This window comes from Hemiscyllium ocellatum, chromosome 20 (assembly GCF_020745735.1).
Source record: "Hemiscyllium ocellatum isolate sHemOce1 chromosome 20, sHemOce1.pat.X.cur, whole genome shotgun sequence".
Taxonomy (NCBI): domain Eukaryota; kingdom Metazoa; phylum Chordata; class Chondrichthyes; order Orectolobiformes; family Hemiscylliidae; genus Hemiscyllium; species Hemiscyllium ocellatum.
In genome coordinates this window covers 6,618,708-7,701,575 of record NC_083420.1, presented here as the reverse complement: position 1 = coordinate 7,701,575, position 1,082,868 = coordinate 6,618,708, and the positions used below count along the sequence as shown (strand labels likewise).

At 40.9% G+C, this 1,082,868-nt stretch overlaps 15 protein-coding genes and 1 long non-coding RNA gene across 33 annotated transcripts; 6 read left to right on the top strand and 10 right to left on the bottom strand.

The window, feature by feature from the left end:
- Nucleotides 1-3,196: 3,196 nt before the first annotated feature.
- On the bottom strand, nt 3,197-22,815 carry LOC132825328 (small ubiquitin-related modifier 3-like). Its single transcript, XM_060840464.1, has 4 exons — nt 22,710-22,815; nt 15,003-15,146; nt 7,356-7,427; nt 3,197-3,513 (listed from the first exon to the last, which is right to left on the bottom strand). Exons 1-4 carry the CDS (start codon nt 22,731-22,733, stop codon nt 3,451-3,453), a joined length of 303 nt encoding a protein of 100 aa, XP_060696447.1. The 5' UTR covers nt 22,734-22,815; the 3' UTR covers nt 3,197-3,450.
- Nucleotides 22,816-45,945: 23,130 nt separating this feature from the next.
- On the top strand, nt 45,946-88,133 carry mfsd1l (major facilitator superfamily domain containing 1-like). Of its 2 annotated transcripts, XM_060840123.1 has the most exons (13): nt 45,946-46,046; nt 49,350-49,450; nt 54,432-54,541; nt 59,563-59,618; nt 62,575-62,718; nt 65,646-65,804; nt 67,466-67,581; nt 67,781-67,881; nt 71,346-71,457; nt 75,791-75,928; nt 79,293-79,432; nt 82,006-82,117; nt 87,314-88,133. In XM_060840123.1, exons 1-13 carry the CDS (start codon nt 46,025-46,027, stop codon nt 87,407-87,409), a joined length of 1,407 nt encoding a protein of 468 aa, XP_060696106.1. In that variant the 5' UTR covers nt 45,946-46,024; the 3' UTR covers nt 87,410-88,133. The 2 variants fall into 2 exon arrangements, with proteins under 2 accessions (XP_060696106.1, XP_060696108.1); XM_060840125.1 differs by lacking the exon at nt 49,350-49,450.
- A 1,167-nt stretch (nt 88,134-89,300) lies between these two features.
- jpt2 (Jupiter microtubule associated homolog 2) lies at nt 89,301-104,674 on the bottom strand. The gene is made up of 5 exons (XM_060840122.1): nt 104,578-104,674; nt 94,643-94,785; nt 92,980-93,125; nt 91,560-91,602; nt 89,301-91,412 (listed from the first exon to the last, which is right to left on the bottom strand). Exons 1-5 carry the CDS (start codon nt 104,625-104,627, stop codon nt 91,255-91,257), a joined length of 540 nt encoding a protein of 179 aa, XP_060696105.1. The 5' UTR covers nt 104,628-104,674; the 3' UTR covers nt 89,301-91,254.
- Nucleotides 104,675-114,791: 10,117 nt separating this feature from the next.
- LOC132825125 (uncharacterized) lies at nt 114,792-119,733 on the bottom strand. Its single transcript, XR_009645754.1, has 3 exons — nt 119,667-119,733; nt 117,264-117,509; nt 114,792-114,877 (listed from the first exon to the last, which is right to left on the bottom strand). It is a non-coding gene; the product is annotated as an uncharacterized LOC132825125 (long non-coding RNA).
- A 4,782-nt stretch (nt 119,734-124,515) lies between these two features.
- On the bottom strand, nt 124,516-160,287 carry tdrd5 (tudor domain containing 5). Its single transcript, XM_060840943.1, has 14 exons — nt 160,225-160,287; nt 157,344-157,583; nt 154,101-154,496; nt 151,528-151,700; nt 149,774-149,857; nt 136,423-136,479; nt 135,351-135,504; nt 133,589-133,713; nt 131,954-132,156; nt 130,363-130,575; nt 129,601-129,667; nt 127,291-127,491; nt 126,661-126,843; nt 124,516-124,566 (listed from the first exon to the last, which is right to left on the bottom strand). The coding sequence occupies exons 2-14, from the start codon at nt 157,573-157,575 to the stop codon at nt 124,516-124,518; spliced, it is 2,139 nt and encodes a 712-aa protein (XP_060696926.1). The 5' UTR covers nt 157,576-157,583; nt 160,225-160,287.
- A 6,783-nt stretch (nt 160,288-167,070) lies between these two features.
- nhp2 (NHP2 ribonucleoprotein homolog (yeast)) lies at nt 167,071-178,784 on the bottom strand. Its single transcript, XM_060840121.1, has 4 exons — nt 178,570-178,784; nt 176,299-176,368; nt 168,992-169,097; nt 167,071-168,348 (listed from the first exon to the last, which is right to left on the bottom strand). Exons 1-4 carry the CDS (start codon nt 178,724-178,726, stop codon nt 168,223-168,225), a joined length of 459 nt encoding a protein of 152 aa, XP_060696104.1. The 5' UTR covers nt 178,727-178,784; the 3' UTR covers nt 167,071-168,222.
- A 33,648-nt stretch (nt 178,785-212,432) lies between these two features.
- On the bottom strand, nt 212,433-270,274 carry LOC132825122 (bromodomain-containing protein 8-like). 4 transcript variants are annotated; one of them, XM_060840119.1, is made up of 22 exons: nt 270,240-270,267; nt 265,213-265,267; nt 264,360-264,456; nt 261,307-261,376; nt 260,669-260,718; nt 260,444-260,566; nt 258,391-258,471; nt 258,164-258,228; nt 254,615-254,748; nt 251,588-251,794; nt 251,260-251,395; nt 243,232-243,509; nt 242,160-242,513; nt 238,705-238,897; nt 237,174-237,220; nt 234,245-234,462; nt 232,849-232,941; nt 229,674-229,742; nt 226,690-226,867; nt 224,591-224,695; nt 220,971-221,015; nt 212,433-212,665 (listed from the first exon to the last, which is right to left on the bottom strand). In XM_060840119.1, exons 2-22 carry the CDS (start codon nt 265,238-265,240, stop codon nt 212,606-212,608), a joined length of 2,631 nt encoding a protein of 876 aa, XP_060696102.1. In that variant the 5' UTR covers nt 265,241-265,267; nt 270,240-270,267; the 3' UTR covers nt 212,433-212,605. The 4 variants fall into 4 exon arrangements, with proteins under 4 accessions (XP_060696102.1, XP_060696103.1, XP_060696100.1 ...); XM_060840120.1 differs by lacking the exon at nt 265,213-265,267 and having other exon boundaries at nt 270,240-270,274; XM_060840117.1 differs by lacking the exon at nt 270,240-270,267 and having other exon boundaries at nt 264,360-264,489.
- A 4,298-nt stretch (nt 270,275-274,572) lies between these two features.
- Nucleotides 274,573-372,182, top strand: cfap70 (cilia and flagella associated protein 70). Its single transcript, XM_060840942.1, has 27 exons — nt 274,573-274,646; nt 277,162-277,275; nt 278,654-278,837; nt 280,915-281,013; nt 281,104-281,186; nt 282,388-282,564; nt 292,983-293,159; nt 295,286-295,380; nt 296,042-296,147; nt 298,678-298,812; nt 310,494-310,574; nt 313,794-313,885; nt 315,153-315,213; nt 315,881-316,075; nt 317,090-317,221; nt 321,099-321,224; nt 333,540-333,673; nt 337,405-337,520; nt 341,746-341,916; nt 343,138-343,229; nt 347,902-348,138; nt 349,803-349,955; nt 357,638-357,808; nt 361,825-361,914; nt 363,520-363,621; nt 368,115-368,162; nt 372,102-372,182. The coding sequence occupies exons 2-27, from the start codon at nt 277,198-277,200 to the stop codon at nt 372,180-372,182; spliced, it is 3,216 nt and encodes a 1,071-aa protein (XP_060696925.1). The 5' UTR covers nt 274,573-274,646; nt 277,162-277,197.
- Nucleotides 372,183-379,808: 7,626 nt separating this feature from the next.
- wdr90 (WD repeat domain 90) lies at nt 379,809-455,500 on the top strand. 3 transcript variants are annotated; one of them, XM_060840463.1, is made up of 44 exons: nt 379,809-379,866; nt 381,570-381,696; nt 386,469-386,566; nt 387,473-387,649; nt 388,914-389,052; nt 391,758-391,928; nt 394,527-394,650; nt 397,301-397,371; nt 398,568-398,677; nt 400,695-400,928; nt 401,928-401,990; nt 402,345-402,413; nt 405,488-405,598; nt 405,935-406,080; nt 407,409-407,466; nt 408,927-409,045; nt 410,259-410,420; nt 411,603-411,733; nt 414,491-414,607; nt 417,935-418,170; nt 418,699-418,838; nt 418,993-419,123; nt 421,588-421,718; nt 424,564-424,725; nt 425,287-425,415; nt 426,981-427,108; nt 427,583-427,623; nt 429,598-429,723; nt 431,067-431,246; nt 431,884-431,981; nt 435,145-435,244; nt 436,245-436,366; nt 438,865-439,021; nt 441,505-441,695; nt 447,032-447,200; nt 447,280-447,391; nt 447,626-447,797; nt 448,560-448,682; nt 449,243-449,423; nt 449,612-449,742; nt 450,139-450,282; nt 451,509-451,634; nt 452,480-452,564; nt 454,901-455,500. In XM_060840463.1, exons 2-44 carry the CDS (start codon nt 381,678-381,680, stop codon nt 455,086-455,088), a joined length of 5,622 nt encoding a protein of 1,873 aa, XP_060696446.1. In that variant the 5' UTR covers nt 379,809-379,866; nt 381,570-381,677; the 3' UTR covers nt 455,089-455,500. The 3 variants fall into 3 exon arrangements, with proteins under 3 accessions (XP_060696446.1, XP_060696445.1, XP_060696444.1); XM_060840462.1 differs by having other exon boundaries at nt 386,463-386,566; nt 427,586-427,623; XM_060840461.1 differs by having other exon boundaries at nt 386,463-386,566.
- A 5,932-nt stretch (nt 455,501-461,432) lies between these two features.
- LOC132825562 (melanin-concentrating hormone receptor 1-like) lies at nt 461,433-462,434 on the top strand. The gene has a single exon (XM_060840940.1). The coding sequence runs from the start codon at nt 461,445-461,447 to the stop codon at nt 462,432-462,434; it is 990 nt and encodes a 329-aa protein (XP_060696923.1). The 5' UTR covers nt 461,433-461,444.
- Nucleotides 462,435-469,350: 6,916 nt separating this feature from the next.
- Nucleotides 469,351-495,234, bottom strand: LOC132825121 (lipid droplet assembly factor 1-like). 2 transcript variants are annotated; one of them, XM_060840116.1, is made up of 5 exons: nt 494,635-494,945; nt 484,546-484,699; nt 478,895-479,063; nt 471,776-471,914; nt 469,351-469,746 (listed from the first exon to the last, which is right to left on the bottom strand). In XM_060840116.1, the coding sequence occupies exons 2-5, from the start codon at nt 484,660-484,662 to the stop codon at nt 469,656-469,658; spliced, it is 516 nt and encodes a 171-aa protein (XP_060696099.1). In that variant the 5' UTR covers nt 484,663-484,699; nt 494,635-494,945; the 3' UTR covers nt 469,351-469,655. The 2 variants fall into 2 exon arrangements, with proteins under 2 accessions (XP_060696099.1, XP_060696098.1); XM_060840115.1 differs by lacking the exon at nt 494,635-494,945 and adding an exon at nt 494,957-495,234 and having other exon boundaries at nt 469,352-469,746.
- Nucleotides 495,235-517,007: 21,773 nt separating this feature from the next.
- dnah3 (dynein axonemal heavy chain 3) lies at nt 517,008-704,526 on the top strand. Its single transcript, XM_060840939.1, has 60 exons — nt 517,008-517,093; nt 528,657-528,901; nt 531,253-531,322; nt 534,889-535,069; nt 539,531-539,720; nt 541,904-542,099; nt 543,083-543,208; nt 554,591-554,786; nt 555,709-555,888; nt 559,601-559,737; nt 561,308-561,413; nt 564,179-564,357; nt 566,575-566,759; nt 568,081-568,204; nt 575,379-575,532; nt 577,743-577,887; nt 579,889-580,100; nt 582,577-582,668; nt 584,400-584,514; nt 587,197-587,313; nt 590,283-590,462; nt 592,953-593,089; nt 595,139-595,340; nt 600,719-600,811; nt 606,018-606,128; nt 607,690-607,804; nt 608,649-608,847; nt 610,510-610,618; nt 613,980-614,093; nt 614,670-614,846; nt 617,134-617,225; nt 618,011-618,230; nt 620,237-620,371; nt 623,647-623,758; nt 631,499-631,740; nt 635,270-635,370; nt 636,484-636,589; nt 639,132-639,261; nt 640,705-640,941; nt 641,035-641,135; nt 643,722-644,016; nt 646,805-646,984; nt 661,191-661,314; nt 663,150-663,306; nt 668,478-668,621; nt 673,654-674,320; nt 675,701-675,866; nt 677,008-677,224; nt 680,095-680,277; nt 683,112-683,310; nt 686,209-688,350; nt 689,900-690,125; nt 690,977-691,221; nt 691,491-691,607; nt 692,400-692,557; nt 696,543-696,710; nt 700,544-700,686; nt 702,339-702,543; nt 703,631-703,768; nt 704,112-704,526. Exons 1-60 carry the CDS (start codon nt 517,008-517,010, stop codon nt 704,463-704,465), a joined length of 12,177 nt encoding a protein of 4,058 aa, XP_060696922.1. The 3' UTR covers nt 704,466-704,526.
- On the bottom strand, nt 698,390-715,046 carry lyrm1 (LYR motif containing 1). 7 transcript variants are annotated; one of them, XM_060840455.1, is made up of 9 exons: nt 714,915-715,046; nt 714,673-714,746; nt 711,362-711,523; nt 708,940-709,000; nt 708,807-708,838; nt 705,552-705,661; nt 704,348-704,499; nt 702,074-702,207; nt 698,390-698,734 (listed from the first exon to the last, which is right to left on the bottom strand). In XM_060840455.1, the coding sequence occupies exons 1-7, from the start codon at nt 714,919-714,921 to the stop codon at nt 704,478-704,480; spliced, it is 468 nt and encodes a 155-aa protein (XP_060696438.1). In that variant the 5' UTR covers nt 714,922-715,046; the 3' UTR covers nt 698,390-698,734; nt 702,074-702,207; nt 704,348-704,477. The 7 variants fall into 7 exon arrangements, with proteins under 7 accessions (XP_060696438.1, XP_060696437.1, XP_060696436.1 ...); XM_060840454.1 differs by lacking the exon at nt 698,390-698,734 and adding an exon at nt 699,802-700,741; XM_060840453.1 differs by lacking the exon at nt 698,390-698,734 and having other exon boundaries at nt 699,802-702,207.
- Nucleotides 715,047-715,603: 557 nt separating this feature from the next.
- dcun1d3 (defective in cullin neddylation 1 domain containing 3) lies at nt 715,604-757,777 on the top strand. The gene is made up of 4 exons (XM_060840452.1): nt 715,604-715,990; nt 743,660-743,742; nt 750,896-751,428; nt 755,302-757,777. Exons 3-4 carry the CDS (start codon nt 750,995-750,997, stop codon nt 755,819-755,821), a joined length of 954 nt encoding a protein of 317 aa, XP_060696435.1. The 5' UTR covers nt 715,604-715,990; nt 743,660-743,742; nt 750,896-750,994; the 3' UTR covers nt 755,822-757,777.
- Nucleotides 757,778-770,950: 13,173 nt separating this feature from the next.
- On the bottom strand, nt 770,951-1,011,614 carry mrtfba (myocardin related transcription factor Ba). 5 transcript variants are annotated; one of them, XM_060840446.1, is made up of 19 exons: nt 1,011,542-1,011,614; nt 972,648-972,726; nt 916,685-916,787; nt 912,221-912,298; nt 897,152-897,363; nt 844,227-844,292; nt 823,189-823,244; nt 819,682-819,757; nt 819,394-819,555; nt 809,822-810,009; nt 799,354-799,485; nt 793,210-793,475; nt 791,614-791,764; nt 783,796-784,830; nt 783,275-783,415; nt 780,910-781,068; nt 777,333-777,473; nt 776,561-776,621; nt 770,951-775,239 (listed from the first exon to the last, which is right to left on the bottom strand). In XM_060840446.1, exons 5-19 carry the CDS (start codon nt 897,339-897,341, stop codon nt 774,701-774,703), a joined length of 3,363 nt encoding a protein of 1,120 aa, XP_060696429.1. In that variant the 5' UTR covers nt 897,342-897,363; nt 912,221-912,298; nt 916,685-916,787; nt 972,648-972,726; nt 1,011,542-1,011,614; the 3' UTR covers nt 770,951-774,700. The 5 variants fall into 5 exon arrangements, with proteins under 5 accessions (XP_060696429.1, XP_060696432.1, XP_060696430.1 ...); XM_060840449.1 differs by having other exon boundaries at nt 793,228-793,475; XM_060840447.1 differs by lacking the exon at nt 972,648-972,726 and having other exon boundaries at nt 1,011,542-1,011,613.
- Nucleotides 1,011,615-1,049,677: 38,063 nt separating this feature from the next.
- On the bottom strand, nt 1,049,678-1,082,099 carry ercc4 (excision repair cross-complementation group 4). The gene is made up of 11 exons (XM_060840445.1): nt 1,081,900-1,082,099; nt 1,076,156-1,076,336; nt 1,074,729-1,074,924; nt 1,072,277-1,072,484; nt 1,070,096-1,070,276; nt 1,066,169-1,066,300; nt 1,063,962-1,064,057; nt 1,062,627-1,063,224; nt 1,057,996-1,058,088; nt 1,056,641-1,056,753; nt 1,049,678-1,052,214 (listed from the first exon to the last, which is right to left on the bottom strand). Exons 1-11 carry the CDS (start codon nt 1,082,071-1,082,073, stop codon nt 1,051,481-1,051,483), a joined length of 2,706 nt encoding a protein of 901 aa, XP_060696428.1. The 5' UTR covers nt 1,082,074-1,082,099; the 3' UTR covers nt 1,049,678-1,051,480.
- Nucleotides 1,082,100-1,082,868: the final 769 nt, after the last annotated feature.

Below are 1,082,868 nucleotides of genomic sequence, written 5' to 3'. Positions count from 1 at the left end.
TTACAAATACCACATCAGCCAATGGCAGGGGTAGAACCATAGTCCCCAGAACATGAGCTGATTTTCTGGATTAAGAGTACAGCGATAATAGCACTGGGCCATCACCTCCCCTCACAATCATTGCTTTTCACATTCAGCCAAATATGAGCACATTCCTTTTATCTCTTGGTTTATAGCTCCAAACCAGTCACCAACTCATGTCAGTCATACAGCATGGAAACAGACCCTTCGGTCCAACTCGTTTGTGCAAACCAGAATTCCCAATCTGACCTAGTCCCATTTGTCAGCATTCGGCCCATATCCCCCTCAACCTTTCTACTCATACAGCCGTCCAGATGTCTTTTAAATGTTGTAATTGTATCCACCTCCTTCAGCAGTTTGTTCCATACGTGCACCACCCAGTGTGTGAAAAAGTTAGCCCACAGGCTCTTTTTAAATCTTTCCCCCTCACCTTAAACCTATGACCGCTAATTTTGGACTCTCATACCCTGTTGAAAAGACTCTGGCTATTCACCCTTTCCATGCCCCCCATGACTTTATGAACCTGTAAGGTCACCCCTCAGCCTCCAATGCTCCAGGGAAAAAAAGCCCAGCCTATCCCTATTAACTCAAACCCTCCTGCCCAGGTAACATCCTTTTCTGCAGCCTTTCAAGTTTAACATCATTCCTATAGCAGGGTGACCAAAATTGCTCACAGTAAGTGGCCTCACCAATATCTTGTACAGCTGCAACATGATGTCCCAACTCCTATAGAAATGAAGTGCCAATCACTTTCACCATCTTAACTACCTGCGAATCCACTCAAGATTATCAAAAAAATAAAATGTGCAGAGTGAGTTAATAATCTCATCAAATATCTTCTGGATGCTCTAACAGACAACATCCATTTACAATTCCCTATTTATCATACATATGATAGCTTAACTTCTATCAGGTGGTGAAGTTAGATATGGCCAATCCTTCATAAATTCGTGCCAACTCATTTTGATCGACTCTCACATGTTCAAGTCCTCATTCGCTCAGTTGGTAGTTTTTTTTTAAAAACACAAGTTTACAATTACAACTTTTCAATCCAAAAGCACACCAGCTAAATTAGGGAAATTTGGAGAATAATTAATACTTTTGCAATTTCATCTATTTCCAACACACTGGGCTGGAAAATATCAGGTCCTGAAGAGTTTTCTAATTATTTTATCCATTTTTACTTAAATTTAATCCACTGGATTCCTCCCTTAGATTTTCTTTAATATTCCTTCTATCCCTAGTACTTTTTTCTCCACTTCCTCTGCAGCACAAACATATGCAAAGTATTAATTTTACAATTCTGCCATTTTCTTAGTGTTTTAATGGACCTAAATTCACCTTACCACCCTCTCAACATATTAACAAAAAAATGCTTGCTGCAAACCAACATTCCCTGCAAGGCATTTTCATATTCTCCTTTTGCAACTCCTAATAAAATCATAGTCCGTGTTGCTCTTCGGAAACCCCTTTCTTTTTGTATTTGCAGCTACAGCAACTTAACTATACAAGTATTTGGTTTTATCACAATATTACCAGCACTTCATCACCCCAAATAATTCACTTCATAATTTTCTATTGTTTATCTGAGGATTTACCCATTATCAATTCAACAGTTTACTGGAGCCAATTTCTAATTTCCCATGAAATGGGCCTTAAATTCAAAACTTTAGGTTAGGATTTTCTTTGACCCTGAAACCCATTACTGAAATTCAGTCACACATTTCAGACATGACATCAAGTGCAAAATAGTCAACCAACATAGTGTTTTGGAAGTTAAGTCCTTTACACAGCAAACCTAACAACAAAGCTGCACATGGAATGGATTGGATTATTCCGTATTTTAGGAATTTTTAAAATCAGTTCATCTTTTCCTCCCAGAGGAATGGCTGTGGGAGTGAGTTGTGTGTCACATTTTGAAACAAAGTAAATTTGCATACATTTAAGAAAAATGGTCACAGGCTACAGTAATTGAAAATGAATCAAATACAGAGGAGTTGATTTATTTCAAACCTGATACAAGTATTGGATCCCATCATTATTAATTAGGATCACCAGGAAATGTAAAGCAATTTTTTACGTTCATGTCAAAACTTCAAAAACTCAACCTACAGTCAGCATATCCCAAGTTACTTTGGGTATGCAGCAAGTCTACTTTGTAAATGTCAGACCATTAGATTGAGCTGTGCTCTCGTTTATATCTCTAACCTGGACTCAGACTGCTTATGGAGGTGAGTAGCAGCACAATACTCGAGATATCCAAAGCAGACTTGAAACGTTTAATGCTGGGTTTCCCACATTTGAAGTTTTATTACATTCAGACATGGTTGTAGACATTAACAATTACACATTGCTTAAAAAGCAAAAGCTTCTACTACAGGCTTCCTTATTTTATTGCACAACTTTAACAAAGTTACAAACTATCCCTACCTATATTAGAAGGTTCCCGAAACAGATAGCAATTATTCGTTGACAATGTAGCAGTTAAAGTCGAGACCCATTTTAACACTTAAAATTTGAAGTATCTAGATATTTTTGTTGAGTGTTTTGTACTTAGATATAAGCCTGCGTAAGACTCACCGCAGATCCCATTTACAACATGGAAGCTACGAGTTTGATTCACAATCTGTACTGTTTTAGTTCAGGATTGTCCAAAGTACAAACCAAGAATCGCATGCAATTGTTCAAAGTCGGTAAATCATTCCTCAAAGGCCAAGAGACAACATTTTTCCATGACTTATTTGTTGACCTCTTCTAGTGAACTTTGAGTGTGGTAGTGGTGTTGGAAAAAGTCATTATTAGCAATGTTGCCTTTTGACTAGGCAACTTTCAAACCTCAAAATCAGCTAATTTCAATACAATTGACAGATACATAATAGGAGCACAGATTTAAATTCTGCTCCTAAACTGCCATAGCTTTTATTTAGGAATACAGAAAGCTCAGGAGGGACACCACATCTAGTTTCTGTACCATCTGATCCTTCTTAAAAATCCCGGACACAAATATGCGCAGCAAGGACTGGATTAAAAAGATTATTGTTGCCCTTCACAAAACTGACCAATAACATATCATTTAGAGTATGGTACTAGAGACTGAAATTACCTATTGCAAGAGCAAAATCAGTAGCTATTTCACTCAGTTACATAATCCATAAGACATGTAAAGGAAACACTGTACATACAAGATCAACTTTATTGGGATTAATCCAAAATACAAAGAAAATTCCCTGTATCCAGAAAGTAAAACAATGCAAAAAAAAGCAATTTATTGTAAAGATGTCTCACAGCTCTTTACCCCTCCCTCTAACATTTTTATAACAGCGATTGCCCCAAATGTTGCAAATTGTTCAAAATAGAGTAAAATACAGCGTGTTGCATGAACATGTACATTTTGTGGAACATTATTTACATTAAATTACTGTCATGAGGTTAGCAGGTTCCTCCCGTCTGCTGCTGGAATACATCAATGGTGTCTTCATCTTCCATTTCCAACTGCAAAAGGACGGACAGAAAATAAGAGATGAATTTCTTAACCAAGGATCTCAAAAATACCATACATCAACATCCAAGTGGCTCAGGACATTGTAGGTGCTAACAATAAAATTCCAAAAATGCTGGAAACAATACAAGTAGAGATCAAATTAAGCAATCAGTAGACCCTGGTTAGAAAGAGAAAAATCTGAAAACACAAAATGGAGTCCAACAGGAAAAATGATACATAATTCAGGAACCTGAGCAAAACAAACAGGTGAACATCAAGAGCACAGACCAAATTAGTGAGGGTTCACACCAGAGCACTACACACATCTTCCTGGCATGCATCATGTCATACAACGGCCTCATTAATGACTTGGCAAGCCTCTCACTTTGGCAGAACGTGATGGAAAGCTGGGTGGTTGTGCCATATTTTCCAGAAAGATATTCAAAAGCTGAGAAAGGCAGGATTTTTTAAAAATCCATTCATGGGACTAACTGGCTGGGCTAGCATTCATTGCTCAATCCTAGATGTCCTTAAGGTGAGCTGCTTTCTCGAATCAATGCAAATTAATTGTAGCTACACCCACAATGCTGTTAACGAGGGAGTCTTTGGATTTTCAACCAATCACATTGAAGGAACAACAATGTATTTCCAAGACAGGATGAGGAACTTGTAGGCAGTAGTGTTCCCATGTATATACTGTAATTGTCATTCTAGATGGTAGTCATGAGCATGGATAGTAGTGAATTGCTGCACTGTATCGGAGAGATGACAAATAATGTTGCTACCGAGCAGTGATGGAAGGAGTGAATGTTTGTGGATGTGGTGCCAATCAAGTTCCATGACCCTGAAGGTGTCAAGCTTTTGCCTTTAGTTGGAGTTGCACTCATTACACTTCTGACTTATATCCTGTAGGTAAGAGTCCAGAGGTTTGTTACTCACTGCAGGACTCCCAGCCTCTGACCTACTCTTGAAGGAGAGGATTTATAGGAATAGCACAGTTCAGTTTCAGGTCAATGGTAACCCCCAGGATGTTGATAGTGATGACAATACTATTGATGGTTCGATCCTCTTTCGTCAGCAATGGCCATTGCCTAGCACTTGTGTGGCACAAACGTTATTTGTCACTTATCAATGCAGGCCTTAATACTGTCCAGATCTTGCTGCAATTTAACATGGACTGCTTCAGCGTTGTAGTTGGGAAAGGTGTTGAACATTTCGCAATCAGCAAACAGCCCCCCCCCCGCTTCTGACCTTATGATGGAGGGAGAATCATTGAAGATGCAGCTAAAGGTGGCTGGACGTAAGACACACCAAGAACTCCTGTGGAGTTGTCTTTTAACTGAGATGAGTCAACTCCAAGCAGCAAAACCAACTTCCTTTGTGCTAGGTATGACTCCAACGAACAGAGGACTTTTCTGTTCTCTCTCTCTCTTCACTGCCACCACAAACATCACCCACTATTCCAAATGAATAATTTTGCCAGGGCTCCCTGATGGACAAATGCAACCTTGATGTAAATGGCAGTTACTCGCATCCACCTCTGGAATACAGTTTTTATTTATGTATGAACCAAAGCTGTACTTATGTCAGGAGTTGCATGGCTCTGGTGAAATGCAAACAGTGTCAATGAGCACTTTATTAATAATCAAGAGTAGATTGATAGTGCAGTAATTAACCAGGTTGGATGTGTCCTGGTGTGTACATAGGACATATGTGGGCAATTGTCCACATTATAGACTAGAAATCAGTGTTGCAGCTGTACTAAAATAGCTTGGCTATGGGCACAAGTTTTAGAGCACACACCTTAATTACAATTGCTGAAACGGTGTCAGGGCCCATTGCATTTGCAGTATTCAGTGCCCTCAGCCATTTGTTGACATGTGAAATGAACCAAATTGACTGAAGATTGGCACTGGTGATGTTGGAGTCCTCCAGAAGCAGCCAGGGTGGATCATCACTCAGCGACTTCCAGCTGAATAGTATTACAAGTATTTCAGCCTTCTCTTTTGCACTGATTCACTTCTGGACTTCATTGTCATTGAGGATGGAAATATTTGTGGAGCCACCTCCTTCAATGAATTGCTCAATGGTCTACCGCTATTCATGACTGGATATGGCAGGAATGCAGAGTTAAGATTTGATCTGTTATTGTGGAATCACTCAGCTGTCTATCACATAGCATTTAAGCTGCTTGGCATGAAACTACACCAAAGGACTATTTGCACCAGATGACACCTCAGTTTTACATACATCTAGCACTGCATCCAGCATGTCTCCTGAACACTTCATTGAATCAGAGATAATCTGTTGGCTTTATGGTAATGGTAGAATGCGCAATGTCAGACCATAAGGCTGCAAATTGTCTTCAAGTACATCTCTGCTGATCGTTCACACTGTTGGATAGATCGTCCATCTTGAGTTGCTAGATCTGTTCAAAATCTACCCTATTTGCACAATGATAACGCCACACAGTGTATTGAAAATGGGATCTCCACAAGTACTGTGCCACTGTCACTCTTACTGATACTGTCTTGGAGAGATGAATCTGCAGCAGGTGGATTGGTGAGGATGAGATGAAGAATGTCAGTTCCTTCACCTGCCACACTGTCCTTTAGGACTTAAAAAGGCTCAGTCTGTAGTGGTGCACCCAAGACACTCCTGGTGGTGATGGACATCTTGCACCCTTGCCACCCTCAGTGCTTCCTCCAAACATGAGCAGGCCTAGAAAGTGAGAGATTAATGAGTACGTTTCCTTGCCAATGCTTGACTCGATGCCATGACATTTAATGGGATCTGGAGTCAATGTTGGAGGTCACTCAGGGCAATTCCCTCCTGACTGTCTAGCACAGTGCTGTCACTGCTGCTGGAATAGCAATGTTGCTATCTAGGACATTTGCAAGGTAGAATTCCATTAGTATGGCTACACCAGACTGCTCTCCCAGATGTTAATGAGGACTTTGCAAGATTGACATGTCTTCATTTGCTGTTGTAGATCCCAATGACTAGGTCAAAGTCAGGTGGTACATCTGGTTTCATCCCCATTTGAAATATTTGATACAACTGAGCATTTTGCCCAGATCTTTCAGAGGCCATCTTATACTGATAAGGCTTTGGGTCTAGAATCACTTGCAGTCCACAAAAAGTAAGGACAGCACCTCTCTTTCCTTTAAGGCATACAAAACATCTGGTTCACTGACAATAATCAGTAAGTTTCATGGTTATCATTAGATTTTTCATTCCAGATCTTTCTGATTTACAATTCCACAAAGTGACATGGTCCCGAGAGCATTACCTGGATCTCTGGATTACTACTCCAGCAACAATACCATTACATCATCAACACCTCTAACAACAGAAGTACAGAGTTATGGGGAATAGGCAAGATCATTATCAGCCATGACCTTGCAGAATGGTGAAACAGACTTGAGGAGCCATATTTCCTACTCTTGTTCTTATTTCTTACGTTCTTATGAATGGTTGGATGGGCAAGAATCAAGCAGGGGAGCAGAGAAATGTTTGGTGTTTCACAAAAGACTAGGATTTAACATTTATCATTGAACATACGTAAACAATTGCTCAACTGATCCTTTAATAGTCTAGCGCACTACAGCCACTCCGCTTTATGTGTGGATTCACTGCCCATTGATCCGCACACTCTCAAAAGGTCAGTCCACTCCTGATTTTCTTGCTCCACTGACAGTTCCTGAAGGATCGTGCAGTCCTTCATAGTAGACAGGGGATTTACATTGTAGCAGCAAACATGTTTTTGTGCTTTCCGCAGGAGATCCATGCTCCTAACCCCTGCAGGTAATGAGAATTTAGTGTATTGCCAAACCGTGAAAAGGGTACTCACCATAGCTGGTGTATCAGTTTCATTTATTGGCTGCCCATCGAAACGAAACCTGATCTGTCTGATCTGCAAGCCCTGCCAGCGAAAAATAAAATCAGAGTGGTAAATTACTGTAGCTATTAGCTGTGGTTAAAAATGGTGTAACAAGTTATCACCTCTTCATTTGTGACCTGGGTCTGAGTTAGCTTTGAGAGGTGATACAAAAGTAACCTTTTTAGTCCTGGCTGTAAAAGTCTCTTGATTATCAAAGTGACAGTCACAGACTTTGAAGCAGTAATGACAACCTGAGCTCTGAATAAGCTAAACCAGCTTTGCTTCCTCTCCAAAGAAGTACCTGTTCTCTCAGCTCATTTGAGAAATTACAACAACTTGCAAGCTTTAAAAAGGGGTCTCAGTGGGAAGTACTATCCCAGATGATGAGGAAGAATATCTTATAAACTGTACTTTAACTACTCTACCTTAAAGGTACATTAAAAACTTACTCATCTATGGGAATTAAAAATACTAAATTAAGACCTCACCCTAATGGCCTTTGCTACATTTCAGAGATTTTACCTTTTAACAGCGAAATGGATTTTTCCAGATACGGTCTTGGGCTCAATACAAAGCCCATGCTTCCTATGAACTGAGGCCACAACCACCTGATGAAGGAGCAGCGCTCCGAAAGCTAGTGCTTCCAATTAAACTTGTTGGACTATAACCTGGTGTTGTGAGATTTTTTAATTTTGTACACCCCAGTCCAACACCGGCATCTCCAAATCATGAGGCCAGACGGTGTATGTAAAGCAACTCAATAGCATGGCAGGGAACAAACCTATTTATACAATCTCTGAGGGACACTAGATAATTAACAGCTTGTGTCAGAATCTTTTCTATTGTACTAGATTAAAACAATCCCTAACTTGGACATCACATGTTAAACACTTGCATTCATAAAACCATTGAAACAGAATGACATTTCAAAGGCAAGAGTGAGAAAAACAGCTCACTGAACAGATATTACACTTCATTATATACACTGGACCTACAATTTTACTGTCTGATGTTTTGATTCTTCATTTCTGTATCAGGGTGATCTTCAGCAAATTGTTATCATACATCGGGTTTTAATCAAGGAAGAAAGAGCTGCCAAAATAGTAGTGAACAATTTACTGTTGAAAATTGATATGGGGAGTCATCAGAAAGACACTAGTTATTAGTTAATAACACACCAGGAACAGGTTGGACACAGAGCATACTGGAAGAGTTAAGGGTGAAAATTGCAGTTGCACTGACTATAATCTTCCAACCGTCCTTAGATAAATGGGTGATGCATAGGACTACAGAATTGCACAGGATATATCCAGCCACTAGAGGTCAGTCAGTTTAACCTCAGTGATGAGAAAGCTTTAGGAAATGTGATCCTGGTCTTGACAAATGTAGACTAACAAATGAATTTAAAGGGCAAGGGAGTGTGAAAAAGTGCCACATGCTGTCCACAAAGTTGAAGTTGGTTGAGTAACAAAACAGATAAGTGGTGAGATAGGTACATAGTAGAGTTCTCCAAGGGTCAATAATTGGAGCTTTCACTAATCTACATTAACGACCTACAATGGGGCGTGCAGGCCACAATTTCAAAACGGACAGATGACAAAACCCAGAAGCACTGAATTGTGAAAAGAACAGTGATAAACAACATGAGATCATAAACCAGCCGATGGAATGGGGAGACGTGTCAGTTGAAACTCAACCTACAGAAGTGAAGTGATGCTCTTCCTAACAAGATGGTGGGCAGCATGGTGGCACAGTGGTTAGCACTGCTGCCTCACAGCGCCTGAGACCCGGGTTCAATTCCCGACTCAGGCGACAGACTGTGTGGAGTTTGCACGTTCTCCCCGTGTGCGCGTGGGTTTCCTCTGGGTGCTGCAGTTTCCTCCCACATTCCAAAGATGTGCGGGTCAGGTGAATTGGCCATGCTAAATTGCCCGTAGTGTTAGGTAAGGTGTAAATGTAGGGGTATGGGTGGGTAGGGGTATGGGTGAGTTGCGCTTCGGCGGGTCAGTGTGGACTTGTTGGGCCGAAGGGCCTGTTTCCACACTGTAAGTAATCTAATCTAATCTAATCTAAAAAGATGTGAGGATAGTTAACAAAATTAAAGGATTCAATTCATGAGGGGGTTCAGGAACGGAGGGGCCTAAGAATATTGCAAAGATCTTTACATTGGTGTCCTCCGGACAGGTTAAGATTGCAGTTGATGTGAAATACAGTACAAAAGCATTCATAGAATACTGTGACCCAGTTAGGGTACCACACTTTGGCAAAAATGTGAACACTTTGGAGAATATACAAAAAAGATCTACGAGAATGGTTCCACGAATGACATACTTCACTTACACGGACAGATTGGCAAAGCTGGAATTGTTCTTACTGAAGGTTCAGAGGAGATTTGAGGCATGCTTAAAATTGAGGAATCTACCCAGGGTAGGTAGAAACTGACCAAGAACCAAAGGACATCAATTTAAGATGACTGGCAAAAGAAAGTAACTAAGAAAAACATCCAAATTAGGAGTAGGAGTTCACCTTGCTCCTTTGGCCCACTCCACCAGTGAATAAGATTGCAGCTGATCTGACTACTCCACATTCCTGCCTACCCCCGATAAACCTTAATTCCCTTGTTTATCGTGAGTCACTCCCCCACTGCCTTCAAATATTTAAAGGCTCTGCACACCACTGTTTGAGGAAGAAACTTCCAAAGAATCATGATCCTCTAGGCAATAAAAATCAGATCTCGGTCCTAATCTCTCCCTTTTTTAAAAACCAGTTTATTTCCCACAAGTGGAAAAATCCTCTCCACAAGTTACGATCCCTTAGGAACTTGTGTTTCAACCGAATTGCTTCACTCTTCTAAACTCCAGCAGATACAAGCTTAGTCTGACCAAACTCTCCCCATAAGACAACCCACCCATTCTCGACACTAGGTTAATAAATGTTCTCTGGCCTGGTTCAAATGAATTTACACTGGTCCTTCAATAAAAGGACTAAATAAAGGGGCAGCATGGTGGCTCAGCAGTTAGCACTGCTGCCTCTCAGCACCAGGGACACAGGTTTGATTCCCATCGCAGCAACTGTGTGGAGTTTGCACATTCTCGCCGTGTCTGCGTGGGTTTCCTCCGGGTGCTCCGGTTTCCTCCCGCGTCCAAAGGTGTGCAGGTTAGGTGAACTGGCCATGCTAAATGGCCTGTAGTGTTAGGTGCATTAGTCAGGGATAAATGTAGGGGAATGGGTCTGGGCGTGTTGCTGTTCAGAGGGTTGGTGTGGACTTGTTGGGCAGGTTTTTGCAAGATAGGGGAATTAAGGGTATGGGGAATAATGCAGGTAGGAGGAACAGAGACGATGAATGGATCAGCCATGATTTCAATGAATGGCAGAGCAGACTCGACAGGACAAATGGCCTACTTCTGCATCTCGTGCTATGAAACTACGAAATGTTAAGTGAAGAATACAGGCCAGTGAAGAAAATGCTTTACAGATCAGGTTGAGATATTAGTCTGTCTGAAACCAGACAATAACCCACGCAAATTGTCCACCACTAGCTCATCTCTGTCCATTGCTGAGTGCACGTGACAAAGTATTCTTCAGAGAATCTTGGTGGTTCCCTCTAAGAGTGACTTTACTATGTTGTGTCTTGCACTTTTTTTCAATTAAAGCTGATTATTCTTGAAGTAAATGAGTTATAAAAAATGCTCTTTATTTTTGCTCTGACAATGCTAACTTTAGGTGTGGACTGTATTAATTTACAGTGCTCCTGCACTCAAAGACAAAATTAAGCCACTACAAAAATTTTACAATTGTGTTTCTGTAGGATTTTTTTTTACACCAAGCAGAAATACCCCAAAGTGATTCACATAATTCACATCAAGTTCAGCGAACACGATGCCCCAAAGAGGGGAACACCAGGAAAAGCTTCCTCTTAATGTGATGGAATTTTTTACAATGTGCTTGTCCAAGGGGAATGGTTGCTATCATATCTTTTGAAAAGGAGAACCTCTGAGGCCCATGCAGAAACTGTGCTACAAAAATTACATGCTCAAGTCCTGGAACAGGTCTGAACCAGAACCTATCTATTAAAGGTGAAAGTTACCTGTTGGACCAAACCAACACACGCTTTAAATGTTCAGATGCATCAAAATGAGTGCTCAAGTTGGAATGTTGCAAATATTAATTAAAGCTTAATTGATCATGAAAGTTCAGAGATGTGCAATTAACTAAGAGTGGTATTACTAACAGTGGAGAGAATCGCAGGTAGCTTCAATCCACTTGACAAACTTTGATGCTCAAAATAGCTAGGATTTTCCTTTCAGATCATAAACTGAGTCTAAACTTGATCTGAGTTCGTGACAGTGATTTATTTTGAGATTGAGAAATTATTGTCAAATAGACAAAATTATGGCTTCAAATTATGCCTTAAAATAACAATCTGAAGAGAAATTTAACGTTTTGAAGGTAATACTGAACATACGGTATGAATATAGGTCTAAGACACTAGTTAACTATGCATCCATGCATTGGAGAGAAAGATTAAATTTGGATGAATCGAAATGGAAAAAAATTGATTAAGCAATGTAATGTTACACAATACATACCTTGAGATGCTAAATCACTCGCAAGAGGAGCATAATTGTAGAAGCCAAGCAATATTCTTCCAGTACAACATCTCATGTGCTTTGGGCGAGACTGATGCTCAGTGCCAGGGACATGGATTTGATTCCAACCTTAGATGACTGACTGTTCTCCCTTGTCTGTGCGGATTTCTATCAGGTGCTCCAGTTTCCTCCCACTGTCTAAAGACGTGCAGGCAAGCACGTCAGCCGTGCTAATTTGTCCTGTCGTCTCCAAGGGATGTTTAGACTAAGTGGATTAGCTAGGCTAAATTTGGGATCACAACAATGGGCTGGGTCTGGGTGGGGTGCTCTTCAGAGGTTTGGTGCAGATTTGATAGATCAAATGGCCTTCACCTGCCCTGTAAGGGTTCTAAGATTCTATCTGGAACAGAATCTCAAGAGCAGCGAAAGATATGAATTAGTGGCCATAAATTATTTCAAGATGATCAAGAAATTATTAATGACAGGTAGACAAAATTATGACTTCAAAAAGCACAAATTACAAAGGAATGGATGGCATTAACTGGAATTGTGCCTGAAGATGTCAGTTCAAACAAAAATTTGAAGTTTTGAAGATAACATTGAACATCCTGTATGAATTCATGTTTAAGACACAAGTGAACTAAGCATCCATGCATTTGGTGAAAGCTGAAACATTCATCGGAAGGACCAACAGGCTAAAAAGAAAATACCAAGAAAAAATCTTTTGCTCATACCAGAGGTGATGGAACAGCACTTTTCTGGACCGATCTACGCTGCATTTAGATGGATTACAATGGAACCACAGGAACACAGCCAAAGAGAACGAAGTGTTTTGGAACAGGAAAATGGGAATCAAGTGTTGCAGAAGAAATAAATGGGTAAATACACTGATCATGGGATATGTCATGTTTTGACAGTTTGGAGAGAACTGATTAAGAAAATACTGAAGTTGGAAGATGACTATGATCAATTGGCAAAGGTCATTATGCAACGCTTGCATTGCAAAGACCATTTAGCCTGTTATATTCATATCATTTATGGGGGAAACTCAGCTACTTCTACACAAATTTTAAACTATCCAATTCCCTCGAGAACGACAACTGAATCTGTACCACCATATTTTCAGGACCTCCACTGCAACTTGCATAAAACAGTTTTATAGAAATATTGATTAAAGGCTATTAATACATCTTGTATTGTGCGACAATTTAGGGTTCATCAATAACCTCAGCAAAGATACCCCTAGTTGGCAGTGATCAAAATATGATTATTATTCAAACTGAATGTAAAATTCAGAGAGCGAGTATTTTAAAGTAACCTTAATGCATAACAATGTTTTGAATGTTAAAGGAATTAAGGGTTATGGTGAGAGGGCATGTAAGTGGAGCTCAAGCCACAAAAGGTTCAGCCATGATCTTATTGAACAGCAGAATGGGCTCAAAGGGCCTGATGGCCTACTCCTGATCTTATTTCTTACATTTGTTCTAATAAAACAGGCAAGGGGACTTATTCCTAACTGATATTTTTGTAATTATGCATGCATTTCAGCTACAAGATGATGCGTTTTCAATTCACCATAATGGCTACACTTTAACAACTTGAGAAGCCAGGTAAGCAAACAACCACTAAATATTTTGTTACAGCAATATAATTACTGTAATGTCATTTGAGCTTATCTGGCAGTTAAAACCCATGTTGTAGTGCTATTCTGACACCATAAAATTGTCTTGGACATTCATGTATTCTGAAATATAGGAGGTTAGAGGCACACTTACATACTTAGTTTGTGAGAGAGGAACCTTGATTATCCAAACACCACGGGGAATATTTTGTTCGGATAGTCAAATGCCAGATAACACAGTTTAGCCAAGTATTGGGACTTTGCATTCCTGTTCAGATAATCCAAAATTCGGATAATCAAGGTTCCTTTGTATTAGGAATGTTTTAATGTTACCCATTACCTAATTTTAACAGAAAATTGTTTAGAGTTCCCTGGAGCATCAGAGGCTGAGGGGTGACCTTAGAGAGGTTTACAAACTTATGAGGGACATGGTCAGGATAAATAGACAAAGTCTTTTCCCTGGGGTCGGGGAGTGCAGAACTAGAGGGCATAGGTTTAGGGTGAGAGGGGAAAGATTTAAAAGAGATCCAAGGGGCAATTTTTTTTTCCCAAAGAAGGTGGTATGTGTATGGAATGTGCTGCCAGAGGAAGTGGTGGCAGCTGGTAGAACTGCAACATTTAAAAGGCATTTGGATGCGTATTTGAATAGGAAGAGTTTGGAGGGATACGGGCCAGGTGCTGGCAGGTGGGACTAGATTGTGTTGGGATATCTGGTCGGCATGGACGGGTTGAACCGAAGGGTCTGTTTCCATGCTATACATCTCTATGACTCTAAATTGTCCTCTCCCATTTACATTTATACTGCTAATTTCTTGCAGGACACTAGCAATCTCAATGAAAAGGCATCGTTTCAAATCACTATTTTAAACAATATGGTTCATACAAATGCATGTGTTGAACTGCCTTAGTGCAATTCTGAAAATAAATGAGCAGAGCAGTGATAAGCACCCAGTCCTAGGGGAGTCAGGAAGAAACAGGAAAAATTGCTTTGGCTTAAAATAAGAGCAGAATGCTGGAAAATATACAGCATCCAAAAGGAGAGAGAAATTAACTGTTCATAGTGATAATTTTGTTATATCTGAAATGTTCAATCCACAGGAAAAGGTTTTGATGTTTGACATCAACTTTCTAACATGATTTCAAGAGAAAGTAAGATGCTACATGACTTGCAAAGTATTTGTAGATTTCCAGCAACCTCAGTATACTTGTTACTTTGGTCTGTTTGAATTTTGTAAGAGCAGTTGTGAAGCAAAGAGTAGCTTGACAGGTTACCAAAGAACCAATGTAACAACATAAGAAGCCTGAACATAATTTCTGTACAATAGTCCTAAGTTATTGGGGCTAGCTGGGCTTTTGGAATAACCAAATATTTACTGACTATGTTTACTCATTTAAAATATCACTAACCTGTCTCTCACAATATGCTTTCATCAGTTTGCTCAGTGGTGTTTGCTTCTTTATCTTAAACTGTACGACTGAACCATCTTGTCCAGCCACTTTCAGGTTAATATGGTCATTCCTGTGGTCATTCCCTTCACTTTTCACATTTTCCTAAAGTTAAGATAAAGAAAACATCACAGTTAAAATCCAGACTTACAAAACAGAAGTCACACAAACTGCTCAAATACTATGAGTGTGTCAATGTGTGAGCAAAGCCAACTTTTCAGAAGAATCTCAAAAGTTGGTTTTGGGACAAGTTCTTTCCCAAACACAAGATATTCATATTGCTTTGAATATTTTATTCTACTTGCCAGATAATTATTATTCAACTTCAGCAAATCACAAACCAAATACAACTGATCTGGCATTCTATATTGATTTGCTCCTCACAACTCAAAGGATTGGTTTTAATTTAATCCAAGTCCAGGATGGAACTCAACCATATTCGTTAATTCCAGTGTATTTTTTCTAATGCAAGCTTCTACATTATAGAAATAGATTCTCATGACATGTTTATTAAGCAGGCACGGTGGCTCAGTGGTTAGCACTGCCGCCTCACAACACCAAGTGACCCGGGTTCAGACGACAGTCTGTGTGGAGTTTACATATTCTCCCAGTGTCTGCGTGGGTTTCCTCTGGGTGCTCTGGTGAAATGGCCATGCTAAATTGCATTAGTCAGAGGTAAACGTGGGGAGGGATGTCTGAGTGGGTTACTCTTCAGAGGGTCAGTGTGGACTTGTTGAGCTGAAGGGGCCTGTTTCCACACTGGAGGGAATTGAAATAGGCAATGGATCAATTTTCATATGTAATTGTTCCTGATTATTACAAAAAAACATACATTTCTCACTGCATCCCACATCAACTTCCCTACCACTGATATAGATTTAATGCCCCAGCTGCTTTTACTTACACAGAACATTTGTATTATTGTAACACCTTTATTGCAGTTAAGAATATGATCAAACAAAATCTGACAGAGCCACATAACAGAACATTGGGGTAGCAGGCCAAAAGCATGATCAATGAATTGAACATCTTAAAGAGGGAAGGAAAGCAATACAGAAAGGTTGAGGGGGGAAATTACAGATTAAGACATTAAAAGCTGAAGTTAAAAATCAGACAACACCAGGTTATAGTAAAACAGGTTTATTTGGAAGCACTAGCTAAACTTTTGCTATAAATTGTGTCTTACAATCTTATATTCCACAACTACCTGATAAAGGAAAGGAGCAGTGCTCCGAAACCTAGTGCTTCCAAATAAACCTGTTGGATTACAATCTGACGTTGCGTGACTTTTAACTTTGTACAACCCAGTCCAACACCGGCACCTCCAAATCTTAAAAGCTGAAGGCATGCTCACAAGTGATGGAATGATTAAAGTCAGGATGAGCATGAGACAAACTCAAAGTGCACTTATATCAGAAAGGTTGTAAGGCATCAGAAAGATAGGAAGGAACAAGGCCACAAAAGGTCTTAAACCATGGCTTTTTTTTTAAAAACATCCAGGAATTGCTTAAATCAGGTGCTAATGTATGCCAGCAAGAACAGACATGGATCAGTGAATAAGAGTAAGCAGAGTTTGGATGAGCTTATGTTTATAGATAGTGAAGATGAGAGGTTGGCCTGGACTGGACAAAAGTCACAGCTAAAACTAATACAGATGAGGGTATCAGAAGAGCTGAGACAGGCATGGTGCTGGACAATAGAGAAGAAAATAATGGCACTACTTGGTTGAAAGTTCAAATGAGGTCAAACAATGGCAAACAGTCTGATTTAGTTTCAGACAGCTATCAGGAAGAGGAATGGCATGTCAGGAAATCATTCTGACAATTAGAGACAGTAGACAGAATAGAAAGGTATTGACAAGGTAGAGCTGGGTATCAGTGATATCAGGGCAATTAACTTTATTTGACGTTGTTGACTGGCAGCACACAATTCAAAGATAAGGGAGTGAGGCTTTGGGAAATGATCAAGAGACAAGAAATTATTGTCAAGGATATGATGCAGGCCTACTATGGAAGATATTAAATGACAAGGTTCACAAAGTTAAGGGGTCTTGGCGACCTGCATTTGTGTGTCATCATGCAAAGACATTAATCTGGTAAAACTTCCCCCTGAAGATCCATTCCTTACATACTGAGCTGTAGAATATCGGTGAAGTACGTAGTTCCTTTTCTCATTCTAAAACAAACTATGGATGCTGTCTTTCCGATTTTGGTTTCATTTTTCATTACTATTCTTCTGCTGCTTTGCATAGTTCATTTCACCTTTACACTGTACATCACCAAGTCCGCTCCCTTTCAGAAAAAAATAAGTCCCTGTCACATTTCCTATTGTGGCCCTCTTATTCCCAATCATATTTTCATAATATTCAAGTTCTCCAATGCCATCCACTTTCAAAACATCACTACCTACATCTGATCCCACCACAAAACCTAATTTAACCATTTTCTGTTTGTGGTTTGGTTGTGTCAGCTCCATTAACATCTGTATTGTTATGAATGAAACAGCAAAGTGATAATAACTTGATGACATTAATGATGTTTGAGGGATAGATATTGTCCAGGATATCTAAATAATTCAAAAACGAGGTCATGGACCTTTGGATGTCAAAGCTGAAGACGGGACTAAAGTGTCACCCAAAAGACATCACCTCACCCCACTGCTGAATGGTACTACCTGGGGCCCATGTAAATTCAAAGTTTTACGTTATATTCAAAACTACAAACTACCATGCTACCTCAACAACTTACTCAGGGCTCATGCCTTCAAACTAAACTTTTTCGTATAGCTCTCACTTCACAACTGGGATGACAGATTCTTCAAATGCACGTTTTGGTAAATCCTCATTAAACCTCTCCCGTCATCCTTCAAAGCTATCCTGCCCCTGACTAAATTCCCAGTTATATCTCCACCTTTCCTTGGTTTTGGACATTTTTCTGCACTGAAGGCACTATATAAATGCAAGTTCAGTTTTAGACAGGGCTTGGAGTGTTACTCAAATCCTCTTTTGGCAAGTTCTGTCAAGTATGAAAGGTAATCCTAACTGTTCTTGCTGCCAGACAGCTTTAATTTGGAATCACAACAGAAGTCAGTGCGTGTACCTCCACTTGTCTGTATTCAGGAACAGAACCTGAGACCATTATTCACTCAAGTGAAAACAGTTTGTCTTCCCAATGGAAATAAATCTTAACTTTGGAAAAAACGGCAGTGCCTATTTGAGTAAAACTATCAGGACAACACTAAGGTTTAGTGTTATAAAACATAAACCAAGAGTTCACCAGCTAAATGGCAATAGGGAGCACCTCCAGGACACCCGCACCAATCAACCACATCGCCCTGTGGCCCAACATTTCAACTCCCCCTCCCACTCTGCCGAGGACATGGAGGTCCTGGGCCTCCTTCACCGCCGCTTCCTCACCACCAGATGTCTGGAGGAAGAACGCCTCATCTTCTGCCTCGGAACACTTCAACCCCAGGGCATCAATGTGGACTTCAACAGTTTCCTAATTTCCCCTTCCCCCACCTCACCCTGGTTCCAAACTTCCAGCTCAGCACTGTCCCCGGGACTTGTCCTACCTGCCTATCTTCTTTTCCACCTATCCACTCCACCCTCCTCCCTGACCTATTACTTTCATCCCCTCCCCCACTCACCTATTGTACTCTATGCTACTTTCTCCCCACCCTCCTCTAGCTCATCTCTCCATGCTTCAGGCTCTCTGCCTTTATTCCTGAAGGGCTTTTGCCCAAAACGTCGATTTTACTGCCCCTCGGATGCTGCCTGAACTGCTGTGCTCTTCCAGCACCACTAATCCAGAATCTGGTTTCCAGCATCTGCAGTCATTGTTTTTACCTTAGTGCTTCACAGACAATATTCTGCAGAAGAAAATGTTAGGAGCTCAAGTTATTTTACATAACAAGGTTCTAAATCTAGTTCACATAACAAAACAGCTTTATAATAACCAAACATCCTATTAATCACAAAAAAGAAACCACCAAGACTAAAAGAGTATTGAGATAAACTGAAAATTCACTTCTGACGGTTTATGCTCCAACAATCACCTTAAAGATGAAGAAAGACAGCTCTGCCTGGAAGTCTGCTGAGCTCCAATACAGTGGGATAGATCAGCACCAAAAGTACACTAGTACCTGTCATAAATTAAGCCAAAGTCTTGTGTTTTGGAACAAATAAAATTTAGATTATTGCACTTGCACAGTACCCGACCTTCCCTCTCCTGAAATTACATTACCTAGTGATGTTGCATAACCAACCAGCAAGACTTGAGTTAGGACCCCTGTTATAAAGCAGAGGTTGACTCCCCTCTGAGATCTAAAACCGAAACACAACGAGGAGCATCTGCCCCATAATCTATAAAAGGAATGCGAAAAGTTGTATAACCTGCTTGTCAGCAACTTCTAGTGGTTAACTAAAATAAATCTGATACTCACTTTAAAATCAACAAGGAACAATTTCTCTAACTCTAACAGTAAACAAATTAACTAAACTATTAAACAGAATAAATCCCTTCTAGCTACTAACTATTCCGGAATAAAGCAAAATTCCACTGGACTGTCGTGCGTGTAAATACAATCCCACTCAAAAACTAGAATTTAGTCTCTCAAAATTACAACCATACTAAGTGTCTTCCAGAATGTTTGGTGCCTTCTCCACCAGTTCTGTCAGGAATACTAACTAGTTGTACTGTTGTTACTTAGATGGTGCTTTCTCTAAGACATAGAGGAGGCTGAGAGAACCAGTGATTCTCTCAAGAGCTGAGGGCGATTAGCTCTGGTGGATGGCAGCTAGCTCTGGGTTCTTTAGCCAAACTGCTCCCTTCTTTTATATCCATTATGGCATATCAATATTTCTTACAATAGGATTGGCCCTATGTTGTCAAAACCACACTTTAAATTTAAAAGGCTTTTGGTATCTAAGTACCTGGTTCAAATTGATTGCTTAAAATCAAAAACCTATTGTCTCGGTAAAAACTGCTGCTTGGCCTAATAACTGTATGACCTTTCCATACTAATGTTTCAATTCAGGTGCTGTGTACTCGCAAACTTTCAAGCTGCTGCTCACAGACATACATTTTAAATTTCTCAAAACAAAATAAGCACACAATCTTTTAAAGGGACCACACAACACTCCCCCACAAGCACTTTACAAACAAAATTCGAACTTCCTGCCTCCCAACCCATAAGTACTCTACCCAACTTCTCAACACCACTCACTATTGATCACACAAACTGAGCTGCAACTATCACCTTGGAGCTCGAACTTTTTAAAAAAAGATACTGAATCTGGCCTGACAGATCATTGAGCCCTGATTTCTGTTCATGAAAAAAGCCAAGAAAAGGTAGATTCTTAAAAATCCCTGAATGTTAAACATTTTGCACCCCTCACCACCACCCACTCCAACCAAACCGCAAAGCTCTGCCCCAGTCTTTTTCATTCTCAGAGTCTTGGTGATTTTCAAGCCTCAAAGCAAGATCACAGTGGGAAAGGATTCAGAAGCACTGACTACCCAGTTGGAACATGCAGCAAAGATTTGGAAATGAAAGAAATCAAACCTAGAATCAATATGAAAGCAACGTGGAGGCACACTGTGGAAACAACAGATTTTGTAAAGGTTCATACCTGGGATGGAACAATTGTGTGAACAGCAATTCCTTTTTAGGGCAAACAATAAATACTGGAAAAGCTTAAATCCTAGGTGCTTCTGTGCAGGGAGAAACCAAATTAATATTTCAATTGCAGGGCCAGCATTTATCGTCCATCTTAGCTGCCTGAGAAAGTAGTGAGCTTCCTTCTTGAAATGCTGCACTCCATTTCGTATAGGTGGACCCACAATGCTGTTAGGAAGGACACTTGAGGACTTTGATTCAGTGAGACGGAACGAATGGCAATAGAGCTGCAAGATGGGAGAGAGTGTGGCTTGATGGGGAACTTGCAAGTGATGGTATCCAATATATTGGTTGCCCTTGCAGATGACTGCAGTTGACGGTTTGAAAGGTGAAAAGGTAGAGTGCATCTTGTATATGATACATACTGCTGAGTGAAGTAGGAATTGAATGGCACTATATCCACAAACAAAGCAAGTTGCTTTGTCCAGAACAGTGTCAAACTTCTAGAGTGCTGTTGGAGCTGCAGACAACCTTGTAAGCGGGGAGTATTCCATCATACTCCTGATTTGTGCCTCAAAATTGGCTATGCTTTGTGGAGTTCAGAAGTGAATTACTCTCTGCAACATTCTTTGACCTCTTCTTGAAGCTACAGTACTTGAGACTAGACTAGTTCATAGTCTGGTGAAGAGTAACCTCAATATTGATTATGCAAGAGTCAGTGATGATTATGTCATTGATTGTCAAAGAGTGATGGCTAGATTCACTTTTAGATTAGATTACTTAGCGTGTGGAAACAGGCCCTTCGGCCCAATAAGCTCACACCAACCCCTCCGTACAGCAATCCACCCAGACCCATTCGCCTACATTTACCCCTTCACCTAATACTACGGGCAATTTACTATGGCCAATTCATCTAACATTTTTGGACTATGGGAGAAAACCAGAGCAAACTCCACACAAGACAGTTGCCTGAGATGGGAATTGAACCCAGGTGTCTGGCGCTATGAGGCAGCAGTGCTAACCACTGTGCCAATGGAGACAGATATTACCTGACACTTGTGATGCAAATTTGTAACACGGTATGCTCATGGATAACTGCTTGAGATGCAATAAAAGGGTATCCAGGGGAATAGATTCCCACTCAAAATCCTTCACACAGCCTTGTACATGAAAACAAAAAGTGCTTTGCCAAAAAATGTCCCATGCATGCACACAGACTAAGAGGTTGTATTTTAAATATTTATACATGTTGACATAATCTAAGAAATCAGTTTATTCATCCAGGTCTGGAGTCTAGTTCTATGCGAAGTCTGACATATCCTGAACATGGGAAAAGCTACAAAACTAAAGTCTTGGGCAGTAAATTGTTGGACAACCCCCACGCCTATCACCGAGAACCGTAAATTACATTAAAAACTGCGTCAGTTATGCTGAGGTGACTGAGGGCGGCTAGCCACACGCACAGGCGACAGTGAAATGTTATTGTAGGCACCGACAGCCTTCCACAGATGATGGAAGGAAGGCCGAGAGATAAATTCCGCCGAAGCAGGAGAGTCCGGACGGTATCCGCCTTTGAACCTCAGTGAGGCCAATCCCGCTTCAGGACAGGCTCTCCCCTCCCACCCCCATGTACACACAGACCCCGCACCGCTGACCAAGGCAGAGGCCGGGAACGGCGACAAACCCGAGCCCGGGGCTTCAGCCGCGCCGCCCGGCCCCCGGTCAGGCCGAGAGCGGCTTCTGTCCACCGCAGTGCCCCCACCCCGGGTAAACCATACCTCACCCCCCCCCCCCCCACACACCCTGGGAGGTGAGGGTAAGGCCTGTCTCTCCTGTAGGCGGGGGGGCGGGGGTGAGAGAAGAGCCGGGGCCTGGAGCGGGGTCCGTCCGCGGCCTAGCGCCCACCTCCTCCTACCCTGGGCCGCAGGCTCAGCTCGGACCTTACCCCGGAGCGACCCCCTCAGGCCGGGCTCTCCGCCTCCCCCACACTCACTCACTGCACGCCCTCCCTTAGGCTGCCCTCTGTCTGTCACTCTCTCCCTCACTCACCCCCTTAGCTTTGTCCTCCGCCATCTCTCTCTCCCTCTCACTCTGGCAATGGCGGCCTCGTTTCCGCTCCTTGCCTCCCCCGCGCGCGCTCCGCGGGCCCGCGCTCAACCATTGGCCGGCGCCGCCACCACGTGATCCTCCCCGCCCCCCCAACCAACAATGGATCACGTGACCCCGGTCCTGACCCGCCCCGCCGCTCATCGGTCACGTGCTCCTTGCTGCAGTGGTTCTGCTCTACCGGCGGGGGGCGATACTGAGCTTCCCTCGCTTTACCCCATGGACATCTTCAGGCAATGTCTGTGGATCTCTGAATGATTTGCAGATGCTGGTGTTGGACTGGGGTGTACAAAGTTACAAATCACACAGGGAACAGGAGAATCGACGTTTCGGGCATAAGCCCTTCTTCAGGACGTCAATTCTCCTGTTCCTTGGATGCTGTCTGACCTGCTACGCTTTTCCAGCAACACATTTTCAGCTCTGATCTCCAGCATCTGCAGTCCTCACTTTCTCCTTAAAAATCACACAACACCAGGTTATAGTTGAAAATGTGTTGCTGGTTAAAGCACAGCAGGTTAGGCAGCATCCAAGGAATAGGAAATTCGACGTTTCGGGCATAAGCCCTTCATCAGGAATCCTGATGAAGGGCTTATGCCCGAAACGTCGAATTTCCTATTCCTTGGATGCTGCCTAACCTGCTGTGCTTTAACCAGCAACACATTTTCAACTGTGATCTCCAGCATCTGCAGACCTTATTTTTTAGCACCAGGTTATAGTCCAACAAGTTTAATTGGAAGCACGAGCTTTCGCAGCGCTGCTCCTTCATCAGGTGGTTCTAGGGGACACTATTATAAGACAGAATTTATAGCAAAAGTTTACAGTGTGATGTAACTGAAATTATACACTGAAAAATACCTTGATTATTTGTTGAGTCTCTCATCTGTTGGAATGACCATGATAGTTTCACTTCTTTCATATAAAAATCACAAAACCTTTTTAAAAGTTACATTCTCAGGTTAACTGTAACAATTGGTGTCAGCCAGATAAGATGTTAAGATGTTGAAGGTGTTAGCTGCCCCCCCCCCCCCGCCCTTTCCCTGTCAGCGCCATAATGTTTTAGACTGATTCTAATCTAAAAAGTGAGTTAACAGAGTCTTACATGGATTCATGCAGTTTTTGAACAATGTAACTCTGCAATTACAAATTCACCCCACAAACATATATGTGTATGTGTGCATGTGGGTTTTTGTGTGTCTGTCTGTCTCGAGTGGGGATTGTGAGTGTGAGAGAGAGTGTATATGTGTTCCCAGGAGCTGAAAATCTACGCCATGTCCTTCACTGCCTGCAACACCTTACCAAGACCTTCCCCACACCTCCATTGCTCGCCTTTAAACAACCACCAAACCTTAAACAGATCATTGTTCATAGCAAACTGTCCAGCTTTCAGGACAACTCCATACAACCCTGTCACAGTAGACGCTGCAAGTCGTGTCAGATTATGGACACGGATACCACCGTTACACTTGGGGACACCTCCCACCATGTACGCAGCAGTTACTCATGCGACTCAGCCAACGTTGTCTATTTCATACACTGTAGGCAAGGATGCCCTGAGGCATGGTACATTGGTGAAACCGAACAAAGGCTACAGCAACGGATGAATGGGCACTGCACAACAATCAACAGACAGGAGTGTTCCCTCCCAGTTGGGGAACACTTCAGCGGTTCAGGACATTCGACCTCGGACCTTCGGGTGACCATCCTCCAATGCAGACTTTGGGACAAGCAGCAGCGAAAAGTGGCTGAGTAGAGGCTGATAGCAGAGTTCTGTACCCATAGGGAGGGCCTCAACCGGGACCTTGGGTTCATGTCACACCACAGGTGACCACCATTGCACTATACACACACAGACACACACAGAGGCACTCCGATACACACACATACACACAGACACATGTATACACAGACATGCACACAGACACTCACACACATTTCTACAGCTACACACACTCACGCATGCATCCTCTCACAGATTTAGACCACTTTACACTCACACACACACACATATACACTCTCTCTCATAGATACTCACAACCATCTCACCCCAGACACACACACTCACGCATGCATCCTCTCACAAACTTCGTCTCTCTTTTTAGTGTACAGCGCTTGCTAACATTTACCTGCACAATAATTATTTCATCCTTAAATACTGTAAAAAATGTGGAATGTTGCCAAAGCTTCTCCTCTTGCACTCATCAGGACAAAATACAAAGTTAAAAATCACACAACACCATGTTATAGTCCAGCAGGTTTATTTGGAAGCACTAGCTTTCAGAGCGCTGCTCCTTCATCAGGTGGTTATGGTGTATAAAATTGTAAGACACAGAATTTATAGCAAAAGTTTACAGTGTGGTGCAACTGAAATGATGGATTGAAAAAGACCTGGATTGTTTGTCTTTCATCTTTTAGAATGACCATGTTGGTTTCAGTTCTTTTGTATGTAAATCCCAGAACTTTTTTCTTAAAAAGTTACATTCTCAAGTGAACTTTAACATTAGGTGCCATGTCAACTCAGATAATGCATTGAAGGTGTAAGGTTAAAGTCTGTCTGTCTGTGTCCCAATGTTCAGACTGATGCTATTTCTAAAAGAGGGATTTACAGAATCTTACATGAATTCATGTAGTTTTTGAGCAAAATAAAATACAAATTCACCCCACGAACTTATATGTATGTGGATGCATGTATGATTTCCACTACACCATCGGCTTACAGTAGTGAGAAACAGTTCCTTTTGGCAAAAGGATTAGGAACCAGAGGACATCAATTTAATGTGACTGGCAAAAAAATCAAAGGTAAGTTTATTTAAAGCAGCAATTTGTCAGGATTCGTAGTGCACTGTCTAAGAGGGGCAAAGACGTAATCCATTAAAGCATTCAAATAAGAGAATTAGATTATTATCTGAGGAGTAAAACAAATGGAGGATTACAGGAAAAAAGTTGGGTTGAGTTGCTTTTACAAAGGCCCAGCATTGATGTCAGCCCAATCAATGCAATCAAAATTTCTTCTCTGTGGGTTGTGCTTTTCTGTATATTTGAATGCTTCCACATACTTTCCAAGCATAAATGGTTCAGGCTAAGCTTATTTTTGTGTTAACACAAGTACATACAACTGATTCTTGCTTGCACCCTGCCCTGCTGTTCCTGTGTCCAGTGTCTAATATCCTGGACATGACCTATGCCTCAGGAGAAAGTGAGAACTGCAGATGCTGGAGATCAGAGTTGAGAGTGTAGTGCTCAGAGGCCAGGAACAGGAGAATCCTTGTAGAGAGAGGAGGAGAACGTCTTCAAGGTATTTGTAGAGAACTCTACATGAGTTCCTGAAACATGGCCACAAATGTACTAGCATTATAGGAGAAATAATGGGAAGGAGCGTGAAGGAGATACATCAGCATGAATTCTTAGGTATGGTTGGAGGGAATGGGGGGTGGGGGAGATGAGGTGCATTACTAGCACTTAATTTTCAATTAGGGAAATCGAAGATATTACCAGTCTAACCAAGAGGAACGATACTTTATTCATAACATTTGTGAAAGTCCATTACCAGACATTTCAAGTTGAAAATTACAGAAAATGGCATAAAATTCAACGTTTTGTGATTTACACATGAAAGAAGTGAAACTATCACCGTATTCTAACAGATGTAAGGCTTAACAGACAATCAATTTTTCAATTTATAATTTCAGTTACATCACACTGCAAATTTTTGCTATAAATTCTGTGTTACGATCGAGCCCTCCACAATCACTTGATGAAGGAGCGTCGCTCCGAAAGCTAGTGTGCTTCCAATTAAACCTGTTGGACTATAACCTGGTGTTGTGTGATTTTTAACTTTGTACACCCCAGTCCAACACCGGCATCTCCAAATCATGTCAGGAAGAAGGATGTCTGTCTGAACAGGGAGGTTTGAAGAGGGTGGGGGGGTCTGAAACAGCAGGGAGTTGGATAGGTCAGAGTCTCTGCAGACTGTATTCCAGAGGAGTTGAGTGTCAGTGTGAACAAGGAAGAAGAGGTAGAATTTTAGGGACAATTATTCTATTGAATATTTAAATATGTTTTTGCTGTCTTAATTTAAAACAAAACATTTAATTGTGCAAATTAAGTGCTTACAATTAACCAAAGGCAAATTGTAAACATCATTGGCAAATATATCCGAAAGCCCTAGAAATTGATCAATTTTGTGAATTTTCCTGCTTCAATATTTCACGTGCTTTCTTTTTTATTGGAAATAGTGAAATAATGTAGGATTTCTCCACTGTTTAAGTAGAGAGCCCATGAAACAATCTGTTTGTTATGAAGCTATCATTTAGTTTTCTAGTTTTGTGTACAATGTAGCAACTCTTTGAGCTAAAATCAACTAGGGTTGGATCTCTCTGCGGAATAAAGTTCCATTATCCTTGAGAGAAGGAATTCCTCCTCAACTCTGTCTTAAATGGGTCACTCCTCATTCTGAGATTACAGCCTCTTCCATAAGGAGAAAGAACCTCGCCACATCCACTCTCTCAAGCCCCCTTAAAATCTCGAATATTTCAATGAGGTCATCTCTCATTCTTCTAAACTCCATTAAGAGACCCAGCCTATTTGATCTCTCCTCATAAGATTAGTCCATCCATACCTGTGATTAGTCTAGAGAACCTTCTCTGGACTGCCTCCAAGACCAGTCTATCTTTCCTGAGACACACAGACCCAAGCTGTTCATAGTATTCAAAATAAAAGGTAGAATCTCCAAGGTATTGATCTTGGGATTACCACCTAAACTGCAGGCAAAATGGTATCAGGTAAATAAAATGAGGAAGTTAAATGCATGGCTCAAGACTGGTGTAGGAAGAATGGAGTTCTCGCTCTAGGAACTGTCATTATTCAAATAGCTGCCCTGTAATGCTGCCATGTTTGGTTACAAAGCACTGTGATGCTGACAGCATGGGTTCAAATCCCATCAGTGACTGAGGTTACCATGAAAGACTCTCCTTCTCAAACTCTCCCCTCACCTGACATATAGTGGCCCTCAGGTGAAATTATCACCAGTTGTCTCTCTCTCTCTCTCATGGTCTGGCAAGACTATGGTGACTTGAATGACGCCATACCCTTTTACTCTGTAAGCCTACATTTCCCCTTTCCCGAACCATGCCCCCCACCTTACTTACTCAGCTATTGGCATTTATTTTTGATGTAATTTGTATGATTTAAAAAATATTATTATGCCTTGATAAGAAAAACCAAAACATGAACAGGAGTAGACCATTCTGCCCTGCTCCACCATTCACTTTACTTCAACACCATTTTCCTTTGCTTTCCCAAGACCTTTTGACATCTTTAAAATCTATCAATCTCTATTTTGAACACGCTCAGTGATTGAGCTTCCACAGCCCATTGGAGTAGAGAATTCCAAAGATTCTCCAACCTCAAAGTAAAGAAATCCCTCCTCATCTCAGTCTTACATGGCTTACCCCTTATTCTGAGCCTGCCTTTCTTGATCTTGACTATGGCTCCCAAAAACAGGAAGTATCATTCCTGCATCCACCTTGTTGGTTCTTATAAGAATTCTGCATGTTTGATCACATCTCAATCTTCAGAATTCTATGGAAGATTAACCCAGTCTACTTAATCTTCCCTCATAGGACAAACCTCTATCCCAGGAATTAATCTAGTGAATAAGTGACAAGTATACCATTCCCTCGATCAAGAGACCAAAACCACACATAATATTCCAAGTGTGGTCTTGCCAAAGCTAATATAATTGCAATACATTCGTACATTCTTTACTCCTTTACTCAAACTCTCTTGTAATAAAGACCAACATACAATTTGCCTTCTGTGGCAATACTGTGGCTTCAAGGGGTGTATTTATCCTGTTTTATTTTTGAAGAAAGGTTTTAAGACTGACATCCTGAGCTGTTTATTTGGATCCAATAAAGTAAACAGCTTGTGAGGCCTTAGGTTTTTTTTAAAGATGGAACAATAGAAGCAGCCTGAATGGGTGGGGTCAAACCCAGGATTTTCATTTTAGTAGCAGTTGCTGCTGGGGTCTTAAATATGTGGAAGTGTTTTTTTCCTCTCTCAGTCAAAGCTAAAAGCTGGAGGTTCTCTTCGTGCTGCAGGAGTTCCATGTGAGACAGTCTGTTTTACTGAATTTGTCTTTTGACAAGAATGTGTTTGTGGGGTGTTCCTATATTGGAACAGTTACTGCTTATTAGTAAAACAATGTGTTATTCTGTTATGTTTACCAATAGAATTACAGCTAAGCCAATTCTTTATTTTTTTCTTTTGTTGTATTTAAATATAGTGTATGAATAAAGTGTGTTTTGCTTCAACTCTGGTGGTTTGACCAATCAAATTATATCTGGAATACAACACCTTACACATACTCTTAAAATAAGCAACGGTTAGGGTCTAGGCTACCTTCTTAATATACTTTGAGGGGTTTGGTCTAATCCATAAAACACATCCCTGTGAAATTCAACTTTTAATGGGTTTATTTTTTAAACATTCTAGACACATTTTTTTTCTTTAGTGAGTTATAAGTAAGTCTTTAGCTGCTGTATAATATTCAGGACATTTTTAATGTTAATCATCTCAAATAGCTAGTAACAGCTGGTAAAAACACAACGATCTCAGTGGTTTCCTCCTGCATCAAACAATCTGAAACTCTGCGATGGTTTGTTTTATATTGGGAGACAGTTTTTAAAAATCATTTTTGATAAACTGTATTCATTTGTAGGCAAAAATGAGGACTGCAGATGCTGGAAACCAGAGTTTAGATTAGAGTGGTCCTGGAAAAGCACAGCAGGTCAGGCAGCATCCGAAAAGCAGGAAAATTCTGCCCCTCAGATGCTGCCTGACCTGCTGTGCTTTTCAAGCACCTCTCTTAATACATTGCGTTTGAAAGCGACTACGTTGGTTCAGGAGAATATTCCACCAGAATAAACACTCTCCAACGAAGAGAAAACATTCAAATAAAAGCAAAACACTGTAGATGGTGGAGATTTGAAACAAGTACTGAAAAGGTTGGAGAAACGCTGCAGGTCTGGCAGCATCTGTGGAGAGAAAAACAGAGTTAACTGTCTGAGAACTGGGGGAATTGCTTCGTCATTCCATCGTCATGCACAGGGAATCAGGAAATTAAGGAAGTTGAGAGAAGAGCTAGACTCTAAATTATTAGCTTTAGTCAATTAATTTTTTTTAAAAAGTGGGTCATGTGAGTGTTAATGTCTAAGTGGTTAACGTTCATCAATGGCTTCTTTGTGAGCTGAGCCAGTAGTTTCCATTTCTCGTGAAAAGTTCATTTCTTTTGAGGCAGCAACTTGGGAACAAAGATGGAGGGTCTGAGACAACTTGCCAACTCAGCCTGGAGTCCTGCTGTCCCTCTGGATGTCAAAAAGCAACTGACTTAGAGTCCCAGAGTTGTATATTCTAGCAATTCTACAAGGTCAGCTTTCACTCATGTGACAAAGATGGACATTTCAGAGGATATCCTATCCTGAGATTGTGTCCCCTGGTTCTACACCTGCATTTAGTCTGTTCGGCCCTAATAGAATTTTACACCAAAATTGGAGGTGGAGTGAACAGCGAAGAAGGTTACCTCAGAGTACAACGGGATCTTCATCAGATGGGCCAATGGGCTGAGGAGTGGCAGATGGAGTTTCATTTAGATAAGTGTGAAGAGCTGTATTTTGGAAAAGCAAATCAGAGCAGGACGTATATGCTTAATGATGAGGTCCTAGGGAGTGTTGCTGAACAAAGAGACCTTGGAGTGCAGTTTTATAGCTCATTAAAAGTAGAGTCACAGGTAAATAGGATAGTGAAGAAGGCATTTAGTATGCTTTCCTTTATTGAATATAGAGTTGGGAGGTCACGTTGTGGCTATATAGTACATAGGTTATGCCACTTTTGGAATATTGCGTGCGGTTCTTGTCTCCTTCCTATTGGAAGGAAGTTGTGAAACATGAAAGAGTTCAGAAAAGATTTATAAGGACGTTGCCAGGGTTGGAGGGTTTGAGCCATAGGGAGAGGGTGAATAGGCTGGGGCTGTTTTCCCTGGAGCATCGGAGGCTGAAGGGCAACCTTATAGAGGTTTATAAGATCATGAGGGGCATGGATAGGATAAATAGACAAGATCTTTTCCCTGGGGTGGGGGAGCCCAGAACTCAAAGGCCTTGGTTTAGGGTGAGAGGGAAAATCTATAAAAGGGATCTAAGGGGCAACCTTTCCACACAGAGGGTGGTGCGTGTATGGAATGGCTGCCAGAGGAAGTAGTGGAGGCTGGTACAATTACAGCATTTAAAAGGCATCTGGATGGGTATATGAATAGGAAGGGTTTAGCAGGATATGGGCCAAGTGCTGGCAAATAGGACTAGATTAGGTGTGGATATCTGGTCAGAATGGACAAGTTGGACTGAAGGGTCTGTTTCCGTGCTGTACATCTCTATGACTCTATGACTATGTCAATCAGATAGCCTCTCATCCTTCTAAACTCTGGTGAATACAGGCCCAGTCAAACCCAAACAGAAATTTCTGGAGACAGTCAGCAGGTCTGACAGCATTTGTAGGAAGAAAGTAGAGTTAACATTGAGTCTCATGACTTATCAGAACTGCTATCCCGAGTATCAGTCCAGTAAACCTCCACTGCATTCCCTCTATGGCAATTGGTAAGGAAATGAAAACTGCACATAATATTCCAGGTATGGTCTCACCTAACACACATTGCGCTAACATGAATTGGCCATAACCCATTTGACAAATCGTGTACACTGTTGTATAACGTGAACTTTCTACTGAACAGGTATCCGATTTTCTGTTACTGATCTTCTTCAACGTGATTTTCTTTAGCAGTTTTCCATACCAATTTTATATAGCACGGATTACAGAGGAATGCAACTGTCGCATTATAGCAGAATGACCTGCAATAACTCATCACTGCTTACGAATTCAAATCCACCAGTAGCGAAGGCCAATATATGATGTGCCTTTCTACTTTAGTTGACTGGTGTGCAAGGACACGCAGATCCCTCTGTATATCCACACAGTCCAAATTATCACCATTTGAATACTACTTGGCCTTTCAGATCAAAGACTTAACATTTTGCAACATTTGATCTGCATATGAGAAGCACAGAAGAACACAGTAGAAACTGAAGATGTTGCTGACTGACAGTGGTACACTGTGGGAATTGATTCATCCATGTACAATCAAGAATAACTTTTCATAGTCATAGACTGCCATTCAAAGTTCCCTTTAATCTGGAAGATGAAAGAATTGAAAGCCACACAATAATCTCTCAGCAGTACGAGCTCTGTTTGCAGAGTAAGTGATTAAGGCTGAAAGACTAACATGGGAGAATAGTACCCAGTTCATACCTGGAGAATTTAAAGCCATTTGGCTCAACAGTGTGGGTTCTGCACTGTCAGCTTGCTAAAAGATAACCCTCATTCTTGTGCTTCAGTGAGTTTGTTTCTCACTTCCTCCTGGTCACATGGAGGATGTATTTTTCTTGATACAGCTGGCTTATATTTTCTTCTATTCAATACCTCTGCAGGTGATGTTTTTCTCAGTATTAAGAGGTGTGGATCAGATTGACAACGGGGCAAACTTGAACCTTCCTTTGATTTTTTTGTAATTTCCACAAGGATTCTTTTGACTGGATGTTCATTTTAAAGAAAGAGTGATGCTATATTTTGTTATCGAAAGTCTAGAAAGAGCTGAGAACTAATTAGCCCAAAATTGTATGAGCAAATGCTCCACTATCGCCACATTCACAGACAGGAGAGTCAGAGTTTGTGTAATGTGACACTGGTCTAAGCCATCTCATAGCCAACCTGATGGCAAGTTAGCATTAAGGAATTTGCTCTGAGCTTTCCAAGGCTAACGTGTGGTTATTCAAACAATATGTAAAGTAAAAGAACGCCTGAGTGCATAGCAAGTATTAAATTGAGACAAGAGGCTTATGGGTAAAACAACCAACCACGTTGCTCAGCTAGTTTGAATAAGAGGAACAAGGAAGTCTGATCTGAAGTGAACTTTGTACCTTGTCCACAAACCCTCCTTTGGGTAAATTCAATCTGAATTGCAAACAGCTTTGTTATTGACTGTATCAAAGAGTGAAATTTTGAGTTAGAGAAAATTCACACACACACACACACACACACACACACACACACACACACACACACACACACACACACACACACTCTGAAGAACGGTCACTGGGATTTCTCTCCACAGATGCTGCCAGACCTGCTGAGATTTTCCAGCAATTTCAGTTTTTTGTTTCTGATTTCCTGCATCTGCACTCCATTTTTTTATCTTGTATTGTTAATGTTCTCAGGACATGAGTTCATAATCACACCAGGACACCTGGTGAAACCTGAACTTAAAAACAACTGTCATGGAGATCATGAATTAATTGTTGTAAAACCTCAACTGGGTCCACCTTAAGGGAAGGAAATCTGCCATCCTTGTCCGGGTACATGTAACTCCACAGTGATGTTGCTGACTCGTAACTGCCCTCTGAAGTGGTTTAGAGAGCCAGTTAGCTTCCTGACAATTAGGGATGGGTATCAAATATCAGCCTTGCCACCAACACCCACATCTCAATCAAAAATTAAGAAAAGCTCTAAAATAACTGTGGATACTAAAGATCTGAAACAAATACAAATTGCTGGAGATATCCAACATGTCTTTCAGCAACTGTGGAGAGAGATACAGAGTTAATGTTTTGAGTCATAGAACATAGAACATAGAAAAATACAGCACAGTACAGGCCCTTCGGCCCTCGATGTTGCGCCGACCGAAGCCTACCTAACCTACACTAGCCCAATAACCTCCATATGCTTATCCAATGCCCGCTTAAATGACCATAAAGAGGGAGAGTCCACCACTGCTACTGGCAGGGCATTCCATGAACTCACAACCCGCTGAGTAAAGAATCTACCCCTAACATCTGTCCTGTACCTACCACCCCTTAATTTATAGCTGTGTCCCCTAGTAACAGCTGACTCCGTTAGCGGAAAATGGTTCTCACTGTCAACCCTATCTAAACCCCTAATCATCTTGTACACCTCTATCAAATCTCCCCTAAACCTTCTTTTCTCCAATGAGAACAGCCCCAAGTGCCTCAGCCTTTCCTCATACGATCTTCCTACCATGCCACGCAACATCTTGGTAAACCTCCTCTGCACTCGTTCTAATGCCTCCACATCCTTCCTATAGTATGGCGACCAAAACTGCACACAATAATCCAGATGAGGCCGTACCAGAGTCTTATACAACTGCAACATGACCTCAGGACTGCGGAACTCAATTCCTCTACCAATAAAGCCCAGTACACCATATGCCTTCTTCACAGCACTATTTATCTGGGTGGCAACTTTCAGAGATCTGTGTACATGGACACCAAGATCCCTCTGCTCATCCACACTACCAAGTAGCCTACCATTAGCCCAGTAATCCATCTTCTTGTTACTCCTACCAAAGTGAATGACTTCACACTTAGCTACATTGAACTCCATTTGCCACCTTTCTGCCCAGGTCTGCAACTTATCTATATCCCGCTGTAACCTGCCACATCCTTCTTCGCTGTCCACAACTCCACCGACTTTCGTGCCATCCGCAAACTTGCTTACCCAGCCTTCAAGCCCCTCTTCCAGGTCATTTATAAAAATGACAAACAGCAATGGCCCCAAAACAGATCCTTGTGGAACACCGCTAGTAACTGCACTCCAAGATGAACCTATACCATCAACTACTACCCTCTGTCTCCTTCCAGCCAGCCAATTCCTAATCCAAACCTCTAATGCACCCTCAATGCCATACCTCCGTAGTTTTTGCATTAGCCTGCCATGGGGTACCTTATCGAATGCCTTGCTAAAATCCATATACACCACATCTACTGCTTTACCCTCGTCCACTTGCTTGGTCACCTTCTCAAAGAACTCAATAAGGTTTGTGAGGCACGACCTGCCCTTCACAAAACCATGCTGACTATCCTTGATCACATTTTTCCTATCCAAATGTTCATTAATCCTATCCCTCACAATTCTCTCTAAGACTTTGCCCACAACAGAAGTGAGACTCACTGGCCTATAGTTACTAGGGCTATCCCTACTCCCCTTCTTGAACAAGGGGACCACATTCGCTATCCTCCAGTCTTCTGGCACTATTCCCGTAGACAACGACGACATAAAAATCAAGGCCAATGGCTCTGCTATCACCTCCCTAGCTTCCCTGAGGATCCTAGGATAAATGCCATCAGGCCCAGGGGACTTATCTATTTTCATCCTTTCCAGTATTCCCCAGACCTCTTCCCTACGTACCTCAAGGCCATCCATTCTAATCACTTGTGACTCAATATTCACATCAGCAACAGTGTCCTGTTCCTGAGTGAATACTGATGGAAAGTATTGATTTAGATTAGATTCCTTACAGTGTGGAAACAGGCCCTTCGGCCCAACAAGTCCACACCAACCCACCGAAGCGCAACCCACCCATACCCCTACATTTACCCCTTACCTAACACTACGGGCAATTTAGCATGGCCAATTCACCTGACCCACACATCTTTGGACTGTGGGAGGAAACCGGAGCACCCGGAGGAAACCCACGCAGACACGGGTAGAACGTCTCTCCAATCTCCTCCGCCTCCACGCACAACTTCCCACTACTATCCTTGACTGGACCGATGCCTATCCTAGTCATCCTTTTATTCCCTGAAATTTTTCATAACTCTTTTAAGTAAAGCTCTAATGTGTTTAACTTGGTCTCGTGATTTAATGTAAAGACAATCTTTACACACTCTGTCCTGAAAAACAGAATACTGGCTCAATTCTTTATCTTTGCTTCTCTCCCCAGAAAACTTTAATGACAACATTTGTAAAAGCACGTTGAACAACAATACAAGTTTATTTTATTTTATTTTAAATAAAAATTCACTTAATATTTATGCAGTTTAATTACTTCCAGTTCAGCACATAACACACTGAAACGTACATGTTGCAATATACCAATTGAATGCCAAATATTCTCTAATGCAAGCAGGCTTAGGGGTTTTGTCTGAGTTCCAGTCCTTGGTTTATTTCCGCAGGAGAGTCTTGGAATATGGCCCCGGACTTTACTGCATAGAGTCACAGCGCTATACAGCACGGAAACAGACCCTTCTGTCCATGCCAACCAGATACTCGAAACTGATCTAGTCCCATTTGCCACCATTTGGCCCTGATGCCTCAGCTTCCGCCTTGGAGACGCCTGGAGGAAGAACGCCTCATCTTCCGCCTCGGAACACTTCAACCCCAGGGCATCAATGTGGACTTCAACAGTTTCCTCATTTCCCCTTCCCCCACCTCACCCCAGTTCCAAACTTCCAGCTCAGTACTGTCCCCATGGACTTGTCCGACCTGCCTAGCTCCTTTTCCACCTATCCACTCCACCCTCTTCTCCCTGACCTATCACCTTCATCCCCTCCCCCACTCACCCATTGTACTCTATGCTACTTTCTCCCCAACCCCACCCTCCTCTAGCTTATCTCTCCACGCTTCAGGCTCTCTGCCTTTATTCCTGATGAAGGGCTTTTGCCCAAAATGTTGATTTCGCTGCTCCTTGGATGCTGCCTGAACTGCTATGCTCTTCCAGCACCACTAATCCAGAATCCACCACTTCCTCTGGCAACTCATTCCATATACACACCACCCTCTGTGTGAAAAAGTTGCCCTGCAGGTCCCTTTTAAATCTTTCCCCTCTCACCTTAAACATAGTTTTGGACTCCCCTACCCAGGGTAAAAGACCTTGGCTTTTCACCCTATTCAACCTCTCCCTGTAGCTCAAACCCTCCAACCCTGGCAAAATCCTTGTAAATCTTTCACATTTCACAACACCCTTCCTATAGGAGGGAGACCAGAATTGAATGCAGTATTCTAAAAGTGACTTCAATTTGTCTCTGTGATAGAAAGAGACAGGCTATCTTCTGATCACTGTGTGTTCACAAAAATAAGTTATTAACAGCAAATGCTGGAGATCAGAGCAGGTCAGACACTATCCATGGCGAGACTCTGATGGAGTGTCATCTAGATTGGAAATATTAACTTGCTGTCTCTCCATGGGTACTGTCTGACCTGCTGTAATCTCCAGCATATGTTGTTTTCAGTACAGATTCCAGTATTTGCAGTGCTTTGCTCCTACAACAATTCTCGTTACTTTGCTTATCCTGTCTCTTTCATGAATTTTTATGGTTCAAGCAGTCCTCCTGTCTGGCTTTTGTCATTGATATGTGGTTACTCTCCAAGGTCCCTCAAAGCCCCTCACCTTCCTGTCTACATGTTTTTAAACTAATTTCTTGGTACCTATTCAAATGGTGACTATAGTGCATTTTATTTCTAATAACTTCTATAAATGTAATTCACACCAGTTTTTTTTTGTTCATTTGGTCAATTCCTTTACAGCTCAGTTTCAGAATTAGTTTTATAATAACTCTGTCAAGTGCATCTCTCAGAAATTAGTTCAGGCTTCAAATTATACAAGTCTGCATTACTCAGTGGTGGACAGCTTCACAGAGTTACTGTTCAACACCCAGTTGATGACTGTTAAGATTGTTACATCATCTGTAAAGATCTAGGATCTATTTGTTATGTGCAAGTATCCTCTTGAGGGAATTATATTTCACTGTAGTCAGGTAGCAAGTAACAATGTATTCGTCACCAGCCACATGGAGAGCTGGAAGGAAATGCATTCGGTAAAATGCCAACATTTTGAGTTTTAAAATATGAGTATTTTGAACTGATGGGAACATTAGTGACTAGATTTGAAGTTTTAAAAGCTTAATTACCGTAGAGATCCAGAAAGGCTGGCAGATCAAGGTGTCCCACTATATGATCAGACTTGGCTAACAAATTATTGTTTGTTTCACTCGCTTAATAAATTCCTACCTTCTAATGTAAACATAGTTCATCTCCACTCAGTACTGGATTGTCTTGAGGGACTTAGGAAAAAAATGCAATTTGACATTTTTTTTTCTCTCAGCGGGTCATACATTCCAACTCAGCGAACAAACCTACATCCAGGGTCGTACCTCTGAGGAATTCTCCTCCCCAGAAAGCAGTGGAGCTGGCTCATTGAATATTTTGTTAAGGGGTGACTTAGATTCTTGGCTGACAATATAGAGTGGGGGCAAGTGAGGAATTTGGAAACCAAAAGCAGATCAGTTCATGATCTTATGGAAAGGCAGAGTGGGCTTGAGGGACTGAATTGTCTACTTCAAGGAGCTATGAACTTGCACTCCAAGATGTCTTTGTTCAGCAACACTCCATAGGACCTTACCATTAAATGTATAAGCTCTGCTAAGATTTGCTTTCCCAAAATGCAGCACCTCGCATTTATCTGAATTAAACTCCATCTGCCATTTCTCAACCCACTGGCCCATCTGGTCCAGATCCTGTTGTAATCTGAACTAACCCTCTTCGCTGTCCGCTACACCTCCAATTTTGGTGTCATCTGCAAACTTACTAACTGTACCTCTTATGCTCGCATCCAAATCATTTATATAAATGACAAAAAAGTAGAGGGCCCAGCACTGATCCTTGTGGCACTCCACTGGTCACAGGCCTCCAGTCTGAAAAACAACCTTCTACCACCACCCTCTGTCTTCTACCTTTGAACCAGTTCTGTATCCAAATGGCTAGTTCTCCCTGTATTCCATGAGATCTAACCTCACTAATCAGACATAGAAATGTACAGCACAGAAACAGACCCTTTAGTCCAACTCGTCCATGCCAATCAGACATACTAAATAAACTAGTCCTGTTTGCCAGCACTTGGCCTATATCCCTCTAAGCCCTTCTTATTCATATACACATCCAGGTGCCTTTTAAATGTTGTAACTGTACCAGCCTCCACCACATCCTCTGGCAGCTCATTCCATACACTCACTCTCTCCTAGCAAAGGAGACGTTTCTTATGGTCCTTAAGTGTCTCTTGTGCTGCTTCTGGATGCATCACCCTGAGAACAGAAATAATGATGTCGACATGAAGCAAAGGCAATGGTTGCCTTGGGCTCGGGCCTGAAACGTCGAATTTCCTGTTCCTTGGATGCTGCCTAACCTGCTGTGCTTTAGCCAGCAACACATTTTCAGTGCTGTTCAACCAACTCATCATTCTTTTAGAGAACACAGGTAATGCAGAGGCTTGAGAAGAGACAAGGCAACTTTTAAAAACAAATGCAGCTAAATGTTTAATCACTTTATTGTGTAACAGAATGGCTAGATCCTTTATAGGAAACCTGGAAAGAGCTGAGTCCTGGGAAAATGGAATTGTGGCATGTTCTATTAATGTGGGAACTTAGAGAACATCAGGTGTCCAAGAGGACACTCTGAGGATAAAAGCAAAATACCGCGGGTGCTGGAGATCTGCAGCACAGAAAATCCTGGAGAAAAACAACAGGTACTCCATGCAGTAGGTGTGGAGAAAGAAACAGTGTTCATATTTTGAGTCCAATATGACTCTTCTTCAGAACTGAATGGTATTAGGCGTGTTGAATTAACATTATAATGTTGTACAGACTTTGACTGTTACACATTCAATATGCATCGCATGTTTATTGTAGTAATTGGAACGATATCAGCCAGCTAGACCTCATAGAAATGAGTTCGCTGATTGGGGCTGTTAATGTGGTCTAATCAGAGATCCCTGGCTGACTGTAATAAACAGGAATGTCAAGGGTTCCGCTCACCCTAGGAGCTGGCTCTGTGCTAGCTGGGTCAGTGTCAAGTACTAAATAAAGTGTTGAAAATCAAACAACATCAGGTTATAGTCCAATAGGTTTATTTGAAATTGCAAGTTCTTGGAGCTCTGCTCCTTCCTCAAGTGTGGCATAAGCCCTTCATCAGGAACGATTCTCCTGCTCCTTGCATGCTGCCTGACATGTTGTGCTTTCCCAGCACCACACTCTTGACGTAAATGAAATGAATGTCAAGGGAGATGGGAAATGTGACTAAAAAGCTTGATTGCAGAAACGGTGCAATTGGTGTGAGATGAGAGAATTAAAATTGGAATAACGTGAGTACATACATTTAGTATCAGTGTTGAGGCCAAGAACAGAACAGATAAATGCTAACTTTTACACTAACTTCAAAAGCAATAACAGGGTTATCGCAGGGTGGCATAATGGTAGTGCCCCTACCTCTGGACCAGGAAGCCCTGGGTTTAATTAAAACCTTCTCACCTGGACTGGTTTCCAAGGATTTGCCCAAATGTAGAATCACCAGCAGAAAAAAAAACATTTGCATTGAAATTGCAAGTCCCAAAGCTGTTCTGACATTTTCCTGAGGAACTGCTAGAAAGATTGGTGACCATAAACCTACCTGCAAAATAACAACATATCTTTACTCGTTTGATGTGAACATTCAAAGCACTTTTTGGAAGTATTGTCACTGTGACTGAGATGAGCTTTATAATTCCAGATTTATTTAATTGAATTTCAATTCCACCAGCTGTTATAATGGGATTTGAACACATGCCCCTACACATTCACCCTGATCTCAGTTTTACACCATATGTTATATATCTAAGATTCATGAAAAGTAATTAAATTGAACCATAAACATTTGCATCCAACAATTAAGGGGCAGAGTTGAGTATGGTAGCCATTATAAAAGAGAAAGTATTGAAAAGCTAAAATGTCTAAAAATGGATAAATCTCCTGGCCCCGCTGGGCTATATCCTAGAGTTCTGAGGAAGGTGGCTGAAGAAATAGTAGAGACATTGATTGTAATCTTTCAAAAATCACTGGAGTCAGGGAACGTCCCAGATGATTGGAAAATCACTGTTGTAACCCTCTTGTTCAAGAAAGGATCAAGACAAGAGATGGAAAATTATAGCATGATTAGCCTAACCTCAGTTGTAGGTAAAATTCTACAATCCATCATTAAGGATGAGATTTCTAAATTCTTGTAATTGCAGGGTCAGATTAGAACAAGTCAGCATGGATTTAGTAAGGGGAGATCATGAAAATGTGTTGCTGGTTAAAGCACAGCAGGTTAGGCAGCATCCAAGGAACAGGAAATTCGACGTTTCGGGCCAGAGCCCTTCATCAGGAAGGGCTCCGCCACAAATTCACCTGTACCTCCACACACATCATCTATTGCATCCGCTGCACCCGATGTGGCCTCCTCTATATTGGGGCCACCTACTTGCAGAACGCTTCAGGGAACACCTCTGGGACGCCCGAACCAACCAACCCAACCACCCGTGGCTCAACACTTTAACTCTCCCTCCCACTCCGCCGAAGACATGCAGGTCCTTGGACTCCTCCATCGCCAGAACATAACAACACACCGGTTGGAGGAAGAGCGCCTCATCTTCCACCTGGGAACCCTCCAGCCACAAGGGATGAACTCAGATTTCTCCAGTTTCCTCATTTCCCCTCCTCCCATCTTGTCTCAGTCGATTCCCTTGAACTCAGCACCACCCTCCTAACCTGCAATCCTCTCCCTGACCTCTCCGCCCCCACCCCACTCCGGCCTATCACCCTCACCTTGACCTCCTTCCACCTATCACATCTCTATCGCCCCTCCCCCAAGTCCCTCCTCCCTACCTTTTATCTTAGCCTGCCTGGCCCCCTTTCCTCATTCCTGATGAAGGGCTCTGGCCCGAAACATCGAATTTCCTGTTCCTTGGATGCTGCCTAACCTGCTGTGCTTTAACCAGCAACACATTTTCAGCTCTGATCTCCAGCATCTGCAGACTTCACTTTTTACACTAAGGGGAGATCATGCCTGACAAATCTGTTAAATTTCTTTGAAGAGGTAACAAGTAGAATGGACCAGGGAAAGCCAGTGGATGTTATCTATCTTGACTTTCAAAAGGCCGTTGATAAGGTGCCTCATGGGAGGCTGCTAGGTAAGGTGAGGGGGCATGGTGTTCGAGGTGAGCTACTGGCATGGATTGAGGATTGGCTGTCTGACAGAAGGCAGAGAGTTGGGATAAAAGACTCTTTTTCAGAATGGTAGCCGGTGACAAGTGGTGTCCCACAGGGTTCAGTGTTGCGGCCCCAGCTGTTCACTTTATATATTAATGATCTGGATGAAGGGACTGGGGCATTCTGGCAAAATTTGCCGATATACAAAGTTAGGTGGACAGGCAGGTAGTACTGAGGAAGTGGGAAAACTGCAGAAAGATTTAGATAGTTTAGGAGAGTGGTCCAAGAAATGGCTGATGAAATTCAGTGTGAGCAAATGCAAGGTCTTGCACTTTGGAAAAAAGAATACAGACATGGACTACTTTCTAAATGGTGAGAAAATTCCTAAGGCCAAAGTACAAAGGGATCTGGGAGTGCTAGTCCAGGATTCTCTAAAGGTTAAAGTGTAAGTTGAATCCGTGGTTAAGAAAGCAAATGTAATGTTGTCATTTATCTCAGTAGGGATGGACTGTAAAAGCAGCGTTGTGCTACTGAGACTTTATAATGCTCTGGTTAAGCTCCATTTAGAATACTGTGTCCAGTTTTGGGCCCCACACCTCAGGAAGGACATAGTGGCACTGGAGCATGTCCAGCGGAGATTCACACGGATGATCCCTGGAACGGTAGGCCTAACATAGGATGACTGGCTGAGGATCCTGGGATTGTATTCATTAGAGTTTAGAAGGTTGAGGGGAGATCTAATAGAAACTTACAAGGTAATGCATGGCTTAGAAAGGATGGATGCTGGGAAATTGTTTCTTCAGATGGGGATACTAGGAATCGTGGGCACAGTCTCAGAATTAGAGGGGGCCAATTTAGAATGGAAATGTGGAGACATTTCTTCAACCAGAGAGTGGTGGGCCTGTGGAATTCATTGCCACGGAGCGCAGTGGAGGCTGGGACGCTAAATGCCTTCAAGGCAGAAATTGATAAATTCTTCATCTCACATGGAAATAAGGGCTATGGAGTGAGTGCGGGTAAGTGGCATTGAAATGCCCATCCGCCACGATTGAATGGTGGAGTGGACTTCTTGGGCTGAATGGCCTTACTTCCACTCTTATTTCTTATGGTCTTATGGTAGCATGGGGTGGGGCGGCGGGAGGAGGAAAGATCCAAATGTAAACACTTTTCAAAACATCACAAGCTCTCAAAGAAACTTCTACACATCAATATTTTACCCTTTAAAATTATATTGAAGGGATCTATGGCTCATTTTCCCTGGGGTGGGGGAGTCCAGAACTAGAGGGCATAGGTTTAGGTTGACAGGGGAAAGATATAAAAGGGACCTAAGGAGCAACTTTTTCACGTACAGGGTGGTACGTGTATGGAACAAGCTGCCAGAGGAAGTGGTGGAGGCTGGTCCAATTATAGTATTTAAAAGGCATCTGGATGAGTATATGAATAGAAAAGGTTTAGAGAGATATGGGCCAAGTATGACAGTCTATTTATCCCATCCATGCCCCTCATGATTTTATAAACCTGTATAAGATCACCCCTCAGCCTCTGACACTCCAGGGAAAACAGCCCCAGCCTGTTCAGCCTCTCCTTATAGTTCAAATCCTCCAACCCTGGCAGCATCCTTGTAAATCTTTTCTGAACCCTTTCAAGTTTCACAACATCCTTCCAATAGGAAGGAGACAAGAAGTGCATGCAATATTCCAACAGTGGCCTAACCAACGTCCTGTAAAAAATGAGGTCTGCAGATGCTGGAGATCACAGCTGAAAATGTGTTGCTGGTTAAAGCACAGCAGGTTTGGCAGCATCCAAGGAACAGGAAATTCGACGTTTCGGGCATAAGCCCTAACCAACATCCTGTATAGCCGCAACATGATCTCCTAACTGCTATACTCAGTACACTGACCAATAAAGGAAAACATACTAAATGCCTTCTTCAGTATCCTATAACCTGTGACTCTACTTTCAAGGAACTATGAACCTGTACTCCAAAGTCTTTTTGTCAGCACTACTGCCCAGGACCTTATCATGAAGTGTATAAATCTGGCTAAGAATTGCTTTCCCAAAGTGCAGCACCTCACAGTTATCTAAATTAAATTCCATCTGCCACTCCTCAAACCGTTGGCCCACCTGATCCAGATCCTGTTGTAATCTGAGGTACCCTTCTTTGCTTTCCACTACACCTCCAATTTTGGTGTCATCTGCAAACTTACTAATTATGTTCATATCCCTCCTACAGGATCCAAATCATTTATATAAATGACAAAAAACAGTGGACCCAGCACCGATCCTTGTGGCACTCCACTAGTCACAAGCCTCCAGTCTGAAAAAGAACCCTCCACCACCACCCTCTATCTTCTACCTTCGAGCCAGTTCTGTATCCAAATGGCTCGTTCTCCCTGTATTCCACAAGATTTAATCTCGCTAACCAGTCTCCCATGGGGAACCTTGTTGAATGCCTTACTGAAGTTCATATAGATCACATTCACCATTCTGCCTTACGGAATTCTCTTTGTTACTTCTTCAAAAACTCAATCAAGTTTGTGAGACATGATTTCCCATGCACAAAGCCATGTTGATTATCCTTAATCAGCCCTTGCCTTTCTAAATATGTGTAATTCCTATCCTTCAGGATTTCCTCCAACAACTTGCCCACCAGTGACTTCAGGCTCACCAGGTGGCAGTTCCCTGGCTTGTCCCTTACCATCTTTAGTGGTAAAAAATGAGGTCTGCAGATGCTGGAGATCACAGCTGAAAATGTGTTGCTGATCAAAGCACAGCAGGCCAGGCAGCATCTCAGGAATAGGGAATTCGACGTTTCGAGCATAAGCCCTTCATCAGGAATGAAGGGCTTATGCTCGAAACGTCGAATTCCCTATTCCTGAGATGCTGCCTGGCCTGCTGTGCTTTGACCAGCAACACATTTTCATCTTTAGTGGTACCACGTTAGCTAATTCCAGTCTTCCGGCACCTCATCTGTGACTATTGATGTTACAAATATCTCAGCAAGGGGCCCAGCAATCATTTCCCTCACTTCCCACAGAGTTCTAGGGTACACCTGATCAGGTCCTGGGGATTTATCGACTTTTATGTGTTTCAAGACATCCTGCACTTCCTCCTCTGTAATATGGACATTTTTTTCAGATGTCACCATCTATTCCCCTACATTCTATATCTTCTATGTCCTTCTCCACAGTAAACGCTGATGCAAAATACTTGTTTAGTATCTCCCCCATTTCCTGCGGCTCCACACAAAGGCCACCCTGCTGCTCTTTGAGGGGCCCTATTCGCTCCCTTGTTACCCTTTTGTCCTTCATGTATTTGTAAAAAGCCTTTGGATTCTCCTGAACCCTATTTGCCAAAGCTATCATCTTTAAATAACAGAGCAACACCACACAATTTTCTGCTGCAAATGTGTTGCTGGTCAAAGCACAGCAGGCCAGGCAGCATCTCAGGAATAGAGAATTTGACGTTTCGAGCATAAGCAACGTCGAATTCTCTATTCCTGAGATGCTGCCTGGCCTGCTGTGCTTTGACCAGCAACACATTTGCAGCTGTGATCTCCAGCATCTGCAGACCTCATTTTTTACACACAATTTTCTGGTAGCTTTCCGACTTTTAAAAATGTCAATATTCAGGTCCCAGCCTTGGTCACTTTGTAACTGTGTCTCCATCCGTGCTAACAATTTCTCCAGATTGACACAAATGTGTGCATTCAGATATAGAGCCTTTAACTCCGTCCTTTTACCAATGTTGAAATCTCTAATCTCGCCTACCAGTTTTAAACAGATCTACACCTCTGTCTGCACTGTTTTAACTTGTGATCCCTAGTTCTCGTATTGTTTTGACAGCAGCTGAAAATGTCAATGAATGCCTAACTTAGAAATTGGTGTTTCAGATAATAGGGGAATTGGTCATTTTCTGTTTCTTGGAGATAGTGAGAACTATAGAGACTGGAGAAGTCAGAGTCGATCATGTGTAGCACTGGAAAAGACACAGCAGGGCAGGCAGCATCTGAGAAGTGAGAGAGTCAACGTTTCGGGCTAAACCTTATTTCCAGCAAGGCAGTAATTTTATCCCCAGCAAAGATTGGGGAGGAGAGGATTATCAAAACCTTTGCAGCAAAACTGCTTCAACAAACAAATAAATACTTGCTTAGGAAATGGGTTAACATCCTACAAGGTTTTCCTACCGCAATATTAAGGGAACGAATAAACTTGTTGAACTGCAGCCTGCTGTTGTGTGATGTGTAGCTGAGTTTTACGAGGTCACGTGACGGCGAGGTCACATGATCGCGCCTGGGATTGTCACAAATTGCTGACTGCAGTATGTGTTCACCATTTGGAAACAGCTATTTATGTTTGCACCATGGTTCGGGCAGCAGCAAAAGGTGAGGATTAAAGGGCATTGGTGGTAGGTGCGGGATTTTAACACATCGGTTTGTGGACAAACTCCTGTGTTGTTCAGTCGAGACGAATGGAAACAGTGTGAACCCAGGTGTGGTCTGTGCCTTACCTGCATAGACTCCTTCAGTCTGTCTGAGGATGGTCTGTGAGGCATCAAATTCCATTGGGTTTGTAAACGATTGGTGCAATCGCAGTGGGGTTAATGAGTTTGACACTGTTGCTCCAACTCACTTCTAGTATGGCCGGACTCCATTAACAAACCATTCCTGAATACTCTTGAGACGTGGAGCACTGGTTCAGTACCTGAACAGACCTTTCCAGCTTTTTTTCAAAAAGTAAAGTTTAATAACGTGTTAAAACATATATTGCATAACAATGCAGGTGTGGTATGGAATAATGCCGTTCAATTTCTTTCAGTAGTTTTATTTAAACTATTTTTCTAGTCAACCTATTCGGCAAAGTTATGACACACCTCTGGAGTAGCTGAGACTTGGACCTGGGTTTCTGTTCAATTGGAGGGGTCACTACCTCTGTGGCACAAGACCTCATTCGGTAGTACTCTGAAGTGTCTTTCTAAACTAGTGCATTTATTATTCCCGAACATACTCCTAGCAAACAGGCTCTGTCTGTTTTTTTTATGGCAGGAATGTCTCGGACTGTGGTCGCAGGTTTTACTCCATCCCTCAGCACATAGTCCTGGTCCTCAAAGTGTCCGCAACCCTCTGTAGTAGACACCCCCCTGTCGATGGCTGAACTATTATTTGATAAATGATTATCAGCTCTTAGTTATTTTAATCAGCCTGTTCAGATGTGTTGTATTACACCTCTGGGGCAGATGGGACTTGAACTTGGACGTCTAGACTCAAAGGTAGGGACACTGCCCTGGGGCTCTTAAATTCAGCATTGAACTTTACATCTTCAATCTAATACCTTTCCCAACTGAGCTTTTTTTTTGTGTGTCCATTTTTTTCAGCCAGAGCTCCAGTAGACCACAGACATCTCACTTCATGAGAGAGATAAAACTTAGCTTAGATAAGATTACTACATTGTCTGTAAGGAGCTAATTGTGTCGAAGCTTGGTTAGATTCCCCTGGAGTACTGTGTGCAGTTCTGCTCTCAGTATCTCAAGATTATTATGATTGCCAGAAAGTGAATGTAACAAAGGTTCAGCAGCACTGTCTACAAAGAGAAATTGGCTAAACTTTATTCTTGAGAGTTTCAAAAAATGAAAGATGATCTCATTGAAACCTACAAAATATGTCAACAGTAGGTGCAGGTGTGGGGATTCCCTTGATTGGAAAATGTAGAACCAGGAGGCACAACTTATTTTTAAAAAAACCTCCCTTTTTACTGGGAGGGAGTGAACCTTTGGAATCCTCTACTACATAGGCCTTGGAATTTCAGTCTTTGAATATATTTCAGGTACGAGTTGATAGATTCCTGATTTACCAGTGAGGTATAGGTTTCTGAGGATAGAGTGGGTAAAAGGCATTGAAAGTGTTCAATTAGCTCAATAATTTATATTCAGTGCAGGGCAAAGAAAATGGGCTGAATGGCCTCCTCTTCCAAGTAGCTATTTATGTAGATGTTCCCCTTAGAGGAGACCACATTTTATTTGTTGTAGTCAGGTGGTGAGTTACAATGCATCAGTCACCAGCCAAGGGTGGCTCTGTGGTTAGCACTGCTGTCTCACAGCACCAGGGATCCGGGTTTGATTCCACCCTCGGGTGAGTATCTGTGTGGAGTTGCACATTCTCCCCCTGTCTACGTGGGTTTCCTCCGGGTATTCCACTTTCCTCCCACAGTCCAAAAATGTACAGGTTAGGTGGATTGGTCATGCTAAATTGCCCATAAGGTCAAGGATGTGTAAGCTAAGTGGATTAGGGAAATAAGGTAGGGAAGGGTGGATGTGGGTGGGATAATCTTTGGAAAAGCGGTGTGACTCTTGTGTGCCAAATGGCCAATTTCCACTCTGTAGGGATTCTATGGATCCTTCGATGTGGAGATCTGGAAGATAATGTATTCTAAAGTTGCCAGTATTTTTATTTACAGGGTTGGTGGAGGGTTTAAATGATCAAAAACTGACAGTAACCCACTACTAATCAGCAAAAATACTGCCTTTTAATGTACTAAATTTATCAAACAGCTTCCCTCTCAGATAGGGCAAACCTGAGTACGAATAGGGTGGAGGAAGTTTTGTGGAAAGCAGTTCTGAAGGAGACGGGAGATATCTAAAGGCAGAGAGTTTTGGGTGAATGAGGAAGTATCTCTGGAGAAGACTGTGGGAGTAAGAAGAGGTGAGGATCTGGAGGAAATTAAGTTTTTAAAATTGATTTTAACGGATGTGGGCTTTGCTGGGAAGGCCAGCATTTATTGCCAACATCCAATTGCCATCAACTTGCTCAGATCACTTCAAAAGGTAGCTGAGAGTTGACCTTCCTGAATTACCCTGGAGAAGGCTGTAATGAGTTGCCATCTTGAACCACTGCAGCCCATTTCTAACTCCATTTCGATTCATCAAGTCTTTCTGTGTCCCCTGAGCTCACGGTCCTGCCTCAATCTCTCTCATCCCTCCCCAGACTATCAAATCTTGCTGTCATCTGCTAAAGCTACGCATTATTCCAGGATCAACCAGAAAGCTAATGCCTGGCTTCTTTATTACAATCTGACTTTGTCATTCCCTCCTCTCACCTAAGGAGTTGGTTCTCGCTTGCAGCTTCTTGGTCACAAAGATTGGAACATTTTGACCAGCCTCCTCTGTCAGCCCTTCACCAACGCATGCACGAGCGCACATTATTGTCCAATAGGATCTCAACGCTGACCGAATTTTATATTGATCAGGTTGTAGAGTTATACAGCATAGAAGAGGAATCCTGTTTTCCAGCACTTGGCCTGTGACCTTGAATGTCACGATATTTCAAGCGTTCTTTTTAAAGGTTATCAGGTTTATTACGAGGGTGGAATCGAACCTGGGTCCCTGGTGCTGTGAGACAGCAGTGCTAACCACAGAGCCACCCTTGGCTGGTGACTGATGCATTGTAATTCACCACCTGACTACAAGTAAAATATGGTGTGTCAACTTTGACTCAACTGAGAAAACCCATCTGAGTCTGAAGGTTCTGGGTTCAAATCTCACTCAGAGTATGAAAATCCGATGAGACCATTATATCGTGACTCCCTTTTCCTGCTTGGACTTTTGTTGATGCTTGCCAGCCGTTGTTTACTGAATGTGCATGTTTTTTTGTTTCTCCCTCAGTTTATTTCAGATTATTTTTCCCTCTATCTAGCCTATTACAGGTTTATCTTGCTCATTTTCAACTGCCTGCTGACATTTGGCCCCTACTTCTGCTTTGACATGCCCAGTGTGCTTCAGCAGCAGTTCCAGGGGGTAAGTAACAACTTGTGCTAGCGAACCAACAAACTGAAAATGGACTGTGAGAGCTTCTTTGGGTATGTGAAAAATAAGGATGAGCAATGACGAGTTAGGAGACCAGAGAACTGTTGATGGAGAATGAGGAAATGGCAGAGAAACTAAACAATTATTTTGTGCCTGTCTTCACAGAAGAACATACCTAGAAATGCTGAGTAACCGAGTTTTGGGAAGATTTGTAGCTCAGGTTGAGGTTCTGGATATAAGTTTGCTCGCTGAGCTGGAAGGTTTGTTTTCAGCTGTACTAGGTAACATCATCAGTGGGACATTGGTGAGGGACTGGTGTTATGACCCGCTTTCTATTTATGTGTTTAGGTTTCCTTGGGTTGGTGGTGTCATTTCCTGTTCTTTTTCTCAGAGGGTGGTAAATAGGATCCAAGTCAATATATTTGTTGATAGAGTTGTGGTTGGAATGCCATGCTTCTAGAAATTCTCATACGTATCTCTGTTTGCCTTGTCCTAGGATGGATGTGTTGTCCCAGTCGAAGTGGTGTCCTTCCTCTTCTCTATATAAGAAGAATACTAGTGAGAGTGGGTCATGTCTTTTTGTGGCGAGTTGATGTTTATATATCTTGGTAGCTAGCTTTCTGTCTGTTTGTCCAATGTAGTGCTTGTTACAGTTCTTGCAAGGTATTTTATAAATGATATTAGTTTTATTTGTTGTCTGTATAGGATCTTTTTGAACTTAACTCATAAAACTCAACACCAGAACTAGAGGACATAGGTTTAGAGTGAGGGGGAAAGATATAAAAGAGACCTAAGGGGCAACTTTTACACGCGGAGGTTGGTACGTGTATGGAATGAGCTGCCAGAGGATATGGTGGAGGCTGGTACAATCGCAACATTTAAGAGACATTTGGATGGGTATATGAATAGGAAGGGTTTGGAGGGATATGGGCCTGGCGTTGGCAGGTGGGAATGGATTGGGTTGGGATATCTGGTTGGCATGGACGGGTTGGACCGAAGCATGTTTCCATGCTGTACATCTCTGACTCTATGACTCTATGACCAGTGCTTCACCAAAGCTCACTGATGAGATGTTTCATCATCATATTGGGTAACATCAAAATGAACCTTCCAGCTCAGCGAGCAAGCTTACATCCATACTGGGTAACCCGAAGAGATTTGTGGAAACAAGGAATGGGAATGAATCAAAAGTTATACTTGCAGAATTAGAGTGAAACGTTGTAAATCCTCTGGCCCAGAATTAGCCCCACCCTATTATTGAGAGGGATGGTTATAGAGAGGTTTTTCAAAATGTTATAGAACATGTTTGCTACTGGAAAATAGCAAAGAAACCTAATATTTGAGAAGTAAGTTTGAGAGAAAGTGGAAAACTATTGACCTTAAGGAAAATGTTAGAGTTTGTTATAAAGGAGGTGATAACCGGGCACTTAATAAATTAAATCAAATCATAATTTTCTATTGTCATATATATCTAGGTGCAGTTTAAGGTTTTTGTGAAGATCTGTGGCTCGAGTTGTGGATGAGGTAGATGGCTCGTTTGCCAAGCTGCTGGGTTATTGAGCAGACATTTCATTGACCTGCTGGGTAGCATCGACAGTGCAAATTCAATGCGATGCTGTTGTTCTGTCCCACTTGGTTTTTACGTGGCTCTGGTCCATTGGCATGAGTGTCACTCCTGGGTATTCTCTGCTACGGTTTGTACACCAGGTCAATCCCTGTGTCTGATGTTTTTGGTTGAATACCAGGCTTCCGAGAACACTCTGGTGTGTCAGGGCATTATTCAAAAGAGCCATGACACTGCAAAACATCAGAACTGCACAAGGAAGAGGAAGAACACTTATACAGAACCTTTTGTTAACAACAGATACCCCATCAGCTTTGTCTGCCGATGCCTGTCCAGCAGACAACGCCAAGAAGACACTACCTACCCAACCCTCTTATCACCTTTCCTCATGTGAAGAATATATCAGAATTCACTACCAGGCTGTTATGACCACTAGGTATTATGGTAGCACATCAACCAACAGCCACACTATGCCAACGACTTACCAGGAGAAAGAACCCCATACCCACAACGTGTAGGACCAATGTGGTGTATAAAATCCCTTGTAACAACTATAACAAGCGCGACATCGGAAATACAGGAAGAAAACTAGCCATCCGACTTCATAAACACCAACTGGCAACTAAACGACATGATCCACTCTCCCTCATCTCTGTACATGCAGACCCCCAAGAGAGCCATCAATTTGACTATGACAACATAACCATTCTAGGACAAGCCAACCAGAGACAAGTCAGAGTTCTTGGAAACCTTTCCAGGATGTTGCTGGCTATGGAAAGTTTGAGTTCTAAAGAAAGGCTGAACTTCTTTTTTTACACTGCAGCGTAGGAAGTTGAGATGACCTTTTACAGAAGCTTTTAAAATCTGAGAGGTACAGATAAGGTTAGGGGTCTTTTTCCTAGGATAGGGGATTTCAAGTCTAGGGGGCCACATATTTACAGTGAAAGGAGAGAGAAGTAACAGGCAAAAGTTTTATACTGAGGGTGGGTTATGTGTGGAATGTACTTCCTGAGGAGGAAGTGGTGGATGTGGGCACAGTAACTATGTTTAAAAGACATTTGGTTAAGTGCATGTATAGGAAAGATTTGGAGGGATATGGGCCAGGAGCAGGCAGGTTGGACTTAGTTTAGTTTAGTTTGAGATTATACAGAGGAACCTCAATTTTATCCGAGAAAGATGGGCAGGCACTATTTCGATCAGATAATTGATTATTTGGTTAATCGATTCAATGCCTTTCCTCTGGGACTTGGAGTTTTCTGTGAAGTCTGCTCCCTGTTCAGGGGATGATGCAGCAATGCACTGTGTGTGAGATCCAATCCACCCCATGCCCACCCCAATCCTTCCAACATCTCCCTCTGCCCGTCCGAACACAGCCCCCCAATACCACCATCTGCCTGGCCCCAACACCTCCTTCCACCCGCCCCCCCCCCAAACCATTCAGCACTGCCCCCTTTCTCCCCACCCCCCGCCCCAGGGCAGCTGGACTGGACACCAACAGTAAGACTGCTGCTACCTTTCTGGGGTAAGTCTCCAAGACACAGACAGACACGCACACATACACCTTTTTAACTGCAACTTTTTGACAAGTTCCACCTCTACCCTGAACAGGGCAATGTTAGAGAATATCGGGGGAAGGGCATTTAGGGATCCCCCCCCCCCTGCTGTGTAGGACTCCAGGGAAAGTGTGCAGAGAAGGAGAGCGGGCAGGAGGTCAGTCATTTAGAGACTGTGCCTGGGCTCTCATCTATGTCTAGGACTGTTCTCGGCAGAGACCGTTTTTAATTAGTGTAAACAAAAGACGAGATCAGTGTTGAAACAGCTCTTTCATGTCATGTTCCTATCTGGACCTTGAGATCTCCTTCAGATAATCCGATATTCAGGTAATTGAGGTTCCTCTGTATTTGGCATGGACGTGTTGGACCGAAGGGTCTGTTTTTGTGTTGTGATTCTATGATGAAATTGTAGAGCTGACTGAAAGGACCATTTGGTCCTATCTCCTTTTATTCCACTGCAGAGGATGGATATGATTTATTCCAAGGCTATGAGTGTGACTTGATGCTGCCAGATTCTGTTGTGCTCTGCCCACAATATCCTGGATGTGTACAGTATTCTTAGTCAGCATTTCACTGAATTCTGTCTACCTGCTGAATGTGTTTGGTGTGCAGCTATGGATTTCAATCTTGTCCTTTCCCTGAATCAGATGTCATTATGACTGAGAACTGCTTTTAATACATCTGAGAGTCGCAACAACTTCCTCCTTGTATTTCTGTCCACACAGCCAATGGACTGAACATGATGCTGTATTGACCTGAAGCATTTAAACCTATTGACGTGAAGGTTTATTACATTATTAATAATATTGAAATAAATATTTTTAATTAATTGTCCACCCAAAGCTTCATGTCAGCAAAATATTAAGTTCAATTCATTGGTTGTTAAAAGTATTTAACTATAATTAAATTTAAATATATTCAATTACCAAGCTACCAAGAAACAGCATGTAAATAGTTAACAGAAAATGTACATTAAACCATTTTAAGGAAGAATCTCTTTATTCTGATTGTTGAGTGACTGGAACAAGCTCCCATGTGGGATAGTGGGTACTGAAACATTAGAACTATACACAATGTAATTTTTAGAAATGATCTGTTACCATGGTGATTATTTTGCTGTTTTGAGCCTTATTTGAAATAGCAGTAGCTTGAGTTATAGAAACACTATCTCGTGGACTGGTCCAGTAGCGTCTTGCAAAGATAGATTTCTGCAGTAATGTTACTGATTTTCATTGTAATTTAAACTGTATTAAATCAAAACAATTCTTGTAATACAATGGGTACATTCTGCAATAACTTTCTCCTCTTGCTATCTGTAAAATTTAATGTGAATTAACTTTTGGACATGTAATAGATTTCTGGTTCTTCCTGTACTGGGTGCAGGGGTATTCACTGTTTGAGAGAGTGAGGACTGGAGATCAGAGTTGAGAACATGGTGCTGGAAAAGCACAGCAGATCAGGCAGCATCCAAGGAGCAGGTGAATTGACGTTTCAAGCCTAAACCCCTTCATAAGATGATGCCTGACCCATTCACTATTTGAGACCCATAAACTAGATCTGTACAGATGGGGATTAACTAATTTATAAAATGTGTGTTTGGGGATTCTGACTGGTTACAAGCTCAATGGCTAAACAAATTAGATGTGTAATGATTCGGAATGTTAGAGGTGGGTATTTGCCCAAGTTTGATGTTTTCTGTTGTCCTTGCATAACCATTTAGTGGTAGACCATTCCTGATGAAGGGCTTGTGCCCAAAACGTCGAATTTCCTGTGCCTTGGATGCTACCTGACCTGCTGCGCTTTAACCAGCAACACACTTTCAGCTCTAACCATTTAGTGGTGTCTGTCTTTCCAGAATCTCACTTGTCTCAATTCCACTGAGACCAATAGGACAACAGATTGTGTCGAGGGCCTGGGGATGACACCGCAGCAGTACAATCTTCTCTACGCTATCTATGCATGGACGTGAGTAACCTCTGCACCCGACAATAAATACACATGGAAAAGGAAACAAAGATTGGATGGGGGGTGGAGGAGGGGCTGAAAGACACACATGGATCAGCAGGTCATGATCTTGTTGAGTGATGGAGCAGGTGCAAGAGGATAAATTGCCTCCTGCTCCTAATTTGTATATTCATAAAACTGTCATCATCATCTTGTACTTGTAAGGTTGAAGCTGACTGTATGCAGTGAGTGCAATAGTCAGAGTTAATGTAGTAGAGTCTTGTAGCATGGACTGAGACTTTTCAGCCCATAGTGTCTATACCAGTCATCTCTCCGAGCAATTGCTGGAAAATGGCAGTCAGTCAACCAAATTAGAATTGATGCTTTGAATATAAGCTCTTCATGATGAGGAGCTTTATGTTCAAAACAAAGGCCTTGTGTTCAAAACAGTGATTCGCCTGCTCCTCGGATACTGCCTGACCTGCTGTGCTTTACCAGCACCACACTCTCAAATCTGATCTCCAGCATCTGATGTTCCTCTCAGCTTCTAGTTTGGTTGGGAAAAAGAATGCATAGGACAGTCCGTTTGGATAAGAAGTTTTTTTCAGGATACAAAATAGAGAATTGTGGTAATGATTGATTTTTTTTTGGACTGGAGACTGGTTGATTCTGAGGTTTTCCAAGAGTCAGTGCTGGAGGTATTCTTTATACCGATCAGAAAGCACTATTAATAAATTGGAGAGGGTTCAGAAGAGATCTGCAAGGATGTTACTTGGAATGGAGGGTTGGAGTTGTGAGGAGAGGCTGGGACATTTCTTCACTGGAGCATGGGAGGTTGACCGGTGACCTTCTGGAGATCTATAAAATCATGAGGAGCATAGAAGAGGTGAATAGCAAAGGTCTTCTCCCTAAGGTAGGTGGGCATATTTTTAAAGTGAGAGGGGGAAGATTTAAAAGGGAGTGAGGGGCAACTTTTCCATACACAGATGTGCCAGAGGAAATGGTAGATGCAGGTACAGTTAGAGCGTTTAAAAGTCATCAGGATGGCTATGTGAATCAGAAAGGTTTAGAGTATATGGGCCAGATGCAGGCAATTGGGGCTAGTTTAGTTTGGGAAACTTATTCTGCTCATAGCCCTGTATGCCATGGCATTTCCAGTATCCATCTAAATATTCCTTTTTAATATCTTGAGGGTTCTCATCTCTACCACCTTTTTAGCTGATTCCTGACTCTCTTGTGCTTAAACATTTATTAATGTGACCTACAATCATTGCCCCTTGTCAGCCTCAAAGGTTGAGAAGATTTTCCGTAACTAATCTGGTGTAGTCTATCCAGCTTGACTCTCTTGTGACCATAACTTTCTTGGCTCCATTCTTGTCCCTTGCCTCTTCCTTGAAGCATCCATCTGTAGTCAGTTACTGAAACACTTTGGGGCATTAACTGTGATATCCAATGTTTTGACATTCTTTTCTGACCTTTTTATTAAACGTGTGTTCTCCCATAGTCTTTTTAGCAAGGGACTGCATTCATTCAACAGTTGTTACCCTGTGATATCTTCGTTTTTAAAAAAAGTAATGGACAGTATCTGAAGTCATTTCAAACACTATGATATCATCATCGACTTCAAAAATGCAAAGTTGTTCATTTTGGAAGGGAGAAGGAAAGGACAGAGTATTACTTAAATGGAGAAAAACTGCAGAAAGCTGAAATACAAAGGGACTTCTGCATGAAATACAGAAAGCTAGCATAAAGGTGTAGCAGGTAATCAGGAAGGCTGATGGAATATTGGTTTTTACTTCAAGAGGATTGGATGTTAAGAGTAGGAAAGTCTTACTGCAACTGTACAAGGTGCTGGTGAAACCACATCTGGAATGCTGTGAACTGTTTTGGTCCTTTTTTTATTTAAGGAAGGATGTCATTTCAGTTCAGGGATGGCTCACTAGAATGATCCCTGGTAGGGAGGGATTGTCTTATGAGCAAAGGCTAAACCGGTTGGGAGTCCACTCACTGGAGTTGAGAAGAATGAGGTGATCTTATTGAAATGTATCGGATTCTTAAGGGGCTTGACTGGGTAAATGCTGAGAGGATATTTTCCCTCATGGGAATACTCCAGGCTAAGGTAGATTCTTGATCTGTAGGGGAATCAAAGGTTGCCCCTCAAAAGTGGACATGATGGGTGTCCGACCAACTATGATCCTACTGAATGATGGAGCAGGCTTGAGGTGCTGAATGGTCTCCACTTCCTATTCCTTATGGTCTCATGGACTCCAGCTTAACAAATATCCAACCTGTACATTTTCTCTGTGCACTCACAACTTCCAGCCGCAGTCACTGGTCTGTATTGAGAAATAGGAGCACCTGGCAAATTTTCTTCCTTTTTTATCGGAGAAAGGACCGCAGATTCTGTCGATCTGAAACAAAACCAGGCGTTGCTGGCAAACCTCAGCAGGTCTGGCAGCATCTGTGATGAAGAGTGACCAGATTTGAATGGTTAACCCTGCTTTCTTCCCACAGATGCTGCCAGACCTGCTGAGTTCCACCAGCAGTTTCAGATTTCTTCTTTCCTTTTGTAAAACCTGAACCTTTTGTGTCGAAAGACTTTGCCCCAGGTATCAATAGCACCTAGCAGCTTTAATACCATTCCATTTAATATGTTGCGCCTTTATTTCATTCAGCAATGCGACATGCTCCCAATAACCCTGGTTGCCTTGAAGTCCAATGAGCCAAGAGCTACCTCAGGTGGTCAATTCACTCTCAAATCTCCTGGCATGTTTTCAGATCAAACTGTGGTTCCCCCAACTGTTGTGGTGAGCTGTTTACAAAGATTCTTCTTTATATCTGTGGCTGTTTTACCTGGAGCATCAAAGGCTGAGGGGTTACCTTTTATAGAGGTTTATAAAATCGTGAGGGTAAATAGACAAGGTCTTTTCCCTGTGGTGGGTGAGTCCAGATCTAGAAGGCATAGGTTTAGGGTGAGAGGGGTCCTAAGGGGCAAGGTTTTTATGCAGAGGGTGGTGTGTGTATGGAATGAGCTGCCAGAGGAAGTGGTGGAGGCTGGTACCATGACAGCATTTAAAAACCATCTGGTTGGGTATATGAATAGGAAGGGTTTAGAGGGATATGGGCCAGATGCTGACAAATGGAACCAGATTAGGTTTGGATATCTGGTCGGCATGGACCAAATGGTCTGTTTCCGTGCAGTACATCTGATGCTATGTTTCCTTGCTGTAATTGAAACATATAATGTGGTGCTTGGTTTTCGCCATTTTAACCATTATTTTGATTATGCTGCTGCACTATTTGAAGCCCTCACCCAATGTATCTTGTTTCCAGCCCCCTGGATAAATGCAAGCCATTGTTAGGGGCATTAGCTGCAGCTCCATTACCACCTCCAGTGCTACAGTGAAGAAGGCTTGTATGTAATGACAGGAACAATGAGCTACCGTAACCTCACGTCCAACATCGTTTAATTTAGAAATGCATTGCAGATTTTGGCAAAAAATCTGCACCTTTGACCATTATTTACCCATTTTGTTTTCCGATAATGTAATCGTTCACTCTGGATACCAATTTCTACTTCAAAGCCCATTCCAGTAGCATGTCCACTACAACCAGCGTACCTTCACTAGGCAACAAATCAAAATAATTATTACAAAATAATGTCAGCAACACATTGTGGGACTCATTGTGTTTGTGTGTTGTGCCGATCATGCTTGTGAACTTTGTCTTTTCCCTGATAACCTACCTCTTTGCAGTTAGCAGAACTGGGGATTGCTGTAAAAAGTTATGGACCAGACCAAATCCCCTCAAAATATATTAAGTCGATAGCCTAGACCCTGACGTTTTCTTATTTTTAAGTCAGATGGGCAAACTTCAATTGGACAAACTTCCAGAATTGAAGCAAAATGCACTTTATTCATGCACTACAGTGAAAATACAACAAAAGAAATAATAAATTGGTACAACTTAACTCTATTGAATAATAGCTTATTTAACTACTAAACAATAACTGTTCCAATATGGTAACATCCCATAAACACACCCTTGGCAAAGGCAAATTCAGTAAAATAGATTGTGTCTCCTGTGATTCTAGCAGCAGGAAGAGAATGCCATCTTTTAGCTGGAACAGAGAGAGGAATAACAACTTTCACATCCAGCTTCTAGCGCCTCCATATCGAGCAGTGACTGAAAGCTAAAATTAAGAACTAAACAAAACAGAAATCGCTGTAAAATCTCAATGGGTCTGGCAGCATCTGTGGAGAGAAATCAGAGTTAACATTTCAGGTCCAGTGACCCTTCCTCAGAACTAAAACTAAAAATCCTGGTTCTGTAGGAGCTTGACCCCACCCATTCAGGCTGCTTCTATTGTTCCACTGTTTTAAAAAATAAAACCAAAGCCTTGCAAGCTGTTTATTGGCTTTGGAGCTGTTTGCTTGGCACCTCTGTTTCAATCTTTTTTCATTTTCTTAAAAAAAAGGGCAAAATACATCTCTTAAAACACAGAATCGTCACAAAAGCTTGCTCATACCTTTTCCAACTCCCTTTCTGCATTACATATTTTGTAACATCAATTTGTTGTGTATTTTGAGTCAAAGGTTCATTTTACATTGCCACGAGCAGTTCTCCTGCTGGTTTTCAGTGATTTCTGATCATATACAAGAGGTTTACCGGGTTACTCGATGTCCTGCTGGCAGAGACATTAAATGATGAAATGCCATTTGCATTGGCCTGTTGGATAGGCGGCAGGAATGAAGACTGAGTAAGTTCAACAGAAGTTTGCCATTGTTCCTTCATACCCCAATTAATGTATACTCTCTTTTGCCAGGGACTATAAGCTTGGCTTCTTTCCACAGAAGCTGAGGAATTTTATGGAAATGGGGAGGGTGGAAACTGGGCTCAGACCATGCAGTAGTCAACTGGGTGCTAAGAAAGAAAGGGAGGGGTGAGGATGGGCTCCAATTCAGTATTAGTTCTTTTGAAAAGCACAACATTCCTCAGCAGTTTTTGCATTTTGTTTCATAATTGTATTTTCTGTCTTGCAGCAACGCTGTGGTGGTGATACTGTCTGGTTTCTTCATTGACAAGCTGGGAAGTGGTGGTGAGTCTGAAGGCAGGGTATCACCTGGAGCACTCCTACCCAGTAGAACTGCTGATTTCAGATCAAAATAAACACTCTTCCTGATTTTGAGGTGCCGGTGTTGGACTGGGGTGTACAAAGTTAAAACTCACGCAACCCCAGGTTAAATCTTATATCCAACAATCTCCCATTGGTTCAATACTGTTGCTAATCTCTTCCTCCTGTTACATGCATAAGCAAAATATTAGATGGTAAAACAGGAACAAACAGGAAAAAAAACTAAAATGCAAGATCAGCTACGCATGTAACAGGAGGAATCCAGTGTCAGAAATCCAAAATTGGCCAAATGAGGAAATCGAGAAAAGTGGGACAATTCAAGTTAGCCAGATAGATAACTGGCAATGTTTTGCGCAAGAGATTAGCAACAGTATTGAACCAATGGGAGAATGTTGGATATATGAGATTTAAAAGCTACAAATTAATAGTTGGAGTTACTGTTGAAGTTTATAGGCTGGAGGGACAAATCCTCTCCAGGCCCCTGATCCTGAACTGGTTAGGAAAACATCTGTGCCAGGTTTCTGTTATTCACCACTACTTTACCCACCATTGATAGATAACCTGATTTTGAAAAGTCTGATAAAACTTTTGATTTCTAGGTGCTATAACAGGATTCAGCCTATTACCCTTGGCATGAGGAGCAAAGTTAAAAATCGGACAACCCCCAGTTATAGTCCAACAGGTGTAATTGAAAGCACGAGCTTTCGCACCGCTGCTCCCTCAGCAGCACAACCACCTGATGAAGGAGCAGCATCTGAAAACTAGTGTTTCCAATTAAACCTGTTGGACTAAACCTGGAATTAAGAAAAATGAGGAGGAATCTTTATAAGAATATAAAATGATGACGGGAGTAGGTAAGGTAGATGTAGGGAGGTTGTTTCCACTCTTTGGGTGAAGCGTCAAAATGAGGGGGAGCAGATTTCAGACTGAGCGGAGGAGGGACTCCTTCACCTAAAGGGTTGTGAATCTGTGGAATTCCGTGCTCTCTCGCTTAATGTCCTTAAAGCAAAGATAGATTTTTGAACAGTAAAGGAATTAAGAGATACGATGAGAAGGTGGGTAAGTGTAGCTGAGGCCATGAACAGATCAGCCATGATCTTACTGAATGGTGGAGCAGGCTTGAAGGGTCAGACGGCCTACTCCTGCTCCTAGTTCTTTATGTTCTGATTAGATTAGATTACTTACAGTGTGGAAACAGGCCCTTTGGCCCAACAAGTCCACACTGACCCTCTGAAGAGCAACCCACCCAGACCCATTCCCCTACATTTACCCCTTCACCTAACACTAAGGGCAATTTAGCGTGGCCAATTCACCTAACCTGCACATCTTTGGACTGTGGGAGGAAACCGGAGCACCCAGAGTGAAGGACTTTAGGCTCAATCTACAAACTTATTTTCTTTTATGTGTGAGCCAAGTCCTGCGTGCTCTTTTAAATAAAGCAATAGGAAAAAATATTTAATCTTACACTTAGTTTTATTCTATCAGTAAGTGGATAAAGTATACAGAGCTCTGGGTCTAAACCTTTCTGTCCGTGACAAACTACTAAGTAAGTCAGTTCACAAAGAACAAAAGACGTATATCTGTCCCTGACAGTCTTTTATACCATACAAAACATCATACCATCACTCAAGTGAAATTGTCTTCTAATTGGCTGTTGCTCTGACTCCATTCCCCGCCTCCTCGCATTCCCGGATGTCCGATCCCACGTGACCTTCCTTTGTCTCTGAAAAGGAGCACCACGCGCCTTCCTTTCGGGCGCAAAACGGCAAACTCGCATACTTCCGGGGCGCGAAACGGCCGATCACGTGATCTCCCGGCACTCTTCCGGAACGAGAAACAGGGAGACCACGTGACCGTGACCGCGCCCGCGTCTCAGAGCATCACGTGATCATCCTCTGCGCACGCATCAGAGGACCACGTGACCTCCAAACGCTGAGGACACGCCCACTCGAAAGTTTACCGGTAAGCTATATATATTCTTACAAGAGGAAACCCATGCAGATCAGGCATGATCTTACTGAATGGTGGAGCAGGCTTGAAGGGTCAGACGGCCTACTCCTGCTCCTAATTCTTATGTTCTGAGGCGGGAATTGAACCCGGATCTCTGGCACTGTGCTGTCTGACTGGGTAACTCTTATTTGGGTAACTTTTACCATTTCCAGAAGCTTCAAACCTCCTTCAGCATCAGTTGTGGTTTGTTACTGACCTCTTCCAAGCTGAAACCCAAGTGACTAATTAGCAACGTATCTTCTCAAAGATACATTATTTGCCAGAGTCAAGACCTTCATTAACATTCTGGGGGCAGATGACCATCCAGAGAAGCTGAATTGCAAAAGTGCAGGAACTAGTTTGTCTTTATGACCCTTTAAGCCAGTGTATTGTTACAGCATTAGATTAATTGAGTAGACAAATCCAAATGATATATGTTTGAACGCCAGAGAGAAATCAACTTAATGGTTTTCTTAACCATGACAGGAAATACATGCAGATTCTGCAGTAGTAATGATGACAAAATTGTCAGCATTCACTATTTATTACTTAGAAGCTGACAGCAATTTCGGGAGTCCACATCTGGACACTTACAAATCTGCAGGTTGGCGTTACTGATGGTGGTTTTTTTTTTAGTTTCTTTTATGGGTGTGCTGTTGCAGACTCCAAATTGCAGTTGGTTAGAAACTGACAAGAACATTCTTTTATTAGATCAAGGCTTTTTAAGATTTTTGAGATTTTTATTACAGCACTTTAAAAGACGTTGGTTGCTAAAATTGTAAAGTTAGACAACAAGGTGTATGAGTACTGTTGAACAGCTTTTTCTTATCCTTGATTTTAATTGCTGTTTAAATGTTGAGTCTTTCTCTTGTGAAAATCAAAATTATTTGTTTCTGATTCTGTCCTCTCACCCCATCCCCCACCACCATAGTTGGGATCATCCTTTTCTCCATCCTTATTGTTCTGGGTTCGGCTACTTTTGCTTTAGGATCTCACTTCAAGGGCACATGTTACCTCTTGCCTCTGATGTTCATTGGCCGACTTCTCTTTGGCTCAAGCAATGGATCACTGATCAGTGAGTACCAGTTCTGGCCTAATTGTAGTAGATTGTGAATTAACCAGCCGAGAGGATTCGTGTTGATTTCCTTTTCAGTATGAATGTACAACTGAAAATACTTCAATGTTAACTTTCCAGAATAATCTCACATTTATGATAACTATTTCTCTCCCACTGTTTCAATCCCAGTTCCCTGAAGGATTGAATGGAAAATGTCTAGTTTGGAAATGTAAATGGAAAGATGTGGAAAAACATGTAGCACTTGGTAGGGGCTATGAGTACAATTAATGGATTCTTCTCATGACATTGTTCACAACATTTATTTTTTAACTGTGTCCCATACAATTGCCTACTGTAGAAGCTTTTTTTTCAATTGAAACAGTATCTTTAAAGAAAAGAAGGTAAGGTTCACAATTTTGAGAGAAATCCATTGGCAGAACTCCATGTTTGCTGCAGGGTGTTTCACTCATCCCTGTGTTTGGTCACCGTGGGATAACTTTGGAGTTTTAATGAGAGAGTGCTATGGCTTTGCCACATCTTGAGTTCCATACCAGAAACCAAATTGTTTTGGAATAGCCCTGATTTTTGTTAGCAATAGTCCAGAACTTGAAAATATCTTGAATCTGATTTGTTGTCTGAGTATCTATTTATATTGAATTTATTATCTTCTGGGATGGACATTTTCCTTCGCTAAGAGTTTAAATTAGAGTCCTTGGGAAGACCAGATTTGTCTTGTCCAGATTCCATGTTGCTTTGTAATGATGCAGTCCGAGCACGTTCTATCTGTGTTGGATGTACTTAGTGCATTTATTTCAGGGACAAAGTGTAAATGTCACTGGACTAGTCCTTCAAAGGCCCATAATCTGAGGACATAAATTTAAATTCTCCTGTGGCAGCTGGGGAATTTAAATTTAACGAGTAAATCAGAATTTAAAGATAATTATCGTGCCCAATATTATTGAGACTATCACCATTTGATGTAAAAATCCTTCAATCTGCCATCCTTGCCCAATCTGGCCCACACATGACTCCAGACTCTCAGTCAAAGTAGTTGATTCTGGATTGCCTTCTGAAATGGCAGAGGAAGCCACTCCCTTGGGCAATTAGGAAGGGCATAGCCAGCAACACCAAACCTTCCCTGAAAGACTGAATGGGAGAATATTGGAAGTGGAGCTAGTGAAGGTGCCCCCTAGTCTATAGGGCAGCGGTGCTGCTGCCTTCTGCTCCTCAAAGGTTTGCAGGGTTATGCAAATATTACCTCCTGGTGGCAGGCAGCAGAATGAAGATATCCCACCGAATGGATCAGTCACTACCTTTTTAATTTGTCAATGGCGGTTGGTTTAGCTCAGTTGGCTGGACAGTTGGCTTACAAAGCAGTGTGATGCTAACAGCTTGGGTTCAATTCCCATCACTGTCTGAGGTTACCTTGTAGGAATCTTAACCTCTCCCCTTGCCTGAGATGTGGTTGCATGAGAGAGCAGCCCTATGGTGGGGTAAGACCATGGCAACTTTTGATTTTTGTCACGGTCTCAGCAGAGAGCACAATGGAAATGTATCATGATGTCAGTGTCACATGACTATGTAGAACAATCTGGAAGGAGGTCTGACTGAGGTTTGAGAGAGAGAGTGTGTGTGTCTTTGTGTCTGCTGCACTTTTTAATTAGTCTTGAGAGTAGCTGACTGAACTTGAGAACTGGTTGACATGAGTCAAAAGAAATGTTATTTTTGGAGTGGTGGGAGGTGGCATTGACAAATGGGGGACCTTGGTTCAGTGTTTGGATCTCAGCTTTACACAAGATACATTTAACAAGTTGGGTGAGGGAATAAGAATTCAGGTTTCCATGTTTTGTTGATGATGCACAACTAGTTGGGATTGTGAGCAGTGAAGAGAACGTATAGATGCTTTGGGACGGTATTAGACAAGTCGAGTGAATGGGAAACAGCTTGGCAGATGCTGTATAATGTGGATAAATGTGTAATTGTCCACTCCATAGACCAACAGAATGTCAGGCTACTATTTAAGTGATTGATTGGGAATTATTAATATGCAAAGGGAGCTGGGTGCCCTGGTATACTGGTCACTGAAGGCATGCAGTTTGACAGACAAATGATATATTGTGAGAGGGTTTGTGTAGAGGAGCAACAAAATCTTACTGTAGTTTTACAGGGCCTTGGTGAGACTGCACCAAGTACTGTGTGCAGTTTTGGTCTCCCCACCTGAGAAAGGATATGTCACTACTGAGGGAGTTCAGTAGAGGTTCATTTGATGATTCCTGCAGTGGCATGTTTGTCAGATAAGGGGAGAAGGGGCGTGTATTCACTGGAGTTTAGAGAATGAAAGGCGATCTCATTGAAACACACCATGTTCAGACAGGGCTGCACAATACATGGAGGAGTTACGTTTCCTCTGGCTGAGAGAGAGGATTCCCACAATGAAGGCTTTGCAATCTTGGGTCATTCTTGATGTGGAGGTGTCGCTGTTGGACTTGGGTGGACAAAGTCAGAAGTCACATGGCACCAGGTTATAGTCCAATGGGGATTTACTTGAAATCACAAGCCTTCAGAGCGCTGCTCCTTTGTCAAGTAAAGTCCACTCTGAAAGCTTGTGATTTCAAATAAATCCCTGTTGGACTATAACCTGGTGCCACGTGACTTCTGACTCCGGTCACTCTGTATGAGGTGAAAAATGTCTTCGTTCAGAGGGTGGTGAACTTGTGGATATCTGTACCACAGGGGGAAGTGAGGACCGAATACTGAATGTGTTCAAGAAAGAAGTGGATTGCGAGAGGCTGAAGTAGTCGAGGGGCGTGGGGGTGAAAACAGCAATAAGACATTGGGATAGAAGATCAGCCTTGGTCTCACTGTGCGGAATGGCCTTCTGCTCCTGTTTTCTCACCTTTTGTATTTTCTTCCCACCCATCTCCCCCCGCCCCCTCACCTCCCAGTTGCTCAGGACCGAATTATTGCATTCTGGTTTAAAGGTAAGGAGCTTTCGCTGGCTTTCGGCCTACAGTTGACTTGTTCCCGTCTGGGCAGTGTCCTCAACTTCTTCCTAACGTCCTCCATTGAGAGAAACTTTGGAATTCAGTGGACACTTTGGGGAGGTAAGAATTTATTTTTTTTTGTTTTGAGGGAGAAAAGTTTCTTAATGTTTAAGTTTCAGGAGGTTGAAGGGAAAAGAAATCTTAGTGATCAGTAATAATCCTCTTGAAGATCAGAGCAGGCTCGAGGGGGCCAAATGGCCTACTCCTGCTCCTATTTCTAATGGTCTTATGTCTTACATTGGGAGTAAATCTAAATATGATAAGTGCTGCTTATTCAGTTTGTCTTAACGTAATCATTGGTTAGTAGTCAGATTACCGTTCACCTGTTAATGTTTATTTTAATTCATCAATAACTAAAAAAAGTGCAAATACAAATCCTGTACATCATAGCATGTACATCAAACTGGTGTTTAAGACCAGCCCAGTGCCACTAATGCTCCCTCTAACTGTAGAAAGGAGGAAAATTGGTGCCTGGAGAGTGACTTGCATTTAGCAAAATCTCTTTCTAAAGATATTCAGTAAATTTCATGACCTCGTAACTCGACGTCACTGAATGCCTCTGGTGTTATAACTTTTGACCCCATGAACTTAGTGCTTTCCTGTAGTGATTTCAGTTACCTCAGTCCCATTCTTTATTTATTGTACCTAGTTGTGTTTCAGGTTGGTTGCAGGTAATGATTTGGGTTGTTGTTGTTTGAATGCATATAAAGTCACTTCCTATGGGGAGAAGCTACAGCAGCCTGAACACACGCACCAGCCGGTTTTGGAACAGTTTCTACCCTACTGTTGTTAGAATACTGAATGGACTCTCAAACTCTGAATATTCACCTGTCCCTGTGTTTTTGTTTTTGCCGCTGTTTACCTATTATTTACTATCTATGCAACTTAACTCTGTGATCTGCCTGTATTGCTCGCAAGACAAAGCTTTTCACTGTGCCTCAGTACACCTGACAATCAATTCAATTCAATTCAATTCAATTGTATGGTGGGCTCATAGGGGTGGACTTGTTGAACTGGGATGAACTTGCGGGTGTGGACTTGTTGAACCGGGGTGGGCTCGCAGGCGTAAACTTGTAATGTTTCTGTCTGAATAAATCTGACTTGAGGAAAGATTGGCTCTAGTTTCATCCTTCACTCATTGGCTATTGGGGAGCTTCACGTTCCTCCCTCTTTCATTGTCTCTCTGGCTTTTTCAGACTTTCCTTCCTTAAGCTGTTCCCAACTCTTTTGGCTCAGTATCCATTTTTGTTAGGAAGCCTCCGAAAGATTTTGGGACATTGTATAAAGAATGGGTATGATATAAATATGAGACTGCACTTGGCAGCTGTTAAGGTCTGACTGCCACAGTGGAGGAGATGGCCTAGTGGAATTATTGCTAGATTACCGAGGTCTCTGGATTAATAATGTTCTGGGGATTGGGTTCAAATTCTGTCATGGCAAATGGAATAAAAAAAGACGAATGTCTAATGATGACCATGCAACTGCTACCGATCATTGGTAAAATCAGTCTGGTGCACTAACTTCCTTCCCTGAGGGACATCTGCCCATATCTTGTGTGGCCAACATATGACTCCAGACTCTTAATTGCCTCTGGGCAATAAATGGTAGCCTAGCCAGTGATGCCCTCATTCTGTTAATGAGTATAAATAGAAAATCAGAGTTTTTGGATTGATGCAGTTGCTGTTTATAAACTAATCAATCGTCTGCTTCATTTTTCTCAGGTATGTTGCTGTGTGTTCTTAGTTTTGTCTTCACCATCGTTGTTAGTGTCCTGGATAAAGTTGGCACAAAACAGCTTGGACTAGATGCTGTCCTTCTGGAGGATTCTAAAAAAGTGGTGCGTGATTTAAGGATCTCGGGGGGGATTCGGCCTTCTGTAAGCTGTCTGTATTTGCCTCAGTAGTTGTTACCTGAAATGGAGCAGGATTCCTGGTCCCTGATGGAGGGATCCACAAGATTTCATCACACGTTGCTCGAGTTGACTTTAACCTCCACCAGGATGCTGTTGTCTTACCATTTTTCTTCTTTCGCCTCAGCGTTTCCAAGATATTCGTTATTTGTCTCTCCGCTACTGGCTCCTTGTGGTCACCATCATGTTCTTTTACAACGGGATCTTCCCATTTGTTGCTGATGCCAGGTGAGGGGTGTTCCCCTGTTTTAAAATGTCCAGGATCTGAAACCCTTGTACCACATTCCTCTTGGGTCTCATTGATCTTTTCGCAGGTTGCGAGTATTTGAGAGTTTTGATGCGTGGGGCGGCACGGTGACTCCGTGGTTAGTGCTGCTGCCTCACAGCGCCAAGGGCCCAGGTTCGATTCCAGCCTTGGGCAGCTGACTGTGTGGAGTTTGCACATTCTCCCCGTGTCTGTGTGGGGTTCCTCCCACCATCCAAAGACGTGCAGGTTAGGTGACTTGGTCATGCTAAATTGCCCATCGTATTAGATACATTAGTCAGAGAGAAATGGGTCTTGGTGGGTTATTCTTCGGAGGGTCAGTGTGGACTTGTTGGGCCAAAGGGCCACACTGTAGGGAATCTAATCTAATCTCTGCATGCTACAAGAACAGTTATTCCCCCATGGTGGAAGAGTGTGGTCACTGTATAAGCAGGGGAAGGCTGCAAAAGTATATGTTTTGTTTTTAGTGTAGATGTTTAAATTTTCTTTAACCTGGTCATGGGAGTGTGTGTATTTGGAATGGGGTGGCTTAATCCTCTTTTGTCCCGTATGCTGTTGGCGTATGTTTTAACACAATAGGATCTCCACCTTTCAATCTTTTTCATCCCTGGTGAGGGTGAGGGCTGCACAACAGTAATTATTAGAAATAACCATAAAGACAAGTGCCAAGGAGCAAAGCTTCGGAATAAAGTCAGTGTTTTGCCATTCTTGTCAAGTAACAGAGCTAGAGAGAGGAAAAACTAATCTGCCCCAATGTAGGATGATAAGGGGGAGGGAGCTGGTGTCTGGGGCTGAGCTGAGGAGTTGGGTTTAACCAACACTGACCCTAAGTCACCTCTTGGAGGGGAAACAGTCCAGGCAGTCTCCGCAGAATTTCATCCGAGTGAGTCAACATTCAGCCTGGGGTTACCCCTCTCAGCCTGCCAGTTACCCCACTACCACCACCACCCTGTCCCATCTCTGCCAGTCCCCCACATGCCCATCTACCCTTCCCCCTCTTAGCTGTCTTTTTCTCTATCCCCTATCAGATTCTCCCATTCTCACTGATAATTATCCCTATAGCCCCGCTCTCGGCTTCTAAACAGGAACTGAGTCAGGGTGGTGTTGGCAGGTATCCTTTTTCACATTCTACAGTGTGATTCTGCTGCTGCTGCTGGTATATGAATGGGGTTCTGGTCTGTGCAGGACTATACGTACAAAAGCAGTTTCATTACATTACTGTTGTGAAATTCCAGTTGAGTATTTGTTGGAACCTCTAGCATTTAGTTATTTAAAACATAAACTGTGGAAACTAAATAAACATAGTGCGCAGTCTGGCGGCACCTGAGAAGAGAGAACAGTTAATGTTTGAAGATCGATATGACAGTTCTTTTGTTATTGAACTCAAAACATTAAGTCTGTTTCTGTCCATAAGACACAGGAGTGGAAGTAAGGCCAATCGGCCCATCGAGTCCACTCCGCCATTCAATCATGGCTGATGGGCATTTCAACTCCACTTACCAGCATTCTCCCCGTAGCCCTTAATTCCTCGAGACAAAAAGAATCTATCAATCTCTGCCTTGAAGACATTTAGTGTCCCAGCCTCCACTGCACTCTGCGGCAATGAATTCCACAGGCCCACCACTCTCTGGCTGAAGATGTCTCCGCATTTCTGTTCTGAATTGACCCCCTCTAATTCTAAGGCTGTGTCCACGGGTCCTAGTCTCCTTGCCTAATGGAAACAATTTCCTAGCGTCCACCCTTTCCAAGCCATGTTTTATCTTGTATGTCTCTATTAAGTCTCCCCTTAATCTTCTAATCTCCAATGAATACAATCTCAGGATCCTCAGCCGTTCCTCATATGTTAGACCTACCATTCCAGGGATCATCCGTGTGAATCTCCGCTGGACACGTTCCAGTGCCAGTATATCCTTCCTGACGTGTGGGAACCAAAACTGGACACAGTACTCCAAATGGGGCCTAACCAGAGTTTTATAAAGTCTCAGTAGCACAACGGTGCTTTTATATTCCAACCCTCTTGAGATAAGTGACAACATTGCATTCGCTTTCTTAATCACAGACTCAATCTGCATGTTTACCTTCAGAGAATCCTCGACTAGCACTCCCAGATCCCTTTGTCCTTTGGCTTTACGAATTTTCTCACTGTTTAGAAAGTAGTCTATGCTTTTATTCTTTTTTCCAAAGTGCAAGACCTCGCATTTGCTCACGTTGAATTCCATCAGCCATTTCCTGGACTCTCCCAAACTGTCTAGATTCTTCTGTAGCCTCCCCACTTCCTCAGTACTACCTGCCTGTCCACCTAACTTCGTATCATCTGCAAACTTCGCTAGAATGCCCCCAGTCCCTTCATCCAGATCATTAATATATAATGCGAACAGCTATGGCCCCAACACTGAACCCTGCGGGACACCACTCATCACTGGCTGCCATTCCGAAAAAGAACTTTTTATCCCAACTCTCTGCCTTCTGTCAGACAGCCACTCTTCAATCCATCCCAGTAGCTCACCTCGAACACCATGTGCCCTCACCTTGCTCAGCAGCCTCCCGTGTGGCACCATATCAAAGACCTTTTGAAAGTCAAGATAGACCACATCCACTGGGTTTCCCTGGTCTAACCTACTTGTCATCTCTTCAAAGAATTCCAACAGGTTTGTCAGGCATGACCTCCCCTTACTAAATCCATGTTGACTTGTTCTAATCAGACTCTGCTCTTCTAAGAATTTAGAACCCTCATCCTTAATGATGGATTCTAGAATTTTACCACCAACCGAGGTTAGGTTAATTGGCCTATAATTTTCCATCTTTTGTCTTGATCCTTTCTTGAACAAAGGGGTTACAACAGCGCTCTTCCAATCATCCGGGACTTTCCCTGACTCCAGTGACTCTTGAAAGATCTCAACCAATGCCTCCACTATTTCCTCAGCCACCTCTCTCAGAACTCTAGGGTGTATCCCATCGGGGCCAGGAGATTTATCAATTTTAAGACTTTTTAACTTTTCTAGCACTATCTCTTTTGTAATGGCAACTATACTCAACTCAGTCCCTTGACTCCCTTTAATTGTTGGGATATTACTCATGTCTTCCACTGTGAAAACTGACGCAAAGTACTTGTTAAGTTCTCCTGCTATTTCCTTATCTCCCATCACTAGGCTTCCTGCATCAGTTGCTGTCAAATCTCCTGGGTTTCTCCAGCAATTTCTGTATTTGTTTCAGATTTCCAGTATACGTACTATTTGCTTTTATGTGGAAACCTGTTGAACTTTACTGAAATTGCCTATTCAAAAAGTGTGGTGCTGGAAAAGCAGGTCAGGCAGCATCTGAGGAGCAGGAGAGTCAACGTTTCGAGTAGAAGTCCTTTATCTTGAATGTAAATCTGTTACCCTATAACTCTGACCTAAATTTGAAGAGGCCTTTGTTTGTTTTCCAGCAAATTTATTCAGGATAAATATTCTGGGTACAGTCAGCAAGAAGCCTCCTATATTGCTGGTGCTATCTACGATGCCTCACTGCTGCTGTTTTCAGTCGCTGGGATCCTTGTTGTGAGTACCATCTGGTTTACCTCATCGCACAGCAGTTTGGGATCACTTGGTTTGAGAGCGAGTGAACAAGCTTGGGTGTTGTTTGTTTGACTATCCCTGACTATAGCTGGAAGTAGATCAGAACACCGCTTAAACTGACCTTTAATCTAGAATATCGCTTCATCAAAATGTGAATGTGTGTCTGAAATGCACTCCATTAATGGTCCATTTGTCTGCTTAGAATGATTAAGCTTATTTGTCTGTTGTGTGAAAAAACACACACTGTGTGACAGGAAGGTTTAAATATCTTGGAAGAGATTGTGTGAGAGCTCATTTAACCATTTCAATTTTTACAGTGCATTTGCAGGTGCTCGGTGCGAACCTAAATTTGAACTGGGTTCAATCTGCTATTTAAAATGCCTGTTCCTGTATAATGTGTCATAGGCTATTTTTAAACCATGTAACTGGAAGATATAGGAGCAGGATTGGGCTAGAGTCTGCTCTGCCATTCAACCACGGCTGATATGTTTCTCAACCCCATTCTCCTGCCTTCTCCCTGTAACCCTTGATCCCCTGACTAATTAAGAGCCTATTTATCTCTGTCTTAAATACACTGAGACTTGATCTCCATGGCCCCCTGCAGCAGTGAGTTCCACAAATTCCCTGCCCTCTGGAACAAATTCCTCCTCACCTCAAATTCTAAGGGGTCATCCCTTCACTCTGAGGGTGTGCCCTCGAGTCCTAGTCTCTCCCTCTTCTCCACGTCCACTCTATCCAGGCGCCTCAATATTCTGCAGGTTTCAATGAGATCGCCTCATGTCCGACTAAACTCCATCGAGTGCAGACCCAGAGTTCTCAGCTACTCCACATATGAAAAGCACTTTATCCCCAGGATCATTTATGTAAATCTCCTCTGAATCCCATCCAACCTCAGCATATCCTTTTGTGAAGAGGCCCCAATGTCCTCTCCATGTTCTAAATACGGCTGATCAAAGCCTTATGCAACCTCAGCAAAATATTCTTGTTTTGAAATTCTAGCCCTTTCAAATGCGTGCTAATGTTTGCCTTCCTAACATGCAGGTTCTGTTGGCAATTAATCTTAAGGGAACCTTGAACCTGGACCCTAAAGTCCTTTTGTGCTTCAGATTTCCAAAGCCTTTCCCCATTTAGAAAATAGGCTACACCTCTATTCTTACTATTAAAGTTCATAACCTCTCACTTTCCCACATAGTATTCCATCTGCATACTCTCCTAGTCTGTCCAAGTCCTTCTGCAGCCTCCCAGCTTCCTCAATACGACCTGTCGACATATTGAGACTGTTCTGATCAGGGAATCTTTTGATTGTGAAAATGCTGTGTTACTATTTGGGGTTGCTGGAGGAGGTGCATGAATTTACAAGGGCAAAAGGAGTTGTTTAAAACTGACACTTGGAAAAGATAATGTCGTCAGTATTTCAGAAAAACTACAAAGATCTAACTTGACAGGTGAAGTGGAGGGCAGCAGAGAAAGGGATCACCCTCCATGTACAAATGAATAACAGCAGACCACTCGGCCCTTTGAGCCTGCTGTACCATTCAATAAGATCATGGCCGATCTGATTTTAACACCAAAACTCTACATATTCCTGATAATTGTCCATCCTCTTGATAATCAAGAATCAACTACTTCTGTCTTAACGATATTCAAAGGTCCTGTATCCACGAGCTTTTGAGGAAAACAATTCCAAATATAACCCTCAGAAAATGTTTCCTCATCTCTGTTTTAAATGGCTGACTCTTTATAATTAAACAGTGACCTCTTGTTCCAGATTCTCTCACAAGAGGAAGCATCATCCTTTCCAGGTCCATCCGATCAAGTCTCCTCAGGAACTTTTATGTTTCAGTTCAGTCACCTCTGACCCTTCTAAACTGAAGAGGATACAGGCCCAGTCTATCTAGCCTTCCCTCATAGGGCAATCTGCCATCACTCCAGTATTAGTCGAGTAAACTTTCTGTGATCTACTTCCAATGCATTATCATCTTTCTACAAGTAAAGTGCCGAATACTATACAAAATACTGAAGATGCGGTCTTACCAATGCTATGTATAACTGGAGCATAGTGTCCCAACGCTTTCATCCAATTCCCATTGTAATAAACATGATATTCTATTATCTTTCCTGATTTACTTGCTGTACCTGCATACTAGCCTTCAGTAATTCATGCACTCTGGCACCCAGATCTCTCTGCATCTTGGAGCTCTGTAATCTCTCACCTTTTTAGATAGTTAGATGAGGTATGTTGCAGAGTGATTGTAATGAATGTGAGGACGGTTTGAGAAAGCAGAGTGTAACATATCATGACAGCATGGGCTTCATACAGGGCAGATTGGTGGTGTTTGCACATGTTACCTTTAACACTATTGAAAATATTAGTCAATTAGGAATAAAATAAATATAACTTCAAAATTCACTTGCATAGAGCAATGATCTGATATCCCTGATAATGATAGACTTGGAATCTTAATGAGACAAATTTTTGTCTAATTAATGTCTCAATTTATTAACTCTGAATCTCAGTACTGTGTCCTGTACTTGTAATCTGTAATTTATTGTTTGGGAAATATGCTTGTGATCTGTTATTGCATGGTTGTGGAGTGTTAATATCAGGCTATGAGCCTGGAGTTCATTGTACACAGGCCATTGGACCCAATGCAAAGATCATGATCAGATCCTAATGAATACTGGAATGAATTGTTCGACTTTGTCTAATGCTGATGCACGACTAAGTTGTTACTTTTAAGTACGTTGCTTGACAATTAAAGAAATAAAACATCGCTGGGTTGCATTTGACAATTCTGGCCAGGGGAGGGAGCCTGTTCATGCCCTAAAATAATTTTTCTCTGTTTTAAAAACAACACCAGGACTACTTTTGTTGTTGTTTTATGTCTTTGGATGTTTTTTGGATCTACTTTCCATTCAGTTTGTCTTCTTTTATAACCAAATTAATCCTTGCTCTCTCCACTCCTTTGAAATAAATTCTCCAACCCACTTAGTCTAATCTCTCTCTCTCTGTCTCTCTCTCTCTGTCTCTCTCTCTCTGTCTCTCTCTCTCTGTCTCTCTCTCTCTGTCTCTCTCTCTCTGTCTCTCTCTCTCTCTCTCGTCTGTGTTTGTCTATCTTTCTCTCTCTCTCTGTCTCTCTCTCTGTCTCTCTCTCTGTCTCTCTCTCTGTCTCTCTCTCTGTCTCTCTCTCTGTCTCTCTCTCTGTCTCTCTCTCTGTCTCTCTCTCTCTGTCTCTCCCCTCCCTCGTTTGTGGAAAATGATGAGGCAAAAGACAGAGCAATTTCTAGCTTGAAAGTGCTATCTTAAGTAACGCGGATGTGGGTGATGACAGAGCTAAGGAAATGGTTGCAAAAGCCACATTTGTGATTGAGGCGGGGTGGGGGGGCGGGGGGGAATGGTAAGGCAATACTTAGCAGATTGAACACCTACCTTTTTTCAAAAATTCATTCATGGGATATGGGTACTGCGAGCGTTTATTGCCCATTTTTGGTTGTTCTGGAAAAGATGTCTTGTTGAATTGCTACAGTTTTTAGTGTAAGGGCACCCACAGTGCTCAGAGGGAGTTAAAGAACTTTGACCCAATGACAATGTAGGAACGGTGTTATAGTGTTCTAGTGGGCTTTTTTAAAATTCACTTTGAAATGTGGGCGTCACAGGCTGCGCCAGCATCGGTTACATATTCCAAGATGTGCCTTGAAAAGGTGATGGTGAACTGCTGCCTTAAACTGCTGCAGTCCATCACACACTTTCAGACAAGGGGAAAAGTTGAGCTAACCAACAGTTTGCTGCATGGCTGGTTTGGGATGTCCTAGAGCAATACAGCATGGAAAACCGGTCTGTCAGCCCAAATTGTTCCATAGTGCCCACTCAGCTGGTTCGAGTGGAGCCTTGCTAACAATGTGGCTTCAGCTGGTACAGGGAATTGAAGTTACCATGAAGGACTCTCCTTCTCAACCTCTCCCCTCCCCTGAGGCACAGTGACCCTCCAGTTAAACCACCATCAGTCCCCTCTCTCTCTAATGAGGGAGCCGCTTTCAGGTCTGGTAAAACTTATGACTATTTCCTAATTGGTCATATGCATTCAGAGAAACACAAATAGAGCTGTAAAACAGGGTCAACTGCAATGATTTAAAAATTAGGATAGTATATTTCATCAAACCTTTGATAAGACAAAGTAAGATCCAAGAAGATTAAATCAGCTGCTTTGTCATACAACCTGACCCTGGGCGTTAACAATAACTAAACTCGTCTTGACTATGTGAAGGGCTTGCATTTATTTATCTGTGTAATGTCCTGTTTTGTTTTGTTTTCCAGGATTATGTTGGTCTGAGGGCAGTAATTGCTCTGATCTCTGCTGTACTGACACTCCCAGTTTTTGCGCTCCTGGCTTTCACCTTCGTACCCCCTCTGGTTTCTACAATATGGCTGGGAGTTACCTATTCGTTTGCTGCTGTAAGCTGGTTGGTTGTTTTGTCTGTTGTGTGTTGTGTTACCTTTCCTCTGTCTCAATTCCCTCCACCCCCATTAACACATGGGGTGCAATGAACCTGCTTGCCTTTTTTAAAAAAAGACCATAACCACACCCTCAAAGAATTCAGTGCTTCATGCAATGGATGCTAATAATGTAGACTTTAGTTTCAAGAGGTTACAGTTATGAAGAGGGTGCACAGAGTGTAATTAATTAACTGCTTGTTAAAGCATCGGCTTATGCTCGAAACGTCGAATTCTCTATTCCTGAGATGCTGCCTAACCTGCTGTGCTTTGACCAGCAACACATTTGCAGCTGTGATCTCCAGCATCTGCAGACCTCATTTTTTACTCAAAGCATCTCCCTTAGGCAGTCATTCCTGATTGGGAAGCACAAAACTGGCACAACCTTAGTTTAACAGCCAGGGGTTTGCAGGAATTGGCGTGCGGAGGTGCTAATGTAAATCCATTAATGCTTTAATTGTGTCTCATTTGCCACAGATGTTGGCAGAGCTGCTGAGTGTTTCCAGCACTACATGTTGCTATTTCAGATTTCTGCATCATGTTGCTCTTGTGATTTAATTACCTGATTTGGGGTAAGAACAATTTGTTACAGTAAAATGAGAATACGGCTGAGTGTCAGAACGGATTGGGAATGTTTGGGGACAGGCTTGTGAGACCAGTGCACAAGCTCATGCACTGATCCACTGCAACGTAATGTTTATCTGCAATCTGTTTATCTGACTAATGTTTATCCTTTTAACTATGTCTTATTTTCTAACTGTTTTTAATCACTGTGAGGTAATGTAGCTTTTCTTCTTTTACTACTTTTTGAATCGAAGACACTTTATATCTAAGATGGCACAGTGAAAAGTGACATTTTAAACTTTTCACTGTACTCCTGTACTTGCGTATACATGACAATAAAACCTAATTCTGATTCTGATCCCAACAAAGTTGAGGCTGTCCCAGCTTATGTTGTGGTATGTTGTGATTCTCGCTGATAGTATTACTCAACAAGACAATTCCCAGAATGAAACCTGACCTGATCGACCAAACCGATTTACTGTGGTGGTCAGTCACTGAATAAGAGGCTGCCAATGAACTTTCAACAAAATCTCAATATTTATTATACAAAAAAAGGAAATATAAATAGAATATAAGAAACTTTGGTAAGATCTTTATAAACAGCAAAAAATTCAACTGTTCTCCAAACAATATTCTTTAGATATTCTGACCAAGTGGAGTAATTTATTTTAAGCTTTAATTTGATGAGTTTGCAAATATTTCATTTCAGCAACTTGCTCCACATTCACCAAAGGTGATTCTCTCTGCTTCTCCTTGAGAATCACAGACTCAGGCTAACTCACTGACTTTCTCTGACTTGGACTACCTTGAGAGTGTTTAAGATCCATATCAGGTGTGCTGTTTATCTTCTGAACTGAACTTGCCTCTAGCATTTCTCTCTGTAGATCATGAAAGTTCACCAAACTCTTCAGCAGTGACCTTAGCTGGGAGCTTGTCAAGTCAATTAGCTTAAGTGTTGTGATTTCTTGGAACTGTTGGTGCTTTATTTTTAAAAAAAAGGTTCTGTCCCTGAGAAAAATAAAGTCACCTTCATAAGGAATAAAACTAAAACTCATTTAGCTCTACTTTAGAATCCAAGATCTCAAATTACACTAAATGTTCTAAGACCTCTTTGCAGGTAGAGAAGTATTCCAGCATTTAATAGGCATTCCAGGTTGTGTGTTACAGTCGCAATATTTCTTTACACAAAAGCGTAATATTTGGATTCATTCCTTTAATATAAAAAAATCTATTTGTTGGAAAGTATTAACCCTTACTTAGAAAGGGACTAAACACAGGCAACCAAGTTAGAGTAGGTTTGCTTGTCAGTTACTTCAGTCTGTGTTGGAGACTTCTGACATTTCCTTGTGAAACTCACCTGCAACTTTAAACAAACTGTTGAGCATGTACTCCTGCCTGGTCTGGTCTCTGGGCCATTGCCTTCATTTATGATTCTGGTCCACCTTTTACTTTGCAATCTGTTCATGGCCAAGAATAGCCTATACTTTCACAAACGTTCAAAAAGTAAAAATGCAGTGCTACAGAGCTGAGAACATACTCAAAGTACAGATCTGATTTACATAGTTCAGGTTGTCCTAAGTGTTACAGACCAGACCGAACCTCTTCAAAATATGTCAAGGAGATATTCTGGAGCCTAATATTTTCTTATTTGAAAGGCGAGTACCAGACACTGCATTCTGGATGCAACTTGATTCTGGTCAAACTGCCAGAGTTGAAATAAACACACTTTTTATTCATATAGTTAAAATTCAGACAAAATAAACGAATTAGCTTAACTGTAGCTTTATCAAAATACTTAAAATAATAAGCTACTCTAACTGTTCCAAAATATTAACATCTCATAAACACGCCCTTGGTAAAGGCAAACTCATGAACATATATTGCTTTGCATGAAACTCTAGCAACAGGAAGAGAACTTAAGCTTTCTAGCTGATATATGTCTTTATTCGCTACAGCTAACTGAAATGGTGGTTCTGTGGGAACTTGACCCCACCCATCCAGGCTGCTTCTATTGTTCCAACTTTTAAAAAAAAATTCCAAGGCACCACAAGCTGTTTGCTTTATTTAACTAAAAAACCAGGACAACATACACCTTTTAAAGCCACAATATTGTCACATGAGTTTCAGCAATAGCCTTTGGATCAGGCAACTGCACATTTTTCAGGTTGACAGACTGAGTAAATAATTTTAATGATGCAATGTTGATGTTTTGAGGAAGTCCAGGTGAAGGGGTTTGGATTAAAATGACAGAAGCCACAGATCCCTTCAATATCCAGTCATGATTTTAAGATGGTAAAACCTTGGTGAAAATCTTTTGCTTTCTTGTAAAATAGTTTTGGGCATCTGAGCAAATGGTGTCTGAAAATTTCCTCAAACGCACATGGTGTTTTTAAAAGTTAGAGTCTTCCCTACCCCATAACACAATTGGGTGCAGACATTTTTGATTCAATGTCATTCATTTAATGTTTTCATTTTAAGGATTGTATATATTAGTGGAGTAGAGGTAATGATACGGGAGTGATAAAGCAGGCGCTCACTCTAATACTTTGGGGATTTGGGTTCAAATGACTTTAAATTCAGTACATAAATTTGGAATTGACAGCTGGTCTTGATCATAGTGATAATAATAATCTACTCTAACTGTTCCAAAATATTAACATCTCTCAAACACATCCTTGGCGAAGGCAAACCCCCTTCCCATGAAGCATGTTGGATGGCTGTATTCAATGCACTATATAAATACAAGTTGTTGTATTCACAGGCAAGTTTATGGCCATCAGTTTTCTTGGTAGTTCCTCAAGCAAATATCGGAATAGCTTTGGGGCTTGCAACAACAGTGCAAATGATTGGTAGCGGACTTTGTAATTTAATAGTTGGACAGCTTCTTGGAAACCAGTCTAGGTGAGTGTATTTTTTTTTGTGTATAATGAAGTGTAATAACTTGTCATTGGAATCATGTGCCTTGGCTTCCTTTCCAGTTTTGACTGTACTGAGTTACCCTCTACATCCCCCACTTAGTTTCTTTCTACCATACTAATTGAATATGACTTACCATATTCAGTACTGTAAATGTTCTATCACTGATAGACTTAATGTATTGCACAACAATTGTACATTGGCACGGTGGCTGAGTGGTCAGCACTGCTGCCTCTCAGCGCCAGGGACATGGCTTCAATTCCTGCCATGGGCGACTGTCAGGGTGGAGTTTGCACATTCTCTGTGTCTGCGTTTGTTTCCTCCGGGTGCTCCGGTTTCCTCCCACAGTCCAAAAATGTGCAGGTCAGGTGAATTGACTATTCTCAATTGCCCGTAGTGTTAGGTGCATTAATCAGGGGTAAATATAGAGTAGGGGAATGGGTCTGGGTTGTTTACTCTTTGGAGGGTCAGTATGAACTTGTTGGGTCGAAGGGCCATACTGCAGAAATATAAGTGTGATCACAAAGTGAAGGAACACTGTACGACATGCTGGCAGAGCTGCAAATGGCTTTGATGTAAGAGGTGGCCGTGCATAGGGACAGGGTGATGGCAAAATTCAGGGTGAAAAATGTAATTATAGAATAATAGTCATACAGCAAGCAAACAGACCCTCCAGTCCAACTCATCCATGACAACCAGATATCCTAACCTAATCTAGTCCCAGCATTTAGCTCATATCCTTCTTGACTCTTGCTATTCATATACCCATCCAGATGCCTTTTTAAATGTTTGTCATTGTGCCAACCTCCACCACCTCTGGCAACTCATTCCATACACATACCACTCTCGTTGTGAAAATGTTGCCCCTCAGGTCCTTTTAAATCCTTCCCCTCTCATCTTAAATGTATGTCCTATAGTTCCGGACTCTCCCACCCCTGGGAAAAGACCTTGTCTATTTATCCTACCATGCCCCTCTTGATTTTATAAACCTCTATAAGGTCACCCCTCAGCCTCCAACGCTCCGGGGAAAACAGCCTCAGCCTATTCAGCCTCTCCCTGTAGCTCAAACCCTCCAACCCTGGCAACATCCTTATAAATCTTTTCTGAACCCTTTCAAGTTTCACAACATCCTTCTGATAGGAAGGAGACCAGAATTGCACGCAGTATTCCAAAGATGGCCTAATCCATGTCCTGTATAGCTGCAACATGATCTCCCAACTCCTGTACTCAATGCTCTGACAAATAAAAGAAAGCATACCAAATGCTTCCTTCACTATGTGTCTCCCTGTGACTCTGCTTTGAAGAAGCTATGAACCTGTACTCCAAGGTCTCTTTGTTCAGCAACACTCCCTAGGACCTGACCACTAAGTGTATAAATCCTGCTAGGATTTGCTTTCCCAAAATGCAGCATCTCGTGTTTATCTAAATTCAACTCCATCTGCCACTCCTCAGGCCATTGGCCCATCTGCTCAAGATCTGAGGTTAATCTTCTTCACTGTCCACTACACCTCCAATTTTGGTGTCATCTGCAAACTTACAAACTATATACCTCCTATGTTCACATATAAATCATTTTATATAAATGATGAAAAGCAGTGGACCCAGCACCAATCCTTGTGGCACTCCACTGGTCACAGGCCTCCAGTCTGAAAAGCAATCTTTCACCATCACCCTCTGTGTTCTACCTATTTGAGCCAGTTCTGCATTCAACTGGTTAGATCTTCCTGTATTCCATGAAATCTAACTTTGCTAACCAGCCTCCCATGAGGAACCTTGTCGAACGCCTTACTGAAGTCCATATAGATCACATCTAATGCTCTGCCCTCCTCAATCCTTTGTCTTTCCTTCAAAAAACTCCATCAAGTTCGTGAGACATGGTTTCCCATGCACAAAGCCATGTTGACTGACTATCCCTGATCAGTTTTTGCCATTCCAAATATATGTAAATCCTGTCCCTCAGGATTCCCTCCAACAACTTGCCCACCAATAATGTCAGGCTCACCTGTCTATAGTTCCTGGCTTTTCCTTACCACCTTTAAATACTGGCACCATTTGAGCCAATCTCCAGTCTTCTGATACCTCACCTGTGAATATTGTTGGTAAGTGAAGAAACACTGATGTATCCTGGTGTTGTTTTGTCTCAGTCAGTGGTCTACAACACACAATCATATCACAGCATATGACCTGAAGATATAAAGATATCATAATCCACCTTAACCTTGGTATGACACTCTACTGTAAGATTGCTCCTTGTTGTAATAACAAACTTAGAAAATCTCCAATCGTGCTGCTTTGTCATTTTTACAAAAAAGATCACACTGAATGTAATCTCACTAACTTTCTTGGCTCCTTAATGAAACATTATTCCATAGGTGCAGTTTTTTTTAATGCCAATTCATGTTTAAATCCAGTGTACATTTGGAGCCAAACACTATCATGCTTTGCCTGAGGAATCCTTTCTGGATTGGAGGTTTTATTTTCTCAGACAGTGGGTAGTGGGATGGGAGTTGGGTTGTTCAACAACTTGCTTTCAGCACAATCTATTGATCCTCATCCAGGAGCCTGAAAATTCCAGTGTGGCACTGGCAGAGAGTGATGATCTTTCTTCTGGCGAATATCATCAGCTGTGTCATAGCCTCCATCTTCCTTAACATAGTGGACAAACAGGAGGTAAGGAACCGGCAGTAATGGAAAGTTCACATGGTTCTGGGTATTATTTCTTATGCGATGCTGATTGGGGCCATTCACCAGATGCAAAATATTCCATTTTCCCGGGCAAGACTTCCACACATCAGAGTGCCCTGTACTGGGGTGGTGCAGAGTTATGTGCTGGTCTGTCTGCTGAATGTTGCATTTAAACACGATCCAATGACTAACTCTAAAAGGCTTTTCTTGAAATAAATGTGCACGGTCTGTCTCATTCATAGTGAGCTCTAATTGACAGTAACTAATTGTCAGTATGATTATGCTAAATGGAAGGACGTGATGCATTGGGTTGGCACATATGTTCTGGTTGATCTATAACATTAAGAAAGCTTCTATTGACTGGTGATAACGCAGGCATTTTAATTATCAGCAATCCTATTTCTCTCTCTGATTCAGCCATGGAGAAATGAGTTGTCTTCCTTTTTTTTCTAGTGTGGAGAAGGTGGAGGGTGGGGGAACCTGATTTGAGGTTGTGTAGATAGACACGGACAGGTCAGTAACTAGGTGGATTTAAGGTAAGAAGCAGCCAGTTTAGAGAGGATTGGAAAACCTTTTTTACTTCATCCAGAGGGTTGAGTATCTGTAACTCACTGCCTGAAAGGTCGGTAGAGAACACTCGAGATGTAGATGAGCAGATGAAATACCAAACAGTACAAGTCTACAGGATTAAAGGAGATTAATGTTTTTCTGGCTTGGGCGCAAAAGGCTTCACACAGCCATATGAAGAACCAGTTTGTGATGACCAACATCTCCCATGTTTAACAGAGTTTGAAAACAAACACTGGAATTGAACAGCATATTTAATAATGATTGGTACCAATGAGCCAAGCTGGTATGTGACCAGCAGTTTGCCTCTCATTCAGCCTCTACCAAACCATTACAAGATTTAGGATGGGGAAGGAAACTGCAGGGGATGGACACACTTGAAACATGGAGCTTATTCAAAGAACAGCTACTGGGGGTTCTTGATAGGATAGTCAACATGGCTTTGTGCGTGGGAAATCATGTCTCACAAACTTGATTTGAGTTTTTTGAAGAAGTAACAAAGAAGATTGAGGGCAGAGTAGTAGATGTGATCTATATGGACTTCAGTAAGGCGTTCGACAACGTTCCCCATGGGAGACTGATTAGCAAGCTTAGATCTCATGGAATACATGGAGGACTAGCCATTTGGATACAGAACTGGCTCAAAGGTAGAAGACAGAGGGTGGTGGTAGAGGGTTGTTTTTTCAGACTGGAGACCTGTGACCAGTGCAGTGCCACAAGGATCGGTGCTGTGCCCTCTACTTTTTGTCATTTACATAAATGATTTGGATGCGAGCATAAGAGGTACAGTTAGTAAGTTTGCAGATGACACCAAAATTGGAGGTGTAGTGGACAGCGAAGAGGGTTACCTCAGATTACAACAGAATCTGGACCAGATGGGCCAATGGGCTGAGAAGTGGCAGTTGGAGTTTAATTCAGATAAATGCGAGGTGCTGCATTTTGGGAAAGCAAATCTTAGCAGGACTTATACACTTAATGGTAAGTTCCTAGGGAGTGTTGCTGAACAAAGAGACCTTGAGTGCAGGCTCATAGTTCCTTGAAAGTGGAGTCGCAGGTAGATAGGAGAGTGAAGAAAGTGGTATGCTTTCCTTTATTGGACAGAGTATTGAGTACAGGAGTTGGGAGGTCATGGTAGTGTGGATGAGCAGAGGGATCTTGGTGTCCATGTACACAGATCTCTGAAAGTTGCCACCCAGGTAAATAGTGCTGTGAGGAAGGCATATGGTGTACTGGGCTTTATTGGCAGAGGAATTGAGTTCCGGAGTCCTGAGGTCATGTTGCAGTTGTATAAGACTCTGGTGAGGCCTCATCTGGAGTATTGTGTGCAGTTTTGGTCGCCATACTATAGGAAGGATGTGGAAGCTTTAGAACGAGTGCAGAGGAGGTTTACCAGGATGTTGCCTGGAATGGTAGGAAAATCTTATGAGGAAAGGCTGAGGCACTTGGGGCTGTTCTCATTGGAGAAGAGAAGGTTTAGGGGAGATCTGATAGAAGTGTATAAGATGATTAGGGGTTTAGATAGGGTAGATACTAAGAACCTTTTACCGCTAATGGAGTCAGGTGTTACTAGGGGACATAGCTTTAAATTAAGGGGTGGTAGGTATAGGACAGATGTTAGGGGTAGATTCTTCACACAGCGGGTTGTGAGTTCATGGAATGCCCTGCCCGTATCAGTGGTGAACTCTCCTTCTTTATGGGCATTTAAGCGGGCATTGGATAGGCATTTGGAAGTTATTGGGCTAGTATAGGTTAGGTAGGATTCGGTCGGCGCAACATCGAGGGCCGAAGGGCCTGTACTGCGCTGTATCCTTCTATGTTCTATGTTGCGGCTGTACAGGACACTGGTTAGGCTACTATTGGAATATTGCGTGCAATTCTGGTCTCCTGTTGTGAAACTTGAAAGGGTTCAGGAAAGATTTACAAGGATGTTGCCAGGGTTGGAGGATCTGAGCTACAGGGAGAGGCTGAACAGGCTGGGGCTGTTTTCCCTGGAGTGTCGGAGGCTGAGGGATGACCTTATAGGGGTTTACAAAATTATGAGGGGCATGGATAGGATAAATATACAAAATCTTTTCCCTGGGATCGGGGAGTCCAGAACTAGAGGGCATAGGTTTAGGATGAGAGGGGAAAGATATAAAAGAGACCTAAGGGGCAACGTTTTCACGCAGAGGGTGGTATGTGTATGGAATGAGCTGCCAGAGGCTGGTACAATTGCAACATTTAAGAGGCATTTGGATGGGTCTATGAATAGGAAGGGTTTGGAGGGATATGGGCCGGGTGCTGGCAGGTGGGACTAGATTGGGTTGGGATATCTGGTCGGCATGGACGAGTTGGACCAAAGGGTCTGTTTCCATGCTGTACATCTCTATGACTCTATATACCTATCAGGGAGGGAGGTAGTTGTCAAGAGAGGGAGTCATGGTTTACTGAAGGTAAAGCTCTTGTCAAGAGGAAAAAGGTGGCTTATGAGGATGAGGCGTAAAGGCTCAGGTTAGGGAGCTTGAAAGTTATAAGTTAGCCAGAAAAGATCTAAAGAGAAGGTTAAGAGCCAGGAGGGGACATGAGGTTGTGGGTGGATAGGATCAAGGAAAACCCTAAGGTCTTCTATAGGTATATCAGGAAGAAAAGAATGACTAGAGTAAGATCAGGGCCGATCAAAGATAGTAGTGGGAAGTTGTGTGTGGAATCTGAGGACATAATGAATACTTTTAATCAGTATTTATATTGGAAAAGGGTAATGCTAGTGAGAATACGGATTTATGGGCTGCAAGATTAGATGGGATTGTGGTTGTAAAATAGGTTTTAGCAGTTTTGGAAGATCTGAAAATAGATAAGATGCCTGGGCCGGATGGGATTTATCCTCCAATTCTCTGGGAAGCCAGGGAGGAGGTTACAGAGCCTTTGGCTTTGATCTTTGTTATCATTGTTGACAGGAGTAGTGCCAGAAGACTGGAGGATAGCAAATGTTCCCTTGTTGAAGAAGGGCAGTCAGGAGAACCCTGGTAATTATAGACCAGTGAGTCTTACTTTGGTTGTGGGTAAGGTTTGGACAAAATTATGAAAAGGATTTATAATAATCTGGAAAGGAATAATTGGATTAGGGATAATCAACACTTTTGTGAAGGAAGGTAGTGCCTCACTAACCTTAGGTTCTTTGACAAGGTGACGAAACACGTGGATGAAGGTAAGGTGGTTGGTTGTGGCGTATTTGGACTTCAGTAAGGTGTTTGATAAGGTTCCACACAGTAGGTTATTGCACCAAATATGGAGCTTCAGCATTGAAGGTGATTTAGTGGTTTGGATCAGAAATTGGCTAGCTGAAAGAAGAGGGTGGTGGTTGATGAAAAATGTTCATCCTGGAGTTCAGTTACCAGTGGTGTGCTACAATGATCTGTTTTGGGGCCACTGCTGTTTGTCATTTTTATACATGACCTGCATATATGGATGGGATAGTAAATTTGCCAATGATACTAATGTAGGCAGAGTTGTGGATAATGTTGTGGGTTACAGAGGGACATAAGATGCAGAGCTGGGCTGAGAAGTGGCAAATAGAGTTTAATGCGGAAAAGTGAAGTAGTTCACTTCAGAAGTAACAGGAATGCAAAGCACTGGGCTAATGGTAACATTTTTGGCAGTGGAGAAGAAGAGATCTGTGCCCCGGTGCATAAATCCCTGAAAGTTGCCCCCCAGGTTGTTAGGGTTGTTAAGAAGACATATGGCGTGTTGGTGTTTATTTTTTGTAGGGAGATGGAGTTTCAGAACTACAAAGTCATACGTCAGCTGTACGAGACACTGGTAAGGCTGCACATGGAATATAGGATGCAGTTCTAGTCACCACATTTACATGAAGGATGTGGAAGCTTTGGAAAGGGTTCAGAGGAGATTTACTAGCATGTTGCCTTGTATGGAAGGAAGGTCTTCTGGGGAAAGGCTGAGGGAACGGAGGCTGTTTTTGGAGAGAAGGAGGTTGAGAGGTGACTTAATTGAGACATGAGAATAATCAGAGGGTAAGGTAGGGTGGACAGGGAGAGCCTTTTTCCTCTGATGAAAGCTAACACAAGGGGACATAAATTGAGGGGTAATAAATTTAGGACAGATATTAGGGGTGGTTTCTTCACTCTGTGGGGTGTGGAACAGCCTGCCTGCAACAGTAGTAGACTCACTGATGTTAAGGGCATGTAAATGGGCAATGGACATACATATGGATAATAATGGAAAGGTTTAGGTTAGATGGGCATCAGATTATTTTCACAGGTTGGGACAACATTACAGGCCCTTTGCCCCTCAATGCATTGTAACACTTTCTGTTCTATTGTTCTTTATTAATAAGAAACCAAAATTCCACCTTCCCAGGATTTACCTTCCTGCAGGTTTCAGATTAAACAAACAAATTGCTGAAGGGTCAGTGAAATGTTAACTCTGCTTTCTCCTCCGATGCTGCCAGACTTGAGTTTTTCCATCAACCACAGCTTTTTAAAAAAAAAATGCAATTCTTTTACACATTAAATTTTCTGTCTGCATCTCATTCCTATGAAGCATGCATTACCTCCTTCACTATTAACTGATTTTAAACAGCAACCTTTACCTTTTTCATGATATTTTGTGGTTTCTCAGGGTGGTGCACTGAATAAGACCACTAAGCGTTCAGAAGCAGTACAAGAGGAAACTCAAGAACCATCAGAAACATCCCCTTTGCTGAGAGAGCAGTGATGAGAAGAGAATTAACTGAGATCACAGGAACAGTAACTTGCTTCTCTTTCATTAGAAATTGGTGAACTAATCTGCCACAGAATGACCTTTGAATACAAAGAGATTCACCAGTGATCAATAGTCATTCTTCTAGAGAATTTATTAAACCTATTAATGCCTGGTGCTCTCACTTTTAGTTACCCATGAATCATCAAGGCAACAAGTATCTGTCTGAAGTATTGGTGCAGGAGATAAAGTCAGTGTAGAGGCATTGATTTTTCTGCTGCTCTCTACAAAACCAGTATTTGGGCTGCTTCTAGACTTGCAAAGAAAAGATTTTAATTTTCAATCAGTGTCAAGTAAAGCAGCTTTCCTTCTTTACAGCACATCTAGCTTCAGGATGGCACAAGTGCTTGTAACTAATTACTCAAGTAAATGACTTATTTCATAGGTCACTGTGTGCCTTTTAACCTCTGATCAGATTTAAAACAAAATGTATCTAAAGTAACTGTTTCTCTTGTGCTGGTTTTCCAATTTTTATGGGTGTATATTTCATGAGTTAAACACTGACTGGACTCCCATTTATATTTTGTAATATTATCATGATTGTACTTTCATGGTTTCATAAACTTAATTCAACTGATTTGTTCAGTCAATCTTCTGATCCCTCAAAAGCAAACTGTCATCAGCACTGCACATACTTATTACTAGTTGATGGCTATATATAAAAAAAATCACAACTTCAAGCCAATACTTAAAAATAAAATAAGCTTTTATATGTAGCAGAGTGTAAATTGATGTAACCTTATTACTAGCTAACTCTGGGAATTTGTTCATAACCAAACTACTGGCATATTACAATTGAGAAGCCAGTGTTGGACTGGAATGGACTAAGTTAAAAATCACAACACTGGGTTGTTATAGTCAAACAAACAGGTTTATTTGGAAGCACTAGCTTTCAGAGTGCTGCTCCTTCATCAAGTGGTTGTGGAGTATACAATCGTAAGACAATTTATCACAAGTTTACTGTGATAAATTTTCTACTGGAAAAAAAGACCGATTGCTTGTTAAGTCTCATCTTTTAAAATGTCCATGTTGGTTTCAGTTCTTTAATATGTAAAATTACATGTAAATTGCACATATGTAGATTGCTCTGCATGAGAGCACCTCACACCAAGTGAATTATCAGGGCTGATCTGACTCTGTTAAAGTTTGCTTAAGAAATGTAAATTGCAAAAGTTAGTTACAAAGATCTGAAACCAACATGGACATTCTAAAAAGATGAGACTTAAACAATCCAATATTTTTTCCCCCCCCCATGTCATTTGTTGTATCAGACTAAACTTGCTATAAATTGTGTCTTATGATCTTGTACTCCACAACCACTTAAGTAGCAGTGCTCTGAAAGCTAGTGCTTCCAAATAAACTGTTGGACTATAAACCTGGTTGTGATTTTTTAAACAATTGGACTATTAATCCTTGTTAAACAGTTATGTCCAAGTGGAGTGACTTAACACTTAAAAACATTTGAGATTGTTCTTTGTTACTGATCTGATAGCTCACTTTTCAATCAGGAAGTTAATGGTTGGCATCTTGCATTTTGAACAGTTAGCTACTGCTCAGTAATGTATATGGCTAACTTTAGTGCTGATTAACAGTATAGTTCAGGAAATACATGATCATGGCACAACAGTTTGACCTACCCACAGTGAGCTGGAGGTTATCCCATTTCACTTGGGCACAGTAATTGGTACAGCCTCTTAACTCCCAGCCTTCCTTTCTTGAATGCTGCCTGCAACTGTTGACTAATCCTATTGTCTTATTAGTTTTGTGGAATATTTAGGTGATAAATAGTAGCAAGTTGATAAATAGAAAGAAATGCACAAATATGAGCCAGGCAGAAAAATCAGGCTTTGAGAAAAGTAGCAACATTTATTTATATCAATATAAAGTCCTGCACAAATTCACTCATCCATTCAACATGTACACCTTTTTCACCCATTTGCTACTAAGTTATTTTTTCCACCTTTAAAACTTGACTTCCCGGAGTTTGTGTACTATATAATTTGCACCTAGTCTGCTGTTTACAGCAATCAGCACTGTTCTCTGGAATACCTTTCCACCTACAGTGGGAGACAATTGACTTATTTCTATGAAAGCAAAAGAAAACTTTTTCATTTAGTGTTAAGCTGAAGAGTGATTGCAGACTCAAAACATCAAACCTCTCTTCACATGAGCCAAACCTGAGGTTTTTTTTTCCCAGCATTAAAGTTTATACCAAGTTTTAAAAAAAATACACAGTGAAAGCACATCTTAATAAAACTGCTCTTCATTTCACTGATTCACAAATAAGAGGTAAATTTTATTTTGGCCATTGCCATCCAGTTATCTACATCCAAACAATATGGTTGCATAAAGGCACAAGATATTTTCTCACTGGCAACAATTACTATGTGTCCTGATTTCCAGTACATCCCTTGAACTAGTATAAAAAAGATTGAGTTGTTATCAAGTTCCTCAAATGCTGCCTGTAGAAGCTGGAATCCATAGTAATTAATATGTAGAATGTATATTGAGTGTAGGGAAAAAATAAATTTTCTATAAAACAATTTAAATGTAGCAAAATTGTACTATCAAAACTGCATATCAAGAGAATACAGAGGTTCAAATAGAGCTATCTTTTAGTCCAATACCAAGTCCTTGTAAATGGGTTGTTTTCCTGTCCTATGTCAGTCTAGGTATAAATATCAGCAGAATTAAAAACTAAATTCAACTTGATTGTGTCACAAAGGCCTAAAAATTGACATAACTCTTCCCAGGAAAATTCTGCAAATTGAAACCTGCTGGTAATGTTTCCTTTGCATTACAGCTAAAATCAAAAGCCAGTTTAAAAAGTAAACTTTTGACCAACCAGAAGGAAACAGTAAACATTTCAGCAAAATAAATATTTCTAAATTAAATAATCTTGTCTATTTATGACAATGCTCAATATTGTATACTAGCTTGTAGCAGGTCAAAACAAAAAGATACCTGAGGATTTGGAATGGTCCATAATATGCATGTTTCAATCATGTCAAGGGATTGAGTGTACAATTAAAGATTTTACAGGTTTATATTCTTCAATTAAGACAAATTACACAATCCTGATCAATTTTATCCTGTTCTATCAATGCTTTTAATCTATATAGTCTTTAACAAGAGCTAGTCAAGTCATTTTTCACAGGTGCTCAAAATACAACTGTACATTGCAATGTTATGGATGGCCTAGTCCATTCCACAGGAAGAATACCGATCTTTTATCAGAAACCATGGCTTCCCAAACTTAACTCTGACATTGTCTACAGCTGCATGGTGTAGCTGACTGGCCATTCTTAGAGACTGAATCTGGACCAGAAACACCCAGTGAAAAAAAGATTAGGTTGCAAAGCATTGAAGCAAAGCACCCAAGAGCTTACACCTCCATTGCACTTTGCCTTGAACTTAAGACAGGGCTATTTTCAAGCACTTAAGATGCAGTGAAGGAAAACATTTGGAGGCAATAGATCAAACACCTGATTGAGCCAGATGTGATCAACAGCGGAGGACACAAGCAAGTATACAAATGATAGGTATGTCACTTTTGGGTATAGGCTACTTTATTTACAATGCAAGTTTTATTTTACCAATTGTTACAATTATTTAATCTCTAGATCACTTCAGCATTTTGGGCCAGCAAATCCTTGCTGAAATGAACAACTGCATTGAAAATAAAACAGCCTTTTGCAAATAAACCTTCAGTGTGAAAAAAGACAAAAATAATGTTTTTATACAAGTTAACCTCTGCACAAAACAGCAGATTAACTTGAGTCAAACAGTAAAGAACCTTCTCAGAACAAGGAGAGGGTGGATTTGCCACCTGGTGGTTGGGTAACTTTGTTATGGGATCGTGGACGTGGACCTAGATGAGGTTCATGATCATCCACTGTAGGCTCCTTTGGCTTTTCCTCAGCTTTTTTCTCCTCACTTTCTTCTCCATGTTCTTCATCTTAGAAGAAAAAAAGATTTAAAATCATTAATATCAACACCTTTCCAAAACTTGCAGAACATTTACATTTAACTGAAGCAGTGATGATTTCATATTTGGATGTGAATTATGCATATCAATTGTTACAATATACTGATCAAGTTTTACCTTTCAACTCCTCATCTGCATCACTGGAGAATATGTTTGCATCCTGTTTGGGGAAAAAGAAAGGTTAGTTTCTACACAGCAAAATAGACCCGATTATGTAACAAAACCACCAGTTAGAATTCTTTGGATCTAAATTATGCAGACACTAATTTAATCTAGTCTAAAGAAAGGATTTCACCAGTATAAATCTAGCATCAGCTAGGGAGGGATAGGATATTGGCAAAGGCACTGGAGTATTACAGAACCCCAGCCTCATGTTCTGAGGACATGGGTTTGAATTCAACATTAAAGACTGAGAAATCTGAATTCAATAAGAACTGGGAACATAAAACAGCCTAACTGGGACCATGTAATCACTGTCCACTAATCATAAAAACCCATCTGGTTCACTAATGTCCTTTAGGGAATGATCTGGTCTGGTGTACATATGAGTTTTTCCCATGGGAATATGGTTGACTTGCTGGCTTAACCAGCCACACATTCCAAGAATATTTTTTCTAAAACAAAAAGTATCATGGTAACCTGTGTATTTGTCTACAATGTAGTATTTCTCAAAACAAAGGACCTGTCAATATTAACATATGGTGGTCTAGCCAGCAACACCCACATTATGTAATTATTCCATCAATACTTAACTGTGATTAACAAATACAATTCATTTTCCTTGGGGGAAAAAGAAAGGACAGTCAAAGACGGTTCTATTTGACTGCAACCATCACTTGGCTGTCAAGCCACTGAACAAAATGTTTGTACTCTGGATGTATTATATCCCAGAAGTGACTGCACTTAATGCACAAAGGTTCAGTGATCGAGATGCATGGAAGTGATCTTTTTCAGCTGCCTTGTACATATTTAAACAAACTTAAATTGGCTTTATAAACATTAGCTTAATCTATACACAAGAGTAGAGCTAACCAAAATGCAATTTAAAATTAATTTTGTTTATTGTCACATGTACCAATATAGTGAAAAAATGTTGCTTTGTATGATTTGTCTGGTTAGTACACCTTACATAGGGTACTAGAACAGAACAAAAATACGTAACATTACAGCTACAGATTACAACTTTAATATAGGTCTTTCTGCTATAATGCTTCGTCGACACAAATTGGCTATACTGCAACTGACGAATCGCGGATACTGTTTGGACAACGCAAACTTTCTAATGAACGGTTATAGCAATTTTCTACGGCTGTTTCCTACAGCATGATTTTCTATCACACGGAGGTAGCAGGGGAATACAATCATTACATTATACCAGAATGCCCTGTATAGACAAGGTCTGTTCGAGTCTGATAACAGCAGGGAAGAAGCAGTTTAAATCCGTTGGTATGTATTTTCAAATTTTTCTACATAGTTTAACTGAGTTAATATCAGCTCTTACAGCAACTCAACTGAACATACATGCTTCCAACTTCACCTTTGGTTTGTTTGGATGGACACGAACTGTAGCAGGAGCAATTGGTTCCCCAAATATGTCATTGTTCTTATTATTATGAGTTGAAGCAGCACATTGTTGTGAAGAAACAGGCTCTGACTCACTGAAAATCCCACTGGTTTTTCCACCTAAATAAGAGGTTTGTCAGAAATAAGTTGCAGTTAGTTTAGTAACATATATGCTTCATTTAAAAAAAAATGATTCTGGACACTATCTGAAATGGTGAATTAAGTCATAAAGCAATTTATCAAATTATGGGAATGGGCCAAACTGCCCCTCTGTGCTGGTATTACTCCCAGCATATTCTAGAAAAGGGATTTGGCAGGATAGAGGAACTACCCATTATAATTCAAACTGCTGCAGTACCAAATTAAAAACAGTGTAGAGGAGGAAATTTAGTTTTAAGAATTAGCAAACAAGTTATACTCCTCTTTCTTGTACAAGCAAGAAGTAGAATGGAAGAAAATATTTCCAATTAACACTTGATTAGATATCTGTTTTAGTTTACTTGCATCTACAGCCCTCTTGGCAATATACAGTAACATTCAGATGAGTCTACAGGTCATGAAAGCTTGCCATAATTAAAGCTGTGGGGAATATGCTGCAGGTCAGACAGTGGATGGGGAGGGAAAGTTAACATTTCAGGACATGCTCATCCTTCATGGGGTTGAAACTTAAATGTTTTTCCACAGACTGAGTTAAAGTATTTTTAAATTCATATTTCCTACACTTGCAAACTTGTGCCAAAATGTCCTAAAATCAGCAGTCAGCTTAAAGTCTGATCTCTCAGCAACTTCTTCAGACATTCTCTTGCATCTAAATTTAACAAAATATCTTCATGGATGACCACTTGTGATATTGGTCAATAGGTCCCATAAAATGTATAGGACATCAGTATGTAGATATCGGAGATATTGCATGATAAAATTAGGGCTAGAAGCGATAATCTGTGCAAGAATCACCCATTTAAAATGGCTAAGAAGGAACTTCGTCCAAGGGTTGTGAATGATTGGAATTCTTTTATCACAGAGGGCTATCAAGTTTGGATTGTTAAGTGTACTCGAGGAGTAAATGGACCAATTTCTAATAGGTAAGAGAATCAAAGCATATGGGGAAAGATAGAGAAAGGTGAAACCTGAGGATTTTCAGATCAGTCATTATCTCATTGGTGGAGCAGACCTTAGGCAAAGTGGCCTAACTACATCTTACGGTAAATAGCATCTGGATTTGGTTCTTGTACAAAGTTGGAATAGGATCTTCAGTTTAGATGCAAGACCATCCCTAATCGTATCATGCAGCATCCCAGAAATAGCTGCATACTGATGCCATATATATTTATAGAACCAGTACAAATATCAGTGATCATCCATGAAGATATTAAATTCAGTTTAGAGGCAAGAGAACTTCTGAGATGTTACATGAGATGAGACGAGAATAATATTGGGACAATGGTTTCAGCACATTTCTACAGATGTTGGAAATAAGTACTTCCAGTATTGTCTTTTTAAATTCATAATAGATCAGAGAATCAGTGCAGAGAAAGTTTCAGGCTCATGGGCATGTCCTAAAGTGTTAACTTTCCCTCCGTATCCACTGCCTAACCTACAGGGTATTCACAACAGCTTTTATTATTAATTTTCTTTACCTGGAGGATTAGATCTCTTTGGCAATGAAGTTTCTTCAGGAGGCCCAAAAATGTTGGATGCCATCTTATGGGGTTTACTGGACGAGACATCAGTGGCACCAAATATATTGCTGGAACCACCACCGGGTGGTTTGAGCACACGACTAATGAGAACAAAGAAAATCAGAATTATATGCCCCACTATCCTCTGTACATCAAATTCAAAATCAAACTTCAGTTACTGATATCAAATGCCAATGGTAGATAGTTATGACATTTCAATATAATTGAAGTGTAGCATGCAGCATTTGAAACAAAATTTAATTTAAATTTAGTATTAGCAAGTCCATTTATGACCCCAGTTGATGGCAATACTGGGCAAGTTAGATCATACAGATATAACAAAAACAAGCCTTCTGTTTGACTTATCTATACCAACCAAGTTTCTCTAAACCAAACTAGTCTTGCTTACCTGCATTTGGCCTCTATCACTAAAAAGAAAACTTCATGTACCTGCCCAAACATCTTTTGAAATGTTGTAACAGTACCTGCATCCACCACTTTCTCTGGCATTCACTTCACATACTAACCACTCTGAAAAAGTTACCCCTTTTAAATCTTTAGCCTCTCACCTTAACATACCTTTTTTGTTTTGAGCTCCCCGACCCTAGGGAAAAAGGCCTATTCTATTTATGTTATCTATGCTCATGATTTTAGAAGCCTCCTAAAAGCCACTCCTCAACCACCTATGCTCCAATGAACAAGTCATAGCCTATCCAACCTCTGCTTATAACTCAACTCTCCAGTCCTGAAAATATCCTTGTAAATCTTTTCTGAACCCATTCGCTTGAGATATGGTGGGATAGATCACAAGTTTTATTTTTGCTATTTGCTTACTTTGGTGGTCAGTGACAGATTACATCTTGAAGTTGCCAATGAACTCTAAACTTGTTAGCAGTAATTTCACAAAAGTGGAAAAAAAAGCTACTTCACATTATGCAAGAATTATTTGAAACTGTCTTAATTCAAATAACAAATAAAGATCGAACATTTTTACCCTCAACCTTTGAGCACAAACCTCAACATAGGGCTGTAATTCCACTAAGCAACAGTTTATTTTCCTCCCATCCAGCCTTTTTCTGTAATGCATAAAACTGTTATCCTCAAGGATTTAACCACTGAAATGCATGTAATAAACAGGTCTCTAGAATAGTTACCATAGGGTGTCTTCTCCCTTCATAAACATACAATATAAAAATACCAAGAAAATGCCTACATTGTTCTTTCACTTTAGTACACAGGTTTCCAAGTAACATTATGAATTTCTCCCATGGTATTGCACACAGACTACTTAAAGTAAACGGTCCATGGTGTCAGGTCTACTATTTTAGCACGGATAGATGACTGACCGATTAATAGAAGAGAATTGGGATAAAGGGAGCATTCTCGGAATGGCAACCTATAACTCATGCAGTGCCACAGGTGTTAAATGCTAGGGCCACAATTATTTACAAAGTGTTTAGGTTTATGATTCAGATGATGGAAGTGAATATACTAGTCGGCAGTTGGCAGATGCCAAAATTAGGTGGGAAGGCATGTAGCAAGGTTGACAGTTTACAAAGGAGTACAGAGTGATATGGAATTGAAATGGGTGGTGCTGGAAAAGCACAGCAAGTCTGGCAGCATCCAAGGAGCAGGGGAGTTGACGTTTTAGGCATAAACCCTTCATCAGCAAGGTCAGACAGTGAGTGGGCAAAAACCTGACAGATGGAACAAAGCATAGAAAAAAATGTGAGGTTATGTGCTTTGACAGGAAGAACAGAACAGCTGATTCTTTAAACGAGGAACGACTGCAGAAAACTGCAGCCGTGGGATCTGGGTTCCCTTGTGCATAGCTCACAAAAGCTAGGATCCAAGTTCAGCAGGCAAGAGAGATGGTAAATGAATTGCTGGCTGTTATTTCAAAAGAACAGAGATTCTGTTCTGATGCTGGAGATTGAAAACACAAGCAGGCAAACCCAACAGGTACTGTTGTTAAAATAGAATAATAGGGAGGTGTTACTAAAACCATACAGGACACTTGTCAGACCACACTTGGAACACTGAACAGTTTTGTTTCTTTATCCAAGGAATACTATCCTAGCATTGAAGGCAGTCTAGGAAAGGTTCACTTGGTTGGATTCTGGGACTGCAGGGCATGAGCATGTACTAGCTCAGAAAAATGAGAGAAAACCTTAATAAAACCTACAAAATACTTAAGGGGCTTGACAGGGCAGATTTGGAAACACTGTTTCCCCTTGTGGGAGCATCTAGGACGAAAGTGCATAATCCCAGAGTAATCACCCTAGTTAAGGGGGAGATAAGGAGGATTTTTTCCCCTCCCTGGTTAAGAGGTCTAAGGAATTATTTACTGTATAGAGTTGTCAGATTGCATTGATGAGACAGGAGGAAAGTGGAGTGAGAATTATCAGATCTATTGAATGATGGCACATAGTTAATGGTCGGAACAGTCTACTCCTGCTCTGATTTCTGACAGAACATCAAGTTCCACATCAAGGTGAAATGACACTTCAAGAATGCAGGAGGGATTAAATAAAGTAACCTGGTTGAGGTAACAATAGACAATGGGCATTTCCAACAGGAGATGATACAAACATTGACTATCATGGCATATTATCGTCACTGAACCCCCAGCAATACCCTTGGGATTACTACTGACCAGCCATGTAAACATTGGGGTTACAAAAGCAAGACCAGCGCCACAAAATGCTGCAGCAAGTAACTCAGCTTCCAATTCTTCAAAACCTGCCACTATCGCCAAGGCACAGGTCAGGAGTGCAGTGGAATATCCCAACTATCTAGACTCAACTTGAAAAACACCTGAAGAAACTGAACACAATGTAAGCAATGCAGCCCACTTGATTGGCACCCCACATAATAGGAGGAAGTGAGGACTGCAGATGCTGGAGATCAGAGCTGAAAGTGTGTTGCTGGAGAAGGGCAGGTCAGGCAGCACCCAAGGAGCAGGAGAATCGATGTTTCGGGCATGAGCCCTTCAGGAATGAGGAGAGTGCGCCAAGCAGGCCAAGACAGAAGGTAGGGAGAAGGAACTTGGGGGAGGGGCGTTGGAAATGCGATAGGTGGAAGGAGGTGAAGGTGAGGGTGATAGGCCGGAGTGGGGGCGGAGAGGTCAGGCAGAAGATTGCAGGTTAGGAAGGCGGTGCTGAGTTCGAGGGATTTGACTGAGACAAGGTCAGGGGAGGGGAAATGAAGAAACTGGAGAAATCCGAGTTCATCCCTTGTGGTTGGAGGGTTCCTAGGCAGAAGATGAGGCGCTCTTAATCCAGCCATTGTGTTGCTATGGTCTGGCGATGGAGTCGCCCAAGGACCTGCATGTCTTGGTGGAGTGGGAGGGGGAAGTCCAGCCCCACCTTTTCCTCCGCTTCATCGATGACTATATTGGTGCTGCCTCGTGCTCCCACGAGGAGGTTGAACAGTTCATCCACTTTACCAACACCTTCCACCCCGACCTCAAATTTATCTGGACCGTCTCAGACTCTTCCCTCCCCTTCCTAGACCTCTCCATTTCTATCTCGGGCGACCGAATCAACACAGACGATATTTACTATAAAATCGACCGACTCCCACAGCTACTAAGACTACACCTGCTCCACTCTGCCCCCTGTAAAAACGCCATCCCATATTCCCAATTCCTTCGTCTCTGCCACATCTGCTCCCAGGAGGACAAGTTCCAATACCAAACAACCCAGATGGCCACCTTCAAAAGACTGCAAATTCCCCCCAGCTGTGATCGACGATGCTCTCCACCACATCTCCTCCACTTCCCACTTCTGTCCTTGAGCCCCGCCCCTCCAATCGCCACCAGGACAGAACCCCACTGGTCCTCACCTACCACCCCACCAACCTCCAGATACATATCACCCTTTGTCATTTCCGTCACCTCCAAAACGGACCCCACCATCAGGGATATATTTCCTTCCCCTATCAGCATTCCGAAAAGACCACTCCCTCCGTGACTCCCTCGTCAGGTCCACACCCCCCCACCAACCCAACCTCCACTCCCAGCACCTTCCCCTGCAACCACAAGAAATACAAAACTTGCCCCCACACCTCCCCCTTTATTTCCCTCCAAGGGCCCCAAGGGATCCTTCTATATCCGCCACAAATTCACCTGCACCTCCACACACATCATTCACTGCATTCGCTGCACCCAACGTGGCCTCCTCTGTATTGGGGAGACAGGCCGCCTACTTACAGAACGTTTCAAAGAATACCTCTGGGACACCCGGACCAACCAGCCCAACTACCCCATGGCTCAACACTTCAACTCCCCTTCCCACTCCACCAAGGACATGCAGGTTTTTAGACTCCTCCATCACCAGACCATAGCAACACAACAGCTGGACCAAGAGCGACTCATCTTCCGCCTAGGAACCCTCCAACCACAAAGGATGAACTCCGATTTCTCCAGTTTCCTCATTTCCCCTCCCCCACCTTGTCTCAGTCAAATCCCTCGAACTCAGCACCACCTTCATAACCTGCAATCTTCTTCCTGACCTCTCCACCCCCACCCCCGGTCTATCACCCTCACCTTAACCTCCTTCCACCTATTGCATTTCCAACACCCCTTCCAAGTCCCTCCTCCCTACCTTTTATCTTAGCCTGCTTGGCACACTCTCCTCATTCCTGAAGGGAATATGCCCGAAACGTCGATTCTCCTGCTCCTTGGATGCTGCCTGACCTGCTGCGCTTTTCCAGCAACACATTTTCACCCCATAATATCTCCAACCCCCACCTGCCCAAGCACCGACATGGAGTGATCTGCAGCACATATGATATGCCTGAGTCACACAATGCTTCAACAGCACCTCAAAAACCTAGAAACACTTACCATCCAGCAAATGTCTGGGAACAGATCCCCCTTCAAGTCACACCATATCTTGGAAATGTACTATCATTAATTTGATCACTGGATCAAAAACCTTAAACTCCCATGGACACTATAGGTAAGACTGCACCAGGTGGACTACAGTAGTTCAAGGTGGTAGTCCACCAGCTTTCAGAGCAATTAGAAGTGAGCACACAGCTCTGCTAGCAACACCCCGATCACCGAAAGAGCAAACCATCACCTTTGATCAGACTATAGAAATTGGTTCCACTACGAAGTGAAATTTAAAAAAAGTATCATGACAGAACTATTAATAGCACTTACCCAGTTAGACTAAGCAGACTGTTGAACAATTCCATGTTAGCAAACATTCAGTTTCACTTCATATTTAAACAAGGTGGGTATTACTCCTTTCCATTTGCAGATTACCATACGAGAGCCAAAGCCTAGCTCGGTTTAACTTATGATTCTTTAACCCCTGGGGCAGACTGGTATTACTATTTAATTATGTCACCATAAGTTGTTCATCTAATGATAAACAACTTAACCCCTGATGCTTTGTCAAACTGGAATAACTGCATGACACCAGTTACACATTAGCTAGCCTGCTATACTACACAAAAAAGATTATGCACAGTGAATAACCAAGTTTATCAGAAAGAAACATTTGGTATCTAAACTCCTGAACAAACTTGCATTACTGAGAAATTAAGTTGCAATGTATAATCAACTTGTGCAGTCTACTGCCAGCCCTTCAAGTAAACAATCTGAACCTTTACTTAAAAGGAAAAAAGACAAAATACACATTGAGTTGCAAGGAATCTTACTTGCTGTTCACCATCAATTTGTTAATAGTATAAATTAGATTACTGTAATCAATTTAAGTGAGACCAGCTGAACAAAGTCCAGAGTTCACAGCAAATAGACAAAATTTGACAGAGTTCTAAAGTTTACCCAAACAGATTACATAAAATCCAGTTACTACTAAAAGTCACCTTACTAGATAGGTGAATAAATCTTAAATTGCAACTAGTCTCAAGCCAAGTCTAGTCATTAACAATTCTTGTGTAATTCAGTTCTGGGAATACAGTACAAATGGTCAGCTGATTGAATAATGCTCAGGTTTTGTCTATCATAACACGAACAGCCCATGAGAGACAACAAACCAAGTGTCTGTTAACCAGCTGGCAACTAAACAATTTAGGCAAGTGAGGACTGTAGATGCTGGAGATTAGAGTCACGAGTGTGGTGCGAGAAAAGCACAGCAGGTCAGGCAGCATCCAAGGAGCAGGAAAATCAACATTTCGAGCAAAGGCCCTTCATCATGATTGAGGCTGGGAGCCACAGAGCGGGGGGATAAATGGAAGAGGGGTGGGGTTGGGCTGAAGAAAGCTGAGAGAGTGAGATAGCCAGGGTAAAGGTGATAGGTCAGAGGGGAGGGTCAAGCAATTAGGTGGAAAGGAAGATGGACAGGTCAAGAGGGCGCTGCTGAGCTGGAAAGTTGAAACTGGGATGAGATGGGTGGGGGCAGAAATGAGGAAACTGGTGAAATCCACATTGATGCCATATGGTTGAAGGGTCCCGAGGTGGAAGATGAGGCGTTCTTCCTCCAATGTCAGGTGACTTTTGCAGAGTGAACTTGATCTTTAAAATTTGGTGATTTAGCGTAAAAATAAAAGGGTTACAAGTATTAACTATTACAACAATGGTTCATATGCTGTAATGAATCCAGCATTACAGTTTGAAGTGAAATTGGAGAGGATATTACAAGACATTTGCTTGGTTAAATTCCCATCAAGTGAAGGTTTAAATTATCAGCTGAAGGATACCTAAGCAACAATATAACCTTTGATTCACATCAGTACATGCTCAAGCATGAATTCACAATTTAGATTTGAGTCGAGCAGACATCCATACGAGTTTAGAACTAATTGGCACCCTTCAGAATTAGTAGGCGCCTGAAATCATCTTTCCGCATGATTTAACATGGTGAACAATGGTTGACACTAAACAAAGGACAGGTGCGAATTTAAAATATACAAAAATTGACTGTTCAGCTCAACAAGTTAATCGCCAGCTTAGATTTCACATGTGCCTCCTTCTATTCTAGTCATTTTGACGCCAAGCAGTAAAAGTCTCATTGTTTCTCCTCATCACTCCAACGAAACGATCAGGTTGTCACCGAGTTCTAGATAGCACTGTTAATAATCTCATGCATCATTAGGAACAGGAGGCTATTCAGACCCTCAAGCCTGTTCCACAATTCAATGTTATCTGCACAGATCAACCATGATCTGAAATAGGCAGAGGAGGCAGGTAGTGTTGAAGCAGGGAGCCTGCAGAATGACTCAGACAGGATAGGAGAATGGGTAGAGAAGGGGCAGATGGAAACAATGTGCAAAAGTGTAAGGTCGTGCACTTTGGTAGGAATAGAGGCATAGATACTTTCTAAACAGCGAAAGCCTTTGGAAATCTGAGGCATAGAGCCTAGTATAGGATTCACTTAATGTTAATTTGCAGGTTCCGTTCACTGAGTTAGGAAAACAAATGCAATGTTAGCATTCACTTCAAGGGGTCTAGAATGCAAGAGCAGAGATCTGTTGCTGAAGCTATACAAGGCTTTGGTCATATCTTGACTATATAAGCAGTTTTGGGCCCTGAATCTAAGGGAGGATATGCTGGCATTGGAGGGGATCTAAAGGAGGTTTACATAAATAATCCCATGGATGAAGAATTTACCTCATAAGGAGTGGTTGAGGACACTGTCTGTACTCCATGGAACTTAGAGGTATGATGTGGGGAAATCTCATTGAGACTTAGAGAACAGAAATGCCCGAATAGTGTGGATATAGAGAAGATAGTCTCTTCTATTAGTGGAAGTAGTAAGACCAGAGGTCAAAACTCAGCTTGAAAGGATGACCCTTTAGAACAGAGATAAGGAGGAATAGTCAACCCAAGGATGGTTCATCTGTGGATTTCATTGCCAGATGGCTGTGGATGCCAAACTAATGACCATATTTAAGACAGATAGATAGGTTCTTCATTGGTAAAGAGACCAATAGTTGCAGGAGAATGGGGTTAAAAAAAATCTCAGTCATGATCAAATGGCAGAACAGCCTAATTCTGTTCCTTTACCTTATGGTCTATGCCTTTGGCCCAGGATAATACAGTGGGAGATTCTCAGGGCAGTGTCCTAGGACCAACCAAAAAAGACAAGAACACCACCACCTACAAACTCCCCTCCAAGCCACACAATCCAGACTTTTTTTTCCTGGAGGCTGGGAAAGAGGATGGAGGGAGCATGGTGGGGATAGGAGGGAAAAGAGTCAGACTGGTGTTGCCAAAATTCCCTCCCCAGCAACACTGCAGATCTACATATAGCACATGGACAGGACATAATTCTAAAATGCAATTCACCATCATCTTCTCAACAGAGATGGACAATACATGCTGGTCCACACCTCAAGTTAGTTAATTAATAGGAATGTCAAACCTCAGGATGTTACTCCAAGACTACAGCCTATACCGTTTTAGAGTGGATTTGCAAGAAAAGGGTTAACAGCTCAGAGAACTGAGGGTTTTTTTAAAAAAAAAACACAGCATGATGGCTGCACTGTAGAAGAATGTCAAATGGAATAGGTTCTTGTTCAACTCAGTGCTCAGAAAACCTCAAATTTAATCTGGAATTCTTTGTCACCATCCTTGACAAGGAGGCGGTCATTCATTCTTCAGGAATACAATGGCTTAGCACATGCCGGAGATTCCATGAAGTGAACGGCTAGTGAGGGAGGCAAATACAAAAAGTGACAAGGGAATTTGTGGAATCTTTCAAGGAGCTGGGGCGTAGAGAACTTCCAGAGAGAGAGAGAGAGAGCGCACGAGAGAGATAAATACTTTAACACAAAAGATTTGGTCAGTTCTTGTTGCTCAGATATCAGCAAATGACGAAGCATTAGTTCCTGTATTGGAGACGGAAGACTGACTCAAAGTGAAACTGCACACACTGGGGTATGGCTCACTCATCCCCAGAAGAAGCTAGAGATTCTTTCTATAATTCACCACACAGAGGGAAGGGTAAATGAAGTGAAATTACTGAGGGGAGGGATATTCGGAGCCACCACCTCACAACAGAGATAGTTTTAAACAAGGACACGGTGGTGGTGGAGAGAAGACAGAAAAAAAAGGGTACAGAGTTCCTCTTATCCTGGAAGGGGGCAGTAAAGGGGGGCATCCAGAGCTTCCCCCCCCCCCCACCTCAGCCCAAAGAAAGGGGGCATCCAGAGCTTCCCCCCACCCCCCACCTCAGCCCAAAGAAAGGGGGCATCCAGAGCTTCCCCCCCCCCCACCTCAGCCCAAAGAAAGGGGGCATCCAGAGCTTCCCCCCCCCCCCACCTCAGCCCAAAGAAAGGGGGCATCCAGAGCTTCCCCCCCCCCCCACCGCAGCCCAAAGAAAGGGGGCATCCAGAGCTTCCCCCCCCCCCCACCTCAGCCCAAAGAAAGGGGGCATCCAGAGCTTCCCCCCCCCCCACCTCAGCCCAAAGAAAGGGGGCATCCAGAGCTTCCCCCCCCACCTCAGCCCAAAGAAAGGGGGCATCAAAGAGGACATTCAAAGACCCTTACCCCCGGAAGACAGTAAAAAGGATCAGACAGACCCCTCCCCTGGGTGAGGGGGTTAGGTAGTAAGAAGAAAGGCTTTCAGAGACCCCGAAGGGGGGGGGGGGGTAAATAAGGAGAGCTTTCTGCCTCCACGAGTGGCGGGGGGGGGGGGGAAAGAGAAGGAGGACACTCAGAGACCCCTCTCCGGAGCTTGGGGTGGGGGTGGGGGGGTGAGGTAAATGGGTCGGGCTCTCAGAGCGCCCCGGTCCGGGTGCGGGGGCTCGGGGTTGGTAGGAACAAGGATATTCAGACCCTGAGGGCGGGGGGGTGGGGGGTTTCTCTCCCCGAGGCCCGACACATGGTGGAGGGAGAGACCGCGATGTTAAAGGTACACCCGCTGACGACAACAAGATAGAACTCACGGGCGGTGAGCGCGCGGCCTCTCCTTTACCTGGAATTGGGTTTATCCTGCAGGCCCTGGAAAGTACTTGTCGAAGTCATGACCAACTCTCGCCTTCTCTCACCCTCCAACGGCCGCGGGCCACTTCCCGCCCGTCGCTATTTAAACCAGCGGCGGGCACAGCGTCGCCTCCCATTGGTCGGATCGCACGTCAGTTAGGTGTGGTACCGCCCCACCCTGAAGGAAAGACGAACCCCATTCGCTTGGGGTCCGCATCAATCCCGGCCCACTCCGCAGGATACGCAGGTCCATTGGGTTATGCTGACGTCAATCAACTGGCCTCCCAGCCAAAGAAATATCCGATATACCGGCATCTAGTCCCACCCAGAGGAATAAGCATTCTGATTGGACAGACACCAACCCAATCTAGTTACTTTCTTAAAAGTTAAAAATCACACAGCAGGTTATAGTCCAACAGGTTTAATTGGAAGCACACTAGCTTTCAGAGCATCGCTCCTTCACCGGGTGATAGTGGAGGGCTCAGAATTTATAGCAAAAATTTGCAGTAACTGAAATTATACATTGAAAAATTGATTGTCTGTTAAGCCTTTCATCTGTTAGAATACAGTGATAGTTTCACTTCTTTCATGTGTAAATCACAAAACTTTTTTTAAAAAGGTTGCATTCTCAGGTTAGCTGTTACCAGTGGTGATAGCTAGACAATATGTTGAAGGTACAGGTTGTGCAGGTCTGTGAGAGTGTTGTCCTGAGCTGGATGGTGCCTGACCTGCTATGCTTTAACCAGCAACACATTTTCAGCAATATGTTGAAGGTGTTGGCCCCCTGTGTTGTCTGTCTATGCCATGATGTTTAGATTGATTCTAACCTAAAAAGTGAGATAGTGGAGGTTGATGTGAATGCATGCAGTTTTTGAGCAAAGTACAATGTAACCCTGCAAGTACAAATTCACCCCACAAAATGTGTGCGCATGTGGGGCTTTGTCTGTGTGTGTGTGTCTGTCTGTCTGGGTTGGGGGTTGTGAGTGAGAAAGTGTATGTGTGTGCATAGCGAGTGTAGAGTGTCTTAAGTCTGTGAGGAGGGGCATGTGTGTCTGTCAGGGTATCTGTGGGTGTCTGTGTGTGTGTTTGTGTATATGTGTGTCCATGTGTATGTGTGTATAAGAGTTCGTGTGTGTGTGTGTGTGTGTGTAGAGGAGTGTCTGTGTGTCTGTGCGTGTATAGTGCAATGGTGGTCACCTGTAATGTGACATGAACCCAAGGTCCCAGTTAAGGTCCTCCCTGTGGGTACTGAACTTTGCCATCAGCCTCTGCTCGGCCACATTTCTCTGCTGCCTGTCCCAAAGTCCACCTTGGAGGATGGTCACCCGAAGGTCCAAGGTCGAATGTCCTGGACCACTGAAGTGATCCCCAAAGGCTACGACAACGGATGAATGGGCACCGCACAACGATCAACAGACAGGAGTGTTCCCTCCCAGTTGGCTGAGCAGAGGCTGATAGCAAAGGGAGGGCCTCAACCGGGAACTTGGGTTCATGTCACATTACAGGTGACCACCATTGCACTATACACACACACACACACACACACACACACACACACGCGCACTCAGACACCCAAATACACCCTTACAGACAGACACACTCCCACACGCACCCCCTCCTTCACAGACTTAAGACACTACACACACATACACTCACAACCCTCAACCCAGACAGACACACACACACAGACAAAGCCCCACATGCACACATACATTTTGTGGGGTGAATTTGTTCTTGCAGGGTTACATTATACTTTGCTCAAAAACTGCATGAATTCATGTAAAACTCCATTATCTCACTTTTTAAGATTAGAATCAAGCTAAACATCATAGCATAGACAGAGAACACAGGGGGCTAACACCTTCAACATATTGTCTAGCTATCACCCATTGTTAACAGCTAACAACTGCTTTTAAAAGATTTCCTAACATAGCATCAGAATTATAGGCAAGAGTATCTTACAATAGAGGAATATCCCTAGAGGGAGAAGATTTAATTAAACTGCAACAAGACATTCTATGAAAACATGTCTAGTTTTAACACTAGCATGTTTGTTTGCAATGGACAGCAAAGTTTTTGATGAACACAGATTTGAGGTGGTTGGGAGGCTGCTCATAACTGCCTTGGAATAGTGGAGTCTGATGGCAACAAATGAATACTTCAACTATTTGTACGTAACCATAAATTTTGCAGGTAAAGCTCAATTGCTCATGAGATGAGCCAGACTGAGAGACTTGATTAGAGGGTGTGGTGCCTTTATCCATGAGCCAAGTTTCAGTCAAACATGGAATATTAATACAAACAACATCTATCATTTATATAGCATCTTTAACAGTGAAATATTAAATTGAAATCTTGCAGGAAGTTGTGAATAACCATTGATGGTGGCAGTGTTCAATGTTAATAGGTGTGTTAGTGTATTAAAGTGGTGGAAATACGTAGTCTTGGAGACTAGTATTGTTATGGAATTTCAGGTTTAACTACATGAAACAAGATATCCTAGGTTCACGTGGTCTACTTTAGTCTTTGAATGTATGGACCAGTCAATGGCATAAGAGGAGATTTTACAGCAGGAATCAAAGCAATCATATTAATCCTACTGGCTGAACTGGTTACAAAGATTTTACAAAATAAAAAGGTAGTTACAAAGAAAACTTAGGTAACTTATGCCGAACTAACTAGAATTACTCAGAAGTCATATTCATCATTTTAGATTTTGTCATGTATTTAACAAAGTATTACTATTTACCTCAAAATGTGGAAAGATTCAATAAATACGGAATCAAGGTCATTCATTGGCAAAATTGTCCAGGATAGAAAAAAGTTTAAGAATTGGAACAATGTTAAAACACCAGAGCAAATCTACAAAGTTCTTCTTGCAAACAAGAGGAGCAAACAAAAATAAAGTAAATTGCATGCCTCAACACAAATGAGAAATAGTTTTCCCTCTTAAGTGATATGCACCTCAAAGACTACTCATTTCCGCTCACACAACATTGCCTGGTGACAAATCACTTGTCCACATTTTTGGCGCCTCCAGACTTGATTTGTCCAATACATGTGTATGGCATCCAAACTTCCCAAAACTTCTCATCTCATCTGGTACTGTATTTTGCACTATAATTAGCACAGTGTTAAACAAGTTACTGGCATTTATCCTTTATCGAACCAATTCTTTTAAATAATTTCCTCATTTCCCCATAAAAACATCTATTATTTGCCATTAGACAACTGAGTCAAAAAGATTTCTTTGTGATTCCTTAATATGACCATGCAACTATAATACATTTTTGTGTCTTTAACTTCTTGTTCGAAGGTCTGAATTTTGGGTCACTCATTTTTATCCATTATAATTTCTAAATGTCCTCAATAGTCATGTTATTCAGGCATATGCACCAGGATGTCAAATAGAAAAACATTGCCACTTGGGAGGAATGAAATAGAAAGGCTCTAACTCATTTGATTCCCGGGAACTGTCTTTGTGCTAAAAATGACATTTTCCAATAAGGTTAAGCAACACAAGTGGGATTTGGCATTCAAAAAAAATTGAAATAATCAGATTTAAGAGTACATAATTAAGTGATTCTTTTGCATAAACATTTTGTTAGTTTTGTGTTGCATTTGAAGAACACCACTCTCAACAATTCAGCACTCCCCTGGCACAGCACTGATGTATTAAACAAGATTATATTGCTGAATAAGGCACTGGTCAGACAGCATTTGGAATATTGAGAACCATTTTGAGCTCCATAATCTAAGAGAGGATATGCTGGTCTTTGAAAGGGTCCAGAGGAGGTTCATAAGAAAGAGCGGCTGAGGACTCTGTGCTTGATGGAATTTATAAGTGATGGGGGGGCGCGGTCTGGATCTCACTGCAACAGAATACTGAGAGCTGTGGATAGAATGGACATAGAGAAGATTTTTCCACAAGTCGGAGACTTAAGACCTGAGGGCATGGCCTCAGAGTGAATAGATACTTCAGACAGGATATAGACACTTCAGACAGGACATGGAGGGAAGTAAAAATGGGGTGGTGGAGTTTCAACGCTGGTCAGGGATGATATCACAGCTGTGCTAATGGAGGATACTATGGAGGGCTTGAGTAGTGAGGCATTATGGATGGAGCTGAGAAATAAGAAGGGTGCAGTTACATTGTTGGGGCTGTATTACAGGCCTCCCAACAGTGAACGTGAGGTAAAATAACAAATAGGTAAACAGATTATGGAAAGATGTAGAGGCAATAGAGTAGTGGTGATAGGAGATTTTAATTTTTCCAACATTGACTGGGATACACTTAGTGTCAGAGGTCTGGATGGGGCAGAATTTGTAAGAAGTGTCCAGGAGAGTGTTCTAGAGCAGTATGTCAATAGTCTGACGAGGGAAGGGGCCATATTGGACCTGGTACTGGGGAACGAGCCAGGACAGGTGGTAGAAGTTGCGATGGGGGATTTCTTTGGAAACAGTGATCACAATTCTAAGTTTTAAAATACTCATAGACAAAGATGAGAGTAGTCCTGAGGGAAGAGTGCTAAACTGGGCCAAGGCCAATTATATCAAAACTAGGCAGGATCTGGGGATTGTGGATTGGATACAGATATTTGAAGAAAAGTCCACATTTGATATGTGGGAAGCTTTCAAAGATAGGTTAAAAATAGTGCAGGATAGGCATGTCCCTTTGAAGGTAAAGGATAGGAAAGGCAAGATTCATGAACCATGGATGACGGGAGAAACCGTATGACTAGCCAAGAGGAAAAGGGAGGCGTACATAAGGCCCAGGCAGCTAAGAACAGAATGGGCCCTGCAGGAATATCGGAAAAGTAGGACCAGTCTTAAATGAGGAATCAAGTGGGTTAAAAGGGGTCATAAAATACCTTTAGCAAGTGGAATTGAGGAGAATCCCAAAGCCTTTTATTCTTATATAAGTAAACGGGTAAGTAGAGAAAGGATTGGTCCACTAAAGGATAACGAAGGAAGGCTGTGTGTCGAACCTGAGAAAATGGGTAAGATTCTGAATGATTACTTTGCATCAGTGTTCACTGAGGAGAGGGGCATGATGAATGTTGAGATTAGAGATAAAAGTTTGATCAGTCTGGATCATGTTGGCATAAGTAGGGAAGATGTGTTGGGTAGGTTAGAGGTTATTAAGGTGGACAAATCCCTAGGACCGGATGGGATCTATCCCAGGTTGCTGAGTGAGGCAAGAGAGGAAATAGCTGGGGCCCTGACCTTTGTAGCATCCTTAAATACAGGTGAGGTGCCAGAGGACTGGTGGGTTGCTCATGTCGCCCTTCTGTACAAGAGGGGTAGTAGGGATACTCCGGGTAACTACAGACTAGTGAGCCTGATGTCAGTGGTGGGAAAGTTGCTGGAGAAGGTACTGAGGGATAGGATCTATTTATATTTAGAAAAGAATGGGCTTATCAGCGATAGGCAACATGGTTTTAGGCAGGCCTTACCAACGTAATAGAGTTCTTTGAGGAAGTGATCAAGTTCATAGATGAAGAAAGGGCTGTAGATGTCAGTTCCCCATAGTTAACTAATAGAAAAAGTGAAGTCACATGGTGTGCAGGGTGTTCTAGCTAGGTAGATAAAGAACAGGTTGAGCAACAGGAGACACAGAGTAACAGATGAAAGGAGTTTCTCAAAATGGAGAAAAGTGACCAGTGTTTTTTTTTTTAAGATTAGACTTAGTGTGGAAACAGGCCCTTCGGCCCAACAAGTCCACACCGACCCGCCGAAGCGCAACCCACCCTTACCCCTACATTTACCCCTTACCTAACACTATGGGCAATTTAGCTTGGCCAATTCACCTGACCCGCACATCTTTGTGACTGTGGGAGGAAACCGGAGCACCCGGAGGAAACCCACGCAGACACGGGGAGAACGTGCAAACTCCACACAGTCAGTCGCCTGAGTCGGGAATTGAACCCGGGTCTACAGGCGCTGTGAGGCAGCAGTGCTAACCACTGTGCCACCGTGCCGCTGGTGTTCCACAGGAATCACTGCTGAGGCCAATGCTGTTTATGATGTACATAAATGATCTGGAAGAAGGCACCGTTGGCATGATCAGTAAGTTTGCAGATGACACAAAGATTGGTGAGTAGCAGAAAGCATAAGGGACTGTCTGAGAATACAGAAGGATATAGATAGATTGGAGAGTTGGACGGAGAAGCGGCAGATGGAGTTCAATCCAGACAAATGTGAGACGATGCATTTTGGGAAGTCTAATTCTAGAGCGAATTATACAATGAACGGCAGAGCCTTGGGAAAAGTTGATGAGCAGAGAGATCTGGGAGTGCAGATCCATTGTACCCTGAAGGTTACTGCACAGGGGTATAGAGTGGTCAAGAATGCACATGATATGCTTGCCTTCATCCAACAGGGTATTGAGTATAAGAGTTGGCAGGTCATGTTAAAATTGTACACGACGTTGGTTCAGCCACATCTAGAATAACTGTGTACAGTTCTAGTCACCACATTACCGAAAGCATGTGGATGCTTTGGAGAGGGTGCAGAGAAGGTTTACGAGGATGTTGCTTGGTAAGAAATGTGCTAGCTACAAAGAAAGGTTGAGTGGGTTAGGTTTGTTTTCATTAGAAAAAAGGAGATTGGGGGGGACCTGATTTAGGTCTACAAAATCATGAAAGGTATAGACAGGGTAGATAGAGATCAGCTTTTTCCCCAGAGTGAAGGATTCAATAACGAGAGGTCACACTTTCAAGGTGAGAGGTGAAAAGTTTAAGGGGGATACACACGGCAAGTACTTTACACAGAGGGTGGTGGGTGTCTGTAACACATTGCCAGCAGAGGCGGTAGAGGCAGGCACGGTAAATTCATTTAAGATGCGTCTGGACAGATGCATAGTAGATGGGGTGCAGAGGGATACAGATGCTTAGGAATTGGGTGATAGGTTTAGACAGTAGATTTGGATCGGCTCACGCTGGGAGGGCTGAAGGGCCTGTTCCTGGGTTGTAAATTTTGTTTTGTTTCTTTGGTTGACCCTCTACAATGTGGAGGAGGAGGAAAGTCTGCAGCCAGAGGGTAGTGAATCTGTGGAACTCACTGCCACAAAAGGCTATGGAGGCCAGGAGTCCTTGAGCGTATTTAAGGCAGAGATAGATAGGTTTTTGATTAGTGAGGGGATCAAGAGTTACTGAAAGAAGGCAGGAGAATTGAATTGAAAAATATCACCAAGGTTGAATGGCAGCGCAAACTCAATGGCCCAAGTGGCCAATTCTGCTCCCAATTCTTGTGGTCTTATAAGAAGGTCTAGAATCCTTATTTGGTAATAATGGAATTGTAGGACTGCTGCTTAAAAATGGACATCAATATAAAAAAGGACAGGGTTGAGTTTAGGGTAAAAAATGAGGTCTGCAGATGCTGGAGATCAGAGCTGAAAATGTGTTGCTGGTTAAAGCACAGCAGGTTAGGCAGCATCCAAGGAACAGGAAATTCGACGTTTCGGGCATAAGCCCTTCATCAGGATGAAGGGCTTATGCCCGAAACGTCGAATTTCCTGTTCCTTGGATGCTGCCTAACCTGCTGTGCTTTAACCAGCAACACATTTTCAGCAGGGTTGAATTCAGCCTTGTTAGGTCCTCACACCATTATAAATCACCAATTAGCATTCACTTATGAAACTCTCAAATAAACAAAACTCCTGAGTGAAATACTGGAACAGTAGTAGCACTGCTCAAACAGTGTAGTGGCAAAGAGCTAATATATTTGGGTGAGAAATGCAGGGAGCTTTACAGCATAAGAAATCTACAGATATCAGAGCACCTCTTGCAAGATTGAAGATTTATTTGGAATAGCTGATTCTGCTCACAGATCCCAATTGGCAGCCAGCAAGCATTTTACAGAACAAGCGTGACAATGACTGAATCCTCGTTCTTTATTTACATATAACAGAACCAAAATTTCAAAAATTATAATATTTCTGCCAACTAACATCAATCAGTACTTTTTATCAGCAGTAAACCAAAGCAAAAAAAAACAGGTTCAAAGTAACAGATGTGTCAAAATAATGTAATCCCCGAATTTAATCCAGATCCATTTTTTTATTTGAACTATGGAGGAACTTTTTATTTGTAGTTGGCGTTAAGATGTATCCATTTAAGTAAATGATATTAGCACATTAAATGGCAACATCAAGAAATCCTAGGTTAGGTACAGTTTGTCAAAAAAGCTAATTTCCTTTATCAATAAGGCCTCAATTGCTAAAGCTAACTGTAGCATAAATATTTCTCATTTCCTACACCAATCATTTTATTCTGAGTCATGATGTTGAGTAAGCAGTTACAGATGGTGTAGGAATATATTATGTTCTGAGAGCCTACACTTAACTAAACTCAAGCTAATATCACATAGGGATCAAACCCAAGCACCAGAGCTCGATAAAGTCTATCTACATGTTTTAAGACTTTGAGAGAGAGACTTTCTAAAATGGAGCCTAAAATAACATTCTACCCATGGTATGTTCTGGGGCTGTAGTCCAGAAAGAATCATGGACATCACTGCCAATGCGAGAGTCAATTGGTTACGTACAGCTTAAGAGTATCCAATCTATAAGCATAAGTGATGACATAGGGTCACCATAAAAGGGAATGGACTCACACCATTGGCTTATATTTTGTAACCATGTTAGCCATCGAGCCAACTGAGCTAAATGATCTCCCACTCCTTGAATTTTAATGGTGTCTAAAATTTGTACACTATGTTTCAATTCATCCAGGATAATATAACAAGGATATTCTTTTGCTCAGTGCAAGGGTTTGAGTTAAATCTATTTAAGGTCAGAAGTCACATGACACCAGGTTATAGTCCAACAGGTTTATTTGAAATCATAAGCTTCTGGAGCGCTGTTCCTTCATCAGATGAAGTCCTGACTTCACCTGATGAAGGAGCAGTGTTCCAAAAGCTTGTGATTTCAAATAAATCTGTTGGACTATAACCTGGTGCTGAGCGATTTCTGATCTTGTCCACCCCAGTCCAACACCAGCACCTCCACATCAAATCTATTTAAGTTTGAATACAATTGGTAACAGTTACATGCCAATAACTGTTAATCTTATTTGGGGGAAGGGAGCATTTGAAGATACAAAATTTCAAGCATGAGTAAGCCAGCGTAAACTTAGAGGGAGGAAGAAAACTTGTATTTACACACTGACTTTCCCAACTACTGCTTGACTCAAAGTACTTTACAACCAATTAAGTGCTTTTGAAGTGTAGTCATTGTTGCAGTGTAGGAAATAAGACTCCACTTCTGCACAACAGCAAACTCCAATAAACGGCATTGTGAAAATGATCACAAGACAAGCTGCTATTTATGTGATATTGATTGAGGGATAAATATTGGCCAGAATGCAAGCTGCTCTTCTTCAAAAAGTGTTCAGTTTCTTTTTTCCCCATTTTCACTTACTTCAGAGCAGGCAATTGAAGCCAGGATATGATGCCAGATTTGAAAGATTGGCATCTCTGACACGCCTGGACATCCCAGTGATGTACTGAATGGCAGCCTTGATTTGTATGCTCAAGTTCTGGAAAGGGATTTGAACCTAGAACTTTATAAGCCAGAGTGCTACCAACTGAGCTACTGCTAAGGTTGTCCAGGATACAGCTATCTGTGCAGGCAGCTTATTGTGCAGTTCCTGTACCTAGGTATCTGAAAGGGGCAAGTGGTTTCATTGCGGTCAGCAAAAAAAAAGAATTCTTTTCATATATACAAATTAAACTGTACAGATAATGCAACAACAGAAGAGGATATAAAAGCTTACTGAGAATGACAAGCATTTGAGCTGAATATCAGCAGCATTCCATTCAGTGCAAATAATGTAAATAATTTCAACTTCAATTCCACGGGTCAAACTAACTTCAGTCATTTTTTCTTTCAATAGAATCAACATTCACCAGTAAAACATTCTTTTCCCAAAGTAAAAGAAAATCCTAATTCTCTGAAACTGTATAGTAACTTATAAAACTTTTCAGAAAAAAATTCTATAATAGGAACAACAAAGATCAAGATCACGTCCTTTGTATACAATGTTTCCTTTGTTCAAACACGCAAAAGAAAACCGATAGTACGGCAAAAAAAAATTCTCAATCACATGAAATGTTTTGACAAAGTGAGCATTTTGAAAGACGGGTTTTTGTCAGTTTGACGTTCAATCTTTTGAAAGCAAACTCTCCAAACCATGCAGTGTGTATAATGCAGGCCTGGACCATCAAAGAGGTATCCTTTTTAACGCAGACTTGGTGGCCAAGTAGTGTTCCAACTAACGCAGGCCGAGTTCCTGAAGTTGTAAATTTCGAAACATTCAATTAGAAAAAGAATATGAATACCTGGGAATGATTTAAAAGTACAGTCCAGTCAGATATAGAATGAATATCTGAAAACTAGAAGGTCACTCTGACAGAAAGCATTGCCATTTATAAATAAGTCATCTAAACCCTTGAATCTGAAAATTGCTACAGTGTTGTTGAAGTCCCATATCACCAATGCTTCTCCTCCACTTCTCTAAGAGTTACAGTCCCTGCTCAGCCATACAAAAAGGTAAATTCACCAAAGTCTTAACATTGCAGTGAGACAATGGTGGTGTTTTAAGAGTCACTACCATACTTAGTTAAAAATCATAACACCGGGTTATAGTCCAACAGGTTTAATTGGAAGCACACTAGCTTTCGGAGCGATGCTCCTTCATCAGGTGATTGTGATGAAGGAGCGTCGCTCCGAAAGCTAGTGTGCTTCCAATTAAACCTGTTGGACTATAACCTGGTGTTGTGCGATTTTTAAACTTTGTACACCCCAGTCCAACACTGGCATCTCCAAATCATGACCATACTTAGTGATGGGGAAGGAAAATTCATCATGGTAATCTCAGCCAGTTTGGGAATGAGTGTAACTGCTACAGTGGAGGGCTCTGGAAATTCTCGTACATGAAACAGCATTAACATGCAGGCACAGTAAATGATTCGTAAGGCAAATGGAATGTTACACTTGGGGGGGGGGGGGGTGAAGAGGGAGATGGAATACAAAAGCAGGACATTCTGCCACGATTGCTCAGGCTATTACTTGAGACCACACCTAGAATGCTGTGTGCAAAAGGAATATACTTGCCTTGGAGGTAGATCAGATTAAGGCTGTTTAACAGTTTGAAGGGGTTGTCTTCTAATAAAAAAGATTGAGCAATTTGGGCCCATACTCACTGGAAAGAGAGGCGTGATTTAATTTAAACATAACAGATCTGAGGTGGCTGTCAGCGTGGTCAATGAAAGGAAGCTTTTCCCTGCGGAATCCAGAGCTAGGGGGCAGAATTTCTGAATAAACACATTTCTGTTGTTATCCAACTAAGATGGGAAATACAGAAATTCTTCTCTTGGAGGGTTGTAAAGCTTTGGAAATTTCTACCCTAGAGAGTTAGACGATGAATCATTGAATGGATTTAACACACAGATGAACAGATATTGAACTATAAGGAAGTCAAGCATTACAAGGAACAGGTAGAAAACTGGAGTTAAGGCAAGACTTGATCAGGTGTAATCTTATTGAATGGTAAAGGAGACTCTAGGGGCTGTTGGTCTACGTTATAAACAGGGTCTTATGTTTACATTACTGCTAAAATGCCTCACACAGCCCTTGAAAAGGTGATTTTACACGTGGAAGTTAAATTTTTCCTATCATTTACACTCATTTGTAAATTTATAAGCTTATAAATATTTTAACTTCTCCTTTAATGTAACCACAATTATTTAATTCACTATAAGAAAACTTAAGCTAAGAGTGAAGATGGTCAGTAATTTTTCACTTTCTGGTTCAGTGAGAGAATACTTTGAATTGGTTGTTTCTCCTGCTGCATCACTAGTGTTGAGTGCCTGGAGAAACTTGACTTGTTACTAGATTTAAACCATTAATGGGAACAGGGGAAAAGGCAACCTTATTGAAATATATCTGTACTAGATCCTGTACTAGGGACACAATTTAAAAAAAAGGGTCTCCCATTTTAAGGGAGGGGTGAGGGAGAGTTTTTGGAACACTCTTCCCCAGAAAGCAGTGAAGCCTCGGTCACTTAATATTTTTTTTTAAAAAGGCAGAGGTTGATTGACTCCCTTGTTATTTAAGAATGAGAGGATAATTGGGGTAGGTAGGAAGCAGAGTTGAAGTTATAATCAGATCAGCCACTATCTTACTAAATGGCAGACCTGGCTTGAAGGGCCAAATGTGTAAACCTCCTCCTAATGTGAATGTTTGTGAAGGAAGTTGTCTTGCCAGTGATAGAAAATTCCACAACCCAATGTTACAGCCTTGGCTTCTTCACTGAAATATGCATGATTGTAAGAAGTGTGAAAATATTACAAGAATGTACATGGGAGAATTGATTAAGACGAAAACAAGCCTCCAATCCCATCTTTTTGTCAGGTAAAAATATTAGTTTATAGCAAAATCATTGTTTTGATGCATTCCATAACTATTAGTGCCGCTGATGTTTAGTCAGAGCTATATAGATGCCTTTAAGGAGAAAAATATAAGCCTTTTTCCAAAGATTTTGAGAATGTGAGCGCAAGGGCGTGAGAACATGACAGACATACAGACAGAGAGCAAGAGACCAGGTGACAAGACTGTGCAGCCAACAATGCCTTTTGTGTTCTTTGTTTCCATATCACATGCAGAAAGTCTTTTACCTGCCTGGAACTGTGTAGGTTACAGCTTTTTGTTCATTATTGACAGCCATGATAAACAATGAAGCGCTCCTGCCATACGTGCCGAGGGGCCTAGTGCTGCCGATGGAGAGCTCAGAGGTACGTGAAATTTACTCTGCCTGGCTGAAGCAGATAATACAGGCAACACTGGAGTTTGTTCCTCTTGAACATTGCTGAGTAAAGAATGGATGGATTCCTCTTGCAGAGTTTCAGAAGCGCAGCTTGAAACTATTTGGAGAAAAAAAATGTATATTTTTTCAACTGATACATTTTAGTGCAATCTAAAATTGTGATGTGCTTTGTCAAATAGTGCACTGGTCTGCATGGTTTGCCCAGAAGTTCATTTCTATTAAACCAGACTGATTCAGTTAGAGTTTTTAAATTATTTGAAGATTATGCATTTTCTTCTCGAATCTTTATACTTGTGTTATTTCAATTTTCTTACTCTTGTGCAGCTTCTTCTTTCTCCACTTTTAGACACTTCCTCCTTGCCCATATCTTGGGCAACCCTCCTTGGTCAAGAGATCAGTTCAACACACAAGCATCCCTGAGGGGTAAAGAACAATGTATTCCTCCCACCCCCCACCCCCACACGCTCCTAAACCCATTCCCACCTTCCTCTCCCAGAGATCTATTTTGATTGAGCCAAGAAGGGACCACTCCTGAACAATTCACTCCTTTTTAAAAAAACAATTAAAAATGCAGTAAACATTCCATCAAAGGAAAGCCAATTTCATGGATAGTATTGAGTTTTGTTCTCTTAAAAAGGAGAGCCACGTTGCGCATTGAATTTTAGAATCGTAGCTCTTTTCAACCTCATCTTCGAGCTATTTTAACATCATTCCTGGAATGTATTCTAACAATACATTTGAAGTTCTATTTATAGCATGTTCCTACTTGTCCTAAGGTGATGTTGACACATTCTGTACACTGTTCAATATTGTCAAAGCACATATTTCACATTTGTTTATATTAATTTCTCATTGCTTCACTTATTTACATCAACTCAGTTAAGAGAACCAAGCTAACACTTGTGGTCCACCCTGATAACTCACTTTTTTCCTAACCAGGCAATACCTTACCAAGTGTTTAGAGATATTCTATTTGTATATATTTATGAAATAAGGAAGATAAAAGCTTGTTACATGAGTGGTACAACAATAAGATTAATAGCTTCAAATAAAACAATTTCACAGTTAAAAATCATATCAGCTACTTTGAAAACGACAATTTAAATAAAAACATTTTGAAATACAAACCATGTTTATATCGATTAACATCTTAATTAAGCTTAGACATATGAGAACAAAACAATTGGTAATGCACAGTCAAGCCTTACAGACATGTGCTTAAATAGTAGATTAGGATTGATATTTGGGCAAGGTAATGCATCTTTATTTGGCTGTAATTTACATAACATACAAATGTCCGAAGCAATAAAACAGAGGAATCAATTACCTGTTTCAATCTGAGCTTGTCAACTGTCTCCTAGAGGATGTCCAAGCACTGGCATTCAGCTAAGGTGCGTGGATTACTGTAAGTAGTAACTTCATATTGCCTAACTGAGCAGGGATTTGCGTCATTTTAAAATGGCTCATCCCAGGCAGTCAAATTCAATAACATGGAGCTTCAATGTACTGAGAACTGAAAGCATACGCTCACTGTATGCCGGCCTGACTTGCTTGGTTATCATTCATTTTCAGATGGGAGCTTAAAAATTAAGCTGACATCTACCTTCTCAGTTTTCCACATAGGGAAGAATGAACAGCAACAGAATGCTCCATGACATTATTCAGAGAACAGGAAATTCTGTTTAACATCCTTCCCTCAATTACTAGGAGAAATTGAGGACTGCAGATGCTGGAGAGTGAGGGTTGTAAAGTGTGATGCTGGAAAAGCACAGGTCAGGCAGCATCTGTGGAGCAGCAGAGACGGCATGTTGGGTATAAGCTCTTCTTCATTCTAGATGATGAAGGGCTTATGCCCAAAGTGTCGACTTGCCAACTTCCATCAATCACCGCCAAACAGACTTTTCACATTTATCACAATACTTGCCTACATCGTATGTACAAAAAAACCCCACAATATTTTTCAAGTGCTTTGTCATGCTGAAGGATTTAAATGATGTTGTATGAATGCAAACTGACATTAGGATTTTCTCTCAAGTTCGTAGACAAAGCCTATTTCAGGAGGGGCAGCTTAAAGAACAACGCATCCCCCCCCCCATCACTTTCTTATCGGTCAAGTGACTTGTTCAAGAGGGGCGCTGTATGGAATGGAAAATATTTTCAGAAGAGCAGAAATATTCAGAGGAGAGTTAGACGCTCAGTTAATCCAAAGTAAAAGTGCAGTTAAACAGCTGTACCCAACATTCCAAATATTTACCTTTTTTGGTATCATTTTTCACAAAGGGCTGAATATTCTCTGATTTGAAACTTTCACCTGAAGTACCTGCATTCAATAACAAATTCATGATTAGCTAAGATTATTAAATTACAGCAAAAACCCCAGAATATTTTACAAATTTTAAAAAAGTTTTAATCTACATCCAAAAAAATTGGTCATATGACATTGTCCTGTACTTCCATCCTGAGAGATATTTATTTAGGCTAAACAGAGTAGCATCTTTTGACAATACACTGACAACTTTGTCCATCAGTGGAAGTGTTCAAACTTCACTGAAATCTTAATTATCCAGGATGTAAAGGATTCCTAGTTGAATTATCCATTAATTGCTGTAAACAAGTGTCTCAATTTAAATATGGATAGTTGTCTCATTCCTCTATTGCCATGTTTCACAGATTACTTCTGTTGATGCAAACTGTTTATCAAGTTATTTCACTTTATGGCAAAATTTGCACTTGAAACAAATACAGAGACTCCAGTACACAATCTAGCAGTTACGTTGATGAGAGCAGCAAACTCCTCTTGAGCCATTTATTGTTCAGGAGCTAGGCAAGAAGAGCTGTAAACCAGCCTGACCAAGATAAGCTGTAAATTTCAACTAATTTTGCCCGTTTTAACACTAAATAAAAATGCCAGTTTTAACTTGTGCTTGCCATCCAAAGATTTTTCCCGAATAACTCAAGCTGCATTGACAAGACAGCAGCGCAATGTTTTACACAAAATACCAGTATCACAACCACCTCCTTGAAAAGCAAATTAAAAATTTGACTTGACACCTGTACAAGAAAATAAATAATGCCTCTCTAATACAGACTATATTACATATTTTGAAAAGACCAGTAAGAGTTTGAAAAGGCAATAATCTCTCATCAGAATTCAATTTTTCTCTGTAAAGGAAGTGTATTGCAGGATCTGTAGAGAGGAGTTTTATTACTGAACATTACAAATTAAGAACTGCATAACTAAATGCAAACCTAGCTCCAGTACTATTTTCAATAGAATATGGAAAAACTTTTACTAAATAATCTGCAAAATCATTAATTGTAAAATTAAAATCTTCCTGCAGAAATACTTTTGCTTTACAAATCTTTTATTTTCTTTATTTTCCAACCATTTGGCAGTATTGTTCAACTATCACTAAGTGTGCTACAAAACCCAGCCCAAGTGGTTGATTCTCATATGCAAATCTCATATGCATAGACCATATTTCCCAAGATGTGGAAGCTTTAAATTGTTAAGAAATGCTGGGTAGGCTGGGACTTTTTTCATTGGCCTGTAGGAGGTTGAGAGGTACAGACGTTTATAAAATAATGAGGAATATAGATAGAGTTGATGAAAGTTGTCTTTTCCCTAGGAGGGGTATTTCAAGGCTTGGGGCACATTTTTAAGGTGAGAGGAGAAAGATTTAAAAGATGACCTGAGGAACAAATAAAATGTTAGAAGGTGGTTTGCATATGGAATGAACTTCTTGAGGAAGTGATGGATCTGGGTACAATTACAAATGTTTAAAAGACATTTGGATAGGTACATGAATAGGAAAGGTTTGGAGGGATACGGACCAGGAGCTGGCAGATGAGATGAGTTTAGCTTGGGATTATATTTGATTGGACCGAAGGGTCTGTTTCTGTGCTGTATAACTCTATGCTGTGATGATCACTACTAAGGCAGATCTTATTCAACATCTCTATGCATATACTTTATGATGTCTTTATATATCAGGCAGAAACAAGATCCAGGATTAATTTTTATCCTTTATATTATAAGCATATGAAAATCAAGCTCTCGTACTTCCACTGTAATTCCAGTTCAGATCAGCCAACTTGGCAGCACACCAGGAATTTAACATGCATGTTCTCGTCTATTATGGCCTACTGCCATATTTTCCAGTGCCTTTCCCAACTCAGCCAAGTTGGGAGAGTTGCAAAGCCATTTGTGAAGCTAAAAATTATTACAAAATGTTATGATTTCACAGCATTCAGTAGGGCTGATTTTATCTTGCTGATGATCAGTCCTCTCCCACACATTGTATTATTTCCAAGATAGCTGAGGCCCACAATTGTTAAATTCTATAATATTTCATCTCTCAAATAAAGAACACTGCTCAGTTCAGAAATATCCAATTCTCCAATGTACTTTGATAATAGATTGCTCTACTCACCAGACTTGTCATACACACTTGGAATTTCTGCATTACCTGACTCTGCACAATGCTTTGTATCAATAATAGAGATATAGAACTCATCTTGTGTTTTTAACTTGTTCTCTGAATTTTCCAGACGATCCATGCTGTTCAATGATTCACAGCACAGCTCCTGCTAGAATTACAGACAGAGTAAATAACAAGATGAACATATGGTAAACTTTGATCACTTCTTCATCAAGAAGTACAGTAATTCAAACCAGTATGTCAAGAAATGTTTTGTATTACAGAGTTACGCATTATTACCCACTTCAGGTACAGAGACCATTACTCAATCTAAAATATTTTGTCATAAGAAACACAAAGCATCATCTGAATTTAAAGACTTTGGGTTGTGAAGTCAAATGACCTTTTGTGTCTTCAAAGTCTGCCTAATTCTAGCACTTTCATCTTATCCAAATAACTAGAAGAAACATCCCAACAGAAAACAAAGGAACATAATTCCACCTACATTGTGTGAGAGATAAATTTTTGGGAAGAGTAACCTTCTCCTCAAATCCAAGCAGGACAATAATCATCTACATCATGCGAAATATGTTAGGTCATATGCTATAATTTCTGGCATGTTTGCAAACGTAATAGGTTCTTCACTCAGTTCAATCTCACTTTGGAGATGCACTTATTGAAGGTCATATTCATCAATTTAGAGCAATGATACATTAAAAATAACCTTTTCTTTGTTATTATTACTTTAACACAGATTATGGGCGGCACGGTGGCACAGTGGTTAGCACTGCTGCCTCACAGCGCCTGTAGACCCGGGTTCAATTCCCGACTCAGGCGACTGACTGTGTGGAGTTTGCACGTTTTCCCCGTGTCTGTGTGGGTTTCCTCCCACAGTCACAAAGATGTGCGGGTCAGGTGAATTGGCCAAGCTAAATTGCCCGTAGTGTTAGGTAAGGGGTATGGGTGGGTTGCGCTTCGGCGGGTCGGTGTGGACTTGTTGGGCCAAAGGGCCTGTTTCCACACTAAGTCTAATCTAATCTAAAAAAAAATTTATTGGGTGTGCAGATTGGGACTTGTGAATCTGGTGGCATGAACACTAGGGGGACAGGATTTCCAGTGGCTTCACAGTCAGTGAGAGTAACACAGGCAGAACAACCAGTGAAAGGGATAATGAAACCTTGGAACTTCATAGAGATGTACAGCATGGAAACAGACCCTTCGGTCCAACTCGTTCATGCGGACCAGATATCCCAACCTAATCTAGTCCCACTTGCCTGCACCCAGCCCATATCTCCAAACCCTTCCTATTCATATACCCATCCAGATGTCTTTTAAATGTTGCAATGGTTTCATCTTGGGCAAATACTAAGAACCTCTTAACATATGTAATAAGCAGACTTTTCTAACTCTACTTTTACATAATTCGCAAATACTCTTCAGGGCTACAAAATCTGTTTTTATAACATCTGGGCATGTAAAATGCCTTGTGACAAATAGAAACCAGTTAACTCTATTGGCACACCACATTGAGCCATCATTAGCTCATTTTGTAATACAGCAGTGTGCTCAGGTTGGTTGTCAATTAGCACATTTAGAGTAATCAATTCTAATTTCTGATAAACACCTACTTGCTTTTCCTCCACCACCACCTCTAGTGCTGGGAGCTCATTATATTCAACCTCTTCAGACACTCCCAGTACAGACGTCTTCAAAAATTTATAATTGTCTTCAACTGGAGTAACAGAGCAAAATGAATATGGCTCCAAATATGGCAAGTCATAGATTAGTGATTCAAAATCCTGTGAAAGAAATTCTCTGTTAAAGGTTGTTTGTGAGTACAGAATTATACATGTCTGTAATAGGTGGCAATTGACATATTTTAAGGCACTGTGGTGAGTGGTCAACTTTATAGAATAAATTGTCCCATTATTAAAGCTGGTTAGGCAGCTGCCTAACCTGCTGTGCTTTGACCAGCAACACATTTGCAGCTGTGATCTCCAGCATCTGCAGACCTCATTTTTTACTCCATTATTAAAGCTGACAGAGTAATAGAAACATTATCTTCAATGACAATTATGGATGTCAAGGCCTGATGGACTAGTTATATAGAGTCATACAGCATGGAAACAGACCCTTTGGCTCAGTTAGTCCACATCAACCATATTCCCAAACTAAAATAGCCTCACTTCCCTGAATTTGGCCCATATCAAAAACTGCCATTCATGCACTTATCCAAATGTCATTTAAATGTTGTAACGTCACCTGTGTCCACCATGTCCTCTGGCAGTTCCTTCCACACATGAACCACCTTGTGTTCAAAAGTGGCCACTTATGTCTTTTTTAAAAACTTTCTCCACTCACCTTAAAAATATACCCCCTAGTTTTAAACTTGCCCCACTCTAGGGAAAAGACCTTACTATTCACCTTATCTATGCCCCTCACAATCTTATAAACTCCTCTAGAAGGTCACCTCTCAACCTGCTACACTACAGTAAAAGGAAGTCCCAGTCTATCCATATAACTCAAACCCTCCAGTCCCAGCAACATTCTGATAAATCTTTTCTGAACCCTCTCCAATTTAATAATGTCCTTCCTGTAGCAGAGCGACCAGAACTCCACACAGTACTCCAAAATAGGCCTCACCAGTGTCCTGAACAACCTCAACATAACATCCCAATGCCTTCACACAAAGGTCTGAGCAATGCTAAACACCTTCTTAACCGCCCTGTCAATCTGTGACACAAATTTCAAAGAATTATGTACCTGAACCCCTAGGTCTCTGTTATACAACACTACCCAGGGCCCTACCATTAATTGTATAAGTCCGGCCCTTGTTTGTTTGACCAAAATGGAATGTCTTGTACTTATTCAAATTAAACTCCATTTGCCATTCCTCATCCCATTGATCCAATTGACCAAGGCTTTGTAAGCTTAGACAACCTACTTTGCTGTCCACTATACCACCAATTTTGGTATCGTCAAAACTTACTAACCATGCCTCATACTTTCATCCAAAATTATTAATACAAAAGTGGACCCAGTACTGAACTTTGCTGTACCAACCCTGTCGAGCTCTGTTAGAATTTTATAGGTTTCTAGGAGATCCTTCCACATTCTTCTAAACCGCAGCAAATGTAGTCCTAAACAATCCAATCTTTCTTCATACACCAAACCCACCATTCCAGGAATCTGTCCGGAAAATCTTTCTTTCACTTCTCCATAGCCAGAACATAATTTCTCAGATAATACTGTGGATGCGATCTTACAACTGTACAACTGTTGCAAGACATCCTTGCTCCTGTATTTGAATCATCATGCTATGAAGGTCAACATACCATTTGCCTTTTTCATCACTGCTGCACCTGGTATGCAAGGACATCAGAGTTTCATCATGCCTCTTATTTTCAATGTACCCTCCAAGTACTACACAATCTTGTCCTTAATAATGGACTCTAAAATCCAACCAACGACTGAGGTCAGACTAACTGACATATTCATTTTCTGTCTTCTGCCGACAGACCTTCTTGGAAGGGATGTTATATTGTTGAATTTCCAAACCTTTGGAACCCTCTCTAACTCCAGTGATTCTTGAAATATCACTACCAATGGGTGTAGGTTTCCTCGTTGAGCTGGATGGTTCATTTTCAGACATTTTGTTACCATACTTGGTAATATCTTCAGTGAGCCTCCGGATGAAGCACTGTTGTTGTTTCCTGCTTTCTATTTATATGTTTGGGTTTCCTTGGGTTGGTGGTGTCATTTCTTGTTCTTTTTCTCAGAGGATGGTAAATGGCCTCCAAGTCAACGTGTTTGGTCATAGAGTTCCGGTTGGAATGCCATGCTTCTAGGAATTCTCATGCATGTCTCTGTTTGGCGTGTCCGAGGATGGATATGTTGTCCCAGTCAAAGTGGTGTCCTTCCTTGTCTGTATATAAGGATATTAGTGAGAGAGGGTCATGTTGTTTTGTGGCTAGTTGATGTTCATGTATCTTGGTGGCTAGTGTTCTGCCTGTTGTCCAATATAGTGTTTGTTACAGTCCTTGCACGGTATTTTGTAAATTACATTAGTTTTGCTTGTTGTCTGTATAGGGTCTTTCAAGTTCATTAGCTGTTTTAGTGCGTTGGTGGGTTTGTGGGCTACCATGATCCAAGGGGTCTGAGTAGTCTGGCTGTCATTTCCGAAATGTCTTTGATGTAGGGGAGAGTGGAGAGCACAGAGGAACTACACAGAGCAGAGGAAAATCACCTATACAGTGTATTCAAAAAGCATGGGTACCCAATGAACACAGTCCACCGATTTCTCAGGGCAGAGTGGCCAGGGGTTTTGGTCGTATTTTGTCTGTTCGTTTGGGTTTGTTGCTGAGAAATCTCAGCTCATATTTTATACCTGAAAACACTCAGTTCCATCCATAACTTTATAATTACCCATCTAGGAAGAAAACTACCCTCCCATTTCTTGGATGCACCTACACAGACATGGAATTGGGTCCTGATCCAGTGCAGTTTCCTACCCATGGAAGAATCTTAGCTCTCAGTAAACCAAATCAAACCCTTTCTCCCCTATTCCTCTCTCCTCCATTCCCCATCTCCTTCCAGATATGGGTCTGAACCTTTCCATATGCCTTTAGATTACCTCCTCACTACACTTACACCTCTAATCTCAAAAGCATCCTCTCCCCTTTGGTTCCTCTGGTCACCCCCTACCTAGGTCCTGTTACCCCTTTGCATTCAAACCCAAATAACAGATGTGGTCTTGACTTGGTTTGAGGGACTATTACTTTCACAATCATATTGCAATATTTCACAACACAATGAAGATTAACTCACCTCTTCATTGTTCTCTCCATATATTGGGAGGTCTGATTTTTTGTCACTCTCCTCTGCTATCATGGAATTGAGTTTCCTATCAAGTGGGGCTGGTGGGCACGCCTTAATTTTTGACGATATCTCTTTCATTGAAATTGGCTTTGATTTCAAATACAGGGCAGCTGGATTGAAGTCCCCAAATCCCTAAAGTCAAAGCCAAAAAGAAATTAAACATCCTGCAGCTTATTTGAGCTCAACGAAGATACACTGAAAGCTGGTAACAAGGATTTTCTTGCTCATTAATGTCTAAATTTGTTTGAGTCTGTCTACTAATTTTAAAATGAGTACTATAACCCCTAATATTTTATTCCAATGTGTTATTTCCTTGAACTAGCAAAAAAGGTTTGCTCTCTAAAAACGTCTGTTTTGCCATTTTGAGGCAAGGATAATATGTAAGAGGCAGAATGCTGTCTCAGATCTCTCCCCTAGCATAGGGTCAAACAGCAAGCGGATCCATCAAGTCCACTGATCACTACTTCAGACATGAAATGACACATGGGTCAGTGGAATTCAAAAGGGCCACTTCAAACACCTGGAACATTTCAAGACAGTAAACTGCAATGTGCTTGCTACATTGGCACTCGACTGTACCTTAGAGGCACTGTTTGAGAGACATGGCATGGCATGACCTGCTTTCTTAAGGACATCATTAATGTAAATATCTTCATCTGTAGAGGTATCACAAAGGAACAAATGCAGCACATCCTCAACATATCCACATGTCAGGGCCACCAGTGGTTGTTTTCCACAGAATCTCAGGAATTGATTCTTGGCAGCAATGCTCCAATCATCCTGTCAAAAAGGGAGAATTAAATCTCTATAATGAAATGCTACATCACACTTCACAGGTGTCACATCTTCGAGAAAAGAAAATGAAACTGGTTGAAACAAGGACTTGCGTTTATTCAATTATCAAATATTTGAATGACAAAATAACAAATAATGACAGCAGATAACTAAACTACTGTTTAGATTAGATTAGATTACTTACAGTGTGGAAACAGGCCCTTTGGCCCAACAAGTCCACACCGACCCGCCAAAGCGAAATCCACCCCATACCCCTACATTTGCCCCTTACCCAACACTACGGGCAATTTAGTATGGCCAATTCACCTGACCCGCACATCTTTGGACTGTGGGAGGAAACCGGAGCACCCGGAGGAAACCCACGCAGACACGGGGAGAACGTGCAAACTCCACACAGTCAGTCGCCTGAGGCAGGAGTTGAACCCGGGTCTCTGGCGCTGTGAGGCAGCAGTGCTAACCACTGTGCCACCGTGCCGCCCACACTGTTCTGTTGATGTTATTCAAGGAATAATTTTGAGCTGGAGTTATTGGCTTTTGTTATCAAATATTTTTGTTTCGTCTTGAGGATGTTATATGACAACACACCGTATAATTGTAAGTCAACGGCTGGCATTGGTCTGATGACAAATCATTTTTGAATCTTTCTTCATCTCTGTTCAAGTACCAACACCAGCGCTTCTCTCCTGGATTCATTCAGCAGATTGAGTGCTGCACAGAGAGATCAGCTGATCCTGAATGAGCTATATGAAAAAGGTACAGCTCAGGATAAAGGCACCTGAATGATGGGAAGAGTGGTCGGCTAGCTAAGTTTTCCACCTATCCTTACCGAATGGTCCTCAGCCGGCATGTCCACCATGGGGTTGTTATTTACTGGTGATCTATCCTGATGCGCTTTCTAGCTAATTCTAATAAGCAGAATTTTGTGATATTTAACAAAGGATGAATATGTTGTCCAAATGACCCATAAACAAAAGCAACGAAAATGTTTAGTTTCAGAGTTTGGGAAGCTTTCTTAAAAAAAAAGGGTGAACCCTGGCTCCTCCCAAGGGATGCAGTACCCACACCATTCCGCCCCATTAGAGCTCAGCAGGCAACTGCTGACAGTAAAGCAACACACAAAAACAGAAAGGAAAACTTAAAAGGAGTTGGCCAAAAGAAAGGATTAAAAAAAAGACAGCCAGTATATGTGTGACCATGTACTGGTGATAGAAATCACTGAATTCTCCCCGTGTCTGCGTGGGTTTCCTCCGGGTGCTCCGGTTTCCTCCCACTGTCCAAAGATGTGCGGGTCAGGTGAATTGGCCATGCTAAATTGCCCGTAGTGTTAGGTAAGGGGTAAATGTATGGGTGGGTTGCGCTTCGGCGGGTCGGTGTGGACTTGTTGGGCCGAAGGGCCTGTTTCCACACTAAGTCTAATCTAATCAAGGGTGAGAATTCAAGACGACGAGATGCAGGAGCAGAAGCAGATCAGATCATTCAGCTCATTGAATCTGCTCTGCAATGACAGCAGAGTTTCCTTCAGAAGATAGTTTCACTGCAGTTGAAGGTTATAAAAACCAGTTTATTACATATTAGTAATGTCCCTATCATTAGAAAGGTGCACCTGCTAACCATTCATAAACATAAGATACCAGAAGAGAATTCAACGTTACATTTCTCCACAAAAACACAGCATATACTTCATCAGCAAAGTATTCCTATAAATGAACTATTAAAACAAATCTATATTCAAAAATATTAATGTGGACACACACTAGTTATAAATGCCCATTTTCTATCATAAATGTGTAAGTGACAAATGACAGTGAGCAAACATTTAAAACACAGTGATCATTGCATCCTAACTTTTAGGATAATGGTGGAAAGTACAGAATAATCAATTGGTAGATGAAGGACTTCAATTTCAGCATAAAATTAGATTTCTGACTTAATCTGCCATGGATATTTGCAATTGGAATTAAACCAGTGATACATAAATTAGAACACTTGCCTTTAAATAAAGCCTACCATAACTAGTCCAAGAGAAATTTCAGTGGGTTTCAATTTTAAAACATCAGCAAAGTTGACTCAAGTAACATTGGCCTTTTGCCCTACCTCAGTTGGTTGTAGCCACATAAGTGTTGAGGGAATCCCTTGGGCGGGAAGCTTTGAATGACAACATCTAAAAGAAAACAAGAGAAACAATTTATGAATCTTTACAGGTATGTATCTCAGGCCTTAGTTTGAGAAAACCTTTGAAATCACAAAATACCACTTATGTTTGTAAGCTCTGGTATATGGTTTACAAATGGCAGATGCAGCTCACGTCCACATTGTCCGAATTCACTGATGGAAGGTTACTTCAGTACATAGTTTCTGGAGCCATACACTGAGGTCAGGTTCAAGCAAAGCTACACCTATCTGAATCACAATGACACAGCTTTAAGATCTGACTAACAAATAAGTCAAAGTATTTAGGGTTGAGGCAGAAATGTGAAGTTCAGGCCACAATCCGATCAGCTATTACCTTGTTGGATGGCAGGCACATCTGAAGGGTTGAACAGACCACTCTTGCTCCTTATTTGTGTTTTACATACATGGAGATTTATGAATTTGTATTAAACTTTTCCATTGATTTTGTTCCCTACAAACGATGGTTCCTACTGCTCATGGATCATGTTAGGCAGTGGATACTCAACATGAACACTCCCGAGCCAATACAGCAAGATTACTGCAGGGTGAGATGACCTACTTCAAAGTGTGCATGTAGCTCCATTCCCTAAAGAAAAACTAGATTTCTCAAATCATCCAGACCGGAGATAGGCAGAACCTAAACTAGATGCGGGACATGGTAAACCACATAAAAAGAATGCTTACTTGAGAAATCTTAGTAGAGATCTTTCCACAGGTGAAACATCTCCGAAGTCAACATAGTACACCTCCACTAGTTTTTCATCCAGCACCCTATGGATAATGACACGATACCACCACACATCGTCAGGGTTCCGCACACAACACACTTGTCTTGGTTGGATAAATGAATCTGGCATCATGTAGCGTTCAGAGACCTCCTCATAGGAATAGCAACGTCTGAAAAGGATAAAACAACAATTAATACATAGCCCAACAATGTCTTGTTTAAGAATGATAATTCTTGGAATTTCCAGTTCCACTTGGTTTGAACGTTATATGCATTCACAAATTCAAGATCAACTCAACCACAAACTTTTGTTAATAAAAAGGCTAGAGTCTAGTCTGTTTATGATTAGAATACTGTTGAGTTCTCCTCTTACATTCCCTGTAGGTAACAATGGTAGGAAGGGCTTGGAAAACAGCTACATGAAACACAAAAGGATTGTTCAATCATTTGGCCCTCTCCAAAGCAAAGGAGTGGCCTTCATGCTTTAATATGTATTGTTCAACCGTAAAAAATGTATTTGCAAATCAGGGGTGACAAACACTTGCTTTGGTAAAACAGGGTCACCAATTCAGATTTGCAATATAACCACCTCAATTCATTGCCATTTACCCTTTACCAAAAGTCAAATTAAAGCACTAGATTTGGACCCTGTATTCCCTAAGCTTGGTCGCACAAAGGGAACAAACATCACAGGATCTACCAGAAAGCAACCAGTTAATGCAGTAAGTGCTTCCCTACTTCGACACAGGGAAAAAAAATCGTAATTCTGGACTCCTTTTCCAATATTCCTCAATGATTCATCCAGGAACAAGATAAAAAAAAATTATTCCCCAGTCATGGTGTCCCTGTACTCGCAGCAGTTGACTCTTGCATTTTAATTATGGTTCAGAAAGTCAATGACAACCTCATCATTAAAGTGGGGAGTTAAGGGGATAATTCACAGTTACTATTTCTATCTTATGTTTTTGTGCTTATGTTAACCCATGTTAATAGCTTTCTGTCTCTGTAGAGCAGGCAGCCAATTTATGCTTGTTAAAGCACCAATTAGGTAATTTTTGCAGCCATACTGGCATCTTACAGCCTGTACAGCTAATCCCCAAAGTGTGTGAGAAGGCCACTCATTCAACCAAGGTGGTGTCTGTGCAACAAGTGGGCAGGGTTAGAGTCAGGAGGTTTCCACACTCTACTAACAGTGCCACAAACACAAAACCACAAGGGGAGAATCCTGTCTGGACTTGCAAGGCAAGATTGTTCATTTTCACAATGCTTTACAGATCAATGTTTAGACACCATTGTGGCAATCAACATACTGCAGTAGTGCCCAGTTCTCTCAGTGGGACTCCAAAGTTGCCATCTGTCTGGGTGTGCAGCAGAGGCCTTACCCACTCTATTTATTAAGACAACAATGTGGCAGTGGCCAGTAATAAAAAAATTGCAGATGCAGTTCTCACTGCTGGCAAGTACAGGCTTGAGGCCCCCTTTTGGTTTCAACATCGCATTCCTGAAGTTTGTGGTAAAATCCAGCCCAATGGATTATCAAGTCTGTACCTCATCTCAATCATCAGATCTTCAAGCATCATTGAGGTGAAATCCCCATACAAACGAATATAAAACTGGCTGGGTGAAGTCACGCTTTCTACAAACACACAGACAAAGGAATTTTCCTCGAGCTGTGGTAGCTTGTAGAGATTACCATCCTGTATGGCATCTGGTGGAATCTCAACTTCTGGTGGGTATGATCTCTTCGCAACCTGTATAACAGGACAACAAACTGTGAACCAAGGCTTATTCTCGTCATTTTGTGGACTAATTTTCATAGATTTTGCCCCATTCCAGGAAAATATTCATCTTTAACTGGATGGGGAAGAGGCTTGGAGGATAACTGCAGGTGATGCTTAGCCATGTATTTACTGATCATCCTAGATCATAGAATCCCTACAGTGTGGAAGAAGGCCATTCAGCCCACTGAGTCCACACTGACCTTCTAAAGAGCATCCCACCCCCTACCCTACTCCTGTAACCACGCATTGCACATGGCTATCCCACCTAGCCTGTACATCTCTGTACACTATGGGAAACCAGGGTACCCAGGGAAACCCACATTGACACAAGAAGTACATGCAATCTCCACACAGATAGACAGTTACCAGAGTGTGGAATCAAACCCAGGTACCTAGAGTGGAGAGGTAGCGGTGCTAACCGTTGAGCCACAGTGCTGCCAGATGGTAGTGATAAGAAGAACAGAAAGCCTTGGGAGAGTTAAGAACCATCAACAGTTACATATACTGAGCAGTGGAGAGGTACGAATTGACACTTATATATTCCAGAAGGAAGATCCTCAGCTTCCCTTTCAAATTTGCCACATACACCTGGTTGATGTGCCACTAGATGGAATGCCTGAATCCTGGTAGATGTTCAGCCAAAATGGTCTGTGTAAAGGACTGGATGCCAAGATCCATTGGACCTTTCAATTTATTGCCATAAGCCTTAACAGCAGAGGACTGAGTTTCTATCCTCCTGTGCACTCCTGAAGAAGGCTATTCGATCTCCCAAATGCTGTAACTTCCTGAGCATGTATTTGATGCTGCGTATTACAACTCAGAAAATAGGCCCTGAGCTCCACTTCACTGCAATTAGATAGCAGAATCCTCATACCCCGACTTTCTGCCAGCAGCTTCTTTTATAAAAAGACTACTGCCTTAGCATTGTCGTCACCTTGCATTCCTCAATCTCCCATTCCCTCTTCCTGACAGCTCTTTTCTCTAAAATTACCTATAAGAGAAGCATTTAAAACAATGGAGACTTTCTACAGAATTTAAATTGAGTTTTAAAATTCAATCTTTGACAGGCAGTATTGTGCTTTTTAACCTGTACTCGCCAGACTGTAAGGAAATTTCCAACTGACAACTCACTTTGAAATCCTCCACCCGAGAAGCTTCAACTCTTATATTCAAGCCGCACTGACTATAACATCCACTTTACGTTTCCGCATTTACTAATTAATTTACCAACATAGTTGAGCATGAATTGACATCAAAACGGCGACATCAGGGACAAACAGCATTTGTTGCAACCCTTGCAAGAAATCCCCAACGTTGGATTAGAGAAGGAGCATTAAAAATTGAATAATAAAAATAAGTAGCTGAAATAAAATTTCATTTTAAAAAGACTTTAAATCCTCACCGTTTCCTCATTAATTGTTTTAAGATCGAAATTCTTTTCAGAGTCCTGGTTGTCTGCAAGAATTGCTCGTTCCTGGTTTGCAGACAGCAACTCATTAATTTTGTTGAGTTGTGGTTCAGGTTCCTCTAGAAAAGGATAAAATATATCATCTTTTTAAAAAACATTGAATGCTTGTATTCAAAAACACTAAAAAGATGTTTTAATACTAATCTCACATGGCATATCTGCTGTTTTATAAATAATGCAGCTCCACTTGCAGCAGTGTGCGCAATGCTGGCACCCAGACTAGGACATGGGTTTATCCTAGCATTCAAAAATACAAACGGAAATTAAATTTATATACTGAGAAAAGGTATAGATTGAAGATGCTCCACCAGGTTGATTTAGCTCAGAGAAAAGGTTACTCAGAAGCAAGTAACATATCAGTTTCAAAAGGGGGAGATCAAATGAACTTTAATTAGGCATGAATGCAAATGAAGTACAGAAACCCATCAGACCTGTCAGCATCTTTGGAGAGGTAAAACAGAGTTAACGTTTCAAGTCCAGCATGAGTCTTTTGGAAATTTATATTGGACTCGAAACAGTTCAATTGTCTTTCTATAGATGCTGCTAAGTTCAATGGGTTTCTCCAGCATTGTTTGCATTTCATAATGGTAGGCTTCATGATTACAGGTTACAACAGGGATGACCAGACAGAGCTGGAGGATACAACAATGTTCGAACAATGGGGTGAACCCAACGGATCACCACTCAATTCAGATCATGCATATTACTTCCGAATAAGAAGAGTAGGCCATCTGATCTTTGAACCCTTGTCCACTATTCAATAACTTTACAAAACTCTTACAGGGCATGACAGGATTGACACAGATATTTCCTCTGCCTCGTGACTTGAAAACCGTGGGTCATCCCCTCAGTATAAGGGTCTGAGATGTGGACTAACAACTTCTTTCAGAGGATGTTGAATCTTTGGAATTCTTTACTCCAGCGGGCTGGGGCATGTCATCACTGGGCAGGTTCAACGGAGAGATTTCTGGAGATGAACAGCATTATGAGATCTTGTGGGAAAATGACAGGAAATGAAATGGCCACACAGCCAGATGGGTTGAACGATCCATTCCTATTCTTGCGATCTGCCCATGGTCTCAATTCCACTATCCTCTTTGTAACTGCAGTAACAACCCCCACCTCCTTTCCAACAGGATGTCTGAATGTCAATTTAAGATTAGCCCAAGATATTACAGTGTGATTAATTGTTTCCCTTTCCCACATACTTAGAACTTTGGTGCAACATTCCTAATTGAATATGACATTTTGCAACAGGCACAGACCCACAAGGCACTCAACTAAAATTGCCCCGACATGTAATTTGGAGCCTTACAGTTGGCAGAATGACACTAAATCACTATCAACACTGCAACTATAAGGTAATACCAAACAAAAGATCCAACATCTCTCACGTGTATGAAGGTGATATAGGAAGGGAAATCCTACCCGTTGTCACACTGTAATGCTTTCACAAGTCTATTAATACCAGTCCCAGGGTATTTCAAATGTTACATTCTAAAAGCCTATGCTAAAAAGGTTAGGGAAGAATACATAAACATTTTAATATTTATGAAAAAAACAATAAATCTGTAGGAATTTAGAACAATGAATATGCTCACAGGAATCCTTAGAGAATTTCTGGGATATAGTTTTGCTGAAAGGTGGCTATCTTATAACTGAACAGAAACAAAACAGTACTTTATTAGTCTTTTACTTTGAAGCAACTTGTGGTGTCGGATGTCAAAGACTAGCCAATCCTGATGGACAGAGTCACGCTCCACATGGAGGGTATCACTTAATGCACCAACAAGTTCAGTCACACTATAGAAGCCCAATTCTTTCAAGGGAAGTTCCATTCCAAAAATATTCTGCAAAGCAAGAAAACCACAGATTTCAGATTAAGACATTCCCTAATATTTGTAACTGTTTACACACAAGATACTAAACCCATATTGTGGGTTCCCAATAAATGTTCAATCAGCAATATTCAACATTAGATTCAGCCCCACAGGTGCTCCTCATCTCACCCCTTGCACATTAAATTTTTTACATTGGAGTAACCTTTCATGTTGAATTTTCCATCTTCCATACATAGAATAAGCACATGGATGATTTTGGGATAGTGTAGGGGGACGAGCTAAGAATAGTTCACAGATCAGCACAACATCGAGGGCTGAAGGGCCTGTTCTGCACTGTATTGTTCTATGCTCTATGTTCTAGAATCAGAAGGCTAATTCAGATTTTCTTCGTAACAGTATTAAACTTGGTGATCCAGGTGATAAACAATTAACATCTGGTAGAATGGTAGGGGAAATAAACAGCAAAAATGGTTGGCATTACTATGATTTGTTCATTTGTAAAATTTCATGCAGCATTTTTACATCACCTTACAATGTTACATTCCCATTAAAATTTCAGCTAACTCACACCAGCAAGTGAGGTGCCAGGCAGGTTTCAGATCGGCAAACTCTCAAAGTTCTCCTCAGCTCCAAAATCAAAGACAATTTTATTCCACAGACATCTCTCTGTTCTTTTCCAATCTTCTGAAACCCATTTAAAAGCAAGTATACTTTAAAAATTCAATTCAGCTACAATCCAACATTATTTAGCATGGAATGAAGGACAAAAAATGTTATTCATGTCCAAACAATCTTCTCAACTGGCACTTTTAAAAATTCTAATATGCTTCATTGGAAGAACTGTTAATCCACCCCAATTGCCGTGGCTCTTGTACCTGTGCACAAACGTATGGTTTGCTTGCACATATTTATGACTCCTGGAGTTACCTTGAATTCTGTAGGGAGTTTGGATGCCAATAACCCATCAGGTCGTTGTGCTACTGTCTAAAATTAAACATAAAAATAGATGAAATTAGATACAATATGTGGGGCTAAACTAACAGTATACTTTTAAAAAGCTTTTTACTCCTAGACTGTAGCTAAACTAATCTGAAGTCAGTTAAGCTTGTGGCTGTTGGTCTCCACACATCATTCAAAATTTCACATCAGTTATAGTTCTATCCAAAAGAAAGAACCGCTCAGGGAAGTGAGGCATATCAAAGCCAATTAATGACAGGACAGGATAGAGACACACCAGGCTGCACTCAAGTCTAATGAGTTTTAAAATTAATATCCTCAAACTTTCATTTGCCTGGGCAGACCATTCTAAACATTTACTCCCCATGAAATAGCTTTCTAATGTCCACGCACCTTCTCACGTGTGTCTCAGTGCAAGGGTAAACAACTTATCAGGGTTCAAACAGCTATTACCCTTAAGGACCTTGGTTACCACCAAGATTTCTTCTTTACTGCAACCTACCTCAGTTTCTACGGTCTCTATATAATCAAGTGTCTGATGTTTGGCATAAATGATTGATTTTCCAGTGTTCTTTTTGCAATATGGCAATTAGAAATGCACAACAAAGTCCTCAAATGTACCACATGGAATACTAAGAGCCAGCAGGCTCAATATTACATCCTGTGATTTATATTCTATTCTAAAGGAATCACAATGCAACATTCATTAAGTGGAAATACATAGTGCACTCTTGGGAGTATTTTGAAAGCTTGAGTACTCTGATTAAACTTTCTAATCCAGAGCATTCTGAAAGCCTAGTTATTCAAATATTCATATTGGTGAAAATTAACTGAAGCAAGAGGGTAACTAGAGAAAGGGTTGGTTCACTAAAGGATAACGAAGGAAGGTTGTGTGTCGAACCTGAGAAAAAGGGTGAGATTCGCAATGATTACTTTGCATCAGTGTTCACTGAGGAGAGGAACATGATGAATGTTGCGATTAGAGATAGAAGTTTGTTTTCTCTGGATCACGTTGATATAAGGAACAAAGAAAGATGTGTTGGGTAGGCTAAAGCATATTAAGGTTGACAAACCCCCAGGACCAGATGGGATCTATCCCATGCTGAGGGAGGCAAGAGAGGAAATAGCTGGGCCCTGACAGATATCTTTATAACATTCTTAAATACAGGTGAGGTGCCAGAGGACTGGAGGAATGTTGCCCCCTGTACGAGAAGGGCAGTAGGGATGTTCCAGGTAACTACAGACCTGTGAGCCTGATGTCAGTGGTGGGAAAGTTGCTACAGAAGGTACTGAGGGATAAAATCTATTTATATGTGGAAAGAATGGGCGTACCAGTGATAAGCAACATGGTTTTGTGTGGGGGAGATCCTGCCTTTCCAACTTAACAGAGTTCTTTGAGGAAGTGATCAAGTAGATGAAGGAAGGGCTGTTGATGTCATCTACATGGACTTTAGTAAGGCATTTGATAAGGTTCCCCATGGTAAACTAATGGAGAAAGTGAAGTCACATGGTGTGCAGGTGCTCTAGCTAGGTAGATAAAGAACTGGTTGAGCAACAGGCGAGAGAGAGTAGTAGTTGAAGGGAGCAGTTCGAAATGGAGAAAGGTGAGCAGTGGTGTTCCACAGGAATCAGTGCTGGGGCCATTATTGTTTGTATTATGCATAAATGATCTGGAAGAGGGCATTATTGGTCTGATTAGACCCACCTCCTCTAACTTTATGGAGATTGGTGGAGTAGCAGAAAGCATAGGGGACTGTCAAAGAATACAGGAGAATATAGATAAATTGGAGAGTTGGGCAGAGAAGTGGCAGATGGAGTTCAATCCAGGAAAATTTGAGGTGATGCATTTTGGAAGATCTAATTCTAGAGCCAACTATACTGTAAACGGAAAAGCCTTGGGTAAAGTTGATGAGCAGAGAGATCTGGGAGTTCAGGTCCATTGTACCCTGCACAGGGGGATAGAGTGGTCAAGAAGGCATATGGTATGCTTGCCTTCATTGGATGGGGTATTGAGTATAACAACTGGCAGGTCATGTTAAAATTGTACAAGACTTTCGTTCTGCCACATTTAGAATACTGTGTACAGTTCTAGTCGCCATATTACCAAAAGGATGTGGACCCTTTGGAGAGGGTGCAGAGAAGATTTACGAGGATGTTGCCTGGTATGGAAGGTGCTAGCTATGAAGAGAGGTTGAGTAGGTTAGGATTGTTTTCATTCGAAAAAAAGGAGATTGAGGGGGGACCTGACTGAGGTTTACAAAATCATGAAGAGTATAGACAGGGTGGATAGAGATAAGCCTTTTCCCAAGGTGAGGGATTCAATAACGAGGGGTCACACATTCAAGGTGAAAGATGAAACGTTTAAGGGGGATACACATGGAAAGTATTTTAACAGAGGGTGGTAGGTACCTGGAACGCGTTGCCAGCAGTGGTAGTAGAGACAGGCATGGTAGATTCTTTTAAGATGCATCTGGTTAAATGCATGAGTAGGTGGGAAGAAGAGAGGGCAGACAGAAACGAGGGCTGCCCGGTAAGTCGGTTTTTCCCACTTGAAAAGAAACTTAGCCCGAGATTCGGGCCTCCATTTTGAACAAAGTGGCAAGGAGAGAGTGTGGAGAGAAACAAGGGCTGCTGGGAAGTCTTTAAGTGGGTGAGATCTAAAACCGGAGACCCTACACCGGAGGGCCTCCCTCCGACCCACCACCTCTAACTTTATGGAAGGGTCTGTAAACTCAGTACGTTTTCAGGTTTTCTCATTTGCTTTTTCTTTTCTTCTCTTCCTTGTTTAGTCCTGTGTGGGCTTTCAGAGTAGCTGATAGGACAGTTGCACGTTCCTCCTGGAGAACGTGGTAGTAGGCGAGAGACACGACACATGTCTCTGCCAACCACGTCTGTGGCAAGTGTACCCAACTCCAGCTCCTCGAAAACTGAGTTAGGGAACTAGAGCTGGAGCTGGATGAACTGCGGATCATCCCAGGAGGCTGAGGGAGAAATTGAGAGAATGTACAAGGAGGTGGTCACTCCTCAGACACAGGATAAGGATAGCTGGGTTACAGTCAGGGGAGGAAAGGGAACCAACAGATAGAGCAGTGATCCCCTGTGGCCGTTCCCCTCAGCAATAAGTATACCGTTTTGGATACTGCTGGTGGGGTGGCGGCCGACCAGGGGAAAGCCATAGTTGTCAGGTCTCTGGCACTGAGGCTCAGAAGGGAATGGGGGAGAATAGAAAAACGCTAATGGTAGGGGACTCAGTAGTTAGATGGATTGACAGGAGATTTTGTGGTCAGGAATGGGACTCCCGGAAGGTATGGTGCTTCCCTGGTGCCAGGATCCAAGATGTCGCTGATCGGATTTATAGGATTCTGAAGGGGTAGGATGAGCAGCCAGAAATCGTGATACATATTGGCACCAATGATATAGCCAGGAAAGGGATTGAGGATCTGAAAAGTGACTGCAGAGAGCTAGGTTGGAAGCTGAAGAGCAGGACGAGTAGAGTAGCGATCTCAGGTTTGCTCCCCATGTAACGAGATAGTGAGGTGAGGAACAGACAGTGACTGCAGCTTAACACGTGGCTGCGCAGCTGGTGTAGGAGAGAGGGCTTCAGTTACTTAGACATTGGGATACCTTCTGGGGAAGGTCAATTCCTGGAATGGTGGGATTACCTTACACTGAAAGACTGGAGCGACTGGGCTTGTATACCCTTGAGTTTACAAGACAGAGGAGATCTGATATAGACATATAAGATTATTAAAGGATTGGACACTCTGCAGGCAGGAAACATGTTTCAGCTGATGGGCGAGTGCCAAACCAGAGGACACAGCTTAAAAACATGGGGTGGGAGATCCAAGATGGCGGCGACTCAGCAAGTCTGAGTCTACAGAGCCCTTCCCAAAACCTGGGAAAAGTGGGTTTCCTGCCCCCACCACACTTGCCAAACCACCCAAAAAATTTCTTTAATCTTAATTAGCTGCTGAAGTCCCACACCAGGTCCTAGCAGACGCATGACCCCGCCCCCACGTCGAGCAACGTCACCACGTCTAACTCCGCCCCTACTTCGATCTCTGTCCCCGCCCCTAACCCCGCCCCCAGCTCCAGCTCCAGCTCCAGTCCCACACCAGGTCCTAGCTCCCAGCCTTGCCGGACACCATCCCTCCAGATCTCCCCCTCTGAGGATGAAAGATCAGTCCTCAGCAGGGGCCTCACCTTCGTTCCCCTACGCCCTCGGATTAATGAGTTCAACACGCGGCGAGATATTGAACAATTCTTCCGCCGCCTTCGCCTCCGTGCCTACTTTCACAACCAAGACTCCCGCCCACCCTCTGACGACCCCTTCTCCCGCCTCCAACACACCCCATCCACCTGGACACCCCGTGCAGGCCTCCTACCCGCCCTCGACCTCTTTATAGCCAACTGCCGCCGTGACATCAACCGACTCAACCTGTCCACCCCTCTCACCCACTCCAACCTCTCACCCTCAGAACGTGCAGCCCTCCACTCCCTCCGCTCCAATCCCAACCTCACCATCAAACCCGCAGACAAGGGAGGCGCGGTGGTAGTTTGGCGCACTGACCTGTACACCGCTGAAGCCAAACGCCAGCTCGCGGACGCCTCCTCTTATCGCCCCCTTGACCACGACCCCACCTCCCACCACCAAACCATCATCTCCCAGACCATCCAGGACCTCATCACCTCAGGGGATCTCCCATCCACCGCCTCCAACCTCATAGTCCCACAACCCCGCACCGCCCGTTTCTACCTCCTGCCCAAAATCCACAAACCTGCCTGCCCCGGCCGACCCATTGTCTCAGCCTGCTCCTGCCCCACCGAACTCATCTCCCAATACCTCGACACGGTCCTGTCCCCTTTAGTCCAAGAACTCCCCACCTACGTTCGGGACACCACCCACGCCCTCCACCTCCTCCAGGATTTTCGCTTCCCCGGTACCCAACGCCTTATTTTCACTATGGACATCCAGTCCCTGTACACCTCCATCCCCCATCACGAAGGACTCAAAGCCCTCCGCTTCTTCCTTTCCCGCCGCACTAACCAGTACCCTTCCACTGACACCCTCCTTCGACTGACTGAACTGGTCCTCACCCTGAATAACTTCTCTTTTCAATCCTCCCACTTCCTCCAAACTAAAGGAGTTGCCATGGGCACCCGCATGGGCCCCAGCTATGCCTGCCTCTTCGTAGGATATGTGGAACAGTCCATCTTCCGCAACTACACTGGCACCACCCCCCACCTTTTCCTCCGCTACATCGATGACTGTATCGGCGCTGCCTCGTGCTCCCACGAGGAGGTTGAACAGTTCATCAACTTTACTAACACCTTCCATCCCGACCTGAAATTCACCTGGACTGTCTCAGACTCCTCCCTCCCCTTCCTAGACCTTTCCATTTCTATCTCGGGCGACCGACTCAACACAGACATCTATTATAAACCGACTGACTCCCACAGCTACCTGGACTACACCTCCTCCCACCCTGCCCCCTGTAAAAACGCCATCCCATATTCCCAATTCCTTCGTCTCCGCCGCATCTGCTCCCAGGAGGACCAATTCCAACACCGCACAACCCAGATGGCCTCCTTCTTCAAGGACCGCAGATTCCCCCCAGACGTGATCGACGATGCCCTCCACCGCATCTCCTCCACTTCCCGCTCCTCCGCCCTTGAGCCCCGCTCCTCCAACCGCCACCAAGACAGAACCCCACTGGTTCTCACCTACCACCCCACCAACCTGCGCATACAACGTATTATCCGCCGCCATTTCCGCCACCTCCAAACGGACCCCACCACCAAGGATATATTTCCCTCCCCTCCCCTATCAGCGTTCCGCAAGGACCACTCCCTTCGTGACTCCCTTGTCAGATCCACACCCCCCACCAACCCAACCTCCACCCCCGGCACCTTCCCCTGCAACCGCAGGAAATGTAAAACTTGCGCCCACACCTCCACACTCACTTCCCTCCAAGGCCCCAAGGGATCCTTCCATATCCGCCACAAGTTCACCTGTACCTCCACACACATCATCTATTGCATCCGCTGCACCCGATGTGGCCTCCTCTATATTGGTGAGACAGGCCGCTTACTTGCGGAACGCTTCAGAGAACACCTCTGGGCCGCCCGAACCAACCAACCCAATCACCCCGTGGCTCAACACTTTAACTCCCCCTCCCACTCCACCGAGGACATGCAGGTCCTTGGACTCCTCCACCGGCAGAACACAACTACACGACGGCTGGAGGAGGAGCGCCTCATCTTCCGCCTGGGAACCCTCCAACCACAAGGTATGAATTCAGATTTCTCCAGCTTCCTCATTTCCCCTCCCCCCACCTTGTCTCAGTCGGTTCCCTCAACTCAGCACCGCCCTCCTAACCTGCAATCCTCTTCCTGACCTCTCCGCCCCCACCCCACTCCGGCCTATCACCCTCACCTTGACCTCCTTCCACCCATCCCACCTCCATCGCCCCTCCCCCTAGTCCCTCCTCCCTACCTTTTATCTCAGCCTGCTTGGCTCTCTCTCTCTTATTCCTGATGAAGGGCTTATGCTCGAAACGTCGAATTCTCTATTCCTGAGATGCTGCCTAACCTGCTGTGCTTTGACCAGCAACACATTTGCAATTATATTTAAATAGTCTAATACTGAGTGGATAATGAGTAAATCAAAGGGACCCCGCAGCTCTCAGAAAACAAAGACCCCTCCCCCACCCTCCTCTCCTCCTCCGGCTGCAGCTGATGTAAAAACAGGCCTTGAAGAGATGATTGCCAGGCTGGAGACGACACTCGTCAATTTCATCGCAGAATCCAGACAGAGATGGAATGCATTCGAAGAAAAGCTGCAGAAACAGAGTCAAACTATTGGAGAATTACAGGGCCGAGTGGAGGGGGCGGAACTAAAGGCCACGACCTCCGAGGCTGCAGCACAAACAGCTGCAGAACAGGTGCGAGCTCTGGAGCAGAGAGTCCGGGCCTTTGAAATCTACATGGATGACCTGGATAATAGAAATCGGAGAAAGAATATCCGTCTTCTGGGCCTCCCTGAACAAGAAGGGAAAGGACAGTTAGCAGTATTTCTGGAGCGATGGCTGCCCCAGCTTTTAAACCTGGGGGCTGAAACTGACCGGGTAAGGGTGGAGTGGGCCTACCGGGTCGCAGTACGCGGATCTGCCCCAAACCAGCGCCCACGCCCGGTCCTGTTCCGGCTGCAGAGTTATAGGGAGATGCAGATACTCCTGGATGCCTCCAGCAAGCTTGGAAAGGATCCTAAAGCTATGACTCATGAAGGATCCAAGATTATGTTATTTCAGGACTTCTCCCCGGCTTTGGCACGCAGAAGGAAGGCGTTTGATGAGGTGAAGAAATGTTTAAGGGACTTTGATATTCAATACACCTTACGCTACCCAGTGACGTTACGCTTTACCCACGAAGGATCCGAGTATAATTTTAGATCATCGGAAGAGGCCAAGAAACTTTTAGACTCGGTTAAATAAATCGTAAGAGACAATTTATGTTGGCTTGCCTCTCTCACACTCTGTGGGGAGAAATGGATACTTTATTCTACTTTACTTTTGCCTCTGGGAGCGGGGTTGTCTTCCTTGCTATGTTATTATACTTAACTGTAATCTGTTGGAGTTGTAATTTTATAGTTATGTGTGTTTGTACGTGGCATTGATGCTAGCAGATATACTCAGGTATGGGTGGGGAGGGGTGGGGGTGCGGCGCTCACTGTTAACTCTAGCTCGGTATTATATCTAAATCCTATTAAGGAGCGCCCGGGTTGAGGGTGGGACACTGTTTGGGAGAGGATATGGTGGAACGTTGGAAAGGTAGTAAGGCCCCCTGAGAACAAGGGGGAAGATCTCCATTCAAACATGTTTAATTTTTTTTTGTTCTTATTGTTTGGAAATAACTTCCTTTTTATCATACTGTTATGAGTGTATTAGAGAACATTTTCTCTTATTCGAAGGATGTAAGCGACTCAACTATACACTCTGGATGATTGTGGATTAGTTGAATTTTGATGATTATATATTTAAGATCTATTTTTATATTAAGGTTTGTGCTTGAAAATTCTGCTTATTTTTGTAAATTTGTCAAAATGTTAAATTCCCAATAAAAATATCTATATAAAAAAACATGGGGTAGACCATTTAGACAGATGAAGAGAAACTTCTTCACCCAGAGAGTGGTGGCTGTGTGGAATGCTCTGCCCCAGAGGGCAATGGAGCCCCACTCTCTGGATTCATTTAAGAAAGAGTTGGATAGAGCTCTCAAGGACAGTGGAATCATGAGTTATGGAGATAAGGCAGGAACAGGATACTGATTAAGGATGATCAGCCATGATCATATTGAATTTTGGTGCAGGCTCGAAGGGCAGAATGGCCTACTCCTGCACGTATTGTCTATTGACCTGTACATGAAGGACAGTTGGAGGGGCACAAATGTCCTGGGTGGGAGATTTGCTTGTGCGATTCGGGAGGCTTTAAACTAGTTTGGCTGGTGGGTGGGAACCAGAGCTACATATCTGAGAGGGGGGGGGTAGTTAGATATGGGGATGTGATAGAATGTAGTGAATCTATTGGGAAGTTTTTCATGTGATGGAACAAAGGGATCAGTTAAAGTGTGTCAGCTTTAATGCAAGGAGTGTCAGAAATAAACTTGATGAACTTACAGCATGGAGCAGTACTTGGGTCTATGATGTTGTGGCCATAAAGGAGACATGGATTTCACAGGGACAGGAATGGTTGCGAGATGTTCCAGAGCTTAGAACGTTTAAAAAGAACAGGGAGGTGGAAAAAAATAAAGAGGAAGGGGTGTAGCATTGCTATTCAGAGAGTGCATCACAGCTACAGAAATGAAGGTTGTTGAGGAAGGTTTATATGCTGAGTCAGTATGGGTGGAAGTTAGAAACAGCAAGGGAGCAGCCAGCTCATTGGGGGTTTTCTACAGACCCTGTAAGCAGTAGGGAGATTGAAGAACTCACAGGCTGACAGATTTTGGAAAAATTCAGATGTAGCAGGGTTGTTGTTATGGGTGACTTCAACTTACCCAATATTGACTGGAACCTCCTTAATGCAGATGGTTTGGATGGAGCAGTTTTTATCAGGTGCGTTCAGGAGAGTTTCCTCACTCAGTATGTAGACAGGCCGACAAGCGGAGAGGCCATTTTGGATTTAGTGCTCAGCAATGAGCCAGGACATGTGTCAGATCTCATGGTGGGAGAACACTTTGGTGACAGTGACCACAAATGCTTCATATTTACCATAATCTTGGAGAGGGAAAGGAGCAGTTACCAAGGGAAGATATTTAATTGAGGAAAAGGAAATTATGATGCTATCAGACAGTTGGGAAGTACAGATTGGGAGCAATTGTTCCACAGAAAGGACAAAGCAAATATGTGGAGACTGTTTAATGAACAGTTGTTGCAAGTGATGCACAAATTTGTTCCTCTGAGACAGGTAAGAAGGAGTAAGATTAAGCAGCCTTGGATGACAAGAACAGAGGAGCTTCTCGTCAAAAGGAAGCAGGCAGCTTATGGAAGGTGGAAGCAAGGATCTAGCAAAGCTTTAGATGATTACAGGCTTGCTAGAAAGGAGCTCAGAAATGGACTGAGGAGAGCCAGGAGGGGGCATGAAAAAGTCTTGGCAGGAAGAATTAGGGAGAACTCAAAGGCATTTGACTCATAAGTGAGGAAGAAGAGAATGATCAGGGAGAAGGTAGGGCTGATCAGATATAGCGTAGGGAACTTGTGCGTGGAGTCTGAGCAGATAGGGGAAGCCCTAAATGAGCTTTTTATTTCAGTTTTCACTAAGGAAAGAGACCTTGTGTAAATGAGAACATTGGGGAGCTGGGAAACAGGCTTGGCCAGATCAAGATTGATGAAGATGATGTGCTGGAAATTGTAGCAAACATTAAGACTGAAAGGTCCCCAGGGCCAGACCAGATTTATCCTAGGTTGCTCCAGGAAGCGAGAAAGGAGGTTGCTAAGCCACTGGCGAAGATCTTTGCCTCCTCACTCTCCACAGGAGTCGTACCAGAGGATTGGAGGGAGGCGAATGTTGCTCCTCTTTTCAAGAAGGTTAATAGGGAAATCCCAGGCAATTACAGACCAGTCAGTCTTATATCTGTGGTCAGCAAAGTTTTGGAAAGAATTCTGAGGGATAGGATTTATGACTATTTGGAAAAGCATGGTGGTATTAAAGGCAGTCAGCATGGCTGTGTGGAGCAGGTCATGCCTCACAAATCTTATTGCATTCTTTGAGGAGGTGGCGAAACAGGTCGACAAAGATCGAGCAGTGGATGTGGTGTATATGGATTTCAGCAAGGCATTTGATAAGGTTCCCCATCTCATTCATGAGTCACGAGGTATGGGATAATGGGACATTTGGGTGTCTAGATTCAGAATTGGTTGGCTGACCGAGGACAGAGTGTCGTTGTAGATGGAAAGTATTCTGCTTGGAGGACAGTATTGAGTGGTGTCCCGCAGGGGTCTTTTCTTGGGCCTCTGCTGTTTGTTGTTTTTATAAATGACTTGGATGAGGAGGTTGAGGGGTGGGTTAGTAAATTTGCCGATGACACAAAGGTTGGACGTGTCGGTGATAGTACAGAGGGTTACTGCAGGCTGCAGCACAACATAGACAGGATGCAGAGCTGGGCTGAGAAATGGCAGATGGAATTCAATCTGGATAAATGCAAAGTGAAGCATTTTGGAAGGTCAAACTTTGAATGCTGAATATAGGATTAAAGACAGGATTCTTGGCAGTGTGGAGAAACAGAGGGATCTTGGTGTTCAAGTGCTTAAATCCCTCAAAGTTGCCACCCAATTAGATAGGGTTGTTAAGAAAGTGTATGGTGTTTTGGCTTTTGTTAAGAGATTGAGTTTAAGAGCCGTGAGGTTTTGCTCTAGCTCCACAAGACCACACTTGGAATATTGTGTCCAGTTCTGGTTGCCCTACAATAGGGAAGATACAGAGGCTTTGGAGAGGGTGCAAAGAAGGTTTACCAGGATGCTGCCTGGGCTTGTCTTAGTCAACCTCTCTTCGTAAGCTTGGACTTTTCTCTCTGGAGAGAAAAGGAGGAAGAGAGGTGACCTGATCGAGGTATACAAGGTAATGAGAAGCTTGGATACAGTCAATAGCCACAGATGTTTCCCCAGGGCAGGATTGACTGGCACGAGGGGTCATCGTTTTAAGATATTAGGAGGAAGATATAGAGGAAACGTCTGAGGTAGGTTCTTTACGCAGAGAATTGTGAATGCATAGAATGCTGTTGTCAGCGGTGGTGGTGGAAGCAGAGTCATTAGGGACATTTAAGCAACTGCTGGACGTGCACATGGACAGCAGTGAATTGAGGGGTGTGTAGGTTAGGTTATTTTGTTTTAGATTAGGAATAATCCATGGCACAACATCGTGGGTCGACGAGCCAATTGTGTGCTGTACTTTTCTATGTTCTAAGAGGGATACAGAAGCTTAGGAATTAGGTTTAGATAGTGGATTTGGATCGGCTCAGGCTTGGAGTGCCGAAGGGTCTATTTCTGGGCTGTAAATTTTCTTTGTTCTTGAATGCTCCAAGTTAATAGGAAGTTTCTAACTTTTGTCTGTGTACCAACTACTAACCTTCCCAGAGCTTGGTTACTTTGAACAAGATGTCTTTCCACTTATGTATCTATTGATAAAGTTTCAGAGTTTGGTTTTAGTGGCCCCAATATCATCTTGCTACTTCTCAAGTACATAGTGAGTTTCCTTACAAAACAATAAAAGTTGCTCAACTAGGGACCTTAAACCCAATCTTTCTCAGGAAACAAAATGGTTGCTTCTTGAAAATGGAAGGGGAAAAAACTAAACAAAATGGTCATGAATCAGAAAGTCAATAGCTGCAGCACCAAGAGGAGGGTAGAAAGTGGAAAAGAACATTTCTCTTCAAAGTCATACTGCACAAAGACAGACCCTTAAGTCCAACTCATCCCTGCCAACCAGATATCCCAACCTGATCTACTACCCACTTACCAGCATTTGGCCCATATCCCTCTGAACCTTCTTCCTCATATACTCATCCAGATGCCTTTTAAAAAAATGTTTTCATTGTACACACCTTTACCAACTTCCTCTGGCAGCTTGTACCATACACACACCACCCTCTGTATAAACAGTTACCCCTTAGGTCCTTTTTGAAATCTTACTCCTCTCATCTTAAACCTACTCTCTCTAAGTTTTAGACTGCCCCACCCGAGGGTATAAAAGACTGTGGCTATTCACCCTATCTGTGCCCCTCATGATTTTATAAACCTCTATGAAAGTCACCCCTCAGCCTTCGACACTCAAGGTAAAAAAGCCCCAGCCTATTCAGCCCCTCCCTATAGCTCAAACCCTCCAATCCCAGCAATATCTTGGTACATTTTTTCTGAACCTTTTCAAGTTTAACAACATCGTTCCCTCAGAAGAGCAACCAGAATTATATGCAGTATTCTAAAAGTGGTCTGGGTATATGAATAGGAAGGGTTTGGAGGGATATGGGCTGGGTGCTGGCAGGTGGGACTAGATTGGGTTGGGATATCTGGTTGGCATGGACGGGTTGGACTGAAGGGTCTGTTTCCATGCAGTACATCTCTATGACTCTGTAATATCCTGTAAAGCTGCAACATGACATCCCAACTCCTATATTCAATGTTCTGACTAATGAAGACAACTGTACCAAAATGCCTTCTTCACCACCCTGTCTACCTGTGACTCCACTTTCAAAAGAACTATATATCTGCACCCCAGGTCTCCATTTGCCAAACGCAGCCTAGGTCTCTTCATTTGCTGGATGCAGCTCAAGGCCTGGTTTGCCGTACCAAAATGCAACCCCTCAGTTATCTAAAATGAGCTCCATCTTAATAATAAAGATTTGATTTTGCAAAATATCACTCTAGTGTACTTCCAAACAAATATCCCCTTTTCTCAAGCAGGAAATGAAAACCAGCCGAATTCATCTGTTGAGTGGGCACTGTGAGAAGCAATTTTAGAGGTGCAAACTTATCTTTAGTTTGCTACATTAGGTTTTACATTGACTCAACATTTAACATAAAGGCAGGTGTAACTTTGAATGAGTCCCTACTTAACAAAACACAACTTTCTTTTTACACTGTGATGCACCTTGACGTTCACATCAGCAATGGAAAGACAGGAGGAAGATGGTTCATCATTGTTACAAATTCAGAATCAATTACCCTCTTTTAGCTATTGGCAAGATATTCAGTTTCAGGCTGACCACATGGTCCAATGCAAAAATAAGTTCCCTTGAAAAAAATGTTACATTGAAATACTCAATGTCTACTTACAAATCGAATTTTTTCCTTCACTCGTGGATCAATGATGCCTTCAACTCCTTTATCTACAAGTACGGTCCTCAGGTCTTCTACAAGCTTGAACACCAAAAAGGACACACTGACAACACATCATTTCAATGCATCAAAAATAAGAGGTGAAGCCAGTGAACAAAACAGCTAATAGTCTGCAGCCTACCCACCTGCCTTGTCCCACCTAGGCCATGAGATCAATCAGCAAATTGTTGACAGGCAGCCATGATGTCTCATTCACAGTTGATCAGCCTATTTGTATCAAAAGTAACTAAACTGTTTGCCTGCTCCGATTTTGTGAAGATTACAAAGCCTCGTAAATTTCTTCAGCATAGTTTATCTCAAGGAACCGGTTACATGATTCAATACGGGATGGGAATAAATCAAATACATGGTCATTAGAATTTCTTCAAAGTTTTTTTAAAAGAATCTCAAGAAAAAGTCTGAAGGTACGCTGTAATCCAGTATTCAGGATTCTACATTCTCATAACGACAAAAGTTGAAGCAATTCCGCATGTGATCCTTTGCGCCTATATTGCTTCTGTCTATATCTGTATGATGTTGGCAAATACTTGTGGGCAAGTTATTCAATCACATTTCCATTAATATAAAACAGATTTGGGAGAACATCTAATATTAAGAAGTGCAGCATAGGTCACAACAATCCACTTCAACTATGTTGAAAATGCCTATGTGGTGCTTTATCAATATGAAAACCTATTTTAATAGGTACCACAATTAACCCACAATATTCAGTTCACTGGCTTCAAATTTCAGAGCCCACACTCAGTTCGAAAGCAGACACAGCAGAGCAAAATAAAAGCAGGTCAAATAGGCAGGATCTTTCTGAAATTACTAATCAAATGTGAGCTAGAGTATCATCACTCACACACAGGGTCATAATGGCAATTCTATGCACACGCAGTCATCTTTAATGGTGCCACTATACTGGGAACACAATTTTTCTTAAAATTACATTTGTCATCTTTCTGGAAGCCAAACATGAGACCAAACTGTGGGAGAAGAGTTTGATGAGAGGAAGATATAAAGTAAAAAGGAAAATCAGTAGTCAACTGGGATATCCAATTGCAAAGATAGACTATTGCATCATCTCAGACACAGAGTTCCAGACAGATTGAGCAAGATATTTACCTTCAGGATCAAAGGGAGGCAACAAACAAAAATCAAAAATCAGATGGTAAGACACACCAAACTGCAAAGATCAAAATGAAGGAAATCAAAAGATACAAAAGAAAGCTGTATTGCAGATATGCAAGAGAGATGGATAGATGATTGAAGTAAAGATATCTTAAAAAGAAATCAATCTGAGAAGTAGCAGTAAGAGACAAACATGCAGTTCATGGGAAGAAATAGATAACATAAATGAAAATGAAAACCAACCATAATGGAGGGAAAAACATTTTGCAATGCTCCAGAAAGGGAACACAATAAGATCAGCAACTTGTATTTTTAACTTAGTAAAACATTAACACACATCAGGATGAGCAAGTGAGGTGCAATTTTACAACAGTTAAAACAAAACTATTACATTCAAAACATTTAATTTAGGCCATCTCACTTTCACTTATTTAGAATGACAATTTCACAGTGGGAAAACTATCCTCCAAATCAATGGACAAACAATCAATCATTTAGAAACTGCTTCCCTCTGTGGTCTGACTCAAACTAGAAAAGATGTAACCTAATAGTTTTATGATAACCAAGTAAATGCAAACCTTTTTCAAACCTCCATCGAAGTACTCAGGAGCTGGAGCTGGACGTGGTAAATCCTCTGTCTTCAAAGCTGATGCAATCCCATTGTCTGTGGGTGGTTTAGTCAGGCTTGGTAGCATCGTTTTCACATGTATTTGGGTTGGATTGCTCTGAACAGACTGGCTTGGCCATTTACCTAAACCAGCATAAAATATAATTAGGTGTAAATTTGCATGAGCAATCTGTGTAAAGTTCTCTCCTCTCCAAGTCTTAAAACTCAACATCTGGAGCCCCCCTCAACTACTGGATTATTACTGGCTACTTTATGAGTCTTTGACAGTATGCTTAATTTCAATTAGCTGAACAATGAGAAATAACATGGTTTCCAAGTGGCATCAAGTACAATTAACGAACACTTAGTTTAATGCTAGGTATGGAAGAATTTTCTTGAGGTTGACTAGGTTGGGCCTGCACTCATTGAAGTTTAGAAGAATGAGAGAAGAACAGATTGAAACTTGCAAGGTTTGTGAAGATTTGTAGCTCAGGTTGAGGCTGAGGGTGTAGGTTTGCTCACTGAGCTGTAGGTTTGATATCCAGACATTTCATTACCTAGCTCGGTAACATCAGTGGCGACCTTCAAGCGAAGCAAAGCTGTTATCTCCTGCTTTCTATTTATATGTTTGTCCTGGATGGGGTTCCTGGGGTTTGTGGTGATATCATTTCCTGTTCGTTTTCTGAGGGATTGCTAGATGGTATATGGATCTGTGTGTTTGTTGTTTATGGTGTTGTGGTTGGAGTGCAATTCCCTGTGCAAGTCTCTAGGAATTCTCTGGCATGTCTTTGCTTAGCCTGTCCCAGGATAGATGCGTTGTCCCAGTTGAATTGGTGTTTTTTTTCATCCGTGCGGTAGGGCTACGAGGGAGAGAGGGTCGTGTCTTTTTTGTGGCTAGCTGGTGTTCGTGTATCCTGGTGGCTAACTTTCTTCCTGCTTGTCCTACGTAGTGTTTGCGGCAGTCCTTGCATGGAATTTTGTAGATGACATTGGTTTTGTCCATGGATTGTACTGGGTCTTTTAAGTTTGTTAGTTTTTTGTTTGAGAGTATTGGTGGGTTTGTGTGCTACTAGGATTCCAAGGGGCCTTAGTAGCTGGCTGTCATTTCTGAAACTTCTTTGATGTATGGTAAGGTGGTTAGGGTTTCTGGCTGTGTTTGGTTTGCTTGTCGTGGTTTGTTCTTGAGGAATCTGCAGACTGTATTTTTTGAGTATCCGTTCTTCTTGAATACGCCGTATAGGTGGTTCTCCTCTGTTTTTCGAAGTTCATCTGTGCTGCAGTGTGTGGTGGCTCGTTGTAATAGTGTTCTGATACAGCTTCGTTTGTGTGTTGGGATGGTTGCTGGTGTAGTTAAGTATTTGGTCAGTGTTTGTCGGTTTTCTGTGCACGCAGGTTTGTAATTCTGCGTTGTCCTTTATTTCGACTGTGGACGTCCAGGAATGCGAGTTTGTTGTCCGTTTCTTCCTCCTTGGTGAACTTCGTGCCTGTGAGGGTGTCGTTGATGATGTTACATGTCTCTTCTATCTTGTTTCGTTTTGTGATGACAAAGGTGTCATCTACGTAGCGAACCCAGATTTTTGGTTTGATGGTTGGTAGGGCTGTTTGTTCTAGTCTTTGCATTACCGCTTCTGCTATGAATCCTGGACATCACAAATGCCATAAACAAACACATATCTAGATGCCATCTATCAACCCCTCAGAAAACGAACAGGAAATGACATCACCACAAACCCCAGGAACCCCATCCTGGGGAAAGATATAAATAGAAAGCAGGAGACAACAGCTTCACTTCACTTGGAGGTCGCCACTGATGATGTTACCCAGCCAGGTAATGAAACGTCTGGATATCAAACCTTCAGCTCAGCGAGCAAACCTACACTCTAGATTGAAACATTTAAGACGCAAACAGGGTTTGACAGGGAAGCTGTGTTAAGGTTGTTTCCCCTTGTGGAAGGATCTACGACCAGAGGGCATAGTCTCAGAGTAAAGGGTAGTTCATTAATTAGATTACTGACAGTGTGGAAACAGGCCCTTCAGCACAACAAGTCTATACCGACCTGCCGAAGCGCAACCCACCCAGACCCATTCCCTGACATTTACCCCTTCACCTAACACTATGGGCAATTTAGCATGGCCAATTCACCTAACCTGCACATTTTTGGAATTTAGAGATAGGAAAGAATTTTATTCTGAGGGGGTAGTGAATCTGGGGATTTTTTTAAAAAAAAAGAAGAGGTTTTTAAGTCTATTCAAAGTGAGATAGATAGACTTTGAATCAGCAAGAGTTTTGAAGAAAAGGCAGGAAAGTGGAATTGAGGAGTTTACCAGATCAGCTAGCTGAGTGGCATCATATTGCTCCTTTCTCTTATGGTCAGTTAAGGATTAGCACTAACATTTATGAATGTTATCACACACTGCCTGAATGGATGAACCTTTGAAAGGGGGGACTAATAGATTGTTAATTGAAACACTTTGGCTAAAAATAAAACAAACCAGATATAAAAAGGTAACAAGTGGAAAGCAGTTTCCAAATCAAAAACTTACCTTGCTTCAGTGGACTTGCTCTATTTTTGTTTCTTGCCAACAGCAAGGAACCCCGGCGTGTCTGCTGGATCTCAATGTCATCTGCAGCTGCTTTGAGAACTTCCTGCAAGGAGTAAAAGCCATACCTTGTGTACTGAAAAGGCTGCCCATACCTTTTCATAAATGACCTGTCAAAATCGGACAGCAGGACACCACCAGGACAGGATGCCACCAGCTCTCTGAGTTCACACTTCACTAATGCTGGCAGAATTGGCTTGGTGTTATACCGTCTGGGCAGAAAAACCTGCTTCTGCACGAGTTCATACCTAGATTTTCTCAAGTTACGTTTGGTCTTGATGGAAACTTTTGCTTTTGCCACTAGTTCTTCAATTCCTTTTGTGGTTTCATTTCCAACCCCTGGAAAGAAGGTATTCAAAAGCAGAGTAACCAAATGCTCCCAGTATTTTAACACCAGAAGACATAGGAGCAGAAATTAGGCCATTCAGCTCATTGAACTGCTCTGCCATTCATCAATCATAGCTGATAAGTTTCTCAACCCTCATTCTCCAACTTTCTACCAATAACCCTTGATCCCCTTAATACTCAAGAACCTCCATCTTAAACACACTCAATGACCTGGCCTCTACAAGCCTTCTGTGGCAGTGAAGAAATTTTTCCTTATCTCCATTCTAAAAAGGTGTTCTCTTTATTCTAAGGCTGTGCCCTCAGGTCCTAGTCTCTCCTACCAATGGAAACATCTTCACAACATCCACTTTGTCCAGGCCATTCAGTAATATGTAAGTTTCACTTAGATTCCCCCCCTGCATCCTTCTAAACTCCATTAATTGATCCTCTATACAACTATGAAACAAAAAAAAATCGTGATCATTGTCAGATCACATCCACACAACATATTAACTTCTCACACCAAATGATACAATCCGATGCCATCTACAAATATGGTTTCAGGAAAATTGTGATGAGTTCGACAGGAAAATATTAGTATTTAATAAATCTATCAAAACAGACCAACTCTATAAATTTATCTATGAGCACCTCTAAACGTACAAAGTGATTTTCAGTTCCAAGTGCTGTGTGGCTTCTTAGCTTCCACGTAAACACATTAAAAACGTGACAAGGAGGAAACAACAAAGCTCCTTTACTACTATGCAAACTGAAACTAGCCACTTTCCAGTGCTACCTCCTAAAGAGAGATAAAAAGGGAAAAGAATAAAAGCATTGGAAATTCTTTTCCATCTTCTGATGGCATTCAAGCAAGTTCTAGGAGATTTTACCAGCCAAAGCTCATAATAATCACAATGAATTAGCAATATACTCCCGGTGGCTGGAAATGTCCTTGAATCAGAAACATATGATTTCAGAAACATCCCATTTAAACGATTGTAGCAACTTCTTACCACAATTTGACAAGTCAATACTCTGAAGAAAAACATACTTCTCAGCATCATCAACACATTATTCATTGACCAAAGTATGTTTCCAATCCATTTCAAATTCAAACCTGACTGGACTATGTCCCATTCCTTCACCACTTTGAAAGTCCAATCTTTGAAAATTCTTCAGACATTGTTAAGATCCTAGCTGACTTTCTACTGGGCCAGTCAGATCCCAGTATGACTGTGGCTTGACAAATCATTTTTGTTTTCCCTCTAGTTTAACGTGGTGGTATTTAACTGAAACATAGGGATACAAGGCTGCAGATATTTAAACAACAAAACTGAAGTTCATTACATAAAATTAAAATAAATCAAAACAAACTATTACCATCACTTTACAGTGGGTCAAAATCTAAATAAAGCAACTTTCTATCATCAAATCTTAAAGTTTAACTTAACTGCTTCGTCCTGTTCCGCACTATAAAATTGCAAAGTCTTCTAACATTAATACTCTCAAAATGTGAAAAATTAACACATTCTCAGTCTTTTAATAACCTGCCAATTCCGATCCAAACATTGCAGTCTGGAGGTCTCACAAGCTAAACTTTTACATGAGGGTAACTGAGCTTTTCCTGCACTGTCCAATACCCCTGTATGAGAGAAACTATATTTGTTACTGACCAAGTGTCAGGTCTCCTCAAAAACTGCCCCAAACGTTTCACCTTTTTGAGGATTCCCAAACTAAATATCAATCCTGGATTATCTCAAATCAAAAGAAACCCACTGTATTTCAAGTTTTACTCTCTGACATTAATTCCACATATAAATTTAATCTTTGAAAAACCTGCAAACCTAGTCATCTCTTCTCTGAAACACACTGGAATAGGTCACGGCTTTAAATTTGATTTTTTAAAAAAATAATCCTTGACAAAACCCTCACATGCCACTAGCTTGAAATCTAAAACTATAAAATGATATATTATCACAAACCTTTCAGCCATTTTCTGTAGCAGTGAGTGATAAGTCAAAACATTGTGCTTTCAAGGAGGAGGTAGATATAACCTCTGTGATTAAAGGGATCAAGGGAGATTTGGGAGGGGGGGGGGGGTGGGATTAGAGTACTGAGCTCGTGTCAGCCATAATCATATTGAGTGGTGGAGCTAGCTTGAGGGGTGGAGCTAGCTTGAGGGGTTGAATGGCCTACTCCTGCTACTATCGTGTACGTTTCTATGGTTACATATATAAAATGAAAGCTAAGAGGAAGCCTATGTTGAGGACACATGGGCCATAGTATTTGAAAATCTGTGATATTAAACTGCAACATGTATAAACTCTTGCAACTTCCACAATGAATTTTCAATTTCCAATATAAGTTCAGGCAAAATTATCACAAGCAAGCTAGATGCCTCCTTCACAGAAAAGGAGGAAAAACTAATGGGTAATTTTTTCACAAACAGGGTATTGAATGGCTGGAACGAGCTGCCAGAGAAAGTGGAATGGGTGGATACAACATTTAAAAGGCATCTGGAAGGATACACGAATAGGAAAGGTTTAAGAGGGATGTGGGCCAAATGCTGGCAAATGGGACATGGTCAGATTGGGATGTCCAGTCGGTGCAGACAGGTTGTACTGATGGGTCTGCTTCTGTGCTGTACGAGTTGATGACTCTATGACATCTCGCTACAGAACAACATTGATAAGAAAAAAGAAGGGAACAATTTCCAGTCCAGTTATTCAGCCAGCGATGATGCACAAAACATTACTGCACAGGTTTCTGGGAGCATTGAAACAACAAAACAGCTTCCTAAAATCAACCGGTGCAAGGAATTTTGTTTTTATGAAGATCAAACAAAACATTCCAGTTTACCTTTTAGAAGGATGTTGCCATCTTCTTGTGTGTGAATTTTGATGGTATCTGGTATGTTGGAGGCAAGCTCCAAAACAGACCTGTAACCTATTGCACACAGAGGCAGCCGCTTCCCCATCATGCTCTGGTAATCTCTTTCTAGTTCCTCAGGAGTCAGACCAGTTTTGGCAGAAATCAGCAGAGACCGCAGCTCCTTTTTTAAAACCTCGAGCAACTTCTCCTGATCCGACATGCTGGATGCTTCGGCAATATATAAAAAAAATTAAGTGTACACAAAAAGAGCCTCAGTCTTCCTTTTAGTCAAAATACTTGCAGATTTAAAATGGCTATTTAGAAGAAAATATCCTGGACAAAGTCAGGATTAAAATCTGTCAATGGTTTGTAAAATGTGTTTTTGATCCATTTGCTCAGATAATGAATACGCAAACTTGAATTGGAAGAGATGGTGTATCCTTTAAAATGCAAAAAAACCCCAGAACTGTTTAATATTTTGTAATATCTGGCAGAATGACTTAACCTCAAAACTTCAGTACATTCTTTTGTGACAGAAGGAGCTCCTGAACTCTTCCAAATCCCTATTCTTCCCACAAGAATGTAAAGATCACCTGAAGCACTGCTACATAAAATAGTAAGGTAGAATTAATAACATTGAGAATGACAATTTTAAAATTACATAAAAGTACATTTATCCAACAAAATGAAAAGTTAACTAAAATTAGAATTTGACAAAAGATAAGAGCAGTTATTTGTGTCTGAGTAGATTACATGATTTACATACTGGAAAAATATTACCAACAAAATAAAGGGAAAGGAAATTGATAACATAGATAGGGGTTAAAATAATCTTAAATTATTCATGCTTGTCGCTGAAATTAAAGAAGAGGGTCAGAACTAATTTGTACCCATCAGGAGACATCTGAATTGCAGTCAGTTATTTCCTCTGCCTATATCTGGTTTATTTTGGCAGATTTTTCCGCCACTTCAGATTCTGTCCCTCAAATCTACCTCTGTCTTTAACTAGTGACACTCTAAGAGATTAGGCAGCAGTAAATATATCCCAGTCTAATGTACTTAATGATCAGTAAAGCTGGCTATTAACTGAGAATTTCTGATGCTTAATTTGGGTACTTTTCATTTTCATTATATTTCAAGTTTCATCAGCACTTCCAACTCATTGCTATTTAAAGAAAAGTTAAAATCATAAATAAAATCGCATCAATGATTTCTTGAAAAAAAGCTTTCTTTGGTGTCATTAATTGTGATTGATAATCAAGGAGTCAGCATAAGTTCAAAATTTCTGGCAACTCAGCCAAAGGTGGGAATTGGTTTTCATTAAAGTTTCCTTCATTTTAATTTAAAATTCACTCTTAACAAATGTCTGAGTACATTTGATCCCCTCCCTGCTGTGGTCCCTTTCAGAGTTATTTGGTTACGACTAGAACAATGTAACATCGGTTGCAAAGCATTAAGGATACATAAATGCCTTTCACGACATCCTTAACTCAACTCCACAGGATAGCAAAAAGGTTGTTCAAGGCAAGAGTATTAAACTGGCTAAAGAAGTGATAGAGTGATACACAGACCAAGGAAGAACAAGAGAACTGCAAGCTAGGTTTTTAAAAACAAAACCATGCATATATAGTACTTCTAACATAGTTTAAAAAAATTCAAAGTGCTTTGAAAGAGCAAAAGTTATCACTATTACCTACAGAGATATTGGGTAATTGACCAACAGTTTGGTTAAAGAGCTAGGCTTTAAAGGACACTATAAAAGGGGAAATTTCAGACTTCAGGGTTTTGGCAGCTGGACACAAGGCAGCCAATGACAGATGGATGAAAATCAGATATCCAAACTGTCAGAATTGAAGGAGCTATGCATGAATGAGGGCTTCAGCAGCGGATGAAGTAAGGCAGTTGCAAAATTGTAATAGAAATAAAAAAGGGTTTCTTACTGAGTGCCAAGGCAGATGTCCAGGTTGGGGGCAAAACTGACATACAAAGCTGCAAATTGTTTGGTTCAGCTTCAAAGATGGATATTATGGTCAAATGCATCGAAGGCAGCAGGTGGCTTGAGAGGGACACAAGGGATATTTACTCTTGTCACAGTCATACAGGATGCATCATACAAACTTTGAAAAGCACAATTTTATTACTGTAACAACCTGATTGGAGAGGTTCCAATAGGGAGCTAGAGGAAAGTTGGGTATTAATTTAGAAGGATGAAAAGAATGAAGAATATATGAAGAGGAGATAATAAAGACAAACCTGAGGTGGGTGGGGGTGCAGGGTGAGGGGGGAGGTAGGAAGATGGAAGTAACCAATGAAGAAAGTGAACCTTGAGCATATCAGCCAGTGTGGGAGTCAAGAAAAGGGGAGTAAAGGTTAAATAAAAACAAACCACTGGAAATACACAGGTCAGAAAGAAATTTATTTTAACTATTTAAAGCATGCACAAGACAAACAAAAAAAAACCTAATGTCAGCTGGACTCAATAAAAATAAAACCCAAAGAAAATGAGTCCAAAAGGAGGCATAGCAATGTTGGAGAGTGTTGATCCCAGCAGCTCACTCCTAGGCCTGCTCCATTAAACAATAAATAAATCACAACAGTAGGCCATTCAGCCCATCAAGCCTGTCCTGCCGTTAATGGGATCATGGCTGATAGAACATATCAGTGCCTCTTAATCCATTACCCTGTAAATCGGAGATGGTATTAGACACCCCTCGGGAGCAGGCGGGACTTGGAGCCGGGGCCTCCTGGCTCAGAGCAAGGGGCACTATAAGGGGGTCCTCGCCACAACTCTGTACTTCAGCCCCTGCGCTGACTGACTTATTTTATTTGTTAATTAATTGTGGACGATGGAGAGGCTCCAACAACTCACCGTCTGAGGCTCCCGGATGATTGAGGGGTTTGTTGTGGGGGTTTTAACAGGAATGATAGCCTCCCCCGGCGTGGCAGGGAGCCCGGCCACAATATCCTTCCCCCCGCATCCCCGAACACACGTTCCGCTGACCACACCCTTTCACAAAGCACCCTCAACAGCCACAGTGTCACACTGGGTGGATTTAATAGGATTGTCATCTCCAAGTGGACTCTCCACAGTTTCCCCATGTTCACAGACAACACTTGATAAATAAATGCACAGGAGCTGGAACACAATGTTTTACTGAATGTTAACTGGAGCAAGCCTAGGAGTTGGCACCAACATTCTGTAATAATCTACAGGATTAATTTTTCTGGTGTATTGTATTTTAAAGAGCTCAGCCTCCCCATTCCCCCAACTAAAAGATGACTTATTTTGTACTTTAACATAATGGCAAATTTAACGAAGGAGGATTTGTGGGTTTAGCCCATAGATCAAAGCAGTCCCAAATGGAAGTGAATGCACTAGTCATGCTGGAGTACCATTTTGAGAAATACAAGGGGTGTCAGACCAGTACACACCATTCACAAGTTATACTGGCTTTTGCTTCTGGAGTTAGAGTTCTCCTTTTGAGTAATGGGTCAGTATGTCTGGTCTAATACTGCTGGTCATGAAGGTAAGTGCTATTTCAATTATGTCCATCCATGCTACTTGTAGGCACATCACGGCTCAAAGTTTTTACTCCCTACAAGAGACAAGATGGAAAGATTGATGGCAGGCAGCATTTAAGCTTAAATACAGATGCACCAACTCCATCAATACTTATTCACAAATAGCAAACTATGACATGACTGGGAATTCAAATGTTATTAGCAAGTTTTGCTGTCCTTCAATTTTAATTTCTCACTATTCATACTTCAGTTTTATCTGGACTGTGTGTCCAGCTCAGTCTCAAAAACCTATCCTCAAGACATAAACAACCTCCAAATATCGCAGACAAAAATAGAAATTGAAAAAGCTCAGCAGGTCTGGCAGCATATGTGGAGAGAAATCAGAGATAACATTCCGAGTTCAGTTCTGAGGAAGGGGCACAAGATATGGAACGTTAACTCTGACTTCTCTTCACAGATGCTGCCAGACCTGAACTTTTTCAGGTACTTTTATTTTTGCCTGATTCATAGAATCTGCAGTTCTTTTGGTTTTTGTCCTTTCTCCTGTTCACCACAATGTTTCTGGAGCTACCAATTTACTTCAGACACACCCTCACCTTCATTTTGATGTCCTTGTCCCAAGTAAAACTCTTACTCCCTCTGAATCCAAAAGTTTTTTCTACTACACCGTATGTCTTTGCTTCTTTATGTACAAATACTTCATGGTGCACAGCAGATTGAGTCATTCATCACCAGATTTGGCTGGACCACATAACATCAGATCCCAGTCTCACTACAGAATCATTAAAAAATGTAAAATTACACCCACATTTTCACCTTCATTTCCAGCTGTCTCATTTTATCCTCTGCCTTGCTCCAAATAGCAGCAAGAAGCTTATGGATTTCTGCCATTAAGATATGACTATCTGTTCAGCTCCCTCTGCAACATCCCTTTGATTTTACCATATTCTGAGACTCTCGTTTTTCTTCATCTCTCATCTTTCTCAAACATCCTCTTGTCCACAAGCACTAAACTATTGATCTTGACCCATCTTCCCACTAACCTTCTATTCCCTATCACACTTACTGATATAGTCATTCAATTTCTTCATTATTATATTTCCTTTCAAATTTATCAATCTCTTACTCAACTCATCTTTCCTATATTTGCTACAACTCCATCCACAATGTTAGATTAGACTTACAGTGTGGAAACAGGCCCTTCGGCCCAACAAGTCCACACCGACCCGCCGAAGCGAAACCCACCCATACCCCTACATTTACCCCTTACCTAACACTACGGGCAATTTAGCATGGCCAATTCACCTGACCCGCACATCTTTGGACTGTGGGAGGAAACCGGAGCACCCGGAGGAAACCCACGCAGACACAGGGAGAACGTGCAAACTCCACACAGTCAGTCGCCTGAGTCGGGAATTGAACCCGGGTCCCTGGCGCTGTGAGGCAGCAGTGCTAACCACTGTGCCACCGTGCCGCCCGTCAATCTTTCCTTTCCTTACCAAAATCTCTGCTTTTCTTACCTACAATATTTGAACACCTCCCTGGTCAAGAGTGTAATGCTGGAAAAGCACAGGGGATCAAGCAGGAGAATTGATGTTACAGGCATAAGCCCTTCATCAAGAATAATGAACACCTTTAGTCAAGTTCTGCTACTGCTGCATCACTAACATGGACATAATCAAAGTCTCAAATGGGCATTCTCTGTGACCATAGTGCATTATCGCTCCTCATTCTTCTCAACCTATCTGAAGCCTTTGACATGATTGAGCACATTATTTTCATTCAAATTATCACAGCTATTGGCCAGATGATACTATTGGTATCTGCTTCCAATCTTAGCTCTATGGAGAGTTGTTTAGCTCAGTTGTGATGACAGCTGCTTTGCAATACAGCATAAAAAGTGTACTGTTTGCTTGAGTCACAGTGAATCTCAGATGAAACTCAGTACCAATAGTCAAATCAGAGAGCACCCTCAGGGACTTATTTCTTGGGAAATAAGGCAGGGCAGGTGACTGAGGTGTCAGTGGGGGAGCACTTTGGCAACCATAATTCTATTCTTTTTAAAATAGTGATGGAAAACGATAGACCAGATCTAAAAGTTGAAGTTCTAAATTGGAGAAAGGCCAATTTTGACAGTATTAGGCTAGTACTTTCAAAAGCTGATTGGAGGCAGATGTTCACAGGTAAAGGGACGGCTGGAAAATGAAGCCTTCAGAAATGAGATAACAAGAATCCAGAGAAAGTATATTCCTGTCAGGGTGAAAGGGAAGGCTGGTAGGTTTAGGGAATGCTGGATGACTAAAGAAATTGAGGGTTTGGTTAAGAAAAAGAAGGAAGCATATGTCAGGTATAGACAGGATAGATCAATGAATCCTTAGAAGAGTATAAAGTAAGTAGGAGTATACTTAAGAGAGAAATCAGGAGGGCAAAATGGGGACATGAGATAGCTTTGGCAAATAGAATAAAGGAGAATCCAAAGGGTTTTTACAAAGAGATTAAGGACAAAAGGGTAACTAGGGAGAGAATAGGGCCCCTCAAAGATCAGCAAGGCGGCCTTTGTGTGGAGCCACAGAAAATGGGGGAGATACTAAATGAATATTTTGCATCAGTATTTACTGTGGAAAAGGATATGGAAGATGTAGACTGTAGGGAAATAGATGGTGACATCTTGCAAAATGTCTAGATTACAGAGGAGGAATTGCTGGATGCCTTGAAACGGTTAAAGGTGGATACATCCCCAGGACCTGATCAGGTGTACCCGAGATCTCTGGGAAATTAGAGAAGTGGGCCTCTTGCTGAGATATTTGTATCATCACTAGTCACAGTTGAGGTGCCGGAAGATTGGAGGTTGGTAAATGTGGTGCCAGTGTTTAAGAAGGGCGGTAAAGACAAGCCAGGGAACTACAGACCGGTGAGCCTGACCTCGGTGGTGGGCAAGTTGTTGGAGGGAATCCTGAGGGAAAGGCAAGGACTGATTCGGGATAGTCAACATGGCTTTGTGCATGGGAAATCATGTCTCACAAACTTGATTGAGTTTTTTGAAGAAGTAACAAAGAAGATTGACGAGGGCAGAGCAGTAAATGTGACCTATATGGACTTCAGTAAGGCGTTCGACAAGGTTCCCCATGGGAGGCTGATTAGCAAGGTTAGATCTCATGGAATACAGGGGAAACTAGCCATTTGAATACATAACTGGCTCAAAGGTAGAAAACAGAGGATGGTGGTGGAGGATTGTTTTTCAAACTGGAGATCTGTGACCAGTGGAGTGCCACAAGGATCAGTGCTGGGCCCTCTACCTTTTTGTCATTTACATAAATGATTTGGATGTGAGCATAAGAGGTCCAGTTAGTAAGTTTGCAGATTACACCAAAATTGGAGGTGTAGTGGACAGCGAAGAGGGTTACCTCAGATTACAACAGAATCTGGACCAGATGGGCCAATGGGCTGAGAAGTGGCAGTTGGAGTTTAATTCAGATAAATGCGAGGTGCTGCATTTTGGGAAAACAAATCTTAGCAGGACTTATACACCTTAATGGTAAGTTCCTAGGGAGTGTTGCTGAACAAAGAGACCTTGGAGTGCAGGTTCATAGCTCCTTGAAAGTGGAGTCGCAGGTAGATAGGATAGTGAAGGCGTTTGGTATGCTTTCCTTTATTGGTCAGAGTATTGAGTACAGGAGTTGGGAGGTCATGTTGCAGCTATACAGGACATTGATTCAGCCACTGTTGGAATATTACGTGCAATTCTGGTCTCCTTCCTATCGGAAAGATGTTGTGAAACTTGAAAGGGTTCAGAAAATATTTACAAGGATGTTGCCAGGGTTGGAGGATCTGAGCTACAGGGGGAGGCTGAACAGGCTGGGACTGTTTTCCCTGCAGCGTTGGAGGCTGAGGGGTGACCTTATAGAGGTTGATAAAATTATGAGAGGTATAGGTAGGATAAATAGACGAAGTCTTTTCCCGGGGATCGGGGAGTCCAGAACTAGAGGACATAGGTTTAGGGTGAGAGGGGAAAGATATAAAAGAGACCTAAGGGGCAACGTTTTCACACAGAGGATGGTACGTGTATGGAATGAGCTGCCAGAGGATGTGGTGGAGGCTGGTACAATTGTAACATTTAAGAGGCATTTGGATGGGTATATGAATAAGAAGGGTTTGGAGAGATATGGGCCGGATGCTGGCAGGTGGGACTAGATTGGATTGAGATAACTGGTCAGCATGGACGGGTTGGACCGAAGGGTCTGTTTTCATGCTGTACATCTCTATGACTTCATCAGTCATTATTGAAGAATCTCCAACAGTTTACCTTCCTTCTCCCATGCTTACTGAAGATCTTGAAATATGTTCAACTTCTTATCTTATCCCTTGAAGCCAAAGATGCCTCGTTCTAAATCAAATCCTACCTCACTTCCTTACAGCATTGCTTCTGCCTGTATCATCAAACTGGTTATCTGACATATAGCTCTGAAGAAATGAGGTGTAGTTCAGTTCAATTAAAGATTAGTAAGATCAAATTCATGCGTTTAAAAAAAGTTGTTCATGAGATGTGGGTACACCAGCTTTGCCATTATCTTCTGCGCTTCTCTAATTGCCCTGGAGAATTGTTGTGAAATGCTTTCTTGAGTAGCTGCAATCCACAGGAGGTAGACACTACCAGTGCTGTTAGTGATTTTCAGAATTTTGACCAGTAAGTGAACAAATAGTAATATAACTAAATTAAGGATGGTGTGTGACTTGGAACGGAACTTGCTTGTGGTAGTGTTCCCATGCATCTGTTGCCCATATCCTTCAAGGTGGGAGGGGGTGTTACAGGTTTTGTAAGATGCTGTCAAAGGAGTCTTGGTGAGTTGCCACAGTGCATCTTGTAAGTGGTACACTGTTAACACTGCATTTGTGGCGTCAGGAGTGAATGTTGAAGGAAGTGCCAATCAAGCAGGCTTTGTCCTGGATTGTATTGAGTTGTTTGAGCTACACCGATAGTGAGGACTGCAGATGCTAGAGATCAGAGCTGAAAAATGTGTTGCTGGAAAAGCGCAGCAGGTCAGGCAGCATCCAAAGAGCAGGAGAATAGACGTTTTGGGCATGAGCCCTTCTTCTTCCTGAAGAAGGGCTCATGCCCGAAACGTCGATTCTCCTGCTCTTTGGATGCTGCCTGACCTGCTGCGCCTTTCCAGCAACACATTTTTCCACACTGCTAGCTGTACTCACTGCAAGAGTTCTAGCCTTTGGCCAATTCTTCTAGCCTCAAGTGTTTATGTGATAGCATGAGTTAAATATCTGATCAACAGCAATTCCCAGGATGTTATGGGGTGGGGGTGGGGATTCAAAAACAGTAACCATTAGTTTCTGTCTTGTTGAAAATGATCATTATCTGGCACTTGTGCCATGGAAATATATCAAACAAATGTAAATGTTTGCATAAGAAAAGCAATTGTAGCTGAAGATTTCTGGGCCTGGGACAGTACCTTGAGGAATTTGAGATGATCGATCAATAACCACAATCACTTTCCTCAATTCTTGGTACAACAACGACCCGTGGGAGTTCCTCTCAGCCAAATCCAATTTAAATCAATGCTGCCAGGGCAAAGGTAGTCACTTTCACCTCATCACTGAAACTCAGTTCTATTACCCAAATTTGGTCCAAAGTTCTAGAACAGACTGGCAAACCCCAAGGTGAGTAATGGGCTAGAATTTACTTACAAAACAATGAAGAGATTTAAGGTGGTCACTACTTCGGCTCAAATCATAAACAATTCAAGCAAGGTCATTAACCATAAAAGCTTAAAAGGCTGCTATGTTTTACTATGTAACCCTGCCATTGGCCAAGGAAATTATATCTTGCTGTGGTTCAGCATTTCAAATATATTGAATAGAATGAAGTTCCCATATTCTCATGGTAGATACAGGCTCATTACAAAAAGACTGGAGTTATTCACATCAGCCCATAAGATTCAACCTAAACCCCATCTCAGATTCACCCTCTCTTGCCCCTTCAAGACCTTAAAATTCTCCATCTGATGAAACTTTGTTTGTCTCAGTGTCCTTATAAAGGAAGGGTTCATGAGTCTGTGAGATATGGCTGCTATGTGAATACAAACTATTGCTATTCCACACCAAACAAATAAAATTCTGAATAAAAGTTACTTCCTACAAAAATATAAGCCCATAAAATTGAATAAGTCATTTAATTACAATATTTTAAAATGTTAGATCATTTCATTTTATTAGCAAACATTGTACAAAAGTTAATAATGTGCAATGCTACAGAGATATGGTATGTAAGTCAGATTCGAGCATCTTGTAAAAGGGAAAATTTCCAAATGCATTCTCATAACTTGACAAGTGGAATGGATGAATTGGAAATATTTATGATTTTCTCTATGCACAAGATTACAACATTTTCCAAATAGCACTAGTTTTATAGCAATCAGTGATCTCAATGGGTTGTCATCTCACCAAAACAACAGTTGCTTAGTATTATACAACTTTAATAATTTGAAAGGACAGGCATATTGCTGAAGTTTCTCCTCTCACACACCCCAGAATAAACACAAGAATACCAAATTTCAAATTATCACAACAATTTATACTCCAGGAGATTGGTTAGCAAGTAGACTTTGATTCGCCAAATTGTCATGGAAATAACAAGCACTTGGCATTCTTGGGTTTGTCTTGATAAAAAAGTTTAATTTTTTTTGTCAGCAGCATTCAACTTAATCACTTGGTGGACTCCAATGACACCAACTGTTGAGTTGCCTGATTCCACCTTAAAGGCAGGTCGAAGAAAAAAAAAATCAGCTCCACTGAAAGATGGACAGAGCAGAAATGACATGGAATCTTCCATCTGCCACTGATTGCTTAGAGGTGTCCCTACCAGACAGTGGAAGCACACTGAATGTCGCTCCAGTTTCCTTCACCCTAAAAATACTGACCTGCATGTCAGACTTGTTGAATATTAGCAGCTCACTGAAACTACTCACTAAGACCCAATGACTGAAATGGTTTGCAGTCCTTGTTGATGCCATCATCTTCCCTAAGTCCAATTTTCATTCAATTCAAAAGATTAGCCCTAAATGTTTAGTTTCATCAACATTATCTGAAGCTGAGTGAATAAATATCCGAAAATAAAAGATAAAAGGCATCTTTCACTTCTGGAGTTTATGACTTTAGTGAGAAAAATTCTAACAACAGGACAAACTTTAATATCAGTACATATTTCAAACATGAAAATCTTAAACATTGAAAACAACATCCAGCAACTGGCACAGGCAGCAGTGAATCAGATATCACTGATTCAGTGTTCTATGTTGTGAGAAAACATGTTCCTTGCGGAGATGAGTTTGTTCCTTCAAACAGGAAGGTTTAGTGACTGCACCTCGTCTAAACACTCACTGTATGCCTCCTGATAGTCTTCATGAGGTTTAATCAATATCACACACGTTGGTCGTTTGGATCCTGCAGAAGCTCCCAAATCCTTAACAAAAACAAACAAATATTACCATTCACACTCTTTGTAATCGAATCACATCTGTGTAAATGTAACTGCAAATCATTCAAAACAGTGTGATAATCACAACACTCAAGGATGTGGCAATACAGTAGATTGGTTTAAAAATGTGATCTCCAAAAATATTTTATCAATTCAATGTCTCTCCCATGTGCAAATTAGCAAATTCTTACACGTTGTCTAACCAATGTATTTGCAGTGTCCACTGGAGGTATGAATAGCATAGTAATTTCTCAACGTGAAAAAACTTAACTCCAAATACAGAGGAACCTCAATAATCAGGCATTCAATTAAACAAATTTCGGATTATGCAAACAAGACTGCAAGGCCCCGATGCTTTGCTCACTATGTTATCTGGCATTCAATTAACTGAACAAAATACTCCTCGCCTGTGTCCTTTGGGTAATTGAGGTTGCTCTGTAGTTTAATTGATTCTGATTTCCGCATTTACACTTTTGTCATTATCAGTTTCAAACAATCTGTCTGAGCATGAATTGATTCCCCAAATCTCTTGGCCAACGTTATTTGGAAAATTTATTGTAGGTATCCTGTTGAAATAAGATTCAGAATTTTTCATGATATTCTAGAAATAAACCAACTGAAAGCATACCATTTTGGATGGTATATAAGCATACGGAAGGTTGTTATCTTCACACAAGATTGGCAAGTGGCTGTAAACATCAATTGGCAGAGTATCACCAGCCAATAGAACAATCCTGAAAGCAGAGAGATAGTATGTTAGTACAGTACCAAACTAAAGAGCACAGACTCCTTCAAAGTTACTTTTATTTTCTGCTCCACTAATTTAATGAAAAATAAAAGCAAACAGGTCTGCATCCTTACTATCAAGTTATCAGTGCATTTTATTTTGAATCATTTACTTTATAAATATAATTTATAGACAGACAGCTGAAGTATACACATATTAAAAGGAGCACATGGAAGTGGAATTTTCTTCATTCAAAAACATCTAATTTCATAGATAATCCAGGTACAGCACAAAGCAAGATGACAAAGATGTAATAATTGATAAGAATTACAAAGCTGTAGTAAGAGAATTCAGGTCAAACATGGAAAAAGGGAGGTTGACTCTGTGACTACCAGGAATCATGTGCCCAAGAGGACAATAAGTTCAAGCATTCGACAAAAATAAAACAGATTTTCAATGTTCTTTCATGAGATGCAAACATTCCTAGCAAGGCCTGCATTTGAAGGACATCCCAAGTTACCATTGAGAAGTCAGCAGTGGGGCTGCCTTTCTGAACTGCAGCTGTCCATATGGTGGAGATACACACAAACTGCTGACTGGAAGGGAGTTCCAGGTTTATGACCTAGCAATATGGATAAAATATACACCCAAGTCAGGATGGCATGGAGGGGAACTTGCAGACATTCCCATATATTTGCTGCTCTAGAAACTGCTAGAGAAACTCAGCAGGTTTGGCAGTGTCTGTGAGAAGAAAGCATAGTTAATGTTTTGAGTCCAGTGAGTGTTCATCAGAACGGATTTATAATGTTGAGTGCTGGGAGAAGACATAAAACTCAAATATTTATCCCAATGAATGCAAAGGGAACTGGGTAGATAATTTCTTGTTTGATTGATATCATTGAATTATCAATCCAGTGGTTGAGATTCAATCTCATTACAGCAGATGTTGGATCTTTAAATCTATTAATAAATTTCGAGGATTACAAAACAAGTTGGTTTCGGCAATCGTGACCATATAACAAAGGAGATTTTATTAAATCCTTTCGGGCTATCTACTGTGCCTCAGGGAAGGAAAACAATCACTCTTACAGGCTGAACAGTTCACTCAATTAGATCAACTCATTATAACTTTATCACCCCCATAATTGGAATCTCTTGTTCCCATTTTACTGATGTTTGGGCTAAGCACTACTTAGTATTAAAAACAACTTGAAAGAATGGTAGATGCTGAAAATGCAAAAGAAATTGCTGGAAAATCTCAACACGTCTGGATGTAGGTTTGCTCACTGAGCTGGAAGGTTCATTTTCAAAAGTTTCGTCACCATAATAGGTAACACTTTCAGTGAGCTTCCAGATGAAGCACTGGTGGTGTAGCCCGTTTTCTATTTATATCTTTGGGTTTCCTTGGATTGGTGATGTCATTTCCTGTTCTTTTTCTCAAGAGGTGGTAAGTGGGATCCAAGTCAATGTGTTTGTTGTTAGAGTTCTGGTTGGACTGCCATGCTTCTAGGATCTAGGATGGATGTATTGTCCCAGTCGTTCCTCACCTCTATGTAAGGATACCAGTGAGAGTGGGTCATGTCGTTTTGTGGCTAGTTGATGTTCATTTATCCTGGTGGCTAGTTTTCTGCCTGTTTGTCCAATGTAGGCTTTGTTACAATTCTTCCAAGGTATTTTGTAAATGACATTAGCTTTGCTTGTTGTCTGTATAGGGTCTTTCAAGTTCATTAGCTGCTGTTTTAGTGTGTTGATCGGTTTGTGGGCTACCATGATGTCAAGGGGTCGGAGTCATCTGGCAGTCATTTCCAAGATGTCTTTGATGTTGTGGAGAGTGGCTAGGGTTTCTGGACGTGTTTTGTCTGCTTGTTTGGGTTTGTTGCTGAGAAATCGGCAGACTGTATTCATTAGGTACCTGTTCTATTTGAATACACTGTATAGTGATTTTCCTCTACTTTGCATAGTTCCTCTGTGCTGCAGTGTGTGGTGGCTCGTTGAAATAATGTTCTAAAGCAGCTTTGTTTGTGCATGTTGGTATGATTGCTTCTGCAGTTCAATATTTGGTCCGTATGTGTTGTTTTCCTGTAGACGCTGGTTGAAAGTTGCCTATTGGCTGTTCGCTCTACCATGACATCTCAGAATGGCAGTTTGTTGTTGTTTTCCTCCTCTTTAATGAGTTTTATGCCAGGTAAGGGTATTATTGATGGTCTTGAGGTTTCCTCTAATTTGTTTTGCTTACTGATGACAAAGGTGTCATTCATGTAATGGACCCAAATTTTGGGTTGGAGCTGCTTGAGAGAGTCTCTGCATTACTGTCTCTGCTAAGGACCATGACATCAGAGATCCCATGATTGTTCCATTGGTTTGTCTATAGGTTTTGTTGTTGAAGGTGCAGTGGATGATATGGTAAAGGCATGGGTCCACTAACTTAACGACATTGCCCTTGCTGGTGAAGTTGGTGGTGTTTGGTGTATGTGTCTTTGGTTCTTCTAATATTGTAGTCAGCGTTTCCTTGGCCAGGTTGATGTTGATGGATGTGAACAGGGTTGTTAAATCTAAGGAGACCATTATTTCATCCTCTTCCATCCGGGTATCTTTGATAGTCTTCAGGAATTCTTGGGTGGAGTGGATGGAGTGGCGCGAATCTTCTACTAAGTGTTTTCTACCACCCAGAGACACGCACAAGAATTCCATCGAAGTCATGCTTCTAGTTGTGGCCATTTTGGAGATATGGATAGAGCAGGGACAGGAATGGTTGTTGCAGGTTCCAGGATTTAGATGTTTCAGTAAGAACAGAGAAGATGGTAAAAGAGGTGCTGGTGTGGCATTGTTGGTCAAGGACAGTATTACAGTTGTAGAAAGGATGTTTGGGGTTTTGTCAACGGAGGTAGTATGGGCTGAGGTTAGAAACAGGAAAGGAGAGGTCACCCAGTTGGGAGTTTTTTTATAGGCCTCCGAATAGTTCCAGAGATGTAGAGGAAAGGATAGCAAAGATGATTCTCGATAGAAGAGAGAGACACAGGGTAGTTGTCATGGGGGACTTCAACTTTCCAAATATTGACTGGGAACACTACAGTACAAGTAATATAGATGGGTCAGTTTTTGTCCAGTTTGTGCAGGAGGGCTTCCTGACACAGTATGTAGACAGGCCAACAAGGGGCAAAGCCACATTAGATTTCGTACTGGGTAATGAGCCTGGCCAGGTGTTAGACTTGAAAGTAGGTGAGCACTTTGGTGATAGCGATCACAATTCTGTTATGTTTACTTTAGTGATAGGAAGGGATAGGTGTATACCACTGGGCAAGAGTTATAGCTGGGGGAAAGGCAATCAATGCGATTAGGCAAGATTTAGGAAGCACAGGATGGGGAAGGAAACTGCAGGAGATGGGCACATTAGAAATGTGGAGCTTATTCAAGCTCCTGTGTGTCCTAGATAGGTATGTACCTGTCAGGCAGGGAGGAAGCGGGAGCTGCGGTTTACTAAGGAAATGGAATCTCTGGTCAAGAGGAAGACGGATTATGTTAGGATGAGATGTGAAGCCTCAGAGGGTTACAGGGTAGCCAGGAAAGACGTAAAGAGAGAGCTCAGAGGATCCAGGTGGAGACATGAGAAGTTGTTGGCGGATAGGATCAGGGTAAACCCGAAGGCTTTCTCTAGGTATTTAAGGAATAAAAGAATGAAAAGAGTAAGGTTAGGGCCAATCAAGGATACTAGTGGAAAGTTGTGTGTGGAGTCAGAGGAGATAGGGGAAGCACTAAATAAATATTTTTCGACAGTATTCACTCTAGAAAATGACAATGTTGTTGAGGAGAATACTGAGATACAGGCTACTAGACTAGGTGGGATTTAGGTTCACAAGGAAGAGGAATTAGAAATCCAGCAGAGTGTGAAAATAGATAAGTCCCCTGGGCTGGATGGGATTTATCGTAGGATCCTCTGGGAAGCCAGGGAGGAGATTGCCAAGCCTTCGGCATTGGCCTTTAAATCATCATTGTCTACAGGAATAGTGCCAGAAGACTGGAGGATAGCAAATGTGGTTCTCCTGTTCAAGAAGGGGAGTAGAGACAACCCTGGTAATTATAAACCAGTGAGCCTTACTTCAGTTGTTGGTAGTGTTGGAAAAGGTTATAAGAGATAGGATTTATAATCATCTAGAAAAGAATAATTTGATTAGAGATAGTCGGCACGGATTTGTGAAGGGTAGGTCTTCCCTCACAAACCTTAGAGTTCTTTGAGAAGGTGACCAAACAGGTAGATGAGAGTAAACCAGTTATGTAGTGTATATGGATTTCAGCAAGGCGTTTGATAAGGTTCCCCATAGTAGGCTATTGTACAAAATACGGAGGAATGGGATTGTGGGAGATCCAGCAGTTTGGATCAGTAATTAGTTTGCTGAAAGAAGACAGAGGGTGGTGGTTGATGGGAAATGTTCATCCTGGAGTCCAGTTACTAGTGGTGTACAGCAAGGGTCAGTGTTGGGTCCACTGCTGTTCGTCATTTTTATAAATAACCTGGACGAGGGCATAGAAGGGTGGGTTAGTAAATTTGCAGACGACTCTAAGGTCGATGGAGTTGTGGATAATGACGAAGGATGTTGTAGGTTACAGAGAGACATAGATAACTGCAGAGCTGGCATATGGAGTTTAAAGCGGACAAGTGAGAGGTGATTCACTTTGGTCGGAGAAACCGGAATGCAAAGTACTGGGTTATGGGTAAGATTCTTGGCAGTGTAGATGAGCAGGGAGATCTGTGTCCAGGTACACAGATCCCTGAAAGTTTCCACTCAGGTTGACAGGGTTGTTAAGAAGGCATACAATTGTTTAGCTTTTATTAATAGAGGGATCAAGTTCCGGAACCATGAGGTTATGCTGCAGCTGTACAAAACTCTGATACGGCTACACTTGGAGTATTGTGTACAGTTCTGGTCACCGCATTATAAGAAGGATGTGGAATCTTTGGAAAGTGTGCAGAGGAGATTTACTAGGATGTTGCCTGGTATGGAGGGAAGGTCTTACGAGGAAAGGCTGTGGGACTTGAGGCTGTTTTCGTTAGAGAGAGAAGGAGGTTGAGAGGTGACTTAATAGAGACATATAAGATAATCAGAGGGTTAAATAGGGTGGACAGGGAGAGCCTTTTTCCAAATACGGTGACGGCAAGCACGAGGGGGCATAGCTTTAAATTGAGGAGTGATTAGATATAGGACAGATGTCAGAGGTAGTTTCTTTACTCAGAGAGTAGTAAGGGTATGGAACGCTTTGCCTGCAATGGTAGTAGATTCGCCAACTTTAAGTACATTTAAGTCGTCATCGGACAAGCATATGGACGTACATGGAATAGTGTAGATTAGATGGGCTTCAGATTGGTATGAGAGGTCAGCGCAACATCGAGGGTCGAAGGGCTTGTACTGCATTGTAACGTTCTATGTTCATGACATTCCAACTGGAACTCTATCAACAATCATGTTGACTTGGATCCCATTTACCACCCCCTGAGAAAAAGAACAGGAAATGACATCACCAACCCAAGGAAACCCAAGCATATAAATAGAAAGTGGGCAATACCACTAGTGCTTCATCTGGAGGCTCACTGAAGATGTTACCTAATATGGTGATGAAACATCTGAAAATGAAACTTCCAGCTCAATGAGCAAACCTACATCCAGAATCCCAATCTAAGCTATAAATTTTCTCAAAACTCACTCTCAGCATGTGACCATGAACCTTCCCACTCAGCGAGCAAGCGTACATCACTCTCCGCACATCTGGCAGAATTAGTGGAGAGAAGTTAGTTATTGTTTTGGGTGACCCTTCGTAGACTCCCTACCATGTGGAAACAGGCTCTTCGGCCCAACAAGACCATACCGACCCTCTAAAGAGTAATCCACCCAGAACCATTCCCCTACACTATGCACCTAACCTAAATACTGTCGACAATTTAGCATGGCCAATTCACCTAACCTGCTCATCTTTGGATTGTGGGATGAAACTGGAGCACCTGGAGAAAACCCAAGCAGACACGCGGAGACTGTACAAATCCACACACACCATGAGCTGAGGCTGGAATTGAACCCAGGCACCTGGCGCTGTGAGGCAGCAGTGCTAGCCACTGCCGCCTTTAGAACTTAGTATTGTCAGTTTTTGTTTCTCTCATACAGCTCGATGCAGCTACCCAGCCAAACTGACAGCTCAGTTCTGGCCAGCCGATTAGATATACAAGATTCGAACTGAATCCTTACTTTTTACTCCTCGGGGATGTGGGTGATTATCACTTGATACATTTTGAAAAGACAATATCTCAAGTGGGCAACTGAACTAGTGGATGAAAAAATGACACGAATCCACATCTGTTACTTTGCAGAACAATGTGTTAGTAGAGAGCAATGCATTTACCGTATATACTAGAGTATAGGTTGATCTCGTGTATAAGTCGACCCCCTATTTTGGGCCAAAAAATCTTGTATTTTCCATATATCTTGTGTATAAGTAGATCCTGGTTCTTCACAGTTACAGATCAATATTTATGAGTCAGTGTGCCTGTCCACTGCGCTCCACTCTGGCTTTCCAGTCTGCTGGCTGTACCGCTCCAGGTCTTCAGTCTGCCAGCTGTCACGCTCTGCTCCAGGTTTTCAGAATTACTGTAACGGTATGACAGTATAGGGCGACCGCCATATCCGCAGAGTTGGTTTCCATAGTTTCAGTTACCTGAAGCCCGAACATATTACAGGGAACGTTCCAGAATCAGGGATCTGCCGGGAAGGTAAATTTCCCATTTAAACGAATGGGTTCGTACCTATCCACTGTTTTGGGCTTCCGCGGTAGGTCTTGGACCATATCCTTCACAAGTACGGGGGGACTACTGTACAATTCTACTGTAGCAGGCAGAATGGAGACCTATTTTGTAGATAAATATTCAATAATGGCCATTTTTTTTCCTTCTGTTGTTTATTATTTTATATAGAGATCTGGCTCGTTTGTCCATTTTTTGACTCATACCAAGCATGAATTTCATCGCCTTTAAAACAATACCTCGTATTATTCAACCCCCTAATTTCAGCTTCAAAAAAGTATTTCAAAAATTCAACATATACACGAGTACTTGTGTATATGGTAATTTATTTTATAAAAAAAAGTATTTCAAAGAATTACAAATAAAAATGTATAGGAATAATTCCTTTTTGTGCTGTATCAGAAAACAGATCCATTATACTCACCCTTTCTCCCCTTTGTTGATGAATTTCTGAACTTCTTTCACGCCTCGACGAATCTGTTTCACTTTTGCAGCTGCAGATGAAAATGGAAATTTATAGAGAGATGTGATTAAATATTCTGAAGTTTCCAAGCAGTGTGTGACAATTGCATTTTTTCTGACTTACTTTGCCAAATACAAGCCATTAATTCAACAAGATCAGAAGCCACTTCAGAAACACCAAATTGCAGGGATTATTAACATAAAATAGAGAAGATGCTGAAAACACACAGCAGATTAGGCAGCATCAGCAAGCACCTCCAGGAAAATTGAAGACAGGGAAAGAGCAAAATGAGACGGTCTGAGAGTGGGATGGAAAGGAGACATTAAATAACAAATCAGGGTGATTATACATGGCAAAAGTGGTATAAATTATTTTATTCAGCGAGTTTTGAGAAGATTTGTAGCTCAGGTTGAGGTTCTGGATGTAGGTTTGCTAGCTGAACTAGAAGGTTAGTTTTCAGACTAACCTTTGTCACCATACTGGGTAACATCAGTGAACCTCCGGATGAAGCCTTTCTTTTGTAACAGCACAAAACCTGCCACATTTCCACCTTTCTTCTTCAGTTCTAACAGAGCTGGATTGGGCTCCAGCCTGTTTCTCTCTCAACAGATGCTGCCAGTCTTGCTCAGTTTCTCCAGCATATCTTTTTCAGTACCTACCATGACACAGGAGTAGGCCATTCAATCTCTCAAGTCAGTTCTGCCATTCAGGTGACGAAAGTGCACAGCTCTGAAAGCTTGTAATTTCAAATAAACCTGCTGAGACTATAACCTAGTGTCCTGTGACTTCTGACTTTGTCCACCCCAGTCCAACACCAGCATCTCCACATCACGTCTACCATTCAATTGGATAACCACTGATCATATACCTCAATGTTAAGTTCCCATATTATGTCCATATACCTTGATGTCATTAGTCTGTAGAATCTACTGATTTCATCTTGAACATATTCAAGGATTGAGTTTGCACAGCCCTCTAGCGTAGACAATTTCAAACAATCATCACCTCCCACTAGAGAAATTCCTCCTGACATTAGTCTTAAATGATCTACTGCTTATCCTGAGATCATATCATCAGGTTTTGAACACACCAGCCAGTGTGTTCTACATCCATGGAACGAGGACATGCCACAACCCAAAGGACTAGCCACACTACCATACATCAGGAGCGTTTCTGAACTGACAGCCAGACTACTGCGTCCCTTAGGACTCATAACGGCACACAAACCAACAGCCACGCTCAGACAACAACTTACTAGAACAAAGGACCCGATACCCGATACATGAGCAAAACTAATGTAGTGTACAAAATACCATGCAAGGACTGCACAAAACCCTATATAGGACAAACAGGAAGACAGCTAACAATCCACATACATGAACATCAACTAGCCACGAAACGACACGACCAGCTATCCCTAGTAGCCACACACACAGACAACAAGCAACATGAATTCGACTGGGACAACACCACTATCATAGGGCAAGCCAGACAGAGAACAGCCAGGGAATTCCTAGAGGCATGGCATTCATCCACAAACTCCATCAACAAACACATCGACCTGGACCCTATATACCAACCACTACAGCGGACAGCTGAAACTGACACCCGGAAGCGGCAAGGACAGACCACTATAAATACCGGAAGAAACATCAAAGAAGCGCTTCGCAGGAGGCTCCAACAGCACTGATGATGTCTCCTAGCCAGGGGACGAAACGTTTGCAACAAAAACTTCCAGCTCGGCGAACAGAACCACAACGAGCACCCGAGCTACAAATCTTCGCACAAACCTTGAACACAGCATAGTTTTGGTACTGGAAAATTTTAATGACAAGATTTAATTAATTTTCTGAGTCTCTTTCTCACTGTTTAAAAGTGGTGAGTTTAAGTTATTCCAAGGCTGACTGGTGACAGGTGTGGATTTATTCATATCAGTCAGAGCGGGAGAAGGGGACCTCTGGCGGAAGGCAGAGAGATAAAGGGAGGGTTGGAGATGTGAAGGCTTTCACAGTCGAATTTCACCTGAATTTCGATTTATCTGAAAAGGAAGAATGTGCAGGGTCAGGGTGGGGGGAATAGTGCCTTGCAGACTCAAAGGGCTAGCACAGACACTATGGGCCGAATTGCCTGCATCTGCGCTGCAGCCACCCTTCGCTGAGTCTTTCCGCAGAGGAATGAATAGTTTGGTTCGGGCCTGACGATCGCCGCCCGCTTTCCTCGCCGAGTCTTTACCTTTTTTCACGCATTTGTACAGCTTCTTGCTCAGTTTCCTGGAGGCCAGCGGCTGCGCGATGGGGTTCACATTCGCCACCAGCTCCTCGTAGGTTTTCTCCGTCTCCTCGTACTCGGGCCTCTCGGCCTTATCCTTCCTCACCTTGGGCGACTTCATGCTCACCGCCGCAGCGCCGTCACCGCATGGCAACGGCAGCCTACTTCCGGGAAGTGACGCGTGCCGAGAGCCCGCCCCATCCCTGTCCGTCAGGCCTGGGTGCCAATGGAAACGGCGGGGCACGTATAGGAAGTGACGTCACACAGGGTATTCCCCGCCCTCCTCTGACTTGTCGATCATCCTGGGGATGGTCGCCATGGTAACACAATACCTTACACTCTCAGGCTGGAAATAACCGAGTTATAGAAGTCTGTTGTTTGCTTTAGGGCAGGAGGAGACTTCATTAAGATATATTATTATTCAGGACATAGACAGACAGGGGCGGAGGGATGAATGGCCAGGGTGTCTATCCACTGAAGGGGGCAGGAAGTTTGGTGGAGATTTGAGGAAAAGACAACCATTCACTGTCTGGAAGGGAATCTCATAATATTGCAGTATTTAGATGTTCACTTTTGCAATATTGATTGTCATTCTGGTCTCCTTCCTATCGGAAAGATGTTGTGAAACTTGAAAAGGTTCAGAAAAGATTTACAACGATGTTGCCAGGGTTGGTGGATTTGCGCTATAAGGAGAGGCTGAACAGGCTGGGGCTGTTTTCCCTGGAGCGTCGGAGGCTGAGGGGTGACCTAATAGAGGTTTATAAAATCATGAGGGGCATGGATAGGCTAAATAGACGAGGTCTTTTCCCCAGGGTGGGGGTGTCCAGAACTTGACAGCATAGGTTTAAGTTGAGAGGGGAAGGATATAAAAGTGACCTAAGAGGCAACTTTTTCACACGGGGTAGTGCATGTATGGAATGAGCTGACAGAGGAAGTGGTGGAGGCTGGTACAATTACAGAATTTAAAAGGCATCTGGAAGGGTATATGAATAAGAAAGGTTTAGAGGGATAGGGGCCAACTGCTGGCAAATGGGACTAGATTAATTTAGGATATCTGGTTGGCATGGATGAGTTGGACTGAAGGGTCTGTTTCTGTGCTGTACTCTATGTGCACTTGCGAGGCCAAAGCATAAGATGCTATGAGTTTGCAGATGATACAAAGACAGGTGGAGGGACAGGTAGTGTTGAGGCTGCAAAGACTTGGACAGGCTTAGAGAATACACAAAGAAGTAGTAGATGAAATACAATGTGAGAAAGTGAGACGTTATGCAGTTTAGTAGGAAGAATAAAGGAGTAGACTATTTTCTAAATTGGAAAAGGTTTGCAAATCTGAAGCACAAAGGGTCTTGGGAGTCCAAGTTCAGGATTCTCTTAAAGTCAACAAGCAGGTTCACTTGGATGTTAGGAAGGCAAATATAATGTTATCATTTGATTCAAAAGGTTTAGAATACAAGTGTAGAAATACACTGCTGAGGTTGTATAAGCTCTGGCCAGACTACATTTGGAATACTGAGTGTTTTGGGCCCTGTATCTAAGAAAGGATGTGCTGACCTTGGGAAGAGGCCCACAGGAGATTTATGTGAATGATGCTGGGGATGAAGGATTTGTCGGATGAGGACTCTAGGTCAGTAATCAATTGAGTTTAAGATGAGGGAAAATCTGATTGAAACTTAAAGAATACTAGAGGCCTGGACAGAGTGGGTTTGGAGACTGGTAGGAGAGAGTAGGACCTGAGGGCACAGTCTCATTGACGGATGACCCTTTAGAACTGAGATGAGGAAGAATTTCTTCAGCCAGAGGATGGCTAATCTGTGAAAATCATTTCCATAGAGGGCTGTGGAGGCCAGGTGATTTGAGTATGTTTAAGACAGATACATAAAATTCTTGATTGGTAAGGGGACAAATGTTATGGGGAGAAGGCAGGAGAATGGAGTTGAGAAACATATCAGCCATGATCAAGTAGCAGAGCAGACTCAATACTCCAAATGGTCCAATTCTACTTTGAATCCTATGGTCTTATGAACAAAAATGTAACAGCTGGATTCTAATATTAAATCAGAAAGACTTTGACTTTAATAAAAAAAATCATGGTATGTGGGTGTTGCTGAGAAGGGCAACATTTGATAGTCATCCTGAATTGCCCTTGAACTGAATGGCTTGCTCACAAGGCACCTAAGAGCCAAAAATATTGCCGTGAGCCAGTAATCACAGTTAGGCCACACAAAGTAAGGATGGTAGATTTCCTTCCCTGGAGGTCTTCACTGAGTAAGATGCATTTTTAAAACAATCAATGATAGATGCCCCAGTCCCCATGAGATTTGCTTCATTTTTCAGGTTATTAATTGAGTTTCAATTTCACAAGCTGCTTTATTGGAAGTTGAACCCACATCCCCAGAGCAGTAGCTGGGTGTCTGGATTACTAGTGTTAAGAAGTTGAAGCTGTGTACTGTACCTTTGAGAGACAGAATGCTGTTCTGAACTGAGAGATTACAAGCACCTGTGTATACGACTAGACGGCAGTCACAGAGCATAGTGGAAAATTGAAAATATGTAACATTCAGCTGTGAAATGGATACCCAAGGTTTGGTTACTGCTTGACAATAATTCAAATTTAACCAGTTAAAATTATGCCCCAGGATACCAAAACTCAATAACGTTTGAATTTATTGTTTTGCCAACATCGAATCAATGAGACAATCTGATGCTGGGAGTATAAACATGCGGACATTTTGAAAATTGGAGACAGAGCAACTGCCATTGAGACAGAAACGCAGGGAGAACTAACATCTTGTTCTTCAAGAAATTAGGAAACACTCTTATCAAAGATACCTTTTCGTATGAAACATACAGTAAAAAGCAAGACAATGACCCAGGGAGATCGTCAGCCAGAACAGGGAAGATAAAAGATGACAGCAGTTGTGAAGTTTTGAAATTAAGGTAATGTAATTTTAATAAGTGTCTCATTGGATCAGCATGTTGTTATAGAGTTGGATGCAGATAATAAGCTGTTTAGAGAAAGGGGGGCTTAGAGTTGTGAATAGTTGTTAAATGTTCCCTTTTAGAGCTAAAAAATAAATTGATTCTGTAAATAGTGGAACTTGGGAGTTCTCTGTCACTCATATTTTAACAGATTACGAGGTGAGGTGAGCTTTTCTGGGTGTTAATTAACAGAGGGTTAACACCTCCGTATCATAACACTAGTCCACTGACACTACCATTAATTTGGGGGAGGCAATAGCCAAGTGAATTATCACTAGACAATTCATCCAGAGACCCAGGTAATCCTGGAGACTATAATTCAAACCTCACCATGATGGAATTTGAATCCAATAGAAATCTGGGATTAAGAGTCTAATGATGGCCATGAAATTGTTGCCTATTGTTGGAAAAACTCATCTGGTTCACTCATGCCCCTCAGGGAAGGAAACTGCCAACCTTACCTGGTCTGGCTGACATACGACTGCAGACCCAAGCAATCTGGTTGGTTCTTAACTGCCCTCTGTGTAATTAGGGACGGGCAATAAATACTGGTCTGACCAGCAACTGTTATGTCCCATGAATTAATTTATTAAGAATGAGGTCAGAATTGCCTTACTACAAGGAAACGTATTGAAAAGTTTTTTCAAGCACCAGCAGACCAACTATTTTGAGAAGACGATGAGTAGGGAGTGGGGAAGAAACAATAAAAGATTGAAAATAACTTGCATTTTGTGCAAAGTGCAATTATGTTACTATATTTTATTGAAAAACTCTGAGAATAAAGTACACCCAACTGAGAGGCAGTCAGTCAATAAACTTTAGGAAATTGAACTACAATAACATTTTACTGAAAAATGTCAAAGCCCAACTTTTCCTCCTTGTGGTGAGGAATATGTCCCTGAGATGAACAGCAGTCTGCATGCCTATAACTCTCTGTAACTTGTAGCAACTTGTACGCAGTAATTATGGTCCCTTCTCCCATACAACATATTATTGCAGTTACAACCTGAACTGAACTTAGAAACATTGCATTAATGCTGCATTGAGAAACCAAAGACAAAACTTTTCATTTTTCATCCTCTTCTCCAAAGGTAAGATACTGTAAAGGAAAAGAAGTCACGTTAGTTTATTTAAAGACAAAGAATTTAGTTTTGGCTTCAGCTCAGGAGATTCAAAGCTTTAGTTCAGAAGAACAGGAGCTCAGTTCAGAAAGTAGTAATTTTGCCTAACAAGGGAATTATGTCAATTAAGTTGTTAGAACTGAGGAAAGTTTAGGCTATCAGAATTGTTCAAGATTCATATCAGCTGACTAGGAAAGGAATGATTTTAAAAAAGATCTTAACAGCAGAACAAAAATAAACCGGAAAGTGAGAGTTAAAGATGTGCTTTATTTATTTTGTGTAACAAATGTACGTCTGTTCTTGAAGAACATTTGCAATCTCAGCTGAATATGTTTCAATGACTAACCACCAATGGCAAAAATAAACATATGATCTATCAAGCCAGGTTTCAATCTGTCAACAGAAATTTCCAGTGCTACCGTCAGTTGGGATGATAACACTATTCACAGGAGATAAAACAATGGAGTTTCGAATTTCATTCCCAATTATTCAATAGTAGGCTTGACAATGAAACCAATAATTCCCTTTCTTAAAAGTAGAATTCAAGTTTGCACCTTACAATAGTTTCAAACAATCAACATGTGTATCCATAATAAAGGGCATAGTTGTTTTACTAACTCAGAAACAACATTCATTCACTCTCAGCATGTGGACATTATTCACCAGTACTTACTGTCCATTGCCTAGTTACATCTGGCACTTCTTTGAGCCACTATCAGCAATTTGGTGTCAGAGTGACTTGCTAGGTCATTTCAAGGAATAGTTACTAGCCAACTGAAGTCACATACAGGCCACAAGATCTTCCCCTTAAGGACATAATGAAACAGTCAGGCCATTTGAATGACACCAGCTTCATTTTCATTAAACTCAATTCAAATTTTAAATGGGATTGAAGTCTCAAGATTATTAATCCAATGACATAAAGACAAATGTACTCTATCCTATACAATCGCTGTCGACAATAATAAAGATAGCTGGTTCATTAATCAGTCTAATATTCCGTCTCAATTTCATAATTTTATTTCAAAAAATTACGAATTTGCTTTTTGTTTTAGAAACCCCAAACAAAATTAGTTTGCAATTCCCTACAAAAAATGGTTTTGCTACAAAAATAACCTACGCACATTCCTTCAGAGATTCTAAGAGCTAAAGAAATTAATAAACTAACAGCAAAAAGAAATTTTTTTTACATGTAACGGCAGCCAAAATACAATACCTTATTTTCCTGTTGGATGCAAGCTTTTACCCAATGAGGCTCTTGTTAAAGTCACCCAACTCAACTGCTTCTAAAATATCCTAGAACAGGTAAAAGTGATGACTTACAATCACATAATAATAAAATCAAGAGAGCCTCTTTATGCTTACAGGATGGTGTCTTAGCACATTTCAATATGACCACAAAATACAGCCATTTAGCCCATTGAGTCTGCTCTGTCATTTAAACAGATCATGGTTGATCTGGTAATTAACTCAATTTTCTTGCCTTTTTGCCATAGCCCTCAATTCCCCTATTGATTAAAAATCTATTTCCGCTTTGAATATATTTAATGACCCAGATTCTGTTGCCCTCTGCAGTAAAGAATTCCATAGATTCAGTACCCTAAGAGAAGAAATTCCTCATCTCCATCTTAAATGGGCAACCCTTGATTCTGAGATTGTCTCCTCTGGTCTGAGACTCTTCCACAAGGGAAACAACTGTTTTGTATTCACCCCGTCAAATTCCCTGAAAATCTTCTATGTTTCAATCAGGCTATCTATAATTCTTCTAAACTCAAATGAGTACAGGCCCAACCTAGGTTACCTCAGATTACAACAGGATCTTGATCAGACGGGCCGATGGGCTGAGAAGTGGCAAATGGAGTTTATTTCAGTTAATGCGAGGTGCTGCAGTTTGGGAAAGCAAATCTTAGCAGGACTTATACACTTAATGGTAAACTCTTAGGGAGTGTTGCTGAATAAAGAGACCTTGGAGTGCAGATTCATAGCTCCTTGAAAGTAGAATCACAGGTAGATAGGATAGTGAAGAAGGTGTTTGGTATGTTTTCCTTTATTGGTCAGAATATTGAGTACAGGAGTTGGGAGGTCATGTTGCAGCTGTACAGGATATTGGTTAGGTCACTGTTGGAATATTGCTTGCAATTCTGGTCTCCTTCCTATTGGAAAGATGTTGTGAAACTTGAAGGGTTCAGAAAAAACTTACAAGGACGTTGCCAGGGTTGAAGGATTTGAGCTACAGGGAGAGGCTGTTTTCCCTGGAGCGTCGGAGGCTGAGGGGTGATCTTATAGAGGTTTACAAAATTATGAGGGGCATGGATAGGATAAATAGACAAAGTCTTTTCCCTGGGGTGGGGGAGTCCAGAACTAGAGGGCATAGGTTTAGGGTGAGAAGGGAAAGACATAAAAAAGACTTAAGGGGCAATGTTTTCACGCAGAGGGTGGTACATATATGGAATGAGCTGCCAGAGGATGTGGTGAAGGCTGTTACAATTGCAACATTTAAGAGGCATATGGATGGGTATATGAATAGGAAGGGTTTGAAGGGATATGGGCCGGGTGCTGGCAGGTGGGACTAGGTTGGGTTGGGATATCTGGTCAGCGTGGACGGGTTGGACCGAAGGGTCTGTTTCTACGCTGTACATCTCTATGACTCTGTGACTCTACTCAACCTCTCCTCATAAAACAGAACCTTCTCTGGACTGTTTCCAAGTCCAGTATGCTTTTCCTTAGATAAGGGAACCAGAATTGTTCACAGCGTTCTAGCTGTGGTATGACCAATGCCTTATATAGTTTGGCGAGACCTCAATATTTTTAAATTCCATTTCCTTTGATCAGGCACAAAACTAACAGGAAGGAATTCAGAGCATGGTACTCATTTTATTTTCATTTTTTGCCCAACTTCTAATTTAATATTTCTATTCATTTAATTTCTTTTCCCTCCTTTTTGGTCCCTTTGTTCTATTCCAACTTTAACTAGCCAAGAGTAAAGGCAACTGTGAAAGAGACTGAGATAAATCATCCTGTTTCCTCACAGATCTGTCTCTGACAGTTGAGCTGCCTGTCTCCAAACACAGCTGCTGTATGAACAGGATGGATTCAGGGTGATATGGTGGCTCAGTGGTTAGCATGCTGCCTCATAATGCCAGGAATCAAGTTTGATTCCAGCCTCTGGCGACTGTCTGTGTGGGTTTCCTCCAGGTGCTCCAGTTTCCTCCCACAATCCAAAGATGTGCAGATTGGGTGAATTGGCCATGTTATAATATGGGGGTAAAAAGTGAGGTCTGCAGATGCTGGAGATCACAGTTGAAAATGTGTTGCTGGTTAAAGCACAGCAGGTTAGGCAGCATCCAAGGAATAGGAAATTCGACGTTTCGGGCATAAGCCCTTCATCAGGAATGTTATAATATGGCCCATAGAGTTCAGGAATGTGGAGTCAGTGGTAAATGTAGAGTAATAGGGTAGGGGAATGGGTCTGGGTGGGATACTGTTTGGAGGGTTGGTGTGGACTTGCTGGGAATATAATAAGCAAGGAAACATTTTAAAATATCAGACATAGGGCTTAGGAACAAGAGTAGGCCATTTAGTCCTTCAAGCCTGCTTTGCCATTCAATAACATGATCACTGATCAGGTTAGGGATTTATTTCTACTTTTTTCTCTTATTCAATTCCCTTGTATTTCAAAAAAAATCTAATGTATTACCTATTTTTAAAAAATGTGATCAGGCAAAATAATATAAGATTTCTTATGCATTGTTTCACATTCCATAAGGAAGCAGGATAAAAGATTCCAAATATCCCATCTCTGCACTAGTAAGGAAATATATTGGAGATTTTTCATAACCACCGGAATGGGATTTTAGGGAATGAAACAATTTGAGTTGAACTCCTGTGAAATCACACAGAGATAAATGCAGTTTCAAGTAAAGGTCAGCCAGAGGTGAGAATAATGGACCATTTCCAGCAAGATGTCCTTTGGCAAATACACTACATCAGTGCCATCTTGTGGTGAATATTAAATACTTCAGTCACATTTGACATAATGGTATCAGTTCACCTTATCAACTGTCATCTAATATTCTGTGGGTAACACAACAATCACAGCACGACATCTAGTCATAATACATCGAGTCAGAGTTGTACAGCACAGAAACAGGTTCTTCAGTCAAACCTATCCATGCCACCAGATATCCTAAATTAATCTAGTCCTATTTGCCAGCATTTGGCATCTTGAAAGACTTTTAAATTTTAAGTTAAAGATTTGTTTCACAAGATGCCGAGGTAGAGTAGGATAAAAGGCCGGCACAACATTGAGGACCGATGGGCCAGTACTGCACTGTACTGTTCTATGTTCTAAACCCTTCCTACTGATATAAACATCCATATGCCTTTTAAATGTTGTAATTGTATCAGCCTCTAACATATTCTCTGGTAGCTCATTTCTTACATGCAACACCCTCTGCGTGAAAGGATTGCCCCTTAGGTCCCTTTTAAATCTTTCCCTTCTCATCTTAAACATATGCCCTCTGATTTTGGACTCCCCGATGCTGGTAAAAACCTAAGAACAGCAATGAGTCACTCAACTCCTTTAGTTTATTCTACTCTTCTGAGAGATCATGACTGATTTATAATCTAAGTTCATTTACATGTTTTGCATCATATCCTTTAATTTTTTTGGTTTAAAAAAATTATCAATCTCGGATTTAAAATCATTGACTAAGCTAGCTTTCTGATGCGATTTATGAAGTCTCTTTTCTAATTTAACCCTTGAAGCCTGGAAAATATTCTGTTGATTCCAACTGCACTTAAGTTCAAACATCCCTTCTAAGGTACACTGCCCAAAAATATACACATTGCTTCACATATCGTCTGAAGAAAGGTACATAGAAAGGTAGCACATTCCACTTGCATTTTGATTTGTTTTGTACCAGTCAGCTAAGTTTTATTGATCTCTGCAAATGGATCTCAAATTCTTGGACCTCCACTGGATGGTATGTTACCTCCAGGGAACAAGGTCAAGGATGTCATGGAACAACTGTGGCCTTCAGAGGGTGAAGGATGAGCAGGCAGAGCTGGTCATCCATGTTGGGATCAATGACACGAGAAATAGAAATGAGGTCCTGCAGCAAACTTTGGGGAACTAGACAGAACATTGAAAAGCAGGACTTCAAAAAAGGTAGTAATCTCTGGATTAATAGTAGCAAGTTCTTCAAGAGAAGGCTAGAGCAGGACAGAGAGTTTTAGATTCATGAAGTAATGGAACTAGGAGCTAGGACATGTACAAGTTGAACGGTTATATTTAAACAACAGGATGGATATTATCACAGGGAGGTTTGCTAATGCTGTGGGAGCAGATTTAAACTGAATTGGCAAGGAGTGGGATCTTGACAAATAGCTCAGAGGGAGAGAAGCTGAGATGGAATTAAACATTAAAACACAAGGGAGTGAATCTGGAATGAAGAGGAAACAGGCTAAATAAGAAAGACGAGGATTTAGCAAGGAGACTGAGGATTAAGATAGATGGACTTAAAACAAGAATGGAAAAGATAAATGTTACACAGATCCAGACAGGATATTCTGAGGTTGGAATTCAGGCAAACATTGTTGGGAGAATGAGAATAGTATTGTATATAACGTATTGATAACTATCTAATTTGGACATGTCTGATACTAGTACCATGTAGCCGAAGTGGAAAGTACTCCTTGGGAGAAAAATACCTCATGATACATATACAAAAAAACTCCACTATAGAGTGTTAAATAGAATGAGCTACTGGCAATCCCAATCTTTCGGGTAAAAAATGAGGTCTGCAGATGCTGGAGATCACAGCTGAAAATGTGTTGCTGGTTAAAGCACAGCAGGTTAGGCAGCATCCAAGGAACAGGAAATTTGACATTTCGGGCATAAGCCCTTCATCAGGAATGAGGAGAGTGTGCCAGGCAGGCAAAGATAAAAGGTAGGGAGGAGGGACTTGGGGGAGGGGCGATGGAGATGTGATAGGTGGAAGGAGGTCAAGGTGAGGGTGATAGGCCGGAGTGGGGTGGGGGCGGAGAGGTCAGGAAGAAGATTGCAGGTTAGGAGGGCGGTGCTGAGTTGAGGGAACCGACTGAGACAAGGTGGGGGGAGGGGAAATGAGGAAACTGGAGAAATCTGAGTTCATTCCTTGTGGTTGGAGGGTTCCCAGGCGGAAGATGAGGCGCTCCTCCTCCAGCCGTCGTGTTGTTATGTTCTGCCGGTGGAGGAGTCCAAGGACCTGCATGTCCTCGGTGGAGTGGGAGGGAGAGTTAAAGTGTTGAGTCACGGGGTGGTTGGGTTGGTTGGTCCGGGCGTCCCAGAGGTGTTCTCTGAAGCGTTCCGCAAGTAAGCGGAATCCCAATCTTTCACCTCACAAAATAAACATATTAATGTACTATCGGTCAACCATGCCTGGCGAGTCTGTTCATTGTGGGAATATCGAAAGGGAAAATTTGTTCTTCCAATTGGCTAGTCATATTACACATAAATGCCGTACCCGAATTTTATTCCAAAGTAAGTGAAATTTGATAAAGAACAGTTTATGGAGAAGGGCCACATAATTTACCTGGATTTGTTTCAAGACATCTCGCTGCATTTCCACAGTTTTATGATAAACGTCATGATCAGAGCTGTTGTACATCACCGCATTCTGGAACATTAGCATAATATCCCGCTGAAATTCAACAGTTGTGCGAATCAGCCCTTTTCTGATGTTTCTCTTTATATTGGACAAATCCATTGGTCTGTAATAAACAGATGCAATGATAAGTGGCTGCATGGCAGATAACACATGAACGGTGATGTATTAAACAGCACAGTTACTGACAATGCACAGAGACCCTCTTCTTCTCAAGCTGCAGGATGTTAATTGATGAGTGCTGGTACATGTAAAATGTTTTATGAAATCACTCCAAACAAGGAGGTAAATGAACAATACAAACCATCATGACATCTTTGAAACTGTTCAACATTTTAAGTTAACTTCTTTGATGTATTGTGCACTTGTTTATTCAATTGATATCCCTTACTACAAATGTACAATTGAAACTCCTCTGCTGAGCAAGAGCGTTCCTTGAAGTGAAATTTGCATGTGAGATGCTGAAGTTGCTCTGCAAGATATCGGCCAGTTTAAAATTCATGCACTACATTACTTGAGGAGAGAAGAAAGACAAAAAGTACATCAAGCAATAAGGAACTTCTCAAACAAAGAGAAGCATTGGCCATACTTTTAGTATTAGTTTGGTTCCCCCAGAACAATTACCATCTTTTCCAGGACAACTGCACGGTTTCCTCTGTGGTGCTTATGGTGCGTCTTGGATTTATTCTGGGATACTTACACTTGCTAAGTGGAAGTGTACATAAAGTAAAACTATTTGTATCCAGAAGATTTTAAATTATTATTGTGCTGTTTTGCAGAGATTGTGAGACCCTTTTCAATTCTCAAAGTTATGCTTCAAAGGAAGAAACCGTGAGAGTCAATATTGTTATGTTTAGATTTGTTAAAGAAGGCTCTGCTGACAATACTTGATTTGGGAGGGGCCTCCAGTTCTAGAATGTGTGTCAAACTACCTTTTGTTTGTCTCTTACTAATGGTTGTTACTGTGCATGGGATTTCTTACATTTACCCAAGATAGTTTAACTGAAAGTCAGCACCTCCAACATTTTCTCTGTACTGCATCAGAGCATCCATTTTGATTTTTGTGCTAGTGGGCGCATTGAACCTACAATCTTATGTTTCAGAGGCAAGTGTGCTTCCAACTGAGCTGCAAAGACATGGAATATGGGTCATTAAAGGGTAGATTGTGCATAGCTGTGCTAATGCAGTAATATTAGGAATATCTTGTTTGGACAGTTATTGATAAATGCAAATATAAAACATCTAGAATAAATTTTATGTACTGCTGCTGGACTCTGCAGATATTATTCATGGAAAGCAAGTAGTTAGCCAGTACACATTAGGAGAAATAGAAATGCAAATTATTTATTAAATGGAGACAGAGATTGGGTACCATGAACCAAAGCGGCATGGTTGTCCTTGCTCATGAGTCACAAAGCTCACATACAACTCCAGCAAACAATTAGAAATGATACGTTAGCTTTAATTGCCAAAGGGTAAGTGTGCAGGAGCAAAGATATCTTGCTGCAATTGTATAACTTGGGTGAGACTGCAGCTGGAGTAGTGCGTACATTTTTGTCAACTTACCCACTTACCATAGAGGAAGCATCATTAAAGTTCACCAGCCTGACTCCTGGGGGTAGCAGGATTATTCTACAAGCAGACGTTGAGCAAACTGGGCCTGTATTCTCTACAGTCAACAAGTACGAAAGGGATTCTTGCTGAAGATCACAAAGTTCCCAGTAGGCTCAACAGGATCTATGCAGGAAGGAGTTTTCCCTAGTTAGCAGGGTCTAGAACCAGGGACATAGTCTCAGAATATGCTGTTTCGGACTGAGATGAAGAGGAATTTTGCCTGAGGGTGATGGACCTCTGGAATTCTCTACTCAGTAGGGTGTAGAAATAAAGTTATTGAGGATGTCCAAGATATAGATTTATAGGTTTATAAATATTAAAAATGTCAACAATATGGGGATACGAAAATGGCATTGAGGTAGTTAACCACAATCTAATGAAATGCCAGAGCAGGCTGTAACAGATGCACAATGTACTCCTGCTTCTTAATTGCCATATTTCTAACCTGAGTAATGGAACTATTTAAATAGAAACAAAAATAGAAATTGCTGGAAAAGCTCAGGAAGTCTGGCAGCACCTGTACAGAGAAATCAGAGTTATCGGTTCAAGTGACCCTTCCTTAGAACTCTGGAAGGGTCACTTGACCTGAAATGTTAACTCCCATTTCTCTCCACAGATACTGCCAGACCTCCTGAGCTTTTCCAGAAATTTTTATTTTTGTCTCTGATTTACAGCATTCATGATTCTCTCGGCTTTTATTTAAATAGAAAAGGTTAATTTTCCTCAGCAAGTGAAGTTAAAATTTTCCTGAGGTGATGAAATAAATGGATGTAGAATCCATTAGAAAATCGTACTGGGTCTGTCAAACGAACCTGGTTACTGGACCAAGTCAAGCCTTCCCATTCTATATTTTTAATTTTCTTAATGTGTGTTTCAGGTGTATTCCTCTATGTTCCTGACGCTCCTTACCTATGGACTCGGCTGTGATATCCAGGAACACGTTCCTCAGTTACTGGGTTCAAAAACAGGCTAGCAAATCTGCAAATACCAGAGGTGATTAGCACATTGAACACATTGCTACAAAAAAAATACCTGTTTTACATCTTTTGATCTAGAATGCAGAAGCAACAAAATTTGATTAAAATCCTACATGAAGAGTGCTCATATAAATCAGAAAATATATAGCTTTATGAAGTTAGGACTGTTACGCCCAGAACAGATAATACAAAGGGTATACAATATTACTCATTCTCTTCCTTCCCGTATATGTCAATTTCTGATTTTCTCTCTGTTACTCACTCGTTTTTTTTTCTGCATCTTCTACTCTCTCTCGCTCTCTCTTTCTCTCTCACTATAAAGATAATTTTCCAAATTCAAAGTTTGAATGGAGGGCAGGCCAGATGTAATTTGGTTGTCGTTTTAAAGTCATATATTCTGTTTTTATTTATATTTCCATTATAAGGTTCTCTATCTGTAACTTAGTGGAACCTGTACATGTAAACTTGCATTCTGTAATGATACAGTTGTCAGTGATGATATCATAACATTCTACAGAAAGAAAGGTATAACTACGTATTTACAGAGAGTAGTTTCCCTTCACAAATAGGAATATTGTAAATTGAGAAAAAGGTGGACAGGTGTTGGAAGATCTCAGATTTTTAATAAGATATTTTTTAGATTTCCTGCAGTTGTGCACATGGGCAGTGCACATCATCTTAATAACATTTATAAAACTAGACCTTAAAGGGGCAGGTCATCTTACACGATTGCTCATAAACAAATGAATGCAATCTTTGTTACATAGATGCAATATTTACTTTCTTCATAAAATTTACTTTATCATGAGATCCACAAGTTTAAAAAATAAAAACATCTACCAACATCCTTATGGAAGTGACCATACAATAGCCTGTGATGCTTGTTTGATGCTCTTATAATAGGATTTCCCTTTTGAGGGCACTCAGTCCTTTATCACAAGTTTCAGTCATATACATCTCTAATACTGCACAATTTGATATGAAGTGGTTTGGGGCTCCCCTAACATTTGACTGATCTACATCAACAGTAAACTCCTCTGCACAACAACTAATAATTTTAATGTCAAACCAACAGTCTGGTGTGACCTCCCTGGCATGAATGTTGTGTGCTGCAGTGTTGATTTTTGTGTTGAAATACTCATTCTCAACACCAATAATGCACTCATTTTCAGATAAGTATAGTCAAGGAATTCCTGTCAATCAGTGCCCATCCCTGATCATCATTACAAATGTTTACAGTGCAGGTACCATCCTTCCCCCTAGTCTGTTGTGGTTCTGTTCGCCGAGCTGGAAGTTTTTGCTGCAAACGTTTCGTTCCCAACGTTTCGTTCCCTGGCTAGGGAACATCATCAGTGCTATTGGAGCCTCCTGTGAAGCGCTGCTTTGATGTTTCTTCCGGTATTTATAGTGGTTTGTTCTTGCCGCTTCCGGGTGTCAGTTTCAGCTGTAGTAGTTTGTATGTGGGGTCCAGGTTGATGTGTCTGTTGATGGATGTTCTTGCCGTTTCCGGGTGTCAGTTTCAGCTGTAGTGGTTTGTATATGGGGTCCAGGTCTATGTGTCTGTTAATGGAGTTTGTGGATGAATGCCATACCTCTAGGAATTCCCTGGCTGTTCTCTGTCTGGCTTGTCCTATGATGGTAGTGTTTTCCCAGTCAAATTCATGTTCCTGGTTGTCTGAGTGTATGGCTACTAGGGATAGCTGGTCGTGTCGTTTTGTGGCTAGCTGATGTTCATGGATGCGGATTGTTAGCTGTCTTCCTGTTTGTCCTATATAGTGTTTTGTGCAGTCCTTGCATGGTATTTTGTAAACTACGTTAGTTTGGCTCGTGCTGGCTATTGGGTCCTTTGTTCTAGTGAGTTGTTGTCTGAGTGTGGAAGTTGGCTTGTGTGCTGTTATGAGTCCTAAGGGTCGCAGTAGTCTGGCTGTCAGTTCTGAGACGCTCCTGACGTATGGTAGTGTGGCTAGTCCTTTTGGTTGTGGCATGTCCTCGTTCCGTGGTCTACCTCTTAGGCATCTGGTGATAAAGTTGCGTGGGTATCCGTTTTTGGCGAATACCTTGTATAGGTGTTCCTCTTCCTCTTTTCGCAGTTCTGGTGTACTGCAGTGTGTTGTGGCTCTTTTGAATAGTGTCCTGATGCAGCTTCGTTTGTGTGTGTTGGGGTGATTGCTTTCATAGTTTAGGACTTGGTCTGTGTGTGATGGTTTCCTGTGTACCCTTGTGGTGAATTCTCCGTTGGGTGTTCCCTCTACTAACACGTCTAGGAATGGGAGTTGTCTATCCTTTTCCTCTTCTCTCGTGAATCGTATTCCTGTGAGTGTGGCGTTGATGATTTGGTGTGTTTTTTCTATTTCTGTGTTTTTGATGATTACAAAGGTGTCATCGACGTATCTGATCAAGAGTTTGGGTTGGATTTGTGGTAGGGCTGTATGTTCTAACCTTTGCATAACTGCCTCTGCTATGAGTCCCGAGATTGGTGATCCCATGGGTGTTCCGTTGATTTGTTCGTATATCTGATTGTTGAATGTAAAGTGTGTGGTGAGGCACAGGTCTAGTAGTTTAAGTATGCCGTCCTTGTTGATAGGTTCCGCCTCCTGTGTTCTGTTATGTATGTCCAGTAGGTTGGCTATTGTTTCTCTGGCTAGGGTTTTGTCAATTGATGTGAACAGTGCCGTCACGTCGAATGATACCATGGTTTCTTCTTTGTCTATGTGTGTATTCCTGATGATGTCCAAGAATTCCTGTGTTGATTGTATGGAGTGTTTGGATCCGCTGACTAGGTGTTTCAGTTTTTGTTGTAGTTCTTTGGCCAGTTTGTATGCTGGTGTCCCTGGTAGTGATACTATGGGTCGGAGTGGGATGTCTGGTTTGTGTACTTTGGGTAGTCCGTAGAATCTGGGGGTGTTGTTGCTTTCAGGTTTCATTCTTTGCTGGTCCGCTTTGGTTATCTGTCCGTTTTTTTGTAGATTCCTTAGTGTGTTGATTATTCTATTGGTGAGTTGTGGTGTGGGGTCGGAATCCTTCATTTGGTAGGTGTTGGTGTCTGCGAGTAGTTGTTGTGCTTTATTGATGTAGTCTGATTTATCTAAGATGACCGTCATTCTGCCTTTATCTGCCGGTAGTATGATTATGTTCTTGTCATTTTTCAGTGCTTTCAGTGCTTCCCTCTCCTTGGTGTTGAGGTTATGTGTATGTCGTTTTCTTATCATCATCAATAGACCTGGACCCCATATACAAACCACTGATGATGTTCCCTAGCCAGGGAACGAAACGTTTGCAGCAAAAACTTCCAGCTCGGCAAACAGAACCACAACAACGGACACCCGAGCTACAAATCTTCAACCAGACTTTCCCCCTAGTCTGTGATGTAGTCAGCCATCTCCACTCTGCTGAAAAAAAAGACCTTCATTGATATTTCCACTTGTGAACAGAAAAGTTGCTAACCTGACACGGAGTAGGGAACACCTCTTCCAACTCAATGGCTAGACAACTACAAACTCCTACTCTGAGCAGCTAAACCACCATAGCACTCTTCTCCTCAGACCCCATGAGCTGACATCTTTCATATCTTTAAAAGGTTGTAAACATTTTTTTCTTGCTCACATCTTCAATGTGCCAATTTACAGTTCATCTGTTGACCCATATAATTGATGTTAAGATGAACAGTCAGAGCATAACCATCTTTTCTAACTCATTCTCATTATTCAAATTCTGAAAAGCTTGCTCTATTCCTTTTAAAATCCTGATGAGCATCAACAAATTCCACCTTCGTAATTCTGCAACTTTATGTTTTTCACTTTATCTCTTTCAGCTTTCATCATTCACCACCAATTTTCAACAAACTAATGCAATTTAGATTCTTTTGCTTGTGCACCTTTGCATGCGAGTGGATGAACTGCCAAAGCAGGCAGAGACAATTTACGCACCTCCATCACAGTGATTTTCCAAGCTGGCAAATTGAGCTGAGAATGATAACTGGTGAAACATTAGTAATGAATGCACTGCAATAAGAACAAAGTGCTGGAGAAACCCAGCATATCTGGCTGCATCTGTGGTGAGAAAAACAGTGTTAATGATTCATGTCCAATGACATACTGAACGCAAAACACTAACTCCACAGATGCTGCCATACCAGAGTTTCTCCAGAACACTTCTATTTTAGACTTCAGCATCCAATGCTTTGCTGTTATATGAATTAACTGGATTCAGTGCCTTCAGTGTGGCAATTCCTTTAATTTATCAGCACGATCTTCCAGTGCAGCTTGAGCCTTATCCCATGATTTAGCCAAATGGGCAGTACAGAAAGTCTGGCTAGCAGCTCAAACGATATGGTCAGTTAACAGTAAGTGACAACATATGGGGACAAACAGTGCTTCAGATTTTATCAAGGCTCCAAATGTCAATGCTGGGAAGATAGAATGAAAGAAATGCCAGGCAAAAACAAAGTGAATAGTAAAAACAGGAATCCATCTGAAGGCAAGTGGAAAAATGGGCAGCTGTTGACAAATGCTGGCAAAGTGAAAATCAGCTGGAATTCAGCCAGGCCGTGAGCTCTGGATATTTACTACAGTGTCTGCTATTATGGTGATGTATAAAATGTACATCCCAGGCATCACAGTCGTATGAGGTTAATTGTAACATACGGATTTATTTTTCAGTTTTGTTTTCACTCTGACCTGTGGCTGGCTATCTCCTTCCACATGAGCAGCACTGTCCTTTTCCAATTCCTCTGAGCTGAAATCTGATCCTGGTCTGTACTTGTGGATCTGATAAACAGACTAGACTGGTAACTATACTAAAAAGAACATTCAATACAACGTGAATTAAAATACCTGAGATTATGTCTTATCTAAGTTGCTTAATTTTTTCAACAGACGTTCACCTTTAAATTCTTCATGTACCATGTATCACTGCAAAGCTGTGGAAATTGACTGGCAACGTATGCACAAAAGTAATGTGCAGTTCCTCATTCACCTTCTATGCGCTCCATCTCAGGAATACATTTTCAATTTGATTTATTTCCAATCCTCTGTCTTTTAAATCACTGAGCCAATCTGAGACTGGAAAGGTGCAACCTTGAAAATCATTGACCACAACTGCCTCACATTCTACATAACTATGGAGAAGGAGAGGATTAGGCAAAATGGAAAGATATTTAATTGGGGAAGAAGAAACTATGATGCGATTAGACATGAGTTAGGAAGCATGGACTGGGAGCAATTGTTTCATGGTAAAGGCACCATAGACATGTGGAGACTGTTTAAGGAACAGTTGTTGCGAGTGATGAATAAATATGTCCCTCTGAGACAGGCAAGAAGGGGTAAGATAAAGGAACCTTGGAGGATGAGAGCGGTGGAGCTTCTCGTCAAAAGGAAGAAGGTAGCTTACGTAAGGTGGAGGAAGCTAGGGTCAAGCTCAGCTCTAGAGGATTACAGGCAGGTGAGGAAGGAGCTCAAAAATGGCCTGAGGAGAGCCAGGAGGGGGCACGAGAAAGGCTTGGCAGAACGGATTAGGGAGAACATAAAGGCATTTTACACTTATGTGAGGAATAAGAGAATGGTCAAAGAAAGAGTAGGGCCGATCAGGGATAACATAGGGAACTTGTGTGTGGAGTCTGAGGAGGTAAGGGAAGCCCTAAATGAGTTTTTTGCTTCTGTCTTTACGAAAGAAACAAACTTTGTAGTGAATGAAACCTTTGAAGAGCAGGTGTGCATGCTGGAATGGAGAGATATAGAGGAAGCTGATGTGCTGAAAATTTTGTCAAACATTAATATTGACCAGATTTGTCCTCGGCCGCTTTGGGAAACGAGAAATGCGATTGCTTCGCCACTTGCGAAGATCTTTGCATCCTCTCTCTCCACTGGAGTCGTACCTGAGGACTGGAGAGAGGCAAATGTAATTCCTCTCTTCAAGAAAGGAAATAGGGAAATTCCCAGCATTACAGACCAGTAAGTCTCACGTCTGTCGTCTGCAAGGTGTTAGAAAGGATTCTGAGGAATAGGATTTATGACCATCTGGAAGAGCATGGCTTGATTAAATGCAGTCAACACGGCTCTGCGAGGGGCAGGTCATGCCTCACAAACCTTATCGAGTTCTTTGAGGATGTGACTAGACAAGTTGATGAGGGTTGAGCTGTGGATGTGGTGTATATGGACTTCAGCAAGGCATTTGATAAGGTTTCCCATGGTAGGCTCATTCAGAAGGTCAGGAGGAATGGGACACAGGGGTATTTATCTGTCTGGATACAGAATTGGATGGCCAACAGAAGACAGTGAGTGGTAGTAGAAGGAAAATATTCTGCCTGGAAGTCAGTTGTGAGTGGTGTTTCACAGGGCTCTGTCCTTGGGCCTCTACTGTTTGTAATTTTTATTAACGACTTGGATGAGGGGATTGAAGGATGGGTCAGCAAGTTTGCAGACGACACAAAGGTTGGAGGTGTCGTTGACAGTACAGAGGGCTGTTGTAGGCTGCAGCGGGACATTGACAGGATGCAGAGATGGGCTGAGAGGTGGCAGATGGAGTTCAACCTGGATAAATGCGAGGTTATGCATTTTGGAAGATTGAATTTGAAAGTTGAGTACAGGATTAAGGATAGGATTCTTGGCAGTGTGGAGGAATAGAGGGATCTTGGTGCTCAGGTACATAGATCCCTTAAAATGGCCACCTAAGTGGACAGGGTTGTTTAGAAAGCATATGGTGTTTTGGCTTTCATTAACAGGGGGATTGAGTTTAAGATCTTGTTGCAGCTCCATAAAACTTTGGTTTGACCGCACTTGGAATACTGCGTCCAGTTCTGGTCGCCTTATTATAGGAAAGGTGTGGATGCTTTGGAGAGGATTCAGAGGAGGGTTACCAGGATGCTGCCTGGACTGGAGGGCTTATCTTATGAAGAGAGGTTGACTGAGCGAGGATTTTTTTCATTGGAGAAAAGGAGGAGGAGAGGGGACCTAATTGAGGTATACAAGATAATGAGAGGCATAGATAGAGTCAATAGCCAGAGACTATTTCCCAGGGCAGAAAAGGCTAACACAAGGGATCCTAGTTTTAAGCTGTTTGGAGGAAAGTATAGAGGGGATGTCAGAGGCGGGTTCTTTACACAGAAAGTTGTGAGAGCATGGAATGCGTTGCCAGCAGCAGTTGTGGAAGCAAGGTCATTGGGGACATTTAAGAGACTGCTGGACATGCATATGGTCACAGAAATTTGAGGGCGCATACATGAGGATCAATGGTCGGCACAACATCGTGGGCTGAAGGGCCTATTCTGTGTGTACTGTTCTATGTTCTATGTGTAACCAATTTTGTACTGTCCCTTACATTTGTCGCAAACAGTACTCAGAATTATTTCTATCCTGTCACTTTTATTCATCTTGCCAGTGAAGGCACAAACTGCAGATAAGAGGCAAACAGGTCGGAGTCAGAAATTAAGAAGTACTTGAGAACAGAATGTTACTGAGTTTGCCTGTGAAATTTGATTCTCTACTTTGGGAACCATTGACCTGCACTCCGCAATTTTTATAGCATCTTGGCTAATTCATCAAATCAGCAAAACAACAAGTCACAGGCATGAATACATTTCACAGTTAATGTGCCATCATTCTTGCTTTACTTCAGAATATTAAAGAACATGTATTTCAAGTGGTGTGTTTCACTAGATACAATAATATTAATATTAGACAGAAACAAAAAAAATCTGTGGATACTGGAAATTTGAAACAAGACAAATTGCTGAGCTCAATGAAGAGTGCACACCGGAAACATCACTTGTCCATTCTCTCCATAAGTTCTGCTGGTCACTTTTGTTTCAATATCAAAAGAATTGTGTACAAACTACTGATAAACTTGTGTAATATGCACTTTACATTTAGAGATTTACATTTAAAGATGGAGCAGATAGGTCTTGGTTAGTCCTGTGAAGGTTTTTGTTTTAAGAAAAGGTCAGAAAGTCATCTGGACAATGCTATAAATACATTTCGAAAAATAAATGTGACTTCAACTACCTGGGAAAACCCCAACAGTGTTAATGGATAAAAGATTTATACTGTAAGTTTATGACAGGCAGTGTAAACACAAAGGCAATTCCTTTCATTTTTACTTCAGAACAGAAGATTCAAGTTCTGAGCATAGAAGAAGCTAACATTCAACTCAGATTAGAAAATATTTTCTCCAAGGAAGACTACCAGGATTTTTAGTTCCAATCAAGGGAACCAGTCACCTCCACAGAAGTGATTTCCAGTTTGTGGAGCTTCCAAGCTAAGGGAGTTGGATGGAAGTTTTCAAGCTGCTAGAACTGAAAAAGTTTGGAAAATCGGAATTGAGAGAGGTGAATGCCTGTGAACTCAAAATGAATTTTCACAATTAAGTACGGATTTAAGAAGCAGAGAACGGGGAGAAATATCCCTAAGATTGAGTCCTGTATCGGATAATATTGGATTAAAAAAGTTGAAATTTTATTTTGATGGTAAAGAAATATATTTTGACTATGTGTATACAGCTTTATTATTCATTGTAATAAACTCACGTTGTTATAGAAGAACATCCATAGCCTCATGTGAATATGTTTGTGTCAAACCACTATGGTAATCAACTTTAAAAGAAGTTAAACATCTGTTCTATTAAGTCAGGTTTAATTCTGCCTTTTCCACTATTAGCATCAGCTGGGATCATGATCCACTTTACATTCATTTTATGGCTGTATTTGCAAATACTGGACACTACAAGTAAGTTAGATTGGTAATTTGTTTATTTCTTACATTCCTTTCTGCTTAATGTCTGCCAAAAGCTCCACTACTGATGTACACATCCTACAAAATTTACAGAATTACATGACCATCTGGAATGTGCTTGCATCCAGATGAGCAAGAACAAGTCTGTAACTGAGGGGTAATTAGAATCTAACTTATACCTGAATACAACCTTCTTCATCACAGGTGAAAAAATTAATAACTGTACTTGTTCTTAAGACATGGAAGATTATAACAGTCTTGTTTTAGTGCAGAAATTCACCAAAGACCCTTAAACAGCATCTTCCATCTAAAAGACAAGGCTAGCAGAGATATGGGAACAGCATCACCTGCAAGCTCCCCTTCAAGTCACCTGCCATCATGATTTGGAAATGTATCATTTTTCCTTCACTGTCGTTAGGTCAAAATTCTGGAATCCCCTCCCTTACGGGATTGTGGATCTACCTACAGAACATGGACCGCAGTGGTTCAAGGCAACAGTTCACCCCCACCTTCTCAAGGGTAACAAATGCTGGCCCAGCCAGTGACTCCCACATCCCTCCAGAGAATAAAATAATCATTTAAAGTTATTAATTTAAGGTTATAATTGCTTGAGGTTTGGACTACATGTTTAATTTATTTTTATTTGTCCATGGGGTGTGGGCATTGCTAGTTAGGCCAGCATTTATTGCCCATCCTTAATAAGCGGGCAATTAACAGACAATATTAGCCAGGATTCTGGATTACTAGTGCAGTGAAGTTACCACTATGTCCCAAGTGATTGCTTTATTAAGACTGTGTACACAAAAGTCTACTGCAGCATACATTTACATGTTTAGGCCACTTACAGCTGGGAGGAAGTGTGACTGCTAGCTGCTGACTCATCCAAAATTAAAAACTGCTGGGAACTGAAGCTAACGTCACTCTCAGAGACAGACTGCTCTATACCAAATTCTGAAAGATCGACATCACAAAACTCTTCTTCACTAGTATCCTCCTGAAATGTGAGTCAAAAAGTCACAGCAAATATTATTCAAGCAGTTTTTGTATCTATGATGAACTTCACAATGTTCTTTATTCTAAAATTTATGTTGCAATCATACCTCAGGTAGACTTTCTCTCATTGTGTTGTGTTCTACTCTAGGCACATCTGAAATATGAAGATAATAATGAATTTAACTAACCTAATCAACATTCTCAAGCAGCAAATATTCTGGTCCAAGCACATTTTTAAACATCACAACATTGTACTGCTCCCCTGATGGAATAATGTGTTAAGCTCAGAATCAATGATCAGTCAATGTTGAGTACATTAGGGAGAAAATAATAGGTTTAACATCGATACGCTCAGGACAGGATAAAATGAAGTCCCTCTGCAGATGGTTTTATACTTAGGCTTAAACACATGTCATAAATGCCAGCATCCTAGTGGTTACCATTGAACAATAACTGTACTGAATTAGCCATATAAATACTGCAGCTGCAAGAGCAGGTCAGAGGCTGAACATTCTGCAGCAAGTACCTAACTTCTTGATTCTCCAAAGCCTATCCATTATCGACAAGGCACAAGTCTGGAGTGTAATGGAATACTCCCCACTTGCCTGCATGAGTGTAGCTTCAATAACACTCAAGAAACTCAATATTGGGTGAAGGAGTGAAATGTAGGGGAATGGGTTTGGGTGGGTTGCACTTCGGCGGGTCAGCATGGACTTGTTGGGCCGAAGGGCCTGTTTCTACACTGTAAGTAAAGTAATCTAATTATCCAGGACAAAGCAACTTGCTTGACTGGCAACCTATTCATTATCTTCAACATTCGCTTCCTTCATCACTGGTACACAGTGGCAATATATGAGGTGCAATGCAATAACTCACAAAAACTACTTTGTGCACCTTCTAAACTAGTGATGTCTACCATTTAGAAGGCCAAAGGTAGCAAATGCTTGGGAACACCACCCCTTGCAAGTTCCTCTCTAAGCTGCACATCATCTTAACTGAACCATTTTGTTGCTCTTTCACTGTAACTGGGTAAAGATCCTGTAACTCACTGGCTAACAGAACTGTTTCTCCCTGCAACTCAAGGACTGCAGCAGTTCAAGAAAGTAGCTCACCCTCTCCTTAAGGGCAATTAGGGATGAGCAATAAACATTAGCCTGAACCAGCAACACCACCTTACAAATAAGAAAAAGAAAAATGAAAGGCAGCGTCAGTAGGAGAGATTCTCAGTCAGCCGTGTGACGGAAAGAAATTGAAGTTTTTAAACCAGGCAACATGAATGTAAAAGTTTATGTTGCCATAGCAACTTGGAGTCCTTCTAACTCTGGGGATCCCATATTTGCTGCAAAATTCCCCAACCTTTGCTCACCAGAAAAACAGCAGAGGACAGATTTTGTGTTCATTGTAGTGTTAGAATACCTGTGTATTTTTATTGTAGAATAAAGAGCCATTTACTGTGCTGTGACTGAACTAACTTGGCATTGTGACTGAACTAACTTGCAGCACACAAACTGCAGCAGTTCATGAACACTGCTTTCTCAAGGGCAACTAGGCATGGGAAATAGGGCTTTTGGCTGAAACGTCGATTCTCCTGCTCCTTGGTTGCCGCCTGACCTGCTGTGTTTTTCCAGTAGCACACTCTTGGTTCTAATCTCCAGCACCTGCAGTTCTCACTTTCGTCTATGGGTAATAATTGCTGGTCCAGTCAGCAATGTCCACAACTGATATTTCTTTGCCTCATCCAGCTGTTTTATTGCTGCATAAACTGGGACACTTGCAACATTGCATGTTAAATTCTGGTCTTTCTTTTGTGCTATATGAGACAGATTCATTTAAAAAAAATGGATTGAGATTTCTCAGGTACATTTCGCTCAGAATGGTGCTTCCCACGCCTTTGATTGTGATCGTATTTTGAGGCATGAAAATTGCTGTGACCCCAGAACTATGAGTGAGGCCACACTCTATTAAAAATGTGAGGACTGATAAGGGCCTTGCAACTGCACGGGGTTGGTGCTCCATAGGAGCCATTGCCGCCTCAGAAATTGCAACTCCAAAGCTTTAGCTCATGCTCTCCACTTGTGATCCATTCTTTGAGCAGACCTGACTTGCAACCTTTATAGCCTGTCTAGGTTTTCAAGAAGAACAATTTGAGAAACCATCACTTGGTTCACACTACTTCTTTTAAATTGGCTCTTTTTAGTTAAATACAGGAAAGCACATCATGAACAATTGCCATTCCATGTGCAGAAGTGTGCTCCTTTTAAAAATGATGTAGCTTATAACCCTGTGGGCTTTATTCTTGTCCATCCATACTCAAAATAAGATTTTGAAGCCTCAAAATAACTGAATGATATTTCAAGAATACCTGTCTATCTCCACATGATTATTCAACTTGGACGGACAGCCCACCATCTCTAGTCAATGATACAGAAAACAAAGAGTACTTCATGATCTTAGTTTACACTTATCTCTAAACCTTTTATCCTATTCTCAACCAAAAACTATGCAAATTTTATACTGGCTTTATTGGCTGTCATGTACCAGTTGTTGCAGTTCTAATTACATTGATGTTTCATTTGGAGATATATATATATATATATATATATATACTGCATATATTCACCTTCAAATCATGGGAAAGGTAGCTTGTAGCATTGGAAAGCTAAAGATCTAGACTACGGAAAGGAACATCCCAAACTGTCAGCATTAATCATGATACTTGGTTGATTACTGTATTGACTAATTCCTTGATATTAACTGTATATTCAGTTGTATCTGTCATTCCAAAACTGGAGAAGTAGGAGAGCTGTTGCAAAATTGCAATTGAGCAGCCTCTGCCAAAAACAGAAAATGGTATAAAAGGTCAAAAGACACTGATAAAGATGATGCTAAAGACTAATTTTGCCTAGTCTAAAGTTTTGTGTTATTAATATTGCATAAAGTAACCTCACAACTGAAGGAAAGTATTGGCCAAATCTTACAGCAGTCACTTACCTAATTGTTCATTGCCTGTAATATCATGCTGTGTTTCTCCAGGAAGTGGCTCAGTCCTTGTGTAAAGGACAAGATAACTACAGCCACTGTCCAAGCACTAGAGAAACAAGGAATAAAAAGCCATGGCATCAACAACGTTTTGTTTGTTACACATAAATTGTTTTTGATTGCATATGTGAGTACAGAAATAGTACTAATTTTTCATTATCATATAAATGATTAATAAATTGAAATTATGTTTTAAATTTAGTTTTGACCAGGTAGAGAAAATTAGAACCTTCAGCATAGTCACAGGTCCACAGTCGACAGATGGCCTGGAATCCATTCTGCATAAAGGTCACTTGACCCAAAGTGTGAATGCTGCTTTCTCTCCACAGATGCTGCTAGACCTGCTGAGTTTTTCCAAGCAATTTCTGATTTTGTTTCTGATTTCCAGCATCCATAGTTCTTTAGCTTTTCAATAGCCTGGAATACTGGAAATCATGCTCCGGACTTGGGACTTGCATTGCTTACATCAACTTTGTTTTTGTTTGTCAAGTTGTGTTAAAATTCTGCTGAACTGCTGTTGGATACATCACACAACCTTGGATTATATCAGATATGTTCAAGCATGGAGAAAAGAAATGAATCCCAAGAGGAGCTAGCATTTGATCAAATGTAGTATCAAGGAGTGCTGGCAAAAGTGGAGTCAGTGGGAATTGTCTGGGGGCAGGGGAAGTGCTCGTCAATGGCGGGAGTCACATCTTGCACAAGAAAATGAACACATCTGCTGGAGACCAATCATCTTGACAGTATCTTTCAAACCAGTGACTTCTACCACCTAGAGCAACAGATGAATGGGAATACTACTACTTGAAAATTACCCTCCAAATGCCATTGTGATTTGGAAATATTTTGTCATTCCTTTACTATGTCAAAATCCTGGCATTCCAGTCATTTACATAAACAAACTGGAAGTGAATATAGAAGGTATGGTTAGTAAGTTTGCAGGTGACATCAAAATTAGTGGTGTAGTGGATGATGAAGGAGGTTACCTCAGAGTACCTTGGTCAGATGGGCCAATGGCAAGTAGAGTATAATTGAGATAACTGTGAAGTGTTGCATTTGGTAAGGCAAACTAGGTCAGGACTTATACCGTTAACGTTAGAGTCCTGGGGAGTGTTGCTGAAGAAACAGACCAAGAGATGCAGCTGCATAGCTTCTTGAAGGTGAAGTCACAAGTAGACAGGGTAGTGAAGGCTGCATTTGGCATGCTTGTCTTTATCGGTCAGTGCATTGAGTACAGGAGTTGGGAGGTCATGTTGCAGGTGTACAGGGCAATGATGAGGCCAGTCTTAGAATACTGTGTTTAGTTCTAGTCTCTTTCCTATAGGAAAGATGTTGTGAAACTTGAAAGGGTTCAGAAAAGATTTACAAGTATATTGCCAGGCTTGGAAGGTTTCAGCAATGAAAGGTTGAATAGGCTTAGCCTTTCTACACCTGGAAAATCAGAGGCTGACGGGTGACCTTATTGAGGTTTATAAAATTGTGAGTGGCATGGATAGGGTGAATAAACAAGGTCTTTTTCCCAGAGTAGGGAAGTCCCAACTAGAGGACACAAGTCTAAGGTGAGAAGGGAAAAATTTAAAAGGGTCCTGAGGGGCAACTTTTTCACGCAGAGGGTGGTGTGTGTATGGAAGGAGCTGCCAGAGGAAGTAGTGGAGGCTGGTAGAGTTACAACATTTAAAAGACATCTGGATGAGTATATGAATAGGAAGGGTTTAGAGGGATATGGGCCAAATGGGATGAGATCAGTTTAGGATATCTGATGAGTGTTAACAAGTTGGACCAAAGGGTCTGTTTCCATGCTGTACAACTCTAGATTCAGTCCTAACGATGCACAAAGAAAGTACTGTTATGTGATAAGGTCCCATTTATAAGGCAAACTTTGATTCTCTGACTATGACTCTATGTAAGAACATGCAATCTAATAGGCTCACTTGGGTGCCCAAGAGGCATTTACATATATAGATGCAAATAAGCTCAAAGAGATAAAGAAAACTAACTGATCAAGTGATTTTCTTCCTTGCAAATCCAAAAATTTCAAGTTATTTCAATATTGATATCCTACCTCCGTTAAATTTTGTTCTGAATCCTTTTTTCTTTCTTCCACCTGTTCTATGGAAAGTGCTGTATGTTCACAACATTTTGGGTGCTCAGTCTCTACCTGTCCTGAACTTGTCTGTTCCATACGTATTTTCTTTGCCTCAGTTTTTTCCAGCAGTGAACTGTCAACATCAGTATTCCTTTTGCCATCAACAAGTGATCTATCAAATTCTTCCTTGCATTTAGATTCTATGTACAGGGTCTGATGCTGAAGTTTGTCTTGGTGCATTTCACTTCCTTGATCCTCATCACTGCCAATTTCAGCCTCCACCTCCACGGCCTAAGGAATAAGTTAAGTTGAATACACTAAGTTAAAAGAGACTGAAATCCACAGTAATAATTGTTTTTACTTTTATGTTTACTAAAGCTTACTTCAGGTAAACAAGAAATGAAAATCCAAGATTATTTGCCATTTGTTACAAGGAGACCATTATATTCCCTTCTGATCACTGAATAACTTAATCTGTAAGGTTTTCTTAGCCTAGCTTTACTTTGAATATTTAGACACCTTACTAAGAACATAAGAAATAGAATAAAAAAGTCTTTTGGCTCTTCAACTCTACCCTGCCATTCGTGTAGATCATGGCTGATCTAATTGCCTCCTGAACTCCACATTCTTCCCTTGCGGATCTACAATTTGTATAGCTTAGCTTGGGTACATTCACTGACCCAGCTTCCACTGCTCTCTAGAGTAACGAACTCCAATGATTAACAGCTGGCCAAGAAAGGAATTCCTCATCTGCTTCTTCAATGAGACAAAGCTGATTCTGAATCTGTGCCATCCTTCTGCCCCCAACCCCCTGTCCTAGATACCATCATGAGGGAAACATCCTCTCAGTACTGACTGTATCAAACACCCTCAGAATCTAATACACATCAGTAAGGTTGTCTTTAATATTGTTCCAAACTCCTGAAAGTCTAGGCCCAACCTGCTCAACCTTTCCTCTAAGAAAAACCTTTACCAATCAATCAACCCAGTGAAAACACCTACAAGGCAAGTTCATTCCTGAATAAGGAAACCAAAATTGTACACAGTTATTTAATTGTGGTCACACCAATATCCTGTGCAATGGTAGCAAGGTACTTTATGTTCCATCTGTTTTACACTAAAGTCCAACAATTCCACCTGCCGCATTCCATGTTAACTTTTTGTGATTTATACAAAGAACATCCAGATTCCACTGTATTGCAGCATTTTGCATATTTAAATAATATTCCACAGGAAATGTGACGAGCAGTGGGATCCTTCCCGATTTGTGCACCTAGTATCAACAGAGTGCTCCCAAACAAGGAATGGGAGATGGCTGCAGAGTAAGGCACCTTCTTTTCCAACTAAATGTCTCTGAATACCTTATACTCTACCACCTTTCCACACTAGCTACTCCCAAGACTTCTCAATGTTTGCTGATTTGCTGCCAAAGTACAAACAGAACATTTCTGTGGAACACACCACTAAGAATGCGGCCAAGACTGTCAAAAATAGTTTCAACTGGCAGACGTTCCCTGTGCTTAGATTCCAGGGGTGAAAAGGACAATGTCCCCATTTAGAGAGAATGTTTTTACTCCACAGGGAGTCTGCTATAATGTGCGTCAATATACCACAAATTTGTTCATAGTGTGAAGATCTGATGGTACAAGAGGTAAAGCTTCATTTAAATCTTGATCTTGCTATTTAAAATAGATATTTTCTTATTAATACACCTCAGCGAAAGCACGCAGTTTTATGTTTTGAACCCAAAAATCCACATTCAAGTAAACTTCCAGTGTATCTTTAAATGATCAGTCTGATAATACTGCCATGTAATGTATTGTATGCTTTATTTCAATCAAATAGTTAACCAGAAACACAAAATGAAAGTTTATATTTTAGAAGGCTATCAAGAAAATGTTGTGTATTTAGCAAAATTTGTGACAAGGACACTACCTATTTCATACAGTCCATTAATTCTAGTGACATTTTTTCTTCTTTAAAAAAAATCTTTTAGATACAGTTGAATTTCTACCATTAAAAGGAAATAAAGCAGTTTAAAAAATGCATTGCTGCATATTCACAAAAAGCTCTCTCACATTGTCCTTAATTATTGTACTTAACTATTCATCTACCTAGAGGAGTAGGGCAACTTAACATAATTCAAACTAATTTTAAAATATGAAAGGTCATGACAATTGCTTAAAAATGAAAGCATTAGCTCGCACAGCATCAGTTAAGCACAAAGGTATGAATTTCTGTGTACAGTTGGATTGGATGTGACAATCAATTGATAACCTTAAAAGAATAAGGAAGAACATCAATAACATTGTGTTTTGCTCAACAAGGTAACAAATTGAATGCACAAGATGGAGTTTTCTGCCTCAAGTGAATTTTGCAATTAACCCATCTTATTAAGTCTTGAAAATGTTTAATAAACATGAGGCTAGCCCATTAACAGCTTTACAAATGTTGTCAAATGCAACATTTAGAAGTGATGTCTTAACAAAACAACTACCATTTCAGTAAAAGATTATTTGAAATTTTCTAATTCACTCATTATAAGATTATGAATACACTTAAAAAGCCATTAGGCTAACTTTGCCCCCAACATTTTATTGCAAGAAAAATTGATTCATACATCTTGATGATCTCATGACCTTGTTATAATCTAGATAGTATGAACTTGTCAGTTAAACACAATCTATTTTCATTCGAACAAAGGGAAGAATGACTTTGAAACTACTCCAAGGGATACCTGAAGATATGTGTATCAAAACATTCTTTCTGTTTTACTGTAAACTTAGTTTTGCAATGTTAACCTTCTCATCCAGGAACTCAAATGAGACAACTTACCTAATCTTTGTGGAATCTGGTTTGTCACTGACTTTAATTTAAAATTAAATTTGATAAATCCTTTATTTGTAACATGCCAGATGAAAAAGTTGAACAATGGTACTGCACAGATTATGAAATATCAAAAAATTCCTTCATGGGATTGGTGCAATAAAACCATCTGATTGGAGCCTGAGTAATTTAATGATAGTAAGCTCGTCAAAACAGAGCAGTCAGATTCAGATGACAAATGATCCAAAATATACAAACTTCCAGCCCCTTAAAGGAGATCTCAAACCAGAAGGACAATTGATCTAAATGTCCATCAGCAGAGAAGTCATAATCAGCTTTACCTAGTGTGACCTTTTGTACTTTAAGGTAAGCTCAAGGAAAGGTAGGAGAAACCATGTCATCAAGAACCCTGGGGGTTCAGTGGAGTCATGCAGATTAACGCAGTCCAAATATTACAATAGCAAATATCATTTAGAAGACCTGTCCATATTGTTTGGGAAGGCAAGGGTACAAGAGTTCCTGTGTGTTCACTGGCAGCTGTAGAAGATTTAGTCTGGTCTATGGTCAAAACATGGAAGAAATCACTAGACAAGACACTGCTTGAAAGTTAAATGGCTATCACATTCACAGAATGAACTTATTTTCAACAGCAAAGAAGGCACAGCATCAATGTGAAACAGTATTCCAAGGATGGAAGTTCAAGAATTTAAGATTTTCCAATGGTTCTACTTGACTTGTCATCAAGTTCAGTTAGGTAAATACCAAAGCTGGGAGCGCCAGATAATCTGACACTTTGTGACTTTACTCAAGTTCTTTCCCACTAATGTCAAAACCCATATGTATCCAAGAATTTTCTTTTGCTGAACTCATTCACTTAACACATGGCACAATGATGTTATAAGCATTGTATTGGTATGGAAAGTCTAACATTCCATCTAAATCACACTGATAAACTGCATTCTGGAATGTTTGATTTCAAATAAACGTGTTGTCGTGTAACTTCTGACCTTGCCCACCACAGCCCAACACCAGCACATCCAAATCACGGACAATGTAAAGTTGAACATTTTAGATTACAACCTCGGAATGTTCCAAAGTGTTTTACGACTAATGAAACACATTTGAATTGTAGTCAATGCTATAAATGTAAGAAATATGGAAGATTCAATTTGGACAAAGTAAGTTGCAGTTAGCAGCAATGCGATCATGACTAAATCATGTTTCAAATGTAGGTCAAGGTATAGATATTGGATAGAACATATGGGTAAACTCCATTGCTCTTCTTCAAAGTATTTCTCTGGGATATTTTAGGCTTACCTGCAGGAGCAGCTGGGGAGCATGCTTAACCTCTCATCTGAAAACTGGCAATACTTACAACAGTGTAACATCCTCCTCAGCGCAACACTGGAGTGTCTGCCTGGATCATGTATTGAAGTTTATACAGTGACATTTGAAATGACAGACTTCTTACTCAAAGGTGAGTGTAACTAGCTGAGATAATGGTGGCCCCAACATTCATGAAGCACAAACATTTCAGTTGGATATGTGAGAAAAGTCAAGCCTCAGGATGTGAATATGCAATACAACAGGTGAAAATCAGAATGGAAAAAGAACACAGCAGAGAATACTTTATTTATATTATATATTAAATCAACAGTTGTCACATCTGACAACAGTCATATCATGACGAATTGAAGCTACTGTACTATACTTAAAAATAGGGTAAAATAAATAATACAGCATTTTAGGTAAAACTGCAGAATTTAATTTCTAATTTCTGCGCTCATATAGTGAAAATCACATGAACTAAAATGTTTGGATTCACATAATGTTCCCCCCTTTACTTTCATGTGAATTTGCTTCTAATGGTCTCTGTTCAAATCACAGGATGAAATCTATTACTAGCTATATTGCAGTGAACAACATGCAAGTTCAAGGGCAGCTGGAGAAATATAGGAAGATTCTGCATGTAGGTTTGCTCCCGGAGCTGGAAGGCTCATTTTCAGACGTTTTACCACCATACTAGGTAACATCTTCAGTGAGCCTTCAGATGAAGCCCTTGTGGTGTAGTTCGCTTTCTATTTATATGTTTGGGTTTCCTTGGGTTAGTAATGTAATTTCCTGTGGTGACATCATTTCCTATGGTGATGTAATTTCCTGATTTCTCCCCCTCAGGGGTGGTAAATGGGATCCGAGTCAATGTGTTTGGTGATAGAGTGCCGGTTGAAATGCTATGCTTCTGGGAGTTCTTATGCATGTCTCTGGCTTGCCCTAGGATGTTGTCCCAGTTGAAGTGGTGTTCTTCTTCATCCATACGTAAGGATACTAGTGAGAGTGGGTTTGAAACGTTTCATGGCAAACCTCTAAACAAAATCTAATATTCGTTAAGTGTCTCTTTACTGGTAAACGTAGAAGAGAAAAGGCTATTATTTGAGTCAAACAGGTGTTGCATCTATTCTATGTTTATTTATCTATTCAATTTATCTTTAGATTGCCCAAGTCTTGAAGACAGAGCTGAGGAACATTCAAATCAGTCCAAAGTTTCATATGTTTGTACAATATACAAAACAGAGAGGTATTTACCCAAAGACCACTGTAGTGGCAATTCAACAAAAAAAACCTGAAAAACTGGTCTGGATAATCAAAAAAAATCTTAAAATGCTTAAGCATTACACACACAAAGATTTTGTTCTACATTATATAAGCAAAACTACTAAGTTCATCAAAATTAGCATACTTAATGCCAGTAAATACTAAAATAATTTCCCTATCTTAAATTGGAACTAAACAAAACTCAGTATCATGTAAATTCACTGAAGCCATTAGATTGTTAAAATAATTTTATTAAGCTCATACATTGTTCTCAGAACAAAGGCTGTACACTAGAAACAAGGCTGTACAATATAATTATCAATGCTGATGAAGACAATACAGCTTCATTGATCTTTACACACAGTGCCAAACATTTCACATGTTCAAGTCTTACAGGAGACGGTCATTTCTTCATTTTCATATCTGCTTCAATAGCACAGCGACGTCCTCTTGTACCACCATCCTAATGGAAAGAACAATTACTCTTTTTCACTGCCTATTGGGAAATAATTAAGCATGTATAGTCGCAGAAGTTATCAGACATTTCAGAACACTACATTTTGTCAGACAGACTGCACATGCGTTGGTAAAATAAATTGTCATAAAAATGAATTGGTACAAATAGTTTGCATCAAGTTATACTCTGCAGTACATGATGCAAAAAATATGGTATTCTATATTTGGAAATAAAGGCCAAAATATGTTTATAGAACAAAGATTCATGCACAGTATTACAGTAATAGCTCTGGAAAGAAGAATGGAAATGAAGACAGTGTTGAAATTAATTAATACAAGGCAGACAATCATGATGAATAGACTGAAAGCTAATAACTTAAGCAGTACAAAAACATGAAAAATATTGGGAAACTCTTGTTGAAGAATCAACATCAAATAACAGTGAGAAACATCCTTGATACACAAAGCATTCCGAATGCCTAGCATCAATACATTCTATTTTCATTTCAAAGAAATCCAAACTGAATGCATTCCACTTACCTGGTAGCAGTAATTAACTGCTTTGTAGACATCGTTAACAGTATTTGTCATCAGCTGATTGCACAGCGTTTACTGTTGATGGCTGAAATACATGGGGAAACTAGAAATGTCAACATAGGACAGCTTTTAAAGATACATCCCATTAATTGTTTTTGCAAAGCATATTTGAAAATCAATGATTGAATTAAGTAGAAGTTTGTGTATGAATTACCATTGTGCAATTGGTGAAATAAAAATAAATTTAGAACAGACAAAACTCGTAGATTTCCATGTATTTCAGCCATCATTGTGACATGAGCTGATGACAAAAAACCTCTCCAAAGTAGTTAACTTCTGCAACCAAGTAAGAGGAAAGTACCCACTCTGAAACTTCTGTGTAGACGAAATGATAAAAATGAATTAGTGCTAGGAACTAAGCATTGGAGTTGTGCTCTGAATATTTAAGTAAAAAAAATTGGAAACCAAAGTTTTTATTTGACACTGAATCAGTAACCATTAGAATCTAGAAAAAACGAACATATTAGCAATAACTTCAGTGTGAGTGATTATTTTGCTTAATTGAAATATTTCTTCTGTACACAGGCTTAAGCCATTAGTTGTAAAGATGTGTTAAATGTGTAGGATTGAAATATGTTCAAATAGTGTCACAAGTACACTTGGAAAATGTGGAGCTTTCTGGAGAAAAATCCAGGATGATAAATCATTCTGTTTAAAACAGACCTTTATACAAAATACAACACAACACATAACAATATGGCTCAAACTTGGATTTTAAGATTGTTGGACTTTAACCACAAAATAGGGCTCCTGAATCTAATACTATTTGCTTGACCAACTAGTAAAAAGAACTTTCCAAATGTTAACAAACCTTTTGAATAGTCAGATGTCTTTATTGGGGTAGGCAGCATTGAAATCGATTTAAAGATTAATTTGCATGACTCACTCATTCCTGGATGAAAATGTGTTGCTGGTTAAAGCACAGCAGGTTAGGCAGCATCCAAGGAATAGGAAATTTGACATTTCGGGCATAAGCCCTTCATCAGCCCTCACTCATTCCTGGAGCCAAACTTCTCCACAGTCCCAAGTACAGTAATCCCAAAAACACTAGATTACTTACATAAATAAGCATTTACTATTTTACAAACTATCTTCATGTATTTATTTAATTTATTTTACTCAATTCTAGAAATCATCAGGTAAGGTGAAGTACGAACAGAAAGGTTCAAATCCTCTCAATCGATTAGATGGAAAGATATTGCTTGATAGTATTAACACCTCAATCAAGATAAAAGACAAAATAACTTCATTAAAACATTCAGAGAATTTTAAATTATTAACTAGTCTATTTTTTCTTCCCAGCTGCCTGAGACATGGCAGCACAGCAATGATCAAAATTTTACATACACAAAGAAATTCTAAGGGTGAAATAAAATGAAATGATAATTTGTTTTCATCCACTGATTCACAGGAGGTTGAATGCACTGGGGAGTGACCTGCACTGCCTACACAGTCTGTCCAAAATATGAAACAGAACTTTGCAAATTACACCACTGCTCTTCTCATATTACCAGAAAGCTTTCAATGTATCAATGCAAAACCATATGTTTAAAGTTATGTTCTGGATATAAGGACGAAGGTGGGTTAAGCAGCATTCTCATCTGCACTTATCTAGTGTATTTCTATGAATGGTCAGAAGGGATTATGTTGATTTAAGGAGGTCCAACTATGCTCAATAGAGAGATGAATTGATGATCTAAATTAAAATAAATGGGTTTAATTTTATAATCATTATAGATTTGAGGTTGTAAGAATGGAAATTGAATATTCAGAGATAATAGATTTTGAAATAATCATTAGAAAGGAAAATGAGGTTGAATAGCCCTTTTTAAAGAATGAAACTGATAAAGAAGTGAGAAATGATCTTGACTTTAACGATCATGATATTGAATCAATTTGAGCAGAGATAAAACTAACAAGGGAAATAAGTTACTGTTGGGCATAAACAGTAGCCATACTGAAGGGTAAAGTATAAATCAAGAAAGAATGGAGGCTTGTAAGAAAGATTCTGTAATTATTGTGAATTTAGTTTCCATATAGACTGAACAAAGTGGCAAACATAGCCTTCAGGACATGTTAATTGGCTGCATTCAGATTAATATGCTGTGGAACCAATCAGGGAACAGACTACTTGAGATGTTGCAATGTGTTAAGGAAAAATTAATGATCAAATTTCACATTCAGTTTGGGGCTAGAAATTTGGGTTTGATTCTATTGTTGTAAACTTAAATAAAGTCAAGTACAAAGTTGTGAAGACATAACTAACTAGTCATTCCTCCTAATCAGCGAGGGTGATGCTCTTGAGAACTCCCATGAATAATGAATTTGAGAGTGCGGAGATTGTTCAAAAAAAAGTTAAAATTGTGGATATGCGATTTCTGCCTGTGGATTTTGGTTTTTGTTGTTACTTGGTTTCTTGGCACAGATAGGGCAAATTCACGATTCATGATTCCATGGATACTGAAGATTTATTGTAATTAGCTAACATGAATTGGGAAAATAGATGAAAAAGATAAGCAGTAGCACATATTTAAAGAGATATTTGATCATTCTCAACAAAGACACATTCTATGGAAAAAGTAAAAAAAGACTCTATATGTGGTTGGCCATAATAATTTAGGATGATATCAAATTGAAAGAAAAGTAATTCAATGCTGCAAAGGTTAATATACACCAGAAGATTCGGGGATTTTGAGCAACCAAAAGAAGCTTTTTTAAAAAGAGGAAAAATTGAAATAAACCAGCAACAGAAAAGGAAGCTTGCAACTAAAGTAAATGTTGGTCTTTTACAGGATGAAACTAAATAATTAATACTGAGAATCGGTAAAGGCTTGGAAGTATTTATTGCGTCTTCTTCCAATGAAGGCAATGTAAAGTATCTCAATAACACGGACAACATCAAGAGCAAAGAAAGGGAAGAAATTCAAATAATGTTCACTTGAGGAAAAAGAGCTCAGCAAAATAATGAGACTAAATGTCGATGACTTCCCTGGCCCTAATGGCCTATATCCTTAATCCCAGCAAGAAGGGATCTCTTGAAAGTGTTTCTAGTGTTAATGAATGTGCTGGCTCTACTTCTCTAAAATTCTTGAGATTCTGGAGAAGCCCCAGTGAATATGAATATTGCAAATGTCTCTTTTCATGGAAGGATGGAATCAGAAAGCAGGTGACTGTAGGATAGTTATCTGAACACTTGTCAATGATGAAATTCTGGATTTCATTATAAATCAGGCAATAGCTGGGTATTTATACAATCATAAAGGAATCAGAAACAATATGGCTTTACGAAAGGGTAACAGTGTTTGATGGACTTATTGGAGCTCTTTGACGATGTTAAAGGGTGGGTTGGATAAACTAAGAATCAGAAGATGTAGACTATTTGGACTTCTGAAAGGCATTCAACAAGGTGTCATATAGAAAATTATTGCAACAAAAGTTTGTCACATTGGGGTTCAAATATTGGCAGAAATAAATTTAGCTGATAGACTATCTGAAGACAGACAGTAGAAACAAGTGGGTAATTTTCATGCTGCCACAACTTACAGCATATAGGGACAGCATATATTATAGCCAAATTTGCTGATGATATGAAGCTAGTGCTAACGGATATGCAAAAGACTAGGTGAGTTAGCAAAAATTTGGTAAATGGGAGTATAATGTCAGAAAATGGAAGGCTACTAACTTTGATAAGAAGAATAGAAAATATATTATTTAAAAGAAGAGTGACTACAAATTGCCTTGATATAGAGGGATTTGCGTATACTTGCGCACGAAATATTAGAACTTAACATATAGGCACAGCAAGTAATTATAAGGCAAATAAAACCTAAGACAAAAGAGGAATATGAAGCTATTCCACCCACCAAGTCTGCTCTGTCACTTAATCATGGCTGATGTGTTTCTCAACGCCACTCTCCTACCTTCTCCCCATAACTCTTGATCCCCTTGCCAATCAAGAACGTACCTATCTCTGTCTTAAATACATCAATGACTTGGCCCCCACAGCCCTCCATGGCAATGAGTTGTACAATCAAACCACCATCTAGCTGAGAGAAATTCTCATCTCAGTTCTAAAGGGTCAACCCTTCACTGAGGTTGTGTCCTCATGTCCTAGTTTCTCCTACTTATGGAAACATCTTTTTCATATCCACTCTATCTAGGCCTTCCAGTACCCTGCAAGTTTCAATGAGATCCCCTCTCATCCTTCTAAACTGCATCAATTATAGACTCAGTCCTCGACTGCTCCTCAGTTGAAAAGCCTCCAACCACCTTTCTATGATCTGCAAACGTAGCAGCAATGCCCTCAAATCCTTTGTTCAGATCATTAAGATATAATATGAATAGTCATGGTTCCAGTATGGACTCCTGCAGTCCACAAGGCACCAACTTCCAAATAAGACATACCCCTTCATCCCAAGTTTCTGCCTTCTGCCAGTCAGCCAATCTATTCATGCCAGTTAACTTGCCCTGAACAACATGGACTCTTATCTTTTATAGCAGCCTTTAATGCAGCATCTTGTCAAAGGCTTCCTAAAATTCAAAAGATCATGTCCGCTGGCCCTCCTTTGTCTAACTTGCTCGGTAATGAAGTATTGGACTCCAAAATAAAGGGACTGCAGTATAATTAGGAAAGTCTTGCGACAGCTAAACATGCGATTAGTGAGCTCACAATTTGAATACTGTATAAAATTGCATTCTCATTAAAGAAGATAATATTTGTACTGGGGGCAGTTCAAAGAAAGTTTACTATGTTGATTCCTTGGATCAAGATGTTATACCTTATGAGGAAATGTTGAGCAAGTGAGGTCTAAACTTATTTAGAAAAATTAGATATGATCTTATCAAGGGAAACTACCATTACATAATTTCAGAATAAGTGGTCGCTCATTTAAGGTGAAGACGAGGAGGAATTTCTTTTCTGCATCTTGTGAATCTTTGGAATACTCTTGCCCAAGGAGCTGAGGCGGCCCAGTCTTTGAGTATACTCAAGGCCAATATAGGTAGATTCTAGAACTAAGTGGGGAGTTAAGGGTAACAAGGCCACAAAAGGAAGTTAAGGCCAATTATAAATCCTTACTGAATGATGAGCCTAGATAGGCTGGGATTTTTTTCATAAGAACATAGGAGATTGAGGGGTGTTCTTGTTGAGATTTATAAAATCATGCAGGGCATAGTTAAGGTGAATAGCAAGGGTCCTTTCTCTAGGGTGGGGAGTTCGAACCTAGGGGGCATATTTTTAAGGTGAGAGGAGAAAGATTTGAAAAGGACAAGGGGCAACCTTTTTACACAGAGCGTGGTTCGTGCATGTGGAATGAACTGCCAGAGGACGTGGTGGATGCAGGTACAGTTGCAACATTTAAAAGATGTTTGGATAAGTACATTAAAAGGAAAGGTTTGGAGGGACATGGACCAAATGTCGGCAAGTGGAATAGTTTAGTTTTGGAACATGGTCGGTGTGGACTAGTTGGACCAAAGGATCTGTTTCCGTGCTGTATGGTTCTATGACTATGACAAAGGCGGCTCAAATGACCATATGACCTACTACTGCTGCTATATTCTTGTCAACAGATCAGAAATTAAATTTATAAAGAAAATGCACAACTAAACTAAAAACTCACATTTTCTCACACTATAGTATTAACATTATTATGGTTAATTTGTTATGATTTTCAAACTTTCAGCTGACTCAGCTTTCTCAATATAACATGAATATGCAGTAGAAGAAATGCTTAAACTCTTGGGTCAATCATGATTGAACATACTTGCATAGCCGTAAGGACAAAATCCATAAGCATTTCTTTAATTGTCCAATTGGAACACTATGGAGGTTGAAGTTAAAACATTGTTACAAGTTTCATTTGAAGCCCACACTAAGTAGATTCAGGGAAACAACGCAAGCGATGAAGAGCAGTTTTCAGTTTATATCGGTGCACATTTTGTCTATATTATTACAATCAATATTTTAAAATAAAAAATGGCTTTTTAAAATCAGTAGACAATGGAAAGTGGCAATGATGTCGGTATCTGAAGATTGTGATGGAAAAGCTTATGTATGACATGGTGATGACTGCAGCCTTAAGGAATTTTGTTTGAAAGAAAATCTTAACTATTCAGCATTTATTTACAATGATTAACTAAACTGACTGATATTGAAAACACAAGAGTACTCACAATGAATTTAAAATAAATTACTTAAGAATACTTATAAACACTTGATAAAATGGTATCATTTGTTCAAAGTATCTTGCATGGCAATAAAAACCTCTTGCTATTTAGTCCAATATAAACACAATACAAAGTAGTAAAAACAACTGGAGATCATCATATAAAGCTGTGGCCAGGAACTGGCTGTGTCGCCAGAAGCTAAATAATAGTTTGTACCTCCTGATTTTTGATAATTTCAATGCTGGTGGCCTTGACTCTTTAACAGCATATTTTGTTGCTACTCTATTATTTCATGAAAACCCTTTTCCTTAACCCACACACTGATCAATGCATAATTCAGTTTCAGTAGTAGTATTTCAGACCAGCATTTCTTGGTGGAAAGGGAAGTTGATCCTGTTTAAATAGGAAAATGAAAACCTGCAGAAGTTGCAACAGAGGAAGAAAACCTGCAGCATGTATGTGGTATTGTGGAAATAACCACCTTGCAATACAAGAATCTTTTTAGCCATTTCCCATCCTTTCTTTCTGCAGGGAATTCTATGTGAGAGTGCAATATGCAAGTTAAACCTGTGCTGCAAAGATTGTTTTCCAAAATTATGAACTGAAATATTTTGCAACATTATACAGAAGGTGTCACAGCACAGCACAACAAAGGACAATGCTACTTGGGTGGTACCATTTTACCTAGCAGTCACCACAGGCAAGAAAAGGAATTGTTTTGTTGGGAATGATGCATTGCAAGTCAGGCTTTCCGACTAAGCAACAGCACATGGTTTAAAATACTATTTGAATTATTTTTAAATATCAATAAATCCTGACAGTTCCCTCAAGCAAAAAGAGAATTTAATACAAATCTTTTAAGAAAAAAATTGACTAGCATCCTACAGTGAATGAAGCATTACTTACCTGTTCCTGTTGTAGAGCCCTGTCAGAGTGAAGACAGGCTTCTTGCTGATGTTCCAATTCGCTGGGTGCTGAGCATTTAGATCCCTCACAATTCTAGTAGTGGAGCATGTAGATACCTTAAACTGTCCTTCACAAGATCTAGCAGCTTTTTCTCTTGGTTTACATCTCTCTGGTTTCTTGAAAATCTGAGCTCACAGCATTACAAATGCCTTATTCCCTAGATTTTCTTTTACACGTACAGGCTGCTTTGGTTGAAGTTTCTCTTTATGTTGTTTGATTCCACATCTAAACTGAAAGACTTTTCTCCAGATGGCACCAAACTGATATCAGCTCATTTGACACAATCAGCTACAAACTAGCACTGACTACATTCACACAGGAGCTGTGTAGGTGATTAGTCAAAATATATTTTAATGTGATATTTAAAGAAAAATGAAACAGCAGATATTACTTGAAACTGGGACAATCGCTTCAAAACAATCTTTCACAGAAAAAGTAATTAAGATTTTAAGCAGCTATAAACCACAGCATTTACCACAGTTTGAATGAAATTGTCTGGGTTCACATTCAGGCAGAACATTCACTTCTAAACTCCGATATTTCCTACAGCAAATTATTATTTACAATCTGCATTAAATACTTACAAAGAGAGATAGAAGGAAGGCGGGAGAACCCATGGGGACACTGTCCTGTTAAAGGACAAACAAAGAAAAACACCAAATCAGAGTCAACCGAAATAAAAACAAAAGCAAACCAACTGTACTCCTCTCTTCAGATATCAATCTGGATTTCCAATCAATGGTATGCGAGCAGTCGTGGTTTACCACTTGGTTACAAATCAAAGTCCATATTTAAAGGACAAACTTAAGGGATTCTTGAATCAATTGTAAACTGTTAAGTGGGAGGTAAACCACTATTTCTATAAATGTAACTGAAAGGCAATTATATTTGCTTGATAATATAATTAATGTTACAACAGCACTTCTCCTATGATTTTATTCCTGGGCTAGGATTCTGAAATTTCCCTCCTGACATGACATGTTTATGATTACTGTACACAGATAGGTCAGTTGTAACGGGAATACCTATACCTCTAAGTCAAGAGAACAAGCAAATGTAACTGCTATTATGCTTTCACTGGTTAGACATCTGGCACTGTTTAACAACAAAATTTGTAATAGCTGTATTATATAAGCATGTGTCATACTTTGGACAGGATATATAAAACCCATTCCAAGAGATTAAATCAACTTGAATTTCATTGTGCTGAAAATGTTATACATATTCAAGGCCACTATAGTGACTCCAGTGACAGAACCCAATACTTCCAACTGTCTGAACAATGACACAGAAAAGTAGGCAATGTCTTGTATGGATGCTATCACTTACCAGAACTTCAGTAACAGTCAATTCTGTGAATACCAGAACAAGTTATTGTCTTCAACTTGACTTGAGAATTCAAAGGTGGCCTTAAAGGGATATCCCCCAAAGGCTAACTGTTTTGCTGTCACTTTAAGTACTACAATGTTTCTCTAAACAGTCAGCAAGCAACAGCAAAAGCAGTTCATATGAAGGGATTAATTTTCATCAGCAAGTTTGGGAAGAACGCCCGGTAATAATGTAAATACTATGTGAAGTCAAAAGGCAAACTTACTATACTCTCAACATCATCCCTGAAAGAGATCACTCAAAATTGAAGCATGGATGACGCACTGTTTGTACTTTACTGTGGTAATAGTTTAAATTGGAAGCAGTGTAAAATATTTATTGAACTGTGGTTGACAGGAAATGTAAAGGACTCCCAAAAGAAATTAGTTTCTTTCAGTATCTTTTCAGTTTTGGTGACTAGATTTTATGTTTGTCACCATTTCTTCCTCTGACACCTTACAAAATCTAAAAAAAATTAACAATATTAATTACTTCTAGTTTATAACATCCAACTGTTTTTTTCCAGTTTATACTTTCATTTAAATTATTCTGATTTCTTTTGCCAGAAAGTCTTACCACTCTCCCCTAAAAGTAGTTTGTCTCAATATTACTGTTGGATTATGCCCTAATATAAATCTCATCACATAAACAGCATATGAGCCAGGTGACAAAACTTGAGTTGCCTCAGCCTGGGCAATGAGTCAGAGTAAGCATTTCAACATTGGGTTCATCACAGCTGAAATGACACTATTTTAATCACACATCTACAAGTCTACTTTCAACATAATCATCTACAGGTGATCACAAAAAGGCCCATTTTTCATCCACTCCAGCCCTACTCTTACTTCACCAACTGTCATACTTCAATGTAACCTTAGTGGCATAGCTTGAAAACAATTGGACCAAAGGCACAACTTAGGAACTTTCTGATGTGTTTAAGTTAATGCCTTGATACATATTCTCTTGGTGGGCAGGAAAAAGGATGAATTTATACTAGCCCAAAAAATTACTTTAAGTTCCCTTCTCCTTTCATAGGACAGTTCAGCACAGTACAGGCGCTTCAGTCCTTGACGTTTTACCAACCTTTTATCCCACTCTAAGATCAAACTAACCTACATACCCTACATTTTACTATCATCCATGTGCTTACCCACAACTCGCTTAATGTTCCTAATGTATCTGACTCTAACACCACGGCTGGCAGTTCAATTCACGCACCCACCACTCTGAGTAAAGAACCTACCTCTGATATCTCCCCTAAAACTTCCTCCAATCACCTTAAAATTATGCTGCTTCGTGACAGCCATTTCCGCCCTTGGAAATAGTCTCTGGCTATCCACTCTAACTATGCCTCTCATCATCTTGTACACTTCAATCAAGTCACCTGTCATCCTCCTCTGCTCCAATGAGAAAAGCCCTAGCTCGCTCAACCTTTCTGCACAAGACTTGACCTCCAGTTCAGGCAGCATCTTGGAAAATCTCCTCTGCACCCTCTCTAAAGCTTCCACATCCTTCCTATAAAGAGGCTCAATTATGAGCTCAATTCTATAATTGACTCTATAATTATGTCTCAATTCTTGTTATTCGGAGAATCCTACAACAAATTCATCATTACCAGCCAACAATTTTTATATCCAACTTGCACATAAAATGTAATTTTAAAATTATATCACAAGTACTTTGTTATATATAAATAACAGCATGGACGATATTAACAAGAGTTTGGGGTACTTTTGAAATCAGGCTCATGTAGTTACATTCAAATCTTAATATTAAATAAAAATGTCAGTAATACAGTAGTCTCCCCAATGAATGTGCGGTATTCTGAAGAAGGGTCACTGGACTCAAAATATTAACTCTGTTTCCTCTCCACAGTTGTTAGATTTGCTGAGTTTCTCAATTTTTCTTTTAGTTTCAGTGAGTGAGGGGTGCCGGTAACATGAATCCACAGGTTGCACAGAAATAGTCATAGTGGGAGAAAACGTGTTGGTAACACAAGATGAACGTTAAATGTGAGCGGCCAGAACCATTTGAAAAAAAGGCAAGGGAGAGAGGCATGATCAGACAATCTGATCCCAGAATGAAGAAATCTACTCTCCTGATAAATCAGTCACTTAGCCTTGATAAAGTTTTCAAGAAGTTACAATTGTGACTTTCCCTTTTAAATTCCAGACTCTCTTGTTGTGGGAGAACTGCCATGTGCAATAGGAAGGTGCCTTTACGATTGCAGCGTGTCTGAGTACCGGATAAAGGAGTCTGTAACACTATCATTATGAGATCTACTCTGAACAAAGCAGAGTTATTAAACTTTCACCAAAAATGCTACTGCTATTTTTTTTTGATTATGGCTCTTAAAAATAACAGAAGTGATTAGGTCAATTTGTACTTATGGTTGCTGGAAAACTGCCCATTAAAATCAGCCAATAAAAATCTGTGTAAATTTATTCCCAGTGCTACATCAGAATGCCATACGTGTTAACAAATTGTTACTTATGTTAGGAACTGTTTTCTGACAGGAAATGACAAACACAATACTCCATAAGTCAAAACAATGTCGGATAATTGTAAAGTACTTCCCTGGAGCAATAAATTATATTCAATTTCTCCTCCATATACAAAAGGAAAGTAAAAAGTAAGATCAAGTTTAATTTTGAACCAATGTTATCTTGACAAGATGATATATAGCTTCTGATTTAGTCCAGGATTTCTTAATGAAAGTTCAAATGCAATATCTGTCATGTAAGAGCCATTTTTAAACAAATAGATTTAACTGTTAAAGAGTAAACTAATCAATCATGGTTCTGACTCTCCATTTGTGCTGCAGATATACACTGACCTTCTCTGCAGAATCCTGCTTTCGAGTTGAGTCACGCCCACGCAAGCTCTTAGCACTGATTCCGGACTCGGACGTTTGCATTATTAACTGTGTGGCTAGGAATTGCTAAGAGTGGTAGAGAAAAAAACATATTAGGGGACCATTCTAAACCAGAACGGGTTCAATATCGAACAAAATTCCAATCATTTAAAATAAGTTTCCTCCACCAAAGGAAGGCAAGGGATTTTTAGTGTTCTTGCCTCTCCTACTCTTGCTACCTAAATCACAATCAAGGATTATTTAGGAACTTATTTACAAAGATTTTCCATCTGAATAATTGCCTGGCGAAATAATTAGATTAGAGGATTAGCTGAAATTGGCTAAGTAATATAGACAACAAGTGAGGTATTATGGCCAAAACCTAACTTTATGGATGCAAACATTTGGAATCTATTCATGCGTGGGATTTGAGTATCGCTGGCTGGAACAGTATTTATTCTCCAACCATAACTGCAAGGAAGGTGGTGGTGACGAATTTTAGAAGTGCTGCAGTTTATGTTATGTAGAGACATCCACTGTGCAGTTAGTAAGGGAATTCCAAGGTTTTGACGCAGTAATGGTGAAGAATGACAATATAATTCCAAGGCAACTAGGTTTATGGCTTGGTGAGCAAGATGCAGGCGGCCATGTTCTCCTGCATCTACTTCTCAGTGGTAGAGATCTTGGATTGGCAAGGTGCTATCAAAGATGCCTGAGTGAATTTCTGCAATGCACCTCATAAGTATTACACACTGAGGATTTAGAGGGGATTTCAGGAAAATTGCTTTCACCCAGAGGGTGGTGGGAAACCTAGAATACATTGTCTGGGAGTGCAATAGAGATGGGAAATATCACAACCTTTAAAAAGTACACAAAGGAGTACTTGAAATGTCATAACATTCAAGGCTACGGGCTGAGTGCTGGAAAGTCTTTAGTGTCGACACAGACTTGATGGGCTTAACGGTTTCTTTTGCAATCTATGACTAGTGCTTATGTGGTGGATGGGGTGACAATTAAATTAACAGAGGAGGGTTCAAAGGAAACATGGGAGTTACATTTGACATTACATGTGGTGAAATAAAACAGTGAACAGAGTGCTGAGGTGTATGGATCAGTGTTGTCAAATAGAAATTACTGATGCGGTGATATAATTTTAGCTACATGCACTAATTTTCATGCAAATTTATCTTACATACACTTGCATTATACAGATACATATATGACAAACACACATTTTTACTTAAATATTTATCAGACACCTTTGACACTCTAGTGTCAAAAAATGCTTGCTCACTTTTGCCTCTCACGTATTTACAGCAAACACACAAAAATTTTAAGCCATATGAATGAGCATTGAGATAACACAGCCAACAATGATATCCACAATTCATTTTTTTACTTTCTAATGAGTCCCATCTGTCTAATTGCTGAGATGTTGATCACTAGTTGCAGTTAGATCACAAAAACATTTGACCTACAGATTGTAGGAAGAGTCCATAATATATAGTTGAGACCACATTTAAATAAGCTCAGATCCATCACTAAAAACAAATATACGTTTTACAGCCATTGCATTACTTCATTGCACTGAGCACAAATCACAGAATCTCAACACTGCGGATGCAGGCCAACCCTCCAAAGAACATCCCAAGCAGACCCACTCCATCCTTGTAACCCTACATTTCCTACAGCTAATCCACCTAGCCTACACATCTCTGGGCACTATAGTCAATTTAACATGGCCAATCCACCTAACCTGGACTGTGGGAAGAAAACAATGCAGACATGGTGAGAATGTGTAAACTCCACATAGACAATCACCAAGGCTGGAACTGAACCCGGGTCCCAGGGAGCACTGCGAACCACTGAACTTGCATGCCGCCCCTCAATTGTAAAAACTATGAATTATAAAGTTACTATCAGAGAAAGTTAAGATTAGGAATGACAATATTAACACTTGGCCCTAATTAAGGTTAGTCAATTGACATATTTGAAACAAAGGATTTTTAAAAAAATTGTGTGCGAGTTAGTCCAGTCTCTATTTAAATGTAATTACATATGACCATTTAGACGTGGTTTACCTGAATTTGCTCCAAGACATCTCTTTGCATTTCTAATGCCATGTGATACACATCATGGTCAGAGCTATTATACATTACTGCATTCTGGAACATAAGCATTATGTCTCGCTGAAACTCTGCTGTTGTGCGGATTAAACCAGTCTCAATATTTTTCTTTATTGTAGATAAATCCATCGGTCTGAAAAAATAACACGAAGCAGTCATCAGTAGAATCAGTCTTCTTCTCTATCATTATCACTTTCCCAAGGAATAATTTCTTGGTGATGTTTCTCAGCCACATTATGGAGATTTAAACAATCCTTAGATAAGCACATGGATGATTTTGGGATAGTGTAAGGGGAGGAGCTGAGAACAGTTCACAGGTCGGTGCAACATCATGTGCCGAAGGGTCTGTTCTGCACTGTATTGTTCTAATAATCATTCTTTACACTGTGATAAAACTGCAACAAAATCTCACTGTGCATACATAATTCTGAATTTTCTACAAATTCTTATCACTATGATCTGCTATGATACAGCATCTGGCTAAAATCACCCTTATCTTTCCTTGACATGGTTCCTGTGGTCTCTGCATAGTAAAAACCGCTTCAACACTGCAAATAAACCAATTTAGTGCAGAGAACTTTGATATTTTCTGAGCTGTTAGCTCAACAGGGTTAAGAATCAAACCCACTGACATCACAGAATCACTACAGTGCAGAAAGAAGCGTTAAGCCCATTAAGTCTGCAACAATCTTCCAAAAAGCATCCCACCCAGACCCAGCACTTTACCCTATTACTGTAACCGTGCCTTTAACATAGCTAATCCATTTTGCCCACACATCCCTGGACACTATGAACAATTTAGAATGGCTAATCCATCTAACTTGCACATCTTTCGACTGTGGGAGGAAACCCATGCAGACACGGGGAGAATATGCAAACACCACACAGACAGATACCTGAGGCTGGGATCGAACCTGAGACAGCAGTACTAACCAACGAACCATCACACGCCCTCTGTTCAAGTCCCACCTTGTCTAAAAACATCTCGATACAGGTTGATTGGAAAATATTTAAATCAAACAGAAATGATTGTGTAAATAAAATTTCAAACTCATCAAAGTAAAAGGGATGCAAATGTTTCAAAAAAAAACACACCACTTAAGAAAATGTGGGAAATACACAAAGCATTGATATTTTACTGCACTAAAAACTTATTCCAATTGTACGTTGTATTATGGAAGTTTTGTACTTTCAACTGGGTCGCACGTGGGATTGGATTGAGGCTAGAAAAGGGTAATTTCATATTGGAAGGGCTTATGCCCGAAACTTCGAATCTCCTGTTCCTTGGATGCTGCCTGACCTGCTGCGCTTTTCCAGCAACACACTTTCAGTGCTAATTTCATATTGGACCCTTCAGGTCAGTGAGAGACAACCTTCATCCAATCAGACAGGCCAAGTGTCACACAAAAGGATATATATTAACCCTGCAGCATCAGCAAATTCTTCAACCAAAAATTCATACAACTAGAGATATACTTAAAACAAAACACATGGAATAGCAGTCCTTGTCCAAATATTAAGTGACCATGTTCAGTTATTTCTAAATTCCTGAGCTCAAACAAACACAAAAACTAATTCTATTTATATTCCACTTATTGTTCCTTGTGTTTAAGTTTTCAGTTACAACCATAACAATTGATGTTAGCATGATATTTTTTCAGAATGAAAAGTAGGGTTCTCGTACACTGATAGTGTTCCTACCACCTGCATTACAGATGTGCAATAACATCTCTGAACACGTCGACTAGGGAGAAAAAGCATCTCAGAGTGAAAAGGAAACATTAATCTATGCCATGCATGCACACCTTTGCACCAAAAATAGAATTTGTAAAGATCCCATAGTATTTCACTTGTTCTCACAGCTGCAAATGCGAAACTTCCAGTCAGCACTTCTCTGCAGCAACAAATCTCCAACTGGAAACTCAGAAATGAAGAGCTGTGCAAATGGCTCAGAAGTACTGCATTCTGGTAGTCCAATATGATGCACAACTTTAGGACTATGCATTCTTGGATACTGGTCCATTTTCAATGAAAATCTTATTAACACTAAGGGCGTTTATGTAAATAAGTACATACATGTGCGTATTTTCCTGATGGCTCAGTAACATGCAATTACTTTGCACTTGAAGGTTAAATGGCCAGGTGTACATTTTTGCAAAGAAATTAATAGCTATGACTAAACCATTAATCTTTATGGAACCTTGATAAATAATTCAGAGTGAACGTTAAAATGCTTACACAAGTAAAATAATTTTATATAAAATTCATTAGTATGACATCAATTTTAGGGGTTTTTTTCATCACGACCTAACTTTTTAGTTGATAACATTGACATCACCATCCCTTTTACAAAATCAATAGTATAAGTATACATGACTTTGTGTAAACATCTTGAAAAGGAATAAAATCAGTACTACCATTACCTAAAAAAGAGCAACAGCAATAAAGAATTATTCCATCAACCATAAACATGCCACAAATAACTCAGGGTAATTCAACTGTTTTTGCATTACTGGTGCTTCCATGCACAAATTAAGGCTTTCAAGAGAAGTTAAGTTTAAATCTTTGAAATTCTTTATCCCAGAAAGGTGTGGAGACTCAATCATTGAGTCTACACAAGATTGTGATGGATAGATGTCCAACTATTAAAGATAATCAAGGGAGATGGGAATGGTGTGGGGAAATGGCGTTGAGGTGAAAGATTATTTGAATAGTAGAGAGGCAAAGTGGCATACTGTAGCTATTTCCAATGTCTAGATGAATTTGCATTTTGCAACTCATTCAAATCTTTACCACCTTTAATATAAACTCTGAACAAAACTATTCTTCAGAACAGCACAGACAACTTTGGAGTGAACTAAACAACTCTACACATTTTATAGGAGATTCTGTTTGCAAAATATCCTCTTCAAAACCTGCAAAACAATTAAGAATCTGACCTGTGTACAATGCTATGATATCCTGGGGCAATATCATCTGTCACTGGCTGAAGGAATACATTAGCATATCTGTAAAGAGAACACATTTTAGAAACAGAGACAGAAAATGTTGCAAGAAACGAATATTGTTCCATGTTCTGCATGTCCACACGTCATGAAATGCACAACGAGCTGAAAATCAACACCAAAATCATAGTAAATGGCTCAATATTGTAATGTACAATAACTGAAGAGTTTAGATTACAAGTGTAAACTACAAGCAAAGAAAAGCACTATCCACCAGAAATATATAAAGAGCAAAACAACAGTCCATACTGGCGTTAAACAAAATCACTTAGGAAATTACATTATAATGAATCAACCACACCTAACTCCAGTTATTTCACTGTCAATGTGACACTTGGCTGTTCAAAGTAAAATAGTTGATCAGAACAAATGAAATGAGGAACCGAAAGTGAAAAACCAAAACATGTAGCTGGAAATAGCTAAGGACTTATAGAAATAACCAGGTTCATTGTGTTATTAAAGGTAAACAGTATTTTAAAAACTTGGAGTTCTGTAAGGAAGTAACAAGTAATGTGGAAAAATGGAATCCCATACATCTAGTTTCAAGAAAGCTTCTCAAAAGATGCAATGTCAAACATTACTGTGGGAAAATAAAAGCTCATGGTGTACAGGACAACACACCAGCTTGGAAAGAGGATTGGTTAACAAACAGGAAACAAAGAGTCAGCATAAATGAGTCATTCTTGGGGAAGCAAGATGTAATGAGTGGAATGCCACAGAGAACAGTGCCACTGCCTCATGTATTTACAATTCATATCAGTGACTTAGATGAAAGAACAATATGTATGGTTGCTAAATTTTCTGATCACGCAAAGATAGGGCAGGACATGTGAAAGAAATACAGACAGGTGTGGTGAATGGACAAAAATACAGATGAAGTATAATGAGGGAAAACGTAAACTTGTTCTTTTAGGTGGAGAATAAAAACAGAAACAATTCTTTTATTAAGGCCATTATTCTATGGAATTCTCTTCCTCCGACAGCCGTGTATACAGGGTCATCTATTATTTTTAAGCATCAGCTGTATAGATTTGGATTGACAAGACAGTGAAAAGTTGCAGGGGTAGACAGAATAGTAAAGGTACAATTAGATTAGCCATGATTGTATCAACTGCTGAAACAGGTTGAAGGGGTCGAATGGCCTCCTCTAGCTCTTATTCTGACATTTTAAAAAAATCAACTAAAATACACAAATTATGTTTAAGATAATATATTCATTCAGATTTCACTCAGTAACTGACATTTCTCATTTTCAAAATTTGTTCTTTCATAGGATCTGGACATTGCTGACAGGTCAATATTTGGTCCCCATCCCTAACTGCCTTTAAACTGAGTGGCTTCTTTGGCCATTTCAGAGAATAGCTCAGAGTCAACCACAGAGTTGTAGGCATGGGGTCACAGGTAGGGCTGGTCCAGGTAACTGTGGCAGATTGCTTTCTCTAAAGGATGTTAGTCAACCAGATGGGGTTTTATTATCGATGACAGATGTCATGCTGTTACCATGATTAGCATTATAACCCAGATCTATCATTGAATTCAAATGTTATCAGTGTTGCAATGAAATTTGAATCCATGTCCCCAGAACATTGGGCTGTGCCTCTGAATTACAAGTCTAGTAACATTATCACAATGCACTGTCTCTTCTAAACATCCAAAAGAAGGATTTAAACAAATACAGTATTTCACATGATTAAATTTAGTCAAATAAGTTGACTTTTTTTCTCATACCTTCAAGAGCCCTTTTACTTGATGATGAGGAGAATTTTGGGAGGCATTGTTAGTAAGTTTGTGGATGACACCAACATTGGTGGTATAGGCAACAGTGAAGGTGGTTATCCAAGATTACAATGGGATCTTGATCAACTGGGCCAATGGGTTGAGGAGTGGCAGATAATGTTTAATTTGCACAAATGTGAGGTATTGCATTTTGGTAAAACAAACAAGATAGGGCTCAGGGTAATGCTATTAAACAAAGACATAGGGTCTCGGGTACATAGTCCTTTGAAATTTGCATGTCAGATAGACAGGGTGGAGAAAGATCTGGTTAGCATGCTTGCCTTCATTGCTCAGACCACTGAATATAACAGTTGTGACATCATGTTTAAGGTTCTACAGGATGTTGGTGAGGCCACTTAGAAGTGCTGCGTAGAGTTCTGGACACCCTGCTATTGGAGAAGGTTCAGAAAAGACTTACAAGGATGTTACCAGGAATGGAAGGTTTGAGTTATGCAGACGGGCTGGGACCTTTTACTCTGGAGGATAGGAGGTTCAAGGGTGACCTTAGAGGTTGACAAAATCTTGACGGGCACAGATAAGGTGAAAGGCCTTTTCCCTAGGGTAAAGAAATTCAAAACTAGGGGGCTTATTTTTAAGGTGAGAGCAGAAAGATTTAAAAGGGACCTGAAAGGCAACTTTTTCACACAAATGGTTTTCTTATGTGGAATGAACTGCCAGAGGAAGTAGTAGATGGAGGTACAGTTATAACATTTAAAAGATATTTGGATAGGTACATGTAAAGGAAAGGTTTAGAGGGATATGGGCCAAGTAGGACTAGCTTAATTTGGAAATATGGTTGGGCCAAAGGGACTGTTTCTGTGCTGTATGACTGAATTATAGCACTTCTTGAAAACCTGGATACAGGTTTGATATTTTACCCAGGGCTGCAAGAACAGAGATCCTATATTTGGACAATTTCTCTGGAATATCATTTTTGCTATGTGCAACATTTTTTCAGCAAAACCTTAGAGCTATTGTACAGATTATTGAAGAAAAGGTAAAGTGAAAATGTTAAAATATTTATTCAGGAAAACTTATTTATCGGAGTGCTTCTGTAAAGAAGTGCCAATGAGAGAGAAGATGCAGCCTGAATTTGAACCTAACAAAGCAGATGCAACCCAAGATTGTATCTGTCTGTTTAATCCATAATTATCTTTTGAGGATGATGGACAACAGTATTTGAGTAGAGTTGCTGAAAAGATTGGAGTACAAAGTGAACAATGACCTTGAGGTGGTTTTCAAGTAGCATCTCAATTAACAGCAGATGGCCAAACTGAAAAATGGCAAATTCACTGGATGACACTCTTCCAAAAAGACAAAGATTGGCACTAACCTGTGATTGGCAGCTGCTCTCCACACCAGCATAATAGCTTTTTTCCAGATTTTCTGAGCTTGAATAGCTTCCTGATCTTCACTACAAACGGAACTACAGAAAAGAAGGGGAAACGAAGTCTAAAAAAAGTTGCAGATATTAAATGTATCATACAATCTATCTGCACCTTTACAGAAACATTTTATCATCTCTACTCAGTTTTATCTTTTACTTTTATCTGAACCAGTTCTTATTTTTCTGAAGTAGCCCTGTTATTAAAATGCAACCAAGAAGTTGCTGAAGTAAAAAGATTTGGTTTATTTTAAATAACACCATAAATGTAAAATTTGCTATTAAATGTAAAATGTAAACTTGCTATTAAATTGCAAGTAACTTTGGTTCTGACCAAAACATGTGTTTTCCAACAAGGCTTCATGTGCAAGTTACCTTTTCTAATATATCATGCTCTTAATAATCCAAGCAAAGTGAAAGAAATGGATAAAAGGTAGCTGTTTCTATAAAACCAGGCAACGAACCGGAAAACAATCAGGTATTTTACAATTACACATTTACGTAGAACTGTTTATGTCCTCAGGTGCTTGACAGAAGCATTATAAAACAAAATATGACACAGAGTCACGAAAGGAGGTCAGATAACCAAAAGCTTACTCAAAGAAGTAAGTTTTAAGAAGTTAGTTAAAGGAAGAAGGGAAGGTAGAGCTACATATAGGATAGGTATTTTACAGCTTGGGTCTAAGCAAGTGAAAACACAGCTACTAGTATTGGGAGTGTAAACTGATATGGAAGCCATAATTAGAGAAATGTAGTTATGCAGAGTGTGGAACTGGAGGAGATTACAGCAAGCTTTTGGAGAGATTTGAAAACAAAGATGAAAACTTTAAAATCAAGATGTTGATTGGCAGAAGTCAATGCAGATCAGTGAGAATAAAGGTGATAGATCTAAGAGACTTTGGTGCAGATTAAGATATGGATAGCAGAGTTTTGGATAATCTCATTTTTACAAGGGTTAAAATGTGGAGACCAGCTAGGAATCCAGTATAATGATCAAGTCTAGAGGTAGTGAATGTATGAATGAGGATTTCAGCAGCTGACATGCTGAAACTGATGTTGAACAATGTTACAGATAGGAATAGGCAATTTTTGAGACATTTGCATTTTGAGGTAGAACGTCATCTCTGGATTAAATATGACATGTAGGTCGTGAATTCTGCCTTCAAATTAAACTTATGCCATATTTGGGCATTGATTAAAATTGTGCACTGATGAAATATGGTGAGATGGATTGATGCAAAAGTTGTTTGGTGCAAGGCCAAGCATATACTGATATGACTACTCTGAGTGAGTTGAATATCATATGGTTCCCTCCACTAAGGTTTGGAACAGCTTACAAACTTACAATTGTGAGGAAGCAGGGCTGCTGGGTATTGAATCAGCAAGGACTGAAGACTGCAAATGTGCATTATGAATACTGAAGCCATCATCACTTTCACTGACAGGTGGCTCATTATCGGTTTCTGACATATAGATCTCATTCGGTTCCTCTTCCCTGGCCTCATCCATACTAGCAGCTTCACTGGCTCCATCCTCCTCTTTTGGAACAAGCATCTCTTGCAGCTGTAAACCACATACACATCCATTATTATGCAATTTACATATTTGCTAGTGTAATTTCTTACCTTCTAATACAATGCATTACCATTATCACAATGTGTTGACTTCATAAACTTTGACATATATATTTTTGTCTCTACCTGACAACCTAAACTCTAGATGTTCAGTCTTGTTTACAGCTTTGATTTCAAGGTAGACATTAATCTGGAAACTGTTACCAATATTAATGAAATGCATGTGTGCGACAAGCTTGTGTATACTACTAAATACAAATCTGTTTTAAATGGGCTAAATGCTTGGCAAAAATAGAACGCCATTCTAACACATTAAGTTCTCAAATACTGATGTTTCCATCAGTAATTTCCGAGTTACAATGTATACTTTGAACTTAATGACTCTGAAGAAATATATTGAATATTACAATGGAAATCAGCTCTTTTCCAGATAACATTATTCTATCATTGGATGCTTTTTTTATTATTCATTGATGGTACGTGGGCATTGCTGGCTGGGCCAGCATTTATTGTTCATCCCTAATTGCCCAGCCCAGAGTCCCATGTAGGCTAGATTGGATAACAATGACAGATTTACTTTTGTAATGGAGAAATTCGAAACTATGCCTCCAGAACATTAGTCTGGATTTCTGGATTAGTTGTCCACTAATATAATAGAATATAGAACATAGGACAATACAGCGCAGAACAGGCCCTTATGTTATAACAATTATGTAAGTGGAAGATTTCCACCCCCAAAAAATGTTTAGGGAATCTATTGAAAGGTGGAGAAATGTCTTCACTCCAGATATTGTGAACCTCTGGAATTCTCTACTCAACAGTGCTGTGGATTCTACGTCTTTGAGTATATTCAAGTTAATATGACAGACAGTGCAGGAAGGTAGAAAAGGAGAAAACAAAATCAACAGTAATCTCGCTGATATCAGTGAAGTTGCATTTGGTAGCAACTAAATGTCAAACACCATTATTTCCTATGACCAGATAATAGGGCAGATTAAAAACTGCTAGTCTACTGGAACTGAAAAACAATGAATGATCGTTACTGTGTATGTTAGTGGACAAAACAACTGGCTTCTTGGTTTCTGGAGATAGTATCTTTGAAGTGGTTACTATGGAATACACAACAGCTAAACAATTGACTGACACTCACTACTCCATAACCACCTGATGAAGCAGCAAGTGGTTAATTTCTGCTAATCACTTTTCTTGGATAATACATTTAACATCAAGAATTCTCAAAAGCAAAGTCGCAGTTGTTTTGTTCCATAATGCAGCACCTTTATGGGTACAGTATACATAAAGCAGCATTTTTCAAACTATTTCCCCCAGAGAATCCAAATTGAGGCTTGAAAATTGTTTCAAACTCTGAATGAAAACCAAGAAGGTAGAAAAGAGGGCTGAGAGCTTCATCCTGTCAGTGTGGGAACACAGCTGTTGTAAATTGGTCAGCTTATGGAACCTCCAAATTTCAGCCTGCAACCCCCTTGAGGTGGTGGGCCCCACTTTATGTTAAGACTATGTTAATGTCAGTCATGGCTCAAGATATTGTGCTCAGCTCCCGGCCCGTGGCTCAGGTGCAAATCTCAAGGTTGACACTCCAGCACCGGAGGTGTGCTGCACAGCCAGAGATATCAGCTTTCAGAAGCAACATCTATACAAAGCCCCAGCTGCCTGGAGTTTCAACTAGTGCCTATGGCACCAGTGCAAATAAACAGGAGAGCTCTCCAAGGTTTACAAGCTAATATTTATCTCATAATCAGAAGAAAATAAAGATTTTTAAAAAATGTATTGCTGATTATCACGCTGCTGTTTGTAGAGATTTCCAAAGCATAAACTAGCTGCTAAATTTCCTCCATTACAACAATAACTGCAATGCAAATTAAGTGTGCTGGATTTGCTTTAAACACGTTGAGATATCTGGCATTTGTGGAAAGTACAATTAGTAACAAAAGCCTAGATTACTAATCCAGGGACACAATTTCAAATCTCATCAAAGAAGAATTTTAATTGAGTTAATTAAATAATTTTGGAATAAAAATATCTTGTATCAGTAACTGTGGCTGTGTAACTCTGGTAGAGATTTTGCCATGATACTTGAGTGTTAACTGCCTCGACAATTGGAGGCCACTTGCCAACCAAGTTGTACTCTTTCATACAGAATAAATGCTATTTCACCCCTTATTTTGGTGCTTTTTGTGAACTACCTTCATAAGCACAAGATAAAAATGTTTTACAACGTGTCTTTTTTTGATTCACACATGATTAATAAAAATGATTCATGACAATGCATCACTATAATCACTCAATTTAAGACAAATTCTCCACATTATACCCTCCTTTTATATCTGAGACAGGGATCCTTAAAATGCAGAACATTGGGCATTCATACTAAATTGTTATTGTCTCTTTCTCAACTTTAACTATTCATATTATTCAGATGGTAATAAGCTTGCCTTTAAAATAAACAAATAACAATTTGTTAATACGTGAAACTGGATGGTACATGACACATGGATAACAAAGACAGCCTAGTTCAAGTATAAGGGAAATGGCACTTAAGTTTAACAATACTGTTAAGATGATTTGGTGAAGCTAGACTCGATATCACAGCAGGTACAAATCTTGCTTTACTTACAAAAGAAAAACTCATTACTCATTCAAAGTCCAAAGTGGGATGATACAAGCTCAGAGGTACAATACCTTGATTTGACCCTTTACAACTACTCCACTCTCTTCCTTTGTGGATTCTGAAAGTTTCAAAAAAATTCTAGTATTAACTTTAATGCAATTATTAAATTATTATTAATTTATGGCATACATAAATATACTTTCTGAGCATATTCCATCACCATCTCGGTCAATAAAAAGACAAAGTGGTGTGACTATGCCTAAAATAAAATGCTGGAGAAACTGAGGTCTGGCAACATGTGATATGAGAAAAACAGAGTTAATGTTGAGGTCAGTGAGTCTTTGGGAATTATTTATGTTGATGAGTCGGTGGTGGGATTATATAGAGATGGGGCTGTGGGAGACAGCGCAAGCAAGCGAGCAAGAGAACACGAGACAGAGATTGCTTATGATAAGCCAAGAGAAAAGTGGTAGGTAAAGTGGTAGCATGAAGTGCAAATGATTGGCTGTATAGGAGCAACACATAGAAGACAGAATCTAGGAGTGTGGGGAATGGCAGTAAGCATAGAGGAGAGCGTTCACGTTTTGAAATTGTTTTCAGATGTTGAGTTCTGAAAGCAGATAGGCAGAAAATGAGGTGCTACTCCTCCATCTTGCATTGGCTTCCTGGAGTACTGTAGCAGGCCTGTGGACAGAAATGCTGACCAGTGTGGTGTGTGGAAGTGGTAGACAACTGAAAGTTCAGGGTCAATTTGACAAGGTGTGGTGTTCAGCAAAGTGGTCACCCCATCTGCATTGCATCTCTCCAACATACAGGAGACCACATTGTGAGCAGTGAATACAGTAGACTAGATTGAATGAAGTGCAAGTAAATCACTTCTTCACCTGAAAGATGTGGCTGGGGCCTTGCATAGTCAGGAGGGAGGAATAGGCAAATATATTCTGCAATTGCATAGGAAGGTACCATAGGGGTGTGGGGAGGTGCTGGGAGAAGACAGGAGAGGACCAGAACATCCCCAGGAATAGTCCCTATGGAATGTTGATGAGAGACAAGGAAAATGCGTGTCTGGTGGTATTGCTCTTTTCCCACCTCATTTTAAAAATGTTTCTGTAAAAATTCTCTCATAAGAAACAACTAAAATTAATAGAATATATATCCACGAAAGCAGATTTATCAAATTGCTTGAAAAGTGCTTTGACAAAGTGAGGATAGTTTGCCAAGATTACAATGACACTGAAATGGAGGACATTGGTTAGCATCTGAAAATATTCACAAGATTGGTCCCTAATTTCACCACCATCAAAAGGCAATTGAAATAAGCTATAATCTTCTCAAGGGCAATAAATGATAGACAATTAATGATAGTCTTGCCAGCAATAAATGATCAAAAAAAAGGCCAGATGTCTTTCCACAGAAGAAAGAAACCAATGGTAACCAATTCTATTGAATGCTGAATGAGTGGCATAAGCTACAGTGAAACGAATGAAATGGCTGAATGAAAGACTTTCTTTTAATTCATTCATGGGAAATAGGCATTGCTGGCTGATTGATATTTCACTAGCCACCTTCAGTACAAATAGGTCTCCTTTCCAGTCCACTCACCTATAATTTCAGACTGCCCCACATCATCAGAGCCACTTTTGTTCTGAATAGTGATCCTGGGAGAAAGTTGTCCAATTTCCTCTGAAGTACTTTTGCTGCGTGCAGTGCTCCAGGGCGATGGATGTGACGGCTCCTCAGATGTGCTTTTACTTCGCATGATGCTCCGAGGTAAACAATGCTCCAATCCAAGTGTCTGAAAAGGACAGAACAGACACTTACAGGACAAAACAAGAGCACTGTACCTGTTTCACAGTATGTATTTCTAAAAAGTGAGTTCGCAAGCAGGACAAGACATCAACATTTCATCGGAGGCTCACTGATGAGGTTACCTAGCATGGTGACGAATCATGAGAGTCATAGAGTCATAGAGATGTACAGCATAGAAACAGACCCTTCAGTCCAACCCGTCCATGCAGACCAGATATCCCAACCCAATCTAGTCCCACCTGCCAGCATCCAGTCCATATCCCTCCAAACCCTTCCTGTTCATATACCCATCCAAATGCCTTTTAAATGTTGCAAGTGTACCAGCCTCCACCACTTCCTCTGGCAGCTCATTCCATACATGTACCACCTTCTGCCTGAAACAGTTGCCCCTTCGGTCTCTTTCATATCTTTCCCCTCTCACCCTAAACCTATGCTCTCTAGTTGTGGATTCACCGACCCCAAGGAAAAGACTTTGTTTATTTATCCTATCCATGCCCCTCATGATTTTGTAAACCTCTTTAAGGTCACCCCTCAGCCTCCGACAGTCCACGGAAAACAGCCCCAGCCTGCTTAGCCTCTCCCTATAGCTCAGATCCTCCAACCCTGGCAACATCCTTGTAAATCTTTTCTGAACCCTTTCAAGTTTCACAACATCTTTCTGATAGGAAGGAGACCAGAACTGCATGCAATATTCCAACAATGGCCTAACCAATGTACTGTACAGCCGCAACATGACCTCCCAACTCCAGTACTCAATACTTTGAGCAATAAAGGAAAGAATACAAAACGCCTTCTTCACTATCCTATCTACCTGTGACTCCACTTTCAAGGAGTTACGAACCTGCACTCCAAGGTCTCTTTGTTCAGCAACACTCCCTAGGACCTTACCATTAAGGTGTATAAGTCCTGCTAAGATTTGCTTTCCCAAAATGCAGCACCTCGCATTTATCTGAATTAAACTCCATCTGACACTTCTCAGCCCATTGGCTCATCTGGTCCAGATTCTGCTGTAATCTGAGGTTACCCTCTTCGCTGTCCACTACACCTCCAATTTTGGTGTCATCTGTAAACTTACTAACTGTACCTCTTATGCTCGCATCCAAATCATTTATGTAAATGACAAAAGGTAGAGGGCCCAGCATAATCCTTGTGACAGTCCACTGGTCACAGGCCTCCAGTCTAAACAACAACCCTCCACCACCACCCTCTGTCTTCTATCTTTGAGTCAGTTCTGTACTCAAATGGCTAGTTCTCCCTGTATTCCATGAGATCTAACCATGCTAACCAGTCTCCCATGGGGAACCTTGTTAACGCCTTACTGAAGTCCATATAGATCACAGTTACTGCTCTGCCCTCATCAATCTTCTTTGTTACTTCTTCAAAAAACGCAATCAAGTTTGTGAGACATGATTTCTCACGCACAAAGCCATGTTGGCTATCCCAAATCAGTCCTTGCCTTTCCAAATACATGTACACCCTGTCCCTCAGGATTCCCTCCAACAACTTGCCCACCACCGAGGTCAGGTTCACCAGTCTATAGTTCCCTGGCTTGTCTTTACCGCCCTTCTTAAACAGTAGCACCATGTTTGCCAACCTCCAGTCTTCTAAGATCCACCAGCTCAGTGAGCAAATCGACAACCTGGTGAGCTGAGCTGCAGAACTGATACTTACTCTTTCTCAAAATCAGTGGTCTTTCTAAAAGGCTTAAAAGAAATTCTTAATAGTGAAAGATTATGTAATAGAATGAGAAACACACTAAAAGTTACTTAATATCTAAGTATGCCCAGAACATCAGAAGCAAAGCAAAAATAAGACTAGATTCAGATACTTAAAAAGAAATGGCACTGAAATCCTCAATTGCCCTTATATCCATATTGAAACACATCCAACATGTAGTAATTTTATAAATGCAACAAACTGTTCTCATTCTTTATATTAAAATAACATTCTCTTCTTTTCATCCAGGAGCGGTGATATTTTTCCTCCCTACTATCTTTACTGAGGACAGGTTTGTAATTAAAATAGTCCCAGTCAGGGTACAGTTTTTGAAGTATCATCATACTTTTGCCTGGTGTTTTGGATAACAACAACTTAATTTACCCATATTCCCACTTCCAAGCAAGGCTGGAAATCTCTCCTCCAAATTAGCAATATAGGTTAAAAGGAATGCAAGACATCACTGCTCAAGTAACAAATGAAAACGTAAATGAATTTACATATTTGATTTCATTCAAAAATTGAAAAATGTGTTCTAAGAAATTCTGACTTGATCACTCTTTCAGGCAGCGTTTCAGTCTCACACCACTCAGTGAAAGAAATTCTCAACTCGTCTCTTGTCCTTCTACTTACCTTTACTTTATGTCCCTTATTACTGACTCATCCACAAATGGAAAAAATGCCTTCCTACCCACCAGACCTATACTCTTCGTAATCTTATATATCACTATCATCAGATCCACTATCAATCTTTGCTACTTCAAGGAAAATTACCCTCACCTATCCATTTTATTCCCATATCTCAGATGCTACAACCCAGGAGGAATCCGGATAATTCTCCTCTATACTCTCTTCAATGCAGTCCTTCCTATAACGTGGTGACCCATAACTGCATATCGGATTATAGTTGCCGCCTAACTAGTGTCTTATAAAATTTCAGCATAACCTTTTTACTCTGGTGTTTTATGCCTCAGCTAATAAAGGAAAGCATGCCATTGGCTTTTTTAACCAATCATCTTGTTATGACACACTCTCTGCCAGGTGGGACTTAAACCTGGACTTTCCCAGCTGCAGAAACACTATCACTGCACCACAACAGCTCACGTTACAAATTTACCTCCTGACTCTACCATATCTAATTTCATTAAGTCCATTAACCATTATTAGTATCCTTCAGCTATATATAATTAACATTGCTAATTCCTGAGAACAATACAACTTCCACACAATTAATATGTTGATACAGGGAATAAAAAGACCAAGAAAAAATAAGCAAGTATTTTATTTTAAATAAATTTTGAGGAGTCGTTCAAAACTACACGACTTTATCAACAGCATTTCAGATTAAGGACTGAACCAGGGCAATATATTTCAGCCTCTTTGAAGTTCCTTTAAGATTTAAAAAAACAAGATTAAGCAAGCCACTGTTACAAATGCAAACATGCGTGGGTGTGACTCCAATACTTAACGCAATGTGAAAATCATGCTGTTTACATGCTTGAACTCTTGTAATTTCTGTCCTACTTTCTTACCTCTGTATGCAGTCCACCATCTGGGGAACTTGTTGTTTTTCCAACACTCAGTATATGTTGTGCATGACCTGAATTTGACTCTTCTTCCTGTTCTTGCTCTACCTTCACTTTTTCTGGCAACTCTTGCTTAATTGCTTTGAAAGTCAGTTTTTCCTCAGTTCCCAAACCAGCCAACATTTGAGATTCATCACTGGATCGGTGCTCAGATTTATGAGTCTGCTGCTGGACCTCTTCAGCTTCCTCCTTTATTGTCTGTTCTGCTCGAAACAGGGAGACAGCATTTCCTTCAGTGGCAGCTAGCTGCTCTCCAATATCATCAGGGGGAAGATTTATCAGTTCTGCTGCTTCCTCCACCTATAAAGCAATAGATTACTGATCAGCTTTTTGTTTCAGACTCTCCAAATCCCAGGTTACCACCAGCTGTCCCTCTATTGTTCTCCCCAGTATTCTTAGTCTTCAGGTGAGAAGCATATATTATTTAATGCAACAAAATATGCACTGCTGAAAGCCAGGACATCTGATACCCCACAGAAACTTGTTGCGCAACAGACTTCTGATTTTGAAAAATTCCCCATACCACAGTAGAATGTGGATTTCTTGATCTTGGACAATGAGTCAATTCCATAACAGACAGATGTGCAGCAGTCAGCTCAAAGACAGCAAAAGTAAAGCAACAAATTGGAACAGCTGCCTAATCTCTAAAACAGAACTCACAGAACTTGTTCCACATTGCGCCCTCACTTTTCAGTTTTGAAAATTGTTATGTACCCAGAGCTGCGATGTGAGGGGAATTAGGGGACCTGCTGTTTAGAATGCAGCTCTTTAAGCAGCACCGCCTTTTCATAAGGTCTTACACGACAGGACTCAGGCTTCAAAGGTGGGCTATGACTAATATTAAAAAAGGTACCAGGATTTAAAGGAGCCTCACAGCAGTGAGCACTCAGTTGGAGCTCCATAACAGCCAGTGACTCATACTTTGGGAAACCCTATTTAAAAGCAATGGCATATGGAATAAGGAAGGGCCAAATAGAAGGGAACAAAAAACTTGTTTTGGAAGGAAAAAATTGTTTACCTTCTCTTCAATGATTGCTAGGATATCTGCCTGATTTCCCAAGTTCAGTACATCTGTATAATCAGAGACCCTAGTATCTTCGGTGTCTTCAAGCTGCTTTGATCGATGCTGATCTGCAATGCCCTCTCTTGGTCTTGCAATCTGCAAACTGCCACCTGGCAGACACTTGCTTTCGCCAGAGTCAATTAACACAGAGAAGCCAGCCAGATCTCCAGAAACTGATAGTGACGGCTGCTCCTCACAGCTCTCTACCTGAACACAAATGGTGGTTTCTTCAACTGCAAAAATAAAACATCAAAAAAAATGATCCTCTAAAAATGAATACATCTTCTGTATTTCCAACCAGAAATCCTGTACAAAGGACATGTCATGATACATTTAATGATGCAATTAGATTTTTCAAATATTTTATGGAGTACTCCTACTGGAAGCATCTAACAGAATACAATGCCACTTTGAAATACAAATCTCTTGAGATACTTAAACCAGTTTACTCTGGTTGTTGTCAAGAATGGGCTCCTAACAAATTAATGTGAAAACTAAAAATACATAATTCCCTTATACTCAAAGTGGCAGAAATATTGGGGCAGATAATTGGAGAGAAGAATTAAGATGTTCTCTGATAAAAAGGTTCTGCATATAATGCAAGCGGGGAAGGCTTGCATCAGTACCATTATTCCTGCACAACACCAAACACTCGAGATATAATACCCTACTTCTTCCTTCTACCTTAATGAATAAATAATTTGTTTCAGAGTTAATAAATCTCAATATCTATTCAGATGAATCCCTGGTTGCCTGGCCAAACCACTTAGCTGCACTGGCCCACTGTTCTGTATGAAACAATACTGGCTTGCAATTTACTTGCAAAGTGGAAAGTATACAATTTTATCCAAGATCCTCCCAGGAGATTCAGAAGGTATTAAAGAAAGAAGAATATTTACCTCATAACAAATATATCATCAGAAACAAATTAAAGCACATTTAAAATTCAAGTTTCCCCAAAAATAAGCTAAAAAACAGAGAGTCAGGGTCATTCAGTGGTTTATTTTGATTCAGTACAGTATTACCTAAAAAAATACTGCAGCTCGTTTCTCTCCCAAGTTATTTTGCTGAATTCTTTTTGATGTTCTGTACAGTTCACATTGTTCTCCAGTTGGGAAAACACTCTGAAGACCTACTCACAAGTCTCTGGCATTGTCACCTCAACATATCAGGACAGCCCTCCCACCCAAATCTTCCTCATTTCCTTCAGGGAGATGCTTCGTGTTCAACCAATATCCTCTATGAAGATCAACTGGGATGAGGGAACAACTGCTCTGAGAACTGTACAAATTATCCTTAGTGGCATGCATGTTGAATCTTCAACATGCTAATATTACTGTGTCTCAGTTATAAGGTTATTTAAAATTAGTATCACAGTCACTGAATATCAAAGGCAACTATTAGTGCAAACAGTAATTCAATTGCTGAAGGTGAACTTGCATCGAATCCACATTCTCTCTAAAGTAGTTAAAGATTGTCCCAAAAAGCAACGATTAATTAAGAAATTCCCAAAGTATCAGAGTCCCAGATAATCTACTTGCAACATGTTCAAGTAAAAGGCAGAATCTTGGGCTGCATCTAAAAACACCATTTTATAGAATCAAATTGAAAACTGGAGGAATGGGATCTTTTAGCTATGAAAGGTCTTTAAGCTTTAGCTTTTAAAACATTTTGACAGGGATGGTTTATGTCCCTCTACTGACAGATTTATTTTGGTGTGCATGAATCCAAGTTAAAGCCTTTTTAAACTCAATAGTGCTGATGCAGGCTTGTAAAACACAGTACACTTTCATACGTGATTCTCTTTCTTGTGATTATAGAGAGTGTACTGGTAAGATGATCAAAATTAGAATGATTGTCATCGAGCCTCTCCTACAAAAATATGCTATGGGTATTTTTCTTCAGGAGTTATCCTGATAACTATTCCTTCTTAGTTTTCCTGAGTCACACACCATGCACATAACAGCATGAGGCTTGTTTTTAAACGCTTCACGCACATGACTCTGAATCTAGCCACTGCCAATGGAAATATTTCACCAATAGTATAATTGGAATTCCATTTATCAAGTGAAAACACTGACCTTCAAAGTGAACAATCACTTAGCCAGCCTTGTCAGTACTGCAACCTGAAGGATATTCTTCTAAATATTCCCCACCACAACCTCTCCAGTATAATATCCCCAACCATGACAGTCAGTGATTGAAACTACAGGTGCTTATTCCCAGAAAATAAAGCACATATGAAGCCATTCAAATAATTATATGTTGTTGGCTCAGGCTTTTCAATGAAAACTAATTACAGAGGAACCTCGATTATTTGAAGGACATGGGCGGGGAGTGTTTTGTTCAGTTAATCAAATGCTGAATAACAGTTTAGCCAAACATTGGGACCTTGCAATCTTGCCAGACAATCCAAAATTCTGATAATCGAATGCTGAATAATTGAGGTTGCTCTGCGTTCTATTTTCCATTTCTCTCCCTTTTCCTCCTAACCCATTTTTCTTTGTAAATACTTAGTCAGTTTCGTTTTAAACAATACATTCACACCCTCAGTACTTGTGATCATTCCTTTTGTAGTTTAACAATCCTCTGTGAGGTGAAAAGACATCTTTTACCAAATTTTGTGAAAATTTGGTTTGTCTTGTAATTTTCCCATCCAAAAGACCTACATCAATAGCATGTATGCAATTTTTCAATCTTGTGTCCAATTTTAATTTTTTAAAATTAATATGATGCCGAACTATTTTAAGTTTGTTTGCAGTCTTAACTCTGACCAGCAGACAGCAACTAGGGACATAGTTGCTGTCTGCATATAGGTATTTTATGTGCCAAACTGCCTGTATGAAAGTTAGTGCTATCGGTTTTTAAAATCTTTAGAGTTTTTAAAAACTGCAATACACTTTTACTCCATTAAGATATACAGGTATATTGGGCTATCACCAGCCCACTCTCTCAAAAACTGAGAACATGAAAATTTATAATGGCAAAAGCTGATACAAACTGCATAAATACCTACATACAGCATTTTGTATATTTCACTTATTTTTTCAAAAATCTCAAGTTTGAGGGTATGTAGAATTATCATACCCCAATTCAATGAAACTAAGGCTTCAAAGTGGGATTACCGACCAAAATTCTGAAGTTGTGAACTCTAAGACAGCAATGACTGACATAGAGCTCCAACCAACTGCTAATGGCTGTGTGGTACCTTTAAATCCTCACAGATTTTTGTTTAATAATGGACAGGCCCAACTGACCTTTGAGGCTTGATCACTGTTATGAAAAACCCATTGGAAAAAAGTACGACTTCTTAAAGATTCTGTGACTTAATCAAATTCTACCACCTACCCGTCAGAGATCTCTTACACCTTCTCCTTACACCAACCCCTGTCTGTCACATAAATCTCATCACTTCTCTACCACCAATCAGAATCACCACAGGTGTCTCGCTGCTCTCGTCTCAGTAACCCACTTGTCAAAGGCCTCACCCTCTCTCATATCTCTGATGTGGGCTCATGACAATTTTCAAGCACCAGATCCACAAACAAGGCTCTAATTCTCATTATGAACTTGTTAGTGACTTGCATAAATTCAGCATCCACTTCTTTACTTTCCTTCTTCAACTCCATGACATTTAAAATAGAGAATTCTATTTGCCCTTCTGTGGCTCTTTCTAACTGTGCTTACGCCTTCAAAAATCCCAATGTCTGGAAGAGGCAACCTGATAGAAATTTATAAAATAATGACAAGTATAGATATAGTTAATGGTAGCTGTCATTTTCTTAGGATAGCGTATTTCAAGACCGGGGGCGCATTTTTAAGGTGAGAAGAAAGAGATTTGAAAAGTCATGAGGGGCAATTATTTTCTTTACTGAGAGGGTGGTTAGCATGTGGAATGAACTTCCTGAGGAAGTAGTGGATCTGGGTACAATTACAATGATTAAAAGACATTTGGATAGATACATGAGAAGGAAAGGTTTGGAAGGATATGGGCTGGGAATAGGCAGGTGGCACTGGTTTAGTTTGGGATTATGTTCAGCAATGGACTGGTTGGACCAAAGGGTCTATGATATGAATTATTGGCTAACAACGTCAGAAGATATATGAGTGTACTGATTTCTCTGCTGTTTCAACAATTCTTACAAACATACATTTCTGTTATTAGATTCCCAATAAAAAGACTCATAACATGAATGGATATTACGTAACTGAAACTTGTTAACAATAATACTGTACTCCCACTTACAAATTACATTTTCAAGAAATTTAAAATTTTCTATCATTATCAAAAAGGAGGTTGTCCATTGGAAAATTCACAAGGAACTAATGAAACTATTCATTGGGAATCACAATCCTTTGCATGCCTCAAGATCTCCAAACACCCCCTACTCAAAATGACAGAAGTTATAGAACTCAACCACATAAAATCCGTCACAATTTGATGAATAACTATGGATCAAGTCATGACCAGTTTCATGAAGAAAATCTTAGACCCAAGACTGCTCTCCAGCTCCACAAGCAAATTGAAGCCATACAGCCGTGTTTTAATCCACAATTTTCTTTAACATGTTATTTAGTCCAAAGGATAGCACCACATCCAAAGCAACATTGGCGAACTAACGTTTCTTATAGAGCGATATCTTGATATTTTCATTAAAAGTGTCAAATTTCTTTACTGCACAGTGTAATAGACTCCACCTGCACCATTACATTCTTGTGCTGTATTGCTTTGTTTACTGCAAAGGATTTGAAATTGAAGTAAGTGGTGTTGAGCCAACATGACTAGGATGTCGGCATTCGACAATGTGCTGAAGAATGTGACGTTTGTGGAATAGATAACTGTGTTAATGTGTGTAGTTTTACTCTGGATTGATAATACAGCTCCTGTATTACTGTATACAACTCTCCAGCATCTGCACTCCTCACTTTCAACTGTATATTGCATATGCCCAACTACCATAAATGAGCCTTCAATAATACAGACCATGAAAATTTTCTTCTTTCTACAATATATCCTATCCCATTTTCCTCATCTTTGATTCTTTATATAAAGTTTCTCTCCTCATATAATGAAATTCTACAATTAGCTATAATAAATCATTGACCGTAGGGAAGGAATAACTCTCCCTTCAACTTCACTCTTTCTGGGAAAGCATTCAGCCTCTTTGGCTTCTTTTTCTGACAATATAACTCACTCAAATCCACCTCTCCTGGAAATCAGAGTCACGGTTCCATTATTTCGCATCAAACCACAATGAATCCCTAAAGTAAAACTTGAACACACAACTTCCTATTTATAGTATGTATCTCAAATTATTGCCCTAAATAGGATAATTTCATTGTGCAAAGGTGCTTTGTTTTTTGAAATTTATCAGATATTTAAATTTAGAACGAGGATGTAAAGCTTTAGATAAACATGGTACCAAAGCTTTTTCATTCAAAAGTACCACAGGTAAATAATGGTTAAAAGTCAAAAGAAGACAAGGACAAAATGAATGTTCCACTCAGCCTTGAATGTTTGTGAGATATTCATTGCAGAGCACAATGAATGGTGTCACTGGTTGTTCATTCTAACAGAGTTTCATGTGGTGCTAACAAACCAAAAGATATTTGTCTATATTTGTCAAACGTTAGTTTGAAACTCCACAGTTTGCCCATCTCTTTTTCTTTAAGATCCAAATCTAGAAGTTTGGGACAATCTTTAAAAGGAATAGGGTATTAGGTTACTGCATGTTTTCTGAGATCTGGCAGCGATAGGTTAGACTGCCTTGTGACAGACCTGTCCTGCTGCTCTCCTGCGTCATTGCTGTGGTGCCGGCTGAACACACCTGGTCAGCTAGATTTTGCAAAGGTTTAACTGGAGGTGATGCCTCACTGCTGATAGTAGAGAAAGGAACGAAAGGTGGCGTGAAGTGCGAGAGGCCGGCCTCCAAAAGCCTGGACAGAGTAGGGGCTCCTAACACAAAGTGCACAAAGAAACATACAAAGCTAATGCAGACAGGCAACAGCAACCATTTTCAACACACAAGTTCTTCATTAGTTAAATGACATTGATGCCCCGAGAACCAAACTTTCTAAAGGTTTTTGATACAGAAGCATGTAGTAGAGACTCCAATGAAAACAAAGTACAACACAGAACAATGATAACAGCCAGATCTGTCCTAAACAATACCATATACACAAAAGCAACTGGGTCTGCCCCTTCTTGTGCTACTGTAAACAATTAAGGAATCAGATCCATTTCTACTTTTGGTTCAACACAAAATGACAAATTCTCGGCAGTATTACCATATGGAATGGCATGACCTAATCTATTTTTATCTGTTCACAATGACTGTTTACTAATATCACTTATCCATGGTATTGCACACCAGAGAAAAATATACATCAACCACATGAAATAACAGAGATTGGAACAACATAGAATGAAAGTGAAGAAATGCATCATAAAGTACTATTTATGATAAATAACAGAATAAGTTAATTTGTTACTTTCTGACAAACTACAATGATTCTAGGATTGGGGAATAGGAAGTGAAAATTCTAACATTGACAATCTGCTCTCCCCCACTGTTTTGTGATCAATTCCTGGGAGTTGTGTGCACATTGCCCAACCACTAATATTCATGAACATTCTTCCTGAAGACAGTGAACAGAGAACTGGGACTAAAGAGCAAATTTTACCAAACAAGAAAAATCTAACTCAGAGAACTGTTTCAAATGGATAACATTCATGAACATATAAAATATCAAACACTCAAATACCAGAAATTGAGGCAGGGAATTCTGAGCAGCAATAATAGATAGGCAGCACATATCTAAGTCAGAAAAGATCAAGATCTGGAGGGGTACTCAAAGTCATTTTGTTCTCATGACCATTGTAAGACAAGCTACTGATTCCATTTGGGTTGACTGGTGGGAGGAGCCATCTTTGTGGGAAGAAACATTTGAAAGGCTTTGCCAAGAATACACTTTTAGCTCTTTACTTTGCTTCTGTGTTTTTCAATGTGACAAAATCACTGATAATAAAGGAACACAACACTTCTAATTGTTGTCACGTTCCCTGTGGTATATTCTAAAGTTCACAGCAACATGAAAGAAATATCAATGGTAAGATCAGCACACTCAACAACTAAACTTGAGTCTAAATATTAAGGCTGTAGCAAAACCTAGACCTATCCTGTACAAGTGTCAGACTGGACAAAGCAGATCTCCCTGACAAAGGGCATTCAAGAACAGCTGAGTATTTCTAGTGCTGACACATAAATTACCAGATAGAGATTAAATCTAAGTTTGTAACTTGCTATGATGGAATTTGAACTCATCTTAAATCATGAAGCTACATATCCTGCATCAATGTAATGACACAACACATCACATGAACTAAAAGTTATAATGGAGTTGAAAAATGAGCACAATTGTAATTATCAGAAAGACAAAGACACCAAAAGTGAAAAACAAATCTTGGTTAAGAAATTGCTGGTCATTCCAGAAAGACATTTGAAATAATATTGATCAAGAACAGATGATGTGATTTTGGGTAGGAGGAGAAGAGGCAAATAGATAGAAAGAGTATGAAAATAAATCTTACATTCAGATCAACAGATTTTTATTCAATGCTCCAATCTTCAAAACAGTTCACTTCCAATCTTTTCTGTTAGTACATTGTCTTACATTAGGCTAAGTCGTGAGTATTATTGGAAAGCAATCACCTTTACTATGAAGTTACATATAAAAAGTCTACCTACCAATGTCAGTCAACTTTAATCTCACTGTTGACAAAAACCACATGCATTGAATGTATCAATAGATAATATTAAATTATTTCCAATTACAAACATAAGGATACTGAACAACAAATAGATGTGCAATGTTTAAACAAAATCAGATGAAATATGTTGCCACAAAGGAGATGCAACCAAAGTGTCATGTTTTTGCCATAAATGACGCTAAAATAGGAATTCAAAACAGTAAAACTGTCACCTGTAGGCGCTGGGGACACTGGTACATTGGATTGTAGCTCGGGAACATGCAGCGTTGATACACCTGCTCCCATTTCAACATGCACATTCGGACTAGCAACATGACTAGAATTCACCTGGAGCTCAGCTTCACTGACCTACAAAAGGAAAAGGAGAAAAAAATTCAATTAACTTTGAAGCAATGCAACTTCCACAAATCTTTACAATATGCCTTGTATATGTATTTGAACCCATTACTATTCAATGTACCCCATCATCTTTACAATCTTGGTGATATTCTGCTTAACAGACCACTTAGATTTCTTAAAAATAAACTGGTGGTTACTTACAAGCCTTGGACTTGTAGGCAGGAGACTCCCTTTTTTCAGGAGTTCAGACAGCAGTGGAGAGGGTGGAGGTGTGGCTTTCTGTCCCAATAACTTTTTCTGAGGAGAATCCTCCAGCACTGGAGTTTCAAGATTCGTGGAGGTGACGGGTGTCTCAGGGGCTGAGATCACTGGAATAGTTGATGTGCTTCCAATGTTCATCGACACCAGCTGTACAAGGCAAAAGTACATTCTTAACTCACCTTTTAAATAAGCAACAAGCACACAAACCTGATAAAGAGATACTTTCATACATGAGCAAATCAAAGAGGGATGATTGAGGAAGAGAATCCTCATGAATATCAAAATACTAACTAGACCTTCGTTATTCTATTAATGCAACTCTTCAACCTCTGCATGCAAATAAATCATATTTTAAACTTATCTTGAGTGAGTGGAGAACAGGAATTATGATTGTACAGCCTGACCCACATCATAAAACAAATTTATTTAAACATAAAACAGTCAAAGGTGCTTCAGAGGAGTACTTATAAACAACATTTGATACTGAACCATATAAAAAAATCAAGACAAGTATTAAGGAAATATTATGCAGCCACTGGGATATCCCATTCACATCAAATGGCATGGGTTTCCATGCATTGACCTCAGAGGTCTGGACAGTGCAAACAAATTACAAGGAACATTGGTAGAGAGGGTTATGGAAAGAATTATGATGGCAGGGCTTATGCAGGCTCCAATGGTGGTGCAATTAAAATTGGATCAAAGCAAGAGGCCAGAATTCAGAGAAACACCACTATCTCAAAATCTTTTCTGAGTTGAATGTAAAATTGGAGGAAATTCTTGTGACAGGGAGGGCTGAGGTAATGGGAACATTTGAAAAGAAAGTTGAGAATTTTAAATAGAACCCAATATAGATTAACAAACACAAGTGAGATAGGAGAACAGGAGTTAGTTGATGTTAGGATATGGACAGAGGTTTGAATGATTGTGAGTTCACAAAAGCTACAAAATGGGAGGCCAAGCAGAAAAGCACCATAATATGTGAGTCTAGAAGTAACAACGAGAGTTTCAGCAGCAGATGAATGACTACAGGGGAGGAGAAGAAGAGGTCACAGAGCGGAAAACAAGTGATCTTGGTGACAGAGTGGATTCTGGGACCAGAGGATTCCTGATGAAGGGCTTATTCACAAAATGTCGATTCTCATGCTCCTCAAATGGTACCTGACCTGCTATGCTTTTCCAGCACCACCATCTCGACCAGAGGCTCATTGTAAATTTAAATGCAACTTGAGAATTGTGAATGGCTAAATAGTGACCAAAGACAGGGATGGAGTTGGTCTTAGACAGTTGATGTTTTAAGCCTGAGCACTTCATCAGGAATGGTGAAGAGCTCATATTTCTGATGAAGAGCTCATGCTCGAAATGCCAACGCTCCTGCTCCTCAGATGCTGCCTGACTGGCTGTGCTTTTCCAGCACCACACTCTTCAACTCTGATCTCCAGCATCTGCAGTCCTCACTTTCTCCATGGAACTGGTCTTCCCAATGCTTGGTTGGAGTAAACTTCCACTCATCTTGTACCCCCTTGTCTTATAGTATATGCCAAATGTGCCAAGGCAGACACACATAATGTCAAGACAAGGGTCTACACACACAGTTAGAAATGGAAATCCCACAATGGCAAAAAGAAAGGCTAATTCAAAGTTACAAAAATATTCAAACAACAAAAAAGAGAATCCATAATTTAAACTTTACACTTGTTGAATCTTCTTATAAGTGATATTTTTAATATATCCATTCATGGGATGTGGGTATCATTAGCTGAACTAACATTCCTTGCCTATCCCTAGTTGTCTTTAAGATGGTACTGATGAGCTGCCTTCCTGAATTATTATAGTCCCTATAGTGAAGGTAGACCCACAATGTCTTTAGGGATTGTTCCAGGATTTTGATCGAGCAACACTTAAGAAATAGCAATATTGTTTCAAGTTAGGATGGTTAGTGGCTTGGAGGTGAACTTGCAGGTGATAGAGCTTCCTTATATCTGCTACCCTCATCCTTTGAGATGAAGTAAGGCTGGAATGAGGGCAGGAACTGAGTGGCCTTGGTAGACGTCAAACTAGGCATGAGAAAGTAGGTAATTGCAAAACAAGAGCACTTTGATAGCACTGTTGATGACACCATTCATCGCTTTATAAATGATTGACACTGCATTGATGGGGCAGTTATTGTTAGGAACAGTTATACATTTAATAAATTAACATTTACACAAATTAAAAAGTTTAATAGTTGCTCATTTAGTTTTCAGAATATAATGAACAGACTGAGGAAACTTTATTTCCTAAGCAATTTCACAGGATCATCATTCAACATAGAATTTTACTTATGTGGCCCTGAATAAGTCCATCAACATAAAGGAATTATGATAGCTATAAAACAGCAAAACCTTCAAACGAATGCGACAAATCCATTGTAGGTATGCTAATAATATGTTAAAAGATAGCTGACAGCAGGCAGCTTTGGTCATTCTTTAATGCATCCTCATAGTTATTGACAGTAATGCCATGAGAGATCTTGATACAAAACATTTGAGCCATTCAATCACAAGATCCCTCATGAATATTCACAGTGAGTCAGCACATATGTTGTTTTACAATTATAGAATGTGAATAAGGAAGTGGAGCAGGGAATGTGTTGAGGGATGTGAGACATTTATGAGAAAGTCTTGCAGGATAATCAGCAGTTTAAGGGTTAAAACCCTTAAGATATTCTGCTTAAGGGCTTGTGAATCTTTCTTCATTGTTTGATGTTTGATACAATCAGTGAGGGAAGAACACAATGCGAGCACCAAGAATAGATGACTGCACATGATTTTCGAAGATTATTCCACGTTGCATCTGCATTAAATACAGTTCTTCAGACTTTTACAATCTCTTCTTAGGCAAATCAAAGTCACACAAGGACAAAATAGATTTGAGCTGGATCAGAAGGGACAAAATGAACACCACAAAGGAATGTTTCATACATACACTATTGTGACTCTCCTCACTCGCCTGTGGTGTATCTGTAGTCGAGTAGTCTATTCCTGGAGAATTTGATTCTAGTGGGGACCGGATCGGCAGGCTCATCAGTCTTTTGGGTGCATTTTTTGCTGCTTGGCGGGCTACAACAAACAGAGCATGTTTAAATAATTTAAAAATTAAATTTAGATCATTTGTATATTTTGCAGTTATCTTCATATTTGTACACCATACATCGTTTTCAGTCAGAAGTATAGCAACCAAGTTACATTATTCAGCCACATTAACTCAAAGTTGCTCTCCAATAGCTTGAAGTTAATTACACTGATGAGAAAAAGACAAATGAATGTAACATAAAAACATAAATATGGAAGCAGGAACAAACCACACATCCTACAAAACAGTTCCTCCATTTAATATGATCCTGGCTGATGCGTGGCTTCAAATCGACTTCTGTGTCCACTCCCATATTGCCTGATTCTTGGAGGTACCAGCAATCTGGCTATTTCAGCCTTGAATGTATTCAGTGGTGAAGAAGCCATAACCATCCCACTTTCACAATCCTGAGTATAGATATTTCCTCTCATCTCAACCCTCACTGACTGACCCTTTATGCCAAGATTGTGCCCTGACTCATATTCTAAAATCACAAGCAACCTCTCTGTTTCTATCCTGTCAAGTCCCTTCATAATCTTCTATGATTCAAAGAGACCACCCCTCACTCTTCCAAACTCCAGAGTTTGGTAAATACCCAATTTCTTCAGCCTCTCATTATGAAACAACCCAGTGATCAATTAATGAACATTCAAGGGCTACCTCCAATGCAACATAACTTTCCTTAAACATGGAGATAATAACTCAACTGTGTTCCAGCTGTGGTCTCACCCAATCCTGTACAACTGAAGAAAGTTTGCTTTACTCTTGTGCTCCAATCCACCTGCAGTAAAGATCAACATTTTATTTGCATTCCTGCTTGCATACCATAGTTGCATGCGAACCTTCTGTGTTTCTTCTATGAATGAGGTTTCTCTGAACATCAGCATTTACAAGTTTCATGCCCTGTAAAAATATTTTGCTTTTCTATTCTTATTCAAGTGAATAACCTCATAATTGCCTGTGTTATACTTCATTTGCTATTTTGCTGGTCAATCACTTAATTGTTCATGTAGCTTTGCAGCTTGTCACAGCTTACATCCCCATTTGGCTTTATTTCTTCAGCAAATTTAGATACATTATTCTTTCTCACCTCTTCACAATCTGTTTCAATGTCTGAGATGAAAACCAATATGCAGAATGAGCGCAAGTTAGGATCACATTTCCACAACAATGAAATGTCAATTCAAAAATAAAGAAGCAATGATACAGAGTAAAACTCTGAAAGCATTTATAAATTCAGATGTGTTAGATGACAATTGTACCATACAGTGGGTGAACCTTCATCACTTATTGTACTCTCTAATCTGGGAATCAGTACAAATATTTTCAAAAAGCTTGACAAGGTGCAAGGCTGTTATTCTATTCCTAAGATCGATCCTGCGATCTACATTCATATTGGAGTGACCTGCAGAGTTGAATGGCCTATAAACACTCAGTTGTAGAATGCATAACAGATCACAACTTGGAATGAGTCTCAAATAAAACTTCCATTGTCTCAGCTATCAATGAAAATTACCACTATACACCAAAAATCTCAGTAACACCAAGAACAAGAGACTTCTGTCCAAATAAACCAACTTGTCTATTATTTTTAACAATTGCTCTGAATTTCAAAGTCTGGCTTGAGGTTAAATGAATAAAAGATTCCTGATGAAGGGTTTATGCCCGAAACGTCGAATTTCTTGTTCCTTGGATGCTGCCTGACCTGCTGCGCTTTTCCAGCAACACATTTTCAGCTCTGATCTCCAGCATCTGCAGACCTCACTTTCTCCTTGAGGTTAAATGAGCAAGTCTTAGAGCTATACAGCATAGAAACAGAACCTTTGGTCCAACTCATCCATGCCAACCAGATATCCTAAATTAATCTAGTCCCATTTGCCAGCATTTGGTTCATATCTCTCGAAACCTTCCTACTTATATATTCATCCAGATGCCTTTTAAATGTAATTGTACCAACCTCCACCAATTGCTCTGGCAGCTCATTCCATACACGTATCACCCGCTGTGTGAAAATATTGTCCCTTAGATTCCTTTTAAATTGTTCCCCTCTCAACTAATGCCCTCTAGTTTTGGACTACCCCACCTGGGGAAATGACCTTGTCTATTTACTCTATCCACGTCACTATTAATTTTATAAACCTCTGTAAGATCACCACTCAGCCTCCAATGCTCCAGGGAAAATAGCCCCAATCTATTCAACCTCTCCCTATATTTCAAATCTTCCAATCCTGGCAACAGCCTTGTAAATCTTTTTTGAACCCTCTCAAGTTTCACAACACTGTTCCTATATCAGGGAGATCAGAACCAAACGCAGTATTCCAAAAGTGGCCTAACCAGTGTCCTGTACAGCTGCAATACAACCTATACTCAATGCATTGATCACTGAAGACAAACATTCCAAATGCTTTCTTCTCTATCCTATCTACCTATGACTCCACATTGAGTTCCACAAATGAACTAAATATTGCATTGCATGTCCTACAACCAAGATGTCATGGTTAAAAAGCATTTCTATGATGAAACTTTGCGCTATTTTTACGCCCTCAATAAGCACATTATGTGCTGTCATCGCAGTGAAGAACCTACTCTGACAAAGTCTCTCCTTCGACTTTTGATACATCCTCCCACATTTACTACTGAAAGGGAAGTAAGTTAACCATCTGCTGTAGAATGTTGACAAAGAAATCAAAAAAACTCTCATCTCTTCATTAAATAATACAATGATTTATTTTTCACCTCCCTAAATAGAATCCTGGGGTCTAAGTTCTACCTGACAAGGTCATCCAAAATAGTACACTAAAACCTTGGAGATTAGATGATACTCTCCCCTTAAACTTCACTCTCGTGAGAAGAGCTGTAGTTTCTCTACTCTCTTTTCATAACTAGGGTCTTGCAAGCCTGGTGGCATCTTGGTATTCTAAGTACATATTTGAACAAGGAACAAGAGAAGGCCATTTGACAAAGTACTCTAATAAATTCATGAAACGTTATTTCCCTTTGACGAAACCATGTTGGCAATTCAAATGCCTGGATAGAAGCAAAAACAATAATGAAGGCAGTAAAAAATAATTTAAGAACTAGTCACGTGACTAAATATATATAACGTTTTTTTGTTTGGGGGGTGGTTATAGACATTGGAAACGTTAATGACTAAATGAGGACAGACAAAAAAATCTTTGAGAATTTTAGGAATCTACTGAGTCAATTGCAACAAATGATATTTTCTATTTATAATGCAGATATCAGCATTTATGATAGAAAAAGTCAAAACTAGGAAATGTAAATATTTGTCAAATATATAGAAAAAACTAGTTTTGTAATATTTCCATATGGAGAAACTTGAGTTATATTTGTTAATTATGCAATAAATTTTGAAAATTTGCATTTAGAAATGGATCATACCCTGAAAAGCACTTTCTGTTGCGCGCCTTTTCATCTCAGCCTCCTCTTCTTCCTGTTTCTTCCTTCTGTAAATAGAAAATCAAAATGCTCAAACCCCAGTTTCATAAATCAACTCCATGTCACATGGGAATTTTAAACAGAAAATGTAAATACTCTTAACTTTGGTTTGACTGAACGATAATAAAGCTAATACTTGATCCTGATTTAATTCCTTTCCCCAAACTTACGCAACAATATCACTCCATGTTTCCTGAAGTTTACTATCTCCATGACCAGATTGGATCAGCTCTGCTTCTCTCTTCACCTTTCTGTGGAATCCAAAGTTAAATATGAATTAAAAGTCTGCTGCAAGTTTGAAGTTTGTTAGTGGTTCATATTGATACTTTCCACAGAATAACTTTGCAAAGCAATTAGTCATCCACTCTTATCATTGCTTGCAATGTTCATCTGCAGGAACTCAAGCAACCAGAAAATACTTCAGCAGACACAACTCACTTCAGGTGTGAAATGTAATCCATGCTAAGATGAACAGGCAATCTATTTCAGGATAAGCAGCACCGAAGGTCAAGTGTTGGACAAAAGGTCCAACAAACACAATGACACCACAAAACTATTATCTTAAAATATTTAAATGACATATACCCAAGCGATTGATATCATTGCTCAGATCATTGAGTTTAGGAGTTGAGACAGCACGTGGAGGTTGTACAAGACCACATTTGGAGTACTGGGTGCATTTCTGGTTCCCCTCCTGTAAGAAGGATATTATTAAGTTGGAGAAGGTTCAGAAAAGATCGACCAGGATGTTGTTGGGACTAGAGGGTTTGAGTTATAAGGAAAGACTGGATAGGTTGGGACATTTTTCACTGGAGTGTAAGAGGTTGAGGGGTGGCCTTATAGAGATTCATAAATTCACAAGGGGTGTAGATACGGTGAATAGCAAAAGCTTTCCCGAAGGATTGGGAAATTCAAAAGTAGGCAGCATATTGTTAAGGAGAGAGGGGAAAAATTAAACAGAGACCTGAAGAGCAACTTTTTCCACGCAGAGGGTGGAAATATGGAATAGATTACCACAGGAAGTGGTAGATGCAGATATAGTTACAACATTTTAAAAGTTTTTAAAAATCACACAATACCAGGTTATATTCCAAAAAAATGCACTAGCTTTCGGAGTGTTGCTCCTTCATCAAGTAGAATTTCTGTGTCTTATGATCTTATACTCCACAACCAGCTGATGAAGGAGCAGCACTCTGAAAGACATAAGACATAGGAGTGGAAGTAAGGCCATTTGGCCCATCGAGTCCACTCTGCCATTCAATCATGGCTGATGGGCATTTCAACTCCACTTACCCGCATTCTCCCTGTAGCTCTTAATTCCTTGTGACATCAAGACATCAAGAAAGCTAGTGCTTCCAAATAAGCCTGGTGATCTATAACCTGGTGTTGTGTGATTTTAATTTTATACACCCCAGTCCAACGCCGGCATCTCCAAATCATAACATTTAAAAAGACATTTGGACAGGTACATGGATAGGAAAGATTTAGAGGGATACAGGCCAAACCCAAGCAAATGGGACATTTTTTGAGAAACCTGGTCAACATGGGCGAGTTGGACAGAAGGGTCTGTTTTTATGCTGCATGACTATTAGCTAATTACCTACACAGGTTAAAATAGCATAAGAGAGGTGCATACAGTATGTGCTAAAATGTGAAGGCTTTTGAAATACTTTGCAACAGCTCTTTCGAAGTTTTAAAATGCAAAACCTCTTACAAATTCAAGTGTTTATGATTGTTACTTTAGTTCAAGTGAATAATTATTTCATGGATTAGATGTATTTAAATGAATAGTCCATGCAAAATAGAAAATGAGACCCTAGCCCATGGAATTCCTCAAATTAAACTGAGGGTCTAAATAGTTCAGAAACAATGAAGCAAAACATTAAGTAAGAGTCAAGGGGCAACATGCAGCTGTTTACATGGGGAAATGACAGGAAGACCAAGTAACTAAAATTAAAAGTGCTGTTTTTATAAAGAAAGGAATATGTAGTCAAAGAGAGAAAACTAGTCCCACTGCCCCAAGTTCTGCACTGCCAAAAGAAAATCTAATCACAAATGACAAAAGTAACTAAATTGACTTTTTAAAGTACTAACATTTGTATTGATTAGATTGGTGGACCCTTGATTAAAGATGGCAAAAACAAAACAACTTCACCCCTCCCAGCTATTTTTATAGTAACTGTTTACATTATTAATAATAAATAAAATTTGTACAGTCCTAACCTGTATTTCTCCTGAGTCTCCTTAATAAGTTTCTTCAACTCATCAATTCGTTCAGCTGTGAGCTTACGAACAATTACGTCCTCCACAGTTTCCACAACTTCTCCTTTCTCACCACGCTTCCGTCTGGAAGGGGATTGGTGGGGTCATCATGATAAAGAATCATCATATTTAAAATGATCAGGTTTTGTTTAGTGAAGTACAGACAGATTTGGATTTAACACTTACTTGGGAGTCTCTGTTGTCTCCAACAGCTCTGAATATTGGGATGCACAATGCTATATGAAAAGAATATAAGCAAGCAAAAGTTTATGTCATAAGCAGAAATGTACACAATGAAATCTAGATGTCATACATCAATTATAGCAGTAGATGAGTGTCTCAGTGACAGATAGGAAAGAAGTAGGGATGGGTGATGTTAGAGATGAATGGGAAAGCTGACAGCAAATAATACCAAAGACGATTCTAATTTCAAAGCCATTTCTTTTATTTGTCCATGTGATGTGGGTATCACTGATGCAGCCAATATTTATTGCCCATCCCTCACTGTCCTCTCGAAGGTGATGATCTATTTTAGCCTGAGACGTTATGGGGAGTGGTTGGAAGGGCAGACAGGGCTTGGAAGATTTAAAATTACTTGATTTTATAACTTTAAGAAGTGATTTGTCATATTTGGCAATATGGATTTTAAAATGTCAGTCAGGAAATGGGAATACAAACTTGACAAAGAATTAGCCAATCGACATGGAATTCATTTGCAACATTGAGGTACACAAGAGAAGAAACTACAGTACATAGACATTGCCAAATATTGAAATTTTTGACAGATTTCTTCTTTTATTAAGCTGCAGAAACTGAGCTCTTACCTTTTGTGAAAACCAATCTGGTGCACGTCCAGGTTCTGCAAAGGGTTTGATTGCTCTGCTAACCGATACCCTGCAAGGGTTGACAGACAAGTAATTGTTGGGGCCTCATTAATAATCTGCAGCATGCTTTAAAAAAAACCATCTGTCAGCATTTGAAATTAAGTCACGCAATTTTTAAAAAAATTTTGATGCTCCAAGTAGAAGTGTTCAAGACCCAATCAGTTTTTGAACAGATTCCAAAAAATGTAGCATTGCTTTGTTGTTATTGTGGCACTTGTGAGATATAAAAGTGTCTCCTGCAGAGGATGAAAGAATTAGCATGGATAAAAGATTGGTTACCTGGCAGAAAACAGAGTCTGCATAAATGGGTCTTTGTCTAAGTGACAGAATGCGACAAATGGAGGAGTCAGTGCTGGGCCTTTAACTTCTTATAATTTACTTCAATGACTTAGATAAATGGAGCAAAGGTATAATAGCTAAATTCACAGACAAAATAAAGTTAGACAGGAAAGGAAGCCAGTTTGGCAGCATTTGTGGAGAGAAAGCAGAGTTAACATTTCAGATCCAGTTCTGAGAAGGGGTTAGTAGATGTGAAACGTTAACTCTGCTTTCTTTCTACAGATGCTGCCAGATCTGCTGAGTTTCTCCAGTGCTTTCTATTTTTGTTTCAGAATTCCAGCATTTTTGGTTCTTTGTTTTACTTTATAGGCAGGAAAGTATGTGGCGAAGGCGGCACAAGGACATATTGTGTATAGTTCTAGACACCACACTAGACGAATGAAATGGATAGAATGAAGAAGCAATTTCGAAGAATGCTTTCAGGGTTGAGAAAGATCAGTTATGATGATAGACTGAAAAACCTGGGACTGTTTCCATTGGAAAGAAAGCCAAGAGGTGATCCGATACAGCTTTTCAAAGATACAAGTGGTTGGAAAGGGTAGTTCGGGAGAAACTGTTTCTGTTTGTACAAGGATCAAGAACCAGCGGGCACAGACTGAAACTGATCTACAAAAGAAGCAAATATGATGTGAGAAAAAGAAATTTCATACAGCAAATAGGACATGAAATGCACTAACTGGAAGATTCAATATTATTTTAGATTATTATTCAGATTAACATAACATGCAAGGTTATGGAGATAAAGCAGAAAATTGGCAGTAGGTAATGCTCATTTGAAGAGGTGGTGCAGGTATAATGGACTGATGGCATCGTTCAGCATCCATAAAACTTGAGAAGGAAGTTGCAGACAGATTTGGTTAGGTTAAATGAGTGGGCAAAAATTCTGACAGATGGAGTACAATGTGGGAAAATGTAAAGCTGTTCACTTTGTCAAGAAAAGTAAAAAAAAGCAGATATAAAGAACTACTGCAGAATTCTGAGTGACAGAGGGATGCTGGTATTCTGGTGCACAAGTCACAAAACATTAAGATGCCAGTGCAATACAATCAAGAAGGTGAACGAGATACTGTCCTTTCTGGTGAGGGGAACTAAACATAAAAGTTCTACTGGGCATTTGTGAGACCATATCCCAAATACTGCATTCAGTATTCCTTGTTTAAGGAAGGATGTAAATGAATTGGGGGCAGTTCGAAGGAGGCGTATTAGATTGATACCTTGAAGGAATGGGTGGTCTTGTGATGACAGATTGAATAGGCCACTGGAATTTAGGAATGAGTGTTTACTTGATTGAAATGTGCAAGATCTGGAAATTAGATTAGACTTACAGTGTGGAAACAGGCCCTTCGGCCCAACAAGTCCACACCGACCCGCCGAAGCGCAACCCACCCATACCCTTACATTTACCCCTTACCTAACACTACGGGCAATTTAGCATGGCCAATTCACCTGACCCGCACATCTTTGGACTGTGGGAGGAAACCGGAGCACCCAGAGGAAACCCACGCAGACACGGGGAGAACGTGCAAACTCCACACAGTCAGTCGCCTGAGTCGGGAATTGAACCCGGGTCTACAGGCGCTGTGAGGCAGCAGTGCTAACCACTGTGCCACCGTGCCGCCCACAGACGGAATTCAAAACACAAAAAGATCAGTCATGATCTTCTTGAAAAGTGGAGCAGACTCAAGGAGCTGAATGGTTTCCTTCTGCTTCTATTTTATGTGGCCATATGCTCCAACTGCCTCTTTACATACACTTTCTACCTTATTATACTCAACTATGACACAACAGATCATTTTGGTTTCCTGAAATTTACCAATTTAGTGGGCCACTCTCATTACAAGCTAGCCTGAAACTTCTTAAACCTATTCTATTTAAGAACCTTAAAATAAGCAGACAGAGATATCTTTCATCTAATCCGACTGGGACTGACTCAAACAGAGGCAATCACGAAATACTGTGTACTAACTTTCTACCTCATCTTCAAAGCTGTTCACTAAGACAATGCCCTGCAGTCTGCTTCAACGTATCTATTAATAATTTTACACAATACTGGTATAAAATGGTAGTTAGGTACATTCTCTGATTTTTCAAACCCACTCATTAGTTATCATCCCCTTTCCAATTGGCATTTTGTCTCCAAATATTTTGTCTGTTTCTAACAAACATTAGAAAAAAATGTCAACATAATTTTTTAACTTTATAATACAAAAAAAAGGGTAATAAAGGAGTGACTATAATAGTTCTTAAAACTTCTTGTGCCTTTTGCCAATTTAACCAAGCTTTCTGGACTTAATTTCCTTTTCAACATGTTTATTGCTCCTCGAGAAGATAATCTCAGAGTATAAATAAAGCACCCACTCAATTAAAATGATATAAATGATGTCATATAAATGCAAAATTGTCAGTCGGTAACTGATTGCAATCAGTAACTCATTGATTATTATACAAATACCAAGTTTAAAAACTCAATACATCTTAGCTCTGACTGCAACATTTAATGTTTAACTTCCTTCTAAATCCCTTAACAAATCTTCAAGACAAAATCTTAGTTGCATTTTTAGGTTAGGCTTTCCATCAGTTTGCGATGTGAAGCAGTTAAGCAAAACCAACACCATTATCAGCTGTTTCTGGCTGTTTTTAGTATTTGCACCTACCAGTTTTGGTCTCCACTCCGCATCACTGAAGACGCTAAACAAAGCTTCTCGCGGATTGACCATGGTTCAGTCGGGCCAGTACTCAGCAATTTGTGCTCTTGGAGAGAGGAAGACAGCCCAAAGTTATTGACTGTCAGGAGAGGTAAAGAAAATCAATGTTTCCCAAATCGTAAAATTGCTAAACACATTATAGAATCACAATTATTCTAATAATTTGCATGATGATTTGAATAGTTAGGTTTAAATAAAGCAGTTCACTTGCAAATGCAAACTAACTCAGTAATGAAACAGAAGTCCCATTGAGTGCAGAATATAGCCACAATACAAACTAGGTAATTGTCACATTGCTGTTAGCGTTTGCTCTGTACAACGCAACAAGTGACTGCATTTCAAGAGCGCTTCATTTCCCATTGAACATTTTGAGTTACAATCACACAATGCATAATCACAAGTCTCTCTCAAAGTACGTGGAAATGTTATCAGCTGAACTATGCACATCAGAGCTATTGGAGAAAGATTAGGGAACGGGATAAGGGAAGTTGTTCTTGTAAAGAGCGAGCGTTTAAATGATGAAACTGCCCTTTTTGTGGGTAATCATTCTATGGTGCTGGGTGAGTGAAAAACATTGGGAGCGCAATCATTTTCAGTTAATTCTTCATCAGGCTTTCAAAAGAAACATAACATGTACAACAGGTAACCTAAGGAAAAAAGTAATCAACACCAAATTTATATTTACAAATGAAGAATAACTGCAGAGCTAACAAATAATTGCTCACTACAACTGCACCTGCACCTCCGCCCTTGAACCCCACCCCTCCAACCACAGCAAGGAAAGAACACCCCTGGTCCTCACCTTTCACTCCACCAACCTCCGTGTACATCACATCATCTGCTGGAATTTTCACCACCTACAAATGGACCCCACCATCAGAGATATATCTTCCTCCATACCCCTATCTGCTTTTTATAAAGACTATTCCCTCAGCGACTACCTGGTCAGGTCCACGTCCCCTAACAGCCCACACTCCCCTGCAAAACCTGTACCCACATCTCCCCCTCACATCTGTCCAAAGCCTCAAAGAAGCCTTCCACATCCATCAAAGCTTCACCTGCACTTCCACACGTCACTTACTGTATCCGTTGCTCCTGCGGCAGTCTCCTCTACATTGAGGAGACCGGATGCCTACTCGCAGAATGCTTCAGAGAATATCTACGGGACTTCTGTACCAATCAAATGTCACCAAGGTATTTGATAAGGCTCCCCATGGTAGGCTCATTCATAAAGTCAGGAGGTATGGGATACAGGGAGATTTGGCTGTGTGGATTCAGAACTGGATGGCTGACAGAAGGCAGAGAAACAAGGGCTGCTGGGAAGTTTTTAAGTGGGTGAGATCTAAAACCGGAGACCCTACACCGGAGGGCCTCCCTCCGACCCACCACCTCTAACTTTATGGAAGGGTCTGTAAACTCAGTACGTTTTCAGGTTTTCTCATTTGTTTTTTCTTTTCTTCTCTTCCTTGTTTAGTCCTGTGTGGGCTTTCAGATTAGCTGATAGGACAGTTGCACGTTCCTCCTGGAGAACGTGGTAGGTGAGAGACACAACACATGTCTCTGTCAACCACATCTGTGGCAAGTGCACCCAGCTATCCTTATCCTGTGTCTGAGGAATGACCACCTCCTTGTAAATTCTCTCAATTTCTCCCTCAGCCTCCTGGATGATCCACAGTTCATCCAGCTCCACTCTGTCTCCTTGCCACTTTGTTCAAAATGGAGGCCCGACTCTTGGGCTAAGTTTCTTTTCAAGTGGGAAAAACTGACTTACCGGGCAGCCCTCATTTCTCTCTGCCCTCTCTTCTTCCCACCTACTCGTGCATTTATCCAGATGCACCTTAAATGAATCTACCGCCTGCCTCTACTACCACTGCTGGTAACGTGTTCCAGGCACCTACCACCCTCTGTTAAAATACTTTCCATGTGTATCCCCCTTAAACTTTTCATCCATTTGTCTACAGTCTACTTCTTTATTGTGATAATACTGCCCTTGAAGAGAAATGCAAGATTTAAACAAGAATATTCAGTGATCCTTTTATCCAGCTACCCTCATCCTGCTGTACGCTCATCAAAAGGCTTGCACATTTCCCATTATTCTATTCCCATTCATTCTATTTGTCACCCTTTCATCTTTTATTATTTATGCCCTGCATGTTATTTATTCACTTTGTTTCTACACTGAATAACGTTTGACCACAATTCATGGGAGCTTTACTTTGCACGTGACTGGAAACCTAGCCTGAGATCAATTACTATGTGCAATGACTGAATACAGACATTTAGGGCTGCAACACAATCCAAACACAGGCGTGATTGCACAATAGTTTTATGGATGTAGGTTTGCTCGCTAAGCTGGAAGGTTCATTTTCAGACATTTCGTCACCATACTAGGTAACATCATCAGTGAGCCTCCAGATGAAGCACTGGTGGCATGGCCCGCTTTCCAGTTACATGTTTAGGTTTCCTTGGGTTGGCGATGTCATTTCCTGTTCTTTTTCTCAGGGGGTAGTAAATGGCATCCAAGTCAATGTGTTTGTTGATAGAGTTCTGGTTGGAATACCATGCTTCTAGAAATTCTTGTGTGTGTCTCTGTTCGGCTTGTCCTAGGATGGATGTGTTGTCCCGGTCGAAGTGGTATCATTCCTCATCCATATGCAAGGATACTAGTGAGAGAGGGTCATGTCTTTTTGTGGCTAGTTGAATGTTCATGTATCTTGGTGGCTAGTGTTCTGTCTGGTTGTCCAATGTAGTGTTTGTTACAGTTCTTGCAAGGTATTATGTAAATGACATTAGTTTTGCTTGTTGTCTGTATAGGGTCTTTCAAGTTCATTAGCTGCTGTTTTAGTGTGTTGGTGGGTTTGTGGGCTACCATGATGCCAAGGGTTCTGAGTAGTCTGGCAGTCATTTCTGAGATGTCTTTGATGCAGGGGAGCGTGGCTAGGGTTTCTGGACTTGTTTTGTCTGCTTGTTTAGGTTTGTTGCTGAGAAATCGCCGGACTATGATCATTGGGTACACATTCTTTTTGAATACACTGTATAGGTGATTTTTCTCTGCTCTTCGTAGTTCCTTTGTGCTGCAGCCTGTGGTAGCTTATTGAAATAACATTCCCAACGCAGCTTCGTTTGTGGATGTTGGGATGATTGCTCAACATTTGGTCTATATGTGTTGTTTTCCCGTAGACGTTAGTTCGAAGTTCCCCATTGGCTGTTCGGTCTATTGTGACATCTTGGAATGTTGTTTTCCTCTGCTTTAGTGAATTTTATGCCAGTATGGGTGATGGTATTGAAGGTTTCCTCTAATTCATTTCATTTGGTGATGACAAAGATGTCATCCACAAAGCGGATCCAAAATTTGGGTTGGATGGTTGGCAGAGCTGTTTAAGTCTCTCCATTACGGCCTCTACTAAGAACCCCAATATCAGAGATCCCTTGGGCGTTCTGTTGGTTTGTCTGTAGGTTTTATTGTTTAAGGTTAAGTGGGTGGTAAGGCATAGGTCCACTAGCTTGACGACATTGTCCTTGCTGATGAAGGACACCTTGCTGGTGGTGTTTGGTGTATGTGTCTTTGTTTCTTTTAATAATGTAATCAGTATTTCCTTGGCCAGGTCGATGCTGACAGATGTGAACAGGGCTGTTACGTCAAAGGAGACCATTACTTCATCCTCTTCTATCTTGGTGTCTTTGATGGTCTTCAGGAATTCTTGTGTGGAATGGACAGAGTGGCGTGAGTCTTCTACTAAGTATTTTAGTCTTTGGTGTAGCTTCTTGGTCAATCTGTAAGTTGGTGTTCCAAGTAACGAGACTACGGGTCTGAGGGGGCTCCTGGTTTGTAAATTTTGGGTAAGTGTGGTGTGTTGAATCCAGCTGGTTTCATTTTTTTGGATGTCGGTCTTATTTATTTCTCCAGATTTCTGAAGTTTTTTTTGAGTAGGGCTGTGATTCGGTTCTCTAGTTTTGGGGTATCACATGGTGGTAAGTGTTGGTATCTGCAAGTGGTGCAAACACTTTCTCAATATACTCTCTGAAATAAAATGACTGTCAAGTGTCCTTTGTCTGCAGGTAGGATAAGAATTATTTTTCAGTCTTTCTAGCACTTTCCCTTCTTGTGTATTGAGTGTGTTTCCTTTCTTTTTCCTCCTTAATGTTGGTTTGACTGTCTGTCTGATGGTTTGCTGGGTTTCTTCTGTGAGTTGGTTATCTTTCAGTGTTGTTTCTAATGCTGCTAAGAAATCTTTCTTGTCCGCATCCCGGCTGTAATTTAATGTTCTTACTAAGACAGCTTTTTCAGTGTCTGTTAAGGGTCGGTCAGCTAAGTTTTTTTATCAATGCTTCTGTGTTGTCTGTGTTTTTATTTTGTGCAAGTTTATCTAGTTTGTTTTTGCAGGTCTAGCTTTTCATTTTCCGTTGACATGACTAATCTCTATGACTTGTTGTACAGTGTCTGTTTCATTAGTGAGTAAAGTTTTTTGTCGCAAAATTTCCCAGTTACATTTACAAAGTCTGATGTGGGCATCATTAATCATTTCCCTAAACATTCTGCAGCTGTTTTCCTCTGCTCTTCTTTTAGGTAGTGGGGTGCTAAGGGGAGGTTTGCATTTAAGATATTTATGTAGTACCTATTTCCTTAGGCATTAGTGCAGCTGTTCACAGGTGGCTGTCTGTTTCCTTGTGTTTCACCAGTTTCCTCAGTTCCCCTCAATCCCACTTTATCCCAGTTCCAACCTGCCAATTCAGCACCACCCTCATGACCTGTCCATCTTCTTTCCCACCTATCCATTCCACACTCCTCCCTGACATATCACCATCAACCCACCTCCAGCTACCTATTGCACTCTTAGCTACCTTCCCCCCCCCCCCAGTCTCACCCACTCTCCACCCCCTCAGCTCACAGTCCCATTCCCGATGAAGGACTTTTGCCCGAAACATCAATTCTATTGCTCTTCAGATGCTGCCTGACCTGGTGTGCTTTTCCAGCACCACACTCTTGAATCTCATTTCCATCATCTGTAGTCCTCACTTTCGCCTTGTTGGCTTACAGAGCAGAGCACTCTGATGCCAACAGCAGGGGTTCAATTCCTATCACTGGTTTTAGGTTACCATGAGGGACACTCCTTCTCAACTTCTTCCCTCGACTGAGGTCTGGTGGCCCTCAGGTTAAACCACCACCAGTTGCTTCACTCTCGATGAGAGAACAGCCCCTATGGTCTGGTCAGACTATGACGATACAACAAAACAAAATCACAGCTAGTCCCAGACTTAGTGTATTCCAGTCACAGAGCAACACTAAGTATTATGAAACAGGAAAAGCAGCTTTATGATTAACTTTTACTAATTGTTTCTCCACTAAATCTAAGGCAAACTAAAACTCTTTGCATAGATGCTGCCAGGTGCACCGACAGCTAATGTTTCAGATCTATCTACCAAATTATCTCAGCATTTCTTGTTAGTATTATGAACGGTTAAGGAGACTGGGTATTTAATATTGGAGAAGGCAGGACAAGCCAGGCATTCAAGACTGCTCCGTACTGCCCACATTCACAGCTCTTTCATGCCCCGACTCCTCAGCTGAAAGCTGCCCATCCATCACCTCCTGTCCCCACTGAGCCACACCTCTCTGTCATTGTACCAATTCCCGTCCCCATTCGTTTCTCACCCTCACATCCGTCCCTATTCCTTCTTCTCCCTGATCCCATTCCCCACTATTTCCCCCCACTTTTCCCCGCTCTATTCCCTCACACTCCCCACCCCACAACTCAACCCCCTCCCACCATTCCCTCTTTTTCACGTCTCACGCCTCCGCCATTCCCTCCCGATCTCCAGGTTACTCACTGCCAGTACCGGCCGCCATCATCCCATCAACCACCGCGCTATGACCTCTAACCCCCCCGTCCGCTCGTAGCGATTAAACCATCGCCGTCCCACAAATTTTTATAAAATTCAATCGCCGAGCATTAACGTTATTATTAATGACGGATTGCAGGACGATAGCCGCGTTTTCTCCTCCTTTACTGAATTAAAATACATACAGGTGAAAGGTCAGGGCTGCCGATGTGACGCGCGGCGCACCTATTGGCTGCTCCGTCACCAGGCAACGGCCCCGGACTCTGGGACAGCGACAATGGATGAACACCTACAGAGCTGCGGAGGTTGCGAGTCATAAACGGGAATAATTGCTAAAGCTCAGCAGGTACTGGCAGCATTTGTGAAGAGGAAATCAGAGTTAACGTTTTCGGGTCAAGTGACCCTTCCTCAGTTCAGTTTTTGTTGCTGGAGAGCAGAAAGCAGGCAATGTCCTTCCTCTCCCCCAGACTCCACCAACACAAGGCGGAAGTAGGGCAGTGCAGATGCTGGAGATCAGAGTTAAAAATCACACAACACCAGGTTATAGTCCACTAGCTTTCAGAGCGACGCTTCTTAATCACCTGATGAAGGAGCAGTACTCCAAAAGCTGTTTTAAATTAATTACAGGACCAGCTTCCATTACATTTTCACACAGAGCATTCTCAATCCAGGCAACTGAGTGGAATAATTCTGTCTTGGAGAATTTTTTTTGATTTCTAAGTATTGACCCACTAGCCAGAGATGACATTTAAAAACCTCTGAGTGAAAAATGAGGTCTGCAGATGCTGGAGATCACAGCTGCAAATGTGTTGCTGGTCAAAGCACAGCAGGCCAGGCAGCATCTCAGGAATAGAGAATTCGACGTTTCGAGCATAAGCCCTTGCTCGAAACGTCGAATTCTCTATTCCTGAGATGCTGCCTGGCCTGCTGTGCTTTGACCAGCAACACATTTGCAGATTTAAAAACCTCTATTAGCCAGCTTCTTGATCATTTGTCTTTTTCCAAAGGAATCAGCCAGAACATTTCCAAACATTTGCTCACTACTAAAGTCATTGGTAACATACAGATAAATCGATGTTCCCTTTCAAAAGCCATTATACGTTTCCTGCTGTAGAGTTCCATTAGATTAGATTAGATTCCCTACAGTTTGGAACAGGCCCTTCGGCCCAATAAGTCCACACCGACTCTCCAAAGAGCAGACCACTCCCCTCTTACTTATGCACCTAACACTATGGGCAATTTAACATGGTCAATTCACCTGGCCTGCACATCTTTGCATTGTGGGAGGAAACACACGCAGACACAGAGAGAATGTGCAAACTCCACACAGACAGTGGCCTGAGGCTGGAATTGAACCTGTGATCCTAGTGCTCTAAGGAAGCAGTGCTAATGACTGAGCCACCATTCCACCCCTAGACAGCCAATGGACCACCTTCTGACATGCCTTTTCACTACATTGTGGGATATAGGTAGTGTTACTTCTGCATTCATAATTACTTATGCAAGGTAAATGAACTCACACCAGTGTATAATTGTTTCAGCCAAGAGCTAGTCAACAAGAATGAAAACTATGTGAAGGAAATACATAATTGTTTTTGTATTAGCTAAAATGGGCATGCAAGAATGAAATGTGCCTGCAAACAATGGTAGATATTACAGACAAATAGATAAGGTGCTGTGAGGGGAGGGGGTTAAGCTAGATATGCCTGTACAAACAGTAGTTATAAGCATCTATTTCCCACCTCTGCAAAAACAAGAACAAACCACAATCAAGAAGTCATGAGGTCATAAATAAGGGAAATGGATGGTAGTAAAGGAGGATATATCTAACAATGGGCTAGAGAGGGAGGTGGTCAAACGGCCTTGTGAGGCCAGAAATAAGCATTTTGTCACAGACAGGGCCAGATAAGGCAAGAGATGACAAGAGTAATGGGTGCCAGTCTTAGAGAAGCGGGAGATGTAAACATGGGGGTGGGGAGGAGGAGCAATGGGAGGAGAGGAAGGAAACAAATTACATAAATTGTGTACTAGTTGAATTCAGAGGACACCACACCCTTCTTGCAAGAGCGAAATAAATGACACTACTGATTCAGATCTTGTCTCGAACTGAAACTATTGAAGTGAGTAAGCTTTGTTTCTCAGATCATTTTTCCGAATTCTGAAGGGACCATTCCCACTGTGACACTCCTTCATTATCCACGGTACCTTGTACCCTTCCGATGCAAATGCAAAACCTGCCTTTGCACCACATGTCTAAGATATCCACTCCTTTCAGAAGTGACAGATTGAGTGTGCTCTTTCTGGAGAAAGTGAGGACTGCAGATGCTGGAGATCAGAACTGAAAATGTGTTGCTGGAAAAGCGTAGCAGGTCAGGCAGCATCCAAGGAGCAGGAGAATTGACGTTTCAGGCATGAGCCCTTCTTCAGGAACGTCGATTCTCCTGCTCCTTGGATGCTGCCTGACCTGCTGCACTTTTCCAGCAACACATTTTCAGCTCTGTGCTCTTCAAACCTACTTACAATACAGCTTTCTTTATATTGGGAAGACCAAATGCAGTTGGATGCTCAAGGCCTCAAGTTTCTCGTTAATTGCCATTACAATTCATCACTTGCAGCTGTACAGACAGCTTTATCACCCTGCTGCAGAGTTTCAATGTTGATCTGTGCAAACATTTTCAAATGAACCTATTCAGAGATGTTATATCAGAGATGTTATGACACAGAGATGCGACTCAAACCAAGACCCCTCAATCAGAGGTAGGGATACTACCAAAACACTACATTGAGTACATGTGACAATAAAGCTTACTGTATTCAGTATACAGTAAGCTTTATTGTCACATGTACTCAAATAAGTACAACAAAAAGTTTATATGTTGCCACTTACAGTGTCATCTTAGGTATAAAGGTGCCTGTGTACAGCTTCTTCAGTGACAAGATCTTAGAAAAATTTAGAAACAAGAAGCATTGCAGAAATAAAAGTTCAGAACAACGGTGTTCCAAACAGATCACACTGCCATTTAGCCTCCAGACCACACTGGGCTTCATTTCAAGGTTCATGAGGCTGGGAGATCGCTATTGAATCATCTTGAGACTGGAGTCCATCTGAGGTATGCCAGGCTAAGACCACCATGTACCACTGGCACTTCTAAACACTTGAGGAACAACACCTAAACGTGTGATGAAGCATGCTACTGAACTCAACGTTAGGTGTAACAATTCTTAATACATCCCCTTCCATGTTGTAAGGTTGTTTGCCCACGTGTTTATCTTTAATGTGATTTTACTTGCAGGCACAGCTATTCATTATTCTGCCATTAAAAAAGCAAAGGCCTGCAAATACTGAAAATCTTAAACAGAGGCTAAGTGTGAGAGGCTCGGATAGCCTTCCTTGTCCTGCTCCTTTGGTTCCTCCCGGAGCTCAGCGAAAGAACGGAAATTGGGCAGTTAAAGGGAGAAAGCCGGTAATGCTTATAAACCTGCTTATTACAAACTCTTCTTCCTCTGAATTCTGTCCGACTTTTCCACCTTCACGTACACGGCCCACTATCCTGCGGCTGCGCACTCCACCTGTGCTTTCACCCCGCTCCCATCGGCTGTCATTCTCCTTCATCCCATTGGACGGACCCGCCGCGCCATCCGACCTTCCCCTCCATCCCATTGGCCCCGGTTCATTCTTCTTTCCCCATTGGTTAAAGCCGACTCCCTTCCATTGTCTACGGCTTCCATTTCCCTCTATCCTATTCGTCCCGGCCCGCTCTTTTATTCCATTGGCTGCGACTGCCATTTCTCTCCATCTCATTGGCCAGGCCAGGCTCCCTTCTCTTGACTGCGGCTTCCATTTCCCTCCATCCCATTGGTCTGACCCGCCGCTCCATTCCATTGGCTGCAGCTTCCATTTCTCTCCACCCTATTGGTTTAGCTGTTGCTCTATTTCATTGGTTGCAGCTTCCATTGCACTCCATCCCATTGGTCTGGTCCGCTGCTCCATCCTATTGGCCTGGACGGCTTCCCTTTCGCTGAGTGGCTCGAGCGTCGGCTCGGTCCGTTCCCATGTCAACAACCCAACGCCAAGCTGGAGCCTTGGTTCTTGCTGGAGGGTGTATACAGTAAGCTTTATTGTCACATGTACTGAAATAAGTACAACAAAAAGTTTATATGTTGCCACTTACAGTGTCATCTTAGGTACAAAGGTGCCTGTGTACAGCTTCTTCAGTGACAAGATCTTAGAAAAATTTAGAAACAAGAAGCATTGCAGAAATAAAAGTTCAGAACAACGGTGTTCCAAACAGATCACACTGCCATTTAGCCTCCAGACCACACTGGGCTTCATTTCAAGGTTCATGAGGCTGGGAGATCGCTATTGAATCATCTTGAGACTGGAGTCCATCTGAGGTATGAAAATGTGTTGCTGGTTAAAGCGCAGCAGGTCAGGCAGCATCCAAGGAGCAGGAGATTCGACGTTTCGGGCCAGAGCCCTTCATCAGGAATGAGGAGAGGGTGCCAGGCAGGCTCAGATAAAAGGTAGGGAGGAGGGACTTGGGGGAGGGGTGATGGAGATGTGATAAGTGGAAGGAGGTCAAGGTGAGGGTGATAGGCCGGAGTGGGGTGGGGGCGGAGAGGTCAGGAAGAAGATTGCAGGTTAGGAGGGCGGTGCTGAGTTCAAGGGAATCGACTGAGACAAGGTGGGGGGGGAGGGGAAATGAGGAAACTGGAGATATCTGAGTTCATCCCTTGTGGTTAGAGGGTTCCCAGGCGGAAGATGAGGCGCTCCTCCTCCAGCCGTCGTGTTGTTATGTTCTGGCGATGGAGGAGTCCAAGGACCTGCATGTCCTCGGTGGAGTGGGAGGGAGAGTTAAAGTGTTGAGCCACGGGGTGGTTGGGTTGGTTGGTCAACCTGCTTTTCAGGTACCTACTTCTTTGGTTCTGAATTTACCCCCTCTAATTCTAAGGCTGTGTCCACGGGTCCTAGTTTCCTCGCCTAACAGAAACAATTTCCTAGCGTCCACCCTTTCCAAGCCATGTATTATCTTGTAAGTTTCTATTAGATCTCCCCTTAATCTTCTAAACTCATTAGATCTCCCCTTAATCTTCTAAACTCGTTGAGGCAATGCACAGTCCATTGATAAAACTAATCTTTTTCCCTGTACCTCAATACCCAGTTTTTAAATAATGTCCTTTATATCATGCATTGAACGATGTAAGTGGGGAGGTAGTGACAAAATGGAGATATCACTCAGTTAGCAATCCAGAGGTCCAGGTAAGGGACTTCAGTTCAAATCCCATCAAGGTGGTAGAATTTAAATTCAGTTACATGAAAAATGTTTGAAATATAAACCTGGTGACCATGGAAACATTGCTGATTATGATAAAAATCTAATTGTTTGACTAATGTGTTCTATCTAAAGAACTGGTTGAGCAACAGGAGACAGAGTAGTAGTTGAAGGGAGTTTCTCGAAATGGAGAAAGATGACCAGTGGTGTTCCATAGGGATCAGTGCTGGGGCCACGTTTGTTTGCATTACACATAAATGATGTAGAAGAAGGCATTGGTGGTCTCTTCCGTACGTTTGTGGATTAACAGAAAGCATTGGGGACTGTCAAAGAATACAGGAGAATACTGGAGAGTTGGGCAGAGAAGTGGCAGATGGAGTTCAATCTGGCAAATATGAAATGAAGCATTTTGGAAGGTCGCATTCTAAAGCAAACTATGCTGTAAATGGAAGAGACGTGGGAAAAGTTAATGAACAGAGAGATCTGAGAGTTCAGGTCCATTATATCCTGAAGGTGGCTGCACAGGGTGATAGAGTGGTCAAGAAGGCATATGGTATGCTTGCCTTCATTGGAAAGGGTATTGAGTATAAGCTGGCAGGTCATGTTAAAATTGTACAAGACTTTGGTTCGGCTTCATTTAGAATACTGTGTACAGTTCTGGTCGCCACATTACCGAAAGGATTTGGTCCGTTTGGAGAGGGTGCAGAGAAGTTTTACAAAGATGTTGCCTAGTATGGAAGGTGATAGCTATGAAGAGAGGTTAGGATTGTTTTCATTAGAAAAAAGGAGATTGGGGGGGACCTGATTGAGATCTACAAAATCATGAAGGTTATAGGTAGAGTGGATAGAGATAAGCTTTTTCCCAGGGTGAGGTATTCAATAACAAGAGGTCACGCGTTCAAGATGAGAGGAGAAAAATCTAAGGGCAATACACGCGGAAAGTACTTTACACAGAGGGTAGTAGGTGCCTGGAACGGGTTGCCAGCAGAGATAGTAGAGGCAGGCATGGTAGATTTATTTAAGGTGTGTCTGGATGGATGCATGAATAGGTGAGGAGTAGAGGCATACAGATCCTTTGGAATTGGGCGATAGGCTTAGACAGCGGATTTGGATTGGCACAAGCTTGGAGGGCTGAAGGGCCTGTGCCTGGGCTGTAAATTTCCTTTGGTCTTTGTTCTAATGTCCTTCAGGAGGAAATCCGGAATACTTTTTACTTGGTCTAAGTAAGCCTCTGGACAATGTAGCTAACCCTTAAGTATCCCGACAAGACACACGGTGCAAGAACAATTAGGAATTTACAACAACTCCCACATCCATTGAAAATATACAGAAACAGACAACTGAAGTAACATATATGGCTCCTTTAAATCAATGTAATACCAAATTCTGTGGTGGTAAAAGGAGTATTAGAAACAACACTGTCTAAACTAAGGTTATGTAGGTTTGGAGAGAGATGATGGCTTAATGAGTTGTTTAAGATTGGATGCAAATTAGGTTGGAAATCTGCATGTTAAGCCATTATGCAATAATATCCACTCTTCTTGTTGTAAGCACACTCATCGTGAATTGGTGCATACATTTGAGTTCTGTATCTGCTGTTAGTGATTTCTTTTTCTTTTTATGCTTTACCATAAAAGATACCTTTGGTGTAGTTCCACAAGTGGGGTATACATATGGAGAATCCTGTGGGCGAGTTTAAGGAACGCAGTCCAGTGCCTGTGCAAATCACAGTACTGAGGGCCAGAAACTTGGTATGTATCTCCAGCCATCAGAGCTTGTATAATTGGGACCTTTTAAGGGTCTTTTACATTTAGTGTATACATAACTTAAACAAAAGATGACTGCATTTGTGAGTTGATTCTTCAAAAGAAAAGCCTTGCATTTATATTGCACCTCTCACAGACACATGGTGTTCCAAAGAGCATTACTGCTAATGATGTGCTGCCATTGCTGTTATGCAGGAAGTACAGCAGCTCATTTGAACACAGGATGCCCCACAAACAGCAATGTGATAATAACCAAATAATCTGTTTGTATAACATTGGTTATACATGTTATGCTAATGCTAGGGGATCTAACTGCATATTGAATACCTCTTGAGTAAACAGTTTACCTGGCTTTTGGTTTTTTTTAAACAGCCCAAATGAATGTAGCCAGCTGTCACTTATCCAGATTTCTGGGTCTTGTTTTTTTCATTAATATCAGAGCTCTTTGAATTGGAAATTTCAAAGAGTGTTTTGTGGCTGCTACCCTCTCTGAATTTTCCCTTGATTTTTTTTCTCTCCTGCATGTGAGACTGTGTTTGAATCGTCCTTTTTGCTAAAGGATGTGTTTGTGGGATGTTACTGTATTGCAACAGTTAATTAGTAATAGTTACTGTTCTTATTATTCTCTTAAGTTTTCCAAGAGAGTTAAGATATTCTAAATTCCTTTCTCTTCTATCATATTTTAACAACAGTATTTAAATAAATTGTGTTTTGCTTAACGTCGAGTAATTTGACCAGTTGCATCACATCAGTAATAAATGCTTTATAATTGCCTTTAAAAATAAGAAAAAGTTAGGGTCTAAGTTACCTTATTAAAATATTTTGAGGGGGCCTGGTCTGATCCATAAAAGGCTACATGTATCAAGTTTTTAAAAATATGTTTCTTTTGTATAATAAAGGCAAAGTTGCCATAGTCCCAGCAGATTATAAGGCCATTTTCTCATGAGAGAGAGAGAGAGAGAGAGAGAGGACTCGTGATGAATTTAATCTGAGGATCACCATACCTCAGGTGAAGTTAATAAAGTAAGACCTTCATGGTAACCACAGCAGGTGTGGAAACTGAACCCATGCGGTTGTTGTTATTCTGCATCACAAAGCAGTGATCTGACCAACTGAGTTAATAAGCCAGTGTTTGTATTCTTATGTTAGAAGGATACTGGCAGCTCATGGGAATATGTTCAATGACTAATCACCACAGTAATAAAACTGCAAAGGTGGGTTTCACTTTGTGATCTGATTTATCTAACATTATTGTTAGGATCATAACGTCATTTGAAGTGCTATATAAATGCAAGTCTTCTTTATTTCAGAAGCTCATTTATAAAAAAAAGATCATGACTAGTCTGTTCTATTTGCCTCACAGAAAGGGAGCAAAGGAGAGAGCCCAGTGACTTATGTCCATGCGGAATATAATAACTTCCAACTCGGAGACTCTGGAAAGTTGCAGATGACAGAAAATGAAATAGAGTACAACTTTACAACCAGTTTTGACTGCACGTTTGATGGCATTCAAGGATTAGACAACCTGGTGCATAAACCTGTAATTTGTAAGTTTCTGCTTTAATTAACCATTGAATTACAAGCATTCATATACGTACAGATAGGTATGTAGATGAATAAGACTGAACATATTAGAACCAAGATATTCTTAAGGACAGAGGTGTGGGATATGTCATAATATCATTGAAATCTAGACTGTAAAAGTTAATTATACCATTGAACTGAACCCAGGAATATTAAATAATTAAATATAGTAATACACTGTTAAACTAGATAACAGAAGTTTAGTCGCTGCAATAACCAGGACTTCTAATTATTGCAGAAATGGTCAAATAAAAACATCCAGTTCTGTGTGAGAGAATAATCTTGCAGTGTCTCCATATATTGAGACCTGACTTTAGTTTTGCCTGATTGTGACCACAATATTATATTTTGGTCAGTTGTTCTGATCAAAAGTTATTGAATTGTTAATTCTTTTTCTCTCTGTGGGAAAAGATTTGCCACCCTGCTGACACACGATAGGTCCACAAAAGCAAAATTGGCCAATGATACCAAAAAACACCCAGAATGCCCAATTAGTTTGACAAGCCAAACCAGACAGCACATGCAGACAAATGAATACATTTCAAGCTCACTAACAATGACAGAGCACCACAGATATCCTAAACCCCAAGGGCAGGTTCACAACCCAGCAATACTAAAGCCACACAAAGAGCAGGTCAGACAGAGAGGCACCAGCAAGAGCATTGCTCCCAGGACAAGACAATGGAAGCAACTCACCACTTCAGAGGAGACATTAACACCTACCTGCGAAGAGGAATGGAACCATTGATACTGTCAGGATGTTGCATTGTGTGAAGGAACAGGGCATTCATCCGATAACTACTTTCCAATTAGCATCATTGTCAATAGATTACTCCATTTCCAGATACATTGTATTTTCCCCATTTCTAATTAGCCTTATTGTGCAGCATTATTATTAAAACTGGTCTCATCCTCAGCTCTGGGAAGAGAAATTCTGATGTACCTGTACAGACTGTCAGTTCTGTGTCAGACTACTCAGTTTCTCTTCCAGCGATATCGCTTGTAATAAACTGTTTGTCAATTTCACTTCAAACTGAGCTCTGTGATCTCTAACTTATTGGGCAAATTTCTCCGACACTCTCACCAGAAACTGATATTTACAATTTCTTTCTATTATTATTTAAAATTTCCATTTTAAAAATTCTAAGCAGGTTTTCTAAGGCCAGATAGGTTATCCATCAATGATTTGACTGTATTTTGCTAAAGACCCAGTTACATTGCATTGACACTAATATTTTCAAATATTCTCACAGTGAAAGTTTCAGTGTTAAATTGGATTTTCATGTTAATTCAATGATGTGTGTGAGGATTTTAACAGTGCATCTTATGGTGAGCTGAGAATCACTCATAGCAACATCTTGATCTCCATGTTTAACTGTGTGTGCACAGCTGCCAGAAGTTGCTGTAAATTTAACAGAATAATGATAGCAAACACTTGACCTTTGATATCTTTGGAACGGCAAAATAGGGATGAAGATTTTACCTCCTGAGTAAAATATTTAACAATAATTGATTTAAGAACAGAGTACATTTATGTAGTGTCTGTTCCAAAGTGCTTCCCAAAACATAAGCAGACAAAAATTGACACCAAACCGAGAACGACGTATTAGGGCGGCATGGTGGCTCAGTGGTTAGCACTGCTGCCTCACAACACCAGGGTCTCAGGTTTGATTCCAGTCTTGGGTGACTGACTGTGTGGAGTTTGCACATTTTCCCCATGTCTGCGTGGATTTCTTCAGGGCGGTTTCCTCCCACAGTCCAAAGATATGCAGGTTAGGTGAATTGGCCATGCTAAATTACCCATAGTACTAAGTGCATTAGTCAGATGGAAATGGGTCTGGGTGAGTTACTCTTCAAAGGGTCGGTGTGAACTGGTTGGGCCGAAGGGCGTGTTTCCACACTGTAGGGAATCTAATCTAGAGGTTAAAATTAACTTTGTCATTTGGGAATGTTTATCTTTTTTTGTTCTTTTGTCAAAGCATGTCTGGATAATTGCTTATACTTTATTTCTAAATGTTTCTTCTTTATATAAAACTATAGTGACAGTAATTGAGGTTTTACCAAAAGAGAAGAAAAAAAAAGACGAGAAGGTAATTATCCTCGGCCAAACCACAGTGGACCTGTTGCCTCTGGCTCAAGGTGTGTGCTCATGTGATACCACTTATTTATTCAGTGAAACTGATGACATGAGGCACCCACAGCTAATGTTGAATACTCTCTTACCCTTAGGAGAATGTACATTCACAAAGACCATGACACTGCACCCTTTAGCAGGAACTGGTTTGGAGCAAACTGCATCGGAGGAAACAAAGGTAATCAGCACATAGATCACAGTTTAATATGATTTGTTATTCTTATTTCTATCCACTATTACATTTTTAACAAATAAACAGCCCTGGAGAGGCTCAGCATGTCTGGCAGTATCTGTTGACAGAAAAACAGAGTTAGCATTAGAAGAGTTATTTTGGACTCTGTAAAGATTGGCTCCAGTTTAATGAACAAGGATCAGATTAGGCTATTCAGCCTCTTTAGCCTGCTTTGCCATTCAATAAGATCATGGCTGGTCTGATTGTCACGTCAAATACACAAAACCATTCAAGCTCTACCTTAAAATTATTCAAGGACTCTGCTTCTACAATCTTTTTAGAAAGAGAATTTCCCTAACCTCTTTTTTTAAATGGGCGACCCATAATTTTAGATTGTCCCAATAGAGAACACGTTCTGTCCACATCCACCTTGTCAATACTCCCCAGGACCTTATATGCTATATCCTTACTATGGATTATTTATGTGATGTAGGCATCACTAGCTAAGCTAACATTTACTGCTGAGAGGCATTTAAGAGTTAGCCACATTGCTGTGGGTCTGGAGTCACATGTGGGCCACATGAGGACAGATGCGTCCATACCTGTTTGTTATAGCCAATAGTGGTTTTATGGTGAACATTGGATTTGTAATTATAAATTTTTATTGAATTCAGAAGCCATCATCTGTTATGGCAGGATTCAAACCTGGAACGCCAGAGCATTTCCAGGATTTTGGAATTAATAATTTAGTGATAATGCCACTAAGCCATCAGCTCCTGAAAATTTTCCAATTGACTTTTGGAATTATAACACTTTGTATTAATCTGGGCAAAGAAGTTTAGGCCTATTTGAAAGTGGGAGGTAATTCTCCAGAAGAAAGAAGATAAATGAAATCTGGGAACATTCTATCCTCATGGTGTTATTGGCCATTGAACAAGCATTGTTGACAGACTATCTGCCATCTCAGTTCAAGATAGGCAGTGGAGCATGGGGTAAGGGGAGATCCAAGAAACTGAAGAAACAAATGGAATAGAACTTGTCCTGCCTATAAGCAATTCATTAAATCACTTAGCATTTTGCTTGGAAATCAGATTATCAGAAACCATCAAACTGTTTTTAAATATTAGTTTATGAGTTTTGTTAAACCAAAACAATGATGATTAGCAGAATAATTTTGTATCATCTGTGATTTGTGTTTTATGAACAGTCCCAGCTGGACATTGCGGTGTCCATCCCAGAACCATTGCTTTCTGAAGCCCAATTAGAAGAGTCAAATCTTCTGAGGATCACAACAGAGTGTGCCTACTCAGTACCTGATGTCTGGGCCCTCACTGGACCACAGTTTAACTATATGGTTTCTCTGCAGCTGCCAACAGCTACTTCAGTAAGTAAAGGAACCCATTACTTTAGAATGTACTCGCCACATCAGGCTTTCTTACATTGACTAAAAAGCACTGAAACAAGCCACCCAGCTCTTTCATGCCCTGTTTTTCTTCCATATGAACTTCCTTCCATCTTACTCCACCCATTCTATTAGTGCATCTTTCTATTATTTTTCTTCCTAGTACTTAGATAGCTGCCCTTTAATTGCATCATTGCTTCACACCTCAAACACTCAATGTAGTTGTGTGTTATACATATTCTCACCATATTTTGAAAGAACTTTCTTTTGAATTTATTAAGAGATTTACTTGTGACTATCAAGAGATTTACTTGTGACTAGGTTCGTGGTGAGATTTACTTGTGACTAGGTTTGTGGTACCTAGTTTTGGATTAAGGTGATGTTTTACGGGATGACAGTGATCTTCATGCTCCTATATGCATCAGAGACTTGGCCAACCCAACAGGCACTTCAAAGCCCTGAAAAAGTATCATCAGAGATGCCTTCGCAAGAACATTTAAATCCATTGGCAATGTAGACAATCCAACAGTAGCCTCCTTTCCCAAAAAACATGATCCACTATCACTAGTTTCTATACATACAAAGAAGGACACCATACAGGGACAACGCACACATCCATGGACAGGAGAAACAAAGACACGCACGAGAATTCTTAAAGGCATGGTATTCTAATCAGAATTCCATCAATAAGCACATTGATTTATACCCCATTTACCTTCCCTTGAAAAAAAGAACTGGAAATGACAGCACCCACCTTAAGAAACCAAGACCTATAAATAGAGAGGCGGGACATACCACCAGTGCTTCACCAGAGACTCTTGCTGATGATCTTACCTTGTATGGTGACGAAATGTCTCAAGCTAACTTACATACTTATCATCAACCTGAGCTGCAAATCTTCTCTGAAATCACTAAGTATAAAAACTGGCTAGATGTCCAAGCTGAGCAGGCCATAGATTGACAGCAGGGGCTACAACATTGGATAACTAGAGACTCACAGATCCGGTACGTATTTGGAGGATTCATTCTGGAGGAAAAGATATAGAGGATTTCTGGTGGTCATCCTGATAGGAGTAATCCAGGCAGATCTCAAAATGAGAAAAGTGGCCTAAAGCAACTAGATAAAATGGACAATAGATAAAAGTAGACGGTCCCATGATTAGGAAGTGTTTGTGGGCACTAGCAGAATGAAAGGCAGGGTTATAAAAGAAACTAAACTAAGACAGTTGCAGGAAAAATTAGGATTTTTGTGGCCACCAAGCTACCTACACTTTCTCTTCGAAGGCTCAAGCCACAGAAATAAGGGAATATTTCAAAAATACGTTGTGTGCTGCTTAGAAAAAACCAAAACAAAACCCACAGAAATAAATCATTCTGTTGGATCAACAGTCTGGAGAAGGTCATGACTTTAAGCAGTGTTGCGATCCCATGATATTATTACAGTGTTACGACACAGGATAACTCTCTTTCTTAATTTTAAACCGGCCACACAGAAAGGATTTATCCAATACAGTAATCTGTGAAAATTCGTAAGGCCAAAAACTAGTTAAAGGAAAAATTAACAACTTTATTTCTTAAAGTATAACAGAGTCATAGAAATGTACAGAATGGTAACAGACCCTTCGGTCCAACTCGACCATGCTGACCAGATATCCCAACCCAGAGAATGATTAATGAACAACTATTTACAATTCCTCCCTCTAATCCATCTTTTACCATTCCTTCTATAATATTAGATTGTTCCAAATTCTAAATTAAGATTTACAGAAAAATCCAAATTTTAAAACCAGCCAGCGGTTGAATTTTCTCTTTATCTTTATGGGTAGATTGGCTCTCCAGGTCAATGTTGAGGTTTATCTCTATGCAAACTCCTTCTCATGACGGGTACCTCTCAGAGTGTTCTAACATACATCTGTTGGTCAGGTGGCAGTTCTCCTCCGAACTGTTCAATTTTCCCCAATCTTATACCCCAAAGCATCGGATTGTGTCATTGGCTTTTAAGATTGTCAATATACTCAATTAAAACTTGATTGGAATTTGGTAGTTTTCAAGGTATAATTTGAACTGATTGGCCTAATTCAAATCTGTTTTGTAATTTCCAGGCAACCGGTTACACCAGTAGTTGGACCGCATGTTACTTAAGTGTTTTATTGAGAACACTTAGTGCTTTCACTGATATCTTTTACTCTCCCAAAAGTATAGTACATCCAAATTTTCATAACAACAGGACAAGGCAGATGTCAGACTGAAATCTGGCTAAATAGATCGTGTTATACTTTGATTTTAGTTTTGATGAGGTCGTCTTTCTCTGAAAGGTGAACATATAATGCTACAGTTTCAGGTTTAACCATAAAAGTGAAGTTTATTCAGCAAAAGTAATGAAAAATAAATAGAATAAATCAAACTCTTTTGGAGGGTTTAAACTAACTCTGCAGGAGCATGGGAACCTGGACTGTAGCTTTAGGGTTACAGGAACTTGAGTGTAGGGAGGTTAGGAACAAGGCATCGATCTCGAAGGAGGGTGCCTGTAAACAGGAAGGTGGCTTGAAGTGTGTATACTTCAATGCCAGAAGTATAAGAAATAAGGTAGGTGAATTTGCAGCGTGGGTGGAACAGGGACAGAAATGGCTGTTGCAGGTTCCAGGGTTTAAATGTTTTAGCAGGGTCAGAGATGGGGGTAAAAGAGGGGGAGGTGTGGCATTGCTTGTCAAGGATAGTATTACAGCGGTGGAGAGGACGATGGAGGAAGACTTGCCATCTGAGGTAGTTTGGGCTGAGGTTAGAAATAGGAAAGGTGAGGTCACCCTGTTAGGAGTTTTCTACAGGCCTCCTAATAGTCCGAGAGAAGTAGAGGAAAGTATTGCGAGGATGATTCAGGAGAAGAGTGAAGGTAGCAGGGTGGTTGTTATGGGGGACTTTAACTTCCCAGATATTGACTGGGAAAGCTATAGCTCGAGTTCATTAGATGGGTCGGTGTTTGTCCAATGTGTGCAGGAGGGTTTCCTGACACAATATGTAGACAGGCCAACAAGAGGTGAGGCTATACTGGATTTGGTTCTAGGTAATGAACCAGGCTAGGTGTTAGACTTGGAGGTAGGTGAGCACTTCGGGGACAGTGACCACAACTCGGTGACTTTTACTCTAGTGATGGAGAGGGATAAGTGTGCACTGCAGGGCAAGAGTTATAGCTGGGGGCAGGGAAATTATGATGCGGTGAGGCATGACTTAGGATGAGTGGATTGGAAAAATAGGCTTCAAGGGAAGAACACAAATGATATGTGGAGATTGTTCAAGGAAAAGCTATTGGGTGTCCTTGATAAGTATGTACCAGTCAGGCATGGAGTAAAGGGTCTTGTGTGGGAGCCGTGGTTTAGTAAGGAATTGGAATCCCTTGTGGAAGGGAAGAGGGCGGCCTATGTAAAGATGAGGCGTGAAGGTTCAGTTGGGGCGATTGAGAGTTATAAGGTAGCCAGGAAGGATCTAAAGAGAGAGCTAAGAGCAGTGAGAAGGGGACATGAAAAGTCCTTAGTTGGTAGGATTAGGGAAAACCCAAAGGCTTTCTATAAGTATGTCAGGAATAAAAGGATGACTAGGGTAGGTATCGGTCCAGTCAAGGATAGTAGTGGAAAGTTGTGCGTGGAGGCGGAGGAGATTGGAGAGACACTAAATCAATACTTTTCGTCAGTATTCACTCAGGAACAGGACATCGTTGCTGATGTGAATATTGAGTCACAAGTGATTAGAATGGATGGCCTTGAGGTATGTAGGGAAGAGGTCTGGGGAATACTGGAAAGGATGAAAATAGATAAGTCCCCTGGGCCTGATGGCATTTATCTTAGGATCCTCTGGGAAGGTAGGGAGGAGATAGCGGAGCCATTGGCCTTGATTTTTATGTCGTCGTTGACTACGGGAATAGTGCCAGAAGACTGGAGGATAGCGAATGTGGTCCCCTTGTTCAAGAAGGGGAGTAGGGATAGCCCGAGTAACTATAGGCCAGTGAGTCTCACTTCTGTTGTGGGCAAAGTCTTAGAGAGAATTGTAAGGGATAGGATTTATGAACATCTGGATAGGAATAATGTGATCAAGGATAGTCAGCATGGTTTTGTGAAGGGCAGGTCGTGTCTCACAAACCTTATTGAGTTCTTTGAGAAAGTGACCAAGGAAGTGGACGAGGGTAAAGCAGTAGATGTGGTGTATATGGATTTTAGCAAGGCGTTCGATAAGGTACCCCATGGTAGGCTAATGCAAAAACTACGGATGTGTGGCATTGAGGGTGCATTAGAGGTTTGGATTAGGAATTGGCTGGCTGGAAGGAGACAGAGGGTAGTAGTTGATGGTATAGGTTCATCTTGGAGTGCAGTTACTAGCGGTGTTCCACAAGGATCTGTTTTGGGACCATTGCTGTTTGTCATTTTTATAAATGACCTAGAGGAGGGGTTTGAAAGCTGGGTGAGCAAGTTTGCGGATGACACGAAAGTCGGTGGAGTTGTGGACAGCGAAGAAGGATGTGGCAGGTTACAGCGGGATATAGATAAATTGCAGAGCTGGGCAGAAAGGTGGCAAATGGAGTTCAATGTAGCTAAGTGTGAAGTCATTCACTTTGGTAGGAGTAACAAGAAGATGGATTACTGGACTAATGGTAGGCTACTTGGTAGTGTGGATGAGCAGAGGGATCTTGGTGTCCATGTACACAGATCTCTGAAAGTTGCCACCCAGATAAATAGTGCTGTGAAGGCATATGGTGTACTGGGCTTTATTGGTAGAGGAATTGAGTTCCGGAGTCCTGAGGTCATGTTGCAGTTGTATAAGACTCTGGTCTGGCCTCATCTGGAGTATTGTGTGCAGTTTTGGTCGCCATACTATAGGAAGGACGTGGAGGCATTGGAACGAGTGCAGAGGAGGTTTACCAGGATGTTGCCTGGCATGGTAGGAAGTTCATATGAGGAAAGGCTGAGGCACTTGGGGCTGTTTTCATTGGAGAAAAGAAGGTTTAGGGGAGATTTGATAGAGGTGTACAAGATGATTAGGGGTTTAGATAGGGTTGACAGTGAGAACCTTTTTCCGCTAATGGAGTCAGCTGTTACTAGGGGACACAGCTTTAAATTAAGGGGTGGTAGGTGTAGGACAGATGTTCGGGGTAGATTCTTTACTCAGCGGGTTGTGAGTTCATGGAATGCCCTGCCAGTAGCAGTGGTGGACTCTCCCTCTTTATGGTCATTTAAGTGGGCATTGGATAAGCATATGGTGGTTATTGGGCTAGTGTAGGTTAGGTAGGTTTTGGTCGGCGCAACATCGAGGGCAGAAGGGCCTGTACTGCGTTGTATTTTTCTATGTTCTATGTTCTATGTAAACTATATATATAATACATTTAAAGACTTTGAAGCATTATAAAAATGCAATCCCATTAATCTCAACAACATCCCATTACAGTACTCAAACACCAGAGATGAAAATTTCTTTTCATCTTTCTGAATTAAGAAAGATATCTGGAGATTCAAGATGGTGGCGACTCAGCAAGTCTGAGCCTACAGTGCTCCTTCCAAGACTTGGGCAAAGTGGATCTCCCACCCCCACCACACTCACCAAATCATCTAAAATAGCTCTTATTTAATATAATTAGTTGTTTGGTAGTATTAGTATTAAATTTAAATAATCTAATCGCTTAGGAAAAATGACTAAAGGGAGGAGAGCCCACAGCTCTCAGCAAGCAGGAACCCCTCCCCCACCCTCTCCCTCTCCAGCTGCAGCTGAGGCGCCATAGCCGCCCCGGGGGACTTAGCGACAATAACGAGCCTTGTGGAGATGATTACCAAGCTGGATGCGAAGATCGACGCGTTTATCGAAGAGTCCCGACATTGCTGGGAATCACTCTCAGCCGAGCTACAAAAGCACGACCGAGACATCCAGGAACTCGAGCGCCGATAATCGAGGTCGCCGAAAAAATATTTGTTTGCTGGGCCTTCCCGAACGGGAAGAGAAAGGCCAGCTCACAGCATTCCTGGAGCAGTGGTTGCCACAATTTTTGGATCTGGAGGCTGGATCAGGCCAGGTGTGGGTAGAATGGGCCTACCGGGTCGCAATACGCGGGCCTGGCTCGAACCAGCGCCCACGCCCGGTCCTGTTCCGGCTGCAGAGCTATAGGGAGAGGCAGATACTCCTAGATGCCTCTAGAAATCTTGGAAAAGATCCTAAAGCCATGATCTATAAAGGATCCAAGATCATGTTATTTCAGGACTTCTCCACGGCTTTGGCCCGAAGGAGGAAGGCGTTCGATGAGGTGAAGAAGTGTTTAAGGGACTCAAATATTCAATACACCTTACGCTACCCAGCGACGCTATGTTTTAACCACGAAGGATCCGGGTATAATTTTAGATCGCCAGAAAAGGCTAAGGAATTTTTGGACTCTCTTAAATAAATTGTAAGAGACAATGTATGTTGGCTTGCCTTTTCCCCACTCCGATTTATATCCCCCCCCCTTTTTTCTTTTTCCTATCTTACTGTTTATTATTATCTTGGGGGGGGGGAGAGGGAATTATTTATTTGCTCTCCACTTAACGATTTTCTCCCCCCCCTTAGGGTATTTTTTAATTTTATTATTATACGTATGTATGTGTGTATGTACATATATGTATGTATGCATGTATGTGTATATATGTATATATATATAAACCGGGGGGTTTGGTTAAGGTTGGTGGGGAGAGGTGGTTACCTTATTCTATTTTATTTTTGCCTCTAGGAGCGGGGCTATTTTCCCTTGCTATTTTATATTATTATATTTAATTATAATTTGTTGAAGTTGTAATTTTATAGTTATATATGTTTATACATGGTATTGATACTACCAAATATACTCAGGTATGGGGGGGGGGGTAGGGTGCTCACTGTTAACGCTAGCTCGGTATTATATCTGAATTCTCCTCATCCTATTAAGGAGTGCCTGGGTCAAGGGTGGGGCATTGGTTGGGAGAGGATATGATGGACCGTTGGAAAAAAAGTGATACCCCCTGGGAACAAGGGGGATAATCTCCATTCAAATATGTTTTATTTTTTTTTATTATTTAGAAATAATTTCCTTTTTATCATACTGTTATGAGTGTATTAGAGAACCTTTATTTTTGTAAATTCTATATGCTCTTTGCTCGGGATGTTTTAGATAGGGTCTCCCCTCCCGGGGGGTCTCGGATTTACCCGGATGATTATGGTTGATCAGTCGGTTAAGTGGTGCACCTGGAATGTCAAATAGGAAGAGATTATTTTCTGTTCTCTCTTTCCATATAAGGAAAAATATTTTGGTAAACTGGTTGAAGGTTCCCCTGGATTTTCAAGTTGGCATAGATTAATCATGGAATGTATTCCCCTTGACTTCCTTATACATATGGTGCACCGAAAGACCGAATTATTTTTTATAAAATATGGCAGCTCTTTTACATAGATATTTTGGCTATCCTAACATGGGCTTTTATTTAATTGAGATTACAAACATGGCTGGTCCAGGGCCCCTTGGGAGAGGAATCCCATACGAATACGGGTTTTGTTATATCTGATGTTAACACATTCCGAGCAAGTATTTTAATATCCAACTTCTATGTTAATCGTTGGGGTTTTTTTTCCCCCCCACTTCTTTTTTTTCTCTCACATTTTCTCTTATTTGAAAGATGTAAGTGACTCAATTATACACTCTGGCTAATTGTAGGTTAGATTAGTAGTTAATTGAGTTTTGTTTTTTCTCTTTCGGGATTTTTCTTTTGTTAAATTTTGATTATTGTATATTTAAGATTTATTTCTATATCAATGTTTGTACTTGAGAGTTTTGTTTATTTTTGTAAATTTGTTAAAATGTTAAATTTCAAATAAAAATATCTATAAAAAAAAATATCTGTCATCTTTACATTCTACAAATGTAAAATAATGTCAGTATCCTGGCCTCAGCCATCAATTTTTTTACCACTTATTCGGTTGTGGTTCACCCTGTAAAATACACTATTTCTGCTTACCATTGTGAAGATTCACAAACAATACTGGAAAATATAGTTTTCAGCTTCATCAAGATTTCACACAGAACAATTAATCAACAGGAATAAGTGATAAAAGTCAGCTCCATTACATACATTTCTCTTTCTGCATTTCGTTTTATATCCCCAATTGTAACCTTTCTTCTTATTTCTGGAATTTTGAGAAACCACAGTTCTCTTCCCAGTCTTTTAGCATCTTACCAATTCTATTTTAAAACGGCCTTTTTAGACATGTTATGACACATCTCCAGGATAGGTGTGGCTTGAACTCGGACCGTAGGCCCAAAGGCACAACGGCCTTCTTTTGTTGAATTTAAATACCAACAGCTATTGTAGTGAGACTTAAAACCCAGGCCCAGATTTCTAATCCAGTGATATTGTCATGACATGACTGTCTGCCCTAGAAAACTAGTTCTAACCTACCTGTTCAGACATGACTCATGTCCCGGGACAGATGGGACATGAAGCCAGACCTTCTGGTCTAGAGATAGAGGTACACCACGAAAGACTCAGAATTTTCTTTTAATTTACAACTTTTCTAGGAATGTAATTATCTAGTAATAAATTGGAATGAAGTCAGTGCGGCTCTGTAAGCTGGAAGAGATCCAAGTGGATACAATGTACAGTAGAGGGAATTTCCAAAATTAGATGTTATGGAGACAGCAATCAGCTTTGTACAACTGAGTCCTCCTTGCTGATCAAATTCACAAGCAACATGCTTCGCAACTGTAACTTTTCTTCCTCTGATTCTCACCTTTAACATGGTGAACTACTCCATCAAAACTACTCTTTTGTAGTCCACCTTTTATACTGCTGTCTTCTGATTCCATAAATACCTTTGTCAGCCTCGTGCTTCTGGTTTTAAATCCATCAGCTGTCTTCGTTACTACTTCAGGCTAGATGTGAAGATAAAAATAAATCTTAGTCTACTCCTTGGATACTCAGTTTAGCTTACTTCCCTTATCTACTTTCCTCCGTCTATGTAAAACCATATAACTCCAGCTCTCCCTGTTCTCGACTGCTATGAACTGAATATATTATGTTTTATGGAGGTTTTATTAATACAGATAAGTGTGAAGTAATAGATTTTGTTTGGAAAAATGAGGAAAAAGCAATAAAGGCATGCAGGAACAGAAAGATATGGTGTCATCTATGCAAATGTTGTTGCAACATAGATTGAGAAAGGGGTTAATAATGGGATGAAGCTTTAGAGAAGCATGGATACAAAAGAAAAGTTAGATAAAGTGTTTGTTTGACCTCATTTACAGTTTGTGACCAATTTTGAGCACACAATTTAGGAAGGACTGAAGGCATGAGAGATAATGGATTGAAGGTTTGCGGGAGTAATTCCAGGTGTAAGGGACTTTACTTGTACGAATTGCTGAGGCTGTTCACCTTAGGGAAGAGATGATTGAGAGAAGATTTGATGGAATTGTTCAAAATCAGGAGGGGTTTCAGCAGAGTAGATAAGAGAGAAAACAAAAAAGGCTTGAGATCCAGATGACAATGATTTAGAGTGAAGAGCAAATGAACCAAAAGTGACATGAGGAAATACTGTTTTGTACAGAGTGTACTTCAAACCTGGGATGCATTGTTTTAGCATGTGGTGGAAGCAGAGTTATTTTCAAAGGGAAATAGATATTTACCTGAGGAGAAAAAAAAATTCCCAGTTTGCGAGTTTTGAGAAGATTTGTAGCTCAGGTTGTTGTTCTGGATCTAGGTTTGCTCGCTGAGCTGGAAGGTTCATTTTCAGCCGTTTTGTCACCACACTAGATAACATCATCAGTGAGCCTCTGGACAAAACACTGCCAATGTTTCCTGCTTTCTACTTCCCAAGGAAACCCAAACACATAATTAGAAAACAGGAAACACTAAAATGAACCTTCCAGCTCAGCGAGCAAACCTACATGTAAATCCTAGACTGTGTTTCTGTGGTCCACTGATGATCACATTTGCCTAACATGCAAATGTCAATGTTTTGAAATCAGGCAGAAAGGCTCTCAATGGTACAATGGTAGTGGACCGACCTTTGGGCCAGAATATTTAGGTTCAACTTGCCATGGAGGTTTGTCGTGACTTGTCTGACCAGGTTGATTAAAAAATAATTTTTATAGACCAAATGGGCAGGGGATTGGGACTAGTTCAGCTGCTCTTGCAAAAACTGGCATAAACATTAGAGGCAAATACTCTTCTATGCTGTAATCTTTCCATGATTCTGGTCTGTATTTGGTTTGCTTTTCTGGTGGCTTTCACAAAAATCCTGAAATTCTCCTGTGCATTGTTTTAGTATCTTGGCCTCCTGCATGCATTAACTTGGCAAAGTTGTCAGCTGATTTACAATTGTTCAAATCACATTATTTCATGACTCTTAATTGGATTGCATTTCAGAAGGAGCTTCGTGTGTTATTTACTAATGGGACTCTGAAAGGGGAAAAGGAGCCCAGTGTCAGACCAAAGAGATGGCCAGTAAGCAATATCACTGCAATTGGAGCCCAAAATATCCCAGATTCTTTCGTAGAGATTAGTCCTTTCGAAGATGAGGATGGGGAACTAAATCGCAAAGAGGTAAGGCACAGTGTGAAATGGTGCTCCTTGATGATCAGTGCTGGGTGCCCTTGTTACTTAGCTTAAATTTTTTGGATTTGGGAATCAGAAGTATAATTTCAAAGTTTCCAGACAACACAAAATTGGGGCTGTAATAATCAGTTAGTTCTGAGGAAGACTAACAAAATAGAGGAACACTATTAATGGCTGTTCAGAATGGGTGTTCAGTTGACAAATGAACTTCAATACCAGTGTGTTATTATGACCAACGTGGGAGGAGTACGCTGTTTTCTATTACTTGGGTCAAAATATAAAACAAAAGTAGTTTTTCCAATTAGAGACACCCAGTTTAATATTTTATCTCTGTCAGGCTTTAATTTTTAAAAAAAATTACCAATGAGATCTCTTCAATAAATGCAAAACTATTGGTTTATTATCAAAACAAAATTTATTTTATGAAGTTGAAATAACTGGTTGACATACACAGTCAATAATATGGAAATATTAATATTTATTCCTCTAAATAACCTAAAACAGAAGGATACCTATCAGAAAAGAGGGGTAAAAATGAATTCTCTCTCTGTAGAGGTTTGTATTAAAAAATACTTATACGCATTAGGGTTATTCTTGAAGGCAAAGAGGATAATGTGTAAAATATTCTGATGTCTGACATTTTTGATGTTCTGGCACGAGTGGTCAAGTTGTTTACCCTGCATGGTTGTCTCAGGGGTCTTGACAGATACAGGAAATACAATATTGAAAATTTACTTAATATTTGCACACACTGTTCTAGAAGAACAGTAGTTTCATTCCGGGTTCTTCTCAGAAAGAGATCAGCTGTGCAGCACTTTCTCATAGACTTCTTGTTCCCTAATTTGCATCCAATCATTGTTTTGATGAAAGGTTACTAGACTCGAAACGTTAACTCTGCTCTGTTCCCACAGATGTTACCAGACCCTGTTTTCAGTTTCATTAGCAATTTCTGTCTTTGTTCCTGTCAAACAGGTGTGCACAACAAAACAATTATTACCAGTCAAGTGATTTCGATGAAGCCTTGTTAAAGAAATCTTCAATATCCCATTCAGTTGTGTGTAAGAGCATGTCTGGATATAAAAAATCCTCTTATAATCACAGTAGCCTTTCAATGACCATTATTTAAATAAACTACTCCAGGTATTACCATAAATTTGAAATAAATTCACTTCTCCAAGATCCTTCAAAACCTAAATTGTCCAAGAAATTCTATAAATCAAGGACAAGAGTGCCTTATCTCCTCTTCTGACTCCATTTTGATTTAGTGTGCTCCTTACCTCTTGCTCATCATTGATGGTCTGTATTGCCCTTGACGGGTTTTGCGTGTAAATTAATCAACTGGAGAACATGGGTGATTTACTGGTTGTGGTTATTATGTGAAAAAGTACCACTGGTAATTTGGTAATGCCAAGAACAAATATTCAATTGTGTGTATATGAGTGGTTCTGGACATAAAAAAAAGCAGTGCTTTGGCTGTCAACACACTGACGCAGACAACCAATCTACTCTGTTAAGTCCCATTCAGAGATGATTTTATTGGTTCTTTCACAGTCAGTGGAGTAGTAGCACTCAAACTCACCTCTATCCCGACCCTGGCACCCATTTCCCCATTACCATCTAGGAACTAGTTGAAAGCTATTCATACTGATAGGAGTAAACAAAAACTATTTGCAGGGAGTATTAAACAATCCAAGCCTTATCTTTGTCATTTATTTATAATCAGGTGACTGAAAATAACAGAGATACCAGAAAAGACAGATTATCACATTTTAATGAGGTGCATACAGTTGCTTGAACTGCTTAATTTGATTTCAGCAGGAATTAATGTCCCTGGTAATAGCAAATGGGTATTCCAATCTATTTGACGTAGGCCACTGTTCAAATTAAGTCTGAACCATTTGTTGGGCATTCTATATAGGAGCCTCATTCCTGATGAAACATCGATTCTCCTGCTCCTCAGATGCTGCCTGACCTGCTGTGCTTTTCTCAACTCTGATGTCCAGCATCTGCAGTCCTTACTTTCTTCTATTCTATGTAGGTATATATTTACATATAGAAATGTAGTCTATGTGCAACAAAAGAAACATTTGGGATTATTTCTCTTTACTATTCAGGATTGGGCATTCAGAACAGAGGCAGAAAGCGACAAAAAGCATATCACATGGAATATAGAGAGACGCTGCTTTATGGAGCCTGAGGCTTTGAGGAGGTAATAGTCATAAGTCAACATAACCAGGAATTGAGATCAGCAGTGTTTATGTGTAATCTGTGAAGTTGAATCCAGCCCAAACTGATAGGGTTAAAATTCTCTGCTGTGGGGTAGCCATAAGATCCTGTATGAAATCGAGCTCAGATCGCAAAACTTGGTTGGAAAATAGAAAATTGCTCTTGACATTGAGAAGCTCGTCACTCATCATCTCACTCAACTATCCCAACTTCACCCTAATGCCCACATCATTCAGCGCTTAGGAAATATCTACTCTATGTCTTCAATCTACCCATGTCAGTGCCTTTTGAACTCATGAAAATTTGTCTTTTTCCTGTTGAGTATCTACACCTTTGATCGTAATTTCTGATAAGTAGTCTAAAACTAATACCATAATCATTAGTCTCCCCATTTCCTCACTTTTTGTTTCCTCTTCACCTCTCTCTTTTATCTCCCTTCAACTGCGCTGTTAGCAATAAGACCCTAATCCTACGCCTTTGGCTGTTAGGTAAAATAAACCATTTTTAAGTTGTGTTGCTAAGATGGATGAGGAGGTTCATCTGCTCTAGTTTGGTTATTCACAGGGTAAAAGAGAGGAGAAAAGGAAACATTGAATATCTAAGAGGAGTCTTTTTCTTAATTTATAAAAATGAATTTCTTTCAGACTGCAGAAGTACATAGCTGAATCCATGTACATCCCTGTGGAGATCAAGCGTGTACCATTAGCTCCTCCAGCTAAGGCAGGAGGAAAAGCCAGCAAAATTGAAAAGGTCAGTTAATTATTTACACAAGTTTATTGAGAAAAAGGTAAGGAAAACATTGAAAGCCTTTTTTATTGTCCAACATATAGAAATAAAATGGCTGTCTTATTTAACAATTATCCATTTTAAATTCAAAAATGTCTGATCATATTTCCTATTCTAGTAACACCAAGGGCATCCACATGGCTTCTGATGTTGCACCAAACAGGGAAATGACTTCAAACTGTTCTGAGTGTGATTCACTACTATCTAGCCTAGGAAATTAGCTGGCTGTAAAATCTGCATTCCTAGTCCGCAGCATGTTTTCTGGGAACTAGGCCGTTACAAAATGATATTGAAGGCAACCTAATAATATTTTCAAATTTTCCTTGTTGCTTACCACTTATGATCATTTCAATCATCCACAAGTTGCATGCAGCAGACAGATATCATTGGCTGTATTTACTAATGCTTGCCAGAGTTTTTCATTTGTGTATACCCCTGAAATATCAATTTAGATAATTTAAGTTTCACTGTGAAGAAAGGATATCAGACTGCTCATATGTAGGTGATTGGATTACTTGCAATAATCGTAAAGAAAAAGCCAAATGTGAAATTTGGCTGAAGAGACAGCACAGTGGCTCAGTGGTTAGCACTAATGCATGAAAGCGCCAGGGACCCGGATTCAATTCCAGCCTCAGGCAACTGTCTTGTATGGCGTTTGCACATTCTCCCTGTGTCTATGTGGGTTTCCTCTGGGTGCTTCGGTTTCCTCCCAAATCCAAAGATGTGCAGGTTAGATTAATTGGTCATGCTAAATTGCCCATAGTGTTTAGGGATGTGAAGGTTAGCTGCATTAGTCTGGGATAAGTAGAGGATAGAAAGGTAGGGGAATGGGACTGGGTGGGTTACTCTTTGGAGGGTCAGTGTGGACTTGGGCCAAAAGGTCTGTTTCCACACTGTAGGGATTCTATGATTTGATGAAATTTGCCTTTGAGCAGTCAGTGGATGAAGTGAACATGTTCAGCTGCTTCTATTCATAACATCAATAGCTTTTCCTTTGTAACATAATGTCTGATGCCAATAAAATGTGGACATATTTTTGCAGTTATTTTGTCTTTCTCCTCTGAGTGCTTATTTGTTTAATAATTGTGTAGCATATCCTCAACAACTGCCATAAGCTGGAAATTGACATTAGTAAAGGACAACTCTGTTATTTTTAATACAGTACCATATTAGCAAGTTTTGAGAAGATATGTAGCTCAGGTTGATGTTCTGGATGTAGGTTTGCTCACTGAGCTGGAAGGTTCATTTTCAGACATTTTGTCACCCTACTAGGTAACATCATCAGTGAGCCTCCGGTGAAGCACTGGTGATGTAATGTCTGAAAACGAACCTTCCAACTCAATGAGCAAACTTACATCCAGAACAGTACCATATCTGTGCTGAGGATTTTTTAAAGAGTTGGATGTGCATAATACATTCACCATTTTGACAAATAACATTATTTCTGTATTTTATATTTCAAAAAATTGTGTTTTCTCTTGTCCTGTCTGTCAGTTGGTTGTTACTTGCTGCCTGCATTAATCATCTATATTAGTGCTTAGTATATTAAGAATCTATAATAGGAGTCAGGTTTTCAGTTCTAGTGTCCAATCTGGCCTATGAATTACATTCTGAAATCCTTTAGGTTTCTAAAGCAAATGGACTCAGTGTGTGAGAGAGATAGCAGAGAAATCCATTCAAGAGAAGGGAATGGACAATAAATGCTGACATAGTTAGTAATGCCCAATCCCACAAGGAATTTTAAAGAAAAAGAAGATACTGTTGTAGTTGTAATGTGCTGGCAGCACCACATCAACAACAGTGATGTGCTGGAAACACTCAACATTCCCAGCATCAAAGCCTTCTTCCTATAAAGCTAAATGCATTGGGTGGGTCATCCTGGCTAGATGGACGACAGTTGCCTGTCCAATATCAGGCGATACAGGGAACTGACCATTTATAAACAGAAAAGAGGGCCCTCCAAATAAACGTTTGAAGGACTTTCTGAAGAAGTCTCTCTAAGTGCGACAAAGACCATCACTAGTGGGTGATGCAGGCCGTAGATCATGATGTCCGGAGCTGCTATGTTGGGAATTGCACAGTCACCTTTGAGACTGATTGATTGGAAAGAAAGACAAAAGGAAAATGGGGATGGATGTAATCTACACCTTCATTTCCATCGAAAGGAAGAGAATCTGCAGATCATGGATATACCTGATTAGCCAGTAGAGGCCTGCTTAATTCAATGTTCCTAAAGTCTTTCTTTGCAAAGAAAGGCCAAAAAAGGGATATTAAAAGGATACAAGTGGGACTGGTTTGTAGAAGGAGCTGTAAGACTGAATAGTTAATAAAACTCTATCTGCAAGGAAAAGTGTCTTGGTTTTTGTCTTTAAATGTTTTGGATACAAAAATTGAGATAGATTACTGAGTAAGAGGACCAAGTGTAGCATGAAAATAGATCCTATTTCAATTTCTCGAAAGACTCTTTGCAGTGATCATTATGTTTTATTTGCAGACAGATGAAGAAGGACCTGTCTCATTTCATGGAGTAGCATATGTAAATATGGCTCCTTTATTGTATCCAGGTGTGAAGCAGATTCGAGGAGCATATCAAATCCTCCCTTACAATGAGTATGATATATTAGAAAAGGTAACATTAATGTAGTAATATTCTGTAATGCACATTGTATTGGAAAAGAATGTCAAGATAGATTATGGGTCAAGAACTCCCTATACATATTTCTACTCATCATATTCGGTAAGGACAAAACAGGAGATGTCCCCTTTCTCTGTCTGAAACAGGTGCCAGGTGTCTCTGTGTGTGACTATTGGGCTAGTTACCTATTTTCAGAAAAACTCTGTAAGATTGGTATCTTGAGGACATCAATAGTTTTCAGGAAACCTGATCCAGTGATCACCTGCAACAAAGAAGGTAAATAAATTATTGGAATGTGGAGCTGGAAGAAGCAAAGCATTAAAAGAGATAGTCACTACTCCCATGTCTCCTCCTGTTAATTGACTCCACTCCCAACCTGATCCCCAGTCCTTGGCTCTGATCTCCCTTTCATCATGACTCTGGTTTTGTGGTTCCCCTGCACTGACTACATAATTGCAATACAATTCAGTTACTAGTTCCAACCCAGGGTTTGAATGCTGTTGGCATCTGTTCCCAGGGCTACCACAGCCCAAACCTCAGGCAGAGTGATGGAGGAGAAGGAAAGCAAGCAAGCAAGTTCTGCACTCCAGACTGCAATATCTTGTGAGGTTTCCTTCCCTATGTACCCCAAAATTTATGCATTCAGAATCAGCATGGCCACTATATGAAGGACCACGGCAGAAACCCGCAAACTCAAGTAGATATTATCTGATGATGAACCCAAACTTTGACTTTCCTTCACTACAGGCTCTTTAAACTTTGCCATAAGCATTGAAAAGGCTCAACATCTGGACAGTACCAAGGCTTTTCATAAGAAAATAAGAAGAAGGAGTAGGATTAGGCAATTCAGCCTCTCCATTTTGCTTTGCCATTTAATGTAGTCATTGCTGATCTCATCTCAGCCTCAACTCCACTTTTCTGCCCACTCCCATTACTAATTCAAAATCTGTCTATCTCCTCCTTAAACATATTCAATTTACCACGCAGACTTCGGAGTTGTTGGATGGATAATAAACTGTGCCCCTCACATACAAAAAATCATTATGGTTCAACATCTGGGCAGTGACTTTGTCATTTTTACAAGTTTATATTGCAAGAATTTCTGAGAGATGTGTGTTGCTTAATACTACTGATTACACAAAACCAAAAGATCTTTATTTCAATAATGCTTTTCATGACCCCCAGACATTGTTGCTTGAAAAATAGGAATATTGCAGAATTGTGGACTGGGAAAAAGAATGGACTTGTATTTACATAATTAAAAATCACACAACACCAGGTTATAGTCCAACAGGTTTAATTGGAAGTACACTAGCTTTCGGAGCGACGCTCCTTCGTCAGGTGGTAGTGCAGGGCTCAATCCTAACACACAGAATTTATAGTAAACATTCACGGTATGATGTAACTGAAATTATACATTGAAAAATTGATTGTCTGTTAAGCCTTTCATTTGTTAGAATACAGTGATAGTTTCACTTCTTTCATGTGTAAATGACAAAATTTTTTTTAAAAATTGCATTCTCGGGTTAGCTGTTAACAATGGTGATAGCTAGACAATATGTTGAAGGTGTTGGCCCCCTGTGTTCTCTGCCTATGCCATGATGTTTAGATTGATTCTAATCTAAAAAGTGAGATAACGGAGTTTTACATAAATTCATGCAGTTTTTGAGCAAAGTGCAATGTAACTCTGCAAGTACAAATTCACCCCACAAAATATATGTGTGCATGTGGGTCTTTGTCTGTCAGTGTGTGTGTGTGTGTCTGTCTGGGCTGGGGGTTGTGAGTGTGAGAAAGTGTATGTGTGTGTGTAGTGAATGCAGAGTGTCTTAAGTCTGTAAGGGGGTGCATGTGTGTGTGTGTGTCTGTAAGGGTGTGTGTGGGTGTCTGTGTGCGTGTCTGTGTGTATGTGTGTCCATGTGTATGTGTGTATAGGAGTGCCTGTGTGTGTGTGTAGGAATATCTGTGTCTGGTGCACTGGTGGTCACCTGTAATGTGACATGATCCGAAGGTCCTGGTTGAGGCCCTCCCTATGGGTACCGAACTTAGCTATCAGCCTCTGCTCGGCCACTTTTCTCTGCTGCCTGTCCCAAAGTCCACCTTGGAGGATGGTCACCCAAAGGTCCGAGGCTGAATGTCCTAGACCACTGAAGTATTCCCCAACTGGGAGGGAACACTCCTGTCTGTTGATTGTTGTGCAGTGCCCATTCATCCATTGTCGTAGCCTTTGCTCGGTTTCCCCAATGTACCATGCCTCCGGGCATCCTTGCCTGCAACGTATAAGATAGACAACGTTGGCTGAATCACATGAGTACCTGCCATGTACAAGGTGGGAGGTGTCCCCACGCGTAATGGTGGTACCTATGTCCACACTCTGATACGTCTTGCAGTGCCTACCATGACAGGGTTGTATGGAGTTGTCCTGAGAGCCGTATTTACATAGAGTCTTTCATGTACTTTTAATGTCATAAAGCGCTTCATAACCAATTAAATCTTTCACAGTTAGTGTTATAATCTAGGGAAACATGGAAGTCAATTTTCAAACAATAAGATCCCTCAAACACAATAAAATATATTTTGTTGAGTTAGTTGAGGAATTGGTGGGAATACTTGGAGAAATGGAGCAGTCGTTAGTACTGCTACCTTAGTGCCAGGGACCAGGTTCGATTCCAGCCTCAGATGACTGTGTGTGGAGATTACACATTCCCTCCATGTCTCCCTGGATTTCCTCCAGGTGCTCTGGTTTCCTCCCAGATTCTAAAGATGTGCAGGTCAGGTTAATTGGTCACGCTAAATTGCTCATAGTGTTCAGAGATATGTAGGTTAGGTGCATTAGTCAGGTGTAATTATAGGTTAATAGGGTAGAAGAATGGGTGTGGAGGGTCGGTGTGGACTTGTTGGGCCAAAAGCCTTGTTTCCACACTGTAGGGATTCCATGATTCTATGAAATTCACTACTCTTCAAAAATGCCATGAAATTTTTAATGCTCATCTGAGAGGACAGTTCACACCTCATTCCTCTCAAAAATGAAACTTCAGCAATGCAACCTATCTTGAATCAAGGGGCTGAGTGTAAAGTTGTTAAATTAGCTAATGATGCAAAATATAGATAGGAAACCAAGTTGTGAAGATGACATAAGGACTCTGCAAATGATTTACATAGATGAAGTGATTGGGTAAAAATGCTTCAGACGGATTGGGAAAATGTGCTCATGTCCATTTTCATTGGAAGAATAGAAAACTAGCACATTATTTAAATAGGGAAAGACTGCAGAAATCTGAGATACAGAAAGATCTAGGTGTCCTATTATACAGATTGAAGAATTTATTATGCAAGTATGGCAAGTGATTAAGAAGGCGAAGAGAATGTTGTTGTTTATTGCAAGAGGATTGGAATATAAAAGTTAAGAAGTTTTGTGCATGGTATTGTTGCAGTCATAATGGTGTACTATTTACAATTTTAATCTTAATGTGTTGGAAGCATTTCAGAGAAGGTTCAGTCAGCTAATACTAAAGATGGAAGTGAATTGTCTTTTGAGAAAAGAGTGGAAACGCTGGTCCTGTATGCATTAGGATTTAGGAGACTGATCATGAAATACAGTGTTTTGAGGGGACTTGACAGATGTTTGATGAAAGGATGATTCCCCTTCACTGTGGAACAGACAAGAACTAGGGGACATAGTTTTTTTGTACAAACAAGGTATTCCATTTGAAACAGGGGTGAGAAGAATTTTTTTCTCTCAAAAGGAAAGTGGAAGTTTCAGCATTCCCCCAGAGAACAATGGAAGTGAGGTCATTAAATATATTTAAGGTAGAGATAGATAGATACTTATCTAATGAGGGTTTCAAATGTTATTGAGGGTAGGCAAGAATGTGGAGTGTGGACCACAATCAGATCAGCCATGATGTTATTGAATAGTAGAAGTGCTTGAAGGACCAAATGGCCTGCTTGTGCTCCCAATTTTTATGTCTGTATGTTCATTACACTCATTGAGAGCTAGATTAAAGCTTCTGGAATGGAGATTGATGCCATGACCTCTAGTTGTGACAGCCTCCTCTAAGGCAGGTGTGATATTTAAAAGAGCACCTTAACCAATCGTTTTGGTCTAATATTTGAATACTGGTGCTTTAAATTTGAGTAAATTATGGGAAAAGTAAGCACAAGGCACCTATGACTGATGACAAAAATAAGAAAAGCAAAACAGAAAAAGGATTAGGCTATTTTATCCCTCAAGACTATCCTGTTATTCAATATCATGACTGACAAATTACCTATCCATACATCTGCCTTTAGTCCACATCCCACATACCTTTGGTTAACAAAAATCTACTATCCTCAGATTGGAAATTTACATTTGAACTAGCTTTGGTTGCAGTTTGTGGTAGATCACACCAAACCCCTTATCACACTACCATATTGGGCAAGAATATCATGTGTGACACAAATGAGAAAAAAGGCAGTGGAGAAATTAATGTGGTGAGAAATTTAAAGCTACCTCTTTCAAGTTAAAGTCAGTTTAAAAAATGATGCCAATCAGTTCAGTAAATTTTCAGAAAACTCTCAGAATTAAGAAAAGAAACTTTTCTATTCCATCTTAATATATATTTCCTTATGGCATAAGCTCTCTTGTTAATGTTTTTTGTGTATGATTCAGACAAGACGTAAGAACCGGGAAGCTTCTGGTGTTCCAGGTGGATTGAAGGGTGCAGCTTCACATCCCAAAAATGCCTTTAATAAGATTAGAGATGATAAAGCACCAAAGGAAGTATATAAAAAGGTATGATTAATGCCATTGCCAAATCTTGCATTGCTCTCACAAGTCCATGTTTCATTCAAAGTGAACAGTGTCTTCACTGATACAGAGCCATTAATGCTGTTTATTATTTTCATCCACTGTGCAGTGCTAATTTTTATCCTTTCCATCATTACTTTGATTATGCTGTGCTGTAGCTTGTTATTTTCACTCTACATACATTACATACAGACCTTATTGCTGGAGTTTACCTCAGGTTTCACAAAAAATTTATGGCATGGCAGCTTGGCCCATAATGTCTATGTCAATGCAAAACCACCATCCAGCCAAATCTCAGTGTCCAATGCTTGGTCCATATCCATGTAGATTATAGCACTAACACATCTCCATTTTTTAAATACAAAGAAAATTTCTGCTTCCGTTACTCATGCAGGCAGCAAACCAACCTCTGGGCATAAGCAATTCCCAAATCTACTCCTTATCCTTCTGCCAATTACTTGAATTCTCTACTCCCTGGTTAATGACCTCTCTGTTCCACTCTCTCGGCCTCTCATAATTTGGTATACCTTAATTAAATCTGCCCTCAGCTTCTTCTGTTCTAAAGAAAACATCCTTGGATTTATCCAGTCTTTTCTCATTCTGTTTTGAAGATCATATGACCATAAGACATAGGAGTGGAAGCAAGGCCATTTGGCTCATTGAGTTCACTCCGCCATTTAATCATGGCCGATGGGCATTTGAATTCCACCTAATCGCACTCTCCTCATAGCCCTTAATTCCTTGGAAGATCAAGAATTTATCAATCTCTGCCTTGAAGACACCCAACATCCCAGCCTCCACTGCAATCCGTAACAATAAATTCCACAGGCCCACCACTCTCTAGTAGAAGAAATGTCTCCTCATTTCTGTTCTAAATTGACCTCCTCTAATTTTAAGGCTGTGCCCATGGGTTCTAGTCTCCTGCCTAACAGGAACAATTTCCCAGCATACATCCTTTCTAAACCATGCATTATCTTGTAAGTTTCTATTAGATTTCCCCTCAACATTCCAAACTCTAATGAATACAATCCCAGGATCCTCAGCTAATCATCGTATGTTAGGGTTACCATTCCAGGGATCATCTGTGTAAATCTCCACTGGACACGCTCCAGTGCCAGTATGTCCTTCCTGACGTGTGGAGTCCAAAATTGGACACAGTATATTCTAAATGGAGCCTAACCAGAGCTTTATAAAGTCTCAGAAGCACATCGCTGCTTTACATTCCAGCCCTCTTGAGATAAATGACAACTTACATTTGCTTTCTTAATCATGGACCCAACCTGCAAATCATCCTTTAGACGATCCTGGACTAGCGCTCCCAGATCCCTTTGTACTTCGGCTTTATGAATTTTCTCACCGATTAAAAAAATCGTCCATGTCTGTATTTTTTTTTCCAAAGTGCAAGACCTTGCACTTGCTCACGTTGAATTTCATCAGCCATTTCCTGGACCACTCACCTAAACTGTCTAAATCTTTCTGTAGCCTCCCCACCTCCTCAGAACTACCTACCTGTCTGCCTAACTTCGTATCATCGGCGAACTTTGCCAGGATGCCCCCAGTCCCTTCATCCAGATAATTAATATATAAAGTGAAAGCTGTGGCCCCAACACCGAACCCTGTGGGTCTCCACTTGTCACCAGCTGCCATTCCGAAAAAGAACCTTTTATCCCAACTCTGCCTTCTGCCAGACAGCCAATCCCAATCCATGCCAGTAGCTCACCTCGAACACAATGGGCCCTCACCTTACTCAGCAGCCTGAGGCACCTTATCAAAGGCCTTTTGGAAGTCTAGATAGATAACATCCACCAGGTTCCCCTTGTCTAACCTATTTGTTACCTCTTCAAAGAATTAGTCTCTATCTCTGACAATATTAGACTAGACTAGACTAGACTTACAGTGTGGAAACAAGTCCACACCGACCCGCCGAAGCGCAACCCACCCATACCCCTACATTTACCCGTTACCTAACACTACAGGCAATTTAGCATAGCCAATTCACCTGACCCGCACATCTTTGGACTGTGGGAGGAAACCGGAGCACCCGGAGGAAACCCACGCAGACACGGGGAGAACATGCAAACTCCACACAGTCAGTTGCCTGAGTCGGGAATTGAACCCGGGTCTCAGGCGCTGTGAGGCAGCAGTGCTAACCACTGTGCCACCGTGCCGCCCACATCTTTATAAATCTCCTCTGAACCCTCTCTAGTCTAATCCATAATGCAGAGCAGAAGTCCATGCATGTTCCTTAACTGGACTTACTAGGATTTCATCAGGAACTGGGATAAACTCTCTCCTTTTATATTCTGTGTCTCAGCCACAAAAGGAAAGTATCCCATATGTCTTCTTAGCAATCTTATCTATCAATCCTATTACCTTTAGGAATCTGTGGGCATGCACTCCTAGGCCCTTTTTCTGTTCCTCCACTTTCCCAGAATCCTGTAATTTATTGTGCAATCCCTTGCCTTGTTTGCCCTTTAAAAATGTGTTATTTAGCACATGTTTGGACTGAATTTAATTGTCACTTTTCTGGTTTCTTGACCAATCCATTGGTTTCTTCCTGCAGGTGACAGCTGTCTTCCTTACTATTGATAATATATCTAAATGCTGTATCATGACTGTTACTTTGCTGTAAATTACTTCACTGTGCCCTTTATATTTAAATCTAAATCTGTGTACCTGTGTGCAAAAATATCCCAATCAACTACCCCACTTCACTTCCTCAACAATAAGCTAATTTGGATCCAAATTACCACTTGCCCTTGAATCCCATGGGATGTTAAAATTAAATAATAATGGAAATGCATCTGCATTAAAAACTTCAACACAAGTTCAGTCTTTGTTTATACAAGGTGATGGCCTAGTGATATTATGGCAAGACTGTTAATCCAAAACTCAGCTAATGTTCTGGGCACCTAGGTTCGAATCCCACTATGGCAGCTGGTGGAATTCAGTTAAGAATGTCTAGAATTAAGAATCTACTGATTGTCAGAAAAACCCATCTGGCTCAGTAATGTCCTTCAGGGAAGGAAGTCTGCCATCCTCACCTGGTCTGGCCAATATACATCTCCATACTCATAGCAATGTGCTCGACTCTCAACTGCCTCTGAAATCGCCTACCAAAGTCATTTGGTTGTAATCACGAATGAAGTCTCAACAAAGAAATGAAATCAGATGGACATTGACCATAGGCACTGGAAATAACAATGGCAAAAACAGTTCTGTCGATCCTACAAAGCCCTCCTCATTATCATCTGGGGGCCAGTACTAAAGATGGGAGAGCTGTCTCACAGACTAGTCAAGCAACAGCCTGGTATAGTCATACTCACAAAGTGATATCTTACAGACAATGTCACAGACACCACCATCACCATTCCTGGATATGTTCTGTCCCAGCAACAGGACAGAGCCAGCAGAGGTAGCGGCACAGTGCTATACTGTCAGGAGGACATTGTGCTCCCTTGGCTGATGAATCATTATTCCTCTGTGTTGAACAACACTTGGAGGAATCGCTGGAGATGACAATGGTGGAAAACATAGTATTCGTGGGCAGATTTCAGTGTCCAGCACTAAGAGTGGTTTGGTAGCGACGCCACTGATCTAGCTGGTCAGGTCCTAAGACTGGGTCTGTGGCAAGAAGTAAGGGAATCAACAAGAGGGAAAAACATTCTTGACCTCAGCCTCACCAATTTGTCAGCTGCAGATGCATCTATCCATGATAGTGTTAGTAAGAGTAACCACCGCACAGTCCTTATGAAGGTGAAGTCCTGTTTACACATTGAGAATACCCTCTACCATGCTGTCTGGGACTATTACTGTGCTAAATGGGATAGACTTGGAACAGATCTAGCAACTCAAGCCTGCACACCCATGAGGCACTGTGGGCCATCAACAGCAGCAGAATTATACTCCAGCACAATATGCAACCTCATGGCCCAATATATCCCCCACTCGGCCATTACCATCAAGCCAGGGGATCAACCCTAGTTAAATGGAGAGTGCAGGAGAGTACACCAAGAATACACAGAAATCAGGTGTCAACCCAGTTAAGCTACCAAACATGATGAATTGCATGTCAAACAGCATAAACAGCAATTGACAGACAAAGCTGAGCAATCCCACAACCAATGGATCATATCTAAGCTCTACAATCCTGCCATATACAGTTATGAATGATGGCTCCACAAATATCTCCATCCTCAAAAATGAAAGCGCCCAGCACATCAGTCCAAATGAAAAGGCTAAAGCATTTACAGCAAGCTTCAGCCAGAAGCACCAAGTGTATGATCCATCTGAACCTCCTCCAATGGTTCCCAGTATCACAGATACCAATTCGATTTACTCCACATGATTGGAGACATTGGATTCTGCAAAGGCTCTGGGCCCTGACAACATTTTATAGTAGTGAACTTGCCACTCCCCTAGACAATCTCTTCCAATACAGTTACAATATGAGCATCTACATGACAATATGGAAAATTGCCAGGTTTTACACAAAAAGCAGGACAAATCCAACCCGGCCAATTGAGTCTACTCGCAATGGAATGTATCATCAACAGTTACCATCTCCAGTAGAGTCATAGTCATACAGTCATACACCACCAAAATAGACCCTTCAGTCCAACTTGTCCATGCTGACCAGGTATCCCAAACATACCTAGTCCATTTGCCTGTGTTTGGTCTATATCCCTCTAACTCTTTCCTATTCATATACCTGTCTAAATGTCTTTTAAATGTTGTATTTGTATCTGCCTCTCTCGTACTTCCTCTGGCAGCTCATTCCATATACGCAGGACCCTCTGTGTGAAAATGTTGCCCCTCAGATCCATTTTAGAATCTCTCCCCTCTCACTTTAAACATATTTCCTCAAGTTTTAGACTTCCCTACCCTTAGAATAAGACCTTGGCTATTCACCTTATCTATGCCCCTCCGCCTCAATGGTCCAGGGAAAAATTATCCATCCTCTCCTTATAACTCAAACACTCCAGTCCAGACAACATTCTTGCAGAATCCAATGTCTCCAATCATGTGGAGCACAGCCGAACATGACATCCCAACTCCTATACTGAAAGCTCTGACCAATGAAGGCAAGTGTGCTGAATGCTATCTTAATCACCCTGGCTACCTGTTACACAACATTCAAAAGGCTATGCACCTGAACTCCTTGTCACTCTGTTTGACCACACTACCCAGGGCCCTACCATTAACCGTATAAGTTTTGCTCTTGTTTGTTTTACCAAAATGCAATACCTTGCATTTATCCAAATTAAACTCCAGCTACCACGTCTCAGCCCATGGAGCCAATCGATCAAGATCCCTTTGTTACCTTATATAGCCTTCTTCACTGTCAACAATACCACCAATCTTGGTGTTATCTAAAAAATTTACTAACCATGCCTCCTAAATTCTTTTCCAAATTGTTTATATAATAATAAACAAAAGTGGACCCAGCATCGATCCCTGCGGAACACTGTTAGTCACAAGCCTCCAGTCTAAAAAACAATCCTCCATCACCACCCTCTGTCTCCTACCGGCAAACCTTCACCACCCTGTCTACATGTGAATCTAACCACTGCTCCTTGACATTCAATGGTGTTACCGTCACTATTACTGAACTCCCCACTGTCATCATCCTGGTGGTTACCATTAACCAGAAAATCAACTGGACTCGACACATAAACACAGTGACTACTAGAGCAGGTCAGGTATTGTGGCAAGTAACTCACCTCCTGACTTTCCAAAGCCTGTCCACCATCTACAGGCACAAATCAGGAGTGTAATGAAATACTCTCCATTGCCTGGATGGATGCAGCTCTAACAACACTCAAGAAGCTTGGTAACAAAAACAGCTACTTGAAAGACACCACATCCTCAAGCATCCACTCTCTCCACCACCAATGTTCAGTAGCAACAATATGTATTATCTACAATTCAGAAATTCACCAAAGATCCTTAGTCATCAACTTCCAAACTCAAGACTACTTCGATCTAGAAGGACAAGGACAGCAAATACAAGGGAACACCACACCAACTTCAAGGCCCCCTTCAAGCCACTCACCATTCTGACTTGGAAACATATCACCATTCCTTCACTGTCACTGGGTCAAAATCCTAGAATTCCTTCCCTAAGGGCATTGTGGGGTCAACCTATAGCACTTGGATGCAAAGAAGGTAGCTCACTATCATCTTATCAAGGGCAACTAGAGATGGGCAATAAATGCTGGACAGCCAGCAATGCCCACAATCCATAAAATTGATTGAAAACAAACTCATAACTGAAGAGCATAAATTTGTCCCAAACTGATGGAAAATCATTCTACCTCACATTTCCATCAGTTTGACTAAATTTCAGTATTAGAATGAAATTATTGTACATGTGCCTTGCCTAAAAGCCCAAAATATTTGATATTCCACATATTAGGACAGACCCCTCTATTCTAGAATTTTTTTGTATTCAAAAGCTGCAGCTATCATCTTTACCTTAACATGGGACTTTGAATCAAAGGCTTTGGATGGTACAACTTGAAGGCAACAAACCATAAAGAAAATCTTTGTATCTGAATAATTACAGACTATCCCATGATACTTGAAATTAAATTTAAATTTCATCAAAAGTTGTTTTCCTAGGACACTGTTCGAATTTGGCCTTGGTTGGCATTTGTTTGATTTAGTTTAACAAATCACTTAAGAGTTTCTCATCTGATTATCCCGATGCAACATTGATTCTAAAAATAAGGTCCTGCTTTTCTTTTAAAGGATGAAAAGCAATTCCTGGCTATGATACAGTAGATGTCCTTGTTTTCCTTCTTTCTGGGATGTTTTGTAGTGATCTAGAAGGTTGTATTTCCTTTTCTGTTTAATGTTAACTTTTACTATTGCCCACCTGTAGAACTCAGTAAATTTGAAGTCAATTTTGACGGATCATGTGTTGGAGTCAGAAGTGCCAACTGTAGCTAATGTGGAAGGAGAGGTAGGTTAAAATAGCACAACTTGCACTGATGGACAGCTATGCATGTACTTTTGTCACAAATTGAATATATGGTGCTTTTGAATTGCACGGGAATTTTCTTTTGCACATCTTGCTCTGCTGGTCATTCTGTCACTCAGATAAAATCACTCTATTATTGTCCAATCTCCTGTTAACTTGCCATTTATATCTCCATCTTTCTCTTGTTCTTGTCCCTTTGCATGGAGCAATTCCTCATATGAATAGGCTGGTTGAAGCACTATAGATGGTTACAGGATAATCAAGCAGGTTATAGGTGCAGCTCCAACAACATTCAAGATGCTTGACACCATCCATGAGCAGCTCACTTGATTGACACCACATCCGCAAGCATCCACTCCCTCAATGTCTGCTGCTCAGTTTAGCAATGTGTACTATCTACGAGATGCACTGCAGAAATTCACCAGAGATCCCCAGACAGTACTTTCCAAACCCATGATCACTTTCTTGGAGAAGGACAAGAGCAACAGATACGTGGGAACACCACCACCTGCAAATTCCCCTCCAAACCACTCACTGGATCAAAATCCTGGAATACCCTCCCTAAGGACATTGTGGGTCTGCCTACAGCATGTGGACTACAACAGTTCAAAACGGCAGCTCACCACCACCTTCTCAAAGACAACCAGGCAATAAATGCTGGTCAGCCAGCAATACCCATGTCTCATGAATAAAAAAAAAATAATTGAATAAAAGGCATATTAAATGTGAGGTGTTGAGGGACTGAGAGACAGTGCAGGTTTCTGAAATGAGAATAATAAGTGAGTAGGATGATTCAAGTTAGGAGGAGCAGAATGGACTGGGGAAAGTGGAATATAGGATCCAGCCAGCAACCTCAGGTGAAAGAGTGGGAAAGAAGAAGATGTTTTCTTTGATGGGGGGGGTGCTCTGAACTGATACCCCACTCTTGGTCCTAGTATCCCTGATCCCTCCCTGATTAAAATCACCAGATGTATTTGAGTTTAGAATCCATTTTGTCTCCTCTCTTGGGGTTCCTTACAACAGTATCCATTACTTACTTATAGTGATGCTGGTATACTCAGGAAATTAGAAAAGTCAGCAACTCTCAAGGCTTGATGCTGCTCCCATATTACTGCATAACTATTGGTACAGGGCAGCCTCTTTTTTACGTGGCCAGCTGAAGATTGCATTGGCAAACAAGACAACCCCCATTACCGCAGCAAAACTCACCTTCTGTATGTAGTTTACTTCTTCAAATTTAAGAAAGGATACACTTGTATTGGAAGTAGTACAGTGAAGGTTCACTAGATTGTAACAAAAACAGAAATACTGGAGAAAAATCAACAGATCTGGCAGCTTCTATGTCGAGAAAACAGAGGTCAATGTTTTGAGTCTCTGTTTTGTGTCTGATTTCCAGCATCTGCAGTTATTTTGTTTTTATTTAGTGTTTCACTAGATTGGTCACTGAGATGAGGGGCCACCTTATGATTTCCGTGACTACCTGGTCAGGTCCACGCCCCCCTAAAACCCACCCTCCCATCCTGCCACTTTGCCCTGCCACCACAGGAACTGTAAAACCTGTGCCCACACCTCCTCCCTCACCTCTATCCAAGGCCCTAAAGGAGCCTTCCACATCCATCGAAGTTTTACCTGCACATCCACTAATATCATTTATTGTATCCATTGCTCCTGATGCGGTCTCCTCTACATTGGGGAGACTGGGCGCCCCCTAGCAGAATGCTTTAGGGAACATCTCCGGGACACCCGCACCAATCAACCACACCGCCCCGTGGCCCAACATTTCAACTCCCCCTCCCACTCTGCCGAGGACATGGAGGTCCTGGGCCTCCTTCACCGCCGCTCCCTCACCACCAGACGCCTGGAGGAAGAACGCCTCATCTTCCGCCTCGGAACACTTCAACCCCAGGGCATCAATGTGGACTTTTATAGTTTCCTCATTTCCCCTCCCCCCACCTCATCCTAGTTCCAAACTTCCAGCTCAGCACTGTCCCCAGGACTTGTCCGACCTGCCTAGCTCCATTTCCACCTATCCACTCCACCCTCTCCTCCCTGACCTATCACCTTCATCCCCTCCCCCACTCACCCATTGTACTCTATGCTACTTTCTCCCGCCCCCCCCCACCCTCCGCTAGCTTATCTCTCCACGCTTCAGGCTCACTGCCTTTATTCCTGATGAAGGGCTTTTGCCCGAAACGTCAATTTTGCTGCACGTTGGATGCTGCCTGAACTGCTGTGCTCTTCCAGCACCACTGATCCAGAACCTTATGATTACAGTCTGAGTAAATTGAACGTCCACTCTCTGGAATTTAGAAGAATGAGAGGTGATCTCATTGTAATGTACAGAATTCTGAAGAAGCCTGCTAAAGTGAGGTTGACTGATAGTTTCTGCTGTTAGGGAATTTAAAATATGGAGGTGCAGTCTCAGGATAAGGAGACTTCTATTAGGAATGAGATGTGAGGAAATTACTTCACTAAAGGGGTTGTGAATTCTTGAGTCTTCAAAGATTGTGGATGTTCCCATGTGGAATACACTTAAAGTAGTAGAAAGTAAGAACTACAGATGCTGGAGATCAGAGTCGAGAGTGTGGTGCTGGAAAAGCACAGCAGGTCAGGCAGCATCCGAGGGGCAGGAGAATCGGGCATAAGTCCTTCCTCAAGAATGAAGGCTTATGCCCAAAACATTGATTCTCCTGCTCCTCGGATGCTGCCTGACTTGCTGTGCTTTGCCAGGACCACACTCTCGACTGTGAATACACTTTTAAAGCTGGGAAAAACAGGTGTTTTTCTTAAGGAATCAAAGAACGTGAGGAGCAGATGGGAAAGTGGAATTAAAGCCTGAGATCAGCAATGATTGTACTGATGGCAGAGCAGGCTCAACAGGCCACATTGTATTCTTGCTGCTATTTATTGTGCCTTTGTGTGCACACACTTATTCAGAGTGCTCCTAGTGTGCTACATGCAGGTTTGCTACATGCCAAGCAATGAATGGGTAATGCCCGGTAGTAGGGGAATCCAAACCATTACAGTAATCAGGTGTTTGGAAATTGTATTCTTGTCTCTCATTGGTGGTGTCAATATCTGTGATGTATTAAATGTGGATATCAGATTAATTGCTGCTCCTTCTTTCATTCTGAAAATCCATTTATCTTTAATCTGTCAAGAATTAGTTTGTAAACTCAAAACTATATACTTACATTTCAGCAATATGTAGAAGCTAGGTCATACATCGTTCTGGAGTTTACTTTGTCAAAACCTTTGGTGCAGAAGCGACTCCGTGAGGAACTTGTTCAAAGGTAACATTTCAGTCTGAACAGAGCACATTCATAATTCTTTATGATGTGAAAATTAATATCTTATTGATGAACTTGTGATAATATATAAAATGTTCTTCTTTATTCTTCGTTTGATAGGTTCTAGGGAGTGCAATCAAGCATGTGGTATGAAAATTATCTATACTAGCTGTGACGCATGTGGATCTCCAACTCCCATGTCAGAACATGCAACATTATGTTAGCTAGAGCACCTCCATTTTGTTACTGGGGGATGTTACTTCTGGTTTCTGCCTCAATTTATTGTGATGTGAACTTTTGTAAGAATTGAAACCAAACAATTAAGCAATCAATCTCCACTTATTCGCTGCTAACTCATTATCGTCTTCTCTCAGGGGACTCAACTGCAAACTTAATAATTCTCTTTTTGCTGATAAATATGGAAAGACACTGTTTGAATTAGCTAATGTAACCTGGGTGCCAGTTGAAGCATTACAATTGAGTTCAGTGTCTGGGATCTATAGAAGGGGTCGTGTGGTGTAGTGGTAGTGTCCCTGGGTTCAAGTCCCACCAGCTCCAGAGCTGCGTCAAATAGGTTTGAACAGGTTAATTAAAAAAAACATTTGTGATCTACAGAGGAGAGAATCTGTATCTATTCCCTGTTCTAATCCAGATAGCCAGGCAGTAAATAATAAAACTGGAGCATAATCTTGGCACACTTCAAATCTAATAAATAGTTTCTGTTTGTTTTGATATATCAGAGCATAATTGAATCCCAGTTAGCACTCACAGCCTGAATACAAATAAACCAATTAATACCTACTAGAGATGTGCATGTTTAAACTTGTATTTATTTAATCTATTTTTCTAATCAACTATTCAGAGATGTGATTACACACTCTGGAGCAGCTGGGACTTGAACCTTGGCCTCTCGGTGCAGGGGCTGGGATAATACTGTTGCTGCACAAGGGCCACCACCCCATTTAAATATTGGCTGAGAACAGGATTGGCCTCACCTGTGATAACCCTGACTGTTGAACATCTGCTAGTCATACTGTCAGGTCACTGATGAAGAATGACAACCACAGCAAGATACCAATAGGCACTGGTGCCAATGGAGCAATACAACAGTTGTCAACACTGACTATGCAGGAATAGTGGAAAATTTGACAAATAAGTGAATAAATGCCAAAATTTGAGTTATACCAGAAAACCATATATTAACTTTCTTTAGCGTAACAATGCAAATTCCCATGAATTATTTGTGTGTCTCTCTCTGTTTCACACATAGGATCGCGGAGATAATTCCCCCTCGACCATTATTCCCTCGTAGAACAGGTGGAGCAGATAGGGTATGTAGAAGAATGGAAATGGATGTTTATAAGCAGTAGTACACCTTTTCTTGGATGTTTGGAACAAAGTAGCACACTGAATTTATTACCCAATCCAGTATGAAATATTTTAATTTGTCTCCCTAAGCTAAAAGCATTGTCTGGTTAATACAACAAATGATTTGCTTCCAGGTTTTTTTAGCAATTGAGGTTTGTAACAGAATTCCAATAATTGCTGTTTTTTCATACAGTACTGATTTTACTTCAGGATATTCCAATATCCAGTGTCTGCAATAGTATGATTTTAAACATTTAGTGATTGTAGCTCATTCATATGATCTTATTATGTAAACAGCTTACGTGGAACCATTGCTGGCTGTGATGAAAAACTGGACAGCCTTTCAAAGAACTGGCACAGGCACCAATGGATCCTTGCAATCCTTGCTTTTTTTCCCCCTCATACCTCCCAGTGGAAGTTGCAAAGCAAATGTGAAACAATTTAGGGTTTTTCACATATATTATGGCAGCAATTCATTATTACAGAATATATTTGATGACACTAAGTAGTGAATCGATAGGAGTTTTTTTGTGCTTTGAGCCAATTTATTCTGTTCAGAAATAGAATATCGGGGTAAGCTTTATTCTAGTAAATGTTGATCACATTTGTATGTTCATTACAATGTTGCAGGCTGTAGCTGACTACCACAATCAGATAATCAATGTAGCTAAAATCATCATGGATGAATATCTAGAAATGTTTGGACAAAAACTAACTGAAGGAAAACTCTCACAGGAATACCAGGACCAGGAGGAGCGCAAACATAAACTAATATTTGAGTTGAACACTTCAGGAAAATACTTTGCCTTTAAGGAACAGCTTAAGGTAGTGCTGTTTGCATATCTAGCTTTTAATATTTGAATATGGCATTGCTGAAAATCAAGCTCTATAAGCTATATTTAGGATATACTCTATCCACCCATTTCGCAGAAATTGTGGCAAAGTGGTAATGTCATTGGACTAGTAAACTACAGCCTCGTATTAATGCCTTGGGGCCATGGTGCCTCTTGGAGATGCATCAATGCAATGGAACATTCTATCATGTAATCAATAAAAACATTAGTGAAATAGTAACGTGATAGTTTCCCAAATTGAAAGAAATTTGTGGCTCAGATTTTGCTGTAAACATCAAAAATAATGATGCTTGGCCCTGACCTTCAAGGAAGCTGCTGTAGTGTTCGAGTCATCTCCATGTTAAGGAGTTTATCTTTCCTGATATCTTTTTGATTCTGGTGTCAATTGTATGGGATCTCTGCATCCAACAAGCATCAGATTGAAGGATTCTCGGTCAGCAAACTAGGAAGTAAACTGCATTCATTATTCTTCACATTATTATTTTATAGTGAGCAAATTAAAGAATGAGACATATGCAGGCGAAAATGTCATAAACTAACTTTTCAAATCCAAAAATATATGTATTTTTATCATCGTGGAGAAATCTGACATTCCACAAATATAACATTAAATTTTTGGGCAATAATTAGGACAAGATACAGAATTTAAATCCAATTATATCACATTAAACAAGGTGTTAATTTGGGGGATTTTGTACAAAGATTAGTTCAATTGAAAAATGTAAAATCACATTAATTCAACCAATTTCTAATCCCTGGGATTTAAAAAGCATTCCTTGTGGAGAAGCACTGAATAAAATGATAGCCAGCTTTAGTTTTACACTCTTAACTGCACCTATGGAGTTTCTGTCAATTTCACAGACATAATGAGTCAGTCTCACATTTATGATAAATGTGAACACTGATACTTACATCATCGTTACTAACCGCAAAATATTTCTGGAGATAAAATGTAAAATTCTGAACTTCTAATTTCCTACTCCAGCATGCAGTTGTGAAAATTGTGCGTGAGAAGTACTTGCGGACTGTGGCCTTTGAGAATAGAGAACAGCTTCAGACATTCCTGAACAAGTTGTATATTTACTTGGTGGATCAGATGCACTGTTGCTTGCACAAGGTAAGGAATACCTGGAGAGGACAAATAGCCTAGCACAAACTTGAAGCAATGTTTAATTCTAAATCTCCATTATTTCCTCAATCAAAAACCTGAGGCCGTCTACTCTATGTTGGCAAATTCTTGCCAAACTCTACCAATATATATGTGAGATAAAAGTCACCGATGCAGTTATCCCATGTGCTCATTTAAAATACAGAGTTTAGTAGAAAAGAAGCTCTTGTGTTATTTGCAACCTCAATAGCAATGGTCAGTAAACAGGCAGCAGCTGACAGTTGATAAGTGGGAGGGGTTTTGGCAAGTGGGTGGTAAGTAAAAAGTTAGTAGGCTACTTAGTTGTATTAAACTGCTAAAAACATTTCAAAAACTTACCCAGTTGTATCAAACTGCAAAACATCTGAAAAAAAACCTGCTATCAAGGGAGCAGCAATGTAAAACTTAGTCCTGTCAACCCTGTAAAGTCCACCTTACCAATATGTGAGGGCTAGTGCAAAAACTTGGGGAGCTGGCTCACAGACGAGTCAAACAGCAGTCAATTTACAGAAAACAAAAAATGCTGGAGATCGCAGGCAGCATCCATGGAGAAAGAGAGTAAGCTAACGTTTTGAGTCAAAATTAATTTTAACACAGCCATTTTAACACAGCATCCTGTTTACCTACCCACCTGTCTATCCTCGGTGTGCCGCAGTGCTCTAGGGAATCATAATGCAAACTGGAGGAACAACATCTCATCATCAGACCAGGCACGTTACGACCTTTTGGATTTAATACTGAGTTCAGCACCTTCAGATTGTGAACCCACTCCCATTCCCACCCTTTCTTTTAGCTTTACTGATTGTATTCTCTGTCACCATGTCCTCTCTCATTTTACTCCCAACCACCACTCCAGTGGGACTGTCTGTTCTTACCTGTCTGGCAGTTCGACACACCATTATTCTGCCATTCTTATATTCCAATAATTTAATTTGAAGTAGCAACACCCTTTCACCCCCAGCACTCCACACTCCCTGTTGTGCCCCCTGCGCACCCCCCCCCCCCCCCCCCCACACACACACACACACACAACTATTGCATAAATACTATCCCCTCCAAACTTCACAAAACATTACCTTGCTCTCTCTCCATGGATGCTGCCTGACCCATTGTGTCTCCACCAATTTTTATTTTCAGTACAGATTCCAACATCTGCAGTAATTTGCTCCTACAACCAATTTATAGACCATGTCCCAGTCAACACCATCACTATCCCTGACTATTTCAGCAGAGGTACAGGACAGTGGTATACAATTAGGGTAGAGCTGCCTTGGGAATCTTAAATGTTAACTCTGGTCTGCCTGAAGTCACAGGTCAAACATGGCAACGTAATCTTCTGCTGACTACTGCCCTCCTTTGCTGGTGAACTGGTACTCCTCCATGTTGAACACCACTTGGACAAAAGCATTGTGTCAATTGTTGAGAATGTACTCTGTGTTGGGCCAGTCCCAAGCTGCTCACTAACCTGAGAACCAATACGCAGTATCAATGCAAGCCTTTGTTATTGATAGCTGGTCAATAGTCCAGTGAAAAGTCAACTTGTTGCCAACCAAAGCTCCATCTGAACACAGAACCCCTTGACTCCAGTTTGTCTACAACCTAAACTTCAATTACTGCTTACCTTGAGTGTCAGGTTTCTTGCTTTTCAAAACATGCAGTAATCCTTGCAAAATGCTTGTTTGTAACAATTCTACCGCACTTCACTCCACAGTTTTAGAAAGCACAGAAATAAAAAGAGACAGTATTTCCACTACTGCATGAATCTATATCTTGAATATTTTTATTATCCATGTGTGTCTGAAATAATCCATCAACTTATTTCTCAATCAAATCTATATTTATAACCAGTTGTTGTGTGACCACCATACATTTCTTGTGGAAACAATGTCCCATCTTTACATCAAGTATGCCATCATGTTGTGTGGCACTACCATTGCGCTAAATTGATTGATTTCAAACAGATCTAGCAACAAAAGACCGTGTATACATAAGGCACTGTGGGCCAGGACAGCAGAATTGTACTCCAATAAGATCTGCAATCTCATGATCTTCCATTTAAACATCAAACCATAGTACAATGAAACGTGTAAAAGGCATGCCCCTCAATCAATCTGGTGAATTAACAACACTGACTTACATGTGGGCCCAATAGAATAAACAGGAAGTGATCATCAAGGCTAAGTGATTCCATAAGACCATAACCCTTGATTTCCTTACTGACTGAATATCTGTCAATCTCAGCCTTGAAGCTAATTACTGATCCAGCCTTGACAGCCTTCTGCGGTAAACAATTCCACAGTCAATCGATCACATCCAAGTTGTGCAACCCTGCCTCATCCATTCATGAATAATATTGAACAATCAAACAAGTCACCACAAATATCCCAATCCTCAATAATGGTACAGCCCAACACATCAACACAAAAGATAAAACTGAAACATTTGCAACAATCCTCACCCAGAAGTGTCAAGTAGATGATTCATCTCAGCCTCCTTTGGAGTTGCCAGTCTTCTCAAGCAGCTGAGGAAGAAGCTAGGGCTCTGAAAGCTTGTGGTTTCAAATAAAACTGTTGAACTATAACCCAGTGTGGTGTGATCTTTGACTTAGTCCACCCTAGTCCAACATTGGCACCTCCACACCTTGTGAATATGTTCAGTGATGACCATCATGGTAAACAAATTGCAAAAACAAACTTGTGCTAAATGAAGACAGATTATACTCTGGGATCTTGTATTACTTTCAGCTGGTATCATAACAGTCTATAAGAGTCTGATCAGCTCAAAACTAACATAAGCTGAAACTCACACTTGGGCACTTGAAAGCTATCTCCTCTTTTAAATGACAGATAATGAGAGTTTTTCACTGGCTTTATAGTTTTTATTATTTGGTCATGGAATGTGAATGTCACTGGCTAGGCCAGCATTAATATCCCATCCCGAATTGCCCAGGAAGATAATGAAGAGTCAGCCACATTATCGTTCGTCTGTAGTTGCACATAGGCCAAACCAGCTAAGTACGGCAGTTTACTTCTCTAAAGGACATTAGTGAACCAGTTCAGTTTTTCCCCAACAATCAACAATGGTGTTATGATTATCATTAGACTCTTAACTGCAGATATTTATTGAATTTAAATTCCATCATCTGCTATGGCAGGATTCAAACTCAGGTCTAGAGATCACCTGGGTCTCTGGATTAATAGTCCAGTTATAATAGCACTAATTCTATTGTAATTTTTATGCCCTATTCTTCTCACAGTTGTGACTTTTACAGTTTTCTTGCCTCAACAAGTTTTGGTTTGTGACTCATAAGCCACTGAGTTTTATCATCTCACGATCCTTGAATCATCAAACAGAATGCTGCTGAACGTACAATTTTGGAGGCCATTTTTTTTCTCAGAACCTATGCCACTATGAAGTTATAATCCTTTTAGACAGTTACACACTTACACATGCCTTTGCTGAAGTATATTCCTGCATAACTGATAAAGCAAGCTACTTAAATTGTGATATTGCTGATTGCTGAAATGTTTGTTTTGGAGGATCAACTTGACCCACAGGCTTCATATAGGGTATGTGGAGAAATAATTACTTCTTTCCTAGGCTAACCAATTTTAATGCATTAATTTTGTGTAAGATAGAGGTAATCATTTTGTATTAGTTTCTGTAAAGAATTGCAAAAATAAATATACATTTGAATGTACCGTTCAGAAACCGTAGTTGTTTAAGTCTTCATATATGAAGTTGGTGAAAGCTGTGCTCTTTAAATTATCCATTTTATTAATATTGTGATTAGAACTTGAAATATTTTGTGATTTACATCTAAATTGCTGTCCTTTTTTTCACCTAGATGTTGCATGTGGATCCCCCAGATCCTATTCCAGAATCATTCCTCAGTTCTGTACAGTTAAAACACTTTGCTAAAGAAGCTGAAATGAACAAGGACTTTGAACTAGCAAGTAAATACCACCAAGAGGTAAGGGCCTTTGCAGATTGACTAATAGTTACGGCAGTATATGAGCTGATATTCCTCTCATTGTTTCTTGCGAATAGTTTTGTCTTGGTCACAGTCTTAGAGTCAGTTTGCCTGTTGAGCCAAATTTGCATTGTGCAGGCAATGTGAGGCACTTGATCCTTCAAGCCTGCTCCACCACTCAATAAGACCAAAGGTGATTGGATTTTAACTGCAATTCTAGATGCCTGCATATCCCCAACAATCTTTCATCTCCTTGGTAATCAAGAATTCAGAACCAGCATGTTCCTGTGAAAATGAAGGATAAGGCTGTCAAAATTCTGGAACTTTGAATGACAAGAGAAATTGAGAGTTCAGTCAAGAAGGAAAAGGAGGCATATGTAAGGTTTAGGAAGCTGAAGACAGACAGAGCCCTCGCAGAATACAGACGTGGCAGGAAAGAACTCAAACAGGGAATTAGGAGGGCTAAAATGGGCCATGGCAAACAGGATTAAGGAAAATACCAAGGTTTATAATAGATGTATAAAGTGAAAGTAGGTACTAGGGAAAAGGTAGATCCACTCAAGGACAAAGGAAAGAATTTATGCAAAGAGGCGGAGGAAGTGGATGAGATCCTTAATGAATGCTGTGCATAGCTGTTCATAAAGGACAAGGAAGTGATGGATGGTGAGTCTTAGGATGGGTATTTGATACTGTGGGGCATGTCAATATAAAAAAAGAAGTGTTGGGTGTTTTAAAAAGCATTAAGGTTGACAAGTTCCAGGAGGTGAGGAAATTGGTGGGGCCTTGTAGAAAATCTTAGTATTCACTTTCATCACAGGAGAGTTCCCAGAGGATTGGAGAATAGTGAATGTTAGTGCTTTGTTTAAGAAAGACAATAGGGATAAAGTCGGAAATTACATTCCAGTGAGTTTTATCTCAGTGAGAGGAAAATTATTGGAGAAGATTCTTAAAGGCAGAATTTACTCACATTTGGAAAAGTATGGACTTATTCCCTCCAGGCAGCATGGTTTTATGTAGGGAAGTCATGTCTCACAAACTTGGTTGAGTTTTTTTGTAAGTCATGTTGCAGCTGTATAAAACTTTAGTTCGCCATATTTGGAATATCATGTGCAGTTCTGGTCATCACATTACCAGAAGGATGAGGAAGCTTTGAAGAGTATGCAAAAAGGGTTTACTGGGATGTTGCCTTGTTTAGAGGGTATTAGCTATGAGGAGAGATTGAACAAACTTGTTTTGTTTTCACTTGATCATTGAAGGATGGGGGAGTGACCTGAGAGAAGTTTGTAAAATAGTAAGAGAACCAGTAGAATGGATTCTCGGAGTCTTTTTCCCAGGATGGACATGTCAATTACGAGGGGGCATATGCTGAAGGTAAAAGGGTGAAAGTTTAAAGAAAAGATGAAAGGCAAGTTTTTTCACGCAGTGTGTAAGTGCCTGGAGTGTGCTGCCAAAGAGGGTTGTGGAGTCAAATACAATAGCAGTGTTTAACAGGCATCTTGGGGGGATCCAAGATGGCGGCGACCCAGCAAGACTGAGTCCACAGTGCTCTACCCAAAACTTGGGAAAAGTGGGCTATCCACCCCCACCACACTCACTAAACCATTTATAATAGTTGTTAACCTTAAATAGTTACCTATTAGTACATTTAAATAGTCTAATACTAGCTGGAAAATGAGTAAAGGGAAGGGAACAGGCGGCTCTAAGAAAGCAGGGACCCCTCCCCCACCCTCTCCCTCTTCAGCTGCAACAAAGGTGTCTTCAGCTACTTCAGGAGAGTTACCAATGAAGATGAGCTTTGAGGAGATGTTTGCCAGGTGGGAGGCGAAGATTGATGCTTTTATCGATGAGTCTCGGCAGAGCAGAGAAGCACTATCAGCCGAGCTGCAGAAGCAGGGCAGAGACATTCAGGAATTGGAGTGCCGAGTCAGAGAGGTGGAGTCGAAGGCCGCAGCCTCAGAGACTGGGATAAAATCAACAGCCGACCACATCCGTTTTCTCGAGAATCGAGTCCAGAACCTAGAAAACCACATTGATGACCTCGAAAATCGATGTCGTAGAAAAAATATTCGGTTGTTGGGCCTTCCCGAGCAGGAAGAGGGAGGCCAGCTGACAGCATTCTTAGAGCATTGGCTGCCACAACTTTTAAATCTGCATAATGGATCAGGCCAGGTAAGGGTGGAATGGGCCTACCGGGTCACAGTACGTGGGCCCGGCTCAACCCAGCGCCCACGCCCGGTCCTGTTCCAGCTGCAGAGCTATAGGGAGAGGCAGATGCTCCTGGAAGCCTCAAGAAATCTGGGAAAAGATCCCCAAGCTATGACCCACAAAGGATCCAGGATCATGCTGTTCCAGGACTTCTCCCCAGCTTTGGTCCGAAAGAGGAAGGCATTCGATGAGGCGAAGAAGCGTTTAAGGGACTTAAATATCCAGTACTCCTTACGATATCCAGCGACGCTACGCCTTAGCCACGAAGGATCCATATATAACTTCGGATCACCGGAGAAGGCTAAGGAATTCTTGGACTCTCTTAAATAAGCTGTAAGAGATTGTGGACGCTGGTCTGCCTTTCCCATTATTTTGGTTTACATCCCTTCATCTTTTCTTATCTTTCCCCCTATGTGTGTATGTATATATATATATGTTGGGGCGTTTGGTTAATGTTGATGGGGGGAGGTGGTTACCTTATTCTATTTTACTTCTGTTTTTAGGAGCGGGGTTGTTTTTCTTTCCCCTGTTATTTTGTGGTATTATATTTAAGTATTACGTGTTGAGATTGTAATCTTATAGTTATATATGGTATTAATATTCCCAAATATATTTAGATGTGGGTGTGGGTGGGGGTGGGGTGTTCACTGTTAACTCTAGCTTTATATTATATTTGAATTCTCCTCATTTTATTGAGGAACACCTGGGTCAAGGGTGGGGCACTGGTTGGAAGAGGGTAAGATGGACTGTGGGAGAGGAAGTGACGCTCCCTGGGAACAAGGGAGAAAATCTCCAATTCGGAATGTTTTATATTTTTTATATTTAGAAAGAGTTTTTTGTTATATTGTTTTGAGTGTATCAGAGAATCTTTACTTTTGTAAATCTTGTATGCTCCATGCTCGGGATGTTCCAGATAGGGTTCCCCCTCCCGAGGGGTCTCGGATCTGTCCAGATGATTATGGCTGAACAGTCGGTTAAGTGGTGCACCTGGAATGTCAGGGGGAGTAATTCGCCAGTTAAAAGGAAGAAAATATTATCAAATCTTAAGAAGGAGAGAGTTGATATAGCTCTCCTACAGGAGACACACCTGTCGGATAAAGAACACTTAAAATTACGACAGGGCGGATTTGATCAGGCCTTTTTCTCCTCTTTTAATTCAAAAAGCAGGGGAGTCGTTATCCTTGTCCGGAAGAACTTCCCTTTGAAAATTCTAAATCAGATAAAAGACGAATCTGGACGATATATTTTGATTAAAGCCCTCATAAATGGAGAGGAATATGGGATCTTAAATGTATACTGCCCCCCGGCACACCCCTTTAAATTCATAACGGAAGCTTTTTCAAAACTGATGGCCTTTGGTGCCCGTCATACAATTATAGGGGGAGACTTTAATTGTATTATGGATCCGGAAATAGACAGGATTCCCAAGAGTGCCGCTGGAGTATCTCCCAGATCTAGACAACTGGCGGACCTGAATAAAGAATTAGGATTGGTAGATGTATGGAGATGTCTCCATCCACAGGGTAGAGATTTTTCTTTCTACTCTAATCCACATAAATGTCACACAAGAATTGATATGTTTTTTGCCCCATCGATTTTTCTAAACTCTATAGCAACCTGTAAAATAGGTACTATAGCAATCTCTGACCATGCCGCTGTATACATGGAAACTAAGGTAAAGAACAATGGGACATCTGCTCGGCATTGGCGTATGGACCCCTTCCTGATAAAAGATAGCAAATTTTTAAAGTACTTCTCCCAAGAACTTAAAACTTTTTTAGAAATTAATACTGGTACGGCTAGCAATCCGTCAATGATGTGGGAGACCATCAAAGCTTATGCACGAGGTTTGATCATTTCCTATTCAGCGACCCAGAGGAAAATGAAGGGAGAGCAACAGCGTCTGCTCGAAGCTCGCCTAAAAGCAGCCGAAACAGCATACGCTGATAGACCTTCTATCACAAAATTGCAGAGGATTACAGCTCTTAGGACAGCTTTAAACACCGCGCTTACTCAAACGGCTAAAAGGGAAATATTATTTGCGAAACAAAGATTATATGAATATGGCGACAAACCGGGTAGATACTTAGCATTTCTTGCAAAGAAAAAGAAAGCCCCTCAAACTATTCCGACCATCAAGGAAAGTACAGGTACCCTGACTCATGATCATAAAAAGATCAATGCGACCTTTAAAGAATTTTATTCTGAACTATATAGATCGCAGGATTGTGAAGATAGGATTAGGAGGATGCAGTCATTTTTTAAAAATTTGACCTTCCCGGGCCTGACTCCGGAACAGGTGTCGGCCCTAAATACCCCTTTAACAGTCCAAGAAATACTTGAGGCAATTAGGCAACTTCAGAGCGGAAAAGCACCGGGCCCGGATGGTTTCCAAGCTGAATTCTATAAAGAATTTACAGGAATATTGGTTGACCCACTTATGGATATGTATAATTTTGCGCATAGTCAGGTCTGTCTCCCGCCCACGCTGAAAGAAGCAAATATTTCTCTTATCCTCAAAAAAGGAAAAGACCCAGAAGATTGTGCATCTTACAGACCAATATCCTTACTAAATGTAGACTTTAAAATTCTCTCAAAAATGTTAGCACTAAGACTAGAAAGGGTACTGCCATATATTATAAAGGAGGACCAGACGGGATTTATTAAGGGCCGCAGATCATCCAATAATATCAGAAGGGTCTTGAATATGATCCAAGCCTGTCATCAGGGAAAGATACCAGGAGTAGTAATTTCATTGGATGCGGAAAAGGCATTTGATAGGGTTGAATGGTCATATTTATTTTACACATTGGAAAGGTTTGGCGTTGGACAGGTGTTTACCAAATGGGTTTCAACATTGTATAATGACCCCAAAGCAGCTGTTATTACTAATGGGTTAAGATCGGATGGCTTCAGTGTGGGTAGGGGCTGCCGTCAAGGATGTCCTCTCTCACCATTGTTGTTTACACTGATAATCGAACCATTAGCAGAAACCATCCGGACTGATCCTAATATAATGGCCCCGAGGATTGGTATAGGTAAACACAAAATTACCCTCTATGCAGATGACGTTCTCTTATTCCTCAGTAATCCTTTAATGTCAGTGCCTCGTCTAATTCAAGTTATTAATACATTTAGTGCATTCTCAGGCTATAAAATTAATTTTTCAAAATCGGAAGCCATGCCAATGGGTGGTCTGGCTATGATACCCCACTTAATGGACGGATCCCCTTTTCCCTTCCGTTGGTCCCTGGAGGGCTTCTTATATTTAGGTATTTTTATCACGCCAGTATTTGATCAGCTGTATAGGGCTAATTTTGTACAATTAATGGAAAGGATAAGGCAGGACCTCCAGCGATGGAGAGACCTTCCGATTTCCTGGCTAGGGAGAATAGCATTAATTAAAATGAATGTTCTACCCCGTCTCTTATATCCTATGAGAATGCTCCCGCTGATGCTGCCAAGGCTAGCCCTACGTAAATTATATGGCTGGTTGGGCTCCTTTATTTGGAACCATAGACGGCCCCTTATTAAGCTGAAGAAGCTACAGCTTCCACAGGCAAGGGGAGGACTGGACTTCCCAGACTTTAGGAAATATCAGTTAAGCTCCCTACTAAGTTACATAGCTGATTGGGTTTCATCTGATCCACAATCAATTTGGCTGGATATCGAAGCCTCCCAAGTAAAATACCCACTTATTAACCTTTTATTTTCAGATAAGAGGAAAATCATTACAGACCACTGTAAAAATCCCATAATATTAAACACAATTAAGGCCTGGAATATAATGCGGCAAAATGAGGGTAACTCACATAAAACATCCCCCCATGCACCAATAGTAGGCGCATGGGGATTCCAACCGGGGATTACAGATGCCACCTTTAAACTCTGGAGATCCAGGGGCATCTCATGCTTAGGGGACCTATTTAAAGATGGGATCCTGATGTCCTTTGAGCAGCTGCGTCTGAAATTCGGAATACCTAATGGGGATCTCTTTCGATACTTCCAAGTTCGAGATTATATACAGAGGAAGACTACATTAATAGATAGTCTTTATAAATCAGACAGAGAACGTAATGTCTTACGACCAGCGGGGGCATCCTCCGTTAGTACTATATACCATTTGCTACATGATGGAGTCTCAGGAGACATGGATGACCTGCTTAAAACATGGGAGCAGGACTTGGGGCTAGAAATCTCTGAGGACATGTGGAATGACATTTGGGAAAATGCTAGAAGAATTGCTATCTGTAACAGAACTCAGGCTATCCAACTAAAGATACTTCATAGGGCCCATATAGCTCCGGCTCGACTGGCAAAATTTAAGGCAGGAGCATCTCCAATGTGTCCCAAATGCAAAATAGAGGTGGGTACTCTTGTACATTGTCTGTGGACTTGTCAGAAAATCCGCAGATACTGGACTAAAGTGGCAAATACCCTGACAGAAATTTTAGGAACGGAAATTAGGGTGGACCCTGTATCTCTCCTTTTGGGCTTTTCGAACCTCTCATCTCTGGATATGCATGGGAAGAGACTATTTTCTATTCTCTCTTTCTGTGCAAGGAAAAATATTTTGGTGAACTGGGTGGCTGAGGGCCCCCCTGGACTTTCAAATTGGCACAGATTAATTATGGAATATATCCCCCTTGACTTCCTCACAAATATGGTGCACCGAAAGACTGAATTATTTTATAAAATATGGCAGCCCTTTTTGAATTATATAAATGCAGATATTTCGGCTATCCTAACAAGGGCTTTTATTTAGTGAAGATTTCAGACCGGGCTGCTCCGGGGCCCCTTGGGAGAGGAATCCTGCGCGAATACGGGTTTTATTATATTTGATGTTTATACATTCCGAGCATGTAAGAGACTTAGGTATACACTCTGGTTAGTTATAGGTTAGATTAGTAGAAAGTTGAGTTTTTTTTTTCTTTCTTTTATCGTTTCTTTTTTTTCTTTTTTTGTTTTCTTTCTTTCTCTTTTCTTTGTTAAATTATGACTATTGTATATATGATTTAATTGTACATCAATGTTTGTATTTGAGAGTTTTGTTTATTTTTGTAAATTTGCAAAAATGTTAAATTTCAATAAAAATATCTACAAAAAAAAACAGGCATCTTGACAGAGGTATGAATAGGTAGCGAATAGAGGGATATTGACGGTGGAGAGGCAAAAGGTTTTCAGTTTAAAAATGTGTGCCAACACAGTCTTGGTGGGCTGAAGAGCCTGTTCCTATGCTGTACTGTTCTTTGTTCTTTGAATTTGTCCACAAAAATTTAAAGGTCCCCTTTTGAGGAAGGGAATTCCAAAAACTCTCAACCTCTTGAGAGAAAAAGTGTTTCTTCGTCTCTGCTTTAATCAGGAAAACCCTATATTTAATCTCTGATCCCAGTTTTGGATTCTTCAATAAGATCCTTAAAACATCCTTTCAACATCCACCTAGTCAAGTCTCCTCAGGATCTTATCACTATGGGGAGTGGGACAACATTTAAGAAGATGTCTAGCGCTATCAAGACCACAATTAGCAACAATAGAAAAGAGGCCAGTAAAATGAAAATAGCCAGAAGGTCTTTCATTAACAGATGTAATGGGAGCAGAAATGTTCCTGTTAACAGTATCTTAAATCTTTTATCCTTCCTGTTTGATACAGCAATCTGTATGTCAGCGATCTTCATGTTTACTTAAAAGTGGTGTCACCTCTTGATGAGTGTACACCAATGGGCCTTAGGAGTAATAGCCATGGCATTCTGAGAAAACGTTTAGAAATCCTCTATTGTTTGCCTTCAAGAGAATTTTAACTAATGGTAAAAAGAAATATAAATATTAAGAATGATGGCATGAAATAAGAGGAAAGTGCTGTCTTGACCACAGGAGCCTGCTCTGCCATTCTAGAATGTAGCTAATTGTATCTCAGTACTGCTTTCCTGCAATCCCAGGGACTAGTCTGATGAACCTTTCTTGCATTAAGGTTCCAAAACTACACACAATACCCAAGTGTGGCCACACAGAAATTCTATATTTCTAAATTCTTACTGAACCCTTTTGTGATAAGGACTATCATACTATTTACCTTCCTAATAACTTGTGGCACATGCATGTTAGCGTTTAGTTACTTAACAAGGGCACTCAAGACCGTTTGCTCATCAGCACTTCCCAATCTCTCAACATTTAAAAAAATACTCTGTACCTCCATTTACATTAGACTAGATTAGACTACCTGCGGTATGGAAATAGGCCCGCCAGCCCAACAAGTCCACACTGACCATCCAAAGAGTAACCCACCCGGACCCATTCCCCATATTTACCCCTGGCTATTGCACCTAACACTATGAGCAACTTAGCATGGCCAATTCACCTAACCTGCACATCTTTGGATTGTGGAAGGAAACCGGGGCACCCGGAGGAAACTGACGCAGACACGGGGAGAATGTGCAAACTCTACACAGACAGTCGCCCTGGGTTGAACCTGGGTCCCAGGCACTGTGAGGCAGTGGTGCTAACCAATGAGCCATCATGTCGCCCCATGTCCTGCCAAAGTGGATTACCTCGCACGTTTCCCACGTGATGTTCCAAAGTGTTGCTGAACTAAGATACCATGGAGTGTAGGTTCATAGTTCCTTGAAAGAGGAATCACAGATGAATAGGATAGTGAAGCAGGTGTTTGCCTTTATTGGTCAGCACATTGAGCATAGGAGTTAGGAGATCAGTATTGGCTGTACAGGAGATTAGTTAGGCCATTTTTGGAATACTGCGTGCAATTCTGGTCTTCCTCCTATAGGAACGATATTATGAAGCTTGAAAGGGTTCAGAAAAGATCTACAAAAATGTTGCCAGGTTTGGAGGGTTTGAGCTATAGGGAGAAGCTGAATAGGCTGCGGCTGTTTTCCATGGAGGGTCAGAGGCTGAGAGGTGACCTTGTAAGGGTTTATAAAATCATAAAGGGCATGGGTAGGATAAAGTAACAAGGGGTGGGGGAGTCCAAAACTATAAGGCATAAGTTTAAGGTAAGAAGGCAAAGATTTAAAAGAGATCTAAGGGGCAGAGGCACATTCCCCTGCCTCTGCATGTAATGAACTCACATTTTTCTTTCCTAATCTTTCTCTTTTGATATAGCTTTTACAAGTCTGTTTTTATGTTTCTTGCTAATTACGTGCATGGAATGAGCTGCCAAAGGAAGTGGTGAAGGCTAGGACAATGACAACATTTAAAAGGCATCTGGATGGGTATATTAATAGGAAGGGTTTTGAGGCATATGGGCCAAATGCTGGCAAATGGGATTGGTTATCTGGTCAGCATGGACAAGTTGGACCAAAGGGTCTGTTTCCATGCTGTATATTCTATTACTCATCTGCCATGTTCTTACCCATTCACTCAGTCTGTCCAGGGCCCTTTGAGTTCTCTTTGCATCTTTATTCCAACCTGAATTCTCACCTAGTTTCGTATTATCTACAAACTTGGAAATATTGTCCCCACAACCAAATTATATATAGATGTCATGAACAGCTACGGCACAGCACTGACCCTTGTGGTGCCCCTTCAGCCACAGTAATGTCAACCTGGGAATGACCATTTATTCTTGCTTTGTTTTCTTATTGTTAATTAATTCCTAATCTATGGCAGGATACATATTCTAGTTTTGTCTGCTAGCTTCTTTTTGGGACCTTGTTGGAAGCATTTTGAAAATCAAAAAGCAACTCGACCACTGTTACCCACTTCTCTGTTCTCCCAAAAAGACTCTAACAGGTTTTTCAAACATTATTTGCCCTTTGAAACACAAATCAGACTGCCTAATCAGATCATTATTTTCTAAATGACAGTTATCATATCTTTTGTAATGGATTTCAGTATTTCCCAAACTCTAATGTCAGACCAAAATACTATAGTTTTCTGCTTTCTTATATAGTAACATTTGTTACTTTCCAATCTGCAGACAATTTTCCAGAATTTATCAAATCTTGAAGGATGAGCACCAATGCCTCCACTGTTTTGATAACTACCTATTTCAACACTCAAAGATGTAAATAATGTAATTTGACAATTTTCAGTCCTATTAATTTCTTCAATATCACGTTTCTGCTGATATTAATCTCTTTCTGTTCTTCACTTTAACCATCCCTTGGATGTTTCTTCCTTCTCGGAGATTTCTTGCACCTTCCCCAAGTAATGATTAAATTCTGTATTTCCCATGACACATTCCCCTGCCTCTGCATGTAATGAACTCACATTTTTCTTTCCTAATCTTTCTCTTTTAATATAGCTTTTACAAGTCTGTTTTTATGTTTCTTGCTAATTTATTCATATTATTTTCCTTCTATTATTTTCTTGGTCTGCCTTTGCTGATTCTAAAATGTTTCCAATCCTTAGGCTTGCTATATTTTCCGGCAACTTCATAAATCTCCTCCTTTTGATTTGATACAATCTTTGGCTTCTTTTATTAACCAGTTAAAAATCACACAACACCAGGTTATAGTTCAACAGGTTTAATTGGAAGCACACTAGCTTTCGGAGCGATTCTTCTTCATCAGGTGATGGTGGAGGGCTCAATCCTAACAGAATTTAAAGCAAAACTTTGCAGTGTGATGTAACAGAAATTATACATTGAAAAATTGATTGTCTGTTAAGCCTTTCATCTGTTAGAATACAGTGATAGTTTCATTTCTTTCATGTGTAAATCACAAAACCTTTTTTTAAAAGTTGCATTCTCAGGTTAGCTGTTAACAATGGTGATAGCTAGACAATATGTTGAAGGTGTTAGCCCCCTGTGTTCTCTGTCTATGGCCTGATGTTTCAATTGATTCTAATCTAAAAAGTGAGATAACGGAGTTTTACATAAAGTCATGCAGTTTTTGAGCTCATAGATCTACATGAATGTATGCAGTTTTTGAGCAAAGTGCAATGTAACTCTGCAAGTACAAATTCACCCCACAAAATATATGTGTGCGTGTGTGTGTGCGTGTGTGTGTGTGTGCGTGTGTGTGTGTGTGCGTGTGTGTGTGTGTGTGTGCGTGTGTGTGTGTGTGTAGTGAGTGAAGAGTGTCTTAAGTCTGTGAGGGGGTGCATGATTTGGAGATGCCGGTGTTGGACTGGGGTGTACAAAGTTAAAAATCACACAACACCAGGTTATAGTCCAACAGGTTTAATTGGAAGCATACTAGCTTTCGGAGCGATGCTCCTTCATCAGGGGGTGCATGTGTTAGTGTGGGAGTGTGTGTGTCTATAAGGGTGTGTGTGGGTGTCTGTGTGCGCATCTGTGTGTACCTGTGTCCGTGTGTGTGTGTATGTGAGAGTGTGTTTGTGTAGGAATATCTGTGTGTGTGTATAGTGCAATGGTGGTCACCTGTAATATGACATGAACCCAAGGTCCCGGTTGAGGCTCTCCCTGTGGGTACCGAACTTAGCTATCAGCCTCTGCTCGGCCACTTTCCTCTGCTGCCTGTCCCGAAGTCCACCTTGGAGGATGGTCACCCAAAGGTCCGAGGCTGAATGTCCTGACCACTGAAGTGTTCCCCGACTTGCCTTTCTGGTTAGGTTTTTGTGCCTTAGAGAAATGTATATTAGTTGTAAACATTATTATTTGAATTGTACCAATTGCCTGTCCTCTTTATGACCTTTTCAAATAAAAATAGTCTTTAATGATCTTAAACAATCCTTAGTAAAGACCTTTCTTCTGAGCATGAGCCTGTACCATAAGGCAGTGGACCCTTCAATATGTGCTCTGGAAGCAGAAACTCCAGGTTTATATGGGAGATATTCTGCATCCTATCTGTAACAGTGCTATTAGAGGAAATACATGTGTAGGTCTATCTTTTTCTCGACCAATTTCAGGAATGAGCCATAAAGCAGCCATTGACTTCTGATTAGCATATTCAAGGAACCTGTCTGTTTTAGGCTAACATCAGATATATCGTTTAGCACCTGAACCAAAATAACATTGGAAGTGTTACTGATGCTGATTGGACATGGGAAGTTGGTGCCTCAATTGGTCTTCTGCTCTGTTTTCCACTCAGAGAATGTACACTAAGGACTTTAGCAGTGAGAAGCGAAAGAATTTTTCATATTGTAAGATATGTCAGTGATCAATACCCAATGTAAAAATTTTAATTTTTACAGAGATTAGCACGCGACAGGAACAATGCTGATCACTGGTTTGACTATGGTACTTTCTACCTCATGTTAAAGGACCACTCCAAAGCAGAGGAGTGCTTCCATGAGGCTGTTGCTGTAAATCAGGAGCATATATCCAGGTCAGAATCACACGTACTCTTCATGCCATATTTACTGATGTTGTTTCAGACTGCCTAATTAGCGTGTCTATGCAAAAAAATACTGTAGCTTCACTTTTGATTTTGAGCCTTTCTTTTGGCTGTGACTATATATAAAGTCGGTGGTGGGCAGGGCCATTATACAGTCTGCTCAATTAGATGGTTGGAAAGCAGAACTAATTTGATTGTTGGAACTTATTAAAATTACACAAATGAACGGTTGCTCTTCAGACTATATGGGCCTTTCTTCCACACAGATATTGGCAATGGTAGGGGGAATCACACCGACTTGAAGACGCTGTGCTAGTCACTCAAATCTTTCCAAGCACTAGTACAGAGATCAACACATTGGCTAGTCGTTAGTGAGTTAGAGGGCCCTGATAAAGATGATTCTCAGCCTTTGAGTGAGGTTAGATTCAAATAGGAAAATGAAAGAAAGGTCTTGCTGGAGACTAACATTGGATTTTAGTTAAGCTAGATTTGAACGTGTTGACTTAAGGGAAAGTACACTAACAGTTGCTCAAAGCATTTGACTACCCGCATGGGACCGATGCCGGGATGGCAGCATGTGTGGGTGAGATCTCTTACATACATGGCATCAAAGTCCTGAGGCAAAATATGAATGCAGCAGCTCAGCACTCTTTGTGGAAACTCATGGTGTGGAGGTGTCGGTGTTGGACAGGGGTGGACAAAATCACCTGTTAGACTAGAATCTGATGTCATGTGGCTTCTGACTTTGGAAACCCATGATATTGGTACTAACAGGCTCTTGGCTTCACTATCACCTCCATCATGGACTGATGGGATGTCCTAAAAAATGACTTATTCTTAGATGTCGTGTAGTCTACTCACCAGATCCCAGGAATACTGAAACCCATAGCAGGGGTCAGTTTAATGAGTGTGGAACATGTTGTTCTCATTGAATAACAATGTGACTTGCACTCATTTAAGAAATTCCTGCCCTAATGTCAAAAAAAACTTTCTCTGCCAGATTCCCCAAGCAGTGCCAATAAACTGCAATCTGAAGCTGGACCCTCTTGGGCTTAAGGTCCTGGAAGTCATCCACTGCAAGCACCTCATGATGCCCTAAGTAGCCAGCCTTCTCATTTGCTGTGCTGTATCACAAGAGGGCAGGGAATAAAGGATAACAAAATGTGAAATCATCTTGATCGTGAATAGAAAAGTGGACAGAGCTGCACAATACAGATGAAAATCCTTGCAAAGCCACCAGGTTTAATGTTTGGAGTCACTGAGTTCCTGAGAAGGAGGGGTGCATGCAGTGTGTGAGTGAACCCCAGGAACCTTATGTTGTTTCTGGATTTTCACAGGAAAATTGATATAAATGTTTGCATCATTCACTTGTTATAACAGGGATGAAATGCAGCTGACAGTTGCTGACTTGAAAAAGATGTATAATGGGCATTACTACAAAGGACAACATAAGTTTTCCCTCCCTAACTGCCTTCAGAAAGTAGTGGGGATCACGCCAGACCATGTTGTGTTGGTATATCCACAGTGCTGTTAGGGACAGCGTTTCAGGATTTTGACCCAGCAATACGTTTTCTAGTCATAGAGGTGTACAGCATGGAAACAGACCCTTCGGTCCAACCCGTCCATGCTTACCAGATATCCCAACCCAATCTAGTCCCACCTGCCAGTGCCTGGCCCATATCCCTCCAAACCCTTCCTATCCATATACCCATCCAAATGCCTCTTAAATGTTGCAATTGTACCAGCCTCCACCACATCCTCTGGCAGCTCATTCCATACACGTACCACTCTCTGCGTGAAAAAGTTGCCCCTTAGGTCTCTTTTATATCTTTCCCCTCTCACCCTTAACCTATGTCCTCTAGTTCTGGACTCCCCGACCCCAGGGAAAAGACTTTGTTTATTTATCCTATCAATGTCCCTCATAATTTTGTAAACCTCTCTAAAGTCACCCCTCAGCCTTGACGCTCCAGGGAAAACAGCCCCAGCCTGTTCAGCCTCTCCCTGTAGCTCAGATCCTCCAACTCTGGCAACATCCTAGTCAGGATGGTATGTGGCCTGGAGGGGAATGTGCAGGCAGCAGTGTTCCCATGTATCCATTTTCCCCAGCCCCAGCAAGTTTGGAAGATGCTGCTGAAGAAGTCTTAGTGAGATGCCATTAAATGCCAAATGGAGATGTTTAGATTGCCCTTTGTTGAATCTAAATTGAATCGAATTGGAGGCAAAATGTTGATGGTTGTTATCACACCTTAATAGATATTGCTAAACAGACTTTGGTATTAATTTTGAGGTATCTTGAGTCTGTGGCACCCTTGCTGGAAAAGTGCACCTTATGCATCACCTCAAAAATTGTAACAAGGTGATACTAAAACAGACATCCTATTTGGAGCTAAAGGACATCTACAAACATTCCTCCTCATCTGGATTCTGAAGGTCCGTTTCTGACACACAAGTTCCTTCCATCTGTTATTGCTACTTCTCTTCCTCTTGTCAGCATTGAGCTACCAACAGAATAATTTCTTTTGATGTATGCAGTATCTGGTGGTATCTGTTAGGATTTGCAAAAATGTTTTTTTTAGAAAAATAAGTGTTTCTGTGGCCAATTCCTCTGGAGAAATACAAGTAAGATATTAAATAAATGATTCCAGCAATCAAAGTGACATTTAGCACGTAATGAGGGGTGTTCCAACTTCATGTCACAGATGAAAGATTGAAGACTGAATATAATGTCTTTGCGAATTCATTATATGTACATGTGAGAGCATATTGTTATTTCACTTCAGATTGCTTTTGATCCAACCATCCTTCGCTGCTTCATCAATGAAATTCTTTCCATAATAGAGTCTGAAATGGGATTGTTCGCTGATAATTGCACAATGTTCAGTTCTATTTGTAACATCTCAAATCCTGAAACAGTCTGGGTCTAAGGGTCCAACTGCCACAAGACCTAGACAATATTCAGGTTTGGGTTGATAAGTGATACAAATGCTATTTGCCACTTAAGTGCCAGCATTGACCATCTCTAACAAGAATCAATTAAGGGGAGGTCAGAGACTGCAAATTCTACCATCATGTAAATCACCTCCTAACACCTCAAATCATGTTTACCATCTACAAGGCACAAGGCATAATTAATGAGAGAATTGGAATATTCTCAATTTGCCTGGAGTACACCTCTACAGCACTCTAGAAGCTTTAGCATCACATCCTCCACTTTCAACATTCATTCCTTCCATCACCAACACACAGTGACAGCTATGTATATCATCAATAAGTTTCATTGCTGCAACTCACGGTTTCTTTGGCTTTGACATTTACAGCCTAGAAGGACTAAGGCAGCAGATGCATCTAAAAACAACCACCTGCAAATATCCTCCAAATCACGCACCAGGAGACCTCAAACTATCAAACTACATTGCCATTCCTTCACTGTAACTAGGTCAAATTCCTGGAACATACCCCCTTCCAGAACTGTGCATGTACCTACACCAGATGGACTGCAATGGTTCAAGAAGAGCTCACTATCACTTTATCAGGAGAAATTCGGGATGGACAATTCATGCTAGCCTTGCCAGTGTTGCCCACATTATATGAATGAATTAGAAGTGTAACATTACAAAACATACACAAAATAGGATTTTAAAATTGTAACGATGTTTGAACAGACTTTATAGCTTTTGTTATAATTTCTGTGTTTTACTGAATCCTGTGATTTTTATCTCCAGCCTTATTTTGTGTGGTATTTTAGCATGTATGAATGAGCGCTTTGAAGATGCTGACAGCTTTTTTGAGAGTGCCAGGTGCTTTGAACCAAATAGTGTGTTAGCTTGGACAATCCAAGGTAAGAGTCAATTCATAACCCAATTCACTACCATTTCTTTTAAAGCAGTGATATGCATAGCATAAGAAACAATCTGATTCTTAAAGTTATTACAATCTTTCTTTTTCCTTATGATTATACTTAGTTTGTACAGTAAAATGTTTCTTTAAAAAGTTTTTTTTAGTATGAACATAGAACATAAAACATTACAGTGCAGTACGGGCCCTTCGGTCCTCGATGTTGGGCTGACCAGTGGAACCAATCTGAAGCCCATCTATCCTACACTATTCCATTTTCATCCATATGTTTATCCAATGACCATTTAAATACCCTTAAAGTTGGCGAGTCTACTACTGTTTCAGGCAGTGCATTCCATGCCCCTTCTGCTTTCTGAGTACAGAAACTACCTCTGACGTCTGTCCTATCTCTATCACCCCTCAATTTAAAGCTTTGTCCCCTCATGCAAGCCATCAACATCTGAAGAAAAAGGGTCTCAGTGTCCACCCTATCTGACCCTCTGATTATTTTATTTGTCTCAATTAAGTCACCTCTTAACATTCTTCTCTTTAACAAAAACAACCTCAAGTCCCTCAGCCTTTCCTCATAAGACCTTCCCTCCATACCAGGCAACATACTAGTAAATTCCCCTGCATCCTTTCCAAAGCTTCCACATCCTTCCTATAATGCGGTGACCAGAACCATACGCAATACCCCAAATGCGGCTGTACCAGAGTTTTGTACAGCTGCAGCATGACCTTGTGGTCCCAAAACTCAATCCCTCTACCATAAAAGCTAACACACTGTATGCCTTCTTAACAACCCTATCAACCTGGGTAGCAATTTTCAGGGATCAATGTACATGGACATCGCGATCTCTCTGTTTATCTGTACTACCAAGAATCTTACCATTAGCCCAGTACTCTTTATTCCTGTTGTCCTTCCAAAATGAATCACCTCACACTTTACTGCATTAAACTCCATTTGCCACCTCTTAGCCCAGCTCTGCAGCTTACCTATGTCCCTCTGTAACCTTCAACACTATCCACAACTGCACACAGCTGTAGTGTCACCGACAAATTTACTAACCCACCCTTCTATGCCCTCATCTAGGTCATTTGACAAGCAGCAGTAACCCCATAAAAGATCCTTGCAATACACCACTAATAACTGAACTCCAGGATGAACATTTTCCATCAACTACCACTCTCTGTCCTCGTTCAGGTAGCTAATTTCTGATCCAAACCACTAAATCACCTTAATCCCATGCCTCCATAGTTGTGCAATAGTCTACTGTGGAACCTTATCAAACGCCTTACTGAAATCTATATCTACCCTCATCCACTTGTTTGGTCACCATCTCAAAAAACTCAATAACATTTGTGAGGCACAACCTACCTTTCACAAAACCGTGTTGACTATCCCTTATCAACTTATTCCTTTCTAGGTGATTATAAATCCTATCTCTTATAACCTTTTCCAACAATTTACCTACAACCGAAGTAGGCTCAGTTGTAAGAATGCTTCATAATAAGCTAATTTGCAACTAATCAGTCTGGCAACTTAATCCTCTTTCAGTATGTGCTGCACAGAATCACTGAAGCTTGATATAATTCAGTCAGTTTGTCCCCCCATTTTGTTCATAAGATGCACATTTAGATATCACATAAATTCCTATGTCACACAATATTACATAAATGATACATACACATCTGTACACATGTTAATGAAAGGGACCTGAATTTTAAAGCATTGTTCAAATTGGGATGTCAACTGATAGGGTTAGTATGGATTCATAGATTATCTGAAGCAGTTCATCTGAAAACAGATTTGGATTTCTTGTTTTGAATAAATGGAACCATAGATTTTCGACCTTAGTTATTTAAAACTCATGATCTTTTAGATTATATTGGAAAATCATAATTTTGGGAAAGGTTCTAAACCCAAAGTTTGGAATAAATGTTAACATTGGAGTTAAGGTCACTCAACTCAACTACATACATTTACATAGCACGCCTTCAATTATGTAAGTAGTATTAACATCCATATATGCAAAATTACACACTGCCACATTATTCACTAATTTGCCTTTTAGAGGTATATGAGTTAAAATATGTGTGTGTATGTATATGCCATCAGTTTTATTTGTTTTCTCTTTGGTGGTGCAGTTATGCAATGTCTTGTCATAGTTTGGATGAAATCACCCTTCAATGTCTCCAACTTGTTGATCAACCAAGATCTGCAATATTTCAGTCATATGTATCTTTTCATTCGAAGCGCTGTCAGTCTCACCAGGTCCTGGTAAAATTCTCTGAGAGCATAGGTTATTGAAACAGCTGGGCTATACCTGCTCTACTAAGTGTTTGCAAAATCGACAAATAAAAGTTAGCTTTACATAGCAGCCCTCTTACCAGTTTAGCTAATAGGTGCGAGCACCCATTCAGTGGGAACAAGTAGATTTGAATAGAAGATATTGCCTCCTTCAATCACCTAAGTTGACATATCAATTAACTCAGTTGGAAAGGCAACTGGTTTGTAATGCAAAGTGACACTAACAGCTTGGGCTTAATTCCCATTCTAACTGAGGTTGAGTTACCATGAAGGTTCCACCTTCTTGATCCCTCTCCATGCCTGAGGTATTGCGCCTCTCAGGTTAAACCATCATAATCATCTTCCTTGAATGAGAGAGCAGCCCTATGGTCTTCTGGGACTATGATGTCTTTAATTTCTTTTAATCAAAACGGTTGGAAGAAGAGGGCACGTCAGAACTTAATTCTGACAGATGTTTGATTGGATTTGGGGTGGAATATAACAGATTGGAGTGTCAGTGCTGGATTGGGAGAGGCAACCTAATTAGGTGAGGTGGGGGTGTCACAGAGTTCCACCACCCTCCTGGCTCTATTTGAATTAAATTCTGTGCATGAAGGCCCCATCTCAATCTCCCCATCTTGTTGCCACTTGAGGCCCAAAACTGGTCAATTAATAAAACATTTAAAGAGATCTTTTCCTGCATGAGGTGCTTCAGGTGGGAAGGATAAATTTTTAAAAAAAATTTAAACTACAGGGCAACCACCGTATCCACGGGTCCGGTTACCGCGGTTTCACTTACCCACTCTTTACTGTGGCCCAAATATATAAAAGGGAATGTTCCAGAACCAGGGACCAGAAGGCTGCCAGGAAGGTACATTTCTCATTTAAATGAATGGGTTAGGACCTATCCGCAGTTTCAGTCTTCCGCAGTAGGTCCTGGAACATATTCGCCGCAGGTATGGTGGGGATTACTGTATTTTTCTGATCAACCTGTTCAGAGATGTTATTAAAAACCTCTAGAGCAGGTGGGACTTGAGCCCAGGTCTCTTGGTCCTGGATGAGGACATTACCACTGTACCACAAGTGCCCCAAATGGAATGCGCAAAACCGAATAACACTCATAGGCATGGCACACACACATGGCTATTGAAACTCTCAAAGAGTAGAGGATGGTTAACATTTGTCCAGCCAAATGGTGACACGTGTTATGTTGTGACAGAGGAGGATCCTTCAATCTGAAACTCTCCCTGTATCCACCTTACCCCAGATATGCACTTCCCTGATTCTTTTGTACAAGTGATTTTGCTTCTCCTCCCATCACTATTGTGGTCTCTTTGGTGATGCTACCGAGTGGCATGGTGGCTAAGAGGTCAGCACAGCTGCCTTACAGCGTCAGAGACCAGGGTTTGATTGTATCCTAAGGTGACTCTCTATGTGGAGTTTGCATGTTGTTCCCATGTCTGTGTGGGTTTCTGCTGGGACTCTAGTTTCCTCACACAGTCCAAAGATGTGCAGACTAGGTGGATTGGCTGCACTCAGCTGCCCTGTAGTGTCCAGGGATGTGCAGGCTAGGTGAATTAGCCGTGGTAAATGCAGGGTTATGGGTTAGGCTTGAAGGGCCAAGTGGCCTCTATCTGCACTGTAGGGATTCTATAATTCTAAGTGCAAGAGCTGCTGGTCTGTGATAGGCTGGCAATGGCTGTGCAGGCTCTCCACCCCAAGACACCTGATTTCAGAGAGATGTTCATCGTAGTCAATTAAACTGTCTGATTGGAGGAAGCTATAGCAGGCCTTGCCCTCGAAGGTCAGCTTGGGTGTCTCATCACCTGTGAGTAAGCAGCTGAGATGCCAAAGAAAATGCAAAATTCTGCCCTAGACATCACCCGTGTTTTATGATTTAATTTGATTCTAATTTCTAATGGAATAACTGTGTATCCAGGACTGTTCTATGAAAGTCAGGACCATCCAATTCTCTCCGAAATGGCCTTTGCTGAGGCAAAGAAACTTCAAACAGCAACTGAAACAGTGAAGAAGTCATTGGATGAAGTGATCATTGACAAGAGAAGGGAAACAGAGGTTCCTGAACCTGAATCTGAGAATGATATAAAAGGTGAAAGGACATATATATTTGACTTTTTCATGAATTAATTTACAGTCCAAGGTGGCTGTGTGGACATCTCTCCCCTTAACAAAGGAGTGGTGTTGCCTCTAATCCTGCACACAGCTCTAAAAGATAGAAATTGACACTCTTTCCAAAAATTCATTTTTGTATCTATAAATTAGTTTGATGCACAACATTGCCTGGGGATGTCTAATCTTTTTGATTATTAAAATAGAAATACTAAGATAAGTGAACAAGCAAACGATCGTTTGTGCTTAAAATTAAAGCATGCTGCATAATTTTGCTTTGCAGTGCTTTATGGTATCAAGAAGACCACTTTCTATCCATGTATGTCATGGTTTTGATTACATGAAAGTTTAAATTGACTCTCTCATGCTCCACACCATTGGAGATTCAACAATCTTAATTAAAACTATAATGGGTCATACGTTTTGAAATTTCCATTGTGCAGCGCAGTTATGCAAAATTGTAAAGCTATTTGGAAAGGCAAGAAGTGAAAAAAATCTGCAAAGAAATATAATTGTTCAGCGGGAGGATGTCAGATGCAGTGTAGTATGAGAAATATGAAATTCTTTACTTTGCTCAGAACAATAAAAATCCAAACTTTTTTTATCAATGTGATAGACTTGTAAAAATGTTGATAAGAATAAGGATGTGGATGCTCTTGTAAATAAGTCACAGAGAGTTTAACATGCAAATAAAACAAGTCATGGCAACTGGTATATTATCAAAAGCATTGGAGTTTTAGAGTAAAGGAGTCTTGCTGAGTTAAATTCTAATGAGACTATGTGTGTCTTTTTTTTAAACAATACCGTACCTTTGGTAATAACGATCAGAAAACAAACTAATATTTTATTTTACATTTTATTTACTTCTTTCAATTTAAACTCCCCAGCTGAATTACTTTCTCCAGGTCACCAGTCTCTGCTAAGATGAAGATAAATCTATTCACTCAGTGTTGTGACTTTTTTGAATTGTCTGTTCCTGGGGACTGTAGATGTTCAGTCATTTAGTATATTTGACGTTGAGATCGATCGACTTTTGAACACTAAGGAAATCAGGGGATATGAGGATAGGTAACAAAGTAAAGTTAATGTTGAAATTCTGTCTCAGTCATAAGGCCAAATTACTCTTATGTTTTGAGCATAATGAATGCAGTGAATATTAAAATTGTGTTAATGAACACAATGTTGTTTACTTCTCCTGAAGATCAACAAGCTGCAATAGATGAACCTGAAACTGTGATACAGGAGACCCCGAGTACACATTCTGTTGCCACCCCTGTTGGAGTATCTGCTGATGTAATTTCAAAAGTTCCGTCTTCAATCATCAGTAAAAAGAGGAGATCATCTGTTAAGGGTCAGTTAACATTTAAATTCTCTCGAAATTCCCTTTCCTTTAGACATCAACATTTTGAATATTATATATATCTTTCCCTTAAGAGGAAAGGATTTGTAGTCGTTTCTGAACTTCCTTCAAAACTGTTTCTTACCTCATCCCTCTTTGGTTGTACATCACAACAGCACAGGATAATCTAAACACAACAACACAGCAGAAGGAAGTCTGCTGAGGGAGAAGGGTATTTGTGGTTACTTCTGCAGTTTCCTGTTTTGCTAAGTCACAGAACAGCACATTTGGTCAGCAAGGAAAACTGTGGGTTCTCTCTCCTTTTAAAGGTAGAACTAGCCTAGTTTGGTGCAGCTAGTCAGGATTCAAAAAAGAAAAATGGGTCTGAGCTCTACTTTAGTTAATTGGTTTGATAATGATTGGATAACTCATGTTGTGTGTTAAAAAAATTAAATTCAAAGTCATTTTCAATTGTTTCCTAATTCATATTTACAACCCAGAAATTACAAATAGTTGTATACAAATACCATGCTAGTAACAATGATTCAATGATCTCACAGGGCAGCAGTTCAGTATAGAATCACAGAGTGCAGATGGAGGCTATTTGGGCCACTGAGTCTACACTGACCATCCAAAGTGTATCCCACACAAATCCAACGCCAGCCTGCACCACCCCACCCCACCCCCACCCCCCACAACACCCCACGGCTAATCCACCTAGCCTGATTATCCATGGACACAATAGGGAAATTTAACATGGCCAGCCCACATAACCTGCACATCTTTGGACTGTCAGAAAAAACCAAAGCACTCCGCGGAAACCCAAACAGACCTGGGGAGTACATGTAAATTCCACACAGTCACTCAAGGTTGGAATCAGTTGAAGCAGCAGTGCTAATCAGTCATGTAATTTGAATGCCAATTGGAGCTGTTCCTCATGTTCCACTTGAGAGGCATCTTCCTTGGTCCATCCTCAAAAAGTTACGGGTTACCCAGATTTTCTGTGGAAAGTTGAAACCGGAGACTTTGCCAGTCCATCCATTTCCATGTTGTTGTCAAGCAGAAGATGCTCCATCGACAGATGGGAACATCACCAATTTGTAGAATATGAAGTTTGCTCCAGGAGAGAGTGGACAAAGTTTGAAAAATGTATGGGTTTTTCTTTGAAGTCCATGTCAATGGGAGTGCTTTATCAGCAGTCAATCAGTGGTGTTCTTTGAGAAAACTTTTCTCTATGGACATCAGAATGGAGACAGCAACCTTCACATGGCCTTCCACAGGGTTGTTGCAGGGGCATTTTGCTGATCTGGGTCAATCTTCTGGTTGGCACCCACTCCATATTCTGCCAAATGTTGACAAAAAAAATGATAAGGTGAAAGCCACAGCGAGATTCTTAGAAGAATCAGGCCCCACCAATCTGTCGACAAGGTCAGGAAGCAGGTCCTATTGACCATTCTGCAAGATGAGCAGCCGTTACATGTTTTAAATGTTACAACTGTTATCTTTAGTATGTGCAAAATACAGAAATTATGCAGAATGTTTAAATATAAGTGCAATAAGAACAAGTATTATATATAGTGTAAAGTCAAATGTTCCCAGAAAGTCACATTTGGAAACAAACTGCTTGCACCAAAGAACACATTCCACTTTTATTGGTATCCTGCACCAAATGGCCATATAGTCCAGCAGCTCAAGTAATATTTGTAAATTATTTTAGAATCACACAAGATCTGGCACTCTAGCTTTTGCAATATGTTATAAAAACATTCAACTGAAATGTTTAATTATTGTACTTATACTAAATAAACAGGCATTTTATTGAAGTTGTATTCATGCACATTTCCACAGGATGCCTGCAAGAAAGCAGGCATTGTGAAGAGTACATTACACAGCTGTACATGAATTTCTTCTGAAGTAGGTGGGAAAACACACTTTTTGGTTAGCAAACACATCCTACAGTTTGTAGGTAAACATGAATTCTGATTTTTTTCCACCCACTTAGCTGTTATGTTTAACATAAACTACTAGGTTTTTTTAGTTATTGTTTAGTTGTAAAATATGTTAGTGCTATATCATAGCACAGATAATCTTCATATTGGAGAAATATCAACTTTCAACATTTAGGGCACGATCTTCCCATTTTTTTTCTCAAGGTGTGGGATGATTGTGTAAGGTGGCGACTGTCACACTACCCCACTGCTAGAATAATTCACCAAATCTTGTTCAGAGCTGAAGGCAAGGTGGGTGAATTTCTTGTTGAATCACAAGCTTTGTCACTAGTCCCTAACTGCGAGAAGCTGTCAGTCAATGACAGACCAGCACTTTCCTAGTCCTAACGCCTACTAGTTAAGGCTTACTCCTCAGGGAATCATGCGGTGAGAAAGGAAGAAATTGTTACACTCTTCACACACAGTGTGGATCATGGGAGAGGGATTAAAGGCAGAATAGAAGTCTAGCTTTTGGAGCTACCAACTTTGTACCCAAACTTCCCCCACCCCCATTTGTATTTCCAATTGTTTCCCCCCCCCCCCCAACTGGGGCAATTGGAGACTCCTCCCCAAACCAACAGGCAGTTTGCCCTGGTTTCCCAGTTGGCAAATTGGACACTATTCTTGCTTGCCAAGGAATGTAATCTGGAAAGTGGCAAGTTGAGTCCCTTAAATAGCCATTTATTCGCCACTTAAAGTCTTATTTAATGGAAGGTTGAGACATTCAACCAGGGACCTTCTAGGGCAGAATCTAAATAGTGAGATGGCAAGAAGGAGTAGTGGTTCTTGAGGGCCAACTTGCTCAATTATTGCCGCTTCTCACCACATCTCATGCGACCTCGAGATAGAGGAAAATGACACCCTTGGGAAAAGTCTGTACCTGAAATGTGCCATGGAATTTAAATTATTTGCATGAGTACTAATCTGCTGCCTCTCCACACTGGGACCTCAAACTCCCTGCTGTATGAATATACCCAAGAATGAATACTTGTATATTAAGGTTCTATTATTTAAACGTCCAGTCATGGTTATTTGTAGAAATCTGAGAACATCTGCAGCCAACCTTAGAAACAAATCATGCGACCCAATCAGAGCCTCTGCTTGTGTCCAATGCACTTGGGCTAATACTTGCTGCTCAGGTCAAATCCCTCAATGAAATTCAAGCCCTGCCAATCCTGTTGCAACCAACAAAAACACTTTGTTAAATGCTCTGATTTTCTTTTAGGTTTAAGGAGTTTTAAATTTGATTGGGTGACACTGTGCTCGATGTGATGTTGCCACATGTCAACAATGCCTCATGACGATGGAAGTTGTTCCTTTTCCCATGACTGCTACTGATGACCTATTATGGCTCAGATTTTTTTTCAAAGCTCCAGGTGTCTTTTCTGATTTTTTTTACCTCTTCCAATTCCTACCACCATAGGGTATCTGTATATTTTTCGCGGTCATAATGGTTCCTCCAGTTAAAATAACTCTTCCAACTTGTAAACTTGAGAACTAGTGCTGTCAAGAAGACATTGGTGGTCATACCCCAGGCATTGGGGTTTTGGTGCAAGCAGTAAAAACCCACTACAAAATAGTTTTTGTGCTGTGCCTGCCTAATTACAAACACAGCCTTACTGATTTAAGTTTAGGTTTCCCTCAGGATCCTGGATCAATAACCTGATGTTAGAAATCTGATATACCACATTACAACCCTTTTTTTGGGAAATGGATTTATTGGCAAATCATGTCTTAAAAGCCTGATTACACCTTTGGATGAGGAGGCTGAAGAGGTGGACTGGGGAATGTGGATTTGTCCATGAAATATCATTAGCTAGGTTTGAAGCGCAAGGAATTTAAAGCAAATTATTGATTTGATTAGGAATTTGGCTGAACAACAAGAGATAATAACTATAGCCAAGGGATGAGCACTCAAATTGGAAGGATTAACCCACTGGAAACCTTATTCCTAGATTCCTACTCAGTTGAGAAAACCATGCACACTGCTAACTAACATAAGTGTGTTGAGATAAATTATGGGGAGATAAGCTTCCTCATTTCCCCTCCCCCCACCTTGTCTCAGTCGGTTCCCTCAACTCAGCACCGCCCTCCTAACCTGCAATCCTCTTCCTGACCTCTCCGCCCCCACCCCACTCCGGCCTATCACCCTCACCTTGACCTCCTTCCACCTATCCCACCTCCATCGCCCCTCCCCCTAGTCCCTCCTCCCTACCTTTTATCTCAGCCTGCTTGGCTCTCTCTCTCTTATTCCTGATGAAGGGCTTATGCTCGAAACGTTGAATTCTCTATTCCTGAGATGCTGCCTAACCTGCTGTGCTTTGACCAGCAACACATTTGCAGCTGTGATCTCCAGCATCTGCAGACCTCATTTTTTACTCGAAGATTTTAACCTACTGCGAATCCTCTTACAAGGATGCCTTCCTTGAAGAAGCTCTCTTCCTCCCTCTACAGAGATAGGGGTTAATAAAGATACCATAAGAATTGTGGATATCCCATAATCATTCCAACAGAAATCAGAAATAAACAAATCTGAATTCCCTGAATTTACTTGTGTGATTGAGTCAATCTTTGCAAATGCACAAACTGATGATTTGTGAAATTTAACTAATGTTATAATTTACTGATGTTGCTTTAGGTTTATATTAAAAAGTTATGCCAAGCTACAGAATGTCAGACTATTGCACATGTTCTGTCTTTTGAAGAAATGCCAAAGACCTTTGAGGTTATTGAGAGTGCGATGGCCATGCAGCCGGAGGAGCCAGTGCCTGCTCTTCCTGTTCCCGAACCCCCTCCAAAAGAGACCATTCCTGTATGTACAAGAAGTATCTACATGGAAGCAGCAACGTTTCTTTTGGATGTTTACGCTTTGCAGGTTAGCCTAGAGGTCTTACTTTAAAAAAAGACTTGGATTTACGTAGCACCTAATCACATTTTGGAAATAGGAACAGGTTAACTTCTCAGTGGGAATAGCCAAACAGTAAATATTTGAGAGCAATCTGTGTGCAACACTTCATAACTGGTAGTGTTTTTTTAACAGTACTTATTTTTAGACATATATATGCATTACAAATGTTGCCACTTTGCTATCAATTGAACTTTCAAAATTGGTAATTCCAGAGCATAGATTGGTCCCAGTGTATGACAATACTATCAATATTAAGATTCAGAGAAACTCTTTTCAAGTATCTTATTCTAATAAGCAGAAACCAAACATATGTAGTTATGTAAAGTTTAAATAACCACACAGTCGGTGTTAGGAACAATAAATAATTCAAGTTTAGTTTATATTTAGTATTTTGTGTTAAGACGGGGATGGCATTGTTAATTTGATTTTTGCAGTTACTTTTGTGGGCGTACCAGGACATCTGAAGGGCTGTTTGTATACAAGAATTTCTTTTATTGAGATTTTACAGCCCTTGAAATAAAGAGACTGGGTTTAGTGTTTAGTATCTTTTTTAAAAAGTTAGAAAAAAGAACTATGCTTTTGGCTGACCAAAGGGGTACAGGGAGGTTGATCAGTATGTGGGTATGTCAGAGAGTGAAGGTAGGAATATCAAACTCCTGACTCAGAAATTTTGCAAGACTACTGAAAACTGAGATTAGAGAGCTTATGTATTTGTTGTGAATTTGAAATGATAGTGAATTTAACTTGTTTGTTTCTGGTGTCCCGGGGAAAAATTAGCTGAACAGAAAGTACAGTATCTAGAGAATGCGCTAGAAGAGAACTGTTGCAGCTGTGCTAAGCTGAGCAAGTAGCCTTAGTTTGGAGATAGTGGTGATCCTTTGGTGTTTATTATTTGAGAGGATATTCTTGGAGAGTTTAAATCATTTCATGATATTCATATCAATTTTTTTTTGTAATTTAGTGTAATATAGTTTGAGTCTATCTAATATGTGCTTTATTCTTTATGTTAAAAGTACACTTAAAACTTGTGTGGATTTGTTCAGCAACTGACCTTCATAATTAAAAAAGAAAGGACAAGGGTCTACCAAAGCAGGTTTCACTCTGGGACCTGATTAGCTTGGATCATAATGTTGTTTAAATAAGAATGAGGCAGTTATAAGAAACCGAAGATTGTCAAACCAGATAACGGTGTTGAACCCCTGGAAAAATTCAGTCCAGTGTATTTTTTCTTTATTCATCCACTTGCCTGTCTCATATTTTAATTATTGTATTTTTGATTTCTTTCTCGGTTTTTATTTATTTTTCAACCAACGTTTTGTCAGAGTCTATCCTTCATGGCAAGTAATAACTTTATTGTTTGGCCTTTTCCAAAGCCTCAGAGAAGTGCAAGCCTAGGATCTTTAACTTAATACAATATTCCAACTAATTAACAACATTGTGTATGTGTATATATAGACTGTAAATTTCAACATGCTAACATTTATGGCATGTTTTTCAATACAAGCATTAAATTTTACTTGTTCTTTGTTTCTGTTTTTCTTTATAACAAGCTCGCATAACACTGGTAGGCCACCACATGTTTAGCCATTGTTAATCAATAAAATTTATCTTTTTTCTATTTTTACTATTAGTTTGCAACAAGAGCCTTGGCACATGAGATGCTTTTAGGTGAAAATGGACTAAGTTGTGAATATCATGTGATTCTGGCTCGGCTTTACATGCTTCAGGAGGAGTTTGCAAAAGCAGAGGAGTCTCTTGCAGAAGCAGGTCGAATTGACCATCAAGTAAGTGAAAAGACAGATTAGATGAGTCTGTAAGTTCAGGAGAATGGAGATCTGGTTCAATTGTTGGATAAATTATTCTAGAATTTCCTAGATCCTAAGATTCTAGAATTTCCTAGAAGCTAAACCACACTGAAATTTATGCCCAACAATCTTCCTGAATGGAGCTTACATTCAACGTTCCTGCTTTCCTGATTAATTCTGTCATTGCAATGTCCATCAGAGCATATTGTCACTTCTGTTCCTCTTCCTCATGATTTGCCAGCTGACAGGCTACTTCAGCTGCATTGTTTCTAAACACAGGGAGAAGGGAGGATCCAACAAAAAACTGCACTGAGAATGGCAGCATTTTAAGTACATTGTCAGATTCCATAATAAATTGTTTTGTAAGTTGCAATGAAAATCGTTATCAAACTCAAAGAAAACTTAAAGAGGGTGGATCGTATGTGGAATGAACTGCCAGAAAAAGTGGTAGATGCTGATACAGTTACAAGATTTAAAAGACATTTGGACAGGCACATGAACAGGAAAGGTTTAGAGATATAGTCCAAATGCAGGCAGAGGGACTAGTTCAGTTTGGAAAACTTGGTTGACATGGACAAGTTGGACGGAAGCCTGTTTCTGTGCTGTATGACTACGACTCTGTTAGGAGAAAGTGAGGACTGCAAATGCTGGAGAGTCAGAGTTGAAAAGTGTGGTGCTGGAAATGTACAGCAGGTCAGGCAGCATCTGAGGAGCAGGAGAGTTGAAATTTTGGTCATAAGCCCTTCATCAGGAATTGGGTAGGGGTGCTGAGAGATAAATAGGAGGGTGGGTGTGAGGCTGGGGGGAAGGTAGCTGGGAGGGCGATGGGTGGATGCAGATAAGGGATACTTGTGCGAGCTCAGTGGGGAGTGTAGAGCCAATATGTGGGAAGGAAGATTGCCAGGTAGGACAGGTCAGGAGGGCGGTGCTGAGTTGGAGGGTTGGATGTGGGATGAGGTGGGGAGAGGGGAGATTTGGAAACTGGTGAAGTCGATGTTAATGCCGTGTGGTTGAAGGGTCCCAAAGCGGAGGACTGGGAAGCTTTTAAAGAACAACAGAGGATTACTAAGAAGGAAATACACAGAGAAAAAATGAGGCACGAAGGTAAACTGGCCAAAAATATAAAGGAGGATAGTAAAAGCTTTTTTAGGTATGTGAAAGGGAAAAAAATGGTTAAGACTAAAATTGGGCCCTTGAAGACAGAAACAGGGGAATATATTACGGGGAACAAAGAAATGGCAGAAGAGTTGAATTGATACTTCAGATCTGTGTTCACTGGGGAAGACACAAGCAATCTCCCTGAGGTAACAGTGGCTGAAGGACCTGAACTGAAGGGAATTTATATTTGCCAGGAATTGGTGTTGGAGAGATTGTTAGGTCTGAAGGCTGATAAGACTCCAGGGCCTGATGGTCTACATCCCAGGGTACTAAAGGAGGTGGCTCTAGAAATCGTGGATGCGTTGGTGATTGTTTTCCAGAGTTAGACAGATTCAGGATCAGTTCCTGCAGATTGGAGGGTGGCTAATGTTGTACCACTTCTTAAGAAAGGAGCGAGAGAGAAAGCAGGAAATTATAGATCAGTTAGGCTGAACTCAGTGGTGGGAAAGATGCTGGAGTCAATTATAAAGGATGAAATTACGACACATCTGGAAAGCAGTAATAGGACAGGTCAGAGTCAGCATGAATTTGTGAAGGGGAAATCATGCTTGACTAATCTTCTGGAATTTTTTGAAGATGTAACTCTGAAGATGGACAAGGGAGATCCAGTGGATGTAGTGTACCTGGACTTTCAGAAAGCCTTTGATAAAGTCCCACATAGGAGGTTAGTGATCAAGATGAGCGCATGGTATTGGGGGCAAAGTACTGACTTGGCTTGAAAATTGGTTGGCTGACAGGATAAACAGCTCCCTTTCGAATGGCAGGTGGTGACCAGTGGGGTACCACAGGGATCAATGCTAGGACCGCAGCTTTTTACAATATATATTAATGATATAGAAGATGGTATTAGTAATAACATTAGCAAATTTACTGATGATACAAAGCTGGGTGGCAGGGTGAAATGTGAGGAGGATGTTAGGAGATTACAGGGTGACCTGGACAGGTTAGGTGAGTGGACAGATGCATGGCAGACACAGTTTAATGTGGATAAATGTATGGTTATCCACTTTGGTGGCAAGAACGGGAAGGCAGATTACTACCTAAATGGAGTCAAGTTAGGTAAAGGGGCAGTACAAAGAGATCTGGATGTTCTTGTACACCAGAATGCTCTGCCCCAGAAGGCAGTGGAGGCCCAGTCTCTGGATTCGTTTAAGAAAAAGTTGGATAGAGCTCTCAATGTTAGTGGAATCAAGGGTTATGGAGATAAGGCATGAACAGGATACTGTTTGAGGATGATCAGCCATGATCATAATGAATGGTGGTGCAAGCTTGAAGGGCAGAATGGCCTACTCCTGCACCTATTATCTATTATCTTAAAATGAGGCACTCTTCCAGTTGTCGGTTGGCTTGGATTTGGCAGTGGAGAAGGCCCAGGAGTTACATGTCCTTGGTGAGTGAGAGGAGAAGTTGAAATGGGCAGCCACAGGGCAGTGGGACCTCACTCCCCCAATGACATGCAAGTCCTGGGCATCTTCAACTGCTGAATCCAAGCTACCCGACAACTTGAGGAAGAACGCCTCATCTTCTGCCTAGTGACCCTTCAACTACATGGCACCAACATCGACTTCACCAGTTTCCAAATCTCCCCTCCCCCAACCTCATCCCAGATCCAAACCTCCAATTTGGTGCCACCCTCTTAACCTGTCCTACCTGTCCATCTTCCTTCCCACCTATTTGCTTCACCTCCCCACTGACCGATCACAATTACCCCCCACCTTCCTCCACCCATTGCCTTCCCAGCTATCTTCCCCCCATCCCCACAACCACCTCCTATTTATCTCTAAGCCCCCTACCCCGCATTCCTGATAAAGGTCTTATGCACGAAACTTCAATCCTCCTGCTCCTTGGATGCTGCCTGACTTGCTGTGCTTTTCCAGTGCCGCACTTTTTGACTCTCTTAGGAATGTTTATATTGGGTAGGTTTGGAACAGCAGCTGCAGAATTTCTCAGCATAAGTACATGAAGCGTGAACTAGTCTATAGTACCTGCATGAAGCTATGTAATTCAGAGGGAGATCTGAAAGATAGATGCCACATCAAACCCTGTAAGCTGCATCGGTGCTTCCAATTAACTTGCTTTATTTCTGATGCTACTTCTAACAGTACAAACAACTATAAATTGGCCAATAAACCTTCTCTTTCCATTAAGCATTGATTATCTTTTTAATGAACATTTTAATTTGTGACAAATGTTACAGCAAAATTCAAGGTGAGAAGAGTTTTGTGCATAGTTTTCAGGAAACTGCAAGTGTACTACATTTTTACTGGTTTGCTTCTGCATCTGGATTCCTGTATTTTAGAAGTTGATCATCTGATGTTTTAATGAGTACCACCTTGCAAGCAGTGCATGGCTAATTTCGGTCTATTGAACACAGTATAGTCAACAGTTGAGCTCCTCAATAATACCCCTTTGAAGCCAAAACATGGTTCAGGAATGGCAGTGGTCTTCCAGTCATTCACTTTGGTCCCAGTGCTCAATTTAACATTCTGACCACACATACCCAACAAAATTGTGAGCACAATCACGATAGCTGAAACTTCAGGCCTCACTGTGGCAATCTGGCAACTGTGCATTATTTATGCAAATGTTGGTAATAACATACTTAAAATGAAGTGCTCTTTATTTGAATGCATAAAACATTCACAATGAGATCAATGAACTACTGAACAAATAGAGAGAAATGATTTGGATCTAATTTCTAATTGAGAGAGAGAGAGATACAATTGTAGTTTGTTTCATGTTGCAGTTGTATAAGACTCTGGTGCGGCCTCATCTGGAGTATTGTGTGCAGTTTTGGTCGCCATACTATAGGAAGGATGTGGAGGCATTGGAACGAGTGCAGAGGAGGTTTACCAGGATGTTGCCTGGCATGGTAGGAAGATCGTATGAGGAAAGGCTGAGGCACTTGGGCCTGTTCTCATTGGAGAAAAGAAGGTTTAGGGGAGATTTGATAGAGGTGTATAAGATGATTAGGGGTTTAGATAGGGTAGACACTGAGAACCTTTTACCGCTAATGGAGTCAGCTGTTACTAGGGGACACAGCTTTAAATTAAGGGGTGGTAGGTATAGGACAGATGTTAGGGGTAGATTCTTTACGCAGCGGGTTGTGAGTTCATGGAATGCCCTGCCAGTAGCAGTGGTGAACTCTCCCTCGTTATGGTCATTTAAGCGGGCATTGGATAGGCATATGGAAGTTATTGGGCTAGTGTAGGTTAGGTAGGATTTGGTCGGCGCAACATCGAGGGCCGAAGGGCCTGTACTGCGCTGTATTTTTCTATGTTCTATGTTCTAATTAATTACAGGATGATGAGGTTGGGAAATAAATATTTCAGAGTATGCCATGTTTTGAAAAAAACAGACAGACTGGAAAAGGAGGAATTGCCTGACAGTAATGACTGATTATACTGAGAGAATCTTATCTCAGAGGGATCAGAACACAGAATCATGGATGGAAATTAAGAAACACTTTCGTCTTACATCAGCCTTTGGTCAGTGGTCAGTGAGGTTTTGGAAACAATTCTGAGGGATAGGTTTAATGACTATTTGGAAAAGCATAGTGTGATTAAAAGCAATCAGCATGGCTTTGTGAGGGGCAGGTGCTCCTCAAGGAAATCTTATTGAGTTCTTTGAGGAGGTGACTAGACAGGTTGACGAAGGTTGGGCAGTGGATATGGTATACGTGGACTTCAGCAAGGCATTTGATAAGGTTTCCTATGATAAGCTCATTCATAAGGTCAGGAGGTATAAGATACAGGGAGATTTGGCTATCTGAATTCAGAATTGGTTGGCTGACAGAAGGCAGAGAATGGTTGTAGATGGAAAGTATTCTGTTTGGAGGTCACTGGTTAGTGATGTCCCAGAGGGCTCTGTTCTTGGGCCTCTGCTCTTGATAGTTTTTATAAATGACTTGGAAGAGGAGGTTGAGGGGTCGGTTAGTAAATTTGTCGATGACACAAAGGTCGAAGGCTGTGGTGTGACATTGACAGGATGCAGAGCTGGGCTGAGAAATGGCAGATGGAGCTCAACCTGGATAAAGGCAAAGTGATGCATTTTGGAAGGTCGAACTTGAATGCTGAATATAAGATTAAAGACAGGATTCTTGGCAGTGTGGAGGAACAGTGGGATCTTAGTGTTCAAGTGCATAGGTCCCCCAAAGTTGCCACCCAAGTGGATAGGATTGTTAAGAAAGCATATGGTGTTTTGGGTTTCATTACTATTGAGATCAAGTTTAAAAGCCGCGAGGTTTTGCTGCAGTTCTAAAATACCTTGGTGAGACCACACTTGGTGTCCAGTTCTGGTCGCCCTCCTATAGGAAAGATACGGACCATAGTCTCGCTACCTCAGACCATAGTCTCACTACCTGGAACGCCAACTTACAGATTGGTCAAGGAGCTAAACCAAAAAAAAACACTGAGTAGAAGACTCACACCACTCCGTCCACTCCACCCAAGAATTCCTGAAGACCATCAAATACACCAAGATGGAAGAGAATGAAATAATGATCTCCTTTGATGTAACAGCCCTGTTCACATCCATCAACATCAACCTGGCCAAGGAAACACTGACTACACTATTAGAAGAACCAAAGACACATACACCAAACACCATCAACTTCATCAGCAAGAACAATGTTGTCAAGCAAGTGGACCTATGCCTTACCACCCACTTCACTTTCAATAACAAAACCTACAGCAAACCAGTGGAACACCCATGGGATCTCCGATAACAGGGTTCTTAGCAGAGGCAGTAAAGCAGAGACTCTAACTAATAGCTCTGCCAACCATCCAACCAAACTTTGGATCCACTATGTGGATGACACCTTTGTCGTCACTAAACGAAACAAATTAGAGGAAACTTCAAAACCATCAATGGTACCCTTAATGGCATAAAATTCACTATAGAGGAGGAAAACAACAACAAACTTCTATTCCTAGATGTCACAGCAGAGCAAACAGCCAATGAGGAACTTTAAAACCAGCGTCTACAGGAAAACAACACACATGGACCAAATATTGAACTACAGAAGCAATCCTCCCAACACCCATGAACGAAGTTGTATTAGAACATTACTTCAATGAGCCACCACACACTGCAGCACAGAGGAACTATGCAGAGCAGGGGAAAATCACTATACAGTGTATTCAAAAAGAACAGGTACCTAATGAATACAGTCTGCCGATTTCTCAGCAACAAACCCAAACAAGCAGACAAAACACGTCCAGAAACCCTAGCCACTCTCCACTACATCAAAGACATCTCGGTAATGACTGCCATACTACTGAGACCCCTTGACATCATGTTGCCCACATATCCACCAACACACTAAAACAGCAACTAATAAACTTGAAGGACCCAATACAGACAACAAGCAAAACTAATGTCATTTACAAAATATCATGCAAGAACTGTAACAAACACTACATTGAACAAACAGTCAGAAAACTAGCCACCATGATACATGAACATCAACTAGCCACAAAGAGACATGACCCACTCTCACAAGTAACCTTCCATATGGAAGAGGAAGGTCACCACTTCAACTGTGACAAAACATCCATCCTAGGACAAGCCAAATAGAGACACACAGAAGAATTCCTAGAAGCATGGCATTCCAACTGGAACTCTATCAACAACCACATTGACTTGGATCCTATTTACCACCCCTTGAGATAAAGAACAGGAAATAACATCACCAGAGGAAATGATGTCACCACAGGAAATGGCATCACCAACCCAGGAAACCCAAACACACAAATAGAAAGCAGGCTATGCCACCAATGCTTCATCCAGAGGCTCACTGATGATGTTACCAGTGTGGTGATGAAACACCTGAAAACAAATCTTCCAGCTCAGCGAGCAAACCTACATCCAGAACCTCAACCTGAGTTACAAATCTTCTCAAAACTCGATTGGTCTATTCTGTTCATATTAGACACAAATATTATGAAATATTTTACAATATGTTAATTTGTTTATCACAATGAAAAATATTGCCATTTCATAAATATAAAATCAGCTTTCCAGGATCGTTCATATTGTTCAGCCATACCTATGAACATAGTACACTAATGAAAATCCAGCTTTACTTTTCCAAGGATTTTTAAAATCAGACTAATAGTCGCAGAAGGGCAAATTCTTGTCAGTCCTGTAATTTCTTCTCAATTCTACTCTTGGGCGCCTTCAGCACCTATGGAGATAACTGTCAGTGATGATTTCTGAAAATTTCATAAAATTTCTGAATGTCTGCTTTAAATCATGTAAGTATTTACTCCAGAAGTTGCCATCAGTTTCTGAGAAGTAATGGTGAGTAACACAGACATTTTTTTTATCATTGTTACTTCTGTAAAGTCCAGGTTTATGATTGTTGTTAATAACTGGAAATAACTTGTATTCCCTGTTCTTTAAATGTATATTTCATGGAAATCCAATTTTCCAATAATAATTTTTTATTCTTTTGCACCTGAAGCTAAATGTTAAATTCTCTGACAACTTTGATGTTACAGAATCCAGACCTATGGGCTTTACTGGGACATCTAAGCTATATGAAAGAAAACTATAGCAAGGCTAAGGAATATTATGAACGTGCTTTGTGTTATGTGAATGATGCACTTGACATGCATTCCATCTGCCTGAGACTAGGCTTCATCTACTTACAGGAGGAAAAGATTCAATCAGTAAGGACAATTTATTTCAATTTCACAGGAAATGTATATGCATTTGAATTAATAAAATGGTCTCACTGGGGAGGGTATTGAGCTAACATTTTTATTATTTACATATTACTGTAATTTGACCATAGGAAGATACTATTTTATTTTAGCAACTCCCACTCAAGCTTTGATCTGTTTTGTATATAAATAGCAGAACTAAACTAACATTGATCTTACTTATGACATTGCATGAGGATTGCATTTGTAATGCTAGTGTGGTAATTTATAAAATCTAATCTGCTGTAAAGTATTTGACAGAAAGTATCTATCACATGTTGGTATGAGTGAGGTAGATTTCAACAATGATTCAAAATGCATTGAAAATACATACGTTAGCCAATATCTTTGGGAAATTCCATTTTGTAAAACGTACAGTTACCAGTCATGTCTGCCTCTCACATATAAGTTCATAAATTGAGTTTTAATATAGTAGGCTTTTTGCAACAGTTTTAATTTATATAGATGTAAAATTCAGACTTTTCATATCATGTAAGAACAACAGTCAGAATCTATGTGAAAATAAATCATTTCTTTCAGTTCTTAATTTCAAACCCAATTGCGTTTTCTTGCTAAAAACAACGTTCTTGCTGTTCATCTCCAACCCACTACTTGGATATCGACAAAAGAATTTTGACTGATGTTTAAGAAAATATATTGTACAACAAACTTTTTATTAATTGGCACCTATGGGAGCAGAAGTGTACCAGTTAATCAAATATTCTGGTTGAGCGTGAGATTCTCATAATCAATGTAAAAGCAAGCACTAAATAATAGACACAATGCAGCAGATGTACCCATCACTGATATACTTTATTTACAGCCTAAATCACTTTAATAATCCAATTTTGCCTTAAATAAAATTTACCAGCAGAGAGCCTTCTCACTCACACCCTCAACTGACTACTTGTACATCTTGGAGATTGTGATAATACATTTAAGTTCCAGCATTTGAAGTATATCATTTTTGCTTGTTTACCGAGAGTGCCGGTTCATAAGGCACTGTTTAAAGCTAAATTTACTGTATTTGATTCATTCAGCATCTGGATAATACTATAACACATCCTGAGTTTCATGATTGTAATGTAGTCAGCCAGGTAGATCTCACAGAATATTAGTTCCCTGATTGGGGCTGTTAACTTGGTCCAAACAGGGAGCCCTGGCTGACAGAAATAAACAGGAGTGTCAGTGGCTATGCTCACTTTGACAGCCTGCTCTGAGGGAGCTGGATCAGTGTCAAGGACTTTCCATGTGTAAATAAAGGATGACTTGGTGATGGGATCTGTGGAGTTATTTCTCTAAGTACTATTGAATAATCTTCAACACTCATATTGAATGTCTGTCTACCCCTGTGTGTGAAGTTTTAGACATAATTACAACCGAACTTATACCGCAATTAGTTATATCACCTTACTGGAGCCTGACAGTGTCTGCCTCCTCCTGCCAATGTGTTCTGTGAGTTTTTGACTATTTCCCTCTTGGTGAGAAATCACATGACACTTGGTTATAGTTCAACAGAATAATTTGAAATCACAAGCTTTTGGAGCATAGCCTCTTTGTCAGATGAAGTGAGAGAGAAGCACACAGACACACAATTTGTTTGGCAGAGAGATCAAGGGCAGAGAGATCAAAAGATCATGGTAAGTCTGATGATGGGACAAAACTTGCTGATATCGCTATGTAGTCATCTCAGTGATTCCTTGCCATGAGTCCAAAGGAAGAAAATGCCATTGATCTATCTGGTGTATAGCATTCATAGGTGATCCTGCAAGCAAAGAAGTCTTGCTTATGCTTTAGCATGAAAATGCTGCCATATTGGGGTGCAGGTTTGGTCTCCACTACTTTTCTGCATGTCTGAATCTCCATTTCCCCATCTCCAGCACGGACAGACAGCTCAGTATCTCGCTCTAACGCAAGCCCACGGATAATCTCATGATGCTGCTCTTCTCTAGGTTCAACCCTAAACATACTAAAGAAGCCATCTCCTACAGGATCTGCTCAGATGAGGAGGAATGCAGTGGACACCTAAAAATTTTGAGGGACGCCCCACATAAGAACAGAATATAATGCTCAACTTGTTGATTGCTGGTTCCAATGTGCCACAGCGAAAAACCGCAACGACCTCCTCAAAAGACAGATGCAGGATACGACCAACAGAGTACCTTTCGTCATCCAGTACTTCCCTGGAGTGGAGAGGCAATGCCGTGTTGTCAGCAGCCTTCAACATGTCATCGATGATGATGGGTATCTAGTCAAGATCATCCCAACACCTCCACTTTTCACCTTCAAATAATTGCCAAATCTTAAACAGACCACTGTTCACAGCAAACTACTCAGCCTTCAGGACAATATCAACCACAACACCACACAATCTTGCCATGGCAACCTCTGAAAGACATATCAGATCATCAACATTGACACTACCATCACATATCGGAATACCTCGCACCATGTATATAGCAGATATCCATGTGACTTGGCCAATGTTGTTTATCTCATAAGCTGCAGGCAAGGATGCCTCAAGGTATGGTATATTGGTGAGACCATGCAGACACTACGGCAACGGATAAAATGATACTGCACAATTGCCCGACAGGAATGTTCCCTCTCAATTGCGAAACACTTTAGCGGTCAAGGACATTCTGCCCTAATCTTCAGGTAAGCATCCTCCAAGGCAGCCTTCAAGGTACACAACAATACAGACTCCCCCATTATGTCCTGTACCCATTAAGACGGCATCAACTGTGATCGTGGCTTCATGTCGGCTACACGTAACCCCACCTCACCTGTTTGGTAAATGTAAAATCTTCCTTACTGTCCTGTTTTGACACCATCACCTTCATAAATTGTTATAATCTTTCTATGGTAATTAGTTTGTACAGTTTTGGATTACCTATTACTTTGGTTAGACCCTCAGCATGCAACTATTACTATTATGTTTTTTCCAGTGCCATTTAGTTTGTCTCCAGCACCACCTTATTTTAATTTTTTTTGTAATTATCTCTCTACCTCATTTAATTGGATTATAGGTTGTCCCTTTGCTTGTAATTCAGCAGTTGACACTTTACTCACATCATCTGACACTTTTGATCACCTGCAGAGACTTATTATTCGACCCTCCACACACACTATTTGTATGATCTTTTGATCTTTCTGCTCTTGATCTCCTATAAATTGTGTGCCTATGTGCTTCTCTCTCATTTTACTCGATGAAGGGGCTATGCTCCAAAAGCTTGTGATTTCAAATCAATTTATTGAACTATAATCTGATGTTGTGTGACTTCTGACTTTGTCCACCCCAGTCCAACACTGGCACCTTCACATCATTCTTCTTAGTACCCGCACCTATGCACTGATTTTAGCATTAAGATTAATTGCAATGACTGCATCACTCTCAGCTTTCCTTTTCTTGATCCATCCTTTCAATCATAAGCCTCAAACCAGTATTTAGGTAAAATTGTTTTTAAAAAATTGTCTTTACCTCAAAGAACCTTTAACCTTCGATTCAACATTTGTAACCTCTAGGAGAAGGTGAGGACTGCAGATGCTGGAGGTCAGAGTCAAAATGTATGATGGTGGAAACGTACATCCGGTGAGGCAGCATCTGAGGAGCAGGAGAGTTGATGTTTCGAGCAAAAACTACAGCAAATCCAAAACCTCCAGAGACAGTTTTCCTTCACGATCCTCTACTCCATGCTCGCAGCCATGTGCTTCCACCTACTCTCCCTGCAGTCAGCCCTGCCCCAGCTCAGGGCCACACTCTCCCTGATTTGTAACCTCTAACCTTACAAGCCTCATGTAAAATGGGTCCATATTAAAACTTGTATAGTTGTAAGTTGTGCAATCAGTGCTTGATGCAAGAAGACCTTTATTGTATCAGACTTTGGAAATTGGGCATGATGTTACAGAGGAGGTTTATTTATTTTTACATTTTATTTATATTTATGAACCATCTGATTGTTGTTTCTAACATTTTTTTCCAGTATAAATCAGCCAAATCGACCTACCTTTTCGCTTCCCAGAGATCACCATCCTGTTTGTCCTGGCTGGGAGTTGGTATAGCCTGCTATCGAGTGAGTAAGCAAGAAATACAGTACTGGAAATATTCAGCAGGTCAGGCAGCATCTGTGGAGACAGGAACAGAGATAATGGATAGGAGTTTTATATCTTGATATTAGAAAAATACCACCATGTACTAATCAAACCAAAAAGGGCATTAAAACAAAGAAGCAAATACAGTCAGGTTAACCAAATACTTGATAAAAGAGACAGATTTTAAGAGAGAGTGCTTTGGAGGAGAATGGGGGAGGGGACTATGGAGAAACTTCCGGAATGGGAACCTAAATGTCAATCTCTTAGACCTTGTGTGCAAATGAATTTCTATATTCATACACAAAGCAACAGCAATTAAAGAAAACTTTGGATTAAATTAAATTAAATTATGTTTTAATTTCCCCACAGAACAATGCATTGTGCATTAGACTTATATAGGAAGAAAACTTCATAAAAATACTGTAAATGGAAAATAGTTTTTTTATATATTTGTGAACGTACTGAACATCTCCAAAGATAGATTATCGGGTATACCAAGTACAAAGTTTGTGCGAAGATTTGTAGCTCGGATGCTTGTTGTAGTGGTTCTGTTCGCCGAGCTGGAAGTTTTTGTTGCAAACGTTTCGTCCCCTGGCTAGGAGACATCATCAGTGCTCTGGAGCCTCCTGCGAAGCGCTTCTTTGATGTTTCTTCCGGTATTTATAGTGGTCTGTCCTTGTCGCTTCCGGGTGTCAGTTTCAGCTGTCCGCTGTAGTGATTGGTATATTGGGTCCAGGTCGATGTGTCTGTTGATGGAGTTTGTGGATGAATGCCATGCCTCTAGGAATTCCCTGGCTGTTCTCTGTCTGGCTTGCCCTATGATAGCAGTGTTTTCCCAGTCGAATTCATGTTGCTTGTTGTCTGAGTGTGTGGCTACTAGGGATAGCTGCTCGTGTCGTTTCGTGGCTAGTTGGTGTTCATATATGCGGATTGTTAGCTGTCTTCCTGTTTGTCCTATATAGTGTTTTGTGCAGTCCTTGCATGGTATTTTATAAACTACATTAGTTTTGCTCCTGTTGGGTATTGGCTCCTTTGTACTAGTAAGTTGTTGTCTGAGCGTGGCTGTTGGTTTGTGTGCCGTTATGAGTCCTAGGGGTCGCAGTAGTCTGGTTGTCAGTTCAGAAACGCTCCTGATGTATGGTAGTGTGGCTAGTCCTTTTGGTTGTGGTATGTCCTCGTTCCGTGGTCTATCTCTTAGGCATCTGTTGATGAAGTTGCGCGGGTATCCGTTTTTGGCGAATACCTTGTATAGGTGTTCCTCTTCCTCTTTTCGCAGTTCTGGTGTACTGCAGTGTGTTGTAGCTCTTTTGAATAGTGTCCTGATGCAGCTTCGTTTGTGTGTGTTGGGGTGGTTACTTTCATAGTTTAGGACTTGGTCTGTGTGTGTGTTGTTTTCCTGTGTACCCTTGTGGTGAATTCTCCATTCGGTGTTCTCTGTACTATCACGTCTAGGAATGGGAGTTGGCTATCCTTTTCTACTTCTCTCGTGAACAGTTCAGGCAAATTACCTTTGATAAGTGCTTTTGGAATGCCTTTCTCAGAATCAAGGGATTAACTCCATTATTTTTCATTGTGTTTCTGCTCAGCTGAATGAACTGACAAATGCTGAAGATGCACTCTGTGAAGCAAACATTCTGTGTAACATGAATGCGGAGGTCTGGGGCTATCTCACATTGGTGTGCTTAAAGGTATTTTTTATAAATGAAAGTAATTTCAAAGTCTGACACATATAATTACCTATGTTAGCTGTTATCGAATGCTAATTCACTCACTTTTGTGGGGGAAGGAATTTGAAAATTTAATAGATGAAAACACTAGCCAATAAACTCTGGAGTTCGATTTTGATAATCAACCTGTTCAAAGACATTGTTACACAACTCTGGAGAGGTGGAACTTGAACTCTGGCTTCCTTTTACAAAGTAGGGACACTGCCACTGCATCACAAGAGTCCACATTCAATCTTTCATCTGTTACGTGAACTGATTGTACTTAAGCAGAAAGATCGTAATTAAGTGTAAGTCTGGTAATCTGGTGGATCTAAGCCCTGCTTCCAATTTGAACAGATTTTTTATGCTGACACCTGAGTGCATTACTGAGCTTGTGCTGCATTTCAATGGTGCGTTCTTTCTGTGCAATGTTGAACAAGATGCTCCTGGTTCAGCTCAATGTAAATTATCTTCTGGTACCATTCAAAATAGAGCAGAATTTGTTCAATGGCCTTGGCTAGCATTTTTCTCTCAAGCTATGCCAAATGAGAAATGTATTGATTTGCTCTTTTGGGAAATGAATCATGCAAATCAATTGCAATATTTACCCACCGTGGACTTGCCTAAGGACCTGAAAGTTGCTATGATAATAGTTGGTTTTTGGCCTACTCATCTCTGAACTGGGGAAGGAAAATGCTTCAGTTCTTCATTTTGTGCTCTAGTGCCTTATTAGAAAGAATACTTGTGAATGTTGACTGAAGATAGGAATGTACTTCCTATATTATATTGGCATGCCAACTAAAGGTGCACTAGCTAAACATGATCAATTATCATTGCATACCTGGGTCATCCAACATTCCTGAAATAGTATGTGACTGTGTATTGGCACCTTTGGGAGAGGAAGGGTGAAAATATCTCTTTTTTAAAGTTCTCATATCTGACTTGATGTTTATACAGCAAATTGAGTCTGAAACATTTACGAAGTAAAACAATAATTAATTTGATATCCTTCTCTATTTTTTAATATTCAAGATGTGTTTTAAAGTAAAATATATTTGAATTTAACCAAAGCTCCTGTTTAATTTCAACCAGCTTTCACAATGTTAAGTTTATATCTAGCTGAGAGAACTGTTATTTTCAGAAATTCATTGAAGATTAATTTTGATAATCTTGAATTTTTTTTGTCAAAATGTGATCTTCCAGTCAAATTAATGGAAATTAATAATGGGCAAGTTCTTTAAATGAGCAGTATGCAACTTGATCTGTGAAGGTCAATCCTTGATAGGAGTACTTCCAGTCTTAAGAGCTTTTCATCAGAACACTGAATCAATTTACTATTCCAAAAGGAGCACGTGAATGTATGATTTGGTGACAGTGTATTTTGTTGATAATCTTCAATCTATTCTTATGGCATCTTACTTCTAACTAAAGATAGGATATGATTAAAAAAAAATTGTCTTTTGGTACAGTTTGTTTTTTGAAACACAAAACTGCAGTACTTTATTGTCCTATTATATTTTCTGGGGTGTAGGTTTGCTCGCTGAGCTGTAGGTTTGATATCCAGACGTTTCATTACCTGGCTAGGTAACATCATCAGTGGCGACCTCCAAGTGAAGCGAAGCTGTTGTCTCCTGCTTTCTATTTATATCTTTCCCCTGGATGGGGTTCCTGGGGTTTGTGGTGATGTCATTTCCTGTTTGTTTTCTGAGGGGTTTATAGATGGCATCTAGATCTGTATGCTTGGTTATAGCATTGTGGTTGGAATGCCAGGCCTCTAGGAATTCTCTGGCATGTCTTTGCTTAGCCTGTCCCAGGATAGATGTGTTGTCCCAGTTGAAATGGTGGGTTTATTTTCATCCGTGTGTAGGGCTATGAGGGAGAGGGAGTCGTGTCTTTTTGTGGCTAGCTGGTGTTCATGTATCTGGTGGCTAACTTTCTTCCTGTTTGTCCTACGTAGTGTTTGTAGCTGTCCTTGCATGGAATTTTATAGATGACGTTGGTTTTGTCCATGGATTGTACTGGGTCTTTTAAGTTGGTTAGTTTTTGTTTGACAATCTTGGTGTGTTTGTGTGCCACTAGGATTCCGAGAGGTCGCAGTAGTCTGGTTGTCATTTCTGAAACATCTTTGATATATGGTAAGGTGGTTAGGGTTTCTGGCTGTGTTTTGTCTGCTTGTTGTGGTTTGTTCTTGAGTAATCTGTGCACTGTATTTTTTGAGTATCCGTTCTTCTTGAATACGTCGTATATGTGGTTCTCCTCTGTTTATCGAAGTTCATCTGTGCTGCAGTGTGTGGTGGCTCGTTGGAATAGTGTTCTGATACAGGTTCTGTTTGTGTGTGTTGGGATGGTTGCTGGTGTAGTTGAGTATTTGGTCAGTGTTTGTCGGTTTTCTGTATAAGCAGGTTTGTAATTCTCCCTTGTCCTTTCTTTCTACTGTGACGTCCAGAAATGCAAGTTTGTTGTCCGTTTCTTCCCCCTTGGTGAACTTTATGCCTGTGAGGGTGTTGTTGATGATGTTAAATGTCTCTTCTATCTTGTTTCGTTTTGTGATGACAAAGGTGTCATCTACGTAGCGAACCCAGATTTTTGGTTTGATTATTGGTAGGGCTGTTTGTTCTAGTCTTTGCATTACCGCTTCTGCTATGAATCCTGATAGCGGAGATCCCATGGGTGTGCCGTTGGTTAGTTTGTAGACTATGTTGTTGAAAGTGAAGTGGGTGGTGCGACACAGGTCCACTAGCTTCATGATGTTTTCGTTGGTAATGGGATTGATGGTGGTTGGGGTGTGTGTGATGGTCTGTTCTCAAAGTGTGGCGAGTGTTTCCTTTGCTAGGTCGATGTTGATGGAGGTGAACAGTGCTGTTACGTTGAATGAGATCATTGCTTCGTCTTCCTCTATTTTGGTGTTTTTAATGATTTTTAGGAATTCCTGGATGGAGTGGATGGAGTGCTGTGACTCTTCTACTAGGTACTTCAGTCTTCTGTGTAATTCTTTGGTCAGTCTGTAAGTTGGTGTTCCAGGTAGTGAGACTATAGGTCTGAGGGGCACTCCTGGTTTATGGATTTTTGGTAGTCCGTAGAATCGTGGGGTGTTGGTCCCATCGGGTTTCATTTTCTGGAATTCTGTCTTGTTTAATTGTCCGGAATTGTGTAATTTTCTTAGGAAAAAAGTAATTTTGTTTCCCAGTTGTGGGGTTGGGTCTAGTGCCACCTTTTGGTAGGTGTTGGTGTCTGCGACTAGTGCATTGGCTTTCTCTATGTAGTCCTTCTGTTCAGGATGACTGTAAGCCGACCTTTGTCTGCAGGTAATGTAACAATGTTTTTGTCTTTTTTGAGGTTTTCTAGGGCTTTCTTCTCTTTTGTGTTCAGTTTGTTTCCTTTCCTTTTTCGGCTCAGAGTAGGCGCAACTGTCTGTCTGATAGTTTGTTGTGTTTCTTCCGTGAGATTGTTGTCCTTCAATGTGGACGTCACAGTAGAAAGAAAGGACAAGGGAGAATTACAAACCTGTGTACACAGAAAACCGACAAACACTGACCAAATACTTAAGTGCACCAGCAACCATCTCAACACACACAAATGAAGCTGTATCAGAACACCATTCCAACGAGCCACCACACACTGTAGCACAGACGAACCTTGAAAAACAGAGGAGAACCACCTATACGACGTATTCAAGAAGAATGGATACTCAAAAAACACAGTGCACAGATTCCTCAAGAACAAACCACGACAGGCAGACAAAACACAGCCAGAAACCCTAACCACCTTACCATATATCAAAGAAGTTTCAGAAATGACAGCCAGACTACTGAGACCCCTCGGAATCCTAGTAGCACACAAACCCACCAACACTCTCAAACAAAAACTAACAAACTTAAAAGACCCAGTACAACCCATGGACAAAACCAATGTCATCTATAAATTTCCATGCAAGGACTGCCACAAACACTACTTAGGACAAACAGGAAGAAAGTTAGCCACCAGGATATATGAATACCAGCTAGCCACAAAAAGACACGACCCCTCTCCCTCATAGCCCTACACACGGATGAAAATAAACCCACCATTTTGACTGGGACAACACATCTATCCTGGGACAGGCTAAGCAAAAACATGCCAGAGAATTCCTAGAGGCCTGACACTCCAACCACAATGCCATAACCAAGCACATAGATCTAGATGCCATCTATCAACCCCTCAGAAACGAACAGGAAATGACATCACCACAAACCCCAGGAACCCCATCCTGGGGAAAGATATAAATAGAAAGCAGGAGACAATAGCTTCACTTCACTTGGAGGTCGCCACTGATGATGTTACCTAGCCACGTAATGAAACGTCTGGATATCAAACCTAGAGCTCAGCGAGCAAACCTACACCCTAAACTTCAACCTGAGCTACAAACCTTCACAAACCTTGCGATTATATCTTCTCCTTGAGTTTGTGTTAATTTGATTTATTTTTTGTCATTTCAGACAGGGAGAAAGCTAGAAGCGGAGCAGACCTATAAATATGCAGTAAAGGTTTGTCTTAAGAGTGATATTGTTCTGTTTACCTCCTTCTCTAACAGTATATTGTACAGGAAATAATAGATGGCAGCAGAATAACAGGAGTAAGCAAGGCCGACCTTCAGCCTGTCCTGCATTTCAGTGAAACATATCTGATCTATATCTTAATTCCATTCATTCACTTTTATTCCATACCCCAGGCAAGCAAGCACCTATGAATACCAAATGTAAAATCATTAGTTGAGCTTGCAATCTACTACTTTTTGTAGAAGAGATCTTCACCTTCTACTATTCTTTGTATGAACAATTACAAACATTGTTTCATATTTTGAGATTATACTCTTAGTCTTGAACTCGGCTAGAGTGAAAAAAAAGTTTTATTTTTATTGCATCCATTGGGGTGATGTGGCATAGTGGTAATTTCAATGGATTAATAATTCAGAAACTTAAGATAATATTCTGGAGATGTGGGTTCAAATCCTTCCACAGCAGCTGGTGGATTATAAATTAAGTAAATGTATTTGGAACATAAAACTGGTCCCTTAGTGATGAAGCTACTGTTGACTCCTCTAAAAAAAACATCTGATTCACCAATGTCCTTCAAGATGGAAATCTGTTGTTCATCATGATCTGGTCTGCATGTGACTCCAAACCTCTTAGCTGTCCTTTGAAATGACGATGAAACAGTCAGTTCAACTAGAGGTGCTGATTGCCAGCATTGCTCATGTGCTATGAAAGAATTTTAATAACTTCCTTTCAAAATCCTTAAACTTCAATATTCCAGACAAAACAACCCTTTTTACTTAATTTCTCATAACTCAATCCTTGGGATCCTGATAACATTCTGGGAAATCTAAATTGCACTCTTATCCAAATTTAATATACAATTTACGATACAGTGCCTAATTGTACGCAGTTGTGATCTGACCAAGGAAATGTGTTCAGATTCTAAAAACATTCTCAGTTTCTCGCTTAGAGACTGGGCACTTTACAGTCAAAGTGATGGTTTTAATTAAAGAACATTAAGTGTGACTACAGGTAAATGGTAACATCACCTGAACACTGTACTTCTAATTTATATGCATTTATAACTCCAGTCCAACAAGTCTACGCAGCCCCTCAGAAGAGTATCCCACCCAGAACCACCCCACTACCCTATCTCTATAACCCTACATTTCCCAGGGCGAATCCACCGAGCCTACACATCCCTGGACATTCTGGGCAATTTAGTATGGCCATTTACCATGGGAGGAAATCAGAGCACCAAGAGGAAACCCACACAAACACAGAGAGAGTGTACGCACTCCACAGAGACAGAACCTGAGGCTGGAATTGAACCTCAGTCCATAAGACCATAAGACATAGGAGTGGAAGTAAGGCCATTTGGCCCATCGAGTCCACTCCGCCATTTAATCATGGCTGATGGGTAATTCAACTCCACATACCAGCATTCTCTCCGTAGCCCTTAATTCCATGTGACATCAAGAATTTATTCATCTTGACCTTGAAGCCATTTAGTATCCCGGCCTCCACTGCACTCTGCGGCAATGAATTCCACAGGCCCACCACTCTCTGGCTGAAGAAATGTCTCCGCATTTCTGTTTGGAATTTACCCCCTCTAATTCTAAGGCTGTGCCCACGGGTCCTAGTCTCCTTACCTAATGGAAACAATTTCTTAGCGTCCACCCTTTCCAAGCCATGTTTTATCTTGTAAGTTTCTATTAGATCTCCCCTTAACCTTCTAAAGTCCAATGAATACAATCCCAGGATCCTCAGCTGTTCCTCGTATGTTAGACCTGCCATTCCAGGGATCATCCGTGTGAATCTCCGCTGGACACGCTCCAGTGCCAGTATGTCCCTCCTGATGTGTGGGGCCTAAAACCTTATCAAAGGCCTTTTGGAAGTCTAGATAGACCACATCCACTGGGTTTCCCTGGTCTAACCTACTTGTCACCTCTTCAAAGAATTCTAACAGGCTTGTCAGTAACGACCTCCCCTTACTAAATCCATGTTGACTTGTTCTAATCTGACCCTGCTCTTCCAAGAATTTAGAAACCTCATCCTTAACGATGGATTCTAGAAGTTTACCAACAACCAAGGTTTGGCTAATTGGCCTATAATTTTCCATCTTTTGTCTTGATCCTTTCTTGAGCAAGGGGGTTACAACAGCGCTCTCCCAATCATCCGGGACTTTCCCTGACTCCAGTGACTTTTGAAAGATCTCAACCAACGCCTCCGCTATTTCCTCAGCCACCTCCCTCAGAATTCTAGGATGTAGCCCATCGGGGCCAAGAGATTTGTCAATTTTAAGACCTTTTAGCTTTTCTAGCACTATCTCTTTTGTAATTGCAACCATACTGAACTCAGCCTCCTGACTCCCTTTAATTGTTGGGATATTACTCATGTCTTCCACTGTGAAGACTGACATAAAGTATTTATTAAGTTCTCCAGCCATTTCCTTATCTCCCATCACTAGCCTTCCAGCATCAGTTTGTCTACTTTTGCCTGTCGTTTGTTTCTTATGTATTGAAAGAAACTTTTACTATCATTTCTAATATTACTGGCTAGCCTATCTTCATATTTGATCCTCTCCTTCCTTATTTCTCTCTTTTTTATCCTCCCAGTCCTGATGCTGTGAGGCAGCAATGCTAACTACTGAGCTACCATGTCACCCCCAGCTACTGTGTTGCACCTATGCTACAGTTTCACCCCTTATATGATGTTATGTGTCATTTACATGATAATTTTTCTAACCATGAAAAAATTTACCAGGACTGGAGGGTTTGGGTTGTAGGGAGAGGCTGAATCGGCTAGGACTATTTTCCCAGAGTGGCGGAGATTTAGGTGAGCTGATAGAGGTTTGTAAAATCATAAGGGGTATGGATAGGTTGACAGCCAAAGTTCTTTTCCTACAGTGGGGGAGCCCAAAATTAAGAGCATATGCTTAAGGTGAGAGGGGCAAGATTTAGAAAGGACCTGAAGCGTAACGTTTTCATACAGAGGGTGGTGCATGTCTGGAACAAACTGCCAGAGGAAGCGATGAAGGCGAGTACAATTACAACATTGAAAAGGCATGTGGATGGGTTTATGAATAGGAAAGATTTATTTGGATATGAGCCAACTACTGGCAGATGTGGCTAAATCAAATTGGGATGTCTGGTCAGCATAGATGAGTTGGACAAAAGGGTTTGTTTCTGTACTATATAACTCTAACTATGTGTCACAAGTTCCTTTTCTTCACATTTATGAGAAGTTACCAAATGTAGACATGGTATATAATCAACGAGGAAAACAAATGATTAAATTCGGCCACTTCTTGTTCAAAGACTTCAGAAGCCCAGGGGTACTTGGTAGCCCAGCTCCCAATCTTCTGAGTCAGAAAATTTTGTATGGTTTGGAAGGGAAACAATAAAGTTGAGGTGGGCAGGAAGGGATTGGGGAGGCTGTGGTGGTAGGGGAGCAGTTGGCATAAATAGGAGAGGCAGTGCTGAAGAAATTTCAAATTAAAATGCCAAGGCCTGATGCTTTCTATAATCTCAATTAGTTAAACAGATTTTAGCATGTTACATTTCTGAACTATTTAATAATACATTGTTCACATGAACAGCATTGGTTAAGAATCTAACTGTGCAAACCTTCCAAAAATTCCATTAGAAATCAAAATTGTGGCAGACTGTCATTCTACTTATGCCTTGAAATTTAATAATATTTTCCTGGTTTAGCCCATTTCAAGATATTATGGTTAAAATAAATAATAATACATTTTTAGCATTGAATCTCATTGTATGCATATAAATATCCATTTAATGAGAAATATCCTTTTAGGATTATTGCACATTCAGCTGAGAAATAATTGCCAGTCAATCCTATATATAAAATTCATACAGACAATGGTAGACAGTCAACTAGAGAAACATATTAATGCTAATCTGCAGTTATTTTTATTTTCCATAGTTAAATCTTCAAAATAAAAAGCTCCTTGATGAGATTAATCAACTCCAGGAAACACTTGGATTTGGAAATCCGTCACTTTGAGTCCATTGCAATCTATCAGATCTTATCTTTGCTCCATGCTTCTCTGAACAGCTTTCAATTTTGTTCTGATTTCACTTGTTTTACATCTCCAAAAGATGTGCTTTTTTTTTGGTCAAAATAAAGTATGCCTTAAAGTTAATGTTAATGTGTACTCCAAGATTGAATTGATCATATGATCATATAAAAATTGAATAAAATAGATTTTGAAAACTTTGTGTTTTCTGTTATTTATGATGGTCTTGTGGATCCAATTTTCTTTTTCCTTTTGCTTCTTTTTTCCTGAGTTTAATTCATTGTCACATACTATTACAAGAAGTAAATTAACACTATTAAATATGTTTCTCTTATGCTTCACTTTCATGAACATGCCAGTAATGGAATACTTGCCCCAGCATTAGGGATATATTTCCCTCCCCACCCCTTTCCGCCTTCCACAAAGACCGTTCCCTCCGTGACTATCTGGTCAGGTCCATGCCCCCCTACAACCCACCCTTCCATCCTGGCACCTTCCCCTGCCACCGCAGGAATTGTAAAACCTGTGCCCACACCTCCTCCCTCACCTCCATCCAAGGCCCTAAAGGTGCCTTCCACAACCATCAAAGTTTTACCTGCACATCCACTAATATCATTTATTGTATCCATTGCTCCCGATGCGGTCTCCTCTACATTGGGGAGACTGGCCGCCTCCTAGCAGAGTGCTTTAGGGAACATCTCCAGGACACCCGCACCAATCAACCACACCGCCCTGTGGCCCAACATTTCAACTCCCCTCCCACTCTGCCGAGGACATGGAGGTCCTGGGCCTCCTTCACTGCCGCTCCCTCACCACCAGAAGCCTGAAGGAAGAATGCCTCATCTTCCGCCTTGGAACACTTCAACCCCAGGGCATCATTGTGGACTTCAACAGTTTCCTTCCATACCTCACCCTAGTTCCAAAATTCCAGCTCAGCACTGTCCCCATGACTTGTCCTACCTGCCTATCTTCTTTTCCACCTATTTACTCCACCCTCCTCCCTGACCAATCACCTTCATCCTCTCTCCCACTCACCTATTGTACTCTATGCTACTTTCTCCCCACCCCCACCCTCCTCTAGCTTATCTCTCCACGCTTCAGGCTCTCTGCTTTTATTCCTGATGAAGGGCTTTTGCCCGAAACGTCGATTCTCCTGTTCCTTGGATGCTGCCTGAACTGCTGCGCTTTTCCAGCAACACATTTTCAGATTGGGTAGAATGGCAAGGTAAATTAAGGGGCAAGCTTTTCCTCATTCAGTGACTTTTTGTGACTATAATTTCACTCTGTTGCAACAAGGGGCTGGGTTACAGTCAGGCTTGCTGACCCCAGAAGCAAAGGCAGATTGTAGCTAGGTCAATGGTAAGGAGGGCTGCTTGGTACGTTCAATCAGTTTAGAAGCTATCGCACTCTTACACCCTGCTCACCTGCTCAACTCCATACCCACTCAGAATTCCCTCATGTCATCTCATGCCCCCATGCCATTTTCTAAGGCCATAATCCAGTATAAACCATAGCTAGACCTCTGGAGCCACTCAGAAATGAGAAAAGATAAACTATCAGTCTAAGCTCACTCAAACTCACTAATGAAGGTGTTTGGGACACTTGCTTTTATTGATCAGTGCATTGAGTAAAGGAGTCCGGAGGTCCATAAGACCATAAGAAATAGGAGTGGAAGTAAGGCCATTCGGCCCATCGAGTCCAATCTGCTATTCAATCACGGCTGATGGGCATTTCAACGCCACTTACCCACACTCTCCCCATATCCCTTATTTCCTTGCGAGATTAAGAATTTATCAATCTCTGCCTTGAAGACATTTAACGTCCTGGTTTCCACTGCACTCCATGGCAATGAATTCCACAGGCCCACCACTCTCTGGCTGTAGAAATGTCTCCTCATTTCCATTATAAATTGACCCCCTCTAATTCTAAGGTTGTGCCCAAGGATACTCGAATCTCCACCTGATGGAAACAATTTCCCAATGTCTAGCCTAAGCTATGAATTATCTTGTCAGTTTCTATTAGGTCTTCCCACAAACTTCCAATCTCTAATGAATGCAGTCTCAGGATGCTCAGCCATTCATCATATATTAGGCCTGCTATTTCCAGGGATCATCCGAGTGAATCTCCGCTGGACATGCTCCAGTGTCAGTACGTCCTTCCTGAGGTGTGGGGCCCAAAACTGGACACAATATTCTAAATGGGACCGAACTAGAGCTTTGTAAAGTCTCAGTAGCACATCACTGCTTTTACATTCCAACTCTCTTGATTTAAATGACAACATTACATTTGCTTTCTTAATCACGGACTCAACCTGCAAGTCAACCTTTAGAGAATCCTGGACTTTGTACTTTGGCTTCATGAATATTCTCATCGTTTAGAAAATAGTCCATGCCTGTGTTCTTTTTTCCAAAGTGCAAAACTTTGCATTTGCTCACATTGAATTTCATCAGCCATTTCTTGGACCACTCTCCTAAACTGTCTAAATCTTTCTGTAGCCTCCCTACCTCCTCAGTACTACTTGCCTGTCCACCTAACTTTGTACCATCGGCAAACTTCGCCAGAATGCCTCCAGTACCTTTGTCTAGATCATTAATATATAAAGTGAACAGCTGGGGCCCCAACGGTGAACCTTGTGGGACACTACTTGTCACTGGCTGCCATTCCGAAAAAGAATCTTTTATCCCAACTCTCTGCCTTCTGTCAGACAGTCAATCCTCAATCCATGCCAATAACTCACCTTGAACACCCTGGGCCCTCACCTTACTCAGCAGCCTCCCATGAGGTACATTATCAAAGGCCTTTTGGAAGTTTAGGTCGATAACATCCACTAGGTTTCCCTAGTCTAACCTACATGCTACCTCTTCAAAGAATTTCTTCATGGTCATGTTGTGGTTGTACAGAACATTGGTTTGGCCACTTTTGAAATACTATGTTCAAAACTGGTCTCCCAGCTTTAGGAAAGATGTGGAACTTGAAAGGATTCAGAAAAGATTTACAAGGATGTTGCCAGGGTTGGAGGATTACAGGAAGAGGCTGAATAGACTGGGACTATTTTCTCTGAAACATTGGAGGCTGAGGAGTAACTTCAGGGAACTTTATTGAAGTTTATAAAATCATGAGGGGCATAGACAGGGTGAACAGCTAATGTTTTTTCCCCAGCGTAAGTGTGTCCAGAACTAGAGGGCATAGGTTTAAAGTGAGAGGGGAAAGATTTAAAAAGGATTTGAGGGGAAACTTTTTCATGCAGAGAATGCATGTATGGAGTGACAGCCAAAGTCCTGAGGAACTGCTTGAAGAACTGGTGGAGACTAGTAAAATACAACAGTTAAAATGCATCTGGACGGGTACATAAATAGAAAGGATGTAGAGGGATTTAGGCGAATGGAATTTTGTCCTTCGTTGCTAAAAGGATTGAATTTAAAAGCATGGAGGTTATGTTGCACCTGTAGATGGTGTTGGTGAGGCCACACCTGCAGTACTGCGTGCAGTTTTGGTCTCCTTACTTGAGAAATGATGTACTGGCATGAGAGGGTGTGCAGAGAAGGTTCATTAGGTTGATTCTGGAGTTGAGGGGTTTGGCTTAAGAAAGACTGAGTAAACTGGGATTATGTTCATTGGAATTCAGAAGAATGAGGGAGGATCTTATAGATACATATAAAATTATGAAGGGAATAGATAAGACAGAAGTAGAGAATGTTTCCACTGGCAAATGAAGCTAGGACAAGAAAGCATAGCCTCAAAATTAGGGGGAGCAAATTTAGGACTGAATTGAGAAGGAACTTCTTCACCCAGAGGATTTTGAATCTATGGAATTTCCTGCCCAGTGAAGTAGTTGAGGCTTACTCAGTCAATGCTTTTAAAGCTAAGATAGATAACTTTTTGAACAGTAAAGGAATTAAGGTTCATGGTGAGCTGGTGCGTAATTTAAGCTGAGGCTACAAAATCATCAGCCACGGTCTTATTGAGTGGCAATCTAGTCTCACATGCCAGCTCCTGGCCCATATCCTTCCAAACCCTTTCTATTCATATACCCATCTAAATGCCTATACAGTCATAGAGTTGTTGACTCTATAGGCATTTGGACGGGTATATGAATAGAAAGGGTTTGGAGGGATATGGGCCAGGTGCTGGCAGGTGGGAATAGATTGGGTTGGAATATCTGGTCGGCATGGACAGGTTGGACCGAAGGGTCTGTTTCCATGCTATACAACTTTATGACTGTACGACTCAATGGCAGAGCAGGCTCAAAGGATCAGGTGGCCTGTTTCTGCTCCTGGTTCATATGTTCTTAAAAGGATTTCAGCCAAATGCTGGCAAATGAGACAAAACCAGATTGGGATGCCTGGTCAGTGCGGACGAGTTGGATTGAAAGATATGTATCCATTCAATATGACTGTATAAAAGGAATTTGTAGAATGTCTGTGAAATGGTTTTCAGAGCAGCTTGTGGTAAAGCCCACCAGGGAACAGGCAATTCTGGATTTGGTGATGCATAATGAGACGGATTTGATTACGGAGCTTAAGGTGAAGGAACCCCTTGGGGGCAGTGGCTATTTTATGATAGAATTCACCCTACAGCTTGAAAGAGAGAAGTTGGAATCATATGTAATGGTCTTCTGATTGAATAAAGGTTAAAATAAAAGACATGAGGGAGAAGCTTGTTGAGTGAAAAAGAACTGAGGATGGATGACGATGGGGTAGCAACGGCAATAGTTTCTGAGGCTAATTTGGGAGATACAGTAGAAACTCATTCAAAGGAAAAAGAAACATTCCAGGGAAAGGATGAGGCAACCATGGCTGACAAGGGAAGTTAGAAATAGCATAAAAGCAAAAGAAAAACAAAATGTGGTGAAGATTCTTGGGATGCCTAATTATTGGGAAGTTTTTAAAAAAGCAACAAGAGTGAAGAAGATCAAATATGATTATAGAAAGCTGGGAGGCTGCAGAAGGACTTGACTGCTTAAGAAAGTTGACAAAGATATGGCAGATGGAAAACAATGTGGGAATATGAGAGGGCTTTTCTATATGGGCAAAGCTTTGGAAATCTGAAGCACAAAGGGACTCAGGAATCCTAGTTCATGATTCTGTTAAGGTCAACATTTGGTAGCTAAGAAGGTGAATTTTGAGAGGGCTAGAATACAAAAGCTGGGATGTACTGCTGATACTGTATAAAACCTTGGTCAGATCCCATTGGAAATATCATGAGTAGTTTGGGATCCTATCTAAGGAAGGATATGCTGATCTTGGGAGAATGTCCAGAGGAGATTTACAAGAATGATCCCAGGGTTGGAAACCTTGCTATATGATGAATGATTGAGTAACCTGGGTTTGTATCAGATGAAGTTCAGAAAGATGGAGCAGGAATCTGATTGAAACTTAGAGAGTACTAAGAGGCTTGGATACAGTGGATGTGGAGATGTTCCCACTAGTAGAAGAGACAAGGACCCGAGGGCATGGCCTCATAGAGTCATAGAGATGTACAGCACAGAAACAGACCCTTCAGTCCAACCCATCCATGATGACCAGGTATCCCAACCCAATCTAGTCCCACCTGCCAGTTCCTGGCCCATATCCCTCTAAACCCTTCCTATCCCATATACGCATCCAGTAGCCTTTTAAATGTCGCAACTGTACTAGCCTCCACCACTTTCTCTGGCAGCTTATTCCACATCCGTACCACCCTCTGCATGAAAAAGTTGCCCCTTAGGTCTCTTTTATATCTTTTCCTCTCACCCTAAACCTATGCCCTCTAGTTCTGGACTCCCCAACCTCAGGGAAAAGACTTTGTATATTTACCCTATCCATGCCCCTCATAATTTTGTAAACCTCTACAAGGTCACCCCTCAGCCTCTCACACTCCAGAGAAAACAGCCCCAGCCTGTTCAGCCTCTCCCCAAAGCTCAAATCCTCCAATCCTGGCAACATCCTTGTAGATCTTTTCAGAACCTTTTCAAGTTTCACAACATCTTTCCGGTAGGAAGGAGACCAGAGCTGCATGTAATATTCCAACAGTGGACGAACCAATGTCCTGTACAGCCACAAGATGACCTCCTAACACCTGTACTCAATACTCTGACTGATAAAGGAAAGCATACCAAACACCTTCTTCACTATCCTACCTACCTGTGACTCTACTTTCAAGGAGCTATGAACCTGCACTCCAAGGTCTCTTTGTTCAGCAACACTCCCGAGGACATTACCATTAAGTGTGTAAGTCCTGCTAGGATTTGCTTTTCCAAAATGCAGCACCTTATATTAATCTAACCTCCATCTATCATTTCTCAGCCCATTGGCCTATCTGATCAAGATCCTGTTGCAATCTGAGATAACTTTCTTCGATGTTCACTACACCTCAATTTTGGTGTCATCTGCAAACTTACTAACTATATCTCTTATGCTCATATCCAAGTCATTTATATAAATGACGAAAGGTAGTGGACCCAGCACCGATTCTTGTGGCACTCTACTGGTGACAGGCCTCCAGTCTGAAAAACAACCCTCCACCACCACCCTCTGACTTCTACCCTTGAGCCAGTTGTGTATCAATGACTCAATGGTAAGAAGGCAGAGAATGGGGTCAAGAAACATTTTTAACAAAATCATTCCCAGGTTGAGTATTCACAAGGCCAGCATTTATTGAGAGCAGTTAAGAGTCAACCACATTGCTGGGGTCTGCAGTCATACGTCAGCCATACCAGGTAAGCGTGAGTGAACCAGATGCATTTTCCAACAATCGAGAATGGATTCATGGTCATTATTAGACTCAGAGCTGAAAATGTGTTGCTGGAAAAACGCAGCAGGTCAGGCAGCATCCAAGGAACAGGAGATTCGACATTTCGGGCATAAGCCCTTCATCAGGAAGATGAAGGGCTTATGCCCGAAACGTCGAATTGCCTGTTCCTTGGATGCTGCCTGACCTGCTGCGCTTTTCCAGCAACACATTTTCAGCTCTGATCTCCAGCATCTGCAGACCTCACTTTCTCCTCCCATTATTAGACTCATTCAAATTTCACCATATGCTGTGGTAGGATTCAAACATTATCTAGTGGCAGAGCGTATTTGATGGGACAAATGGCCTCCTGCTGCTCTTAAATCTTTGCATCCACTCCTCAGTGAACTCTCAACATCAACTGTGGAAAGTTAGATTTAAGAGCAGCAGAAAAAGAAGCAAAGGAAAATTAAGGAAAATATTTTTCACTCAGCGAGTACTTCGGGTATAAAAGGCACTGCCTGGAAATGTGATAGAGGCAGATTCAACTGAGTTATTGAAAAGAGAAATAATGCATGAGGATTGGCAGAAGTTGGCACTGGATAATGATGCTCATTTAAGCTGAATGGCCTCCTTCTAGTCAAAACATATTTGTGATTTTGTAATGGTTCACATGCTTTCCTTTCCATTTCTTAAATACTAATGAATACACAACCAACTTGTTCAATGTAACAAGATCGTAACGTTTGTCTTCATGAGTAAACATTAAAGATCAATATTAAAACACTGGTTTTATGTTAAAGTTGGATTCCTTTCCAGTTGAACGCGCTCATGCGCAGTCACGTCAGTCTCCTCAGGCGGAGGGGCAAGTCCGACCTGCGTCATGACGTATGCGGCGCGGTGACGCAGGAGGTTGCTTTGCTGTTGAGAGTAGCGCGGCAACGAGAGCGGAGGCGGTTAACGGTCAGTGAGCGGGAATGGGGGCGTCAGGGGGAGGGTCAGTGTGAGGTGCGGCCAGTGTGAGGGGGGGGGGGGGGGTTCGTTGCGAGGGGAATGGTGGGGTCGGAGCGAGGGGAGGAGGGGTTCAGTGTGAATGGAGGGAGTCAGAGTGAGGGGGTTACTGTGTGGGGTCGGTGTGAAGGAGGGGTTCACTTTGAGGGGTCAGTGTGAGAGAGGAGGTCACTGAGGGGTCAGTGTGAGGAAGGGGGTCACTGTGAGGGGTCAGTGTGACGGGCGGGAGTCAGAGTGAGGGGAGGGGGTCCGTGTGAGGGGTGGGGTGTTACTATGAAGGGTCAGTGAGGGAGGGGGTTACTGTGAGGGGTCAGTGTGAGGGGAGGAGGGGGGTCAGTGTGAGGGGAGGGGGTTACTGTGAGGGGTCAGTGTGAGGGGAGGAGGGGTCAGTGTGAGGGGAGGGGAGGAGGGGTCAGTGTGAGGGGAGGGGAGGAGGGGTCAGTGTGAGGGGAGGGGAGGGGTGTCAGTGTGAGGAGAGGGGTTAATGTGTGGGGAAGGGGTCAGTGGGGTGGTCAGTGTGAGGGAAGGGAGGATTGGTGTGAAGGTGGGGGTTCGTGTGAGGGGTCAGCGTGAGGGTGGGAGTTCCTGTGAGGGGTCGGCGTGAGGGTTGGGGTTCGTGTGAGGGGTCGGCGTGAGGGTTGGGGTTCGTGTGAGGGGTCGGCGTGAGGGTTGGGGTTCATGTGAGGGGTCGGCGTGAGGGAGGGGGTTCGTGTGAGGGGTCGGCGTGAGGGAGGGGGTTCGTGTGAGGGGTCAGCGTGAGGGAGGGGGTCACTGTGAGGGGTCAGTTAAGGGTGGGGGGTCAGTGTGAGGGGAGGGAGGATTGGTGTGAGGGAAGGGGTTACTGTGAGGGGTCTTTGTGAGGGAGGGGGTTACTGGGAGTGGGTCGGTGTGAGGGGAGGGGGGTCAGTGGGAGGGGGAATCGGTGTGAGGGGGTCAGTGTGAGGGGAAGGGGATCGGTGTGAGGGAAGGGGGTGGTCAGTGCGAGGGGAGGGGTCATTGGTGTGAGGGCAGGGGGGTCAATTTTAATGTGGGGGTGGTCAGTGCGAGGGGAGGGGGTGTAAGTGGTGGGGAGGGACGGAGAGAATGTTTCAGTGAGGTGGATGCGAGGTTGGGGGTGAGGATGGAGGGCTTGTCAGTGAGGAAGGAGGGTGAATGTTGGCATGGTGATTCAGTTGGGGCAGAGGGTGGTGTATGGCAGTATAAGAGTTGCAAGTGAAGGTCAGTGGAAAGGGTTGAATGAGAGGGAATCCAATGGGAGGGGACGAATGTGTTATTGGGATGGAATGTGTGACAGATGGCAAGGGAGGCAGTGTCACTGTGAGGAGGAGGAGTTATGAGAGAAATGGAGTGGAGGAGCAAAGAGTGTGAGTTGATTAGGGATTGTAGAGAGAATGAGAACACTGGGGTTGTGTGAAAAGGTAGACATATTTTGATGATCAGTATTTGCCTGAAATATCAATTTGACTACACTCTCCAGATGATTCCAAACCAGCTGAATATTTTCAATATTTTCTGTTTTCACTGAAAGTTTACTCTGCTGATTAGGCATCTACTTCTCTTAGCAGAGTGCAAGGAACAGAAGGCCAAGTATTGGATTAACTATGAGATGGCACATAGGTTTGCTTTTGGATTGCCAACAATTAATTTTCTTTCAGACAATTTACATTGCCAAAATGTTGCCCTGCATTCAATTGCTTGATGTCCACGTTAATCTCTTGGGTGCATAGGAACAAGGACCATTCTTGAGGGAAGCTTTGATCAGCATGGATAAGCCCAAAATAGGTGAGAAAGAAATGATTATTATGTTACGTGATGCTTCTAAACCTATATTCAGGTAATATAATTAATATAGTTTTTTCAGAATTTCATTTTGATTGATAGCATATTGTATGGAGCACATTAATTTCTTTTTTGGTGTATTTCCATACATCTGTACCAATTGGATTTAATGTAATATACATTTTCCTCTGGTTTCCTGGAGCTGAAGGCCGTTCCAAAGGGCTATTTGTTAACATGGCATTCCCTTATTTGTTGTGATAGTCCATGCTGTAAACAGCTAACAGCATTTTTGCCCTTCCTGTTTATTGTATTTCATTTTTTTCCTTAATACAGCATAGTCTGTTGTGGTTGTGTTCGCCGAGCTGGAAGTTTTTGTTGCAAACATTTCGTCCCCTGGCTAGGCGACATCATCAGTGCTTTGGAGCCTCTTTGTAGGTCAGCTTTGGTTATCTGTCCGTTTTTTTGTAGATTCCTTAGTGTGTTATTTATTCTATTGGTGAGTTGTGGTGTGGGGTCAGAGTCCTTCATGGTAGGTGTTGGTATCTGCGAGTAGTTGTTGTGCTTTTTGGATGTAATCTGATTTATCTAGGATGACCGTCATTCTGCCTTTATCTGCTGGTAGTATGATTATGTTCTTATCGTTTCTTAGTGCTTTCAGTGCTTCCCTCTCCTTGGTGTTGAGGTTATGTGTTTGTCAACTCACCAATAGAATAAATAACACACTAAGGAATCTACAAAAAAATGGACAGATAACCAAAGCTGACCTACAAAGAATGAAACCGGAAAGCAACAACACCCCCAGATTCTACGGACTACCTAAAGTACACAAACCAGACATCCCACTCAGACCCATAGTATCACTACCAGGGACACCATCATACAAACTGGCCAAAGAACTACAACAGAAACTGAAACACCTGGTCAGCGGATCCAAACACTCCATACAATCAACACAGGAATTCTTGAACATCATCAGAAATATACACATAGACAAAGAAGAAACCATGATCTTATTCGACGTGACAGCACTGTTCACTTCGATTGACAAAACCCTAGCCAGAGAAACAATAGCCAACCTACTGGACATACAGAACAGAAAACAGGACGCGGAACCTATCAACAAAGACGGCATACTTAAACTACTGGACTTGTGCCTGACTACACACTTTACATTCAACAACCAGATATACGAACAAATCAACGGAACACCCATGGGATCACCAATCTTGGGACTCATAGCAGAGGCAGTTATGCAAAGGTTAGAACAAACAGTCCTACCACAAATTCAACCCAAACTGTGGGTCAGATATGTCGATGACACGTTTGTAATCATCAAAAACACGGAAATAGAAAAAACACACCGGATCATCAACGCCACACTCTCAGGAATCCGATTCACGAGAGAAGAAGAAAAGGACAGCCAACTCCCATTCCTAGATGTGATAGTACAGAGAACACCAAACGGAGAATTCACCACAAGGGTATACAGGAAAGCAACACACACAGACCAAGTCCTAAACTATGAAAGTAACCACCCCAACACACACAAATGAAGCTGCATCAGGACACTATTCAAAAGGGCCACAACACACTGCAGTACACCAGAACTGCAAAAAGAAGAAGAGGAACACCTATGCAAGGTATTCGCCAAAAACGGATACCCGCGCAACTTCATCAACAGATGCCTAAGAGAAAGACCACAGAACGAGGACATGCCACAACCAAAAGGACTAGCCACACTACCATACATCAGGAGCGTTTCAGAACTGACAGCCAGACTACTGCGACCCTTAGGACTCATAACGGCACACAAACCAACAGTCACGCTCAGACAACAACTTACTAGAACGAAGGACCCGATGCCCAACATGAGCAAAACTAATGTAGTGTACAAAATACCATGTAAGGACTGCACAAAACACTATATAGGACAGACAGGAAGACAGCTAACAATCCGCATACATGAACATCAACTAGCCACGAAACGACACGACCAGCTATCCTTAGTAGCCACACACACAGACAACAAGCAACATGAATTCGACTGGGACAACACTACTATCATAGGGCAAGCCAGACAGAAAACAGCCAGGGAATTCCTAGAGGCACGGCATTCATCCACAAACTCCATCAACAAACACATCGACCTGGACCCAATATACCAATCACTACAGCAGACAGCTGAAACTGACAACCGGAAGCGGCAAGGACAGACCACTATAAATACTGGAAGAAACATCAAAGAAGCGCTTCGCAGGAGGCTCCAAAGCACTGATTATGTCGCCTAGCCAGGGGACGAAACGTTTGCAACAAAAACTTCCAGCTCGGCGAACAGAACCACAGCAACGAGCACCCGAGCTACAAATCTTCGCACAAACTTTGAACAGCATAGTCTGCCATCTTAAATATGTTCTGTGTAGAGAGTCATCGATGACCTGTTAAGTTTGAATATTTTTCAAGTCAATGCAATCTATCTTCAAGTCAAAATTGTAAGAAACAGTCTATGCTTGAACTTGCACTATATTGTTTGAATAGCTTAATGATTTCTTAGTCTTATTCTAAAATGTAACCTTTGTGGAACCTTTACATTTTGTTACCTTTGTTCTCAGCAGAACAGACCAATTCTCTTCTTTTTGCATCTATTATTTACATCCATTTTACATCTCGATTACATTTTTACCACCATTAGTTAATGAATTTCTTGAAGTATTGAAAAAACTTTAAGATTACTATGTATTATGCAGGCACTGCATTTCCTTTTTCTTTCTCATTTAACTTTTTCTCCGTGTTCCTCTTGAAAATCATTCCCTTTCTGGAGTGCAGTTCTGTAGGGAATGGTCATCTTGCCAATCTTGCTCGCGTAGGAATACTCACTACAAACACTCAAATTATCAACTAGAAAGTGTATCACTACATTAGCTTCTTGGGGTATTGATAGATCATTTATGTTTTCAAAACATGTGAATGTCACTTAAAAGACTGGTGTTTGTTGGCTATCCAAACTGCTCTTAAACCAAGTTGCTTGCCAGGTAATTTCAAAGATAGCATCACACATTGACCAATCTATACAATGGTGGCATAATTCCCTTCCCTAAAAGCTGCTATTGAGCCAGAAGAGGTTTTATGGTGTTGTTTCATGGTCACTATCAGTGGCAATAGCTCTTATTTCCATTTTTTAAAAATTTGAATTCCGCCACTACTGTGGTGAGATTTGACCACCTGTGCCCAATGGCGCTCCGGATGACATTACCAGTACACCCCCATCTCTGTGTTTTGGAAACAAATATGGCTTGTTGGCATTGTCTATATCCTGAGAACAAACAAAGTGCACAACTCGTATGTTTTGCTACTAATAACTGCTAATTGCCTTCTAAGGAATTTACTGTTGTTTCCAGATGTCTATGCAGCACAGTTTCATCAGGTGACACTATAAAACTTTGAAGTATGGATCCTTGGTGAATTCTTTTCCTCTCTAACCTAATCAAAAGAGTGCTGTAGCCAACTGTGACACAGCAGTCCATGTCCCACCTGAGACTAATTTTGCAAGACCCAGGATTGATCTATAATGTTCTGAGGTGGCTCTGATTTACTGGTAATATGATTGGACCGGTAATCTGGTAATCTCAAACCCCAGGCTAATGTTTTGGGTGATAAGAAACCCAAAGAGCTGTAGATGATGGAAATCAAACAAAAAAATACATTGCCGGAAAATCTCAGCAGGTCTGGCAGCATCTGTGGATTGAAAGCAGACGTAACATTTTGTGTCTGGTGACCCTTCAGAAGTTCTGAAGGAGGATCACTGGACTCAATGTTAACTCTGCTTTCTCTCCATAAATGCTGCCAGACCTCCTGAAATTTTGCAGCAATGTCCAGTGGTGGTAATATTGTGGAGTATGGGTTCAAATCCCACCATGGCAGATGGTGAAATTTAAATTCAATAAAAATCTGGAAAAAAGGGAGGTGGCATAAACTGATAGTGTAACCAATGTGGATTGTTGTCATCTGGTTTGCAAATTTCCTTTAGCAAAGAAAATCTGTCATCCTTATCTGGTCTGGCCTACAAGTGACTCCAGACACACAACAAATATCTTTTTATATTCATTCACTCATGGGGTGTGGGAAGTTGCTGGCTGCCCCAGCATTTATTACTCCTCATTAGATGTTCTTGATATTGTGGTGATGTGCTGCCAATGTGATGGATTCTTAATTTTAGATAATTAGGAATGGGCAATAAGTTAGTAATGCCTATATCCCAACACGCACACACTGCATTTTTGGAGCCTGTTTATCTAATGTGCATTCTATTGTAATTTTAGCTCTTTATCTTCTTCGATTCCTCTTCCAACCACTTAGTATATTGACTGCAGAACTATTTCTCAATGTACAAATGATCCTGTACAAACCTATAAGCATATGGGGTGTAATGACCCTTTATTTTTCTGTGGATGCAGATTTCCATTGATGATTTATTCTGACTTCATGGTTTTCATTCTTGCAAAGATGTTCTTCGGCATTCTCTTGATTTTAAAATTTCTAAATAATTTCCCCTTAATCTTTTGGGAAAACGATTGATACTTTACAGATTATCTTGCCCATAATGCAAAACTTTGCATGTAAAATCAGCTAAAATATAATGTTATAAATCACAATGGCCTGCCTTTTTGCTGTAAGTGGAAAGTGACATATATTGGTTTGAGGCATCTAAAGTTATCTTTCAGTTTTATTTGTTGAGTTGTGCCTAAACTCGTTGAGTTTTTAATCTTGATCAGTTTCAGAGTCTGTGTGGCAGCGTCCATATGTGAATGTCTTCAAGCACTTCAAATTGGAAGAATGGAAAAAATCAACAAAAGAAGGGGATGTCACAGCTGTTATGGTACTATTTATCTTTCTATTTGAAACATCTTTCCACTCAGATTGTTCTCTAGTAATTTTTCCTTTTAAATATTTTTGTGTGAACTGACATGTTGAGGTTTTGCCTGATTTGAAAAGTGGAAAGCAGGTACTGGGCATGGAAAAGCCAAAGTGGGAGTTGCATTCAGGAAGTCTTCACTGGTCGATCTTTGTCTCTCACACTCAGAATCCCTACGGTGTAGAAGCAGGCCATTTGGTCTATCGAGTCCCCCCTGAAGAGTATTCCTCCCAAATCCACTCCGCTACCCTATCCCTACATTTCATATGGTCACTCCATCAAACCTGCATATCTTTGGACTATGAGAGGAAACGCATGCAAACACTGGGAGAATGTGCAAACCTGAAAGTGGAATTGAATCAGGATCCCTGGCACTGAGGCAGCAGTACTAACCACTGAGTCATCGTACCTCTTCAGTAGAACTGGGAATTGTGTTGCAGGTGACCTTAACTGGAGACCTGTGGAGAGGTCTCTGGCGTACCTTGGGTTGTGAGGAGGCCCAAAACTTCCATATAAGGCCTGAAACAGCCTCTTGACCCTTGATGAAGCCTAAAATAAGAGTAGAGATTTAACATTCAGTTTGCATTTAACATTCAGTTGCGACTTTTGACAGCTTTTGAAATATCCTTTATGCATGTAACTTCAGTTATTGAGGATAACCACAACAATCCACAAAGGATTCTATTCCTTATCTCTAATGATAGTTCACCTTGATTTGATTTTCCACCACAGTAATGTGGTTAAATGAAAGAATATTGGAAAATGTTATTTCAGATAACAAATTATTGCAGGTGTACTTGTGGTATTTTCGGAAGTTTATCACTATTGTGTCATTAATTGCTGACTTTTTGCTCTGGATTCTCTTGCCAGGATAAAACCCTGAAGTGCACAGTATATCGCATCCGTGGACCCATCCCTCCTGGTAATTACATTCAGTTACCAAAAACTAGCACCCAATCTCTTGGACTAGTTGGTCGCTATCTCTACCTCCTGTTCAAACCAATTGTATCCAAATACTTTGTGGTTCACTTTGATGCAGTCACTGAGGTATGTGCTGATTATTTCCTCCATCTATTAACATGACTGTTCTTTAACATTAGAATGATCTAATGCAGGTACTGAAAATGTGTATTAACATTCAAGCTATACCGGCAATATTCAGAAAGTTCATTCAAACGATTAAACTGTACCATCGTATTTCAGCAATGTTATGTTTCTAGGGGTAATGACAAATGTATAATTGGACCCGGTGTACAACCATTTACTTATTAATACTCAGTGTAAATTGAATCTAAATGCCAACATTTACTAATTGAAACTTCCAAATATTTTCAAATCATGTGATACTTCAGTCAAATCAATCACCTTTAAATGTGTTTAAAACAGCACACCCCGTGAGTTATCATTTTTTAGGTCCAACTCTGACTCCTTGGCGATCATTATCTGAAGTTGCTGACATATATGATGCTGGTTTGTTTCATGGCTGGCAGTGGTAACATCTTGGTAACAGTTCCAGATAGCAGTCTTCACCTGTGAACCTGTATACCAGATTTTACTGAGGATCATTGTTGCTGAACCAGTTGTATTTGTAATTTTTGTTGTCCACGTTTCTTAGTAGTGATCATAGTTATGATCTAGAACATTTGCAAATATTCCCATCCTCTAAACTATATCTGACACCCTGATTTGGAATGGGTGTAGTTTACTGAATGTCCTACCATGGCATTAAGAAATTGTTGTGTTACTTATGGTCTAGAACATTTGAAGCGATTGTGTAATTGTGAGATGAAGGAAATACATTAGATATTTTGGTAAATCGAGAAAAATCATGCTTTGTTTTTTGATTAAGAGAAACCTTGAACTTTTTTTAAAGTGTTGAGTAATTAACTAATGTCCAATTTCCTCTCAGGTTATTCAAATGCATTAGAAAGAGCAGGCTTGTAAATACGTGGATATATTTTTTTAAAAAATCATCTTTGCTGTTTCTAATTTATCTTGTCTTTTTGTGTGTGCCATTTCACACTGCATTGCTGTGATACCCAAACAAAGATATGAGAGTATAGAGAAGAATTTGTTTTGTGATCATAAATACAATTTTGGAAGTGAAATTCTGTCTAACGGTTTGGAATGGTTGATTGGGTTGTGGTATCGGAGGAAGGGCTTATGCCCGAAACGTCGAATCTCCTGTTCCTTGGATGCTGCCTGACCTGCTGCGCTTTTCCAGCAACACACTTTCAGCTTGTGGTATCTTTTGATAGGCAAGTTGTTCTTTGCAGTGTTTCTGTGAATTGTTAACTCTATTTCTCTCCAGGGGAGTCAAGTTATACGGATTTCGTTCTCCAACCTCTTCAAAGAGTTCAAATCTACAGCCACATGGCTCCAGTTCCCCTTTGTTTGTGGTGCAGTGGAAGGCTCTGTGTATAATACTACTGCAAAGACTGCAAAGCAAGGTACTTTGGGAACAGTGTTTACTTTGTTTACCATTCTTTCCTTAGTTGTAGAAGCTCCTCAGTTGCTCATCTTTGTGAAAATCAGCATCAGTTTTTCTGTGGTTCCCTTTGAACAAATTGCCAAAACATTGTATAGCTACTTGTATATTGTTCTCACATTTTATTATGATAACTGGGCATCAAGGTACAGAAAAAAGTTCAGCGTCTGAGATTTAATGATTCTCAAGAAAAAATAAAGTGCTAGTACAACAGGAAGAAAGGAAAATGTACAAAAATAAATCTTTATTCACAAGTATTACATTCAATTAATCAATATTGATGTACTTATGAGGACCTGTGCTGATTTTTATTTTGTGGGAAGTTTTTTTGTTGTTGCTTTTTGTTATCTTTATAGCACTCTGGTTATTTTAAAATTTGAGAAATGCCATGATTTAAGAATGTTAAATGAAAATTGGTGCTTATGGTGAGAGTTTTTAAATAAAGATTGGAGTCAGTTTTATATTGGTCTTTTTCGAGCAACCCACAAAATTCTCAGGAAAACTGAGAGGAGGTATTTTTCTTTGAAGGTCTGTGCAATTCTCTTTCCCAGAAAACAGAATGTCATTGGATTTATTTGAGATTGGGTTCTTGAATTTATTCCAGGATGAGTTTGACAGATTTTGAGACAAAAAGGCATCAAATGTTAATGGGGGAGTGATAGGAAAGTGGCGATGAGATCACATTCAAATTAACCAGAACTGATCGAATGATGAACAAGCTTAAAATGGAGGAACTGGGAGAATGAAATAGAAAGCAGAATGTGTGGATGTATCGTCAAGGTAACTGTGGAAGTCTTTGTGTTTGTATTGGATATTGGTGGCTAGCCTATCCCCAGAAATGGAAACCGATATCAGGGAAGGGAGGAGTCAGAAATGGACCAGGTAAAGATGAGAGTAGGATGGAAATTGGAAGCAAAATTAAACTTTTCCAATTCCAGACGAGAGATTATGTCATTGATACACCAGAGAAGGAGATTTGGGTGGAAGCAGGAATGTTCCATGTACAGCAGCCACGCTGCCCCCCCCCCCCCCCCAAGAGACAAACATAGCTAGGAGCAGTGCAGGTACCCATGGCAACTATTTGACATGAAGAAATTGGGAGGAGTTAAAGGTGAAGTTGTTCAAAGTGAGAACGAGCTTGGTCAGGCAGAGGTGACGATGGTGGATGGGGATGGTTCACGCCATTTTTCCAGGGAAATGTGGATGGAGCCCCCTCTGACACAAAAAACGAATCATGGAAGTAAGTGGGAAGGGACTTGGCAGGAGGAGAAAGAATTGAGTCGAGGTAGGATGCGATGAGTTTTGTGGGGCAGCAGCAGGCAGAAACAATGGGTCTGCCTGGGCAGTCATGCTTGTGGATTTTGTGAAGGATGTAGAAGTGGGCTTTGCATGGTTGGGGGAACTATGAGCCTGAAGGCAGTGGGGGAAAGAAGACTGGATGAACTGAGATTAGTGACTCTTATGGACATAATGACCTGATGCCCCATGATGGGGTCATGATCAGGGGAGATGGAATGAGTTAGCTGGGAGCTGTCACTCAGCCTCTGCAATTAGAGATCAGTCCGGCAGATGACAGCAGCACCACCCTTGTCGGCAGGCTTGATTACAAAGTCAGGGTTGGCTCTCAGAGCATGGAGTGCAGTCAGTTCAGAGGGAGATAGGCTCAAATATGTAAGGTGAAGGCAAAGAAATTGGGGTAACCACTGTCACCTCAATGAACAGGCAGATTGCAGATAAATGGCCAGAGAGAGGTATCCAAGGAGAGGGAGAGTGTTGGAGGAGACAAGTGAAGGGATCTGTGGGATGGGGATAGCACTCTTGCTCAAATGGGTGCGGAGGCAGAAGAAAAGTTCATTGTCATGTCATACCTGAAATACATTGAAGTGGAGGTGCAGAGGGATAAAGTACAGACATTCAGCATCAGAAATCAGAAGGAATATCCATTCCTTTTTCTGCCCAGCTGTTTTCTTTCAGACTGGGCTCCATCTTCACCTGTTAACGCATTCCCATTCCCCACCCCACTCTCTCTCTGGCATATATGCCAACTTTTTCCTTGCTGCAATCAGTTCTGAAGAAGTATCATTAATTAACTCTGCTTTCTCTTCGTGGATGCTACCAGATCTGCTGAGTTTTTCCAGCAGTTATTGATTTCCAACATCTGCAGTTCTTTGGGTTTTTTGGTTTGGTTTTACCAGCCTTGTTCAGAGGAGTGCTACTCTTGCACGTACTAATGTTCTATGAAGCATCCTGAACTGAAGGTAAACTTAGTTGAGAAGTCAGTTTCCTAAGAAGCTGTTCATGCCTTCATACACAAAGGGATAGACAAAAGCTTTTCCAGTATAGTCCACATCTTTTAAAAATTGCATTTGGTTTGGGTGGCCTCAATTTGGTTTAATGGGGTCTGTGTTTACATTTATCTACTTTAAGCAAGCAGTGCTATGTTTTTAAACAAATAGTTTGTGTTGTTGGTTTATAAATGTCCCTTTTTACCAACTGTCTTTTTGTAACTTTTTTTTAATCCTTATTTATTATTCTATTGATGTTTGTAAATTTAAATTATTTTACAGAGAAATAGGTTTTCCCATTATGACTGGGTACAAATTTTATCAAGTAGGTGTTTGCATCTAATTGCTTCAGAGAGTGCATGTCATCTTTTCCTTTATACAGACCTTGTGGGCCTTGCACCTCCTGGTGTGAAATGGACATGTCTAATGATGGACCTTCAGTATCTTCTGTCATTTTATTTGAACCGACACTACAGCCACCTAAAAAGCATTAAGCTCTGTTCCAACATGTTTGTCAAAAATATCTTCACCAGTGACCTGGTATTTGAGCCAAGTAAGTGATGATAATCCTGTTAGGGTGTGAGGTTGTCATGGATCTTGGTGTAATCAGATATTTGTGGAATGCATTGACCTAACTGCACAACATGCATGTAGAAATGGTCTGTGTTTGTGCAGGTTTGAAAGTTTGGATGAAGGAAACATAATTACAATAATCAGAAAATAATGATAATTACTGATGTGGAATGCAATTTGAGTCATTTTTGTTAATCCATCCAAAATGATCCTCAATTTCCTATGCTTCGAGGGTAACCCTCATAGCTTTCGTTTGAAGTTTTCTTTGCCTGTATGTGTTCCTTAAGATTCAGCAATTGGACCTGTACATGGCACTTGAGATGTATTCTATCCAGCACACTATGCAGCTTGGTTTCACCCTCCTGTTTTCTGTTTTACTGATTTGGTTAGGTTCGACATTGTAGTGGGCTAAGCAAAATCAACCCTTTTTTGGGGTCATCATACCTTTCAGCTTCACACTTTTCTATTCAAGTAACAATAGGCCTGCAGTGTCATTAGAGTTGATTGGTGGTGATTTAACCTGAGGGTGACCATGCATCAGGTGAGGTGAGAGGTTGCGAAGGAGAGCCCTTCATGGTTACCTCAGCCAGTTGAGAATTAAACCCATGCTGTTGGCATCACTCTGTATTGTAAACCAGCCAACTGAGCTAACTGACCCCTTTCAAGGAATATGTGTATTTGGAATATCTTACTCTTTTTTGAAATAAATTTTGTCTCCAATATTTCTTCTCACTCTTCTATTCAATTAATTCTGTAATCTCAGACCCTAATTCTACAATTACATTGTTCCTTCTGGTTTGCAAATTTTATCATTTTTCATTTCTGAATCCAACTCATCTATCACTTGTTGGAAATGGGCATTTACTGGCACTTGTGTGACGTGATATTTGCCACTTAATCAACTCAAGCCCGAAAGTTGTCTAGGTCTTGCTGCGAATGGGCATGAGCTTCTTAATGTGACAAAGGTTGATGATAGCTTTGAAAACTTGGATTCAAAAGTGGAGAAAAAGGTGAGTTTTGGTTTTCAGTTTTGTGAAGAATTGCTTTTAACAAGATTGGGAATTCATTTTTGGACAGTGGCTACAAAAAAAAGCAATTCCAAGCAATCATGTGTTTTCAACTAAATGAACAGCTATCCACCTAAGGAGATAATCACTCAGGTGTTTGCTGACTCGAGCTTTAGAAAAAAATTGAAAGGGTCCCAGAGTAAGTTAATTCAGACAGAAGCTGGTTTATTTTGAAAGAAGAGACCGTCTACAGCTGAGGCTCAGTTATTAGCAGGCCAAGCAGTCTAGGCTAGTGAAAAATCCTGAGTTGTTTATAAGAATGTCAGAAACAGAAGGCAAAAAGTATCAAAGAATAAGATATCCTCCAAGATTCTTGAAGGTGAGGTTTAGAAGAACATGTTACCTAAGAAGTGAGCGGAGTTAACAGCTTAAGGTCTCAGGAAGAGACATTAACCAAATAAAATAGAAATGAGAGAATGTCAAAATTTATTCACTGATGTTTTGACGTCTATAAGGTTATTGCTGAGAGTAAAAGGATTGAATGTTCCTTCGATATTTTTAACATGTTCATTTCAAATAAGTTTTGTACAGTCTAGTATAGTTTGTATGTTTTTTTCCATTCATGGGATGAGGGTGTCGCTGGCTAGGCAGCATTTATTGCCCATATCTAATTGCCCATTGCTGTGGGTCTGGAGTCATATGGAGGCCAGACCAGGTAAGGACGGCAGCTTCCTTCCCTGAAGGGCATTAGTGAGATGGGATTTTCCAACAATTGACAATGGAGTCATGGTCATCATTAGACTCTTAATTCCAGATTTCTATTGAATTCAAATTCCACTGCCTGCCATCGTGTGATAAACTTTGTTCTTTGTTAATATTACTTTGGCACCCTCGTTTGAATGTATTCAATGACTGACAACCATAGTAAACTAGTAGCAGAAATAAAATTTATAGCCTATCAAGCCAAGTCCCGCTCTGGGATCTGACATGTCTAATGATGAGCTGGATTTATAACACTGAAAGCTTTCAGGTTTAGATTAGATTACTTAAATTAGATTACTTACAGTGTGGAAACAGACCCTTCGGCCCAACAAGTCCACACCGACCCACCTAGACCCATTCCCTGACATTTACCCCTTCACCTAACACTACGGGCCATTTAGCATGGTCAATTCACTTAACCTGCACATTTTTGGACTATGGGAGGAAACTGGAGCACCCGGAGGAAACCTACGCAGAAACGGGGAGAATGGGCAAACTCCACACAGTCAGTCGCCTGAGGTGTGAATTGAATCCAGGTTTCTGGCACTGTGAGGCAGCAGTGCTAACCACTGTGCCACCGTGCCATCCATAATGTTGTCTTGAACATTGATGATTCAACAATTCTGACTTTATAATAGAGGAAAACTAACTGAAAACTAACCAGGACATTGTGGTGAAATCAATAGGTCTGGCTCTTTGTTTTACAATTTTTGAAATAAGCAGATGGATATATATGCTTTCTGCTAAAGTAAACTTGAATAATGTAATTGTGCCATCTCAATGAATTATTTCTTACCTACAACTTTTAGGTGTGACAGCCTTTAAGGCCAAACGGGCAGGACTGGTGCTGCATGATGTCTCCCCAATGCCTCGAGAAATGGCTTTCTTGGTGCCCAAAGGAGAAACTTGGCATGATATTTATGATTATATCAGGTTAGCTTCGTTGTGCTTTAAGAGTGAATACTCTATTAGTGATGTCATATTTAAAAGAATTTAATTAGCTTAATACATTGAGATCTTTGGACAGCTTAAAATGGCGAGTTTGGAGAAGATTTGTGGCTCAGGTTGAGGTTCTGGATGTAAGTTTGCTTGCTGAGCTTCAATTGGGTGTATCTGAAATACAGTCACTTGTATCTAGGCAAGTTCATCATCAATTTGTTTACAGCCAGTTCCTGTTCATGACTGCTATTTTGATTTTCGAGGAAAAAGTGAGGTCTGCAGAAGCTGGAGATCAGAGCTGAAAATGTGTTGCTGGTTAAAGCGCAGCAGGTCAGGCAACACCCAAGGAACAGGAAATTCGACGTTTCGGGCATAAGCCCTTCATCAGGAATGAGGAAAGTGTGTCCAGCAGGCTAAGATAAAAGGTAGGGAGGAGGGACTTGGGGGAGGGGTGATGGAGATGTGATAGGTGGAAGGAGGTCAAGGTGAGGGTGATAGGCCAGAGTGGGGTGGGGGCTGAGAGGTCAGGAAGAAGATTGCAGGTTAGGAGGGCGGTGCTGAGTTCGAGGGAATCGACTGAGACAAGGTGGGGGGTGGGGAAACGAGGAAACTGGAGAAATCTGAGTTCATCCCTTGTGGTTGGAGGGTTCCCAGGCGGAAGATGAGGCGCTCTTCCTCCAACCATCGTGTTGTTATGTTCTGGCGATGGAGGAGTCCAAGAACCTGCATGTCCTTGGTGGAGTGGAGCCTGATGAAGGGCTTATGCCCGAAACGTCAAATTTCCTGTTCCTTGGATGCTGCCTGACCTGCTGTGCTTTAACCAGCAACACATTTTCAGCACTGCTATTTTGATTGTATTGCTTGAGGAATAATGTTGGTAAAAACGCTAGATTGCCCCTGCCCTGTAACACTCCTTTGAATAGTGCCAGGCAATCTTTTTTTGACTATCTTTGGAGGTGAAGAAAGGAGGAGTTTATTGGTGAATGGTTTAATGTTCCTACAACAGACAGAGTCTTTGGAGCATTGCCTCAGCACTTGACAGATCCATCACTTACGTTATAGCCCTGAAATTCCACACACTTTGATTGTATCCCCATCACATCAACACACACTGTCAGACAAAAAAAGCAATGCTGAGATAAAGGAGGAGTCATTATGAAGGGTGACCAAAAACTTGATCAAAGAAGTGATGTTTACATGGAGAGGAAGTTATGAAGGGAATTTCAGAGCTTGGAACATTGATGGCAGAAAGTATAGCCATCAGTCGTACACAAGGAGATGATGGATAGTATGAGGTAAGAGTCGAAGAGAAATAAATCAAGTAGAGTTTATAAGACTGAGGAAATTACAGAGGTATAGAAAAGGAAAAGACGAAGGAAGTGATTTCAGACTGTCACCTGGTAATATCAAACTTGAATATTGTTGAAAATGCATGTTACTAAAGCTTTTTGTTTTGCAGTCATCAGGGTAAATGCAAGAGTGCAACATTTCAAGCAATGTACACAATACATATGGCAAGCAAAGCATGCTGATCAATTGAAAAATTGACTCTGATTGAAGTGTTGTCATGGAAATGGCAGTAGGGCATCCCTAGCTCTTGGAAAATTCAAAAAAGTTGCATGGCTTGAGCATATTCTTCTTGTTAACATCAAACGTGTATATACATGCATATGTCACTTCTAACAAGAATAAATGGGCTCAACTGATTATCTTAAATTGATCCACAGTGTAGCTTTTGGACAAATGGGCAAGTGTGACTTAGTGTTCATAGCAGAATTTTGGATGAGCTGACGTTCACAAAGCATGCTGGACTGACCAGATGAATATAGTTGAACCAGATGAATACTGAAGGCTGGAGGTGTCAAAGCGATGGATAAGAGATTGAGCACTTGGCAGATGGAGATGTGAATGTTTTGCAAGTGGAAATCAACAGACTTTGCAATAGAAAGGATCTAGACTTAGAGTAGAATCTTTGTATCCAAACAGTCTGGTTCAGTTGTAAATAGCTGTTCAGGAAAGAAATGGATTTGGTTACAAAGAAACAAATTTCACAAACTCAGAATTTCCCCAAAGTGTTTGTCATCTAATTAATTGCTTTCCAAGTGCACTCTTTTGTTGCTTTGTAAGTGAATGCAGCTGCTTAGGCACAGCAATGCCCCAGAAGCAATTAGATGTTTTTTGGGGGATAATTGTTTATCAAGATGCTGCTATAAATCATCTTTGTTTTTTGAATAGAGTTACATTTTGTGTAACTGACCAGGGAAATGAGACCTGGTCAAATGAAAATTGGAAAAGATAATACCTCTAGAGAAATAATAGGGCTATTTTTAACTCCCAAAATGGGTGAATTTCTGTCAGATGGAATTTAAAATTTTTAGCAAACTGATACTAAATTGAACTAGCCTGCATCTATTTTGAGGTTTTGGATTTCATTGGGTTTTACCTCCCATATGAGCCTTCTCATGTTCTACTTCATCTAACCCCATCAACATAGCCTTATAATGTGTTTCTCTCTGTCATGCTTTTCTTTAAATGCATTAATGCAAAATAGATTTCACTGCATCTTATTTGGCTTCATATCAAACTGCGTTGCTCCACCTTGATTGATTGATTGATTGTATCTGGTTTGTATGTTTATCTCCAGGTTCCCATCAGATGGAACTAAGATGCCATTCGACTCCATTCAAAAGGGAAAGTCCAGCCCACGTAAAAAAGGTTAGAGACGCAGTTAGCTTGAAATGAAAAAATGGTGAAGGTCTTGAACAGTGTTCATTATATGTTTTCACTAGATCCTTGTGTATATGGCAGTCATCCTTCCACCTCTTCTATAGGGCTCCAAAACTCATACTACATGTAGAGCTGTCTCAAGGCTCTTGAGTAGTACCATCAATGTTGTTTTAAGATGGATTCTCTGCATCAGCTGGGAGGACAGGCAGAGTAACATCCTTGAAGGAACCAATAACACCAGCATCAAGGCCATGATCATCCAAAACATCTCTGCTGTTTCAGCCACGTGCTTATGATGCTCGAGTGCTGAGTAGCAAAACAAATCATCTTCGTCCAGCTCAGGGAAGGCATTCAACAGAGAGGAGGTTAAAGAAAACATTTCAAAGACTCCTTGAAGGCTTTCCTCAAGAAATACAACACAGGTGTCAATGCATGGGAGACCCTCATTCACAAGAAACTGAGTTGAAGGAAACACCTGTATGAAGGGACACAGTTGTTTGAGAAGACCCATTGGCAAGAGGAAGTACAGAAAAGGAACCGGAGAAAAGAATATCAGTAACTTCAAAGCCAAGGACCACTTCCATCTCCCAGAAACACCTTTTAAATGTGTGGGCAGAAGTGCAGCTGTAGGATTGGGCTCATCAGCCACATAAGGACTCTCAGAATCCATGACCACTGAATTTCCATGACTGACAATGTCATTTCCACTGACATTGAATTTCCAAGGTGGGCAATCAGACTCGTTAAAGAGTAATCACTGACAATGATGTGATGAGTTGTATTGTTTTCATTCTCATTGTAATTTCAAAAATGCTTCTTTGACATCTCAATATGTGTGTAACTTGGCAGTGCGAAGGCCAAATCCTGCAGGAGACTGTCAAGGATTATTAGACATGCATTAATGCTGTCTGCAGTTGGACTTTTGAAATGTAACCTTTTAACTGTTGAATGTAGTTTCACTTAATGTAATTGTTTATTGGTAGTTCAAGTGTAATTGTAGGCTTCAATAATCCTTAATAAACTTAACATTTTATTTTGATGCCTCTGATCTCTCTCATGTACATCACCCCAACTCTGCACATAGAATATATCCATTGCTATCTTTGGCCGAATCTAAAATATTTAACACATTGTTCCTCAAAAGTACCAATAATATATTTTCTTTTTAATCTTTCTGTATCTAGGTCATCCAGCACATTGCACTCCGGTTAGAGCAAATCCACCCACTGTGAGTGTCAGTAAGGCAGTACAAGACAGAGTTTCTCTCATCCAACAAATTACCAGCCCAGAGACTGTGAGTACCTGAGAAAAGTTGGCACACTACTTACTCCAAGTTTAAGTACTCAAATTTATGGAGTGCCTTAGTTCTTTCTCAAAATGCCTGCAGATTTTAGTGGATTCTATTCTTCCATGCAAAAACAACAACACAGTTAACAATACATTTCAACATGTCAGGAGATCTTGAAGCACTCAACTCCAGGGCAACCTTTTAAAATTAAGTAATAGTTGCATGTAGAGCTATATTACAGGCAATGTTGGCAGAGCAAGGTCAATCAGTGATGATATAAGTGGTGTTGAGTATCTGCAAGACAAACTGGAAGAGGGGTGGGGAGGTGAACATTGTATGGCACTTTGCAAAAACAATCTTTTATGTCTTTCTCAGAGATCAAACTGGACTTATCATTTCACTAAAGATTAGATTAGATTACTTACAGTGTGAAAACAGGCCCTTCAGCCTACTAAGTCCACACTGACCCTCCGAAGAGCAAACCACCCAGACCCACTCCCCTACACCTAACACTACGGGCAATTTAACATGGCCACTTCACCTAACCTGCACATCTTTTGGACTGTGGGAGGAAACCGGAACACCTGGAGGAAACCCACGCAGACACGGGGAGAATGTGCAAACTCCACACAGACAGTCGGCAAAGGTGGGAATTGAACCCAGGTCTCTGGCGCTGTGAGGCAGCAGTGCTAACCACTGTGCCACCATGCTGCCCAAACCCATCTTGTTGGGGAATTGAACCCCAGTCTCCCGTGTGACAGGCGGGGATACTAACCACTATACTAACGGGGAAATAACAAAATGTCACATTAATCATCCCTGACAACAAAGATCTCAGTCTGCTACGCTAGTAAAGTAGACAGAATCGCTCAAGTTCTAGAATGGGTCTATGAATAGGAAGGGTTTGGAGGGATATGGGCTGGATGCTGGCAGGTGGGACTAGATTGGGTTGGGATATCTGGTCAGCATGGATGGATTGGACCGAAGGGTCTGTTTCTTTGCTGTACATTTCTATGATTCTAATTATTACTTTAACATTTCGTTGGCATCCTAGTTGAGGATGCATGTCTTCAGAGTGCAACCTACCTATGCCCTGCTCTGTGATCTCTTGTTCCAATTATAAGGTAACCATTAGTAAGTTATGCACTTGTGTGGAAATAAAAAGAGGCTAGCTCCTAATCCATATACAAAATGTTATTGCATTTTGTTTACAGACAAGAATGACATTGTTTAATGCAGAACAGAGAAAAAAATTATAGAAACATTAGCTGGAATACTTTAAGCAAAATAAATTAAATCTCCAAGCATTTACTGATGCATGCAGTGCTTGGGTAAATCTCATTGATGTCAGGTTTTAGGAATGTATGAGCAGGAATAGGTCATCCAACCCCTCTAGTCTGTTCTGGGTCTAAACTTCATCCACCCACATTAGCTCCTATATCCCCCAACATTGTTGGAAAGCAAAGATTTATCCATCTCAGATACACATTTATCATTTAAACTGGAATATGTTGCTTTTTGTGGGAAAGTTTTCCACCCTTCTGCCCCCCTTTGTGTGAAAATATATTTCCTATCTTCTACCTTGATAGACCATATCTGATTTTGAGATAATGCTCCACCAGTAAAATAAAAAGGTTACCTTACTAATTTGGGCTACCTTACTAATTCCTTATAAAATCTTGGGAACCTTAATCAAGTCATCTCCTTAATTTTTTGTGTTGCAATGAGCTCAAGCCTGATTTGTGTGTACTCTACTTGTAATTTAGTAGTCTTTATGTGAATCCTCCTCATTGTAGTCTTTTGTAATTTTCCTTGATTTTAGTTGTTAGAAACTGTTTCACTTCATCACCTGTGCTGGACATTCATTAACCTTGGGAGAATGCTATTTTCCAATCTTTGCTCAATTTAAGAATACAATTATTTTCAATGTACAAGTTTTCTCTTTTTGAGAAACTCTCAAAATATAAATAATTAAGCCCTTTAGTTTCTTGTTGTATTCTTCAAGAATTGCTTCCCCTTCCAGGTTCCTTCTAGACGTTGGCGATCCTCTCAGATCATTACAAACATCCCAAAAGTACACTTGGATACAACTATATCACCCCATCGTGACAAAGATAGCAGAGAATGTGGGGATGAAGCCATAGCTATAAGTAATGAAAGTGCAAAATTAATACCAGCGGATGATGGTGGAATTCATGTCTTTGCGAGTCACCGTGGTAGAGTTCCGGTTGATAAGTGCAGCGGTGATACAGAGGAGGTGAGTCCTAAAACTGTGCGTTCTTACTGTTGCATTTTGCAACCTGAATTTGCATTCTAATTCCAGAGCATAATTTTGGAATTTTTTTTGTCACATTAAACCAAACAGATCTAACACAAGTATTACCTGTATTATTCTCCTCTATCCATCTTCTTAGGATTGGGGAATAGAGAAAGAGCGGTACCTTCTTCGCCAGTGATGTGTTTTGATGCTAGCTGGAACGAATTGTGAAGGAGAGTTTTCCCTTTTACTTAATTCCCCTGATTTCTTCCTTTCTATAGAAAGTCTTGGATTCTGTTCATCACTGTCCTACAGTATTCGAGCTGTGATTAGAAGTTTAACTACTGCTGCATCGTGGACAGTTTTCAAATGCTGGAAGTTTTGTGTATATTTTGCAAGCAGTATCAATTATTGCTGGAGAGGCCAATTGCTGCAAAAAACATTGTTTCTCTTCCTTTAAAATGGGGGAACTGTTATTTCTTCGACTGAAACTATTAGGGGTCACGAGTTCAAGGCGAGGGGGGAAAGTTTAAGTGAAATATGTGTGGAAAGTTCTTTACCCAGAGGGTGGTGGGTAGCTGGAACGTGGAAGTGGTAGAGGCAGGCACGATAGTGTCATTTAAGATGTATCTCGACATACACATGAATGGGCAGAGAGCAGAGGGATGCAGATCCTTGGAAAATAGACAACAGGTTTAGATAGAGGATCTGGATGGGCACAGGCTTGGAGGGCTGAAGGGCCTGTCCCTGTGCTATAAGTTTCTTTGTTTTTGTTCTTTGAAATTCTCCATACAGAGATTCCAATGAGAGTCAATTTTATTCTGTCCCACAGTGTTTTTGCTCCACCTCATTAATGTTCTAAATATTTAATGCACCCCCAAAGCATGATATTGTGTTCAAACATGATTGTGCTTCCTTGTTAAGAATCTCAGATCTTCATATCCAATTACATGTTGCATAATATAAAAAGTCATATGCCCTTATGCCCTTGTTTTTCAGGTTGTAAGCACTAAGGTTCCTACACCTACCAGGTTTATTTGCCAGAAGTTTAAGGACCCTAAGGTAGGTCACTTGACCTGAAGATTTCCTTTGTCCAACAAAGTAGACCTTCCGGTTCTCTATACCCCAAAAATGCACCACTGTTTTCCTGCCTAACAATTCCTAGATGCCATTTAGATTCTGACCACCTTCTCTCTTTTTGCACGTTATGTTTTAGATCTCTCGCAATATTTTTACCTTTGTGAACAATTTTCATAGGATCCCTCCATAACTGATGTGGCATTTCACTGAATTATCTTTGTTCTGAGCAACTCAGGAGATGGAAGTTTTGGAATTTTCTGTTCAAGTTGCTTCACATTTTTAAAGTTTATACTTCATTGTAAATTTATCTGTTCTCTATACAACTATTCTTTGTAGGGGCTTCAGCCAGACCCAATCCTGAAACTAAAGAAGATTATTGGCTTTGGAGGTTGCACGATGAAATGTGTAAGTGTCTTAAATCTAACACTGTCACATGGTGTAGTGAAATAACTTCTTGTTTTGCTTTTTCACTTCTTTGTCTTTACTTTTGCCTTGGTCTCATTTTTACCCACTTTAAGCAAAGTCAGATCATCAGGAGAAGCTACTAGCTGCTTTTCGTTACAGACAAGGCTGTAAGATATAGGAGCAGAATTAGATCTTTTGGCCCATCGTGTTTGCTGTGCCATTCAGTCATGGCTGACATGTTTCTTAACCTTATTGTCCTATCTTCTACCATAGTCTTTGATCCCTTTACTGATCAAGAACCGATCTGTTCTTGTTTTTAATATACTCATTGACTTGGCCTCCATAGCCCCTGTGGCAATAAGTTCCACAGATTCACTAGAATCTGGCTGAAGAAATTCCTTCTCATCTTCACTCTAAAGGGTTGTCCCTTCACTCTTGGGTTCTGCCTTTTGGTCCCAGTTTCTCCAACTCTTGGAAATATCTTTTCCACATCCACTTTATCTAGGTCTGTCAGTTTTACTCCAAGTTTCAAAGAGATTCCTCTTAAATTCTTTTGAACTCTGAGTACAGACCTAGGGTCCTCAATTGCACCTTATATGTCAAGCTCTTCATCCCTGGGATCGTTCTTGTAAATCTGTTTCAGACCATCTTCAAAACCAGCACACCCTTCCTTGGATACAAGTCCCAAAACTGCTCAAAATATTCTAAATGTGGTCTGACCAGAGCTTTATACAGCCTCAGCAGTTTGTACACACTCTTATATTTCAGTCCATTCAAAATCAATGGTTGGATTGCATTTGCCTTCCTACAAGTTACATCTTGCAGCTTCTGGCCTGTGAGGAAGCATGGGGGAGATTTTGGAGACAGACAATAATTCTGTAAATTTTAAGTAACTTATGGATAAGAATAAAAGTATTCCTTGGGTGAAAGTACTAAATTATGGGGAGAGTAACTATGACAATATTAGGTAGGAGCTGGTGAATGTAGGTGGTGGTGGCTGACATGTGGGAATCTTTTAAAGGCCAATTGATTAACATGCATATACAGTATGTTCCTGTGAAAGTGAAGGATAAGGATGGAAAGACTCTGGAAACTTGGATAACAAGAGAAATTGTGAGCATAGAAAGGAAAAGGGAGCAGACTTGGGAAACTGAAGACAAACCGAGTCTTAAGAGAGAGTTTAAAAAAAAGCAGAAAAGTTCTTAAACAAGGAAATAAGAGCTCTAAAAGGGACATGAAATGATCTTGGCAAACAGCATTAAGGAAAATCCCCGGACTTTTTAGACATATAGGGAGCAAGAGGGTAGCTAGGGAAAAGCTAGCTCCACTAAAGCGCAAAGGAGGAAATGTATGCATGGAGCCAGAGGTGGTGCGTGAGATCCTTAATGAATACTCTACATTGGCATTCACAAAGGAAAAGGACATGATGGATTTTGAGTCTAGAGAATGGTATGTTGATTATTGTGGGGCATGCTAATATAAAAAAGTGGTGGAGTTGGATGTTTGTAAAGCATTAAGGTAGATCTGATTGGATCTACCTCTGAATATTGAAGGAAGCGAGGGAGGAAATCTTTGTATGAAATCTTTGTATCCTGTTGAGTTACTGGCAATGTCCCAGAGTATTGGGAGTGTTTGTGTTTCACGAAATTGAATAAGTTTTTTGAGGAAGTAAGATAGATAATTGAGGACAGGATGGTGGATGTTCTCTGCCTGACTTAAACAAGGTCTTTGATAAGGTCCTCATACCAGGCTGACACACAAGATGAAGTCTCACGGGATCTGTGATAAATTCGTAAGATGGATACAGAGTGAGCTTGGTCATAGAAGACAGTGTAGTAGTGGAAAGGGTGCTTTTCTTACTGGAGATCTCTGACCAGTGATGTTCCACAGGGATCATGCTGTAACATAAATGATTTGGAGGAGAATGTTGGTGGCCTGATTAGTAAGTTTATGGACAACATAAAGATTGGGGGAGCTGCAGATAGTGAGGAGGATTCCCAGAAGATATAGCAGGACACAGATACGCTGGAGACTTGGGTGGAGAGATGGCAGATGGAATTTAATCTTGACAGGTGTGAGGTGATGCACTTTGGAAGGCCTGATGCAAGAAGAAACTGTACAAGAATATGGCAGAACCCTTAGAAGCATTAATGTACAGAGGGGTCCAGGAATACAGGTGCACAGTTTCCTGAAAGTGGCAACATAAGGTGGTCAAGAAAGTATATGGCAGATCTTGCCTTCATCAAGTTATGTTGCATCTATATAGAGCTTTAGTTAGGTCACATTTGGAACATTGCGTACAGTTCTGGCTACCATACTACAGGAAATATGTGGATGCTTTTGAGATGGTGCAAAAAAGATTTACCAGGATGGTGCCTGGCTTGGTGGGAATCAGGTCTGAAGAGAGATTGGACATATTTGGTTTGTTCCCATTAGACTTCAGAGGCTGAGGAGTGACCTGATAGAGGTTTACAAAATTGAGACACATGCATAAATGGTTAGTTAAAGTCTGTTTCCTAGGGTAAAAATTTCAATTATGAGGGACATAGATTTAAGGCAAAAAGGGGAAAGTTTAAAGGTGTTGTGAAGCAAGTTTTCTTCACACAACTGGTAAGTGCCTGGAATGCACTAGCAGAGGAAGTAGTATGTGAGATATAATAGCAACATTTAAGAGATATTTGATATACATGAATAGATATGGAATAGAGAGATGTGGACTCCCAGGAGGCAAAAAGATTTTAATTTAGAAAAATGTCATGTTACGGCACAGGCATTGTGGGCCGAAGGATTGTTCCTTTGCAGTACTGTCCTTTGAAGAGCTTGGCTTTGCATCTTGTTTTCTGACTGCGGTGTGCCTAATATCCCTTGATTCTGCACTTAATATACATTACGGTGTATATCTGTCTTTCATTAACCACTCTTAGCATACAAAACATTTTTGTTAAAGGTTTGTTGAAGGATTAATTTTAAAATATTTTTAAAATTCCATCAAATTTATCTAACTAACATAATTGCTTATTAAATCTTGAATAGCAATTGTAAAATATGCTTCACAATGTTTGTTTTCACTTTAGGCAGCATGGAATAAGTCTGGATCAACTGTGGCCTACCCTTGTCATGCTATAGTAGTGGTAATGGAAATAGATACAGGGCAGCAGAGATTTTTCATTGGACATACAGATAAGGTATGACCAATGTATTTGCTGTTTTATAATCTCTCAAGTTCTATTTTCAGAAAGATTTTGGTGTGTATTATGTAGATTTGTTCTTTGTGTAACGATCTGCAGCCAAGCATCTAGAACTCTTGATCAAGCAATGACTGTTTCTTGATTTTGAGTTGTCCCTGTCCCTGTCCCTCTGGTACTCCCTTTTATGACTTTCTAATGGCTTCATTGTGGCCACAGAATTAGGTCCTACTAAATTTCAACGCACATTGTGGAACCCTACCAAAGTGCCATGTAGAATAAGTTTCAGCTTTCCACTCAACACTCTCCATTTCTATTTTGTCTGCTTTCTATCAGGTTTCTGCTTTGTCTTTTAATGGCAATTCAACACTTCTTGCATCAGCACAGACTGGGAATGTGAGTCTGGTCAGAGTTTGGAACTTTAACAAAGGGAACTGTCTGGCAATGTTCAAGACCCATGTACATTCAGTGTCATCCCTTAGGTAAGACTGAGCTATAGATGTGTTTACTCCTTTATTTGTTGGTTATAAGTGAATTGAAACAAAAAAATAATTTTTCAATTATTTCTGGAATTGCTTGTACTCATTAAATCCAAGTATATCATATATTAAATTTAAGTGATGTTAAATGTCTTGTCATAATGTCTCTTGTACTACATGTATTGAGTTTACTCTCTTATTTCCAGTTTCAATAATCATAGCCAATGCACTTTATAAAGTGATTCTTATCATGCTGAACTAAGACATAATTCTAAATCTTATGAAGGAAAGTATTTGTACATTTTCTTTTACCTATCCCTCCTGTCTGTTTGTAATCATGAAATCATTGCATTACGTTCATTTCCTTCATGATGTTATGCTAGGTGGTATTCCAGACAAAATGTTTGTATTTCTCTTCAATCAATTTTGAATTGGCTGTGTATAAAGTGAGGAACAATTTAGTCAACAGTACCTTCAATTGTCTATTAATAACATAACAGGAATTTTGGCACTTGTGATAATTAGTTGTAACCAAAGATGTGCTGCTGCCATCTGCAAAAAGGGGTTGCCTACTGAAAAACCATTTCCCTACTTGATACTTGTTGGATATTTGATTTCCTTGTAAATGTGATGTCTCAATTTTCTTGCAATATCTTGATGTTTTATGTAGAAAAATATTGCTCCATAGGCCATTCAGACCTGTTCTAATGGTTCTATTGAATTTTTGTGGTTTTCAGGTTTCTAAGAGTTAACATGTTCCGAAACTAAATTGATTAAATGCCTTCATAAATAGAGGATACAGTTGCTGGAATTTTGATGTCTGTCATAGCAGTTTTTAAAATTCACTTACAGGAAGTTAGTGTAGCTGGCTGTTTATTGCCCAGAGGCCAGTTAAGAGTCAACTATTTTGCTATGGGTCTAGAATCCAGACCAAGTAAGGTTGAGTTTCCCTCACAAAGGGCATGAGTGAATCAGGTGGGTTTTGCTGATCGTTGACAGTGGTTTCATGGTCATCAGTAGACTCTTAATGCCTGATTTTGACTGAATTCAAACTCTATATTTTGAAGCAGGGTCCTTAGAATATTATCCAGATCACTGAGTTAATAGTCTCACAATAATACCACAAGGCACCATCTCCCCATTTACACTCATGTATTTGAATTGCTCATGGAAGCTTAAGTGTTAGAATGTTTGTTTTGGTCTGAGAATTGCTCAAAAATGATTCATGCTAAATCTTTATTTGTTGATACAATTCAAGACAGTACCCCAGGATAGTTTGGATTTGTCAAAAAAACAGAAAGAGTTTTAAAAAGTGTTTCATTTTTCTTCAGTTTTTCATACAATGGGCAAGTTCTCTGCGGTGTAGGAAAGGACGGTCGTGGTAAATCAGTAAGTACTCTTTGTTTTGTTAATTTGTGGGATATGGGTGCCATTTGCTGCCCATCCCTAGTTGTCCTAAGAACGTGGTGGTGAGTTGCCCTGCTGAACTGCTGCAATCCATTTCGTGTTGCTGCACCAATAATGCTGTTAACAAAGGACTTATAGGACCTACTCGGTCTTTTGGATGATAGTGGTTGTGATTTTGGAATTTACTATCTAAGGAGTCTGTTGGTGCATTTCTGCACTGCGTCCTGTAGATGGTACTCCCTGCTGCTACTTCTACATGAAACAAATTGCTATTAAATCAGATGAATAAAAATGTTCACTCATGGCTTGGTTAGTACTAGATCCTGTGCCCTTTCAGAACCAGTAACATTTCTCTGATACTTGGGCCAAAACAAAATGCTGCAGATTCTTGAAGTGTGACATAAAAGCAAAAAATGCTGGAAATACTTTGGTTCAGACAGCATCTTTGGGGAGAGGAATAATTCATGTTTCAGGTATGAAAGGTGAACTGGGAACATATCTTACAGATGAAATGGCAATCACAACCACTTGCAATTCGATGTATTGTATTCGCTATTGAAGTTAATGTAAGTTGTACCTTATCATTAACTCTAGTTAGATATCTTACAATGTTATAAACTGTAAATACCTAAGGACAAAGTATTATTACATTCTGCATTCCACAGTTCTGAATAATTTTGCTGATGTTGATATGTAGGCTCCAGAAATCTACAATCCTACTGCACTGACAGAAGTGCAATGCCCACAACCTGTGAAAGAATAAAAACAAATCAGTTGTTGTTTAGCCAAACAAAAATCCTCATTGTATCCTAGGACATGTTACTGAAAGATGACATTGACAGAAAAAAAAGACTTGTAAGCCTCTAGCTTCCTAGTTCAGTAACATGATCACTGTGCCATTGCTTATTTCTAATTTCTATTCCAAATTCCACTGTGACGCTTCATGTAATGTTTTTCAAAGATTGAATTGAAGTTTCAAGATGGCATTCAGGTAGTTTAGCACCGGATAGAAAATATTGTTTTGTAATTGCTGTTCATTTTCTGGGCATATTATCAACAATTTAAGTTTCAAAGTTTGGATGAGTGGTCAAACTTTGGAACTTCGGACATATCTGCTTGAGAGATCTGAAATATGAGAGTCAAAATAATCTGCGCCAATGAGTCGAACAAAAATCCATAATATAATAGTGGTGGCATCATGAGATTCAAATCCACAGCATCAGATTGACTGGTGTATTCAAATAGAAGCTACCACTGAGACAGGGAAACACAATACAAATTGACTTGATGAGACTCTAAGAAACCATGATATAGTGGAAGAGTAGAATTCAAGTTCTAAAAATGTATCCAATTGCAGTCACTTTTCATTTAAGATAATAAAATAAGGATGTGCATTTGAAATTGTCTTTAAAGTTACCGGAAAACATAATCTTTCATTGCAGATGGTAGTAGTTTGGGACACAGCAAAAGTCAGTCGGGATGGCGAAGTAGTAGTGTTGGCAAAAGCTCACACTGAAGTTGACATTCAAGTCATGAAAATAGCTTCTTTTGATGACACCAGGTGGGACATTGAATATTTTTATATTGACCTTTCTTTCTAAAATGATGTATTACCTGTAAGTAACAATTTGTTCTCCCATAGTATGACTGTTTTATAACTAATTGGTTATTTTTCCTGAATTGCATTGAAACTGCATGTGAGTTCAAGAGAATATTATAAACCCAGATGAAATATTTACAAGGATGATCTAGCACATAGACATTTGGCATAATTAGTGTTTAGAAATCTTATTCCCCTTCATCTCATTTCAATCTTTCAACATATCTTTCTATTTTTCCTGTAGTGTACTCCGTTTATTTTTGAAAGACTCAAAGCTTTTTAACCTTAACCACTTCCTGTAATAGAGTTCCAAAGTCTAACAAAAGAGATTAGATTTTCCTTATTTCCTGACTGGATTCATTAGATTAGATTAGATACCCTACAGTGTGGAAACAGGCCCTTCAGCCCAACAAGTCCATACCAAATTTCCAAAGATTATTCTACCTGGACCTATTCCCCTACATTTACACCTGACTAATGCACCTATCACTATGGGCAATTTAGCATAGCCAATTCACCTGGCATGCACATCTTTGGATTGTGGGGGGAAACCGGAGCACCCGGAGGAAACCCACACACACACACAGGGAAAATGTGCAAACTCCACACAGAAAGTCGCTCGAGGCTGGAATCAAACCCAGATCCTTGGTGCTGTGAGGCAGTAACTACTTTATATTTATGCCCCTAGTTGTTTATTAGTTTTTGATTCTGTTACAAGTGGGGACATTCAATCCATGTCCTTTTGTAAAACCCAATTATAATTTAAAAATCTTTTCACTGATCTTGAAGTCTTTTTTTTCTAAAGAAAAGGCCCTAATCTCATTATCTACTCCAACAATTGTAATCTTTCAAATCTAGTACCACCTTGAAAATTGTTTTTGTACTTGCAGTACTTAAAGTATAGCGACTAAAATTTTGTTTAGTGCAATCTGGTCAGGCTCATGGAAGTTTATTGTAACTTCACTATTTATGAACTTGAATCTTATACCCCCAGAAATAAGTTCGAATTCTTTAAGAGCAATTTTTATTGCTCTGATATTGTTAATGATTTGTTCACTTGTATCCCTTGATCCCTTTATTCTTCTATTTCATTCAGATTCTTGTTTTCCAAGAGTAAATGGAACCATTGTGACAATGTGATTGTAAGGTGATAGGCTCGTTATTTGTTTAACAGGATGGTGTCATGTGGAAGAGATAACATCCGCCTGTGGCGAGTTCGAAATGGAGCACTACGATCTTGCCCAGTAAACCTGGGTGAATATCATTGTTTGGAATTTACAGATGTAGCTTTTGAAGAGGGGCATCTGGCTGACAAAGATCCTGCTGACCGAATGCTGTAAGGCCAAAAGTAAACAAAATTTTTTTAAAAAGTTTGCCAAGATTCAATCCAGTCACATGAACTAATTTGATCAAACCTGTTAATCTGTGTTCCATATTTTATATTTTTTAATTGTTTTAAAATCCACATATTTTCACTAAGACAGAATATGCCTGACCCATTTTGTTAGCTGTCAATCAAATAGTAACAAGAAGCAGTTCGGAATATCTTTCTTGTTAATTGCCTGGATCGTATTGAGATTTTTATTGGCCTTAATGTTCACTCCAAAATATCAGTGTTTCAACTTATTTTCTTAATTGATAAATTCAATGCTCAGGCCAATAACGCATTCAGACAATCGTGTCATGAAATGGCATGGTTGAACTGAATAATTTAGATAGGATAAGAATAGAAACTATAAGTACAAGTTTGGTGACTTTCTGATCGCTAATTGGGAAATGAAATTAAGGTTTTTACATTTTCCTCTATTATCGGGTTAGGTTGAAGTTTTTGTTCTGAAGTAAGGGTTAGGTATTTGTCAGCTTTGGTGAGATTGTGCTGGATTCATACACCTCTCTTTCATAAAATCTCTTTTAATCTTTAGTTCCTTAATTCCCAAATAAATTGGGTAAAGGTGGCTGATCTTGTCAACCAGGGGGTGAAGATGGAAATCCACCCTAACAGAATTTTATGTTCATACATAATTTGTTTATCCACAGTTTGTAGTTTATTTTGGTGGGGCAGAGGACGGAGGGAAAGAAACGTGAAATTTTATCTTCTGAAGTCTAGGCAGTTTTCCTGTCAGCTGAGGGACCATACACTAGTGTAATTTAGCTAATTTAATGCAGACCATTGATGAACACAGGAATTCCATGTTCTCCTGATTCAGCTGCAAGATAAACCTGGGATTGTGGAATAATTGATTACCTTCATGGAAAGGCAACTAAAGGAATAAAGTAGTAATGGAAGCAATTTACCTTTTTCAAAAGTATGACCCTGAGATCCGAAAGGATTTAATAGGATCCGGGTTCTTGAATCAAGACTGACACTTGTCACTTCAAGTTGTACTTCACAATCTCTGATCCTGTCCCTGCCCTCAACCGTTCACCATTAATCAAGTTTGGACACAAGATAGGTCATCAGTATCGACAATCTGAATATCAACTGTACATTTATTTCTTTTATTTTGCTCAATTACAGATTTGCTTGCAGTAAAAGTGGACATATCATTGAAATCGATTATAAAAATGTTGTGATTAAGAATGCCCGTCGCTTGTTTCCCTCACAGCAAAAGCATTCACAACAACAAGAAACTGTGACATTTAATGCAGGTAAGAGACTGCATTTCTCTGCAAAGATAATAACTTGCATGTGTTGAGTAAAATTAAGTGATACATTGTGTAATAAACTTCAGTTATCAAATTGAAGTTTTTGGATAATTTGGTCATTGTGACAGCATGGCTATAAGCAACACAAAAATTATTTGCCACTTCCACAAAATATAATCCAAAGTTATTTTTCCTGAAGGCCTGTGTTTACTGTGTAGAAAGACGTGAAGACTTGGGGAACTTCGTGGTCATATCTTGGAGACAATCCATCTCACAGTAGAGGAGGTTTTGGATGTATTAGAATGTAAAAAGGTGGATAAATCTCCTGATCCTGACCAGAATTATCCAAGACCACTGCAAGAGGCTAGAGGAGACATTGTGAGGGTCCTAACTGATACTTTTGCATCGTGGTTAGCTACGGGTGAAGTCCTAGAAGACTGGATGATAGTGAATGTTGTGCCATTATTCAAGAAGGGCTGCAAAGGAAAACCTGGGAATATAGACCAGTAAGCTTAATATCTGTAAGTTACTGAGAAGATACTGAGAGACAAAATATACATGCATTTGCAAAGACAGTGTTTGATTAGGAATTGTCAGCATTGTTTTGTGCATGGGAAAGTTCTTTGATGAAGTGACCAGGAAGGTTGATGAGGGCAGGGCAGTATGCCTTTGATAAGATTTCACATGGTTTGCTACTCTGGAAGGTTAGATTACATGGAATCTAGGAGGAGCTGGCAAATTGGCTTGATGGTCGGCAGCAGAGGGTAATAGTGGTAGGATGATTGTTGGACTGGAGACCTGTGACTAGTGGTGTGCCTCAGGGCTCAGTGCTGGGCCCTTTATTGTTTGTTATCTATAACCAATGATCTGGATGAGAATGGACAAAGTATGATGCATAAGTTTGCAGATGTTACTAAAATAGGTGACATCTTGGACAGTGAGGAAGGTTAGCAGAAATTGCAGCAGGACCTTGATCAGCTGTGGAAGTGGGCCAAGAAATAGCAAATGGTGTTTAATATAGGTAAATGTGAGGTCTTACATATTGGAAAGTCAATTCAAGGTAGGAGTTTTGTGGTGAATGGTAGGGCCTTAAGGAGTGTCGTGGAACAGAGGGGCCTTAGGGTTCGGGTGCACCGATCTCTGAAAGTGAAATCACAAGTATCCTTCATCAGTCAGGGCATTGAGTATAGAGGTTCGGAAGTTATATTGCGGTTGTACAGGACGTTGGTAAGGCTGCACTTGGAATATTGTGTTGAGTTTTCATCACCTTGCTCTAGGAAGGATGTTATTAAATTGGAGGGAGTAGAGAAGAAATTTACAAGGATGTAGCCTGGACTCAAGGGTGTGCATTATAGGGAGAGGCTGGACAAGCTAGGACTATTTTCTTTCGGAGGGATCTTAGAAGTGTATAAAATCATGAGAGGCATGGGTAGGGTGAATGCGCTCTGTCTTTTTCTCAGGGTTAGGGAATCAAGGACTGGAGGGTGTCAGTTTAGGGTTAGAGGGGAAAGAAAAAAGAGAACCTGAGGGGCAACTTTTTTATACCCAGGGTGGTGTGCATATAGAATGAGCTACCAGTGAAAGTGGTTGACATTAACAGCATTTAAAAGGCATTTGGACAAATACATGGATGTGGAAAGGATTAAAAGGATATGGGGCAAGTGTAGGGAACTAGGGTTAGCGTGGATGGACATTTTGGTTGGCATGGACCAGTTTGGGCCAAAGGACCTATCTGTGCTGTAGGACTCTATGACTCTCATGTGTTTTGATGGGTCATGATGGAGTAAAAGGAAAAAGGTTGATTTCTCCCCCACTCTAACTGAGAAGAGATGCTAAGCCCTACTATTAACTGGGCAGAAGTATAATGAGCTAACAAATGCTTAAGGTTTGCGGTTTAAAAAGAAATAAAGTTGAAGAAAACTCAGGCGGAAGTTGTGAATCTGGAGCATCATTTTTTAAAAAATTCTTTGCGTAGAAAAGGAAAATGTAGGAATAAATGGGACAGCTAGGCTTCTGTTGTACACATAAAACCTATTGTTTCTACAAAACTTAGTGCAATGCACTTTCCCCTGTGCTCAGGGAAAAGTTTGATTTTAGGATCGGTGTCCTTCATCAGTGCTTATTTTTGAATGTTTTCAGCCTAGACATAATTGAAAATCCAGCAGATGGTGCTTTGCAGCTTTGAAATAAATAATTGTTGCATTAATGTACCCATGATAATCATTCATTTATCTCATATGAAGTCTAATTGAAAATAAAACAGCAGACCTTAAAATCTGACAATCTGAAAAATGGGATGGGAGCATTTACCTACAGGCTATATATCAAAAGATAAAATGAGTCTTCAATTTGTCTAAGATTTATTCTACAACTGTTCTTTATTGTAATAACAATCTACCTTTCACATGGACTGCGTATTAATTCATGAATCTTCATTCGGCTGTGATTGATTGTTTATAGTATTCCATTCTACGTGAGGTTGGCAGTCCACATTGTACAGACCTTTTTTAACCCAGTTATGACCTGATGGGCTGAACTTTCAAATTCTACAAAGAAAACGATCAAACTTATGACATCTTCCTTTGCTGTCTAAATATGCATTCAAGCAGCATTCAGACACTAGCTTGAATGGTTCGGGTGAAGTCAGGAGAAAGCACACATGCATTTTAAGAACGCCTGAAGATTGGAACTCACATGTTTATGTGATAATTGTTCAGACAAATAGGATTAGTATGCTAAATAATCTTCTTTAAATTCCAGGTGCTGGTATAGCCATCAATAGCATTAGCGTTTCTGCTGCTTTCTGCGCCACAGGATCTGATGATGGTTACTTGCGTCTTTGGCCTTTGGATTTCTCCACTGTCTTTCTGGAAGCAGGTGACTTAGTGAATAATTGTCCTTATTTACTTGACATCAGTCCCTAGTAGGTCGTTGTTGTGGGTCTCAGCACGTTGTCACAAATGCACATTGATTCGTCCAAGTACCTGGAGAAGGAAGATCGAGAAGCAGTATCCTGATCAGCAAAAAGATCGTGCTGTGGACAGGAACCACTGAACTAACTTTCCAGTTATTTCTTCTATCCATAACATCATATGTATGAAAAGGGGAAGTTGATAAGTTAACAGTTTTAACTAGTAGAGTTATGCACTGACGGTTCATAATTATGTATAGAATCTATTTGTAGAAAATACTAATTCTTAAGTGCAGAAACCTGCTCTGTGCTTTCTGTTGACCTTGATCTACAAACTATGTACTTTGTAAAATCTTCAACTTTTGTGATGATTGTGGGAACATTGAAAATTCAAGCCCCAATGTGTTATCTCAATGACCTGTAATACAATGTCCTAAAATGCAAAGTTAAAAATTACACAACACCACGTTGTAGCCCAACAGGTTTACTTGGAAGCACTAGCTTTCAGAGCGCTGCTCCTTCATCAGGTGATTGTGTTGTACATAATTGTAAGATACAAATTTATAGCAAAAGTTTACAGTGTGATGTAACTGAAATTATACATTGAAAAATATCTTGATTGTTTGTTGAGTCTCTCATCTGTTAGAATTACCACTTTAGTTTCACTTCTTTCATATGTAAATCGCAAAACAGTTTTTTTAGAAGTTACATTCTCAAGTGAACTTTAACAATTGGTGTCATGTCAGCCCAGATAATGTATTGGGCACTAGCACCTCAGTGTGCTGCTGTCTGTGCCATAATGTTTAGACTTATTCTAATCTAAAAAATGAGTTAAACTGCATGAATCCATGTAAGATTCTGTTTTGAGCAAAGTACAATGTAACTCTGCAAGTACAAATTCACCCCACAAACTGTGTGTGTGTGTGTGTGTGTGTGTGTGTGTGTGTGTGTGTGTGTGTGTAAGTAAAGGGGTCTAAGTCTGAGAGCGTGTGTGTGTGTGTGTGTATGTATGTATGTATAGTGCAATGGGGTCACCTGTAGTGTGAACTGAACCCACTCCTGCACACACACACCCCATGCAAATGCACTCAAATACACACAAGCACACACACACACACTCTCTCTCACTCTCTCTTTCTCTCACTCACTCACTCTCTCTCTCTCTCTCTCTCTCTCTCACACACACACACACACACACACACACACACACACACACACACACACACTTGCAACCCGACGCGCATGCACGCACACATAGACATATGGCACAGTCTATCTAAAAAAAATTTTTGCGATTTACATATGAAAGAAGTGAAACTAAAGTGGTAATTCTAACAGATGAAAGATTCAACAAACAATCAAGGTATTTTTCAATGTATAATTTCAGTTACATCATGCTGTAAACTTTTGCTATAAATTTGTATCTTACAATCATGTACCCCACATGATGAAGGAGCAGGCTCCAAAAGCGAGTGCTTCCAATTAAACCTGTTAGACTATAACCTGGTGAGATTAGATCAGAATACTTAGTTGTTGTGGTTCTGCTCGCCGAGCTGGAAGTTTTTGCTGCAAACGTTTCGTTCCCTGGCTAGGGAACATCATCAGTGCTGTTGGAGCCTCGTGTGAAGCGCTGCTTTGATGTTTCTTCCGGTATTTATATTGGTTTGTTCTTGCCGCTTCCGGGTGTCAGTTTCAGCTGCAGTGATTTGTATGTGGGGTCCAGGTCGATGTGTCTGTTGATGGATGTTCTTGCCGTTTCCGGGTGTCAGTTTCAGCTGTAGTGGTTTGTATATGGTGTCCAGGTCAATGTGTCTGTTGATGGAGTTTGGGGATGAATGCCATGCTTCTAGGAATTCTCTGGCTGGCTTGTCCTATGATAGTGGTGTTTTCCCAGTCAAATTCATGTTGCTGGTTGTCTGAGTGTATGGCTACTAGAGATAGCTGGTCGTGTCGTTTTGTGGCTAGCTGATGTTCATGGATGTGGATTGTTAGCTGTCTTCCTGTTTATCCTATATAGTGTTTTGTGCAGTCCTTGCATGGTATTGTGTAAACTACATTAGTTTGGCTCGTGCTGGGTATTGGGTCCTTTGTTCTAGTGAGTTGTTGTCTGAGCGTGGATGTTGGCTTGTGTGCTGTTATGAGTCCTAAGGGTCGCAGTAGTCTGGCTGTCAGTTCTGAGATGCTAATTCCTAGAAGCATGGCATTCATCCCCAAACTCCATCAACAGACACATTGACCTGGACACCATATACAAACCACTACAGCTGAAACTGACACCCGGAAACGGCAAGAACATCCATCAACAGACACATCGACCTGGACCCCACGTACAAATCACTGCAGCTGAAACTGACACCCGGAAGCGGCAAGAACAAACCAATATAAATACCGGAAGAAACATCAAAGCAGCGCTTCACACGAGGCTCCAACAGCACTGATGATGTTCCCTAGCCAGGGAACGAAACGTTTGCAGCAAAAACTTCCAGCTCGGCGAGCAGAACCACAACAACGGATACCCGAGCTACAAATCTTCAATCAGATTTTAGAATACTTAGTGTGGAAACAGGCCCTTCAGCCCAACAAGTCCACACTGATCCACCGAAGCACAACCCACCCAGACCCATTCCACTGCATTTATCCCTTCACCTAACACAACGGGCTATTTAGCATGGCCAATTCACCTAACCTGCATGTTTTTGGACTGTGGGAGGAAACAGCACTTGGAGGAAACCTATGCAGACACTGGGAGAATGTGCAAACTGCACACACAGTCGCCTGAGGAATTGAACCCGGGTCACTGGTGTTGTGTGATTTTTAATTTCGTACACCCCAGTACAATGCTGGCATCTCCAAATCCTAAAATACAGTTTGTTTCCAACTGGGCAGTTAGTGGTTAATCCATTGCTTTCTGCAAGTAAACTGTGCAGTTTTGGCTGGCTAATCTCATTATGACCCCTGTACAAATTTGGAGATATCTAAACTTTGAGTCTCTGTACTTGAGTAACTATTTTTATTCACTCATGGCAAAAGGTTTTGTTTCCTTAATGCTCTTTAAAGGGCTCGATTTGTTTTTTTTCAGTAGCCTGACAATGCTTTTGTTCATGTCAGATGCCCATCTAACTGAAAAGCAGATATGAAAAGTGGCTTATGAAAACTTTTGCTCCTGGTCTTAGTAAAGTGTCTGTTACTTCTTGCATTACTTTCACAAAGTAAGTTTTAAAATTTTGGTGTGGTATAAATTAATATTAATGGCTGAACATACTGAATTGCTTAATCTCTACATTTATTTACAGAACACGAAGGTGGTGTTAGCTTTGTAAGTATTGACCCTAATGGACTGAAAGTGCTTGCAGCAACCACTACAGGTAACCTAGGATACCTGGATATACCCAGCAGAGGTTATACCACATTAATGAGGTCACATACAAACAAAATTCTAGCTTTCTCAGTTGATGGGATAAGGAGGCATCTTGTTACTGTATCTGAAGACTGCACCATCCGTGTGTGGGACCTAGACTCTATGCAACAGGTATGTATGTTCAAATTGAGCAGTAAAGATTTTTATATTTAGAGGTATGTGTATTTGGGGAGAGTTCCTTTGGAAAACGTCAACCTTTCCTAAATTACTATTCTCACTCGTCATAACTGATCACTTAGGTTAGGATATAATGAAATGTAAAACAGACCTCAGCCTAAATTTTACTTACAGTTCCCTTTCATAGTTATCTCATTAGAGAAATAATACGATTGCAGTTGTATAATGCCCCTTGGTTAGTTCTGTTGAGAAATACATTTCTCTTTTATTAAAAATAGCAAAAACATTGTACATAACACCATTTTCTCTGCCTCACGCTCTCACTTACTTTCTCCCACTCCAAAGGAAAACTTGATACTCAAACTCTTTCAATAAAAGAATTGTATGCTTGTAAGTGATTTTGTCTTGCTGTGCGTTCTCGCATCTGAAAAAGTTAGAAGTGAGTAAATTCAAACAAATATGTTGACTTGTATTGTTAATGCAGTTGCCATGCAGTTAAATGCATATTTTCCTGAATAATAGATGTACGACTTTGTGAGTGCTGAAGAGACACCGTGTGCTGTGACATTTCACCCTACACAGCAAATTTTTGCATGTGGATTCAGCAGTGGAGTAGTGCGAGTTTTCAATGTGGGGAATTCCAGTCTTCTGGCTGAACAACGGTGAGTTCTCAACTCTACAGTTCATTTTTGATTATGAACATGTTTTTATTTTCTAATTTATTTTGTCCAAGCTTTCCAAAGTATACTTTGCTATGGAGAGGATGAATGAAGTTTCTGACCCTGGTTTTGCTAATATTTTGTGTGTGGTTTCCAGACAGCACCGAGGACAAGTGATTGGACTTGTGTTTTCCCCCAGTGGAGAGTATATGTACAGTGCTGGGTCCCTGGGTTCATTGGCCCTGTACAATGCAACTGAAGATAGTCACCATGTTATCAGGATCTTGGGTAAGGTATAGAGTTAAATCCAGCTGATAATTGCTCACCCGCTTACAGCACTTTCCAATGGCCATTGCCTTAATTGCAGGGTTAAGTGGTACTTTATGTGGGATGCTTGTAACGAGGTAACTAGTTTTGAGGGAATTCAATGGAAGAGTAGTTTAGAGCAAGTAGCCGAGTGCCACGTTACCTGAGGCCAAAATGGCTGCTGCCCCATAACTGCACTCACTGGTTTTATATATGATTATATTTTTAGTTTACTGAAACATGATTTAGAGTAGGAAGTAACAGGGTGCAAACTGAATAAAGTTCATAGTCTCAAATTAAACAAGGAAACAAATTTTGTGCCAAAAGCATTGCGAAATGAGGACATGCAAACTAGCAGCAAGAATAAGTGTTTTGCCCAGCCCCTACTTGCTCTGCCATTCAATAAGATCATGGCTGATTTGGTTGTAACCTCATAACCACAGAAAGGATGTTCCTGATGTTGTTGAATCAGGAATCGAGGGTCATAGTTTAAGGATAATTGGTAAACCTTTGTAAAATTGAGCTGAAGAGAAATTTCTTCTCTCAACATGGTGAGACTGTGGATTTCACTGTCACAGAAATTGGTTGAGACCAAAACATTGTGTTTTCAAGAAGGAAGTAGGCATAACTCTTGTAGCTAAAGGCATCAAGGGATATGGAGAGAGGATGGGATGGGTATTGAGCTCAATGATCAGCCATAATCATAATGATTGGGAGAGCAGACCCAAAGAATTGAATGGCCTGTTCATGCTTCTGTCTTCTCTGTTATATGTCTTCTTCCACCTTCACAAGAAAATAGTTCCAAAGACTGAACTCATTGAGAGGTTTTATGTCATCTGTTTTAAATGGGTGACCCCTGATTTTTAAAGAGAGGTCCCTAGTCTTTGATACTCCTTTAGGAGAAAACATCCTTCCCACATCTACTCAATCAAGACCTCTCAGAATCTTAGTTGCTTCAATCAAATCACTTCTTGCTTTTCTAAATTCCAGTGGATATGAACCTATCCTATGCGACCTTTCCTCATAAGACATTGACTCCTTCCAGGTGTTAGTCTAGTAAATCTCTGAACTGCTTCCAATGCATTTATGTTCTTCCTTGAATCAGATAACCAAAACGGTGCACAGAACTTCAGATGTGGTTTCACCAGCACCCTGTAAAACTGAAGCATTACCTCCCCTACTTTGTATTCAGTTTGTCTTGTGATAAATGGTAACATTGTATTTACTTTCCTAATTCTTTGCTGTCCCTGGTGTCCTTTTGTAATTCATCCACAAGGATACCCAGATCCTTCTCCATCTCCGAGTTCTGCAATCTCTCACCATTTAAATAATATGCTTCTAGTCTATTCTTTCTGCCAAAATTCCAAACTTTAGCTATTTTACAATGGTGGCAGATGTGAGAACTGCAGATGCTGGAAACTAGAGTTTAGATCAGAGTGGTGCTGGAAAAGCACAGCAGGTCAGGCAGCATCTGTGGAGCAGGAAAATTGATGTTTCGGCCAAAGCCCTTCATCATGCTGTGCTTTTCCAGCACCACTCTAATCTATTTTACAATGGTGCCAACACTTAAAAGCCACTAATTGGCTGTCAATCACTTTGGAGTATCCAGGGATTTTCAAATTTGAATAGATAAGTGAAAGATTGTTTTATTGACTTGGTGAACTGTTATCTCTGGAGGGCCTTAATGAACTATCATTGAGCCCTTCCCTTTTCTTAACTGCTGTCCATTGACAGCATTATTCCAAAATACTGTTCAATTTTGTTAATGCTATCCTTGCACCTTTCACATTCCATAACTTCAGCTGATTCAACATTACTGTTAGCCCAATGCTTAGTGAACTACATTGGCTGCCAATCCAGCAACTCTTCTGATTTTAAAATTCTTGATCTTCTTTTCAAATCCTTGCAAAGTTTTGCTCCTCCCTTTCTTTGTCTCTTTTCTAACTCTCAAAGTTTCTCCAATTCCTTAAGTTGCTGCACACATAGCAGCTGAGCCTTTAGTTGCCAAGACCCTAAGCTCTGGAATTCCTTCTGTAAATCTCCACACGCCTCTATCTCTTTCTTCAGATGCTCTTTAAAAGTTATTTGGCCAAGCTTTTCATCGTCTGCCCTAATATCTTGTGATTTGGTGTCAAAATTTAAAATGGTTAGTGGCGATAGGATGGTAAGATCAAATGTCATGATGAAGTTCCATGGTTTTTTGTCCATTTAAGTTAATTTGCTGAAAAATCTGGAGTTGGATACACCCTGCCAGATTTTTCATCATGTTCCATTCAGACAATGCTTTGTTTCCAAAGGCTCAAAGGAAAATTCCCCTTGCGTATTGACAGAGAGAAAGGCAAATAGTTTACTCCCCTCACTTGACCGTGAAAGCTATCAGTGCCAAATAATGCTTCAATCTTTTATCTGAGGCAATTTATTTACTCTGTGTACACTGTTCTTCCAGGTAATGTTGTGGCAAGAGGCAGTTATCATGGCCCAGATGCACTTACAGTGAGCAGTGACAGCCGTTACCTGGCTTTTGTGGGCCCATCTGAATACATAGTCACTGTGATGGATGCTCACTCATTAGATGAGGTAATCTGCCATTGTTTGCCAGAGCAATTTTATCAAAGTCATAACATATTAACCCTTTTGTAAATGAAGCTTTTATGTTTTAAGTTAAAAATCACAAAACACCAGGTTTTTAACTTTGTACACCCCAGTCCTACACCAGCCGGCATCTCCAAATCATGACTCTGATGTTTTAAATGTTTGTTTGCTGCAATTCTAAATGGACAGCAAATTTGTTTACAGCATTCCTAGTTTCTGCTGTTATTCTGGATCAAATTAGGCAAACTCATAAATTTCCCTTTCTCTGGGAAAGCATTTACTATTTGATATTTTTATGCATCCATGAGACCTGTAAAATTATCAGCTTGTGAGGTGTCAAGACTTAGAAAAAAATGAAACATTTCCCAGAACAATGTTTTGTTTCAGGATACTGGTGGTGCAGAGCAGACCACAGCTGTTCCAGTTGTCATGAGAAAGTGATCCTTTTTGTTGAACCAAGTTATTGACCCAACAGAGATGCACAAACAGTGATACGTGTCCAAGCCACCATGATGTATATTATAGAAATCTACAAGAAAGATATATCTTTCTCTAGATGTGTACACACAAATCTGTGAGAATGTCATTGCAAACTGCCCCACGGGCTCCCTGCCTGATTTGAATGGCATTCATTGATGTTACCCTCCCTTGGATATTTAAGGGGTCCTACTTAAATCTACTAGCCAGCATTTTAACCACCATACTCTGACTTGGGCAGCCAACTTTTGTTCGTTCCCTAGTGAATCCTTCCTGTTCCTCCTTGGGTTTCCTATTTGCCAGGTATTTACCTTGACGTACTTGACATTCTCGGGCGGTGTGTCCTACCTTCCACAATTATAACAGGACCTTCTCGTCCTTCAGTGAGCCATCCTTGGCTTATTTCCCTCCTGTCTTCCCTATAACTTGTCTAGTTCCTGTTTGTCCCTTGTGAATTTTCTCTCTCTGAATGGGTACAGGGATATTTGTATTCATTAGGCTGCCTTTTGTATTATTGAACCTCCATTATGTTATGATCACTCAGGCCATCCTAGTTTAATATCTTGCCCTTTATTCCAGACAAAAGTAATTAAGTAATTAATTTTTAAGATTTTAATTACTTAGTTTAGGCTTCCCCATACAATTGATTCCTTACTGAATACCCTCCCATTATTTGATAATGTAATCCTCACTTTAGTTCCACATTATTATCTGTGATTACCTGACAGTACTGGTTGGTGATTATCTTTGATTCAGAAAGGTTGCCCATTCCCATTGTTGCTTCATTGTGGTCAGATCTCTAGCCATTCTGTTTCTTTATCAGTTGGTGAGCCACTTCATTCTGTTATAAAGACTAATCTTCAGGGCCTGTGCTTATATTTTGACCTCCTACTAAAACTTCCAGTACTCATTTTTCTTCTGTATCTTCCAGACATGGCCCTGACACCTCCACACCTGTTCATGCCCTGACTTGTTACAATGGGCCTTTTCCATTTTTAATTTCTTCAGTTTTCCATCAACCAACTCCACTTTCCTGTGTGAGCTTTCCCAGAATTTGTACTTCCTTTTGAGTGTTTACTGTTTTCACACTGATCTCTATAATGTTAATGACTGTATCCATACATCTAAACCACCTTTGTTATTCTATTCTGCCTTTTTGGGGCCATTCTGATCACACCTCGACTTATCCTAATGGATACTCTGAGCTCATTGTCTTCCTTATCCAAGCCTCTAACTTCTCAGGGGTTTGCTTTACTTTCATCGTTATGGTAAGGTCACTTTTCCTCCCCGACTTTGTTTGTGGTGCTATCTGTTGAATCAGCTTTCTTACTGATGTCCCTGTTGTCTTTGACAGAAGACTAGAGGGAATTCCCTTCGCTCAAGTACCTTCACTAAACTACACCACAGCAGCAGCTTCTCAAGATAACTTAGTCGCTTAATTGGAATTAACCATAATTCTTAAGGAAGCAATTACAAGTTACAGTTCCAACTACAATTGTGTTACCTAGGACCTTGACCCGTTAGACATTAAACCCAATATTCCTAACTTAATTTCTTTATTTAATACTCTCAATGTTCCAATATCTGTCTTCTGATTGTGTTGTAGGTCCCTTTGTAGAATTGACCGATCTTGACCATCTTACTTCAGTGCCTTTAGTAACAGAAGCATGTCATGAACTGTTTGCATCTATTCTATTGGCTTGGTCCGTCTTAACCAATTCTGAACAGGAGTCATTTTCCTTGAAGTCCTAATTCAATTTCTTTCTCCCCAAAGTTGCTCAGTTTCTCCAGTACTTTGTCTTTATTTCCCACCAACTGAAGTCCTCTCCATTAGTTCATTTTGTTCTGTTTGGTTTGCTTTTGGATCATAAAGCTAATTTGTTTTAAGCTGTGGAATCTTAGTTCATTCTTTTTCTAAAGTTGGTTCATCTTTAAATGATGCTTGTTGCTTAGAGCTAAGCTGTAAGTGGAGAGGTTTGCTCACTTGGTGCCCTCAGCCTTGCTTTAAGCAACCTACTGATCTGTGAAATGTATGCAGAGACTATTATCATGCATTTAAATTTTGATTTGATAATATGACAGGGCTATTATGTAACAAGAGAAAAGCAGCTTCTGCTGTCATGTGCTTCATTCATTAAAGGAAACATAAAATCAGGGATTGAAAGTAGTTAACTGAATCATGCACATTTTCAAAGGTTTCAGTAGTAATCTGAACCTTTTCTACTTTAAGGTGTGCTGTAGCTTATTAAGTAATTTGTGGAGACACTTATTCCAACAGTGTGACCACTACAATACAGGTTTGTCTGTTATTACCAGCAAGAGTCTATTTTCAGATATAACCTTTCTCTTACAGATAATGCTTATAGATGTTAGTATTCTGGACCTGGAGACGACGACGCTTGACACCGCTGTCAAAGTCTGCTATTCATCCGCTGCAATTAACCAGCTGCTTGTGACCACTTCCTCTAATAAGATTCTGTGGCTGAATGCAAGGACAGGGAAATTAATTCGGGAGGTAGGTATCTTGTGGTGAGGATGTTTCCTAATAAAACGTAATTAACTGGTACTTGTAGCATTATAAACATAATGATTGCAAGAGTAAATACTGCAATTTAACTTACAACAAAAATTTCGCCAAGTATTTGAAAAATACATTCCCATATTTAGAATTATTAAAGATGTGCTTTGGCTGCTGGAATGTTCTAGATTCAATTCTTGATTTCAGCTAACTGGTTTCATTCAGGTTAAGATGTTGCAAGTGCAATTTGTGTGCCAGTTTAGATTCATTTTAAATTAAAATGTTTGGTTTTAATATGCTAAATTGGAAATAGAATTGTTGGTCAGACTATGTACAGTTTGTTGATAATAGATTCTATCAAACTGACTTCAGACAGATCATCCTCCTTCATCAATACTAATATTAGATACAGGATTAATAATCTGGGATGGGAAAAGACCATTAGTTAAACTATTAGAAATTATTATCTAAACCAGTATAGTAGACATGCTTGTTCTCTTCTGTTTTACAGAAATTCTTTGTTTTCTTTATAATAATTAGACTTCATTGTTCCAATAGGTTTGTAATATTCACAAGTCAGTCTCCACGTCTTTAGCTGTGAGTGAAGACATTCAGTACCTCCTGACTACAGGGGAGAAGGTCATTAAAGTCTGGGATTATCATATGAAACAGGACATTAATTATCAGGTATGCATTTCCATTGTTAATGTTTTTAAACTTCTCCATGATGCGCTGGAAAGGCGGTTGAAACAATGCTCATTGATAATGGTTGGCACTGAGTATAAGCACAGAGACATCCAAACACAGTGGTTGCATAAAATCACCGTAGCAATGTTCTTAAGTGGTAAAAAATCATGATAATTATTCAAAAGTTTTATTCTGAATTATCGTATTAGCTTTGGACAATATCTAGCAGGAGGTTTCATATGGTAAAAAAGAGGATAAATTTCATTTTAAACGAAAAGGTTAGAATGACATAGTACATTAGTACTAATACACAAGCAAAATCTGAGTTTAGCTTAACATTTCATTCAAACTGATTGACATTGAGAGAGAAACAAAATAAAGGAAACACTAATCTTTTTGTGTTTTAAAATGAAATTTCTCCCCATATGAAAACCTCCTGCTGTACATTGTCCAAAGCTCATAGGATAGTTTCAACTGCCTTTCCAGCACACCTTGGAGAAGTTTTGTTATGTCTCACCACTATAGGATTATAGGAGGGCTCAAAAGAGAAGGAGAGCACTGAGCATAGGTGAGTTGACTTCACTGTTGAAGTTATGATGATCAAGGATAGCAGATGATTTACCAAACACATTTTGCGTTTGCACCTGACATCAGAATGCATCCAGAGGGCAGGTAATGAAGTTGAAGTAAGTTATTCTAACCTTGCATAAACACTCATTTCAATTGAGACATTAATATCTGAAGTATTCTCCATGACTGTGACATGCAACAGTCCTAAATCTCTCAAGCCAGTAAAGTTCTCGACTTAGTCTGCTAAGTTAACTCATATCAAATCACTACAGTAGGTTTAATTACTGGATTTAATTTAGTTAGGTTGGGAAAGTTTTAAAACAAGAAGTTGCCAGATTTCCTATTTCCTAAAACTTCTCTACAGTAACCACTGCTGGAGAGTATGCATGCAAACTCAAATGGCAATTATTTGGTTGTGGTGCTTCATACTGTTGAATATTCTTTCAATTTAATGACTGACCCACACGTGAGGTATGGTTATTTGGACTGACTGAGTGCACATTCAATATCTGAAATTCCACCATAGCATGAGACACTGTCTTAAAACAGCAAGGGAGAACCCAAAATTAAATTAAAAATCAACTTAAACTGAAGAATTTTACTTTTGATCCACAGTCACAAATCTAAGGTATGCATAATTGCATACCGATGATATATACTCCCATCTGATATGTTGTCTTAAATTCAGCTTCTAAACCAAATATTCAAAGTTATGTATGTTTTATATTCATTAGAGTACATCTGATCCTGCACAGATTGGTGTTTATTTTTAGGAAGATTTGTCTTTGTTTTCTAGCTAGTTGGATTATTACCCTGAGCAAATGAATTTGGTTCACCTGATCATCTTGGTTTTATGGACAGCATATGTTGTCCAAGACTGAACAAAGTCTGTCATTTACGTTTAATTGCTCAGTTCGTCTTACCTATAGTTTTGTTTCATGATGCATTCGTCTGAATAGTTTCTACTCTTGTTTGTATTTGTTTTGTTTTGCTAGGTGTTCATTGGTCACTCTGAAACAATTCAACAAGCTATGTTCACTCCAGACCAATTAAGTGCAATCAGTGTTGGAGATGCAGTGTTTGTCTGGGATTTTCTTGCTTGTGTACTAGATCAGGAGACCAGGTAAACAAAATGATATTGTTATTTACAAATACTTGTACTTCCAAATATGATACCATACAGATATGTAACTCTAAAAACTGGGCATGCAAACATTTCCAGTACTTACAAATGGTTGCTTTACATTGCCCTGCATTGTGTTCCCACAAATCAATTTGCAAGTGAATTCCAGAAGTGAACCTTTCGTAACTCAGGGACTGCCTGTACACAAATAACTTCTTTGACCTTGTTGGGATTCTGGCAGCACTTTATAAAAGGCTTGTAGACCACTATGTGGAATTCATTTTAATAAGATTCAAATGCTGTGTGGATGTACTTTTGTTCTTTAGAGTGACAAAAGTTCATGGAGCAATGTAAGAATTGAGATGAATCAGTAAGGAATGCAGAAAGTCAGGAAAGTGTTTTAGAAAGAACTTTAAATGTTTAGAGAGTATTGTTAATTTATGGTTAGGAATTATTTTTACTTTTTGTCTTTAGCAGCCTCCCTTCAATTCAGCCGTTTCCCCTCCATGGAACTGGTGAGTTCTCACTACTTAAAATGTATTGACTTCAATTTGCATAATCTTAAACCTTGCAGAATTTGTAGTCATAGAATCATTACAGCACAAAAGTAGACCAGGCAACCTGTCAGTCCATTCTGGCTTTCTGTAGTGACTGTTTCCCCCTCCATCCTCTAGTCTTGCTAAATCTAATTACTCAGGTGCCCATCCAACTTCCATTTGAAATTATTCGTTGTCCCTGCTTCCATCATCCTCAAAAGACAGTGTGTTCTAGAACATTACTACTCACTGCATTTAAAAAGTACCCTTCTTGCATCTCTTACCCAAATCTTTTTGTCCCCTAATTCTTGTACTATCAACTAATGAAAATGGAATTATTTTGTCTCCCTTATCCAAACTTGTTATAATCTCTGCACTTCGGTCAGACCTCTCCCCAGACTTCTTTGCTTCAAGGAGCACAGCCCCTACTTCAGTTTTGAGTGGACTTATAGAAATAATTGCTTTGTGGTAGAATTAGCAGTTCTTTGGAAAAATGTTAGTTAATTCAGAAGAGTTAGCATGGATTTATTAAGGGTATGCCATGTTTAACTAACTTGCTGCTTTTAAGATAAAAGAGAGGGTTGATGAGAGCAAAGCTGTTAATATGACATGCACTGACTTCAGCAGAATATTCAGTGCAGTACCACACAACAGTTGTGCAAATAAATTAGTAAGGGTAAAAAATGAGGTCTGCAGATGCTGGAGATCACAGTTGAAAATGCGTTGCTGGTTAAAGCACAGCAGGTCAGGCAGCATCCAAGGAATAGGAAATTCGACGTTTCGGGCATAAGCCTGATGAAGGGATTATGCCCGAAACGTCGAATTTCCTATTCCTTGGATGCTGCCTGACCTGCTGTGCTTTAACCAGCAACACATTTTCAAATAAATTAGTAGATCATTGAATAAAATGAGCAGTAACAATATAAATATTAAATTAACTGAGGATAAGAAATGGAGTAACAGTTAGTGGGTGTTTTTTTGGCTGGAAGAAGATTTGCAGTGAGGAAAGTTTGTAGTGGAGTTCCCCAGGGGTCAATATTGAAACTCTTGTTTTTCTTGGCACATATACTTGAGAGAGTTCTTTGTGTGCATGGATAGTTTTAAAGTTTTTTACACAATACAAAACTTGGGAGAATTATTAACTCTGAGAATGAGACTGTAGAGCTTCATAAGAACATTGACACATTGGTGTAGTGGGTGAGTAGGTAGGAGATGAAGTTCAATGTAGCGAGGATTGAGTTGATGCATTTTGTTGCAAATATCAACAGACCATATAAAATAAAGGGTACTATTCTAAAGGGTGTGCAGGAGCTGCAAGACCTCGATGTATATGTGGATAGATCATAGAAGGTGGCAGGCCAGGTAAAGTAAACTGTTAATGAAGTATATTGTATTTTAACCTTCAGTAACAAGGGCGTAGAATCCAAATCAGAGTTTAAGCCGCACTTATATATGACACTGGTTAGACCTCAGTTGGAGTATTGTCTACAGTTCTGGGCGAAGAATGTGAATGCATTGCAGAAGAAGTTTACAAGAATGATCCAGGGATGCAAAACTTCAATTGTGATAAGTTGGAGAAGAAAGTGCTGCAATGGTAATGCCAGTGGACTAGTAATCCAGAACCCCAGACTAATTTCTGGGATGATGTGTTCAAATTCCACCATGGCAGATGATGAAATTGAAATTCAATTTTTTTTAAACTCTGGAAATAAAAAGCTAGCCTAATGGTGACTATGTAACTACTGCTGACTGTTACTAAAACTCATTTGGTTTACTACTTGTGCTATTTGTTAAGGAAGTCCATCATCCTTACCTGGTCTGACCTGCATGTTACTCCCGACTCTGGTATTGACTCTCTGAGCACATGATTTCATTTTATTCATAACTAGCAGAATTTTTTATTTGATGACAGACATTAAACAATGGATATAATTCTCTTCTTTTTTATTTTAGAAGCTCCTTCAGTTGCAGAGGGCAATGAGGTTTGCCAAAATGGTGGGATGCCTCGCCAGTCAGTACCAGTCCCCAGCTCCTCCCCACCACTCAATGTCAGTGTTATTGAAAGAAATGAGCAGGATGGTGAGTAATATAGGAGGCAGTTTAGGGTTCCCATCCAATTGTGTACACAAAATAAAAATATACAACTTACACCTGCACACATCATGGAAATATGTCATCAACAATTATTCACTGGTGAATATGATTGTCCACCTGGGAAATTCTGCCATTGGTCATGGTTTCTGCACATCCTTGTGTGACTGATGAGACCAATCCTAGAGCTGCATTTCTGACCAGACATTTAGCAGGTATTTCTGGAAGTGGAATTAAACCTTGGCCCTGAGATTGTTAGTATTCTTTTTTTCTGTTACTTTTCAGTACTTCACTTGGTACCCACCTTTTGCAGGGCATCTCCTCTTATGGGAATGCAGTAGCATATCCGACACATATTCCTTGATGGAAGGTAGATCCAGTTCCAGTGGCAAGGAAACCTTGACTGGGGTTATCCTATTGCTGCAATCTTCATCTGCTGTTGCAGTCATTGATGTCGCACAAGTACGTTCTGCCTGAATCTCTGTTATGGTCTTGTTTTGGGTTGTACTTTGCCTGCTGTCTACTGTCTGACCGTACTATCTTATCTGACAATTCACCGTCAAGAAGTCCTGATAATCCTGTACTTATACTTTTTATTCCAACCAATGCATCAAATTAATGAAGAAACTACAGGTCTGCTAAGACCAAGACTGAACAAATCTCAAACCCATGACCACTGCCATTGAGAATAATAACGACACCAGATATATGTAAGCACCACCATCTGCAATTTCGCCTTCAAACCACTTACCATCCTGAATTGGAAATGTATCATTGTTTCTTAAATGTCACTGAGTTAAAGTCCTGTAGCTCCCACCCTAATTGCATTGTGGATGTGCCAACACCCCAAAGACTGCAGTGGTCCAAGGAGGCACTTATCATTTTCTTAAGGGTAGTTGCCTAAATGTCAGAGTTGCTAGTAGTATTAGCTGATTTAATACACCATCTGCGCAAATATTACACTTTTGGTCAATTGATTTGGCTTATTCAGGTACACAATCCTTTATCTGAAATCCGAAAAACTCCGAAATCCAAAGTTTTTTTTCTGCATAATAAGATTGTTTGGCATGTAATCAGGTGACCCAACTCCACACCCACTCAACCCATGTCACTCATGTGACATGACAGCATGCCTCCGCACCGGCAGGTGTGATTTGTCTCAGCGCTCATACTAGTCACAAGTGGGTTTGCTACTCGGTAGTTTTTTTTATTTCATTGTGAAAACATCATTTATTCTGAAATCTGAATTCCGAGAAACTACTGGATTTCGGATAAAGGATTGTGTATCTATACTGTACTAACAGTTTGTGTGGGACTTTTCCTCTTCCAAGTGTTTTTGTCTGATGTGGAGAGTAAAGATAACAACAATCAAAATGATGACTCGATCACTGTTGGAAGAATTGGAGACTCAATACTGCAAGTCCATGAAAACATGCATTCTGGCGAGAATGTGACACCTTTCACGAAGCCTGTTTCCCTTCAGGAATACCAGAAAGAGCTGGATGAACCAGGTAGCTCAGCCTTCAGTGCTCTGGATGCCATTAGTAATTCTAGCACTGCTAGAGAGCATGGGTTTTCAATTTGAAATCAAGCATGCAGTGAAAGATGATACTATAAGTGACCAACTCCATATTACGAATAATTGCCTAAAATATCATGGGAAGGTTGAGAGCCTGTATCATGAGAGGGTTTTTTGTGTTGTTCTTTATTTATACTTGTTATGTAACTGATCGTAATAGTTTTATATATTGTGTTGATAACCTTGCTCAATGTTGAAGAAACTCATTCCACCTTATTTTCCATAATCCCTTAACAGATATTTCCAGTTGAGGATCAAAAACACCTTGTTCTGCCCTTCATAATAACAAAAATGCATTTTGATTTCTTATTTTTTGCGAGCTGTGTGTGACACTACTTTAGAATGGGTTATGATCATTTAGAACAGTCACATTTATATGTTTAACATTGATAACATGAATACTTCTGTGAAACTGTAATTCATATTTAGAACATCCTCTGTTTATATGAGCAAGTGTGTCTGTCACGATAATACTTTTAACCAAAGCTCTGTCAATTGCTATTGATCAAAAAAATGAATGCATGTGTTAATTGATTGCAATAAGATTTTAACATGTTCCTTTTTCATAGCATCTTGGTTCGGAGACGGAGATTTCCCACACACCAATAAACGTCCAGATTCATACAAGCATTTTGCTGCTCAATTCAAAGCCTCATCTGTATCTCAGGTACAATTACTGTCATTATTTTGTATATCTTTATATATATTTTGCAAAGCTACAACAAGGCTCAATCAATTTACTGGGCCACTTATTTTGTGACTTTGATGACATTTTCACTTTGCACCCAGTTCAATCCAAGTGCACATAACCTAGAAATAAGTGTTGTCGTTATTGACAGCCACGCCCATCTTCCTGATAAACCAGACTTGACACTGCCTGAGAATGTTCTCTTCCAGACACAAAAAGATCTTATGATGACTTGTTTGAAGTTGCTTGAGCATCTGTAGCAGCGTTGTGTCACAGCGTTGGTCCCTTTTTTTTTTGTAGAATCTGTTCCTAACTCAAAGATACCATGTCCTGATTTTTTTCAGAGGGTTCATTAATCCCTCCCAGCTCCGAGGTGACTAGTTTGGTACAGAGATGACAAGGGATTTTGAGAGGCCTTTATTTATATATAAACGGATGAGACTTCAGGCCAAAGTTGTCATGTTTTAGAAGTGGAGAAAGTGAGGTCTGCAGATGCTGGAGATCAGAGCTGAAAATGTGTTGCTGGAAAAACGCAGCAGGTCTGGCAGCATCCATGGAACAGGAAATTCGACGTTTCGGGTATAACCTGACCTGCTGCACTTTTCCAGCAACACATTATCAGCTCATGTTTTAGAAGTGACTTATATAATGGAAGGGGAGTGGCCAGCTGAGCAGTTCAGTCTAGAACTAATTAGGAGTTCAACAGTGAGCTGTGTGGAAGCAGGTTGCTAAACTCTCTCTTTCCTTCTGTCCTTTAACTTCAACCTTTAAGCATTTGTTCCATTTTTAACTTTTTTTTTTAAGGGGTTTGCTTATTGGGATTGTTGTGTATATTCGGACCAGCATAATTAAGTCTAGTTTGGATAGACTGAGTTCTATAGGGTTTCTTTATTCTGTTCTGTGTTTGATTTTGTGAATTAATTTTTGTCTGTTTTAAAACCTGGTAGCCAACCTAGCTACTTCACTCTGGGTAATTTTCGCTGTACACTTACTGAAACAAATTGCAAATTTGGGCTATCTGCTTAAGAAAGTTTTGAGTGGTCTGTCTTAATCTATAACAGTTGAGTTTCTCACCATTGTCCACCAAAAGCCATGTCAAATTGAAGCCATTTTCTTTCTCTTCACCCTTGAAGCCTTAACCCTTCATATTACTGTAGATTATCAAGATTGTAACGTGGTGTTTTTATGTCTAAGATATGTCATCAAAAAAGACAGGCACATTTGATTTTAAATTGTTTGAAGCTCGAGGTAAGAGCAGCATTCCCATTGCTAAGTTACAGAAGGTACTTCAGGCTAAGTAAAGGATCTGCTGTAATTTTTATTCTTCACGCTAAACTGGGAATGTTGATCTAGTTTCAGGTTGGAACCAACTGTGTAAACTTCTTGCAGTCACGAGCAAAGTGCTTGCTTCTTATACTTTTCCTCTACTCCCTAAAAAGGAACTGCGATTGGGGCCACCCCATCCCTTTGCTGTAATGTCATATTTGTTATTTCCAACAGGTTATCACACTTGTATTTTTATGTTTTATTTGATTTTTTTTGATAAGGGGTTTAGAGTAGAAAAGTATCTGTTCAATAACTTTAGTGCCAATGGATGTCTCAAATTTTTTGACTTAGCTGTGTTTGACAGTAAATAAGATTAAAGATAGCATGATAAGCATGGATACAAACTGGCTTTAGTGATGCTGTTACTTCAGGCTGAAAATGGTTCTATGTTGGTGTTTGCAGGGTTCATTCTGCTTTTAGTGTACACCGATGCCTTGAATTTGGTAGTGAGTACAATGTTGAAATTAGCAGATGAAACAAAACTTGGGCTGCAAACAGTGAGGATAATAGTACTGGACTTCACGTAAGACATAGAGAGGACTGTGGAATGGGTAAACACATTGCAGATGACAATCAAAGTGTGAAGTGATGCATTTAGATAGGAAGGTTAAGGAGTGACAGTGCAACCTAAATGAATCAATTTCAAAGACAGTGCAAGAACAGAGATATGTGTGTATTTGTGCACACATTTCTGAAAGTGATAGGGCAGATTATCCAAAAAATCCCTAGAGCGCATGGGATCTTGAGCAGTATAAAATAATCTTATATATTACAAAAGCCATAAAATTATGCTAAATCTGTATTAAACAATAGTTTTGGCTTTCTTTTGAAGTTTTTTGTATTTCTGGCATTTCACTTGAAGAAGGTAATGAAAGCTTTGAAAGAGGTACGGAAAGAATTTGAGAATGATTCCAAGTGTGAGGAACTAAAATTACATGGATAAGTTAAACTTGAGTTGCTCTCCTTAGAGTAGCAAGGGCTACGAGGAGATTTGCAGTGTTTTACAGCAAATAGGATTAAAGAGAGCAGGATCAGCATGAATACAAACTGGTTAAATGACAGAAAATGGAGTTGTGTTGATAGTGTTATTTCAGATTGAAGTCGTTTCTGTGCTGGTGTTTCCAGGGTTCATGCTGCTTTTAGTGTACATTATGCTCTCTACCAAAATCTGTGAGCTGCGTTCAAAACCTTGAAATATTTTGACAGCGATTCCCAAAGAAAAGCTGTTTTTGATTGTTGTGGATACCTCTTTCGCAGAAGTCAACTTTTTTTTTTCCATGTTAAAGATATGAATGCAGAATTCCCGACTCAGGTGACTGACTGTGTGGAGTTTGCACGTTCTCCCCGTGTCTGCGTGGGTTTCCTCCGGGTGCTCCGGTTTCCTCCCACAGTCCAAAGATGTGCGGGTCAGGTGAATTGGCCATGCTAAATTGCCCGTAGTGTTAGGTAAGGGGTAAATGTAGGGGTATGGGTGGGTTTCGCTTCGGCGGGTCGGTGTGGACTTGTTGGGCCGAAGGGCCTGTTTCCACACTGTAAGTCTAATCTAGTCTAATCTAATCTAATCAAAAACCTAATAGGGTAGTAGGTACAGATTCAAAAACAACCTTCAAAAGGAAATTGAATAAATGCTTGGAGAGCAAAGAATACGATGCAGAACACCAGTGAAAACTCATGTAGATTTTATGTTCTGAATTCTATACTGTTTTATGTGTTGATTCAACCTGCACACCTTCAAATTACTCCATGTTCACTTTACCCTTTATGCATATTATAGTAATAGAGTATTCTCAACTCTCATTGTAACTTTGCTTCCCAGGTTGCAGTCCTTTCTGATGGGAAAGAGGATCTGAAGCTGAAAGTAGTAATTGGATACAATGGAAACGGAAGAGGAAATATGGTCTGGAATCCTGATACAGGTAATTGTTAGGACATGGCCCCAACTGGGAAGCAAACATTCGATAGAAAAGAGAACTTTGTTTGGACTCCAATTGTGGGTAACCAGAATGGGAAATATGTGTGATCTAGTTAACAAGCACACATGCAGCAAATATTATGTTATGTTTATGAATGCTTTACTTACCTTGAGATGCATGCTAAATTAAAACCGTCACTTGTACCTAAATGACTTTCCTATTCTTTTCACCTTGTTCATCAACAGTGGTGGATAGTAAGCACATACTTAGTGTAATTAGGTATAGTATGAATGATTTCTCACTTTTTAAGTGTTTGCTTAACATGTGCAGTGACTGTCATTGAGACCATGTATTAAACGTTTCTTTGACTCAGTGTAGGTGTGCCTTTTTGCACTATTTCAAATATAGCTCAAGTAAACTTTCTATGATATTTTATTGAATCATAATTGGATCTAAAGTGCATTTTAGTTCTGATAAAATCATCTACTATTGAGCTGTTCAGACCAAGATTTAATCCCTGTTTTATACTAAATTAGCTGATTCCAAAGTTTTGACAACAAGAATATCACAACACAAAAAGAAGAAAGAAATAACCAGGGCTCCAGTACTTTGGCCTTTTTCCAATGGTGTCAGTTGGAAAGAGCACCTACACAGATTGATTTAAGGTTGTGAAATATGTCATATAAGGATAATGGAGCTCATCCCTCAGCAAATTAGTGAAAAAGGTTAGATTGTAATTCAATATTCAGATTTAATAGCCTCAGGTAAAATTATTGTACATTTTGATTGATTCACAATTTAAAGTCCATTTCATATATTCAACTTATATACCAAATGTTAAAAAAATCCCTCTGAAACACAGCTATTCTACAGCAAGTTGTTACCTACGTCTGATTAATCAATTTGTTGGATTCTGTTTATTAGTGACCTTGTAGTTCTGATCAAAAGTTTGGACAATGTTTGTGCCATTATTTTTGGTTAATCCTTCTGTCTTTTCTCCCAGCACTATTTGCATATTCTTGTGGCTGCTTGGTGGTGATTGAGGACTTGCATTCTGGATCTCAGAAACACTTAACTGGTCACTTGGAGGAGATCTCTACACTTGCAGTTAGCCATGATGCACAGGTAGAATTGTGGTACCTCTACACTTGGGGTAGAATTAGTGGAAATTTAATCTTGTCACCCACTGGGATACTTTAACATACATAAATTAATAGAGCTGCATTTGGTCACTCATCTACTGATGATGAAAATGTCTTCAACATGGGTTGCAGGTAGTGAGTGCTTCCTCAATCATCAGTAAGTGACTTTTTTTTTCTCTGAAGTTGTAGGCTTTTTAATCTACTAATCTATATTGTGTGTAAAAATCTCTCCACACTGATAAGTTTGTCAGAGAAGGAAAGAAAAAGATAGTGTGTTACTCTGTGTTAAAATTAATTCAGCGATCTACGGGATTAGATTTAGGACAGAGATGAGGAGGAACTGCTTTTCTCAGAGAGTAGTGAATCTATGGAATTCTCTACTCGAGGAAGCAGTAGAAGCAACTTCATTAAATATATTCAAAACACAGTTGGATGGGTTTTTGCATGATTGGGGAATTAAGGGTTATGGGGACAATGCAGGTAGGAGGAGCTGCAACTATGAATAGATCGTCCATGATCTTAAAGAATGACCGAGCAGGTTTGATGGGCTAAATGGCTTATTCCTGCTTCTAATCCTATGTAACTTAGTCATCAATAAGTATAATATTGTCAATTAATAATCTTTGATTTGAAGAAAATATAAAAGCATAGAGAAAAGATGCAGGAGTGGGCTATTTAGCCCTTCATGCCTACTTCACAATTAACGTAATCATGGCTGATCACCCTACTTAGTATCCTTTTATTGCTTTCACCCCATACTCTTTGATCTCTTTGTCCCTGAGAACTATATTTATCTCCCCCTTGAAAATGTTGTGTTTTGGCCTCAACTGCTTTGTGTGGCAGAGATTTCCACAGGCTTATCACTCTCCAGGTGAAGAAATGTCTCTCATCGCAGTTGTAAAAGACCTACCCCACCCTCCAACTATTCTTCTTAACTCCAGTGAGTAAAGTCATAACCGAGCTAGTGATGCTTGATCTATCAGTCCTGCTGGTGAGGCCACACCTGGAGTATTGCGTGCAGTTTGATGCACATACTCCATAGTCAAACATCCTTCTTCAGATAAGGAGGCCATAACTGCACGCAGTACTCCAGGTGTGGCCTCACCAAGGCCCTGTGCAATTTCGGTAACACATCTCTGTTCCTGTGGTCAAATCCTCTCACTATAAAGGCCAACATTACCATTTGTCATCTTCTGCCTCCTATACCTGCCTGCTTTACTTTCACTGAGTCATGTAGAAGGACACCCAGGTTTGTTGCAGCTCCTTCCTTCCCCATCTATCACAGTTCGGATAATAATCTGCCTTCCTGTTTCTGTAACTAAAGTGGATAACCTCTCCTTAATTGACATAATACTTAAGAGTATTTAAAAGTAGGAGCAGGGGTAGGTCATTTGGCCCGTGGAGCCTGTCCCACCATTCATTAATATTATGGCTGATCTGTTCGCAGACTCAGTTCCACTTGCTCGCCTGCTAACCCTAACCCTTAATTCCTTTACTGTTCGAAAATCTCTGTATCTGTGCCATAAAACCATTCAACTGCTTCACTGGGCAGGGAATTCCATAGATTTGCAACCCTTCGGGTGAAGATGTTCCTCCTCAACTCAGTTCTAAATTTGCTGCCCCTTATTTTGAGATTATGCCCGCTAGTTCTAGTTTCACCCATAGTGGAAACAACCTCCCTGCTTCTATTTTAACTAATCCCTGCTTAATTTTATATATTTCAATAAGATCGCCACCTCATTCTTCTAAATTTGAATGAGAATAGTCCCAGTCTATTCAATGTCTGCTCATAGGTCAACCCTATTGAATCCAGAATCAACTTAGTGAACCTCCTCTGCACCCCTTCCAGTGCCAGTACATCCTTTCTCAAGTAAGGAGACCAAAACTATACACAGTACTCCAGGTGTGGCTTCATCAGCACCTTCTACAGCCGCAGCATAGCCTCCTTATTTTTAAACTCCATCCATCTAGCAATGAACAGCAATATTCCATTTGCCTTAATTACTTCCTTAATAGTTACCTGCCATACATTTACCTACTTGCATAAGAAATATATTTGCCATTTGTTGTGGGTGATCAGTCCTAATAGGGGCTGGTGCACCTATAAATTTAATCAAATGACATGGATGGAAGGTTTGTGACCCTTTGAAAATTTACATTTTACAAGTTCAAGTTGCAGAATTTAAGCAGGCCATTAAGTATGCCTTAAACCATAGTCTTTCTCTTTGTCTTGGTATTATGTGGAAGAGCAACAGGCTAAGATAATACGATCTGTCTTTCCATTTGCCCCTCACAAAAACAAAGAGTGATGTTTTTTTCAGAAATGTTCATGCTTTGTACACACTACAGTTTGTAGTTGAACAAAATGTTTCTTGGATTAGAGTCTTAGTGAAGTTATTGTGTTTGACAATTCGTTTAATTAGTGATTTCATTCCTTAAAAATTTGATTCTTTTATTTTTGCTGTTTGTTCTGTCTGGAAGGAGCTTGCCTCAGCCTCAGGAAATCAGGATAAGACTAGCTGTTCTATCTTCATTTGGAATGTGGTGGGTGGCTCCTGTAAGATAGTTCTGTGTCAGCACACAACAGAGGTACAAGCCATGGCTTACTCCAGAGATGACCGGCTCTTCTTGTCTGCTGGTAGGTTCAGATACACTGCTTTGCACTTGGGATAGGTTTGTTCATGTATAGCTGTATTTAGTAGGGATGGACAAGAAATGCTGACACATCCAGCAATGGCCATGGACCATTAGTGAATTTTTTAAAAAAATATTAATAGTGACTACAATAATGACAACACACTTCAGCAAATGTTTGGATCATTTTATGAACCATCATCTTCCACCTTTAGCAGAGTGTTTGAACGTTTTTTTAAAAAAGGGCAAGTTTTAAACCTACTGAATTTGCGTGCTCAACAAAGTATATATTAGAAATGTATTTGTTAAAGATACAGCTCATTAATGATCCAACAAGTTGTGCCACAGAAGTAATAGGAGAAAGATTCTGCATTAATTATAACAGCTGCATTGTTGGAAAAATAAGCACTGAACTTTGGCCATATTCTTATTGGCCAGATCAAGACAAAGTACTTCTGAATTTTTATTGTTCTTGGAACAGTCACTTTTATTTTTTTAACCTCAATGAAAATTGAGTTGATTTGAAACCATCAAAACATTGATGTTTGAGAATACTGTTACCATTTCTCCTCTTAATCTTTTCTCATTTAGTCAGCAGTCAGCTTAATGGTTCTGTGGGAAAGATATCCCTCATCCCATGCTCCAGTTGCAGAGGTGTTATATATAAATAGATAACATTATTTTGAAACAGCAATTTGCTACAATGGAGATAGCTGATTTTTGAAAATAATGAGATCAGTATTGTTCCAAGTATCCTTGTAAACTTTGTGCAACAGTTAATTTTATTCAGCTGTTCTTGTTTGAAAATGAAAAATCAAGCTGAGCCAATGCAGTTCTAGTAAATTGGTTACGCTGAAATTAACATTTCTTGTACTTTATAGGGGGCTCATTAGTTCAGTTAGCTAGATGATTAATGTTTCCCTCAAATTAATGCTAAGGGCATGATCCTAGTTCATGTTTAGGTAGACAAAGGGGTTGTCTTCCATCAGTATCATTAACAAAGGAAAGAAACAAATTGCTAGAGAAACTCATCGACTCTGCATTCTCCACAGATGCTGCCACATCTGCTGAGATTCTCCAGCGATTTCTGTTTTTCTTTCAGATTTCCAGCATCCTTTTCATCTGTGCCCAGGTTGTCCTCCTGACTGTTGGAATTCTGAGCGTCATCTCTTGTCAAAAAAGAAATAAATCCAATCTGAAAAACAATGCTTATCAACAACATACCCTCACTCCTCAAGTTTATTTATCAAAAGAAAAGCACTTACATTGCAAAAACAAAGTCTTGACTAATTTCATTACTTCTTTGAAATGAATCCAATACAAATTGTTTCCATTGCTAATGGAAACATCCAAAAGCAAAATTCTGCAGATGCTGGAAGTTTTAAATAATAACAGGAAATACTGGAAAAAATTGAGCCAGGCAGAAACAGTGGGGAAAAAGTGATAGAAAATTTTGAATTTTTGCACAGCCATGAAGAGATTAGGGATGTCGGAGGAAGCCAAGAAGCAGGGGTTGCTCCACATGCTGTGAAGTTTGAGCCACCCAAAGCCAGGCTAATTGAGTGACGTGACTTCCAGTCAAATATAGGACACGGAAGAAGAGGTTGGGGGCTGAATTTGGTTTTGATCCCTGATCCCAGTGAGGATTGAGGAGGGGGGCAGGGATTCAAGATATTGGCTGGTTGGATGGGGAAGTGGATGATTGAGTGTCTGAAAGTTTGTAGAACAGAACTGTGGAATGTTCTGGGGTATTGCGTGCCTTTGGAGGAGATCAAGCGTTAGGGATGGGCTGCATTGTGGTGGGGGTTTTGATAGTCAGACATGCTGGATCTGACATGCAGCTGCAAAGACCCTCAACTGGGGATCCTGCACTACTTGCTGCCTCATAGCTGCTGGATTTGTTGGACCTCAGGAAATGCAGGCAATCTGGTGTACCTTTGAAATGAGGGTTAAATATGAGAGACATCATCTTGTTATAACTAAACTACCAGCTGCTTTGCATCCTACTACTGATGAAACTAGACATTGGATGGTTTGCAATTGTTTTATAAAACTTCAAGATCAAAATCCACCCTTTCACTGTATCAGGTGAATAAAATTTATCAGGTAAATTCACATTAAAATTGGTTGAGAATTAAAATAGAATTATATCAAACGAGGTGAGCATTTGCAGTGCCAAGCTTATAGTGGTATGGTACTGTCTGCAGTTTTCCACTTGATATCACCCTGAGTGACCTTGCATATTAACAGACCTATAAACCAAGTGATTATACAATGGATCTTTGTAATAACAATATTGCAGTGTATCCATTTCACTGTATGTTTTATAATTTGTAACATATTTGTCTTTGTTCCACAGTCAACCCAAAAGTCTTAACTTATTTTAGGTATCGAAATGGTACTGTGTTCTTCAAAATTTAAATTAGATGTTCGTGTTGTAACATGTTCCCAAAGGTTTCTAATGTTGATTGTTCCAATCTTTTCCAGGAGATTACAGGGATCTCTCAATTGCTCTATGGGATACAAGGAATTATGAGTTGTTAGCAACAACAAGAGTCTCAAATCCTGTCCATGATTTAGCATTTGACCCAACTGCTGTTAATGAATTTGCCTGTGTTGGTGTCGGAGGAGTGCATTTCTGGCTAGTGGAGCAGACTGGTGATGAGGTACAACTCAAGGTCAGTTTTTGCAATAGAATGTATTTGTTGATTTTTTTCGATAAAAAGGTGTTTGCGACTGGGTTTGTCCTTTGTGTATTTTGTTCAGTCTGTGCATTTCATAAAGATACAGTTGACTAGCATGACGTTAACTTTCAAGATTTGATGCAGCTTTACAATTACGTTTCATGTGGAAGAGCAGCATATGGGTGACTAACTTGCTAAATAATGTCTCTGCCTGTCTCATTGTTCATGACCTAAAATATTGCATCTGTTGGTGATCTTTGGTCTTTTGTGTTCTGGGAATCTACCATTCTCACCCTTGTCCCTTCTTTTTCTGCTAAAGACATTGCCTTTAAGTATAGTTTATGGCTAACCTCTCTCTTGTTATTTAAAAAAATCCTTCATTTGTTAAGATAACAGCAAGCATCAGAATGCAGTAATTGGCCAGCCCTTACCTAATCTCATTTTATAGTAAAGTCATTGAGTCAAAAAGATATACAGCATGGAAACAGACTCTTCGGTCCAACTTGTTCATGCAGACCAGATATCCTATGTAAATCTAGTCCCATTTACCAGCATTTGGGCCGTACCCCTCAAAACCGTTTCTATTCATATAACCATCCAAATGTCTTTTAAATGTTGTAATTCTACCAGCCTCCACCACTTCCTCTGGCAGCTCATTCCATACATACACCTCTCTTTGTGTGAAAAAATTGCCCCTTAGGTCCAGTTTATATTTTTCCCCTCTCACCTTAAATATATGACTAGTTTTGGACTTGCCCATCCTGGGAAATGACCTTGCCTATTTACCCTATTTGTCCCCCTCATGATTTTTTATAAACCTCTCACCCCTCAGCCTCTGACATTCCATGGAAAACAGCCCCAGCCTAGTCAGCCTCTCCCTATTAGCTCAAACCCTCCAACCCTGGCAGCATCCTTATAAATCTTTTCTAAAACTTTTCAAGTTTCACAAATTTCTCCCGATTATAAGGGAGACTAGATTTTCATGCAATACTCCAAATGTTACCCCTATCTCAAGAAAGACAGACTGGCCCTGGAACGTGTTGAGAGGAGATTCACGAGAATGGTCCCAGAAACAAGCAGCTTAACATATGAGGATCATTTGTGTTTATACTGTATAGAGTTTAGAAGGATAAAGGGGGTGATCTAATTGAAACTACAGAATACTGAATGGCCTGGACAGAGTGGATGTTGAGAAGATGTTTCCATTGATAGTAGAGACTAGGACCCAAGGGCATAGTCTTAGAGTAAATGGAAGGTCTTTTAGAATAGTGATAAGGAGAAACTACTTCAGCCAGAGAGTGGTGAATCCAAGGAATTCATTGCCACAGAAGGCTGTGTATGGCCAGGTCATTGAGTATATTTAAGACAGACAGATTCTTGATTTTAAAGGAGATCAAGTGTTACGGAGGGAAAGCAGGACAATTGGGTTGACAAAGTTATTAACCATGACTGAATGACAAAGCAGACTCGATTGGCTGTATAGCCTAATTTTTGCCCCAGGTCTTATGGCCAAACCAATGTCCTGCAGCAGCTGCAACGTGACCTCCCAACTAAGGTTTAGTGGAGGAGCAGGCTGTCCATTCCTTTGCCTGACAACTACTGTTTCTTGAATTGCCTGTCCAAAGGCAACTCCAGCCCTCAGTGTCACAACCACCACCTAGGGTAAGTCAAGGCAGATGAACTCAGGGCATGGTTAGGAACATGTGACTGGGATATCATAGCAATTACAGAGACATGGCTCAGGGATGGACAGGACTGGCAGCTTAATATTCCAGAAGACAAATGCGATAGGAAGGATAGAAAGAGAGGGCAAGAGAGGAGGGATAGCATAATGGCTGTACTTAGGGAGGATAGTTCTAGAAATGCATCCAGGCAAGTTATTTGCGTGAAACTGAGAAATAAGGAAGGGATGATCACCTTTTTGGAATTGTATTATAGACCCACCAATAGTCTGCAGGAAATTGAGAAACCAATTTGTAAGGACATCTGTTACCCGAAAGAATAATAGGATGGTTATGGTAGGGGATTTTAACTTTCCAAAATAGACTGGGACTGCCATTGTGTTAGGGTTTAGACAGAGAGGAATTTAAGTGTCTATAAGAACATTTTCTGATTCAGTATGTGGATGTACCTCATGGAGAAGGTGCAAAACTTGACCTGCTTTTGGGAAATAATAAGGGCAGGTGTCTGAGGTGGAAGTGATGGAAAAGGATAGACCAGATCTAAAAGATGATGATCTAAATTGGAGGAAAGTCAATTTTGACGGTCTTAGGCAAGAACTTTCAAAAGCTGATTGGGGGCAGATATTCGCAGGTAAAACAGCTGGAAAATGGGAAGCCTTAAGAAATGAAATAACAAAGGTCTAGAGATAGTGTATTCCTGTTTGGGTGAAACGCAAGGCTGGTATGTGTAGGGAATGCTGGATGACTAGAGAAATTGAGGTTTTGGTTAAGAAAAAGAAGGAAGCGTATGTCAGGTATAGACAGCAGAGATTGAGTGAATCCTGAGAGTATAAAGGCAATAGGAGTATACATAAGTGGGAAATCAGGAGGCCAAAAGGAGAATAGAGTCCCGCAAGGATCAGCAAGGCAGCCTATGTGTGGAACTGCAGGAGATGGGGGAGATACTAAACAGTGTTTACTGTGGAGAAGGACATGGAAGATATGGAATGTGGGGAATTAGATGGTGATATCCATATGATCATCTGTATCCTAGAACACTGGGAAGCTAGGGAAGTGATTGCTGGGCCCCTTGCTGAGATATTTGTATCATCCACAAGAAAGGTGCCGGAAAACTGGATTTGGCTAATGTGGTGTCACTATTTAAGAAAGGTAGTAAGGAAAAGCCAGGGAACTACTCGGTGGGCATGTTGTTGGAGGGAATCTTGCGGGACAGGATTTACATGCATTTGGAAAGGCAAGGACTGATTTAGGATAGTCAATGTGGCTTTGTGCGCAGGAAATCATGTCTCATGAACTTGATTCAGATTTTTGAAGTAACAAAGAGGATTAATGAGGGCAGAGCAGTAGACATGATCTGTATGGACTTCAGTGAGGCTTTTGACAAGGTTCCTCATGGGAGACTGATTAGCAAGGTTAGATCTCACTGAATACAGGGAGAGCTGTCCATTTGAATACAGAACTGGCTCAAAGCTAGAAGACAGAGGATGGTGGTGGAAGGTTGCCTTTCAGACTGGAACCCTGTGACCGCTGCTGTGCCACAAGGATTTGTACTGGGTCCACTACTTCTTGTCATTTATATAAATGATTTGAATATAAACAGGTATAGTTAGTAAATTTGCAGATGAGACCAAAATTGGAGGTGTAGTGGACAGTGCAAAAGGTTACCTCCGATCTCGATCAGATGGGCCAGTGGGCTGAGGAGTGGCAAATGGAGTTTAATTTAGATAAAGGTGAGTTGCTGCCTTTTGGAAACGCAAACCAGAGCAGGACTTAATGGTAAGGTCCTAGGGAGTGTTGCTGAACAAAGAAACCTTGGAGTGAAGGTTCATAGTTCCATGAAAGTGGAGTTGCAAGTAGATAAGATTATTGAAGAAGGTGTTTGGTATGCTTTCCTTTATTGGTCAGAGTATTGAGTACAGGAGTTGGAAAGTCATGTTGTGGCTGTTCGGCCACTTTTGGAATATCGTGTGTATTTCTGGCCTCCCTACTATCAGAGTGATGTAGTTAAATTTGAAAGGGTTCAGAAAGGATTTTCAAGGATGTTGCTCGGATTGGAGGATTTGGGCTCTAGGGAGAGGTTGAACAGACTGGGGCTGTTTTCCCTGGAGCATCTGAGGCTGAGGGGTGACCTTATAGAGGTTTGCAAAATCATGAGGGGCATGGATAGGATAAATAGACAAAGTCTTTTCCCTGGGGTGGGGGAGTCCAGAACTAGAGGGCATAAGATCTCATAAAAGAGATCTTTTTCACGCAGAGGGTGGAATGTGTATGGAATGAGCTGCCAGAGGATGTCGTGGAGGCTGGTACAATTGCAACATTTTAAGAGGCATCTGGATGGGTATATGATTAGGAAGGGTTTGGAGGGATATGGGCTGGGTGCTGGCAGGTGGGACTAGATTGGGTTGGGATATCTGGTCCTCATGGACTGGTTGGACCGAAGAGTCTGTTTCCATGCTGTACATCTCTGTGACTCTATGAAGCTGGTTTACTTCGACATTATTCAGTAGATGTCATGATGACTTGGGTTTTGTCACTTTTTCCGTTTAAATATTTGGCTTTCATAAATTCTAGATAATAGCCATGTGTTAAGCAGACCAGCATTGTAATATGTATTACAACTATATTTCTAAAAGCATTACAGATATACCTACACAACGTAAGGACTACAGCGGTTCAAGTAGGCAACTTTCCACCACCACCTCAAGGAAATTTATTGATGGGCATTAAATACTGGTCCAGCCAGTGATAACCCCAAATCATGAAAGAATAAAACTAAAGATACTGTACTGTCTTGTTTTCTTCTTAGCACCTTTAATTCTTCCTGTCCCTCTTTGCTTTTAGGATCTTTTCTGTCTCAATTTTAAAAAAAATTCTGATCCAATCCCTATGCTGGAAAGCACTATACTGCTCTCACATAGTTGTCTTTTATTCTTGATGTATAGCTAATTAATATGAAAGTAAGGATTGATACAAAAAAATAATAGGTTTGTGCAGTGAATAAAACATATAAACAGAAGACTGAAAATTAGGTCATGTGTGTGCCACCTGAAAGTTTAAACTTTAGTAAACCATTAAAAGACATCTTCTACTAATATGAATTGAATAATTCCTGGGTTTCCTTTTAAAAATGAAATACACCATGTGTGAAATTCCACTGTTGTCACTCCCATCAATTTTTAATCTCCATTCAGGTAGAGACAGAAATATTTAATCAGCTTCTTGCGTGCTGGGTTTGATTTATTTAGTTCAATAACTGTACACTGTAGCGGAACAAGATGATTAATTGATCAGGTGTTGTTCTATACCAGTGTTATTAGGGTAAGAAATATTTTTCAGCTCTAACCAGTAATCAGTGTTTTGATACTGAAATTATTTTCTCGTTGAGGCATTTATTTTTTAAGTTAGAAACATTTAGCCTATAATGTGAAGGCAAGGAGCAAACATCAGACTTGCATCATGTGCTATTTTATAACTATCTTCTTCTGATCATGAATGGACCCTGATTAGTTGATATTATGGTTCATTCAGATTTACATCTGAAACATCTGTTTCCAGATCAGATGCATTTCCAATCATCAGTTCCTCCAAGCAAGAAAAATTTTGATTTTTGTTCTCAATTCTGAATGTTGTAGGTAATTTTGTTCATAGGTTCACAGAGTCTCAATCCCAGATGAAGTTGGTGCTGATGAACTCACTGCATTGTGCTATAACAGTGATTCAGTTCTTTATACTGCTACCAACACCGGGAAAATCTGCGCATGGGACACCCAGCAGAATAGGTGTTTCATGACTTGGGATGCAGATGAAGGAGAGATTGGTAAGTATGAATACGATAAGGTGCAGTTGCTAATGGAAGGTGATATAGTGCTATACACTATGCAATTCTTCTGTTACAGGGATTGTGCAGTGTCGAAGGTATCGCCTGATGACTGGCAGTAACACAAAGAAAATCCGGCTGTGGGCAGTCGCTGCAGTGCAGGAGATGAGACTTGAGGGCACAAGAGCAAGGTGATGGTGCTGGAATGGGGCATGTCACTGTTCGGCATTCCTAATCAAGTTATATTTTTACTGAAATTGTTAAATAAGCAAGAGTAAATCATGTCCATTCAAAAGCTGGTTTATATAGAGCAAAATTCTACTAAAATGCATCTGTTCCAATGTCATATGATAGTTTGTCTACATTATTAGTGTTTGCAATGGATAAATTCACAATCATGTTAATGGTTCTGATTTTCCTTTTAGGTCAAATTCAGTACTCCTGGAACATGAAATGATTCTGGATGGTACGATAGTCAGTGCAGTCTTTGATGATATCATGGACATGGGTATTGTGGGGACCACAGCAGGAACTCTATGGTATATAAACTGGGCTGAAAACACCAGCATCCGACTTATCAGTGGCCACAGAAACAAGGTAAGATAGCTTTCAATTTGCTTAAATACGAGACTAGTCACAGTTTAGTAGTATTCAAACATGGAGAAGTTTAATGAGTACCCTACTCCATTTTGTCAGAGCTGCATTGAGTGGAAGCTAAAAAGGGGCAGTCACAATTTAACTTTTTTTTTGTGAAAAGCCCCTGACGCTGAGCCAGCTCTAAGTGAACAGGATATCTGACACTCCTGTTTTTTTTTAATATTTTAAAAATTACCACCTAACTGCGGTAGTGCTTTTTTTTTCCCCAGCACCCATGTTGTGTGTGTGCAGGTGGACAGTCACTTTGTTGACAATTAGAGCCACCTTCTTATTTGCTGGTCAATAGAAGATGAAGAATAAGTTGTTAGAATTATTTTATCAGTAAAAGAATTAAAATGTGAATAAAAGTCTAGGGAAAATTGACCTCAGAATAGTTTTGCATTTGGCTAATTTGGACATTGGCATCGAACAAATATAAACACACTAAGTAAAAGAACTTTGCTAAAATTATTTTAAATGAAAGATTGTTTTTCTTAGAAAAATAATTCCATACACTTGTCTTTGCAGAGCTTTGTTCTGTTTGCATCAAATGCATGCACAGCATGTATTGTGCTATCATTCTTCAGAGTCTCTCACTTGGAAGACAATGCAAATAAATTTCAACATCTGGCTCTCACTCGGATTTAGATATTGCTGTGTTAAGTGTAAATAAGGAAGAGATTGTTGGGCATTTTGACTGTTTTATTTTTTGTTTTTCTTCAGGTTAATCAAGTGACTTTTAGCCCTGATGAAAGTCATTTTGCTACATGTGCAGAGGATGGCAGTTTAAGAGTGTGGGTTATGCACACCACTGAGCTGGTTGTTCAGTTTCATGTTCTTAATCAGGTATATTACCAAAAGAGAACTGCACAGTGAGTAAGGAATAGTTTGCTTTAAAATTGATAAATGATGGAAATTTTTATCAGCAATATCAAGGAATGTCACAAAGTAATCAACCGCATCCATCATTTATTACATGTGAGCACATGAAATAGGAGAAGGGTTAGGCCTCTTGGCCCCTCAAACCTGCTCCACCATTTCAGTAAGATTGATCTGGTTACTTCACATCCCCACCTTGTTTATAAAGAATCTAGTTACCTCTGCCCTAAAATATTCAATGACTCCGCTTGCACCATTTTTTTGAGGAAAATCTTCCCAAAGACTTCAGATTCTCTGTGGGAAAATATTTATTTTTATCTCTGTCTTAAATGCCCTTTTTTTCTTAATTAAATCAGTGGAGCAGTACTTTTTGAATCTGCTAACCAAACATGTGAAGCATTGTGGATTCAGTAAGGCAGTTGTTTCATCAGAATGTATCATTATATTTTGAAGAGGTAAAACTGGATGGAAAAGCTGATCCTGCGTGAGAAAGCATTCACACTTAAACTTCCTCTGTCTTGTTCCAGAGCTGCTTGTGTATGGCATGGAGCCCAGCAGTTAACTTGAAGAAATCTGCTGACAAACAGCAAATTGTGGCAGGATATAGTGATGGCACAATACGTTTCTTTGGAGTGTTGAAGACTGAGATGGAATTAAAGATTCATCCCCATCCTGTAGCAGTCAATGCCATCGCGTTTTCAATGGATGGTATGTTCCCCTAGCTACTAAAAATGAAAATATGCTACATAAATTAGAAAGTTGATCATAAGTATACAACATAAATGCATAGCTTTTTCCCAGAATGTCCATCAGCTATCATTTTATCACCACTTTACCAGTAGCCCTGATCTGGGGTGTATGATTAACACTGACAGATATTTCACATTTATCCCCAGGCGAGGTTATCATTTCAGGGGGTAAGGATGGTCTGATGGCTGTGAGTAGTTCTCGGACAGGAATCACTGTTCGTGTCATCAGTGATCATAAAGGCTCACCAATTACTGCCATCGAATGTACACGGAAAAAAGTAAGTTTAGTGTTAATAATAAGCTTACGGCACAAAATTAAATACAGTCAGTTCTGATAAAATGCTATAGTTCTGTGCCCATGCAACCCCGTGTTCAAAGAAAGCACCATTTAATCTAATAAGGCCAGAATTGTGTTATAACCATTACAAAAGTTTGTGTTCTACAAATAATAGTCTAAATTCTTCAATCGCATTATAACCAATTCGCATCGAAGAAATGCGCATTATAGCAGAACTGACTGTAGATTTGTTTATTTCAAATACACATTTGGTTGCTTGATACAATGTTCTACTGAGCATTTAGCATTTCTGCTGTTCACATGATTTCATTTAAATTTGGTGTAGGGTATGGAATCTGAACTTGACACACTAAACTGTTATGCATTTCTTTTAAAGTATGATGAATTTGGACTCGATGGATGTGAAATGTGGTTGGCTGTCAGTTCAGATCGACGTGTTAGTGTTTGGGCTACTGATTGGCACAAAGACCAATGTGAGCTTATTGATTGGTTGACATTCCCAGCGCCTATTAAACCAGAGGTAAGTCTGACCTCCATCTTTTTAGCAACTGAGTAAAATATATGCTGTCAGTAACACCACATATTTGCCAAATCTGTGACACCAGATTCTGTAACTTTTCTCATCTTTACAGCCTAATATTGTTTTAAGCGTTAGATATTGCAGTCATCCTCACTTAAAGTTGTAGTTGTATTTCTGAAAATTGGAACTTCTAAGTGAATTGTAATTTCCTTCAGAAATCTTTGTTAAAGCCAGACTTGGTTCCTTCAGGTATTCCTCGCCTGGAAAAAGCACGTTGAAATGCCAAATCATGTACACTTTACACTGTGCATTTTTACCATAAATAACTGGCAAAGTAAAACCCTGCCCCACCCATCACTAAATATAAGGGGAATATAATATGCAGTAAGAAAGATTCCAAGCTGCACTTTTAGTTTGACTGATTCCAACCAGTTCCTAAAGGTAACCCCTGAAGTCCCAGGACGACCTGCACTTACCAACCTCTGCCACTAGCTGGAGCCCAGGGCTTCAGTTGAGTTCAGTGCAAAGCCAGGAGATAAAACCCAAAGCATAAGGTCACAAGAAAGACTGAGAGGTGAGCGTTAGCAAGGGGACTGTAAATGAGGATTGTTGTGGGAGAATCATATGAACATACAGGCCTCAAACGCAGAAGTCTGTTGCAAATGACATTATACTGAAACTGGCAAAATCAAATTGATATAGATTCCCTACAGTGTGGAAACAGGCCCTATGGCCCAACAATTCCACACAGACCCTCTGAAGATGAATCCACCCAAACCCATTCCCCTACCCTATATTTACCCTTGACTAATGCACCTAACATTATGGGCAATTTAGAATGGCCAATTCACCTGACCTGCACATCTTTGGATTCTGGGAGGAAATCCACGTAGACACAGGGAGAACATGCGAACTCTGTGTACACAGTCACCCGAGACGGGAATCGAACCCAGGCTCCTGGTGCTGTGAGGTTAGCAGTGCTAGCCACTGTGCCGCCCCGTGACACTACAATTTCAGTTCATATGAAATGATTTTAAATGACTCGGCCTTAAGCGGGGGCATAACTTATGCATCAGTGTACAGTACCTGAGTTCTGATGAAGAGTCACTGGACTCAAAAATAAGGGCAAACCAGGGTTTCTTACTAAATAAAGGTTGCAATAGAGAACAGAATGTGTTTCAGATGGTCAGTTGTGTAATTTCAACATTTCTTTTTATTTCTGTCAGCTCTGTGACACAAGTAGCCTCCCTCCAAGCCTGGCTGCTTTTTCACCAAGTCAGCGTGGGATAGTGGTGTATGTTGGATTTGGAGTGAAACCAGAGATCATTCTGTACAGTCTGTACAAAAAGCAGGTATATGTCAATAATAGGTCTCTGTTCAAACATATTTTTAAAAGCCTGCAGTGCTTTGCTTTTGCTGTACGATATGTTAGTGCACCAACTATTGGCACCAGGCAGTTAGAAAAAACTTCAACACACATTCTTCACACTCAAGGATTAGAACTTTCTGCTGCTTGGTAAAATTCTGAACTTTTGATTATGGAATTCCACCCTTTGGAATGTTTTTCTGACCTCTGCGTTGCTACTGCATTGCCCTTTGCTTCACTTTGTACATAGATTATCCAGCAGATTCTATTCTCTTAGTATGGAGTTCATCCTGGATTGCACATCCTAACTGCGTTGAATATTGAATTTCTGAGGTCACTTTCTTAATTTTATGCAACACGTTGGTTCACGTACTTTAAAGTAAGCAGGGAATCCTAATGGTTCTGCCCAGCTGAAGTCTTGTAATTCCATTCACTCAAAGTGGCCTAGATGCATTTGGATTTCACTGCAGATCATAAAAATTGCTGTAATTTTCTGGCCTCTCATGCTGCAACAACTTTACTGTCCACAATGCAATATGTATATGATGCCTTATCTCTCAAAATTGTCAGGCCTAATTTCCTTCACTGTTTCTCATCCCTGGACAGTGTGTGCTTTAATCTTCAAATTAGAGCAGAGTATCCATTCCCAGTACAAACTCAATGGTTGGTTTCAATGTGGAATTGTTTCTTCAGCACATTTTATTGGTACAAAATCTGGTTTGAAGTGTCCACGGGGACAACGATCAAGTTTGCTGAAATTGTTCAACCTGAACTATTCGTCACATCACTCTTTCTATAAGTTAATGTCTTTTTTTCTGTATCTGTTTGAAGGCAATTAAAAAGATACCTTTACCTCAGTGGGCCACAAGTATGAGCCCCTCTCCTGGAGGGCAGTATATTGCCATTGGGACCAATGGTAAGTTGGGGTTTGAACAGTGATTATCTGAGCCGGAGTTTCTCACTGGTGATTTTTTTTGGAAAGTACATGTAATCACATACCCTCTCAATCAGTCATGAGTGTTGTAATCTTTGCACAAAATAATATTGTATGTACAAAAGAGATAAATGACTTTTAAATGACAGAGATACACACCATGGTCGAAAGGGAGTTTAGCCATGCTGAGTTACTGAAAAAACCTGTTACAATTAAGAGTTAATCTACTGCATTTCCTTTCCGTTAGAATTAGAATGATATTTGCAAATGTAGGTATGTTTACCTCTGCTGTACAAATTCAGGGCACAGGGAAATTGGAAAATAGTAGGGAGGAAATTATCCTAGAGAAAGGGAGATTCTTCATCGGAACTATGAAGTTGATGAAAGGAAAGAAAAAATGAAGGATCCAAATGTTGAACAAGCAACAACTGACTCCTGTACTCAGTTAAGGAGTTGCTTCATTTGAATATCATTTTTGATAATCTCTTGAATAAGACAATGAACTTGTACAACACTTTTTATAAACTTTATTGCTTTGAGCAAATATGCCAAATGTTACAGAAACATGATTGATAGTTTTGACTAAATGGAATCAAATAACCAAGGTGCTTTGATGCAATGGTTATTACAGACAGGGCACTTCGAAAAGAACCAGCCTACAGTTTTATAGTTTGTCTCTGCTCCTTCATTGTCCAATATTTTGGTTCAAGGTTTCTTTAAGTATCTTTCCATTCTTTTCATCGTTTAGCCCTAAATATGGATTATAGAAATCTTTCCTGTTTAAAGTTGAGCCCTGAGGCTACAGCACAAAACCTCTCTATGCCTCCTAGAAGTGAAAAGATTAGTTAGAATGGGAATGTATGTAAACAATCATAGCATTGTTTGCCAGTATACTTTATTAGCATAAACTCTCAAAATTGCAACACTTTAAGATCCACTAAGAAATTATATAACTTATCCCAGTTTTTGGTTTGAAATGTTAGTCATTGCATCTTTGCCATAAAATGCCTCAAGAAACAGAAAAGGCTCATAAGATGCACGTGTTACATGTTTGAAATGCTGAAATATCCGATTGTTAGAAATGGGAACCTTTTAAAAATGTTGTCCCCTCAGGTAGGATGCACAAAGTAATTCTGTTGCCTAGACTGCATCAGCCCATTTAGTAGAGACCTGAAATCAATCCTTATGCTTCCTGTTCTGTATGGTACAGAATTTCCTTTTAATTGATATATTGACAATTGGAAGAAGGAAGTGAATGCACTATAACCAAATTTGCAGGCAATGCAAAAATATGTAGAAAGGCAAGTTGCAAAGTTTACAGAGCAGCATTATTAGGTTAAGTAAGTGGGCTAAATGTTGGCAAGTGAAGTATAATTTGGGAAAATGTGAAGTTCATTTTGGAAGGGAGAACAAAAGAACAGTATTGTTTAAACAGTGAAAAATTGCAGAAAGCTGCAACCCAGAAGGATTTGGAGGCACTTGCGCATGAAACAGAGAAAGCTAGCACGCAGGTGCAGTAGGTAATCAGGAAAGCTCATGAATTTCAAAGAGCTTGGAGTATAAGAGGGGGGGGCATCTTACCTGCACCTGTACGAAGTGTTGGTATGATCACATCTGGAATTCTGTGAACAGTTTTAGTCCATTCATTTAAGGATAGATGTCCTTTTATTGGAACAGCTCGGAAAACTTTCACTCGGATCACCCCTGTTATGGTTGGGATTGTCTTTTAAGCAAAGGCTAAACAGTCTGGGGACTCCACTCACTGGAGTTTAGAAATATTGAAATGTATCGGATTCTTAAGGGGCTTGAGAAAGTAAATGCTGAGAGAATGTTTCCCCTCCTGGGAGTGTCTAGGACCAAAGGGCATAGTCTCAGAATAAAGGGGCACCTTTAAAACTGAGATAAGGAGGAATTTCATTTCTCAAGAGTTGAGTCTTTGGAATGTCTAACCGCGGAGGCCTGTGGGAGGAAAGCCCTTGTGTATATCTGAGACAGATTCTGAATCAGGTGGTGAAAAGTCAGGAAAGAGGACATGAGGACTGTTGGATCAGCCATGATCCTATCGAATGGTGGAGCAGGCTCGAGGGGCCAAATGGCCTACTCCTGTTCTTATTTCTAATGGTCTAAACCAAAATAAGATACTGAGACTAGTCTAAAATCTGTTATTTATTTTTGTTTCAGTGGAAATGAGATTTCAATACTATCAGATAATTGATGTATTAAATAAGATTATTTGAAGCTTGAAATTTGGTACAAAATGCATTAAAGGCAATGTTGCTACATATCCGAGACTTTCTAATGTTTCTGGTTTTATGCAGGGAGACTTCTGAAACTAATTCAGCACCCATCTGGAAAATTCCAGGAGTTTGCTGGGCATAATGATGCTGTTCACTTCAGTCAATTCACACCATCTGGGAGATTCCTCCTGTCTGTTGCGTACAATGAGGTGCTCGTCTGGGAGGTTCAGAATCTACAGCACACTCTCACTCATGCACAATATCTCTAAGTTCTGACAGCAAACATGGAGGAGCTATTAGCTGTGTGACTGCTCATATAAATAACCCCCATTATAAAGCTGTCTGACCATTAGAAATTTAATTTCATTCTTTTCATTGTAGAAAATTCATAATGTAGCTCAATCCAACCAGTTTTACAGTTCACAAGATTGTTTTGTAATAGGATCTGCTGGTAATGTAACATATTCATGTTAAAATCATTATTACATGGTGTAGTTGGTGCACCACACACAAGGAGTTTTTAATGAATGGCTGCACTGAGAATTTTTAAATTAAGGTTAGCTCAAAGTTTTATTCCAAGATTCTACTTCTGAATTAACAATTGTCATTTAATATTTTTATTATAAAATGATTTTTGTACTTTTTCCATAAATAAAACTTTCCAACTGTTATCCAACATAAGTGTGGATTCTGGATTTGTGATGACTAGTTTTGTTTAATTGTATTTGATGAGGGGGAGATCCAAGATGGCGGCGACTCAGCAAGTCTGAGTTTACAGTGCTCTTCCCAAAACCTGGGTAAAGTGAGTTACTCACCCCCACCACACTTACCAAACCACCCAAAAAAATTTTCTAACCTTAATTAGCTGTTTACTATTATATTTAAGCAGTTTAATATTAAGTGGATAATGAGTAAACCAAAGGGATCCCGCAGCTCTCAGAAAACAAAGACCCCTCCCCCACCCTCCTCTCCTCCTCCGGCTGCAGCTGATGTAAAAACAGGCCTTGAAGAGATGATTGCCAGGCTGGAAACGACACTCGTCAATTTCATCGCAGAATCCAGACCGAGATGGAACTCATTCGAAGAAAAGCTACAAAAGCACAGCCAGGCTCTCGAGGAATTACAGGGCCGAGTGAAGGGGGCGGAGCTAAAGGCCACGACCTCCGAGGCTGCAGCACAAACAGCTGCAGAACAGGTGCAAGCTCTGGAGCAGAGAGTCCGGGCCTTTGAAATCTACATGGATGACCTGGATAATAGAAATCGGAGAAAGAATATCCGTCTTCTGGGCCTCCCTGAACAAGAAGAGAAGGGACAGTTAGCAGTATTTCTGGAGCGATGGTTGCCCCAGCTCTTAAACCTGGGGGCTGAAACTGACCGGGTAAGGGTGGAGTGGGCCTACCGGGTCGCTGTACGCGGATCTGGCCCAAACCAGCGCCCACGCCCGGTCCTGTTCCGGCTGCAGAGTTATAGGGAGAGGCAGATACTCCTGGATGCCTCCAGAAATCTTGGAAAGGATCCTAAAGCTATGATTCATGAAGGATCCAAGATTATGTTATTTCAGGACTTCTCCCCGGCTTTGGCACGAAGGAGGAAGGCGTTTGATGAGGTGAAGAAATGTCTAAGGAACTTAAATATTCAATACACCTTACGCTACCCAGCGACGTTATGCTTTACCCACGAAGGATCCGAGTATAATTTTAGATCACCAGAAGAGGCTAAGGAACTTTTAGACTCGTTTAAATAAATCGTAAGAGACAGTTTATGTTGGCTTGCCTCTTCCACACTCCGTGGGGAGAAATGGATACTTTACTCTACTTTACTTTTGCTTCTGGGAGCAGGGTTGTCTTCTCTTGCTATTTTATGTTATTATACTTAATTGTAATTTGTTGGAGTTGTAATTTTATAGTTATGTGTGTTTGTACGTGGCATTGATGCTATCAGATATACTCAGGTATGGGTGGGGAGGGGTGGGGGTGGGGCGCTCACTGTCAATTCTAGCTCGGTATTATATCTAAATCCTATTAAGGAGCGCCCGGGTCAAGGGTGGGACACTGTTTGGGAGAGGATATGGTGGACCTTTAGAAAGGAAGTAAGGCCCCCTGAGAACAAGGGGGAGGATCTCCATTCAAACATGTTTTATTTTTTTTGTTCTTATTGTTTGGAAATAGTTTCCTTTTTATTATACTGTTATGAGTGTATTAGAGAACATTTTCTCTTGTTTGAAGGATGTAAGTGACTCAACTATACACTCTGGATAATTGTGGATTAGATTAGTAGTTAACTGAGTTTCATTGTTTTTCTTTCTTCTTTAGTATCATTCCTTTGAATTTTGATGATTATATATTTAAGATCTATTTTTATATTAATGTTTGTGCTTGAAAGTTCTGTTTATTTTTGTAAATCTGTCAAAATATTAAATTTCTAATAAAAATATCTTTAAAAAAAATTGTATTTGATGAAAACATTGCTCAAGAATTTGAGAAAAAAATCTATGCATTATTTTTACAATTTTGATCTAAACTAGTACTCAGTTTTAAGGACATGTTGTTTGTGCTATGCAGTTCAAAAAACGTTGTCTATTCTGTGCAGTTCACTGCTTTGTAGAATAAAAACCCTACTCCATTTTGTGCGTAACAAAATTAACAAGTGTTAAAGGTAACAAGCCAGCAGTCAATCTTTTGTGCCTTCATCAGCTAATTTTATCAAAGACTTTTTTCCTGCTCCTCGGATGCTGCCTGACCTGTTGTGCTTTTCCAGCACCACTTTAATCTAGACTCTGGTTTCCAACATCTGCAGTCTTTATTTTTACCTACTTATTTCAAAGAGCAATCCAAGAATAATTGTACTTTATTCTTTTTACTTATCTCTGCTTATTTTTATCTTTGAAGTATTTAGCCTGTAATCCTTGTCCTAAGTGGCAATGCATTCTAATTCTATAACACTTGACGTTAGAATTTTATGGTTATTATACAAAGTATTTCTTATTCTTCCTCTTTCATATAACCGGGCCTCCCACCTAAGAGGTAGAGATGGAACCACTGCTACAAGAGCCCCCCCACTTATAATGATGCAGTAGGTTTGAGAATGTCAATGTAAAATTTTCTTGACCTGATAAGTTGCACGACCCATTCCAGGTAGGCATATGTTTTCATAGTTTTATTGACATTGCAAACTTACTAACCATTCTCCCTATATTCACATCCAAGTCATTTATATAAATGACAAAAAAAATGGACTCAGCATTGACTCTTGCGGCACACTGCTGGTCACAGGCCTCCAGTCAGAAAAACACCCCTCCATTGCCCTCTGTCCCCTACCTTCAAGCCAATTTCATATCCAATGGTAAGCTCTCCCTGGATTCCTTGCTAACCATTCTATTATATGTAGAACCTTGTTGAATGCCTTGCTAAGGTCAATGGAGACAATGGAGAAAGTGAGGACTGCAGATCTTGGAAATCAGAGTCAAAGAATGTGGTGCTGGAAAAGCGCAGCAGGTCAGGCAACATCTGATTTGCAGGAGAGTCGACCTTTCAGGCATAAGCCCTTCATCAGGACGTTCTGATTAAGTGCTTATGCCTGAAACGTCGACTCTCCTGCTCCTTGGATGCTGCCTGACCCACTGTGATTTTCCAATGCCACAGTTTTTGACTCCATATAGACAATGTCCACTGTTCTGCCTTCATCTATTTATTTTCTTCATTTCTTCAAAAAAACTCATTAATGAGATACTATTTCCCACACACACAGCCATGGTGACTATCCCTAATCAGTCCTTGCCTTTCCAAATGCACACAAATCCTATCCCTCAGAATCCCCACCAACAATTTACCCATGACTGATGTCAGGCTTACTGGTCTTTGGTTCACTAGCTTTTCCTTACCACATTTCTTAAATAATTGCATCATGTTAGCCAATCCCCAGTCTTCCCAACACCTTGCCCATGGTTCTCAATGATAAATATCTCAGCAAGGGACCCTGCAATCACTTCCCACAAAGTTCTGGGATACACCTGATGAGGTCCCATGGATTTATCCACCTTTATGTATTTTAAGACATCCAGCACCACCACCTCTGTAATATGGACACTTTTCAAAATATCTCTCTTTCTCCAAGTTCTATAGCTTCCACCCCCTTCTCTGCAGCCAATGCTGATGTGAAATACTTGTTTCGTGTCTCACCCATCTCCTCCAGATACACACGTAGGCAACTTTGTTGATCTTTAACGGACCCTACTCTCTCCCCAGTTACTCCTTTGTCTTTTAAATTTATTTGTTGAATCTTTTTGGATTCTCCTTAACCCTATTTGCCAAAACTATCTCATGCCCCCCTTTTTACCCTCTTGATTTCTCTCGAGTATGTTCCTTCTGTCCCTAACTCTGCCAGTGATTCACTCAACCTCAACTGTCTACACCTGACGACATATGCCTCCTTTCTCTTACTAGACGCTTAATTTCTCTAGTCATCCGATATTGTCTACATCTCATACCCTTGTCCTACAAACTAACAGGAGCGTACTATTGGCTCGTCCCATTTTTGAAAGTCTCCCACTTTCCAGCCATCTCTTTACCTGTGAATATTGGCCCTGAATCAACTTTTGAAAATTCTTGTCTAATGCCATCAAAATTGGCCTTCCTCCAATGTAGAGCTTTACCCTGTGGATCTGGCCTATCGTTTTCCATCACTATTTTAAAACTAATAGGATTATGATTACTGGCTCCAAAGTACTTCCCTACTGACACCCCAATCACTTCCCCTGCCTTACTTCGCAAGGGAAGGTCAGGTTTTGCAGCTTCTCTGTTAGGTACATCCACATACTGACTCAGAAAATTTTCTTGTACACACTTAACAAATTCTTCTCCATCCAAGCCCTTAAAACTATGGCAGTCCCAGTCTGTTTGGAAAGTTACAATCCCCTACCATTGCCAGTATTATTCTTACAGAAAACGGGTCTTCTTACAAATTTACTTTTCACTTTCCTGCTGACTATGGTGGGAGGGAGGAGGGATTTTATATATATATATATATAAATCCTAATAAGGAGATAATCCCTTTCTCAGTTCAACCTAAGCAACATCAGTAGATATTAGATTAGATTCGATTCCCTACACTGTGGAAACAGGCCCTTCGGCCCAACAAGTCCACACCTACCCTCTGAAGATTAACCCACCCAGATCCATTTCCCTCTGCCTAATACACCCAACACTACGGGCAATTTAGCATAGCCAATTCACCTGAACTGCATATCTTTGGACTGTGGGAGGAAACCGGAGCACTCGGAGGGAACCCACTCAGACACGGGGAGAACGTGCAAACTCCACACAGATAGTCGCCCGTGGACTGGAATCGAGCCCGAGTGCTGTGAGGCTGTTTTGCTAACCACTGAGTCTTCCTGGAATACCCTCCCTGAGTACAGTCAGTCTGTTTTACCTGTCATGCTTTTGCATTGAAATAAATGCAATTTAATTTTAGTCCTCCCTCGTTTTCTGACATGCTCCTGCCTGTCTAGACTGTTTGAGTTGATCCTTTTCTCAACTGTACCAGCCTTCGACTCTTTTTTTCTCTCTCTCTCATTATCCTTTTGTGACCATCCCCCCCATCCTTTCCCGTGTAGCTCTGGCAAATCTCCCAGCCAGTGTGTTAGTCCCGGGGTCATGACAAAAGGGACCGCTGGAAAAACAACTCAGCGAGTCTGATTGTCACGAACAGTTCAGCTCCCGCCGCCGAATCTAAACATAATTACGCAAGGAGACCAGTACAAACAGAAATGGGGCTGGCTCCAGCAATTGGTTGGTGCTTTCAGGCAGATCGTATATAAATGGGTCATGTATCTGCAAAATACCTGAGACTCAAAGCGAGGAGAAATCAGCTTCAACCCAATGGCCCCATCAAACCGTTCAACTGCTTTGTTCAGCAACTCCACCTCCTCGGGTAAGAGGCTTTTTTAAACAAAAAGATCAGTTTCCACCAGGTTAAGGAGACATAATTCTGAAAGCGCCGTTTGAGTAAAATTCCAGGAGTATCTTCAGTTTCTGCACCTCGACCACTTCAGGTACAGAGCATCTTCTGCTTTGATGCTGAAAGATGTCAAAATCTGGTGAAGGTTCCCAGCGCCTTGCGGGTTCATTTCCGATCTCCACTACCCCATGGGTGTTGCACACATTTTCCCGCTGCTGCATAAACTCATGGAGAAGTTTTTTTTTATAAACAAAGAAATGAATACTTTAGCTATCCCAATTCTTATCGAGATCGTTAATTTCCGCGTTTTTCCTTGAGTAAATGGTATTCCCTTGTTACATTTACAAATGACAAGTTTTGAAAAACCCACTGTTGAGCTGTTCCATGAGCAGTGGGGGGTGGGTGGGATGGGGGGAGCTGTGCTATTGAGGGAAAGAGGATTGGGTACAGTTCTGAAGAAGGGTCACTGGGCCCGAAACTTTAACTCTGCTTTTCTGCTTTTCCGGCAGTTTCTGTTTTTATGCCAGTTTTGGGAGACTTTCACTTAAACAGATATTGACTCGTCCCCCCACCCTTTATGTAAATATTGCATCAAACTCCAGGTTGTAACAGGGACATTTCGTTTCTTTTAATTTCAGAGATCAACTACTTCGTTTATACCAATATCATCATGCCAACAATATTCGTTCTAATCGCTATGTTGGGGATAATCGGCAACACTATTGTCATTTTCATGGTAATCAAGAACTTTAAATTCAAGTCTAGCGGCAGTAGAGTTCCGGATGTCTTCTTCATCAGTTTGTCTGTGGTTGACCTGCTGTTTCTGATGGGGATGCCGTTTGTCATCCCTGAGTTACTAGGGAACAGAGGTTGGTATTTTGGACGCAGAATGTGCACCGTCGTCTCGGTGATGGACGCCAATACCCAGTCCTGCAGCACCTACATCCTCACGGCTATGACTATTGACCGGTACTTGGCCATTGTCTACCCATTGACCTCGGCTCGCTTCCGCAAGCCCTCGGTCGCCACCCTGACGGTCTGCTGTCTCTGCCTCCTCTCCTTTCTGAGTGTGACCCCGGTTTGGATGTACGCTAGGCTCTTGCGGCAACCCGGCGGGGTCTCGGGCTGCGTTATCCGCTTCCCCAACCCCAAGACCGACATCTACTGGTTCACCCTTTACCAGTTCTTCCTGACGTTCGCTATTCCTTTCACCATCATCTCAGTGGCTTACAGAAAAATCCTGTTGAAGATGAGCTCTCCCAGCCCTCTCCTCTCGCAGGAAAGGGCTAGACTGCGGACCAGGAGAGTGGCTCGAATCGCCAGCTCCATCTGCCTGGCTTTCCTCCTCTGCTGGGCACCTTTTTACCTGCTGCAGTTGGTGGAGTTGGCACCAGCCGAGCCCACCTTGATGTTCTACTACGTCTATGTGGCTGCGGTCGGCTTGGGCTATGCTAGCAGCTGCCTCAATCCTTTCAACTACATTATCCTGTGCAACAATTTTAAGAAAAGCTTCATCGTCTCCGTGCGGCCCTCCTCCGACTCTCAGGAGGTCCACAGGGCGGTGGCTTGGATCGGGAAGGATGCGACGCACCAACAAGATCAGGACCACGGACAGCGACAACCGACTCTCCTCTCCCCCAGGTCAGGGAACACCAGCTAATGCAGGACTGCAGCCCCCTCTACGGCTAGACCTCAACTTGAGGGTCTTGTGGCATATGGGTAGCGTCCCCACCTCTGGGCCAGGAGTCCTGTTATGGGGTTATATCATGTCCAAACAGGTTGGTTTAAACAAACACTTAAATGCTCAGTGACCTGTCCCAATCTCTCAATCTGATGGTCCAGGTTCCATTCCTGGTGAAGGGCTTTTGCCCGAAACTTCGATTTTCCTGCTGCCTGGCCTGCTGTGCTTTTCCAGCACTACTCTAACCTTGACTCTAACTTCCAGCATCTGTAGTACCCACTTTCGCCTGGTTTGGATTTAAATCCCACTTGTCCCACCTTAACTGGTTCAATAAACATATAGATCTAGACTTGATACTGAGCGAGTCTGTTTAACAACTCCAGATTTTTATCTAATTTAAATCCAATGGAATTAACGATAAGAGATAGAATGACCAGCTGACAGTTATTGTCCAAAGTCAAAATTTACCCCCTAACTCTTTCTGTTGCTGTTTTTGTGATACTGTTTGAAGGGCTGAGAGACCTGGTGGCCAAAACCTGCAGCATGTGAGGGTAAGGGTGCCATCTGAGTTCCTCTGCAATTATTCTGTCAAATGAGACATAACTCCTCACCCTCAAAGTAAAACCAAGGCAGAAGCCACGGGATAAATGAGTTACTATCTTCAAAGAGAAGAAAGAGCACATCTTTACCTGGATTATGTTAACATTAGGGTCAGGGAAAAGAAACGAATCACAATAACGCATCAACCAGTGAGATTGTGTAAACAATCTAAATCGCAATGTAAACTCCTGCAGTTAAACACAATAATTACCACTTCAGTACCACTTACCAGTGTATCTGGAACAGAGACTTATAGAGAACGTCAGCAGTTATTGTATTTTGGGGAACAATTCATCATGCAGTGCATGACTGAGTTTGAAATCCAACCTTTGTTAAAATAGACAGCAGGCATTTCTACAATTTTTTTTAATGTGTAAGTGAGCATTGATCCAATAGACAGTGATACAAGAGAATTAATAATGGAAAATAAATAAATGGCAGATGAATTGGAGAGGAAGAACTGTTTGTTTAGTGTATGGATTCTTCTGTAGATGAAGAACAGTAGAGGTCCTTTGCAAGTTTGTGAGAGTGTTGTCCTGAGCTGGGGTAGGGCTGATTGCAGGGAATGTAGGTAGCGACGCATGGCTGCAAGGGTGGAGCGGAGGATCCGGAGGGAGGTGTGTTGCTGGAGGCCTTCCTGATGAAGGGCTCTGGCCCGAAATGTCGAATTTCCTGTTCCTTGGATGCTGCCTAACCTGCTGTGCTTTAACCAGCAACACATTTTCCACTCTGATCTCCAGCATCTGCAGACCTCACTTTTTACTCGAAGATGAATTGGAGAGGCATTTTGCATCCATGTTCAGTACTGTGGAAACTCTTGGGGAACCTCCTGTGGCACAATAGTAGTGGCCCTACCTGTGGACTAACTTGCTCTGAAGATGTGTAATAATATCTCTGAAGAAGATGATTAGAAAATAAAACTTTTTAAAAAAAAACGTAGAGGAAATTCGCAAAGCAAAGTTTTAATAAATCAGGAAATAGAAATTGGAATGAGGAAATTAGAGAGATTGCAACCACCAGAGAAATGGTACTGAATAAATTGTTGGAAAAGAGGGCTGACAAGTGCTTAGGTCTTGATGTACCTTATCCTAGATCAAAACAGAAGTGGTCAGTGAGATATACAGATGTAATGGTTTTAATTCACAAAATTCCCTTCATTCAGGGATGGTCACATCTGATTCCGCCCCCCCCCCTTTATTCATGGGAGGAGGGCATCACTGGCGAGGCCATCCTTAATTGTCAGAGAGCAATTAAGAGTCAACCAGATTGCAGTGGGTCTGGAGTCACATGTAGAGCAGACCAGGTAAGGATGGCAGTTTGGCAGTTTCCTTCCTTCAAGGATATTAGTGAATCAGGTGGGGTTTCCCTCCAACAATTGACAATGGTTTCATCATTATCATTAGACTCTTAATTCCAGATATTTATTAAATTCTAAGTCCTCCATCTGCCTCGGTGGGATTAGAACTTGGGTCCCCAAAACAATAATACCACTAGGTCATTTCCTCCCTGATTGATTAAACGAGTTACGTTTGCTATCTCCCAAAGAGGTCAACAGGAAACTAGTGGCCAGTGAGCATAACCTCTGTCACAGGGAAATTTTAGAACCTATTGTTAAAGTTACAGCAGATCACCTAGATATGTTCAAGGTAATCAAATAGAGTAAATATTTTTTATGCAAGGGAAATCATGTTTTACCAATCCATTGGGATTTTTTTGAGGAGGTGTGCCACAGGGATCAGTGCTGGGATTTCACCTGTTAGCATATATATACATGACTTAGATGAAGAGTTGGAAGGTATAATTGTCAAGTTTGTTGATGATGCAAAGTAAAGTGACCATACTCTTACCACACCTTAGGGCTGCTCCCTCATTAGGGAGCAACTACTGAAGGTAGTTTAACCTGAGAGTCACCACGCCTCTAAGCAAGGGAAATGGTTGAGAAGAAGAGTTTTTCATGGTAACTTGAGCTGGTATGGAAATTGAACCCAAATTGTTCACATGACTCTTCATCATAAATGGGCCAATCAGCCACCGAGCTGCAAAGATAGCTGGGAAAATAAGCCATGAAAAAGACTTAAGGAGGCTACAAAACCTATAAACCAGTTAAGTGAATGGACAAAGGTGTGGCAAATGGAAAAAATGTGAATCTGTCCACTGGCACAAAAAGGCAAATTATCTTAATGGTGAAATTGCAAAGCTCTGAGATGCAGAGAGACCTGGGTGTCCTAATGCATAAATCACAGAAAGGTAGAATGAAGGGACAGCAAGTAATTAGGACAGTTAATAAAATGTTAATATTTATCACGTGATAATTGAACACAAAAGTATGAAGATTACACTTCATCTGGAGACATCTGGAATATTTTGTGCAGGATTGGTCACCTTATTTAAGGAAGGATGTAACTGAATTGAAAACCATTCAGGCTAATAACTGAAATCTGTGTTTTGTCATCTGAAGCAAGGTTGGACAGGTGAGGCTTGTATCTGCTGAAGTTTAGTCATAGAGTCATACAGCATAGAAACAGGCCCTTTGGTCCACTCCATCTGTGCTGATCAGCAAATACCAAACTACACTAATCCCATTTATCTGCAGTTGGTCCATTGTCTACTATGCCTGGCATTTAACTGCTCATCCAGACACTTCTTCAATGTTATGACACTACTTACCTCCATCCTCTGGATGTAAAAAGGTTTTCCTCAGATCTGCTCTAAACCACCTACTCCTCAACTTAAACTTGTACCCTCTGCCATGGGAAAAGATCCTCACTATCTACCTCGTTCATGTTTCTCAGAATTTTGTACCATCAGTTAGATTCCTCCTGAGCTTCCCCTGCTTCAAGAAAAGCAAACCCATCTTATCCAGTCTCTCCTCATAATTATGACTTTTCATTCCAGGCAACATTCTTGTGAATCTTGTCTGCACCCTCTTCTGTGCAATCATTTCCTTCTGATGAAGTGGTGGCCAGAACAGCACACAGTATTCCATTTGTGGCCTAACCAATGTTCATAAAAATTGTAACAATACTTCATTGCTCCTATTCTCTATGCCCTGGTAAATGAAAGCAAACGTCCCACACACCTTCTTCATTACATTACCTGTGCTGTCACACTCAGGAATCTATGGACTTTTTCATCAAGGTTTCTCGGTTCCTTGGTATTCCCTTGGGACCTACTATTTATTGTGTGTATCCTTCTGTTGTTTGGCCTCTGAAAATGCATCGCCTTGCACTAGTCAGTCTGCTATTGCTTTGCCCAATTTATCAGTTGACCAATATCAGGCTAAAAAAAAACAGAAATTGCTGGTGAAACTCAGCAGGTCTGGCAGCATCTGTGGAAAGAAAGCAGTGTTAACCTTTCAAGTCTAGCATCAGTATTAGTTACTGGATTTGAAACGTTTCACCAGCAATTTACTTTTGTTTCAGATCTTCATCATCAGTAGTTCTTTGCTCTATAATATCAGACTATAACCTGAGACCATCCTCCTCATGATCTACAACCCCTCCAATTTTCATGTCATCTGCAAACTCACGAACTATACCTAATTCTACTTAGCAGAGCAAAAGGTGACTTGGTGAAGCAGAGATAATCCTGAGGAGTCTTGATAGTGCAGCTGTGGAGATGTTTCCTCTTAAAGGTTTACTTGGAACTGGGGGGGGTCACTATAAAAATCAGCAAGTACCAACGAATAAGAGAGATTAGGTGACTTATTTTCCTCTCATAAGTTGAGTGTCTTTGGAACCCTCTACTTTTTAAAGAAGAGGCTATGAATACTTTTAAAGAGACAAAAAAAACCTGCAGATGCTAGAATCCAAAGTAGGCAGGCAGGAGGCTGGAAGATCACAACAAGCCAGGCAGCATCAGGTGGTGAAGTTGACATTTCGGATGTAACCTTTTTTCAGTACTCTTGAATACTTTTAAGGCAGAGGAGGATAGATTTGTGATAAACAAGAGGGTAAAAGGTTATTAGGATTGGCAGGAGGAATGTAGACAGAAGGTAGTCAGAAGAACAGCCATGGTCTTATTGAGTGGCAGGGTAGAGTCAAGAGACCAAATGGTCTACTCTTGCACTTTGTTCATTTACGTTTGTCACCATTCTTTCATAACCAGTTGTGTACCTTTGCAAATATTAATTGTGGAGAAATACAAAGCTGATCATACTCCTGGGCAACTCAAATTCTTTTCAATAACAAGTCTGGTATCCTGGTCAATTGATTTAAAATGTTTACTCCCTCAAGAGATTACGTGAATGCTGGCCAAATCGATAACTAAAATCATTCAGTGCCTAATTACTCTAATTGGTATTTTACTTTTTGGATCCTTAAAAACACTTTTGTGTACATTAGGCATCAACTGTACAATGCATACCTACAACCTCTAATGTTTCCATGCAACAGAATATCCTGTACTTAACTACATACAATATGATCATTTAAAACACATTGATTATTGTACTGTTCATTTCTTGGTATTTGAATCTATAATATAAGCACATTGAAGCAACACCAGTGAGTGAGTGAGTGAGTGAGGACTGCAGATGCTGGAGATCAGAGTTGAGAGTGTGTTGCTGGAAAAGCACAGCAAGTCAGGCAGCATCCCAGGAGCAGGATTCCTGATGAAGGGCTCCGGCCCGAAACATCGATTTCCCTGGTCCTCAGATGCTGCCTGATCTGCTGTGCTTTTCCAGCAACACACTCTCAACACCAGAGACTGGTTCAGTTTTAACCTTGGGAGCTAGTGCAACTTGTATCAATTGAAGTTTACCATTTCTCTGTTTATTGTGTATTTATTAACTAACAAAAGTTATTTACTTTAATATTTTTAAAAAACTGCAGGACCACATTGAAAAACGTGATTTCAAATCTTACTGGTATAAAAGCACAGTTTCAATTAGGCCCAGAGTAAGTAATATTTGGCACATGCACACTGTGCCAATAATGTAAGTCACTCTCAACATTTCTTTCCATTTAATATCTTTCGTTTTCATGCTATTTTTGACGTTAAATCCCCAATGTTCTTCAGGGCTATCTGGCTGGAAACAGTTTAATTGTCAAAGGCAAAAACAAACTTTACTCTCCTGTACCCAGGATTCCCAATGCTCCACTGCCATTGATTTCATCATATGTGAGAATCATAATGCTATAGAATTTTCATATATACAAACTTACCTTTTAAATTGTCAAGCCCAACCTGTTTTATTCATGCTCTGCAAAATCAGTTTCAACAATAGACTGGATATATACAGATATGGAAAAAACTTAAAATAGTTAGGTTTACCACATGGATGTTATTCTCCAGGAAGAAAATTGTAGCTCCAACAGCAGTCAAGGCATTCAACACCATCCAGGACAAAACACTTAACTGGCAAACCCACTCACTTCAATACTGACTCCCTTTACAATTGATATACAGTAGCAGCAAAGTGTACCATCCATGCATTGATGGAAATTAACAAAGGCTCCTTCAACATCACCTTCCATACCACTACCATCTATAAGAACAAGGGCAACAGATACATGGGACCACCACCCCCTGCAAGTTCCCTTCTAGACCAAACACCATCCTGTCATGGAACCATATCACCATTCCTTCAGTGTCGCTGGGTCAAAATTCTGGAACTCCCTCTTGCATTGTAGGTGCACCTATTTTCCATGGACTGCAGTGGTTTAAGAAGGCTACTCACCACCCCCTTCTCCAAGGCAATTAATACCTAGCCTGTGACGTCCATGTCATGTGGATGAATAATAAAATGTATTTAGTTCTCTATAGATCCAATAATTAAATGAGAGATTAGGCAAGTATTAGTTGCAATAGGTCTTGCTTTGTATGCACTAATCCTCATTCACAGCACTATCCACCTTCTCAACTTTGTTCCTTCACTGTCGCTGGGTCAAACTCCTGGAATTCTCCTCCCTAAGGGCATTGTGGGACACAGTAGGTGGACTGCAGTAGTTCAAGGCGGCAGCTCACCACCATCTTGTCAAGGCCAACTAGTGACAGGCAATAAAGTCTTTCCCACAGATGAATAAAAACTTAAGACTTTCCATACTACTTTTTTCTTTACAGTGTCTTCAAACTGTTAACAACTACAGAACAGAAACTATAATTCTTTCAAGCCCAGATTTCATAAGTTGTAACTCAACAGACCAAAGGGTAAATATTCACAAAATAATTGCATTTTTAACAGGTCTGTTTCAAAATGTATAAAATATGCTATGGATCAAAAACATTTGTTATTGCTTTGAGTATCTGTTTTATTAATTAATACATCGAGAATATTACCATCAGTTAGAATGCAGAAGTAGACACTAATATTTGCTGATACAGATACAATGTATAGTCTTTTTATATCAAATAATCAGGTCTCCATGTTATAGAGTAATTATAGTAAAATACTTATGTTAAAGTATACAAAACTTCTCACTCAGAATGACACCACACAAATGAAAATGATGAACAAATTGTGAAGACTAACATTTGCTGCTTACAAAAGTGTAACAGGTATTCGAAGGCAAAAAGAACGTCTCATGAAAGGAAATTAGTGCAAAAACAGTCATTTTGCATAAAAACAACTTAACAGAAACTAGAGGGATATTTTGCAAACTAATCCTTCTTCAGGGTGGATTTGGGTTCAGTCTCATCCGGATGTGAAATTGCTGAGGAGCCAACGGTTGCTTCTTCTTTACTTGGAGTGCTGAGGGAAAGGTACAACATTAGCAACAATCTGCATTGTTTAACCCAAATTTATCAACCTGGTACGAGCTGCAGCTAAAATTACAATTGGGAGAAGAAAAAATTTAATGTTTTGGACAGTTACTGAACAACTGCATAATTCCCCATGATGCAAACACACTAGAATCTACCCCATTACCAAAAGACAAAAGTATGCAGATACCGGAAATTTAACATGAAAACACTAGCTGGGATTTTGTTGAGCCAATGAGGGATTCACCCACAAGTTGGAGAATGGTGTGGAACCACATCAGTTCTATAGGGGAGGTGTGAATGAATCCAGTGCTCTGTGACATGTCAATAGCCACTGCTGGCCTTCCCCACAAGAGAGGTCCCCAGAGGCAGAAGACTTGGCCAGCAAGAAGCAGTTTATTCCTGATGAAGGGCTTTTGCCTGAAACGTCGATTTCGCTGCACTTTGAATGCTGCCTGAACTGCTGTGCTCTTCTAGCACCACTGACCCAGAAGCAGTCAGCCAATCCAAGATTGGCAGCTCTTCGTGTTGCTGACACAAGCCTGAGCAGTGGCTGCTGATGGTACCACACCCAGGATCATGGAGGAACAGCTGGCAGCCATAGTGAGTGAAGGCAGGATAAGGTCACCACGGGGTGCTTGAGGCATGGGCAGTGGGTTGGCTTTCAGCAATCCATTCCCACCAACCTTGAGGCCAGGCCTTCAATCAGACACAAAGTACTTGACAATAAGAGACCATTCTCCAATATGACAACACCCACCACCCAACACCAAGAGGCAGCTGGCAAATCTGACTGGTTTCACTGGATGGCTTTTTGAGGGAGATGTGTGCAGTGTCCAGTTAGTCTCTAAATTGCGGATTGGCTCGGGGCAAGTGAATGGAAGTGTATATTTGAAAGTATAAATAAAAGATCAAACCAAGTATCTTACAAGCTTGATAAGCTGCACAAATCTAGCAATATAAATGCTTGAATTTAGAAAGTTGAAGTGTGATTTTCAGGATATTAAGGGGAATGCACAGGTTAGATAAACAGAAACTTTCTGCTGGTTGAGCATCTAGGACAAGCGTGCATTGTCAAAGTGAAGTTAGAAAACACTTCTAGACAAAAGGTGATTAAAGTTTGGAACATTGTTTCACAAATAACAACTGATGCTATATAAGATGATTAATTTTATAACTGAGAGTGAGAAATATTTGGACTAATGAATACAGGACACAGATGAGCATGTAGAGTTATGCAAATCACAAAATGGAGTACAGGCTTAAAGGCCTACTCCTGACCCTGTGGTCTTGTTTCATGCCATATGTTACCTATGGTATCCATATGTTTTCCTGTGGTATCTAGACTGATTTGTTTGTCATGAATGACTGAAGTTAAAACTGGAATTCGGTTTGACCCAAATCAATCCCCCAATGGATTCGCCTATGATTTAGTATTGTTGCAAACTTCGCGTTCTCCCTAGATATCAGAGAGAGGGACATTGTCTAAACTTCTCAGGGATGAATTTAGTTTTGTGACATTAATTCCAAATGGGTGATAGTGGAATGGGAGATTGGGCAAGGTATAAAAATCAATTTGCTTTCTTATTGAAGTTAGATCACTTTCATGGCCAGAAAGGCAAAGTCACTAGGATCGGATTCAATTCATTTCCTTAAGTTCAAGCATCTGTCAAGTATTGTGCTAATTTTCATACACAAACAGTACATTATGTCGACACAAACTTTCTCATGAATAGACAACAGCAGAAAGAATTCTACCACCTGAGTCTAAATAGCATTTTAAAAACAAATTGTTTAAAATTAAATTGATGTTTCATGTTTGAGCACGTCAGTAGATATTAATTATCTAGTATTAATAGATACTGGATTTAGCATCTACAAGAAATACCTTATTATAAATATCCTCCATACAGGCTTTGTTGCACCGAAGATTAAAATGGCTCAAAATTTTAATAAACTAACACATTTAATTCCTTAGAAATTACACAGAATTTAAATATTTAATGAAATGTCCATACCTTGAATTATGATAATAATTCATTGTTGTGGAGAAAGTAAAGAAGCAGACAGCCAGAAAAGACGTGATGACCAGTGAAATGAGAACTAGTCCACATAAAAAACAAAGCAGGACAACACCACCTATCGACAGCATCAGACCTGGTAGATAATTAATTTTAAAAATAATCTAATTATACAGAAAGCTGAATATTTTATACAGACACCGCCTCAATGCAGGAGACGTTATAACTCAACTTATGTTGTTATGTTATTCATTTCTTGCAGACAGGTGAACTCTTAGTCTGAATATTGCTTTTGGTAAAATGTTTATTTTCACTATGTCAGAGAGATATATATTATTTTCCTTCTTAAAGAAAATATTTTGACAGAGACAAACAGTAAATTACGCTATCTAGAATTAAGCAACTGACTAACGAAGAATGAAGAGAACTTAAAATGTATAGGAAGCTGCTCTGATGATAATGTGGCTAGAATCCATAGAATCCTGACAGTATGGAAGCTGGCCATTCAGCCCATCAGGTCCACACCGATCCTCTGAAGAGCATCCCTCGCAGAGCTATCCCCTCACGCCCCCACCATACCCTACATTTTACCTGGCTAACCCACCTAGCCTGCACACTATGGTCAATTTAGCATGGGCAATTGACCTAACCTGCACATCTTTGGACTGTGGGAGGAAACCGGAGTACCTAGCGGAAACACATGCGGACACGGGGAGAATGTGCAAACTCCATACAATCATCCAAGGCTGGAATCGAACTAGAGTTTCTGGAGCTGTGAGGCAGCAGTGCTAACCACTGAACCAACATGCTACTCTACACAATACGCATTGCACTAGAAGGGGCATTGTAATTTTTGCAATGTATAGGTTTCTCATTACACTTCACTATTAAAGGTTTCATTTAAACCTGGAAAATAAACTAATAGGTATTATCTTGGATGTTCTGTCACTCCAATTCAAATAATTCAATTTTTGAAACCTTCCTTCAAACGCATAATCCTATGGGCTGAAGAGCCATGCATATCATAAATAGGCTGGAATGTTTTTCACTGGGGCGTAGGAGGTTGAGCGATGACCTTAGAGAGGTTTACAAAATAAGTATGTAAGTTAGCTTGCTAAGTCTGAAGGTTTGTTTTCAGACGTTTCGTCACCATGATAACATAACCAGTGAGAATCTCTGGTGAAGTGTTGGTGGTATGTCCCGCCTCTCCATCTATAGGTCTTGGTTTCTTAAAGTGGGTGATGTCATTTCCGGTTCGTTTTTTCAAGGGAAGGTAGATAGGATCTAAATCAATGTGCTTATTGATGGAGTTCTGGTTAGAATGCCACACCTCTAAGAATTCTCGTGCGTGTCTTTGTTTCGTCTGTCCTGGGGTGTGTGTGTTGTCCCAGTCAAAGTGGTGTCCTTCTTCGTCTGTATGTATATAGTGATAGTGGGTCATGTCTCTTGGTGACCAGTTGGTGTTCATGTATCCTGGTGGCAAGTTTCCTGCTAGTTTGTTCAACATAGTGTATTTTACTGTTCTTGCATGGTATCTTGTAAATGATGTTAGTTTTGCTGGTAGCATCAAAAATCAAGACCTATAAATAGAGACAGACCACCAGCTCTTCACCGGAGACTCTCACTGATGATGTTACCTACTCATGGTGACGAAACATCTGAAAACAAACCTTCCAGCTCAGTGAGCTAACTTACATACTTATCATCAACCTGAGCTACAAATCTTCTCAAAACTTGCTAGGTTTACAAAATAATGAGGGGCTTAGATAAGGTGAATGGCAGGTGTATTTTGTAGGGTGGGAAATTTTAAGACTGGTGGCATATTTTTAAGGTGAGAGAACATAGAACATTACAGTGCAGTATAGGCCGTTCGGCCCTCGATGTTGCGCCGCCCTGTCATACCAATCTGAAGCCCATCCCATCTACACTATTCCATGTACTTCCATATGCCTGTCCAATGACAACTTAAATGCACTTAAAGTTGGCGAATCTACTACCGTTGCAGGCAAAGCATTCCATACCCTTACTACTCTCTGAGTAAAGAAACTACCTCTGACATCTGTCTTATACCCATCTCCTCTCACTTTAAAGTTATGTCCCCTCGTGTTTGCTGTCCCCATACTTGGAAAAAGGCTCTCCCTATCCACTCTATCTAACCCCCTGGTTAACTTGTATGTCTATATTAAGTCACCTCTCAACCTTTTTCTCTCTAACGAGAACAGCCTCAAGGCCTCAGCCTTTCCTCATAAGACATTCCTTCCATATCAGGCAACATCCTAGTAAATCTCCTCTGCACCCTTTCCAAAGCTTCCACATCCTTCTTATAATGCGGTGACCAGAACTGTACACAATACTCCAAGTGTGGCCGTACCAGAGCTTTGTACAGCTGCAGCATAACCTCCCGGTTCCGGAACTCAATCCCTCTATTAATGAAGGCCAAAACACTGCATGCCTTCTTAACAACCCTGTCAATGTTGATTGAAAATGTGTTGCTGGTTAAAGCACAGCAGGTCAGGCAGCATCCAAGGAATAGGAAATTCGACGTTTCGGGCATAAGCCCTTCATCAGGAATGAGGAGAGGGTGCCAGGCAGGCTAAGATAAAAGGTAGGGAGGAGGGACTTGGGGGAGGGGCGATGGAGGTGGGATAGGTGGAAGGAGGTCAAGGTGAGGGTGATAGGCCGGAGTGGGGTGGGGGCGGAGAGGTTAGGAAGAAGATTGCAGGTTAGGAGGGCGGTGCTGAGTTGAGGGAACCGACTGAGACAAGGTGGGGGGAGGGGAAATGAGGAAACTGGAGAAATCCGAGTTCATCCCTTGTGGTTGGAGGGTTCCCAGGCGGAAGATGAGGCGTTCTTCCTCCAACCGTCGTGTTGTTATGTTTTGCCGGTGGAGGAGTCCAAGGACCTGCATGTCCTCGGTGGAGTGGGAGGGAGAGTTAAAGTGTTGAGCCACGGGGTGGTTGGGTTGGTTGGTCCGGGCGTCCCTGAGGTGTTCTCTGAAGCGTTCCGCAAGTAAGCGGCCCGTATCCCCAATGTAGAGGAGGCCACATCGGGTGCAGCGGATGCAATAGATGATGTGTGTGGAGGTACAGGTGAACTTGTGGCGGATATGAAAGGATCCCTTGGGGCCTTGGAGGGAAGTGAGGGAGGAGGTGTGGGCGCAAGTTTTACATTTCCTGCGGTTGCAGGGGAAGGTGCCGGGAGTGGAGGTTGGGTTGGTGGGGGGTGTGGACCTGACGAGGGAGTCACGAAGGGAGTGGTCTTTGCAGAACGCTGATAGGGGAGGGGAGGGAACCATTCCTCCGCATTTTGTTCAATAGCCTGCTGTGGGGAACCTTATCAAATGCCTTGCTGAAATCCATATACACCACATCAACCGGTTTACTCTCATCTGTCTGTTTAGTCACTTTGTCAAAAAAATCAATAAGATTTGTTAGGCACGACCTACCCTTCACAAAACCGTGCTGACTGTCCCTGATCAGATTATTCTTTTCTAGATGGTTATAAATCCTATCTCTTATAACCTATTCCAACACCTTACCAACAACTGAAGTGAGACTCACTGGTCTGTAATTACCAGGGTCGTCTCTACTACCCTTTTTGAACAAGGGAACCACATTTGCTATCCTCCAGTCCTCAGGCACTATTCCTGTAGATAATGATGATTTGAAGATCAATGCCAAAGGCTCAGCATTCTCTTCCCCTGCTTCCCAGAGGATCCTAGGATAGATCCAATCCGGCCCAGGGGACTTGTCTAATTTCACACTCTGCAATATTTCTAATACCTCTTCCTTGTGAACATCAATCTCTTCTAGCCTAGATACAAGTGTCTCTGTATCTTCCTCGCCAACATTTTCATTTTCTACAGTGAACACTGTCAAAAAATATTTATTTAGTGCTTCCCCTATCTCCTCTGACTCCACACACAACTTCCCACTATTATCCTTGATTGGTCCTAATTTAACTCTTGTCATTCTTTTATTCCTGACATACCTATGGAAAGCCTTAGGGTTAACCCTGATCCTATCAGCCAACAACTTCTCATGTCTCCTCCTGGCTCTTCTGAGCTCTCTTTTTAGGTCTTTCCTGACCTCTTTGAAACCCTCAAGCGCCCTGGGTTTTCACATTTTGTCCTAACATAAGCCTTCTTCTTCTTCTTGACCAGGGATTCCACTTCCTTAGTAAACCACGGCTCACACATTCTATATCTTCCTCCCTGCCTGACAGGTACATACTTATCTAGGACACACAGGAGCTTTTCCTTGAATAAGCTCCACATTTTTAATGTGCTCATCCCCTGCAGTTTCCTTCCCCATTCTATGCTTCCTAAATCTTTCCTAATTGCATCGTAATTTCCCTTCCCCCAGCTGTAACTCTTGCTCGGTGAAGTACACCGATCCCTTTCCATCACAAAAGTAAACCTGACAGAACTGTGATCGCTGTCTCCAAAGTGCTCACCCACTCCCAAGTCTAACACCTGGCCAGGCTTGTTACCCAGTACTAAATCTAAAGTGGCTTCGCCCCTTGTAGACCTGTCAACATACTGTGTCAGGAAGCCCTCCTGTACACACTGGACAAACACTGACCCATCTATAGTACTTGTACTGTAGTGATCCCAGTCAATATTTGGATAGTTGAAGTCCCCCATGACAACTACCCTGCCTCTCTCACTCCTATTGAGACTCATCTTTGCTATCCTTTCCTCTACATCTCTGGGACTATTCGGAGGCCTATAGAAAACTCCCAGCATGGTGACTTCTCCTTTCCTGTTTCTAACCTCAGCCCATGCTACCTCAGTTAATGAGTTGCCAAACATCCTTTCTATAACTGTAATATTGTCCCTGATCAACAATGCCACACCTTGCCCTCTTTTACCATAATCTCTGTTCTTACTGAAACATCTGAATCCTGGAATCTGCAACAGCCATTCCTGTCCCTGCTCTATCCATGTCTCTGTAACAGCCACAACATCGAAGTCCCAGGTACCAACCCATGCTGCCAGTTTACCCACTTTATTTCGGATGCTCCTCGCGTTGAAGTACACACACTTCAAACCAGGTTCTCGCTTGCCAGGGTCAGATACTTGATTTGGGAACTCCCTCCTCTCATCCTCTTCTGTACCTGTTCTAGAATTTTGGTTCCCATCCCCCTGCTGTATTAGTCTAAACCCAACTTAATACCTTTAGTGAATTACCCACCCAGGATATTGGTACCCCTCTGGTTTAGATGAAGCCCATCCTGCTTGTAGAGGTCCCACCTACCCCAGAAAGAGCTCCAATTATCCAAAAACCCGAAACCCTCCCTCCTGCACCATCCCTGTAGCCACGTGTTCAGCTCCTTTCTCTCCCTATTCTTCATCTCACTAGCACGTGGCACGGGCGGCAAACCAGAGAAAACAACTCTGTTTGTCCTAGCTCTAAGCTTCCATCCTAGCTCTCTGAATTTCTGCCTCAAGTCCCCATCTCTCTTCTGACCTATGTCATTGGTGCCAATATGGACCACGACTTGGGGCTGCTCTCCCTCCCTGCAAAGGATCCCAAAAACACGATCAAGGGACATCACGGATCCTGGCACCAGGAGGCAATACACCAACTGTGAGTCTCTCTCGTCCCCACAGAACCACCTGTCTGTCCCCCTAACTATCGAGTCCCCAATGACTACTGCTCTGCTCCTCTTCCCCCTTTCCTTCTGAGCAGCAGGTGCCCCACTGCTTTCCCCTGGTAAGTTATCCCCCCCTATAACAGTATCCAAAATGGTATACTTATGGTTGAGGGGAATGGCCACAGGGGATCCCTGCACTGCCTGCCGGTTCCCTTTCTGTCTCCTAACTGTCACCCATCTGTCTTTTTCTTTTATCTGGGGAGTGACTACCTCTCTGTAAGTCCTGTCAATAACCCCCTTTGCCTCCCGAATGATCCGAAGTTCATCCAACTCCAGCTCCAGTTCCCGAACGCGGTTTTTGAGGAGCTGGTGTTGGGTGCACTTCCTGCAGATGTAGTCAGCAGGGACACTAGTGGTGACCCTTACTTCCCACATTCTGCAGGAGGAACATTCCACTGCCCTAAACTCCATTCCCACTATTCTAACTCCCGAAGTGATTACTAAAAAAAAGGATTAGGAAATAAATTAGTTACCTTACCTTGTCAATCTGGCTCCCACAACTTTTCTTTTAGGTTAGAGGAGGAGGATGGGTGGGAGACACTACCCGAGTAGTGTCTCGGGTAACGCGACCACGCAAATATAAACTGTTCTACTTACCCTTCCCAGAAGTCCTCTGCTCGCTCCTCCCTCGCTGGCCTGAAGTTTAAACATACTTACCGGCCTTCCCGACAATCACCTTGCACCAACGTCACCTCCTCCTGGCTCCTGCCTCTCACTGCTCCAAAGTGGCTCCGAAGAAGAAAGATTTTAAAAGGCCACGAGGGGCATTTTTTTATATATACAGAGAGTGGTTCATGTGTGGAATGAACTTCCAGAAGAAGTGGTGGATGTGAGTACAGTTACAAAGTTTACAAGGCCTTTAGATAAGTTCAAGAATAACAGATGTTTGGAGGGATCTAAGCCAAGTGCAGGCAGGTGGGACTAGTTTAGTTTGGGTTAGACTCGGCATGGACTGGTTGGACTGAAAGGTCCGTTTCTGTGCTGTGTGACTCTATATCAAAATAGAAATTGTTTTCTAGATGAGAAACCTTGGGAAATTCCTGTGTACCATTCTTCACTAAAAAGTGAGAATGATTAGAATGAGGAGCTCTCCAACCAGAGGATTATATTTAATCTGTTAGGCAGATGCTATGCATTTACTTGGTTCAGAACCCATCTTCCACGGCCCCAAATGAGACAAACAATACTCCCCGCATGCAACTAAATGACAGATCAGATTAACCCAATATTTTTGTATTCATTTTTTAAACAATTTTGTTAAGGGAATAAAAACAAAAAATAAAATGGACCTAGAAAATTTGAGCGTATCCATTCTTATATTTGGAAATGTTCACTGATACTATAGCCACGCATGCACAATTCCACACTGTCACCTCAAGTTTAATAATAAACAGAACTATGACATAGCAGGTTTTAATAATGTAGTTATATAAATAAACCTTTCATGGAATTCAATACCTTCCATCACAATGAAACCAAGGCAGGCCAAGAGAGACGTAATCACTGCGAAAATCAGGAATAAACCAACTGGCACGGCTGCCATTATAGTAAACACCGATAACAATAATGCAAGGAAAGGGTGGTCATCTAGGTACTGACCCACAGAGGTGCTCATGAAAGCTGTAACCTGCAAAACCGACAGATTAACAGAGATTAGGAGGTGAAATCATTCTTTGTATGGTTGGGATCATAGAACTTCAGTTTATCAAAGGAAAACAATTATACGACTAGTTCCCAATTTAACATGAGACACATTCGCAACTACCTAACTGTAGACATTTAAAAGCCTCATGCTCATTCTTGCCATGGGGTGGGTCATGTGTTCCTTCAGCTCATGCACACTGAAATCTTTTTGTCCCATTTATGCTGTCCATACCTTGTTGTCTAACCTTAAACTTTGGAATTTCGTCGCTGAAGCCTTCTGAAATCCTATTTTTCTTCAACTCTCTTCATATAGAAACATAGAACATAAGAGAAAGAGTTGGCCTTTCAGCCCATTGAGCCTATTCCGTCATTCAATATGATCTTAGTGCCATACTCTTGCACTTTCCCCAAAACCTCAACATTGGTAATGTCTAGTAATCTAATTCCTTCTTAGCTATATTTAGGCACTTTGCCTCAAACACCTTCTGTAGTGGAGAATTCTGCTGGTTTACCAGTTCTATTCATCTCAGTTCTAAATGAGTTAGCCTGTATTCTGAGACCATGACCCTCTTTTCTTGATACCCCTGCCCCGAACTAACATGCCAGGGGAAACATCACCCCAGTCTGTCCAGCCTCGTCAGAATTTGATAAGCTTTAATAAGATCCCCTCTCATTTTTCTAAACTCCAGTGAATGCAGGCCCAGTCCACCTAATCTCTCCCCATTACCCAATCTCTCACCATAATCCAAACACTCCTCCGAACTTATCTCTACTTGCAACCCAAACACTCTGCATAACTCAACCCTGGGATCTCACAAATCAGTCTGATGAACGTATGCTGCACTCCCTCTATGACAAATAATCTTTTCCTAGCTAAAGGAGACAAAATCTGCACACAATATTTCATATCTTGTCTCACTAAGACCGTGTCCAGCTGCAGGTAAACTTCCTACTTCCTGCACTGAAACCCTCTTGCAATGAAGTGACAAACAATGCTGCAACCAGGCTGGTCTTCAATTTGAATCTGAGACCTCTCACATACTGGTTCACAGTATAACCCCTAAGTGAGAATCATAGCTCTAAACCAATGAGCTGACTGGTGGTTTTGTTTCTAGTCTTGATAATCCTTTTTGTCTGATAATTCTACTGTGAAGTGCTTTGGGAACTGCTTCTCTAACAACCATACTATTTAAATGGGAGGTATTGTTAAACAGTCTGCTTCAATGTTTACCTGATGGATATTTTGTCACGTCTCAGCAGATGCCTTAATTTAGTGAGCAAATTACACTAAACATTTAAATTATTTTCAATACTCTGAAATTATTGCAATTTAAAACAAAACCATGCTTTCAGTTATCAGTAATGGTCTCAAGACATTAATGAGTCAAAAAGTGTGGCACTGAATAAGCACAGCAAGTCAGGCAGCATCTGAGGAGCAGTTGAGTCAATTTTTCAGGCATAAGCCCTTCATTAAGAGTGCGCTGATCATTCCTGATGAAGGGCTTATATGCACAATATCAATTCTCCTGCTTCTCAGAGGCTGTGTGACCTGCTGTGCATTTCCAGTGTCACACTTTTTGACTCTGCTCTCCAGCATTAGTGGTCCTCACTTTCTCCTCATTAATGAGTCAGTCCAGTAGCTTATTCCAGCTGGGACAGAACCTTTATGATTTATAAATCACAAATGTGAATTTATCTTCCACTACTTAGCTTGTACAGAACAGTAGAATGTGCAACATTGATCATTTAATTTTAGTATATATGGATACAATTAATGACGCTTCTGGAAAACACCCATTTGTGTTTGGCCAAAAAAAAATCCGTCTTGGATTCAGTTTAGAGCTCTAACAAAATGCACAATTAAGTAGAGATAGGGTCTTTGAGCTCTTGGTAAATTAAGATTGTGAACACAGCTATCTTTAGTTAGGCTAATTTTAAACTGAATTTGGCACTTTCTCCAACTCAATCAGCATTTCAAAGCTATAATAACTCAGCTAATGTTTGATGGGGAGATATCCAGTCTCAAATACCAAACAAGAGTTCAGTGTTACTCAGTTTAACTCTTTTCTTTCAATCCAAAACTGCTGGATTATTCTTTTAATAGAATACATATTCATATATACATCCAATAAACTTCTAGATAAAAGTCTGTTATAATCAAGAAATATCAACTAACAGGAATATACTAAAAAGCTGGAAGGAACCCAGAATCAAAATGTAATTGAATTTTGAAAACCCCATCAAATCTATCAGGAATGTGGGCAGAGTAGGGAAAAAAACATTTCCCATCAATGTACCAATCGGGAAGGAAAGCAGTCAAACACAGTTAAGGTAATTGGCAAAAGAAACAATGAAGACACGAGGAGAAACTTATTCACAGAGAGTCTTTAGGATCTGAGTGTGTGGTGTCTGAGTGTGTGGTGGAGGCAGGTTCCACCAAGACAAATGAAAGTGGATTATCATCTAAGAAGGAAAAATACGTAGGGCGACATGGAGAAGGTGGGGTTGGGCACTACGTAGGTTGCTCATTCAAAGATGGGCTGAATTGTCTTCTTCTGTGCTGTAGCCGTTGTTTCTGAGAATTGTTGAGTTAATTGACTCAGTTCATTAGGATTTTGATTCTCCAGAAAATAAATTAAACAACAGGTAATTGTGAACAAAATAGTGAATTGTGAATGTTTTTTCCATTTCATGATGTTGAAGAGGCAGATTTCTTAGCTTTATTCCAGCTGGACAAGAAACTTTAAAGGTATATAATTTCAAAATATATTCATTCAACATTAATCATGTATATTTTATACATATATATCATACAATTGAAAATTTATGTACATAGAAAACAGGAGTAGCAGTAGGCGATTCAGCCCTTCAAGCCTGTCATTCAATATGACCATGGCTGATCATCAAACTCAGTACTCAGTTCCTTTTTTCTTCCCATATCCTTCAGCCCTATGCATTATATCTAACTCCTTTCCAAAAACATTAGTGTTTTGGCTTCAACCACTTTTTGTGCAGAGAATTCCACAGGCTTCCCACTCTATGGGTGAAGAAATTTCTGCTCATCTCAGTATTCAATGGCCTACCATGTATCCTTAGAATGTGATCCCTGATTTTGGATTCTCTGGTCAACAGGAACATCTTTCTTGCATTTACCCTATCTGGTCGTGTTAGAATTTTATATGTTTCTATGAGATTCTGACTCGTCATAAGAGTTGTAGAGATGTATGGCATGGAAACAGACCCTTTGGCCCAACTCGTCCATGCTGACCAGATATCCTAAATTAATCTAGTCCCATTTGCCCCATATCTATTTAAATACTTCCTATTCAATACCTATGCCTTTTAAATGTTGTAATTGTACCAGCCTCCATCATTTCTTCTGGCAGCTCATTCCATACACGCACCATCCTCTGCATGAAAAAGTTGCCCCTTAGGTCCCTTTTAAATCTTTCCTCTCTCACCTTAAACTTATGCTTTCTACTTTTGGACCCCCCTACCCTGGGGAAAAGACATTGACTATTCACCCAATCCATGCACCTCATGAATTTATAAAATTCTATAAGGTCACTTCTCAGACTCTGATGCTCCAGGGAAAATAGCCCCAGCCTACTCAGTGGAGAAAGTGAAGACTGCAGATGCTGGAGGTAAACGAGCTTCTTCAAGGAAGCCAATGTGTTGCTTTTCCAGCAACACATTTTCACCCCAGCCTATTCAGTGTCTACCTATAAGCTCAAACCCTCTAACCCTGGCAACATCCTTGCAAATCTTTTCTGAACCTTCTCAAGTTTCACAACATCCTCCTATAGCAAGGAGACCAGAATTGAACAAAGTGGCCTAAGCAATGTCCTGTACAGCTGCAACATGTCCTCCCAACTCCTATTCTCAAAGCACCGACCAATAAAGGCAAGCATACCAAATGCTTTCATCACTACACTGTCTACCTGAGACTCAAGGAATTATGAACCTGCAACCCATTATTAAATGGGATTATTACAATACCCTTTTGTATCAAGTTTCTGAATTATATAAATACATTGGTGCCAAGTTCGAATATTAGAAGAAGAATTTTGTGTTATTTACTAATTGAAGATTAATAGTTTATTCAAGCTAAACTCCTTTTAAGAATGGTATGTTACTATGCATGGCTGAACATATGTAACAGTTACCGAGGAAATGGCAAGCTACAGCTTGTTCAAAACACTTTTTTACTCAGATAATACTTAGCTACACAAAACAAAACATTAGGGTATGTAAGTTGTATGTTATAGTTCAGTTTTTGGTTCAGTAAACATGGATCACCAACTGCAGTTCTGGGTTAATGAATAATACTTGGAAAAATGTATTTTCCAAATTCTCTAAACTTTTTCCTTTGAATAGGGATGTCTTTATTATTCATATATTTTTACATGTTATTGATGCCAAAGGCATTATATTTCCTTCATTTAATTGCCCAATACCATATAATTTGTGACTGCGTTATGACTGTGGAGCGTTATATGATGATATGTTTTAAGCTGCCACCTTACATGTAAGGAAAAATGGGAGAGGTACCTCATATGAAGACAAGCCCATGTTACCTGGTTTCCACAGGGATAAGGTCTCAGGTCAAAAGCCACTCAAAGAAAGAAACAACTTCCCAACATCTAGATACAAAGGAGACAGCAGCTCTTCATGTCATGTGCAGATTCTTGGATTGTGGCAGGCAATCAGACCAGGGGAAGAAGAACCACATAGGTGCTCTTAAGCCAGGCAGAAGTTAAGGAATGCCTTTGGGTTAATCACAAAGTGGAGGGTTGCTGGGGATGGAACCTGAGTCTGAGGAAAAAAGGATTGTGAGGAGTTTAAAAAGAATTCCAGTGAATTACCAGAGGATACCATGCAACAGGAAATCCACTCAATTATGCTCAAAATGGTTGAGTGAAGGGTGCTTTGTTGAAAAGGTAAAGCAAGAAGAGATCCTGTCAGAGCCAGGAGGAGCTTTAGACTTTAAACTCAAAAGTCTATGTTGACTGTGAATATGGTGAAATAGATGCGTTCAAGCTCCTGTGGAATAACAATTATATGGATGCCAAATGGGATTTTTGGCTCTGTTAAAAACTGACTGGGGCACACATTTTCCATGGTTTAGTGTATTAGGTGCCTAATAACAAAAACTCAACAGGCCTGGGAACATTTATACAGCCAGAAATAGAATTAACATCTTGAGTCTGGTATAATTCTTCATAACTATTTTGATTTTAGCTTGATTGTTACAGTACAAGTCTTAAAACCCATGAAAGTTTTTGTTGTGTGATCTTGAATCAGTCACTGGAGAAATGATATATCTTTTAAAAAGATATTGGTCACTAGGGGATCAAAACAATGACATAATTCTCTTAATATTTACAAGTACCCTGCATGACCCCTTACTTAATGATTCTGCTTAATGCAAGAAGTAATAATGACATATATGAAGGATTTCATACCTTTGAGTTGCTGCTGATTGTATGCATCATTGCATTAAATCGATTTTGAAGGTCTTGCATTTCTCTTGCTAATGGTAACCCTTCAGATTTTGACATTTTACCCGCCATTTCATTCATTTCCAGCAAGATGGACCCTCAGTGACAGGAGATAAATCTATATAGAAGAAAAAAAAAGTTCTTAAAGCAAACAATTATCTTGTTTGTTAAGAATCACAATTAAGCTGAGTGGGATCATAATGACTTGAAATGCTAGTGTTAGAGAAAACATAAAAGTAGCTAACATAAACTGACATTCTGAAATATTCTTAAATGGGAATTTCATGTAATTATTTTCTAATACCCGATGACGTCAAAATTGTGAAGCTTTTAAAATGAGGAACCATTTCCAAAAGGAGATAAGTTCATCAGGACAAACACATTTTCTAATCTTTCAAATGATTCAAACATGTCTCCCATAATCTTAAAAAAATGTCATTAGATGCTTGCACAGATTTACCCTCTGATGTTATACTATCTCTTCTGGTCATTTAGGAGCACTATGTTCCACTTACTGAGGAAAAACAAGGATCGTTGTTGTGGCTCTGTTTGCCGAGCTGGGAATTTGTGTTGCAGACGTTTCGTCCCCTGTCTAGGTGACATCCTCAGTGCTTGGGAGCCTCCTGTGAAGCGCTTCTGTGATCTTTCCTCCGGCATTTGTAGTGGTCCTGTTCTGTCCTATGGTGACGGCCTGTTCTATAGTCCGGGTCCATTCTTGATTGGTGGTTTTTGAAATTAACGATTTTTGGCGCACAATTTCTTGTCTGTATTTGTGAAGTCTGTTGTGAGCGTCTGTAATCATTACCTGGATCATCCTGAATTTGTTCTGTCTGGCTGTGTCCCTGGCTTGTGGGTTGTTGACTGGTGACCACCAATCGTTAATTTCAAAAACCACCAATCAGGAATGGACCCAGACCAAAGAACATGCCGTCACCATAGGACAGAACAGGATCACACACCGCATAAAAACAGCACTAAAAGAAAAAATGGCCAAACTAACACACAACAGAGAGGATACCACAACAACACACCTGGGTTAGAAACCTCTCCCACAGACACGGAAAGAACAATATTGGCCAAGAGACTCAACTATAACCACAGGGAAGCCAAGACAGCAGACTTCCTAGCAGCACTAGAATGCACACTCAGGAACAATGGACTGACAGAAGAGACACAACAAACAGTGAGACAAAGTATCGTACCTCTGATAACAAGGAAAAGACAAACACATAACCTCAACAACAAGGAGAGGAAAGCACTTAAATCACTAAGAAACGATAAGAACATAACCATACTACCAGCAGACAAAGGCAGAATGACAGTCATCCTGGACAAAGCAGACTACATCCAAAAAGCACAACAACTACTTGCAGATACCAACACCTACCAAAAGAGGGAGTTTGACCCCACCCCACAGCTCACCAATAGGATAAACAACACACTGAGGAACCTACAAAAAAAAGGACAGATAACCAGGTCTGACCTACAAAGAATGAAACCTGAAAGCAACAACACCCCCCAGATTCTATGGACTACCTAAAGTGCACAAACCAGACATCCCACTCAGATCCACAGTATCACTACCAGGGACACCATCACACAAACTGGCTAAAGAACTACAGCAGAAACTGAAACACCTGATCAGCAGATCCAGGCATTCTAGACAATCAACACAGGAATTTTTTTTAGATTAGACTTACAGTGTGGAAACAGGCCCTTCGGCCCAACAAGTCCACACCGACCCGCCGAAGCGCAACCCACCCATACCCCTACATTTACCCCTTACCTAACACTACGGGCAATTTAGCTTGGCCAATTCACCTGACCCGCACATCTTTGGACTGTGGGAGGAAACCGGAGCACCCGGAGGAAACCCACGCAGACACGGGGAGAACGTGCAAACTCCACACAGTCAGTCGCCTGAGTCGGGAATTGAACCCAGGTCTACAGGCGCTGTGAGGCAGCAGTGCTAACCACTGTGCTACCGTGCCGCCCAACCACTGTGCTACCGTGCCGCCCAACCACTGTGCTACCGTGCCGCCCTAGGTATGAATTCTTGGACATCATCAGAAATATACACATAGACAAGGAAGAAACCATGGTCTCATTCGATATAACGGCACTGTTCACTTCTATCGACAAAATCCTAGCCAGAGAAACAATAGCCAACCTGCTGGACATACAGAACAGACAACAGGACGTTGAACCTATCAACAAAATGGCATACTCAAAGTACTGGACCTGTGCCTCACAACACACTTCACATTCAACAACCAAATATATGAACAAATCAACGGCACATCCATGGGCTCACCCATCTCTGGACTCATAGCAGAAGCGGTAATGCAAAGATTAGAACAAACAGTCTTACCGCAAATTCAACCCAAACCCTGGGTCAGATATGTGGATGACACCTTTGTAATCATTAAAAACACAGAAATAGAAAACACACACCAGATCATCAATGCCACACTCACAGGAATCTGATTCACTAGAGAGGAAGAAAAGGACAACCAACTCCCATTCCTAGACGTGATGGTACAGAGAACACCTAATGGAGAATTCACCACAAAGGTATACAGGAAAGCCACACACACAGACCAAGTCCTGAACTACGAAAGCAACCACCCCAACACACACAAAAGAAGTTGCATCAAGACACTATTCAAAAGGGCCACAGCACACTGCAGTACACCAGAACTGCAAAAAGAGGAAGAAGAACACCTATACAATGTATTCGCTAAAAACGGATACCCGCGCAATTTCATCAACAGATGCCCAAGGGAAAGACAACGGAACGAAGACATGCCGCAACCCAAAGGACTAGCCACACTACCATACATCAAGAGCATTTCCGAACTGACAGCCAGACTACCGCGACCACTAGGACTCATAATAGCACACAAACCAACAGCCACTCTCAGACAACAACTCACCAGATCGAAGGACCCAATACCCAGCATGAGCAAAACTAATGTAGTGTACAAATTCCCATGCAAGGACTGCACAAAACACTACATAGGACAAACAGGAAGACAGCTAACGATCTGCACCCATGAACACCAACCAGCCACGAAACGACACGACCAGCTATCCTTAGTAGCCACACACGCAGATGACAAGCAACATGAATTTGACTAGGACAACACTACTATTATAGGACAAGCCAAACAGAGAACAGCCAGGGAATTCCTAAAGACATGGCATTCATCCACAGATTCAATCAATAAGCACAATGACCTGGACCCAATATACCGGCCACTGCAGCAGACAGCTGGAACTGACAACCGAAAGCAGCAGATTCAAACCACTACAAATGCTGGAGGGAAGATCACAGAAGCGCTTCACAGGAGGCTCCCAAGCACTGAGGATGTCACCTAGGTAGGGGACGAAACGTCTGCAACACAAATTCCCAGCTCGGCGAACAGAACCACAACAACGAGCACCCGAGCTACAAATCTTCGCACAAACTTTGAAAAACAAGGATCGTTTGCCATCACAATAAAATGATGATTGCAGCAAGACCTTCCATACATTTATACTCCAGTAAAGGATGCAAGATTCAATTAGGAATTGTCTACAGATTTCCTGACATTAACGATATTGGGGCTGTATAAATTTGCAGAGCAGAGAAGCACAAAGCAAAATCAATGTGGTTATAATGAGAGATTTCATTAGACTGGGAGATGCAGTGGAGCTGAATTGGTAAAGGTGACAAAAATGTCTAAATTCTGCAGAATATTTACTTGCCACAACACATTTCAGAACATAGGAGAGAACAAGCGAGAATACATTTTGTGATGAGCAACAAATCAGAAACTGTTTACCATCTCACAGTAAAGGAACATGTTGTGAATACAGATCATGATTTGCCTGAGGTTTATACTTGATTTGAACAAGAAAGTGACTCATTAGACAAGGTTTTTAATTTACACAAGTGAAAATTTGAAAAGCTAAACAGTAAATTCACCTTTGTAAATTGGTTTGAATGACAAATGGTTAAACCCACAAACAAAAGAGAAGCACTCAAAGTGGTCTGTTTCAATGCAAACATTGTATGTACCAATCAAAGGAAAAGCTCCAATAAAGCAAACAAAGCAAGCAGAAAGAATTGAACTTGAAACCTATATAAGCTGGCATAAAGTTCTCGTCACGGTATGGAGGTCTTGTCCCAGTTTTTCAGCGCACCCTGAACCAAGGAGTCAAGGAATCATTAACTGAACTGTGACAAACTTTTATTTTCTTTATCTTCATATTTATGATTTCTGTCATTAATTTAGGTACCATGGTATGGCGAGTTATAAAACTTTTCACTACATTTGTTTTGGTAAAAATCCACATGACAATAAATTGCAGTTCTATTCTAACCCAAAATGTAAACATTTAGCGGTCTGAGAAGTCCAGGTGAGTTGGTACATAGGGACAGAAAGACATCAAGAATGTTTGTGAAATGCAGGACTTTATCACAAAGAGTCTGACGACAAATTAGAAGAATTTATGCTGTAATAGTATAAAGACTTGGAACCCATTCAAACTATCATCTTCAACTTTGGCTATGGTAACTTGGGAAGAATGTACTGCCCTGGAGGGGGTAATAGTGCAGCTTTAGCAGAATTATACAGGCCTTAAGGGATTAAATGGAGTTCAAGATAAATGGAAATAAACTTGGGTTTTGGGGGGATCTAAATGAATGAAATGAACAGAAAATTTATTCAGGGAGCTTTCTCAAACCTTAGAACATTTCTTAATTTGCAAAGTATACCATTTCAGCACTGACAATAGACTTATAATTTTATAACTATAATATTATAAATGAATAAAAGTATATATCTGGAGGTTTATTCCACAATAAATGGAAAGGTTATGAATTTCCAAGCAAATAAAATAACATGCCTTTTTTTCTTAAGTTTGTTTAGCACAGCTCACAGATAACAAATAGTTATTCATCCCAAGCTTTGAAAATAGAAGGCTAAGAGGTTTATAAATTCAAAGTTTGTGAGAAGATTTGTAGCTCGGGTGCTCATTGTTGTGGTTCTGTTCGCTGAGCTGGAAATTTGTGTTTCGCCCCTATCTAGGTGACATCCTCAGTGCTTGGGAGCCTCCTATGAAGCGCTTCTGAGATCTATCCTCTGGCATTTGTAGTGGTTTGAATCTGCCACTTTCGGTTGTCAGTTCCAGCTGTCCGTTGCAGTGGTTGGTATATTGGGTCCAGGTCGATGTGCTTATTGATTGAATCTGTGGATGAGTGCCATGCCTCTAGGAATTCCCTGGCTGTTCTCTGTTTGGCTTGTCCTATAATAGTAGTGTTGTCCCAGTCGAATTCATGTTGCTTGTCATGGCATAGCACTCATCCACAGATTCAATCAATTAGCACATTAGCAATATACCGACCAATGCAACGGACAGCTGGAACTGACAACCGGAAGTGGCAGATTCAAACCACTATAAATGCCAGAGGAAAGGTCACAGAAGCGCTTCACAAGAGGCTCCCAAGCACTGAGTATGTCACCTAGACAGGGGACGAAACGTCTGCAACACAAATTCCCAGCTCGGCGAACAAAACCACAACAACAGGTTTATAAATTATCCTACACCATATTAATAAGGTTTGAAATCACACAACAACACTTATAATTCAACAGGTTTATTTAGAAGTACAAACTTTTAAAGCACTGCTCCTTCATCAGGCAGCTAGTGGGACAGGATGACAGGACACAGAATTTATAGCAAAAGATCAAAGTCTCATACAACTGATGTGACGTATTGAACTAACCGAGTTTGCTATTAAGTCTTTAAATCACTTAGAATGGGTTGCAGGTTTTGATTCATTAATAGGTAAATCCCAGAATTTCTTTCAAATCACATTCCCGAGATAACTTAAGGTTTTATAAAAAAAGGTGACATCCCAGCTCAGACAATGTATTAAAAGTGTGAAGTTAGAATCTGTCTGTATTCTAACCTTGAGACAGACCGGTTCTATTTCCAAAGCAGGAATTTATAAAATGTCACATGGGCTGACTGCCTAAAGATTGTGTGCTTTTTGAACAAAATAGAATGTACCTGCAAGGGTAAATTCACCCCACAGACTTGCATGTGTGTGTGCACGTGCGAGTGAGGGAGACAGAGGAGTGAATGAGTGAGTGTATGTGTGTGTGAGAGAGAGGGAGAGAATGTGAAAGTGCGTGTGTTTGTGTGTACATGAGTGTGACAGAATATATGCTGGTGAGAGGGTGTGCACACGTGTGTATGTATGTGCGTGTGTGTGTGTGTCTGAGAGAGAGCGTGTGTAAGAGAGGGTCTGCGTGAGTGTGATTGTGTGTAAGTGTATAATGTAGTGAGGTTACTTGTAGTGTGACATGAACCCAACATCCCGGTTGAGGCCATCCTCATGGGTACCGAACTTGGCTATCAGCCTCTGCTCGGTGACTCTGTATTGTTGCATATCCCAAAGTCCATCTTGGATGACGATCACCCAAAGATCCAAAGCCAAATGTCCTTGACTACTGAAGTGTTCCACGACTGGGAGGGATCATCCCTGCTTGGTGATTGTTGCACGGTGTCCATTCATCTGTTGTAGCGTCTGCTTGGTCTCACAAATGTACCACACCTCAGGGCATCCTTGCCCACAGCATATGAGACAGACACATCTGAGACACGAGTACCTGCCGTGCACGTGGTAGGTGGAGTCCATAAGTGTAAGGTAGTATCTATGTCGACATTCTGATGCATCTTGCAGTGGTTGCCACAACAGGGTTGTGTGGTGTTGTGGTCAATGTTGTTCCTGAAGGCTGGGCTGTTCATTGAGAACAATGGTCTGTTTAAGGTTTGACAGTTGTTCAAAGGTGAGAAGTGGAGGCGTAGGAAAGGTCTGGGAAAGGTGCTCATCCTCATCGATACTGTGTTGCAGGCTGTTAAGAACATGGGAAGTACTGGATAATCGGTCGTATCCTGTGTCTATCTCCTGAGGAGGTCATTACGGTTTCTCGCTATGGCACATTGGAACTGGTGATTGATGAGTTGGACTATAACCTGGTGTTGTGACTTTTAACTTTGTCCACCCCAATCCAACATCAGCACCTCCACATATTAACAAGGTAACTGTTTTACAGAAACTAAACCAGTGAAAGCTAGAATGATACAGCCTCTATGCTCAGCCTCCTGAGAGCTGACATTCAGCATTTGCTTCTTTCTTTAGATTTTCTGTAAAATACAATCTGAAATATTAACTTCTATATTTCCTTGACAGAAACTGACTGACCTTTCACATGCTTGTATAAAAGCAAGCTACTGCTAATGCTGGAAAAATGAAATAGATACAGAAAGTGCTGGAAAAACTCAGCTGGTCTGGCAGCACCTGTGGAGAGAGAAACAGTTAACATTTCCGAAGAAGAATCATGTCGGACTTGAAACATTAACTCTGTTTCTCACTCCGCAGATGCTACCAGATCTGCTAAGTTTCCCCAAGGCTTTCTGTTGCTTGTATCTTTCTTAAACTTAATGTTAAACTCACTTACCATCAAATTATTAATTAATACCAGTACTGGATTTTTTATAGTATGTTTCCTTCTTGGTTCTAATGAAAATTTTGTCATAAAATAATTCTAAACACACTTTAGAAATTCATTGCCCTTACAACATAAGCTGTTTTGCAGTATGTGTGAAAGTTAAAGTTATAGCTACTTTGCATTTGTTATATTTAGGACCTTTCTAACTTTTCCAAAAATGCATAATCCATGATGCAACATAACAAGTTCAGTTATACAGTCATAGAGAATGGAAACAGATCCTTTGTTCCAATTCATCCAAGTCAACCAAGTTTCCCAAACTAAACTCTGGCAGTTCATTCCACATATGAACTACGCTCTGCGAGAAAAACATTGTCCCTCAGGTCCCTTTTAAATTTTTCCACCCTCTCCATAAAATTATACCATGTAATTTTGAACTCCCTTACCCCCTAGGGAAAAGAACTAGCTGAGTTTCTCCAGCACTTTCTCTATCATAGTTCCAGCATTAGCAGTAGTTTGCTTTTATATAAGCATGGGAAAGGTCAGTCAGTTTCTGTCAAGGAAATATAGCAGTTAATATTTCAGATTGCACTTTACAGAAAATCTAAAGAAAGAAGCAAATGTTGAATGTCGACTCTCAGGAGGCTGAGCATAGAGGTTGTGTCATTCCCGCTTTTGCTGGTTTAGTTTCTGTAAAACAGTTACCTTATTAATGCTCCTAATAATTTTATAAAGCTCCACACAGACCATAAGACATAAGAGCAGAAATTAAGTCATTCAGTCCATCGTGTCTGCTCTGCTATTCAATCATGGATGATAGGTTTTTCAATCCCATTTTCCCCGCATTCTCCCCTCAACCTCTTACCCTCCAAAGGAAAAAGTTCTCTCGGAAAAAGTTCTCGCCAATACAGCCTCTTCCAGCATCTGCAGTCCTCACTTTCTTCTATTCATGAACTTACCCAAATATCTTTTAAATATTCTAACCATACCCACATCCACCACTTCTTTGGAAGTTCATTCCACACACGAACCACTCGCTGTGTAATAAAGTTGCCTCTAGTCTTTTTAAAATCTTTCTCCTCTCACCTGGAAAATATGGCCCCTAGTCTTGAAATCCCCCATCCTAGGGAAAAGACCTTGGCTATTCACCTGTTCCATGCCCCTCACGATTGTACAAACTTCCATAAGGTCACCCCTCAACCTCCTACGCTCCAACATGGCTGACCGGATTTTAACTTCACCTCTTGATTCCTGCATAACCCCAATAATCTTTCATCCCCTTGATCATCATATATCCACCTACCTATCCCTCAAAAAATGTAAGGATTCTGCATCCACCACCTTTTGGTGAAAGGTATTCCAAAGACATTCACTGTGAGAAACAAAGCTCACTCACTTCAATAATTTCAGTCCGAGACAAGATCTGAATCAGTAGTGTCATTTATTTCACACTTGCAAGTGGGTGTGATGTCCACAAGGCAGGGACAAAACACAGTGAATTCAACAAATACTCGATATTTATATAATTTGGTTCCTACATTTTTAAAATTTCATTGTTCCCCCCGTTTACATCCTTCACTTCCCTAAGACCGGTACCCATTATTCCTGTTTATCTCTTGTCTTATCAGGCCTTGTCTATGACAAAAATGCTTATTCCTGGCCTCACAAGGCCGTTTGACCTCATCCCATCCTTTGCTTACCATTATCTACTCCTTCCATCTGTGCCGCCCCTCTCAGCATCTTATCATTAAGACTCTTTTAATTGGAGTTTGTTCCTGAGCTTCTGTAAAAGTGGGAAACAGATATTTATACCTACTGTTTATATGGCATATCTAGTTTAACTGCCTCTCTTCACAGCATCTTATCTAGCGCCTGTATTATCTACCATTGTTTTGCAGTCCCGTTTCTTTCTTGCATACATTTTTAGCTAATACAAAAAAATCATAGGACAAGCCAGACAGAGAACAGCCAGGGAATTCCTAGAGGCATGGCATTCATCCACAAACTCCATCAACAAACACATCGACCTGGACCCAATATACCAACCACTACAGCGGACAGCTGAAACTGACACCCGGAAGCGGCAAGGACAGACCACTATAAATACTGGAAGAAACATCAAAGAAGCGCTTCGCAGGAGGCTCCAGAGCACTGATGATGTTGCCTAGCCAGGGGACGAAACGTTTGCAACAAAAACTTCCAGCTCGGCGAACAGAACCACAACAACGAGCACCCGAGCTACAAATCTTCGCACAAACCTTGAAACAAAAAAAAATTATGCATTTCCTCCACATAGTTCCCATTCTTGTTGACTCAGCTCTTGGCTGAAACAATTACACACTGGTGTGAGTTCATTCACCCCGCACCAGTAATTATAATTGCAGAAGTAACATTAATTTATCTATATCCCACATTCACCATTTTTAAAGCTCAGTTTTAAGTGAGTGACCCCTCAGTTTTAAACAGTGACCCCCTAGCTCTAGATTCTCCCACAAGGCGAAATGGTCCACAAGTTCTCTCAGCATCTTGTATCTTTCAGTCAAGTTACCTCTGACTCTTGTAAACTCCAGAGCCTTGTTGTTTCTATCAATTCCCACCGGGTCCATTTTAAAACAGAAAAACTCTTTGTCATCAATTTCCCTGTGACCAGGGCATCTGCTCAGGAGCTGGATGCATCCTCCGGAGCTGGGCCCCGCATAGCAACGGGGAGCTGGGCCCCGCGTAGCAACGGGGAGATAGACCCCCCTTCCCTTAGCAACAGGCTCCGGGGCCTAGGGATGACGGTGGACAGTGCCCAGGGGGCAGACAGCGTTACTGCCCGAAAGGAGTCATTCAGATCCTCGGCCTCATAAAATCGACATCTAACCCACCTCCTTCGCTGGGTCGCTGGGGCCTGGGTTCACCCCGGCGGCCTTGGGCTGTGGCGAGGTGATGGGGGCGGGAAACGATCCGCTCTAATCCCCCCGCGTACACCCGCCGCTCATTTCACTCTGACACAAACCGATGAAGAAAACGAAAAGTTGAAATGCATCCCGAGTCCCGGAAGCTGAGGTGTTCCGGATTCCGAGGGACTGACGAATGTGTTTCGCTGCTCGAAAGAGCTCAGAGTACGGCAGGAATATTATTATTTTATTTTCCATTCTGTTTGTTCTTGATGTGTTATGCCCTGTAAAGCAGAGGGGACACTTTTTTCCTCTGATGGCATTAATTCGAGGCAGTATTTGCTTAGAAAATTCTCATTTTCTCTATTCTCACTCTCATTTCCCTCAGTTTCCTCCCACTCACTCATTTTCATTCTCAGTTCCCCCAGTTTCCTCCTGCTCACTCATTCTCAGTTCCCTCCCACTCACTCATTCTCACTCTCAGTTCCCTCCCACTCACTCATTCTCACTCTCATTTCCCTCACTTTCCTCCTTCTCACTCATTCTCACTCTCAGTTCCCCCAGTTTCCTCCCACTCACTCATTCTCACTCTCATTTCCCTCAATTTCCTCCCCACTCACTCATTCTCACTCTCATTTCCCTCAATTTCCTCCTTCTCACTCATTCTCACTCTCAGTTCCCCCAGTTTCCTCCCACTCACTCATTCTCACTCTCATTTCCCTCAATTTCCTCCCACTCACTCATTCTCACTCTCATTTCCCTCAATTTCCTCCTTCTCACTCATTCTCACTCTCAGGTCCCCCAGTTTCCTCCTACTCACTCATTCTCACTCTTATCCCCCGGCCCTTACCACCCATTTGGGAATCCACTCCCATTTCTTTTAATTTCCTTCCAGTAATTGTCACTCTCATTATCCCCAGTTTTCTCTTTATACTTAAGAATTCTCACTCATTTGCCCCATTTTCATTCCATTTGAGAATTAATTTTTATTGCTCCCCAATTTTCAACCAATTTATGAATCTTCACTCTTCGATACTCCACAGTGTCCTCTTACCACTGAGGGAGATGGCAACATCATCTGTGGGCTGACGTGTGACACCAAGATGAACTGCAATACTGCACCATCTGAAATTACCCTAGCCCCAATAGTTTTGTTTTGTTACATATCCATGATCCTGTGTAGATGGAAAATAATTGATTACAGCCTCATAAAATCTGTTTCTTTTGGAAGATGACTGAAACTAGCTTATAAACTGAAGGCAAAATCTTTGAATATTTTGAATTTATATTGCATCTTATGGTTATCAAGACAAGTTTGAAGTACATTTATATATAAAGTAAATTACTTTCAAGTAAAATAAATATTTGTAATCCAGGCACTGAGATGGGTACTGCCACTACGTTTTTATATGATTAATGCCGCATTACTTTTAAAAGTTTTTTTCCTGGAGATGAATAGTAAAAAATGCAACCTAGTTTCAAAGATTTCTCTCTCGCTCCCCTTCGAACAATGGCTATTATTCTCTTATTCTTTCTTGGCCTGAAAATAAGAAAAAAACAAAGCTGTGTCAGATATTGAAAGTGCCACAAATTATTTATTTTGCATCTTTATTCACAATATCATAGACATTGCTGCCTATGTAGGTGACCTGCACTACTTATATTAGGCACCTCCTGACCCATTCATGTTTGGCCATTGTATTCTTTATGGAGCCATGTACACCTCTCCCCAACAACAACATAATGTAAGGAAACATCCACAATGATCATGGATGGAAAACCTTGATTAAATAGATTTATTTGGAAGCACTAGCTTTCGGAGCACTGCTCCTCCTTCAGGTGACTGTGAAGCTGTAAGACACAGAATTTATAGCAAAAGATTATAGTGTCATGCAAGTAAAATGATATATTTAATAAACCGAGATTGTTGTTAAGTCTTTCATTTTTTTAGAGTGGGTTACAGGTTTCGCTTCATTAATATGTAAATCCCAGAACTTCTTCTAAGTCACATTCTCAAGATAACTTAAGATTTTTTAACAAAAAGTGACATCTTAGCTCAGACAATGCATTAAAAGTGTGAGGTCAGAGTCTGTCTGTATCCCAATCTTGAGTCACACTGATTCTATTTCCAAAGTGGAATTTACAAAATAATATATGGATTGACTGCTTTGACTGCCTACAGGTTGTGCATTTTATGAGCAAAATAAAATGTATCTGCAAATGTAATTCTGCAAATACAAATCCTCTCCATAGACTTTTGGTGTGTGCGTGCGTGCAGGAGAGAGAGAGTGAGTGAATGAGTGTCTGCCTGCATATGAGTGCAATTGAGAGAGAGTGTGTTTGCATGTGTGCAAGCTTGGTAAAGTGTGTGTATGGTGTGATGGAGCATAAGGCTGTAAGAGGGTTTGTGTGTGGGTGTGAGTGTGAGGGGTGTATGTGTGTGTTTATGAAAGAGCGTCTGTATGAGAGGGTCTGCATGCGTGTGTGTATAATGTAGTGGGGTCACCTGTAGTGTGACATGAACCCAAGGTCCCAGGTGAGGCCATCCTCATGGGTACTGTACTCATGAGGATGACCTTAATTGGGACCTTAGGTTCATGTCGCACTACAGGTAACTCCACTACACAAGCACACATATACACATACTCTTAGATACTCACACACTCACGCAGACCCTTTCTCATACACACGCTCTCTCGTACGCACACATAACTCCCCCATATGCACACCCATGCATGCACCCTCTCACAGGTTTATACCCCATCACACTTGCACACGCACAAACACATACTTTCTCACGTGCACTCCCACTCTCACTCACTCTCTCTCTCTCTCCTGCACACGAACACGCAGAAGTTTATGGGGTGAATTTGTATTTGCAGAATTATATTCGCAGATACATTCTATTTTGCTCAAATAATGCACAACCTGCAAGCAATCAATACAGGCAGTCAATCCATATAATACTTGTAAATTCCATTTTGGAAATAGAACCAGTCTGACACAAGATTGGGATACAGGCAGTCTCTTACCTCATACCTTTTAAGGCATTGTCTGAGCTGAGATGTCACTTTTTGTTATAAAACCTTACATTGTCTTGAGAATGTGACTTAAAAGAAGTTCTGGGATTTACATACTAAAGAACCAAAACTAGCAAACCCATTCTAAAAGATGAAAGACTCAACAATCTAGGTTTGTTCAATGTATCATTGTATCACTGTAATCATTTGCAATAAATTCTGTGTCTTATGGTCCTGCTTCACAACCACGAGATGAAGAAGCAGCACTCCGAAAGCTAGTGCTTCCAAATAAACTTGTTGGACTATAACCTGGTGTTGTGTGATTTTTAACTTTGTCCACTCCAGTCCAATACTGGCTCCTCCACATCTTGATTAAATAAGCATTTTTTCTACTTGATTAGAGATTGAAACTGTATTTCCTCAACTTAAGTGTACTCCTACTACACCTAACCTCTCCCCTTAGAAATGATCAGAAGTGCTACAGACCTAATAAGAACATGAGTAATTAATTCAGCAGGTCAGGTCTGTTTCACTATTTGGCAAAGCTGACTTAGTGGTAGTCCTCTTCAGCAAAAGCTTCAAATTCAACTCAAAATACTTGAAAGATTAATCTATGCTGACACATCAATGTACTACTGAGAGTATGTCGTGTGATTGAAGATTTTATCTTTTGGGAAAGACTTTAAACTGAGGCACCATCTGCTCATCTCAGGTGGACTTTAGATTTCCCATGGAAAACCTTAAATTATCCAATACTGTCCTAGCCCAATATATATTCCTCCATCAGCATTTGAAATTGAAAACCGTAATTTATTTATTTGTTATTAGTGGAATGTTTCTATCCATAAACCAGCAGTCATGTTTCCTTATATTGCCAGGCTGATTAACGTCAAAAGTACTTAACTGGCAGTAAAACACTTTAGTACATCCTAAGATTGTGCAAGGTGCTTTTTATTGCAAGTTCTTTTATCTTAATTGCATTTGTGGATTTTTTTTTGTTGGATCAACATCCTTGTCTCTTATTGAACAGGGGAAAAGAAAGCTGATTTGAAAACACTTAATACTACTCAGCCTATTCTGAACACTCTGTCAGGCAAACAAACTGGGACTCCTTCATCCTTGTACTGTAATACCAGCTTTGGAATCAATAAACTAAATAATTTCTAAGATTTCCAAATCATAATCAAATACGTGATGATATACTTGATTGCAGCTAGGACTCATTCTGTCTGAGTTGTGAAAGATATTTACTATACTCCTACACCAACAACCTGAGCATGTTTCAATGAAGAATGATTCCAACAGAAGGAGAGAGAATTGCCAAAGAGAAAACCTTCTATACTCACAACCCATAACAAATTAAATTTGTACTCCACTGCCTTCAAATGCAATGAAACAATATTACAAAGTCATATAATGAGCCACCAAGTACAGCTTTTTCACCACCTAATTAACAAATATATTTCACTGTATACATGATTAAAACATGCACTTCTTTTATTTCACTCACTTTTTGCACAGACAATCGCCTATGGGTTATAAATCATATACTGCAGATCATAATGGTTTTATTGTGAATAATTAAGATATGGCTCCTGTGCATAACCAAATATCCATTTGAAAGATATGTGTGTACAATACAGGAATAAATCGTGTTCCTGCAGTTTGATTTTGGGTTCACCCAAACAAGGTGTACAGTGGGGCTTTACACCACCCAACCAGCACCATGTCAAATGGCAGCTTTGAATATAAGGCTGCTTCAGGAAACCACCTCGCACCATTTCAGTTTCCTATTTTCTGCTGAGCTGAAAGCACAGTGTAACAATTTATAAGATTATTAGACTAATAACCAGAATACTAATTATTGAAATTTAACTTTATTGCGAACTTTTCTTTGCTGCATTGTAAAGTGTGAATGCTTACAAATAGAGCATAGCAGAGAAAAGATGCCAACATAGTAGACTCTACAAAAATTATATCAAGTTTTATAAAATGGGCCAACTTGCAATAAAAAGCTAAGACCTTGAAGCTGTCTATGAGAATTGCTTGTGTTTGTAACAACACATGATTGCAATGTCAAGGTTCTTCTAAGAAAGAGAATCTTGTAGCTTTGAGGGAAAATACAGTCATACATAGTTGATGTGACAACATTATGTAATGGTGTGATACCATACCATTATGTGTCAACCTGGAAAGTGGCTCACACATGGGGCTGAAGGTAACTAAAGTGGGGAAGGAGTTAATTGAATGAATGCCAAAATAAAAGGGATCCTGCCTTTGTTTCTGTGAAGTGGGAGAATCTAGAAAATAAGATGAGAGATGATGAAGAGGGAGAAAGTGAGAAGCAGATAAGAAAAAGCTGAAGACCAAAAGTTGAATAAAGAGAAGTAATTGTATATTTCTCATTCAGTACATGGATTTTGAATTTATTACTATAGCTTAAGTGAAAACTTAATAACCTTGTTCTGTTTTGTCCAGTTTCCATAATAATTAAGTTTTCAGAACTTAAACTATTCAGAACCACACCTGGTCCGAAACGATTAGATTCCTTACAGTATGGAAGCAGGCCCTTCAGCCCAACAAGTCCACATCGACCCTCCAAAGAGTAATCCACCCAGACCTATTCTTCTACTCTAACTTGGCAATTTAGCATGGCCAATTCACCCAACCTGCACATCTTTGGATTGTGGGAGGAAACCGGAGCAAACCCACCCAGACACGGGGAGAATATGCGAACTCCACTCAGCCAATCATCCGAGGCAGGATCGAACCTGGGTCCTTAGCGCTGTGAGGTAACCTCTGAATCACCATGCCTCCCCAAATGAAAATAGGGATTGCACAAAGGGCCAGAATTGGAGTACAGATATATCTTGGGAGGGTTGTAGTGCTGGAGGAGGTAATGGAGTAGTAAAGATTAGAAGGATTTGCCAACAAAATGGAAATTGTGAATTCAAGGCATTGCTGAACAGTAGGCAGTGTAGGTTAGGGAGCTCAATGGTAATAGGTGAGCAGGAATTGATGCATCAGGAAATGAGCAGCAGAGTTTGGGATGATCTCAAGTTTATGGAAAATAGAACATGGAGGGGCTGACCTGGAGCATGTTAGCTTTAGGTGAGTCTAGTGGGAACAAAGACATAGATGAAAGTTTTAGTAGCAGGTGGGCTGCCGCAGGGTGGAATTGGGATGACGATGTAGAGTCTTGTTGATGATGTGGAAATGTGGCCAGAAGTTTTAAGACATCAGTGTTGGGAACAAAATTGTTTCTGCCTCAGACATAGGCAGGTAGAGTAATGGAATCTCTTGTGAGGAAGCTTGTCGCACTGACAATAATGGGTTTGGTCTTACAAATATTTTGTTGGGAGGAGATGTCTGCTATCCAATATTGAATATGGGACAAACAGCCTGACCATTCAGAATAAGGGGGGGGGGAATGGGCTGGGCCATTGGCATGCACACGGAAGTAGACCCTTAGTTTATTGAAGGCCTGCATATTGATGGGAGATGGCAGGGAGACAAGCATAGATCCTGAGCAGTCAAAAATGTGATAGGGAAGAAACAGACGGAGAAACTATTCCAGGTGAATTTCTGCTTTGATTGGCTAGGAACTTAACCTGGCCAATCCAGTCTGTCTCAGCTGGACAACAGTGGGGGAAGCTGCTGTAATTAACCATATCAAAAGGCTACAGGTCAGTTGAGAAAAACAAGGATCTTTGGCATGGTAGCATAGAGTGTCATTTGTAACATTGAAAAGAGCTGCTCAGTGCCTGACAGTAAATTTTCAATGAATACATTGTGTGTTTTCCTTAAAGTAACTCACTAAAGCCTCCTTCAATAGCATCTTCCAAACCCACCCTTCAAGAGACAAGGGCAGGTGATACATTGGAATACCATCACCTGCACATTCTCCTCTAAGCTGCACACCATCTTGACTTGGAAATATATTGCTGCTCTTTCAGTGTCACTGGGTCAAAATCCTGAGACTCCATTCCTAACAGTGCTGAATATGTCCCTATATTCCAAGGACTGCAGCATTCCAAGAAGATACTTTGCCATGACCTTCTGCAGGGCAATTAGGAACAGACAACAAATTCTGGTTCAGCCAATGACACCCGTGTTCCATGAATGAATAAAATAAGCTTAAAAACTTGTCGCATGATAGACTTGAACCATTTCTGAGGAAGGGTCACTTAATCCAAAACATTAATCCTGATTTCTCTCCATAGATCCTGACAGACCTGCTGAGCTTTTCCAGCAACTTCTGTTTTTGTTCCTGATTTACAGCATTTGCAGTTCTTTCGGATTTTAGACCTGTACAGTTGTTGTGTGATAAATTTTGTACAGATCACAACTGAATTGTTTTATTTTAAATAAAAAAAATCTCTGGTCTTAATTTATTGTCTATATCACCTGTACCAATATGAATGTCTACACATATAACTTTTTTTGGGCATGTGTGGCTTTAGCTGATGAAAGATCTTTGGGACAGTTACTGTCAACCCAGGGTTTGTTTGGGGAGTGGGGGTGTGTGGTTTGAAGAGGCAGAATATTGTAGACTTTTTCCAGGTTGTCCACAAAATGAGATATGCAGGGAAGTAAGTCTCACACCAAGGATAGTGTTTTGGACTAGGCCAGACCACTCAAAACATTCTTAAGCAGGCAATCCAGATGATAACTTTGCAATTTGTTTTGCTAAGTGTACAGTGAAAATTACCCAGATTAAAGTTAGCGAGGTTGACTACCACATTTAAAACAGGCAAAAACTTTATTCACAAAATTACACTATGAAACACAAAGAACAGAATAAATAACCCTTACAGAACTCAGTCTATCCAAACTAGACTTAAGTATGCTGTTTGGAATATACACGACAGTCTCAATAACCAAACCCCATTTAAAACACAGTACAAAAAAGGGTCAGATGCTAACAGGTTGAAGTTAGAAGGGCAGAAGAGAAAATTTCCACATGACTCACTGTTGAATTCCCAACCAGTTCTGTACTGAACTAAACTCAGCTAGAGAGCTGACTACTCCCCTTTCATTCTACAGGTCACTTCTAAAACATGACCACTTTGGCCTGAAGCCTCATCTGTTTACATATAAACAAAAGGCCTACCAAAATCCTTTTCATCTCTGTACCAAACCAGTCTGATCAGAACCCGGCCTGGTTTATTACCCCTCTAAAAAACATCAAGGACAGAGTATCCTAAAGGACTAGCTTTGTGACAACATACAGGCTCTTTGAGCTGGAATGCATCACACCCATTCACTCAGGCAAGGATGAACATGACAGATGCCTAAAGATGCCCTCATGAAAATGGGATACGATGTCAACTCACTTATCGCCGGTTCCAACATGCCATAGCGAAAAACCTCAACAACCTCAGAAGACAGAGACAGGACACACTGCCCTTTGTTGTCCAGAATTCCTCAGAGTTGAGAAATTATGCCATGTTCTCCGTAGCCTTCACCATATCATCGATGACAATGAGCTTCTTCCCAAGGTCATCCCAATGCTTCCACTTCTCACCTTCAAACAACCATCAAACCTTAAACAGACTATTTTTCACAGCAAACTACCCAGCCTGAGGGACAACATTGACCATAAAACCAGATAACCCTGCCAAGATATACCAGATCAACAGGAGGGGTGGCACAGTGTATCCATATGGGACACGGCAAGTCAGTGAGTCAGTCCCAAAGTCTACCCCCAGCCCCCACCATCTTCACTATCCACCACCCCCCTCACTAGCCCATCACTATCTCCCACCCCCAGCCCCTCATGAAACAGTGTATCCAGCTGGGACACAGCAGGTCAGTGAGTCAGTCCCAAAGTGTAACTTCACCCTCACTAACCCTTAACCCTTTCCGCCTCCCTTCCTGAATCAGTGTGTCAAATTGGGAGGTGGTGGATCAGTGAGTGAGTCCCAAAATGTACCCCCTCCCAGGGAAAAGCAAAACTCCAACCTTTACCCTTACTGGGGGAAATCCAACTCTGTGTGGTATTGGGAGTGACTAGACCAGGAGCTAGGGCTGGTCTTTGAGACCAGTGTGGAGTTAGGAAACATTCAGGACTCATTGAATTAATTGAACAGCAGTGATCTGATGGATCGCATCCTACATGTTTTTATTTGTGTATGTTTCTCCTGAGTTTGACATCACTTTTGGATTCTGGTTCACCGATTAGACTTGCTGTACTGCTTTTGTTTAGCTGCTGCTTCTGGCTAGTACAGTTGCAACACTTAAAAGGCATCTGGATGGGTATATGAATAGGAAGGGTTTGGAGGGATATGGGATGGGTGCTGGTAGGTGGGACTAGATTGGGGGTTAGGATATCTGGTCAGCATGGACAGGTTGGACCGAAGGGTCTGTTTCCATGTTGTACATCTCTATTACATGGATACTACCATCACATGGGGGAATACCATCCACCAAGTACTTGGTACACAGTCCTGTAACTTGGTTGTCTACCTCATATGGTGCAGGCAAGGATGTCCCAAGGCATGGTATGTCGGTGAGACCATGCAGAATGTACAACCAGACAGGAATGTTCCTTCCCAGTTGGGGAACACTTCAGCAGTCACGGACATTCAGTCCCTGATCTTTGGGTAAACGTCCTCCAAGGCGGCCTTCGAGATTCACAACAACATAGAACCGCCAAGCAGAAACTGATAGCCAAGTTCTGTACCCATGAAAATGGTCTTAACTGTGATCTTGATTCATGTCATGCTACCTGTAACCTTACCATATTGTTCTGTATCTGTAAAATCTCCCCTACTGTCCTGTTTTGACACCATCCCCTTAATCACTTGTTATGATCTCTCTGTACCATTTTGGATTACTTGTTGCTTTGGCATGTGACTCTTATCGCATTAGTCCAGTCATGTGGGTTGTGTCCAACTCCACCTTATTTTTTAATTTGTTGTAATTATCTCTCTGCATCAATTAATTGAATGATAGGGTGTTCCTTCACTTGTAATTCAGTTGTTGATACTTTACTCACATCGTCTGACAGTTTTGATCACCTGCAGGGACTTATTATCTAACCTGTGGACACTCCACTCGTCCCATTTGTATGATCTTTTGATCTCTCTGCTATAAATTCTGTGCCGATGTGCTCTCTACACTTCACTTGACCAAGGGGCAGTATTTGGAAAGCTTGATATTTCAAAATGAACGTATTTGACTAAAACATGGTGTCGTGTGAATTCTGACCTTGGCCACCCCAGTCCAACAAGGCACCTCCACATCAGGGTCACCACCCATTCTGGTGACAATTTAATTTGATTTCAGTAAGTTCTTTTTATAAGTTTCCCTTAATTTGATTTTGCAACAATGCCTCAGCGGTAAAACTATTATTTGTTTCTTTGTTAAATGTATAGAGAGACTACAATGGCCAGGATCATTGTTAGCTGCTAAAAAAAAGCCTATTGTCTGAAATGCATTAAAAAGACAGTTTACATACAGCACCATTCGTATTCTCTGTATAGTTTCACTTCCTGACTTAAACTATGGACTCGTAGTTAAGAATTCATTTGCAAAAGAATCCCTTCCCGAGAAATGTTCGAGAGCTATATCTTCAGAATGAAGACAGGGTTATTAATATGTAACAGCTTCGGAAACCTAGCAACTGGAACGCGGTAACAAATGGCAACAGTGTGCCCGGATGTTACACAATGACTTGTATAAGGCTGGGATGCCGACACAAGTATCAGCTTAGAGTATACAGCATAACTTTATGGAACACACTAAAATTCTACAAAACTCAGGAAGTTCGTTCAGTCACAGCAAACTGACGAAATGATCCAGTTCGGCTAGATAAAGTAACCCTGAGCAAAAATGTTCAGCAAAAGAACAACTTGGGAAAGAGTTGAGACCCAGCTTGATTGAAGGGTGCAGACTGTGACGGCAGGTCTGTCAGAAAGACGCACAGGTACTGCTTTGTGTGATGAAACAACACGGCGACTGTCCCTCAGGAGATCTTCACGTATTCCGTGACCTAATAAAAGTTGAAGGGTTTCATATTCAGGCACTGAGTTTTGCTCGAAGAATTCAGCTGTGACCAAAAATGGAAGAGGAGGTATGAAATCAAGCATGCTCGAATTTGTTTTTTGTGTCTAATTTTGTTCATGTATTGGGTTTTCATTTTTCATGAGTGATATTTAACTTTGTGCTTTCTAATAGCGAATTCAGAAGATAATAGCAGCTACTTAAATTATTGCCTCAGTACACGTGGTGTAACTTATTGTATAGCCGGCTCAACGTATGAAGTGCATCACGGTGGGTTCTTCAGATACAGTGATAGTTTGCCTACCGCTAGGACAGGAATTTTGGGTTCAAGTCCCACCTGCTCCACAGATGCGACACAACATGTCTGAAATAATCTATTAAAATACATAATTGAAGAATTTCAGAGCTGCCTTGGAAAGGTTGCCCTAAACGGGGAAAAAATTACAAATGGAATTTACCAGATGTCTTCCTGTAAAATACGCTCAGTATTCTAAATCTGAATTTGTTAGCTCGTCATATTTCCTATCTGATTCCATGCCCTAATCCTTACCAGTAATGTACCTAGAATTTTAAAGAAAATTGTTTAAAAACAAGTTTGAATAGTCCCTGATATGGTACTGTAACAACAATCAAAAAGTTAACAGAAACTTGACAAATTGCAAATGAAACTTATCAATATAAAAACGTTTTATGGGCGTGGGGGGGGGGTGCTGCGGGGAGGGAGGTGGTGATTCAAGTGAGCAGTGCTCAACTCTCATAGAAGGCATGCACCACAGCAAAGTCTGAACATGCCTTTCCATGGCATTTCAAACTTAGACATAACCATGGAAAGGGGATATATGGTTGTGTACTACCAGGGTGATCCGTACCTGTACAGGCCCAGTTACAGGAACTTAGTACCTTAGTATAGGAATTTGTGGGTGACACAGTGGCTCAGTGGTTAGCATGGCTGCCTCACAGCACCAGGGACCCTGGTTCATTCCACCCTCAGGTGGCTGTCTGTGTAGAGTTTGCATATTCTTCCTCTGTCTGCATGGGTTTCCTCCCACAGACCAAAGACATACAAGTTAGGTGGATTGGTCATGCTAAATTGCCCACAGTGTCCACGTATGTGCTAGCTAGGTTGATTTGCCATTGGAAATGCAAGGTTACAGGGATAGGGTAGTGGGATGGGTCTGGGTGGGATGCTCTTCAGAGGGGCAGCGTGGCCCCGATGCTTCCACACTGCAGGAATTCTATGATTGTTGTAACACACAAATAGCTTGGTTAAAAGCAGCCAACACGTCAATGTAAGAAGGATTGAAGCTGAGATCAGTAATGTCAAGCAGGTTTGAAAGGGAACGCACACAACTCCCTTCTCTGTTGCTCCACCACATTACCTGGAACTCCAGCCCACCCATTGGGGTGACACGGTAGCTCAGCGGTTAGCACTGCTGCCTCACAGATCCAGGCACATGGATTCGATTCCAGCCTTGGATGACTGTCTGCATGGAGTTTGCACATTTTCTCTGTGTCTGCAGGGGTTTCCTCTGGGTGCTCTGGTATCCTCCCACAATCCAAAAATGTGCAGGTTGGGTGAATTGGCCACGCTAAATTGCCCGTAGTGTTCAGGGATGTGTAGGTTAGGTGCATATAGTCAGGGGTAAATATAGGAAAATCGGTGAGAGGAATGGGCCTGGGTGGGTTACCTTTCGGAGGGTCAGTGTGGATTTGTTGGGCTGAAGGGTCTTGTTCCCAACTGCAGGGATTCTACAAAAAAACCTCTCTATTGCTCTGCATCACTTTCAGGAAGCAGTCCTTCACTGAAGCACCATGTTCAAATGCAACAAGATCTGGATAATATCAAGGCTGGGGATGAACAAGGGAAGACAGAAGGGATTAATTTATGTTTGGCACAACATCATGGGCCAAAGGGCTCATTTCTGTGCTGTGCTGTTCTATGTTCTGTGTACTACTAACTTCTCGAAGCGTTTCATAATGATGGATATGAGAGTCACTGGGCGGTAGTCATTGCCTGATTTTTCTTTAGTAATGAGATCCGCAACAAACTCCCCTTTTATGTAAAGACATTCTTTTTTTGCCTGCCACACACTTCATTCCTTTTGCACTGAATTTGTCCCTCTCCTGGGAACTGTCTGTAACAGAACCAGATTGTTTAAAATTTGGATGTCACATTTGACTCCAGGATATGCTCCCAGCCACATGTCCACACCATCACCATCAGCACTTCTTCCACATTCTCCCTATCAGCTTGTAACTATCTACTCGATCTGGGTTGCTCCTCTCCTGCCTTATCTCATTTGTTGTTGAAACCCTCCTCCATGTTTTTGTTGCTTCCAGATTTAGCATTCCTGGCCAGCCTCCCACATTCTACCCTCTGTAAAATTGAAGTAATTCAAACCTCTGCTGCTGGAATCAAGTCATGTTTACCTGTCAAACTAGCATTTACTGTCAAACTAGTAAATGCTACCGTTTAAGTGATTTTTGCATTCTTGTTTTGAAATCCCACTAAGGTCTCCCACCTCCCTAGCTCTTTAATCTCCTCCCAACCCCATAACTCTCCAATATATTTGTTTTCCTGCAAGCCTTGCCTCATGATCACCCCTAATTTTATCGCTGTCATGAACAGCTATACCTTCAGCTGCCAAGACCCTAAGTACTGGAAGTTAAAAGAAAATTCATTCTTGGAATGAGGGTGTTGCTGGCTTGCCCAATATTTGTTGTCCATCTTTAATTGGACTTGACAATTTGATAGTGAGCTGCCTTCTTTAAATGCTGCAGTCCATTTGGCATAGGCACATCTACAATGCCATTAGAGAGGGGGTTGCAACTCTGAAATCCGTGTATCCTGCCTCATGAAGATGCTTCTTATGTTCAATAGCCCTAGTGCCTTCTCATAAAGTTGATGTCAATTTTTGTTTTATAACACTCCTTTCGATCCAGTTCTGTACCCAAATAGCTAGTTCTCCCTGTATTCCATGAGATCTGACCTTGCTAACCAGTCTCCCATGAGGAACCTTGTCAAATGCCTCACTGAAGTCCAGACAGATCATGTCCACCAATCTGCCCTTATCAATCTTTTTTACTTTTTCAACAATAATCAATTGTGAAGGAATTTGTTCACAAGAGGGAGGTGAATTTGTTGAATTATTTGCCACAGAGGGCTCTTCATGCTAGTCATTAGGTATATTCATTACTGAGATTGACATTTTTATTCACTCAGGAGATCACAGTTTATGGGGGAAGGCAGAAAAGTGGAGTTGAAGATTAATAGATTTCATTGAGTGGCAGACCAGACTTGATGGGTTAAATGACGTGCTTCGGCTCCTATATCTAACGATCTTATACTCTAATATTGCAGCCTCTTTCACTTTATATCCATTTAACATTTATTACATCCAAGCCCATAATTCACGTACTGCTCAATTATTTAAAGAAACTGATATCTGAGAATGATAACAAGGCAATGTGGATTCAAATAGCAATGGAGTGAGGCTAAAGTGATTAAAGTAGTCATTCCATTTGGCAATTAAGATTACAACTTAAAATCATTCCTGTCGATCACACATTTAATTACTTTCTTCAGTGGGATCTTTGGATTAACTTAATTTCCCCTCTAGGAAATCGAGAATGTCAAGATTCATTTGTTTAAATAAATCATTACAAAGCAAAGACAGAAATAATCAGAGTTAATAGAAATATAAGTTTCTTTCTGAACTACGTAAGCAAAAAAATTCTCCAAATTTGAATTACAATTTAATATAACTTGTTTCTGATTTCAAAGCTTGGAGGTTAATTGAACACCTGACAGCACATACAGAAGAAGCAGTCAATGAACTAGGCTGTGCACGTTTGTTGCTCCACTTACAGCTTCTACCTCAACTGAATTAGTTTAAGAGTGTTGCTTGACTATGCTTTTATTAAGACAATTATGAGCTACAAAGAATTACTAAAGTGTAATTCGGTGGGATTAAGTTTGTATAGCAAGAACTATTGACTTGATGAGATGGAAGACATTTAATATTTTGAAGAAATGGTGAAATTACAATTCTTTAGGACAGGATGTCTCATTGTTGGGATTTCCAAATGCATGTAACATTTAAAGTTAGATGTTGTTCAAATCTTCTGCCCTCCAGCTGGTGAAGGCAGATTTCTACGCTAAGCTCTTGCATGTTTCCAGAAACTGTGGTATTTTTGGTTCCTCGTCAATTACCCTTGCATTTCCATTGAACTTGTGAATGGGATTTTATGTTTAATGACATTACCAGGAAACTGCAAAAGTGTTGAAATGCCTACAAATGTTAGAACACTTTAAATCCAACACTCGCTGATCACGTTGTGGAAATGCCGATATAAGTTGACTTTCCAAACTAGAAGTGAGTTTGTAATTGATTTGCTTTCATTGCCAGAGTGTGAATGTACACAAACAGTCTGGATGGAGTAGGTGAAAGTTGGCATTGCAACCAGTATTCATACTCAGTAACATCTGCGAGAATTATGATTCAAAAGGGTTTGTATACCTCATTTGGTCAGCTGTGTATACCTGCATGATAGAATTCCTGTCATCACACATCAGCTGTGTATGGAGTGAGTGGAGATCCTTCCTCATCAGGAATAGCTCAGGACCTCTGTGTACTTGTGCTGCTTTTTGACATCTCGCCAATTGACACATGGGACATTCGTGTCAGTCATTCCATTAAAAAGCTGCCTACACTTCATATACTGCCTTTATTTAAGTGAGAAATCACACATCAGGTTATAGTATAACAGGTTTGTTTGAAATCACAAGCTTTTGGACTGCTGTTCCCTTGTCAGTTGGGGTTGAGTTAGCAGTGCATGATACAAGTAGAACAAAACATTTTGATTCTCAAATGTTGCAGTAGGGTTCAAGAGGTAATTATTTTGTTCTTTTTTCAAAATGGAATGCAGGTGAATGTCAAGGCAATATGCTTCACATTAGTATGACAACAAACACGACAACCGGTGAAGTTGGAGAGTATACCCCTTGGTGTTTTCTCATTTTGCCTTCATAATTCTCCTTTCTTACAGAAGTGTCTCTCTCACACACCCTGCATGAACAAATTGTCCTGCAGTGACTTCCCACTCGTCTGTAATAAAATCAGAGAGTGCTACAGAAACTCAGCAGGTCCGGAAGCATCTATGGAGAGAGAAATAGAGTTAATGTTGCAAGTTCAATGTGACTCTTCTTTGGAATTTCACCTCACTCACTTGTAACTATTAACCCTTGCCACTAACTGCTAACTCATTTTGTTGGCTTTTCTCTTGCGTCCATGACCAGAAACAGAGGAAGCGGGGGAGGCAATCTTCCTCAGCACACATAATCACAATCAATATGTGTACTTTCAGGCACCTGTTCAGAATTTAACAATTTAGAAGACAAATTAAATCGATCTGCACTAGAGGCGTCACCAATTGTAAATGTACAGAGTGAAGGGCAGGATGATAAACCCTGGAGCTAACTTGCTGATTTTAACTTAAAGACCAAGCCAACAGAAGAAAACTGATGTCAAGGCACCATTAATTGCTTAGTTTATTAGACTTGTCGCATGGAGCCTAAACACAATGTTAGAATACCGAAACGTTCAACATCAGCCGTTGTGGGGTCTTTTCACCTGGCATGGAAACAATGAAGTCAAGCATAGTCAGGTCTATGGATACTCCAATGAAACACTCACTTCTGTCACTTCTAGTGATAACTCTGGCAATTTTGATGGAAGATTCAACTGCTCTTACTTTGGCTCTGGGTTCCAATGTCACTCACTTTCAAAGCATTAAGGGGAATATGGAAAGTGGTTTCAAAAGTCATAGAGTGATAGAGATGTACAGCATGGAAACAGACCCTTCAGTCCATCTCATCCATGCCAACCGGATATCCTAACCTAATCTCGTCCCATTTGCCAGCTCTTGGCCCGTATCCCTCTAAACCCTTCACTTTCATATACCCATCCAGATGCATTTTAAATGTTGAAATTGTACCAGCCTCTAAAAATCTAGACCCCTCCAGATGGGCCCCTTGGTTCGAGATTGATCAAAAGAGTAACTAGGAATACGGTCTGTTTAAAGCATGGTTACCAGTTTACTAAATTAAGGCAGCCTGACGCAGATTTATCCAGCAACACAGAGGTTAAATGCTTCTGTGTTCCGTGGAGAAATGGCGCCAGGCTGCCTTAATTTATTAAACTGGTAACATTGCTTTAAACAGACCGAACTCCTAGTGATTCTTTTGACAGATCCCGAGACTGAGAGGCCCTGCAAGGGCGTCTAGATTTTCACCTCCACCACTTCCTCTGGCAGCTCATTCCATACACGCACCACCCTCTGTGTGAAATAATTGCCCCTTAGGTCCCTTGTATATCCTTCCCCTCTCACCCTAAACCTATGCCTTCTAGTTCTGGACTCCCTCACCCCAGGGAAAATACATTGTTTATTTATCCCATCCATGCCCTTCATGATTTTATAAACCTCTATAAGTTCACCCCTCAGTCTCCAATGCTCCAGGGAAAATAGCCCTAGCTTATTCAGCCTCTCACTATAGCTCATATCTTCCAACCCTGACAATATCCTTGTAAATCTTTTCTGAACCCTTTCAAGTTTCACAACATCATTCCAATAGGAAGGAAACCAGAATTGCACGCAATATTCCAAAAGTGGCTTAACCAATCTCCTGTACAGCTGCTACATGACTTGCCAACTCCTGTACTCAAAGCTACCCCTTATTTTGAGACCATATTTTGATTCTTGACATATCAGCCAAAAGAACACCTTGCCCTTATCCACCCTGTAACACACTAAGTATTTAAAAAGTTTCAATGATGTTGCCCTCATCCTCTGAAAGTCTATGGAATACAGGACCAGCGTCTTCAATTTCTTCTAATGGGACAGACCTGCCCTCCCATAGATTACTGTGGTGATCCTCAATATCATTCCTTAGCTAAGGAGAACAAAACAGTGATTACACTGGTGCAATCACATCAAGGATTTATACAAATACAGCAGGACATCTTTATGAAATTAAAAAAAACTGAAAGAAATGTGGATGTTGGAAAACAGAAGCAGAAATTGCTGGAAAAATTCAGCAGATCTGGCAGCATCTGTGGAAGAAATCAGAGTTAACATCTTGGGTCCAGTGACCCTTCTTAAGACATCTTTACCCTTGGACTCAAATTCCCTTGTGATGAAAGCCAACATTGCATTTGCTTCTAATTGCTACATCACCAACATACTAGCTTTTGGCGATTCATAAACAAAGACACTCAGGTCCCCTTTGAACATCAATTAATTCGCCTTTCTGTTTTTCTTTCTAATGAAGTAGATACTTTTACTTTCATCCACATTGTATTGTCTCTGAATTGGAATTGCTCCTTTGAAAGGCATTAAAGAAACCAAGTTGCAGTGAAATGAACCATCGCATTGTCAGAGGCATGAAGGTTGTACACACTGAGGTCATGCAAAAGGAAGTTAATGAAAGAGAGTAAAATTACCAAATAAAGTGTTAGGAAGGAATGAGCATGACTTTCTTCCTATCCTATACTGTGGCTCCTGTGGTGACTCAACAGTCCAGTGCTAGATTTGCAGATCCTGGCTCCACTGGGGGAGGTGTTTGAAGAAACAGGTTGATGGGATGCTGGGGTTAAGAGTTGACAGAATTGAAAGATAAACTGAGATGGGTATTTGCTTTGAAGGGATAAATACAATGGAAGAGAGGATATCAAGTTCAAGGTAAGCTACCTAATGCAACAATTTCAGAGGCAACCTTTGGCCTTAGCTATATTTTAAATGGAAGGCTTTAGTAATACATCCGAGGGGCAAACAGATTGCTTACCAAAATGTTCAAGAGCAAAGTTTCAGACATATGAATCAGGGATAGGCAGCAAATGATATCCACATTCCTTTCAAAATAATCAGCTGCTGCATCAAAAATTCTGAAATATCATTTCTTAAAATGAGTTTTCCTAGAGTAGATTTGTTAGTGAAGATTCTTGTTATACTGAATTGTTCAGAAACAAATAACCCTCTGTTGTTGATTTTAGTCACAGGACGTTCCTATACTTCACAGTAGTTATACAAGAGGGTTGCCTGGGTTACCACCTCTGCCTCCTAACCACTGTAGTGAAGCTTCAGAATTATATAAGGTAAAATAATTTTTGTAGTGAGAAAAGTATAATTTAAATGTCAGGTGTACCACTATAATATTGTAGGTGAAGATCAGTTAAAGTCAATTTATAGAACATAGTTTGCAAGAGTATTGTGGAAGGTGGTGCTTTTCTGCTTAATTGTCTAAGACATAATCTAACAACAAATTCATGAAAATCACATCAAAAATTCTCATGATGCCTGATACTGATGTCATGAATCATAGAGTCATAGAGATATACAGCACTGAAACAGACCCTTCGGTCCAACTCATCTGTGCCAACCAGATATCCTAAATAAATCTATTCTCATTTGTCAACAATTGGCCATATCCCTCTAAACCCTTTCTATTCATGTACGCATCCAGATGTCTTTTAAATGTTGTAATTGTACCAGCCTGAAGAAGGGCTTATGGCCGAAATGTCGATTCTCCTGCCCCTTGGATGCTGCCTGACCTGCTGCGCTTTTCCAGCAACACATTTTTCAGCATTGTACCAGCCTCCCCCACTTCCCCTGGCAGCTCATTCCATACATGCCACGCACCACCCTTTGTGTGAAAAAGTTGCCTCCTAAGTCCCTTGTAAATATTTCCTCTCTCACCCTAAGCTTATGCCCTCTAATTCTGGAATCCCCCAACCCAGGGAAAAGACCTTGTCTATTTACCCTATGTATGCCCCTCATGATTGTATAAACCTCTACAAGATCACCCCTCACCCCTCAGCCTCTGACACTCCAGGGAAATCAGCCCCAGCCTATTCAGCCTCTCCCTGTAGCTCAAACCCTCCAACCCTGGCAACATCCTTGTAAATCTTTTCTGAAACCTTTCAAGTTTCGCAACATTCTTCCTATAGCAGGGAGACCTGTAGAAACTTCTGTCTGAAAGGTAAGCAATCTGATGCATCAAATGAGGACATGTCCTCTAATCTCCTTGACGGAACAGGGGGATCATAGAAGCATATCATGCGGACATTTGACCCTTCTCCACCATTCAATACAATCATGACTGATCATCCAAGACACTGTTCCTGCTTTCTCCATGTGATCTATGTTAATCAAAGGTATTTCTTTTAATTTTCTAAGGAAATTCAGCTTCTTGACCTGACAAAAGTATTGATGGTTATTGGGATTAAGCAGGAATCTAGAGATCAGATCTCATTGAATGTTGGAACAGGTTTGAGAGGCAGAATGGCCTACTTCTAACTTGTTTGTATTTTGTTCATACCGATACTTCTGCTAAAGCTTTTTAAAATATATATAAATATTACCTGGATGTGAAATGTACCTGAATTTAATTTAATTTGACTAGAAGCAAACTTCTTGGATAAAGCTGAACATTGGTTATTTAGAAGGTTTGCTTTAAAGAATATCATGTTGATTTGCTGCTGGTAACCCTATCTTTCAAAAGGCCCAAGGGTGATTTTTAACTCCTGGCAAGGTGCAAGGAGGTGGGGCAAATGGAAATTGCACAAGTTGTCCAAGGCCTGGGTTTGCTGTGGTAGCCCATTGCTTGATATGGGCAGAAAATACCAGCTAGCCAATGGATGGCTGAGTATTGCCAGGCAGGTTTTACTTTCATAAAATCATACTTTACTGGTGATGGTTAAACACACAGCCATGTGTGAAGGGAAGGTAGAACTTCCTGGATGCCAGCTGGCCAGGGTCAGATTTTCCAACGTCTTGTGGCTGTCAGAGATGCAAACAACAGAAGCCAATGGTCAGAAATGGTATAAAAGTGGCCATTAAGTTGTAGCCCAAGTCATCAGAGCTACAGAGAAAAAAGCATAATCTTTGATAATTACAGTCTAATGCAAAAAAATTAACGTTTGTTTTGGGACCTGGTGGAGAAAACTATTAAGGTGTCACTTTTTAGCCTATATAACTTACCACTTTCATTTGTTTGTTTTCAATTACCTTGGTTATGTCTTGTACTATTTAAAATAAAGGTTGCTGCTAGATATCACTTTTCTGCATCCAGTGTCAGTGACAAGAAACATTTTCTCAATTATAACACAAATGGTACGGCACAGAATAAGGCTCTGTTCCACTCCCAAGAATCTGTCTGAATTCTAACCTAAAGAAATCAAAGTTCTACGACAGTCAACAGCTGGGTCCTGTTCTGTTGGGAGTCATTAACATAAATCTGTGTTGCATATCTGTGCAAGTGGAGAAGTGAGTAGTTGTACTTTTGACCAGGAGTATTCACTGAAATATTTTGTCTGAAACACTCCATGTTTTCTCTTTTCAGATTCTAACTGAGCTGCTGTGAATTTTCAGCATCTCCTGAGTTATGGCCATGATCTTGAAGGGGAAGGGAAAGAGGGGTGGTTAGTCATGGTGAACATCAGCCCCAGAGAAGTCAGTGTACCTGGAGAGTCCAGGCAATCTTAGTAACCTTATTTGTTTCACATTTCTTGATGCCAGCCCAAGCCACTTGCTGTGCAATTGTGGGAAGTTGCAGCTATAGGAATTGTACTTCAGTCACTTGGAGTGGGGGGAGTCTCTGGAGTGGGGGAGACAAGGTTGGGAGGAGTAAAGGGTGCCTTGAGGCTGCCTAGTGATCTGTCAACTCCTCCTCTTCCTTACTCACAAAGAACCTACAAGTTAAATATTTATCAGTTTCCTTTTGGGACTGTTTGGTGCACATTCCATCTTTTAGCAGGTTTGTTTTTCTTTTGTTAATTCATGGGATTTGAGTGTTGCAGGCTGGGCCAACATTTATTACCTAATTTTCCTTGAGAAGTTGATGGTGATTTGCTTTCTTGAACTGTTGCAGTCCAAGTACTGTAGGTAGACCCACAACGCTGTTAGGATTTTGACCCAATGACACTGAAGGAACGGCGATATATTTTCAAGTCAGGATGGTGAGCGGCTTGAAAAGGAATTTATTGGCGGTAGTATCTGCTACTGTTGCTCTTCCAGAAGGTGCTGGTCACGTGTTTGGAAGGTACAAAGTTAAAAATCACACAACACCAGGTTATAGTCCAACAGGTTTAATTGGAAGGACACTAGCTTTCGGAGTGACGCTCCTTCATCAAGTGATTGTGGAGGCCTCAATCGTAACACAGAATTTATAGCAAAAATTTGCAGTGTGATGGAACTGAAATTATACGTTGAAAAATTGATTGCCTGTTAAGCCTTTCATCTGTTAGAATACAGTGATAGTTTCACTTTTATCATGTGTAAATCACACACACACACACACTTTCTCACACTCACAACCCCCGCCCCAGACAGACAGACACACACAGACAGACAAAGACCCACATGCACACATATATTTTGTGGGGTGAATTTGTACTTGCAGGGTTACATTGCACTTTGCTCAAAAACTGCATGCATTCATGTAGAACTCTGTTATCTCACGTTTTAGATGAGAATCAATCTAAACATCAGGTCACAGACAGAGAACACAGGGGGCTAACACCTTCAACATATTGTCTAGCTATCACCATTGTTAACAGCTAATCCGAGAATGCAACTTTTAAAAAAAGGTTTTGTGATTTACACATGAAAGAAGTGAAACTATCACTGTATTCTAACAGATGAAAGGCTTAACAGACAATCAATTTTTCAATGTATAATTTCTGTTACATCACACTGCAAATTTTTGCTATAAATTCTGTGTTACGATTGAGCCCTCCACAATCACTTGATGAAGGAGTGTCACTCCGAAAGCTAGTGTGCTTCCAATTAAATCTCTTGGACTATAACCTGGTATTGTGTGATTTTTAACTTTGTACATCCCAGTCCAACACCGGCATCTCCAAATCATGTTTGGAAGGTGCTGTTGAAAGAGCTGTCGTGAATTGCTGCTGTTCATTTTGTGGCTGCTACTGACCATTCATGGTGGAGGGAATGAATACTTTTTGGATGTGGTATCAGTCAATTGGGCTGCTTTGTAATGGATGCTGTGCGCTACTTGAGTGTTGTTGGGGTTGTAGTCCTGCAGGCGAGTGGGGGTCGAGTTGGCCAACGAAGTCACCACAGCTTCCTCAGTCAGACCTCAGAAGAAAATTGCAGGTCAGGTCCTGGTGGACAGCGTGAGTGTAATCTGTATCTTTAAAGATGGAATGTTGGCATCTTCTTGTGGGAATCCCACCTGGGAAGATCTAGGTATGGTGGGAAAGCACGGTGGGGGTAGGGGGGTAAATCTCTTATTGTGTTTTTGACTGCCCCCACCACTGGTTCCTGCCAGCTTGGAGTCAGGGAATGCAATTAAAATCAGGGCCTGTGTTTCAGAACCATTCGACTTCCTGATGTGATAACCATAACACAAGATGATCGTGACCATTGTGCAAAGCAATGGCCACCATTTGTTCGAATATTGAAAAAGCTGGGTTGCAATCAATAGAAGTTAAATTTTATAAAAATTGTTGGATTGTTACTGAATAATTTAATAACTAGGTTATTATTGAAGAGTAATATATTATAATCTGATGTGCTTTGTTAGTTTTTTTTAGATTAGATTACTTACAGTGTGGAAACAGGCCCTTCGGCCCAACAAGTCCACACCGACCCGCCGAAGCGCAACCCACCCATAGTCTACATTTACCCCTTACCTAACACTATGGGCAATTTCAATCAATTGCTACCAGCAAAAAAACTTACAAATATTATTTGATGGAAAGTTTCCTCTGTTCTTAAAAGAAACCTGATATATTGTTGATTAGTAGTAAGCATTTGAAAACAAAAGGCTTTCGTGCAGTTGAAATGAAATCCATCCATTGAAATGTCTATTATTGCGGTTAAAGATATAAAGATATTCTGACTGCTGGATTTCTGGACTCCAGATATATGTAGTCAACGAAAAGGGGATTAGAGTTTCAGTGCTTTGAGTCTTCAGAACAATTGAATGAAAAGCTGGAATGAAAATGAAAAGCTTTTGGTAAAGTTTTTTGTTACCCTGCTGCTGTGAGCTGACTGACGAGAGGAGTATAGATTCAGCATGTTATGTTTACACATTATTTGGAGATGCCGGTGTTGGACTGGGGTATACACAGTTAAAAATCACAGAACACCAAGTTATAGTCCAACAGGTTTAATTGGAAGTGCCGCTCGTTCATCAGGTGTGCTTCCAATTAAACATGCTTACACATTGGCTGTGTTTGGTGTCACCCAAAACACATTTTAAAAGTAGTGATAAAGGCTAGCAAACACATAAAATGAAAGGAATGTCATGAAAATAAAATGTAAAATAAGTGTGAGTCAAAAGTGGATTGTGTTATTAATTGTTTTTAAATCAGTTTTCTTTTCTGTATGTGACTGTGCCAAATTAGAGAGATCAGAGGGGACCACGTGCAGTTGGAAAGTATTGGTGTTTGCAATCTGTCCACATCAACTTCCAGTTCACTTTTGTGGTTCTGTGTCTAGATTAGATTAGATTCCCTACAGTGTGGAAACAGGCCCTTTGGCCCACCGACCATCTGAAGAGTAACCCATCCAGACCCATTTCCCTCTGACTCATGCACCTCACGCTATGGGCAATTTAGCATGGCCAATTCACCTGGCCCTGACCTGCATATCTTTGGACTGTGGGAGGAAACCAGAGCACCCAGAGGAAACCCACGCTGACAGAGGGAGAATATGCAAACCCCACGCAGACCGTAACCCAAGGCTGGAATCAAACATGGAACCCTGGTGCTGTGAGGTTGTAATGCTAACCACTGTGCCACCCATAACAGAAGTTTGCCAATCTCACACCAGGACAGGTGCTGTTTCTTTGTTATATATAAAGGATTGCTCAGCTGATATATTGACTAGAAAGAGTCAGCAACTATTGTAACAGGAAAGAACAGCTACATTTCCTTGGATACTGTCACGACGCAGAGGTCAAACCTCTCTAATAATTAAACCAAACACCCAGAAAAGCTCGCCTTGCCTTGTAATCTGGGTGACCTTATAGAGGTTTATAAAATCATGAGGGAATGGATAGGATAAATAGGCAAGGTCATTTACCTGGGGTCGGGGAGTCCAGAACTAGAGGGCATAGGTTTAGGGTGAGAGGAAAAAGATATAAAAGGGACCTAAGAGGCAACTTGTTTATGCAGAGGATGGTGTATATATGGAATATGCTGCCAGTGGAACTGTTGGAGGCTGGTACAAGTGCAGCATTTAAAAGGCATCTGGATGGATATATGAATAGGAAAGGTTTAGAGAGATCTGGGCCAAGTGCTGGCAGGTGGGACTAGATTGGGTTTGGATATCTGGTCGGTATGGATGAGTTGGACCAAAGAGTCTGTTTCTGTGCTGTACTTCTCTATGACTCCATGACTCTAAAACATGAGTGATGAGGACTTCTACATTCCACTATTGAAAGAAAAATAACAATTTATTTTCTGAACTCTAATAGTGAATACTAAATGACTATTCACAAATCCAAGCCTGCCTTTTTCTTAACTACTTATCACCCAACTCCATAAAAAAGTGCTGTTCCAATAACACATTTATTAGACATTACACTAACTCAATCTCAAGACCACACAGCCTCTGTCTTCTCTGCTGTTTCAATCTTCTGGCTTCTGGTCTCCCTGAGTTGTCTTCTTTATTTTTTACTGTCAGTATGTTTTACATGAAAAGGTAGCTTTAATAGAGAGTGTTTTCTAACTTTATTGACAGCAAGATGTTAGATGGGCAGGTAGCTCTCTGGCTCTCAGCAGTTGCTCAGCTGATTGATGGCAGTTGCTGTCTGACCAGTTTTCAAAATGCCCATGTGTTTTATACCCCCAATAACACATGAAATTCATATAATTTAGAGTCAGAGAGGCATAGAGATGTACAGCATGGAAACAGACCCGTTGGTCCAACTCATCTATGCCGACCAGATATCCCAACCCTATCTAGTCCCATCTGCCAGCGCCCAGCCCATATCCCTCCAAACCCTTCCTATTCATATACCCACCCAAACATCTTTCCACTCTCACCTAAACCTATGCCCTCTAGTTCTGGACTCCCCCACCCCAAGGAAAAAACCTTGTCTCTTTACCCTCTCCATGCCCCTCATGATTTTATAAATCTCTATAAGATCACCTATCAGCCTCTCATGATCTAGGGAAAACAGCCCCAGCCTAGTCAACCTTTCCCTATAGCTCAAATCCTCCAACCCTGGCAACATTCCTGTACATCATTTCTGAACCTTTTCAAGTTTCACAACATCCTTTCGATAGGAAGGAGACCAGAATTGCATGAAATATTCCAACAGTGGCCTAACCAATATCCTGTACAGCTGCAACATGACCTGCCAACTCCTCTACTCAATAAAGGAAAGCATACCAAACACCTGCTTCGCTATACTATCTACCTGTGACTCCTCTTTCAAGGAGCTATGAACCTGCACTCCAGGGTTTCTTTGTTCAGCAACACTCCCTAGGACCTTACTATTAAATGTATAAGTCCTGCTAAGATTTGCTTTCTCAAAGTGCAACACCCTTGCATTTATCTAAATTAAACTCCATCTTCCACATCTCAGCCCATTGGCTCATTTGATCAAGATCCTGTTGTAATCTCAGGTAACCTTCTTTGCTGTCCACTACACATCCAATTTTGATGTCATCAAACTTACTAACTAATCTCTTAAGCTCACATTCAAATCATTTATCTAAAAGTCGTAAAGTAGCGGACCTAGCACCGATCCTTGTGGCACTCCACTGGTCACAGGCCTCCGATCTGAAAAACAACCCTCCACCATCACCCTCTTTCTTCTACCTTTGAGTCAGTTGTGTATCCAAATGGCTAGTTCTCCCTGTATTCCATGAGATCTAACCTTACTAACTAGTCTCCCATGGGGAACCTTGTCGAACGCTTTACTGAAGTCCATGTAGATAACATTTACAGCTCTGCCCTCATCAATTCTTTTTGTTACTTCTTCAAAAAAACTCAGTTAGGTTTGTGAGACATGATCTTCCACACATAACGCCATATTGACTATCCCTAATCAGTCCTTGCCTTTCCAAATACATGGGCATCCTGTCCTTCAGGATTCCCTCCAACAACTTGCCCACCACGGACGTCAGACTCTCTGGTCTGTAATTCCCTGGCTTGTCCTTGCCATCTTTCTTAAATAGTATCACCATGTTAGTTAACCTCCAGTCTTCTGGAACCTCATCTGTGACTGTTGATGATACAAATATCTCAGCAAGAGTCCCAGCAATCACTTCCCTAGCTTTCTACAGAATTTTAGGGTACATCTGATCAGGTCCTGGGGATTTATCCATCTTTATGCATTTCAAGACATGCAACACTTCCTCCTCTGTAACATGGAAATTTTTCAAGATGTCACCATCTATTTCCCTACATTCTATATCTTCCATGTCCTTCTCCACAGTAAATACTGATGCTAAATACTCATTTATTATCTCTCCCATCTCCTGCAGCTCCACACAAAGGCTGCCTTGCTGATCTTTGAGGGGCCCTATTCTCTCCCTAGTTACTCTTTTTTCCTGAATGTATTTGTAAAACACTTTGGATTGTCCTTAACTCTATTTGCCAAATTTATCTCATGTCCCCTTTTTGCCCTCTTGATTTCCCTCTTAAGTATACTCCTACTACCTTTATACTCTTGCAAGGATTCACTCGATCTAACCTGTCTATACCTGACATATGCTTCCTTCATTTTCTTAACCAAACCCTCAATTTCTTTAGTCATCCAGCATTCTCTATACCTACCAGCCTTTCCTTTCATCCTGATGGGAATATACTGTCTCTGGACTCTCATTAACTCATTTCTGAAAACTTCCCATTTTTCAGCCATCCCTTTACCTGCATACGTCTACTCCCAATCAGCTTTTGAAAGTTCTTACCTAATATTGTCAAAACTGGCCTTCCTCCAATTTAGAATTTCAACTTTTAGATCTGGTCTATCCTTTTCCATCAGTATTTTAAATCTAACAGAATTATGATCGCTGGCCCCAACGTGCTCCTCCACTGATACCTCAGTCACCTGTCCTGCCTTATTTCCCAAGAGTAGGTCAAGTTTGTTAAGTAGGTACATCCACATACTGAATCAGAAAATTTTCTTGTACATACTCAACAAATTCCTCTCCATCTAAACCCTAACACTATGGCAGTCCCAGGCTATGTTTGGAAAGTTAAAATTCCCTACCATAACCACCCTATTATTCTTACAGATAACTGAAATCTCCTTACAAATTTGTTTCTCAATTTCCCTCTGACTATTAGGGGGATTATAATATAATCCCAATAAGATGATCATCCTAGTGAGTTTTGAGAAGATTTATAGCTCAGGTTGAGGCTTTGGATGTAGGTTTGCTCACTGAGCTGAAAGGTTCATTTTCAGACGTTTCGTCATCCTACTAGGTAACATCTTCACTGGGTCTCAGGCGAAACACTGCTGATAATTCCTGCTTTCTATTTATATAGAAACCCAAACATATAAATAGAAAGCAGGAATTATCAGCAATGCTTCGCTGATAATTGACGAAACATCTGGAAATGAACCTTCCAGCTCAGCAAGCAAACTTACATCCAAAAGGTGATCATCCCTTTCTTATTTCTGAGATCCACCCAAATAACTTCCATGGATGTATTTCCAGGAATATCCTCCCTCAGTACAGCTGTAATGCTATTCTTTTTCAAAAACACCACTCCCCCTCCTCTCTTGCCTCTCTTTCTGTCCTTCCTGTAGCATTTTTATCCTCAAACATTAAGCTGCCAGTCCTGTCCATCTCTGAGCCATGTTTCTGTAATTCCTATGACATCCTAGTCCCATATTCCTAACCATTGCCTGAGTTCATCTGCCTTCTCTGTTAGGCCCTTTGCATTGAAATAAATGCAGTTTAATTTATTAGTCCTACCTTGTCCCTGCCTGCCCTGACTATTTGACTCATTTGTGTTCTCAACTGTACCAGTCTCAGATTGATCTCTTTCCTCACTATCTCCCTTGGTCCCACCTTGCCGCCACCCTGCCTCCGCCCCACCTTATTAGTTTAAATCCTTCCGAGTAGCTCTCGCAAATCTCCCTGTCAGTATATTACTCCCCTTCTAATTTAGGTGCAATCAATCCTTCTTGTACAGGTCACTTTTACCTCAAAAGAGATTCCAATGATTCAACAATGTGATTCCTTCTCCTCAACCATGCATTCATCTGCTCTATCTTCCTATTCCTGCCCTCACTAGTTCGTAGCACTGGGAGTAATCCAGATATTACTAGTCTCAAGGGCATCCTTTTTAAATTCCTGCCCAACTTTCTATATTCTCCCTTCAGAATCTCAACCCTTTCCCTTCCTATGTCATTGGTTCCAATGTGCACAATTTCATTGATTTTTAGGTGTCAAAATAATACATTCAAGCTCGATTGGGTTTTAGTATCCTGGGTATAATTTAAACTGATTGGTTAAACTAAAATTGTTGTCAAAACATCAACCAAAACTCAGGTATCCATTTAACAGCCATTTGCTACAAGAATGTATTTTAGAACAGCTTGTCTCCCGGCCTTTCCATTCAGGCAGCTGAGCCTGCACTTCAAGTTTATTTCAAAATTCAGAAAACGCTTTCTATTTTAAAATGAACATTCATGGTTTCAAATTCATAACAATACACACTGCAAAGTTGCCTGTGCTATGGCTGCTGGTCACATATTCTATATTCTGATTATTTATTTATTAACACTCTCTCTCTCTTAAAATGATATCACTACTTTTTGTAGAAAATAATTGGCCTTTCAAAATCCATGGTGAGTGAAATAACTCCACAAAGGCTGGTATTCTGTCACCAAATCACCCTTTATTTAGATGTGAGTAGTATGTGACACTGACCCAGTTAGCACAGAGTGCTAGAGTGAGCAGAACCCCTGACACTCCTGTTTATATCTGTCAGTCAGGACTCCCTCATTGGACCAGATTAAATCCTTAATCAGGGAACTCATGTTCTATGGCTGACCGTGTTCCAATCACTGCATTGAGCATTTCCTCTGGCTATCCAGCCCATTTTCTTAACAGTGTGTAGAATTGTCAACACAAATGTTCATTACATTACTATTACAATCATATTTCAATCCCAATTATAGATGTATGAATGAATCCACCAGCAACTATCTCACTTTCATTAATGCTCAAAATTTAAAGTTCAATCCTCCAGTGCTATTTTATCACGCTCATGGACATTATGAATCACTCAAGCGTACACTCTTAGGTACTTCTGTGAATTCCAATGCAAGTCTCAGCGAAACTCACAAAAGAAATGTTACAATTTTAAAATGTTCAATTCCAGTTAGTTTATTTTGGAATATAATACAATGTAGGTTCATTTTACTCCTTTATTTGAACAATTTCATTTCAGTTATTGTCTAATATTTTCAGGTCTTCAAACAATCATACTATTAAATTAACTCAGAAACGTTTGAACAAAAGAGAATTGGTACAATCCAATTTGTAAATTGGTATGAAACACCTCCTATGGAATTTATCAGTATACAGTACCAAAGATGTAGCGCCAATGTGTTTTGTTTTCCGAACCAATGGTGCAGTCAATTTAGTTGCATTTATTGGGTGCATGTTGCTCTGGGCACAGCCAATGTTTATTACTGCTGAGAGTTAGAACATAATTTGCTTCTGGCAGATGAGAAGATAGTTTGGCCAGGTTATTATCTCAAACAGAGGAATCAAATATTGTTGAAATTGCCTGGCACTTATCAGGATAATTCATAAGAATAACTGTTGTTGACCTTGAATTTGTATTCTTGTGAATTATCCAGATGAGTGCAAGATGAAAATCTTTGATAAAACGTGTCTTTTTCTTGCACTGTACTACCAAATGACAATATCTCAAATCTTAATAAAGCAGAGTACAGCAGATTCTGGAGATTTGAAATGAAGACAGAAAGTGCTAGAGAAACTTAGCAGGTCTGGCAGCATCTATGGAGAGAGAAACAGGGTCATGTTTTAATTCCAACACAATGCTCCTTCAGAACTTCCTAGTTGGGTTTATTAAACCTTGTTACACACACTGAATGAATATTCTGTGAGGACCAGTCAGTGTTATTTTTTGTAACATTTGTTGTGCTTTTTGATTCATATTTTTAACTTTTACTCTATACTTGTCTGTTACATTGTAGTGTTCTTTTTAACAACTGGGAACAGGATCAAAACATCTGAATGACGCTGCTAATACAGTACACATGATATTATTTGTGAAGAAGTATGTGATTATATCTCAGACTGTTCTAATTGACTACATAGACAAAAAAGGCCTTAATATTTGTTTCTTATTATTTACTTGTATTGAAAAATAAGGGGTACGCCATTTAGGACAGAGATGAGGAGAAACTTCTTCACTCAGAGAATGCTCTGCCCCAGAGGGCAGTGGAGGCCCAGTCTCTGGATTCGTTTAAGAAAGAGTTGGATAGAGCTCTCAAGGATAGTGGAATCAAGGGTTATGGAGATAAGGCAAGAACAGGATACTGATTAGGAATGCTGCAAATGTGTTGCTGGTCAAAGCACAGCAGGCCAGGCAGCATCTCAGGAATAGAGAATTCGACGTTTCGAGCATAAGCCCTTCATCAGGAATCGTCGGGATGGAATGGTCAGCCATGATCATAATGAATGGTGGTGCAGGCTCGAAGGGCAGAATGGCCTACTCCTGCACCTATTGTCTATTTTCTATTCTATTGTCTATTTCATTTCTAACAAATGCATTATTAAACCCATAGTCTCACGATTATCATCTGGCAGCAGCAAGTCTTGGATTTTTCACTGAGTATAGGTTAGACGATAGTGATTAGGAGTGTTTTCTCCTGAAGTTTTGATTTCTGGAATTCTGGTTTGTAGGTTTATATTTTTCTGCAGTTTCCTTAATTCTTTTATTAGTTGCCAGTTCAAGGAGTTAGCTGTATGTTATGGGTTATAGTTTTACAATCGATATAGCTTGACATATTTTAGGCGAGGAAAAAAGCTTATTTTGACACATACTTGTCTACTCCCTGTCATTTTAGAAAATGAAACTCTCACATGATTTATTCATTGTTTGAGTAATAGGTAGTTGTTGAAGTCAGTTCACTTAGCCGTGGTCTTGAGCCAATTTATGAAGATGTTCATCAGACAATCAGCTTCTTATCATTTCTCCAATGCAAAGTTGCATAAAGCAGCCCTGCACTTCTTCCATGTGACAGGCCTCTCTACAAATCATTTTGGCTGCAAGAACAGAGGCAGCCATTAATGTTGTTTGGAAGGCGTCCATCAGAGGTCATCTGTTGTCAGATGATTGCTGGAGGATATTTGAAGTCAGGATTTGGCCACTTTGACACAGTGCAAGTACAGCATCAAAGACAAATGCTGCTGTCCACAATCACTAAAGCTATCTGCAAACATAACTGATCATTTGAAAGTTTAAGTGAGGAAATTATTTGGAGTCAGATTTGACTGAGGCATTGACAAAGTCTTGTGACCTTAAATTGTTTGAAAGGTCATGACCATTCCCTTTCCACTATCCATTAAGATTTTGATTAATTTCTATTAAATTTGAGTACCTCTGAGAAAAATACCATTCTGTCAAAGCCTTTTGTCTTGCATGCACAAAATTCACAAAAAGTGTATTCTCTGTTCATTTCTTAGCCAATGCCTTGATCAATCAAGCCATCTTATTTGATTTAAGATTTAGTCAATACTTGATAGTTAACTGTCAGTCCTCACTACACTGGTGCATTCTCCATGTCAACACCTCTGTCAATCAGACTCTATGTGCCAGCCAATCAGCACTCTGTTTTCATACAGTATAAAGATTGTAATCCCTTTAGTTTTGTATTTCTTGTGAATTGTCCTGATAAGTGCAAGGCAACAAGCTAAAACAAAATGTACCTTTTTGTTTTAGCAATACTCAAATACTGGTACGACCAGAATATTATTCTTATGTTAACTTATGTAACAGGCACTACTGATATGAGCCATGTCATGGCTTGAAATTGCATTGTTACCTTGGTAATCCAGGGATTGGAAACTTTCACCACTATTGATCCTTTCACCTTTGCCAGTTAACAATGCCTTCAGGAAAGGTAAATAAAAATGACCTTACAATATCTGGTACCTGGGTGATACTTTTCATTCAGTCATGGGATCAGGACATTGCTGGCTGGGCCAGTTTGTTGCCTGTCTCGAGTTGCCCTTGATCAGTCAATCAATGGATAAGTATTGGATAAGGACAGAAAAGAAATGCAGCTAAACCATTTTTTAACCTTTAGAGTTTTGAAAGATACAAATATTGCTGCACAGGTATAGGATTCAGGCAGATCTTGCCATACTGAAAACATTTTATTATAATTTAGCATTTATTTTGCAGAACTCTGAGTGACCTTATAATATTCTGGTTGAAACTTGGAGGACCCTTTGATGAACACTTATGTAATCACCAGTTATTTCTAATAATTTAGTAACTGGGTGACAGTAGTGATCTTCTGTTTAGTTTTCATAATTGCTTAATATTTTGTACAATAAAGCCAGTTTGTTATATTAGTTGTTGCAATATGCATTTGAACATTTTAATGATGCTCAATCTTATTGAAGGTTCTGTAACCTGATTGCTTTTCAGATTGTATTGCGTCATAGTCGTCATCCTCCCATAATGCAGGATATCTCGTGGCCTTTGGCCATTCCATTCAAAGAGCAACGCTATTACAGAAGTCCAAGTGAATCAATTGGCAATAACTACACGCCGACAGCAAGCAACCTGAAGATAAAAGATTTGAAGCATGCATTCCGGGCAGACAAAACAACTACTGCAATGCCAGCATGTGCAATGAGGAATTATCGTATCTGTTCAATGAAGAATGCCAAAGTAAATGGAAAGCTATAGTCATACTACATATGAGGGTAGTGCTGATTGGTTGGCAAGTGCATTCTGATTGGCAATACCTCAACTAATTACAGTCATGCTTTCCAACCAATCAGTGTGATTCTCACTTTTAGTTTGCCTTTAGTTTGGTATTCTTGCAAATTGTCCTGATGACTGCAAAATAAAAAACTTTGACAAAATATGTTCTTTTTCAGCAATACATTTTCAGCTAAAGAAAGATTTTCATTTATAGAGACTTTTCAAGACCACCGGATGTTCCAAAGCCAATGAAAATCTTTTGAAGTTTGTACATTGCTAGGATGTAGGAAATACAGCAGCCAGTCTACACCCAGCAAGCTGTCACAAGTAGCAATGTGATTTCTCAATATTGATTGATTGACAGACAAGTACTGATCACAACAACAAGGGTAGAATTTGAAATAGTATTATAGGACCTTTCACAACCCTCATGTAAGGGCAGACAGATTTAACATCTCGTCAGGAAGACAGTACCACCCAAAGTTGCATTGCTTTAGCACTGTCCCAGACTTTTGTGTACAAGTGGGGCTTGAACCCTTTAATCTGGAGCGAGAGTAGAACTAATTGAACCACAGCCGATTGCCTGGAATTTCCTGCCTAATGCCCTCCAATTTTGAAGGCTGTTATATAAGCCTTCTAATTTCACTTCTAATTTAACTCTCCTGCTGGTCACTATTTCTCCTCCACGCAGAGCTTTGGGTTATGCCCTGGGTAAATGTTAATTTATGGCCTCATTGGAAATTGGGGCTCACCTGTTTTAACAGCTGACTGTTCCCTGGCATTGCATCAAGCCAATGTTCCAATTTGGAAACTACTTTTTTTTTCTGTCATGTGAAGAAGGCATTTGGTATTCTTTCCTTTATTGGTCAGAGTATTGAGTACAGAAGTTGGGAGGTCATGTTGCAGCTGTACAGGACATTGATTAGACCACCGTTGGAATATTGCGTGCAATTCTGGTCTCATTCCTATCAGAAAGATGTTGTGAAACTTGAAAGGTTCAGAAAAGTTTTACAAGGATGTTGCCAGGGTTGGAAAATTTGAGCTACAGAGAGAGGCTGAACAGGCTGGGGCTGTTTTCTCTGGAGCATCGGAGGCTAAGGGGTGACCTTATAGAGGTTTACAAAATAATGAGGGGCATGGATAGGATAAATAGGCAAAGTCTTTTCCTTGGGGTTGGGGAGTCCAGAACTAGAGGGCATAGGTTTAGGGTGAGAGGGAAAAGATATAAAAGAGACCTCAGGGACAACATTTTCACGCAGAGGGTGATACGTGTATGGAATGAGCTGTCAGAGGATGTGGTGGAGGCTGGTACAATTGCAACATTTAAGAGGCATTTGGATGGGTATATGAATAGAAGGGTTTGGAGGGAGGTAAAAACAATGTAGATGTTGGAAACCAGATTCTGGTTTAGTGGTGCTGGAAGAGCACAACAGTTCAGGCAGCATCCGAGGAGCAGTAAAATCGACATTTTGGGCAAAAGCCCTTCATTAGGAGGGATATGGGCCGGGTGCTGGCAGGTGAGACTAAATTGGGTTGGGATATCTGGTTGGCGTGGACGGGTTGGACTGAAGGGTCTGTTTCCATGCTATGCATCTCTATGACTCTATGACTTTATGCGCATGTGGGCAACTGCTAATTGGTCCAGCATTTATTGTCCATCCCTCATTGCATTTGAGGAGATGGTGGTCATCTACTTCCTTACCTCTGAAGTCCATGGGAGAGTAGTGGTGGTAAGGACAACAATAATGTAGTTAGGAAGGGCATTCCAGGATTTGAATTCAGTGACATTGAAGGAATGGTGTTATATTTCTAAATCAGGATGGTTAGTGACTTGAAGAAGAACTTGTGAGTGTTGTTTCCATGTTTGTGCTGCCCTTGTTCTTCTGGATGGTAATGGCCATGTGTTTGGCCTGTGCTGTCAAAAAAAAAAGTCTGGATGAGTTGCTGCAATGCATCTTTAGATGGTATTATTCAAAGGGGAGATTATGGATACAAATAAGCAGAGGTACTTACAGAAACAGTGTTTTCAGTTGCAGTTGACTTAGAGTTTCCTCTTTATTGTGAAATCTTCATTTCCATAAACATGCTATTTGCTGATCTATTGCCAAAGTTCCACTAGCCAATTGGGAGAACTCATGAAGAAATTCCTAGCGGAAGTCTTTTAAAAGGCTTTGTGTTCATTATGGTTCATTGTTCTTCCAAGCAATTGGTATGATTTCTGAAACATTATCTTCAGTTGAAAAATGATCATGCTGGTAACCTGTATTGACCTTAACTGATAATGTTCAGCTACAAAAGCAAAGCAGCCTGCTGTGAAGAGACGAAAACTTACATTGAGAAGCAAGATCACTGATGAAAGGTAATTTGCCCTTTCTTATCTCTTCCAATTTGATAGCTTTTAAAGTGGCATTTATTTGCTTTATTAAAAATTACAGGCGATTTCAATGTATCCCACTGTGATAGCAGGAGTAAGCTTAAATCTGTGGAACCTTAATTTTGTAACTTGTGTTTCTGTTGGTGAGGCTTTGTCCTGGCAAATTTCACATTCATGCCTAGGTAGTGAAGTGGGTTCAAACATTTTCATAAATGCAAGCCAGAATGTAGTCAACTGAGATCCTAAAAGAATATTTTTGTCATCACATTGTTAAGAGTTAATGCAGAGCCTGACATTCTTCACAGTTCATAAATACTTTTAGGCAAAATATATTTTGTTTTCTTTCATTGTCAAACAATTAATCAGAATGCTACTTAAGAGATTTTGATTCAAAGAATGAAAAATCATCCCAAGATGTGTGAGCCAATTTAACCTTATTACAGTGCAGAGGGATATTGTTAACATGCAGTACGCATCATTTGCTAACGAGGTGAAGTTGAACTTGATATTACTTAAATTAAATAATACAGATGCAAATAACTATCATTTTGCATTTATTAGCCTTCAGAAAGCTAAACTTTTCATAGTAATCTTATAGGAATTTTATAATTCATTGCAATTCCTGTTCCCTGTGCTCACTGACCTACACTGATCCCAGTCAAAACAAATGTCTTAATTTTAAAATTATCATCTTGGTTTTCAAATCCCTTCATCTATGGTGTTGGTCCTCCCTACCACTTGTAACTTCCTGCAGCACACAAGCCTCTGAATGATTTGTGCTCCTCTAATGCTGGTCTCCCATGTATTCCCAATTGTAACCACTTCATGATTGGTAGCAGGCTACAAGCCCTGGGATTCCTTCCTTACACCTCTCGACCTTTCAGACACTCCTTAAAACCGACTGTAGTGATTGCAACAAGGTCAGCCAGGTAGACCTCATAGAATATGAGTTCCCTGATTGGGACTGTTAATCTGGTCCAATCATGGAGCCCTGGTTGACAGATTAAAACAAGAGAGTGAACTGGGATTTGAGGGTTGTCCTCATCTCCCTGTAAAATGGTCAAACGGTAGGGTTTGGGGCCTAGCTTTGCTGCTCCTCTCCCTTGTAAAATTGCTGTCTCTTGTACAGCTGTAAATGTTTATTGTAAACTGTTTTGTAATTTGTTTAATAAAATAAAAAAAACAAGAGAGTGACACATTCTGTTCACTCTGAGAGCTGGCTCTGAGGGAGCTGGTTCAGTGTCAAGGACGCTCCATGTGTAAATAAAGGGTAATTAAGTGACAGGATACTGGTTACTGTGGAGTTATTTCAGTGGCAATGACAGAAAAGCATGCTCTTGAAGAAATTCACTCACAACAGCTGAGGTAAATATTTCTGGCATCATGCCTTTATTTGGGAACCTTAATTCATATAATTCTGCCATTACCAGACTGGGCACAGTATGTGAAAAGAATGCATTGTTTGTTCTGGGAAAATGGCATTGGGGCAAATGAAAAGCATAGGTAATTCTTCTGAGAGGTTGTGGACCCACAGCTTTTTCGGCTATTAGGAGCCTAACTTACCCTGAAGCACCAGACACTAAAACCTTTCAAGAGTTGACAGATTTAATTAAGTAATATTACAACCCCAAGCCTCCTCTAATTCTGAGATGCTATTGGGTTTATTCACAATTCAAGACCCAGGGGAATCGTTATCAGGGTTTTTCATTCGGTTAGGATGACTTTGGTTTAACCCTTAAGGGGATTATGAGACACTGTTTGAAGAGAATAGAATCCCTACAGTGTACAGCCCCTTCAGCCCAACAAGTCTACACTGACCCTCCAAAGAGTAACCCACCCAGACCCATTCCCCTACCCTATAATTACCCCTGACCAATGCACCTAATCTACACATCCCTGAACACTATGGACAAATTAGCATGTCCAATTCACCTAACCTGCCCATCTTTGGATTGTGAGAGGTAACTGGAGCTCCTAGAGGAAACCCACACAGACACGGGGAGAATATGTAAACTCCACACAGACAGTTACCCAAGGCTGGAATCAAAACTGGGTCCCTGGTGCTGTGAGGCAGCAGTGCTAACACTGAGCCACCGTGCGGTTTCGTATGTGGGATTAATGATGTAACCATAACAAATATGCCGACTAGCTGAAACCCAATTGGACTTCAAACAGACATTACATCTTGCTTGCTTTCTGTCCATGGATGTTGCCTGACTTGCTGAGGTCTGCAGCATTTTTTGTTTTCAGCTCTGGCATTACAACTGGCTTTATCATTGGAAAATGTGGGAGAAAGTGAGAATTGCCGATGCTGGAGATCAGAGCAGAGAGTGTTTTGCTGGAAAAGCACAGCAGGTCAGGCAGCATCCAAGGAGCAGAAAAATCAATATTTCAGGCATAAGTCCTTCATTAGGAATCCATTCCTGATGAAGAGCTTATGTCTGAAACGTCGATTCTTCTGCTCCTCGAATGCTGCCTGGCCTGCTGTGCTTTTCCAGTAACACACTCTCGGCTCATTGGAAAATGTGGCAAGTGGAGTCTTTGAGTTGCAGAGAATTCTGATGGAAGTGGATACCCTCACCAGTTCAACTGAGTTTGGGAAACACTATGTGAGTGAAGGCAATTGTTGGCCACTTCAGGCCAAATACTGAACAGAGGCACCGTAGGTCAATCCACAGTAAAACCCCAAAACAATGTCATGCATCAGCCAAACAGATAAAAATTTTCTTCAGGAACCAGGCTGACAAGAATCCTCGCCTTGCCTGCTCCTCTGATTGGAATATAATGTGGTGGATGTTCCCCAAAATAGACAACGTAGAGTACTCCCTGTCTAGCTCCAACTCGTACCTGTTTATAGAAAATACTATGATGTGGTAATATCACTGGAAAGGTATCCACAGGACATTAAATCCCACCATGAAAGCTGATGGAATTTAAGTTCAATTCAGTAATTAACTTGGAATTGAAAATTAGCCTTAGTAATGGTGACCATCAAACCATCACTGATTGTGATCAAAAACCCAGCTGGTTCACTAATGTCCATCAAGGAAGGAAATCTGCCATCCTGACCTGGTCTAGCCCGCTACAATATGATTGACTCTCTGGTTTCTGAAATGTCCTAGCAAACCAGTTTGAGATGGCACCTCACTACCAAGGTGTCCTGGGTAATTAGGGAAGGGTAACCAATGCTGGTCTAGCCAGTGACACCCTCATCCCATGAAAGAAATGAAAGAAAAGTGACACTCTGTCATTTACAATGCTCCTTAGCTAAGGAAATAGAAACAGAAGTTTGGTCCATTGAGCCTGATTCGCCGTTCAATAGAATCTGGGATGTTTTGTTGCATTGAAGACACGTTGTTTTACCAATTCTGAAAATTAAAAAAAAATTGTCTCCTATCATTAGTAAGTTATTTCAGCTTGCAATTATAATCAAAGTTCATTTCTTGTCATACTCTCTTTAGTCCGAAGTGCTCATTCACTTTTTAAGTGAAGGAAAATCTTTTGTCCTTCTCACAGTGCAAAAGGAGTGTAAAACTGTTATTTTGTTTCAGGGTTTCAACAAGTCGGCCTGGAGCATCAGGTCCTCCAGGAACCTCAGGCCCAACACCTTCACCAGCAATGGACATTTCTGGGAGCCGACCAATGACACCAGTGGAACAAATTAATTTAATCCTTGAGCAAGAGGAAGAGACTACTCAACTAGAAGGGATCCCTACTGATAGAGATTATGAGGTTAATACATCATTTTTTTAAGAGAGATTCTCTTACTGAGCCAGAAGTAACTTGAATTGGACAGTGCTGCCATATCCTTCATCAAATTATGTCAGTGGAAGAAATGAAAAATTGCTCATCACTTAGCTCAAGAGCTGACCGGTTTGTTCTAGTCATTTCAAACATGGACAGATTTTCTTCAATGGTATAAATTCAATTGGGCTTGTTTGTTGCAACATACACGATGATGAGGCCGATGTTCACGTGGTGCCAGTATCTGAATTGGTGGCTACAAGAGTCTTAGTGATTTCTCTTCATCCACTTCTTATACTCAATGTTCTGCTGCCTCAGGTTTGGTGTTTTCAACCAGCTGGCAGCTGTTTTGTACCTGTCAGGATAGGATGGGGTGAGGTAAGTGGGGGAAAGTGAAATGGATGTAGCTCGTAAATCACAAGAGATTGTGGGATGTGGGGAGGTAGGATGTGGGACATTGGGTTCAGTCCTACTGCTTGCTGTAGAACATAGAACATTATAGGCCCTTTGGCCCTTGATGTTGCGCCAACCTGTGAAACCAATCTGAAGCTTATCTAACCTACACTATTTCACTTTTACCCATATGTTTATCCTATGACAATTTTAATGCCCTTAAAGTTCTCTCTCTCTCTCTTTCTCTCTCTCTGTCTATCTCTCTCTCTCTCTCACTCTCTCTGTCTTTCTCTCTCTCTCTGTCTCCCTCAATGACTAACAGCACAATTTCCTCTATGGAGTAGGAGGTAATGTAGCAATATCTCTTTTTCTGGTTAACTGCTGCACTCTCTAATTATTGCTCATGTTCTGACATACTATGGGAAGGATTGGTATCCTTATTTCAGGAAGGATGAAAATGTGCTGGAAATAGTTCAGAGAAGGTGTACTAGACTAATATCCAGAATGAACAGATTGTCTTATGAGAGAAGTCTGGACAGACTAAGTTTCTATCCATAGAGTTTAGAAGAGTAATCTGCAACTTGATTGAAATATATATATTCTGAGAGGTCCTGACAGTGTGGATGGGAACAGGATGTTTCTTCTTGTGAGAGATTCTACAACTAAGAGTCACTGTTTAAAAATCAGGATTGCTCAATCAAAACAGAGATAAGGCAAAATGCTTTTTTTCTCAGCAGGCAGGAGAAGCAGAGTCCTCGAATACAATAAAGGCAGAGGTAGATAGTAAATAGATTCTTGATAAGCAAGAAGATGTTAGGTTATCAGAGTAGGCAGGAATGTGGAGTTATCTGATTAGTCATGATCTTACTGAATGGTGAAGCTGGCTCATGGAGAATGGCTTAATCTTGTTCCTGATTTGTATGCTCAAGGAAGAAAAAATGTTGTCATTGAGTGTGGTGCAATATATTTGGCTGATGAGGGTGCCATTGTCGAGTAGCTGACAGTGTATGTAAGATGTGAATGTGAAGCCTCTTGCAGTGCTAGTTGCTGAGGGTGAGATGAGGTTAGTGAAGGCAGAGTGGTGAAATGGGTGAGATGTGGCCAATTTGTAAGGTTATGGCCCATGAAGATGCTGCCTTCATTAACCTTAACTGCTGATGTAAAGTCATTGAATTCTTTGTGACACTGCATTTAACTCCCCAGAGTTACACTGCTGGCAATCAATGCAATGGTGAACTATTCCCTACTGTGTTCATAATGTACATTTATGGAGAAGCTAATTAAATTTTTGACGATAAAACCAGAAAACAGAAGTGGGCCATTCAGCCCATCAAGTCTGCTCTGTCACTCAATGAAGTCATAGCTGATTTGATTCTCCTCAAATTCAATTTCTTGCCTTTGCCCTGTAACCCTTGATTCTATTACTAATTAAAAATCTGTCTATCTCAGCCTTGAATATACTTAATGATCCAAAATAGGAATAAATCCTTCGGCCCCTTGAGCCTGCTGTGCCATTCAGAGTGATCATGGCTGATCATTGAGTTCAATACACTTATCCATCTCCCCCGCCCCACCCCGTTCCCCATCCATCCATATCCCTTAATCTCTTTAGTTACAAGAACAATATCAACCCCTTCTTGAAAACATAATGTTTTGGCCTCAACCAATTTCTGTGGTTGTGGATTCCACAGGCTCACCACTCTCTGGTTGAAGATATTTCTCCTTAACTCAGTCTTAATGTTTGGTTCTGTGTGATAACACTTCCAGATATAGAGAGAAGAGCTGACCCAGGCATGGGTCCGGAGAACTGTCAGTCCTGGACTGGGACTAGCCAATGTACCCCATGCCTGGTGGCTCTATTTTGGTGTCTGACAATTAAATGATGTTCCTTTATAGTTGGGCTTCCTGAGTTAGCACATTGGCTACAAGTGTGGGATACAAGGGGAGTGTGTTTTCGGGGTCCCAACTATTCAGCATCATAAAGAGTTTAACCCATCTGGCAGCCCCAGGGTTAAAATCTTTTGATGAATGTTTAGAGATGGTATCAGACCACCTTGACCCCAAACCATCTGTTATATTGCAGCATTAAAGGTTCAACATGGCAAATAGACATCCTGGGGAACCAAATGCTGAATTCATGATGAGGTTGCAAAATATTGACCGCAAATTTGGTCAACATTTTGGGAAATGTTAAGGGAATGCTTAGTTTGTGGAATTAATAATAGAACCGAAGGAAGCTACTGGCTGAACCAGATCTGGATCTTGGGGAAGCCATAGAACTGACTTCCTCCTGTAAAAACACAGAACATGCAGCTCAGAAGCTTGAGGAATCCATAAACAATACTATCCTCAACCACAGTCCTAGTGGATAATATTGTAACTCCCATTTGTTCGCAAGGAAGAGTGATTGGAGTCAGAGGCTCATTAAAATAGATTATGAGTAGCTCAGTCAGCTGAATGGTTGATTTGTGAAGCAGTGTAATGCCAACAGTGTGGGTTCACAGGCCACACAGCCTGAAGTTACGATGCTGGCCCTCAGGTTAAATCATCACTAGTCGGCTCTCTCTCTCTCTAATGAGAGAGCAGCCCATAGTCTAATAGGACTATGGCGACTTGACTTGATATTCTATATAATCCTATATTTCACAGAAAGGGAAATTCTTCCAAAATGTGAACAATTGAATTCAATTGAATTGATTGTCCTGTGTACTGAGACACAGTGAAAAGCTTTGTCTTGCGAACAATACAGGCAGATCACAGAGTTAAGCAGCACAGATAAGTTAATAATAGGTAAACAGCAGCAAAATAAAAAACACAGGTACAGGTGAATGTTAAGAGTTTGTGAGTCCATTAGGTATTCTAACAACATTAGGGTAGAAACTGCTACAAAACCAGTTGGTACGTGTGTTCAGGCTTCTGTACCTTCTCCCCGATGGTAGAGGTTGTAGAAAAATATTGCCAGGGTGGGATGGATCTTTGAGAATGCTGGCGGCCTTTCCTTGACAGCGGGCCTGGGAGATGGATTCTGTCGATGGGAGGTTGGCCTTTGTGATTGTCCGGGCCGAGATCACAACTCTCTGTAACCGTCTCCAATCTTGAATGATACAGTTGCCAAACCAGGTAGTGATACACCCAGACAGAATGCTCTCAATGGCGCACTTATAAAGTTGGCAAGAGTATTCGCTGTCATGCCAAATTTCCTCAGCAGCCCAAGGAAGAAGAGATGTTGTTGGGCCTTTGTAACCAGTGTCCACATGAAGAGTCCAAGAAAGCTTGTTGTGGATGACCACTCCCAGGAGCTTAACACTCTCCACTCGTTCCACCTCTGTGTTGTTAATGTGTGGGGGGAGGGGGTGCATGAGTAACATCCTGCCGAAAGCCAATAATGAGTTCCTTGGTTTTGCCGGCATTGAGAGCTAGGTTGTTTTCAGTGCACCATTTTTCCAGGTCTTCCACCTCCTGTCTGTAGTCTGTTTTGTCACCATCTGAGATATGACTGACTATGGTGGTGTCATCAGTGAACTTGTAAATGGCATTAGTCTGGTATTTGGTGATGCAGTCATGGGTATACAGTGTGTACAGTAGGGGGCTGAGTACACACCCCTGGGGTCTTCAGTGTTGAGTGTTAGTGAGGATGAAATATTGTCCCCAATCTTCACTGATTGTGGCCTGTGGCTCAGGAAACTGAGGATCCAGTTGCAGAGAGTGGGGCTTAGTCTGAGATCACTAAGTTTAGTAATCAGTCTGATGGATAATAGTGTTGAAGGCTGAACTGTAGCCACTGAGTAGGATTCTTAGTGTTCTTGGTGTCAAGATGTTCTAGGGAGGAATGAAGGGCAAGTGATATGCACCTGACATGGATCTGTTGGTCCGATTGGCAAATTGGAGTGGGTCAACTAAAATGTAATTAAAGTGTGAGCCACATCTTTAAATAATATGATAGGATTTGCAAAATGTTTTTAACTAGCATTTCATTTTTTATTTCTGATTAAAATGTCGTGAATAAAGTCTGTTAGTGTTTAATTACAAATGAATTCATTTTCTTTCATATTTCAGAGATATATCTACTACATTGACTATGGCATCTTGCCTGATATGATTGAACCACAAAAGCCGGAACAGATAGATCGAATAGAACAACTTTTGCCAAAGGATCTTAAAGGTGTTCCTAATTTGCAGGAGCTACACCTTGAATTGCTTGAGGAGGTTCATAATGACTATGACACCAGCCTTAGGAAAGCCATTGGTAAGGTGACCTTTGCTGACTGACAATGAATGGGGGTCTTGATGAAAGGTTTTGTCATCTGGAAACTGGATTGCTCTGGCTGGGATGATAGTTGAGGTGGGAAACCTTTAAAAAGTGCTTGGATAAGCACTTGAACTGTCATAACATCCAGGATTATGGGTCAAATGCTAGAAAGTGAGACTAGTGGATTTATAGTAGTTTTAGTAATTGCAGACTTGATGGTTTGAAGGGCCTCTTCTGTATAGTGTGATTTTGTTGAAAGGTCTCCTCCTATCCTATTATCTGTCTTTACAGAAATTACTTTTCTGTAACAGGAAGCTACTTTATTTTACAGAAACTACTTTTCTCAAAAGTTCAGAAATACTGGCCTCAATATTCACCAAATTACACAATTGTTATGTATTGAAAGAGGCCATTCGGCCCACTGTGTCTACATTAGTTTGCTGAATATTTTAACTTAGTACCAATCTCCTGGTAAAAATAATTTTGTTATTAGAGAGTACCTAGTGGATGGAAATCCTGACAAGGTTGAGGTCATGGGACAGAGTGGGGTGGGGGTAGGTCCTCCTGCTAATTTTAATGGCAAGGCCTGATTCCAATAAGCTGCTACAGACTGAATTGAGTGGTCATGAGAGGGAGGTCAAGCGCAAATCAGAAGCTGGAATTGGGCAACTGAATGAACATTTGCAAACGGTTAGTGGAGGTTCCCATTTGGTGATTTGGGGATGGATTGTGTTTGTGATGCTTTGTGCCAGAGAGTTGGGGGTGAGGAGGGAATATTAGCTGTGACTGGGGGAAGAGGACAAGCAGTGGCTATGTTTGGAAAGGGGATGGGCAGAAGTTGCTGTGAGATAGGCCCGTGGTTGCTTGTGGGGCCTGGAGATCATCACAAGAATACCTGTCAAAGAAGTGTGCAATTTATCTTCTGGATGCCTCTAGTCCAGGAGCTGGCTCCTAACAGGTTAGACCATAAGGGGCAGAAGTAGGCCATTCTGTCCATTGAGTCTGTTGCACAACTCAATGAGATCACGATTAACCTAACAATCCTCAACTCCACTTTCCTGCCTTTTCTCTATAACTTTGATCCCCTTACTTATCAAAAATCTTTCTATCTCAGCCTTGATTGTTCTTAATTTACAGTTTGGGCATACTTGAGTAATGAGGAGTCTACCACCTCTAAAATATGACCCTGCATCCTCTCTGTCTGTGTTCTGAGCTTTGTATAATAGGCACAAAGAAGAAAGGAAATAAGCTCAATGAGCATAACTGACTCTTGTTTTTTAACTGGATCTACTTTCTGCTAATTAAAGTCATGGGGACTTGTATTTTTAAATCTGTTGAAAAGGATGTCGGTAGCATCCTGTGCAATTTGGTTTGCACAGTTCTCAAATACAATCCTGCTATTGAGAATCTCCATAACCCTCTGTGTTTCTGTCACCAACTGGGTTTTGAAATGGCCTTATATAATTTCCACACGCCTCAAACATTCCTGAATCATATCCAGAACATTATTTGCATGAGATCAAAAGGTGTCCAATGGGAATTAGCCTGCAATTTATTTTTTATTCACTCATGGAATCTGGGCACCTGTGGCCAGGGAAGCATTTATTGCCCATCCCTGGCTGGCCTTGCGAAAGTGGTGCTGAGCTATTCCCTTGAACAGCTGCAGTCCATGTGCTGTAGGTAGACCCACAATGCTGTTAGAGAGGGAACTCCAGGATTTTGACATACTAACATTAAAGAAACAGTGATATATTTCCAAGTCAGAATGGTAAAACTCTGAATATTTGAAAACTGACTCATAGAGAATTTGATTAAAAGTAACTTAGAATCTGAGAAAACTTAACCAAAATTTGATTAAAAATGAATTAGAATCATAGAATCATAGAAAACTGACCCAAACAGAATTTGATTAAAAATAAATTGTATCGTAATAATATCATTATTTTAGAAAAACATAGATTGAACCTAACCACAGGTACAACATGGTGTCAGAGAATCAAAGTGTTGGTTATGACGTCAGTTTTTTTTTCCGCAAGGGGGGATTAGTTTTCAACCACCTAGAGTATTTTGACACGATGTGAAATCTGCCCCAAGGTTTTACTTCAGCATAAATATATTTTCTATCAGCGTGGATGCACATTTGTGGATTTAATTTAGTGCCTTGTTACAATTCTTTTCAGTTAACTACATCTTAAAAGATCCTTCTGAACGGATGCGACTCTTTGTCTCTTCTGTCCCTCGGCCTTTTCCTCACCGTGTGATACGTGCTCCGGTACCTTGGCACAGGGCATACCATAAGGCTAAGACCTGGAATGAATCTCACCTCTTCATTGTCAATCCAATGATGACTTTACTTCAGGACTTCTGGTACACAAAGTAAGACAATTAACTCCAGGCTGACTTTGAGTCTGATTGTGTAACACCTTCTGCTTACCTTTTGCACAGATTAGTAACTTATGCAAAATATAGTTGTTTTTAATTGTTGATGGGATATGACCCTCACTGACTAGGTGCTTGCACCTATTTGTTGTGGAGAGGGTAGTGGTGAGCTGCCTTCCTGAACTGCAATGTGGAGGAGCTGTTGTTGGATTGGGGTGGACCAAGTTAAAAATCACACAACACCAGGTAATAGTCCAACGGGTTTATTTGGAAGCACTAAGCTTTCGGAGTGCTGTTCCTTCATCAGGTGATGAAGCAGTAGCGCTCCAAAAGCTAGTGCTTCCAAATAAACCTATTGGACTATAACCTGGTGTTGTGTGATTTTCAACTTCTTTACCTGCAGCAAGGACACCCACAATGCTGTTATGGAGGGTGTTTCAGGATGTTGATCCAGTGGCAGTGAAGGAACAGTGATATTTCCAGCACCTGCATAATTTTTTTGTACTATTGTTATCATAAATGATTAAAATGTTGCAATGAAATCATCTTCTCAAACGAAAAGAAGGCCACTTGGGTTTGAAACTCATTAAAACAGAATGACAAAAAAAGGTCAGTGAGAGCGATAGGGACAACTGAAATGACAAGTGGTGAAGTATAAAATACAGCAACCCTTTCATGATGTCCTAACTCTATCTGACAGTTCCCTACAGGAAACCTCAGGAGTCAAGTTGAACCTGTCAGAATGCCTGTTTGATTGGTGCTAAAATGAAGTCAAGGCTGCTCTAATAACCACTTCAGGGAACGGATGAATGGCCCTGGAATTGATATCAAAGCATTAAGTGTGGATGGAATATTGTTTTATGTTTTTTATTGTCGCTCAACATGACTGTCAAACAATTAAAGCTAAGTGGTAACAAGAGGATGTAATTCAATCTGCCGATGTCCTGGGGTTTAATAATTCAACTGTCTGCTCCATTCAGGTTCAATAATATCCGATTTGTTCAACTAAAGGAAATAAATAAAGAAAATCTTCCTATGCTCCCTCAGGAGTTTGAAGATCTTGTGAAGAAGCAGTGTGCAGAGACTCGGAACATTCTCGAAAATATGTGAGTATGGTATAATTTATATTCATGGAAGAATAGTACAATCATTGCTATTCATTACTTACAGCGTGGAAACAAGCCCTTCAGCCCAACAAGTCCACACCAACCCTCTGAAGAGCAACCCACCCAGACCAATTACCCTAACACTACAGACAATTTAACATGGCCAACTCTCCTAATCTGCAATTTTTGGAATGTGGAAGGAAACCGGAGCACCGGGAGGAAACTCACATAGACACGGGTAGAATATGCATACTCCACAGTGCTAACCACTGTGCCACCCTGTGCCTTGATAAGATTTGGGGATTTTTGAGGTGAGGAATGCCAGTGAACTGAAAAGATTCTTAAACATTTTGCATCTCACACTATCGTCATGCAGGCATGGTGAAATGAGTGACAAATATTCCTCCCATTCTTCTTGAAAATATTTTATTATTCCACATTTAAAATAAATGCCCTTACAGGATCCTTGTAATTTTTTCTGTTTTCCCCAGTTTCTGTGAGTTATCTAATTATTTCTTTGCTATAATCTCACTCTAACCAGCAAATGAGATGTGAATGATTGGGCCATTTCATGTCATGTTTTCCAGCAGCATCAGAGTTGGCAGACTGTGAATAATGGTCCCAGGGTAATTGAAACATTCCTATGGCCCATAATGTAAAATAAAGGGAGTATTCATGGAGTCATAGAATTTTTAACAACATGGAAAAAGGCTCCGGCCCAAGATGTCCATGCTAGTCCTCAAGAATCATAGTCATTCAGCAGAGAAACTGGCCCTTCGGCCCAACTCGTCCATGCTGACCAGGTTTCCTAAACCATTTTCCTGCATTTGTACCATATCCCTCTAAACCTTTTGTATCCATGTACTTGTCTTTTTAATGCTGTAAAAGTGGCTCTACCACTTCCTCTGGCAACTTGTTACATATACATACCACTCTCTGTATGAAAAAGTTGCCCTTTCGGCCTCTTTTAAATCTGTTCCCTCTCACCTTAAACCTGTATCGACTAGTTGTGGAAACCCTTACTCTGGAGAAAAAGCCTTGGCCATTCACCCTATCCATGCACCTCATGATTTTATGAACCTCCATACAGTCTTCCCTCAGCCTCTTATGCTCCAGGGAAAAAATGTCCCAGCCTATTCGGTCTCTTACAGAGTCATAGAGTTATACAGCACAGAAACAGACCCTTTAGTCCAATCAGCTGAGCATAATCCCAAACTGAACTAGTTTCACCTACCTGCTCCTGACCCATATCCCTCCAAACCTTTCCTATTCATCTACTTATCCAAATGTCTTTTAAACATTGTAATTATGCCCACTTCCACCACTGTGTCATAGAGTCATAGCACAGAAACAGACCCTCCGGTCCAACTGATCCATGCCAACCAGATATTCTAACCTAATCTAGTCCCATTTGCCAGCACTTGGCCCATATCCCTCTAAACCTGACGAGGTTGACGAGGGAGGTTGAATGCCTTGTAAGGAGGAAGAAGGAGGCTTACATCAGGTTGAGGAAACAAGGTTCAGACAGAGTGTTGGAGGGATACAGGATAGCCAGGAGGGAGCTGAAGAAAGCAATTAGGAGAGCTAAGAGAGGGCTTGAAAAATCTTTGGTGGGTAGGATCAAGGATAACCCCAAGGCCTTTTATGCGTATGTGAGAAACATGAGAATGATGAGACCGAGGGTAGGTGGATCAAGGACAGTAATGTGAGACGGTGTATTGAGTCGGAAGAGATAGGAGAGGTCTTGAATGAGTACTTTTCTTCAGTATTTACAATTGAGAGGGACTGTATTGTTGAAGAGGAGAGTATGAAAGGGACTGGTAAGCTAGTGGAGATATTTGTTAGGAAGGAAGATGTGTTGGGCATTTTGAAAAACTTGAGGGTAGACAAGTCCCCCGTGCCTGATGGGATATATCCTAGGATTATGTGGGAAGCAAGAGAGGAAATTGCAGAACCGTTGGCAATGATCTTTTCGTCTTCACTGTCAATGGGGGTGGTGCCAGGGGACTGCAGAGTGGCGAATGTTGTGCCTCTGTTCAAAAAAGGGAATAGGGATAACCCCAGGAATTACACGCCAGTTAGTCTTACTTCCGTGGTAGGCAAAGTAATGGAAAGTGTACTGAGGGATAGGATTTATGAGTATCTGGAAAGACAGTGCTTGATTAGGGACAGCCAGCACGGATGTGTGAGGGATAGGTCTTGCCTTACAAGTCTTATTGAATTCTTTGAGGAGGTGACCAAGCATGTGGATGAGGGTAGAGCAGTGGATGTAGTATACATGGATTTTAGTAAGGCATTTGATAAGGTTCCCTATGGTAGGCTTATGCGGAAAGTCAGGAGGTGTGGGATAGTGGGACGTTTGGCCAGTTGGATAGAGAACTGGCTAACCAGTCGAAGTCAGAGAGTGGTGGTAGATGGTAAATATTCAGCCTGGAGCCCAGTTACAAGTGGAGTTCCGCAGGATCAGTTCTGGGTCCTCTGCTGTTTGTAATTTTTATTAATGACTTGGAAAAGGGAGTCGAAGGGTGGGTCAGTAAATTTGCAGACGATACGAAGATTGGTGGAGTTGTGGATAGTGAGGAGGGTTGTTGTCAGCTGCAAAGGGACTTAGATATGATGCAGAGCTGGGCTGAGGAGTGGCAGATGGAGTTCAACCCTGTCAAGTGTGAGGTTGTCCATTTTGGAAGGACAAATAAGAATGCTGAATACAGGGGTTTTTTTATAGATATTTTTATTGGAAATTTAACATTTTTACAAGTTTACAACAATAAACAAAACTCTCAAGTACAAACATTGATATACAATTAAATCTTAAATAAATAATAACCAAAATTTAACTAAAGAAAAATACTGAAAGAATAAAAAACTCAACTAACTACTAATCTAATTACAACTAACCAGAGTGTATATTTAAGTCTCTTAAATTATTCAAATAAGAGAAAAAAAAACAATGGATAATACAGAAATTGGATAGTGAGGTACATGCTCGGAATGTGTTAACATCAAATGTAACAAAACCCATATTCGTGCGGGATTCCTCTCCCAAGGGGCCCCGGACCAGCCAGGTTCGCAATCTCAATTAAATAAAAGCCCTTGTTAGGATAGCCGAAATATCTGTATTTATATAATTCAAGAAGGGCTGCCATATTTTATGAAATAATTCAGTCTTTCGGTGCACCATATTTGTAAGGAAGCCAAGGGGAATACATTGCATAATTAATCTGTGCCAATTTGAAAGTCCAGGGGGGCCCTCAGCCACCCAGTTTACCAAAATATTTTTCCTTGCTCAGAGAGAGAGAATAGAAAATAATCTCTTCCCGTGCATATCCAGGAAGGGTAAATTCGAAAAGCCCAAAAGCAGAGATACAGGGTCCATTTTAATTTCGGTTCCTAAACTTTCTGTCAGGGTACTTGCTACTTTAGTCCAGTATCTATGGATCTTATGACAGATCCATAGGCAATGTACAAGAGTGCCCACCTCTATTTTACATTTGGGACACATTGGAGATGCTCCTGCCTTAAATTTAGCCAATCAATCCGGTGCTATATGGGCCCTATGAAGTATCTTCAGCTGGATAGCCTGAGTTCTGTTGCTGATGGTGATTGTTCTGGTGTTTTCCCAAATGTCATTCCACGTTTCCATAGAGATTTCTAGTCCCAAATCCTGATCCCATGTTTCAAGCAGATTGTCCATATATCCCGATACTTCATCATGTAGTAAATGATAAATAGTACTGACGGAAGATACCTCCATTGGCTGTAGCACTCTACATTCTCTATCTGGTTTATAACGACTATCTAATAACGTAGTCTTCTTCTGTATATAATCTCGAATTTGGAAGTATCGACAGAGGTCTCCATTAGGTAATACGAATTTCTGATGCAGCTGTTCAAAAGACATCAGGACCCCTTCTTTAAATAGCTCCCCTAAACATGAGATATCCCTGGATCTCCAGAGTTTAAAAGTGGCATCTGTAAACCCCGGTTGAAATCCCCATGCTCCCACTATCGGAGCATAGGGGGATGTTTTATGTGAGTTGCCCTCATTTTGCCGCATTATATTCCAAGCTTTAATTGTGTTTAGTATTATAGGGTTTTTACAATGATCCCTAATGACTTTCCTCTTGTCTGAAAATAAAAGGTTAATAAGTGGGCATTTTACTTGAGAAGCCTCGATGTCCAGCCAGATTGATTGCGGATCAGACAAGACCCAATCAGCTATGTAACTTAATAGGGAAATTAACTGATAGTTCATAAAATCTGGGAAGTCCAATCCTCCCCTTGCCTGTGGAAGCTGTAGCTTCTTCAGCTTAATGAAGGGGCGTCTATGATTCCAGATAAAGGAACCCAACCAGCCATATAATTTACGTAGTGCCAGCCTCGGCAGCATCACCGGGAGCATTCTCATAGGGTATAGGAGACGGGGCAGGACATTCATTTTAATTAGTGCTATTCTACCCAGCCAGGAAATTGGAAGGTCTCCCCATCGCTGGAGGTCCTGCCTTATCCTATCCAGTAAATGCACAAAGTTAGCCTTGTATAACTGACCAAATACCGGGGCAATAAAAATGCCTAAATATAAGAAACCCTCCAAGGACCACCAAAAGTTAAAGTGGAATACGTCCACTAAGCGGGATATCATAGCAAGGCCACCCATTGGCATAGCCTCCGATTTTGAGAAATCCATTTTATAGCCTGAGAATGCGCTAAATGTATTAATAACTTGGATTAAGCGAGGCATGGACATCAGAGGATTACTGAGGTATAGAAGGACATCATCTGCATAAAGGGGTAATTTTATGTTTACCTGTACCAATCCTCAGGGCCGTTATATTAGGGTCAGCCCAGTGCTAGTGGGTCAATTATTAGCGTAAATAACAAAGGCGAGAGAGGACATCCCTGATGGCAGCCCCTACCCACACTGAAGCTATCCGAACCTAATCCATTGGTAACCACAGCTGCTTTGGGATCACTATACAATGTTGAGACCCATTTGGTAAACACCTTTCCAACGCCAAACCTTTCCAATGTGTAAAACAGATATGACCATTCAACCCTATCGAATGCCTTTTCCGCGTCTAATGAGACTACTACTCCTGGTATCCTTCCCTGATGGCAGGCTTGAATCATATTCAAAACTCTTCTAATATTATTGGATGATCTACGGCCCTTAATAAATCCTGTCTGATCCTCCTTTATGATATGTGGCAATACCCTTTCTAGACTCAATGCTAACGTTTTAGAAAGGATTTTAAAATCTACATTTAGCAAGGATATTGGTCTGTATGATGCGCAATCTTCTGGGTCCTTTCTTTTTTTAAGGATAAGAGAGATATTTGCCTCTTTCAGCGAAGGCGGGAGACAGCCCTGACTAGAAGCGTAGTTATACATGTCCATAAGTGGACTAGCCAATATTTCTGTAAATTCTTTATAGAATTCAGCTTGAAAGCCATCTGGGCCAGGTGCCTTACCGCTCTGAAGTTGCCTGATTGTGTCAAGTATTTCTTGGACTATTAGGGGAGCATTTAAGACCGATATCTGTTCCAGAGTTAGGTCCAGAAAGGTCAAATTTTTAAAAAATGATTGCATCCTCCTAGTCCTGTCTTCACAATCCTGCGATTTATATAAGTCAGAATAAAATTCTCTAAAAGTTGCGTTAATCCTTTTATGACCATGAGTCAAAATATCCATACTTTCCTTGATAGATGTGATAGTTTGAGGGGCCTTTTTTTTCTTTGCAAGAAATGCTAAGTATCTACTTGGTTTGTCACCAAATTCATATAACCTTTGTTTTGCAAATAATATTTCCCTCTAAGCCGTTTGGGTAAGCGTGGTGTTTACTGTCCTAAGGGTCATAATCCTTTGTAATTTGATAATAGAACACCGTATGCTGTTTCAGCTGCTTTTAAGCATGCTTCGAGCAGAGGCTGCTGTTCTCCCTTTAATTTTTTCTGGGTCGCTGAGTATGAGAAGATCAAACCTCGCGCGTAAGCTTTAATGGTCTCCCACATCATTGATAGGTTGCTAGCCGTACCTAAATTAATTTCTAAAAAAGTTTTTAATTTTTGAGAGAAGTACTTTACAAATTTACTATCTTTCATCAGGAAGTGGTCCATACGCCAATGCCGAGGGGATGTCCCATTGTTCCTTGCCTTGATTTTCATATATACAGCAGCGTGATCAGAAATTGCTAGACTAACTATTTTACAGGATGATATGGAATTTTAAAAAATCGAGGGGGCAAAAAACATATCAATTCTGGTATGACATTTATGTGGATTGGAGTAAAAAGAAAAATCTCTGCCCTGTGGATGAAGACATCTCCATACATCTACTAATCCTAATTCTTTGTTCAAATCAACCAATTGTCTAGATCTGGGAGATACACCTGCAGCACTCTTGGGAATCCTATCTATTTCCAGATCCATAATACAATTAAAGTCTCCCCCTATAATTGTATGATGAGCACTGAGAGCCATCAATTTTGAGAAGGCTTCTGTTATAAATTTAAAAGGATGTGCTGGGGGGCAATACAAATTTAAAATCCCATATTCCTCTCCATTTATAAGGGCTTTAATCAGAATAAATCGTCCAGATTCGTCTTTTATCTGATTTAGGATTTTGAGAGGGAAATTCTTCCGAATAAGATTAACAACTCCCCTGCTTTTTGAGCTAAAAGAAGAAAAAAAGGCCTGATCAAATCCACCGTGTCGTAATTTCAAGTGTTCTTTATCCAACAAGTGTGTCTCCTGTAGAAGAGCTATATCAACCCTTTCTTTCTTGAGATTTGATAATATGTTTTTCCTTTTGACTGGCGAATTACTCCCCTTGACATTCCAGGTGCACCACTTAACCGACTGATCAACCATAATCATCCGGGCAAATCCGAGACCCCTCGGGAGGGAAAACCCTATCCAGAACATCCCGAGCATAGAGCATATAAAATTCACAAAAATAAAGGCTCTCTAACACACTCACAACAGTATAATAAAAAACTATTTCAAAATTTAAAAATATAAAACGTATTTAAATGGAGATTTTCCCCCTTGTTCCCAGGGGGTATCACTTCCTTTCCAAAGGTCCATCGTATTCTCTCCCAACCAATGCCCCATCCTTGACCCAGGCGCTCCTCAATAGGATGAGGAAAATTAAAATATACTACAGAGCTAGAGTTGACAGTGAGCACCCTACCCCCACCCCCCCCCACCCATACCAACACCTGGATATATTTGGTAATGTTAATACCATGTATAAACATATATAACTATAAAATTACAACCTCAACAAGTAATAATTAAATATAATAATACAAAATAACAAGGGAAAACAACTCCGCTCCTACAGACAGAGGTAAAATAGAATAATGTAACCCCCTTCCCCCACCAACATTAACTAGACCCCCCGGCCTATATATAGAATAATAAAAAAAAACCAAGCGGGGGAGAAAATCGTTAAGCAGAGAACAAATAAGTAAATCCCTCTCCCCACCCCCCAAGATAATATTAAACAGTAAGGTAAAAAAAGAAAAGGGGGGTATGTAAACCGGAATGGGGGGGGGAAAGCAAACCAACATCAATTATCTCTTGCAATTTATCTAAGAGATTCCAAAAATTCCTTAGCCTTTTCTGGTGATCCGAAGTTATACACGGATCCTTCATGGTTAAAGCACAGTGTTGCTGGGTAGCGTAAGGAGTACTGAATATTTAAGTCCCTTAAACACTTCTTCGCCTCATCGAATGCCTTCCTCTTTCGGACCAGAGCTGGGGAAAAGTCCTGGAATAACATGATCTTGGATCCTTTATAGATCATGGCTTGGGGATCTATTGCAAGATTTCTAGAGGCTTCTAGGAGTATCTGCCTCTCCTTATAACTCTGCAGCCGGAACAGGACCGGGCGTGGGCGCTGGTTCGAGCCGGGCCCGCGTATTGCAACCCGGTAGGCCCATTCTACCCATATCTGGCCTGATCCAGCCTCCAGATTTAACAGTTGTGGAAGCCACTGTTCAAGGAATGCTGTAACCTGGCCTTCCTCTTCCTGTTCGGGAAGGCCCAGCAAACGAATATTTTTTCGACGACCTCTCTAAGGTCCGGACTCGCTGTTTGAGAGTCCAGACCTGATCCACGGCCGATTGCGCTGTAGTTTCGGAGGTTGTAGCCTTTAGCTCCGCCCCTCTGACACGGTCGTGCTTTTGCAACGTGGCCAAGAGTGAGTCCCATCGACTTCGGGATTCTTCAATAAAAGCATCGATCTTCACACCCAGTTTGGAGATGATTTCCACCAGGCTCGCCACTATAGGTAAGTCCCCTGGGGCGGCTGTGGATGCCTCTACTGTAGCTGGAGAGGGTGGGGGAGGGGTTCGTGCTTGCTGAGAGCTGTGGGCTCCCTTCTCCTTAGTCATTTTTACTGAAGATTAAATTGCTTAAATTCAATAGTCAGCAACTAATTAAAGTAAACAGCTATTTTAAATGATTTGGTGAGTGTGGTGGGGGTGGGTGACCCACTTTGCCCAAGACTTGGGAGGAGCACTGTAGACTCAGACTTGCTGGGTCGCCGCCATCTTGGAATCCCCCCAGAATACAGCGTTTATGGTGGGGTTCTTAGTAAGGTGGAGGAGCAGAGGGATCTTGGGGTCTATGTTCATAGCTCTTTGAAAGTTGCCACTCAGGTGGATAGAGCTTGTAAGAAGGCCTAGGGTGTATTAGTGTTCATTAGCAGAGGGATTGAATTCAAGAGTCGTGAGGTGATGTTGCAGCTGTATAGGAACTTGGTTAGGCCACGTTTGGAGTACTGTGTGCAGTTCTGGTCGCCTCATTTTAGGAAAGATGTGGAAGCTTTGGAGAGGGTGCAGAGGAGATTTACCAGGATGTTGCCTGGAATGGAGAATAGGTCGTACGAGGATAAGTTGAGAGTGCTAGGCCTTTTCTCATTGGAATGGCGAAGGATGAGGGGTGACTTGATAGAGGTTTATAAGATGATCAGGGGAATAGATAGAGTAGACAGTCAGAGACTTTTTCCCGCGTACAACAAAGTGTTACAAGAGGACATAAATTTAAGGTGAAGGATGGAAGGTATAGGGGGGATGTCAGGGGTAGGTTCTTTACCCAGAGAGTGGTGGGGGCATGGAATGTGCTGCCTGTGGGAGTGACAGAGTCCGAAACATTGGTGACCTTTAAGCGGCAATTGGATAGGTACATGGATAGGCGCTTAAGCTAGGACAAATATTCGGCACAACATCGTGGGCCGAAGGGCCTGTTTTGTGCTGTATTGTTCTATGTTCTATGTTCTATGTAAACCCCTCCTATTCATATACCCATCCAGATGCCTTTTAAATGTTGTAATTGTACCATCCTCCACCACTTCCTCTGTCAGCTTATTCCATTCATGCACCACCTTCTGTGTGAAAAAGTTGCCCCTTAGGTCTCTTTTATATCTTTCCCCTCTCACCCTGAACTTATGCCTTCTAGTTCTGGACTCCCCTACCCCAGGGAAAAGACCTTGTCTATTTACTCTATCCATGCCCCTCAAGACTTTATTAACCTCTGTAAGGTCACCCCTCAGTTTCCAATGCTCCAGGGAAAATAGCTCCAGCCTATTGAACCTCTCTCTATAGCTCAAATCCTCCAACCCTGTCAACATCCTTTTAAATCTTTTCTGAACCCTTTCAAGTTTCACAATATCCTTCCTCAGGAAGTTCATTCCATATGCGAACCACCCTCTTTGTAAAAATCTGTCCCTCATGCCTTTTTAAAGTCTCTCTCTGCCATATTAAAATGGGACCCCTAGACTTGAAATCCCCCATCCTTGAGTTAAAGGCAACTTGACCCTTTAACTCTATGAATACCTCTCATTATTATTTAAATTTTATCAGGTCGCTGCTCAACCCCCTTCGCTCCCAGCCTATTCAGCCTTTCAGTATGACTCAAACCTTTCATACCCGGCAACATCCTGATAAATGACTTCTGAACTCTCTCCAGCTTAATATTATCCTACCTATAACTGGGAGATCAGAACTGGACACAATATTCCAGAAGAGGCCTCACCAATGTATCTTCCAGTCTCGATAACACCCTTGTACATCTTTTTGCGCCCTTTCTAGTTTAATAGCATCCTTCCTATAATAGGTCACTGGAATTGTACACAGTACTCAAAATGTGGCCTCACCAATGTCTAGTACAGCTGTAACATGAGGTCCTAAACCCCTGTACGCAATGCTCTGATCAATGAAGGCAAACATGCCAAATGCCTTCTTCATTACCCTACCTACCTGTGACACCACTTTTCATCTATCTTCATCCCATTTTTGAGCACTTGGGCTGTTTTGGTCTCAGTACTTATTAATTTTCTGGAGGGAGGACGGTAGTAGAAAGACCAAAGTCACAGTGAAGGACTTTGCACACTCTCTTGCCAAAGTAGAGTCTACCACTGTTTTGGGGTGGGTTCTGATGTAGGCACCTGAGGGTGATTCTAGACATAGGCAGGGGCCCCTTTGATTTTTGACTGTTGCGCATAGAGTCTCAGTGCAGTCTTGATGCTGGAACATGCAGTGACAATACACACAAGGCAGCTCATCTTCAAAGACAACTACTACAAAAGGATTGAAGGTGAGTGTTTTTAATTATTTTTTGGGGTCTGGTGTGGACCTTCAATAATTTTCCAACCTACTGCTGTAGTTGGCATAGCCTCCACCTCTCCCCATCTTCTCCTCTCATTGAATTCTCGATTGGCCATGTGACTGCTCCTTTAGATTAAATGGCCAATTCTGTACCATGGAGTATCCTTTATATTCCAACTCCAAACAGTGAATTGCCTGCCAATGCTCTGCAGTATTATAGCAAGTTAGGTCAACCATGAACGTGCCTTAGACTTCAGTGAAACCTTTTCAGAAGCATTTCCCTGTCCCTTCCCTTGTCTTTTCCCAACAACAGTGGGCAGTATGGTGACTCAGTGATTAGCACTGTTGCCTCACAGCACAGGGACCCAGGTTCAATACCAGCCTCAGGCAACTATCTGTGTGAAGTTTGTACATTCTTCCTGTGTCTATGTGGGGTTTCCTTTGGATGCTCCAGTTTCATCCCACAGTGCAGGTTAGCTGGATTAGCTATGCCACATTGCCCACACTGTGCAGGCTAGATGGGTTAGCCATAGGAAATGCAGAATTATAAGGTAGGGGTGTGGGTGGGATGCTGCTTAGAGGTTCAGTGTGGACTCAATGGGCTGCTTCCACACTGTAGGGGTTCCATGAATGGTAAATGGGAATGTGGAATCTGAAACGCAAACATTATTTAATGGTGAAACAGGTTTGATGGGCTGAATGGTCTACTTCTGTTCCTATTAGGTGTGTTCGTATGAAACTTAGCCTGACATCTTAATTTGTTCTTGCAGATGGGTCCCAACCTGTGCTACCCTCTTCCTTACCCATAAAGAGAAGTGGATGCATCTGGTGCCACAGAATGATTGCGATTCTACTCAACGGGTTAAGGAATTCTTTGCGTGTGCTGGCTCTATCATGTCTTTGCAACTGCGGGAGCTTGTTTTCAATTCTTTGGAAGATCTCCTGTCATTTTTTACCGTACACAAGGTATGAAGGATATTAATAAGCTAGAGAAGGTTCAGAAGAGACTTACCAGGATGTATGCCTGGTGTGGAAGGTTTGAGTTATAAAGAAATGCTGGATAGGCTGGGACTTCTTTCACCGGAGGGTAGGAGGTTGAGAGGTGACCTTAAAGGGGTTTATAAAATCATGAAGGGCATAGATAGGGTTAATGGTAGGCGTTGTTTTCCTAGGATGGTGGATTTCAAGACAAGAGAAGACAGAGATTTAAAAAAGACATGAAGGGCAATTTTTTTAAATACAGAGGGTGGTTGGCTTGTGGAATGACTTCCTGAGGAAATAGTGAATGCAGGCACAGTTACAACATTTGAAAGACAATTAAATAAGTAGATGGATAGGAAAGGTTTGGAGGGATATGGACCAAGAGCAGGCAGGTGGGACTAGTTCAATTGGGATGATGTTTGGCATGGACTGGTTGGAACAAAGGGTTTGTTTTCATGCTGTATGATTCTATGACCCTAAGATGGGAGGTATGCCGGATTTAACAGGCATTAAGATACACATTTTATTAAACAAGTTAAGGAATGTTTTTGTTTAGCTTGATGGATAAAATTATGTAATTTTTGTCTTTTTATTAGTAATGTGTTAAGGATACCATTTTGATAAATACTACTTTGGTAGTTCGGTTCAACTCTACGCTCAAATAAACATTTTTTTTAATGATCTTTTTAGTTTTTAGCCAAAATGCAATTTCCCTAACTGTGGCAGTGTTTACCAGATTTATATGCATGCTTGGCAGAGTTTCTGGTATTAACATTTACTGCTTGACAGAATTGATTCATTAATTTAAAAACTGAATGTGCTTGAGAAACTCAACAGGTTAGGCAGTATCAGTGAAGAGAGAAACAGAATTAACATTTCAAGTCCAACGTGACACTCTGATTGACAGGATGGAAATGATTTTGGAGAAGAATACAATGAGATGCAATACGTCTGGCCACAAATCATGATTTTCAAACTGAAAATAGAAGAACCTAAAATTACATTTGATCCAACCCTTGATGAGTGCTGGGATCTAATTAATCGATGCTTCTTGGAAATTCTTAAAAGCGCTGATGGAATTCTTAAGGTATCCAACAATATCTGTTTTCTGGGTTTATAAAATTCATTCACAGGATGAGGGCATCAATGGCTAGGCCAGAATTTATGGCCCATCCCTAATTGCACAAAAGGCATTAGGAGTCAACCACGTTATGTGAGGTCTGGGTCACATGGAGGTCAGACTAGGTAAGGATGGTAGTATCCTTCCCTAAAGGACATTGGCGAGCCAGGTGGATTTTTCCTGAGAATTGACAAGGGATTCATGGTCAGCATGAAGATCTTAATTCTAGATTTCCTTTTAATTCAAATTCTACTACCTGCCTTGGCAGGTTTCAGACCCAAGTCTCCAGAATGTTAACACTTGAGTGATGATCCCACAAGGCCAGTACCTCCCCAAGAAGGTTTAAGGAGGTAATAATGTAGTCAATTCTATCAGTAAGAAATCCTGCTTCTTAAATATACAGGTGTACGTTTTTTCAATTCATGTACAGATATGGGGAACTAAAATGTGTGTTTGTGAGCTGATCTCTTGCACCCTTCAAAGGTCTGCGCTACAGTTAATAGACAATAGACAATAGACAATAGGTGCAGGAGTAGGTCATTCGGCCCTTTGAGCCAGCACCACCATTCATTATGATCATCCACAATCAGTATCCTGTTCCTGCCCTATCCCCATAACCCTTGATTCCACTATCTCTAAGGTCTCTGTCCATCTCTTTCTTGAAAGGATCCAGAGACTTGGCCTCCACTGCCTTCTGGAGCAGAGCATTCCAAACATCCACCACTCTCTGGGTGAAGATGTTTTCTCCTCAACTCTGTTTTAAATGGCCTACCCCTTATTTTTAAACTGTGTCCTCTGGTTCGGGACTCACCCATCAGTGGAATCATGCTTCCTGCCTCCATGGTGCCCAATCCATTAATAATTTTATACGTCTCAATCAGATCCCCTCTCATCTTATGGTCTAAGCTGAAGTGTATACAAGCCCAGTCGCTCCAATATTTCAACATATGATAGTCGCACCATTCTGGGAATTGACGCCGTGAACCTACCCTACACTCCCTCAATAGCCAGAATGTCCTTCCTCAAATTTGGAGACCAAAACTGCACACAATACTCCAGGTGTGGTCTCACCAGGGCCCTGTACAGCTGCAGAAGGACCTCTTTGCTCCTATACTCAATTCCTCTTGTTATGAAGGCCAGCATGCTATTAGCCTTCTTGACTACCTGCTGGACCTGCATGCTTGCATTAATTGCTCCACTGTTGCAGTAATGGCTGTCAGCAGGGAAGATCAGGTCACAGAGAGTAAAGTGCAAGATGGATGAAATGATACTCAAAGTGTTGGAAATTACCTATGAAGCAGTGAATAATATTTTCGGAATAATTGTGGTGAACAAAGGCCTTTCATGTAGGTGAGGCAGCAGCAGCAATTAAATTTTGTTCACTGAAAGATTTCAATCCTGACCCTTTCATTGATCTAATTTGTGCTCATTGCTTGTGCTTGTTGATTCTGGTGAGTTTCACATGGCTGAGGAAAATGGGCATTGGCCAATAAACTGTAGCTACTTGATAAAGACTGAATTTTTCTGTACATGTTCATTAGATCCCAATAAGTCCACACCGACCCGCCGAAGCGCAACCCACCCATACCCCTACATTTACCCCTTACCTAACACTACGGGCAATTTAGCATGGCCAATTCACCTGACCCGCACATCTTTGGACTGTGGGAGGAAACCGGAGCACCCGGAGGAAACCCACGCAGACACGGGGAGAACGTGCAAACTCTGCACAGTCAGTCGCCTAAGGCGGGAATTGAACCCGGGTCTCTGGTGCTGTGAGGCATCAGTGCTAACCACTGTGCCACCGTGCCGCCCACATGGCGTCTATTGTTGTCTATTGTACTGTATGTTGTTGGACTGTTGCTCTCAAATTGAAAAATATATACCCTTCTGATTTTGGGTCAAAATCCTGGAGGTTTCTCTATAGTGATGGTGTAGATCTATCTACACTGAATGGACTGCAGTAATTCAGGATAGCTGCTCACCGTCACCTTCTCAGAGGCAACTAGGAATGGGCAAGAAACCCTGTGAGTGAATTTTTAAAAATCCCTAGTCACCCCTAGATAGGGATTGGTGGGAGGTGGGTGTTAAAGTTGATCTTGCCAGTTCATTTAAGACCCTGATTCTGATCCTCAGTTTCCATTGAGGAGGTGGGAAAATGTTTCAGCTTCTATGCAGCCATACAAGTAATGGGATTCCTATCTTTTGAGTATTTGAAGGAGCATAGAAAGGAAGAAACAGAGACAATACAGACTCTTAATGCAGCACGATTGGCAAACTACAAAAGGCTTCCAGGGTATGTAACCCAGGGCTTCACAAAGTCGGGGTTAAGACCCCAAATAGGGTTGCGAGCTGAAACTTTGTGATTTGTGAGCTCCAAGGCAGCATTTTGTTTCCTCCTTCCTCTAACAAGGCATCTCCTCCAGCTCCAACTGCTCAGCAAGGGGTTGCGATAGTTTTCAAGGCTGGAAATAGGGGTCATAGTGGGAAGATGTTTGATAAACACTGGTCTAGCCTCAAAAGATGTATACCTTCCCTCAGCCGATCAATGATGTGATCTGTCATGTTGCTGCTGGATAAAGGCAGATTTTCCTCAAGCTGTCAATTATTTTGGGATCCTCTGATTGAGAAGCCTTCACCAAAGTGCTACAAAAGAATGGCATTGCCCTCTTTAATTATTTGCCTTTAATCTCCACCAAGACTATTCCAAAGCTTTTACCTTCTGATGCTCTCTGTTTACCTATTCATGGCCAGCACCCAGAGACCACTGTTTCAAAACTCAACAGCCTAGAGACTGATGTTTCCTTAGCCTCCAGTCAGCTCATCATGTCACACATTCTTTGCTTCATCTCCTGAGTCTATTGTAAGCTGTGGATCATTCTGGAACTCTTCCAGACTGTGGTGGGGGAGAAACTATCTGAACCACATGGGAAAATTGCAAAGTAGGGCCATTTTTCTGCTGCTCCATTTTTCTCTTTGGATCCATACATCACATGCAGCTGTTGGTATTCCTTAGAAATTTCTACGTAACCCCCCATGTGATGAAAGCTGATAGACAGAGGGACTGATTTTTTTTCTATCCGTTTGTGCAGCTTTTTCAGCTTAGAGTCCCTTTACCAAACCAGATTCCACTGGCTACTGGAGACAAGAGACAAGCAAACTGTTTCCTGGCCAGTCTCAAAACTGTTTTATAACCACCTGAAGAGAAGATGGTGTTGGTGTAGTAGTAGTGTCACTTAACTACTAATCTAGAGTTCTAACTAATGTTCTGAGGATTGGGTTTGAATCCAACCATGGCAAATGGTAACATTTGAATTCAGTAAAAATCTGAGGTTAAAAGCTAGCAACCATGTCAATTTTTGTAAAAACCTACCTTGCTCATTAATTTCCTTAGCCGGTCTGTTTTACATGTGACTCCAGACCCACAATAACATGATTGACTTTCAACTATCCTCTGAAATGGCTCTGCAGTTCACTCAGTCGAAGGCTGACCCAGCCAGGAATGCCCCTGTCCCATGAACAAATAAAACAAAAATTATTGGTTGTGTCAAAGAAATCTTTCCTTTTTGTGCAGATGATATGTTGTCAGGAATCAGGTAGCATTCAGCATTTTCAGCATGAAAGACAATGCTTATGTCCTCAATGGGTTATTAAATTGTTCTTGCATTTTCTGCAACAGGTGGAGTGTGAACTCTTTCCTGACATTCGAGAAAAACATCTCACCATCCAAACCGTAAAAGAAGAAGAATCCCTAGTCAGAGAGATTATCAACAAAGCACAGGAAATCTTCAGAGCAAATATCACTGGGCCACAAAGGTATCTTTGCATGTGGTTGTTGTCCTTACAAACATACAAATCAGGAATAGGAACAGGCCATTCAGCCCCTCGAAGCTTGCTTCACCATTTAGCAAGATCACAGCTGATCTGATTTCACCACATTCCTGCCGACCACTGATAACCTTTTATCGAGAATCTATTTATCCCTCTCTAAAAAATATTAAAAGATTCTGCTTACACTGCTTTTTGACCACAATAGTTTCAAAAACTCCCTACCCTCTGTTCGAAACAGTTTCCGCTCATCTCAGGGCGACTCCTTAGTTTTTATAATAATGTTCTGGATCCTTCCATAAGAAGAAACATCCTTTCTACATATATCCTTTGAAGTCACTCAGGGGTCTTCTATCTTTTACCTTTCAGTGAATTTCCCTTTTATACATTTAAAATCTGGCAATAGAGACCTAGCATATCTAATCTTTCCTCATGAAATGACCCCACTTTCTAGTACAATAATCTGCCTAGTAGACAGCACACCCAGAGCATGGGGGTGTGGAGGGTGGTGGTGGGGGGGGGGGGGGGGGGGGGGGGGAAGGAGGGGAGGGCGGGGTGCAGTTACCCCAGTCTCCTGGTTACATGAGCTGGGAGAACTCTGCTCATCAATGTCACAAGGTGAATGTGTGTTTTTATTACAAGACCACTCTTCAATGCTGTTAGCAAGGTTTTATGTGCCACTTGCACAAGAATTCTGCATGCTTAGGTATCAGATAACAAGGACTTTACTGTATTAGACTAGTCAGCCTTCTCTGAATTGCTTCCGATGTTTTTATATCTTTCCTTAATAAGGAATTAAATACTACACTCTGTTCTGCTATAATGTGTGTTTTCTCAATGCGAATTGGCTTTAATGCAATTGAAGAATTTAGACTGTTGTTTGTAGAATGCGAACTTTCCTTACCTGTATTGGCTATAACCCGATTCCGGACTCATTAGTTTAAATAGCGTGACTACTGTGTGATTTTCTTATAACGCGAGAATGAAACCATTGCTTTATATCAGAAGTGACTGTTATGCATTTTACATTTGACAACAGGATGTGTAGTCCTCCATAATTAACAACTCATTAGTGGTTAATGTCTTGCCTGGAGAATTGCAGGAAATCTTCAGCTAAGTCAATGAATCTGCAATCTATGCCATGTTTAACTGATGCCGTTATAAATACTGTGAAATCATGTTACAATGCACTGTGTCTCTCCTTGTTTCAGAAGAAAGTGAATTGAGCTGCAATTTAGTTCCAATTTTCTTCCACAGGTGCTGCCAACCCTGTTGCGTTTCTCCTGTTTTATTAGACCTTTCCAGCACTGTAGGATTTTGATTTTATTTATGAAATTTTGTTTATTTATTGGTCTACATCCCTTGTGTCTGAGTTTGAAATTGTAAAACAAAATCTCCTCTGAGATAATTTCACATCCATACCCATCTTTCCTGTGGTATGATGGACTTGATGTCCCATTATGACAAGCAAAAATTTTAAAAAATTTACTATTATTAATTCTTCATTTCTGGGGACCACTTCTTTTGTGTACTAAATGATTTTTTTTTCTTATTTCAGCTACCTAAATGTGTACAAAATATACAGTGATCTTTTAAACAACAAAGCAGAGCAAGAAGTTACTACTTTCCTATCGGAGAAGCATTCAATGGAGGCATTCATAACAGTAAATACACTGTTCCTGTTCTAAACCTCTGTAAATAGGTGGCTTTATGTTATGATGGAATGGTTAAAGCTCATGATTTATTTCAGAAACACGGCCAACAAAAATATTAAAATATTACTAGACCTTTCTGGGGGTCTCTGTCTCAGAAAATTCTGTTGAGGTTTTGCAGGATTTGGTTAGGTACTGGGTCTTATCCTAAATACTTTGCGGCGATTGTCTACAGAGTACCTTATAAGATGGAGAGGGACAATGTGCACTGTCTCAGTTTCACTCTGACTGCCGGGTAAATTCAACAGAACCCAAAATGTGTATTTGGGTGACACTAGTCTTTGTCTAGCTGTTAGCATGGATCAAACCCTCAGCAGATTGGTGGATGTACATCAGTGTGTAGGTCAAATGTATGCGATTGCCCATTTCGCAAACCAGGTTCTTTGGCTTCTCCGAAATTTGGATCAACATTATACAGGCAATTATGTGATGCAGCAATAATATGTTTGCAAGTGCACCATATTTCAAATTGTTTCAGAAGAAGAGACTGAATAGACTGGGATTATATTCATTGGAATTCAGAAGAATGAAGGGTGATCTTATAGAAACATAAAATTATAAAGGGAATAGATAAGATAGAAGCAGAGAGGCTGTTTCCATTGGCAGGTAAAACTCGGACATGGGGGCATGGCCTCAAGATTAGAGGAAGAAGACTAAGGACTGAATTGAGAAGGAACTTCTTCAACCAGAGGGTTGTGAGTCTATGGAATTCCCTGCCCAGTGAAGTAGTTGACACTACTTCACTAAACATTTTTAAAGCTAAGATAGATTTTGTTTGAACAATAATGTAATTACGGGATACGGTCAGAGGGTGGAGAAGTGGGGCTGAGGCCACAAAAAGATCAGCCATGATCGTATTGGATGGCAGAGCAGGTTCGAAGGGCCTGATGGCCAACTCAAGTTCCTAGTTCTTACATTGCTTTGTTCTAAAAAACTGAATTGGAGTGCAATTTAGTTCCAATTTGGTTCCACAGATGCTGCCAAACCTGCTGAGTTTCTCCAACACTTTCTGTTTTTATTTCATATTTCCAACATCCACAGGATTTTGCTTCAATTTTTAAAATTTGGTTCCTTTTGTTAATTTATTGGACATCCCTCATAACATTACAACATTCAAAGTGTGGAAATCATAGCATAAACAGGAAGTTATGTCTCTGCAGTCTCTCTAGACTGTCACGGTTCACAATCTCTGATTAACGCTCTTTGGGAAGTTTTAATATAATTGATGAAGAAAGTTCTCCTCACTTAGTCCTGAATGACTGGCCCCTCTGTGCTCTAGATTTCTCAGCCAGTGGAAGAAATTTCTCTCAATATCTGTCCTGTCAGCTGCCTTCAGATTCTCATGTGTAACAATCACATTCCCTCTCATTCTTCTAAATAGCAAAGACTATAAGCCCAATTTACACAGCCTTTGATCATAGTTGAACCCTCTCATCCTTGGATTCAATCTAGTGAGCTTTCACTGTACTGCCTCCAAAGTAAGTATATACTGTGCAGTGTGCTACAGGTGAGGTTTTATTAAAGCCCTGTACAATTGGAGCTAGATTTCCTTATTCTGCTACTTCAGTCCCTTTAAAATAAAAGCCATCATTCCATTTGCCTTCCTGGTTGCTTGCTGTGTCTTCAGTTCTGTGTTCCTTGTACAAGTACAATCAAGTCTGTCAGAGCATCACATTCACAAGTTCCTCAACTCTTAAAAGATTCTGCTTTTATATTCTTATTACCAAAGTGAATTACCTCACACTTTGCTACATTATTCTCCACCTGCCAACTTGTTTGCCTATTCACCTAACTCATCTATATCTCTTTACAGCTTCTTTGCGTCTTCCTCATAGCTTACATTTCCACCTAGCTTTGTATTGGTCTCTTCATCTAAGTCATTAGCACACTTGTAAATCTTGTAAATGATTCTTGTGACACTTCACTAACTAGAGTCTGACAACTTGAAAATTTCCCAATATCCCAACCCTTCCTGTCTATTGACAAATCCTCCATCCATGCTGATATACGTACCCCAAATTCTGTGATCCCTTATCCTGAGTCCAACAAACATTCCAAACATGATTTCTATTTGTAATATTATGTTGACCCTTATCATGATATAATTGACCACATGCATTGTTCAGACTTGTTCAAAAATAGCTTTCTGTGTTTATCTCATGTCTGATCATGTATTTCACTAGCACACTCCCAAATTATCCTATGTCCCTTGAACATACTCAATGATTGAACCTTCAACACTGTATGTGCAGAAGATTCCAAAGACTTAATACCCTTTGAATGAAAAAAAAAGACTCTTCATCTCAATCTTAAATAGTTTGGACCCCAGCCCCTCATTCTGACACTGTGTCCCCATTATTCTAAAATCTCAACCGTAGAAACATCCTTCCTGTATCCACCCTGTCAATGCCTGTATGTTTCAATGGCATTACCTTTCATTCTTCTCAAATCTAAGCTTGTTTCCTCAATCTCTCTTCTGTACAATGATTTAAGCTGAGACTAATCTGGTGACCTCAGTGCTCTCTGGCAAGTGCATCTTGCTTTGATAAGGGGACCAAAGCTGTACCCAAGCCTGGTACAGTTGCTACAAGACAGATACCCTTCTGATGTCTGAAAACTGCTTTATTGGGGAATGCTGCAGAGAAGACATTAAAGATCAGTTTGTTGCAAAGTCTGAATATTGCATGATTTTGCTAATAGCTGTCTCTTGCTTCTAGAAAATAGAGGCTTTACAGAAACTCTGCAATGAAATAGCCTTAATGCACGTCACTGTGCCACTGGCTATGTTTTGCCTGGACGCTGTCAGCCTGAATGCAGACCTCTGCTCTCGGAGTATGAAGTTGAAGGGAACTTTAATTGAGTCTGTGGTGAAGGAAAATCATAATCTCAACCTGAGGTACAGTAACTGCTGAACTACTGATGGTTTTTCATGAAGTTGCAGCTGACTCCATTTGAAGCATGACAGAGTAAATGACAGAGACCTGTAGGTCTGGACTGTTAAATAAGGCAAGGCCACAATTCAGCAATTGTTTTTCCAGACAGTGGCACTGGCCCCACCACATCTGGGATGATTGCAATTCTCAATTGACCTGCAGTTAGGAGGAATTGGGAAATCTGCTCACTGCCAGTTAAGGGCTATTAAGCTCTTTTTAGGAGCCCATTCAAATGTCTGCTTGGAACAGAATTTCAACCCGTTTTCCAGATAAACACGCATTTATATTAGGAGAAAGTGAGGACTGCAGTTGCTGGAGATCAAAGTCGAGAGTGTGGTGCTGGAAAAACACAGCAAGTCAGGCGGCATCCGAGAAGCAGGAGAATTGGCATTTAGGGCAAGAGCTCTTCATCAGGAATGAGCCCTCATTCCTGATGAAGGGCTCTTGCCCGAAACGTCGATTCTCCTGCTCCTCAGATGCTGCCTGACCTGCTGTGCTTTTGCAGCACCACACTCTCGATTCATGTATATTAGTCCATTCAGTGGCATTGCTCCAGGTAAAAGTGAAATTCATTGCCCTTTGTGCTGTTGGTGAAATTTGAGGGGTCAATATTGTCAATAGTGTTAGATAGAGTGCAGTACCATGACTTAGCATCTGTCACCACTGTGCCGAGTTAACCTTTAGTTTTCTTCACAAGTTGCCTGCATCTTTCACTGACACTAAGCTGGGAGTTGTCACTTCTTGGAGGCACTTGGTATCTTTAATTGGGGGCCAAGTTTGCCTCACGACCAATCAACCCATTAGTATTTTAAACTGCATCACAAGAAAAAAATGAGTCCAGGTCTGGACTCAGAATTCATCCAGGCGTCAGGTTTCTTTGAAAATACAGTCTGAGACTCCGACTTCCTACTCTAGTGCTCCTTAAAGTTCAGACTGCTCCAAGGAGTATCTGTCACTTTAATACTGTTGCTGCCTCAGCTTGAATCACTGCCAGTTTTCCTTGGGAGGAAATTGTGATCCCTAAAGAAGTAGCAGGTCCGGAAGTTGTTTGCTTTATTGAGAAGTAACTAGGAATCCAGATGTTCCAGAATTCCCTGATCCTAGGTACAATTCCAGTGCTCCCAAAGCATACCTGTAAAGGAAAATCATCTTCCAGTCATGGAAGTCATATCTCAAATTCAGTCTTGTGAATTTATACGCCAGTTAAGAAGGAATTGATTAAAATAAGTGGAGATGTGATTTTGCAATTGAACAGAATTTGCTAAAGAAATCCCAAGTGAACAAAGAATTATGCTGACAACCAATTTAGGATTATCAGTCAGGTTCATAGAATTGCACACTTGCATGTGCTGACAACTACACACATTATTACCTAGAATCTGGTTGTTTGTAGACAGACATAATATATACACAAACTGTACCTGTTTCAACACAACAAAATTAGTGATCACCATTTGCTGGTTTATTTCTCATGGCAGTGCCTTGAATAGCATCAGCCTGCCTGTTTTAAATTAAACACCACTTGGCAGTTAACATCAGTCATCATTAACTGGTACATTTTCCATTGCATCCCTTTACAAATCAGATCCCATTTACGATCCAATCAGTACTCTGTTCTCATATAGCATTGTCTAACTATCATCATTGTTAACAACTAACCAGAGAATGCAACATTTTAAAAAAAAGGTTTTGTGATTTACACATGAAAGAAGTGAAACTATCACTGTATTCTAACAGATGAAAGGCTTAACAATCGATTTTTCAATGTATAATTTCAGTTACATCACACTGTAAATTTTTGCTATAAATTCTGTTAGGATTGAGCCCTGCACTATCACCTGATGAAGGAGCGATGCTCCGAAAGCTAGTGTGCTTTCAATTAAACCTGTTGGACTATAACCTGGTGTTGTGTGATTTTTAACTTTATATGCCCCAGTCCAACACCGGCATCTCCAAATCATAGTATAAATGCTATTTTCCTTTTGCACTGATATTCTTGCAGATTGCCCTGATGAATGCAAAACAAAAGGCTTCAAAAATTGTCTTTTTCAGCTGTTTTTAAGTTTAAATGTTAAATGAAGTGTGTAAATGGATGTCTGCAACACAGTATTCTTAATATTATGTGTTTGACATTATGAGTTCCTAAAACCATATATACAGAATTCTGTTTGCTTCTCTAGTATTTGCCAACGCTATGAAGAGATATCTGATCGGATCAGTGAAATCCCTGAGACCACAGAGGAGCTAGTGGAGCTGGACACATTTGTGAAAAAATCCAGTGAGGTCACTATTACTAAACTGAAAGAAGAAATCTTTGAAGCAGCTGACAGATTGGAGTTTTTGCTGGACTATGCCTCATTATCAGGTAAGAACAATGACTGCAGATGCTGGAAACCAGATTCTGCATCAGTGGTGCTGGAAGAGCACAGCAGTTCAGGCAGCATCCAAACTGCAGTGAAATCGGCGTTTCGGGCAAAAGCCCTTCATCAGGAATAAAGATGAAGGGCTTTTGCCCGAAACGTCGATTTCACTGCACATTGGATGCTGCCTGAACTGCTATGCTCTTCCAGCACCACTGATCCAGAATCATTATCAGGTAAACCCTATGCCACCAGGTAAACCCCACAATGCCAGGTAAGTTTCAGACTGCCAAGTATACACCACATTACCAAGTTAGCACCACATTATGAGTAAGCACCACACTGCCAAATAAAGCCTGGTAAACATCACATTACCAGGTAAACCAATATTACTGAGTAAACGCCACATTGTCAGGTAAAACCTATTACCAGGTAATCCCACATTGCCAGGTAAATGCCACATTGCCAGGTATATTCTACACTCCCAGATAAATGCCATATCACCAAATAAACCTATTAGTAACATGTATATCTGATTCCATCAGGGAAACCTTACTGTACCAGATAAACTTAACTCTACCAGATGAATTCCATACCAAAAGGTAAATTCCATGTATGGTATGTTTTAAAGCATTCTTTTAAAGGATTATGTAACTTTGTTAGCCATCCATTTAAGATTGATGTAAGTATTTGAAAATCATCATTAGTGATGTTATTCACCTGATCTTTCCTTGTCCTGAGTGGTGCATTGCACCCCTTAGCAATTTATTTCCTCCCCCATCATCTGCTTACTGACATTTGGGGAGATTTTTGATGAATTGAATGGTCCACAAGATGCGGGAGCAGTGGATAGATGAATGATCCCTTGCCAGTAGTTACCCCAACCTTCTTCATTTCTCTGTTTTCGCTACACCCAAGAAAGTCAGCCTGTCCCGATGGTAACTACTAAGAACCTGCCCGTCTTGTTTGATTCATTTTGTTGCTTCCAAATCCATGGCCTCTCTTCCCTTGGCTGCTCCAATCCAAACCTTCCGATCGTTGAATCTAAATCTCTACCTGCCTGGTGTGGTAGACATTAATGATCCCACGCCAATAATTGTGGAACAGCAGCTAGTTCATCCAATATTCATGGAGTTATCTCTCTCCTCGAATTTTGCATTTATGAGATAATGCAGAGGCAGAGTGCTGTGGTCTGCGCAGTGTTATCCTACTCCAGCAGCAGCTTTGAGAAACCACTCAACGCGATATAAATGAAGGTATTTCAATATGATATTTATTGAAGAAAATCCATAGTTGAGATGATCAGATTTGCCCTCTCTCTTAAAGATGACGACATAAGGTTGAACAGTCAGGTCTTCAACTGGCCAGAACAAATCGTATTGATGCTGGACTTGCATCGGGATCGGCTACTGAGCAAGAGAGATGATGTAGAAGAAGATTTGAGGAACCGGTCTGTATTTGGAACTTTTCTGACTGATAGTTGGGGAATAAAATGAATGTAGAGTTATTCCAATATTCAGATTCACTCGTTAGGGCAATGCCTTCACTAATCAGATTCAACCTGCCTGGTTTAAATTTAAACAATGTTCAGCAGTTATCTGTCAATCATTATCTGAGAAGGTGAATTCTCCATGGCAGCTCTAACAAAGCCCATTAGTCAAACAATCAATACTCACTTCCAAAACAGTATAAAATGTTTCTGTCCTTTACATTAGTGTTCCTTGATGAGTGCAAGATGAAAAACTTTTATATCTGAGATCTGCTGGCACCAGGCTGACAGGCTCCCACAAGGCAGGTGAGGGACAGGTATAAAAGGCAGAGAGTGTTAGGTGGGCATGTGGGAGAGATGGGGAGGGCTCCATTAGACATTGAGGGCCTAGAAAGGAGGCTGTAATAAGAGCTTGACACCACAATTTGGAACAATTGTTGTTCATGTGCTGTTAACGTAGTGATACATGAACCTTGCTTGGTTTGAAGTGATTGTGTGCTTTTCCCTTGAATGCTGATGAATAGAAGTTTTACATGCAAACCCAACATTTAAGAAGTCTCAATTTTGTTTTAACTTTATATTGTTCCGCTCAAATGGTTTCAGATTTATTTTGACAGTTGCAGGAATCTTTTTTAAACCATATTAAAAACAATGTGATGATTGATTGACCTAAAAATATTCACCTTTGCGGGCCCTTATTATTGGACATATAGATTCAGGATAAAAACATGTGTTGCGAGAACACCTACAATGTAGGTGTGCTTAGCAACAACCTAACGTCAAATAATCCATACTGTTTCTTCATTAATCTGTGTAAGAACCTTTTTTTAGCAACAACTGATTAACCTTTATGGAAAACAATTCTCTATTAAATATAGGGCATTATAAAGATTCAAGAAATTACATTTATGACTCTCCCACATTAAGTCTATTCATCACAGTCAAACTGAGTCACAAAGGACTCTTTCATTGTAAAGCTTTGATTCTAATAGGGAACAATAGATAGCTGGCAGCAAATTACGTGGAGGTGATTTGTCATGCTTTTCAGACACTATAAATCATGATAGTAATGTTCTCGCAATTTCTAATGTCAATAGAGCCTATTGTATAATTCTTGGCCTAAATTTGTGGCCAGATAATTTAATTTCCTTATAATGTACAGCTTTTTAAAACAGATTGCCCACAAGATCTAGGGTGAAGTAGTGCAAAGCAGTAGTTGAGATCAGAACAATGCAGTGCCTGAATGCTTGATGTGTCCTTATGTGTGGGAGTGTGACAGTAGTACAATATCAGTTCAAAATGAGTTTTGTTGGAATATTAGATGCTTTCCAAAATAAAATTAGCCTTTTTGCCCAGTTGAGAAGGGGTCAAAGTTAAATTACCTTCACTGATAATTATGCAAATATTAAAGTAAAAACAGCTTGAAAGTGTTGCTATAATCCATGTCACACTCCTTGATGTCAGTCATAGAATCATACAGCACGGAAACAGACTCTTTGGTTCAACCCAACCACACTGACCAGACATCCCAATCTGACCTAGACCCATTTGCCAGCATTTGGCCGATATCCTTTGAAATCCCTCCTGTTCATATGACCATCCAAATACCTGTAGATGTTGTAATTATACCTGCCTCCACCATTTTCTCTGACAGTTTGTTTCATACATGCATAACCCTGAAGTCCTTTTTGATTTTTTTCCCTTCTCACCATAAACCTATGCCCTCTAGTCTTGGACTCATCCACCCCAGGAAAAAAGATCTGGGTTATTCACCCTATCCATGCCCGTCATGATTTTATAAACCTTTATAACATCACACCTCAGTCTCCAACACTCCAGGGAAACAAGTCCAAGTCTATTCCTCCATTCCTGACAACATCCTTTTAAATCATTTCTGCACCCTCTCAAGTTTAACAACATCATTCCTATTGAAGAACAACCAGAATTAAATGCTGTATTCCAAAAATGGCCTCACCAATGTCCTGCAACATGATATCCCAACTCCTATATGCAATGTTATGACCAATGGAAGCAAGCGTGCCAAATGCCTTTTTCACCACCCTGTCTACCTGCCACTCCACTTTCAAGGAACTATGCACCTGCACCACTAAGTCTCTTTGTTAGGCAGCATTCCACAGGGTCCTACCATCAACTGTCTACCCTCACATTTATCTAAATTAAACTTCACCTGCTACTCCTCAGCCCTTTGCCCCATCTGATTAAGGTCCCATTGTATTCTGAGATAATCTTCTTCACTGTCCACTACACCACCAATTTTAGTGTCACCTACAAACTTACCTCCTCTCTTCACATCCAAATCATTTATATAAAGTTCTGCTCTGAGTCCATTTACATTTTTATAAGAAGCGTGCACCGTTTTTAAGACAGCATTTAACACCATTTGAAGTTTCTAATGTAATTTATTTGGGTTCATCAGGAGTCCAGCACCGGGCATCTAGTGCAATTCTACATCAGTGATTGTTCAGATCATACAGACCCCTAAAAGGAGCCTCCATTTATCTTTGTGAATGTTTCTGCTTAACTTGCCAAGTTTCACAAGCCAAAGCCTTTGAATGAGATGCTTGGTCAGAGCCAAGTCGGTACCAGGGTTTCTCGTTTGCAGGGAATCGAGTTACAAGCTACCTAAGTGGCTGACGTAGTCTAATAGCTAGCCATGTGTGCAAGCCTTGAGATGTGTCGATGGGGCTTGCAGCCAAAGCCTGGGACATCTGGACCCAATATTCACTCGTGCGACATGTGTTTTGCTGGCTGGGTCAGCATTTATTGTCTGCCCCTTGTTGCCTTTGAGGAAGTGGTGGTGAGTTACTTTCTTAAACTGCTGCAGTCCATGTGTTGTAGGTAACCCATACAATTGAGTGACTTGCTTGCCCATTTCAGAGGTAATTGCTGTGAGTCTGGAGTCACATATAGGCCAGACCCGATGATGATAGCAGATCATTAGTTACATTAGTGAATGATATTAGTGAACTGAATGGTTTTCCCTATCAGTGGTTTTGTGGTCATCCATTATTTAATGAATTCAAATTCCAATATGCAGCATGGAAGCAGACCCTTTGGTCCAACTCGTCCATTCCAACCAAGTTTCCCAAACTAAACTAGTGCCATTTGCCTGCATTTGGCCCACATCTCTCCAAATGTGGCCTCACCAACCTCCTGTACAACTGCAACATCCCAACTCCTATCTCAATGATCGGAGAAATGAAGGCATGTGTGCCAAATACCTTTTTTACCACTCTGTCTATCTGTGATGCAACTTTCAATGAACTATCTACCTGAACCCTTAGAATTTTCTACCTATAACACTCCCCAGGGACCTGCCCTGATGCATCTTACCAAAATGCAATATCTTGCATTTATCTAAATTAAACTGCAGCTACCACTCCTCAGCCCATTGGCCTAATTGATCGAGATCCCTTTGTAATTTAGATAACTTTATTCAATGTCTACTATGGTTCAAATGAAGCCCATCCAGAGCAATTTGTTTATTTTGGGTATTTTTAGCTGCATCAATGAATCTTCATTTGTTGCCTAATCCTTCTGTAGCTGACTGTTAAATGGCTTCAATGTCAGCCACAGTGTGACCTAGAGTTATAAAAGTTGGCCTGCATGAACTTTTGCCTCTCCCATCAATACTGTGTATTATTTAGCAAACAATTACAAAAGAATGAAATAGAACACCACCCACTGCAGTGAAATGCCTAATCAATTGCAGCATTTAACAAAGAACTACTCAAATTGTTTCATTTATTTTCTTAAATGTCTATTTCCCCAAATTTTGGTCCTTGGCTCTTCACATAATGTTAAATTTAAAATAAAAACAGTCAGTCTTTTGCATTTGATAAAAGGCTGAAAATAGTCAGTGAATGAGAGAAACTAGACGGAATGAGTCACCTTCTTTGCTGCCTCCTTCCTGAGGTTCTCAGTTTATTTCTAGCAGTTTGAGATCCAATCAACAGCATTCACGTGACCACCACCTCCAACCAGATCTATAAATATCAATCAAGAAACGATCCTGCCATGCAGAGCACACTACACAGCCCCATGCCCAAATTTGTTAAAAAAAAGACCGCAGCAATTTATTAGATTGATGTTTTCCAATAGCAAAATAGGTTATTGTGTATCATAACCACTCCAAGTTATGACTGTGCCAGCACACCTGGGGCCCAGAGTTCTAGGAGATCTGCTGTGCTTAAAATGAGGGTGTCACTATTGCTCGGAGCACTGTGTGGTCTGAGATTTCTGTCCTTGCCCCTAGATGTAGTGGTGCTGAGTATGGTGAGGGTGCAATGTAGCATGTGAGTATCAAGTATCAGTGCTGATTGACCTTTTGTCGGTTAATAGGCTGGTGATTCGGTTGGTAAGATATGGTAATTGAAGTCCATTCACCGACCTTGTCTGCAGTGATTGTGTTTCTTGGTTATGTAGATGGATGTTGCACTAAAGAGGATGTTGCCTGGTGATTCAGCAATGAAGAGATGCTGAGGTTGTGTTCCTTGAGGCAAAGAAGCCTGATTGATTGGGTGTGCAAGCCTATGAAAGGTATAGATAGGGAGAAGCTTTTCACATTAGGAAAGGAGTTATTAAGCATGGGGCACAGTTTTGAGGTAAGGATCAGTAGTTTAGAGGAGATTTGAGGAAAGAGAATCACCCAGAAGGTGGATAAAAGAGTGTGAAAGGCTGAATGCCTCAGCACAATTATTCTCTTTCGAATCCTCCCACTTCCTCCAGACCAAAGGGGTAGCCATGGGCATTCGTATGGGCCCCAGCTATGCCTGTCTCTTTGTTGGCTTCGTAGAACATTCGATCTTCCATAATTACACCGGCACCATTCCCCACCTCTTCCTCCGCTACATTGATGACTGCATTGGCGCCACCCCATGTTCCCGCGAGGAGGTTGAGCACTTCATCAACTTCACCAACACATTCCACCCCGACCTTAAATTTATTTGGACTGTCTCTGACACCTCCCTCCCCTTTCTGGACCTCTCCATCTCCATTAATGATGACTGACTTGACACCAACATTTTTTACAAACCCACCGACTCCCACAGCTACCTGGATTACACCTCTTCCCACCCTATCACCTGCAAAAATGCCATCCCATATTCCCAATTCCTCCTGCCCACTGCAGGAATTGCAAAACCTGCGCCCACACCTCCTCCCTCACCTTTATCCAAGGCCCTAAAATAGCCTTCCACATCCAAAGTTTTACGTGCACATCCATCAATATCATTTATTGTATCCGTAGCTCCCGATGCAGTCTCCTCTACATTGGGGAAACTGGGTGCCTCCTAGCAGAGCGCTTAAGGGAATATCTCTGGGACACCCGCACCAATCAACCACACCGCCCTGTGGCCCAACATTTCAACTCCCCCTCCCACTCTGCCGAGGACATGGAGGTCCTTGGCCTCCTTCACCGCTGCTCCCTCACTACCAGATGTCTGGAGGAAGAACGCCTCATCTTCCATCTCGGAACACTTCAACCCCAGGGCATCAATGTGGACTTCAACAGTTTCCTCACTTCCCCTTCCCCCACCTCACCCCAGTTCCAAACTTCCAGCTCAGGACTGTCCCCATGACTTGTCCGACCTACCTATCTTCTTTTCCACCTATCCACTCCACCCTTCCCCCCGACCTATCACCTTCATCCCCTCCCCCACTCATCTATTGTACTCCATGCTACTTTCTCCCCACCCCCACCCTCCTCTAGCTTATCTCTCCACCCTTCAGGCTCTCTGCCTGTATTCCTGATGAAGGGCTTTTGCCCAAAATGTCGATTTTACTGCTTCTCGGATGCTGCCTGAACTGCTGTGCTCTTCCAGCACCACTAATCCAGAATCAGCACAATTACGGACTGTTTACATGAGCACTTGAAACACCGAAGCATTCAAAGGCTATGTCTCAAGTGCAAGAAAGTAGATTAGAATGGATACATGTTTGATGACTGTCGTGGACATGATAGATTGAAGGACCTCTTCTGTGCTGTAAAAGTTATATGGCTGTTGAGATCCCTGAGGTAAGGAGGGATGTCACTGTGACCACATTGGCTATGTGTTAGTGTCATTGGGTTTTGTACACTTGGATCTTGCTGTGCTATAGCCATGCCATTGCACACAGTGGGATAATAAGCATTGATTAAACAGTTACTAAGAAGCCTGGCCTGAGCTTGACATCAATACTTGAAAAAGCCCACACAGAAAAACAGTCAAACATTGACCATTGTCATCTGAGGTTGTTGGACTTCTTTTTGCCACTGCATCTAGATCCTCAAGATTTGCAACCAGGCAGCACAGTGGGTCAGTAGTTAGCACTAGGGATCCAGGGTCAATTCCACTCTTGGGCGACTGTATGGAATTTGCACATTCTCACTGCGTGTGCATGGATTTTCTCTGGGTGCTCCAGTTTCCTCCCACAGCTCAAAAGATGTGCAGATGAGGTGAATTGGCCATGCATAATTTGTCCATAGTGTCCAAGGATGTGCAGGCTAGCTAGATTAGCCTTGGGAATTGCAGGGTTACAGGGATAGGGTGGTGGGGAGGGGAGAGGGGTGGGTCTGGGTGGGAAGCCCTTTGGAGGCTTAGTGTGGGTTTGGGCTGAATGGCCTGCTTCTAGGGATTCTGTCATTTGACTCCTCACATTGACCTCCCCAGCTGTCCACTCCATGCATTTTGATGGTGTCTCTGGAGGGCTTCCTGCGGCTCCAGTGAGTCTCTCCTTTTCTACCTTGTCCACCAAGGTGACCAATGCAGCATCCATTGTGTTTGCTGTCTCCCTCCCCTGTAGATTGGTTCCAAGTTTCACAAGTTCAACCCATGATCTTTAAGAGATAGAGGCTGGCACTGACTGGAGTTGTTTGCTCATGATAGCGGCTTCTTGGGGTTAAGCATAGAAACCAGCAAAGAGCACAACCTGAGTTTGGCTGGTCTTTGAGATCAGCAGATAGGTGTCCTTTACAATGGACTTACCAAGTAATCAACAGACTAGAGCTAGTGACGTACTGCCTCACCGGTTTACAGGGTGCAGTTGAATTTAACCTCTCCTGCCTGTTCTGAAATTTCCAATGGCTTTTCTGTATTGAAATGATTGCTGCTAATATAATTTGTTGTACATTTAGAATAAAGGAATTTAAAAAGAAAGTGGTGGCCTACGGCAAAGAAGTCGACAGCTTCAAGAAGAAAGAAATTATGACTCTTGATGAAATGAGGAATAACGTGGAAAAACTCAGTGAATTAACCAAAAATCTGGACGCAGCCATGGATGAGGCAGATGTGGGTAACCTTTTGGTGCAGCTGGATACAAATTATTCTGTCAATGTTCTTTTTTCAGTGGAGCATGTTTTGAAGCTCATTTTGATAGGGAGAGGCTTTCGGAACAAGCCGTCACAACTAGTGTTCAGTCCTTGTGGCTTCTCATAATAATACACAGCGAGATAACTTATTTATCTACTCCATACCAACTAATGCTACCCTGCTCACCCACCACCCAATCTCCTAAGTGCAGTAGATATTTAGTTCATACTTATACCAGCATAAAATTGACCTAAATGCCAAATTTTCTAAAATCCTTTCAGGGAATCTATGTATCATTGGCAAGGCAGCATTTGTTGGTCATATCTAATTGCCCCTGTACTAAGTGACTTGCAAGGCCATTGCAGAGTCTAGCACATTACAACAAGTCACATCTAAACAGACGCGGTAAGGTTGGCACATTTCTTTCTCTAAAGGCCGTTAGTGAACCAGGCAGGTTTTTATGGTAATCGATGATAATTGTCATAGTCACTATTATTGAGATCAATTTTATATTCCATGCTTATTGATTGAATTTAAATTCCATCAGCAGCTATGATGGGATTTGAACCCACATACACAGAGTATTTACCTGGGCTTGTAGGTTGGGGTGGCATGGTGGCCCAGTGGTTACCACTGCTGCTTCACTGCGCTAGGGACCTAGGTTCAATTCCAGCCTCAGGTGACTATCTATGTGGAGATTGCGCATTCTCGGTGTGTGTGTGTCCTCCTACAATTCAACGATGTGCAGGACAGGTGAATTGGCCGTGCTAAATTGCCCATAGTGTTAGGTGCATTGGTCAGTGGGAAATGGGTCTGGGTGGGTTGCTCTTCAGAGGGTTGATGTGGACGTGTTGGGCCGAAGGGCCTGTTTCCACACTGTAGGGAATCTAACCTAATTACTTGTTCTGTGACATTGTGGAAGTTTACTTTGGGAATTTTTATTTGAAATTCTACAGATGCTTGGCATATCTTAGCAAACTAACTAGTACCTTTTACTTCACATAACAGTGTCTGTAGCATCAGTAACATTACCTCCTGCCTGAAGCATTCATTATTGGACTCTGTTTAGAAGTCTTAGTACATTTCCTATTTTTTTCTCCTATTAGGGCTGGTTAATTCACACTGTGCTGCAGAGTAATGCTGCTATTGTACAATCCAATCAAATATGCGGTAATGTAGAAGCATCTCATGTGATTGGTTCAAGCTTTGATCCATGAGGTGGTTGCATTATTCCAAGCTACCCTGTGACCCAGATCCATTTCCTTATTTTCTGGTCCTCACAGTTCCTCAAATATTCTAAACAGTTTTGATTTCCTTTTTGAAAGAATGATGTACTTGCCATAGGGATAGGATGGATGGGACTGTCCAATCAGGAGAGATTGAAAAGAGTGGGATTGCATACTTTGAAATTTAAAAGAATGGACAATAATAGAACATAGAAGATAGAAAAATACAGCTCAGTACAGGCCCTTTGGCCCTCATGTTGCGCTGATCTAAGCCCACCTAACCTACGCTAGCCCACTATCCTCCATATGCCTATCCAATGCCTGTTTAAATGCCCATAAAGAGGGAGTGTCCACCACTGCTTGTCTCACTAAAGCAGTCAGAATCCTATCGAGTCTCAAAGAGTGGATGCAATATGGATGATTTCCACCTGATCAGAAGGGTCTAGAATCAGCGGACACCATCTCAAAATAATGAGCAATTTAGGATGGAGATGAGGAGGAATTTCTTCACTTGAGGGTTGTGAGTTCTTGGAACTTTCTAGCCTGGGGGCTGTGGGTGGAGATTGTTAGACATTTAGATAGTAAAGGGATCAAGGGATATGGGGAAATTGCGTAAATTTAACGATGAGTTAGAAGATCACCCATGACCTAATTGAATGGTGGAGTAGGCTAGAGAAGCCAAATGATCTACCTCTGCTTCTATTTCAAAAGTAACTTTCTTATTCAACACAGAATTGTTACATTTTATAAACCAGTGTCTCCAGAGGACAAAACTGTATCTTCCCAAACTTTCTAATCCCCTTTACTTCACATAACAGCGTCTGTAGCTCCAGTGATTTTACTTTTTGCCTGGAGTTTCATTATTTAGAGTCTTAATACATTTTATATATCAAAACTGTACCATCAATGGTCTCTTTGATGCCAATAATATCCATAATGAACCTCATTCTTTGTTTTTGAAAGGCTATAAACAGAGAAGAGGAGCTTTTGGAACACAAGATGACCCAGTTTCCTCAATTACTAGTCACAGTCAGCCAGAAGCAGCCTTATGAGCAGCTGTGGAACACAGCGTATAATTTCTACACTAAATCAGAGATGTGGATGAATGGTGAGTTTTGAGAGATTGACCGATGAAAGGAATAATTTAGTACAAACTGGTTAAAATATGTGGAGTGAGTGAATAGTTTCCCTTTCCCTGTGGAGAAAGTGAGGACTGCAGTTGCTGGAGAACAGAGCTGAAAAATGTGTTGCTGGATAAGCGCAGCAGGTCAGGCAGCCTCAAAGGAGCAGGAGAATCGACGTTTCGGGCATAAGCCCTTCTTCAGGAATCCTGAAGAAGGGCTTATGCCCGAAACATCGATTCCCTTTCCCTGTGGTCTACAAACTAAAGTGAGTGAATGGTCTCCCTTTCACTGTGGTCTACAAACTCTATCACTTTAGAGTTTCCATATAAACACTGGTGACATTTTTTGCTGTTTCAGACATATTTCATTAAAAGGAAATCCCATTTATTGAACTCTGTACAATTTTAAAATGATACAGAATTAAATGTAAAGATCCTGCGAGTAACATAGAGTTAATTTGGCTGCTTCCTGGAATGGCAGGACTGACATATAGAAACATAGAGTCATACAACATGGAAACAGACCCTTCGGTCCAACCGATCCATGCTAACCATAATCCCAAACTAGCCTAGTCCCACCTCCATGCATTTTGCCCATATCCCTCCAATCATTTCCTATTCACGTACTTATCTAAATGTCTTTTAAATGTTGTAACCGTTGCTACATCCACCACTTTCGTTGCAAGTTCATTCCACATACGAACCACTCTCTTTGTCAAAAAATTGCCTCTTGTGTCTTTTTTAAATCTCTCTCCTCTCACCTAAAAAAATCCTCCTAGTATTGAAATCCTTCACCCTTGGGGAAAGACACCTGCCATTCACGTTAATCCATACCCTTCGTTATTTTATAAAGGTCACCTCTCAACCTCCTATGCTTCAGTGAAAAAAGTCCTGCTTATTCAGTCTCTCATCATAACTCAAACCCTTCATTCCCAGCAAGAGAGAATATGTGAATGAAGAGAGACTGGATCAGTTACAACAAGATTGGCAGTGGGGATGTCTCTTAGAAACCTACAAAATTCTAACAGGACTAGTCAGGGTAAACACCAGAAGGTTTCCGAGGGTGAGGGAGTTCAGAGTCAGGCTAGTCTGAGGATATTGAGTAGAAAATGTGTTGCTGGAAAAGCACAGCAGGTCAGGCAGCATCCAAGGAACAGGAAATTCAGGATTCCTGAAGAAGGGCTTATGCCCGAAACGTCAAATTTCCTGTTCCTTGGATGCTGCCTGACCTGCTGCGCTTTTCCAGCAACACATTTTCAGCTCTGATCTCCAGCATCTGCGGACCTCACTTTCTCCTTGAGGATATTGAGTAGACCATTTCAGATTAGGATGAGGAGAAATGTCTTCACCCAGAGGGTGGTGAGCCTGTGGAATTCTCTACCCCAGAAAATGTTTGAAGCTGAAACATTATTTTCAAGATGGAGTTAGATGCAGTTCTTGGTGCTAAAGGGAACAAAAGATATGGGGAGAAAGCAGTAACAGGGTACTGAGCAGTGCTGTGAAAGTTAGTGCTTCCAAATAAATCTGTTGAACTATAACCTGGTGTTATGTGATTTTTAACTTTGTCCACCCCAGTCCAACACCGACATCGCCAAATCTTGAGTAGCATGATCATCCATGGTCATATTGAATAGTGGAGCAGGCTTGAATGGCTGAATAGTCTAATTCCCTTATTTTCTGTGTTTCTATGTTAAAATTTCTGAGGCCAGTGATATTTCCAAAATTATTGGCAATTTTTCACAGTAAACTTGGGTATGATCTTACAAGTGAGATGACATTGGGCAACATGGCAGAAGTGTAGGAAAGTAGTCTTTGTTACTCATTTTATGTTCGGAAATTGGCTCATATTAAACACATTTTGTAATTAAACAGTCTGAATTATAAAATAAACTGGAATGCTCGTGATCCAACTTTAGATAATAACTGGAATAGTTCTGATCATTTTGCTAACTTGCTGCTGGAATTTCTACTCTCATCATTTTGTAGGACCCTTTCAAGGCCTAGACGCTGAGGAGATTACTAATGATATTTCAACAATGTGGAGAACAATATATAAACTGACAAAGACTTTCTCAGATATCACAGGACCGAAACGTGTAGCAGAAAGTGCTAAACTTAAAATTGAGAAATTTAAACCTCACCTACCAATTATAGCAATCATCTGTAATCCTGGCATCAAAGATAGACATTGGAATGAGGTAATACTTCCTTTTCAAAGTTGTATTTTATTCATAGAATTTTGAAAAATATATTGTAGAACATTTCAACTTCAAAAATGATCAAAAGTGCATCAAAATTCAAATTGTCTCCACACAGCATGTTCCACTCTGAGGTGGAACACAACGCAAATATAATAGCTATAAAATTTACAATATATATTCCAGGTCAGGCATACAGCTAATGCATTTCAAATCAGAAACAAAAGAGCATGCATTAGAAATGAACTTCTCTCATTGCACCATGTTCTACCCTGAGGTATATGCTTCAGTACAATTTCAATATTACTGATGTTCACAATGTAAATTACCTTGTCAGGAGCATAGCTGAAAGGGTCCTGCAGATTGTAACCTTTTCTGATTGGCATGGCATAGGAATCTGAAACTTTGATGAAAGTAGGGGTCCCTGATGTTGCTACTTCACTCTAGTGGTACTGGCTGAGAACAAGCCTGCAGTTTATCACACACTGGCATAATTTCAACTTTTTTCATTTGCGTGAAGTGAAGTTATTGAAAGAGAGAAATTGGTCTTGTGTATAATGAAATGAAATTTTGCCTTTTATGTCATTCCTGAAGATAAAATGACCCCAAATGGGTTCCAGTTGAATCACAGTTGGACAATCAAGTCAGACACTAATACGAATTCTTCCTCCTCAAGAGCGGTGTAGGCAAACATTTTAAGCAGAAAGATATTGTGACATCCAAACTAGTTTATGAACATGACATTTTTTCTGTCTTAGAGCCATAGAGTCATGAAATTGTACAGCATGGAAACAAACCCTTCAGTTCGACATGTCCCTGCCGACCAGATATCCTAAATTAATCCAGTCCCATCTGTCAGCATTTGGCCCATATCCCTCTAAACTCTTCCTATTCATGTACCATCCAGATGCCTTTTAAATATTGGTAATTGTACCAATCTCCACCACTTCCTCTGGCAGCTCATTCCATACACGCACCACCCTCTGTGTGGAAACGTTGCCTCTCAAGTCCTTTTTATATCTTTCTCCTCTCACCTTAAACCTATGCCCTGTTGTTTTGGACTGCCCTATTCTGGGAAAAAGACCTTGGCTGAGGGGTGACCTTATGATTTTATAAACCTGCATAAGGTCACCCCTCAGCCTCCGATTCTTCAGAGTAAACACCCCCAGCCTGTTCAGCCTCTCCCTAAAGCTCAAACCATTCAACCCTGGCAACATTCTTGTGAATCTTATCTGAATCCTTTCAAATTTAACCATGTCTTTCTGATAGCAAGGAGACCAGAAGTGAGCACAGTTTTCTAAAAGTGGCCTCATTAATGTTCTATATAGCTGCAACGTATTATCTAAATGGGGTGAGACTTTTGGGTGCTTTAGTACAGAGGGATCTGGGTGTCCTTGTTCATGAGTCACAGACAACTAGCATGCAGGTACGGCAGATAAAAAGGTAAATGAATGGAATGTTAGCTTTTATAACTAAAGGATTAGAATATAAAGGAAGGAAGTATTATTGAAACTATACAAGGAATTGGTGAGACCGCACCTGGCGTATTGTGCACAGTTTTGGTCCCCTTTATTTAAGGGAAGATGTAGTGGCATTAGAAACAGTTCAGAGGAGGTTGCTAGATTGATCTCAGAGAGAGGGGTTTGTCATGTGAAGGGAGATTGAACAGTTTAGGCCTGTACCTCTCGAACTTAGAAGAATGAGGGGGCATCAAATTGAGGTATACAAGCTGATAAAAGGGTGTATAAAATAAAGTTAAAAAATCACACAACACCAGGTTATAGTCCAACAGGTTTAAATTGGAAGTGCACTAGCTCTCCAATTAAACCTGTTGGACTATAACCTAGTGTTGTGTGATTTTTAACTTTGTACTACCCAGTCCAACACTGGCATCTCCAAATCGTGTGTAAAATAGACATAGAGCGGATGTTTCCCCTTGTGGGGCATTCTTGGACAAGAGGTCATAGACTTAGGATAAAGGGTAGCAAATTTAAAACAGAGTTGAGGAGAAAGTACTCCTCCCAAAAGGTTGTAAATCTGTGGAATTCGCTACCCCAAAGTGCGGTGGATGCTGGGACAGTGAATAAATTTAAGGAGGAGTGAGATGGATTTTTGATTGGTAATGGGTTGAAGGGTTGTGGGGAGAAGGCAGGAAAATGGAGGGAGAAGCATATCAGCCATAATTAAATGGCAGAGTAGACATTATGGGCAGAATGGCCTAATTCTGCTCCAATATCTTGTGAATTTATGAACTAATGACCATGACATCCTAACTCCTATAGTCAATGCACTGACCATTTAAAATGCATACCCCAAGATGTAAAAGCCCCCATTCACTTCTCTCAGCAGGTTGTGGGAATCCTACTGAAAGAAAAGCAAAAAGAACTACAGAATGTATTGTGTTTTTTAGATATTTTAAACAAACTAGAAATTTTAGTTTCTTTAAATTCTGTACTGACCAATGGTTTGTTTTCAGATCAGCAATATTGTTGGATTTGATGTGAAACCACAAAAAGATACCACCTTGCAGGAAATGCTAGAATTTGGACTTGCAAATTACAGTGAGAAGTAAGCAATTCAGATAGTTACCGCCTTGTTTTTCCTTACACGCTATTTCTTCAACACCTGAACGTCAACAGCCCTAAAGTGACTGGACCAGCTATCAGATTTCACTGAGCAGATCTGAAACCAGTCCCCAGCCAGAGAGCAAAAGCAAATAAAAAAAAACAGCAATACTTGGAAACGATGGGAGGCATATGGCTCAGTGGTTAGTGCGGCCTTACAGTTCCAGGGACCCAGGTTCAATTTCGCCCACTGGCGACTGTACAAACTCCACACAAACATTCTTCCCATGTCCGCATTTGTTTCCTCCTGGTGCTCCTGTTTCCTTCTACAGTCCAAAGATGCGCAAGTTAGGTGGATTAGCCATGGGAAATGCAGGATTACAGGTAAGGGGGGATGCTGTTTGGAAAATTGATGTCGACTTGACAAACTTGATGGGCCGAATGGCCTGTTTCCACACTGTAGGGATTCTATGATGTTCCTAAAATCCTTCTTTTTTTTCTGCATGGACACTGAGGTCTATATGCAGCAGGAACTGATGGAAGTGGATTCTTCTGTATTCCAACAAGTGCAGGCCCAAGCTCTCCTCATAGCATAATCCCTCCATACCCAGTATTAGCCTATTGAACCTTCTCTGGACTGCCTCTACTGCCTGTTCATTCTTCCTTAGATAGAATCTGAGATCTTTCCTTACCCCAGCTCACCGATGCTGCAATCAGCAGGAAATTTTGGATTCTGTATTGGCCCACCAATCGCTGTACACAGGACATTGGAACAGCTGCCTGCATGCAGCTTAGAGGGAACGTTGCTTGGGAATGAACATATTTGTCATATTGAACCTCCATTTTGAAGTACATAAGACTGTTGCTAGCTGAAGTCACCGTACAATGGTAGTGTCCCTGCCCCTGGCTCAGTTAGTTCAAGTCCCACCCATACTGGAAATGTCTCACAACAAGTCTGGACAGGTTGATTTGACAGCCCTTGTGCATTGGGAGTGTCCCTATCTCTGAGCCAGGAACCATGGTTCAAATCACACTTACTGTGGACGTGTGACTGAGCAAAGTTCATTAGAAAATATCTAAAATGGAGGCACTGAGGTGCTCTTGTACGGTGGTAATCCCCCTTCCTTTGAACCAGGGGACCCATATTCGAGTCCCACCTGCTGCAGAGCTGTATAATAACTTCTCTGAACAGGGGATTTAGAAAGTACCTAGGAAATGAGTAAGACTAGTGTGGCACATTGGCCACTTTTACTGTCTTTCAACTGCCAGGTCATGATATGCAAGAGGATATGCAATCCAAAGATGTGCGGGTCAGGTGAATTGGCCATGGTAAATTGCCCGTAGTGTTAGGTGTAGGGGAGTGGGTCTGGGTGGGTTGCGCTTCGGCGGGTCGGTGTGGACTTGTTGGGCCGAAGGGCCTGTTTCCATACTGTAAGTAATCTAAGGATCACCAGAGTGTTGACCTTTGTCCTCCCTGTCATACAGTGTAAATGATGCTCTAATCTGTACTGTGATCTCTTTGCGATGGTAATGTTTGCCTGAAGAACTCTCCATGAGAACACAGAGGAGCATGAATCTTACTCCACCCCTGTATTATGTCACTTACAGAAATTCTGAGATCCTATAACAATGAGTGTGTTTCATGCATTTATATATTGTTGATGGGGTTTATAAAATGTAGTGTTTTCTCTATATGCAAATCTTAAATTGCATACATATTTACTGATATGTCTAGACTAGAAGAGATCGGTGTCGCAGCCAGCAAAGAGTATTCACTGGAGAAAGCTCTTGCAAAGATGAAATCAGAATGGGTGGACTTAATCTTCAACTTTTCAAAGTATAGGGACACGGTGAGTATGTTTCAAGCCAAAAGAATTGAAAAACAATGAACCTCTTCACTTGTATACCATGCCGGGCAAATATTTAATATTGTCTGATTAACCCTGAACAATTTTGCCTAAAAATTGGCAACTTTATTGTGTCTAGTCACAGGATTTGAGCTGCCCAGTAAATACCGTCTTTGGTACTGTCTGCTGAAATGGTTGCTCTCAGTCACAGTGGCAACAAGGCTTTTCCTGATGATTGCAGCATCAGTGGGCTGGGGTAAGGAAAGATCTCAGATCCTACCTAAGGAAGAATGAACAGGCAGTAGAGGCAGTCCAGAGAAGGTTCAATAGGCTAATACTGGGTATGGAGGGATTATGCTATGAGGAGAGCTTGGGCCTGCACTTGTTGGAATACAGAGGAATGTGAGACAACCTTATTGAAACATGCAGAATTCCCAGGGGGCTTGACGGGGTGGATTCAGAAAGGTTGTTTCCCCTTGTGAGAGAGTCAGAGGGTGGAGTGGTGGCTCAGTGGTTAGCACAGCTATCTCACAGAATCAGGGACCCTAGTTCAATCCCACCCTCAGATGACTGTCTTTGTGGAGTTTGCACATTTGACCCATGTCTGTGTGGGTTTCCTCAGAGTGCTCCACTTTCCTCCCACAGTCCAAAGATGTGCATGTTAGGTGGATTGACCATGGGGAATTACTCATAGTGTCCAGGGATGTGTAGGCTAGGTGGATTAGCTATGGGAAATGCAGGGTTATAGGGATAAGATGGATGGGTGGGATGTTCTTCACAGGGTCAGTATGGACTTGATGGACCAAATTGCGCTGCTCCCACACTTTAGCAGAGGCTGAATTATTAGGTTTAGATTAGATTCCCTACAGCCCAACAAGTCCACACCGACCCTCCAAAGAGTAACCCACCCAGACCCATTTTCCTCTGACTAATGCACCTAACACTACGGGCGATTTAATATGGTCAATTCGTCTGATCTGCACATATTTGGACTGTGGGAGGAAACCGGAGTACCCAGAGGAAACTCACACAGGCACAGGGAGAATGTGCAAACTTCACACCATGCCAGTTGCCCGAGGCCAGAATCGAACTTGGGACCCTGGTGCTGTGAGGCAGCAGTGCTAACCGCTGAGCCACCGTGCCACCCTGTATTTTCAAGGCTAAGATAGATTGTTGATCAGTGGGGTTATGGGGAAAAGACAAAAAGGTGAGGATTATCAGATCAACCAATGATCTAATTGAATATTGGAACAAAGTCAATGGGCTGAATGGCCTACTGCTGCTCCAATGTCTTATCAAATGGTTAACCACATTCACACTCTCCATCACTCTGTAATTCTTTTAGAGACTATTAGAGCTGATTTGTATCAGCAAAGGGCGGTATGGTGGCACAATGGTTAGCACTGCTGCCTCACAGCGTCAGAGACCTGGGTTCAATTCCCGCCTCAGGCGACTGACTGTGTGGAGTTTGCACATTCTCCCTGTGTCTGCGTGGGTTTGCTCCGGTTTCCTCCCCAGTCCAGAGATGTGCAGGTCAGGTGAATTGGCCGTGCTAAATTGCCCGTAGTGTTAGGTGTAGGGGTATGGGTGGGTTGCGCTTCGACAGGTCGGTGTGGATTTGTTGGGCCGAAGGGCCTGTTTCCACACTGTATGTAATATAATCTAAAAACAGGCTTTTCACTGTAACTTTAACAGAATCTATTCACCAGACCACCTGACTCACAACAAGCTTCTCCAGAAACTCTTCTGTATAAAATGACATAACTAACACCCCAATTGCAATGCTAACAGACAAACATGTACTGTTGTTTTTCTTGGACGTAGCTGGAATGGGTTTCTTCTTAAAAACTGGGATTCAATTTCTCACTTCTACGCAATCAGAAGCAGAATGAATCTTTCTCATGGGCACCACAAAAAAAAACTTCTTCCTGAGGCGAGCTGTGCTAGGGAACCCCTGTTTGGTGTTTGTGACTCACCTACCCAGTTCAAAACAGGGGCCCCATGACTAGGCCTCAGGATCCCATTGGCCTCTTCACCTCCAAAATGAGCAGTCAGCCACTGAAAAGTTAAAGTTAACCTTAATATCTTTGGAGATCAGGTGAGATTACATTTAGTGCTTAGGTTAGTTTACCCAGGTGCAGTCTGAAATTATCTGCTGCATCATGCTAGTGGGTACCTTTACTGCAACAATGGACCGCTCAGCAAAAAGTCACAAAATGCAGGGTTGTGATTTTCCTTCTGTGGGGTTGTAGGGGCCGGTGTCTTGTATGGGTGTATAGAAACATAAGCATTTCTTTGGAAAACTAAGGGATTTTATTACTGAAGTAACTGCACAGAGGCAGATATCCTATCACCAAGTCATCCTTTATTTACATGTGTTCAGTACACTTGCTGTAACCAGCCCTGATTCAGAGGCAATACTCCGAATCCCCTGTTTATATCTGTCAGCCAAGACTCCCCTATTGGCTCAGGTTAACAACCCTAATTGAGGATCTCATAGTCAATAAGATTAATTGGTTCCAATCACTACAGTCATATTACTGTAAATGTCAATTATTTTGAAATTCTAATTTGACGTCATAACTATGGCTCAGAAGTTGGTACCTTAGTGTGAAGTTGTAGATAAACTACACTGATTCCTATCACTTACTGATAAGATTCCTTACTGTAACCTCCTATTTTCAGAATGTAAGCATACTGTCCTCAGTGGATGATATCCAGGTACTGCTGGATGACCATGTCATTAAAACCCAGACAATGCGTGGATCTCCATTTATCAAGCCTATTGAAGCTGAGTGTAAGGTAGGAACAAATCGATAAGGGAGTCCATTTGGAACACACCAATACTAAACACAATGAGCTAGGAACCATTGTCTAATTCTGCACTGATAATAAAAGGAGTATATTTTAATAAGTAAATCTATACCTGCGGTTTATCTTAAATTTTAGAACTGAATTTGCAATGTGATGGGAAACAGTTCAAGTAGCAAAATAAATTAACCAGTTATGTGCGTAAAGCTTTTAAAAGTAATAAAAACATTATAATTTGAGTCCAATTTTTGGATTTTTTATATGTTTTCGGTACAAGCTATACTTTTAAAAAACACAGTTTGATTAGATAATAGAAATAATGTACAAATCACATTTTACTATGAAATATATTCTTTAAAAATCAAATTCCCCCAAGCGAAATGGATGGGACTTTATTACTTGATTGTTATTGTGATGATACTGTGGCTTTACGAGGTGTACTTTGTTCTGGTTCCTTTTAAGAGAGAGATTGAAAGAGAGCTGAAGAGTAGTCTGTGAGAAAGTAAACCGCTCTTGAGACCTTGGTGCTTTTTGAACATTGGAACAATAGAAGTAGCACATGTTGGTGTGGTCAAGCTCTCAGAGAACCAGGATAGAACATAGAACGTAGAACATAGAACTTTACAGTGCAGTACAGGCCCTTCGGCCCTCGATGTTGCACCATCCTGTGAAACCAGTCTGAAGCCCATCTAACCTATACTAGTCCATTCTTGTTCACATGCTTATCCAATGACCATTTAAGTGCCTGTAAAGTTGGCGAGTATACAATGTTGCAGGCAGTGTGTTCCATGTCCCTACCACTCTCTGAGTAAAGAAACTATCTCTGACATCTGTCTTACATCAATCACCCCTCAATTTAAAGCTATATCCCCTTGTGCTAGCCATCACCATCCGAGGAAAGAGGCTCTCACTATCCACCTATCTAACCCTCTGATTATCTGACATGTCTCAATTAAGTCACCTCTCAATCTTCTTCTATCTAACAAAAACAGTCTCAAGACCCTTAACCTTTCCTCATAAGACCTTCCCTCCATACTAGGCAACATTCTAGTAAATCTCCTCTGCACTCTTTCCAAAGCTTCCACATCCTTCCTATAATGTGGTGACCAGAACTGCACGCAATACTCCAAGTGCAGCCGCACCAAAGTTATGTACAGCTACAGCATGACCTCATGGTTCTGAAACTCAATCCCTCTACTAATAAAATTTAACACATCGTATGCCTTCTTAACAGTCCTATCCACCTGGGTAGCAACTTTCAGTGATCTATGAACATGGACACAGAGATATCTCTGCTCACCTACACTACCAAGAATCTTACCGTTTACCTAGTACTCTGCATTCCTGATGCTCCTTCTAAAGTGAATCACCTCACACTTTTCCACATTAAACTCCATTTGCCACCCCTCAGCCCAGCTCTGCAGCTTATCGATGTCCCTCTGTAACCTACAACATCCCACAGCACTATCCACAACTCCACTGACCTTAGTGTCATCCACAAATTTACTAACCTGTCCTTCTATGCCCTCATCTAGGTCGTTTATAAAAATGACAGAGCAGTGGACCCAAAACAGATCCTTGCGGTACACCACTAGTAACTGAACTCCAGGATGAACATTTTCCATCAACCACCACCCTTTGTCTTCTTTCAGCTAGCCAATTTCTGATCCAAACTGTTAAATCGCCCTCAATCTCATGCCTCCATATTTTGTGCTATAGCCTACCATGAGGAACCTTATCAAACGCTTTACTGAAATCCATATACACCCCATCAACGGCTTTATCCTTGTCCACCTGTTTGGTTGCCTTTCCCCCATCTGTAGCTCTTGCCCTCTGCTGTATACCTTTCCCTTTCCATTGCTAAAGTAAACATAACTGAATTGTGGTCACTATCACCAAAGTGCTCACCTACCTCCAAATCTAATACCTCGCCAGGTTCATTACCCAGTACCAAATCTAATGTGGCCTCGCCCCTTGTTGGCCTGTCTACATACTGTGTCAGAAAACCCTCCTACACAAAAACTGACCCATCTAAACTACTTGAACTATAGTATTCCTATTTGGAAAGTTAAAGTCCCCCTTAACAACTACCCTGTCACTCTCACTCCTATCGAGAATCATCTCTGCTATCCTTAAAGATTTTTTAGTTTTTTTTTAGTTTTCGGTGATAGCAGTCGCTGATGGGGTCTTGAGGAAATGAAACCTCTCTTGGTTACTGCTAAAAGCTGGGGGTTCTCTTCCTTCTGCTGGAGTTGCCTGTGAGACACTCTGTTTTCTGAATCTGACGAGGATGTATATATGGGATATTACTATGTGGTAACAGTAACTACTTAGTAGCTAACTAATCTATTATTTTAATAAGCATTTCAATAGAGTTACAGCTAAGCCAATTATTTTATTTTTTCTTTTATTGTATTGAATAAATTTAACTTACATTTATTTTTAAAAAAGAAAATGATGGGTCAGTTTTTGTGTAGGAGGGTTTTCTGACACAGTATGTAGACAGGCCAACAAGGGGCGAGGCCACATTAGATTTGGTACTGGGTAATGAACCTGGCGAGGTATTAGATTTGGAGGTAGGTGAGCACTTTGGTGATAGTGACCACAATTCAGTTATGTTTACTTTAGCAATGGAAAGGGAAAGGTATACAGCAGAGGGCAAGAGCTACAGATGGGGAAAAGGCAATTACGATGCCTATAGAAGGTATAGGATGCAGAGGATGGGGAAAGAAACTGCAGGGGATGGGGACAATAGAAATGTGGATGTTATTCTTAGGGTCTAGACTATCTTTATAATATATTTTGAGGAGGTCTGGTCTGGCCCATAACATTATAGAAGCTAGGAACTAGCAGCAGGAGTAGGCCAGTCAGCCTTTCGAGTCTGCTAAGATAGACTACACTTCTGCTATCTTATATCATCCTCATGATTTTTGTCTTGTTTGTAATTTTTAATAACTCAGATCTGGGAGGAGAAGCTTATCCTAATGCAGAATATTCTAGATGCCTGGTTAAAGTGTCAGGCCACGTGGTTGTACCTTGAGCCTATCTTTAGCTCGGAGGATATTATTGCTCAAATGCCAGAAGAAGGTCGGAAATTTGGTATTGTAGACGGCTACTGGAAAGACATTATGTTGGAAGCTGTAAGTAAATCACCTGTTCAATATAGGGATAATTTGAACTGGAGGTAGGACAACCAATGGTTAAGTGATAATGTTACTGGATCAGTAATCCGCAGGCCCTGATCAATGCTCCGGGTCATGGGTTCAAGTCCTACCTGAGGAGCTGATAGAATTTAAAATCAATTCTAAAATATCCAGAGTTGAAAGCTAACCTAGTGATGATAATTATCTTCATTGTTGTTAAAAAAAACACCTAGTTCATTAACAGCCATTCACGGTGACACAGTGGCTCAGTGGATAGCACTGCTGCCTCACAGCACAGGGCCCCCAGTTTGATTCCAGCTTCGGGTGACTGTCTGTTTGGAGTTTGCACATTCTCCCCGTGTCTGCATAGGTTTCCTCCAGGTACTCCGGTTTCCTCCCACAGTCCAAAGATGTGCAGGTCAGGTGCTTTGGCCATACTCAACTGTCCATAGTGTTAGGTACATTAGTGAGAGGGAAATGGGTCTGGGTGGGTTACTCATCGGAGGGTCGGTGTGGACTGGTTGGGCTAAAGGGCCTGTTTCCACACTGTAGGAAATCTAATATAATCTGACAGCCTTTATGAAGGTTTTATTACCTGTTTGGTCTAGCCAACTTATGGTGGTGGACTCCTAACTGACCTCTGAAATGACTCAGTAAGCTACTCAATTCAAGGGGCAATTAGGGACAGGCAACAAGTCTTGCCAGCGAGAGACACATGTCTGTGAAAGAATAGAATGAAAATTTAGAGTTTAGGATTGCCAAATGTTAGAAATGTCCTTTCCAACTTAAACCTTAGATAATGCAAGAGGATTTGAAAGCAGTCTGGCTGCCCAACCACTTCCTTCTATAATTGTGGTTCAAGCTAGGGCTGAGAATGACATTTTCTCACATTTGCTTTGCAGTTGCTCTATTCAGAAGTGATTTCCGGTTTCCCTCCATTCACATACATACCCTTTTCTGTTTGCAAATCTTTGTCGGTCAAAATTGGTTTTGATCTGTGTATTACAGGAGGCTAAAAAAGTGCATGTCAATTGTGCCCTGAGTTTAGGAAGCTCCTGATTGTTTTGTTTGGGTTTACAACTATTTGGAACTACCCACTGTGAACAGGAGGGTGCTTCTAGCACATAGCAATGGACCGTTTTCAAAATGTTGACAGCATAAATGAGATGATAAGGATACTGATTCCACTTTATTGTCAATGCACCCCTGTCACAGTGGGTGCCAACGTATAGCCCTTGTGGACTTAGCCCCATCTTCACACTGAAGATGCCCTCCATTGTGTTGTGTAGCACATCCACTGCAGTAAACAGGATAGATGCAGATAGGATCCAGTGGGTTAAGATTAGAGGCAATGAGCCAAGAGCAGCAGTAGAACCTTTCTCCCCAACAATGTGGAATGCATTGGACTGGACCATCCCTCACTCTACAACTACCATCATGTGTGGTGAGCAAATCTGGTTCAATGAGGAGTACCAAGTAGCAACAACTTTAAATGGATTTGAAGATGAAGTGCTGCAAATGTGTTGCTGGTCAAAGCACAGGCAGAACATAACAACACGACGGCTGGAGGAGGAGCGCCTCATCTTCCGCCTGGGAACCCTCCAACCACAAGGTATGAATTCAGATTTCTCCAGTTTCCTCATTTCCCCTCCCCCCACCTTGTCTCAGTCGGTTCCCTCAACTCAGCACCGCCCTCCTAACCTGCAATCCTCTTCCTGACCTCTCCGCCCCCACCCCACTCCGACCTATCACCCTCACCTTGACCTCCTTCCACCTATCCCACCTCCATCGCCCCTCCCCCTAGTCCCTCCTCCCTACCTTTTATCTTAGCCTGCTTGGCTCTCTCTCTCTTATTCCTGATGAAGGGCTTATGCTCGAAACGTCGAATTCTCTATTCCTGAGATGCTGCCTGGCCTGCTGTGCTTTGACCAGCAACACATTTGCAGCTGTGATCTCCAGCATCTGCAGACCTCATTTTTTACTTGAAGATGAAGTATCTACCTGGTGAAACCACGGACTGCATATATGCCTGATTTCATACATTTACAGCATCACCTACTGGTACAATTGCATTACAGACCAGAGACTGGTTTTTCTCTCTCTTTCTACATCCTGATGTGCTATCACATACAACTGAACAGCTTTTTTCACCACCAAGTCACCTGTGGCAATTTTCACCTGTTGCCACCACCAGTAAATCCCCCCATGTTTCCAACTGACTAATTAACGTACAAAACCCATAAGAGCAATGGAAGATTGTCAGTGGTGAGGGAGAAGTAGAGAGCTAAATTAAAATAGAGTTGGGCGGTGAGATAAAGCAGTCTACCCCAGAGACTTCATAATAAATAATAGTTGGCTTAATATAGATTATAGTCTGTGATCGAATTCTATGCTGAGTATGTATAACTTTTGATGTGTTACAAAGGGGACGTGATAACACAGAATTGTCATGTTCTCACCTGTGGTGTTTGACTGTTTTGTTGCAAGGTAAAAGATACCCATGTTTTGGTAGCAACATCTCAGCCCAATATGCTGGAAAGACTTTTGGAGGCTAATGTTCTCCTGGAGGACATCCAGAAAGGACTTAATTTATATCTGGAGAAGAAAAGACTCTACTTCCCAAGGTAATCGATCCCTTCTCAAATATGCTGTGATTTTTCTTCATATCAAAGTATAAAAAGTTTAAAAATAGCAGTATTTTAGATGTAAGAGATAAATATCTTTAATCAGCCTGGTCTTACGTAATACATCTCAGGAGTAGGTAGAACTTGAACCCGAATCTAGCCCACAAGTAGCAAGACTATTATTGTATCTCAATAATCCAAGGTGTAGTGGATGTTGAGGCATCTGATGCGTATACACATAATATAAAAACATAAATATTTATATTGGCTATATTAAATATAACCAATTAAATATTGGTTATATTTAATAACCAATTTCTTCGATTATTCTGGTTATATTCCACCAGTCACCACTTATGTTGTAAATGATAAAGAGGGTATTGTGAACTTAGGTACAGCTCATTCACAACCCACCAAGCAGCAGTGCAGACTTGAGTATCCTGTTTACCTTGTCATATCCACTGCAAGTACAAAGAGCTCTATTCTGTAGTAGATGCAGCTCCAACCTCCCAGTGGTTCAGAGCCCAAGAAAAATACAAGAATGTACGAACATAAGAAATAGGAGCAGGAGTAGGCCAACTGGCCTATCGATCCTGTACCACCATTCAATAAGATCTTTTCATACACTCAGCTTCATGTACCCTTCCACTCACCATAGTTCTTAATTCCTTTCCGGTTCAATAATCTATTTGTTTTTGCCTTAAAATCATTCAATGAGGTAGCCTTAAATGCTTCATTGGGCGGGGAATTCCATAGATTCACACCCCTTTGAGGACCTCAACTCAGTCCTAAATCTACTCCCCTTTATTTTGAGGCTATGCCCCCTAGTTCCAGTTTCACCAGCCAGTGGAAACAACCTCCCTGCTTCTATTTATTTTATCTATCCCCTTCATAATTTTATATGTTTCTGTTAGATATCCCATCATTCTTCTAAATTCCAATGAGTATAATCCCAGTCTACTCAATCTCTCCTCATAAGCCAACCCCCTCAACTCCGGAATCAACCCAGTGAACCTCCTCTGCACCCTCTCCAATGCCAACACATCCTTTCTCAAGTAAGGAGACCAAAACTGTACACAGTTCTTCAGATGGAGCCTCACCGGCATCCACAAAAGCTGTAGTATAACCTCCCTATTTTTAAATTCCATCCTTCGAACAATGATGGACAACATTCCCTTTGCCTTCTTAATTACCTACGGCACCTGGAAGCGGACTTTTTGTGTTCATGCACAAGAACATCCTCTGTAAGGATCCTGCTCTGCCAGCAAGCGTGCAACAGACAGGGATTCACGTGCTCCATTACCCATCTCTCTGAAACCCCTCCTAAATCATGGGAGTGGGATAATTTTGATATCGGAGCAATATCTATTGGGGGCTTTGGTACACCAATCATCCATCTCCAGGCTTGAGTGACATGCAGATGTTCAGCTGCAGAGATTCCTGGGGTAGACCAGGAAACACTTCAATTTGTAGGAACAGAAGTATAATTGTCCATGATTCTATCTCTTACTAACCTGTTTCCTCTAAAAACATTTTCTTCCCGCTTTTCTTTAATTCCACTGAACTTGCTTTGATGACGCCGTCTTCCATATTCTTCAACTGAGAGTTTTGTTTTAGATTACCTACAGTGTGGAAACAGGCCCTTTGGGGCCCTTACCTACAGTCCACACCACCCTGCCCATACCCATACAGGCAATTTAGCATGGCCAATTCACCCAAACTGCACATCTTTGGACTGTGGGAGGAAACCGGAGCACCCGGAGGAAACCCATGCAGACATGGGGAGAATGTGCAAACTCCACACATTCAGTTGCCTGAGGCGGGAATTGAACCCACGTCTCTGGCGCTGTGAGGCATCAGTGCTAACCACTGTGTCACCATGCCATCCAACAGTTGTCCACTGTTGTAATTGTGTTGGTACAACCTGCTCCACATCATCGCTCCCATGTATCCTCCCTCCTCACCCTGCATTGTGTATTAAAAGTCTAATGTTGTCAGATTGAGTTCATTTACTTGCTCTCTTTGTCCCGTTGTTGCTTTTCTCTTCAGATTCTTTTTCTTGTCCAATGACGAACTGCTTGAGATCCTCTCGGAAACCAAGGACCCGCTTCGAGTTCAGCCACACCTGAAGAAGTGCTTTGAAGGGATCGCGAAACTTCAGTTCAGTGATCAGCTCCAAATCACAGGGATGATCAGCTCTGAAGATGAAATAGTTCCATTCATTAAAATGATTTACCCAGCAAAAGCAAAGGTACCCATTGCTTCCTACGTTTCTTAGTTGCTCTTTCAATGATTACAGAAGAACCCAAAATGTAGACAGTTGTAATTTCCCATGGCTGAATAAAGCAAATGGTTATTAGGGGTTTTCTTCTTAATTGACACAAGGATTTGAAGGATGCAGCGATTCGTAGAGCTCAACTCATGTCTTTCACAGACAGACAACAAAGTGTGAGAAAGAGGAGACTTGAATGCAAACCACAAGACTCTGATAAAGCAGCTCACATGAAAACCATTTGATTTGAGATTTCTAACTTATATGAAATAGAAAGGGAAAGCTGAGATGAGGATTTTTAAATAATTCTGTTTATATATTACAGTAGACACATAGAACATAGAACATAGAAAAATACAGCGCAGTACAGGCCCTTCGGCCCTCGATGTTGCGCCGACCAAAGCCTACCTAACCTACACTAGCCCAATAACCTCCATATGCTTATCCAATGCCCGCTTAAATGACCATAAAGAGGGAGAGTCCACCACTGCTACTGGCAGGGCATTCCATGAACTCACAACCCGCTGAGTAAAGAATCTACCCCTAACGTCTGTCCTATACCTACCACCCCTTAATTTAAAGCTGTGTCCCCTAGTAACAGCTGACTCCATTAGCGGAAAAAGGTTCTCACTGTCAACCCTATCTAAACCCCTAATCATCTTGTACACCTCTATCAAATCTCCCCTAAACCTTCTTTTCTCCAATGAGAACAGCCCCAAGTGCCTCAGCCTTTCCTCATACAATCTTCCTACCATGCCAGGCAACATCCTGGTAAACTTCCTCTGCACTCGTTCAAATGCCTCCACGTCCTTCCTATAGTATGGCGACCAAAACTGCACACAATACTCCAGATGAGGCCACACCAGAGTCTTATACAACTGCAACATGACCTCAGGACTGCGGAACTCAATTCCTCTACCAATAAAGCCCAGTACACCATATGCCTTCTTCACAGCACTATTTATCTGGGTGGCAACTTTCAGAGATCTGTGTACATGGACACCAAGATCCCTCTGCTCATCCACACTACCAAGTATCTGACCATTAGCCCAGTAATCCATCTTCTTGTTACTCCTACCAAAGTGAATGACTTCACACTTAGCTACATTGAACTCCATTTGCCACCTTTCTGCCCAGCTCTGCAACTTATCTATATCCCGCTGTAACCTGCCACATCCTTCTTCGCTGTCCACAACTCCACCGACCTTTGTGTCATCCGCAAACTTGCTCATCCAGCCTTCAAGCCCCTCCTCTAGGTCATTTATAAAAATGACAAACAGCAATGGTCCCAAAACAGATCCTTGTGGAACACCGCTAGTAACTGCACTCCAAGATGAACCTATACCATCAACTACTACCCTCTGTCTCCTTCCAGCCAACCAATTCCTAATCCAAACCTCTAATGCACCCTCAATGCCATGCCTCCGTAGTTTTTGCATTAGCCTACCATGGGCTACCTTATCGAACGCCTTGCTAAAATCCATATACACCACATCTACTGCTTTACCCTCGTCCACTTTTTTGGTCACCACCTCAAAGAACTCATTAAGGTTTGTGAGGCACGACCTGCCCTTCACAAAACCATGCTGACTATCCTTGATCACATTATTCCTATATTGTTCATATAAGAATAGAAGTTTATATTTATTCGATAATGGGGAATTATATTTCTGAAGGCAGTTAGCCTTTGGATGCAGAGGCTAGTTTCTATAAATGGCATTGAAGATTAGAATAATAAAAAAGGTATAATCAGATAATCTCATAAGAGTACCATAGTGTGGTGGGGGGTAGGCAAAGGCAATTCTGAAACAGGGTCACCACGACGGAGAGAATAAACAGCTGCTGTGTCACCTGTCGGCTAAGTGGGAAGCTGCTCCCGAAAGTGTTAGCTTTGTCACAGAATCATGGTGTTAGGTTAAACTATGTATAACTTTATAAGTAACTTTATATTAGAGCTGACATTTAAAATATTATAACAATTAGTAGAACTAAATATAGTTTTTAGTTTTCTGTATAAGATCAGCAAGGGATATGAATCACATGATCGAATTTGGAAAGTCATTAGCAAAAAGCAAGTACATGATGCGGTTCGCAAATGTCTAGGAAGGGACACAACAATTGGTGTTGGGATGTGGTCAATAATCATAAGAGTCCAAGGGCGGTGATTGGGGGTCTGGCAAACATCATGTGATGACGGGAGGGCCAAGGGTGCACCATGAAGTTGCCCGTCATTGATCGTGTATTCACAGGACTGGACGTGTAGGTCAGAGGAGATGTGGGAAGCATGGATATCAATGTTGCATATAACCATCATGTATAAATAGCCCTGGGAAAGGAAGAGTATCACTCACCTCTGACCTGAGTTGTAATTAAGAGGGCAGATGGGCTCAACGTAAAAGCCAGCTACAGAGCAGTCTGTGGTCTCGCCCACAAGTGTGGTAAAGAGCTCAAATAAACATCAATTTGCACTTCTGAACATGGGTGTAAGACTCCTCTTTAACATCCCACACCAACATGAATAAGGGTTTTTACCCTTATAGAATGGAAGCCTGATGATTACAGTTTCTCGGCAATCCTTTTTAAAGAGTAATTTAATCATTCTGTCTTCCTTTAATTTTAAAATTTTTAAAAATGATTTCTGCTGAGGCCAGAGTGCATTTGGAAAAATTCCTGGTTCTACTGATCTGAAGTAACCTGAATGGTAGATTTTCACCTTGAGGGGTGGTGTGGGTTATAACTGGAATCTGGTTAAAGACATCACTGTTGTGAAAGTCAAAGTTTGAAGCTATCAAACCACAGAAAAATAGGTTTTAAAAAAGCAGAAGGTAGAAGCAGGAGTAGGCCATTCGGCCCTTCAAGCCTCCTCCACCATTCAATATGATTATGGCTGATCATCCAACTCAGTCCCCTGTTCCCATTTTCTCCCCATACCCTACAACCCTTCAACCATAAAAATGATGCCTGACTTCATCTTGAAAACATTTGAAGTTTCGGCCTTAATCGAATTCTACAGGGTCACCACCCTCTTGGTGAAGATATTTCTCCTCACCCGAGTCTTGAATGGCTGACTCCACACCCTTAGACTGTGCTGGACTTAAAAGGTTACTCAGGACCATCCTTCCTGTGTCCATTCTGCCATGTGTCTATCCATTCTAGCAGGTTTAGGAAGGTTCAGTTTGGGAAACATGGGTCATATTAATGTAACAGATTGCGATACAATAACACGCATATAGAAAATACAACCTAATTCTCAAAAAGGACACTTTAAAAAGTAAGTCAGCTGGAAAACACTAGCAATTATTTTGTAGCGTTGTAAAATTGCTCTGATTTAGACTGATATAACAGATGTAAGTTTGTGTTTTCCTATTCCTTTGTATATTAAGTAGTGAGGTGCACTGCCTTCAGCACTTAAAATTTAGGAATCCATAAAGCTGGATTCACAATGAATTAATAGGTTACATGCGAGCCCATTATATTCTGTTTATTGTTAGAAAAACATCTTAGATGTTTGGAGCTATGTGAAGGGTTATTTTGAATTATGATTAGAGTGGCACTGGAAAGGGACAGCAGGTCAGGCAGCATCCAAGGAGTAGGAACATCGACGTTTCGGGCAAAAGCCCTTCATCAAGACTGAAGGCAGGGAGCCTCCAGGGTGGAGAGATAAATGGGAGGGGGGTTGGGGCTGGGGAGAAGGTATTCTTGTGGAGAGAGGAGGAGAACGTCTTCAAGGTAGGCATTCCTCTTTCCACAAGAATACCTTCTCCTCAATCCCACCCACTCCCATTTATCTCTCCACCCTGGAGACTCCCTGCCTTTAGTCCTGAGGAAGGGCTTTTGCCCGAAACATAGGTTTTCCTGCTCCTTGGATGCTGCCTGACCTGTTGTGCTTTTCCAGCACCACTCTAATCTAGACTCTGATTTCCAGCATCTACAGTCCTCACTTTTGTCTTATTTTGAATTATATTAACTCCACTTCTGAAACATGCCTGTCCCCTGATTGCAAGTAAAGATTGAGACCAATAAAACATGTCACCATTTGTAGGGGCCAAATTGCAGGTAGGCTATTTGCTGATTGCTAAAAAGGGTTTTTAGTTAAGCGTTTCCAATACATCTCTGAGCCAGGTGTGACTTGAACTCAGACCTGCTTGCCTTGAGGTGAGGACACTACTACTGATTGCAGCTAATTTTAATAGCACGTAGCTTAATGTGGCCCAATTGACTGGAAAAAGGCTGAAAATCCAAGGGCTAGTTGTTTGAGGGTGTGCCTGCAGATGGTGAGAACATGTCTTGGAAAACCTCTGGGTGCTCCACATTATGCTTAATGATTGGGAAATAATGGGGACTGTCTCCATAACGTGCTGATGTGCGCACTAATGCTGTGGGGAGAATCACCAGCCTCGGAGTCAGAGTCGGGGTTCAACGACAAGAATTAATTGTACAAGTAAATTCCAGAGCTCTGGGGAGAGAAAGACACCAACAACACAGTGGGCAGCTGCAAGTCGTCTCTCAACCCGGAGCACATGTCAAGATACTTTTATACATTTTGTGATATAATAGGACAGTGATGAGGTTGTTGTCTCTGTAACATGGTTTGTTTATTGTGAACATTGCAGAATAGGTAATACTTTCGGTGCAGTCATTGTCAGTTTCAGCGTAACCTTTGTTAACTTCAGTGTGGTCGTTATTGGTTTCGATGTCTGTGTGGAAGTCCATTGCTGCAGTAATGGGCGCTATTTGCTCTTCCTGAGAGGAAAGATTACTGCAGCCCTGGCTATTAGCAATCTGTATTGAGTCCATATCAGACTGTCAGCATTTGATTACTTACAGTCTGGAAACAGGCCCTTCGGCCCAACAAGTCCACACCGATCCTCCGAAGAGCAACCCACTCATTCCCATTTGCCCCATTCACCTAACACTACGGGCAATTTAGCATGGCTAATTCACCTAACCTGCACATTTTTGGACAGTAGGAGGAAACCGGAGCACCCGGAGGAAACCCACGCAGACACTGGGAGAATGTGCAAACTCCACACAGACAGTTGCCTGAGGCGGGAATTGAACCCGGGTCTCTGGTGCTGTGAGGCAGCAGTGCTAACCACAAAGTGCCTTAAACTAATCAACTAGGTTGTGAGTGTATTGTGCTGGTAGTCCCCAGGCAGTGTCTGCGTTTGCTCTGCTGTCTCTCTCCATATTGTGGTCCGGCGGCCATCTTGTGTGTCCGTGTGCCTAGTGTCACCCGACCCGTGCCATCTCCCACTTCACCAACATCTATTTCTTTTAGAAAATAAGCCCACACTGAAGTGTCCCAAATCAGATTTTAAAAAGTGATTTATTTTCTTGTGGTTTCTCTTTTATAGGGTATGGTGGAGAAATGGCTTTTGCAAGTTGAAGAGCTGATGCTTAGCAGCATTAAGCATGTCATTAAAGAAGGAATTTCCAACTATGTTCAGGTAATAGGACCTAACTGTCAACTGCAGTTTGTTTACACTTTTAAAAAGTTTTAAGACTAAGGTACACAATCATGCACAGTTTTGATTTTAATAGCGTAATGTGGGAACTGCCTTGGCTTTAGTTGTTGGCTTTTTGTTGTTTCTATGGAATTTGTGCCATTTGTTTATTCAGGTTAATGTTGTTTTTAATTATTGATACTCTAATACAGCATATTGACCTACGACTTTTAATTGGGTTACAATTGTATAGGAGAGATGATGATTTCTCTCCAAAGGAGTGAATTGTTATGATCTGAAGCAAACAACCTGAAAGGGAGCTGGGTACCGTTTCCAAGGTAACATAGAAAAGAGATAGGGTACATGCTTGAAAGGAATTGCCCATTTAAAGGGAATACTCAGGGAAAAATCGGATATTGCTTCCCCAACTATTTTTCCCACTTTGACCCATTCTGATTCTAACTTGTTACTTTTTAGAGGGGTGGGGGTCATGTGAGTTGGGCATTACAATGTCTGAAGGCACAGACATTGCCAAACTGGTGGCCGGACACTGAGAGAGAACTCCTCTGCCCTCTCAGAGGTATCCAAGCTCACTGCCCCCATCACCTCCACCCCCCTTCTGCTTGCCAACTGTTCCGATTTCTACCCGTCTGTCAGTTTCCACTCACCTTTCCACCATGCTGCTTCTCTGTCCCGAACCTCTGGAGTCTCACAGAAACCAGCCAGATTCTTGATACAGAGCTCAGAGGATGCTGAGGATCCAGGGCTAATGTGTACCTTAACTCCCTCTTTCCCTTTGGTTCTGATACCATTAGTATCCTCCTTGAACAAAAATCAGCCAGTTCCAGCTCTGCAATTTTTATTGAAGTCCAATCCATGGAGAAAATTAAAAATCTCACCGCACCAGGTTATAGTCCAATAGGATTATTTGGAAGCACTAGCTTTTGGAGCGCCGCTCCTTCATCAGGTGGTTGCAGAGTACAAGATTGTAAGACACAGTATTTATCACAAAAGTTTACAGTGTGATGCAACTGAAATGATGTACTGAAAAACACCTGGATTGTTTGTTTACTCTCTCATCTTTTAGAATGACCATGTTGGTTTCAGTTCTTTCATATGTAAATACCAGAACTTTTTTTCAAAGTTACATTCTGAAGTGAATTTTAACAATAGGTGCCATGTCATCTCAGGTACTGCATTGAAAGTGTGAGGTGCCCAAAATGTTCAGACTGATTGTAATCTAAAAAAGGGATTTACAGAATCTTACATGGATTCATGCAGTTTTTGAGCAAAACAAGATGTAATTCTACAAGTACAAATTCACCCCACAAACTTATTTGTGTGTGTGTGTGTGCATGTGGATGTGGGGGTATGTGTGTCTGTGATAGAGTGCGTATATGTGTGCATTGTGGGCGGCACGGTGGCACAGTGGTTAGCATCGAGACCTGGGTTCAATTCCCACCTCAGGCAACTGTCTGTGTGGAGTTTGCACATTCTCCTCGTGTCTGCATGGGTTTCCTCCTGGTGCTCCGGTTTCCTTCCACAGTCCAAACAAAAATGTGCAAGTCAGGTGAATTGGCCATGCTAAATTGATGCTGCCTGAACTGCTGTGCTTTTCCAGCACCACTAATCCAGAAATTGCCTGTAGTGTTAGGTGAATGGGGTAAATGTAGGGGAATGTTATGGGTGGGTTGCTGTTCAGAGGGTCAGTGTGGACTTGTTGGGCCGAAGGGCCTGTTCCCATACTGTAAGTAATCTAATCTAAACTTTTGCGATAAATTCTGTGTTTTACGATCTTGTACTCCACAACCACCTGATGAAGGAGCAATGCTGCGAAAGCTAGTACTTCCAAATAAACCTGTTGGTGTTGCGTGATGTTTAACTTTGTACACCCCAATCCAACATCGGCATGTCGAAATTAATCCATGGAGAGTGTTCCACATTTCCACTTTGTTTAACGAGTACTTCCTGACCCTATTCTTCAGTGATGAGCCCTTCAGGATTCTTGAAGAAGGGCTCATGCCTGAAATGTCAACTCTCCTGCTCCTTGGATGCTGCCTGACCTGCTGCGCTTTTCCAGCAACACATTTTCAGCTCTGATCTCCAGGATCTGCCGTCCTCACTTTCTCCCATTCTTCAGTGGAGTTGATGTTACTTTAAAGGCTTGACCCCTTGTCCTGTATTCCTGAGAAACTGTTGTTCTCTACCTTTTACACTGCTTTTATCATTTTAAATGCCTCAATTAGATCATCTATTAGCTTTCCACATCAGGGGAAGATGAGTATATCAAATCTGATTATAATCAAACAATTTGATTATTTTCACTCTTTTGTCATTTTGCTTTATGAAAACCCCATGCTGGTAACATCCATTTGACTTCACTGTCTTTCACAGCACGTTTGTTGCAATCAGATTTTGTTACATATAACCCACCCATCATAAACGCTCCTTCACTGATCACTTCATGTTGGGCCAAGTGTTCAGTGACTCTACTCTAACAATAGCTTCGAGTAACTTGGACCAGGAGGCCTGGAATTTCCTGATTCATCTCTTACCATTTCTAAATGATCGAGAGACATGACAATTTCTAAACCACAGGGACAATGTCTGAATCATGAAATCTTGGGCAGATCAGGACCAGAGATTATTAGGAGAGGTCGTGCTGTTCTCATTGGTCTCATAATCCAGAAACTAGGCACAGGGGATATGTGTTCATGGGTCTATATACACCATGATGATGAAATTTAAATTTACTTGCTACAGTCTGGAATTAAGGGCTAGTATAATGGCAATTATCAAACCATTGTTGATTGCTGTAAAACCTTGCCTGACTCACTGAAAATCTGCCATCTTTACTTCGTCTGGGTGCTTCTTAACTGCCCCTGCAATGCTTCACAAGCAACTCAATTCAGGGCAATTAGGGATGGGCCACAACTGATAGCCTGGCCAGTGACACCCCTATTCTAAGAAAGAACAAATGCTTTCTTCACCAATGTCCTCAAATAATTAGAATGGAAACCCTCAGGTCTCTGGAGCTTTGATTACTTTTACTTTCACTAAATTCATAGACTCCCTGCAGGGTGGAAGCAGGCCATTTGGTCTATTAAGTCCCCACCGACTCTCCGAAGAGTAACCCACACAAGATAATACATGGCTTGGAAAGGGTGGACGCTAGGAAATTGTTTCCGTTAGGCGAGGAGACTAGGACTTGTGGACACAGCCTTAAAATTAGAGGGGGTAAATTCAGAACAGAAATGCGGAGACATTTCTTCAGCCAGAGAGTGGTGGGCCTGTGGAATTCATTGCCGCAGAGTGCAGTGGAGGCCGGGACGCTAAATGTCTTCAAGTCAGAGATTGATAAATTCTTGATGAATTAAGGGCTACGGGGAGAATGCGGGTAAATGGAGTTGAAATGCCCATCAGCCATGATTGAATGGCGGAGTGGACTCGATGGGCCGAATGGCCTTACTTCCACTCCTATGTCTTATGGTCTTATGGTCTTATCCATCCCATCACTGCATAGCCAATGGTTATTCTTTTAGATTAGATTGGATTAGATTACTTACCGTATGGAAACAGGCCCTTCAGCCCAACAAGTCCACACTGACCTTTCAAAGAGCAACCCACCCAGACTCATTTTAGATTACCTACAGTGTGGAAACAGGCGCTTTGGCCCAACAAGTCCACACCAACCTGCCCATACCCGTACACTTACCCCTACGGGCAGTTTAGCATGGCCAATTCACCTAACCTGTACATCTTTGAACTGTGTGATGAACCAGTGGAAACTCCACACAGACAATTGTCTGAGGGTGGATTTGAACCCAGGTCCCTGGTGCTGTGAGGCAGCTGTGCTAACCATTGAACCACAGTGCTGCCTCATTTTCTCCATTACCATTATTTTATTTACAGTAAATTGAGTCATTTTCTCCTTTCATTATATCAAGTGGCAGGCTCTGGGGGAAACAGTGTTGGGAGCATGGTTCTCAGCAGGTCCTTTGTATCTCAATGCCAAGTTCTTCACTCGGGCACTGAGTGCCTTTGAACAAGAAGCTTGGAGCCTGCAAGTGACCCTCTGTAGGTGTTGCGTATCATGCTCCCTGTATGATGCACCCACACTTGCTGCTCGGGTAATACCAGTGGCATGGGATGAGGCCCTTAGGTGGGCATTTAATTGTCCAGTTAAAGAGCAGCAAAGAGGGTGGAACCCTGCTTGAAGAAACTCAGATTGCGAGGAGTTAAGAGCAATGGGGAACCTAGCAATGGGAAATCCATTGAGTTATACTCAGAAGATTGAGAGCAGTGACTTTGGTTTAAAGGGGATTCTAGAAATCTCACCTTAGTGAAACAGAGAGGAGAGATCCCATTTGTGAGAGGAGCATGAGATTGTAGTTATCAGATTACCTTTCTGCTGACAGTCCTGTAGAATGCATTCATTTCCAGTAGCTTAAGAGGGATCACCTTTTCTGTAGCTTAGTGTTTAATTGCCATTTAAGTAATGTTTAATCAATGTTAGTTTAAGTTTGTTTTTAAAGTAAGAGTTTTAAAATGTGGAAACTTGCATGATCATTTGAGTTGGTGATGGCAAATCTCTTACTTTTTAAAAAATATTATCAATGTCAATAAGGATTATGAATACACACCACCAGGTTATAGTCCAATAGTTTAATTGGAAGCACACTAGCTTTCAGAGCACCGCTCCTTCATCGGGTAGTTGTGATAAAGGAGCATCGCTCCGAAAGCTAGTGCTTCCAATTAAACCTGTTGGACTATAACCTAGTGTTGTGTGATTTTTAGCTTTGTACACCCCAGTCCAACACCGGCACCTCCAAATAAGGATTATAACAGTGTTGTTTTATTGTTTGATTATTGACTATTTCAGATTCAATACTACACAATAACCTTCATCTAAGCTGTATGAAATATATTATTGTATATTCACAAGCAAATGAGTATAAGTGACAGTTTCCAGAATGTCCCACTGCAGACTAGATCATGGAACATTATAACAGCTCCAACTATTTGAACATAGGCTTTGAGTTATGTAGCAAAATATTGGATTAGAGGAAATATTTGTTGTATATCTCCAAGGAAATGAACTTGGTCTAGACATTGGTTTATTGCAAAGTAATCTCTGGATCACAAAGTAAATGTCTTGTTTGCAATAGAACATAATTTTTGTGCCTGTTTTTATTTTGGCATTTTATAGCTTCCTCGTAACAAGTGGGTTCTTCAGTGGCCTGGACAGGTGGTGATCTCAGTGTCGACAGTCTACTGGACCAGTGAGGTTTCTGAGGCAATAAGAGATGGAACCTTGCCAGTAAGATGAAAATATGCTCTCATTCATATTCCTTATTGATTACTAAGTCACAACTTACAATAGATTGTAAACAATGACGTTTTTGCAAGGTGAGGAAGCAGGGAGGAGACAAAGGTAACTGTTAGCAATTGGGAAATGGAATAAAGATCGCAGCCTTTGGAGAGAGACTGTGATGTTTCTCTTTAATTTTGTTCCTTATTTTCTTCTGACCAGTGATTATATTGTGTATAGCTGTAATGCAACTTTTTTTTCTTCATTTCTCTATTCTGTAACCAAGGATTGTACCTTGGTACCTTTGTACCTAAGATGACATGGGAAGTGAAAATTTATAAACTTGTCATTGTATTCATTTGAGTGCATGTGACAATAAAGCTAATTTAATTCAATTCATTAGAATTTCTAGATTCCACTGTCCCCTCTGTAATTGTGCGCTGGCTGAGTAGATATCTTGTCTTTCTTTAATCTTGTGCTTTTTAAAATTGTGGACTGAAATTAGAAAGAACTGTTTTAAGACCAATGTTTTAAAGGATTGCTACTGTTTTGAAAAGCAAGTGACCTGACACTTACGATAAGCATCGTGTAAGCAGCTGTATGAACAAACAGTACATTGAAGAAGTTGTAGATTAATTGGAGCTTATGAGTTGTGTACAGATGCAGCTGGATGGCATCAAGGAGCTGATTGGTCTATGGACTAGTGGCCAATTATTGATGCCAAAAGCCTTTTGCTTGCCAACAACCATATGATCGGTTTCCAGATAACTGAACAGTAAAGTGTTTTGATCTCCATCAGCTGAGGAGTTGTCTACGTAGTTGACCATTTGAAAGTTAAAGAAAACCAAGTTTTCTTTCCCTTAGCAGCTGTTGTAAACTGTGACTTTTACCTGATAGGTCAGATATCTTTTATAAGTGAACCAGACACTTTGTGTCTCTTGGTAGCCAGTGGAAGCATCTGGAGAAATGTGAGTGGGAATCGCCATTGTGATGATCATAAGGATCAACTTAGCAACTCATGAATGCTGACCATTGAACTACTTTCCAGGTTTCTTCCACCTACAAGCTGTTTATTTTATTGGTGCTAGCACAGCCGTTGGGGTTAGAGGAAGTACAGAGAAAGCCAAATAATTCAGATGCTGAAACATTATAATCAGGCAATATTCAGTTACAATTAAAGCAGAAAACGTGTTGCGGGAAAAGCGTAGCAGGTCAGGCAGCATCCAAGGAACAGGGCTTTTGCCTGAAACATCAAATTTCATGTTCCTTGGATGCTGCCAGACCTGCTGCACTTTTCCAGCAACACATTTTCAGCTCTGATCTCCAGCATCTGCAGACCTCACTTTTTACTCTACAATTAAAGCAGCTCATGTATAAGGCAAACAGGTTTAGTAACATCGAAGAAGACTTGGAAGTCCTTTATTTGAATAAACTGACCTTTTATGGAAAAATCTAAAGCAGGTGGAACAAAACTAACTTTAGATTTTACTTTTAAAGATCGCAATTTTTTTCTCAATTGCTACACCACTTGATTGAATCAATAACTCGACATATTCTTGTTATTTTGAAGGAATATCTAAAGAAAAGCAATGAACAAATCAATGAAATTGTGGAGCTAGTGCGTGGAAAGCTATCAAGTGGAGAGCGTATGACTCTCGGTGCCCTTACTGTCATCGATGTGCATGGTAATTGCTATAACTAATTATAATCTCTAATAATCATGAGGAAATAACAGGAAGTGTTTGTTTCAACAATATTGCATTGTCATTGAATAATAAAATTACACAGAAGGAGCCTTTCGCCAATTGAGCCTGCAACTCCAAAAATACACTAATTCTACCTTAGTCCCACTTTCCAGCACTAGGCACATTGTTTTGAATTTTATGACACTTCATGTTTTCATCCATTTTTAGAAGCTATGAGGTTACCTGCCTCAACTGCCTCAACTAGGAGGCGGCACGGTGGATCAGTGGATAGCACTGCTGCCTCACAGCATCAAGGTCCCAGGTTTGATTCCAGCCTTGGGTGACTGTCTGTGTGGAGTTTGCACATTCTCCCCGTGTGGGTTTCCTCTGGGTACTTCAGTTTCCTCCCACAGTCCAAAGATGGCCAGGTCAGGTGAATTGGCCATGCTAAATTGCCCCTAGTGTTAGGTGCGTTAGTCAGAGGGAAATGGGTCTGGATGGGTTGCTCTTCGGAGGGTGGGTGTGAACTGTTGGGTCAAAGGGCCTGTTTCCACACTGTAAGGAATCTAATCTATCCTCTCAGATAGTAGAGGGGCACAATGGGGTGTGAACATGTTTATGGAAATTCTATGGTCGAAATGCCCGAAATGTTGATTCTCCTGCTCCTCAGATACTGCATGACTTGCTGTGCTTTTCCAGCACCACACACTCTTGACATTTATGGAAATGCCTCCCTGTGAGGATATGTTCTTGTACCTTAGAAGAGAAAGAGAAGGAGAAATTGAGAGGAAAACTATGTTTAAATGGTGCCCTACATATGCCATTGTATGTTCTGTTTCTGCAGCACGTGATGTGGTCTCTGAACTAGCAGATGCTAAGGTAGCAAGCCTCAATGATTTTATGTGGATTTCACAGCTGAGATACTACTGGGAAGAGAGTGATGTTATTGTCCGAATGATCACCACCGTTCTGACTTATGGCTATGAATACCTGGGTAATTCTGCAAGACTTGTCATAACACCTCTCACTGATCGATGCTACAGGTACTAGATAGCTCACATTATTTCTCTGAAACAAATTGAACTTTGGATTTTCAAGGAAGGAATTGTTGAATAGGATTTCTTTGGCATCATAGGGCAGAGAATAAATAAAAGTTGATTTATTGTATCTTCACAAAGACTGCCATTGCATGAAGATTTGCACTGTTTCTGGGGCCGGTTAGCTCAGTTGGCTGATTTGCAATGCAGAGTGACACCACCAGCACAAGTTCAGTTCCACCTTCTTGACCATGCCCCTCACCTGAGGTGTAGTGACCTTCAGGTTAAATCACCACCAGCTGCCTCTCTCTCTCTAATGAGATAGCAGTTCTCTGGAACTGTGGTAGCATTACTTACACAAGACATTGGTGTATAGAATGCAAATTGGCTAATCTATCAATTTGCTTCTGGCCCTCAAACTTTGCTTAAACTTTAATCTGAAATTATTAAAGTTATTAGTTTAACCAATAACTAAAATACTTTGGTGTTAATGTCACAATCACTCTATACTTCCTGTGAAGAAATGAAAAGAACATAGAGAAAGGAGATTGATGAGCAGAATCCAACGATATGCAAGTTAGCTGGATTGGCCATGGGAAATGTGTAGGGTTACAGGAATGGGATGGAGGGGCAGGTTTGGGTGGGGTGCTTTTGATAGGGTTAATATGGACTCGATGGGCTAAAATACCTGCTCCCACACTGTGGGGATTCTGTGATCTATGGTTTATAAAAGAATGTCCTGGCAAACAAAAGGAACTTCTCAGAGAATCTTGTGGACTGGTGTTATTTAGTTATTAGTCTGAAATGATCCCTTTCAGAGATATTGAACTTTTCCAAAGTTCATGCAGTTTCTTAAAGGTGTGGCTGAGATTCAAATAAATGTTTATTTTTTATGTTGATTAAATTATAAGCCAAAGAGGTCTGAGGATATTCTTTTTAACAGAGTTCCTCCAGGCCGATTTTAATTCAATTTTGGCATTGTTGTGGAATATACGTGTCCTCCAGACAAAGGTATGGTTTTGGGATTTCTCAAATCAGTTCCCATTGAGCACCAAGACCATGATTCAAAGTTGTCAGTATTTGGTAATATTTCAACCTTGGTTGTAAGTTTCCTTTTGAGATTAAAGGCAAATTTAAAGGGTGATTGTTTGAACAGTGTTTGCCCTGTTTTAGTCAGTGCAAAAGTGCACATGTTTTATTATCATCAATGTTCCTTTTTATACTGGGGTGTCTCTTTGACCAACTACAGTTCCTGGACTTTTTCCATCCGAGCCAATGAAAAGTTGCTGGAAGAGAGTTTTCCATCACTGTGGCCAAGCAAAAAATGACAGCTGTTGGCCAAGCACATCATCAGAACAGAGGAGCAACCTGCCATTTGCCAGTTGGTAGCGTACTCCTCTGGCACGGGAGTAACACGGTATAAACAGGACAGATTTACTGTCAATGGAAATTTTTAAATTTGTTAGTATGCATTTTTTAGGTGAAGGAGCATCTTGTCTTTACCAGGCTTAGTAACCTCTTTGTTCTACACTGCTACAGACTGAAGCATGCCAAATGTAATATCATGCAAAATTACTGTAAACACAGAATGTAGGTAATTGACTGAATCCATAAGATCCATGTATTATCTTTAGGTGCCTGATTGTACTTTTCTTGTGATGTATCTAGGACGTTAATGGGAGCCTTGAAATTGAACCTTGGAGGAGCACCAGAGGGGCCTGCTGGTACTGGCAAAACAGAAACTACAAAGGATTTAGCAAAAGCTGTAGCCAAGCAGGTAACCATTATCACTGAATGTTACGTGGGGATTTGCTGCTGATTGAATGGTTTTTCTACTGAAATAACAATTTCCCCTCCTCGTTGCATTTGTTTATTCAAAACCCACACCCACAATCCCATTTCAGTTGATTTTGCTGTCCTTCCCTTTTTATGTTTCAGATCTTTAATGTTCCAGGCACTTGTTATGACCCACTTAGGAAAGCCCTACTACTCCCAGTTAATGATCCAGTCAAAGTTCACAAAATCCCTGATTTACAATCAATGTTACAGAAAATGCAGAAAACCAAATGCCTGTACTTAACAAAAACTATTATACAAGTAAATTTCAATCACAAGCAAGTATGTACTTCTACTAGTTAAAACTCTAACCCTCTCCCCCCCCCAACCTTTTTAAATCTCCACAATTACATGCAGAAAAACACAGAAATCAAAAAATGGTTTTATGTGTGGAGAGAAACATAACTGGGAATGGAAACCACAGATAAATATCACCAGTCTCCAAGATTCTCTGAAATGCTTCTTTTGTTTGTCAGGATTTTCTGTTCATTCATCTCCTTTCTCTCGGTTCTTTTTATTTCTTCTCAGGTGGTACAGGGTGATTGTAACATTAACAACAAAGTATTTTAGTTACTAATTAAAGGGAACAGCTTATAGCAACTAGTAGGAGAACATAACTGACTTTCTTCAGGTGTCAGGATATTATTCTGCACAGAGAAAGAGAGAGAGAGAGAAAGAGAGAGAGAGACCAATTGGCCTTCCAGTAGTCCAAATGCTTTTCACCGTATCATTCACTCCCACAAGCTGTTCAGCTGTTAAGGAACCACTCAGACAGTTGCTATCAGGCTGATGATCTTTAGCATCCATGACTAGTCACAATTGCACAAATCAATCAGCTATATGTTTCCAGCCAAATCTCACTGTACGCACACTGCTTGAACAAATGATTTGGAGATGCTGGTGTTGGACTGGGGTGTACAAAGTTAAAAATCACACAACACCAGGTTATAGTCCAACAGGTTTAATTGGAAGCACACTAGCTTTCGGAGCATCACTCCTTCACTATCACCTGATGAAGGAGCGTCGCTCCGAAAGCTAGTGTGCTTCCAATTAAACCTGTTGGACTATAACCTGGTGTTGTATGCTTGAACAAAGTGGGAGTGTAAAAACCACATACACTGAATTTCAGTAACTTGCTTTTAGAAGTGCAGCAATTCCTTTCAAAATCAAAAATACATAGACTAAAATTATATATTATTTACATAGTCAATATTCCTCTAATTTCAGCACTGACCATTCAGGCTATTGATTCTTCACTCACTGCATTATATTTGTTTGTGTAATTTGGCGGTGGATGGCTTCTGCCTCAACCCACCTGCTGGCTCTGTTAGTTTTTACAATTACAACCAACCCCAATCTCATGCGTTAAGTGGCGAATTTCATTGTGACAAAGGATTGGCGAACTTCACTTGAAGACCCAGCCCCACACACACTCCCTGGATACTTATGTAGTTGAATTTTAAAGGAATAGTCATCCAAATCACAATTATTGGTGAAAAGTTGTTTGTATTGAGAATCTGCCAAATGAGTGAAATAATTTTCTCTAATCTAAATTGATTTTCAGCACGTTGTATGAGGATGGTTACTTTTAGTGTGGCACGCAGACATGGGCAGAGATGTGGGATATGATAGAAAACGCAATCCAGATGGGTATCACTAACAAAGCAAATTACAAAAGGGTTTATATGTGGTTATGGCAGAGCTTACAGACCAAATAGGCCTGTATCTTTAAGACAGTTATACAACACAATGATACATTCTAATATAAAGTTACCTAGCCTCCTTCATCATGGAGTCAGTGTAATATGTACAGTCAGCTAATTGTATGTAATGTACAGGAACATCAGTAACGACAGAATCTAAACTCTGCAGATCTGTGACTATCATAGCCGTGTAAACAGTTAGAGTTGGAAATAAACTTCAGAACCCAAGATTATGGTATATGTTCTGTGGAACAATACACAAAATCATAAGGGCAATACATAAAATCATAATCATATTTTGTAAAATATAACTTTAATGATCTGTGTTTTGAATGAAAGCATAAGATAATTTCACTCCAAACATGTAGCCAGTTGGATCATTTTATGGCAACTCATTTCAAAATCAACAGAAAAAATAAAAACATTTTTAGAATTTTTTTGATTTGATCATGGGATGTGGGCATTGAGGCAAGGCCAGCACTTACTGCTCATTTCTGGGATAATTGTTCCAGTCAGCAGTGTCTTGATTTTGAAGTTATTGTTGTAGCTTTCAAAACTTTTGATAGCCACATTCTCTGTCTCTCTGTAATCTTGTGAGTGCCACTAGGTTTGGAGATATCCACACTCCTTCAGATCTGTTTTTTTCTGCATTCCCAATTCTAATTGTTCCATCGTTGGTGGCCGTACTTTCCTTCTAGTCTTCAACTTCCCCGAAGGCTCTTAACAGGATTGAGGATGTTTCTTTTAATGGCAGATTCTAGACAAGGGATCATTGTTTAAAAATGAGGCATTGCCCATTCAAAACAGAAAGAAAGGGGGTGAATTTTTTTCTTTCAGAGAGTAATGAGTCTTTGGGATACTCTTCCTCAAAAGGTGGTGGAAGCAGAGATCTTGAATATTTTAAAGAGAAAGATGAATCAACTCTCATGAGGCAAAGAGGTGAAATGTCTTCAAGTCGAGACAGGAAGGTGGGATAATCAGACCAGCCATGAATTTATTAAATGGTGGAACCAGAAGAGAAAATGCTGTAAAATCTCAGCAGGTCTGGCAGCATCTGTAAGGAGAGAAAAGAGCTGATGTTTCGAGACTAACTGACCCTTTGTTAGACTCGAAGCGTCAGCTCTTTTCTCTCCTTATAGATGCTGCCAGACCTGCTGAGATTTTCCAGCATTTTCTCTTTTGGCTTCAGATTCCAGCACCCGCAGTAATTTGCTTTTATTAAATGGTGGTGCAGACTAGATGGCAGGATCATTAATCTTATCACCTCATTTTTAAATACGAGACAATTTTCTACAATAAAGTTTAACAGCGCAAACATAACATCAGAGAGAAACTGATAGCAAATGAGGCTACTGGCTGAATGGTGTAAATTGTCTAGTAATTTGTGGCAAACTGCAGCTAGTGCAGTATCTCTTCTGTACCACAAATTACAGGGTTTTTCAATGTAGTAACAACTATGTCACTACTACTTACCCAGCAAGTTCTGTATCATTAATTTATCGCAGATATGCCACTTGTAATGGTGGCAGTCACAAAGCTGCCCTATGTTGGATGTTGCTGTTCAGTTTAGAATTTAACTTCACTCACTTTTCTTTGCAGTGCGTGGTCTTCAACTGTTCTGATGGTCTGGACTATAAAGCCATGGGGAAATTTTTCAAGGGTCTTGCTCAAGCTGGGGCTTGGGCTTGCTTTGATGAGTTCAACAGAATAGAGGTAATTAAAGAGATGAAGACAGATAGACTCACAGAGTCATAGAGTATTGCAGACCAGAAGGAGGCCATTCCACCCATCGTGTCTGTATCAGCGTCTAAAAGAGCTACCCAGCTAGTCCTATTCTCCAGCACTATCTCTGTAACCCTCGAAATTCATCACTTTCAAATATATAACCAGCTCTTTTAAAAGCTCAAATGGAATCCCCCTCCACCACTCTCCCAGGAAAAGTATTCCAAATCCTAACAACTCTCTTAGTAAAGAAGTTTCTCCTCATCTCACTCCTTTGTCTCTTGCTGACAATCTTGAAATTGTGACACCACATTACTGACTTACCAACTGGTGGGAACAGAATATCCTTCTTTATTCTGTCAAAATTGTTCGTCCCTTCCCTCGACCATATTTCTGGGATGGCAAAATACCATACTTCCATGTATTAATCCAAGCCATTAATTCACCAGTCTTACCTATTACACTCCTAGCATTAAAGTAAAGACCATTCAGCCTTACTCTAGTCTCTTGATACTCAACATAGCTGAACTCACTCTGACTTGCTTCCATTGTTGCTTTGATCCCTAGGTGGAAGTGCTTTCTGTAGTTGCACAACAGATTCTCAGTATCCAACAAGCAATTATACGTAATCTCAAAACATTTTACTTTGAGGGAACAGAGCTTTCTCTCAATCCGACCTGCTCGGTCTTCATTACCATGAATCCTGGGTATGCAGGACGAGCTGAACTTCCTGACAACCTTAAGGTAAATCTCAAGCATTCTTTTCTGATTTTATGATGCATTACAGTGTGGAAGTAATCCTCATCGCTAACTTAAATTTGGAAATAGTAGTACCTAGCAGACATATAAACAAACTGAACAGAGATGTTTAGAAGATACTTTTTAAAACGTTCACCTGTGGGATGTGACTGGCTGACCAGCATTTATTGTCCATCCCTAATTGCCCTTGAGAAGGAGCTGCCTTCTTGAACCGCTGCAGTCCATGTGTTGTAGTTAGATCCACAATGCCATTTATATATATTACACGGTGCAGGTTGGTTTTCTAACTATATTTTTCAAACGTGTTCCTAACTGTTTGAGTACTGGAAATAATATTTTGACGTGTGCTTTTTCTAGTGATAGTAATGAGGTCAGCCAGGTGGACCAAGTAGAAGATGAGTTCCCTGACTGGGGCTACTAATCTGGTTTAATCAGCGAGCCTTGGCTGACAAACATAGGAGTGTCAGATGTTCTGTTCACTCTGAGAGCTGGCTCTGAGGAAGCCAGACCAGTGTCAAGTACTATGCAAGTGTGCACAAAGGGTGACTTGGTGGTGGGATACCAGCCTCTGTGAAGTTATTACACGTTTATTGCGGTATGTGCTGCATATCTGAAAATTAGTTCTCTTCTTCCTTCTCCCTTCTTTCAAAATGTTACACAAATTAGGGCCAGACCATTAGGAGAGACACCAGGAAGCACATCTATACACAGAGGGTGGTGTAGTTTGAAACTGTCTTTCACAAGCTCTAGTTGATGCTCTATGAGTTGTTAATTTTAAATCTGAGGTAAACAAATTTTTGTTTAGTGAAGTTGCTAAAGGATATGAGCCAAAGATAGGTATGTGGAGTTAAGCCACTGAACAGCCATGATCTCAGTGAATGGCAAGGCAGACTCAAGGGGCTGAATGGCCTACTCATGTTCCTATGTTCCTAAAGATGAGGATCAATGCTAGATTTGAGACACCAGCAATGTTGTGGAGTGGAGAGAAATGCCTCTTGAATTGATGGTTAGATTTCTGCTCTTACTTCACTGTCATTGTCTTGTGGCATAGTGGGTAGCATCCCTTGCTCTGGGTAAGGCCTTCTCCAGGAGTTACCGGCCAAACAGAATGTGAAATAGTGGGTACAATTCTATAGCCGATGCAGGAGCAGTGGGAACAGGTTGTATAAGCACTTAGATCACTAAAGGTAGATGGACAGTTGGGCAGTAAAAAAACATAGTGCCCTTGGCTTTATTAATAGGAGTATAGAGTACAAGAGCAAGGAGGTGACGTTGAACTTCTATATGTCACTTGTTATATCGCAGCTGGAGTTTTGTGTCCAGTTCTAGGTGCTACATTATAGAAGGAATGTTAATGTGTTAGAGAGAGTACAGAAGAGATTTACAAGAATGGTTCCAGGGATGAGGAGCTTTTGTTAATAGGATAGACCTTAGCAATTGGGACTGTTCTCCTTGGAAAAAGGAAGGCGAAGACGAGATCTGATTTGGAGATGCCAGTGTTGGACTGGGGTGTACAAAGTTAAAAATCACACAACACCAGGTTATAGTCCAACAGGTTTAATTGGAAGCACTAGCTTTTGGAGCGCTGCTCCTTCATCAGGTGGTAGTGGAGTATAAGGGACCTTATATTCCACACGAGAAGAGGAGATCTGAATGGGCAGATTAAAGTAGATACGAGAGGCTGTTCCCACTTACTAAAGAAACAAGAACACGAGAGCATGGATGTAAAATAATGTGTAAAAGAAGCAAGTGTGATGTGAGTAATTATTTTTCACTCAGCAAGTATTTAGAGAATAGAATGCACTGCTTAGGATTGTGGTGGAGGCAAAGTTGATTGAGCCATTCAAGAGGGAATTGGATGATTATTTAGATAAAAGTAACATGCAAGGAGAGAAACAGGAGATTGGCTTTAGGAAATGATGCTCATTTGAAGAACTAGTATAGGCATGATGGCCCAAAGGGCCTCCTTCTGTGCCATGAGACTTCTGTGATTCTGTGGAAGGTGAATTCATAACATGGTCAAACAGGTTGATTGTCCATTTGTAACTCCTTCCCGAGGGCAGGTTGTCAGAATGGGAGAGTGTCCCAACTAGCTGTCCTGCTGAAGGCAATGACTAACCGTTGCCAAATATCTAGAAATGCTGACCAACCTACTGGAAGTCAATACTCCAATTTTGGAAGCAATGACAGAAGACAAGACAGACAAAGCACAGTTGACATACTTTTACACTGTAGAATATTTTAACATTCACTTGATGCTGTAATTTTCCAGGCATTGTTCCGTACAGTCGCTATGATGGTCCCAGACTATGCCCTGATTGGTGAAATATCTCTTTACTCAATGGGCTTCATTGATTCGCGAAGGTAAGGATATCCTTGTGGCCCTAAGCATGTCTCATCTGTGAGAAAAGTGAAATACTGTGGATACTGGAGAGCTGAATTAAATAAAAAGAACGGCAAGTGCTGGAGAACTCAACAGGTCTGGCATCCTCTCTGGAGATAATAACAGAGTTAACATGTAAAGCCTAGTGTGACTCTTCTTTGGAACTGAAGAAAGATCCACAGTAATGTGAATGACTACCAATTGCCCTCTGAAATGACCGAGGATGCCATACAGTTCAAGGGCAATTAGGGATGGTCAACAAATGCTGGCCTTGCCAGTGACATCCACATGCCATGAGTACCACCAGACCCCACATATTTTGGTAAAGCCATCATCAGAGATCACCAATAACTGGATTGACATTTTTGGGACATCAAGTGTGTACCCATATTGCATTTACATCATTGGTTACTGATGTCACATGTCCACGTTGCCAATGTATCAGTTTTAACCCTAGCTGATCACCTGAAGTTGATATTACCCATCTGCACATAGTTTCCCTCTTGGGTCACTGCTTACATTGAGCTCACAGACAGACAATATAACTTAAACATGACGTTTACTAAAGCTAAGTGTGGAGTTGCTGCATTCAATTGTTATTGATGATGTAACTCTCCTGTCTAATGTTGTCACCAATCTCACTGCTAACTCTGTACGTTCTTAAAATTTAGTTCTTTAGACACAGTAAAGTAACATTTATAGCAAAGTAGTTTGTTGGCTGCACTCTTCTTTTTACCTGTTTGCCCTACACTCTTCTCCTGTCTAGTCTCTCCCAGAAGATTGTAGCCACCTATCGCTTGTGTTCTGAACAATTATCATCACAGCATCACTATGACTATGGGATGCGTGCAGTGAAGTCGGTCCTCACAGCAGCTGGAAATCTGAAGTTGAATTTCCCGGAAGAAAATGAAAGTGTTCTGCTATTGCGAGCCTTGTTGGATGTAAACTTGGCGAAATTTTTGTCTCAGGATGTGCCTCTATTTCAGGTATACTTTGAAAAAAAACGACTGTTTCAAACAAGAAATATTGGTCTGACATGCAGCACTTATTTATCAAAATTTAGCATACTAAAATGAAGCGGATAATTTTTTTATTCACCCCTGGGATATGGGTATCACTGGATGGTTCAGCTTTTATTGCCCATCATTGGCTGAGAAGGTGTTGGTGAACTGCCTTCTTGAGCTGCTGCAGTCCGTGTGCTGTAGTAGACCCACAATGTCCTTAGGCAGGGAGTGATTTTAGCACAGTCCAGAAGTGACAATATTAAATGACTGAGAACAAAAATGCTGGAAGTCACAGGCGTCAGGCAACATCCATGCAGAGAGAGCAAGCTAACGTTTTGAGTCCAGATGACTCTTTATCAGAGCTGATGTGAAGTATGAAGAGACAGCATTTATATGATAGTGGGGGGGATGAGTGCTGGGGAGAAAGGGTGTTGGAAGTGCAGATTGTGAAGTGCAATTGGAATGTTAGAATGACAGAACAACTACCAGACTGGAAAGAACAGACAGTACCACTGGAGTGTGGGAGGGGAGAGAGGACATGGTTACAGAGAACGCAACAAGCACAGCTAAAAGAAAGGGAAGAAATGGAAATTAGTTCACAATTTGAAGGTGTTGAACTCAATATTAACTCCAGAAGGCTGTAAAGTGCCTAATCTGACGATTAGATGTTGTTCCTCCAGTTTGTGCTGTGATTCGCTGGAGCATTGCAGCATCCCGAGGACGGACTTGTGGGCATGTCAACAGGATGCGGTGTAAAAAGGACCGGCTGTGGGAAGGTCGGGTCATGCCTGCGCACGGACTGGAGGTGTTTCCCGAAGCAGTCACCCAGTCTGAGTTTGGTTTCTCCAATGTAGAGTAGGCCATGTTGGGTGCAGCAAATACAATACACAAGATTGAAGGAGATGCAGGTGAAATGCTGCTTCACCTGAAAAGACTGTTTAGGCCCTTGGATGGTGAGCAGGGAGGTGGTGAAGGGGCAGGTGTTGCACCTTCTGTGGTTACATGGGAAGGTGCTATGGAAAAGTGACTTGGTGTTGGTTGTAGAGAAATGGGCTAGGGTGTCCTGGAGGAAATGGTCCCTGCAAAATGCAGACAGGGGAGTGAGGGGAAGGTGTGTTTAGATATCAAGCAGGCACAGAATTAATAGGCAGAGAGATCAAAATATCGTATAAATGGTGTGACTGGAGTGTTGAATAATAAGCTTTTGCAGGTGATCAAAAGTGTCAGATGGTATGAGTAAAGTGTCGACAGCTGAATAGTAAGTGAAAGGGATGATCTATATCCAATTAATTCAGCTACTAGTCCTGCATGATCCACCCTGTATCCTATGACTTTGTTCCCTGTTTGTAGAGTCCTCAACCACAGGAAGCATCTCCCCCTCCATCTAGTCTGGCCAGCCCAGTTAGCGGTTTATACAGTTCAATCAGATTCCCTCTTATCCTTCTAAACTAGTGAAGACAGACCGATTTGAACCAATCCCGCCTCCTAGGACAGTCCTTCCACACCCACAATCAATCAGTCTAGTAAACTTCTAGTAAACTGCACTCCTTCAATGGCAAGTCTGAAATTGCACACATTAATCCAGGGGCACTTTTTTCAAAGCCCTATACAGAACTGCAGCAAGTATTATGGCCAAATAGGTTGATTGCTATATAACAGCAAAATACTGTGGATCCTGGCAAAATGAAATAAAATGTTGGATGCACTCAGTAGATTTAGCAGCATCTGTGGAGATAGAAACAGAGCTCATGTTTCAAATCTGATGTGAGTCTTCTTCAGAAGTTCTGAAGAAGAGTCATGCCAAACTTCAAGCAGACTAGTGGTTTGGAATTACTTGGGTTTTTAAAGTTTTGTCCAGGTCTAGGTATACTAAGGGAAATATGGGAAGCATCATTGGGTCAGCGTGCATAGTTATAATAAAAAGCTACATCATTCATTGTTAAAACACAATCTCTCTCTCGCTCAATCTCTCTCTCTTGTTGTTCTAGGGAATTATATCTGATTTGTTCCCTGGTGTTGAGCTCCCAGTCCCAGAGCGTGAGGTTTTCCTAAATGCATTAAAGGCCAACATCAAGAAAATGAAACTTCAGCCTGTTCCCTGGTTTATTGAGAAGATTATTCAGGTGACTGTAAATTCTTTCAAGCTGATGAACTGTCTGTTGGCTTGTCTTTTGCAAGAGGCAGAGCTTATTTCTGTGAATTTTCAGTGATAGTACTTCCTTTTCCAATTGTTACCCTCCCTTAACACTTACAAATGATAAAGAAAAGCAAAATACTTTGGATGCTGGAAATCTAAAATACAAGCAGAAGTTGCTGGGATAATCGTTCAGGTCTGGCATCCTCTGTGGCAAAAATTAACATAATGAGCCTGAAAATGAAAAAATTGGACTCTAAAACAATAACTCTTCCAGAACAGCTACGTTTCTCCAGGATTTTCAGTTTTTACCCACAAATTATAAAGAGTATTCTTCCTCTTTATTCCCAGAGATAATTACTAAGAGTGGCACTATCTCCTCAGGATTCACAAATGGTCAATTTACTAAGACAAACTACTGTGCTACTCACTAAATAAGGCCAATAAATTAAGGTCTTTCACAGTGAACTTTCACATGACTAGGGTAGAATTTGTGGAGACATAAGATAATGAAAATTATAGGGCAGCACAGTAGCTCAGTGGTAAACACTGCTGCCTTACAACGCCAGGGACCCAGGTTTGATTCCAGCCTCAGGCAACTGTCTGTGTGGAATTTGTGCATTCTCCCTGTGTCTGCATGGGTTACTTCCAGGTGCTCTGGTTTCCTCCCACAATCCAAAAATGTGCAGGTTAGGGTGAATTGGCCAAGCTAAATTGTCCAGGAGAAAGTGAGGACTGCAGATGCTGGAGATCAGAGCTGAAAATGTGTTGCTGGAAAAGCGCAGCAGGTCAGGCAGCATCCAAGGAGCAGGAGAATCGATGTTTCGGGCATAAGCATTCCTGAAGAAGGGCTCATGCCCAAAACGTCGACTCTCCTGCTCCTTGGATGCTGCCTGACCTGCTGCGCTTTTCCAGCAACACATTTTTTGCTCAAGCTAAATTGTCCATAGTGTTCAGGGATGTGTAGGTTAGGTGTATTGGTCAGGGGTAAATATAGGATAGTACGGTATGGGTGGGTTACTTTATGGAGTGTTGGTGTGGACATGTTGGGCTGGAGGGTCTGTTTCCACGCTGTAGGGATTCTATGAAAGATCAACACAACTGGATGAATAAGCCAAAAAGTATTCATAAAAATCATGAATCCTGATGAAGGAGCAGTGCTTCAAAAGCTTGTGATTTCAAACAAACCTGTTGGACTATAACAGGTGTCATGTGATTTCTGACTTTGTCCATTCCAGTCCAACACCAGCACTTCCACATCAAAGATTTGCTTGTGTTTGGAGCTGTTGGAAACTCATGTATTTTAAGTCAATTGCATCACTCTGACCAAACATCACCATTGAACTAAAGGATAGGCAAGAGTGTGTTTAAAGGGCATTCAAGCCATTCTTGAAATGATTACTGACGTGGTTTTAATGCTGCATTAACACTGCACCCTGCATTATAATCACCAACACATGCTTGGCACTCCATTGCTTCTTTAAGCTTGCTCCCCTCTGATACCCCTTGTGATACTGTTAAATCGTAGACTTACTCCCTTCCTTCGATGTTGTTTGTCCCATGTCAGCTTTCATTCACCACGAATGCCCCCTTATTGCCCCTCTGCCCCTCATGAAACTCACCTTTTACCTTGAGATCCAATCCTGTCCCTCTCACTCCAGTTACCATCCTTCTGCCCAACTGGCATTAGCTGCTTCATTTCCTAAGGTGTGTAAGGACCCCAAGGAAAATCCTAACCCTAGTTGGATCAATGAGGTACTCAAACAAAATAAATCATTAGTATTGAAAATGTCTTGACTATGTTTTAAAACAACAATTTGTCCTTCTGCATTATTTGCAATCAACATGAAAATAGTGAAGAACACATTGATAAGATGTTTGTATTAAAGCTCTTTTTCCATAAAAATCAATCATTGATCCCAATAAATCTTTCAACAAAGTTTCTAACTTTCTCTTCCCCACTATGAACTTTGAATATATATCATTGCCATTCAGTTCGATATCTACTCCTTGGTTTGAACTTCTTAAGTGGTGTCCACGACACCAAGATTGACTGTCAAAGTCACTGGATATATTGTGGGACTCTGCCTATGATATAACATCTAACTTCATGCTTTTCAAATTATAATGATCTTTGAAGTGGTTTATTACTCCATTCTTGATTTCCATTTCTCACACATGATCCATTCCTGTGATTCACTATTCATCATTACCTTCATAACCTTCCCAAGCTACCCATCTAATCTATCTTTAATAAGCCTTTAATATCCATCTCCACCAAATTCCTACACGCATGCGTACACACACACACACACACACATACACACACAATTCCTTGTGTATATTTTTGTAAGCAATTTAGTTATCTGCTATTGCTTTGCTATTTCTAAATCACTTGGTACATTGATAACTAATCTTCATTGTATCTACACAACCCCCACAGGCTCAACCTTAACTCTGCAGCTCATTATGTCCAAATTCATATGATCCAATCCTCCAATTTCTGTCCATTGTAAGTCCTCTCTACTGTTATTCCATTCTCACAGAGGTTGCTCATTTTGCTGACCCCTCACTTCATGAAATTCCTTCTGCATTGAACCCCCTTCAAGAACCTTAGAATTATTTCCATCTTCAATCACCGATGGATTTGTAAAGCTACTTGTTAAGGTTTTTATAGTTCGGTGGTAGAGGCCCTGCATTGGGTTCAAGTCTCAGCTGCTCCCGATGTGTGCCATTACATGTTTGAACAGGTTGATTAAAAATGTTTTTTTAAATAACTGTGTCATGATTCTGTATTATTGTAAAGTTTTGACCTTGACAATGTATTACATGTACATATTCTCGTGTATGCAGTATTGCTCCTTTTGTTTTCCTTTCTCTTTTATTGTTCATAAACATAGCTGCAGCTCTGATGCTTTTGCAATTCTGTAAGAGGTCAAAATCTGGGTGTTCTTGTGGTGTAGTGGCAGAGTCCCTACCTCTGGGCCAGAAGACCTAGGTTTGAGTTGCACCTGCCCTGAGGTGTTCCATAACATGCCCAAACAGTTGATTAAAAATGTTTTCTTTTACATTAGTTTTAAATTTCAGTCTCCAACTTCTACCATATGAGGGATAATAATTGTGTTGCAAAAAGCATTTAAAGTTAAACAATGATCTACATAGCATTTAAATGAATTGTGCATATCTGATTGGTTATGTGTCAATATTTCAGTAAGAAACACACCTGAAATGAACCATGCTGTTAACTTGTATTTGCTCCATCAGATTTATGAGATGATGCTGGTACGTCATGGATTTATGATTGTTGGTGATCCTTTGGGCGGTAAAACGTGCGCCTTCAAAGTGTTGGCAGGAGCACTTGGTGACCTGTATGCAGGTAACTATTTACTAGTTACTTATATCGCAAAAGACAGGCTGCATATTTGTAATTATGATAAATAAATATTTCATACAGTCACACAACTAATACTGTGCTTTTTCTTATGGGACAATTGTTTGATTAAATGGACTTGAAGTGCTGCAGTTTTAGATTTCAGTCAGTTCTACATTCCAGGGCATTGCCAACTTTTTTGGATACAAATGCAGTTTGTTACTTTAATGCTGTACATAGACTCATAAAGATGTACAGCACGAAAGCAGATCCTTCAGTCCAACTTGTCCATGGCAACCAGATATCCTAAATTATTCTAGTTTCATTTGCTAGCATTTGGCCCATTTCCTTTTAAACCCTTCCTATTCATGTACCTATCCAGATACCTTTTTAATTGTACTAGCCTCCATCACTTCCTCTGGCAGCTCATTCTGTACCTGCACTACCCTCTGCGTGAAAACGTTGCCCCTTGAGGTCCATTTGAAATCCTTCCGCTCTCACCTTAAACCTATGCACTCTAGTTTTGGACTCCCCTACCCTGGAGAAAAGACGTTGACTATTCACCCTATCCATGCCCCTCATGATTTATAAATTTCTATAAGGTTTGACCTCAGTCCTTGGCACTGAAGGGAGAATAGCCCCAGCCTATCCAGCCTCTCCCTATAGCTCAAACCACCTCCTCCAGCAACATCCTTGTACTTTTTTTCTGAAACCTTTCAAGTTTCATAACATCTTTTTTGTAACAGTGAGACTAGAGAACCGGAAGTGTACTTTAAGATAATGAAGCAGAACTAAGCTCTTCAAGATTTTCATTACCATTTGACATGAATGGGATCATCATTAGTACTCTCATTAGTGTCGTCACCTCCGGACATACTTTTAATTGTAACCTGTGTTTTTTTATGATTTGAAGATGTTGGTGTTGGACTGGGGTGTACAAAGTGAAAGATCACACAACACCAGGTTATAGTCCAACGGGTTTAATTGGAAGCACACTAGCTTTCAGAGTGACGCTCCTTCATCAGGTGATAGTGGAGGGCTCAATCCTAACACACAGAATTTATAGCAAACATTTACAGTGTGATCTAACTGAAATTATACATTGAAAAATCGATTGTCTGTTAAGCCTTTCATTTGTTAGAATACCATGATAGTTTCACTTCTTTCATGTGTAAATCACAAAACCTTTTTTAAAAACCTTTTCTCAGGTTAGCTATTAACAATGGGTTGTTAATAATATGTTGTCTAGCTATCACCATTGTTAACAGCTAACCTGAGAATGCAACGTTTTTAAAAAAGGTTTTGTGATTTACACATGAAAGAAGTGAAACTATCATGGTATTCTAAGAGATGAAAGGCTTAAGAGACAATCGATTTTTCAATGTATAATTTCAGTTACATCGCACTGTAAATTTTTGCTATAAATTCTGTGTGTTAAGATTGAACCCTCCACTATCACCCGATGAAGGAGCGTCGCTCCAAAAGCTAGTGTGCTTCCAATTAAACCTGTTGGACTATAACCTGGTGTTGTGTGATTTTTAACTGTTTTTTTTAGAAAGAGTAAATGCAGCAAAAGGATGACTGTGGATTTTAAGTCAGTGGCTGTTTGAAATCCTCGAATTTCACACTTGAAATTTCATACTACACATGGAGAAATGAACAACAAACTGAAATGTGATCTCCCGTGAGTTTCTCAGATTGTGACCGTAAGTGGGAGAACAGGTATCCGTCTGGTCGAGAGGCATGTTTGCCCTTTGCCCTTTCAAGAATACACAGGATCAGGGGATAAGAGCAGGTTTGAACTCAGGTGTGTGTGCTAGTGCTCAAATCCTGTCTCCTAACCTGGATTTGAGTGCTGATGCACTATGAAAGTCAAAGAACATCCTCTAATCACTTCTGCATTTCAGGTAAAGGATTCCGTTGTTCTCAGTGCCAAACATTAATGCAAAAAGAAACAGACAAAAGATTTTCAGCTAACCTGCAAAGTTGAAAATCTGACTCAACTGCTCAACTGTCAATGTTCCATGACCTACTATTCTCAAATGACCTAGAAACTGACTTGTATATTTTTAAACTTTTTTATTTTTATGAACTCATTTTGAATTTCTATTCTGTGCATATATATGTTGTGTACTGATTTATTCTTGAGTTTAGTGACTAATAAGCTAACTATTTCATTTATTCAAGAAAACCTGTTTAAATTGGCTCCATTTACAAAATAGGTTCATTTGAGTCTGGGAGAAAGGTAACCAGAAGGCGGAAGGATCTAGCTTTAAGATAACCTTGTTGCAGCCAACTAAAGAGGCAGGTGAATGAAGAGTCAGTTCATTTCTCCTCACTTGGATCTTAACAATTTGAAATAACCTGTCTGGAACTGTAACAAATTGAGGATCCATGCCAAGTGTTTGGTGTGAAGGATGCTAGTCAAGATTAGAGTGGTGCTGGAAAAGCACAGCAGGTCAGGCAGCATCTGAGGAGTAGGAAAATCAACGTTTTGGGCAAAAGCCCTTCATCAGGAATGCTGCCTGACCTGCTGTGCTTTTCCAGAACTACTCTAATCTTGCCTCTGATCTTTAGCATCTGCAGTATCCACTTCTGCCCTGAAGGGTTCTAGCACCAGTTGAGGTTTCATATCTGGCCATTCAAAAACTGAATTGTCCGGAAACTGGTTTTTCATGGACAGTGATCCCAGAATAGAGTAAGTAGCAGAACGAAGACACCGTTTTGAGGTCCCAAAGGAGGGTATCAGGAGAATTTTACATACTCAGGACTTGTGTCCTTTGCATTGGCTTAAGATGCCCGATTCTCCTAATTGTCTTAACATGAAGCTACCACTGGGACCATTGTAAATGCAGCATTCCTCCCACTTTCAGGAGAGCGAACCCAGTGCTCCCCTCCATCTCTGTATTGCAGCTCAAATGAATGTTCTTTTCCTGAAAACGTCACTACGCTGGAAGATTGATAGATTTTTAAACATTACCCCAATCAAACTTTTAAACCTTTCAGTGTTTTTGCCCATAGTGGCCACTGAGGACCTGTCAAATGCGCACACTCCCACTCTCATTTTTTATGGTCTTAAGATCAGTATGGAGAGTGCTGCAGAGACAGCCTGTGTGGAAAAGCTGGTTCCAAAATCCATTGTGGTCCCTGTCCAAAGGGTACTGGATTTGAACACTAAACCTGTATTATTCTTCAGATCCCAGTTTCTTCAGCCCTTTCTGACAGTAAGCACTTACTGTCAGTGCTAGTTAGAGTCATAGAGATGTGCAGCATGGAAACAGACCCTTCGGTCCAAACCGTCCATGCTGACCAGATATCCCAACCCAATCTAGTCCCACCTGCCAGCACCCGGCTCATATCCCTCCAAACCCTTCCTATTCATATACCCATCCAAATACCTCTTAAATGTTACAATTGTACCAGCCTCCATCACATCCTCTGGCAGCTCATTCCATACACATACCACCCTCTGTGTGAAAAAGTTGCCCCTTGGGTCTCTTTTATATCTTTCCCCTCTCACCCTAAACCTATGCCCTCTGGTTCTGGACACCCTACCCCAGGGAAAAGATTTTGTCTATTTATCCTATCTATGCCTGCCATAATTTTGTAAACCTCTATAAGGTCACCCCTCAGCCTCCGACGCTCCAGGGAAAACAGCCCCAGCCTGTTCGGCCTCTCCGTTTAGCTCAGATTCTCCAACCCTGGAAACATCCTTGTAAATCTTTTCTGAACCCTTTCAACTTTCATAATATCTTTCTGATAGGAAGGAGACCAAAATTGCACGCAATATTCCAATAGTGGCCTAACCAATGTCCTGTACAGCCGCAACATGACCTCCCAACTCCTGTACTCAATACTCTGATCAATAAAGGAGTAAAAAGTGAGGTCTGCAGATGCTGGAGATCAGAGTTGAAAATGTGTTGCTGGTTAAAGCACAGCAGGTTAGGCAGCATCCAAGGAACAGGAAATTCGACATTTCCGGCCAGAGCCCTTTATCAGGAATGAGGAGAGTGTGCCAGGCAGGCTAAGATAAAAGGTAGGGAGGAGGGACTTGGGGGAGGGGCGATGGAGATGTGATAGGTGGAAGGAGGTCAAGGTGAGGGTGATAGGCCGGAGAGGGGTGGGGGCGGAGAAGCCAGGAAGAAGATTGCAGGTTAGGAGGGCGGTGCTGAGTTGAGGGAACCGACTGAGACAAGGTGGGGGAGGGGAAATGAGGAAACTGGAGAAATCTGTGTTCATTCCTTGTGGTTGGAGGGTTCCCAGGCAGAAGATGAGGCGCTCTTCCTCCAACCGTCATGTTGTTATGTTCTGCCGATGGAGGAGTCCAAGGACCTGCATGTCCTCGGTGGAGTGGGAGGGAGAGTTAAAGTGTTGAGCCACGGGGTGGTTGGGTTGGTTGGTCCGGGCGTCCCAGAGGTGTTCCCTGAAGCGTTCCGCAAGTAGGCGGCCCATCTCCCCAATATAGAGGAGGCCACATCGAGTGCAGCGGATGCAATAGATGATGTGTGTAGAGGTGCAGGTGAATTTGTGGCGGATATGGAAGGATCCCTTGGGGCCTTGGAGGGAAGTAAGGGAGGAGGTGTGGGCGCAAGTTTTACATTTCCTGCGGTTGCAGGGGAAGGTGCCAGGAGTGGAGGTTGGGTTGGTGGGGGGTGTGGACCTGATGAGGGAGTCACGAAGGGAGTGGTCTTTGTGGAACGCTGATAGGGGAGGGGACGGAAATATATCCCTGGTGGTGGGGTCCGTTTGGAGGTGGCGGAAATGACGGCGGATGATACGCTGTATATGGAGGTTGGTGGGGTGGTAGGTGAGAACCAGTGGGGTTCTGTCTTGGTGGCGGTTGGAGGAGCGGGGCTCAAGGGCGGAGGAGCGGGAAGGTGGAGGAGATGCGGTGGAGGGCATCGTCGATCACGTCTGGGGGGAATCTGCAGTCCTTGAAGAAGGAGGCCATCTGGGCTGTACGGTATTGGAACTGGTCCTCCTGGGAGCAGATGCGGCGGAGACGAAGGAATTGGGAATATGGGATGGCATTTTTACAGGGGGCAGGGTGGGAGGAGGTGTAGTCCAGGTTGCTGTGGGAGTCAGTCGGTTTATAGTAGATGTCTGTGTTGAGTCGGTCACCCGAGATAGAAATGGAAAGGTCTAGGAAGGGGAGGGAGGGAGAGAGTTAAAGTGGCTCAACACTTTAACTCCCCCTCCCACTCCACCGAGGACATGCAGGTCCTTGGACTCCTCCACCGGCAGAACATAACAACATGATGGTTGGAGGAAGAGCGCCTCATCTTCCGCCTGGGAACCCTCCAACCACAAGGGATGAACTCAGATTTCTCCAGTTTCCTCATTTCCCCTCCCCCCACCTTGTCCCAGTCAGTTCCCTCAACTCAGCACCACCCTCCTAACCTGCAATCTTCTTCCTGGCTTCTCCGCCCCCACCCCTCTCCAGCCTATCACCCTCACCTTGACCTCCTTCCACCTATCACATCTCCATCGCCCCTCCCCCAAGTCCCTCCTCCCTACCTTTTATCTTAGCCTGCCTGGCACACTCTCCTCATTCCTGATAAAGGGCTCTGGCCCGAAACGTCGAATTTCCTGTTCCTTGGATGCTGCCTAACCTGCTGTGCTTTAACCAGCAACACGTTTTCAACTCTGATCAATAAAGGAAAGCATACCAAACGTCTTCTTCACTATCCTATCCATCTGCTACTCCACTTTCAAGGAGCTATGAACTTACACTCCAAGGTCTCTTTGTTCAGCAACACTCCCTAGGACCTTACCATTAAGTGTATAAGTCCTGCTAAGATTTGCTTTCGCAAAATGCAGCACCTCGCATTTATCTGAATTAAACTCCATCTGCCACTTCTCAGCCCATTGGTCCATCTGGTCCAGATCCTGTTGTAATCTGAGGTAACCCTCTTCGCTGTCCACTACACCTTCAATTTTGGTGTCATCTGCAAACTTACTAACTGTACCTCTTATGCTAGCAACCAAATCATTTTTGTAAGTGACCAAAAGTAGCGGACCCAGCACCGATCATTGTGGCACTCCACTGGTCACAGGCCTCCAGTCTGAAAAACCCTCCTCCACCACCACCCTCTGTCTTCTACCTTTGAGCCAGTTCTGTATCCATTGGCTAGTTCTCTCTGTATTCCATGAGTTATACAGAGGTGGTGGGTAGGTTTGTACGAGTATGTAGGGGCTTTACAGATGGTAATGCATTCTATATTTAATCAATTTTGAGATTTCATGGTATTCCTATTGTTAAATATGGCACCAAAATATTTGCAAAAATGTAACAGCAATTTTCATGTAACGAATAAACCTTGTATATTGTGGTGATGCATTATTGTTAGGTTAGTCCTTGTTCACCGTACTGATCTGGGGATGGAATTTTCTTTAATGCCTTGGAGTTGTTATATAATGTGTTGGTTCAAACCTGTTGTTTTTGTGGAGTTGTTAGCCTATTAAAGTAAATTGGCTACAGCTTCTGTTAACGTAATGGAAATTCAGACAGATGTATTTGTGTGAGTGTTGCAATGTGACAGAGGCATGGGGAATGTTATATATATTGAGTGTTATTGGAACAGAGAGTATCTTTCAATAGGGCACAACTTGAGCAGATACAGGTATTTTTAAAGGAAAAATTTATAAGTATTAAAGGCAGATACAGGTATTTTTAAAGGAAAAAATTGTAAGTATTAAAGGCAGAGAAACACACAGGGTTGTGGAGAATTGGAATTAATTTTGGCTTCAAAGAGGTGACAGTAGCAGCATGGGCTGTTAACTGTGTATTTATAAAGTAATTTCAAGGCTGGGTGGTTTCCACAAACAGCTTGGTACAGTATTTGCGTAGACTCAAGTAGATTTGAGTTAGGGATGTAAAGGCACTTATGCACAATCTAGGAGATGCTGTGGTGTTGTCGGAGCAGGTAAGGGAGTACTAGGTGAATAAAAATACTTGGGCAGACTGAATAAACCAAATGTCATTCTCTCTTCAGTCACCATGAACTGATTTCTATCAGCAGTGTGTGTAACAAATTACAGTTTTCAGGTTGGCAGGTAAATCAGAGGGCAGGCTATCTGCCTGAGACAGACTGCTTAGTTTGTATATTGGGCTGCATTGATAACTCTGCTTGTAATATTCACTACTCCCTCTGAACACCTCTTACTTGCCAACGTCTCAATCAAAGCCTTTGCCAGATCTATTTGAGTCAGGTGTCGTAAAGACTATTTTGAGTTTAATATGTAAATTGCCCTGCTGGGTAATATAGATCAGTTATTAGTTTCATTTCAGCTGAGATGGAGAGATATACATACACACATAAATATATTCATTTCTTCATGGTAAGTGTTGATTTTTAGATTAGATTACTTACAGTGTGGAAACAGGCCCTTCGGCCCAACAAGTCCACACCGACCCGCCGAAGCGAAACCCACCCATACCCCTACATTTACCCCTTACCTAACACTACGGACAATTTAGCATCGCCAATTTACCTGACCCGCACATCTTTGGACTGTGGGAGGAAACCGGAGCACCCGGAGGAAACCCACGCAGACACGGGGAGAACGTGCAAACTCCACACAGTCTGTCGCCTGAGTCGGGAAATGAACCCGGGTCTCAGGCGCTGTGAGGCAGCAGTGCTAACCACTGTGCCACCGTGCCGCCCACAAAAATTTTGCATTTACAAAAATGCAAATCACAACTTCAGTTCTGTTCTTACTGGTGTCATTTGTTTCATTTTTAAGCTCAACTGATGAATGAGTTTGCTGTAGAATATGCTATAATCAACCCGAAGGCTATAACCATGGGCCAGCTGTATGGTTGCTTTGATCCTGTAAGCCATGAGTGGACAGACGGGATCCTCGCTACAACCTTCCGTGCGCATGCAACATCTGCCACCAACACGAGGAAGTGGATTGTATTTGATGGACCTGTTGATGCTGTTTGGATTGAAAATATGAACACAGTGTTGGATGACAACAAGAAAGTAGGTGCAGGTGTTTTTGAAAAGTATGAAATATCTGGGAAGATATCACACACAATTGCACAGATACCGAAGCCCTTTTTTGTCAATACTTTTATTCAATTTATTTTCCCAAGCTCCATTCTGAGCCCTGCAAATTCAGCTTTCATTCATTCACTATTATTCAAACCAATAGTGAATTGTTGGGTTCTTGTAGACTGGCTTGGGAAGGAGTCCCATACTCATTGTGGGAACTGGGTTCACTTATGACCTTCATCTTTCTCTTCTGGCCAATCAATTTTTAGGCAGCTGAAACCACCATGAATTTTATTCAATTTTGCTTTTACTCATTTCCTTCATTTTAAGAACATTCCTTTCTCCCCTGTCTGCCTCAGCGGTTAGTCTGTACACTGCTGCTATCAATGGGTTGATCCTTGATTGTCTTGTTTCTCTGATGTGGAGGCGCCGGTGTCGGACTGGGGTGGACAAAGTCAGAAATCACATGACACCAAGTTATAGTCCGACAGGTTTGTTTGAAATCATAAGCTTTTGGAGTGCTGCTTCTTCAAGGAACAGAGCTCCGAAAGCTTGTGATTTCACATAAACCTGTTGGACTATAACCTGATATCGTGTGACTTCTGACTTTATCTTTTATTTCAATTCACATGGATTATATTTCTGTCTTACTGGTGACTCAATCACCCTTTTCTGTCACCTTTATGTCAGCCTTAATAAACACAGCTGCTACACCTCCATTCTATTTTTTCTGAAGATGTTATACCTTCACAATTTGATTACCACACTGACCTGGCTCAGTAAACCCACCCATACTTGGCTTATTACAATATATTGTTACTGCCAGTTCCCCTGTTTTATATAGACATTGTGCATTGCTATATGAATAGTTTAACTGATTTTTAATTCCTCTCATAGCACTTTTAAAAACCCATAGTATAGCCTTGTTCTATTGAATTATGACTTTGTCATTTATGCCTGCAATTGTTTAGTTTGGTGTTTTTCTTTATTATTTTGTGAAATGTGGGTCACTCCAGCACTGCTGTATTGGCAGGAGGTACACGATGTTCCATTGGTTATTGACTTCTATTGGAAACTTAGTGGACACTGACTTTCACTAAACAAAAACAATAACCAACATCAAATTTGTCTGCCTTAGAAAGCGAAGGATGATGAAGAATCAATGTGTGACTGAGCATCTGGAGAATCCTTTTTAACTTTATTTCAGATGTGGGTATCATTGGCAAGGACATGTTTTGATGCCCATCCCTAGTTGACCTGGAAGTGCTTGTTAGCACACTTCAGATGGTAACTAAGAGTGCTGTGGGTCTGGACTCACATGTTGGCCAAAAGGGCAGCAGATTTCCTTCCTAAAAGGACACTTATAAATGTTTTTTTTTGCAGCAACTGATGATTGTTAACCAAGACTATAAAACGTAGGAGCGGAAGTAGGCCATCCTGCCCATTGTCTGCTCCACCATTCAATGAGATCTGATAATCCTAAACCCCACTTTTCTGCTCCATCTTAACGCGCCTTAATTAGAAATCTATCCATCTCAGCCTTGATTATACCTAACAAGCCAGTCTCAACATCTCTCTGCGGGGGAGAATTCTGCAGACTATTCACCCTCTGTTGCCATAGTTACTATTACTCAGACTAGCTTTATAACTCAAGGCTTAACCATTGAACTCAAATTCTGCTAGCAGGATTTGAACCCAGACTGGACCTGTTGGTTGATAATGGAGTGACATTACCTCTGCACCTATCATGAACTTTATCTCATTTAACTTCAAAACACACAGAAAATGTGTCCAGGAGAAATACTAGGTCTTCCTTGGGTTTTCACCAACCTACTCCACATCTCTTCCCTTAAACAGCTAAGCAATACTCACTGCTATGGGTTTGGGTTCTAGTACAGAAATTCTTTATTTGAACAGGTACACCGTATCTTAAACTAGTGGTTACTCTTCTACAGTTCACCATAGCTCATCAGTTATACTTGACTTGAGAGTGTGTTGCTGGAAAAGCACAGCAGGTCAGGCAGCATCTGAGGAGCAAGAAAATTGACGTTTCAGGCCGGAGCCCTTCGTCAGGAATCTTGGATGCTGCCTGACCTGCTGTGCTTTTCCAGCAACACACTCTCAAGTGTGATCTCCAGCATCTGCAGACCCTCACTGTCTCCTAGTTATACATGACTGTCTGTGTTCAGGTGATTACCTGATGTTGCTACAATGACTTTATTCCTTCATTCTAAATTAAGGAGATAAAGCATCCCAACAGCAAACACTGAACTTCACTTGCTTGTTGCCTTCTCATAGCACATCTGTACTACTTTGCTAAACATCTAGCAGCTCAGCACAGTGCATGTTATTATTTAATAAAAGTATTCTTTTAAAAACAGGAAGTGCTGGGGAAACACAGCACCTGTGGAGAAGTTAATACTGGAAATCTTGGTCTGTAACTGTTACTATCTCATCCAAAATAAGGCTGTTTAATTTTGACACTAGAATATTTGCAGGCTCTACCCTACGAGAGAAATGGAAGATACAATGTTTGTGAGTTGTAACATGGCCAAACTGTTAAACGATTTACCAGTGTTCTGCAAAAAATCTAACTTCTCGAGCTGATCCTATGTTCTGGGGCCCCTCAGATCTGCTTTGAATAGTGGGTTTCTTCATTTTGAAATGAGACGTTGTGGTTGATTTTTCTTTTCTGTAAATCAGGAGCACTGTAGCTACCTAAAGACATTGATGCACCATTTTCTGGTTTCCTGCTGCTACTTTACTAGGGCACTGGCAGAGCTGCCTGAAGAAACGCCACAATCTCTGGATCTTGGGTCTTCTGTCAAACCTCTGGTGAGAGACTGGACGAATCATAATGGGATCTCTGAACCTGATTAGTTCTCTGCTACAATTAAAAGTCAGTTAGTAAAAGTCAATGTCCATTGAGTTTCCAATAGAAGTCAATAACCAATGGAGCACCTTGTACCTCCTGCCAAGACGGCAGTGCTGGAGTGACCCACATTACAGATGCTAAAGAATTGAATCATTAATGCCAATCACTTCATATTTTGCTGAAATATTTCTACCTTGATGTGATTTCTGTGGTGTTCAGAAACATAAGGATACAGTGATTAAATTGCTGCTTATTTCGTACACACTATTTGTCAATATCCTTAGTAGTTTTCTGCAGCATCCTCAAAGAAAAGGCAGGAAGGTGAAAGGGAGTTGTATATTTTCTGCAAGTCAGCTCATCAACAGCATTAGACAAAAATCCTAGTTCGGGATATATTCCTCAGAGTGTAACACTGAATGATTCAACATGAAGCGACAATGCATTTTAGCGTTTGAGTTTTTAAAAAGTTTTGATGGTTAGAAAGCATCAGTGTTGAGGTCATGTTCAATTTTCTAATTGGAAGAACAGTAGAAAGACTTGCTTGTCAATGATGCAGGAAGTCCTTGTTATTTAGTCCCATGGTGTAATAGTTGCCCGCGCTGTGTGACACTCACCATTGTTTACATGTCATTTGTCTTCCAGTTGTGTTTGATGAGCGGTGAAATTATTCAAATGAGCTCCAAAATGAATTTAATATTTGAGCCAGCAGATTTGGAACAGGCTTCCCCAGCGACTGTCAGCAGGTAATGATCGACTGAGAGATGATCAGTGTGATGGTACTGTCAATTCGAAAGTGTCGTGTTTTATCTTGGAGTGAGGTTGTAAGGCAGAAGTGCAGAAATATCTAGAAGAAGGTAAGCAATTTGTGAGGCCCTAGGTTTTTGTTTTAAATTTGGAACAAGGAATGGTTTGGAGGGATATGAGTCGGGTGGTGGCAGGTGGGACTAGATTGGGTTGGGATATCTGGTTGGCATGGACAAGTTGGGTTGAAGGGTCTCCTGTTTCCGTGCTGTCCATCTCTATGACTCTAATGGAAGCAGCCTGAGTGTAGCCAACCCTCACAGACCAGTCTTTCTAGACTGTTTTTTGTTTTTAAGTTTAGTTTTAAGTGGAAGCCTTTGGGATCTCAAAAGAGTTGGAAGCTTCAGTAAATATCTACTGGCTGCTACACTCTCTGATTCTTCTCTTGACATTTCTTTTCCTCTTGGATTGGAAAACTGCATGTTAGAATCTGTGTCTGAATTTGCCTTTTTCCCAAGGGATGTAATTATGGGATATTTCTATATAGGAACAGTTAACTAGTGAAAGGTACTGTATGGGCAGCATGGTGGCACAGTGGTTAGCACTGCTGCCTCACAGTGCCAGAGACCCGGGTTTAATTCCTGCCTCAGGCAACTGTCTGTGCGGAGTTTGCACGTTCTCCCCGTGTCTGTGTGGGTTTCCTCCGGGTGCTCCGGTTTCCTCCCACAGTCCAAAACTGTGCAGGTTAGGTGAATTGGCCATGCTAAATTGCCTGTAGTGTTAGGTGAAGAGGTAAATGTAGGGTGGGTTGCTTTTCGGAGGGTCGGTGTGGACTTGTTGGTTAAGTTTCCAATAGTTATTTTAAATTCCTCTTTCTTTTGTTTAAATAAACATACCGTTTAAATAAATTGGGTTTTGCTTAATGTCGAGTAGTTTGACCAATCACATTGGATCTGGAACACGGCAGTTCACATCTGTGTTTAAAATAAGAAAACGTTAGGTCTAGGCTACCTTCTTAAAATGTATTGAGGGTGTCTGGTCTGGTCCATGAAACCAGTGATTGGCACAGGATGCAGCCACTGTGGGCAGTGTTAACTTATTTCCTCTTTGACCAGATGTGGTATGATTTACCTGGAGCCCCATCAGCTGGGCTGGACACCACTGAAAGATTCTTACATGGATACCCTGCCAGTCACTGTCACCGCTGAGCACAAAGAACTGGTAACGCCACATTTTAAAATATTTAACTTTAGTTGGAAATCAGCGCTTGGCGAACATTTTTCTTCTGTGTCCACATTATCGAGGTGTGAAAATAGTTGCAGCCCACCCCCCCCCCCCCCCCCACCTAACCCAAAACTACCCCAACAAGCTCTAGGATTGGGAGGGCAAGCCAGGGTGGTGTTAGGTTTCCAATACAAGAGAATGCATGGCTTAGAAAGGGTGGACGCTGGGAATTTGTATCCGTTAGATGGGGATATTAGGGCACAGCCTTAGAATTGGAGGGGGGGTGGGGGTCAATGTAGAAGGGAAATGAGGAGACATTTCTTCAGCCAGAGAGTAGTGGCCCTGTGGAATTCATTGCGCAGTGGAGGCCGCAACGTTAAATGTCTCCGAGGCAGAGATCGATAAATTCTTGATCTTGCAAGGAATTAAGGACAACGGAGAGAGTGCGGGTCAGTGCCTTTGAATTGCTCATTAGCCCTGATTGAACGGCAGAGTGGACTCAATGGGCCAAATGACTTTACTTCCACTCCTATGTCTTATGGTCTTATGGAGACATCGTTGCTTTGGAGCTCACTACCTCAAACTCTGAGCTCAAATTCCTGACCTCCACTTTGGGAAGGCCTGTGTTTGCTGTGACTAAAACTTGTCAGAGTTATTATTCAAAGTTGTTGACAGTAGCACCACATGAAGTAAGTGGGCAACACTGAACCTTGGAATCTCTTCCATATTATATGACATTCTTATATGGTGAGCGTTTCTCACATTTGAAATCTCCACTTTATTTGAAATAAGAACATAGGACTAGGACCATTCAGACCCTCAGTCAGTTCTGCCATTCAATGACATCATTGCTGAATGTTGGCCTAACTTCTAACTGTAGCCTAAACATCTCAGTATTTTTCAACACAGTCACATTATACATCTAAGTCCAAGGTCTAATTGCAAAGTTCAATACCAAAGTTTGCCCTCCACTGTGAAATCAGTTATAACCTAGGTAGTCTACATGTGTAATTCCATTAGTATGAGTCTACTTATGAACCTATAGATTATGTTCATGTACAACTAGACCATAGTGCATAGGATACCACTTCAAAGTGTGCGGATGACACAAAACTCAGAGTCATTGTGAACTGTGAGAAGACCAATTTAGAACGTAAGAAGAGCATGAACGGACTAGTGGAGTGAGCAGGCAAGTGACAGATGAAATGTAATGCCGATAAATGTGAAATGATTCATTTTGGTTGGAAGAATGAGGGGAGACAATTAAAAAAAGATGCAGTTCTAAAAGGTCTGCTGGAGCAGATGAACCTGGGGATATATTTACATAAGCTATTGAAGGTGGCATAATAGGTTGAGAGAGCAATTCGTAAAGTATATGGGACCCTGAGCTTTATAAGGACATGAAGTTCAAAAGCAAGGAGCCCTTGTTTGACTTGTATAAAACACTGCTTCAGCCTCAACCGGAGTATTGTGTTTAGTTCTGAGCACTCCTTTTTACGATGGCTTATGTAGGCTTTAGAGAGGGTGCAGATGAGAATGGTTCCAAGAATGAGAAATTTCATTCACATGGATAGTTGAGAGATTCTAAGGTTGCTTTTCTTGGTGATGAGAAGGCCTAGAGGAGATTTGATTAACGAGTTCAAAATCATAAAGGACTTGGACAGAGGCAGATGGAGAGAAACTGTACCCGTTGGTGGAAGGACCAAAATCCTGGGGGCACAGATTTAAGCCAATTGGCACAAGAAGCATTGGCAAATTGAGGAAAAGCATGTTATGTATTAATAGTTAGGATCTGTACTATCTGAGAGTATGTTGGAGGCAGGTTGTATTGTGGCTTTCAAAAGGGAATTGGATAATTATTTGGAGGAAAAAGAATTTTTGGTCTACAGGGAGAAGTTAGGGGAGTGGCACTAGATTAACTGTTCCTTCTGACAGTGAGAGAAATGCATGTTGGGCCAAATAGCTGCCTTCTGTGCTGCAACAATTCTATGATTCTATGAAATTTAAGTATTAAATATCTAAATGTCAGTGATCACTGACAGCGCATGAACATGTGAGTCCAGTTCCCATCATCTAAACCTAAACTGTTCAGGGATAGACTTTCCTATTTTATTTGTATTGGTGCTAATTTGATCATATTTCAAATGGGCAAAATCTTGGCCGTGCTGAGATATGCCTACTTGGATCTTGGGATTTACCCCACAGTTTTCCTGTACTTTGGTTGTCTAGGCGACCGTTGCCCCAATGAGCTCCAAATTGCTCTAGTGCTGCCAACTTAAAACAAAAAATTCTTTCAAGGGATCTGGGCATAACTGGCAAGGTCAGCATTTATTATCTATGTGACTCCAGGCTCACATCAATGTGATTGCCTCGTGGCTGCCCTCTGGGCATTTAGGATCAGGCAATGAATGTTGGCCCAGCCAATGACACTGTTGTGCCATGAATAAGTTTAAAAAAAACTTTGAGGAGTTATTTTCAAGATTCTAGAAATTATCATGCAAAGATGTTTCAAATAAATCACCTAATACTTCGCTTTCAGATCAATGACATGTTCCACTGGCTCATTCAGCCTTGTTTGGATTTTACTCGGCTGCACTGCAAGTTCTTTGTGCAGACTTCTCCAATGCACTTGGCCTACACTATGATGAGGCTTTATTCTTGTCTAATGGGTGAGTGTTCAACTTGAGTTGTAGATCTTTCTACCCTGTTGCTAAAGGGCTCTTAGTGGTGGAACGGTAATACTGCTGGACGAAGAAGTCCAGGCTAATGCGCTGAGGCATGGTTTCAAATCCCACCATGGCAGATGGTGGAATTAAACTATCTGGGATATAATATTGGTAATGGTGAGCATGACAGCAATTTTGTTCATTAATTCTTTTAGGAAAGAGAATCTGCCATCCTCACCATATGTCTGACTCTACAGAAAAATAGTGATCTTTTAAAAAAATATTTAGGTTACAAATTCTTTTTTTTAAAAAAAAATCATCATTTTTCTGTAGAGTCAGACATATGGTGAGGTTAGCAGATTATCTTCCCTAAAATAAGTCATAAATTACCAGAATCCAGCTTTGATTTTCTAATCAAACTGTTCAGACACATCTCTGGAGCAGGTAGAGCTCAAACCCAGGCCTCCTAGCCAAGAGCTGAAAATGTGTAGCTGGAAAAGCGCAGCAGGTCATGCCCGAAACGTCGATTCTCCTGCTCTTTGGATGCTGCCTGACCTGCTGCACTTTTCCAGCAACACATTTTCAGCTCTGATCTCCAGCATCTGCAGTCCTCACTTTCTCCTCTTAGCCTAAGGGTTGGGACATTATCACTACACCACAAGAGCCCCAAGTGTTTGGCTCTTAACTGGGCATCTGCAATTGCCACTGCGTTTAAGGGCATTTAGGGATGGCAATACATAGAATCATAGAGTCTTACAATACCGAAACTGACCCTTCAGACCAACCAGTCCATGCCGAACATAATCCCAAACTAAGTAAGTCCCACCTGCCCGGTCCTGGCCCATATCCCTCCAAACCTTTCTAATTTATGTACTTATCAAAATGTCACGTTTATCTTGGAAGTGATGCCCATGTCACACGAAAGAATAAGGAAAACAAATTTCTGGGTCAACTGCATTTTGACTTATTTGGCAATGCTGTTGTCTTAGAACCAATTAAGTTAATCACTGAAGGACTGACCAATTTGTCAGGCTGGGGGCTCTTGTGGTGTGGTGGTAGTGTCCCTAACCCTGAGCTGGGACCTAGGTTTAAGTCCCACCAGCTCCAGAGGTGTGTCATAACATCTCTGAACAGGTTGGTTAACAAAGTGTAAGTTTCTAGAACTGTTAAAACTTGGGAGGGAATTGTTTTATCGCACAGTGTCACATCATGTTTTGTTAAAAACTCCAATCACTTTTTTTTATTCTGGGCTAGTATCAGAAAAGGAGAACAATGATGTACATTTTTGATTTTTGACTTACATCCTAACGTATGAATACTTCAGTACACGTGGCATTAGGTCTATCAATCAATCAACCTTCATTCACATATTCATCCTCCCTGTACTGGGAAAGACAATGGAGAATCGTGTCACTAACAATTAGTTTGTCATTTTCCAACCTACAGATGAAATAGCACAGTCAGGACAAGAGGACAACGAAGAAATGTCAAGCCAGCAAATCACCCTGTGGCTGCAAGGTCTATTCCTCTTCGCCACTGTGTGGGCTGTAGGTGCCACTATCAATGGAGAAAGCCGCAAGAAATTTGATGTTTTCTTCCGCAATTTGATTTTGGGAATGGATGATCATAACCCCCGTCCAAAGAGTGTCAAACTTACAAAAAACAATATATTCCCAGAGAGAGGTTGGAATGTAAAATTTATAAAATGCAGAAATCCTTTTGCCTAAGAACGTGGCGGAGAGATTAATGTGCTTTCTTTTCCTGGTCTTCATATAGGAAGCATCTATGATTATTACTTCAAAAAGACAGGGAGTGGCCAGTGGACAGTGTGGACTGATTACATCTCAAAAGACCAAGACATTCCTGCTGGTGCTAAGGTCAGTCTGCCTTTTTCACTTGGGACATTCCAGGTCAGATGCCTGTATTTAATGACCATCTTTTTCTAGGTTCAGATCAACGTTGCACTTAATGTTGGTCTCCAGGATTACAAGATTAATTTCTTTAGTCTGACACTCCTCTTTATACCCAAGCAGAAAATGAATAGAACTTATCCCTGGTACATTTTTGCACCAAATTTATACTTTGCTTGTAATTCAAATTTTAAAGATAGATACAGCTGACCTTAATAACATTTTTTTTTACAGGTTCAAAGTGTGGTTGATATTGATCCCCACAGATGAACATAGGAAATTACAGCAGGCCATTCAGCCCCTCGGGGCTGTTCCATCATTCAGCTAGATCATGGCTGATCTTCTACCTCAGTGGCATTTTCCCACACTATCCCCATATCTAGATGTCTCTCAACCTCAATCTTGGATATATTTAATGACTAAGCTTCAAAGATTCACCACTCTTCTTATCTCACAGCCAGCATTATACAGCACGGAAATAGACCCTTCGGTCCAACTCACACATGCTGTCCAGATTTGCCAGACTTATCTAGTCCCATTTGCTTGCATTTGGCTCATATCCCACCAATCATTGACAGCTCTGTATTCTTCAGTTTTGAGAAATATTATTAAATGCATCTGATATGATCCATAAAATGGAACAATTTGGTTTGAATGCATTTAAGAGATTGCAGTGGGATCTTGTAAATGAATCAAAGGTTGGGCCAGCTAGCCTGATTCATTGTCAAAGCTTTGTGAGCTTTGGCCATCTTTATTGTTATTATCAACATTTTAAATCCCCAAGCTTCCTTTATTTAACATATTCTAGAATATGTTAAATATATCAAGTTATAATCATGAAAAGGTTTATTGGATTTGAATGAGTGGGCGGCATGGTGGCACAGCAGTTAGCACTGCTGCCTCACAGCGCCAGAGACCTGGGTTCAATTCCCACCTCAGGCAACTGACTGTGTGGAGTTTGCACATTCTCCCCGTGTCTGCGTGGGTTTCCTCCGGGTGCTCTGGTTTCCTTCCACAGTCCAAAGATGTGCAGGTCAGGTGAATTGACCATGCTAAATTGCCCGTAGTGTTAGGCAAAGGGGTAAATGTAGGGGAATGGGTCTGGGTGGGTTGCACTTCGGCGGGTCAGTGTGGACATGTTGGACCGAAGGGTCTGTTAACACACTGTAAGTAATCTAATTTAAAGAGTGAAACCTCCCCTAATTAGAATATAAATAGTCATTCATAATAAATAACCTGAGTATTGAAGAAAGAGATATGTCATCGAATTTTACATTTGTTAGGATAGATGCAAGAGTGTCGAATTTCAAAGGAAGCAACACTTTTTACTGCATGGGGAAAGGATGCTGATTACAAACCAATTCTGTTGGTTGACATGCTGCCTGAGAGGGTGCACCGAGGAACTCCTGACACCTTCCCCCACCCGCTTTTGTTTCAAATAAAATAGGTGCAAACACTTCAAGGGTGCTGGATATCATTGTAACATGAGGGGCAGTCTTGCAGCTCAGTAATGCAGTTCCTCCCCCTGCACTGAGAGGCCTAAGTTCAAGTCCCATATACTCCAGAGGTGTGCAGCTATGTCGCTGAATAGGTTGATTAGGAAAAATAGGTTAAGTTTTTAAAAAATTATTGCTGAAATATGGAGCCTGTCTTGTGATGCAGTGGATGTGTCCCTACCTCTGAACCAAGAGCCCAGCATTCAAATCCCACCAGCTCCTGCGGTGGGTAATAACATCTCTGAATAGGCCTGATAAGAAAATAACTGGGATTTGGCAACTGGAAAATAACCTTCAGTTGTGTGTAAGAGCACTTCTGGATATAACATAGTTGTAAGATGTTGTTTTGCTGGCACAATGATAGTGTCTCTACCTCTGGGCCAGGGAGCCTGGTTACATTCCACCTGCTCCAAAAGTATGTAATAACATATCTGAGCAGATTGATTAGGAAATATCGATAGCTGGGATATTAGGTCGTGTGCCTGCCTCTCAGCCAGGAGATTTTGGTTCCAGTTCTGCCTACGCCAGAATATGAATAATTTTGCATTCTTAACTGATTGATAGGATGAAAGCCAATGTACATAATACAATGGTAAAGTCCACTGACACAAGCTGGCTTTGAGCATTGTTATATTTTCCTCTGAGAATATTCCACTTTAACCTGACATAGTGGGCGGCACGGTGGCACGGTGGTTAGCACTGCTGCCTCACAGCGCCTGAGACCCAGGTTCAATTCCCGACTCAGGCGACAGACTGTGTGGAGTTTGCATGTTCTCCCCGTGTCTGCGTGGGTTTCCTCCGGGTGCTCCGGTTTCCTCCCACAGTCCAAAGATGTGCGGGCCAGGTGAATTGGCCGTGCTAAATTGCCCGTAGTGTTAGGTAAGGGGTAAATGTAGGGGTATGGGTGGGTTGCGCTTCGGCGGGTCGGTGTGGACTTGTTGGGCTGAAGGGCCTGTTTCCACACTATAAGTAATCTAATATCTGGACAGTTTGATTAGAAATATCTACAGTTACGATGTTTTTGATGTTTACTCTCTCAATTTCTCTGGATTTCCAGGTTTCAGATCTTATTATTCCAACCATGGAAACTGCCAGGCAGACCTTTTTCTTACACACTTATATCTCACACAAAATCCCTTTGCTGTTGCTGGGACCCACCGGCACAGGTAAATCTGCCATCACAAACAGCTTCCTCATGCATCTGCCCAAAGAGCAATACATTCCCAACTGCATCAGCCTTTCGGCCAGGTCATCAGCCAATCAAACACAAGACATTATCATGTCTAAACTGGACAGGAGGAGGAAAGGAGTTTATGGCCCACCGGTGGGAAAGGAGTCCATTGTCTTTGTAGGTGAGTGATTGAAATTTCAGCTAGGTTGGGTGCAGTCACGATTTTTCTTCAACGAAAATCTATTCAGTGTTTCAACTTAATAATGGAAATTTGAAATGTATTTAAATAAAGTTAATAATGTCATTGAAATGACTAGGCAAGGCTGCTCATTTTCAGAAGCACCTTGCCACCATCATAGTTCATTCAGCAGCATCTACTAATAAGATGGGTTGAGGGATCAGAATGGTGGGGTGATGTGGTTGGTGGAGAGATCATAGAATCATAAAATCCCTACAGTGCGGAAGCAGGCTATTCAGCCCATCAAGTCCACATTGACCTTCCGAGGAGCATCCAACACAAACCCGCCCCAATATCCTATAACTTTGCTTTTCCCATGGCCAATCCACCTAACCTTCACATGTTTGGATTGTGGGAGGAAACTGGAGCACCCAGAGCAAACCCACGCAGACACAGGGAGGACATGCAAATTCCACACAGGCAGTTGCTCAAGGATGCAATTGAACCTGGGTCTCTGGCACTGTGCTAACCACTGAGTCACTGTGCCACCTAGGCCAGGGTTAGGAGAACAGTGGTTAGAGTCATGGGGTGATGATGAAGGTGGTAAGGACAACTGGGGATTGGCAAGTGGAGGTTCAGTTCTCAGGAATGTAGCAATGGTTGTAGAAGAGCAATCTGGAGCAAATCCTGATAATTGTGTTTAACTTCCTCAAACTACCATGGCAATGTGATTTGAAACCACAGCAGGAGGATATTACATTGGACTTCTTCGTTATCAGTCCAGTAACATCACCACCACCCCCTCCTAGTTAGCAGCTGGTTGAACTTTGTCCCCCCAGTTTAGAAGCATACGGGTTAAGTCCACCTCCATCAATGGAGTGAAACTATGGACTGACACTGTGTCATTGCAACAGAATAGTAGGCTGGTTAGCTCAGCTGGTGGAGTTTGCACATTCTCCCCATACCTGTGTGGGTTCCTGCCGGGTGCTCCAAAGATATGCATGTTAGGTGGATTGGCCATTTTAAATGCGGGGTTATGTGGATAGGTTGGGTCTGAGTCCGAGGGTTAGTGGTTAAATGATGGGCCGAACGGCCTCTATCTGCACTGTAGGAATTCTATGATTCTAAACCACCACCAGTCATCTCTCCCGAATGAGGGAGCAGCACAATTGTCTGGTACAAATATCGACTCTGAGAGAGTGGTGCTGGAAAAGCACAGCAGGTCAGGCAGCATCCGAGGAGCAGGAAAATTGACGTTTCGGGCAAGAGCCCTTCATCAGGAATTTTCTTGCTTTTCTTGGTGAAGGGCTCTTGCCCAAAATGTCGATTCTCCTGCTCCTCGGATGCTGCCTGACCTGCTGTGCTTTTCCAGCACCACACTCCCAACTCTGATCTCCAACATCTGCAGTCCTCACTTTCTCCTAGAACTATCAACTTTACCTGTGAGGGAATGTGTATTGTTGGTAAACATAGAAAAGAAAAATACAGCACAGAACAGGCCCTTCGGCCCACAATGTTGTGCCGAGGTTTAATCCTAATGTAAAATATAGTAACTTAACCTATGCACCCCTCAACTCACTGCTATCCATGTGCATGTCCAACAGTCACTTAAATGTCCCTAATGACTCTGCTTCCACCACCACCGCTGGCAATGCATTCCATGCATTCACAACTCTCTGCGTAAAGAACCAATCTCTGAGGTCTCCTTTATACTTTCCTCCTAATATCTTCAAACTATGACTCCTCATACCCGTCAATCCTGACCTGGGGAAAAGTCTCTGGCTATTGACTCTATCTATTCCACTCATTATTTTGTACACCTCGATCAGGTCTCCTCTCTTCCTCCTTCTCGCCAGAGAGAAAAGTCCGAGCTTATTCAACCTTTCTTCACAAGACAAGCCCAGGCAGCATCCTGGCAAACCTTCTTTGCACCCTCTCCAAAGCCTCTGTATCTTCCCTATAGTAGGGCAACCAGAACTGGACACAATGTTCCAAGTGTGGTCTTACCAGGGACTTGTAGAGCTGCAGCAAAACCTCACGGCTCTTAAACTCGATCTCCCTGTTAATGAAAGCCAAAACACCATAAGCATTCTTAACAACCCTACCCACTTGGGTGGCAACTTTGAGGGATTTATGTACTTGCACACCCAGATCCCTCTGTTCCTCCGCACTGCCAAGAATCCTGTCTTTAATCCTATATTCAGCATTTGAGTTTGACCTTCCAAAATGTATCAATTTGCATTTATCCAGATTGAATTCCATCTGCCATTTCTCAGCCCAGCTCTGCATCCTGTCTATGTTGCGCTGCAGCCTGCAGTAACCCTCTATACTATCGACAACACTTCCAACCTTTGTATCCTCTGCAAATTTACTAACCCACCCTCAACCTCCTCATCCAAGTAATTTATAAGAACTACAAAGAGCAGAGGCCCAGGAACAGAGCCCTGCGGGATCCCACTCAACACTGACCTCCAGGCAGAATACTTTCAATCTACAACCACTCTCTGCCTTCTGTCAGGTAGCCAATTCTGAATTCAGGGAGCCAAATCTCCCTTTATCCCATCCTTCTTGTCTTTATGTATGAGCCTACCATGGGGAACCTTATCAAACGCCTTGCTGAAGTCTATATATACCACATCCACTGCTCGGCATTATCAACCTGTCTTGACACCTCCTCAAAGCTAACATAAACCCTGGCTCACTCAATCAAGTATTACAAATCATGTTATGAGATGCTTTGTGAGTTTTTGTTTTCTATTTAAAGCTCAAGTATTTCATGTGTTAATTCTAGATGATCTTAATATGCCTGCAAAAGAAATCTATGGAGCCCAACCACCAATTGAGCTCCTTCGACAGTGGATAGATCATGGTCACTGGTATGATCGGAAAGATACATCAAAGCTGACCATCATAAATGTATTGTTTATTTCGGCAATGGGGCCTCCTGGTGGAGGGAGGAATGACATAACAGGTAGGAACTTCACAAAGAACATCAGGTGTTGGAGAATTATGGCACATATTATGACTGGGAGATGCTATGTGAGTTTTTATTTTCCCTTTATAAAGCTTAAGTATAATTCATTGCAACATTAGTCAGTGTATTTAACTCTTTGGCTTCATAATTACAAGATCCAGTCATTGCAAACTGGGATAATATTTTTAAAAGTGTGTTTGAATTTCATCATGGTATTTTGAGTTCAGGTGGAGTCATACATCTGGAATTCAAATATAAATTATTGGAGTAACTGTGCTGTGCATACCTGCAATGTGTATTATAACGCGTCTTGATCTGGTGCTTGTTTATTTCATGGTTGCAAATGAAAACATATCTGAATTCGTAGAGTCATAGAGATGCACAGCACGGAAACGGACCCTTCGGTCCAACCCGTCCATGCTGACCAGATATCCCAAACCAATCTAGTCCCACCTGCCAACACCCGGCCCATATCCCTCCAAACCCTTCTTATTCATATACCCATCCAAATGCCTTTTAAATGTTGCAATTGTACCAGTCTCCACCACTTCCTCTGGCAGCTCATTCCATACACGTACCACCCGCTGCGTGAAAAACCTGCCCCTTAGGTCTCTTTTATATCTTTCCCCTCTCACCCTAAACCTATGCTCTCTAGTTCTTGACTACCCCACACCAGGGAAAAGACATTATCTCTTTATCCTATCCATGCCTCTCATGATTTTATAAACCTCTATAAGGTCACCCCTCAGCCTCCGACGCTCCAGGGAAAACAGTCCTAGCCTATTCACCTCTCCCTATAGCTCAAATCCTCCCACCCTGACAACATCCTTGTAAATCTTTCCTGAACACTTTCAAGTTTCACAACATCTTTCTGATAGGAAGAAGACCAGAATACACGCAATATTCCAACAGTGGCCGAACCAATGTCCTGTACAGCCGCAACATGACCTCCCAACTCCTGTACTCAATACTCTGATCAATAAAGGAAAGCATAACATATGCCTTCTTCACTATCCTATCTACCTGCAACTCTACTTTCAAGGAGCTATGAACCTGCACTCCAAAGTCTCTTTGTTCAGCAACACTCCCTAGGACCTTACCATTAAGTGTATAAGTCCTGCTAAGATTTGCTTTCCCAAAATGCAGCACCTCATATTTATCTAAATTAAACTCCATCTGCACTCCTTAGCCCATTGGTCCATCTTATCAAGATCCTGTTGTAATCTGAGATAACCTTTTTAGCTGTCCACTACACCTCCAGTTTGTTTGTCACCTGCAAACTTACTAACTATACCTCCTATGTTCACATCCAAATCAGTTATGTAAATGATGAAAAGCAATGGATCCAGCACTGATCCTTGTGGCACCCCACTGGTCACAGGCCTCTAGTCTGAAAAGCAAATCTCCACCACCACCCTCTGTCTTCTACCTTTGAGCCACTTCTGTATCCAAATGGCAGGTTCTACGTATATTCCATGAGATCTAACCTTGCTATCCAGTATCCCATGGGGAACCTTGTCACATACCTTGCTGAAGCCCATATAGATCACGTCCACCACTCTGCTCTCTTCAATCCTCTTTGTTACTTCTTCAAAAAACTCAATCAAGTTTGTGAGACATAATTTCCCACACACAAAGCCATGTTGACTATCCCTAATCAGTCTTTGCCTTTCCAGATACGTGTACATCCTGTCCCTCAGGATTCCCTCCAACAACCTGCACACCACCTACATCAGGCTCACTGGTCTATAGTTCCCTGGCTTGTCATTACCAACTTTCTTCAACAGTGGCACCACATTAGCCAACCTCCGGTCTTCCGGCACTTCACCTGTGGCTATCGATAATACAAATATCTCAGTAAGAGGCCCAGCAATCACTTCTCTAGCCACCCACAGAGTTCTAGGGTACACCTGATCAGGTCCTGGGGATTTATCGCTTTTATGTGTTTCAAGACATCCAGCACTTCCTCCTCTGTAATATGGACATTTTTGAAAGATGTCACCATCTATTTCCCTACAGTCTATATCTTCCATACCCTTTTCCACAGTAAATACTGATGCAAAATAATCGTTTCGTATCTCCCCCATTTTCTGTGGCTCCACACAAAGGTTGCCTTGCTGACCTTTGAGGGGCCCTACTCTCTCCCCAGTTACCCTTTTGTTCTTAATGTATTTGTAAAAACCCTTTGGATTCTCTTTAACTCAATTTGCCAACGCTATCTCATGCCTCCGTTTTGCCCTCCTCATTTCCCTCTTAAGTATACTCCTACTTCGTTTATACTCTTCTAAGGATTCACTCAATCTATCCTGTCTATATCTGACATACGCTTCCTTTTTTTTCTTAACCAAACCTTCAATTTCTTTAGTCATCCACCATTCCCTAAACCTACCAGCCTTTCCTTTCATCCTGACAGAAATATACTTTCTCTGGATTCTTGTTATCTCATTTCTGAAGGCTTCTCATTTTCCAGCCATCCCTTTACCTGTGAACATCTGCCCCCAATCAGCTTTTGAAAGTTCTTGTCTAATACCGTCAAAATTAGCCTTCAATTTAGATCTTCAACTTTTAGATCTGGTCTATCCTTTTCCATCAGTATTTTAAATCTAATAGAATTATGGTCGCTGGCCCCAAAGTGCTCCCCCACTGACACTTCAGTCACCTGCCCTGCCTTAATTTCCAAGAGTAGGTCAAGTATTACATTTTCTCTAGTAGGTATATCCACAAACTGAATCAGAAAATTTTCTTGTACACGCTTAACAAATTCCTCTCCACCTAAACCCTTAACATTATGGAAGTCCCAGTTTATGTTTGGAAAGTTAAAATCCCCTACCATAACCACCCTATTATTTTTACAGATAACTGAAATGTCCTTACAAATTTGTTTTACAATTTCCCTCTGACTATTAGGGGGTCTATACTACAATCCCAATAAGGTGATCATCCCTTTCTTATTTCTCAGTTCCACCCAAATAACTTCCCTGGATGTATTTCCAGAAATGCCCTCCCTCAGCCCAGCTGTAATGCTACCCCTTATCAAAAATGCCACTCCCCCTCCTCTCTTGCCTCCCTTTCTATCCTTCCTGTTGTATTTGTATCCTGGAACATTAAGCTGCCAATCCTGCCCATCCCTGAGCCATGTTTCTGTAACTCCTATGATATCCCAGTCCCATGTTCCTAACCATGCCCTGAGTTCATCTGCCTTCCCTGTTAGGCCCCTTACAATTAAATAAATGCAGTTTAATTTATCAGTCCTGCCTTGTTCTCTGCTTTTTCCCTGCCTGCCCTGACTGTTTGACTCACCTTTGTTCTCAACTGTACCAGTCTCAGATTGAAATCTTCCCTCACTATCTCCCTGTCCTATATCCGTCCTTCTTGTACGGGTCAATTCTACCCCAAAACAGCTTCCAATGATCCAAAAATATGAATCCTTCTCCCATACACCAGCTTCTCAGCCATGCATTCATCTCCTCTATCCTCCTATTCCTACCCGCACTAATTCGTAACACTGGGAGTAGTGTTTTGTAGAGGAATAAGACAGTGCTATTTTCTGGGTCTGTAGATTGAAAGAAGCAAAAACGGCCCTTAGTAGAGTGATATGCTCTTCTTGTCGGATGTGGGGGTCTAGGGAGAGTCTACGGGTTACTGAGGATTATATCTGCAATAAATGTTGTTGGTTGCGAACCCTACCAGATTGAATGGATCGGTTGAAGAGGCAGTTAGAGGCAATGAAGAATTTACAAGAGCAAGGGGCTATGATAGATGACAGTTATAGGAAGGAGGGAAAGTCTCAGTTACAGTCCCATAGATGGGTTTACTACAGAAAAGATAAGAGAGGTAGGCAGGTAGTGCAGGAATCTTCTGTGGCTATCCCCATTTCAAACAAATATGCTGTTTTGGAAAATGTCGGGGGTAATGGATTCTCAGGGGAACATAGCACAAACAGCCAAGTTTCTGGCATTGAGACTGGCTCTAATGTAATGAGAGGTACATTGGTTCCAAGTGATCGATTGTCTTAGAGGACTCTCTAGTCCGAGGCACAGATAGACGTTTCTGTGACCAGCAGCAAAAAATCAGAATGGTGTGTTGCTTCCCTGGTGCCAGGATCAAGGATGTCTCAGAGAGGGTGTGGAATGTTCTCAAGGGGGAGGAGGGCCAACATCAGGTCATTGTCCACATTGGAACCAACGACATTGGAAGGGAAAAGGTTGATTACAGAGATTACAGAGGGAGATTACAGAGAGTTAGGCAGGAGTCTAAAAACGAGGTCCCTGAGAGTAGTAATGTCTGGATTACTCCCAGTGCTATGAGCTAGTGAGGGCAGGAATAGGAGGATAGAGAGATGAATGTATGGCTGAGGAGCTGGTGTATAGGAGAAGGATTCACATTTTTGGATCATTGGAAGCTGTATTGGGGTGGACATGACCTGTACAAGAAGGACGATTGCACCTAAATTGGATGGGGACTAATATACTGGCAGGGAAATTGGCTAGAACTGCTCAGGAGGATTTAAACTAGTAAGGTAGTGGGGGGGTGAGGGTGGGACCCAGGGAGATAGTGAGGGAAGATTTCAATCTGAGACTGGTACAGTTGAGAACAAAAGCGAATCAAAATTAACTTAATACTTAATTTGCAATCGTACTGTAAGCAGGAACCAGGCACAGTCCCCGTTTTACAAACCTGGAACAAATTACATTCTGGGGATGAAAACAAATATACAGAGCATGGGACAGATAGAGATTTCAAAGAACGATCCAGTAAAAATTGGGACAGTCTGTCACCCTGAGCCTACACAGAGTTAAGTAAGGATGAAGAGTCCAATGAAAGGTGCGTCTTGGCCCAACTTTGGGGGCATAATCGGGGTACAATCCAGAGATACATTTTCATCCACAATTGAAAGTGAGTGAACAATAGATATAAAAGGTTTTTTTCCAGCAATTGGCAGACCAAGTATCTTAACCTTTATCCAAGTTGACTCTACATGTCAACAGTATAGATACTGTTATGGAGCAGCGTAACGTGGAGCTGAAGTTTGCTGTTGGTGGGTCCAATACCACTATCAAGAGAGTTGGTAGTGACAGCATCCCACTAATGTCAGCAGCCCCAGCCATTTAACACTTTGATGAGTGAGAGTTGACTGGAGAGGAGACTTAATTCTCCACCAGCCCACCCCACATGACAGGATGCCCTACCTCAGAGATCGTCCAGCCCATGTGTATTCTAAACACAAATTTAGTCAATCTTTCTAAAGGTGCACTGAGCTAATATTAGATGCTGAATGTTTAAATGGAATTGTAAACTGTAAATTTCATTGTAGGGATATAAATTATGTTCTTGTGTAACAGTGCAAATAAAAGGTTATGAGGATACCTTATTTTTTTTTGTAAATATATTTATTAGCAATTTTTTTTAACTTTACAAATACATAAAATTATTGAAAATACAATCAATAATAAATATCAGTATAATAAAAAGAAAAAAAATACAAATTACAATACAATTACTGTCTCTTAACAATTAACCTATCCTCAAATACAAAACAAACCCTAACACTGTGCAAAGCAACACCAAAAAAAAACAAAATACAGAACAGCTGTGCTTGGTGCAAAGCTCCCAAACAAAGGAATGGGAGTGTTGTATATTTACCTGCATTTACTCAGGAGATCCCCTCCAGGGCCCAAAGCTTGACAAACCACTCTGGTTAAACACACCCCCCAGTTAAGATAACTGACAAATTTATTTTCAAGTAACTCAAGTAGGGCTGCCATGTCTTATAAAAATGGTCTGCTGTGTGGTACACCATGTTTGTAAAAAAAGTCCAAGGGAATGTGCTCCATAATTAATGTCTGCCATCCCAGCAAGCCCAGCGGGTTCTCAGACACCCAGCTCATCAGAATATTCTTCCATGCACAGTATGCAAGGATATTAAATAGTTTCTTCCTATGCCCTTCTAAAGATGGTAAATTCGGTAGATCTAAGAGGAGAGATATCGGGTCTACTTTGACTTCAGTCCTCAATACCCTCCCCATCTCTCCCGCCACAGCGCTCCAATAAACACAGAGTCTGTGGCATGTCCAGAGCAATGGGTAAGAGTACCTACACTTATTTGACATTTGGAGCACACTGAAGATGCCCCTTTTTTAAACTACGCCAGACGGTCTGGTGTCAGATGAGCCCCATACAGAACTTTTAACTGCGTAGCGCATGTCTTATTACGGATTGAGATCTTTCAGGTACTCTCCCATATGTTCTCCCATGTTTCAGAAGAGATCTCCACTTCTAGCTCTTGCTCCCAGACCTCACATAACTGGTTAATATCCTGCCAGGCTCTGCCACTCAGCAGGCGATAGAGGGCACTAACCAGAAGGGTGTTTGTGGAACGTAGCAACAACCTCTCCGTCTCGAGCTTATAGGGCTTAGTGAGAAGTGTAGTCTTCTTCTGGATGAAATCCCTAACCTGAAAAACAACGGAAAAGATCTCTGCTGGGCAACTCGTATTTGCAGTTCAGTTGCTCAAAAGACATCATAACCTCCCCCTCAAACAAGTCTCCCAAACTAGAAACTCCTCTCGTTGCCCATAGTTTGAACCCTGAGTCCATCATCTCTGGTCAGAACCCTGAAATGCCAACTATGGGTCTAAGTAGCAAAGTCTTGGATAAACAACTCTCACGCTGACACATCGTCCTCCAAGCCCAGACTGTACTAATGACAATGGGGTTCTGGCAGTGGTCCATAACTGTCCTCATCTTATCCATGAACAAGAGGTTAATAAGAGGGCACTTTGCCTAGGAGGCCTCACTATCCAGCCATATTGAGTTTGGATCGTTACCTACCCAATCACAGACAAAGGACAGCAGGGAACCCAATTGATACCTTCTGATGTTTGGGAAATCAACCCCTCCCACTCCTTGAGGCAACTGCAATTTAGTAAGTTTGATGAGGGGCTGCCCACGATGCCAGACAAAGGAACCAAACCACCCCATAAGCTTCCGCAGCGTTGACCTGGGAAACAGTATAGGGAGCATACGCATGGGATAAAGCAAACGAGGAAGAACATTCATCTTAATCTGGACTATTCGGCCCAGCCATGGAATTGGAAGAGCCTCCCATCTCTGGAGATCTCGCCTAATATTGTCAAGCAAGTGAGCAAAGTCTGTCCGAAATAACAGATCAAACTTGGGGGTAATAAAAATTCCTAGGTACCGGAACCCTGCGTGTGATCACTTAAAAGGGAACTTAGAGCCACCTTCAACTTCTGGCACATCAACAAGGTTCCCCAAAGGCATAGCCTCCAATTTTGCAAAGTTGATGTTATATTCTGAAATAGCTCAAAATGAATTGGTATCAAATGGGGTGCGGAGGTGATTGGGTTCAATAAAAACAGAAGGACATCATCCGTGTACAGTGTAATCTTGTGTGCCCTCGATCCCACTTCCAGAGCTGTTATGTAGATGTTCTGACGAATGGCCTCTGCCAGTGGTTCTACCACCAACGTAAACAACAATGGTGAGAGGGGGTAACCTTGCCGACTACCCCTATCAATCATAAAATTGAGGATACCTTATTGTTCAGGGTAACCTTTTGAACTCTTCTGTATCCAAGGCAGAGTCTATTTACTTCAGCTTTTTGCCATTTTCTCACCTTTGCACAGGTTTCTGCTACATCCCTGTAATTGTCATGTTTTGATAAGTCAGAGGTTGCCTTCAGGCAAAATTGCGTAGCCCTACTCACTGCTAATTCCCCAGAGAGCAAGTCCTTTAGGTTAATCCCACGGGGAACAAATTTTTAGGATTACTACAATAACAATGAATGCAAGAGCCACTCATTGCATACAGAATGATTGCTTAAGAGGCTATACCCTTTGATTTGTCGTAATTAAACTGGGAAGAGTGCCTCAATAATCATGCTCCACAGTTCCATACCCTGTCACAAAATGTACAAATGTACAAAATCCCAGTGAGACCACCAAAATTACCAATTTGACAGATTGACTGCTACTTAGGACAAAAGTAATTCACCCTGGGTTTCTTTAGTAACAGTAAAAATAACTATTCATTGTGGCACACTTAACTTTAACAAGAGCATCGATAAGAGATGATCTGGAGATGCCAGTGTTGGACTGGGGTGTAGAAAGTTAAAAGTCACACAACACCAGGTTATAATCCAACAGGTTTAACTGGAGGCACTAGCTTTCGGAGCAATGCTCCTTCATCAGGTGGTTGTCCATCCGATGAAGGAGCGATGCTCCAAAAGCTAGTGTGCTTCCAATTAAACCTGTTGGAATATAACCTGGTGTTGTGTGACTTTTAAGATTGAAAAAAGAGGATTCCTTATTTATGCAACTTAAACTATACCCTCCTTTAAAACCCTAAACACATGCAGTCAGACAGTTTTAAGACAGACTAGAGGCAAACTGTTTAACACTGAGACTGTGGATGGAAAAAGAATGAAGACAGCAGAAACAAAATTCTGAAGATCAGAAATTCAGAGAACAATGTGCAAGGTTATTTCTCACAGTCCTTTTTGATCTTTGTGCTGATGACATGCGGCTGTCTGTAAGGTGTCAGCCATTCTTCAGTTCATTGGTGGATGAAGTGGAACTAGTCCTTTTCTTTTGATTTAGAATTCTTAAAAACATTGACTTTTCTGTCTTTTGCCCATGGAGGGTGTGGGGGAAGCGGTGAGAGAGAGCAATGTCTATCTACAGGCTCTGAATGTTTCTTTCACTCTGCTGCTGTTGCACTCCCAGCTTTTTAATCCTTCAGGTTGTAAGTTAGCTCACTGGGCTGGAAGGTTTGTTTTCAGACATTTAATTGCCATGCTGGGTAACATCATCAGTGAGCCTCTGGTGAAGCACTGTCCCACTTTCTATTTATGTGTCTTGGTCTCTTAAGGTGGGTGATATCATTTCTGGTTCTTTTTCTCAGAGGTTGGTAAATGGGGTCCAAATCGATGTGTTTATTGATGGAGTTCAGGTTTGAATAATTCCCGTGTGTGTCTCTGTTAGCCTCTCCCAGGATGGATGTGTTGTCCCAGTTGATGTGGTGTCCTTCTTCAACTATGTGTATGGATACTAGTGAGAGTGGGTCATGCCTTTTTGTGGCTAGTTGGTATTTGTATCTCCTCGTGGCTAGTTTCCTGCCTGTCTGTCTGATGTATTGTTTGTTATAATGCAATTAGACAAGAAGTAGGATGCATAGAGTGGGGTAGCAAAACACAGGGGATGAGGACAATGGAAATGTGGAGCTGGTTTACGGGACAGATATTGTATGTCCTTGATAGGTATTTCCCTGTCAGGCAGGGAGGAAGTAATAAGGTAAGGGAACTGTGGTTTACTACAGAAATTTCATCTCTTGTTAAGCAGAAGAAGGAGGCTTATGTAACAATGAGACAAGATGTTCCAGATGATGTGATGGAGAGTTACAGATCAGCTAGGAAGGATTTAAAGAGAGAGTTAAGAAGAGCAAAGAGAGGACATGAGTAGTCTTTAGCAAATAGAATAAAGGAGAACCCTAGAGCTTTCTATAGGTATGTGAGTAATAAAAGGATGTTTAGGGTAGGAATAGGACCAGTCAAAGACGGAAGTGGGAAGTTGTGTGTGGACCTTGTGGAGATCGGAGCGGTGCTAAACGAACATTTCTCATCGGTTTTCACTCAGGAAAAGAAGAATATTGAAGAGGAGAATAATGAGATATGAGATATTAGACTGGAAAGGATCGTGATTAGTAAGGAAGAGGTGTTATCAAGTCTAGAAGGAGTTACAGTAGACAAGTCCCCTGGGCTGGATGGGATTTATCTGAGGATTCACTGGGAAGCTAGGGAGGAGGTGTTGGAGCCTTTGGCCTTTAGTGATCAATGTCTACAGGTTTAGTACCAGAGGACTGGAGGATTGCAAATGTTGTGCCCTTGTTCAAGAAGGGCAGCAGAGGCAACCCAGGTAATTATAGATCAGTCAGCCTTACTTCTGTTGTAGGAAAAGTTTCAAAAAGCATTATGTGAGATAGGATTTATCATCGTCTAGCAAGCAATAATTTGATTTCAGATAGTCAACATGGTTTCGTCAAGGGCAGGTCGTGTCTCACAACCTCATTGAGTTATTTGAGAAGGTGACCATGCATGTAGATGAGGGTAGGGCAGTGGTGTACATGGACTTCTGTAAAGCCTTTGGTAAGGTTCCACATGGTAGGTTGTTGGAGAAAGTGCAGAGATGTGGGATTGAGGGTGATTTAGCAGTTTGGATTAGAAACTGGCTTTCTGTAAGAAGGCAGCGAGTGGTGGTTGATGGAAAATATTCAGTTTGGAGTCCGGTTACTAGTGGTGTGCCACAAGAATCTGTTTTGAGACCACTTTGCAGACAACACTAAAGTTGGTGAAGTAGTGACAGTGGGGAAGAATGTTACAGGCTGCAGGGCGACTTGGATAAACTGCAGAATTGGGTTGAGAGGTGGCAAATGGAGTTCAATGCAGATAGATGTGAGGTGATTCACTTTGGGAAGAATAACAGGAAGGCAGAGTACTGGGTCAATGGAAAGATTCTTGGTAGTGTGGATGTGCAGAGGTATCTTGGAGTCCACGTACGTAGATCCCTGAAAGTTGCCACCCAGGTGGATAGTGCTGTTAAGAAGGTATATGGTGTGTTAGGTTTTATTGGTAGAAGGATTGAGTTCCAGGGCTGTATTGTCATGCTGCAACTATACAAAATGGTAGTGAAGCCACACTTGGAATACTGTGTACATTTCTGGTCGCCCCATTACAGGAAGGATGTGGAAGCATTGGAAAAGGTGCAGAGGAGATTTACCAGGATGTTGCCTGGTCCAGAGGGAAGGTCTAATGAGGAAAGGCTGAGAGACTTGGGTCTGTTCTCATTGGAGAGAAGAAGGCCAAGAGGGGATTTGATAGAGACATACAAGATGATCAGAGGATTAGATAGGGTAGACAGTGAGAGTCTTTTTCCTAGGATGATGGCATCAGCTTGTACGAGGGGGCATAGCTACAAATTGAGGGGTGATGGATTTAAGACAGATGTCAGAGGCAGGTTCTTTATTCAGAGAATAGTAAGGGCTAATGTAGTTAACTCAGCCACATTATAGAGATTTAAACTATCCTTGGATTAGCACATGGATGAGGATGGGATACTGTAGAAGGATGGGCTTAGATTTATTCACAGGTCGGCGCAACATCGAAGGCCAAAGGGCCTGTTCTGCGCTGTATTGTTCTAGGTTCTATGTTACGGTCCTTGCATGGTATTTTTAAAATGACACTTGTTTTGCTGGTCATTTGTTTTTGGTCCTTTAGGTTCATCGGTAACTGTTTCAGTGTGTTGGTAGGTTTGTTGGTTACTATGATGCCAAGGAGTCGGAGTCGTCTGGCAGTCCTCTCCAAGATGTCTTTGATGTATGGTAATATGGCCAGAGTCTCTGGGCGTGTTGTGTCTACTTGTTTGGGTTTGTTGTTTAGGAATCAGCGGACTGTGTATATTGGATACCCGTACTTCTTGAATATGCTGTATAGGTAATACTTATATAATAAAACTTTAATAATTCTTTTTAACATTCCTTAATGTGAAAGGTTTAAAATGATTTCCCCCTCTTACTGCTTTCAAAGAGAAATTTGCTTTGTACCACTCAAGAGGCAACATTCGATTTTCAAGTTGTAAAACACTCTTGGTATCTGGATGTAGGTTTGCTCGCTGAGCTGGGAGGTTCGTTTTCAGATGTTTCATCACCATACTAGGTAACATCTTCAGTGAGTCTCCGAATGAAGCACTGGTGGTGTAGCCTGCTTTCTATTTATAGAAAGGTTGTGCACAATAATACCCTTAACTGGCATAAAATTCACTAAAGAGGAGGAAAACAACAAACTGCCATTCCTAGATGTCACGGTAGAGCGAACAACCAATGGGGAACTTCCAACCAGCCTCTACAGGAAAACAATACATACGGACCAAATACTGAACTACAGAGCTTACACAAGCAAAGCTGCATTGGAACATTATTTCAACGAGCCACCACACACTGCAGCACAGAGGGACTACGCAGAGCAGAGAAAGATCTCCTATACAGTGTATTCAAAAAGAATGGGAACCCAATGAACGCAGTCTGCCGATTTCTCAGCAACAAACCCAAACAATGAGACAAAACGTGTCCAGAAACCCGAGCCACTCTCCCCTAAATCAAATACATCTCAGACCCCTTGGCATCATGGTAGGCCACAAACCCATCAACATGCTAAAACAGCAGCTAATGAACTATACATACAACAAGCAAAACTAATGTGATTTACAAAATACCTTGTAAGAACTGTAACAAACACTACATTGGACAAACAGGCAGAAAGCTAGCCACCAGGATACATGAACATCAACTAGCCACAAAAAGACATGACCCTTTCTCACTAGTATCCTTACATACAGATGAACCCGATGTGGCCTCCTCTATATTGGTGAGACCCGATGTGGCCTCCTCTATATTGGTGAGACCCGATGTGGCCTCCTCTATATTGGTGAGATCTATTGCATCCGCTGCACCCGATGTGGCCTCCTCTATATTGGTGAGACAGGCCGCTTACTTGCGGAACGCTTCAGAGAACACCTCTGGGCCGCCCGAACCAACCAACCCAATCACCCCGTGGCTCAACACTTTAACTCCCCCTCCCACTCCACCGAGGACATGCAGGTCCTTGGACTCCTCCACCGGCAGAACACAACTACACGACGGCTGGAGGAGGAGCGCCTCATCTTCCGCCTGGGAACCCTCCAACCACAAGGTATGAATTCAGATTTCTCCAGCTTCCTCATTTCCCCTCCCCCCACCTTGTCTCAGTCGGTTCCCTCAACTCAGCACCGCCCTCCTAACCTGCAATTCTCTTCCTGACCTCTCCGCCCCCACCCCACTCCGGCCTATCACCCTCACCTTGACCTCCTTCCACCTATCCCACCTCCATCGCCCCTCCCCCTAGTCCCTCCTTAGACTTAGACTTAGACTTACAGTGTGGAAACAGGCCCTTCGGCCCAACAAGTCCACACCGACCCACCGAAGCGCAACCCACCCATACCCCTACATTTACCCCTTACCTAACACTACGGGCAATTTAGCTTGGCCAATTCACCTGACCCGCACATCTTTGGACTGTGGGAGGAAACCGGAGCACCCGGAGGAAACCCACGCAGACACGGGGAGAACGTGCAAACTCCACACAGTCAGTCGCCTGAGTCGGGAATTGAACCCGGGTCTACAGGCGCTGTGAGGCAGCAGTGCTAACCACTGTGCCACCGTGCCGCCCCCTACCTTTTATCTCAGCCTGCTTGGCTCTCTCTCTCTTATTCCTGATGAAGGGCTTATGCTCGAAACGTCGAATTCTCTATTCCTGAGATGCTGCCTAACCTGCTGTGCTTTGACCAGCAACACATTTGCAGATGAGGAAGGACACCACTTCAACTGGGACAACACATCCATCCGAGGACAAGCCAAACAGACAAGAATTCCTAGAAGCATGGCATTCCAACCGGAACTCTATCAACAAACACATTGACTTGGATCCCATTTACCACCCCTGAGAAAAAGAACAGGAAATAACATCGCCATCAGAAATGATGTCACCACAGGAAATGACATCACCAACCCAAGGGAACTCAAACATATAAATAAAAAGTGGGTGACACCACCAGTGCTTTATCCAGAGGCTCACTGAAGATGTTATCTAGTATGGTGATGAAACGTCTGAAAATGAACCTTCCAGCTCAGTGAGCAAACCTACATCCAGAACCGCAAACTGAACTACAAATCTTCTCAAAACACCTGGTGTAGCAGTCCAACTTCTACATCAGTTCACAGATCCAAAAAGAGAAAAATATATTATCACTTACAACCTGCTGTTAGTGTCAGTTTTAATTTAACAGCTCATTTATAGTAATTCATAACCAAATCCTTTCCATGGGAAAATGCCTAAAATCAAATATCTGGAAATGTGGTAAGGCTTTTGAAAAATGATGGGCAGCAAAGTCAGTGTTGCAAAGTTATGGGAAAAACACCTGGACATTGATATTACGTTGTGCAACTTAGAGGTGTTGGGCTTTCTGACCAATGTGAGGTGGTAAAGCTAGCAGTGTTTGTTTAAACACAACTTTTAGTTGAGTATCACAAGCTGTAAAATCCAAGTTGTTGCTGTCCAGTTTCTCCAGATGCCATTCCTCTGCTTTACCTCACAGGCCGTTTCACTCGCCATCTGAATATCATCTCCATCGATTCATTCGATGACGATACTATGATGAAGATTTTCACTTCCATTTCGGATTGGCACTTTGCGAAAGGATTTGAAAACACCTTTCTGCGGTAGGGGTCAACAAATTTCAATGAAACAAAATCAAATAGGGGTAGGTGGGAAGGTTTACATATAGGCTGCAACTCTTGACTCTCTCAAATATCACTCAAACTGCTGCAATGGCTCTGAACTGCCATGTTATATGGCACCTAATATTAATTAACTACATATCCACAGTGTAATTTGCCCCGGGGTGGGGGTGAGTGTGCTGCCCAGTGTGATTTGCCCTAGGGGTGGGGAGGTGGGTGTGCTGCACAGTGTGATTTGCCCCAGGGTGGAGGTGGATGTGCTGCACAGTGTGATTTGCCCCAGGGGTGGGGGTGAGTGTGCTGCACAGTGTGATTTGCCCCAGGGTGGAGGTGGATGTGCTGCACAGTGTGATTTGCCCCAGGGTGGAGGTGGATGTGCTGCACAGTGTGATTTGCCCAGGGGTGGGAGTGAGTGTGCTGCACAGTGTGATTTGTCCCAGGGATGGAGGTGAGTGTGCTGCACAGTGTGATTTGCCCCGGGGGGATGGGGAGGTGGGTGTGCTGCACAGTGCGATTTGTCCAGGGGTGGGGAGCTGGGTGTGCTGCACAATGTGATTTGCGCTAGGTGCGGGGGTGAGTGTGCTGCACAGTGTGATTTGCCCCAGGGGTGGGGTTTGGTGTGGTGCACAGTGATTTTTGCCCCAGGGATGAGGAGGTTGGTGTGCTGCACAGTGTGATTTGCCTGAGGGGGTTGGGGAGCTGAGTGTGCTGCAGAGTATGATTTGCCCCTGGGTGGGGGTTAGTGTGCTGCACAGTGTGATTTGCCCCAGGGGTGGGGTTTGGTTTGCTGCACAGTGTGATTTGCCCCAGTTCTTCAACACATTGTCTGACAGTGTAGGAGAGGCAGGTTCACGCGAGTGGTTAGGGTCTGGAATGGACTGTCTGGGAGTCATTAGATTATATTCCTTACAATATGGAAACAGGCCCTTCAGCCCAACCAGTACACACCGACCCTCCGAAGAGTAACCCACCCAGAACCATTTCCCTATGACTAATGCATCTTACACTTATTCTTGATGAAGGGCTTTTGCCCGAAACATCGATTTTCCTGCTCCTCGGATGCTGCCTGACCTGCTGTGCTTTTCCAGCACCATTCTGACCTAAACTCTGGTTTCCAGCATCTGCAGTCCTCGCTCTAACACTATGGACAATTTAGCATGGCCACTTCACCCTGACCTGCACATCTTTAGACTATGAAAGGAAACCGGAGCACCTGGAGGAAACCCACGCAGACACGGGGAGAATGTACAAACTCCACACAGAGAGTCACCTGAGGCTGGAATCGAACCTGGGTCCTTGGTGCTGTGAGGCAGCAGTGCTAACCACTGAGCCACTGTGCCACCTTAAACAGGCCCTTTGGCCCAACCCTTGAGTGGTTTTCTAAAGACAATTGGATCAATTGGACAATTGAAAAGAAGAGATTTACAGGGCTATGAGGAAAAGGTTGAAGAATGAATTGAGATGAATTTCTCCTATAGAAAGCTGGGCCAGTGTGGTTTGTTCCAGAGGTGGGGAGGGAATGTTGGGCGGGGCACGGTGTGATATGCTCTAGCCCTGGGGTGTGAGGTGTGGTGAAGAGTATAATTGGCTCTGGAATGGAGATGTGGGGGTGGAGGATGCTGCACAGTTTGATTTGCCCCAGGGATGGGTACATAGGGAGGTGCTGCATGGTGTACTTTGCCCTGGGGTGGGGACGTGCGGGGTTGCTGATCAGTGTGATTTGCTCCGGGTCTCCCACAAATTCCCAGGTTGTACTTGTTGATGTTGAGTGGCAACAGGAATTTTGGATGAAACTGTCAAGCTCTTCTCTATTTCAGGTTGGGTAAGATGATGGTACAGGCCACCATGGCAGTTTATAAAGCTGCAGTGGACAACTTCCTTCCAACCCCTTCCAAATCTCATTATGTGTTCAATCTGCGAGATTTCTCTCGAGTGATTAAAGGAGTGCTTTTGTGTCCAAATACCCATCTGAAAGTAAGTGATCAGACCTTCTTATAGTCCGTTCAAACCCACACACCTTCTAACAGTTGAATGGGAAGTAGTTGTCTAAAATTATCAAAATCTATTGTGTAAACTAAAAGTAAATCGTTTGCAAAAATATACTAACCATCTACTGAATTTCAATTAAATTTGCTTCTGAAATATAAAACATCACTTCTAATGTATGCCTCTGCTTCATGTGCAAGAACTGTCCCTCCCAAACTTTATTCCACTATGGCCCATTGAAAATTGTTGGTATCTTTCAATGAGAGCTGTGAGAGTGCCATAGGGGGTATGTTAGAGTGGGAGCACTGCTACAATAACTCAATCTAATGCTGCCCTCGTGTTCAAGACCCTCACTATGTGATACTGCTCAGCATTCTGATCCCACTGTGGAAGCACAGATTGGGAGGCTTTGACCTCAGTAGAGTTAATTGAAGAGTTGTGAAACAAAACCGAAGCTTACACGACTCCAGGCGGAAGAACCAACCACACGGGAGTAGCTTGCAGTGGATAAAGTGTCATGTAATGTTCAGAGCTGATGCCAGATGAGCAGGCCTACTTTGAGAGTATTAATTCCTGTCCTTCACAAGGCAAATGTTTATTCTCCAAACATCAGGGCCAATCAAACAGGAAAGCTGCAGGATAGATAACATACAGCGTAACAACTCACCCTGGCACCTTGGACAGCACTATCCAAACCCACAAGCACTACTCCCAGAAAAATATAAAGAAAAGTAAGATAAAACATGAGAAAAAACTAGTAGAATATATAAAAACAGATAGCAAAAGTTCCTGTGAATATATAAAATAAAAATAGTGACTAAAGTAGACATTAGTCCTTCAGAGGATGAGAAGGGGCATTTAGATATGGGGTATGATGAGATGGCTGTGGCACTGAATAGGTGTTTTGTATCGGTCTTCACAGTGGGGGACATGAATAACCGGCCGGTAATTGACAAAAAGATGAAGGTAGATGAGGACCTGGAAACAATCATTATTACGGAAGAGGTAGTGTTGGGCAATCTAAGGGAGCTAAGGATAGACAAGTCTCCTGGCCCTGATGGATTGCATCCCAGGGTACTAAAAGAAATAGCGGGATAAATAGCAAGTGCACTTGTGGTAATTTTCCAAAATTCACTGGACTCTGGGGCAGTCCCAGCAGATTGGAAAACAGCAAGTGTGATGTCACTGTTTAAAAAGGGAGGTGGACAAAAGCTGGGGAATTATAGCCCAGTGAGGCTTAACCTCTGTAGTGGGCAAGACACTCGAGTCTATTATCAAGGAAGAGATAGCAAGGCATCTAGATAGAAATCGTCCCATTGGGCAGATGCAGCATGGGTTCATGAAGGGCAGACCAAGCTTAACTAATGTTTTACAATTCTATAAAGATATTATGAGCACGGTAGACAATGGGGACCCAGTGGATGTGATGTACCTAGACTTCCAAAAGGCCTTCGACAAGGTCCTGCAGAAGAGGCTGCTGCATAAGGTGAAGATGCATGGTTTTAAGGGTAAAGTATTAGCATGGATTAGCATTTGAGAGTTATAAGGTAGCCAGGAAGGAGCTAAAGAGGGAGCTAAGAGAAGCGAGAAGGGGACATGAAAAGTCTTTAGCTGGTAGGATTAGGGAAAACCCAAAGGCTTTCTATAGGTATGTCAAGAATAAAAGGATGACTAGGGTAGGTATCGGTCCAGTCAAGGATAGTAGTGGGAAGTTGTGTGTGGAGGCGGAGGAGATTGGAGAGACATTAAATCAGTACTTTTCATCAGTATTCACTCAGGAACAGGACACTGTTGCTGATGTGAATATGGAATCACAAATAATTAGAATGGATGCCCTGGAAATATGCAGGGAAGAGGTTTTGGGAATATTGGAAAGGATGAATATAGATAAGTCTCCTGGGCCTGATGGCATTTACCCCAGGATCCTATGGGAAGCTAGGGAGGAGATAGCAGAGCCATTGGCCTGGATTTTTATGTCGTCATTGTCAACGGGAATAGTACCAGAGGACTGGAGGATAGCGAATGTGGTCCCATTGTTCAAGAAAGGGAGTAGGGATAGCCCTAGTAACTATAGGCCAGTGAGTCTGACTTCAGTGGTGGGCAAAGTCTTAGAGAGAATGGTAAGGGATAAGATTTATGAACATCTGGGTAGGAATAACGTGATCAGGGATAGCCAGCATGGTTTTGTGAAGGGCAGGTCGTGCCTCACAAACCTTATTGAGTTCTTTGAGAAGGTGACTAAGGAAGTGGATGAGGGTAAAGCAGTAGATGTTGTGTATATGGATTTTAGTAAGGCGTTCGATAAGGTTCCCCATGGTAGGCTAATGCTAAAACTTCGGAGGTATGGCATTGAGGATACATTAGAGGTTTGGATTAGGAATTGGCTGGCTGGAAGGAGACAGAGGGTAGTAGTTGATGGATTATGTTCATCTTGGAGCGCAGTTACTAGCGGTGTACCACAAGGATCTGTTTTGGGACCATTGCTTTTTGTTATCTTTATAAATGATCTAGAGGAAGGACTTGAAAGCTGGGTAAGCAAGTTTGCGGATGACACAAAAGTCGGTGGAGTTGTGGATAGTGAGGAAGGAAGTGGTAGGTTACAGCGGGATATAGATAAGTTGCAGAGCTGGGTGGAAATGTGGCAAATGGAATTCAATGTAGCTAAGTGCGAAGTCGTTCACTTTGGTAGGAATAACAAGATGATGGATTACTGGGCTAATGGTAGGCTACTTGGTAGTGTGGATGAGCAGAGGGATCTTGGTGTCCATGTACACAGATCTCTGAAAGTTGCCACCCAGGTAAATAGTGCTGTGAGGAAGGCATATGGTGTACTGGGCTTTATTGGCAGAGGAATTGAGTTCCGGAGTCCTGAGGTCATGTTGCAGTTGTATAAGACTCTGGTGAGGCCTCATCTGGAGTATTGTGTGCAGTTTTGGTCGCCATACTATAGGAAGGATGTGGAAGCTTTAGAACGAGTGCAGAGGAGGTTTATCAGGATGTTGCCTGGAATGGTAGGAAAATCTTATGAGGAAAGGCTGAGGCACTTGGGGCTGTTCTCATTGGAGAAGAGAAGGTTTAGGGGAGATCTGATAGAAGTGTATAAGATGATTAGGGGTTTAGATAGGGTAGATACTAAGAACCTTTTACCGCTAATGGAGTCAGGTGTTACTAGGGGACATAGCTTTAAATTAAGGGGTGGTAGGTATAGGACAGATGTTAGGGGTAGATTCTTCACACAGCGGGTTGTGAGTTCATGGAATGCCCTGCCCGTATCAGTGGTGAACTCTCCTTCTTTATGGTCATTTAAGCGGGCATTGGATAGGCATTTGGAAGTTATTGGGCTAGTATAGGTTAGGTAGGATTCGGTCGGCGCAACATCGAGGGCCGAAGGGCCTGTACTGCGCTGTATCCTTCTATGTTCTATGTTCTATGTTCTATGGATAGAGGATTGGTTGACTAAAAGGAAGCAAAGAGTGTGGATAAATGAGTGCTATTCTGGTAGGCAATCAGTAACAAGGGGTGTGCCTCAGGGATCACTGTTGGGACCACACTTATTTACAATGTATATAGATGATTTGTTTTTGGGACCCCTTGTACGGTGTCAAAATTTTCCAATGATACTAAGATGAGTGGCAGAACAAAGTGTGCAGAGGACTGTGAAACTTTGCAGAGGAACCTGGATACTTTAAGTGAGTGGGCAAAGGTCTGGCAGATGGAATACAATGTTAATAATTATGAAGTCATCCATTTTGTTAAGAATAACAGTATAAAGGACTGGTATCTGAATGGTAAAATGTTGTAACATGCTGCAATGCAGAGGGACCTGGGTGTCCTTGTGCATGAACCACAGAAGGTTGGTCTGCAGGTACAACAAGTAATTAAGGCAAATAGAATTTTGTTCTTCATTGCTAAAGGGGTTGAGTTTAAAAACAGGGAGGTTATGTTGCAGATGTACAAGGTACTGGTGAGGCCATACCTGGCGTACTGCTTGTATTTTTGGTCTCCTTACTTGAGAAAGGATGTACTGGCACTCAAGGCGGCGCAGAGGAGGTTCACCAGGTTGATTCTGGAGTTGAGGGGATTGGCTTATGAGGAGAGACTGAGTAGACTGGGATTATATTCATTGGAATTTAGAAAAATGAGGGGGGAATCTTATAGAAACATACAAAATTACCAAGGGAATCGATAAGATAGAAGTAGCAAGGATGTTTCCACTGGACAAGACAGCATAGCCTCAAGATTAGGGGGAGCAGATTTAGGGCTGAATTGAGAAGGAACTTCTTCACCCAGATGGTTGTAAATCCATGAAATTCCCTGCCCAGTGAAGTAGTTGACTAAGTTCCTGAGGAAGGGCTTATGCCCAAAATGTCGATCCTCCTGCTCCTTGGGTGCTGCCTGACCTGTTGTGCTTTTCCAACACCACACTCTCCACAGTGGAGTAGTTGACACTACTTCAGTAAATGTTTTTAAAGCTAAGGTAGGTTTTTTTGAACAATGAAGGAATTAAGGGTTACGGTAAGAGGGCAGTTAAGTGGAGCTGAGGCCACTAAAAGGTCAGCCATGATCTTATTGAATGGCGAAGCAAACTCAAGGGGCCAGATGGCCTACTCCTGCTCCTAGTTCTTATTTTCTTTTGTTTAGGAAGGATAACGGCACATGGAAACACCACCACCTGCAAGTTCCCGTCCAAGCCACTCACCATCCTGACTTGGAAATATATTTCTGTTCCTTCACTGTCGCTGGATCAAAATCCTGGAATTCCCTCCCTCTGGCCCAAAAAGTACAAGGGTTCAAGAAGATACCTCACCACCTTCTAAGAATCATATAGTATCATAGAATCTCTACAGTGTGGGCCATTTGGTCCATTGAGTCCACACTGACCATCTGAAGAGCATTCCACCCAGACCCAGCCCCAATCCTGTAATTCCGCATGGCCAATCCACCTAACATGCACATGTTCCCCAAGGCAACTAGGGATTGGAAATAAATGCTGGCCAAGCCATGCTACCCACATCCCATGAATGAATATGGAAAAAAAGGTACTTCAAATTGTAGCTGGACGTATCTCCAGTAGTAGTGTTTTTCGATCCTGAAGCTCGTCCTCAGCTGTTTTTGTGTTAAATGTTTTAGTGATGTGCCATTTATGATTCCTTTCCCAGGAGGGAGATAAATTGATTCGTCTCTGGATTCATGAAGTTTACAGGGTTTTTTATGACAGATTGATTGCGGATGATGATAGAAAGATATTTTTCCAAATAATTAAAGAAACCACCTCAAACTTCTTCAAACAGAGCGTTGATAAGGTAATTTCTGGTCTTGTCTTATTTTTGGGATGTTTAAAATTGCTGGGTACTACTCATAATTTTGCACAAAGAACAAGAAAAATGTTTTAAACAATAAGTTCCCATCCATTCCCTATCATAATATCATAATTGCATTTTTCACGTACTGCTTTGCAAATTGTTGTACCATGTGCAAAATCCCTTTGATTTGTTTGATTTACTTCATTGTATTAATAAATAATCCAGTGCCTAACATCTTATGTCATGCAACAGAAAGGGAGATGATGACCTAGTGGTATTATCATAAGACTATAAGACATCAGACATAGGAGCAGAAATTATACCATTAAGCCCATTGTGTCTATCATGGCTGGTAGGTTTCTTAACCTCATTCTCACGCTTTCTCCCTGTAATTCTTGATCCCCTTGACAATCAAGAACCCATCTTTCGTCTTAAATATACTCAATGACCTGGCCTCCACAGCCTTCTGTGGCAGTGAATTCCATTGATTCATCACTCTCTGGCTGAAGAAGTTTCTCCTTATCTCCATTCTAAAATGCCTTCCCTTTACTCTAAGGATATGCCCTCGGGTCCTGGTCTCTCCTACCAATGGAAACATCTTCCCCACATCTACTCTGTCCATGCCTTTCAGTATTCAATATGTTTCAATTTTCAGGAAAAACCCATCCAGTTCACTATTGCCCTTTTGGGAGAGAAACTGCCATCCTAACCTGGTCTGGCCTATATGTGATTCCAGACCTACAGCAATGTGATTGACTCTTAACTGCCCTTGGGGCAATAAATGTTGGGCTGAACAGTGATGCCCATATTCCATGAATGCATTTGGCCCCTTGAGCCTACTCCCTCATTCAATTAGGTCATGGCTGATCTGATTTTAACCTCCTATCCCAACCCCACTTATCAAAAATCTATCAACCTTTATTTTAAAAATATTCAAAGACTCTGCTTCCACTATCTTTTGGGGAAAAGTGTTCCAAAGGCACGGAATCTTTGAAAGAGAAGAGGAAAATTGCCCTTTCTCTATTTCACACGGATGGCTCCACATTTTTAAAGAGTGGCCCTTAGTTCCAGATTCTCCCACCTGAGGAAACGTCCTCTCCACATCCATCCAGTCAAGTCCTCTCAGGATCTTTTAGTTTTCAATCAAGTCACCTCTTACTTTTCTTAATTCCAGTGAATACAAACCTAGCCTCTCCATAAGGCAACCCACTCATTTGTGATCTTAAGCTGGTGAATCTTTTCTGAGCTGTTTGTACTTTATTTGCATCCTTCTTCAAATAAAGTGGTCAATATGGTGTAGAGTACTCCAGCTGTAGCCTCATCACTGTCCTGTGAAACCCCGTGTGATGGGGGAGGGGGTGTGTAGCTTCGAGCCAATACTCTGCAGATTATGTTGGTTCCATTGGGCAAGGCATCACTGCCTGAATGGCCTGTGCATTACTCCTCAATCATAACAGTGAAGAATACTGGCTGAATTGCACAGTATTACCTGCCTCTATGAGGAAATCATCACATTTAACCACACCATATCTCCCCTGTTTATTTCCTAATTTTGGCTTAGCCATTGGAATAATTCAAGTTCCCGGCATCCACCTTTAGAATGCCATTGAGGAAAGCCTAGCAGATGGTCATTTCCCCACTTGTGACAGCAAATGAATTTTGTAGACTCTGAAATCACTAGGCAAGTAATTTCTCAGAGTCGCTCCTGCCACAAACCACACCATTCTGTCTGAAACATTTCCTTCCAGTTTTCAGTCCCTTGCCAATATGTTAATTGGAAGTATGTGTTGTAAGTGATGATGTTCTGCCGCTTGTTATGGACCAGACCGAACCCCCTTCAAATACGTCAAGGAGAATAGCCTAGAGCCTAACGTTTTCTTATTTAAAGGCAAGTGTAAGGCGCTGTGTTCCTGGTGTAATCTGATTGGTTACATCATTTGGCTTTAAGCAAATCACACTTTATTCTCATCATTGGGTCAAGATACAAATGAAAGGAAGAAGAATTGGTCTAACTTTATTGGAAACTGAAAAGAATAATGGATCATTTAACTACTAAACATCAACAGTTTCAATATAGTAACATCACATAAATGTACCTTGGGCAAAGGTAAATTCAGTAAAATAAATTGTGTCACATGCAGTGAGAACTCCTCTAGTCCAAGAGGAAAGAACATCAAGAGAAAATACTGGCAGAAATAGAGACCTGAAGCATTTTTCTGTAGCAGGAAGAGATGTATGGCAGCTTCAAAATCCTAATAACTATTGAAAGCTAAACTAAAACACTGCTTCTGTGGGAGCCAGACTCCACCCATTCAGGCTGCTTCTATTGTTCCAACTTAAAAAAAACCCAAAGGCCTCACAAGTTGTTTACTCTATTGGTTTGAAATAGACTGCTCAATGCCTCTGTCTCAGCCTCTCTTCCGAATAAAAACCAGGACAAAATACACCTTTTAAAGCCACAGTATCATCACAGTCTTACAGCCCAACTTAGCATGAAAGTAATTTCAACCTATTTAAATTTAGAGCTTAGATGAAAGTGGTGCTTGAGCAAAGTTGTGCAAGCAGTTATTACAAATAATCAGTTAGACAGCCACTCTGCTCCATCGTGTTAACTGGGATTTTTAATTCAAAGTCTTGATTTTAAACAGTGTCTGTGAAGAAGGCGACCATATAGGCAATGGATAAGGTATTCACCTGGAAAGAATTTTCACTCAAGGACTGAAATAGACAGGACACTAACACCTTGAAAAAGTGATCCTGATTACAATTAACTTTCAGTACTGAGTTTGATTGTCATTAGTGCTGGTTCTTCATGTTGTAACAAATGCTCTGTCGCAGTTACACTGTGTTTAATGTTATGTTGTGTGTGATAAAACATAGAACATTGAACTGTACAGGTCAGGTACAGGTCGTTCAGCCCACTAAGTCTGGGCCAACCATTATGCCATTCTAAACTAATCCCAACTGCCTGCACTGGGGTGGCATGGTGGCTCAGTGGTTAGCACTGCTGCCTCACAGCACCAAGGTCCTAGGTTCGGTTCCAGCCTCAGGCAACTGTCTGTGTGGAGTTTGCACATTCTCCCCACGTTTTCATGGGTTTCCTTCCACAGTCACAAAGATATGCAGGTCAGGTGAATTACCCATAGTGTTAGGCGCATTAGTCAGAGGGAAATGGGTCTGATGGGTCACTCTTCGGAGGGTCGGTGTGGACTGGGTGGGCCGAGGGCCGGTTTCCACACTGTATGGAATCTCATCTACCCTGGCCCTTATCCCTGTATTTTTTTGCCTGTTCATCTCTCTGTCTAAATACCTTTTAATCATATCTGTTTCTATCATCTTCCCTGTAACACATTCCAGCCTTTGATGTAAACAAATTGCCTCATACATCTCCTTTAAACTTTTCACTTCTCATTCTAAATCTCTGCCCCTAGTATTTGTCATCTCCAACTTGGGAAAAAGACTCTGCCTATCCACCATACCTATGCCTGTCATAATTATATATACTTTTATCAGGTCACCCTTAGCCTCCAACATACTAGCAAAAACAATCCAAGTTTGTCCACCATCTCCTTATAACTATTACACACCAATTAAGTAATATCCTGGTAAACCTCTTTTGCCCCCTCTCTAAAGCTTCCACATCCTTCCTATACTGTGGTGACCAGAACTGCACATAATGTCCCAAATGTGGCTAACTAAAGTTTTATACAGATACGTGATTAGCCAGCTTTTATACTCAATGCTCCAATCGATGAAGGTAAACACACCATACACTTTCTTTACCACCTCCACATATGTTGCCACTTTCAGAGAGCTATAGACTTAATCTACGTATAACCTCCGTTTATCAGTGATGATAAGAGATGGTAAGAGACCTGCTCCAAGTTCTAAGGATCCAACTTCTGTGCAGAACATGAACATGACTTACAGAGATGAATCATGTCACAGTTTACTTCTGAGGCTCATCTAGATTATTAGCAAACTCAATCTGTACATAAAGGAAAGAACCTGACATACTTTTTGTTTCATTCACTCATGGATGTTCACGTCACAGACTAGGCCAGCATTTATTGGCCATGCCTAACTGCCCTAGAATTAAGATGCTCGCTAAACTATTTCAGAGGACAGTTAAGAGTCAACCACATTGCGAAGTATTTGGAGTTAGCTCAGAGCAGGTAAGGCTGCAGCTTTTCTCCCAACAGCTCATCTTTGAAAGAGATGGACTTTTTGCAATAATCGACAATGGTTACATGGTGACTATTAAACCGGCTTTTAATTCCAGACTTTCTTTTATTGAATTCAAATTTCACCATCTGTTATTGCGGGATTTGAATCCACACCCCCAGAACAGTATCTTAAGGTTCTATACTATCAGTCCGATGACATTACCACTGACTCCTGAAAGAATGCAGCAAATCTCCAAGATTTTAGCTAATTCTTCCAAAGTGGTTTCACTTTTACAGAGACTTTTGTCATATAGAATTGTTTGATCTATCAATCACTTACTGTGTTACTATTTAAACCTGAGTTTTGAAATTAAGCTCTGGTACACTACTCCAGGAATGATTAAAACAGTCACTTAATCACCCTGTATTATTCCAGTGAAGTTGCTAACACAGGATGGATATATTGCCTACATTGGACACGTCCAAGTAGAATTTCAAATGACTATATCATGAATACATAATATCAGGACTTATCTTTCTTTCTTGTCCTGCAGTTCCTGTTATTCTCAGCAGCTTGAGACCATAGGTATCTCACTCAGCGAAGATAATGAGTGAGGTCATTTATCTGGAGAATCTCTTAAAACCTAGACAAAAAGAAATACTTTCATCTAACATTCATATGTATGTATTTCCAGCAATGGTTCCTTGATGGGGACAGGAATAGCTCAATTTGATTCTTTCTCTTCCTCTGGTGAATAATGAGCATGGTTATTTTAGTACTAAAATAAGCTAATTTGTCTGGGCTTTAGTGAATTAAACACACACAACCAAATCTCTAACAATCTGTTTCCATCCCATTTGCATAGGTTTTGAGCCATTTGACTCCATCGGGGAAAGTTACTGATGACAATATCCGCAGTCTATTTTTTGGGGATTATCTAAAGCCAGATTCCAGTGCAAAGGCTTATGACGAAATTGTAGACTTAAAACAACTTACATCAGTCATGGAATATTATCTGTCAGAATATAACAATGTCAGTAAAGCTCCAATGGCCCTGGTTATGTTCAGGTTTGCGATAGAGCACATCTCAAGAATATGCAGAGTGTTAAAGCAAGACAATGGCCACTTGCTTCTGGTTGGTGTTGGCGGAAGTGGCAGACAGAGTGCAACAAAGCTGTCCACCTTCATGAACGAATTCAATCTCTTCCAAATTGAAATCTCAAAGAACTACGGCAAGAGTGAATGGAGAGATGATGTTAAACAGATAATGATCAAGACTGGAGTTGATGGCAAACAGACTGTCTTCATGTTTAGTGATAGTCAAATTAAAGATGAGTCGTTTGTGGAAGACATCAACATGTTGTTGAACACGGGAGATGTACCCAATATCTTCCCGGCGGATGAGAAAGCTGAACTCCTTGAAAAGATGCAAAGTGTTGCCAGGACTGATGGAAAGAGAATTGAGGCCACTCCACTGTCATTATATAATTACTTCATTGAAAAAGTAAAAGCTAATTTACATATTGTTTTAGGTAAGAGCTTATATCCCTACATTGCAATAGTAATGGTTAAGTAAGTACTTTTAAAATTTGTTTATGAGATGCAGGTGTTGCTGGCTGGGCCAGCGTTTATTGCTCATCCCATGAGAAAGAGATGGTGAGCTTGATACTTTGAGTTTATAAAGCATTTTGGTATATCTTTCGGTCATGGAAGATGCACTACAATGTAAGTCTTTATTTCTACACATCCTCCCATATCTCCCTCAGTTTGGTCTGCACTCAATGTTAATTCAATTATGATAGATCACGTGGTATAGATCGACCAAGCTAGATCTGAATTAAAACTGTTAGTGTCACAACAGTGGATCCAATTCCCGACTCAGGTGATAGACTGTGTGGAGTTTGCACATTCTCCCAGTGTCTGCGTGGGTTTCCTCCGGGTGCTCCGGTTTCCTCCCACAGTCCAAAGATGTGCGGGTCAGGTGAATTGGTCATGCTAAATTGCCCGTAGTGTTAGGTAAGGGGTAAATGTTGGGGTATGGGTGGGTTGCGCTTCGGCGGGTCGGTGTGGACTTGTTGGGCCGAAGGGCCTGTTTCCACACTGTAAGTAATCTAATCTAATCTAATTTGAATCTATTTCTGAGCAATCTAGAGTAATTTGGCAAGGGCTTTTCTGCTGCATGATTGGTACCAGATGATTTTATTCTTCTTGTTCTGAAGATAGACAATTTTCTATTAACCTAGGCATCAGTAGCAAAGTAGTATCACAAAATGAAAATGTACTGTGAAATTTTAGTAGCATTGCCTAATTTAGCCAAGCAACAATGGTGGAATAAATTGATTACATAAAGAAGATTATATACCCATATTGGATGTCTAAATTATTTGATTAATGTAACAGAAAACATTAGGATGCCAAGAGCGTCTGGAAAAAGGTGGGTGAACTTGCAGCATGGTTTGGTACCTGGGATTTTGATATTGTGACAATTTCAGAGACATGGGTAGAGCAGGGACAGGAATGGTTCTTGCAGGTTCCAGAATTTAGATGTTTCAGTAAGAACAGAGAAAATGTTAAAAGTTGGGGTGGGGGGTGCAGTGGAGGTGGTATGGCATTGTTAGTCAAGGACAGTATTATGGTTGCAGAGAGATAGGCTTCAGATTGGTTCCCCAGGTCAGCACAACATAAAGGGCTGAAGGGCCTGTACTGCACTGTAACCTTCTATGTTCTAAAACCAGAAACTCTGCAACTTGAAAACTGATGCTTTTCCCCTCAGAATAAATCCCCTGGCTTTTAGCTAAGGATTTAACAATGTAGGAAAAGTGGTTTTCTGGTTTGAAATGAGTTATTTTTGCATCAGAATTGTTTTGACCCTGCTTTTCCTACAGTGTCTAATGGGAAATTTTGTTTTACAGTCATGAGTCCAATTGGAGATGCCTTTCGGAATCGTCTGCGAATGTTCCCATCACTTATAAATTGCTGCACCATTGATTGGTTCAAGGTTTGGCCAAGTGACGCTTTAGAAATGGTGGCACACAAATTTTTGGAAGATGTAGAATTGGAATATGAAGTCAGGAAAGAGTAAGTCTGCAGGTGACATTTAATTTCAAAGCAGTAACTCAGTTCTGCACAACATTACAAACAACATTTTGACATGTCTGTCCATTTAGCCTTTACCCAAATAGTAGTGAATGCTACATGACAACCTGCCCTAACATGGTTCACTGTGTACTGAACATTGAGCAGTGGTGGGGAGCAAACATGAAAGTATTATGTCAATGAAACGCTAGTATGTGGCCAGTTAGCTCAGTTGGCTGGACTGCTGAGGTTACCATGCAGGATTTTCCTTCTCAAACTCTCTCCTTGCCTGACTCTCAGGTTAAACTACTGCTAGTTGTTGCTCTTTCTGATGAGAGAGTAGCACTATAGTTTTCTGGGACTGTGGTGACTTTACCTTCAGAATATGGTCAACTATGACATAATCCACAGTGTTTTGTTAAGTGAAGCTGACAAGATAACACAGAAAGAGTGTGCTATGGTCACATTGTAAAGGGCAATATAAATATAAAGCATGCTGGCTTTTGAAGTTCTACTCCTGAAAGAGATTGTATATCTAGCTTTTAAATTTAAACAACTTTGTGAACATTTTTAGAGGGAAAACTGCAGTGAAGGTCCCACGTCATCATCCTGCAGTTATATTATTAGTTTTACAGCTATTAGAATTTCCCCACACACATTACAATTATTTTTGATATAAAATTCACTTTTTTACCTTTAGTGTTCCAGGTGATGTTCTAAATTACATTTTTGAGATTTTATTTATTTATTTATTTACTCATGGAATGTGTGTATCAGTGGCTGAGCTAGCCCCATTCCCCATCCCTAATTGCCCTGGAGAAAGTAGTGGTGATAATTGACAACACTGTCCATCTGTTAATTTAATCATAGTCCAGCCCATAGTTTTCAGACTAAACTGATGCTTGAGGATTTATTATTTTTAACCTGATCATTATAATTCTTACAAGTGTGCCATTTTCTCAAAAAGAAATGCAAAAGCTAATTAAGAAACGTTTTACAGGTTGTGAACACTGATTAACTAACTGTGTGGTACTATAGTGGCTTTTTAACATTTGTGTTAAAATACTTGTAAATACATATGATGTAAAGTAGACAGAAATACCACTGTGAACATTAACTTTGCTGATCCCCTTGTTTTTTACAGAGTTGTTGGACTGTGTAAGTATTTCCAAGAAAGTGCAAGAACTCTTTCAACTAAATATTTCTCAACATTGCGAAGATATAACTATGTGACACCTACTTCCTACCTGGAGTTAATCCTGACCTTTAAGGTTCTGCTAAATAAAAAGAGGCACGAAGTTGATCTGATGAGAAACCGTTATCTTGTTGGTTTAGAGAAACTAGAGTTTGCATCTTCACAAGTGAGTTTGCTGACTGACTTAATCTTTATCACTCCATCATTGATTGTTTTATTTATATTGTCTGGAATGGCCTGAGGTTTACTTTCTATGGACAGATGTTACAACATGGTGGTGAATCTCTCTGTTAATTAAACCAAACAACTAGAAAAGCTCACCTCCCCTAGTAATGTGTTAAAATATGAGTGACAGAGAACTCCCAAATTCCACTATTTAAAGAAAATAATATCAATTTATTTTTAACTCTTAAAGTGAATGTTAAACAACAGCTATTCATAACTCTAAGACCCACTTTCTCTTAACTGATTATTATCTGCCTCCAACTGTATAACAATATACTGTTCCAATAAAACACTTACTAAAATTACATCAACTTAATTTCAAAACCGCACAACCGCTGTTGTCTTCTATAACTTCACTCTTCTGTCTGCTGAATTCCCTGGGTTGTCTTCTTGCTTTTTAACTGTGAGTATGTTTCATGTGAAATGGTACCTTTGATAGAGAGTGTTTCCTAATTTTTTTAGATCTATCTCGATGGCAGTTGCTCTCTCTCCAATTTTCAAAATATCCACATTTTTATATCCTTGTCATCAGATCACCTCTTGGTTTGATGTTAGCAAAACAATAAATTCAAATTTGATTAGTTTTTAGTATCCTGTGGCATAATTTAAACTGATTGGCTATATCAGAATTGTTGTCAAAACAGCAACCAAATGTTACATATTTTCAATTTTCCAATACACTCTGAGGCTGCCATCTAGTCATATACACAGGTGCTTGTAATCTCTCAGTTCAGAACAGCATTCACTGTCTCTTAAAGGTACAGTACATGCCATCAACTTCATAACACAGACAATTATGAAGAACATTACAAATGCAGAGGGGGGAGAAATGTCTTTATTCTAATTCTTTTGTTACACATGGGATTTCCTTGTGGTACTGTGAAAATGGGTTAATAACAAAGGAGCTTGTAGCATCAAATAGCATAAACCTCTGGTGCCTTGCTGACCTGTTTAATCCAATGGCACTACTTTTGATGTTTGAAGCAGTGCATATATTGGAGCACCACCACTTTTACGTTTCCCTCCAAGCCACTCCTCATTGCTGACTTGCAAACATCGACGATCCTTCACTAGGTCAAAGTCCTGAAATTGCCTCCCTATGGCATCATGGCAGGCGGACTGCAGTGGTTCAAGAAGAGAGCTCACCACCACCTTCTCAAGAGCAACTAGGGACTGGCAATAAATGCTGGCCCAGCCAGCAACACCCACATCCCACAGATGAATATATATTTTTAAAACATTTGCTTTGAATTTGTCCTTTTGAGTTGGGTTTAATGTGGCACAGAGGTTGTTTTAATTGAGCCTTTTTGGCCAGTGGTGACTTACCAATTTTCCAAATGGAGTACTATGAGCAACATAGGATCCTAACACCACTCAACACAATCTACTAGCAAGATAATGACCAAGTTTAATGAGCTTGCCATTATTAATGTGTCTGCAAATGTGTTGCTGGTCAAAGCACAGCAGGTTAGGCAGCATCTCAGGAATAGAGAATTCGACGTTTCGAGCATAAAATTCTCTATTCCTGAGATGCTGCCTAACCTGCTGTGCTTTGACCAGCAACACATTTGCAGCTGTGATCTCCAGCATCTGCAGACCTCATTTTTTACTCGAAAATTATTAATGTGTCAACTATCCAGTGATATAAAATTATCCTTTTGACTGTTTTGTTGACAGTTTCTTTTTCCAATTGGTTAATGCACTTTTTACACACGTTCATGTCTCCTTATATAAAAAAACACTTAGGGCATTTTACTTCTGTTGAAGGGCACCTGAAGGTGTACCAGTTGGGGAAGCGATGACTCAGTGGTATAGTCGCTGACAAAAACAGAAGTTTCTGGAAAAGCTCACCAGGTCTGGCAGCATCCGTGAAGGGAAATCAGAGATAACATTTCAGAACTGGTGACCCTTCCTCAGAACTAGACTGATAATCCAGAGATCCAGATAATGTTCTGGGAACCCAAGTTTGAATTCCGTCATGGCGGATGGTGGAATTTGAATTTTAAAAAAAATCTGGAATTAAGCCACTAACAATGACCATGAATCCATTGGTGATTGTCAGAAAAAAAAACCCATCTCGTTCACTAATGTCCTTTAGGGATGGGAACTGCCAAGCTTACCTGGTCTGGTCTACATGTGATTCCAGATTCACAACAATATAGTTGACTCGTTACTGCAATTAAGGATGGGTAATAAATGCTGCCGCGCCAGTGATGCCTCATCCATTGAATGAATATCCAAAATGGTCGTTACCCCTCTTTATCTATCCCAGCAATCCTGCAAAGTTCAAACCTGTTCAAATCTGTATTCACCATATTTCTCACTCCTTGTTGATGCAAATCTGACTCGAGAGCAGATGCCTCTCTGAACCGTGGGATGTGCATTTTGGAATCGTCCCTATTTCCTCCTTTCCCTCACCATGAAAATAGCGTTTGAGGATGGGACTTTTGAATTTCAGTTTCAGAGCCATTTTTGCAATGACAGAGGCTCTCTGTTTTTGTGAAAGTTCAGGTTACTAGGTTTGCTCCTTAATCAATAAAAATAAAAATTGGGAATTTCTGTAACAGGCTGAAAGTAAGTTCCATGAGTGTGCCATCAGTGTTAATTCAATTAAAGAAACCTTGAATCTGCTTTATTTTGTAATCTTAATAAACAGACTTGTAAATTCTTTCCACATCATATTTAGCCTTCTACTGTTTCAATAGAAAAGATCAGTTGTATATGACCATTTGTACATTGTACACAGTTATTTTCGGTTGTTGCCTTGTATTATACATCAGTAATAGACACGGAATTGTGCCTCACTGTTAGGTGTCTGTAATGCAAAAGGAGCTAACAGACCTGCAGCCAGAGTTGATTAAGACTTCTGCTGAAACTGACAAGATGATGATAAAAATCGAGGAGGAAACTGTTGAGGTTGATGCTGCAAGAGAGTTGGTGGCAGCAGATGAAGCTGTGGCCAATGAAGCAGCAGCAGCTGCACAAGAAATTAAGGTACAACGCACTGAGTCTTCCTGTAAAAATTCTGCCACACAATTTTAACAGGGATATTCCAAGTTACCTACTGAATTGTTACGTGGGAAAATAGGAGCAGGAGTAGGTCATTCAGGAGTAGGCCAATTGAGCATGCTCCACCATTCAATCTGATCATGGCTAATCATTCAACTCAGTTCCCTGCTCCTGCTTTCTCCCCATACTCTGGGATCTCTTTAGTTCTAAGAACTGTGTCCATGTGGAGTCTCAGGTAAACAGGATAGTGAAAAAGGCATTTGGTATGCTTTCCTTTATTGGTCAGAGTGTTGAGTAAAGGAGTTGGGAGGTCATGTTGTGGCCGTACAGGACATTGGTTAGGCCACTTTTAGAATATTGCGTGCAATTCTGGTCTCCCTTCTATCGGAAGGATGTTGAGAAACTTGAAAGGGTTCAGAAAAGATTTACAAGGATGTTGCCAGGGTTGGAGGATTTGAGCTCCAGGGAGAGGCTGAACAGGATGGGGCTGTTTTCCATGCGGCGAGTGGAGGCTGAAGGGTAACCTTATTGAGGTTTATAAAATCATGAGGGGCATGGATAGGGTAAGTAGACAAGATCTTTTCCCAAGGGTGGGGAGTCCAAAACTAGAGGGCACAGGTTTAGGGTGAGAGGGGAAAAGTTTGAAAGGGACCTAAGGGGCATCTTTTTCACGCAGAGGGTGGTACGGGTATGGAATGAGCTGCCAGAGGATGTGGTAGAAGCTGGTACAGTTACAGCATTTATAAGACATCTGCATGGGTATATGAATAGGAAGGGTTTGGAGAGATATGGGCCAAGTGCTGGCAAGTGGTATTAGATTAAATTAGGATATGTGGTCGGCATGGATGAGTTGGACTGAAGGGTATGTTTCCATGTTGTGCATCTCTATGACTCTATGACTCCATAATTCCTTCTTAAAAACTTTCAATGTTTTGGCCTTTACTACTTTTTATGGCCTAAATGGTCGAATCTTTATACTATGGACTCGCTGATCATCAGAAACATTCTTCCAGTGTTTATCCTGTCTAGTTCTGTTAGAATTTTGTAAGTTTCTATGAGATTAGAATTTAGGTTTATTGTAACATGTGCTCAAGTACAGAGTTTATAATGTCACCCCACACAGTGCTATCCATGATTCAAAGTAACTTCTTGTTCCAACTTTATATACAGACTCCCCCTCATTCTCTAAACCCCAGTGAATATAGTCTTGCTATCCAGGAATCAGTCTGGTTAAGTGTAATTTTTTAAATGTGTAATACCAGTGTTGCTATTATAATTGCAAATGTCGTAAAATATTAACATAGAATTAGAATTAGGTTTATTGTCACATGTGCTTAACTGACAAAAGAACAGGAGTACAGTGAAAAGTGTACAATGTCACCAACACACACATTATCTTAGGCACTAAGTACTGAGCTATAAATCTTGGGTGCAAAAACAGAGAAAAATAAAGAAAAAACATTACATTACACATAAACATGGTATAAGTCAGGGAAATAAGAAATAAAGCTAAAAAAGATAGACATTACAGTCTTTCTATAAGGGCTTCCATATGGTCTGACCAGGCTTCATTGGTTCCCAACCAGTAGCCATCTTCGCTGTGGGCCCACTAGCTACCGTCCTTACTCAGCTTCGCGCTGCTGGACATCCCCACTACTACTCCAGGCGGCTAATCATCTCCAATTTACTCTGGCGCCTGCTGCCCCCACTCTGACCTGCTAACTATCCCCGCTTCTGGCCCCTAGCTGTTCCTGACTGTCCCCACTCCAGGCCCCTGACTACCCCCACTCCAGGCCCCTGACCGTCCCCACTCCAGGCTCCTGACCGTCCCCACTCCAGGCCCCTGAGTACCCGTACTCCGGGCCCCTGACCATCCCCACTCCGGGCCCCTGACCATCCCCACTCCAGGCCCCTGACCATCCCCACTCCGGGCCCCTGACCATCCCCACTCCAGGCTCCTGACCGTCCCCACTCCAGGCCCCTGAGTACTCGTACTCCAGGCCCCTGAACATCCCCACTCCAGGCCCTTGATCATCTCCACTCCAGGGCCCTGACCGTCCCCACTCCAGGCCCTTGACCATCCCCACTCCAGGCCCCTGACCATCCCCACTCCAGGCCCCTGACCATCCCCACTCCAGGCCCCTGGCCATCCCCACTCCAGGCCCCTGACCGTCCCCACTCCAGGCCTATGGCTGTCCTATTCTGGCCATCCTTGCTCCACTTGGTCCCACTCTCTGGCATCCCCACTCTGGGCCGCTAGAAGAAGAGTAAAAAGACAGAAGACTTAAAAAAACACACAAAAGAAAGAGAAAAAAAACAGGAAAAAGAAAGCAATATCAGTGTGGAGGAACAGATGGAGCAGATGAGTTCCGTCTGAGGTGACCTACTCCACTACCTGGATCTGTAATAGGACCCGGTTTCTGACTCTGCTGCTTAAATTAGTGTCTCCTTCCATAGGATTGTCAAAATGTGCCAATGACATTTGAAGATAAATTGTTGGATATTTCACTAAGAAAATTAATGAGTTCTCAAAATTAGTTGGGAAATTATATTTTTACAAGGGAATCGTTGCTAATTTTACTTTGCTTGATGTATGTTATTAAGCATTTAAAAGGATTGACGTGTTAATGAAGTGTAGGGAGGAACTTGGGAACTGAAATTGTGTTCTCAGAAATGAGCAGCTGATGAGAATGGGTGCTCTTGTGTTTTTTGTCGGCAAGATTGCTTTTTAAAAATTTTATGCAACACGAAATATTTTACATGACATCGAAAATTGATTCAGTAATGTTTCACTTTCATTCTTTGGAATGATTTTCCAGGATGAATGTGAAGGAGATCTTGCGGAAGCCATGCCCGCACTTGAAGCAGCTGTGTCTGCCCTGGATACCTTGAAGCCTGCTGATATCACGGTTGTGAAGACAATGCAAAATCCACCGGGCCCCATAAAGTTGGTGATGGAAAGTATCTGTGTGATAAAAGGGATCAAACCAGAACGAAAACCAGATCCAACTGGATCAGGTATGTGATTTACTTCATCAAAACATTAATCCTCTCAGCATGACTGTTGACAATTAATATAACTGTAATTGCAGTCAGGGAAGCCAAAGGAATGGCCATGCTAGAAGATCTGATTACAGACTATTTTTAATATTCATTCACAGGATGAGGGTGTCGCTGGCTCAGTCAGCATTTATTGACCATCCCAGAGGGCAGTTAAGGTCGGGAGTCATGTGTAAATAAGGATGGCAGTTTCCTTCCCTAAAGGACATTAAAGATGGATTTTCACTGACGATTGAGATTGGTTCCATGGTGATCATTAGACTCTTAATTCCAGATTTCTATTGAATTCAAATTCCACTATCTGCTGTGGATTTGAACTCAAGTCCTCAGAACATTACCAGGATTAATCTGTGGATTAATAGTCCAGTGAGAATACCACAAGGCAGTTGCCTCCTCCATTGAAATAGATCTTCTTTGATTTGATTTATTATTGTCATATGTACCTCAGTACAGTGAAAAGTTTTGTTTTGCGTGCAGTAAAGGCAGATTGTATCGTACAAAGTGCATCAGGGTAATAGAACAGAGCGAGGAATATAACATTATGGTTGCAGGGAGCGTGCACAAGGAGCAGGATCAACATTAAATTTAATATTTGAGAAGTCCATTCAGAAGTCAGGGAAGATGTTCTTGAATGTGTAATTAACTTTTTTGTATTTTCTGCCTGATGGAAGAGTTTGGAAGAGATTATAATCGGAGTGGGAGGGGTCTTTGTTTATATTGGCTGCCTTTTATCAAGAAGTATAGATGGAGCCAATGGGTGGAGGGTTGGCTTGTGTGATGGATTGGACTGTGTTCACAACTCTCTGCAGTTTCTTATGGTCCTGGACAGAGCAGTTGCCATACCAAGCCGTGATGCATCCAGATGTTAAAACCGGGAGGAAAGAGCTGATCCCCTTGTTATGAGTAGTTTGTTATTTGGAATAAAAAGATTTATGTAGTTTCCATTGGATGTCCACTATGTGACCACTGCAGAGTAGACTAATTAGTAAAATTAGATCACATGGGATTCAGGGAGAGCTTGCCAATTGGATAAAAGATTTGCTTGACGGTAGGAAACAGGATGGGTGGGGGAGGGTCGTTTTCCGAACTGGAGGCCTGTGGCTAGTGGTGTCCCTAAGAGATCGGTGCTGTGTCCACTTTTGTTTGTAATTTATATAACTGATTTGGATAAGGAGGCATGGTTAATAAGTTTGCAGATGATGCCTAATTTGATGGTATAGTGGACAGTGAGGAAGGTTATCTAAGATTACAGTGCGATCTTGATCAATGGTCCAGTGGACTGAGGAATAGCAGATGGAGTTTAATTTGGATAAATGTGAGCTATTGCATTTTGGTAAAATAAACACTGGGCAGGACTTACACAGATAATGGTAGGGCCCCAGGTAGTGTTGTAGAACAGAGAGACCTAAAGGTCCAGGTCACAACTATGAAAGTTGTGTTACATTTGACAGGGTGGTTAAGAAGGCATTTCGTGTGCTTGCTTTCATTGCTGGTGAAGCCATTTTTGGAGTATTGTGTGCAGTTTTGGTTGCCCTACTATAGGAAGGATATTATTACATTGGAGAGAGCTCAGAAAGGATTTACCAGGATGTTGCTGGGATTGGAGCATTTGAGTTATAAGGAGAGGTATTTTTTCACTGGAGCATAGGTGGTTGAGGGGTGGCATTATAGAGGTTTATAAAATCATGAATGGAATAGATAAAATGAATAGCAAAGGTCTTTCCCCTGGGGGAGTTCAAAACTAGGGGGCATTTTTAAGGTAAGAAGAGGAAGATTTGAAAGGCATCTGAGGGGCAACTTTTTCACACAGAGGGTGGTTTCTATGTGGAATGAACAGCCAGAGGAAATGGTAGATGCAGATACAGCTCCAACGTTTAAAAGACATTTGGTCAGGTGCATGAATAGGAAATGTTTAGAGGGATATGGACCAAACACAGGAAAATGGGACTAGTTTAGTTTGGAAAACTTGGTCAGCATGAACAAGTTGGACCGAAAGGTCTGTTTCCATACTGTATGACTCTATGATACTGGACGCACAGCCAATAACTAATTGCTCACTGCATCCAATTTTGGTTCTATTATCCTCTGCTCGATACGCAGTCTCAGTATTAGATCTGGTGGCTGCAAATATGGGTTCCAGCTTCATTGTCATCTTCCCATTCTTTCATCTTTTACTGTTTGATTGGACTGGCAAATATACATTGACCTAAAAAGAGTCTGCAACATAACTGATATTACAGTCATTTCTCCTGAAGGCCTATTTTCTGACAAACTGGTAATAGTGACATATTTATTTGATAAATTTGAATTAAGATTTTGAATGTAGGATTTTACAAAAACCTAGTTTAATGGCAACCAGGTGACCACTGTCAATTATTTTAAAAACCCGTCTGGTTCACTAATGTCCTTTCAGGAAGGTAAATCTGCCATCCCTACCTGGTCTGGCCTTATGTGACTCCGGATTGACAGCAATCTAGTTGACTCTTACATGCCCTCTGGGCAATTAGGGATGGGTAATAAATGTTGACCTTCCCAGTGACACACGTATGACCAAAAGATCATAAAAATAGGAACAGGTGTAGGCCATTCAGCCCCTCGAGCCTGGTCCACATTCAACAGAATAATGGCTGATCCGATATTCCTTGTGTCCACTTTTCCGAGTTTTCTCTGTAACCTTTGTTACCCTATGATCAAGAATCTATCCATCTTAGCCCAAGAGAAAATGTACCAAAAACAAATGATCATGATTAGCAGATCTCTCCAGTTGAGATAAGCTGAAATTATTACAATAGAGAGAAAAAAAATGTCAAAGTTTAAGTTACAGTTCTTGTTGACTTTCTCTTCATTCTCATTCAGGTAAAATGATTGAGGATTACTGGGGCCCATCTAAGAAACTCCTTGGTGACCTTAAGTTCCTGGAAAGCCTGAAGACGTTTGACAAGGACAATATTCCACCTGCTATCATGAAGAGAATCAGAGAGAGGTTTATAGATCATCCAGACTTTCAACCGTCTGTCATTAAAAATGTGTCATCTGCCTGTGAGGGCTTGTGTAAATGGGTCAGGGCCATGGAAGTGTACGAGCGTGTTATCAAGGTGGTTGGCCCGAAACGTGAGCGACTGAGGATAGCCGAAGAGGAGTTTGCTGTTCAGATGGAGATGCTGAATGTGAAGCGGGGAGAGTTGAAGGCTTTGGAGGACAAGCTGCAGGCGTTGAATGACGATTTTGAAATTATGAATAACAGAAAGAAGGATTTAGAAGACAACATAGAGCTCTGCTCACAAAAACTTGTACGTGCCGAAAAGCTGATTGGTGGACTTGGCGGAGAAAAGGACAGGTGGACTGAAGCTGCCCGACTTTTAGGAATTAAACACAAAGATCTAACTGGTGACGTGCTTCTGTCATCGGGCACTGTAGCCTATTTAGGGGCCTTCACCGTGGATTATCGTCATGAATGCCAAAGTGAGTGGCAGATCCTGTGCAAGGAGAGATTAATCCCTTGTTCAGATGAATTTTCCCTCAGTACCATATTAGGAGACCTTGTGAAAATCCGTGCTTGGCAAATTGCTGGGCTACCAGTTGATGCTTTTTCTATTGACAATGGGATAATTATATCAAACTCAAGAAGATGGCCCTTAATGATTGATCCTCAAGGTCAAGCAAATAAGTGGGTCAAAAATATGGAGAAAAACAACAGACTTGGAGTAATAAAATTATCAGACACTAACTACGTTAGGACTTTGGAAAATGCCATCCAATTTGGCCACCCACTGTTATTGGAAAACATTGGTGAAGAGCTGGATCCCATGCTTGAACCAGTGCTACTGAAGCAAACTTATAAACAGCAGGGAGTCGAGGTCATGAAGTTAGGGGAAAATGTAATTGAGTATTCACATGACTTTAAATTCTATATTACCACTCGTTTGAGAAACCCACATTATCTCCCGGAAGTAGCAGTAAAGGTTTGTCTTTTAAACTTCATGATTACACCCCTGGGACTTGAAGACCAATTGTTGGGCATTGTAGCTGCCAAAGAAAAGCCTGAGTTAGAAGAAAAGAAGAATCTGTTGATATTAGAGAGTGCAAAAAATAAAAAGCAACTCAAGGAGATTGAGGACAAGATTCTCGAAGTCTTGTCATCTTCTCAAGGAAATATCTTGGAAGACGAAACTGCCATTAAAGTGCTATCTTCTTCTAAACTGCTCTCGGAGGAAATATCTGAAAAACAACAAATTGCAACCGCAACAGAGAGGGAAATAGACATCACACGGATGGGTTACAAGCCTGTTGCTGTACATTCATCTATTATTTTCTTTTGCATTTCAGATTTAGCTCACATTGAACCAATGTATCAGTACTCACTGACCTGGTTCATTAACTTGTACATGCAGTCAATTGCAAACAGTAAGAAGAGTGAAAATGTGGCGAAAAGAATTTTAGCTATAATAGAGCATTTCACACTTAGTATCTATAACAATGTCTGCCGTTCTCTGTTCGAAAAGGACAAATTACTTTTTTCACTGCTGCTTAACGTGGGGATAATGAAAGGTAATGGAGAGATTGACGAAGAACTGTGGCGTTTTCTGTTAACGGGAGGTGTGGCTCTTGACAATCCATTTCCCAATCCAGCTTCTGAATGGCTATCAGAAAAAAGCTGGTCAGAGATTGTCCGGACCTCTGGTCTGCCAACCCTGGAAGGTCTAATGGATCATGTGATTGAAAACATAGACCAGTGGAAAACGATTTATGATTCTGCCAGACCTCATGAAGAAACACTTCCAGATAACTGGAGTTCCTTAAAAGGAATGGATCATTTGATTGTTATCAGATGCTTCCGACCAGACAAAATTATTCCGGCAGTGCAGCAATTCATTGCAAATACAATGGGAAAAACATTCATCGAACCTCCAACATTTGACCTTGGCGGCAGTTACAATGACTCCCATTGCTGTGCACCTTTGATTTTCATTCTTTCTCCTGGAGCTGATCCCATGGCAGGTAAATTATTTATCCGCCAGCCTTTGGGGAAACAATTAAATTGGATCTAAGGAATAGACTTGTTTTCATTCGGTAGTGGGACTTAGATGTTGCTGGCTAGGCCAACATTACTTATTACTCTTCAGAAGTGGTAGTGAGCTATCTTTTTGAACCATTGCAGTCCATTTGGTGCAGGTACACCCATGTTACTTTTGACCCAGTAATATTGAAGGAATGGTGATGTAGTTCCAAGTCAGGACGGTGAGTAGATTAAAGGGGAACTTACGGGTGATGGCATTCACACGTATCTGTTGCAGTTGTTCTTCCAGATCGTAGTGGTCATGGGGTTAGGAGGTGAACATTTTATAGACTCTTATTTTAATCAAGGTGTGCTTTCTTTACAGTGATAGATAATATTAAACAATATAAATAGCTAACTGTAATCTTATGTTAATGCAATATGATCAAAGGGTATAAATGTTTGATTTGCTGTATGTTATTTATTTGTTTTTAAGTTGAGAGATGTTTCCTCTGCTTTTAAAATTAACCTGCTGCTACTTTTAGTTTGAATGGTGACTTACATTACCAATCATTTGGGGAACACCTTTTTTATTCTTTCATGAAATGTGGGTATTACTGACTGGGCCAGCACTTACTGAGCTTCCCTTGACGAGGCGGTGGTCCGCATGGAGTAGATAGATCTATGAGACTATCAGGGATAGAATTCCAGGATTTTGATCCAGTGAAGGTGTAGCGATGTTTGCAAGTCAGGATGGTGAGTAGCTTGGAGGGGAACTTTCAAGTGGTGCTGTACAATGCAAATGTTGCCCTTGTCCTCCTATACAGTCGACGTTGCAAGATGGTTGGTTTGTGAAGCAGTGTGAAGCCAACAGCATGGGTTCGATCCCCACCTCGGCTGATGTTACCATGAAGGACTCACCTTCTCAACCTCTCCCCTTGCTTCAAATATGGTGGCCCTCAGATTAAATCACCACCAGTCGTGTGTCTAAGGTCTGCCAAGATTATGGCGACTTGACACATTTGATGTTGGGTTTGTAGGGAGCCATCAAAAGGAATCTCAGTGTGTTCCTACAATCCATCTTGTGCACGTTGCTGTCACTGTGGGTTGGTGGTGAACGGATACAAGTTGAAGGTTGTGGATGGGGTGCCACAAAAGGGAGCTGCTTTCTCCTGGATGGTTTCAAGTTTCTTAAGAGTTGTTGAAATTCACCCATCCAGACAAGTGGAGAGTATTCCATCATGCTCTGATTTGTGCCTTTTAGATGGTAGGAAGGTTTTGGGGAGAAGTGAATTACTTCTCACAGAATTCCTGGCCTCCGATAATTATAAATGTCTTGAGTCTCTTTTTAGTATTTACATGTAAAATATGGAGTCAGACAGGAGCCCTTCTGTGAAATTCATCCCTATTCTTACACTGTTCATGAGCAACATCATCTGTGCATTTGAGAGTTAAGTGGTGAAAACTCACCAATCTTTGAACTTGTAAAGTGTCTGTAGCATTATAGTGTTCTTACAGTTATATTCATGAATATTTATTCTACGTTCTCAGGCTTGCTTAAGTTTGCAGATGATGTTGGCATGGGTGGAGAAAACACACAAACAATATCACTCGGTCAAGGTCAGGGACCTATCGCTGCACAAATGATTGAGAATGGTCTTATAAGTGGATCTTGGGTCGTATTACAGAACTGCCATCTTGCAACCAGTTGGATGCCCACATTGGAGAAAATCTGTGAGGAGGTGATAATACCAGAAAACACCCACAAGGATTTCAGGTACAATTTTTAAAAATAATTCTGTTCAATATTTATAATTTATTATTGATTTTAACTTTAATAATTGGGAAAGAAAATCTTTTTTCCTTGTATAATGTTGCACTAGTTAAAGCATTTATCACATTTTCTTTTATCTTTTTCCTGGGCTAATGGATTGGCCGGATTGGATTACATTTTTAAAAAATGTGAAGTCACATTTTTAGCGGAGGTTAGGGATGACATTGGGAAATTAGGACCGTGGGACAACAATGCATTTTATAAAATAAAAAGATTGCAACTCTCATTCAGATGATGAAATGTAAATGTGAGGAGATGAAAATTGAACTTTTATTGCAACATTGTAGATTACAGTTCAATATGATAGTACTGTTGAAAATTATGGATGGTGGTACATATTAAATAGGAATCAATCTGTTTTGAGTTGTTGAAGGTTCTGTTGTTCAGGATTATCATGGTTTATCATTTCCTGACTAATTTTTCTGAGGTCTTTCTGATTGTAAGAAAACATTTTTGTCGTGTTATATATAATTTACCTGAATGGCTTAATTATGAGCTTGTTTAAGCTGTCCTAACTTTAATTTCATCAACCATATGTAGTTCAGGCATAATCTAATTAAACAGTAGGAAAGGACGTAAAGAACTGAATAGTCTAATGCTAACTGTGTCCATTATTAATTCCAGTACAATGAGCTTTAGCTTGTGATTTTAGGCTTCTTTTTAGAATGCAATTGAGATATAAATGTTAAAGATGCAAAAGATTTAGAATTTTGAATTGTTTTAAAACATTTTACAATACATATTGTACACATTATACATCATGTGCCAATTAAATTAAAATCTTGTCTTTTTAGGCTGTGGCTCACCAGTTACCCATCGGACAAGTTTCCTGTCAGTATTCTTCAGAATGGGGTGAAGATGACAAATGAGCCTCCAAAGGGACTCAGGGCAAATATGCTTCGTTCATATCTCAATGATCCAATCTCAGATGCTACTTTCTTCAATAGCTGCGACAAACCTGAAATCTGGGAAAAACTTCTATTTGGGCTTTGCTTTTTCCATGCTCTGGTACAAGAAAGGAGGAATTTTGGTCCTTTAGGTGAGCCTCCCCATCAGTAAATTAAAACAATATTTACATCGGATACATTCTTATGTATTTGTAGTTTTTGAAATATTTGTGACAAATGTACCTTTGCACATGATAGATCGATTTCACATATTCCAGATTCTAAATTGTGCTTTTTTGCGTAACTTCCAGTCTGGAAGTAAAAAAAAAGTTAGGATTTATTGGTTTTAAGCATGTAAACGTTTAGGATGGACTATGAATACAGACTGATATTTTGTTGCTTTGCAACAATTTTTTACCAGGTTGGAATATCCCTTACGAATTTAATGAGTCTGATCTGAGAATAAGTACAAGACAGATCCAGATGTTTCTGAATGAATATGAGGAGGTACCACTGGAAGCTTTAACATACTTAACAGGTAAAGGTTATACCAGATGATTCAGTTTGTTTACTGATAGTAATTAATTTAAAATTTATTTTAAATCAATTAATAAAGGTGGTGATGTTATTGTCGTTCTACTGAACGTCTCTGAAAGTTGCCACCCAGGTAAATAGTGCTGTGAGGAAGGCATATGGTGTACTGGGCTTTATTGGCAGAGGAATTGAGTTCCGGAGTCCTGAGGTCATGTTGCAGTTGTATAAGACTCTGGTGCGGCCTCATCTGGAGTATTGTGTGCAGTTTTGGTCGCCATACTATAGGAAGGATGTGGAGACATTGGAACGAGTGCAGAGGAGGTTTACCAGGATGTTGCCTGGTATGGTAGGAAAATCGTATGAGGAAAGGCTGAGGCACTTGGGGCTGTTCTCATTGGAGAAAAGAAGGTTTAGGGGAGATTTGATAGAGGTGTATAAGATGATTAGGGGTTTAGATAGGGTAGACACTGGGAACCTTTTACTGCTAATGGAGTCAGCTGTTACAAGGGGACACAGCTTTAAATTAAGGGGTGGAAGGTATAGGACAGATGTTAGGGGTAGATTCTTTACACAGCGGGTTGTGAGTTCATGGAATGCCCTGCCAGTAGCAGTGGTGAACTCTCCCTCTTTATGGTCATTTAAGCGGGCATTGGATAGGCATTTGGAAGTTATTGGGCTAGTGTAGGTTAGGTAGGATTCGGTCGGCGCAACATTGAGGGCCGAAGGGCCTGTACTGCGCTGTATTTTTCTATGTTCTATATTTTATCAGATTTTGTGCATTTCTTTATTCTTAAAGGTGAATGTAACTATGGTGGTAGAGTTACAGATGACAAAGACAGGCGTTTGCTTTTGTCTCTCTTATCCATTATATACAACAAGGACATAATATACCAAGACAAATATAAGCTTGCACCTGGTGAGATTTACTATGTCCCACCACATGGTCCTTATCAGGTAAGCAATTATTTATTCAAACTTGAGACAAACACTTTTTAAAATATGCACCATAATTCTATTATACAATATTCCTTTTCTTTCTTTGGAGAGGGTGCAAGAAAGCTTTACCAGGACGTTGTCTGGATTGGTGTCTATTAGCTGTAAGGAGAGGTTGGACAAACTTCAATTGTTTTCGTTAGGGCTTTGGAGGCTGAGGGACAACCTGATATAAGTATATATATAAAATTATGAAAGGTACGGATATGGTGGGTATTGGGAGTCTTTATCTCAGGGTGGAGATGTCAAATACTAGAGGCATAGGTTTAAGGTGAGAGGGGGTAAGTTAATCAGTGGTTGTGAGTTTGGATGCCACTGTAGAGACTTGAACACAAAATTTAGTGCAGTGTTGAGGGAGAGCTTCACTGTCAGAGTTGCTTACATTTGAATGAGATATCAATCTGATGTCTATTTTCCTTCCTCTGGTGCATGTAAAATATCCCACGGTGGCACAGTGGTTAGCATTGCTGCCTCACAGTGCCAGGGACCAAGGTTCACTTTCAGTCTTGGGTGAGTGTCTGTATGGACTAAGTAAAATATCACACAACACCAGGTTATAGTCCAACAGGTTTATTTGGAAGCACAAGCTTTTGGAGTGCTGCTCCTTCGTCAGGTAGCTGGTGGAACAGGAGGATAGATAGAACACAGAATCTATAGCAAAAGATCATAGTGTCATACGACTGATGTAATATGTTGAACAAACCTAGATTACTGTTAAGTCGTTCATCTTTTAGAATGGGTTGCAAGTTTCAATTCATTAATATGTAAATCCCAGAACTTATTTCAAGTCACATTCCTGAGATAACTTAAGGTTTTAATAAAAAATGATTGCATCTCAGCTCAGACAATGCATTAAAGGTGTGAGGTTAGAGTCTGTATATATTCAATCTTGAGTCAGACTGGTTCTATTTCCAAACTAGGAATTTATAAAATGTCACATGGATTGACTGCCTACAGATTATATGTGATTATGTTGAAGAGAGTGAAAAATTTCCTCAGTGGTCATTTAAATATTCATGACGACAATGTCACTAAAGTAAAATTCGTCTCATTAGCACTTTGTGGAATTTACTGATGCACAAATTGGCTGCCATGTTTTTAACAATAGCGACTAGTTTAAAAATACAGTACTCCATTGGCTATTAATTGCTCTGGGACATCCTGAGGTTGTCAAATGTGCTTTATACATGTCATTTTTATTATTTTCTCCAAAGGAGGTGAGATGAAGATTGGTTTCAATTATCTCAAGGCTGTGAAGTTAACTTTTATCACCTGATATCCCTAAACACACATAGCAGCCCAGATGTTATGAATGAGGTTGGTTTAGTTCAGTTGGCTGAATGGCTAGTTTGCCATGCACAATATTGCCAACAATGTGGGCTCACTTCCTGTTCCAGTTGAGGTCCCATCTTCTTAATCTCACCTGGTCACATGGTGACCTTCAGGTTAAACTCTCCACCAGTTCTCTCTCTCAAATGAAAGAGTGGACTATCTACAGATCGGGCAGTGAAAGGGGGTAAAGGACAGTATAGCGTTTTGATAATCACAAAGTGCATATTTAGTCAATCAATGTGAACATGTAATGATTTGATTGCATATTATAATCATATGCAAGATTGAATATGATAGTATATGTAGCTATATTATCCAATCTTGGAATGTAAGTAGATAGAATACTATTGGATAGAGGTAAGAGTGTATAAACGTGAGACTAAGTATGTAAGTCAGTTCGCTGAGCTGGAAGGTTTGTTTTCAGACATTCCATCACAATGACTAGGTAACATCATCAGTGAGAGTCTCCGGTGGAGCGCTGGTGGTATGTCCCGCCTCTCTATTTACAGATACATATTTATCATCAACTTGAGCTACAAATCTGCTCAAAAAATGCTAAAAGCATGACTGTTTAGTGGAAACTGTTATCTGTTTAAATAGTATAAAACCATTGTCTTGCAGCAAATTGAAGCACTGTACGGTACCTTTGATCCCTCAGATACATGCATGAATAAACACTTAGGTTTCTTTGCCTAAGTCTCATTTAGTCTTTAAGGAATCAAGGGGTTAAAAACTTTCTTTCAGTGAGGTAGCTTTTAGAAGTAATAAATCAGGACAAAATTAAATCACTTGGGAAAAAGCAGTTTGATTAAGGAATGCGAGAATGCATTGGTTAATAGTACATTGAGTTTAACTAACTTGCTTAAGTTTTTTGACATGTATGTCCAAAAGGCATTTAATAAAGAGCCTCACAAAGACTTGAGAACAAAGTTACAACTTAAGGAATGAAGGGGACTGTGGAAGCACAGATACTGAATGACAGAAAACAAACAGTAACGGCAAAGTAACTTTTTGGACTAGAGGAAGATTTATCAATGAGTTTCCCAGGGATAACTGTTAGACCCCCCGATATATTGATGATCTGGACTTTGGTGTTCAGGACCCAATTTCAATAATTATGTATGATGTGAAACTAAGAAGTATTAAGAACCATGAAGAATGGTCTAGAACTTCAAAAGGTTGGTGGAATGGGCAAATGGCAGATGAAATGTAATGAGAGAAGTGTGAAGTGAATAATTTTGATAGGAGAAATGCAGAAATAATAAAACATAAAGGGAGGAAGGATGTACTGGCACTAGAGGGGGTGCAGAGGCAGTTAATTCCAGAATTGAGGGCGTTGGCTTATGGGAGACAGAATAGACTGAGATTATATTCACTGGGAGGAAGGATAGAAACATACAAAAAGGGAATAGATACTTAGACGTAGAGAGGATGTTTCCACTGGCAGATGAAACTAGGATAAGAGGGCATAGCCTCAAAATTAAGGGGAGCAGATTTAGGACTGAATTGAGAAAGAATTTCTTCACCCAGATGGTTGGGAATCAATGGAATTCCCTGACCAGTGAAGTAGTTGATGCTACTTCAGTAAATGTTTTGAAGCTAAGGTAGTTTTTTTTTGAACAATAAAGGAATTAAGTGTTATGGTGAGACAGGGGGTAAGTGGAGTTGAGGCCACGAAAGGATCAGCCATGGTCTTATTGAATGGTGGATCAGGGTCAAAGATGGCCTACTCCTGCTCCTAGTTCTTATGAGATTCTAAAAGGTGTGGAAGAAATATGTGGATACATATGTTCATAAATCATTGAAGGATAGGGTGAGAGCTTGTTTAATAAAAAGAAGTTACATTACTCCTAAGAAAAACACTGGTTCGGCCTCAACAGGCGCATTGCAAGTGAAGAAAGTTGTGAAGACATTAGTGAGAGTTCCAGGGATGAGGAACTTCAGTTACACAGGCAGTTTGGAGAATCATGGATTGTCCCTCTGCAGAAGCTTGAAAAAATTAATCAAGTTACTAAAACTCACAAGAGGTCTGAACAGTGTAGATATGAACAGACTGGTGGAATAATCAAGAAACAGTGGGTACTGATTTAAGATAACTAGCAGAGGCAGCAATGGAGACACGAGGAAAAACATTTCCACACAGTGAGTGGTTAGGGCCTTGATCGCATTCTCAGTATGTGTAGTGGAACAGGGTCAACTGGGACTTTCAAAAGGGATTTGGAAAAGGAAGAAAATTGCAGGACTACAGGGGAAAAAATGGGGGAGTGACACTCAGTGAATTGTTACTTCAGAAGGTCAGCACAGACACTTTGGGCTGTATGACTTTCTTCAGTAACTACTGTATGAATTATCAGCAATATTATCCAGTTGATCTATTACTTTTGATACTAAATCTACACTTAAAAAGGCAGTTTTAGTTATACATCAAAAGTGGAGAAACATGCAGATGAGTCCCACTCCGCTTAGTTCTGATCCTAACTAGCATCTGTATGAAGAAGCCCTAAAGGGGAGAAATATATGGAGGGGAAGTGAATTATAGATGGAAACATGAGTTCCACATGCACTTAATCAAAATATTCTCATTTTTTAAATTATCCTTATTTCCAATTTTCAGTCATATATTGACTACTTACGAACTCTACCAGCTGTGGCTCATCCAGAGGTCTTTGGACTTCATGAAAATGCTGATATTACAAAGGATAACCAGGAGACTAATCAGCTTTTTGATGGGGTGTTGCTAACTCTTCCCAGACAGAGTGGCGGTGCTGGTAAATCACCTCAGGTAAGCTAATACAATTTTAAGATGCATTACCAAAGATTAAATACTTTAAACCTTCATTTTTATATTAAAATTACAAAAGCAGCAACTTTAAATGTTTTTAAAATTTTAAAATACATTTGAAAACTGTTTACAGTAAAATATTTTTATAAGCCAGTTATTAGTTTGGAAATGAAGTGTAAAGGTTTGAACTTAGGGATCAATTACATTTTTGTTTTGGATAGCAATTCTGAGTTGTCAATGTTATTCCACTATTTCCTTTATAAGCCCATTCAGAAATGCTGCATGCTTTGAATCATGTATGCATTATAGCATTTTAAGAATTTAGTCTGTTAATTAAATGGTAAAAATACAACAATGTTCATCCTGAAAAAAAAATTCAACTTCTATGCAACAGAGTGTCCAGGGGTCTATAGGTAAAATAATCACCTTAGGTGCAAAATAAGTTACAACATGACAACAGTGAATTTGGCCTAAATGGTTTGCATAACATTTACTGTTGACATGAGAGATATTCCTATTCACATGTATCTGATATGTTCCCATATCTATGTCATATTTCCTTTGATCCACTTATTCAATCTTATCTTGAATGCTGGCAAGGGTGTGAATTTGGCAGGTTTTGATCATGTTCACTGTTATTAACCCTCTTAAGTCTGACTGCAATTTAAAAGTTTAGTACAAGCACAAAGTAACATGGAAGTCCTGAAGTTGCAGTCTGCCATCCCTTTGCCAGAGGCTGTGTTGTAGGCATCCAGGACAGTTGCCCCAGAACCATCTGATTTGGAAAGAACTCAGTTTTTCCTATTCTCATGTTTTAGAAAAAGAATAATTACACTTATCTCCTCCATCCCACTTTCGTTCTTCAAGAACAATTTAGCCAGTGCTGCTGCTTCACTGTTACAATCATTAAACCTTGTTGAATGAGATGTAATTGGATTTTTAGCTGTGATCTAAGCGACCATTTTTTCATAATTAAAATGCATTGAAAAATATATTTCAACTTCTACATTATTCCAACACATATTTTCAAGTAGTTAACTTCTGATATTCTTTTTAAAAAATGATTTATTGTGCTTTTAATTACCTAATTGCCTGCCAAAAATAATTCTTCATTGTGATTGGCCAGCTTGATGCTTGGCATCCCCATTAAAGAATCCTATAATCAACTGCAGAAGAAGTAAACCGCTCACCACACAGAGATCACTAGTTCTCTCGGTGAATCTGTTTTCAAGTCAGCAGTGAGTGCATTTGCTTTGCTATTGATTACAAAACTAGAATTATGGTTTCTGTCCCAGACAGAAACCCCTGTAGTTGAATTCCACATCTTTGTGGTTTCTGTGGTAACAAAGATTCTCTTGCTCACTGTTCTGAATGACCTGTATTTAACCTTATGTTCTTTATGCTTCTTTGATTGAGACCCCTTTACTAGTGGAAACCATCTCCTTCCATTTATCTTATCCAATTAGTTCTTAAAATTGCCCGATAACATCTTGTTCTCGAGTAAAGAAACCTTCTAAAGCCTTAGTATAGTTGGTCATCTTGTAGTACAGAGCTTCGGTATTGGTAGAAAAAGACATTTATGTCAAGACCTTCTACCTTATAATCATCAAAACAATTCACAAGAAATATTAAATACAAAATAACATTTATTTTGTATGAGAATTCTGATTGGTTGGCAAGTGGACTGAGATAAGTGCAAGTGTTGCCATGCAAAATGCAACAATTAACGATGACTGAGGATTAACGGCGAAGCTTTAATTAAATGGCTAAATCATTGCCCTGGGAAATAATCCAGAGAATGGGGTTATCTATTTTGTTGCATTGAAACAAGCAGTGTATGTTCACGTTTCTGCCTGCAAAGAACAGGATCCAAAGTAATATATGTAGTTACCAGCATGGACAAGTGTGCCATACAAAGCCTGAAAATCTCGTATTCCAACAGCTTGCTTGGTCTCATCCCGGCTGCATCTGCAGGGTACTCCATCATTCCTTAATCAGCTTTCCCCAAGCTCAGGAGCTGTTAACTGAACAGTGATGAACTTGGTCTTAATTTTATGTTTAAAAATATTATATATGACTTCTGTCATTGATATAGGTGTCACGTTGGGGTGACTTATATAAAAGTATTCACTGTATTTTTCATGTAAAAGTACACGTGATAATAAATATCTATTGTAAATTTTGGCTGTTCCTTACACATTCAGGATTATGTAGCAAACGTTGTCTAATTGCAGAATCAAATCTAATGTCCCACACTGTTTTACAGTTGGTAACTTGCTTGATACGAATATCCAAAGGGGAGCTATCTTACCGGTTTTTAGGACATCCAGCCCTCACATGCAACTGGCACTGAAATTCATATACCAATTACTCAATGTGTGATACTTTTGGCCTGTTCATGGTTTTGCTCAATATATGGAGAAATAATTGACCTTATGGTATTATTGTTATTAATCTAGAGATCCAAGTAACATTCTGGGGACCTGGGTTCAAATCTCACTGCTGCAATTGAATCAGAATTCAAAATGTCTGGAATTAAGAATCTAATGATGTTCGTGTAATCATTCAATTGTTGGGAAAAACCTATCTCCTTCACTAAGGAAATCTTCCATTATTATCTGGTTTGGCCTTCATGACACTGCAGACCCACAACAATATGTCTGACTTTTACCTGCCCTCTGGAACAATTATGGATGGACAATAATTGCTGGACCACCCAGCGATCCCACATCCTGTGAATGAATGAAAAAAAAATCTCATGCGGGTAACCATTATTCTACTGGATGGCTTTTATGCCCCTAGTTCAGTATAGGCTTTCAGGGTGAACAAAGAACAGTATGGGCTGCCCAAGGCACACAATCTTGAAAAACTGGGAAAAACCACACATTGCACCTTTTTCAAAACAAATGCATAATTGAGACAACCAATGTCTGTTCCATCTGTTATGGGCTAGGCCCGACCACTCAAAACATTCTTAAACAGGAAGCCCAGACCATAACTTTACAATGTGTAAGTGTACAGTGAAAATTACCAGGAGTGAGGTAGCTAGGTTGACTATCAGGTTTTAAAACAGACAAAAGTTTATTCACAAGATTACACAAAGAACAGAATAAAGATCCCTTATAGAACTCATTCTATCCAAACTAGACTTAATTATGCTGTTCCGAATACACACAACAGTCCCCATAAGCAAACCCCCTTAGAAACAAATACAAATTATTGAACAGATGATTACAGTTTGGAGTTAGAAGGGCAGAGAGACAGAGAGATTGTTTCTGCACGGCTCACTGTTGAACTCCCAATCAGTTCTGGACTGAACAAAACTGCTCAGTTAGAGAGCTGACCACTCCCCTTACATTCTACAGGTCACTTCTAAAACATGACCACTTTGGGCTGAAGTCTCATCTGTTTACATATAAACAAAAAGCCTCTCAAAACCCTTTTCGTTTCTGTACCAGTCTGATCGGACCCCAGCCTGGTTTATTACACCTCTGAAATAAATCAAGGACGGAGTCTCCTTGTGCCAAGGAACAGCTTTTAGAATAAAAGCTTTGTGACACATCCCTATGGCAATGCCTTAGCTAATCAGAATGTACCTACCTATGCATTTCAGTATCTATAATGGCCCAACAAATCAGTACTCTCTTCTGATAAAAAACAGTGTCCCTTTTCTCAAGTCTGTTTCATGTGCCTTAATTCTGATGAGTGCAAGACAAAAGCCTCAATATCTTGTTTTCTTTTGGTGAAGTTCAAAAATAGTTTTAAAAAAACTGTTAGTCACATTGAGTGAAATCAGAAAAACTTCTTTTCATGAATCTGTATAATAATTTCAGGAGGTTGTTGAAGACTTGGCTGCAGACATCATGTCCAAACTACCTGATGACTTTAATTTGGAAGACGTGATGGTAAAATATCCGGTAGTGTACGAGGAGTCGATGAATACAGTCCTCAGACAAGAACTTATCAGATTCAACAGGTGTGCAACAAAATGTGTTTTCTGTATAACAAAATACATTCAGGAGAGTTTCAATCTGAAATTTAATGCAGTATTAATTAAAGGTTGAAATCAAGGTGCAGCCATTCCTTATGAGTAAAGAATCCTCACCAACCCAAACAACCTTTTAGAGGTTCTACGGTAATCAGAGCGATTTGATTCACATTTATCCTTTATATGCACTCCACAATACAAACATATAGAAATAATCTGAGTAAATGTTAAAGTTATCAGTTCAAAAATTACAGATGAGCTGTTCAGAACATAGGCTAATTGTGGAATTTTAAGGCAATGGGAAATCACACTAGGGAATTAATTCATCAGTAACAGCAGTGGTCATTATAAATATTAGATGCTGATTTGTTTTCTGAATGTAGAGTTCAAAAATCAGAGAAATTTACATTTGTCAGAGTGGTTAGCCCTGGCCAACCAGTCACTTGCACGTAAGTGATTTTATAGGAAATAGAGGGGACATGTTCTAGAACAAATAAGGCTGTGAACATCCTGGTGAGATCTACAGGAGCAGTCATAACCCTCTTGGCTCAACATAGAAGCTTTTGAGATTGTTAACTTTCATTATAGATAATGGCATTTTCCTCAATGGTGGTGGTTAGGAGCTTTTAATTAGGCAAGAGAAAAGGATCCCTCTACCTTGTCACTTCCATCCAGATTAAGTCAATGGTGGAAAGTATCATGGATGGCCTCCCTGTCCTGTTGCTAATTAACGTCCATTTTAATGTCTGATGCCACTGTCGTTTGATTTACCCAAAAGCAGGACTGACAGCTGGTTTGCAGAGAAAATAAACGAACCCAAACAAATTTGCTTGCGTACTTCTGGGAGAGGGGAAGGGCACTCTCTTCATGACTGAAAGATGTGATATTGGCAAGTGGGATGTGGTTTGCCAAGACCAACACATCCATGTTGCTGCTGACTTCCTGCCTATAAATCCCACCTTGATGTCTCCTTCGTATGGCCTGGGTAGTCGAGGATCTTGGAGCATTGGGTGGATATTGTAAAAGCAGCAATCATGGCTTCCATTGCCAATCAAAAAGTATCTAGCCTTTGGCCAGTGGTTTACAGTCAGCTGGACTTCAATCTCTGGTGTTTTCAGTTAAATGCATCAGTGGCATGTGATAGACCTTCCCAAAGACAAGACACAGCTTGTGTTTCCCAGCTAGCAGGTGGAACTGCTCCACACCACCCCCCATCTTCATACAGGAATATAATTAACATGGATGCAAATATCTCTGACTTGCGTGCTATTTGAATTTATCTATAACCAATGTACTCTTAAGAGGTTTTAACTGTGCTGATTGAGGGGAGTAACTTCAAGGATATTACGCTACGGTTGGCAGAGGCAATACTGACTTTGAAAGATGATTTTTCTTCTGTTATCTTGAGGAATACTGTTCCTCAGGTACCAAGGAAAGTGAGAAGGTCCGTTACACCATCCTCTTCAATTTGTCCAAATATTTCCCGAGAATGGTGATGAGATGCAGCATCTGAAATGGATGTAAAGAAATTTGGAAAATTTTAAGAACGGATTCTGTTATGAATTGTTTAATGAGAATACACCAAATTTTTAATGACATTTATGAAAACATTCTACATACTACTATAATTTCTCTTTCAGACTCACTCAAGTTGTACGCAGCAGTCTCATAAACATACGGAAGGCCATTAAGGGACTTGTGGTAATGTCTGCTGAACTCGAGAATGTGTTTGATAGCATGCTGGTGGGAAAAGTTCCATCCATGTGGGCAGCCAAATCCTACCCGTCTCTGAAACCCCTTGGCAGTTATGTGGCAGATCTTCTTGTGAGGTTACATTTTTTCCAGGTACCATATATTTATTAAACCTATAGCACAATGTCGTGAATGAGTGAAGACTTCTACCTTTATATGTTGAGTTGTAATAATTATTTTATATTGCTGGCTATCTCAAGAGAAAACACGATCATAAACATGAATTCATTACAAGTTGTCTACATGCTGGAATATTTTAAGATAAATTTATTATCTGTTGTTGGCCAAATTTGATGATTCAAATATGACTTCAACATTGCTAGAATATTGTTCTGAAGGAATCAAATGAATTGTTATCTGTGTTTCTCTTTCTAAAATGCTGCCAGATTTGGTGAGTGTCTCTAACATTTTGTTTCAGACTTCCAGTATGTGCAGTGATTTTATTTTATTCACTAGAATATAGTTATACATTGTTCCTTTGTTGTGCACAACAAATAATTTGCATAAAATACTGAATATTAATTGTAATCCCAGAATCATATTGAAAATTATGTTGCGGATATGAGATAAGACAGCAAAGAAATTACAAACCGCTTTTTATCCATTGTGCATTTTACTTGACCCTAGGAGAAAAAAGTCAAACTAGCCCATTTCAATCTGAAATATCATGAATTTCCAAAATCACTGGGAACTTTTGGCAAGAATAGAAATGGTGGGAATCTTCCTCATCAAGATTCTACTTGATTTTCTTTAGAAAGTTATTAATTACAGGTCTTTGTTTTGGTTTCTATATATTTGTTTAAATTTATTCTGATAATAAATAGTAATAATAGGAGAACTGGATTGGAATAATTGCTGGATTGAAATGCAACAAGCTGAATTAATTTGTTGCTGAAACATCCTGGATAAATGAGAGTAACTATTATTTGATGACAATTTGAGTTTTAGGAAGTGCAGTTCAGAATAAATTTTTGGTTAAACATTGATGGGTTAGATTTTCGCCATGAATTGGTTTCAAATGTTGATCAATGTGCTGAACCAGTGACATTTAAAAATAAAGGATGGAATGTTTCCATTGTGCATAAAAGAGCATGTGAATAGTAAGACATTAATTAATGGAAGTTGTTATTTGATATAAATGTCATAATACCACCAACTTATTAATGTCTTTCATAAACAGGAATGGATTAATAAAGGACCACCCAATGTATTTTGGTTATCTGGATTCTATTTTACTCAATCTTTTTTGACTGGTGTCTCTCAGAATTATGCAAGAAAATATACCATACCCATTGATCACATTGGGTTTGAATTTGAGGTAAGCATTGTTCTTGCTCTAGGCTTCTCCTTCCCTTTCCTTCTATATTTTTCCCTCAAATTATTTCTCCAAGACGGAATCCTTGCTTGAATCACTTTCTATTATAAACTTAGGTAATACATACTAATAGGATATTTGATCCTTTACAGTTTTGATCAAGTTTATATCTAATCTTCGCATCCCTCTTCAAAAAATGTTTTTTAAAGTATTCAGCAAACGTATTTTTCTTTGCATTCAAGTGTTCTTTTTCTTATGCAAGATTGTTATCCTTGGCATGTAGCCAAAATGGCTTAAGTTTTACAGAATCATATTACCTTAGACTTGTTTCTCTCACATTTTCTAGGTCATGAAAGAAGAAAATGACATGCACAAAAAGCCAAAAGATGGCGCTTATGTTAAGGGTCTGTTTTTGGAAGGTGCTCGCTGGGATAGAGAAAATATGGTCATTGGGGAGTCATTACCTAAAATTTTATTTGATTCTATGCCCATTATCTGGCTTAAACCAGGAGTGAGTGCAACATTTCTGCATCAGAATGTCTATTTCTGTCCAGTGTACAAAACTAGTGCACGCAGAGGTACCTTATCCACAACTGGCCATTCAACAAATTATGTACTTTCAATAGAGCTTTCTTCAGATAAAGCAGAACAGCATTGGATAAATCGTGGTGTGGCAGCTCTTTGCCAGTTGGATGATTAAAAGGAGAATTGATCAGGTATATTCACCTTGAAAACTGGAAAGTAGAAGTAAATATTATGTCAGAAAGCATCTTTTGTACACTGTTCATTACTCTGATATATAAAGTAATGATAATGAAATAAAATGATTTGTGTTTGACAAAAATCACGAGTCAGATGAATGAGTTACAACACCGTACTGTACAGTCCTGTCCTTTCCTTTCCCTTCTTTGGCTGGGAAGCAATCAGGCAATTATCTGGACAGCTTCAAGTTTCCCACAAGTTCTAATCCAAAAACTGAACCTAACCAGAGAGCAGTTAATGAATCAGAGGTCAGCAGATTTTCATCATGGCAGCAACTGCTACAGTCACACTTGAAGCCTTCAGCTTCTAACAGCATTGTGGGGACTTTGATGCTTGGACTTCAACATTAAGATCCGCTGTCTCACAGGCTACCAGGGACATGAATAAATGCTGGCATTGCCAATGGTGCTCATGCCCTAAGAATGAATAAAATTGAAGCACTGAGGGGAAATAAAAGTCAAAGTACTACAACCTAGTGATAACACTGATTTTTGAGGATGTATTGCACAAAATATGGAGCCTCAAGGAAACTGACCCAAAAGTAATATTGCAAATCCTCAGTAACAGATTTGCTTCTCCACTGCACTATACTACTCACATATTAGAGGCCCAGAAGTGCTCAGGCAAAATAGTATAGCACAGGAAATTGTTCTTTGGTCAATGTATCAAAATGTTTCTTAGATATTCTTTAAACAATGTGTTTAGAGGTGTGTAAGAACATCTCTGACGAGCCTTCTAGCTCAGAGGAAGGATATTATCACTGTGCTACAAGAACCCTATATGCTTTTGCATTGAAAACTTTTCAACATTAAATAAATGTTGAAAAATTTTGTTTCAGGATTTTCTACATTCTAATAATTGTACAAACTTCCTGATTCAAAAACAGTTTGCTGGAGGCCATTTTCTTTTCAGAACAGAAATTTTACTTCCAGAAATAAAAGTACAATATAAACCACAAGCAGTAAATCATATTCACGTGATCAAAGAAAACAGTTTAAAAGTATATGATCCCAGCCACCATTACATCTCCTCGTGTGATTGTAGATAAACTGGTTTAGCAATTTTCCTCAGCCTTTCTTGCAGTTTAAATTTACGTCCCTTTTTATCAGCAAGTCCCATAGGAGGCAAATGTATCTGTAAATAATAAGAAGGTTAAAGGTATGATGTCAATCTATATCTCAATGTTGCATTGCAGTCAAATTCAAAAATACAGGCTGAACCTTCCTTATCTGACACCCTGTAATCTGGCAGCTTTAGCATGTATGGTTTGATGGACATTACTGCATCAGAGTTAGAAAGGCAGGTCAAACAGACTTTCTTTTTTAAGATGTTCAGATGTGTTGTGACATTTCTGGAACAGATGGGCCTTGAATCCAAACCTCCTGGCTCAAATAAAAGCAAACTGTGGATGCTGGAAATTTGAAACAAACAAAATTCTGGTGAAACTCAATAGAAACGCAAGTATCCACAGAGAGAGAAACAGTTAAGGCTTTGAATCCAGTAATTCATTTTTTAAAAAATTGTCAATTGGGTGGTTTGGTGGTGGGTTTAAAAAAAAAGCGGAGTTCTGTTTGTGTCCAGGGGTCCTTATAGAGCGAGCACATTGTTTCCACCAAAACTCAAAGCACAGACCGAAGTGGGCACCATGTGGGCTGGAATGCATTAACTCCACCTTCATTTTGATTTAGACCGTAGTCTCTTTTTCCTTTAATTCTTTTTGTTATTGTAAAATTGACACTGGTGGGCATTTCTTGCAATTTATTTGTTTAATTCTTGAAACGAGCAATTAATGGTAGTTCTACAAAGAAAAGGATCTGAGTTCTGAAGAATTAGGTACGGCTCAATGTTTGTCTTAGGCTCACAAGACAGCAAGTTCAAAATTTGAGTATGTAATCATGGCTGCACGTTAGTAGACACAGCAGTACTAAGGGTCTACCATGCTGTCACAGCGTTGACAGACATTTCACGGAGGCATCCTTAAGCTGTACGCGAAGGCATGTTCAGAAAGCCTAGATAACATTTCTGAACAAGTTGATTAAAATCATCTACATGAGTTTATTTGACATTAAAACTAAGTCCATAAGGAGACCTATGGATATAAATCTGCACTCTACAAGATCTTGAGATGTTTTCTTCTATCCCCACTTCAATCCATTTGACATCATCAGACTGAATGGAGCTGAAGACACAGTCTCAAAATTCACCCTTTTAGAACTATTAAAGAAAAGAGAAAGCTGAACACTTAAGGGCTCTTGTGGTAAGGGCTCATTGGTTACATTCTTGTGAACCAGAATAAGGGTTCAAGGCCTGCCTACTCTGGACAGATGTCATAACATCACTAAATAGGTTCATTATATTTTTAAAAACATTTTTCAAAATTTAAAAGTAAGCTGAGTTTTGTTAATTGGATAATTGGTGGCTGCATTTCTGAAATGTAAAAAGAGCTGAGTTGTTCCCCCAGTGGGATGTTTATGAACAGAGAAAGGATTGTATCATATACTAATCATTTACAATAAAACTACTTTATTTGTTTTTTGTTTGCTGCATAATTCATTGTCTGGTATTGGTGTGTAAAACATGCTTGTCTCATTCCCAATTTTGAAGCTCATTTTAAAAAGTCACCACTTATTAACAAGTGGTTTAGTGCAAGAGAATCGTTACGAGACACTAATGAAGTGTAGTCTCAGCAAAAGGAGACAGGCCAGGACCCTCAATCTCCTGTAGTCCACAGGCCTGATTCTGAGGCAGTCCAATTTCAAAGATACAACTAATTTTATTTTTCCTCACCTTGTAGTCTTTTGTTTCCAGGCTGTAATTTCAAATCAGCACATGTGCTTAAGAATTAATGGTATTTTCAGTGTTTCCAAGAAATATTACTCAACAGGAGCAAGTCAGAAAATTGGGCCTACCGTGTTATAGCCCAACTCTGACCACTCCTCTGACAAAACAGTTTTCTTCCTGGTAGCATTAGACCACCAAATTTACGAGTAAAAAGTGAGGTCTGCAGATGCTGGAGATCAGAGCTGAAAATGTGTTGCTGGTTAAAGCACAGCAGGTCAGGCAGCATCCAAGGAACAGGAAATTTGACATTTCGGGCCGGAGCCCTTTTTCCTGATGAAGGGCTCCGGCCCGAAATGTCAAATTTCCTGTTCCTTGGATGCTGCCTGACCTGCTGTGCTTTAACCAGCAACATTTTCAGCAGCGACCACCAAATTTAACCAATAACACATTTTAATTTTTATAACTCCATTCAACCTTAGTTTTATTAAAAAAAGGTTTTATTTTAAATAAGCACTTATTCATTACACTGGTCTGAACGTGAAGAGCTAGCTGATAATTCGGTATCTGATTACACTTCTTTTGCTAATTTTTGCAGCCATTGTAAATACTTAAAGCAAAAGATTTTCCACATAACAGTATTCTGTATAACATCAAACCCAATCACCCAAGTTCCTCTGCTGGAAACTTAATCTATTATAAGGGGAGGTGGTGGCACAGCAGAAATGTCATTGGAGAGAGAGTCTAATACATTAAAGAAATAGGTTTGAATCCGACCATGGCACAATTAAATTAATAAATATGGAATTAAAAGCAACAATGAAACCATTGTTGATTACTGGAGAAATCCATCTGATGCACTAATATCCTCTATGGTACAAAATCAATTTTCCTTAACAGATCTGGCTTCAGATCCATAGCAATTTGGTTGTCTTTGAGGTTAAAGACCTAGCCATGCAGTTTTATCATACACTACAAAATCTAAGAGAAGGGATGAAACTGAATGAACGTCACCCCAACATCAATTTAGACATCGGAAACAGCAGCAAAGTAAACCACATTTACCCTGTAAAGTCCTTCCTATGAAATTGGGAAAAGGTGTCAAGCAACAGCCTGACAATGTCATAGTCATGGAATCAAACCTTACAATCAATAATGAACATCCCCACTTCTGATCGTATGATGAGTGGAAACTAATTGATAGATTAGTTGAACATGATTGGGCCTAGGCCATTACTCTTAGGAATTTCTGTAGAGAGGTCTTGAGACTGAGACAATTAATCTTTTATGTTAAATATCTTCCTTTCTGCGGTATAACTCAAAATCGGAGAGTTTTCTCCATAACTCCCATTGACTTGAATTTTGCTACAGCTCCTTGATGCTACAAGCAGTCAAATATAGCCTAGATGTCAAGGATGATCAGTCACCTCTAAAGCTCAGCTGTTAATTTATTGAGCAAAGAAATTTTAGAACTTGTTTCAATGTAAAGGTGGTAACTTACTGGTCTGGGATATGGAATTCTGTAATGTAGTCCTGCAAAAGAAATTAAGGTAATTCAAAAACAAACACTAGACCCTGTAAGTTACTTGTGTAAGAAATTACAAGTATTGATAAATTCTTAAGGTGATTCTTACCCATTTCTATCCTTGTTTGACATTCCTGTATGCAGATTTTAATTGCTTCTGTATCTGTTAACTAGAAAAGAAGTCTAATAACATTGCAGGTAATTAAAAAAACAAAACATTACAAACAAGTAACAATTGAAAATACATAGAAATACAGTATTCATGGAGTGAAAAAAAGACAGCGGTGTGTGTCTGATGACAGATCATCAACTTGAAGTGTTAATTGTTTTGGTCTCCAGATTCTGCCAGACCTGTTTTTATTTCAGATTTCTAGCACCTGTAGTGTTTGCCTTTGAGTAAACATTAAGCTACCACTACTTACAATTCAAACTTTAAATATTGTAATGCACTCACTTCAGGCTTAAGGAACTGCTGATCATCAGGTACAGAGCAGACAACACATAAGTGTAGAAATTTTGATTCAGAGATCATCCAGCACAAAGATTAATGAAATGTATTACTCCTGTAGTGTGGCCTCGCTATTGATTAGGAATTAAATGAATAGTCACATCATTTTTACCAAATGGAAATAGCTCTAACCAAAGCACAAGACAATCATTATGACTGTGCTAGTAGTGTGCAGTTTCCTTGTCCTCTAAACTTTTGACATTTTCTTTCCCAGATCCTCCCTTTCACTACTGATTTAATCAAAACTTCTGCTTCCATATTCCTAAAAGCTGCTTCTTTGGCTCTATCTATTTTTGTAGAGTCACCTTTCAGTGAAGTGCCTTGGACTGTATTTCTGTGCTACAGAGAATATATAAATGCCCATTAAAGTAAAAATTAGAATTCATATCACATTAGACTTCAATATCCATACCATTCAAGGTCAGGAGCTTGGTAAAAACTCAAAACAGGGTAGAGAAAAAAAAGATTTAAGGCTCTTGCTCTTATCTATTTATCTTCTGCTAGTAGACATCTGAAAGCATGGGTGAACAGCATGCCTACATTATTAAGGCTGAATTGTGGCCACATGTTAATAGCAGCATTTTGTGCATGATTGTCAAAAATTCTTAATACTGAATCTATTTCCTGTGAATAGAATGTGCAGTTTGTATTGTCAGTAGATTAGATAATTCTGCTTCATCATTAAGCAACCATACAATAGGGAAGATGGTATTGTGAGAGCAGATGCAAAAAAGAAATGGAGAACAGAACAGGAATCATTCTGCAGGCTTGGAGAGAAGGTAGCATAATCCAGGTGTTTGCAGAAGTCATTAAGCCTGTAATGCATATCCATAGCTCATCCTGGAGAGAGAAAGAAGGTAGCTGAGGGATGAAAGTCTCAGAAATGGATAAAATTGAGATGGATTGAATTGTGAAGCATAATTAACAAATTTAGTTTGACAACTTTTATACATTAAACTATTATCAGCATTATCCAACTCGAGGAAGTGTTCAAGATTTAGAATCAAACTGTGGCTAAAGGACTACAACATCAGAGTAAGGATTAGTTTGAAATTGAGTATAGGAAATTCTCCCCAGGCTAGTAAGATATATAAACAGTAGTTCCGATGATTAGTCACTAGTCTTGAAATGTTCATTCTTGCTTTCTCCCACAGATGCTGTCAGATTAGCTAAACTTTGCCAGTGATTTCTGTTTTTACTTCAGATCTCCAGCATGGACAGTTCTTTGTTTTGAAATAATGACAGAACATGTAAAAACCCAATTTCTGGATCAGTGGTGCTGAAAGAGCACAGCAGTTCAGGCAGCATCCAACGAGCAGCGAAATCGACGTTTCGGGCAAAAGCCCTTCATCAGGAAGGGCTTTTGCCCAAAACGTTGATTTCGCTGCTCGTTGGATGCTGCCTGAACTGCTGTGCTCTTCCAGCACCACTGATCCAGAAACTGGTTTCCAGCATCTGCAGTCATTGTTTTTACCTATGTAAAAACCCAAGACAATGGACAGCAATCAATTTAGAAAGAGAGATTTTTGTTTTCAATGAGCATGTTCAGAGATGTTACTACACACTTCTGAAGCAGGTGGGACTTGAACCCAGACCTCATAGCTCAGATGTAGGGACCCCACTGCTGGTGCTACAACATTGTTCCAACTAAGCTAAATGACCAGGTTACATGAGTCACTTTAAAGTGACCTTGAGTGTCAAAATAGTAAAATAATTGCACATTTGAGCAGAAACTGGCAAAACAGTCTAGAATTAAACCTCCAGTAGGAATACTCAACCTGAGATTAATCTCTGATAGATATTTAGAAGTTGGAGGCGTGAGTGAGATAAGGAACAAAGAGAGGTCTGTGACTTGGGCGGAAGACAGAGGAGATTTAATGACGGAAGGCCTGGATTTACAGGGTCAAAGGGAATAATGATTGGACGAGAAAAGAAAAATAATTTGCTCAAAACCTATTACATTATAACTTTAATATATATATAAATGCAGTAAACATGCATGAATTAAAAGATTGAGACTTACATTTTTATTTTTTTTGAACAATGTTCTGGCTTCTGTGATGATGTAATCTTTTTCTTTCAAAGTGTCCTCTGTTTGTCCCGATAGTGACTGCCATGTTCTTGCTATTCTGAAAATTCTTCGATAAAGACCAAGCACCTCACATCTTGTTGCTAATGTCATCTGCTGAATTGAAGAGGAAATACGTAAAACTACAACAATGATTCGGAAAATTACACCGAAAGTTAAGTGCAACAGGGTGGGGGAAAGGTTATGTGAAGTACAAACAGGCACATAATCAATTACACTGAATTTGTGATAAACAGAATTCATGGGTGAAATCTGACAGAGATCCGAGTGATTTGGGCTATGTTGACACCAGCGGTTGAAATCAGGCAACAAGTGCAGAACGCCCATTTCAATATTGAGATCATCTTGTTTCATCTTTTAGGTTTGTCACAAGAGGTGTGGCAAGATTCTTTCCAGACCATGTCAAGATGCTAACTAAATGGTCATTATTGCTTGTTTAACAGCACAATAGCTTCATTAATATTTAGACTCCCAGCTTATCAAGCTCACCCAACAAAGCCAAATTTTGAGAAATTCTGACAAAGAATCCAGAGCTAGCACCTGGTGAATTCAAGTCACCACTTGCTTGAAACAACCTCAGTGTTGGAAATTGGGCACCAACAACTTGGGTACTATCCACACACAGCGATATTCATGGTCATTGGCACCCGACGTGTACTAGCCTAAAAAAAACCTTCAAGACACATCTCCAATTCATTTGCAGAGGTTTTCCTGCACTTCAATGCTGTATCATGACCTGCATCGCAACTATCTTTGTAATCACGGACCAGACCATGCTGCATCTCTGGACTTTTCACTTGCTGTCATAGAGGTCATACACTGAGCCCACCGGGATGCTCATGACATCCCTACCTTCCCTTGTGTTTTTGCATTTTTCCCCTTCAACCAAAGATACAAGGCTCACATTACTGTTGCCTTACAACTTAGACTTAGACAAAAGAACTAAGATTTAGCTCTAACTCTTTTTTTCAAACCAGAAATTGAACTACTCTCAAACAAGCATACAAAGTTAAAACATTTCTTTGCATGTATTTGTGGCATCTGGTGAACCACCAATTCCAATCAAATTTCTTGAGTCAGTTTGATGGCTTGAAGGTGTCTAACTTCCTCTCGATCATAGGCCTCAGGTAATCGCAAGGTGGAGGAAAGAGGACAAGCCTGACAGAGTAAGTGCCTACAGTGGTGCTGCAAAACTGGAGAAAAATGTTACTGGATTACTTCACCGAATGATGACATTTAAATTCTGGGTAGTCAGCAAAGGATAGTGCCCTGATTTGGAAACATGACTATACTGGTCAGGAGGAAAAGCATTTAATAGTTACCATAGTATGAAATGTTAAGATTTGTTGTGCTAATATTGGATTTCACACATAACAGACAATATCCAAAAAAAAACAAACTTTGGGATAAATAATTTGCTGCAGAAAAAACATCTATGACTTTGAAAAATTGCAGTGTATGTCCATAATCTGTGCTGACTGCTTGTGCAGATACTGCTTATGCACAAACCCAAACTCACTGGAACTCTACTGTCCTTACACTAGGTAAACTACCTACCAACTGGTGTACTCACTAACTTACCCCTTTACCCAGCACAAGATAAATTTTAATTGTCGAGTTCAAATCTCTCTTTTATAGCACAGTAATTTCCTCCAGCCTTGAATAATTGCATGCCTTCAAGTGCCTTTGCCCCACTGTTCAAAGTCATGACTTCAATTGTCAATGTTGCAGTTCTGGAATTTCCAAACTTCCCCTCTCTCTCCCCTCCTTGGAGGTGGTTCTTAATATCTATCTCAATCAAGCTTTTGATTATCTGACCTGTCTCCTTCTTTGACACTTATCAACATTTATCTGATTAGACTGCTGTGAAGCCAAGGTTACAGGCAGTACAGTATACAAATGCAAGTCATTGAATTAGATAGCAGAGATGAAGATTCACTGCAGAGGAGAAATATTCAGAAGAATACACTGAGACTAGCTCAACTTGTCTAGATTTTGTCACCCTTGAAAGGAAGATATTTATACCAGCATTTATCTGTGGAGCAATATATCGGGGAGGGGGAGGTAAAAGGGGGGGGGTGGGAAGAAAGGGGGGGGGTGGGAAGAAAGGGGGGGGTGGGAAGAAAGGGGGGGGTGGGAAGAAAGGGGGGGGTGGGAAGAAAGGGGGGGGTGGGAAGAAAGGGGGGGGTGGGAAGAAAGGGGGGGGTGGGAAGAAAGGGGGGGAAGAAAGGGGGGGGTGCGGGGGTGGGAAGAAAGGGGGGGGTGCGGGGGTGGGAAGAAAGGGGGGGGTGCGGGGGTGGGAAGAAAGGGGGGGGTGCGGGGGTGGGAAGAAAGGGGGGGTGCGGGGGTGGGAAGAAAGGGGGGGGTGCGGGGGTGGGAAGAAAGGGGGGGGTGCGGGGGTGGGAAGAAAGGGGGGGGTGCGGGGGTGGGAAGAAAGGGGGGGGTGCGGGGGTGGGAAGAAAGGGGGGGGTGCGGGGGTGGGAAGAAAGGGGGGGGTGCGGGGGTGGGAAGAAAGGGGGGGGTGCGGGGGTGGGAAGAAAGGGGGGGTGCGGGGGTGGGAAGAAAGGGGGGGTGCGGGGGGGGAAGAAAGGGGGGGTGCGGGGGGGGAAGAAAGGGGGGGGTGCGGGGGGGGGAAGAAAGGGGGGGTGCGGGGGGGGAAGAAAGGGGGGGTGCGGGGGGGGGAAGAAAGGGGGAGTGCGGGGGCAGGGGTGGGGGAAGAAAGGTGGGAGTGCGGGGGTGGGGGAAGAAAGGGGGGGTGCGGGGGGGGAAGAAAGGGGGGGGTGCGGGGGTGGGGGAAGAAAGGGGGGGTGCGGGGGTGGGGGAAGAAAGGGGGGGGTGCGGGGGTGGGAAGAAAGGGGGGAGTGCGGGGGTGGGAAGACAGGGGGGGGTGCGGGGGGGGAAGAAAGGGGGGGGTGCGGGGGTGGGAAGACAGGGGGGGGTGCGGGGGGGGAAGAAAGGGGGGGGTGCGGGGGTGGGGGAAGAAAGGGGGGGTGCGGGGGTGGGGGAAGAAAGGGGGGGGTGCGGGGGTGGGAAGACAGGGGGGGTGCGGGGGGGGAAGAAAGGGGGGGGTGCGGGGGCAGGGGTGGGGGAAGAAAGGGGGGGTGCGGGGGTGGAAGAAAGGGGGGGTGCGGGGGTGGGGGAAGAAAGGGGGGAGTGCGGGGGTGGGGGAAGAAAGGGGGGAGTGCGGGGGTGGGGGAAGAAAGGGGGGGTGCGGGAAGAAAGGGGGGAGTGTGGGTAACCCTCACCTTTTTCCGATGAAGCATCCGCCCGCAGTTCACTCTCCTGTCGGACACACCGACCACTCCCGCTCGTCGTCTTCCTGATTTTGCGATTTTTAAAACAGAATTAAAGACGTGGAGTATTTCCAAACTGCCCGTCGGGCGGAGACCGAGTCACCCGCCAGGAAATAAACAAAAATGTTACATTCGGTTCTGGGACTCGGCCATTACCACAGGACGACAGGGATAGATAAAAGAGCGGAATATACCTGACATTAGACAGAGGGAGGAGTAGGCGGCAGTGTCACTACCGTGAGGCGGCAACGAGGAAGCCCAACGGAAAACCGCCCTGTACGAGCACTGCGCATGCGGCTCACCCTCCCCGCGACCGGACGATCTGCGCTTGCGCACCTCCTTCCTTCCCACGAAGGGCGCGCTCCACATCCTCTTCATTTTCCACACACACAACCGGCCAGGATCCCGGACCTTATCAATTTGCGCACGCGCATTTCTCTCATCTCCGCCCAGCTGCGATGGGGGGAGGATGAGGAAAGCCATGGGGACGCGCATTTCTCTCAACTCCGCCCACCAGTGGAGGGGCGGTGACTGCCATGCGCACGAGCATTTCTCTCAACTCCGCCCAGCCATGGGGGGGCGGGGACTGCCATGGGCACGAGCATTTCTCTCAACTCCGCCCAGCCATGGGGGGGCGGGGACTGCCATGGGCACGCGCATTTCTCTCAATTCCCGCCTGGGCGGATGGCTACGGGAATGGGTCTGCCACGCGCATGCGGATCACTGGCGGCTTCGAGCCGATCGCTCTGAACACTTGCCCACGCGGCTCCGGCACCTTCTGCGCACGCGCACATTCCCCTCCCCCCCCCCGCCCACCTCCTCGCGGCGGGGCTGGGCCTCGGCGTCACCTGCGTCATGGCGTCACTGTTGTCCGACCGCAAGGTTTGATGAGGTAATGCGCAGACGGAAAGCTGGCTGCCCGGCGCAGTAGGAAGTGATGAGGGGAAGTTTCTGTCTCCTTAGATTATCCGCGGAACGGTGGCCGTTTCTCCGCCCGTGCCCTTCGCGAAAAGCCGAGCGTTAGTGTCCCGTCCCGGGCGGCTATGCCTCTGGAAGGATCGGGTTGCCCGGCCGTGATGATGTGGTGAGAAGGCCCGGCGCCTCTCCTCGCTCCGAGGCCAAGGGAAGCCCGTTGTTGTTTCGGTGCCTGCGCGCCAGCCTCCCGACTCCTCACCCTGAGCTATCGCTCCAACAGCCGCCTGCTTTTTGTTTTTAAAAACCCGCTCTCCCGGCAAGCAGGACGATGGCCTGATCACGATTCGTGTTGTTTGTAAGTTTCTGCCTTTTCACCACTGACCTGGATTTTAACACAAAATGAGGGGGGGCTTTTTGTTTTGGTGAAGCAATTGATCTGGATCAAACAATATCTCCTCCCGCACGTGGCACTTTCTACCTTTTTTTTTATTTGATAGGTAACTTTCCCCCCCCCCCCCCCCCTGTTCTGGGTGTTTGAAATCTGGGGCTGCCTGCTTAAAAACGAGCGACGGCCTTAAATCCGTGGGATGAGACGTTCCTTCCCATGGGGGAGAAATGTTGGCAGGTCTGCACAGAAATAGACACGTTTCTAAGCGATGATTCCTCAGTGAAAATTCAGAAGGAGAAGGACTTCAGGATAGAGTGTTGACAGGGTTGCGATTCATGTCGGTAATCAATTATATAGGCATCAGCAATGGTCCTGCACGCAAGCACCGTGTTCTAAAATGAAGATGTAGTTTGAATGGGGGGGGGGTTATCGAGCGGATTGTTTTAACTTGTCTGTTACCTTTCCTGCAGATGAGAATTTCACTCTTCTGGGATTGCCCTATCAGTTTCTGTTCTCGATCTTTTGCGTGTAGCATGTCACTGCTGAAATTTAGGTTTCAGATTAAAGGATAGTGACAATCTGATTTCAGGTGCTCCTTTTTATATAGTTAAAAATCACACAACACTAGGTTATAGTCCAACAGGTTTAACTGGAAGCACACTAGCTTTCGGAGCTTCCAATTAAACTTGTTGGACTATAACCTGGTGTTGTGATTTTTAACTTTGTACATCCCAGTCCAACACCGGCATCACCAAATCCTTTTATATATGTATTGCTAAAGACTGTTTTCCTTCTAAAGGCACAACTTATTTCCACAACTTTAACAATCTTTGAATGCATTTTTACAGTCAACATGTTATTTTTGGTGGGCAGTCATTTTGAAATTCAGCAAATAATTTGCATACAGCAAGGTCCAACAACAAAAATGCATTAGTAATTAGAGAATTTGTTATAGGAATGTTCATAGAGGGATAGATATTAGTCTGAATGCAAGGTGAGATCCCAATCTCTTAGTCATAGAGATTTTACAGCATTCAGAGTTCTGTTGTGTCCACACCAGTCATCAAACATGCATCTGTTTTAATCTGATTTTTCAACATTTAGCCTGTGGTGTTGTATGTTATTGAGTTTCAACTGTTCATCTATATAGTTCTTAAAATGACTTGAGAGTTCTGGTCTCTGCTACCTTTAGACATTAGTTCCAGATACTTACAACCCTCTGAGTGAAAAAGAAAATCCCAAATCCACTCTGAGCTTCCTGCTCCTAACCTTGAAACTGTGCTCCCTGGTTATTGACCCCTCTACTAAGGAGAAAGGTTTCTCTATATCCATGCCCCTCAGAACATTGTACCACCTCAATCAAATTCCCCTCCACTTCTCTGCTCAGAGGAGGACAACCCTAGCTGAAGTGGCCTCTCTTTATAGCTGAGTTGCTCCAGCTGTGGCATATTTGGATTTCTAAAGGCCGTTAGTAAGATGTCATAAAATGTGCTGCACAAGGTATAAGCTCTTGACCTGCTGAGTTTCTATGATTTCTAAAAAATTTTCAGGTCTCCAATTTCTGCAGTACTTTGTATTTATTATAAAGGCTCTTGGGTTTGGACTAATACTTTAGAATTGGTAAAGGTTGATTAAAAGGCAGAAACCAGAGTAGCAGTTAATAGGTTTTTAAAAAATCCAAAACAACTATGGATGCTGGAAATCAGAAACAAAAACAAATTGCTGGAAAACTCATGTCTGGCAGCCTCTGTTGAGAGAAAGCAGAGTCAACATTTCAAGTCCAGTGATCCTTCTTCAGAACTGAAAAGTTGGGACAATTTTGGAATGGAGGGGAGGAATAACTGATAAGTGGAGATGGAGTGGTTGGGTGGGGAGAGAGTGAAAACAGCAATTGGGCTGACAAAGGATTGGGTAATGGTCAGCCTGGGAGAATTAATAGCTACTAATGGGGACCATTAGCTGACACTGGGTTGGTTTTGGTAGCAGTCTGTGTGATGACAAGGATTGGTTTGTGGGGGTTGGGGTAAGGACATAGGAAAAGGTGCTCAATTATTGAAAAATATCGAGTCCTGAAGGTTAAGGTTAGGTTTCAGTTTGGCAAGTAGTAACTAGAGAAGTCTGGAATTTCTGAGATCCCATTATTTATCATGGTTGAAGGTGCTGAGTGTAACCTCATCAGTTTTGTTGATGATGAGCTAAATCTGAAAGTCTGCCAGGAAGAGGATATAACGTACAAAGGCATTTTATATTGAATAGGCAAGGAGGTGGCAAATACTGAAGTAAATGACTTCACTTCCTATCATTTAATTGTAAGAAAAATAGATCAATACTTTTCAGTTAGAACCTACTAAGAGATGACTTCCCAAGGAATGTGGGTGTGCCTGTACAGCTAATACGGAAAGTTAACATACTGGTAAAGCAAGAAACTAGAAATTTTTTTTGGCACAGCAATTGCTACATAGAAACTAGGAGCAGATAGGCCATTCAGCTCTTTGAGCCTGCCCCACCGTTCAACACAGTCTGTTTCCACTTTCTCCCCCCACCATACCATTTAATCTCTTTAGTACGAAGAACCCTATCTAGGTCCTCTAACATTAAATGTTTTGGCTTAAATTGCCTTCTGTGGTAGAGAATTCCCCAACTCACCACACTCAGTCCTAAATGACCTATTGTGTGTGCTTAAATTGTGACACCTGACCTGAACTTCCTGGTCACCAGTAGCATCCTTCCTGCATTTACCCTGTGTAGTCCTGTTAGAATTTTATAGGTTTCTATGAGAAAAGCAAAAAAGTCTTGTACAGAGCTTTGAGACAGACTATGCATAGTTTTGCTTTCTGTGCCTAGAAGTATTTGCCTTGGAGAACATAAAGATATACGAATTAAAAACAAGAGTAGTCCATTTGGCCCCTCGAGTCTATTGTGCCATTCGATACGATCATCGTTGAATCCGATTGTGGGCTTGACGCCATATTTCTGTCTACCCCTGTACCCTTTGTGCCTGATCGACAAGGGAGTCAATGAAAATTCAATTGATAGTTCTATGAGGGGAGAGAGCAGAATGGGCCTGTACTGTTAATGAAATATGATATGATGAAAGAACCTGATGTGGTGGGATGTGATATAAATCTGTGGGACAGGTGGGACTTTAACCCAAGCCATCTGGCTCAAAGGCAGGCAAGGCATCACTGCTGCAAGACCCTGAAATATAACCAATTTTGCAAACTATCTAAGTGACTTTAGACTATATTTTGGGCTATAAATCGGATTAAAGGAAATGGGAATATGAAGAGAGTAGAAATTAGAGATCAGTCATATTAATTGGTGAAGGGGAAGTAGGGTTGGTGTGTAATACTTGTTTCTTTTATGTTCTAAGTAGTCATAAAGTATGGAAACAGACCTTTCACTCCAACTAATCCACAACAAACCCATGTTCCCAAACTAAACTAGTCCCAATTGCCTGCGTTTGGCCAATTTCCCTCCAACCCATTCCTATTCTTGTACTTATCTTAATGTCTTTAAGTGTTGTAACTGTGCCTGCGTCCACCACTTTCTCTGACAGTTCATTCCACACAAACACCTCTGTATTGAAAAAAGAGTTGCCCCTCATTCTTTTTTTAAAAACTTCCTCTTCTCACCTTTTTTTTTTTGAAGAAAAAGCCCTTTACTTTGGAACTCCCCACCCTTGAGTAAAGACCCTTACCTATTTTATAAATCTCTATAAGGTCACTCCTCAGTCTCCTATGCTTCAGTGAAAAAAAGTTCTAGCCTATTTTTATGACTCAAATCCGCCATTCCTCAAATCTTTTCTGAACCTTCTCCAATTTAATAATAATCTTCCTATAGCAGGGTGAACAGAACTGCACAGTAATCCAGAAGATGCCTCACCACCATCCTGTACATCCTCAACATGGCATCCCAACTCCTATACTCAGTAATCTGAGCAATGAAGGCAAGCATGTTAAATGCCTTTTTAACTGCTCTACTACATCCTGTGATGCAAATTTCAAAGAATTATGTACCTGAACCCCTATGACTGTCTGGTCTACAACACTACCCAGTGGCTTACTATTAATAGTATAAGTCCTGCCTTTGTTTTACCAAAATGCAGTATCTCACATTTATCCAAATTAAACTCCATCTGTTCTTCCTCAGCCCATTGACCCAATTGCTCAAGATCTGTTTGTAATCTTAGATAACCTTCTTTACTGTCCACCAAACCAACAATTTTGGTGTCAGCTGCAAACTTATTAACCATGTTTTCTATTTTCTCATCCAAATCATTCATAGAAATGATAAAAGTGGACCCAGTACTAATCCCTGTGGAAGGCTGCTGGTCACAGACCTCTGCTACCACCCTTTGTCCTACCATCAAGCCAATTCTATATCTAATTGGCCAGCTTACTCGGAATTCCAATACGACTGAGTAGTGTACCACGTGGAACCTTGTCAAAGGCTTTGCTGAAGTCCATGTAAACAATGTCTGACTTCACTCTGTGTCCACTCTGCCTTCATCAATATTTTTGGTTACTTCCTCAAAAAAACTCAATCAAGTTTGAGTCACAATTTCCTCCTCTCAAAATCATACTGACTATCCCTAATCAATCCTTGCCCCTCAAAATGCACGTAAATCCAATCTTTCAGAATCACCTCCAACAACTTACCCATCACTGATGTCAGGATCGTAGGTCTATAATTCCCAGGCTTTTCCTTATAGCCTTTTTCTGAAATAAAGGCATGACATTAGCCATCCTCCAGACCTCTAGCACCTCACTTGTGGTTATAGATGGTACAAATATCTCTGCTAGGGGCCTGCAATCCCTTCTCTAATTTCCCAGAGATTTATCCACCTTTGTTTCCTAAGACCTCCAGAAGAATTACTCTTCTGTAATGTGAACTGTGTTCGAAACATCAATATTTATTTGAGTTCTATCACCTCCATTTCTTGCACCACAGTAAAAGCTGACATGAAATATTCATTTAGTATCTCTCCTGTCTCCTGAGGTTCAACATGTAGGCGACCTCGGTGATCTTTAAGGGGCCCTTCTTTCTCTCTCGCTCCTCTTTTGCACTTAATGTATTCGTAGAATCTCTCTGGATTCTCTTTAACCTTATCTGCGAAAGCGATCTCATATTTCCACTGTGCCCTCCTGATTTCCCTCTTAAGAATGCCCCATACTCTTCAAAAAATTCATTTGATACCAGTTGTCTGTCTTTCTCTTGACTAGAACCTCAATATCTTTATTCATCCATTGTACGCAACTCTTAATACTCCTTCACTCTAATACATATGTAACATCTCTGAACTCTCATTGTCACACCTTTGAAAGCCTCCCACTTGTCAGTCAACCCTTTACCTACGAACAGTCTACTCCAATCAACTTTTGAAAGATCTTGTCTCATACCATTAAAATTTGCCTTAGCTTGTATGGAAAATGTATCCTTTTGTGATTGTATTAAAGCTAACAAAATTAAGATCCCTGGTCCCAAAGTGTCCCCCTACTGACACTTCAATCACTTGCCTTGTCTTATTTCCCAAGAGGTCAAGTTTTGCTCCTTCTCTCGTAGGTACATTTATATATTGATAAAGAAAATTGTCTTGAATCCATTTAACAAATTCCTCATCATTTAAGTCTTTGACTGGGACTGCCATTGTGTTAGAAAAATTAAAATTCCCTACTGTAACAACTTATTATTTTTGCTTATATCTGAGATCTTTTTACATATTTGCTTCTTAATTCCCCACTGTTTAGGGGAATTTGGTACAATCCCATCAAGGTGATCATTACTTTCTTCTTTCTAAGTTCTACTCACATAGTTTCACTGGACAATCCCTCAGAAATATCTTCTTTAGTTACATTACTAAATGTTTTTCTTAATCAAAAATGCCATTCCCCTCTCTTCTCTTTCTATCCTTCTTATAGCATCTAAAATCTTGAACATTGAGCTACCAGTCTTGTACTTCCCTCAAGCAAGTTTCTGTAATAGCTATGACGTCCCAGTCCTGTGAGTTCATCAGCCTTACCTGCAAGACTCCTTGCATTGAAATAAATGCAGTTTAATTCTTCAGCGTTACCTCATTCTCAAGTCTGCCTTTTTCCAATTAAATTGCTTCTTTCTGATTCAGAACCATCTTCATGTGTCTATCTATTTCTACTGCTTAGGAACGCCCGCCCAACCCACCCAGAATTTTATTTGGAAGAATACACATCTGCTACAGAAAGTTCTGTATTATTACACTGTTGCTTGTTTGGATTATTGATTCTCATCTCTTTTAATGGGCTGTTCATTCACAAGTGTATGTGTCTCTGGGGTGAGAGTGCAACTAACCAACCCCTGCTAACTGCACATGGTTCAATAAAATCATATTGTAGTGGCCATGGGAAGTAAAAGATATGACTTTTTAGGAACAAACATTTTAAACGTACTGTTATTTATGCAGTGCATTCAGATTTCCGAGTGGGGTTCTGGATTCTTCTGGGCATTAAAACATTGTGATGGTACTGCTCTTCTACCACTGAATATGTACAAATAAATGAAAGTTTATATTTTGGGCATATGATTATATTTTAAAATATTCCATAGCGTGTTGGAGCAAAGAAGTCTTCAGCTGTAAAAAATACTAAATACAGGAGTATTGTGTGCAGTTCTGTTTCAGACTGCCTAAGGGAATGGAGCAGAGGTTCACTAGGCTGATTCCTGGGATGATAGGACTGTCTAATGAAGAGAGATTGGGGAGACTAGGTCTATATTCTCTGGAGTTTAGGAGTACGTTAATTTTAAAAAAGACTTTTTCCTTGGCTTCTTTGGCATCCACTGCCAGAATAAAAGGCAGGCCTTTTACAATTGAGATGAGATGAGAAATCTCTTTACTGGGGGTAGTCAATCTTTGCATTCTCCATCCACAAAGGACAGTGGGAGGTCAGTCATTAAGTGTGAGAGATTGATTGTCTAGTTACTAATAACATCAAAGGATTTGGGGGATAGCATAGAATTCTGTAATTGAGGTAAATGATCAGCTTTATTTACAAATTGCACGACAAGTATTGGGAAGTTGAATGGCTTACTCCTGCTATGAGTGCACTATTGGTGTGTTAGCCTCTTAGCTATGATGCTCAATTAAGTTTGATCCTTAATGATACTTGAAATTTAACTCCCTTTTCAGTTATATCCTGCCTTTGGGTAAGCACAAATATAAAACAAAACTGTGCATGCTGGACAGCTGAAACAGAAATTGCTGGTGAAACTTAGCAGGTTTGGCAGCATCTGTGGGGAGAAAGCAGAATTAATGTTTTGAGTTTGGTGACTCATCAGAACTGTTCTGATGAAGAGTCACTGAGGCACAAAACATTAAGTCTGTTTTCTCCACACAGATGCTGCTGAACCTGCTGAATTTCATCAGCAATTGCTGTTTTTTGTTTTGACAAACCCTTGGGATCAAAGAAAAGCAATTTTTGAACAGCAATTTTGATAAAGAAGAAATGGGGTGTGAATGTAGATTCTAGCAGTACTTGTATTGGGTGGTGACTGGACTGGGTGGTGTGATTATATCAGTAAATCATTGCATACTTGGGGATCAGGATTTGAATGCACTTTAAAACAGTGGAATGTTAAGTGAATCAAACTCAATCTGACACACCTTTAAATTCAAGATAACTGATTTAACCATACTTCAGTGCTAACTGAACCAAACATCCCAGGCGTGGCACATGTGGAAAATTCACTTTGGTGCATTTGGGAGTTCTTTAGGGTTGGAGCTGAGGGATAGAAGAGGAAAAACTTTACTCTGACCTATCTGCCTTTGCTTTACTAAACATGAGGCTACTTAATGCAGTAACAAATATCCAAAGTGAAAATCACTGTCAAGAAACAACCTAATTTTTCAGCTTGTTATACTGGAAATCTGAAACATAAATTGCTGGACAAGCCTAGCAGGTGTGGCAGTATCTCTGGAAAGACTCTGGTTAATACTTTGAATCCAGTGACCTTTCTCAAAATATTGTTCTCTCCACAAGATCAGTCGAGTTGCTCCTTTCTGTCTCGATAGTTAGCGAGCTAGTTAGATTATTTGGAGAATTAAATATTTTGTAGTTTTAGTGTCCCAAACTGGGCCAGACTGTTCAGGTTCAAGTTCCACCCAGGATATGATGGCAGAGAGGTGTGTCAGAACATGTCCAGACATGCTGAACTTTTTTAAAAAAATGACAATTGTCAACATTTTTCTTGATCTAGTTAAAATTGATGTCTGTAATACCAGTCACACAGTTAGGCTTAACTGGAGCAGGCATTTTGAAGATTTGTACATGTTGAAGAGGTATTTCAATAAGGGTGGTGACCTTTTTAACAGCTCAATTAATAGCTAGACCTGTCCCTCATGCCTGTTTCTTTAATTTCTTCTCTCTTTTGATCTGTCTCCCAATCCTGCCAATTAAATCTTCTCTGTAGCCTACAAGCCCCCCCCTCTCCCAAATCCCTGTCTCATCCACCCGTGTCTCATTGGAACACATGGCCCTAGCCATTTAGCACCTAGAATTCTAGTCTAAATTTTGACATTTAAACACCATCTTCTCTTTGAAAACAAGCTTTTGGTCACCACATCATTGCCTTTTTTTTAAACCCGATTTGATCTGATGTGGATATGCCTTGGGACATTTTGCTATGTGAAGGGTGTTATGTGAAAGTTATTTTTGTAACTGTAGAGCGTAGACTGTTTTCAATGTGAGAACAGCAGTCTCTTCATTTATTTATCTTTCAGGATAAGGATTGAGGATTTTACTTCATAATACTTAGTAGTCCTTCCCTCTTCGTGCCCCCCCCCCCCCCTTCAAAAGTCATTTGAAGGTATAAAGGTTCTGTGTAATCATTCTTGGGTTATGCTGTGGTTTCGCACATTTATTTCTAGGCAGTATAGTGTGCTCTGGATCATTACCTCACAATGGCCATTTACCAGCCTAATTGATGGTACTGAATCCTTTCCGGAAAATAACACAAAATACTGATTATTACAGGACTAAAGTTTGACTGAGGGAAAGACCTTTAATAGTATTGATATGTACATGGTTAGTTATGTAATGTTTGGATATTTGACTTGACTAATAATATCTCTGATCAATAAGGTATGAATGTTTTAAGGGAAAAGAAATTATGAAAACAGCCGAAGAGTAAAAATATGAAGTGTGCTAAAATGTTTTGCTTTTGGAGCATGTGATTTCTTGTGGAATCTTGAGCACTCCATTTTGCTGCCAACCATTATCTGTTGTTGAACTGTGAATTTCAATTGTTGATTTCACGTGAAGTAATGTTGTGGGTGATGGAGTACCAATCACACATGGAATAGAGCTGTCTGGTTGAAGCCAGCACATTGAGTAAAGTTGGATACAATACAAAAGTACCATTATCGACAACATTCTAAGCATCAATTATTCATGAGAATTGTTTTTAATTAGAAAATATTTGTCTATAGCCTTTTTGGTTAAAATTAAAAGGTATAGATTAAATCTCTCATACCATTTAGAGGTAGATGCCTGAGCTGAATGCTCCAGTTGCATACTCAATAGGGAAATAAATGCAGATTAATTTGAAAGATTGAATCTAAAGATTCTCATTAACTGGTCAGGAAAGATATATTGGAGGATCCTAGAAATATATTTAATAACACTCCACTCCAGAAATTTCTGGACACTTCTCCCAGTTAAATATCAGAGACTGAAGCTGTCTTGTCACAAATTCTGCTCTCTCCACCAATTTTGATTCCTGTACATTGGTGGCTATATGAGGTTGAACCAGACTGGTTGCACCGTGGTGTTAAAATTTACTCTTCTGCCCACATTATTGCAGTCTTTCTCCATCCGCCTCTGTAGCATTGCCAGCTCTCTCTGCTTGTCTCCTGTGCTCATCTGTGCCTTTGCTAATATTCCAGTGTTCTCTTGGCCAGCCTCCTACGTTCTACTCTATTAAAAATAAACGTTAACCAGGTTAGTCAGCCCCTGGTGAAGCATTACAATTAAAAATAAAATCAAAGGAGTAACGGAGACCCTGTTAACATTCTACTCTGTGTAGGTTTGAAGTCCTCTAAAACGCTGTCCATACCAAGAAAATAACAGCATGATGGGGCCATTTAACCCTTTGTGCCTGTTCTGTTCAGTGAAATCATTGGCTAACCGAATTCAATAGGTTGTCTTCGACCCATACCTTTAATTTTTAAAAAATGATATCGACCTTAATTTTAAATTCAGCAATTGCTGAAACATTATATGCTTACCTTCATTGTCTCTCAGAAATTGCTTTATTTTATAATTCTTAATTATGTTTTCAAATTCTCTATGGCTTTGTCTTTTGCCTATCCCACCACAAGACACAGGAGGCAATGTAGATCATTTGGCTTGTAAAGTTTGATCTGCCATACAACGAGATTGTGGCTAATCTGATGAACCTTACCTCCACATTCCCATCTTTTCCCCATTATCCTTGATTCCCTTACTAATTAAGAATCTGAGCATCTCGGCCCTGAATATACTTAACGACCCAGTCTTGCAGCGTTCTGTGGTAAAGAATTCCCCAGGTTCACCTCTGAGAGAAGAAATTCTTCAACTGAGTGAGAAGGTGCATAGGGTATAAGCAGGGTAAAAAATGAGGTCTGCAGATGCTGGAGATCACAGCTGAAAATGTGTTGCTGGTTAAAGCACAGCAGGTCAGGCAGCATCCAAGGAATAGGAAATTCGACGTTTCGGGCATAAGCCCATCATCAGGAATGAAGGGCTTATGCCAAAAACGTCAAATTTCCTATTCCTTGGATGCTGCCTGACCTGTGCTTTAACCAGCAACACATTTTCAGCATAGGGTATAAGCAGGCTGGGAAAGAGTTAAGTTGTGAGTTTTGTAAAACGAGAGATTCAGTTGAGCATGACTCAGATCAGATAAGAACTTAGTTAACAATGAGATGCTGGAGGCAAGGGTAATGGGTTAACAAGGTGGAAAAGCATTCATTCCGTAGATCCACTTAACAAGATGAGGTAGCATTCAGTATGTTTTTCCAACACCACACTTTTCAACTCTGGTCTCCAGCAGCTGCAGTCCTCACTTTCTCCCAATTTAAATAATATCCAGCTCTCTATTCTTCCTGCAAATGAATAACCTCTCATTTTCTCTCATATGTACCAAATATTTGCTCACACTGTAAGCCTGACTGTGACCTCCTGGAGACTCTCATCCTCATCACTCTCTCTCCTACATATATTTTGTCACAGACATGCTGATAATGCGTTCACTTCTCTCAATGGAGCTGGTTAGCCCTGTAGGCTGGACAGCTGGTTTACAATGTAGAGTGATACCAACAGTATTGGTTCACTTCCTGCGCCAGCTGAAGTTACCATGAACGTATCTCCTTTTCAAACTCTCCTCTCACCTGGGGTGTTGTGATCTTAAACCACAGTGGTCATTTGAGTGTAGCCCTATGGTCCTCTTGGATGGCAACTTGTGGCCCAGCACTAATTGCTTTGGTACTCGATTAGTTACAAGCTGCCATCCTGAAAATTGCCCTTTTATTTCAACTGTCTTCTCTTAGTCAATCTGTACTATTATACAACCCCAACCCCAAAGGCTGTTAAATAGAAATAGCTTTATGTCTGGTGTATTGAACACATTTTGGAAATCCTGATCTACTCCAAATATGTTTCCCTTTTTATATGGCTTATTACCTTGAGAAAATTCAAAATTTGTTAGACATGATTTCAACTTCATTAAACCTTGCTGACTTTGCTTAATTATACATTTCTAAATGCACTATTACATCCTTTAAATTAGACATTTAATATTTTTCTCACATATTTACCCTTTTTAAAAATTAAAATAAAGCACTGGAGAAACTCCAGCAGGCCTGGAATCCTCACGTAGAGAGAGAAAGAATTAACGTTTGAACAAATATGCCTCTTCAGTTCATGTTAATTCTGTCTTACTCTCCGCAGATGTTGCCAGACCTGAGTTTCACAACTACGTTTTGCTTTTATTTCAGATTACCAGTATTTTGTTTTGAGCTGCCTGTTTGGCTCCTTCCCTTTTGTCTTGGACATTTTCCAGAATTTATGGCAGAATGTATGTCTGTGACTACTTAGGATGCAGATCGTCATGTCTTGGAGACCTATTGGTCTTTTGCCCCATTAGTTTCCCTATTGCCTTTTCCCTCTTGATAGTTATTGTATTTATTTTCTCCAAATTGTTTGTCCCTTGATTTTATATGTTTGGAACATTATTAACGGCCTCTACTGTGTAGATTGATGCAAACTATTTATTTGATTCCTCTCCCATTTCCCGATTGCCCATTATTATTTCCATAGGCTCTTTCTGTAGGACACCTAGATTCACTTTGGTCTCCCTCCTCCGTTTCATGTATTTTACAAAAAGAAAAGCTCTTACTGACTCCTTTTTGTGTGTCTTGCTAGTTTATTTTCTTAATTTTTTTTGTTGTCTGTTTGCTTCAAAAACTTTACAATTTTTTTGCCCCACAGTATAAGTACTGTTAGGGAGCCTATATACAGCATTGTTTTGGCCTTATTTCATACCTGTCCCCACATGGATTGTAGATCTTGCGATTCAATATCATTTCTTGTGATTATATTTATTCTATCTCGTACTAACCAAGCTATCCCATCATACTTTCCTTCCTGTCTGTCCTTTTGTTTTTGAAAAAATCTCTGAATATCTAGCTTCCAGCTTTGTTTTCCTGGTAACTATAATAGCTCTCGGATCATGCCTGCTAATCTCAATTAGTGCCATTAGCTTTATTTTAGTTCTGAACACCATGTGTATTCAGATGAAGGACAATTAGATTTGGCTTTTGGCCTAAGCAGCATCAGTTCTGAGGAAGGGTCACTGGACCTGAAACCTTAACTCTGATTTCACTCCATAGATGCTGCCAGATCTGCTGAGCTTTAGCAGTAGTTTCTGTTTTTTTCCTAGCTTGAACTGAGTTTGCTAACTGATTTTATGTGCACCCAATACAAAGGACAAAGCTCCATTATCTCTGTCTGCTTTGCTAGCCCTTGAGAACTCTGCACTCTCGTTCCGGGATTTTTAACTTGTGTGATATCGATGGTGCCTTCAGTTGCTTGGACCCCAGACTTTGAAATTTTCTCTAAGTCTTTAGAAATCTCAATCTTCCTTGAAGCCGCTCATTTAAAATTACTTGAAGATTTTCATTGGTTTTATTTTTGAGATTCTCCTACTTTCACTGCAAGCGTAAGATGTTATAATATTATAGTGATGGCCGGAGTAAAACTAATTTGTTGAGATAACAGGATGTTTATTTACAGCTAATGTTTCACATCCTGAACTTCCTTTGTATCAATCTGCTGCAATTATCAACTAACTCTGGGGAATTACTGTATTGGTTACTGTGCAGAAATGAAACTTCCCGGTTTTACCCCCGTTTACTAGTTTTAAGGTAGGTATATGGGACTAGGTGAGTTACTCTTACAGAGAACTGACACAAACACAATCTGTTCAATGACCTCCATCTGTGCTGTAACTATTCCATTATTCTATTCTCTGAAATTGCTTGAAACATTCTTCTACTTTTTTGTTTAAAGTTATAAGCGTAGAAATAATTTAAATCTATATATAGCTATGAAATCATTTATTCATACATTCATCATTCATGACTTAGATTTGGAATTTCAAGTTTTTCTGGACTATTCAACCAACATGAAAGCAGTAGCTACAAGGGAAATATTTAAAAATAATGCAATTTCGCATAACCAGTTGGTCCAGAAGATTGTGTGCCTGTTGTTAACATTATTGTGAAATTTTCCTAGCTTGCCATTTTCATGTCTCACTGTGCTAGTGTTTGTAGATCCTGAATTGCGCAAGTTTGACTGCTTTACTCCATCATCTGCTGTCCTTCAGTGCTAAGATGATGTCTGTTCGTGGTTGAGTTTCTGCTGTTGGTCTTTGTAGAATCATACAGTACAGAAACAGACCACTCTGTCCAACTTGTCTGCACCAACCAGACATCCCAATCTGACCTAGTCCTATTTGCCAGTATTTGAGCTGTATTCCTCTAAACCCTTCCTGTTCACAGACCCACTCAATGCCTTTTAAATGTTGCAGTTGTGTCTGCCTCCACCACTTCCTTTGGCAGTCCATTTTATACATGCATTGCCATCTGCCTGAAAAAGTCACCCCTCAGGTCCTTTATAGATCTTTTCCCTTCTCATCTTAAATCTATGCCCTCCAGATTTGGACTCCCACCCCTAGGAGAAAGACCTTGGCTATTCATCCTATACGTGAACAGGCCAATTCTTGAACCACAGATCTTTGGGCACGTGGGCCCAAAGTTTAGTGGGTTCCAGAATGTGAAAGTTACCTTTCCTGTTCTTTGCCACCGCTCTGTCTCGTCATTAAGGCATTTGGATTTGAAACATGATGGAGTTTGATGGACAGTTTATTACCATTTTGAGCAATTGGTGGCAAACTCCACCTACTCATTAGTCCAAGTGCTGCTGTGCTTCAAAGAGCTTTTGAATTCTCTACACTTAATGATTCACACTGAGGGAAAATAGCAAACTGTGAAAGAGGATGAAGGATCAGCTTGCTAAAATCAACAATACTGTGGTGTTATGATGATACTTATGAGTCAAACATTAACTCTTGGTAACTCGATTGGTTTCCTAAATTGACACACACACACTCCATAGATGCTTCTAAAATTTAGTATAATAAACATAATTTGAACTTGCTCATTAGGTTCTTAGATGCAAACTGAATTTTTAATGTAAGCAGCAAACATATGTTACAGTATGGGAAATATTCTGTTGCAGGACTATTAACATCAATTTTGTAACTTGTGCCAAATTCAGGCTTAACAGTATAACAAATTTGAGGGTTAAGTTCATTCAAGGTTGTGATGTCTGTGCGTCAATTTCTCTACCAAGAGTGTGGTGCTGGAAAAGCAATATGCGAGGAGCTGGAGAATAGACGCTTTGGGCATAAACCCTTCAGGAAGCCCTGATGAAGGGTTTATGCCCGAAACGTCAATTCTACTGCTCCTTGGATACTGCCTGACCTGTGTTTTTCCAGCACCACATTCTCGACTCTGATCTCCAGCATCTGCAGTCCTCTTAACTTCCAGTTCAGCACTGTCCCCATGACTTGTCCAGACTTGTCCGACCTGCCTAGCTCCTTTTCCACCTATCCATTCCACCCTCTCCTCCCTGACCTATCACCTTCATCTCCTCCCCCACTCACCCATTGTACTCTGCTACTCTCTCCCCACCCCCAACTTCCTCTAGCTTGTCTCTCCATGCTTCCAGCTCACTGCCTTTATTCCTGATGAAGGGCTTTAGCCCGAAACATCGATTTCGCTGCTCGTTGGATGCTGTGCTCTTCCAGCACCCCTGATCCAGAGTCCTCACTTTCTCCCCATCAAATTCCTCTGAAACACGGTTTGAAATAAAGTCCTACTTTTAGGGTGCACACAGAGGCAGGTTTGTCCCATCATTCCCACCAAAGAAATGTATAGAATGTTTTTTTTCCCCCCAAGGTTTAACCTGACATACATGCAACCAAAACCTACACAGCTGAAATCTTAGCAATTTCTGTGACGCTTTCATGTCAACCAAGCTTAATGTTTAGGTGTTACTAAGTTACTAACGATGCATACGCAGTTTTCAGGATTTTAAAGTCAGTCTGTGTAAGTGGCTTTCACTTGCTTTGAAATCACAATCCGTTTGTGTGTGATTAATATCACACCACTGAAATGGTTAAGAACAGCCTTGTGGGTCACATTGTGATTACATACATTTATAACTGAGTCAGATGTAGCAACTAAAATTTAAAGCAGTCATTTTCTAGCTTGTAACAACACTTCAAAAAAAAATAAAGGCTTGTCAATGTCATCTTCCTATTTGTCCATCTCCTGTAAAGTGTTGCCGATATGGTGAGGATTTCCTGGACAGAAGGAATAGTACTTTTATTATTTTGTGGTCAGGCATTATAGTGCTGATCTTGTAAATATGAATTAACTTCAATCAATTACCTTTTCCAGGGGGGTCATGTTGAGAAAACAAGTGTAAAGATGGTTTGCACTGCTGTCAAACAGAAATCAGTAGCATTATTCAGACCCTAACTCGCCACTTTAAATGCCCTACTGCTTACAGTAATGCCACAAGTTTGTGTTATATATCAAGGGTGACCAGAAGCCTGTTTTCTCAGTCAGCGTTGCAGCGTTCTAAGTGTTTTAGCCAGATTGCTCAATGTTCTTGTTTTCAGTTCCCTTGAGTTCCCATCCCTTTTGTCCCATTTCCTTTTGTCCAATTCAAGATGAGAAAGCTCATTGCAGCATTTGGGCTACGACAATTTCAAATGTAAGGGATTGTAGAGCATACTGACTAGGAGCTAGTGCTGCAGATGTAGACACCAGGTCAAATGCTCGTAATCCTGACACAATGAGCAAGGCCTTCTTAGTGGTTATAATGGGAAAGTGGAATTAAGATTCCCAATTGGCACCATAGTTGCCAAACCTCCGTGACTGGCCTGCAGCCTTCAAGAATTAGCCATCAGAACCATACTTGCCCAACTCTGGAGAAAAATACAAGGATATTAAAAAAACATTTCTCTTTAGCAAAGATAAAATTACTGGAAACTGAAGGTGAAAAGTGCTGTTTGGCTGACAGCCAAGCTTAATCCAGTTGGGTGATGAATCTTTTTGCATTCCAGTTGATGTAGGAAGGCAGTAGGTCACAAGCATGGATTTGTTGGCTGTTGAATGGATAGAGCGTGGGGGCAAGTTATGTGGTGAAACCTCCAGAAACACATTTAAACATAGTTGGCAACCCTGCACAATTACAGCACCAGTGCACCTTAGGATTCCTCTGGGAACCTAATACAAATGTAGCTCATTAACAGAAGTTTACATACAAAGCAGGAGTGTGCCATTCAGCCCTTTCAATCCTTCTTTGCCATTTGATAAGCTCCTGGCTGATCAAATTGTTGCCCCAACTCTACATTACTGCCTACTCAAACTCTTAGAATCTTGAGTTACAAATTGCTTCTGCCTTAGAATTATTCAGCGACCCTACTTCCACTGTTCCCTGAGACAGTGTGTTCCAAAGAGCCATGAACCTAGTGTCATCCCGTCTCCTCCAACACCAGTTGAAGCAAAATGCTCAGAGACAGAGTTTTGCCTCCTTCGTCGTTATTCCGAGCCCTGGAGGGAGAGAGAACAATTGCCCATGTGCACAGAGACATGAGTTCATGGAGAAACTGCTGTTCCAGAGAAGACCATGAACTATATAGTCATTTTACAGGGAAGAGCATCCAGATAAGGCAACATACATATTAATTGGGTGACCGTTGAAATCAGTGAATGTCAGTAGTAAAGATTAAGCCATCTGCTGTTACTCAATGAAAAACTGACTTCACAATGAAAACTTTTCCACCTTGTTAACCCATTACCCTTGTCTCCAGCATCCCATTGTTAACTGCAAGATCTTACCTGATCTGAGTTATGCTCAGCTGAACCTATTATTTCACAAACCCAGAACTTAAATCTTTTCCTACCTGCTTATACCCCACACACATTCTCATTTCCATCTTTTATCATTTCATGATAACCACCTAGATGGCACTACCAGCTTTCATAAGTCTCTTGACGATCAATATTTGTTATTGATGCACAGCATACAGTGGTTATAAAAACAAAATTACTAGTCCATTACAGTAAATAGAGTGTGAAGAATCCTCCCATGTAAAGGTATTAAATCCACAGTCTTTAGTGACCACTCCATCCCCTCCAGGTCGAGTGGAAACGAGCCAGTTCTCCAAAATCCCCTTTGGTGAAGTCCAACCTGAAAACAAAATTCAGTTTGTTCTGGCATCACTCCTCTGAGAAATCTGATTTCTTGGATAAGGGCAGTTAAACGCTTCACAAAATTGATGAGACTTCCGTCCTTGCAGAGATGCTTCAGATGGAGGATGCCAGCGCATGTGAGTGTGCAGTGCTGCAGCAGCAGGGAAGGTGAATGCAGCATTCTCTGCTGTTAAATGTAACAAGCCAGCTGGCTTTTGTGATATTAGCTTGATCAGTGACCCTTCATATCCCTTAAATGATCGAAAGACAAGGTAAAGCTCACGTGGTTTATGAAGGCCACTGACCAAAAGCATACCAACCTCTTCACAATAGTTAACTACTTCACTTTTCATGCTCATGACTGGGGAGCTGATTGAATCCGTTGTGGAGGGGTGCACGGTGGTCTGAAGGCGTGCTTTACCTGTGATTGGAGAAACTCTAGAGATGATATTAGCTGCTGAAAATATCTTTGCATTTCCTTTTTCATTCCTTCCTTACCAAAGTGGATATCAGTGTGAAGACAGTCACATATTTTATTGTGTCTGCCTATTTCAACATTCCTAGTCATCTTGAAGTCTATTACATTGTTCACTGTTTATGATATTATCAAGTTTTGTACAATCTGTAACTTCTAAGTTGTACTGTTTAAACAATTCAGTCAATTATAAACAACAATCAATATTCCCAAGATCAACCCTCAGGTGCCTCCATTCAGGTTATTCAAAAATTACTTTCCTTTTAACAAATTGATACTTAGCTAATGTGAAAGCTGTTAGGATATGTATTTCACAAGTCTGGAACAGCAAGGGAACAACAAAATGTATCCTATGCTTTAGGAATTGAAGAGGCAGTTCCACTTCAGATTTAAATCTCCAATTTTCGTGCAAAACAAATGCAGAATATACTAAAATATGTTCTCCAAATGAAACTTCCTAAATAAAACATTCTGAATTATAGTGGCAACTTTGGTAGAGATCAACATTCTTTGAATTTGCAATATGAAGGGGACCAATGAAACCTTAACAATAACAGAATTTAAACAGCTCAGCCTCAAATTTTAATATTCTCTAGAAAATCTTAACAAAACATCAAACTAAAAATGCACTCTTCTTTTTGTGAACACTATTAAAAACACAGCAGCAACCAGATATTGTAACACAACACACTCTTCTGGCTAAAGCATGACCATTGACCCAACTTTTTATTTAAATATAAGCATTGTAGAATTTTTAAACAATTCAGGGGCTTGAGGCACTCAATTTGCTTTAAGTTTACAAGTTTGATATTTTAAAAAATGACAATGCTGTATACTTTCAATGTAAAAACAAAATCTGCCCCATTATGTAGCCCACAAAATACATTGAGATCCTGATTCAAACAAGGCAAAAGCAGTTACTTAAAAGGTTTTCTGAACCAGATTTTAACAAACCAAAATTTTTAAACATCACACACTCTCAGCATGGCACAATTTACACTGAAACTTTCCTTTTTCAACCCAAGTATTAGTATAACCTTAATTTCAGTATTTTTCGTGTTTGCTTGCATTCTCTCTCACTGAAATTACACTTCTCAAAAGAGAGCCCTCACAGCGGACCAATTCAAGCCACTCTCTTCTGCCAGAACAAAGACACTCAGACCTCAACTTTCACCACGAGGGGACTTTAACCCCTTTCTCACATTAGTCCTCACGGGGGCTTAATCTCCAATTAAACACAGAGTTCGATGCCCATTTAAATGCAGAGAGCTTGAAGCCCAGCATAGTGTGGAGGACTCTAACCTCAACCCAAACCCAAGGGGACTCTAACCCCAGTACCGTGCAAAGGACTCTAATCTCAATCACGTGCCCCCTCCCCCACCCCAATGCAGTACAGAGGACTCAAACCTCTGCTTGCTAGTGCACTAGTAATTACCGTTGGAGGAATCTATAGAATAGAGAGCAAATGAAGGAGGGGACCGTCTCCAACGCACAGGAATATTGAGACGGACCAAGATTTAACATCTTACCTTGTGGGCCGTCCGTCTCGAGATACCAATGTTCGGGTGGCCGCTGATACTGTCCGATTGTAGCCATCTGTGAGGATCCTGCCGACTACGCTGATATTGTCGTCCAGATCTCCTCTTCCCTGCCCCGCCCCTAAGTTTCTGGAGCCCTTTGGATTCCTTTGAAAGTTCCATCCTTTTGTTCAGGCATGCTGCAATTCACCCTTCTTCCTTTGCCTACCACTAATTGTCATGTCTTTAGTTGTGTGGGTCTCGAGCTTTACAAATCCCTCTACTACCATAAGATCACCTCTAAAGCCCGTCTCTTTGGCCGCGCTTTTGGTCACCATGTTTACTTGTGTCAAACCTTTTTGATTGAATCGCATTCTTACAGAAAGGCATACATTATATGAGAGAGAGCGAGTGAAAGAGAGACAATAGTGACTTGCAGCTTCCTGTTTGTACCAGGGCAGAACTGGCATGGTGACTCCAAGGCGCGCACACCACAGATGTTGTAAGTCCTGAAAAACAGCAAATGTTCATGTCAGGTAGCATCTGTGAAGAGCGAGATTTCCAGCCAATTCCCTTTCCTGAAAAATGAATAAGAAATATAGCCAATCTTTAGCAAGTAATGGGAAGGTGGGTGGGGAAGAAGAGAATGAAAGGAAAGGTCAGTGATAGAATGAGATGTGGGAGAGATTGAATTTTAGAAGGGATGTTGCTCGAGGGTGAAAGATAAATCAACATTTTATGGCAATATGGTTTGGGACTAAACTTTGTCTGGTCAGTGATTTCAGACCATATGCTGCAACCAGACTGCTGCTCTGTATTTAATTACTGTGTATAAAATACCATATGATGTCATAGCATGCAAGTATCCCAAAATGAAGACCATAACTGGATAACCATTCTGTGTGGGAGCCATAAACCAAAATTACCAAACCTCTCCCAAATAAAGAAATCACCAATGAGATTTCACATTTTGCAAGTTTCACTGTGTGAATCCAAAGCCAAGGCAAGTTTCATCCCTGGCTGTAAGCTTGTCTTTGGATTTCTGGTCAGTTTAACTGTATTGCAGACAAACACTTTTCTGCTCTCCCTTCTGCAGCTGCTTTCTTTGTGTCTGGCTATATGGCTGTTATATTTTAACTACTTTTTCTGTCGATACTGCTTGCAGGTCAAGGGTCACCAGTTCATATGGGCCTATGCTACTTGTTCAATTTACAATTGACTTCTTTTCACTTGATACATGTCCTTTCAAACATAATTCAAACCAACTATGGATTCATCAGCCATTTTAAAGAGCTTGTAAAATTTCCTTCCTATACTGCTTCTGGGTTAAAGGTTGCTGGAATTATAAAGTTGGTCTGAATCATATCTATTAAGGATGAGGCAATGGCATAATTAGCCAGAGATTCAGGTAATGTTTTGGGACTCGGATTTGAATTCCATCATGGCAGATCCAATTTGATTTGTATGACAGCTGTGCTTCAGTTTAATGATGACAATAAAGCCTTAGTTAGCCAACTGGTTCATTCATGTCTGTAGAGAAATAAAATGCAATGTGATTGACTCTTAACTGCCCTTTGAAATGACCTAACTGTTCGATTTTATCAATGGCTAAAAAGTTTCAAAAACAGGATTGAAGCCAGATGGAGCACCTGGTATTGACCTGGACACAGGAAATGACAATGGCAAACTCTACCCTATTGACACTGCTCTTGACACCTCACAGCCTAGTTCAAGCTATAGTCCATGAAGGTCATACATATAGAATCATACTTGCATGTACTACCTCAATCACCAACCCTCTGTTTTGTTGCATCCCACTGGCAGGTGAGGTAAGCAGAGTTCATGGCACAGTGGTACATAGGAGGGAGTATATCATTAATGTAAAGAAGGGACTTCGTCTCCACCAAGACTGTGGTGGGGTGATCAATCTTACTGATGCTGTCACAGACAGATGAATCTGTAATCATCAGATTAATGAGGATTAAAGCCAAGTATACTGTCCTTAGTTAATTCCCTCACCACCTGCCACAGATCCAGTCTAGCAGCAATGTCTGTTAGGACTCGACCAGGTAGATCAGGAGTGATGCTGAGCACTCAGACAGACACTGGCTTACCATAATGCTGAACGGGATGGGGATTGAACAGATTTACCATTAGAGCTGAAATGAAGTGAGGAGGGGGCAGCATTTTTTTTGAGGGTGAGGGGGCGTTGGAAATGCTGGGTGAGAAAGGGTATTGATAGTTTAGATTTAAGTGATTGGAATGTGAGAATGACAGACAGTGGGACATCTGTTCTTTCCAGTTTTGTAGTTGGGCACAGACCAGTGTTGTGTTATTCTCCAGAATGCAGTGGCTACAAGAACAGGTCAGAAGCTAGAAATATTGTAGTGAGTAACTCAACACCTGATTTTCCCCAAAACCTGTCCACCAGGCACAGGTCCCTGAGGGTGATGGAAAATGCCCCCACTTCCCTGGATGAGTGTAGCTCCATGGGATATGGGTGTTGCTGTCTGGTCCAGCATTTATTGCCAAAACTAGTTGACCATTAGGGTGGTATTTAAACTGTCCCCTTGAACTGCTACAGCCCATGGGGTATAGGAAACCTTACAGTGCTGGAAGGAGTGGAGTTCTAGTATTTTGACCCAGCAACTGTGTAGGAAGGCTGATATATCAGGGTAATGTTGAGCTTAAAAGGAATCCCTTAAGTGGTGTATATATGCTACCCTTGTCTATAATAGGTATCATGGCTATGAAAGATGCTGTCAAAGGAGCAGCAATGAGTTGCTGAAATATCTAAATGAGATTCCAGATTAGGGAAATATTAGAATCAGTGCTGGCCCAGTGGAATATCCAATTGATGCCAATTGTTTATAAGATTTAGGTGAGAAGAGAGAGATTTTAAAAGGGACCTGAGGAACAACTTTTGCAGAGGGTGGTGCATGAATGAAGTGCACGAGAAAGTGATAGAGGCAGGTACACTTAAAAGGCATTTGGACAGGTACATGGATGACAAAGGTTTAGAGGGATATGGGCCAAACGCAGGCAAGTGGGATTGATTCAGTTGGGGAAACCTGGTCAGCATGGATGAGTTTGTTTCTGTGCTGTATGACTCCATCACTCCATTGTCATCTCAGCCCAAGTTAACCACTAATATGATGCCCAAAATGACTGATGCTGGAAAGAAAGCATATACTGAGATAATTACCAGAAGCAAAGAAATTTGTCAACAGTGATGGTACATTTTAATGGACTGAAAGTGAGATGCGAAGGGATCAACACCAGATGAAGATTAAAAGGAGTGAAAAGTGGACCAGTTGAGTTTCAAATTTGAATTTAAAATTGGCGTACAAAGCTTAATTTTTGTTTCATTCTTTTGGGAGTGATGGGTGTTGCTGGCAAAGTCAGCATTTGTTGCTTTTCCGTAATTGTCTTTGAGAAATTTCTGTGTTATTTATAACACTTTTTAGCAAAGACTGCTGAGTGGTTAGTGGTGTTTAGTTTGCAGTTCTGAATCCTGATCCTCGCCTGAAATGTAACTGATTTTCTTCATTCATGGGACTTGGGTATCGTGGGCTGGGCCAGCATTTGTTGTCCATCCCTATTTGTTCATTGAACTGTGTTGTGACCTTAACCATTTCAGAGAGCAGTCAAGAGTAGAGTGGGGCTGGAAAAGCAACAGGTCAGGTAGCATCCGAGGAGCAGGAAAATTTGACATTTCGGGCAAAAGCCCTTCATCAGGAATGAGCTTTTGGGGAATGATGAAGTGCTTTTGTCTGAAATGTTTTTTTTCCCTGCTCCTCAGATGCTGCCTCACATGCTGTGCTTTTCCAGCACTGTAATCTTGACTCTCATCTCCAGCATCTGCAGTACCCACTTTGCCCATTTCAGAGGGCATCTAAGAGTTGAATGCATTGCTGTGGGTCTGGAGTTACCTGTAGGCTAAATAAGGATGGCATATTTCCTTACATAAATGACATTAGGCTGCTTTGTTCCCTCCATAGAAATAGTTTTTTTTCCACCGTTTTACTGGCTTGTCTTTTTTTTATATACATACTTTCCAAGCATGTCACAATTGAATTGAAATATTGCATCTATAATCTCCCAACTGAGCAGTCTTTGTTAAATGCTCTCTCAAATTGGTAGTTGCAGAAGATTTACAGGGGCTGTTTGATTACAATCATAAGGGGTCTTCATGTGATTTTTCCCTTTTTGCAAGTCTATAATATTGTAATAGGGCTCGTATGGCACAGTGATGGTGTGCCCTACCTTTAGGCTAGAAGGTCTGGGTTATTATGGGTATTATAATGGTAACATCCCTGAAATTGTTGGGTAAAAAGTGTATTCGTTTTAATTGAGAGACGTTAAATATTTCTGCTCAGAAAATTTCATTTTTTGGTTTTACATTATCCCCTACTTCTGATTGATCCAGAACTACTGTTACTGATTTGGACTCAGTGAGCTGGATCTGTCTTTGATAAGAACCTAGCTGTAATTTCTCAAGGATGTATCTGCATTTATTCCTCAATTCCACTGGAAAGGAAAACATTTTAATTGTAAATTTTTTTGTCCAGATTTGCAGTTTTGAGTGTTGAAGTGATCTTGGTGCGTTATGATACACTTTTCTGGAACAGTGCGTGTAAATAGTTAGATCAGTTACATTAGAGTATAACTGCAGTGAAATGGCTCTGCCTTGGTTGTGTTGGGTTGCTTTGACATTCTGCAGGATCGAATCATCCTGTGAGATGGGCTTCAGAACGATAATTTCAAATAATGTCTGAATGCTTTCAGATTATTCCCATGAAGCAGATGTCTACGACAGAAGGAATCGTGACCATAGTTTACTGGATGCCAAAGTCTATTCTAAAGGAAATGGTATTAACAGCTGTTGCAAAACACGTTTTGTTCCTGTTGAAAATGGTGTTGCCTTTGAATGTTAGTCAAGCAAGATCAAATTTGGTTCCAATTATAAATGTGCATTTTTTTATTTAGCCTGAACAATTAACTAAGTACTAGATTAGGTACTGATACAGAATTTGTTGTTTATTAAATTTAACTTGGTTAGCCTTCTCGATGTCTTTTTTTTAAAATAAGACCCAGGTCTATTGTAGACTATAAGTTAGTACCTATGCTTTGTGCCAATGAGATGTGACCATGCAATGTACAGTTTGTGATGAATATTCTCGAAGAAGAAATACTCCATCAAAAAATGTCATTGAATTGTGACTACACTGTAAACCCTGTACAGGAGAAATTCTTGATGCATTTGTGGGGAAGGTAGATAAGGAAAGCAACAATAGATTATTCGCCTGATTATTAGATGACAGGTAGTGGGACAAGACTTGTGTGATCAGCATGGACAGTGGGTTATCTGGTCTCTTTATTGTATGTAGCTCCAACCATGAAATTATTTGAAGCACTTCGTTTTATAAAGTATCTACTACTACAAAAATAACAGTGGAGCATCCTGTTTATTAATGTGTAGCAGTGAAATCTCTAATTCAGAATAAATTGGATTATCCACTCTTGCATGGTATTTCCCTTGCGCAATGAGCAGACATGATTGTGATTTTGTTTCTGATCCAACCTGGTTTAATTTTCACACTATGGTTAACAGTACTTGTCATATGACCTTTCAAGAAGTGCTGTAATATTGATAATCTAATAGCAAAGATGTACTGTAACGATTCGCCAGCCAGTTTCAGTTCCAAATATGGTTTCTTAATTGAGTCACTGAGCCAGGCTGGCAGAAATCAGAATGTGTTGCTAAATTTGTCTTCAGCTGCTACACAGGAAAGACGTCATGTTTAGCATTTGAATAATGTTTAGCCTGCAGACTATTAATGCAGTAGGTTAGAAACACCCAAATAATATAGACAAACAATAGTCATTTATAAGAACAGATCAGTTTTCTAGTCATATACTGTAGAACAAATGACCGATTACACTTCACCATGCATCTTTTTTGTCAGTTTTTGTAAGTCTCATGTAAAGCTGAATGTGAATGTTAATACATTTTCTGGTGAACTAAATCATTTGAAAATAGTTATGTCAATGAATGAGTGAAGAATGTGCCAAAAATATTTCGGCAAATGTATTTAAATCAATCAAAATGCCACGGCTGTAAGTCTCAAGGATGCTCTATTCACCCATTGCTGTTTATTATCAAAACAAACAGTGAATTATATGGGGAAATGAGAAATCTGGATTCGTTCTGAGTGATTTTTTTTTCTCTGTCAATGTATTTTGCCTAAAGGTTTTGGCTCCTTAACTGGTTGATCTTCCATAAGGCTTGGTAGCATTCTCCTCCAAGTTTAGCTTCTACCTACAGCATTGTTTTCAGGTTTGTCCGGAGGTTCTGACACACACAAGTGCAGTACTGGGGGAGTACCATATTGTCAGAGCTGCTGTCATCTTGTTGCAATGCAACATTGCCTGTTGTGATGTTATTTGAAAAACTGAATCTTCATGCGTGGTCAACATTCCTGTCTTGATAAACTTTACCAACAAATACATGAACAGTTTATTTATCTTATTCCTAATTGTGGAATATTTGCCATAGTCAAAATAATTTGCTGAACCTAAATATAAATTCATTGTCTGTGAAGCATTTTGAGGTACTGAAAAGACTTAACTGGCATTGCATAGTTGGAACTCTTTCTTAATTCTGTGCATTAGAAAAATGTTCAATTTTTGGTTTAATTACCACCCAAGTTCCAAATGACTAATTGGTGGCTAATCATTGAGAGAGAGTCAATACATCATACCTACCTTTCCTAAACTCTGAACTGCAAAGCCTATTTTATTAAGAATGTGAGAAATAGGAGCAGGAGGTGACCATTCAGCCCATCAAGTCTGCTCCGCCATTCAACATGATCATGGCTAACCTTGGGTTTCAACTCCACATTCTCCCAAGTGCTCTTCCTATCCTTCCATTTCCTGCAAGCTCAGGATCCTTGTCCACAATCTTCTGCCATCAAGGATTCTAAAAGTCAACACCCCTTTGAGTGAAGAAATCTCTCCTTGCCTCAATGCTAACTGATCTAGCTCCTTACCTTGAAACTGTGCTTTCCTTATTCTAAATTTTCCAGCCAAAGGAAGAAAGCATCTTGATGGCTGCCCTTCACAAAACCAATTAGATCACCTCTGATTCCTCTCTAAACATCAGAGAAGATGGGTCAAATTTACTCCACCTTGCACCTTCTCATCCAAATAACAAATTTAGTGACACTCTAGTTACTGCTTCCAGTGCGAGTCTACCTTTCCTTAAATATGGAGGTCAAATTTGCACACAGTATTCAGTTGTTCGTACCAAAGTCTACGGTTAAAAATTCAGTAAAATGCATGTGATTTTCGTGTAAGTAGCATATAAATAATTAACCAATGCTAATGTCAGTTTCAGGCTGAAAAGCCTTTGCAATACTTTTAATCTGTCATCAATGCCTGAATTGAACTATTGGGAACTGTGTTCTTTCTACAAATAACAAGGCATGTGCATTAATCAAACTCTTCTAACAATCCACACCTTATTGACAACAATCTCTCCATGCATGCAGATAGTTGTCCAAAATAGTTGTGGTCCACAATGGTTATGGCCATTAATAGTTCAGTAACAAATAGCAAAAGAAGGACTTGGAGTACAATTATGACACATTTTTCCAAATGTTTGGGCTAAAAATTCTATAGAAGTCCTAATTCAGTAGCAGTAAGACTGAGCACACTCTAAATATTAATATAATACCTTTATAAAAACTAGAAGAAAGATGAGGCTTTTTAAAATGTTGACATTTTTTCCATTTGAATTTTAGAGTTCCGTGTGCTGATGTCGTAACTGTGTGTACAACAAACAGATATGCTACAGAGACCATCTGTAACTGCTGCGTTTATTTCTGTAAGTACAGCTGTTTGTATCTGTACTGTGCTTTCCAATTTTTGGCCTGAGGTGTTTGTTCTGTGTGCTTGTACACAAGCTAACTACATTTATTTTGGGATAGGTTTTCTGTGGAAACCCTCCAAAGCTAATTTTTGTCCTTGTTTGACAATTATGCTGTGGACGTCTCCTGTCCACATGACATTTTGAATAAATGATATGAGGTACATAGAGTCAGAGAGATGTACAGCACAGAAACAGACCCTTTGGTCCTACATGCCCATGCCAACCATTTATCCTAAATTAATCTAGTCTCATTTGCCAGCACTTGGTCTGTATCATTCCAAACCCTTCCTGTATACACATCCATCCAGATGCCTTTTAGATGTTGTAGTTGTACCAGCCTCTGCCACTTCCTCTGGCACCTCATTCCACACACGCTTGGTGTGAAAAATTTACCCTTTAGGTCCCTTTCAAATCTTTTCCCTCTCACCCTAAACCTGTGCCCTTTAGTTCCTGGCTCCCCCGCTCCAGGAAAAAGAATTTGTCTACTCACCCTATCCATGCTCCTCATGGTTTTATAAACCACTATAAGGTCACCCCTCGGCCTCCAGGGGAAACACCCTCAGCCTATTCAGCCTCTCCCTGTAGCTCAAACCATCTGACCCTGACGACATCCTTTTTAAATCTTTTTTTTTGAACCCTTTCAAGTATTGAACAGTCAGGTTCCCATTTACTCATTTATCAACCATTCAGAAGTCCTTTTTGTGAAACCTGAAGACGTGTTCAATTACAGCATAAAACGTGGGAGCATAATTAGGCCATTTGGTCCAATGAGTCTATCCTGCCATTCGATCGTGGCTGATGTGTTTCTCACACTTTTGTTTTTCCCCTGCCTACTCCCTGTATCCTTTGATCCTCTTACTAATGAAGAACCACACCATCTCTGTCTTAAATGCACTCAGTGCCTTGGCCTCCATAGCCTCTTGTGGCAATGGGTTCCACAGATTCACCATGGTCTGGCTGAAGAAATTCCACCCCATTTCAGATCTAAAAGGTCGTCCCTTCACTGAGTTGTGCCCTTGGTCCCTCGTGTCTCCTGTTATGGAAACGTCTTTTCCATGTTGACTCTATCCAGGCCCCCTCTGATTCTGCAAGTTTCAGTCAGATCTGTCTAAACTCCAATGAGAATTCAAGTGCTCCTGACATGACAAGCCCTTCATCTCTGGGATCATTCTTCTAAACCTCCTTTTGAACCCTCTCCAAGGCCATCACACCTTTCTTTAGTTATGGAGCCCAAAATTGCTCACAATATTTCAAATATATTTGGGGTCTTATGGTCAAAACATTTGATCATTAAATGTCAACATTCCTTTTATTGGGGAAAGGTCCAGGCCAATATTTTAATTCTGATGTAATTGCAGGTCACTAAATGACACTGTTTTATTTGTTTTGTTTCCTTTTTGATGTAGATTGGAATATTCTTTCAGCCAATTTTAAAGGAAATCAGGTTGCTTCCACTGTCCAATTTGAGTTTGGAGATGTGGTAAACTATTCAATATCAGAGCATGAGTTAAGTTGATTTCTACCATTTGCTGATAGTCCATTGCATTGGTGCAAGTGGCCACCACTAAACCTTTCAGACACACGCAACCCTCCATGTTGTGTGACACTGCCACCGTTAGCTTGAGAGCAGATCTATCAGCTGAAATTGAGCATCCATGAAAACTTTGCTGGCAGCTTATAACTTTGTCTCATCCCAATCGTTAATCCTAGAGCCTATTATATCACTGACATAGCTGTAGCTGAGAACTGCATGCTAAACAGTAAAATGACTAAAATGAAACGGAATACTGGAGAACAAGCCTGGCGTTAAAGTAGGAGAGAGTGAGGTCTGCAGATGCTGGAGATCAGAGATGAAAATGTGTTGCTGGAAAAGCGCAGCAGGTCAGGCAGCATCCAAGAAGCAGGAGAATCAACGTTTCGATTCCCCTGCTCCTTGGATGCTGCCTGACCTGCTGCGCTTTTCCAGCAACACATTTTCAGCTCTGGCATTAAAGTAGATAAACAGTTAGGAAGGCAAATGGTGTATTGGCCAGTTACAAGAGGATTTAAGTTTAGTAGCTAGGATATCTAACTGCAGTTGTACAGGACCTTGGTGAGGCCACACCTGGAATATTGTGTGCAGTTTTGGTCTCACTACCTAAGAAAAGATATACTTGCTTTAGAGTGCAGTGGAGTTTCCCTGATACCGGGATGGTAGGATTGTCCTATATGGTTTGACTGGGTTGGTATTCACTCAAGAGGGGACCTGATTCGAACAGAGCTAGACTAATTAGATGCAGGGAGATGTTTCCCTGGGTGGGAGTCTAGAATGAGGAGACATAATCTCAGGATATAGGGTAGACTATTTGGGGTTGAGATGAGGGCAGTGTCGAGATTGTGGTGCTGGAAAAGCACAGCAGTCGGGCAGCAACTGAGGAGCAGGAGAATAGACGTCTCGGGCATAAGCCCTTCGTCGGAAATCAATGTGAAGATGACTGCCCTTATTCTTGAGGTGGAGCCAGTCACCTTCACTCAACTGTGTGGAATTTTCCTTTGCCGGACAGCCAGTCACTGAATATATTCAAGAAAGAGATTAATAATGTTTTAGATTTTAATGACACCCATCAGTATGTGGGCAGAGTGGGAGTGTGATATTGAGATGGAGGATCAGCCACAATCACATTAAATGACGGAACAGCTTTGAAGGGCCAAATGGCTTACTGCTCCTAGGCAGTTCAGTTGGTAGTGGTCCTACTGAGCTCTGCTTTGTGGGAGACGTTGTAGTCTTCCACCTAAAGTACTTTTTCCCCTTGCTGCCCTCTGAGAGGTATTCAACATAGTGCAGTGATGGGTTAAGCGAGATGCAGGAATGTGATTCCCTTGCCCTGTTTGGCCTTCTGCCATGAGTTTTCATGAGGTCTGGTGTCAATGTTCAGGACTTGTATGGCCACTCTCTCCTAACAGTGTACCCCACTGTGCTTCCACCTCTGCTGAGTCTGTCCTGCCAGTGGGATGACAAGGAACAGCGATAGTGCTGTCTAGGACAGAATCATACTCTTGGAATCATAGCTTCTCGCCCTGGTCTGTGGGACCGCTCTCCCAATTTTGGCAGAAGCTGTTACACCTCAGTGAACAAAGCTAATGTCTGTAACAGTGAAGCAGTGGCTCTGGCTAAATTGTTCTTGAAGAGCAAAAATGGGGTGGAGGAGGGAAATGTAATCATTCTTCTTGAAAACGTGAGAGTAGGAAAGAGTGAGTTCTTTTCAAATCAAGTGATTTTGTTCTGGGATGGTTCTGGGGAAACTTTGAAATGTCTGCAGCACAGCAAAAGAATGGCAGACTTCAACTGAAGGGTTTCTACATTAATTTGTTTGTGCTAATCTTTTAGATTGCAGTCAGACTTCAGAGGGTTAATAACAGTGAACATTAACAGTTGTCAAAAACTTGCCAAAGGATGTTGGTGAGGCCACGTTTGGAGTACTGTGTGCAGTGCTGGTCACCCTGCTATAGGACGGATATTATTAAATTGGAGAGGCTTCAGAAACTATTTACCAGGATGTTGCCAGGACTTGAAGATTTACAACTATGTGAATAGGCTGGGACTTCTTTCACTGGAGCGCAAATGGCTGAGGGGTGACTAGAGGTTTATAAAATCACAAGGGGGGGCATGGATAGGGTGAATAGCAAAGATCTTTCCAGTAGGGTAGGAAACTTCAAAACTAGGGGGGCATATTTTTAAGGTGAAAGGATAAATATTTAAAAGGGACCTAATGAGCAACTTTTTCACACAGCGTGGTTTGTATGTGGAATGAACTGCTGGAGGAAATGGTAGATGCAGGTACAATTACAAATATTTAAAATACATAGGTTCATAAATAGGAAGGGTTTAGAGCGATATGAGCCAAGTGCAGGAAAATGGGACTAGTTTAGTTTGGGAAACTTGGCCAGCATGGACTAGTTGGACCAAAGGGTCTGTTTCTGTACTCTGACTCTCAGCTGCCAGATGTTGGTCAGGTGAACCTTGCAGCGTCAACCATTACAGTTTCTGGTACTTGTATCAATATCCTGGACACCATCCACTTTCATTCCTTTCTTTGGACTTTGTAGTGGTTTGGTACAATTGAATGACATGCTAGGCCATTTCAGAAGGCAGATAAGAGTCCACCACATTACTGTATAGTATACCAGACCACAGCAATAACGTGGAAAATTGTCACGAAATTTTGGAAAAAAAATCCAGAGATTTGATGTTGCAAACTTGAAATTAAGTTTCTGGGAAACAATTAGCATACTTAGTACGAGGAGAGAGATGTTTTCTGGACTGAGTGAGTTAAAACTAGTTTTAATCTCCAGAACAAGTAGGGACGGGCAATAAGTGCGTGTGCAGCCAATGCCGCCCACCACCGGCAGCAGCTTGTAACGCGTGGATTGAGTAACACCAGGTGTTCCTTACGTCCTGATGCAACTGATGTGTGTCGCTAGGTCAGAAGGCTGAGAAAGAGAATGATGCTTCACCATTCCTTAAAAGGAAGTTTCCTCAGCTGCTCGACCGCACGTGCTAAGATTACAGCCTTGTTAACTGGAAATCAACCACAGTGCTGTATTCCACTAATTCAACTGAGTTTGTGGCATTAGAGTATTAGATACTTCCTTAATGCAGTGGAATGATTAAAAACATGCATCACAGAGGCTATTTGGCCCATTGTTTCTGTGTTCCCTCATAGAAAGTTATGGGGTACCTAGTTTCTCAGCCTCTTTGTACTTTGTTCGTCGATGTCCCTTTTGTTAAAATTATTTGTGGATTTGTCTTCCATCAATTTTTCACGTAGAACATTCCTGATCCAGATATTTCCTAAATGGAAAAATTTTCCTGGTCTAGGATTGTCTTACGAGGAAAGTTCAAGCAGATTAACCCTCTGTTTGTAAGAATGAGAGAGGAGTCTAAAACCTAGATCAATTTCAGTACATTAACTGCAATTTTCATGTCATCTTAGAAGGGGCATATTAATGATGCTTGATAAGGAAGTGGTGGAGGGCTATAAGGGCCTGTGTTCTGTACACCTCTATGACTCCATGTTGGGTAGATGAAATTGGAAGGCTCTACTTATCAAGATATACGATCATAACTCAATGTATGCAATAACTTTGGGAGAATTGGCTATGAACCTTGGAAGTTGAGGTCTAAATGTGTTGTAAGTTGAGAGCTGTGTTTGCCAGGGAGGAGGGAATGATTCTTGGATAACCATATTTTCAGTTGTGTGGATGAGAATTTTTCTTTTATGTTAGAGGTAAGAATATCTACTGGCTTGTTTGTGGGAAAGAAATAAAATAAGGTACACCTGCCCCTAATACAGCTGGTTAACAGTGCAGTTGATGGTATACTGTTTCCAGCTAGTTCAAGTAGGATTGTTGATCTAAAGTTTCAACTTGAGGGTCGAATTGTTCATTTGCTCATTTTGATTCTTCAGATGTTTAATTTTGCAGGAAGACTTTGTTAATAAAATCTTGTGTGTGAACTCTTATCCTGAATGGATATGAGACTCTGAAAGGGTCACCGTTCCCTTGAAGCAGATTCCTGATCACACTTGGCCGTAGCAATTTATTATTTATTGTGAAGTTCCCTCTAGTTTGGCGAGGAAACCATTGATAATGAATGCAGAACTTTTATCATGTTTGGCTGGTCCTTTTATTTTAAGTCTGCCTGTCCAGGGATGTAATGACTCACCTCTGGAGCAGGTGGGACTTGAACCAAGACCGCCTGGCTCAGAAATTGGGATTCTGTGCCACAAGACCCTCTGCTCTCCTTTAAACTGGTATGGAGATTGCTGTTAGGTGTCTGGACAGAGTTTGAGCTGCCTTTGTGGCAGTCAGTTACTTTGGTTTATTGTGGAATCATAGAAATCCTACAGTGTGGAAGTAGGCCATTCAGCCCATTGAGTACATGCTGATCTTCCAAAGAGCATCCCACCTTGAACCACCCTCTACCCTATCCCTGTAGCCTGGCATTTTTCATGGCCAATCCACCCTAACCTGCACATCTTTGGACTGTGGGAGGAAACTGGAGCACCCGGAGGAAACGCATGCAGACATAGAGAATGTGCAAATACCATACATCACCCAAGGCTGGAATCGAACCCGGATCCCTGGTGCAGTGAGGCAACAGTGTTAACCACTGAGCCACCTTCATGCCATTATTGTTTCTGTCTATCTACCTGTTACCCTTCACACTGAGTATGGCCTACTTCTGAAGTGTTTATTATCGTAGTGATTTTCATCTCGGGTTTGCCTACAATATATCATCATGCTCTAGATAAAAAAATACATGACCTTACAGCAAAAAAACATCTGTAGAGACAGTGGAAAGTTAGTGGGAAATTTGTGTACTTCTCTAAATATAGATAGCATTTCTTTGCTGTTATCAGTAATCATACAAATGAATGTTGGGATTTAAATTGTGATCTGGTGTTGCTTATTCTGGGTCCCCTATACTTTTGTATTGGTGTTCTCCTGATAGCCATGCTAACTATCTACCATGTTACAGTCTTGCCTTTGGCTTTCTGCTTTTAGCTGCTGAAGGAGAAACTGTTACAGTCAACCCTGAGACAGATATTCATTCTCATCATCCTCAAAATCCTTCTGTTGGACTTGTGATCAGTTCATTTTTGCTACAAGAACTGACGGGCATCTGCGAAGGCAGTAACTATGTAAAACCCCCAAGCACTTATCTTTCAAAAACAAGTCACGACTGACTGAATCTTTCACTTTCGTTAACATATGTTATTACTTAAAGTTTCTAGTTATTTGTTGTTTAGAAGATGGAGTCATCTTCATAAAGAAACTTCACTATTTATGAATTGAAAACAATCGAAATTTAGTTTTCGATGGAGACCCAGACTCCAGGTTCCCGCTGCTAGCAAGGACTGCGTTTCCAATGGCCCAAGATTCAGCTTTGCCAGCAGAGGGAAACTTGAGTTTGGGTCTCCATCTAAAACTAAATTTGTTGTTTTGGAGCTTGTATTTGTGATATGACGTTTGTCTTAAAAGGCTCTTTTTACAAGGTGGGAACTACAAGCATAAAATGGTCATTTGAAGCTCCCCAGTTCAATATCGCAATCATTTTGTTTTTCAGTTTCTTTGTAAACAGCATTCCTGATGCCAAGTTGAAGTGTATGGAGCAGCAACGGAGTGTCACTGGAAGGGGACTGCTTTAGAGCTGCAGTTGAGAAACATGGGCCAGTGTGTCACCAAGTGCAGAAACCCTCCTTCATCTCTGGGCAGTAAAACTGGAGATAAAGAATCTGGGAGCAAATCACATGTTAAGAAAACTGCCAGCGCTGGTGAAGAATTTAGCTCGATGTGTGCAAAAGCTTCTGGTGATATACTTGCCAATGGAACAAAGAAAACCGATGTAGTGGAATCAACCCAGCCCCAACTCGCTCACTCTGGAGACAGTAAAAAAGAAGAATTGTTTTCATATCATGAGGAGTTCTCTCTTAAGCGTGCGGAAGAATTGTTTAGCAGGTATAAAGACGCTCATGAGGATGCCATCTTAGAGGAGGGCATGGAGTGGTTTTGCAATGACCTTTCTGTGGATCCTACTGAGTTCATAGTGTTGTTGTTAGCGTGGAAATTTCAAGCAGCTACTATGTGCAAGTTTACCAGGTAAGATGTTTGGATCACTACTGCAGTGATAACTGTAAATGGCCATGCTGGTTTGAGTGCAGACAATATGAGGTAAAATGCTGTGTTCACTGCGAGATGTGGTTACATCAATCTGTCAGCAATAGGCAAGAGAGACCGTGCGGCAGTGATTTGTCACAGCTTAGTTTGGGGAGAGCTTTCTCAGCACTATGATTTTGCTGGAACAGCCCCAAAATGAATAAAAATGGGAGAAAGTGAGGACTGAAGATCAGAGTCAAGAGTGTGTTGCTGGAAAAGCACAGCCGGTCAGGCAGCATCTAAGGAGCAGGAGAATCGACATTTCAGGCATAAGCCCTTCATCACCCTATTGGGATTGTATTGTAGACTCCCTAATAGTCAGCGGGAAATTGAGAAACGAAACTAAGGAGATTTCAGTTATCTGTAAGAATAATAGGGTGGTTATGGTCGGCGATTCTAACTGCCACAGTCTTAAGGGTTTAGATGGAAAGGAATTTAAGTGTGTATAGCAAAATGTTTCTGATTCAGTTTGTGAACGTACCTACTAGAGAAGGTGCAAAACTTGACCTACTCTTGGGAAATAAGGCAGGGCAGGTGACTGAGATGTCAGTGGGGGAGCACTTTGAAGCCAGCGACCATAATGCTATTAGTTTTAAAATAGTGATGGAAAAGGATAGACCGGATTTAAAAGTTGAGTTTCTAAATTGGAGAAAAGCTAATTTTGATGGTATTAGGCAAGAACACTTAAAAGCTGATTGGGGGGTAGATGCTCACAGGTAAAGGGACGGCTGGGAAATGGGAAGCCTTCAGAAATGAGATAACAAGAATCCAGAGAAAGTATATTCCCGTTGGGGTGAAAGGGAAGGCTGGTAGCTATAGGGAATACTGGATTACTAAAGAAATTGAGGGTTTGGTTAAGAAAAAGAAGGAAATATATGTCAGGTATAGACAGAGATCAAGTGAATCCTTGGAGTATACTTAAGAGGGAAATGAGGAGGGCAAAAAGGGGCCATGAGATAGCTTTGGCAAATAGAATTAAGAGAATCCAAAGGGTTTTTACAAATACAGTAAGGACAAAAGGGTAACTAGGGAGAGAATAGGGCCCCTCAAAGATCAACAAGGCAGCCTGTGTATGGTGCTGCAGGAGATGGGGCAGGTACTAAACGAATATTTTGCATCAGTCTTTACTGTAGAGAAGGATATGGAAAATAGTGTCTGGGGGTATAGATGGTGACATCTTGAAGAATGACCATATTATAGAGGTGGTGGTGCTGGATGTCTTGAAATGCATAAAACTTACCAGGAACTATATGGACTATCTATATGGACTTCAGTAAGGCATTTGACAAGGTTCCTCATGGGACACTGTTAGCAAGGTTAGATCTCATGGAATACAGGGCGAACTAGCCATTTGGATACAGAACTGGCTCAAAGGTAGAAGACAGAGGGTGATGGCGGCAGGTTGCTTTTCAGACTGGAGGCCTGTGACTAGTGGAGTGCCACAAAGATCGGTGCTGGGTCCTCTACTTTTCATCATTTATATAAGTGATTTGGATGTGAACATAGGAGGTATAGTTCGTAAGTTTCTAGGTGACACCAAAATTGGAGATGGGATGGACAGCGAAGAAGGTTAGAGCTGAAAACGTGTTGCTGGAAAAGTGCAGCAGGTCAGTCAGTATCCAAGGAGCAGGTGAATCGACGTTTCGGGCAGGTTACCTCAGATTACAACAGGATCTGGACCAGATGGGCCAATGGGCTGAGAAGTGGCAGATGGAGTTTAATTTAGATAAATGCAAGGTGTTGCATTTTGGAAAAGCAAATCTTAGCAGGGCGTATACACTTAATGGTAATGTCCTAGGGAATGTTGCTGAACAATGGACCTGCACTCCAAGGTCTCTCAGTTCCTTGAAAGTAGAGTCACAGATAGATAGGATAGTGAAGAAGGCATTTGGTATGCTTTCCTTTGTTGGTCAGAGTATTGAGTATGGGAGTTGGAAGGTCATGTTGCGGATGTACAGGACATTGGTTAGGCCACTTTTGGAATACTGTGTGCAATTCTAGTCTCCTTCCTATCAGAAGGATGTTGTGAAACTTGAAAGGGTTCAGAAAAGATTTATAAGCATGTTGCCAGGGTTGGAGGATTTGAGCTACAGGGAGAGGCTGAGCAGGCTGGGGCTGTTTTCCCTGGAGCATCGGAGGCTGAGGGGTGACCTTAGAGGTTTACAAAATCATGAGGGGCATGGATAGGGTAAATAGTTAGGGTCTTTTCTCTGGGGTGGGGGAGTTCAGAACTAAAGGGCATAGGTTTAGGGTGAGAGGGGAAAGATATAAAAGGGGCTAAGGGGCAGCGTTTTCAGAGGGTGGTGCGCGTGTGGAATGAGCTGCCAGAGGAAGTGGTGGAGGCTGGAACAATTACAGCATTTAAAAGGCATCATAGGTATATGAATTGGAAGCGTTTGGAGAGATATGGGCCGAGTGCTGGCAGGTGGGACTAGATTGGGTTAGGATATCTGGTTGGCATGGACGAGTTGGACCGAAGGGTCTGTTTCCATGTTGTATATCTCTGACTCTGACATACAATTGGTTGTTTTGTGATCTTGTGCAGGGTTTTGGCTTACAGCAGTGACTATATTTCAAAAGTTACTTCATTTTTGTGAAGCACTTTGAGAACTGCCAAGATTGTGAAGGGAGCTATACAAATACAAGTTCATTCTTAATGTCATCTGAGTTTGGCAGATTCCATATACAGAGAGAGTGGAATTTAATGACATTCACCTCCATAGGATCCAGTAATATTTAAACCTTTTCATTGTCTTCAGCTGTTCAGAAAGCGACAGATGATAATTAAGGGAACAAGGCTTAATTTATTCAATTCCCCAGTGAAATCTGGTTCTGTATTCAACCACAGAAAAAAATCCAACATTGTTTTTGTGTAATTCACCAACTAATTTTGTTTCTGCTATTTTCAGCACATGCGAGAATTTCAAAAATTCAGAAATAAATTGCTGGGATTTTACATTATTTGGTTCCCTGTGCAGTAACACTCCATCTGAATGGAATGCACAGTATTATTTGAAAAAAGATATGTTAAAAAACTTTGAAATTGATAACTTTGGTATAAGTCAAAAAGTTGAAGGTCTGAGAGAGAAAAGGATGATTTGATTTGATGTGAACCTGATATTTACAAAGTTTAGTGTTTACTAGGGGAGTTGGACTTGCATTAGTATCATGGACACTAGTCACTCTTGCTAGTCGATACTTGAGGTAGAATCGCTATAGTGTGGAAGCAGGCCATTCAACCCATCGGGGCTGCATCAACCCTCAATATCTCACCCAGACCCAGCCCCCACACTATCCCAATCACCCTGCATTTCCCATGGCTAATCCACCTGAGCAGCACATCCCTGAACACTATGGGCAATTTAGCAAAGCCAGTTCACCCTGACCTGCACAACTTTGGACTGTGGCAAGAAACCAGAGTACCCAGGGAAACCCACATAGACACAGAGAATGTGCAAACGCCACACAGATGGTCGCCCGAGGTTGGAATTGAACTGGAGTCCCTGGCACTGAGGCAGCAGTGCTAACCACTGAGTCACCGTGCCACACTATTCACAATACTTAAACATTTTCATTTGCATAATCATTCATCAATGCAATTAGGGGACTAAAATTCTGAAATCGGTTTGCCTGGTTATTAAGTTAAAACCATTATGTTAATTTAACTGTGATGGCAATTGTGTTTAAATAAAAATGTGTTGCCTCTATTAAAAGGTAATTGCATTAAAAGCATCAGAAACTCTTCATTCATACACAGGCTTTTCAACTGGTTCAAGATGTTCCAATTAATTCCTTTTCCCCTCCTTTTTACCACAGGAAAGAATTTGTTGAAGGGTGCAAGGCATTAAATGCAGACAGTATTGATGGAATCCGTGCCAGATTCCCAAGCCTTATGAATGAAGCCAAAGTTGAGGACAAGTTCAAGGATTTGTATCGATTTACGTTTCAGTTTGGGCTGGACTCTGAGGAAGGTCAGCGATCGCTCCGGAGGGAAATAGCTGTTGCTCTTTGGAAACTGGTGTTCACACAGAACGTACCTTTCATATTGGACCAATGGCTGAGCTTCTTAACTGAAAACCCACCCGGAATAAAGGGAATCTCTCGAGATACGTGGAATATGTTCTTGAATTTTATTCAGGTGATAGGTCCCGACCTTACAAACTACAGCGAAGATGAGGCCTGGCCAAGCCTGTTTGACACGTTTGTAGAGTGGGAAATGGAGAGGCGAAGGAAAGAAGGGCTGGCTGAAGAACCGTTACACTTAGTTACAGAGGCTGCAAATGTGGAAATGTTAGGACAAATTGCTACAGACTACCAAGTAACAGATGATGAGTAGTGAGCAATAACAGAAACTGACAGCGTATGTAGTTTACTGCTCCTCACCACCCTCGATTGCCTTGTTGCTAAAAGGGCTCCAAAATGCTGTAATAATTTATAGGCACTTTTTAAGCAATTGGGTAATACCTTTTTTAAAATGCTTGTTCACAAAAGTATGCAGTAATTCACTAGTTGCCCTAATAAAAGCAGCATCCGTTTCAGCCTTTGAATACTACTGGTGTGAAGTAGTTTGACATCATTACTGCAGAGTTTTGTCTTTGCTTCTATAATTGTGGTGTTTCATGAAATTCCTTGGTTTAAAAAGGCGAGTAGTGCCAGAGCTCATTTCGACAAAGTGAACGAACGAGCGAGTGAGGGGGGGGCAGCTGCTGCTGTGTATGATGCTGTTTGTAGCCGTGGAAGCAGTATAAAATGAAAGACAGTATTAAACATTTACCAGTTTACTGATCAAGAATTGGAGAGGTGCTGTGGCGTTCAAAGTTGCAGGACTTCTGCAGTTCTTCAAGCAGCCATGCAGTTTTCCAGTACATTGAGCTGGTAGCTGGGTTAGCACTGTGCTGTTGTATGTACGCTGTACTGGTACTAGGGTTTGCAGTACATGTACACAGTTCACATGTGCACTCACATCTGTAAAGTTTGTTTCCTTGTGTGCACTTGATCAGCACCTGGGTTCTTTCAAAGCCCCTCTCCCCCGAGATAAAATCACAGTGATCTGGAATCTTTAGCTTAAAGCATTGGGTTTCAGCTTGTTAAGTTTACAATCCATTGTTACAATTGAGATAGTGCCACTGGTTTGCACACCTGATGATAGTAACTAAAACCAGTTCACTTTGGGGCACACAATGTGCATTTATGTAGATTGCACCTGCAGGTACCATAAATGCCCCACCAATGATTTTTGCCTCATTTACAAGTGAGTTCAAAGAGATACCTTTTCTGAATAAAATCAAATCTATGGCTGCCTTAGCATCTCACTGGAGGGAACATCATTTCTACCAAGGTATGTCAAGGTGGCTTGCTCACAAAGCTGATTGCACTATTTTAGTCTTGGCACAGATTTAACACCAAGTATTCATGAAGCAATAGGCAGCAGGGCATAAAGGAATGGAATCAGTCCTGCAAATACTGTTGCCTTAACTAAAATCAACTGAAATGTGATTTATTTTTTCTTGAATTTATTACTGAACTACAGCTTTTTATTAATCTGAGGTTTGGCTTTTTTTCCTCCAGTGTCCCTTCAAGTTTTGTGAAAATTCAAAAATGTCCATTTTACTGTATTTTTGTTACGAGAAATTTATAGTTGAGTGACATGTGGAAGTGTGCTTGTGACCCTCCATGTCCTATTGCATTCTGCAACCTTTGGTGTGTTACATCCGTTGAGTGTATCTCTCACTGATTTTTACGAATGCATCAGACAACTGGTTTCTATCTTAAAACAGGAGAAAAAAAAGACACTTTTTCTATTTTAATTTTCCTCTTCAAAATTATTCCAGGACTTTGGACCTTGTCTGACTGTCCTGTTTGGATTACAAGATCTTCCGTCCTTGGATTTTACACAGAATTGACTACCCTGAATTTTCTGTAACAGGATTACAAATTTAATTCTTAAAACTCTGGTATATAATCTGTGCATTTAGCTTGTGCTACAATGTATATTTTATAGGATAAGTTTTGGTGCTTTCACTTCTGGGCTGCAGTTCTGTGGTCTGTGAGGTGGTTGTGAGTCTTGATGGCTTGTTTAGTTGTGTTGCCACACTTAAGATGCTTTCATTTCTCTTTCTGAAATTTCCTGTCCCACCCTTACATCACTTGTAGGTAATTTACTGAAATGAACAATGTTTTGCTAATGGTGTGTTTCTACCAATACACTGTCTTGTTACCATCAATTGTACATTTTATGTATTCAGATATTGTATAAATAATGGATTTATTTAAAGTTGAAATGCTTTGTATGTTTTACGTACTGATTATTTTCCAATTAAAAGAGTCAATTGTATTCTTAGCAACCTTTGTGTATTTTTGTCTTTTAAAACAATTTTGATGGACTGGTGCAAGTTGGGATGTCAGACAGGTTAAAGAAAGATTGGTGTTCAACTTGATAGCCTCCTCCCCTCTTTCTCCCTGAATCTACAGACCGGAGTGAATATATCTTGCTCTTGCAAAAGCAAAATATTCTAGCTGCTGGAAGTTTGGAACAAAAGAATGTGGAAAATATTGTACAGAATCCTCCAGATGTGTTAAACGATAAGTAAAGTTTGTATTTTATCAATGACTATTCATTAGAGCTAGGAAAAGTAAGATGTAATGAGTTTTGAGCAAGTGATAGGAAGGTATGATGGAGTGGACAGAAGTAAAAGGAAGGTGCTGTAATAGGGTGGAGGATAGATTTAAATGATAAAAGGAATAATGGTGAAAAATTATAAATTTGTGCTGGATGGAGCAACCTTCCCAACATTGAGTAATGGAAGTAGACCATTTGGCCCACTGAGTCCACTTTGCCATCCAAGTGATCACTGCTGATGTGGTAACCCTCACTCCACTTTCCTGGATTTTCCCCGTAAACCTTGAAGAGGGGCATTGAGATTTCCAACAATAGAATCTAACCATTGCCCCCTGACATGTAGTAGTGTCATTATTACTGAAATTCCCCCCACCCAGCAACCAACATCCTGGGGATTATCGTTGACTAGACACTGAGTCAAATGCTGGGAATCCTGTTGCAAGTACATCACCCCTACCCCGAAAAGCCTGTCCACCAACTTTCCACTTGCCCGGAAGGATGCATCTCAAACAATACTCTAAGTTTGACATCATCCAGTACACACAAACTTGCCTAATTGGCACCACATCCACATTCAATCTCTTCGATCAATGCTCAGTAGCAGCAGTGTACAGCATCTGCAGAGATTCACCAAGGCTCCTTAGCACCCACCAAATATTAAAGACAAGGACAGTAGAGACATGCCAATGTGCCCCTACCTTGTGAGTGAATAAAAAGAATGTGACTCCTAATGTTGACAAATGGCACCAAGAAGTGACAAAAGCTTGACCAATTCCATTGGAACTAGTTTAGATATGGAATGTCCAGTGGTAGTGAACGAAAGGTGGCAGTGAGTTGACCATACTTCAATTGGGAACCATTTCCTGGAATATCCCTCAACCATCGAGTAGGATTTTGAGAAGGACAGTGGGGCAGCACAGTGGCTAAGTGGTTAGCACTGCTGCCTCACAATGCCAGGGACCTGGGTTTGATTCCAGCCTCTGGTGACTGTGTGAGGTTTGAACATTCTCCCTGTCTTTGCGTGGGTTTCCTTCCACGATCCAAAGATGATTTGGCCAGGCTTGATTAGCACACAAGAACTAGGAGCAGGCTATCTGGCCCTTCGAGCCTGCTCCACCACTCAATAAAACCATGACTAATCTTTTCGCGGACTCAGCTTCACTTATGTGTTTTCACCATATCCCTTCATTACTTCTTTGAAAAATAAAAGGATGTACTTTTAGCTTTAAAAGCAATTACTGAAATAGCATCAACTACTTCCCTGGGTAAGGAATTCCATAGATTAACCACCCTCTGGGTGAAGAAGTTCCTTCTCCATTCCGTTCTAAACCTGCTTCCTCTAATCTTGAGGCCATGTCCTCTTGTACTAATCTCACCTACCAGCAGAAACATCCTCTCTATTTCCACTTTATTGATTCCCTTCGTAATTTTAAATATTTCTATAATATCCTCCCTCATTCTTCTGAATTCCAATGAATATAATCCCAGTCTACTCCATCTCTCCTCATAAGCTAACCTCCTCAACTTCAGAATCTACTCAGTGAACCTACTCTACACCCCCTCCAGTGCCAGTGCATCCTTAAGGAGACCAAATCTGCACACCGTACTCCAGGTGTGGCCTCATCTGCACTCTGTACAGCTGTAACATTACCTTTGTTTTTAAACTCAATCCTTTAGGAACGAAGGACAAAATTCCATTTGCCTTCCTAATTACTACTTGTACCTGCAGACCAACCCTCTGTGATTCATGCACAAGGACACCCAGGTCCCTCTGCAAATCGGCACGCTGCAACTTTTTACCATTCAAGTAATCTCTTTTGCTGATACTCCTACCAAAATATGACTTCACATTTACTAACATTGTATTCCATCTGCCAGACCTTTCAGAACAATCTGTGTTCCTCTGCACACTTTGCTCTGCTACTCATCTTCGTATCATCGGAAAACTTTTCTACCGTACACAGGGTCCCTAACTCCAAATCATCCATATACATGGTAAATAATTGTGGTCCCAATAGTGATCCCTGAGGCACACCCCTAGTTACTGATTGCCTACCAGAATAGCACTCATTTATCCCAACTCTTTGCTTCCTGTCAGACAACCAATCCTCTATCCATGCTAATACGCTACCTGTAATGGCATGCATTCCTCTCTTGTGCAGCACTTTGTCAAAGGCCTTTGGAAATCTAGGTACACATCATCCACTGGGTCTCCACTGTCCACCTTGCTTGAAATGTTTTCATAGAATTCCAAAAGATTTGTGAAGCATGACCCACCCTTCATGAACCAATGTTGCATCTGTACAATGGGGCAATTTCTATTGAGATGCCCTGCTTTTCTTTCTTGATTAATTAGATTCCAGCATCTTCCCCACTACAGAAGTTAGACTCATTGGTCTGTAATTCCTCACCTTTTGTCTACTTCACTTTTTAAACAGTGGTGTCACATTTGCACAGTCCCAGCAGATTGGAAAATAAGGAGTCCAGTAAACTTCGGAAAATTACCGCCAGTCGCCTGCTATTTCTCCCACCATTTCTTTTACTACCCTGGGATGCATTCCATCAGGGCCAGGAGACTTATCTATCCTTAGCTCCTTACCCAACACTAACTCTTCCATAATAATAATTGTTTCCAGGTCCTCGCCTACTTCAGCCACTCTTTCATTTTATATATTTCTAGAAACCTTTGCTATCTATCTTTATATTCTGTGCTAGTTTTTTTTTCTTGTACTCTATCTTACTTTTCTTTCTAGCTTTTTGTGGCTTTCTGTTAACCTTTAAAGTTTTTCCAATCTTCTAGATTCCTGCTGTTTTTGGCCACTTTGTATGCCCATAGTGTTCAGGGGTGTTTGGGTTAGGTGGATAAGTCAGGGGTATAGGATAATAGAGTTGGGGAATGAGTGGGTGGGTTCCCGTTTGGAGGATCAACCAGTCAAGTGAGCTGTTTTGACATTTTCACCTTTTGTTTTCATTTCCTGTTTGAATCATTAATTCTTCTTGTCCTATTCTTCCATTCTTAATAAACTTGTATTGTGTTGAAATGGCTTGCCAAGCTTTTAACGAGACAAAGCAGACCAGTCTGAATGGTAGGGTATTTCCTAGTTATTCATGGGTTGTGACATTGGCAGAATTATTGATTGACTTGAGAGTGTGGTGGTGAGCCCATGATTGAGATAAATTGGGTAGCAGTAGTGTTATGAATTTTGGTGAATCATCCTTGATTCTGTAACATCTTGTCAACACTGAGGATGTTAAATCTAGACTGAGTAATATGTCTGGCATAGGCTATTAAGATTCGAATTCTCTGCACTGTACTGGGGGGGAGGAAAGAAGTGGTGTGTGGTTGAGATTAGAGTCCCCTTGGGGTGCGGGGTTGACTGAGGGTCAAGTTCACTGGACTGTGTTGGATTGAGGTTCGAGTCCTCTGCAGTGCGCTGAGCTTCGAGCTGTCTGTGTTTAAGTGGGATTTGAGTTTAGTGTTTAACTGGGGTTTGGGTTGTGTGTTTATTTGGGGTTCAAGCCCCCGTGAGGAGTAAAGTGAGAAAGGGGTTAAAGTTCCCTAGTGATGAAATTGGAGGCTCTGCGAGTCTTTGTTCTGACCGAAGAGAGTGGCTTGGATTGTGGCACCATGCGGTCCATTACAAGGGCTCTCTCTTTCGAGAAGTGTAATTTCAGTGGGAGGATGCAAAAAGACCCGAGAAACGCTGAAACTAAGGTTGTACTAATAGTTGGGTTGAAAAAGGAAGGTTTCAGTGTAAATTGTGCCATGCTAAGAGTGTTTGATGTTTAAAAATTTTGGTTTGTTAAAATTCTGGTTCAGAAAATCCTTTCAAGTAACTGTTTTGCCTTATTTGAATCAGGATCTCCAGTCAGTGTGTTTTCTGGGCTGTGTGATGAAGCAGATTTGTTTTTATGTTGAAAATGTCCAACACTTCTAAAATGTCCTTTTTAAAATGATCAAATTTGTAACCTTAAACCAAATTGATGGAGTGCCTTGAGCCCATGATTTGTTTGAAAGTCGACAAGGCCTGTTTTTAAAAAAAGGTTGGGTCAGTGGTCATGCTTCAGCCAGATAAGAGTATGGTATTAAAATATCTTTGCTATTGCTGTGTTTTTAATGCAGTGTTCACAAAAAGAGGAGGGCATTTTTAGTTTGATGTTTTAAGTTCTAATATTCTCTAGAAAATCTTGAGACTGAGCTGTTTAAATTCCGTTAATTATCGAGACTTCATTGGCCCCCTTCGTATTGCAAATTCAAAGAATATTGACCTCTACCACAGTTGCCACTATAATTCAGAATGTTTTATTTGGGAAGTTTCATTTGGAGAACATATTTTAGTATATTCTGCATTTGTTTCCCATGAATACTTGAGATTTAAATCTGAAGTGGAACTGCCTCTTCAATTACTAAAGCACAGGAAACATTTTGTTGTTTTCTTGCTGTTTCAGACTTTTGAAATACTTTTCCTGGCAGCTTTCACATTGATATTTGGCTAATTTGTTAAAGGAAAATAATTTTTGAATAACCTGAAATGGAGGCACCTGAGGGTTTGATTTTAGGAATATTGATTGTTTATAATTGACTGAATTGTTTAAGACAGTACAATTTAGAAGTTTATGGATTGTATAAAACTTGATAATATCATGAACAGTGTAATAGACTTCAAGATGACTGGGAATGTTGAAATAGGCAGACACAATTAAATATGTGACTGTCTTCACACTGATATCCACTTTGGTAAGGAAGGAATGAGAGAGAAAATGCAAAGATATTTTCAGCAGCTAACATCATCTCGATTATTTTCATGCCTTCGGACCACCGTGCACCCCTCCACAACCTGATCCAATCAGCTCCCCAGTCATGAGCAGAAGTGAAGAAGTTGGTATGTTTTTTGTCAGTGGCCTTCCTAAACCACCTGAGTTTTAGAGTCATAGAGATGTACATCACAGAAACAGACCCTTCAGTCCAACCCGTCCATGCCAACCAGATATCCCAACCCAATCTAGTCCCACCTGCCAGCACCAGCCCATATCCTTCCAAACCCTTCCTATTCATATACCCATCCAAATGCCTCTTCAATGTTGCAATTGTACCAGCCTCCACCACATCTTCTGGCAGCTCATTCTATAAACATACCACCCTCTGCGTGAAAACGTTGCCCCTTTCACCCTAAACCTATGCTCTCTTGCTCTGGACTCCCTGACCCCAGGGAAAAGACTTTGCCTATTTATCCTATCCATGCCCATCATAATTTTGTAAACCTCTACAAGGTCACCCCTCAGCCTCCGATGCTCCAAGGAAAACAGCCCCAGCCTGTTCAGCCTCTCCCCATAGCTCAGATCCTCAAACCCTGTCAACATCCCTGTAAATCTTTTCTGAATCCTTTCAAGTTTCACAACATCTTTCTGATAGGAAGGAGACCAGAATTGCACGCAATATTCCAACAGTGGCCAAACCTATGATAGTGCCACAAAACGACACGACCAGCTATCTCTAGTAGCCATACACTCAGACAACCAGCAACATGAATTTGACTGGGAAAACACCACTATCATAGGACAAGCCAGACAGAGAACAGCCAGAGAATTCCTAGAAGCATGGCATTCATCCCCAAACTCCATCAATAGACACATTGACCTGGACACCATATACAAACCACTACAGCTGAAACTGACACCCGGAAACGGCAAGAACATCCATCAACAGACACATCGACCTGGACCCCAGATACAAATCACTGCAGCTGAAACTGACACCCGGAAGCGGCAAGAACAAACCAATATAAATACCGGAAGAAACATCAAAGCAGCGCTTCACACGAGGCTCCCACGGCACTGATGATGTTCCCTAGCCAGGGAACGAAACGTTTGCAGCAAAAACTTCCAGCTCGGCGAGCAGAACCACAACAACGGATACCCGAGCTACAAATCTTCAATCAGATTTTAATTACTAACTGTACCTCTTATGCTCGCATCCAAATCATTTTTGTAATTGACAAAAAGTAGCAGACCCAGCACCGATCATTGTGGCACCCCACTGGTCACAGGCCTCCAGTCTGAAAAATAACGCTCCATCACCACCCTCTGTCTTCTACGTTTGAGCCAGTTCTGTATCCAAATGGCTAGTTCTCCCTGTAATCCATGAGATCTAACCTTGCTAATCAGTCTCCCATGGGGAACTTTGTCGAATGCCTTACTGAAGTCCACATAGATCACATCTACTACTCTGCCCTCATCAATCTTCTTTGTTACTTCATAAAAAAACTCCAAGTTTGTGAGACATGGTTTCCTACGCACAAAGCTATGTTGACTGTCCCGAATCAGTCCTTGCCTTTCCAAATACTTGTATATCCTGTCCCTCTGGATTCCCTCCAATAACTTGCCCACCACTGAGGTCAGGCTCACTGGTCTACAGTTCGCTGGCTTGTCCTTACCACCCTTCTTAAACAGTGGCACCATGTTTGCCAACCTCCAGTCATCCAGCACCTCACCTGTGACTATCGATGATACAAATATCTCAGCAATCACTTCTCTAGTTTCTCCAGAGTTCTTGGGTACACCTGATCAGGTCCTGGGGATTTATCCACTTTTAACCATTTCAAGACATCCAGCACTTCCTCCTCTATGATCTGGACATTTTGCAAGATGTCACCATTTATTTCCCTACAGTCTATATCTTCCATATCCTTTTCCACAGTAAATGCTGATACAAAATATTCATTTAGTATCTCCCCCATTTTCTGTGGCTCCACTTGCTGATCTTTGAGGGGTCCTACTCTCTCCCTAGTTACCCTTTTGTCTTTAATATATTTGGAAAACCCCTTTGGCAAATAGAATTAAGGAGAATCCAAAGATATCTCATGTCCCCGTTTTGCCCTCCTGATTTCCCTCCTACTGCCTTTATACTCTAAGGATTCACTCGATCTATCCTGTCTGTACCTGATATATGCTTCCTTCTTTTTCTTAACCAAACCCTCAATTTCTTCTAGGGCTGCTCCTCGGATGCTGCCTGAACTGCTGTGCTCTTCTAGCACCACTAATCCAAAACCTCAATTTCTTCAGTCATCCAGCATTCCCTATACCTACCAGCCTCCCCTTTCACCCTGACAGGAATATACTTTCTCTGGATTCTTGTTATCTCATTTCTGAAGGCTTCCCATTTTCCAGCCATCCCTTTACCTGTGAACATCAGCTTTTGAAAGTCTTGTCTAATACTGTCAAAATTGGCCTTTCTCCAATTTAGAACTTCAACTTTTAGATCTGGTCTATCCTTTTCCATCACTATTTTAAAACAAATAGAATTATGGTCGCTGGCCCCAAAGTGCTCCCCTACTGACACCTCAGTCACCTGCCCTGTCACATTTCCCAAGTGTAGGTCAAGTTTTGCACCTTCTCTAGTAGGTACATCCACATACTGAATCAGAAAATTGTCTTGTACACACTTAAGAAATTCCTCTCCATTTAAACCTTTAACACTATGGCAGTCCCAGTCAATGTTTGGAAAGTTAAAATTCCCCTACCATAACCACCCTATTATTCTTACAGATAGCTGAGATCTCCTTACAAGTTTGTTTCTCAGTTTCCCTCTGACTATTGGGGGGGGGGGGGGGGGGTCTATAATACAATCCCAATAAGGTGATCATCCTTTTCTTATTTCTCAGTTCCCTGGATATAACTTCCCTGGATGTATTTCTGGGAATATCGTCCCTTAGCACAGCTGTAATGCAATCCCTGAACAAAAATGCCACTCCCCCTCCTCTTTTGCCTCCCTTTCTATCCTTCCTGTAGCATTTGTATCCTGGAACATTAAGCTGCCAGTCCTGCCCATCCCTGAGCCATGTTTCCATAATTGCTATGATATCCCAGTAGCTTTACCTTGTCTTTCAATCACTTAAGGGATATGAAGGTTCACCGATCAGAATAACATCACAACAGTGGCTGGCTTGTTACATTTAACAGCAGAGCAGGAGTTACATTCACCTTCCCTGCTGCTGCTGCACTTCACGCTCAAATGCACAGGTACCCTCCATCTGAAGCATCTCTGCAAAGAAAGAAGTCACATCAGTTTTGTGAAGCGTTTAACTGCCCTTATCCAAGAAATCAGATTTCTCAGAGGAGTGATGCCAGAACAGACTGAATTTTGTTTTCAGGTTGGACTTCACCAAAGGGGATTTTGGAGAACTGGCTCATTTCCACTCGACCTGGAGGGGATGGAGTGGTCACTAAAGACTGTGGATTTAAAATGTTTACTGAATTGTTTTTTTACACCTGGGAGCATTCTTCACACTATTTAATGTAATGGACTGGTATGTTTTGTTACAATCATTGTATGTTCTGTGTCAATAACCTGCTTAACTGCTGAAATGATAAAAGGAGGGAAGGAGCGTGTGTATCGGGTATAAGCAGGCAGGGAAAGAGTTAAGTTCTGTGTTTTGTGAAACAAGAGTTTCAGCTAAGCATGACTCAGATCAGATAAGAACTTAGTTAACAATAGGGTGCTTGAGGCAAGGGTAATGGGTTAAGCTGGAAAAGCAGTCATTATGTAGAGCCATTTAACAATATTAGAAGCATTCGGTCTGCAAGGTCAGCTATCAAGGGGAAAAATATCCATCGTATGGATAATAAGGATAAGAACATTCATTGTACAACAGTAAAGAGCTTGGTTGCTGCTATTGATACTCATTGATTGTAATGGTCACCCATTTAATATATATGTTGCTTTATCTGGATGCTCATCCCTGTAAAATGGTTAATAGTTAATTGAGAAACTGCTATTCTAGAGAAGACCGATAACTCATCTCCCTGCAGACAAGTGGTAATTCTCTCTCCCTCCAGGGCCCAGAATAAAGATGAAGGAGGTAAAGCTACACTGGATCTCGGAGTGTTTTGCTTCGACGGGTGGTGGGGGCACAGGATGACAAAGGACCATGACAATTTCAGGCCTCTGATCTCAAATTCTTTGCTGGACCTTCTCTTGACTTAACTATCTCACAGCAACATGGAAGATTAGGTCATCAAGTAAGGAATTAACAGGTGGAGCTGAAAGGCTCTTTCTTAAAACAAATTTACAATCATAATTTTCATATACAAGAAAAGTTCTAACTTGCTAACATTTACTGGCAGATTATACTGTAACAATTGACCAAGGGGACCTCAGCATAGAATATAGAACATAGAACAACACAGCACAGAACAGGCCCTTTGGCCCTCAATGTTGCGCCGAACTGTAAACTATTGTAAGCTCATTCCCCCGACACTATCCCATCACCATCTGTGTGCTGATCCAAGGATTGATTAAATCTCCCTGATGTGGCTGAGTTACCTACATTGGCAGGTGAGGCATTCCATACCCTAGTGGCCATACTAGCATTTTGTAAATTGCAGCATGACATTACGGCTCTGGAACTCAATCCCTCTACCAATGAAACCTAACACACCGTATGCTTTCTCAATAGCACTATCCACCTGGATGGCAACTTTGGACTCCAAGATCCAGTACCAAGAATCTTTCCACTGACCCAGTACTCTGCCTTCTTGTTATTCTTCCCAAAGTAAATCACCTCTCACTTATCTGCATTGAACTCCATTTGCCACCTTTCAACCCAATTCTGCAGTTTATCCAAATCCCCCTGCAACCTGTAACATTCTTCCACTGACTTTCGTGTCATCTACAAATTTACTAATCCATCCATCTATGCCTGCGTCAGTCATTTATAAAAATGACAAACAGCAGTAGTGCAAAAACAGATCCTTGTAGCACACCACTAGTAACCGGCCTCCAGGCTGAATATTTTCCATCAACCACCACTCGATGCCTTCTTTCAGAAAGCCAGTTTCCAGTCCAAATTGCTAAATCCCCCTCAATCCTATGCCTCTGCATTTTTTCCAACAGCCCACCATGTGGAACCTTATCAAAGGCTTTACTGAAATCCATATATACCCCGTCAACTGCCCGACCCTCATCTGCATACATGGTCACCTTCTCAAAAAACTCAATGAGGTTTGTGAGACATGACCTATCCTTGACGAAACCATGTTGACTATCTGCAATCAAATTGTTGCTTGCTAGTATCTCTTATAATCCTTTCCAAAACCTTTCCTACAACAGACGTAAGGCTCACTGGCCTAAAATTACCTCGGTTCATTTCTACTACCCTTCTTGAACCAGGGCACATTACAATCCTCCAGTCCTCTGGTACTAAACCTGTAGACAATAACGACTCCACTATCTCCTGCCTAGCTCCACAGAGAATGCTCGGATAAATCCCATCCGGCCCAGGCGGACTTGTCTAAGACCATAAGACAAAGGAGGGGAAGGAAGGCCATTCGGCCCATTGAGTCCACTCCGCCATTCAATCATGGCTGACGGGCATTTCAACTCCACTTACCAGCATTCTCCCCGTAGCCCTTAATTCCTTGTGACATCAAGAATTTATCAATCTCTGCCTTGAAGACATTTAGTGTCCCAGCCTCCACTGCACTCTGCGGCAATGAATTCCACAGGCCCACCACTCTCTGGCTGAAGAAATGTCTCCACATTTTTGTTCTGAATTGACCCCCTCTAATTCTAAGGCTGTGTCCACGGGTCCTAGTCTCCTCGCCTAACGGAAACAATTTCCTAGCATCCACCCTTTCCAAGCCATGTATTGTCTTGTAAGTTTCTATTAGATCTCCCCTTAATCTTCTAGACTCTAATGAATGCAATCCCAGGACCCTCAGCCGTTCCTCGTATGTTAGACGTACCATTCCAGGGATCATCCATGTGAATCTCCACTGGACACGCTCCAGTACCAGTATGTTCGTCCTGAGGTGTGGGGACCAAAACTGGACACAGTACTCCAAATGGGGCCTAACCAGAGCTTTATAAAATCTCAGTAGCACAACGGTGCTTTTATAATCCAACCCTCTTGAGATAAATGACAACATTGCATTCGCTTTTTTAATCACGAACTCAATCTGCAGGTTTACCTTTAGAGAATCCTCGATTAGCACTCCCAGATCCCTTTGTACTTTGGCTCTACTTTCACTCCTTCTAGAATTCACTTCTTTGTAACTAATCTCAATCCTTTCTAGTCTAATATCTCATTCTTCTCCTCTACAATACTCTCCTTTTCCTGAGTGAAAACCGATGAGAAATGTTCGTTTAGCACCTCTCCGATCTCCACAGGGTCCACACACAACTTCCCACTTGTGTCTTTGACTGGCCCTATTCCTACCCTAATCATCCTTTTATTCCTCACATACCTATAGAAAGCTTTAGAGTTCTCCTTTATTCTATCTGCTCATGTCCTCTCTTTGCTCTTAATTCTTTCTTTAAATCCTTCCTAGCTGATCTGTAACTCTCCGTCGCCTCATTTGAACCATCTTGTCTCATCAATACATAAGCCTCCTTTCGCTTAACAAGTGATCATTTATGAAAATTGTGACAAAGGCCACACTTGCACCAAACCTGGTTGAAGCATGATCAGTTATGCTGGAAACCAATTCCTTGATTGGAATATTTTTCTCAAGCATATGCCTTTTGGCTTCTTCATACATGTCCTCACTCCTTGTTCTCTCTTTAAGGGAGAGAAGAATGAGAAGATCCTCTTATTTCTATACACATGGTTTTAAAGGACAAAAATCAGCTGGGTTGCATTGGTCATGCCAATCGAGTCATTGAACCGTTGTTGGAAGCAGAGTCCTTCAGATCCTGCTATCAATACTGGAAAGATGCAATCATCAAAAGCTCCACTTCGCTTACAACTGTGGAAGTATCAAGTGATATGCACTGGATTGCTTTTACCAGAAAACTTAATGAACAAAGAGTCAACAGACATAGCAAAATAATTAAAGAAACATTGACTATTTGTGAATGATTTCTAGTGTTTTGCCAATAAATGGCAAACAAAACTATGATTCAGTGCAGGCTTTACCTTTTGCTACTGGTTCAGACAAAAATGACAAGAGTTTTCAAAATAGTCTTCAGTTTGTTAACTTGCTTTCCCAAAGTGTGCTCCTAAAGGAAAAGCTATCCTTGAATTTATTGTGTATTGCCGTGCAGTGCCTTTCCAAATTTCCCTTTTTATTTATCAATATACTTCAATGATGTAAGCAAATAGGCATCTTTTACACTTGGGATGGGAAAATGAATTTATTTTTACCTGTGGAAGTTGTACAGTTTTAGTTCCTTGTTAGCTGGTCCAACTTCATCCCTCAATTTATTGCTTCACCCTGGAGTTTGAGCCATCACTCTGCCTTTGGTCAAATAGAAGGGTGGCCTCTGGATCTTCTCTGTGGTCACAATGTACTTCCAGGGCCCCTCATTGGCTTGTGTTGTTCAGATATTGGATGCGGGGCATAACCGTGATCCTTGGAATTTTTCTTTGTCTTGCACAGACCTATTAGATAAGCAACTGAATAACAAAATCTGCAGCTCTACAGAGAATGGGGAGAAGAGCAGAACTGGCTGAGCTGGTCTTGCAGAGTCTCCACATGGACATGATAAGCTAAACAGCCACGTGTTCCTCTGTAATACTCTGGCCTCACACCAGTTGCTAGTATATTTCATATTTATTTGTTGGCATCACCACCACAGACCTGACTTTACCTTGCAACGAAGGTCCATTGGGTCTAAACTGATACACGATTGTAACAAGCTGTCTATGTCCATTAAGAGCACACTCTTTTCTCTAGCCACACAGCTTCCTGAACTGGATGTCATGTGGCGACGTGAGAGTTAGGTGGAGATCAACTCTCAGAAGTTAATCGATCACAGTAAGTAAAATGTGAGGAATTACCCACATTACTCAAAAATATCTAAAGCAGACCTGAAATTTGTACCAGAATGAAGATCACAGGACATTAACATTTTATTGAAACACAGCAGTAATGCAAAATTGCTGAGATACATATCATCAGTAACTACAACATTGCTAATATTTACATGGCTTTTGCAGATAAATGTACTCACACATATAAAAATATGCATTACATATATACAAATGTGCAAAACAAAACAGTATTTGAACATGATATGGAATTTCTCACAGGTGCAGATAGTGATTACAAAGGCATCATGGTTTGATATAGAAGAACACCACACATATTACATTTTTCCTGGACCCCCAAATACTATACAAAATAACCTGTGGTAAATGGACAAGATTTTGGAGTCTTGTCACCAATGAAATTGAGATGCCAAGACACAGACGGTCATCAAAAGCATCTCCTACAAAATGTAAACTTGCCAATAATGTCGACTTTTGAAAGTGATTTACTGTGGAGGTGTACTCATAACTTATTCAGGAGTAAAGCTAGTTTCTCTCTTTGGTAACTCTTTCGATTATCGAAAGTTTACATTCCCAGATCAAAGACAAATCTAGTCTACCCTACCCTTTGATTTCCCCAACCATACAATTCTGAAACCAACATGATTATTTTGTAAAATATATACTTCATTCCATTTACCCGTGAAGGTTTACTTTTCATTATTGGCTTCCACTTGGCAAAAGTTAAGTATTTCAGTGCAGTTCAATAAGTGAAACTGCCTTATTCACAAAAATCAACTGTTAGCAAAGAAAATCTAATTAGATTTCTATTGTTTTGGATTTAATGTTGGGTAATTTAATTTAGGAATAGACAGTCTGCTCTATTCTTTGTTTTCACAAATAGTTAAACACTATAACCCTTTCAAAACAAAGGGTCATTCATAATTCCAAAATAATAAACCGAGTATATGATCTTTTCAATGTCACTGAATTTGAGAAATTAATCTATCAACAACTAGAAAATATATTCTGGCACAAAAATATAAGATCCCTTCATATTTCTTTTTAAAAAAAACAATTCTTTAGGTGCCTGTTGTCCTTTAGCAAGCAATGGTAAATTTCCAGGTATTTTTGTGCAGATCCTGGGATCTACCACAGCAGTCTGAACAATGTTGCCTATTCTGATGTGATGCGCTGCAATTCTCCCAGAGCCACGGAAATGAATTTGAAGGTAAGGGGAAAAAGAATGTGCAAATATCGATGGAATTTTGTCAGGCTGGGTTCATAACATATTCAGTCCCAAACGTACTTCTCTTCATACTCTGATTTTGAACATTGTTGGAATTGTCTGCACCTGGGTCAGGAGCCTGGAGTAGACACAAAGGGACGACTGAGATGCAAAACATTTGGAGTGTTTTATTAATTTGTCAGCTTAGCCGTCCTCAAGCAGAAAGCTGGAGGATCTGGGCTCGTGCTGCAGTCCTACTGAACAGCACCCAAGCCCCACTGCTGCTATTCCAACTGACAAACACATCGACAGATGCTGGAAACTGACAGCCACACCCAAAGTAACATCTTTGTGCCTGACCACCTGCTAAAGTTCCTGACCCAGAACTGAGCCAAAGTTGGGATCACGAACCATGCCACAAAATTCAGTCCAACGTGTCCATCTATCAGCAAGACTCCTTACACTCTATCTCAGTGTAAAATTAATTTACACTCTCCCAAGGTTGAAAGAAACCTCACTTCTCCTGAAGAAATTTTCAAGCAAGTTGCAAGCTGGACAAAATGAGAAAAGACTATCAGCTACCATAATAATTTGGTACTGTGGGTTTTTTTTGTTGCTGTTCCTCATTCTGAAATATTGGTTTTTGGCACATTGCTAATCTTAATTTTCAGCAGCTGTGCAAAAACACAGAAAAGCCAATTATGTAATCAGTGTTACTCTGACAAGACATTTTTGGAAACATTTGGCTTTCAATTTGCTCTGTAATATTTTGCTTAGCCAAACTTCCATCAAGAAGCACGAAAGTGGACTATAACAAATATTCAACAACAGGCTGAATCAACAATCCTTCAAAGATCACCTCACTGCAAACAAACTGAATGGGCTCCATCTGGGATTAGTCATAGTTAAGTAACTTTCAAACACACATACGTTCAAACTCCAAATTCGTGACTTTTAAACTGGATTGCACCACACCTCAGAAGAGAAAACAATCCCAAATTATCTAAAATTAACCATCAGATTCATAAATCATTATTGAGGGTAGACTGGACAGCATAACATCAATTAACCATTCACATTCTGTCAAGTGCTGATTCATCTGAAGTTAAATGGCTTGTACTGTACTATCTGTACTGTAAAGGCAATGATTTCTGTTCAATTTATACATCTATTAACTTAATTCACTTGTAAAATATAGACAATTCAATTTCCCTCTCAAAATGCTTAGTCCCGCTTTAATTTTAACATTGCTGTCTTTCTTTGAACACAAATCTTCACTTCCTACATTTTAAACCCTTTGGTTGGTAAGTGAAATCATTCCCTTTAAATAAGACACATTCTGTCATTAAACTGTTTCCATTCATTAAGTGTTTGGCAAGTCCTGTTTTTGAGGAAGGAGCAGAACCAGGAAGCAGCTTGATTAGGGGGATATCACACAGCAGTAACATGAATACCGTACATTTTTAAATGGCTGAACACTGCTCTCTCAATATATTTTCAAAAAGATGGCCTTTAAAAACCACTGGTTCAAACTCTGCGCTGGCATTTTGCAAATTATGAAAGAATATATTATGTTAGCACTGTTGAATTCTCTCATCACTGGTGCAGTTTGGAACAGCCTCCAAAAATAATTAAATGGGCTCAGTTTTACATTAAAAAAATACACAAGTTAAATCTTTTCTCCTGGTTAAAGGATCTGATCCAAATTTAACAAAAAATGGCATGGGTACATGTTTGGCATCAGAATAACTCGTGCTAATCATTCGTCTTTTTGAGGGCTTGCTTTAACAGTTACAGAGCTTCAAGCCCCTTGTCCATCTTTGCATAATGAAGGAGACAATCAGTTACAAAATTGACAGGTGGACTGATAAGAGACAATGTACTACAGGCTTATTAATTTGTACTGAAATGTACATATTCCAATAAAAAGTTACTTGCCTGAAATAAGAGAAAAGCCTCTGGCTGACATTTGTTTCATACATGGCTTTTCAGAATTAATATTGATCCAACTACATCTAAAATTTACCACAGGTTCTGAATCCGTGGTGATTCTAAACTGGATAGTTTTTGCCCTGGACACATCACTTTAGTGTAATAAAATGGTTGAAAACATGGATGAAAAGAGCACTGAAATAAAATGTACAAAGTAGGAAAAGATGAACTAGTTCAAAACATTTCTGCATTCGAAAGAATGGAATAGTTCACCCAGACTGATAAAAAGAAGTCACTGAACCAGCCAGTGTAATAAACTTCACAATACCATGCATTTTGGCTCAGACCACCCTGCGGGAAAGTTCACTTGCATGAAGAAGAAATTCTCTTCAATTTCAATCTTCATTTCAGCAGAACAGTAATTGCCAGTGACACCAAAGAAAACATTACATAAAAATACAAAGCCACAAAACGGCCAGACTGTAGGATTGTCAGTTTGCCCTGAATCATCACATTTTGCCACTGCCCACTCTTCTATCTAGAGACAATAAAGTGGACTGGACCAGAGAATCTCAACTTGGCTTGTTTTGTTACTACATTAGAGTACTAACCATTACTAGATGACTGACACACAACACTAAGAGAGCATATAGATTTTGTTTGGGTACCACCAAGAGCCCGGTTGTATTACTCCCAATGTAGCTGAAGATCATGACCATCCAGAAAGTCAGTGGAAAACACACTATGAGCAGCACTACTAATGGGAGTGAGTCCTGTAGTGGAAGCCGGCATCGTCAGATCCAGCCAATCCATATTGTCCAAATTAGTGTCTGGAAGGTCCAAGTTCAGGCAAGAATTTTCTGCATTGAAATGCATATCACAGGTGTCCATGGCAGAATGATGCTGGTCTAGAATGCTGGGTGTATTCAGTAGATCATTCTGAAGATCCTCCATGACAGGAAGAGAGTCTGAGCCCTCTTGGCTCATTGCCATTTGAGGAATATCGGCACCAGATGACAATGTGCCATCCAGAAAGGCCTCAAGTTGATTTTCTGAACCAACTGTGAGATCATTTGCTGATTCAAGGGACAGTGGAGGAGGTGCCATCTGAACTTGTGGTGGTGGTCGAGACAATGCTGCATTCACTGGCAAAGAGGAGATGTTGGCTACCACGGCTCTCATCTTGGTAGCAGGCAATGATTCTTCTTTTACAATGGGCGAAATCTCTATCACACAACAGAAATTTGTAAAGTCAGTGTCATTAGGACTGCACTAATTTCAATCAAATATTTTAATCACTTTACACTCTAAGGTAATTAGGAAATGGCTAAATTGGACAGCATTACAGTATTTAAAAGTCAACTAAATGATCTTAGTCAGTGCTTTCAATAATTGACCAGTTTCCTTCGTACTTTTCCACACTTATTTGAATTATGAAGCTGCAAAATACTAACAAAACGTGCAGCGCTTTATGGCACGTGCAGCCTACTCTATACTTCAGATGTTTCAGGTATGACATCTTATAGATCCAGTTACAACTCAGAAATCATCCATTCTCAAATTCCATATCCGGTTATAGAGAGGATGACAATAGTAAACACTGGAACAACTACAAGAGAATGAAGGTCATATTCAGATCATAATCTTACTTCTTTATCTCTAATCTTCCACAAAACAAAACATATTAGTGTATCATTGCTGAAGAAAAGGAACATTTTACTGAGACTTTTCATCTTGCACATAGCAGGCCAATTTGAAATAAATACCAATGCAAAGGGGAAACAATACTCTACACTGTAGTAGAGGAAAGTGCTGATTGATTGGTACAGGTGCTACGAGAGAATGCACCAGTTAGATAACAACTGACAGTTAACTGCCAAGGTTTGTTTCAATGTGAAGCCAGGCAGGTTGATTCCAATTGGTCAAGGTATTGCCTTGAGAAATGAACCAGAAAATGACTGTCACCTATTTTGTTGATTTGAGTGCTTGCATATGTCCTGCCTGTCTGCAAATTACTGGACTCCGTGTACTGATATGCAGAGATTCCAGTAGGTATAAGCATATCATACTGTGAGCCAGACAGACAATCCTACACTAATTATCAGCATAATCCTGTGCACACTCAGGATCGATGTGGAGGTGCCGGTGTTGGACTGACCTGGATAACATCAGAAGTCATATGATACCAGGATATAGTCCAACAGGTTTATTTGAAATCACAAGCTTTCATCTCTTGATGAAGGAGCGGTGCTCCAAAAGCTTGTGATTTCAGATAAACCCTGTTGGCCATAACCTGATGTCATGTGACTTCTGCCCTTGTCCACTCAGGATTATTTAACAAATGCCATCCAATCAAAGAATCACATCTAATATTGAACGCTGTTTTGAATGTTGTAAACCACAAGCTGGTTGGGTATGGTTAGGACCTTGCTCATCATTAACTGTCAAAACTGATCTCTTTTTTCAGCAATATTCAGTTTCTGTATTACCAAATGGCTATTAAAAGCAATAGCCATTGACTGTACCAATATGGTGAATTCAGCTTACCTCCACTCTCAATGAGGATATCAAAAAGATCATCCATCTGCTGACTGTGGGCATTAAAGACCTGCACAAAAATTCAACTAAAGTTTACAAAAAAATGCAACATGCTCCATATACAGTTGTTGCGTTCTCAGTTACTGCTCATTATCACCGTATTATTTTCAGATTTGTAATGATTACAGAAGCAGTGATATAGGTTTGGATCAAACAGGACAACAAAATAAAGAGTGAGAAAGACCTCTGAGCTCATCCATGTGAAAAAATATTGGCTTCCCTCATCATAGCATCCAAAAGATTCCGTTTAAATGGACGGTGAGCCACCATCATACTGAATGACAAAGCAGACTCAAGGTGCCAAATGGCTTACTCCTGCTTCTAGTTCTATGTTTCTGCCCCTAACTGCCATTCAATCCATGTGTTGACTGTTCTCAGTGAGAAGAACTTCTCAAATTTGCCTTTCACCAGTATGGGTTCTTCACCAGCAATGGCCCCAGCTCACCACCTTATTTGTACCAGGTCAGGAACACAATAGTGGGTGTGCACTAGGCCTCCAGTTCATGTCAGCCTTGTTTCTGACCTCAAGGTTTTCTCTCCAACAAATGTACACATAGGAGATAGGGACAATGAAACAGCATTTAAATTAATTAGGCTGTGAACCCATGCATTCCCTTGATCTGACTGGTTGCATTATTTCTAGTATCCCACAAATCACTGGATGAACCACAGTATCTTCATCAGTATTTCAATGTCTATGAACTTTCCGCATTGTGCTTACCTCCTGCTGTTTTAAATTGCGAGTCTGCTTGACCGCTTCCTCATATCGAGGGAGTTCTTTTGCCTTTGAAACAGAGTTGCTAAAAACTTGGTGTTGGATTACTAACTGCTGTTGAGACTGAGGTGGGGAAGATGGTCTGGACTGTGGAGATACAGATAATACAATATAAATATTTCAGCTTAGTAAGAAGTCACTAGAAATAAATATTTATCAATAGAATGTTTCTCCTATTAATTAATGCAGCAAGAATAGAAATACAGAAGTTTCATAAAAGAACCTTCAGTTTCCAGAAAATTATTGCTTCAAAGGATGCACTATATTTCAGGCAGTTACCCTGTGAAAGGTAAAACTGGAGCATGTGTTAGAAATTAAAAGGATAAACAATTCAATGCAACAAAACTGTCAACACTCTTGGAATTAACTGGACTATATTTTTAATTCATGTACTGGGCTATATTTCTTGTTTAATGCCAATAAAATTCAGAGTCATACAGTCTTAGTTTTGATGTTTTCAAACAATTGTGCATGTTTTCTGATACGTTGAAAATAAGTGAACCTGGAATTCCAAAGTAGAAGAGGAGTAATGAGGAACATCACACAAACAGGTAAATGATTCTTGGGAAAAAGATAATTTGGCCTATCTTGTCTAAACGTAGAGTAACATTGAATGGTATTAACCCTCACCATTTAAAGTATAAAGGTACACAGATTCAAAAGCATGGTCAGAGGTAATTTGACCCAACTTGTCTCTGCCAATGTTTATACACTACACAATCTTGACCCTCTATTGCGTCTCTGGACCCACCTCATAAACTCTCAATCACAGAATCTCCTAGAAATTAGATAGGAAAATCTGAAGTCTCTTTCAGGAAAATACATTTCCTTGCTGGCCCTTTGAGGAATTGAACAAAAGACCAGCAGACTGTGCAAGTCTGTCAATTCATCCCATCAAGGCAGCTTACTCTCTCAAACGAAAACTTGCACACCAGGTTATAATCCAACAGGTTTTTTTTGGAAGTACTAACTTTTGGAGCGCTGCTCCTTCATCAAGTAACTGTGGAGCGGGATCATAAGACACAGTATTTATAGCAAAAGATCACAGTGTCATGCATGCAACTGATGATATACTGAACAATATAACCTGGTGCTGTAAGATTTTTAACTTTGTCCACGCCAGTCCAACACTGGCACCTCCAAATCACATCTCTCAAACCAGAAATATTCTCCTTTCTGCAAGACCCAGTGGAAGGGTGCAGGAAATCAATGCCCAGCACAGTATGCAGTAAGGTGCACCAGTGTCAAGGGTTCCTTCTCTTCAGACCATACCACCATAAGTTTAACTGGGCAATCAATTGACTAAGGCAGTACTGTATAGATTTACTTATAAAACTCTAAATGCAGCTTATAGTTATTTTCCAAAACATTCAGAAAAGCAAGGCTCAGCAATAGCTCTGGTTGGAGGTGAGGCAGGATTCAGCAAACCCCTGCAGAATGGGGCAGGACTCAGCGAATCCCTGCAGGGTTTTAAGGCCTATTTACACCAAGAACTAAATACTGAGGAAGTAAAAATCGTTCAAACCAGGTACAAATCTTACTAAATTTCAACACCACTGTATAGAAACAAGCCGTTCAGTCCTAGTAGTGCTTTTCTCCACGAACACTTGCTCTCATTTCAAGCAACTAGCCGACTCCCATTTAAAAGAATTTGTTTAAACAATGGCTGGAGGCAGTGCTTCCACACCTTAACTCACATCTGCTTAAAGATGCTGATCCCAAATTGCATTACACTTGGGACCAGTGGAGCTGCTGTAGCTAATTCAGCTTGACTCTGTTCCATTATTCAACTCAACCATGGCTGATCTTCTATTTCAAGACCATTTCCCCATCCATTGTTGTCTTTAATAACAAGAAATCTATTGTTCCAAAGATACAGCAATGACTGAGTGTCCGCAGTTTCCTGGGGTAGAGAATACCAAAGATTCACCATGTTCTGAGTGAAGAAATTCCTCCACATCTCAGTCCTAAATGGCCTACCACTTATTTAGAGACTGTGTCGCCTGATTCTAGGCAGGTGAGAGAGCGGGGGCGGAAGTAGCCTTCCTGCATCTATCGTGTTGACTCTTGTGAGGTTTCAATGAGATCTCCTTTCATTGTTCTAAACTCGACAGAATATAGACCCAGTCCTATCAATCACCCCTCACTGGACAATCCCACCATCTCAGACATCAGACAGGTGAACCTCCACTGCACATCCTCCATGGCAAGGACACTATTCCTCAGGCAAGGAGACAAAAACTGTACACAATACTCCAGATATGGTCTCACCTGTACATTTGGAGAAAGATACATTTACTCCTGTACCCAAATTCTCTTGCAATTAAGGCCAACGTACCATATCTTCCTAATCCACCTGCATATTAGATTTCAATAATTTATGAACAAGGTCACCCAGATCTCTCTGGACATCAACATTTCCCACCCTCTCATCATTTAAAAATACTCTGCATTCGTGTTTCTTCCCACTGTATTCCAACTGTTACGTGCTTGCCTACACATCTGGCCTATCTAAATCCCTTTGAAACTTGCATGCAGCCTGCTTTCAATCCATTCCCACTTAGTTTTGTATCATCAACAGACTTGGAAATCATATATTTAGTTCCCACATCCAATCACTGACCAAGATTCTGAACAGCTGGGGCCCAAGCACCCAACCTTTAATGTGCCCTTGCTGTAATTCATTTGTTTTTCCAAGTTCTTAGCAGCTTTGCTCTTCGTTACAGGTACACAGGAATTACCAGATAGAAGAGAGGTTGGGTTCATTCTGGTAACTAAACAATAATGAAATTGTTATTAGTTATTGACAAAAATCATTAAGTCTGTCACAGACATAAACAATTGTTGCGTGAAACTTTCCAGTGTAGAAAGCTTTCAAAACCAGAAGGTCCAATATCATTTGTTCCTGCCAAGCATTCTAAACCTGGTGTAGCTCGTTCCTTAACATGCTGTATCTGAAAATATTATTGTCCATATGAAAGTTCAAAATATCACAATGTATTAAGTGCTGCCATCACTTTTAGTGATTACAGTGACAACAGGTCTATGGTTTCTATGATAATCCTGCAGAGATTGAGACTAATTGAAATATAACTGACTCAGGCCATGGTTTGCACAAACTGAAAGGCAGCAACTAAAACATGACACCACCATAGCTGAGAAATGTTGTAACTAAAAGTTTTAAAGTTTCCTTATACTGCTGAGGAACAGCAAACTAAGACAGACCAAGGAACTTAGACTTACAAACTGATCCAAGCCAGGATTATTGCCCCTACCAGTAGAAAGAGACTGGGAGAAGCTGAGAGGGAGAGTGGTAAAAGATTCACATGAACGTTTTTATGAGGTTGTTGCTGGAAGATTATCCTGTGTAGATGTGAAGACTAATAAAGTACATTAATAACAATATTTTCATCTGTCCAATAAGATAACTGATAAATATCTAAAAGTGGAGGCCAATAAATATAATTGAGAAACCTGCCATTACTTTTTCTGAAAAAGGATGCTATATAAAATTTACAATTACCTTGTGTACACAGTTGGGTCCATTCAGTGATGCATTAACACTGCTGATCCTTGGATGATGCACATTCCCTGTTGAATTGTTTATGAAACATTGCTGCACTGTTGCTGCTGTCTGAATGTGATTTGTAAATATATTCGTTGTTGACGTGGATGCAAAAACCTGTGGATTTACAAGTCTCTATAAATTTTTTGACTAGTCTCAGAAAAATACATCCTCAGTCTACTGCATCAAAAATTCAGAGCAGAATAAATAATGTTTACCTTCATAAAAGCATATTTAAAGTTGTACCTAACTCTATCAAAGGTTACACCACACTCCCAGAAGGAGATTAGTTTTCAAAAAGGGCAAAATGCCAAAACTACAGAAAAAAAAGGTTTTGATAGCTTGACTTTTATTATGTGTAACATGCATATACTTTGTACAATAACCTGGACAAAGTAGTAGTTAAGAGAGACAGTCAATTTGATTTATGAAGGAACTATAAGATGGTGTCAGATCAATCTTTGATTTTTTTTTCAAAGAAACTACTAACTGGTGAACATTGATGGATTTGCATAATAATTATTGATAAGGCGCCATGTGTCAGACTGCTGTATGGTAGATCTTGAGAAATTATGGCAGAATGTTGGACTGGATTAAAAACTGACTACACTCCTGTTAGGAAGAAATGGTTATTAATTGTTGTGGATCTGTGCATATACTGGTTACAAATTGTTGTTCTATAAGATTGGGATTAGGACTGTTACTTTTATGACCTTCATAATGATCTACATTCCATTTATCAAGAAGGGTAGCAGAAAGAAACCAGGGCAATATAGACCAGTGAATCTCACATCAGTGATAAGGAAAATATTTGAAAAAATTCTTAAGGAAAGAATTAACCTCCACTTGGTTTGATCAGGAATACTCAGCTTGGCATTGGCAGAGGAGAACTAATTTGATTGAATTTTTTGAGGAGATTCATCAGGTGTGCAGTTGATGTAGTTTATATGAGTTTCAGTAAAACCTTTGACAATAGCCCACATACTAAAGATGATAAAAGAATATTGGATCCAAGGAAACTTGGGAAGTTATATCTAAAATTGGCTTAGCGATAGGAAGCAGAGGATAGTGGCAGAAGGCTGTTTGTGACTGAAAGCTGACATCCAATGGCATACTTTCAGTGCAATAACATCTTTCCTATAGAAGTCAAGCTATCAAAGCCATTTCTTCTGTGGCTGCGGCATTTTGCCTTCCAAGAGTGTGGTATGGCCATTGATAGAGTTAGATGGAACTTTAAATACTACAGATTTCTTTTATGAAGCTCTTTTCTCTGCATCGCATTCCGTGCTCTAGGATATAGGTTCAAATCCCACCATGGCAGATGGTGAAATGTGAATTTAATACAAATCTGCAGTATAAGGTTAGCCCAATGCTGGCTGCCCACCCACCATGGCAACCACTGTTGATTAGTGAACCAAATGGGTTTTTGCAACAATGTCCTTGAAGGAAGGAATTCTGCCTCCCTTACCAGGTCTGGCCCACCAGAGACACTCCAGATCCAAAGCAATATAGTTGATTCTTAATTGTCCTCCAGGTAATTGGAGATGGGCAATAAATGCAGTTCTTGCTAGTAATGCCCAAATCCCATGAACGAATAGAACAGAATTAGAGTAGAATATCAAGAGATTGCTATTTTTCACAGAGGTTATTTTACTGATAGATATAACCCTAATTTCGCTTGCATAGTTAGTTTACAAAACAATTGTTCTGGGTGTAAGTTACAAATGATAGATGTGATATAAGGTAATATAACTTGTAAGTAATCTTGCTTGACTAAGAAGGAGATTTTCTCCTTCATGAATTGGTCTGTTTTTGTCTGTTTTTTTTAATAACATCCCCCAGGAGATGCTATGACCACTCAGAGTGCAACATTTTGGGAATCCTGATATTCAAGGCATCGCAATTGGGTAGTCGACAATCAGCAGACCACCTAGTCTACTCCCATTCTTAATTATTCTCAAGCAAAGAATGTTAAAATTTAGAATGAACTCTTAAGGAATCTTCAAGAATGTAAAACAATCGCGGGTCGATTCAGGTTTGACTGTAAATAATGGGATAATTTCCTGTGGAGAATGGAGACATACAAATGAACATGGGGATATCAAAACCAGTGCTAATAGGTCTTTGAAAGTTAGGCTAATAATAGGAGTACCTCATCTGAGAAAATAAAGATTTACAATATAAAAATTAAACTAAGCTAATCGCCATGTGGTTTTGATGTTTCATTACAAGCAATTTACTCCATTTCTGCTGAAATATTAGATGGCTGGCTTAACTCTGGTACACCGAACCACACAATTTCACTTTTACTGTCACTACAAACCTTTGTAATCTGTGGGTTCTGGGACAAACTATGTTGGGGCACAGGTTCTGATGGTTGTGGCTGCTTCTGAGAGCCTGAAGACTGGACTGGAGCAGAAGTTGGGACAGCGATTGGTATCTGCACCTGGGCTTGTGAATGAGACTGCCAAAGAAATATTGAAAAACAGATCAATGCAAATTATATTATATACAGAAATATCTTATCACCAATTTCCTAACAAAATGATGACAACAGCAATAGGCTCTGGACCATTGGGAGTTTGGGATTTAACCTTTATGAAAATACTGAGTATTAACGTATTTGGAATTGTATTTTTTCTGATAATTGGAGCTTTAATTCAGAATTTAAATTTATAATATACATCCTTATGTGACTGAAAACAAATGACTCCACTTTACATCATGATTCTGTTCTTTTAGTGCAAATTAGTTATCATTCATTATCCTACAAATCTGCCACAAATATAGGACACTAAGCATCAAACTCCCAGTGAGTAAAACCAAGTTTAGTAACTCCCATACCTGCAGTTTAATATTTCCTGCATGTAAATGCTTTGACTCGCTGGAAGGGTTTGCATTCTGCGCTTGGATGGCCAATGGCAATAAAAGCTGGGTTCCAGTCTGAGTGGTCAATAAAGCATGAGGTTGGGCCTGGGCAATAACTGTAGTTGGTGTTTGTCTTGCTGGGTTTACATAAAACTGAGAGACCGCATTCTGTTGTCCTGCTGTTGCCACTGAGCCTTCCTGCTTCACAAGCAAACCATTTTGTTTCATTGCATTCTGACTGCATGTGCCAAGATTAGTTATGGTTGATGGACCCAGAGGTTGATTGGGTGCTGTTGCTGGCTGTCTTGAAATAGGACAGTTGGAGAGACTGTGTTCCTCTTTGACAGGAGTTTCCAATTGCTGCTGGTTTACGGTCACCGATTGTTGATGCTGACATCGTTTCTCAATTTCCAATTGAATCTTCAGTTCTTCCACCAACTTTTGTTCCTGCTCAAGCTTCCTCTTGAGGTCGATGATTTGCCTCTCTTTCTCCTGAAGCTTTCGGTCCTTTTCAGTAGCATCAGCATCTAGACTCGCCAAGCTAGCACCTTGAGAATTTGAATGGTTTGTTGCCCCATTCACCCCTGTGCTATCTTCATTAACCGTCGCATTCACAGGTGAAGCATGGATTGTGAGCTGTGAAGGAGACACCATGGTCACCAGCTCAGTAAACATATCTGTGAGATTGCTATCATCGGTGCTGATGTTAGACTGCTCTGAGGGAGCTGGAGAGGTAGGAGATGGAGAGGCTGCATTTTCATAGAATTGGAAATTGTTTGATGCTGTTGTAACGGTTGCTTCTGTGGTGGTCATGACATTGCTAAGAGCAGCAATAGGAAATGCAGCCGTCAACTGATTTCTTGCAATAGTAGAGTTGGAGGCTGTCACTACGGCAGCACTAACAGCAGCATTGCTTAAGTCTTGGTAAGATTTTAACCTCTCTATGAGGTCCATTTTAGTACCAGACACTGGCAGTCCTCGTAACTTCAGTTCCAGCTTCAGTTCTGCAACCTGCACGATATAAAACAAGAACCACTGGTTAAATAAATTATTGTGCTTAAAAGTCAGCTTAAAGTAATGCTACGTTAGTTTTAAGGGGTGCTCTCAAACTCTCAGTTAATTTCAATATATTAAAGAATTAGTAAAATCAGGACAGTCTTACCATCCAACTTGCCAGATCTAATAGAAAGTTGGATCAAAATTATTCTTTGTTGCTGAGAGTACTTTTCTACATTAACAAAACCACTAAAAATCAAATTTTATTCTTTATTGCTACAAATTGACTCATCACTCTCAGATCAGTCACTTGACAAACCTAATGGATATATTTAGAAAACTAATCAGCATGCATCACATATACAATAAAAACATGGGACACCAATTCCTTGAAAATTAGGTACACAATTTCATATCCCATCTATTAAAATTTCCCACCATTTCTCTTTACTTGCTTAGAGCTCTGCTTTTTTTTTGTTATTGAATATAAAATGCAAAGTTGTATAAAGCAAATGCTAGAAATCTGAAAGAAAAACAAGTAGTTGGAAACACTGAGCAGGCCTGGCAGCATCTGTAGAAAGAAAGAGAATAAGAGTTAACCTTGCAGGCTGGTGGTACCCCTGATGCTGCCAGATCGTCTGCTCCCAGCATAAGACCGTAAGACATAGGAGTGGAAGGAAGGCCATTCGGCCCATCGAGTCCACTCCGCCATTCAATCATGGCTGACGGGCATTTCAACTCCACTTACCAGCATTCTCCCCGTAGCCCTTAATTCCTTGTGACAACAAGAATCTATCGATCTCAGCCTTGAAGACATTTAGCGTCCCGGCCTCCACTGCACTCTGCGGCAATGAATTCCACAGGCCCACCACTCTCTGGCTGAAGAAATGTCTCCGCATTTCTGTTCTGAATTGACCCCCTCTAATTCTAAGGATGTGTCCATGGGTCCTAGTCTCCTCGCATAACGGAAACAATTTCCTAGCATCCACCCTTTCCAAGCCATGTATTATCTTGTAAGTTTCTATTAAGTCTCCCCTTAATCTTCTAAACTCCAATGAATACAATCCCAGCATCCTCAGCCGTTCCTCATATGTTCGACCTACCATTCCAGGGAACATCCGTGTGAATCTCCGCTGAACACGCTCTAGTGTCAATCTGTCCTTCCTGAGGTGGGGGGCCCAAAACTGGACACAGTACTCCAAATGGGGCCTAACCAGAGCTTTACAGTCTCAGTAGCACAACGGTGCTTTTATATTCCAACCTTCCCGAGGCATTTTCTATTATAATTTCATGTGTTTTCCCCTTGCACATACCATTTCACAAATCTGCCTGTTCATCATGGGATCGACACAAATACACAACCAATTTTATACCCATATTAACAACAGCTTGGGACAGGAACACTATCACACATACATCCAATTAAAATCACATGCGTGATCAGAAAACATTGTTTACAGATTTAAAACAAACACAAATATGTCACACAAAAGGAGATTGAACTGATGAATCATTGAGAGAATGATATTCTGTAAGCAAGTTCACATGATATTTGTAGACTGGTCTTTCAAGACTTTTCTATCTAGATGAGAATTTATGATTCCAAGATGTTTCTTGGAAATCACTCTACTAAATGGTCCTAGTTTCTTAGAAGAGTTGACTCACTCAAAGTTTGTGCGAAGATTTGTAGCTCGGGTGCTTGTTGTAGTGGTTCTGTTCGCCGAGCTGGAAGTTTTTGTTGCAAACGTTTCGTCCCCTGGCTAGGAGACATCATCAGTGCTCTGGAGCCTCCTGTGAAGCGCTTCTTTGATGTTTCTTCCGGCATTTATAGTGGTCTGTCCTTGCCGCTTCCAGGTGTCAGTTTCAGCTGTCCGCTGTAGTGATTGGTATATTGGGTCCAGGTCGATGTGTCTGGTGATGGAGTTTGTGGATGAATGCCATGCCTCTAGGAATTCCCTGGCTGTTCTCTGTCTGGCTTGCCCTATGATAGTAGTGTTTTCCCAGTCGAATTCATGGTGCTTGTTGTCTGAGTGTGTGGCTACTAGGGATAGCTGGTTGTGTCGTTTCGTGGCTAGTTGGTGTTCATGTATGCGGATTGTTAGCTGTCTTCCTGTTTGTCCTATATAGTGTTTTGTGCAGTCCTTGCATGGTATTTTATGGACATCAGGAGCGTTTCAGAACTGACAGCCAGACTACTGCGACCCCTAGGACTCATAACGGCACACAAACCAACAGCCACACTCAGACAACAACTTACTAGAACAAAGGAGCCAATACCCAACAGGAGCAAAACTAATGTAGTTTATAAAATACCATGCAAGGACTGCACAAAACACTATATAGGACAAACAGGAAGACAGCTAACAATCCGCATACATGAACACCAACTAGCCACAAAACGACACGACCAGCTATCCCTAGTAGCCACACACTCAGACAACAAGCAACATGAATTCGACTGGGAAAACACTACTATCATAGGGCAAGCCAGACAGAGAACAGCCAGGGAATTCCTAGAGGCATGGCATTCATCTACAAACTCCATCAACAGACACATCGACCTGGACCCAATATACCAATCACTACAGTGGACAGCTGAAACTGACACCCGGAAGCGGCAAGGACAGACCACTATAAATGCCGGAAGAAACATCAAAGAAGAGCTTCGCAGGAGGCTCCAGAGCACTGATGATGTCTCCTAGCCAGGGGACGAAACGTTTGCAACAAAAACTTCCAGCTCGGCGAACAGAACCACTACAGTTGACTCACTTTTCCCTACATTTACTTTTGACAATTGGATAACCCAAAGATGAAACTGGATACACATGTCTTATCGAAACATGGAACAATAAAAACAAAAGGAGGCTATTAGGCCCACTGAGAGATCAGGTCAGCCTTTTCCCCTAGACTTGTAATTATATTCTCTTCAGAGAAGTATCGATGTTGTTTCTTTTACCATTCCCCTTAAATCAGTGTCCTCTAGTTCTTGATCCCTTGGCCAAAGGAACAGTTTCTATCTGCTCTTTCTACACACCACATGGTTTTGTGTACCTCGAACAAACCTCCTCTTTAAGCAGAATAGTCCCAGCAATCCCAATCTGACCAGATAACTGCTGTCCTCATTCATTCTCATGAATCTTTTCTGCACCCTGTGTAAAGAGGGCCTCCAGAATTGGGCACAATACTCCAGATAAGGCTGGGCCAACGTTTTGCTAAATGTTCACCATAACTTCATTACTTTTGCCAGTGCATGTGAAGCACAGGATTCTGCATGCTTTGTCAAACACTTCCTCAACCTGCCCTAACTTCTTTCCTTATTTCCCAGTATTACTGGAAGCAACTCACCCAGTACTGCTGACTTATCAATGCCCGAAATGTCAATTCTCCTGCTCCTTGGATGCTGCCTGACCTGCTGCGCTTTTCCAGCAACACATTTTTAAGCTCTGATCTTCAGCATCTGCAGTCCTCACTTTCTCCTTATCAACCTTATAGCCAGCCTATCCAATACTTCCTCTCTATCAGGTTTTAATCCAGAGTCTCAACAACTTTGTTTCACCAATACTTGGGCAACCAGCTTCTTCCTCAGAAAGGACAAATGCAAAACACTCATTTGGTACCTCAGACCTCTAGCTCCATGCATGAATCCCATCTTACTCTTTCTTTTGTTATCCAAGGGTCCCTGGCTGTTCTTGGCCTACCTTTCCCCCTTCCGGGTAAGTACGTTGATTATACTGATTCATTTCCCCTTTAAAGACAGCCCATCGTTCCAGTTTTCAGTCCATTATCAATCAGATGCATGGCTTATTGTAAAATCATTTTCACAACTCTGATGGGAAGAGTGCACAAGTAATCAAGCTTCACTACTCTACGTGTCATCACAAAGCCAAACATGCATATTCACAAATAGGAAGGAATTCTTTAGATCAAAATCGCAAGGGTAGAATGATGAGATTTTCTCAGATTTTTCTTTAAGAATTTTAGTGATGGAAAATCCTAAATTCAGAAGCTAGTGAGTTGGACCTAGGTCTTTGTTTGAGTTACAAGTTCTTAAGTTCAGAGTCTTTGAAGTTTTTTTCATTCACAGAGGGTCAGAGCGAGAGCAAAATCAAGGGAGCTAGTGCCAGCTTGTCTCAAAGATGTACCAAATCCAGCTTCGACAAAAGCTATATGGCCTTGTGTAAATCAATAAGTGAACACCACATAGCTCCATCTTTGACATTCAAAAAAAATCACAGACCTGATACATATTCTGCAACTTCATATTCCAAAAAATAGTATTTATGGGTAACGCTGCCTTAGTATACAATAAAATGAACATACAGAGCAAGTGATAACCCAATTTGCCTTGTTCCATTGGAAACACTTCAAACAGCATTATATTAATGATGCATTCATTATGTTACCTTACTTTTGTGGGACATTTCAATTGAAAACTCTAGATTCTATTCAACAGTAGAGGACTTCATTTCCTCTCCCTGCAGTCTTGTGTTTTTTGAACGTGACTTTTTTAAAAATCATTACATGTGCAGTATCCTTTTAATTGAAAAGCATATTTTTTTCTGGAGACAGTGGCATTGTAGTAATGTTACTGGACTAGTAATCCTGCTTCTTGGATGCTGCCTTGCCTGCTGTGTTTTTCCAGCACCACATTTTTCAACTCTAGTAATCCAGAGGCCTAAAACTAATGCTGTGGGGACAGGGTTCTAATATGGAATTTGAACATAATTAATAACATCCAGAATATAAAGCTAATGACAATAATGGAGACTACAGAATGATCACCGAATGGATTTTGACACATTCAGTTCAATAACATCCTTTACAGAATGACATATAGCCAACATTATTCCAGATCAGACAGCGATGTGATCGACTTCTAACTGCCCTTCATTATGGCCTGCCCAACCACTCAGTCTGGGGGTAATTAGGGACGGATAACAAATGTCATCCTTGCTAATGCCACCCACATCCCATTAACAATTTTAAAAAAAGTGTCCTAATTTTTCAAATTGCATCTTTGATCAGCTTTTGTTTAAATGTCATTTTGTAACCATGTATAAAAATGATGAAAACATCCAGAAATAAGACAATATTCCTCAGGGGGTAGAAAGCCTTTGGAACTCCTTGCGACATGAGGCTTTGCATACATTTAAGGCTAAGATTGGTAGATTCATGTTCGGTCAGGAATCAAGGGCTGTGGGGAAAGGGCAGGAAAGTGGACATGAGAGGTACTGGATCAGCCATGATCCCATTGAATGGTGGAGAAGACTCAACGGGTCTACTGCTGCTCCTATTTCTTGTGGTTTTAAATACACATTCATCAATGCTTGAGGTTCTGAAAATAGTTTATGGGAGCTATGCAAACACAGAAGTTAACTGAAATAAATAACTTAATTTTAACAGTTTTACTATAGACTGCATTCAAATTAAAGCAGCAGATTGTCAGGAATATGCCTGAAATAAATATATTTTATATTCATTTTGCCCAAATCTAATTTAAAAGCATCAGGTTTCAAAACATCTGCTGATCCCAATGGTAATGTTCAGATATGTCTATTGGGAACCTCCGACCTGACCCTGCCAAGTATCCTGTATCACGGGAGTGTCTCCAATTATTAGCTTGCTAGCTGGTGGTGGAAAAGCTGTCAAGAACCATGGAAGAGATAGAAGCATTACTTGTTGGACTTTAAAGTATTGTTGATGAATAATTTTAAGATAGCCAATGACCTTCCTGCTCTGTAACTGACTTATGAACTGCCAGGGTCATGACCAAAATCATGTATAGTTTCTTCGAATTTGCATGTTCATTCTTGTACTTAGCTTAAATAGAGAAGTTCAGTGCACTTACCTTTAAAAATCTGTAATAAATTACAAGAGAAATGCTAAAAACATAATTTGGAAAAAAACTAAAGCAGCAGCAGATTTGGTAGAAAGTTGTTAACCAAAAGCATACAGGAGGTGGCAGTACTGCACCACTGCAATCGTTAATCATCTGCTTTCCGAAGTTATAGATTAAATCATGTAGGAATGAAAGCAACCATCTGATCAAACATGCATGCAACAGGAAGCAGACGTCAAAGTTACAAGTACCACAGACAAGACCATTTAGCGGCAGATATTTTAATGCAGCTTCATTTACGTTGCAGATGTTAATCTTTGACTAATTGTGTTCTCTATTAAAACTGTGCAAATTAATCATCAGGTAAACACAACTATCCGAATACACATAAATGTCACCCGAGAACTCTGATCTAGTTTCTTCATTTTATGTATCAATTCCAAAACTCAAAATGGGCCCTAATGGCTTACTTTGATGATGCTAATTGTGTTATTTTAAAAGGAGCCAGTCTAGATCCCCAAAGCATTAGAATGATTCCGGCAATCAGTCCTATTCAATAAGTAAACTGGAGTCCTAAAGGAAGTACATAGGATTCTGGCACGTGGTGATCTTTACCTGGCTGAAACCAAGGGTTGCTGCCTAAACAGACACAGACCTCACCATTAGATTTACTCCCCTAGCTCTATGTGGTGTTTTCTTTAGTGATTTGACAGAGAACTGTTGCCTTAAACTAAGTCAGTTCATGCAGTTGTCCTCAGACCAGAATAATCTTTTAATGTGGAGGAAATACAAATTTTCGTTTATCAAAATAAACTGGCTGTTCCTCAACCAGTTCAAAACAATTAGCTCATTTTATATGTAGAAACTATCAAAAGCAAAATACACAATTTTAACTTCTCACCAGTACATTTGGAAGTAGGTAAGGATATTCTTTGCATTATTTATAAACATATACCTACCTTCATGTCATCCAGATTAGAGGGGAGAGTTCCCAACTTCCAGCATGGTGTGCTGTTGTGCAGTGTGACATGTGATGATAATGCTGGTGCACAGTTAGCCAGTGTAGTGGATGTGGTTATGCTGCTAGTTGGCTGGTTATCATTACATGACCTGGAATGAAGGTACAGTAACAGTTGTTAAATAATAAGCTTGTTATCACATAATCAACATCAGCCAGACAATAATGCTGAATTTTTTTTTGTGTACCTTCTGCATTAAGCCAATGCACTTGTCATTTAAACATATAGCAACCACTTGCTTTTAAAAAAAGGTGAAAGTACATTCGTTTCTAATATTATGTGGAGGTTAAAAAGCATGTGAGGCTATGACTATACTGGACTCTGCATTCCCAAACTGGGGGAGAATGTAACTGGGAATTCTACCTCAAAATGTGATCAATTTGCTGGAAAGATTCCACATGTGGAAATCAGGGAAAAACAGGTTTGGGTTTGATGGTTTTACCTCCCTCAATTGTATAACCTGCTAACCCTTACTCTTTAAATTTATGTTGGCATACAGAGGAACCTCGATTATCTGGCATTCGATTAACTGAATATCGGATTATCCGGCAAAATCGCAAGGTCCCAATGCTTGGCTAAACTATGCGATCCAGCTTTTGATAATCAGAAATTCAATTAACTGAATAAAATACTCCCCACCCAGGTCCTTTGGATAATCAAGGTTCCTCTGCATACACTTGGGTAAAATACTGGAGAATAAGCTACAATACATGTAATTACACATCAGCAGTAACATACTGCAGTCAAAAATATACATCAGCAATAGATTACCGCAGTCCATGTAAATATGACCCAGCAACAATTTGCTGTGGCTCATGTAAAATTTACCCCAGCAACAGTATGCTGCAGTCCATGTAAATATATCCCTGAAAACGTGTGCCGCAGTCAGTCTAACTATAGCCCAGCAACAGTGCGCTGCAGCCCACATAAATGTATTCATGAAACAATGTAAACATAGCCCAGCAACAGTCTGCTACAGTCAGTGTAAATATATCCCAGCAACAGTCTGCTACAGTCAGTGTAACTATATCCCAGCAACAATTTGCTGCAGGTGATGTAGATATGACCACCCCCCCCGCCCCAAACAATGACATTCCAGTCTAATATATCCCTACCCGAAAGTGTGCTGCAGTACATGCATCAATAACCAGAAACAGTATATTGTAGTCACTATAATTGGAGCTCAGTAAAAAATTAGAGCTAACATGACCAAAAAGGATCAAAATGGCAAGAGAAAATTATAGCAAAACAAACTTCAGTCTCCCACATGTCAACAATTGCTTGCAATACTGGGAAAGTCAGATCTGCACAGCACCTAAGGAGCCATTCACATCCCATTCAGTTACAAAGAAAAAAAATAAAATTACTTTTATCCTATAACAAAATTTGATTGCTGCAGGTTCAAATTTCAGGATGCAAGAACGGCACAATAAAGTGTAATTGGGAAAAACATTCCAACATGTAGCAGACAGATACTGGAGCAACAACACAAGGCCAAAGCTAGACAATACTTTTAGAGGCTTGAAAGGAAATCACCTGGTATGTGCTACATACTTTGGCGGTGCAGGCAGAATGGCTGGATAATTGTAGTGTTGCTGTTGTTGACTCAGGATCTGCAGCTGGAGGAAAAGCTGCTGTTGTTGCAGAAGCCGGGAATAGTTTGTATCCATGGGAAGTTCAATTTTCTCATGCTTTTTGTCTGGTGGGATATACTGATGGTACTTCAGCTGCTTCACTCTGGGTTTCAGATCCTTGTTTTTCTTGCTCCGGTTCTTGTCGTTTGCAGTTTTGGGTTGGCTTTGCTGGTGTAAAATTGATGCAGAAAGACTTCAGTTCCAGATTAGTGTCCAACCACACACAAACAATTTCTTGATTGTAACTAGAATATGCATTTATTAGAATGACTATTCCTTAGATAATTTGCTTAGTATTTAAAACATATATATTCCTCCTGCTCAAAATTTTAACAGAAGAGGGAGAGTCATACAGCACAGAAAAAGTCCCTTCGGTCCAACTCATCTGAGACGATCAGACATCCTAATCTGATCCAGCTCCATTTACCAGCATTTGACCCATATCCCTCTAAAGCCTTCCTGTTCATATACCGACCCAGATGTCGTTGCAAAGACATGCCAGAGAATTCCTAGAGGCCTGGCACTCCAACCACAACGCCATAAACAAACACATAGATCTAGATACCATCTATCAACCCTTCAGAAAACGAACAGGAAATGACATCACAAACCCCAGGAACCCCATCCAGGAGAAAGATATAAATAGAAAGCAGGAGACAATAGCTTCACTTCACTTGGAGGTCACCACTGATGACGTTACCTAGCCAGGTAATGAAACGTCTGGATATCAAACCTACAGCTCAGTGAGCAAACCTACACCCTAAAGGTGTTCAATAAAATGCACTTGACTTCAAGCTGAGTAATTTTAATTCTAAAAAATGAATAGAGTCCCTACAGTGTGGAAACCGGCCATTTGGCCCAACAAGTCCACATCGACCCTCCGAAGAGTATCCCACCCAGACCGTTCTGCTACATTTACCCTGACTCATGCACCTAACCTACACATGCCTGACCACCATGGGCAATTTAGCATGGTCAGTTCACCAAACATGCACATCTTTGGATTGTAGGAGGAAACCCACGCAGACATGGGGAGAATGTGCAAATTCCACACAGTCACCTGTGGCTGGAATCGAACCTGGGTCCCTGCCGCTGTGAGGCAACAGTGCTAACCACTGACCAACCTTATCACCCCCATTCATAGGGAATTAGTGCACACACTTAAAAGTAGGACTTCTACATTAAGAAAATTCAAGTTTTTTTTATAGCTTTCCAATAATCATTTTAATATATAGTTGGATATTTGAAAATTGTGGGTTTATCCTATGAAATAGTGTAATCATACTGAGAACATGCACCAGAACTGTACAATATTTGAAGTGAAGTCTGCACAGTTATGTCACGTTAGTTCAACTAGGCGAGAATGAGCACTGCAGTTGCTGGAGATTAGAATCGAGTGTATGGTGCTGGAAAAGCCTTTTGCCCGAAACGCCAATTTTCCTGCTCCTCGGATTTTGCCTGACCTGCTGTGCTTTTTCAGCACCACACTCTCGACTCATATTAGTTCAAGTCTGTTTCCCCGAAATTGCTTTACAGGAAAGAGATCATTTCAGAATTAAAAATCATACAACACCAGATTATAGTCCAACAGATTTAACTGGAAGCACTAGCTTTCGGAGTGCTGCTCCTTCATCAGGTGGTTGTGGAGTATAAGATTGTAAGACACAGAATTTATAGCAAAAGTTTACTTCTGCTATAAATTCTGTGTCTTACAATCTTTCACTCCACAACCACCTGATGAAGGAGTGCCGCTCTGAAAGCTAGTGCTTCCAATTAAACCTGTTGGATTATAACCTGGTGTTGTGGGAATTTTAATTTTGCACACTCCAGTCCAACACCGGCATCTCCATATCATGCTAGAATTAGAGCATTTTCTTATGTCTTTGCTGAACTGTGCTTGTGGTATTGATGTCTTACCACTATGAATCCTCAAAGTGCAGTATGATGCTAAACATGCTGGCTTAATCTCCGGTCCACCAACCAAGGAGACTGATTCCAGAAAATGGTATTATATCAATTATTCTCAACATCACTGACTGTAGGTGTCATAAGGTCCGTTGCTCAGAAGGGTAGGGTGGAGAAAGGTAGAGCAATAGTTCTTGGGGACTCGATAGTGAGGGGTACAGACAGACGGTTTTGTGGGGGGCGACAGGGACTCACGTTTGGTATGTTGCCTCCCAGGTGCAAGGGTACGTGATGTCGCTGATCGTGTTTTCCGGGTCCTTAAGGGGGAGGGGGAGCAGCCCCAGATCGTGGTCCACGTTGGCACCAACGATATAGGTAGGAAGAAGGGTGAGGATGTCAGACAGGCTTTCAGGGAGCTAGGTTGGAAGCTCAGAGTTAGAACAAACAGAGTTGTAGTCTCTGGTTTGTTACCCGTGCCACGTGATAGAGAGTCGAGGAATAGGGAGAGAGAGCAGTTAAATGCGTGGCTACAGGGATGGTGCAGGAGGGAGGGATTCCGGTTTCTGGACAACTGGGGTCCTTTCTGGGGAAGGTGGGACCTCTATAAAAAGGATGGGCTACACCTGAACCTGAGGGGCACCAGTATCCTTGGGGGGAGGTTTGCTAGTGCTCTTTGGGAGGGTTTAAACTAACTCCGCGGGGGCATGGGAACCAGGACTGTAGCTTTAGGGTACAGGACCTTGAATGTAGGGAGGTTAGGAATAATGCAGCGATCTCTAAGGAGGGTGCCTGTAACCAGAAGGGTGGATTGAAGTGTGTATACTTCAATGCCAGAAGTATAAGGAATAAGGTAGGTGAACTTGCAGCGTGGGTTGGTACCTGGGACTTCGATGTTGTGGCCATTACAGAGACGTGGGTAGAACAGGGACAAGAATGGCTGTTGCACGTTCCAGGGTTCAAATGTTTTAGTAGGATCAGACATGGGGGTAGAAAAGGGGGAGGCGTGGCATTACTCGTCAAAGATAGTATCACAGCAGTGGAATGGACGATGGAAGAGGACTTGCCATCTGAGGTAGTTTGGGCTGAGGTTAGAAATAGGAAAGGTGAGGTCACCCTGTTAGGTGTTTTCTACAGGCCTCCTAATAGTCCTAGAGAAGTAGAGGATAATATTGCGAGGATGATTCAGGAAAAGAGTGAAGGTAGCAGGGTGGTTGTTATGGGGGACTTTAACTTCCCAGATATTGACTGGGAGAGCTATAGCTCGAGTTCATTAGATGGGTCGGTGTTTGTACAATGTGTGCAGGAGGGTTTCCTGACACAATATGTCGACAGGCCAACAAGAGGGGAGGCTATATTGGATTTGGTTCTAGGTAATGAACCAGGCCAGGTGTTAGACTTGGAGGTAGGTGAGCACTTCGGGGACAGTGACCACAACTCGGTGACTTTTACTTTAGTGATGGAGAGGGATAATCGTGCGCCGCAGGGCAAGAGCTATAGCTGGGGGCAGGGAAATTATGATGCAGTGAGGCATGACTTAGGATGTGTGGATTGGAAAAACAGGCTTCAAGAGAAGAACACTAATGAGATGTGGGGATTGTTCAAGGAGCAGCTACTGCGTGTCCTCGATAGGTATGTACCAGTCAGGCATGGTGTAAAGGGCCTTGTGAGGCAGCCGTGGTTTAGTAAGGAATTGGAGTCCCTTGTGAAAGGGAAGAAGGCGGCATATGTAAAGATGAGGCGTGAAGGTTCAGTAGGGGCGATTGAGAGTTATAAGGTAGCCAGGAAGGAGCTAAAGAGGGAGCTAAGAGAAGCGAGAAGGGGACATGAAAAGTCTTTAGCTGGTAGGATTAGGGAAAACCCAAAGGCTTTCTATAGGTATGTCAAGAATAAAAGGATGACTAGGGTAGGTATCGGTCCAGTCAAGGATAGTAGTGGGAAGTTGTGTGTGGAGGCGGAGGAGATTGGAGAGACATTAAATCAGTACTTTTCATCAGTATTCACTCAGGAACAGGACACTGTTGCTGATGTGAATATGGAATCACAAATAATTAGAATGGATGCCCTGGAAATATGCAGGGAAGAGGTTTTGGGAATATTGGAAAGGATGAATATAGATAAGTCTCCTGGGCCTGATGGCATTTACCCCAGGATCCTATGGGAAGCTAGGGAGGAGATAGCAGAGCCATTGGCCTGGATTTTTATGTCGTCATTGTCAACGGGAATAGTACCAGAGGACTGGAGGATAGCGAATGTGGTCCCATTGTTCAAGAAAGGGAGTAGGGATAGCCCTAGTAACTATAGGCCAGTGAGTCTGACTTCAGTGGTGGGCAAAGTCTTAGAGAGAATGGTAAGGGATAAGATTTATGAACATCTGGGTAGGAATAACGTGATCAGGGATAGCCAGCATGGTTTTGTGAAGGGCAGGTCGTGCCTCACAAACCTTATTGAGTTCTTTGAGAAGGTGACTAAGGAAGTGGACGAGGGTAAAGCAGTAGATGTTGTGTATATGGATTTTAGTAAGGCGTTCGATAAGGTTCCCCATGGTAGGCTAATGCTAAAACTTCGGAGGTATGGCATTGAGGATACATTAGAGGTTTGGATTAGGAATTGGCTGGCTGGAAGGAGACAGAGGGTAGTAGTTGATGGATTATGTTCATCTTGGAGCGCAGTTACTAGCGGTGTACCACAAGGATCTGTTTTGGGACCATTGCTTTTTGTTATCTTTATAAATGATCTAGAGGAAGGACTTGAAAGCTGGGTAAGCAAGTTTGCGGATGACACAAAAGTCGGTGGAGTTGTGGATAGTGAGGAAGGAAGTGGTAGGTTACAGCGGGATATAGATAAGTTGCAGAGCTGGGCGGAAATGTGGCAAATGGAATTCAATGTAGCTAAGTGCGAAGTCGTTCACTTTGGTAGGAATAACAAGATGATGGATTACTGGGCTAATGGTAGGCTACTTGGTAGTGTGGATGAGCAGAGGGATCTTGGTGTCCATGTACACAGATCTCTGAAAGTTGCCACCCAGGTAAATAGTGCTGTGAGGAAGGCATATGGTGTACTGGGCTTTATTGGCAGAGGAATTGAGTTCCGGAGTCCTGAGGTCATGTTGCAGTTGTATAAGACTCTGGTGAGGCCTCATCTGGAGTATTGTGTGCAGTTTTGGTCGCCATACTATAGGAAGGATGTGGAAGCTTTAGAACGAGTGCAGAGGAGGTTTACCAGGATGTTGCCTGGAATGGTAGGAAAATCTTATGAGGAAAGGCTGAGGCACTTGGGGCTGTTCTCATTGGAGAAGAGAAGGTTTAGAGGAGATCTGATAGAAGTGTATAAGATGATTAGGGGTTTAGATAGGGTAGATACTAAGAACCTTTTACCGCTAATGGAGTCAGGTGTTACTAGGGGACATAGCTTTAAATTAAGGGGTGGTAGGTATAGGACAGATGTTAGGGGTAGATTCTTCACACAGCGGGTTGAGAGTTCATGGAATGCCCTGCCCGTATCAGTGGTGAACTCTCCTTCTTTATGGTCATTTAAGCGGGCATTGGATTGGCATTTGGAAGTTATTGGGCTAGTATAGGTTAGGTAGGATTCGGTCGGCGCAACATCGAGGGCCGAAGGGCCTGTACTGCACTGTATCCTTCTATGTTCTATGTTCTATGTCCAGTTTTAAATTTATTTTTGCTATCTTGCCTACTGTGCTATTGCACCATTTTCCGGTGATTGAAAATAATTCACTGGACAGACAGGACAAAATATAGCAGCTTCAGAAAATTAGGTCGCCTACTTCATAAAATTTGCATTAAATAGCATTGTTACTGCAATAAAACAGTCCAAAAGACATTTAAAAGATATTTAGAGAAGTACATGAATAGGAAATGTTTGGAGGGCTATGGGCCAAATGCAGGCAGGTGGAACTAGTTTAGTTTGGGATTATGATTGACATGGACTGGTTGAACTGAAGTGTCTGTCTCTGTGCTGTATGACTTTGTGACCTGCATAAGGAAACAATGCATGGATGTAAGTGGGAGGTATTCAGTTCTAGCACAGAACAGCCAATATCACTCAACATTCCCCAAAACAAACAAAACTGGTTATACCACCTGAGACTGTGCAAAGGTTCCAGTGTATAAAAGAGATGTACCTTAATGAGGGTTGGAGCAGGTTTAGTTGAGACAACCGTACTTGTGGTCATTGTAGTACTGATTGAGCGTATACCTTGCTGATCAGGCAGAGGGGCAGGTTTGAGAAAGTCTGGCATTGGCTGTGGATGGTACTAGGAAAGGGAAAACCAAAGTCAGATTCAACAATGTAAGAGAGGATGAAGTCACCAAATAGCAATTAAAATTACTCTGTGTAGTATTAGATAAATGGGAAGTTAGAGCATTCTTTCACTAAACTGCCATGTTTAAAGTTATTTTATAAAATAAAGACACAATCAAGATACATTGATTCAGCAGCTTGCCAGATGAAGATTCTTTAATCAAATTTGTACAGTTAAATATGCATTTTCTTTATTAAGTTGATACCAACAGAAAGCTCCAAGTCACTTATGATTTTCTCATTCCAGCATATTTCAGCTCACCTGCCATGGTGCAAACTTTTAAAATGTTTTGATTCAAAAATTGATACAATACAATTTCAAACTTAAGCTAAAACATTGACACTAATTTTCAAAATTATTCTCATTCCTACAAACTCGCATGCAAATTCATTTTCTCCCTCATGAAAGTGTTCTAAGAAGCAAAGCACATGCACAATATATTTTGCTTTAAATTAAAAATGACCTTACAAACTGCTGACTGTTCCCCTGCATTGCTCCAGGATCAGTGTTCCTCAGACTGAAAACCCACTGGGAAAAAAAATTACATTTTGCAAGATACCCAGACACTTTCTTATCCAGTTTAACTTAAATCAGATGTTTGATGTGGAGTTGATAAATTTACTCCATTAATTAAATCCAACTCAGCACAACAGTCAATCATGTAAAGTATTCCTGAATTAACTCACGGAAAACTCAGAATTGAAGAGCAAATGTGTACAAAGCTACAACAACCAATCCCCCCATTTACAACATGAAGGTTTGTAAGATCACAATGTAATGCTTTGCCAGTAACAATTACTAATATCGGCATTTTTAACTTGTTTGGAAGCCACTACCCCCCTCCTAGTGTCTTTTGGCTACTTCAGGCTACAAACTGTGACCGAAATGACAAATCAGGTAGCAATTAGGTCCCAAGCCATAGCTGACACTGCTCCAAGGAAATCAGGAGGTGGTGCATGAAAGTTGGCAAGGGAAATTCCAACTTCTGATTTCCAGGTGCTTGTGGGACTACCCAACATCAGGAACTCAGTAGATTAAATTTATAAGCTATCACTCAGTGATTCTGCATGATGATATTCCTTTGTAGTTACAATTGTTGTCCATAAAGTCATTGAGATGTACAGCATGGAACCAAACCCTTCGGTCCAACTTGCTCATGCTGACCAGATATCCCAACCTAAACTAAACTAGTCTTACTTGCCAACACTTGGCCCATGTCCCTCTAAATCCTTCCTATTCATATGCATAGAAGCTTCAATTTAAATTTATGCCCAGACACAGGATATCATCCTTGAATATTTCCTTGATGTTTATAGGAACACGTTTTTCATTCTTGGTAACATACAATCATGTAGGTCTTTGCAATTTATCAAAATGCTTTTACTATTACAAACTTTGGGCAGAATTTTTACATTTTGGCATTGTAGGGATACCACCTCTCCAGCTGAGCATCTGTTACCTTGGAAGCAGCAGATTTACTGCTGAGGGAATAAAACAAGCTCTAATAAAAAGGATATAAAGTGCAGATCTCTAGTGCTGCAGCTGCCAACTGTTCCTACCATTCCTTAAAGAAAAATAAATTAAAGTCACTCCCGAATCAGATGCACGCACCACCACAAATTTGGCAAATGGAAAAACTGAATTCAAATACTAAGATGAAACAGATGACAGGGCATCAGGCAAGGCAGCCACTTTTAAGAGCTTAAGTTCTCCTTTAATCAAAACTACAATTCAGAAACCTGTGGTTTTACATAAATGGTCACAGAATTTCAGCGCAACATTTAATTACATGCAGAATTTAATTTGTTTGTTAGTTCCCAATAGATACAGTCATACGGCACAGAAACAGACCCTTCAGTCCAACTAGTCCATGCTGACCAGGTTTCCTAAACAAAACTAGTTCCACTTGCCTGCATTTGGTCCACATCCCTCTAAACTTTTCCTATTCATGTACCTACCCAAATTTTTTTTATATGTTGTAATTATACCTGTATCTACCACATCTGCTGGCAGTTCATTCTACAAAGGAACCACCCTCTGTATGGAAAATGTTGCACCTTGGGTCCCTTTAATCAGGTCCCAGAGATTTATCCACCTTTATGGGCTTTTTAAAACATCTTCAGCCCTTCCTCTTCTACAATGTGGACTGTTTTTAAGACATCAACATTTATTTCCCAGAACTCCCTAGCCTCCACTTCTTACTCCAAAGTAAAAACCGATGTGAAGTATTCGTTTAGTATTTTTTCCTTCTCCTGTCGTTCCACACATAGTTGATCTGTACAAGGGCCTACTCTTTTGCCCGAAACATCGATTTTCCTGCTCCTCAGATGCTGCCTGACCTGCTGTGCTTTTCCAGCACCATTCTAATCTTAACTCTTATCTCCAGTCCTCCCTTTTGCCTAGCTGATTTTAACCTTACTGCGAATCCTCTTGCAAGAAGTTCGCCTCCGCTCTCTACAAGAATCTCAGGGAGTCCCTCTCCCACTGCAACTCCCACTCCATCTTCTCTGCCCTGAAGCTCTTCAACCATGTCCTGAAACAGACTCGCTACCACAGCATCCTCATTCCTGATGAAGGGCTTTTGCCCAAAATGTCGATTTTCCTGCTCCTCGGATGCTGCCTGACCTGCTGTGCTTTTCCAGCACCACTCTAATCTTAACTCTGATCTCCAGCATCTGCAGTCCTCAGTTTCGCCTAGGGCCTATTCTCTCCCTAGTTGGTTTTTTGCTCTTAACGTGCTTGTAGAATCTCTTTGGATTACCCTTATCTGCCAAGGTGCTCTCATCCCCTTTGTGCCCTCTGATTTCTCTCTTCAGAATACGCCTATACCCCTCATACATTCACTTTTTGATTCATACAGTGCAGAGAAAGCCCTTCAGTCCATTAAGTTTGCACTGACATAACTACCACTCAAGGTGCGCTAATCCCATTGTCCAATTACCTTGAATGTTATGATATTTGAAGAACTCATCCAAATTTTTCTCGAAGTTGTAAGGTTTCTGGCCTCCACTACCTTCCTAGGCTGTACATTCCAGATTCCCACCACCCACTGAGTGAAAATGCCTTTTCCTCCAAATTCTCCCTGGATCCCTCACCTTCTACCCCAAAACCATGCCCTCTCGTGACTGACTCCTCAATCAAGGGAAACAGCTGCTCTTTATTCACCCTGTCCATACCCCTCAATCTGAAGCACCTCAATCATGTCACCCCTCAATCTTCACTGCTCTAAATAAAGAAAACAATTCAAGCCTACCCAGACTCTCTTAATTGTTCAACTTCTCCATCTCAGGTAACATCCTGGTGAACCTCCTCTGCACCCCTTCCAGTGCTATCACATCCTTCCTGTTGTGAGGTAATGGCAACTTTCCATTGCTTAAAGCACCTTAGCAGAATCACAATATTCAATGACCATTATATCTGATTACATTAGTCAGGCTATTCAAATAAACATATTCTGAGTTGGAAAGATTTTTCAGAAGTTGCAAAATTTCTCCCATTGGGAATAGTTCTGTTGGTGCTCTGAATTTGCATATCTACAAAACAGGATAAATTTTCATGCACTGTCAAAAGTGTTAAATTACCAATTTTTGGCCCTGAATGTATTACAAAGTTAAGAGACTCTGCACAATCATACCCCTCAATTCCATGAAATCACAGACGTATAATAAATGAAGTAGTGTTCCCCGAGGATGCTCATTCACGGCATTATGGTAATTCCTATCAAGGTAAATCAAAGTGATCTAGTAACTGTATGCATTATGGGGGCCCTGTATTTGACTGGGAACTGTGGACACAGATCTTACAGTGCATTAATCCGTCCATGACTAGAAACTTACTCTATGATCTCACCTCTGCAGTCCCGCTACATCCAATTGTGAATGCTATTGGATAATTAAAGAACTCACTGAAGGCAGATCCTCCACAAACATCTCCACCTCAAATGACAGTGGAGGCTACCTCAGTGCAAAATACAAGTCTGAAGTATTCTTAACAATCTTCTGCTGTAGGTACCAAGCAGATCACCTATCTCAGTCTCCTCCAGAGGTCCTCGACATTAGGGCCAGTCTTCATCCAATTTCTTCATCTTCCAAGCTCCATATGATTTCAAGAAATGGTTGGAGGCTGGTTGTCTACAGGAATCCTTGCCTCTGACCTACCTTTGAAGCCATGGTACTTGTCCAACTCAGCTTCTGGTCAATAGGATATTGGTTTGGGGGATTTAGTGACAGTAATGCCATTGAATACCATGGGAAATTGTTGCAAAGACTGTGGGCCCTGGCAACATACCAGCAACAATACAGAAGACTTGCGCTCCAAAACTTGCCACACCTCTCTCAAAGCTGTTCCAATACAACTACAACACAGGTATCCACCCAACAATGTGAAAATTGACCAGGCATGACCTGTACATAGAAAGCAGGATGGAAGGGGTCATCAACAGTGCTATTAAGCAGCACTTGCTGAGCATTAATCTGCTCACTCATACTCAGCTTGGGTTCCCCCAGAGCCAATCAGCTCCTGAGCTCATTACAACCTTGGTTCAAATGAGGTCAAAAGAGCTGAATTCCAGGGGTAAAAGGAAAATGACTGCCCTTGACATCAAGGCCGCATTTGACAGTGTGGCATCAAGGAGCCCTGGCAAAAATGAAGTCACTGGGAAACAAAGGGAAAGTTGCCTGCTGTTTGAAGTCATGTCTGGCACAAAGGAAGATGGTTATGGATGTTGGGGATCACTCATTTCAATTCCTGAGCATCGGTGTAGGAGTTGTGCTTAGTGGTGTCCTAGGCCCAACCACCTTATCGTGCTTCAGCACTGACTTTCCCTCCATCATAAGGTCAGAAGTGGGGACGGCCACTGCCAATTGCATTCTCAGATACTGAAAGAGTCAATGGCCAAATGCAGCAACTGAGCTGCTTTGTTCTGGATGATGTCAAGATTCTTTATTGTTGTTAGAGTTGCATTTATCCAGGCAAGTAAGGAGCATTTCATCACATTCCTGATTTGCATCTTGTAGATGGTGGATAGGCTTTGGGGAGTCAGGATATGAATTTTCTGACGCAGGATTCCTAGCCTCAGACCTACTTTTGTAGCCATTCTTCTTATATGGCTAATTCCGCTCTGGCCAATAGGGAATTGATTTTGGGGGATTTAGTGATGGCAATGCCATTAAATGTCATGGAACTATGATTAGATTCTCTTACTGGGAGATAGTACTTGCCATTTTTCAATCAAAATTGTCCAGGATATTGTCTAGGACGTGTTGCACTTGGATATGTACTGCTTCAGTATCTGAGGAATGGTGCTAAACATTGTACAGTTAGCAGCAAACATCCCATTCCTGAATTTAGGACAGAGGGAAGGTCATTGGTGAAGCAGCTGAAAAGGGTTGGGACAAGGACACTACCTTAACGAATTTCTGCTGAGTTGTCTTGGAGTTGAGAAGACTGACTTCCAATAAGCACAGCCATCTTTCTTTGTTCGAGATATCACTAAGCAGTGGAGTATTTCCCTGATTCCCATTAACTCCAGTTTTGCATGGGCTCCTTGATTCCACAATTGTCAAATGTAGTCCCAATGTTAAGGGGCAGTCATTCTCACCTCTGGAATTCAGCTCCTTGTTTGGACCAAGATTGTAATGAGATCAGGAGCTGAGTGGTCCTGACAGAATCCAAATTGAGCATCAGTAAGCAGGTTTATTGTTAATCAAGCCTAATAGCACTGTTTATGGAAGGTGACATCACTTTAGTTCATCTCTGTAAAAATATTGAAAAGCAAATGGTAATCAGTACTTTTCCCTTCAAGATTTGCTGTCTGAGAGAATTTTGAAATGTGATAAGTTGCTCAAAGTGATTGATGACTCAATTTTCCTGGATGTCAGCGATCTCCTCCTTTTGAAATCAGAATGAAATAACACCATAATAAGAGAAATTAATGATACAGATTTCAACAGATTTTAAAGGAAGTGATTTTTCATGTCAATAGTGAGCACTATGCTTTTGCTGTTGACTACAAAATCCAAACCATTGCTGTCAAGCAATCACAAGCCAGTTAGTTTGACATCTGTCACTGAAAAAATGTTAAAAGTCTATTATAAAGAAGTTAAAGGTACAGCATTTAGCAATACATAACATAATCAAACCAAGTCAGAATGGCTTCATAAGGAGAATGCATGCTAACAAACCTATTGCACTTCTTTGAGGAAGGAGGGTGGACAAAGGGGAACCAGTAAATGCAATATATTTGGATTTTCAGAAGGCATTCAACTAGAAAAAGTCCACAGTATTGGGGACAATATATGAGCATTGATAGAGGATTCATTAATAGAATGACGTGACGGTGTCAGTGTTCGACTGGGGTGGACAAAGTTAAAAACCACACAACACCAGGTTATAGTCCAACAGGTTTATTTGGAAATACTAGTTTTTGGAGTGCTGTTCCTTCATCAGCTAGCTCCAAAAGTTAGTGCTTCCAAATAAAGTTAAAATTACACTACACCAGGTTTAACTAATAGAAAACAGAGTTGGCATAAAGGGAACATTTTCAGGATAGAAAACCAATTAATGGAGTGCCATAGAGATCGGTCCTGGGGCCACACTGATTTATAATATGTATTAATGATTTGGATGAGGCAAGTTAATGCACTATAGCCAAGTTTGCAGATAGCACAAAAACAGGTGGGAAGGCAAGCTGTGAGGATGACACAGAGTCTACAGAAGGATACAAACAGGTTTACTGAGTGGGCATAAACACGACAGATGGACCAATAATGTGGAAAGTATGAAGTTATGCACTTTGGAAGAGGAGCTGAATTTATTTAAATGTGGCTAGAGTATAGTAAGCTGCAGCACTTGGGTCATTGTGCACGAATCACAAAAAAACTAGCATACAGGTTCAGCAGATAATACACAGGGCAAATGGAATGTTGGCCTTTATTTCAAAAGGAGTAGAACATAAATAGGAAGGTCTTGCTAAAACTAGGCACTAGTGACAGCAGGAATACCGTGTACAGTTTTGGTCCCCTTATCTAAGGCGACAGTGCAGAGAAGGTTCACTATGTTGATCCCAGGTATGGACAGATTTTATTATGAAGAGAAGATGAGTAGGTTGGACTTGTATTAATTGTAGTTTAGAAGAATGAAGAAGGGAAATAATGATTGAGAAAGTTTGATAGGGTAGATGTGGGAGGTTGTTTCCTCTTGTGGGAGAATCCAGGACAAGAGGACATCTCAGAACAAGGGGTCACCCATTTAAAGTGAGATAAGGAGATTTTTCTTCTCAGTGGGTAGTGAATTGATGGAATTCTTTACCATAAAGGGATGTCGAGGCAAAGTCATTAAGCATATTCAAGACTGAGATAAATAGATTTCTAATCATTCAGAAAGTCAAGGGCTCTGGGTAAGGGAGGAGCATGGAGTATTGGATTATCAGATTTGCCACAATCTCAATGAATGGCAGAGCAGGCTCGATGGACTGAATGACAAACTTCTGCTCCAATGTCTTTTGGTCTAATTACACAAAATGTTCATTCACATTACAGATTTTATATATGCGGCTTGTTCAACCAAAAAAATACAATTTGATTACTGTATAATAATGGCTATTTTATGGACTGTGATATTGGAACTGTCAAGACCGGATAGGCCCTCTATCTGGCTTCTGCTCTCAAGTTGTCTACTTCACTGCTGAGATTGTGGTTTGGCAGGGAACAGCGAGATGACGATCATCCCCAGTGCTGTGTGCAGCACCAGCAAAAAAGATGGTGAAGAAAGTACTCGAAGCCAAAATGTTCTTTTCAGAGTTACCCAGTACATCAGAGAAAGGACTTATTTTAGGCTGTACAGAACTGCCAACTTGAGCTTACTCAGCAGTTTGCCTTGTGGTTTCTCTGGTCACCACTGAGCTCATTGATGCTTCAAATCCCTATCAGTTACATGTTTCCCTGTCTCCAGATTCCGTGAGTGTCAGTTAGTAGGTCCCCTCTAAGTTCATGATTCTTCCTGTCATACAGATGCTGTTGTGATAGTGTCAAGGAAATTTTTAAAGCCCTAAAGTAAATGCTAGCTCTCAGTCAAGTGGATCAGCAGTACTGGTGCCTCCCAGTTTTCAGTTACTAAAAGGATTGATTACAATCATATCTAACTCTGTTTCTGTTATTGAAAGATCAGATCTGCAGAGTTAGAAGGATCTGACCAACTTAAGTGCAAAGAACAAATTTAAAAAGGTAAGAATAACTGATGATTAACAACTTGAGAATTAACAAGTAAACACAGCTGCTTAAGCCCAAAATAAACAAAGCACTTCAGACTTTAACAAGCAACTCTGAAATTAATGTAGGTGTAAGTGAATAATGGGTTATTTGCTTTTGAACTTCTATAAACATTCATCTATTTTGATCTTGAATTTTAAGCATGAAGAAAGTATTAAAATGTAATTACATCATTCCAAATATTTAACACCTGAAGTTATCATCATAAACTAATGTTATGTGACAGACCTAGTGTCCATGTGCATGTGTGTAAGAAAGATGAAATTCAAAAGGCTTTTGGAAAAAAAAACGTTAACAATGTCAAAAAATGCAAATAGTTTAAACTGGCTAATGATGAAATCAATTTTAGGAATGTTCTGCAAACTAATGATAGCCAGCTGCTATATCAGAATAATAATAATAATATAAACTATGAAAAAAAAAGGCAGTTTAGGGTTGATGATGGACAATGTTCTAAATCTTAAACAAAAGCAGAAATTACTGAAGAAACTCAGTAGATCTGGCAACATTTGTGGAGATAAAGCAATGTTAATATTTTAAGTCCAGTGACACTTCTTCAGAACTGCTCTGAACCTTGTCGTACACAAGGAATGAAGACATTAAACACTCAAAACATTAAACTTCTACACACCTAGGTCACAATTAAGTGAGGCACCAACTACCAACATCAACAGCAGTAGCTTCAAGGACTTAGATTCGCCTCCCTCAACTCCTTCACTACCAAACATCACAATTGCAGTGGTCTGTACTGAGTCACATGAGGTGGAATGAGATAAGCTGGGCTCTCTGACTTGTAAGCCATTAATCACACATTGTCTGCACAAGCATTAGCTAACATCTGGACAGCATGCAATCTAATCTGACTTTTTGAACCAAGTAGTTTCATGGCAATTAACTGATAAATTGCCAAAAGAACCGTTTGTTTCCATTTTAAAACTAAGCTGTCTTCATATTATTAATGGAGACACACACCAACAGACAGGTTTCATGCAGCTGATGGGCACAGTGTCCCCTACCCCTGGATTGAGAGCGCCAGGTTGAGGTCCCACTTGTTCCAGATATGGGTAGTAACATCATTGAACAGGTTGATTAGAAATAGTTTATAAAAAGAAAGACAGGTTAAGTAAAAACAAATTAAAAATTTCTTTAAAAAAAGACTCTTATGGCACACTAGTAATGTCCTTATCTTGGATCTAGGTTCAAGTTCCACATCTCCAGAGATGCATAGTAAGATATTTGAAATGTTGATTAAGAGAATATAAAGAAAAGCTTCTACCATTCTAATTAAGTTGAAGGTACAGCATCTCATCCTTCAGTTAGGAACTTTATAGTGTTCCTGAAAGCAACAACACTTTCAATAATTTCTGTTCACAACCTGTCTTCATGTTTTCGGATGGAAGCTGTTGGCTATGATTTTTCTATCCCTATTCATTCTCCCCAAACCCATCTTTTGTCTCATTTATCGCATGACCATCGCCTTGCACCTTGTAACAATGGCCTTATGTAGTTTTATCTCTCCGTCTCACAGTACACCACAGATCTTTTGTTTTGGCCTTTCACTCAAGCCTGCCTTTGGAATTATGTTAGAGCAGTTATATTTTTATTATTTTCCAATTCCAATGACATACTATTGACCTGAAACACTAGCTCTGTTTCTCTCTCTACAGATTCTGGTCTGATCTTCAGGGTAATTTCAGCATTTTCTGTTTTTATTTCACTGTTCCAGCATCTGCAGCAATTTGCTTTTAGTTTAGTATCACTAAGACCAATAACTCCTTTATCAGAACTTTGTTGCCTGCAGTCTTGATAAATCTCAGAAATTTTACTTTTAAGTCACATTTGAGTGTTAAACAGTACGTGCCAATGTCAGCAAGGGTCAATGCACATGTGAGATTAGTTTCTACGAACAGAAAGCCATCTCTAGCTAAACATTAGACATTTAAGACTAAGATTTGATGTAAAGACAGCAATTTCCTACAGAGACACATTCAGACTGCGAACTTTGTTTACACTGCACTCACCTGAATAATAGTGTTTGGTACAGGTGAAGATGAGGAGGAGGAGGATGATTCTGTCACTTTGGTTTCCCCTGGAGAAGGAGCTGAGCTTTGAGACTCCTGGCTCCCTGGCTGCTCTGGAGATAAGGCGTCACTGCTGTCATCATCAAATGAAAATGTGTCTAAAGTTTTGGGATAGTGCACTTGGCCAACTGCAAAAAGAATTCAACATCCATGTTCATACAACATACTTTCTGAAATAGATTTGAGAATCCAGGAAATGCTTTTCATTTTATTAGCTGAATGGGCTTTAAAAAAACATTCCAGTGCAGAAACACTAAGATAATTTTGTTTATCCACATCTATTCCAAAACTGACAGCATTATTTTACAAGTAATCAATTTTGTCCAATTACTTTTATCTTTTTCTTCATCTGATTGTATCAGTCCAGCAAAAATGTCTCCCCAAATAATGTCCTTCTAGCTTCTTAAAGATGCATTATTCAGCTTGGTTTTCATTCGTAAAATGCAAATGAGCACTGTCACAGACCAGGAGGCAAAGAAAACCTGTTGAACAGATCAGGGTGGATTACTTATTTCAAGCAACTGGTTTCCACCAATCAAGGTGTTGTGTATTAATTGTATTTCAGTAGTATTTGGTTGTAGTTCATGTGGCGTAGTGGTAGTGTCCTTGCTTCTGGATTAGGAGAGCCAGGTTTTAGTCCTACCTGTTTCCAAGGTTTATAATAACATGTCTGAGCATGTTGATTAAAAACAAATAGTATTTAAAAGTAGGGGCTCTTGTGGGGCAGTGGTAGGGTCTCTACCTATGAGCTGGGAGACCCAGATTAAAGTATCACCTGCTCCAAAGGTGTGTAACAGCATCTCTGATTAGGTGATTAGGAATCAGATCACACCCTTATGAGGTAGTTACAGATAGTTTGTAAATATATTTTCATAAAATCGTGCAATGATTGGCTCCAATTTGAGTCTTTTCATTATTCTTTGATGTGATGTACATGTTGTTGGCAAGACAAAGTGTATAGCAGGTAAGACACTGGAGGTTAGAGCTTTAATTATTGCATGGAATTAGGAAGTTGTAGCTATTACAGAAATTTGGCTGAGTGAAGGTCAAGACTGACAGCTCAACTTTCTAGGGTTTCAATATTTCAGGCAAGAGAGAGAGATGTAAAAGGGAAGGGGGGAGGGTAAAGAGGGTTGTACTGCTGATTAAACAGAGCATGTCACAGCTGCACTAAGAGAAGACATCTTGGAGGACTCATCCAGTGAGACTGAACTCAGGAATAACAAAAGTGTAATCACGATGATGGGGTTATATTATAAGCCTCTTAATAGCCAGCATAGAATAGAGGAACAGATTAGGGTGGCACTGTGGTTCAATGGTTAGCACTGCTGCCTCAGAGCGCCAAAGACCCAGGTTCAATTCCTACTTCAGGTGACTGTCTGTGTGGAGTTTGCACATTCTCCCCGACTCTGCGTGGGTTTCCTCCAGGTGCTCCGGTTTCCTTCCAGAATCCAAAGATGTGCTAAATTGCCCGTAGTGTTAGGGGTAAATATAGGATAGGGGAATGGGTCTGGGTGGGATACTCTTCAGAGGTTCCGTGTGGACTTGTTGGGCCGAAGGGCCTGTTCCTATACTGTAGGGAATCTAATCTAATATGTAGGCATTTCATGGAAAAATACAAAAATAACAGGGGTGTTAAAGTGGGTGATTTTAACTTCAAAAATATTGACTGGAACTCCCTTAGTGCTGAGGGCTTAGATGGGACAGAATTTGTTGAGTACATCCAGGCAGGTTTCTTGAAAAAAATATGTTGACCATATATTGGGGAAACAGCCTGGCCAGGTGATTGGAATTACAGTGAGGGAGCATTTTGGGAACAGTGATCATTATATAAAAAAAATCATGAAATGTTCTGGGCAAGTCATATTAAGATGAATCCAAGGCATTTTATACATATCTGAAAATGTGTTGCTGGTTAAAGCACAGCAGGTGAGGCAGCATCCAAGGAACAGGAAATTCGACGTTTCGGGCCAAAGCCCTTCATCAGGAATGAATTCCTGATGAAGGGCTCTGGCCCGAAACGTCGAATTTCCTGTTCCTTGGATGATGCCTAACCTGCTGTGCTTTAACCAGCAACACATTTTCAGCTCTGATCTCCAGCATCTGCAGACCTCACTTTTTACTCGCAGATTTTAGGCATATATTAGGAGCAAGAGGGTGATTAGAGAAAGGGCAAGTCCATTCGAGGACAAAGGAAGAAAGTCATGTGTGGAGCGAGAGAATGTGGGTGAGGTGCTCAATGAGTACTTTACATTGGTATTCACCAAGGAGAAGGACAAGGATGGTAAGATTAGGGAGGGGTATATTGATATTCTAGGGCTTGTTGATATTAAGGTGGTGGTGGTGATGGGTGCCTTGAAAGTATTCAGGTAAATAAGTTCGCAGGGCCTGACAGAATCTATCCCAAGATACTGAGGGAGGCAAGGAAGGAGATTGCTGGGTCTTAACAGAGATCTTTGTACACTGTTTAGCCACAGGTGAGATCCAAGATGACCTGAGAATGGCCAATGTTGCTCCTTTGGTTCAGGAGAGCAACAGGGATACTCCAGGACATGATAGGTCAGTGAGCCTCACTTCAGTGATAGGGAAATGACTGAAGAAGATATTTAGGGACAAGATTTACTCACATTTGGAAAATGATAGACTTATTAGGGATAGTCAGCATAACATCTGCAGGGAGGTCTTTCCCTCAAGGTTGATTGAGTTTTTGAGGAAGTTAACAAAGATGTTTGATGAGGGTAGAGCAGTAGATATTGGCTACGTGGACATCGGTAAAACACTTAACAAGGTTCCTCATGATAGGCTGGTCCAGAGGATTAAGACACATGGGATCCATGGTGAGTTGACAAGTTGCATACAAAATAGCTTGGCAGAAGTGGGTATTGCAAATGCTGGAGATTAGAATCAATGTGAGAGTGGTGCTGGCAAAGCACAGAAAGTCAGGCAGCATCAGAGGAGCAGGAAAATCGATGTTTCGGGCAAAAGCCTTGCATCAGGAAAATGGGGTACAGAGGCAGTTTGGCGCACTGACCTCTACACCACTGGAAAACTGGAGCACCTGGAGGGGACTCATAGAGACACAGGGAGAATGTGCAAACTCCACACACAGTCGCCAGAGGCTGGAATCGAACACAGCTCCCAGTCATTGTGAAGCAACAGTGCTAACCATTGAGCCACCCTACACACATACCAACATGAGTAGTTTTGCCAGCTGCCATCTACATCATATTGATGTAGTTCTTGAAAACAGTTTAGGTAGTAGTGATGTGGATTTATTTTATTCATATTTATATTTATGAAACCTAAACACATAAACAGAAAGCAGGTCACTAACACCGGTGCTTCACCAGAGGCTCACTGATGTTACACTGTATGGTGACGAAACACCTGAAAATGAACCTTCCAGCTCAGCGAGCAAACTTACATCCATAACATCAGAACCCTACGAAAGTTGAAACACATCCAGTGAATCTTGTAGATCTCCCATGAGAACAAGATCACGCTTGAAAATAGACAAAAATGCTACTGTCCAGTTACAATGGTCATGATAAAATTGCTGAGTATTGTCATCCACAGAACCAAACTCTAGCTCAAGACATTGTCTTCAGCGCAATGGCCAGACATTTGAGATAATGGTATTATTTGGGACTGACCGGAACTATAGAATATGCTGACTCAAAATGGAAAGAACTTTGGAACTTAGGACAAATCTAACCAGGTTACTTCAATTTTTGTTATTTAGGATCCATTTTATTACTCTTAGAAAAATCCCATGTATTTTTGAGCAAGCTTGGAAAGGTCTTTGATAAACAGGAGATAAATTTGGACTATTTTCAGCTGTTTCACTAATGACCGTCCTGCCATCATAATGTCAGATGTTTGCTGATGATTGAACAAGGTTCAGTACCATTCACAATTTCTCAGGAACTGAAGGAATACCATGGCCAAAAGCAGCAAAACCTCCACAATATCCAGACATGCAGTAAGTAACACTCAGACACCCAAGTAACAGGCAATGACCATTTCCAGCAAGAAAAAAAATCTTATTTTCCCCACAAATGTTCAATGGCACTATCAGTACTTAAGCCCTCATTATAAATATCCTGGAGGACACCACTGACCAGAAACGGAACTGTTCTAGCCATATAAACACTGTGGCTACAAGAGTAGGTCAGAGGCTAGAAATCCTGCAGCAATTCATCTGACTCCCCAAAGTCCATTCAACATTGATACGGTGTAAATCACAAGTGTGATGGAATACTCCCACTTTCTGGATGAACACACTCGAACACTCAAGAAGCTTGACACCATACAAGATGAAGCAGCCCGTTTCACATCCACAAAGGTCATTGCCTCCATCACTGACACTCGGTTGCAGCAGTGTGTAACATCTATAAGATTCACTGCAGAAATTCAGGAAGGCTCCTTCAGCAGCACCTTCCAAACCCATGACAGTTCCACTGAGAAGAACAAGGGCAGCAAATACATGGAATACCACCACCAAGTTCTGTTCCAAGCTGCCCACCATTCAGGTTTGGAAATATAATCAGCGTTTCTTTAGTGTCATTGAGTCAATGTTCTGTAACTCCCTCCCTGAAGGCATTATGGGTCTACTTACAGCAAATAGCTCAAGGTGGCAGCTCACTATCACTTTCTTGGGAGCAACTAGAGATGGGCAATAAATGCTGGCCTAGGCAACAAAGTCCACATTCCATGAATAAATAAAACATGTGGTGCTTTAAGGAACAGATCCCTGAGCACCAGATTTTAATTTTGCATGAAAGTTAGTGTACATGATGCTCCTTTATTAAACTCATTGGTAAATGCTGTCTGTCTGTTCATCCAAATCAAATTTACTCAGATATTTTATACAAATTCAAGAATTTAATAATATTTGAATGTTTAAACACTTTCAATTCAACCGACATCATAACTACACATATACCTGCATTTCAGCAGTTTTGGCAGCTGCCACATAAAACAGATTGAAGTAAAGGGGTGGCACAGTGGTTAGCACTGTTGCCTCACAGTGCCAGGGAGCAGGGTTTGATTCCTGTCTCAGGTGACTGTGTGGAGTTTGCACATTCTCCCCGTGTCTGCGTGGGTTTCCTCCAGGTGCTCCGGTTTCCTCCCGCAGTCACAAAGATGTGCAAGTCAGATGAATTGGCCATGCTAAATTGCCCACAGTGTTAGGTGCATTTGTCAGCAGGAAATGGGTCTTGGTGAGTTACTCTATGGAGGGTCAGTATGGACTTGTTGGGCCAAATGGCCTGTTTCCATACTGGAGGGAATCTAATCTAATCTAACTAACTTTGATGAATAGTGACATTATATAAAGGTTAAATTAAGCCTGTGTAAGGAGCATGTATTTATTCAACAATGAAACTCAAAAAAATGGTTGGAATCTTGTGCACTTTAAAAGTTTTTGGAGTGAGCACAATTTCTGGGTTCCAAGTCCACTCTTCAGCAGGGTGCACGCCAACATCACTGACAGTAAGTCAGCCACTTTGACATTCAAAGAACATTGAAAAGTACAGCACAGAACAGGCCCTTTGGCCCACGATGTTGTGCCGAGGTTTAATCCTAATGTAAAAAATAATAACATAACGTATGTACCCCTAAACTCACTGCTCTCCATGTGCCTGTCCAGCAGTCGCTTAAATGTTCCTAATGACTCTGACTGACTGACAGGTAATGACCAACCTCAATTAAGGATATTGGGAGGCCTGCAGATGAGAATTGTAGCTTTCACTGTGTTTGCAGTGGAAGTGCAGCTGCAGTGGCTGGCACACAAGAGGGAGCATCGGACTCAAAGACATGAGGCTGCTGGTGTTACCTTGAGTCCTATCAGAGACTTCTGCAATGATAAGCTTATATCTAAAATTGACTGCAAGCTCCTCCTTCTTGGCAAATAAATGTCAGATGTAATGTAAATTTAGAGCTGCTAGTATCTCCCACTGTGCATGGGCCTGATGTGAGCTGACACTGTGGGATTTTCACTGTTTTTCAGAAAATGGAATCATTCAGAGAGAATGACCTTTCTCTTCATCCACCTTGATCAGCTTCCTGTCGCTGTCCAGCAAGTTATCGTCATTGCTGTGACGACATTTCTAATTAAAACACTTGGAGACAGAAGTCAGTCAGCGATTCCATTTCTACATTTTTCTGGGCATAACTGTCTTTATGTATTCTTCTAAAAGATAAAGTCATAGACACCAACTGCACACAGAAAGGCCTTTTGGCCCAAATTGGCCCATGCTGACCAAAATATCCAACAACACTTAACCCCATTTCCCTGCACTTGGCCCATATTCTTCTAAACCTTCCCTATCCGTGTATTTGTCCAAGTGCATTTTAAATGTTGTTAATGTACCCGCCTTAACCACTTCCACTGGTATCTGCGTAAAAACGTTGCCCCTCAGGTTTCTCTTTTACTTTTTCTCTCTAACCTTAAAATGATGCCCTTTCGTCCTTGATTCCCCAACCCTGGGAAAACCCTGAATGCATTCACATTATCCATGCCTCTCATGATCTTATACAGTTTTATGAGATTCCCCCTTCACTCTCCTATGCTCTAAAGAACAAGTCCCAGCTTGTCCAACCTCTCCTTATAGCTCAATTTCCTCTGCAGTCTTTCCACTTTAATAGCATCCTTTCTATGGCAAGGTGACCAAAACTGAACACAATACTCCAAGTGTGGTCTGACCAACCTCCTGTACAACTGCAACATAACTTCCCAACTTCTACACTCAATGCCCTGACTGATGAAGGCCAGTGTGCCAAAAGGTGCCTTCTTGGAAAAGTTTGGTAGGTTCGTACTGAAGCTCATTTTGGTCTCAGTTGGGTCTCCCAACAGGCAGGGCACTCGTTATGGCAGCATTAGGATAGGTGATGGCCTTGTGGCGTTATTGCTAATCTATTCATCAAGAAACCCAGGTAATGCTCAGGAGATCTGGGTTTGAATTCCACCATGGCAGATAGTGAGATTTGTATTAAATAAGTAAGGAAATATCTGGAAAAAAAGAGTTTAATGATGACGATGAAATCATTCCCAATTTTCAGGAAATTGCCATCTGGTTTACTACTGTCCTTTAGGGAAGGAAATCAACCGTGCTTACCTGGTCTGGCCTACAGCAGACTCTCAGAAATGTGGCTGACTCTCAACAATTAGAGATGGGCAATAAGTGTTGGCCTAGTCAGTGAATGAATTAAAAATAGAACAACAAGGAGGTCCACTCTGGGCCTGAGGTAGAGGTGTTTGACCGTTGATCAGCATCAGTACGGACAGGGTCATGCCCCGATCACTTCCTCCTTAGTCAGGCACCTGGATCCCAACTGCGAATATGAAGACACTTCCTTCCTGAATCCATCAAGTCCTTGTCTCAAAGCTGCTGCCAGTTTTCCCGGAATCACCAAAGACAAAAGCTGTTTATAATATTTAAAGGTCGAACCTATCTCCTTGGATCATTTCAATCAGGGACAGGCAATTTGGAGATGGATTTACATCAGGGATCAAATTTTTGATTTTAATGTCTACCAAACCTGCCCATTTTTCATCAAAAACTCCATCCAGCATTTCAACTGAAATAATTTGAAATCTGAACAGGAGTTAACCATAAATACCTTTAAGTTGCCTTTCACCTGTTTGAGGGCTTCTTATTACAATGGGCATTGTCTTGCTACCAACTTTACACATTCTATGTTGAGCAGGGCACTAGCAGGAAGGAACTATTCCAGAAGCCAAATGAGAGAAAAGATTTTCAGAATTACGTACTGTTGAGAGTGACAAATGACAAGAAGGAACAGCCTCTCTCTGCATTTAGGTTATTTCTGGCCAGAAGTTTCACTTTATAATTAGTAACATGACTGTAGGAAAGTTTTTCCACCAGCATGTCAGCAGAGTTGATTTTATTTATATATCACAGCTGACCCACAATGATTGCTGTCACTAACCCTGTAAAAGTGAACATTGAATAAAGCACTGAGGGCCAACAGTGCTGATCATCTTCAGGAACAACAGGTAGGTGTAGCCAAAAGTTATATGGGGTCTAATTGATATAATAAAATCTTTCCAGCAAATGCAACCAGAACAACCATGTCAAATCAACTCCAACAAAACATATTACAATCTGTCAGGCACTGATACATTGCTTTCTTTACACACTGCTATGATATTTAGGAATTAAGCCTACAAGTTACAAATCCAATGCTTAACATGTTACAGCAAATTTTAATGGCACCTATATCATTTATATAAACTAATTATTGTTCAGAGCTGTTTATTAAATATTCCATAATAAATACCATTTCCTCAGCTTATCTACCACAATTAAAATGCATGTCATTTGCTTCTGGAATAAAGGTAAGCCAAAAGCATCTTTTGCAGAAGAAGTGTAAGCGTGCACATCATTTAGCCAGGTTATTTTCCTCCCCGGCAATGTAGTGACCCATAAATACATAGAGGTTCAAGCACTTTTATTTCTGTACATGCAGAGCTAGCTATTCTCAGTTGGACAAGTCCTGTGATTACTCTGAGCAACCCGACCAATGACCAAATGAATATCGTTGAGAGTGAGACATGCGGCTGAAGCTTCTCATCTTTCACTCTTAAGGAAAAATGCAAATGATCACAATAACATACTCCACAGCAGAAAGAAAAGCTAACTGGTTGCCAGGTTGACTCTGATTGGCTGAGGCATTGGCTTAGTGGGTGCTCTTTATGTAAAAAAAGAAACAAGTGGACACCTTATGCCTTTTCTGAATTACCCAGGAGCTTGGGGCTCCAATAATTCGCTGCTTTTTCCAAATCAAAATGATTCGCCAACCAATCAGCAGCACTTTCGCTGGGGTTACATAACTGTTGTGATCATTTGTAATTTGGTATTCTTATCTTTGCCTATTTAAGTGCAACTTTTCTATACTCACATTTCAACAGTTGTGAGAAATTATATGACAGCTGCTGAGACGATTGATAACATTCTAAAACAAAAGAAAATTGCCCCACACATCCATGTTATCAGATCCTTTACAAAATTCCAGATTCTAGATCCACATCTTTGCCAAAAACTAATTAGTCCTTACTTATACCACACCCGTGTACTAAGTCTTGCTGAAATCCATTCAGTAGTTTGAAATATAGTTTACAGTGCAAGATGGAAGTCTCACCTATGCAGCAATATTCAAACAAAAATTGGACGGGTCTTCACAGAATTATTATAGAATCGGAGGCTCATTTGGCCCATTGTTTCTGTAACAACTCTCTGAACATTTTGATTATTGTCAATCTCCTGCCTTTTATTTAATCCCCTGCTTATTGTTTAAACAGCAACAATGATCGAATGCTCTCTTGAATTGAGCCTGCCTCCACCATAGTTCCAGACAGTGGCATTCCTGACCAGTACTACTCGGTATCTTTACTTTTAACCAGGTGTCCATTGCTTTTATTATTTGTTCCTGTTTCTCCTACAGATCAGTTCCTGCCAGCCAAAGTTAATCAATGAACTGCCACTTGCCTTTAATTGCTTCCTTTAAACTGGAATCCACAGGAAGAATGTTCTTTTCCACAAGTTCCATTGGACCTGGTCTCTGAGCGATCTTTTCGTTCAGATCGTCTGCCAGTCTGGCTCTTTTCAACTTCATCTGAGTGGCCTGCAGTGAAGGCTCTGCCAAGGTCTCTGCAGATTTCATGCCAATATTTAATAGGAGGAAATATGCAACACCAAATATGTTGTTTTGAGAAATGTTTTGTAGTTTAAGTAATTAGAAACTTGGTTAGAATATTTTCGAACATATTTTCTTACCTTCTAATATATGCATTCTGACCAGTTCAGACCTCTCAGGTCGACTTCGTATCTTGTGTTTCAGATAGTCCTCAGTCTGAAAAAATATAAAGTTGTGTAAGTTCTGTTTAGATTTCTAGTTAGATTCTGTAATATTGGTATTGTTAGTGCTTTTACTATTAGTAATTGTCTGTAACAATAAGCAATATATATAACTCATTTTGTAACAACAGGGGGATGACACCCTCAACAGGGTCTCCCAATGAATGTCAATAATTATTTAAGAAATCATGTACTTGAAACATATCAGATTTTTAGTGGTTACACAGGGTAGATGCAGATGGGTATTACCCCTTATGGGAGGATCTAGAACAGAAGGCGTAATTTTAGGGTAAGGATTTACTCAATTAAGACAGTGATGAGGACAAAACATATCTTTCAAAGGATGGTGAACCTGTGGAATTCTTTACCGCAGAGTGCTGTGGAGGCTCAGTTGATAAGTATATTCAAGATGGAGATAGACAGATTTATAACTGGTAAGGGACATTGGACATTGACCCCTGAATCTAGAGGAATGGTATCTTCCTTTATGCTCGATCTAGAATTCATCATTTTATGAATTCCAAATAGCTATCTCCTCAGCCTCCTGCTGGGGGGAATTAAAAAAAAAACTACCCCTCCCCATCCTTACTCATAACAAAAACTCCCCAGTCCAAGCAATACCCTCATATTTTCTTTGTATCTTCTTTAGTGCACTTACATCTTTCCTGGTGTGGTGACTAGCTGTGATCTAACTAGTAGTTAATACAATTCCAACATAACTTCTCAACTCTTATATTCTATGCCATAGCTTTAAAAAAAGGCAAGTATCCTGTATGCTTCCTTGGTCATCTAAATGCATGCTGATCAACCTTCAGGGATCTGTAGACATGCACTTCAAGGTCCCTCTGTTCTTCTATACTTCAATAATCTACTATTTATTGTGTATTACCCTGCCATAACCCACAGGATCACTAACTTTATAGTCTGAACTCTATTTGTCATTGCTCTACCCAGCTGACTATTTATATCTTTCTTCATTAGTGCCAATGCTTGTATGTATTGTCTCTAAACTTCTCAACCAAATCCTCACATTTGAATCAAATCCATCCACAACAAGCAAGGAATCCAGTATAGAGCCCTGTGGAATTTCACTGGAAACAGCCTTCCAGTCAAAAGAAAATACGTTTATTGACCACTTCCCACCTCTGAACCAATTTCAGACGCAACTGGAGAGCACAAGTTAACATTTCAAGTTTAGATAGAACATAGAACATTACAGTGCAGTACAGGTCCTTTGGCCCTCAATGTTGTGCCAACCTGTGTAATCAATCTGAAGCCCATCTAACTTAAACTATTCCATAATCATCCATATATTTATTCAATGACCATGTAAACGCCCTTAAAGTTGATGAGTCTACTGCTGTTGCAGGCAGGACATTCCTACTACTCTAGTAAAAAAACTACCTCTGACATCTGTCCTATATGTACCACCCCTCAATTTAAAGCTTTGCTCCTCATGCTAGCCATCACTATCCAAGGAAAAAGGTTCTTACTGTCCCTCCTATCTAATCCTGATTATCTTACATGTCTCAATTAAGTCACCCCTCAACCTTCTCCTAACGAAAATAGTCTCTAGTCCTTCAGCCTTTCCTTGGACCTTCCTCCATACCAGGCAACATCCTAGCAAATCTCCTCTGAACCCTTTCTAAAGCTTCCACATGCTTCCTATAATGCGGTGACCAGAACTGTACACAATACTCCAAGTGCGATCGCACCAGAGTTCTGTAAAGCTGCAGCATGACCTCATGGCTCCGAAACTCAATCCCTTTACCAATAAAAGCTAACACACCGCATGCCTTCTTAACAACCTTATCAACCTGGGTGGCAACTTTCAGGGATCTGTGTGCACAGACATCGAGATTTCTCTGCTGAAGCTCTGAAGAAGTCATCTGGACTCAAAACATTAGTTTGTTCTCTTCCCAGAGATGCTGCCTGACCCACTGATTTCCAGCATTTTTTGTTTCAAGCAGTTTCCAGCATCGGCAGTAATTTTGTCCTTCAGAGCCAACTTGTCACTTTGTCTTGGACTGCATGATATTTTATTTGCATGACCAGTGTGCTATGCAGGACTTGATTAACAGCCTGCTAACATCCACGGGGGCTACATCAAATGCACTACCCTTATCAACCCTTCTTGTTGCTTCCTCAAAAATTCTATCATATTAGTCAGACATAACTTTCCTTTAACAGCCCATGTTGTCTGCGATTAATCTTCACAAGAAAGATTTATCCTGCCCTAGAATTTTTCAGATTCTCAGAATCTTTTCTATAAGCAAGGTTAGGCTGACTGAATTGCATTTACTCAGTATATCCCCTTCTTCCTTATTAAACAGTGACAGAAAGCTTGCAGCGTGCAGCAGAGGTGTGGAGATGCCAGTATTGGACTGGGGGGGGGGGGGGGGGGGGGGTGGAGAACAAAGTCAAGAAGTCTCATGACACCAATTTCTGGTCCAATAGGTTTATTCGAAATCACAAGCTTTTGGAGTGATGTTCCATCGGCAGGTGAAGTGAAGTGAAGCACACAGACACAGAATTTATAAGTGGAGAGATCATTGCAAGACAATTCCAGACAATTAAGAGCGTCAAAAGATCGTACAACAAATGGTATGAGTGGAATGTAGACACTATCTTTTGACACTCTTAAGTTACTTGGAATTTTCTTGCAATGATCACTCCCCCTGTAAATTTTATGCCATGCAGGAGAGCCAGCCCCATAGCTATGGACTTGGCTATTTGAGCTCTCCTTAAGTAGCAGACTATTGACCAAGTGTGAAATTGTACTGCTTGATGGCAGATTGCATGGCTACAAGGTAAGAAACAACCTGTGTAAACATGAAGTCATATAGCATGGAAACAGATCCTTTGGTCCAACCAGTCCATGCCAACCATAATCCCAACTAAACTAGTCCCATGCCTATGGGCATCCCTACTACTCGAGTAAAGAAACTACCTCTGACATCTGTCCTATATCTATCACTCCAAACATTTCTTATTCATGTACTTATGTAAATGTTTTTTTAAATATTGTAACTATATTTGCATCCACCACTTCAAAATAAAACCCTTATACTACTGAAATGTAATGACTGTGAGAAAACTAGAAATAAGACTGAGCTTCAGGATCAGCTGCAATATCCACATGACACACAGTCCACCATTTTAGAAATTTAGAACAAATAACAAAGTGAAGCTGGGGTTGTGTACTGAACTAAAATTTGGAAAAACAGTTTGGAACAGACTGTGTCAAATTTGTCCAAACTTTGTGACAAAGTGTAATGGTGTGTTCCTGTTTCTGCAGGATTTTAAAATGCAATCGTAAATAGGTCTTGGCAATATAGGACTTTTCTGGCATTTTTTTTCTGAACTTTATGCTGGCATTGCCTGGTCATGCTTGTTGATCATGGGAAGATTGATCGAGATTCTTACCCTTGCTCGTTCCAAACTTTTCCTTTGTTCATGGAATGCAGCTGGACTCTTCAATGCTGTGAACAGGTGACAAGGAAGAATTTAAAATCAACAGGAAATGCCTGTTAGAGGAAATGTGGTAATACTTTCACAAGTAAAGGCAGTCAGACTTCTGACAAATGGCTTGCAACAAGACACTAAAAATACAGCACTTGGAACTAATAATCTGACTCATCAATTCTACCAGAACAGTGAATGCACCAGCAATATACAGGGCATGTTACACACTGAAACATTTAACAATATTAGCAAGTTCTGCAGTTCAAACATATTTACAGTGTCAATCAAAATAACAATTTCAATCATGCTATTAAGTATAAATGGTGCTCAAATTGCAAAGTAAAAAGAATTAAAACAATTAGATAGAGCAGGCAAAAGAAATGTGTGACTGGTGAAAATCAGCCATAACGATGAGTACAGGGCCTAGGGTAGGTGGAGATGGGAGTACAGTCAGACTACAGCTGAAGGGAACCTTAGGTGGAGACAGGCCTAGGTTCAGGGGCGGGGAATCTATTTTATCCATTGCTCTGTCAGTCCCATCATTTTACACAAGAGAGAGATTAGGACCAGTATGTATAGAGTTCAAGACCGCAAGTTGCTGTGAAAATGAAGGGTAAGGATGGCATGATGTTAGAGAATAACAGTGGAATAGTGTTTTCTTGACTGGAGATCTGTGACCAGCATGTTTTAAAGGGATCAGTGCTGGGTTCCTATTTGGAGAAAGTGAGGACTGCAGATGCTGGAAATCAGTTGGGAGTTGTGTGCTGGAAAAGCACAGCAGGTCAGGCAGCATCAGAGAAGAAGGAGAATCGATGTTTCAGGCATTAACCCTATGCCCGAAATGTCTCCTGCTCCTTGGATGCTGCCTGACCTGCTGAGCTTTTCCAGCACCACACTCTTGACTGAAGTCCCTATTGTTTGTAACATAAATGGAAGTGTGTGTATGTGGCCTGATTAGTAACCTAGTGGATGGGGCGGTGGTGGTGGTGGTGGGGGGGGAAGCAGATTCAGATTGGTTAGAGCACAGACAGATTAATTCTGGTTAGAACACAGGTAGATTCTAAACAAGGCCTAACACCTAAAATGCATCATTTGACCAGAGATGTCACCTCATGTATACACTGATAAAACCTTTAGTTATCTCAGAGCAGTGACTTGGATAACATTCTGGGATTTGCATTTTAATCAACAGAAACCTGCATTTCCTTTCTAACAATTAAAGATTTAAAGGGAGGGAGGAGTCAGCCATTTTAGGGTTTGTTCAATACATTCACAGCAGTTAGATGACCTTTTAATTTTTTTACTTATAAATTCAGTGTTTGATGCCTCCTCTCTCATTAAACCTGATAACGGAGCAATGCTCTGAAAACTAGTGTTTTCAAATAAACCTGTTGGACTATAACCTGCTTTCTTATGACTTTTGACCTTGTCCAACCCAGTCCAATGGGCACAATATAGGCACCAACCCATCACCCCTTACAGTCTCTGTATTCTCTTTCAGACCTATAACTCAAAGAGAAATGCATAGTCAAGTACTTCCACTACTGTGTGGCAGTGCTTTCACCTAGCTTGGTGACAAGTGGTAGAATTTTCTGCCTAACTAAATTGTTCCAACTCCCTATCTCACAACTGTCTGTTAGGGAGTTAAGACGCTTCATAAAATCTTTTCTTTGACCATCTGCTCTAATATCAACTTGTGCGATACTGTCTGATTTTACTTTTTAGGGCTTCCATAGAACAGTATGGCACATTTTACTTAATGAAAAATGCTCACTTGTTATTTTTGCAAGTTTGCATATTTAGAGTTTCCTTACAAGTTCATGAAGCATCACTGGCTATCCCAACATTCATCCCCAATTGTCCCAACTGATACACATGCTGGGCCATTTCACACTGTAGTTATGAGAGAGCCTCATTGGTGTAGTTCTGGAGTTACATGAAGGCCAGACCAGGTCTCTAAAAGGACATTGGTGAACTGGATGTGTTTGATGACAGTGGTTTCACAGTCACCATTAGGCGAGGTTTTATTGAATTCAAATGTCACCATCTGTCATGGTAAAATTCAGACTCATACCCACAGCACATTAGTCTCTGGTCTGGATTACTGGTCCAGTGATATTACTACTACTCCATCACCACCAACTAAATTCAGCTTGGAAAAGTAGGATAATGTTAATTTTTTTTTCTCTGTAACACTGTGATAGATGGCCAAACAACACAGTCAGTGACTTTTTAGTTTATTCAAACACATTTCAGTAACAAACTGGTTTTGATAGAAGTCCTGTTGTCAGTGACAGTTTGTCTCTTCTCCCTTCATCGCTGTTTCTTCTATTCTGTTAGAATAGCCTTGTTATTTAATCCCACTCCTGCCCTTCACCCAAATATAAACCTTCACTTTTATCCTTAATGTAGTTCTGCTTTTCACTTCCTCAAAACCAATCACATTTCTAACTTTTCCTAGTTCTAATGACAGGTACCAAAATCTGAAGGACTAATGCAATTTATCTCTCCACTGTTTCTGCTACACCGCTGAATGCTTTCAGGATTTTAATTTTTCAATTTATATCTGATCTCCTCTCATGTTTGCTTCTGTTCTCCCTACACCTCCCCCCCACTCCCCAATCTTCTGCTGAGCATGAACAGAAATATTAAATCAGTCCGGAAGCAATAAACACCGTGGTGGGTGGCACGGTGGTTAGCACTGCTGCCTCACAGCGCCAGAGACCCGTGTTCAATTCCCGCCTCAGACGACTGACTGTGTGGAGTTTGCACGTTCTCCCCGTGTCTGCGTGGGTTTCCTCCGGGTGCTCCGGTTTCCTCCCACAGTCCAAAGATGTGCGGGTCAGGTGAACTGGCCATGCTAAATTGCCCATAGTGTTAGGTAAGGGGTAAATGTAGGGGTATGGGTGGGTTGCGCTTCGGCGGGTCGGTGTGGACTTGTTTGGCCGAAGGGCCTGTTTCCACACTGTAAGTAAACTAATCTAAACTAAACTGCTCATAACTCAGTAATTCCAGTAACTGAATTCCAAACTAAGAAGAGACTGCTGAACAAAGTTCTTACAAGACATGAGCAGGTATATCAGCTAAAACTGTAAAACAAAACTGCTATGCTAGTGATTTAATACTCATTCAGAATGTCACTGAGGCACACACAGTAGGAAATTCCAGACTCACCCTATTCTGTCATTGATCTTAGGGAAGGTCAAAGTTGATGTCAATGTCCTGGGAAAGTAACTGGAGTTCCTAGCTTTAATCTCAATGTAACTAAGACAAATTACTTTGTCATTAACACATTGCTCTATGTCAGAGTTTGCTATGTGCAGACTGGTCACCATGTTTCCTACATTTGGTTAGCTCAGTTGGCTGGACAGCTGGTTTTTCAATGCAGAATAATGCCAACAGTGTGGGTTCAATTCCCACAAAGGCTGAGGTGACCATGAAGGACTCTTTCACAAACTCTCCCCCTTACCTGAGGGACGATGACTCTCCATGTAAACCACCACCAGTGATCGCTCTCCAATAAGAGAGCAGCTCTGTGTTCTTGTAGGATTATGGTGATTTTTACTTTCATATTTAATACTTCAAAAACATTTAGGATGCCCAGAGATTGTAGAAGGTGCTATATAAATGTAATCTTTCTTTTATTTCAATGGACTCAGCTGGACAGCACATGCAGTCACTGATGATCAGGCTTGAACATGATGTCCCCAGTCAAAAAGCTGACTGACAAAAATGAATAAACCTGCAGAATATTTACTACTGGTATGAAACTTTGTGCCATGAGTTCCAGCTTCCAGAATACTATTGCTGCAAGTGTACAGGTGTACAAATGTATACATGGAAAATGACTATATGGACAAGATACCAAAGGACTGACAGCAGCTGTAAATGCATACCTCAGTAAGCATCATGGGATCAATTTAATGCCCAAGGGCATGAAAATACCAGAGATCAAAAGAAAGGAAAGGTTAATTTGTAAGCAACATTTTTTCTTTTATTAAAATTTTCCTAAATTTTGTTCCTACCCACTTTACATTACACCTGGCTACATTCTCTCATTTCTCAAGTGACAAGGTTCCTGCTCTGAACCACTAGCCCCACTGCTTGACACAGGCAGATGGATAATCAAGAAAAGCCTTTGGATTGTTTTCTCCCTCTCTTTAGTCGGGTTCACTCACACCGTTACACAATACTCAAATTCCATCACACGACAACAGCATCTATGAATTGCCTTTAACATAATGAAACATTGCAAGATGCTTCACAAAGCAGCATTGTAAAAAGATAGAACTGACTAAAAGCTTGGCTGAAAAGGTATGGTTTTTAAGAAGTGCCTTGAGGAGAAAGGAGAGGAGGGTGGTTTTGGCAGTGCCTTGACAGTCGAAGGCATGGCTATTAGTGGTGCAGAAATTACAAATGGAGGTGCTCAAGGGGGCAGAATTGGAGGAACACAAGTATTGCTGAAATAGAACTAGATTTTATTGCCACATGTACTCAAGTATAGGAATACAGGAGAATAGCAAAAAGTGTACAATGTCACGATTCTTTGGCACCATTTTGGTTACACAGAACTGTACAGCACAGTACAGACCCATCAGCCCACGATGTTATGCCAAGCATTTATCTTAACCTAAGATCCAACCTAACCTACTCATCCCTCAATTTATTGCCATCCATGTGCTTATCCAGCAGTCACTTCAATGCCCCTAATGTCTCTGACTCTATTACCACTGTTGGCAGGCGAAAGTGAAGGCTGCAGATGCTGGAGATCAGAGTCAAGATTAGAGTGGCGCTGGAAAAGCACAGCAGGTCAGGCAGCATCCGAGGATCAGGAAAACCAATGTTTCGGAAAAAAGCCCTCATTCCCAATGAAGGGCTTTTGCCCGAAACATTGATTTTCCTGCTCTTTGGATGCTGCTGACCTGCTGTGCTTTTCCAGCACCACTCTAATCTTACCACTGCTGTTAATGCATTCCATGCATCTACTACGCTCTGCTTAAAGAACCTACCTCCGACATCTCCCCTGTACCTTCCCCAATCACCTTAAAATTATGACCTCTCATGACAGCCATTTCTGCCCTGGGGAACAGTCTCTGGCTGTCTACTCTATCTATGCCTCTCATTACCCCTTGTACACCTCTATCAAGTTACCTCTCTTCCTGCTCTCCAGTGTGAAAAGCCCAAGCTCACTCAACCTCTCTCAACAAGACAAGCCCTCTATTCCAAGCAGCATCCTGGCAAATCTCTTCTGCACTCTCTTTAAAGCATCTATATTCTTCCAATGATGAGGCATCCAGAACTGTTTGCAATATTCCAAGTATAGCTTTGGATGTAGGTTTGCTTGCTGAGCTTGAAAGTTCATTTCCAGACATTTCATCACCCTACTAGGTAACATCTTCAGTGGGCTTCAGGCAAAGCACTGCTGAAAATTCCTGCTATTTATAATAGATTATATTATTTATAATCATAAATAGAAAGCAGGAATTTTCAGCAGTGCTTCGCCTGAGGCCCACTAAAGATGTTACCTAGTAGGGTGACGAAACGCCCGGAAATGAACCTTCAAGCTCACAAGCAAACCTACATCCAAAACCTCAACCTGAGCTACAAATCTTCTCAAAACTTCCAAGTCAAGTCTAATCAGGATTTTGTAGAGCTCCTGCATAGACTCACAGCTCTTAAACTCAGTTCCCCGGTAAATAAAAGCCAAAACACCATATGCCTTAACAACCCGATCAACTTGGGTGGCAACTTTGAGGGATCTATGCACTTGGACCCCAAGATCCCGCTGTTCCTCCTTACTGCCAAAATTCCTGTTTTTAACCCTGTATTCAGCATTCAAATTCAACCTTCCAAAACGAATCACTTCACACTCATCCAGGTTGACCTCTATCTGCCACTTCTCAGCCCAGCTCTGTATCCTGTCAATGTCTTGTAGCCTGCAACAGCCCTCGACACTATTTACAATCCCACTGACCTTTATGTCATTGACAAACTTACTCAACCACCCTTCTGCTTCTTCATCCAAGTCATCTATAAAAAACTACAAAGAGCAGAGGTCCAAGAACAAATCCCTACAGGACACCACTGGTCACTGACCTCCAAAGTGGAATATCTTTCATCCACTACCACTCACTGCCTTCTTTCTACCAAGTAATTCTGTACCCAGACAGCCAAATTTTCCTGTATCTCATATCTCCTAACTTTCTGAATGAGTCTACTGTGGGGAACCTTATGAAATACCTTCCTGAAATCCATATACACCACATCCATTGCTTGACTTTCATTAACTTGTCTCATCACATCCTCAAAGAACCCAATAAGACTTTTGAGACACGACCTGCCCCTCTCAAAGCCATGCTGACCATCTTTAATCAAACAGTGTTTTTCCAAATAGTCATAAATGCTATCTCTCAGAATCCTTTCCAGTACCTTGCTTACCACAGATGTTAAGGCTGACTGGTCTGTAATTCCCAGGGATTTCCCGATTCCCATTCTTGAATAGAGGAACAACTTTCGCCTCCCTCCAATCATCCAGTACGTCTCCCATGGAGTGTGAGGATACAAAGATTGTTGCTAGAAGCCCAGCAATCTCATTCCTTGCTTCCCGTAGTAACCTTAGATATATCTGGTCAGGCCCTGGGGACTTATCAATCTTGATGCTTCCCAGAACTTCCGGAACATTCACTTTCTTAATACCAATCTGTTCAAGCCTAATAACCTGGTCCACTGTGTTCTCACTATCAATAAGATCCCTCTCTCTAGTGACTACTGAAGCAAAAAACTCATTTAGGGCCTCCCCTCCCTCTTCAGACTCCAGGCACAAGTTCCCTCCACTATCCCCAATTGACCCTAGCCGCTTTCTCATCATTCTCTTATTCCTCACTTAAGTAAAGAACGCCTTTGGGTTCCCCTAACACTTTGTGCCAAGGCTTTTTTGTGCCCGTCCTATCTCTCAGTCCATTTTTGAGTTCTTTCCTAGCTTCCCTGTAATCCTCTAAAACTGTAACAAAACCAGAATTTAAAAAAAAATCAACAGCTGAAGTAAAAGAAACAGAGCCAAAAGGAAAGAAAAACATCCAGATCTGAAAGAAAGAAAATGTCCAGACCTTAAAGTCCCATCTCAATAAAGGTGTATGGAAGGTCGCGGGGCTGGAAATTATAGAGCTACAAAAGGGGCAAGAGAAGCCAGGATTTAAGGTCAAGGAGTTTTGAATTGAAGTATTGCTTAAAAAGGCGACAATGTAAATTAGCATATGGAACGATATGAGAATGAGATTTAATGCTAGTACAAAGGCAGGAGGTATTTGCATGACCTCAAGTATGTAGACGGTAGAATGTGGGAAGCTGGTCCTGAAGTGCATTTGATATCAGTGCAGTAAACCACCAATTACATGCACTGAAAGGTCAGGGGCCATACTTTGAATTTCCACTGCAAGTTCTTTCAGTTCTCTAAGTAAAAGCCACAAGGTTCCATCTTGTGTCTGCTTTACATCATATAACTCACCCCTCTGTAACTTTAACAAGTTTACACTTCTCAACAGTTCAAATATATACAGATGTAGAAACACACATTTGTTTAATTGCCCATCATCACGGTTTTAGCAGCAACTCATAGCTGCTACAGTTCACAAATGAAAATTACTTATTAAAGATTGAAATCAGTTGGAAAGACAAAATAGGGATCTCCATGCATTCAGACCACCCTGGCTAACTTTACAGATTGGCAGCGCACTTACAGTAAAATATCCCCATCAGACATAAGCACAGCGCTGGAAAAGCACAGCAGGTCAGGCAGCATCCGAGGAGTAGGAGAGTCGATGTTTCGGGCAAAAGCCCTTCATCAGGAATGAGGCCGAGAGCAGAGGGAGTGGTGAAGCGGGGGGAAGGTAACAGAGTGCGATAGGTACATGGAGGTGGGGGCCCCCCTCCATTGCACTCCCAGCTACCTTCCCCCTAGCCCCACCCCCCCCTCCCATTTATCTCACCATCCCCTTGGCTCACAGCCTCATTCCTGATTAAGAGCTTTTGCCTGAAACGTCGACTGTCCTGCTTCTTGGATGCTGCCTTACCTGCTGTGCTTTTCCAGCCCCAAACTCTCAACTCTAATCTCCAGCATCTGCAGTTCTCACTTTTACCATCCCAATCAGACAATCTACTCACTTCCATTGGCCAATATTCTGAATGTATACTCTACGAATGATCTTGATTAAGGAGGTTTCCCTCTGCAATAGCTTCCCTGCTTCAAACAAAGACAGGTTTTTGATTTGTGACAAATATTTGTTTACTTTTAACTGGATGTCTGAGGTTTCACTTTCTCAAGTTGCAATTCAGAAATTAATATTAACAATGCTTCTTTAGAGAATGGCTAAAACTTTAGATTATAAATGCAATATAAAACCAAGTATATTAGCTTTCTTGATCACAAACATTACATTAGCAGAATATTAAAAAGATATCTTTCAACAGGAAGCACTTACTTGAACTACATAGTTTAAATTGTTGCAGAATATGCACTTGTTTCCACCTGTGTACAGGACACAAGAAGATCCTATCTTGAAAAGCCTGCAAACTAGTAATTCTTTACATTAGTAACCATTCCCTTTACTGCATCTATGTACACTGTCACACTATTTCACTTTTTTGATTTACTTACTAGATAGATACTTGATACACATGGCAGCAGCTCAGTCAGTTGGTCCACTTGGCAATACTAACTCTAACTTTAAATCTGTGCCAACCGTTAGAACATTAGGCAATAATGTGAAACAGAAAATACTAACCACTGCTGAGTAAATCTCACAATCAAGTATAGTTCTTACTCAGTAGACATAACTCTGCATCATTTCCTATTAATCTGCTAACATCTGTAGCACTGCAACCATGGCAATGCAATGGATGGATAACCATATAAATGGTCAATAACCTTAGAAACAGCCTTTTATCCTGTGAAAAATGTGTTATTCGCATACACAACAATTCTAATTTTCAACAATATCACATTTTCTGAATGATTTAAGGCCACACATTCAGGTGTTGACAATTATCTGATGGTGATGGGTTCAGCCTGCATTTAGCACAAGTCACTAGCTTGCTAAAGGAGTTGAAGTCTGCCAGAGGAATGACTCCCTGGAGGCTCATTAAGGGACTGATTGCCACTTGAAGTTATTGCTAACATTCATTAAAGAGGTTGTATTGTAATTGGTTGCTACCACCTCCTGGTCCTCCTTTTAATCACACATCGTCCTGACTGTCCCTTCATAGACAGTGGGTCAAAAATCTGGAGCTCTTTGCCTATAGCACTGAGAGAGGACCTTCACCACGCAGACTGCACACACATGAATATATGAATTGGGAGCAGGAAAAAGTCAGAGATTTGTACAGCAGAGATACCGATCCCTTTAGTACAACCTGCCCATGCCAACCAGATATTCCAAATTGATCTAGTCCCATTGCCAGCATTTGGCCCATATCCCTCTAAACGATTCCTATTCATGTACCCATCCAGATGCCTTTTAAATGTTGTAATTATACCCGCCTTCATGCCCTAGAATCTTGCATAGCAGAACAATTGGACAAAAAAATGCAGAGCAAAAGGAAGTAACATTAGGAGAAATGACTAAAAGCTTGGTTAAAGATTCTGGTTTTAAGGATAATCTTAAAAATGGAGAGGTAGAAAGATTTCGGAAGGGCGATCTGGACAGTCGGCTACAAAATGAAGGCATGGTCAACAATGGTGGGGTGATGGGAATAGACAACACAAAAAGTAAGAGTTGGAGGTATGTAGGGTTCTTCAGGATGGCAGAGACTACAACAACAGGAAAGGATGTGGCTGTTAAGAAATTTGAACACAAGGCTGAGGATCTTGGATTACATATTGTAAGTCAACGAGCAGAGGGGGAATGGTTAAGTAGGCCTTGCTGTGGGTTAGGATACAGGCAACAGAATTTGAAATGAGTGATGGTTTTTGAAAATGAAGGACAAGAGAGAAGAGCACTGGAACAGTTGAGACTGAGCTAACAAAGGAATGGATAAGACCTTTCGCAGCAGATGGGCTGGGGCTAGATTAGACACTGATGAGGTGGCTGCTGAAAATGTGTTGCTGGTCAAAGCACAGCAGGTTAGGCAGCATCTCAGGAATAGGGAATTCGACGTTTCGGGCATAAGCCCTTCATCAGGAATGAGGAGAGTGTGCCAGGCAGGTTAAGATAAAAGGTAGGGAGGAGGGACTTGGGGGAGGGGCAATGGAGGTGGGATAGGTGGAAGGAGGTCAAGGTGAGGGTGATAGGCCGGAGTGGGGTGGGGGCGGAGAGGTCAGTAAGGAGATTGCAGGTTAGGAGGGCGGTGCTGAGTTGAGGGAACCGACTGAGACAAGGTGGGGGGAGGGGAAATGAGGAAACTGGAGAAATCTGAATTCATACCTTGTGGTTGGAGGGTTCCCAGGCGGAAGATTAGGCGCTCCTCCTCCAGCCGTCGTGTTGTTATGTTCTGCCGGTGGAGGAGTCCAAGGACCTGCATGTCCTCGGTGGAGTGGGAGGGAGAGTTAAAGTGTTGAGCCACGGGGTGGTTGGGTTGGTTGGTCCGGGCGGCTCAGAGGTGTTCTCTGAAGCGTTCCGCAAGTAAGCGGCCTGTCTCCTCAATATAGAGGAGGCCACATCGGGTGCAGCGGATGCAATAGATGATGTGTGTGGAGGTACAGGTGAACTTGTGGCGGATATGGAAGGATCCCTTGGGGCCTTGGAGGGAAGTGAGTGTGGAGGTGTGGGCGCAAGTTTTACATTTCCTGCGGTTGCAGGGGAAGGTGCCGGGGGTGGAGGTTGGGTTGGTGGGGGGTGTGGATCTGACGAGGGAGTCACGAAGGGAGTGGTCCTTGCGGAACGCTGATGATGAGGTGGAATCACAATCTTTGTGATTGAGGAGATATGGGGTCAGGGGTTCAGCTCAGGGTAAATGCAATGACAAGTTTGGCACAATGATATAATGACAGAGGAGAATAAAATTAGTAAACGAGGGCATATAGATCATGGAGGAAGCTAAAGATGAAGGCAAGATCTTTCAGAAAATAACACTGTAAAACAGGCTGCTTTTTGTAGTCAATGAAAAGAAAAATCAGGAGATATGACAGATGATCTTGTGAATGTGGTACATTTTCACTGTTGTCCAAAGTTTACCCCCAACTTTCGACTCTTCCAACTGACTGATTGAGTTAAAAGCAACAGAGAGATTTCAGGATCAGGATCAGAGTGAGAGGACTTTCAGTCCCTAATCCACAATTTGATACAAAGCTATCAGCTAGAGGTACATGGACAAAAGTGCTCACTTTTTGCACCACCCATTCTACACCTTCAATGACACCATATTTGAATGCTTAAAGTCTTGGCAAAAGATAAATTACATTACCATAATTATCGAGATATTTTCTAATCAACCTGTTCGGAGATGTCGCTGCACATGTCTGCAGATGGGACTTGAAGCCAGGCCTCCAGACCTAGTGGTAGGGACACTACCATTGCACCACAAAGGCCCAGAATAACTAATGAAGTTATGTTAAGACACGTTTTTCAGCAGTGTGGTTTCGCTGTATTAGTTGAATATGTTTAGTGCTTTAGCATGAGAGGTACAAGTTTTACTCTTATACCTAGTTAAAAGGCCACAAACAGGCACCATTGAGCTGTACTCCTGGTTTGTCATCCCACTATAGTTAATTAAAATGATGTTCTGAGCATCAAATAAGCTAACACGTATAAAGGTAACCTGATATTCAAATGATGGTAAATCATTCATAAAGCCAAATGAATCTTTTAACTTTTGAAAATCTGTTCCACACAATTAATTTGCAAAAGGGAAGCCAAAGCTGTGCCATCAGAACTGTTCTACCAGGATTTGTTTTGCCTGTTGGTCATATTGTTGGTTTTAATCTTTAATTCTTTTGCATTAGTAAAGCAGCACTGCTAATGAGAAATCTTTCATTTGACTGCATTACTAACTGAGCAAAGGGCCAGGATATTTAGATTTACTTACATCACCAATCAACCATCTGAGGTATGTAGTAATGCTGCTGGGTGCTCAGAGCTGCAATGGTTTTCCAGAGTACTCACTAATATCTATCCTCTGAAATCCTTTAAAGAATGATTGCATGTGATTCTGCACTTTAATTGCTGCACCTTTTTAAAAAAAAATGACTTGTGCACTATCCTGCAAACATGAAAGTTGTTTCATTTTAAAATCCTGTGGACTGGGAAAAACATCTGAGAAAGTTATGAAGCAGCCCTGCTCTGTAACCACAAACCAACATCCTCAATGGTTCAGTGAGAACCTGCAGGTTCTCAATTCACATATCACACAGGAAATAAGTCAGACCTCGGGGCAGCGCGCATCCAAGTGGAGGTTGCAACTTAAGTAGAAGATATATAGCAAAACTGAACAGTGTATGGGTTTTTGTTACAGAGAACAAACAGGAAGATGTGCAGAGTTTTAAATGTTTGTGGAATTTTTAAATATACCACATTTAATGTTTTCACAGGGTTTTTGCATCTCAAGGAGTAAATATTAAGAGCTACAATATTTGCATCAAGAGACTTAATTCACAAGGCTTGAAATGGAAAAATTTTCAAGGCTATGGGCAAAAAAGCAAACGGATGAGAATAATTGGAGATATCTTTCAAAGATTCAGATCAAACAGGGTGGGCTTAGTGGTCTCCTTCAACATTGGATGTTTCTATGAGCATAAGACATTATTAGCAGCTAATAGATTGTTCTTCAATCACTGATTGCTTGTAGCCAATGGCCACTTGAACTTAAAACAGCTGGATTTCTTTTAACAGTTCTTTTCCTTTCTGGGTGTTCCTGGCGCCATCAACCTTACTGAGGTTGCTGTAGACATCGCTGACACCATGCATACTTGCTGGCCAAAACGGTGTGACAAGCCTTATAATGGCAGCAAATATTTCTGAGGAAGGAACCTGAAGGTTAATTCTGATTTTTCTTTACAGATGCTGCTTGGCCTGGTGAGCTTTTCCAGCAACTTCTGTTTTTTGTTTCTAATTTACACCATCCACGGTTCTTTGGTTTTTATTTAACAAACATTTCTGTTGGTTTAGAGAAAAAACTGGTACACATTACAAAGCCACCTATGTGAGAAACGTAGTCTGCCATGAACCGGATTGCTTTTACTAGTAGCTATAATCAAAAGTCAAGAGAATATCATATTCCATTTCCGGTTTCTGTATTTACTTCTCTTTACAAACAACATAGTGTGTGGTATTTTAACATGATGATGTATTGTATTTTAAGCTTCTATCTACCAAGATTGTTGAAAGCCAGCATATAATGTATAAAGGTAACTCTTGGGCCACAGCATACTAAAGATACATTTGAGATTGGGGTTAAAATGCATAATTTGTGGCATAGCATTTGTAGGCAGTGGTCTGGATTTTAACACTGGTTGCTAAAACATATAAAAGTATTCCATTAATTCAGCATCAAAATAAGTGGTGTAGTGGTGGTAGGTTCAACTGAGGCATTCAAAATATAATTGGATGATTATTTGGATATGGGGATAAAGCATTGCACGAGGTAATGCTGTTCATTTGAAGAGGTGGCATGATGGGTTGATAACTTTCTCTGCACCATGATGATCCTTTACCAAACTGGCCATAAAAAGATTATTTCCTCAGTTGAAAAGCCTCGAGTGACCGGACATTCCTTGAAGGGGATTTATCTTATCATTAACACTGCAATTATTGTAAGTGGCTGATTTGGGGGAAAAAACACCCACCTTTTAGAGCTCTAGAACCTATTTGTTTGAAATTTTCTAATAAACCTGTTCATAGATATTATTACACACCTCTGAAAGAGGTGGGACTAGAATCCAGGACTCTTGGATCAGAGATAGGGACAGTACCACTGCCCCATGGGGGATCAAATCCACAGTTTTTAAACATGTTCACACATGTTATATATCTCTAGATCACTTGAATCTGGACCAGAAATAGGGACACTGCTACCACATTAAAGAACCTTTCAAATGAAAAGGAAGAGATTCAAAAACCGTGCCTTGAATGAGAATGGAACCTTCAACTAGCACTTAGACCACTCAGCCATGCTACTGCTAGAACCGGTTGATTGTGCCCAGGACACACAATCTGTGAAGTGTATATTTTTGACTTTCATAAATCTGTGGTGGGATGTGAACCCTATTTTCCATGTCATTAGCCTGGGCTTTTTGATTGCCAATTACTGTAACATTCTCACCAGTCCATCATCATCCTTCCTCCAAGAACCTGGTTGATTGTATATATTTTCTAATTAATCTATTCAGAGAACTCTTAAGAAACTTGCTGATATAGAATCCTAGTGTCACATAGCATGGAAACAGATCCTTCCGTCCAACCAGCGGAAGTAGGTACAGCAGGTGCTGGAGATTAAAGTCAAGATTAGAGTTGTGCTGGAAAAGCACAGCAGGTCAGGCAGCATCCAAGGAGCAGGAAAATTGATGCTTCGGGCAAAAGCCCTTCATCATGAATCATTCTTGTTGAAGGGCTTTTGCCCAAAACGTCAATTGTCCTATTCCTGATCTGCTGTGCTTTTCCAGCACCACTCTAACCTTCGGTCCAATCAGTCTATGTCAACCACAGTACCAAACTAAACAACACAATCCCACCTGCCCACGCTTGGCTCTTATCCCTCCAAATCTTTCTTAATCATGTACTTAACTACCATGCGTTTTCTAGTTTAAAAAAAATTAACTTACGTTCCAATCGACTTGTTCAGTGAGTCCTTAAGAAGCTGGTTGATATGTTCAGTGATATTATTACACACCTCTTGAACCTGAACCCCTATGCCACAAAAACCTTATGAACTTGGTTAAAGATTACACTCTGAAATAGAAATCACTGTCAGAGAACTATCTCCAATAAATCCAGTCATGTCTTTACTGGTTCAGAAATGAAAGTCCTTATTCCCTTTAGGGAAGTACAAAAAGGTCAAATCCAACATATTCCTAAACGTGCCCAACAGACAGGAAGCAACATATGCAGATTCTACACAAACTACCACCTTTTCTGGCAAACTAAGCACATTACAGCATTTTAACCCTTTCCATTTCTACATGCCAAGGTATTGTGAAATAATATTGGCCACGACTTTACCTCCAAGATTCTTTTTTACATTTGCCTTGTTAGGATGAGGAATTCCAGATGTATTAGTTTCCCAAATGTTCTGCAATTTTTCTTCTGAATATTCTCCTCACATAATCAGTCTGATTCTCACACTGGGTGCCTGTTGGACAGGAATGGCCACAGGACAAAGACCAACTTAGTTGGGAGCAAGTAAGGGTGCTCAATTGTGAAGCAGCTGATGACTTTTTTTTTTGGTCATTCCTTCTGCTCACACAATATATATATATGTTTACAAGTTTCTGGAGGCCTGAGGTTGGTCAACTGTGGTTAAAAGCTCAATCTCACTAAGACGAGTAATTGACAAATTTGCCCCCCTTCCAACCTCCATTAAAATGAGAAGTAAATGATGGGCATTCCTGATCAGGTTTCCAGCTCTACAACCTCTCACTCAAACCAAACCAACTCATTTAGGAGGTCAGAAGTCTCACAACAACAGGTTATAGTCCAACAGGTTTATTCAAAATCACAAGCTTTCAAAGTGCTGCTCCTTCATCAGGTGAACTGAAGAAAAGCATACGGATATGGAATTTACAGGCATACACTGAATCAGTGAGAAGAGATCAAAAGATCATACAAAGTGTGAATGGAGTATCAAATAATAAGTCTCTGCAGGTGATCGAAAGTGTCAGACAGTGTGAGTAAAGTGTCAACAGTTGAACAGTAAGTGAAGGGGATGACCTATAATCCAAGTACTTGATATGGAGGTACCGGTGCTGGACTGGGGTGGACAAAGTTAAAAATAACAACGCCAGGTGTAGTCCAACAAGTTTATTTGGAAGTACTAGCTTTCACAGCACTGCTCCTTCATCAGGTAACTAGATAATTACAAAGAAATAAAAACAACATGATGCTGGAGACAAACCAAATGGCTGGAATAACAGGATAGGTATAAGAGTGGCATGCCGAGTATCTAACCAAAATAACAAGTAACCCAAAACTGTACAAACTAATTAAAGGAGGTTGCAACAATCCACCAGTTCCGACATGCTACAGTGAAAAACTGCAAAGACCTCCTTAAAAGACAGATATAGGACACAAGTGATAGAGTACCCTTCATCGTCCAGTACCTCTCCAGAACAGAGAAACTAGGTCATGTTCTTCACACTTTCAACAGGTCATCGATGACGGTGAACATCTTGCCAAGATCATCCCTATGGCCCCACTTCTCACCTTCAAACAACTGCCAAACCTGAAGCAAGCCATCCATTTGCAGCAAACTACCCAGCCTTTAGGACAACATCGACTACAAAACCACACAATCCTGTCATGGTAACCTCTGCAAGCCACGTCAGATCATTGACATGGGTACTACCATCCCACCATCCACCACATACATGGCGGATACTCATGTGACTTGGCCATTGTTGTTGTTCTCATAAACTGCAGGCAAGGATGCCCCAAGGCATGGTATATTGCCGAGACCATGCAGACGCTACGGCAACAGATGAATGGACACTGCGCAACAATCGCCAGACAGGAACATTCCCTCCCGGTTTAGAGAACACTTTAGTGGTCAAGGACGTTCAGCCTCCGATGTTCGGGTAAGCATTCTCTAAGGTGGCTTTCAAAATACACAACACAGAATCGCCAAGCAGAAACTAATAGCCAGGTTCTGCGTCCATGAAGACAGTCTCAAATGTGATTTTGGGTTCATGTCACACTACACCTAACCCCACCATACTGTTCTGTACCTGCAAAAACATTGCTTACTGTCTTGTTTTAATACCTTCACCCTGATAGCTGTTATGGTCTCACTACCTTAATTAGTTTGTACAGTTTTGGATTACTTGTTACTTTGGTTAGATGCTCAGCATGCAATTCTTATATGAATCATGTTATCCTGGCCATTTGGTTTCCCTCCAGCAGTACCTTGTTTTTAATGTGTAGTAATTATATTTCTGCCTCAATTAATTGGATTCTAGGTCACCCGTTCATTTGTAATTCAGTTGTTGACACTTTACTCACACCCTCTGACACTTTTGATCACCCGCAGAGACTTATTGTTCGACCCACCACACACACTATTTTCATGAGCTTTCGATCTCGCTGCTTATAAATTCTGTGCCTGTGCGCTTTTCTTCACTTCACCTGACAGCACTGGAACACTTGTGATTTCAAGTGCCACAATTTGGTGTTGTGTGACTTCGACTTTGCCCACCTCAGTCCGACACTGACATCTTGATATAATTTTAACCATCAGCTCCCAAAATTATCTCCATCTTGCAGGTCTAGGGCACTTCCACCAGAAACAAGAGACCATTCAGAATCTTAAATGTCACTGAAACAGCATTCCTGCGATATTTTGGCAATAATGAATGCAACACACAGACAGTGCAGAAGGTTTTCTAAAATCACAAAGGGATTGTGATCAAATAGGGCAATGGGCTGGAAAATGACATACGAGTTCAATCTGGATAAATGTGAGATATTGCATTTTGGCACAACAAACATGTTTTCATAAAGCAAGTTTTATTGAATGCAAAAAAAATGTCTGAATTAAGTTAAAATTAGCCCAGTAGATGTATTGAAATATCATAGAAGAATAATGAAAACTATGGAATGTGCCCAAATTAACACTTAATTACTAGATGGAACCATAAGGTCAAATATTTTATAATCTTGGAAGGAAACTTCCTGGCCATTTCAAGCTGGTTACTACCATATGAACAATTCAAACAATAAGTGAAGGGGATGACCTATAATCCAAGTACTTGATATGGAGGTACTGGTGCTGGACTGGGGTGGATAAAGTTAAAAATAACAACGCCAGGTATAGTCCAACAAGTTTATTTGGAAGGCTTGGAATTCACTCTCAACTGAACATTGCTAACAAATTCAAAATGTTTGTGTAGATTACTAATACCAATTCATTTTATTTAAGTAAAAGAGAGCTATATTGGATTTTTGCATTCTGAAATAAACAAAAACAGAAAATTCTGGGTAACTCAAAATGTCTGGCAGCATCTGTGGACCAAAAAACAGAGCTGACATTTTAAGTCCACTAACCCTTCATCAGAACTGAAAATAGGTAGGAAATGGTGGTATTTATGCTGATGATGAGCTTGGGGTTTGGTGGGGAGTGGGAGGTAACGATATGGGAAAGGTGAGAGTTTATACATTAAAAAAAGGATTCGTTGGCTGGATCTCTTTCCCCCTGAAAATGGATCTAAAAAGAGCCTTTAAAATTATGAAATATTTTAATTAAGTGGATAAAGAAAAATGTGTTCTACTGTGGGGAACAGCGTATCTAGAGGCCATCAATATAAGACAGTCACCCTGAAATCCAATAGGCAATTCAGAAGCAATGTCTTCATCCAAAAAGTGATGAGGATGTGGCACTCAGTGCCACAGGGACTGACTGATGTGAACAGTAGAGATGCAGTTAAGTGGAAGTGAGCCAAACTGAGAAAATAGACAGTGACGCTTATGATGATGGATTTAAATGTGAAGAGAGGGGGAGGGCTTGACTTTAAGCTATACACCCAAATGGTCTGTTTCTCTACCTTATTTCTTATGTAAATATAACAAACTTTATTTTAACCAGCACCTTACAACAGACACTCTATAAACTGGCAAAAATTAAAACGTCTACTAGAAATTTACTGTATTATCATGATCTCCGTGATGTGCAAATACTCAGTTGAGGATGTAAGTGAGAAGGCTCTCTGCCAGTAAGTTTTGTTCAGGTGATTCATGCTGTAAATAAAGTATAACAGTGATGCGCATACTCCTTGCATTATGTCTCTATTACTTAGTATGTCTTCTTACATTGATTAAATTAATCTCTTGGTCAACTTGTACACTCCTGGCCCCATAGGTGCTGGTTAAGAAAAGGTTTGCTGAACCACAAGAGGCACTGAGATTAAACATTGTCTAATGAAAAGAAAATTCAAACAGACATAGCAAAGGAACGTAAAATGCACCATTCAGTGGAGATGGAGGTGCAAAGAACAGATGGGCAGACCTCTCTATCCTATACTGGATTATTGCTTTGCCCCTTTTTCATAAATCGTATGAAGGACCTGATGAAGGGCTTATGCCTGAAACATGGATTCTCCTGCTCCTCGGATGCTGCCTGGCCTGCTGTGCTTTTCCAGCACCACACTCTCGACTCTGAATAGTGGGTTTGATAGGGTGCTGGAATGATTATCCAGTTCTCAGACAAGAGAAGGTTTCAGATACATTACTTGCTCTAATGCCAGAAAATTGAAGTGTCAAAGGTGGTCTTCAGAATAGGTGAATGGAATCAAAAACATACTCAAATGCTTCATAATTCTGTGTATTTGCATGATCAACCCTCATCCCAACCCCCGTGTATACAGTTTTTATTCAAGCTTCAGCTGTATGGATTTGAATCACATCTGATTTTGAGAGGACTGTATATAATGAAGACAAAAGGTGAATTTTTGTCTTGTCAGGAAAACTAAAACAAGGAGCGTAGTTTAAGATTACGGCGACACGGTGGCTCAGTGGTTAGCACTGCTGCCTCACAGCGCCAGAGACCAGAGTTCAATTCCTGCCTCGGGCAACTGTCTGTGTGGAGTTTGCACATTCTCCCCGTGTCTGCGTGGGTTTCCTCCGGGTGCTCCGGTTTCTTCCCACAATCCAAAGATGTGCAGGTTAGGTGAACTGGCCATGTTAAATTGCCCGTAGTGTTAGGTGTAGGGAAATGGGTCTGGGTGGGTTGCTGTTCGGAGGGTTGGTGGGCCAAAGGGCCTGTTTCCACACTGCAAGGACTCTTTTAAAAAAAAAAAGAGGTCTTCACCTTAAGATAAGCAGAAGAGATTTATTTTCTCTCTGTGGCTCATAAGTGTGTGGAATTCTCTTCCCCAGCAAAGGCTGGGTCTTTGAATATATTCAAGACTGAATTAGATCAATTTTGATGAACAAGGGGAATGAGCTTGAAGGGTCAAATGATCTATTGCAGCAACAAGAACTGAAACTACTGGAAGAGCTCAGCAGGTCTGGCAGCATCTGTGGAAAGAAATCAGAGTTAATGTTTTGGGTCGAGTTGAGCTTTTCCAGCAATTCCTGTTTTTGTTTCTGATTTACAGCATTCGCAGTTGTTTAGGTTTCGGCTTATTGAAGCAGCTGGGTTCCATGTTTCTAGGTTCCTACTTGAGGTTGTATATTTTCTGATCACAAATCACCAATTACATAATAATGGTATAGATATAAGATTGATCATATTGACATGTGTATTGCAAAAAAGAAGCACAGACAAAACAATACACCTACTTATGTTAGTTCAGCAACTTCTGAATATCATCATGAAATCACTCACTATTTTCAGCTTTCAATATATTAAAATTATCGATAACAGTTGAGTTGAATAGTTTTGTACCTACACATCCTTCAGCTGTACAAACAATAAGGAAACATGAAATGTAGAAATTTGTCACTTATGAGTTTGGAAGATATTTCTGAATTAAAACTATATCCCAGCACTATCCAAATTGTAATAATGACACCTTTGGGAATAAACATTATAACAAATTACAAGTTGAGTGTTAAATTCTAGAGATGATTTGGAGATGCCGGTGTTGGACTAGGGTGCACAAAGTTAAAAATCACACAACACCAGGTTATAGTCCAACAGGTTTAATTGGAAGCGCACTAACTTTTGGAGCGCCAATTAAACCTGTTGGACTATAACCTGGTGTTGTGATTTTTAAAATTCTAGGGATGTTTTATTACTTCAGTAGAATGGTGCCTAAAAGTTGGTTTCAAAACCTTATTGTCTCTTTTAAGGAGATCATGTTTATATCTTCTTATAGAAGGGGTGCAAAATCTGTAGTTCATAAATTCACAAAAAATTCTTACGTGGCATAATTCCCTGGTCCACCAGTTGTTCTCGTGTCCTTCTCTGCTGCAGCTTTAATTGCAGTACTGCGGGGGAGGAAGGAAAAACAGAACAATCAATATAGATAAAGTGACCTGTGATAACATACGTACAATGCATCAATGGTAAGGCATATGGCAAGTTGAATGATTTCCGTTTCTTTAAATAACTCGCATAGTGACAATCCTCAGATGTTGATTAATCAGACCATGTTATACAAGTCAATACATGTGTCAGAGTGATATCCTCCATTTTTAACAATCAGTAGAGTTCCTATTATAACAATCAGATTACAGTCCTATATCCCTAACATGGCATTCCGTTTCAGAACTGGAAAGAATTTCACAGTTTGTTTAATTCCTACAATCAATGTGCACAAGGCAAGGATCCCACACAATTCAGAGAAAAGTTGACTTTTTTTTATCATACAAAGTTAACTGTTACCAATTTTGCTGAATATAGTTCAGCTACCATTTAGAGTTTCAGTTTAAAATGTCATCTAATTCAACAGCACTCTCTCAGCATGCTGTCACATCTTATCTTCGATGTATCAGTCTCCAGAGTGGGACTTCAACTGATAGCCTTCTGACTGAGTACCAAAAATCTTGGTTGAAAAAAATCCAATGATACTACAAATGACAGAAATTCAGTGGCAAATAAAGTGCTCAATAATGTTTGTATTATTAAAGAGGCAACTTAAATCATGGCTCTGTGGTTAATTCTCATGAGTCTGAACAGAAGGATTTTGTAAATGGCTATTTAAACGATTTTGTTTATTAGTAACTATGCAGTGATTGTTGCTGAAAGAATATTTAGAGTTGTGTCTAATTTTCTGAAGTGCATGAAACCCAACTGTTAAAAGTTTGAACAGTAAACCAGTTATATTTTATTCATACATGGAGCAGATCACATTGTAAAAATTGCATCTCACTTTGCATACTTGCTCTGTTGGCACGGTATCTCTTGTAATTGTGCCCACTGGAGCCATCCAAGGTCATTTGGATAAACTTACTGTTATCTAACATTTTTAAGATTTTAGTCTAAGTTACTAGTACTAAGTGGGGAAGGATGTTCACACAATGTCTTCAATAAAAATGAGGCTCAGTCTTGTAAAACCAAATAAATTTATTACATAGCATGTAGCAGTTATATAACAATGGATTTTCAGTCAAGTCCTTTCTAAGACCTCAGGCTATGCTTAAGAGTAAATACACATTAAAGTTAGCAAATAGACATGGTATTTAGAGCATATAATTGTAGGTAACTCATGTAGGTACACACAGGTTAGTTCCAGTGAGGAACAATCCTCTGTAGCCTGGAAGACGGAGTTGATCTTTGGATGTCAGATACTGTCTTATACAAAAATGTGCATTCTCAGTGAATACAATTGAGAGTGTACTGGTGAGATACAAAATAATTTGGGATTCAAAACTTAGTCATGCAAAATGAATGTGCCATTCCTGAACTTAAGATTTCTAGATTTTTGAAAATAATTGGAAGAACAACAGAATAGAATAGAATCTCTAAAGCATAGAAGCAGGTCATTTGGCCATTGGGTTAAAACACCAATTCTCTGAACAGCATCCCACCCACACCTAAAAGCCCACCATATCTTGTAATGCTGCATTTCCCATGGCTAATCCACCCAGGCTGCACATTCCTGAGTACTATGGGCAATTTAGCCTGGCCAATCCACCTAACTTGCACATCTTTGGATTGTGGGAGGAAACCGGATTACCCAGTGGCAACCCACGCAGACACTTGGAGAACGTGCAAATTCCACACAGACTGTCAGCCAAGGGTGGAATCGAACCCGGATCCTTGGTGCTGTGAGGCAGCAGTGCCAAGCACTGAGCCACCATGCTGTTGCTTGACAACTGCTAATATTGACCATAAAAAAACTCAGCATTCTTTGCAAAATGAAATATCAAGATTAATTTTTAAGTTACTATACAATATTCATCTTCTCAAACTGATGTAATAACTTTAGGTAAATAAAAGTTCTTTGCACCAGCCTTTGTGCTTTCCTGTTTTGTGTAACTCCTGTTTTAATCAAAATTTTTTGCAATGTTTCAGGAGGTTGCAATTAAACCAGTTTTTCCATATTCAATAGCTTATCAATTTTCAATAAATAGGAGAGATGTTTGCACACCAGCACCATTTGAATTGAGAAATAATAAAGGAGAAGGCCATACAGCACAATACAAATGAACACGCTTAGATTTCCTTCACTATATTTGTAGCTGGTAGGGGACAGTTGCCTCTGAGATTAATACCAGACCTCAACAGCTAGTGGAATGTGAAAGGACTAAAATAACTAAGTTGCTGCCTTCCAGCTTGAAGATCAACGGTATGTAAACAAATAAAGAAACATTTTTCAAGTTTTTTGTCACAAAACTAAAATAGCACTGCAGCATTTTCCAACAATGTGAAACTGAAGCTCAAAAGTGATGAAATTGGAACTTGTAAATTGGTGCTAACATTCGTATGTAAATACTGATTCATATTCTGTCAAGTATACTCTGCAGGTTGTTGATTCGATGTCTGCTGATGCATCATCCTGAGCTATTTTCCCAGACAGAATTTTGTCAGCAGTGGTTTGCCATTGCCTTCCACTCCCAGGGGCAGGTGAAGAGACAGTTCGCAAGTGTATCTCAGGCACTTATTCAAAACATCTAGGACAGGACCACTTCAATATGATCAAAGCAAAGTCAAAGTCAAAGTCAATGAAACACCTGCCCAGTTAACCACTCTCTTTCCACTTTCCAGAGCCCACAAAATCTCCTTCCCAGTAACACGTAATTCTTTCATGTTAGTATACAATATTCACTGCCCACCACGTGATCTGCTATACACTGAGAAGACCAAACAGAGAACACCACTCCAAGGCTACAGGCTTGAATCAGGAGATTCCAGTTCTCCAACATTTTAATTTACCACTCCACTCCTATGTCTAGGCCTCCTATATTGTTCCGACAAAACTCCAGACAAAACTTGAAGAGCATCTTGTCTTAGAGCACATACATCCTTTCAGATTAAACACTGAATTGAACAATTTCAGATATTAATTGCTGCCCCACCCTTCCTTCCGACACTTGCGAGTCGTGTCAGCTAATGATGATTTTGCTACCCTCATTCACCCCTCCTACAGATGTTCATTTTGGTTCTTCACTTTGCCAATTATCATCGATTTGAACCTTGCACCATTTAAGACATGTAATCTCTCCGTCTTCCAAACTATTCCTTTATTATTTTCTCCCAATCCATCCTCTGTACTCCTGTTAACTCTTTCCAATTCTGACACAAGATAGTCAACCTGAAATGTTAACTGTTTCTTTCTCCATAGATATTTAGCTGCATATTTCCCCAGCATTCTCCACTTACACTTCATTATGAATGCATTATTTATCTGGATTTGACAGAGAAATTGTTTATATTGGCAAAAATCATGAATATAGTTAAAAGGGAGTCTAATTGCATGAATAGGACTGGAGGATATTAAAGAGGGGTTGTTACAGTGTCTGAATTGCTGAAGGTTCACAACCAGTCCAGTACAGTTCTTGGAAAAAATGAGAAAGTGCTAGTACATATTGTTATAACAAATAAATATATTGACCCAGGTATTTCAAAGGTCATAAAAAAAACCCAAACGACTGCAAGTGCTGGAAATCAGAAACAAAAACAGAAATCGCAGGTCTGGCAGCATCTGTGGAGAGAAAGCAGAGTTAATATTTTGAATCTAATGACACTTCATCAGAACTTCTAGTCAGGTTTGCTGCCCTGATAAAGTCAAAGTATCAGAAACGCACTTTCGTCTGTACAATTTCCTATAGATTCCTCCAAGAATTTACATTTCACTTGAGGGGAAAAAATTGGACAGAAATAGGAGACACAACTAAAGTGCTATTATGCTTTTGCATTCCCCCTGAAGTTGAATGTTACCCCAAGTTACTTTGGGACTCCATGTACCAGGATGGCATTTAAAAAAAATGAGTACCCAAAATGAATTACAGGAAGTCCTTCTAAACGTGATAGCTGCATTCTTGTGTATTCCTGCATTAAAGAAAAATTGCACTTTAGAAACAGTGCTTAAAGTTTTGCTGATGTAATTGCATTACAGCCAACACGCATTTTAAAAGTTTGCACTTTAGAAGTAGTCTCCCCAATTCGTCAATGGTGTTACAGCGAATTCACATGAACGAATTGCACATTATAGCAGAACGACCTGTACTCTTGATAAAAGAAACTTGGCCAGACTGCAATCAAGTTCTCCTCTAGAGTAACATCCAATGCAGTACAGATGGAATGCAGTCTTGAAGTTTAAAGTCACACGCCACCAGATTATAGTCCAATAGTATTATGTGAAATCACTGGTCAAAAGGAGAGTAGGGGAGTTATCCTAGTGTCATGGTCAATATTTATTTCTTTACATAATATCATTAAAGCTGATTCACCATTGCTTGCTGCATGACACTTCCTATATTACAACATTGACCGCACTATACTTCAATGCTGTCAAGCATTTTTAAATGTCTGGTGCTCATTAACAGCATTATAGGGATATTCTACATGACCTTAAGTTCTAATGTTGTGAAACTCTGAAGGAAATTGCACAGCAGAAGGCAACCAATGATAATAAATCATTTTACAACTCTCTACTTGGCTTATTCAAAGGTGCAGCTTGAGCCAGAGTTCAATATTGCCAAGGATTTGTCTGTTCAGTTCAGAGTGCCTTTCTACCTAAAACAAATTCTATCAGCAGGCTCACATGACAAGTAATGACTCATATTGTTAAAAATAAGCCTAACAGTTGTTTACAACACTGCTTAAGATACAGTATCAGACTAAGATTATGTATACACTGGTGTTTGCAAAGTAATGTAAACCATAGGACCTTCAATATTACAAAATAGGATATGATAAACATTACCAAATACCTCAGCTGTATATGAACCACTGTGGTGAAAAATTGGACCAATACGTCCACTATGTGATCCCTTTACCTTAATCAGGACTGACAACTTCCTATGTCCAATGGTCCGATAGAAATCAAAAATTAGGCAACACCCACAGCTGACACAACCATTTAAAGAAGCAATGTACATACATACAGAATCTTTGATTCTGAACAAAAAAACTATCAGCAACCAATTACTTCTGAAGTGCAATCTGTTTTTAGTTTTATTATAAGCTAGAAATCAGCATGCAGGACCAGAAAACCTGGTGTTTTCTCAATATAATGCAAGACACCTGATGATAAAACACAAGTGGATCTTCACTGATTGGAACACCAAATATTGCAATTTTCTTTACATCAAAAATGTTACCAGATCTGGTACATTGGAATCCTATTGGTTACAACAGGTTAGGCTATGTGGGAAAATCTACAAATAGAGTGCATTATTAATCATTTAAAATTGTAAAAGGACTGCACATTCCGAGAATGGTATGGAGGGACTCGAAGTGCGATAGTTCAGTTTACAAAAATACCAGAATTGAGAGAGAATACCTATGATAAAACAATGAATACACTGAACTATGTTTTCTAGATAGGGAAATAACTTGGTGTTTAAAATTATGGAACAAATCAAGAAGGCAGCTGTAGGTAGGATTGTTTTCACTTTCCAGATGATAAGACTCAGGCAACAAACCTGACTGCCCCGGTCGACCCATTGTCGTCTCCTGCTCCTGCCCCATCTTGACACTGTCCCGTCCCCATTGGTCCAGGAACTGCCCAAATACATTCGGGACACCACCCATGCCCTTCACCTCCTCCATGACTTTTGTTTCCCCAGCCCCTAACACCTCATCTTCCCCATTTACATATCCATCCACAATGGCAAATGCCTCCAGCCCCTCCATTTCCTCCTCGCCAACCTACTGAATCAGTACCAGAGGGTCATCGTGTCTCAGGCAAGGGGCAAAGTTGAGAAGCTGGGACCTTCATGGTAACCTTAGCCAGTGGGGGAATTGAACTTGCACTGTTAGTGTTGCACTGCTTTGCTAACCAGTCATCCAGCCAACTGGCCCCTAATACAACTGTGCTGCTGAAAGAAAGGGTCACACTGTTGAATCTTTCCATCTCGCACTTATTAGGGCAGAAGCATAAGAATAACAAATCTCAATAGTGTGGAGGTGCCTGTGTTGTACTGGGTTGGACAAGTCTCAACGAGATCAACGTTTATACGTGAGAAAAGGATGTAAATTAATTGGCGAGTGAACTCTAATTGGGACAGACTGTGTCATAGAGTATACATCAGAGTCAATTATTTTTCATTTATTCATGGGATGTGAATCAGCATTTATTGTCCATCCTCAGTTGCCCTTGAGGTGGTAATATGCTATTTTCTTTGATAGCTGCAGTCCATTTGCTGCACATACATCCATAATGTTATCAAGGAAGGAATTCCAGGGATCTGGTCCACTAACACTTAAGGAACAGTGATATTTGTCCAAGTTTGGATGGTGAGTGGCTTGAATGGGAATTTACAGGTAGTTGTGTCCCCATGAAGCTGCTTACCTTGCCCTTCTAGGTGGCAGCAATCCTGGGTTTGGAAGGCACTATCTAAGAGGCATGCAGAATTTATGCAGTGCATCTTGTGGATGGCATTTCTGTGCTTCGGTGGGAGACAGGGTGAGCATTTATGGATGTAGTGCCAATCAAGCAGGTTACTTTGTCTGGTAGTGTCAAGCTTGAGTGTTGTTGAAGTTGTAGGCAAGTGGGCAGTATTTCATCATATTTCAAAATTGTGCTTTACAGATGGCTGATATGATGTGCAGAGTTAAAGCTGAGTTACTTGCTGCAGCATGTAGCCATGGTACGTACTTAGAGAATCCAGTTCATTGGGACCCTTCAGGATTAGGTTAGATTAATTCCCTACAGTGTGGAAACAGGCCCTTCGGCCCAACAAGTCCATAACGACCCTCCGAAGAGTAATGTACGTAGACCCACTTCCTTGTGACTAATGCACCTAACACTATGGGCAACTTAGCATGGCCAATTCATCTGACCTGCACATTTCTGGACTATGGTGGAAACCAGAAAACCTGGAGGAAACCCACACAGACACGGAGAATGTGCAAACTCCACACAGACAATTGCCAGAGGCTGGAATCGAACCTGGGTCCCTGGTGCTGTGAGGCAGCAGTGTTAACCACTGAGCCACCATGCTGCCTGTTGATAGGATGTTGACATTGGGGATTCAGTGATGGTAATGCCATTGAATTTCTTAAGGATTTTTTAAAAAATCACAGTATTTTTATTGTTAAAAATATCACTGTATTGCATAACTGCTATTTTATAGTTACTGCACTTCTTCAACATTATGGTTTCAACAAAATTTAAACATTTTAAAAATAAAAACATCAAATGCATTGATCAAATTGCCTTTTAATGCTTTTATTAGTTTTTTTCTATTCTCAAAGTCTTTAGTCATTCTCAACCTGTTATTTTCCCCCTAAATGTCATAGGCTTTCATCTCTTCCGTCCCACTTTATCAAAACTTTTGAGAAATATATATATTTTTGTATTTATAGATGTTTATAAAATCATGAAGGGCATAGATAAAGTATATAGCAAAAATCTTTTCCCTAGGATAGGGGAATTCAAAATTAGAAGGCAGTGATTTAAAGTGAGGGGGGGTAAATATAAAACAGATCTGAGGGGCAACTTTTTCACACAGAGGGTGGTGTGTATATGGAATGAACTGTCCGAGGAAATGGTAGATGCAGATACAGTTACAACATTTAAAAGACATTTGGACAGGTGCATGAATAGCAAAGGTTTAAAGGGATATGGTCCAAATTCAGGCAAGTGGGAGTAGTTCAGTTTGGAAAACCAGTCAGCTCAGACATGCTGGATTGAATAATCTATTGTCGAGAGTGTGGTGCTGGAAAAGCATAGGTCAGGAGCAACCAAGGAGCAGGAGAATCGACATTTTTGGGCATAAGCCCTTCATCAGGATTGAGGCTTGTAGGCCACAGGAGCTTCAAATAGTCTATTTTCAAGTTGCATGACTCTATATTTCCTATCAACCTTGATCAATCATGTCTGTTACTTCAACAAAGAACAAGCAAATCAGACAAGATTTGCCTTTAACAAATACATCCTGGCACTCCGGGATTAAACCTTGCCTTTACAAATGATATTTATCTTTACCCTGATCTATGTTTACAATGACATGTAGCCCATAGTTTCCTGGTTTACTGCTATTCATAAAAACAGAAAATGTTGTTACGATAGCAGCTGCCTTGTGTTCTGCTGCAGTTCCTAGATGTAGGCAGGATTCAAAGATTGCGACTAGTCTCTCTGCTATTTCTACCTTTGCTTTTAACAGTAGTCTAGGATGCAGCCTATTCCAATTAAATTGCAGTATGTTAAAAAATTTCCGTGTGTCTTCCCTATGACTGTCCTGTGGATAACTTTCTTCTTTTATTTTAATCATCTGCTTCCTTTGTGAAGACAGATGCAAAGTTTCCATGAAATTTAAAGTTGAAGGCTGAAAATTAAGGCTCACCTCCTTAATCAGATGTCAAAACTGTTGTGTGAAACCTTTCCTAAAGGTTCTCATGCTGTCATTCATTTACAGAATATTACCACCCAGAAAGAATCCTTTCATCATTATGACTGCACTGATGTATTTCTCTACACCCTAATCTAATCCCACTCTTTGGCTGACTCTCTGAACTGTACTATTCCTCTTTTTCAAGTAACAAAAAAATTCATTTAAAAAAGTTATTGACTCCGCTTCCATTGTTAAAGAGTTTTGCACCTTAAGCAGAAAAATTAGCAAACAAGAATGTTACTTTTGCCACAAAACTCAGTGACCATTTCTCCATTTTCCTAGTTGTCTGGAAAGCCTGCAGAAAGGGTCAATTACAGGAAATCCTGTACCGGTTCCTTGGATCAGAAATTTTGGGCCAATTACCTCTCTTAGGCTACAATGGTGAGCTAACAGGAAATCAGTGTAATCATTCTGTGGTATGTGTCCAGACACTGTGTTGCTACACATTTAGAAATAAGAAAATCTAGCCATAAAGTTACAAACTCAATATCCAATGAAGTGGATAATCTGCTTTTATACTGTCTCAGATCACTACTGCCAATGGTACATCTGTTAATAATTTGGCTATTTCAGAAACTCTGCCTATCAAAACAACAATCTTTTAAAAAGCTATTCAAATTGAGATTTAAAATTGAGCTATGTCTATTTTACAAACTGTTTCATGACACTGCTATATGCAATGTCTTGGTTGACTCCACATGATTCCACTTAGGCAAAGCAGCAACATCTCAATCATCTCACTACACTTAATTGCTGTATACAGCCATTAGTGTTTTGGGTCTCAATTGATGCTAGCAATTTCACAGGCAAATTTAAATGTTTACAGATGTTTTGATGAATGAGTAGAAAGCTTTGATGCTCATTCTGCATTGATTATAGACATAGAATAATTGATTTCAAGACTACAGTATAATAGGAATTAATTATTAATGGTTTATATATATATAATATATATATGATGTAACTATGATATCAACAGTCATGCTATTGAGACAGTAAGAGGGTAGGAATGAAAATTTTCTTTCTACTCTTTAGTTTCTGTACTTTTACTATGTTATTCAGGTATTTTTCCTTAAAGGCATCCATTCAAAATACCATTTCCACCCCCCACCAAAGTTTCTGCAGACAGTTTCCTTACAGCAGCAATTAGCTGCTGCATGATGTTTTCCCACACTGATGGCAGTTTTGAGTTTATATCTGTGCTTTTCTCTCAGCTACCATCTTGTGAATTCTCATGCTCGAGCTGAGTTACTGAGCTTCCTTGGCTGATAGTTCCATTGAGCTGAAAATGTGTTGCTGGTTAAAGCACAGCAGGTTAGGCAGCATCCATGGAACAGGAAACTCGACGTTTCGGGCCAGAGCCCTTCATCAGGAATGAAGGGCTCTGATAGTTCCATTGAGTTTGCTTTTTTCCAATACCTTCTTTTCATCAATAATCTCTTCTGGATTGTTCACATCTTGAATCAGTCTGTCTCTGATAGCATCATTTAAGTTGCGTCTGGATTCACAGAATTCTGCTATCATCTTTAAAATTTCTGAGAGCTGGGAGATTGATTCACCATCATGCTAGTTGCATTTGTAGAATCTGAACCTTTCAGGAAGCACCAAAGATTTGGTACTATAGGATTCTTTCTATTTCTTAAATTTTGGCTGTATTGGATTCCTCAGTTGGTTAAATGCTTTTCTCCCATAATACTCAAGAATCCAGAGATGACCATATCTACTTCAATTTGTTAGCTTGAAGAAAATGAAGTCAACACTCTCTAATGAGAGAATAGCCCATGGTCTGTTAGGATTCTGGTGATTTTATCTTTATTGCTGTGCTCAGCTTACCACTGGGTTATTGTTTACTAATTGAAGAGGCACCGCAAAGCAATGTTAAACAAGTCCCAGTCTGAAATCAAGCCAAAACTGATATGTAAAAACCAAGTGTTATTGCTTTCTCCATACAAATCACACAACACCAGGTTATAGTCCAACAGGTTTAATTGGAAGCTTTCACTTTTGGAGCGCCGTTCATTCATCAGGTGGTTCATCATAACCACCTAATGAAGTAGCAGTGCTCCGAAAGCGAGAGCTTCCAATTCAACCTGTTGGACTATAACTTGGTGTTGTGATTTATAACTTTGTACACCCCAGTCCAACACCGGCTTCCCCAAATCATTTTCCATAGGAATCACCTTTACCATTTGGAAGTCTACTCAACAACCAAAAGTGTATTTGCATGCAGCCTAAGGCAAGATTTAGTTTAATTGAGTCTCTGAACAAAACTGTCCAGAATTCCCCAAATAAGTACTAACCCTTGTGCATTACTCAATCTATTAAATTAATTGGACCTTGCAAAAAAGTGTATGTTAAAAAGAAATATGTATAAATTGGCAAAGTTATTTTGAGGTTTAGTTCTGCAGATTTTTAGACTCCATTCTGTGACATCTAGCATTAGAATAGGCAATTAATGTGTATACACTATGTAAGTAAAGTAGTTTATATTAATGAAATACAATATCATAGAATCACAGAATCCAGTGCAGAAAGAGGCAATTCAGCCCTTAGAGTCTACACCTACCCTCACAACAGCATCCCATCTAAACCATCCCCATAATGCCATATTTCCCATGGCCAATCCAGTTAATCTGCACATTTTTGGACTGTGGTGGAAACCACAGTAACCAGCAAGAACCCATGGGGAGAATGTGCAAACTCTGCACAGGCTGAATACAGCAGTAGTATCTGCAGCCATTGTAGCAATTTATTGATTTAAACAGAGCATTTTTCATGTTGTACACTACTGTACACTGCTTTGGTTCATGAATGTTTCAAATAAAATGATATGTCTACATAACGGCTCATTCTGGTTTCTGAGATTGGTAATGACCACCTAAGTTTGTATGTACTGCTGTACAGCAGGGACGCTTTGGATAGTTAAGGACAGAGTCATAAGGCAATAAGCTAGGAGTGGTGTGGGTTTGGTAAGCCTCCAACGAAAAAGGGACAACATTCCACAAACAAAGAGAAATCTGAACATGATCCGACGTTAGCTTTTCCAGTGTTGAAGAGGAAAGAATCTTTAAGTGGGGAAAATGAGAGATAACAAGGCAAGTAGTCAGTTGAAATGTAATGTAGTTAATGTAATGTAAAAGTTTGGAGTAAAAATACAGACACATCCTTTAGGACACCCAGGGGAATGAAGGGAAAGATTTCTGTGGCAATGTGGATGTATTAGCTGTGCGCGCTACCATGCGCAGGAACATTCCTGGTGATTTCAAAGAGAACTCTGATGATACTCGGCATGCACTCTGGTTTGTAAATTTTCATCCTCAAGAATTATTGTTCCTAAACATTTTTAAAAATAACCATAATTATTTTCCACCATTTGTTTTTAGCATTATTAATAATCAGTCAACGTTGATTAGTCCAGTTCACCTCAAGCAGCTTTTATCCTCTCTTTCTCCTGCTTATGATATTAATTTTAGCATTCATGTTTTATTAGCAAATAAGCATTTTAACTTAGGAAAGGTTTTTTTATAGTTACACTAACTAAAGTCTGTAACTTTTAAACAAAGCAGGAACAGCATTATAGATAAAATCAAAGTGCGAGAGAAACTCAGCTGAATTGGCAGCATCTGCGGACAGGAGGAGTTAAGAAGATTCATTGAATTCAAAATATTAAGAACTGAAGGGAGCTGTCAATGTACTGCAATCTGGACCAGTGAAACCCATTGTAACCTGGAACAGCACCTCATTTTCCACTTTAGGCACTTGATAGCCTTCAGGACTCAACATTGAATTCAACAACTTAACAATATTAACACTGTCCTCCACAGATTTCATCCTCCTGTATTCTGTTGGTGTGGGTTTGATCTCAACAAACTTGACTTAGGTTTTTCAATGAACAAGGGTTATCAAGGCAAATGTGGTCGATTCTGTGTACATAGATTTTTGATAAAGTGCTACATCACATGCTTGCTGGCAAAGCTAAAGCTCATAGCTTTCGAATGAAAGGGACAGTGGCAGCATGTATACAAAGTTGTCTGAGTGATGGGAAACAAAGAGGTGACAAATGGTTGTTTATCAGACTGCAGGATAATGTGTGGTTGGAGTTTGATTAGCTTTGCAGAGAACTGACAGGCTGCGTAGCCTCCTCCTATGACCATTCTTTGATCCTGTTGTATGAAGACCTATCATTGCAAAGAGGCAGGGCTACTGAAACAGCTTCCTTCACAGGAGAAACACTCATCTCTTACCCTATGTACTTAGTGATGCACATGCTGAAATGTAACCAACATTAAGATCTGTGTGGCCAGAAAAAAAAGGTCCCTCATAGTGTCCAGGCTTGGGTTTATGGATAGCGATCAGGAACAAAAGTTTCTTCTGAAACCTTTTGACCTAGAAGACTCAGCACCACAACTGACAACATAATTAAGCATTGGCCAGACCTTAAACTTAGGGGTTAGTTTATGCTTCAAGGGCTTTCTGCTACACCTAGTGGTCTTTTGTTAAACAATTGATATCGTGCAGCCTTCCCCCATTCCTACCCAGCATATTTTTGCAATTCTGTTCGATTCCAGCCATTTGAAAAAAAACAGAATATTATGGAAATGTGCATTATGCAGGTTCAGACAGCATTGTAATACTGTGAAATTAAATAGTATAATATTATTAGTGATGTACAACTTTAAAAGACTTCATATTAGCCTATGCAAATATAAAACCATAGAAATTATGCTGTCATCAGGTTTTGCTCTCCTTCAACATGTTTTGTCATGTTAGGCCAGTGATCATTTTAAATGAATACTTAACAGGTCACTTCCTGGCATTCCACAGTTCTCATAGGACTAACTTATATACCAATGGCATCAAAAATAATGTGCACACTTATGAGCCACAAATGTTGGTCATTCTATCAAAATACCAACCAGTCAAGCCTTATACAATAATGTTCATGTTTCACTGTCAAAAAACTCAGCAACAGACAATGCACTTTGCTTTAAAAGGGTTCTCTCAGCTCCCTGACAGCCCACACTAAAATTATTTACAAATTCTCAACACTAAAGATGATTCAACATCAAGCACAACTTGGGCCATGAATTCTGGCATCCATTTTGACATAAGTATATTTTGTTTTCCCTTGTGTCAGCATCTTGCATTTATTACTTGCTTCCAGTGAATAGCAACCAAGATCAGAAACCACAAGAAAGTTTTTTTTTGGCTCCATGGCCTAGGGACATGGAGTTCAGTGTTAGCAGCTACCCTACTTGAAAACTCAGAACAAGTCATGAATTTAATTGAAACTTTGTGGGTTTTGGCCCTATCCACTACCTCTGCCAGGATTTTATGGGAGGGAGGAGTGTAGCTAGAAAGTTGGAGTAATCCTGTCTCCACTGGTCCTGAAACCATGGCCAGATTTTGCAAATCCTCTAACAGTAATGGCTTTGGCCCTATTAAAGGAGGATGCCCTGTTTCTTGAGAGCTACTGACCAGAGAACCTCATCAGCTTATCAGTCCTGGCAGCATCACCCAGGAGAGGTCAGCACTGCTGAGACTGCAACAGATCCCAAAGCATAGCCATCAAGGTGGCCCAGAGTGCAGGTAAATGAGGTTGAGGTCTGCCTGAACCAATAAGGCAGTACCTGGTGCTGATCATGTGGACAGCAGGCCTCCATGAGCCATAGGATGATCAACCAGGAGGGACCCATGAAGTGACAAGATAGAATTAACATTAAAATGCATTATTACTCTTGTGGTTATGCTTGATTTCTTCCATTTTGTAACAACCTGTGTAAACATTAAATCATTGCCACACAGAGCAAGGGGGTCAGGAGAACCGAGAATCCAAGCAAACTTACTAACTACACCTCTTATATAAATGATTTAGATGTGAACATAAATGACAAAAAGCAGTGGACCAGCACCGGTCCTTGTGGCACACTACTGGTCACAAGCCTCCAGGCTGAAAAACAACCCTCCACCACCACCCTCTATCTTCTACCTTTGAGCCAGTTCTGTATTCAAATGGCTAGTTCTCCCTGAATTCCATAAGATCTAACCTTGCTAACCAGTCTCCCATGGGGAACCTTGTCAAATGCCTTACTGAAGTCTATATAGATCACATCCACCACTCTGCCCTCATCAATCCTCTTTGTTACTACGTCAAAAATTCAATCAAGTTTGTGAGACATGACTTCCCATGCACAAAGCCATGTTGACTATTCCCTAATCAGCTCAGGCAGCATCCAAGGAGCAGGAGAATCGACGTTTCGGGCATGAGTCCTTCTTCAGGAATTCCTGAAGAAGGGCTCATGCCCGTAATGTCGATTCTCCTGCTCCTTGGATACTGCCTGACCTTCTGCGCTTTTCCAGCAACAAATTTTCAGCTCTGATCTCCAGCAACTGCAGTCCTCACTTTCTCCTATTCTCTAATCAGTCCTCGTCTTTCCAAATACACGTACATCCTGTCCCTCAGGATTCTGTCTAACAACTTGCCCATCGCTGACGTCAGGCTCGCTGGTCTAGATTTCCCTTGCTTTTCTTACCACCTTTCTTAAACAATGGCACATTAGCCAACCTCCAGTTTTCTGGCACATCACCTGTGACTATCGATGTTACAAATATCTCAGCAAGGGGCCCAGCAATCACTTCCCTAGCTTCCCACAGAGTTCTAGGATGCACCTGGCCAGATCCTAAAGTTTTATCCACTTTTCTGCATTTCAAAACATCCAGCACCTGCTCCTCTGTAATATGGTCATTTCAAGATGTCACCATCTATTTCCCCACATTGTGTCTTCCATGTCCTTCTCCAGGGTAAACACTGATGCAAAATACTTGTTTAGTATTTCTCCCATTTCCAGCGACTCCACGCATAGGCTGCCTTGCTGATCTTTGAGGGCCCTATTCGCTCCCTAGTTACCCTTTTGTCCATTATGAATTTATAAAATCTCTTTGGGTTCTCCTCAGCTCTATTTGCCAAAGCTATCTCATGTCCCCGTTTTGCCCTCCTGATTTCCCTCTTAAGTATATTTCTACTGCCTTTGTACTCTTCTGAGGATTCACTTGATCTCTCCAGTCTATACCGGACATATGCTTCCTTCTGTTTCTTAACCAAAATCTCAATTTCTCTCATCATCCAGCATTCCCTACACCTGGGAAGGAGTGCTATGTGGCTTTGAAGAAAACTCCAGAAACATAATGCTGTGGAAGAGATGAATTTAAGTATATCATGTTAAGTAATAAGTTATCTGACCATCAAGTAGCTTGTTTAAAGGTCTCAGGAAGAGACATTGATAAGAACAAACCATCGAGTAAATGCAGAAATTTGCCAAAAGGAAAGATTCCAGATGTGCCAACTGAACAAGAAACTTTAAAGCGGAGATAGTGTGACCCTTCAGAGTTTTGTTGGGAGCTAGAGTGTCTTTCTTTCTAATATTTGTAATAAACGCAGAAAATAAAAGCAGGAGGTCATCATTTAAGCCTTCATTATTAGACCATAATTAAATAGTTTTTATATAGTGTAACATAGTTCTTTTGTTTTGTGTCTATTAAACTTTGGCAGTTTTTGGGTAAAAGTACATTGTCAGTCTCTTCTGCATGTGTTCAGTGACTGACCACCATGGTAAAAAGATAACAAAAATAAAACTATGGCTTACCAAGCTAGGTTTCACTCTGGAATCCTAATTATCCTGCATTGACAGCAGTTGGAAGCACCACAATTGAGAATTATAAACATATGCTGAAAACTCTATTTTTACGATGTTATTTGGATGACCAAGATGATCTTCTCAATTGCCTATGCTCAAATGAACCATACAATCTCAATATGGTCAATTTTCATCAAAACATCTGTCCTCCTTGAGGGTGTCAGGGTGGTCTAGCTACATGGTGCAATGCCCATCTACTGCTGCTGGAATACCAGTGGTGGAGAGAAGAACAGAATCCAAGGAGAAGGATACAAGAGATCCTTAACTGGCCAGCACCTAGCCTAGGCCGCAATTGGCCTAAGGGTGGATATGTTATCTGCCACTCTTCAAAGTGGTACAATGATGACAAACATGACAACTCTCCACCTCCTCACCTACTGGGGAGAGCTGGATAGTGCAGGTGAATGTAAAGTCCTTGGCATCTATTAATGATTTATTTCAAGGGCAAATAAGGATAAGCAATATAGGCTGGTTTAGCTAGCAACACTAACATCTCATGAAAGACTAAATAAAAAATAATTAAAAATCTACTCCGATTTTAAAACAACTGAAAGGAAGGCCCAAATTTATCTGAAGTGGGGCATCTCCCAATGGATATTTATTGGTTAGAATTATTCCTTCAAATCCCAGCTTAGTTTTCTAAAGTGCAAGTTCAGAATGACAGAATCTTTATGACACAGTAGGCCATTTAGAGCCTGTGCAGAAAAAATGGGCTATGAGCATTTTGACTTATTGCTAACCTGCTGCCTTTTTCCTGCGATTCTGATTAACTAAGTACAGCAAACTTTGTTTTAACCAGCACCTTATTGTTTGGCCTTCTTCATAAACCAACAAAAAGTATATACAGTACAACCTCGATCACCTGAACATCAATTTGCTGAATTTCGGATTATCTGAACAAGATCTCAAGGTGCTGTAAAAACAGCATTAAGTAACTCAGCATTCACTTATCAGTTAAACGGCATTATGGCATGCATTACCGGATAACCGAAGCACGTTCAATATCTGGTACTCAAATTACCTCTTGTTTACAGTCAGATCAGTTATCAGTTAAATTATGGCGTGTACTGTCAGATAACAGAGGCACGTTCGGATAACTGGCACCCAAATTACTGCTCGTTTACGATCAGATCAGTTATCCAAACGATCTGTTATCCAAACAAAATACTCCCCGCCCGTCTCGTTCGGATAACAGAAGTTGTTCTGTTACTCAAATACCACAAGTTTGGGTAGCACGGTGGCTCAGCGGTTACCACTGCTACCTCACAGCGCTAGGGATCTGGGTTCAACTCCAGCCTCGGGCGACAGTCTGTGTGGAGTTCTCCCTGTGCCTGTATGGATTTCCTCCGGGTGCTCCGGTTTCCTCCCACGGTCCAAAGATGTGCAAGTTAGGTGGATTAGTCATGCTAAATTGCTCACATGTTCAGGGATGTGTAGATTAGGCGCATTATTCAGGGGAAATGTAGAATAGTAGGCAAATGGATCTGGGTGGGATACTCTTTGGAGGGTCCATGTGGACTTGTTGGGCCAAATGGCTTTTTCTACACTATAGGGATTCAATAAATCTACCGTGATGTCCGAGTATTTATGCAGTAAATAAAGTAACGTGTATATCCCCTGACTTACATTTCTATTACTTATTTTGTGTTTTGAAATTGGTTTTATGATGTGCGTTGATGTTTTTACATAGGTATTTTGAGGGATGTTGATGTCTTGAAGTTTCGCTTGGTCAGGATTTACTGCAGTTATGTGTACCTCTTGATTATTCGGAATATTTGATCAACCAGTACACTCCTGGCCCAATATGTACCAGTTAGTAAAAGATTTGCTGTAGCAACAATCATCTGATTGCCTCAGTCTTTAGTCATCTTTAATGACTCAATTAAATTTGCAGCCACCATACTTCCTGGCAGTGCATTCCATCCTCTAAGCAAAGAGGAGGTAAAGTCAACAGAGTCTTACTAGACCATATGGCTGCTCTCTTATTACAGAAAGAGGACTGGTGGCAGTTTACTGAGGGACACCATGCCTCAGGTGAGGTTGAGAAGAGGAATCCTTCATGGTAAGCTCAGCTGGTCCAGGAAATTAATCCACACTGTTGGTGTTACTCAGCATCAGACCCTCTAACTATTCGCTGAATGCAAAAGGTTTCTGTCACCTCACAATGCATTTTAAACCGTGTCCTCCTGATTCTCGATCCTTTTAAAAAGAGATTAGTTTCTCATCTATGCTGTCCAAACCTATCGTGATTTTGACAACTTTTTATCAAATCTCCTCTTCACCTTCTCTCCAAGGGCAATAGTGTCAACTTCTCCAATCTGCCCTCATAGCTAAAATTTCTCACCCCTGAAACCCTGGTTTAAACATTTTCTGTGTACTTTCCAGTTATGTTCACATCCATCATAAAGTGAGGTACCCAGAATTACGCAAAATACTCCAGCTCAGGTCTAACTACTGTCTTATATAATTTCATCATAACCTCTTTGCTCATGCACTCTGTGCCCCTTTTAATGAAGCTGAGAACTATTTTAATCATGGTTCGCTCTATCTATCCTGTCACTTGAATGACTTGTGTACAAACACAGTCATGTCTCTCTGCTTCTGCATATCCTTTACAGTGTATCGTCTCTCCATGTTCTTTGTATCAAAGTATATCACCTCACACTTCTCCACATGGAATTTCATTTGCCACCGGTCTGCTCACTCTTCTAACTTAGATCTAAGTTATTTTGGGATTGTACACTGTTCTCCTTACAGGAAAAAACAACAAAAAAAAGGAAGAGAAACAAATACAAGAATCCCAAATTTTGTCTCATCTGCAAACTTTGAAATGGTTTGTTGAAAACCAAAAACTCGATAATTTAAGAAAAGCAAGGCACCCAATACTGATATCTGGAGAACATGACTACTCATCTTCCTTCAGCCTGAAAAATACCCTTGATTTCCTATTCCTCAGCCCATTTTGTATCTAGGTTGCCACGAGCCCTTTTATTGCTGAGCTATAATTTTGCTCACAATGCCATTGGGTCATATTATATCAAATGCTTTCTGGAAGTCCAAGTATACTTCACCAACAAAATTGCCCTCTATTAACTCTTCAAAAAATATTAGCAAGTTATTCTGACATGAATTTCCACTAACAAATCCATGCTGCTCTTCACATATTCCCATGTAACGACTAATTCTATCATAAATAAATGTTTCAGGCAGTTGCCCTACCACTGAAACTCAAGTTACAGTGCTGTAATTACTGGGCTTACCTTTCCAATCCTTTTTGTAGGGATGTAATACTTGCAAGCTTCCAGTTCTCTAGCATCACTCCCAAATCCAAGGATAATTTAAAGATTATATCCCTCTGCAATTTCTACAATCACTTCATGCACTGTTCTTGGGTGCATTTCATCCAATCTCAGTGCCTTATTGATACGTCATCCCTGTCAATTTTAAACCCTCGTAATGACTGAACTTTCTCCCATCACTACTGTCTGAGCAACATCTGCCTCATAGGTAAAGACAGATATCAAGCGTTTATTTAACATTTCAGCCGTGCCTCTGATCTGTGTGTGTAAATTCCCTTGATAATCACACTCAAATGTTTCTTCTTAACCACTGAAATTTAAGAATTACAGCAATCAGAAAATTACACGCGAGGAGGTAAAGTAAAGCAGATGAAGTGGAATCAAATTATATTCAGAAAAAGGAACAGCTAATGGATTCAGATAGAAACAAAACAGCAAAGTAAGAAAAATTTAAATTTTGGAATTTTTAAAATTTCCAAGAACAATTTATTATGTGCAGGAAGGAGATATGATCACTTAAACTCTTCCCTTTCTGAGTCAGAGGGGTTGCTTGCCATTGTGTACGTAATTCCCATTGTTAAAAGGGTAGTTAAAATTTTAAAACAGATGTAAATCTGCTTTGAGTTTAATCGTCAATTAATGTCCAAATCCTGAAAATTCTTAAACATAACCAGGAAGGTGAGGGCAAGATGCCGATTTTATGAATCAAATGACTGAGCTAGTCAATTTAAGTTGCTCAAAGAACATCGCACTTTGCTTGAGCCTATTGGCCAATTTGCACATTATGTTGTGCATCATGAACTCATTATTCTGCTTCCAGCAAAATTTGCACCAATATTTTATTTCAAATTCTAACAGCTAAAAGGAGTAGAATGAAATCAAAACCAATCTGGCTGGAAGTAAACTCTTTTTGCCTCCAACCAATGATATTTTTTGATATTGAATATGCTGACTGAAAGCCAATAAATTCAGAATACTGGGGTGGTTTTTATTAGCGCTCTAGGGAATATCTTGTTCCCAGTAATCCCAATGGATTTAGCAATCTTAAATGTTTGGTGAATGTTGTTACTATGGTTTAAAAGTACAGCATTAACCTCTGACATGCCCCCTTGTGACCTTGCACATATTCCTTCAGGATATATTATCAAAAATGTTTTTATTCGGTCCTGTGAACATTCCTGTCCTCTTAACCAGTTTCTGCAGACTGCTTTTCCATTAGGAATACATAAACGTAATCAGTAAGAATTTCCCATAACAAGAAATTCTGTAACTCACACCAGAAGTCAGCCTAATCACTTCATTTTAAATCATAAAATTAATGAGCAAGAATACTATCAGCAATTCAAAAAAACCTCCTTTACAAATTAACATACAAGTATAAAATCCAGTTGAATGATGACACAACTAAAGTTCACACACAAATAAATTCCTGTAAAAGATCCAGTCTTTATGTACTTGACTAGTCGTAAGCAATGTTACTCACTATCCCAGTATATAATCGATATCATTGATCTGCCTGTGATCCAAAAACATCTATAATTTCTTAACCATTTGAGGTAAAATAAGCAAAATCTGGATTCTTTGGTTTGAGTGCTGTATCACTGTGCTTGTTCTTTCCAACTGGCCAGGAACATCAACTGGAATGGTTTACTTTGTTTGATGACTACACTCCATAAGAAACACATTCGCTGTTTATACATTATATTGAGTAAGCAAGAGGAATGTTAACCTAGCAATGAGGACCATCCACTGTATCTTAGGTCACCAGATGCACTGATAACCAATGTTCTTAAGTTCACTTCACTCAAACAATCGACAATCTGTAACAATGCGGATTAACTGCAGCATACTCTCAGTCTGGAGTAAATCAACACAGCTGTTCATGTGAACAGAGTTTGGAATAAAAATCATTTTAAATTGTCCTTAAAGTCAAAGAAAGATAAACAAATTCACCTGATTTAAATGCACTTCGTAACACAATAGACCCCTCTGATTCCAGCAGAGCCATCTGCCAATGCACAAAATCTCACAGAATCCTGATACTTTGCTTCTGATTTGTAAATTAGTTCCATGGAAGTATGTAGAAAACATGTCAGGCATTCCAGTGTGCACAGCAAAAGCCTGCAACAGTATTGCAGGAATCTGTTTTTTGAGAGGCAGACCAAGACCTGGCTGTTGAGAGTGCACCAATCAGATCAGCCCCGATACAAAAAGCAGTCAGTCAGTGAGTCAGTTTCAGCCCTCTCAGGAATCCTGCCAGACACCAATTATCCACAGGAACTGCTGCCTTTATACTCAATCTTTAAGGTCCTTGCGGTTTGTGATTTTAGTTGGAAAATTAAGCCATTTCTTTCTCATGCTGGCACATCATCTAGTAAAATTGTTACAAAGATGTCAGTTCTCATAACTTCATTTCACTCCAATCAGTTTTCTTGCTTCACAACAAACTGGGAGTCTATGTCAGATAAACTTTCAAACTATTCCAATGCATTTTAGATAATATACTGACAGATTGATAACCACTAATGAAAGCTAGGCATGTTAATGTTACAAAAGAATCCACATGTTTTATGTCAGATCAATCTGAGCTCTATTATGCAATCAGTCCCTGAATGCAAACAGCATCTAAAACCCGTTTCTAAACTAAATGGCTTCAAGCTAAGATTGAGAACTGTGATATATACAAGCTGACCATTGCTTAGTAAGAAGAATTAAATGTGGTTTCTGAATGAAACTAGTTAAGCTGGACACAATCACAACTAATACAGACTTGTACGTATACCACTAGGATCAGGAGAAGTGCCACACCCAGAAACACATTTTCTCAGACACTCTTCACATATAGCAGTAAATTTTTCCATCATATAATGTTGTGTCATCTTTACATTGGTATTTATGGTGTTTGTATTGCAAAATGGGTTTGCAAGCACTGAAACAATTTCAGATTTCCTCATGCCTGCCTGAATAGCAATATTGACAGATGTCAACATCAGTTATTTTTCCATGTTCCGGCCAGGAAATGGAGAAATAATGTGGAACCTAAGGAAGGTGAAAAAAACTTTTAAAAAGGGCTAGTCGTACATCCTTTTTAAATTGTCTTTTAAAAATGATACTAGCTATCATTTTAAAAAAAAACATTAACACTATAAAACATCGAAAAGTTGTGTTAAAAAAGCAGGAAATATGTTGGTAAGTCAGCATCTGAACTAAAGGTTAACATTTCATCTCTAGATACAAAGATTGCAATGAAGATTGCATCAATTTTTTTCCTTTTCATCCTCTGAATACCTGCATTTGTAAATCAAAAACTCCACATCTCATGATCTGCATTTAGTAATTTTATAGAAGGTTGAAGATCAACTCCTTGAGGGACAAACAATGAGCTCCATCTACACAAGTGAGCAACAGAAAATTGAATTTATGTAGCACTCTGATGGTATTAAATATCTATAGGAGTTCAAACTTGAATTTGGTGCTGAATCATAAAGAAATACTAGGACACATGACAAAAACCTTGATCAAAGGAATCGATGTTAAGTGAGAGATTTACACAGGACATTCCCAAGTCATATTTCATCAGGAGCTAAATATACACCTACCATGGGCAAAGGAAACAGGAGGTGCCTAACAGGCCAGAACTAGGGGAGTACAGTTATTGTGGAAGCTTGATAGAGGTTCAAGTTAGAGATAATCTTTCAAAATGCAGCTAACTGAAAAGATAAAAATGTAAACATGCAACATTTAGCAAAGATAGCAAAATACTATGTCTAGAGGAGGCAGCAACATGCTGGAACAAGAAAAAATGTGCTTTCATCCTTCAAACAATCTCAGACCTACATTAAATGAAAAAGCTATATTATCAAGACTATTATTACTTCTGTAATTATAGTCTGATTCTCACTTGGGATGGCAATAACTTGGCACAACTATTAAACTGGTAGACATTCAATCATAGACTACAGACCTGAGGCATTGGCACATATTAAAACACAATATGGTTAGTTAGGTAGGAAAGAAGGGAAAGAGAAAAGGGAAAAGGGGAAAGGGGAAAGGGAAGGAACTTCTAGATTGCAGAATAGCACAGGTAGGGCCTTCTCTCAGTTTTCCAATGTTGTGGGAAATGGAATTTGAATAGGTGAGATCATAAGTCTCATGCAGGAATCTATGAAATCGTGACCATGTATAAAAAGGTTTGAATTTAACTTGTTGATGAATTATTCAGCAGTGGGAAATGATTAATTACCTGTCCATAGCAGTGGTACTTTCCCAAACACTTCTATCAATTAAATCAAAGTTATTTGGTCTGAAGACTTTGCACTATAAAACAGAATACAAAAGTAACTGCAGCATGTAAATCTAACAAATGGTGATTCACCAGCCTAGACTATAACATCTTTTGCTCTCAATGACCAGATGTAAATCAGACTTATTAGTTTATATAGTTATGATTTTAGTTATAGATATATATCACCATTTAAGTTTTAATTGTTCAATTCAGATTATTTTTGACATACTTCTATTTGAGAAATTTGCATTCTTCACTCTAAATGAACAGGTTTAATAGGAATGCAGATGAATTGTGGGTCCATTATCATGTTTGTCAGAGCTGTACACTGTTCATGATTGAAATGCCTTGCACAGATGTCTATTTCCAATTGTGTGCACTCTGCACTCACTATCTATAAATTAGTTCTACTAGTATTTTTGTTACTAAGTGCAACATCAATGTGCAAAGAAAGAAAAGGAAAGTTTTTCTGAGAATTCAACATGATCCTACAAACGCCAAGACTTACTCTATAATTTCTAATAAAGCTAGTTTCACTGACTGTCACGTTCAGGTAGAAACAAAGTGCATTGTTTCAATACTGATTCTGGTCACATTAAATATAGACAATATTTCTAATCACTTAAAAGTATTTATTTGCACAGAAGTTTTCTCTGTAACTGGAGACCAAGACAATTATTTCTACAAAACAGCCCTGCATCAACTTATTTCTTGAGTGTAGAAAATGGTATGTATTATTGCCCTTTATTCTTAAAAGAATACATCTAATGAAAAGTACCTTTACAAAAAGACTGAAATGTAATTCAAAATGTTTTTATATTTAACACATTTCAGAACCATATTACAATCATTATCTTTACCCCATGTGTAATCAACATTCTTGTTATTAAAACTAGCAAAGATCAGCCTGCCTTGCATCATTAGCTCACCCACAGCATTTTGAGAAGATACCACGTTTGTGTGTAACACATTTCTTATTCATGGATGATTTCTCCTGAAGCAGGCAGGCGGGAAAAGGAATCCAGTCTATGTATAAAAAATAATCAGCCCTTAAAGCTGTCAATATTGCAAAAAGATTAGGAGAGAGATTTATGAACCAAAAACATGGGGCAGATTGTAAACATGCTTAAAAGTACAGAAGTCCTTATTTTCAGAGCAGGAGGTAGTAAGACATTTATTCTCTTGTAAATTAAGTCTTAACTGATCGTAGGCACTAAATCGCCATCATTGAAGTGAACAGCCCATGGTCAATGACATGGGAATTGTAAAGCTGATCCGTTCATTAAGATTTAAACCGGTCATTGGACCAAAAAGTAACCAATTTGAAAAAGTAAACTGAATTTTAATTAAATCCTGTAATTTAAAATGGATATTGGCACTTCTTAGTTTAGAGACTGCAACTAGTATTGACAAAACTGGCAGCATGGTGTTGAGTGCAATCTGAAGGATGGATTGGCAATTAGGTTTTGTTGCCTTGTAGTTATGCAGCAGTGAGACGCAGAAACTGCCAACTTCATCCCCAGGAAATCAGCAGGAAGGTCATTGAGAAAATTAAGAAACATTTCACAGCTTAATATTTTATTACTGTAATCCATAATGTTGTCACAATCTAACCAGCATCATTATTCAGTAACAAAGTTCTCCTAAATCTGATTGAAGTATCTTACCATATTTATTGTAATGAGATTTCTACAAGTAGACAGAGATAAGGCAAGGCAAAATGCTTTTCAGCATTTTGGGGCACAATAGTTCAACCATGGTGAACAGTAAGGGTAAGGAGTGATGCATACTCCTTGTTGGAACAGATGATCGTATGCAAGTGGAAATAAAGGGTGAGGGAAGGTGAGAAGGTTGAAATGAACGCAGTGGTAGCATGGGACAAGATCATGAAGAATTTTATAAGAGAGTGGGTAAATTGAAATAAATCCATTGGAAGTTAGAATGGACTACTTTCAGTTTCCTTTTTTGTGATTAGGTCAATCTGTACATAATCTTAATGTCACATTAGATACTGAGTTGATTTCCAATCTTCTATCAGCATCATTACCAAAACGACCGATTTCCACTGCCATGATATCACCCTACTTTTGCCCCAGCTCAAATTATTGATACCTCTATTCTCTAGATACACCTATTCCAACACATATGGCCCTTAAGAGCATAATTCACAAGTACAGAAAAAGATCATTAAGCCCAATGACTCTGCTACACCATTTCCAAATGGTTTGGCAACTTACTCAACCTGCTAAATATGAAGAGGAGATACTAGCATTCACTGCCCACCTCCAATGCCCTTGAGCAGGGGGTAATGAGCCAGATTCAGGAGCCACTACAGTATGCATGGCGTAGGTCCACTTCTCAATTGAGGGGAATTTCAGGATTTTGGCGCAGTGACAGTGATGAGTGGCCATAGGACAGAATTGTGTATGGCATATGGGGAACTTGTATTTTAATGCATTCCCGTGCATATGCTGCCCTTGTCCTTCTAGATATAGGGTTGTGCAATTGGATGCTGCTGTCCAAAGAACCTTGGCGAGTTGCTGCAGTGCATCTTGGAGATAGCACATGCTGCTGCCACTGCATATCAGCGATGGAGAGTGAAAGGTTTGAGCTGATAGATGGGGTGCTGATCAAATGGTCTGATTTATCCTGGATGGTGTCAAGCCCGAGTATTGTTGGAGCTGTACTCATCCAATTAAGTGGAGTGGACTATATTGTCCCTTCTCTCATATGTTTTCTCTCAACAAAATATCATCCTATCGCCCACAGTCAGATCGTGTGCTTAGTTTAGGCCATTTCCACACACTTCCAAAAGATCAATACTGTCCCCTTAAATAGGATCTCCCATTAGCAAGCATATCTTTTATCTTGTGGCTTCCCTCATCAGCACTCTTCCCTCTATGTAATAGATCCATCTGCAAATACTTTTAGAGTCAATTTTTTTAAATAAAGAAAAGCTGATGACATGTTTGTGATTGATTCCTCTAGACAGTATTTTCAGATCCTAGTTCCATACTAGACTTCTTAATTTTAAAAAAAATCCACACAAAATAAACACCTGATATATTTTCCTTGTTAAAAAAAATTGAGCAAGACTTGTACCCAAATACTTTCATTTTCTGGTTACAACACCATTATACAAGTTAACGACAGTTATAGGACTTATGAACTGTGACCGTGAAACACAAAAAAAATCATTCACTTGGTTCTTCATAGTATTTAGAATATGAACACGGGTTAGATATGATATACATATCATATACAGAAGTGATTAGAAAGGTTTATAAAAGAAACATAAATGATTCCCAAGGATGACCATGCATGATCATTTACCCAATTTAATCATTTTGTAGTGATCTTACATTAGATTTCTTAGAAGAGAACTTCTCACACAGTACAATTGCATTAAAAATACTTATCACTTCTGCCCCTTTAATAAATTAGGTCTGCCTAAATTCTTCGATACATTAGTTTACTATGGTGCGATTTTGTAAATTTATTTTCAGTAGGTCTTCAAGTTGTCTAAAAACAATTTAACTAGACCTCTCTCGCTGCTTACAAGGAAAGCATATCTTCATTTATTCCAGAATGTTTGCAACACATCTTTGGAATTCTGTCAAAAATGTCACTGTTCCCGATGATTTGATTTTAAAAATATTTGATTGACTAGAACATTTAACTTTAAAAATTCTAATACAATGGCTATTTTCCAAAATAATGTCCTCATATTTTAAAGCATGGCACAGTCAGGTAAGTTTAAAAAAAACAATAGGTAGTTTAGATGGTAGGGAGTTGGCTTTCAAACAGTCACTTAACAGATTGTGACCATCTCCTCTCACATTTAAATATCTTCTCAGGTGTTGGAAGTGTCCTGAAGAGAGAAGCAGCACATCCCCAACCCTCCAGACCTATTTCTGAGGTTCCACATATCATACTGAAAGGTGATAGGAGCTTTATATGCCAGATGTTTGGCAGTCAAATCTAGCAACTTGCAACCTCAAGTATATTTCAAACCCTTCTGACAGATATGACAGCGTTATGGTCTGTCAGTGACTGTCTTCCCTGGCATAGGATATTAATATTACAAGATTTTTAAGGTCATCTTTGGTGCATTTTCATCACATTTCATCTGTCAGGGCATTCATACTGTATCTGACTACAGAAAATGACAATGGGAATTCAATAATCAGGCGTGCAAATGGTCTGTTCAGACTAATGCAAGTGGATCTTTTTGATTGTGGTCTTGCTTCTTGTTTTTGTCTTTTTTTACATCAGTATTGGGTACTCTGTCCTGTCACTTGATACCAACGATAACCATTGCTTCAGTCTGTGGCAACGTCATTTAATTTGATGACAGTAAACCTCAACTTTTAAAAAGTACTTGGATGAGCACTTGAAATGTCACAACAATCAATTGTGAGCCTTGTGCATGAAAGAGGGAAATGGTGTAGCTAGTATATTTTTGGCAATATTGACTGAATGGATTGAAGGGCTTCTTCTGTACTGTATAATACCATGATAATAATATGATAACATCCACAACTTCAATCCATGTAGCAGGGTGGAAAGTAACAAACTATCAAATATTCTTTTCTAGTGTGTGGACAATTTCTTTTGTTACACAGGCCCTTTAAATTTTTGTGGGGTCAAACATGGTAACTTCAAAGGGCAGACTTGACAGCAGCCTAATCAAGAACTTCTAGATCACTAGGTGACTGCATAGTTTAAAGGCAACATTGATGGCAAAGGTGATAGCTTTATAGATATCAATTTATGTTGGCAGACTATCCGCTGTTTCCTCCTGTCTCTGCTCAATTTTATTACTGACATCTGGCCTGTTACTTAGGCATCAGATGAACAGATAATGGTTCGGCAACATGTATAGGTCTTTTGCACTGTAGAAAAAATTCTCATAAATGATAGTATTCATGGATTTGAATACTTTTGTCCAGTCAACCATGAATAAGGTGATTCTGGTGTTGTATTCAGTTTTCCTGGATTTGGTACACTGTTTATTTGGAAAAAAAGTCCTGCTTATTATTTGAGAGAAAAACCACTGGGAGGTGGCAACAACAAATATAACATGGGCTAGAATTTCAACTGCTTCAAATAAAAGCTAAACTGTACAATGGCTAATTACAGCATTCTTGTATTAAGGAATTATCTGAAAATGAGATAATATTGAGAAGATTGGGTCCATAATCAGTGGGATTCAGAAGAATGAGAAATGAAACATATAAGATGCTGAGGGGGCTTGGTTGGTAGATGCTGATAGGATGCGTCCCTTCATTGGAAATCTGGAATGAGGGAACATACTTTAAAAGAAAGAATTTCATTTACATTGGAGTTCTTCTTTAAGAGGGTAATTTACCTCAAACATTTTGCCCAGAAAGTAGTGGAAGTTGGTTCGTTAAACAAATGTGACACACCGATATTTGATTGACAACGGAATCAAGTGTTATTGGTGAAGTGGAGTGGACTTCACAAGCCATAATCAGATCTACCCTGATTTTAATGAATGGTAAACCAAATTCTCCAGTGATTCTAAACATAACATGCTCACTGATTACAAAATCAACAGGCATCGCAATTTTTATCACTTTCTCACAGCACAGTTGCTCAGCCCACCTTTGGGGAGATTGAAAAAATATATGTAAAAGGAACAAATTTCCAGTTTATTCACAAGGTAATACTTATATTACATCCCTTGTTAAGACATTGGGTAGACCCTCTTACTTATTTTAACCCAGCAACACAGAAAAGATTTATCCAATGCTGCAATCTGTAAAAGTTTGACAGGCTAAGAACTAGTTAAAGTAAAAGTAACAACTTTATTCCTTAGAGTATAACAGAAAATGATTAACAACTATTTACAACTCCTTGCTCTAACCCATCTTTTACCTTCTCCTTCTACAATACTAGTCTGAGAAAACTCCCAATTAAGATTTACAAATCAAAACATCTCAAAACCAGACAGCTTTCAGTTCTCCTTGATATTCCAGTCTTCTTTTCTTCTTCTTGTGGATTCTGCTTCATAGATTACTGATCAATAAAGGTACCTTTAAGAGAGCTATTTTTCAGGTAGTGTGCTGAAGACATGCAGGTCCTGGGCCTCCTCCATCACCACTCCCTTACCACCCGACACCTGGAGGAAGAACGCCTCATCTTTCACCTTGGGACTCTCCAACCCCATGACATCAATGTGGATTTCACCAGTTTCCTCATTTCCCCCCCCCCCCCCTTACCTTATTCCAGTTCAACCTTCCAGCTCAGCACCATCCTCATGATCCATCCCATCTGTCCATCTTCCTTTCCACCCATCCGCTCCACCCTCCCCTCCGACCTATTACCATTACCCCCACCTCCATCCACCTACTGCACTCTCAGCTACCTTACTCCCAACCCCACCACCTCCCATTTTTCTCCCCATCCCCAAAGCTCCCAGCCTCATTCCTGATGAAGGGCTTTTGCCCGAAACGTCAATTTTCCTGCTCCTCAGATGCTGCCAGACCTGCTTGCTTTCCAGCACCACACTCTCGACTTTACATGCTGATAGCTTGGCGGTTCTCCCCTCAACTGTTCTATTTTCCCTGGTCTACCCCAAGGCATCTGATTGTGTCATTGACAATCCTAAAAACCAATATACTCAATTCAAACTTGATTGGAGGTGGGTACTTTGGGGTATAATTTAAACTGATTAGTCAAATTTGAATTTGGTTTTGTCTCCAAAGCAACCAGCTAATCGAGTTGTTCAACCAAATGTTATATTATATTTTTTTCAGAACACTTAGTGCCGTCAGGGAGTTTTTGCTAGTTTTAAACTCCACGGTATACCACATCTTCATAAAACCCTGGTTTACACTATCTTAGAAGATGATGGAGGACAAATGTAGGATAACCTTTGTAAAAACAATTGGACCTTTGACCCTAAAGTTATTCACAGTAAGCCCAAATTATTTAAAAGTTACTTTCACATTCAATTTTAGCTCCCATCCATAAGTTACAGCAGAAATTACTCATCAGCAACCCAAATTAGGTAATGTTCGTTTTGGGAGACTCTGTTCCTATCTTGAAAGCAAGAAGTGCAGGAGCTGAGATGAGGCAACAATTCACAGTCATTCGACAACCAACTTTTTACTTTAGTACATTCATGGGATGTGAATGCTGTAGGCTGGGCAAGCATTTATTGCCCATTCCTAGTTAGACTTGAGAAGGACTTGGTGAGCTAACTTTTTGAAACGCTGCAATCCACACTTGCTGCTGGCAAATCTGTAGCAAGAACCAATCCCAGCAAAACTGCTGTCCACTTAAGTGCAAGCAGCTTGTTTTTTGGCTCTAGATGTGAAGTAGCATATTACATTAATGCTGATTTTCAGCAGAGAAAAAAATAAACTGGGGACCATTTGATGAATAAGGGTAAAAAATGAGGTCTGCAGATGCTGGAGATCACAGCTGAAAATGTGTTGCTGGTTAAAGCACAGCAGGTTAGGCAGCATCCAAGGAACAGGAAATTCGACGTTTCGGGCATAAACCCTTCATCAGGAATGAGGAGAGTGTGCCAGGCAGACTAAGATAAAAGGTAGGGAGGAGGGACTTGGGGGAGGGGCGATGGAGATGTGATAGGTGGAAGGAGGACAAGGTGAGGGTGATAGGCCGGAGTGGGGTGGGGGCGGAGAGGTCAGGAAGGAGATTGCAGGTTAGGAGGGCGGTGCTGAGTTGAGGGAACCGACTGAGACAAGGTGGGGGGAGGGGAAATGAGGAAACTGGAGAAATCTGAGTGCATTCCTTGTGGTTGGAGGGTTCCCAGGCAGAAGATGAGGCGCTCCTCCTCCAGCCGTCGTGTTGTTATGTTCTGCCGGTGGAGGAGTCCAAGGACCTGCATGTCCTCAGTGGAGTGGGAGGGAGAGTTAAAGTGTTGAACCACGGGGTGGTTGGGTTGATTGGTCCGGGCATCCCAGAGGTGTTCTCTGAAGCGTTCTGCAAGTAAGCGGCCCGTCTCCCCAATATAGAGGAGGCCGCATCGGGTGCAGCGGATGCAATAGATCAAGTAAGCGGCCCGTCTCCCCAATATACAAGTAAGTGGCCCGTCAACCCAATATCTATTGCATCCGCCTCTGGGACGCCCGGACCAACCAACCCAACCACCCCATGGCTCAACACTTTAACTCTCCCTCCCACTCCACCGAGGACATGCAGGTCCTTGGACTCCTCCACCGGCAGAACATAACAACACGACGGCTGGAGGAGGAGTGTCTCATCTTCCGCCTGGGAACCCTCCAACCACAAGGAATGAACTCAGATTTCTCCAGTTTCCTCAGTTCCCCTCCCCCCACCTTGTCTCAGTCGGTTCCCTCAACTCAACACCGCCCTCCTAACCTGCAATCTTCTTCCTGACCTCTCCGCCCCCACCCCACTCCGGCCTATCACCCTCACCTTGACCTCCTTCCACCTATCACATCTCCATCGCCCCTCCCCCAAGTCCCTCCTCCCTACCTTTTATCTTAGCCTGCCTGGCACACTCTCCTCATTCCTGATGAAGGGCTTATGCCCGAAACGTCGAATTTCCTGTTCCTTGGATGCTGCCTGACCTGCTGTGCTTTAACCAGCAACACATTTTCAACATTTGATGAATATAAATGATCCAGTTTGATATTCCTCACAACAAGAATAGGTCACTTGCCCTCCAAGCCTATTCTGCCATTCAAATAGATCATGGCTTATCAGATTTAAAACTCAACTCTACTTGCCTGCATAGCCCCGATCAACTTTCATCCCCTTGATAATCAAGAATCTATCTACTCTACTATAAAATATTTATAGATTTTGCATCCACTGTCTTTTGAATAAGGGAATTCCAAAGACCCTCAACCCTCAGAAATTTTTTTCTCTCTTGCTTAAATGGGGGACCCCTTATTTTTAAACCATGACACCTAGTTCTAGATTCTTTTCACAACAGGAAACATCTTTTTCACATCCACTCAGTCAAGTCCACTCAGGTTCTTATTTGTTGCAATTAAGTAATTTGTAAACTCTAAACAATATAGGACTATCCCAACTAACCTTTTCTCATAAGGAAATCTGCTCATCCCAGGGTCTAATTTAGTACAGCTTCTCTGTACTGCTTTTAATGAATTAATGTCTTTCTGTAAGCATGGAAACCAGGACTGAACACCTGTACTCCAGATACAGTCTCATCATGCCCTGTATGGCAGTTGACAGAAGCATAGCCTCCCTATTCTTACATTTAATTCTTTCCACAATAAAACATAACATTACATTTATTAGCTCTCCTGATTACTTGCTGTAACTGCATGCTAACCTTGTGTGATTTATGCACTAGGATACTTAGATCTCTCTGCATCTCAGAGTTCTGAAACCCCTCGCCATTTAGATGAAATGCTTCTCTTTTTTAATTTAATTTTTAATTTTTTTTAATAGAAACTAGATTTAAGCATGTTGTGAAAAGTACAAAAATTTCAGGAAGCAAGCAAAGGAATAACTAAAATGAATGATTGGAACTACTGTTACACATATTCAGATGTTACACAGATGCAAAATAACTTTTCTAGCAAAGTACATTTTCTAGCTTTGTACTATCTGTTGTCAAGGAAACTAAAACTAGGATGGTGGCCTTCACACATTAAAAAAAACTGCAGCTTTTTGCTCATCACTTAGCCTTTACCCACACTAACAGCATTAGCAATCATTGTAATTTTTAAACCAATGCATACAGCTTCTTTTCCTCCCAATTGTAAGCAATATAAAAGGACATCTACCATTAACAATTTCTATCTGGCTTTGTATTAAATAAAAGTGAACAAATATTTTGCCTCAGTATGTAAAAAGCTTTAGTTGCTCACATTCATAACCAAGTTCTTTCAGCACAAGTACTCGACAGCCACCATTTTTTACAATGACGCTATGATGGGCAACTTAACTGCTTTTAGAAGAATAAACTTTTTTGGTGAAGCATACAGTATTTTCAGAGAAGTGGATATAATCAAGTTTTATAGCTGCAGAGAGGGAGTATGATGTATCGGTTAGCTGTACAGAGATTCTTTGCAGTGCCCTGTGAGAATGTCTATTCAAGGTGTTTTTAAAAACAAGGCTCCCACGAAACACTAATTTGACAAGCACAACTTTGCAATGCTTAAACATATAATGAAATTAAAATAAATTGGGTTTGTCATGAGGCAAAGTGATGGCGTTAGTGCTACTTTTGTAGAAATCCAGTTTAATACAGATACCTGGTACTTTTTAACATATCTTTTTAGTTTCTTGTAATGACAAATTTATCTCTAATGGGGAGTACAAAGCACTCCAGACCACAGATATTTCAGAGTCAGAGTGTGCCCAAATCAGTGAACGGACACAACTTAAGCTTAGGATGGATAATTTTTACCAATATTTCCTTCAAGTTCGTTACAGGTAATATACCATCTCAAATTAGCAACCTTGCCAAAAGAAATGTTGCATTTATAATATCTCAGACTCTCTCAATCACTTAATGAGTAACAAACTACTTTTGAAGTCTAGTCTCTCTTGAAATGTAGGAAGCAATCTCTGCACAGCTGAGCCCCACAGCAATGGAGTTACATGACTAGAACATGTGTCTAGTTAGTAACATTAACATTATTGGCCAGGACACCAGGGAAACAACTCCTCCTCCACCCTACCCCTTCTTTTTGAATAATATAATGGCAAAGACTTCCATCTCACTGATATAAGATACAGTTCTAGCCATCCTTGCTATACCTTTAATAATTAGACAGAAAAAAAATGCTTGTTCCCATTAATATCAATACTATCCACCAGGAAAACTTTTCTGAACAGAGTAGTTCTAACTTTCCATAGTGGAAGGTTGAATACAGGGTAGCATATTGAGTAATCATAGATATTGACTGTAAAAAAACTCTGTGAGAATGCTAATAAGTCATAAGCTGGACTGTTTAAAGATGCTAACCATTTCACCATTGGAACGCCGTTTTAAAAAAAACAAAACCAAATGGTCCTCTTATATTGTTGATATAATATCAATTCTATTTTTGAAGTGATGTGCATAAAGTAAATCCCATTCTGAATATACACAGACCACATATTAGCACAGTTAGGTAGAACGAGATGATCATCTTTACTGGAAATTCTTGAAATTTTCTGCAGAGCTTGCAGAAAACAGATTTGATATCAGAAAGAGGAACGGTAATTTTATTAGTAAGAATATGACCAGCAGACTTTAGTTATAGAGTCATAGATATGTACAGCATGGAAACAGACCCTTTGGTCCAAACCTTTCCATGCCGACCAGATATCCCAACCCAATCTAGTCCCACCTGCCAGCACCCGGCCTATATCCCTCCAAACCCTTCCTATTCATATACCCATCCAAATGCCTCTTAATCGTTGCAATTGTACCAGCCTCCACTACATCCTCTGAAAGCTCATTCCATACATGTACCACCTTCTGCGTGAAAAAGTTGCCCCTAAGGGCTCTTTTCTATCTTTTATTGTTGTTTTAGTATTTATTAATGAAACCTACCAAGCTAGTAGAAACAGCCAGGAATTTTTCCATACTGCTTGCGCCCCACTTACGATTGAATTGATATAATTAATTCTTGTTCAGGAAGTAAACAATTCATTGAAAGTATTTCAAATTTATGAAGAAAGTACAGTCTTCCGGCAGGATGTATTGGCACCCCTTTCTCTCTCATGCCACCCGCGCAGTAATGCCGTTTTATCAGTTATTCTCAACATTTTACCACATTAGGGTGTTTAAAAACAGAGGTTAAAAATGATTCACTTCAATATCATCCTTGTTTGGCTGCAGGAGACAGTTGCGTTTGTTTCTGCAATATTTTTGCTCCAAGTCCAAGTACTGAAGTACATAATCTCAAAGAGTGACTTAGAAAAACTGCTGAAGCCAACCCTGAGAGAGGAGGTCAACTCAAATCACATTTGTTTGACTCCCTGCAGATTAACGTTTGAACGGCAGAAGTTAATTTAACTCCCCCACATTGTCAAACTCTGAACTAGCTTCCCCAGTTAATTTCAATGGCATCTAATGCAGTAATTTTAAAACAACAAAACGTAAGTGGGGATTGTGTTAATTGTTCAAGTTGGTACTCAATCATTTCTTTCCAATGATCTGTTTTATCAAATATGTATGCATTTCTTTTTGTTTGATACCACAAATAAACAAACTGTTTATGGTGCCTTAATCATTATCCATCTCAGAGTTTTACATGCTTCATAAATTAATTACTCATTGATACAGGAAAATGCCACGGGTGGCAGAGTGGCTCAGTGGTTCACACTGTTGCCTCACAGAGTCCGTGACCCAGGTTTGATTCTAGCCTCGGGTGACCATCTGTGTTGACTTTGCACATTCTCCCATCGTGTGTGGGTTTCCTCCAGGTGGTCCGGTTTCCTCCCAAAGATGTGCAGGTTAGGGTGAATTGGCCAAGCGAAATTGCCCATAGTGTTAGGTGGATTAGTCAGAGGCGGGTCTAGGTGAGTTACTCTTCAGAGGGTCGGTGTGAACTTAGAGTCAGAGATGTACAGCATGGAAACAGACCCTTCAGTTCAACTGTCCATGCCGGCCAGATATCTCAACCCAATCTAGTTCCACCTGCCAGCACCTGGCCCATATCCCTCCAAACCCTTCTTATTCTAAACCCATCCAAATGCATCTTAAATATTACAATTTTATCAGCCTCCACCACATTCTCTGGCAACTCATTCCATACATGTACCACCCTCTGCGTGAGAAAGTTGCTCCTTAGGGCTCTTTTATATCTTTCCCCTCTCACCCTAAACCTATGCCCTCAAGTTCTGGACTCCCCGACCCCAAGGAAAAGACTTGCCTATTTATCCTATCCATGTCCCCATAATTTTGTAAACATCTATAAGGTCACCCCTCAGCCTCCGACGCTCCAGGGAAAACAGCCCCAGCCTGTTCAGCCTCTCCCTGTAGCTCAAATCCTCCAACCCTGGTAACATCCTTGTAAATCTTTTCTGAACCCTTTCAAGTTTCACAACATCTTTCCAATAGGAAGGAGACCAGAAATGCACGCAATATTCCAACAGTGGCCTAACCAATGTCCTGTACAGCCGCAACATGACCTCCCAACTCCTGTATGCAATACTCTGACCAATAAAGGAAAGCATACCAAACGCCTTCTTCACTATCTTACCTACCTGCGAGTCCTATTTCAAGAAGCTATGAACCTGCACTCCAAGGTCTCTTTGTTCAGCAACATTCCCTAGGACCTTACCATTAAGTGTATAAGTCCTGCTAAGATTTGCTTTCCCAAAATGCAGACCTCACATTTATCTGAATTAAACTCCATCTGCCACTTCTCAGCCCATTGGCCCATCTGGTCCAGATCCTGTTGTAATCTGAGGTAACCCTCTTCGCTGTATACTACACCTCCAATTTTGGTGTCATCTGCAAACTTACTAACTGTACCCCTTATGTTCACATCCAAATCATGTAAATGACAAAACAGAGGGCCCAGCACCGATCCTTGTGGCACTCCACTGGTCAAAGGCCTCCAGTCTGAAAAACAACCCTCCACCACCATCCTCTGTCTTCTACCTTTGAGCCATTTCTGTATCCAAATGGCTAGTTCTCCCTGTATTCCATGAGATCCAAGCTTGCTAATCAGTCTCCCATGGGGAACTTTGTCGAACACCTTACTGAAGTCCATATAGATCACATCTACTGCTCTGCCCTCAATCTTCTTTGTTACTTCTTCAAAAAACTCAATCAAGTTTGAGAGACATGATTTCCCATGCACAAAACCATGTTGACTATCCCTAATCAGTCCTTGCCTTTCCAAATACTTGTACATCCTGTCCCTCAGGATTCCCTCCAACAACTTGCCCACCACCAAGGTCAGGCTCACCAGTCTATAGTTCCCTGGCTTGTCTTTACCGCCCTTCTTAAACAGTGGCACCACGTTTGCCAACCTCCACTCTTCCGGCACCTCACCTGTGACTATCGATGATACAAATATCTCAGCAAGAGGCCCAGCAATCACTTCTCTAGCTTCCCACAGAGTTCTCGGGTACATCTGATCACGTCCTGGGGATTTATCCACTTTTAACTGTTTTCTGTGGCTTCACACAAAGGCTGCCTTGCTGACCTTTAAGGGGCCCTTTTCTCTCCCTAGAAGGGCCTGCTTCTATACTGTAGGGAATCTAATCTAATCTCAAAACATGGTTTCTTTCCTGCATTACAAGATTACTCAGTAAACAGTTAATCTATCTTTCATGGCTTTAATTGAAGGGGCAGTAGCAATAGTTTATAGTTTCATACACCTCCTCAAATGCAACATCCTCTCAGCGTTGCATTGAAATGTCACTGTGCAATTGTGTCTTGGAATGGGCTGTGAACCTTTAGACACAACAGTTTTTGGAAGGTTTTGAATGCACGAAACAGTGCTTAGAACTGAGTGGATGAGAATAGCAGACAGATACATTTTACTTCTGTAGCAATGTTAAGCATTGCACAGGTTCTCCTGTTCCGTGACACTTCAACTCAGAATTATTATACAAGTCAAATGTACCAGCATCACTGTCAATTCTATTTCCAATCCCACAATTCCACTGTCTTTCACTCAATGTCAGTTCTTCCATGCTCCTTCATCCTTGGCACTTGAACTCCTACCCTGCTTCTTTCTGGTCCAGTTTTTCCTTTTAAGGTGGCTGGCCAGGGACCAATTGCAGGTTGGTTTCAGAAACAGTACTCAGAACATCTAATTAAAATTCTGTTTAACATAGATGCAATATTTATTCTTCAAAGGCATCCATTCTACACTTGTGAAGACAAGCCTATTGAAAAACATGCGAATACAGCTCATAGATATTAATCTCTCGGCAATAATGAGGTAAACGAAAAGTTAAACATTAAATTGATGCCTACAATCACTACTTTTCTCTGTTGGTAGCTCTGCGCATGTCTGCATCTGCAGAGAGATTAAAATGATTTAGTCATTTGGAAAATTCAAATTTCACATTTGTTTTCTATGTGTTAATATCAATAGATATTGTACATCTTAACATTATGTCAAGTAATGTACTGCACAATTTGTGTATTAATTCTATAACTTTAATTATTATGTTTGTTACATTCATCACATAGCACTGGCAGTCTGCAGGATTATTCAAAGCAAGGGGTCAATATAATAAAGTAATTGTTTCAAAGAAATGGTTCATGCACCACATGAGCATATTCAATATTTTGGGATTTTTTAAAATACCAAATGTCACAATTTGGAAAATGCAATTGATCATCACAAAGACAAATGATATGCCCAACTGATTGGTGGCTTATGTTTATTCTCTTCAGTTAGACAAGACTTCTGGAATGTGTTTCAAGTGAGATTTAAATTAGTACGCAAAGATCAATCAGAAGAAAATCAAATGTAAAATTAGCCCTTTAATCATATAAATACTGAAAGAGTCAAATTATATTTCATTAGCAGGGATCATTTGCCAAGCTGAAAATTAGATTCAGATACATTTCTAATGAAAATGCGTTTGAGGATATGAAATACCAGCCTTGGCTAAGAACCAGATGCAAACCTCCTACTGTGAGCAGGTGTGAATTTTCACCAGTTTGTCAGTTGTGGTCTGAGAAAAGTGAAAGGCATAAAGAGACAACTGTCAGGCATGGCATTTTGAGTTGATGCTTAGTGTTCCCAAATGACTTCTCATTTATTGCTACTGACAGAAACTGTAGAGATATCAGCAATCACCTGCCTGAACACTCAGCTGTTTGCAAGTCTGAAACCTGGACAACTTAAAAACAAAATATTTTCCTTGAAATTATAATAACTCAATCTCTTTTCAGTACCAAGCACACATCTACTGATTCAGGTACAATTTAAACTGACAGTACATTACACAGTAAAGTTTAAACTTGAGTTAAAAACAATTAAGACGAGAAAATAATTTGAATTATCTTGATCTTTATTATGGAATAAATAAGAAATTGGTTGGTTCACAGGGTAAGCCCAAATTTTCAGCCTCAGATTTTACAAGACCAGGATGTACTTTTCACTGCAGGGAAGAAAGGTCACGGCAAGCTTTATTATCAAACCCTTCTCATAATGTCAAAATGCTCCTTTCTTATCGAAATCCACAGTGACGTCCAAAGCCCATGGAATAATAAACATAAAATTATTCTAAATGGACACACAGAATAATTTTAAGACCAGAACAAGAACATTCTGGCAACTGAACCTGCCTCACCATTCATTATCATAAGACCATAACTGCGGAAGCAGAAGTAAGCTATTCTGCAAAACCATTCAATGAGATCATGGCTGATGCTCAACTTCTGCCTTTTCTTCATAAACCTTGATTCCATTCCTAATTATAAATCTGTCCATCTCAGCCTAGAATATATTCCGTGACCATTTCTGTCTTAATATCAGAGTAAGGGATCTCACATTTATGTTTTCTAGTCCTAGAATCTCTCACAGTGTAAAATACTTTTCCACATCTACCAATAAGAATCTTATGTTTCAGTATGGTTGTATTTCAATCTTCTAAACTACAAAAAACACAGGCCTAACATACTGAACTTATCATAAGATAGTCAATCATATCAAGGATCAGCCTTGTGATCCACCTGACATGCACATCTTTGGACTGTGGGAGGAAACTGGAGCATCCGGAGGAAACCCATGCAGAGACACACAGACAATCAACCAAAGCTGGAATCAAACCTGGGTCCCTTGCACTGTGAGGCAGTGTTAACCATTGAGTCACTGTGCCACCCTAAATCTGCATGTTTTTGTCCACTTGCTGAACCTGTCCATATCCCTCTGCAGACTCAGTCATCCTTATCACCTGCCTTCCTGCCTATTGTATCATCCATAAACTTGGCAATCACACATTCACTTACCTCATCCAGGTCATTATTATATATCGTAGATAATTGTGGCCCAAGAACTGATCCTATGGCACTCTCTTAATTGCACTCTCTTATAATCCTGAGATGGGGCCTCTTATCAGTTAGCCAATTCATTACCTATGTTAACATATCATTTCCAACACAATTAGCTCTTATCTTATACAAACAAGGCTGATTGAACATTCCAATACCTTTAACTAACACCATCCTCAAAAGTTTTAAATTTTAAATGTACTAGCAATCAAAAGACTGAACTTCCCACAGCTCTCCAGGGCAAAACATTCCACCATCCCCTATGAGTAAAAAAAGCATTTTTCCTTTTTTATCTCTGTGCCAAATGGCATGCCCATTACTTTTAAATTGATCCCTTGGGCCTAGACTCCCAAGCAAGGGAATCATCTTACCTGTATCTACCCTGTCTATCCCTTAGGATTCAATGAGATCAACTTTCATTCTTTGACACTCTCGAGTATGTTGGCCCAGTTTGCCCAATCTCTCTTCGTTGGACAGTCTTGCCATTCTGGAAACAAAATTGTTGAACCTTCATTGCACTCCCTCTAGGGCAATAATATCTTTCCTGAGAGGAGGAGACTAGAATAGGAGCATAGAGCAGATGGATGCATGGCTGAGGAGCTGGTATATGGGAGAAGGATTCACATTTTTGGATCATTAGAATCTCTTTTGGGGTAGACGTGACCTGTACAAGAAGGATGGATTGCACTTAAATTGGAAGGGGACTAATATACTGGGAGGGAAGTTTGCTAGAACTGTTTGGAAGGATTTAAACTAGTAAAGGTGGCGGGTGGGGGGGGTGGCAGGGAGATAGTGAGGAAAGAGATCGATCTGAGACTGGTACAGTTGAGAACAGAAGTTAGTCAACAGTCAGGGCAGGCAGGGACAAGGTAGGACTAATAAATTGAACTGCATTTATTTCAAAGCAAGGAGCCTAACAGGGAAGGCAGATGAACTCAGGGCATGGTTAGGAACATGGGACTGGGATATCATAGCAATTACAGAAACATGGCTCAGGGATGGGCAGGACTGGCAGCTTAAATGTTCCAGAATACAAATGCTACAGGAAGGATAGAAAGGGAGGCAAGAGAGGAGGGAGGAGTGGCATTTTTGATAAGGGATTGCATTACACCTGTGCTGAGGGAGGATATTCCTGGAAATACATCCAGGGAAGTTATTTGGGTGGAACTGAGAAGAAAGAAAGGGATGATCACCTTATTGGGATTGCATTATAGACCCCCCAATAGTCAGAGGGAAATTGAGAAACAAACTTGTAAGGAGATCTCAGCTATCTGTAAGAATAATAGGATAGTTATGGTAGGGGATTTTAACTTTCCAAACATCAACTGGGACTGCCATAGTGTTAAAGGCTTAGATGGAGAGGAATTTCTTAAGTGTGTACAAGACAATTTTCTGATTCAGTATGTGGATGTACCTACTAGAGAAGGTGCAAACCTTGACCTTCTCTTCGGAAATAAGACAGGGCAGGTAACTGAGGTGTCAGTGGGGGAGCACTTTGGAGCCAGTGACCTTAATTCTATTTGTTTTAAAATAGTGATGGAAAAGGATAGACCAGATCTAAAAGTTGAAGTTCTAAATTGGAGAAAGGCCAATTTTGACAGTATTAGGCAAGAACTTTCGAAAGCTGATTGGAGGCAGATGTTCACAGGTAAAGGGATGGCTGGAAAACGGGAAGCCTTCAGAAATGAGATAACAAGAATCCAGAGAAAGTATATTCCTGTCAGAGAGAAAGGGAAGGCTGGTAGGTTTAGGGAATGCTGGATGACTTAAGAAATTGAGGGTTTGATTAAGAAAAAGAAGGAAGCAAATGTCAGGTACAGACAGGATAGATCGAGTGAATCCTTAGAAGAGTATAAAGAAAGTAGGAGTATACTTAAGAGGGAAATCAGGAGGGCAAAACGGGGATATGAGATAGCTTTGGCAAATAGAATTAAGGAGAATCCAAAGGGATTTTACAAAATATATTTAGGACAAAAGGGTAACAATGGAGAGGATAGGGCCCCTTAAAGATCAGCAAGGCAGCCTTTGCGTGGAGCTACAGAAAATGGTGGTGGGGGGAGGAAAGAGATACTAAATGAATATTTTGCATCAGTATTTTCTGTGGAAAAGGATATGGAATATATAGACTGTAGGGAAATAGATGGTGACACCTTGCAAAATGTCCAGATTACAGAGGAGGAAGTGCTGGATGTCTTGAAACGGCTAAAAATGGATAAATCCCCAGGACCTGATCTGTGGGAGGCTAGAGAAGTAATTGCTGGGCCTCTTGCTGAGATATTTGTATCATCGATAGTCACAGGTGAGGTGCCGGAAGAGTGGAGGTTGGCAAACGTGGTGCCACTGTTTAAGGAGGACGGTAAAGACAAGCCAGGGAACTATAGACTGGTGAGCCTGATCTCGGTGGTGGGCAAGTTGTTGGAGGGAATCCTGAGGGACAGGATGTACAAGTATTTAGAAAGGCAAGGACTGATTAGGGATAGTCAACATGGCTTTGTGCGTGGGAAATCATGTCTCACAAACTTGATTGAGTTTTTTGAATTAGTAACAAAGAAGATTGATGAGGGCAGAGCAGTAGATGTGATCTATATGGACTTCAATAAGGCGTTCGACAAGGTTCCCCATGAGAAACTGATCAGCAAGTTTAGATCTCATGGAATACAGAAAGAACTAGCCATTTGGATACAGAAGTGGCTCAAAGGTAGAAGACAGAGGATGGTGGTGGAGGGTTGTTTTTCAGACTGGAGGTCTGTGACCAGTGGAGTGCCACAAGGATCGGTGCTGGGCCCTCTATGTTTTGTCATTTACATAAATGATTTGGATGTGAGTATAAGGGGTACAGTTAGTAAGTTTGCAGATGACACCAAAATTGGAGGTGTAGTGGACAGCGAAGAGGGTTACCTCAGATTACACCAGGATCTGGACCAGATGGGCCAATGGGCTGAGAAGTGGCAGATAGAGTTTAATTCAGATAAATGCATTTTGGGAAAGCAAATCTTAGCAGGACTTATACACTTAATGGTAAGGTCCTAGGGAGTTAGGTGAGCAAAGAGACCCTGGAGTGCAGGTTCATAGCTCCTTGGAAGTGGAGACGCAGGTAGATAGGATAGTGAAGGTGGCGTTTGGTATGCTTTCCTTTGGTCAGAGGATTGAGTACAGGAGTTGGGAGATCATGTTGCGGTTGTACAGGACATTGGTTAGGCCACTATTGGAATATTGCGTGCAATTCTGGTCTCCTTCCTATCGGAAAGATGTTGTAAAAGTTGAAAGGGTTCAGAAAAGATTTACAAAGATGTTGCCAGGGTTGGAGGATTTGAGCTACAGGGAGAGGCTGAACAGGCTGGGGCTGTTTTCCCTGGAGCGTCGGAGGCTGAGGGGTGACCTAATAGAGGTTTACAAAATTATGAGGGACATGGATAGGATAAATAGACAAAGTCTTTTCTCTGGGATCAGGGAGTCCAGAATTAGAGGGCATAGGTTTAGGGTGAGAGGGGAAAGATATAAAAGAGCCCTAAGGGGGCAACTTTCTCATGCAGAGGGTGGTACGTGTATGGAATGAGCTGCCAGAGGATATGGTGGAGGCTGGTACAATTGCAACATTTAAGAGGCATTTGGATGGGTATATGAATAGGAAGGGTTTGGAGGGATATGGGCCGGGTGCTGGCAGGTGGGACTAGATTGGGTTGGGATATCTGGTCGGTGTGGACGGATTAGACCGAAGGATCTGTTTTCATGCTGTACATCTCTATGACTCTAGAACTGCACACAAAGGCATTCTAACCAAACTTCTCTATAAAACTGAAGACAGACTTCACTATGCCTGGTTATAGTTCAACAGGTGCTGTGAGATTTTTTTTTAACTTTGTCCACCCCAGTCCAACACTGGCTCCCCCAAATCTTCACTATGCCTGTACGTATATGATTTTGAAATAAGAGCTAATGTTCCACTAGCCTTCCTAATAGCTTGCTGGACCTACACGCTAGCCCTCAATTACTTATTGACCAAATCATCCAAGTCCATTTTGGTCATCTACTTTCTCCAACCTTTCACTATCTATGAAATATTCTGCACAACCATTCTTTCTATCAACGTTGATAACCTCACACTGTTCCGTGCTATACTGCATCTACCATGTTCTTTATCAATTACTAAACCTGTCCAAATCCTGAAAATATTTTATATCTTTCTCAGAATGGAGAGACCTGCTTAGCTTTGTATCATCTGCCATTTTGGAAACACAACAATTGGTTAGATTTACAGATATTTTCTCATCAACCTGATCACAGACATTATGACACATAAAAACTGAAAGAACTGCAGAATCTGTAAATCAGAAACAAAAATAGAAATTGCTGGAAAAGCTCAGTAACATTGGTGGAGAGAAATCAGAGTTAACATTTCGGGTCCAGTGACCCTTCCTCCAAACTATATCATTATTAATGCACTATATTATTATCAATGAACATTATTATTACATATCTTTGGAGCAAGTGGGACTTGAACTGAGGTGGCCTGGCTCAAGGGTAGGGACAATATCACTTTTGCTAAGATTCAAACTCAGGATTTTGAGTTTACTAGACAGGCGCTTTGACCCATTAAGTCACAATACCACACAGCTTGGTCCAAATCATTGACATATATTATTAACAGCTGGGGCTCATTACTGATCCTTGCAGTATCTCACTAGACACAATCTACCAATTCAAGAATGACCCATTTTCTGTCTGTTAATCCTTAATCCATGCCACTATATTACTTCATATGCCATATGCTATCATTTTATTAACCAACTATCTGTGAGGACCTTATCAAAAGCCTTCTGAAAGTCAATTGCACTACATCCATTGACATTCCTTTATTAATTTTATTAGAAACATCTCCAAAAGAACTCAAATAACTTTTTCAAAGACGATTTTCCATTCACAAATCTATGCTGACTGTGCACAATCTGATTTTTTTTTAATCCAAGTGTCCACTTATGACAATTTCCTTCTTGCTGATGCAAGGCTGACAAGTCTTTAAGTTCCCTGCTTCTTTTCCCACTCCCTCTTGCTTTTTCCCTAAATAGTAAGGGTGACATTTGCTAGTTTCCAATCTCCAGGATTTTTTTTGCCACAAACACAGATTCCTGGCACATTTGCAATTTTAGGAACCCCGTAACATTAAATGCAGTCGATAAAACTCTGCTGCCAGAATAATCTTACTTTTTGGAGTGAGCTAAAGCAAGCCAATCTTGCTGAGTTCCATATTTTGTATAGACAAGATGCTTCCAATGAGAGATGCAGTTGAGCTTTGCCCAAAATTTTCAAATTCAGAATAATTACCAAGTTCAGTAAATTAGATTTCCATTTGCCAGTATGGTGCTTCCCCTATCTATAAAAGCTACATTATGCAAAACCTGGTTGGTTACAAAATGAATACACAAAAGGTTTTGAGTTTGAAACACACCGAAGTACCACTGGACCTGGTTGACACTTAATAAGCCTGGCTATTGGATAAGATTCAAACATTTGAAATAGGAATCACAATCATTTAAGAGGTTTATTATCCAAGATGCAGTAAATCTGGTTTTTTTTGCTAAATAATCTTTGTCAAAACTGCAAGAACTGCAGATATTGTAAATCAGAAACAAAAACAGAAATTGCTCAAAAAGCTCATCAGATCCAACAGCATCTCTGGACAGAAATCAGAGTCAACGTTTCAGGTTAAGTCCTCGGAACAAAGGAAGTGGCACATGACCCGAAATGTTGTGTCTGATTTCTCTCCACAGATGCTGCCAGTCACACTGAGTTTTTCCAGCAATTTCTGTTTTTTGTTTGTAATACTTCCATCAGGATATTGTAAGGAAATTATTTAATTGCATCTGAACAATATAGGAAAAAAAGTATTGACATCTATTTCCATGGGAAAACAATCAAAAATGAGTCAATGCCAATGCAATAAATAATCTGATAAAAAGAGTTACTGCCAATATAACCCATTTGGTCTCCATTACAATTGAATTCTTAACATTGTTATTTATCCCTTCTGACAGTTTCCCATGGGGATTCAGTCGATCTATTGCCAGTTTCTGCCTTCACCGCAAATAAGCAGACTGCAGTGTCCAGAGTAAAATATTCTAATATACAGAAATAATTCTCAAACCCTGTAAGATACAGCCAATTAATATCAATGAGCGGCCTGTTATTTTTTAAAATCATTAAGTTTTGCACCAAGTTCAGTCACAGCTAGCCGTGTAGAGCATGTTTTGAAGTGCCTTATGAATTAAATTCATGCTTAATAGGACAGAAACTATCCTGTAGTTGTGAAATAATGGAAATAAGAATTATTTTGTTACTTTTCAACAGAACTTAAATTATTTAGAACACTTAGATAACATTCAAAGAACCCAGGAAATAGGAGTAGAAATAAGCCATTCAGTAAGATCATGGTTGACCTGAGCCTACCTCAATTTCGTTTTGTCGATAGTTAAAAAATCTGGATAATTCAGCAATGACTATTTTGAATGACTAGTCTCCACAACTCTCAGGCACACAATATCCCAAAGATTCAAACTCAGAAAAAAAATCCTCCTAATCTGTACATTTGGTGAGGCTCCCCTCAACGTGAAAATATGTCCCCTACCTCTAGATTTTCTCACAAAGGAAAATACTTTCACATCATCTACCTTGCCTAGCCGCCTCAGAATCTTTTAAGATTCAATTTAATCATGCCTCATTCTTCTAAACTCCAACGAGTATAGATCACATCTGTTAAGTAATCCTTCCTAAAATAACCACTTCATCCCAAGGAATTAGTCCAGTGAACTTTCTCTGAACTGTCCTTAATGCAAATACCTCCCTTTTTACATAAAGAGACTTAAACTGGTTTCACTAATGCCTGTCCAGTGGTAAGATGTCTTTAATACTCTATTTCCCATGCAATATGGTCAAAATTCAGTTTGTTGTCCTAATTACTTTTGTATCTGCATGCTAACATATTTTGTTTCGTGTAGGAGGACATCTGGATCCCTCTGTACAGCAACATTCAGAAGTATCTATTTAAATAACATTTAACTTTTCCATTATTTTTACTACAATGGATTGTATGACATTGTAATCCATCTGCCAAATTTTTGCCCACTCACTCAAACTATCAATATCTCTTTTCTATAACATATCATAATTTTAGTACATGTCACATTCTAACAGATTTGAAAACTGTGGGAAAAAAAGTTTTTGCAGTTAATCTAATGCATTACTCATTTTCAAGGGAATTGCAATTAATTTTGAGAACTCAATTTGAAATATGCTTTTCCCCACAGATGAGGTAATCCAGTAGAATTATCAACATCAGCAAAACGCCAAAATTTTACTTACAACTGCAGTCTACTCCTAATAATCACAGCTGTTTTTGTATTTAAAACAAATCAATGGTGTAGTAATATGAATTAAACAACATAATACAGGAGACTAGAAATTGATTGTTAACAATTAAGTTGCCAGATCATTTGAATAAATGACTTATAATTTGGAATGGTATACTGCAACAACAATGACAGGCCTGCATTGAAATAGTCTGAAACCAAACTGAATGGTTGCCACATATAATGAACAAAATTCAGCTGGTCTAAATCTTGCAATATAAGGCCTCTCCTACGTTGGCAGTAGTCTCATTGTCACTAAGCCAGAAAGTAGTACACTGATTAGCTTGTGATATCACATCACAAATAATAATTAGCTACAACCACATGGAAATACCATGGCACAACATATGTATACCCTTCAGGCATCACTTTCTCCCAATTATTCTGAATAAGTTACTAATGCCAGCTGACAACCTCAAGTTAAAGGACTTCTGAAAAAACCTGGGGGAAAAAAATAATTTTGTGTACGTCATACCATTGGATTTACACTGATGGAAGCCTGTCGGCAAATTTGCCTGCCCATCAGGGAATACTATTTAGTGGGAACTGAAGAAGAAAATTCAAGTACAGTGAGCTAACATAACCAAAACCTCATTAGATTATATAAACTTCTAGATATACTGAATGTGTATAATGGAAAAAATAGTTTAGGTAGGTGGGGGTAGGAAAGGGAGAGGAGAGGGAGCAAGAGAGGGAGCACACTGTGGGGCATAACATGTCCCACATTTTATAAATCAGTAGACAAACTCTTAAAAATTAAGAGTTTTGTTATAAGTATTATGAGTTAATATATTTGCAAACTCAAACCAACATCAACTAGTAAACTGTATTAAGGAGTTATATTAACTTTGAAAAACATTAATAGTATCTAGATGAAATATAAAAAGGCCAATTTCTTTTTGAATGATACTCAATCTGCCCTTACAGGTGCTGGGCCACAAATTGCATTGATAGCAGAACCATGCAAAGACTAAAACATGCATTTACCACTCTGCTTTTTGAGAGAGAGAGAAAAACCAGGGAATTACAGATCAGTTAGCCTAACATATATAGGGGGTGAATTGTTGGAGTCTGTAATTAAGAACCACCTTGAAAATTTTCAATTAGTCAAGGACAGCCAGTATGGGTTCATGACAGGTAGGTCATACCTGACAAACTCGACTGATTTTATTTTTGAAGAGTTCACAAAGGTGACAGGAGAATGTCTACGGGCATCAATTACATGGATTTCCAGAAGGCAATTGATAAAGTTTCACATAAGAGACTGTTAACGAAGGTAGAAACCCACAGATATGAAGGCAAATTACTGATATGGATGAGAATCTGGTTGAATGGCTGTGGCAGAAAGTGGGGATAATGGGTAGGCACTCAAATTAGTAGGATGTGACCAGTGGTGCCCTACAAGAATCTGTGTTAGGGCATCAGTTATTCACATTATTTATTAATGATCTGGATAATAGCAGAGAAAGCCATATATCCAAATTTGCTGATGATAGTAAGTTAGGTGACACTGAAGACAGTGTAGATGGTTGCATAAAATTACAAAGGGATATTGATGAGTGGAGCGCGATCAGCAGCATTATTGGATGCTCAGATGAGTGAAAGGCACAATCCTTACTTTAAGACATTTATGTTTCGCTTTGATATCATATCAAATTCAGTTCATATTTTCATTTGCATTTTTTTATTTCACTGAATTGTTTTATTACTTTTTATAGTTTTCCCAGCCCAGGAAATTTTCAGTTCTCATTAAGTTTGTGCAAGCCATTTATTTTAATTTGATTTGGCTCATCTGCCAGCCACAGGTGCTTAACTGCACAAATGATGTTTTTCTTTTCCACGATATAGGACAAATTGTGGGACTGTTATGACTTTGTGGAATAGTGTACCACAGATGACAAGTCGACACAGTAAGCCAAATCTCAATTTGGAGTCTTAACAGACCCTTTGGTCTAAATCGTCTGTGCTGAACAGACACCCCAATCTGACCTAGTCCTATTTGTCAGCAATGGCCCACATCCCTCTAAACCTTTCCGACTCATATACCTATCCAGATGCCTTTTAAATGTTGTAATTTTACCAGCCTCCACAACTTCCTCAGGCAGCTCATTCCATATATGCATCATCCTCTGCATGAAAACGTTACACTTCAGGTCCTTTCTAAATCTTTCCCCACTTACATTAAACCTGTGTCCTCTGGTTTTGGACTCCCCGATCCTTAGAAAGTCAACTTCTATTCAAACATTGTAGTGGAGTATATAAATATTGATTATATTAACAACAAAAACTTCCTAAACCTAATTTTACTCTGTTATAACTGGTTGGGGATTCAAAATCGAGATCAATTTAATGAGCCATGTCCTAAATCACTACAATAGAACTGTGAATTTATATTATTGAAGGTGCAATGGAATGGTACACTTATCCTTGATAGATAACAATGACTTATTTATGGAAAATATTTTACAGGGTAACATATTATGCCAAAAGGATTGCTTCCTTTGGGGAAAAACTAGGTTTGTATTATCACCGTAGAAAATCTGGCTATTCTTTATGTAATATTGTCATCTCAATGCTCTTTATAATATTGTGCATAAGAACAATCTTTAGCTTACATAAATGAACTCTGAGCAGTATTATGAATTAAAAGCAGAAGTAACTATTTAAGTAGTAAATTTCTATATCATAAAAAATCAAATCATCAGCTCCTCAGATAAAGAGCCACCTATACTATCCAATTTGAACATTTCATGGAAAAACGGAGCCTCTCTGTTGCAGTAAAAATGCTACTGTGACAAGTTTTCTTTTAAGTATATGAACTGTAGATGATAGAATGAAGTAATCAATTCAATTGCATTTAATGCAACGCAAAGACTCAATCTTAACCATTTTAAAATATCATGCAAATAAATGGTGCATCATATATTAATATGTAAAATCGATTTGATTTTCGAATATTCCCAATTTAAATAGCAATTTACATTACTATTTCTTGATTCAAGTGAGATAAATCATTACTTTCACATTTCCTGTGGATCCTTGTATTTGGACAATCATGCAGGAAAGTACAATATCAAGATGATAATCCTTGTCTATTTAAAGCTAGTCCATTTCCTGACCAGAGTGAGCAATAAAGGGCTCTTGGTATTTCACTACTGCAAAAATATATTTGAATGCACACTTCCACCACTTTTTACCTATTACTAAAGTGCTCCAACAAAGGCTAAACCCATAGCGTCACTTCACCAGGTACACAATATTTGGACTGAATACCCACTATTTGCTCTCTAAAATTTCTGTACTCCTTCAAATTGACAATAATGATTTATCAGAATATTCTCGACAAAAATGTAAACCTATCTTTAACAAACCCATGAGGCTGAAATTCACCTTACATGGAAGCATTCTCAATTTTCTACATAGATGCCAGACTTTTCTGCTCATCTCAATGAAAAGTAAAACCATGTGAGTGTTAAAAGCATGGACAATCGCTTAATGTTGCCCCCAGTCCATAATGTATTACAGACAGATTTTACAGCTACTTGATCCCATGCTCTAGGTTTAATTTTATTTAATGCATTCAATCATAAGACCTCTCTCTGTCCAATAATTTGAGGAAAAGAAAGACAAAATGCACTGGTAGTTGCCAAGGATTGATGAAGTTAAATACCTAGTGTTCAAATCTCCAAAATAGTGGCCAAAAATCCACAAAACTATAATCAGATGGAGTGAGAGTCCTGCATAAAAACAACAGTTACTTAAAGGAAAACAACTCCAACTCTGCATAACGTAACATCTGTGACTACTCAGATGAAAATATACTTTGATTATCTTTGTGACAGAACACTGGAGGGGCATCTGAACCCACATTAAATAAACATTGCTTATTTCAAGAGGTTATGGCTTCTGGCCAGTTCAATTTGACCAATTTTGCACTTTACACTCAATGACATGTATCATTGCAAATGTAAGGTTCATCAAGGTCTGCATCTTCTTTTAACTTGGAATCAAGATGCTGTAATTTTATATATTGTTTTAATGAAGTCATGCAACCTTTTGACTGTTTTGCACAAGGCACCACACTTTACAATTGAATTATCAATTTGGCAGCAGAAATAATCACCAACCATAATCAAGTTATTGTTCCCAGATGTCATTAGAATTTGACAAAATCGAATATAAAAGAACAAGTGGGTTTTTTAAAAATACCGTATTAGTTATAACCTTGCCAAACTAAACAGACCTAAACAAGATTCAAAACTTGAAAACGTCAAATATTCTGCAAAGCACAAATATGCAAATACTAGGAATGATTTAAATACCTCTTCTGCAAAATTATCAATGCATCTAGAACTGGACAGAGTTCAGCAGAAAAATCACAGTGGAAGGAAATTAACTAGTGAAATGCTTTTGCTTTACCATGTCCAATATGGTCCTTGTTTACACCAAACCTAAACGCAAAGTGACTAGTGGCATTACAGAGAGGTGGAGTTCATACAAACTAAAGTAACTCTGGCTAAAATTTAAATTCAGTTATTAACTATACAACATCAACAGACAGGAGTCTGCCTGCTATACTGACCACTGTAATAAATCACTCAAAACTTTCACCATTTGTAAACTTCACCTGACAATCTTAACGAAGCACTGTCTTCCGTCTTCTAAACAAAGACAGCTGCAGATAGATAGTTTAATTACAATACTCACCATTCTTCCTCTCGTTCAAAGGTGGAAGGTGTGGATTTGTCTGTAGTGTCAGCTCTTGGAATTCATGGGCAACCATTTCACTTCGAGGGCTTGGGGTTATTAGGCTCTGCAACATTGAATCTTCCAATTCAGAAACTTGTATATGATCCATCACATTCAATAAGATGGTAGGAGCTGCCTGCTGTTCCATATTGACTTGCGCACAGATAATGCTGAGAGGGTAACAGAAATTGACACGTTATTTCTCAGACTAAATATTGTCAATTTTAAAGAAACAATCAGCCGGACAAAGTTTAAAGCTTTTATGTCATGTCAAAATTCTTGTTTATCATATAGATAAATCCTTAGACTTGATTTCTTTTTTATATACTTTTATGAATACTATCACTTAAATTTGACTTTTTAAGAAGTCTATTCTTTTCCATCTAATGATTATTTTCTCACAAAAGAACAATCTGTGCTGTTGACACAAGTCTCAGGTTTTATCCTTTGTGGCTCAAACTAGACTCCATAACAATTCAACATTGACACTGGAAATGCAGTAAGTAAATATAAAGGAAGAAAGGTGGGTTGAAAGAACTTGCATTTCTATAACACCCATCAAATCCTCAGGATACACAAACGTGATCAATGAATGAATTGGGGAAAATTCAGGAACTGGCTAAATAACCAGCAGCTCACATTTGGATTGACCCAGCTTGATCAGCATGCAGAAATCACAATATATGACAAAATGTGCTGTCTCATACAATGAATACAAAAACATAGGCTCAATGCAAATTGCCAAGAAATCAATTTTATAATTAAACTGGCTTTCATAAGTCAAGTTGAAACTAGTTGGCATCTTATTTAAGTTTATTATTCCATGTAAAGTGGAATATTAATGAAACTCTTAAAAGTCAGGCAATGGCAGTGGTGATGAAGGGGGTGGAGGGAAGAGAGAGAAATGGTCGGGGGAAAAATTGAAAAAAAAAGCACAAATAGAGTTTAAAACTATTCATGAGATCCTTACTTCAGAATTAGAATTAGAATCCCGACAGTGTGGAAACAGCCCCTTGGCCCAACAAGTCCACACCAATCTTCTGAGGAGTACCCCACTCAGACTCATTCCCCCACTCTATATTTACCCTTGACTAATGCACCAAACCTACACAACCCTGAACACTACGGGCAATTTAGCATGGTCAATTCACCTAATCTACACATCTTTGGATTGTGAGGGGAAACTGGAGTACCTGGGGGAAATCCACGCAGACACGAGAAGAATGTGCAAACTCCAGACAGTCGGCCGAGGTCCCTGGCACTGTGAGGCAGCAGTGCTAACCACTGAACTACCATGCTGCCCCAAACACATTATATTTATTCTCATCTCACTGGGTACAATGGTTTGAAGCACTGACACATGCAATACTGTAATGAACAGAATTCAAGCTAAGTTACCATTTGTCCCGAACAGTTCAGCTAATAAAAGCCCATATGAAGTGATTTATGCGACTACAGTCCCCATCACCAGTACAGCAAGCACATTTATGTCTATTAGAATGAATCTTAGCCAAAAAATGTAAGTCCAAGCTATGTTGAGCCTTTTGAAGGGTTGTTTGTTGCAAGGATTGGCAAGTTCTCTCATCTTACCTTAACAAATCAGCTCTTCATTAAAACCTACCTCATCCCTCTGGCATTCATCATGTTCAATTTCTGCCGCATCTTAAAACACACTATTCTCAGATCAACCCACAACTCAATAGACATCCATGACCTAGGATTCTGCTCCCCACTCTTCACTCCTCAACTGCCTGATGCACTGTAATTAGTAAGGACAGGTGACCAAGTCTCCTCCACAATAATACATAATACCAGTACACAGTAAGACTGAATACGTAGTCTCTTGCTATACTCTCTTTACATTCATGACTGTGAGATCAAATTCAGCTCTAACCCGGTTTACAAATTTGCAGATCTCAAACCTGCACACCCAGCATTTGTGCCATCTTCGAAAAAGTTGCTGTGCACCAGTTCAAGCAGACAACTCAGTGGGAACTGGTTGAGTAACTGCATTAATTGGTACGGAAAGGCTGGGATACTCAAAGATGCAGGGAGGTCCAAAGTGAGCAAGTGAGCAAGCACGTGAGTAGCTGAAAGCTGGTCAAATCCATAAGCCAGTGTCTCCGATCAAAGTGTGCCCAGTGCAGCCTTTCGATGTCAGTTGCCAGTGTGCCCTGTAAGGCAAATCTGTGCTTTTAGAGAACATGTCAGTGTATTGTGAGGGATTGCAGGATGTTAGATAACAATATTTGTGCTGAAAAACTGGGTCTAGTTGGTGCCTGTGGATCATGCTTTAGGCTCTGGATTTTGTCACAGTAAGCAGAGAGGTGTGTGCTTTTGTTTCCACGCTGAGTCTTCCCAACTTGTTTGGGAGCTGCATATTAATAGATAGTGCGCCATCAACAAGACATTTAACAAGCAATATACCATCTTAATTGGCAACTTGCCACACTGCTCATGAAAAACAAAAATGCACGAGTTGTTCCCAATATTGAGATGGAACTTGCCCAACTTTATATCCGATTCTGCCAGATATCATAGACCACGTTGCTCAGACCCCTAAAATTTCTACCCAATCTGATTAGTTCTCTAGAAAAAGCACACAGTAAAAGCAGAAAGTCTCAGATTTTTAAAAAATGTGAATAGTACCGTCTAATTATACTAACTTTCTCTCTAATTTATTATAATTTTATATCAAGACATTTTTTAAAAAAACACTGAATAGGTCATCATTATTTTAGGTGGCATGGTGGCTCAGTGGTTAGCACTGCTGCCTCACAGCACAGGAACCTGGGTTTAATTTCACTCTCAGTTGACAGTGTGTGGAACTTGCAAACTCTCCCCATGTCCTGTGGGTTTCCTCTGGATGCTCCAATCTCTCTCCTTTCCCCCCTCCCCCCACCCACCCCCACTCCCCCCCTCCCAAGCCCACAGATGCGCAGATTAGATAGACTGGTCATGCTAAATTTCCCACTGTCTAGGGATGAGCGGCTCGGTGGATTAACAATGGGAAGTTTAGGATTATTTGACCGGGGAGAATGTGGGTCTGGGCGGGATAGCCTGTTCCACACTGTAGGGAATCAATGATTTTGGCATTGAAAGTTTTGTGCAGTTGCTCCATAATAATGTGACTAAGTTGTCTGTTAATTCTGGCTGAGGGAACAATCAGAAGTTAATTCCAAACCCCAATCCTGAGACTCGAAAACCAAATCTAGATCGACACTTAGGTGCTGTACTGAAAGAATTGTTGTACTGTCAGAGCTACTGCCCTTCAGATAGGAATTCAAACCTGCCTTCTAAAGAATTGCGAGACATTTTTTCAAGAAGAGTAGGGAACTCTCCCGTGTATCGTCAATGTTTATCATTCAAACACCACTCTAGAAAGCAGCTGTTGTTCATTTATCACATGGTTACTATGGGACTGGGCTGCCATGTGATCCTACTTTATGACTACAGTTCAAAGGTACTGTACAGTTCAATGGTTGCAAAGTTATCCAGTCAACATAAATAGACAGGTATGGATTAAATCAATCCGGAGACACAGATTACTTACTTGTACGGACAAAAACAAAATCTAACATATGCTTTTCATGAAAAGAAATATGAGAGACTATGTGTAGGATAATCAGTGAATCAGCCCAGCAGTTTCATCATATCCGATATTCAATTAATCTGAACAAAAATGACCCAGGTCTCTACATAAGCACCCTGGCAGTAAATTAGCAACCAGAAAATATATATGTATAAGTTCTGTATTGCGCTTAGGGCAATTTCTGAAGTCTCACTTTCAGAAAAGAAGCAACTCTATTCCAGGTAAAGCACATAAAGATAATCAGGATGGCAGTATTCCCAAAAGGCAATGGTTTGATTTGCTCAAGAGTGAAATTTACACAATGGGTTCACAGATCAAATGACATTAGTGTTAATATGCTGACTGTAAGCAATGTGATTTAATCATTATAAATCTGTGAGACATAAAAGCAGAGACTGCTGATAAAACATGTGAGAATCTCTACGCATGGAAGCAGGCGATTCGGCTCATCGAGTCCACACCGAGCAATCCGAGTGTACCCCACCCAGACCCACTCTGTCCCTGTAACTCTGCATTTCCCATGCACAGCCCTGGGTACAATGGGCAATTTAGCATAGCCAATTCATCTAACCTACACATCTCTAGACTGTGGGAAGAAACCGGAGCACTCAGAGGAAACCCACCTAGACAAAACCCACCCAGAATGGGGAGAATGAACAAATTCCACACAAAACATCACCCAAGGCTGGAATGAAGTATAGATCCCTGGCACTGTGAGGCAGCAGTGTTAACGACTGAGCTACCACACCACCCACAGTTAATTCTGATCGAGATTTCTTGCCAAGCTGGTCCAAAACCAGAAATAACAACTGTTACAAGAGCTTCAGTAAATGCAATAAAACAATGGTTCCAAAGATTTTTTTTTTGGTGAACATCTTCTCAAACAGATTCATAATTAGGTATCTGCAGCCCAATTATAATACTGCATAATATTCATAATTTAAAAGTGCTGCACATAAACAGTAGTTTAATAATGCCTTTAAGAAAACAAGCATTTACCCAGAGAAAATAATGAGGTGAGTATACCTGTTTCATTACAAAGACTGTCTATCCTTGGCAGGAATCTGTAATAGAGGAGCACCAGGAATATAGAGCTTAGTGAAAACATTAAGGGAGTAATGGGAAATTGGGAATACTACAAAGCCAGAGCAAAGAGAGACAGTAGAGCACAGTGAAAAGAGGTGCCCAATTAAGAGCAGAACTCAAAGTATGAGACTGTTAATTTAGATCAAAGCCAAATCAGAGACACAGATACCAAGACTAATTTCTTTGTGGATAGAGTTTATGAACGACTCAGTCTTACTGCTCCTTTCCATCCACAACATCTATTGATTAAAGAACCCTAAATACATGCTTATTTGCTTATTAACAGAGAAAAGCTTGGGTATAGCATCTACACAGGGTGGCAGAGCACACCATCAGCTGATGCATATATTTTCTCTAGATCATTACTACCCATCTGTACAACCGGGTAATCATTACTGACCCTTGGAAGGTCTCAACCTTAACTTGGGTTCTGGATGAGAGGAGCTCAGGAGTGCCAACGACATTTTTCAGAGCTCTCAGACAGACAGCAAGGTAGGAAAGATTCTATTAGATTTGACTCTGAGGAATGGCTGGTGAATGAATGTAATACCATTATGGAATATTTCATTATGCTCCTAATGTAAACAATACACCCCATAGTACTGAACCATGCAACTCTTCAGGCAAGTAGTCAACAATACTTAACCAAAGTAAAAAAGCTTACTGACTGAATTTTCTGAAATAGCTGGTAGGTTTAAAAGTTATCTGCAGAGTCTTTGTAACTGGCAACAGCGGTAATGACCACTGGTTATAACATCACATACTGTACGTATACGATTGTCTGTGATTAGCATGAATCGTGTTATAGTGGGGACTGGAGTAGCAAATGTTCTCAATCAAATCTATATTTCAATTCTATAATGCCTTCATTATTTTCAAGGAGCATTAAAGAAAATAAATCTGTCAGTGAACAAGCAAGTTTTATTAGTGGTTGCTAAGCAGCATATTTTGGTCGTGAAGTGTTCAGGGATAGAAACCAGTGGTTATAACAAAAGTGCAATACTGTGGAATTAGACTTTGAAAAGGGCAAGGAGATATGTGGATGCACTCGGGTGCTGTGGGGTGTGCGAGCATGGGTGTGTGCTTGGGGTGCGTGTTTGGGGTGCATGTGCATGAGTAGGAAGTTGTGGAGAAACATGCAGTGATGTTTGTGCACATGTGGATCAATGGCAGTGTCTGTACAGGTGTGTCCATATGTGGGGTTGCACACACAAGGCTAGTGTAAGGTTGTGCAGATTAGCATTAGTAGCTTGTGGAGATCTACCCATACATGTATGGTGCAACCCTGAGATTTTGATTTGCAATTGTGTGCATAAGTAAGGATTGCACAAACTTGATTAAATTCCCAAACAAGAACTGTAAAATCACTTCAATGACAGCTTCTCACACAACGGCACTGGGTCTATCCTGCACATGCACAGAAATGTCACGCCTCATCACTTACAAACTCAAAAAGAAATACCTTGCATGCGCACAACATCCTTCATGACCTCAGGACACCCTAAAATGTCTTAATGCCAATGAAATATTCATGAAATGCAGGCACTGTTGTAATGTAGGAAGCATAGCAGACAATTATGCAAGCAAGGTTTCACAAATAGCAGTGAGAGACCAGTCAGTCAACCTGTTTTGGTTGCGGTAGTTGAGGATACACTTTTGTCAGAATATTGGGAAAACATCCCAACTCTTCCAAAAATGTGCTCCTTCACACATAGTCCTGGTTTAAAAGTTCAACCAAAACATGTACTCCCAACAGGATAGCTCTCTCTCAGTGCGACACTAGTGCGCCAATCTAGATTTAGAAGTTAAAATGTCAGGAACATAACTCAAGTCCTTGATCTTCTAAACAAGAAGCATGTGTTATCAAGTAAGCCACAGTTGAAATGTGAATATAAACTTTCTAGGGTTCTAGGAAAACAGAGATGCCTAGGAAATATCTCTCCCAATAGCTTTGGTACTGCTTGAGGAATAAACAAGTTACAGTTTAACACAGAAAATAACGACCATGGCTTCAACAAACAAAGCATCCAGACTGTTCAATTCAATTATTCTTGTCCGAGAGGTCAAGAGTTGAGCACACTGGGGATAATAAAGTGACGCTAATACATCAGGAATTGCTTGGTGTTAACTGGAACAACATAGTCAAGCCTACGATCAATGGACGTTGCCATTAGTGATTCAAGTGAAAAGTATTTCACTGTCAAATATCAGTAATTGTTTCTAAAACTGAGCAAAAAGCAAAATAAAAAAAAATTAGAAGAAGTTATTCAAGCTTATCTTTCATTTAATTGTTGTTTCAGAAGTACAAAACTGACCAGTACCTTCAATGCACTATACAAAATGGACAATTGAAGCATTTCCAACTTTTTTCATTCCTTTTAGTTAGGGAGGAAACAGTTCAGAAAACCTTCTCGTTCCAGCTTTTGGAATCTTGCCATGTTGCCTACCAAACTTGGAAAGTAGTCTACTTATTTGACGTCAATAAAAGTTCATTGAGTGCTTTCATAGGTTGCAGTTATTTTACAGAAATAACTCTATACAGTTTGAGAGACTGCTGGTCTGGAACAGTATAGAAGTGCTGCAACCACTTTAAAATACAAGAGAAGATCTCCAGTTGCTCAATAGGTAGACATTGTATTAGCCCTTTGACACCACGGACCAAAACCCAAACCTGACATTTCCTGAGTTACCTTCTTAACTAAGGCAGCAGCTGGGAGACTAAGAGTGGTCTCAGTGGCTCTGTGTTGGAAAATAAGGAAAACTGCCTCTGACTGCTTGTGATATGCTCCATGGCTGAGCAGTTTCACAACACATATCTGGACCCAGGTGCGAGAAAGGTCATTTGGGCCACTGTTACATGTAGAAGAAAACCCAGGTAAATGCCAGCTTCATCTGCAGAGGGAAGAAATTTGAGAAATAAAAAACGTGCAAGGCATTTCATGGTATCTAATTGACAAAGAGCAACATGCACTGCTACAGAGTTGGCCCAATTTTCTCGAATAACCCTATTGCCACGTGAATGAAAATGCTGTTAAAATAGAAGTATGCAGCACAATTGTAAGTGAAAATTACAGAAATGGCTGGTTTGTTGCAAGCGTAGTGAAATTAAAATCAAAGCAATTCTGAACACAAATTCATATAGTGCCATTCTGCCACCAGAAATGCAACCAGCAGTCTTTTCCCTGTTATTGCCCCAAATCTCAAAATTGGGCTCATTTATGTGGGTACTAAGACAATTTCAAACATCAATCCATTACAGCAAATGCTAACCAGGAAGATTGTCCAGGTCTTCTTCATTGTGGAGGATTCCAATCCAGCTTCTTTTTTTAAATTTTTAATTTGAAAGTTCTGCTTTCCTAATAGCAAGATCGCTCAACCTGCAATCAATCACCTTTAGCAAAACACCTTTTAAACTATTTTGGCCCCATTCCCACCAGAATCTGATCCAGGTACAAAAATACTTAAACTTCCAAATGAACCTTTTGCTGGCAGAACTGGCATGATTCCTAAGTGCTGGCATCATCCCACCAGCCCTGCCTCTTCAGTGTTGCATACATGGCGTTGGTGAGCATGGAAAGGATCTGTTCCCACTCCTTGAATCATTTTCGGATATAGAAAAGAGGCATATGGATTCAGCAGAACTAAACGTCTGACAAAGTCACTTTTGTTAGCTTTTAATCACATCCATTTCTGCAAATGAAAGAAAAACCAAAGAAACAGTGTACAATTACTATAGTCCTTTACTTAACTAACCACTGCACTGCTACTTTTAAATTAGTCTGTTTCTCCTTCCAACTCCAAGTTAATCTCATACTAATTATTACACAGTTAACTTCTATGTACCTCAGTGACAGGCTAAAATCCCTCAAAACAACCCTGGAGTACTAAATTACATATATCAAAAGCACAAGGGAACAAGCGGTTTCGTTGCGACCAAAAAAATGGATCTGCAGCCTACAGGTCAACTCTCCAGTCTCCGAGCTTTTTCTCTTCAAAATATCATTTCCAGACAACATTGTTCTTGAACAGCCATGACCTAAGAGGCATGCAAGATATTCACAATCAGTTCACAGGTCAATTACTAAAAACAAGAATTCTCTCTTGAAACATGCCTCATCAAGCTGGGTTTTCCTGACCACTGCCCCATAGAATTATGTCCTTTTATCCTTGCCTAGGGTCAAGGATGATGTTCACGTTATCATAAACCCTTTGTATTGCAGGTTATAGCATGCATAAAGCCACTAATCTTCCACTCAAAAAAGCTTCAATATCACCTCTGGCAGTTGTTGCTTTCAACTTCTCTTAGACAGGTTAATAATCATGCCAATGTAAATCTAATATATACAAATCCACACAGAATGTGATTGTAATGAACGCTTTAATCCTCATGATTTGGAGATGCTGGTGTTGAACTGGGGTGTACAAAGTTAAAAATCACAACACCAGGTTATAGTCCAACAGGTTTAATTGGAAGCATAGCTTTCGGAGCGCCAGTCCTTCATCAGGTGGACAACCACCTGATGAAGGAGCGTTGCTCCGAAAGCTAGTGCTTCCAATTAAACCTGTTGAACGATAACCTGGTGTTTGGATATTTTTAGCTTTAATCCTCAGAATGGAGCAGAAAGCATTTGCTGCTAATTGGTGAAAGGTTTAAGAACACTGATATGGAGAGGGATCTGAATGCCCTGTTGCATGAGTTGCAGACGGTTCGTATGCAGGTACAGCAAGTCATCAGAAAAACTAATAGAATATTATGTTTATTGCAAAGGGAATTGAATGCAATAGTAGGAGGATTGTGTGTCAGTCATACATAGCATTTGTAAGACTACATCTGGAGTACTGTGTACAGTGCTGGTTACAAAGAGATGTAAATGCATTGGGCAGTTCAGAGAAAGTTTTCTCAACCAATATCCGCAGTGAGCAGATTGCCTCATGAGAAAAGGCTAGACATGCTGATGCTGTATCCCCTAGCATTTAGAAGAGTCAGAGAAGACTTAATTGAAATGATCAAAATCTTAAGGGTACTTGATTGGGTGGATGTTGAAGGGGTGTTTCCTCTTGTTGGACAATGTAGAACTTGGGATCACTGTTTAACAAGAAGGGGTCACTTATTTAAAACAGAGATGAGTGGGTTAGAGCCTTTGGAATTCCTTTCTTCAAAAGACAATGGATACAGAATTTATCATTGTTTGCAAGGCAGCAGAGGATAGATTCTTGATTACCAAGGGGATGAAAGATTAAAGGATATGCAGGAATATGGAATTTGAGGTTAAAATCAGATCAGTCATGATCTTATTGAATGGTGAAGCAGGCTCGAAAGGATGAATACCCTACTCATGTTCCTTGCTCACTATTTTCAATTAATAACAGAAATCTCAATTTATAATTTAGTTATTGCAAAAGAAATGCTACCTCTAGTCCTTAAAGAACTCCCATCAAGAAATGGTATTCTCAAACATACATAAGATAAACCCTGATACAATTAACTGCTTTGTGAATTCCCATGATTATGTTAATGAGGCTATCCTACTTTCTTTTTCCTATTAGAATACTAGAAATATAAATGACACGATAAACAATAGGATAATCACTGCATCTATCCACATGCATTTATTCTAAGCTATAGAATGCTTTGGCTTTTCTTAAAGATTAACAAAATAGAATGGTTGAATACATTTATTTAAGGTTTACTTTATTGCTACTGCCCCAACTGTGCACGAACTGTCGACTGGGCTATACCTTGGACTTACTATCACATTAAACAAACATAAATAGATATCAATGAGATTATGGGATCCTCACATAACCTAAGGAGGCAGATTGCTGCTGTGTTTTCCATACATCTCAAAAGAAGCAAAAATTTAATTAAATGGAAACTCCATAAACACACTTACTAAAGAGACCACAGCTAAAATACTTACAGCCCAGAAGGAGATAATGCTTAATGTCTCATTCAAAAGGAGTACAACATAGAAAGTTCCATCTCTCTTTAAAAGATCTTACTCTTCATTAAAGCAAAACTACCCTCATAAAAAGAGTAATAAATATAATGAACAGAGTAAAGGGGAATGTGTACATCTTATGGATGGTTAAATCTTCCTACTACAATTTATATACTATTAAACATCAGACATCACTGAAGAAAACTAAATAATTAGAAAAAACTGATTTTAATATTTATGGACATCTGTGTGTTACAGAGTTCTGTTGATGTCATAGTAAGAATTAAATGTAGTTCTTGGACTTCCCTTTGATAAATATTTAAAACATTAGTTTATGGTTTGTGGAAACAGCAGGAACACAAAGCAACTATAAATGATGGTTACCATTAGGTAAGTTTTTTTTGGAATCTGGAAATGAGAAACGTTGTCCAAAGATTATTAGTAGTTTTTTTGCTGGCCATATTGCCAAAGTCTCTGCCCACTATCATACATTTATCTTCTTACTGTACAGGCAAAATAATTAGAACTTACTTGTAAAAATGTAATACAATTACAAGTGAATACTATGGTGGACCCATTTGTATAAAAATGTACTCATGTATAACTTTAAAAGGCAATAATTTAGCCACACAACTGTTGATGGGTCTCAAGTCAGGTATGGTAGCTGCAGTTTTGAATGACACTGGAGGATTGCAATTTTTTTTTAAAAAGTATTCCATAACACCCTCCTTCCCTTCTTGATGAGTGTTCCCATGAGTACCTGTCTAAAGTCATGAATAAGGTTGTGTAATATTCTTAAATATTAGATGTAGGTTTGCTCACTGAACTGGAAGGTTCATTTCAGACATTTCATCACCATACTAGGTAACATCATCAGCAGTGCTTCGTCCGGAGGCTCACTGAAGATGTTACCTAGTATGGTGACGAAACGTATGAAAATGAAGCGAGCAAACCTTCATCCAGAAATGAAGTTAGTGAGGTTATCCTACTTTATTTGTCCTATTAAAATACTAGAAATATATTAAAACAAGGTATCATTATTACTGTGGGTTCAAGTTCTTCAATAGAGTTTAGACACAATTATCCTGTAAAAGCCCAATGTATATTTAGCCTGTGTAAGGGAAAAAAATTAAAATTATCTTTAATTTACATTATCTTTCCAATTTTAATCCTCCTTCCTAAAAAAAAAGTTTATTTTTGAGAGCTACTTTTCATTAGCAATTCAGGAACAAGTAGGACTAGTTAAAATAATTTATCTGAGAATGCAACTTTTCTTGTGATTTACACAAGAAAGGAGTGAAACTATCATGGTATTCGAACAGATGAAAGACTCAACAGACAATCAAGGTATTTTCAAATGTATAATTTCAGTCACATCACACTGTAAACTTTTGCTATAAATTCTGTGCCTTACACAATCACTTGATGAAGGAGTGATGCTCCGAAAGCTAGTGTGCTTCCAATTAAACCTGTTGGACTATAACCTGGTGTTGTGTGATTTTTAACTTTGTACACCCCCAGTCCAACACCAGCATCTCCAAATCATAATTTATCTGCAACTAAGTGAGGACCACTGAAGCAGCTGAGTTGGTGACAAATCTTATTTGATCACATTTGTGGGCGGCACGGTGGCACAGTGGTTAGCACTGCTGCCTCACAGCGCCTGTAGACCCGGGTTCAATTCCCGACTCAGGCGACTGACTGTGTGGAGTTTGCACGTTCTCCCCGTGTCTGCGTGGGTTTCCTCCGGGTGCTCCGGTTTCCTCCCACAGTCCAAAGATGTGCGGGTCAGGTGAATTGGCCAAGCTAAATTGCCCGTAAGGTAAGGGGTAAATGTAGGGGTATGGGTGGGTTGCGCTTCGTCGGGTCGGTGTGGACTTGTTGGGCCGAAGGGCCTGTTTCCACACTGTAAGTAATCTAATCTAATGTACATTGAATTTTTATTTTGTGATAAGGGATAGCACATGAAATTGCAAAGTAACACTTCAGATAATTGAGCAAAAAGATAAGTTTTCTTTGCAGTAACAAAAACAGCACAATTTGTTTATTCAGTCATCCTGCTTGCTGCTATTGGTGCAGTGTTTCTGGTTTTCCTGTTGAAGTTTTCTAAATTCCTTTCCTTGTGTTAGAATGAAAACAATGAAAAATGCAGTATTGTTCAACATGTTTACTTCTTTGAAATATTGTCAATGAAATGGGAAATAGTTCCCCTTGATGAAACCACCACATGATGATTATCTTAACTTGAAGAGTATGCAGGCTTGGTAAGATTGTGTACATTGCTGAAACACAATTAAGGCACTTCCAGTTTGTTGCCGATAGATAAAATCGTTGGTCCTGCAAAATTCAGCAATTTTTGGGACTCATACCATTAAAAGGATTTAAGTAATCCTGTTGTATTTGTTTCAGAAGTTGACTTTTTTTTTAAACAAAGTCAAGCTTTAGAGTTAACAGATATTGAAAAGTGAAGAGTTGTGACTGGATCATGACCTGAACTTGAGCATTTCTTTAGTGCAGAGAAATGAAATAATTCCATGCTGCATGGAAACAAACGCTGATCACGTGTACGAGAAAATAGATTTGGACCATGGAGCACAGAATTACAATGGGAAAATTCAAACATCAAAATTATTAGACTCTATTTTGGGGGTGGGGGCGGGTAGAGGGTGCTGAATTCCATGAATATAGCTATATTAATGAGTTTTGAGAAGATTTGTAGCTCAGGTTGAGGTTCTGGATGTAGATTTGCTCGCTGAGCTGGAAGATTCATTTCCAGACGTTCCATCACCCTACTAGGTAACATCTTCAGTGGGCCTCAGGGCGAAGCACTGCTGATGATTTCTGCTTTCTATTTAGATGTTTGGGTTGGTGATGTCATTTCCTGTGGCAATGTCATTTCCTGTTCTTTCTCTCAGGGGGTGGTAGATTGGGTCTAGCTCAATGTGTTGTTTGTTGGTAGAGTTCCGGTTGGAATGCCATACTTCTAGGAAGCCGCGTGCCTTTGTTTGGCTTGTCCTAGGATGGATGTGTTGTCCCAGTCGAAGTGGTGTCCTTCCTCATCTGTATGAAAGGATACTAGTGAGAGAGGGTCATGTCATTTTGTGGCTAGTTGATGCTCATGTATCCTGCCAGGCAGATATTTCATACCAGGCAGAAAACTAGCCACCAGGATACATGAACACCAACTAGCCACAAAACAACATGACCATCTCTCACTAGTATCCTTACATACAGATGAGGAAGGATACCACTTCAATTGGGGCAACACACCCATCCTAGGACAAGCCAAACAGAGACATGCACGAGGATTCCTAGAAGCATGGCATTCTAACCGGAACTCTATCAACAAACACATCGAGTTAGACGCCATCTAACATCCCCTAAGAAGAACAACAGGAATTGACATCACCACAGGAAATGACATCACCAACCCAAAGAAACCCAAAAATAAATAGAAAGCAGAAATCATCAGTAGTGCTTCGCCCAGAGGCCCACCGACGATGTTACCTAGTTATGTGATGAAACGTCCAGTTCAGTGAGCAAACCTACATCCAACTACATTAATATTTGCCATGTTGATATTCTTGTATGGTTAATAACTCAGGATGATTTTTCACACTACTCTAGAACAAGGACTAAGCATCATTAGTCATTTTTAGATTAGATTACTTACAGCGTGGAAACAGGCCCTTCGGCCCAACAAGTCCACACCGACCCGCCGAAGCGCAACCCACCCATACCCCTACATTTACCCCTTACCTAACACTACGGGCAATTTAGCATGGCCAATTCACCTGACCCGCACATCTTTGGACTGTGGGAGGAAACCGGAGCACCCGGAGGAAACCCACGCAGACACAGGGAGAACGTGCAAACTCCACACAGTCAGTCGCCTGAGTCGGGAATTGAAGCCGTGTCTCAGGCGCTGTGAGACAGCAGTGCTAACCACTGTGCCACCGTGCCGCCCACAAATTTTGGAACACTCCCGGACCTTTATTGATGATCCAAAAATGGGTGGAATCCAAAGCCTGGGATTTATAGTCGCAAATTCTTTCAGTAAAGTTAAATGTCGTTGGTTACTAGCTAGCAAAGTAGTCTTCATGGATATTTAAAGATAAATCAGTTAACGGAAACAAGGCACTAGTTCTGTTGGGGCAACTTGTTCTAGAAACAAAAGAATCACAATTTCCTGATGTGAATAAATCTGTGTTTTTTACAGGTTGATTTTATAGCAGCATTGCAGAAAAGAAATCTAGTGCCTGAAGTGAGATCTGATGGTTTTTTTGTAAGTACAATCCTTTCCAAAGCAGGAAGTGGAAATAAGGGATAGGAAGAGAGAAGGGGAAGGTGTTGGAAATGGAACACAGCAATTTAGAGAGTATGACACTAACTTAATTAGGCACTTACCAATTTAATATCTAATAGACGCTATTCTCAAAACGTTTCCCCCTTGGATCAGATATCCGATCAGTAATCCAACTGTACCTAGAAACAAAAATGCATTTTCAATCAAAAAATTTGTAAAGTGTATTCAAAGTACTAGAATAATTGGTGCTTTTGCTAACAAGGGAAACACTTGGCAAGTGCATCCCAATTCAGAGTTACAACATCCCATTTGAAAGTTGGGCACCCAAATTCAGTTTTAGACTTGGTTACAGACAGCAGCCTTTAGCTGCATGAGGAGCTGTAACCAGGTAGTCAGCAATGGCAGGTGCACCTAACAGAATACAGTACTTAGCTTCACCTAGCCTCTTCAAGCAGTTTAGCTCCAGCTACACAAACTATTGCAAATTGGAAAGTGTAGCCCTCAATTCAAAGCTCCCCAGAAACAGGGGCAGGAAATACAAGGGAAAAGCATTGTTAAAATGTGACTTTATGGGCAGATTTAACATTTATTTTCTGAATTCATTCAATGTGGTCATTTTGTCACTTGCACTGAACAGTTTTTGAGGGTAAGTAAATAAATACTTAAAGCAAAACTGAATAATTTACAGTTATGCAGTAGGTGATGATAGCAATTGAATATTTTTGTACACTTAGAAAGCCGAACAATAATCTGTCAAAATCACTTAGATACTAACTCAGAATTCACCATAAAGCAACAAGCACATGGTAATCACTTGCAATTTCTCACACTGCAAATCTCAAGCAGCTTCATGAGTAAACTTCAAGGAAAGTTTCAAGACGATCTCAAAAATGAGAAAAATGCAGACTCTAGTCACCAGCTGTTATTCTCATTCACTTTGTAATCAGAATAGTTCAAAAGATAATATAAAGTGAGGACTGCAGATGCTGGAGATCAAAGTCGAGAGTGTGGGGCTGGAAAAGCACAGCAGGTCAGGCAGCATCCAAAGAGCAGGAGAATCGATGTTTCGGGCATAAGCCCTTCATCAGGAAGCCTGTAAACAGTCCTTTTAGTAGGTGCATTTACACAGAGCTGAGCTATTTGGGACATCCAGAAAACAAGCATAAACATTCATACAATAAAAAACCTTTGAGCAATTCATGTAAATCTGGCTTTAATTTCTTAATACTAAAAGGTGAAGTAGTTTGCTTCTCTTACTCTGAACAATTGACATAACATTACTAACCTGGCAAAGGCATACATCTAATAAGCTGGTCAATTTGATATACGACATAGGGTTAATAAGTGAGAAGTTTGATGACTTGTAGCATTTCAAAATAATAAATAAAAGCTACAGTCATGAAGGAGAATAATCTTTCAATAAAGAATACTTACTTGTTCAACATATACACTTATAATCAGAAGATTGTAAAATTGCTTAACACCTCCTTCATGGAAAGTAGGTAAAACAGCCAAATGTTATGCCCTTCTAGTCGTAAAAGAAACTCATAGCTAAGAAGTGTACATGATGTTTCCAATGAGCCTTTTCAAAGTTTGGGAGCATAGCAGAGTAAGTTAAAGATTCCAGCCTGGGCCGGCCAACATATTTATTGTGTTTAAACTGACTGTCAAAGAACTCTCAAGAGGCTACTATTTTCAACTAACTCCAAACTTTACAGCCTGGTAAAAAAAAAATTTTTAATATTCACAGCTCCTTTAGAAACAATGAAATATAGCTAACAAAATCATCACAGTTTTGAAATGAGCAGAAGATCAAAAATATTATAAAATAAATGATATTAGGTGACATTCCACAGCTAGCCCTAATCACAATTATTTAAAATCATTCAATTTTCATATATGGATTTAAACAGTTGTACTTTACTAGGGAGGTTAACTTTATTCTCTAGATGCATGTTTACTTGCTTTCCATAATCAAAACTTCGTGGGTTGATTTAATCAAAAGGATTCCAAAAACACAACCTGCAACAATCTTGTGTTTAATAGCCATATTTTCCATTGTGTTGGTTCCAAAAAAAAACATGTGAAAATGACAGCTTTTTAAAAATGTTCTTTAATCATTACTTCTTCTTTCTCCTATGTTTACAGAAATGTTAACGTCTACAACATGGAAGAGATCAGGCACAGTTGTCCAGCCACTGCACTACAGAAGCAACTAGAACACTAAAGATGCGCAATCTGAAAGATGTTGGCAAATGTACAGAGAATTATCTTGAGAAGAGTGCACAGGGTCGGATGTTGAATATAGATCACTATTATGGCTAAGGCAATAGAAAATGGTCTGAGAACTATTAACCCTTAAATTAATAAAAGGCAGATTAACCATCAACAGTAGCACAAGCAAACACAATAATCAGACAGCAAATTATATGGAAAATGGGGAACTTTAGAACAAGGAAACAACCTTTTTGAACTTTGATGAGGGAAACATTTCTACTTGAAAGTTGTAATTCTGTAGAATTTGTTATGGATCAAGATTTTTAGCTATCAGCGGCTCAAATGATATTTGGATCATGGATAACATGGAATGGAGACGGAAGCCATGAGAAAACTGAATTACACAGTCTGTCAAAGAGTCAACTAGCAACTTCTGCTCTTACCTCTTGTATTAGTTAGAGGATGCTTGATCCTTAAAATGGTTAAAAATGTTTCAAGTGTCCATGTCAATTCAATGGCAGATAACTTTAGCAAACAGTTCAACAGAGTTCCTAAGGTGTGTAAACAAAAAGTCAATAAGAACACCAGTGGAATGGCCATAACAAAAGATATACTGCCAATCTTGACTTGGACCAGAATGTGCAAAGTGATGATTAATTTGTAATACAAAAATTTTCATGGGCTGATATTCAACACCCAAAAAGGGCAAGTTGGGATTGGGTCAGACGTCAAAGCTTTATATGTCTGAAAATGACCTCCCATGACCAGCCCAATTCCAGATTTATTGAAGGGGCCAAGGACTAGGCAGCTAACCTCTCAGAAAGCCAGTTAGTAATTTACAACTTAAATGTATTAAAGAAGATAGAAATTCCAATTTAAAATGGTAGTACAATTTTTGCAGCCAGTTAGATTTCGCAGGCCTCAGAAAACTTGGCAGCTGGGAAACTTTGTTGGGGATGAAGTACATGCCTCGACATAATTGCTTGCATACAAAGAGTGCAGGAGTGTTCCCCATTCCCCTTGAAACTTCTCCTACCCATTAGAAAATGGAATTGGAGTTCTCACCCTCACATCGGAGGGTTCAAAGCCCTCGCTAAACCTCCCTCAACCAGAGCTGAAATTTGGTCATAGCTCCTTCTGTGGCTTGCACTGGTCTCCTTCTCATCCAACCAGAAACCATGTTAGTCAGTCAAGCTGACTCCCAGGTGAAGAAGCAATCAAGTACAAGAGTTGGATGCTTTATGGTTAAAACTCAAGAGTATATGTGGGGGTTGGGGCGGAAACCCAGACACACACACGGACTAGTTAAGGACAGTCAGCAGTTTTGTAGAAGGCATCTCATAGGTAATTTTAGTTTCCCCAAGGAGAAATTGGTGGAAAGTGATTTGAATATGAACAACAGCAATCCCGAGGAATAATACTAAAAAAAAAGTTTTATTCTCTAGGTTGTTACTAATTTACATAACATCTGAAGGTTTCCCATCCAAAAGTTCTACAATTCTCATGCAACATGCTCTATTAATATCTAACCAAAAACATGAACGACCAATATTAAGACGCATTAGAAGAGAAGGGTAAGACAGATTGGTGAACTTATTTTGATCCAGTAAGAATGATTAGACCAGCAGAAAACATAGGAATAGAACAACATGGTTAAAATGTAAAGCCATAATACAAGATTAAATGTAATATGGCTAGAATAGAGGCAAAGAGAAACAAAGATAAAGTGCTTTACACAGGACGTAGCATTGTGGAATTCATAACTAGTGGCAGATTTAGAAAACCCACTTTTGATCATCCAACTCAAGTTTAGGGACATTCAAAACCACAGAAGTTACTGTATGGAAGAAATTATTGGAACAACAAATGTTCTCAATTTTAAGATTTATTACTTTTCCTCCATTAAATTTCCCCTTTATGTAGCCCACGGCATCAGTGATGACATCACAATAGAGTCTGACCCCATCTTCATGTACACTTCTAGCAACAATCACCACAGCGATCAGAAGTAGCACTGGTTGGTTTCTGTGTTCCTGCAACTTAGTGACTCCAAGGAAATCTATAATTTTCCCATCATTGCCACCACTGATATCAACTCACTCAGCGCAGATCATGAAACATTCTAGGATTTTCCTGTTCAAGGAACTCAATGTCACATCAGGTAAAACATTTATTTACTCCTATACAGATGTAGAACAGTTTTATTTGATCATAATAATAATCACCATTAGGTGGTCTACAACCCAATGCTTGCTTGCATCAGTATTCTGAAAGCATTAACCAAAGAAAAGTAGAGTTCTTCACCTATACACATCATTCAAAAAACTGGTAGTTTAAAATAAGCTTACCTCAAGCAGAGTCCACGTTGTATCATACAACCTTGTCTGTAGCTCAATGTTTATGTGTTGAAATATCAGCCATTGTTAAAACATAGTGAGATCAAGCAATTAGCTGCAAGCAGAAGACAAGAGTTCAGATTAGTTTAACCTTTTTTGTACAGAAGTTAACTAATTTTAGTTCAAATGACCCAAATCATTGAGGTTGGTGATAAACAGATTTTCTTGTTATCATCATTCCAGGGATGTGGGCATGTTGACAAGGCTAGCATTTATTACCCAGAAGTCAGTTGAGTCTACTACATTGCTGTGCATCTGGAATCGCATGTAGGCCAGACTAGGTAAGGATGGCAGTTTCCTTCTTTAAAGGGTATTGATGAACGAGATGGATTTTCCAAATAATTGACTGATTTCATGGTCATCATTAAATTGTTAATTCCAGATACTTATTGAATTCAAATTCCACCATCAGGCCCCATGAACGTTATTTGCATGTCTATATTCTGGCGATAATTCCACTAGGCCATCACCACCCCCTCAATTCATCATACAATGATGATTTACATACACTCAATTTCAAGAACAGTAAATACTTTGAAAATCATACATTTTAATACTAATTCTATTTGTTATCATGACAGATGCACTTTCAATGAAAATTCAGACTGGGGAATGATAGTTGCAAAATTAAATTGATTATTCAATGTATCTGTTATCATTGGTCAGTGGTAGTCCTATAGGCTAGTACTGGCTATGTTTATTCTCATTATTCTCATCGAGTCTGGCAATTATAGGTTCATATTCAACTTGAGACTCGAATACATATTCCAGCCTGACACTTCACCAGTACCTAGGGAATTCTGCAACTTCAAAAGAGCTAATTTTCAGGTGAGCTGCTAAATCCAGGTTACGTTTTCCTCTCAGATGGATGTAACCATAGAAATATAAAATAGCAGCAGGAACAGGTCATTTGGCTCTTTTAGCCTGCTCCACTATTTAACATGACCATATTTGATCATCCAGCTCAGTTCTGTTCTTTTGCTTTCTCCCAAGCCCCTTGATTCGAAACCCTAAGAACTAAGAACCCTAAGATCTACACCTTGAAAACATTCAAGCTTTTGGCCTCAACTGCTTTCTATAACAGAATTCCTGGTTCTTTCATCTCAGTGCTAAACGGCCTACCCTATATTCTTAAACTGCGACCCTGGTTCTAAATTCCCGAGACATTGGGGAATATCTTTTCTACATTTAACTTGTCAAGTTCTGTTAGAATTTTAGAGTTTTCTAGAAGATTCCTCCCTTATTCTAAATTCCAGTGCATACAGTCCAAACTGATCTAGTCCCTCTTCATATGTCAATCCTGATGTCAAATGTTATCACAGGGATCAAACTGGTAAACCTTAGTTGCACTCCTTCCATAGCTCTTCCTCAGGTAAAGAGACCAAAATTGTACATGCCAGGTACAACTGCAACAAGATTTCCCTGCTCCTGTACTTGAATCCTCTCCCTGCAAAGGCTAATGTTCATTTGCCTCCTACTCCTCAAGCTGCATCTCCATTGTTACCAGGTGTACTAGGACACCCAGGTCTCATTTCACCACCCCCTTTTCCAATCTACATTTTTGTTATAAAAATGGACAACCCCATATTTGTCCATATTATATTTCATCTCCCATGTATTTGCCCACTCAATTTGTTCAAATCACACGGAAGGCATCGCTGCACCCTCCTCAAGCTCACTCTACCATACAGCTTTGATTTGCAAACTTGGCAAGATTACATTTAGTTTCTTCATCTTATTCATTAATATAGATTGTGAATCCAAATAAACAATGTCTACTGGATCCCCCTTATCAACTCTACTATTCTCAAATTTCTAATGAAGTGGATTTGTCAAACATTATTCCCCATTTGTAATTCCAAGTTGACTCTGACTGATCCTGTTATGGTTTTCCAAGATTACAATTAAATCTTTTGTAATGGATTCTAGCATTTTCCCCACAACTAGACATTAGTGTAACACATACTGGTTTATATACTACATTACTCATTTGTGTGATGGGAAGAACATATTTCTGGCTTGATGATAGCATCCCATTACTAGTAAACACCACTCATGTTGCCTTTTTTTTAAGCAATATACATCATTGAGCATGCACTTTAATCATTTTCTTAAAAATTAAAAGCATTTTTTCCCTTTCTTGTTTGTATCCACCTGCAAAACTATTGCCTCCATCCAAGTGCCTGTGAGAATAAAATTTTCTCCAAAGCTGTGCATGTTTGGAGGATTGCTCCATAGTGTCCAGGAATGTGCACGTTAGCTGGGTTAGCCATAGTAAAACCCCATGCCGAGTTATGTAATGGGATAGAGGTGGGTGGATAAGATGCTCTTAAGGCGAGTGCAGACTTGATGGGCCAAATGGTCTCGTTACACTGTAGGGATTCGATTTCTCCCCCCAAGATACTGTGAAAACAGCCACATGCAAAAGTATACTAGTTGGTTAAATAATGCTTCCTCCTATGATATCAACATGTCCTTTCATTTGGCACGTCTTTGTAATGATACAGTTCAAGAATACTATGTATGCAGAATATTGAGATGAGCAAAAATGCCATCACCCTGGTGCAGTCCATCATACTGAACAAACATTGACCGGATATTATTTTTTCAATTTTCATCCTATCACGCAGAAACAAAATTCAAAATTTCAGCCCCCCATTTGCTGAATGGATTGTTTTCCCATATAAGTCTCAACATGGAATGTCTGCATTTTATTTAACCATTGGATAAATCCCCAGGACCTGATCAGGTGTACCAGAGAACTCTGGGAAGCTAGAGAATTGATTGCTGGGCCTCTTGCTGAGATATTTGTATTATCGATAGTCACAGGTGAAGTGCCGGAAGAGTGGAGGTTGGCAAACGTGGTGCCACTGTTTAAGGACAGGAAAGACAAGCCAAGGAACTATAGACCGGTGAGCCTGACCTCGGTGGTGGGCAAGTTGTAAGAGGGAATCCTGAGGGACAGGATGTACATGTATTTGGAAAGGCAAGGACTGATTAGAGATAGTCAACATGGCTTTGTGCGTGGGAAATCATGTCTCTCAAACTTGATTGAGTCTTTTGAAGAAGTAACAAAGAGGATTGGTGAGGGTAGAGCGGTAGATGTGATCTATATGGACTTCAGTAAGGTGTTTGACAAGGTTCCCCCATGAGATCAGCAAGGTTAGATCTCATAGAATACAGGGAGAACTAGCCATTTAGATACAAAACTGGCTGAAAGGTACAAGACAGAAGTTGGTGGAGGGTTGTTTTTCAGACTGGAGGCCTGTGACCAGTGGAGTGCCACAAGGATCGGTGTTGGATCCCCTACTTTTTATCATTTACATAAAGGGGTACAGTTAGTAAGTTTGCAGATGACACCAAAATTGGAGGTGTAGTGGACAGCGAAGAGGGTTACCTCAGATTACAACAGGATCTGGACCAGATGGGCCAATGGGCTGAGGAGTGGCAGAAGGAGTTTAATTCAGATAAATGCGAGGTGCTGCATTTTGCGAAAGCAAATCTTAGCAGGACTTATACACTTAATGGTAAGGTCCTAGGGAGTGTTGCTGAACAAAGAGACCTTGGAGTGCAGGTTCATAGCTCCTTGAAATTGGAGTTGCAGGTAGATAGGATAGAGAAGATGTTTGGTATGCTTTCTTTTATTGGTCAGAGTATTGAGTACAGGAGTTGGGAGGTCATGTTGCGGCTGTACAGGACATTGGTGAGGCCACTGTTGGAATATTGCGTGCAATTCTGGTCTCCTTCCTATCGGAAAGATGTTGAGAAACTTGAAAGGGTTCAGAAAAGGTTTAAGGGATGTTGCCAGTGTTGGAGGATTTGAGCTATAGGGAGAAGCTGAACAGGCTGGGGCTGTTTTCCCTGGAGCTTCGGAGGCTGAGAGGTGACCTTATTAGAGGTTTACAAAATTATGAGGGGCATGGATAGGATAAATAGACAAAGTCTTTTCCCTGGGGTCAGGGATCCAGAACTAGAGGGCATAGATTTAGGGTGAGAAGGGAAAGATATAAGAGAGACCTAAGGGACAATGTTTTCATGCAGAGGGTGGTACATGTATGGAATGAGCTGCCAGAGGATGTGGAGGAGGCTTGTACAATTGCAACATTTAAGAGGCAGTTGGATGGGTATATGAATAGGAAGGATTTGGAGAGATACGGGCCGGGTGCTGGCAGGTGGGACTAGATTGGGTTGGGATATCTGGTCAGCATGGACAGGTTGGAACGAAGGGTCTATTTCCTTGCTGTACATCTCTATGACTCTATTGAATTGGGCCTAGAAGGTGAAGAGAGGAGAAGAATCATCACCAAGCCCATCAATTTGTTGTCCCAATTTCCAATCGGAAGCCAATGTACAAATGAGGCTCTGTCATTAAAGCTGGATGAATATCCATGTTGCCGATATTTGTGCGTTTAATGGCCACTAGACACCCATCCTACTGCACTTCCCACAAACAGAGCCCAATAAATCCTGGTATGTATAAAGTATCAAGGAATCAGATGAGTTCCCTTACAGCTGTGCAGTCCACTTCGCCTATTTTCTGATCTTCACTGAGCGTATATCTATGAATATCTCCCTAAATTTCAGACTGGCGTTGACACGAATTCAAAATTTGCAGTGAAATTCAACATTCTTTCCTCAGGCTAGCACAATTTGTAAACAAGAGAAATACTGTATTTGCATCTTTGCAATTAAGACAAATGTCAAACACATGCTGCTTCCACCTGTTCCAGATTAAATATTACTTTCATCCTTTAAAAATAAGATGAAAGAAACAATTCTGCCAAAATTTGCTAATAGCCGTGAACGCAAGATTGAAGTTCAAAGAAAGATTTTTGCAAGCCAAAATAGTCCTTGGATCTTGTCTGAAGTTCACTGGAGATATTGCAGCACAGGAAAACAGCTATTTAACAATACAGCCCAGAGTTGCTGTTAGCTCCACAAACAAAATAGCTAGTCAAAAAGCTCTTTTTTGCAGCCATTTATCTACCTTTCAAAAATGTTTATTGAATTCCCTTTTCAATTACATTGTAGTCGCCACCACAGGCATTCCTAAATATTTTCCTAAATATTTTCCTAACATCATACCTCAGATTTCCTTTGATCCACAAGGTAAAAATTGAGGGGATGCTTGTTGAGGGATGCTTTTTTGGGAAGGTTTTGGCTTATTGGTATTATTACTGAACTTTTAATCCAGAAACCCAGGTGATGTTCCGAGGACCTGGTTTCAAATCCCATCACGGCAGGTGATGGAATCTAGATTCAATAAAAAATCTGGAATTTAGAGACTTATGATGAGTGACTATGATAATGTCATAGAGAAGAAAAGCATGGAAACAGCCCCTTCGGTCTAACTTGTCCATGCCAACCAGATAACCTAACCTAATCTAGTCCCATTTGCCAGCACTTGGGCCATATCCCTCTCAACCCTTCCTATTCATATACCTATCCAGATGCCTTTTAAACGCTGCAATTGTACCAGTCTCCACCACTTCCTCTGGCAGCTCATTCCATACACACACCACCCTGTGTGTGAAAAAGTTGCCACTTAGGTCCCTTTCATATCTTTCCCCCTCTCACCCTAAGCCTATGCCCTCTATTTCTGGATTTCCCCCACCCCAGGGAAAAGACTTTGTTTATTTATCCTATCCCTGCCCTTCATGACTTTATAAACCTTTATATCTGCATCGCTATTGCCCTTTCGGGAAAGAAACTGCCATCCTTATCTGGTCTGACCTAAATGTGGTTGGCTCTTAACTGCCTTCTGGGTGATGAGCTACATTCTTGAACCGCTGCAGACCACCTGCTGTGGGTTGCCCCACAACGTTAATAGGAGGGAACACCAGGATTTTGACTCCGTGACAGTGAAGTAACAGCAATAAATTTCCAAGTCAGGATGGTGAGTGGCTTGGAGGGGAACTTTTATGTGGTGGTGTTCCCATATATCTGCTGTTCTTGTCCTTCTAGATGGAAGTGATTGTAGGTTTGGAAGGTGCTGTGTGAGGATCTTTGGTGAATTGCTGCAGTGCCTCTTGTACATAGTACACACTGCTGCTACCGAGTGTCGGTGGTAGAGGGAGTGGATGATTGTGGGTGTGGCACCAATCAAGTGGGCTGCTTTGTCCCAGATGGTGTCAAGCTTCTTGAGTTTTTCGGACTGCTCCCACCCAGGTAAGTGGGGTGTATTCCATCACACTCCTGTCTTACGCCTTGTAGATGGTGGGACAGGCTTTGGGGAGTCAGGAGGGGAGTTACTCGCAGCAGTATTCCTAGCTTCTGACCTGCTATTTTAGTCAGTGTTTGTGTGGAGTTCAGTTGAGTTTCTGGACAATAATAACCCCCAGAATGTTGCTAGTGGGGGATTCAGTGATGTTAACACCATTAGATGAGAAGGGTGGTGGTTAGATTGTCTCTTATTCGTGATGGTCACAGCCTGGCATGTATGCGATGCAAATGTTACTTGCTACTTGTCAGTTCAAGCCTGGATATTGATGAGATCTTGTTCCATTTCCATAAAACAGACAGGTTTTATTCTGAATAAACACACCACAATCCTTTAACTAGGTCTTACCTCTAACAGAGTCTGATAAGATTGACGGTCATGAGTTAGGACCGAATCTTCAAAAAAAAAGAGTACACTTCATAGCTAAAAAGCTAATTCCCATTCAGACATGGCGGCACTGATTTTCAGTACATTGGGGAACGATTCCAGTGGGGAAAATGCCAGTAGGTACGGCATCCCCAGGTCCATTCCTGAATCCAGCATTGATTATTTTTGTAAAGATGGGACTGGGGACAGTCCACTGTTTGCCTGTACAGTACATAGTTTCCAGAGGTTAGGCATTTAAATGAGGTCAAAGCAAGAGCAGGTCTGTTGTGTGTGCATTTATTTTGAATTGCCAGGGTACTTTTTTGGAGATATCCCTGCAGAACGATACCAAGACATTGGTGTAGGGGCTATTGAGCCATGGGGATGATTGGAGGCTTAGGCTAGCACAGGGCCTGAAATGTAGATCAGCATAGGGTGACACAAAGATTTAAGGAGAAATAGAGATGGGTTAAAAGCCAAGCATGATTGCAGTAATGAGGGAGCATACCTTAGAAGGCTCTTCAAATGAGGCTATCTGGTTAGAGCTTAGAAATAAAAAAGGGGCAATCGCTTTGCTGGGATTACACTACAGGCCGCACCTCAGTCAGTGGGAGATAGAGAAGCAGCTATGTAAGCAAATCACAGATGAGAGGAATCAACTTTGCTAACATTAACTAGAATCACCTTAGTGTGGAAGGATTAGACAGGGTTGATTTTTTTTTAAAAAAGAGACAGAGAAGTACAGCACAGAAACAGACCCTCCAGTCCAACTCGCCCACACCAACCAGATATCCTAAATTAATCTAGTCCCATTTGCCAGCATTTGGTTCATATCCCTCTAAAGTCTACATATTCGTATAACCTAGCTCGAATTCGGATAGAAAATCAAAAATGCAGGTGGCAATTTTTAAAGGTAATGTTGATGTATTTCACCTGGCTTTGTGCATCCAACTTCAGAACAGGTATCGAGCCATTTTAAAAAATTAAATAATTCACACAAAAAATGCATTTCCACTTTCTATAAAATCACATACATACATACCTACTTTATTTGCTTTCAAAAGGACAGTACTAGCATAATTTGCTTTTAAACAAGACAGAACAGTAACCAAAACCAGATGAATATTATACATCCACACGATTTATAGTTCAGATTTCATCTCACATACTTTATGGCAAAATATATTGCAAATGATGAAAACCACAATTTCTCATACAACTTCCTGGTAGTGAACTTGAATTTCCATTCAGGAGATACAGACTGACATATCCGGTCGAATATCAGTGAAAATAAAACTTGCACTCTACACCAGAAGATAATATAAATCAGCTCTTCAGCAGCAAAATCAAAACTTAATTTCTTTTGTGGGTAAAAACACACATTATGGCTAACATAACATGGTAAATGAAAGTGAGGGCAGGAGATACTGGAGATCAGAGTCGAGAGTGTGATGCTGGAAAAGCAGGTCAGGCAGCATCTGAGGAGCAAGAGAATCAACTTTCCTGGCAAAAGCCCATCATCAGGAATGAGGCTGAGAGCCGAGAGGGTGGTGAGATAAATGAGAGGGGAGGTAGGGTGGGGAGGCAGCTGAGTGCGCGATAGGTAAATGGAGATGGGGGTAATGGAGATTGATCGGAGAGGAGGGTGGAAAGGAAGATGAATAAGTAGGACAGGTCATGAGGATGGTGCCAAGTTGGAAGTTTGGAACTGGGAAAGAAAATGAGGAAACTGATGAAATCCACATTGATGCCGTGGGGTTGGAAGGTTCTGAGGCGGACAATGAGGCATTCTTCCTCCAAGCGTTGGGTGGTTAGGGAGTGGCGATGGAGGCGGCTCAGGACCTGCATGCCCTTGGCAGAGTGGGAGCGGGAGTTGACATGTTCAGCCACAAGGCGGTGCGATTGGTTGTTGCACGTGCCCTGGAGATGTTCTTTGAAGCACTGTGCAAGTAGGCATCCTGTCTTCCCAATATAGAGGAGACCGCATCGGGAAGAATGGATACAGTAAATGACATGTGGAAGTGCAGGTTAAACTCTAATGAATGTGGAAGGCTCATCTGGGACCTTAGACGGAGGTGAGGGGGGTGGGGGTGGGGGGAATAGGTGCAGGTTTTGCAATTCCTACGGTGTCAGGGGAGAGTGGGTTGGTGGGGGGTGCAAAGGGAATGGTCTTTCTGGAAAGCAGATAGGGGTGGGGAGAGAAATATATCTCTGGTGGTGGGGTCCATTTGTGGGTGGCGGGAATGGCAGAGCATGATGTGGAGGCTGGTGGGGTGGAAGGTGAGGACCGGGGGGGGATTCTGTCCTTGTTACGGTTGAAGGGGTGGTCCAAGGGTGGAGGTGTGGGAAGTGGATGAGATGCGCTGGAGGGCATCATCAACCACATGGGAGGGGAAATTGCCATCTTTAAAGGAGCAGGCCATTTGGTGTATTCTATGGTGTAACTGGTCCTCCTGGGAGCAGATGCAGCAGAGGCAGAGGAATTGGGAATAAGGGATAGCGTTTTTATAGGAGGCAGGGTGGGAGGAGGTGTAGTCCAGGTAGCTGTGGGAGTCAGTGGGTTCATGGAAGATGTAAGCGTTGAGTCAGTCACCGCTGAGGTATCTGACATGATAAGTATCTTCAGTTGCAAAGTAACTGAATCTGGCAACATTCACTCAGTTACCAGGTTGAGAAATATGCACAATTCCCAACCATGATATTTCTGTTTCATTTAATTTGTGCAGGTAATTACAAAGCACAACAAATAGAGCTTCGTTCATTATTACTTATGTACATGCATGGCACTGACAAGGACAGTAAAATACTGTAGCTGTGGTGAGAGACACAACACATTATTTGGAATTGAGAATGTGGTGCTGGAAAAGCACAGCAGGTCAGGCAGCATCAGAGGAGCAGGAAAATGTGTTTCGGGCAAAACCCCTTCATCAGGAATGAGGTTGGGAGCCTCGGGGGTGGGGAGATACATAGGAAGGGGATGGGGCTGTGGGTGGAGGTAGCTGAGAGTATAATAGTTTGGTGGAGGTGGAGGTAATGGTGATAGGTCAGAGGGGAGGGTGGAGTGGATAGGTGGAAAGGAAGATGGACATGGGGGACAGGTCATGAGGGTGGTGCTGAGCAGCATGGTGGCTTATCTAATTACTGTAAGTTTCTTTGAGCTTACAGATAGTATAGGGGATCTGGAATTGGAGAAAAGCAGCGAAACAAATGGATAGAGATTTTAAATGGCATGCACACAATGTCAATTGTTTGTACTGCATTCAACCACACATTCTGAAAACATTTAACTAATGCTTACTAATTTCTGCAGATGTAATCCAATTATATAATATGCATGTCAATTTGCCAGATAAATGCAATGAAAACATCTAGAAAAATTTATATTTACAAAGTGTAGTTTCATATAACAGTTTATGAAGTAGCGGTTTCTCTGGTCATAACCTGCTATTTAAGGGCCCAAAACATTTGTCAGGCAGGTGATTAGCATCAATTTTTTTAAAAAACCATTTAAATTTCTTGCAAGATTGCTGTTTTGACCATTTGTGGTTTTGTTTGAAAATTTATTCTTTTGTGGGATACAGATGTTGCTGGCAAAGTCAGTGTTTGCTGTTCATCCTTTATTGCTCTTGAACTGATAGGCTTGCTGGTCTACTTTACAGAGTAGTTAAGAGTCAATCACAGTCACATCGGACAGAGGGGCCAGCCTTCTGATCAACACCTCTTCGTGGTCGGATGCGTTGACCCTGGCAAGTTACTGCTCCCAGAACTAGAACATCTAATGGTGAAGAACTGTCCCTACCATCTGACACAGGAGTTTACTTCTAGTATCCTAATAGCAGTTTACATCCCACCTCATGTGAAAATGAAGAGTGCACTTGATGAAATATGCACTGCAACAGTCTACCTTGAGACAGAATACTTTGAAGCATTGTTCATCATAGCCAGTGTTAATCAACCAGACCAATCTAAAAGAGTATGCTATCACGATACTATTTACACATCTCCAATTCTACCAGAGACCAAAACACCCTAGACCATTGCGACACAACCAAAGATGGCTACGACTTCAATCCCCATCTGCAGACCACAGGATGTGCTTCTTTTCCCAGCTTACAATTAGGAACTGAAGCAAGAGGATCTGTAGAAGGAATCAAACAGTGCTGGTCTGAGGTAATGGCCGAGCTCCAACATGAGTGCTTGGAATCAGTGAACTAGTCTGTATTCAAGAACTCAGCAGCCAACCTAAATGAGTATGCCATTATTGTGACAGAATTCATCACTAAGTGTTTAGAGGACTGTGTCCCAAAGAAGTTAATCTGATTGTTCCCTGACCAAAAACCATAAATGAATTGTAAGATCCACTGCCTATTGATGTCCAAGTCTGAGGTGTTGAAGTCAGGTGATCCTGACCTATACCAGAAATCTAGGTACGATCTTCGCAAAGCCTTCAGGGACACCAAGAGCGAATACAAGACTACAGCCCCAGACTAACCACACATATCAACTGTGGCAAGACTTACATGAAATAATGGGCTATAAAGTGAAGTCCAACAGAAGAATCGCTGACAAAAATGCATCCCTCCTCGATGAGTTCAATGTACTATGCTCGTTTTGAATGGAATGTCAGTGAAATGATGTCATCTGCCCTGACAGTCACCGCCACAGATGTCAGATCAGCCTTCAGGGTGAACTCACAGAAAGCATCTGGCCTATATGGAGTCCCCAGCCATGGACTGAGATCCTGCGTTGACCAGTTAAAGGGAGTATTTGCTGACAACTTTAACTCCTCCTTACCATGATGTGAGGTTCTCACCTGCTTCAACAAGGCCACCATCATCCATCAGTGCCAAAGAAAAATTGGGCAACATGCCTTTATGACTACCACCCAGTGATCCTGACATCCATCATTATTCTGAAGCACTTTGAGAGATTAGCTGTGGTACATATCAACTCCAGCCTCCCAGATTGCCTTGTCCCACTACAATTCACGTCCTGTCACAATAGGTCAATGGCAGTCACCATCTCCCTGGCCCTGCACCCATTCCTGGAACATCTGTATTACAAACCACACCTCCATCAGACTTCTATTTATTCACTTTAGCTTCGCCGTCAACACCATAATTTCCAGCAAAACCGATCTCAAAACTGAGATCTTGGACTCTGCTACCCCCTTGCTAATTGGATCCTTGACTTCCAGACTTGCAGATTACAATCAGTAAGGATAGGTCAATAACACCTCCTCCACAATTATCCTCAACACTGTATATTCAATCCCTTAATATACTCCTTATACACATGACTGCCTGCCAAGTTCAACTCTAACTCCATTTACAAATTTGTTGATGAAACCTCTATAGTGGGTTGGAACCTCAAACAAAGATGAGACAGAGTACAGGGAGGAGATGGACAGCATAGTGGCATGGTGTAAAGACAACAATCTCTCCCTCAATGGCAACAAAATGAAGGAGCTGGTTGTTGACTTCAGGAAGCAGAGTGGAGGACACACCCCCATCTGTATCAATGGCGCTGAGGTGGAGGTGGTCTCGAGCTTCAAGTTCCGAGTAGTAAGTATCACCAACAATCTATTCTGGTCTATCCATGTCGATATTACAGTCGAAGGCAATTTGGCACGTCTACAATGACTCTTACCAATTTTTATAGATGCACCATAGAAAACATCCTATCTGGATGCATCATAACTTGGTATGCCAACTGCTCTCCCCAACATCATAATAAATTAGAGTTGTAAATGCAGCCCTTGAAAACCAGCCTCCCTCCCATTCTGTCTACATTTCTCTTTGCCTTGGGAAAGCAGCCAATATTATCAAAGACCCTTTCCACCCTGGTCATACTCTCTTTCACACTCGTCCATGGGGCAGAAGTGACAAACGTTTCAAAACACGTACCAGATTTAAGAACTTCTTCCCTGCTGTTATCAAATTTTTGCACAGTCCTCTCATAAAACAGAACTGATCTTTCTCCACACCTTCTGTGTAACACTACATTCTGCATTCTGTTGTATTACCCCGATCTATGTAAGGTATGATTTATCTTGTTAGCTCATAAAACAATATTTTGCACTATCTCTATTGTTACAGTGCATGTAACAATAATAAATCAAAGCAAATTGCCATAGGTCTAGATTCACATGTTGGCCAGACCAGATATGGTCAGCAAATTTCCTTCCCTAAAGGAAAACGGAGACCAAAATACAAACATATGAAGAATTAGGAGCAGCTACAGGCCATTAGTAGGTACCTCAAGCCTGCTCCTGCCATTCAATAAAATCATGGCTGATTTAACTACTCCACATTCCTGTCTATTCCCTAAAACCTTTCATTGCTTTGCTTATCAAGCAACTACCTACCTCTGCCTTAAAGATGAATGTTGCCATGATTCAGTTACTGTTGCTTTGCAATTGCAGATTTATATCATATTTCACGCTTACTAAGGAAGAGTTTTGAAGGAAGAAACTTCAAACGACTCATGAGCCCCTTATGAGAAAAACATTTTCCTTCCCTTTACCTTAAATGAGAAACTCCTTACTTTAAAATAACTATAGATTCTGTCAAGAGGAAACATTCTTGTCACATGCATTCTGTCAAGACCTTTAGGTTCTTATGCTTCACCAAAATTGCCTCTTACTCTGTTAAATACCAATGGGATAGAAGTTGAGCCTTCCAATCTTTATTCACAAGACAACCCAACAGTTCTAGTTATGGGTTTAGTAAACGCTGAACTAGGTCCAATGCAAGGTAAAAACTAGGCAAACACAATGACTGCAGATGCTGGAAACCAGAGTCTAGATTAGAGCGGTGCTGGAAAAGCACAGCAGTTCAGGCAGCATCCGAGGAGTAATCCTGATGAAGGGCTTTTGCCTGAAATGTCGATTTTACTGATCCTCTGATGCTGCCTGAACTGCTGTGCTTTTCCAGCACCACTCTAATCTAGACTATGCCCAATGCAATTACATTCTTCCTTAAATAATGAAACTAAAATGTACTTAAATGAAGCATAATGTTCTTTTGTATTAAATTTCCCTCACAGTTAACATTTTATTAGCTTTCCTAATTACTTGTTATAACTGCACTCTGGCCATGTGTAATTTGTGCACTAGGTTATTCAGATCCCCCTGTATCTTAGAGCTCTGCAGTCTCTCACCATCAGATAAAATACTTCTTTTACAATCTTGTCAAAGTAGACAATTTCACATTTTGACATTATTATCCATCTTCCAAAACTTTGCCCACACTGAACATATCCATATCTCTTTACAGCTTCCATATGTCCTCTTTATAATGTACTTTGCATCCTATGTTTGTGTCATGTGTAAATTTAGAAAATCATTATTCAATTTCTTCATCCAAGTCACTTACATAAATTGTAAAACGGAGATCCAAACCGATCCCTATGATATAACATTCATTGCATCTTGCAAACCAGAAAGAAACATACATTTATGCAGACTGTTGGTTTCCTAATAGCTCATCAATTTTCTGTGTTACCCCCACACCATGAGTTTTACTTAAAATGTTTTCTTACAACAATCAATGGTAGTTTCATAGTCACCAATGACATTAATTGCAATTCCAAATTTATTCAAATTAAATTTCATCCAATTGCCACGGTAGGATTTGAGCTCATCCCCACAACACTGGATTTCTAGTGATATGACCATCATCTTCCCCAAGAGTTGGAGGAAATCGCTTATTCATTTAAATTTCAAAAAATGGTGTCAGTTACTGGGGTGAAGTTCTTCACTACAAACAAGCTGTCTCAAGAATAATTAAAAAGGATTACAATTAGAAGCAGATGGCATCACAGTCGTGTGAAATGTTGAAATGTGGAAACAAGGTGATATGGGATGTAGAAAGTGGGTGAAGGGAGGAAAGGCAATGAGTTTCAAGGAACCAGAATGCAATGGTTCAACCAACAAATATCAGGAAGAGTGGAAGTAAAGTGGACAAGAATGAGCATATTATTGGAGAAATAAAGGATGGAAGAGGAGACACGAGGCTAGGAGAGATCAAGTGATATGAATGCAGCCAAAATCATTGCCCATCCGCCATTGGAAATATTAGAAAGCACAATAACAGGAATGAGAAATATAAGATAATAACCTTATTTCCCGAGTTTTAAAGCAAAAAATAATGGCGAGCATTGCGGTAGATATACCACATGACAGATTCAATTTAACTAATAAGACTTAAGAATATAAGGAATCATAAACCTGACACTAAGAACTGACTCAAAGTTAGTAAATGGATTCACATTCTAGTCTGGAAAGGCACAACCCTATAATTCACTTGCAGCAGATCACTGAAAACTTCATGACGTGGGGGTGTTGGTGTTGTACTGGGGTGAACAAAATCAGAAGTCATATGACACCAGGTTACAGTCCAGCAAGTTTATTTGAACTCAAGCTTTCGGAGCGTTGCTTCTTCGTCAGCTGAAAAAGTCAGTTAAATATCTATTTGCATAACATATCATTCAGGGAGACAGTTACATAAGCTATTTCTTTCTGAATTTAAGGACCATTCACCCCCCAAAACTGCAGGCTTTTCTTCTCTTCTCCACAGGGTGAAGGGATTTATCTGTATGCAGCTCCTTTTGTAATAGCAGTCCTCTGATATTTCGTCCAAATGAGCTGCTTCATACGTTAACTTAGATAGCAAATGTTGAAATCTGTTAGACTAGGACCATAAAGTCTTCTCCAAATGGGCTGCTGGGTATGAACAGAAGCCCTTCACTATAGACTAATATAACATTCCATTCCTGCTCTGACTGGAATAAGTCAATTAAGAACCAAATCCAGGAACTTTTACTCATTTGTTCAGCTCAACACAAGATTACAGAATATATTTAAGCAATAGTAACAATTTGCAATGCTTGGGCACATGCATTCAGATATTTTTGGAGTTTCAGACACAATTGGTTGAATGGGCTCCCTTATGCACTTTAGCAATTCTGCAAAACTGGGTGATGACTAAGAACGACAGAGTATTAGGTGACACTAAGGTTGAATTTTAAATTTTGCAGAATTTGGGAAGCGAACAGAGGCCAGGTCCATGGAAATTCACTTTTCACTACATATTCGACGGTTGGCTGTCTATGTTTCAATGTATGGCTTAGAAAAGAAAAATTAGTCAATGTTTGGAATGACTCTTAGCTGAAAATAACTTGGGTTTTGAAACTTTTAAGACTTCATAAGACAAAAACTCAGTGAGATCATTTCTGGCTGGAGCAAAATCAGCTTTCTCCACATTTTTTTGATCTTTAAAACACAATCACAAAATGTTTTATTTTCTGATAAACTAATATAGTTGTTTTTATTATCTGTCCTTGTAGTCATATGCATCTTTTAAAGTGCATCACAAAGTTGTTTTAGCAATCATGTGATTTCTGTTTAAACTTTGAAATCATTACAATCTTACCAATAACCTGTCTTTCATAAGTAGCAGTATGATCCCAGCTCTGGATAGTAGTTGGATAAATCAGACCCCAGAACGAAACATGGCTTGATAGATGAAAAGTTTAATTTTTCTTTTGGTTTACCATGAAGATCAGTCACTATATATTTTCACGAGAGGCTGCCAATGTATTTTTAAACAAGGAACATAAAAGGTTTATCATGCAGAAGAAAAACACAAAGTAAATTCCACCAGACAAAAAGTATTTGAAAGATCTCTTCACAAACATAAGAAAGAATGATTCATCCCTTTTATCCCAGCAATAACTTTACAGACACTGAATGCTCAGTGAAGAGTAACCCCTATCTCCACACTAAAGCCTCTTGCTTGCCTGGCACAGCTGTAATCGTTCCTTTTTTTTGCAAATTGCTGTTGCACATTAATTTGACAGTGTGAGCTTTCGTTGAGAAGAGCCTGAAATCAAACTAGTAATACAATTCACTTATTAGTTATTCTGGGTTTGTTATATTCATGTCTTCAACAACTTTGTAGAGCATTTTTCCTGCTGACACCTCGAAAGCTTTCTGCTTCAGGTTTCTTCTCACTGACTTCTAAGTAACTCAAGATTGGTCTTCAGGTTTGATTGCTTAGACACTGTTATTTCTGAACAAACTCTTGTGCGCAGTCACTCTGGTTTCATAGAAGTTCATGGAGTCCCCACAGTGTGGAAACAAGCCATCTGGCCCAACAAGTCCACGCCGAACCTCCAAAAGAGTAACCTATTCAGACTCATTCTCCTACCCAATTACTCTATATTGGCCCTGACTAATGCACCTACACATCCCTGAACACTGTGGACAATTTAGCGTGGCCAATTCACCCAACCTACAAATCTTTGGAATGTGGGAAGAAACCGGAGCAAACCCACACAGACACAGGGAGAATGTGCAAACTCCACACAGTCGCCCAAGCCTAGAATTGAACCAGAGTCCCTGGTGTTGAGAGGCAGCAGTACTAACCACTGAGCCACCATGCAAACACCTGAGTAATTATCACATATCTTGGAATTGCTATTTTAAACCCACTGTTCAAAAATTACTGTCTAACCTTTCTTAAAAAAAGTTATACTTTCACAAACCTGAAAACTAAAATCCATTTCACCCACTTTAGAATCTGACTTCCCAAATTAAAATAAAACAATGACCCTTCATTACAGTAGGGCCTCAGAGTGAAAACGTGATGTTTTATAAAACAGTACTTTTCATGGGTAATTTCCATCCCTACCAATTTCCATCCCTACAGCAGATTTACTAAAAAAAAAACTAAATACAGACAGAGATGTGTACTTCAGACCCACAGATGTTTTTACTGCTCAAATAAACTTTTATAACATCGTAAAGATAATTGATCTATAGTTTTCTAAGGTACAATGTACAAACATGAGTCTTCTGGTGCGCAGGTAGCATCCCTACCAGACACCCCAGAAGCTTTAAGCTGAAGTTGCACTTTAATAACAGCCAAGGAAAATGCACTCAATGCAGCCAAAAACACCAAATATAGAACAGTTGAGGCCCTATGGCCCTCTATGTTGTGCCAACCTTTTATCCTACTCTAAGAGCAAACTAACCTACATACCCTTCATTGTTCTAACTTCCACGTGCCAATCCAAAAGTTGCTTAAATGTCCCTAATGCATCTGACTCTACCACCAGTGCTGGCAGTGCATTTCACGCAGTCACCACACTGTGTAAAGAACCTACCTCTGAAATCTCCCCAAACCTTCCTCCAATTACCTTAAAATTATGCTCTCTCGTGATAGCCATTTCTACCCTGGGAAAAAATTTCTGGCTATCTCTCTATGCCCCTCATCATCTTGTACACCTTTATCAAGTCACCTCTCGTCCTTCTTCATTCCAATGAGAAAAGCCCGAGCTCCCTCAACCTTTCTTTATAAGACATGCCCTCCAGTCCAGGCAGCATCCTGCTCAATCTCCTCTGCACCCTCTCTAAAGCTTTCATATCCTTCCTATAATGAGGTGACCAGAACTGAATACAATATTCCAAGTGTGGTCTAACCAGGGCTTTATAGAGCAGCAACATAACCTCACGGCTCTAAAACTCAATTCCCCTGTTAATGAAAGCCAACATGCCATATGCTTTCTTAACAACCCTATCAACTTGGGTGGCAACTTTATGGGATCTTTGGACATGAACCCTAAGATCCCTCTGTTCCTCCACACTGCCAAGAACCCTGCCTTTAACCTTGTAACCTGCATTCAAATTTGACCTTTTCCAAGTTGAACTCCACTTCAGTACAGCTCTGCATCCTGTCAATGACCTGTTGAAACCTACAACAGCCGTCCACACCACCTATAAGCCTACCAATATTCGTGTCATCAGCAAACTTACTAACCCACTCTTCCACTTCCTCATCCAAGTCATTTATAAAAATCACAAACAGCAGAGGTCCCAAAACAGATCCCTGCAGAACACCACTGATCACTGAGCTCCAGGCTCAGTACTTTCCATATACTACCATCCTCCGAAATCCATGGGCCAACTAATTCTCTATCTAGAGAGTCAAATTTCCCTTTATCCCATGCCGCCTTACTTTCTGAATGAGCCTACCATGGGGAATCTTATCAAAGTCTTGCTGAAAACCATATACACAACATCCACTGTTCTACCTTCAATGTGTATTGTCACATCCTCAAAGCATTCAATAATGTGGCATGACCTGCCTCTCAGTCAGTCATGTTGACTATCTCTAATCAAGCTCTGCTTTCCAAATAATCATAAATTCTGTCTCTCAGAATCCTCTCCAATAATTTGCACACCACTGACGTAAGACTGACTGGTCTGTAATTCCCAGGGCTATCCCCATTTCTTTTCTTGAACAAGGGAAAAATATTTGCCAACCTCCAATCAGCTGGTACTACACCAGTGGACATGAAGACGCAAAGATCACCACCAAAGATGCAATCTCTTCCCCCGCTTCCCATAGTAATCTTGGGTATATCCCATCTGCCCAGGGAACTTATCTATCCTCATGTTTTTCAAACTTTCCAGTACATTCTCCTTAACATCAACCTGTTTGAGCGTATCAGCCTGTTTCACCTTGCCCTCAAAAACGACAAGGTCCCTCTCACTAGTGAATTTTGAAGCAAAGTATTCATTGAGGACCTCCCCTACCACCTCTGATTCAGGGCTTGCTACCAATATCAACTTGCTACCAATAGCATGTGGCTTCAATCCTTGTTCCAGCTGGAGCTAATTTGGGTCCAGCCACCTTGCTTCACCCATGGAGGTCGTGGCATTTTAGGTTGTACAATGTTGTGAGGCAGAGTGGAAGAATAGTGTACAAGTTTGGGGAAAAATACTTAACAAAATTTGTTCATTCCTCTAGTATTTGAGAGGCCTTGTAATGCACAACTTGGTTGCTGTAGCTACCTATAAGACATTGACAGTATTTTAAAAAATGTTACATTTTTAGACAATCACTTTGGGATATGATGTGAAAGGCACCAATGAAGGCAATTTTTCCTCTATTCTTCCAGTTGGCAACTGTAGAATGCTGAAATTGGAGAATGTTGAAATCTTAGAATAAAACTTTAAACTAGACAAAATTTACAAGAATTTATTTGATTAAAACACACACAAAATTAATGAAACAAGAGATGAACTGGTTCATATTGATGCACATGAGTACAGCTTATTGTTTCTTCTGTTGAGTCAGTGCAGCTGCTTCAGCATTCATGTTCACCACTAAAAAGGAAATCATGTCATTTTCCTGTGGTTAGAGCCAACATATCAACTGAGGTTATGGGCTGAAGGATGTTTTTAAAACTTCGGCAAACTGCACTGGATAATTTAGTTTAGCTCTTATAAATGTACTTCAAAAAATCTTCAGTTAGCATACCCCTATAAATATTAAGGTTTATAAGATGTTTATGCAAGATGGTTAATCCATGCTGTTATTACATCCATCAAATTTCAAAAGTAGCTTTGAATTCTTGACTTTATCTTTAGGCTGTCCCAGCACTTTTGAAGGCTTGGTGTGGCTTTTAAAATTAGATTATTGTGAGATATACTTTAACAGGCTATCCCAAGTGCAATGCAAACCAAATACAACAACACACTCTTAAGCATAGTGGCCCTGGTTGGATCCCAGATGTTTTAAATGGCAGATGCAAGTTGGAGAAACTGTACCTCAAAATAAGGAATGCTCTTCTGGGTTTTACAAACATCACAACCATTATAAAAATGTTATTTCAACACTTTTTTAAAGTTGTATTCATTAAGGATATGTTATGATCCCAGCAGATGTGGTGATACCAGACAAGTCAGATCCCAGAGCAAAATCTGGCTTGAGAGCCTTCCTTTACTCTTTAATTTCTTCCTCAACTGATGAGATGACTAGGCTTTCCATTCAGCCAATTTCTGCACATTCAATACCCCTCCACCCTCCAGGATAATTTACTATTCCTTACTGAACTTGAAGAAAAGCTCAGTTTTTTTCAGCCCTGCTTTCTTGAGCTTGGATGGCATGGAGACTGCCAAAACTAAATTGCCTTTAGGTAGCATAGATTTTTTTTTCTTTGAACTGGATCTGCTTCTGGGCTTTTGCCATCTGTCTCTCTCCAGCCCATAAAACCTCAGCTTAGTAAACACTTCCAGCTACAAAGCGGATTCATTCTTCCCATCAACCAACCAGTTTGTATCCACCATCTGCGTTCAGTTATCACTACCTCACCATTCTGCCCATCTCCCCTCCCAAAATCCTCCTCCCTCCTTTTATCTGCAGCTCCTCTATACCCATCTCCAGTCCTGAAGAAGGATTATACCTAAAATGTTAACTTCTCCACCTCCTGATGCTACCTGGCTTGCTGTTTTCTTCCAGTCTCCTGCCTGTCTAATCTGGAGTCCAGCATCTGCAGTTTTATGTAAGCAAATCACAGAGTTGGGAGAGAAATCAACTTTTCGAACATTAACTGGGATCGCCTTAGTGTGAAAGGATTAGACAGGGTGGAATTTTTAGAGTCAGAGAGATATACAGCACAGAAACAGACCCTTCAGCCCAACTTGTCCATGCCAACCAGATATCCTAAATTGATCTAGTCACATTTGCCAGCATTTGGCCCATATCCCTCTAAACCCTACCTATTCATGTACCTATCCAAATGCCTTTTAAATGAACCCTTTCAAATTTGAAACATCCTTCCTACAGTATGGAGATCAGAATTGCATGCAGTATTCCAATAGTGGCCTAACCAATGTCCTGTACAGCTGCAACATGACCTCCCAACTCCTATACTGAATGCACTGGCCAATAAAGGCAAGCATATCAAACGCCTTCTTCACTATCCTATCTACCTGGGACTCCACTTTCAAGGAACTATGAACCTGTGCTCCAAGGTCTTTGCTCAGCAGCACTCCCTAGGATCTTACCTCAATTTAAAGTGCATCCAGAAGAACTTTTTGTGCCAGTACATAAATACTCCTACTAGAGAAAGGGCAGTACTAGACCTGATCCTGGGAAACGAACCTGCTCAAGTGGATGAACTGTCAGTGGGTGAGCATTTTGGGGATAGTGGCCATAACACACTGTTTCAATGTCATTATGAAAAGTGATAAGAATAGTGCAGTGGTTGAGTGTCTAAATTGGGGAACGCTAATTTCAAAATCATTAGATAGGATCTTGCAAATATAGACTGGGAGCAGTTACTTGCAGGTAAATCTACATTCCTAAAGTGGTAGTCCGTTAAAAGTAGTTTAGTGAGTGTTCAGGGCTAGTGTGTTCCTCTAGGAGTGAAGGGCAAGGGCAGCAAGTACAGAGAACCTAGAAGTCAAGGGATATTGAAAATTTGATAAAGAAAATTAAAGCATTATTAGTTGCAGAGCATTAAAAGCAAGGGACGCCCTTCAGATGTATAGAGTATGTTGGGAAGGGGATGTGCTTAAAACAAGAAATTAGTAAGGCAAAGAGGGACCACAAAATATCTTTGACTGATACGATTAAGGAAAACCCCAAGGCATTTTATATTAAGAGCAAGAGGATTACCAGGGAAAGAGCTGGGCTTATGTGAGACCAAGACAGCAAACTGTACATAGTGCCAGAGGATATGGGGTGAGGTCTTAACTAAATATTTCTCATCTGTATTCACAAAGGAGAAAGACATTGTTGCTGGAGATTTCACTTGTGATAGCGAGGTTCTTGAACATGTTATGATTAATAAGGAAATGGTATAAGATGTTTAACAGGCGTAAAGGTGTATCAATCCCCAGGGCCTGATCAGAATTATCTCATTGGAGGCAAGGTAGGAGATTGATGGTGCCCTGGCAGAGATATTTAATTTTTCGCTGTCCAGAAGTGAAGTGTAAAGAACTGGAAAATAGCAGTACAAATGGGCCAGGTAATTACAGAGCAGTTAGTGTGACATAAATGATAGGGAAAGCATTAGAAAAACAAATTCTGAGGGACAGGATTAATCAACACTTGGAAAGGCAGGCATTGATCAGGGACAGTCAGCAAGATTTGTTGGAAGGACGTGGGTGGTTCATGTATGGAATTAACTTCCTGAGAAAGTGGTGGATGTGGATGCAATTACGATGTTTAAAACACATTTGGATAGATAATCGAATAGGAAAGGTTCGGAGGGATATGGGCCAGGAGCAGGCAGGAAGGACTAGTCTGTTTTGGGATTATGTTCAGCATGTACTAGTTGGACGAAGGGTCTGTTTCCGTGCTGTATGACTCTAGGACATCACGGCTGACTGATTTAATTGAGTTTTTTGAAAAGGTGGCTAAATATATTGATGAGGGAAATACAATTGATGTAATTTATATGGACTTCAACAATACCTTTGACCGGGTCCGGCATGAAAGGCTGGTCCAAAATGTAAGAAACCATGGGACCAAAGACAAGTTGGCAAACTGGATCCAACACTGGCCTGCAAATAGGAGGCAAAGTGATAGGGAGGGCTGTTTTTGTGTTTAGAAGCCTGTGACCAACGGTGTACCACAGGAATTGCTGCTAAGCCCCCTGCTGTTTGTTATGTATATTAACAAAGTGGATGTGAATGTAGAAAGTATAATTAGTAAGTTTGCAGATGACATAAAAATTGGTGGCATTGATAGTGAGGGATGGTCTCAGGCTATGCAGTCTGATAGTTCTAAGTGCAAAGGAGTTTCTAGATACAAAGGGACCTAGGTGGACATGTCTATAGATCCCTGAAGGTGTCAGCCTAGATGGTTAGAATGGTGAAGGAAGATTAAAGGATCCTTTTGTGCTCATTATCAAACACGTGGAATATAGGAACAGGAAAGTCTTGTTGCTAATTTATCAAGCATTGGTTAGGACACAGATGGAATACTGTGTGCAGTTCTGGTCACTATACTATCGGAAGGACCTGGTTGTACCTGAGAAGGTGCAGAGGAGATTCACCAGGATATTGCCTGAGATGTAAAATTGCACTTATTAGGTGAGACTGGTTAGGCTGGAATTGTTTTCCCGACTGCAAAGGCAACTGAGGAGAGATCTGATTGAGGTATTGAAAATTGAGAGGTATAGATAGTGTAGATCATGGGAATCTTTTCCCATGGCAGACATGTCTAAAGTCATATGTTTATGTTAGAGGGCATATGTTTAAGGTAAGGAGTACGTAGTTTAGAGAGGATATGAGGAAAACATTTTTCGCCCAGTGGGTGGTAGAAGTGTGGAATGCTTTGCCTGAGAAGGTAATGAAGGCAGGTACTCTCACAACCTTTAAAAAAGATATGGACAAGCACTTAAAATGCCAGGGCATAGTAATCTATGAACCAAGTACAGCTAATGGGATTACTATAGTTTGGTACGTGTTGGTAGGCATAGACATGGCAGGCCAAAGGGCCTGTTTCTATGCTGTATAACTGACTATTGAATTTTTTAAAAAATATACAATCAAATTATGACAAGCTTAGCCATTATGCCATAAAGGAAATCCTTCCATTGCTATTTACATCAACCTATTAGTCTCCAGATACTTAGCTGTAGCATGTGAATGGATATGGGGCATCTAAGTTGGGTGGACATGGTGGCTCAGTAGTTAGCACTGCTGCTTCACAGAGCCAGGCACCCGGGTTCAATTCCAGCCTCGGGCGACTGTGTGGAGTTTGCACATTCTCCCCATGTCTGCATGGGTTTCTTCCAGCTGCTCCAGGTTCCTCTCTCAATCTAAAGATGTGCAGGTTAGATGAATTGGCTGTGCTAAATTGCCCATAATGTTCAGGGATTGTAGATTAGGTGCATTAGTTAGTGGTAAATAGAGGATAGTAGAGTAGAGGAATGACTTTGGGTGGGTTACTCTTTAGACAGTGTGAAATGTTTGGGCCAAATGGCCTGTTTCCACACTGTAGGGATTCTATGATGATTCTAAATATAGTGAAACAATGGGGAAACATTTTGGTGCCAGCACTCAAATTTGTGCTAGCAATAGATTTAAAAACAAGATAAAAGAATCTTGTTGATATAATTCCACTGCTAGAATTGCAATTGATTGGACATCATGTTTAACCAATTTCACAGATGCGATTATCTTGCACCATTCTTACAGAACACATGTTTAAAGAAAGAACAAAAACGTATATGATGTTTTCTCACATCTTTAGGATGTCCCAAAGGTTTTCATAGTCTATGAATTACTTTTGAAATGCAGCTATCCATATTTTATAGCTAATACTATTGCCACATTGCAAGGGAAGGTCTCACAATTGGCAAATGAATGGATGATCAGGTAATACTCTTTTTGACAGTATTGGTTAAGGAAGGGCCATCAACCATACTTTTACAGTCATGTGCACAGTTCTTTCACATTCACTTAAGCACTTTATCAGACTGATGGCACCTTTAACAATGCACAAATTTCTCATTGTTTCCAAATGTAAACCTAATGTATGTGCTCAAGTTTGTATATGTAGCTTATAGAATAAGATTTTACAGTGATTCTTACATTTCTCTGAACACCAGTGTCGTATCTTGCAGGACATAACTGACCAGAGTTAAATTATTTATAAAAATAGGAGCTGGAGTCAGTCATTTGGCCATTTCAGCCTGCTCTAACATTCAAAATGATCATCCAACTCAGTACCCTGTTCCGGTTTTCTCCCCATATTCCTTGATCTCTTTAGCTCAGAGAACCATACCATTTCTTGAAAGTTTTCAACATTGTGGCCTCAATGGTTTCCTCTAAGATATAGGAGCAGAACTGGCCATTTGGCACATCAAGACTGTTCCACCACTTCTTCTGGTAGCTCATTCCATACACACACCATCCTCTGTAAAAACGCTGCCCCTTAGGTCCCTTTTATCTCTTTCCCCTCTCACCTAAACTTATGCCCTCTAGTTTTGGACTCCCCTATCACGGGGAAAAGACCTTGTCTATTTACCCTATCCATGGCCCTCAAGATTTTAAAAACCTTGATAAAGTCACCCCTCAGCCTCTTATGCTCCAGGGAAACATCACCCCAGCTTATTCAGCCTCTCCTTATAGCCAAAACCTTCCAAAGCTGGCAACATCTTAGTAAATCTTTTCTGAACTCTTTCAAGCTTCACAACATCCTTCTGACAGGAAAGAGATTAGATTTGCACACAATATTCCAAAAGTGGCCTAACCAATGTCCTGTACAACTGCAACATGACCTCCCAACTTCTATACTCAACGCACTGACCAATAAAAGCATACCAAATATCATCTTCACTGTCCTATCTACCAGAGACCCCACTTTCAAGGAGTTATGAACCTGCACTCCAAGGTCTCTTTGTTCAGCAACACTCCCCAGGAACTTATCATTAAATGTATAAGTCTTGCTCTGATTTGCTTTTCCAAAGTGCAGCATCTCACATTTCTCTAAATTAAAGTCCATCTGCCATTCCTCAGCCCATTGGCCCATCTGATCAAGATCCCGTTGCACTCTGAAGTAACCTTCTTTGCTGTCCACTCCACCTCCAATTTTGGTGTCACCTACAAACCTACTAACTATATCTCATGTTCACATCCAAATCATTTATATAAATGACAAAAAGCAGTAGACAGGACCTCCAAACTCCTATACTCAATGCACTGTCTCCATCCTTGTGGCATACCACTGGTCACAGGCCTCCAGTCTGAAAAGCAATTCTCCACTGCCTTGTTCTATCTTCTACCTTCGAGCCAGTTCTATATCCAAATGGCTAGTTCTCCTTGTATTCTATGCGATCTAATTTTGCTAGATAGTCTACCATGAGGAACGTTTTCAAATCATATTGAAGCTTTGACATCCTCCTCATTACATACCCTACCACCCAGCCTTGTGTCACCTGTAGACTTGGAGATGTTTGGTTTGATTTGATTTGATTTGATTACTGTCATATGTACCTACATACAGTGAAAAGCTTTGCTTCTGAGCAGTACAGGCAGATGAGAGAGAGCAAGGACATATAGATTGATGTTTAATTTCCTCCAACTAAATTATTAATATATATATTGTGAACAAACACTGATCCCCACAGTATCCCATTAATCACTGCCTGCCTCTCAGAAAAAGACCTGTTCATTTCAATCTTTGTTTCTTGTCTGCCAACCAGTTCTCAATCCATTTCTATGTACGACCTCCAATCCCATGTGCTTTCATTTTGCATGCTAATTTCTTATATGGAATCTTATCGAAGGCCTTCTGAAAATCTAAGCAAATCACATTCACTGGCTTCCCTTTATCCACTCAACTAGTTGCATCCTCAAAATATTTCAGATTTGTCAAGTACAACTGCCCCTTCATAAAGCTGACTCTGACCCATTCTATCACCATCTTCCATGTATTCTCTATTATATCTGTTAGTTTCCCTAATACCATTTCCCTACAAATACTATTTTAATTCCTCCTCCTCATTAGACCTTGTGTTCCCCCATATTTCCAGGTGTTATTTGTATCTTCCTTTGTGAAGACAGATTAATGTTCTGGATGTAGGTTTGCTTGCTGAGCTGGAAGGTTCGTTTTCAGACGTTTCATCACCATACTAGGTAACATCTTCAGTGAGCCTCCAAATGAAGCACTGGTGGTGTAGACCGCTTTCTATTTACACATTTGATTTTCCTAGGGTTGGTGATGTAATTTCCTGTGGTGGCGTCATTTCGTGTTCTTTTTCTCAGGGGGTGGTAATGGGATCCAAGTCAATGTGTTTATTGATAGAGCTCCGGTTGGAATGTCATTTATAAGTCATTTACAAAATACCTTGCAAAAACTGTACAAGCACTATATTGGACAAATAGGCAGAAAACTAGCCACCAGGATACATGAACATCAGCTAACTGAAAAACCATATGACCCACTCTCACAAGTATCCTCACATACAGATGAGGAAGGACACCATAGCTCCTTAAATGTGGAGTCACAGGTAGATAGGATAGTGAAGGCGGCATTTGGTATGCATTCCTTTATTGGTCAGAATATTGAGTACAGGAGTTGGGAGGTCATGTTGTGGCAGTACAAGACATTGGTTAGGCCACTGTTGGAATACTGCGTGCAATTCTATCGGAAGGATGTCGTGAAACTTGAAAGGATTCAGAAATGATTTACAAGGATGTCGTCAGGATTGGAGGAGTTGAGCTATAGGGAGAGGCTGAACAGGCTGGGGCTGTTTTCCCTGGAGCATCGGAGGCTGAGGGTTTAACCTTATAGAGGTTTACAAAATTATGAGGGGCATGGATAGGGTAAATAGACAAAGTCTTTTCCCTGGGGTCAGGGAGTCCAGAACTAGAGGGCATAGATTTAGGGTGAGAGGGGAAAAGGTATAAAAAAGACCTAAGGGGCAACTTTTTCACACAAAGTGGTGCATGTATGGGATGAGCTACCAGAGAAAGTGGAGGAGGCTGGTACAATTGCAACATTTAAAAGGCATTTGGATGGGTATGTGAATTGGAAGAGTTTGGAGGGATATGGGCCTGGTGCTGGCAGGTGGGACTAGATTGGGGTTGGGATATCTGGTCAGCATGGACGGGTTGGACTGAAGGGTCTGTTTCCATGCTGTACATCTCTGTGACTGGGACAACACATCCATCCTAGCACAAGCCAAACAGAAACACACACAAGAATTCCTAGACGTTTGGCATTCCAACCGGAACGCTATCAAACACACGGACTTGGATCCCATTTACCACCCCATGAGAAAAAGAACAGGAAATTACAGTACCAACCCTTGGAAATTCAAACATACAAGTAAAAAGTGGGCTACACCACCAGTGCTTCATTTGGAGGCTCACTGAAGATGTTACCCAGTCTGGTGACCAAACGTCTGAAAATGAACTTTCCAGCTCAGCCAACAAACCTACATGCAGAACCTCAACCTGAACTACAAGTTTTCTCAAAACTTGCTAACAGATTAATGTACTTGACTGGTCTGCCATCTCTTTGTTCCCTATTATAAATTCCCATTTCGAAATGTAGGGGACCTATATTCATCTTTACTAATCTTATTCTCTTCATGTACTTATCGGAAGCTTTTACAACCAGTTTCTATGTCCCCTGCCAAATTATTCTCAAACTATTTTCTCCCTCATAATCTGACTCTGTTTCCATTCATTGGAATTAAACTGGTTCCAGTCCTCTGATCTGTTGTTTCTTTTGGCCAATTTGCATGACTTTCTTTGAATTTAATACTAAGCTAAAATTCCCTTCGTCTGACCACTGTCTCATTTTATCTTTATGTCAGACTGGATTAGAATTAGATGAAATCGTATTAATAGCCTGAGATTTTGCTTAATTATTAATGATCAAATAAAAACACTTGTTTACCATTAAAAATTGAATGAGTTTAATTGATCTGTCATGGGCTAGATTATTCATGGATAAATAGGCCTCAAACTATGTGGCCTTTTCTCGATACATATTTTATAATAATTTGTTTCATAAATCTTACATTTTTGCAAGCCTGACAGCAATAATTTAAATATGGCAGTTGATTGAAATTGATTATCTTATGCTTTATTTAAAGAAAACATCATTTGATCTCTGTCTGTCTGGTCATGAAAAGCAAAGCACCAAGTATCAATGGTCTGGGAGATTAATTGGAAATAGCCAATTTTAACTAGAAGCCCAGTCACTATGGACAATTTTTACTGGGGAGATAGTGTAAAGTGACTTGTATCTGTTAGGCCTCCCACTGTTTTCTTGATTTTCTGTTTGAAAATCAAGAGAAATATTAATGGGTAGTCAGAATGACAGTCAGTATTATACAACCACCAAAATTTAAAATGATCTCCAATGAAGCTTCTGAAGATGAAATATTTGGAGAAAAAAATAAACTACTGAATTATTTTCAGTCTTGCTGGTGAAAATGCTTTCAGTCAAGAGGTGTGGGTGAATGAGTTGTAACAAAAGATGACTCGTTTTGCTTGGACTCTCACACCATAATTACAGAAGAGTCTTGAAAATTCCTCACAAGACTTCACTTCTGTCAAGTTGACCTACTGACCTAAAATGCCTCTTCCTTAAACAAATAGGATGAAAACTGTCTGGGATGGTTTCCTGTCATTAACACAAAGCTTGTGGTTATGACTCATTCACAGAGTCAGAGTCCTACAGCACGGAATCAGACCCTTTGGCCCAAACTGGTCCATACCGGCAAAATGTCCACCTACGCTAACCCCATTTCCCTACCCGTGGCCAACATCCTTCAAATACTGTCCTATCCGTGTATTTTTCCAAATGCCTTTTAAATGTTGTTAATGTACCCGCCTCAATTCAGTTAATTTTAAAACACAAACTACATATTAAGATACCAGATTTGATCAAACACAAACCTATATATTGCAATAGATGTTACAGCATCTTGGATCATCAGGAGAGGCACAAGGTATTTCATTTCTAAGTGTATCACTCATTTATGTAAAATCTTCTTACACTAAATTTAAACAATCACTTGGAGAAAGGGACAATACCTCATATGGGATCTGCCTGGAGAGGAGTTCATTTTACCACACACTAAATCCAACTGGAGACAAATCTGTGTGGTCTGCTTGTTATGTTGACAGAAACTCAAACTGAAACTTATTCAAACAGATGCAAATCTTGACAGAAAAGAGAAGGCAGCTGGTTTCATTGGCATTTCAAAGCCAATGAGACTGAAGGATATGGGGGTGAAGATCAAAAAACAAGAGTGGATGTGCAGACAGATGGAGATGATGCTTTTGGGTTAAATCACTAAAACAATGGACTGCTGAGGCTGGAGCTTATGGTCAAGGGAACAAGAAGTGAAATGTTAATAATCAAGGAATCACGATAGGGAACCTTGCTGCTAGATCATGCTCAAAAGGACTTCATTTAAAAAGATACCAGAAGATTCACCCTAATGAATCAGGAAGATAAGATTCTATTAAAACAGGACAGCACTGGGCTTTATGCACTATAAAGAGTAAATTTCTATGGAGTGTGACATAATTCAAAAACATGTTGTGGGGTTTTTGGTTGTATTAACAAATTAACAGGGAATACCCCTCCTGAAGTGTAATAGTTGTCTAAGTATTATTACAGTATTACAGTGACAGTTTAAAAACCTGACCTTCAGGATTATGGGATACTCAATTTCAGTTTTTGGGCTGTTCTTAGTCCTGCCTTCAACTTTCTGCTAAGAACTTTCATACTTAGTTTACAGTTGCTATTTTTTTCTAAAAAAGTCAATATTTTAATTTTTTAAAATACTTTACGAGGCAACACAATATTAAACATTAATCTTCTAATTTTGTCAGCTGATTTCACGTGTGAAACATCTTTTAAATGATTCTGTGGATTATAAGATGGCGATTAGACATTTTTTTCAATTTCAAGCTTGCCAAGTGTCTGAAAGCTTCCCAAGTGGATTATGACATATCTAAACTAAGTTGGGGACTTCCAGTTTTGTTAATGTCAAGGATTACGCTAAGAACAATTATTCTAATATTGATTCTGCTTGCTAGACAGGAATAAACACAACTCCACTGACACCTTCACTGTAAATGAATCGATTTCGTTAAGGAACAAAAAGTCAGCTGGGGGAACCATCCAACTGCTTTATGGGATGACCTCACCATCCTATTTGGGAGTATGGCTTTGCAGTTTATAAGCCTGTCACATGACAACAGTCACTTTCATGGCCACATAGGAAGTTGTTCTATTTCAGAACCACCTTGAAATATCACAAGAGATTCATACAAGAATAAAAGGAGCAATAGCCACATCCCCCCTCCTCTCTGAAATCTCTCAAAAGCTGTAAGCTGCTGGAAACATACCTGCTGCAGAGATTCCTAGAGTTCTAGCAGCACTGTGACCATGAGAACAACCCAATATAAATCAAACAACAGTTCAATGAATGAACATTTGATGGTGTAAATCTTTTGTTTATAAACCTTAACTTTTATTAACCTATCCTTTTCAACCCTGTAACTGTTATTTTTGCATTACTGATGCCATGTCATCTGGCACAGTGGCTAGCACTGCTGCCTCAGCGCCAGAGACCAAGGTTCAATTCCCACCTCAGGCAACTGTCTGTGTGGAGTTTGCACATCCTCCCAGAGTCTTGCGTGGGTTTCCTCCGGGTGCTCCGGTTTCCCCTCTCAGTCCAAAAATGTGCAGGCTAGGTGAATTGGCCATGCTAAATTGCCCATCGTGTTAGGTGAAGAGGTAAATGTAGGGGAATGGGTCTGGGTGGGTTGCTCTTCGGAGGGTCGGTGTGGACTTGTTGGACCGAAGGGACTGTTTCCACACTAAGTAATCTAATCTAATCCACATTTTTATCTTTTGATAATTTTCAGTATCTTTACCTGAATGAATTTTGTTAACAAAATTAACTCTTTACTTATTCTGTGTAGAATCTGTTTGCGTTTACTTACAAAGTACATACTCAACGAGCAAAATCTTATCCTTTCAAACTTTGTTATAACCTCAAAACTCAATTATGAAAACGGAGACAAAGAGAGGATCAGTTGACCCACTCTAACTTGGTCATAACTACTTAAAACAGGAACCACACTATTCTGATCACATTCTACTGCATTAGTGAAGAGTGAAGAATCTCTTCCTACATCTGATCTTTCTCCTGACACTCAGAACGGTTTGTTCAATTATTCCACTAAATGCTCATGGAACCTTGCTGCATTTAAACTGTCATGTTCCCTTTTCGAGGGACTACACTTTTACGAAGATTCTTAGGTGAAGTGTAGCCTAACAGAATGCTGTAAAAGGTCATATATAAAACTGCTTAATCTTGTGAAAAAACATATTTGGGTTCATATTGTTACTGCAAAAGACAATAAAATAGCATCAGATAACAGTGGAGTAGGGCTTCATCCACTTTTCCTTTTATCTTCCTCTTTTCTAGTTTTCTTTACATACCTCTTGTAGAAGGGCTCGGTCGCAGCGACAGCATCGGTGGTGGTGAGTAGGCCCAGCAGCGTGAACTCATGACGGTAGAGGTGAGCTCAGGCCCAGTATGAGACCCTGCAACATCAGCGGCAGCATCAGCAAGATGGGTTCAAGACTAACTCATGGTGGCGACGGAGTCAAGTTAAGGCTGGTGCAGTACCCGGTGGCCTTGGTGGCATCTGCATTGGTGAGGTTCAGTGAAGATTTATAGTGGAGGGGGCATCAGTGGAGGCGAGAAGCCACCGAACAGTAGCGACTTTCGTTGCAACAGCAGCAGCATGGCAAAAGAGACTCTTGTCTAACTATCAGGCCCACGGCCCATGGCTGAGCATTTAACAAAAAGAACTGTAAAGTTGAACACTTTTTCTTTCTTTCTTCATTTTTTTTCTACCTTTATAATCAATGTTTTGGTTTTATTTTGTGTTTTAAGATGGCGCTGGAGAGTGGCAACACTGCGCAACATTTTTCTCTGTATTTTCCAACACGATACATGTGACAATAAATAAACCAAATCAAACAAGTAACATAAATATTCTTCATACAAACATTGGAAGGAGTAGGCCACATAGCCCATCAAACTTATTCCACCTTTGATAAGATTATGATTGATCTGAGTTGTGGCATCAATTCCACTTTCCTGCCTGCCCCTGATACCTTTGACTCCCTTGTTAATCAAGAATCAAATCACTCTTTACATCATACATTTTGTAAGTAACGGGAATCTTAATCCTATTTTATAGCCTGGGTAACTTTAGTGCAAACGACTCTTATTATGACATGCGAATCCTGTGTTAACACTACATATTTGTATAGGTTTAGGATTGAATGCAAAAAATTATAAGTCATACCAAAATCACACATAGAGTCATAGAGATGTACAGCATGGAAACAGACCCTTCGGTCCAACCCGCCATGCCGAATTGCTAAACGTTTTCAATGATTTTAGGGACAAAAGTCAAAGTAATTCATTAGTTTAATCAAAAATTAAATAAAGTCTCATTGTACAATAGTCACAAACCAGTGTTCACAGACAAATTAGTATAATTACAAATATCCAAGAGATTACCACTGTCCAGAAACTGGACTATTCATCTTAGTACTGTGGCTAAGAGAGCAGGTCAGAGGCTTGGAATACTGCAGTGAATAACATCTTCACAAAGCCTACCCAACATCTACAACACACAAGTCAGTGTGATGGAATACACTCCACTTGACTGAATAAGTGCAGCTTCAACAACACTCAAGAAGCTTAAAACCATCCACAGTAAAGCACCTCACTTGATTAGCAAACATACACTCTCCACTGGAGATATTAGGTAGCTATAGCGCTTACTATTTACCAAATTAACTGCAATAATTCACCAAGGTTTAGACAGCATCTTCCAAACTCTCAGCTATCATCATCTAGAAGGGCAAGGGCTGCTGATACATGAGAACACCGCTGTCTCCAAGTTCCTCTCAAGCCACTCACCATCCAGATTTGGAAATATATTGCCTCAACTTCAGTGTCACTGGGTCAAAACTTTGGTACTTCCTCCCAAACAACATTGCAAATATTCCTAGTCCAAATGCACTTTTAGCAGTTCAAGAAAACAGTTCGTCACCACTTTCTCAAGAGCAACAAGAGGTGGTCAATAAATACTGGCCTAGAGTTTGTTGCTGACACCCTGTGAGTGAATAAATAAAAACACATGAAAGCCTTAGATGTTTCCTAAGAGTTTGCTGTGCAGAGATCCATTTTCCAAGGTTACTGAAGTTCTACAGAATTGCCATTAAAATGATAAATGAATGTTCAAAGCAGAACACGCAGAGTTGAAGATGCGCTGTAGATATGTATTTTCAAATAAAACAAGAGGAAGATCAGGTAAATAATATGTTCCATCTTATAAATCTTCCAATAAAATCTTTACATGGAGCTGCCATGTAAATTGAAAACACACAAATAGGTTATATTCATAATTCTTTAATAAAAGCATGCTGCAAAGAAAAAACAACTTGCTATCTACTTATGGTCACTTCCATACTGCTTTTGAAAGGCATGATGAATTAGAGGCAACAACTTTTGTTTAAATCTGTGCTCTGACAGTCCCTAATTAAAAGAGATGGGGAAGGAGACGCTTATATCTTGCTAGCATGCCCTTCTTTATTGGGCAATCAAATTTTGGTTGCTCTTCTGATAAGATTGGAACATTTTTCCATTTTAAGGGACTGCACAAACACTCATGCTGAATCCAAAGCTCTGCTTTGTGCTTATTGAAAAGTTTAAATCCAATAAAAATTTCATTGTTAAGACATGACTAATTTCCATTTTATTCAAATAGCTGTTGTTTACCTTTCTTATAAAGAACTTGGTAATATTTTTATGAATCAAATATCCATCGTACACCTTAGTGTTATAAGTCTCGAGAGATTTAGGATCACATGGAGCTCTTAAAAGAAACAAACAGTCTATGCTTAAATAGGTATCTTTAACATTGCCTAATTAAAAGTACTACAAATTTGGAGTACTGTAATACTGGTTAAGAAAGCAAAATTTGTTGGCACAATCTATTTTGGTTCCTCTTGTAAAGTATCTTGCTTTTATTGGCAGAATCTCTCAGGAACCAATCGATAAATTTAAACCCAAGAAAATGTGATTTAATTCAAATGAGTCAGCATTTCCAAAGACAGTAGATTATTTTTATCCCAAGATTTCCTGCAATTGCCCCCTTCTCATGAACATTTTGTCTCCAGTTTCTGCTACAATTCCTCAATTTTCTGTAATTCTCCCATGCCTATCTCTAGAGTCCACTCTCTATGCCAGTATAGTGAATACTGATAAATCATTCTGTTTTGTAGAAGGAGAAATAGCAACAGCTATTGGACAGCAACCATGGTCACTTTCATTTGGGACAATGAAGCCAAATTTGCTGTAACAATTAGTATCAGTAGCTCACATGGTACAGCAAAAACAATATGGCTGGACTTCGTCGTCATTTTATACGTGATTACTCTACTGAAACATTAAATCATGTTGAATCAAATAACTAATTATCTTCAAGGTGTAGCTGCCAACTGACTACAGCAAAGTATTCACACCAGTATTTCATAATATATTTTCCTTCCACCAACACCACCTCCCACCCCAACAAAAATTAAAATTAGACGTCTATGAATAGCTTCTGATATAAATCTACAGCTTGGTCTGTAATTTTTATTAAAATCTGCAGAGGTCAATTTGATTAATTAGCAGTAGATGTGGTCATCCAGAGATGGAGAATAGAACGAAATGTAATTATCAAGAACAACCAGTCTCTCTTAATCACCTTTGTTAAATTCTTTGCAGCAATGAAAAGCAGAGGAGAGTAATGTGGTGGAAGTGGTAAAACATGGTATTTCAAACCTATACCAACTTGGAATACAACAGATTAATGTAAAGACCATGGTGTCTGCATTCAGGAGAAATCATAATAGATTGAAAGATGGCTTCAAAGCAGAAAATGGGACATAAGTTAATGGAAGCTCCTTAGGTTGGCAAAAAAAAAGGGAAATTATACTTAGCTGGAATCACCATATATGCAAACCGAATGCTCTCTGAAATTGGAGCTTATGGTATTTAAATAATATGGAAGACTGCACTAAAATATAGAAAGACTTTTTAAAAGAAAATTAATGGAATGTTAACATCATCATGGGCAGCATTTAGAATAAATCCACAATGCTGTTAGGAAGGATATACCAGGAGTTTGACTCATGACGGTGAAGAATCAGTTCCATGTCAGGAATGTGTGCAACTTGGAGTGGAACTTGGAATGTTAATGTTCCTATACATCTGCCATCTTTGTCCTTCTAGATGGCAGTGATCATGAGTTTGGAATGTGCTGAAGGAGGCTTGGCAATTTGCTCCTGTGCATCCTGTATGAGGCACACCCGCCTATCAGAGATGGAGGAAGTGAATGAAGGAGTAGATTGTATTGCCAATTCAGTGGGCTGCTTTGTCCTGGATCGTTTCAAGTTTTGGAATGCTGTTGGAGCTGCATTCATCCAGACAAGTGGGGAGTATTCCATTACCTTCCTGACTTGTACTATGTAGAAAATGAACAGGATTTGGAGAGTCAGGAGGTGAATTACTTGACACAGAATTCCCAGCCTCTGACCCATAATCATAGCCAGAGTATGTATCAGGATTATTAAAGTATGTCATGCCAATTATGCTTCTAGTTAATGATGACCAACAGAATGGTGATGGTAGGGGATTTAATGATAGCGATGCTGTTGAATGTTATGGGGTGATGGTTACATCCTCTTGTTGGAAATGATCATTACCTGGCATTTGAAGAACACAAATATTGTTTGCCACTTATCTATTAGTTCAAAGCAAATACTACTGCTTTTGCTTCATGAAGGCAATGATTGCTTCATTATTTGAGGAGCCCTACTGACCAGAGGAATTCTTGTAACAATGTTCTGGGGCTGAGATGAATGGTCTAGGGTGTAGGTTTGCTCGCTGAGCTGTAGGTTTGATATCCAGACGTTTCATTACCTGGCTAGGTAACATCATCAGTGGCAACCTCCAAGTGAAGAGAAGCTGTTGTCTCCTGCTTTCTATTTATATCTTTCCCCAGGATGGGGTTCCTGGGGTTTGTGGTGATGTCATTTTCTGTTCGTTTTCTGAGGGGTTGATAGATGGTATCTAGATCTATGTGCTTGGTTATGGCATTGTGGTTGGAATGCCAGGCCTCTAGGAATTCTCTGGCATGTCTTTGCTTAGCCTGTCCCAGGATAGATGTGTTGTCCCAGTCGAATTGGTGAGGTTTTTTTTCATCCATGTGTATGGCTACGAGGGAGAGAGGGTCATGTCTTTTTGTGGCTAGCTGGTGTTCATGTATCCTGGTGGCTAACTTTCTTCCTGTTTGTCCTAAGTAGTGTTTGTGGCAGTCCTTGCATGGAATTTTATAGATGACATTGGTTTTGTCCATGGGTTGTACTAGGTCTTTTAAGTTTGTTAGTTTTTGTTTGAGAGTGTTGGTGGGTTTATGTGCTACTAGGATTCAGAGGGGTCTTAGTAGTCTGGCTGTCATTTCTGAAACTTCTTTGATGTATGGTAAGGTGGTTTGGGTTTCTGGCTGCGTTTGGTCTGCTTGTTGTAGTTTGTTCTTGAGGAATCTGTGGACTGTATTTTTTTGAGTATCCGTTCTTCTTGAATACATTGTATAGGTGGTTCTCAGTTTTCTGAAGTTAGTCTGTGCTGCAGTGTGTGATGGTTTGTTGGAATAGTGTTCTGATGCAGCTTCGTTTGTGTGTTGGGATGGTTGCTGGTGTAGTTAAGTATTTGGTCGGTGTTTGTCAGTTTTCTGTTTGTAGTTCTCCGTTGTCCTTTCTTTTGACTGTGACGGCCAGGAATGCGAGTTTGTTGTCGGTTTCTTACTCCTTGATGAACTTTATGCCTGCGAGGGTGTTGTTGATGATGTTAAATGTCTCCTCTATCTTGTTTTGTTTTGTGATCACAAAGGTGCCATCTACGTAGCGGACCCAGATTTTTGGTTTGATTGGTTGGTCACAGGTAATGAAACGCCTGGATATCAAACCTACAGCTCAGCGAGCAAACCTACACCCTAAACCTCAACCTGAGCTACAAACCTTCACAAACCTTGCAATGAATGGTCTCGGACTACGGTAGCATTTCTGTTAGGTAAGACCCCAATTGCTGATCAGCTTTACACTTTTTATTCTAATTATTGTCAATTTTACTGGGGGCCCTTGTTGCCAGATTCAATGTTGGGGCAGTCATTATCACTTAATATTTTGTCTATGTATGAACCAAAGTTGTAATAAGGTTGGGGGAATGTAGCTCTGGCACAAAGCGAAGCAAGCATTAATGGGCAAATTATTGCTGATTCAGTATTACTTGAGAGCATTATCAGTGTCACCTTCCACCACATTGGATGCATTGGAATAGTACCACACATATGCTCCCTTCCAAACTATTCCTCCACCCCGCCCCAGCCTTTGGGACCCCACTTCAAGGCCCATCAGTGAATGTGGCATGGGAGGAGTGGTAGTGGGAGATGGGAAGATAATATTCATTAAAGAAGTCGAGGGGGAGAATCAAACCCAAAATTTCAAGTTGCAACTCCAATTGGGTCCCCACTCTAGGAATCCCTCTGTATACCATCCAATTGGAACTATATCACAATTCCTTCAATGTTACTTTGTCAAAATCTTAAAACCATCTTCAACACTATGGGTGTAACTATACCAAATGTACTATAATGGTTCAAAAAGTCCACCCTTTTTGAGGGGACAATTAGGAATAGACAAGTGCTATCCTTGTCAGAAATGTCTTCATTCATGATTTTTTTTTCTCAAAAGTATCAATGGACTTGCAGCATCATTGAAGACTGAGACTGCAGCATACACACAGTGATCATAACTATCTTAGTGCCATCTCAGAAAATGGTTCATCCTAAATTATGGCTTATGTTCTTGCACATATCTTGGAGACGGAAGGTGAAGTGAGACTACCACATCCACCAGAAATGAGCATACACAACATCAACCAAGTAGCCAGAACAACAGGTTTGGCTTCCTTTCATTGGAATTGTCTGGAACAGGATTTGACTCCTTGACCTTCCAGCTCTCTGATATAATTGTTATCATTAAGCTAAAGGCTAATCTGCACTTACTGACATTTTTTACATCATCAGGCTGTCCAAAGTCCTTCACTACAAAGTGCTTTCAAACTCTGGACACTGCTGTAATACATAGGAACGCAACAGAGATAACTAACTAGAAAATAAATTTTAGAGTGTTATCTGAAACAGAAGCATTACCCAATACAAATTCCCTGCTTCTTCAAGTAACTGAATGTGATCTTTTATGTTCACCTTCGAAGACTGATGGAATCGACATTTAATGTCAAGTCTGAAAGACAGCAGATCTGACAGTACAGCTTTCCTTAATTTGGCATCAGCTCAAAAAATGGAGTCAAGTTTGGAGAGAGGCTTAACAGAGGTAAGAGTCACACTCCTGAGCCAAGACAGACAGAAGTAACTGTTCCTAAAGTGGATATAATTAACTTCTCAGAAACATGGCTTATATGTATAAAGCAGTTTCTGAAATTCAAGGAGTGGAGTAGGACAAAAAGCAACAGTGTACCTCTTTTTTTAAAACAGAAATGTCCACATTCATGATTTTTTTTTCTCAAAAGTATAAATGGACTTGCAGCATCAATGAAGACAGACAGACTGTAGCATGCACACAGTGATCATAACCATCTTCGTGCCATCTCAGAAAATGGTTCATCCTAAATTGTGGCAAGAAAGTGAGGGGGCTACTGAACAACAGAGAGAGGTTGAAGTATATTTAAGTGATATAGTTTAGTGCAGTTAGTCCCAACTTGATTATGTACATCTAATCTAAATGCGATTGGAAAAGATTTGTAGCTCAGGTTGTAAGTTTGCTCGTTGAGTGGCTAGATTTGTTCTCAGATGTTTCATCACCATGCTAGGTAACATCAGTGAGTCTCCAATGAAACACTGGTGTTCTGTCCCGTTTGTTATTTTTTGTCTTGGTCTGTTGTGGTGGGTGATATCACTTATGGTTCTTTCTCTGAGTGGTTGGTAAATGGAATCCAAATCTATATGCTCATTAATGGAGTTCCGGTTTGAATGCCAGGGCTCTAGGAATTCCCTTGCATGTCTTTGTTTAGCCTGTCCCAGGATGGAAGTATTGCCCCAGTCGAACTGGTGTTCCTCTTCGTTGGTGTTTATGGATCCTAGTGACAGTTGGTCATGTCTTTTGGTAGCTAGTTGGTGCTCATTTATCCTGGTGCTAGTTTCCCGATTGTTTATTTCAGACTTTGCAGGGTATTTTGTGTATGATGTTTGTTTTGCTAGTTGTTAGTACAGGGCCCTTTAAATTCATTAGGAGCTATTTCAGTGTGGTGAAAGGTTTGTGGATTACCATGATGCCTAGGGGCCAGAGTTGTCTGATCATCATCTGCAAGATGTCTTTAATGTATGGCAGGTGGCTAGAGTCTCTGGGCGTATCGAGTCTTCTTGTTTAGGTCTGTTGTGTAGGAATCCATACACACACAGATGAAGAGGGACACCAGTTTGACTGGGATACATCCATCCTGATACAGGGTAAACAAAGACACACACGGGAATTGCTAGAGACCAGGCATTCAAACCAGAACTCCATTAACACACACATTGATTTGGACCCCATTTACCAACCTCTCAGAAAAAGAACCAGAAGTGATATCACCCACCACAACAGACCAAGACAGATAAATAGCAAACTGGACAGAACACCAGCACTTCTTTGGAGGCTGGCTACCTAATGTTACCTAGCATGGTGATGAGTGTCTGACAACAAATCTACTAGCTCAATGAGCAAACTTATAACCTGACCTAATCTAAATCTCCAGAACATCGGCATCAACAAGATGGAGAACTAGAGGAGCAATAAAACAGCAGGGAGTAGTGAGCCAAAGGAGAATTCAATATTAAACTATTTTTAATTTGAACAGGGGAGCAAAGGCAATTGTTAGTACATTCAAGGTTGTTCCTTTACTCATCATGTTGCAGAAATTATATAAGTTTCATAAAAACAATTCAAAGCATAAAAGTGCATCAATAAAGAATCAAGTTGGAATGAGGAAGTATTTCTTGTCGTGAGAGTTGCTATAGCTCTGCAGTTGGGAATAACCAATTGCTGCAATTCTTATCTTTTATATCAGATTTCTGAATTGAAGTCTTACTTTGTAAATACACATTCAAACCCAAGAGTGACTGCTCTTTATGTCAAAATTAATTAATTACTAAATTAGTAGCAATATTTTCTAGAATTAGATTTTGGCTCAGTTCCCACGGATAAAATATCTTGCTGTTCTTTTGACGGTATACTGCTCCTTCCAGATGTTTATGCCAAGTTTGCTTTTTCATTGTTTAAAAAGAGGAATTGTCCTTAGTTTGTTGACCCAGATGATCCTTAACTACATACCAGGACAATGGATAGCTTTACATGATGTGGTCAACTTATAGAGATGGATTAATGAACTGTATACTTTTGAGAAATCATCAAGGATGGGCAAACAACTAGAATTTTGCAGAGCATGAACATTTTGTTAAGTCTGCACAATACAGAAAGCTCATTATTTGTTCAGACCATTGCTTTGAGAAACTCCAATAGAAGCCTCCAAAGGCTGAAATGGAGCCAGAAATTCATACTGCTTTCAGGAACACACTGCTTCCAGAATTCATTGCTACAACTAAACAGTCACTGGGGAGGGAACAGAGTGGTGTGAGTGTGCACGCATATACATAGTGTTTAATTGCCTTTCAATAAAGTTATTTCCCTTTTTCTTCTTTCAATATATTTGATCACATCATCACTAACTGTTTTATGATATTATATTCATTCATTTGACAAATTACTAGGTATCACTCATTCTTATTATTAGAGTGTAACTCCAAACACAAATGAAACTCAAGACATTCACACTACTGTACTGACATTTGGAGTCAACAAACAAAGGATTTGATAAATGTGGATTCCCTGCAGATCTTCAAATCAGTGCACGGAAAGTTCCTGAGGGAGGAGGATACTAGAAAGAGATGGACAAGAAGTGCCCTGGCCTGGGGTTTGCTTTATTGCCCTTACTGAACCTAAGAAGAATTTCTTTCTTGGGTTTCATTTCAGAGAGTGTGATGGATTTATAGTCCATTAAATAATATTTTAAGGTATAGAGCTCAATGGACCAGATAGCCTTATTTTTTAAAAAAAATTGCATATGGGATGCTGACACTAGCTAAATCAGCATTTATTGCCCATCTCTAATGAATGCTGGAGTACACATGGAGGCTTGGAGGTGGTGATGTTCCCAGGCAGCTGCTCTCTTAGTTGTTCTGGGTTTTGAAGGATATACATTTGGAGAATGCTGTCACAGGAGTTTTGGCGAATTACTGCAGTGCATCTAAGTGGTGCACACTACTGTCACTTTATTGGTGGTGTAGAGAGTGAATGCCAAAGGTGATGGGTGAAGTGCCAGTCAACTGCTTTGGCCTGAATGATGTCAAAATTCCTCTGTTTTGGAAGTTGTACTTATTCAGGCTTGTGGAGAGCATTCGATCATGGCTGGTCCAATTCAGTTTTTGGTCAATAGAAATCTCCAGGATATTATTGAGGGTTTCAGCAGTAGCAACACTTTAAACATCACAGAACTTTGATAAGGTTAGTTCAGTTAGTTGTTATCAGCCGCCTTGAACAGCTGGCTAACCTGGAATTTTAGTACAATACTGAAGTGCTGCATTGTTGGGATATGCTGGTACTTGGATAAATATCTATTTGCCTGTTCAAATGGACATAAAAGATCCTATGGCAGTAGTTAAAGGGTAAGGAATTCTCCTGGAGTCCTGGTCAACAGTCCCTCAAGCATACACAAATAAAATCACTTTCAAAATAATGGAAGATCCAGACTGTGTGGAGTTTGCACGTTCTCCCTGTGTCTGTGTGGGTTCCCTCCGGGTGCTCCGGTTTCCCCTCTCAGTCCAAAGATGTGTAGGTTAGGTGAATTGACCATGCTAAATTGCTCATAGGGTTAGGTGCGTTCGTCAGAGGGAAATGGGTCTGGGTGGGTTACTCTTCGGAGGGTTGGTGTGTACTGGTTGGGTAGAAAGGCCTGTTTCCACGGTGTAGGGAATCTAATCTAATAATAGAGTTCACAATGTTCAGCACTGTTAGATCATAAAAATGTTCAGTAAGTGAAGGGGAGAGAAGTCAATTTCATTCACTGTAAACTGCAGAATAATTTGCTCTGCCCTCTGCCTCACCAAAACAGAAACAAACTTCTCACTGTGGTCATGTGCATTTTGAAATTACTGGACATACGCTGTTAATTAATCAAGCTATTTAGGGTTGGTAACTCATGTCTTGAAGATTTGATTGATGACTTGACTTACGCTTATCTGGTACATCAGGAGCATAAGTGGTGCAGAAAGGGAACAATGGAACCCCTCAGTCTCATGCACACAAGCCTAAAAACCTCTCTGCGTTACTTACGTCCCCTCCTTTGAATCACTCATCACAATTTATATCTTTGATCCCTAAGTGGTCGGTATCAAATTTAGCTTCTAACAGTCAGTGAAATGCCTCAGGACACTATGTTAGAGGGAGTATTTAAGTACAATTTTTTGATTTGTAATAAATTGTGCATCATGTTTTGCAGCATTGAGTTTCTTTCTCCTCTTTACCCACTTCACCTTTCAAACCTTTCTATCTTAACTGGAACGCAACGGACCATTGGAACGACATCCATGAAATTCTACATGCCTTTGACAAGCTGCGTCATTATAAATTTGCATTGACAACACTGGCAATGCAAACACTTTCAGATGAAAATTGGGGTTTAGAAAAAAAAAGCAATATCCAATTCATACCACTCACTTATTGAGATGTCGTTCCTACAAGTTTTGGGTCATTGTGTACAGTGAAGTTGCCACATTTGATTGCAGAGACAAAAAATATGCCATTATTTGAAAAGCACCTTGGACTGTCCAAAGACCAATAAGATATTATATAAATCCAAGTTTTATTCATGTTTCTGATCAAATAGCTCTCTAAACAATTGCAAATTCAAAGTGTAAAATAAACACACTGATAAAATATCAGCTGAAAAAAAGTACATTACAAATGCTTTATTACTTTAAGTAGCAAATCATTACCGCTAAGTAGCTGCTTAGCAATGGCTAAGCCTATGACTCCAGGTACTTCCCTTTCCTGTCTTTCATTCAAATAATTAGCTGGTGTTTAAAATCTGCTGCCAAAAAGTTTTAAACTGTAAAATTTTAATTGAAAAGCAGCAAAAAAAAAAATTTAGTGCTAGATTCTCCCACTGACAAATTAGGTTCCATCTTCATTTCCTTCGAGATCTTAGTATTGTAGGAATCATTTAAAAACAAAAATAAGTAAGTATTTCATAAATTTGACTCGTCATGAAATCTCAATTTGTTCTCAGTAGCTTTTGAAAAATCACAAACTGAACATTAGGAAAAGATCACATGGCCCTTTTTCCTCAATCTTATTTCCCTCTTTCTGAATGTGCCTTTAACTTGACAAAACAAATTAGCAACAGTACGAAGGAAATCTGATCTTAAAATAATTTGTGTACATTGAATTTTTATTATTCAAAGACTTGAGGGTACAATAAAATAGAATCTTGCAACATCACAGTTCATTAGTAATTCCCCAGTATTTAGAAATGCAGGAAATATAACAACCTTAACGACAACAAATAGTAATATTTTCCATCAGTAATTGATGGCACTTCCCCAAATGACGATGATGACCTTCAGCACTTTAATAATACTGTTGTAGTTTATCACAGCACAGATGCTTATCCTGGACTTGACCCTCAATGCACCAGTGCAAAACGTCAGTGGAGCCCAAACGCCAATACAGTGAAGGAAGAGGACATGTGAAATTATTTATACATAAGCTTATTTAAATTATCTTTCTAAAACAGTCAATTTGGAGGCCTTTCACTTCTGTGTGGTGTTTAGATCAATAGATTTCCAAATGGAATCTATGAGGTCATCTCAATCTTTACTCAGTATACAGTATTAAGCATTTTGCATAGTGGAATCTGAAGAATTTAATTTAGCGTTTTTATGTAGGCTTGCTGACTGGCATATAGTTACTAAATTTTCTGCATTTTTCACTTTGATTACACCATGTAGAGTTTGGGAAAAGGTTCCCCGGAACTAAGTCAAAAGGCATCAAGAGGTACTCAGCAAAGTTTGGAAACAACTGAAACAGCCTTTAATGGGTAAGTATTAAATTCCTCTGTTCAGTATGAACTGGATATTTCGACATATTATGACATACTATTACAGCTCCAATATTAACGGTAATATTCAAACAATGCAAAATACTTGCTCTTGCACTGCCACAACAGAATCAATAAAAAAATCTAATTAAAGTTTCCTGCTCAACTGAACTTCCATTTCAAAACCAGCACAAAATGTTCATTTCTTTTTACTCAAATGCAGTTCTTGCCAGGACTTCCTCTCATTCTTGCATACATATTTTTGTCACGTTGACTGGTATTTCTCATTTCGTATTTGAATGTATAAATCTTTGTTAACAGAAGATTCAATAATGCTTGATAAACCAACATGGAATTTGGATTATGCAAGTGATAAATAATTAGAAATGTTTGTAGATAATAGTGGGAGATTTCTGGTGTTTTAGTGGGATCCTAAACTTCCAAAAAGATCTTCAGGGCTGGGAACTTGTACCTCAGCTGAAAACAATGCTCAAAATTAATTTGATGATTGGTTAAAGATACTACAGACATGTTGTGGTTCTGTTCGCCGAGCTGGAAGTTTTTGCTGCAAACGTTTCGTTCCCTGGCTCGGGAACATCATCAGTGCTATTGGAGCCTCCTGTGAAGCGCTGCTTTGATGTTTCTTCCGGTATTTATAGTGGTTTGTTCTTGCCGCTTCCGGGTGTCAGTTTCAGCTGTAGTAGTTTGTATGTGGGGTCCAGGTCGATGTGTCTGTTGATAGGTGTTCTTGCCGCTTCCGGATGTCAGTTTCAGCTGTAGTGGTTTGTATATGGGGTCCAGGTCGATGTGTCTGTTAATGGAGTTTGTGGATGAATGGCAATGGAGTTTGTGGATGAATGCCATTCATCCACAAACTCCATTAACAGACACATCGACCTGGACCCCACATACAAACTACTACAGCTGAAACTGACACCCGGAAGCGGCAAGAACAAACCACTATAAATACCGGAAGAAACATCAAAGCAGCGCTTCACAGGAGGCTCCAATAGCACTGATGATGTTCCCTAGCCAGGGAACGAAACGTTTGCAGCAAAAACTTCCAGCTCGGCGAACAGAACCACAACAACGGACACCCAAGCTACAAATCTTCAACCAGACTTTAAATACTACAGACATGCTGAGAAGCTAAGTTTGAAAGCGGAATTTACAAAACATCCAACTTGAAACAGAGGTCACAAAATTCCCTAAAGTTTTCCCTAAAACATGGATCAAACCACACACACACAGACAAATGCGAATTCAATGAAAGGAAGAAAAAGACTAAGATATGGTGAGTTCACTTTCTAGCATATGTACATTGTCATGATGCAAATTATATAATTTAAAATGTGCACTGATGAAACTTTACAGACTTTCCAGAAGGCATTTTGTGAAGTTTCAGTTAAAATTATTTTGCAAGTCCATTTGGAAAATGTGGTTTTCTTCCACAGCAATCAGAGGGCTAGACTTTATTATTCTTAGATTGTAAGATATATTTATCCTTTTGTTGAACTTTACCAAACACTTGATGACTATCAGCAATAATCCAAATTTTGAATATTTTTTGCTCAAAATGATGAATCTGAAGTCAAGCAGCTCACTAGCACTTTGAGAACACCTAGGGATGGGCAATAAATGCTGTCCCAGCCATTGTTGCCCACATAACGGAGTAAAACTGGACTTCATTCTAAAACTTACAATGAGTCCAGACTCAATGGTAGATGAATGATACCATGAAAGTTGTCTCCAACCTTTCAGTTCAACATGTGTTTGTAACAGGCATAAGCATATAGAGATTAGGTTGCAACATAGTGCAATGTAAACAGATATTGAAACAAATACCTACAATATTTTGATTTTTTTCATTTTAAATTACTTAGCATCTATCTGACAATATTTCCCAGTATTCTGCAATGGCAGATGAAGTAGGGACATTTTGCAATTCCAAACCAAGATGAGATGTGCTAGTCACTTACACAAAGCTACTTGAAACTTTGGAAGGTGAGAGCTCAGATTTGTTTTTACTTTTTTTTAAATTCAGGAGGCGATACTGGAGCAACTGGATGATTTTAGTTTGCATTGCTCAAACAATCACTTGAGTTCAAAGATACCAAAATGTAGAAATCAGAGTTTTCATTTTTGCAGCCCAATTTGCTGGGTTAGCAAGATGTACACTTTTGTATTATCTATCCAGAAACCTCAAGTTTAAGGTATTATTCAGTTCTTCAAAATAATGGATGTCACAGTATTTAATGTTCATTTTCTGCTTGTCTTTCTACTGGTAATTCCAATAAAGTAGACTTTATACATCTGAATGGTTTGACCAAAAAACTTGTATTCTTCAGCATCATTCTTTAGTTGATTCTGAAAGAGCCAGCATCGATTCCCCTGTAGTCTCAACATCCATCTGGTAAATTATGAACTAATTTTAAGCAGACAACATTGGTATACCAAGTTCCATGCACCTCTGTTGCTATTTTAATAAGGTTTTGCTGATGTGCTAAAGTACAAAATGTAATAAAAGTTTCAACTAATTTAAAGTGAGGAAAATTTTGAGATAGCTTTTATATACACTGAAAAATATACAGTCACAGCAACAACCTGTATCCATATAGCACCTTTAACCTATAAATCAAAATGCCCTTTGCATATAAACAGGGACTGATAATTCATACTCCACTATAAAATGGCTACAGCACAGAATGCAACTATTCAGCCCACTGTGTCTGTGTAAGCCCTCAGAGTAATTCCTGAATGCTGCTCCCACACCATTTCTCCATATCCCTAAATATTCAACCTTTTCAAATGACTATTTCCTCAAATCTCTTACTTAGAACTGACTCCACCACATAATCAGGCTGTGCAATCCAGATTCTAACCACTCACTAAACTGGACTTAACAATTTGTCTTGAACCTGCTCACTGATTAAGTCCTCTGGGGTAGAGAATTTCAAAGATTCACTCTTGGAGAAAAGAAATTCCTCATCGTAGTCTTTTTAAAACATCCTGCCCCTAATCCTGAGATTGTTCCCATATTCTAGAATCACCAGCCAGGGTGAAAACAGCCTATCTTGTCATGCAATAATTTATTACATTTTCAATTAGATAACCTTTTATTCTTTTAAAGCCCTAGAGAATACAAATACAGCTACCACAGATTCTTCCCAATAGGGCAGTCTCATCATTCCAGCAATTAATCTGCTGACTGTCACACTCCCTCAATGGCAATTCTATGCTTCCTTCGATGAAAAAGCCCAAAACGTTTACTCCAGGGAGGTCTCACTAAAATTCTATAAAACTGCACAAAGACACCTTTACCTCAGAACTCAAATCCCCTTGAAATCAATGTCATACTTCATGTAACTTTTTGTTACACTGACATGCCTGTTTTTAAAATGACTCATGAATAAGGACATGCAGACCCTATTGAATATCCACTTTTCCCAACCTCTTAATAAATTATCCTTTTTTTCAACCAAAGTGAATAACATAACCAAAGTGAATATAATCCACCTGTTCTGTCTAGCCCAATTAGTCTGACCACGTACTGTTGAAGATTCCTTGCAACCTCTGTACAACTTGTGTTTCCACAGAGTTGCGTCATCAGCGAATGTGAAAATATTGTTAGTCTCCACATTCAAATTGTGTGTGTACACACACACACACACACACACACACACACACACACACACACACACACACACACACACACACACACAGTGAATAGTTGTAGACCTGAAACTTAATCTTGCTGTAACACTCTAGCAGCAACCCACCATACTGACAATAAACAGTTTATTCTGGGTCAGTGGGGCTGGAAGAGCACAGTTCAGGCAGCATCCAAAGTGCAGCGAAATCGACGTTTCGGGCAAAAGCCCTTCATCAGGAATAAAGGCAGTGAGCCTGAAGGGTGGACAGATAAATGAGAGGAGGGTGGGGGTGGGGAGAAAGTAGCAGAGTACAATGGGTGATTGGGGGAGAGGATGAAGGTGATAGGTCAAGGAGGAGAGGGTGGAGTGGATGGGTGGAAAAGGAGATAGGCAGGTCGGACAAGTCATGGGGACAGTGCTGAGCTGGAAGTTTGGAACTGGGGGAGGTGGGGGAAGGAGAAATTAGGAAACTGTTGAACTCCACATTGATGCCCTGGGGTTGAAGTGTTCCGAGGTGGAAGATGAGGCGTTCTTCCTCTAGGCGTCTGGTGGTGAGGGAGCGGCGGTGAAGGAGGCCCAGGACCTCCATGTCCTCGGCAGAGTGGGAGAGGGAGTTGAAATGTTGGGCCATGGGGCAGTGTGGTTGATTGGTGCGGGTGTTCCGGAGATGTTCCCTAAAGCGCTCTGCTAGGAGGCGCCCAGTCTCCCCAATGTAGAGGAGACCGTATCGGGAGCAACGGATACAAGTGATATTAGTGGATGTGCAGGTAAAACTTTGATGGATGTGGAAGGCTCCTTTAGGGCCTTGGATAGAAGTGAGGGAGGAGGTGTGGGCGCAGGCTTTGCAATTCCTGCGGTGGCAGGGGGAGGTGCCAGGATGGGAGGGTGGGCTGTAGGTGGGTGTGGACCTGACCAGGTAGTCACGGAGGGAACGGTCTTTGCGGAAGGTGGAAAGGGGTGGGGAGGGAAATATAACCCTGGTGGTGGGGTCCGTTTGGAGGTGGTGGAAATGTCGGCGGATGATTTGGTTTATGCGAAAGTTGGTAGGGTGGAAGGTGAGCACCAGGGGCGTTCTGTCCTTGTTACGGTTGGAGGGGTGGGGTCTGAGGGCGGAGGTGTGGGATGTGGACGAGATGCATTGGAGGGCATCTTTAACCATGTGGGAATGGAAATTGCGGTCTCTAAAGAAGGAGGCCATCTGGTGTGTTCTACGGTGGAACTGGTCCTCCTGGGAGCAGATACAGCGGAGGCGGAGGAATTGGGAATACGAGATGGCATTTTTGCAAGAGATAGGGTGGGAAGAGATGTAATCCAGGTAGCTGTGGGAGTCGGTGGGTTTGTAAAAAATGTCAGTGTCAAGTTGGTCGTCATTAATGGAGATGGAGGGGTCCAGGAAGGGGAGGGAGGTGTCAGAGATGGTCCAGGTAAATTTAAGGTCAGGGTAAATGTGTTGGTAAAGTTGATGAATTGTTCAACCTCCTCGTGGGAGCACGAGGTGGCACCAATGTAGCGGAGGAAGAGGTGGGGAGTGGTGCCGGTGTAATTACGGAAGATCAACTGTTCTACGTAGCCAAAGAGACAGGCACAACTGGGGACCATACGTGTGCCCATGTCTACCCCTTTGGTCTGGAGGAAGTGGGAGGATTCAAAGGAGAAATTGTTAAGGGTGAGGACCAGTTCGGCCAAACGAATAAGAGTGTCGGTGGAAGGGTACAGTTGGTGATGTCTGGAGAGGAAGAAAACGGAGGACTTGGAGGCCCTGGTCATGGCGGATGGAGGTGTAGAGGGATTGGATATCCATGGTGAAGATGAGGCATTAGGGGCCAGGGAAACGGAAGTCTTGGAGGAGGTGGAGTGCGTGGGTGGTGTCTCGAACGTATATGGGGAGTTCCTGGACTAGGGGGGGTAGGACAGTGTAGAGGTAGGTAGAGATGAGTTCAGTGGGGCAGGAGCATGCTGAGACAATGGGTCAGCCAGGGTGGTCAGGCTTGTGGATCTTGGGAAGGGGGTAGAACTGGGCAGTGCGGGGTTCCTGGACTATGAGGTTGGAAGCTGTGGGTGGGAGATCTCCTGAAGTGATGAGGTTCTGCATGGTCTGGGAGATGATGGTTTGGTGATGGGGGGTGGGGTCATGGTCGAGGGGGCAGTAGGAAGAGATGTCCTCGAGTTGGAGTTTGGCTTCAGCGGTGTACAGGTCAGTGTGCCAGACTACCACTGCGCCCCCTTTATCCATTGGCTTAATGATGAGGTTGGGATTGGAGCAGAGGGATAGGAAGGCTGCGCGTTGTGAGGGTGAGAGGTTGGAGTGGGGGAGGGGGATAGACAGGTTGAGGTGATTAATGTCCCGCAGCAGTTGGAAATGAAGCGGTCGAGAGCAGGCAATAGGCAAGTGCTGGGTGCACAGGTAGATGCAGTGTGTTGGGGGTGGGCGAAGGGGTCCTCAGAAGGTGGGTGGGAATCCTGATAGTGAAAGTAAGCTCGGAGGCGGAAGCGACGGAAGAATTGTTCGATGTCGCAGTGTGTATTAAATTCATTGATGCGTGTACGGAGGGGGATGAAGGCGAGTCCTTTGCTGAGGACTGATTGTTCGTCCTCAATGAGGGGGAGGTCTGGAGGGATGGTGAAAACTCGGCAGGGCTGGGAGCTGGGAGTGGGGTCGCAACCTGTAACTGGAGTGGGTGTGATGGTGGGGGGAATGGGGGTAGTGTTCCTCTTGGGGTTCTGGGGCATGGGGATAGTGACACTGGGGTCTGTGGGGGGTGTGTCAGCAGAGTGCAGGTGAGTGGTGCTGGTGGGGGCAGAAGTGTGGTGACCACGGCAGTAGGGGTGGCGGAAGTCATTGAGCATGTGGCATCAGCGATGATGTGAGGGGCAGACGTGATGTCACGTGTGATGCATGAGGAATCGTGAGGGGCGGAAGTGGCTGTGGAAGTGGCCATGATGGGGGCAGAAGTGACATCAATCAGCGTGGGGGTGGTAGCTGCATCAGCCACATGACTAATGGCGTCTGAGTTGTTTCCAAGGCCAGGGGAATCTTCTGGAATGTTTGAGGAGCGCTGGTTATGGAGGTGGTGGATAAAAGTTTGTTGTACTTACAGTTTTTGATGTTGGAGATGGAATTGAAACACTGTTTGTTGAGAGTATGAATTCTTCTGAGGATGTAGTACAGAGTGGGTCCCTTGCAATTCTGAGAGAGTGTGACCCTCAGCTGAGGCAGGGCTGACTGTAGAGAGGTTAGGTGCTGGCGCATTGCTGCAAGCGTGGAGCGAAAGATCCTGAAGGAGAACTGTTGCTGGTGTTTTTCAATCTGTAGTCTGTATTGTTTGTCCTGTTTGGGTCCGAACTCTGTTGGTTTAAAAGTGGTCCGGACTCCACGTGAGATGAGTTGCTTACGGAGGCAGGCACTGAGAAAGCAAATGTGGCTGTGGTAGCGAGTTTGTTTCATGACATGGTTGACGAGCTTCAGGGCAGAGGAAATGACCTGGGAGTTGCAGTAGGAGAGGGACTCCGAGATTCTTGTAGAGAGGGGAGGAAAACTTCTTCAAGGCTCCAACTTTGCTTTCTTTTAACTAATTTTCAGTCCATACTGTATATTTCCCCCAAGCCCATACAAGCTAATTTTATTTACTTACCTCCTGCTTGGGACCCATCCTGTCACCTTCAATGATTTGTGTGTAAATATGCTCAGGTACAAAACACTTTTGAGTAGTAAAATGACCAAATGGTGTGTGGCATGGTGGCACAGTGGTTAGCACTGCTGCCTCGCAGCGTCAGAGACCCAGGTTCAATTCCTGCCTCAGGCGACTGACTGTGTGGAGTTTGCACATTCTCCCCGTGTCTGCGTGGGTTTCCGCCGGGTGCTCCGGTTTCCTTCCACAGTCCAAAGATGTGCAGGTCAGGTGAATTGGCCATGCTAAATTGCCCGTAGTGTTAGGTAAGGGGTAAAATGTAGGGGTATGGGTGGGTTGCCGCTTCAGCGGGTCGCTGTGGACTTGTAGGGCCGAAGGGCCTGTTTCCACACTAAGTAATCTAATCTAAACCATCATTAGACAAGTGAGTTTCAAACATTCATGTTATTCTGTTGCCCAAAACAATTAGTTATTCAAATAAGACATTAGTGAATTGACCAAACATGAATACTATTTGATTCTGAAATTTTCCCAACTTTAGCAATTACTCCTGGTAATATTTATGCATTTAAAATGCACAAATTAACTTCATTGAATAATAAACGTTTCATAAATATTTGAATATACACTATTCCAGATTTCAGGCATTATATAATTTCTTCAACAGAATGGCAAGAGATTGCAGGAACCTGGTACCAACCTTTCAGTCATGGAATCACTACAGGACAAAGTCAATCAGCCTATTAAATTCATCTTGGCTTAAGAGCAATCTTGTTTGTTCCAATGCCAAACACTATCCCCACAACTCTCCAAGTTAATTTCCCTCCGGTAGCATTCCAATTATATTTTGAAACCATCGATTGTCCCCGCTTCTATCATTCTTATGAGTGTCAAGATCTGTTCTGTATTCAGCTGTTATTCATTTTGCTACTGAACTGATTCCACTTGTACTAAAAAGCTTTTGAAAATCCAAAAATATTATGTCTGTAATGCCCAAAACCTGTTCTCTGCTGCTTTTTCAATTAATTCCCAAAAAGGCTGAACCTTTTTAAACCTCTGCTTTTATTTTGTAAATCTGTGATAGTCTTTCCCACAACTCCACATTTGAAGCCCTCCAATCAGGGTTCTACTATTGCCATATATTGAAACTCAAAGTCACACATGACCTATCTGGCTCTGATTAACTATTAATAAGTATTCCTCCACATCCTTCTTAATTTGTCTGTAGTCTTGGCTATGATCAACAACACAACTCTACCCTGTGAGGCTGAATTTTGACCACCATAGCGTCCTACTTAGTTCCATAATGAACTCCTACACTCTCTGTAGCACCAAGACCATCTACTTGGACATCTAACATCAGCCTGCATCACCTTAACAGTTGATTTAATGTGCTCATGGGGTGTGGCCAAGGCTGACCTTTAATGCCAATCTATACTGGCCTGGAGAATAGGATGGCAAGTTTCCTTCCTGAATTTCTACAGTCCTTGAGGTGCTGGGACATTTACAGTGATGTTTCAGGCTTTGACACAGGAACAATGTAGTAACAGCAAAACAGTTCCAAATGAGGGTTGTTGTATTACTTGGAGAACTTGAAGGTGGTGGTGCTTCCAATGCATATACTGCCCACATCTTTCAGGATGAGTGGAGATCATGGGTTTGGAAGGTGTTACTGAAAAAACCTTGGTGAGTTGTTCTGGCACAACTTGTAGATGGCACTCATTAACCACTAATGCACAATTGCAACAAAGTAATGAATGCTTGAGGTCATGAGGCGCCAGCCAAAAGGGGTCCTTTGTCATAGATGGTGTCAAGGTGGAGTGTTGCTGGAGCTGCACTCAATCAGACAAGTTGACAGCACTACATCACACTTCTGACTTATGCCTTGTAGATTGTGGACAGGCTTTAGTGAAATAGGTGGCACATTATTCACCAAATAATTCTCAGCCCCTACTGTCATCTTGAGCCACTGTATTTAAAGGCTTGCCCAGTTCAGTTTCTGATCAATTTTGGAAGTGGAAGGTTTCGACAATGGTAATACCATTGAATGTCAAAATGAAGGTTAGATTCCCTTGTTAGAAATGGTCACTGGCTAGCAATTAAGTGGGTAAAAACAATGACTGCAGATGCTGGAAACCAGATTCTGGATTAGAGTGGTGCTGGAAAAGCACAGCAATTCAGGCAGCATCCGAGGAGCAGGAAAATCGACGTTTCGGGCAAAAGCCCTTCATCAGGCAATTAAGTGGCACAAATGTTACTTGCTATTTATCAGCTTATGTCCAGATGTTACCAGGTCTTGTTGCATATGAACACTGATTGCTTCAGAATCCAAGTCATGCAAATAATGTTGAACATTGCACAGTGAACATCACCTGATAATAGTTAACGCTGGGCTTAGCACATTGCTATGAGGAACTCTTGCAATGACATGCTTGAGCTGTGATGATGGACCTTCAACAACTATATTATTTTTGTTTGTGCTAGGTACAACTCCAAACTGCTTGAAAGTACACCCCTCTCACTAGCACTGTCACAACTAACAGAACCGCCCATTGATTGTTAGGGTTCACTGAGGCGATACTGTGTCAAATGCTACCTTGATGTCAAGATCAGTCACCTTACCCTACTCAGTATCCTTTTTAAATACTGAAACCAAAAGAGAAAATGCTGGAAAATCTCAGCAGTTCTGGCAGCATCTGTAAGGAGAAAAGAGCTGACGTTTTGAGACTAACTGACCCTTTGTCCAAGCTTCCAGCATTTTCTCTTTTGGTTTCAGATTCCAGCATCCGCAGTAATTTGCTTTTATCCTTTTTAAATACTATTCACTTGTAATGCTTTCCTATTCAAATAAGAAGTCCTTATGTTTGAAATGCTAACTTGTATATTTTCTCCACAGATGGCCTGGCCTGCCAAATGCTTCCAGCAGTTTGTTTTTTTTAAACTTTCAGATTTCCAGCATATTCAATAATGACTAATCAGTGAACTACAGACAACCTGCGTGTTTAGTTCCATGGTTACCTGTATTTGACTGTAAAACTTACGGTTTTAAACCTGTTTTGTTTTGAAAAAAACATATTGGTTTAATTGAGGATCTCAAAATTTGATTTGCTTTCCTTAAGGCAACAATTAAATTCAGGCATAAAGCCCAGAACCTACAGAATGATTAATGAACAGGAACATCAAGGTCAGGCCAATGCAATAGGAAAGGTTGAAGTCTGATTTCAAAGTTTACAATCAAGTTGCACTAATTCTTAGCAGTGAATCTCTGTGAATTGGGAGATTTCAAACAAAAGAGACCTTACATTTTCTTTTTCACACACACACACACACACACACACACACACACACACACACCTCAACATGCACATTATGACGGTCTAATTGCACATTTCGTCTATATGGCCAATCAAACGTCTTACCAGTGATGCTCCACACTAGAATACTAAATCCAGCAGATCGGGAAGGTCAACTTGCATTTAATGTATGTCTGCAGGAGACCTAGCAGGGAAGGTACCATTATTAGTATAGTCAAAAAAATCTGCATTAATATTCTTAACAATTTAGCCCAGGCAGAATTCATTTTCCCAACGTGCTTTGGTTCAGAACCTACTTAAGTTATAATTGCGGCTGACCATGAGACATTCTTATACATTGAAGGCATGATTTAAATGTTGTTAACATTTTAAAAATGGAAAGGAGATAAAGGAAAAATGGCATGTGGTTCTCAACTTTGACACAAAAACTCTGCCTCCACCATAGTAACATAATATCACTTTTCCAAAGAGTATTTTTACAATTAAATCCATTTTAGTATTATACTAACCATTAATGGAAGAATTTGGGGACATTAAAAATCACAAGTTTGCTAAGAATAAGTTTTATTGTTAAATTATAAACCAAATGAGGAGATAATGTTTGAGTCATCAAGAAGCAAGTGATTGCATTTCATCAACAAACAAGTCAGTTTTTGGGGTTCCACCTAGTCAAACCTAGTTCCACCAGTGGTTTGAGAAACACTGACTTATCTGGGACATCAATTGTTTCTCTCTCCCACGTAAGCTGCCTGAACTGGAATATTTCCATCATTTTCTGTTTTTATTTCCTTTATCTTGGTTTTCTTTCAGCCATGGACATTACAAATTGTTATTGATTTAATATCTTTCTGAGATAAGAGACTATTTCCATAGAGGCAGTGCAATGAAGGCTTGCCAGACTTCTTCCCAGGATAGTAGAACCTTCCTATGAAAATAGATTGGGCAAGCTTGGCTTGTATGCTCTAGAATCTCAGAAGAGAGAGGATTTAATTGAAACCTAAAAATACATAAAGGGATAGACAAGATAAATGCAGTTAGGATTTTTCCTCGAGTTGGGCAGTCTAGAACCAATTTAAAATTAAGGTGGATGATATTTAGGCTTGAGACAAGAAGCAATATTTTCATTCAGGGATGAGAGAACCTTTGCACTTCCCTACCTCAAGAGTCTGTGGAAGCTCAGTCTTTGAACATGTTTAAGGTACAGATTGATAGATTTCTGATTACCAACAGTATATTGGGTAAGGGGATGAGGTGGGTAAAAGGTACTAAAGTGTTCAAATCAACCAGGATGTAGCTTGCTCGTTGAGCTGGAAGCCAGGTGTTTCATCATCCTACTAGTTAACATCTTCAGTGGGCCTCAAGCGAAGCAATGCTGAAAATTCCTGCTTTCTATTTGTGTTTGGGTTGGTGATGTCATTTCCTGTGGTGATCTTATTACCTGCGGTGAAGTCACTTCCTGTTCCTTTTCTCAGGGGTGGTAGATGGGGTCTAACTTGATGTGTCTATTGAAAGAGTTCCAGTTGGAATGCTTCTCGGAATTCTCGTGAGTGTCTTTGTTTGGCTGGTTCTAGGATGGATGAGTGGTCCCAGTCAAAGTGGTATCCTTCCTTATCTATATGTGAGGATACTAGTGAGAGAGGGTCATGTCGTTTTGTGGCTAGTTGATGTTCATGTATCCTGGTGGCTAGTTTTCTGCCTGTTTGTCCAATGTAGTGTTTGTTACAGTCCTTGCAAGGTATTTTGTAAATGACATTAGCTCTGCGTGTTGTCTGTATAGAGTCTTTCAAGTTCATTAGCTGCTGTTTCAGTGTGTTGGTGGGTTTGTGATATACCATGATGCCAAGGGGTCTGAGTAGTCTGGCAGTCATTTCAGAGTCATCTCAGAAATGACTGCCAGACTACTCAGGCCCCTTGGCATCATGGTAGCCCACAAACCCACCAACACATTAAAATAGCAGCTAATGAACTTGAAAGACTCTATACAGACAATAAGCAAAACTAACATCATTTACAAAATACCATGCAAGGACTGTAACAAACACTACATTGGACGAACAGGCAGAAAACTAGCCACCAGGATACATGAACATCAACTAGCCACAAAACGACATGACCCTCTCTCACTAGTATCCTCACATACAGATGAGGAAGGACACCACTTCGACTGGGTCAACACATCCATCCCAGGAAAAGCCAAGCAAAGACCCGCACGAGAATTCCTAGAAGCATGCCATTCCAACCAGAACTCTATCAACAGAGAGTTAGACCCCATCTACCACTCCCTGAGAAAAAGAACAGGAAGTGACTTCACCACAGGAAGTGACATCACCAACCCAAAACATATAAATAGAAAGCAGGAATATCCAAAACCTCAACCTGAGCTACAAATCTTTCAAAACTCGCTAATAGTGTTGAATGGCAGATCAGCCTTGGGATGAATAACCGGCTCTTCCTGTCCACGTCCCTATGATTCCCACCATAGAGAATCATTGCAAGCAGATGAAAGATAGTACCATGAGAGCTTGAATCACCTCTCCACATACTGAAATCCCACGTTGATCTTAAATAAAGCGGCCCCACCAAACTCCGAACCGGAAATAAAACCTAACTCTATGACCACTTGTTCAAGTACCCTCTATTAGCAGTGTCTCTATATTTACAGAAACAAAAACATTTATCGAGTCATTGGTGCTATTGTACAGAACAGGAAACTCACATTGTAAATAAGTCTGACACAAGGAAAGGAAGAACTCTGTCAAGAGGTTTAAGGTTTTAATTTTTTTCTAATGCTTGAATGACTAATAGCATCTATCATGAAGAAATTGTCACAATTGTGACAAGATTTCCTGTCTGTTACAGGAAGTATGGACAACAGGAACTTCTTGTCCTTCGTGACACCATCACTTGTTAACAAGTTACAATATTGGCAATAATGGAATTGTTTGAACCCATGTAATTTCCCATACCCCTATAATTAGAAGTCAAAACAGATGGGCGTTTAACAAACCATTTAGTGGATCTTCTGCCCACACACATTTAAGTTTAGAATTCAAATTCAGTTCCACTTTTGCGCTCATTAGAGTGTGGGTTGTTATGTGCCAGGGAAAAAGAATGCTTCTAATTGAGAAGGGGAGCTAACTCTCAGATGATTGGCAGAACCTGGTCTGGGATCCGATTACATTGCATTCTGGCATCACATCCCGAATCAAGTGATTGCAATTTGAAGTATTTTTATTGATTCTGTTCAGGGATGTTAAAACATATCTTTGGAGCAGGTGGGACTTGAATCTAGGTCTCCTGCCTAGAGACACTACCAGTGTATGACAAAAGCCCCTTAAAACATGTCCATCCGCTCAAATTCAGCTGTAAGAATGGAATTTAAATTAGAAGATTTGCAATTATTCACAAAAGTGCAATAGTCATGAATTGAACCTGACTCAACTGCTTGTAGGCAGCTATGCTCACCATTATACCACCATCGCTTGCTGTAAGGCCTCAATTTTAAATGTTTTTAATCAACCTATGACATAATATGGCACACCTTTGGAACATGTGGGACTTGAACCAGGACTCCTGGCCCAGTGGCAGACACATCATCACTGCAGTGTAAGTGCCCGAAGGAGTAGAGAAACAGATTGTCTAAGTCTGCTCAGTGTTGTAAACATCTCGGGAGCAGGTGGGACTTGAAATCCAGTCTCCTGGTCCAGTGATAGGAACATTACCACCATGAGTGAGACTCTGAGCCTCAAATTCACTTTTTTAAAAAAAATCAACCTATTTCAGGATGTTATGAAATGCCTCTTGAACAGGCGAGACTTACGCTCAGGTTTATGTTCTGGTACAGAGGTGGGGACACTACCACTTTCCCAAAAGAGCCTTGCCTCAATTTGAAGTTACAGTTATGAAGGGCACACCTAAATTGGGGAAACTCCTGCTATAAATAGACAATTCTGATTAAGTAATTGAATCCATCACAATCCTGAAAACAGACATGTACAAAGGACCTATGGAGATGCTCTTAAGGCTAGGAAGTGGATAAATCATAAAATGCAATTAAATTTACAGCCTAAGCCAGCACTTTACAAAAAATGTTTTCTTGTTGAGACGCCTGTCCTGTAACTTGAAAATTGTTGTGACCACTCGGTGAGACCCGACAGATTGGGAGAACAGCAGTAATAACTTGGTCAGAGTTCCCTAGAACCCATTGTTGCGAGTTTTGAGAATATTTGTAGCTCAGGTTGATTTCTCAGCAACAAACCCAGACGAGTAGACAAAACATCCAGAAAACCTAACCACTCTCCCCTACATCAAAGACATCTTGGAAATGACTGCCAGACTACTCAGACCCCTTGCATCATGGTGGCCCACAAACCCACCAACACACTGAAACAGCAGCTAATGAACTTGAAAGACTCTATACAGACAACAAGCAAAGCTAATGTCATTTACAAAATACCATGCAAGGACTGTAACAAACACTACATTGGGCAAACAGGCAGAAAACGAGCCACCAGGATACATGAACACCAACTAGCCACAAAACGAATGACCCTCTCTCACTAGTATCCTCACATACAGATGAGGAAGGACACCACATTCATCCTAGGACAAGCCAAACAGAAACACGCACGAGAATTCCTTGAAGCACGGCATTCCAACTGGAACTCTATCAACAAACACATCGAGTTAGACCCCATTTACCACCCCCCACAAAAAATGACATCATCAATCCAAAGAAAGCCAAACGTATAAATAGAAAGCAGGAATTATCAACAGTGCTTCACCTGGGGGCCCACTGAAGATGTTACCTAGTAGGGTGACGTCTGGAAATTAATCTTCCAGCTCAGCAAGCAAACCTACATCCAGAACCCATTGCTGCCTCAGAGCAAAAGACCCAAAACAAATAAAAAGCAGGTTGTACCACCAGAGCTTCACTGGAAACTCAATGATGATGTTACCTAGTATGATGACAAAACATCTGAAAACGAACCTTCCAACTCAGCAAGCAAACCTACATCCAGACCCCAACATGTCAGCTCACAACCCCATCTGAGTCCCAAACACCAGTATGGGAAGCTTTGGCTGAAGCACACGGTCATGACTGACCTGCTCTTCAAATAGTGGCGAGCTACATTAGCTGCACTGATCTAGGTTACACAAGCTAAAGCAATTGTTCAGCTGTCATAGGTTCTTCTCTCTAGTGTTGATAAATCTATAAGATATTCCAGATAGTTTGTGCAAAACTGCTTCCCAAGAATAAATTCTCCAACTTGAAGAAATATAGCTGCAACTATATCCTTCACCCTGGCAATCATGCCACTAGTACTATTTGATGTCATACAGTTTCTCAATCACACTGAGAAAATAGATGTGAATAATTACAACCAATTTTCTGCCCCAAATTGTTCCTGGCCTTGACATAAGGTGATACACAAACATTCAACCACACAGCATGATGTAATACCTGTAATCAGTCACCACTGATTCAGGATTCAAACAAAAACAAGACAGCAGATTGAGCAAGGATTTTTGTTACAAACAGAATAGTACGTAGCAACAATGCTAGTAGTAAATTCCCACTGCACTACATCAACATTTGGATCTAGTTCTACAGGATTTAAACAGGTGGAATGTAAACAAGATGATTTATTGGGGACAGCATTTTCTGGGAGTTCTAAATTTATTCAGGTGAGATTTGTGTGTTGCGTAATGAGTCTGCAAATAATACTACTAAGCAGAGTAGCACAGACCAGTTAAATTTTGTGCTACTGGTGGTTCTTTTAAGCTCTCTGATTCAAGCTGTTATAGTTGCAACCAATGTTGATATTTGAGTTTTAAACAGTTAGTGACTTAAGGGTAGATGTACTGGACACGTTAATATTCTATTATAATCTGACTGTGGTCCAAGCAATTGTTCATCAGCTAGACATTTTATATAAAGCATGAGCTTAACATTCCTAAATGGCATCATTCTGGCATGACTGACAACACTCGCTGAACTACACATAAAAAGTGTGGCGCTGGAAAAGCACAGCTGGTCAGGCAGCACCTGAGCAGGAGAGTCGACATTGAGCATGAACTCTTCATCATTCCCGAAACATCAACTTCCCTACTCCTCGGATGCTACCTGACCAGCTGTGCTTTTCCAGTGCTACACGTTTTGACTGATCTCCAGCATGTGAAGAAAGTGAGGACTGCACATTACAGGAATTGCAAAGCAGTTTCACGCTGTAGCAGCAAGTGTCAAGAACGGCCCTGAGAGGGGTGTAAAAGATTGTATGCGTAGATAGAGTAGTTAGGATGGAATGTTCACCCTATCCCCTGCAGAAGGGGTCAGCAGCAGAGTATAGGGTGAACACAGACTTCTACTTCATCATAAATCAATCAAAGAGGACAGCTGTTGAAAGAGTCTGGAATTCACTGCCTAAAATGGTAGTTGAATACTCTTGTAACATTGGGCCATGGGCTAAGTACCGGAAGCAGGATTAGCCTTGTCTTTGTTGACGGTCATGGAAATGATGGGCCAGTCATCCTTCTATGTTGTAAATGTCCGAGAGTCTGGACGTACGCACATTATTCTTCTGCAAATATCAAAACAGTGCGCTCTCGGCCGGAATGAGCAAGTTTCCATATGCTTTAGAAAAATAATCAGCATCACAGATATAAATGGACAATGTTCATTTAGCAGTTAGGCCATCTCATTCAAAAGGTCAATTTTTTAAATAAGTTACATCATTTTTCTCAGGGGCCATTTGAGCTCATCAACACTTTCTCATCAGGAACTTGACTAGACATGTCTCCCTAATGTTTAACAGAACAGCTATAATAATCTTTTCACAATGTTATCGTCACAAAAGCACATATTTTGAAATTAGACAACATAGTTTACAAAACAACTAAAACATTAGAAAGGAAACGCTTCATGACATCAAGACAGTTAAGTCATTAGAAAGGATATGGCAAGTTGCCTCCAAAATAGGACATCTGCAATTTTCAGTTTAGTTTTATGATCACCTGACATTTAAGAAAATTAAAACTGGCTTCATTAAAATTTTACATAAACATGTACACGTTTAAATATTTAAATTCAGGTATATATAGGTACTGACACAAGATATCTATGTGATTGCTCACGTATAGTCAGATTTTAAAAATGTTATGGCATGTAATATTATCACCATCAGCAGCAGTTCTGCAATCTGAGGACATTGGAAATGGAGCAGTGAGTTTGACAGTGCTGGGACAGCAGGAGCATTCTAGGTTCCAGAAAGTCTGCAGAATCTCCAGGTCCTTGGATCCAAGATTATTGAAGGAATTCCCAGGGTTTCAGCAAATTCGGGGATGATCCTAGATTCTTAAAGCTATTAAAGCACAGAGGCGACTATTCAGCCAGCCATGCCTAAGCTATTGTGCTGAAGTAGTTTTTGGATATAGACACCTTTTCTGAATCATCTATTAGTTTTATCAATAGCAATGTTATATAAATGGCCTCTTGCCCTTCCCCACAAGAAGAAATATTCTGCCCGTAAACAGATTCAGTGAGTCAGCATGTAATTCAATACAAAAGCCATCAAATTCATGTCCACAATGTTTCCTCTCTACTGTACCCCAGACTTCAAGAACCGGATGTAATTAACTCATGGATAATACATTGTGAAGTGAAATGAAATGTTAGTTTCTTATAGACAATTAACATAATTTTGATGCACTGTAACAAATACCCCACTAAATCAACTCAAAGCTCATTCTTCAACAGCAATGCCAAAACATACTCAGTTCATTAAACATGACCTGCCTTTAAATCTAGGATGGCTTTCTTTAATTAATCCAGAACTGAATATTGTGTGCCCCCGCAATGTTTATTTTGGGCAGAGGGGCATGTCATAAAAAGAAAGAGTGTGGCTAGCCCACCACTTTATGATCCATTGGAGCTTAGTTCTCACAATAGAGGGTGGGCAGATGCGAAAATCAACAGCCTTCCTACCATGTACATGTAAATAATTAAAGGTTAATCAAGCTTATTTATAGATCAAATGACTGATAATATGCTGCCTAAATCAAAATATAGTACAGGCATGGGTACAGGAGTGTGATTTCCGATTTTTGAAATAAGTAGTAATTTATAAAACAGCAAAGGGATATTGTCTGCAAGAGGTGCCTATCATGGTGGGGTGAGGTCCTGAAGATAGTAAGTCCTCCTTCCTTCCTAGATGCTCAGTGGTGTTTAGACAACATGACTATTTCCAACTCTAACCAAGTAGATCCAGAAAATCTTCTCCAGCACTGTAATATACTCCTTAATACCGCTATTCCTCCTCCTTTACTTTCCCCATCACATACCACTTTGCATCAAAGTGGATAGGATTAAACCCAGGCATTGTAAACCAAGAGAAACAAGTCAGTGAGGAAAAAACAAAACGTGAAGAGCTTTTAAAGTTTGTGAAGATGGTAGTAAAGCAAAGATGAGATAACTTATGCAAAATTTGCTAGATAATTAAATGAAACCAACATTTGCCGATATTTGGGGTTCAATAAGTCAATATAGAGGCTAGTACTGATCATATTTTGTGTCTTTAAATGTACTATTAAGTATTAATCTTCACTTAAATCTTTTATACAGGCTAGACTTTTAATAAGAATGCATTTCTAAAAAGATCAAGCCATAATTAAATAATCATTTAACTATATTTAACTAGAAATATCCAACCATGTGGAACTAATTCAGAAAAACAAGCCTTCCCATCTGACAACTACACATTTTGCATACAGGTATGTGAAGCATTCTTTAGAAATTTCCACAATACTATCACAAAAATTGAAATAAATATTGCCAAACACAATGTACAGTACACTGACATTAAACTACAAGAAACAAATTGCATTCAAAAATATGAAGTTTAAAAAAAACAAATGAAATATCAAGGATGAAGATAAACTAAACTAGCAACTTTCCTTAATTTGCTTTGTTTTTCAGTCCTTTTTCCGAAAAAAATTAATCTGCCAGGTAGGAAGCGAAGTGAACAAGATGCTATTCCTTTATGCTGTTAACCTTCAAAGTATCTACCTCTTATTCCTCCCTAATCGAATAGAAGCCTTTAGAAAAAAAAAGTTCCAGGATGGTTTAAAACTTTGACTCCTTATTTTAATATAGCCTTAAGTAGTTTCGTCTTAAAAAGTGTTCTTTAATTTTACTTGTTCAACATGCTCAAAGTTCTAAAGTAGGCACTACTCAGTGCTCGTTTTTCCTGCATTATTCTAACAGAATATCTGTGACCTCAATATCAATCATATCAAAAGCATCAGTTTATTTCCTCGCTTTTAGATGTCAGTTGGGCTCAGTTGGTAGCATTCGTGCTTTTGAATCAGTGTGTCTTGGCACTTTAATCTGTTCTGGGCTACAGTATGCAATCTGAGTTGTCATTTCGGTGCAATTAGAGAATGTGTGCTATTGTGACCTTTACCCCCTCCCTATCATCAGCCATTTAAAAAAACATTGTCTGCTCAGGACAACATAAAAGATCCCTCAGAATTTTGAGGCAGAAACTCTGGCAACCCAGTTTCAAAAACTGGACCCTTCATTTAGTGCTGGGATTCCATGCACAGATTGGCCACAATGTCTACATAGGATTAGTGACCATACTTTTAAATTAATCCACCTGTAAATTTCTTTCAGACATTCTGAGGGCATGGCCAGGTGCCACATAAGTGCAAGTTCGAATTGCTTACAAGAGAAAGAAAAAGGAGGAATTTTTGTCTTATATATCTTGTTTTCATACAAACTTAGAATTGAGAGTCAGGCATGCAAATAAATTTTATTCAGTTTTCCTGTTTCTCCTCCAGATTTCAACAGAATCTTGTCTATTTTCAATTTGACTCCTATTTGCATAAAATTATCCCACTTGCCTTGTGAATGCAAGAAATGCATATTTTCAGGAGACCAAGGTAATCAATTACTCTCATTTTACAGAACCGTATTTCCTTTCCTGTGCAAGAAAGATTAAACTAGTGTCAATATTAATTTTTTGATTCACTACAAAAAAATGAACCAGAATTTCCATGGATGTCAGATGTAAAACAAAAAAAAAGTGAGGAAGTAAGAGTGAGTTCAGGACCAAATTGAGTCTTGGAAGCAGACATGAACAGTCCTAAGGTAATTGGTTAGTGCTGAAAAGATCTAATAAAGACAGCCTGCAGGAATAAAAAGACAAGACAAATTTGAAATGGGTCAAAAAGCAATAAAAGAAAGGCCAAATAAAGAGTTGTAATGAAGAAACTCAAATAGGACAAAGGGGATATTTCAGTAGAAGAACAAGAACAAACTCTGAAGATCCCCAACTTTAAAGCAAAATTAGGGTGAGGAAGAAAAGCTACAAGATTGAAAATATTTCCAATGGACCATTAACTTTTTTAAAAAACTTGTAAGACCAAATACAAAATACAACCAAGACAATTACAAATATCTACTTCTGGTCAATCTTTTATCCAATTAATATATAATACAGAACCATAATTTTTGCCTACTATTGTATAATTTGGGTATTCAGTCAAGGTGGTATAGATTAATATTACGTTTTTCATCTTTAAACTTACTTTAAGCATGATTGTCCTACACCAACCAATAGAAGTGGCACGGAAAATCTAAGCTGTCAAATATTGATTCAAGGGCATTTTGCTTGGACAAACAGCTCACACGCATAATCTTTCAGTCACATTGAGGCAATGGAAAAAGATGCAGGTGAATTTACAAAATATTTCCCCTCTGTTTTATATCACATTCTATTTGCTGCAGGGCATGTTACCATAGAAATCCAAAGTGTTGCAGTAGGATCTTGATTGCACATATGCAAACTAAAACAACCAAGGTTTGAAGCAATTAATAAACATTAACAGATGGAATTCATATCAAATTGGCCAGTGTGTGAATGGTTCGGGTTAGGGAGAAAATAAAACTTGATTCAATTATAATACTGAAATACTGTTTGATTTAGAGTAAATGTTTTGGTATATGTATTCTTCAGATTTAGCGTTTCAGCTTCACTTCATGGAGGTACTTGTACCCATAAATAACCGTGAACACATTACAGAAAGAGAGAAGTGCAAAGGAAAGTGGATCTAAGTGATGACTAATTTTTGTTGTCAAGGCAACAAGGAGATGGGAACATAACAGTATTAGTACAAGAAACAAGTGCCCAGTGATGTTCATAACCTGCTGGTGTCTGTATTTTAAGCACGAAAGCTGATAAGCCAATAGAACTACAAAATTTGTGTTATTATTCATTAGGAGAGATGTCATTTGAAATCATTTTTAAAGATTCTATCCTGGAAGTATCAAACTTGCATTTATAAAATTGACTAATTTTGATACTAACCTTAAGAAACAATATTGGATTTACTTCCAAGAGAAACAGCTGTTTACTTGTATTTCTTTCACTTTTAGTCTACTGTGTCAGCTGCTCACAATGTGATCTCTACATTACAGAGAACACACTGGATAACCACTTCACAGAACAGTACACAAGCACAACCCTCAGCTTCCTGTTCCTTGTCATTTGAGTTCTCCACCTTGCCCCATGGTGACCTTTCTGTCCAGTTTGCTTCAGTATCCCAAGCTCTATGCAAGCTTGAGGAACAGCACCTTGTCTTTCCATCAGTGCTCCACAGCCTTCTGCACTCAACACCAAGTTCAAAACTTTACAAACCTATGCCTCCAGCTTGTTGCATTATTTTTCCTGCTTTGGTCGATCTCATTTTCTTCCTTTATCCCTGTGTATTGCATCCAGATAGCAATTACACAAGTATTCAAGCGCATGAACATATCTGTTCTTTTAGTCCATTTAATATTAATTTTGGTTTTTTTTTGTACCATGGAATCTGTTGACATTTAATTTCTCCTGCCCACTAATCACAGACCTTCCCTTTTAATCTTCCTCTGCCTACCTACTTTCCACTGGCTCAAAACCTATTAAATTCTATCTTTGCTTATTTATGATAAAAAGTTATTGACCTGAATGTTAACACCTGCAGTCTGACCTTCTGAGTATTTCCAGAATCTTCTGTTTTTATTTCAAATTTCCAGCATCTGCAGTATTTAACTTTTGTACAAGAGGCAGGTTTATCACCCAGAAATTGTGCCTGAGCAGGAAGCATCACCACTGTTTTTAATCAAAGTCCTGGTCCTCAGGTGGCAAGTTATACAGATATAATTCCAACAAATATGCTTAAAAGGGAGTGTAAAGGTTCAATAGACTGGCTGATGACGTGAAGGAGAAATTGAATTTCCGAGATCGATATCTGCTAGAGTTGTAACGAATGAAACGTGACATTAAAATGTAAAAGGATAAAGGAACTTGGCAGGATAGTTGTTGGGAGAATATTTTCTCAGACGATGGGACCTAGAACGTGGGTTAGTCTCATAAGTGTTCAGCCATTTAGGACTGGAGATTAAAAATAATTTATTAAATCCAAAAGAGTTGACTGTATTTGGAATTTTCTACCCAAGAATGCAGTCAAATGAGTCCATTAAAGTTAGATAACAATAAATTTTTGGATACAAAATAAAATCAAAGAGTATAAAGGAACCATATGTAGGTATAGTTGAGGCAGAAGATCAACCATGACAGTACTGGACTTTGGAATAACTGTATGGGCTTATAACCCCATAGAGACCTATAACTCAAAGTTTGTGCGAAGATTTGTAGCTCGGGTGCTCGTTGTTGTGGTTCTGTTCGCCAAGCTGGGAATTTGTGTTGCAGACGTTTCGTCCCCTGTCTAGGTGACATCCTCAATGCTTGGGAGCCTTCTGTGAAGTGCTTCTGTGATCTTTCCTCCAGTATTTATAGTGGGTTGAATCTGTCACTTCTGGTTGTAAGTCACAGCTATCCGCTGCAGTGGCCGGTATATTAGGTCCTATAATAGTAGTGTTGTCCCAGTCAAACTCATGTTGCTTGTCATCTGCATGTGTGGCTACTAAGGATAGCTGGTCATGTCGTTTCGTGGCTAGTTGGTGTTCATGGATGCAGATCGTTCGCTGTCTTCCTGTTTTTCCTATGTAGGAAGTTTTGTGCAGTCCTTGCATGGGATTTTGTATACCATGTTGGTTTTGCTCATGCTGGGTATCAGGTCCTTTGTCCTGGTGAGTTGTTAGTATCCGTAGTGGTGAGTATCCTTAGTAGCCAAACACGCAGATGACAAGCAACAGGAGTTTGACTGAGACAGCACTACTATTACAGGACAAGCCAAACAGAGAACAGCCAGGGAATTCCTAGAGGCATGGCACTCATCCACTGATTCAACCAACAAGCACATTGACCTGGACCCAATATACCGGCCACTGCAGCAGCCAGCTGGAACTGAATCGGAAGCGGCAGATTCAAACCACTACAAATGCAGGAGGAAAGATCACAGAAGCACTTCACAGGAGGCTCCCAAGCACTGAGGATGTCATCTAGACTGGGGCGAAACGTCTGCAACACAAATTCCCAGCTCAGTGAACAGAACCACAACAGACCTATAACTTTTTTAAAAAAAGGAAATTCAAAACTCCAGTAAATGGCTCAAAATGATCATACAAGATTAAGTTTAAGACTTGTACTGTAACACAAAAGCAACACTGATCAAATATTTTTGCAGCAGTGAATAGCTATGGAAAGTTCCCTTTTTAACACTTAAAGCTGAAAATCATCCACCACATTTTTATTTTACTGTCTCTTAAGTGGACACTTACAGTCAGAGATGTACAGCAGAGAAACAGAGTCTTCAGTCCAACTCATCCTTGCCAACCAAATATCCTAAATTAATCTAGTCCATTTGCCAGCACTTGGCCCATATCCCTCTAAACCCTTCCTACTCCTATACCCATTCAGATGTCTTTTAAATGTTGTAGTTGTACCAGCCTCCACTACTTCCTCTGACAGCTCATTCCATACAAACACCACCTCTCTGCCCGAGGTTCCTTTTAAGTCTTTCCCCTCGCCTTAAACCTATGCCTCTAGTTCAGGACTCCGCCACCCCCAAGGAAAAGACCTTGTCTATTTAGCCTACCCATGCCCTTCATGATTTTATAAACCTCTGCATCCTCTGATGCTCTAGGGAAAACAACCCCAGCCTATTCAGCCTCTCCCTATAACTCAAACCCTCCAACCCTGCCAGCATCCTTGTAAATCTTTTCTGAACCCCTTCAAGTTTCACAACATTCTTTTGACAGGAGGGAGACCAGAATTGCACTTCCTTCTTCAGGATTCAGTTCAAAGTGATCCAGCTTAAAATTTCCTTTCTAGACAGATAACTTCTATTCTTTGAAATGACTTCCACCTTGAGCTACCCTAGAGATCGTCCCTTTAGCCAAAGCTAGGCAAATCTTCAAGCTGCTTATGAGTTTGGTCGCTCTAATCTAAACAAACACTCCACTTGCATTGATGTGTGGTAAACCAAAGAAACTTGAGAACTAGAGAGTTGTCGACTCCCATTCTCTCTGTACTCTCTCGCACATTCTTACAGAATAATCCTGAGAGATTCAGAGATATTTAGAAAAACATGCAACTCTTAAAATGGCTTCCATAGACTCCTCCTAAGCCCATCTCCATTGAAACATAAACCGCATGGACCTTGTATTCAGGTAGAAACGTGAACTGGTTATCCTGTAGATTCAAACTCTACATTATTTTGGAACTAAACAGACAGGTTAAAGTATAACTATTTAAAAAAAGATATTGGCACTTCTCTGGGATGTGGGGGTGAAATGGAAATGAGAGAAACTGCCACAGCAGTAATGTCACAGTTAAGGCTCTGGCGAGAAGTTCATATCTCACCATCGCAGCTAGTTAGCTGCTAATATCCACTTGACAGGCATGGGGTCTGGAGATCAATGGATGATAAATGCTGGCTCAGTCAAAGGGAAGTTAAGGGTCAACCATATTCCTGTGGCTTTAGAATCATGTGTAACCCAAACAAAGTAAGGTTGGCAGTTTCCTTCCCTAAAAGAACATTGGTGAACCAACTGGGTTTTTCTCCAACAATCAATCAATCAATAGACACATAATTCAGGATTTTTAACTCAAATTCCACCATCTGCCATTGCAGGATTCAAACCCAGGCCCCTAGAATATTAAACTGTAACCCAGGTAATACCTGGAGTCTAGCGATAATATGACCAGGCCATCACTTCCCCCAAGTTGGTTCAAATACAGTTAAGAGTGGGTAACAAATATCAGCCTCAGTAGGAATGCTCACATCACCTGATAGAAGACAAAACTTGGAAATTTTCTTACCATCAGCCAGTTACATCATTGTCCCTACATCTTGCACCTTCTTGCCAATAAAACAGCTTGGGTACCCTTTAAACCTTTAACAAGTCAGCGACCTTTGTTGTTGGTCAGTATTCAGACCAAATCATAATCTCTATTTGTCCTTAAAGAGAATTAAGAGATTCTCAAAACAACGTGTACTGTAAAATTCCATACAACATTATAAACTTCATATATGTAACAGCTAGCCACCTGCTCCTATTTCCTACGTTATTTCTGAAGTATGTAAAATGATAGAAGGCAGTCATAAATTATTGTATGAACTAATGTAAGACAAAATTAGCAGCACATTTAAGCTATACTTTGCAGGATGCTTCCTATTAATACATTTTGCACTGCATGCCCAGGTACATATTTCTTCAAGATATTGATCCCAACTCAAAACAAATACAAAATTAAATATAGTACACTTGTGCACAGACAATGCACTTTATTATAACACAAGGGTACATATCAGTCAGCAACCACTTTGTTTACATTGCCTGGCTCCTGCCTGGTTTGAATTGTAACTTGTTTTTCAGAAACGTTTGGATACGTGCAGTGACAAATTAAATGCCAGCAATTTATGCAGATTTGTCAACATTCGACACAGAAACATTGAATATAGCAGCAAAAGTAGGCCATTTGGCTCTTCAAGCCTGCTCCACCATTCAATATGATCATGGCTGATCATCCAACTCAAGATCCTTTTCCCACTTTCTCCTATATTCTTTTACCTCTAGTTTCAAGAACTATATCTAAATCTTTCTTTAAAATCTTCAACATTTGGCCTTATGGCACAGAATTCCACAGGCTCACCCCTCTCTGAAGAAATTTCCTCCACATCTGTCTACCTCTTATCCTTAGACTATGACCCCTGGTTCTGGACTTCAGTCAATAAGAACATCCTTCCTGTATCTGCTCTGTTTAATCCTGTTGGAATTTTACAGGGCTGTCAGAGATTCTCACCCCTCATTCTTCTAAACTCCAGTGAATATAGTTCTAACTGATCTAGTATCCACCATCCTAGAAATCAGTCTGATAAACCTTCTTTGCATTCCCTCAATAACCAGAACACCCTTGCTCAGATAAGGAGAGCAGCAATCAAATTACTTCAGGTGTGACCTTCACGTGATACAGTTGCAACGAGTCAACCCTGCTCCTGTATTCTAATCCTCTTGTTTTGAAGGCCAATATATTGTTTGCCTTCTTCACAACCAGCTGCACCTGCATACTTACTTTCAGCAGCCAGAGTAGGAGGATACTCAGGTCACATTGCTACACCCCCTTTCACAATCACCATTCAGATAATAAACTGCCTACTTTTTCAACCAAAGATAATCTCATTTTATCCATATTATACTGTACTTGCCATGTATTTGCACACTGACTTAACTTGAACAAATCATATCAAAGCTTCTCTACATCCTTCTCACTCAGACCCTCCCACCCTGCTTTGTCTCATCTGCAAACTTGGAGATATGACCATTTCCACATCTACATCAATATATTGTGAACAGCTTGGGTCTAAGCAGTGATCCCTCCTGTACACCACTAGTCTCTACCTGCCTCTCCAAAAAAGATCCGTTTATAGCTATGCCTTGTTTCCTATCTGCCAAATAGTTCTCAATCTATTTCAGTATATAACCTCCAATCCTATTTGCATGCTAATTTGATGTAGGACCTTATCAAAAGCTTCAAACAAATCCTAGTAAACCATATCTATTATCTCCCCTTTATCCACTCTACTAGTTACATCCTCAAACTAACAATTTCAGCAGATTTCTCAAGCATGCTAACTGTTTGATCTTGTTACTACCAAGTGCTCTGCTATTATATCTTTTAAAATGGATTCTAGTATGCTTCCCACTACCAATGTCAAGTTAACCGGTCTATAATTCATTGATTTCTCTTTGCCTCCCTTCCTAACTCATGAGTTATATTAGCTACCGCCCAATCCATCAGAACTGCTCCAGAGACTATAGAATTTCGGAAGATGACCACTAGTGCATCTGTCTTAAAAATGTGACATGTGATGGAAATCCAAGAGCAAAACACTCTGCTTGAAATGGGAATTATATATTTCTTAAATGCTGGAAATACTCATGAGGACATGCAGCATCTTTGAAGAAAGAGTGAGCAGACTTTTCTGGCTGCAGCCCGCCATTGCCATATTGACAACTTTTATTTAAAAAAAATAAACACATGGCTTTTTCCCCTCATGTAACCCTATTTTGAAAATTGGCATGATCATTCAATGAACCAGAAATGGCATGGGGTGGGGAAAACCTAGGAGAGCAGAAGACCTCGCTGAAGTGGGGCAAGCAGAGTTATGGAGAAACATTATGGCACCCGTGCCTGCAACTCCAAAATTTCAGTTTGCAGACCCTCCTTGGAACCTGACACCCAGTTTGGTAAGTCCTGATATTTAAGGTTCCCATGCCTTTAAAAATCAACAGACCTGCCTCGAAGAGCTGCTAGTGAATTTCTGAGACATCAGAATGTGTTTCGCACTCCTGCTTGTACCCTGCATCTTTGCACTTGGTTATATGCTCATCCCTGGAAGGCAGCTGGCACCATCTACACTTCTGAAATTGCAACTGACTGACAACCTTGCTCACACAACCGTGGCTGCTCTTCTTATAACTGGTTGAATCATTACATTGTGAACCTTCATGCTTGACAATAAAAGCAACAATAAAATCTAAAATTATTTTAATTTTTTAAAAGACAGTTTATTTTGGAAGAAACTTCAATCAAAAGCTATTTTTTCTTTTAAAGTATGTTTCCGCACTATCTTTACCAACTGTAATTCTTGGCTTCAGTATTTTGATCTTCTACTGAACTTTTATATTTCTTTGAGGACAATATCCAAGAAACTGCTTCTTCCAATGTGCCAAATACTTTTCCCTCTCAATAAGTCTTAACTATCAATAAAGTTCAAATCTAAGATTTAAATACAAATATCACATCTGGATAACCTCTAGCAACAACTTTTTTGTAATCCTGGACAGAACACAATGAAAACCTTGTTGAACAAGGATCCCAGTCTCTGTTGTCACCAGCTATTGTCATGGTGTTCTATTTTTAAAATATGCTTACTGTTGCTAGACCTCCAATATTGACGTTTTTCTATTTTTCACCCACACCCTCCCCTAGCTCTAAATATGCAGTCCAACAAGGCCTTCCACTTCCTCCACCTTCACTGATTACTGAAACTGAAAGTCATTGAACCAATGCTTAACCTAACTCCATTTTGGATCCTCAAAATCACTGACATCCTAAATATCCTTAATATTACTTTCCTCCTACAAGTTACAGATTTTTATATGGTTCCATCCAATCTGAATGCATAACAAGTCCTATACTTCAGAAGAAATCTCTTTAAATCTTTTAATGTAATTGTGCAAGAAAATATTTCAATGTTTAACATTTCTTCATTTACCTTGAAGGTCTATTGTAAATGGCCAAACTGTGTAAGATTTTGTTATAATATAATTCATGGGGAGATGCTGTGGTGGTAATATTACTGGACTTAATTCAGAAGCCAATACTAATAGTCTGGGGATGCAGGTTCAAATCCCATCGAGGCAGATGGAATTTAAATTAAAACCAATAAATGGAAATGAAAGCTAGTCTAAGTAACGATGATCATGAAACTGCGATTGTCATAAAACTTCATCTAATTCGCGAAAGTTTAATCAATGAAATCTGTTATCCTTACCTGATTGGGTTCACATGTGACACCAGATATCCAGTATTTAGGGCGGCACGGTGGCACAGTGGTTAGCACTGCTGCCTCACAGCGCCAGGGACCTGGGTTCAATTCCCACCTCAGGCGACTGACTGTGTGGAGTTTGCACGTTCTCCCCGTGTCTGCGTGGGTTTCCTCCGGGTGCTCCGGTTTCCTCCCACAGTCCAAAGATGTGCGGGTCAGGTGAATTGGCCATGCTAAAATTGCCCGTAGTGTTAGGTAAGGGGTATGGGTGGGTTGCGCTTCGGCGGGTCGGTGTGGACTTGTTGGGCCGAAGGGCCTGTTTCCACACTGTAAGTAATCTAATCTAATCTAATGTGGATAACTCCTAAACTACCCACTGCAAGCCACTTAGTTCAAGGGTTATTGTACCACACTGTAGACTCATGATGGAGGTCAGCACATCTTGGAATCATGTCGGAGATTGTTCTGCATGGGCTTAAGTGGGCAGGATGGCACAAATCTGTCCTATTCTAAATTGGGGCCAAGACTAGAGTGGTGCTGGAAAAGCACAGCAGGTCAGGCAGCATCCGAGTAGGATGGTCGACGTTTCGGGCAAAAGCCCTTCAAATAGGCAAAAGCCTATTCTAAACTGGCTAGTCAGTGATGCCCACTTTCCATTAGAGAACATGCAAACGATAATCTGCACGAGAGATATCAACTGATGTATCCGCAGTTCACTTGTTTTCTGTATAACTGCCAGTAAAAATGTCCACATTAACATAGCTCAGTCCATCACAAGCCAACCTTCCATCGTCACTGACTCTATCTACACTTCACTCTGCCTCAAAGGCAGCCAAAGACCCCTCCTACCCCGGTTATAATCTCTAACCTCTTCAGTCAGCCTGAAGATGGAAGAGCTTAAATACACATACCAACAGGTTCAAGAACAGCTTCTCCCCTGCTATTAAACTTCTGAATGGATCTCTCAAATTTCAAAGGTAACATTGATCTTGTTTTTGTACAACTTCTTTGCAGCAGTAATTCTTTAATCCTCGCTGTTCTTTAATACGATAAAGTTTGTATTGTATGATTTGCCTCTACTGTAAGCAAAATACTTTTCACTATACGCAGGCACATGATAAATTTATTTTTACATTTTAAGTTTCTTCAAGTTGGAAAAAAATAACTGACTTTAAAAATGCTCAGTGGCTCAGTGGTTAGCACTGCTGCCTCACAGCACCATGGACCTGGGTTCAACTCCATCCTTGGACAACTGTCATGTGAAGTTTACACATTGTCCATGTGTTTCCTTCAGTTTACTCCCACAGTCCAAAGACATGCAGGTATGGTGGACTGGCCATGCTAAATTGCCCATAGTGCCTAGGGATGTGCAGGCTAGGTGGGTTACCCATATACAGGGTTATGGGGGGGAACGGGACGGCAGGGTTGGATGCTCTTCAGAGGGTTGGTGTGGGTTTGGTAGGCCATATGGTCTGCTTTCACACTGTAGGCATTCTATGATTCCCACTCAGAAGGCACTGACCAGTGTTTCCAAACATGTATACACAGAGTAAATTGCAATCTTCTCCCAGCAATGCTGTAGAGAGTTGCTGCTCCTCAATAAATAAAGTGGTCACACAGTCTTTCCAGAAAAATATCTGCAAACATTCTCGTAGCACATTCAGGGATACAAGATGATTAAAAAGAGTAAAGGTAGGCTATTCAAAACTTTTAAGTCTGCTTCAATCTTTAATAAGATCATGACTCATCTTTTGCCATAATTTAGCTTTCTTGCTATATCTCATTTTCCCCATATTTCCTTTGGGTCTAAAAATTGCAGTCTGTATCTTCAGTACTCAACAACTAAGCATTTATTAGTCCTGTGGAATAAAGAATTCCTAACACTCAGAATTTCAAGACAGAAACTTCTAACTTCAGACCTAAAAGGCAGTGCTGGATGCCTAGCCCCAAGTTTTAGAGTATCCAGGAAGGGCAAACGTCCTCTTAGCATCTACACCTTTAGAATTGTGTTTTTCTTTGAGGGCACCTATCATTCTTCTGCACGATAGGGAATATACAGGGCTAGCCTCAATTTTTTTATTCAGATTCACATTGCAAAGTGATGTCCAATGTTGAAAATATTTATTGCACTGTTAAGGCATGTGAATTTTTCCTAAATAATGAAAGCAAAACTATAAACAAAAAAAATGAATACCGGGATTGTGATATAGAACAAAGAAAATTTAAAGCCCAGGAACAGGCCCTTCGGCCCTCCAAGCCTGAGCCGATCCAAATGTACTGTCTAAATCTGTTGGTCAATTCCTAAGCATATGTCCCTCTGCCCCCCATCTACTCATACATCTGCCCAGACGCATCTTAAATGAATCTACCCTGCCTGCCTCTACCGCCTGAGCTGGCAATGCATTCCAAACACCCACCACCCTCTGTGTGAAGTACTTGCCGCATGTATTCCGCTTAAACTTTCCACCTCTCACCTTGAAAGCATGACCTCTCATTACTGAATCCTTCACTCTGGGGAAAAAGGTCTTCTCTATCCACCCAGTCTATATCCTTCATGATTTTGTAAATCTCAATCTCCTTTTTTCGAGTGAAAATAAACCTAACCTACTCAACCTCTCTTCATAGATAGCACCTTCCATACCTGGCAACATCTTCGTAAACCTTCTCTGCATCCTCTCCAAAGTGTCCACGTCCTTTTGGTAACGTGGCGCCCAGAACTGTACACAGTTACTATCAGGAGAGACTTCTAAAGTTATTTTCCAAAGTAGAGATAAACTTTGACTTGAACACTTAATCATCCCTGGCAAATGTTTGATTAGTCTCATTTTAATGCAAACCAGCATAATTTGAAATTGATCAATAGAGAATCAATTTATCCCTTTTTACTTAATATGAAAGAGTGATTCAAAATGTTGTTACACATCTAAGTCATGTAAACAGGAATTTTCAGAAACTGACCAAGTTCTTAATTAACTCAATAAATGAACTCTTTCATTTGGATTTTATCTGACAGGATCTGATATTGCAAGAATGTTTTATTTCTCTTTCTTAAAAACAATAGCGCTGTTTAGATTTAACTGGATTACTAGATCAATAGGACTTATGTAAAACTGCAGGGGTGAATGGTAGATAGCTTCAGGCTAACATGTGTGTACAGACATTATCCAGCAAAATATGGAACCAATCCCATTCAGCATTCTTTACCATCTGTAAGGGATTAGACACAAGACTGCACTTATTATCTTTGCATAACATGTTGGATTTATTTTCAATCAATTCATTATATTCACTCTCAAAAGGTGGTGCTCAAATAAGCCAGTCTCAATTTGCTTGGACATTTTTATCACCTTAACCAGTTCACATTTGCGTGGTTTTGTTGTAAACACTGTCTTTAGATGGCATGTCTGTTAATAACAACTGCCTACCACGTGGCAGGAACTTAGTCTGTTCATCACCTGCCAGCAAGACCTAATCCTACTAAAGAAGCTGGAAAAAAAGTAGAGATTTTATGAAGTTACATCAGAGCAAGTAAATAGAGCAAAATCTCTTAGAAAACGTGCAGCCTTTTAATGATTTAAACGCATTCTATCAGAAATAAAGTGAATGCAGAACACTGACATGAATCTATCTTACTTTCCAAAGGTAAAGAGAAGCTGAACTTTTATAGACAAATTCCTGAATGCTATTTCTTTTTAAAACATTGTTCTTTTCTTGAATATGTAAAGCTAGTTGACTGTTCCCACATTTTGCCTTGGCATGGGAATGAAAGAGGACAAAAATAGAAACAAGATTTTATGTTGCACATCAAAGATACACAACTTGTTCAAACAAACTCAGGAACAGAGTGTTTGTCTCATTATCAAAAGGTTAAACTGAAGTATTTTACAGTTAAGCCTAATGTGGAGGGTACTCAGAGAAAACAAACAATGTAATAAAAACAAATATGCTGGAAATAATTCAGCAGGTTAGGCAGCATGCACGGGGCGGAACAAGTTACAGGTCAATGAACTTTCATCAGAACTGTAGATAGACAACAATGTTAACGAGTTTGGTAGCTGGCCAGCGGGCAGTGGACAAGGGAGGAGAGCTCGCTAGCAAGAACAAAAGTGAAGCTCTAAAGATAGGAGACATTAAAACCAAAAGACTTCAAAATGCTAATACCAAAAGAGAGTGGTAATGATAAAAAAAAATAATCTTACGACCAGATGAGGCACGGATGTCTATGGATCTGAATGCCATAAAGTGAGGAGTCAAATAACAGAAAAAAAAAGTTAATCAGATACACAGGGATGATCTAAAATTGTAGAAAATAGTGACTCCAGAAGATTTTAGACTACAGAAACATAAAATTAGATGTTATATCTATCTGTAATAGGAAATCCCGTCAGTCTTACATCTGTGGTAAGCATGGTACTGGAAAGGATTGAGAGATAGGATTTATAACTATTTGGAAAACCAGTTTGATTAAAGATAGTCAGCATTGCTTTGAGGAGGGCAGGTCATGCCTCACAAGCTTTATTGAGTTCTTTGAAGATGAGACCAGTTGATAAAGGTCGAGCAGTGGATGTGGTGTATGTAGATTTCAGTAAGGCATCTGTTAAGGTTCCCCACAGTAGGGTCATTCAGAAAGATAGGAGGTATGGGATACAGGGAAACTTGGCTGCCTGGATACATAACTGGCTGGCTGAAAGAAGACAGCAAGTGGTAGTGGATGGAAAGTATTTCACCTGGAGGTCGGTGACCAGTGGTGTCTCGCACATATTTGTTCTTGGGCCTCTGCTCTTTGTAGTTTTTATAAATGACTTGGATGAAGAAGTGGAAGGTGGGTTAGTAAGTTTGCTGATGATACAAAGGTCGGTGGTGTTTGAGAGTGTCAAGGACTGTTGCAGGCTACATCAAGACATTGACAGGTTGCAGAGCTGGGCTGAGAAGTGGCAGTTGGAGTTCAACCTGGATAAATATGGAGTGATTCATTTTGGAAGGTTGAATTTGGAAGGGTTAAAGACAGGATTCTTGGCAGTGTGGAGGTACAGCAGAATCTTGGGGTCCATGTACAAGATCCCTCAAAGTTGCTACCCAAGCTGATAGGGTTGTTAAGGTGGTGTATGATGTTTTGGCTTTCATTAACAGGAGAATTGAGTTAAAGAGCCATGCTGTTTTTCTGCAGCTGTATAAAACTCTGGTTAAACCACACATAGAATATTGTGTCCGGTTCTGAATGCCTCATTATTGGAACGATGTAGATGCTTTGGGGAGGGTTTAGATGAGATTTACCAGGATACTGCCTGGATTACTGGGCTTATCTTATGAAGAGAGGTTGAGTGAGGCTCCAGGCTTTTCACACTGGAGAGAAGGAGAAAGAGGGGGTCATGACAGAGGTGTACAAGGTAATGAGAGGCATAGATAGAGTAGATAGCCAGAGACTTTTCCCCAGGGCAGAAATGGCTGTTACCATAATTTTAAGGTGATTGGAGGCAGGTACAGGGGAGATGTCAGAGGTAGGTTATTTACACAGAGTGTGGTGGGTGCATGGAATGCATTGCCAGTGGTGGTAGTACAGACATTAAGGACATTTAAGCCACTGCTGAACAAGCACATGGATGGCAGTAAATTGAGAAGTGTGTAGGCTAGGTTGATCTTAGATTAATATAAATGCTCGGTACAACATCGTGGGCCAAAAGGCCTGTAATGTTCTATGTCCTATAGCTCATGCTCACATTGAGCTCTAATGTCGCATTGTACATAGAAAAGTACAGCGCAGTACAGGCCCTTTGGCCCTCGATGTTGCGCCGATCCAAGTCCACCTAACCTACACTAGCCCACTATCCTCCATATGTCTATCCAATGCCCGTTTAAATGCCCATAAAGAGGGAGAGTCCACCACTGCTACTGGCAGGGCATTCCATGGACTCAAGACTCGCTGAGTAAAGAATCTACCCCTAAACATCTGTCCTATACCTACCACCCCTTAATTTAAAGCTATGCCCCCTCGTAATAGCTGACTCCATACGTGGAAAAAGGTTCTCATGGTCAACCCTATTTAAACCCCTAATCATCTTGTACACCTCCATCAAGTCACCCCAAACCTTCTTTTCTCCAATGAAAACAGCCCCAAGTGCCTCTGCCTTTCCTCATATGATCTTCCTACCATACCAGGCAACATCTGGTAAACCTCCTCTGCACCCGTTCCAGTGCCTCCACATCCTTCCTATAGTATGGCGACCAAAACTGCACAATACTCCAGATGCAGCCGCACCAGAGTCTTATACAACTGCAACATGACCTCAGGACTCCAGAACTCAATTCCTCTACCAATAAAAGCCAGTACGCCATAAGCCTTCTTCACAGCACTATTTACCTGGGTGGCAACTTTCAGAGATCTGTGTACATGGACCCCAAGATCCCTCTGCTCATCCACACTACCAAGTATCCGACCATGAGCCCAGTACCCCATCTTCTTGTTACTCTCACCAAACTGAATCACTTCACACTTACCTCCATTTGCCACCTTTCTGCCCAGCTCTGCAGCTTATCTATATCCCGCTGTAACCTGCCACATCCTTCCTCACTGTCAACAACTCCACCGACTTTCGTATCATCCACAAACTTGCTCACCCAACCTTCTAGCCCCTCCTCCAGGTCATTTATAAAAATGACAAACAGCAATGGTCCCAAAACAAAAAAAAAATGTAGTGAAGAGAAAGGTCAAAGAGAAAGCAAGAGAAAAATAAAGTAACAAGTGATAGGAAGCTCAGAATCCTGCTTACAGACAATGGAAGTGTTCCATGAAATGGTCACTCAGCTCACATTTAGTTTCCCAGTATGGTGGTACCACATCACAAACAGCAAATACAGTAGACAAAACTCAGAACATATAAGAATAAACAGAGATGTACAAGTAAATTGCAGTTTCACAGAACATTTAGGGCCTTGGATGGTAAAAAGGGAAGTGAAAATAGCAGGTGTTAATCACCTCCGCTTTCATAGAAAAGCATTGCAAGAAGCAGAGGAGATGATAAGGGATTGAGAGTGTACCAGGGCCACGAGGAGAGAAGTGATCCCTTCGAAATGCTAGAAGGGAGTGGAAAGAAAAAAATGTGTTTAATGGTTGCATCACACTGGAGCAGATGGAAATGGTAAAGAATGATTTTTGAATACAAAGATTCTGTTGTGATGAAAAGCAAGGAAATGGTTATGGAGGGAGGGGAAGGGATGACAGCAAAAATGAGTTAATGATTTAGACATCGTAAAGTGCCCTGTCAACAACTCTAGTTGAGGAGAAATTTACAATATTGAAACAGATGCAGCAGAAGCAGAACCAGAAACTAGGAGAATGGAGTAAATACAGAAAGCAGGGTTGAGGAAGTGTAGTTGAGGGAGTCCACAGGCTTGGAGAAAACATTAATTGATCACCTACCTTCAAAAAGGTAAAGGAGACAGAATTTAAGGAATGGAATTCAAGGGAAGGAAAGTGTCCAAGATAGACCAGGGCAGGTGAGGGAAGGGGAGAAATTGGAAGCAAAGTCAGTGTAGTTTCTCAGGGTACAGCAACAGCAAGAGCTGGAACCAATACAGTCATCAATATGCCAAAAAAAAGAGAAAAGTATCACTAGTTAAAACTAAGGGGTCACTCATTTAAAACAGATGAGGCAATTTGTTTCTTTCAGATGGTCATGCGTCTTTGGACCCTTCCTGAAAAAGGTGGACGAAGCAGAGTCTTCTAATGTTTTTAAGGTAGAGATAGATACATTCTTGATAAGAAAGGAAATGAAAGATCTTTAGGGATAGACAGCAATATGGATTTAAGGTTACAATCAAATCAGTCATGATCTTACTAAAATGGCAGAGGACAATCATGGAGCCAAACTGTTTACTACTGCTCTAAGGTTTCGATGTAGGTTTGCTCGCTGAGTTGCAAGGTTCATTTCCAGACATTTCGTTACCCTATTAGGTAACATCTTCAGTGGGCTTCAGGTGAAGCAATGCTGAAACTTCCTGATTTCTATTTACAGAGGAAACTCGATTATCCAAATAGCAATTATCCGAAAATCGGATTATCCAAAAGAGATCTCGAGGTCCCAATAGAAACATTACATCAAAGACATGTTTCCAGCAGTGATCTCGTCTTTTGTTGACAGTGATTAAACAGGCACCGTCTCCAAATGACTGACCTCCCACCCTCCCTCTCTCTCCACACTTTCCCTGGAGTTCTATATTGGGAGTTCTCAAGCAAGTTTTATTTCTTTGGAGGAAATGCACAATTTGAATGGATTATGCTATGAACTCTGCAGTAATATGAAGCAGCTCAGAATCAAAAGTTTTACCATTGGAGAAAAATGGAGATTATAAAGGTAGAGATGGCAGGAAGTCTAGTGGGCTGCCAAGAAGGTACTCTGAGGTAACAATAGGATCTTGATCAGATGGGCCAAGGAGTGGCAGATGGAGTTTAGCTTTGATAAATGGGAGGTGCTCCATTTTGGAAAGGGAAGTCAGGGCAGGACTTGGAATACCGTGTGCAATTCTGGTCTCTTTCCTATCGGAAGGATGTTGTGAAACTTGAAAGAGTTCAGAAAAGATTTAAAAGTTATCAGGGTTGGAGAGTTTGAGCTATAGGGAAAGACTGAATAGGCTGGGGCGGTTTCCCTAGAGCGTCAGAGGCTGCAGGGTGACCTTAGAGGTTTATAAAATGAGGGACAAGGATAGGGTAAATAGACAAGTTCTTTTCCCCAGGATAGGAGGATTCAGAACTAGAGGGCAGAGGTTTAAGATGAAAGGGGAAAGATTTAAAAGGGACCTAAGGGACAACCTTTTCACGCAGAGTGGTGCATGTGTGGAATGAGCTGCTTCAGAGGAAGTGATGGAGGCTGGTACAATTGCACCATTTAAAAGACATCTGGATGGGTATATGAATAGGAAGGGTCGAGAGGGATATGGGACGATATTAATATCGGATATCAGGTCGACATGGACAAGTTGGATCAAAGGGTCTGGTTGCACGCTGTGCATCTCGATGACTATGTAACACTGACTTTCAAATGCTATAGATTAGATTACCTAACACTGCAGAAACAGGCCCTTTGGTGCAACCAGTCCACACCAACCCTCCGAAGAGCAACCCACCCAGACCCATTTCCCTCTCACTAATGCACCTAGCACTATGGGCAAATTAGCATGGCCAATTCACCTGACCTGCACATCTTTGGTCTGTGGGAGGAAACCAGAGCACCCGGAGGAAATCAACGCAAATACAGGGAGAATGTGCAAACTCCACACAGACAGTCACCCGAGGCTGAAATCGAACCTGGGACCCTGGTGCTGTGAAGCAGCAATACTAACCACTGAGCTACCATGCCACATAAAAACCTGGCTAAGAATGAGTAAGAAAGTCAATGAATAAAATGCACCATTTGTTGCACTATTAAGCCACATACTAAGAAAACCTGCCTAGATTCTGTTGTGACTTGAGAAAACTGATCAAAACTAAGATAAGATAAACCAGTTCCAAAGCTCTAGGAACAGGGGAGAAAAATAGCCACATTTCCAGCTCTTGATTTTAGGTCAGTGACATGATATATGTGTACCTGTACAGCACCTGGAAGAGAATTAGGTTAATCTGACTTTACCAACTTACTTTTCCTTAATAGCTCCAATTTTGCCTCAAATAAAGAGACACTACAGTTACAAGGGCACAGAGTGGCAACTTCAATATTCTAGGTGGCAATTTCAATATCCATTACTAATAATGGTTTGTTAGCATCAGTATTGTCCAAGGTGGTAAAGTCCTGAAGGACAACATGCCAGTCCAGGTTTACAATGGTAGTAATAAATTCATCGAGAAACAAACATTTCACCTCACCTTCACCAAATTACCCACTGCAAACTTATTTGCCCGTAACAATCAAAGAAGTGACAACACAGTCCTTGACAACAAAATTCCATTTTCACTTTGAGACTACCCTCCAGTGCCACTACCACTATTAAATGGACTGAATTCAGGACAGATCTAAAAATATAGGAGGCATTGTGGGCCACCAGCAGAATTGTATTCAACCAGTGCCTTTGATATCATGGTTGGCATGTCCCTCAGTAAACTATTAATACCAAGTCAGGGTAAGTTAACTTGGTTCAAAGAAGTGTGCAGGGGAGTATACACACCTAAAACAAACTACACATAACAGACGTGAACATACAAAAAGACAGACAGCCTTTCAGGCCTTGAGCCTATTCCACTGTTCAATGAGATCATGACTGATCTGTGGCCTAACTCAATATACCTGTCTTTGGTCTATTTCCATGAGTACCTTTCCTTAACAAAACTGTATCTGTTTTAGATTTAAAATTGACAACTGATCCAGCATCCACTACCAATTGTGAAAGAGCATTCCAAACATCTACCATTCTTTGTGTGGTAGAAGTGTTTCCTATCATCTCTCCTGAATAGTCTGGTCCTAATTCTCAGGCTATGCTCCAAGTTCAAGAATCCCCAACCATTGGAAATGTTTCTCTTTATCAACCCTGTCTTTTCCTAATAACATCTTGAAGACTTTGATCAGATCATCCCTTAACCTTCTAAATGCTAGAGATAACAGGCCTAATCGATATAATTTCTCTCTATAACTTCACTCCTGAAGTCCAGGTATCATTCTTGTCAACCTACACTGTACTCCAAAGCTAATAAATCCTTCTGAAGGTGTGGTATCCAGATGTACTCTCAGTATTCCAAGTGGGGTCTAACCAGGTTGTGTGTAACTGCGGTCTAACTTCTATATCTATACACACCACTCCTCGATATATAAAGGCCAGAATTTCATTCACGTTTGGATTTTTTTTCTCCTGTTTGTAGCATTTTAAAGATCTATGCACCTGAAATTCATGTTTCCAGACATCGTTAAAAATCACAACACAGGTTATAGTCCACAGGTCAACTAACTAGTGCTTCCAATTAAACCTGTTGGACTATAACCTGGTGTTGTGAGATTTTTAGCTTTGTACACCCCAGTCCAACACCAGCATCTCCAAATCTTGGGACATCCACTGAACTAAACTTCATACAATCTAGTAAGTACCCTCATCATTTAATTTGATACAAAGTGGATAACCTTACTTACATTGAACTCCATCTGCCATAGTTTTGCTCATTCACTTAGTCTACCAATATCTGTCTGGATTTTTATGCTAAACTTCTGCATCATCAGAAAATGTGAATATACGACTCTCCAGACCATTATCCAAAGTTGTTAATAAATACAATTGAGGGCCTAACACGGATTCTTGTGGGACACTACTGGTCACATCTTAATTTGCATACCTACCAACTAAGCCTTTTTGTTGCCCGCCCTTCAACTAATCTCCCATCCGCATCAATAATTTGTTCAATTCCATCGGCTTCTACTTCAGTCAACAATCTGTAATGTTGTACTTTATCACGTTCCTTCTAGAAGTCATACAAACAATATCCATGAACATTTCCCTGTTCACTGTGATGCTTGTCACACATGACATCCCTGTCAGGAATCTATTTTGGTGCTCCCTGATTAATTGAAAACTTGAGAGATGGTCAATTGCCCCATTCCTGATTATAGACTCCATTAATTTATCCACCACAGTACTTCCTGTTTTCCTCTTTCACCCTTCTTAAAAAGCAGAGTGACACGTGAAATTTTCCATGCACAGTATTAGCAAACTCAAAAGATCATAGCTAGACTGTTTACAATGTGCTCCCCTACTTCCTTTAACACCCTTGGAAGGAAACGTTCAGTCTTGGGGATTTGTTACTAATTCCATTAATTTCTTCATAACTGATGCTTTATTTACATTAATTTATTCAGTCTGCTCACAAACCACTTAATTCACTTAGGATTTCCAGCAAGCTACCCTCCCCTTTTAAATACCTGTACTGAGACAAAGTAACAATGCAACATGACTGCCATTTTCCCATAGTCGTTAACAATATTCCTACTTGCAGTCTTTAGTGGGCCAACATTGTTCCCGATTATCCACTGTCAATTTAATTATAACATCTCATCGATGTTGGTGTCCCTTTCATAATCACTTTTAGTAGCTCTTATAAGATGCTTTGTGGCCCTTTGATGATCTTTACATCTTTTGCATTCAACAGGATGTGCTTTTTTATTTGCATTTTTGTAAACCCTTCCTTTTAGTTTTATGCTATCCTTTATTTCTTTTGTTCTCCTTGCTGTTTTTTTACTCTGTGAAATGGAGCTATTCCCTCTTAGAGATTATAAACTGATTTTGCATTATTTGAGATGTTTTTTAAAACTAGAAACTGAACTAGACCAGCCATACTAATGATGTGGCTGCAAGAGTAGTTCAAGAGCAACTCATTTTCTGACTCCCCAAAGCCTGTCCACTATCTGCAACGCAGAAGCCAACTGTCCACATGCCTGGATAAGTGCAACCCCAACATTCAGAAGCTCAATACAACCAGAACAGCTCACCAACTTCAACCCTGACTCGTCCACCACTGACACACAGTGGCAGCAGTATGTACCATCTACAAAATACACTGCAGCAGTTCAAGGTTCCTTCAGAAGCAGCTTCTTAACAACTGGCCTCTACCACCTAGATAGACAAGGGCAACTTTTGTCCACCTCCAAATTGCTCTCCAAGCCACACACAATACAGACTTACAAACATAAAATCACTATTCACTCAATGTCACCAGTTCAAAAATCCAAACTTTCCACACAACAGAATTATGGATGCACCCATACCAGAGTGCAGTGATTCAAGAATGCAGTTCATCACACATTCTCAAGGGCAACTCGGGGCAGACAACAAATATTGGCCATTTCAGCAATGGTCAACTTCTAGAAATTAGTTAAACAATGAATTAGCATAGGTGAACCAATACAATTTGGCAGCCAGGATGTTATGAATAGGCATTCCCTATTAGTGCACAGCTTACAAGATGGTCTGCACCTCTAATGTCTATGGGCCTTTCCCCTTTCCCCACCCCATATCAAAGGGAGCTTCTTCAACTTTACCAATTTTCCATGTTTCTTGCTCCCGATTATACTCTGCTCTGACATGCTCTAGTTCTATTTCTCTAATTTCTCTCAGCGTTACTCCCTTTTGAGATAAATGTCAAAACTTGATTTTTCTCATCACCTTTTTCCTAGCATTGTTCCTCCTTATAAACTAGGATTTACAGGACTACAGGGCATCTCACTCATTCAAGATGACTAGGCGTGGTTTAACCAGACAGTCACCATGCGTCAGGTGACAGGCAAGGATAAGAAGGTACATCTGTCATAGTAACCTCAGCCATGTGGCAACTGAACCCATGTTGCTAGAGTCAAAGTGCGAACCAGCCTACAGAGTTAACTGACCTCCCTGTTAATCCATGATTGCTAATGATTTGACAAAGGGTTGGGTCAGCCTAACCCACTCCCACAAATCTGACTCAGACAGATCTTTCCCCTAACCCGAAGGGGTCACCTCCACTATTGTTGACAGTACTGTTGGCAATGTTTGTTAAATTTCATGCACTTTGCTATTAGCCCTTTCCCTCACCATCTTATCCTTTCTTTTCAACTCATTAGAATGTGGAGCCAACAGATCATTCATCATCAACTGCAGTACTTCCAGCAGGATGTTCTCAAACACAACTTCCCTTTTTCTTTTATCATTCTACAAGAATGTGTGGAGCTTACACATTCTCCCCGTGCCTGTGTGGGTTTCCTCTGGGTGCTCCGGTTTCCTCCCACAGTCCAAATATCTGCAGGTTAGGTGAACTGGCCATGCTAAATTGCCCGTAGAGTTAGGTGAAGGGGTAAATGTAGGGGAATGGCCTGGGTGGGTTGCTCTTCAGTGGGTTGGTGTGGACACGTTGGGCCAAAGAGCCCAATACCACACTAAGTAATCTAAAAAAAAGAACAGTTCCAGACCATGGGATCCCAATGAAGTCAATTATACTCAATTCCTGTGATCAGATTGTGAGGGTTGAGCATCGACACAAAGACTGGTTCAATGAAAATGACGTAGAAACGAGTAACCTCCTGAAACAAAATTAAGCAGTCTTCGTTGCCCGGAACAACCAAAGTTGCAAGTCAAGAAAGCAGGAGTTCAACAGCTTGAAGCTGATATCCAAAGGCTTTTGTGTGATTGCATAGACAGTTAGCATTAAGACATTTTTAATACACAGAGACCAACAGCCGTGTATCAGTAATACAGAAAAACAATTTATATCAGCACCGTCTCTGCTTGGGGGCACTCTTGATTAAACGTTGGTGTCCTTCTTGAAGCCTGCTCCACAAGGATTTTGACAAAGCTCCTGCAGGTTTGACGGTGATGGACTGGACACTATCTGGGTGGCTGAAAAACACTCTCTCCCCTCGCCCCAGTCCTATTTTCTCAATGCAAATAACAACGTTCCAGGAAGATCAAATAGAATGCTTCAAAGATACTTGTTGTGTCTCATTGAAACACAGCAGCATTTGGACGAGTCACTAGGTTAACTTGTGACTAGTCATCCAAAGTGTTAAAAACCTGCCCAAGAATCTCCATCATGCTTTGACTTCAGATATAGAGTCAGAGATGTACAGCATAGAAACAGACACTTCAGTCCAACCCGTCCATGCTGACCAGATATCCCAACCCAATTTAGTCCCACCTGCCAGCACCCGGCCCATATCCCTCCAAACCCTTCCTATTCATATACCCATCCAAATGAGGCCCAGTGGCAGTCAAGAAGAATCGAAAGGAAGCAAATCCTACACTCTTTTATTCCATTATATGGGACATCCTGCCCAACGTGCTGGTCAAAAAAAAACCCATCAGTAACATGAAGACCCACCATAGAAACTTCCAAACCAAGATGACACATTCTTAAATCGTGGATAGTTGACAGTGGCTAATGAGAAGAATACTCACATGTTCTGTTCATCTAAGTGAACTTGAATTCTCCTCTCGGTGCAACTAGTTTAAGTGTCAAGTTTTAAACTTTTCAACCTTCTGTGCATTCCACAAGGGAGGGGGGAGAACTTGCATTCAAATAGTGTCTTCAAAACATCTGATAGACCACAGTCAACTAACCACTCTTGAAATGTAACAGTTTTCCTATTTTACATGTCAGCAGTATGGTTTGCAGCAAACACAACCTGGTACTAAGTAAAAGCAACAAATTGCTTTAAAGTTGTATAACACTGCCATATCTGGATTATATGCTAACTAAAATAATGTGTTTAACAAAATATTTGATTTACTGAATACATAACCATAATGTTAAGTAGATCAGTTGCAGATAATTGTAAAGAGGGTATTAAAATCAATACCATTTCTAATTTCATTAAATCAAATTAACCATTGACGTATACACCATAAAGACCTACAACCTCACAAAGATCAAATTTTTAAAACCAGCACTTTCAGGAATTCTAATAAAACACTTTTGCATTTGCAATCTGCTTAATTCTCAAACACTTAAAAGGGTCTGCAGTATCATTCAGTAGAGTTCAAAGAAATACAATACTGAACATTACAAGGTTGTGCTATATTTAGAACCTATCATTTACGATTTATCTTATTCCTGTAAAAGCACATGCCAACATTCTCCTGTTACACCTCTCAAGAATGAGAATTCCTACTACATATGGGTGACACTATCTTGACAAGCTGTAGTTTTTCCAGAAGAAAGCTTGAATAATGAAAATTTGATTTATGCAGTTTTGTACTCAACTTTTACACACCATTTTTATCATTTTATAATTGTAGTAGTAAATGCCATTTAAGCTTAAATGTATATATAATTGACAGAATTAAAGTTCATTTTGACAAAGTTAGGACTTAAAACAGATCAATGATATCAAATCTTTTTCATACCCAATCGGAACTGAAGGTATACCTCACTAACAAACAAATGCTGCTTTCCTCTTATTCCACTTGCATCATGCTTATCTCCAATTTCAATGGTCAGTAGATGAGCTAGTGCCATAATCTGTTGCTGTCACCTAGACAGCTGACTATTTTCAATAACACCCTTGAAATATATGGATTCAGAAGCTGCCACTGGTGGCAGCTTCTGAATCCTTCTGTGTAGGACCGCACTTTGTACTAACATTCTCTAGCCTTGCATAATTCTTTACAATCCTTATGGCACCCAATGTGGTGTACACATTTTGATGAGAAATTATTCCTCAATACTTTGGACTTCAATGAAATCAAGTAAACTGCATTTTTTGGGAAGAGGTTAAAATTGCCATCTATCACATTGGTTTATCTTTTATTGCACCAATGATTGGAGATCATTTTTAAAATATTTGCATCCTCAAAAATCATTAAAACATACAACTGCTATTGTTGAATAACAAAAACACAAAATGGTAAAGGCAATAGCTGTTTAATTGCAAGTGGATTGCCATTAATCCAAACTGAAACCCCAGCATCTTTGAAAAAGCTACAGGTAAAGGATTTTCGAGTCTGCTCAAAAGCCATCCCAACCATTTTTTTTTAAAAAAAGGTAACTATGTATTTGAGACTTTGCTTATGAGCAATTAGAACCATTGAGTTTCTGCATTGGAAAACCACAGAAATTCATTACCACTTTCACCATGTTACAATAACCACAAATTACTTGCCTTCCATTGACTGCAAAACCCTCCGAGGTACCTGGACTGCTTGGGAGACCATAAGTACAATTAACTCTTATAGTCAATCCCACTCCCAACTGTGTACTTATAGTAAGATGGGGGTGGTTAGCAGGTTGGCTCCATGGCCACCATATGGTTCAGAATGGTGGTCCGATTTCTGTTCTATCCAACAAACTAAGGACCAGCTTTCTTGTCCTGCCCCCGAGAGTGGAAGGCAAAGGCAACCATTTCTATCAAAAAACTGCCAAGAATATGGCTTTGAATGAGACGTCTGCCTTATGTTGCGCACATGTGAATAAAGTAACTATGAAATTTAAAAATTCACTATATCAAAATAAAGTGCATAACCTAACAAACAAATATTCCAGATCTGAGAAAGACTATCACAACTCAAAATCATCAGGTTTCTACTGTTATTTATTAATGCTTGCATTTTATTTGAACCTCCATAACTGCTGTCAGATTCAATATTATTGCGCTCCTTCCCTTCAAGAGCCACTTCCAAAAAATCACCTGCAACAATACCATAAATTGTAGCAGCTTAATCAATTTCAGTATTGTAACCTGAAATTTCCAAGCAATTCACAAAAATTGTAATCAAGCAATAACTGCCATATATTAAAGGTTAAAGAGTGGCAGGCAGAAATTAATGTGCCATCAGTTGAAAGAATTCAGTATTTAAAAATAACAACATGCAGAACTTACACAATTCAAATGCACAAACTAAATTATATAAAAATATTATTGTTTTTGGAAACATTGCATCTTTAGATGCATATGTTTTAGGAAACCACTACTGTACTTGTGAAGTATCTTGACTGTTCCAATAAAACAAAACCTCAAAAGGTACTAAATAAGCTTAGGTATTTCCTCCAGGATCATTTTCCCATTCTTATAACAGGATGAATCATAGTTTTCAAGCATTCAGTTCCTTCTCCCATCAGCATATTTTACACTGTTTCAAGACAGTAACCAAATTTCAAATCCTATTCAACACCAAACAACACTGTCGAGGTGAATTAGTGACTATCTTCACAGTAAGAAAGGAACATAAAGTGCTATCTGCTATGATTATCAGGAATGGATGAAAACCAGTTGTGCCTCTTAGGGCTGTGACATTTGTTTATCCCAGGGGATCTGGACCATCTCTTGTGGATTAAAATTGTGTTTTCAACATGGCCATTACAGGATTGTACTGCACACATTATTTAAATGTATGATTACTAAAATTAACAATGTAGACAACTGTTGGGCCATGTGTAACCAACTACATGGCAATCAAGAGAAACCAGGAGTAATAGCGATAATAGGAAATTTCTACTTCAGACGAGGTTAGATTGTAGATTAAACAAAACACTTCAACCTGATGAAACATACCAAGGAATAGCACTGAGTAATAAAAGGAATGCATACTTCATACTGCAGCAGTACTGTTATAACAACTGAATATAACTTACAGTATTCTATCCCCATAATATTCCTCCAAAAATTGTATAAATGGTCTAAAACTCATTAACTATAAACAGATTGTGATCTCATTCAAAGTTAGTTTGGACAAGTGGGCCAGAAAGATCTGTTTGCGTGCTGTCAGGTTCATGGCATAAATACCAATAAAATAAAATTGGTGGATCCAGCAAACAGGGCCCACCTGTTTGCAGCACGTCATGTAACAGGAACACTAACACGAATAGCAATCCACATCTTTATCCAGTAATGCAAAGCCACCTGACATGGGCATAAACAGCAGAATCCAACTGAATAAATTTTGCAGACCTGAACTCTAACCCTTCAGTGCAAGAATTCTGCATAGTACTGGTTTGCTGCAGGGTCACAGACACATGCCTGTTTGAGCATTGATGAAGGTGAGCCCATGTTACCATGTACAATATACTAGCTGCAGAAGGGTGGGGAGCAAGAATCAGTATTCAGAGTGAGAGATAAGCTGAAGTGCAAAGTTCACAATGATAGGAAAGAAAATCTGAAATGAAATCTCATTGTCAACAGCAATTGACAGCACCAAATAACTTTTATGTTGGGGGGGGGGGGGGGGGGGGGGGGGGGGGGGAGGAGAATGAATAAGAACACAAATATCTGATCTAGAATGCTCAGCACCTACGCCACCACCAGGGGGGAAAGTGACCTGGAATGACCCAAATACCCAAGCACCCAGAGGAGACGCACGCAAACATGGGGAGAATGCAGACTCCACACAGACAGTCGCCTAAGGCTGATATCGAACCTGGGACACTAGTGCTGTGAGGCAGCAGTGCTAACTACTGGGCCACAGTACTGCATTTTATAGGTTTCCCCACATCCCCCCCAGGGTGAAGTGACCTGGAGTCTGACCCCACCCCAGGGTGAAGTCACCTGAAGTCTGACCTCACACCCCCCCAGGGTGAAGTGACCTGGAGTCTGACCCCACACCCCCCCCCCAGGGTGAAGTGAACCAAACCAGAGTCTGACCCCACCCCAGGGTGAAGTCACCTGAAGTCTGACCTCACATACCCCCCCCCCAGGGCAAAGTGCCCTGGAGTCTGACCTCACACCCCACCCCCCCCCCAGGGTGAAGTGACCTGGAGTCTGACCCCACACCCCCCCCCAAGGGTGAAGTGACCTGGAGTCTGACCTCACCCCCCCCCCCCAGGGTGATGTCACCTGGAGTCTGACCCCATCCCCCCCAGGGTGAAGTGACCTGGAGTCTGACCCCATCCCCCCCAGGGTGAAGTGACCTGGAGTCTGACCCCACACCCCCCCCCCCAAGGGTGAAGTGACCTGGAGTCTGACCCCACACCCCCCCCCCCCAAGGGTGAAGTGACCTGGAGTCTGACCCCACACCCCCCCCCCCCCAAGGGTGAAGTGACCTGGAGTCTGACCTCACCCCCCCAGGGTGATGTCACCTGGAGTCTGACCCTATCCCCCCCAGGGTGAAGTGACCTGCAGTCTGACCCTATCCCCCCCCAGGGTGAAGTGACCTGCAGTCTGACCCTATCCCCCCCCAGGGTGAAGTGACCTGCAGTCTGACCCTATCCCCCCCCAGGGTGAAGTGACCTGGAGTCTGACCCCACGCCCCCTTCCCTGATTGACAGCGGGTGATGCCTCCCTCCTCCCCCTGTCGCCATGGAAACGTTTACTGAGCTTCACCCTGACGCGCTCGCGCTCACACACACGGACAACACACTGACAGACAGATCAATGTGGGTTATGTAAGGCGGGCGGGAGTGCGGGCGGGAGTGCGGGCGGGAGTGCGAGCGGGACGGAGCGCGGCTGGAGGGCGGGGGCCTGTGGCTCCAGCTCCGGCCCGCGGTCTGTCCTGTCCTGTCCTGTCCTATACTATTCGGGCCCTGCCTGTCGAGGCGAGGCCGCGGTGCCGGGGCGGCGGCGGGCACTCACCTGGCGCCGAGCTCCCTCGAGCCGCATCAGGAGGCGACAGCTGTCAGCCGGCGCACCTTCCCGGCATGCCCCGCGGCCGGGCTATGCAAATCAACCCCGCCGTCTGACGCACACGCGTCAGTGGGGCGGGTCCTGCGTCAGGGGGCGCCGCTGCTATGACGTCACCGGTCCCACCTCCTGCTGCTACGGCAGGGGCTGCGCCTTCCCACCGTGTGCGCCTGCGCACTGCGCCCCCCTCTCGTTTTTTCCCGCCAAGCCCCAGGGAGAGCACGTGCTGCGACCCCTAAAGTTTCAAAGGTTGGGAGATTTTTCCCATTCATTCACCACCACCATTTACTTTCCACAACCATTTTGCCCCCAGTCTTAGGAGTTAAGGGTTTGATGGGGTCTCCCTCCTGGTTAATGTTATGGGGTCTGGAGTCACACTAAGGCCATACCTGTGTTTAGCCGCAGACTTCCTTCCCTGAGGAACATCAATGAACCCAGGATGGGTTTTCCCTTGAACTATCAACTCTGGTATCGTGGTCATCATTAGATTCTCAATCCCTGATTCCTTATTGATTTCAAATTCCACCGGATTCGAATGCGGATCCCAGAACCTTGACGAAAACACAAATTGCTGGAGGAACTCAGTGAGTCTGGCAGCATGTCTGGAGAGAAAGCAGTGTTAACGCCTCGGGTCCAGTGATCCTACTTCAGATCTGACTCTTCTTCCCCAAAACATTGTCAAGAGTGTGGTGCTGGAAAAACACAACAGGTCAAGCAGCATCTGAGGAGCAGGAGAATCAACTTTTTGGCATAAGCCCTTCATCAGGAAATGGCTTCAGGATTCTCTTGCTTTTTGGATGCTGCCTGACCTGCTGTGCTTTTCCAGCACCACACTCTCGACTCATCTGCATTCCTCACTTTCTTCTCCTTCCCCAAAACATTACCTGGAGCTCTGGATTAATAGCCTGGTACTAATACCATTAAGGTGCAGACTTATTCTGTAGTGACCTGTTCCCAAAAAAAGTGTTGAAAGAATGCTGTACAGATTCTGCACCTAGCTTGCAGACTTCACAGGGAATGTTGCAGGGCGTTACAATTGTTTTGTTACTTCATTGGAGCTGGGGTAGGCCATTAAGCCCATTGAGTTAACTTTGCCATTCAAAAAGATCACAGTACATCATCTTGTGGGCGGCACGGTGGCACAGTGGTTAGCACTGCTGCCTCACAGCGCCTGTAGACCTGGGTTCAATTCCCGACTCAGGCGACTGACTGTGTGGAGTTTGCACGTTCTCCCCGTGTCTGCGTGGGTTTCCTCCGGGTGCTCCGGTTTCCTCCCACAGTCACAAAGATGTGCGGGTCAGGTGAATTGGCCATGCTAAATTGCCCGTAGTGTTAGGTAAGGGATAAATGTAGGGGTATGGGTGGGTTGCGCTTCAGCGGGTCGGTGTGGACTTGTTGGGCCGAAGGGCCTGTTTCCACACTGTAAGTCTAATCTAATCTACCTCAATGGCACGTACCCACAGTATCTTCATAACCTTTTGATGTCATTATTCTCCAAGAAATCTAGAAATTCCTATCTGGAATGCACTCAATGATTTAGCTTCCAGTAAAGGATCCCAAAGAGGTGCCATAGAAAATTAGATTAGGAATAGGCCATTCAAACCTTCAAGCCTGCTCTGCCTTTCAGTATGATCATGGTTGATCATCCTACTCCTGCTTTCTTCCCATATTCTTTGATCCTTTTAATCCTAAGAATTTTATTTAATTCCAGCATCAACTGCTTTCTGTGGCAGAAAATTCCATAGGCTTACCACTCTCTGGGTTAAGATATTTCTCCTCTTCTCAGTCCTAAAAGTCCTACCCCATATCCTTCAACTGTGTCCCCTGATCTAGTCTTCCTGGTCACCAGGGACATTCTTTCTGTTTTTACTCTGTCTGGTGCTATTAGAATTTTACAGTCACTGTATCATATGGCAGAGGAAAAAATCAGGACATTATAAATGCGTGCAAAAAAGGCAGCACATTTATCATTGGTTCAACCCATCCACAACGGCCAGACATTCCAATCTGACCAAGTCCCATTTGCCAGCATTTGGCCCATATTTTTTTTTAAATTTCCTATTAATGAACCCATCCAGATGTTTTTTAACTGTTGTAACTGTACTCACCTTCACCACTTCCTCTGGCAGCTTGCTCCACTGTGGGCAGCACGGTGGCTCAGCAGTGCTGCCTCACAGTGCTAGGAACCCAGGTTCGATTCCTGCCTTGGGCGACTATCTGTGTGGAGTTTGCACATTCTCCCCGTGTCTGCGTGGGTTTCCTTTGGGTGCTCTGGTTTCCTCCCACAATCCAAAAATGTGCAGATTAGGTGAATTGGTCAAGCTAAATTGCCCATAGTGTTAGGGTCCTTACTCAGGGGTAAATATAGAGTAGGGCAATGGGTTTGGGTGGGTTACTCTTCGGAGGATCAGTGTGGATGTGTTGGGCCAAATGGCCTGTTTCCACACTGTAGGGAATCTAATCATTGAAAAAAGTAAATTTAATCTTCATATAGATTAAGTAAACCAAGTTTGAAGATGTAACCTCTGATCTCGCTTCATTCTTCTAAACTTTAGTGAATAAAGTCCTAATTGATATAATCTTTCTTCATACATCAGTGGATGTATTGGAATATATGAAGGTGGATAAATCTCCTGGTCCTGACCAGATATGTCCAAGTACACTGCAAGAGGCAAGAGAAAAATTTGCGGGGGGCAGATATCTTTAGCACATAGAACATAGAACATTACAGCGCAGTACAGGCCCTTCAGCCCTCGATGTTATGCCGATCTGCGAAACCATTTTGAAGCCCATTTAACCGACACTATTCCATCATCGTCCATATGATATCCATTTTTGCATCACCATTAGCCATAAATGAGGTCCTAGAAGACTGGAGGGTAGCAAATGTTATGGTCTTATTCAAGAAGGGCTGCCAAGAAAACACTGGAAACAACAAACCAGAAAACCGAACATCTGTGGTAAGTAAGTTACTTGGGAAGGTTCTGAGAGATGTGATATATGTGCATTTGAAAAGACAGGGTTTGATTAGGAATAGTCAGCATGGCTTTGTGGGTGGGAGATCATGCCTCACAAATTTGTTAGAGTTCTTTGATGAAGTGACCAGGAAGGTTGACAACGGCAGGGCGGTAGACGTAGTCTAGGTGGATTTCAGTAAGGCCTTTGATAAGGTTCCACGTGATAGGCTGCTCTGAAAGGTTAGATCATATGGAATCCAGGGGGAGCTGGCAAATTGGATACAAATTTGGCTTGATGGCAGGAAGCAGTGGGTATAGTGGAAGGATGCTTGTCAGACTCGAGGCCTGTGACTAGTGGAGTGCCTCAGGGGTCGGTGCTAGGCTCATTGCTGTTTGTTATCTATATCAATAATTTGGATGAGAATGTACAGGCATGATTAATAAGTTTGCAGCTGACACTGAAATAGGCAGTATCGAGGACAGTGAGGAAGGTTATCAGAAATTGCAGCAGAACTTTGATCAGTTGGGGAAATGGGCTGAGAAATGGCAAATGAAGTTTAATATAGATAAGTGTGAGATCTTGCATTTTGGAAAGTCAAATCAAGTAGGAGTTTCATGGTGAATGGTGGGGCCTTAAGGAGTGTAGTGGAACAGAGAGACCTCAGAGTTCAGGAGCACGGTTCTCTGAAAGTGAAGTCACAGGGTGACAGGGCAGTGAAGAAGGCTTTTGGCACACTGGCCTTCATCAGTCAGGGCACTGAGTATAGAAGTTGGGAAGTTATGTTTTGTTGTACAGGATGTTGGTGAGGCCACAGTTGGAGTACTGTGTTCAGTTTGGTCACCTTGCTATAGGAAAAACTATTAACCTGGAAAGAGTGCAGAAGAAATTTACAAGGGTACAGCCAGGACACAACAGTCTGAGTTATAGGGAGAGGTTGGACAAGCTAGGACTTTTTTCTTTAGAACAAAGGAGACTGAGGGGAGATCTTACAGAAGTGTACCAGGTCATGAGAGGCAGTGGTAGATGAGTGCACTCTGTCTTTTTCCCAAGATTGGGGAATTGAGGACTAGAGGACATCTGTTTAAAGTTAGAGGGGAAAGAATAAAAGGAACCTCAGAGACAACTTTTTTTACACAGAGGGTGGTACTCATATGAAATGAGCTGCCAGTGGAAGTGGTTGAGGCGGGTACATTAACAATATTTAAAAGGCATTTGGACAAATACATGGATAGGAAATACAACTGACGAAGAAGCAGTGCTCCAAAAGCTTGCAATTTTAACTAACCTGTTGGGCAATGACCTTGTGCTGTGTGACCTCTGGCTTTGTGATTGTCCTGACCTAAGATGAAAATCTTTGATAAAACGTGTCTTTCTTTCAGCCATACACAAGTTCTATACTAGCAGAGAACTATGCTTCTCTTGATGTCTGATGAAAGGTCATCTCTTTGAAACATTAACTCTGCTCCTTTCAGCAGATGCTGTCTGGCTTGTTGAATGATTCTAGCTCTTTTCTGTTTATATTTCAGCTTTACAGCAGCTGCAGCATTTTGCTACTGCGTTTGTTTTCTCCTACACCTTCTGTATTACCAGTCAATACAAATTATAAAACATAAGTACGTGATTAAGAATTTAATTCTGCTCTGACAACCTAACACTATTTAATCTGTGAACTTCAACACACAATGTTGAGTGAGGAGACAGTCATTTTTATTCTGGAAATTAAGTGGAGTACAATGTAATTATTTGTAGGCTAGCATGACCATAATTGTGTAATTTGTTTATTATTTTATACGTTATACATTACTTTAATCATTTTAATTGTCTATAACTATCTTGAGTTATGATTACTTCTTTTATTTATATCATCACCACAATTTGTCACCTGTTACAATGATGATTTTGCCATTGTCTAACCCGGAAACAAAAACAGAAATTACAAGAGAAACTCGAAGCCTGGTAGCATCTGGGAAGGCAAATCAGAGTTAACATTAACAATTTGTGCACTTATACCCCAAGTTTTCTGCTCCTGAGCCCTGTACACTTCCTTGCATTCACGGTGACCTATTACATATCAACACATTCCACTAGATTTATAGCCTCTTGAAGCCAACAAATAATCCTCATCTTGAAGGATATTTCCAAACTTTGAGTCATTTGTAAAATTTAAAAATATACGCTGAACACTCAGGTAAAAACAATGACTGCAGATGCTGGAAACCAGATTCTGGATTCATGGTGCTGGAAAAGCACAGCAGTTCAGGCAACATCAAAGGAGCAGTAATTCATAAGTATAGATTATTTACAGTGTGGAAACAGGCCCTTCAGCCCAACAAGTCCACACCAACCCATTCCCCTACACCTAACACCATGGGCAACTTAGCATAGCCAACCCACCTGACCTGCACTTTTTTGGACTGTGGGAGGAAACCCTCGCAGACAAAGGTAGGATGGGCAAACTCCATACAGACAGTCACCTGAGGCTGGAATTGAACGTGGGTCCCTGGTGCTGTGAGGCAGCAGTGCTAACCACTGTGCCACGGTGCTGCCCACAATATATGAAGTTAAGCAGGGACTTGACAGGCGCAGGTACAGAAATCACAGCATCTGCAGCTAATTCTGTCCTGGGATTCTTACCCAAACACAATGACATGAACATTAACAACAATGACGATGGTGACCTCACCCTGATCCCAAAGCTATGTCCCGCGCTAAACCAAGCACCGTGATCCCATTCCAAACCACAATCCAGAGACCTTATCCTGACCCCAGGACAGTGACCACACCCCCAGACCCCAGTATGGTGATCACATCCCTTGACCCCATTACAGTGACCCCACCCCCTGACCACAGTACAGTGACTCCACCCCCAGACCTCAGTACAGTGACCCCACCCCTTGACCCCAGTACAGTGACCCCACCCCTTGACCCCAGTGTGGTGATCACATCCCTTGACCCCATTACAGTGACCCCACCCCCTGACCACAGTACAGTGACTCTACCCCCAGACCCCAGTACAGTGACCCCAACCCCTGACCACAGTACAGAGATTCCACCACAGACCCCAGTACAGTGACCCCACCCTCTGACCCCAGTATGGTGACCTTACCTCCGTCCTGATGGCAGTGACCACACTCCAAGCCAAGGACAGTGATCCTACCCTGACCCCATTAGAGTGACCCCATACTGTGACCCCAGTACAGTGACCAACTTCCGGCCTGAGGATAGTGACCCTAATTCAAGCCGAGGACAGTGACCCCACCCCCTGGTCCCAGTATGGTGACCCACCCTCTGACACCAGTACAGTGACCCCACCCGTTGACCCCAGTATAGTGACCTCACCCTCTGACCCCAGTACGATGACCCCACCCCCTGACCCTAGTATGTTGACCATACCTCTATCCTGAGGACAGTGACCCCACTCCAAGCCGAGGACAGTGACCCTACCCTGACCCTATTAGAGTAACCTCACCCCCTGGCCCAAGGACAGTGACCCACTGTGACCCCGTTACAGTGACCCAATCCCCGGCCCAAGGACAGTAACCCCATCCTTGACACCAGTACAGCGACCCCACTCCTGACCTCTGTACAGTGACCCCACCTCTGTTCCCGGTATCGTGACCCTACCCTGACCCCAGTACAGTGACCCCATGATGCTGCAGCTTGTTTGTTCCATGATCTTCAGCCATCATAATATCACCATGCAATAAATGTACATACAAATTAAAATTGGAGGACATAAAGCTTGTCTTATACTATAGGATGCTGAATGATATCTAATCTTACTGTTCTGCAAGTACTTGCAAAAGATTCTAGGAAACTCCAGCAGATCTTAACATCAGAAGAATTCTCAATATTTCAGAAGATTGTATTCAACAACTGTTGTTTTGTCAAATACAACAAAATATGAGGAAATTTGTTGATTCATTTAGGTATCCAGGATAAACCTAATCTTGCTCTTACACCTTTAATCGATCCTTAAATTATTCCAAATATCTTCCTTCCCCTTTGAATGTGGGAGTATATTCTATGGACTGGGAGAAAATGATTTGCTGAGATAGATCACAGCTTTTCATAAATGGAACCTGTTTCTCCTTGTCTAAATTGTGCAAGCTATTTCAAAGCAACTTTCTGGATTTGATTTTTCCCATTCTATTACTTGTGAATAAGGCTGAAAATCCCAACTTTTTAGAATCTTCCTTCATAAGACAAGACGCTGATGTTTTGATCAGCCTTGTGATTTTTCTCTGCAGTGTCTCCACTCTGTATTGTAGTCTACAGATGGAAGACCACAAACTGCCAAGGAGCTCATGATGTGGAGGTGCCTGTGTGGGACTAGGGTGGACAAAGTCAGAAGTCACATGACACCAAGATCTAGTCCAATAGGTTTATTTGAAATCACAAGCTTTCAGAGCACTGCTCCTTCATCAGGTGAAATAGAGGGAAGCACACAGACACAGAATTTATAGATAGAGAATATGTAGGAACCTGTTGCATCACTTCTGACTTTACGAAGGATTTCTTCAGTTGCTCCATGTTGTTTTAGGCCAATTTACTCCTACAGAGTGCTTTGGAACTTGTTGTTGACATTGTCCTTGGGTAAAAGAAAACTAAGAGAAAATTTGATCGAGGTATTCAAAATCACAAGATGTCTGGAAAGAGTAGACAGGGGTAGCTGTTCCTAATCATGAAAAGATTAAGAATGATAGAGCACAGACTTAAAGTAATTCATAGAATTTCTACAGTGTGGAACCAGGCCAAATGAGTTCACACCAATGCTCCAAAGAGCATCCCACCCAGACCCCTCCTGCCCTATAATCCAGCGTTTCCCATGCCTAATCCACCCAACCTGCACATCAGAAGCCAGAGCACCTTCAGGAAATTCACACAGACACAGGGAGAATGTGTAAACCTCACACAGACAGTCACCAGAGGGTGGAATCAAACCTAGGTCCCTGGCATTGTGAGGCAACTGTGCTAACCACTGGGCCACTATGCTGTCCAAATGGCAAACAAATCAATAACAACATGAGGAAAAACTTTTTCATATGGCTAGTGGTTAATGTTTGGAGTGCACTGTCTGAGAGTATATTGGAGGTGAATTCAAACAAAGCTTTCAACAAGGAATTAGATTGTAATTTTGAAAGGAAGAATATTCAGAGTTATGAGGAGAAGGCAGGTGAACGGCATTAACTAAATTATTCATTCAGTGGGTTCTATGGTGTCATACAGGGCTGGGAAGCCAGATAGCTGAGTCTTTCTGCATTTTAGTGCATGTGTGCAAAAGGTAGTCATTGCTTCCCTATTGCGGGGAGAATTGAATATAAAAGTCAGATTCGGTTGTAGAGGGCATTGGTGAGACAACATCCGAGATTACCGTAGACAGTGGGTAAAGTTGTCAGAGTCCTATTTGACCAATTTGTCCTATTTGACCAGATGGCTGCTCTCTCATTAGAAACGGTCACTACACATCAGCTGAGCAGAGAGACTGAGAAATAGAGTCCTTCATGGTAATCTCAGCTGATGTACAAATTGAGCCTACACTGTTCTCATCACGCATTACAAGCCAGCGCTCCAGCCAACCAAGCTAAGACTGCAAGATATAGGAACAGAATTAGGCCCATCAGTTCAGTGAGTCCGCTCCACTATTTGATCATGGTTGTTTTGTGCTGAGAAGGCGATGGCCTAGTGGTATTATCACTGGACTGTTAATCCAGAAAACCATGTAATGATCTGGGAACCCAGGTTTGAATCCTGCCATCGTAGATGGTGGAATTTAAATTCAATTAAAAAGAATCTGGAATTAAGAGTCTAATAATGACCATGAGTTCATTGTAAGGGTCATTCATGTTCTTTAAGGAAAGAAACTTCCATCTTTACCTGGACTGGCCTACCTGTGACTCCAGACCAACCGCTATGTAGTTGACTTTTAACTGTCCTCTGGGCAACTATAGATGGGTGATGAATGCTGAACTAGTCAGTGATGCCCTCATCCGTTGTATGAGTAAAAATAAGCTTCTCCACCCTACCCTCCTGATATCCCCCTGTAATCCTTAACCCCCTTACTAATCACGGCCTTATTATCTCTGTCTTAACATGGCCTCCACAGCCCTCTGATGCAATGAGTTCACTGTTTAACCACTTTCGGCTGGTGAAATTCCTCAGCTCAGTTGTAAAGAGTCATCTCTTCACTCTGAGTCTGCACCCTTGGGTCCTTGTCTCTCCTTCTTGCAGAAACATTTTTTCCACATCCACTCTATCCAGGTCTCTCAGTATTCTGTAAGTTTCAATCAGATCCTTCCTCATCCTTCTAAACTCTGCAGAGTACAGACCCAGAGTCCTCAACCACCCATCACATGACGACTTACATTCATGGGATCATTCTTGTAAACCTCCACTGTGGACTCCCTCCAAAGCCAGCACATCCTTCCTGAGATACAAGGCCCAAAACTGCTCACAATATTCCAAATTCAGTCCGACCAAAGCCTTACACAGTACACCCCTGCTCTTGTATTCTAGCTCTTTCTAAATGAATGCTAATATTGCATTTGCCTTCCCAACCACCAACTGAACCTGCAGGTTAACCTTAAGAGAATCCTGAACTAGGACTCCCCAGTCCCTTTGTGCTTCCAATTTCTGAAGCCTTTCTCCATTTAGGAAATAGTCTACACCTCTATTCTTCCGACCAAAATGCATAACCTCACACTTTCCCACATCATATTCCATCTGCCACTTCTTTGCCCACTTCCTTAACACTACCTGTCTCTCTATCTATCTTTGTGCCATCTGCCAACTTAGCAGCAATGCTGAGATTGCAGAGTACTTGGAAGTGTGTGGTGAAATATGGCTGAGTCAGCATGACTTCATCAAGGGGAGGTCATGACTGGCAAATCTGTAGGAATGCCCTCAGTTCCTTCATCCTGACTGTAAACTTATAATGTATAACGTAAATAATTGTCTTCAGAACACTGACCACTGAGGCACCCCACTAGTCATCAGCTGTCATCCTGAAAAAGATCCCATTTATCCCTAATTTTTGCCTTCTACTAATCCTCCATCCATGCCAGCACCTTGCCTCTAACACCTCTTTTCTTATTTAACAGCCTCCTGTGCGGCACCTTGTCAAAGGCCTTCTGGAAATCCAAGTAGATCATGTCCACTGGCTCTCCTTTGTCTAACTTGCTCATTATCTCCTCAAAGAATTTTAACAGATTGCTTTGGATGTTAGCTACTTGACGAAGGAGCAGCACTCTGAAAACTTGTACTTGCAAATAAATCTGTTGGACTATAACCTGGTGTTGTGTGATTTTTAACTTTGTCCACCCCAGTTAAACACCAGCATCTCCATATCAAAAGGCAGTAGAGGCAGAGTTTTTGAATATTTTTAAGGCAAAGATAGATTTCTGATAAGCCAGGAAGTGAATGGTTATCAGGGGTAGGTGGAAATATGGAATAATTGGAAATGTGGAGTGAGTTTATTGAATGACGCAACAGACTCAAGGGGCTGAATGGTCTACTGCTACTCCTAACACATATGTTGGTACGTTACCAAATCTCATACACTGACATCATCAACCTGTACCTTGTGGGAAAAAAAATAAAATGAAATAATTATGTAAGCCAGTGGAATTCCTGATTTAAATAAATCTCAAGTTGTTTATTTTCTCCATTGAATCACTGGCCTGCCCTAAGTGACTCATATGCTTTTCCTTATTTCATTTCTAGCTCAAAGCTAGACTCGCTTCTACTCATTTACTAGAACAAAGAACAATACAGCAAAGGAATGGGCCCTTTGGCCCTCGATGTTGTGCCAAACATGACTCCAAATGTAACTAATCCATTCCACCTGCCCTGGGTCCATGTCCCTCCATTCCTCACATATTCACGTGTTTATCTAAAAGTCCCTGAAATGCACTTATCATACCTGTCTTAAACACCATCCATAGAAGTGCATTCCAGACTCCTACCGCGCTCTAAATAAAAAACTTGTCCCTCATGTCTCCTTTGAATCTTTCCCCTCTCACCTTAAGGGCATAGCTCCTCGTATTAGACATTTCAACTCTGGGAAAAAGATTCTGACTGTCAACCCTATCAATGCATCTCATAATTTTACAGACTTCTATCAAGTCTCCCCTCAGCCTCTGCCACTCCAGGGAAAACAACCCGAGTTTTTCTAGCCTCTCCTTATAATTCTTACCCTCTAATCCAGGCAGCATCCTGGTAAACCTCTTCTGCACCCGCTCCAAAGTCTCCATGTCCTTCCTCTAATGTGGTGACCAGAATTGAATGTAATATTCTAAGTGTGGCCTAACTAAATTCTTATAAAGCTGCAAAATGACATCTTGACTCTTGTATTCAATTCCCTGACCAATAAAGCATGCGATATGCCTTCTTTATCACTCTACTGTTGTTGCTGTTTTTATGTAACTAAACTATTTACTTCAAACTTCAGAGCAACCACATTTCTCGTGAAGGAATGCTGATGAAGGCTTTATGCCTGAAATATTGATTCTCCTGCTCCTCGGATGCTGTTGACCTGCTGTGCTTTTCCAACACCACACTCTCGACTGTTAATCCAGAGACCCAGGATTAAATAGTTCAAATCCCACTAGAGCAGATGGTGGAATTTTAATTCAATTATAAAAAAACCTGGAATGAAGAGTCTGATGATGACCATGAATTCATTGTCAATTGTTTGGGGGAGGGGGGAATGCCATTTGATTCACTAATGCCTTTTAAAGAAGGAAACTGCCATCCTTACCTGGTCAGGGTCCTATATGTGACTCCAGACTTTCAGCAACATGGCTGACTCTTAACTGCCCTCAATCTGTGAATTAAGTTTAACAAATCTTGTATCACTTTCTGTACAGAGATTTTACTACACAGTAATTATAACTCATTATTTTACTGTGCAAATATTGGCACATGAAGATTGATAGGCTGACTGACTGGAGGTCTGATAAAAATAGTCAGAGATGAAAATAGGATGGGAAAATCTAATTGACGAAACAAATATACATTTTTACAAAGTGCCCCACTAGACTCGGTATGAGGTTGCCTTTACAATATACGTACCCTTCTATCCTGTGTGACTTGACATTGAGGTTAAAACAGTATGTTCACTACTGGTCTCAGGACTAAGTGTCCCACCCTTTTCACTGGAATGTAAAATGTGTGTTTACATTTCCTATATCACATTCTTGTATTGAAATGTACTGGTTCATATATCATAAGGCAGACCTGACTGAAACCACTGTTTATCAACATGCGTTTTTATAAGTAATGAGGGAAAATATGTTGAGCCATTTCTCTCCTCTTCCTCCTGTTTCTATGTTTGGATGGGGCATTCATTTTTTTTTTCCCTGTCTATCGGGAACAAGGATGCTTTTATTTGCTGATTTCAGGAGCAATATTAAAAGGAGTAAAATAATGTAAGTGGCATTCTCAGTCCACCTTGGTTTTCTGCACTGTGTTATAAAAATAGAAACTATAGTCAAGGCACAAAAGGATTCATTTTCAATTTTCTTTCTAATGCCTATCAAAAAAATCAAATAATAAAGTGGCTTCTCTTCTTAATTAATTGAACTTCATTCCAAAGAATGAAATCATTCATTTCATTTACAGATTTGGATGTTAATTTGTTCAGTATTCAGATAATAACAGAAATTAGTTATTTTAGGGTTGTATAAACCAAACTGACCTGCCCCCAAATCACTGTCATTAAGTATTGTCAAATCTGCATGGGACCCTGATGTGGGAAATTATTCACTTCTGAATTTTTAGTACAGACCCCTAATTACAGCAATTGCTGTAAATGTACGAAGGGGATACAATATCATGCAGGGGTTTGGATATAACTGACCATAGCAGTGGACAGGATGATGACCCAGAGTTGAGTGGTTTGGCACTGCCAACGATTAACAATGTAGGTTATTGCTTACAGTGACATTTGGACAATTTAATGTCTGTTGTTTTGGTCCCTGGCCCAAGGCACTGCAGTTACTTGGCCAATGTCCAATGTACTACCAGAGATGTCATGGTCCTTTCCCTTAGGGGCTCAGACCACAATTTGAAGGAGTTGAAGGGATTCCTACATACACTGCATTGGAGTCACAAGAAGAGCATGGGAATTTTTTTTTTCATTCATGGGATGAAGGTGTCACTGGCTAGGCCAGCATTTATTGCTCATCCCTAATTGCCCAGAGAGCAGTTAAGAGTCAACCACATCGCTGTGGGTCTTGTCTCACATGTAGGCCATACCAGGCAAGAATTCCTTCCCTAAAGGACATTGGTGAACCAGATGGATTTTTCCTGATCATCGATAATGGATTCTCTGTCATTGTTATATTTTCAATTCCAGGTTTTTTTAATTGAATTAAAATTTCACTCTCTGTTGAGGCAGATTTAAACCCAGGTCCCCTGGACATTATCTAGGTCTCTGGATTAACAGTCCAGTAATAATATTCCGTTGACTAGGCAATCGCCTCTCCACCAATAAGAGTAGGAGTAGGCCATTCAGAGCCTGCTCAATCATTCAATATAATCATGGCTGATCTGATTGCAGCTACATATCTTCCTGATCCCATAACCTTTGACAGTCTCGCCAATCAAATATTCATCCTCAAATAAATGTAATGAGCTAGCTCCCTGCATGAAGAGAATTCCAAATGCTGATGAGGATTGGAGAGAAGTAATTCCTCGTCATTTCTATCTGCATAAGAAAGTAACACTTCATAAGATTTCTGTTGTCTATCCAATGGTCTGTGGACTGATCAATGCTGCTATCTTCTTCATGTCACAGACTCTCAAATGTGTTTCTCTATTTTGAGAAATGAGATTTAAGGATATTTGGACACTAATTTCCTACACAATGTCTTGAAAATTTGGATCCACACATTTGTTCAATTTTCAAGATGATTGATGCTGGGAAGGAAGTTGTTGATTGATTCCAACGAAAGAACAACACACCATATCGGAAGCATGGTCTTTGGGTAGTGCATTCCTCTCAGTTGAACAATACTGCCTGTCTGCATTCCTGCAAAGTAACCTAACATTATAGGGTCAACCGAACATTCCAGTTCCATTTGGCATTCACTGCCTCTGCATCTCGCACAACTACCAAGGTCAGACTGATGACATCAGCTTTGACAACAATTGCTTCTGTCTGCTACAGTCACTTACAGCACATAACACAGAAAGAGACAAAAATCATTCTTTTTGATTTGATTTATTATTGTCATATATACAGTGAAAAGTATTGTTTTGCGTGCTATCCAGACAAAAAACCAAACCTCACAAAAGTACACCAAGGTCACAGGTCAGAATATAGTGTTCCAGCTACAGAGAAGGTGCAGAGATCAACTCGAACATACGAGAGGTCCATTCATAAGTCTGCTTTTTTGGGTCAGATCCAGTTGGGCCGTTGACATATTGTACTCAGAGTGTTAGTCCATGGGCTATTTAATGTGTTTTGGAAGCAATTTCCCTTAAAACTTAAGGGATGTCATCATGGTAGAGAATGTTTCTTTAAAACTACCCTACATTTTGCACACAATCAAACTGAAAGCAGTGTCCAGTGGACAGCAGACTAACACAGCCCAATGAATAGCAGACTGATACTGTCCAATGAATATCAGACTGATACTGCCCAATCAATATCAGACTGATACTGCCCAATGAATATCAGACTGATACTGTCCAATGAATATCAGACTGATACTGCCCAATCAATATCAGACTGATACTGCCCAATGAATATCAGACTGATACTCCCCAATGACTATCAGACTGATACTGCTCAATGAGTAGCAGACTGATAACTGCCCAATGAATATCAGACTGATACTGCCCAATGAATATCAGACTGATACTGCTCAATGAATATCAGACTGATACTGTCCAATGAATATCAGACTGATACTGCCCAATCAATATCAGACTGATGCTGCCCAGTGAATATCAGACCGATACTGCCCAATCAATATCAGACTGATACTGCCCAGTGAATATCAGACTGATACTGCCCAGTGAATATCAGACCGATACTCCCCAATGAATAGCAGACTGATAACTGCCCAATGAATATCAGACTGATTCTGCCCAATGAATATCAGACTGATACTGTCCAATGAATATCAGACTGATACTGCTCAGTGAATATCAGACTGATACTGCCCAATAAATAGCAGACTGGCAGTGCCCAATGAATAGTAGACTGATACTGCCCAATGAATATCAGACTGGCAGTGCCCAATAAATAGCAGACTGGCAGTGCCCAATGAATAGCAGACTGATACTGCCCAGTGAATATCAGACTGGCAGTGCCCAATAAATAGCAGACTGGCAGTGCCCAATGAATAGCAGACTGATACTGCCCAGTGAATAACAGACTGGCAGTGCCCAATAAGTAGCAGACTGATACTGCCCAATAAATAGCAGACTGGCAGTGCCAATGAATAGCAGACTGGCAGTGCCTGATATGTAGCAGATGGACAATGCCTCTTGAATGAAGAGCATAGGCTGGTTCTAAGAGTGAGCTGTTTGGGACCAACACAAGGAAGTTGGTATATTTGAACAGCTTGGCTCCTGATGTTACAGGCCTGAGAAATATTGCAGAAATCCAGTTGTGCCCAGTTCTCAATAATATGCCAGTTTAAGTTACAAAAATTATTTGTGGCATAAATGACCATTGTCTGTCAACAGGAGGACAAATTGAGGAAACAAGAGAAAGTCAACTTTATGATCAAATCCCCATGGACCTACTGATAATTGACGATTACCACCAATGTCTGTGTATATATGAGACATCCAGCACATAGAGTCATGCCGCATGGAAACAGACTTTTCATTCCAACTCATCCATACCGACCAAGTTTCTCAAAGAAAACTAATCCCACTTGCCTGCACTTGTCCCATATCCTTCTAAATCTTTCCATCTATGTACCTGTCCAAATGTCTTTTAAATTCTATAAATTCTATAATAGATTCTATCAACAAACATATCGACCTGGACCCAATATACCGGCCACTGCAGCGGACAGCTGGAACTGACAACCGGAAGCGGCAGAGGCAAACCATTATAAATGCCGGAGGAAAGATCACAGAAGCACTTCACAGGAGGCTCCCAAGCACTGAGGATGTCACCTAGATGGGGGACAAAACATCTACAACACAAATTCCCAGCTCGGTGAACAGAACCACAACAACGAGCACCCGAGCTACAAATCTTCTCACAAACTTTGAATGCTATAACTGTACCTGCACCCACCACTTCCTCGGCAGCTCATTCCACATGTGAACCATCCTCTGTGTGAAAAACTTGTCCTTCAGGTCTCTTTTAAATCTATCTCCTCTCACCTTAAAGATATGCCCTTTGTTTTGAACCCCCCCACCCCAGGGAAAAGACACCTGTCATTCTCCTTATCTATGCCCCTCATGATTTTATAAACCTCTACTGGAGCATCTGCAACCTCCCACGCTCCAGTGAAAAATGCCCCTGCCTATCCAGCCTCTCCTTATAACTGAAACCCCCCAGTCCTGGCAACATCCTGGTAATTTTTTTCTGAACCCTCTCCAATTTAGTAATTTCCTTCCTGTAGCAGAGTGACCAGAACTGCACACATTACTCAAAAAGTGGCATCACCAACGTCCTAACATGACATCCTAACTCCTGTACTTGAAGGTTTGGGCAATGAAGGCAAACATGCTAACACCTTCTTAAGACCATAAGACCATAAGACATAGGAGTGGAAGTAAGGCCATTTGGCCCATCAAGTCCACTCCGCCATTTAATCATGGCTGATGGGCATTTCAAATCCACTTACTCACACTCTCCCTGTAGCCTATAATTCCTTGCGAGATTAAGAATTTATCAATCTCTGCCTTGAAGACACTTAATGTCCCGGCTTCCACCACGCTCCATGGCAATGAATTCCACAGGCCCACCACTCTCTGGCTGAAGAAATGCCTCCTCATTTCCGTTCTAAATTGACCCCCTCTAATTCTAAGGCTGTGCCCAGGCATCCTCGTATCCCCACCTAACGGAAACAGCTTGTTCTAATCCCACCCTGCACTTTCAAGAATTTAGAAATCTTTTCCTTAACGATGGATTCTAGAATTTTACCTACAACCGAGGTTAGGCTAATCGGCCTATAATTTTCCATTTTCAGTTTGATCCTTTCTTGAACAAGGGAGTTACAACAGCGATTTTCCAATCATCTGGGACTTTTCCTGATTCCAGTGACTTTTGAAAGATCACAGTCAGCGCCTCCACTATTTCCTCAGCCACCTCCCTCAGAACTCTAGGATGTAGCCCATCAGGGCTAGAAGATGTATCAAAGTTTTAGATCTTAACCATTCTATCTACCTGAGACACAACTTTCAAAGAACTATGTACCTGAACCCCCTAGACCTCTCCATTCGACCACATTCCCCAGTGCCCAACCATTAACTGTGGATATCCTGTCCTTGTTTGTTTTACCAAAATGCAATGCCTTGCATTTATCCAAATTAAACTCCAGCTGTACTCAGAGTCATACAAATGTACAACACGGAAACAGACCCTTCGGTCCAACTCATCCATGCTGACCAGTTATCCCAACCCAATCTAGTCTCATCTGCCAGCACCCGGCCCATATCCCTCCAAACCCTTCCTATTCATATACCCATCCAAATGCCTCTTAAATGTTGCAATTGTAACAGCCTCCACCACTTTCTCTACACTCTATGTTAAAATGTTGCCCCTTAGGTTTCTTTTATATCTTTCCCCTCTCACTCTAAACCTATGCCCGCTAGTTCTGGACTCCCCGACCCCAGGGAAAAGACCTTGTCTATTTATCCTATCCATGCACCTCATGATTTTATAAACCTCTCTAAGGTCACCCCTCAGCCTCTCCTCTGTCCTTTGGTCCAATTGATAAAAATCCCTTTGTAATCTTAGATAATCTTCTCCAATGTTGACTACACCACCAATTTAGGTGTCATCCACAAACTTACTATCTATTAAGTCCTAAATTCTCATCTAAATTGCCTATATCAATGACAAACAACAGTGGGTCCAGCACCAATCCCTGTGGAATACTGCTGATTACAAGCCTCCAGTCTGAAAAACAACCCTTCACCACTACCCTCCGTTTGCTACCGTAAAAGCCAATTTTTTATATCCAGTTGGCAAGCCCTCCCTGAATCTCATTTGATCTAATCCCAGTGAGCCTGACATCAGTGATGAGCAAGTTGTTGGAGGGGACTCTGAGAGCTAGGATTTACATGCATTTGGAGGGGGATAGTCAGCAGCTTTGTACGCAGGTAACCTTCTAGGAGAAAGTGAGGACTGCAGACGCTGGAGATCAGAGCGGAAAATGTGTTGCTGGAAAAGCAGGTCAGGCAGCATCCAAGGAGCAGGAGAGTCGACGTTTCGGGCATGAGCTTGAAGAAGGGCTCATGGAAAGCTAGTGTGTTTCCAATTAAACCTGTTGGACTATAACCTGGTGTTGTGTGATTTTTAGCTTTCTTAAGATCAGCCATGATCTTATTGAGTGGTGGGGCAGGATCGAAGGGCCAGATGGCCTACTGCTCCGCATTCTTATGTTCTCCAATAAAGGCACCACATTAACCAACCTCCAGTCTCCCAGCACCTCACTGGTGCCTCACAAATATCTCACAAGGGGCCCAGCAATCCCTTATCTAGCTTCCCGCAAGTTTGGGGATACACCTGATCAAGTGCCAGGGATTTTTCTGTCTTTATGAGTTTTAAGATCTCCAATGATAGAACTTTTGTATAGCATTACAGGGAGAAGACTGCAATTGGCTGGATGTGTGTACATACTTAAAAACACTCAATCAGCTTCTTTGGATTGAGAATCATATAATCCCTCCAGTGTGGAAGCAGGCCATTTGGCCCATCAAGTCCACATTGACCCTCCAAAAAACATCCCACCCAGACCCCAACCCCCATCCTATCCCTGTAATCCTGCATTTCCCATGGCTAACCCCCCCCGTAGCCTTCACATCTGCCCTCACTATGGTGACTAATACATCTCTTCTAATAAATAAACAGGATTATGTTATTTTGTTTTTGCCATAGCTGCTCTGAAATCTGTCATTCAGGTTGCTGAGGTAACCAGGTAGAGTGAGCTGACTTTGGATTTTCCAAATAGATCCCCCTGTGGGGAAATCGGGGCCAAGTTCCTAAAACCAGGAGGTTACCCTGTGGAAATGGGAGTTAATGTCTTGGTACCACAACCCCATTCTAGCTGCAAACCACCCAGGTGGAACAACTTCAATGTGATATAAATGCAAAAAGAAAGAAGTTGTAAAGAAAACGGTGAATACTTGACCTGTTTTCATGGTTTGAAGTTTATTCTTGTGTCACAGTTTACTTTATTAATGTACCTAATCAGGCAGCCAATGTGCTGTACTCTAATTCAGAATTCAACAGTTCCCTCTAGCGTTTGAAAATATAAGAGCAAGATGCAATAAAGAATGAAATATGGAAGGGTACTGGCTAAATGCAAAAATAATGCCTGTCTTTTGCAAAATTGCTTGTATTCCAATCTCTGCCCGGGCTACAGCTCCAATCAGGCCCTAATGAGTGACCTGTATGTCACCCCTTTCCATCCGCTCTGCGGTTCCACCCCAGCATTCTCCTCTGAGATCTCCTTCAATCCAGTCGGAGATTTGTTACAGTTGACAACGAGACCACTCTGGCCTGTAACTGATACAACATGGCACTGACACCAACTCTTTGCGAGCTCCCTACAGTCGATGATATTCTAATAATTCCTATAATTGTTCCACACTTGTAACCAAAATTCTAAGTCAAATGTTGATCTTCCTTTTCACACCTCCTGGTCAGTGTAACCTGCATGCCCCGCTCTGTCTAATAGAACATAGAACAGTACAATACAGTACAGTACAGGCCCTTCGGCCCTCAATGTTGTGGCTACCTCTTATCCTATGCTAAGGTCAGACTAACCGACATACCCTTCATTTTACTGTTGTCCATGTGCCTATCCATGGGTCGTTTAAATCTCCCTAATGTCTCTGGTTCTATTACCGTCACTGGTAGTGCATTCCACACGCCCACCACTCTCTGAGGAAAGAACCTACCTCTGACATCTCCCTTAAACCTTCCTTCAATCAGCTTAAAATTATGCCCCATTATGATAGACATTTCCGCCCTGGGAAAAACTCTCCAGTTATCCACACTGTCTTTGCTTCTCAACATCTAAGTCACCTCTCATTCTTATGAAACTTACAAGATAATACATGGCTTGGAAAGGGTGGACGCTAGGAAATTGTTTCCGTTAGGCGAGGAGACTAGGACCCGTGGACATAGCCTTAGAATTAGAGGGGGTAAGTTCAGAACAGAAATACGGAGACATTTCTTCAGCCAGAGAGTGGTGGGCCTGTGGAATTCATTGGCGCAGAGTGCAGTGGAGGCCGGGACGCTAAATGTCTTCAAGGCAGAGATTGATATTCTTGATGTCACAAGTAATTAAGGGCTACGGGGAGAATGCTGGTAAGTGGAGTTGAAATGCCCGTCAGCCATGATTGAATGGCAGAGTGGACTCGATGGGCCGAATAGCTTTACTTCCACTCCTATATTTTATGGTCTTATCCTGGATTGCAAATGGGTCCTGATCTGGACACTGTTTGTATTTTTATTTGTATACAAGTTGGAACACAGTGCAGAAATGGAAAGCAGCTGTTCATAAGGAAATGTTTGTATGGTGGGTCTCTAAAATTACGCTCTATGGGATCATATTCGTAAATCATACGTTCATAAGTCAGGGATCCTCTGTACTTATATTAGCTCCTTTAACATACAACTGAAATATGAGTCATGCAGTCCTGAGGAATTTAATGAACTTCTATCAGCAGGAGAGTAGGCTTTTTGGACAATAAGCCCCTCATCAGGAATGTGATGGATTCCTAATGAAGAGCCTATGCCTGAAACATCGACTCTCCTGCTCCTCGGATGCTGCCTGACAGGTTATGCTTTTCCTGAGCCATACCCCTGACACTGTATGCACACCACTTTGCAGAAATACGCTAGTACTCACTGCTTTGAGACCTCCAATTTAAGATTCTTATGCTTGTGTTTCAACCTCTCCTTGTCAAACCCTACCCTCCCTCTGGTTGCTCGGCCTGCCCTATAATCCCACTCCTTGTTACTCTGACTCTGGCCTCTTCCACCTCCCCATCTATTATTGCCACACAGTAAATGGCTGTGCCTATAGCCATCCAGGCTCCTCGTTCATTAAACACTTCCCTCTCTGCACCCCATCTTCCTTCAGGAGCTTCTGAAAACCTGCCTTGTCAAACAAATGTTGCATCATCCTTCTCAATACTTCCTTTGCTTTTGCATTAGTTTGTCCTTGCACCTTTGTGAAGTTTTTTAGATTAGATTACTTACAGTGTGGAAACAGGCCCTTCGGCCCAACAAGTCCACACTGACCCGCCGAAGCGCAACCCACCCATACCTCTACATTTACCCCTTACCTAACACTACGGGCAATTTAGCATTGCCAATTCACCTGACCCGCACATCTTTGGACTGTGGGAGGAAACCGGAGCACCCGGAGGAAACCCACGCAGACACGGGGAGAACGTGCAAACTCCACACAGTCTGTCGCCTGAGTCGGGAATTGAACCCGGGTCTCAGGCGCTGTGAGGCAGCAGTGCTAACCACTGTGCCACCGTGCCGCCCACAAAAGTGTGTGCACTTTTTGTATGAAGGGTGCTATATAAATGCAAGGTGTTGTTAATAATAAGAATCTGAAATAATAAAGAAAAATGTACAGAAGGTGTGTGCCAAAAGGTCAACATTTTGATGCGATTACTTCATCAAACCTTCAGTTAGTCCCGAAATTGTACCCTCTCCTGACCTTCCCATTAGCCAATGGTCTCTTTTATTATGGAAAATAATAAGGTTTGCATTAATAGAATGGAAGTGGTTAATTATCACAAGCACTAGACCTGCTTGTGGTGTGGTCAGTGAACTGTCACTCAAACAGTTTTATAAGGCCCCTGTTAGTAACTTCAGTGATTGGATCCTGGAAGTAACCACCAGAAAATCTTTAGCTGCAAACAAGATCAAAGCTTTGACAGCATCTGTGAGGAGAGATCAGAGTTAACCTTTTGAGTCGAGTGACCCGTCCTTGGAACTTCTGCAATTCTGAGGAGGGGGTCATTTGACCGAAACATTAACTCTGATCTCTCTCCATAGATGCTGCCAGACCTGCTGAGCTTTTGCAGCAATTTCTGTTTTTGTTTCTGATTTATAGCATCTGCAGATCTTTTGGTTTTGAAGATCAATGTTTGTATTTTCTTTTCATGCAGCAATTACTGGAGGTTACTCTATAAAAGTGTTATCTCGTTGTAGCATTGCCTTCCTCGATGACCACTGCTGACACCCTGTGGTATTTGCCACCTCTACCAGTCTGTGCTCACTGGTAGCTATTGGGAATGCTGTGATGACTAAAGAAATTGAGAGTTTGGTTAAGAAAAAGAAGGAAACATATATCAGGCAAGGTGCCAGAAGACTGGAGGTTGGCAAACATGGTGCCACCGTTTAAGAAAGGTGGTAACAAAAAGCAAGGGAACTAAACACCAGTGAGTCTGACGTCAGTGATATGCACATTCTTTGTTACTTCTGTAAAAAACTCAATCAAGTTTATGAGACATGATTTCCCACGCACAAAGTCATGCTGACTATCCCGAATCAGTCCTCGCCTTTCCAAGTACATGTACACCCTATCCCTCAGGATTCCCTCCAACAACTTGTCCACCACTGAGGTCAGGCTCACTGGTCTATAGTTCCCTGGCTTGTCCTTACCACCCTCCTTAAACAGTGGCACCACGTTAGCCAACCTCCACTCTTCCAGCTCCTCACCTGTGACTATTGATGATACAAATATCTCAGCAAGAGGCCCAGCAATCACTTCTCTAGCTTCCCACAGAGTTCTAGGGTACATCTGATTAGATCCTGGGGATTTATTCACCTTTATGCATTTCAAGATATCCAGCACTTCCTCCTCAGTAATATGGATATTTTTCAAGATGTCACCATCTATTTCCCTACATTCTATATCTTCCATGTCCTTTTCCACAATAAATACTGATGCAAAATACTTGTTTAGTATCTCCCCCATTTTTTACGGCTCCACACAAAGGCCGCCTTGCTATTGATCTTTAGAGGGCAGAGCGATCGATGTAATCTATACGGACACAGTAAGGCAGTAGACAAGGTTCCCCATGGGAGACTGATTAGCAAGGCTAGATCGCATGGAATATAGGGAGAATGAGCCATTTGGATACAGAACTGGCTCAAAGGTGGAAGACAGAGGGTGGTGGTGGAGGGTTGTTTTTCAGACTGGAGGCTTGTTACCAGTGGAGTGCCACAAGGATCTGTGCTGTGCCCTCTACTTTTTGTCATTTACATAATTGATTTGGATGCGAGCATAAGAGGTACAGTTAATAAGTTTGCAGAAGACACCAAAATTGGAGGTGTAGTGGACAGTGAAGAGGGTTACCTCAGATTACAACAGGATCTGGACCAGATGGGCCAATGGGCTGAGAAGTGGCAGAAGGAGTTTAATTCAGATAAATGTGAGGTGCTGCATTTTGGGAAAGCAAATTTTAGCAGGACTTATACACTTAATGGTAAGGTCCTAGGGAGTGTTGTTGAACAAAGAGACCTTGGAGTGCAGGTTCATAGCTCTTGAAAGTGGAGTCGCAGGTAGATAGGATAGTGAAGAAGGCGTTTGGTATGCTTTCCTTTATTGGTCAGAGTATTGAGTACAGGAGTTGGGAGGTCATGTTGCGGCTGTACAGGACATTGATTTGGCCACATTTGGAATATTGCGTGAAATTCTGGTCTCCTTCCTATCGGAAAGATGTTGTGAAACTTGAAAGGGTTCAGAAAAGATTTACAAGGATATTGCCAGGGTTGGAGGATTTGAGCTACAGGGAGAGGTTGAATAGGTTAGGGCTGTTTTCCCTGGAGCGTCAAAGGTTGAGGGGTTTGGATGGGGTAAATAGACAAAGTAATTTCCCTGAGGTTGGTCTGTCCAGAACTAAAGGGCGTAGATTTAGGATGAGAGGGGAAAGATTTGAAAGGGACCTAAAGGGCGACATTTTCACACAGAGGGTGGTGCGTGTATGGAATGAGCTGCCAGAGGAAATGGTAGAGGCTGGTACAATTACAGCATTTAAAAGGCATTTGGATGGGTATATGAATAGGAAGGATTTGAAGGGATATGGTCTAGCACAGTGGTTAGCACTGCTGCCTCACAGCGCCAGAGACACGGGTTCAATTCCCGACTCAGGCGACAGACTGTGTGGAGTTTGCACGTTCTCCCCGTGTCTGCGTGGGTTTCCTCCGGGTGCTCCGGTTTCCTCCCACAGTCCAAAGATGTGCGGGTCAGGTGAATTGGCCATGCTAAATTGCCCGTAGTGTTAGGTAAGGGGTAAATGTAGGGGTATGGGTGGGTTGCGCTTCGGCGGGTCGGTGTGGACTTGTTGGGCCGAAGGGCCTGTTTCCACACTGTTAAGTAATCTAATCTAATGGGACTAGATTAGTTTCGGATTTCTGGTTGGCATAGACAAGTTGGACCAAAGGGTCTGTTTCCGAGCTGTGATTTCTATGATTCCATGAGTTTTGAGAGGATTTGTAACTTAGGTTGAGGTTCTGGATGTAGATTTGCTCGCTGAGCTGGAAGGTTCGTTTCCAGACATTTCGTCATCATACTGGGTAACATCTTCAGTGGGCCTCTGGGCGAAGCATTGCTGATGATTCCTGCTTTCTATTTATTTGTTTGGGTTTCTTTGGGTTGGTGATGTCATTTCCTGTGGTCACGTCATTTGACTCCGTGACTCCATGTCCACACCCACTCCCTGAAGAGCATCCCACCCAGACCCATCCCCATTCGTCTCCTCCAGCTCTGAAGAACAGCAAACTCGAATTGATAACTCTGTTTCTCTCTCTGTGCAGATGCTGCCAGAGCCACTGAGTTTTTCTCATATTCTCTGCAGTTGTTACAGATTTCCAGCATCCACATTATTTTGGTTTTGTTCTGTATATCTCAGTAAGGCCTATTGGAATAATGATATATTTATTAATGTAATGAGATGTTCTAGGTGTTCTCTTTGTCCCCAAATGTTTTGGCAATGCGCTAGCAGCACTTAATGTGAGTAAATCTTCCAGTTGGCTGATGACTGAGAGATTATCCAATTTTAACTGTAATCAGCGCATTTTACTCAGTGCACAGTTCTATGTGGGCTGTGTGGGTGTGTAGTGCTAATGTTCTGAAAGTCAAGTCAACAAAGCACAGAATCCATTAACAACAACACATCTGTAATCATCTTTTTTAAGCAAAGAACATTCTCTTTAAAACCAATATGTTCAGAAGTTTATTACTTACATCTCACTTACAGAAACTGCTGGTCGAGGGTGAGTGCATCTCTGAAATTCTATATTATCTCCAAATTTGCAACAAAAAACATGTCAAAATTATCACATGGGCCTTCTGAAGAAACAAAACAATATATTTCCTCAATACATAATAAGGTTTGTTAATTGAGGAAGCAGCTTAAATTATTGAAAAGCATCCCTGCTGTTATATACAGTGTATGGAGAATCTTAAATGTTAATGCAGTGTATCTTTGACACCTGTACACAAGCACTACCATTAGATGGCACTCAATGGCTGTGGTACAAATAGAGAGTCCAGCTCAGGTTTAATATAATGGATCAATCCCTTTTAATAATTTGTTACTTTTCATGTCGAGTATTATTCAGGATTAAATAACATATTACTGAAAGCTTTTTCTTTAATAATGGCACAAGTATAACAAATCAGCTTATGGGTTTCTGCGGATTAGCCCATATCTCTATTTAAAACTGCGATGGCAGACTACACTGTAGCACTCGAGCCCCATCACCTCACCAGCCACAACATAAATCTGAATGTTTTGTCACAACCAATGTAGCTGATTTTATGCTTTATAATAGGTTTATAATTTTAAAAAGCAGCTTTTTTGAATAATGGATACAATTATTGATTAATTGTGAAAATGGGACTTATTTTGGAAAGATGTAAATCTGAATTAATCCACAGTTTGAAATAGAAAAGTATAAATATCTATTTTTGTAAATAACCCCCCCCCCCGCCACACACACACACACACACACACACACACACACCAGGTAAAGAAAAAAATAACTTTTGCCGCAGAGATTCAGTGCAAATAAAAAGGAAACTTGGCCAATTATTGTCAGTTCTTGAAAGGAAAAAAAGAATAAGATCTGAAATGGTTAAAATGACTTGCAGTCATCATCTTGGGACAAGAACGCAGGAGTGACTAAACATAATTAACCCTTATAGATGCAAGTTTGTTTAGAAATTGCTGGGAATAAAGAAGCTTTCCAGAAGGGCAGCTACATCCGTGTTTCTGTTATTACACTCTACCTCCAAAAGAGTTTTCTTGGAAGGCCTAAGGTGATTTGGGTAGCTCTCTCTCTCTCTCTCTCTCAGCAATATCCCAAAACAGAAATGTCAGGAATTCAGGCACATGATTTCCAAGAAACAATTCTAAATGATTACCTTAAACCATGTGACATCTTTAAAAATAAGTTCCAAAGAGGTCTTTTTAGTGACTCCCCCCTTAAAGTATTACTTCAGAAATCTCTTCTGTTTTTCTCAAATGAGTCACTGTCTGACTGCTGTCTACATTCCTTAAATAAAATCCTAAAAAAATAGTTCATCATGGGACATTTTTGTAACATCAAATGGTTGGAGAAATGATTGGGATGGTGCAAAGTTGCAGTATCTGGTACACACGAGTCTACAAGAATCCAAAAACCCTCCCTACAACTGGATCCGAATGTAAACTGCTTCTAGAGAGAGCACGGTGTCTGATTTAGGAGTCATTGAATCCCAAATCTCAATGGAGTATGGCAGGTCTATAATGTCATCTGGGGATGAATGGCAGTCCATTCACGCACATATTCTGTGGTAAGTTGCACCTTTCACTCTGGTAAGGAGTCTATCGGACTTAATAACCACGGAGACCTACATTAAACAATTGTTCAATGATCAACAAATGGCTATATTGCTGGGGGACGATGTGGGTAAGCAAATGTCTTATCGAGGGGTTTAACTAGCCTCCTGTCCAATGTATAATATATTTTCAGAATTATAAAACCTGAAGATGCATCATTAGATGCTCAAATTCCTTCCTCTAATCTTCAGATCTTCAAACCCAGTCAGTGGATTGGCAACAGGATTATCTGTGTCATTTTTTAATATTCATTCATGAAACAAGGGCATCGCTAGCCAGGTCAGCATTTATTGCCCTCCCTAATTGCTATGGGTCTGGAGTCACATCTAGGCCAGACCGGGTAAGGATGGCAGTTTCCTTCCCTAAAGGATATTAGATTAGATTCCCTACAGTGTGGAAACAGGCCCTTCACCCCAACCAGTCCACATCGACCCTCTGTAGAGCAACCCACCCAGACCCATTCCCCTACATTTACCCCTGAGTAATCCACCTAACACTACGGGCAATTTAGCATGGCCAATTCACCTGACCTGCACATCTTTGGACTGTGGGAGGAAACCCACGCAGACTCGGGGAGAATGTGCAAACTCCACACAGACAGTCACCCGAGGTGGGAATTGAACCCGGAACCCTGGGACTGTAAACCAGAAAGGCTTTTTTCTGACAATTGGCAATGGATTCATGGTTATCATTAGACTCTTAATTCCAGATTTTATTGAAATCAAATTCCATTAACTGGCGTGGTGAGATTCAAACCAGGTCCCAGAACATTACGAGGGTCAACAGCCCAGCAACAATACCACTGCCCCATCACCTCCCCTATCGTGGAGGTAGACCACAGCTTTGAGTTTCATCTCTGTGCAAATGCTATTTCATCTTCTTGGTCAGCTCCTCAACACCAAGGAGATTAAAAAGCAGGACCTCAAGGGTAATAATTTCTGGATTACTCCCAGTGCCACATGCTGGTGAGGGTAGGAACTGGAAGATAGGACAGATAAACGAGTGGCTTAGCAGATTGTGCAGGAGGCAAGGATTCCGATTTCTGAATCATTGGGATCTCATTTGGGGCAGGCATGACCTGTTCAAAAGGGATGGGTTTCACCAGGGGATCAATTTGCCGGTGGTGAGATTTGCTGGTGCTAGTTGAGAGATTCAAAGTTTGGGAGAAGATTTGTAGCTCGGGTGCTCGTTGTTGTGTAGTCAAGCAACATGAATTCGACTGGGACAACACTACTATTATAGGACAAGCCAAACAGAGAACAGCCAGGGAATTCCTAGAGGCATGGCACTCATCCACTGATTCTATCAACAAACACATCGACCTGAACCCAATATACCGGCCACTGCAGCGGACAGCTGGAACTGACAATCGGAAGCGGCAGATTCAAACCACTACAAATGCCGGAGGAAAGATCACAGAAGCGCTTCACAGGAGCCTCCCAAACACTGAGGATGTCACCTAGACAGGGGACGAAATGTCTACAACACAAACTCCCAGCTCGGCGAACAGAACCACAACAGCTATTTGAGATACTTTAAACGAGAGTGGAGTGGGGGGTAGGACCCTCAGCAGTAGGGAGAAAAGAGAGAAGGATGAGAATGGTTTGGAATTTAAAGGAGGCAAGTTATTTAGATAACACAAACTAGAGCAAGGCAGAGAAACAAGGTAAACTGAAGAATTAAACTGCATTTATTTCAGTACAAGGTAAGGCAGATGAACTCACGGCATGTATTGGAACATAGGACTGGGTTATTATAGTTATTACAGAAACTTAGCTGAGGCAGGGACAGGTTTGGCAGCTCAATGTTCTGGGGTTTAGATACTATCGGAAGGTTAGAAGGAGAGGCAAGAAAAGAGGCAAGGTGGCATTTTCACTCAGAGAAAATATTATGGCTGTACTTAGAGAAGATACAGGGAGATTGTTCAGTGAAACTATATGGGTAGAACTCAGAAATAAGAAAGAGTGATCACCTTGATGGGATTGTACTATAGGCTCCCCAATAATCAGATGGAAACTGAGAAGGAAATATGTAGAGAAAGCTCAGATTTATGTAAGAAAAGTGGAGGTAGGGGACTTGTAATGGTAGGGTCTTGAACTTTCCAAGTTTATACAGTGACTGCCGTAATGTTAAGTACTTTGATGGGTGCGAATTTGTTAATTAGAAAACTTTCTTGCATCAACTGGAGAAGGAGCAAAACCTAACTTTCTTTACTGATTCATTTTGTGGGATGTGGGCATCACTGGCTGGGTCAGCGTTCATTGCCCCGTCCCTAGTTGCCCCTTGAGAAGGTGGGGGTGAGCTGCCTTCTTGAACCGCTGCAGTCCATGTGCTGTAGGTTGACCCACAATGCCCTTAGGGAGGGAATTCCAGGATTTTGACCCAGCAACAGTGAAGGATATCATTTCCAAGTCAGGATAATGAGTGGTTTGGAAGAGAACTTGTATGTGGTGGTATCTGCTGCTATTGTCCTTCTGGATGGAAGTGGTTGTAGGTTTGGAAGGCTCTGTCTAAGGATCTTTGGTGAATTTCTGCAGTACATCTTGTAGATAGTACACACTGCTGCTACTGAGTGTTGGTGGTAAAGGGAGTGGATGTTTATGGATGTGGTGCCAATCAAGTGGGGGCTGCTTTGTCCTGGATGGTGTCAAGCTTCTTGAGTGTTGTTGGAGCTGCCCCCATCCAGACAAGTGGGGAATATTCCCTCACAGTCCTGACTTGTGCCTTGTTGATGGTGGGTAGACTTTGGGGTGTCAGGAGGTGTGTTATTCCCAGCCTCTGACCTGCTCTTGCAGCCACTGTGTTTATATGGTTGGTCTAGCTACCAATGTAGCTAAGTATGAAGTCATTCACTTTGGTAGGAGTAACAAGAAGATGGATTGCTGGGCTAATGGTAGGCTACTTGGTAGTGTGGATGAGCAAAGGGATCTTGGTGTCCATGTACACAGATCTCTGAAAGTTGCCACCCAGATAAATAGTGCTGTGAGGAAGGCATATGGTGTACTGGGCTTTATTGGTAGAGGAATTGAGTTCCGCAGTCCTGAGGTCATGTTACAGTTGTATAAGACTCTGGTGCGGCCTCATCTGGAGTATTGTGTGCAGTTTTGGTCGCCATACTATAGGAAGGATGTGGAGGCACTGGAACGAGTGCAGAGGAGGTTTACCAGGATGTTGCCTGGCATGGTAGGAAGATCGTATGAGGAAAGGCCGAGGCACTTGGGCCTGTTCTCATTGGAGAAAAGAAGGTTTAGGGGAGATTTGATAGAGGTGTACAAGATGATTAGGGGTTTAGATAGGGTTGACAGTGAGAACCTTTTTCCGCTAATGGAGTCAGCTGTTACTAGGGACACAGCTTTAAATTAAGGGGTGGTAGGTACAGGACAGATGTTAGGGGTAGATTCTTTACTCAGCGGGTTATGAGTTCATGGAATGCCCTGCCAGTAGCAGTGGTGGACTCTCCCTCTTTATGGTCATTTAAGCGGGCATTGGATAAGCATATGGAGGTTATTGGGCTAGTGTAGGTTAGGTAGGCTTCGGTCGGCGCAACATTGAGGGCCGAAGGGCCTGTACTGCATTGTATTTTTCTATGTTCTATGTTCTATGTAGATGAGGTTCTGGTCAATGACAACCCCCAGGATGTTGATAGTGGGGGATTCGTTGATGGTAACACTATTGAATGTCAAGGGGTGGTGGTTAGATTGTCTCTTACTGATGATGGTCACAGCCTGGCATTTGCATGGCATGAATGTCATTTGCTACTTGCCAGCCCAAGCCTGGATACTGTCCAGATCTTGCAACATTTGACCATGGACTGCTGCAGTATCTGAGGAATTAAGAGGGAAGGTTAAGGAGAATCCAGAGGTTATACAAGTACATTAAGAGCAAAAGGGTATCAGGGAGAGAATAGGACCCCTTAAAGATCAACGAGGTTGTCTATATGTGAGATGGAAGAAATACTAAATGAATATTTCACATCAGTATTTACTGTGGAGAAAGACATGGCAGCTGGGAAACTTGGGGAAATAAATATTGATGTCTTGAAAACAGCCCACATTGTGGAAGCAGTTGAAGGTTTTAAAGTGCAGAAAGATGGGACCTGATCAGGAGTCTCCCAGGATGTTGTGGGAAATTAGGTAAGAAATTGTTATGCCCTAGCAGAGATATTTGTATTATCGACAGCCATGGGTGAGATGCTAGAAGACTGGAGAGTGGCGAATATTGTGCCTTTATTTAAGAAAAGCTGCAAGTAGCAGCCAGGGAACTAGAGACCAGTGAGTCTGACATCCCGGTGATGGGTAAGTTGTTGGAGGGAAGTCTGAGTCATAAGATTTACATGCATTTGGAGAGGCCAGGTCTGATTAGGGATGGCTTTGTGCGTGGGAAATCTTGACTCACAAACTTGATTTGAGTTTTTTTGAGGACGCAAGTAAGAAAATAAATGAGGGCAGAGCAGTAGTACATGGCATTTAGAAAGGCCTTTGACATGTTTCTGCATAGCAGACTGCTTAGTAAAGTTATATTCGGGGAGAATTAACCAATTAGATACAAAATTGGTTTGATGGTTGTTTTTCAGACTGGATGATTGTGACTAGTGGTGATCCACAGGGATTAGTGCTGGGTCCACTGTTGTTGTCAGTTATAGAAATGATTTGGATGAGTTATGATTAGTAAGTTTGTGGATGATACCAAAATTGGTGGTTTATGTACAGTGAAAGTTATCTAAGATTGCAATGGGATCTTGAATAGTTGGGCCAATAGCCTGAAGTTTGGCAAGTGGGAGTTTAATTTAGATAAATGCAAAGTATTGCATTGTGGTAAAGTGGGCACAGGCAGGTTTATACAGTTAATGGTAGGGCCCTGGAGAGAGTTGAAAATGTGTTGCTGGTTAAAGCGCAGCAGGTTAGGCAGCATCCAAGGAATAGGAAATTCGACGTTTTGGGCATAAGCCCTTCATCAGGAATGAGGAGAGGGTGCCAAGCAGGCTAAGATAAAAGGTAGGGAGGAGGGACTTGGGGGAGGGGTGATGGAGATGTGATAGGTGGAAGGAGGTCAAGGTGAGGGTGATAGGCCGGAGTGGGGTGGGGGCGGAGAGGTTAGGAAGAAGATTGCAGGTTAGGAGGGTGGTGCTGAGTTGAGGGAACCGACTGAGACAAGGTGGGGGGAGGGAAATGAGGAAACTGGAGAAATCTGAGAGTTGTTGAACAGAGAGACCTAGTGGTGCAAGTGCATAGTTCTTTGAAATGATGTCACAGGTAGACAAGATGCTGAAGAAGGCATTTAGCATGCTTGCATTCATTGCTCATACCATTGAGAGTATAGGAGTCATGTTGCAGCTGTACAGGACGTTGGTGAAGCCACTTTTGCAGTGTTGTGTGCACTGCTGGTCTACGCTATAAGAAGGATATTATTAAATTGGAGACGGTGCAGAAAAGATTTACCAGAATGTTGCCAGGGCTGGAGGGTTTGAGTTATAAGGAGAGGCTGGACAGGCTGGAGCTATTTCCACTGGAACTTCAGAGGTTGAGCTTTATAAAACCACGAGGGGCATAGATAAGGCAAACAGCAAAGTCCTTTTCCCGAGTGTAGGGTAGTTCAAAACTAGAGGACATTATTTTATAGTGAGAAGAGAAAGATTTTAAAAGGGAGGGGAAACTTTTTCACGTAGAGACTTGTTCGTATGTGGAATGAACTGCCAGAGGAAGTGGTAGATGCAGATAATTACAATATCTAAAAGACATTTGGATATGGGCCAAACGCTGGCAAATGGGAATGGTTTCGTTTTGGATACCTGGGTCAGCGTGGAGGAGTTGGACTGGTCTGTTTCGGTGCTACACGACTGTATGATGATTTTCTTACACTGTGGAATTGTCAGGTGCCTAAACAGTCCACACACCCTGCCAAAGGCAGGACAGATGGGAAGGAACAGGCAACTGGATGGAATGCTCAGGTCTTTGGTCATTCCTTCTGCTGGGGCTGTCAGACACAAGGAATGTGGTCAGCTCCTTTGCGGACACTTCTCCGGTCTGTGGTGGGGGATCTCGGATAAGGGATCTTCAAGGTGTTTCACCTCTTCACGGAGGACTGAGGACATCCTTGAAACATTGTGTCTACCCTCCTGCTGACCGCTTGCTGTGACGAAGTTCAGTAATCGTTATGGGAGCCTTGAGCGAGTCCTGCCCAATACAACGGATCACAACCAGTGCCTCGATCCTTGGAGATGTTGGTTGTGCTGGGGGGAGGGGGCGTGATATTGGATTGTCTGGGCGACCAGTGGATTTGCAGAGGCATCGTTGGCGAGGTCTGTGCCCTGATGCACAATGCCAAACACTGTCCATGTCTCCCTTCAGCAAGGACAGACCTCACCATCACATCCTGTGTGCCAGCACCAACCTTTGGCCATCTCAGGAAGAGGCTGCTTGATGTGTAAGTGTAAAATACCTTGTAAATCTTTAGAAATTCAAATGGAGAGAAAATCTGCCAGCACCAAGCTCTATCAAAGCTGCACCTGGAAGCTCCAGACTGAATCCTCCTCTGAGGAAGAATTTATATTCCAACAGCAAACCAATGAAAACTACCTGTCTGGATTTTAACAAGAAATGGCATTCCACATGTATGAGAGTTCCAACAAACCGAAGAGAAAGAACAAGGAACTTATAGAACAGTACAGCACAGAACAGGCCCTTCAGCCCACGATGTTGTGCTGACCACTGATCCTCATGTATGCACCCTCAAATGTCTGTGACCATATGCATGTCCAGCAGTCTCTTAAATGTCCTCAATGACCTCGCTTCCACAACTGCTGCTGGCAACGCATTCCATGCTCTCACAACTCTCTGTGTAAAGAATCCCCTCTATCCTTTCCGCCAAACAGCTTAAAACTATGACCCCTCGTGTTAACAATTTCCGCCCTGGGAAATAGTCTCTGGCTATCAGCTCTATCTATTTGTGGGCGGCACGGTGGCACAGTGGTTAGCACTGCTGCCTCACAGCGCCTGTAGACCCGGGTTCAATTCCCGACTCAGGTGACTGTCTGTGTGGAGTTTGCACGTTCTCCCCGTGTCTGCGTGGGTTTCCTCCGGGTGCTCCGGTTTCCTCCCACAGTCACAAAGATGTGCGGGTCAGGTGAATTGGCCAAGCTAAATTGCCCGTAGTGTTAGGTAAGGGGTAAATGTGGGGGTATGGGTGGGTTGCGCTTCGGCGGGTCTGTGTGGACTTGTTGGGCCGAAGGGCCTGTTTCCACACTGTAAGTCTAATCTAATCTAATCCCTCTCATTATCTTGTGCACCTCAATTAGGTCCCCTCTCTGCCTTCTTTTTTCCAATGAAAAAGGTTTGAGCTCAGTCAACCAGTCAACCTTATTAATTAGTTCATCATGAGGGTTGGTCCACTTTTGGTTTGTGTTAATGTTGTAGCAGTAGGATCTACAGGAGACTGATCAGTTTCAGTTCAATAACAACAGCAGATTAGTTGTGTGATTGAATATTGGTGTTGACCCCAATCATTGTAATGAAATCAGAGTGGAGCACTTACTTTTGAAGTCACACTTACTGGTCTATTCATAGTCACACAAACACACAAGGTCATTCTGTAAGTTTGCAGCAAAGGAATGGGGCGTCAATTCTATTTTCCTGCCTACCCCATCACCCAAAATCCAACTCAACCGTGAATTCATTCAGTGACTGAGCCTCCATCGCTCTCTGGGGAATTGAATTCCACAGATTCCCAGAAAAGAATCCCTACAGTTTTAAATGTGAGACCCTAATGTTGAAACTGTCTCATGGTCTACACATCCACTACATCCCCCTCCCCCTCCCCAGAAAAACAAAGAGGATAGTCTTCGCATCTAACTTGTGAAACAAAACTCCCTCTGAGCAGCAGGCAACATAGCCACTCCAAAGGTCTGCACATAACGGTGTCCTTTACAACACCAACCTCTGGTTCCACAATTAAGTGAGGGTAAAGCCACTGATCTGGTGGATATGGGTTTCAGGAAGGTATTTGATAAGGTTCCCCACGGTAGGCTATTGCACAAAACACAGAGGCACGGGATTGAGGATGGTTTAGCGGTTTGGATCAGAAATTGGCTAGCTGAAAGAAGACAGAGGGTGATGGTTGATAGGAAATGTTCACCCTGGAGTTCAGTTACTAGTGGGGTACCGCAAGGATCTGTTTTGGGTCCACTACTGTTTGTCATTTTTATAAACAACCTGGATAAGGGCATAGGAGAATGGGTTCATAAATTTACGGATGACACTAAGGTCAGTAGAGTTGTTGATATGTTGAAGGACATTGTAGGTTACAGAGGGACATCGATAAGCTGCAGAGCTGGGCTGAGGGTGGCAAATGGAGTTTAATGTGAAAAAGTGTGAGGTGATTCACTTCGGAAGGAGCATCGGGAATGCAGAGTACTGGGTAAACGGAAAGATTCTTGGTAGTGTAGGTGAACAGAGAGATCCTGGTGTCCATGTTCATGGATCCCTGAAAGGTGCCAATCAGGTTGATAGGGATCGAGTTTTGGAACCATGAGGTTATGCTGCAGCTGTACAAAACTCTGGTGCAGCAGCACTTGGGAGTATTGCGTGCAGTTCTGGTCACCGCATTATAGGAAGGATGTGGAAGCTTGAGAAAGGGTGCAGAGGGGATTTACCAGGATGTTGCCTGGTATGGAGGGAAGGTCTTGTGAAGAAAGGCTGAGGGACTTGAGACTGTTTTTGCTGGAGAGAAGGTTGAGAGATGACTTAATAGAGACATATAAGATAATCAGAGGGTTAGATAGGGTGGACAGGGAGAGCCTTTTTCCCCGGATGGTGTTGGTTAGCACGAGGGGACATAGCTTTAAATTGAGGGGTGATAGAAATCGGACAGATGTCAGGGGTAGTTTCTTTACTCAGAGTAGCAAGGGTGTGGAACACACTGCCTGCAACAGTAGTAGACTTGACAACTCTAAGAGCATTTAAACGGTAATTGGATAGGCATATGGATGAGAATGGAATAGTGTAGGATAGATGGGCTTCAGATTGGCTCCACAGGTCGGCGCAATATCAAGGCGGCCTGTACTGCGCTGGAATGTTGTATGTTCAAAGTTGCTGCTGCACACAGACCCAGAAGGAAACTGTTAATGGGATTGTTGCTGTCCAGTCCTCTCTGGATCTTCTATGTTTCAAAAAGATCACATCTCATTCTTCTAAACGCCTAGGGATAAAATCCCAACCTGTACAGCCTTTCTTCATAATTCCTTTATCCCAGGAACGGAATGTATCAGTTACCAACACAACTTAATGTCCTTTCTTAAATGAGATCAGAACTACACACAGTTCTTGAGATGCAGGCTAACAAGGCGCTGTTTATTGTGACAAGTCTTCCTGACCATTGAACCGGATTCAAATGCAATAAACACCAACGTCCCAGTTGCCTCCCTAATCACTAGCTGCTCCTATGCACAGGGTTTTCAAATTCATGCCCCAGAACACCCAGATCCCTGTGTATCAGAGATACTGCCGTCTTGTGCTGCACTTTGGTTGTTCCCAGTACCTGCTCTGGTTGCCTGGCTACCTTGTAGTTGTAGGAGCCCTCAGTTGCAAAATGTGTGCATGCCATATATTCAACAAGCTGCTGAACAATGGCACTGATAAGCTGCACATTAGAAATACACTCTATCTTATCCAGACGAGCGGTTTAGGAACCCAGAGGAGACAGACACACACTGATGAAACACGGCATTAGGAGAGATCACAGGTGGGAAAAGGTGAAAGTGGAAAAGTTTAGATCAGAAGATAAAGGAGTAGAAATTAGGCCACTCGGCCTGTCATATTTGCCCCTCCATTAGATCATGGCTGATTTTTCAACCCTATTTACCTGCTTTCTCCCTGTAACCATTGATCCCCTTGACAATAAAGAACGTTTCTATCTCTGTTTTAAATATACTCAATGACCTGGTCTCCACAGGCGGTAAATTTCACAGATACACCACTGTCTGGTTTAAGAAGTTACTGCATATCTTGATTCTAAAGCGTTTTCTTCCCTTTACTCTCAGGCTATGCCCTTTGGTCCTCGTCTCTCTAGCCATTGGAAACATCCTTCCAATGTCCACATTGAAACTTACAGAATATTGGACAATCAGATTCCCCTCTCATCCTTCTAAACTCGGAGTACAGTCCCAGAGTCCTCAAACTTCAAAAGTCCTCTATTTAAAGATAGCTGGCTCTAATAGAAAGAGACAAAGGGGTAAAGTAACTAACAGTCAGGGTTCAGATACTGCTTGACCAGACTTCAGTGAAATTGCATAAGGAAATAAGTAGATCTCATTTGAAGATACTTGGGATTGCCAAAGTGTTGTGTCTCAGATACACGACAATAACACTCCATCCCAGTGTTGGTGTAATACTTGTGGATGTACTGGTTACTTGCTGGTGTAACTGGTGGATGTCTTCAAACGGACTTTGGCTGTTTGCAACTGACCCTACTCAACCAGGCCCATAGTGACAAAACTCAGCAGTGACCAACAGGAGATAGGAATCTACAATTGGATGGTTCCTACCACACAATTCTGGTTGTGCCACAAATTACATTATCAATTTAATATATTGACGTGTAGGGCTCTGTCCTTTGTCCATAGAAAGAACATGCCCACTGTCTGTGCTTTAGCTTTGGGAGGGGGTGGAAACAGCTGTGCTGTGTTGCATTTTCTACGGCGATAACTTGACCAGCATGCACTTGTCAACCAATCAGCACCTTCGCTTGAAGCAGTGTAAATTGTTGCTCCCTTCGAAACTTGGTATTCTTGTAATTTTTGCCTGATGAGTTCAAGATGGAAACTTTCAGAGCATTCTTTCAGGGCGGTATGACTACACACAGGGGTTGGAGACAGGGCTATGTGACAGAGATCCTGGAAGAGGGGCCAGCTGCTCGGACCATTTTAATAAACTGGTGCAAGGTGCAAAATGTGAGATCCAGATGAACACGCAAGGAGAACAGGACAACTGTTTTCAAATAAACACTGCATTTTCAAATTATTGACAATATTTTTCCCCAGAGTTCTGATTTTCCTTTAAATATTTTTTATTGTCAGAAATTTTATAATTGATATACACAGTATCAAAATATTTACATACCAACCACTCCATGAACTGAAGATTCCTCAAGGTGGATTAAAAATCAACATTCATTTGAGTTCATCTTTCTTTCTTTAAAAAAGCATTGGCATTATGCTCTTGTCACAAGCTGATTTTTGTATTAAATATTTTCAAGAAAATCTAATCTGCTTTAACATTTCAAAACGGAATGTTTTCCAAAGAGTGCTATAATGAGGAGAGATCGTGTCTCAACTTATAAACCAAACAATATTTTGAGAGGTCTGAAAGTCACCAGAAGCCAAAAATGTGCTCCATCTTTTATGGATTATGTTTATACTCCATAAGATGACAAAGGTCCAATTTAGATATCTGAAACAACTCTCAGAGTGGAAGAGGCGGCAAATTAAATCAAATATATTTCTTTTCAGATCTCGCTCATAAGCAGCTCTGAAAATGTACCTCCACCTCTGTCAGAATGTTTATCTCATCAAAGCTGATCCGCAAATATCACAGCAGAATGTTTTTCTGATGAATGCTCACAACATCAAGCAGACACTAAGGCACTGATATAACACCTTTTGCGATCAGAAGGCTTCCTGAGTAACTTCACAATCGATGGAATACTCTGGAAGTGTTAACTGTTGGAATCACAATAGTTAATTTATGCACAGCATATCAATGGGATAATGATGGTTTGATGATCTGTTTTTATGATGCTGACTGAGGGATAAACATTGGCCAGGATGTGGAGAATAACATCTGCTCGCTTTCAAATTGTGTGGTGGGGTTGTGTTTCATACCCGCCTGAGGACAGGCACGCTCTGGTATAATGTCTCATTTGAAAGACAGCACCTTCGGCAGGACTGCACTCCTTCGGTATGAAGCTGCAATGCCTGCTTTGATCTTTATGCTAAGCTTCTGGAGTAGGACAACACACAGCCTTCTGACCCTGAGGCAGAAGTGCTACCTACTGAGCTCCTGTTGACACCCACTTGAACAATTATTCAGGGCTCCAGCCCCTGACAGTGGTCTAGAAACAAAGCAATGTCAAAATCATACGATTAAAAAGAAACATCAAAGGGATGTTTCATGGATTTAAACCTCAGGAAGATTCCTATTAGCAATTTTCATAAAGGGCCAGCTAAGGTGATGGCTTCAAAGGCAGAAGGAAAACCACAGGCAGAGTTAGATTCAACTGATAAAATGCCTTTCTGAAGCCAAGACTCCTTACGGGTAAAATGCAAATAAACCAAAGTCTAACAAAGCCTCAGAAAAATCGCAGCTCATTAACACATCCAGCCCTGTGGTTAATCACATTCAGTGACTGAAACACCAGATTGGACTGCTTTAGGAACTTCCCCAGCACTCACCATCAGGTTTTAAAGGGGCTGATTACCAATTGAGGACAGCAAGGTGAAACATTGCTGAAAAGGTTCTGCTTTAGATTCTACCATCCAGGACCAACCACTTTGTATGGCATTTCTGCATCTTTCTCTAATGAATTAAAAACATCTTACAATATCTGGGTCAGGCTTCATTACAGTGAACTCAGCATTTGAACCCAGAGTTCCCTCTGACTAAGAATCTTGTAAACAGACAGAGAGTGCTTCTGCTGATGTTTACACACGGATCACAATCCTGAAATGGGAATTCTGCAATATATCCTATTTTTCCAATTATGTAAACTTTAATAGAATTAAAGTTCAACACCTCTTTAAAATATCTGCACTATTTTCAGAATGCCTGAGTTTACCAGCTGGAAGGATCAAAGTGTCTGACTAAACCCTGCCCGCTCTGAACATCACTTTCGATTCTTTCCCTGTACGGTAAAATCTAAATAGGAGGAGTGAATGAACTCCCAGAGCTGCTTGGCATTGTTGGTGTTCCCCAGGATCTCTGCTAGTCGCTCCTGAGAGAGTGTCACCAGTTCGGCAATGTTTTTCACCTGGTTCATCAGGGCCCGGCTGTTTTTGGTATTGATGCCAGGCATTTTCAGCAGGAAGTCCTGTGGGCCGGGGTTGTACCTACCCGACTCGGAGACTGTTTCGGAATCACCGCTCACCGCTACGGCAACGGCTGCATCCGGCTCCGGCCGGTTCTGCTTCAGCTCCTCGAACAATTCAGCGGCGACGTGGGGGGAGGCACACCATAAAAGCCGCAGCCGGGGGAAGTGAAGGGTTAGCAAGGTGAGTTTGGATGTAAGGTCATTGACGGAAAAGTCCTGGTGTGCGAAGCCTCTGAAATTCAGCGAGAAAGGCTTGTTGGGGTCAAACTCGATTAAAAGCACGGGCCTTTTGTAGTACCGGGACATGGTGACACACTGGGTGTACAGCCGGCCTTTGTTCAAAGAGCCGATCAGGTCGCTCACACTCTTACGTTCCACACAGATATCGGGCGTCAGAATATAGTCACCGACCTCCAGGGTGACTGGCTCGATGTCAATGCCACGTCGATGTATCAGGGAAGGCAGCTCACTGCAGAACTCCCGTACGTCCACTATAATTCGCTGCTGCTCGTGTTTCTGAGTCTGACCACCTGCACAAAGTCAAACCAAGCGAGAGAATTCATCTTCCATTAATTATCACCATCTAACTACTGACACTTACTTCTACACACTCCCTTCAAACTTTGTTTTATGTTTTTTTTAAAGAAACAATTTTGCCCCCTTTCCTTGAAGGGCCGGCCTCGCCAGAAGGACACTGCAGCATCGCCTGGGTTTCCTGTTGGTGTTTGACAGGATCCCACTGCTGCTTCTGATGCACACATCTGTATGACAGGCAGGCTAGGCTTGTGTCCGCCAACATTTAGACAAGTCAGAGCTGAGCTAATTGAAACATTTAAGATCTTGAGGGGTGTTGACTGGGTGCACGTACAGAATCAGAGTGACAGTCATACAGCGTGGATACAGACCCTTCGGTCCAACTCGTCCATGCCAACCAGATATCCTAAATTAATCTTAGACTAGATTACTAACTAGTGGAAACAGGCCATTCGGCCCAACAAGTCCACACCGACCGGCCAAAGCGCAACCCACCCATACCCCTACATTTACCCCTTACCTAACACTACGGTCAATTTAGCATGGCCAATTCACCTGACCCGCACATCTTTGTGATTGTGGGAGGAAACCGGAGCAAACCCACGCAGACACGGGGAGAACGTGCAAACTCCACACAGTCAGTCGCCTGAGGCGGGAATTGAACCCGGGTCTCTGGCGCTGTGAGGCAGCAGTGCTAACCACCGTGCCGCCCACGCTTGCCCCATTTGCCAGCACTTGGCCCATATTCCTTCCTCTACATACACCCATTCAGATGGTCTTTTTAATGTTGTCATTGTATAGTGTGTGGAAGGATGATTCCTCTTGTGGGAGATTCTACAATGTGGGGTCACTGTTTTAAAATGGAGGGGTAAAGGTAGATTGAAGTTAACTCAAAGTTAATTTTTGGATTGCCTTTCTGAAAAGGCAGCAGAAGCAGAATTTTTGAGTGTTTTGTAAAGCCAAAGGTCAACAGGTTCATGGGGGTTCATGGGGGTGGGTGGGAATATGCAGTAATCAGATGATTGTATTAAGCAGTAGAATATGTTGGAGGGGAATGGCCTACACCTGTTCCTAATTGTATGTTCGTGTGGCACAGTTCTCCAGCCTTCTCTCACTGATTTTACAGAAGCTCTTGTAGCGTTAAGATTGGGAATTTGTCATTGGAGAAAACGCTGCCCCCTTGACAAGAGGAAGACAACATACTGGGGTAACAGTGTTGAACTCGAGTACAGGGGATCCATCACATGTAAATCACCGCTCAACACCGCTTACAAAACGTCATCATGAGGGGTAGACCTTTGCTGTAGCTCACAACAGTGGGGCTGTCAGCACTCACTTCTCTGAAACAGTCCTCAACTTCTGCAATCTCTACAACTGCAGAACTATGAATCTAGAATGCACTGTGATCCGATGCTTTGCCAAGGATCGTACTATTGAGGTCTCCCTCGATGTGATCGAGTAAAAAGTGAGGTCTGCAGATGCTGGAGATCAGAGCTGAAAATGTGTTGCTGGTTAAAGCGCAGCAGGTCAGGCAGCATCCAAGGAACAGGAAATTCGACGTTTCGGGCATAAGCCCTTTATCAGGAAGATGTGATCGATAAGAACCGAACAAGCCAACAGCAGCTTCCACCACCAGATCGCACTGTTTAATGTAGGTTGAAAAATGTAAATTCTGTTGCATGCTAAGCTTATTATTGCTAAACACTTTGTATGAAATTAGTTTTTCAATGCTAATACAATCATAGCCTTGTACAGTACACGAGGTGTCTGTACCAGCTCCTGAAAGAGCTCCCCAACTAGCCCCATTCTCCAGCCGTACCTTTTCATTTATCCATGGGATGTGGACATCTTTGGCTAAGCCAACATTTCTTGCCCATCTCTAATTGCCCAGAGGGCAGTAAAGAGTCAACCACATTGCTGAGAGTCTGGCAGGAAATGCAGGCCAGACCAGGTAAGGATGGCAGTTTCCATCGCTGGAAGGACATTACTGAAGCAGGTCGGGTTTTCTCACAATTGACAATGGATCCATGGTATTCAGCAGACTCTCAACTTTCACTCTCTGCCATGGCAGGATTTGAACCTGGGTCCCCAGAACATTACCTGGGTCTCTGGACTAACAGTCCAACAATAATATCACTAAAGCCATTGCCTCTCCCCATCAAGATAGTGTGGCATCTCAAAAGAGAATCGCAGATCAAAGCTGGCAGTGGTGGGATTTGAACCCACTTCTCAATTGAGACTGGAACGTAGGGATCAGTGCTTTAAACCGGACACACCCTCCCACAATCTCCGTAGCCCTTTAAATTAATTACTTTCAAAGATATACCCATCTCTCTTTTGAAACCTCGCATGGAATCCATCTCTACCACCCTCCCAGGAAGTGCAGTCCAAATCCTGACAGTTACGTGCAATCTCACTCCTAGTTCTTGCTGACAATCTTGAAATGGAGACCCCGAGGTACTGACACACCAACTAGCGGAATCATAATATCCTTTAATCCTGTCCAAATTGTTCATCATTTTGAACACCTCAATAAGGTCACCGCTTAATCCTCGCTGCTCCAATGACAATAGAATCATAGAGATGTACAGCACGGAAACAGACCCTTCGGTCCAACCTGTCCATGCCAACCGGATATCCCAACTCAATCTAGTCCCACCTGCCAGCACCCGTATCCCTTCAAACCCTTCCTATTCATATACCCATCCAAATGCATTTTAAATGGTGCAATTGTACCAGCCTCCACCACATCCTCTGGCAGCTCATTCCATACACACACCACCCTCTGCGTGAAAACAATGCCCCTTAGGTCTCTTTTATATCTTTTCCCTCTCACCCTAAACCTATGCCCTCTAGTTCTGGACTCCCTGACACCAGGGAAAATACTTTGTCTATTTATCCAATCCATGCCCCTCATAATTTTGTAAACCTGTATAAGGTCACCCCTCAACCTCTGACGCTCCAGGGAAAACATCCCTAATCTATTCAACCTCTCCCCGTAGCTCAAACCCCCAACCCTGGCAACATCCTTGTAAATCTTTTCTGAACCCTTTCAAATTTCACAACATCTTTCTGATAGGAAGGAGACCAGAATTGCACACAATATTCCAACAGTGGCCTAACCAATGTCCTGTATAGCCGCAGCATGACCTCCCAACTCCTGTACTCAATACTCTGACCAAGAAAGGAAAGCATACCTTCTTCACTATCCTATCTACCTGCGACTCCACTTTCAAGGAGCTATGAACCTGCACTCCAAGGTCTCTTTGTTCAGCAACACTCCCTAGGACCTTACCATTAAATGTATAAGTCCTGCTAAGATTTGCTTTCTCAAAATGTAGCACCTCGCATTTATCTGAATTAAACTCCATCTGCCACTTCTCAGCCCATTGGCCCAACTGGTCCAGATCCTGTTGTAAACTGAGGTAACCTTCTTCGCTGTCCATTACTATCCCACTAACTCTACATATCCCATGGCTAACCTATCTGGTCTACACATCCCTGGACACGATGGGCAATTTAGCATGACTAACCTGCCTATCTTTGGACTGTGGGAGGAAACCCATGTAGACACAGGTAGAATGTGCAAACTCCACAGATTGAGGGGGGACCTGACTGAGGTCTGCAAAATCATGAAGGGTATAGACAGGGTGGATAGAGATAAGCTTTTTCCCAGGGTGAAGGATTCTATATTAAGAGGTCATGTATTCAATGCGAGAGGTAAAAGGTTTAAGGGGGATACACGCGGAAAATACTTTACACAGAGGGTAATAGGTGTCTGGAACGGGTTGCCAGCAGAGGCAGGCACGGGAGATTCATTTAAGGTGTATCTGGACTGATGCAGGAGTAGATGGGGAGCAGAAGGATACAGATCCTTAGGGATTGGATGATAGGTTTAGACAGTTGATTTGGATCAGCACAGGTTTGGAGGGCTAAACAGCCTGTTCCTGGATGTAAATTTTCTTTGTTCTTTGTTCCACACAGACAGTCGCCAGAGGGTGGAATCGAACCTGGGTCCCTGACACTGTGAGGCAGCAATACTAACCACTAAGCCAATGTGCCAGACACACGTATGGTGTGACTGTTAACTACCATCTTAGATTCAGTGCCTTGTTGCCTGCAAGCATTCTTGATGAAGAGCTTATGCTGGAAACGTCGCTTCTCCTGCTCCTCGGCTGTTGCCTGACCTGCTGTGCTTTTCCAGTGCCCCACTTTCTGACTCTGACCTCCAGCACATGCAGTCCTCACTCTCTCCCTGCATGCAGGTGTGGATTACTTCACCAGCTGAGGAAATTGTGAATGCAACTCAATACTAAAACAAACTGATCCACCCGAGACCGTACAATGCAGGGATTTATCCCGGTGACACTTTCAGATTCGGATTCACAAAGATAAAGATAAACTTTCAGGGTTTACACAAACCTGCTTTCCTCGTGTCTGCAATAGCAGTTGCTGGGGCAACACTTCGTACGAGGTCTGAGTTTAAATCATCTCTTCCCTCTCTCTCCTCAGGGATCACCATCATTGCCTTCTCCCTAAACGTTAGCAGGGTAGAGAACCATATTAGAGAATGATTAGATTACATTATGTGCAGTGTGGAAACAGGCCCTTCGGCCCAACAAGTCCACACCGACCCGCCGAAGCACAACCCACCCATTCCCCTACATTTACCCCTTTACCTAACACTACGGGCAATTTAGCATGGCCAATTCACCTAACCTGCACATTTTTATACTGTGGGAGGAAACCGGAGCACCTGGAGGAAACCCACACAGACACGTGGAGTGTGGAGTTTGCACGTTCTCCTCAATTCCTGAGTTGGGAATTGAACCCGGGTCTCTGGCGTTGTGAGGCAGCAGTGCTAACCACTGTGCCACCGTGCCACCCACTTAGCTTCCCATTCAGCTTAAGAAGTCCTCGTTCCTAAAGAAAAGACATTTCGCAAACATGCAGGCAGTCCAAGGGTTGCAAATGGGTTCCATTCCAGAGGCCACTTGCAAATTTGACTTGTACACACGTGGGAACACAATGCAGGTCAATGGAAAGCAGCTGTTGTAAGCACCGGAAATGTTCGTATATTAGACTTTTCAAATTACAGCCAGTGAGATTGTGTTTATAAGTTGAATGATTGAAAATTGGGGTCCCCCTTTATTTTAATTGCATTAGTCCATTATAATGTGGGCAGATTCATTAAATAGCATTTACTGCTAAAGTTAATGGAAGGGGAAAAAAACTAAAGGTATTACAGAGAGACTTCTATATTAAATCAAAATCAGCAAAATGACTGCATTTAAGAGAAATACAAAAGGAATTTCTGTAAAGATTTATTTAGTTGGAAGCCTGCAAGTAAATGCATTGAAGGTTGCTCTGATACATACAAACCAAAACCCTTCCAGGAACACATGGAGAGTTCAGAGAGCTGACAATTTTACTCGCTGTTATTGTCATAAATAAGAAGAGTTGCAGATTTTTATTAGAGAATTATACAAGCCTATAAGTGTTCTAGGTCCCCATTTTGTTGAATTTGATTAGTCACATTCATCTGTTGCTGCAAGTGAGGAATGTCAATATTGTTTATTAACTGAATAAGGGGGTTCTCTGTCAACATTTTACTCTCCTTGGGTTTTGTTAACAATTGAATAGAGTGGGTTAAAATGTTCAAAGAAAGTTACAAAGACATTTCCGCAATAAAAGGGCAAATTGGTCCTCACTTTAAATTAATTTTACAGAGCATTTTGCTCACAGACTCGACTGAAGCTGCATTTCTACTTGTTTACCTTATCAAAAGCTCAAAAGCTGTTTTCTCTTTCCTCAGCTTGGTCAGATAACGTTGCTCCTCTGTCGAGCCTCCGTATATTAGAAAATAAACTCTGAAAGAAATTAATTCCAACATATCAGGCCTTCAGGCATCACACATACGCTTAATGATTCATCTGGAAACACGTACACAACTGATGCTTCGGTTCAGGGAAAGGCGGAATGTTTATGTTAAGTTGGCACAATATCCCTTTGAGTCAGCTGCATTAGTCACACTGCTAGTGTTCAGATTGCCTCGTTAACTGTGGGAAATTGAAGTAATGATTCTGATGGAGATAAATTTGATCACCAAGCTGCTGCAGCAAAAAAAAACATTTTCCAATTTGTTCACATGAATGAATGAGTGGGAGAGGTAAAAGGCACAGAAACAAATAAAACTCACTCTGTTACCAAAAACCATACAGCACAGAAATGGGCCCGTTGGCCTGACAGACGATACCTGCTCCTTCTCACAAGCGTCCTGACACCTCACCTCACTACCACGTGTCAACTCCCTTGATCTACTGTTCTCTTAAAAGGCATCGATGCGATTTGCCATAACTATCGCACACGGTAGCAGATTTGACATTGTAACCACTCTCTGGTTAAAGAAATGTTCAGCATTTCAAACAGAGGACAGCACAGGAAGTACAGAACAATGAAAAAAAGTGTTCCTAAACTGAACAAGATAACAGCAGGCCAGGGGCAAAGCTGTGTGTAAGTGAAAGGGGCGACAGAGAGTAGAGGGAGTGTTAAATAGTCTCAAATTAGGCTTTTGTTTTCAAAGCCCTACTCCCACCTTTTCTCAGCACAAGGCATGAAGCAGTGAGATGAGAACGGAGGTAAATAGTCTGGATCACCTGTACCCACTGAGACGGGAACACTCAGATGTAAGTGGGGAAACAGTTAAAGAGAAACGACATGCAGAATCGATGGAGCTAGTTCTGTGGCACCAAGTAATTTATGTTCTTTATTAACGCATTAAGTTTTCAGAGTTTATTGAATTGATGCAGTGAGCTGCTACACAGTACTGTCCTGATTATTTATGGCTGAGGCTGAACAACTATAAGCACAATTTAGCTATAAAATCTCCCGTCTCAGACTTGGGCTCGTTGACAGTTACAAATGAACCTGGTAGTTTCACAGAGCAAATAATGCCAGAGTCAATGTGAAAGTTCCTCATTCACCTTAACACAGCTCCCAGGCAAGTGGAATCCCACACTGGATATTCTGCAAGGTAATAAATGGGCTGGAGATTAGGCAGCATTGACAATAGCAGATACAAGCTGCTCCTCATTTCTGGAATTCCGGGTGCAGGTTTAATGCAGGGATGGGTGAGCCACCATCGATGAAAGCTGGCTACACAAAGGTGGTCAGTGGTACACGTGGAAACAGAAACTGCCGGAGGACTTCAGCAGCTCTGGCAGCATTCACAGAGCAAGAAAAACAGAGTGAACATTTCGAGTCCAGTGACTTTTATGGACTCATTAACTCTGCTTTCTCTCCACTGAAGCTGCCAGACCTGCTGAGTTTCTCCAGCAATTTATGCTTTGATTTGTCCCAGCATCTGGAAGTTCTTTATTTTATTTCAGTAGAGTGGCAGTGTGTTCGGAATGAGCCAATGTCTTGCTGGATGGGTATATGAATAGGAAGGTTTTAGAGGGATATGGACCAAATGCTGGCACATGGACTAGATTAGGTTGGGATATCTGGTTGGCATGGACCAGTTGGACCGAAGGGTTTGTTTTTTGTGCTGTATATCTCTATGGCTCTAAAGCTGTGGGAAGTATGTGCAGAAAGTAATATTATAAATAGGCTCGGACGATGAGTGGAGCCATTTTCCCGAATCCCGTTAGTAATTACTCTAGTGGGAGCAGCCTCCTCCTTTCCTTCTCAGACAGCAAACTGGTGTCCAGATCCAACTGGCAACCACAAGCTCATTTAATTGGAAACAATGTGATTGGCACAATCTGATATCTTTCATCAAGAATGATGGGAGAAGTAATGTTCTGTCTTTAAATGAAGATTGTCACACAAGAAACCTCTTCATCATTCATTCCAATTACACTTTTTAATAAAGATGCCTGATCCTCAAGTCCACTTTCCCAACCCGTGTCTCTGGGTTTCATTATGGTCTAAAAGTCCAACAATTGCAACCGGTTCTGCTACAACACGGTTCTTCAGCAACCTCCTGTTATAAGAAAATGGCACAATAGCAGCACTATTTCCAGAATTGCATTATAACCAACAGACGCTTTAAAAGTGTCCCCAATTGGTCAAATCGCATTCCAGCGAATTTGCATTAATAAAACGCATGTTATAGCAGAACGAGCTGTCCAACTGGAGTACATCTTCAATGATGGAACATCCAGAGCTGTCTGCTGCAGAGTCAGCTATGAATATGTGTGGAACTCAGGAGGATCCTGAATCCAAGAAGTGCTATTAGAGTCAGAGAGCAGGAGCTGCTTGGTTCATTGCCCCTCCCCTGGCTCTCTGAGGGAGTGTCTCATTCCCCTCCCATCTCCCAACAATCTTGCACAATAGACAATACTTTTTAAATAAACTATCTTTTGAAGGTCTGGATCGCACTTACTTCCACCGTACCTTATTGCAGGGCACGAAGAAAAATACAAGCTTACCAGGCAGGACCACCATGATCTTCTGAAACTCATGTTCAATCAATTTATCAAAGTTCTTTGAAATAACATGCTATGGATAAAGTGGAACCAATGGATGTAGTGCACTTCGATTTCCAGAAGGTGCCTGATAAAGCCATGTCAAAAGTTACTGTCAAAAATATATCTCATGGCATAGGGAGTAATATATTTGTGTGGATAAAAGATTAGCTCATTGACTGGAAACAGAGCAGCCATAATAAGCCATCCCTTGGTCGGCAAGGTGTTATAACTGGTGAGTCATAAGGATCAACACTGGGTCCTCGACTCTTTACAATTTAAGAAAACAATGACTTGGACAATGGGATCAAAGGTATAGTAGCAAGATTAGTTGATGACACAAAGACAAGGAAGGTGGAGGGAAGAGAACAAAAGGAAGCTGTAAAGGGAGATTGATAGGTTTGAGTGAGTGGGAAAATATATAACACGTGGAGTACAGTGTGGAAAAATATAAAATGGGCCACTTTGTGCATTTTGACTTCATCCTGCCAACCTAAATGGCAAGAGATGACAGAATTCTGGAGATGCAAAGAGAGATCTGCATGCCCTAGCACATGAAGCGCAATTGACTCATACGCAGGTAACAGCAAGTTAACAAGGAAAGCTAATCGAATGGTGTCGTTTACCAAGAGGGGAACTGAATCCAAAGGTAGGGAGGTTATATTCCAGCTATTCAGGCCATTGGGGAGGAATACTACGCACAGTACTAGCTTCCCTATCTAAAGGAGGATATAAATGCTTTGGAAGCAATTCTTAGAAGGCTGATACTTGGAATGAGTGGGCTGTCTTGTGAGGAAAGGTTGAACAGGCGAAGCTTATATTGCTGGGATCTCAAACAGTACACAGCAGCTTGTTTGAGACACAAGATCCTGAAGGGACTTCACCAGGTGGATGTGGACAGCACGTTTCCTCTTGAGGTAATCTAGAACAGAGTCACTGTTTAAAAATAAAGGGTCATGTAAGACAGAGAGGAGGACTGTTTTTCTTTCTCACAGAGGGTCTGAGTCTTTGAAATTCTTCCTCAAAAGATGATGGAAGCAAAACTTTAAATTGTTTTTAAGGTAGCAGTTGATAGATTCTTGGTGAGAAAGTGAGTAAAATGCTATCGGATGTAGACAGAAAAACCAGATTAGCCAGGACCTCAGTGGTGGAGGAGGATTGATAAGTAGAGTGGCCTACTCCTGTTCGTAACTTGTACATATGTAGGTCTATTAGCAAGATCCCAGCAATCAGCAATGAAATATGTGATCAGAAAACTTTCGTTAAGGACTTGGGACCATGAATAAATATTAGAGGCAGAAGGACTCGCCGATTACGCTTGAAATGGTGCCATGCTTTATTTTACATTCAGCTGAGGGGGAAGACAGGCCTCAGGTTAATGTTTCATCTGAAGAGTTTTGACAGTGCAGCACTGATGTGTCAAACTGGATAATGTGCTCAAGTCACTGCACCGTGACTCCAAATCAGAAACATTTATTTAGAGGTGAAAGTACTATTTCTGAACTACGCCCTACATCGAACTCTTTAGGAGGCGCAGTCTGGTAGGGTTTGCTTGCAATTATGGTCCACAGAATGAGAAAACCAAAGAGACGTGCAAAATTATTTGGAACTCTAGTGGAGTTCAAGATATGGGACATTAGTGGAACAGTTACAATACTAAACTAGCACCACACAGGTTGAGAGTGCACCTCAGATTGTGACAAATTTGAAATTGAATACAAAGGCCCATTTCCTTTCTCAGCAATGGTTTCGAGGGGATACTAATCCACAAAAAAATAAGTGGTTGGCTCCTAACCCTCTCTGAAGTGATCAGCTATTAAAAGACAATAGCTTCCAAAAGGTGATCGCAATTGGGCATGTTCAATACGGCTTGCTTGGAAGTCTCTCATTCTGAATTTTAAAAGCTTCACGCTCAAGAGCTCTGTAAATAGTATTACCGGAGAGACTTGCCAGGCTTGCTCACTCTGTAAATCTCCAGCTGACGAACAAACGACAGTTCTGCATCATACAGTACGACGTAGCGGGGCTCGATTTCGTGCAGTACGCGGGAAAGGCTGTACGGATCGCTGCAGCCCTTTAAGGGGTGGATAACAATGAGGGGCTCCTTCAGGATTCCATAGCAGGCATCTGTTGGAAGTTTTGCAATCACACCCTTTGATTGAGCTTCCTCGTTGCCAGTTTCTGGGCTAACACTTTCTTCATTCTCCCCTTCCCCCTCTCCTTCCTTTGCTTTCTCAGAACCTTCATCATTTTCTCTTCCTACCATTTGAGTCAAAGTCAACTCTGGCTTCCTCCTGTTTTTAGCTGTCTCTGTTTTTGCTTTCTTCAGCTTTGGCCCATTGCTAGGTTTTGATCTCGCCTTGGTTTTGCCAGGCTTCCTATCCTTTATGCAGGTTTCCCCAGCATCCTCTGCCTTTTCGCCCTTCCCGAAGGTTTTGTTATAGAGTCTCATTAACAAGTCTTCTGCTCCAACAGTAATGTATTCCTTCAGCTGGGCACAGGTTCTATCATCACTGGCACAGATCAGCACATGACCTAGAGGCAGCAAAAGAAAACACTGCTGTAACCAAATGGAACTCATGAAGAAACACTTGCCTACAATATCAGATCACACCGCGAAAAGAGACATGCCACCGAAGCTTTCTCGCTTGTACTCATCAGGACAAATACAAGAATTTCAAGTTTCAAACAATCACAACAATTTATACTGCAGGAAACCCGAGGTGCTGATTGGACGAGGCCTTGCAATGTTACCTTGGAGCTTGTAAATCCATTATTTCAACTCACGACATACAGTCTGCAAAGCCCAGATTTAAATCCAAATATATAATCATTTCACCGATCAGCAGTTTCATTTGATTCAATTAGGTCCACCTCATTGTGGAAGGAAGGAGTGAGCATGTTTAGACAGCAAACATTACTGGCACATTACCATTGGCAATAATTTACATTCCAGCAGCAGCTTTGTTTAAAAAAAAGTATGACTCTCATGTGCAATAAAATGAAACATATTTTACATAAACATATACCTGACTGATAAATCATTTACTATTTCTGAACAAACCCAATTTTCATCCAAATTTCAAGAACAATTTCTCTGCATGTTCCAGCCCCAGCTGTCCCATAAAAAGCTTAAACCATTTGATGTCGATGCATCCACCATCTGGAGTCGTCAAACTCACAGGGTTCCAATAATCTCCTGCCAACACAGAGTTCTGGAGTTAGGCAAAGACAAAGTCAGTCTCAATTCTTTCAGCTGCTCAGCAGCTTACCTGAGGCTTCGCTGGACTCATTTTCTCTTTTTATCTCTGTTAGGACTTCACTCAACGCTTCCCACTTTGGATTTGGCTCCAGGACGAGATCCTTTTCTTCAAAGTAAGTGTAAAACAAAAACAACGGTGCGCTCAAGTTATTGACAGTTTCAACTAATTGTCCAGTTATTCTGTCTCTAAATCTGAATTGTATATAAAATGGTCTCCTTTAGCTGCCTCCTAGGCTAGATGACAGATTGGTGAACCGAGTCTGCCTTGACAATGTTGCTCTATAGCTGGTGTGTTGAGAGTCAGGTAACAGTGCCCTTTTGGAGACTGGTATTTGAATGGCCACTTCCCCTTCAGCTGGCTTTACCTCACTGTGGTACTGGAGTACAGGAAAATTTAACCTGCAGTCCAAGATGCCAAGTGGCAGTGCCCTTCACCACTGATCATTTCAAACCATTGAAGGAACGATTGAGGCTAACAACTAACCAGGACTTGTGCTGCTCAATGCTCCTTATAAAGATGAATCCAGTCAGAGATTGTTAAATCACCCCTTTGAAGCAGATAAGGATTCGTTTTCTTTTCTCCCACGGTATTTCTCACCTTTTGAATGAACAAGCTCAGTACTGGGGAGATTCCTCAGGGCTTTCTATAGATGTTACCGGGTGGACTTACTCTCAGGTCCAGATGTTGGACTCGAGACATAGGAGGTTGAGGAGTCTCCACATAGAGGTTTATAAAATCAGCAGGGACAGGGATAGGGTGAATGGCAGGTGTCTTTTCCCTCGGGAAAGGGATTTCAAAAATAGGCAGCATACTTTTAAGGTAAGAGGAGAAAGATTTAAAAAGGACATGAGGGGTATTTTTGTTTTTAGACAGAGTGATGTGTGTGTGTGGAATGAAATTCTGTAGGAAATGGAGGATGTGGTTTCAATTACAACATTTAAAAGGCATCTAGCTATGTACATAAGAAAGATTTGGAGGGTTATGGGCCAAGGGCAGGCAGGTGGGACTAGTTTAGTTTGGGATTATGTTCAGCATGGACTGGTTGGGCCGAAGGGTCTGCTTCTGTGCTGTATGACTCTAATTCATAAGAAGGCATCTACCTACCTACCAAAACTCAGGATAGCATAGATACACTGGGTACAGCAGCTTGGTTACTGACTTCCAGGTGGTTGGGGGTTTATAACTGACCAACAGGAGGCAGTAGGCAGTGAGCAGCTTCCTAATTCCTGTCCTAGCAGCTGCACCTAATGGGGAGGGGCAGCTGGAACAGATAGATAAGAATTCAAAGTAGGGTCGGAAGAAGAAATGATAAAGGTGCTAAGATGATGAAGGAAGGAGAGGGGAAGGCACCATGAAGAAAGTGTCAAGGAAGCCCAGTTGAAGAAAGTGATTGTGAAACTTCCAACAGATGCTTGCTATAGAATCCTGAAGGAGCACCTCATTGTTATCCATCCCTTCTGGGGCTGCAGTGATCTGTACAGCCTGTCCCATAGACTGCACAGAATCAAGCTCTGCTACATTGTACTGGATGATACAGAATGGTCATTTGTTCACCAGCTTGAGATTTATGGAGCAAACAAGGTGCAGTTATGTTCCTGAACCTTCAAGTCAGCCTGACTGACTGGTCAATTCACCGAATCCTTTCACTGTGGAAGTCAGCCATTCAGCCCCAGGCCACCCTCCCCCCCCAACCTGGTGGGAGGAAACCGGAGCACCCAGAGGAAACCCACGCAGACACGGGGAGAATGCCTGTATGGAGTTTGCAGTCACCTGAGGCTGGGATTGTACTCAGGTCCCTGGCACTGAGGGACAGCTGTGCTAACCACTGAGCCACCGTGCCACCTGTAGGCACTGCCTAGTTGCCTATTTCAGGTATCAAATGACCAGGCCTGCTAACGTTTTATTGCTGGGTCCATCATCTTGTCCCTTGTCTTATTTCGCCCTCCTCTAGAGGAGGCACAGTCACTGCTGGGTCATCAGATAATCACTGAGCACAGGTCAAACAATAAAAGCTCACAACCAGCAGACCGGCGGGTGGCTTGACCAAGTGTTACACAGTGTTTGTACACCGCCATCATTCTCCAGACCACAGCTTGATAGAGAACTTCCACAGAAACTAACACGGCACAACCCCAGGAAACGTAACAAGCATTTTGCAAGGTGCAGTTAAGTCAGCCCCAGCACACATTACATAGAAACGATTATTAAATACACACCTGCCTTGTCCGTGTCTTTTGATTCAGTGTTTCTCATATTTGCTGAGGCTTTAAGCTTTGTGTCTGGACGTTTGTACACCCTGGCTCGTGCATTCACAAACATTGTGTTACTGGCATCCAGAAATAACCACCCTGTCAGCACAAACCAATATTTGTTAATTATTCTTCATGGCATCAAAAAGGGGGGGGGTGTCAAGGTTTCATTAATTAGTGAAAGACAACACCAAGGAAGCAAGGACACAGCATCGAGGACACCCTGGATGAATGATGCCACCTTCTGCAACCCCAACGAATAATCAAACAACTTGGTCACTGGCTGTCAACATCAGTACTGCTCACAACCTTTATCCCTCTGTGACTCTTTCCAAGGTCCAATGGGGGATCTTCTACAACAGCTACAATGGTGCCATCAGGTCATCACTGAAAAGCCAGCAGGGGATTGCAGGAAACATCACAGCAAAACATTCAAGCAATACACTGTTGATAGCAAGATGTCTCTCAGTCTCATTCCAATCAGTGCTAATGTAGATTACGCTGGGAATTTCTTAAGGGGATATATTTTGCCAAGCTCAGCTTTCTGATCTTCTTTCTGCATCACTCAATGTTTTCATTAAATAAATTTTAAAATGATGATTTCAACGAAACTGCCTCTAGATACTTGACAAGACTCTGAAATACAACTTCAGAAGAGAGTTGATCAGTCTGCCAGCAGTACAGTAATATTCATGATCACTTCACGAATTCCCATCACAACTGCAGCAGCTGGGGCTGCAAGAGGGAAAGAGAATGGGGATTTATTTCTGACTTGATTTTTCGGATGCCTTTCATCAGTTACCCTCTACAAACAGACTCGTCCAAATAATATTTCGTGAACCAACTAAGTTCATAGTCACAAACCAGCCTGGTCACTATCTCTGACAGTAATGTTTTACTGCCAGATTTTGTCCAAACTGAATTCATTTTTCACACTGCTATGGGGAGATCTGAATTAAATATTTTAACTGCTATGTTGCAGTTCACAATCCAAATTTATTTGGCCATTAAAGCCTACATGGCAGTGTTAGAAGTCAAAGAAGATTTCACAGGACACTGGACCATGGAATGCCCTGCCTGCAACAGTAGCAGACTCGCCAACTTTAATTCATTTAAATGATCAGTGGATAGTCACATGGACGAAAATGGAATTGTGTCGGTTAAATGGGCTTCAGACTGGTTTCACAGGTCAAGCAATATCGAGGGCCAAAGGGCCTGTATTGCGCTATAATGTTCTATAAAGCGAATAAGATTCAAATCGAATGTGAAAAAGATACCCTGTCTGCTCCTGAGAATGCTCTATATCAGAACAGGCTCTGTATTACATACCAAACAGTTACTCTTAAAATGTGGAAATATTGTCAAGCAAGGCTGTGCAAAAGCCTCCACACTATTTACAATTCACCTAACCAGCTATTATTCAAATCAAAAACCAACTGCCCTCTGGTGTGACACCATAGACATACATGACCTACAATATGAGACAAAATGTATGTCAGACCTAACTAAATCCTATCTGGTGAAGCAAATGCGGTTTTTTGGCATCACCCTGCACCAGATCGGATAGTCACTCAAAACCTCTTCAGTTTGACAAACAAAAGACTTGGCCTGCCCTTGAACATTTCCAAAACAAACCAACCCCAGACCGGGTCAAATATTCCACTTCCATTCATGTGGAAGGAGAGACTCTGGAATATATATGGGAATCAAGCAATTCCCATATTTTATCATCCATCTCTCTCAATCACATCTCTACTTGTGGTAATCTGGGCTTTGCCAGTAGGAGTGTTTCAACATTAACAAGAACAAATTAATGTCTAAAGGATTAAACCTGACAAAATCTGAGTGGGGATCATGAGGCAACTGGTGTTTCCTTCAACTTTGCAACTTCCAGCAATTCCTGCAACATATTCGGCCCTAGAGGGATAGAGTGTCTTTCTGTGGATACCCGTGGTGGTGGTGGGGGTTATGATGCCAAGCATGTCTGCACTTCCTAAAACAATGCCCAGGCTACACAGCAAAAGTAAACTATTGGTTTGGAAACTGAAACGTGAGGACTATGTAATGAGCCTCAGAATGAACAATGACTCTCATTCCACATCAAGCATACCCAAGGCAATCCTAACTGATCAGGAGGCACTCAAGCTTGGTGTTGACATTGCAATTCTACAAGGAAAGAGATTATCTGACAAGGAGTCTATTCAGGAGGTTAATTATACCTTCTGCTGATATGGAAAGAGCCATTGCAAGTATAGTGGAAGCTTTACAGAGAGCAACCATCTAGTCAAGTTGATTGTGCAACCATGATATTCCTTATTTGCCTGACAGAGAGACAGGCTCAGCAATGTGCAGTCTGTCCTGTCGGTGCATCTGATCATAAAATAATGTTGAACATCACGCTAGTTGGCACAGTGCATGACCTCTTGCAAAGTTCCATCTCTCACATTGTACCATTTCGTTTATACTTCTCTAGAATATGGATGATGCAAGAACACTTAAAACGAAAGAGAAAAAAACAACCAGACAGTTAGAAGAATACATTGGAAGAACCTCAAGAGAAGACTGAAATTAATGGTGTCATATTGGATGATAAATCTGTCCATTCATGACAAATGATTCAGAAGACGGAAGTTATAGTGCAGGAATTATAAGAAGGATGAGACCGCCAAAAATTATCTTGCGAAGGTGAAGGCTGTGTTAACAACAAAAAAAAACTCAAACTCGTAACAAGGAAAAATCTCATGAGGTGCTCCATTTGATTCACTTTGTTGAACATCTCAGGAACCTGGGCAATAAGTAAAGCTTTATGTCAGAAATGTAAGGCACTAAGGTTCCATGCACATACACATCATGAGGCAAATCAAGAGGTACGTGAAATTGCAAGAACAAAAAGAACTCCTTTTCAAAGAGACATCCAAACAGGAAAATGTCAGTATTTTGACCTTTCGATCAGAGCTGAAAAGCTACAGAGATCTCTTCCAGTGGGTAAAGTGGAAGACAGCAGAAAGAGGGGTTGACCCAGATATATTTCGATGGCATATTTTGATGTGCATTTCAGCTTCCAAACCACAGGCTTGTTTTTCCTAATTTGCTGTGTACCCTAAGCATTGTTATAGGAAATGCAGACTTGCCTTGCACATCAGTACTCCATCCCCACCTCTTGGATAGGTGTCCAGAGTAAGTGCATGTTGTGAGTACCGACAGACAGTGGATATGTGAGGATTGCGCAGGATAGAGGAGCAGGATGCAGTAACCGCTGATCTCCTGGCAGAAGTAGCTACTAGCAACAGCAATACTGAATCTTGCTTAGAACAGTGGGACTGACTTGCCCATTGAAAGGCATAATGAGAATGCCTGTACCCAATGAATGGACTTGAATACATAGCTCCTTTTTTGTCAAACGTTCACATCCCTCACTCTCCTTCATTGGCTATGAAGTACTTCAGGGAAGCTCCAGGGTGGTAAAAGTTGCTATATAAATGCAAGCCTTTCTTTTTGCTCCCTCCATCAAAAATTGCTGCCTTTATTCACCAGCTGCTTGTTGAATTGTTGAAAATTAAGACAAGAATAAGATTTTAAAATTGGTTTTCTTTGTCACTCAACAACTAAAATTGAGTCGGAAGAACGACTTTGGGAAATGCAACCCTTCTCCCGCCTCTCATATTTTGGAACCATTTGTCCCTAGTATACCAAGTGTGAAGCAGTGCTATAGCAGGACAAGGCAAGATTCACAACATGGAGGCTTCAGAAACTGGATATGTTCCCAAAAATCAGCAACATTTCTCGGAGGTTTGGCCAGAGTGGCAGCTAGTGTGCAGACAGTCAATTTTATAACTGTACATGATAACTTTTCTAGGTATTGAATTGACTTTTCAGCCTTCGTTTTACAGTTACCTGAATTCTGCCCAAAAGCTCTCTCAGTAGCCCGAAGCGACTCGAGCAGATTGAGGAAGGTAACGCAGTCATACTGGGTTAGATACTCTAACAGAGTGCGGAGAACCTTCAAATCTTGCACCAGGGACTTGGTTTTTGCTCCAAGCTGGTGCCAGACTGGGTCCAAATAATAACAGAGTGCCTGTAAAAGAAGAAAATAGCAGTCTTAAATAAAAAAACAAAGCATTCAGCAGCAAGGCAACACAAGGGCTATTGAATATAAACAGAAACTGCTGGAGAAACTCAGCAGGTCTGGCAGTACCTCTGGAGAGAAGTAGCGTTAACATTTCAAGTCTGGTAATGACTCTTCTTGTTCTGAAGAAGTTGTACCAGACTTGAAACGTTAACTCTGCTTTCTCTCCCCACAGGTGCTGCCAGATCTGCTGAGTTCCTTTGACCTTTCTTTTATAGTCAGATTTCTAGTATCAGCACTATTTTGCTTTTATTACAAGGACAATGGAAGCTGAGATTGAGAAACTAAATGATCACAGATCTCAGGGGCTTCCTGCATGTGGCCTGCTTGTCAAGTCAGTTGAGACACAGACAGCCTCCAGTTTTCCTGGCAATCAGCATGGCAGACTCAGCCGATTATGACCTGATATAGGTACCGACAACATTGAGCAGCAAAATCAGAAATAAATAACCACGTTCAAACAAGTATTTCCTTCAATTTGAAAAGGTAATTTAGTGATGGACCCAAATACGAGAAAGAAAGTTAATTTATTGTGAATTGATGAGTGCTTGCTCTCCATCATACTCCTGTTTCATTTTCCATACAAAAGTCAAGACACATTATAGACTTTGAAGAGGTTTGGATGTTTGCATTCTAAGATACAGTACCCAGGCCTCATCAGGGAATGCTGATAAAGTCACCTTGGTTATAAAATAGGTTGCTGAGGCATGACTTGGGATTTCTGAATTTTTTTACAGTGGAATAATTTTACTCTAACTGATGATATTAAAACATTACTTTTAAGTTCAATTTCACTTTGTGCAGCAGCCAGGTCCGGAGTTCAGTCTCCCACCGACAATGAACCCAAAATCAAAACTCCACTTCAGGGCAACACTGAAGGAGTGCTGCACTGTCAGAGGTGCCAACTTTTGGGTGAATCATTAAACTGAAGCCTCGTCTATTAAAAAAAAATTCCATTCCACTGTTTTTAAAGAGTGGGGGAATTATCCTCATTGTCCTGAAGGATATTTATCTCTCAATCCACATCACCAAAACAAACCATCTGGTCACTGTCACACTGCTGCTTGCGGGACCTTGCTATGTGCAGACCTGCCTGCTTTTTCTCTATCACAGCAGTGACCACTTCATTGGCTGTGAAGCACTTTGAAGTCTCCAATGGTCACAAAAGGCATCATATAAATGCAGACCATTGTGCAGAAATGTAGAGCATTTGCATTCAAGCCAGACAACAGCCTGACAGAATGTGATTTATTACACTTCCCTTGAGCTCTGAGCAATGATGGCGTTGTTTTGGCGAGACAGAAAATGGGGAAAGGAGAGCCACGGAGGTCCAACAGCTGGGCAGGAACAAAAATCAGAAGCACATCACTTTTAGTCAGTTCAGTAAGATCCCAGAAAACAGGCAGATGTTGAGAGTAAATGTATTAAGTTCAAAGCAAGTCAGGATCAGCTAAGTTACTGACAATTTAGGTCTCGAATAGCTAAATTTCAATTAAATTTTCTTGTAAGCTGAAGTCAGTTTTATCAGGTCATTTACATTTAAAAGTCTGGTCGAATTCCTAATTTTGCAGGATACGATTATTCAAAAAAAATCTTCCAATTAATGCTCACTAACGGGAGCATAGAGATACAAATGCTTAGGAATTGACCCGACAGGTTTAGACAGTACATTTGGATAGGCTCAGGCTTGGAGGGCTGAAGGGCCTGTTCCTGGGCTGTAAATTTTCTTTGTTCTAAGTGTGGGAATAATAACGGAGTGTTTTTCCACATGACTGTCCTGTTTCAGTAATGAACAAAGGTAACAAGGAATAAAGACAAATGGTGATACTATCAGTCTGAAGAATTAATTAACTCAAGAGCAACACTTGCTGAGTCCTGGTCAGTCCTCTTCGGCAGAAGACAGAGTGCTGAAATCAATGTACATCTTTTAAAAATCCTGAATCGCAAACCTTGTCAAATGACTTTCCAATAGCGTTCTCAAGGGACAGTTCCTCAACATCCAAAGATGGATTGTAGCGTTTGAGTTCCTTCAAGCACGCATTCATCACGTCCATTATAGCAGTCTGGATAGCCAGCATGGAGGGCGTCAGAGATACGTGCAACTCTATTACTTCAGGTTTGTGCCTGTCCAGGCAGGAGCCGACCGCGATATGGAATCTAGGGGAAGAGGTAATCAAACCAGTGAAGGATAGCAAGGGGAATGCAGGACACAGGATAAACCCTGACGACAAGAACAGGTCAGTGGTCAGGAATTCTGTGGCAAGACCTCATCGCCTGCAAGTCAGGAGTGTGATGGAATGCCCCTCACTTGCCTGGATGAGTGCTGCTCCAAAAACTCTCAAAAAGCCTGACACCATCCAGGACAAAGTAGCCTGCTTAATTGGCACCACACCTAACATCATCAATATTCACTCCGTTCACCACTAATACACGATATCAGTATGTACCATCTACAAAATGCACTGCAGCAAGCTGCCATGACAATAACTTCCAAATCCAAGTCCTCCCTCATCCAGAACTACAGGGGCAGCAGATACATGGAACCACCACCCCCAAGCCCATCACCATCCTGACTTGGAAATATATTGCCATTCCTTCACTGTCGCTGGGTCAAAATCTTGGAATTCCCTCCCAAAGGGCACAATGGATGTATTTACAGTTGATGGAGGGTGGCAGTTCAAGGCGGTACCTGACCTTCTCCAGGGCAATTTGGGACAGGCGAGCTGACAACATCCGCAACCCATCAACAAATAACATAAAAAGGGTGCCAATAAACACTCTGTTCTTTGGGAGAAGTGGATCTGTTAAGTATATGCATTCCAAGAGGACAGAATTACTCAATATCATCGTAGTGCTGGAAAGTTTATGAATAACTTTGATAATATACACTACAATGACTAAACTCATTTCAGCAAACTGGTCATCTCCCGTTTTGGAAATTCGCAAACTCTCTGTATGGAAACTATGCAGCTCCAAGTAAAGCATATTCAGAAGAATATGAAATAAAAACAGAATGTGCTGGAGAAGCTCAGTGGGTCTGGCAGGATCTGTGGAGAGAGAAACAGAATTCAGAACTTGAATAGGAGTTGATAATTTTGTCCGTACCAACTTGGTGGGCTGAAAGGCCTCCTCTGTACTGCACGATTTGATTAACTGAGTCCTTCCAGACTCAAAACACTAACCTAGTTTCTCCAACACTTTCAGCTTTTAATTTCACATTTGCAGCATCCACAGTATTTTGTTTTTACTTAAAAGCATGTATCTGCTTTGGAGTAAACAATAGGGCAGCACATTTATAGTTCCAAGGGCAGGCTGCAGATTACAAACATCCTTTTTGGAACACAGGACCAGGCCTTAAATTCCAAGCTTCTGACAGCAATTTATCTTCATCATGTCTGCCATATAAGTTCCATATAAGTGGCTTTTTCTCCCACAACCCCAGCCTGCTGCAGGAGGAGCAGTTTGTCAGTAGATCACAATATTTAAAGATCAGAATGTTCTCCCAGTGGTTGGAACATTAAATTCTGCAAGATTGGTATGCCCCACTCGCCCCATCACCTACTGTAAGCTAGAGACTAAACATGCAGAACACACCTCTCATGTTCACTCAGTCTGTCTCAATGAACTATAATTGAAAACTTTTTCCTGTATTTCATAGATATAAAAGCATGCACCTGGAGTGAAGTAGATTAAAGAAGTGAATTTCAGATAAATCAGCAAGGTTACAATGGCTTAACAGAACTGTCAGTCTTTGAAACTAAGAACATTGCAGAGATTCTATTGAAACCTAAAGGTACCCTGTTGGATACAATGTGTTCGAACATTAATGGCTTTGGGAAAATAATCCATGTATCTCCCTTACCTAATGCTGTGCTTTGTTCTGTTTGAGGCAATGCTGCTTCATCAGTGTACACTAGTTCTGATACAGGCCCTGGCTGAGCTCAAAGCTGTTGGGGACTGTTTTGGCTCCAGTGTTAATCACCACATGGCCTCAGTATGAGATGTTATGAAATTGACAGTTGTCTTTATTTTGGATACAGTGGCATCACAAAGGGACACTTGGGGCATATTATCTGTAAGTATGGCACAGAAATCCCCAACAGAACATTCGCATCAAGCAGTGGTGTGAAAATGTCATCTGTTCATCACAAAACAGGAGGCGGCTGCAGTCAGTAGATAATTTTTTTTTAAAAAATCTGTTTGAAATTTGTTTTTTCTTGTTTGGATCAAAAAGAATCAATGCCATTTTAACATTCTGTGCACTGAACAGACGGCACATGGCGCTTCAAGTACCCTGAAAAAGAATTGCTCATTTGGCAACTGGAAGATGCTTTAGACAGATGAAGTCCATATGTACTAACTGGCAGTGCAGGTCATGAGGCTTCTCCCAAATCTACTTACCTGGGCCAGAGGTACAGCTTTCGAACAAACAGGTTTCGCATCACTCGCTCCACGCGACAGAAACCGAGACTAAAGGCCACTGCGTTGTCCGTGAAAGCCTTGATAAAACCCTTTTTGTTCTTCTGTCGATAAAGCCGAAGGATAAATGCTTCCTGACATGAATCAACAATTCGGTGGGCTTTGTATACCAAAATACCTGCAATGACAAAGCATCCCACCATGCACCTTCATCACAGAATCCATTAATGCAACTAGGTCAATCTGGAAGCTTGGTGTAAATGTTATGAAATTTTCAATAACAGAACCCTGGTTCTATACATCAGACAGACCAGTTATCTTGAATTTAATAAAATGTGATATCTGGGATCACACAGATTGATATACCCTAGTTATGAAAGTTGACACCATCAGCACCTTTGAGGGAAGGAATGAGAATATTTGTTCTCTTTCATTTACATGCTCAGACAGGGCGATTAACCCTTTCGAAGGAACAGACAACAGCCACAGAGTTATCAGTTCGAGAGGACAGACCGGCAGCCAATCACCACACCAGCCCCTCCATTTTGCTGACCATTTTGAATACAGAGTTGGAATACAAGACAGCAAGTCTGAACTTCCAAATACTTTAACAATGCAAAGAAGCTTCTACGAAGAGCTTCGATAACAGAGAAAGCAGCAGCTTGCACTTCACAAAGTACACGATGGCGAATGTGAAAGCAAATTTATGAGGCAGCTTTACTGTGGGAAGAAGAGGCCACAACACTTCAGAGTTATCCACTCAACCATTTTATTTTAGAAACAACTTAAATAGAAGTTGAAACACTTTGGCTTTGAGCATTTGTGGGATGTGAACATCAGACTGTTATTTATTGCACAGCCCCAGTCCCTAATTGCCTTGAACTCAGTGGCTTGTCAAGTCGTTCCAGAGGGCTGTTCAGAGCCAACCACATTAATCACTTGTCAGCCAGACCAGGTAAAGCTGCCCAATTTCTTGACTAGTGAACCTAACAGGTTTATACAACAACCAATAGTTACAGTGTCATGATTACAGATACTGCTTTTTAGTTCATTTATAAATTTAAATGTAAATTCCCTTAGTGGGCAAGATGGGATTTGGATTCATTGCCTGCATTATTACTGCAAAGTTTTAGCTTCCTAACCCAGCAACATGAACACTTTGCTACGGTTCCCTTATATTTCCCCAAAACAACTGCCTCCAAGTCTAGGTGGGAGTTTGTTTTGATGTTCTGGCATCCCACATGAAGGAAAGCAAACAGAATTGATACACACAAGCACTGGCTCTGTCCAAGATTCACACTATCATGGACCTAGTAGTTTATCTCCTAACACTGGGTCAAGATACGAAGGAACCATGCTGAAAGGAATATTTTTCCTTTTAACCATGGACAAGCAGAGCCCCCGCTTACCTGTAATAAGATTTGCAGGAATGCGATCTGTTAAGAGGTCAACAACAAGAATACGGCTGGTCACAAACAAGACTCCACCTTCAGTGTACACTGTGTAACGATCACTGCTCAAAACTTCATTGGTAATGATGCGAGGAAGATGGGTTACTCCTTCGGAACGTAGCTGTTCAATAAAGTATTGCTGAAACAGAGAAAAGCCATCACTTAACATTTCACTGGCCTTCCTGTGCCAGTTATCTTAAATCTGTGCACTCCCCCAGCCCCAGCCAGTTCCCGATCCTGGGAATGGGAACAGATTTTAACAATAATCTAGTAAACTCGAACAATCTCTATTATAACAGGTCAGACGTGTTACAGTATGAAATGAGGAAGATGATTTTGTATTTTCAGGATTCCGCAATTAACCCTGAAAGTGGTGTCAAATTATATTTGAAAACTGGCAAACAAAACATTTAGTCCTAGATGCTTCCACAACAGGAAACATCACCTCCACATCCACACTGTCAAGACCTCTGCAGGTCTCGTGTGATCCAACCTAGATTGTGGAAATTCCTTGCCGTTTGTTCTTGAAGGGGTCAGTTTTGGGTGGACAGCGTATTTAGAGATTCTCCAAATTTCCAAGTATCTAAGATACACTGCAAGCCCATGTCTGTTTTCAGAATGACCTGAACCTTTGACAGACTGCTGTCATGATACTCTCAACATACTCCTTTATGTAGCAGACTGTAACCTGAGGGTCGCAACAAAGTCCCAAGGGTGACAAAAACATAGAAACCAGGAGGAATAGGCCACTTCAGTATAATCATGGCTGACCCTCTATCAATATTTCTGCTTTCTCTCCATATCCCTTACTGCTTTTATAATCTAAAAATTTATCAATACCTTTCTCGAATTTATTTCATGACTTGGCCTCCACAGCCGTCTGTGGGAGAAAATTCCACAGGTTGAACAGGCTCCAAGTGAACAAAGTTCTCCTCAGCTGAGTCTGAAATGACTTACTCCACACCCTGAGACTGTGACCTCTAGCTTTAGACTCCCCAACCAGTGGGAACATCCTCCCTGGACCTAATTTATCAGCTCTGTTAGAACCCATGGACTCCATCAACAAACACATAGACCTGGACCCAATATACCTGCCACAACAATCAGAACCGGTAACCAGAAGCAGCAGGAACAGAACCAAATAAATTCCAGAAGACACCGTACAGCAACACTTCACAGGAGGCTCCAAAGCACTGAAAATGTCACCTAGACAAGGAACGAAACGTCTGCAAATCAACCTCCCAGTGAACACACCCACAACTACAGCAACAGGCACCAGAGCTACAAATCTTTACACAAACCTTGAACTGTAAGAATTTTATACATTTCAATCAGATCCCCCTCTCATTCTCTGAAACTCTAGGTCCAGTGAAAACAATCACTCCTCAGAGGACCACCCTGCCATCCTCAGTATTAGCCTAGCGAACCTCATCTAAACTTCCACTACAGGAAGGATATCATTTTTAGGAAGGGAGACCCAAACTGCACACAATACACCAGATGCAGATGCACCAAGGACCTGTCCCACTGTAGAGAGACATCTTCGGATGCTGTCTGACTTGCTGTGTTTTTCCAGCACCATACTCTCAACTCTGATCTCCAGCATTTGCAGTCCTCACTTTCTCCTTGTAGAAAGACATCCCTCCTCCTAAACTCAAGAACAATATACCATTTGTCTCCGAATTGCTTGCTACATCTGCCTGTTTCGTTTTATTGACTGGTGTGCAATGTCTTTGAACATTCGCATTGCCCAAAATATCACCATTGAAGTAATACTCTTCCTTTCTGTTGGCACACTGATGTGTAGAACTTCACATCACGATGCACAACCTCTGCCATGTGTTTGCCTGCACTCAAACCTATCTAGATCGCCCATAAACCTTTTTGAATTCTTCTCACAACTCTCAATCCCACCCAGTGTTTGGGCTGTCAGTAATCTTGTTAAGTGAATAGTTGGGGCCCAAGCATTGAGCCCTGGTGTATACTATCAGGCACTATCTGCCACTTGGAAAAAGACGCAATTATTCTCAAACTGTACACCAATCAATTGTCAATCCAAGCCAGTATTTTACCCCACTACCCCGTGCTTTCATTCTGGCACTAAGTTCAATTAGATTAGATTAGACTCCCTACAGTGTGGAAACAGGCCCTTCGGCCCAACACCAAGTTTCACAAGTTCAACCCACGATCTTTAAGAGATAGAGGCTGGCACTAACTGGAGGTGTTTGCTCATGATAGCGGCTTCTTGGGGTTAAGCATAGAAACCAGCAAAGAGCACAACCTGAATTTGGCTGGTCTTTGAAATCAGCAGATAGGTGTCCTTTACAATGGACTTACCAAGTAATCAACAGACTAGAGCTAGTGACACGTTGTCTCACCGGTTTACAGGGTGCAGTTGAATTTAACCTCTCCTGCCTGTTCTGAAATTTCCAATGGCTTTTCTGTATTGAAATGATTGCTGCTAATATAATTTGTTGTACATTTAGAATAAAGGAATTTAAAAAGAAAGTGGTGGCCTACGGCAAAGAAGTCGACAGCTTCAAGAAGAAAGAAATTATGACTCTTGATGAAATGAGGAATAACGTGGAAAAATTCAGTGAATTAACCAAAAATCTGGACGCAGCCATGGATGAGGCAGATGTGGGTAACCTTTTGGTGCAGCTGGATACAAATAAGCATGGAATATAAAATTGATCTCAATAATAGTGACTATGACAATTATCATCGATTACCATAAAAACCGGCCTGGTTCACTAACGGCCTTTAGAGAAAGAAATGTACCAACCTTACCACATCAACCCTCTGAAGAACAACCCACCCACACCCATTTCCCTCTGACTAATACACCTAACATTATGGGCAATTTAGCATGGCCAATTCACCTGCATATCTTTGGATTGTAGGAGGACACACACACACACACACACGGAGAATGCGCAATCTCCACACAGATAGTCACCTGAGGCTGGAATTGAACCTAGGTCCCTAGCGCAGTGAAGCAGCAGTGGTAACCACTGGGCCACCATGCCACCCCAACCTACAGGCCCAGGTAAATGCTCTGTGTATGTGGGTTCATATCCCATCATAGCTGCTGATGGAATTTAAATTCAATCAATAAGTGGCACCTTTCCAAAAGCCTTCTTGAAGCCTTTGAAATGGAGTGGCTCTGGTGTTCAAATCAGCCCCAATGGCTCAGTGAGCATTCTGCAATCTGATTGGTTAAGGAAAAGCACCATTGTTTGATTTGCTCAGACAGAACCCTGATCCCTTTGAGAAGGTGCTGTGCTGTTTAGGAATTCTAATGATCAGGAGTCACAGTGTGAAAGCTCATAGAAAATCTCTGGGTACCTAGAAGGGTAACTAATAAACAAAGGAATACAAGTGAGAATGAAATAGGCTAGAATCCCTACAGTGCAGAAAGAGGCCATTCGGCCCAACAAGTCCACAGTGACCCTCCGAATAGTAACCCACCCAGACCCATTCCTCTACCTTATTACTCAACATTTACAGGAGAAAGTGAGGACTGCAGATGCTGGAGATCAGAGCTGAAAATGTGTTGCTGGAAAAGTGCAGCAGGTCAGGCAGCATCCAAGGAACAGGAAATTCGACATGAGCCTGAAGAAGGACTTATTCCCGAAACGTCGAATCTCCTGTTCCTTGGATGCTGCCTTACTCAACATTTACACCTGACTATTGCTCCTTACCTACACATCCCTGAACACTGTGAGCAATTCAGGATGACCAATTCACCTAACATGCACATTGTTGGACTGTGGAAGGAAACTGGAGCACCCGAGGAAACCCACGCAGACACGGGGAGAATGTGCAAACTCCACACAGGCAGTTGCCTGCAGTGGGAATTGAACTCTGGTTCCTGGTGCCGTGAGGCAGCAGTGCTAATCACTGTGCCACCCAATTCACATTTTGAGCACTGAAGAAATTGTACAGAATCACAGACTGAAATGAAAACAAAGTGCTAGAGAAACTCAGCTGGTCTGGCAGCATCTTTGGAGAGAGAATTAGAGATAACATTTCTAATCCAATATGATTCTTCTGAACGGAAGGGGGCTGGACAATGGGATATATTTTTATACTGGGAGAAAATGAGAACTGCAGATCAGAGTTGAGTGTGTGTTGCTGGAAAAGCACAGCAGGTCAGGCAGCAACCGAGGAGCAGGAGAATTGACATTTTAGACATAAGCCCTTCATCACCAATGAGATTTGTGGCTTAGAAAGATAAGGGGCTTTATCCATCAGTCTGCACATCCCTGGGCACTATGGACAATTTCCCACGATTAATCCACCCAAACCTGTACACCTTTGGTCTGTGGGAGGAAACCCACGAGACACAGGGAGAATGTGCAAACTTGCCACAGACAATGGCCCAAGGGTGGAATCAAACCCAGAACCCTGGCACGGAGAGGCTAACCACTGAGCCACTGTGTCATTTATGGCAGGGAGGGCAAGGTATGTTTTCCAGTCCCTTCCAGTTCCAAAGAAGAGCGACATCAGATTCAAAATTTAAACTATGATTCTCTCACTATAGAAAGGGGGGGGGGGCGGAGAAGGGGAATGGGGGGGGAGAGAGGAGGAGGGGAATGGGGGGGGAGAGAGGAGGAGGGGAATGGGGGGGAGAGAGGAGGAGGGGAATGGGGGGGGGAGAGAGGAGGAGGGGAATGGGGGGGAGAGAGGAGGAGGGGAATGGGGGGGGAGAGAGGAGGAGGGGAATGGGGGGGGAGAGAGGAGGAGGGGAATGGGGGGGGAGAGAGGAGGAGGGGAATGGGGGGGGGAGAGAGGAGGAGGGGAATGGGGGGGGGAGAGAGGAGGAGGGGAATGGGGGGGGGAGAGAGGAGGAGGGGAATGGGGGGGGGAGAGAGGAGGAGGGGAATGGGGGGGGGAGAGAGGAGGAGGGGAATGGGGGGGGAGAGAGAGGAGGAGGGGAATGGGGGGGGGAGAGGAGGAGGGGAATGGGGGGGGAGAGAGAGGAGGAGGGGAATGGGGGGGGAGAGAGGAGGAGGGGAATGGGGGGGGAGAGAGGAGGAGGGGAATGGGGGGGGAGAGAGGAGGAGGGGAATGGGGGGGGAGAGAGGAGGAGGGGAATGGGGGGGAGAGAGGAGGAGGGGAATGGGGGGGGAGAGAGAGGAGGAGGGGAATGGGGGGGGAGAGAGGAGGAGGGGAATGGGGGGGGAGAGAGGAGGAGGGGAATGGGGGGGGGAGAGAGGAGGAGGGGAATGGGGGGGGGGAGAGGAGGAGGGGAATGGGGGGGGGGAGAGGAGGAGGGGAATGGGGGGGAGAGGAGGAGGGGAATGGGGGGGAGAGGAGGAGGGGAATGGGGGGGAGAGGAGGAGGGGAATGGGGGGGAGAGGAGGAGGGGAATGGGGGGGAGAGGAGGAGGGGAATGGGGGGGAGAGGAGGAGGGGAATGGGGGGGAGAGGAGGAGGGGAATGGGGGGGAGAGGAGGAGGGGAATGGGGGGGAGGGGGATGGGGAATGGGGGGGGATGGGGAATGGGGGGGGAGGGGAATGGGGGGGAGGGGAATGGGGGGGGAGGGGAATGGGGGGGAGGGGAGGAATGGGGGGGAGGGGAGGAATGGGCGGGAGGAGGAGTATTGAGGGATTGAGGGGAGCCCCTGCCTCCCATTTCTCAGCGTCCAGCCCCACCCCCAGCCCCCTCACTTCCCCCCTCCCCCAGCCCCCAGGTACCTCCTCAGCTCCGGCGGTGTTGATCACCAGCACCAGGTTGCCCGGGTCACTGTATAACTTGAGGAAGTTGAAGAGAATCCTGTCCACCCCCAGGCCCCTGGCCGTGATCACCAGCCCGTCCTCATGGAATAAATCCAGGAAGATCTGACTCTCGTGCTCCAGGAGAGGAGTCATTTTCCCGGAGACACCGTCCACCTCAAACTCCCCGCCGCTCCCCCCCACAACAACAGGCCGCGAACAGCCCGCCGCCGCCGCCGCCACCTACCGGCCGGCGTCCGCATCGACGCCTGCCCTCCACCACCACCGCCACCTACCGGCCGGCGTCCGCATCGACGCCTGCCCTCCACCACCACCGCCATCTGCCGGCCGGCGTCCGCATCAACGCCTGCCCGCCACCACCACCGCCATCTGCCGGCCGGCGTCCGCATCGACGCCTGCCCTCCGCCACCACCGCCACCTACCGGCCGGCGTCCGCATCGACGCCTGCCCTCCACCACCACCGCCACCTACCGGCCGGCGTCCGCATCAACGCCTGCCCGCCACCACCACCGCCACCTACCGGCCGGCAGTGGCTTCTTCCCGCCTGACCTCCAGGGATCGCTGGGAATTGAGATGGACGCAGAATGCAGCAGCCCAGCGCCAGGCCATTCGGCCCCTCGTGCCTGTGCTGGGTTTTCCGACATTGGTCGATTTTTTTTTGTTCGCGGGGAAGTATCCGAAAATCCTGCCCAATTCGGAAAAAAAAATAATTGTTGACCTTAAATCACCAGGGTGGCCAACTCTAGGGGCAGTGAGGGTGGGCAAGAACATTGAGAGACCTCCATAGAATGGACACTGAGAAGATGTTTCCAGGGGTAGGAGAGACAAGGACCTCAGGGCACAGCCTCAGACCGAAGGGATGACCCTTTAGAACTGAGATGGGGATGAATTCCTTCAGCCAGAGGGTGGGGAATCTGTGGAACACATTGC

What these genes read in the sequence shown, in the direction of transcription:
- lyrm1 (XM_060840455.1), bottom strand. An exon ending in GGATGCTTCATCGGAAAAAG is followed by an intron (nt 711,524 to 714,672) that starts GTGAGGGTTACC and finishes TCTTCAATTCAG; the next exon opens with CAGATGACATTAGCAACAAG. An exon ending in TGTTCAAAAAAAATAAAAAT is followed by an intron (nt 709,001 to 711,361) that starts GTAAGTCTCAAT and finishes CTTCTTTTCTAG; the next exon opens with TTAACAGATACAGAAGCAAT.
- tdrd5 (XM_060840943.1), bottom strand. Translation starts at nt 157,575, where the DNA reads ATGTCGGATCAGGAGAAGTTGCTCGAGGTTTTAAAAAAGGAGCTGCGG. An exon ending in TGGCAACATCCTTCTAAAAG is followed by an intron (nt 154,497 to 157,343) that starts GTAAACTGGAAT and finishes CCTTCTTTCCAG; the next exon opens with GGGTTGGAAATGAAACCACA. An exon ending in TGTGGCTACAACCAACTGAG is followed by an intron (nt 127,492 to 129,600) that starts GTAGGGCAAAAG and finishes CCTTTTTGACAG; the next exon opens with GATGATTGGAGCATTGCTGC.
- mfsd1l (XM_060840123.1), top strand. Translation starts at nt 46,025, where the DNA reads ATGGTTCGGGCAGCAGCAAAAG. An exon ending in TGACAAGCTGGGAAGTGGTG is followed by an intron (nt 59,619 to 62,574) that starts GTGAGTCTGAAG and finishes CCACCACCATAG; the next exon opens with TTGGGATCATCCTTTTCTCC. An exon ending in AAGCAATGGATCACTGATCA is followed by an intron (nt 62,719 to 65,645) that starts GTGAGTACCAGT and finishes CTCACCTCCCAG; the next exon opens with TTGCTCAGGACCGAATTATT.
- cfap70 (XM_060840942.1), top strand. Translation starts at nt 277,198, where the DNA reads ATGGAGAATCCTGTGGGCGAGTTTAAGGAACGCAGTCCAGTGCCTGTG. An exon ending in CCTGTTGCCTCTGGCTCAAG is followed by an intron (nt 281,014 to 281,103) that starts GTGTGTGCTCAT and finishes TCTTACCCTTAG; the next exon opens with GAGAATGTACATTCACAAAG. An exon ending in TTGGTATAGCCTGCTATCGA is followed by an intron (nt 361,915 to 363,519) that starts GTGAGTAAGCAA and finishes GTTTCTGCTCAG; the next exon opens with CTGAATGAACTGACAAATGC.
- jpt2 (XM_060840122.1), bottom strand. Translation starts at nt 104,627, where the DNA reads ATGACTTCGACAAGTACTTTCCAGGGCCTGCAGGATAAACCCAATTCC. An exon ending in CAGGATAAACCCAATTCCAG is followed by an intron (nt 94,786 to 104,577) that starts GTAAAGGAGAGG and finishes TGTTCTCATTAG; the next exon opens with TCGTGTGCTCAAACCACCCG. An exon ending in TCCATCCAAACAAACCAAAG is followed by an intron (nt 91,603 to 92,979) that starts GTGAAGTTGGAA and finishes TTCCCCAAACAG; the next exon opens with GATGCAAACATATTCTCCAG.
- wdr90 (XM_060840461.1), top strand. An exon ending in GGGATGTCACAGCTGTTATG is followed by an intron (nt 386,567 to 387,472) that starts GTACTATTTATC and finishes TTCTCTTGCCAG; the next exon opens with GATAAAACCCTGAAGTGCAC. An exon ending in AGTTTCATGTTCTTAATCAG is followed by an intron (nt 448,683 to 449,242) that starts GTATATTACCAA and finishes GTCTTGTTCCAG; the next exon opens with AGCTGCTTGTGTATGGCATG.
- LOC132825122 (XM_060840117.1), bottom strand. Translation starts at nt 265,240, where the DNA reads ATGTACACGGAGGTTGGTGGAGTGAAAG. An exon ending in GAGACAACAGAGACTCCCAA is followed by an intron (nt 260,567 to 260,668) that starts GTAAGTGTTAAA and finishes ATCCCCTTCCAG; the next exon opens with ACGGAAGCGTGGTGAGAAAG. An exon ending in TGCCTACAAGTCCAAGGCTT is followed by an intron (nt 251,396 to 251,587) that starts GTAAGTAACCAC and finishes TTCCTTTTGTAG; the next exon opens with GTCAGTGAAGCTGAGCTCCA.
- nhp2 (XM_060840121.1), bottom strand. Translation starts at nt 178,726, where the DNA reads ATGAAGTCGCCCAAGGTGAGGAAGGATAAGGCCGAGAGGCCCGAGTAC. An exon ending in ATCAACAAAGGGGAGAAAGG is followed by an intron (nt 169,098 to 176,298) that starts GTGAGTATAATG and finishes CTCTGCTTTCAG; the next exon opens with GATTGTTCTATTGGCTGGTG. An exon ending in CTTATATACCATCCAAAATG is followed by an intron (nt 168,349 to 168,991) that starts GTATGCTTTCAG and finishes GTTTTTGTTAAG; the next exon opens with GATTTGGGAGCTTCTGCAGG.
- LOC132825121 (XM_060840115.1), bottom strand. Translation starts at nt 484,662, where the DNA reads ATGAATGAAATGGCGGGTAAAATGTCAAAATCTGAAGGGTTACCATTA. An exon ending in CAATCAGCAGCAACTCAAAG is followed by an intron (nt 479,064 to 484,545) that starts GTATGAAATCCT and finishes TCGGTTTTGCAG; the next exon opens with GTTACAGCTTTCATGAGCAC. An exon ending in AATTATTATCATAATTCAAG is followed by an intron (nt 469,747 to 471,775) that starts GTATGGACATTT and finishes CCTTTCCCTCAG; the next exon opens with CACTCCAAGTAAAGAAGAAG.
- mrtfba (XM_060840446.1), bottom strand. Translation starts at nt 897,341, where the DNA reads ATGGAACAGCAGGCAGCTCCTACCATCTTATTGAATGTGATGGATCAT. An exon ending in GGACCAGGGAATTATGCCAC is followed by an intron (nt 823,245 to 844,226) that starts GTAAGAATTTTT and finishes ACCTGTTCACAG; the next exon opens with CATTGAAGAGTCCAGCTGCA. An exon ending in CTAATCTGGATGACATGAAG is followed by an intron (nt 784,831 to 791,613) that starts GTAGGTATATGT and finishes TATATCGTGCAG; the next exon opens with GTTGCAGAACTGAAGCTGGA.
- ercc4 (XM_060840445.1), bottom strand. Translation starts at nt 1,082,073, where the DNA reads ATGACTCCTCTCCTGGAGCACGAGAGTCAGATCTTCCTGGATTTATTC. An exon ending in AGCTTTTGGGCAGAATTCAG is followed by an intron (nt 1,066,301 to 1,070,095) that starts GTAACTGTAAAA and finishes TTGTGCTGACAG; the next exon opens with GGTGGTTATTTCTGGATGCC. An exon ending in GCTTTTGAGCTTTTGATAAG is followed by an intron (nt 1,056,754 to 1,057,995) that starts GTAAACAAGTAG and finishes GCTAACGTTTAG; the next exon opens with GGAGAAGGCAATGATGGTGA.
- dcun1d3 (XM_060840452.1), top strand. Translation starts at nt 750,995, where the DNA reads ATGGGCCAGTGTGTCACCAAGTGCAGAAACCCTCCTTCATCTCTGGGC. An exon ending in ACTATGTGCAAGTTTACCAG is followed by an intron (nt 751,429 to 755,301) that starts GTAAGATGTTTG and finishes TTTTTACCACAG; the next exon opens with GAAAGAATTTGTTGAAGGGT.
- LOC132825562 (XM_060840940.1), top strand. Translation starts at nt 461,445, where the DNA reads ATGCCAACAATATTCGTTCTAATCGCTATGTTGGGGATAATCGGCAAC.
- LOC132825328 (XM_060840464.1), bottom strand. Translation starts at nt 22,733, where the DNA reads ATGGCGGAGGACAAAGCTAAGGGG. An exon ending in CGGAGGACAAAGCTAAGGGG is followed by an intron (nt 15,147 to 22,709) that starts GTGAGTGAGGGA and finishes TCTTAACTTTAG; the next exon opens with GAAAATGTGAAAAGTGAAGG. An exon ending in AAACTGATACACCAGCTATG is followed by an intron (nt 3,514 to 7,355) that starts GTGAGTACCCTT and finishes GTCCTTTTGCAG; the next exon opens with TTGGAAATGGAAGATGAAGA.
- dnah3 (XM_060840939.1), top strand. Translation starts at nt 517,008, where the DNA reads ATGGTGAGCGGCTTGAAAAGGAATTTATTGGCGGTAGTATCTGCTACT. An exon ending in GAAGAAGATTTGAGGAACCG is followed by an intron (nt 568,205 to 575,378) that starts GTCTGTATTTGG and finishes TTGTACATTTAG; the next exon opens with AATAAAGGAATTTAAAAAGA. An exon ending in AAAAGACTCTACTTCCCAAG is followed by an intron (nt 593,090 to 595,138) that starts GTAATCGATCCC and finishes TTTTCTCTTCAG; the next exon opens with ATTCTTTTTCTTGTCCAATG.